Raw genomic sequence first — 978,898 nt, 5'->3', positions numbered from 1 at the left:
CGATTTAAATTATTAATAAATAATAGTCATTTATTATCAATGATCTCAACGGACTTCTCTAAATCTCTAAATACCCAAATGGCATATTCCTTATATTCAGTTACTCAGCAGTCTCTATTAGTGCATGTTGTAGTTCTGTTAGGTCTAAATTAATATTGTCATTGTTATTTGTGATAAATTTATATAATCCTTTAAGATTTTTTTTAATGTATCTTAGAGCATTGCGCGAGTGGTGAAATAGGCCTATAGTTTGTGAGTACATGCAGATCTCCAGCCTCATACATTCGTACAGTCTTGGTTGTTTCTCGCTGGAGGAGAACTGCACTAAATAATAAATCTTCTGCAGGCAGATGAGAGGAGGGGGCACTGAAAATGTGGATCCTGGGTGGCGGAACAAGCAGAGGGGATGCATTTGAAAAAAGCAGTTTGCTGGCTTTCTTCTCCTTTTTCCTCTGCAGGGATGTGGCTTTGTTACTGATCTACTTTTGTCATCACACGAGTTACCAAGAAAGTCCACACACAAAGCCGCATTCTGTGTAATCTCGTCTCAAACAAATTAAACTTTAAAAGATTCCCATCGTGTCGAGTCCACGAGACACTAAAATTATAAGAAGAATGTGGAGATAAAGAAATATATTTTTGAAAATGATATTTTGAACACACAACTTCTGACTGATTTTTGCTCTGCAGGAAAATAGATGGCAGTAATGTGGAAGAAGAGGGGAATATTGAGCTGACAGAGGATGGGAGACCGGTGGCATCAACGCCACGCCCCGCGCCGCTGCTGGACTGCAGCTGTGGCGGCCTGCCTAAGCGTTATATCATCGCCATCCTCAGCGGCCTGGGCTTCTGCATCTCCTTCGGCATTCGATGCAATCTTGGTGTGGCCATCGTGGAGATGGTTAACAACAACACCGTCTATATAAATGGGACCCCGGTGCTTCAGGTAGAAGATCTCCGTATCTCTCCATTCCACCCCTGACAACATTGACAAAACTGCTGTTTACCAGTTTGATTCACGCCTTTATGGGCTTGTCTGTGATATTGCCAGTGTCTTGAGACACTGTTAGATCTTGCTTCAGATCTGAAGCAATAATAATTGAAAAAAATTCAAAGCACCAAACTGAAACATATCAACATATCTGAAAATTGATCAAGACCGCAGAAAAACCCTTTATCTCTTGAATGGAGTACGGGTGCATTATTGTTCACCACTGAATTTTAAGAAAATAGTGATGTGTCTTTCATAAAAAGTTTAATTTATAAAACCTCCCTGTTGCATTTTCCCCTCTTTGCAGAAAGCTCAGTTTAACTGGGACCCAGAGACGGTGGGGCTGATCCACGGCTCCTTCTTCTGGGGCTACATCGTCACTCAAATCCCCGGTGGTTTCATCTCCAACAAGCTGTCCGCCAACAGGTCGAATACACTTCATGACTCGCCTCTAGTTTCACAGTAACATTGCAGTCCCTGCTTCACATCATTACTCGATTTTACACTTTTGGTTATTTTAGAGAACAAGCAGTTTCATTATACTACTTTGGAGCACTTGTGAATTAAAGAGTACCAAAAATAACTTTGGGTTGTTGACCACAGTGCATTATGGGGAAAAACTATGCTGTTTATAATGAAGATGAACTTGCTGCAGCCCTAATTATTTATGTTAAAGGTATTTATTATACCTTTATTGTGTATAGAAGAAATCCTTTTGAATGAAAAACTACTTAGACTGCTCTAAATGCTCCTTTTTAGGTTGTTTTTTCTATTGTTTGGCACTCTATGATGTCAGGGACAGAGGATGTGCCTAATACAGTCCTCTCAGGTGCACTGCTGTTTATGAAGGACAGCCAATCAGAAGAAATGTGGCTTTAAGTGACGAGTAAGCAAAATAAAACAGCTTATTTAATAGACTGGATGCACTTAGGAACTGCCCCAGGCCGATAAAGTAAATACGTATTATTGTAAACAATCACAAATCATACAAAATTATGCTAGAAGAGTCCAAGAATAAAAATATAGAATTCCAAGTGAGCATAACAGGTCCCCTTTAAGACAGGATCACAAAGAAAAAATCCCAAAAATCCAGTATTTTTATTCAGGATCCTCCTCAGTCTGTGTGGATAAAGGGTTAACGCTGTACGGTGTGGTGAGCGGTGTTGATGGAGCAGATAGCAGTCCTGTAATAAAAGCTTCACAGGAAAAGAGGACACGCCACTGACAGAGTTAATAATGAAAGATCCTGCCTCTGATTTCTTTCTGAAACACCAGCCGCTGGAATATTACAAGTGTCACTTACACACTGTTTTGGAAACAGAAAAGGGGGGGCGAAGGAGAAAAGAGAGGGGGAGCTATAAGCGGCACTGTGGCGATAAAGCAGAAACTTGTGGATTGAATGGGATGTCTTTGTCTGAGGCAGTGAAAGACAGAGGTGCGAGATATGTCTCATTATAAGGCCGACTGAGATGCTTTGACCGCCAGTTAGTGTGGAGACATACTGCCTGCCAATATCAGGCATCTGCAGCAGCTTTGCAAACACTGGGTTGCAAGTCTTTGTTTTGTTTTTATGCTTCACAGACCTTGTGGACCTTAATTGGATCCACGGTTTTCTCTTATATATTAAAAACAGACTGTATGAAAATACAGGGTTAAAGTTTGGAAACTTGTCTGTGAAATGTATTTCTCATTTTAAACTGATTTTCCAAGCAACCTGGCTCATTCTCTGCTTCACATCTTTATTCTAAACTTATCCAAAGCCTTGCTGGTTGTATCGAAAAAGTACAATTCCTGGAAAGTGTGTTTGATTATTATGAAGATTAAGTTATCCAGACTTACTCCTTTTCACCAATGGTACAAAATGATGACATTCCAGTTTTTCTGCAGGGTGTTCGGAGCTGCCATTTTCCTGACATCACTGCTCAATATGTTCATCCCATCTGCAGCCAGAACGCACTACGGCTGCGTCATGTTTGTTCGCATCCTTCAGGGCTTAGTGGAGGTAAGAAGAGGGGGGGACCAAATGTGAGGGAAAACAATGAGTAGTTTGACATTTGTAAAAATCTGAATATTTGTTTTGTCGCAGCTTGCCTGTTTTGGTATGGAGAAAACAAAATGTACCAGATGCTTATGTGAGGTGCAGACTCTTTGCGTTTTTACTCGTCAGCATTGAGGCTGAACTATCTTGCGTTGCTGCCACTAGAAGTAGGCATGTTTAAATTGGGGGGTGGAAGGCCAAGTCATAAGCAACCACTAGCAAAATAGGGGAGCATTGGTCTAGCCATAGGCTCTAATGGGTATATCACATAGATATACGGTGCTCAGTAAAATTACATTAAATGCTGTAATTTAACATCTGGACTTTTTGGCTATGTTAGCAGAATGCACTCCAAATGACTCAGTTAGAAATGCTCCAACTGGCACCAACACAAAAATAGAATTGAGAGGTCCAGTTAAACGACTAAATGACAACTGTGAGCTTTACATATGTGAGTGGGTAGAGTTTTCTACCTTGGGTTTATTTTCAACTGTGGAGCTTTCTGTTCTATACAGAAGAAGATTTGAGTCAATGGGGTAAAAAAAGAAAATAACTTATGACCTTTTTTTTTTGCAAAAAACATCAGAAATCTGACTTTTATCACAGTTATTGGACAAAAGTAAAAATTCTGAGAAAAAATAACCCCAAAGTATTACTTCAACGACCCTAATACTCTTGGTTTTTTGCACTAACCCAAGTTAAAATCTATCATCTGTCATCTTTAGAGGAATTACACTAAGCATTTAACCAGTTTCTGCCTTTTTATTTACCGTACATATTTAAAGAAGATTATCAATGAAATGATCAAACTCACTGCAAGAAAACAGAGAATGTTACCCAAAATGTCAAACTATTGCTCTGAAGCATTTCCACCTTATCAGTCTTTGATCTTTCCCAACTCCCACACCATGTCCCTGCTAGGGTGTTACCTACCCAGCATGTCATGGGATGTGGTCCAAATGGGCGCCTCCTCTTGAACGAAGTCGACTGGCAACAACTTCATTCTGTGGTGGGTGATGCCTGTGATTCTTCTTGTGAAAATTGTCTGCGGATTCTATTTGTGCTACACGTGTCACACAATCGGCCAGCAAATGGACGTGAGAGAGCTCATTTTTTTGTTTCGCAGATCCGGTCCCCTTGTTGTGTCTGCTGAAATTAAATCACCATGTTGCACTTTAAATTGGTACCATGACAACCCATGCATCAAAACACTCTTGACATTGTCTGCAAATGAGCACAGCTCATCTGCGTAATCTGAAGGAGCTTCTCCCTCTATTCACCTAAATGAAGTGTCACCTTGCTCACTGTCCAAAAGCACTCTCACGCTCCCGGCTCTATTCAAAACAACAGCGTTCATGAATCTGTCAGATAATAGAAAATGCACTAAAACACCCTCTCTGTAATGGCAGTGTTAATGACTGATTTTGACAGCATTTATTCAATGAAACTAATGTGTTTCTTTGATGTTTTTGTTGACACATCTTCACTGTGCAGGGTAGTTTTGTTGTGTTAGAGTCATTGCAGTAACATAACGATTTAGGTTAGGCCTTGTTTAAGATTGCGTAAGGGAAAAAATGTGCAAGAAGCAACATCAAACATCATATTTGAATATCACAGCTGGAATGATAATACACTGGCAATGACATCTGACATCCATTGTTCCCAGGATCCTATGCAGGAGCAGTGATCGCCATGCCTTTAGCCGGAGTGCTCGTTCAGTACGTGGGCTGGTCTTCGGTCTTCTATGTTTATGGTAAGGCTGATGTTTGATCAATGTAAGAGTAAGTAAAAAATAAGAAATGCTTCAGAAATGCTTGAAGAAAAAGAAAGTACCTCCTCTGTCAGTTCTAAGGTTTAAGGTTTTTACACATAAAAAGTAGCCCTACAGAAACAGTGTGTGAAAAACAAAAAACTAATCAGTGGGTAAGTAGCTGCCAGCGCTCGATTAACTGATGCTTTGGCACTGTGCTGGTCTGGAGCATTCAGGTGTGTGTTTTCACACAACGCCAAGGAGGAAAGCAATCAGCAGTGATCTGAGAGAACTGCTCACCCTTTCTAAAAGTTGTAAAAATCTGACTTTGGAGCTGCCAGATTGTTACTTTATATCGAACAGAATCTAAAATCTAAAAATCTATTAATTAATGTTAATGTATGAACATGATTCACTGCAAACTCAAATGAAAATTAGAAAGTCTTCATTATTAAATGGTTACCAATATTCATAGGTAGATTATTAGAGCAGGTGAAAGGTGTGACAATAGTAATATGCTGTTAGTTAGACATTATTAGGTCTATATGAATTAAATGAATGGCTGGATAGACTGTAAATGAAATGTTGAAAGCACAACTTAATGTCACGAAAAGTGGCTTTAATCATCCTCGACTGTCACGCTGTTCTCTGGCGTTTTTATGCTTTGCACAATAAGCCTTATCTGCTCTGCTTTTGAGTTTGATTGGAATGATTAGCACTCACATTAAATTCACACTTTGGCAAACGTGTTTTAATAAAAGAGCTACTCTGGTTCTGACGTGATACCATCTCATGATTTATTGATGTAAATTAACATTTTCCTGTCTGGGCTGTATGTCTCACACTTGTTTCATTTTTTAATAATGAGAAATTCTTGTGGTCCAAATGAGGTCTGGACTTGGAGTAATTAATCTGTCCTGCCCTCAAGCTACTCTTTCATACTTTACAAAGTCTTTGACTGCCAAGATAAGCTTCTCTAAGGGTACATGTGTACGAATGCGTGAATTCACCTGTTGCCACTGTTGTTTTGTGAAAAGGTGTTTTTGGGATATTATGGTACACGCTGTGGCTCCTGTTAGCTTATGGAAGTCCTGCTGACCATCCTACAATCACAGACGAAGAGAGGACGTACATAGAGTCCACCATCGGTGAAACAATGCACAAACTGAGTGTAACCGAGGTGTGTCTACTGCATCTATACTGACACACACATCCACACACAACAGAATGGCTGAACCCTATTAATTAAAGCTGAAACTCTGAATTTTGATCACATCTTGTTTGATTTAAAATCCAACGTGGTGGTGCACAGAGGAGAAACTACAAAAGCTGTATCAGTGTCCAAAAATTTAGTGAGCTAACCGTCCATATGCAGTACACACTGACTCCTTATCTCCGGTTATAGAAATTCAAAACTCCATGGCGTCGCTTTTTCACCTCCATGCCTGTCTATGCGATCATTGTGGCCAACTTCTGCCGGAGCTGGACCTTCTACCTGCTTCTCATCAGCCAGCCAGCGTATTTTGAGGAAGTATTTGGATTCCCCATCAGCAAGGTTGGCCTCACAATAACAACCACAGTTACAGAAAATGTCCACAAAGACCCATTCAATATTTCTTAGGTTCAAAATATTCTAACCTTAATTACGCACAGGTGGGGATCCTGTCTGCTGTCCCCCACATGGTGATGACAATTGTTGTTCCTATTGGAGGACAGCTGGCTGACTTCTTACGCAGCAACAAAATCATGTCTACCACTAACGTGAGGAAACTCATGAACTGTGGAGGTACATCAGTGTAAACACATCGTTTTTCTGTTACTCCCAACGATCTGATTTTGGCACTTTTGTACTAAACACAAAAATAACATAGAAGAAAGTCATTTTCTGTAATGATTTACTGTTTGGTCATTCCTACATTTTTGAACCTTGTAAAGCCTGAAATATTTTTTTGAAAATGCCAGAAAATTCACTTTAAAAAAAAAGAAAAAGGAAAAAAAGTGAATTTAAACAAATATTTAAACATATTTGTTTAAAAATTAATTTTCATACATGACTTTTAATTTGCACCATATTTGCTGGCATTTAAAAACAAAACAAAACATTGCTTAAAAATATATTATTGTTTAGGTTTTTTTCAGGGGCAAAAAAGCCAACACGTATAAAACACGTATGGTGGTCTTGTTAAGCACTGTGAATAATATTAATATAAAATAATTATATTACAAATAAAACATTGTGCACGCTAGATCCAGGACTGATCCAACTTTTAAAATTGTTAGCCTATAACACTGCAACAATGTGAGTAAATTACTGGGAAAAAAATAGTATGAAAAATCATTTAATTACTAGTTCCTTTCATTTTGATTTAAGAAAGCAACTAACATACCCTTTAGACCACCGTATGCCGAACATGTTTCTATATTTTCCAGTATATCTACTTGAATGGTGTCACTGGCATTCCCTCTAGCATTCCCATTTTTTCCATTAGGTCAGTAGGTTGGGAAGCTGGGGATACATTTCTTACAAAGACCTGGTGTTGTCTAGTACATAATGTGATTAATTAATAAAGAACTTTTTCTCACAGGGTTCGGTATGGAGGCTACGCTACTGTTGGTGGTCGGGTTTTCTCACACTCGAGGTGTCGCCATCTCCTTCCTTGTGTTGGCTGTAGGCTTTAGTGGATTTGCCATCTCAGGTATTTGACGTTTAGTGTTTTGCTTTTAATTTAAGACTTTGAGCTTGACTGCATAAATGATAAAGGTGCACAAAGGTGTGCAGGATGTTGCAGATCTTTATTTGTCTTGTGTTTTATATTGCTTTTTCTAGATTCTGAAAGACCTTTCAAAAAGTTATTACATCTTTACCAGCCACAGCAGGAAAGCTGGTATTGTTTTTACCTTGTGATCATATCTGTTAACAGATATGGTCAATTTCATAGCAGTAAAACAAAACAAGCATGCACGATAAACCTTAGAGATTTATGGCTGGGGTCAAAATAAAGCTTTAAAGATTTGTGTTTTTTGACCAATAATGTGAGTCTGAAGGAGGTTTAGGCACACAAAGTATTCAAATGCCGTAAAAATGAAAATTTGTGTTATAAGTATGTTTACACTGTGTGCACTGTCTTGTCAGGTTTCAATGTCAATCATCTGGATATTGCTCCTCGCTACGCCAGCATCCTGATGGGTATTTCCAATGGGGTGGGAACGCTGTCTGGAATGGTGTGCCCGCTAATTGTTGGCGCTATGACTAAACACAAGGTATTTTTCCCTCCTGTAACAATATAGTTTTTGTTTTTCTTTGTCTCCTATTCTAAAATATATACACAGAACATTACAAGACGCACTGACATGTTTCTTCGCATTTCGTATATAAATGATATGAGGAATGAGTGTTTTGTGGCTCATTGAATTGCTGTATGTAATCTTGCACCTATCAAAGGATACTGTTAAAAATTTATGGCAATGTTAAATTTATTATACACATTGCAACTGTAGGACTTTCAGTGCCATGAGTAAGGGAGCTGATTTACAGCATTACCTCAGTGGTACATCAGTGAAATATCAGTAATTCTTCCTCTGACAGAAAATTCATTGACTCTCTTCATCTCCCTACAGACTCGTCTGGAGTGGCAGAATGTCTTTATTATTGCAGCCATGGTGCATTACTCAGGGGTCATCTTTTACGCTATCTTCGCTTCAGGAGAGCAGCAGGAATGGGCCAACCCTGAGAGCACAAGTGAGGATAAATGTGGCATTATTGATGAGGACGAGCTGGCTGAGGAGTCAGAGCTCACTTGCGAGAACATGGTGGCTCCCAAAAAGACTTACGGAACAACAGACAATTCGTCCGGCCGAAAACAGGGCTGGAAAAAGAAGAGAGGAGTTACCATGCAAGAGGAGGAGGAGCATTATGAGAACGGGGACTACCAGGAGCGGTACCAGTGAGACGGCACGAGGGACAAAGGACTTAAATTTTACAAAACTGATCTGTGTCAGAAGCAGCAGCATCATATGTACCTCAAGACACCATCCTCTTTTTTTCATCCTTGGTCAGCACATCCATTCAACTGCTAAACTAAAACTTTTTAGATTTTTAAATCTCAAACCAGCTGATACAAAATGAACCATCAATAAATATCTGCTGATAAAGTGACTCTGTCATGACATGTATTATAAAGTAATAAGCTTAGTAAACCATAGAAACCACAGATCAAAACCAATGGCTCAACTAGTGCTGTGTTAAAGGAACATTAAATACACATATCAGCTTCTATCCCTCCTGCACCCTGTCCCGATCCTTTCCTTGCAAATCCATCTGTGCAAACCATGACTCAGCTTATGTAGTTTACTTTGATATGTGAAGGGTTTTGTGTCAGCTATGCAATGTGAAAAGAGGTGCACTGCCAGAATGTATCGATGGGTTTGACAGAAGATCATAGTTAATGTACCGAGTCTCACTGTTTTTGTTGCCTGTATGTATTTGCTGTTGCTGAATGACTGCACCGTGTCACCGCTTTACTCGCTCTCTTTGTCTGAAACAGTCTTAGTTCACCATCTGTTTGTGATGCACTAATATATCAGCTTCATTATTTATGAAGCTCTGAGCTCATAATGGGACAAAATAGGTGGTGAGTTCAGTTTCGTGACTTTGTTCTTCTGATGTTTTGGCTTTTTGCAGTTTCTCAGTGTTTGATAAATGGAGACCCAAGTTTGTTTCTAACAATGTGCAGTAAGAATTCACTTTAATCCTAAAACTATATGGAAAATTTGCACTTGCTGTTCATCATTATTACTCCTAAAAGAGAAAGAAAAACCCTGTTTTGTATAGTAAATGATTATCTTATTGTTTGAGAGAATACACGTCATTCACACACAAACAGACCTGACATGCAATAAACTACATTTCTATTCAGTGTTGAGATTACTGTATATGCAAAAATAGCATGAATTTCTTTAACATTTCGTGATACTTGCATGCATTCATGCTAAACATAAAAATGTTGAACAACCTAGCCAACATACTGGTAATACAGTCTATAAGGATGATTAGCCAAGCTAGCTAAATGTTGACAGTGCATTGTATATATAAAAAGAAATGGGCATAGCTAATATCAGATCACCCATTGGCCTGTAGACAACTTTTCAAACCTTTAGCTTGGCTGTGACAAAACCAGAAGTATGTGTTTACACAAAAGGGTGGAGAGCTAAGTCATCAGTTAATGCTATCTAGCTGTAGTGGTACCTGCTAATTACTACAAGCTAACCTTTCCTACACGCTGGAAGCTGGCAGTCATTCCAGGTTCCCTAGGTAACTCTCTAATTTATTTACTATCAGGTCAATTTAATTCAGTTAACTTTAGTCCAATTTATATAGTGTCAACTCACACCAACAGACATTCCAAGGTGCTAAATATAGTAGGTAAATCAACAATATTCATCCTTATGATAAGATAGTTATAAGAATGAAGGCAGTTTCAATTGCTTGCCTGGAAATGCCAGCTGTTTTTCTACCCTTAGTCACTTGATGTCATGGAAAGTCTTTCCCTTTCTCAGATAATTGCATTAAAACACAATAACACTGCAAACACAGACAAGGAATCAAATTTAGCTACTTGAATTTGCTGAAGTTTAATTTCAGATTAAATTAAAACAAAACAAAGCATACTGTCAGCATGTTTGTTTTTAATAAATCTAGGCATTTTAACATTGTTTGTTTGTTTCTTTTTTCTTTTTTCTAAAACCTAAGACACTTTAAAAATGTAATGAATCACAAATTAACCAGAGAGGGACTTGAAACTAAAAATATTTTACATTTTAATCACAACACAACTGGTAGTGGCACTCGAGGGAAAGTGATGTAATCACCAAAGTCAACAGACTACTTGGAAGTGCTGATAGTAGATAATACCCAAACATATTTTCGCCTCTTTTAACTTCATGTTAACTCTATATCGTTAGGTTTAGTTCAATTTGTGTCTACCCAGCTCCTTGACTAATTATTCTTTAATTATTATCATTAGCAAAGTGTGCTGTCTCTGTATTTTGATTCTCATTTTTTGACAGAATATGCTGTTCCTTATGGTGCTCGCTTATGTCAGCTTGCTCAAATGAGACATTTTTGAGTATCCCTAAGATGGGTCTGCGTTCCATCTCACTGTAAACATCCTTTGTCTTATCTCTCCGCTTGCTTTATTTACACCCCCAAACATAATTGCTGGACAGGATGTTCATTGCCAGCATGTTAGCCTCTCTTGTACGAGCTATTCCCTCTTTTATAAGACTTAATTAATGCTATGTGTGATTTGCCTGCAAAAAGTCCAATGATTATTACCTTTCACATGGTGATAAGACATTTCAAGGACTGTGGACTTTGTTGCTGGTCAGCTGTACAGGGATCCAAAGCGCTGGTGAATATGCGGCCTGTTATGTCACGTATGACACCAAGGTGTGCCTCTGTTACATTATTGCATGCCAGCCACAATGACACAGTCCATCTGGAATAAAAAACAAAACACCATAAGGAATGACAAAGCCTAATATCTGTTGGCATATTATAAACTTTAATCATTTTAAAGTAACATTGCCCATACTTATAAGAGCTCTGAATATTACAGCAACTTATGTTTAGTGGAGTTGTTTCCAGCCATTTACAGTCATAGCTGCTGGCTCATTCTTCACATGCTCTTAAACACAGAGCAGATAGTCCACAAACAGTCAGCAGCCAATGGCAAAGGTTCTGTTTATTTCAAAGAGACTGTCTGTTGACTCAGAAGGGCCTCTTTGGATGGAGCAACAACCCATCAATGATTAAACTTGTTTTGGGGAAAACTAAGAATTATAAAGAGAAGAACATTTTCCAGTGTGCATGCTCGTCTTAGAATGTACACAGACAATAGGGCAGGTACCCTGGGGTCTGCGGAGTGCCAGAACAAACAAATCTGGTGTAGACTGGTACTGCATACTCCAATGACATGATAAAATGGGTAGAATCAGTTCAAGGACAGATAGGAGCTATTGCCACACATTTGCTTTCAGAAGTTTTCCATTATACCTCAATTGTTTTTGCACTCATGAAAATATTGTAAAGGAAAACAAACATATCGCTCAAAATCCACAGCTCTCCCCGGCTTTCATTATTACAAGTGAACTGTTAGATGATTTTAACAGACATGGCTTATACTCGGCCGGCTCCCACTCATACCAGTTTTTGTGTCATGCTAATGACTGGATATGGCTCCATGTGTGTGATGTTTGTGTATGTGGGTGGGAATTCATGCGGTAGCCTGTTGTCTTATTCAGATAAAGAGGGATTTGGCTTGGATAGGGAGGAGGGTTAATTAATAACCACCCTCCATTTCTCCCTGACCCCAACTTAGTCACACATGGTCTCAATGATGTCCAGGCACCAGCAGCTTAATGTTCATTAGAAAGTATTGATGGAGTTGTAGCTCACAGCGTGGATATTCCCCCCCTCCCAAACCAAAAAAAAAAAAGAAAAAGAAAAGAAAAAGTCACAGGAAGGAAAAATTCAGCAAGAAGGAACTCAACCTCAGCTGCCAAAGAGAAGGTAAGAATTGTGAGATTGAGAACGAACATATTTCTAATTTACTGGTGACTTATTATTAAGGCTGTGGTGTGGCATTGTTTGAAGATTTGGTTGAAGTGTGGGCAGCGGGTTTCTGAATTCTTGTGGGTAGCTTTAGACTCAAGGGAAATTACACCTAGTTAATTAAAAATGTGGCTGGTGAGGTCTATAAAAGTCATGTCTCACATGGGAACATATTTTGTCCCTAGCAGCAGAAAGCCCTCTGACACATTTGAGAACTGGTATTAAGATATTGTACGCGATGCTTTCAATCTCCTCAGCTGTCCAGATTTTAATATAAGATTTAATAAGCAGTGCTGTTTGCTAACAGGTGAGGCCTCCATATGATATGTTCAGTGAAATCAAATTAACAGAGACAATGATCTTGTCATACTAATGACACAGTCTTACATGAATCTGTAACGGGACAAGCAATAACAGAAAGAAAGAACAGACCTCTTTCCATGACTTGGTCTTCCTGCGGCAGTCTGGTCATCTGACCTTCATCCTCCACCTCTCTGTAGGGAAGTACCGAACATCTCTTCCCAGCGTGGGAGAGACCTGTCAGGTGCAATGATGTGGAGACTCCCAAGATGATTTTTAATTCCAGCGGGGCGCAGACGTCTAAGGGACTTGCGTTGCTTCATCTCGGTTGACAAATCACTTTTTCATGCTTGTTACAGAGCTCCCCAAATTCAAAGCGTGTGACTGCTTTCCAGCCCAGTCCAACCTGTGTTTTCTGAGGCGGTGACAGACAACGCTCCTGAATGAATGAGTGGATGGGCCCCGACATCAATGTGGTGGGACCACTGCAGCTCCCACCCAACGATGAATTCTCCATCTTAGAGAGTTCCCACTTTTATGGTAAGTTTACAGAAAGACAAAATCAAAACTGAGCAAGTGACAACATTCTTTGCAATTATAATCAGTACAAGCATGGGGAAATCATCGCTGCATTTAACTTGTACTAGTGTTTAGAACAATAAAACAAGAAACCATATATAAAAGATGGCTGTAGCCACCCTGGCATCACCCATGCACGGGTCTGTGAACTATTTTGAAGCTTGAAATTGTTGCAGGTTTGATTTTAGGAGCTACAAGTGATCAAGTTTGTATGAGAGGAGGGCAGTGCTGAATTCCAGTTCTAACAGTAGAAAGATTAATTGGCAGGCTGCATTGACAGACTCATTGAGTGCAGTTTAAAGACGGGGATCCCTGCTAATTAGTGCTAAGTAACAAGAGAAATAGTAGGATATCACTCAAGCTAAGTTGTAGTAAAGACAACGTTGGAGTAAATACACATTAATAGATGAGTCATGCATGCACCATAAAAACCCAGTCTTAGCCTTAACCTTCACCCTACTCTTTAGCACATTTTTAGAACAGAAGTTTCTGTACAGGTTTTTATGTACAGATGAAGGAGCCATGAGCGCAGACAGTACAAACACAACCATGAGTATCAGTGAACTGATTTAACCAAAGCGAAGCTCTCAGCCACTAGTCAGGGTTTCAGCAAGAACTGAATATTAGACCATTTGCAAAGATATAATTTATTGATGATTTATTACTAATTCACAGTGACCTGTAAACAAACATACGTTTAATAGTTTGAGGCTACTTTGTGGCATTTTTCTGTCACAATAGTCAGTTATCTGCCAGTGACTAAGGGTCTGTAACAACTCTGAGTGAGTGGCAACAGAACGCCAATCTTCCACTAACAAGCTGAACAAAATTATTTTTTAAAGTAAAAAGTACACTCTGCACATCTGCTATCACCTACTTTAGAAATCAGATCTTAATTTTGAATGAAAATATCAACTAACAATAGGTGACTCTCATCCAGCACCTGTAAAGCATTTATGGATGCTCAAATTCCTCCGAACAATTGCATGAGCCGGATCTGACCTGTCCACAAATTCAAGCTCACTGAACAGTAGCAGTCAGCTTGTACCTGTGTCCACATCTGGAAATGACTTCTGATATCAGCTGGCTACTTGCAGTGTGAAGAAATGTGACTATGTGGTTAATAAGTAGCTGTGACAACCTTTGCTCTTTCTGGGATTACTCAAGCAAGTGCCAAGTTGCTACAGTAGGTACTGTACTCAGATCTTTTGGGAAAAGCACGCCAATCGAAAGGAAGAAATTGAAGATGACTGTTTTGGTTAATAAAAGGAAAGATAGACTTGAACAGAGCACAGCTGGACAGTGTGGATCAGAGAGCAAAGTTTCAAAATAATCTGTGTGTTTGGGCTCACGGAAATGGCCATGGTCCAGACTAAGTCTTCAAGAGGTCAGTGTTACATTATACTATACTGATATTCTGTTAGTATTAGGTGGTCTGATGGCTTTAAAAGCAAAATTTAACATTTCACAGTCACTTTAGTCAAGAGATGATTGCATTGTGTTGTCTTGTCAATAGTCATCCCTGATAAGTTGTATATGAAGGTTATAAAATTCATCAGTATGTAATAATGAACCAAAAGTACGATCCTGTTAACATTCTTCGACTGGATATCACTTGCAAATGTGTAATTTTGTTCGTTGTGCTGTTAAATCTAATTCTAAAGGCCACAATCTCCTCCGTGTAAGCAGGTTGTTAATCATTTATGGGTTTATAGTTTATAGTTATAAGAAAGTAGTTAAACCTTCAACTTTGTTTAACCGTCACGGTTTACAATTCTTGGAAGCAGAGTTTTGATTTTTGGATTTCTATACGACGGTTTATTTGATATTCTTTTCTTGGATTTTAGCTTGTAGCTTTATCTTGATGTATATACTTTTGTATTTTGAGCCTTCAGTTCTTCATCCGCTCCCTAACTTATTTAGTTACGTTGTTGCCTCAGTATTTTCTGTTTACTCTCCCGTGCCAGTTCCTCTGTGTCAAATTTATTTATGGTAAATGGCCTTATGTGTCTGTGCTTCTCTCCTTAGGTGTTGTTCCTACTTCCTGTTTTATTGTAGTTTTTTTTTTTACAATAGTTGCCTCTTGTATCATGTGTCTGCTTCTACTTCCCTCTCCTGGCTGATTATCTCAATCTGTTCACGTCCCCCGATTGTCCTCCGTGTCTGTGCTTATCTTTTGTCATGTAATCTGTTGGTCGTCCCGGTGTTACTGTCATGTAAGAGTCTACTAATTCTCTATGGTTGGAATTTTTTTTTACCTTGCCTTTAGTAAAGCTAGTTTAAAGGCAGGAGTCAACCGTTGCAAAGCTTTTCTTTTAATATTTTAACACTTTGACACTTTAGCTTTTCAAGGAACTTTATTATTCAAGTAACTTGTTCATATTAAAACTGCAACAACTGTACTGCATCTCTGATTACATTTGACTAAGATGAAGCCACATGTCATTTCTCTTCTTCTCTTAGATATCCTCACAGATCAAGGCAGCCCTCTCCTGCAGGATCCTGACATCTTACCCTTCACCAGCTATCCCAGCATGCAGTATCAATTCATGGAGCCAACAGTGTCTTCCACTCCATACTATTCCACTCAGAACTACTACCCACAGTATAATGGAGACGAATGGTATTCACACACAGGGATATATGAACTGAGGAAAGGACCCCTCGAGGGCAGCTATGAGGCGGAGATGGAGGAGGGCTCCTCTGTTGTGCCGGCTGTGTGCAAGAGAAGCCGGCACCTGTCACAAGCTGGAAGGGTTAAAGGGGAGGAACTGTGTGTTGTATGTGGAGACAAGGCCTCTGGATACCACTATAATGCTCTCACTTGTGAGGGATGTAAAGGTGAGACGTAGAACAGGAAACAGCAGTGTGATCCTTAACTGTAACTGTTACTCTAAATAGCCTGTCTTCTTTACAGTGTAATGATAAGAGCAGTTGGTGGAGCTGAAAGACACTAGCAATTTAGGGATTTTCTAAATGTGGTGACTTATCAAGGATGACATGGGTGGGCCTCGTGGGAAATGAAAAACTTTGATAGAATAAAAACAGGGTTGAATACAGTGGAGAATAAAGCAATAAAATCCTTTACTTTAGTGAAAGCACAGACATCCTAAAAAATAATACGTAACCAGGGTGACATCATCCGTTGGTAAATGGTAAAATGGTAAATGGCCTGTATTTGTATAGGGCTTTACTAGTCCCTAAGGACCCCAAAGCGCTTTACACATCCAGTCATCCACCCATTCACACACACATTCACACACTGGTGATGGCAAGCTACATTGTAGCCACAGCCACCCTGGGTCGCACTGACAGAGGCGTTGGTCCGTGATGTCCTGTTACAAAGGCCCAAGCAGAGCAATTTCAATGTCATGGCCTCGGTGACTCAAACCGGATGTCATGAGTAAGGGGTGGGAACTGATGGAATCTGCATACTCATATGGGAGCGACCTGGTAATGAAAAGGTTGGCTTATCCTAAAGCATATTGTGGTTGATTAATCTTCTATTGAAATTGAGACCATAAACTAACTATAAAATTACCAGCTTTTCAATACAGTCATATTTCTTATTGTACCTGGAGGAGTTGCCCCTGCTAGCCATTAGAAAGAAGTAAATGTACTTCTGCAGTGGCTTCACAATGCTTTAGTGCAGGGGTGTCAAACATAAGAACAGCAACACGAACAAGAATATCTCCACTTTAAAAAAATCTTTTACAATGTTTTCATCTAAGACTGACTCTGTGTCTAGTGTGCAACTGCATAATAACGAGCTGAATGACATTTGCCCCAAATTCCAACATCATGTTATTGTGTTTAGCTGTTGACTTTAAGGGGTCTAACCATGATGACGATGTGTTTAAATCTACAGTTCAAACAAATGGAGAAGAGAAAACATGCTTTTACAATCTTGTTAATTCCAGATGTCTTCAACAGTTTGAAATGCCTGTGTAAGCGGCTCCAATGCTGGACCTGATACCTTACTCAGTTCTTGTAAAAACAGTTTTTTTAATCTGTTATCCTTTACAGCTGCTGTACACTGAGAACAAAATACCATTTATTTCGTATTTAATAACCCTTCAGGGACAGGAGGTTAACTACGCAATCATACACTGAAGGGTTTGAAGCTGATTTTAAGGTAACAAAAAACAATAAAATTAGGCAATCTTACAGTAAGAGCAAGGACTTTACAACTCTTTTTGTCCCTTTTACAAATCATTAACTTGGGGATGAACTGCTGAAGGCCACCACTCTGCTGTCACCATGTCTTTATGACGCTGTTGATTTGGTGTGGATCCTGCCAAACAACAGGGTGAAACGATATAAGTGTAATTCCACACTGTGAAGTGGGACAATGCCAGGAGTGTGGCTGCTGACCTGTCCTGCCATTTGACTGAGAATAGGCTCAGGTCTACCTGGTACTGCCACCAGATTGGGTTCCTTCTCAGCTTTCGGCTGTACAATGCACGAGCAACCTGAGCTCAGTTACTCTACTGCATGCCATTGTGCTTAATGATGTCAGAATGTCTGCTAACTGTTCCACGGTTATTCTGAGCGTGTGTGTGAGTGTGTGTGAGTGCATGTCAGTACTCCAGGTATAACTTATTAGTGTGGTGTTTGGATTAAACCCAGTTGGGTTCAATATACAACTAAATTAGAACAGTTAGTGAAGCAGTAACTCGAGTTTTTTCCGAGTATAGTAACACTATCATTTATAGAAAGCTGGAATCTGGAGCTGATCCTTTATTTACTTTCTAAGTACCAATACCACAAAAAAACAAAACAAAAGTATTCAGCATAAGCAAAAGTAATGACACACACATTATGGCATTGACATTTATGTTTAAAATAACACAACTTATGTCACGACCTGATACAGAAGCTGTAACATAACTTTTATTTTTTTCATTTTTGCCAGTCAGAGTAACAAACGCCACAGCATTCGTCTCTCCATTCACTTCAGTTCATCTCAGTTCAGTTGCGTTCTACTTGTATAGCGCCAAATCACTACAACAACAAAGTGCTTTAAATTGCAATACAGAGAAAACTCTGACAATCAGAAGACCTCCTCTGAGCAAGAGCTTGGTGACAGTGGGAAGGAAAATTTTCCTTTTAACAGTAAGAAACTTCCGGGAGAACCAAGCTCAGCGAGGGACAGCCATCTGACAAGACTGGTTGGGGATAAGGGGAGGGAGACAGGACAAAAGATGCACTGTGGACGAGAGCCAGAGATTAATGACTCACACAATTTATCGATGCAGATTATGGAAGCTTTGTTTCTGCCAGTGGGAAAAAAGATGCCGGTCCGAACTAAGTTGAACTTTTGGGTTAATCAAGATTTTGAGTTAGGTATGTCAAAATTCTGAACACACTCTAAGTTATGAGATAATTACCTGAAATTTTCAGTCATGGATGATTTTTTCCCCCTGTAATTTAAACGAGCTTCCAAGATTTCTAATAGCTCTTAGTTAAAATACATTTTTTGCCTTTATCTAGCCTCTCCTTTCTTTCTGTGAGTTGCTAAATGTTCACAGTCTAAATGACACTGTAAAGGATTAAGATAACACAAAATAACTTTAAGGAATGATCATTGTTTAATCAGCTCTTTTTTAGGCTTTTGTAGTATAAAGGTAGATTCTGAGTATTCAGTTCAACTGATATAGTGCAAATTTACAACATCCATCACCTCAAGGAGCTTTATATTACAATGATGATAAGGATATTAAAAAAAAAAACCCAACAATTACATGACGCCCTATGAGCAAGCACTTGGTGACAGTAGGAAGCCAAAACTTCCTTTTTAACAGGAAAAAAAAATCTCTCCAGCACAACCAGGCTTAGACAGGTGCATTGATCCACCACGACCTTTCAGGGTGAGGTTGGGGGTTTAGGAACGTTGTGTCAAATTCCCTAAAAATCCAGTAATTAACTGGCAAACTCTCATGTGCGCATTAAAGATCATAACATATCGGCGTCCCTTGTTGTTAATACATTTTTATTTTTACCACGTTCAGGTTTCTTCAGACGGAGCATCACCAAAAACGCTGTGTACAAATGCAAGAGTGGCGGAAACTGTGAGATGGACATGTACATGCGCCGGAAATGCCAGGAGTGCCGGCTGAGAAAGTGCAAGGAGATGGGCATGCTGGCAGAATGTGAGTATTGCTGCATTAGAGGATGCTGAAACAGGGATTATTTTTTTAAAGAGCGTTAACGTGTTCCCACAGTAACATCTACTTATTATGATTAAGAGAGACTGCTAAATATAAGTGTACATTTTCCATTCTGACATGGGCTGTTGGATTTTAATGGGGGATTACATGTCAGTACATATCACACAGTACAAACATCTGTTTATCTGTTTAAGCTGCATTAAAAAAATAAGAACATGACACATTTGCTAAAGTGATTTTTGCCTTAAGTTGATGTTTCTCAGTTGTCTCTATAGTTTCAAATGCTGAGCTTACCTCTAACTGAAGGCAAAACCTGTAAATAGGAGCACCCACTTTTCTGAAACTGGGTATTGGAGGATTATTGGGGTCTATTATAGAGCTGTCAGCTGAAAAGAGAAGAATGAGAGGCTGGACTCCTGTTGCTCATAAATAGTACAGAGAAGATGTGATGAATAATGCAGGGTGAAAGGCATTCACGACTCTCTATCTGCTGCCTCAACAAGAGACTAGTGAGTTAGATTTTTGATCAAAATGTGAGAAGACAGATGGTAACTGAGAATGCTTCTCTTCTCAGCACTATCTTAAGTGTAAACTTATTATGCAATTGATCAGAGAAATCTAAAGTAGAGGCAGTTGCAGTGTTTTGGGGAAGGAATAAGGTAGAAAAGGAATCACATTTAGTAGAGTGCAGTTCACATTATGATGTGATGTTAAAATAGTAAACAGCAAGAGTTGCAGTAATCTGCCTGCTTGTTGCACATAGATAGTAATTAGTTTGACCAAAGCCATCATAGATGAAAATAAACATTCAGCACTGCCGCTGCATTAAAAACCTGCAAGGTATTTAACCCGCAAAGTGAATCCTTCGTCGCTACTGACAGGCCTGCTGACAGAGATCCAGTGTAAATCTAAAAGGCTGCGGAAGAACACCAAGGCCTCCCCAGGACAGTCGACTGGGGATGAGACGGAGGGGCCAGAGAATGTCGACAACAAGCAGGTCACCTCCACCACCAGACTGTCAAAGGTAACCTCAACATCTGCAGATGTCCTCAGAGCTCGCTGATGCTCTCAAACAGGCACAGAAGACGTCACCGCTTAATGATGGGCTGTTTTTGATTTTCTCTTTAAATCCAGGAAAAAGTTGAACTCACCAAAGAGCAGCAGGCACTCATGAAACTCATCGTGGATGCTTATAACAAACATCAGATTCCTCAAGATTTTGCTAAAAAGCTGGTACGAAACAGAAATATTGATATTAAATAACCAGGCGAACAGTGCTGATGAAAACTGGCTGCGGGGAATGCAGCTAAGAAAATAAAACCTGTATGCACAGACATCAGACAAGCAGCACCAGCTTGTTGGGTGAAATAATGTTTGCATGACTACATGCCGCCGAGACTGTTTTATCCGTTTGCTTTGTGGAGTTTTTGCTGTTTGCTCCCTCTTCCCTCTGATCTGTTTTTCCCGCTGTTTTTTCCTCAAGCTACAAGAACAGTACAGCGCAGATGAAAACTTTCTCCTACTGACAGAAGTGGCAACAAGTCAAGTTCAAGTTTTGGTGGAGTTTACAAAAAGTATTCCAGGTAATTCTTTTTTCTTTTTACCAATCCTGTGGAGCACACTGCAGTGTTATCTTAAGGTCATGGACAGAGGCATGACAGATGCTGGGAGAGTACGTAAAGTAAAAACACAGTATCTTGCCTGTTGTAATGACAAGTGTTATGACTGTCATAGGGTTTCTGTCTCTGGATCACGAAGATCAGATTGCTCTGCTGAAGGGTTCAGCTGTGGAAGCCACATATCTGCGCTCAGCTCAGGTTTTCAGCAAAAAGATGCCCACTGGATACGCGCAACTTTTAGAGGAGAGGATACGGAAGAGTGGTGAGTCTACAGCAGCACCTATAAATGTGTCGGTGCAGATATTCAGCAGTTATAGCAGATGCAGGTTTTTATGTGTGCAGCTCTTGCTTCATGACCTTCAGCAGTCTTGGTCTTCTGCAGCCAAGCAGCTAAGTCTTTCAGGTCCTTGATTAATATTTGATCTGTGTCGGTTACGTATGCTGACCTGTTGATCTCTGGCTGGGTATAGATTACGCATGAGCACACACCTTCACCGGCTATTGTTTCACTCCGTTCGGCGCTACATGTGCATCCATGCTTGCAGATTAAAGGAGAGTGGCTTTTCTGGGATTAATTTATTACAGCGCATGAGTTTCTTCCGCTGTTTTAATCCAAAACCTATAGATTTTTGCTCACGTCCCCTGTGTTGTCTCCTTTAAAAGAAAAAATCATTTATATTAATGTGGGGTGTCATTATGTCAACCAGGTTGGACAGTTAGACAGACAGCAGCGGTGATGGCAGGCGTGTGTGCGCGTCACTGGGTCCCTCAGTGCTGCTGTGGTGTGAATAGTGCCTATAAGAGATATTCACAGTAAAGGCCATTCTGGGAGAATAAGTGGTCAAAGCTGTCTGAGGAGGCCATTGTTTCTTATCAAAACATCAGAAGTGCTATTGTCCACTTCTCTCCCTCTGAGCCCCGCTGGCATTTCTGAAAGCTCGATAATGTGCCCGAGCAGACAGGCACCCTCTGCTAGCTGAAGAGCTTTAATATCAGGAAATGCTGCCAACGTGCAAGAGCATACTAAACAAAAACTTTTAAATAATATAGAGAGAGTAGTTTGAAATATGTATATGAAATATGTTTATTCATATAGGCTGGAGCCTATCCCAGCTACCATAGGGCAAGAGGCGGGGCACACTGTGGACAGGTCACCAATCTGACGCAGGGCTAGGATAAGGATAAGATCTATGATTAACTGCAAATAATTGTGTCGTAATTTCTGATGGCTTCACATACTGAATACAATTCACTCATAAAAACTCTTTCTTCGCTCTCTCCTTTGCCTCGCTTCTCTCACACCTTCATCCACCTCCTCCCCACTCTTCTCACCACAATGCAGCAGAGCACATCCACCTCAGACCCTGTATATGTGTTTTTGATTTAACTTTGAGAGACTCCAGTCTTTGATCATATTAGCTGTAAAAGCTTAAAACTGAATGTATTTTACATGAAAAACTTTACAGCATCTTTTAAATAAATAAAATGAATAGTATAATACAACATTATAGATTATCCTGGTCAAAGTACAGGCTGTTACATAAAACAGGCCGTCTCTGTGCATCTTAAAACTATAAAACCTCGCCAGCTTTCAGCAGCATCGACAATCCTTTATCATCCATCAAGTTAGTGCACAGACTAACATTGTCTGCGTAGAGCTGCAGATCAAAGACTTTTTATTATTAATTTGGGAAGGTCAGTTTACTGTGTTTAGAGCACTTCCAGTCAGCATAAACATGTTTATTGGCTCTTCCACAACATGAACAACAACAACAGAAATTGAATTACTCTACTTTAAGTAATTAAACCAAAGCTTCTTAAGAGATGGCTTCTTACTTTGAGGACTTGTTTATTTACTATTCACTGACTTTATATATAAAACTTTCTATTTTATTAGAAAAAAATATGTTGCTTTCTTTTTCTGCAGGTATATCACAAGACTTCATTACACCCATGTTCAACTTTTACAAAAGCATCAGCGAACTCCACATGGCACAGGAGGAACAAGCTCTCCTTACTGCCGTAACCATCCTGACACCAGGTGAGCCCCCCCCAAAAATAGTGTTAACGGCATTGATTTGGATGTATTTTGTTGTTTCCTAAAGTAATATTTGATTCAAATTTTGATTTCTGTGAAGATGATGATCACTATCCACTCTATTCCTCTCCAGATCGGCCTTATGTCAAAGATCAGCAGGCTGTTGAGAGACTTCAGGAGCCCATGCTGGATGTGCTGAGGAAGCTGTGCGCCCTGCAGCATCCGCAGGAGCCGCAGTACTTCGCTCGTCTCCTGGGCCGTCTGACAGAGCTGAGAACGCTCAACCACTTCCACGCGGAGATGCTCACATCCTGGAGAACGGACGACCACAAATTTACCCCGCTGCTCTGTGAGATCTGGGATGTGCAGTGACGGGCCAGGACGAGAGAAGAAGGCGGTAACACAGGGGTGATAATGTGGACATTAACTTACAAGACAACATCATAGCTCAAACATACAGTCCTTTCCCAGCCTCTGTTGTGAAGCCATGACATTGGCATTAGTCATGTAGTGATTGGTTTAGAGTGCTGCTTGTGCCTTTCTCATGGATTACTCTATTATTTTTAACCATTCACAGACAAAGAGGCTCCTGTTCAAATATTGTGATTTGGCCAACCTTTTTTTTTTACTGTGTATATCATGCAAAACTTTGATTAGTCAAACAAGTACAAACACTGGAAAGCCACGGTGTGCTCCTAAGAAGTGGAAGGCTTAGATTAAGTGTGATAATGGGTGAATCCTACGATCTGCCTGAATAAATATTTTCAAGAAAAAAAGGGTTTACCTGGAAATAGTTTTTATAATAGTTAGTCACAACATCTGGGATGCAGTTATTCAATAAAGAGTAAGCAAAACCAAAAAAAAACAACCATTGTCACCTTTTCTGCTTGATCATATTTGTATAATCTTTCACTTTTACATCTTCCAGAAACATTGACTTTTTATTCCTTATTTATGCCTGTAAGTAGCCATCTGGCCAAACAAAGGCGTCTCAATTAGAGGGCCGTGACTGAGGGATTTTTTTTTTTTTGCATGTTTTAACCAATTTTCTAATTGCCAATAAAGATTATTTAAGATAAATGTTTGGCTCTTTTTCTCTTTCTGGTGGTAATGGTGCTGTGAATTAGAAGCTTTAAGAGCTTAAGTAGAAATGGCAACATTTAGGGATTCATGTTTGGAAAGAGATTTGTCAGATGTTGAGTCCCGTGTTATAATATGTTATAAAAATCCTTAATTAAATGGTAAATGGCCTGTATTTGTATAGGGCTTAATCCCTAAGGACCCAAAAGTACTATACACTACATTCAGTCATCCACACACTGGTGATGGCAAGCTACATTGTAGCCACAGCTGCCCTGGGGCACAATGACAGAGGCGAGGCTGCCGGACACTGGTGCCACCGGGCCCTCTGACCACCACCACAAGTGTCTTGGTGAAGGACACGACGACGCCGGAAACTGTCGGAGCCGGGACTCGAACCGGCAACCTTCCGATTACAAGACGAAATGCCAACTCTTGAGCCAATATCGCCCCGTGTCTAATCTTTAGGTTTATCTTAGGTTTATTTTCATCCACAAACCAGCATTTGTTTGATTTAGAAGAAAAAAAAAAGAACATATGTAAAACTCATTTAAGGAAATTTATTTATCATTTTCCCAAAATGCACACAAATCATTTAATCAGATCTTTCTACAAATAAAAGTTAAATAACTTTAACATGGTGCAACTCTAAGTCTACATTTTGTAGTACATAAATTTGAATAAACTTTACATCATTTACAACGGGTTTTTTTGTCATGCAATGTTCACTTTTTTAAAATGAAAATTCTCAGATAGTTGTATCTGTGCACCTAAACCCAAACTGTATCACAGATTTTCTAAGAGAACATTGCACTTAGCTGTATCATAGCACCATCTGGTGGCAACAAATGTTACCTTTTGGAATAACACTGTTTAATAAAAACAAACAAAATGTTACAAAAAGAAAGAGAGAGAGAGGAATCTGTTAAACTATGCTGACCACAGTTTAAATATTCTACCTGACTCATTGACGTGGAGATAAACTGCAGGCTGGGAACAAAAAACAGCTACAACCTTAAGACATTTATAGGTGACCTCTGTCCTCCTGGCTGGTGGCAGGTGTTTCTGTATCTGGATAAACCAGGAAGCCTGAGAACGTGGTGTACCTGCCCTGGTTGCTGTAAACAGCAAAGCGCTCATCCTGTTGACTGTACAGCCACACGCTGTCGCCCCTGCTGAGAGACAGCAACAAACTCTGACTCTGCATTTCCCTTCTCTTTGATGTGTCATCATCAAACACCATCGCCTGCACCTCGCCCTTCCCGGTCATCAGCTTCACTGAAACAGCCCTACGAGGGTGTTTCCCCACAGTGAAGGCGAAGAAGTAGACCCCTGGGAAGTGGCAGGTGAAGCGGCCAGAGGTTTTGTTGAAATGGCCCCCTATGTTGACATATTCTACATCAAAGGTGATTGGTGGCTTTTCTTGTGTCCAGCTGCTGTGACCCATGAGGGTTGATGTCCGTGCTACTGAGAAGGCAGACCGTGGCTGCTCTCTCTGGCCTCTGACCTGAGGTGGACAGTTTGGGTAGGGTAGAGCAGGTGTAGACAAGTGGTTGCTGATGTAGCTGGTTGCCATGGCATCAGGATAGACCAGGTAACCTGAGTAGGTGATGTAAGGCCCAGCGTTGCTGTACAAAGCATACTGGGGGCTAGGCTGCAAGCGCAACCACACTATGTCCATTTTCTTCAAACCAATCATAAGACTTTGGCTCTGAACTTTTCTCCCTTTCTTGCGGAAGTCGTCATAAGCTATAGCCTGCACCTCCTCTCCGTTCTTCACCAGGATGACAGAAAGCATTTTTTTGGGAAATTTCCCCACAGAGAAGGAGAAATAGTAAGCCCCGGGGATGCGACAGCGGAAGTGGCCAGTGTCTGGGTTGAAATCCCCTCCGATGTTGACCACGAGCCTGTTGAAGGTCACTGCCTTCTGCTTGCCTCCCACCACGCTACTGGTTTGCGTGGCAGAGAAAGCAGAGAGGAGACCTGTTGGCGCGGGAGGAGCATAAAGGGGAGAAGCTGCTCCAAAGCAGTTGATGAGGAGGAACAAACATAGCACGTAGCAGTGTGTGCTCCACTGATCTGAAAACAAGACAGAAATACCTGTGAAATTACATAATGAGATATCAGTCACTCAAAGCACAGGTACGTATATACCTGTGGTGTATATACTGTTTCTGTTGGAGGGAACCAACGATTTTCACCTTTAAGATATCATGCTAACCAAGTTATAGCTTCATATTACATATTATTATAAATTTTGGTTACATTTTAAATCCAAATCACTTTCTTTAAGTTTTCTAAGGGCTCTATGAGTGCTTCTCTAAGATACCTAGACTAAAAATCAGTGTTTAACTGAACTGCTCACAGCACATATCTATATCCATCAGGTAAAGCTTTAAAGGTCACTTAAAACCAAAAGGCTGGCAGCAAAGTGAAGTACACTTCATTTAGGCCTGGGAAGTATGGCTGCTCTCTGTTAACATAAATCTTTCTACTTGAATTAAGCCCTCGGTGTGAGCAGCAGCCCCTGTAATATGGCTGGTATTGTCTGTTCTCTCTGTGCACTGACGGAAGGGCTGCATTAGGTGCTGGTTCATCTGTTCCTCTGTGTGTTGAACAATGGAAAATTTCAAATGGCTGTGGACGTGAAGCAGAACAAAATGCTAAAAGATATGAGAGCAAAACAATTTAGGAAACATCATTTTATAAGTGCACAGGTTGACATAAATCAGCTATTATTATTACCATATTATCATGAATATAAAAAAATGTTTTTTACAAGCATAACTTATTAAATTTTACCGTCACACACATTTGTGAGCACAAACCTACACAGACAGAAATTTATGATCCTAAAATTTCTAATCCTTCACAAAATCTAATACTGTGTACGTACATGCATAAAAAAATACATTTTAAATACTACAAGGTCAGATCTGTCTGATGATAGTTAAATATGTAACTCTGAGCACGAGCTGTCTTAACCAAATCCAAAAACTCTTGCTATCTACCTAATTTTAACCTTTTAAAACAATCTTGCATTTGTTGCATTCTTTAAAGTAAGTACTTACATTTATATAGCAGTAACACAGAGTGCAAATACATACAAAATACATAAACTAAGTCACAGAAATACATTTATGACAAACGGCATAATAAAAAAAAACCCTCACACTCATTCAAACACAGTGCTTGCATTAAAACGTAATCTATCCGTAAGAAACATAAAAACACACCTGTGGAGCTACAATGGGGCAGAAACCGCATGGTGAAAGTTGTTGCACTGCTAATGTCCACATTATAGGCCTGACACCCAAAGGGGAAAAGCTTTTGTCCATTCGGATATGAGAGGAGGAGGAGGAGCTCCAAACCCCCTCCAATATATTCTTCCTATTCATCCATGAGACAAAAAATATCCCAAAATTCAACAGGACTCTGCAGGTTTATTGGACCTTGGAGATGTTCAGTCTAAGAAATGCGCTGAGTTGTCTAACACTGGGAAAGACAACATCAGGCACTGTGGTAACCTCTGAACAACTTCTGCTTCAGGAACAAGCACAGCTGGGAAGCACATGTAGAAAAAAAGGTGTTGCCAAATGACAAAAAAAACAGCCATGTTGATTTTAATAGCAACTATTCTACTACAGCTTCTGCAGTGCAAAAAATACTGATGCTGCCAGTGCTACCCCTCAGCCTCCTAGTAGATGCACATGGTATACATTTGAAAATCCAGGTGACTTCCTTCTTGAGACACACGCACTAATCTGCTTCTGTCCCCTCCAATATGAACATGCATGCTGACTTTTGAACTGTGGTGCTGATAACAAGGCAGTTGGTCACTGCTCACTTTATTACATGATGATTATTGTTTATGAGTTTGATAAAGTAATTTTTATTTCTCATATTTATTAGCCCGAACTGATTTCTGGGTCAAAGTAAGATGTCAACCGTCCAAAGACATGCAGCTTGTGGGGATAGGTTAGTTGGATAATCCAAATTGGTGTGAAGGTGCGAGTGAATGTGAGTGCGAATGGTTGTCTGTCCCTGTGTGTTGGCCCTGCGACAGACTGGCGACCTGTCCAGGGTGTACCCCGCCTCTCGCCCTATGACAGCTGGGATAGGCTCCAGCGCCCCCTGCGACCCTGAAAAGGATAAGCGGAAGTGAATGGATGGATGGATATACTTTTATATATATTAACAGCTTTAATCTCTACTCCTCTTATGAAATGAAGTTGATGCTATACTATTGCACTGTATGTTAGGTGTACAAAGTAGAAAACATATGCATATAAGCGCAGTGATACTGGGTTAAATGCCATGATAACAGGGTTCTTGCTGATCGGAGCTGGCTTGGCCCTGGCTTATCGAAGAATTAAGGAAGCGGAACCGGCTGTTCAAACCGCCACAAGGCTGCCCGCTGGGATTGAAATGATGGGACGAGGCGTGAGTTTCTCAAAATGGGCTCATTGAGTGCAGCACGGATAAGATCTTTGAGAACGCACGGCTGCCGTGAATACTCAGAACAAGACCTCTGAGTGAAAAACTGGATTACTGTTAGAACAGCTCTGAAATTCATATGAGTTGTTTGCACTAAAGTAAAAACCACCATCACTTCATGCGGAGACCCCTTCAGCGCCAGCTGCGGTCTCAAGGCTGGAGCTGAACAAAACACCCTGATAACGACTGTGTTTAGACTGTTCCCCCCATTCCATGCATGGCCACCTGGGTTGGCTGGAAGACTGTTTACTTAGCCTGGCGGGGCGAAGGACACTGTCTCAGCTGAACTCTGGACACACACACACACACACGTACACTGATATGCACACACTGATCCCCCCTCCCTTTCCAAACGGCTTCGATGCTTGTGCCCTACCGGGGAAGATGGCAGTCGACTGGACCAGCGCAGACATGCTGCAGGACCGGATGCGCTGTCTACACCGGCTCTACCCTTTACCCGCCCGTTGCTTGTCTTGTGTTTCTATGGTGTATTGATAGTCATGTGCTTTTTGTGCTGAGGTGTTTTTTCTGTTATCAAACTGTTCTCCCACTAGGAGCTCAGTCTGAGTGGAGTTTTTTTTTCTCCTCCTCTTACCTCATGTTATGTATTTTCGTTGTTTTTTTTCTTATCAGCCTACCTTTCTGACATGTCTCCCCAATGTGATGTTTGTGTAAAGTTGGTCAGAAGGTTCCTTTGTAAGTGCGCATGCGCCATTAGCGTGCTGCCTGCTGTAACCCTAATTTCCTTCGGGATTAATAAAGTATTCTGATTCTGATTCTGATAAATGTTGGTGCAACATTTACTGGATGGAACTGGATGAATATCTGAACACTCTTCTTGGCAGAATTGGTAGAGTTCATTTAAATTGGTTGGTTTCCTTGAATGGACACAGCTTTTAAATGCAGCCCACAAATTTTTAAGTAGGATTAAGTTTGGGGATTTGAGATGGCCATTTGAGAAGTTTAATGTTAGTATGCGTTATCCATTCCAAAACCGCTTTTGATGTGGATTTCAGATCACTGTCAAGAATCACTGAAGAATTTGAAGTTAATCCCCCCTTTTTATTATTACATCTATTTTGTGCAATGTACCAGAACTAATGACAGCGGAACAGCCTTAGGAAATGGTGCTACCACCACCATGCTAGATAGTTAGTACAGTCTCCTTCAGCTTAAAGGCATTACCTTGTGTCATTGTGGCCAAATAGCTAATTGTTTATTTTGTCTGAACATAAAACTTTTCTCTGGAAGCCATTTGGCTTGTCCATATGAGCCGCTGCAGATATTGGTCAAGCTCAATTTTGGATGCATAAATATATATCACTATAAATTCACATAAATCTCATAAATCTGTTTTTTCTTAGTTGATTTTTTTTAACTTGCCTGTAACTGTTCGCTTCTTCTTTTTTTCATGTTATGCTATTAAAAATTAAACGTACAGGCCAGTCCACGTTACCCATATTTATCGTTTTCCATTAGGGCTTACCTTAAGAAGACGTTACCTTTACTTGGAATAATATTTTTTAACCATTCGAGAAACATGTTTGCATCGTGAGTGTGTTAGACAAGCAGCTGCTGTGTAAGTCACGTTCACGTCCCTCCATTCACTATCACCGTGACGCAGAGAACCCGGAAGACGTGTGTTTGCTGTCAATGCCAACGACAGAAAGAAGGCACTGAGAGCTAAAAAGCCCGCATTTAAGACAAGATGGCAGGACTGCCCCGCAGGATCATTAAGGTAAAAAGAAAAAAAATCACGCCTCAAGCAACAGCATGCCTTTCGTAGTAACGGCAAAAATGCCACAATCACAGCCACAAACTCCTAAACGCTCTGGTGGTGCGCCCGGCGAGCAGTTTTGTGTGCTAACATTAGCATCTCGCTGGCTAACGGGTTGTTTGTTAAAGTAACTTCCGCTTCGTTTCTGCACCCACATACGCCGAGACACGGCGGGTTAAAAATACACCACCGTGCTGTAACGATGGCGGATAAAAGTCCTTACTTTTTCTAAATATACTTGTCTAAATATATTTTTCTGGTGTTCTCAAGTTGCTTGTAGTGCTGTCAGAAAGGCTGGCTAGCTAAAAATGCTAACGCCGGCTAGTTGTTTAGCATTGCTTGGATTTTAATAAAGCCCGACACTGCAAGCCTCATGCCTTTACTGTATACTGCAATAACTTAAAATCACACACCCGTTTTATTTTTTTTCGTTATTTATTTTTATTTTTGGCAACCATTGGGGTTAGTAAGGTAATTAAAACGTGTTTTTAAAAACTGCACAAATTGGATGAATGAAATCGCTCCCACTGTGCTTACTTCAACAAGGCGAATGACTTTCTGTTAATGATAACATTATGACTTGTTAATTTACTTAACGAGCTTAATGATTTGTAAAACTGTTGTTAAGTTGACATATTTAAGGCCTTTAGAGTTTCCTTTTCTGTACGCCACCCCAAATCAAAAATCCACACCTGCGTTACACTCAACCTGACGATTTTTTTTTGGGCGAGGGGTCCATGTTTTTAGAACGAGTGTGACTGCTTGTTGTATTTGTTATGTTACGTTTAGGGTCACCGTTCAATGATTAAAATACATTTTCACTCGTTTGCCTTCTTAGCAGGGTAATGTGTTATTTTCCCATTTTTCTGTGTTTTCCTGAGTGTGCATTTTCTCAACCAAGCTTTCCAAATGTAGTTGATTCCTCACTTTTGTTTCCTTCTAGATCTGTTGTTGCAGACACAAGCTTTTTATTAGCACGCACATCAATAAAAAGGGGACTTTTTGTGGTTGACTATCCACGTTCGTTACCTTATTATACAGAAATGTGTGCAAAAATAATTGAGTGAATGTTAAAACAAATACAGTACAATTGATTTAGTGGGTTCCAGCCTTTATCTATGCAGGAAAAACCTTTGTTTAAAAACGTGTAGTGTCCAGGTGTGTGAGGAAGCAGGCCACAGCACAGACTTGGTGGGAAAAGGTGGAAGGGCTGGGAACAGTACTTGATGGGACGAGCCCTTGAGCCCTGAGAGCGTGTGACTGGGACTGGGAGCCCCTCTACTGTCTGTGTTTTCACTGCATGGTTTTGTCTGTGGGTTATCTGAAACATTTCAGGAATCTCACTCGCAGTTGCATGGAGGAAACGAGTGTGGTGGTTGTTGGAACATTTATTCAATTATATTTTGAATACTGTAAAGTTTGTTTTGTTGGAGTCAGTTGTGCATTTCAAACAGCAAAAGAAGAGGCTATCATTTTTAAAACTGAGAAAATAACGAAACAGTTTCGTTCAACTTATTCAACAGTAAATACTTGAGTCCTGTGAAAACCAAGTTCATCCTTACTGCTTCATTGGGAATCAAGAGTGAAGATAGCAGCCAGGTGCTGCTAATCAAATGCACATGATTAATTGATTGGCAGGTTTTGCCACTTTGGGGCATTTAGGCACGATCTCCCAGGAGTGGGCATCCCAGCAAATTTCCCTCAAGCTCGGATTGTGCAATGCTCAAAGAAACTGCAAAAAAAACCCAAGAGCTAAATCTCCAACTCTGCAGGCCGCTGTTGGAATTTTAAAGTTCTTTAAAACACAGTTAGAAAGAGATTGAACTAGTATGTGTTGTTTGAAAGTGTTTCCAGGAGAAAGTCTCCTCCTAAAAAGAACAAGGCAGCGCCACTTAGGTTTGCAAAATTGCATGTAAGCCAAACCTTTAAAGATAGATCATGATAACTCAAGGAAATATGTATTTATTATATCACGATATCTCAAGGAAATTGAGATGTATTTTGTGTTGAGCTTGCTAACCAGCTGCTTAAAAACGTGCCTTCGTATTATGCAATCAGATCGCAAATTTGCATTTGCGCTTCCTGTCATATTGAGTGCTTCAGCAGTGTTTGGTTGTGTCATTTAAGTAGGGGTCACACATCACCAGCTGCTGGTATCTTATCTTTTGTAGCCTGTTTATACCTTCTGTAAGAACAGTTTTCTTGCACATTTTGCAGAGTGCTTTGTTAGGAGCTGTTAAATTGCCCCCCCTCCCCTTTTTTGACTAAGACTTGTGGGTTGGGGGATCCTTTGGACAGAGGAGACCTAAGTGAACACAACATATCAGCACAAACACCTCATGCCAAATGTCAAGCACAGTGGTGGTAGGGTGATGATTTTGCCTTGTTTTGAAGCCACAGGACTTGGGTACCTTGCTGTCATTGAGTGAAACATGCACTCCTCTGTATATCAATGTATTCTAGAGTCAAATATGAGGCCATCTGTCCAAAAGTAAAAGCTTGGTGAAAATTAGGTCATGCAACAGGACAATGATCACAGCAGCAAATCTACAGCAGAATGTTTGAGGGAAAAAAACATAAAGTCAAAGTCCAGACCTTAGCCTGACTGAAATGCTGTGGTGGGATTTTAAGAGAGCCGTGGATAAGTGAAAGTCTGGAAACCCCAATGAACTGAAGCAATGTATTAAAGAAGAGTGGGCCAGAATTCCTCTAAAATAATGTGAGAGACTGATGAATGAAGTCATACAGAAAAGAACATTAAATTACTTTAAGTAATAGCTAAAGGGTCCCCCTCCAAAAAGTTGATTCTGTTCATCTGGACGTAGTGTTTTGTGGGAGAAACGTTTCGTCACTCATCCAAGTGACTTCTTCAGTCTCAGCTGACTGCAGGTTTCGCCAATCTTATAAACAGTACATTTGCATAATGACTGAAACCAGCCCACTGAAGGAACAATGGGCTGGGAGGTCAGTTCCTTAATCTTAATTATGCAAATTCTCATGGCCATTGATTAACAACAACTGACCACTGATCAAATTCCACTGATCAATGGCCATGTGCCAACCAAGGAAAACCCATTGTAAACTGTGCGTGTCATTGTCACAAGAATCTGTTTTCACTTGGTGAAGCAGAAAATGCGTGAATGTTTTGATACTTATTTCTAACCTGTGGCCAAGTTTGTTTTACACTGCTGTAAATAGAACACAGATTAGAAATTTGAGCAGGACTTGATTGGTCAGTTTTATATGGAAGAAAAATGAAATAATGTGCCAGACAACATCTTTTATGCAAGTATGCATAGACTAAAGCAGTCTGACCTAACACAGAAAGTTGAACACCACTGCTGTGATAGTCATTATCTCTGATGGAGATTTAGGCTCTCTGATGTTTAAGGACCCTGATTGTGATCACCATGAAACGCTTTAACTCAAGTGCATAAAACACACAGCGCCCATTATTGCACTGTTTCTCACACGTCTGGGTTTTTTGTGAAGATCTTTGGAAAGATTTCATGCTTTAAGGATATCTGTTGCCTTCAACCTTCTTTTGGATGCGTTTAGAAACTGCAGGGCTGCGTATGGTGCAACTCTGCACCCACAGTGGATAACAGGAGAGGACAGGGATTTATTTCTCACTGCAACAATTAAACACATCCTGATTTATGATCTATGAATATCAGCAAAACTTTTTAAAGTTTACTATTCTTTTGCTAATTAGATGCATTTATTGGTGTAGCTCTACGAGATATCACCGGAAATGCCGTTAATGACCCAGAATCAATATATCAGCTGATATGAAAAGATAAATTATTAGTGTCACTTATTCTTAAGAATATTGAAATATATATTACTATTATCAACTTTCAGTGATGTATTTTATAAACTACTTTGCACCTGTATATGAAGACTGCACATTGCCTTTATTCAGCTACAAATGCTGCAGACTGTAGAAGCATAATAAATGGACTTCCAGTCACTCTGCTGGCCAGACCATGTAACGAATGTGTAACGTCTTATTCTATGTTATATTTAGGTTTTTAGAAAATTTCCTGTTGGCACAAATCTGGAACCATATTATCTGAAACCATCATACCTGTGATTGCCCGGTATTATCAGATGTCTCTAATACAACATTCAAAAGCAGTTCCCCAAAACGACCTGATTTATGGACTTGGTATTCTAATTTATCTAATTCCTTCTCCTTCCTTTGTTTCCGCTTTCTTTATGTTTCCAGGAAACCCAGCGCTTGCTTGCAGAGCCTGTCCCAGGCATCAAGGCAGAGCCAGATGAAGCCAATGCCCGCTACTTTCACGTGGTCATCGCTGGACCTCAGGACTCACCTTTCGAAGGAGGCACATTTAGACTTGAACTCTTTTTACCAGAGGAATATCCCATGGCAGCTCCTAAAGTACGTTTCATGACCAAAATTTATCATCCAAACGTTGACAAGTTGGGAAGAATATGTCTTGACATTTTGAAAGGTAAGCCAGTATTGTAGCTTAAAAATCTATGAGAATATTAATCATGTCTTTCACCATCATATCAGAGACAAAGAATATATTGTCTCTTATTAAAAGTCTCTTCCTAAACAGGATCATTGGTCACTTTTCATGTGTTTTGCCTGTATGCATTTTTTATTTGACTACACTTGTCTTTATTTTATGTTTTTTTGTTTTTTTTTTAATAGATAAATGGTCACCAGCTCTGCAGATTCGTACAGTGCTGCTCTCAATCCAGGCTTTACTAAGTGCACCCAACCCTGACGATCCCCTAGCAAATGATGTTGCAGAGAAGTGGAAGAGCAGTGAAGCTGAAGCCATAGAAACCGGTGAGAGCCATGATCTGGCGTGGTGTAAAGATAAGATTTACCTCATTATTCATGATGTTGTTAGCCAGTTTGATGCTCCTACGTTGTTATGATAATCTTGGTCCACAATCAACATTGCAGTTATGAAGAAGTTAGCAAATGCTTTTTAAAAACTATCACAGGCAAACCACCATGACTAACCAAATTTAGGTAACAGCAATCCTGATTTGATAATAAAGTTATTATAGTCTCGGAATTAAAGATTATTAAAGAGAACACTTGAAATGCTTACCATTCGTTATCAAAGAGAGTTTTATATAAGCTGTGACCTTTTTTTTTTCTTTCCCCCCTCCCCACATTGCAATGTTATGACATCACAACAATGTGATTGGGCAGTTGTGATGTTGATCCTTGACTAAAATTATGGCATGATGATGATAATGCAGGAGCATTACCCATAGTCGTGCCACTTCATCTCTGTATATAAACAAGTCACTTATATCACACGCAATTAATATGGAATATTTTTCTTTTAAGTTATGGTTTCCTTTAAAATTGATGTATTTTTTATTTTACTTTGCAGCCAAGACATGGACCAGGCTTTATGCTGGAAACAAAAATGAAGTGTAAAGCAGCCTCTTGGAGACAGAAGAGGAAGCAAATTGTATGAACACAACTCATGTGCTGCCAAGACCACCTCCTGCTTTATTTGCATTTAAAGGACACCATCTTTTAGTGTATATACATGTCAGATTTTCTTATATATGTATACACACTAAAAGTACACACACAAAATATATATATACTGCTGACATTTGGTGATTTAAATGCACACTAGAAATTACGAGCTGTCTTTGTCCTGACTCACTACTATTCAAATGCATGGGCAGAGGTTTTAGATCTACTCATCTAGCTTTCTTTGTCCACTGAGGGGAAAAGGTGTCTTGCATCACACGTGTTTTTTTTTCAGGGGGGAGGGGGCACAATTTTGGAGCAGGGGAATAAGCTGAGTTAGAGACTGGCTTAGATGTGGATAACATGATATGCTTTTTATGTTTCTTTTAACTTTGTTTTATCGTGTTGCTGTTCATTAAAAGCAGCTAACTCTACTAGCCCACTGTTTTTGTAGGCGCTCGCCTGGAGAAGGTTTAGTCCTGTGTAGGTTTGCCCAGTAGGACGCATAAACAATCATCGCTGTGCTGCTTCTTCGAGTCAATCTGGATTTGTTAAATATAAACTGAGATGACTGAGAACCAAACTGAGCCTGCCACTGTCACATTAACTTTTCCAGCCACTCTCAGTGTGGACTTGGATGTACAGTACTTTTGTTGATGGCACGAGAGTGTGTGTGGTGGCTTCAGTGGACATTGTGGACCTTTCTTTAGTTTTAGCACATACAGTATGTGTTGTTACCATATCTTGTCTTTTACATGTGAATCTTTTCTTGCTGTTAGCATACTAACTGCTCTTGCTTTTCGGCCCCTTACGTCATCAGTTTAATTCTGCAAAACTCTGTGGTTTACCTGCTCTCACTGGCATTTATTTCAAAAAGCAGTGCGGTTACATTTGAACAGTCAGTTGATGAAAGCGGGAACTGGGGTGTTGTGATTGGTGTGTGAGAAGAGATGCTGCATTGTGGAGGAGATCACACCAAAAGTACAATGAAGGCTTTGACTCTTGACTGTTGTGACTGGGCTTTGGCTGTAAAGTCTGTATTCATTTCACTTTGTGTAAATTCATTCTTTGTTAATCTGAAGGTGAAATGTTTTCCTGCTCTCAGAATGATATGAAACAGTCCAACTACAAACTTTTATGTTCTGTAAATAAATTCTGTTGATTAATAAATACCTGACGGTGATTCTTAATAGGACATGTGGTACATTGTGTACAAGTTGGTTTGTAATTTGTACACACACAGTTACGGACAGTTCACCGTTCAAGGGGGACGGGGGTGGAGTCTAACCCTATATATCTATCATAAGGCGAAAAGCCATTACAGGGCAAACGGGGAGAGACAGATTATAGACCCAACTTCCTCTTTACATTTTAGGAAAATGGGAAAACAATGCAGTGATTTATAGAAATGTGCAAACACAAATGGAGGCAGGCATACCAGCAATGTGCTGACTAACACAAAGACAGTAACTGCTTTATATATCTGCAAAATGCAGCCTTTCATTATCTTTAGCGGCATGTTGCGTACTTCTTAGGTCAACAAAATCAATCCAGGGTGTTTTTGTACTTTTCTTCTTCCAATCTGTAATAAAAGGACTGGAACCATAATAACACTTTGGGATGTTAAGTATTTATACGACAAAAAAGGTAACTGGAATCCAAGTGAAATGAAAAACTGCAAACTTGAGAGCGAGTTTTATCAGCCACCACTTTTGTGTTTTTTTTGAGCTGGTATTAGATATTTGTCACTAGAATGGCATTCATACTTACCAGATAATACTTAGTATTGGAACTGCTTTCAATGCATGACGGCAATCTTTTTTTCAGTACTCTACAGTACTGGGCAAATGTCTTGGGCCTTCTCTCATTTCTTTTTAGTTTGCTAGGAAAGTGGGAAATTTATTGGATAATGCAAACGTACATGTAAATACAGTACATAAGGCAAAAACTGAGTTTGTACAATTCTAAAAAGCTCGACTGAATATTTGATCTGACCACCTTTATTCTTCAACACAGCCTGAACTCTCTCAGGAACCTTTCTTGTATTTTCTTTAAGTAGTCTTCAGGAATAGTTCTCCAGGCTTCTTAAAGGACACGCAGAGCTTTGCTTTGAATGCTGGCTGTTTTTTGTTCTTGTCTCTGTTAAGATGATTCCACACAGTAATGTTGAAGTCTGGCAAACCAAACCATGACTGAAGATGTTCAATGTAGGTTTTTTTTGTCATGTATGCTTTTAATGTATTGGCAGTATGTTTTGGATCATTGTCATGGCAAAAATGAAGCTGCTGACAATCATGGCAGATCTTTCCAGATGGTATTGCATGGATAAAAATCTGCATTCACGATTCCATCATTTTGACAAGATCCTGAACACCACTAAACTGAAATGGAGCCCCAAACCATGACAGAACCTCTGTCGTGTTTTGCAGAAAGCTGTAAGCACTGTTGTACCTCTCTCATCACCACCTCTGAAGACAGTTTGAACCCAAAATTTCATATTAGGATTCATCCCTCCGTCAAACCTGTTGCCACTGCTTTACGGTCCTGTGTAATTTGGGATGCCTCAGCCTTTTCTCCCTCTTTCTCTTCCTTAAAGATTTGTTGACAGCCACCTTTCCACTAAGACCATTTCAGTGAACATTAATGGATCAACGAAAAGTCAAATTGGATCTGTCCAGTTCTATTTCAGGTCTTTGCTGGATTTTTTTTTTTCCTAAATCTTAAAATGCTTGAATAATGATCGCTTAGTGTTATGTGGCTCAAGAAACAAAAACATTCTTCTGAAAGTGGCCAGGTACAAGAACTGGACTGAAAAGGAGTTGCATAGCAGCCAATGTCCAAAGAAAATCAGAAGGAATTGTATGCTCAGCTTGCAGTTGTGGCAAAATATATTGCACAAAAAGACCTTAAAATGCATTATTATTGATTTTTAAAACCATGCAGAAACCCTGCTACTCAAGTTCACTACAAGAATATCTTAATATTAACATTTATTTGCTAGTTTAGTCCACACAAAATCAAATTCATGACGTTCTTATAGCTGTGACTGGCATTATTCAGAATTCCAGTCAGGGTTAAAAGCAGTAATTTCAAGCTACAGAAAATCATGGTGCCTAAAATCTTCAGTGATTGCCACTTGCCACATGGATGTGGCTTGGATCTCTGTATTGCGAGTTGTTTCATCTGACCTGGAAAACTTCAGCTGGCACACTGTACTCCTGATTTTTAATACCTGTGTTTGCAAAACATGGTTCAGTTCTTAACTTTTCACAAACCCTTTTAATCCTTGTGTGAGTCAGTGCAACTTTGGATGTATGTTAGGCTCATTCATAATAATCAAGACTATTTGTTTAGCTTAAGCGCTTTCAAACAGAAACGGCTGCCAGTTATCATTGGTTCTGATTTGGACAGTCACTAATAATACAGACACACCAACTTTTTTTTTTCTCTTTTTTTTTTTTTAAACACATTGCTTCCACAAGTGAATACAGGTAAATAAGGACTGCCTACTTCCACTAGAGGGCACCCCAAGCTTTGAAAGTTTTACGCAAGCCTGCATTTTTTTTTAGTTTTGTTCGTTTAAAGGGAAAATTTGACTATCTCAAGAATCAAGACGCAACAGGTAAGCGTTTTACTCACGTGCTCGTGCAATAAATACAATAAATCACAATGAATAAAATCATCTGTGTGCCATTTCGCCTTTAAAAAATAATTGACCTTTTCTGTGTTATTTGTGACATGAAATGTTTAGATCTGTTCTGTTTTCTGCATTAAAAATGAGTCAGTGCACTTATTATCGTGGGCATTAACACGCTCTTCAAGTCCATCCTGGCTGGATTTGGAGAGTTTTAACAGCAACTCCATCTCGCAGCTCAGTCACCTTTTCTCTTCCATAAAGGAGACTCGTTTCTGTTCGGCCTGTGCGTCGCAGTGATAAACGCGGATGTAAGGTGGGGACTGACGGGCTTGTTGCTGCGCAGCTCTCAGGTCAGCTGGTCGCAGCTCAGCCACCACAGCGTGATGTGAGCCAGTCTGCGTGTTGACAGCGGCACTAAAGCAGCAGAGCAGGTACAGCACAACACCAGATGCAGCCTGACGCGCGCTCGGAGCGCAGGAATGAATGGACCAGCTGCATGGTTTGTCTGGAAGTGTCTGAAGAAGCCAAGCTGCGATATTGTTGGATATTACTGAAAGCACTTTAATCAGCGACTGGTTGAAGCCCGATTTCCCAACACTTCCCTGCCTCCGGAAAAAAAGGCCTCTATATGATGAAGTTTAAGCCCAACCAGACCAGGACGTACGACGTCGAAGGGTTCAAGAGGAGAGCGGCGTGTCTGTGTTTCAAAAACGAAACAGAGGACGAGGTAAGCTGTGAAGTTAAACCATTTGTAGGAGGAGAGGGCTTTTATTAACACGCTCTATTTTTGACACAGTCCCAAATTAACCGCTGCGCCTGACAGTACAGCAGCCTGCTTTATCGCGCGTCTGGCTGACTTTCAGTGTGTGGGGAGCGCGTTCACGTGGCTCGTCTTTAATTGAGGTGCTGGGCAGAGGTGAAGGTTGGAGGGGGGCAAATATTTGACCTGTTACAGGGTGTGTGGCTGCAGCTGGCACTCAACAGGAGATCATCGTTTTTCACGTTCTTGCCAAGGAGGACATCCAGATTACTCATAAAATCATCCCCGTTATCTCTAACGCAGAGCAGTCTCTGCATATATTTCACAGCTATGGGCCCATATACACCTCCTGTCATAAATAAAGTAGTGCAGAGTTTGTTTTCCAACACATCAGCTGATGCGGTTTTACTAAATCTAATTTTGCTGAGATACCTGCTACTCCCGAGGCCAGTTGGTTCTACTTTTTGATTCAAATGATGACGCAACCATAAAGCAAATGTTCTCAGCCATTTTACTCACGTGAAAGAAATGTTTGTCTTTAAATTAGAGAGCTGAATATGAGGTTTTAACGTGTTACATGTAATCAGTCGCCTATTATTTTGTCATTCGTGGAAATGTGTAAGTATACAGCACGTGTACGTAGTGATGTATGTCATATAACAAGCACAGACATTGACTGAAACACAAATTATTATTCAGTGATGCGCCAGTTTGGATAAGAAACTTTTAAGTTTGTTAATATTACCGTTGTTTTGTGCTGGGTCTAAATGTGTCTGCCTAGTGACGCAGACTAACTCTGGGCCACATGTGATATGATGAGTAGGGGGCTGAGTGGCTGTTACAGTGTGCTAAACTCCAAGTGACCCATCAGTTGCAATTTATAGAAACAAGGTACAGCCACTTGCTATTCCCTGACAGATTTCCTTTCCTGCTCCTTGTGCCTGGGCCCCTACCAGGGGCGCCTCCAGAATTTTTTCATGGGGGTAGCCGTATGGAGGTCACCAAAAATATTGGGGTGGCACACTACAGAATTTCCAGTTTTATTTTGCTGTTTTCAAATATAGGTTACTTGAAAAATATGGCTGGCAAAGAGAGAAAGAAAAGAATTATATGCCTAGTTAGTTTCCTGCTTTTATAGTTGAGATAACTGAAAATGGGTACATATAAAAACCAAACAAGAGTTGGAAATCCATAATAATCTGTTTTAAGTGACTGACTTAAAGCCCCAACCATCGCTTTAGTGAAACAGCAGAGCTGAGCAGAAGCAGCTTATCACTTATCAGAATGGAGTTGACTTTTAAATTGAAATTTGTATATACATTTTTATTGGATAGAGGTACAGTGGAGAGAAAAGGGGAGATGCACCAGTTACCTGTCCGGGGACATCCCCCCACCCCCACTCAGTGGCACCTGATGTATGGTTTCACAACATATTGATACGTCATATATTTATTCATTTACTTATTTTTACATGTCCACAGCTATGTAACCACACATTTCTGTGGAAAAGTCTTGATCCGTAACTGATTTCCTTATATTATATTCCACAAAGCCTGCCTTGTCTTGAGAAAAAGTTCTCCAGGCTTTCTGAAGGTCTGTCAAAGTTTTTATTTTGACCGGTTGCATCTGGTATTGATTATTGTAATCGTATCCACACAGACTTCCCTCTAGAGTTCAGCTGGTCCAAAATACTGCTCCTCTTGTCATTTCCTGAACCCTTTCCACAGAACATATCACTCCTGTCTTTCAACAGTTTCACTGGTTTCCCTTTAATCACATTAATTTTAAGTTTCTGCTTCCTACTTGAAAAGGTGCCTATAGATAAAATGTATTCTTCTTATTATTTGCTGATAAATTGTTATTTTTAGACACCAATGTAAGTATTTTACAAGCAGTGAATCCTTAATTAAGGCATTTACTGAGACAAAGGTTGCCTTTTAAATTTAGCTTCTTTTGAAAGGCATTAACACATCGTTCAGCCCGTAGAATTTGGCCGGACTGGGATCAGACTGTAAAGACGTCGGGGTTCTGCCCACTCCAAACGCTTCCTCACTTTCCCCCGATCGTGTTTGGTGCCTGTCGGGGTCATTAACCTCCTCTCCTAAGCTCTTTGTTTTGATACAGAGAGGTAACTGCTGATCTGGTGGTTTTTGGAAAGCCTGTTGTCTGTGTGCGAGTAGCTGTGTCTGTACAAGTGCCTACGTGCTTCACATGCCGTTTGTGTGAAATTGCGCATGCATGTGTACGTTGTGTGGATTTGTGTCACTGAGGCAACTTGCGGTGTTTCTACAGTCCCCTGGACCCTGCGCGGATTCGTTTAAGATGAGATGTGTCACCTGGAATACAAAACCAGCTAAAATAATTGGCCTTCCTCTTTGTGGCTTAATGTGAGTAGCCATAGAAAGCAGAAGCCATGATGTGGAGTAAACACATACATTTGATTTTAACTAAGATTTTGGCAATGCCATGGCTAAATAAATTAGCTCACTGAGCAGAGTAAATGCGTAGAGAGATGTGTCTGCTGTGGAAGAGTATGAACTCGGACATTGAAGTGACCTTTACCTTAATAACTTAGTATTTTATTCACTCATAGATATGGACAGAGTTGCACTGTTAAAAATAAATCACATGGTTTCTAGAGAGGAGCAGAGTGAGAAAGTGTTACACTCATATACACTGGGTATATATCACCCATATATATTGGGTGATAAATGACATTAAGCATTTATTACCCAAAGAGATCAGCTTTGATGATATGAAGATGTTATCATTAGGCGCTTCACAAAGTTGCTTCCATTTTAGAGCGTTAGCAGAAAGATCTTACAGAGGGAAACCTCTGCTGTGACAGCTGTGTTTAATGTGGAAAGGGTTTATTCGACTGGCGTTTTTAACACAGGTGAGTGTTAGCCTGACTGGAGAGTGAGTTGGTTGCCCAGTGTTAAGGTTTCAGAAGGCAGTCCTACATGAACTCAATGTGGGTCAGTGATGCCGGATTGGGTTTAAGGTCAAGTAACTTCGTCATCAAAACACCAAACTGCATTGGCTGGACGGCAGTTAAAAATAGTGTGCAGCTTTAGGATATTTCTTTGGGTTAGAACGTTGATTTGTACTTCTTCAAACACAGTGGGATTAAATATAACATTTGATGTTGGTACTACTCAAAACGCTAAAGCTGGCCGTACTGTCAATAGACTCCAGATTATGAATTATCTTTCATTAAATCCACTGACAACTAAAAACAGGCCGATACATGAATCATTACATTAGTTGTTCTCATTCGTCTATTTAAATTATGTGCCAAAGAGTGTGACACGCAGAGCAGCATCATTCGCACAGCGCTCATGTTGCATTAAGTAAATGAAGTGAATGACTGGAATGATATGCGAGATGTTCGACATGCGTCTGCTGAATGACGAGCAGTTCGTTTGGCCACCGCGTCCGTGCTGACGGACGCTGAACTCGGGCATGCTGTTGCTGTGCTTTTTGCACCCCAACCTCAGTAGCAGAGGCCTGACGGAGGGCTCTCTCTTCTTGGCAGGTGCTGTTGGTGAGCAGCAGTCGCCATCCAGACCAGTGGATCGTGCCAGGAGGGGGAATGGAGCCTGATGAGGAGCCCTGTGGAGCTGCTGTCAGGGAGGTGTATGAAGAGGTGAATTGATTGTTCATTAATTAAACCCATAAAGACGTTTCTATTGTTTGCATGCATTGTTGGTTAAAGCCTAGGATCTATACAGTACTGCGCAAAGTGATGAACGACACCCCATTTCTTTATATTTTGCAATGAAAATAGGAAATAGGTGCAGTGACTTATTGAAACGTATGTGGGAATACGTGTTTTTGTTGAAGGACATTTAAAGCTCATCTTGGATGTTGACTGCCGTTCATACCGTTCTCTGTCAAGATGATCTTACACTGCTTTAATAATGTTGAAGTCCGGGCTCCGAGGGGGCAAATCCATGACTGATGGAATTTCATTGTTTGTTTTCATATCCAGGTATGATTTTACTGCACTGGCAGTATGTTTGGGTTCATTTTCATGTCATGTATTACATGGTGAATCTGCCATGTTAAACAGATTGCCACTAACTGCTGTAGATACTTTTTTTTTTTTTAGGTGTAAACCTGTCCAGTTTATTTATTAGTGTAAAAAGGCTGTTTTGTATTTTTCAAGCTGTGCTATCATTTTTCATAAACTAAAGAAATGCGTACAAATGATTTTGTTTTTGCGAAAGGACACGAAGTGGCTAAAGATACAATTAAAAATAGGATCTTTGCTAAGTTGCCTGCTATTTGCCTTTTCTATGCTTGAATTATTCACAGGTTTGCCTTAACAAACCAAAAACTTTCATATGAAAATTATGAGGTACAAGAAGCTGACTTAAAATGAGTGAAAAAGCAACTAATGTCCAAACAAACAAACAAAGAATCCTTTGAATAAAGCCTGGAGAACTATTGGTCAAAACCACTTTTTAGTACTTGGGAATCAAAATGTAAAGAAATGAGAGGTGGCTCCGGACTTTTCCATAATCACCTCTCACGGAGACAGTGTTATTTTTCATGCAGAGCACAATATAAAAAGCAGCATTCCGAAGTTTCCTTGAGATTAGTAACCATTTTTGGCTCCATTAATATTGGAAGTGACACAAAGTTACCATAGTGTTAAAAAGTAATAAGGATAGGGAATTTTATCAGTTGTCAGCTGATAATGTTTATTGGTTTTCCAAGGAATTATCTCGTTATTTAAGTGGAAGATAAAAAAAAAAAAAAAAAAATCATGACATTTCATGACTTTGAACACTGGGGGGCTAATTTCCATCTCAGTATCATATATTCTGATTGCAATGTATGCATCATGGGCTCAAAGGACAGACACATTAAACTGAAAGTGAAATCGGTAAATCTTTGTCAGAAGTGTCATCGCTGTTCACAGTACAAGTCGCTCCTGTTGTTCTACCAGCCAAAAATCCAGAACAGAAGTAGAAATATGTGGCAAGGATGCATGGATAGCCAGCTTATCATGCTGTGGTTTAAGAAAGGAGGCTGCTGGTGGCTGGCCAGATTGTTCACAGCAAAGTGAGCTGTGAGCTTCTGACATGGATAGCAGTGTGCTGACAGCTTTGAAGTATGGCAGTGACATTTAGGAAGGGGTTCCAGTTGCCCACATCCTGCGCCTCACGGAGCTGACGCAGATCAGGATAAAGGCGATTCAGAGCGGATTGAGCCTCATTTGTTAATTTTTATTTGTGCATAAATTTGTAAAGCCTTGTAGGCCGTTGTGTGCATTTTAGTGTGCTTTTTTTTAAAAGAAGTCTGGAAGACATTACAGCAATGACCGGGATGTCTGTTATGGTTTGATACTGTAAATGATAGCTGTGTCCTAACTGTGTACTATACTTGAGCTAAGCCCCCTGTCTCGTGTTTCTGTCATTTAGACTATGTTTATGTCTACCTGGGATCATATATGACGCGAATCCAAGTGATCTCGCTGCACAGTGTGTTGAAAGGACAGTTTCACCTGAATATTTTAGATTATGACTTGTGGACAATCACTTTTAATAATGACTCTGATTTATGTGTGCAGGCTGGTGTAAAGGGAAAGCTCGGCAGACTGCTTGGGATATTCGAGGTATGTTATGAAAAATTGTAATTTGTAATCATGTCGCGATACATAGTGCTGTATAAAATCATCCTACTGCCGCACCTAGCGTTTTTGTATGTCTGTGGTCAGACAATCAACTTGTTTAGTTCATGGAGTTTCTATAAAAGAAATGGTACGGCTAATCACAGTTTTTGCCTTTTTTAATGAAGGCTTTGCACGCACTGCGTTGGTGGTTTGTCAGAAAAACATAAATTCATTTTCTCTTCATGTAAACCTTTGCAGCACAATCAAGACAGAAAGCACAGGACTTATGTCTACACCCTCGTGGTGACGGAGATGCTGGAAGACTGGGAAGACTCTGTGAACATTGGTATGCCTCTGTGTCCCTCTTTGTCTTATTATAGTATCTTATTCTAGCAGCCAAGGGTCACAAAACTAAGTTACAAGGGGAAAAGAGTGAAAAATATTCCTGTGGTAACAAGATTTTTGAGGGGTTTTTTTGTGTTCTCCTTTTTACGGGCATCCCTCATATGCATGTTTTTTGAGATCCTGTGGTTTATTAAAAAAAACAAAAGCAAGCAAAAGGTTTTAGCAACTTTTTGCATTACATGTTCTGTTTCAGGGTTGAGTTTCAGGGCTTTCAGTCTCTTAGTTCAAGATCTTGGCTTAGGATCATACATTGGCAAGGTTTTTATTTTTTTTTTTTTTTACCGGAATCACTTGCTCACATTAAACATGCCTCAACTAAGTGCTTAGGTTACACATTTTGATTCGCATAAATGTGAAAGGGATTATAAACTCATATATAGCATTAGTCTTCAGATAATCTACTGCCTTTGAAGGTGGCACACATAAGATGACTCCATAAGCAGAATGAAGAGGAACAAAACACAACGAGGAATGTGTAACAGCTCCACTGATTCATTTGATCTAAATCAGGGATGGCAAACTCATTTTACACCGAGGGCCACATACAGCTTTGATCTGGAATGGGGCGGAAGACTGAAACCCCTACTTCCAATCCAGTTAAGGAAGTTTAACTACACATTAAATCCCTCAGATGTCTTAATACTAAAAAAGAAGTGCAATTTCAAAAGTTTGTCATTTAGAAAGAACTGAGATGAAGAAATGTTTCTGTTACTGTGGACCCATTGTGAAAAAACAAAACAAAACAGAAATTTCTATTGTAGATAAAAACAGGAACTTTTCAATTAATTATCTTTTACTTTGGTGTAATATGAATGGCATGGGAGCAGGTCTTTTTCAGTAGGAAATAAAGTAAAACAGATAATAGTCCACAGTTGAAGCCATCCTTCACATTTTCCAAAACCATCAAGTGGGCTGGATTGAAATCCTTACCCGGCCGATTCTGGCTCCCAGGCATTAGGTTTGACACCCCTGATCTAAAATTCTTAACAGAACAATTGGACAATTGAACATGTCTGCCCATGTGTCTGTTTTATGGAAAACATGAATAACAGATTCATGAACTGAGTAGCAGTTTCCCAGATTATGTCTTTCACAATGGCTGTATTGTCTTTTTGCCTCTTCCTTCATCCTGTGTTGGCTGACTGTCAAAATAAAATGACATGCAACTGTGCTCATAACTTTCCGCAGGGCAGTTCAACACTTCATTTAGCTGTAGATTTTATTTTTATTTTTTCACAAATTCAGCCTGAATTGTAAATAAACTGGTTTAAATTGATTTATATTAGCATACCTGTTCAACTGCTCATTAATGCTCATCTAATCAACCAATCAGATGGCAGCAACCAAGTGCATTTAGGCACGTGGGCATGGTCAGGATGACCTGCTGAAGTTCAAACCGAGCATCAGAATAGGGAGCTAACGTGATTTTTTTGAATGTATCGTGGTCGTTGGTGTCAGGTGGATCTGAGTATTTCAGAAGCTGCTGATCTGCTGGGATTGTTCCACACAGCCATCTCTAGACTTTACAGCTAAAAAGTGGCACTCAGCCAGTCAGCTAAGAACAGAAAAGGCTACAATTCACTCAGGTTCACCAAAAGTAGACAACATGAGATTGGAAAAACATCTGGTCTGATGAGTCTTAATTTCTGCGGGCAGCAGGGTCAAAATTTGACATGGACGCCTTGAAAGCACCGATCCATTCTACCTTGTGTCAGCAGTTCAGGTTGCTGCTGGTGGTGTAAATGTGTGGGAGATATTTCCTCATCACGTTTACCCCTTGATACCAACTGAGCGTCGTTTGAATCAATGCCACAAAGGGTTTAGGCAGTTCTGAAGACAAAGGGGGTCCAGCCTGGTACTAGCCTGGTGTGACTGATAAAGTTGCTGGTGGGTGTATGTTGTGATTACATGTAGGTCAGACATTAAGTATGCTCGAATGGAGATCTCTAATATAGCAAGCGGTTCGTTACACGTCGCCAATATCTATGTTGACTTTAAGTTAACATAGAATGTTTTTCTAAACTGTAACGCATATAAGGTGGATGTACATGTTTAGATATGTTTTCATGGATGTTTTCACTGTCTGATATTTTAAATGGAATACTTTTCCCGGGATTGAGTAACTTGTAAACTATTTCTAACTGGACTGGAAAATGTGGTTGTGGCCGTTTACTCCCTTCACCCACAGAAGTAAGAGTTCAGCCTGTTCAGAAGGGGGAGGAGTGTTTGCTGTGCCCAGCTGTTTTCCAGTTATCATCACTGACCACAGCAGCCCCCCTTACTTGTCCTCTTTTGCCCTACACGAGGGTTGCGACTGAACAGAAAGGGTTTACTACTACAGGTTGAATTGACTCCCTCGCCTCCTTAAATGCTGGTAGTGGTGGCACTCTTCAGGGTGCCAACATGAAGTGAAGGCATCCTCCTCCTCATTATCACACCAGGCTCCAGTTATCACAGAGCATGGCAAATCCCTTTAGCAAAGTGCTGGAACTGAATGGGAGGAGATGAGTTTGAATAAAGTATAAATAACTTCCAGCTGTCGCTTTGCTGGACAGATCATTTTTATGGAAGATACTTTTTTTAGGGTTTAGGGCTGTCTGAAGTATGCCCATGTCCACACCGACACCCACTGGTGCCATGACATGCACAGTTTATTTTTGTGTGTGGTGAATAAAATGATCCTTTAGTCATCCTTTCATTCAGCAGTCTCACTCAGCGCTTATTCAGGCTCTCTGTGACAAATTATACAATGTTTGCTTAATGGTGGCGTGCCCTTTGGAGCATTTTATATACAATTAACACACAGTGTGGTTTGCTTTGTGGATATTGGTATCCAAAATTTGTTCAAGAAGTCTTTGCTAAGTTTAAAAATACTATTATATTTCTATGTTTGCACCTATGGACTGGGTCCAGCCTGAGTCTCCTCCATTTTCAATCTCATGCATTTTGAGCACTACCTGACCCTAATCATCTAAACACTGAGTCTTTGCAGTACGCACACTCCTTTCCTTAATCTTTGCCACAGCTAGTTCCTGCTAACTCTGCCTTGTTTGTATTTTGGATACTTTGCCCTTTCCTGTTTTCTGCCTTGTGCCTTTTTTGGATTTGTTTGTTACGCTTATTTCCTGTGTACGACCCATAGTGCTCAAATCAAGAGCTTCATTATGGGCCTTTTTATCTTTTTTTTTCTTTCTGATTTGCGCCTCATCTTCTCCACTGTGCAAGTTATTTTCACTGTATTGCCCTAAGAAATGTTTTAGTTGCTTAAATGCATTTGAAGGACACGGAAGAGAGGAGGTTTGTCTGAGGAGCAATTATCTAGGATTCACCGGTGTATCATTGTGTGTCTTTCTCTGAAGAGTTTTTACCTGCTACCAGTTAAACTTCTGGGGTATTGATCTGGTCAGTTAAGTAAATGGATTCTTCAAAGCGCTCTATACAACATGCCACATTCACCCATACACATCCATTCTCACAAGCACTTTCTCTATACTTAGTGCTTTCTAACTACATTCACACTTCGATGGATGCATCGGAGAGCAACTTGAGGTTAGTATCTTGCCCAAGAATACTTGGCATGCAGACTTGGAGGAGCCAGGGATCGAACCACCAACCTTCCGATCAGTAGGTGCTCTACCTCCTGAGCTACAGCCACTCTGCTGCTTTGGTGTTATTGAAATTAATAACTAGAGGTAAACTAGAGGGGCAACAATGAGACGACTAACAAAACAGGAATGATCCACATTCTTTCCCTCCATTGGCTAGGGTCAGTATCACTACCGGCAGCATGCGGTGATGCCTGGACTCGGACTCTACAGAAGTTTCCCATGTAGTCCAAATCTCCTAGAGGGAGATCCCATCAGCAGGACCAGTATCTGTTCCTTTATGAACAGGATGGAGCTTTACCTGACTTCCAGCAGGTGACTGGTGTAAATACCTTTGACCAAACAATCAGAAACAGACTTCAACATTGTCTAGTGGACCCTGTGCTCACTGCCTGCCATTGTGGAGCCCAACTGGCATTTACAAGAATTGGCTGGTCCACCAGTGAGCATGTGTGACAGATTTTAAGAGGTCTGCAGAAGCTGTGGAGAGCGTTATGCTACCTTTAACATTGTTTAACATGATTGATTTAGTGGTGGGTTAGTGAAAGTGTGGAGAGGCTTATCCATGGAGGGACACACAGAGCTCTATGGGGTAGGCAACAGCACCCTGACCATTAGATATCGGGATTATATTCATTGTCAGACCCAATGCTGGTGCAGCGGGTCAGGGTTCCTCATGGTGCAATAGTAAGAGTATGCAGGCAGTTCCTGGTGGACGAAGGAACTGATACATGTTACTGGGCCCCATGCTTGTCTGACCTAAATCCACTCGAACACTTGTGGGACATTATGTTTCGGTCCATCCGATGCTGCCAGGTTGCATCTCAGACTGTGCAGGAGCTCAGTGATGTGCTGGTCCAACTTGTGAGAAGATCCCCCTGGACACCATCTGTTGTGCACACATTATCAGGCATGCATACAAGCATGTGGGGGCCATACAAATTACGGAGTTCTATTTTGAGTTGCTGCAGTGACATTTCGGGAAAATAGACTAGCATGCTGTAGAATCTTTTCACTTTGATGTGGGGGTGTCTTGAATTGAGCCCTCTGTACGTTGATAATTTTCATTTCCATCAAACGATATGGCATGCTTTCGTTCCTAACACATTACCCAGTCCACATCAGTATAGATGTGCGGCATGATTTTTTTCTTCTCTGATGTGTTTTCAGAGTGTTCTTTAATATTTTTCTAAAAGTATATAGCTCACCAAGATCATAACATGATATCAACTGCCTTAAAATGACAGTTGTGAAACAAAGATGTGTCATTTTGCTAACTGCCTGTTGCCTCATCTCTCTCCTCATCTTTCTTCCTCTCCTCCTGTGATCACATTTCTGGTGGGAGGGACCAAGATGCAAGGAGATGAGGAAAGGAATTGAGGATGTGCCAACTGAGAAATGAGCAGAAGGGATGGACAAGCTTATGGTTTCCTGTGACCTAATATCTGAAATGTTGCAATCATATGCTGAGAAATGTTTTGTTTCTTGTTCCTTGTTTAGATTACCTTAATCAAGACCTTATTGTGATCTTTTAAGAATATTTATCAATATCATATTAGCAGTTATGCATCTATCAGGATGGATGTGTTACGGACTTAAAACAATTTCCCACACATTGTATTGAAGTGTCATTAAGCACAACACTGATCGTGTGAGCCACATGCAAACAATTCAACTTTACTTCAATCTCTTCACAGGAAGGAAGAGGAAGTGGTTCAAGGTCGATGAAGCCATAAGGGTGCTGCAGAGCCACAAGCCTGTCCATGCAGAGTACCTACACAGACTTAAGGGCACCTGTAATCCCACCTGCACTCCCATGTGTGGCCCAGCTAACGGCAATGGCCTGAGCTCCCACATGACAGATGATGACGCACCCCACTATGTTGTTTGCTCCACACACTGCTCAGACCTAGTCAGCAGATAGGAGCCATAATGGCAGAGAGCAGGTCTTCTGAGAGGAAATGAATTTTCAGCTGAACTTCTTGAGACTGATTTGAAGTGACACTGAAAAAGTTTTTCAAATGTATTTAAGACTTTTTTTAATGTATTATTTTTTTTTTAATTCCTGTAAAGCATTTCCTTTTCAACTTTAGGCAGACTGCAGTGCACTGATTATGCAATATAAAGGCCTGTTTAGTCTTAGATGTTGTATATTTGACTGGCGGCACACACTGTGTGCTGGTGATTTCCTGGAGGCGGTATGGGGAAGTGTTGGCTCCTGGAGGAAGCCTTATTCCCACAGTGACTCAGTGCCAAACAATGTGCAAGATGTTTGAAAAAGAGTAGCTGCAAGTCTATGGATGGACTTTACAAACTGCTACCTTGGGAAGTTTGTAAGGAATTCTGCTAAAAGAGATGAGGTAAAGTCTGCAGCAAGCGTGGACAGCATTGTTATTACTTCCTCAGCGCACACAGTATCATCTCTAAGCACTAGTGACACTGAACAAGCCTTAAATCATGTGTGTATATATTTGAATGCTGTCAATGTGAGTGAAAACTGAGTAAATTAGAGAAAAACTTCTATATAGTGAACTGAATCAAACATGAAATGGCACATATCCTCAGAAAAACTATAATCTAGTGCATTATAGCAAATGTTTTATATAGTGTATCTGCAGAGATGCCTTAGAAGAGTCTGACAAATGCTGCACAAAGTCTCCCATTAAGTGCCTTCATAAACACAAAGTAAATGAACAGAACAAATCAAGCCTTATACATGCTGTCAAAACAACCCAGTTTTTGGAAGCTGGGCTCCATAGGACATTAAGAAAAATGTGGGTTTGCTTTTACGACAGAGGGTGCACAGTGACTGAATTTATGTGGACCGAAAAGTATGACAGGAATTATGGTCGCCTGATTCTATTTGATGCTTTGCTTTAAACTTTAATCTAGTTTCTTCACAAGTTAATATTATTGTTTTTATTTATTGCTTTTTAATTGTCCACATTTAGGCTTTTGCTTCAGAACATAATTTTAAAATATATATATAAATATATTTTAAAAGTAAGTTTTCATCTTTTTTCTCCCTGTGATTAGTTTGGGCTTAGTGTTTGGACTATACCATTAATACCAGGCTGTAGACTACTCCCCCTGGTGGCAATGGTACAGTCCAACCACAAGCACAAAGCATAGAAATGGAAAATTAAGTATGCAAAGAAGGAAAAAAAACTGAAGCAAACCCCCAAACGTGCACAGTTAAAAATCAAACTGAGAGTCGTTTATTTTTTGGAGAAATAAACTGTGGATCGTGGAAATCCGTTTTTTATTATGTGATTATTTTTTGATGGTGCTTGCTTCAAAGCGTTGTATTGTGCATGGGAGTCCTTTAACACCTAGGGGGGAAAAAGCTCAAATATGGTCATAATTTAACTTCCTAGGCTACCATTGGCAGGAAAGCCCATCTAACATCTTTCCTCGTTGTCCATGTGTGACTGGGATATTCTATTGTGTGCAAAATATTTAAATAAACACCGTTTAAAGATAATTACTATTGTGACAGATTTTTATTGAGTGCTGCAGAGCATGACGGCTCTTGTATGTAATCCTGAATATCACCAGGTTGTGTATCCTCCTGGTGCTGAGCCATCCTCTCCATGACCCGCCCATCCGTCGCTGCTGTTCCCTGAGTCCGGTCAGGTGTTCGCCGTTCACAGACGTAAACTTGGCATTTTGAAAACTGTCAGGATTTCTTGACGGGACAAAACACAATCGAGGCTATGCTCAGACGGATACTGCAAATGGTAAGCTATCCGGGGGACAAAGCAATCATCGGGATCGATTTTTGTTTAGGCAACTGGAGACGTTTTCCTCAGAAGACACAGGCCTGTCTATGTCTGGTTTCGTGGTGGAGACGAATGTTTTGATACAAAACGTATCGCTGATGGGCGGGTTTACGTTTAGCTAGTGAGAACTGGTAGGCTGAAAAAGTTCCTGCAGGTCGGAGTGAATACATCGAGCGCTCCTTGCGTTGGGCTGACACAGCTAACCATTAAATGCTAACTTGGATAAAACGAGCATGCTAAAGTGGACAGGAATGAAACTAGTCTGTGGATTATAATATACTTAAATTTTATACCTCTTAAGGGTTATTCCATTATGGGAGAGCTTTAAAAGCTGATATATTTAGTCATTGACACAGTTTCTATTCGTACTTTCCGTTAGCTAGCTATGTTACAGGAGTAGGTAGGTTAATTCATCGTCTTCTCGTCACATGCTAACAGTGACGTTAGCTACCTACTAGTGTTGGGAAGTGTTGTCATCTGGCTCACCACAACGTAGAAACACGTGTTTTAACCAAGTAAACACAAAACTGTTCATGCTGGCAGGGTTAATTAAACTGGCTGCTTGTCTTTAAAGTTAATTGTGAGAGTAAAGAGCAGAGGTCAGCTACTTGGCTAGCTTCTTAGAAGACTACATTTACCACAAGGCATCGCTCCTCGCGTTAGTTTGTATACATTAGTTAGCTCACAATTTAATAAGAAAAATCTTTACCCATTCCGTTTTTATTTAGGTCGGTACATTTTTAAAGCACTTAGTACTGTTTTGTTCTGTGTTTTTACACATTATCTGTAGCCTTGTAATTATTAACAGCGAAGCTGCAAGGACGGGAAATTGTGAAGGCAGAAGAGGTTAAACATACCTGGAGATCGTGAACAGAGAGGTCTAGATAAGTGTCAGGGCTGATTTGGGACAGAAGCATGGCAGGAAGACTGAAAAGTCCTATTATAAGATGGTAATAAGAGACAGTGGGACTGACAAAAAGGCCAGGTTGAGTGGTTTGGAGACAAAGTTAGAGAGGAAAGGCTGATATAGTTTGGATATGTTGAGTACATGCAGGGGGTTGGTGCAACAGAGGGGATAGTATGGATAGGGTAAGATGAAGGTAGATGATCCCTTATGGCAAGTCCTAAAGGGAGCAGCCAAAATAAGAAGTAGCAGCTTTGTAACCGTCACCACCTTGTGGCTATTATTATGGGTTAATAGGACTAAAGGGAGACATGCTCTGTTTAGAGAAGACAGCTCACATCTCACCCCTTTTTATATAAGAGAAGTTGCTTTTGAACCACCTTATTTACAGAGTGACGAGACACTCAGGTAATTTGATAGGTTCAAATACTTATCAGGCTACAAGATACTGATTGCAGTTCATTTTATACCTTTGCCATATCACAGTTGCAACACCACCCTTGACCTTAAAGGGATTTCAACAGGTTTTAACAGCAGTTTAAAAGATGACAAATATTGTATTTCCAGTCCATTTCAAAACAATGTACAATAATAATCCCACTGGTAATGCAGTTGCTATTATTGAAGAAGGCCTGTAGTATAATACAGTTTTGTATATTTTTTAATGTATGTATATTTATTTTTTAGGCTAGTAATATTACATAACACACACACACACACACACACACACACACACACACACACACACACACACACACACACACACACACTATTTGTTGAACTAGGGTTAAAGGTTGCTCCATAATGCAACCCAACCCTTAAGTGTTTTGTCAGCCTTTAAACAAACTTAGGTCAGTCTTTGCTGAATGCCCAACTTGCACAAACACTAATTTTGACCTCTTTCATTCATGTCACCTGCACCAATAAATCCTTTTTGTGAATGGAAAACCTGCGGAACACCTAGCTAATGTGTTTGTTTTTCAGGCCAGTGGGCTAAAGCCTTGCACATTTCATGAAGTCACAGAAAATTTGTAAACACATATGTCAAATAGTTATTGATATGCAATAACACAGGAAAGGCAGATAGTCTAGGTAAATCATTTCTGCTTTTAAAACTGAATCTGTGACTGAAGCATAGCCACACCAGCACCACAGCGTCATACATGTGAAATGCTGGAAGCACTGATAAGAACTGTACAAGGAAAATCAGTCTTGGGGACTTTAGGTTCTTTAATATGTCAGACTTTACATAGACAGATATGTGCCTTTGCCAGAGATTATTAACTACTATAAATATTACAGATGAAGAGAAACACGAGTCATCTCAGTTATATTTTAAATCTTAAAACAAATGGTGTTGTTAATGCTTATAACAATGTGATTTCAATAGATCACAATGTTATAAGTTATGGACTTTTAATTTTGTCGCGTTGAGGTATTGAGCTTCAACATAAAAGTCTTATTTTCTGTTCACCAGACTCCCGGGAAGGGAGGGTCCCAGAATGCAGAGTCAGAGCAGCCCAGCACCGACCTTAACCACGATCAGACATCTGAGGTAATGTGGATGCACTTTGCTTTTAACTGAGAACTTCTACTTTTGTTTTTTCTTTTAGTTTTTGCTGTTTTTATGTTTTTTTTTTAACTGAAGCAGTTTTCATTGATGGCATACTTCTGTGTGCAGGGCTTCATCTGTCCTCAGTGCATGAAGTCTCACAACTCTGCAGAGGAGCTGTTCAAGCACTATGAGCTGTTCCATGATACCGGAGACCTCCCTGCTCACGTGGCCCCCACTAGGTGAGATTAGCGTTTCTGATCAAAGCATAGAGACTGACCTCAGTACGTTTGTGGCAGTGTTTAATTTAGTGTTTGTTTTTTTTAATCAACATGGTATTTTTTTTCTCTTTTAGGGAAGACCTCACAATGCTGCGGCAGGAGGTCCAGGACCTGCACGCTTCTCTCAAGGTATAGCTGCGTTTAAACTGTACCTGTTAGCGAGCGGTGTAAATGATTCTGCAAACTTGATTTATGAGTGTGTTTTTCATGGTTAGGAGGAAAGATGGTTCTCTGGTGAGCTAAAAAAGGAGTTAGACAAAGTCCAAGGACACCTGAAGCAGGTAAATGCTTCAAGATTAAAAAAAAACATGTTTTAATGAAGAGGTGACTTTGTGAATATAAAACATGATGCTAATGCAGTGTTTCTCTCATTCGCTCACATCCGCAGAACGATGGGCAGATGAGCGCGGATGATTCAGGTAGGGGACCCTTAAAGTGCACGTGTAACTACACAGCAGATCATCAGTCGCTAATATGTCATGCTGTTTTTCAGTACTTGAAAGGAAGCTGAATGAAGCTGAGACAGAGAAGTTCAACATCAAACAGATGAAAGACCTGTTTGAGCAGAAGGCTGCCCAGCTGGCCACAGAGATAGTAGGTTAGTGTTCGGCCGGACAACTGGGAGGCCTGTGTCTGTGGGTCTGCATCATCATTCATTTATTTTCCTTTTACAAATCCATTTGTTCTTATTCAGAATTTTTTCGTTTTTCAACCCAGCCTCAAGGAATGAGTATTTTCTGGGATAAATCTAATTACATTTTTTTTTTTCCATCACTGAATCCAACAGATTTGAAGTCCCGTTACGATGAGGAGAAAAGCCTCAGGGAGGCTGCTGACCAGAGATTAGCCAAGTTGAACGAACAACTGCAGGAAGCGAAGGAGGAGAACGAGCGACTCCAAACAGAGCTGGTACAAGAACACGCTCCAAGTGTCTTTTGTTATTTATTCTGTTCACTCGAGTAAATGTTTTCTTTAGAATTTGACCTCCACAGTGATTTCAGTTTGACTCTGAGCTGTGTTCCTGAAGGATCAACACAGGCCCTGTCCACACATTTTTTCAAAGACATGTTGAGAAAAAAAAGGTTTTATCACCCAAAAAAGTGAACTGGCCTCAGCAATAGAGTCGTGTGGTTCAAACGTACAATTATGCTCATATTCCTGTGCCGTCTGGCCTGAACAGGTGTTAACTGTTCCAACTGGTTTATGGAAGCTTCACCCAAAAATGCAGCTAGGTCCTTTTTTTTTGTGTCTCTACATCATTTCGGTGGATTTTAAAATCAAACTATCAATATGTGATATAAGTGAGATTACAGCTTTAATTTAAAGGGCTTAATGAAAAAATTGCATTACCTGTTTAGAAATGACGGCCATTTTTATTCATATTCCCCCATTTTCATAAGATCAGAACAATTGGAAAATTGATAACCAGCTTCATTCAACCAGTTCTTTGATTATTCCACGACAAACTAAGCAAGTAAAGAATCTCGAGTTGATTTCAGGCATTGATCTTAGCTTTGATAGCTTTTCATTCGAACTCTCAATATCAGGTCCATAGAGATTTTGGCGCAAGTGAGGGAGGCTATAATTAGGTTTAAAAACCCAGATAAAAACATTAGAGCGAGAGTAAAACTTTTAAAAGTGACCAAATCAACAATCTGGTACATTCTTAAGAAGAAAAGAAGAAACACACTAGCCAGCTCAAAGTGCCTGAAAGACCACAGAAGATAGCTAAAGCTGATGATTGCAAATTTTTTCTTAGTTTAAAAAAAACCCAAAACTTGGCAACATCTAACCAAGTCAAAACATTCTCGAGGAGGTAGGAGTATCATTGTCAGAGTCTACAATCAAGTGATGCCTTCATGAGTATAAACGCAGAATGTTTACAACAAGGTGCAAACCACTGGTTACGCTCAGGACCAGGAAGACCGGAGTAGACTGCTCTTAAAAAAATCCAAACAAATCTTCGGCCTGATGAAAACTGAATGATGGGAAGAGAAAAGTTTGGAGATGGGCGATACAGGTCACGATGTGAAGCAAACAATTGCTCTCAAACATGGTGGGCACAGTGGTACGGCATGTGCATGTATGGCTGCACTTCAGTCACATATTGACAATTTAAAATCAGCTATCCACTAATGGAACTAACAGTAAATTTAATCCTAAAACCACTGAAGTGTAGACTCTTGGATTTACTGAAGTCAGAACATCGTACTGGTGCTGTTCAAAAGCATTTTAAAGTGTGCACGCCTGGTGAATTTCATATAGCTTTTGTCTCTTGCTGGACTTGTTGTGACCCGGTCCTTTTTTCTTTTTTTTAAAACATAGTGTTTTTTTTCTCTGCCCCCTAGCTGCAGCGACCGGGCGTTGAGGATGTCGAGGTTCTGCAGAAGGAGCTGGTCCAGGTGCAAACGCTGATGGACAACATGACCCGTGAGAGGGAGGAAGAGTCAGAGCGCCTCAAAAACCATTATGAGCAACTGCAGGCTAATTACACTACCTCAGAGGTTAGAAAGCCGAAACACCTGTTGTGTTCGACGCTCTCGACTGTCACAGTCACATAAAAACGATTGCTTTCATTGTCTGTGTAAATATTTGAAAAAGTTTAATTTGACTTACTTTTCACAGTTCACCAAAGACAAGAAACAGTTTTGTAATAAGTTCTGAAAAAGTTCAGATGTTCTTTGGGCTTTGTGCCTAATTCAGCCTTTAATTAATGCATGGTGAATAATTCAGCCCTATTTCCTGCATTTTTCTCCCAGAAGGAGAGGACTATTTTTAGAGCTCTATCAGGCAGCCGCGGGCCCTGAACCTCTCCTTCTGCAAATGATCTTAAAGACCTACTCATATTTTTTTTACACACTGAAAAAAGCAGATTTTGAGAATATTTAGAGGTCTGGGTTTTAATTATATAATAGCTGTCAGATATAGTTGACGAGGAGCGCTGTTAGGAATTTGCCAGCTGTCTCCAACTCGCTGTCGTTTTAGTATATTAAACACATGTTTGTGTGAAATATTCAGATTTTTATTCTCTCAGCTCAGCAGCTCTGTGCTGCTGCTTGCTGTTGTTTCGTGACTCACTTTTGTCCCTCTGTCTTTTTCCCTTTCTTCCTTCTGCTTCTCACACACTGCACCCCTCCGCAACACTCACAATACTCAAGATTCGTAAACTGGAGGTAAACAAGTTGGCCCCCAAATTTAGTTTCATTTCTTTGGAGCTTTGTTTCGTTTTTGTCTGAGGTTTCTTTACTTTTATTAGTCTGTGAATTTATTTTATTTACTTATTAGCTTTTGTGGAAGTGAAGCCTGTTCATTACTAGTCTGTGTTTTATTTTATGCCAGTCCTTTACAGTGCTGCGTCTGTTTCTTCAATATACATTTGTCTTTGAGAAAGAGTCTAACGTGTCCTTTTTACTGGACTGCAGATGACCATATCCCAACTGAAGGCAGAGCTGGAGAAGGGTCCTCAGGAAGCAGCCGTCTACACGCAACAGATTCATGAGTTGCAGAGCAATTTGAATAACTTGCAGCAGCAAAGTCAGGTAACACACGCTCACCACACCAGAACCAAACAGCTACAGCTGTTGTAGCTATTCTGGACGAATAAGCACAGGTGCAAACGTGTCTACTTTTACATCTGTTGCACTGCAAGAATGTGTAGGATTTACTTTTTCCCACAGTAACATTACTCAGTCTCAGCAGCTGCTGTAAACCTTCCTCTGTTGCTCAGCATCAGGTCTCATCACAATACCCTGCTGTCACCAACTGTCTTTGACAACCCAGATATGTTGGCAAAACTTACACGCGGCACTATAATTAAACCAGCGCTGCACTGCAGGGGTGAAATGCAGTCACAGGTAACAGCACTGCTGCAACGGGAACTGGGGAAACGTAGCCAGAGATTAAATTCTCAACAGCAGTCCTCCAGCCTTCTGGTAAGAAGGGGATTAGAGAAGTGGATCTCCAGCACGTTGCCACTGCCCTGTGCTTCTCCTAACAACAGGACACCTGATACCTGATACAGATATTTATCTCATTAGAATAAAAAGGGGCAAAAAAAAGGTTGAGCAGATGGTGAGAGACAGGAGGAGGTGAGCAAGAGGAGAAAAGCAAAAACACGGAGAAGGAAGGAAATGCATAAATGCAGAGTGGGGGTCAAAAATCTAACGAGGGTTCTTGGATGTCTGTGAAATCCAGATCCCCTGTCACTCTTCCTAGTTAGCGGCATGCTTCACTATTAACAACATTATTTTCTTTGTCGCCCTGTTGCCAAGTTTGCAGCTGGAGCAAGTGCTGTGCAGCTCTGTGTTGTAAACCATCCTCTAGAAATGGCATACCTCACTTTATTCTTGACTCTTGACAGGCCACTGTTCTTTTCCATTGCTCGTATCACATGAGGTCGTGCGGGGCGGGGTGTGTTCGTGACGTGGTGCAACTCCTATCACGCTAACGGTTTTAATTTAGAAAAGACAAATGGTTCATGTTCCGCTGTGACTTAATTAGCGGCTGTAACATTATCAGTCTTTTTCAATAAGACCCTGCTCACTGCCAAGAAGTAACACAAGGCAGTCATTTTTGCTTGCTCTTGTTTTGTCATTCACAAGTTTTGTTCAATTTATGGAAAAACTTCACCATCATAAAGGCCAAATGTCTTGGCATAGATCGCATAACTGACTGATGTTGTCTTCTGTTATACTTGCAGAGCCTGTCTGAAAAGCTTGCACGCAAGGAGAAGGAGTATCAAGATCTGGAGGAGCATCTAGGGGCTGAGAAAGCTTCCAAGAAGGAAGTCCAAGAAAGCCTGAGGGAAAGGGAATTAGAAGTGCAAGAGCTGCAGGCTCGGGCCACAGGGGCTGAGGCGTCCCTGCACAAAGCCCAGATGGAGGCCTCAGAGAGGGCTGAGGAGGTGGCAAAGTTGAAGAGTGAGATTACAGAGCTAGAGGTGAAGCATGCAGAGTTAAAGGTTGAGAGGAAACAGCTGGAACAGCAGCGGGAAGAAAAGGAAAGCCAAGGTGCTCAGCAGCAGACTGAGATCAGTCAGGTGAGTCAGGCAGGCAAAGAAGTCACAAATGCTTCTGTTGTTAGAAAGAGTTGGAGAACAAAACATCAGAGGCTCTTGAAAATGTGCTTTTGCATATATTGTCTAAAACGTCTCTTCAAAACATGAAGTGCTTTTAGATGAACGTTGTTGCAAATTAGTATAAAAAAATACACTGAATATAATTTACTACTTACATTTCAGTTACACACATAATATCGTGTCAAATATTTTGGCTGGGAGGGTGAAAAAAAACAGACTTAAACCATAATATTGGTTTAAAGTGCAGCAAAAAACATGAATAAAAAAACGAACACAGTAGAGTTGATTTTCCACATCTAAATATCTGGTATTTCTTGCTCTTGGACTTTGTCATCCTTTGTTATCTACTTTACTCTTTACTGTCGTCTCTGCGCTTTTCTAGCTGCATGCCAAACTGTTGGAGGCAGAGAGGCAGCTGGGTGAGGTGCAAGGTCGATTGAAAGAACAGAGGCAGCTGTCGGGGGAGAAACTCAAGGACCGCGAGCAACAAGCAGCCGACCTGCAGCTCAAACTCTCCCGTGCAGAGGAACAGGTGGGCATCTGCTGGAGCTTTAATGATTCTTGCAGGGAAATTGGGAATTGGAAAGAGCGAACATCAGAATATCTGTAGATAGAGTTTTGTGCACTGAAAAATAGTCAAATATACTTTTGATTTGTTTATTTGACTAAAATTCAGGAAGGAATCAGTGATGGACAGGACAAAATACCCCCCCCAAAAAACAAAAGAAAAAAGCCCACACACAAATCTTGATGAAAGAGTTAGAAAGGTGGTGTATAATTTAGAGGATTGGTTAACAAATGGTTAACAAATTTACCTGATGTTAGGTGTATAGGCAAAAAACAGTGTGAAAGCAATAAAGTTAGTAAGGATGCTCATTTGTTTTTGCCTCAGTTGAAGGAGAGTGCCAGTAAGAGCACAGACCTGCAGCACCAGCTGGAGAAAGCCAAGCAGCAGCACCAGGAGCTGCAGGCACTGCAGCAAAACACCAACGGCAAACTCCGCGAGGCGCAGGTAAGGCTCCTCTGTAACCTCTCACCTCAGACATTTATTATATCGTCAGTAAGCACAAAGCATAAAAAGACAGCTGTGTTTAAGATTTATTCATTTGAGTATTTAACTGAAATCACATTTAATTTCATCATGATGGAATAAGATTTTATTTACGGAAAGATTCAGCTCAAGTCAACATTTTTCCATGTGTATCACATCACAACCCCAATGAGATAAAGGATTTACAGTTTTAAAAAAAATGAACGAAATATCAAAAGTCTTGTTTGTCTCGTCATTTAGAATGACCTGGAGCAGGTGTTGCGTCAAATCGGAGATAAAGACCAGAAGATACAGAACCTGGAAGCTCTGCTTCAGAAGAGTAAAGACACAGTGAGCCAGCTGGAAGCTGAGAGAGAGGACCTGTGTGCCAAAATCCAGGCCGGGGAAGGAGAGACAGCTGTCCTTAACCAGCTTAAAGAGAAAAACCATGCACTACAAGAACAAGTGGGCACACACACACACACACACACACTCTTCTAGATTGCCTCACCTCATGTCCTTTACTGTTGTATAGAAGGAAAAAAAACATTGCATCATATAGAAAGACCAGCATTGAGCTCTTAGTCATTCCCCGAGTTTATAACTTTTTTTCATGTGTGGGATTTAAAGGTAACGCAGTTGACAGACAAGCTCAAGAACCAATCAGAGAGCAACAAGCAAGCACAAGATAATCTACACAAGCAGGTCCAGGAGCAGAAGACTCTGCTCCGCTCGGCCCAGGACCGAGCTCATACCCTGGAGACTTCAGTCACTGAACTCACCACCCAGCTCACGGAGAGCAAGGAGAAAGTGGCCCAGCTGGATACTCAGGTAAGCCTCTGATAAACGTGTCTGACTGTAATGTGTTGATATTGATATAGGTGTGTTGCACACGTGCAGCTTAACTGATCCAAGCACACTATGTTGTGTCTTTAGTTTAAATAGTGAGAATAACAGATTGTTTTTCTGCAGCTGAAGGCAAAGACAGAGCTGTTGCTCTCTGCAGAGGCAGCTAAGGCTGCACAGAAAGCAAACCTCGAGAACAGCCTGGAGTCTGCCCAACATGCACTACAGGACAAGCAGCAGGTTAGCTTCCTCTCTGTACCACTGGTGTTAAAATTTGGCTAAAGCGCCCCACTGCTTCCTTTGTAATGTGTCATATTTCTTTCCTTTGAAGACCGAAACAGTGAAACACAGTTTTCACAGTTTCATTTGACTTTGTGCTTTTTTTTTCGTCTGTTCCACCTCTGCTCAACTTTTTATAGCTGCTGTCCTTCACTCTGCCTTGCTGTCCCTTTTAGGAGCTGAATAAGGTTCAGAAGAACCTGGAGGATCATGGCCAAAGGCTCAAAGAGAGACAAGAGCAGTGCACACAACTAGAAAGCAGTCTGAAGGAATGCAAAGACAAGCTACTGGCCTCAGAGCAGCGGATAGAGCAGCTGGAGGGACTCGGCAAGGTCTGCGTTGAGTTCTCGGTTTAAGAGATTTGTTTTTGATCTGAATGATGTAACACCTAGAAAGTGCATCCATGTATTGCTTTTATAAGTTAACGTGGTTTTTTTATTCTAATAGAAATTGGAGTCACAGGTAGGGGAGATGCAGGCTGCACGGGATCAGGCGCAGCAGGAACTGCAGCAGCTGCAGAAGGAAAGTTCGGAAGTTAAAAAGAAAGCCAAGGAGCTACAACGCTCGCTGGAGACTGAGAAAGCAGGGTGAGAGATTGTGCTTTTTAGTTTTCAGAGTAACTGTATTTTACTGATTTTTCTGTGTTTTATTGAATAACCTCCTGTCTTTCCTCTGCCAAGTGCTACAAGTCTGCAGGAGGAATTAAAGAAAAAGGCAGGTACCTTGAGTGATGTCCAACAGAAGCTAGCACAATCCGAGCAGGGGATTGCTACTTTGAAGGCAAACCTGGAAAAGGTGACCCAGGAGGGAAAGTCTCAGCATGCAGAGCTGGATAAAAAAGCTCAGAGTCTGGCAGCAGAGTTACAAAAGGCCCAAGAGGGAAAAAAGGCTCAACAAAAGGAGCTTGCAGCTACTCAGGAGAGTCTGGGAAAGGCTAACAAGGCACTGAAAGAGAGTCAGAGTCAACTGGACACTGAGAGGAAGAACCATAAATCAGCTATAGAGGAGAAGGTAGGTTTGGTTAATCTGCAGCCTGTAAGAAATTCTAGGAAACAATTACTCACATGATTCCATCTCTCCCCAGGATAAGTCTAATGAAAAAGCAAGACAGGAGCTCCTGAAAAATAATGAGTCCATCACAAAGGCAATGAAGGAATCCAAAGAACAGCTGGAGCAGATGAGAGAGGTAAGCGTCTAAAAAGAAAATGCAATATCAAATGTTATAGACTTTAAAATCCAACACATAAACATCTGTTGTTTCTGAAACTGTCAGTCAGAGAAGCAGCTGAAAGTGCAGCTGACCTCATTAGAACAGCAGCACACAAAGACTCAGGAGACACTGAGGGAAAAGGAGAACGAGCTGGAAAAACTGCGGACGCAACTGAAGATGACCCAGGGATCTTTGGAAGAAGAGATTAAGAAACTGAATGGCCAAGTGACAGAGCTAAAGGAAGCTGGTGTCAAGAAAGTAAGTACTGTCTTTAAACTAAGAAAAGAGACAAGCGTTGTACATCTCCTCATTAACACTGTGGTCAGTGTTTCTATACTGAAACAAGTCATTCTCAATGAGTTGAGCTTTGTAACAGTGGACAATCCATCACAGTCTGTATATGAATTTGTTACTTTAACTGTTATCTCCAGGCACAAGAAGAAAATAAGCTGAGGGCACAGGTGTCAGGGCTCGGCCAGGAGCTGACCTCCGAGAAGAGCCGGACAGCAGAGCTGCAGAAGGCCTTGGAGCAAAGCAAGGAAAACATCAGTAAGCTTCAATCTGACGTGTACGGAAAAGACTCTGAGGTTTCTGCCCTCCGTCAGGATCTCAAGGTACATTAATGCAAGCGAGACGAGGCTGTTATAGTGCAGCTTCAGGTGATTCTCAGTCTCAGATTGAAATGTATTAAATTATACTCACGGATTTTGCAGTGAGTGATTCTAAGTGACTTTCAAACTTCTTCTGTGTGCAGGCATCAGAGCAGAAACTGAGCGTGGCTCAGGAGGAGCTGGCTGCTAATCAAACCCATCAGTCAGGCTTAGAGTCCCAGATCCAGGACTTGAAATCAGCCCGTAGCTCGCTGGAGCAGGAGCTTGCCAAACGGGATGAGAAGCTCCAACAGAAGGAGCGAACCCTGAAGGATTTGCAGAAGCAAAAGGTCTGGGAAACTATTAACCCTAAATGTTCACAGTTATCAATTAATTTAATCTAAACCGTGCCAACTGATTCAGGGTCAAGTTAAGGAGGAGCTGGACAAGGAGAAGAGCAATGTGGAGGAGCTGAACAAAGCAAAGAGTGTCCTGGAGAAGAACAACAGCAGACTGACTTCAGAGTTAAAGACACTAACAGAGAAGAGCGAGAAGGTCAGTCACGCTGCTTAACAAGCAGCAGTGTTTGTCTTAAGATTTAAGATATTAGATATATCTCATACTGATATTTCTCATGTTGGTGTGTCAGGGATGCCGCAAGGCAGCATTCTAGCCAGCAATTTGACATCATAGCTGTGAAGAGATCACAGATGAGTTATTGCTTCTTTTGTCACAGAAACTTGACCAATTTGTCTATCGATGTCCATAACTGTGTCTTCTCAGGAGCTCGGCGAATTGCAGGAAGCCAAACAGCTGTTGATCCAGCAGAAACTTGAGCTGCAGGCTCAGGTGGAGGCAGCAAAGGGTGCTCTCAAGCAGGAGCAGAAGGAGCACCAGACCACCAAGGACAGCAGGAGTGAGAGGGAGGAGCAGCTCCTAGCCCAAATCAGGGACGCTCAGGATCAGCTGGTAGGCTCCCAAATCCCAAGAAATACAGTATTAGGCGCTTCCCTTCTTATTCCTTTCTCTGACACGGTCAATTCTTCCATCAAAAGGCAGCAGAGAAGAAGAGATGGCAAGAGCAGGTGAAACGTGGGGAGGAGGCAGAAGCTAAGATGGGTTTGCAGGTGACAGCCCTGAATGAAAACGTGGCCACGTTGAAGAGGGAATGGCAGGGCAGCCAGCGGAGAGTCGGCGAACTCGAGAAACAGACGGACGAGCTGAGAGGAGAAATCGCTGTGCTGGAGGCCACCGTGCAGAACAACCAGGACGAGCGACGGGCTCTTTTGGAAAGGTGAATTGATATTACTTCTCTTTGACCTTTGACACTTTGCTTAGCAGAGATGCTATAAACCCTGAAAAGGTATGAAATATCCTTGAGCGCCTTGAAAATTCACTGCTTTTAGAACTATTCACAGTATTTTATTGGTCATATATTCAGTTCCAAGAAAAAAGAAATAATACTGTATATGTTACCATCCTCAGTGCTTTATAAACTCTTTGCCCACGAGTTTAAATTGGCTCAATGTTTTTTTTTATGCACAGCAAATCAAAAATAAGTGGGAAATTCTCTAAAAGGAAAAAAATAATGAATAAAATAAATATCAGCCAGAAGGTGCAAGTCGAAATATATCCACTTTCTATAATGTTTGTTTGTTTTTTTAATAAACCGAGAGCTTGTCTTTGTTAAATTGCTTACAGATCAGTTTCAGGGTGAAAATGCAGTTATAACAACAGAAAGATTGTTGAGCTGGACTGAATAAAACTCCACACTATGAAAAGCTGATACGCCTCATTTCCAAGTAAAATTCAGTAGCTGTCAGGAGCCAAACAACCAAGGATGTACAGGCACAGGCACACGTTCTAAAATGCAGGTTTTATTATGCCCCCAAAAAGATGCAGATAATATCCAAGAAACATAACCATGAAAATAGGCTATTTTAAGAAAAAGTGTAAATAAAAAAACAATCCTTCTCATGGCGTCACAGCAGATGGTTAATTCGATTTGGTTGGTCTCTGCACTTAAACCATTTCCACTCCCAAGCCACCCACAGGCTGGAGCAGCAGACAGGTAGCAGATCAGCTGCGTGGCTACGGATGTGACCATCATGAGCTTCAGTCATGCCTTACAAATGAAAACATGTAATTGGGCCCATCAGGAACTGAATGCTAAACTTAGCTTATAGTAGAAAACTTTAAATGATGTTTAAAAGCGTTTTATATTCATGTGATGATGTAGTTATAAAAAACTGTCACACCTCCTAACAAATGAAATCATCTTACCCATTTAGGAAATGCATTTTGAAGCTTAAACCATTAAATAAGATGACGTCACTGGGGATCTACGGTTGTGTTTCAGGTGCGTGAAGGGTGAAGGTGAGATCGAGAAGCTCCAGGCCAAAGTGGTGGAGCTAAGGAGGAAACTGGATGACACGACGGCTGCCATGCAGGAGCTCGGCAGAGAGAACCAGTCGCTTCAGGTCGGCACCAAAACTCAGAAATTCTAAAATAATGAGATGATGAAAAAGGAGGCTCTTTACCACAGCGATAAAGTTAGACGTTGTCTGATTGTGCCAGCTTCTGTTGATCCTTTTAGATCAAACAGTCACAGAGTCTGACCAGAAAGTGGGCTGAGGATCATGAAGTGCAGAACTGCATGGCCTGTGGGAAAGGCTTCACCGTCACAGTCAGGAAGGTGGGTATGATTTTTGTTTTTAACCCATAAGAGAGCACGTTTGAGTCGTTCCTTACCCTGAGCCTCTCTTCTTCTCTCTGAATGTCCAGCACCACTGCAGACATTGTGGCAACATCTTCTGTGCCGAGTGTTCGTCAAGGAACGCCCTCACTCCATCCTCTAAAAAGCCAGTACGCGTGTGTGAGACCTGCTTCGAGGAGCTCCAAGGCTGATTTTCTTTTGTTTTCCCCCCCTCTCATTTCTTTAACCCTACTTACCCGCCCACTCCTACCTCCCCCCATCCCTACCCTACCCTTCCCTTCATCCCTACCCTTCCCTTCATCCCTACCCTACCCTTTCTATTCCAATGGGCAGAAGAAGGCATGTCTTTGTCATTTTTAATGTGCACTATAAAGGACAGACGCTGTGCAAAGACTCCCACCTGAATGTGACCTCTGACTCTGGTGTGGAGGGTAACGAGGAAAGGATTTTTGCTGAGGAAACACCGGAGCCGTGCGATGGGTCGGGGTAGGACTGGTTGGGATTGTCTGTATCTGTTTTTGTGCCTTTGCTACTCCTGTGGACTGCCAGAGAGCGGAGACAGTGAAAATCAAAACACCTACCATTTCTTTTAAGTTCGTATCCCACTAGTAAGTTATAAGGCATACGTTGTGAAATGTTTGGCATCATATTTGTTAAGACACTGCAAAAGTGAGTATTGTAAAAGTGATGTTGTAATCTGCCCTGCAAAGGTAAATGCAGTTACCTAGTATTTGCTTTTTATCGCTACAAAGCTCTGCAGCAGGCCCATCACAAAGATATGTGAGTTCTAATTTTGTTGCAAGAAAACTCTTAAAAACTTAAGCGATCTTGCATTTTTTTATACGTCACCTCTCAAAGTGTAAAAAAAAAACACGCACACACTTAGTTGCTGGCAAAACGAGGCTGTGAAACCCTGTTGGGTTCAGGATTTCAGCAATCTATAAAAAAAAAAAAGTTGTCTGCAACACTGTGCAGTGGAAATGATTAAACATCCTTCTAGGGATTTTTAATCTTAAAAATCAGAAAAACCCTCCGTCAAAAGACTTGTGCACCAGCGTGTTTCTGTACAGACCTTCGGATCAGTTACTGCGCGTTTCCTTTGTGCGGCAGAGCGTTTGTGAGTCTGTTGGATTTAATGTATTCATGACCAAAGAATGTGTGCAGCAGGAATACAGCCGAGGTCTAAGCCCTGACTTTGTTTCATTTATCAGTATTTTTCGACGTGTCGTCATTTTTAAGTCACGGGGTTGCATATTTTTATCTTGAAAACGGCATATGTGGCAATCTGAGAGGCTTTTTTTTTTTTTACGTGAAGTCGTGTTTTTGTTTTGTCGTGTCCTGTGCCACATTACTCTTAACGTGTTATTTTCTTCAAATCGTGGTGCTTTCTGCAGACTTAAAGGTGCCTGCATGTTAACTTTTTTTTGTTCCTTGCTGCTTGTCTCCACTCAGCAGCACTGACCTACTGGCTGGAGTTGTGTGTTTTTGTATGCGTGTTCTGCTTTCAAGCAATAACTGTGGAGGCGCGTGTGTGTGTGAAGTTGCTGTAACAGAGTGTGTATTTTAGTGTTAGGCCTGCTGTGTATGCTGAAATGCACTGTATGAATGTCGGCTGCTCAGAATCTCAGCTTCTCTCCGGCATGTTGCTCTTGGGGGCTTCGGTGCTGCTTTCAGGAGCAGCGGTTGCTGACGGCTCTCTGTCCAACGTGTCTGCTGCTGAGGACAATGTCAAAGTTGATTCCTGCTTTGTTTAATTTATAATTGTTGATCGCTCCTGGTAAGATCTCTTGTGCAGTTGTCAGTAGACTGGAGAAGGTCACGATGTAACAAGCAGCTTGCTTCAGACTTACTACGTTAGCTCTTATGCTTGTATGCTCATTACAAAAGAATGTCTGTCTCAGTTGCCATCTTTCAAAAACACCAGTCTTTTTGCTTCAGTGGTTTTGTTATGTCTACCTCAGATTGGCCCAGGAAAAGCACTATTTCTAAATGATAGACATCACAAATGTTGTATCTCTGCCTGCATTCGATGAGGGATTTTGTGACTGATCTATTATAGTGTACAGACCCGAAACTCTACAGAGATGATTTGCACCTTATCGTATTCTGGGCTTGTCCGTATGAGAGCTCAGCTACAAACGTAGGACCACCGACTTTATACAGGCTTCGGCATTTCTAGCACCGCTGTACTCAACTGCTCATTAATACTAAGGCTGTCATCTTTGTAAATGTTTGTAATGAAAGAGAAAAATAAAATCTATATAACACTCGTGGGTGTAGAAACATGATAACGGTGAAACTGTGTGTGGATTCATCGGCGTCTTACTCATTTTTACCAAACGGCACCACAGACGTGAAGACACTGAATTGTGGCTTGCTTTGTGTTGCTCTCACTTATCATGCATGATGACTTTACTGGCCTGTGGCTCACACGTTTCTCCATTGTTTAGTCATCATATTTGGCGGTTGTGAAAGTGTGTTTTCACGCAAACATCCTGCACGTCACCGCTCGCCTTTAGCAGCGTCGACGTGACTTTGGCTCACTGAAGCTGGATGAGGGAAGTGATTTATGTTCACATGCACCAGATGATTTTTCTAATTGTCATGGCAAACGTAAAATAAAACCTGCAGTATGTTTGTATCTTACCGTGTCGTGTTTTTGTCGCTTTGCAGGAATGATTCTCGAAGGCTCTAAAAGTGCTGACGTTTGAGAAATGCACACAGCACCAACAAACAGCAAATGACTGAAAGAGCAAATCACATCTGAACCCGATGTTCATTCAGTGAACATTTCCCACTACACTGATTCATCAAGTAGTTTTTTAAATGAATTCTGGATGTTCTTCCATGCTGTCTCAAATATCGAATCCATGCAGTGATAAAATACAGAAAGTCTGAAACCACCCCTCATTTCTTTATATTTTGCTAATATAATTAATATTCTTCCTCTTCCAGGCTTTCTGGAGGTCTTTCAAAGTTTTCCTAATTTTCAGTCCTGTCCTTGAACCTGACGATTCAGACAATTTTTTTTTTTTTTTGTTAAGGAACTTAAGAGTGTGCTATGAATCATTCAACCATAAAAAGGGCTGAACCAGTGTAGTATCTACAGCTTGCAGACTACTTGGAACTTGGCATATCTTGGATGCTGTGCAGTATGTCCTTAAAAAGATGAGTGGATGACAAAAGAAGAACAGATGGAAAATCCAGCAAATACTGGATCTGGCACTGGTCTCAGGTGAAGGGTGGCTGTCAAGAAGTCATTATTAAGGAAGGCAAACAGATAGAAAATGAGTGGTAACGGGTCTTGAATCCAAATTTTCTTTTAGTTTATACGTATTGATGACAATTTGAAAGGAGCTCAGGAGAGAGGAGCGGCAGTGAAGGTCCACAGCCATCTGTAAACCACGGTGGAGGCTGCATTTCAGCCAGTGGTGTCTGAGATCTTGTCAGAATTAATCGTACATGTATTATAAATGCAGGAAAATACCATCACCACCATCTGCTATCCAATAACACCTGGAAAGCATCTAATTGGCAACGGCTTCATTTTTCAGCATGACAATGATACATACTGTCAGTGCAGTAAAACCACACCTGGATATAAAAACAAACCTGGACCTCAACATTACTAAAGCAGTGTGGGATCGTCTGCACAGAAAATGAAACAAAAGTGAGAAACATCCAAAGAAGAGCCTTGAATGTCTTTCAAGAAGCCTGGAGAACTGTTCCTGGAGGACTGTAAGAAGTTACAAAAAGCGTACCTAAGAGATCAAGCTGCAGTGGTCATGCTAAACTTTCAAGCTCTTTAGAATACACCTATATCCTATTTTTAAAATATTAAATAATTAGGGGTGGCTGAAGACTTTTGCACAGTACTGTATGAAGCACTATGAAACATCAGAAGTGATCAATAGCTCACAGACAATTTAAAAACTGCATGAAATGATGTGTGGAACGCTAAACCCAACGTTTTACTACATGATGAGATGTTTATTTCGCACTACTGTTGCAGCTGCCTTCACAGTCAAACCGTTTACAAAATCATCCTAGTGCTAGTGCAGTCATTTACAAGACATCAGGGGGCAGTGAAGTGCACATTAACAGTAGAAACTTTTTCACATGGCTTCTAGTTCTGCTTGATGGGTCATATCTGCGAAGACTCCAGCCACAGCGAGGAGCTCTTTACTCGTGCTTGCTGAGAGTCCTGCTTCAGCAGCGCCGTCACTGCGCCCTCTATCTTTGACATCCATACTCTCTGGTGGGGAAAAAATGTTTAGAAAGAGAAATATCAGATTTACCAGTTTGATTAACTGATAATATTATAAATTGTACAGTTTATTATTTCTTTGTAATGTTTGTTGCTGTAAGCTGTCCTAAACTGCTTCACACAAGTAAGATTAAACAATACAGCAATTTATTTTTATTTTCCTATACATTGTTCATCTAAACCAAAATAACAGAAACCTTTAAAAAGATTAAATGTATAGCTATGAATTTTTTACTATAAATAAATCTGAACAGACATGCATACAAACTGAATTTAGAAATCATTTAAAATATTTTAGCTTCACTTTCAGGGCTCTGTAGAGTTCACATCTTGCACTGATGTTTTGCACAAGGCAGAAATGTTTGGATAAACTTATGACACATTGTTCTTCTGAACATAATGTGATCTGTGTCCTGCATGCTCTCTTTGGAAACATTTCAGGTATTCACAGTTGAATTGATCTACCTTGACAGCCTCTGACGCAGCTTGCAGGATGAATGCACCAATACACTGTTGGTAGCGGTTCTGGTGCATTACTATGAAAGAATGAGGCAACCCCGATGCTGTCAAGAAAGTACAAATGCTTTCATTTAATAACACCAATGCACCACATGGCATGCAAACATAAACAGAGAGACGTGATCCAGAAGGATATTTTGATTCTGTTGACTGCTTTGCTACGATGTGCTACAAACATGTGTTCTATTTAAAATGGGTTTAGAGCTAGAAAACTCAATTAGTTGAATCTTAAAAATTTTACTTACAGGAGGCATTAAGTTGATCGATGTTTCTAAGTTGGAGTCGATCCAGAGAGATTGGCTGGTCGAGAACCGTGAAGGTGCATCCCTCCTTCAGCATCTGATCCAGCTCCAGGTTTTTCAGAGGATTCTGCTCTGGACCTACGGACCTCTGCACAGGATGTCAGGACATATATATGAAGTTATGAGGGATATGTAGTTAAGGCATCCTTGCACTAAATATCTATCACAAGCCTAGGTTAGAGTGAGCAAAGGTTAAAGCGTGACCCACCTTCTTGTTTCTCTTCATCTTTGTAATCAGCAAGAATTCATCAAAGAGGAACATATAGACGTCTATGAGCTTTGCGTTCTCTGGGAATTAACCACAGAAAGACGACGTAAAGTTTTTAGTCAATTCGAAGCAGGAAGCGTGTGAAATGTGTTGGATTTATGCCAGCTGACACACCTGTGAGGACGAGTTTCCCTTCGTGCAGCAGACTCCTGTGAGAAATCAGATTATCCAGTGTGACAGCCTTCAGAAGATGTTTCAGATTCTGAAAGAAAGCAGGGAGTCACATTAGAAAACATTTTCACCTTTTAGCGCTTTTCAGACACATCGGTCTTTCCATTAATCTGACAGCAACTCAGCATGTTGGCTTCTGAATGAGCACCCTCTACTAGTAACATGTACATATCACTTTAAGCATAGCACGTCTTAACTGCATACTATAGGATTAATAAATAGTATGCGCATGATAGCGAAAGAGCAAGTCACTCGTGTCTAATTTAAGATGCATCTTTGGTATTTCAAATGCAGATGAGCTGTCTGTGTGAGGGCTACAGGTAGTTGCTGCAAACAGGTAGCTGCTGCAAACAGGTAGCTGCTGCAAACAGGTAGCTGCTGCAAACAGGTAGCTGCTGCAAACAGGTAGCACACAAAAACAAACACGTTCACATAAACAGATGACAATGACGGAAAGAACTAAATGTTCAAAACTGTGGTCACATTTAACTACGGTTACATGCTGACACTACCAGTACCACGGGTGCAAATAAGTATTGTCAGCACTGACGATAGTTAAATGCTCACAATACTTATATGCAACAAGTCATTTACATGTATGACTTACACATCGCAACTCTCTACCACTGCTATCTGTGTTCACTTCAGTTCAGGTTTGTTTATATAGCACCATATCACAATAGTCCTCCTCAAGGCAATTTATACTTTACTATATAACTTGCAATGTAAAAGCAAAGACTACAACAATTATACAGTCCCCCTATGAGCAGGCACTTGGGAAAAGCTTTCTTTTAACAAGAAGAAACCTCCGGATCAGAACCAGGCTCACTGAGGGGCAGCTATCAAGGAACTGGTTCATGGTGAGGAGAAAGAGAAGAGAAAAAACTGACAGGACAAAACACAAATTTCGGAAGAGAATGTGTGTCACAGTGTACGACAGGAAATCTCCCAGAAGCCTGTAGCAGCAAAAATATAGCAGCAACTATAAGTTAACTTTTCAAAAAGGAATGTTTTAATCAGTTTAGAAGGTATCTGTCTTCCAAATACAAACTGGGAGGTGGTTTCACAGTAGAAGCTCTTTCCCCATACAACTGTTGGGTGGACTGGTCCCATTAAAACAAAAGGGAAAAAAATAAGTGCATTTACACACATGCAAGTTTCTCTCCTCTGGTGTCTGAGTCTTTCTGTTTCACAGCGTGCTCTGCACCTGGATGACCGACTTATTACCTTAGTATAAGTGCTATGAAATCAAGCTATTCATTAACTGTCTTCTTTTCACTGCTCTCACTTACACCAAGTGTTTGCTGCTCTTTCTATTTCGCTCTGTATGCAAAGCCCATTCCCTTGCCACGTGTACGGCAGAGAGAAAGTGAAGATAAAATAACTACAGATGAAGAGAATACAAACAGAAGTGTTAATCCACCTACAATGACAGGGAAGAAAGACTCTCTTGGAAAAAAGAAGAAGAAGAAGAATAGTGCTGCTGTCATCCTCCCATTCAAATTGAAGCTAATATTTAAAGATGTGAAACTGAACTATTAGCAAATGACACTGTAAAACTCTAAATACTGCTATTCATTGCTTTCAGATCTGATTTTCTGATAATTTGATCAGTTTATCTGATGATCATCAGGCACTGGAGGATAAAGTGTTGGCACATCTGTGTGACACGTTGCTCTTTCAACACAGTTCCTGAAGACACAAACACACCCAAATAGCAATATATACACAAACACAGGACAGACCTCAGGGATGAAAGCACGCTTGTCCCTCTCCCATACAGGCAGCCAAACCAGGGCATCTCTCAACTGTTTCACTTTCTGGTAGTTGTCCAGCCATTTGACCTTTCCTTCTAAATCACCTGTAAACAGAGAGGACAGGAGACTGAATGTCATTAAGGACAAAAACAGGTCCTCAGACTCAAATTGGTCACTGACAACTTCATTCATGTCTGACACACACAAAACTCCTGCTACATTTCCTATGCCTTTTATTTTACGTAACATATACCTATGTAAAATATGCATTTTATAATGTACCAAAGTGCATAATGATTACATTCATTTACAATGCTATACAGTGATGCCATACATGGGCGTGACCATATCGTGAGAGATTTCAGCTGTCTCTGCTTTTACAGTAAATATCCCCCACACCCACAGAGGACTTTGGTCTACACATCCTAGCTGTGATTACAATACTCATTGTCACCTACGCTTTACACAATCATAACCTTTTAAAAGGTGTGGTAAAACACACCTTTTAATGGTTATGGGACAAAGTTTAATTAAAGATTTGTGAACCCCGAGCTGTTTCGTTTGGTACGGTTATTTGTTCAACGCGGCAACATGACATTGAGTTGAACGGCTGTAGAACATTTCCCACAGCCTGTCCTTCCAGTTATATAATAAACCGCCAAAACAGGTCTGCAAGCAGAGGCTTGCAGTGAAAAATAAATGGTCAAGGCCTCCTGGCTGATATCCAAAGCATGCAACCTGTGTGCTGACAGGCACTGATACTAGCTGGCCTGTTTATGTTGACAGACTTACGTCCACTTAAAAAGCCCTTCTATCTAGATATGTTTGTAAACCACCAGGAGGCAAACACGTCTAGAGGCGTGCTGAAGAAACACGTGAGTCATGATCAGCTGATTAACATTACTCAGACGCCTGACTCAAAACATTCATTTTGCAAGGTGACGAGACCTGCGCAGGCGCTTTAATTTAGCAGGACTGAAACAGTAAAAGCAAATTTAGCCAAGCAGAGTCTCCTAATGAGGTCAGCCGAAATCAAAAGGAGAGCATTTTGATAACAGAAGGGAATTTTCGAATTCAGTGCTCACATATCGATTTGTCCACTTGTTCTGCTATAAGTTCCAGCCCTCGTGTTTCGTCCTCCTTCTGACATCTCTTTGCGATATTCCGCAGCAGCAGCGGGTATCGAGTTAGCCTCTGCAGCGGTGCCACCAGCAGGTCACGCAGGTGAAGCCTTCGGCACTGCTTGCTCCTCTCACACCACTGAGGAGAAAAAAGGAGGGACAAAGAATGGGTACAGTGACAGAACGAGTGAGGTCAAATGTTTGAAAGGACTTGACTTTGTAGGGAAGGAGGGAGAGGATGGGCAGTGAAATGCCTGTGAGAAGAAATTATATGTAAGACCAAACACAATGACAGTTCCAGCAAACACGCCAGCATGATGACAGGGAAAGTTACACAAGGTACAAACGGTGACATTCCTCCCATTGGCAGGCCGCTGTGACACTGAACTGATTGTTTGCTATTTGGGCACCAATGCTCCTGTGAGTCCTCTCTCACATTGGCACACAACACCTGCTGCATTGTCATGGTACACAGCGTCCTTCCCACTGTGCTGACTGGCACGCTCACACACACACACAGACACACACCAGTAAGACCTCTCCTGTACCTTCACGTAAGTCCCAAAGTCCTCTCTGGGCTTCAGACTGTCCAGATACAGAAGAGCCGTGGAGTAGTTGAGGCAATACGTCTGCAGGCAGTGGCATATGCTCTCCTGGAAAGCCTGCCAGCAGACAGTAGTGTTAGACAAACACTGGGATACAGGCTGCTGGGTCGCATCAGCTGTTAAGCTGCAGATAAACATATCGTAAAAAAGCACAAAGAGGATGCCGCATGCACACGTGCACGCACAAAAATGTCCAGTGTGTGTTTGTAATGGCATACATGCGTCTAAGATTGTCCTGTGATGTTTCTGTTAAACTTTTAATAATTTTATGTAATTGTAACTAGAGTTAGGTAACCTTTTCCCTTCTCAGTGAGCTTTGAAGATGCCATATTTTCAACACGCTCTTGTCATGAGAGAAAGGAAGATGGAACAGATAATAACAAAGCACATACGTCGATTTCAAAGTACAGTTTAAATGCAAGCGTGCTAAATTTGGTCAGTGAGAGCATCGTGAAAGAAAGAAAGTAAATTCAGCTGTGTATTTGTGTTCTCATAAAAACATCTGCATTAAGGGGACACTTTCCCGGGCACTAGTTATCACACTTGATTATTGGGCTATAAGACTGTGTGGAATGTGTTTTGTCCATGTGGGCAGCTAGAAATCTAGTCCAGCATGAAGCTGTCGATTTTAGAGCAGGAGCTTCTCTCAGTCCATGGTGATGTAAAACGCTTGTGCAGTTACCAGTTCATAGCAGGCTGGAGCCTCGGTGGTTCCTAAGTTGTTCTTGAACATCCTAAACAAATTCCTCTCATGTGGCTATGCTTAAAGGCCAGGTATGTGCCAACAAACCAAGCAATTTAAATGAACTTCCAAATTCCACCCTGACGAGCGATTAAATATCTGTATGTGCATTTTTAATCCCGTGTGGATTAGAGAAAATCCAAAATAAAGTCCAACTTGTGTACCCAGTTCTTGTTTTTTCAAGTCATTAAATATATATGCTATACAATCAGCCTACCCTGGAAAATGAACAGTCCAAAGAAATCACAAAAAATTACCAAAATATGATCAGTGTACTTAAATGTTTGATCTCAACTGTACGAGAATATTACATTTTGGCTTTTCTGCACATTATATCAAGTCCAGCTGATCCTTAATAGCTAGAAGAAAATAAGAATGCTTCCCAAATAAGAGCTTAAGGTTAATAAATTCAAACTATGCAGCTATTTTTCAAGTCTTTGAAAAAAAAAGCTGTTTATGAAAATACTTTAAGGATTATATAATAATGAATCCAGATGAGCATATCATTCATACTTTTTCTATCTATTTTGATTGTCTTATCAGCGGGCTAGTGAACACTGCTGTCACAGAGTCCAAATGTGAATCAAACTTGCCTTCCCCAGCAGATCCAGCAGGGTGGGACTGCCACCCTCAGTAATCTCCAACATGTTCTTGATAACGCGGAGGAGGCTGTTTAGGAAACCTGAGCTCACCTGGAGCAGAAAACAGTGTCAAATGTCACCACAGGGCCATGTGACATTTTTATAATATCACCGAGGTATTATGTTAAGATAATTGTTAACAAAGGTTTTTTACACCACATTATTTTTTTGCTGACTATTAAATAAGCTTTAAATAAAAAGCTAGCATTTTAAAATAATACAGCTGTAACGACTCATCATTAGCTCTTTCATAGTAACCTTATGTTGATGTGACACCAAACCATGTTGTTTCAAGGATATGAAAGCAACTGTTGTTAAAAATGATTTACACAAACTCCTCATGCAAATGATTTGCATCATTTCTCACCAGGCAAAGCTCATTGAGATTCGCAAACAGCCTCCATGAGTCGATATCAGTCAGGCAGTTGGTCACCTGCAGGTTTGTGAGCGTAGCCGAAAACACCTGAGAGGCACAAAGAAAGCAGAAAGAGAATAGGTTCAAGGTCTCTCTCATGCCAGCATTAAATTTCAAATCCACTGGTGGAAAGACGGGAAAATCCAAAGAGACTTTTACACGAACTCCAAAGGCGGGGATTCAGTGAGAAGAATACAAAGAAGCAGGTGTTCAGTTGCATTTGGGTTTGGTCTATTTATTTGTGATCCTGTGTGTGTTTTTGTGATTGTGTGTATGTGTGCATTGTGAGGCTCTGTAGGGAAAGAGTCACCTCTTTGAGAACCATGAGTTGATCCATGAAGTAAACACACTCGCTGGTGAAGAGCTCCCAGATGGTCTCTTGTCTCTTGAAGCCCTGAGGGTCAGAGGAAGCACTGACCTGGGAAGACTGGTCTTGCAGGAACTCAGCCAGAGAGTAGTCCTGCTCACAGATACACAAAAAGACAAGAAGCTATAACTCAAAGTAAAGGCTGCATCCTCCACAGAAAGCTCAGCAAACGTGTTTATTTTATGGCTGTAAATTTCCATCTGCCACTATTATAGATTCAGGAGTACATCAGTGTTTGTTTGTGTACATATACAGGTCGACTTGTGTAGTCACTGCCTAGAAATTCTGGTTCTTACACAGTCTGTGTCATTCAAACATTGTAGGAGCTTCCATGTAACTGTCAGCTTCTCATTTCTGAGTCATCTGGCAAACACTGAGTTGTATTTGACTTGGGAATCTGGATGGCTAAGCCTGGATCACAAAGTCAGTGAACGTACAGAATCAACACGATGATTTACAAAACAAACAGCAGCTATTAGCGCTCATTTCTTGCCTTATATCTCTGAAGCTCCAAGTTTCTCCAGTCTTGAATCTGCGCAGTTGAGAGATATTTCTCAATATCTGACACCGTGCATGTCTGCGGCTTGCCTTTACTCTGAAAGGAAAAAAAAAATTAGGCAACACATTAAGCAGATTTTTAGGGCTGTGCACTAGCCAAGAAAAAAGGGTGTGTGCCTAATTGTTGTTAATATCTGTTCACATAACAACCCAGCAGTTTCAAAACTAAATTAACAAGTTTGGCTCAAGTTCTGCATTTCAAGTGTTGACCAATTACAAAAAGCTGTGTGGGCCAAAAGGGATAAGAGGAAACACACTAATCTGCTTTGGGAAGTGGGTCAGAGAACAATGTCCAAACCAACTGCTCACTCCTAAAACAAAGTACATCAAAACAAATTACAAGCATGCCACTGGCACCAGTCACACACATCGATGACTAGCAGAAATACAAATGCACTTACCGTACTACGCCTCGAAAAAGGCCACTTTGACTTCTTGGTATCTGTAAAAGTTGTGACAGTGAAAAGAAGCGTGAGCATTTTAAGTTATACGCACATGACGGTGCCAATCACAGCTTACTGAAAATGTCAAAAAAATCTTTGGTTTTTTGTAAAGTGACCACCACAAGTTCTGTCCTTTTGCTTTTTTTAAATTCTAGAAATACAAATAATGCTCCCTTTACGACACAACAACACTAGACTGATGTCTACTCATAACTCTATATAGCACTTTCTACAGATTATCTCTAGTCTGTCTGTTTTATAGGTGTGTAGATAAAGTTATAAACCACACTTTTAGTAAAGATGTAATAATAAAATAAGATGTAACTTAAAATAATCTTGACTTTGAATAAATTTAACGCTATAAAACCATTACCTTCATTATAAAAAAGTAATTATAGTCATTAATGAACTTAGTTTGAGGTTTGAAATTCAGCTAAAAAAACAAACTTTTATTAAAGTACTAAATTAAACATTTAGTCAAAGTAGCTTTCAAGTATTTCAGTAATCAATAATGGTGGGGGAAAAACATTTTGCAGTATTTTTGTGGTATTTTTACTTGCATCTAAACAGGAATACCAAATAAATATAATTTAGTCATACATTTAAATAGTCTGAGAATACTATAAACAGGAAGGCTCATCTCATGCACCATCATCTGACATAACGTTAGCCGAGCAAACTTAATTGATATCAAAGTGATTAGCAGATTGACTCTGCATTAGGGTAACATTTATGGGAGGTTTTATTGATGGTGTTGGTATGCTTAGCAACCTCATTTTGCAGCCAAAAAACATAAGTGAAGTGAGATAACTTTATCTTTGTGTTACTGGATAAAACAGGTACGGATGTAATTAGCAGATACTCAGGATATCGCATGCCTAAAAATTGCGATGATATTGTATGGTGGCGTGCCTGGTGAGTCCAACGTCTAAAAATAAAAAGTTCATGGAAATTCATAAAGTAAACTGAAAAAAAAAATCTAACTGTTGTGCACACATTTGAGTCGATCACCATAACAACAAGAAAGGACACGATACAACCAAGCAGGAAGCAGGAAGTTCATTTTGCTGTGAAGCATTACAACAATAGACATATTGACTCAATAACAGACCCATACTAGTTCATGAGCAAGCATCACCTAAACAGAGGGCAGACTGCAATCTGCTGGGACTGACAGAGGTACCTGCGAAGTTTGAGTCATTTAGTAAGTCAGCTGCTCCATTGGACACGAAAAGATCTCCTGGAGAAACATCCAAGCCGGGCAAACTCACGACGACGGAGCTCCGTCTCCTCTGATAAAGCCTGAGGACACAAAAGCGGACAGGTGGACAATTTAAGATGGAAAAAAATCCAAATACGCAAACAAAGAAAAGACAAAACAACCAAAAAAACCAAAAACTAGTTCTTCATACTAAGAAGAAAAGCTCATCAGACATCAGAAATGTACAGTTCAATGATTATTACTCCATTGTAAGTGTATTATATTCTAAAAGAATGGAAATCATACAAGCAACAGGAAATGACAGAATTCCTATTTGTGGTTTTACATTGTTGGGATACCATTGAAATACCATCCGCATTGTGCAGCAACCCGGCGATTAACATAGGATAAGTGTTATGTGTCTGATTATCCGTGGATAGATGCTTGTTAATGGATCGCCCTATTTGTGTGGAAGGAGGCAAGCTGTCAGTGTGTGCCAGTTATAATCCGCTTGGTCTGCTTTTCATAGTTAGTAACTGAGGCATGGCTGTGGCTGGAAAAACACAGGCCTGCCTCTCAGCCTCAGGCAGGGCTTAAACGGCCACTGTTCTCAAGTGTTTTGACTTATCCTCTGCTGCTGCTGCACTTCTGGGATTACTGCTGAAAGCAAAAATGGACGTTCACATGTTGAAATTAAAAATTAAAAGCCCAGTGATAAATCTTCATAAGCAATGGAAGCTGACCCTGGAATATGCAGGCTAAATATCCAGAAAGGGCACGGCCATGGAAATGTTTTCATTTGTTGTAAAAGCCCAAAAGGAAGAACTTGATTGGTGACAGCATGACATTAAACCGTCCCAATGCTAAATAGACAACTGCAGTCGTTAAACATGACTGCATACAGCCATAAAAAAGGACGCAAAGTAGCCAGACGAGCTGGTTCTGCTAAAGCTAAGGCTCACTTTGAACACGCTGACACTGATCGACAAGCGGTCAGTGACCCACGTCAACACTCTGCGGTTTGGCTTTTAAATATTTTAGTGCCTTTGACTTCAAAAAGGAGAATTTAAGCAGGAATCAGTAGTGATGAAAGTAACAGATTAAGGGCAGATAACAGCAACACACAATGTGGCTAAAAACCATAAGGAAGTGTGACTGACAGATGAGGGCTAATGCCCCTGTTTAGATTGACAATACAATACAGTGGAGCAGAAGTAAAAGCAAGGGGAAGAAAATGCAGGAACAATTTATGTAAAACTTCTTCATTAGATTGAAGGAGGAAGTGTTCTTCCCCTCACGGTGCAACACATCCCCTCACACAGGACCTGCATTCTTGCTGCTGTGGCTGCACAGTTGCAAAAGTACCCTACGAGACTAATTCGAGTGCACATGTAGGCCACATAGCTGCAGGGCCAACTCATACACTTGGAGGATAAGTCAGTCTACAACTGAGCGGGGGTAACCTGGTACGTTTTTCCTCTAGGACACTTTTGTTCAACTGTGAAAGCACCAACTGTTCTTCGCTCTCACTGGATGGGCCGTTTTCTTCCTGGTAAACTGATACGACACCCACGTCCAGATCAATGTAAAGATGCTGAACAGAGAGACAGATAACAGTCGGCAGTAGCACCTGAGCAATGTAGGGGACATGTGGCACGAAAGGTACGATTACCTCTTCATACCAGGCCAGTGTCGCCTTGCAGTTCATTCCACAGCATCCTCACAATGGCATCCTGTTGGTTTGTGGCAGCTCAGAAAGCTTTCTCTTTGTCCGCCTCTCTGCTACAGAGAGCACTTGTAAAAATGGCCGCTTTGTTCATGCATAACAAGAGAAATAATGATGCTCCCAAACAAGACTGTCCCAACCAAGGCTCGCAAAGGCCCGGTCACTGTAAGAGGCACAGTGCCAGGGTGTAATTACAGGGACAATAGCTGCCTAATTATCCGGTGAGGGGAAGAGCCTGGACGCCTATTAGGAGGGGTGTGGGCGGCAGTAAGGGAAAACAGCCTTAATGAGCCCATACATAACCATAGGACTCTCAAAACTTAACCCACCAAGCTTATGAAGCATTAACAAAGACACGAGTGACAATGAGTGCACAACAGGGATCCTCAAAGCAAAGGTCCAATCATCCTCGCTTGCTCTCAAGCACCAAGAGAGCACACAACTCAGAGGCACTCTGACGTGTTGTAGCTCGGATTTTGGGTTGTTTTTGTGAGCGGGTGAAACAGAAGGACAAAAATAAAAAAAGAAACCATATGTGACAGCTGTATCCGTTCCAGGAAGAGTTTTACGACAGGGTAACACAGACAACATGCAAAACAGTCCAAGGTACACTTACCTATCATGGCAGGATTCCTTCTCCTGTAAGAAAAAAGAACTTTGTTAGTGACCTCATCTTTCCAAATCAGCAGTTATACTACACGCCACATCGACACTGTCTCGCTCCACAGTCAGGACCAAGCAGAGGGTTCACGGACCTCCCGCCGCTAACAACACCACTATATCACTTTCAAAGACATTCAAATTTGAATCAGTATTTTAAGTGGTCGCTTGCATTCAAAAGCCTCTGATATTGGAGGAGAATGCCGGTGCTCTATTGAGGATCGGCTCGCTTGAATACCGTGAGCTGATGAATAGATCTCCCCATTATCTTTTTCCATCGCTCACTGACCCCTCCATTATTAGGTGACTGCTGACTGCGGTGAATAGGGGCCCGAGGAGAGCACTTCCCAGGGCTCTCCAGGCAGTGGGCTTGGTCAGAGCTGTCAGTGCATGTAACTGCTGATTCATTTGCTGTCAAAAGCTTGCATTGTGAGTGACCACTGCGGGAGGCAAGGCCGATTGAGGGAATGAAGGTTTTCCTCAAGGAAGGAATGTGCAACCATTTAATTTTTAGACTTTGGCAAAAAAGAAAAAAAATCTGCAGTAGATTACAGGAAATTTATGTGTGGTGATGGGGAAGAGGTTGGTGTGAAGGTTATGAAAAATCGTCTTTTTCCTGAGTAAATATGCAAACACTAAATTTACAAATACGTGGTAAAAGCTCACCTGAACTTCATCCTCAGGAAATCCATTGTCTTTAATAAGAAAAGGATGAGCACTGTGACATTCTTGTTCCACAGAAGTGATACTGTTGTCAAAAGTCTTTGATCTATGCGATCTGCTTCGCTGTTGGCCTGAGGATGACACTGGCTGATGATCGGCCTCCCCGTCAGAGAGTGGGCTCGCTGCAAGAGGTGAATCTACTCGGTGTCCTGGTGACAGGGGACTTATGGGGGATCCCGTGCTTGCAGATGATTGCTCTTCCTGAGTGCTCCCCATCCTGTGAGGCTCTCTAAAATCTATCTGAGGACGTCGGGTGCTCCTCATCCTCCTCAAGGTGGGAGATGTGGAGATACGTCCAGGAGCCTGGCGGTCAAACTGAAAGAAAGGTGGAGCCGAGTTGTCTGGGTTTACCAAAGACAAATGTCTCATTTTGGAGTGTGTCCGTTTGAGATCTATGTGCATTATGACTGGGTTACTGGTCTGGCTCTCTTTGTGCTCAAAAGATGGCGAGTCCGTTTGCGTCTCAGCATCCGCCACACCTGTTGTGACAACTTCATTTTCAGCCCATTCGATGTAGCTCCAGTCCAGCTTCTTTTCATTGTCCGTGTCCTTATCCTGGAGAATAACGTGCTTTAGAGAAGACATTGTAACCTCAAAGGCATTGTAGGGCTGCATAGATCAGGAAATGTGTAATCTTATAGTCTGATTTTTTTTTCTCCTTCCACTCGAGCTCAGATGATAATCCTACATTCCAGTCACCGTTCACATCGCTTTACTTCTCCTGATTCTGCTGGGAAAAGATGAGAGTTAGTCATCAGAAAAAAGCAAATGAAACCAGGCACAAGCCTATATCCAAAAAATGAGTTTTAAAAGGTCAGCTGGCACTAAATAAGCCCTGAAAATACATCGTGTGTTTATATAGTTTACGATACAGATGGAGTAGCTCACATATCCAACAGCAGAGTCACAGCACAGTGTGGCAATAGAGGTCTTGGCAATGTGGCGCTAAAGAGGCCATGCACCTTGCACTACCTCTACTGACTCAGGTTACCATCTGCTCCTGCTTTTGCATATTGATGTAGCCTTTTTCCTTTTTACTATTTCGTTGTCCTAATGTACTACAACACTGCCTTTCACTGTTTACTCAAAGCCGAAAGAGCAGTTAACTCGGCACATCCACGAGCGGACAAAGGTTAAGGGAATAAAGACAAAAAAAAAAGTATCGATTTAACCACATCAACGATTTGTCTTAATAATAAATAAACGCGTTAACGTGAAGAGAGAGACCGCACATGCGCCGAAAGAGGGAAAAAATTAACAAGCCTGGTTTACTTTCATCCTCCGGTGCCTCGCGACCACTCGGACCGACAGCTCGCGGTGAAGGCTGACCGAGGGGAGTCCGGATGTCTGGATGTCTGGATACAAGGCCGAATATTAAGTTATTTCTTATTTGTTCCTCCAGAGTGGAGCTCCTACTGCTGGTCCGTGTAGAGAGAAGTGAAGGAAGGAGTGGAGCGTTTCATTGTTCAGAGCTGTGAAAGGTGCGACTGCTCTGCTCTCTCTCTCTCTCTCTCTCTCTCTCTCCAGCCCAGTATGTCACACACAAGTTACACGAAGCCACCCGGTCAGTGTTTGCCTCACTAGTACACCTCATGTTAAATTATTGCCACCTACCTCTGTAACATGCGCAGTTCATTCAGATGCCTCAACTTTTTGGTAAGTGTAAGGATATAGACCACAACTGTGGATGTATTATTGTGAGCAAGTATCAGAAATTAATATCATATTAATTTCCATTAGAGACACTAGTTTTAGGTCTATGTATATTTAAAATAGTGTAATATTTAAAATATAATTTAGTTTGTTTTTTCTGATGCTACATTTTTTAAAACCACTGCTTTTGATAAAAACAAGTCCAGGATTTTTTTTCCCCAGTCGGTGGAATAAAAAAATTTGTCAGCATAAAGTGCTGCTCCCAATTATCTTTATTCCGTTTAGGCTGTTAGCCTGTCACTGTCTGTGTGCCAGCATCAAATTAAGGAAAGCCTAACATTATGCAACCCACTCATTTCTTCTAGTTTCAGAAATAATCTTCATAATTTTTTTGTGTTATTACCATTATTATTTTAGTTATTAGTTAGCTTTGTATTGCACTGAATCACCATGAGGAACCAGTTATTGAAACCAGTATGAAACAGCAGTCGGTGGTGTTTATATTTAACACAGAGAAAGTGGAACAGCTGAATCACCTGTTGGTTCAATGAAGTGAACACTACGGGGCGATGCAGGGTGAATCATCTGAGCTGCGTGAGCGACGTTTCCGGAGGAACTCTTTAAGATTGGGTCTTGCGCGCCCCCTGGTGTAAAAGAATGGGTAGTACATGAAACCGCCACAACTTTTCTTCCTGGTGAGCTCCTGCCACTCTTCCACTGCAGCTGATTTCCTGCTGCTGATTTAACTTTCCCAATAAAATGGGCAAATGACACTTTCATTTTAAGCCATTTCACATTCATGTGCCATAATGATCGTACATTCAGTATTGATTAAATTTAATTTAACACTATGGTCATAATAATTTTAGTCATTGTAAGAAGTTACTCTCAATAAAATAAAAGCACGGATTATTTCTAACTCTAACTCTAGGACAGCTGGATGGATCGAGTGTAATGTATCCTTTTTGAGTTGTGAATGACATAATTGTGTATGTTATTACGTTATTAGTACTGATACATAACCATGTTTTAACAGCACCATGGTGGTTTAGTTCAGTGGTTCTTAACCAAATGTAAATAGTTATGGCATAAGAAAGGGTGAACAAAAAGGAACAACAAGCACAAGTTTATATGATTCTTTAAAATATATATTTGTCTTTTTTTGGTTAAATATTTTGTAATTTTAAATTTTTATCCTCAAAGTTTGGAGGAGAAACATCTAATCAATGGAACTGATAACAAGTAAAAAGACACAAGCCAGAAAGTGTTTTTTTTTTTGTTTTTTTTTAAATTTGGGAACAACTGCTTTAAAGGTGTACTTTACCCCATAATTACATGCCTATATCTTCTCTCATCTACAGTGCAGTTGATCCATCTAAATCAGTTTAGTGACAGTTGGGTTGTTTTAGAGAGAACAGCTGCAGAAATGTCTGAAATCTTCTGAATGTGATCTTTTAGATGGCTCTGACCTTGTGAAGCTCGCAGTCACAATGAAGAAACAAATGAGCAAGTTTCATACCAAGTTCTCAAAATATCTGCAGAGCTTTTTTCCCTTTCTTCTGTTTTAGTGAACATAAAAGCTCAATTAGGATAAACTATTATTTATTTATTTTTTTTTACCATCTGTCACTCTGGATGGTTTTTCTGCTGACTGATACCAGTGTAGCTCGATAGAAAAAAAATAGCTCACAGTAACATTTTTTGGAGTAGCTGGGTCGTAATTTCTACTCCCCCACTCTTTTTATAAATGCAGTTTTTGCTGCTTTTAGTTGGTTTTTTTTGTGTTATTACCATCACCAAAAGTTATACGTAACCACAATTTTGTTGTACATGTACAATGACAATGAAGGACATTGCCGTTTGGCTTTTATAAGCTCATCTGAAAAAAGAAAATGTGTAAAAACAAGAAGCTGCTGAAGATGCGAGTCTTTATGAGTGAAGGAGCAGCTACTTCAACACAAATGAGTCAAACTGTGAAGTTTTGTGAAATCACACAAAAATTGTATAGGTTACAAAAGAGTGCAGTACCATATTTGTCCATTACAGTGCTGAGCAGTCAGAAGTTTGCACTGTGTTGAGACCAATATGAATATTTACACGGAAATGAATAGTTTTGATCAAGCTAACAGAGATGACGGGTAGATCCGACAGTCTGATAGTTTGTGATTTATAATGTGGGATCTTTGTCCAGCTGCACAAACATACTAATGGCTTGTGCCAAGTTTATAATTTTAATATATTTGAATTACTTTCCCCCGTGTCTGCTATGATACATGTTTACAGGTGTCTTTCCGCACACTTATGCAAGTGCATTTCCTTGTAAAACGCCATTTAATGACTTGTGTTTTCAGTGCGCCTGCTCTGAGCAAAAACCAAAAAACTTGTCATTGAACGGAATTTGCTCACAGCCGTGACAGCGGCAGTCTCCTCCCCCTGAAGAGTGGATGTGAAGACTGCGGGTCTCTCTGACATACAGGAAGAAGTTGATTAAGTGCAAAAACACAGCGCTTTTCTCAAAGTCGCCTGCTTGTTTTTCCCTCTTGCGCTTTCCCCTTACTCGATCGACTTTGCCGAACGGCAGATCTGGAAGAATGACGGCGAATCTGATGGCTGATGCCAAACTGGAGGCGCTGTAACGTGTGGATTTGTTCATAAATGGAAAAGCAAGAACGAGTGTGAAACATATCTTCGGTGAAAATGCCAGAGCACAGATCCAGTTTTCTTCACATTGGAGACATTGTGTCTCTGTACGCGGAAGGCTCGGTGAATGGCTTCATCAGTACTTTGGGGTACGTTCCTCATTTCTATCTCAATTTCTAATCACTCAAGAGTCCATGGCTTAACCCTCCCGTATGCACGCTTAAAAACTGCTTTCACTTTACATCTGGCATGAACTTCTTCAAATGTATGTTTTATGCAAATCCAACAAGTGAAAACCTAAAGTGCGACCTGCGGTCAAGGCCCATCGGCGCGTAAACTGCTCCTTCTCAGGAAATTCTTCACGTTTACGCAAATCTAACAGGAATGCAAACCAGCGTGTTGCCCAGGTACGCTTCGCCAGAGGCTGCGAGCGGATTCTTGTTACTGTGGTCACCAACATATGGTTCAGGGGCCCAGAGAGAGGCACGAGGAGGTGTCAGGGTGACCAGATTGAGGGAAGAGTAGTTGTTCATTCATTTGACGTTAAGATAAGAAATGTCCAGTGACCCTGAATGCCACTCCTCCTGTTAAATAGACCACGTCTAACAAAATAAATTGACACCGAGTGAAGCTCTAGGCTACCTCTTATTTGGATGATGTTCAAATATTTATAGTGTTCACTTAAATAAAGGACTAGACTCTTCCTGTTTAGGTGAAGGAATAAGTGTGCTCTATATGTTGCACATGCTTTGAAGTCATCTCTTTGCAGTCCATGTACAGATTGAAAACGAATCTGGTGGATTGCAAGATAAACATGAGAGGGTGCAAGGTGAATGTGGGGGCTATTAGATATTTAAAATCTTTTCACTGATCCCCGTTTGCTCTTGTCATTTATTGTTAATTTATTGGTGTTTATTGTGTCATTTTAATGATATTCAGGAATTTATTTATTTTTTTAAATGAGGAAACCATTGGTTTTGACTCCTTCCTATGTTGTAGCACTTGCACTCAGTAGATTACTTATCAGTTTTACTTGGTGAAAATAAAACGGCTTTTCTTTGCAAAGCAGTGCAGAAAAAGAAGAAGCTGCACACACAGTTTGTTTGGTTGTCGCCCCTCATGAGCTGAGAGCTTCAGTGCAAGGTGAAATGCCTCGATGGTTCCGGGTTACACTCTGACCTCTGAGCCTGCTGAACGAGTGTGGAAACACTGATTGGCCCTGAGGAATGGCTCTGCCCCACCCATGTTCTCTCCTTTCCCCCCCACTCTTGTTCTCTCTCCTTTCCCCTGCTTTAAGTCGTTCCTGCCAACAGGTACCTCACATCAGATGCTCAGATAATCTGTAGAGTTTTGGAGCAAATAGAAGCCGAACTGTGTGCAACCCTTGAATGCAATGCTGTTTCCTGACTTATCATCTGCTGGTGTGAACTAAGCTGCAATATTTTAATTTTAAATGAAAAGCTTCCATAACTGTTAAGGCGTGTGGTAATGCAAATCGAAGCAACTGCACCCTACATGGTACACAGGCTGTAAATTTCAAAAAAGCAAAAGTGCACAGCAACGATTGTTCACGCCTGCTATTGTTGCAAAGGGAAAATAATTAAATTCTTATCAGCCTTTCTTAGAGACTTAGACTTAGAGCTTTATATTGTCATTGTGCAGTTTCATTGCACAGCGAAATTGGGTAGCTGAACCACCAAGGTGCTTTCAATAGCTCACGTAGTTTGACTGGTGCCCTGAGAATTTTATCAAGGACGCTGCTGTGCCAGAGCTCACTCAGGCCCAGAGAGAAGCAGCAAGTAAAGCAAAGAGCCTTCAAGATCCTCCCAGAGCTGCAACCCCTGTCAATGCAATTAAACCTGATCTACCCAACCGTGTCCATGTTTGCATAAAATAACATCAAATCTGTTAGTTCCACACCTGTCATTGCAAACTCTCAAAAGCTGGCTAACCTCCAAGTGACATCACTAACCTGACCTTTTAAGTCTTGCAGTTTAACTGGCAGATTTCCCATATTTTAATGTGTCGTAACAATCAGTCCAGTTTGTTGCAACTAACAGTAGAAACTGATGCATAGATGCAACACAAAAAAAACCCAAACATTTTCACATTCATACCTTTTTACCAAAAGTGAATTCATTGGAAGAGTCTGTTTAATCAGTATGTGTGTGACTCATTTAGATCACCGTGGTATCAGCAAGTTGAAACATGCATTCGTGTTGAAATTGTTCACATGCATCCACTTTTCTTGCAGATGAGTCATTGTTCTGTTGCCCGTCGCTGTTCTTTAAAACATTTAACAGCAGTTACATAGACTTGCTGCTTTGCATTACATGCTCTCTATTTCGTTTTTTTTGTCTGTGTTATTTTCTCAGTCGACTAAACACAGGCAATAGCTATAATTAGCTCCCCTGTGTCCAGCCTGCTAGATTTATCTTTGGTTCATGTTTAACTTGGTTACAGAGTGTCAGGCACTGTCAGAGTCTTTCTGTTTGTACTAACGCCCAGCTCTCTGCGGCCCTCCTTATTTATGAGCTTTCCCAGAGAGCCCTTCTCTTTAGCCAGTTAGCCTTGTGATAATTCTTCCTGTTGGGCTCTATTGTTTCTCATTTAGATTTAACTTTGATACAGTGTTGAAGGAAGCAATACACAGCCTGTAGATTGACTGATTGACTGCCGTGACTTAAAAAGGGAAATGGCTCAGCTCTCTTTAGCAAAGCTGCCAGCTTTGTATGAATTGGAGGAATTGTGCATTGCATTATGTTTCTCCCCACCGGACGGAATGAATGGATGCACTTGTGCAACTCAAAATGTGGTGCAGAGGAGATAAATGGAATGGGATGATTATGGAGTCTTTAGAAATTCATTAGCTGGTGTCATTGCCTGCAGAAAAAATGGTAGCATTTCTTTTCGGGGAAAGTGAAAGCTGTATGCATGCTACAAATACTGCAAAAAAACCCATCTTTGGTAGTGTGATAATTTCCCTTACAGGCTTACTTTACATGAATTCTTCTTGCCTCAAAAGGGCCTTTTTCTCCACATGTCTCAGTTTTGCTTCTGCAGAATGTTCTGGTGCTTTTGCCCAGCAAGAAATGGAATTTCACTTTATAGTTTTAAGGCACTATAAATAAAAACAAACAATGGGCAGGATACGGATTTAGATAAAGTAACTAGTTCAGTAGTTTGGTAAGATCAAATATCAGAGTCTTCTTCCTTATGTACACAACAAGAGGCAAAGAAATTCACAGCTGGAACTTAAAGTTGCATTTTAGTCATAAAAGAAAAACCTGTAACTCCACAATCACTGAAATGTTATAAGCCTTCATTATTTAATGATGCTCTTTTTCTGTCGCTGCTTGCTTTTTTCCCCACCGATTCCATAATGGGCTCTTAGCCATTAAGGTTTTTACAAGCACCTTCAGCCTCAGCTCTCTCTGTGCTGGCTGCTAACAAAGGTTGCCCAAATGTTGCAGTTTAAAGACGATGTGTGCAGAAGGACACTTTTAATAAAAGGGATCACTGCTTTTGCCTGCCAAAGATCTGCTTCTGGACCAATTTAAACCAGTTTAGGACACCATAGTACATAATGAATACACTTCATGGCAGATAACTTTAAATGGCTGTTGATGAATGTGCATTCTTATAATTGTTCTTTCCTTAATACTTTTTTTTCCCCAACCTGAACTGGGTTCTGTTTCCTTAGTTATCAGCCATCATCAACTTCATAGCTTTAACTCTGTGCTCGTCAGATGTGTCAGAAAGGCGAGTTTTGCTGACCTGCTGTGTCCCTTAACCCTTTCAGTGAAACATGTCTAGTGTGTGGCAAATAAAAGGCGAGGATATGGGGGAACAAGACAGTTAACTGGATGACACCTATTGAAAGCCCCATCATCCACTCTGAACAGAAACCACACGGTTTCCCCAGGTGGAGGTGGCTCAGTGTGCACTTTATGAGCTACAAAAGACTTCACAGAGAGGCCTGATCTTCCGTGACCAATTCAATGTGCAGTCTCACAGCTTTATTTTAAATGATCCTGACACTATTTATTTTACAGTTTTAATCGGACCCACGTAAAAGTCATAGAAACTTTCACGTCAGTTTATTCTAGTTCTTTTATCTCAGCACAACACCACATTACCTATGTTGGTCAGGAAAGCAGAGAACAAAGCACTGCCAACGTGGATGAACCCCACCCAAAAACACATCCAGATACTGGGACTGCCTTGGATTAAATGGATGTGATGGAGAAGAGAGACAGTAAAGCTTTTCTTCCCATGGAGTGCTATAAACTGTCTATTCGAATCATGGTATTATTTGTAGTTTGAGATTCTGCCTTATGTATAATAGAGTGGTTTACTGCTTAATAAAATGCTCCCAAAGGAGTTTAAGTCTGTAATAACACACCTATAGTAATCATGTTGATGCAATTTCATGTTTGTCCTTCTCTGCAGGCTTGTCGATGATAGGTGTGTTGTCCAGCCTGAAGCTGGAGACCTGAACAACCCACCCAAAAAGTTCAGAGGTGTGTAGGATTTTACTGGTCACACTGGTTTCTGGTCATACACACACACATGGGCACACACACACACGTGAACTTGGACTTTTCTGAGACTGCATTATGGGTTACAAATAAGCTTTGATGTGTTGAAATGACTTCAAGGCTTCAAGCTCTACATGTAGACGCTGGAGTGTCATTTTATCTGGCTCAGGTGAGTCCTGTGAGCCTCACTGCTTTTTCTTTTTTTCTCTTCTGCAGATTGCCTCTTCAAGGTATGTCCCATGAACAGATACTCGGCCCAGAAACAGTTCTGGAAGGCAAAACAAGGGAAACAAGGAAACAACAACACACAAGGAGAACTCTTTAAAAAGTTACAGGTATGAGGATTTTTAACTTTATGAGCATTTCAAAGCCTTAAAAGTTCTACAGAACTTTTTAACTTGTATGCAGTTGTTTTCTTTCTGCTTGTAATGGGGCTATTAGCAGAGAACAGACAGAAGAAACATGGCCACAGATGTAATGATATGATTACAAAACCTGACCAGAGTGTGACCTAGGATGTCCTTGTACCAAGTGCGCTTATAAACCCTGTTATTCTTGAACATGGAGTTTGCTGTGGACAGACTGTTTGTAGCAGAAAACACTAATTGGGTTTATAGTGGACAGGCCGCCCCTCCCAGTCACAGCCCTCTAGGTCACACTGTTGTTGCCCATGTAAGCAATGAAGTCCCTCAGCAGGGGTACCTTCAAGAACTCAAACCAGGGACGCCGAGAAGACCGGGTACTCTGAACCGCCGTTGGGCACATGAGCTCAAATGACAATCAGGAAGCAATTATGCATGAATTTATGCCTAATTACAGTTTAAATCAGGGATGCACCAATCCATTCTTTCCATCTAGTACAGATATCTGGATTCTGAGTGTTAAATTATTAAGATTTATTTGTCAACGTGAGGATAAGACGCAATGTGTTATGAGTAAGCCAACATCATTATTGAGTTTAACATCACTTTGCTAATTTAACTGTAAAATACAAATTTTCTTTAGACCTCAGCGTGAGAGCCTCTACTGTGTTTTGCTGTCAGCTGAACTATTTTCTTTCCGTTGCTCTCTGATTCACCGCGGGGGTCTCCTCTGCTTGACCAGTGACACACGAAGCAGAGCAGAGAGGTTAAGAGAGCATACTTCAGTTTATTATGACCATCCAGCATATTTTTTTTTTAAAAATGGTAGCGTAGGGTTGGTCGTTGATCTTGTGTGGACAACCTTTCCGTTTGTAAACAAAATGTGGAATGAGGAAGGATGTGTATGTAATACCTTTTTAACAATCGTCTGCTTCGTTACGCAGCATGCAGCAGAACTGGAGCAGAAGCAGAACGATTCAGAGAACAAGAAACTTCTTGGAGAAGTTGTCAAGTACAGCAGTGTTATCCAGGTAGAGATAATCTCTTAAACTATGGTGTTACACTCTGTTGTGTGCTGAGTCTATCTTTTGTTTTGTTGTTTACCCAGCTTGTGTTACTGTCATCTAACCCCTGACACCTCAGGCAGGTTTCTAAAAAACAATGCTGGTATTTGATTTCACTCATTGCTGAACTCTTGCCTGCGTGGTTGGATTGGGAAACCACACATTTAACTGCTGTTGTGAAAGGTACCGGCCATTGTTCCCTTACCTTAGTTGACTCGCCTTATGGATAAGCAATTTGTCTGTATTGACTCAAAGCACGGGCTAATTTAGAACCTCGTTTGTTCAGTGAATTCAGGAAATGTCTCCAAATGAAGTCAAATTAAATAACATAGTGGAGTAGCTCGTGTATCCTACAAATGAGCGGATGGCTCATTCAGTCCAGTCCTTGTACCTGAGCATTTTCAGAGGAATGTTTTTGCTTATTGTTAACACACACAGACCTGTGAAGGCACCTTGTTACTTGCAGGCTCTCAAAAACACATCATATGTCCACTTTTCTTTAGTTGAATCTAATATCAGCGTGGTGTGCAGGGTGGGGGACAAAAAGACGAGATGGCAGACCTAAAGCAGCACTGTTCTCTGAAGCATCATCAGAAATTGCACCTGCAGTATACACATTTTGCCAGATGATTATTCAGATTATAACTTAGATTTGTTGAGCAAAAATGTTAAATATTTCATGGTTTTAGCATTTTCTGGGGTTTTTCTTTCTTCTGAATCATATGAATAATTTTTACATACATTTTTTATGTTGTGTTTATGTTGTTTTAGTCACCTGCTGGTTGAACATAAGAATCATTTTCTCTGTGTAGCAGGACTTTTTTCTTCACACTAATTCCCCCCCCCCTAACAATGATAGATAAATGGTCTGAATACATCCTCCTCCACTGCTCTCCCAAGTGTCTAAACTGCCTAATTTTTCTGTCTCAGCTCCTGCACATAAAGAGTAATAAGTACCTGACGGTGAATAAGCGACTCCCTGCTTTGCTTGAGAAGAATGCCATGCGGGTTTCTTTGGACCCGGCTGGAAATGAGGGCTCCTGGTTCTATATTCAGCCCTTCTGGAAGCTCCGCAGCGAAGGAGACAATGTAGGTTTCTGTCTCCTTGGCATCAGCTCTTTGTAGACATGAAGTACTGTACAAAAAACTTGACATTCCCTCTGTCTAGACTGTCAGTTCATTGTTTGTCCTGTTCAAGTAACATTTCTGATTTTGTCCTTCTCCTTTGGCTTTAGCATCCTATGGTTAAAGGTATTGCTTCTGATTGTGCATGATGTGTGTACATGTGTTAGGTCTGACACAAAATACTGTGGAAAAGCATGGATGCAACACCATTTCGAATGCATGTAGACTGTCAGGTTGAGGTTAAAAATCTAGTCAGCTGGTTTGCTTTTTATCTACTGTTTGCCACTGCTGAAATATTGTCAAATACTCCAGAACAGCACAGGCCACCTGTTTCTGATACCACAGCGTGCTTGTGTGTGGATGCTTAAGAGGAGAAACAGTTGACCGTGTAGAGTCTGTTACAGCTTTCTATTTTATGGACTAGGAAGCATGTGTTAAGTAAGCAAAAGGAAGTGCACTTTTAAGTCCTCGTGTCTTTTGAATGCTGCATTCACATCCTCTGGCCATGGTATGAATAAATCTGTTTGCTGTGAACGGCTCGACTACTCTCTCAAGTGAAGCCCAGCCTGTTTTGCTGCTGCACCCTTGGCCAGAAAAAAAAAAATGGGGATGTTTGAAAAACCCTTTGCATGGATGCATTCTTACTTTCCTGTTAAGCTATTGGAAAACTGCAAGAAACTGACAAAACAGGGTCTCTTTTTGTAATTTGACTGTTCTATTGGTTTCAAGGTGGTGGTTGGAGACAAAGTGGTGCTAATGCCAGTGAACGCCGGACAGCCGCTTCACGCCAGTAACATTGAGCTTTTGGATAACCTTGGCTGCAAAGAGGTGAGACTAGTGCACTTGGATTGTTTTTCATCAGCACCGGGGTATTAAAAGGAGGATGTCACATTATTACTATATCATCATAGTGATTTCGGCAGATGACTCTTATTTATCCGATTGTCTGCTACTTGTGTGCATGCCCTAGGTCAATGCTGTTAACTGCAACACCAGCTGGAAAGTCACCTTGTTCATGAAGTTCAGTGACTACAGGGACGATGTCCTAAAAGGAGTATGCTTTCTTTTTCCTCCCCCGTCTCCTCCCCTCTTTCTTTGCATTCTTGTTAGCCATTATTTTTAATGGAACCACATTCATTACATGCGTCTTAAAATGTGTAACATGCAGTTTTCTTTATGTAGCACTCATGTTTTTGTTTGCTGTCCTCTGTCAGGGAGACGTTGTGAGGTTGTTTCATGCTGAGCAGGAGAAGTTTCTAACCTGTGACAAGCACAAGGATCATCAGTACGTTTTTCTCAGGACCACACTGCGGCAGTCTGCCACCTCTGCTACCAGCTCCAAGGCTCTGTGGGAGATTGAGGTAAAGCATAGAACAGACTGAAGATGTGACCGTAGTATGTTTGGTGAATTCAGCCCCGGGGTAACTTGGCGGTCAGGGGGCAGTTTCTCCTTCTAAGTAACTGCCAGGCACGGCTTTAACAGAGTAAAATCCTGACTTGTAAACTGTGCTCAGCACAATTTGGATAAGCAGATATTAAAATTGCCATGAAAAAAGATCATTCAATCATGACTTTATGACATTATTTCCCCTTTATGTAAGATATGTGCTCGTCTTTAGTTCTGTATAAACCCGTCTGTTGTGCTGCATGTTCCTCTTTATCAGCTTGCAGTTAGTTGAAGTTCCTGTTGTCCCTCTGTTTGTGCCAGGATGTACTTCTCTTACTGTATCAGTGTCTGACATGTTGTTGCAACAGTCTGTGGAAAACAGAATATTCTTGTGTTCTTGCCAGTGTGTAAGAGATGACGCTGACTCTGACTCATTCTGATACTGCGGTGCAAAATGATGTTGGCGTACCAAAAGCTTTAAAATCAAGGCATTTATGCCAGTGTGACTTTTAGTTCATAATCTTCCAGGTCATGTAACCGCACGGTGTTACATTCAGCGAATTAATCTCAATGCTTTTACACCAGCTGTCTTTTTTTTTTTTTTTTTTTTTTTTTTTTATATGTGCAGATATATGTCTAAATATATGTGCAGTACTCTAATTCACATACAAGCTGTGAGCAAGATAATTAAAGCTCCTCTCAACTGCTGGACACTGAAATACATTCTTTGGAGTGATAATGTTGAAAACATGCTAATCTCTGATTAAAAAAAAAACTAAAGCTTCTTATTTTGTGTCCTTATGTCAGGTTGTGCACTATGACCCCTGTCGGAGCGGAGCTGGACAGTGGAACAGTCTCTTCCGCTTCAAACACCTGGCGACTGGAAATTACCTGGCAGCTGAGGTTTTTTTTTTTTTTATGTTACCTGCTTTTAAAAATCAGCTGACATTAATAATCATATGGTGTTTATTGTTCAAGCTGAGTGCACCTGCTTTTCAGTTTTGAGTGAGCACAGCTGAAGAGGATTTTAGATGATGTGCTGTAGGTGGCAGTGTTCCCATTGTTATGCCCACTATCACCCGTGCGTTGCTGTTGAATAGATTGTTTTAGGTGTTGATGAGGATAATGACTCTGTCATCAGAGCTTTCTAGATCTGAGGCCACTGACGGGTCATCTTCTCTCTGCAGGTAAACCCTGAATTCATACCCAAAACTGTGGAGACCAAAGGAGATGTGAATCAGGTAAACAAGCTGATTTACATGTATTATCACACCCCCTTGACATCAGACTGTGGCTTACTTTAATTTTGCTTATATATTATTAATACTAAGGCACTGTCAGTATTAATGAATTTTAGAGCACGTTTAATTCTTGTTCTTTTTTCTAAATTCAACTGAAATAAGACGAGTTAATTAACACGAGAGAAACTTCAAATTGTGTTTTTAAGGTAAATGCGTTGTAACTTCAAACTTCTCTGTCTCCCCATTATTTGGTTATGCAATACCACCAGTTCCTTTCTCTCTTTCTCTCTCGCACACACACAAACTCTGCCAAACTCCAAATCTATATCTAGACATTTCTTTCAGCTCTTAGCGAGCTTGCACATTTGTATTCTGGCAATGCAAGGAGCATGCACACCAACTCTCTCAGTCTCGCACACTTTCTCATGCACATGCTGAATTTCAGACACACAGGGGGCTCCTTACATAACGTCTGGGTGTGTGGGGGTGCCCTGCGAGAGGGGATGGAGGGGAGGCAGACGTGCTGTCTGCTCTGCTCCACTCGGCTGTGCTAAGCTGGTGGGGTGAGTCACTAGCAGAGCGGAGGGGGAGGTGGAGGAGGGGAGGAGGAGAGTGGGAGGATGGAGAAGCTGAGGCATGGAGGCAGCTCCGGGGAGCTTCCCATTGACATGCAGAGAACAGTGGGAGAAATTAACCCTCACCATTATCTGCAGTATCTGCGCTCTTTAGGAGCCTAAGTACTGCAGTGTCTGACACAACACACGGAGAAGTCCCGGCTCTTTGTGTTTTCGGTGTAATTTGTACTTAATTAATCAACATCAGGTCTTATTTAGGTGTATGCATGGAAAAACACAACAACTTGACACTAGGTATGTCAGTGCAGAACCAATACTTTCCATACTTACAATTTTATTTCAGCGTGGCTGAATATTTACTGTGCAGCCGGATGTACTGGATCTTTTTTCCATTGGGTATGCGAGTACAATTTGAATTATTGCCTTGGGATGTTGGTAGATTTGCTAGATTGCACATGAGGAGAACAACATGTTTTTACTGCCTTCAGTGCTAAACTGTTTATCAGATCAATCAAAAGTTTTTACATGGGTGGAAAAATTGTAGAGTCAACGAAACGCTTGAATCAAACTTTCTGTTTAATCTTGTAATCCGAAGTTTTTTGAGTGCAGCTACAGAAAAAATGATTTTTTTTATTTTTTATTGAAATAATCTGAAGTACTGTCATTGATTTGTTTTTTCTCATCGCTATTTTCACAAAACCAGACTACCTTTTTGCACTCGCACTTTAGGTTTTCGTTTAGTTTAAGTTCCCAGTGAACTATGTTTGCAGAGGACGTGAGCTGCAGTCGGAGTAGGAAGCAGGTGGAGGAATGCACTGGCGAGAAGAGGAATGAAACACATGGGTGTGAATGAGATGGGGGAAGATAAGGGAATGATAAAAATTTGAGGAGTGGAAGTAGTGAAGGTGGATTAGTTTAAATTCCTGAAATTACAGCGAACACGAGAGGGGAAGAAGAGGGTGCGGAGGAGGGTGAAAAGGTGGAAATAAGTGTACAGGGAGATTTGTGACAGAAGGATAGCAGCAAGAGTGAAAGGGAAGGTTTACAACATATAGTGAGACCTGCTATGATGTATGACTTAGAGATGTGACACTAACAAAAAGACAGGAGGCTGAGCATGAGGTAGTAGACTTAAAAATGCTAAGATTTTTTCCTCTGGTGATGAACAGGAGTAAGAGGATTAGAAATTAGTATTTTGGAGGGACGGTTCTGGTTACAGAGGTGACGCTGAGATGAATATGGAGCTGCCAGGCAAGAGGAAAGGAGGAGGTTCATGGATGTAGTGAAGCAGGACATGCAGAGGGTTGGTGTAACAGAGGAGGATGCTAGAGATGTTGTGATATGGAGGCAAATGATCCACTGTGGCGACCCCTAATAAAGGAGCAACTGAAAGAAGTAGTAGTAAAAGATAATGACTTTGAATGGTAGTGGTATTTCCTAAAAATAGGAAAGTGAAGGAAAGCAAGATGAAAATAACATCGTGATTTGATGCATCCAGGTAGGTAAATCTCCAAAAGTTGATTCTGTTCATCTGGACGTAGCGTTTTGTGGGAGAAACGTTTTGTCACTCATCCAAGTGACTTCTTCAGATTAAGGAACTGACCTCCCAGCCCATTGTTCCTTCAGTGGGCTGGTTTCAGTCATTGTGCAAATGTACTGTTTATAAGATTTGGGGAAACCTGCAGTCAGCTGAGACTGAAGAAGTCACTTGGATGAGTGACGAAACGTTTCTCCCACAAAACGCTACGTCCAGATGAACAGAATCAACTTTTGGAGAACATCGTGATTTACATACATGGAGTCACTCAATACACTTGAGAGTTACCAGTCCCATCCAGAGCCTGTTAGCCTGTTAATTACTTTGTGTATAATGTCATAAAAAAACAGTTTTTCTTTCCTGTGCAACTCCACTGTATGTATGCAATATTACATGCTGTATTTAAAAGCAATCATGAGTAGCTGGAACTAGCATTAACCCAAAAAACAAGCAAACCAAAAAAACTTGAACAATTTGAGTCACTAAAAGTTTAAAACTTTTCAGTCAATTTTCTTTTGACTTTTAGACGTTTGAGCAACAAAAATAAGCATTTTGATGCAATGGTTCAGGAGGATAATTTGCACAATAACCCTGTTAACCTGTGTATTAATGAGTTGCACTCTGTACGACTTTCTTCAATTGACCCATTTGCGTAGCCGAGCTCTGCAGAGAGATTCTTTTTTTTTCTCAAGTTAAACCAGCATCGACTCTGCGCTTGCTGTGCTGTGTTGAGTCTAATAGTTGAAACAGACTCTGACTGACGAGTAACTTGCCTGTGCCATATAAGCTTTTAAACTGCACACACAAATGTTTACTTCCTTTGTTTTTGTGGGTGTGTATGTGCGTGTGTACGCTTCAGAATGAGACCGATATTGTGTACTCGAAGAAGAAGAATCAAGCAGCAGAAAGGATTGCTTTCACCTTGGTTTCTGTTCCTCATGGGAATGACATTTCATCTCTGTTTGAGCTGGATGCCACCACTCTGCAGCGTGCCGACTGTCTCGTGCCCAGGTCAGTTATTCCCACGCGAGGCAACGCTAAAGAAAATAGGTCACAGCTTTAACTTCCACAGGAGGCTCACAGTAGCTCATGTCAGAAAATCTTCCATTTCTAATTCTAACTTCTGACCCTTTTTCTTGAGATTACTTAAATTTTGTTGTTAGTAACAATTATAGTGACTCATGGGGGATGGAGTAAAACAGCGTTATTAAAGGTTATTCCAGTTCACAATAAGTGGAACACATTCTAGGTTAATGTCTGTAACTTGTAAAAAAAAATCAATCACAAACCATTGGAGTAAAAGTTGGAATAGCTGTTAAAAAACAGAAATTTTAGCTTCGTAATGGGAATTTGTGACTTTCAGTATCCTAAAGTCTTGCTGCTGCTAAAAATAACAATTTAAGAATGGATGTAGGTTAATTGACTTTACTGGATGGATCACTTTTAATTATTTTACCACAGATAAATAATTAACTGACATTCATGCTGTGAATAAATTGCCCTTCCTCAGAAACTCCTATGTAAGACTTAGACACCTGTGCACCAACACCTGGGTGACCAGCACCAACGTCCCCATTGATGCAGATGAGGAGCGTCCAGTTATGCTCAAGGTCTGAATATGGCCACACTCACACACTCGCACTAACCCTGGAGAGATTACTTAACATATTTTTTTTGGCTGTCACAATAGATTGGCACCTGTTCTACTAAAGAGGACAAAGAAGCGTTCGCCATTGTGTCTGTTCCCCTATCAGAGGTCAGAGACTTGGACTTTGCTAATGATGCAAACAAAGTCTTGGAGTCCACTGTGAAGAAGTGTCTCAACGCCAGTATTACTCAAAATGAGAGGAGGTATAGAAAAGCAAGCACCGCGACACACGTAACACCAGATGATGTGCATACTTCATGTTCTGATGTAATATTTCATTCATGCATATTTCAGGTTTGTGACTAAGCTTTTGGAGGACCTGGTTTACTTTGTGTGTGTGGTGCCCAACAACGGAGAGGACGTTCTGTCTGTGGTCACATCCACGCCCAACCGGGAGCGGCAGAAACTCATGCGGGAACAAAACATCCTTGCCCAGGTCAGGAATATGTAAACACAGGTGCTGATTGGTACTAAGTATTAAAAAAGGCCCCGGTGCAAAAGTCTACTGCAACGAATGATACAGCTAAATTACAATAAAAACATTTTGTGTTCAGTGTTCTTTATCAGTGCATTGTGGTTTTTGCTTGTCTAGATATTTGGCATCCTGAAGGCTCCATTTACAGATAGTGGCGACGGGGCAATGCTAAAGTTGGAGGAACTGGGAGACCAGCGCTATGCTCACTACAAGTATATGTTCAGCCTGTGCTACAGGATCCTACGCCACTCCCAACAGGACTATCGCAAGAACCAGGTATGTTGTCATGCTGTATATAAGCTGCTGTTTTTGGGTTTGATCAGCTAACCAGTGCGGGGAAAATAATAAAATCATAAAATCATTCAGCAACAAAGTCTCTGGCACTTTGTTGATTTATTTATTTATTTTTTCAGGCCAGGAAAGTTGTTCCCTGGCCTCCATACAAGCTGATATTGAGTTTTCATTGAGTTGTCATCAGGGTCATTAACAGTGTCAATAAGATGTGAGGTAGCTAAGGATAGAGGTGGCTTTTGACTGAAACCAGTATAGATTCTGCCAGATGGTCTGAAAAAAATCTATTGGGGACCCCAACTGATGTGTTAATGGTCCCAATCGAGGTAGTAGGTCTCAAAAAGAAAAATCGCAAATGCATGGCAACATTCAGTCAACAATTGTGCTATGATGATCAAAACAGCAAAATGTAACGTTCCCTTCTTTAATTTTATTGCAAATCCAGTTTTTTATTTATTATTATTTATTTTAATAAAACAATAGTCTGTAGATGACCTAACAAAACCCCCAGTCCTTTGGTGAGTCTCACCCACACACATATATACACACACACTTTTATTCCACCACCTTCTGCATCACGAGTGCTGATAAACGCATGTTTGTTTCCTCATGCAGGAATATATAGCCAAAAAATTCACAATCATGCAGTCTCAGATCGGGTATGAGATTCTGGCTGAAGACACGATCACTGCACTGGTGCACAACAACCGCAAGCTGCTGGAAAAACACATTACAGCCAGAGAGATTGAGACCTTTGTCAACCTGCTGAGGCGCAACAGAGAACCCAGGTCAGTCAAGCAGACCTCCCAAATATTAGACAACCCCAGGGAACAATTACATGGAGGGAAAAAATGCTGGAAAAGTGTTAAATTAGTTCAAATCTTTCTTCCAGCTGCTGCTTACTTACTTGATATCTTTTATTTCTTCTATTTTTATGTATACTGGTTAATCTTAAATGTAAATATATATTTGAACAAACCTCGGCATTTCATGTCTGCTCTGCTTTGCACAGATTTCTGGACTATTTGTCTGATCTTTGTGTGTCCAACAAGACGGCCATCCCCATCACACAAGAGCTTATCTGTAAATTCATGCTGAATCCTTCCAATGCAGATATCCTCATCCAGACCAAGTGAGTCACACCTGGTGATTGTTATATTTTAAAATGTCCCGAACCATTAAAAAAAAAAAAAAAAAAAATCCCAATATGTGATGCCTTTGCACAGCGTGCGAGACTGCCGTTTCCTCCAGAGCGTCTACCTCTTGTGAAATGTATATTTTCAGCAGCAGCAGCTCCTACGTCAGTGTGTAAAGTGAGCAGTTTTTCTAGCTACTACTTAATGTCTCACTCGCTCTTTATCCTTCCAAGACTAATCTCAAACATAGAGACCAGCAACCTGGAGTCCTCTCTGATACAAGAAGAGGGGGAGGAGGAGGAGGTTTGGCTCTATTGGATCGACAGCAACAAGGAGCCTCATGGCAAATCCATCCGCCACATGGCCCAGGATGCTAAGGCCAGCCACAAGTGTGATGCCGAGATCATTACCTACTACAGGTCTCTTTAACATTCAGTTCCACAAATGCGTGCACAGAAACCATTTTCCCCTCTTTCTGACAATTTCTTCTTCTACTCCACAGATACCAGTTAAACCTGTTTGCTAAAATGTGTCTGGACCGACAGTACCTAGCCATCAACCAGATCTCCAGTCAGCTATCTGTGGATCTGCTCCTGCGGTGCATGTATGACGACTGCCTGCCCTACAACCTCAGAGCCTCCTTTTGCCGCCTCATGTTGCATATGCATGTGGATCGTGACCCACAGGAGTCCGTGGTTCCTGTGCGCTATGCCCGCCTCTGGACCGAGATCCCCTCCAAGATCAACATTAATGAGTGAGCATCTACGTGTTGGGTTATTATGTGTTTACAAGTATAATTTGTGAGTGACTACATGTAGATTTTAATGGCTTCAACAGGTTTGAGTATGAGTCAACTGACAGCTCAACGGAGGAAATGAAGAAGAAGTTTGCTCCAACTATGGAGTTTGTGGAAGAATATCTTAAGGATGTGCTAAACCAGGCTCATCCTTTTGAGGAAAAAGCTAAGAATGAACTCACATTGGAGGTAGGATAAACAAAACTTCAGATATAACTTTGGCATGGTTTTTTTTTTTCTTTTTTTTTTCATTTACTGGTTTTATTGGGTTGTTTTAATGATGGATCATGTTTGATTTCTCTTTCAGGTGGTGAACCTGGCTCGAAATCTGGTTTACTTTGGTTTTTATAGCTTTAGTGAGTTGCTGCGTCTCACGCGCACTCTGCTGTCCATCTTGGATTTTGTCCAGTACCCGGCCAGCCCCTTGAACAAGCTCAGCAAAGGCCCAGAGGCTGGCGGTTAGTCCAGTTATGTGTTTAAATTACTGTATGTGTGTCTTTGATTTTTTTTTATTAATCTAAATTTAAAAAAATCAACTATAATATTGATAAATTAAACGATTTGTCCTCTGAAATGCCAGACAAGAGCTAAGCATCAGTCAAGTTTCTAAATGTAAAATGTTCTTGCCATAGTTAAGAGTATGCAGGAGTAAGGCTGTGAATGAAAACATGAGGTTTGAAGTCAACTGTTAAAGTAGACGGAGAAAGCAGAGGAACAAAATTCATCATTCATTTTGCTTAGTTTATTTTTTAGAGGTTTTTAGGGAAATAAAAATGAGATCAGTGAAACCAAGATATGAACTTATAACTAATGAGACGTGGAGATGGTTAATGAGGATTTTCTGCAGAGAACAGAGACAGATCTGCTCATGCAATGCAGATAGAATTTAAACAAAAATTAAAACTTTTAAGATTGGTGAACGGACTGGTAGATACAAATGGTGTTGAGGTTTAATGACATGAAAACACTAACTATATATTAACTTTTCTTCAGCTGGAGAAACATCTGGGTCATCTACGATGCTGTGAAAAAGTTTTTGCCCCTTTCCTTTTTTCATAGGTTTTCAGAATATCTGTCACCCCTTATATTTTAAACAACTTGAAAAATCACACAAAGATAACCAGTTTAAATAGAAAATGCAGTTTTTAAATTATGATTTTAATTAACTGAGGGGAGAAAAAGATATCCAAACCCACCTGCCCTGTGTGGAAAAAGCAATTGCCACCTAAGCCTAATAACTGGTTTTGCCACTCTTTGCAACAAGAGCTGCAATCAAGTGTTTGCGATACCTGCCAAAAAAAAAAAAGTAGTTTATCACAGTTAATTCATGATTCATGATTTGTCATTAATGTGACTATATGTGAAAAAGTAATTCATTTATTATTCATTACTTTTTCTCACGGGGCAGGTAGGTTTGGATAGCTTAAAAAAGGTTTTATGATGTGAAATGTGACAAATATGCAGAAAACACTAAGAAATCAAGAAGAGGCAAATACTTTTTCATAGCTGTGTAGTAGCATTTTGTTTCTCTTGACTTTCCTAGCTTTTAATGAACGTAATCTAACTTCAATAGGCTTGACACAGACACAAACACATAATGAGACATGTATAAATCTTATTTTCTTTAGGCAACAATGTCCTGCGAACGATCCACGGTGTTGGTGAAATGATGACTCAGATGGTGATGAGTCGAGGTGTGCCACACATCCTCCCTGACTCTCCTCCTTCTCTACGCTATGGGAAGGTGCTCTTCCTGCCTGAAAATGAGGATTTGATGGTGATGGACACAAAACTAAAGATCATCGAGATCCTGCAAGTCAGTGGCACTTCTATATGTTCTGCTTACCATCACTGCTGCATTTTCTTTTTCCAGTGCTTGATACTTCTTTTGTGAACTTTGGTTTTTTCTGACAGTTCATCTTGAGTGTGAGGTTGGATTACAGGATCACATACTTACTGTCGATCTACAAGAAAGCGTTTGGGGACAGGGCCTTAACTGACAGCTCGATGTCTTTGGCCGATGTGCCTCCAATAACACGTGAGACTTTCCTCTCTTACCATGCAAATGCAGAAAAGTTATTTTATTACATTATCCTGTGTTAATTACTGCAGTCTGCTCACGTCACTTTTTCTTTCATTTTATTTTGTCTTCAGCTTGTGAACCTGACATAGATGAGATTGTACAAAAAGCAGAGAGCATGTTTGTAGAAAGGTGGGTGAACATGTGCCTATTTATTGACTCCGCGTGATTTGTTGGGGCGTTTATGCCTTTATTAGATTGACAGTAGAGACGGACAGGAAATGTATGCCAGTGTTTTTTAATATGCTTTCAAACATTCAGATAAAGCAAATTAAAATTTAAATATGCACAGCTCTGACTTCAGCTCTGAGTGGAGCGCGGTGGAGCTGGACGGTGAGGATGGCCGGACATTTTTGAGGGTTCTGATCTATCTCATCATGCAAGATTACCCCCCACTGGTATCTGGGTCTCTGCAGCTCCTCTTTAAACACTTCAGTCAGAGATCTGAGGTGCTGGAGGCCTTCAAACAGGTAACAACAAAGCAGTTGCACTTTCTGAGTTAAGCGATTATTTTTTTCAGTACTGGTTGATGTAATCAGTTTGGAGGAGGAGTGTTCTCTAAAGAGCCAACAGCTCTAAAATGCATCACTAAGAGATTCCTCAGATGGAAAAACTGCCTCAGAGCCAGTTTGACTCCAAAGTGGTACACAGAGACTTATTAGAAGATAGCAATTTCTTTTGGTTATACATATTTTAGGAATATCCCTGACTGACTCTTCATTGTGCGCGTGTGTGTCTTAGGTCCAGCTGCTCGTGTCAGAGCAGGATGTAGAGAACTACAAGCAGATCAAGTCGGATCTGGACCAGCTGCGTCTGACCGTTGAGAAGTCAGAGCTGTGGGTGGAGAAGAGTGTAGTCTACACCGGTGAAGAACTTGCTGCCAAGATGGCCAAAGAGCCAAACACTGAGGTGCTGTGCTCGTATTTAAAAGTAAAGCATCTAGAAGCAACATCTAAAAGTAACGTTTTACATTTTAGAATTGGATATGACATTTTCAGCTCTCTCAGAAATTACTGTTTGTGTTAAATGGGCCATCAGTAATTCTTCTGCACTGTAAATGGTTTCGATGATTGTTGTTTTTTCTTCACAGCTAATGAAAAAGTCCAACTGTTCTGTTAGCTTAATTAGTAAAAAATGTCTGACTTCACAGGGAACTGCATTTAGGCACTTGTGTGTCACAAATTGTTATTTTTATTGTCATTTTTAGAGCATCTCCGTGAGTGCTGGAAGTCTTTGAACACACTTTAATAACTCACTGAGATGGGATAAGATTTCTTCATATTAAAATCAGACCTGTTTTAAAGTGGACATTGAGCACAACTGTTTTCACATGTCTCATGTCTCTCTCAGGAGGCTGTTCTGAGCCCAGTGCAGGATGGGGAAAGTAAACCTCAGATTGACGGTAACAAGGCAAACAACTATAAAATAGTAAAAGAGGTGCGCTGCACATCCTTATCTCAAGTGTGTTCCTGTAAAATGTCTGTTGGGCTCTCGTGCATCTGAGAAAAAAATTTGTGGGTCTCATCTATAGATCCTGCTGCGGCTCAGTAAGCTGTGTTACGGCAACAAGAAGAGTCGCGTGCAGCAGCAGAGGCTGCTGAAGAACATGGGAGCTCATACAGTGGTGCTGGACCTGCTGCAGATCCCTTATGAGAAGGTAAGCCGTGTACACAACAGCCAGTTCAATGATTTTCTGCTTCAGTCTGTGTGCAACATAGTTACTGGATGTCTCCCTGATTCTCTAATCATCTTTTATTTCCCCGGTGCCATGTTCTCACAGAGTGATGACAAGATGAATGACATCATGACCCTGGCACATACATTTCTCCAAAACTTTTGCAAAGGAAACCATCAGAATCAAGTTCTCCTACATAAACAGCTGAACCTCTTCCTCACTCCAGGGGTGTGTAGACATGACTATGCTCCACTTTTTCTCATGCTGGCATGCCTTTGGGTGTCCTCTTTCTAGTAGTGCGACAGCCGTATGGTTTCTTTTGATGAATGATTCAGTGTGCCGTTTAAGTGAACGTTATCATCTTCACAACTCCTGCTTTTCTCCAGCTGCTGGAAGCTGAGACGATGCGCCACATCTTTATGAACAACTACCAGCTGTGCAATGAGATCAGTGAGCGGGTGGTCCATCATTTTGTCCACTGCATCGAAACGCACGGAAGACATGTTCAGTACCTCAAGTTTTTGCAAACCATTGTGAAGGCTGATACAAAATATGTAAAGAAATGTCAGGACAAAGTCATGACAGAGGTTTGTTTTTATTGTTTGCTTTTTGTGTGAAAAATGGGAAAAAAATTATCTTATGAACAGGAAACACTCATGTGGAAGTTCTCCAAATCAGTTATCATGTATTTTTCTTAATAACTGCAGCCACTCATCTAACTGGTTATTTAAATTTAACATGTGACAGATTGCTATTACTAATCATAACATTTCATGTTTGGTTTTCACTGAACTTGAGAAGATGAGAATACTTGCACACTACACAAAGAATCAATTATAAGTTGAAAGGCTTTTTTTTGATGCTTACTTTTAAATGAACGCCAGTGTGCGAGACTCTTCCTTAAACCTTTCTTCTTCTTGGGTTCTCTGTTTGCGTTTCCAGCTGGTGAACGCTGGTGAAGACGTGCTGGTGTTCTACAACGACCGCTCGTCTTTCCAGGTGTTGTTGCAAATGATGGGCTCTGAGCGGGAGCGGGCCGATGAGTATGGAGCTCTGGCGTATCATAACACACTCGTGGAGCTGCTGGCTGCCTGTACCGAGGGAAAGAACGTCTACACTGAGCTGAAATGCAATTCCCTGCTGCCGCTGGATGACATTGTTAAAGTTGTCACTGATGTGAATTGCATACCAGAGGTAGTGACCAGATAGTTTTACGACACAATAAGAATACACATTGAGGTGTAGGGTAAAGATAAATAATATCGCCATCCTTCTGTAAAGACATTTTTGGTTATGTTTCAGTGCTGTGTGCCTTCAAAAACTAATTGGGCATTGCTTTTTCTAATTTCTCGCCCTAAGGTCAAAACTGCTTATGTGAACTTTGTGAATCACTGCTATGTGGACACAGAGGTCGAAATGAAGGAGATCTACACCTCCTCCCATATCTGGAAGCTCTTTGATAATTTCCTGGTGGACATGGCCAGTGTAAGTCAGGTTCATTCACCTCTTTTTCTTTCCTTATGAGCCTGTGTATGTGTCAAGACTATTGCATAGGAAATGATAATAGACATATTCCTCTTCATGATTTTTGTAATTTAGGTGTGCAACACTACAACGGAGCGTAGCCATGCAGATCTAGCCCTGGAGAAGTATGTGACGGAGACGGTGATGGCCATTGTCAAGGGATTCTTCAGCTCTCAGTTCTCTGTTAATCACTCTAACCTACAGGTATCTCTTCACCCCTGACAAGCATGCAAATGTCATGGATTTGGATAACTTTATGGTGAACATATTTAATAAAGATTGAGTTATTTTTTAGCAGTAATGCAGTAATGACCTCAGAGACATTCAATTTTCAAGTCATGCCATCTGATTGTTCCTCTGTATTTCTCTGTGGTTATGCCTTTTTAAGTTAAAGCATCCTGCTATTTCTTCTTCTTCTTTTATTTAAAATGTAGACAAACCAGTCTATCTTCATCAAGCTCCTCCAGTCAGCCTTCCGGATTTACAACTGCACATGGCTCAGCTCAGCTCAGAAGGCTAATATTGAGAGTTGTATCAAAACACTGTCCGATGTGGGTGAGTGATGCAACTTTGCTCTTCAGCCTCGATAGGAGATGGTTTCATTACTTCACATTCACTGTATATTTAAAAAGTTTTAATCCATATCTTACAGTGCATATGCTGATCTGAATTTTTACCAATATTTATTGCTGTAATGTTGCTTTTCAATTGTCCTTTATTTTACTTATTATATGACATAATCGTGTGCAGCACAGTTCCATTGTCCTTTGCTGGATCAGCCAAAGTTAGGCTTTGGTTGCATTTGAGGTTGAAACATATTTGAAAAAGAGATCTTTCACAACACCTCCACGCAGTCCTATAAAAAACTAAGTACACCCCGTGACTCAGTAGCTTGAGGAACCGCTTTTAGCAGCTATACCTTGAAGTAACTAGTTTCTGTATGACTTTAACAATCTCTGACATCATTGTGGAAGAATTTTGCCCCGTTCTTTTTTTCTTTTTTTTTTTTTTTTTTACAGTGTTGCTTCACTCCATTGACGTTTGCAAGCAGTACTTGGTGTGTGCTTAGTTTTCCATAGGGCTGCATAGAGTCCTGTGAAAGCCTCCCTTTTCCCATGACTGTAAAGTTAAGCTCACGATGACATCTCCTACATGTTCTACGTGTTCTTCCTTCAGCTAAGGCACGATCCATAGCCATCCCTGTTGATCTGGACAGCCAGGTCAACACTTTGTCTCTCAAGTTCCATAGTAATATGGTGCAGCGGGCAGCTAAAGATTGGAGGATCTCTGCACGTACACGACCTCGCAAGGAGCCACTGGGTGGGCCTGACTATAAGAACATCATAGAGAAGCTGCAGGTGAACCTTTATTCTAACACTGGGAGTCTACATCTACGCTAGCAGCTCTGACACTGCAGTGCTTTGAGTCTATGATAATGTGCAACATGCTCAAGAAGGAATATTAGGCAAATGAACATTTTGATCTGACGACTGTGCTAAGCTGTTAGAATTTATCCTCTGGGTATATAGAAAGTTTTAATAGTCACAGTAGTGGCCTGACAAACTGACATTGCCATCCCTTGAAATTACGTAATGTATGAACATGCATGCTCATCAGGACTACAGTCTCTGCTGCAGCATTTTTAATGCATCTGTTGTGTTGTGCAGGGGGTTGTGTCCCATCTGGAGGAGCAGTTCAGTCCAAAGGTTCAGGCAGAGTTTTCTGTGCTGGTGGATGTTCTGCACAGCCCAGAACTGCTGTTTCCAGAGCCTGCTCGTTTACGCTGTGAGGGTGGAGCTTTTATGTCCAAGTAAGCAGCTCTCTATAAACTGTCCTTAGAACAAAGACAGCCCGCAGGCCACATTTTAAAGTGTTTGTCTGACCATTGGGAAAACTAGCAGCATGACTAAGTTAGTATTTGGAGTTATGTGCAGTTTTTGACAATGTTTTTTTTTTTTTCACCTTTTTATCAGCTGTGTAGATGCTGGAAAAGTAAAAAAAGAATAAACTTGCAAAATACACTCTAAATGATAAATGAACGACATTGCATAGAGCCACATTCAGCTTTAAATGAAACGAATGAGAGCATGGTAGCAAAAAAGTCAGCATTTGTGGCAGTGGCCTGCATGAATTGACAAATACATTTTGTAAAAAATACTCAGACACATCATCAAACCTCTGAGGGTGCTCTCACTATTTCTTCTCTATGACACCCTCTGGGAACAGAGAGGGAGATTTCACCTGCGGTGATCATTAAAGCGTGGCCTTGTTTTGTGAGCAAGCGAGTGCATTAACCATAAACCAAAATGACGCAGCAACTCTTATCGCTCTTCCAGACTAATCAAACACACCAAGAAGCTGATGGACAAAGAGGATAAATTGTGTCTGAAGATCCTGAAGACGCTCAGAGAGATGCTGGAAAAGAAGGAAAGCTTTGAGCAATCTGTGAGTACATGACACTTTAGGTGACTTTAACAAGTTCACCAAGTGAATGCTTTTAGGGTGTCACATTCACCTTTGCATACAAATTACGTGAGTGAGATAAATCCAAAAGTTTGCTTTGGATTTATCCTCAACTTCATGTGTTGGCAATGCTGTGCTCCTATAGCAGTGCAGCGTAGTGCTTGTTTTCTCTCAGGTCTGTCAGCCCAGAGCCCAGACTCCCCTTCATCAGTATGCTGTGGGCCTTTCTGTGTTACATAAGGCAGGGAGGCACTTGAGGACACACTCACACTGAGAGGGAGAAAAGGAAGGAGGAAGTAAAGGAAGGAGGAGGAGGAGGTGGTGGTGGGGGCACGCACTGAACAAACAAATCAATACTGCAGCGAGTTGGGGGTACAGGAGCCCCTGTCCTGCTGCACCTCCCTCTCAGCCAGAGGCCTGGGAAGTGAATGACTAGAGTTGGTAGGATGACACGCAAATTTGTGTAGAGGAGACTCAAAGAGGTGGCTACGTGTGCGAGAGCGCGCATGTTTGTTCACATTGACAGGGGTGGAAGGTGAGGGCCAAAGTACAAAAACATCAACCCTGTAATTACTGCTTGCTCCAGCTGTGTGGCGAGAGAAGGTGCCAGTCTGAAGTTCACACAGGATGCGCCGTTCCTGTAAAGACCTTTTATCAGTTCGCACAAAAACATGACATGGCCTGTTTTAATCGTCCACTGCTTTGCTCAGTTTGCAGCTCCATTTGTCTTGTTTTAAAGAAAAGTGGTAGGAAAGCACGTTTGCATGTTTCATGCATGCATGTGATTATTATTAGTCCACTTAAGGCACAGCTTATTAAAGCAGAACAAATGTATGTTCTTTTACCTTCTATTTCAGTATAATGGTATTACTAATACTGTCAGGACTACGTTGCTCAATATAGTACACGGCAACTTGTTTGACTTCCAGCTGCTTGAGGAGTCAGAGTTTTGCTTTTCCTTTTTGTGTTTGTATTGTGTGTCAGTCAGCCAAGCTATGTTTTTTTTTTTTTTGTTTTGTTTTTTGGAGCGCTTTTTTTTTTTATTTTTATTTGAAAGGCAAATGATTCAACAGTTGTGTGGAACAAGATAAGAGGAATTCAAAGTGGAAAAACAGTCACTTTTTTTAAAAGCGGCTTCGAGAAGCCAGACAGTGCGGTAACGATATGTGAAATGTCAGTTTGTGTAGGTGTGCATGAGTGTGCTCGAGCATGTATTTGCGGCCTCTCTTTGTCATATCCGCGTAGCCCTGAGTGTGGAGCTGCAGCCTTACTGCACGAGAGAGAGAGAAAAACGATTGATGGAAATAATGAGAGAGAGAGAGAGAGAGAGAGAGAGGAGGCAGGCAGGCAAGCAGACAGACAAAAACAGAAGGAGAGAGACAGAGTGACAGCAAAGGCAGTAGAGGTTGGTGGCTCCCCTGGGGTGCAATGAGTGGGTGGAGGAGAGTGAGTGAAAGAGATGGAGGGAGAGTCATTGAGGGAGCGAGGGAAGCAGCCATGTGAGGAGCCATGTGAGTGAAAGAGAAAAAAAAGTGGGCAGCGGCTGCAGGGATAGGGATTGGAGAGAAGCAGAGTCTGCTCAGTCCATGAGGAGACAGGGCAGGGGGTGCGCTTACGTAACAGCCTGCAGTGGCTGAGCCAGCGTCACGTGTACCACCACGTTCTCCCTCCCTCCCTGCTTACTCTCACTCTCCTGTCCGCTTGCTGCCTCTGTCTTCCTCCTTTGCTCCCTCTACGCTTTATCTTAGTCTGTGGCAGTCTGTCTGCCCGCCTGAGTATTATAATTTTATTTTTTTTGTCTCGCTCACACCTGCTCCCACCCAGGCCCTGCTCAGGTGTTTGCCTTGATCAGAGAGGGCAATATCTGCAGTAACTGCACAGAGATGTGTTGGCTCTGACTGCTGCATGTCACTTGTTTTGGCTGTCAGTAAAAGGCCACTTTAAATGTTTGTGCTCTCACTTGCCCTCAGGAAGTCTGGGTTGTATTGTTCGGGGTAAAAAGTTTAGTGATTTATTTAGCTTTCTTTCCTTTTCTAAGGTGGATATCAGTCAGGACTACTTATAAAAATAAACAAATAAATAAATAGAAAACCTAATGATCTGTGCTTTTCTTTCCTTTAATGAAGTGAAGCAAATCTCCAAAACAGCTGAGCACTGTAGATTTTAATGGCACACATTTGATGCCAGCCAGTATTTACAACGCAAGGAAACGCTCATGTGTTTTTTTAATAGTTTTTTTTTCACCAACAATGGGAGGCTGTTGAAAGAGAAGGATGTAAACGCCTTTGGCTACACAGAGAATACTTCATAATAGGATCAGCTGGTTGCTGGTTTCAGGGATTTGTTAGCAATAAGATATTTTTTAAATCCTTGCAGTTACAAATGTTAGCAGCCTGTGATTAAACTTTTACTAGCCTGTATTTAAGATATTTTTTTTAAATTGATATAGACGTATGCATAAGTATGTAAACAAGTGACATAGGAATAAAAAACCAGCTAATTATGTAATCTAAACCACTCTCACGTGGTTTCTTTTTCCTCTCTCTATCACACTCATCTGTCATTCACACGATGTCTGTCTGTCTCTCATTCTGTCTTGCTTGCCAAGTTTCACACCACCTGCCCAAGGCAAAGCAGATTTACAGATTACCACCCTCTCGATGCTAAGCGCATCACACACAAACGCACACGTAGATGCAAGGACTCAGACTCAGACACACTCCCAGGCATGCAGTGTCATGCTGGCTTGCCCTGCGTGAGCTCATACTGCAGGCCTTTCCTTGTTTGTCTGTCTGATGGGAATCATGATGGACCATTCCTTTAGGTTTTCTAGGTGGAGAGGGTCAGGCAGGCAGAGAGCTGCGTGAGCTCATGCGTACATTGTAAAGATTGACCTTTGACTGGACTCTGGCTGAGACAGCATGCTGAGTTGAGTCAGAAAGTTGGAGATTGCAGAGGTCTAACCAAAATAGTTTTGATTTGTGAAGTCTAACTTATCTAATACAAAAAAAGTGTTTATTTTGCTGCGTGAACTTGTGCTGAGGAGGTTCTTCTCAGTTCCTCTTGCCCTTGCTTCCCTCGATCCATCAGCCAGGTGTCTGTTAGGGGAGCATTATGCTTTGGTTTCCATGGCGATGAGGGATTAGAACACGTTGTTTTGTCTAGTCTGGCCGTGACTGGGCGCTGGAGGTCTGTGTACACCATGTAGAGATGCCTCCAGAACTGGAGCACGATGCCTGCTGAACTCTTTTTAGTTCCAAGCCGAGAGAGACAGAGAGAAAGTTTCACTTGTACTGCAAGAAGATATCCTACTAGAATATAAAACACTGAATTATACTTATTTGAACTTAGAAATAATCTTCCTGTGGGTTGAGCAAAAATATTTCAGTTGTTCCAGTTGTTCTTATAAAACCTTGAACATGGGTGGATAATTATTTTTAACCCTGTGTAGCTTTATAAAATCTGCAAGTTGAAGATGCTTGAAACTGGACCATCACGTTCATTTGTCGGACTCCTTTCTTGTTTAGTTCTGGCTGAAAAATTACTTTTAAATCACTGATTTACCTTGACACAAGCAAAAATAACAAATGTATTATGTGTGCAATGAGATTATTTACCTTTGAGATTTTCTAAAAAGAGATTGTCTTTATTTTTAGCATGCAGGAATTTTGAGGTTTTGAGTTACCTACGTATGGTATCTAAGTGTTTCTATGAATCTCAGTGGTTTTCAGTGTAAACAGAGTTTCACAAGTTCATAGTGTGTTGTTAGGTCACTTGAGAGGCACACATGACAAGAAAAGAGCCGGAATGACATGAATTTGAAATTGTGTTTGCGTTTATTGCTCATAGCTGGTGGACAACACGACACAAACCATCCAGTGATGATATAATACTCAAGACGAACAAGAGTCTGGTGAAGAACACTGTTGTGTTTCAGTTAGCGTTCAGTATCTGCTTCCGTTTTTGATTCATTTCTTATGTCATGGTATCTCACATGTGCTCACACCTCTGTTAAAGCCTTTTATTACAGGGTGGACAAAAAAATCAAAGTCTCACTAAGCTTTATTAAACATTTATCCTTAGAAGGATCTGAGCACCTGAACCGTATTTGATTGGAATAAATCCAATATTCCTTACTCTGTCTCTCAAAAATGAACGTCAGCGTCTCGAGGGTGTGTCATCAGTAACCAGCAGCTTAGAATAAGGGAAAAGTTTGATCCACTGCAATTGATAGACTCAAAGTCCGTGGATCACAAAAATCAGATGGCCCCGTGCTCTCTGAGAACCATGAGTGATTCTGCCAAATGTAATCTTATTTTTATGCTGATGTAATTTTTCAGAAGCCACATGGCTGGAACACAAGCTCTCAAAAATTATTATGTTTTCCCCATGCTTGCCTTTTTATGTCGACTAAATTGCCCGAGTTCCAGTGAGGCAGGCAAAACAGATGAGCCTTGTTTGCCAGTCAGCTTATCTTCAGCATCATAGTCTCCTTAATAAACTCAATCAGTACATAATGATATTAGTGAATAACACATAACACTTCCACCGTAAACCCGCTGGTTAAAAGTCAGGCCTTCCCTAAAGCAGATCTGTTACTGAATGCTTGTTTACTTGTTTATGCTTGTATTTCCATGAATCGTTCTCACCAATTGCTCTCACATGTGGGCTTAATTTGTTTTGCTGATGTGCTTGTTTGTTGGGTAAAAGCATTTCATGTGCTGTGGAACTGCAGCTTGAAATCATAAATGGCACCACTTGATGCGCGTGTGTCTTGCAGGATTCCAGATACCATTTGTAACCTCTTGGCCTTGCACACAGCGCTCCACAGCTACTTCTGAACATGTCATATTCAGCAGCAGGTAAAAGAGTTGGGATGAAATGCAAATATGCAGACATGGTTCACCCTAATGGACTTGACTAATGGCAAGAGTTTTAGGTAATCCTGAGCTCATCCAGCCACAATTTCACCAAAGAATGATGAACCCAGTGATCTCAGTTATGGGCTGCAGTTGCACACCAGCCGATGTTCCCTCGTGTTTTGTTTTTCATCTGCGCTCCTGTTGTGTTTGTGGTAGAACAGCAGAAAAATGTGAAATAATGAAATACATTTTAATTTCTTTTCTTTTTAAAAAAGAATAAATATCTTGGAGAAAACACTTTATAAAACATATTGATATGGATTTTATTATGACAGGTTCCCACTTTAAGCTTTTCATTTCTCCTTCAGCTCCAAGCTCGCCTTAGAGACAACAGAAATTTTTATTAGATTACATGCAGCGCGTGCTTTTAAACTGTACATGATAAGATCGAATTTCCCTTTGAGTTTTTGTATAACAGAAGGTAGATTTTCAGTTTGACACTGTACTGATCAGTGTATTGACTGAAGTAACATAAGCTTTGTGATGGTGAAGTTGTTGGTCTCTCACAGCCTGTGGGGAAACTGTGCTATGCCACTGTGTGCTTGAGTCATTCTGTTCATAAAAGACCGACTCGGATTCCTCTGTGGAGGAAAAAGCAATGCAGAAAAGTAAGACTGTTAGTCTTCCACCCCTCTCATCTCAACCTTGTTTGGGGTACATTGTCCTCCTGCACTGCCTGACACGCTGCTGCAGTTGACCTTATCAGAGCTCAGCAGCTCTAACTTCTCCATCCAGGCAGTGTATGTCCTGGTTTACAGCTGCTACTGCCCTCCGATGCCTGCATGAGTTTTCAGACCACCTAAAGAAGCACAGAACAGGCTGTGTCTTTTTATCCATGCTTCTCACCGGAGTTACAGGAATCTGTAGACAGCAGAGCTGCGAGAGGTGGTGGGGGGGAGTGAAGCTGGAGGTGGGGATCGGCAGCTCATCCTCAGCTTGGACACCAGAGCCGCAGTGTGGCGTGCCGGTGCACATTTTAAAACACCACGACTGTCTGCTCATTGCTAGGTTTTGTTTGTTCCTCTCCTCCCTCCTCCTGCCACCCTCCTCTTACTTTTGTCAGTTCTCTCTCTCTCTCTCTCTCTCTCTCTCTCTCTCTCTCTCTCTCTCTCTCTCTCTCTCTCTCTCTCTCTCTCTCTCTCTCTCTCTCTCTCTCTCTCTCTCTCTGCTCTTACATCACCTGACTAGAGTTTTTCTTGTCAATGCAGCAACAAGCAGATGAGTCAGGCAGGGCTGACTCTTCTCTACTGCCATCCTGCTTCCTCTATCCTCTCCTTTCTCTCTGCAGACCTAGCAGTGTGCTGGCTGCAGTGTGTGCCAGCACACTGCATCACCCAGAAGGGAGACAAAAAAATCCCCCCAAAAACCTGTCACCACCCCCACCTTTCAACTTCTCCCTGCAAGAGGGAAAAGGGGAAAGTCAAACATGTTTAGTTTGCAAGGGAGCATGCACTGGGATGCATTGCCTTATAGAGTGTAGTGCTGAGGTTGGAGATGCACTGGGATTGTGTCTGTGTAGTGGTGTGTGGAAATGAGAGACACTGACTCAATGGATCCTCACCTTCAGTTCAAGAAGTGTGTGCGTGCACGTGTGTGTACGTGCGTGTGTGTGTCTATGTGGGTGTGTGTCTGTGTTTCTGTGAGACATCTCAGCCAGACAGTGCAGGCAGACAAGTGTCTCTGCTGACTGCAGATGAGATAGAGTGTTTACTGACACAGGGAGCATCAGCTACACGTGCTCATCCACATCTTTGCTCTTCGGTACACTTAGTTTGAGGATGCTTAGCTGAACTGTATCTGGCCAGCCTCTGTGATGAGACATAGAGGTACCTCATTTGCCTGATGCCTTGATATTGTATAATTAGACCTTTTCTTTTTTAAGGTTGCAGTTTGGAGCTTTTTTTTAAAAAAAAGAAAAAGAAAAAAGAAAGAAAGAAATCCCATTATTTCTGCTTGATAATTCAGTTTCATTTTGGATGAACCACACTACATTTGACACATCCAAATGCACCCACAATTTTATAAGAAGCAACTACTTACAACTTACAATGGCAGCTACACAAATGAGTCATATACATCTGAATACTAATTAGCTGTATGTGTCAGCTTTAAAGGAGGTGTGACAATCACAGCAGGGAAACTTGCAAAGGAACAAAGAGACCAGATAATTGCTGAACTGCTGGTGCGTCAGTCACAAACTGCAAAATTCTGAAATGTATAATAAAGGAAATGTATTTATTTTCATGCAAGTATTAGGGTAAATGGAATGGGAAAAATTTCCATTAAATGTCTATAGGGTTGTAGGTCAGGTGAGGTGAGGTGACTTGTCTAACCAACAATGCCAGTCAGTGAATAAATCAATCCTTCTTTGTATAGGACCTTTCATGAAGGTTGACGCAGTTCAAAGTGCTTCATAGATGATTCAACATAAAAGCTACATAAAAAGAATTAAAAGTACCAAATATAAAACAAGATTTACAATATAAGTAAGCTAAAAGGACAGTTAAAGAAAGAAATTGGTTTGTTACTAATCGTTCAAACAGAGCACGCACCAAATATTCACATTATTGAAGCAGGAGTCAGAACTTTTACTTAAACTTTGAATTAATTAATGTTAACACCTAATGAACAATTTCAGCTTTTAGTTATTTTATAGGCTAAAGGTTGCATAATTACAGCCTAAAAATGATCACATATATTCAAAACTATTAGGTACACCTGTTCAGCTGCTTGGTAATGCAAATATCTCATCAGCCAGTCATGTGGCAGCGACCTGATGGCAACCTGCCCGATGTTCAATCTTACGTCCTTCTGACTTTCCTTCTGAGTCTTTGGAAGTCTTTGCACTTCCACCGGATCTCTGGACTACAAACTCTCTCTCTACTTTTAAATTGTGTCTTAAAACCCATCTATTCAGAATTGCATATTCTTCACCATGACTCCGTCTTAGTCTATTTTTACCTTACTTAGCTTTTATACTTACATACTTTATCTTATGTTTTTATTTTGTTGTACTAATGTAAGGTGACCTTGAGGGTCTTCAACAGGCGCCTATAAATAAAATGTATTATCATTATTATTATAAACTGAGCATCAGAATGGAGAGAAATGGCGATATGGGTGACTTTTTCTGCACAACCACCCAGAGCGATTACAGAGACTGTTCTGCTGATGCCTGAGGTCAGAGGAGAATGGTCAGACTGCTTCAAGTTGATAGGAAGGCAACAAATACTGATTCATTACAATCAAATAGGGCTGCGCGATTATTGTCAAAATTAACTGACAAAAAACTGACAGACAGAGCAAAAAAAAAAATTTCTCTTTCACTTAAACATAACACTGTTTTTGCATCCAAGTTGTGCTACATTCCTGTTCATTTACAAATCTTTGCATCAAAAGAAAATGTATCCTCATTTGCGTAAATTCGGTGCATCGCTTGGAAGAAAACTAAATTTGTTGGACCTGCATGAGTGATGTAGCATAGTAATTTACTGTTGTGAGATCTATCTCTTTTTCTCCTGCAACATTTTGCAAGTTTTTCCATCTTGAAAAACCCCCCAAATGCATTCCTGAAGCTTTCAATAGTAAAAATGTTTAGTGAACGCTTTGTGTTAGTGATTTCAGTACATCTTTGTTAGCAAAGTGGTGTGCCATACAGCCTCACTTTTATGAATGTCTGTGTTGATGTTGAGCAATTCAGGTTAGCAACCATTGCATTGCTTCTCTTGTCCTTCATGCATTAATTATACTAATTATTTGGTGGTAAGTTTTCAGGCCGCTGGTTATGTTAGTTGTGTTGCTTTGTGGCACAGAGACAACTCTACAACACTCTTTGTATATAATCTCTTCTTGGTCAATGTCACTAATCCTAAATCCGCTTTGCTAAGCTCTTCACCTTCTACTGTGTCAGTCATTTGATTTTTTTAATATATCTGTCTTTTTACATTGTGTTATCGGTCTAGACTAGTCCAAGAAGCTTCAGGCTTCGTAATGCAGTGAACAGTTGTGATTGGATGTGGTTCAGCACTGATTTAGTCAGGTGGGGGAGTGCCTCATTTTGTTTTTGCTTTGCGTTCGATTTAAATAACACATTTCCAAGACTGTCTGTGTTTAAATGTGGGAAGCCAAAATTGTGTCCCTACAACCAACCTATACACAACGCAAAACACATCAAGCACATCGAAGCAGTTGGGCTACAGCCACAGAAGACCACACTGGGTGCCACTCCTGTCAGCTAAAAACAGGAAACTGAGGCTACAATTTGCACAAGTTAACTAAAATCTGACGATAGAAGATTGGCTAAACATTGTATGCTTGGCATAAACAACATGAAAGCATGGGTCCATCTTGCCTCGTATCAGCAGTTAAGGCTTGTGGTGGTGGTCTAGTAGTATAGGATATTTTCTTTGCACACTCTAGGCTCTAGGAACAATTTGTTTAACACCACAGCCTACCCGAGTACGGTTTCTAGCCATGTCTATCCCTTAATGACCACAGTGCACCAATCTTCGGATGGCTTCTCACAGCAGAATAATGTGGCATGCCACAGAGCTCGGATCATCTCAGACTGGTTTCTTGAACATGACAATTAGTTCACTGTACACAAATAGTCTCCAAAGTCACTGGATCTCAATCACATGGAGCACCTTTGGGACTAGGAGGAACAGGAGAGTTGCATCATGATGACAATGTTTCCAGCACCCTGCTGAATCTATAGCATGAAAAATTAGGAGTTCTGATGGCAAAAGGGGGGTCTAACCTGGCACAAGCAGAGTGTAACACATCAAGTGTATTCAGTTGTTATTTTGACAGGCACCTGCCTTTCTGCTAGCCTGCTAACACGTTTCCATGGAAACCATACATGGCTGCTTACAGCCCATTAATTTTAACTCCACCCCTTACCCATCTCTTCTTGAAGTCTTTTGATCAATACCAGTGGTAAGGTGTCATCAAACAAGGCCTTGATGCGTTGTTGGATTACCATAGAAACAGATGCTGACCACATGTAGTGTTCATACATACTTTATCTTCCCTTTATATTTCCTTCTTTTCATCCATCCATCGCTCTCCCTGTTGTTCTTTAAAAATAGGTGGTGAAATGTACAATGCAAGTCATCCACCTGCCAATCACACACTTTGATTACACAACCACTGAAGGGCGATTGTCGCCGTGAATCTTTTAATCTCATTTCTGCTCATCTGCGTCAAATGTCGCAGACACGGAGAGATGTTTATTCGAAAGAAAATAAATGCAGTTATTAAATAAATGAGCTGCTAGAGGCAAGCTGGTGTTGTGCAATGCATTACTTTATACATATGCATCAGTAATCCTTGCACGCAAATGACCACATTCTGTATAACCTTTTTCCACTTGTTTTCACTTGTGTGCTTGTGTGTGTGTGTGTGTGTGTGTGTGTGTGTGTGTGAGTGAAGAAGCACAGTGTGGTCCTATTTTGCACAATAAGAGAGGGAAAACTAGCCTCATCCCAAATAGTTTGGGGTAAGATCAGCGGTTCATCATGTTAGTTTAAAAATTGAACTGTTTGGAGACTTTCATTGCCGACTAATATTAACTAAAAATAAAAGTAACATCTGTCATCATTTATGGTTGCTTTTCTCCAAACACACCCTGGCTGCTATCTCGGAATCTCTCATAAATGCTCAGATAGGATCAAGATATTGGACAACATTATAACCGTCATGCTCTCTCAAGCTCCAATTTCTTTGTTGATAAGAGCATTGTCATACTGCAAACCACTGCTTCCATCAAGGCAGAAATGTGTCATGGGATGATGGCGATGATTCCTATTAGGTGAAATGAGATGAAATCTGCTCAGCCCTCTGAGAGATGATCGGATGGATTTCATGCCAATGAATGCACCTCACCACAAATGTTCCCTTCTTAAGATTTGTCCTTCATTTTGATCATTTTTATAGTTATTCCTCTTTCCCTTTCTGTAAAGGGGAAAAAAAGCTTTATCAAAATCTATTAAATATGTGTGAATTTCCTAGTTTAAAGCTCATACTCAGTCAGACTTTTAAATGGATTTAACATTATGATTTCTGTCTCCACAGGGAAACGACTTGAGAAAGATTCTCCTCACACGCTACTTTGGAAATCAAAAGCTCCTCTCCAAGTCAGAGCTCGGGAGTGGAAACAGCTCATCTGGTGGCTTTGTCAAGCAGTCACCTGGAGGTACCGAGAACCCCAAATAAACCGAGTAGATGCTGCAATAACTACTCACAGCCGAAGAAACAACAGGAACTAAAATGACAGTGCTCTGTTTCTTAGGCAGTATGCTGTTTGACAATTGTTGGCAGACATAAGAGGTTTATAATGCATCCCACAAATATTTGGTCCAGGCAGGTGTGGAATATAGTAGATGAGCATAACAAATAATCAAACATTTGTAAAGTTTTTCCTGTTCAATTTCTCAAAAAGAGATTATTTCTATCTACAATTATTTATATATGGTATGTGCATGCATGGAAAGCCAGAGGCAGGGAGAGCAGCAGCACAAAAATAACCAGGCAACATACATGAGACTAACTCAGAAAGAGCATGAGAAGCAGAAGCTAGAATTTAAATTTCTACATCATTGCAGGAGGTTCTCCCATGGTAGACGCTGACAAGCCAGCCACCACTGTTTCGGATATTCAGTGTCTTTTGGACAATGTTGGGGCAACAGAGATGGTAATTGAACTCATCGTCAACACCAAGAATGATAGACTGTTTAAGGAGAGCATCGAGCTGGGCATTGCCCTTCTCAGGGGTGGAAACACACAGATACAGGTTGGCTTCACAGATACACGAATCCTGTACTTCTCCTTCACATGTGTTAGAAGTATACTCATGGCCATTTTTGCTCCCAACTAGAACTCATTCTACAGCCAACTGAACAAGCAGAAAAAGTCCGAGAGGTTCTTCAAGGTTTTCTACGACCGCATGCGCTTGGCCCAGCAGGAAATTCGAGCCACCGTGTCAGTCAACATGTTTGAAGTCACCTGCAGAAAAAGGGACGATGACAGTGATGTCAGTAGTATCAGGGTTAAAAAAGGTACCGTTCAGTGATGGTGTATTTTTAATTTTTTTCACATTATTGACTTATTAGAGCAAAAACACCACATAATGTCCAGATAACGTTTGTGAGCTCAAAATGCAGCTAATCACTGTGTCAAAATGTCAAAGGGAGGCTGAAAGTAAGTAAGCAAAGTTCATTAGAAGTGAATCACCTCTGTTATAATGTCAGAGGTACCTAGCGATGAGGATTTAAAAGTGCAATACTGAGTCATGAGGCTCACGTCCTCAGCACATCCAGGCATTTCCATAGAAAGAGCGAATTAAAAAGCCACAGACTGGAAAAAAGTAATGCTTTTACGGTGTTTGAGGTCTACAAGTTTAGTTTAGTTTAAAACAGTTGTAGTGGATAAATCCACAATGATTTTTGTAGCTCTGCTGACTTCTGTTGAAACTGTTGTTCCCAGTTTAAGCAGTCACATGTCTGAAGCATGTGACAGCCCACATTGCAATCCTATCAAAAGGCCATTGTATCAAGTTTGGGTGTTTTTATGCTACAGAAACCCACTAAATTGTTGCCTGCTTGTCAGTGAACGTCTGTAAATAAATAAATATATATATATATACACACATATCAATTTCTCTTGAATACAATTGCCGCACATATGAATGGAAGCAATTTGCTCCTGCCCTGCAGTTAAACAGTGAATCGTGTTGTGTGTCTGTTTATGTGTGTTTTTTTTCTTTTTTTCTTTTTCAATAAATCCTTTCTTTGTAGGGAAAGATTCTGGGCTTCACATGAGGGACGACATGCGAGGGCAGCTAAAAGAAGCCTCCTCAGTGACCTCAAAGGCCTTCTCAGCCTTCAGAAAAGAGCTGGACCCTGACCTTGAAGGCCTCGGCCAAAACAGTGAGATAATCGGTACTGAGGAGGCATCGGAAGACACTCAGATGAGCCCGGCTGTATCTATCATGAAACCAATCCTGCGTTACCTACAGCTGCTCTGTGAGAACCACAATTCAAAGCTGCAGGTACTGATGCTCTGTGAACTTTGCCCTTTGAAGTCCAGTCATTAAAATGACCACTGATTGACTTTTTTTTTTTTTTTTCCTGCGCTGAATCCAGAACTTTCTGCGCAGTCAGAACAACAAGACTAACTACAATCTGGTGTGTGAGACTCTTCAGTTCTTGGACTGCATTTGTGGGAGCACCACTGGAGGCCTAGGGCTGCTGGGACTTTATATAAATGAGTTTAATGTGGATCTGATTCTCCAAACGTTGGAAACCATTACAGAGTATTGCCAGGGGCCCTGCCATGAAAACCAGGTAGGAGGAGGGTGGCTGGTTAGTTGAGAGAAAATGCTCGATTTATTGGATAGTCAAGTTGTCAACATATTTATTTAATAGAGCCTAATACTGTGAATATATTTGAAAAATTGTTCATCTTTTCCTAAATGTGAAGCATCATACAGTATCGTTAAACCTGTAGCAAAAAGCTTTTGTTATTTCATGTGTTCAAGTCCAGTCAAGTTGAGAATACAGGAAACAGGAAATTTCTGGTTTCGAACCAGCTGAGCAGCTGGGGCCTTTCTGTATGGAGTTTGGATGTTACGCCTGTGTCTGTGTTGGTTTCTAATTAGAAGGAGGAGGAAATCTGGTGATTCTAAATCTACTGTTGGTGTGAATATGAGCATAAATGTCTGTCTACAGTGGACCTGGTCACTTTGTGATCACACCGCTGTTTTAATCATGAGCTGTGGTGTAGTAAGCCGTCTTAAACTATCTTTTATTTGGATTTACCTGTAAAGCACAGTCACTTTCTTCTGATGAATTATATTAATGATTTTCTTTTTGTAATGTAGCCAACACTGACTACAGCATGTCCATTTTTTTTTCTTTTCCAGAGCTGTATAGCTAAACATGAGTCAAATGGTATTGATATTATTATAGCACTGATTGTCAACGCCATCAACCCCCTGGGTAAGGATCGCCTGGACCTGGTGCTGCAACTCAAGGTGAGCAGTAGTTGTATGAGAGGTCTGGGAGGCAACACATTTCCATTACCCTATTATATACTTACATTGCTGCATAGTATTAATTAAATATAGATAACAATTGTGCAATGATGAAAAAGGCAATGGGGCAAATAAAGCCCATGTTTACTGGCTGTCTGACTGCAGATGTCTTTAGTAGTACAACCCTTTAGTCGAATCACAGCACTCTGAAAAAACTGCATCTGACAAGTATTGTTGGTTTTTTCCCTTCAATTATTCAGCTTTGTGTAACTGATCAAAATATAAAAGCTGATTATTTTGAAACGTGTATCATAGAACAATGCCTCCAAGCTCCTGCTAGCTATCATGGAGAGCTGCCATGACAGTGAGAACGCAGAGAAGATTCTCTACAAGATGAGACCCACTGAATTGGTGAGTGTGGTCATGCATGCACACAAACTACACCTGACATGTGTGGTGCAAAAACGGTGACTTCTAAAACACGTTTGCTTCAGGTGGATGTCATGAAGGACGCCTACAAACAGGGTTTGCAGAGTGAAGATGACGATGACGGCATGGGAGACGAGATCAAACCTAAAGATGTCGGACACAACATTTACATCCTGGCCCACCAGGTAAAAGAAAAGATTAAACTTGAGTTAGTCTAAAGTGGTCAGACAAACAGAGGAAATGCAGTGATGCTTTAGTCTAATGACCACTGGGCCAGTGCAGTGCAGGAGTGCCAAGTGATGGAGGAGTGCTTCTCTGAATGAACTGCTCTGACAGTTTTCTGAAATGAGTTTTTGTGTTGTGACATTGGCTCTACTGACAGATAGGCTTTAGGCGTTTTCACTGAGGCAGGTAGTCCCTGCACAACTAAATACACATGGTTTGCTTTGTCCAGGGATCAGGAATGAGGAAGGAGTACTGTACCCCTGAGAAATTTGTTTTTGTTCTAAATGTGTGTGTCCATCTGACGTGTCTCAGTCTTTGTCTACGCTGTTTGTAAGTTGTTGAGAGCAAGCCAAGTCTTGTGAGTTTTCACTTCTGTCTCTTTAGAGCAAAGTGTCAGACAGGATATTTTGGTCTGCAGAGCAGACGAGTTTCATCATGACAAGGAAGTGTGCATGTTTTTTTTGTTTTTTTGTTTTTTTTTGTTACATTTTATTTTTTTATGTTTGACTTTTAAAAAAAATAACCTTTCAGCTTAAAACAGGAATGCACAAATGTGTGCATCAGCTTTGAAATATATTTTCTGATTGTCTAAATAAACAAATTAAATTGATAATATAAAATAAACAATAGATAGAATGCACAAACTAAATGGTTCTTAATTTCTCTACAATTGCCTATTTTAAAGGAGTAAAATAGATGTTTAAAATATAATAAATTAAAAAGAAAACCTCAGCAAGTATTCAGAACTCAGAATGTTTTCCACAAACCATGTTAAATTTTCCTCACCTAAAAAGAGAAGCAGAAAAAAATAAGGAAATCTAATTTGTTGACTGAACCTAGATTTCTAGTTGACCTCAGTGTACACAAAATAGGTAAACAACACAGGAAAGGAAAAAGGCCAGAACCTGTTTCTTACTCATCTATTAATTCTTGTGCCACAGGTGTCCTTTTCGATGTCTTTTTATCAGCAAGGATACATAAAAACTACCTCTGCAGAGTGTGGGGAAAGAAAGAAACTGTTGCTGGTTTCTGGTTGGGATCTGGATCACTTTAAAACTGTGAAATAATTCAATTCCTTTAATGGGAGATGGCAGCTTTAGCTCTATTACAAAAAACAAGGCCATAAAGCTTGAATTTGAACGGTATATAGACATTACTTACAGATGTTGTGGGCTCATCATGGGTATGAATTTCACAACAATTTAGGGCTTTTTCCAGGGTGGAATCATTGTATACTTTACATCTTTAATTGCTTTAGAAAACAAGAATTGGGTGCACAAGATTGCATTTATTTTGTACTTTCAAAAATATATAAACAGTGATCAAATATATGTATTAAATATCTCTTAATAAGTTGCATCTCGACCACACACACACCTTTTGATAGTGATCAACAATTTTGTGGCATAATTCTGCTTAGATATTTGGTCACTCTTCTTGGCAGAATTTATTTAAATTGGTTGTCACACACCTGGGTTTTAGACCTGCTCCAAAATCCTCCGATAGAGGTGAGTTCATGGAGTTGGGAAGGCCATTCCAGAAGCTTAATGTTAGCCTGGTCTATCCATCCCAAAACCAGTTTTGATGTGCGTTTGGGATCATTGCTCTGATGGAAAACCCAATTTTGCCAAATTTTCAACCATTTAGATGTTAATTTAATGTGAGGTGAAAGAACTTTCTTCATTATTCCATCCACTTTGTGCGGTGTACCAGTACTAAACTTCCCAGAGCACAATGCTACCACCACCATGCTTGGCAGTTGAGTGTTCTTAGTGTGAAAGCCTCACCTTTACTCCACGAAACATACCTCTTGTCATCATGGCACTACCTTTGTCTGCGCTGACCATAAAACTTTTCTCCAGAAGGAATATTTCTTGTCCATATGGGCTATTTCAAATTTCAGTCAAGGTTAAAGCAGCACCCAGTTCTTGTTTTCCAAAGTCACAGTCATGTCTTGTAAAATCAATAAAAATGACCATGACATTAACGCTCATGAGGAGATTTTGTAAACCATATTTGTTTAGTTTTGGTTCACTACTGGTTACAGTATCATCCAGTGTAGTGCAGCAAAATCATATCTTCATATTAATCATATTTCTTCATTCCTAGTTGGCCAGGCACAACAAAATCTTGCAGCAGAGCCTCACCCCTGGGTCAGGGTTAGGTCTGGGGTCAGGCATGGACCACGATAAAGAAAAGGATGATGCCCTCCGTTACTATGCGAAGCACACAGCTCAGATAGAGGTAACCCGCATCATCAATTTGTCATTTATCCTAAAATTTCTTAAATTGTTCGTCAAACTATAAAACTGTAAGCCAAACCTTTAATCTTTGTTATCAGATTGTGCGTAATGACCGCAGCATGGAGCAGATAGTGTTTCCAGTTCCTAACATCTGTGAGTACCTAACTGAGGAGTCAAAGATGCGTGTGTTCACCACCACTGAGAGAGATGACCAAGGCAGCAAGGTTAATGACTTCTTCCACCAGTTTGACAACCTCTACAATGAGATGAGGTGGCAGAAGAAGATCCGCAGTAAGTCTTCCTTACATTCGGCATCCAGTTCTTGGAAAATAATAATGATTGTGGTGGTGGTGGTGGCAGCAGGAACAGGCTTCAGGACGACAAATCACGATTCCCATCCAGCAAGTCTGGTTATGTTATTTTCACAGTAAACTGAAGGGCCTGCAGTGATGTGGTGTGTGCTGAATTCATGTGCCTGTACTTATGCTCCCTGTTGTGTTTGCACAGAAAATAAGGCTCTGTTCTGGTTCTCACGTCACATCTCTCTTTGGGGGAGCATCTCCTTCTACCTGGCCCTCCTGCTCAACATTGCTGTGGCTGTATTCTACCCTTTTGGTGACGATGAAGATGAGGGTAAGAATTTCTGCATATTTCTCAAATTGTAATTTGTAATTTCAAGCCATTTTTTTAAACCTTTTGCTAAGCAAACCAATGTTTTAAGGCAGTGGTCTTCAAATGGCTCCTACTGGACATGGATTAACTATTTAATCTGCAATACATCTGCCAATATTAAAGTAGAGATGAACTTACCATATGAGGCAGACAGAATTATTGTGTGCATTGTGTAAAATTTGTATAGAGCATAGTATGGACAGCTCCTGGTGCTGAAATAACATCTCATAAATGTACTAGAGAAAATGTATGTGAAGAATAAAAGCCCTCAATATCAGCTAAATTATGCCGTATCTCTTTAATTCAAATGCAGACACACTGATTAGTATTATCCAACTAAAATAATGAGGGAGTCAAGCATGCAAAAAAAAAGAGGCGTACACACAGAGAGTTAAAGAGACTAGTGGCTATGTGATGAAAAGAAAGAAAGAAATGTGGTAAATTTTAAAGCAACTGTTGGCAAAGGGGCCATTTATTTAAACTAATTTCAGTTTTGAGACGGGCAAATGAGGTGAATACAGCATGAGACATGTGACATGAGGAAAACCTGTGCAACCACTGCCTGGAGTGTCAACCACCAACCATCAGCTACAATGCAATGAGCAACAGGCAGATCTTTTAAAAAAAAAAATTAGGCCAAGAGCCCACTTCACTGTCTATTCTTCTCCAAAGTGACTGTTTTCACCAGGCGTAATTTCTTACAGATTTTGAGGAAAGGTTGATGTTTTTTGAAAATCAGGAGGCCTTTAGCCCAGCTTAGCAGCAGACATAGTGTTAAATAATTCAGAAATAATTGACTTTTTATGCATCTGTCTGATTTTAAGCGCAGGTATACTGCATCATCTATTTACAGCTGTTTTATCAAGCAGTTTTAATCATTTTTAAAACCTATGGAAGAACACTTTGAATGTATTAATTTTCAAGTAAAGTAAGTCTATAACAATTCTCTTTTTTTGGAATGTTAATTATTAATGATTATTGCTTTCTTTTTATGACTGAAAATGTGTGTTCTGTGACACGTGATGCTGCATTTATTTAAACACCTTGGTCACTCAGTCTCGTGAATGCTGGTGATTTATCTAACATACAGTATCTAATTGGATAAGAAGCAGTAGGTGTGTACAAAATGTGCTTAAAGGAAATCCTTCACACGTCATCATGATATCGTTTTGAGGTGGGACAACTTGGACTTTAATCGTTTTTATCGGTATGTTGATACGACTTCATGTCATTGCCCTCAGCCTGGCGTCAGCCTGAGACCTAATTAATCAGATGAAGTTAAATCACCCAATAATCATCCTATTTTACTCTTTAAAATTCATTTCTTTGCGTGCAATGTTAGATTACCTGATTTTAGGTTTTGCGAAATGTTACTAGAACTTGCTGTATTTGCTGGTTTGCCTTGGTGTGATTCGCTGAAATGTAAACCTACTGTACACGTGGTTCCTGTGGCTTTCTGATAAATACTTCCTCAATGAATTGTCAGCACTTTGCAGTTTCCAAAAGACCCATGAGCATCACTCTGCTGATTTACTCAGTGAGCTGAAGAAGAGTTGGTTGTTTTGACTGATGCTGTCCCCATGGATGATTGTTTGACATTTTAAAGTGTTTCCTTTGACTCTTTGCTAAGTTAAGCTCTTAGCTCAGATAAATAATTCATTAGAGGGATGTTGTGCTTTAAAGCATTGATGTTTTGTGCCTTGTTCGATTGTTTATTCTTCCACACAGGCACATTATCCCCATTCTGGAATATCTTACTGTGGGTGGCATTGGGAGTCTTCACCGCACTGCTTCCCGTCTTACCTAAACCAATAGGCATCGGGTTCTTCCTGGTCTCCCTTATTCTGCGTGCTATCTACACAATGGGCCTCGGCCCTGCGCTGCTTTTGCTCGGTGCTGTCAATGTAAGTGAACAAAGGCTTGTTTTTGAAGAATGTGTCTGTTCTTGCCTCTTCACACGTACGAGTTTTTTTGTTTTTATTCCATTTTCAGCTTTTCAACAAGTTGGTGTTTCTTGTAAGTTTTGTGGGGAACCAAGGGACGTTCACTCGAGGCTACAAAGCAGTCGTGATGGACATGCTCTTTATCTACCATTTGTGGTATGCCATCATCTGCGTCCTGGGCCTCTTTGTTCATGAGTTCTTCTACAGCTTTTTGGTAAGAGAGCTTGTTTGATTTGTGACCGTGTTCTCCAAATGTTTGCTGATGGCTCACAGATAACGATCTCCTTTTGCAGCTGTTCGACCTGGTGATCCGAGAGGAGACGCTGCTCAATGTGATAAAGAGTGTGACGAGAAATGGCCGCTCCATTTTTTTGACAGCGGTTCTGGCCGTTTTTCTCGTTTACTTTTTCTCCATCATCGGCTTCCTCTTCCTCAAAGACGACTTCCGCATGGAGGTGGACCGCCTTCCTTCACCAGGTCAGAAACTTTAACTTTTAAAGTACACTAAGTCATTACTGTGGTCTTCTCCCTGTCGTAAATCCCTTGGGCTTTAAGCTATCCTTTGATATTGCCATTTGAAAATAATGCTTCAAAAATGCTGCTTATGTTTATCACCAGTCTAGTGTGATATTTAAAACAAACTACACCAAATAGTGACAGTTTCACTTCCACTTTTATGAGGAAAGCAGAAAAAACACTGAGTGAGACATGGGTGGTGTTCAACATCTTCAGATGTAACTGCAAGAAATGTGATGCAATAGAAATCAGTTGCAAGAATGCCACCTCTATTTTAGTCATAGTACTTATACCTGACCTTTCCAATGAATGTGTCATACTTAAAAACCTTTAAAAATGCACTGATGGCTCCAGTTTGGCAATGTTTAAACAATTAAATAAATAATCATTTCTACAATGTAAAAAAAGATCAAATCTTCTAGTAGTATGTGCAGTAATTGCATATCTGGTGATATGTATTATCTCTCTTAACTTCATTTCAAGTCTATACTGTGTAAGGAGGAAAAGGAAAGTTTTGTTCATTCTCCAGACTGGATTGTAGTTGTGCTTTGCGCTCCTCTCAGTATATTTTTCTGTTATCTTTCGTGAAAGTTATCCTTAGTTGAACTGAAACAAGTTTGCTCTTCTTTTTTTAATCTTTTCCAGCCATGAACATCTGTGATTTGTTAGTGAGCTGTGTTTTCGTTTTCTGAATTTGTGTAAATCATAGAACGTAATGTACAAAGTTGTTCACATTTTGGAGTTGCTGGATGCTAGTTGATCCAGCGAGTTCATTTTTTCCCTTCACTTTTGATCTGATCTATAATTTCTTAATTACAATGATCAAATCAGCATTTTCTTGTGTATAATCTCCCCATAGAAATTGTCGACCATCTAGAGTAAGCCATATATATATATATATATATATACCCAGACACATGTTTTGAAAACACTGTGGAGAGTGTGGGTAGTGTTAATGAGCTCCAGCACCCACGGTCAGGAAGACATCCTGCTAGCACATGTGCACCTGTTGCATAACCTGGTGGCCGCGCCATCCTGTGTTTTACTGAATAGAGCACAGCAGACACAGCCGAGCAGTGGTGGGTTATGTAACCAGCTGGGCTCACGCCTCTCTGTATGTTAGCTGAAGGCTGAGTGGAGATACGGCGTGAGGGAGCTTCATCAGAACTGGGGAGCACCCTTTACACTCTTCTGCCAACTTAGAGCTGTGACCCCTGCACCCCCCCGTGCTCCCCTGTCCCGCCAAGTTGTCGTCTTCTTCTCCTTCCTAAACCTCCTGTCGCCTGCCCTCAGTTCTCCAGACTATCATTGTAAAAAGCTCTTTTGGTGACACTCTGGTCCAGATGCACAGTTCTTTCTTCTGCCTGTCTGCCCAAGCAGATCACGCTCAGGCGGTGCGGCTCCTCTGCTGCTCGGGGCTTTGCCGATGTGCAAATGATTTGCTCAGGTTTTTTCAGCAACACTTCACCGCCCACCCAGCAGCTGCTGCCTCAGTTTACATAATGTCTGACTATATCTTTCTTGCTGATTTCTACCAGCGCTGATGAGAATTAGCGGGAAGAAGGTTTAATGCAGGAGCATAATTTAATCGTCACCTTTCATATGGAAATTTTTAGTGCTGTTGTCACTGACGCAAACTTCCCATGTTTTTGTTGTTCTTGTAGGAAAAAGGGATTTATTGAGCAACAGCGAGGTTGCAGGCTCATGTTTGAATGAGAGATGCCCTGCTTCTACACCCGCATCTGTTCCTGGTAGGTTTTGGGGTAAAATTAAACTGAATGTGTCCTACCCATGGTGGAAGTCACGGAGTGGATAAGTTTTAAGATTTTGTGTTTTGACTGGGGTGGTGGGCGTGTATGTGACCTTTCCAGCAGTAATCACTTCCTGAAAGGTTACTAACACACATACTGAGACGTAAGCACGTACGCATGCACACACACTGAGTTTGTGCACACAAAGAAACTTGATGAGGCAGGGCGGGTGACTCCTACTCCTGTTTGTTCTCCTTCGTCTCCACGGATCACCTGCGCCATAAGGGCACACACGTGATCTCAGCCACATCCTTCACCTCTTCTTTCTCCTCAGCAGTCATGCTGTGCGTGGCTTTATTCATTTACAGTAGGAGTTGGAGGTGTTTTATTATCAGTCACTTGTCAGCGTCAGCTGAGTCACACTTATCTGAATTAGGTCAAATTGTTTTTGAATGTTGTTTTCATTTCATGAACTAAAATCTTCTTCAACTCTTCTAGCTCAGTTTAATAAAATTAAGACTAATATTAAAAATAAATATTCTCACTGTGAGATTAATAAAAACAATCTATCAAATGAGCAGAATGTAATGATGGAAAAGGGAAGCACCTTTTAAGAAGAACTTTTTAAAGAACAACAGTATTGCGTGTCAGTCCAATCTTGTGTAATTTCATACCAGAGTGTAACACAAATTTAAAGGTGCACATTTATCCGATTAGACACCAAAGGTCCTCTTGATAAAATCTCCCTTTTTATAGGTTTTCTATCTCTCTCTCTCTCGCTCTCCATTTCTTCCATCACATGTTTTTCTCTGTGTTTTCGTCTTGTTAGGTGAAGATGATGGGACCGAGCGGGTGTGCGACACTCTGCTCATGTGTATAATCACTGTATTGAACCAGGGCCTGCGTAATGGAGGTGGTGTGGGAGATATTCTCAGGAGACCCTCCAAAGAGGTAGGACAAGCCTAAAACGAATACAGGGAATACAGAAAAATGGCATTTTCTCATTGTGTGTTCTGTCTGAAGAAAAACCTGAAATAAAATTCTGCGTTTCTTCCATATTTCCAGGAGCCACTATTTGCAGCTCGAGTGGTTTACGACCTTCTGTTTTTCTTTGTTGTCATCATCATCGTTCTCAACCTCATCTTTGGTGTTATCATTGACACCTTTGCAGACCTGAGGAGTGAGAAACAGGGGAAGGAAGAAATCCTCAAAACCAGTTGTTTCATCTGTGGTGTGTACAGACAGCTTCGTGGTATAGCTAGCATGCCTATGATAGACAAAATGGTCTAAGGTAGAATTCATAACAGAGCTAATGTCTTGCAGGGTTGGAAAGAGACAAATTTGATAACAAAACGGTGTCCTTTGAGGAGCATATCAAGTCTGAACACAACATGTGGCACTACCTTTACTTCATGGTTCTGGTGAGAGTGAAGGATCCAACCGAGTACACTGGTCCTGAGAGCTACGTAAACAAAATGATTGCAGTAAGTAGGCCAAATATATACACACCATACACACAGGAAATGGTTACAGTGTATCTTTGTAATGCAGATTTATATTCTTTAAATGTGACCCATTATGCTCATTTACACATCCATATTTTTATTCTCAGAATCTACTAAAACAGTTATTATTCTTATTTATATTATGCTGGGCTTTGGTGCAGTGTGTCAGTTCACCCACTTTGTAAAACAAACTTTTTAAGTGTGCTTAAAAAGCTTGACTGAAAGCTTCTCGTAAAAAGAAGATTTGAGCAGCAAGCGGTTGGGGCTGCCGTGCTCACAGCCGGCGCTCTGTGTCTGAGATGACGATGCTAAGCGGACACACTCTGATCTTTTACAGTGACGAGTAGAAAAAACAGAGCCGCTCAGAGGGATCATTTCTACTCGTCCTCATATGCTAACCTTATCTGAAACTTTGGCCAGCTTTAATATGAACACGCACAATTAATTACACTTTGCTAGTACTGTGTTGGACCCTCTATTGCCTTCAGAACTGCCTTGATTCTTATTGCATAAATTCAAAAGGATGCTGGAGACATTGCTTAGAGATTTTGGTCCATATTGACATGATAGCACCGCACATTTACTGCGGATTTGTTGGCCGTACATTCATGATGAGGATCTGCCGTTACACCACATCCCAGATGTGCTCTATTGGTTTGAAATCTGGTGACTGTGGAGGCTGTCTGAGTACAGTGTCATGTGCAAGAAACCAGTTTGAGATGATTTAAGCTTTAACATGTCGAGTTATCCTGCTGGAAGCGGCTGTCAGAAGGTGGGCAGACTGTGCTCATAAAGGGATGGTCATGGTTAACATCTGTACTCGGTTAGGCTTTGGTGTTAAGTTTCATTAGTGTTTAAACCATTCTTAGTTGGTACTAAAGGGTTCAAAGTGTGCCAAGAAAACATCCTCACACCATTACACCACCACCGGAAGCCTGAATGGATGATATAAGGCAGGATGGAGCCATGTTTTTTTTTTTTTCTGTGTGTGAGTGTGAGCAGATTTCTCTAAAATACTCAGACCAATCTGTATGGCACCAATAACCATGCCATGCTCAGTCACTTATATCAGCTTTCTTCCTCTTTCTGATATTCAGTTTGAACGTGTTGTCTTGAACACATCTACATGCTTGAATGTACTGAATTGCTGCCATGTGATTGGCTGCTTGTTAATCAGCCATTTTTCAGATGTACCTAACAAAGTGGCCACTTAGTGTATACGCGCACACACACAATAAGTCAAAGCGTATTAGATCCACTTTAACAGGTACATCTCACAAGTTGTTGTCTGATCAAAATAGCTTAACTCTCTTTAAGAGACATACAGCAGTGTAAAGATTTAGGAATTTGAGACTGCACATTTTTAAGGTGGTACATAAACACACCCAAGCCTCCTTATTATTCCAGGAACATATGGACAAACAAACACATTCATTTCACCCCCTAATTCATATTTTGTTGGCAAGCTGCACCAAGCAGATGAGCATACAGATGTCTTCGTGTTAGAGCCTTAAAGATGCACAGCCTCTTTAGTTAGCAGACTTGCACAGTGTGCTATAGAAGCGTGATCCTCTACAGCAGACGAGTGATCAAAAAATGAGACTGAGCCTCTAGGACTGTGCCAGGCATCCCAATTTATTCTCCTTTCCCCTCGCTGCTGGAGAGAGATGGGGTTCTATACTCAGGTAGTCCTCACCATACTGAGCTCCTAACCTGCAGGGACACAGTGTGGTTAAATAGTAATTAAACCCAGTCCAGGTCTATTATCATCAATGTACCAACTTGCCGCACTGACACACAGACAAGAAGTTGAAGGATGTAAGGGCAACTAAAGGTGTTGCTGTTAGGTTAATGGATTCAAATGAAGCCTTGGAGCACAATGGCACATTTTGTGATTAACATTCAGCCGTGATGGGCATAAGAATGGTGGCATTATAATGAACAATTTGCATAACAAACAGGTGATAGACGTTGAATTAATATGCATCAGCAGGTCTTCCAACACGTCGGTTCTCTGATGCCAGGCCAAGGTATCGCTGGGTGATGATGCAATGATGAGTCAGGAATTTACAAACCCAATTTAATAAAAAAAAATTTTATAAAAAGTGCGGACATTGTGTAAATTCTACCCTTAATTTATTGTCAACAGAAAATGGAAAACATATCAAATGTTTAGGCTAAGAAAATGCACCATTTGAAGAAACACAAGCCAATTTTGAATTTGCACGCACACAGCAACCTTTTTCTTTTAACAAGAGCCTGTGAAGATTTAGGAACTGAGGAGACTGGGTGCTGGAATTTTCGGAGTGGAACGCTGTCCCATTCCTGTCTGATACTGGATTCTAGCGGCTCAACAGTCCTGGGCCGTCTGTCGTATTTCTCTTTTCATGACACACCAAATGTTTTCAAGGCAGGCAGGCCAGCCCAGCACCTGGCTCTTCTACTATGAAGCCATGCTGTTTCAATAGCTACAGTATGTTTTCTTGCTGAAATATGCAAAAATATGTAAGGCTTTTTCTGACAACAACATCATCTGCATCTGTTCCTCTTAAATCTGTATGCTGTACGCCTTTCAGTACTGATGGTGCCTTTGCAGATGTGCAAGCGGACAATTCCATAGGTACTAATGCACCCCCGTACCATCAGATGGTCCTGCTCTCTTTAAAAAGAATTTCAAATATCGATCTGTCCGATCACAGAACACAGTTTTCCACTTTACGTCAGACGATTTTAAATGAGCTTTGGCCCAGAGAAGGCAACAGAATTTCTGGATCATGTTTGCATTTGGCTTCTTCTTTTTTCTTTAACCTGCATTTGTGGATGACACCATGAACTAAAGCATTACTGAGGCTGTACAGTGATTTCCTTGACAGTTTAGGCCTGTTTTCAGTGCACTGACACCAGAGGGCCTAAAGATCACAGGAATCCAGACGTTTACACAGAGATTATGAAAAAACATTTGATTGTAGGTCATGAGATGTTCAAAATCTTTACAATTTTACATTCAGGAACATTATTCTGAAACTGTTCCACAGTTTTTAGATGCAGTTTTTTGCACATTGGTGCAATCTTTACCGATCTTTACTTCTGAGAAGTTCAGCTGCATGTTGTTCCACCCCTTTCTACTTAGTACCACTTTCTATTCCAGCATCTTGTTGCCTCTATCCGAACTTTGAGACATGTTGCTGCCATAAAATTCAGAATGAGATAATATTAATATTATTGTGAATAAATTGATTTGTAAAGAATCACCTTTTTTTTCTTTTTTTTTTTTAAATGAACTTCTAACTTCTTTTGGGTTTTACATATTAACACCTCTTAAGTGTTGCAGAACCCACACAGTCACATGCGCACGCACGTGGACAACTAAACAAACAGCCTGTTGCGTACAGTTTGTTTGTGCAGCGCTTGTGTGCTTTACTGCAATCTTTCATATAAAATCCTACCACCATGTCAGAATAAATATAAAGAGGTTGTGCCTGTACTCAGAGTGCAGGTGGTGCAGGTTTCACCTACGTGCAGGTTGCACAGGGAACTGAAAGCAGAGTTTTACATTTTTAAAATCTCCAGAAATAGTTTTTCTGTCTGATGCATTCAGCTTCTGACATTCATTAAGTTTAAGTTTGGTATATGTTTAGGGTATTAGTTGTTTGCTTACTTTACCTTAACTTCAGCTTTTTAACTAGTCTTATTTTGGATTTATTTTTTTGAACAGAAGATACACAAGTTGTGTGAGCATATACCAGACAGTAAGGATCTAATCAAAAAATACAATAAACTGCTCTGCTAGGCCATAATGGGACTCATGTTTCAGACTGTACTGCCTTGATTAGGATTCCTGTTTTGTTTTTTTTTCGTTGTTGCTTTTTTGTTTTTTAAACAAGTCTGTCTCTTCTCTGCCCCGTCATCTTAAAGTGTTGTATTAAATTGCTCATTTGCTCACACATAGTAACTTAGTCTTGATAAGAGAAAGCGTCGGTGTTTTGACGTAAGCTGTAAAAGAGCAGCTGAATTGGAGAGAAGTGCTAGTCCATGATGCAGATGTCTGCAGCAGCTTGCACCGTTTGTGTTCTCCACATCCCAACACAGAGTTGTGCTTGATGTGATGTTCAGGTAGAAATACTGCTGGTGCCAGTTCACTGATTGGATCTTTTTGTTTTTTTTAACTCTATTCTCCGCTACTTCACTACAGTTTTAGGGTAACACTGGCAGCAGCTGCTGTATGAACTAAACTGTCCTCCCAGTGATGGAACAGAGCTGTAACCTGATGACCTCAAACACACATGCATGCAGGCACACACAAGCAGCTCCTGACTAATGATTTCATCTGGTAGGATAAAGTGATGTGGTGCAAAGCAAAAAAAAAGAAGAAGAAAAAAAAGTAGGATCTTGTTACACTGTGACTGTTCTGACGGTGTTGTGCATGTGGATGTGAGTCAGTGTGCGGGTGTTTGTGTGTAAAATTATGACAGCGACTACAGGCCCAGCAAGTACTGCAGCAGCCACAGCGTTACATAACCCATCTCAAGTGGCCTGCTAATAGCTCAGCCCTGCCTGGCACGTGCTCCCCTGTCCCTTTCTTTTTTTCTCTCTCTCTGTCTCCCTCTCTCTCACACACACACACACACGTACACACACGTACACATGTACACAGTCACTGTCACATCATGAACCCTTTATTTCTGATATAACACACATGCAACGCATTGTCTTTAATAAAAGAAGCAAACGAAGGGCCGGCATTTGTGATGTAAACTGAGGACAAAGGTTAGAATTTGCTTAATGAGATGAAAGTACTGCTGTGGTTTTTTGTTAAATGTCCCAGTCAAGAACATGTGTGTGTGTGCGTGTGTGTGTGTGTGTCAGTGATATGTGTATGCTTGTCTGGTGCACTGTTGTGTGCTGTGTCATTGTATACTTTCACACTCTTCTGTGGCTGCTGATCACAAGGACATGTTGTGCAGCTACGTCATTCAGGCTGAACTCCATTATTTTAACCTCACTGAGCTTGACTAACTTCAAAGTCAAGCGTGTAGGGTACAGGATCCATGGAGTTGTGACACATAATACAAAAAACATATTTTTCATAGCACTTTGATAATTATGTGCTGCATACTTAACTGATAATTAAAGTAAAGCAAGTAAAATCATTACTGCACAGATACTTTAAATTAAAAATACATTTTGAGAAAGATGCTTTTAGCTAACCAGCGACTCTCAACTACTAATTTTACCCAGTAGGCTGCACTGTTTTAATGAATATGTCCTTTTATTGTACTGTATGTATATAAATGTCTGTTTCCATGCTTACAGCATGTCTAATACCTTCAGATATGTCAGGAAGTTTAATGAATCCTGTAGAATTACATGGATAGCATTATTGTTCATGATTAAAACCTATGATTTAAGCCTGGGTTTTTAAAAAGAAAACAACAACAACAACAACGACACAGTGGTTGGAACCTGGAGCGTTGATGATATTTGATTATACAGTGTTTGTCTTTGGTGACATCTAAGGTTGTTCCCACACTTTTATATCAGTACCCTGACTTTTCTGGAGTATATTACAGATTGTATGTACAGTATGTACCCGTACGGGATGAAATAAACGCACACTGGTCTGGTGACGACAGCAGAGTGAGAAGCACATGAATGTCTGTAAATTCACGCTCAGTTATGTGTTTCAATTGATCATGAAGCGACACTAAAGCCTGACTCATTGAGAAAGTGCAGCATAGCCCACAGTGGATTACTGTACAGTCTAATAAAGGGCAACAAGACATTGGTGGGATTTAGATTCTATGCAGTCACTGTTTAACTTTAACTCTTTAATTAAACAATGCTTCAGGCAACATGAGGGACTTCACATACAAAATGATATTATGTTCACATTTTTGAGTTGTTTTTTTTTAATCCGGCTGTTAAGAGTGAGCTTTAGATAGTCCTCAGATGTTGGAGCTTTGTCTCTGAGCTCTCACAGCCTTTGCTGTGTGTTTTTTTTCCTTTTTAAATTTTATGTCCCCTGTGATTCCAGAAGCCTAAATCAGAAAAGATCTTCAGTCAAGCTCTTATAGAATGACTTAATTCATACTTTACAGCACTGAGTAGTGAACAGACTGTTCTGGTTAAAAGAAAAAACAGGAATAGAAAACAAAGTACAGTAAAGGAGTGAAAGGACCCTTTTATTTACAGAGTGATCTGACTCAGATATCTGCAAAATGGCCAATGGAGCAAACTGTAACCTGACAACTTAAACTGACCTGCTAACAATGATTCAGATAAGTGATGTTACTTAAAGTGGCTGTCGCCTCTCATTTAAAATAAAAGCTGACATTCTGCGAAGAGGGTCTGCTTATGTGATAGCACAACTAAATGGCACCTAATCATAAATCTACTTCAGTGAAAGAGACTCAACCTTGTTTTAAACCCAGTTTTAGTAATATGTGTACTTGATCATATTTCTCCACTTCCATTCTTCACCAGGCCCCTTTTTTCTCTGTTTCTAACCCCCAGATGAGGCGTTTTGATTTTATATAATAACACCAGTTAAATGTGATCATTTTAATACTTCATGTTGGCGTCAGCTAAAGCCTAGCAAAATGCTAAAAATGCAAAGTTTATAACATCACTGGCCACTTCATTAGGTACAATTGTTCTGATCTGTATAATGTAAGTTAAGCTATTTCCTTTAGAAAACGGCTTGTTTGATGCATCTCTTAAAGTGGATATATTATGCTTTTACTTACTGTGTGTGTGTGTGTGTGTGTGTGTGTACACACTCAGTGGCCACTTTGTTAGCTACACCTTTTCAGCTGCTTGCTAAATATCCAGTGAGCAATTAGACATGCAGACATTGCCAAGACAACCTGCTGAAGTTCAAACTGAGCATCAGAATGAGGAAGAAAGGTGATTTTAGTGACTTTGAACATGGAATTATTTTTGGTGCCAAACAGGCTGGTCTGAGTATTTCACAAAATAATGATCTATTGGGATTTTCCCACCAAACCATCTGTAAAGTAATATGCTAAGATTGTTTGTTTGAAAATGCCTTATTGCCAGAGATTAGAGGAGAATGGTAGATTGCTTTGAGCTGATATGAAAGTAGCAGTAACTCTAATAACCCATCAACAAACCAAGGTATGCAGAAGAGCATCTCTGAGCCTGAACCTTGAAGCAGAAAGGCTACGACAGCTGAAGACCACACCGGGTGCCACGCCTGTCAGAATTGGAAAAGAAAATTGGGACCAAAGTTCACAAAAGCTTTGGTTTCTTCATCATGACAATTAGTCTGCTGCACCTGGATGGCTTTCACAGTTGCCAGATCTGAATCCAATAGAACACCTTTTGGGATGTGGTAAAATTCTCATCATGGATGAGTGGCCAACAAATCTGCACCAACTGTGTGATGCTGTCATTCCAATATGCTAGCAAGGTAAAACTAATAGTCTCTGGTGAGTGCATGTGCATGCTAAACTGAAATTACTTTGAAGGTTCACTTATGATTTGGGTAACGAAGTAACTAAGAGTTTCTCATGTATTCCCAGTGCTATTATTATGATTTCAGTCTATATAGTAGAAATTTGTATTTTGTATACAACTGTCAAATTCACAACAGTTTTTCAGTGTTTGAATGTTAAAAATCTGACACTGCGAGCATATATAAAACTGATATGAACAGTTTCTGAGAGTTTCCATTTGTATTGTTGATGAGGAATGGACAAAGCAGTAAACTCACGATACGAATGTTTCACCTAGCAGAGTGGTTAAACCGATCACATGAGGAAATGCAAACAAATAACCGACACGCTCCACATCCCTGTCCACCCTCAGACGGCATGCCCTCTTCTTTGTCCTCAGCGTCTCGCACTCTGATCGGTCTTTCTATCCCTGCGGTTTATTCTTATATAAGAGAAGGTGGGAGAATACCTCACTCCTCCTACCAGACTTAACGTGGTGCCAGTCAAATCCCACTCTCAGCACCTTTTAAGTAATTTTTATCTGAAGAACTGGCTAAAGAATATTACATAAGATAAGCCGATGGCAGTCTGTCGCTGTGAAACCTATCTCACTTTCAGCGTTGCACAAGAGCCACGCGTGTTGTAAAACACACACGCTCGCTCACACCTTTCTGTGTACATATCCATGCAGTAGCAAATGAACAGCACACACACCCACACAGAGACAAACACAGTCACGCTTTACATAATTCTATAGGTTTGCATGCGCCTTGTTTTCTTATACCGTTGCTGCAGAGTGTTTGCTCTGCTGCTGCTGTGCTGTTAGAAAAACAGAAAATAAACATCCGCGTTTTGCATGTGACCACACACGCGCGCGCGCGAGCGCATAAGTAACACTATACTCCCAGTTGTGTTCTTGATAGACGACAGTGACTCATCTCCTGTGTGCATCAACAGTGTGCTTATGGAGTGGGTGAGAATTGAAATGCCAGTTACTGTTCATTTAGTGTATTATTGCTATCTGCTGTATCCAAGAGACAGCAATGGTGCTTAAAAAAATTTACACTGTCAGGTGCAAAACGGAGAGCAGCTTCCATTCTGATGAAATGATTAATATTAAACCTCCACGCCTGTCTTCACTTACCACTACCTCTGTGTTTACTCTCCTCCTGCAGTCTGGCTTCAGCACTGTAATGCTCCTGACGTGTCTATGCAAATCTTGCATGTGTGCCAACATACTGTTGCTTCCATCTCTCTGACCTATTGAGTCAGCTTTCTTTCAGGCGTTTATTCTTTTCACCTTTCTCTCCGTTTCTCATACATACCATCTCTCTCCCCCTTTCCTCCAGGAGAAGAACTTGGACTGGTTCCCTCGTATGAGAGCCATGTCTCTGGTGAGCAGCGAGGGAGACAACGAGCAAAATGAGATGCGGTCTCTGCAGGAGAAACTGGAGAACACTGCCAATCTGGTGGCTCAGCTCTCAGGCCAGCTGGCTGAGCTCAAAGAACAGGTAGAATGCTACTTCAGGCATTTTTCATGCTCTTGTGGAAAAGGTCTCTTCTGAGCATTGTGCTCTTTGTAACTGCTTAATAGCACAAAGTAAAACTGCGTCTTGTTCGGTAGCTGACTGCCACGCATGTGCTGTGAAGTCCACGTCACATGACTCCTCGTAACACCAACAGGGGAGGAGGTCACATAAAAGACATAGCTTTAGCAGAGTCCCTATGCTCTCAGTTTATTCATGCAGATGGATTCTGCTACTGAACGCAGCGCGACAGGTGACTATCACGTCAGCAGTCGACACGACTGAGAGCCGCCAGTGAGCCTCTGGCTGTTTGGATGACTAGCACCGCTGCTGCAGTGTGACTGATCACTCTCATCACCTGCCTCCTCTGCATGTGATTCCAGTCACAGGCCTGTCCTTGTTCCTCTTCTGCCTAATGTGTGAAAACAGCTCCTTATGGGGCAGAATAACACTTCACTAAAAAAAAACAAAAACAACAAAAAAAGAGAACAGCTACTGTCGACCTCTGCAAGCAGTAAAGTTGATAACATCTCGCTGTGCGCTGGGATCTCTCATGTAACCCCCAGTAACAGCTCAATATGTCTTTTATTACAGCGCGGTTGAACAAAGATGGCAAGGCATTATCTTTGAATCTGTTTTGCGTCAGCTGCAGGCGGACCTATTCTAATCTAAGTTTGCCGGTTCTATTCTGACTAATAAGGAATCATAGGGTTAGCATGAATACTACTCCACCTATATGGTAAACAGAAAGTGTAGTTTACGCCACAGGAGGTGAGTGTGTTTATGGAGGGTTAGGTGAGGCCCAACCACAGCTCTGCAGTCACAAGGGAGGTCTGCAGGTCTCACACCAGATATGAACTCAAGACTGTTTCTCACTGGGAGGAAAGTTCTCCTGCAGCTCCTCCTTCATTACAACCTTTTGCTGACCTCTGCACACTATCACAGCTGAGACTCTGTGTAGGTTTATGTGTGTCGCTACTTAGCAGTGTGGCTTTCTGCACAGCCTACTTTTTTTTCGCCCCCTTTATTTTGCATATACAGTTTACGGCTCACAGAACCCATGGACCCCATTTGTGACGTCAACACTGGAAACCACTGTAAATGTGAACCAGCATTTCTGATTCATTTACACACACGCACTTACTCTTATACATCCACTGTGCAGGTCACAGTTCTGCACACTCCCACACATGACTGTGTCCTCTAATGAAGTTTCCAAGGGACATTTTCGTTTCCAGTCATAACGGCAGTGTTGAACAAGGTTCTTTTCATGCAGCCGTGCAGAAGATTACATCTCAGGCGATTTAAAATTGATAGAAGAATGTTGTAGAATAACTGTGCAACTTCTGAAATGACAAATTCAATGATTTTTGTCTAAACTAAAACAGTTTGTTCACTCTTGGAGGAGAAATCTACATGTACTGCAAGTTTATTCATATATACATATATAACTGTACTACTACATTAATGGCAAGAAACCAAGTTTCTGTGTGTGCTACATACAGAATATACAAACCTTACAGCTTTTGTTTTCCTCCCCTTCTCCTCAACAGATGACAGAACAGAGGAAGAACAAACAGAGGCTCGGATTCCTGGGTCCTCCTCAGCCCAATCATCACATTCCAACTCACTGAGCGCTGCTATTGGCTCACTATAAAGCCAGAGAGAAACGCAGACACGTGAACTGCAGCCTTGAGAACAACATTTGTACTCAAATGTACACCTACAATTACTGATGTCAAAATTTGCAAGGGACCAGCAAGTGTTGATGCTTAATTTTAGACATAGTGCCTTTTCTGTGACACAAAGTGACACAAACACGGCCTTATTTGGAGACAGTGTGCCTTTTGTGCCCACTCAGCCATAAGGGCCCTTGTGTACAGAAAAACTGGCCTGTCAATGATTGACCAGGCACAGCACACACCTTCCAATGTAGTGATAGCGTGCCAGACAGAAGCTGAGGGAAATGTTAAGGTAGGTTAATGGTTAAGTGCTGTCAGGCCTGTGGACAGCTGTCTTGGCCTCTGCTCCACCACTGTCATAGTGCTGATCAGCCAGCCCCACAGAGGTCAATGATTGGCTCGCAGGCTTCCAGAGGAAGAGTGTGCACACTAAGATCAAGAATTTTACCTTTTTAGATTTTTGTTGGTATTTATGAGAAAATTGTTGGTTCATAACTGGACGAGTATTTTTGCATTTTGGGGAAAAAAAAGACTCATGCTGCCTTACTCGTTAACTTTTATAAATGGAACATTGCAATTGCTGAAAGTGCACTTTTTAAAAAAAAAAAAAGGGTAAAAACCTTTAACTGCAAACCGTAACAGGTTGGTTTGAGGTATTATTATTATTTTTATTTGAATGCTTTGTGTTCTGTTTAAATACGCATTCACCACACCACTTCAGTTGCCTTTTACAGATTTCTATGTCATATATATATATAAATGTGAATAAACTTATTTCCTGTGCAAAACTTTCTTGATGGTCTTAAATCATATATTGATACATCTTGACTGAAGATGGTAAGCTTACACTTTTTTGTTACGTTATGAACATCCTTGCGTTTATAGAGATGTAAGCTAATACTGTAATTTACTGTATCTGCTCTAACATCCATCTCCTACTGTTTTATAAAGTGTCTTTTAGTGTAAATAATTTTCACTAGTCCCTCGTGAAGTGCAGTTGAGAAATCTGCAGTTATTTTAAAGTTGCACAGATGAACACCAGACTGTGGCGTACACCATCACTCAATGTCCTGAGACACTGTTAGCTGAAAGGCAGTGTGTAGAAAAATGTTTCAACTCTCTAGTAAAGTTCAGTTCAAATCTTCTTGTTGGAAATGGATGAGTACTCACCGTGAGCCCCTCTACACCAGTCTTAACTTACTTGTGCTCGTCCATGAGGGGGACGCAAGATGTCACGTCTTCTTTTAGATGAGCTCATATTTCGGCTCAGTTTCATGACTGTTATGACAAATTTACTTCTTCCAGCTTTGCTACACCCCTTGTATTTAAAGGGGACTAATTATGTACATTTTAAGCCCAGTATTTTTATTCTTGTACTGTACTTGAGTAGCTATGCGTGATTCAAATTACAAAATAATCTTTATTAATTTTGCTTATATCTAAGTATAGTGCGGCCCCTTGGTTCATCGTCTGTCTGTAACAAGCTGTTTTACTTGCTTTGCCTTTAAGTTAACTTTCCACTGACTGTCTGCGCCTGGTAAAGATGTTGTCTACATTAAATGAAACTTTGACTATGTATAATATAAGTATCCATGAATAAATATGATGGAAAATGGCAAAAAAAAGAGAAAAAAAAGCATAAGGCCTCCTTTCATTCAATACAGGATCATCATCAGATTTTTATCAAGTAGTTTATTAAGTCTGCAGCTCTTCATGTGTGAGATGAATGGCTGCCTGACCTTGTAAAGTTTGCAACCATTTCCCTGAAAAGTGGATTTAAGTGTCTATAGTTTCAAAATGTGCAATAGCTGAATTAAATGGGTGGGCGGTGTTGAATCTGTACGCTTAGCTGTCTAGCAATCGGAGATACCAAATGTTTAATTATATAGCCTTGTCATTTCAATCCGTCATATCGGTTAATGAATAGTTTCAAATAATCACATCCATCTAATTAGAGTTATTTAAGTTTAATTCAGTACTTAAAAAATAGTTTTTAAACTACAAAAATAAAAGATTGTACAGGATTTCTAGAGCAGTAATTAACTATCAGTGAACATGTGGTGGGAAAGCAAAATAGGTGCAATTATTCATTAGTTTTCACAACAAATTAAGCTGTAACACCTCAGCTTGGATATGTAAAAATAGTTAAAAGTAATGTAGAAAATGTTGGTGTAAAAACTAACCCCGCCAAAAGCTGAACGGTGATGGTTTTAAGAAGAAAAATATTAACGACATTAATGAACTGAAGCATTAGCTACATTGAGCTTTGTTTCCACACATGGAAATCCCCACTGGTAATTCCACAGTCATCACTTGAGGAGGTGTTGAACTCAAACCCGTCTCTGCGTCTGTCTGTGCGTCTGTATGAAATTTGAAATGATTAACAAGTCTCAGAAAGTAAACTGGTCTCTTATCCTGTTTTGCCATTTACCCTCTGCAGAGAAGCCCATCCTTCTTGGCTTCAGTTCAGTGTTTACGCTGGCAGGCCTGCATTTGCTCCTGCTGCCTGTGACAGCCATTAAAATTAGTTCACGCAGTGCCATAATGGCGAGCAGCTGTCACTGCGCAGACAAGAAGGGTTAAGTGCAGCTTCACTGGAATGTGTTGCACTCAGAAATGGAAAGGAGGGAGAGGCTAATATCAGGACCATCACTGCTGTCTGGCAAAACTCTTGATGCTATATTGTAACACCACCGCTTCACCTTGCATCACTTCCTAAATTTGATCAGCTAATATTTATGCTGTGACCCTGGAGAGAAACCATTTAACTTTGATGTTCATTTACTATTAATGGCTAATAGCCTAGACTCTACAGTCTGCTTAACTTCATCCTTGGTGATTACCAAAGCCCTTTTAATGCACATGATAAGTGTTTTGTTTACTTTATGAACACAACCTCAGACTCATTTGGATCATCTTCAAGTCACATGCTTAGCTTTTGTGTATTCACTAGAGCAAGTAGGAAAACACCCAGATCAGTAAATATAAGGCAACATCTGAGACACCTCTGTGCCTGGAAGGCATTTTGACACCAATGCACAGAATTAATCAAGCCATATTTGGCTGGATATAAAGAGCATCTGCATGTAAAATGATCAAAAACACTTGATGTTGTTCAGTCTATTTTAGAGATGCAGTGTGCATCGTTTTCCTTCGTGTCAATACACATATTGATCTTCTGTCTTCTGCAGTTTTCTCTAAAGACTCACAGCAGCATCAGTGGCCACCAGAGTCAGATATCAGACGATGCTTTTTTGTTGTTGTTTTGCCTGGAAAGACAAACTGACCACACAGAAAGCTGTTACCTTCCAAAGAGGTGGGTGGAAGGTCCCTCATCACACTCATTTTTATAAATAACCATGCCCTCATGACGACTGGCATGTGACTTCCTTTGTATGGCAGTGAAGTTGAGTTGTTTCTGGTCACATGATACATTGACATCATATCACAGAAAACAAGCACATGAAGAATATTGTTTGCCGTCACACACACACACACACACACACACATACAGTTGTGTATCGTGCAATATGTGTGAATAAATCATTAAACAGAATGAATAAATCATTCCTACAATAAATGACACACTGAGTTAATATTTTTTAAGTTGTGCCATAGTCTTTGAGGAAAGCCACATGTGAGCAGTCACATGTAAATTATGATCACTACATATTTTGTTAACGAACAACAAGTTTCAATGCCTGCTTTTACGTTTTACGTTATCATGATAGGCTGCCCTTCTGCCTGGATATGCTGTGGCTTGTGAATGGATGTATAGATTGGCGTAACTTGCAGGTAGCATAGGTAAAGCTTACTCTACTCTGTTTTCAGCAATAATAATACATGTTTTAATGTAAAGGCCAAGTAATTATTCTGAATGCAATGTTCAGTCTTCATTTGATATCTATATACACTCATTAGACACTATTGGGCTCAGTGTGCAAGTACTAGGTTTGACCCCTTTTGCCTTGAGAATTACCTTAAATGTTCATGGCATAGCTTCAACAAAGTGCTAGGAACATGACTCAGAGTTATTGGTCCATATTGACATGATAGCGTTACACAGCTGCAGATTTGTCAACTGTACATCCCAAAGATGCTCTATTGGATTAAGATCTAGTGACTGTGGAAGCCATTTGAGTACAGTGAATTCATTGTCATGTTCAAGAAACCAGTTTGAGATGACAATATGGTGACATGGTGCATTATCTTGCTAGAAGCAGTCATTAGCAGATGGGTACACTGTGGTCATAATGGGATGGACATAGGCAGCAACAATACTCAGGTAAGCTGCAGCATTTTAATGATGCTCAGCTGGTACTAAGCGAATCAAAGTGTGCCAAAAAATGTCCCCCACACCATTACACCAACACCGGTGGAACTGCTGCCATGTGATTGGCTGATTAGACCTTTGTGTTAATAGGCAGCTCAACACTTTACCTAAAGTGCCTGGTACCCGTGTATGTAATTACAAAAAAAGGAAAACTGCAACTGCATACAGCTGACAAAAAGGTTTCTATTTGTGCCCAAATATGTTAAGACAGTCTTGAAAGAGTAACTACTGGCATTTTTTTATCCACATGAAATTAATTCATAAAATTTAAGACTTCAGTTAGTTAACCTTTTATCACTGACAAAACAATGTAGGGTGTATTTGATTCAGCACTAGTTACACCCTTCCTCTGGGCATACATTTCATTCATATGGAAACTGACTCATGCTTACGTTTCCTGCTTAGCATGTTGAGATTGCAGGTAAATATTGCTAAAGTAGTAATAAATAACACAGAAACATATTTCATTTAAAAATAAAAACCACCATTTATTTTTTTCCCGCTTCCTAACACAGCTCAAACACTGTGAAATGATTCACCATAGGTCATTTCAGTCCAGCTGCCGGTCTGAGTCCCCCCTTTCCTCACCCCGTCTCACCCCTCCTCTCTTTGTGGCTGCAGCAGTTCCACTCCTACAGGCTGTTTGACTCATGCTGGCTGCTGGCCACCTTCCACCACAGCCCAGTTCAGTCTGAAACCAGTCTTATGAAGTGTAGCCTGCTCAGGTTATGCTACTGCACTCAGAACTGTGTGGCGTTTACTTGTACCAGCTGAAAAGGACTTTGATAACGTTTTTTTTGTCAGGGGAGTGAAGTCTGTATTTAGCGAGCTGCATATGTTTAGTGGCAAAATGAATAAACTAAATGATTTTCATCAAAAAAACCTGAAAACGAACCTCAAAATGCACATAATATAAAACAAGGCTTTAATAAAAGGGGATTTTATGCAGTAACAGTAACAATAAATAAAGCATTCATTTTAAGGTTTAAGATTCATCTTACTAATATTTGCTAATGTGTGAACAATCCTTTTTTTAATTCTTGAGGCAGTTTCATTCTGTAATTGAGAATCATCGCACAAGAACTCGATGTGTTTTAGGTGTCGTGGTTATGAAATTTCTGTGAATGAGATAAAAACATAACTAACAAAAATATGAAACACAATAAGCTGCTTTTGACTTTACAACTTCTTTTCAAGGACTAAAAATTGGAAACTGGAAGTAGAAATTTACTTATATAAAATACAAAAAGCTGTTACAAAGCTGATACAACTTCCAGCATAAATACATTGAGCTGCTGCCACGTGATTGGCTGACAGAAAACAAGCCAAGGCACACAAAAAGACAAATATTCCAGTCCGCCAGAGTTAAGTCAACCTCCCTCTTGAGCTGACTGACCAGAGGCACCTCGTGAGCTTTGCCATCTTCAATTAAACTTTCTGCCACTGCTGGGTTGAGGGAGAGCCAATCTGAAGACCAGCAAAGAAGACCTGATAGCGGTGCTTCCACATGATGAAGGCACCAACGGCACAGATGAGCGCTTGGGCCAGATTGAGGAAGATCTGGATCAGGAAGTAAAGTGTGAGTGTACCGGTGATCACCTCGCAGTCACTGACTCCCTCGTAAGTGAAGGTGCGAGCTAGTAGATCTTCTTCATCGAGTATGCAGACGCAGGCTTCTACATCTTGCTCACAGATGAAGCTGCTGGTTTGCTCGTAATGGTGGGCAGCAAACGCCATGACCAGCACAGAGATGACCAGGCCAATCATGCACAGGACAAAATACAGGAGCTGTAGGGGCAGAAAGCTAGCGTGAGACCAGACACTATGAAAGCTTTCATCAGAAAACATTTTCTATCTTTTATTCAATATGTTTTTATATTCTAATCCGGCTCCCGCTTTAGCCTGTTGTCTCATGATTACCCCACAGTGCCAAAACTGTAGCTTAGAAACAGACGTGCTGGCTCAGTGCCTATGGCAAATTAAGTTCAAAGAGATTACCCAGAATACTCTGACCCTAAGAGTACTGGTCCAGCTCTTAGCACGAAGGGGAGATATCACATATATTCCAGTGACCTGCAGCTACAGCCACCTCCAACCTTTAGTGGATGTCCTGTGTGAGAATACTTGCAGAGAGCATCTAAAAATACAGTTTCAAAATGTGACAGAGGCTTTGTGCTGTTTATGCAACTGCACGATTGCAATAACACTAAACCTTCATCTTAATCCACCGCTTATATAAAAGGAGCCCTCATTCGCTGGTGTATTTTGCTTTCAGTTACATGCTGCTTATAGAGTTATGCAAGTGATGAGTGGTGCTTGATTTGAAACTGCATTTATGTTAATTTTGGAACAGCTGTGAGATGGAGAGTATGGATGATTACAGGGGAGATGCATGTAAAGCAAGTGCATCAACAAGCACTCTGCTGAACAGTGTGGGCTTCACTAAACAGGTGATCGGAAAGCCCAAAGTTGAAAGTAAGGATGCTGTTGTCGTCGTCGTTGTTAAGAGTCTATGTGCTGTCCACTTTTACAGAGCACTTCAAAACTCATAGTCACGAGTGTCTTTACACAGTTAATGAGAAATAAAGTGGTCATATGAGTCCCTATCTAACAACACAGTTAACACTTAATGTGAGAACGGCTCCCTCTCCCTTTGCTCTCTCTTTGAACCAAGGGCAACTGGAATTAATAAACAAGCTCACTGCAAGGCCACAGATTCTTCAGAAAGAGAGACAGTGTAGTCGCATATTCACTGACAAAGTAAATTAACAAATTAAAACACATTTGTTTTGGTTTGAGGGCTGTTTGAAGGCCAGACAAGGAGGTTTTTTCTTCTACATAGAACTTTTGGCTAAAAACAACTACAAGAAATGACACCTGACATAAGGACATACTGTGCTGTGAAAAAACATTTGCCCATTTCCTGATCTCTTTTTTTATGTAACTGTCACACTTACATGTTTCAGATAATCAAGCAGATTTTAATATCAGACGAAGATAACCCGAGTAAACAAAAACAAAGTTTTTAAATGATTGCTTATCTTATTAAAGGAAAAAAAGCTATCCAAACCTACCTGATGCTGTTTGAAAAAGTAATTGCCCCCATTGTAAAATCTTGAATTAACTATGATTAATGAATTATGTTCACCAGCCCCACCCAGGCCTGATTACAACAGACCTTTGAATCAATCAAGAAACACAAACAGAACCTGACTGACAAAGTTTAGTAAGCTTAAAGATATCAAAAAACACATGATCTAAAGAAACAGCTGAGAAACAAAGTCATTGATATCTATCACTCTGGAAAGGGTTACAAAACCATTTCCCAGGCTTTGGGAGTCCAGTGAACCACAATGAGAGCCATTATCATCCGAGACCAACACAACTTTTCCAGAAGGCCAAAAAAGAACCCAGAACAACATTTTAAGACCTGCAGGCCTCACGTGTCTCAGTTAAAGTCACTGTTCATGATTCAACACTAAGAAAGAGACTGGGCAAAAATGGCATCCATGGGAGAGTTCAAGCTGACCAAAAAGAACACAAGGACTCGTCTCACATTTGCCAAAAAACATGTTATTGATTCCCAAGACCTTTGGGAAAATATTCTGTGGACTGGCGAGACAAAAGTTGAACTTTCCGGAAGGTTTATGTCACGATACATCAGGCATAAAACTAGCACAGCAATTCAGAAAAAGAACATCATAACCAATGGTGGGTTAATGGTCTGGGGCTATTTGCTGCTTTATGAACTGAGTAACTTGCTGTAATTGATGGAATCAAAAAAAATTCTCTCCAGCAGAAATTTTTAAATGTTCATCAATTTGTGCTCTGAAACTCGAGAACGCTTGAGTTGGGCAGCAGGACGATGACCCAAAACACAACAGCAAGTCCACCTCTGAATGTCTCAAGACAAAAGGAAGGTTTTGAAGTGTTCTAGTCAAAGTCTGGACTCAAATCCAATTGAGATGTTTTGGAATGACCTTAAAAAGACTATTCATGAACGAAAACCTTTCAAGGTGGCTGAATTAAAACAATTCTACAAAGAAGAGTGGACCAAAATTCCTCCACAGCGATGTGAAAGACTCATTGTATCAAGAGGCCAAACACTTTTTCACAGCACTATACTTTGCTGCTATGCAAGACAAATGGATAAATGAACAATGCAGTCAAATTTCAACAAGTTCAATACTGTCTCATTTAGGGATCGGCTAATATCACTAGTTTGTGAACTTGAAAATGCAAATGATCAGAATCTGTGTCTTTCTGGTGACTGAGGTACATCGATGACATTTAAAGCTACACAAAATAGACATGCTAGCATTGTTTTGTTTTTTTAACAAGCCTTTCTGCAAATTAGCTGCATTTCCTAATACAAAATACTGCTGAAGTATGCTGTCTTTACATCATTTACATATTTGAACCTGGTATGCACAGAAGACCCAGACATAAAAAAAGGATGCCCCTTCCCAGGAAACAATGATCGGCTGATTTTAATTGCTTTGAAATTCCAGCTGCATACATTGTGTGGCTAATTAAGCTGTACAATCAAGTCGCATTAATGAAAGCACTCCTCCGCTCACACGGATTCCTGCAGAGCACTTTTAAACAGGAATGCTGTTAAATGCTTTTCTCTCTATGCTTCTGACAGTTGCAGTTCCCTGAGACCAGCTTTGTACTTTAACAGGGAGTAAAATAATGTTTTCTGCAGAGGTTTTCTGTCTGAACACTAAGCCTGGTCATACTTTTGACTGATTCTACAAATCGTGGGACAATTTCAGACACTTGTTTTCGCATTAATAAGCAAATGTTTTGAGTCACCAGGCTTTCGCTAAGCTCACCTTGACAATGAATTGCTTCGATGTTCTCTCATCAGGGACATAGGTGATACAGTACAGGACAAAGCCCAGGATGGAAACTAAACACAGCTGAAACATAACAGAAAAAAAAGGGTTTAGCATTATTTGGATAGACTCCGTCATCAAGGCATTAAAAACATCTACATGATTTGTGACAACATGATTTTTAAGCGCCACAAAGATCCATTTCATCCATATATATATAGCATATATGAATGACTTGTAGATCATACATTTACATACAGTTTAGACCATGAATAAGAAAAAGAAATACTTTCCCCCAGGTTTTCAGAGGTGTTTCCTGTTATTACATGATTCAGCAGTAAGCTGCCATCTGATTACTTTACTCTGTCTTTCCCTTTCACTCCCCTCCTCTCTCTTTCTTGCACACAAACACACTCACACTCTATCTCTGTGTCTTCAGTGCAATTGGAGTCTTGTGACTAACGTGAGGCATCTTATTTAAATGTTTTTCTCAGGTTCTTAAGCACTCAGGATTCTCTGGAAAGTTCTTGATGACCTCAGTGTTTTTCACTTGGCTGAATCTCGTGAGGATCTAACTCGGGATGTTGATGTCCAGGGATGTTTTCGAAGGCAGATGGCATCTGTGATAGGCTGGGGTAGAGCCCAGACACAAAAAACACGTTTTTTAAAACATATATCACTGAAAGGTGACCTGAAGTCTTAGCCCAAACTATAATAATAAGTAAATTTGCCTTACCCCCTTTTTTTATTACACATTTCACAAGGAAAGATGAACACTTTGTGCCTCATTGGTTATACAAGTTAAAGTGCGTGCATTTGTTACACTTCAACTTACAGTTTATCCACTTTTTACGTGTTACTCTTAACAAAGTTCACCTTTGTGAGCTGAAACCTCAAAGGTTTACAGTTTAACTGATGCTCCCAGTCAGTTACACTTCAACATTAACCTACTTTCAGTGCTTTCGTGACCTTTTTGTTAATTTCTCTTGAAATTCCACTTCTCGTCTCCTAAATGAAACACGCAACTTATCTTTCATTTGTTGTTTGCATCGTAAAAGTTTACTTTTGTGTGAAACTATATGTGATGTGTGCGTGTATATGTGGGGGAGACCGGATGGCAAGGATGCAGAGGTACTCAAAAAGATGTACATCATATTTGCAAATAATAATGAGGTCTTCTGACACTGTGTGGGTGTTCGTGGGTTAGTTTGGAATGCGGCATGCTGTTATTGGATGACTCATCTCATCTGTCCAGATGTTTAAGATTTCTTGGACATGCAGTGTGAACAACAGAAGGTGCAAGCTGATGCATGTGACTGAGAAATAATGGAAATGCAGGTGTATGCATTCAGGTGAATATGACAGATGGAGATTTGTTACCACATGACAATATTAGTGATTTTCCATGGCTACGGTGCCTGTCTGGCAGAGACAGCCTGGTGGGGGCCGGTGTTGACATACAGTGTGCTAAAGATGTACAACACAGGTGTGTTGCTGAGGCTCATGCAGAAGTATCAGAAACCGGAGGTTCCATGCAAACAAATGAGTGTAGCGGCTGATGATAGAGCGTAAAGTATGCAGCTTACAATGATCCCAGCCCAGTGTGGAGTCTCCCTGGCCAAAAGTGAGGGACTGATAGCCAACATAAGGAAGGCCACGGCTGTGACAGCCACCCCCAACAGCAGCTGGAGCAGAGCGATGAGCAGAGGGAAACGACAGACTCTGCACTTATGGCCATCTTCTGGTGTTGGGCTCTCTTCTCTCTTCTTCTTGCCCTCCTTCTTGTCTGAGGAATCTTTCTGTGTCTGTCTCATTTCTCTTTCTGCCTTCACTTTCTTTTCCTGTGTCTCTACACGACTTTTACTCTTTGGGGTGTATGAGCCCGCCTGCGGTCTCCCTCCCTTCCCTTCCCCTCCCTGCCCTCTCTCACCATAAACACAGCTATGGCTGCTATTTGGAATCAGAGAAGGCTCTGAACTAATATGGAAAACATTTGGACTGGAATCCTAACACGGCTCCAGTGCCACATATAGAGCAGGCAGCATACTGAGGAGGGAAGGAAGAGGAGGGATGGGAGGCAGGAAGACACAAAGGGGGATTCCAACTTACGACAATAAGATGATTTCTCGTGTACTCACATTAAAAACAAGAAAGGGAAAGTACAGAGAGGGATCAGCAGGTATGAGTTAATGAACAGCCAGCACAGAGGAGGTGACACTTCATTAAAGAGCCAAGTGACTGTTTCATTCTTTGTCAGCAGTTACACAAGACAACCATATGCCGCCAGCCAGAACGTGTCACATGACTTACAGGAACGAGTAATGTGATCACAAGGCATGTGAGGGCATTACAGTGGCGCAGATTTTAGTGTTTTTGGATCATTTTAACGTTCGCAAGGAAGGAGCAGGTGTCAGTAACAGATGAACTGTATGTGGTTAAACTATAAATATGCAGTAACTCATTTATATATAAAAGGTTTTTATTTCTTTTTATCCTCACGCTTCACGTGTTTATCGCGGTCAATACAGAAAACTAACGGGCTTACGAGAAACCGAGGTGTTTGAAGGGGACTGTGATCACTCATCATTTTCAGCACGTCGGACTAACAAGTCACAAAACTTTATCCCGAGACTAATAAAAGAACTGCGACGCACGTGTTTCAGCACACAGCTGGGCCGGTGCCATGGTTACTGACAACGCAGCTTTGGGGAATTGATGTACAACTAAGGTTGTCCTGTCGCACAACAACGTACATAGAGCGTGCAGGGTGCATGAAAACGCATGAGCGCACACATTTTGTGGACTTTAAAAAGCTCACACCCCCATGTTTACGCTCCGTGTTTACGCCACAATAACCTGTCTGCTGTTCAGGCTCGGTCACGTTACGTGACCGGTTCTTGTTTTTATCTCGCGGAGGCTTCTTTCCCGAAGTGCGACTGTTCGTGATCAGTTTAGAAGTCTGTGTCTCGCTCCGGCAGCTCAGCGCTTGCACAGCAAACACGAGCTGTGAAGTTTTGTAGCCCATAAAACTAGATGCAAAACCGCTGCATCTGAGGATCATTATTCTGCCTCGCTCCACGCGCCTGCGTCTGCTCCTTTGCATTTTGCGCACGAATCACGTTTCAGCAGCCTGGTCAAAATGGCCTGGACTTAGTCGCCATAGAAGCAGCGTCGATAGCTGCAATATTACAGACAAGGTCTAATTACCGGACTTTGTGCTGGTGCAGCCTACACGTGAGTCGGAAGCTGTTCCCAACCGGAGGCGCGCGTGCGCTCTAACCACAGAGCCGACGGCTTTGCAAAGTGGCAGCTCAGGGAACTATAGACATCAGTCTGACGCGCAGCTCCACTGGAGGACACGCACTGTGCATTATCTGCCTCAGCCGTCCGCGCGTGGGTCGTTGGAATAACAAACATTCCCAAAAGAAGCTCAGAAGAAGCAAAGAACCAGCAGAGGAGAGATGGATGAACGAATACCGCATTTACAGGACAGGCAGTTCATGGAGCACGCGGATTTCTTGGGGTGAGTATCGCTTTTGGCAAACTCTGTCAAAGTATGCCTAATAAACTGTCATGACGACCTGGTGAATAATCTGACACTTTCCCCGTGTCCGTAGGGTGGATTACCCCTCACTCTACATGTGTAAATCCAAAAGAGGAATAAAGCGAGAGGATGGTGGGAAGGTGCGCGCATTGTTTTTTTTAAAAAAAATATTATTATTCTAATATGTAGCTTGTTTTCACAGTTGTTCCTTAAAAATACCACAAATGATATGAAACACACTGTAACTAGTGTTATAGTGTTACTAGCGTGTTCCTGTTCTGATTAATTAAACACTCGTATTTTGTCAGCAGGACGCATACAAGTTACCACACCGGTTGATAGAGAAGAAGCGGAGAGACAGAATCAACGAATGTATAGGGCAGCTGAAGGATTTGTTACCCGAACATCTCAAGCTGTCGGTGAGATCACGAAATCATGAAAAGTTTTATACGTGCTCAGGACATGGCTTTACATGACAGAGACCTCGTAAACAGCCAAACACAACCTCTGATTTTCTCCACAGACGCTCGGGCACTTGGAGAAGGCAGTCGTCCTGGAGTTAACGCTGAAACACTTAAACGCGCTGACTGCTGTCACTGAGCAGCAGCACCAGAAGATTATTGCTTTGCAGAATGGTAAGATGAACGAACTCAATCCTCATATACATAAAGTTTTGTAAAGAAACTGCACTTCTTGACAATAATTAAATGGATATGGGTTTTTATCATTTAACTGACCGGATTTGGGGAAACTTTATTAATCTCCGTTTTTAAAATAGCAGAACGAGCAGAATTGAAGAAAGAGGAGCTAGAGTAGACTCAGCTTGGATGCTTTATTGTGTATTTCAAGATTCTTCCTATTAATACCGCATCTGTTCACTTTGTCTGAGTCGCTAGCCTCGTCTCGTCACTAGTTATGATGAGCATCTTACAGAATAATGATCTGTTACTCTTCAAACTCCTTGCTTCGCAGGAGACCGGTCGATGAAATCTTCCATTCACGCTGATCTGGATGCGTTCCACTCCGGATTCCAGGCCTGTGCCAAAGAGGTCCTGCAATACCTGAGTCAGTTTGAGAACTGGACAGCACGGGAGCAGAGGTGCGCGCAGCTGATCAACCACCTTCACAAGGTGCTGGCGCAGTTCCAGCCCGGCGCGCAGCCACTACAACACCAGCTGCCCGCCGGGGACGCACAGGATGGTCAGAAATCTGACAGCCAAGCCAATTGTGTCCCCGTCATCCAGAGGACCCAGGGTGGAGAGCTCAACGAGAATGACACAGACACGGACAGTGGATACGGGGGCGAGGCAGAAAAGAGCGACGGCAAAGATAAAGAATGTGAGCGCAATAAGGCGCAGGGACCAAAGGCAGTGAAAATCAAGCAAGAGTTCGGAGATGAGCGGGCTGCCAAAAAACCAAAGATGAGCTGGCCTGGGAACGGGGCAGGGGGCGCAGACCTCACCAGGCCCGACGTGGCGTTTATGAACTCTCTGATGGGAATAAGCAGTGTGGGACAGCAGACACCGATTTGCATGCCTTTCTACTTCATTAACCCCTCAGCCGCTGCTTCTTACATGCCTTTTTTCGACAAGAACAACATTGAAAAGTACATGTACCCTGCGGCGGCCGCCCTTGCTTCCCCTTTCCCTTGGCTATATCCCGCTCACGCCTCAGCGGCGGCGGCGGCGGCCGCTGCTGCCGCGTTCCCCGGCCTGTCTGCGCACTTTGGAGCCGCTTCTCAGTCCAAGGACTCACCCTCTCTAGACACCGACGGGTCACTCGAGGCTGACGAGGGCTCACCTGAGGAGCGCGAGGAGAGTCCCGCTAGTGACGACGGAGAGGGTGACGTAGGCGACACGTCCCAGGAGAGCAAGAGTAGCTCACACGACCAGTTTTCTGGGTGTCAGAGGAGCTAATTAGTCCGTGTTACCTCTCTGCGCATTCTCGAGGAGTTTATGTATCTTCATTTTTTTAAATAATTAGGCTAGTTTTAAACGGGGTTTCACAGGAGAGTTGCTCGTGTACAATATCTTGGCGAAAGAGAGGACAGTTGTGACGGCGCGTGCCTTTTGCACTTATGCTAGATTAAACAATCTGAATGATTATCGACAATGATTGACACTACACGGCCGTGTTGTGCTGGAGTTAGTTTTTTTATCCTCTTTGATAAACTATTTTGACATGGCAGCATTGGTGCCAAAACTTTGAGTACTGCAGCAGTGCGCAATATTCCAGTCAATGAGTCTCTTTGGATGTATGAAGTTGCAACTGACCTCTGCCAAGATTATTAATAACTTGGCTGACTCTGACTGTAAATATTATTACCTGAAAGATTCATTACCATGTAAATGTGTACTAAATGGGGCCTATAAAATGGGTGGTCCTGGAAGTGCATCTATCCCCAACTTTGCATGGGTAAGCTGGGAGGCACATTACTGTACCTCCTGAGAACTGAAACGCATCCCCCTTTCAGAACATACACAGACAGCATCTCCATCATACACAACACATATAAAAGTCTCATGTTTTAATAAAACATTTGTAATACATTCACGGGAGAGGTGTTATGCATAAATTCCTTCATTTCACTCCCACTACAGTTACTCTGGTTTCCGTTGCTTTCTGTATCCTTGTGGCAAAAAAAGAAATAAAAAGAAGAAAGAAACAGATGTAATAAAACTATTAATGGAGAGACAAAGCCTTCATTCATAAGGATTTGCTTGACCAGCATATTGTACATCCCCTGACTGAAGCATTTCTGCACAGAGATGCAGTGACCTTCTGTACCTCCAGGAAACATTGTAGGATAGCACCTTAAAGATCTTTGATATTGAATGTACCTGTATTTTCCCAGCTGTTAAAGTTTGTATGTAGAATGGCATTGCTCTTTGAGTTACTCTTTTAAGTGCACTTTTTCTGCTTTTACCCACTCCACCCTGAAAAGTCACCTCATCATTAAAGTAAATCATTATAGTTCTCTTTGAACCTTTCTATTGTGTTGTCTTGAAATTAAAAAAAAAGATTTTGTTCCATCAATGAAAAGAGATATTGGATATGTTGTGATGATTCCATGCAGTAAAGTGGGAGTTAACCAAGTTGCCAGATTTTACAAAAAAACTGATTTCTAGCTCTTTCAGGGGTTAAAATCACAATCAAGTTTGAAAACCCTGAACCCAACTACACATCAGGTCATCATCTGGGATACTGTGCTATCATCATGTAAAACCATAGTTTTTTTTTTTTTTTTTTAATTGTCTAAAACTAGGAAAGAAAGTCTGGTCATTTTAAGAACTTTATCCTGGCCTCTTTTTTTATAAATAATTCCCACTAAGTATAGTGCTGTTCTGCTTTTTCAGATTTCTCATTGTATTTCGCCTACATGACATTGCTTTTGTAGTTTTCCTCAGCTGGGTTTTTGCCTCAGATCTGTTAACAGCTGTTCTATAAAGTGGCATGTGTGTTTGTAAATAGGTTTTTGTGAATATATCAAGAAGTATACATGTCTTTGTCAATGTTGTAGAAGTCTATGGATTTTTTTTAAAGACTTAACTGAGCAACTGTTGCACATTTCGTTAATGCTTTACACATATGCTGTTCTAAATTATTGCTGATGAGTTGTAAAATAAATATCAAAATCTGAACATTGCAGATTACTTCTTATTCTACACCAGTTTTTCATGTCTTCACAGTCTTACGTGCAATAAAATCCAGCTTCGGTCATTGTCTATTAATAAGCAACAAGTACATACACGTGTAACATAGGTCACGAGAAACAATACAAAATATTGGACAGCATTAGTATAATGGGATTAATGAATAATAAAAATATTAGAAGTTCAATGGGTGGAATGTAATGCTACACATCAGCTGACAGGTCACAGCAGAGGAATGTACAGTAAGCCAAGGCTTTAAACAAAAGTCATGTGATAAAAGGGGTGATGAAGTGAGATTATAGTCTGTCTGTACAGGCTGAAGAAAAACAGGGGGCCCTCATTCCAACCTGTCAAAAGCTTTAAACAAGGTTAAAACCAGTCTTTGTTGTTGCCGTTAATTGGCTTGTAGCAATATCATTTTAATATTAACATGGCATTCCAGTTTCTCACCTTTTTTTTTTTTTTTTTTCCCCTTTTAAAAGCAATCTTGGTAACGGTATAAACAAGTTCATTATGCACGTTTCATTATTGATGGAATAAGACCCACACTACAAATCCAACAACAACAAAATTCAAAAAAAAAAAGTCTTAATTATGGTACAAAAAAGAAAAACCCTTGAAAATTTAGATTCAAAGTTTAGATTGGTGAAATGAAGTTTCACCAAAAACACACTTTTTCTAAACAGCTCATTTTCATATTCTAACATTATTCTTTTTCCTCACTGCATTCTTTTGCATGTAAACATACCCAACTCCTGAGCATTTCCCACCATGTTTGCCTCAATTACAAAGTAAATGTCTCCCCCTACTGGTGAAAAGCGGAAACACTATACAACGTAGTACAGAATCCTTTTCATTTACACCCATGGGCTGTTTTTAACACTTACATCAAGCACCAGCGACACATTTAATTTTGTCAGATGGTTTATTGAACCATGCAATCCATGTCATATCAGCAGCCTGTTACAGCCATACATCTGTCAACACTTTGCAGTATATTAAGGCAGAGAAGAAGAAGAAAAAACAACAACAACAAAAAACAGGTTATGTACAGTCGACATCTTACGCTTTTCTAGAAGATATGCAGCTGTAAACAACGACCATAACTATGAGACAGTACTGATCCAACCTACAGTATAAATGTGCTGCATGACAAGTAATAAATCTAAACTAATGTTTACTTCATTTTACAGCACTACTGTTATGGTGACAATAATACACCAAGGGGAGAAAAAAAGCATGAAAACTAATGTACTTTCCTTCCACAGGGACACAAAAAAAAAACAAAAAACAAAACAAAACAAAAAAACAACAACTATAGAAAAAAAAAAAAAAATACTATATACTCTTTGCTGCTGTGCCGTTTTAGCTTCTCTCACTAATATCTACTCACATTTGGTCTAAACTGGCTCATTCCTTAAATGGCCCCACTAAAGATTTACTGTACATTATTTGAATACACCCACTGTGGAATTGATATAAGGCACTTTGATGTAATTAGCAGCTGGACTACAACCCAAGGAGTTCACACGTTTGTGTTCGCGCACACACACACACACACACACACACGCGCACACACACACACACGCGCACACACACACACACGCGCACACACACACACACGCGCACACACACACACACGCACACACACACGATTTACTACTTAATAAGGGCTTCATACCTTGGCTATTTTGATGCTCATAGTTACAAACAAACTCTAATAGACACACTAGCTTAGCTGGAACTATCCACCCTATTACTACATGCCTCCATTTTCAGATATAACTAACAGAGTAAATGGAGTGTGGTTGCTGTGCACATTCATATATGGACAACATAATCATGCATCAAGACCTGCCTATCTTTGGCCACATGATAATCAAGAAAAACAAGCATAACACATTTGGCAAAAATATAGTGTGAGGACACAAAATGAAAAAAAAACAAAAACAAACAAAAAACAAAATCAGTGTAAAAGGATTAATAACACCATTTCAGTGTGCAGATATTACTGCAGGAATGAGGAACAGCATTGGTATGACGGTAAATGCACCGCTTGGTAATAAAATATACTAATCCACTAAATAAAGATGAAAAGTAAGAAAACATATTTACAATAAGCCATCATTTTGGTGCATACAGAATGCAACATTCTACAGTAAGGAAAGCATTTGTGCATAGTTTTAATTTGAACAAAGATCGCAGGAATAGATTCTGATATGCAAAATGATGGATTGTTCACAATTTTACTCTAAGTAGATCCTTCACTTATTTAAGAATCAGCTGATTTTAAAGACACAAGGTTCATAGGTTCACATACCCAAAATTCCAAAGGCAATAGTTTTGATTCACCATGCTATGCAGAAAACAATAAACATCATTCAGCAGGTACTGAAGTGAGAGTACATCAGGTGGATATGTTTATAACAAAAAGCCAGATGTTTACATGGTAATTTATTGGTTCTGTTATCATTTTTTTTTTCATGCCATAGCTGCTAACCATCTCTCATTCCTACCAAGTGCTCCATGCCTTTTAGTCAAAGATTACATCTTCAAAGTAAAGGTTGCCTTAATTGAGAAAAAAAACAAAAACAGTGCATAGTAGTGTGCTACGGAGGCATTCTGTACTAAAATATCAACTTACAAAACTGTTCTGGGGTGAAACTGGCTGTTGGCACGGGGGCAAGATGTGTTGCTTCCACAGCAGAACCGTCTCACACATAGATCCCTTCTGGGTTCAGACCAGAGCTGAGAGGACTGTGAAGGGCCCGGAGATGATTGGGCATCGGGAGGGTCGACACAGGGCGCTTTAACGAGCCAGACAGGGGCACTAAATCTAACAACAAATATAAAAACATCACCAAAATGAGAAACAATACTCTAACTATCAAGTGCATTTCAAAATTTTAATAATAAAAGCATTGGACTGTGGCAAGCGGCATCAAAGACTAACATTTAGCATTTTTTTAAATTTAAAACTTGATTTATGATCAACTAATGCCTCAAAGCTTATGAATAAATGCAAATTTTAATGGTGAGATTTCCAAATGACAACCATTATTTAAAAACATACACATGCTGATGATGTAATGCAGTGTAATTTTGCTAAACGGGCACCAGGGGGCAGGACTGGGCCATGCAAAGAATCAGCCAGTGCAGTTAATTTTAATGGCCAGGAACTAAAGCCTTTGTTGATTTACACTCTGCACTGAAGGTTACAAGAAGATCATCATCAACCCTCCATTATTACTTTTCATAATGAGAAACTATTACCATGAAGTGCATCTAAGAGATCCAATGGTGTAAACAGTTCAATTCAATTAGCACAAATCCAATGTGGCATACATTATTACACCATCAGTATAACCAAACTATATAACCAGCTTCACTATATGCACAGTAAATAGAATTCATTCAGATGAATGACTTCATTTAAATAAAGCGATTCAATATTCAGTATTAATAAACGGAAATCCAGGTTTTTATTTACTTAAAAATAAATGCTCAGTTTTTAGGGAGGTGTGAATGTGGAGTACCAAAATCATTCCTATGCATGAGAATAAAGGCTTAATTATTATCATATTTATGCCTTTGCATTTATACATTCGGTTCTGAGGTTGTTTTTTTATGTTTTTACAAAAGGCTGAATTGCAAAACTTAAGAGTTATATCCAACTGTGGGTTGGTATCGTAAAGTTTTTAACAACTAGCTGGATGATGGTTCATTTCCTTTGTTGCATTACTTTCTCACTGAGTGCTCTTAATTTATGTGTCAGCTGTCTGACGGTTTCTTGTAGGATGAGATAGCTTTGGTCCAATGACCCACCACAGAAACTTCTGAAGATGTGAAGGAGTCAAGAATAAATAAACGTAGCAAACAACTGATACTAGGTCTCTCTTTATCCAGACTGATGTGGAGATTAAAACTGCCACTGAAGGGGGTAATAAACTAGGTCTGAGCCCTTTACCTACCACAGTTTTCAGCAGGATAATCTCGCTCTCTTTCTCTCACGCAAACATACACTTAAGCTTTTATCCTACATAATAAAGAACTCTCACTCTTGCTCCCTATGAACATACATGGGCATACTGAGCTCCCTAGCAACCTTGCCTTGAGCCTTTGCCTTCCCAGTTTAACGAGTCAGTTGATGGGACAAGGTGAGGGAGAGCCATCGAGATACTTTTTTCTACCCAATCTAATTTGAATCCCTAAAACCAAGTCTCGGCCCTCAGCAGTTAGTCTCTACCTGCTGGTCCAAGGTGAATACAATCCCTACAGTTTACAATGAGATTAAGCTCAAAGAAAACAAACACTTAAACACACAGCAGAGTCATTTTCACTCAGCATGCTGTTAAGACACGAGGCAGCAGAATAATGAGCACCTTGGTGGAACAGACTGACTGTATTAATGCACAGGCAAACTCAATCTCAGCTTTCTTACTTCATTAAAAAAAAGAAAGAAAAAAAAAGATCACATGTTAAGCATGTGAAAAACCACCAAAAGGCACGCTGCAATTTGACATACCATTAGTTCAAAGAAACCACTGTTACAGACTCCACACTTTGGCTACAAAAGCATCCACATTGCAATACGGAGTTGTAGTTACATATTTTACTCCAAAGAAAACTTCCCAGAAGACCCGAAACAGCTACTTATTCAATGTTTGGAAGAAAATTTCAATACCTATACCGGGGCTGTTGTGGGTACTTCCTTCCTCAGCAGGTTCAGCTGGCAGTACAGTGACCTTGGTGCCAGTCTGCTTGATGAACTGCTGCAGGTTAACCTGCCTCAGCTCCTTGGTCAGCTGCTCCAGGTCATGCTGCATGTCCTTCAATAAAAAAAAAAAACGCAGCAGTGGGAGAAATTATTTTTCAGAAGACCGCAAAGTATTACCAGCAGCTTCAGACAGCTTCTTTTTCCATGAAAAGTTCAGACAAATGCTCAAAATGTTTGACTAATTAAAAAAAACAAAAAACAACAACAACAAAAAAACCATCACATAGAACAACAGCACTTGTTTGTTATCTGTGGTTTGTTATCAGTGTTTCCTATTGATTCTAAATTGAGTGAGTAATACTCAGCACTCCTCTATCACTGTTCCTCACAGCTTAGAGGAACAGTGCTAAAGAAGAGCTTGCTGATAGAGTTGTGTTATAATTACATCATTCTGCAGCAGTGTTTTCATAGAAAGTTTGCACACTGCATTCAAATCAGTCACCTGCAATTTCTTGCTACTCTGTCCAAGCGACCTGTCCACAGCTTTGCAACTGCTCTCCAGCTGGACAGCCTGTCTTTCTTGGGCCTTCAATTCTGATTTGATCCTAAGGACCTGAGCCCGAGCCTCAGCCTCACTGACCCACTGGGTCTCCTGCCGCTCTCTCTGCAGTTTCTCTTCTTCCAGGCCTGCCTCTACACCCTGAAGGTGGAAGAAAAAGAAAGAAACTAAACTACTCAGGGAAAAGGAAGGAACAAAAGATGACTAGAAAGTCTGTAAAACCTTTGAAACAATGATGAAAAACGTATTTTCCGCCCACAAATCCAATCTAACAAAAAAAGCTCCCACATACAACACACCTGCACCATTGCCAGTTTCTCCTCAATCTCCAGTTCACAGCTCTGCAGACGCCCACGAAGCTCCTGCAGCCTTTCCTCCAGCTGTCTCTCACTTTCAAGCTCAATTTGTAGCTCAGTGGCCCAAAACTCCTCTTCCTCCATCTCCACCTCATTCTTCCTCAGGTACTTCTCAAACCTCAGGATCTCCTCTATTAACCCTCCACCTACACCTGGGTTCCCAGCGCACCCTTCACCTCGCCCCCCTCGTCCTTCAGCCCAGACTTGAAGTTCAGCTTCATAGGCCTCAAGCTTTTTTTCCAACACGTTGAGAGTCTCTCTCTGCAGACCGACCAGCCTGACCAGATCTTCCATGCGGCAGGCCCAAAGGCTGGGGGACGTGGTCCCGATAGTGGGTCCAGCATGGTGAAGACTTCCTCCATTTCCTAGAAGAAGCCTTCGTTTGGCTTCGGCTTCACCAATCCGGCCTCCGCTCAGTATCTCCCTAAGGCTTCTGGGTGCACCAGTGAATGTAAGAGACTTGCGGCGGGGTTCACGGCGGCGAAGGGAGCGATCATTGGGATGACGAAGCTTTGCAAGCGGAGGGAGGCTTTGTCGATGCAAACCGCGTTCTGGCCCCCTGAGAGGGGGCCCTTCTGAGGGGGGTCTTTCAGTCAGTGAAGGGCCTGTGCGGTGCAGGATCAGCTGGACATCACCAGCATACTGGCCCCAAGTGTTCAGGGAAGCCACGGGGCTTTCGTGAGGGGCTAAGTGACGCTCAGTGTCACGCCATTTTTCTACAAGAGTGTATCTTCCAGTGCGACCTGAAAACAACACAGTATAGCACATTTACATTTACGTGACAACTGCTGCTAGAAAAAAAAAATCTCTAAAACAAAGTCATAGAAATGCAGTTGTGATGTGATCAACATACACTAAACATTAACTAAGAAAACTTGGGTCCTAATATTCAACTGGATGTTGAGACGACAAAGTCTGAAAGATGTGCGTCTAGCATTCAAACTCCAGAGATCCCATTCCGATCAGGTATCTGTGGGAAATGCTGGAAAAACTACCTTATGAACCTAAAGACCTGCCACCAGCAAACCAGTGCCAAGAGTCCCACTTTCACACCATATTCTGGCAGGACAAGGGAGACCTACAAATATTATGCAAGTGGTTTTAATTGATTGGTGTTTACAATCTTTCCAACCTTTAAACCATTAGCACACACAGATTAGAATGATGACCTCATTGGAATGATTTTTCTGGCTGCATTAACAATAACAGTTAACAATTTCACCCAGCTTATTTACATGGTTTCTGAAACACCTTATAGAGGTTTTTATAACTGCAGCAAGAGCATTGAGTCTCACACTATAGAGTACAGTCTGAACATACTGTAAAAATACTGTCTGGAATACAGAACATTCAGCCTAAACAGGATGTGAGCTGCACAGATCTGCATTGTTGGGGTGTTATTAAGCGATTTCAGCTCAATGAGCAATCCTTTCACAGTACATTTCATTCAATGATTATAACAAAGAAACTGCTTTCTGCTGTTTAGGGAAAACGTAGACACAACACTTAGTAGTAGAGTGCAGACAGAAAAGGTTTAAGTACCAGATCAATACTGATGTCTGATCACTTAACATGGCGTTAAAAAGCAAAGGAGGGGGCTCAGAAGTGCTGCTTTCTCAGTTTGGCAGGAGACTGAGGGATGAGTCAGACTTTCCTTCCTCCTCCCCCTCCTCCTCCTACCCTGGGCTTTGTGGAAAGTGATGTCAATACAGTATGCTCAAGTGCCCCTATTCTTGCAGGAACCATATGGAAAGAGAGAGTAGGGTGTTGTGATCTAAGGAAGTACCAATGAAGCCTATGACCCACTACATCTCTGCAGGGACTTAGCATGTAGGCAGGAGAGTCTGTTTTTTCACTTCATTAGGACTTACTTGGCATTTAGGGGATTTAAACCAAGATTAAAGCTTTGTGGGTTGGCTAACGCATAAAAATACACTTGATGAAAGTTAATGTCTGTTCAGTGTTTGTGGTATTAAAAAAATAATTGTAAACTATTCAACCATTGGGCCAACATGTATAAGAAAAATAATTATTAGCCAATTATCAGTGTCTTTTTACAGCAGGTGTAACCTTTCATGTTTTCATGATGACATTTTTGTGCAGAAATCAGTTACTTACTGATGCATGACAATACTAATACATTCACACTACTTGAATCATTTTGAATGACCTTCTTTAGGTGTGCTTATTGTAGCTTTCATAAAATAGGGATTATTTACCTATGGCCTGTGCCAGAGCAATCACCACTTCCTGGCAGGTGGTTGCCTCAGTGACCCCACAGACAACCCTCTGGACTCCATCCACCCATACCTTGAGCTCCATGCTGGGTCAGAAGCAAGGGGGCCGGGTGCTGCGTGCTGGCCCCAACATTACTGAAGGTGGCAATGGCAGGGCAGCGGAAGCCCCTCTGATTAATTCGCTGTGGAGAGAACAAGGGGAAACAGGAAGTCTTTAGTCTGCATGTACTCAAGGCCAAAGGTGTATACTTCCTACTTGTTAACAAGAACCCAGTTGAGAAGGGAAAAATAATAATGTGGAGGTAGAGAGGTGCTATTTTCGCAGTAGGTTAAGGTAAGAAATAATCCAGTGAGAGTGACTCAAAGAGGCTGGCATGCCAGGGCCAGCTGGCCATAACGCCGTTGTTTTGTTCTTCTCTATGAATAGGTACATGTCTGTTGGGGGTGCAGGAAGAGAGTGCCAGGAGACATTCCCAAGGCCAGTTCCTGCTTTTGTACAGCTGCGACGAAAGAAAGATTAACTCAGTTAGCAGGGTGGACAGAAACAGAGAAGGAATGTAAATGTAATTTAAAACAAAGGAAAGAAAGAATTACAACACAGGGGAGGAGAGATTCGTTTTGGATGTGTGCTCACGGTTCTGTAAAATGGCCGTGGCATGTATATCGTATTGACAGAATCCCGTATTCTCCACTGTGGAACAATACAGCAAAATACAAGAAAAGATGTATCCTCGTGAAGTTTGTTTAATATTAACATTGACTGATTTATACCAACAGCTATGTGGCTATGCCTATGAAAGCTGGTTACTTACACAAAGATGTAAATAACCAGTGACAAAACACCACACATGAAACAAGAATCTACATGGAGGCATCTGTCGACATGCACTTCAAGGACAGCAACCGAATGAATGCATACTTTCTCTGCAGACCTGTATCACTCTCCATGAATCTAACCTTCAATGCACCTACACTACTGTGTCAAAAGGTTCTTTTGTTCACCCCCCCGCCCCGCCGTTAAACCTCCTGTACGCCCCACATATCCCCTGTCCACAACCACAAAGTCACCATCGCCAATTGTTTTTCTAAATATGGTCAAGACGTTGTGCAGTGCTACAAGGTATGGTATGCAAGAATAGAGAAACAGAAGTAGACTTCTTAATAATATTTACTGTTTTAAAAGATGGTCCTCAAAGCCTATCAGAAATTTAAGTTGATATTTTTAAAATGATTGTTTTTAGAAATTTAAAAACAGCCAAAGTGTTGGATTAAAAAAATAAAACAAATAAAATCTTTTAATCCTCCAATTTTCATAATACTGACTGAAGAATTTTCTACCTATCTGCAATACAAAAAGCAGAAAAGCAAAAACCCTAGGTAGTTTCATTGCAGTGTGCGTTATGTATGTATGTGCACTAGTGTCATCTAGTTTCAGTGCCATTATCCTTCTTTTAAAACAGAACCTGAATGGCATTACATGCTTGAAGGACGTAGAGGAACATGAATAACGGCCAACACATGCAGACGCTTAGATTTTTCTGCCATCACCCAAAAGACCTTTTTCCAGGGGGGCGTAGAAACAGTAACAGGCACTGATTAGGTCTTGATGCAAAGCAGTCATAGTGGAGCAGCCAGAGGTGATCAGCCATTCTGATTGGAAGAAAAAAAGAAAAAGAAAAAAAAAACAAAAACTATAGCAACACTTCCAGACTAAAGGCATCTGGCTGAAAGGGATTTTAAAAAGACCACTGCATGGAACACTTTGCATTTCACTGGCATTAGAAATATCTGCTGGCTGATTCAGGGCTTCTTCTTTGCAAAAGCTCTATAAGACTCAGAGGGGAATTTACAAATGTCACTCGGTTTAGTCCAGGCTTGCAACATTTGTATTCATTACCATTAACCCAGAAAACCCAACTGATGATACAGGCACAGCGGTGCGAGGCAGAGTGCCATCCTGAGCCCTGCAAGCTCCATTCCTCTGGCCAGTCAAAGCCACAGCCTGGGGAGATGCCCGCCTGCTGATTTGGGCAGCTTGTGTTTTGCCAGAGAAGCATTTCACAAGACAGAGAAACACTCGAATTTCTGCAAATTCTGCTTAAGCCCATTTGAGCCATGATCAGCTGTATAAAAAAACAACAACCCCAAATGACTTTAGTGACCGCTCACATTTGTTTCGGTCTGGTATTGGTTAAGTAGTCTTCTTTGAGTAGTGAGGTGTAGGAGCAGAAATGAGCAGCCTGCCTGGCCGGCTGCTGATGACACTTCTCCAGACCTACAGGAGCACACCAAGCTGGCAGGGAAAAGGCTTCTACTGGCTGCTGCTGTAAACAAGCTACCATATGCTCCTGTGGGTGTTTCAGCACAACCAACACATTTCAGTAACATACAGTATACAGAAATACTGTAGGAGTTTCTATGTTAGAGCTTAAATACGGAACTGCGTCTTGGATTTACAGTCTGTCAGCCATCGTGATCTGGCAGGTGTATTGTGCATTTTATCAGTATGCTGAACAAGGGGACATCAAAGCCAGTGTGCTTCACCAAGGAAAAGGCCTGTAAAGCAGCAAAAACAAAGCAAAACACAAGACTATAAAATAAAATGGTTCTTATAAAATTCCAGTTCCTGTCTATATTTGCTAACCATTGTTCAACAAGGTGGTAAACAATGCTACTAGCAGAGGTTCAGGCATTCAGGCATTATTGGAATTCGTATTCAGCATCTTTATTAATAAAGATTTATAGCAGAAGCCGTCTGAGATTTAAAACTCCCCCACACTGCTGTTAACTAAATACAATAGGATCCTTCTTACAGACTGGAGCAACAAAAGTCTTCTCTAAACCTTCCAGCCTATTACTTACCAAACTTTAATTCAAATTGCACACCCTGCAGGGTAGCATGTAATTAGTAGCAATTTATACTCTGCTGTAATTGGTAACAGACCTGTTGTGAAATAGATCACTGTGAGCAGCCAGAGACAGATGATGGTTTTATTGTGGAGGCGACTGGGTTGGAACAAACTGGAGTAATCTACTGCTTCCCTTTTAGTCAAGCGCTACAACTACATAAACAAGTATAATCCCTGGCTTTAAATCACTTGTGTGAGGCAAAAGTTTTTAATTAATGTAAGACACGCTGACATCATGGAACAATTGTGGCTAAAAGTTATCCATCTTGCACTGATGACCAGATAAAGAAGTTCCTGTTCACAGATATGCCAGCCTAGAGTGTGTACAATGTCCTGTGCAACTGTAAACATCACAGAGCATGGTAAGGACCAGAGAAAAGCCTTGATCCTGGAGAGTGAAAACTGATAACATACAGGGTATGCATTCCTGGGCTGTGAGAATCCAATAGGCCATGACTAAGAGATAAGAAAGCTATGGGGTCCTTTGCATAGTGATACTGGTGGCTATGGAAAATAGAACAGTAGGTAATGGCACCTAAATAACATGAACCTACAATAATAATAATTACAAGGTCAGAAAAATTGCGTTTGCAAGGCTCAAACTGAGGATTCCCAATTGATGGTTGTTGTCCATTTATTGCACCTATACTAAATCCGCTGAAAACGTAGCAGAAGATAATGGATTGCATTCAACATACTTATTACATGTGAAGCTTTTTAAATGTGTGTGCCTTAAGTAAATGCCCCAAGCCACCAAAGTAACCCCAAAAATAAGGACAAAAATGTTTCCAGCACTTCCTCAGAATTTGTGTTTTCGCTCTGAAGATAAGAGAGTTTGGGATTAAACCCCCATCCAGTTAGGCTACACCCAGCACCCACAGCTCTTGGGATGTCTCCAGTGGCCCCTTGCCCTGGAGCTACTCCTCTCTCTTTTTTTCTGTCTGGTTGATATTAAACTATTAAGCGCTGAAGCAACCTCCCCCATTTGGGAGGTCAGTGCTGGCAGAATCTGGAACATCTGGACAGCACGTTCAGCCAGCAATAATGCCGCCTTTGTTCCCTTGCCATATTCTCTGCTCACTAGCCAGCTTTAAAGAGCCAGAGGGCCAAGCAGCAGGCTCCTGCAGCAGGGCAGCACAGCGGCGGCTCAGCGGGGCAACCAGAGGCCTTTGGCCAATTTCTTTTACATGTTACTGTGGTTTGCAAAGCTGCAGCTGTGAGTCAAACTGTTGCGTATGCGTTTATAGAACTCAAATGGTTTTTGCAGGAGCAACTGAAGTGGCAGCCACGAAAAAAAAAAAAAAAAAAAAAAAAATGTGCCAATTATATATATTTTTTTCCAGTCTGTGGGTGGTTGTTTTCAGCCTGGTCTTCATGGTTCTTTACAGAATGCAGAAAAGACCACCAAATGACTCGATTCCGCTACAAAACCCAAGTAATGCTCCAAGGCTGCAGAGAATAAGACATTGTGCAAGTGCAACAACTCTACAGGTTGGTTCTGCTGCACTTGGTGTGTGTGTGGGTGTCAAAGTGGTTAAAGCACTGGAGCTTTAGACACAATAAACCAAGTGGCTCTATATGCAGATTATTAAATTATTAAACATGCATACATACTTTTGAGACCATACGAGCTTGACATATTTGCAGAAGAAGCTGCAGCTTACCCGATATTGTGGAAAAACCCGGGGCAAGCCAACACAACACGGGCAAACATAGACTTTGAGCACGTCACATGATTGTAACTGACAATATTTCTAAAATTCACATGAAAGAACGCAAGGAGCATTGTGAGCTGAAACACCTCAAAAACAAGCACCTTCTAGCTGCTTGTGTAGCTCGAGCTGTAGTGGGTGTTGAGTGGGAGGAAGCCCGAGAAATGGCGATAGTGGGCTGTAGTGGGTCCTGAGCAGTCTAACTAAATTCTACTACAGAAATGTTTCCGTTATCTCCGCCTTACACGCAACTACAGCGGGCTCAGCTGCGGCGCAATCTGCGAATAATCAACGTTGCGTAACGGTCTTACCTTTGCTGGATTAAAGTTAGTCCTTCCTGTCCGGACTGAAGTTTAGAGGGAAAACACAGGTAGAGGAGAGAATTCCGCAAAATTCGTCCTCCTTTTTCAGCATTGCCCAGTAAATCACTACCAACGAACTGCGACAAAGTCACGTTTCGAAAACAGAAAAAAAACAGAGGCTTAGGAAACCCACCGAAAACAGATGAACTGTCGCTTCAATCCGCGGTCCGAAAGTTTGTGTCAGTCCTCTCTAGGCACACAGTCTTTTGCGGTCTCACCAATAAGCTGCGGAAAAAGCCCCTCTCCCCCGTTTCATTACTCCTGCTGGTAAATACATCGCATTGGAACTGGGACGCACCGCAAGGCATTGTGGACTGTTTTAAAGCTGCAATACACTGTGAGGGGGAGGATGACTTCCAGCCAACTTTTACAGATCCGCAGACTTTTTAAAAGAAGAAGAAAGATACCATGCAGGGTTTTCTTACATAAGGAAATACTGGGATAAGGGGGGATGTCGCGTAGGCTGTGACTGAAAATCTGCCCGCGAGAGAGCGAAAAAGCTTTGAACTACAGTTAGGCTGCACCAAAAGAGTGAAAATAGACATTTAAACACCATCGTGTTTCACTTCCAGTTCTGTTGAGACACCATAAAGGCAAGCTCACATAAAGAGCTGATAAATCAACATTGTATCATCTAACTGGAAAAAAAGTCAAATTGGTGCTCTGAACACTTTTATTTTCAAACAACATCATTTACACTGTCAAATATTCATATTAGAAATCACGTGAATGAATTTGTAGGCTGCATTTACATTCCCTCAGTTTCTTGCAAATACACAGCATGTAGATGCATTCAAACTGATGCAAATGATGAAGATGAGCCTACAGCAGTGAGACCGCGTATAAACGGAGGCTTAGTGCCCTCTTGTGACAAAACAGACTTTCCTCTTAAATTCTTAAGGACAGAGAAGTGGTGCAATCAGTGGTTTAAGTGCTCTTAACCAACACGTCTGATGAGGTTTACATTACTTCATCAGAGGTTTGGTATAAATGTATACATTTTTATTTTACTGATGTGCATAATCGCTTTTGTAATAACCAATTTGATCTTTGCCAAATTGCTTTCAAAACTAAAGCACAGCGGAGTGGACTGTGTCAGTAAGTATAATGTCTGATATGTATATATATATATATATATATATATATATATATATATATATATATATATATATATATATATATATATATATATATAAAGGTCTGTTAGATCATTTTCAACATATATTGTGATCTTTAAAATATATATTTAGTCACCTTATATTCTTGGATTATTGTACACAAGCTTTTTATTCTACATTAGGTGTCTCTTCATTGGATATATCACCAGCTGCACAAGGCAACCCTATGATCAATGGCTAGGTGCTAAAATTCTGATATGGACTTGGGTACTAGGGTACTTTGACTGTAGGACCAACATATAGGATACTGATCTAAAAAGTTATGGAACACTTTTTGTTGTTATTTTTTTTTAAATCCAGCCCTGGAAGGATTGATGATTTTGTTCTCAGAAATGAGACACTACATGTGGGGGTCAGCGGTAGTTCAGGTGGTAGAGCAGACCATCTACTAATCAGAAGGTCGCTTGGTTGATTCCCGGCTCTTCTAGTCCATGTGTTGAGATATCCTTGTATCAGTTGGACTGTGTGTGTGTGACTGTTAGACAAGAACTCCTTAGTCATATATAAAAGTGAGGTGTGAATGAGACTTAAGTAAAAAGTGCTTTGAGTGCTCAAATTGAGTTTTCCTCAAAATGTTCAAACAATGAGTAAAATGTGTCATAGCACAGAAGCTTCTTTAATGTGCAGTTAAATACTTGGAGAGTGACACATTGGTTTTTGTAGTTTTGCCCCTGTGTGACACCACTGTAGAATCTAAATCAAACAATCGAGATGTGACTTGAGTACAGATTTTTAGCTTAGCAAAAAAAGAAAAAAGACATTAACTATTGAAGAATTAAAGCATTTCATTAATATGACAATTGTCCACCAAAATGAAAAAATTTGTATCTTTGTCCAAAAACTTATGGACGTGATTTTACTGATGAACATGTGGCTGGAACATGCCTGTCACTGTGGAAATTACTTTTTGTCCAAAATTTGCTCTCATGTCTGCAAAAAACAGTGCCTTTGATATGTGTAGTTCAATGGTGATACTATAGTTAGAGTTTCGTTGGTAGATAGGAGTTTTTTTTGTTTTGTTCAATTAACATTTGAACCGTGTATGACTTTGAAAAGAGGGAACTTAAGAGTTCTCTCTTTTAACTACTTCCTTAGTTTTACACACTGTATATATTTTTTGAGATGTAGATACAATGCAGCATTTTCTCTGACACTAATGTAAAATTCCTGGCACAGATTATGATAATTACTGTTATTTGCTCACAGTATAATGAATGATGCGACCTTAATACGTTTGAGCATTTGATTATAGTCTTTTTCAGCTGTAAAGTTACCTCTTACCTGTACCTCTCTGACCTGGCATCTTTTAAAGTAATGAAAAAGTGATTAAAAATTGAAAAAGTGATTCAGATATTCTCAATTTACACATTTGTTTCACAGATGAGCTCTAAATCCAGCAGCACATGGAATTGAGAGCTCAATAGTGCCCTCTAGCGTGTCTGTTGTACAATGTGAAAGCAATGCATTGGGTTTTAAAAACAACGTCATATTATTTTACGGTACAAGAACGTATTATGTTTGCTGCATGTTATTTATTTAATGTTATTAGTATAAGGTCCCAGACAGAATCCACTAAAAACAACCTTTCTGGTACAATGGGCAATAATCCTCATGACTAAAAGAGAAAACAAAACAAAACAAAACAAGAAACAAACAAAACATGCTATATGCGGTTCTTTCCTTTTATCCTTAAACATAAGTTTGGGTTTTGTGTCCGTCTTTTGTTACGAACGCCTGCACATGCAGTGCGCAGGAGGAACCCTTGTGAACACGTAGGAAAACTGACAAGGGATTGCCAAATCATTTTCCTGCCTGGGAATGACGTCCCTCCTGCACATTCCAGTTATATTTAGAGCCTATAAATAGGCTCGTGGAGTGCCCCCTAGGCTTTGTTGACTGCAGGCAGCAGCAGTCAGAGCACAAGTCCTACAAATTGTGACCTTTGTGGGTATATCAATGAAATCATTAATCATTTCAATCATTAAAGTATTGATATGAATCTCTCACTCTGGTTAAAAAATTAAAAAAAAAAAAAAAACATACATATGTGAATTAAAAAAGACAGGTAACATTTCCACTACTAGTAGAATAATCAGTGCTTATATAAATCTAGTCATAAATGAAAACTGTGTAAAAGAGCCGCAATGCGCACACAAATGACAAAGTACAGTGTATTACAACTCATATTGCGACACATACACACATCGAGAGATAAATGCCCCAGACCGGTTGAAATCCTGCTATGGTTTATGGGTAAAAGTACGCCTGGTATCCGCCCATATACGCGTAAAGCAGGCCAGACGGAGCAGCTAGGCCGGGGCGCTGGATCAAATGGAAAGTTCAATCGATTAATTTGCTCACTTTTTCGCATGTTCTCTCTTGCTTGTGAACCGACGACAGATCAACTTAAATGCGGGAGTTTTGGTGAGAAATAGGAAATGCAGAGATCGTGTGAAACGAGAGGAATATCAGCTTGACTCGGTCGCTACTTCGGACGCGGAACTCCACTCAGTAAAAGGTAAAACAAATGGAGGAGATTATTACATGTTGGGCCCCCTTTCCTTTTTTTTTTTTGTAGTGCTTGTCGAAACATTGTTTTCACTGATGTAGTTAGTCGGTCACCGTGCCCGCTATCTAAACACTAAACAACACCGCTATAGTGGTATTATTCATTTTCGGTTTTTTGAACTTAACTACGCCCAATTGTTAACCTACCGTCTGGCCCTGCAACGCAGACCTGTGAGCTAGCTTATCAATGGCGGCTTCAAAATCTGGCACCCTTCCCCTTTGAATGAATGATAACGAGTGTGTCGGGGTAGGCGGTGCAGCCAGTGCTCCTTTTAATGAATTACATTTTTATAATACGTTAAGTTAGCTGATGTGGTCTCATGGTGAGTTTACTTTCGAGGCTGTTGGCGAGCTCCAATGCTAAGCTTGCTAGCAGCACAGCAGCCTGGTGCTCAGACGGTTTTACACAGCCTTTCTGGTAACCCTGTAGCCGCAAAGCGGTGAATTTAAATCAAAATCCTTGTTGACTTTTAAGTATGCTACTGATGCTTCTACCTGTTGAAGCATGATAGGTGGTCTTTCATTGAAAAGCTAAATCACGTAGCCGGCTAACCGTTCCAAACTAGCATAACGATATGTTTGCTAATAAATATCGACAAGTCTTCTTGTGTAATAGGTGATATATTTTTTTTTCTCCCGCAGTGATATTCAGTTCAGTGGTTTTTTTTTTTTCTTCTTCTTCCTCTATTGGGAATGTCCTTGATTTCAGGAATGTCAACATAAAGTTGGATGCACTGCATGCCATTAATGGGTTCAGTTTAAGGCAAGCTACAGCCACGAGTGGCACACTCCTATCTTAAGGAAATAAGGTTTCCATCGACCTTCCACAGCTTCAAAACTTTTCCACAGTTTGAAGCAGATCTTTTTCACTGTATTAAAAAAAAAAAAAAATCTCAGTCCTTAAAACGCAAATTATATTTTCTTACTGGAGTACAAGAGCTACATTCCTTATTTTTAAATTGTTGTTTGTTGCTTGACAGCTTGCTATATTCATTCATTTTCCACTTTCACTGACTAGTATGCTGCAAAGTGACAGCATAGACATAGAGACGTGAAAGCCATGTGGCACACTCAGAGGAATCTCCATTGACACTGGAATTGGTCTTATCTGTTCAGGTTAAAGATGAGGTTGTTTCTTTACAGATAGCGTCCTCATCAATGACATGTGTAAATCACTTAGTGTGTAGATGAAATAATAGGGGACAATTTTATAAAGAAAAGTGTTGTGAGCACAAACCAGTTTATTAGTAGTTGGGCAAATGCATAGCATTCTAGACATAGCAATAATATTTAGTGGCACTCCTCCCTGACTGCAGGCTCGGCCGAGCTGTCTGTGCTGTAGCCTCTGAAAAGACCAGCAACTACTATTGATGTGTTCCGCTCCACACAGCAGACAGACAGCAGAGACCCTCCCAGTTGCCTGTCAATTTTGGAGCCTTAATGTAATGTCATGGATTTCTGCCTGGGGTTGGCGTCTGTTGTGGAGCTGTCACTCAGAAAACACTACTGAATTTAGACATTTAATTATATATACGCATAATCTCATCTTTATGCATTTTATTTCACGTTTGATGTTTCTGACAATTTTCAGAGACAGCAATTTCAATTGATTATTTAAAGAATATTTGATAATATAGCAGCTTTTTGTGAATCCATTTGGGTTTTTTCTGTTTATACCCTCCACTTGCATACAAACACATGCAGATTAACCATCTATTGTGTTTGTGGCAAGCTTCTTCTACAAGCCTCTTGGTTAATACTAAAATGGGCATTTTCTCTGTGAAAAGCAAACTAAACTTGGTGTGAAATCTAATTTCCCAGTGATTCAGGTGTGTTATTAAAAGAATAGCTGAGGGCGAGTTGAGTTACTCACTGGAAGTGGTGTTCATATATTAATATCTTCTCATTCTGCCAATCCTGAGTGTGCAGATTTCCAGTAAACAAACGGGTTGTTGTACAGAAATGACAATGTTTGAATGCGATTAGATTGTAAAATTGTTTTAAGTGGAAAATGCACGAGGCATTGATTGTGCACCAGATAAACTAATACTTTCCATTTGACTTTCACTGAAGATAATCATATAATGAGATTGTATTTTTGTTTTTTTTTAACTTGCAGGTGAATCATGACAGAATATAAACTGGTTGTGGTGGGAGCTGGTGGCGTTGGCAAAAGCGCACTTACCATTCAGCTCATCCAGAATCACTTCGTGGATGAATATGACCCCACCATTGAGGTAAAGGAAAAATATAGAATGTTTCTGTTCCTGTGTCTTTGTGTATGTGTCGACATATGAAAGGGGGCAGCACAAGTTGTAAGTCCTGTTTTTATATATATTTGTGTATATATTCACAAAAATGAGTTGCAACAGGTTTTACTGGTTTAAGCTTTAAAGAGAGACTCCAAACAGGTTTTCTAGAACTTTCAATGGATGTCTTCCTGCCCGAGCTCTCAAAAGGCCAGTGATCAAACTAAGTCCCATCATGATTTCAATCAATTATTGATTTGTTGCTGGAGGTTAGACCATTGATATAGATTAAATAGAAGATGGCATCCAAAGGTATGGCTGTTCACTGGAGCAAAGAGTAATTATTTGTTAGATGGGATTGAGTGTAGTTATCAGTGTAATAAAAAGCTGGAGTACGTCGACACGGTAGAAACGAGCTCATTGTAATATGAGGTCTGCTGAAAAATGAAGTGCCCTACTGGTGTAATGAACAGAAGATGCCCTGTGGTATCTTTTATTGAAATCATCTCATAACTTTAAGTATCGTAATTATTAGATTAAAAATGCGATATCATCGGTAAATCACACTCAGCCAACACATTTAGAGTAACTTAAAATCTGTTTAAAAATTATTAAATAAGCTATCATCTCATTATATTACATCTCTTAAAACCACTAAATTCCAGGATTCTCATGTGTTTTGCTTCCAGGACTCTTACAGAAAGCAGGTAGTCATTGACGGAGAGACATGTCTACTGGACATCCTGGACACAGCAGGTCAGGAGGAGTACAGCGCCATGAGGGATCAATACATGAGGACAGGGGAGGGTTTCCTCTGTGTCTTTGCCATCAACAACACCAAGTCCTTTGAAGACATTCACCACTATAGGTGAGCTAGGGGAGAAATTGCCTCATGTCTTTGTAACCAGTATGTAGTAGTTTACTTAAAACTAAGAAATAACATGCTGTATTTTGAATTCACTAAAGTGTATATATAAAAATGTATATTTTTATATATATATATGGGGTGCAATAATACACAAAATTCACGGCTCGGTTCGATATTTTATTTGATACAAAAAATGTTCATGCCTTTTTAATTTTTCATTTATTAAAATTATAAATATATATTTTAACTCCAAAGTACAGTTTTTAAATTTAATGTTGCTGAAACAACAAAATAAAAAAATAAATAAATATCTGATCGAGAAATCCCTCATCTTTGGAAAAGAGAGTTTATTACAGCGAAATGGCTCTTTCCAAAATAAAAGCTATACTATAGCCTTCTTCTGGGGTATATTCTCAGCAGCATATTAAACATATCAGGTCCCCATGAGGAGAATCATGTGCTAAAGGCTGTCTAAATGACTCGGGTAAAGTTTGTAGCATGCGTGTTTGTTGTTTTTGTCTGCTTCCACTTGTCTTTGCACTAGGATGATGTCGGTGTAAATGTGCAGTCATATTCGTTGTGTTCCCACTAGTGCCGTCAGTGTTAATCTCGTTAAAATGACATTAACACCATAACGCGGCAAATCTCCGTTAACAAGTTACCGCGGATCGCTCCGTGCGTGGGGCTGGACGGCGTCAACACGTTAACAAGCTAACGCACTAGTTCGAACAAATTGAGCATTGTGTGGCACATCCGACATATTGTTTTACTTTTGTCCATGACGCGCTTACCATCAGGGTCATGCTTCACATGAAAACCAAGATAGTTCCAAACGCCAGATCTGAATGAGGGTGGGGGAGGTTCAGTTTCGGGTAGCGTTGAGGCAGTTGCCATGTTGCAAGGAGCTTAGCTTCTGTCTTGCTAGCTTGCGCTGCGCTCAGTGGATCTGCACTCGACAGTGCAGCTTAGGCGGGGTAGTCGAACGCAGATCCACTGAGCGCTCAACACAGACAGCATCGTCAGAAGAAAAGTTGATAAAATAAATAAAAAATGTTTTATTGTTATATATATTTTATTTACTGTAGCAACCCCCCCTGCCCCCAACTTATTGATATACTAAAATATTGTAAATATACGGGATCTTCTATTAAAATGTAAAAAAACAAAAACACTGTAGGAATTACAACTACAGCAGAATATGTGTATCAGTGTTCTGTAAGGGGCTGAGCTTAAGTCATTAATGTTCTTGTTTCTGAAAACTACAGCAACACTTGCAGTTTATAGAAAGTCATTCTGTACACTACAAGTGTTTTGTGTTTTCAGTGTGGTTTGTTTGTACATTGTGTTTTCTAACATCATATTATAGGGCTGCACGATTAATCGTTAGAAAATCGCGATCTCGATTCATACTTATGTGCGATCTCATTTCTAAATGACAACGATTTTATTAAAAAAAAAAAAAAAAAAAAAGATGACGACGATTGTACCGCATTTTGATCCGGGACGTACTCTGCATGAAAAGAAGCGCTCACTCTTCCTGCTCAACAAATGACAAGGGCGGAGCCTTATACCACGTGATACAGAAGCTGTGCCGTGTGATGCTAAAATTAGCAGGGAAAAAACAACGGAGAGCACGTCAGGGATGACGAGAAAGTGACAGGAGAAAATCCGTTCCGGTCAACCACCCAAACACCAATAACGGGAACCTTATACAGCGCTTCCCTATACACGTCGAACTCAAAGAAATTACGGAGGCTTTCACTTATCACCTGACCAAGGATATGGCTCCCATCAACACTGTGCAAAACGAGGGATTTAGGAAAATGATCAACACCCTAGACAAACGCTACACAGTGCCGTCCCGCAACTATTTTTCTATTGTTGCACTACCTGCTCTATACATGCAGTGTCGAGCAACGGTGGAGACGGAATTTCAAGCAGATCTCAATTCTAAGCCAAAAAATCGTGATTCTCATTTTATGCAAAATCGTGCAGCCCTATCGTATTACGTAGCCAATGGAGTACTACACAAGTAAAATGAAACTAAAACTGTAATTCTGTTCTGGCTGTGAATGTGTAGAGAACAGATTAAGCGGGTGAAGGACTCTGAGGACGTCCCCATGGTGCTGGTGGGGAACAAGTGTGACCTCCCGTCCCGGACAGTGGACACAAAGCAGGCTCAGGACTTAGCACGTAGCTACGGCATTCCCTTTATTGAGACCTCAGCCAAAACCAGACAGGTGAGAATCCCAACAACAGACTGGGTGTTGTCCTCAAGACTCAAAGTGGCTCATTTGTCAACTCTGTCACTAAACTGTTGTGGGATTGCACTGGAGGTATGGAGAGCATGTTAAATGGTGTGGAGGTGCATGTGGTCTCAGGGTTATTGGTCGTTTTGTCATTTCCATAAATGTTCCTTTCGTATCAAATTGTTTTTTCAGAAAAGGTAAGCTAATTGTAATTTTGGTAACACAGCTGGATGATTTTGGGAAATGGATCACAAGAATGTGATTGTATCATGAGGGATTATTGATTTGTGTTGCTATCTCTGTTGGTCCTTTTTTTCTTTTTTTTTTCTTTTTTTTTTTTTTTTTTAAAATGATTATCTTGCTTGAAATTGTCTCAGGAAACACGCTGTGCATCATTAAATCTTTTTTGGTTAATTTAAATTTAATGGGTGACAATGTAATCATTGCATGCTGCTTTGTCACGGATATGTGAATTAAATCATTATTAGCCCACCTGCAAAGGATCCTGCTTTATAAATAATCAGCAAATCGGTGTCAGGGACTCTGCATGAAAGGGCAAAGTGTCGGAAATTAATCAGAGGGTTAATGATTCTGCTTACTGGTTGCTGTGTCTGGGGTTTTGGAAGATTTGCTGTGATATCAGTGGTGTGTGTTGTGGGCATGGCTTTAGGTAGCAGACTGGCTATTGGAGTGATCTGTAAGCGCATTTTAGTGTTCTCTGATCTGGGGTGAATCATAGTTCCTTTTGGTGCAGGGAAGTTCAGTGTCCACACAGTGCTGCTTCTATTAGAACCGGAACTATTACATTTATTTGAAGCCACTCATGGCTACTCTTAAATAATTTAATCTTCTCTGGAAATGCACGATGTGCACAATATACAATTTTGAAATGATACCAAACAAATACTGTTACCACTCGCCCACTGCAAGCTTGGAAGGTGTTTGTTTTTAAAACGTCATACAGTTTTGGAACTTGCACACGTTACATGAATAACGAAGGAGGTTTTGGACACACCAACACAGTCCTCGCTCACGACTTACCCTGCTTGCCGCATTTGTCATCTTAAAAAATAAAGTTCTAGAGAAGCATTTAAGCTTGTTCTGCTGGAAGTAATGGTAACTCCATTTCAGATTCCCAAATGCATCTGCTAAAAATGAGATTTTCACTGAATCATCTAAAATTGGCTGTGGTGCAGAGGCCAGAGGGGATAATTGGCTAAATTAAAATCTGGTGGCTTGAGCTCTGCTGCTTTTTTTTTTTTTTTGAGAAATGTCACAATACGAATATATTTGCAATTTTTATTATGACAAAACTCAACTGGCCTCGATCCAGCAATGCATTCCCTGACCACACCTGCCTTTGTACTGCACCCCTATGTTTGATGTTCAGGTCACACCTGTAAAGTTTAACTGCGTCTTACATAGTTGTAAAGGTATCATATTCATAACAATCTGTCCACAAGCAGATATAAAACCACAAGCTAAAGCAAAGAGAGCCGCCTTGTCTTAGTCCTCACTACAGTAGATGTCTCAGGGATCTTATTTACAGTGGGGCAAAAAAGTATTTAGTCAGCCACCGATTGTGCAAGTTCCCCCACCTAAAATGATGACAGAGGTCAGTAATTTGCACCAGAGGTACACTTCAACTGTGAGAGACAGAATGTGAAGAAAAAAATCCATGAATCCACATGGTAGGATTTGTAAAGAATTTATTCGTAAATCAGGGTGGAAAATAAGTATTTGGTCAATAACAAAAATACAACTCAATACTTTGTAACACAACCTTTGTTGGCAATAACAGAGGTCAAACGTTTACTATAGGTCTTTACCAGGTTTGCACACACAGTAGCTGGTATTTTGGCCCATTCCTCCATGCAGATCTTCTCGAGAGCAGTGATGTTTTGGGGCTGTCGCCGAGCAACACCAACTTTCAACTCCCGCCACAGATTTGCTATGGGGTTGAGGTCTGGAGACTGGCTAGGCCACTCCAGGACTTTCAAATGCTTCTTACGGAGCCACTCCTTTGTTGCCCGGGCGGTGTGTTTTGGATCATTGTCATGTTGGAAGACCCAGCCTCGTTTCATCTTCAAAGTTCTCACTGATGGAAGGAGGTTTTGGCTCAAAATCTCACGATACATGGCCCCATTCATTCTGTCCTTAACACGGATCAGTCGTCCTGTCCCCTTGGCAGAAAAACAGCCCCATAGCATGATGTTTCCACCCCCATGCTTCACAGTAGGTATGGTGTTCTTGGGATGCAACTCAGTATTCTTCTTCCTCCAAACACGACGAGTTGAGTTTATACCAAAAAGTTCTACTTTGGTTTCATCTGACCACATGACATTCTCCCAATCCTCTGCTGTATCATCCATGTGCTCTCTGGCAAACTTCAGACGGGCCTGGACATGCACTGGCTTCAGCAGCGGAACACGTCTGGCACTGCGGGATTTGATTCCCTGCCGTTGTAGTGTGTTACTGATGGTGACCTTTGTTACTTTGGTCCCAGCTCTCTGCAGGTCATTCACCAGGTCCCCCCGTGTGGTTCTGGGATCTTTGCTCACCGTTCTCATGATCATTTTGACCCCACGGGATGAGATCTTGCGTGGAGCCCCAGATCGTGGGAGATTATCAGTGGTCTTGTATGTCTTCCATTTTCTGATGATTGCTCCCACAGTTGATTTTTTCACACCAAGCTGCTTGCCTATTGTAGATTCACTCTTCCCAGTCTGGTGCAGGTCTACAATACTTTTCCTGGTGTCCTTCGAAAGCTCTTTGGTCTTGGCCAGTTTGGAGTCTGACTGTTTGAGGCTGTGGACAGGTGTCTTTTATACAGATGATGAGTTCAAACAGGTGCCATTCATACAGGTAACGAGTGGGGGACAGAAAAGCTTCTTACAGAAGACGTTACAGGTCTGTGAGAGCCAGAGATTTTCCTTGTTTGAGGTGACCAAATACTTATTTTCCACCCTAATTTACGAATAAATTCTTTACAAATCCTACCATGTGGATTCATGGATTTTTTTTTTTTTTTTTTTTTTTTTCACATTCTGTCTCTCACAGTTGAAGTGTACCTCTGGTGCAAATTACTGACCTCTGTCATCATTTTAAGTGGGGGAACTTGCACAATCGGTGGCTGACTAAATACTTTTTTGCCCCACTGTACCATCACAGAACACTTGGATACATGTACTCAGAAGGTGAAAATAAGAGCAGCCACACTGGTAATCAAAATTCTGAACCACTCCTGCACCATATTACACCTCTCCACTGTCTGTTTACAGTTGTGGTCAGAAGTTTACACAAACTCAACAAATTCTGCCAAGAAGGGTGGTCAGCAATCCAGCCAGAACTATGCCAGAAGCGTGTTGATGGCTGGTGTCTGGTTGAGGTGCAACTCAAGAAGGGACATTTAGCCAAATATTAGTGGGGGCGTGTCTTTGTATTTGAGCCTGTGTGGATTAGAGAAAACTAAAATGAACTCAAAGCTCAAGCTTAAAGATGTATGCTGTACAATCAGTTGAAAGAAAAAAAATAATGGCCCAAAATTATCAGGATATTCATGCCCATGATAAGTGAATTAAAACTTCTGACTACAACTGTATACATATATTCAATGCGTTGCACTTGTTTTGGACTGATGTAGCTGAATACACTGCTTTTGTCAGTTTCAATGTGGGTGGAAAAGTAAGGAGACTACAGTGCATCATTGCTTAATAGTAGTCAGGTCAGGCAACATACTGAATCAAAGTATTTGTTTTCTGAATGACTTAATATTTATTTCCTCTCCTTAAAAACACTCAAATTATCTTTTTAAAGATATGGAGGGGGGAAAAAAAATCAACATTTATATTCATCCATATCCCAAGATTTTGAAATAAAGTGTTATGCAGAGGATTAGGCAGGGCAAACTTTGCAAGTAGACCTGCACCGCCAGTTTGCTTTACTCCTTCGTATTTGTAGTTTGTAACAAATGCATCCAAATAGTATGTCCTCCCCCCTCCTCCTGTGTATTCCTCAACATTGAGGAAAGTTGTGTTTCATACTGCAGAGAGTGGAAGATGCCTTTTACACTCTGGTACGGGAGATCAGGCTGTACCGGGTCAATAAGATCAGCAAGGAAGAAAAGACTCCGCGCTGTGTCAAGCTTAAAAAGTGTGTTGTGATGTGAAGGGGTAAGTGTATGCAGCCGCACACCCACCAGCTCTGCGTGTGTGTTGTTAGTGGGAATTGTGGTGAAGGAAATGGAAGAAGACACTCAGTGAGGAGCTGGTGCTTCACATGTTCTCAAAGCTAACCTGCTGGTTTCTATTGGGGCTGTGGTGTGAGTCTAACATGAGGCTGAGGCAGCTGATGATTCCTGTCCTTTCAGTGTTTCTGTGTATCATGGTTGATTTTATTGAGTTTGTTTTCACACTGGATTGGTTTACTGAGCCTAAAGAACTTTGATCTATGCAAGCTAGTCTACTTTCACACTGGTGGACATTTGCATTATGCCTTCCTCATATAGGGGTGGGGATTTTTTTTTTTCTCCCCTTATTTCCATTATGAATGATGACTGTGCTTATTGAGAGATGTCAGAAAAATTGAACGCTGTAAGTAGAAAAAGCACGACTTAAGTAACAGTCTGCATAGAGTGAGAAATGTTACAAAAAAACCCAAACAAGTGCCTACCTTATTGCTCAACTCGAGCATAAAAACTAACACGGCACCAGGTTTGGGTTTGTTTTCCGACTGTAAAGCTGGGAGTCTGTTTTCTGTCCTGTTTTAATCCAAACACGACTACTGAAATACATTTTCCTATAATGAAAGAAACCTTCTTTCTGCACTTTGGCAGCCAGACCTTTTCCTTTTAGTCAACCTGGAAAGGGGTCTGCACTTGTGTTCACACAGTCAGATTTCCAGGCTAACCGTTCCTAGATTCAGACTACCAGTGTGAAAGTGTCCTAATGGGCTGAAATCAGCATGAACAATGGGGTTTTTGGGCTGGTTTAGCCATCATGTGTGATTAGAGGATGTTACTGCAAACATTGGACTGAATCATTTGCTGGAATGTGTTTCTGCGAAGGATGCGCTTTGAGAAAATGGCAGAGATGTGTCGTCAACAAATTGTGTGCGTGTGGTTTTAAGGCAATTTTTCCTGCTGATATAAATCCCTTCTTCTTTACTCTGTTTTGTTTTCCTGCTGTCTTTGTCAAAACCTTAAATTGGCCTCAGGCTCTTTACTCTACTGCTCCTTACAGATTATTGTCACATTTACACACCGTTCAAAATGTTCATCATACACTTACGTCAGTGTGCCATTAAAACGACACTTGCTGCATTTCCATGGAGCCTGTTACTCACCAATAATCTGAATAGGATCTTTGTGAGAGAATAAAAGCCTAATTTAAATACCTCTGTCAGAATAAATTGGCGTATTTATATAAAAACAAAACAAAGTTTTATTACCCCTTTAACTTTTTTTTTTTTTTTTTTTTTAAAGGGCTAATTTAAATTTGTTTATTCATTGCTTGTGAGAGCACTTTTCCCAGCGGTGCATCTTTTCCACTGGAACTATATTTTATGAATACTTCAGGTACATACATTTTAAATCCCGTACTGGTGCCAGACTGTGCTGATGACATTGAGAAATGAAGCCCATGTAACTGCAGCCACTGTCTTTGATGTCAGTGGAAGCACCACTGACTTTTATTCTGAAACACACATTTTATTCAGCATGTCCTAAATGGTTCGAATCGGATTGATCCCCCGAATTGTGTCTCATTTACAGAATGTACACTTAATCAGAAAACGGTGTATTTAAAATGGACAGACTTTTTATTTGGAGATTTTGATTCACTTTTAGTAGACAAGTTTACACAGTGCAGTCATGAACAAAGCTTCTTATTCTAACGGTGCACACTCTCTGCTTGTTTTCCAGGGCGTTGACGATGCCTTTTACACGTTAGTGCGAGAAATCCGGAAGCATAAGGAGAAGATGAGCAAGGAGGGCAAAAAGAAGAAAAAGAAGTCCAAGACAAAGTGTACAATTATGTGAATAATGATTCCCTTTTAAGACAAAAAAATGCAACTATGTTGAACAGTTCAAGTAATACATTTTGTACATTACACTAAATTATTAGCCTATTTCTCCATACCCACACAATACTAAACCTGAACTGAATTTTCTGCCTTTTCTTTCTTTTTTTTTTTTTCTCTTCTTATTTGCTTCTTTGGACACCAATAAGCTTCATTTTCAGTTTAGTGCCAGTTGCCCACAATATGGGTTCAAGAGCCTGATGAATTTAGAATTTTTATTTTTTAAATGATAATGCTGATTTGGAGCATTTTACAGAGCTGGGAGCCAATTGCATTGCAAATTATGTTTAACAAATTATTCATTAAACCTTGAGTTAATTTTCTCTTTGCTTGAAAGGTCATGTTCTCTAATGACCTTTTTAAAAGTATGGGATGCCAAAGAATGAATTTTCATCCCGCTCACGTAGACAATATGGATATGAAGAAAGGACCAACAGTCAGCCAGATGAGATCCAATGAGATCCAATCCCAGCCCCTGTGTTTTGTCCCCGTCTCTAACGACCTCTAGGTATGACTTAGCTATGTCACTGATAAGTATGCATGCAAACTCCTACTCATCTCTGAATGTTTTAACACCTTCATTAGTTATTAATTAATTTGTCTTTTCTTAGTACTGTGTGTTCTTGCCATGAGGTGAGAGAGGTTTTTTGTTTTTTGTTTTTTTTCTCCTTTTTGCATGAATTATGTCCTAGAAGACATGGGTAAACTGCCTCTGGTCGATGGATTAAACTAAGCCAGCGATAAAGAACTCTGACTCGGTTGGACATAGTCTAGTTTTTCAGGTTTTTTTGAAAGTAGTTTTTTGCTTTTGTTTTGTGAGAAATAAATCTGCCTTTTTTTTTTCTTTTTTCTTTTTTTTTAAAGCAGAAATTCTAAGCAAGATATATATTTTTGAACCCATTTTTTGTCTTAATAAGATGGGACTAGCAGCCACATTATGAGGGTCATTTTGTGTTGCCTTTTTTGACTTCGGTTAAAAGTTTCCTGCTTTTCTTTAGGCTAAGATTTGACTGTAGGATTGTTTTGATTCATCCTGACAAATAATCATTTCATCAATATATGCTCAAAAACAGCTGTTAACAGCTGTCGTTCTCCTTGTGGACTTCGTATTTGACCGTAATGTTTAGGTTCACTGCATAATTTAAGGTTTGTCCAGCAGCAGAACATAAGAGGCCACGGAGGTGTCTTGCGCACTAACTTCTTTGCTTGTGAGCAGCTAGAAAGCAGAACGAATCCTTTACGCAGCTGTCAAGAATATTTGTCTTGGTGTGGAGTCACAGAGGTTGTTCAAAATGTTGTCCAAATAAATTTTCAGATTTTGTTTAGCTTTTCGAAGAGGTTTTTGGTTTTTTTCTTTCTTCCCTTCTCTCTCCTACTCCTTGGATTCTTTTGCTTGAGTGTTGAAATTGTTTGTTGGCCTGCCTTTCAACAAAAATGATTGTCCAGCAAAATAATTTTTTTTTTTTTTTTTCTCTCATAAAATGTGTTTAGCGTGGCGATGCAACTGGAACGGATGTTTGTAAATGAGGCAATAATTGCCATAAAATTGGTTCTTAGATTAAATTGTCTGACTTTATTACAAAAATAATAAAAAGTCCAGTTTCCTTCTGGGGTCAACCCCAATTTCACCATTTTCCATTGTATTTACAAACTGCTCATCTGGGTTTTTTAAATTTGCCTTTTATCTTTGCATTAGGTGCTACATATAGATGTCGGAACAGCCGAAACATCATTTATTTTTCCCCCGTGTGCTCTAGAGATACACAAAATGCTCTTCTAGGGGAGCGTTGTTATTCCCACAAAAAGTGATGTTTTGCTTTCAGGATTAATGGATTTTGACCCAGTTTATTATTACCTCTTTTGCTTTCTTTTTTTTCTTTCATGAAGTAGATGATAACTGTTGATGCAATTTTTAATTATGGAACCCTCCTGTCCACAATACTGTTTCACAAGTAGTTTTACTGTAATGTTTGAAATGTTCCTCTTCCTTTTAATGGGTGCCAACAGCTGATTTCTGAAATGTATCATTTATACCTGGATCGTATTTTAACAACCTTTGTATAGTTGTGATAATGAGAGGTGCATATTTTGTAAATTGTGCTTCATTTCATTTGTGTCTACATGAATGTTGCTTTAATGGAGTTTCGCTCCGCTCTCTGTATGTGAACAGCGAGTGTGACTGGGGTCCAGGTTTAGGGAAGTGAATGAATGACCACTTTACATCATACCTGTGGTGGGCAATGTAGAGTGGTGATCTAATCTCAAATGAGTCTATTTTGCCATAAATCTCACCACTCCTATTTAATGTGTAATAAAGAACAAAGTAAAGAGGAACCCAACTATTTTTTTTTTTTTTTTTTTTTTTTCTGTTTCCTTCATAATGTTTTTCCTCCTCTTCAATTTGAATGATCTGATTAGTTTTTTTTTCCATCACAGCACAACAAACTGCTGGAGAATAGGAGAATGTAACTGCAGTATTGACACAAATTTGCAGTGATTAAAAATAGGATCTCATTTTGTTCTTCTGATATTTGAAGACTTCGCCAGTCTTCCCAGTAGATGGCACTGTTCACTCAGTTTGAAAAGTATTACAGATGACAAGGAGCAGCTCTGAAGGCGCATTTCTCCACCTGCTCGCACTTGCTGTAGAGTCAGCCGTGTTCTACCTGGTACATTTTAAAGAATATAAAAGCACTAAATATACTCAAGTCACAGCACAAATATTTACTTTTATTCATTTTGAAAATCATGGACAGGCATTTATGACAAGAATTAACCTCATGTACTGTCATCAGGTTCATTGCGTGCATGAATTAAGTTGATATATTTTAATATGTATAAACAAAAAAACAAAAACATGCCAGTTTCATTAGGCCATGATGCACAGTTCTAACAAAGCAAAGGTTGAGGTTTTATTTGGGAGTCAGTCCAGAGTCCTGATTTGATAAGAAAGCTCAGCTTTAAATATACACACGATCACATTTGTCTTGTATCCTTTCTTTGAAATAGCTTGATCTTATTCTCCAGGTTTAACATAATGAGCTCTTAATGTTATTTCATCTGAATGAAACCGGTTCAGTGCAGGCACCTTGACAGGAATCTAATTTTAACTGTAATTATGTTTGCAAAGTCCAAACAGTTTATTAAAACCCATTTTAGCTCATTAAATTTGCTAAATCTAAGTATTAAGAATTAGCATTGAATGGTGAATACATTTGCTATTTTTCTGAATGGGACAACATCCATTGTCTCTTAAGGCTCTTAAGTTACATGTTTATAGTATTCATATTGTTACATACAGATCCAAGTTTTTATACAGTGAAAAGCTGAGAGTTGTGATGAACTCTGATATAGTGATGTTAAAACATGCAGAGCTATTAATCAAAGAGACTTTAAAAATATTTTAATATCTGGTCCTGTCCTGTGTCCACATGTGACCTTACATCAGATGTGTTTCTTTCAGTCAACATTAGCGTTTCATTTATTCTTTTTCATTTGTACTTTTATGCTCCACCCCTCTAACTCTGACTAGATTTAAATGTATTTTTTAAAAGCATCCAAATCTTATTTACAGCTGTTCAGTACTGACAGAAAACCGCTCCAGAGGTAATCCTTAACTTTGAATGAGAAACCAAGGGTGTTTTTCAGTGTAGCATCAGAATACTAATACCAGGCTTTAAACTTGAAAGAAACTGTTCTCTTTTATATTAATGTGCAAATTTTTGGCTTTCACTTTTTGCATGTCTTTGGAGCTTCGCCCGTGGCATGTTTTTGTTCAATTCGTGTGTTTTTCCTCTCAAAAGCAAGATGCTGAACATCTTTCTGTTACATTCTGACCTTTCTTTCAATCAAAGCAACACTCAGGGTTATTGAAATATATACATACAAAGACTAATGGATAATAATGTAGAAAACATGTGGCTGTTATGGTCATTTTGTACTCTACAGTCTTTCTCTTTAACTCTAGAGTATTTTCATTACTGTACCTTAGTGCAGTCTATTTTATCTCCTTTCCTTTTAAGCCAGCTATCTTCTGATTGGCTGTCTCAGTGACATCACAAAGACCCAAAAGTAGAGAAAAATGATCCGAAACAGACTGTTTAGAGAAGTCTGAAACCTGGTCTGGGACTCACAGGAATTCCTTGTACTTGCTGACCTTATTCAAGATGAGGATCCTCCATTGCACTATATAACACTCAAGTCCACTTTGAAAGACAACTACAGCACTTTGGAAGTAATAATCACTCACTGGCTGCTTTGTTAGGCACACCTGTTCACCTGCTCGTTAATGCAAATGTCTAATCTACACATGGCAGCAACTCAAAGGCGTGAGGACGTTGCCAAGACGACCTGCTGAAGTTCAAACTCAGCATCAGAATGGGGAACAAAGGTGATTTAAGTGACTAAACGTGGCATAACTGTTGGCGCCAGACGGGCTGGTCTTCTCTGGGATTTATGGAATGTACCTGCGACAGTTACAGAATTTCCTGATCTAGTTATTGTGGAAGATGATCCCTCCTTATTGTAGCAGAGACCGACACTCTCCTTTCATATTTGCCCTTACTATTGGTTTTAACTCCATGTAGAAAACAGTGCAGAAGGCTGTTTTTAAATCTAATTGGCTGGGTAAAGTTTTGAGCACGTGTTTAAAAATTAATGATTCAAATCAAGTACAGATAAATTCAGCTTTATTTACCCCCACCTTAAATGCTGTAATCATAATTTCCAAATTAGCCACGTCCCTGTTTAAACATTTCTGTCATTGGCAGTGTATGCCTTGTGATTTTGACATACTGCATCCATGCAAGGAGTTTTAGACGTCAGCATGCTGCTGCATTTGCATAGTTTTATAGAAAGTCCCTTCCTACCAGCCCTTATTTACTGCTACAGTGACAGAAGTTGTCCTCTGGCTTCAACACGCAGGATTGTGTGTTGGAAAACGAGCTTGTTTAGTCATATTCTGTGAAGGGAGATGTCATGTAGCATCAAAGATGAGATATTTTCCCTTGCAGATTTTCAAGAAATAAATGCCAGCTAGATCATGCCCAGAGACAGTATACAAGCTTCAAAAGGACAGGCCTGTGTATGTGTCATATGCCGACAATGCTGGGGTAATTGGCTGCAAAACAATGGTTGGTGTCGAGGCAACCTGTATAGATATATCCTGCTCTGTATTACAGTCTATTAGCCAAAACTGTTTGTGACACTAAAGTTGTAATTATCATTTATGAATTCTTTTTATGCTCTTAACCAATTATAAATGAAAAATAAACGAGCGGCTTAAGCTGTTTTTGTTTGAATAGCCTATTTGATTGCTCGGTTTTCCTTTGTAATTATTCTGCATTGGATATGCCAAATAGCTTGTTTCAAAGGAAGTTAAGTTGTTTTCAAACTGTTGCTGTGAACAATAAACTATGTTACCATATTGTGACAAGCTCCATTACTCTGTCTTCCTAAACAATGGGGCTACGGTGCCTGCCACATACCAGCCAAGAGTGAAAAAGAGAGGAGATCTAATGAATTATGCAGAGAGAGCTTTCTCTCAGCCTGACAGTCTGAAACCAGCCTGGAGAAAATTGTAAGAGAAGTACGAGTCAGTTCAGCCATCACAAATCCCCCTCCCCTTCCCCCCAGGGACTGTCAAGGCCAAGGCCTGTCAGTCAAGCACCGTCTTCCTAAACTGTAATCTGGGGACAGCACTGAGAAGCCTGCAGGTCCGATAAAGCGCCGAAAAGATGCCCCAGAAACCAATCCACGATTCTCTCGGCTCTCGTCAGCGAGAAGGTTGGGCTGGAAAAAGACACAGCAAATGTTCTTAAATTGCTAACATCAAGCTTCAGACCGGGTCCACGCGCAAACCACACAGCCCAAAGCTGGCAATTTCATCTACCCGCTTGCCATGTGCAGGAGAAAGCTGGGTGGCAATCACTACTCCTGACCCCCGCGAGCGTGTGCGAAGAAGGGTGAATTCACAATCATCTGACCGTCCAACCCTCTGCCTTGTTAGTGCGGCGAGTAAGAGAATTTTCTTTTTGATTTTAATGAAGCGTGGCTTCCCTCCCTGGTAGGCAGCTGAATGCGGGGCTGCAAGAGCACAATCTGGTAATGAGAGGCCAGAAGGTTTAGGTGTCTTCACACTGCAGCACATAGAAGAGACTTAATACAGACGTGTTTTCAGCAGCTCAGGAGGAAGCGGAGAGCTGGATGAATATTCATGGAGCGGTGATGAATTGTGTTGCCTACAGCATCGTGCCACTTTGAAAGCCCTCATGCTGCTTCTTTTATCACAGAAGGTCCTTGGCACTAAACCTCATGGGCCACAGCACAGCGCTTCAGCATCCAACTACCAATTATCATCTGAGATCATTAACTTGTTATGTTGACACAAACACTGCAATTTCAGATGCCCCTCTATATTCAAATGACCCTATTCATGAGGAGTGGCTGACTGAGTTGATTGGATTTTTTTCTTGCATGCATCGCAATCAGTCAACAAGTGATGTTTGGACACAAAATTAATGAGCAGCGTACAATGCTTTGAACTGTGGGCATGCTGTGTTCCAAGATGGATAAACAAGCCTCATAATATCTTAGAGTATGCATCAGTACCAATTGATGCTATAATGGCACGATGTTGAATGCTCGCTGCTAGAAGTGCACAAAGCATATTCTCCATGTAATGACGGCAAAGGCACAAGGCAGAAAGATAAAGGGATAGAAGGACAGAGGCGAGAAGGGTGGCAGGGTGGAGGGCGTGGGGATTGAGCAGCGTCATGTTCAGCAGCCCCAGACGGGTGATTCATACCAGCTTCATCACTGGCAACAGACAGGACATCCAGGCCTTTATTACTACCATCCATCACCATCACTTCATCAATCTAAGCTCCTGTGAGCCAGCTCTCCAACTAGTCCCCAAACACCCATCCCAACATGCTGCTGGACAGAGATTTACACCCACCCACTAACATCCTCTGCCTCTGACTTTAACACAGACACAAAACAAAAGAGATGAGCTTCTATGTCAACTTCAGTCTCTCTCTCTCTCTCTCACACACACACACACACACACACACACACACACACACACACACACACACACACACACACACACACACACACACACACACACAAAGACAGAAAGACAGAGAGTTTGGAAAGGCCATTCTGCATGGTGTGAAGCTGTTTCCCTTAGGGCCTCTGACTGACAGGCTATCTTGCACTGTGAAAGCCACTTACACTTCAGCCACATCATGCCACCTGCTGCTGCTGCTGCTGACCAGAGTGTCAGAGAGGCATATCATAATGGATGTACTACACAGTGGGAGAATCGTTAAATCATTCCCACTGCTCCCACCATTAAGGAAAATGTACAAACCTTCTCATATATGCAGTATAAAACACAGACTAAATACTTTTAAAGTCAAAAGTCAAAAGTCTAAATCAACAATGCCTATATCTCAGTACCATCCACCCTGAAGACTTAAAGGAGGTATTAACTGTCTCTGGCAACTTGTTGACAGCAAAACAGGTGGCCAGAAAATTGATTAATATGTGGTGAGAAGTAATTAAGCTGTATTCATATGGCTACACTTGCATCACTCTAATCATGCTTGTATCTATTCAATGAGTGAAAGTTCACCATTGATTATCATTGCAGTTTTATTCTGGTCTCCAACAATCCGTCTTCTTTTAGCTGGTAAATGCTCCATTATGTTCACCAACTTTGTCTCTCTTTCATTTGACTCATACTGTGGGATTTTCGAATTGCTGAATACGGCTTCTAGCTAAGTCTTAATGAAAGCGGTGAATGTTGTGAGACTGAATCAGAACATTAACACTGCAGCCTACAAAAGCAAACAAAAATAAATTACATTTAAAAATATGCAGAAAGACAAATAAAACGTGAAGAGAACTGCTGAGCAGGTTCTAATTCCTTGAGATTCATCACAGCCAGGAATTTGTCTCCTATTCCACAATCATCTAAAAAAAAAAAAAAAGGTAAAAATATGGATTATAGACACAAACAAACAAACAAAAAAAGCAAAATCTGGGAAATCTTGCTAGATGTTATATAGTAAGCATATAAGCCCCCCAAAAAGTATTTTTTGGACTTCAAGTTGCCTCGTTGAAGAAGCAACTAGCTTAGATTGTTGAGAGCAATCTGAGCTATGCAGCTCTTCTTATTTTTTGTAAACTGTTGATTGTAGGTATTTTATAATTTCCTAAGACAGTTGAGTTCCTTTAACATTTAACACACGCACAATATTTTTTAAAAGCACATATTATTTTGCTATGGTTCACTTGAATGTGGTTCAAAACAAACTGGAGCCCCCAAAACTTTCCAAAGAGTTTAACCAACTCTTCCGTGACAGTCAGGCTCAACATAAATTTAACGTAATAAGCTTTAGTTGAATCAAATTGTCCACGTGCTCATGGAAATGCGCCAGTCTGCTACATGCGGCGCGAGAGATGTGTCACTGCTTCTTCGCAAATTGGCAAATTGGCAAAATGATAATGCACAAGATTAGGCTTGAAAAAGAAAGATTTCCTCTCTCTTTATGTTGTTAAAATGTCCCATGATTAGGAATTTGTTTTGTTTGCAGTTTGCACTTTTGCTGGAAAACATTCTCATGAGAATAAATCATTGCTGAATTAGTGTTGCAGAGAGGAATGCTCAGTCCATGAGACTGTGTTTTCAGTTTGTGAAGGGGATTTAAAGGACACAAAGAAAACCAATCACTTTTGTACACTGTGACATATTGATTTATGGCCGCTATTATACACTCCAGTGCCTATTCCGTATATATCTATATACATAGATGGTTGAAAAAGTATATGATGTGGCACAGATGGCATCATTAGAGAGTATAATAGCCAGCCTGTGCGAGATACATAAATTTCTTGTCCAGGGAAATATTTCCCTACTTCTAAGGCTATTGATCTGTACCTTGGTGCCTTTAATTTATGTGGGAGAAAAAAATGTTTTTTTTTCCCTTGGCTTTTTGAGATGGAGTTTTTTCCCCCCTTCATTTAATATACGACCCAGTACTTGAGCAAGAAACTGGTTTTGGGGGGTAACAAAGTTTTTCAGAGCTGTTTACTTGCTTGACCACATGGTGGTAAGTGATGGCAGGGGAGAGAGGGGAGGAAAGGAAGGGGCCTAACAGAGGGAGAGATGGGAAGACACTTAATGTAAGTGTCCATCAGCGTAGGGATGTTTGGGCAATGGTGGTTTCCGTGGTGACAAAGCGAACAGCAAATAGACTAAGAAAGAGACATTTTGTGCTTTTTAGGGGCATGATCTGGTTTTACAAATACCTCCTTGAGTGCTTTATTGAGATGCATTCGGTGTTTTGTTCACACTCTGTTAGCGTGTGTGTGTGTGTGTGTGTGTGCGCGCGTGTGTGAGAGATCCTTGTGTGCACGCGTGTGGGTTTGTATGCATCAGGATGCAGGATATTACATTCACACCCTCACACGCAGATATAAATAGGCAAGCCAGAATACAGGGGGAAGTGAATAATAATTTGTTTCACTGGCAGCTATTCAAACTTACAGTCTGTCAAAGTAGCGTTATGCAGAGCAAGCAGAATGCTAGCAAATATTTGGAGAGCACTGCAATAAATTCAATCTGCAACTTATCTTTTGCTTATGCAGGGAGAGATTTAATTTAAGGCAAATTAGAGATCATGACACAAATGATATCGTTTCATCCCTTATCTGCCTTTTCTTTGTGATCACTAGCTGTCCAGTGATCACGTTCGTGTGACAAATGAGTAAAAGTTTTTGACCTGCTTTGCTTATCAGCTACAATGTGTGTGTGCGCGCGTGCGTGCGTGCGTGTGTGTGTGTGTGTGTGTGGGGCAGTGTTATCTCTTTCTCATTCAAGTCATGTCACAGGCCAGACACTCTCTCATTGTCAGGAGAGGCTTTCATCCGCTGACTTCAGATGTGCCTGTCATCCAGTCCAATTATACAGAGAGAAATAGGTATTGTTACACTCTGGGGATTGATTCAAGACAAAATAGAAAAGTGAAGAGAAGACTACACAGTCATCTGCGGCCATGCGCCACTTGCTGAGAGTCACACACACGCGCACTCTTTTGCTTGCGCACACAGATTAAAAATCACATGGACGAACAGCTTCAATATCTCAGTGATAACAAATCCTTACAAGGTAACGCGGCCCCACTTCTGCCTACTGTGGAAAGTGGCTGGCAGGTAGGTTACAGTAATTTGAAATGGTGAAGGATCGAGTGGTGCACCTTCGCCTCAGCCTCGCTGTCAGGGTGATAGACCTTCTTTTTATGGAGATAACTGCGGGTTGATGGAGCAGCTGAGCAATACTGGGCTTATGACGACTTCAACCTGCTGCTGGAATCAGTTCAGAGCCACTCAGGCATCAGTCAACACCGCTGTCATCGCACCACCTTCTGCATTTTCTTTTCCGCTCTTTTGGTTTTTCCCTTCTCTCTCATACAAAACCAGAATGGATGTCAAGAACCACTACTTACCTCCAGCCACTCATGGGGAACAGCTTCAGTTTATGTAATACCACCCTGCCATTGCACTTATATGATGCTCTACTGCTATGTTAGTAATCATTGAGCATTCAGAAACTTTAGAGAGCAGCTACAGTGGTTAAAATTGTGGAGATACTGTGTCAATGCCGGTTCTCGAAAAGTTTGCAGCCACACTTTCAAACCTCGTGCTGCAATCTCAGAATGGGAAATGGCTAAGAAGCTGATGAGTAGTTGAGCCTTGCTTATATGATCCATTTACCTCTTCCATCATTGCATTAAGTTTGTCACATGTATCCTTGTTTATACACAAGAGTTATGACAGCTCAAGATGGCAGACGTCTCAGTTTAGACAATCCCCTTATGTGTAGTCAACCCTGCGTCTCAGCCGAGCCTCCAGTGTCTTCGCTCCTGAATCAGATTCACTGATGTGGAACGCAGTTGGCTGAGATGCTGGAGGGCATGGGGAGAAGGGATTTGCTCCTTGGCTAAGTCTTTTTTTGTGCAGATTTCTGGAGCAACAAGAGGAGATTTAAATTTATATATCTATATATCTACACATACACATCCACACATCTGTTTTCCTGCCATCAATCTCCCACACCAACCCAGGTTGTTTTGAAAGTGATAAATTTAGCCATTTAATATCCATAATTAATAATTTATTATACGCAACGCGCCACAGATTTACACTAGGTAGTATTTTATCCAGGTAATAGTTGTATCCTTCAAGGTCATTCTGAATGTTTGTCATTATTCTTTCTAAGCTAATTTCAATGAAGCTTTTCAGTAACCTGCCTTTGATATAACTAAATGGCACTATCAGTAGAAAATAAAAGACACACTTTTTCAGTCTCTCTCCTATTTCAGCAAGAAAATAGGAGAGAGACTGGTTTAATTTTAGTAGTTTTTTTGGTGTATTTTTAAAAGAACTGGCAGCCCTCCACATGGAGCATTTAGCACAGTAAGTAATGCCTTAAAAATCCCCATAGAAAGATTCTGAGGAATCAGCATGTGCTATTGTTGGTATCACACGTAAAGTAACAACAGTTATATTTTGGTTGAGCCGTTGCAAAGCAACTAGTCAAAAGTTGGCCGATAAAACATCAACAAAGGAAACTCTCCCCGATGTACAAAACTGGCTGTGTGGACTTTTTTTTGTTGTTGTGAATAAATGTAAGTGAACCAAGTTATCTTGCTGTCATCCCCCTCCTCTCTCCCTCCCTACGCCTGTCTTTCTCCTCTCTGTGTGTCTCTGAAATACACACACATACTCTCTCGCACAAAGGAGGGAAAGTGTCACTATGGAAACAAGGAGGCGAGATTCTAAAAGCTACCTCTTGAGACGAGAGTTAAGACAACAAAAAGGAGTCCACTGTGTGAGTGGCAGAAAAGCAACAATATACACAGCAGCTATACCTCTCCTTCCTGTGAATGTCCTCATCAAGTTGCTTTGCCAGCCCTTTTATCTTTATCCCTCTGGTTTTTTGTTTTTTTTTACCTTTACGAGACTGTGCAGGTTCGTATACTCACACGTTCATGTATTTTCAGTATACTCTTCCACATGTCTGAGCCCAGCGCTGTGCCTGCAGTTAAATGCATGTGGCTCTGAGGACAATATGTGTGTGTGGCTTGGGGTGTAATATGCACCACACATTTCTTTAATAGGGCTAATCCATTTTAATCCCACCTGCCACAGTTACCTTACAATGATGAATGTAAGCCTAAATGAGTTGAGACGCAGAGAAATGCCCGCGGGAGACAGAGGAGGAGGCTGGGAGGTAGATTTAAGTCTCTATGTGTGTGTGTGTGTTTGTCGCTGTGTACACATGCACCCTTATCTGTGTGTGTCTGCGTGTGTGAGTCCGTGCATGTGCATTTATTAAGGTTTCTGCAGTGGCTGAAAGAGGTTTTTCCTCCTTGCTCCGTTGAAGGCTATTTTCTGTGGGTCTGCAGGGTCACTGCTGTCCTTAGTGATGTCTCCTTCAGGAGTAATCAGCACCATGGACAGCAACACCGATCTCCACCATCACAGGCACCACAGCAGGCATCCATCTCAATAGACTCAAAAAGGCTTCCTGTGCTTAGCTCCTTTCCATTTTCATTTTCTGCTGATGTGAAAGAATTGGATAGGTGAAAGTGGGCTGCCCATTAAGCTTCAGCCTTGATGTACACCTTCAGCCCTCGGTCTATAACGGGAATGGAAAGCAGATGCAGGGGGTGATAGAAGAAGAGGTGAAGCTAACTGTGAAAGACCTGCAGGCAATCACATCTATTAATAAAATCTCTAATGTAAAACTCCTTGTGGATGGGTTCCTTCTGTGACGGCAGATTCACACACCTACCAGGAGCAATATGCAGCACAAGTCCAAGGTGCTGTTACTGGTATGGTCTTACTTGAGCACATGTTACTGTACAGTTTTGTGTTACTCACCTGTGGTGGCTTTGAAAAATAGCAGCAATTTTAGGAAGTAAAAAATAGATGAGAAAAGATAAAAAAGAGAAGCATGGGGAGGGAGAGATAGGAGGAGTATACTACTGTACAGAGTGAGCGGCTGAGTTAGGGTGTGTGTGTGTGAGAGAGAGAGAAAGAGAGGGATAGGGAGAGCCATGAAACACACATACACACACACATATACACACACACACACACACAGAGGGTGCAGATAGCGGGAGGGGAAAACCTCCTCTCTGAAAGGGATGATGTCAGTCTCTGCAGCTGAGCCCCGGTCCCCGACTCGAAAGGGTGAAGACTCTGTTCTCCAGTACAAGACTACCAGCCATAACAACATCCACAAAGAGGGAGGAAGGGGGTGAGAACTGAGAAGAAAAGCAGGGAGAGTCTGGTGGATGATCCTCATTCAGGTACGTATGCCACATTAGCATCCATCTATGAGTTCATTCATTAGTGTCTTTTGTTGCGTGCTGCCTGCCATTATGCTTTAGATTGCTGCCAGCAACTCACTTGTTCAAAGTAATTATCATGTTTTCACAACGTGTCACAGCGAACGAGTGCATGCACTCAGTGTACACTTCTCCATCCCGGTCTAATTCCGTGTGAATTTGTGTGGGTGTGTATATTTTAGCGGGGGTGTGAAAGGAGAGTGCTCGTGTAAGGGGTGCGCTCACACACACAGGCACCCGCGCGCATTAGTGGAAAGTTTTTAATGAAGAGGAAACTGCTGTATCCAGTCTTCGGAGGAGAAAAGCGGCTTCAATTATTCAAATCCAAATCAGATGCAGGATCCCCAGAGCAGAGGGCATGACAGAGATTTGAGATTAGAGTGTAGGGATTTTGTGCAAAGATAACTTATCTACACGGGGCGGGGGGGAAATGCTCTTTTGTCTGTTGCGTCATTGTTATAGAGCTCTTCCTCTGTCTGCATCAGGGATTTGCCAGGTTAAAGCAATGCCTTCTGGGATGCTGGTGGTCATACAGGTGACATAGCAGTGGTGAGTCATCCTGTAACATCTGTCACTGACACCTCTGTCTCCCACTTTAGATTACAGCTTCTCTGATCCACAAGGCGAATGTCATTGCTGCCCATCACACAAATTAAGCCAGTTTATAGAGTATGTTGTTTATTATACAAGGAAATTGGATTTTTTTGTGGCAGATATTAGTTATAAATGTCACAGGCAGCCAGACAACAATGCAGGGTCACATTCAATAGGCAACGACACAAGATGACACTGACAAAGCACAAAATGTGTCTTTGTGTTGGAGAATTCAGCACCAGAGCCTCTGCTTTAGATTTAGAGGTTGTGTGTGTTATTTCTGTTTTCTGTCTAATTAACTCACCGGCTTTTGGAAAAAAAAAGAAAAAAAGAACAGGTCACAGACACATATCACCAGCAACCATCCATTTACACTCTCAGGCTGTTGGCATGTCACTCAATTAGTCACAGCGTGGATTACACTCCACGAGGCGCTTGGGGAGAGAATCACAGTGGAAATCCAATTTTGTGCCACATCAAATGTCAGAATAGATCCTTCAGATTCTCTGTGATATCCACAGAAACAGCAGGGGCAAAGCTGGGAGAGCACGCTGTGGAGGTAGAGGAGGGGGGAAGGGATGAAGGTTTTAGCACGGGAGAAAGGGAACGAGGGTGAAGAATGTCTTGGAGGTACGTGAGGAAACCCTACTGGCCGTCAGGTCCAGCCTTGTACGCAACAATGGGTCGCTCTTACTGTAAGCCAATTTTGAAATGTATATATCACGACGCAGGTATTTATTTCTTGTTGTTTAACTCTGACCCAGCACCAATTATCTGCTGGATTTTTCTCAAGTCTGTCAACAGCTTAAAGGATGAATCAGTATAAAAGAGGTATAAATAGAAATGAGAAAATTATACAAAATTCAACTAAACTCATTATGTCTGTCTGCATTAAACTTTCTTTAACATGAGCTGTGTGTTTGTTTGCTGAGGCCAGCTGCTCTGGAGACACCTGCTGTTGGCTGCAGCTTTCCAGTGGCTGCAGACACACATCGACAGGCTTTTGTTTGCATAGCCCCTACAGTGCAACCCCATTTATTTCTGTAAACCTGGAACATCAAACAGGTACTTTTAGCTATTGTGTGCAGCCTGTTTCCTCTCTGGCTCTGACTGCAATGACAAATGTTTGAGTTGATAAAGCCTCTGTTGGCAGTAAGCGGCCAAGACTTCATGGTGAGAGGCCATTAATTAGGAAATCTGAAGTGTGCCTGGCATCACTTTAATGTTTCATTTTCCTATATTACCTTTTACCCACTGAGATATATTTTTATCTGCTCATTTGCTCCATAATTCATGTTGATGTTGTTGCTGCCCTAGTTCATTTGACTTCTATTTCAGGTTCCAGTGTTGTGGGAGATTCCTTGCATAGATTTCTCGCTCCTGTTTAAAAAAAGAAATTGGATAGAGATCGTTTTGATGTCTGTCAGGAAAAATCTGACTGATCATTTGACTTCAAAGATTTCTCTTCCCTTTTTGTTTACATCAAGGCAAAGTGCCTGCATTGAGTTATTTGTACACCTTCTTCCTGCTGAACAAAAATGATTTCAGATACAATCCCCATGGAAATTCATCACGATCTCCCTCCTGTGTGTGCCGGGAGGGATGCTCAGTCATTCCCTCCCTTTCATGCAGCGAATTCCCGCCTATCCATTTATCTCTCCATGATGGCTGAAAGTGAAAATTCCCAACACAGGCGACCTGAGTGGCCCCTCAGCCTGTGTGTCATTACTGCTGACCAGTAGCCCATCTCTATCTGCCCCTGATCTCATGACCTCCCCGCGAGGCTGCCAACACTAACCTAAGGGAGGAGGGAGCAAAGGGTGAGGCGAGAGAGTGGGATAGAATGAGAGGGAGATAGAAAGGAAGGAAAAAACAAGGAAGAAGAGTGGGTGGAAAGGTGTGCAGGCAGCTGGGATAGACGGAAAAAAAATGTGGAAGCTGCAAAGAGATGGGGTGAAATGTAAAAAACAGAGGAATGTATGAAAAATCAGGTGAATGACTAAGATAAAGGGTGAAAGGAGAAAATGGGGAGAGGCAGAGGCAAAAATGAGGAAGGGGAGAGGGGGGGTGAGACACTGAATTGGAAATTGATGATGAAGAGAGCAGAAAAGCGAGAGAAAAGGAAGAGCAGGAAAATGAGGGTGGCGGCAGAGAAAAAAATGGAGGAAAGAAAGTCAGAGATCAGATGAGGCAGGGGTGGGAGACTCAGATGTGGAGTGAGAGGAGATGCTATTTCAAGACCGTACTTACTGATAATGTCACTCTACTTCAAAGTGCAAAGCGTTCCTGTCATGCTCCTGCATGACTGTGCCTCTGGAGAATTTCCTTATAGATCAGATGATAAAAGGATGCATGGCAGTAGGGTGTGTGGGGCTCATACTATGTGTGACACTTTGTGGGCTAAACTGTGACACAATCTGCTGAGGTCTCTAATTCTGTCTTAATCAACAACAACAAGACTGTGTGTGTGTGTGTGGGGGGGGACCAAGCTCAGCATGACATTCAGGTAAAATCCAGATGCAGTCAAGGACAAAACATCAACCACTAATTAGCGTATAAATTACCAGTGGAGCTCAGAAGGATAATAAATCTGAAATGTAAACACTTAACCCTCTCGAGGCAGGCGTTGCCGATTTGCAACAGTTAAAAACTAACAACCTGATTACCCCACATACATATTTTATGAGTTTTTTTTTACTCAGAAGTACCACTGCAGGACTTGGTTGTGCATTAGCAACAAAAATTTTAATTTGAGCCTGAGACGGTTAAATGGCAAACTTTGTAATATACGTACAAAGCAACATGTAACTGTAATTTTGCTTCTATTATAATTGCTCTGTTCGACATGTTAATCACCACACAGGCATTTCACTGACACAATTTGATGGCTTAGACGTCACTGAAGTCATCAGTGATGCAGCCTTCAGGCACCACACTCATGCCTGAGTCCCTGAGTTGCAAGGATTCCTGCAGTGCAATAAATTTACTCCCAGTCCAGATCATGCATTAATTAGATCTGTAACTAGATTTCACTTCATAACAGTTACACTGAGAACTGTGTTGTTTTTGAATACTGTTAAAATCTTCATGAACCACGCACCCTATATTTACTGTGACAATCAAGGTCTTTCAATATTTAAGCATTTTAAATGATTAATCTTTGAGGCTAAACCAAAGCACATTGTGATCCTCAGCAACTCTTTTCTTTTTTAATTAATCTTGATACGTCTGCCAATGAGTCAGTGGCATTCTTTTACTACACACACACACACACACACACGCATCAACAGATGGTCATCCATCCTCCCACGAAGGTTTTTCATTTATTTTTTGCTCTGGATCTGCTAATGGGTGGGAATTTAATTATTGTTTAGAATAAGAAAAAAGCAGCTCTACAAAAACCACAAAATATTTTATGCTTCAGTGAGCTGCTTTAGTAATCCAACCGAGTCCTTGCTATACATCATTAAATATTAAACAGCAAGTTATTCTGTGGGTTATCTGGAAGTATTTAACAAATGCTGAGCGAAAGATTGACGATTGGGTTTTAAATACATAGATAGACAGCTGAGGATAAACATCAGGGGAGACAGTCTTCACTTTTTGACACTGAAAAGGCAAACTAGAGTCTTATTAATTATTGACTGAAGGATTAAAAATGACTTTCCACTGATGCAGTGACATTTATGATGGGTTTCATTACTTCATAACCAAAACCTGCTAATACCTAGGTCCAAAAACAATTTAAATGCCAAATCCTTCATTTTACATCACTGCTAACGTTAGACCATTTCTGATTATGCAATGTGTATCTAAAATGTTTAGGAGTATTGGAAAAGCCTCACAAGCATTAGACTCTAGGGTCTATACGCAGGATGATATAACTGGGATGCTTCTGAACACTGCTTGATTTTTGTAAGAGTTTTCATTTCAGCACTCAGCCTTCATGACATCTCCTCGACTGCTTCAAGGAAACAATCTTGATTTTCTATCTTTAAAGTGCTTATTTTGGGTACTGTAACAAAGGTCAGGATATAGCACACGTGCCGGCACACGTTCATGCAGTCTGAATCGCTGCTTCTCCTTGAGAGAGGCTGACAGGGACCGAGGCCTATAATTCCCTCCCAGTTATGCCTGCTTTATTTTCAGTTGTCATCAGTGAGTCCAAAAATATGGTGTTTGTGTCTGCTGCCAAACCAGCATTCACACAAATATAATTGGAGAAGTTATTTCAACAACACGGTGGCTCTGTTTCCTCCACACTCCCTCTGAATCAACACATGGGCCGATGGCTGCTTACAGTGTTTACAGAAAACACCAGTGTGTTCGTACCACAAGTGAGATCTTTGATTTTGAAGAAAAAGGAGCCACATATGTGGAAATCTGCTTATATCCTCAACACAGAAGCGCCTTGAGGCGACTTTTGTTGTGATTTGGCGCTATATAAATAAAACTGAATTGAATCGAATTGAACACAGACTAATAGTTTAAACCGTCCTTTACAGTGTGCTGATGATTGCTGTTAAATGTCATCTTGTAATGTAGACATCCACTTCAGTCAGCCAACTGTTATTATTGAATACTGTTTTTTAATCTTTTATTTATTTTTTTCCCTCAAGAACCAAATCCTGAGCTTCAACCAAAGAAAGACTTGATTTTTCTGACTATCCTCTTTTCTTCTTGCTTTTTCCCCTCAGGTAATACGGGGAAAAATGCGAGGACACCCCTCCTTGTATTCTCTGTGTGTATGCCACTGTGTAATATGGCTTTTTATTCCTATGTGATGATGAAAAGTGTTCATGTAGGAACAGAAGCCATTTTACACGTGGTGGTAGAGCAGCATGACGGAAGCATGAAACAAGCGGGAGCTCCTCGCTGCCTGCTTGCCAGTGCTCACGGAGACCAACAACATATGGTTGGATAAATGCAACTGTCTTCTTGCTGAATATTTCCCTGTAGTAAAGATACATTTATGCTCGTCTCTCTGATGAAAAGTGAGCTCAGCGAAGTGCTGATGTGAAGACAAAAATATGGCGTCAGAGTTTGTTGTGTGTGCACCTGTTTTTGCCTCCAGGCACACGCACCTTCCACTGCTTCCAGTGTTTGAAGCATGCGGTGACAGCTGCAGTCCGCAGGGATGGAAGTAGGAACATTTGCAAAACATGTCATGAACAAAAGAAGAAAAGAGCAAGGAGAGACCTGTACAGATCTTTAATAACCAACTATAAAACAGGCACTTGGTGAGCCACTTTACAACTTGCAAGAGACACTGCATTTCCCTTTCTTCTCATTCGTATTCATTTTGCACATTTTTAAAATAAAACTTTTACACCACACATTCATCTACCTACAATATAATACAATGTAAGATACATACAGTATAAACAAGATAAAGCACCTTTGTTGTCCTAGTAAATACTATTAAGAATTAAACACTTGGAGTTACAGACACAGATGATTGAGTTTGTAATTTGTGTGTGGTATTTTCAGTGCATGGGAAGAACTCCAAATACAGGTCTTGGGACTTTGATGTCCTTGTATGCACCTGAGTTTATACAATGGAAGCTTTTCCTAATTTTGTTTTCTGTCAGCCTACATGTGATTTACTTGGATGGTTTACACAGTATTAATAAAATACAGAGAGCCAGTAAAAACAGTCTGATGTACGTTTGTAACTGCATCTGCTACAGATCTCATGTTCCCTTCTGAGGACATTGGCATTCACATTACAATAAAAAAAACACAATGTAGCACCACGTAATGTTTATACAAAGGCTAATACGATGAATGTCAATGCAGTACAGTAATGTAAAAAAAAAAAAAATACAAAATGACTATGTAGGAAGTATTTATGAAAGGTGCACAGACAATAGTCCATGTCAGTTCTGATGTCATTTGGTCCTTTAGTAGAAAACATTAAAAAAAATTATTTTATGAATGCAACATGAACATGCATTTCTAAAAACAAAATATTTTACTGTATTTTCAAGTATTCTTTTTTCTCTCCTTTAGGTAAATGAAATATATTCTCTTAAAAAAAGTTCAATGATTTCTCCAACTAGCATATTTAATTTCTGACCCAATATTCATATCTGCCATTCATCCTCACATTTATGTAATAAAAACACATGTACAAAGAAGAAATAAAGTGACTATGTAAGTATTTAAAGATTTAAAGCATTTCACAGAAAATAGCTGTGCAATCTCATTCACCATAATGAATTGTCTTAAACATTTATACCTGTGAACATTTACAGTCTATTATTCACAGATCCCCCCCCCTCCCCAACCCTTAGTTAATAGATTCTGATGTGTCCTTCCTTAAAGGAATCTTAAAGCTAGTGAGTTTTTGGCCAAACAGCTGGCTGAGGAGGTGGTTCTGTGACTCTGCTGTCCGGTAGGAATGGGTCTCCATCGACCTTACCCCTATCTTTGGTCGAGATTTCAAAGAATTGTTCATGGGAACTGAAGAAACTTTCGATATCTGAGAATGCAAAGCTCTCCCCAGAGTTCCCTTTTTGGTTTTATAGTCCCCGTTCTGAGGGCTCACAAACTCAGCCTTCTTTTGCGTACAGCTATCAAGCAGACTTCGTTTCGACTGCAAGCCCAAACTTACAGTCTTGCACTTGGAAATGATTTTGTTGCTAACGACATCATCCCGTACTGAGGACAGCACAGGGTACTCATTCAGTCCATCTGACTTTCTCTGCAGAGACGGATTTGCACACTTGCTGGGGCAAAATTTCTTCTTGGGTCTAGAATCAACGCCAAAATTTTCTTGTGTGACTGGAGAGGAAACCCTTTGCAGGCTATGAGGGGATTTCGTGTCCTTTCTCTTCTTCTGTCGCCTCAGCGGTTCCTTATCCTCATTTGAAGCTGAGGCATTGGGGGAAACCTTGGAGTGAAGGCCTGGTGTTGACTCTGTGGTCTTTGGACTACTTTTGGTGTTGTCAATTGACTTCTCAAGGGCAGCCTTCTCTTTATTCTGACTGTCATATTCCTGCTCAGCACCATGAGATAAGATCTGTTGTTTGCTGCTATTACTAGAAGAGTTGGACATCTGATGCCACTGCTCCTCATCCCCCTGCTGGTCCATCACATCGACAGCTGATTCATCCTTTGCAGACTCAGGTGTCTTTAAACTGATTTGATTTTCTATTAAGCTGACTACAGAGTTGTCACTAGGAGGAGGTGAATCAGTTTTTTCTTCCGTTTCTGTAGCGTCACCTTGAACAGAACCTTCCTTAGCTTTAACAGTCTCCTCCCCCGCACCACTACTCTCTTTAGATGCTGACCAACAGGTTGTTTCTGCTCTAATGTGGACCGACTCATTCTCCTCTTTCACGTCGCATGCTTCAGGAATTGATATTTCATTACCCTCTTTATCAAGATGAGGCGAGGGAGTCGGGTCAATTTCCTCCTTCTTGGGTGTAGCAGACTCAGAAGAATCCATATGAATGCATTTTTCCAACTCTACAAGCAGTTCAGAGTAGTCCTCAGCAATGTCCTCAGTCTTCACACTTGTATTGTTTGTGTCACTGTGGTATTCATTTTTGATGGTCTGTGTGGAGTCGTCTGCCATGGACACAGGGGGTTTGGAAGACTGTGTGTCAGAGTTTTGATTTAAGTGCAGTGAGCTTACACTAGCAATGCCACTGTCTGAGCTGTTTTCTTGCAGACTGTCAGGGAGAATTCTCCTCTTTTTACTTGTAGGCGAAACACATTCATCTTCTTTGGATGCAGACACTCTGACGGGTCTCAAGACGCCTCGGAATTTGAAAATTTTGTTTCCCCCTGACAGGTGCTTTTCCATGTGACGATCAAACTGCTCTTTCTTGGAGAAGGTGTAGTTACAGGTGCTGCAGATGAAGGATTTTTTAATCACGTGCATGACATCAGCGCAGAGCTCACAGGTGTAGAGGGTGGTGTGCTTCGAATCCAGCTCATCCACCTCCTCGTGAGCTCTCTTCAGATGATCTTTAAGCTCCTGGGCCTCCTGATAAGAGACGGGGCATTTGTGGCACAGGAAAATCCTTTCCAAATTGTGAACCACTAAATGTCTCTGGAGTTTGAATGGTTTGGGGAATTGTTTTCCGCAGTGGTGGCAGTCTCTTGAGGGGTCTTTGCAGTTGGGATGCATCTCCACGCTTTTAGGTGTCTCTGTTTTGTGCAGGACTTCAAGTGGGGTTAAGGCGTTCTTCCCACCAGCTCCGCTGGCGCTTTTACATTTGTGAAGCTTTGCCTCAGCACCCTCTACCATTGTGCTGTCTGCAGAAACAGCTTTTTCCTGTTCTTTATTAACTTTGCTGGCCTCTCTGCTCACCTTGCTGGGGCGATGCTGCATTATTGAGGAGATGAAGTTCTTCACTGCTGTCTCTTGCATGAAGCTGCCCGAAATGCCTAGCATGGATCCTTGAGTCTGACCCCTCCTGGCAAACTGTGTGGCATGCTCCCGTAAGTGTTCATTGTACATCCACACATCTGATATCTCCTTCAAACACATTCCACAGGTCCAGATACCTGTCTTGTTCTTTGCATGCTTCTCCCTCAGATGGTCTCTTAGTTGTTCCCTGGAGCTGAATTTACGCTGGACACACATGTAGCAGGTTGGAGGTGGAGAGGGGTTGTGGGAGAGTTTGTGAAAGTTCAGCTCACCCAGGGTAAGGAACCAAGTGAAACACACTTTGCACTTGTATTGTTTATCTTTGACTTTCATTCCGCCATCTTGCCGTTTCCTGCCTCGCCGCTCTGCCACTTTGTTGGGCTTTTCATCATCTCTATTCTCCACATCAACAGTTGCGATTGCTGGAGGAGCTACTGAGATATCTTTATTAGAATCAAAGAACTGGATTTCTGGAAGCTGAAACGTGGTGTTCATGTTTTGGATGTCAATGCTGTGGAAGGTTTGAACGCCCTCTGGCTCCACAGTGTACGGGGTGGATGCTACTTCTGGTTTACAAGATTTGGGGTCAGAGGTCACAGATGAGCTGGTATCAAAGCTGGTGAAGGCAGCGGGGCCGCTCCATTCAACTGAAGATTTATCAATTGTGCTTTCGAGTGGTTTCAAGAGGCTGCTGCGGAGCTCTTTAATGTTGTCATGAACAGCATCCCCCTGATCCCTCTGTTTAACATCTGCCAGCGGTGTGACATCTGCCTTTATTGTGCTGTTGTGGCACATATTCAACATGATGGCATCATCAAGAGAAATTGTCTCATATTCACAGTGCTTTGCGTGATTGTCATTAAAAGTCTGTTCAGCCTGGTTTTCCGCGAATTGATCTTTACTCTGCACGAATGTTTCAGGAGGAAGGAAGTCAGCAGTCACATTTGAACGGGGCGATAGCTTCTGCCTTTTGTTTCTTTTGCTGTACACCCTTGGGCACTTCTTCCTTTTTGCCTCATCATCTCTGGGGAAGAGCTGTGAGAATGTGGTGTCATCGTCAAATAGGGCCTTCAGATCAGGACTTATACTTGGAGGGCTGAGAGCTGTGGAGTTCAAACAGGAGAGAGGATGTACTTTGTCTGCAGGGCTACTGTTTTTCTCACATTTTATTTCGCCTGCCACGTTTCTAAGAATCTCCTGGGCAAGGCTATCTTCTGAACCTTTCAGTTCACACATGTCTTCCACAGGGAGCAGAGTCCTTCTGTTTTCATCACATTCTCTGATAACCTCCTTTTCTACAGTTATAGTACTTTCCACATTATTATCCGTACACACTTCCAAATTTGCCATCTCTGTGATACTCGTACATTTTGTTTCTTCTGCATCAGCAATTTGATTGATCTCCACAGTTTTATTAAGTACATTTGTCTCTTTTGTTGGAGATCGGGCTGTGTTGTCAAAAGCAGGCTCTGAAGCAGCACAGTGAGGGAATTCCTCAGTTCTTTCACTGGTTTTCTCCTGTTCCTCAGAAGATTGGCTGCGCTCTGCACTGCTTTTGAATTCGGGAGTTATAGCTTGAAGTATATCTGTTTTTAATATATTCAGAAGCTCATCAGAGAGATGGTTTGGCTTTCTGTTTACCTCACTGTTCTTGTTCTTTCTAGCTTTGTTGTTCTTCTTTGCTTTTACTGACAGCATTGGGCTTTGATAGCCTATTTCATCTACTGCCACTGCACTTGTCTCACTTGCCATTTCCTCCAGGATGGATTCGGTCTCTGCCGCTTTAGATATGAGAGCACTACTTATCTCAGGCAGGCCATCTATTTTTGTTGGGTAACAGGTCTGTGAATCATCTTTATGTTTTTTCTCTGTAGTTTGTGATGCTTCATAAATAAGCGCACTCCCCTGATGGCTTGATGCTGCACTCTGCGGGCCAGTGTGTTTTTCAGCTTTGACTAAATGCTTCATTGCTTTATGCCTCTTTAACCCTGGCACAGTCCTGAAACACATGAAGCAAATTTCGCAGAGCACTTTGCCCTGCTGAGCGCTGCTCTGTGTCTTTTTTTGCGTCACATCTTTGTGTATTTGCGTTGTTGAACACTGGCCAGTGTCTATTGTTGGTCGCTTCTCTGAAGGGTCTGATGGAATCAGCATTTGTTCACTTTCACAGATGATGAGTGGCTTAGGAGTGGGCGGACCATCTGAAAAGGTTTTTTTGAGAAGTTTACTGTCCTCAACAGAAGCTTTGTGAGAATCTAAAGTCTCTGTTTCAGCCTTGCTCAGAAGGTCTGCATGCACATGCAAATTCTCAACAGGTTTGAGCACCTCATGGCAAACCTCCAGGTTTGTCTTTACATTACCAGCTGTAGAGTCTGTTCTCTTGCTTTGAGCTGGAAGCCCCAGTGAAAAACATGTGAATTTCATACTCTGCTGTAGCACCAGTGGTTCATCGGATGAATATAGCTTAGCTGCAGGGTTGGAATTCAGTGATGCTCCTGTGTCTGCTTCAGTTTTGCTAAAAATCAGTGCAGGGTTTATACTCAGATCACATGATTCAGAGTCATCACTGGGTCTCAGCACGGTATCTGCATTCTCTTTAGGCTGACTGGCTGGTGAGACTGGTATGTAATCGTACTGGTTTAGTTGTGGAGGTTCATCTGAGATGCTGTTATAGTTGAGTGGGCTGAGCTTGAAGTCGTACATTAAATCTCTTTTTCCAAGGCTCTCTGATACCACTGGTGGTTCTGCCATAACGGTTGCTGGAAGTGGAGAGGAGATGGTGGTTTCAGATCTGGGGATTTTACACTCTCTCATTCCCAAGTGCAGGTGAGGCGGACTTATTAAAGAGTACTCCATCTCCACGGTTGTGTTTAGCTCCTCACTGTTTGAATTTCTGTTTTTGCCTTTGCTTCTTGGGGATTTTGTATTTTGAATGGAGTCTTGATCAATAAATTTATTGTCGCATGTATTGTTTGACTTACACGAATCCTCTTCTGTGTTACATTTCCGCATAGGCATTTGATTAGAGCTTGATAATAGAGGACTGACTGATGGAGCAGTCGTTAAATAGACGCAGTGACTTTCTTCCACTTCATCTCTGCACGGTGAGTTATGCTGACTTGCCATGAAATCAATGGGAAGCTGCTCTTTGATGTCCTGAACATTTAAAATCTCTTCTCGTTTCTGAGCAGACTCAAAGATGAGACCTGTCTCAGTTTTTAATGAGTCATTAAATGGAGTCATTTTGCAGGAATCACCGTTAATGATGCCATCAGACTGTGAAATGATCAACAGATTGCTTTGTCCCTCTATGGATTGGGTGTCATGGAAGGGCGAGCAGCATCTAGAGCTTTCTGTTTTGGTTTCCACCAGTAACGGACTGCAGGGCTTGTCTGTGGTGACAATCTCTACGGACATATCAGTTTCACCGTACGTCTGTGTCGACAGGCCTATTAAATGATCTCGGCTTGATGTTTCAACAGTTATTTTAACAGTTTTACTTTCTGACCGCTCCACTTTTAATTCGTCAGCATGCGATGAACTGTTGTCGTCACGATTACCATGGCTACCAGCTGATTGTCGCTCCGCTGCTGCCTTCGTCACATCTGCCATTTTCTCACTAATATCTGAACTGGGCTCAGCCTGAGCTGGTGATAACAGATGAACACCAGAGTGACCCGTAATTCCCTTCACCGCCTCCGCTTCCTCACCCGTAGGGTGAATACTCTCGGCTGACACTACTGTTTTTAAACAGCTGATCGACATTGTCCTCTGCATTACAGTTCCCGCAAGATTCCTCATCCACACGTGGCTCATGTGTCACCACACTTGAGCAGTGAGCAGTCTCGGTTAAAGTGCTACTCTTGGAGATATCCTGCTCTGATGCGACTTTACTCTGTGCCTTGTAATCCTTGTTTTCTGTGGCCTCACTTGGCTGCGATGAATTTGGCTGGCTGCCATTGACTCTGGGGTCAGCCTTGCTGGAGAGAGATGACTCTGACTCATCCAGAATGAATTCAATTTCATCCTTCCTCTCACTGATATTTGGAGGTGATAATATATTCTCCTTTTTCATAATTGCTTCCTTTTCCTCATGATCTTCTCTTTCAACTGCATCTGTTGCCTGACATTCAGTTTCTACATGTTGTTGACTTTGGGGAGAGTTGACATTTGGCGTTTTGTCTACTGATATAAGGGGTTCTTTCTTGAATATAGAGTGTGAAATCACCTCCAGACTTTTCATGAGATTTTCTGCATATCTCTTCTGCTCCAAAATCTCTTCCTTTGTTTCCGCAGGAGTGTCTTCTTCAGCACTTCTTTCCTCCGTTTTTTGATCAAGGTGGAGCTGTGGGTGTTCAATACGTGAGGATGCAGAGATTAAATTTGGTGCATGGCCCTCTTTGTCTGAAAATATTTCAAGAGCCCCTGATTCATTGTGAATTGCAGTGTGGGGACTGTGATGTTCACCCATTAGCTCAAATTGAAACGTGCCGTGCCATGAGAGTCCCTGTTCAGTGAAAGGCTCTGAAGGCATCGAAACAGGTACATCTATCGTCGGTACAGAGCATTTAGCATCCAAAGTGGGGCACTCACTCTCTGACTCATCACCCAGACGTAAAGGTGAAAATTTGCTCATTTGCAGCTGTTTGGGGACGTGCTGATCTAGTATCGGTGGCCTTTCCAACTTTGTTGTCTGCAGCTGGTTCTCGAGCTCGTTCACTATTCTCTTTATCTCCAGCTCATCCTCTGATGCACAGCTGTTGAGATTTGCACTGTAGTCAGTTATTTTTTCTGGCAGAGACAAAGGAATGTGATTATAATCTGGCTTCTTTTCATTTGATTTCTCCGAGTTGCTTTTGTACTGGGATATCTCATCTGGTAGAACGGGGCTAACAATGAGATTCCAGTCTCTTTGCTCCAGAAAAGGAGAGAAAGATGACACAAACTCGTCTTTTTTCTCCGATGCGTTTTCTATTGAATGGAAAGCCTCTTTTTGTATCGGCATCTCCGAGTAAAGGCCACCGTCAAAGCCTGTGAGGTCCCCAAACATTGATGAGGTGTCAAATGAAAGCGGAGATTTAATGAGTCCTTGCTCCTGGTCCAGGGGGTAAGGCATGAGGTGGAGTGTGTCTTTTTGTATCAGCGGGCTTTGGCTTTCAGTTGGAGACAGGCACACTTCATCCATCAAAGAGCTGCAAAGAGACCCAGGTTTGTGCGTGACTAGGTCACTGGCTAAAGTGATAGCCTCTTTCACTGCACAGACACTGTCGCTCTGTTTTTCAAACGTGGGGGTGTCTGATAACTCTGGCTGTGCAGCCAGGGAGCCCTCTCTTCTTTTGCCCTTTGTTTTTCTGTCAATATTGAAATCAGTTTCTTTGGTAGCGGGGGACTGTGAATTAAATGTCTTGTTATCTGTGCCGCCACATTGTGTTGGTTCGTCTTTAGGGCAAAGATTGTCTGCTCTCTGTAGGGAATTTCTGTCTGAAGTAACCGTTGTACTGGGTTCTTTTTTGTGAAACACGGGTTTCTCTCTTGATTTTGCATGAGACGTTTTGCTTTTTTCCAAGTGCTTTACTGTGTCTTTTGCTTTTTGTGAGGATGCCGCTAGATCAGCAGCTTCAGGATTTGAGTGACATTTCTTGGGATCTTCTGTATTGTCTTTGATATCAGAATGAATGGCTTTGTTGTTGTTATACTTCTTGACAGATTTTGTGAAAGTCAGTGCAAGTGTGCTGGACTCTTTAAATAACTTCTGAGGGGAAGACCTTTCATGGGTTTTCTGCTCTGGAGACTCTTTGTTTTTGTCTGTCTTCTTCTCACAGTCTGAGTCAGTGCGATCAGTGCTTTTGGGGCTGTTGATACTATCACTTGAAACACTCACAGATGTGCTGAGTTCACTGCTTGTGGACGATCTGCTACCCCGCCTCCTGAGCCTCTGGTGAGAGCCGTGCTTGTCGGGCGAGAGAGAAACCTCTTCGCTTTTTTTCATCTCAAAACACTCCTTCGACTCATGCCTCCATGCCGCCTGGTCCCTCTCGCTCTTCGCTCGCCACTTGCACTCTTTAGTGTATGTATATTTACAGCGACTACTCTGATTCAGTCGGCCTTGGCTTGCTATCTTTACGGGCTCACATTCATCATCTGAGTCTGAGACATAGTCGTATTCTCCAAAGGCGGTGTTCTGCACTGTAGGAGTTAGTCTCTCCATCACCAAGGAAAACTGAAGGTTTTTAGTACCTTTGACGTGGAGTTTATGGAGCTTATTTTTCTGTTGAACTATTTTGTGAATAAGTTCTTTGCTCCAGGTGCCCCCTCCAGTGTTTTTCCTCTTGCTCTCTTTCACTGCAGTTCTTGAAGTCGGAGAGGTGGAGGCCTGTGAGGGTGCCGACCCTCGAAGTGCGGAGTTGTCCTGAAAGCTCTTAACGCCGCAGCGTTCCGAAAACTTGCTGGATAAGAGTAACCTCTGTGTCCCCGTGTTTTCGCCCTCGCTCTTGCACAGAGTTTTTGCCTCTTTCACTTTGCTGCCTTGTTCCCACGTCTTCTCCCTGGAGGCAATTCTTGAATTTTTATGAGAGACTTCTTTTTTTATGTTAATTTTCTCATCTTGTTCCAGATTCAGAGAGATTTTCTCAGGGCTCTCTACATCAGAGTCATAAAAATACTTTTCCTGTGTGAAAGACACATCATCAACTGCTTGTTTATTTTTGCTCTCAAAGACCAGGGATTCTTTCATTTTCAGAGATTGTTTGTTTGACGATGTTTTGACAGTGGTGAGGTCATCATCAGCAAATGCATCAATAAAGCTGCTGTCTATTTCAGCATTGTCTGACTGATATCCCAGTCCGTTCAAAGCTTCTGTGATTAGACTGTCTAACTTGGCATCCATTTCCAGCTCGGGGAGGTTGACTGAACTGGAGAACAGTTTCATTGAATCGTCTTTATTGTCTCCTTTCATTTCACTGTCACATATCAGGTCGCCGTTTTTATTGAGGCCCAACAAAGACAAGTGAAGATCAGACGGACACCTTGAGAGTGAAACGTTTGACACGGACGACACTGCTTTTGCTGGATCTGAATGGTATTTTCTACTGTCCTCAATCTTTGCCGTTTCTTTGAGGTCATTTTGTGCAAACGTGTGATGAGCACAGTATTGCTTATGGCCTAAAAATGAGGCCAGGTTGTTGAAATTTTGATCACACTGTTTGCATGTCAGGAGCACATCCAACTGGTCAAGATTTGCTGTGGCTAATGAGCTGGCTAACAGCTGATGTGCAGAGTATGGCGGGGGAGGCTGCTGGTGCTCCACGCCAAAACTATCCACATAAGCTTTGCTTCCATCCAGAGTTGTCTTTACATGACTACTGCTTTGCAGGTAGCTCATCATGTCGTCTTTGGGTCTGTCTGGTACAAAAGGAAGGTTCCGCGGAGCGTCGGAATGAAACTGGTGGGAGTGAGTGCTCAGGTGATCTGAGGGTAACTGGGTTTTGCCTTGTGGTTGGTGATAGAATGGGTGAGAGGGTGCTGGCTTAGATATCTGCGTGTCCTCTGAGCTGATGTTAACAGGGCTCGTGGATGCTGGGGAGTGGGAGGAGCAGGTACTGCTAGATGCAGGATTATGAACTGGGGATGGCAAAGGGGATTCATAAGGCGATACCATCATCAGTCCCATAGGCGGCACCTGTAATGGTGGAAAGCTGTAGTTTCTTGACGGTGCTGCTGGAAGAGAATGATTGAGTCCAAAGAATACTACCTTATTTTTCGACTCACATACTTGTGAGTGGCTTGTTTCTACTTTAAAAGTTGGGACTGTGTTACTGTTTTTTTTAACAATCTCCTGTCTTTGGTTTGAAAAGACATCACCAGTTCTGCTGTTCTGAAATGAGCCAGGAGTTTTCAACGAGCTGGGTTTATGTGATTTTATGTCATCCTGCCAGTCAGAGGGGGAAACTATGTAAGCCAATTTTTGATTGCTTATTTGTCTAGATAACTCAATTCTACTTTGGTTTGGCATGGCAGGGGTGGGTCGTATCTGCTGCCAGGGCATTCTGTTATTTTTAGATGAATTTGGCCTTTGGTCAATCGCTGGCTGGTTCTGAAACTGAAACTTGTCATTTATATCAGTGTACTGAATTGTGTTTGGATCTTCTTGTGAATATGCCTTATTAGGCCCCTCCCATGAGTGTGGTATCCTACTTAGAACATTACTGTTGATGTTTTTATCAAAAGCCATTGTGCTCGAGCGAATGTTATTGACTGGAATGCTGTTATATGTTTTGGTGGGAAAGTGCATTGGTGAGCCTGGGACTTGTGAAATATTTCTTGCATGCATACTTCCTTGAATGAGTGTTCTTTGGTTGGCAGCTGTGTCTTTGGGGTGACAGTTTCTCTTACTCCCCGAGGTGATGGCTGCATCCCTACTGTCTGCCTGTCCAATTGCATCTGTGCTCTCGGCCAGCCCAGTCTTTCCTTGCTCCGACTGCTGTGAGCTGGAGCCAGAGCTGTCGCTGCTGGCTGAGTCCTCACTCAGGTTTCTTGGACACTGGATGGATGATACCACCCCTTGCATAAACTGTGACTGCGGATTGTGAGGATAAGTGCTTCGATCCTCTGGTTGCTGTTCATTATTGAACTGAGTGTTGTTCTGAGCAATATTTTGCCCTTCTGCAGGTGCGAAAGAAAACGAGTTGTGGGTCACATGAACGGAACCTAAAGAGGCGTTTGTGAAGTCTTGGGATTGTGGGTCCTGTTCACAGGGAAAAGAGTCAGAGGTTGATTCTTCCATTAAATTATATCCATACTGAAATGGGCCAGGCACAAATGTGTTTGCCTTATTTGCTTCTGATAGGGCAGTGGATTTCTGCGATGAAACCCCAAAGTTAGCACCATTGAAAGTCCTTTCAGGAGATGCCCATGCATTAGAGCCACTCAGATGAAAGTCAGTCAGAATCAGTTGGCCGCCAGGCTGTGCACTGTTGCTCTCCATGGATGCTGGCTGCTGCTGCTGTGACAGGGGTGGGTGTGGGTGAGATGATGTTCCACTTGAGGAGCCCAGTGTCTGTGAGGTAAAGCTTTGGGAGGTGAGGTTAGAGGAAGCCTCTTGGAAACAGCGGCTGTAGCTAAGCTCTTCTTGTTGTAGTTCGGCCTCTCTCTCTGGTATACTGGGAACGTGGAATCTGTAGCTGCCCGAAACTGGGCCACGACTGGTTTCCAACTTCTTGGGTGGCAAAACCTTCTGCTGTGGATATGCAATACCAACAGTGCGTGGATTTGTAATGCCTGGTCTGTACAGCTGCTGTGGGTTGCCTCGCTCTGTCTTTACTGACCGCTTCCCTTTCTCTCGGCTGCGGCTCTTTCCACTTGGAGACTGGGGACTGCCTTTGCCACTCGACCAAGTCCTGTCAGTGGCGAACTTTGATCTGTTCTGCAGTGATCTGAAGTCAATCTTCCCTGCTTGCTGTGGTCGTATGACAGCCTCACGCTGCTGAGGACAGTCCCTTTTCTTCTCTATTTTTTCAGCTTTGGGCCCTCTGCTACTGGCTCTGGCCTCAGTGCCTGTGCTTGAAAAGTGCTCTGAAGATTCCTTTGAGGTTTTTTCACTCGTCTGCTCCAGCGTGGTGCCCTCATCCTGCAGTTTGGACTCAGTGTCCAGCTCTTTGACTGCATGCATTCGCTGAGTCTCTCCTGCCATGGTGCACAATGTGTGCTGTGAAGGCCTGGTCCTCAGAAGCGCTATCTGGGAGACAGGGACATCGTCTTGTGTGTAGTAATAATCACTAAATGTCCAGTGGCAGGAACTGCAGGGACCGGGCTTCTCGCTGCAAGCTCATCTCTTCACCCTCATTGTCAATTGCAGATCTGGCACCAAAGCAAATCAGACCTGGAAGGAATAAAGAGCAAAGAGGATCAGATGGCAACCTTAAACTATCTGATCAAAACAATTAAAAACTCTTAGAAATTAAATGTTTTTTGTTAGCTAAAAGCAAACAATACTAATTAAACATGCAAGCGAAACATTGAACAGCATTCAGAAAAACTTGTGTATCCAAAAAATACTTTTTGGCCTAGGTGTTAGTATTGAAAATAGAAATGTCAGGAACTTCCAAATGAAACAAATAAAGTTAAAAAACAAAACAAAACCCTACAGTTTCACACAAAGCTACTTCATGTCATATACTCGTTCCCTGTTTCTGCCAGCAGAGAGCAGTATTGCAGCATCAAACAACAGTACTGTCAATCTACACTGTGTGATCAATAGGGAATTCCAAAATTCTGCCTTTTCATACTAGTCCTTGAGATATTACTTAGTCTAAGTTCCTTTTTGCAACAACAGACACATTTCAAACAACCACATAGAGTTTTTTTGAGTGCTTGATTCTCGCTTGACAGCAGTAAATAGTTGTTGTGTCATATTCAACAGTCATACAAAGAAAGCAGTTTCGTCTTGGAATGATGAAGTTGAACGTAGTTCTGAGGATGAGAAAAATTCAGTACATGCATCCAAAGTGCATTGCCAGTAAATGAATCACAGACTCCTTGAGAGAAGGGACACAATGCCACAGTGTTCTTTTGCTACAGAGGGCTTCAGGTTTAGATCATGGAGGAATATCGAGGATTAGTCAGCCAGCCCTTAGACAGTGAGAAGTGAGGGCACACTGACGTTTGTTGCCTTTCCCCAGGCATCCCAGACAGTGCTCTCGGGTCCTGGTTTACTTTGGCCCGGCAATGCTCCTGGTTGATTGAGGTCAGACCAAATGAAACTTGCAGTTAGCACCAAAATGTAATTTCTAGGCCCGGTAACCAAACTTCCAACACATCTTCTGTCTGCCTCCACTGACTATACCGGTACTGGAGGTAGCCTGTGTTTGCCGAGACTACCATTCTGGTTAAAGCATCTGTTTTGGCTACCATCCACTGTGCTGAAGTGTCCTTGAGCAAAGCACTTGTGGTTTACTGAGGAAAGTTTTAGCTTGTGAGGAATGAGTGAAAACTGCATACTAAAATGAAAAACTAAGTACCACTGAATCGAGCCTCTCTTTTAGGCAGTGACTATAATGGAGCCAGAAAACTGTATATAACACTGTGAGATGTGAAAGACAAACAGACAGTAAGTATGTGCACCCTCATCAGTCTCTCAGGAGATTATTTTTTTGGAACTCTCTGGGTCATTTTGTCATCAGCACCTGATTTTGTTTCCATCTTGAATCCATCCTGTGGAATCAATATTTTTACTAAAACATCCTTTAGCAGGTTGGTATGGTAATTATGATTTATATACTCTTTTTATTTATAGCCATATTCAGTTAGAGGTATAATTCAGGCAGATTTAAAAAAACAACCCTACTTTACTTTTTTTGCAAAACGTCCAAATTCCTTTCGTAGAGATCGTATCTGATCACCTGAGCACCGAGCCTATGATAAGACTGTTTGACAGCACAACATTAGTGCTGACTATCTGGAAGACGATGACAGATGGCTCACAAATGAATTCTTTGTGCACCCTGGCAAAAGAACCAAACCACATCTAATCACGATGAAACATAAATACAATCCTGTTTCTGTAGGAGTATGTCTCGTGGCCTTATTAATGGTAATAAGTTAGCAAGTGCATGGTATGCTGACTGTATTGTAGTGTAAGTGAGGTCACAGCCAGATAGGTCCCTAAAGGTGGACAATTTTTTTTCACTGTATAAATTCAAGCCCTCTCAAAGCCACAGAGACGAGGAGATGAGCTGATATGAGATGTGTTGGCCTACAGCTTTGAGCCTTGAAGGCCATTATGTTTCCATCCACAAAGCAGCAGTCAATGCTTTCAGATACCACATGACACACAGTGAGATATGACCCTCAATTTTTTCTGACAAGATCTCCCTGTGCTGCTTGTTTCCTTGTCTCATCCTGTGGTAAACCTCCCAGAGGTATTTAACAGTTTGGAAGGGAGACCTGAAGCTGAGACCTGGCTAGGTTTTGACCTGGTTGTGAAAAATCACATCCCCTTTACAGCTCCACAGAATCTGAAAGCCAAAGTGTCTGCAGGTATCTCTGCCACCGGTTGGGGAAACTGGGGTGAACGGTCTTGCCCGCGTCTCCATCAGGCAGCGCTTGATCCAGCACTGCTGAGTCAACAGTCACGATCATACATCATAGCCTCAATTGTATTTGCCTAGACTGGCTGTTGCGGTTTGTGGCTGTGAATGAACGCCTCCAACAACAAAAAGAGCAGTATGAGGATCACAGGAACCTTACAGAAGTAGCACCAAAGCCTGAGCTGTCAGTTTACAAAGAGTAAAGGGTCAATTATAGTCTAAAAATGCCTTGGACACTTCCCCTACAGCCCTGGGCTGCACAGTATTTCTTTCCCTTCTCATAAACAAGAATTATTTCATACAGAGACTGCTTGCATATTAATCTGGCAAATTGGTGGTGTTTTTGCACTGCTTACTCAGTTTTTTCATGAAATAGCATGAATTGCTGTTGGACTGTGTATAAAGACAATGTGGTGGTGACAGAATTGCAAGCTGGGCACAAGTTCATATCAAATCCTGTGTGACTGGTCTAAAATTTATTCCATAAAAGCGCATTTTAGTGCAGTTTTATAAGTCAATTAAGGCTGTGTGTGTATGTGTCCATGTGAGTGTGTTTTCTTCAAGCCTCCTGTCAAATCACCAAGTCTTTCAGGCAGTGGCGCCCCATATGGCTTCACCACAACACCACCCTGACTCTCAGCTTGAGACTGCTGAGTGCCTAAGAACTGGTGTGCTTGTGGTATAAGTCCATGCGTGTTTGTGTGTGTGCGTGCACATAACTGTAACAAAAGTGGCTACACTGTTTTCCCCCATTACTTTCACAAGGGTCTGTACTGGTTTCTCACAGGAATGAAGGAAGGGATGGTTAAAAGGTGCTTGAATGAAAGCTCAATTTCCTGGAAGCCCCTTTCCTGTCATTTTAGAACAGGATGTATGTGGTGTTGGTTTAAGTGAATATTTGCTAGTAGCGCTGTCAAAATCTTTGTCGACTCATCACATCAGTCTCACATAGCTGCTTTTGCCATTTAGAGGCCAAAACCTCTAAGCGCCATATCTCTCAAAATCAGTTAACATAAAAGACTACAGGCTCAGCATCTCTTTTTTTATGAGCCACTCAACACCTCTGTTGATGTGCGTTCTGTAATAGGAGAGTACCCAAAGGTGGCTCACAGAAATGGTAAAAGCAGACCAGAGCTACTAAAATGGGTGATCTTAACAATGCAGCAATTCAACATTTGTTTAAGACACCACAAAAAAAAGGTGGCTCGGGAAGACAATGACTCTCCAGAGAAACAAAAAACCCTTAATGCCAAGAGAAAAGCAACAGCAGGGTGAGTAATCCACTCCTACAAAGAATGGCTTCCTTTATAATAATGGAAATCAATAACTGCCATCAGTTGCTTGTTCGCCTTTTCCAGATGCTTGTGCACCGAAACATCAACATGCAGTGGTCTAGAAGATCACTGAGGGGGAGAAGACAGATGAAGACGAGAGATGATGAGAGGTAAGAGGTGATGGAATGGAGAGGCATTTATGGGGTAACGGGGAATTCCATTAAGTAGAAGGAAAAGTGTGCAAAAGGGATGGGTTGTTCAGTGTGTTGCGTAGCCCAGTAGGCTGTGTAATGAGAGGGATGCTGGTGGGGTGTCTCACTGCTCTCCTCACACCTTTCCCAGCATGACCAGCCCAGTGAAGAGAATGCATGGTGAGAGCGGCTGGCCCCAGGCCCTTGTTGGGGCTCTCCGCCAAAACCTCTGTCAGCGTGCCTGCCTCCTCCCCTGTAATTCTGGAGACATCCATTATGCAAGCAATTTGCCTTTAAGATCTCTGCACTTATGTCTATTTAACGGCAGGCTAGGAGGAGAGATATGACAGTGATGCGCTTTCTCAATTCAGCCACCGCAGTTATTAAAACAGAAGCAATGGATGTGGGTGTGCGAACAGCAGTGGCCTGTCAGTAGTTCATAACCTTAGTTTCTCAGTGTACGATTTACAGAGGATAATTAATGAGTCATCTGTCTTCTGCCATACTGGTGACATTTTGCGAGAAGTCAGTTCAGAGTGTCTGAAAAAGGAGCACATCTGAGCACTTCAAATGAAGCAGCGAGCAAAGCACTAAAGGAGGTTTGTTAAATTTGTGCCTCCCTGCTCGCCACCACCCTAACCCCACCCTTCACCCACTGTGGTTAACTGCTCAGTGGGTAAGATAGAAGGTGTGTATGTGTATGTGAATCTGTTAGTGTGCATGAGTGTGCGCGTCTCAGAGGTTTTGGTGTGTAATTCCAGAGGCTGTCCTTACCCCCTCCCAAGTTTTTCCTCTTTCACAGACGAGTTTTTTCTTTTATTTATTTTTTTTTTGCTAACCACTGAATTCTGGAGTCAGTCTGTTTCCATATTGCTAACCACAGCATTCCATCAACATGATGGAATCTTTGTTTTAGAGCATTTCAAGGTTATTATTTTTTCTTCTTGACACAGTTTCCAGTATTTCTGCTTGTCTGTGGAATATTACTTGTGTGGCTGTGACAGAAAAAGGTGTGTGTGACAGACATGTAAAACATGAGTGAGTAGAAGAGGATATTAATGAAAAGGGCGATGGAGGTAAAATTTCCTGGCTCCTTCTTGTTTTTAATGGAGAAAGTCTTCCTTCTTTACCGTATCAATATTTGCTTGTCCTTTCTTCTGCCTGGGCAAAAGTATTTGGTTGCCTCTAAAAAAATCATCAGTTCACATTCTCATTTAGCCTCATTTGTAATTGTTTCAATTAGGTCCAGGGCTGTACTCGGGGGAAATTTAACCAGATGACAGTTAATACTATAAGACACACCAAGAGCTCCAGTAAAATAACTAACTATTAATTGCTGCACATATCTAGGTATTTATAAGGTAAAAGAGACTTCATGTTTTCTTCACCAAGCCACATACCACAAAAGATAACCTAAACTCATTAAACACTGGCTGAAAGGTATCTGAGGAAAGTCCCGTTATAAAGTGGTCATGGTAGAACAATTATTGAATCTGGATACAGTAGATGCAAAAGGTGAAGGGTGAAACATAGAAGCTTTGGCTTTAGCTCTTTCAGTCACACATTACAAAGAAACCATAACAATCCTGACAAATTCAAATGTGCCAGATAAAAAAAGACCATCTGTTAATCTTTACTTTGATGTTAAAGTATGTGAAGTTTTTTTTTTTAAATAATTGAAACCGGTTTTATTTAATAATTAGATACATGTCTTTTTCATCCTCTACATGAAAATAAACTTTGATCTTTACAAACCTTGAGGTAAATTATTGTACACACATACTCAAGGACTGAAACGGCATGTAGGTTTATACGGTACAGACATATTTATGTAAACTTTGTCTGCAGTTTCTCTTTCATTAAATAATTTCTGCAGCCATTAGTTATCAGATTCCCATAAATCCATGATACCGTGTTACAATAAAAGTGTCCATCTATTTATGACCTACATGTTTTGCTCCATTACTATTTGCATATCCTGTGCCTTAAAGAAGCCAGAGGCAGTGAGACTCTGGGGCCAGTAGCACATAGGTGAAAGTCCAGAGATGAGACTGGGCCTGCGAAAGAGGCGCAACAACCTCTTTGACCTCTGGGGAATCAGCACTTTGTTAGTGATCCATCACCCTACCTCCCATGAGCAAATGAACAACCTCACCTAACACAAGCGTGCAGAAACAAGCCGAGCGGTAGCCACAAAATTTTGACACAAGCTTCCTTGTCGTCATACGCCATGCCTAAATGGCAAAATACTTATTCAGCCATGCACATGCTGCTATTTCTACACGGTAACAAAAGCTCTAAAATGATTTTTACAACTGGCATAAAGTCTGTGCCTCACACTAATGTTTTAAGCAGTGAAGAAATTCTATATCCCCCTGCAAAAAGAGTAAAAGCAAACCTAACATCACTGGGTATTTAAAGCATGTTGTGTGTTGAACTAAGTATGGAAGAACAGGCAATATTAAATAATTTTGAGATTCTAGTTAGATTTGTTTCTCTTTTAGACAGCCAGATAAGCCCGCATACTACAGCCTTTTGTGGACAGATGCTTTCATTAGAAGAAGTTGGGAGTGGCAGAAATCCATTAAAGACAATGAGGCGAAAGTCTTTTAGACTCCTGTTTACCTGCAGGCTATACTCATGACCTTTCACCTTCAGGTTCAACTTTTGCTTAGTAAGGTTTAGACAGGAGTTAGTGTGCACGTATCTCCAGACAAGGGGACAGTCGAGTCCCGGCATGTGACTGTGAAACTTTGGGAAAGGGGGCCATTTAAATGCAGTACATGTCAGTGCCACATAAAACAAGCACATTTTCATGAAATACGGTTTTTCTGTGAGACTTCACAGCTGGCAGATATACAAAAACTATTTTTGTGAACATTTGGTCTCACTTCATGATAGCAGTTAGGAAAATGGTTCAGGTTTTACGTGAGTGCATGAAAGTGCATTCACACATTCAGAGGAGTAAAATTGTATATGTGTGCTGTATTTATCCAGACAAGTCTGTTTATGTACAACGTGAGTATAAGTTGTATGACTGACATGCACAATGTTTGGGTTTTTATAGAGTAGTAGATGTAATATTACTTTACGGCACCAGCGGCTGAATCAAAGTCAGATTTAATTCTGACTTGATCTTGTCACAGAGATTTAAATCAAAAGGAGAGCGGGTTTGTAATGGAAAGTAATTCACTCCTTTTAGATTTGGCAGCATCTGATGTGCCATATGCCGAGAGAAAGAGCTCAGTATTCTACCGTTAGGTTGGGACAGAGACAAGAACAGAGAAAAAAAAAAAAAAAAACATGACCAGTAAACTTCTGTTTTCTTGCTTCAAACATCATTCCCAGATGAACCATTGTGCCTCTTCTTTCCTTCATTCTATCTTGTGCTGTCTGTCTTAACACTTTCTTTCTGTCTCCATCCCACACCCACATGAAAGAAAATCTCTTCAGTTTAGCATTAGGCTACAGGAACTGAGGGACAGGTGGGGGTTGGTCATGAGAGGAAACAAAAACATTTGTGGAAGATTTAGGACGAAGGTTACTGGAGTGGCTGCATGACTGACAGTCACAACTTAATGCTAAAATGTCTGCGAAGAAGCTTCTCGGGTGATAAGTGAAACATCTTCAAGCAACTTAAAGAAGTCCAGACGCTGTTCTTTCCAAGCTCCTTAGACTTAGCTTAGGTTGTTTGGAGTTGAGTGTATTAGGGTGATAATAAGTATTTTGTGTCTCCAGCAGAATTCCTAGCATTTATGTGAGGAGATGAGTGGAAAGGGTAGCAAAGAAAAAACACAGCTTAATATTTTTCTCTCCCTTTTTTATTCTTCCGTCCAATTTGCACCAATGCCAAAATCAGTAGGCCCCTGGCAAATGGCAAAGAGGGAATTCCAGGTCTAGTGTGCGTGAGTCAGTACCAGCATTTTCCAAATTCACTCTGCCTGTGTCTCTTTAAATAGCCTAAGGAAATGTCCAAATGACCTAATTATGACTTTCCTAAGTAGCCTGTGTTAATGCATGACATGGTATTCAAAAATATCCAATGACAAAACAGCAGGATCTTGATGGTGATAAAGTTTGCTTCCCTTCTGTTTGGTTTTATTAGGCGTATGTTATGACCATAAGCTGGATTGTGTTTGTGTCTATGTTTCTTTGTGTTGTGTCTCAGATGTCAAGGATTTCCTTGGTCACGGCAGTTCTTCAAAGGCTTACTGAAGTTAAACGATCTGCCAGAGACATGACTGGACCAATTCATCACCCCTTACTCTATGTCACAATAGTGCAAACTGGAAACTCTGTTTCAGTAATGCATTTTACATCACTAAAATGCAGTCAAACTACTACTGAACTGTGGCAGCCTCTCTCTCTCTCACACACACACACAAAAGCTCCTTTGCCCGAACAAACATCATTAAAAATTTGTTTCTATTTTGGAGACTCAACACTTTGGTCCACTTCAGCAGTTCAGCTGTACCTAAAGTAGCACTTGGAAACAATAACAACGAATCCTATTTAAACAATAGCCTCGTTCATAGCAACAGAAGCTCAGTTTCAGCTGTCATTTAGTGAAATTTTAGCAGGATTCTAACTTTATCCTTTTACTGCTTGTGCCTCAGCACTGCTTGTTTAGTGCTGAGAGACAAGGTGGTATACATCCTGCTCAAAACCACTTTATAGTAATGGTTTGGAAAAGCCAAGACAATTAAGGCAAAATGAAGGAGAACGTAACACACTTGTTGGAGTGCCCCACATTCCATTCTAATTAGCTTGTCAATGTGCCACCTTTGTGAGTGAGACCTTTTTTATATGTTGCTGATAAAACTATCTATAAACAAATGGATTGGGGTGGGGGGGAAGGATCTGGGGGGCATGTGCAGGATCTGAAATAAGAAGTAGCATAGTTCTCAAATTCACAATTGGAGCAGTTGTTCTTTCTTGGAAATCAGAAAAGTCACAAAAAGGATGGAGAAGAGATATGTGGAGGACGAAGGGATCTCAAGTAGAGAGGACTGTAAACTGCACTCAGAATCTAATTCAGAGCCGTTAAAATAATAAAGTCCCTTATCTGCAACAAACAGTTCGACCACAATATGCTGTGGAAATGTTAAGCTGCAGTGCACCTGTAGCTTACTCTTTCTTTCCTGACTTTAGTATCAGCACTGGCTACTTTACCCTTCCTTGCCTGTCAAAAGAAGATTTCATGGATAACAGTTTGGACTGTTGTCCAGCCGTGTCAGATCTTGGCAGAGACTTCAGCAGTGCTAAACCACAGCTGGTAAACAGCTTTTCCTATCTGATCAATGACTTAAATAGCGGAAGTCTGCACTGTTTCGGCATCATTCCCAATTTTGTTCCTTGTCTCTCTGTCCTCTTTCCTAGCGTTTCCTCTTATCTTTTGCACTTTCTCTGTCCAGTGGTCCTGTGTGGCATGTGTCTTGCTGCGGGTGCAGCAGGAGGACTACCTGATGCGTCGCTGTGTAGAATAGGACCAAGGGGTCTGCTGTTGAAAAGGAGCTCTGTGCTGCATCTGCAGATCGACTTACACAACCACTTCCTGCTTCCGACCAACTCCTCACAGGGAATCCTGTGTGCCAAGGCCGAAAAAAGCTCAAACAGAGGGGTTCAGTCCACCCAGGGGCTGAGCACAGGACCCTATTCATCCTCTCCCCAAGACTCCTCCCCTCTCTCCCCAACCAACCTTAGGATAGCTTTATTTTAAAATTCACAAATATTGCCCTCTCAGAGGCATTGAGATAAACCAACTGCTCATTCCCTTTTTTCACTGGGGCTTGACAGACAAGCTGTGCCAGTGCTGCCCCGAGACTGGTGAGGTGAAACACGCTGGTGTTAAGCCTTTGTATGGTGTCTGTCTCTCTGACATGTATCCACTTACGTCAGAAGGTAAAGTAAGCAGCAAGGTTCATTGACAAAATGATGTATTTGAACATAGAAAAAAGGTTATATAATGGTTTAATGGTTAATGAGCCTTATAATTGAGTCACTGCAAGGGAATCCCGGCAGTTAAAGGTGGAGGGTAAAATAAACAAATACATAAATAAATAAATCTCTGTCTGAGGCTAGGGGGAGCAAATCAGTTTGGTTACTGGAGTCGTGCTGCTATTCCAGGAATGCGTACTTTGTCCCATCTAGACCTGGCAGCAGTGGAGAGAACAGGAACTTGGGAATAGTAGTCTTCACCTGAGTTGGAATATTTACACAACCCTATGAGGGCCAATAAGGTAAGGCTATTTAAGATTCTTGGGGAAATGGCAAAGTGGGCAAGTAACTCTTAGGACAAACAAACCCAGCATTAATGTTTTTGGTTTCCCCCCTGCATATTGCTGAGACACAGTCTGTTTTCTCTAATGTCCTTGTCGTTTTTACCTTGGGTCGTTGGACACTGCCGTGTGTTTATACTTTACACATATTAAAACAGCACCCGATACGTCCATTCCAACCAGGGGGACAGAAAAACATTTAACTTGCCGGCTTCCTGGGCTTCCCCCTCGGATGTCAGCCTCAGATGAGGGTGAGAAGAATGACGTTCTGTACAGCCACTGCAAGAAGCCATTCATACATCCACAACTCCACCACAGAGAGTGTGCAGCACTGACCCATGCTGGCTGGAACAGAACCAGCACTGATCCAGTCCCTGCTGTCTCTACACCACAAAACATCAGTATTGATCTTTCTGTGCTGGATGCCACAGTGATCCTAAGGCTATATGCCCACTGATTCAGCAGGATCACTGCAGGGTCTCTGCAGACATCCTGCACAACATCACCACTGACTCGAAGATTGTGCTCAATTGCTCAACATCTTCACAGATGAGATAGTACGCTTAGAGCCTATTAAAAACATTGGTATTTCTGGCTGAGCTCTCACTGAAGCATAGGAGTGTATGATGAAGAAATAAACCAGTTTTTACACGATTAATCTCCTGCTGATCAACAAACTTAATCAACTGAAACCACACTAAATGTTTTTGTATACTCCCCAATGCGTTTCCAGTGCTGAAAAGGAGGCCAAAGCACCTGGCAGCACTCACTTTGTTCCCATCAAATGTGCTCGGGCTCACTGGAGACCAGTGCAGGAGGCTGAGATAGAGAAAGCAGCTTCTGTGCATCAACCATACCCCACCTGTCTGACATACCTGTGTGGAACGCTGGCGGACGAGCAAGCCAAAGAGCAAACCAGAGAATATTCTGTGTACCTAAGAATATTTTTCTCAGCCCATGTCTTAGCAATTAATAGAGGGCTTACATAAAATCGTTGTTATATGTTCTCAGGTTTTAATATAGGTGAGTATAGTGAGTGTGACTTATTCCAAATCTGACAGATTATGGGGCCTCAAATGGCTAAAAGTGAAAGTGAGACTTACAATACCCTTGGGTACCATGGAGAATATACTTACTCTTGTACACAATGCCACTATCAAAATTTCTAAAAGGGGATTATTCATGATGAAAACATTTTATTTCCAGACACACAGCTTAAGGGAAGGTTCACTCTAAACAGAAGTACACAAATGTCATCCTCTGGCATTTGACATAATGAATAATATTGAATTAGTTCATCTACAAAAATTGCTGTGGGTAATTTTTCTTCTACCAGAAGCTTGAAAACCTAAGAGCTTATCTACAGGGCGTATTGTTACAGGTCTTGCCGTCAGGGGCATGAGTAAAAATGTCTTTCTGCATAGCAGCAGTGGTTGATGGATAAGGTCTGAAAGAGAGAAAATAGTGCCACTCAAAACAAGGTTTGAGCTTTTTTTCAGTATCTCAGTAATGATTTTTTGAAAGAGACGTTTCCACTCAGTTTTTTAAATACATTTTTGAACTTTTCCGTACCAAACGGCAAGAGCAATTTAGTTGCTGTAACAATCGAGATGAATAAAGGAAAAAAACGTAAATCTGAACACTGTGGAAAATAGTATATGCAAGCCGCAGTAGTCGTGCCTGCTATCTCATGAATTATACTTTGCCTCTCCTTCCTATTTTTACAGCTGCTGCACAACTAGATCTGCTTGAATGCTTTACTCTTTGGTCACAAAGAACTATAAGAAACCCAGAGTATTCAAGACTAAGGTTCTCACAGTCACCCAAACACCAACAATCCCCTCTTGACCTTCAGCCATATGTGAGCATTCACATCCTGAGTTATGTGTGAACATAATGCTCCGTGCATTTCAAAAAAACTTTTTTATCAGTGAACGAGTAATGATTTACAGCCTATGTTTTTCTACTTTGATTTAGCCAATTTACTTCAAAACGCAAGAGTTGAAACCACAATCCCATATCAGACTGTCACCAAATCAACACTTGGAAAACATTAAGTAAACACTGAACAATCGTGGACAAACGCCTGCGCCGGTGCTAAGAATGGTCTCCAAAATCTGAAATGAGCTCACTTAAGGAAGTAACATACCTTAAAGTTAGAGATGACGTTTGTTTTAACTCAGAACTGGTGTTTATTTCTTTTGCTGTTTATATGGTTGACTGCATACTACAACAGCATTTCACATTTCTGACATCTTATAAACTTACAATAAATAACTCAAGTGAAATGACTACTGTGAGCATTACAGCACAGTTTGCCAACTTCTTTTTGTCTTCGCTTCCAGAATGATGCACATCAGATGAATACCTTTCTGGTTGCACAAGCTGAGGTAAGGATAGCACGCTCTAATTTATGTGTCAAACTCCGTATCCACGAAAAGTGCTAGTGCTGCACCCAGGAGCTGCTCTGATGAATATAACATTTGGCCAGGCTGCTGGGATCGGAAGCCCTGTCACAGTCCATTAAAAGGCTGAGACAGGGACAAGCTACAACCTGTAACCCTGCGCTGGTGACCTCTCAGCTTAGCATTATGGTCTCATTGCAGCCCCACTAGAAAAACTGTCGGTCTGGGCTGTGGTCTGTCTTTTGCCCTTTTGACCTCACTTCAATTTGTCATGCCAACATCACGTGCCCGACCATTTGTTTTGGCACAGTCTTAATCTCTTGAGTAGCAGGAAAGCCATTAATCTAGGGCTACTAGGTCTTTAGGGGCCATGTGAGGACCTTTCGCCACTACAACACACCCAGATTTTGGTCAAAGATTTAGTCAAAAATAGGAGCAATAATTTATCAAGTATAAATATTAAAATATCTACAAATGCTAAATAAATAAGAGTTGTTCAAATGTAAACTGTGATTACAGAAGATGACTTTGATCCTGCTTTCTTATTATCCACTTACTGAGGATAGAGAGTTACATTAGAAATGATCTGCTTAACTGTGATTCACAACCATCTCAAACATAACATAAATACAAGGAAGCCCCTTTCATGTCCTTTTTTTATCTACTGCAAAATGCTTACCTTAACTTCTTTTTTGTTTTTACAGAAAGACACTTTCAGAGTTCATGTACTGAAAACTATGTGGAGGAGTACCATTTGCAACACTTCCAGGAAAGAATAACAAATGAAGATAGTCTCATGTGATTGGTGATTTTTCATCTCTTATCCACCTTGCTATCGCGCATGCAGACCGAGGACAGGAAAATTAAAATGAAATATAGGCTCGTAAAGTTTTGAGAGGATTTGAAATGTTAAAAGCTTCTACTGACCTCAAAAAACAAATACGCAAATCACTGGTGTTATGTTTTGAAGAATAGGGAAAACTAGCAGTAGACAGAAAATGCGTCTGAGGATATGCTCTTATCTAACATTAGAATACCTTTCTTTCTATGGCAAGGTAGTCTGCTTCAAACCAGCAGAGAGAGCAAATAGCAGGTCAGGCAGTCCACACATCGTCAGGTCTTAGGCTCTTGGCTGCAATCTTGGAGGAATTTATGAATGGTGTTTAGCTGGTTTGGTCAGGGGCTCAGATATTTCTGCCAGACTGCTGCAGCTCCAGCAGACTAGAATAACCTCAGTGTTGCAATCTCTCCACAGACGCCCAGCTGATGTTCCATTGTTAAAAAAGGAAAAAGTAATGGTGGCAGGGAGGTTAGTTCCCCCTGAATTAAATTGGAAAATGACATCACAGTGGTAAAAAAGGCACCACTGATAAGGTATGTAGCTTTAGTATTTTTGTGTGATCTTGTCTGAAAGTGAAGCGTCCATATGTTGTTTATCAGCTACGATGTGTAATTGTAGCATATCAGTTGTGTACTTGGCAGGCAACAGTCTGCTCTTTATGTCATCTGAGAGTATCTGAATAATATTTCTGCTAACCACAGTGTGAGTGTGATTATAAAATGAAAGGGAACTGAGGTCAGAGAAGAGATGACGAGATGCTTTTATCTGCCGCTGTTTAAGGTGGAATGTTAGAGGTGAGCAAGTTGAGAGCCAGCTCTGTAGTGCAGGTCAGAAAGAAGGAGCCTCTGAGTATAGCAGAGTCGCAATTTGAAGAATCCACCAAGTAGACTTTTCTCCACATTCTTTGAGTCTCTTTTCCACCTTTCAGAGATTGTTTTAGTTTCCGAGAGAAGCTCAGCATGTCCTTGAGACAGTGTCTTGCATTTTTAGAACTTCTGCCCCTCTTTGTTCATTTCTTCTAATACGTTGTTGGTACAAATTACCAAATCCCACTGAAAACAAATACTGTCCTGTTCCATTCATTTTCCTGGAAGTCAGGGGAAAAAGAACAGTAACAGATGGGGATGACACATCAGGCTGGGTGGCTGGCCACACTGGTACAGTAGAAAGTTGTGAGTCAGACTGAAAACTAGGGAAGCATTTGAAGAATGGGTGACTATCTGGAATGTGCGATTCAGCGCATGTGCAGTGAACCCCTTAGAGAAGTGCCATGCCATTGGGCCAAGGAAAAGTTTTTCTGTTATTTCACATTTCCAAGCATTAGGTGCTTTTACTGCTGCACCAACAGTCAGAAAAACCTTGAGGCCACATACTGTTGGTGTGTAACTGCTTTACACTCAGTCTGGCTAGCTGACTGGCGTGGTGAGAAGGAACAGTTGACAAGGTAGAAATCTGATGATCCACTTAGCAGTCTTTAAAGCTTCATGAACCTTTTCTCACTCTCTCGAGGATCCATCTGTCCTAAATCTTTCCCAGCACTCTTTTCCTTCTTTGCATATTTTTGCTGTTACCTTGCCTCTGCCCTCCTACTTTTGCTCCATTTTCCATTTAATCCCCTCCCTCTTTTCTCATCCCTTTTACTAGCTTCTTTTTTGTTTGGTCCTCTGTAGCACTTGACTCTTTCCCTTCGGAGACAGACACTTTAACAAGCCTGCCCCAGTGGGCAGTAGACAGAGAGGGGAGGTTATTTTTAGATTGCAAACAGATTAAAAGGGGAACGTTTTTCTTCATCCTTGTAAAGAGTCCTCTTCTCTCTCTTTCAGTCTGTAAAGGAGTTTAGCATCTCTGTGGGGGATCTCATGTTACCTCCCCCACACAAACTCTTATTTTCCCAGACCCATGTAACCCCCCCACCACCACCACCACCACCATCACACTCATCCTCTCCAAACACTGACATCATTCGTCAGACTGAACTCTTTCCTCTGCTCTCTGTGGGGGCTGTTCTGAACAGTCTGTACAGCATAAAATGGGTGAGTCTCAGCTCCTGACACAAGTCAAGCAATGGCAGGAAAAAAAATCTGTCAAAAAACACACATCTGATACATCATTGCATCCTTAGAGCAGTTCTCCTCATATGACCTTTTTTCAGCGAGACTACCACATTAGACACACACACATCTACACCCTGTTTAAAAGGGTGCTAAAAGAATAAATCACACAACTGCATTAGGAATAATTAGGCCAGTGGAGTTTGGGAGGTGACGGGCGAGCTTACTTCAGCGTTTTCCTGTCTTGGACCGAGACCAGAGTCTGACTTTTTCCTCCTGTCGCTGCGAGCAAACACATACACACACATATCAACCGTGTGGATCACCTCATCTCTGGCCTGAGCTGGTGAAGTAAAAGGGGGAGACACGGCCTTCTGGGTTTTACTGCTCCTACACTCACTGACCCATACCGAGGTCTAAAGTCGGATACAGCTCCTGTAACTTTCCTGAAAGTGGCCTCATTCCTTTGAAAATATTCTGTTTTTAGAAGTGCAGCCTTTCCCTCACCCTTAATTTGAAGAAGTGAGTTCTTAAGGAGCGGCTGATATTGCGTGTTAGTCGGCCTGGCAGGGACCAAGCAGGAAATCTTTCATTAAAATTCACTCAAGGTCCATCATGACTTGAAGCTCTGTGTTAGATATTGAATAATAACTAACAGAGAGCAGTTCTGTTGAAGGGTTTATAATCCTCTGCTTCACAGCTTGACCAATAAATCCTGGGAACTCAGTTATAAATCAACAGCCTAGATAAACAGAGATTAAAAGTTTCTAACTGAACGCTGTGTTTGGAGCTCTTTTTGTGCACGTGCTTTCTCCACCTGAAACTTTCTGAACGTTTCTGATATTCTCACAACAGAGCTTAAAAAAGAGCAAAGGGTGTTATCTACCTGATGTAAAGGAAGATTGGAAATGAGGAGGGAAAGTAATAAAGACGAACCAAAAGAGAAAATGATCACAGAGCGTTGAGCTACATCAAAGTACTTCAAATGGCTTTTTCTCAAGCATCGTGAGCTGAACTACGAGCACATTTGGGCTAATTGTCAATCACAGGTAAAAATATTTATGCGGAATATCTACTCTTATCCAAACCATGCGGTTCAACTAAGCAAAGCAGCTCCCCAACGGAAATAGATGTTGGCTTTTCTTAAACACTACCACCCCCACTTCTTCTTATCATTCTTTTCATCTCTTTCATTCTCTAGTAAAGTCACGGAAAACAAAATGTCAGCAATAAAAGCGAATCTCTTCTGTGAAATAGAATAGCTAAGGCCAAGCGTGTAATTTCATAAGCAGAAGGCACGTGAGTGCCTCTGGGAATATAAGATCCCTGTGGCAGAGCAGGCTCAGACTCAGTCTTTGCTGTAGTTAGAGGGAAACCTGATAGTAATACCTCTGCTCTGCTCGCCTATGAGTCTGTCATTCAAGTTGTAGGAGGGGCTTAGACAACAGTGGCACTGTAGCATCTAACAGAGCCATGAGGATTTAGAAGAGGTGGACTGAGGTGGTTTTCCCAACAACATCTGTAACTTTCTCTGGAGGACCAGAGACTGTAGGTCTTAGTTTGTGTCTAGAACCAGGACACTTAGAGTGGCAGGGGTGGAAGAAGCCAGAGAGAGATTAGTTCAAAAGTAGGGACATTGAAGAAGATAGTAGTAGTGCTGTAAGACAGTACAGGGGATACCTTAGCCCCTCTCCAAGGTGCACATACAGACAGATCCTTAGATGTGTTTAAGCTCTGGAAATAAAAGCAACGCTCATTCTAACATCACTGAGATTTAAGCTGAGAGGCATAAGGTATGTAAGCTAAAGATATCAACAACATATGATATCAACAAAGCCTCCCTGTAACTACTGACACAACAAACTCAAACCTGACATTGCAATCTCACCATTAAGTCTGTTAATACTTTTTCCTCCACAGGACACTTTGTGTGTCTGTTGCATTTACTCATAATCCCACCGTGTCTTACAGGAAGCAGTTGTTCCCACTCGCTAAATCTGGATAAAGATGGAAGCTTTTGAAAGTTATTCCTCAAAACCCCATGGAGCAAAATGTGACTTTGTAGTAAGAAATGATGTACATCACAGTTTTTGTTTCAGCTAAGAGGGCCTAGAGGACTTACACAGACCAAAATCATACCTATCTCTGGTATCAATGGTCATTTTAGGCCTCGCTGGATGCCTCGGAGCTGATAGCATCTCACAGACTGACAGTCTCATGTCTGACATCAGATACAGAGTAAAATAAGTTGGCAGATGTAGCCACGCTTTTTGAGTTCCCTGCTGCTTTAACCTTTCAGATGTGCATCGGTAGCCACACATGGTTCACATAACAAACCCCTTTTTTTCTCCTCGGCAGTTTAAGGCTGCATGCGAACACGGAAATGAGATATACACTATGGTGCTGAGGCTGAAGAGTCAGGCATCAACTTTCTAATGCAGAGTTATAACCCACATATAGGCATGACATACCACAAAAGGGCATTTGAACAAAAACATGTGTAGGTGTACGTATACATGGCTGCATATATACAACACAGACGGAAGAAGATAAACAAATCCAAACAAATGGATATGTACATACACACGGGCTGAGTCAATGAGCGGTGATGATGAAGATTTTGTCCCTACTTCCAAACGGGTACAGAGCAAAAGATGCTACATGAAATAAAACCGCTGTGAAAGGATGCAAAGCTGCTTTCATGGACTGGACTTTTCCCACTGGATAATTTCCTGTTTCAAAGATCAGTGAAACATTTATTTATGAAATAACACTGTCCGCAGGCGAAGAGTAATCCAGTTACATCAATGAGCTAATTTGTTCTCTTTAGATGTCCAACTTTTTCAAATGTAAAAAGGACTGTGGGAATCTGGGATAGAAACACAAGTAAATAAAAAAAAGAAGGATGAAAATGAAACTATGTTTCAACCAGTCTGACACTCCCATCAAATGACAATGTTTAACTCTAATTTATACTGAAGTTTGTTATTACTCCACCCTGTCACCTTATCCATCAGTACCTCCCATTTGTCCCACCCAAACACCTGCTTTAGCCCTCTAAAATGTGAGTTTATCATCCTTGAAAAGTGAGCATGTGTGAACAAATTACATCTTTTCCCCACATTATCACGGTATACACTGAGATTCATTATCTGTGTTTCCTGAAATGTGCAGCACACTAGGATAGACTAATATGTGAAAGAAAATGGGACAAATGTGAGGAAACATAGACAGTCAAGGGCAGCAATAAAGACTGTCTCTGACTAAAAATGGTAAATGGTAAATGGCCTGTATTTATATAGCGCTTTACTAGTCTCTAAGGACCCCAAAGCGCTTTACATATCCAGTCATCCACCCATTCACACACACATTCACACACTGGTGATGGCAAGCTACATTGTAGCCACAGCCACCCTAAGATGAAGAAGACTTTTTTTCCGGCACTAACAGAATTTCCTCGCAGCCTTAGCCTTCTTTTTAATCTTTGTGTTAGTAGCAGATTAATAAGTTGAATGAGTTCACAAACGGGCACACAGGTTCTTGTGTATCTATTGCACAAGAAGATATTGCATTCATTCATTTTTTGGAAACTTTCCCTAACTCTCACCATAATCACTACTTGCCTTACTCTAACTCTAACTTGAAACTAAACCTAAGTTTAACCAAACCGTAAACCCAGTCCTTCATTCTGTTCTGATTTATGTTATGGACTCTTGCAAGCGGTGGGTAAACAGATTTATGTCCTGATAACATGAGTAATTCCACGCACCCCCACACAAACACCCCCCCCTCCCTAAAACAGACGGTGAATGTTTGGCTGTGCCAGCTGTCTGAGCTTGACGCTGGGTGTGGGGTGTATATAATTGTCTGACAGGCTGTATGGTGTGTATACACATAGTCATAAACAGAATCTGGAGCGGAAGCACTGATCATTTAGATGCTTGACCTCATGACCCCAGGGTTGAACTGTTATCCATTCATTATGTGTAATATCTGGCCTCTGTGTTTGGAGGAAACACTGGGCGCAGCACTGGACCGCAGCCAGGCAGACTGTTTGTGTGTGTGTGTGAGTGTGTGTGAGCGTGTGACTTTGTGAGTGTGCTTTTGGAAAGGATGCATGAGCTGAAGAGTTTTCCTGATTTCATCTTTATTGTTTATGTTCTCATATGTAAGTAAATATAAATGATCCAAAGGTCTGTTTGCGTGTCTGTGCATGAAAGTGTGTAAACATGTCTATATCCAGGCCTTTGATGCTGACCACAGTGGCAACGCACTGTAGTGAACTTTAAGCCGAAAGGGAGCGAGACCCACAGAGAAACACATTTCGGTGTCAAAAACATCTGCATTTATATATAACTACTCTGAAAATACAACTGTTGAATTATATGTACGCTGCAAAAGTGGGAAAACTCACTTTCCGTTGCCAGCATCTTTCTCTTTAAACAATCTGGGAATAAAACACAATGCACAAATGGGCAATAATGCATTTAAAAACATTCAGCCGGCTGTGTCACCTTCTAACCTAACCTTTTAAATATTTGTGCCTGAGTGTGTGAATACAACACTTAAGCATTGTCAGGATGTGGGCATCCCAAACTGATGCAAATTCAAAGAGAGCCTGTGTGATGACAATATTATCTCACTGCTACTTTCCCTTATTCTGGAAGTATGTGTGTGAGCATTACTAAATTGCCTAATAGCACTTCACCTCAGTCATTTCAGATTTCAACTCCTGTAAGGCCACTGTGAACTCCTTAAGCAAATACCACAGAGAAAGGAGAAGGGACAGAGAGGGATGAACATCTAGCAAACATGCCCGTTTGAACCGGAAATATTTAGCAGGGTTAGAACTTTTGGCTCTTTGAAGCAGAAACACTAGAGAGGACCTGGCAAATATATATGTGTTTGAAGGCCAAATAGTGCTGAAGGCAGAGCTCCCATGGGGAATCTGACAGTAAAGCGGCTTTCCACTATGCTCACAGTTTAAATAAGAGACACAATAAGCTCAGTCATCGAGGAAAAGATGCCCTTATCCTAACCCCCATATAGCTGGAAAACTGTGAGATATTTCATATTTAATGTGGTACAGAATACCCTACACACACACACACACACACACACACACACACACACTGAGAGACAGACAGGATTCATTATCCCATTCTTTAATGGCATGAGGTGCCAGGTTCATTGACTGACAGAGCCTAATTAGAGAGGCATGAAAGTTTAAGCAGCATGTGACTCCCCTGACCCATAAAAACCTGTCATGTTTGTTGGTTCAATTGAGGGCATCATCCTTTCATCTCATCCAACTATAGTATCAGGTTTCTCTCAGTTATACCATAAACAGCCTGAGCCTAATCTTTAAATAAGACCCTGTATTGTTTCTTCGTAGGAGTGGCAGGTTATTTTAAAGAACTGTGAAACTGAGAAAACTTCAGTAAAACTCATAGGCCATGAGGTAAAAGTTAAACTTCCTGATTTTTGTGCAAAATCCTGCCTCCTCTATAAGCCTTTTTAAAATCACATATCTGTCAACAGTTAAAATGAATGTGGTCATCTGTCCATGACACAGATTGCTGTGCCACGGATGACAGTCATCAGTAGTCCAAGAAAGAAGCTTTGAAGTGAAACCACAGCGTTCCACCCAGTTCTCATGGCTTTCCCTTTAAATAGAGCATGACATCAGACTGTGAGCAGGTCTACCGGCCCCAGCCCAAAACAAATGTGTCCAAACAATGCCACATCTGGAGCGAAACGTAGAAGTAAGCAGAGACCAGCAGGAATGTAGCGGAGAGGGGTTGAAAAGGGAAAGTGATCCTGAAGTTATCAAGCTGCAGGCCAAGGTAGCTATAGCATAATTTACAAATGATGCATCTGCCCTTCACTCACAAAGGAATGATGCAGCAGGTTCAAATGTCAGGGTTAAAAAAATGGGATAAAGACATATTTCAGCACACTGAAAGTAAACATAAACCTGCCAATCTATACGTAACTCGCTGTCTGACCTCTAAGTTCTGGCAAGCGTTAGAGAAAAAACATCTTATTTGATTTGATCACCTTTGACTTTTCTGTGCAGATACAAGAGGAGCTCTGCAGAAAGTCTTCTCAGGAAGCTAGGTCTTGTTGTCAGTGTCAGAAGCAATCAGAGCTGCTGGGTCTGCCTTCACGCAGCAGAAGAGCAGAGGTGCAAGGCAAAAATTCAGGCCAATTTTCTGCCTGTTGGATAGAGTGTCTAATAAACACATGACGGCTGATCCAGAGGTTATTTGTCAGCAGACACACAGTACACCACCTACAGTCTGACACAGAAATTTGGACTTACAGTCAAGAATGCATAAAATGCGCACCGTAACACACGGACACATGCACACTTTAGAACACATAGCATATCTATATATTAACTTGGATTTGCGTAGGAGGTTAAGGAGACCTTCAGAATGAAGGTGTGATCTGATAAATACAGACATACAATAAGATGGAAAATATGGCGGATGTGCAGTAGTTGAATAAGAGGACAGAGAAATCAAAGAATAAGAGGAGTAGAAGTAGGTAGGAGAAAGAGACAAAATAATAGAACCTGAGGGACTCGCTGCTCCCCAAAGTCATGTGTTTTACATCTGCACTGCAATTTATAAAGCATCTGCCTCCAAATCCTATTTACAGGCCTGATTCTAGGCACGGACAGACTAGTTCGCCAGTAAGAGCGCCACCAGCTGGAGAAGGCACCTGACAGTGGGTCGCATAAATGAGCTAATTACTGAATGAAGTACTTCATTATAAAGACTCTTTAAAGGAAAGCCAGTAATGCCTGACTGAAAAGTTTGAGAGTTACAGTGAAAGCAAGCAAGCTGAGGAAAGGATATGAGGTGAATGAGGTCAAGAAGTTCAATTCTAAGAGTGTCCTGATAATATTCATGTCACTTACTGCACAACTTACACAATGGAATAAATAAACTGAGAGCGGTACAAAGGATGCTGGAAAAGGAACAATAAAAGTAAAAATTACTGCACAATATTTTTGTAATATGAAGTCTGCTGTTTATAGTGCCAGTGTCTTAAATCACACTGGTCTCTATTGATGTTAGCGATCAGCCGACAAACACATAACAATTTTTAATCATGAGGCCATCTCTTCAATTATATATTCAAATTTAGCTGAAAATTATATGGGCCAAGAAATTTAAAAATACTCTCATCTAACTTTGAGGTTTTTTGAGTTTTAATGACTGGGAGCACCATGAGAAGTCTGTGATGAAAGCAATAATTTATCATGAATTCAAAGCTCTTTCCTTTAAGGTATTACCAAGCGCATCATTTCTCTTATGTTTTCGCCAACTGTAGATGGTTTCTGCTCACACTCAGGAGGCAACAGTGTCCAGTAAAAGATGGAGGGAGGGAATTCAAAATATAACAGTATGGTAATTCCAGTTATGGTTGAAAATTATTATGGGTGTAGTCAGTAATAATTAAAGAAATACTCGTTTACTAAGACTGTGTTTCTTTGATCATTCACCAGTGAGAATAAGATAAAGGTAAATGGAATATTTAAGCAAGTAGAAACTAGTCAACATCTAAAACTTAGTGCTGAGAAAAATCTGGATTTTGTCCTTGACAACAGTAAATAACGCACAGATTATGGTCACAAAATAAACTCATTATGTCCTCAAAATATATTATTTACAAAGAATTCCAATCAAATCTACACCCTTCAAGGTTGTCTCCTTGTGCAGTCATACAGTGCATACACTGCTTCCAGTCATCCTGCTGATACTGTTCTGACCACTTTGTGTTTGTTTGGCATTCATGCTGAATCTCCACTGTGTCAAGACCTGACAAACTCGCCCAAGCTCAAATTTGGTAAAAAAAAAAAAAAAAAAAGATAGGAGATAAGCAAAGATTGTGGTGGTAGGTCCAAAAAACTTTTTACCAGCATTTTCACATGTGCTAAATGTTCTCTTACCCTGTAGGACGTTAGTGCATAAGTCAAGTCTGGCAGTCTGACACTGTGTTCATCTGCGGTGCACAACCCTGACAATCTCAAAATAAAAAAAAGAGAAAGAAACACAAACAAAACAACGATAACCATGCTCTTGTTCACATTCCTCACATGATGTGCTTTCTGAAGAACTGGACTCCACGAAGTCAAGAGTGTTGTTTGGTCTTAAGGGTCATAGTGTGAGGTTCAGCTTTCATCACCAGTGATAATCCTCAACATGAGGGTCAGTTCAGTTTAACACAGACTTAGATTTTTCATGTCTGGAGAAGTTTTGGAGAACTTATTTTTTCCCCAATACCTTTGCACCATAATCCATAATCACTGACTACATTAACTTCTGTGTGGATGACACTCTGCCCCTTTTGAAGGTACAGTGTTTCTCCAACAACAAGCCCTGGATCAACCCTGAAATGAACGCTCTCCCCCAGCCCCATCATCTCTGCTGCAAACACCCTATCTTCAACCAGTGCCAGCTTTTCTTCCCATGACTTCTTAGCCTTCAGCCATCATCCACCACCTCTGCTTCAAAAGACTCCACCCCACGCCCCCCTTCCTCCAACACCATCCTGTCCCTTTCAACACTTCAGGTGAGGAACGAGCTGCGAGAGATCAAGATGCAAAAGGCTGAAGGTCCAAGTGGAATCAGCTCCAGGCTCCTGAGGTGCCGCGCTGACCAACTGTTTGGCATCATGTTCAACATGAGCCTGAAGCTGGGGAAAGTACCACAGCTGTGAAAGACATCCTATATGGTACCAGTACCAAAGACCACGCATCCGGAGGACCTCAGCAGCCACAGGCTGGTAGCACTGACCTCACGTCTGATTAAGACCCTCAAGAGACTGGTCCTCAAACATATTTGCCTCCTCCTTCAGTCTTCATTGGATCTGGTGTAGTTTGCTTACCAGCCTAGAATCGGGGTGGATGATGCCACCATCTACGTCCTGCACCGAACTCTGACCCAGCTGGAGAAGCCTGGAAGCACTGTAAGGATCTCCAGTGCTTTGAACACCATCCAGCCTGGACTTCTGAGGTAGAAGCTGGAGCTGTCCCAGTGGTTAGTGGACTACCTCACTGATAGCTCTGGTATAGCTGGCCTCATAACAGGTGAGGATGACTCAGAATACAGACTGTGTGGACTGGTGCCAGCGGGACCATCTTCTGATCAATGTGGGAAACCAAGGAGCTGGTGTAGGATTTCCGCAGGTGCAGACCCACCACACCGACACCAGTGAACATCCAGGGAACTGACATTAAGAGAGCAGACTCTTATAAGTACACGGATGTTCACCTGAAGAATAAATGGAGTCACAACACTGACGCTCTTTACAGGAAGGGTCAGAGCAGACTGCTGAGGAGATCTTTTGGAGGGGGGCGCTTCTGAAGACCTTTTTCACTCTGTGGTGATGTCAGCCATCTTCTATGATGTTGTCTGTTGGAACAGTAGCTTATCTACAGCTGAGAGAAAGCGTTTAGAGAAGCTCATCATGAAGGCCAGCGCTGCTTTCGGATGCCCTCTCGACCCAGTGCAGGTGGAAGGAAACAGAAGAACTTTGGCAAAAATAACACCACTGTTATTTGTACAGTTTTTCCATTTTCTGTTTTTAATAATCTTTTACATTTTTAATAACTTAATAACTGCACATTATTTTTTTTATTATGCTGTAAATTGTTTTTTTTTAATCTCCATGCTCCATCTGCCTGTCACTTTGCTGCGGGAACACTTGAATTTCCCCAGTTACTGACAATACGGGATATTTCTATTCTATATTTCTATTCTAATCCCACGGAGGAAGGACAGAGCAGACATGAGCACTGAAGTCACCGTTCACCTTTCACTACCAAATTATAATGAAAGTCCTCTCAGTCCTGCCAGCACTGAGCCAGAGAAGTCAGAAAGTCATGATGACATCACTCAACATAAAAATTAATGGAATATTGGAATATTCTCCACTGTATTACGTACCTGCTGAGCTGATAATAAACCAACCTTTAAACCATTGTCATGCCCCTTAGACACAGAACTACATGTAATCCTTAGACTGGGTATGTCAATAAGTCATCTGTATCAGGTTGATGGATTCTGATTATTAATTGTCAGTGAGGATAAATTGAAAAAAAGTGCACTTATCACAAATAATATGTGTGTGCCACCTCTGGAGTAGTAAATCAGTATTAAGTCCTGGGGTTATATATTTTTTTCTTTACACATTCTCCAGTGAAGGCTGCCTGCATGTGTTTTCATCAGAGGATTCTTGTGGACGATTCTTACAACAAATACTTTTTGTTATCCTCTTGCAGTTGCAAATGTTGATCTTTTATGTTTCCTTATGTCAGCAGTGATGCATGAGTGTGGCGGTAATCTCTTTGGGAGTCTAGAGTTACATTAACAGGCAGTACGAAAAGCAGGAGGTGGTGTCAGGGGTTACGGTGACCTGACAAACACATGAACCACCCAGTGAGGAAGTCAACAAGAGATGCTTTCCACAGCAGCGCCGCGCACCCTAGCAACAGCAGTTGCTGGCAAACATGTGTCTGACAAATGTGCCATCTGAACCAATGACAGGGCCTCAATCATCACAATATGGGGCTGCCTCACAAGTATCTCACACAAACACAGCGAAGGGAGTGGGGGAGTGGAAGGGAAGAAGAGAAATAAGATGGAGAGAATGCAGGAGGCAAGGCAGATATTGATAGTGTGTGTTGGAGTGCTTTACAAGTCAAACTTGCAGAACTGTGCAGTTCTATTGTGTTCTATTGTTGTCCTTGGGGCTAAAGTGCTAGCAAACTGCCTCAACATGGGCGTCTTATGTCATTTTTTGCCACTAAAATCTCACTTTATCCAAACTATCCTTTCTGAAGCCAAACTGGAAGTTCACTCACGCTGAACTGTTTTTTCCTCTTCTGGCTCTCTTTAGAAGAATTTTTATATAATTTGATGCCCTCTGCTGATTCATCTTTATTTGCTGCTTGATCGGCATTGTGTAACACCACCAATGTTTTCAATCAGTTCTTTTCATTCTCCACACTATTATTTAATAAATCTGTTTGCCCCAGCCTTCTGTCTGTACTCCTTCTCGTGCTCTTTTTTTGTATTTTCTCTCTCTTTCTCTCCCCCTCGCCAGCTCTGGAAAGTACATTCGCACAGTTCAACAGTGACACAAGGACCGTCTCCTCATGGCAGACCATGCTTGTGTTTTTTCAATTAAGCTAGGCTCCTGTACACCATTCATTTGGGAAACCATAATTCTCATGGCCTAGCAAAAACTAATGGAAAGTCACTTAGCTTTTTTTTTTTTTTTTCTGGGAGAGGTATCGGAAAGACCCGTTCCCTGGAAGCTCGTCAGATGAGATGGAGAATAAAAACAGTAGGAATACTGTCTATGAAAATACAGGAGGTGTTGATAGGAGGTGAAGGCCTCGCAGAGGGGTTTCAGGGTGCAAGAACTCATGGGGTGAATGGGATCAGGAAGGAGGTGTGTGAAAGAATACAGATGGATGGATTTCCAAGGGAATGCGGATGAAAGTAAGAGAGTTGCAGGCCGGATCTGAAATGCCCAGCGGGGAGGAGGACAGATCCACTGAAATCACTTCAAAGCCTGGTGTCACTGGGCTGCAGATGAGTGCCTGCTGTCCTTTTTATTTACAGAGATGGGCCCCACTAGCCTTTTGCATTCAACAGCAATAAACAGTGCAAATAAATAAATATCCACATGTGGCCAAACACTCAGGTGCAGTAACACCACACTATTTAGCAGCTCATTTAAAATGACTTTATGGCTCTATATTACATTAACACTAGCCCAGAAGGGCAGTAAAAAGAGTGATATTAAGTTCATCTGACAAACAAAGCAATTTTTAAAAAACCAAAACATTCTTACAGAATAGTCACTTTCACCTTACTTTTCCAAAGTTTTTTTTTTCTAATAATGCCTGCCACTTCATCCTGTTTCCTTCATGTGTGCCTCAGCCACAGTCTTTGCATGGCTACAGCCCATTTGTCATCATTAACCTTTCACTGCTGACGCTGGCTGCATTCATTTGTGCAAAGTCACAAACACACACATGCTGCATATTCAGAGGTGCATTCTCACATGAGCCAAAACACAGCTACCTACAACTGGTCATACTGTATGGGCAAACACGTGCACACACGTACACATGCATGATGAAAGTGGGAGTGACTTAACCTGGACAGGCCCCCTTACACCCCCACCTCCCAGCCCCCACCACAACAATCAACAGAGACTGACGGACAGTAAAGCAGAGCACATAGCGAGGCACGGTCAGGAGCAGCACATAAAGAAGGAAGTCTTACCTCAAGAGTAGCGCTGTGGAGCCGATGCAAGGAAAAGCTTCATGTTTGTAGCGGTCTCTTTCAGTCTTGGTATCTTTGTATCTCTCAGCTGTGGCAGACGGGAACTGAGACAGGCACAGGCAGCGCAGAGCGGAGCAGCGCTCAGCACACTTTAGAGGCAGAGAAGGCTGTGGAGCTGCGCAGACCCCGGGCCCGTTCGCTCCCACTCTGCCTTCTGAGGATGAAAAGAGAAGACTTCATTACCAGCTGAGACCACGCCTCTACCCCTCCAGCCTCTCTCCTCCCAAGCCCATTCTCTCCCTCCCCTCTGCCTTCACTACCTCCCTGCTTCCCTTCCACACTCCCAGCCAGTAGCACAGGCCCTGTCTCAGCCAAGAGAGGGGGAGCAGGCTGCCAAAGAAAACCTCCAGTCCCACCGCCTGCTAGTGCCGTGCAGTGCACGGACAGAGAAAAAGAGCAATGAGGAAGAAGATGGAGAAACAGAGATGTCATACAGCAAATCATTTGAATACACAGAGAGTTATTTGCTTAGTTTGGACCTTATGAATGAAATATATTGTCGCAAAATCGGTTCAACTTCTGCCAGTGAAACCTCAAAATGCAATAGGGAGAGATAAAGTGTGAGAGTTTGCCAGTGACTGCGTTAAATGTCTAGGAAATTAAAATGAAGAAAGAAAAGAAGGAAGACCAAAAGTAAATTTAGACCAAGTATTGGGTGTAGGACAGAAGGGCTTCGCTTTAGAAATAGTGGAAAGAGACAGGGGAAGGACATAGACAGGCAGGCAGACGGAAAGAAAAACACAGACACAGAGAGAGACATAAAATAGGTGATCAGTTTGACAGTTTCAGGGAGTGAAGGAAAAAGACCAAACACATACTTAACCAGGGGGTGTTGGAAGTTTTAATTAAGACTTACTATAAGATCACATCAAACGACTGCTGCTCAGGAAGGACTATGACTGTGTGTGTGTGTTAAGTTCTGGGGGTGGGCACAATGACTGTCTGTGTGTTTATAACTCTTTGCAAACTGCTTCCATATTCATCACCAAGAATAAGGATGACGTTTTTTGTCCACCTTCAGAATGTCTTTTCCCCTTTTCTCATCCTCTTTGCCTTTTTTTCTCATGCCAAAGTGAACTCTCTCCCCATGAGACAGGGAAAATCAGACCTAAAAGCACTAGCTGTTTACTGTCCGTAATTATGAGGGGCTGGGTACAGTCAGCCCAGGCAAGCTCTGCACCCTGCCCCCAGTGCCACCACACACAAACCTTGCTCTGCCAAGTCTGCCAGTTTAAACTGGGCAGTGGCAGAAAAAGGGGGCTGTAAAGTGAAAGAAAAGTACACTAAAACAAATTAAGGTTAAAATTAAGGTTCAAGTCAACTGGTAATAGAGACTTCAGAAACAAAAAAACACATTATACTTTAAATCGCTTCTAGTTAGGTTTCTGTGGAAGTTCAGCTGCTGCATGCCAACTTCAAGATCATAGCATAAAAGTTAAACCTTGATGTTAAAAATTATTTTAAAAAAAGACATCATCACAGGACATCTCTACATCCACCACTACTGGCAAATCTGTTGGCCTCAGTTTGATTTACCTTTGCAGAAAAAGAAGGCATTAAGTTTAAATAAGAGGACAGCGCTCTAAGATACAGTGCTAGCTCCTTGAACAGGAACAGGAAGAGGGATAAGCAAAAGAGCAGCTGGGACAAATATGAATACCGCAACAACAACAACAAAAAAGACAGCCAGAGATCTTGGAGCAGAGCAGAAGGACCAAAATGTCAGCATAATGTAAGAGTAAAGGAGAACCTTTTGGCAGCACATGATGAGGTAAGCAGGCATTATACAGATCTCTGGCAATCTCCCATGCTAACATTAACACCTACACAGACCCTCTCAGTGGCATAATGGTGTCAAATTTACACAGGTCCACAAAACAGTACTTAAAGTTATGGGCTGCCTTCATTGTAGGCTGTGAAAACTCAGACACGAGACTGGGGATTGAGACAGCTGAAAATGGTTTGGTAGAGCAATGACAGAGAAAGAAGAGACAAAGTCATTTCTGTGTACTTCATTGCTAAGAAACACTAATCCTCCAAAACCAGTGACATGGACAGCCTTTCTGTGGTGTTTTATGTCTTTAATCGGAGGCTTTGGTGATAAAGAAAAGACTAATCCAACATCTGAAAGCTGCTGTTTGTTTACTGTCTGCAATATAATCAGGTATGGTCATTACCCTAAAGATGGTAAATTGATAAAAATAGCACAAAGTGGTCATGCGATAAGGAAAATTAGATGTGTCACAACAGGCTGCCATCAGACTTTGCAGCCAAAAGAAAACAAAAAAAGCAAAAACCCATACAATAAAATGAAAGATATAGAGAAATAGAAATAGAAAGAAAGAGGGAGAAAGTTTAAAAAAAAAGAGAGATATGATTGATCTAAAATTGGTATTTAGGAACGTGAATACACTCAACATCCTACCTAGCCACTAGGGGCTCTACAGAGCTGTGGTGTAAATACAGTACAGTGCAGTGCGGCAAAGTTTAGCAGTAACAACAACTCTCACATTCTTCCCTCTTTTTTGTTTCAGAGCGGACAAACCTCTGTGCCCTTTGTTTTCATGACTGGTACAGCAAATTGTAAATCCCATCTCACCGATTTAAATCACTTATTAATCTAGTACAGGTCAGACATGGCCTACAACTCATTAGACTAAAAATAAACAACATAATTTCTGTTGCTTTTTACCCAATTTAAGAAGAGAGGATTGTGTAAATTAAATGAATGATAATGTTCACCTGACAGTTTATTAGGTATACTTTGCTGGACTCTCTTTTGCTTTTGGAACTGTCTCATTTCTTCAGAGATTTTGGTCTATATTGACATGATAGCATCACGTAGCTGCTGCACATTTGTCAGCTGCACATCCATGATGTGAATCTTGCGTTCCACTACATCCCAAAGGTGCTCTCTTGGATTGAGTGAGTGTGGAAACTCTGTGAGTACAGTGAACTCACTGAGATGATTTGAGCTTTGTGACATGGTGCATTATCCTGCTGGAAGCAGCCATCAGAAGATGGAAACAGTAAGGACACGGTCGCCAACAATGTTAAGTTAGACTCTGGAGTTAAAATGATTCTCAATTGGTACTAAGGAGCCCAAAAAGTGCAAAGAAAATATCCACCACACTATTGAAACGGTCAAATTGCAATGCTACCAGCAAAATGTTAAAATCAAGACTCGTCAGATCAGACAATGATAAGCCTGATCTGAAGGCTTTCAATTGACTATTGTTACATCAGTTTCCTGTTCCCAGCTGACAGGAGTGGCACTTGGTGTTGTCTTCTGCTGCTGTAGTCCTTCTATAGCATGTATTAAGAGACTTGTAATTGTATTAAGAGCTGCTTTCTGCATAAAATGATTCTAACAAGTAATTATTTGAGTTGTTGTTCCATCCTGTTGGCTCATAGAAGTCTTGGCATCATGGGCGTAACTTTGTGCTGAACATTGGGGGGTCAAGATCTCTGTCTAAGTAAATAAATAAATAAATATGGGTAAATTCCCAGATGATTAAACATGCAACTATTTTGCTGGTAATAACTGAAATGAGTAAAGAAAATCAACAGCCTATTTATGCAAGATAATTCATAATTTTATTGGGGGGGAGGGGGGTTATATTGGCTGGGTCTGATTATTGGGGGGGTCATAACCCCCCTGGAAATTACGCCCCTGCTTGGCATTGTCCACTGACATCAGCGAGGCATTTTTGGAGGTGTCTGTGCAGGAAAATCCCAGTAGATCAGCAATTCCTGAAATGTTCAGATCAGCCAATCTGGTACCAACAGCCATGCCAAATTGAACGTCACTTCAATGAGAACCGCTTTGTAAGATGAATGTATATAAAAGACTGGAGCCTGCTCAAACCTAGCCCTGTAGTCTGTGCATATCAGACCACCAGCTGCCCACACGGGGAATTCAATTTAAACTCTCCGCTAGTACACAAATCCTCTTCCTGCCAACCGTCTGGGGTCTCTAAATGGTCCTTCTTTCTGTGTGTCACTAAAAAAAAACCCCAGAGAAAACAATGCTGATGCTTATTAGAGTTTTTTAACAGTGACCACAAAAAATTCTAGCTTTCCTGACTGGAGCAACACCTGGGTCAAAAAACTAATAAAACTTTTGACCGTTTAGCAGTAATTCTGCATGCACAGATTTATTGACTGACTGTAATAAAGTTACTAAAAATAGTTCCCTAAAACTAAACATAGATTGGGGGAAAATGTGTAAATTCACCTCCCCTAAATATACAGTGTAGCTTTTCTTTTCAGCCTTTTAGAGGATAGAGTGGTTTAACCATGGCAAGATTAATGTTGAATGAGATCTTGCTCCCTGGCTGTGTGTCACTGTTTTGGTGTACTCAATTAACATGTGGTAACTTGACATCGAAGTACCTTAACAGCTAAAGAAGAGATGAACCCTTGAGTGCTTTGTATACTGTAAAAGCTAAGACAGCGTCACTGGACTCCAGCATCTCAGTGAAGTAATAGCAAGAACACTGCTTTGGTTCCAAGTTTTCAAATTATTTCTGCAACCCGATTTTGCCACAGTTGCAGTAAGGTTTTAAAGTAACTGGGTTATTCCAGGTCATGTTGGTGACACACCCAGAGGCCCAATGAAAGGCCTCCCCATCACCACCACCAACAACGCTCCTGTAACTGTCAATTAAGGGCACTGAGTGTAGGCGCTGACTACATGTGGTGAGTATATTCCATGAGTCACTGCCTGTCAGACACCTGAAATGTCCTATAAAATCAATTACATTAAAACTTAACAACCAGGAAAGAAAATATTTTACAAACCCAAGACTAGTTCAATGAGTCCTTTGTAAGTTTATGTCCTGAGGCAAGAATGGGCCCCAGAAATATTAGACTGTGGGTTTCAAGTTAGACACGGTGATGATGTCTGACCAAAAGGTCTAACACATCCATTCCCATCCTCTCTCTGATTCAACTACTGGACTCTGAAGCAGCCGTACTGGGGATTCCTGGGAATTTCACACCTACAATGCCGATGAACAGTGACCGGTAGAGTCCATCACACCATGGTGTGCCATTTCTGACCGAGAGAGCCCAGCAGACAAGAGCAGATGCTCTCCCCCAGGGCAAACATGGGGCACCCCAGCCAGTGTAGACTTAGCAGTTTGGCGATGTGTACTCGCCCCATCATGTCGATCAGGAGTGATGATGTTCCCAGGAAGACAACGTCATGAGGTGCACCGCAGGTAAAAGAGGGAAAGCTGAAGAAAGTGTGTTCTTGAAAGAGCAAAGGTAGACATAATCACTATATATGAACTTAATTCTAAGTCAAATACGTCCTTGAAAGAAGCAGCACAGAATAATTTCAAATCTACTTCAAAACTTAGTTACCAGAAGATTCTGAAAGTTATAATCATATTTATTTTTAACTAAAACAATTTCAATTTATGTACCACATGGAAAATACTCCGCTTCTTCTTCCGCTTAATACTCAGCGGAAGAAGATGGATGGATGGAAAATACTCTGTGTACAGTACTGTGCAAAAGCCTTGTGTCACCCTTCATTTCTTGATATTTTGTTTCCAAAAAGCCAGACTTTCTGGTAATTGTTTTAAAGTGCTCTTGAGAAATAGTTAATAGTTCCCATGTCTTTCGCTTAATCTATGAAAAATGCCAAAGAAAACATAGTTTTACAGGCATAAAATAGTATTTCACACCAACAAGGTAATTCCCAAAGAGCTGTTAGCAGAAAACTTGGCATATCTTGGCATGCTGTGCAATGTGACCTTAAAAATGAGGAAACTGGCCAAGCAGAAGACAAAGAAGAAGTGGTAGGCTTAAAACTATCAACAGAAGATGAATGTATCTGAAAGTCATGTCCTTAAGAAACAGGAAAAAATCCAACAAAGGATCAGGCCCTTCAACAGATCTAACAACTATTCATTGAAGCCTCGTCAGAAATGGTCTCAGTGGAAGAGTGACTGTAAAGAAGCCATTCTTCAGGAAGGGAAACAGAGACAAAAGGCTGAGTGGCTGTATGCCAAATTACACAAAAAATGAAAATCAATGGCAACAGATTTTACAAGGATAATGAATCCAAATTTTACATTTGTAGTTTATATCACTGTCAATATGCACAGAGGAGTTCAGGAGAGAGGTACAACATGAAATGTATGTATTTATGTATCTGTCTGTAAAACAGAGTGGAGGCTTTGTCATGGTTCATTTCAGCCAGTAGTATTGGAGGTTTTGTAAAAAAGTGAATTTATGAATGCAAAAATATCTGTTTTTCTTGATTGATCTACCATTTAGTACCATCTGGAAAACATCTGACTGGTGATAGCTTTATTTTCTATCACAACAATGATCCCAAACACACTACCAGTTCAGTAAAAACAAACCTGGATAGAAAAACACATAATTGAACACTCTCAATCATGGATTGGCCTCCTCAGAGCCCAGACTTCAACATTATTGAAGCAGTATGGGATCATCTTGACAGAGAACTGAAAAAAGGCTGCCGACATCAAAAGAAGAAGCAATAAAACTTGCCCGAGAGTCTTCAGGCTGTGTGGAAGAATAAAGGTGGTCCTACCAAATACTGACTTTCAAGTATGTTAGAATTGTGCAAACTCTGTTTTGCCTTATATACTGTATTTTCATGTATTTTTTGCAGATGTTTCAATAAAAGCAAAATATTCAGATTTGAAATGTGACTGAAGTCTCTGCACAGCACTGTAAGAAATGGTAAGGATTACACAACCTATACAATACACTGATTTACTTTTCTGTTTTATATGGGTAATTCAAATCCAGACGATTGCTAATAATAAGAACGACTCCGTTAAAGCACCATTTCCCCCCAAATTAAAAATCTGTGTATCCGTACACCCCAGCTTGGAATGGAATAGTGTTTATTCAGGCTCTTATAGCCTTGACTGCTGTGGCAATTTAAACCGATATGGTGGTATGCTGTGACAATTTCAGCACTTCTCACACAGCCCATGGTATGTTTACGATAAGACCAGTAAAACAGTGGGCTGACCCGCCTTGATTGCATTTCATAAATCTATAAGCATAACTGTGGGACTGTGACCGCACGTGAACTACAGTCCAGTTCCGCACAAAAACATAACTGCTTTTTTTTTTTTAATTTGAAAAGGTCTTTTATTAATTGTAATTAAAGCAGTTTTTGTTTTTTTAAATTTCAGAACAAAACCCAAACAATTTTATGATCATGTTCACAAAGACATAAACTATACTTGGACTTTCTAGAAAGAATTTATTGAACTTAATTGAAGGGCAACTGATTTAAAATGATTAAGTGATTATGTTTTAGGATAAAATGAATATAAGTGTGACCTTTTTGAGTTGCAGTGTCTTTATTTATTTATTTTTTGACTTAGGAGTTGGGATTGAAATAGGTCGGGTGGATAGAGAGTCCATTGAATTGCACCAGAGCCACAGCATAGCAAACACAGAGATGACTGACCCTCACAAATGGGCCTTTCAATCCTTCTCCTCACTTTTGTCCCATCAATACCTTACTCTTCAGGGAGACCAAAGCCACCAACTCCAACTTTCTGCCCCTTCCAAACACAGAGTGAATGGTGTCTACTGTACCTCACACCACTCCCCTCTCTGTGGGGTAGAACACATTTTGACAGGCCTGTATTTATGGCATAGTGTAGTCGTGTTGGAATGAATCATGAAAAAAACCAAATGCATCTTGCTGGATGCTCATTTATATCAAGTGTCGGTCAGCTGTGGCGGTCTGCGTGTGTGGCCTATGTAAAGAGAATGGGGCTTGTGTGAGTGTATGTGTGAGGGAATATTAAGATAAGCCTAATGAGGACCAAGCTCTGTTTATCTGTTTGTATCTGTCAATGTGCATTATAAAGGTTGTCTCAAATGATTTTTTAATTGCCACTATAAGATGTCATAATCAGTACTCTGGTCATAAAGAAAAGCTGCAAGTCTGAGTTAAAACAATACTTAAATACTGATGGTTGTTTTAATAGTTCATCCTTTTTTTATACTGGCCATTAAGAGAGAAACAAAACTCTGTTTTGTTTGACTGAAGCGTTCAGTTAATCCAGAAAGTTTTTTTTCACTTTGTGGAATAACTTAATTAGTGGCTATTTGGACATGTGACTGTTGCTGCCAATACAGACTTAAAAAAATTACTTTTACATTTACCTAGGAACACTAGCATGGAGGAAGCTTTCAATGCAAGAAAAGTGCTTACAGTTTAGAAGGCTAGAGTTTCTTCTTTTCAGTTAAAATTCCAATAACCACAACATAACCTTAAATGACAACGGGATTTACAACAATTTCCAGATAACACTGACAGATGCATAAATAATCATTTTTACAAAACTACATTATCAGTAAAAACACATTCCAGAATGATGAGCCACTGACAGACTCATCATAATATATACTTAATAACGATCTGTCTTTGAAACACTTTGCAAGAGAAAACACTCACATAAACATACTCAAAACACTTGCATATATGACATATATCACCATAGGAATCTTTCTGGGTGCACTGTCTCAGTGGGTGTGTGGTAACAATGGGAGCTGGGGTGAGCAAAGGCAAAGTTCTCTGGTCCTTCTCCACATAAACCTTTAATATGAGGCCTCCTCAGCACCAGTCGGCCATCTAAAGGCACTGTACCCTGTAATTGACCTTAAAAATACTTTCAGTGGAGGTCGGCAGCCATGTCATTGGCCTTCGGCCCAAGCGGTGGCTGCATCTCCCCAGCCCAGAGGAGCCTGGGAAGGCCTTACAGGGTATATTTAGTGGCCCTGTCCTTTTGAGCAGAGCAGGAGATGCAGATAATGCCAGTCTGAGTATAAAACCGCTCTGCCGCCCACGAGTGGGCCTGTCACCGGAACATTTCTCTCTCCCACGGAGTTGTGTTTCCTGAGGTCAGAGGTCACCTGTAGGCAAACCAGGTAAATATACAAACATAGGAGCTACTGATTGGAACCAATAACTTGGATGAAGAAGGGGTGTGCAAAAGTCTTTGTTCTCTGTGTGGCAGGAGCAAATTTGATGAGAAAAAATAAAAATAAAGCTCTCAGATCAGCTGACAAACAGCAGCAATGGTAAATTTGAGCTATGATATATTTTGACACATCAAACTGCAATGACATGGCGTTGATTTTTTCACTAAGATGAGTGGAGGGACCTCTCAACAAAGAGACGAATAAATTTATCAACTTCATCTGAGGACAGAACTTGTCAGATGGGTTTCATAGTCCTACTGTCCATGTTCTGGTCAGCTCACATCAAATGCGGTGCTTCAGACAGTCACAACCTAGCTTCTATACCACTCCTCCATTCATCTGTTCTATTAACTGATATGTATCATAATTGTGAAAGTCTTGTACTAAAAGGCATGAATCGATGTTTTGATCTGGTCCCTCTGAATGAACCACGTCCATAAATGGTTACTGCGTCTATGAACTGTGAAAGCTGGCTTTTTTCGCTGGAGCCTCTTCCTGTACCCCTAACATGTATTTGGATTTTGAAAACAGTTTTACCACACTAAGCAATAATTCTCATGCGTCATGCAAGCCCTGCTTTCTGTCTGAAATCACATTTCAACTTTAGTATTTTGAAGATTGTGTCAAAAACCTGTCCAAACATTCCGTCCTCAACAGATCTACAACAACACTCCTATTTCCATATCACATCTGGAGATCATAGAAAACATAATGAATAATGAGAATCTTTACAGCTTTCAAACACTTGTAATTTGATTCTGTTTAACTCTGGCTATGCATGTAGTGTAAAACATGTTTTATGTGGGAAAATATTATCATCACCGTTGGAATCAGAGCTAATGACTCTTGATGAAGACGTTAATAATAACAAATGTAATTTGCTATATTCATATTTTTTTTTAATACGAAACATAGACCTAGACCTAATAACCGACGTAATAATAACTTCAGTAATAATTAATATAAGTATTACAGTTCTATTATCCATTTCAATGATATTATTCACTTTTATAATTGATCCGCTGCATCAGTTGTTCATTAAGCCGCCCCATCATGCTCATTGTGTTTGTGCAGCTGTAACCAAAACGCTAGAAGCACCTTTTTTGCATGTCACACACAGACAGCAACATTCCTGCTGGTTTCTATCAGAAACTGCTGTCTGGGGCATCTGCAAGGTAATTTATGATTTCTTTCATGAAAAATTATCGTTGGAGATAAATCACAGCATACTTCTGTCTTGTAAAAAAATTTTTAACAGTGAAAACTGGAGTCGGTGTAGGAGCAAAAACAGGTCGATTTTCCTCCTTTGCTGCCCCGTCTGTTGGACAGGTACACATGAAAGGAAAGTCTCTCTTGAGTATTCTTACACAGGTGAGAACAGTGGAGTGATGCAACAATATCTGTCATTTGAGGGCATCATTTCAGCCCCTTTTCACAATTCTAAACCATTCCACTAAAAACAGAGTGCTCTCTTACCACAGTGCAATTGTAGGAACAAGTGCTGCTTGACTGCCACTGGTCTTTGATGTGTCATACAGGTATCACTTGACCGTCACCCTTCCAAGGGTCCTCTCTAGCTCCAATTTATGTTCGGTTATGGGTAAGAGCAGGCTAATGGCCTAGTACTCACTCCTAGTGTGTCAAAACACAGCTTTATATCCCTCATAATGGCAGTGAGAGAGGCTGCTGGTCATTCCAACCTGGCATTGTTCCTTACCAGTAGAAACCACAAGCCTTGGTAAGCTTGAACAACACCATACTTTCATTGTGTCTTTAATAGTTTTAGAATAATAGGTCATGTCTCAGGACCTTCATGTCCTTACTTATAGGAATTTTGGTTTCTTAAGAATACACATTCACAAAGCCACAAAGATAGCAGGAAACAGGACAAAGAAAGAGAGAGAAAGAGTCTAAAAACTTCTGGATTCTCCTCCAGAGATGCTGCCCCTGAGTATAAAATCCAAGCCCAACAATAACAAAGAAACACTTTTGATCCGCTGTATAAAAGGACAGCAACAGAGCTTGACAGACCAGGGGTTCATGTGCTCACTGTGGTCATGGTGACAGATCTGTCGACCACTCCTTGCCCATCTGGGCTGCCGGTGGAAATCTGCCTACTCTGTGAGGACAGCGAGTTCAGACCGGTAATTTAGTTCAGATGAGGTAAAGCAATATTTCCAGATTAATACGAGCCATATTCCTTTAGAACTGTCCTTTCTTTCTTCTTCTCCTTCCTGCATTTTTTTTTTACATCTTACATGTCCAAAAGCGTCTGGCTGAAGATGAAAGGAAGAAGTAGAAGAGCAAAAAAAAAGACAGAGTGAAGGAAGATGAACAAGTTTTATGCGTTTTGTGAGACAGACACACGGGATAGCCAGTTCTACCATGACATTTGTATGTCTTTCATTAACTTTCTTTTGATCATTTCTTGAAATGCCTAATGAACAGCTTATTTGATATGGCAGAGAGAAAAGTTTGCTTTGTGTTGTTCCTTTCATTCTCCCGTGGTTAGTTTAATTTTAGATTTACACACTTTTGCATTTACACACTCTATTTATCTTTTTTTATGTCACCAAGTGATGTTAAATAACAAAGAAATCCCTCAGTAGCAATCCGATGCTACTAGGCAGGGACTCTGGAGCAGATTAAACTGGTTGGACAGTACATGTTTAACGATGCTCCATACAACTTCAAACAGCGTTTTAAACATAATACACCTAATGACTCTTGGTTTAAAAAGAACCTAATGTTATCAGCGTCACACTGCTTTGGAAGCACACTGCTCCAGATGCCATTAGTCTGGCTTGGCAACAGAGTCAGTAGTTGAGATTCAGGAAGTCACAGCTGTCACTGTCCTGCATCAACTGACTGAGCATGTGATGGGCTACATCAGCCCATCCTGATGCCAAAGAAAACCATTTATCTCTCCACAATTTATAAAGAATTCTATTTATAACTTTTGTGCAACATCTAGAAAAGATGATTAAAGTAAGCAGCAAAGAGCTAAAACATGGATTAATTGGCCACCGGGCAGCTGACTGACTTTGCTGCTGGAGCATAGCCAGCTGAATGGTGAGCAGCTTTGCATGGCTATGCTTTCATCAGCTGGCTATTTTGTTAATGTAGTTGGAATACTGGAAATTAATCAACAGTCTCCCCAAGTTACTGGAACAATACATCAGACCAACAGTCCCTGAGCAGCGTTCCCCATAGTTTTCAATTATTTTCTGAATGACATTGCATAAGGCAAGCTGCCACTTTGGCTGTGGCTTCTGTAGCCTAATAGAAGACGCATGCTGATGAAGGACAGATGAAGGACATACAGCAATGATGCTCTGTAGGACTGTGATTATGTTATGGTTTCCTTATCCTAAAGAAACTGTAGCGTGTCACTGTGTTACTGCCTAGTAAGCAAGACCTCTTGACAAGATGCCACCTTCTTACCGATTCTGCTGATCACAGCTCAGCGAATGATATAAGAAGAGTCAAACTTCTGCTTCTGCTGCTGTTTTTTAAATGTTTTTTCTGGAGCGTTCTCCCCCATCCATCTGTCACACTGCATGAGTGTGATGTCAGGACTGGGCCCTCATATTGGCTGGGCTCAGCTCGCCCGCAGCTCTTGAACAGTACAATTGAACAGTGGGTTTGAAAGGGAACGTGAAATTAGTGGTGACTCATCTCTGGCCACTATGTTATTATATCATTTCTTCACCAGTGATGATTTCAATCGATCTAAAGTTCCATGAAATCAGACCAAAAAAGCCAAAAGAATGTGTCTCTATGCGAAAGATGGAAATTATTTGTTTTTAAGAGCAGGTTTCTTTCGCTTCATATAGTTAATTTAATATAGTACAAAACCTTAAATACACACACGTGTATGAGATTTTTTATAGAATAAAATTCCACTTAAAATTAGAAACCATTTTTTCCATAAACTTCATTTGAGTGACATGTGATTGTACTACTTAAATGTCATTTGAGACAAGACAAGAGATCTTTATAGTTATAGACACACTATGGGCACATTATTTGGCCCCTATTATCTTAAAGTAAAATTGATGAGGTAGAAGACATGAGAGTGGAATAACAGAGAAGAGTTTTTTACTCCTTTTACTTTTTACTCTAGCCTTAGCTGCAAATTTGTTCCCGTGTTCAGACTTTCTGTGTACAGCTTATATGTTGTCCTAGTGTTTAGCAGGTTTTCTCTGGGAAATCCCAAAACAAAAACCCATCGGTTTTCCTTGCTGGTTAAAAAGTGATTTAGAAAAAAAACAACTACCAATTATCAAAAAATAGAAACTAGTAGACAGATGTGAAGTGTTTTTACCTACTATTTCCATTTTTTACCCTAGCTATTTCACCTCTAACTAAGACATCAGCCTCCAACCTCTTTCAAATTTCATACACCAACACATGTAGACTGCTATATGGCTGATGCAGAGATCTAACTGTGTCACTGAAGATGAAACTGCCACTGTAGTAGAGGACACACTGTCATAAACGAGGATGGTGGGAAGAATCAACTTTGTGAGTTCCAGCTCATTTGAAATACAAAGTAACGCCCAACTCATCCACACATTGCCCTGCTTGGGCTTGCCATTAACCCCGGTGACCTGTAACTGTGTGTTTGTGTGAGAGTGCCCTGTGTATTTGCACATCTACTATTCCTAGTGTAGTGGAGGGCCAAGGGACCACACGAGAAGAACAGAAGAACGTTTCCTTTATAAACAACTTTTAAATCAACCATTTCTTAGCCACAGTATTTTTCCTACGAATTTCTAGCCAATAGTTAGGAGCTGTAATTTATGGGTCCACTACAGCAGTAGCATATTCAAAAAGAATGTGCAACTGCTCTACTAAGTCTTACTTAATTCTCTACAAAGCTGGCAACTCGTTGAGCAGGTTTACAGCATCCCATCAATATTTTAGTTCCCAACTGGAGATAGGGTTTCCAGTATGTTTCTAAACCTTGTTCCAGACCAATTTAGTGTCTTAGTCCACCCATGGTGTTTCGGCTTAACTTTTATTACAATATAATGAATATACATCCTCGATCTATATGACGCCTGAGTTGCACACTTCTCTTGATGCAGCTAGCGAGCGCAAGTTTAGCCTGGCAGAATGTAGCTTTGCATTGCTGAGTGTGGTTGAGATTTATGTTACTGCTGTGGGGCGTGCATGTGGCTAACAGATGGTGGCATCCTGCTCCTTTTTCCTCCCTCAGCACATCACCGCTTAGTCGGTCCCCCAGCCCATCCCTATCTGCTTTTTCTCTTTTGGTCTGATACAAAGTTTTGAGCAGTACATCAAGAAAGCTTGTGCAGTTGTGTTTTTAGAAATATCATTTCCATTTTAGTATCTTAGAAATGAAATTTCCAATGCTAAAATGCTAAGCTATTCTATCTTATCCTCTATTAAGACAAAGAACTGGTCTCTTCAAATACCTCTACTAAATATCCATTAATCAGCTCCAGACTTCAGAACTTATTTTAGCCTCCTCTTACCATCAGCCAGTATATTTTAAAAATAACATTAGCTTTTGAATTCAATACATACAATACGTCTATCAGTCCTTTTAATTCGGATTTCCTGTGTCAAACTCTTATTTCCATCAGTGACCCCTTGTGTCCTATGGATGGACCATCGTCATCTTGTGACAGATAATTCCCATCAAGTTAGAAATATTTTAATAGAGAGACAATGGGGCCCATATCACTGTGGCTCAGGAGGTGAAATAGATCATCTACTGATCTGAACATCAGTTCAATCCCTGAGCAAGGCCTGCCCGTTTCACTGTCCTTGGACAGTTAAACGTTAAATGTGCATGAGTATTACAGGTAAATGCGTTTATGATTTGAGTGCTTTGAGTGCTCATTAAAACTAGAAAAGCAAAAGCACTGCATCAGTACCAGTCCATTTAACAAATCATGCCAAAGTGCATTGTTAAAGGTAAAGTTCGAAGGATTTTACCTTTAACTTGTGCTAATTTGTCCATAAATTCATGTGACCCTTTTTCTTTCTTCTTTTTGGGAGGCAGTATTTCTTTTTCTTTTTTCTTTTTCTTTTTGTATTTTTAAGTTATTTTGTGGCCACTGTGGACCTTGTTGCTCTAAAGCTGCCTTAAGCTGTGGGAGATACTAACTCTCATTAGAATACCAGACAAAATCACATGCAACTGTGGTGTAATTCCTAAATTTACAGCATGTATTCAGCAACCGCCGACCATGTTTGACATTCACTTTAGGAGACAAATTGATACCAAGCAGTGACAGCACACATAAAAAAATCCCACTCAGCCTGTGATGACACTGCCTATTTTGCTCCCTTATCTAACCCATCACATCAGCTCTTTAGCTGTCACACCGAATGCCAAACACAGAAATCAGGCACACATGCATATCTTACAGTAAAAGAGACAGAACACTGTACAGGTGTAAGCAATGCATTTTTGGCCCAGTGCAATCTTAAATGAAGAAATCACCAAAACTTTGAGAACCCCAAACGGAGGTTTTAACCACTGAGGAGTTGCAGAAGGGTTTCCAGGCAGCTAGATCTGTGGAAGGGGAGCTACATAACACTGCTGTCTTTGTGAGTGTGTTCAAATAGTATTTTGATAGTATAATAAAAGAAATAGTAGTAATAGTATAAAAAGAAATAGTACTTCTCCTACAAAACGCCACGTCCAGATGAACAGAATCAACTTTTGGAGATTCAAACTGTATTCTGTCAATCAGATCACCTTTACATACCCACATATCCATGGCAGTGCTACCATGAAGCACAGCACATGCCCCATGTACAGACTGGGAAGTAAATATCAAGTGACGTACAGTATACTGTGGATCTTCACATGTAGCACAATCAGTCATAAAGGCATGTAGTAAACAGAGCCACTTAAGCAGCCTTAAAGTGCTAAACCGTGGAGGCTATCCAGAAAATATTTACACGGACTTTTAAAAGTGTAGCCAAAATGAGTCTTCCTTCCCACACACATTGAGGCAGTATGAGTTGGGTGACCCATATCCATGCGCAGACACAGATAAACACACAAAAGTAATCAGACAAGCGCACAGCCCCCGTCTACAGATTCAAGTATTCCACTCGGTTAATCTACATCCCACTCTCAGAGTCTGAGAATGTACAGCTGTGTGGTTTTCTTGACACATTCGATTCCCTGCCATTGGGAATCACCTCAAGGTGTTCTGAGTCATCTGTTGGTGTTTGTGTCTTCATCCATTCTATGACACCACAGAGCTGCAACCACAAGGAGTTAAAGACTTTTACTATTGAGACACACAGATGCAGCCACAAACGTGCAACCACAAATCCACACACCCACACAGTTACACATGTACTCATATAAACATGGAAGGAAATGCGAGTCATATTAATCCTCGAGGACACCAATGTCATTCCACTCTGTGCCCTTTTTCGGTCCCAGTCTTCTGCATCATTTTTTGAAATGGAGCATAAGAGGAGAACAAAGTGTTCTTGTGGATCATCGTGTGTCTTTGATAACTCCAAAGAGAAAGTGACGTCCAGGATTTAACATTTGTTGATTTTTCCTCTCATGCTGTGTTTCTGCTTGGTAATCATACTCCAAGTGTGACCACAGTACTAAGAAGAAACCTTACACATGTAGAAGCATTTTTAAAAATGTAAATAAAAAGTGCTCAGTAAGGGAGATTTTTTTCATGTGAATTTTGAGCCTGTCAAATGTGGTGAAGAATTTTTCCCACACGGGGTCATACTCTGACGTATGGACATGTGCCTGTCAGTGTGATAACACGTGATGTTGAATCTGTTCTGTGTAAATGTGTGTGTATCTCTCTCTATATATATATATATATATAAATATGTGTGTGTGTGTGTGTGTCCTTTCCTTTCCCTCTGTATTTACACCGTTAGCATCCTTGCCAGCCCTCTTTTTATCATCTCAGCATATTTGCTTACCAGTCAGGTGAGGTGACATATACAATCTGGATCCCATGGTATATCTTACTCCAGTAAACTGGGTGAGGGCTGTACTTTTTCAAACAAACAACACAACAACAAAAAAGCTATACTGCAGGAATTGTAATGATGAGGCATTAGGCAGGAATTTGGTTCATTAAGTTACGTGTCTGGAAACAGCTAAAATCAGGGCAGTTGTCAGGGGATTATTATCTCCACACCCACGCTTTTGGTTCTTTGCTAAAGTTCTGAGAAAGTCCTGGGTTGCAGGGTACAGCTGATATGTCAGTGCCTCAGGCCTAAAGGCTGAGGTGCCTGCATACCTGAAAATGTTTCCATAACAGCACACTTTAGTTAAAGACACATTTTTCTGTATTTGTTCACTTTAGGAGTATTTGTATCATTCATAATCTAAGCATCTGGAAGACAAATACACATATTTGTGATTGAAACTCAAATGGACATGGGCTGAACACATAAACCAACCCTGCAAAGCAAACGGGAGAAGTTTGCTCCCACAACTTTCTGCCAGGCAGGCAGTGTGTATTTTAGGATGCATTTTAACCCAAACCATGATCTTTTCCTAAACCTACCCAGCTACTTTTTTTTTTTTTTTGCCTAAATGTAACCATCTAACCAAAGTGTGCTAAAAACTGAAAATAATATATGAAAAAAGAAAGCTTTCTCTCTTAAATCATTCCATGCAAAGTAACCAGCACATAAAATGACTAAATAAAACTGCATATCATTATAGTTCCAGTGAAATATACTCTAAATGTAAGCAAATACAGATTAAACACCTTCAAACGAAGATTACCGGGGGAGATTTATGACAATGTGATAAAAAGCACATGAGAGAAAATGGAAAGAAAGTCATGCTGGGTAGAAAAAAACAACATTCCTCAGTCACTTTGGTAAACTATAGCTCATTTAAGACTAAATGTTAACTGATAAAAGCTGGGGTTGCCATTAACAGCAAGTAAAAAATGAAGGTAGTAAACAGTTTATATAAATGCTTGTTGAATGGACCAATGGAAACAGCTCCAGGTATTTTGCTCTAGCTGAGCAGATGAGACACTTATCTGGAAGGAAATGCTAAGGCACTGCCTACATGAGACTTTGTGGTGTTTACGGATGATTTGGCACTATGACAGCTATGTCTGTGTGCTTTAAACCCATTTGTTTCTCTTTTCTTGGAGGTTTACTGGTCCACCAGGGCTTGTTGCAGTGCTGCCTGTCAGAGACGAATATACGAACATTCAATGGCAGCATCATGTAATGGAAGCTAAAACGCAGCAATTTATACTGTAAAACAGAAGTATTTTTATAAGCCCGCACTTATATAGGTCTATATACATAATGTTAGTTCAATTCGGAATGATTTAGTCATAAAAAATACAATATTTCTAAGATTTTGGCTGCTCGTATTTCAAAGTAGTGTATGACAATGCATCAGCTTGTCAGCGCCTTGCATGCATCATGTTAAAATACTGTGACAATACAAAACAGTGTTTTACTTGTTTTTTTTTTTGGTTGAGGTTTTATTTAATTCATCTCTAAGGGCATATTGAGATATCCTTGCCTGAATTAATAAATGCAAGGGAGCAAGTGAGGGCTTGCATGTGTTAGCTTTTCCAGCTAGTGAGAATGCACTGTGTGCCTTGCTCTGTGCATACATCTGTACATGTACATACAAATGCAAGAGGCTGGTACATGCCAAATATTTTCTTTAAATTGAGCTGCCTTTTTTTTTTTTTTTTTGCCTTTCAAATGAAAAACAAATCCGATTTAGACTGGCAGTTTGAAAAAAAGACTGCTCCAGAGACTGCTATATGTGATTTAATAACACGCTGCATTATGCGGTCATTGGATTAGCTTTGATACTAAGCCAAATTTACAAGATAAAAGAAAGTAAAAAAGAAGGCAGTGCTATATGCAGAGGTCAAAGAGACCCCAGCAAAGATCTGAAACAAGGACATAAGACTGCCCCAGAAACGTGCCCAGCTTCAGAGGTTGAAAATGGATAATGAAAAACATAACAATGCTAGAGGATAGAGGATGGAAAGGGTATCTTAAGGGGAGGGACAAAAGGGGGAGAAGTAATCTTAGGTAAAAGGTCCGCAGCACTGATATGGTTTCTATTCTTGCAGCATTTTCTGGGTGTTTCAAGAGCTGGCAGCAGGCCTGTCATACAGCTGGACTGTCACTCTTCAGTGCTGTCTCCCACCTCTGACACACCCTTCTCCTTCCATCTGCACCACTCCTTTTGCTAACTGCCTGGGGTTTTATTCCCTTGACTATCAATGACACCTTTATCTTCTTGTTTCACTCAGCCAACATTTTCAGGGCACACTAACTTCATGTCAAACATCACTCGTCCATTCTGTTGTTCTCATCAGATTATGCATGTGCATCCCCGTACACCTGGATTCCTGACCTCACTCCCGCCTACGACCTCATAAATCAATCAATCCTCTTATAAAGCTTTTAAAGGAATACCTGCTTTGTCCCTCTATATCGTGAACATGACTCTGATTGCTGATGGACAAATCTGGTACCTTGTCTACTGATCACTGCATTTGTACCTTATTTTCGAGTCACTGTTAAAGGTATATAAAATCTGTGTGGTATATAAAATCTTATGTATGCTTTAGAGTAAGGTAGCAACAAGAAATAAACAGACTTCAGAAGCATTAGAAAACACACTTGCATGCACAGAACACATAACACATTTTATGAACTCATAATTGCAAAGTTTATAGCCTTGCTGCTGCTCAGTCTGTCTCACAGAACACACACATAGATGCACAATTTCCCTTGGAAGTGGAGCAAAGTAACCTAAGGCAATAATTGACAGCGCTGACAGCAGTGGACAGCAAATATGTAATAAGTACACATATCGCAACAAAATATTGGATCAGCATTTTTGGAGTTATGTTGTTCACCGCTGAAACAAAGCGTTCGCCGACCAGGACCCAAAGTATAACTGTCTCCTTCACTCAGACATCATGATGGCACACCTGGCAAAATACAGCATTACACTTACAGGGGGAATGCCACACCTGGCAGCAGTGAGGATGAGTTTTCCACCTTTCAAATGAGTGTGGTAGTCAGGCTGGCACAGGGAGGTAGACTGGCATGACTGAGCAGGTTCCACTTGCGGAGCAGGGGAGGATAAAGTGGGTGTGGGGATGAAAGGGAGGGGAAGTGGAGGGCTCAGTGCAAGCCAAGGAAACACAGGTTGGTTGGAGGCATGTAAGTTGGGGGCTGGGTATATTCACTGTGGAAGTAGTGAGCGAAAAAAAAAACAACCCCAAACATTCCTGTGACCTCTCTCTCTCTGCTCTACCTTAACCCCACCATTAGGTTCCTCGCCACACCCTGGAAGCTCTTAGCTCTGAGCTGTCACCGGTGGGCTAAAAGCAAATCAAGATAACCACAACACAGAGATGAATCAATCGGAAGGTGAATGAGAGGCAGAAGAAAAAAGAAATACTTAAGTCTAAATGTGGAGCATGTAGAAGCAATGTGTAAACAGTATTACAGCAAACAGGTATAGGCAGGATCACCGCTGTAGCTTCTTCTCTGCTACTTTTTGGTGTTCAAAAAAGATAACGCACACTTACAAAGTCTACACAGACTCTTGTAATATTAGTCTGTTGCAGCTGTTTTCTGCTTCTCATTGCTAACATAACAGCTGATGTCCCGTAAACATACAAAACTTAAAAGAAATGCTTAATTTATTTTATTATGTGGCAGCAAAATGTTCATGCAAACCATATTGTGACCAGATGAGGTCTTGACTCTTTTACTAGCTGTCCACTGCTGAAGCAGAACAAGTTTTTTGTTTGATCTTTCATAAACCAAAGTTCAAACTGAATCAAAACAAAACAAAGGCACTCGCAGCACACGTGCACCCCGCTGCAGCGACTTTCCTCAATTGTCTTTTGACCTGCTTCACCTGGTGATTCACACACACACACCAAACTCTAATCTAAGGGAGGAAAAAGGTGCCACAGCCACTTCAAAGTCTGATGACTAACACAAGAGTGGTTTACATACTCAAATATAAATACGTGTCTTCTCTGAGGCTAAGGTGGATTCAAAGAAAATTCCACCCAGTCCACTGCATGACATGGCTTTCACAGTCCCAGTTCTACCATAATGATACCTGTGTTTACATATAGACACACGAAAACACATGCACACACATGCAGACACACACTGGGAAAGCTCAACATTAGGTAAGACATTCTTTCCTCCGCTCACCTTTCTGGGCTGCACAGTGACTCCAAACTCCAATGTATGAGGTGTGTGTCAGTCTCTCCTCTCCTTGATCTTGCTCTCCCTTTCCCTCACTTACTCCTCAACCTGCAGTCATCGCGTGGCGCTAGTCACGGTGAACTAAGGCAGAGGGAAAAAAGAGGAGGGATGGGAAGGTTAGAGGGACAAATGAGTCCTGCCCAGACTGATGAGAAAGGCTTCCAAAAAAACGCCCTCAAGAGAGAAAAGAACACTTTACTCCACCAAAATGTTTTAAACTTTCTCACCACTGCACTGTTTCCACCGATTTCTTTTTACCGAGCTCCTTTTTGTTCCGTTCCTTTTTCCTAGCAGTTTTTAAAGGTTTTCCTAAAAACTACTTTTCCCTCTTAAAGTCCTGCCAATCAGCAAATCGCTTGCTCTTTCAAAAAAAAAAAAAAAATCCTGCTTCCTTTCTCTTTCTGCTTCTGCCACTCACAAGTTCTTCTTCTCCCTGCTGTTGCCTGTCACTGTTTATCTAAATTTGTCTGAATTCTTTCTCCGTCTGCCTCCTGCTCTCACACTCGTGCACCACACTCACAGCGTGTGCTTTACCTCGCACTTACCCTGGTGTGCAGCTGTGTGATGAAGGAAACACACCTGCTTTTACTGAAGTGTGTGTGTACATATATGTGTGCAGTACAGAGCTTACTCTAAGCCAAAAGATGGAATCCAGTTGGAGTTTGCTTTCCATACTGTTTCAACTGTCATCTGGTTTCAGAACTGTTAAACTGATTCTATAAATCTATGCTTGGCTGAAGGCATTTAATAGGAAATGTTTAAATGTTTATGGTTGGTTGGTGACTGCATGTGACAGTGAATAATATGGCTTCCATACCTGCAAGACACTCGCACAGATGCACTTTACAGCTTTAATGACCCTAACATCATCTTTCCAAAATTTGAGGGATGCATGGTGCTTTTTGAGAGGCAGGCATGCAAGTTTAATAACAGAATTACTGGGACCTACTGGGAGAAAGAAAGGAGATGTAGCTAAAATCAAAATTGACTGACACACTTCAGCAAGAATCCGTTAGTGGGCTGTCTCGAATTCACAAGAACCTTTTTGACCCGGGGCTGTGTGTTTTGTATGTGCTGCAGGGTTTCCTCTAGGTGGAGCCAAGTATGATTGGCTGTAATCCAGAGCACCTGGCTGGTGTCCAACAAGGTTATTATCTACAAATGCAGGCCATTTACCATCTACCGGTTAACCTCTGTCTACACGTGGACCAGCGAGCCTATACGTGCTCCTCACCATGCACTCAGCACCATCTTACTCTGTATTATCGTTCAGTTTTTCATCTAAAACATGTGCCACATATATGCACGAACACTCATACCTCATTTTGCTTCTTTTCATTCATTTTAGCCTATTCTCATGATATTGTTTGTTAATTATTATAACGGTGGCAGTCCGTCTCTTCTCTTTGTTGTGGTCTGTGATGTAACCATAACAATCTTTATTACTGCATGTAACTTAGAAAGGGTCAAAAGGAGGAGCGTATATTCACTCCAGCTCTCCAGTCATCTTGTAACCTGATCAAGAGATAAGCCAGAGCAGTGCTGACAACAGCTTTCACAATATAACCCAGCCGTGCAGCAGATGAGAGATTTTCAACAACCGCATTACGATTCTGAGTCATCATCATGATCCTAAATACCAGCTTGGCTCCAGCTTCAGCTGCTCAATTGGGATACACCACAATGATCATCAGCCACATCCCCACAAACCTCCCCTGACTCCAAAGATAACTGCTTTACGATCCCATGCTTCACTCTTCCCCCCCCACTCCCAGGGAGCACTACTTAAAATCAAAGTAGCGTGTGAGTCAGCTCTCCAATCATGAAAAAAATCCTATTTACAAGCCTTGACCTATGAGTCACTATGTAATCGTTGAGAATCTGGAACAGCTTCCTTCTCTGCTGGTCATCCCTCACTCCCCCAGTTCCTGTTTGTCTGGTTTACAACATTCCCATTTCTCTTTCTCTCACTGGACGATTTCAGCAGAAGGGTCAAATTATGCCAGTGGCCCAAAATGTGTTAAGACCTAACAACTGTTCACATATTTAGGTCACTATCCCAAATGCCTGCATCTACAGTTTGTGCCTGCATTTGGCAGTCTCTGTGGTTTTGTGTGATTGTTTAACTCTGTCATCAAACTGCGCGTGGGAACTTTGTGTCCTGACACACAGGTTTCTGTTCTGTATCTGTATACAGATGTTAAACCAGCACGTCTTGTTTTAAATGTCTTTGCCACTGATACAAATTCTGCAGAGATTTTATTCACAGGGCAATATTTTTTTTATTGACAAATAAATATCTTTTTTTGTTATATTTGGTTTATATGTTTACAGGTCATCAGTTCATAGGTCATCAGCTGATCAGTGTTTGCTGGCGGTATCTCAGAGGATTGTGGTTTTGAGATTGTGGCTTCTAAGCTGTGGAACAGGCTTCTAATGCACTTGAGATCCGTGGACATTATTGATACATTTTAAATGAAGCTTAACATTCACCTCTGCATGATCGCTTTTGTCTAGTTTTTACCATGTACACTACTTTAATCATTATGTCTTATTTTATATGGTAAAGATGTTTAAACAATGGTAAATTGGTATGAAGGGCCCAAAGTATGCCCATAAAATACCCCCCACATCATTACACCACCAGCAGCAACCTACAAGCCATGATGGAAACATGCTTTCATGTTGGGTTTTCACCAAATTCGGACTGTACCATCCAAAAGTTAGAGCAGAAATGGACTGTCATCCAACCAGGAAATATTTTTCTAATCTTTTTTTTTGTCCAGTTTTGGTGAGCATGTGGGAATTATAAACTCAGTTTCCTTTTCTCAGCTGACATACTGTATTGTTCATTTGGAGAATCTCTTCTGCAAACCTTTGATTCTAACAATTGGTTATTTGACTTTCTGTTGCCTCCATATCAGCTCTCAGCAGTCTGCCCATTCTCCTCTGATCTCCTGCATCAACAAGATTTTAGTTAAGTAAACTGCCGCTCACTGCATAGTTTCTCTTTTTCATACCATTCTATATAAACTAGAGATGGTTATGCGGGAAAATCCCCAAACATCAGTAAAACAAGTGTACCTAATAATAGGGCAGATGGTATGTGTCGTCAGTGATATTCCTGATTCTCTGGCCAACGTGCTCCAAATCCATCCATCCATCCATCCATCCATGAATCCATCCATCCATCCATCCATCCATCCATCCATCCATCCATCCATCCATGAATCCATCCATCCATCCATCCATCATCTTCCGCTTATCCTTGTCAGGGTCAGGGGCGGGCTGGAGCCTAGCCCAGCTATCGTAAGGCGAGAGCCAGGTTACACCCTGGACAGCTCTCCAGGGTCTAACCTAAATGTGATAATTAAGGGATTATTTAGTATTAGTGTTTTGATCACTGTTTAGCCATGTTACTGGGATCTTAACATCTGCTAGTGTATTCAGCACAGAGGTCATCACGGTTTCTAAATGTTTAAAATAAACTACTGGTACATTGTCATCCACAATTACCATCTTCTAGGTGGTTCTTGACTAAATGTCAGGGAATTACCAGGAAGTTAGGAGAACCATTAATGTCTGTTCAAATTTGATAATAGCTGATAATGTCAATGTCATTACTAGAGCACTTGTTCAGGAAACCATAAGTATGAACATTTTACCCTTTTCCAAATTTAGTGGTCTATTATCAATTTTGTAAGATATTAGAAATATTAGACCAATAGATAAGCTTACATTTCTATCCAGTGAGCCAAGTAAACTTCCTGGGGTGGCTGCTGTTCAACTTGTATTCTCATGCGTCTCTTCACCAAATTTTCAAAATTTGATTGACCCTGAAAGTATCAGTATCTTGAGAAACATATGTAATATGTATGTTATAGCTATCAAAAACATTATCCTAGATTAGGGTTGAGCCCTAACCTGAGATTTTGCATTATCGCAATATCTTAATTATGATTTACTGCATACTGGAATCCCAGATTTAAGCAATAGTATGACAAAATCTGTTCACAAAGACAAATACTGGAAATTCACCATTACAATTCCAGTTAAGACAAGAGCTTACGGTCATCTACATGAGGCAAAAATGGAATATATACCGGATGATTGGAACACAAGGAAAACAGAGGGGTTTTATTTCACAGACTTGAGGTTTGGAAAACTTCACAATGACCAGAAATGGTTAGTCATCATCAGTGATGGTTTACCGTATAACAGCACAGGAAGGCAACAGATTCCTGTAAATGTGTAAGTGAACTGAAATCAATACAAAAAATGAGCCAAGTTTGAGAAAGAGATTTAAATTTTTTTTATAACATTTCTGGATCATTTGCAGAGGAATTTTCACCAAAACCCTACATAATATCAGGCTCTTCAATTTTTCACTGTATATAGATTGTGTACTTATTTGGTAGGATCTCTCCCATTATTTTTTAAAAACACCTGTTTTGTTATTCTTCTAAGTCTTATTATTATCAAAAATGACAGACAGGTACTTTTATTGATAAAAGTTTCTTAAAGCTATAGCACTATCAGATAAGCATATTACAGTAAAACTCTATAAAACCAGGTCGATGTCTAGCTCAGAGAAAGGAAAAGAAGAACTGGACAGAATGATGAATTACAACAAGTCCCTGTAGGTTGTCTATAGGTAGAGCAAACTGAAAAGTAGCTGTCTAAAAAAAAAGAATGCATCTGACTACATGGGTGACTTCAGTTGATAATGACTGGAATCCAAGCCCAGCAGTCATAAATTCTTCACTGGATGATTAAACTGAAAGGCAAAGAGAAGGTGAAGAAGTGTTTGCGTAGGGGTGCATATGTGTGAGTGAACGAAAAGAAAAAGGAGAGACTGAGCCAGAGAAATCAAAAGTTCTTCCATGTGGCTTTGTGTGCTATAACACCTGCTCCTAATTTTATTTGCCGCAGGAGACAGGTATGCGAGCTGATGCAGGTATAGGATTGAGAGAAATACATGACCCCACTATCAGCTCCAAAAGGGTACACACACACACACACACACACACCACACACCACACACACACACATATATATATATATCTAGAGAGAGAGAGAGAGAGAGATAGATAGATAGATAGATATTGATTTCAGTCATACTAACAATAAATGTTTAATTGTAATAATAAATATTACGAGCTCCTTCTCCAAGCAGTCACTCCCCTTAAGCTTAAATGTTGTTCTTCTGGAAAGATATACTACATATCCTCAAGCTTTTCATCAAAGGCAAAGACAGATCCAGCTTCAGTGAATCTTCAGCGCGCACTGCTAAGTAAGAGACAACCGGATGAAAGAAAATACATTAATCATGTTCACTATTTAAATTTGGGATATATACAACAATGTTTCTGATAATGAATCTTTATTATGCCTACAAAAATGATAAGGTATCTGTGGCAAGAATCCAAGTGAGCTGACATGGCTGAAATCAGCTGATGGTGTTTCCCTCTCTTCTCAGCTATCACTCTCGTTGTGATTGGTGTAAAAGCTACTTTACTTTCTACACTTGTAAGCTTTTATTGCATGTTTCCTTCAGTTACATTAATGCCGTCTCACTTTACTTGTCTTGTTCGTTTCACTGCACATGCCTCACATTTACATGTATGAGTGTGAAGAGCACATTGAGACTGACAGCAGAGAAAGAATAAATTAACTGAATGACTCTAGCACTGAGAAGGAGACTAGTGAACATATATAAGGAGATTATCATAATTATAAGCCTCCTTCTCAAAATGAGTAACAAAGCTCATAAATTTAACACTCTGAGGTCTAACAGGTAATAACCCAAACTCCAACCCCCTTCCTAACCTTGATTTTAAAAAGGGACTGACTGACTGACTGTTTTATGTAAAACATGCTTGATAATTGTCAGTTAGAATGATTATTTTCTTTGTTCTCTGATTGCAAAGACTAAGGAGGACCATTTAATAAAAACAATAATTGCATGTTTTGATTGCATAGAACACTCGATGATTAGCAGTTATTGTCAATACCAAGTGCTCTGATATCACATACTTGGTACTGACACTTGGTATCAATGGATGCTCAAAGCTAAGCTTTCAGTATTGTTTTGGAACCGGAAAGACTGAATCAGCGCATCATTACTCTCTCCTGTGGACTCTGTATTTAATTCTTATTGTCTTTTATCAGCTGAGACACAATTAGTAAAACAATGTATAATTTATACAGTTAAGTGCATCAATATTTGGGGAGAGACAACTTTTTTTCTAAATTATCTAAATTTCTACATTACCACAACTCAGATGCAGTTGACTGAATTAAAGCTGAAAGCTCAGACTTTTAGCTTTAATTCAGTTGGTTGAACAAAAGAATTGCATCAAAATTTGAGGAAGTGAAGGATTTTTTAACACAGTCCCTTCATTTCAAGGTCTCAAAAGTGATTAAATAAATGAAAATAAGATGTTCATTTCTAATACTTGGTTGAAAACTCTTTGCTGGCAATGACAGCCTGAAGTCTTGAATTCATGGACATCACCAGATGCTGGTTTACCTCCTTTTTATCTGCCAGGCCTTTTACTGCAATGGCTTTCAGTTGCTGTTCATTTGTGAGCCTTTCTGTCCAAAGTTTAGTCTTCAACAAGCAAAACACATGCTTAATCGGGAAGATCAGGTGACTCACTTGGCCATTCAAGAATATTCAAGAATATTCTTATATATTCTAATTAGCTGGATTTGAGCAGACAGTGTGTCTCTGAACACCTCCGAATTCATTCACCTGCTTCAGTCCTTTGTCACAACGTCAATAAACACTACTGTCCCAGTGCTACTGGCAGCCATGCATGCCCATCACACTGCCTCGACTATGTTTTACAGATGATGTGGTATGCTTTAGATTATGAACTGTTCCATTCCTTCTCCATACTTTTTCATTCCATCGTTCCAGTAGAACGATGGCCAAAGAATGTTTTTTTCCTAAACTCTGCTGGCTTTTTCATTTTTAAATTTTTTTTTTTTTTAGCAAAGTCCAATCTAGCCTTTCAATTCTTGAGGCTTATGAGTGGCTTGCAGTGAACCAGTTGTATTTTCTTTCAAGAAGTCGTCTCTTTATGGTAAACTTGGATATCGATACTGTCACGGCGAGTGAGAAGAGCCGTGTGGAAGAAAAGAAGGAGGATCCAAGCACAGGTAGTCGTGAAGGTGGTTTATTGAATAAACGGCAAAGGGGAAAATGGCAAATGAAGACAAACTAAACTATACTGGAAAACAACTAAACTACAGCGCAGAAACCAGAACATGAAGGAGGGCGAGCAGAGGCAGACGATGGTAGACAGCAGGGAACACATGGGTGAAACATGGTGAATACACAGACGGACCAGCAACTACAATGACAGAGGACACGACTTAAATACACACAGAGAAACACAGGGGAATTACACACAGGTGGTGGACACAGCTGGGAATAATCAACAAGACGAGACAGAGGTAAAACTGAACACACACACACTCACATGAGACGCAGACCTTCACAATAAAACAGGCAACAAGAACACTACACAAAGACGCAGACCTGACACTGAGAGACAGACAGACAGAGAATGACACATGGAACCTGAACTGAACTAAACTAAACGTGAGATACAACCGAGAACAAATCCTTAAACATGAATAAACAGAAACATAGAATTCTAATAATAATCATCATTATAATAATAATACCCATAGCGCCCAAAACCACAACAATCATTCAAAAATAAACTAACCATCAAAACTCAAAATACTGGTTCGAAACTGACCCAGAACCGTGACAGATACGCCTGCCTCCTGGAGAGTTTTGTTAACATGGTTGGCTGTTGTGAAGGGGTTTCTCTTCCCCATGGAAATGATTCTGCGATCATCCACCACTGTTGTCTTTTGTGGACATCCACGAAAGTTCATAATCACCACTAAAGTTACAACATTGTAGACACTGATACTGATGTAGTAAGTTTATTCACACAGCCTGTATTTTGAAAACCTGCCATTAAATGAATCTTCAGGACATCCATAAATCTGTAATGTCAAACAGTCACTACCACATTGTGGAAGCTAAGACAAATTTCATACCAAAACTAGGTTTCTGAGTTTATATGTCTCCTGTAGTGCTATCCTGAGCTATACTTTTTTTTTTAGTATTTCCTCACGGTATGCTTGTGAAAAATAAATATAAATATAATAAACATAAACTATTACACTTAAAGGTTTTGTTGCTAGCCAACAGCTCTTTAAGGGTTACTCCTATACTATAATCTGGGGTCATTTTTTCCCCTTGTTTTTGCTGGCGTATTCATGGCAACAACATAAAAGGAACACTACTCTTCCGGCAAAGCACACTGGCAGCAGCAGCTAATTTTATTTAAAGGTACAGAAAATGAAACAGCCCATTTGGAAAAGGGCTAAAACCAGGGATATACAGGCATGCTAGAGTGAACAATTTGTGCTATATTTTGAAGTGAAACTTGACAGACTTACATTAACTCTTTAAGAAGGGGTGTAATTAATGGTAATTTTAAGCAAATATGAGAAGAGGCCGTACGTTGCACTCAAATTGCACAATCTAAAAGAAGAAAGGCCAAGCACAACCTGCAAAAATAAAATACCACTAGTACAAGTAAAGCATGGTTTGAAATATTTTTGGTTACATAAATTCCCTAAAAACGTTTATGCAGCCAAACAACTTGACGTTCACAAAAAAAACCAAAACAAAAACCCATTCAAAATAAAAATTCTGAACACTCCTGTGATGTCAGCACAAATCTTGTAATAACCCAGGAGAGTTTCCTAATGTACCTACAGTTTCGTCTTTGGATGACTTGCTGTCTCTTATCTGCCCCCTGCTGCGCTCTGGGGGTGTGTAAGACAGGATGGGGATGAGACAGGACAGGATGAAGAGGACATGCAACCTAAATATGGCTCTTGCAGCCTAGGCCACATGGAGACAGAGAAGGGGACCACAGACCTCGGCAGCGTACAATTATCCAAAACAAGAGAGTCAAGCCAACCTCCTCTCACTGAGACGCACGACAAGAGCATAACAGAGTAAAGTCAACACAATATTTTACTGTCCTTTACCCCCTGGATCACACACTCCAAAGAAATTTTCACACATATATATAGTGAAATGGCGATATGTGAGATAAGTCACTGCATATTTTTAAAATCTGTGCTACAGTGCAAAAAACTCTCACCATATAAACATCTTCTTCCTGATATCACTTGACAGGTACTTTGTGCAACACAGCTAAATACATCTTACACATGTCATCGTCATTAAGATATGCTTTAGGCAAATATCCAAACCCTGATAATAGTAGTCTTAGATGTCTGAGCATGCACTTTCCACAGTTTAGCATATGGCACAGATATCTGCCTTTGTAGTGAAATACATCAGTTAAGATCTTAAAAGCTGTCTGGAGCTGGCAGTCATTGGCATTCCTTAGGACTGGGGGCCTACAGAGGTAGATAGTACTGGACCTGCAGTGCACCAGTGCTCATGGATGCGTTCAGCTGAACAACAGAGGGCCATACGAGTGCCATAGCTTACCTGAAGTAACATATTGACATACAGATGCAGTAACATAATGAGGGCCACTCTTCATCACACCTGGAGGATATCCAACTAGATATATCCAGGCAGCATGAGCTTAAGAAGGGTCCTCCTTTAGAAGAGGCCCAGAAGGGGAGGCAGATCAAAGGCCCATCGGCATGCACTGTGAACATATTACAGATGAGCAGAGGTTCCGCAGAACCATGTAGGATTATATAATAAGAGCTCTGGTGAAGGCACAATTCAGTGAACATATGACGATACAGAAATGATTGAAATTTGGGTTTATTTGTGTGAAGCAGCTCTTTTTTTATACGGGTCATTTTAATCATTCATATAAATATGAGGACTAAGTGGCTTGGAAAGAAAGCAACTGGACTTTTTGAAGTTTGATGAAGACGAAACATCCAAGAAGAAACGTCTTCACGAAACTTCAAAGAGTCCAGTTGCTTTTTTTCCAAGCCACTTAGATAACCACGACCTGGATGACTGAAAAACCTACACAGACAGATTACTGATAAGGTGTCAGAAAATATGTATAACCTACTGCCGTCACAGTGTTTTAGTCCCATAATGATAGGACATGAAAAGTACTTTTTTTTTTTAGCGAATAATCTTATTTGCAGTAAGTGTTGCTATATAACATTTTTTGATGCATCATAAAACCAAAAGGACGTTTTTCTTCAGTTGGACTTAGATTACTGGTTTAAGATTAAGAAAAAATTCCTTAAGTCGCCTTAGACTGAAGCAACAGAAATTCTCATAAACACCACATTGTAGTGTTGTTCAGTCATTTTAGTTTATCATGGTTTTTTTTCCCATTTGTATAGCCTTTTAATAGAAAAAAAACATCATTTTTTTCAAGTGTTTATACTGTACCTAAACCAGCCACTTAAGCACACCTGTTTAATTGCTTGCCAACACAAATATATAATTAGCCAATCACAAATTTAATGCCTTTAGGCACGATGACCTGGTGAAGTTTAAACCACCTAAAAACGAGAAAATATCTGCAGTTCTCTAAATAACTATGCCTTGCTGAAGTCTAAAGTAAATGATTAGACTACTTCCAGCTGAAATAATAACTCAAATAATCACTCGCTACAATTAAGGTATACAGAAGAGCATCTCTGAACAGACAATACAACAAAACTTGAAGCAGATGGGCTACAGCAGCAAAAGACCACATCAGGTGTTCCTGCTGTCAGAGAACCAGAATCTGATACTACAAGTTACACAGGCTCACAAAACTGAACAGTTTGTCCACATTCACAGGAGGAACATGATATCTGATTATTTGTTTAGACCCTGATGAGTCCTTTATTAAAATTTAAACTCTGCTATATTAAAATTCTACTGTGTCGATAGTACAATTGACCTCTCTTACTGAGAATGTATAAATGGGTTATGAGCTCACTTCTCTAAGGAATATGGAGTGACAAAGTGTAGTTTAGGGAAGACCTCAACAAGTCCTAGCTTGACACTGATAGTATTGCTGATATCTTGTCATACAAGAAGATGGATGACAGAAAAAAAAAACCCCAGATGAAAACTGACACTGCAAGTGGTATATATGGAGTTTACATAAAAAACAAGAGAAATGTAGTCATAATGCATTGGTTATGAAAAAAACTGATATTTTTAAGATGACAAAATCTCAAAACCTTACTGACTCACAAGTAAAGTGTCACTTGGTTGACTCTCAAAGACAAAACATAAATTAATTCTTAAACTTGAAGCCAGTAAAAGTCTTCTAGGCTTGAGGGCTAAAGATAATAAATCTATTTTAGACACTGCTATGAATGCATATGTAATGTGTGAAGCCACAGAACTAAAACAACCATCCATCCATCAGCCCATTTTCTTGTGTTTGCCCAATTCAGGTTGGGGAGGAGGGCTGACACCTATCCCAGCTGTCACTGGGTGAAAAGCAAGGTGTAGTCTGGACAGGTCGATAGTCTACAACAGAGCCAACCACATTACAAAGTAGCGCAATACTGTACTAAATACAGTATTTAAATTAAAGTTACAACTATGTCGTTACTTGGGCTACAAAATTCTTCAGCTCTCTGCACAGATAGAAATAGTAAACATGTTTTTTTTTCCCTGTGCGCTTCATCCAGCAGTCAGCTGATATCTATTCTTGTGCTGTGAGGAGGAGAATAGTGTAGTGGTCTACAGCTTTTGAGGAGTGGATATGGACATTAATGATATTTTTAATGCACAAACTGACATGAACCCAGTGGTAAAATGCCAAACCGTGTCCAGGACAGAAACAACTGTATAGTAAAACAAAGCCAGCAAAGAATGTTGAGTGCATGCAGACTCCAGGCCTGCAGCCATACTCTGAACTTCAATGAGTAACAAAAGCAAAGCAGTAAGTAGAAAAGTAAGCTGTCAGGCTTGAAGCATTATAGCCCTACCTGTACATGTTTCTACAGTAGAATCATTGTGGTGATCAGTTTGAAGTCTCTCCCATCAGGTTTTCATTTTTGCTTTGTTTTGTCACTTTTGTGTTCATATGTAAAAACTAAATGAAAGATTGCATGTTCGTTCTCATGAGGACAGTGACTTGTGTTGTTGCGACCTGTTGCCTCAGTTGAAATAGTCAGCTGGTGATTATTTGAAAATGCGTTTCAGGTCAATTTACACAGTCAATTTTAAGAAAAGTAAGTTACAAGACTAAGATTTTGTTTTTTTTAGTTCGATGAACTCTGGGAACCTCGTTGGAGCTAAAACTCAATGCAGCCAAGCCTGGTGTAGTCTCCCAAGTAATATATGTATAGGGACTCATGATGTTTTGAAATGCTGACCTTTAAACTTCAGCAATGTGTTGGTTTCATCTTTGAATGAACACTGTTACACTAGGTCAAACTCACATGTCACTTTTTACAGGGATCAGAAAAAAGTGTTTATCTGGGCATTTCAACTTTTCCAAGTTACTTACTTTCATTGTGGAGCTAATATGCTTTGTATGGTGGAAACAACAAAAAAAACCAAAATTTAATTTTTGTACAAACTCACTACAGTAACAATTCCTTTGAGCATAGTTAGAAAGCTACAGTCGGTTTCCAATGTATAGTGACTTTAAGCAGGTCTTTCATCTTGAGAACTTTATATAGCATAGGATGTGTGACTTTGACTCAAATATTTATACAAAATGCCGCATTTTTCTAGGTAGTCATTATGTCCCCTTTCCAAATATACTAGACTTTGAATTCAAAGCTACATTCAGCTCATGAGAACTCAGCTCTCACTGTTGCACTACTCACCGTGGTCATCTTGCAGTTCATAAAATCAAAGCTGCATAAAGGTTGTAATTTTGCAGACATAATTTTCATATTTAAATTTACAGCTAAAGGTTAAGCGCTTCGTGTAAGACTATGCATGAGTTAACTTGAGAAATGCAGTGGAAACATTTCAAACACTTTGGTTTGGAGAGGCATAAAAATTCTTCAGCAGGCCTATAGCTGGGTTTAAACACAATTACAAGAACTGATTTATTAGTTTTGTTTTTTGAGATTTTTAAATATTTACATTCAGAGAGTTTATTTCTGATGCTTTTTTAAAAGGTTTTTGCTTTGTGCTTTGGTTTTTTCCACCCAGAAAACCTCAGTAATGAGCTTGCATGTTTGCATTTAGGCTGCATCTCAGCAAAAGTAGAAGCAACATTTTTTGTCTGTTATCCACCTAAGCAGGGCTTAAAGAAGATCAGCTGGGATGAATAACACACTTTTGCTCTGTTGAAACCTGCATTTGTCAGCGGATTGTCAAATCTTAAAAATGCAAAGTAATATATTTGTGGAGTGGAACATGTGTGTCAGGTTTATAATATTTAGATAGCAGACACCTTTAAGAAAGACCTACATTCATCCACCATTTCCAAGACCTTAAACCACTACATTCAGAGTTAGCAAAGTGAAGTCAGTACTTAGTTAGGTCTTCGTGATCGGTCTGTGTTGAATTTCAAGGGTTTAAAGCAGAAATCTTCTTTTAAACTAAACTAAACAAAACAAAGAAATAAGTCTTTAAAAACGCCTAAGATTAAGGGTTTTATTAAGTATTCATATTATCCATATCGGTGCCATGGTTGAGGGAAAACCCATTGATTACTGATGAATTCTTATGTTCTCCAGAGTCAAAAACCTCACCCTTTCTACATCAACAAACCGCTTGTCTGTCACCAGCGAACACTAGATTGGAGAATCAGCACACATGCCTGCACATGAGACTGGGTTTTATGCCTCAGGTCTGTACGCCAGGCGACCCCACAAATCCCTCTCATCTGCCAATCATCAAACATGGTTTAAAGAAGGGGAGGGTTAGAGATTAAAGAGACCAGATATCAAAACCTGCTTACATCAATCCCTGCAAGGTGTTCTCCAATCACGAAAAGCCTCCCTCTGCATGGCACTACTGCAGATGAAACAGTTGATTGACAGCTTCTCATGCTAAGAGTTTAGGTACATATGTCAGAAATAAGAAGAGCTGAGGATTAGCTTGCAAGCAAATTGTGGCACAAAGGCATAATAATTGAGAGAAGCAAATGATTTTCGCCGTGGTAGATCTCAGTGATCCAAACGCATGAATCTGAATGGATTGCTGCTTAATTAAGAGCTACTTTTAACACAAGACTGACAAAATATTTACATTGAGTGCAATCGAAAAACGTCCAAATTAAATGAGCCAGCAATGGTCCCTGTTAACACCTTTAACACTATAACATATATCCTTGTCAATTAATGACATTATTTTTAGCCACAATAGCTGTAAAACTGTCAGGAAGGCAATGTCTCTCCACTGGCCTGCTACCAACAAACAGCTACTAAATGAACTGTCATGCACAAGCATTCTTTGACCAAACACCCACATAAGAAAAGACATCAACTTCAGCTCTACTTTGCATTTAGTGCCAATTGACAAATGCTGGAACGCTAACAGGCTCATTTAGGACCTGGAAAACATCAGCCTGTTTCCACTGCCATTGTGAGAGCAATAGCACATGTAAAGGCTGAATTACTGTACACTTGCAAATTACGACCTCACTGGGTTAACACTTTTTATTGTTGTAATTAGGCACTGATTTAGCTTACAGAAGTTTACTATGCTCAAATTTCGACCAACGCTTTGTTTAAAATCTACTTGAGATATTAGAGAGGAAGTGAATCTCTGCTTCCACGCTAAAACTGATTTCTATTCCACCATCCTTCATTACTCAAAATACATGCACTGACACAAATTATAACATCAGTAATTTACCTTAATGTAAATATATTTCTAATCACAAGTGGTTGTGTTATCTTCTGATTACATGGCGGAACAAAGTGTTGATGTAGTATTTGCACATTTTTTTCTGTTAAGTCTATTGTTTCTCTTTGAGTTTTGGAATAAAGTCAGTTTGTTCACTTCAGAATAAATGGAACTGAGTGCTATTTATGATTTCTTAATTTTACTGTACTTTCAAAAGCACTTTACTATACAATGTGCATTACAGGAAGAAGCCAAAGTGCCCAGGAGAAAACCTATATAAGCACAGGGAAAACATGCAAACTGCACAGCGACAGGCCCGGAGAGCAGGAGATTCAAACAAGGACCCTCTTACTATTATCCGAAAGTGTTAACCATTGCACCATGATGCCATGTATCTCTGTGTTTTTGTTTGTTATAGATCATCCATAAAATAACTAGAGGACGAAGACAAACTGAAGATATTTTTAAATGCCAACATCAACAAGTAAGAAATTGTACTGTACTTCCAGCACAGCTGAAAGAACTAATTTAGAAATGCACTTTTGCAATATGACTTCAGAGTCCCTAATTTAAGCTCAAATCACAAGTCCAATGAACTTTGACAACGAGACACCATAATCAGCTGACATGTCGTTTAAGGCCTATGGGAGTGCTGCCCAAGGGGAGGGGTGGTTTCACAGTGGGTTCACCCGAAACCTTGGCCACTGTCGTTCGTCTGCTGTCCTGCAGGTGGTTCCTGCTTCTCATTGGTCCTCTTGAAGCCTTCTCTCATGGTCATGGTCTGCATCTGCACCTCAGTCAATCCCTCCATATCTCTCATGTCACGGTCTCTGCAATTTTAAAATGAAAACTTCCCTGGAAAACCCTCTTTTGCCCTCAGTCAGCTTATCACAATTGGACATGCACAATAAAGTTGTGCATAGTCTCTTAAAAATTCCCAGGGCTTCTCCCCTGGAGTAGTTTCACTCCAGGCCCTGTTGTAAGAAAAAACATTAGCCAGTGGTGTGTCCTGCTGTAAATCATGTGATTAACCACGATTAACCCTCTGCTGTGGAAAAAGTGATGTAGATGTTAGCGCAGCGCATCTGTATGCACACTTTCTCACAGTGACCTCTGCACTGTAAACAATACAAGGTCATGAATAACACACCGCTGGTAAATTCACAAAGACACAGAAAGTGGTAATTAAAAGGTTAAGTCAGGACGGCCCTAAAGCTCATGCAACCTGTTGCTGTCACCTTTCTGCTCCTGTAAGTAAGTAAGTAAGTAAGTAAGTAAAATTTATTTATATAGCGCTTTTCACAGATAAAAATCACAAAGTGCTTTACAACACAGAAAATGGGAATATAAAAACAATATAACAGTAAAAAGAAACATACATACATCCACCCTTTTGTCACTGTCTAGGTGGAGGTGCAATCTTGCATACTGGTGTCCAGTCAGTCAACAGTCAGTCCCCTTTTTTTATTTGCTGACAGTAGAACCTCTCGTGACGCAATAAGTTTCTACTGCCAGCAATGACGTCATTTCAAAAAAAAGAAAAAAGAATTTAGACGGGATTACCTCGCTGAATCCTTTTTGGCAGGGACTTGTTTTCTGATTGTCCCAAATAAGTGGCTTTCTCCCGAGCCCATTTTAATTTTGGAGAAGCTCACTTGCGATTGTTCAACGTGTTGTGTAGCGCTTTCGATTCCGATCTTGCAGGCCTGCTTGAAAAAGAGAAAATTGCCAAACAAAAAATCTCAGTGCACTGTTAAAATCAAAAAATATGAAGGCCTCTTTTTAGAAGTTGTCTAAGCATACTCTTTTAGAATAATAGATCAGGTTCAAAGTGGTACCAAAGGAAAATGCATCAGTAAATCTCCAAAACTTTCATCCACCAGTCACACCTCGCACAACAGCAATATTCTATTAGATAACGAGTGTTTGGTTTCCCCCATGTACCCAGATGTGTGTCATGATAAGACCTCCCTCACACATCAGAAACAAGAAACTCAATCTATTTGGTCTCCACTCATCTGACCCCCCTGCAGCATTCTGTTCACCCCTGCAATGATTCAATCATCCCTCCCCAAAAATAATACTAGTTCACTAGTCTATGTATCACTTCTTAACCCACTAAGTGAACCGGACAAGATGATGGTAACAGAAATGCATGCTTAAAATGCTATTTGGTCTTCATGAGCTTCATTGCATGTGTGTTTGTGTTAGTAGGATTAATGCATTTTTCTGTTTGTGTAATTTTTGTGTACCTCTCCTCTTTGCGGTGCTCCAGACACTTTTCAATTCTCCATGCAAGGCAGTCGTTTTTACTCCCAGTTTCCTAAACCCAAATTTCATTCCCACACAGCCTTCCTCCATGTTCTCCCCTGCTCCTTCCACTGTGGTCTCATCTCATCTCCCCCCTTGCAGCAGTCTAGTGAGAGTCAGTTGTCTTTCAGCTTTGTCCTGTGTCTTTAACACTCTCATCTTGCCATTTTTGCGCCGAAAGTGGCAAATGTCCAACTCAGGCAGTCTTTTCAAAGGTCCATTCACACACAGTGAAGGTGCAGCTCGTTGGAAATGCGCATCCATCCACCCAGTCATGATGATGCCATTTTTCTCCTTGCTGCCGCCGTCTTGCACAGCTGCTGCTGCTGGACCTTTTCTTCACTGCTCAGGATACTGCTGTGAGCTCTTGAGATCCATCTCGTTGTTCTGGAACTGCATTTCTTGTCTTCAGGGAGAGATTCTTGGAGCTTGTGTTCTCAGGGTGACAAAAACATGGAAGTTAAGCTGTAAAATAATTCAGCCAAAACTTGGCTTGAGTGTTTCTAATCATGTTAACCTATAATTTTCTTCCGACTGCTGCACGTGGAAAATTTATCCAGGTCTGCTCTTCACCTGCAAGTGACACACTGAGACATTTTGATCATTCTTCTCACTGCTTGAAACAACACATCTCCCCTCTCTGGTTCTGAACTCCCCTTTCTTAAAATCCCAGAGAGATTTTAGTTGTTCTACGTTGAAAAACACCAAACCCTCTTCCTATTTTTATTGCCTATTTTTATCAACAATTCTGCTAAAAAGAAATTTTTCGTGTGTCCACCCTAGAGGAGCTGGTGGCCTGCAGTACCACCTTCTCCCTCTAGTTGGAAACAACTTTTACACACATTTCTACACTCCTCTCTCTTTTTTTTTTTTTTGTTCCCCATTTTCAACATTTTGTAACCCCATTTCTCACTGTTTTTACACACACATCAACTTTTCCCACACAACCATTCTCTGCAATCTTACACACCACACATTTACTCAATTCTTACCATATAGTCACGCATTGAGTTTTGTCTCTGGCCGCCCGGTGGAGCACTGCTACTGGATCTAGATCCCATATTTACATTCAGAGCGTCCCCTGCAATGGCCTTTTCCCCTTCTCGGCAGAAAAGTGCTAAAATACCGTCACTCCACACACTGTATTGTGCAGACGTGATTATCAACGGTGGACTCGAACCACCGTTCCCTGTGATGGACCGGTGTTTTTGCAATTACTCTGGCAGACGACTGCTTTTCTTTTGCACAACACCGGAACCGAACACAAGCCTGTGGTCTCGAACCCCAGGATTTTCCTTCTGGAGACTCGAACTCCGGAGCAGCAAGCACTTCACTGCTCAGCCAGACAAAAAACTCCTCATAACTGTATACAAAGTTAGCTACAACTCACCCATCTGCAGGGGTCCCCTCAAAATGGTCTCGGTGGTGACTGAAACACACGGCTCCGTGACTCCTCCATTTCCTTTGCTTCAACAGCCGGTAGGACAAAGGTACCTTTTCCCTCAGGGGTGATCAGCCCGTTCACGGAACCGTTGTTCAGCAACCACACGGACCGTCCCATCTGGGTCGTCATTTTGTTGTGGAAGTTTTCTATTTAAATAAAGCCTGCAGACGAGTGGTGAGCGGTAGCTAACATTCTTTAATCCAAACACACAAAGACAACAGACAACCAAGCTTGATGGAGCGCCTACATGACCACGGGGCAGGGTCAGCAGAGTCTCACTGAGCCTAGCATGGCTCTCAGTTAAATACCTTCTCCAGGAACAAAAGGCAGTACACAGCTGTTTCACACCTTAAGGTTTACACTCCCTTGCTACTTCCCAGAGTCCTCGAAGAGACAAAAGACTCTGGTCTGCTTCCCCCAACTTCCTTACTACACCCCCACCATTTGTCTTCAGTATGGGTGTCAGACATGTTAAAATCCAGTGGCACCAAGGCATTATACAAAAATAATGCGATTAATACATAAATGAAAGAAATTCCTATACATGACCCACACCCATTTTCACACCTTGGCTCGTATGATTAGGTAGGGCTTAAAATCTGGGACTCTTCACCAGTTGCTCTTAGAACTGAAGAAGCTTCTCGGATGAGAGGTGAAACATCTTCAAGAAAATTAAAGAAGTCCGGACGCTTTTCTTTCCAAGCTCCTAAGACTATACTGAAATATAATTTTTCATTCCTATTGAATGGCTGCTTCCAGCCTTCCACCCTTTTCTCCAGCTCCTCTAAACTAAACACATTTTCCTTTGGCAGCCCACACTCACTGCCTGAATTACTCAGCCTCAAAATCAGATACCGTCACGAGTATATACTTTAGGGAGTATTCAAAAGCTCACACTTATCCTATTTCAAGAAGTTGATTCTGACAAACTCTTCCCAGTGAGCCTCTTCATTATCCACATGTCCATCTACACCCACTTTTCTCCACTGATGCATCTCCCATGTCAGTTTCTGTGTTCTTGAGGGTGATCTAGCATCTCTCTGAAGTGACTGCTATTGCTCTGCAATGATGCAATGGTGTAAACACCTATAACTGCACTGTGCATTTTTAGTGTTAGATTAATGTGTATCTAGTACTTTTCATATAAACAAGCCAAAGCACAATAGACTCATACCAGACTGATACTGTTTTTTCAGGTAATATGAAAAAATAAATAAATTATGTTTTAATTTACAACTTCTAGCACGCTGTAATGCTATTCCGCATAGGGTTAAAGGTTTAATTATGTTTATTTTTACTGCATTACACAGACATGACCAAACACAAAAAATATATGTCTTGGTAAAGGGAGTTGCGAAATGGAAAGAAGCAGATAAAAAAGAGACTTAAGAAACAACTCAATTCATAATGAGCGATATCATATGTGAGTAACGAGGCTTTGATAAACATATAGACCTCTACGTGCAAACAGTATTTGCAGAGAAGCTGTCAAAGTTTGAGGAGCTCAGCGGATGAGTCATTTGCTGTATGGAAATGAAACGGAGCAAAAATGGGTCCCTGCTCTACCTTCTAAAACCTCCTACAATAAAAATTAGCATCTGAAAAAAGCAAACACTGTAACTTGGCTGTCCATGAAGAGCTTTAAAACTAACATTTGAGTTTTACTAGAGGGACATAATAGCCTGGGTGGAATATTAAATCTGATGCATTTGGTGACTGGTGAGAAGGATCTCACATTACGAGCAGAGCATGGCTATAGGGAGCGTTTGGAAGCCAGGCTGTCCTCACTGCCTCTGACGTTCTTTAACCTCTTTTTGTGGCTTTGAAACCTCATGTCTTTGGCCTGCAGTCACTCTCTATTTATGCAAGAAAATAAAGAAGAGAACGCTGCCCCTCCTAAATCTGTAAACTGCAATTAAGCTAAATTCCAAGTTTATTTCCAAAATGCCGTCCTTGCTCCAGACCATGTGAGAGACTAGAGTCTAAAATTATCACACTTTTGGTCAGAAGGCCAAGATGAAGCCAAAGCTAGGACTGTCTTCTCACAGGCCACAGGATCACAAAGACGATTTGTGGCTGAAACTACTGTAATAAAAATTTGTATGGATATGATTCAGAAATATAAATCTATCACATAAAACTAACATTGCATGGATGAAAATGTGCAGACTGAAGTGTTCCTGCTTTTACCAAGGGGACAAATGAAAAGAAAATTTGATGGCATCTGGCTAAAATGAATGAGCTATGCCTATTGTTTAATAATCCACTCAAGCTCTGAGAAACCAGTCTCGTGCAGTGAGACAGCTTAAGTAAAGGCATCCAGCTCTTCTAACCATCTACATTCAAACAAAAAGCAGTCCACGTGCAGCAGCACATCTCTTTCCTGTCTCCCTGTGTCCCTCTCTCTGTCTCTTTCGCTCTGTGTCTCTCCATCATGTGTTTACACATTGGTAGAGTAAGTGCCAGGGCTGTAATCGGAAGTCTACAACCGTGTCATTTGGAAGACTGTTGTCTTTTCCTGGGATCGTGGTGGTCAGCAGAGAAAAACAAGATTTACATCTCACAGGGAGGGGTAAAGCATCAACCATGCATTATCCCCTATTGGCTGTGGTCAAAGATGGGCGTTAACATGTGGGAGAGGTAGACGAAAAGACGAAAAGTCAAAATTTACCCATGGGAGAAATTTTTATATCAAACGCTGCAGAATCTCGTGAAAAAAACGGGGTTTGTGTCACACTACTACTACTGAGCATATCCAGAGCACACATTTTCTTCTTGAGTCATCAAACAAGGTATGTGGTAGCACTTACTGGCATCATATGCTGTCAGGCTTCAAGAGACACCACTACCTATAAACAAAAGAGAGTCGAGTGTAAATACAGTTCATAAAATGCCAATCTGTGGTCTTGGAAAAGAATGAGGGTATTTCTATTTTTATTCATTTTTTTGTTTTCCATTGTGATTGCCTTTGATATCAGAGCAGCTTTCCACTTTCATTTGGAAATAAAAAAAATAACAACCAGTGCTTAATTAAAGCTTCCTCTACAGCACTTTTATTACAGTTTTGTTTACTTCTTCACAGTGTTTACTGTTTATTTCTTCTAAAATCATGAAAGATTTACCAAGAAAGGCCTTCTTTCACCTTCTGGAAAGAATTAAACAAAGATGCTTAGAGGGAGCTATATTTTTCAGCATGATTGTCTAAACCTGGCAACATGGTTAAAGACAGGAAGATTATAAGATATAGAAGCCTGAATGAAACCGACATACCTTTTTCATCCATATCCAGCATACTAAATATTTTAACAATAATGCTTAATTCATAGGGAATAATCTACTCAACTCCACAGTTGAATTTTCTTTACCAGTTATCACATATTTACACAAAAATGTTCATAATGTGGAAATGTTACTGAAAAGCTGATATTACTGTGTTCATTACATTAATATATGGAAAAACTGTGTTCTGACTGAAAAGCAGCAAAAGTCAGATGCCCCAGCAGTGCTATGCCCTGCTTTCAGATGACTCCAGCCAGACAGACACGCTTAATCCTACACAGGTTCAAAGCTACGCCACATGTGGCATCAACCTGACAAGAATAAAAGAAAAAGACTCAAAGAACAAAGAGACAACTGTGAGTAATGTACTCACGTCTGTTTTTCCCAGCTATGTGTGCGCGTATGTGTCTATTTATACAGATAATATAATTCACATTTCATTGGTGGGTGTGGGTTCTCTCAGCAACCCCACAGAGAATAATATGTTCTTTTTCTTGTCTGTGATTGCTGACTAAGTTTGGGAAACCATGCTTTTTTTTGTAAACATGACTCACAAAGCTGTATCCCCCACCCCATGAAACACAGAGTTGATCATCCAACAATGCAGGGTGCTTACTAAGACCAAACATTCAAAGAGCAGGCGCTCACATATTGAGAAAAAGCAGACATGAATATGATGACACATAAACATTCCTTCCCTTAGATAAATAAAAAGTATTGGTTGTTTAAAGCATTTTGTTCAGTGTGCGTGGAGCTCAACACGTTTACTCGTTCGTCTCCTTCATTTAAAGGACCTTTTAGTTTCTTTTACCATTTCAGCCAAAGATGAGATGAGTAACTATTTTTCAAAACTAGTTTCAAAGAGCACAGATAATCCTAAGGTGTTATTTAACACCATTCACCTGCTGTGCCATTTTTTATTTTCAAAAGAAGATTCAGAAAATGTTGCAAATTTCCTGTGTAGAAAAAAGTGTCCTTCAGTTAGCCTGTTATTTTAAAAGGTAATTATTATTCTTCTTTTTTTTAAAACCTGTTTCTTTACATGAACTGATCAAATTAGTTGACTCAATGAAAGTATCCACATGCCTTCTTGACATGTTACCTGCATCTTTATTGAAAAATGTCTTTCAGTCTGTCTGCAATTTCTGTTTCTGGTACATTTGCTCCATGTTCAGCACATTTTGAGACAGTTTAAAGACATTTGTTATCACTGCTATGCAGATGACATTAAATTGTATATCTTTTTAAAGCCTCAAGATGTTTCTAAGTTACTAAGTCCTCGTATAGGTATGTAGATTCTATTAACCTTGAAGTAATTTTTTACTCAACTCCCTCTTTGCTCTTCTGCAACTGCGCTCTGCTTCGCTCTTGCTTTTATCACTTTATTGCAAGTTGAGTTCCACACTGTTAAATGGAAATTATTATTCATGCCTTTATTTCATAACACCTGGATAAATTTAAATCATTATTTACTCATCTTACCAAAGATTATGCTGGACCTCTACAGGTTGTTCAGAATGCTGCCGTAAGGCTCCTGATTAAGTCTTCTAAGTAGTCACATACAGTCCAAATCAAAAGTTTAAGACCACTTGTAAAATGGCCAAAAAATCTTATTTTTCATGCATTATTCAACCATTTTTCAACCATTTTTCATGGTTGGATCTTAAGAAGGTTCCAAGTAGAGCTTCAAGATGCAACAAAAAGAAATGGGAGTGAGACAAAACATTTTTTTTAGCATGCAATTTACTGAAAACAACGCTTAAACTGAAACAGGCTGTTTTACAGCTGATCAAAAGTTTAGGACCACATGTCTTTAAAAGGCCAAATCTGTACAAAAATGTGAATTCATTGTCATTTTCTGTCAGGTAGCCAGACTGTCATGATGTTCTGATGGCAAAGGCAAAAAAAACTTTCCGTTTTTGAACGTGGTCGGGTTATTGCATAAGCGGGGACTCTCGCAGTGCTATCGCTGCTGAGGTGGGACGCAGTAAGACAGTCATTTGGAATTTCTTAAATGATCTTCAGGGTTACGGAACAAAACAGTCAAGTGAAAGATCCCCAAAAAATTCACCAGCACTGAGCCAGATGATCCAATTGGCTGTCTGTCAAGACACTGGGCGATCCTCAACCCAAATTAAGGTCGTAACTGGTGCCACCTGCATAACCATCAGACAGCATCTGAGCCTAAAGGGCTTTAAAAACAAAAAACGTCTTCAAAGGCCTCATCTGACACAGAACTGACTGTTTGGATTTTGCAAGAGAGCACCAAACACAGGAATTTGAAAGGTAGAAGAAAGTTTTATTCTCTGATGAAAAAAAAATTGTAACCTTGATGGTCCTGATGGTTTCCAATGTTACTGGGATGACAAGAATATCCCACCTGAGATGTTTTCAATGCTCTACAGTGGAGGGGGGTGCCATAATGGTCTGGGGGGGCTTTTTCCTTCAGTGGAACAATGGAGCTCCAGGAGGTGCAGGTGCATCAAATGGTCGCTAGCTATGTCCAGGTGTTGCAGAGAGCATCCATCATGACTGAGGGCACCGTCTGTGTGGTAATGACTAGGTTTTTCAACAGGACAATACAATACACAATACACAAGGACAAGGGACTTCTTCCAGGAGAATAGCATCACTCTCTTGGACCATCCTGCATGTTCCCCTGATCTAAATCCAATTGAGAACCTTTCGGGATGGATAACAAGGGAAGTTGCCCTTCGTGTGGCCCTGTTCACCATTTGGAGAAACATTTCCCTTTACCTCATGGAAACGCTTGCATCAAGCATGCCACATCTGGGGCTCTTCTCAGCTCTTCCCAGGAGGGTGGCACGGATGCCCCTCCGATGGTCCTCCTTGGGCTCTCGCACTCTGGGGCCTCTGGATGTCTGGGGCCTGGATCTCCTCCATGCCTGCTTCATGCCCTGGGGGACAGGGCTATGGCTGTCTACATCCTCTAGCAGACCATTACATGGGGAAACCTTTTGAATACAAGCGCGCTGATCCACACAGGTGTGCACACGGGTGTTCACTGTTCATAGACATAAACTACACCTCTATTGGCTGCTATTTCCAAGCACATTGTGCGCTGTCGGTCCTGCTTGCTACACAACAACATTCAATATTTAGTATTTACTGCTGTTTACACTTAGCTACATTAACGTGACGTGACGGTGTTGTGCTTAGTATGTTGCTCAGGTTTTTTTGCTTGTTTTCTCTTCTTTTTCTCTCAACAGGTGATCCAGGAGATTTTTTTTCCTCTTCTTTCTCTTTTTAAGTGCCCTTTCTCACTGTCCCTCTTCCCTTCTGTTTTTCTTTTCCTTCATCTTTCTTTCTCCCTTTCCTATCCCTCAGTCATGTCTGTCCCGTCTGTAACAACTGAAAATAAAATAAAATAAATAATAACAACAAAGGTCGATCAAATGGACCAATACGGCAAGGCCGTGATGATCCATTTGGCAAAGTAAATCCATTGGGTATCCTTGACAACAATTCTGACGGCTAAAGAACCAAATGGGACAGGCAAAAAAAAAAAATAAAAAAAAAAGCATGCCACAACGAATTTTTGAAGTGATGAACAATAACAGTGGAGCTACTCATTACTGAGTTCATGGAACAGGTTTTTTTGGAGGTGTGGTCCTAAACTTTTGATAAGCTGTAAAGCAGCCTCTTGCAGTTTAAGCATTGTTTTCAATAAATTGCATGCTCAAAAAAATGTTTTGTCTCACTCCCATTTTTTCTTGTTGCACGTTAAAGCTGGGTTTTTTTTTGCCATTTTTCAAGTGGTCTTAAACTTTTAATCGCGACTGCAACACTGTTGCTAATTCAGTTGCATATTACCTTGTCAAGGGTCCTTAGCATACAAGAAAAGAACGAAAGGAGACTAAAGGTTTTGCAACAGTGGCTAGCATATTTTATAAATAAAATTTTACTTACTTAATTACCTTTACTTCATGTTGAAAATTAAACAGGTCAACCAGCTCTCGCTGGTCATTCAATAAATGCAAGATGAGCTTAAAGTACATATGAAATGATCCTCATAATCAATTGCCTATTAAAACGTGTCAAAAATGCATGCTTAGCAAGATCACAATGTGGAATATTTGAGGCTAGAGTTTCTCTTCTGTTGTAATAACATTCAGAAGTTTATTAATGCTGTTTTTTTGAATTAGATAAATACCACATATAGACTAAGGATCATAGACTAATTGAAGGTGTGACCCAGTTAACTGTCTTTGGGTAAGAGGACCCAAGCAGGCCCTAAAAAGGCTTGTAGTGAGTGATCAAACTTGTAAGGTACCCCTTTTTCCAAGTGCTTGACTATATCATATAAAAAAGAGAGCAGTTTGTAAAAATAAATAAATTTACAAGTATAATAAAAGAGTGAATAAAAAAAAAAAGATTTATTCTGAGAATTAGGCTCAGGCACATTCTCAGAAATACTATCCAAACATTCATACACAGTGAGCCATAATAAATGGATTTGAACACGTCTAGTGGGAGTTCATGAACATCTGTGCCACATACTGCATCACAAAACAGCAGTTCTATTTGAATTATGACCATCTTCACTGTAGAAGGTAACACAGCACTCAACTATTTTAAATATAATTTTGGATTTCTGCCACATTACTATTGTCATTATTGTTTTCTGCACATTACCAGTGCTGGACATATGAATGTGCTACCACATCCCTGCACTTCTGTGTTTTTGTGTTTACATCTGAATATACACACAGCTGGGCGCTTGCAATTTATGCCCATTAACCTTGCGCTCTGGGACCACCCCAGCATGTTGGAGTGTGAAGGTAAACATTTACCAGTGAATTCAGGAGGGGGAAGCTCTACTGGAGTGTTGCTGTATTATGAAGGCCAAATACTGCTATATTCAATCCAAACAGTCAATGTGAGAGTCAGGGGACTTAGAGGCCATGGTTTAAATAAGAGATGTTAAAAAACAAATCTGTATTTTTAACAACTGCACATATTTCATTTTGACCTAGTTTATATCACACAAAGATAATTTGCATATATCCACGCGTCTAGTGTGATTGTTAGATAAAAAGCACTTTGCTGTAGAACGTGCTTGTGTGAATGAGACATGCTGTATAAAGCACTTTAAGTTCTCAAGTAGAGTTGAAACACACTATCTGCCTTTTACTCTGTGAGGAAACACAATCACGTCATAAAAGAGCATGATATATGAAACTCAAACATAATGTTTTAGAGAGACACTATGCAAACATGTTTTTCCGCCACAACAGGATTATGTGACTTAATGCATCAGACATTCTGGCATGTCACAGCAAGAAAAGCACAGGTGTAGAAAATATATCAATAATGGCCACACTTGATTTAGGAGTGTCAGGATTCTGAATCTCTGTAAGCCAGCAAACTATCATAAATAACTGAGACACCAGAATGGATCCATTATGTTATTTGTCCACCCATGTTTTTCTCCTCTGTGATAACTCAAAATTATCTGCACATACCATAATTTGTCACGTAGGCTATATCCCAAATATCTGGCTTGTTCCCATTTCCTTGTTGGTATTTGTTATGAATGACAATAATGCTCACAAACCAAGCACCGAATGGTTGACTGATTTTCTAGCCGGGGTCAAATCAAGTAATGTGAATTTTCTGAAAATATGTGGTATGTGGGCAGAAAATCTGAGGTTTGGAACCAAGCTTTGATTACAGTAGGTAAAGCAACTGTAATAAGAGGGCCAGGGCAAATGTAAAATTATACTAAATTTCATGTTCATGTTAGTTAGGCACAGATGTCCATGTGCAGCCAACGATTTATGACTGCACAAGTGCACTGCAGAGGCACACAATGTAGCATAAACAGAACCGCATGTGTGTCCACATCCATGACTGTTTCTGAGTGTATCAGGGTCTTTAAAAACTGGAGTGCTAACCTTACTGGTTTATGACCTCCTTATGAACTTGTGACACCATACTGCATGTCTGTGATTGATGTTTGCTTTAATCCTTCATTCCCCAGGTTTTCTTTTTCTATTTCTTTAGGACTTCTAACATCCAGGGTAAGAACAAATGTTTAAGGTAACTAAAAATAAAATTAAGGAATCCATATATATATAATCCACATATTTCTTACATTTCGTTTGTCATTTTTTTCAAGTAGGAAAGTCTGCACCAGAACCAAAGACACAGACGGCACATCCTAGTCGTATCCAGGCAGCACAGACACCCAACAAGAGGAGGCCACAGCACTGCACAAGCCAAGAAACAGATCCAAAGCACAGGAAGGACACTAGCCAGCATAACCAGGGTGCTGGGACACACGCTCAGTGGCACAAGATCACCCAGACCTGTATGGCGTTATTTTTGTGCCACTATTCTGAGAGCACGTAAAAATAATTTGCAGGTACAAGTGTTGCATTTTGAGAAGAAATTTATTTTGAGCGAAGAAAAGCTAAATTTGAGTGAACAAAATTCATTGCTGCGTGCAAAAAATGTATTTCAGTGTTTGCTATTATCCATACACACACACAATAGCAGCCCCTCTCGCTCAGTTTTTGCATTTGCGCTTGCTCGAAATATGTTGCTTGGGCTCTCAACTTTTCTGCCCGTGCGCGTTAAACTCTTTCTGTACACCGTTATATTTGTGCCACAAAACCAGCCAATCACAGACTTGGATGCAAAAAAAATCTGATTGGCTGTTTTGGTCTCCAATCAACTCGAAATGACGAAATGCAATATCCCAGAATGCATTTCGTCCAAAACTGAAACGAGGCTGATTGGAGACCAAAACAGCCAATCAGATTTTTTTTGCATCCAAGTCTGTGATTGGCTGGTTTTGTGGCACAGTTGAACGCACTTGGGCAGAAATGTTGAGAGCGCAAGCAACACATTGCGAGCAAGCGCAAATGCAAAAACTGAGCAAGAGGGGCTGCTATAGGGCTTTGGAGCGTGATGTCACGGGGGTGGGCGTGGAAAGGATTTTGGCCTGATGCGCCATTTTCCGGGTCCAAACAAAGCGCAAGCGACAAAGGAGCGAAAGCACACACAACAGCCATGGTTCGTACTTGCTGTGTGGTCGGCTGCAATGTTCGACCGCACAGCCGACACAGGAACAAGCTTAAAAAGGGTTTGTCTTTTTATTCTTTCCCAACCTGGAAGCAACATGAGGGAGCTCATATGGGGGATACCAAGCTCATACCAAACACAGGCGTCTAGCCTGAATAGCAGCTGTGAGACGAGCTGATATCCAGTTCGCTTCCATCTCCAGATATCACTTAACTTACCGGACATTTTCATTCCGGTAAGTTCTATATATGTTCATATCACTCTTTATAGCTTAATAATATTATCGTTGGTGGTCTCGGAGGTTATAGAAATTGCGAACAAACATCGAATGGAGTGACTTTGCAGACATACGTGTTATGTAACGATTCGCTAATTCTTTCTCACAACTGTAGGGAAGCCTGCCTATGAAATGTATCTTGCCCGATTATCAATGTGGTAGTTTGCATCAACTTTACAATTATGGGCACATAATATGACAACGACATTTTAGCAGTTCATTGATAAATGTATAACATCAACTGTGATAGGGGGTGAACCATGGCTATTACGCTCGATGCACTCCAGCTGACTTACCTTGGTTTGAATGACGACGTACTCACAGTTTGGCGGCTTGAAAATAGCCAAATCTTGCACCCAGCTGTTTGTAAATTGAATGTGCGCCTCCAGTGACTTGGAGATTACGAAATTACGAAACTGGTTTGCAGTGTAAGCGCATTTTTGCCACATTTTTTGCACACAGCAATGAATTTTGTTCACTCAAATTTAGCTTTTCTTCGCTCAAAATAAATTTCTTCTCAAAATGCAACACTTGCACCTGCAATTTTTTTTTTACGTGCGCTCAGAATAGTGGCGCAAAAATAACGCCGTAGACCTGTCCCCTCACCATCCCAGGACAGAGCAAAAGGTTACCCCAAGGGAAAGAGAAGGAAAGGAGAAAGAGAGAGGCCATAACAGATTTTCTCCCAACAATTCAATTTAATTCAATTCAATTCAATTCAATTTTATTTATATAGCGCCAAATCACAACAAAAGTCGCCTCAAGGCGCTTCATAGATACAGAGAAAAACCCAACAATCATATGACCCCCTATGAGCAAGCACTTTGGCGACAGTGGGAAGGAAAAACTCCCTTTTAACAGGAAGAAACCTCCGGCAGAACCAGGCTCAGGGAGGGGCGGGGCCATCTGCTGCGACCGGTTGGGGTGAGAGAAGGAAGACAGGATAAAAGACATGCTGTGGAAGAGAGACAGAGGTTAATAACAGATATGATTCAATGCTGAGAGGTCTGTTAATACATAGTGAGTGAGAAAGGTGACTGGAAAGGAAAAACTCAATGCGTCATGGGAATCCCCCGGCAGCCTACGTCTATTGCAGCATAACTAAGGGAGGATTCAGGGTCACCTGGTCCAGCCCTAACTATATGCTTTAGCAAAAAGGAAACAATGCCACCCAAGTCAGGGAAGGACAGAAATACCTTTTCATATGACTACAACTGCAGTTCAGGCAGCCCTTATGAGCAAGCACTTTGGTGACAAAGGGAAGGAAAAACTCCTTTTTAACAGGAAGAAAACTACCGCAGAATCAGGCTCAGGGAGGGGCGCCATCTGCCGTGACCAACAGGACATCTGCCAGGTGTGGGGTATCATTTCTAGGCACAATTTAGGCTGCTTTGTAGCAACTGAGCTTTTTAAAATGCCATAGCCTGCTTGAATATTCTTGCTTACTATGTCCAAACCTTGTTTGCAAAAGCGCATTTGTTGCATGTCACAAAGCTTAAATCATCTCAAACAGATTTCTTGAATATGAAGTAATTTCTCAGTACTCAAATGGCCTCCACAGACACCAGATCTCAATCAAATTGAGCTCCTTAGGGATTTGGCTTGCATGATGGATGTGCAAATGTGCAAAAGTATATCCAACACTTTGTTGAATCTATGAAATGAAGAACTCGTCTGTTTTGTCCTGAATACAAAACAGGGTCCAACCAAGTACTAGCACGGTGTACTCATGAGTATCAGTGTGCTAATATAACTTGTAAAGAAAGGTGATGTGTATTTTCCAGTAGATTTGAACTCAAACATATAATGGTACCCACAGTAATGACTGCCTGTGGAAAATCTTCACTCACTTTCTGTTATGATTTGGTAATGAATCAGAGTCATAAAGGATGCAGACAGACACACCACCCACTGTGAACACTACACCTTCAAACACCTTCACCTCAGTATTGTACAGTCAACCTGCTGCTGATTCAGACATTACATGGCTTTCATCTAATTAAAAGATATCAGGCGTTTGACTCATCTCTGATGAGAACTGATTCATTAAACCTCATGATATTTTTATTAATAGCGTGATACAGCTGTTGTAATCTCTCGACAGACTGTCTGACTCTGCACTGTTTCCATATAGTATGTGTTCAGCATTCAAGTTCCATCTGGCAATAAAATGGCAAATGAGAGTGGAAAAAATAAAAAGCTAATAGTGGTTCAAAGAACCAGGGATGGTATAAAAGTATTGATTGAACAAATAAACTAGTAAAGTCAACAGAGGAAAGGATAAAGTAGTTTGTCACTTCCTTGCAATGTAAATAAACAACCACAACAGATGTCCCTGCTTCATATTTACCATGCCAGCTTGGTTCTCTTATTGTGAGCAGAAAGCAAACCCAGTGTCGTCAGTGCCTTTCCCAGTCAAATCAGCATAAAAAACAAATGTCCACTTGTCATCACCGTGAGCAATGCTGAATCACAAAAAATGCCACAAAGGGACGTATCAAAAGGAAGAAAGTACCACAAACTGTGCAGACCTTCCAAACAACTCTATCACATTAACAAAATCTCACTCGAAGCCAAATTTGTTTGAGTCACAAGGACTGGTTACTGTTAAGCTTCAACTCAATCACCAGTGACTCACCGTTGTCGGGAGAACTGTAGACTTTTAATTGCCTTCAGGTTTCCTATCACAACGGCCTAATGATGACCTGTAGGTTGCATTAGCTCCCACTATAGACCGCTAGAATCATTTGCATGGGCTATTGGTGCCATTCTCAATTTCTTTCATTACTCTCTCTGGAAAGCTTCATCTCACAGACAATTTAATGCAGTTGCCTTTTACGCATTTTTACGCCACTGCATGTCTGTTTCTGTTTGCTGGTGTGCAGAACAAAAACAGATGGGGGTCTAAGAAGTTCCAGGAGGGTGCTTGACTAAGGTTTGCAGTGTTTTCATGTTCCCCCAACACCCCAACACTTCCCCATGTCATATACATAAGGCAAACAGGCCTCGCGGCACACACATCTCTCAGCCCCCCGAGGGCACTGGTTGCATCTCATGAGCTTTTGGGTTGTCAGTCCAGATAACACAAACCATCATAACACTTTACTCCACAAACCCAGACTCTATCCCTCTGGCTATACTTTGGTTAACCTCTCTATCACGCTCAAGCCTCTGGGTCCTGCTGTTATCCAGACACAAACACACAACCCACACAGCCAAAATCATAAACAGAGAGTAAAAGCCAGACTGCACAGCAACTCCAGCCAGGCACAGACCAGAACAGAAATACTAATCTTGTCTTTTCTTCACTGGTCAGTCCCTCGATGTTATTAACCATCTATCTCTGTACTAACCATTCCCCAAGACAAAAGCAGACATCCATGTATCTAAACAGATGTGTGTGACTGCTTCAGACTCCAATACAGCTGAACTATCCTAAGCTGAGAATCAGGCAGAGATCTTCTGTCTGTCAGACAACTAACAAAACAGATGGATCTCAAAGGGCACTTGAGAATGAAAACCTCTTTCCTGAGCAAAAAATATACACACCAAAAACATTATCGCCCTCCAGTGCCAAAGAAAATGTCTGCCCATAAATAGAAGTTTAAAAAAATGCTAACCAACAAGTGGGTCACAAAAGGGCCTTTTCTATGAATGAGCATTTGGCTGGACTGCATAATTGCAAAACACAGGACACGATCGGCCGTCCACTCCAAGGGTTTGAGTCACAATGGGCAGTGCTGGAACGCTATGTGCAGGGAAAGGTCGAGCCACTGATAGCTTTTATAGTCCAAACAGAGACACAGAGAGACAAATAAATAAAATAAAATTAAAGATATAGTATCCGTACTTGTGCTATTAAACAGATGTGCTTTCATATATCAGATGTGGTTTCAGAAATTATTTTTCTCTTATTAAGCCTCTCAGGCATGAGGTCCAAGGTTCGAAATCCCTCAGAAACCTGCATAAAGTACGAGTGACAGCTCCCAGAAAACAAAGGACTTTTCAGAACAAGAGGGAGGAGAGTCTCTATTGAGTGGCAGTTGGCCTATGGGGCATAATCATTTTGCTATCTTCTGAGAGGGCCAGAGCCCTTTAATTAAGTTGGAAAATATTTTTGCTGGTTGTTTAAAAGTCACATCCTGTTGGCCAGCCATCCTGCTGGTCTCACCACTGACATCAAACCCAAACCACACAAACCCCTATTTGAATATCTACACGAAAGTTGAAGATCATTTCAAGAACGATCCTACATCTCTCTCTTTCAGTAATTTTCTTTTTGTCTCTTTTAAATATGCCGTGTGATCTTTACCCTCACTGCTCTCTCTTACTCGCACTGCTTCATCAGCTGCGTTGATTAGCTGTTCCACAACAGGGCTGTTAGAGAGTCTAGACGATTGTAGACTAAGGTGGGAGTACATACACACCCCGCAACCACACTCGCACTAATGTGTAATCTCTGAGCGCACTGTGCCCCGAGCCGTTATGCCGGGCGAGTTTTGTCAAGGTGGCTGTGGTATTTCCATCACTCTGTGTCATTACAGCAGAGCTAATACCACTTTGCATGCCCTCGGTGTCCCACCAAAAGAATTTATATATACACAAATGCAATCACATCTCAAACCGCAAGCATTCATTTTCATTTAAGCTCATCTGTCTTGTTACGATGCACAGAACAGGAAAGATTTGAACTTTCTGATCCCATTTTACCATTTAGCGCACACAACACACATTTCTATACTTTTGAGGACACTCTTCACACTCTGTAGCTCTACATCCTAACTTGAAACTATACACCTGGCATCTACCCTTGGCCTTAAATTAATACTACCTTTATTCTAACCTAGTCTCACCGTCACATTCACAAAGACCTCAGACCACATCTCAAATGATTCAAGCTAATATGACCCCGGAGACCGCGGACCACTATTAGTAAGGCACTGTGATGTTATCTGAAATCCATAAAAGTGTTCCTTGTTAGCACTCAATCAAGTCCTCATAGGGCCCAGGGAAAAGGGGAAAAAAACATCCCTCTGGGCCTTGAGCAGACAAGCAGTGAATGCAGACCTTTAGACAGCTTAATTCATTACCCCGGGGGTTAAGGGAAGGGCTAAGCAGAGGGCACGATGTGACTTTGAAAAGAAGGAGAAGCCAAACTGAACCACAGCTGCATGCTAAAATATGGGCTTTGTTTCAAGAAATAGTGGCATTATCAAAGAGAAAGACAGTATGTGAACACACACACACACACACACACACACACAATACACATGTAATCATAACCACAAGAAACAGTCCCGTGTTTATCCGTCTTTGGCAGCAGTGACTTCCTGAGGATACGGACGATTTTTGTTTGACTTCAAACAGTGCCTCCCTCTTTCCTGCCCTGTCCTGTTTCCTCCTGTCTATCCCCCTGTCTCACTCTCTGTTTTTAGTATATTCTTCTTCTTTTTTTTTTGCTCTACTTCCTCCTCATTTCCCCTTTTCCTCCACAGAAAATCAGAAGACAAACTAAAACATGGAGACAGAAAGAAAGACAAGTGGAGGAAATGGCAAAGCTTATCGGCATTACAGTCAGAGAGAGGGACAAAGCTACTGTTCCCTGCTGCTGACTCCGCCTAGTCAAACCAGCACCAGCCATAACTTATATCCTTACCCCAATACTAACCGCAGACTCAACCCAAAATTACCATCTGCCAAGCATGACAATCTTGCAAGCCCACCCACAATTCCAGTGAAGCTGCTACCTCAAAGCAGGACAAAGACCAACAACTACTATCTCTGCCACATTCAGCGCACTGTAATCAACCAGGTCTCTGGGAATTATTGAGTGTGTGTGTGTGTGTGTGTGTGTGTGTGTGTGTGTTCAGATAAGGCTGAGAGTGCATACGCAGGTGCGTCTGTTCATTTATCAAACCAAGGGTGTTAAAATAGATCATGAGCAGGTGTGAGTGTGAAAGAGATACCGGACATGCTGCATGAAGGCGCATCACATATCATGTCAACCTCTGCCAAAGCATAGAGTCTTTTTAACCGCAGCACCTGATAGCATCACTGCCTCTGGTTACACTATCAAGCTCCCTTAGGAGCTGTGGAAGAAGCTACACGATCATATCTGTGTTGTTAGGGTCTGCCAAATTTGTTATGAAGCACTGATATAAGTATGTGTGGTAAGAAATCAAGAAAGGAAACAGATCGAGAAAATACTCAACGATCATTGAATCAGCTCATCAATCAGTGTGTTTAAGCAAATAAGGGCAGACTTTATGCTGTTTATGGTGTACTGCTACTGTGCATCATGCCAAGTCATAATTAAGATGATTTATAGGTTGTTAAATACATTCATTCTCACTGAGCACCGTGCCAGCATGTGACAAGATAAGCCAGTCTTTTTGATAGTGAATCTGGTGAGATTAATTTCCCGTGGTATCTTAACTGTTGTTATAAGCGATTGGACCATTGTCATCAATGTACAATGTACATCAAACTTAAGAAAACAGCTTGACAGTTGATTGGCTGTAATGTGGAAACTAACTAACAATGATAGACTGTCAAATTTCCTCCTGCAACTGAAAGTAAACAGAGTTACAGCTTTACTTACTTTGTCTGACTGTTTCAGTAAAGCACCTGCTTCTTTTTATTCAATAGATTGAGGTTTTACATTTCACCACTGATAAAAAAACAAAAAAACAAAAACAAAGTGCAACATTAATGTAACATAATCTGCAATTCAAGTTGCTAGCTGTCACACCTTTAGACATTTTTATGATAGTACTAGATGAGACGTGCCCTATCAATTTGATTTCTGCAGCTGCAAAATACTTTGTGCAAGATGTAATTTTCTGCTGCAAAAACACCAGAAGTAGGATAGAAGTAGGTTGTAATGGTTGCTGTATCAAGGTCATTTTGACATTTATCTACTTCAGGGCTTTAGGTCCTATTACTGTGCATGATGATTCACTATAACACTATAACACATGGTTTCATGTGCTAACATCCCACTGTTGACGCTGAGTGCATGGTAATGTTGCCATTACCTCCACATCAGTGACAAGCTGTGCTATGGATCGTGTCTGTACAACAGTGGTGTTGGACAGCTGCCCACATTTTGCCTTGTGTAGGATTTTCATGTGACACGTGCACACAGAAACAAGGCTTACTGGCTTTTCTTTTGGCCTGTCAAGCAAGTGAATGGATTTTAATGCCAAACAATCACAAATAGGCTATAACACTTTCATGGCTTAAACCTTCACATAGGAAAAAGTGAATGGTAACTACTAATAACATTTTTGCTTTTTAATCAACAGCAAGTCAGTATGTTGGTGTGATAATGGTTACATACACATAAAACCCTATAAAACAAACAAAAGATTTAAATGCAGTGGTAACACTGTATCACACTTTCTTCACATTTTGAATGTTACTTGTCAGCTGTAGTCTCCCTGTGTGAAATTTCCTGGGCACTATGCCTTCAAAGACATACATATTGCAAATATTGGGTGTCATTAATTGGCCGTAGCTATGAAGCTCAGCATGGATGGTTGTCTGTCTCTCTGTGCAAGCTCTTTGATAAACTGGCAACCCATCTAAGATGTAACTTGCCTCTCGCCCTGTTGTTGGGTGATGGGTGGAAGATTTACATTTCTTTATCTCCAAATCATATGACACTCAGCAGTTAAACAGCTGACTGACTTGCAAGACGCATGACTTTGTTGCTCTGTAATGACATACAGTTTCCAAAACTATGAAAAAGTGCATCTCTGCACACAGTTAAAAGATTTTCTTCATTCGAGCATTGCCTAAAGAATCAATTGCAACTCTACTCAAACGGAGAAAAACACCAGCTTCTCCTGCAGAGAGGTTGTGATGCTTTGTACTTTATCATTATGTTAATGATTTTAGATTGCTTCCACTTTTGTCTATTTGTCTGACTTTGATTTTATTTATTTTTTTGGGGGGGGGGAGTTGTTTTTGTTTTTTTTACAAGAGCTCTTTGTTTAATAGTGCATCTGCACACAATTATACCTGCACCACAACCTCATGCAGAGAGATAAATAATTGTAATTTTCTGAATAAGCAAACCATCCCCTCATTTTAAACTTGTGCAGCTTGTGAGGCCTTCCTCGCAAAGCCTCAGAGAGCTTCAACTCAGGAAAAGTTGAGCTGACAACTGCACTCTTGGTGTTTAGGATTGTAAACGTAGAAAGACCTATCTGTACTTTACAAAAGACACCAGTCTCAGTCCCACTGTGGCCACTGCTCTCAAAAATAACAAGCACGACCTCTTCCATCGTGACACGGAGTTTCACCACCTACGCATGGCCCTCTGGCAAGTTTGCATTAGTAGGAGGGCCTTGATGATGTGTTGGTTGTATGTGATATTTTACCTCTGTTTACAAGAAATCAAGATTTAAAAAAAACAAACTGCAAACAATACTTTCATCTTAGAGGCGTGGACTATTTAAAAAAAAAAGTTTGTTCAAAATTGCATCCAAACAGAATGGAAATGAATTTGGTTATTTTTCATAGTTTTCCAGGAGTGCAAGAACTCTGGTGGTGCACTCAGCTCTGGGTGGATTTCTTATTCAGTTAGTCACATGGGCTCATGTGTGTGTCTTGGCTCTACCTGCAGTGAAATCGAGATGAAAAATGAGCAGAGACAGCAGGCTACCTGTTATCACTTCAAATATTTTCTTTCCACATACCCAGAGTTTAACTTCAACAAATAACTGCAAATTAGATTAAATGCAGCTAATGCCATTTAAATCTCTCTCTATTCAGATATGATGATCTACATGTCACTGCTCAGCTGAGCAGTAAAAGCGCTATAGCTCACTGACGAATGTAAACATCTGACAGTAATTAATACAAAATATATCATGTGATTGATATTTCATAATTAATTCCATGTTTCCATTTAACAAGGTCTGCCAGTGTTCAACAGATGTTACCATACTTATTAACACAAGTTAATGAAAACGTAGCTGAAGTCGCAGCAGAGAATCATTTAAACATTGCTTCCAGTCTAATAATTATCTTTGCCTCAATTGTCTTGACCATGGGCCACGCTAGACTTACAAACTGTCCAGCGTGCACCAGCGTGCACCAGCGTGCACCAGTGTGCCCCATGCGTCTCACTCAGTAACAACCCCCCAGAACCCAGAGTTGGATGAGAAGTTAAGAAAATAAATGGTTGGATGTGTCAACCATGGTGAAATGGAGAAAAAGCAAAGACATAGTGGCAACTTGAACACAACCATCTGCTAATATCCCATTGTTGAGCCTGAGTATGTGGTAATGTTGTCATTACCTCCTCATCAGTGGCAAGATGTGCCATAGATCATGTCTATACAACAGTGGTGTGGGACAGCTGCCCACATTCTGCCTTGTTTAGGATTTTCATGTGTCATATGCACCCAGAAACAAGGTTTACTGGCTTTTTTTGCCTGTCAAGCGAGTGAATGGATTTTAATGCCAAACAATCAGAAACAGGCCGCATCCTGCACAGAGGAATTAACCTGCCAAAATCTCTGCCAAAACAAACAACTGCAACACACCATGAAGTGATGCCACAACTGATGCACTGCAATGCTTTGCATAGAAAATGGATAACAGCATGCAGTAGATCACCTCAGACTCTCACAACCCTGATAATCAGAAGCTATCTTGCTGCCATGTGATTAACAGAAGCATGGGGCCCTATTCATAAGAGTGTTAAACCACAGGCAATGGTGATGACAAGACGCCAGCCAATCAGAACAGAGGCTCAAACAGGGTTATGCGGTATGTTTTATAAGAGATGGTTTCTAGCACGGTTAGTGATTCCTGCTAATAAAAAGCCACCAGGGGCCTTCCTGTTTTGTCTTCACTGTGCTGTAAGAGCTGACAATCATTCAGGACTAAAACATTCTTCAGTGTGTTTTCTTTACCTAGGCAATAACTCCTGTAACCTGACCTCTGCACACGACTTAGAATATACCTCTCCAAGGGCTCCAATAAGGAGTTAAAATTCAAGCCATAAATTGGAAGTTTTTGCTCAGTGAGTGTGGAAGACCAGGAGTGACAGATGACCTTTAGCATCCAAAGAGCTGAAAAATAGATTATAGCAAGCATGCAAGTAAAAGCTTTATGAAGGCTGGAGATGATATGTAGATGTAAAACATCTGAAAGCAATTTTAAGAACCTTTAAAGCTCGACACCTTGCAGGAAAGCCAAAATGAACCATCTAAAATTTAATAGTACTATATTTTCAAGCGAAAAATAAATCTATAACGGCAGCATAACGTATCTGTTATATTAACAACAACAACAACAACAAAAGAAAAAAGAAATATAATGTCATGGCTGAAAGAATCTGTAATTAAGCAATCTCAACTAATTTTGCAGCGACAATCTTATTTTATTAACCTTGCTTTGAAATAATTGTAAGTGGGAAGTGTCATGGATACCAAAAATATTTTCCCCCATTGTTTTTCCCCGCATGGAATTGTACTTTTTATTCCAGCCACAATACTATTGAGCCCTAAATCTCCTGAAAAAATGCACAGCGCTACAGGGTTATGCCTGTAAACGTTTTAGCGTCTTTTTTGGGAAAATATGTTTTTCTGTCCATTCAATATGCCAAAACAGCACATTTACAAGTTAAATTGCCCCCGAGCCTCAAAAGAGTTTCTGGACCCCAGGGTTCCAATCAAGAACTCTGTGTGGCGCATAAAGGAAAATAGCAATTTTTAGAAACACTAGACCCTTTTTCAAGTACGTAATATTGAAAACAAGTGATAGGTTTCAATTAAAAACAGACTTTTGAAAGTCCTGTTTCAGAGATGCACTTGGAAGTAGACAAAGCAACAAATAAGTGTGGGTGCTTTAGTTTAACTGTTTATTTCAGCTTTGCAGTACCAAAAAAAAGCCATTTCAAAGTTTCTCAAAGGACTCCTTGTCTGTTAATGAATTCCTTGCATTAGTGTGAATGATACCATCACAATAATCACTGTGAAAACAATTCCTTTATTTACTTAAACATTACGTGGGAGAGCATCAAAACATTTAGAAAGATGTAAAATGGCCTTTACGATTAAAATCTAGAGAAAAAAATGTTTATCTGAACAATTTACTGTTATTTGCAATATTTACTGTATGCATAAAATAGATGTTTACACAATTTGCAATTGGTACTGCCACATTGTTTGACGGAATAGAATCAGACAGCATGTAACAGCATTAAAATCCAGGTGGAAATGCATTCAAGCATTGATGCACAGATGGTTATTGCTTGAACAATTGGAAGAATTGCCACAAAGTCCCAGAGGCTGAAATTAAGCTATTTCCATTTAGAATTTAAAGTAACTGAGGAGACAAACGTATAACAGACGGCATGTGGATCTTTTTCAGCTGTAAGCAGCATCAATGACAGCAGTCAGAACTCAACATGGACTTAAAGTAATAGTTGAGACTGAGAAATATTATAGCAAAGTCATATCTGGTTAGCTCAGCACAAAGGGTTAGGGTTAAAAATAAATACCTATTTTATACAGATGCTGATTTGAAGCATGAAGGTGCCAAAAATCTGGCACTGTCTAGATTTTTAATGCCCAACATCGCCACCACTGTGTGTGTGAATATAAAATTAGGAGACATGTATATTTCACTGTTGACAAGTTGACAGCCACAAAGTGGACATTTAAAATGGTCACAAAAGCTTACCAAGTTGGATAGATACGCATAAAGAACAACAAAGGCTTTCTAGAAATATCAACAGAAACATATTACTGTCTGACAGGTTTAAATCTGAAAACACACTATGAGAAACACACCACATCAATAAATACTTCAACCCAAACCACAGGGGAGATAAATAGGGAGCAACAACAAAGCTCACACATAAAAATAACCCAACTCAGGGTGAGTACAGAGCCAAAATAAGTACTGTTACTTAACAGAAAAAGGCTAGTGTTAAAATATGCTACATGTAGCTTTACCCATTTAAATATACATAAAACTGATTTTCTGCAAGATAAACAAAAGTGTAAAGTGTGCATTTGTGTCCCGATTAAACTGGAGGACAGTTAACAGGGTGTTAAACAGTTTCTGGAATATTTACGCAGAATAGAAAGAGAAACAAGGTAAATCATACTCATATCATTGTGGTGGTTTTAGGTCAGACCATCTCTCATTTCTCCACTACTGTTTTCAGAACTGTGACTCTAACTGTGCCAAGGTCATGGGTGAGGGCCCAGCATCTGATTTGGTTGTGCTGACATTCACTTACTTTCCCTCACCAGTGCCTTTGTTTCTCTTGCTCACCAGCTCTGTCTTTTCCTAACCCATTTTCAGTCGCCCGTTGAATTACTGCCTCTCATCACTCTTCGCATTAGCCACCGCTGTTTTGAAGTTAATGGCACTGGAAGAGTAGTTAATGTACAAAACAAGTTAAAGGCAGCATAGCGGTATTATTTAAATATTGTTCACAATCAGAGAATGAATACAAACAGCCGTTCACAAATGATTAGGCACATTCTACAATACTACACCGCTGCCCTGCATCTCATGCTGACATCTTAATACTTTACAGAAATAAATAAACAAGCAATGTGCCTTAGAAAGGTTTATTTACTGATTTCATTCAATTCCAGTGTGACCCAACAAGTCTCTCTGAAAAGCCCCGTAGGTATTGGTTTGCGAAAGAGTTCAGAGATAATCCAAGAGTATTAGTTTATATTTACTAATTAGGGATGTGGGATGTTTATGTGTTATTCTACTGGCGATGGCGTTTTTGTGTTTGAGGCAGGCTAATCCTTAAAATAACAAACAATTTGTCCACAGCAAATGATATTCCAAGAAAAGCGTGCTCAGATAATATTCCCTGTGTGGCTGCATATGTCTTATGCATACGTCAACAGTGTGTTTGATTTTCAAAGATTTATTACAGTGGTTTCTTTCATATGACAGAACTGGTGTTACCGAGAGGATTAGATGTTTCTGACAAGATTTGTTCTGACTAAGCAATCCACCGATTTTACAACACTATAATTCTGCCTGTCACTCATACACAGACACACACGCACATATATATACAGAGAAGCTGACAACACTACACTAACTACTAAGAATTCTGCATCTCTTAATCACTTAACAAAGATTTTTGTGAAACTAAATACAAAGGCTGAGAGAAAACACATGATCAGGTAGTGATTGAAGAGAAAAAATAAAAAGGAAAACACCGTTATTGTAAGTTGTGTCACTGGATACTTTTTAACCACAATATCAGTCATACAAATAAACCTTTGGTCGCAGATTACAAGAAAGCAACTGGACTACATATAAAAACATGTCATCTCATTACAAATGCACAACATATAATGCTAAACAAAATATGAAATATGCCAACATAATTCATACAGTTAATTAAATCTGGATATCCTCCTTTCAGCATTTGAGGTAGGCAAAGTAGGTTTGCTTGCGAGTCAGGTAACAGATTTTATTTATGTAATATTTTACATCACATTTAAAAACAAAACTGCTGGTAAGGACAAATACCATCAACTGTTTGAGACTGAAGAGGAGACTGAGGATATAAAACTGTTTAGAATTGTATTAGTAAAGAAACAGAGGACAATGAATTATTATAAACAATTCTGAGAATACTGTTTGACGTTCAGTGAAAGCTTTAATAAGTGAGGTGTAGCAGGGTTGAGAGAGTTGGAATGGTTGGTGTTAAATTAGGTTGAACATGTTAAGCATTCCCTGTCGCCCTACGTTTCACACCCTCTTACAGAGCTGTCTCTACGCTGAGATAATACTCTAAACACGAGGTCTTTTTTACACTGTTAATGAGCCATGGCCTGTCTCTCTAACATCTACTTAGACACAGCTCAAAACTGATGGGCTGTGAGCATTAAATCTCCATTGCATCACAGTTGTTTGGGCTCAGGAACAAAATAAAATGCAAATTGCCACAAAGCATTAACTGTTCCAAAACACAGTCTACAGATTGAAAGCAAGCACGGAGCAAAAGCCAGACAAACAACAGCACTGCCTTCAAATCTCCACGCGAGGACCAAGGTCGGCAAACCACCAAAACACAATGAATTGGACCACAGAGTGACCTCGTGGCCATTTGGATAGTAATAGGTCCAGAATCTCACCACAGGTTAAATAAGAATGTGACCAGACTCCAACAGACAGATCCCAAAACTCAGAGCCAAAGTCCCCAAGACACGATTTTGCCTTGGCTCTAAAGATGGTGTCAAGGCCATGGAAAAGACTACAGCAAAATGTTTTTGAGAAAACCACAAAAGAAGGGGAGATGAATTATATTACAATTACGTTGTCTTTTCTACTCACACTCACAGGGATTCCTTTGGTCATCCTTATTAAAATCTCTATTGTGCAGAAGCAGGTTTAGGTTTAGTAAAAATTTCTAATAGGGGGGATATAGCTCCTGAAGCTCAGTGAATTATTATTATTACTTTCAATTCTATGGAAATGTTACTTTAACATCATCAAATGGCAAAGACAGGATGATTACTGGACTGCGTTGAAGCCAAAACATCCACAGAGTGAGACTATAGCTGGGAGGCTCAGTGCCAAAAGGATGTCCGGCTGGTGGCAGGGGGGTGCGCTGTGGCTGGATAATGGCGTACCAGAGGCTTGGAGCTTATCCAGGATATAGTATGAGGTTCTGGATTAAATCCAAGACAGCTGTAGAGCAGCAGAGTCAAGTCCTACAGTAACCTGGATCTGTGCAACCAGACCGCACTGCTGACAGATTTATCAACCTGGACCTGACTTGCCAGGCTGCATAAACTGAAACATATCTACAACTACATCTAACTCGCACACGACACCCTCATCTTGGCCTTCTCTCTGCATTGACTGCTCTGGTTTAGTGTTTTTTAAACTTATTTCTCCCAGACGTTTTACCTTTTTGAAGTAGACTGTGCTCATTTCCTTCCCTTTGTGATTGTTCTATTTCAATGCAAAAAAGTTCACTACATATTAACATGTGCAAAATTGAGAACGGTTATGCACTCAGCACCAGTCCATTAATTTCCATGACAGTATGAGTCAATGCTACACCTCATGCTCAATTGATACCTCATGCTGGAGCATATTTTCCAATAACACTGACTTTTATTTTGTAATCCACCAATATTAAAGTACACTTAATATTGCTAGCCATGACTGCAGGCACTCTAAACTGCAGAAATAAGGCTGCATGAGGGGAATGATGGCTGGGAAAGAAGGCAAGAAGTCAAGAAGCAGCTGTGCTGCTGTGGTGAGGCGAACGCTGGGCGGTACACCTGCATGCCTGATTAAGCCATAAACAATAAGGGCTCTGTTTCCACCTGTCCACCTGTCTACAAAGTGGAGCACCTCAGCTCTGTCCTGCAGTCCTGAATTCCTCTCTGCCCCTCCCAAGCTTCTGTCCACTCTGTTCCACTCGATACTAATGCCTCCACATTCTTACACATGCACAAACCTTAGCGGAGAAAATATGTTTGCAAGACTGAAATGATCTTTCATGAAACCTCCCAGGACAGCCAATGATGTCCTTCAGACATGGCGGTTTCAGTCATGTCATGGCCAATGGGTCACACAATCCTTTTCTCTAAGCTAAACTAGCCTATCTGAATTCCTTATTCACCAAGTCATTCACTCACTAATCACTGAGGGTCACTGAGCTCTGGTGTGCTTCATTAATCCCTTGTTTGTTTGTTTTAGGCATATACACTCATTTATTTTCTAGCTAAATCGCTTCCAGCCCACCCTCACATGAATCACAGGCTCTCGTTGGCCATACTCAACAAGAGAAGCAGCTTCCAAGTCACATAAATGTGCAAATCAACTAGTCTGCATTGGTAATGTAAAGGATTCTCACCCATCCAAAGAAAGGTTAATCTGTAAATGAATCTGAAGAGGACTTTTGTTACTTGCACTCTGCTCTTTCTGAGACACTGCGCATGTATGGAACGTGTTCTCCAAGCAGACTCCAAACGGATAATAAGCACAACTGTGTGTTTGTGGTGCTGCAGCTGTCCGTGCGTGCGTCATTATAATTGAGGTTTTAGCCATTTTTTTTCCTACAACTCCTGCTGAATGTCTACATTAAGTGTCTCATTATGTGGATATTGACTTTAATTAACATTTTCTTCTTTGTTTTCTCTATTTCACTCTCTCTTTTTTCCATGAAGTTTTAGGCCCTGTTTTTCCTGCCTTATCGTATTAAGTCTTGTTCCTTTTTTCTCCAAACACTCCTTTCCCAGTTATCCCAGTCCTAGTACACAAAATTCCTTTCTTTAAGATATCATAATAATAATAAATAAAATGTGGGGGGTTCTTTCTGAGGTATCTACAAGCCAAAACAAAGTTATAGTTTGCTACTGTGATGCAAAATCATTATCTTTTGTCTGTTCCCAGCCCATCACTGAACCCACTGAGCCCCCCACATGTCTGGATCCCAGCCTGTGTTACATGAAGAATGTACACAGCACCACAGACATAAATGATGAATGATGTGAATGTGACATTAATGGTTCAAAGTCTTCCTGAGTATGATACAAAGGAGCTTCCCCATATTTCCCCATGAAAAGTGCAGCTTGTATGCATTTCTGTCCTATGCAGTATTATATTTAATGTTTTTCTCATCAAAGATTAAACAGCAGCTATCTCCTTTGTAGTTTTCCTTATCAGTTTTTGTTTGTTAAACATCTGTTTATTATTAAGAAAAAAAGAACTATGGCAGAAGTTCACAAACAGAAGAAATGACATTATTAAATACATTACAAATGCTCAGAATAGATGTTGTTGATTTGTTAGACAGTTAGAGGTTCTCGTCAATGTTTCAATCAGACTGGGATTGTTAATCAAATATCCTGCAAGGTGAATCTAATTTCAAATTTCTTTTCGCATACACTCAGTAGACAGTTTATTAGGTACACCTTGCAAATACTGGATTGAACCTAGTTTTTTTCTTCAGCCTCAGTTTCAGCCTGCTGCTGCTGTAGCCCATCTGTTGACATGTGCAACCTTGGTTGCAATAAGTGGTTATTTGAGTTACTGATACCTTCCTGTCAGCTTGAAGCAGTCTGGACTGGTAGTAGATGGTAAACGGCCTGATCCTTATATAGCACACTATACAACATGAGTCATTCACCCATTCGCTTTTCAATGCTTGATTGCTTCACGTATCCACACTCTGATGAATGCATCAGAGAGATAAAGCCACAATTTCTGAAATACCCAGACCAGCCATGTTCAAAGTAACTTGAATTACCTTTCTTCCCCGTTCTGATTCTCAGTTTGAACTTCTGCAGATCATCTTAGCTATGTATAAATGCACTGGGTTGCTGTCACGTGAGTGCAGAGTTAACAGGCAGTTGAACGGGTGTACCTAATGAAGTGGATGGTGAGTGTAGAGAACACACTAGATCAGACTTTTCAGACTTTAAGGAGTCTTGAAGTGTACGATTATTCCTGTGTAAGTCTTTTTTACTCCTCACTGGGATATTCCTTACTGCATGGATAGATGTGTGCCTATAGGAAATGTGCTTAACCTGTAGCCACACAGGCTTTTCCTCCATGTTAGTACCAAGGAAGCAGCCATGCCAGAAGAGGAAAACATTTAAATGAATCATCAGAAGGTAAAGTTTAACCTGGGAAAAATCTACCCTCCCTGCTATACCTACTTAAATTCTTCTTTGTTTTTACAGCTGTCCATGTTACTGCAGTTTTACAGGGAATAGGTAACGAAGTAGAACGTGTTACAGTTTTTGAAATCCGGGGTTCCAGACACAACCCTTTCACTTTCACCATTTTTGCGCCTACACCCAAGCAAGGCTTGTCCACACAATTATTTGAGTTAACGAGCAGCAACAACGCTCGTTGTTGCTGCTCGTTAACTTGCATCATAAACTTGAGTTTTGCAATAGTGTCTTGAAATGACTTTGAAAGTCAGACAAAAAAGATTAATCAAAGTTTTTCATCAGTTTTAATCAATTTCCTCATTCTTTTGGTCAGATTTGGTCACATATAAGGATTTCATTGCAGTCTTATCTGCACTGAATGTCTCAAAACTCTTTAGTGCATAAAGATACCCAAAATGGAGCTTGTAATCTACAGCAATAAGTTCATTCATTCAGCATGCTTAGAATGAAATTTCTCTCACAGAAATTAATAGCAGTGTCATCCTCTGAGGTGGTCTTATCTCTGCCTGAGAAGCCCACATCCTCAACATTAATAGTAAAATATACAATGTGGCCATTAGCAAGGCCAATTTACCCTTGTAAACTCAGTCCCCTGCTGTGTGAGATTGAGACACTTTGCCATTATTTTTACACTCCAGGAGAAAAGTACTCTAATGTAAATGTGCTGTATGTTTATTGGTTGCTCATCAAGCAGGAACCATTGTGTTTATTTTATTTAAACTACTTGCAGATGCAGGATTTAAATCTCTAAGATGACACTGGTAATTTTTGCTAAATTTAGCAACACAAAGAAAAGCAACGGTGGTATAGTAACAAAGACCTGCAATGTTCCTCGATTTTCCCTTTCCAGTTTCCAAAACCATGAAATATATTTTAAATAAAAACAGATAGTAGCCCATCTATGACTGTAATAATGTGATAGTTTCCAATGCACTTAACATAATCGCTGACATTCTTCCCCAGCAAATTTGCTGAAAACGATTTGCCACATTTTTCCAAAGCAGACTAATGAAAACCTTTCTGGAGAGTGTCTAAGGCTGTATTGTTAAACGCACGCTTTTAAAGCCCTCCTGGCTGTGTACTGTCCCCCTGCCAACCGTATCCACTAGAGAAAAAAAAAAGCTTCTAGGGTTCCAACTTGTATTGTTTTATGTGAATCTAATACCCAATGTTAAGCTTATATGGTCCCCAGCTTCCAAGTTCACCGTGAACAAAGCATCAAAAACTTGTGTGGTTGGAAACTTTATTATGGCCCAGACTGAAAGAAAGACAGATGAAAGTGGCTGTTTATTCCAATCAGTGATAATCCACTTTCCCACCATTCTCCTTGTTGTTTAAGTCTTTGAGACACACTTTAGACAGACAGACACTTTGTGTGGTCATGGCCCTGTGAGGAGTTAAAGTTGAAGACAGAGTTAGCAGATGTAGTTCAAAAGCAATAAAATTGAAACACAGTTTATAAACCAACTACTTATTTATACTTTATTTGTAGGTTTGCAAAAGCCAGCTACGTAAAGTGCAAAATTCTCATCACCTTGTGTGCTTGCCTGCCCTAAAAATACTGCTTAGGTGAGCATTTTTAAAATAAGTACTTAATCCAAAGCTGGAACAAGGAAGATCATTTAGATTGGAGACTGAAGAAGTCACTTGGATGAGCGACGAAACGTTTTCCCACTGAAAACGCTACGTTCAGATGAACAGGATCAACCTTTTCGTATTTATTTACCTGGATGATTGAGCATGCATCAAAACAAGGAAGATCAGTTCGGCATAAAAAATAGTCCGAGGCATCTATAGTGACCTATTCCAGTATTAAGTTATATATACTGCTTCAACTGTCTGCAAAAAAAGACATCCAAGATAGAGGGGATTAAGTACACAATGAGTTCTTGTAGCTGCTGTACGACTTAATATCACATGAAATTAACTGCAATGTAATTTTTAGAACTGGAAAAGACAACATGCAACACAGATGTTGGAAAAAATGTAAATATACTCTGCGTTCAGAATAAAATGTACCGAGGCAAAAAGTTCATTCTGCTCTTTGATAGCAACAGCACCCCACATCACATGTTCTCCATGAACAAAAAGTGCTTTGGACTCAGAGATCCCCAGTGAAACTTGGAAGGAAAAGCCTCGACTGTTTCTTTATTTGACTTTTTCCAGTCTCTTAGAGAGGAAAAAAAAAAAGAGGGAGACAGCAGAGAGAGCCACTACCTGCTCCATGCACTACACTTCATAGCAGATCTGTCCAGCAGAGAGCAGACTCACTGCGAGCCACATCACGGGCAGCACCACAGACCATCCCTAACTATTTCAGCATTGTGTGTCTGTGTGTGAGGTACAAGCATTTCTCATATTGTGGGGACCTAAATCTCTTCGCGGTGATATGGTGAAGAATTTTTGTTTGATGAGGGTGAGGTAAGGTCTGGTTTAGTTTAAATAGTACAGGTCAAGGCTGTGCAACTGGTAGCAGTTAGGCTTGGAGCAATAAAACGAATGTAAGTTGTGCAGAGTGTGTACACATACTGACAGGTGTTTACTTGTCACATAATTGGATTATTGATTAGTGCAGAATGTACGGCATGCTTGTGATCTCAGAGGGTAACTTTGATCGACTCAGTTTCATTAATAGCCCCACTAATACCTGTGATTAAAATCCAATCTTTCCTCCCACACACATTTCAGGTTTCTGGGATAATTATTTGGTTTATTTATCTGTATGTGGAAAAAAACAAACACACAGTCAATATATAACAGTATATGTCTCTACTTTTAAACCTTTTAGTCTAAAAAAAAAAGGGATGTGGAGGAGGAAGAAAAGAGTTGTTCAAAAAAAACAAAACAATAATATGTCCCCTGCAAATGTCTCTCTCTCTCTTGCTCTCATTCTTTCCTTAATCTGCATTCAGATTAAGGAATGTATCACTCTGTATGCTTTGGCAGCTGATCAGGCCTGCCTGGCTAAGCAATGTGAGCGTGGCTGCAGATGACTATCAGCCTTATCTGGTGCTTATTAATCTCCAAAAGGAAGTTCAAGGCTCTTATAGCTAGACTAAACTCAGTGCCTAACCATCTATCCATCACTCAGCACATTAACCACTCCCCCAGCAACCCAGACTACCCAGTTTTCTCTTACGAAGACTGGTATTTTTCATTAAGATCAAAGCTGATTAGCGCGCTCTCTAATGCTCATCTTGTGAAGAGGGGCCTCAGAAGTTTTAATTTTCAGTCTGCAGTTTACAGTAAAAAGGCAACAATCAAAACTCTGTAAACCACATATAGTACACTGTATAGTCTGTGGTCTTTCTGAGTGCAGTCAAAATTACAAAGACAAAAATAGAGAATGGTCGATCATATAGTCTACAGTCATTTTACTGTTATAGTTTCAGAGAGCGTTTAATATGCTTGGCATTAGTTCAGAAGATTGATGGAGCTCAGAAATCACATGTCAGCATCCACAAGTTTTAACTATATGATATATGTTATGTATATTCATTAGCCTGTTTTATTATAAGGAAACAATGATGCTCTTCAAGTAAATTCACATGTTTATTGTCTGAAAACATGGAGATGCCTTCACAGACATTTTCAGAGATGGGTGTTATGGGTCTCACATTAGGGCATAATGTGAAGGAGCTTCCATGTCGTGTGTTTCATGCAAGTTGTCTGACTGATTTAACTGTTGCCAGTGTAGAGTTAAATGGATTTTCAAAAAATAGTGCTGCAGAGATAAACTGGCATAAAACTGTGCCCATGTGCATCTTATAGATGTGTTCATTCCATAATCCACACATAAACAAAAATATTTAAAGGACTTGTTAAGTTATAACATGTACGAAACCTCCCTAGACTAATTTTTGGCTGTGTGCAAAAACTCAAACTCTTACTAGTTAAGGAAGAGTTCAAATTGTCATTTCTTAATTGCGCAGTGATTTTGAACAAATTTATGTAATTGCTAGTTTAAGAGTTTTTTATATTTTGCATATGTGTTGTTTTAAGGGAACAGAAGAGAGTTACTTGTTAGAAAAGGAACATCTGCTCTCCAAATAATGCAATGATTATCTGGAATCAACTGACCATTCCCTTCTGACCATACTATGCACTGTGATTTAGACCAGATTTACACACAGTTCTATCCAGACATCGCCTTTATCTGCAATTCCGCACAAGATGGGCTTAAAAACACTTTTGTCCTTTTAGCCCATATCACATAATGGGAAACCACTGTATGAAGAGTCAGCTGAGGTACGACCAGTGAAAATATTCATACTGCCGCAATGTCTCTCCAATCCAAGCCCAACATCTGTTCCAGACAGAAAGCAAGCCACTGCCAGAAGCATGTTCAAAAATGAAATAGCTTAAAACCAATGGAGTAAAAGAGAAATACAAGAAAAGCGAGCCACGAAAAGGGAAAACAAGACAGTCTGTATTTCCATTTGATATCCAGTGCTTTCTTTCTTTTCTTTTCTTTTTTGGCATGGTTATTTTCCAATTGGTTGGGCTCCTATATGGTTCTGAATTCTGAGCCCTGGATATTTTCTACTAGGTGATAAAATCACATTGACATTATAAGGTGCTAATTGCCAGAAGTTGAAGTGAAATTAATGGAAAGAGAAAGCATAAATAACATGTGAATTTACGGGAATGAACATGAATATTTACACAGCAGAAAGTGTGCGTGCATGCGTGCATGTAAAGAGAGAGTATAGCACACTACATAGTTCATGCAAAGTATCAAAAAGAAGAATGTGAAGGTTCTTGAACAGGGATCAGTTGGAAAAATAAATATATCTTACATATCTAAAGGTTGCTTTGTGCAAATCTGCTTTTTTGTGTGGGAGGAAACGAGGCTCCTACACCTTATCTGGGCCCTGTGACGAGAGGCTTTGGCCAATCACAGGTCAGATTCATAGAGCATTTTTAAACAGAGAAAAGGCTCGGGAACTCAGTAGGTTGAATTCGGTGAAAAGCATATTTATTTTAATATTCATTCCACCTCAAGGTTTATTTTTGCTGGGGGGGGGGGGGGGGTTTCAATACTTTGCGTTTGCAGAATTTTATAGCTTCATTGTTTCCCCTCTAAAAGGAACTGGACCTTTTAAATAGTTCAGCCACAGGCAAAACATCCAGAAAACTCTAAAGCACGAGTCGCAGTTTGACAGACGAAGCTATAAGTTTCCAACTTACAGAGTCTTTTCTCACACTTGGCAGCAAAAGTTAAAGCCAATTAAAATAGATAAACAAACAATTTCTTAAGGCAGGCATGTAAAGGAGGCTGTTAAAAGTCAGGGAAATGATCATCTGGTGTCAACCTTCTAATCTGTTACATCTGTACATAACGACTGCCAGAGACTGGGGAAAGACAACACTCAAACCTATTATTTTCATCCATTAATTGTGGTGCTTTCTGATTTTAAGAAATTGCATAAGATTAGAACTAAAGTCTTCCTTTTTTGTGGACCCCAGTATCAAAAAAACCTTCAATTGAGAGATCCGTGCATCAACTAGATTGTAAGACTGAAACATTTTCACAAAGATAACATTCTTTTTGTCCTACTACTGCTGTAAGGCAACTACACAATAATAAGCAAAAATAACAAAAAGATCATCTTAGGAGTAAAACCTCCCTGATAATAAAAGAGAAATATTAAAAGTTGATATAAATCCATTATGGATTTGTTGCACCAGTGTAAACAAGGCAAAATGGTTGCACTGCAAATGTAATTTAATGCAAGTGGTCCTCTTGAGCACCCTTAGCATTTTTATGGCCATTGGCCAATAGCCAGCTTGTTAACGACTTCTGATGAATCTAGAATAATGACTCATAGAGTGTGCATATACAGTTTGAGTGCAATTGGACAACCACAGAGTGCACTTAAGGACACATGGCTACTGTTAAGACGCTGGCTGTGATCGCATGGATGGGTGCTTGGAGGTTTGGAGACAGGCAACTGAACCAACTCTGGATAGTGGAACAATTACATGCAGATGGGGTTGGATGCATTGCCAGACTCCTGGCTACTAAAATTCAGAATTTCTTTGCAATCAGGTGTTTTGCAGGACTTATATTTAAAGAAAATAAAGAACAGAAAGCTTAACAAAGGGCGAAGAGAAATGACAACTGGAGTTTGGACTGAAATAATAACCTACCACACCCACTCTTTGGCTACCTGCACCTTCCAGAAATTGATCAAGACAGTGATTCAATTCTTTGTCCCCGGGGTGTCACATTAAGAGCAGAAAAAGCAAAAGTTTTTCTTCTGCTTCAAAGGACAGTCCAGGTGAATTTGAGTGTGATGAAACCATGGCTTGAGGCTTGAGGTAACAGGGATGATATGTGTGTTTATTTGTCGGGGTTATGGTGAGTGCATGCTTGAGAAATTATGAGTGCTACACACACACATAGCTTCATACAGCAAGTCATAGCAGGAAAGAAAAGCTCAGATGAACAGAATGTCTGCAAGTGGAAGCAAAGTTCGAACATACCAAGACAAAAAAAATCCCTTAAATATGCTGTATAATAGAAGGAAAATGGAATTTAAATTAAATATGAGCATATATACTGTTCTCCATTACCACCACTGCATATAGTGCTTCTCGTGGGATTTGTCACCCACTGCCAACAGCTTACATAGCTGGGTCATGCCCCATCTCTTCAAAGGCCTTCTGATCTGTAGCGCTTATTATTAGTCTTTGCTTCCCACAGGAGGGCCTGCTGTCATCTGCCCAGTAGCCTTTGTTGACCACCATCCATCTACACACGCTCTCACCAGCAGACCTTTCAGCACAGTCATAAAGGTTCAGGATCTACAGCACCAACACCACGAAAGACAAAGGTCTCCACATCCAATCAAACATAACCCTCTCTGACCTGTTTTTTTCTTAAATTTAACTAAATATTCAGAAACATGTTGATAAATTCTCAAATCATTAGTTGTTTTGACTTTGCTTACAATAGCTGTGCACACTGCAAAGTCTGCATCAGAGCCCACATGACAGAGAGAGAAATAGAAGGTACTTTTAGGGTAAATGTGACTGTTTAATAAAGCTCATGTCTCCTAAGAATCTTGTGAGGTACGACATTGGACTTTCATATCCATCTGCATTTTTCTCAAAGTACAGAAAAGTATCAAGTGTGAAACTATTTTAATTTCCATATATGAACTGTGATGCATGCTTATAAAAAACATGTGTTGTACACTATGGTAAACCTAGAGTCTAAAGGGGTTGGGTATATGTGCTTAAGGCCTTTTAAAGGTCTCAGTAATATCTGAGGCGCAAAAGCTCCACTCAAAGTTTGAAAGCCTCTCTTCTTAGAAAAGAAAACTGACCTATAGTAACTCTGTAGCCTAATGGAAACACGTGATATTTCGCCAAATAGCAAAGAAGTCATAAAGAGGAAAAACTAAGATGAAAATACTGCTTTGGAAAATTTGTTCCTGTGCTGTAACCTGAGAGCCCGAGGTGGATAGTCATCTGGAAGCTCCGTTTACCTTTTTCTCTCTGTACTACGTGCACGTTCCTGCAAGTGTGTGCATGTTGCCTTTGAGTGTGACCCAATGTTTTCCATGTGTGCACAGGAAAGGCAACTGTCATTTTGTTTTGATGGGACCAGATAGATCACCCATATGTTAGGACCAGAGAGCAGCACCACTGCCTGGTGATGACGCCATCCCTTCCCACAAAGCCCAACATCAACAAAGCAGGGACAGTAACCAAAAGAAGTTGTGTTTTTGACATTTGATTTTCCACTATCTTTCCTTTTTTTCAGGAAAATGCTTGCAAAGTATATTCCCCTTCTGTCTACGATTAATCTTCTAAATACTGGAGGCTGGACAAACTCCAAAAACTGTTGCTTTGATCTTGCAAATTGAGCCTAACTGAAGGAAGGAAAATTTTGAGGCAGAAGATAAGCAAATAAATTACTTAAAATCAAAGACCTAATCTTTAAAATCAGTACACTATGTTTCCAGATCAGTATTACAACATCATATGTAAAGATCCCCCATATGTATGCTATGGAATTGCTTGTTGATTGCTTAGTTTAAAACCTAGTTTTCTGAAAAGGAAATTTTGGCTTAAAGTCTAGAGGTACATAATGGAAAATGAAAAGTTGTCTGTCTATTATAAGCTGTAAAAGATAAACACAGCTGACTTACTAACGACTTCTTTATAAACTTAATGTGGCTCCTGCGAAGAAAAGAGTATAAAGTCTTTATAGTGATAGATTCGTTGCTTGGTTAAGACTAAACAAATAGCGTCAAACTTGTCAATTTTAACATTGTGGTTTCCATGTTATTTTAAATATATTCATAATTTTCTGATCATCACTTGATCTTGAAAGCCGTTCTCCTGCGTGTCATACACACCCTTAAAAAACACACACACACGCCCTTCACCTTCCCCAAAATAATCCACACGCGGAAACAGTAGTGAGGCCGATGCTATGGCTAAGGGATCCTGGGGCTGTGTGATGTGGAAGCTAAACGTCTACTGTTTCAGAAAATAAACATAACAGGATTGTCCCAGAGTAACACACGTTCGCCAGCAGACAGACTCATAATATTTCCCCCATCTGATGACAGCAGGGAGAGTTTTCCATAGTGATAACAGGAATGTTTTCACACCCTTTAGACACATACAGTCTTCCTCATTGTGGTCAATCTCAAACAGAGAACCTATTTTGGGGCCAACGCACATACAGTTAAACGTAAATGAAGCACGGTCACCCACTGCAGACAGTGACAGAGGATACGCCTGCTGGCCTGGCTGTGATTTTCTCTCAGTCTCCTGGAGGGACTTATCTTGAATTCTTCTTTGCTCTGTTTTAGATCAGCGTGTAATCCCTCTTCTCCATCACTGGAGTCATTCCTGACTTTTTATTTCTCTTTGTGAGCCTAAAAGATCTTTGGGCAAGTGCAAACACCCACATACTGCAACACATAAGCATATGAAATATGGTGATGTACTGTTTTAGAGCAAAGTGCCAGAAACTACAGTTCCCTGAATGGATTAACTCCACAGACTCCCTTGTTAAACTGTCCAAGTTTACAGCAGACATAAACATGTGTTCAAAAAACAGTTTTGGTCTCTACGGCTAATTTCCCCCCTTCAAAGCAACTGCACCTCTTTTGTCAATGTTCATACAAAAGAGTCAAATGTTTGTCCACTAAGCCTGTTTTAGCTGTTGTAGCCGAAAATAACATCAGACTTAATATCACAGTGAACTGCAGGCGCACCTTGGTAACAAACTTATCTGCCCATCTCTGGTGTTAGCTGATAACTTCCAAGCTTTACTCTCACATCTAAATATGTTCAGTATCTTCTTAGCTATACTGTGTGGTGCTTTAGGGCACTGCTGACCAGAAACCAATTAATTTCAATAAATAACAAGCATGCACCTTTAAAAAAAATCCACACAAACTGGCAATGGCCGCAATGCACCGCTGAAGGTTTTAACACATAGTCCACAAAGCAATGAGTGACACTGCGGTGGCTACATCCATCTCAAACATTTTGAGGCTGTATGTTTCTTACAGCTGTGATGAATAGCACAGACTGGCACAGCGGCAGCCATTGATAATTCTTGGAATAACACAGACCAGCCTTCGTCTACATCCCCTGTCAAGCCCAGGCTCTAGTATCACACATACACAGATGTATGCTGTGTAATACACAGACACCGTTCAAAACCACAGTTTCACAATACCACTATGTACATTCAACAGTGAAGCGAGAAGCTGCTACCTGCCAATTTCTTTTTTTCTTGGACTCCGTCTAAGAATATTAAGCTTCCTTTTCTTCACTCTTCCAGCATTAGCATTTGATTAAGTACACTGACTTGCCCAAAAATGCAAATACAACATCGTGCTAATCCAAGAGCTCAGTAACTGAAACCGTTTGAGATGAGGCCAACAGTGATCAAACAGAGCACTGTGCTCACCTGAGCATTCAGGAAGATCTAAATATGCAATGAAGACCCCTGGGGTTCACCTGGCTTCCTGTGCGTTCCACCAGCCCATGTCCCAACAGGTTTAGAGCAGGTGGGAGGGTGATGTTATTCACACCTGACTGGCTTTTTTTTACTCTTATCCTGATACACTGCAAAAACTCAGAATCCTAGCAAGTATATTTGTCTTGTTTCTAGTCAAAATAATCTTATCACACTTAAAACAAGACAAAACGAACTAAAGAGTAACATCCCAGTAAGATATGTTAACTTGTTTTTAGACCGTGGATCTTGAAACAAAATTTTTTTCACTCGTTCCATTGGCAGATTTTTTCCTCTTATTTCAAGCAAAAATATCTTGTATTAAGTGAAAAAAAAAAATCAAGTGAAAAAATCAAGATCCACTGTAGGTGAACAAAGCATTGCCACATATTAAGACACCTGAGAGAGCATGCAAATGTGCATGCATGCTAACATTTTATGAATGCACACAATTAAAACCTCACTGTAAACACAATTTTGAAATATCGTGTTTAACAGCAGGTAACCAACATCTAAAGATTAAAAAGGTTCTGTTATCGTGTGATAATAATTGTTTCTATCACATAAAATTACAAGATAAAAGGAGACAAACAGGTTATTATTAACCTTTTTACATGAGAAAAAACTGCCTGCTGAAAAAAAAAAATTGGATGGGAAAGTGTTAGTTGCCATGTGAGAACAAAGTTTATACATATGAATGGTAGAAAAAATGCTGGAAAGAATTGTATTAGATAAAAAGCTAAAAGGTAGCACATGATTGGCTGATTAATTATATGCAAGAAAAAGTTAGAGCAGAGAAATACTGGAGGTTACTGACCAGTGAAGGTTTGGTTTCCAGGTTGTCCTCAGGACATACTATGCCAGCTCCTATTCTGACGTATAACAAATAAGGATTTAATTTACACGTGGCAGTACTGACAATGACTAGAACCAACAAGCTGATAGAATAACAAGACAGCAGTGTGCCCTTGTGTTTCTCTCCAAGAAACACTGAGAAACACATGTCTCTGTTATAGCTTTGCAGGGTTTTCAAACTAAGTTAAAAATATCAGTGCTCGATACAGATGCTATTACTAAAATCAAAAGAAACAATATTTGGCTTACGTAATTTGGTCACAACATTAAAATCATTAAGAGTAAATAACACTGACCATTTCATTGGAGTGCACTGTTCTGTAGAGAAACCTTACTGATGTGAGGCTGTTACTTTAACATTTACCACCTGCCTAAACAATGCTGTAGACCAAGTACTTGTCTATGGCCTCGAACAAGCAATGCACATTAGCACACTACAGATCATGCTCAGAAATGACTCAGTAAACATAATAGATAAGGCACAAAGTCATCTAAGCTTCCCAAATCCAAATCTGCTCCATTGGGGTGGCTGTAGCTCAGGTGGCAGAGCAGGTCAGCCACTAATCAGAATCCGGTTCGATCCCAGGCTGCCTCCTGGCTGCATGCCAAATATCCCTGGGCAAGATACTAACCCCATGTTTGCCTGGTAGTGGTGCCAGTGTCCGGCAGCCTCGCCTCTGTCAGTGCGCCCCAGGGCAGCTGTGGCTACAATGTAGCTTGCCATCACCAGTGTGTGAATGTGTGTGTGAATGACTAAGTGTAAAGCACTTTGGGGTCCTTAGGGACTAAGTAAAGCGCAGGCCATTTACCATTTATCCACAGGATGCCCTAGAGCAAGCCCTATCCATCGAGTCTCGATAACAGAAACAATTGGACAGATGTGCATGCTGCTAATTCCATAGGCACTTACCCCATACCATCAGAGATTCAGGCTTCTGAACAAAGAGCTGATAGCAAGCCAAAGGTTCCCGCTCCTCTTCAGTGTGAGGGATCCAATGTCCATGTTTTTCAAAACACCATGAACTGTGCCAAATCATGTTATCTAATTAGCTGCTAAATGTTCCTCCGGTTGTTTCTTCAACGCACATATTAAACAAATATGTAAGACTGCTTTCTTCCATTTGCGCAACATCTCTAAAATTAGAAATATCCTGTCTCAGAATGATGCTGAAAAACTAGTTCATGCATTCATTACTTCCAGGCTGGACTACTGTAATTGATTATTATCAGGATGTCCTAAAAACTTGCTGAAAAGTCTTCAGCTAACCCAAAATGCTGCAGCAAGAGTACTGACAGGGACTAGAAAGAGAGAGCAGATTTCTCCTGTTTTGGCTTCCTGTTAAATCCAGAATTGAATTCAAAATCCTGCTCCTCACATACAAGGTCTTAAATAATCAGGCCCCATCTTATCTTAATGACCTTGTAGTACCATATCACCCTATTAGAGCACTTCGCTCTCGCTCTGCAGGCCTACTTGTTGTTCCTAGAGTATTTAAAAGTAGAATGGGAGGCAGAGCCTTCAGTTTTTAGGCCCCTCTTCTGTGGAACCAGCTTCCAGTTTGGATTCGGGAGACAGACACTATCTCTACTTTCAAGATTAGGCTTAAAACTTTCCTTTTTGCTAAAGCATATAGTTAGGGCTGGACCAGGTGACCCTGAATCCTCCCTTAGTTATGCTGCAATAGACGTAGGCTGCCGGGGATTCCCATGATGCATTGAGTTTTTCCTTTCCAGTCACCTTTCTCACTCACTATGTGTTAATAAACCTCTCTGCATTGAATCGTATCTGTTATTAATCTCTGTCTCTTTTCCACAGCATGTCTTTATCCTGTTTTCCTTCTCTCACCCCAACCGGTCGCAGCAGATGGCCCCGCCCCTCCCTGAGCCTGGTTCTGCCGGAGGTTTCTTCCTGTTAAAAGGGAGTTTTTCCTCCCCACTGTCGCCAAAGTGCTTGCTCATAGGGGGTCATATGATTGTTGGGTTTTCTCTGTATCTATTATTGTGCGATCTACTGTACAATATAAAGCGCCTTGAGGCGACGTTTTTTGTGATTTGGCGCTATATAAATAAAACTGAATTTAAAAATCATTTTTAATACCACTTACTTTTCCAGGCTTTTGTTGCCTCATCCCATTTTTTTTTAAATTTTCCTCAAATTCAAAATGAGCTACTATTTTTCATGAAATACACAAGTGTCTAATTTTACGCACTTGATATGTTTTCTGTTGTGAATAAAATAAGGGCTTTATGAGATTATGAGCAAATTATTGCACTTTGTTTTACCCACATTTTATACACATCCCAACATTTTTTGGAATTGGGGTTGTAGTTATTTTAATGGAAAAATAATGAAATGCAGCATGTTTACCAAATGTGAGGATTTACTTACATTTTTTGTATAAAGAAAGCCAATGCTAGTAAAGTTAAACAACACATTTACGCTGCACTGATGCGCACACACACACACACACACACACTCTTCATGACTGTTTACATTGTAGGGAAGGGATCAAAACTATAAATGAACACATATGGAATTGTGTAGTAAACAAAAACGTGTGAAATAACACACAAAACATGTTTTATATTTTAGATTCTTCAAAACAGCCACCCCTTGCTTTGATTACTCCTTTGCACACTCTCAATGAGCTTCATGAGGTAGTGAAATGGTTCCCACAGATGCTCCACAGAAATGGTTCCCAACTTGTTGGCCCTTTTGCCTTCAATCTGCATGTTACGGTCCTGGGTCATTTTGACCCAGCATTTTCAGTTCTTACATATTATGGTAATGGTATTCTGATCCTTTTCTTATGCTTTGTTTATCTATGTTCTTTGTGAGGGGTTAGTTCCTGGGTTGTGTCTCGTGTTTAGTATAGGTTCACTTCAGTGTCAAGTGTCTGTTTCTTGTTTCCTGTTTTATTGTGAAAGGTTGTGCCTCATGTCAGTGTGTCTAGCTTTGCTCCCCGTGTCTCGTTAGCCCAAACCCTCTCAGCTGTGTCTCCCTCCTGTTTCTCATTCCTTGATGACTCACTCAGTGTATTTACGTCCAGTGTGTCCTTGTGTCAGTGTCGTGTCGTTAATGTCTACTCACCCTCAGCCTATACTCTGTGTTTTGGTCCCTGATTATCTGCCTGCCAGTTTATATTTTCCCAGCATAGTTTGTCCCCTGTTCAATCTGCAACCTGCAAATAAAGCTGTTTACTTTGAGTTCAACTTCGCCTCACTGAATCCTGCATTTTTGGTCCTTCCTCCCTGCTGGGTTTACGTCAGGTGACTGTGGCAGCCAGGCTATCTGGCTCAGCATTCCATCACTCTCCTTCTTGGCCCTTGCACACCCTAGAGGTGTATTTGATGGGATGACGTGTCACTGCAGGATGCTGTGGTAGCCATGCTGTTTCAGTGTGCCTTCAATTTTGAATGAATCTCCAACGGTGTCACCAGCAAATCACCCCCACACCTCCTCCTCCATGCTTAACGGCGGGAACCATGCATGTAGAGACCATCCGTTCACCTTTTCTGTGTCGCACAAAGATCTCAAATTTGGACCCATCAGACCAAAGCACAGATTTCCACTGGTCTAATGTCCATTCCTTGGTTTTCCAAGGAATGGACATTAACTTCATTAAGAAGGCAAGACATTCCACAAATGAGCCCTGACAAGGCACACCTGTGAAGTGAAAACCATTTTAGGTGACTACATCATGAAAATCATTGAGATAAGGCCAAGGGTTTGCAGCACTCTCAACAAAGCAAAGAGCAGCTAAAATATTAAACATATTTAGAGTTATTTATCATTTTTTCTTTCTACATAATTCCATATATCTTGCTTCATATATTTGATGTCTTCAGTATGTATCTGCAATGTAGAAAGTAGTAAAATAAAGAAAAAAACATCAAATGAGAAGGTGTGTCCAAGAGATACAGTTTCACTGCAGACAAACTTTAAAAAGTTTTAAAAAGTTTCTTTCGAAAAAATATTTTAAAAACTCCCAATGACTCATTTAATAGTAAAATTACTACATACCTATTCCATCACTATCTGGAAGCACTGTGGTATTCAGTGCAAACAGATCTAACACAAAGCTGACAGCTCCAAAATGTTCTGCATGTACATCATTCATGAGCACACACTCCTAATGTCACTACAATGAGCTGATTTACAGCAGATCACCCAGTGTCTGTTCAGTCACAATGATGGCAGCTAAGTGCACTGACACGGTTGAGCAAAGGCCTCATTGTGGAATAAAATGCATGGTCTAAGCTGTAAGAGAAGCGCTTGCCACATTTCATTAACCTCACATTGAACTGAGCAGATCTGATGAAGTCATAAAGTCCAAACCTCATTTTGCTTTCATTGAAAAGACTTTCACTACAGCGCACAAGTCATCAATCATGTCCGCACTCAGGCTGCCCAGGGGCCAGTATGCGGATACAGCTACACACACAAGCATCCACTGAAACATATGTATATACTCAAGGGCACAAATACTCATTTAGAAGCACTGTAGATTCAGCCATTCTCTATATCACCCTTACCCACCTTTTTTTCTCATACACGCACAGACACACACACGCAACACGAACCCGTGCACACATCTGTGAGGCAACATGCTTTAATCAGTCAAGCCAAATGGGTTTAAACAAAAACAGTGATAAAGCTTTTCCTTTGTGCTGCAGGCTCTAGAGTGCCATGCACAGTCATCTGCTGAGAAATAAGGAGCCTTAGAGACAAAAATAACCAGTGATGCCTGACGCTGTCTAATCACTTTCTACCAAGGCTTGAAGAAGAAGAGGTTTGAGGACAGACAGACAGGCAGCAATACATACTTAGCAAAAAAAAAGAAAAAGGAGGAAATGGAGGAGGACAAAGTAAAAGACAGCTTAGTGTTTATTGTTAAGGTCATATATTATTTATCCATCTATATGAACACAAGAAGAAAACTGCAGAGCTCCGTTGCCTATTTTTGGCATAGTTTAAGTAACAGTTTTGCTGAATTTGATAATAATCTCTATTTTCAGCCTTTTCGTAAAAGAGCTGAAAGAGAAAACAGGAAAGAACTAGAGGGGATTTCAAAATATTAATGTGGGAATAAACCTCTGCTTCTTAATGAGGACTGTACAGCTGTGGTTTCAACTTGCAGCCAACTGAGCCTGTTGAGTACATGGAAAAAAGCAAGATAACTGCAGGATTTAACAATCCTAAGATACAGCAGAGTGGAGAAGCTTGTTGGGCCCTTTAAAGCCCCCACATCACTCATGCTAACCAGTCTGTCCGTTTCAAGGAAATACCTCCTTACAGCAATTCATTTTGATACATCCACTGGACTTGTCCACTTATTAAAGTGTGCAATCTGCGGCCAGCTCTGGACGACTTTCATCATAATTTCCTTCCTTCAACGTCCCAGAAGAACTAGTAACCGGAGTTCCTCACTTTTAATAATAACTCTGACTATGAGGCCAAGAGCAAAGATAAATATTGTCCATTACTTTGGTTCTCTGGTTAAAGAGAACAAATGTAGCAGCTGAAGTAGCGAGCCACCCTCTATTATACTTTACAGCCTCCACCACAGTGCCCTTTTTAGTGCTACAGCTTCTCAGCATGAGCTGGATGACCTCCCAGAAACTTAGGAGAAGCTTTACATTCATAACCGCAACAAAATATATTGTAAGACAAGCTGGTTTATCATAGATATATTAGTCAAAGGAGCTTGCAAAGAAAAGCGTCTGGACTTCTTTAAGTTGCTTGAAGACGTTTCACCTCTCATCCAAGAAGCTTCTTCAGTTCTAAGATCAAATGGTGGAGAGTCCCAGATTTAAACCTAGTGGGAGTTTCCCCCCACAGGGGGACAAAAGGACCCCCTGATGATCCTCTAATCGCCCGAGCCAAGGTGTGAAACTGGGTGTGGGTCTCAATCAGCCAGAGTTTCGGGTGAGCTCATTGTGAAACCTGGCCCCACCTTATCTATCTTATCTATCACCTTATCACCTTATCTAAGGTGGCGCCAGGTTTCACAAATAGAACTGAAGAAGCTTCTCGGATGAGAGGTGAAACGTCTTCAAGCAACTTAAAGAAGTCCAGACGCTTTTCTTTGCAAGCTCCTTTGACTACGATGACCTGGATGACTGAGAACCTTCACAGACATAGATATATTACTTCAGGGTTGGCTAGATTTATGGTAGCTCTCCCGATTAAACTTGAAATTCTCCTCTTCAAACAAGCACTCTGTATTACATCAAATCCTGGCAAACATTTATGTTTATAATACATTGGCTGATTTCATCACTATTCTCTTTACACTACTCATCGCCACGATTGTTTTTAATATAAGTGAACTATGACTAAAGAGACGCAAACGCGTAGGCTGGGAGAGCGCGGTCGCTGGCAGTATGGTGCTCACGAGCCAAAATCCATTATTCTGTTCTTCAACCGAGACCCATAAACATTTTCCTGTGTTTTCATTTCCGACAGGAAAAGCAGTTTTTAGCAGACGTTTGGCATCTCTGACAGACATGGTCAAAGGGTTACTAAAATATTCCACTATATATACATTTACATATATAACTAGTACAAGGTTACGAGGTTTGTATTGGTCAAGGGTAATCCTCTAGTATGCATAAAATGATATTTTTAATATTAACATATAATATTTATTGATTGACAGTGCATGAATCAGAAGCAGAAAAAATAATAAAGCACATTAGTATTATTTGATTAAGATGCCAGCAGTTGTTTACTTACATTCCTGAATAAAAAACTCGTTTTACTGGTTGAATGCTATGCTTAATTAATTTCTGACTTCTCAGAGAAATCCACTTTGTAAAAACAGGAATTTAGTTTGTTTTTGCCACAAGTTTTTGACAGATTTCTAAAATATTTCTGTTTTCTTGTCACGTGGTCTATAAAAATGTGTTAGGCACTAAATATTCTTGCAAAAATATAAATCCACCTGGCAAGTTATCGATTACTGCAGCACTACATTGCATACAATTACGACAAAAAGAAAGCACAACGTCCTTAATTTCTAAGGTTTTACATATCCAGACATAATAAAAATAATCTGGTCCTTGCAGGTATAGTTCATGTCAGGCTCTATGGACCTCATTTTAAGGCCTGCTGAGGACCAGGTTACTTTTATTACTTGCTGATACAGAAAACCTTAATTTAAATAGGTTGTACTTTCTTTTTACCACAACAGTATAAGAAATTATTCCATGTGCTTGTGTATGATGAAAGTTTATTTGAAAAAAGGCAATAAAAGCCCTTCCTTCTTTCATAAAAAGATCTTTGGAAGTGCTGAGAGGAAAAAGAGCAGGTCCAAGTGCTTTTACCAAACTAAGTGGGTGCTAACAACGTTCCTTGATTGTTATTGTAGTAAACTTTCTCATAAATGCCACACAGCAGAATGGTATATATCTGCATACACAAGTACAACACCTCAAAGTGGCAAGCAGAAACCCTCAGTGGGCAAGTCCTGAATTTTCTTTCTATATGAAACAGTCACGTTTATTACAGCTCTTGATGTGCAACTGTAGGAGGCTGGGGACAAAACACATCGAGAGGCCATGTGTGTTAGAACAGAATAAAATATGAACGCAAATACAGATGTAGGCCAGCCACTTGCGGCCATGTTTAGACTTCCACGTGGCTGTTTGAGTTGTGTGAAACTGTCGAGTGAGGGTTGTACTGTTGTCACAGAGTTTACATATACCAAAAGTAGTTTTCGTGAGAGTAAAAAAAGCCAGACAAGTATAAGCATAAAGGGGATAAAAAAAAGGGCTGAGTCTGGTTTGGTTTACTGCACACTTTTAAAATTAGTTCCATTGAGAAGCTGGAACCCAGTACCAAAATTGAACAGGTTCTAATTTCTGGTTTAAATTGCAGGAGACAAAAGTATGATGTTGGTGCTCTTATAAAACACAGACGGACACAGTTGAGAAACTTGGAAGACGAGTCAAAGTTATTGCTGAAAGTCGATATCAAGCAGTTCATATTATACAAGGAGATGAGACAAGCAAGAGTCAAAAGACAGCCTTGGGGGAAGAGGAGGGATTTGGGGATAGAAAAAAGAAAACAACTGATTTGGCTCATTCGCATACGTAACAAAAGAGCCTCTATAAATCTTTCCAAAAGAATATTAGCTGCATTCCTTAACTGTCAACTACTGGCTTTGTGGACAGTTGAAAACACAATTGCAGATCAATAAAAACTACTGAAGTCTTTTCCTTGTGGAGACATGGATTAAGACCCAAGAAAGGATGTAAGATGTATATGGGATGCTAAAGGACAGAGCTCAGTGAGTCTTGATGCCACAGGGAAGGAATCCAACCTGGCCAACAGGCTCTAGAGGATATAGTTCTTTCCCTCTTACTAACCATCATCAGGGAGAGTGCAATCAGCTGTGGTCCTGGAGGAAAATTAAGATGAAGGGGAAAAAACCCAGCACCCCACACCAGGCGCCCCTATGTTTTCCCCTTCTAATTCCCCCGAATCAGTGGTGCCAACTGTTCATTTGGAGAGATGAATAAAACTAACATGGTTGTTCCGGGCAAAGGGACAAAGACAGACATGCCAGTGGTCGAGGCAACTGGCAAGGCACGAGACACCACAGCATCCATCTGAAACCTTTCCTTCTGTTTCTTCTTCTAAACCCAGAGAAGAGATCTGATTACTTTCTACTGCTGCCAGTGGACATAAACACTGCTATCCCTTGAGCTATATATGCCATAAATGCCCACGGTGAGAAATAGAACTGCTTTTACAGCAATTTATGTTTAAACATCATCACTAATTTGCCTACTATGCTGCCCCAAAACCTATGATAACGAGGTTTTAAGTTAGAGTGTTGAAAACCTTTAGAAGTGAGAAAAGTGTGGCTTATGGGCACTTTGAATCAAATCTGCCAGCATTTAGATCAAAGATCACACTGCTGTTAAAAAACACTCTTACGCCCACAAACAGACACAATCCCAACCACTAACACAGTCTGCGACACATCCTTGGCAAGAGAGCACATGCTAAATTATACCCCGTCCCCGCGTACACAGTTAATGCAGATCCATTAATGATTATCTTTACAGACAAGGATCTGTGTCCTCTGGCATTTCTGCATCTTTACTAGTGCAGTATATTTTCTGTACCCTGTTTGAGCAGCACAGTTTCCACTTTGGAGCAACTTTCAGAAAGATTGAAAATAAACATCGAGTGCTACCGAACCTCTGTAATGGTGCTTTCCTCTGAGAGTGTGTGGATGACGGAGCTCTGCTATTTGTCTCTTTTTTATAACCACTAGAAAAGCACCCGCAGATTCAGCTAGATGTTTTCGAAACCATTGAGTTATGGTTTTACCACACTGATGTCACTGTTTAATAGCAATGGTTGTGCTGAATTCTGGACTTTCCTTAAGTGCTTGAATCATCTCATCAAAACCAAAAATGAGGACAGATCATACTTGCTGTTCCTCGCTGGCCTTCTGCTTTCTACACAATCAACAGGCCATTTATCGAAATTAACTTGTGGGCCAGAACTTCGACTGTGGGTAATGAGTAAATACAAACCAGAGATGTATGGTTGGTCTATGGTTTTTCTGTCACAGTGTTTGTGTTGAGAAACACTAACCTCAACCAGACACATGCACACTCAGCCATTTTTATTCATGAAAATGAACTAAAAGAAATTACAGCCTCAGACCTAAAACTATGAACTATGAGTACATAAAAAGCAGAACTATATGGCCTGCCTGTCTGACAGGGTTTGTGTTGACTAAGAAACCCCTGATCTCTCCCTCAGTCTCACTCCATCCATTTTTTCGTCATGTTCTTTCTCTTCAGCTCTGACTCATTCTCCATTACAAGTCCCAGGTCTGGCGTCAGACGAAACACCAAGTCAAAGTTCCTTAATCAAATAAGTAATTTAAAGTCCTGCCTCTTAGTCTCCGTGGTCTCCTATTCTGTTGGACTTTTACCATGGTTGCCTCCACTGGAAAGTTAACCACTGGAATACAAGTCTTTAACAATGTGGGTTGTGCACAGTATTGTTATGTTTATGCATACATGGTTTTAATCTTACAGTGGGGGGGAGCATTATCTCATATTTAGTTTTGTATAAATAAGAAAAGAGCATGTGTGTTAAATTCATTGTTTATGAAAAACCAAATGAAGAAGCATAGAGTCAATTAGAGTGCACAAACACACAATCAGGAGATATATCCATAATGACATCATGGACTGAACCATGACATCGTATTACCCATCCAAAGCCTTTCCCTCTTCCTTTGAGTGATGCCAGAGAGAAAAACACAGATTATAAATATTGCATTGGAAGCAGACACTCCTAATCTGTTATCAACAATCGTCTTCGGGCCGGCTGTAAAAACAATACTGGCAGAATTCTTACTTTCCCAATACTCGACAAAGAGATATATTAATATTAAGGATATAAACAAAAGCTAACAGCTTGCTTAACCTTTCCATGACACGGGGAAGGCAGTTTACATAATCCGTCTTCTCCCATTTGGACTCAGCCCCGAGGCCATCTGTCCATATTCTAACCTTCTTCCTCCTGCTGCTGCTCTCTCTGACCACTTCAACTGCCACAGCTACTTCAGTATGCAGCAGATCTAACGTGAAACTACCTTTACATTACCATACTTTCTAATTGCTGACATTTTTCAATCTGACAGTTGCGGAGATGAGAGGGGGAGTGTAGATTGTTCTGGTTTAGCTCGCTGCTTTCAAGGCTCACTGGGTTGTCTATTATTTCCCTGATGGCCTTTTAAAAGAGGCTCATCCATCACTCCCTGACAGCATCTGTCTCTCTCTAACCTCTCTGGCCTGATATGAAATAATATTTTCAAAAAGTCAAGTCTGTCACAGTAATGGACAGCTCCTCCCACTGGGTGGCAGGAAGTCAGAGCTGTGAAGCGTGTCACTCAAGTAATTCGTCTGTGTGGGTGGTGGGTGTTTGTGTGTGTGTGTGTGTGTGTGTATAATAGAAGAAAATGTCCAGGGCATCACAGCAAGAATGACAAGGAGAGACATGAGAAAAGACCCACAGAAAAACTGAGACGTCTTTAACTGAGACTACTTTATAAAAACAAATTTTTATTGGTTAGTGACTTAACCAAGCTGATGATTACCTCTTTAGATTGAATGATGGGGAGTGATGAAAGCTCTGAAGAGGAAAGCCTCGATAATGAGGACATGCAGCCGTGTGGTACTCAATGCCATGTGTGGTGCCTACTGTAGGGCCCACACAGACCCTGCTTTCAGTCTAATTAATGCCTTTAGGGGCCATATTGCAGCTCCTTTACTGCCTAATGAAAGAAAGATGGCTTTCTGCAGTATTAAGTCTGCGGCTAATAATCCCTCTGTACGTTATTCATCTCTGTCACAATACCCCACTATTATATTCAAATGGTCCATGGAGTGCATATGTACGCATGTGTGTGTATGTCCATGTGCACTGTAGTATTTGTTTGCTCTTGAAGACTTTTACTTGCTATGACAGCACAAGCACATGCACATGTTCTGGCCTTCGCTTTTGTGTAGTTCAACCCACGTGCATCCTGTTCATGCAGATTTATCTTTGTGTTTGTCCATGTGCACACTGCATGTTTGTGTCAGTATAGGCACACACACATGTACTGTACAGTTGCCGTCAGGGCCTGTACTGTCTCACTAGGTTCCTGTTAAAAACAGACAAGCAGGGCTCACAGTATGCCAAGCTGGCATGCTCCCTGGGATAATGAGAGACTATGGTTTGGTTTGGATTGTTGATTAAGGATTATTCAGCAACACAAACAAGCTACTGTTCAGCCATGTGTGCACACATGAAGCACATTGGCCAGATTCTTAGAGTACAAAGAAATGTGGAGGGAAAATGTCCTGTGAACATAGAGAAAAAAAGGTAACACTGTAAATATGTAATGCTTATGTCTATATAAGCAGTGGATCAGAGGATTTCCAACATTTAAAAACTCTTTATTTCTTTCTATTTGCTGGCATAAGTAATGCCAAACGATTATGCTGTAAAGCCATTGAAAGCAATAGGCAGTTTGGCTAAATGTTACTGTACAATGTAGATATACAAGGCTTACAAAGAGTAGTTTGGGCAAATTTTATCAGAATATTTGATAAAGCTAACAAAACAAAAACGCTAGCATTTTACATCAACTTTAAAGAGATACACAGACACCAACTGAAAACGAAAAAGCAGTTTCTTCACAGCAAAGACCTGAAAATGAACATTTTAGAAACTTGACGCTTGCTCGAATCACGTCAAGAGTCCCCAGAAGAGCGAAGAGGCAGCGGTCCCAAATTCAATTCAAATTTTGTGCTATTCATTAGATGCATTGCTATGATGTGGTAGTAGCGTATAAACATCCTAAACAGTGTTTCAGCTGAAGCTGTGTAAAAAAAACACAAATCACTGCATGAAGGCACCACCCAGAGGAAAAAACAATAAACCGAGCCGTGACCGATCATTAATTGTGAGTGGAGAAAGAGTTACAGTTAGTTATGTTTGCTACTGACAAATAGTGTATGAAGAGTGAGAATGATTGTGTAGTTACATTAAATGCAGACTAAATTTTGCCAAGGAGCAGTGTCTCAGAAACTGTTTGAGTAAGGAGCCTACAGTTTGTCCAGTTGCAGAATCAGATTTAATTAACAGGAAAAATAAAAAATTCCAAGAAAGCTGCTGAAGGCTAAATATACTGTGCAGTTTGTAATGTTTCTAAATCTGTTCACACAGGATTCACACTTTGAGTTACAGTACTAGTGAAAGCTACTTTCAGCTGCTCCCTTTTCATAAGGAGTTGTCACAGCACGTAACTGTGCATGTTCGATTTGCTTGAGTATTACACTGGATGCTCTTGCTCATCAAACCCCGGAGGGTTGCGTTTTCGGCTAGAATCAAACCAGTAACCTGTCTCTTAGTTAAAGGACTCACAGCTGGGATAGCTTCTTGCTCCCCCAGAATCCTCAACTGGATGAACTGAAAACAAAAAAGCAGCATGGTATGAAGTGGATTTTGGCATAAGTACTTTATGAATCTATAATAATGACTCTATTTAAGCCACAGCAGAATCTTGGATGTGTCAAAAATGTTTATTTAGATATTTAGACTCAGCTGTGTTAAATACCTGAAAGCAACTGCAGGCTTAGGAGGATTCTCAGCTCAAGGTTTTGCTACCACACTGTTACCTTGTGCATTCCATCTTGCTGTCTGTTTTGGCTGTGCAGAAGGTTACTCAGCTAATGATGTCAAAATTACTCCAGCAGCATATTTGCTGTAGTAAAACACACCTGGCACAGAAGCTGCAACCATGGGCAAATGCACTTCCAGTTCCAGCTTTTTAGTTGGTCAGTGTTTACTTTCCAGTTTTGAAAAATGCTGGTTTGAAAGAGCTTTTTGACAAAATCTGACTTTTGTTAATGTTATAAAAATCAGATTTTCATTTCTATGAAAATAAAATGGTATTTTTTACCCTCCAAGCATCTGTCCAACACTCCAGAGCGTTCTGCCAGCATCAGTGAGACAATATTTGGTTGAGATATGCAAGACAAAGATCCAGAAAGACAGCATGGGTCTGTACTGACAAAAGCTGTCGCAAGGTCACCGAGAAAGCACTGTCAGAATAACAGCATTTAAAGGTCTGAATGTTACAAATCTAGCTAATTTAAGTGAAAATGTACTCTATTCTCATCATCTTCAATGCACACAAGGAAAGAAAACATATTAACAAAGTACTACTAACAAATACTTTTGGCTTCCTATGCTAGATGACAGTCACCAGACCTTCTTCATTTAGACATCCCAGTTTAAATCTGCAGTAGACCCCAATAAATATTAAGTCTATGAAGCCTGTCAAAGCTTAACTTTTAAAGAGAGCATGTGTGCCAATCAAGTGATTATACTGGGAATTTCAAACCAAGAGGGACGACAGTGACCTCTGAAAGTTCATTAAACAGCTCTGTGTATAAATGAAAGTGAAAAGCTTTCACATGTTTAAAACTCAACTCAAAAAAGTTATTTTAAAAAAAGAAAAACATAAACAAAAATAATTTATTGCTCAATTTAATCCATATCTAACTGCCAAATAAAAATTATGAGAGCATGTGACAACGAGTATACGTGTTTAATAGAAGAAGAATTTGCATATTAGTATCGCTGCTCCGTGTTTATTTTGAGGTTTTTCTGACAGGAAACATTTTTACATCTCATCGCAGAAAAAGCACAAGTGAGAATAATATTTGTACCGGCAGTCTGTCTATTCAGCTGTGCCAGTTTCAGGGCTGTATTATTGTGCTTTGTTATTTGGCATAGCTTACCGGTACTAGATGGAGGAATCATTAATGTGTTTGGTTTCACAGTTGTGATTACTCAGAAAGTTTGCTGCGTTGTATCCACGGATACAGCAAAGCCAGCGAGTGCTAACACTGCGATACTGTACTTTGGTGCAATAGTGCTTTGACATAAACGTTAACTTTAGCAAACTAATATGCTGAAAATGAAAATTTTGCATTGCATTGCAAAGATTTCCTAATCTAATCAGCCAGACAGACCTCAAAGAAATGCTAAAAATTAAAAGTAAAATTTTATTTATATAGCACCTTTCAAGATAAAATCACAAAGTGTTTCACAGAAGCTAAAAACATAAAAACAAAAATCAACCGAAAGCAAGTTTAAAAAGATGAGTTATGCTATTACTTTCGATCACCAATGAGATTAGAGTTCACCTAGAGTTCACCGAAAGACATGGGAGAAGTCTGGCTGCGTGGCTTTATGCCAGACAAACCATGATATTTTCCTAAATCTGTTGCCTAACCCTCACCAAACGAGTACAAACAAAAACTGGGGGAAAAAAATATAAAAGGAACCTTTCTGGCAGAGGATCCTGAAAGCAAGCATCAATCACTGACATGACTATTTTAAATTTCATTCATCTTCTTAATAATTCTCATGCCACTTAAATCAAATCTGTAATGACTATGGCACACATGCAATAGTTGTTAAGATTACTGAGTACTGGAGTACTTGTGATAGAAGAACTCAGACACAGAAAATGCTGACCTGGAGCCTTGCCAAGAACGTGGCGCCTACGTTTTTTTTAAATTATAATCAAAATCTGTGTTGCAGTTTTACATCATTACACTGCTAATATTGTTTTGTCCTCCAGTCAAGAACTGTGTCTTTAAAGTTGTCGGTTTGATGAACTACAGTAAACAAATTGATTACCCAATTATATTTCCTCTGTGAAGAGGAATACCATGAAGGAAAACTAATCACTCCACACCATGTAGGGTTACTAGACAGTTGTAACTATATATTCACACATTTTATCCAACATTTCTGGTGGAAGCAGCAGAGGGAACCTGTCAGACACAGCAACCTTGTAGAAGTGTAAGGATATAGATGTCTCAGGGACGGGGACAGCAGCATCATTATATGAGCCCCAAGGAAAAATAACCCAGTGCTATTATGCAACATGGCAGAGCCTGGCCAGTGTTTGCCAAAGTTTGTCAAATGGGCTTCAGATAGCAAATCCCACTACGTCCAGCATCTCCACAAGTATACAGGAAATCCAGATAAATACATAAATAAATACGAGTGTTGTATTTGGCAGTCCCATGGTGTTTGAGAATACTACTGTGTATTTGGATTGCTACTTGAAGCTCCCTGCACTGCTGGCCTTTGAGTGTCTATATGGCTCTTTCACAGCATAGAGCAAGACTGAATGTGGCGTTTGATGATCAGGAATGCGATTTAAATGTACCACGCTTGAGGTGTTGAATGTTGAGCTTGTGAAAATATAGCTTTAATATGTTCTCAACATCATTATGCATCATTAATGTTAATGGTGGCAATGCTACAAAGGTCCTCTATTAACACGTGCTTTCATTTACAGGAACACACAACATATATATACCTGGGCATGCAGGAAACCACCACAGATTAAAAGCATGTGAAAATAAGAGTGTCACCTTACTTGTGTCATGCCTACAGTATAGTTTTAGTCTCTGGCCATATACACTATCGCTAGCAAGTGTTTTTTTTAATCTGCGACAATCATACACGTTGTAAAAGACTATTTTTGATTAGACTTGTCAATTATTAACATAGCTTTACCTTTAATGGATAATATAGGCCTCTAGGTGTACAGAGGCCTACTTTCACTAATCTTCATGCCTGTGTGTCCCGGGGAACACCTAATGCAGGTTTACCATGTCGAAAGTCAAATTAAAAGACGAACGAATAATGTTGATCTTTGTCCGCCGTTTAGAACATCTGCGATCGATCACGTTAAATTAGATAAAAACAAATGTGGTTTTGTTTCAGAAAGAAGAGAAATGAAATGAGAGTTGCTGTTTAAGTTTTCAAAGTCATTTTTTAAAAGTCTGAGAACCACAAATGAAATTCAAATTCAGTGGTGCTTGGGGGCAGCTGAAATCTCAGAGATAGATGCTTCAAAAACCCAATTGGTTTAACCAAAAACATCAGCATGAATACATAATAGCTGAGCTGAGTTTCAATGCAGCATTTGTGTATTTGCAATTTGCAAAAGCCAACCCTTTATAAGATACCAGATTTATGTAATAAAGTAATCACATTCCCCTCTTTGCTTTTTCATTGTCTGTCACCCCCTGAATCTTATATTCTCTGCACTTATTCATTATGCTGTTCAACCTTTAACCGTCGTGGGGGAAAAACAACGCTGATGTTTCAGACTAATAAAGTCTGTATGTTGGGAACGTGCAGCCTGCCAGTTCCCCTCTCCTTTGTTGTGTTATTCTTTGTCCCTGCCAAAGCTCTGGAGAAGAGAAGGGGTGTTGGGTGGGGGGGTAGGGGGGCAAGAAATCCTATTGCGAGCGACAGCTGAGACCTGGGACATGTTTTAAATTTGGACACTAATGTTGGCTCTTTTTATGGCCCTTCTGTAGTATGTTTTATGTGCCTCCCAAACACTGGAAGGGAGTTCGCATCTCTCTCCCCCTCTCTATCCATCTCATACATCACAATGGAAGCTGGATGTCAGCGCGCCCTGGGTCCCCTGCAACTTTCTCCTGCTCGCAGCAAGTCACAGAGCTCAAAGAGGCAGCAAAGAAGCAGAAACAGAAATCCTCAGATTTATTCCTTGTTAGCAACAATAAGAGCAAAGGGCAACAATAACGTCATCAGCTTCAAAACGGGCCCAACATGCCAAAGCTTTTGCTGACCCTAGCAACAAATTGCTTGGCCTTTAATTAAAAACAGTGCATATTTGTGGACATGAAATTGGATATCTAATCTGCAGCTGTGGCTGGAAAGAAGAGTAAAGACTCAACCACTTCTATTTACCAGTAATACATTTAAGATTATTTCAACTGAAAACTGTTCTTCATCTTGGTTTGTCCTCAGAGGCCTCCAATACATCTACAATCACGACAATAAATATTCTATATTAAATAATAGTCTCAAATGATGTGTTGCTCACCAGAAAAAAAGCGTGATAAAAATCAGATGATGCGTTTCCAGCTAATTGGTTACACAAATAAGGACCAGTTGCTCCTTAGTCTTATCATTCTCTCCTGGTGAAAACAGGCTCTCACCACAGCTAGATTAATTGTAAACATATGTTAGGAAGAGGTCACCATCTTCCAGTGGCTGCAATTTGGGATTAGTGGAAAGAGTCAAATGGAAAGAGCTTAGCTCCCAATCCGCCTTTCACTTAACCACCTCCTTTCCCCAAGCCCTCCCCTTATTTTAAACCCCCTCATTCATTCCCTCAAATCACCAGTTGAATTGTAGACCTTGCACTCGTTCCTACAAGGTCATCGTGGTTTCTCTCTGAGGAGGAACATAAACAAGACAGACAGACACATGAGGGAGAGGGAGGAAAGATGAGTCTCTAGATGCTGGAGACCAAAGCACCGTGGCAAGGAAATGCACTGGCAGTCAAACAGTTGGCTCCAACATTAACAATGAAAGGTTGTATTGCACACATAAATGAATACCCATAAGTTTTCTATCCTCTAGGCAAGTACTATTGCAGAGGCATTAATGCAAACAGCTAGAGGGACACACATGTGCACATGATAATCTCTCACAATCCAGGCTACTGTCATGGAGGTATGAAATCCTGCCAAGGACATGTGAGAACCAACACCAAACCAGAATAAATAAACCACACCGTAAGATTTTCCCTCACTGCAGGAACTCGGAGAAAAAGGGAGGAAAAAAGAAAAATGGAGTGAGTGAAGAGAGACGCTACAGAGGTTTAAAGGGGGGCAAAGCCCACAGCACGCGGCCCAGAGTGTGCCTCGCATGCAACTGCCTCCCACCCACTGAGCAAGTCTCCAACACGCTGTGCTGGCTGGCCCAGACGGAGAAAGTTGGAGCGTACACTGAATGACTAGCACAACTAGAAAGGTGATAAATAAAGAGAAATGATGATAACAGAGACCCACTCTGCAGCGCATAACACAGGTGGACAGCAGAGATCGGGGCTGCTGATTTAAGAACAAAGGAAGGTGAAGAAGACAGGAAAATGCCAGGGAAAAGTTTCTATTAAGAGGAAATAAAGATAAATGACAAAAACAACAGAGCGCCAAGTATTTCCCTCAGACACTGATGGAAAAAGAAAAAAGAAACAAAAAAATCAAGTGAATATTAAGCCTAGTGTGATTACATCAGTTATTTCTAACTGAGAAAACAATCACTGATTCCCTTTACCCGACTGATATTCAGAACAATAGCGATGATTACTGTTAATCAGCACAAATGACTCTTCTTCTCTACTTAAAGAAACTTGTCATCCTGGAAAGTGCATTGTGCAGCCTCAGAGAAAAGCATAACGCCATTAGTTGTGTAACCACATGATAACATCAAAGCTTCTTTTGCAAATTTTGACTATCCAATCATTGGCTATTCTTTCTGATCAGTGTTTAGGCATACTTAAAGGTACAACGATGATTTATAGTACATTATCACATCATCTCTACATCTGTCTTCCAGTCTTCCTGCATTTAGAAAATTAAAATTGCTTTCTGCATCGGTATGTTTACCTTCTGTGTATATAGCGGTCATTAGGTTATGGTTAAGAGTCTTTTTAGGACAAGGGGACAGAGGACAGTACGTATGGCCAAAAGTTGAGGCAAACCGAGAAAGCAAAGAAAAAACTATATTAAAGAGCATTTTATGGTGATGGGAGGAAGGACAAATGAGGGGCTCTGACTGTATGTGTGCTTTGTGGACAGCGGGGAAGGAGGCCCATGCCTGACCTCAGCTGCCGCTATGGAAATTATCCCACCAATTATCCAGGACGTATTCCCCTACAGCTCCAAACACTCAGCGGCCAGCCTTTATGACCTTAGGAAACTTTCTGTGTTGTTTTACTGTGGTGACCTCACTACAGTTAGCGTGTACTACGGCTCTGCTGGGAAGAGGGACTGCTACTTCTCACAACCTAAAAGCATGACCTCAGGGGAAAGAGACTTTAAAGACCTTTCCAACCTCTATACAGTAGTCAGCAAGCCCTGCAATAAGAACGTCTGCAGGATGCAAACGATGAGCAGAAAATGTGTTAAAAGTGAAACACTTGTGAGCATTGAAAGGAAAACAGGTAGTCTGTACGGGTGAGTAAGCCTTCGATTATGTACTAACATACAATCAATTCGCAGAAACCAAACTGTTTCTTCCTACTGTTTTTAATCACGTGTTTGTCCTGTGAAACTATTAAAGAGAAGCACAAAAAAAACGGTGAAGTTATCTAAACACACAATGTTGGGAGAAAAATGTGGGCGGTCAACCCCACAATAAGGTTGGACGTAAAGAGCTGTTGAGGAGAAATGAGGTAACAAGACATCACTGATGTGGCTTTACTTTGGCTTATTACAAACTTCTTTGGTCACGAAATAGATGAGATAGTCTCAAATGGGCGACTTAAATCCTGAAACTGATTTGCCAGTTGTTCCCAAAAGTGCCAAAAGCCAATGCTTTTAGTCAGGAAGCAGAAGCAGTAACAAAATTCACATGTGAAGGAAAGGGGTGAGGTTGATGGCATGCCTTTAAACTAATACAGTCACACAGAACATGCACAGGGCCATGACAACCAAGCAGTGGAACGGTTAATGGCTCTTAGGAAGCTTTAAGTCATGCTTCTCAGACTGTGGACCAATCACAGTAAAGCAAATGGGTCATCTAAGCCAATGAAATACCATAGCGCCAGAACCAAGGATCTATAACAGAATTCCAGTTTTGTTCACAGAAATGCTGAGAGGCATACTGGAATCAGGCACAGATGATGTTAGTTGCGATTAAAATGGTGACCACACTTACTTTAAATAGTTAATTCATCTGTTAATTTGGCTGTTTGCAAGTAAAACAAGTGCAATTCAAGCTTTGCTTTGCTAGGACTGTGAAGAAATTCTGTTAGTATTTCTCCACAAAAACATCCAGAATATCACCTGTTGACACTGTCATTCAAACAAAGTGTTTAAGACATTTTGCCCAACAGACCCTGTTGTAACACAATAGTTTCACATTCATTTTTCACAGGCAACAGAGCACGATTAATAGTCATCATCCATCCCAGTGAAACCATATGGGCTTATAGGACAGGATCCAGCAATTAAATTACTAACATCAGTCCTTCCATACCTACAGTAGAGGAAACGCTGTAGAAGGCCACTGGGTGGATTTGCTGTGGCAGAGAAATCGAAAACACTGAAATGTGCCAATGGGATCCAGACAAAATGTGACATAAACATCTAGACGTCTGTTTTTGACAATGCGCATGCAAAAGAATAACTGGCCAACAAAGCATGGAAGTGGAAACTTAAAAACAGCTCAAATTAACAAAGACTTCAGGTCCCACGCAAGAGCCCAAACAAGATAATACAATCAAAGATATACCACTTCCAATGTTCCCTCTAAGCTGCGCGCGTGCACAATTGCGCACTGCTGGCACGGTCTCTGCGCACAGAAAAACTGTGTTGCGCACAAAAAAACCCCAACCTGAATTAAAATTAAAATTAAAACTTTAATTCTGTTAAGCTCTGATTCTGTTTTGCAGTGTTAGTCAGTAAGTGACTGGCTGCTCCCGTATGGGATTAGAACGATGCCACTTTATCCCATAGTCCAGCCAATCACGCGATTCACATTCGTATATACGCAGCTAATCAACGTTGACAGGCTATGACAGCGTCCTTATGTGTCGACACCGGTGTTTTAGCTAGCAAAGTGGCATGGTTGATGTGGAGTGAAGCCACGTTAATGACAATGCGTACAACCATTGGAGATGTGAGCAGGACAGACGGAACAATTGACGGGAAAAGTGTGGACTTTATACCAGTTTTTAAATTGTGTTGATAGGCCACGTAAAACCAGAGTTATGATAAAATGATATGCAATGTTTGGTTTTCTTCCTGAATACTATCATTTATATTTACTGCGGGAAGAAACGGTAAAAACTGCATTTTATAAGGAAAATGCTCTAAAGCACTCTCCGTCTGTGGAACCAAAAAACCCACCCTTTCCTATTCGTCGAAAAAAGTACCATGTCGACCAATCAAAAAATGATATGGCAACATGGCATTTAGTTGTTTAGGAAGGGGGAAGTTTTAGGGGCGACGGCGGTGTTTTGAGATGTGAGAGATTTGCGACGTTTAGCGCAAATCTTGTGTAGGTAGTGTGTAGTGTAGTCAATAGTTTTGTTGTGTGTGTCAGAACAATGAGGCGACTGCTGAATGTTACAGGTGTTACAGCAGTGATACATCTCCTGTTGTCAGGCCTGCAGGTATCAGGCTGTTGTTCTCCTTAGTGGACAGAAATTCTTTTTTGGAGTAGCACAAATAATTTGTGTGGCATCAGATTTGATGCAGAACACCTGATTGTTCTGTAAATAGTTTGAAATGTTTGTTTAAAAAAACGCCTTGGCTGCATTTTTAGGTAAACAGCTGCAAAGAACTTTGCTGTTTGCATAATTCAGTTACTTTTTTGAAGAAGTAACTATATAATTAATTGCCCAACATTGGTCATTATTTACTGTATTTTGCAGACAGAGAGTTACAGGACTCTCTCCCAGACCACAGACTCATAATACAAGTCAGAGCTTTATTAAAAAAAAGAAAAAAAAGAAAAGAAAGTTGTGTTTTCAAAATTGGAGTTCAAGTTATTTTTGCTTCCAATAGTGTTAACATACTACACAGGCCATGAACAAGATTTTTTTAAATTTTCATTGTAAGTGGGCTAAAGCAGTTAATTAAAAGTAGTCTATCATAAATGTAAATGCTGTAATTTGATTATTTTAATAAACCATGTAACTTGGATGGATTCGATGCTGGCGTGACCACAGTGCACACGTCTGCTGTTGCTCACAGTGGTCCAAAGGACCGCTCAGGGAGTTTGTGTGTTCGCTCAGACACATCAAAAATTAGAGGGAACCATGACCACTTCTTATCAGCTCAATAGTTGGACTTTCCCCAAACAGTACTGCAATGAAACAGGGCAGTGATGCACTATTTACAAAGTGTTACACCCACCTTAGTATTCCAAGAAGACAGATCCCTTGTGACCACTGAGTAATGACGTCATTACATTAAGAACAACATCAGACATAATGTCATAATCCTTATTGCTCTAACTTTGGCAAACACGGTAGTAGCCACAATTTCTAGTAGCTTGATACAATTAAATATCATGTAAAAAAAAACTTGCACCTCATTCATTAGGTCTGTGAATCCAAACATTAGTGAGAACAAAAACAAAGCGCTACACAACTGCCAGTGGTGGCACCCAGAAAAGTATGTATGTAATATTTACAGCTAAAGCATAAAGCACAAATCATGTGATGTGATATCAAACACGTGGCGACAAACATCCCTAATATTGACTGAATGATATTCTGAGGAAGTTCATTCATTTCATCATTCATATGGGTTATCGCCATAGCAACACTAACCAACTGCTAACCAATTTCACTAGTTAGGATCACAGCAGTTTTCATGCAATCTGATTGGCTAGTAACTGCCCTGGAACAGTTGTGTAAATTCCATTTGATTGGCTGGGGCTTGTGTTTACATCTCGAAGCAAAAAGCATAATCTACAGTGATCCACAAGCGGAGCAGTGCTGCAGGTCACCCAGTTTCAAGTAAAGCATAAGCATCTGAGACTAGCTAAAATGTCAGGAATGGTTAAAGGTGATTGCACTTCTTTTGTTTTGTTTTTTTCAACTTTCTGTAATTCTGAGTATAAAAATATGATGTTAGTTAGCTGTGGCAACAATTCAAGCCCTGTTTGTTTAAACTTCTATTTGTCTGAAATAATTCCAAATTAGAAATGTACCCATGGAAATGTAAGCAAACACCAGTGGACCGTGTTTCTTTTTCTATTATTTCTAATCAAATTTAGAAAGGTTTTTGTAAGGAACATCAGAGATAATTATATTGGGAAGTCCAAGCTACAAATCTTAAAACCATGTGCATTCAGTTATGACACAGATGAGTGTGGGTGCAAACAGTTATATGTGTCCAGTATGGCCTGCATTTGTATAGCGCTTTTCTAGTCCCTAAGGACCCCAAAGCGCTTCACACTACATTCAGTCATTCACCCATTCACACACACATTGTAGCCACAGCTGCCCTGGGGCGCACTGACAGAGGCGAGGCTGCCGGACACTGGCGCCACCGGGCCCTCTGACCACCACCAGTAGGCAAACATGGGGTTAGTATCTTGCCCAAGGATATTTGGCATGCAGCCAGGAGGCAGCCTGGGATCGAACCACCGACCTTCTGATTAGTGGCTGACCTGCTCTGCCACCTGAGCTACAGCCAGTATGGGGTTATAAAGAAATTACTGTCACTTTAAATATAGGATACATAAAAAATAAAATGAAATGAAATAAATAAAGGCATTATGCACTGAAGCAGTCAGTGTAGTGACACTTGGAGCAAAAATGTAACACTTTAATCCCCAAAGACAGAATCCCACCCGCACCAGCACTGTTTGTTTTCCATTGCTATTCAATTTCAGTCAACATGGCAGAAGAGATGAGTAAAAAGTGAAAGGAAGGTAGAAAATAGCTTCAAAAATAAATCTCTTTTGGTGTATTATTATATTGGCATGACAGTTCAAGTCATATCAATGTCATAAGCAAGATCTAGTGCAGGAAATGGATAGGGATAAAACTCACAGTGATTTATTGTTTTTTACTCCTGTCCTCATCACTTACAATACTCAAATATTGTAAATCACTAATAACTTTTTTTACTCTATACACCCTTTTCTTTTTGCCAATGCACTGTTTACACACAGCACCAACTGATGCTGCTAAACCTATGGAGCTGATGGAGCTGATGGAGCTGCAGAGCTGGAGCGAGGGAAAGAGCTAAAAGGAGAAAATATAAACTGTCCATTCCTGCTACCAGGATATAGAACACAAGATTTTAGAACATTATGATGTACAGGCTTAGAGCACTGAGTTCAAGTTCAAGTTCGAGTTCAAATTTTATTCACCACATGCAGTGGCAGGTTGCCCTGCAGTGGAATGAACCCGCCCCCCGACCTTACACACACAACACAGACATCACATGGGGATACAAGTCAGAGAACGGTTGCATTACAGAAAAACCACTGAAATTTACACTACAATGGGAAAGTACGTTGTAGAATTCTGCTCTGTTATTGTTGTTACGGTTTGCATTCGACCATCAGCTGATGCAGAGGGACTGCGTGACATCACGCAGTCCACTGTAGCCTGCCTGCTAATCCAACATTTTAGTGCTTTTAAGGTTATGACTGGTGATTTTACAGAACATTACCACCTTTTGAACAGTATTCTAATTGTCTTGGCCTGCTGTATGGAAATTGTGCTAGACACAGACTGTCTGTGTCTATGCCTGTGTCACATCTACAACTTGGCGTTGAGGAGATATCGGCATTGAGGAAAACATCCTGTCGGTTTCCTGTATCAAAGAAGTTGACACCATCAGAGCTTAACAGCTAATGACTAGTTGCCTTCATATTACTTATGATAAGGTTGCTAAAGAACTGAATCTTGGCCCATCAGAGGCCGTAGGTTAAAAAAAAATATCTTGAACTCCTGGAATCCACATATCAACAAAAAACTGGGAGCAGGTGATATAATCATCTACATGCTGCAGACAGCATGTAGATGATTATATCTGTCTATTCCCATGTAGACAGTAGGCTGCATGGTGATGTGCACCTTCTTTGATTTCTTTAGTGTGTTTAAGGTAATTCAGCCACTGCTGTTGAAGGAGAAATGTTGGGAAAAACAAACTGGACCGGTCAGCTAATACAGGTGTACTTTATAGGAAGGGACAGAGCAGGATGTACTTCACAAGAAGACTGAGTTCATTTAAATCTGCAATAAATGCCTGCCGATGTTCTACCAGTCAGTAGCTGCCAGTGTTCTCTTCTACACAGTGGTTTGCTGGTGAGGCAGCATTAAGAATAGGGATGGACTGACTGGTTAAGAGAGCATGCTCTGTTGTTGGCATGGAGCTGGAGCCCCTTACATCAGTGGCAGAGAAAAGAACCCTCAATAAAATGCTTTCAATCATGGATAACAACAGGAACCCTCTGCACAAAGTATTCCTGAGGCAGAAGAGCATGTTTACCAACAGACTACTGTCATTGTCCTGGACCACTGACTGAGGAACTCTATTGTACCCTAGGCTATAAGGCCCTTCAATGCATCACAGAAAGCAGGAGAGACACTGAGTTTTAAGCATAACTCTCTGCAAACCACAATCAAGACTCTTGATACAGCCTTTATTAGCTCAATGCACATGCACATCTACATTTACTTTCTTCTCCTTAACCTAGTTTTTATTAACAGCTTATTTCAGTTTAGTCAATAGTAGTAACAACTCTTGCACTGTGAATGGATCTTGTTTTGTTTGCCCCTTTTTCTTTTGATTGCCTACTGTTTATTGTGTTTTATATTCTGTTTTTATCTGTCTGTCTGTCTGTCTGTCCAGAGTATGTGAGATTTGCTATGACTCTGTCTTATTGGATGATTTGTGCAGTGGTCTGGGAAAAATCATCTGCTTCTGTATATGACTAAGAGCAGTGAGATGGTTGATGTCCACTGAGGATAGCTGCATGGACTAAGTCTTTCTTGGGACAGGGTATGTTGATATGATGGAGGAATGCAAGTACCTGGGCATCCCCATCAACAATAGGCTGAATTGGAACACATGGAGTTGAGCAGGCTGTGTTTTGTGTTTTGGAGATCTGTTTTATCACTCTGTTGTGCAAGTGCAGTGACCTTTGTTGTGGTCTCCTGGGAGAGCAGCATAGCTGATAACGCCAACAGAATGAATACATTTATCAGGAACTCTGGGTCTCTGATTGGCTGCAAAGTGGACACATCTGAAGCCGTGGTGGAGAGGTCATTGAACAAACTGTTATCCATCTCGAGCTGTCATGAGCCGAGAAGCAGGGTACACACTGGACAGGTTGCTAATTTGTCGTAGACAGACATCCATTCGGGGAAAACTGGAGTACCTGGAAAGAACATGCAAACTCTAAAGGTGGCCAGATAGGGAATTCGAACCTCTGGTCTTCTGTAATACTACTACTACTACTACTAATAATAATAATAATAATAATAATAATAATATAGCTGTGGCAAAGCTGTTTCCCAAATTTATCAATCAAAGATTCATCACTATAGATTTATAAATGGCTTGTGCCTGAGTTCTGCTCAGCTGTCAAAGGCTTTTGGGTGGTGTAGCTGTTTTATGTAAGCTGTGTAAAACCAAATAATATAATGGTAATTTTTACTATAGTACATGGGTCTTTTTATTGCTCAAGGTGTATGATTTACATGTTAAATGTGCATTTTTGCTGTCTAAAAGTATAATCTACATCCAAATATCAATCAGACATGTTGCAGTTTGATCAAACTAAATTGAAAACACCCTAGGAAAATAAAGTAATAAAACACATAGGCATTTATGAGCTGCTTTAATAATGTATGCATAAAGAGTTCGTTCACAGCATTGGACTGTTGTCCATATAAAATTTTCTTTTTCCACAGTTCTATTGACAATAACCCACGGTAATGAGAAACTAAGTGATTCATTGCTTTACTGTTAGAGGTGCACTCTGTCTCTGTATTTCTTTTTAATGGCCTGTTTGATAGATGGCCCAATGCTGTATGAGTATTTCCCACAAAGAGGCAGAGGGTGGAGAAGAGGGTGATGAAGCAATGGGTAGTAAGAAGAGGAAGCAGATATGAAAATCATGAAAGTTATGGAAAGCTGGTGAAGAGATGTCCATTTATAAAGCCGTCCAGTAAGTTCCAGCATGGGGCCACATAGTGGCTGACCAGTGAAAGTGCCCCAATGAAGGGGGGTACAGTTCAGAGTCAGAAGGGTCAGTCCAGGAGGGGTACAAGTTCCCTCCAGAACTCTGATTCTTAGAAAAACACGAATAGACCTTTCATTTTTCTTCTTCTCCCAATGCTTCAGCCTTCACTGACTTAGCCAAGGAAATGATCAGTGACTGCTGTTTAAGTGAAAGCAGAGGCAATCCCCATCTTGTACACATATTCATTTGACTACACAGCACAGGGCTGGTCAATTAATCAAATTTTATTTTCCAACAAAAAGTTTGGCTCTAGTCAATACTGGAAACTCAACATGAAACGATCATTGTGCCACAATTCATGTCACAGAGATAATGTAGCAAAAAAAGCAGCAAGAGCAAAGCCTCATGGGGCTCTTCATATTAAAGTATAAGGTGTTAATTTTATAGTCTGATGTTGTCTTAGTACTTAACTTTTGTTCATGTGTGATTTGATTTCCAGTTTAGCTAGCAGCAGGCCATCATGACTGAGGCTACGGTTGCGTTTCAGGAACTCTGGCTACAGTTTTATATCTTAATGCTAAAGAAAGCTGCAGCAGCTGTGCAGGTTAAGGAACACAAGAACTACAAGCAAGAACTGAGAAATCCATTGGTGTACCTGGATCCTACTTTGAGAACCACTGAACTAGAGGAAGTGAATGCCATAACAAGGTTTCTTTTCGTGAACTTTCAATGGAAAGCATTTAGCATGCCCTAAAACTGCTGAGGATATTAAGGTTAATGTGAACTCATTATAGAACATTCATATTTGATAAGTTAGATAATTTTCCAGGTCTAAATCCTCATATTCCCCAAGTAAGCTTCCCTTCCACATTTTTCCACATTAGAATCAGTGTAAAAGAACATGAATGAAAGCTTGACAGGGAAATTCCATATCATTGTGTTTTCCATGCTGATTGCTGCTGCTGAAGCATTCCAGATGAATGCATGCTTGCCTAATTCCACATTAGTCTCTATTACCGAGGCAACAGATTATTTCTCCAAATTAAGCTACCACTTTTTCCCTCTTTCACACTCTTATAGTTCGATATGTGTGCTCTAAAACAAACAAACTTAAATAAATAAGCACATGCATCGGTTCATGCTTGGTTCTCTCTTTGAGAATCACTCCTTAAGCCATTCAAAGCATGGGGACTTTGAATAGCCAATAATGTATAGCTTTCAATGTATGACCTATAATGAAAGTCTCATATGACATGCATTTCACTGGGTGATTTAATGGTTTACAGTTCCTGTTAAAAGCATCCAGCATAACAGAAGGAATAAAATCTAAACATAAATCAGGTCATGGGGTTACCCTGTAAGGTAAGACCCCGCTTGGGGAATTGGGACTATGCACACTCATGCAAACACACACATACTTCAACTTAGACTAAGGATGGATATGCTGCAGAAAAGACACGTCTTGCCAGATATACTGCGGCCTTTACTGCTGTTGGCTTGTGTTCCACTTAACGCCCTTTACTTTTACACACACAACATATCACTCAGCTGCCTCTCACAATGCTAAGCTAGTGGGCCACTTAGCCAATCGATCACTGCGGAAGTCCCGAATGCCACCGGAGGAGGTGTAAGCAGTCAGATCAAACAGACTTTTGGATGACAATAGGGAAAAATCACACGTAACTTGTTCACTTTTAAAATCATGTGCTTACATTGTGTGTGCTGCATATTTAAACAGAAACACCTGTGCCTTATGCATACAGTGCACAACTAATAAGTTCATAAAACTATGGATTAGTATTCTTTGACATTTCCCAGAATATTTGGAATTAACAGTGAGTCTTTGAAGAGATTTGAAGAAATTATTTATTCTCATTAAGTCTGGTTAACAAATCATGTATCTGTCAGCCATTTGATTTGTTGAACTACTTTTGTAACGTATCAGCATCAGCTGTTTATTTTAATATTTGACTTTGATTGAATGTTGAATGCAGATCCAACAGAATACTCTCAAACTTTTTATATAAATCTGGAGCACAGACTCAAACTATACAAGGAAAACATCGGACAAATGCCAGCTTTCAGTAGTGTTACAGAAACATTTGGCTCAACACCAATACGTACCCTGCCCAACATAAAACCCTACAAGTCAGAACACTAGTCTATAAATATGCACATACGTATCAACACCACATTAACACTAAGCTATATCATGTGCTGTGCAGCACATTAGGTCTCTCTGCTGCCATACAGAAAACAGATGAAAGTGATCTATGTATGACGTAACCCGTTTAATTCACACAAACGTCAACAGTGATTCACATATGTGGACTGAGCAGACGCCACAACAGTAGTGAAAGTTTGAAAGCTTGGTGGCACATCCAGAGGGGCAGCAGCTGACTGAACCCCAGCAGACCTCTGAGTCATCCAGCTGAGCAAACAGATGAGGCAGGAGTTTCAATAACGCTGGGCTCTCAGCAAACACGTGGACTTTTGCAGTCCAAAATGCACACTCCTGACAAAGCATTGTGGGTACCACAATAACACTGAAGTCAGAACTCATCAACGCTGAATAGCGATGAAGTTTTCTACACAGCATCTAGAGGGAAAACTAAATCAAATTCTTTTAGACCATGTTGAGGAGACAAATGTGTTCCCGTGACCTCTCCAGTGCAGAGCGTTTGTAATTGTTTGTGCATTTAGACGTGATGGTATTCAAGAAAATTGCTTTGTTTTCCAAAGATTATGCCATTGTGCAAACCAGTTTCTCTTAGGAATAAATTCTAATTCTCCACAAATGCAAAAATGTCTGTCTCCTTATTAATGAAAGCTTACCCAGGCTGCAGAAAACAAACCTTAACACCACAGGGTTAGTCACACTTTAGGCACACATCAGGAAAAACACACAACTGGATAACTGTGGTCTTATTCAGACTAGTTTGCCTTTTCTGGCATAGGATTCTGTTAGACAGACATCTTCAGTTGGACCTTCTTTTTGTAGCTCCAAGGCATGGTGGATTAGTCATAATTTAAAACATCGCACCTTCCAGCTAAAATGTAACACATGGCTGAGCACATAACACACAAAATATGCTCACACACTGTGCAAGATCTGTGACATGGGCCTTATGTAACACTATGTGGTTATGAAAGTTCTGTCAATACAATGGCTCCTCTGAGCTTATGACCATTTCTGCTGTGCTCCAGAGGATCAACATGGCAGCTTAGAGACCAAGAGTGCTGTCAGTGATGGATTGTGCGTGTGTGTATGTTTGTAGGTGTACCACTAATATTAGAGTGGTGATTGGTTCTAGCCCATGGAACTATCTCAACCAAGAAGAATATTTTCCTTGTTTAATGAAAAATAAATCCTCAAGGCTGAATAGGAAACTAAATGACTTATTGAAGCAATCACCATCGGTCCTGGAAAATCTGTTTGGAGAATGTTTTAGTGTTTAATCGGTTGGAGGTTTGAATCGGACGAAAGGGCCTTTATGCATCAACCATCTTAGAGGTGAGGGTGATAAAGGGTAAAAACATTTCACAAAAGGTGGAGTTGTTGGACAGAATAAGATATTAAAAGAATATAACAAAATAAAGTATTGCCAGACTAGTATTAAAAATAAGTATTGCCAGACTAATAGCTCAAACCCCTCCTTAGTCTCAGGACTTCCACAGCTCTTGCCTGACAGAAGAAATGTGAGAAAAGACGTGCTCCCCTAAGATATCTCAGAATCTCCTTGGTAGCAAATAAGCCATAAAATGTAGCAGCAAAAATCTCCGGCATCTGCTTTTCAAAAGGGCCATAAGGGAGTCTTGACTTTCTCTTAGTTACATAAACAATGGAGCTCTAAAGTCTAAATGCCTTTAACAGCAAAGCTACTGCCTGGCCACTGCTTCCTCCTTCCCTCATTGCACAAACCTGTGCAAAAGGTCATACTGACCAAGTAAAACAGAATCCTACAATCGCAAAGAGCGAACATCCCAAACAGATGCATGCACTTCCCAGGGATACACATTGGTGCCATTATTTCAAGAAAGAAAAAAAAAAACAAGAAAGATGCGAGTTTTCTATATCACCTCATCAACCGCAAACAAGGTTGAAAGCCTAGAGGGAAGGAAAACAGCCCAGAAAACAAATTAACGTTTTCAGGAAACACTAAATAACATTAAATATCGAAGAAAGAGAGAAAAAGAGAGAGGGGAAGGACAATGTCACGCTCCCTTGAACATTCCCAGCTTGAGAACAGACACCACTAGCTCTTGTTAAATTTGTTTGCATCTTTCAAGCAACTCATTGTTTTTAACAAGGCCAAACACTTTCTCAAAAGCAAAAGAATCTGCTTTGTTTTTCATTGAAAGAAAATGGGATTATGAGCGTTTCCCTCTATGGGAGCCAGCAAGCATTTTATTAGAACTGACAGGACATGTCTCTGACTGTGTCTGGGTGGGAGAGTTTGCGTGTGTGCGTGTCTGTCTGTGTGTATGTTTGTGTGTGTGTTTACACAGCTGGAAGTAGATAGCAGAACCGCTTCACCTGGCGGTGGTTCCTGGAGTGTCTGCTGTGATCCCATTAAAAAGCAGACAGGCTCTGGAACCATCTCTTCAAAACAAGAGGACTTCACTTACCAAAATATCCCTGCATTAGAGCCCAAAAAGCAAGCCAAATCCCTACAAACCCCTAGTGAATTTACTTAGGGGGGTAAATGGTTCCCTCTCTAAACTTCTGATAGCTGATTGCTCTGGCAGGGTTCAGGTGGATCTGCTGAGTGGCCTCCAGCCCAGTTTCCCCTCCATTCAAGTTTCCACTCAGACCCAGACTTGTCTCCACACCTCTTTCTCATCTCTCTTGCTCCCACACCTACCCTCCCTCCTCACATCCTTCTCCTCAGGCTCAGTCCAAATGCCAAAAACTTTCATGCCAGATTTAGTGCAACTTCCATATCAATAGGTGCTTAAGCCTCTCTCTGTCTGTTCTGTTGTCTCTTCCTCTTTTCTCCGTTTCTCCTTCTCTACTTCCCATCATTACATTATACCATGGCTGCGCCTGATATTCTCTGCTAGATGTAACTTGTCTTTGAGAAGATATCACACTGCACACAGTTAAAGTGGAGACCAAACCAAAAACAACTTCTCATTTTGATTTATCCTATTCTGCAGATTCTGACTCATTACAAGACAGAGAGGTCCAGAAGTACCAGCTGCCTGCACCTCACCTCACCTGGCCTGCCTGTACACATGCCTGTTTTCTAGGAAGGCAGAAAGGCCTTATGAACTGCTCTAATACAAAGACATGGGAACTGACAAGCCTCCAGGGCTCACTCACTTTTCTAAACAAGACCCTTTCACTATACACGCTCGCTTAGGCAAGCATGCCTGCCCTGAGTCACACTATGTATGCATGCTTACAAACAGCCACATATCAAAACACACAAGCCATGAGTAGTAGATTAAACATCAATAATATTCTGGTTAATGTCTCGCTCTGTCTTGCAGAAAACAGGAATAAAGTTTATAGAGCATAACCATAATTAGCTTTGAGGGTGAAGTGGATAGGTGCGGTCAGTGAAGACGTCTGAGACACTGAAGCAAGCTGAAGTCCAGCAGGGCCTGCAATGTGGATCAAAGTGGCAGAAAGTGGGACAGTCTCTGTTTTATTAGACTGCTGCAGCACGCCCTGCTCTGTTTACAGGCCTGATTGAGCTGCACTAAAACCAGACCACTGACTGCTCACTTATCATTTGTGCACCACACAGACAAGAAAAGCTTATATCCATGCATAAATATACAGTGCTAGCTCTTGAAAGCAAAACATGTGTCATAGCTAACAAAGTGAAGCCCCCTTGCATGTATGTAAGTAAATAATAAATAAGAGCTTGAAATCACAGGTTTGAATGAAAACATTGTGTTAGTGGACAGGAGGAGATTGAAGAAATGATAACGACAGAGGTTGAATATAGATGTATAAGCCTATATCTGCTTTATTTCATTTACCTCTGTGGTCTTGAGTCTTCAGCAAAGATCAAAACTGCAACCTGGGGAACACAAAAAGAAAATATGTTATGCAGATGTAGACATCGACTACCAATAAAATACAGTAGGTCAACCTCGGGCCATTCACAGAACTCTGCAGTGAGTTCAGCAGCTATAAAGTGCAATTAACCTCATCCATTACTGATACACATGCACAATGAGCTGAGATTTACTGTGAAGAATACTGTGAATACTGGTCTACACACAAGATGGTGGTATCATTTTTTTCCTTTTAATAAGAGTGATAAAGCTTCAGTCCTCCTGGGCTCATTTTCCTGCCCAGATCAAACTATGTCATATCTCTTATCTCAAAAAGAGTTTCATGTGCATGCGGACAAAAGGTGCAAAGTGCATAGAAAGTACTTTGCAACAAAGGTTCATATGTTTTTTTCCAAGTGCAATATTAATGTGCAAATTATAGAGATTCAGAAGATGTCTGGCAATAAAAGCATCAGCGGGGTAAATCTCTTTTGCTCCTTTGAGCCAATCTACTTTACAGTCAGTAGCCGTAGACACGATGTAAACAAACAAGTAAATCAGCAGCATCGACAATTTCAGACACCTCAGAGCAAGTTTTGACTCCTCCAGTGCAAGAGAGTTATGGCCCGTTAGTAAAGTGATGCAGTCAAAAACAATTTTAGCTCTGATTTAGCGATTAATGGCTAACAAAATGTAGTGAACAGAAAAAAAAACCAATGCAAAATTAAAGTAATATTTGATGCGACTGCTTTGCATCATCACTAGTTTCCCTAAGTGCACTTGCACAGTATCGTTAGCAAGTAGGTCATTCCAACCATCCTGGAGAACTTGCTACAGTTCTCCTGTGAATTCAGGCTGTCTCAGTTACTGTTTACTCTTTAATGAATGATTGTGTAATATCGATGTCAGAGATGTCCCTCTGCTCCAGGACTCTTATCTTGGATGATCCTGGGTGTGTGCTACAGACCTAAATGGACTTGAGCTGATTTTTACTATTTGGAAAACAAGTGTCAGAAGTGTTATAACCTCACAGTTGTGTTTGACATTACCATGATTCTTAGTTATTAAATTGCCTAAAGAAGGCTGAATATATTTCCACCACTGCAATTTGGTTAATCCACTGCAATAGTAAATCTGTCTACAGGCAGACATTTGTATCCAAACACATTGCTGTTTGGTGCAGGCATGCCATGACAATCAAATTGGCTTTCCAGATCACAGCGGTACATGTGTTTACCTGCACTTACATATACCCTATAAAGTAAATTAGAGCCACAAAACCTGTGAAACCCTTTTATTCCAGATTTACTATGATTCTGAACTTTAAAGCAAGCTGTTAATGAACTTCTGTGCTTGATTTTTGCTTATTCCAGACAAATTTTATACTTTTTACAATTGCATTGGGATATGTGCCACAAACACCTGCACACATTCCACTGATTTACGGCGTCGGGAAATCTGTAGTTAATAGTCAGAGCAGTCAGATGTAGAGAGGCCAAAGAACGGGCACATGCTTAACTGTATGTTTTGAGAAACACACTTTCAATACACTGATCACACGTACATTGTACAGATGCAGCAGAACATGGATGCACACACGTGCCGGACAAACCCTTTGCAATCCTGTTTTGACAGGCAACAGGACTGAGTGTTGGAGATGAGGATGTGTGTGAAAGACTGGGCTTGCTCGCAGCCCGCTGTGGATGAAGCTTTGGAACGCACACATGGAACACGTAATTGAATGAGAAATGGTCTCTCGTTGGATCGAGACAGTTTTCTGGCACAGTAATAAAAGCATGAGGTCGGTACAGCCTTTTTGCTGCCTTCATTCTGTTTGCAGCACTTTTATTTGGTTAGCCCCCTTAAGTGCTCCGTCTCTTTCCTCCCGGTGCCAAAGCATGCACAATATCATGAACCTGTGTTGTTCAATACGTTGCAAAAAGTATAAATCAAATCTAATAAAGAATGGAAAAGACTTGTTTCCAGGAGTGAGTGAGACATCGTGATTGGCAGAATGGTTGGCTGTTGCGCTGCTGTTGCTACTCTCCCTCTCCAGTGTCACATTTCTCCTGCCAAAATGGACAAGTGTTGTGCTCCTGGTTTCAGAATTTTATCACAACCATACATCCACACACAAGCCAGTCTTCTCTGCTTGGCTTCTCAACCCACACCCTGACACCAGTGCTGCCATTCTCACTAACATAAACCACAGGTTGCGAAGAGGAATGAGTCAGTGTCACACTGATGAGAATCCCCATGATGTGCGCAGCAGTTGGATGCAAACAAAAATAAATGATAATGAGCATACCACACAAGCATGACACGGGCAAATTGATTTACAATCCATCGCCACAGAGAAATAAACCATATGTGTCAACAAGCTTTTAGCTCTACATGCAACTGGCTGCCACCATCAACAGCACATTTCTCATTTCACTGGCACTCTGGGAAGGTTTTAAAGATCTCTGAAAGGAACCAAAATAATGGCCTATATTATGGTAAAAATAAAGGACACCCTCTGTTAATTCTCATGTCTTCAGGATGTGATTAAAAAATACTGGGGGCAACCAGTGCTACCCCTCAGCCTCCTAGTAGATGCACCTATCATATAAATGTGAAAATCCTATGTAACTTCCTTCTTGAATTCTTCTCAGTCATAAAATTTTCATAAAACTTGACCTCTGACCTTTACCTTGAGGTTAAGGTCACTGAAATTCAAACTCTGAGTTTTTTAATTGATATAGTTATGGTATTAGTTTGAAAATCATAGGCGATATCTTTCTTGACTTATCAAGTTCACAAACTTGGGTATCCACGCCATCTGCCCACTCACCCCCACAGTGGGGTGACCAAAATGTCAAAATCAGCCTTTTATGGCTGAGGGGTAAGAATGATCTAGTCTTGAAATTATGTAAATTAAACCAAAGAGGATCATTGACAAATACATGACATATTACTGAGCACCATTATTTCTTTAACAAAAAGTAGTCCTATTAAAAACTAAGCACACCTCGGTCCCATTAGCTCGCAGAATCACCTTTAGATTCTTTTCTTTCAGCAATTCCGTTGCAGATTTGCTGCTGTGATCATTATCCTGTTTCATGACCCAGTTTCAGCCAAGCTTTCGCTGTCAGACAGATGGCCTTACATTGGACTCTAAAATATTTTGGAGTTCATGGTTGCTTGAATATATTCCACTTGTGAATAATCTTTCTCTCTGCATGATGATGGATATCAAATTGTTTGGAAATGACCTTAAAACCTTTCCCAAACAGATGAGGAGAAGACAACTGCTTTTTTATGTTCACTGACGATGTCTTTCCTCCTCGGCATTGAGTTAACAGGCACCTGAATTGCAAAAACATGTGCTTTTTATAGAGGTGGTCAAATGTGCTGATGATCAGTTAATCAAGTACGCTTGATTATCAGTTTATGTTCTTGATTCCTATGGAAACAGTAAGGATTGACTTTTTCACAGACTGCTTTTGCACTGTGGCTTATTTTTTGTGAAACAAATAATAATTTTCCAATACAATCATCATTTGTGTGGGACTGACATAACATGAAGGAGAAAACTTCCCTTTAACTTACATGGCATGTAAAGTATGATCATGAAATTCCCTAGACAGTTTCAGAGGCGTCATAATGTGAGAAGATTTAAAACACACACCATGTACTAACATTTCATTTCCGATAAACAGAAACAGCCTCGAAGGGATGAAAATGAGTGGTGAATCATGTGGCCACTGCCAGAAAGTGCATCATCCACATGCTTCTGGCTCCAATTCACACCCCACAGACTCCCATTAAAACTGCCGTGGGATTTTCTGACCAGCCAAGTCATCTGTGCTTCAGTTTTGGTGAGAGAAATTCTAGTATTTTATACTAATAACATAGTTCTACATAGTTAGCAAATGTATAGTATATGTTAACCAAAGTTGCCTTTCATGGCTGATAACTTGGCTGACAACTGTTGCCTTCCAACTGGTTTGGGCAGCTCTGCCTGGTAGTGGAGCCTTCCCAGGACCATGATGAGCCACAACTCTATGCCAGACTGTCTTCACTGAGTGTGGTAATCAGCTCAGTGTGTTTAACTATTTATGCTAATAAATATGCATAGTACTTCTTCTTTTCTGTCTTTGAAGCTTCTTCTAAACTGGAATCCTATCTGCCTCCTATGAAAGTCTTCCCCAGGATTCCAAGCTGTTCTACACTCTCTGTGAAGGAATATGAGGAAGTTTTTGTCTGCTGTAAAACCCTCCACCAGTCCGATCTCTCCGGGGAAGCCTGCTCAGTCAATTCCCCTCCTGCCATGCAACCTCACAATAGCTCTGGTTTCTACTGACCTCTATGCTCCCAACAAAATAGCTTCTTGAACTGAGCCCAGAAAAATTCTAGTTATTTCCCCAGCCATTGGTGCTTACTTTGAGACTACTGTGGATAGGTTGAAAGGTACACTGTCAGCTGTTGGATTGTGCTTTAGAGTCCAAAACCTTACTCACCAACTTTGGCTCACGACACTCCTACTTGCTTTTATACCTCCCATCTAAATATGGTCACCTCTGGCTCCAAAGACACCAACACTGTGGTGGCCAAAACACTAATGCTGAGGCCTCAAAACAGTCCAAGGTGCTTGTTTGTTTTTGATTCACTGAAGTTTTTGCCACTAAATGCTGAGCTGGTTTCCCTTCACTCTGCTCTACTTTTAAAACCCCAGCACAATCAGTATGTTTACATGAACGTAATGCAGTCTGGTCTTCAGTGATTCATAAGAAAAAGTGATTCCGCTTCTTAGTGGGAATAGAGTTGGCACAATGTCAGACTGAAGATGAAAATTGTGGGTGCATATGAGTCAATATCAGGGTAATCACATCACGCAGAAACATTGACTAAGAAGTGCAAAGACAAGTAATATTAATGTTATGTGTACATGGACTATAACATCGTAACTGAAACACACACATGGCATCTTTTTACATCTTGTCATTCAGTTCTCTGTCAAAAGTATGTAATATGCCAACAAAAGCTGCATTAATGTTATTTCAGTCAACATAGATTCACTATCTTGGTTAATGTTAATCTTTACCAGAACGATAATGGCAGAAAATGTTTCAAGTGGGGACTGGGGTTAACAAAAAACAAGAATCAAGGTTACATAAGGTTACATTTTCTGTGATGTCATTTTCCATTACAAACACTGAGAACCACAAACACCAAGGCGCATTTCTTCGATTTGGTTGTTGGTGTAGACCAATTTTGCAGTGCTGACATGAGACCCGAACTCACGAGTGTTGAGAAGCTAATAGTAGCTCTTGGTTTCTTGGCTGCGTGCTTCTTTGTAAATTCTAATTCTGGTATTTTCAGACCCTTTTGCAATCTTTCTACTCAATCACTGCCTTTCTTCTCTCATTTGTCTGTAGTTATTGCCAGGCTTTTTATAGATCAAATACTGCCTTGGATGGTCAATTGAATGTTTTCACACATCTAGTGGAGCCATGTGCTGTTTATATGGAAGGAGGTTTCCAGTCTATCTCAAATTCCAACTCTTCTGGCGTTGAATGAGTATACCACATTTCTGCATGTGGTGAAAATCTCAGTATCAAGAATCTTTTCAAATGTCTGTGCTCTCTATACGACTACAGAGCAGAAACACAAGAGTTGGTTGATGACTTTTCTAAACAATGAGAGAATTTCTGTCTCTAAGCTGCAGAATGGAGACAAATGCATTTTCACAAAAATTCATATCAACAAGTTAGCAGATCTCACATCATGTTCATTTTCTTATCAACTGTCTTTGCAGCCGCGAGTCACGTGACACGAGCCTTCTGCTACTTAGACATAGCTGCAAACAAAAGATTATTGATGTGTTTCCCAGCCTTAGACCACACATGTAGAGAATTAATATTTACAGGGAAGGAAATGATGGCGGTGTTTACCAGCTTTTATGGAGAGAAGCAAATGGTTCTTGCTTAGGATCCAAAGGTAATGAGTGGTAGCTATCTGTACTTCCAGGGCACAACTGTGACAGTTGGTTTTACTCACAGGTTTATATCAAGACAGTAAGGTGACAGATAGTGGATTTAAACTGAAAATGAAAAGCAGACCGTAGTTCACTGAGAAAGTTTTTTAATTAACTCCACATTTTTTTCTGGCACACCCAGATGCTCTTTGCTTTTAATGCTATCCATCTATTCTCTCATGTACACACAAAAGCACACAAACACTGAGTCTTTACACTCAAAGCCCAGAACAAGTGTCATCCTAGCAACAGTTTTAGGACTTTGTGTTACAAAAGTAACAACAAAAGCAGGAGTAATGCCATCAATGTTAACTCAATAAGCTAAGGTTTTACTTAAGGTATTACTGTGTGCGCATAGCCTGAAATATTACCAAGACTTTATAGCTCAGGGCATAAATATTGTCCCTTTAGATCATTGTCACAAATACCTGTGATGCGTATCAGCCTGAAGGGGGAAAAAGCCAAGGTAACAACCACATGCTCTTTAAGTTAACTCTAAGTCGGAAAAAAAAATCCAACTGGATAATTCCAGTTCTGCAACTTGCTGCAATAATGACTAAACCAGTATGAATTATTGTTATTCCTGTTTCTAATTAGGTTAGACTCCAGTTTTTTATTGTTATTATTCATCAGATCCTGCAGTTCCACCTGCATTAAAAACACCGTTCCAAGACCTAGTGGTGACCCGCAAATGTTTAACACTGCTTCAAGTTCAAGTATTTCTTTAAAGCATAGAAATATAATTGCAAACACATTGAAAAAAAGTTTCTGGTAGATAAGAAAACCTTTATAAAAACTACGTGTTTTGTAGAAAGACCACATTTTAGTTGTTTCACCAAGTAATTCATGTTAATCACGATAAAGAGCTTATTATTCACTCTCAGGCTAAAAGAAGTTTTTTTTACAAATGTTATTTTGCCTTTGACATAGCTCATTAAACAATCTCTCTACAGACTACAATCTTGACAGAAGGTTTATGGGAAAATGAGATCAGCATCTGTCTCTGGATGATGATCATGACTGTGGATTTACGCCATGAAGTTCACATAAGGATACAAGCAACAAGTAAGTTTCTGACATGTTTTTAACTGTGTTTTTCCAACAGCATGCTTCTAGATTCAATTATTCGAGCTTCCATCATTCAACTGCAATCCAGATGATAAGTCAAAGACGTGAGTCAGAACAAATTACTAATCTAATCTACAGTTAATAAATAGCAGCTTCACTCATAGCTGGACTGCCCATCGGGCATACCGGGCATTTGCCCGGTGGGCCGCTGCCGATTTTTTGTTTTTATGGGCCGATCGATTTTTTTTTTTTTTTTGGAAGGGTATAAATAATGAAAGGTGTTGGATTGGCCAATTGGTCATGATCGACTCTGGGCTGGACCAATTACAGCCGAGGAGGTCGGATGCACCCTCCCCCTTGTTTAGCAATCTTATAGACGAACTAAAGAAAATGGAGAACAAAAAAAGGACAGGAGGTGCAGAAAAAATTAGGGCCAAAAAGAAACAAGCCCTTCAGGCAGACGCTGCCAAATGTGTAAAAATAACTGAATTGTTTGGCGGTAGCTTTGGCATTGCTTCCACAGATTTAGCAACATCAGCAAGTGGTGGAGGCCAGCAGGTGGATAAGGGAAAGGGGAGGCAAGAGGAGGAGAGACCGAGGCGGCCGCCGGTGTTGTGCCAAAAAGTGATTGCCTGCCAAAAACTGATTTCCATTGTTTCCGTGTATTTTTTTATGTGTAATATCTTTATGTATGTTGGTAAATAGACTTCGGTGAACAGCGTTTACAAAGGGATTATATATAGAATTAAAAAATGATCTGTTTTTTCAAGTATCTTTACAGCTCTGTGTTATTGTACTTACATTATAACCAACCCGGTCCTTTATCCTCACTTAAAATATTTTTACAGAACTATTGTAATATTTGCTGCCATTTCTGCTGTCCTCTTGGCCAACTTACTCTTACAAAAGACATTTTTAATGTTAATGAGATTTTTTTTAACTGCATAAATAAAGGTTATATAAAGTTTTTGGCAAATACCAGAAATCACTTTTTGGCAGACAATCACTTTTTGGCACAACACCGCTCATAGTGGCAGAGCAACTGAACTTCAGGTAAGAAGTTATGACCTGCTGTCTATCTGTGTCAGATATAAACCAAGTTTAGTTGCAGTTTGTTTTCGTTGTGCTGACTTTTTACAGTCGCTTAGAATAACTGGTACTGCGTACTAGCTAGCATGACGGAGTTTATATACTGCTGGGCGGGTGCTATGAAGTTACTGATAGTAAATTTTATTTTATGCTTAAGGTTAGTTTCTCAAACTCCTCAAAATCTTAACAAATTGTGCCAATCCTTTCATGTTGCACCAGGCTGATTTATCATCAAAAGTGGAGAAGTCTGTGACAGAGGAGACAGAAGAGCAGCAGAGAGAGATGGAGATGGAGAGATGACTTTATGTCATCCATGAGGGATGCATTTGACAAATGTTTCACATATTATAGCCCAACAAGTTACTTATAGCAATTTTAATACGAGCAATCAGTTTTTGGCAAATACCGGAAATCACTTTTTGGCAGACAATCACTTTTTGGCACAACACCGGCTATTGCAGTTAATAATACAACAGCTTCTTGCCATTTTTTGTGTTTCTTTTTATCGCTGTGTAACTGAGTTCAATTGAAAGCCTGCATGTGCTAGTACCTCTTGCCACAAGTTCCCAGAATCCTTTGCGGTTTTACCCCTAAATGACGTCACATTTTTGGTGGGCCGGTCTCTAGTCAAAATGCCCGGGCCGATTTTTTGTCCCAGTCCAGCCCTGGCTTCACTCCCACAGGGTGCAAGGGTAGTGAAATCCAGTTTGATGTTGTACTGTTTATGTTTACAGTGAACGTGCAGGATACGTCAATGTCTTAAATCAAAACCGTACTGTAATCCAAACCGACATGCCACTTGAAACCACTAGCCTTGACAGCCTGAGGTCAAGTCACACTTATGCAGGAACAAAAACATCACAGCAGTCAGCTTGGAAACACAAACACCATCAACAGCGACACCACAACCCATCCTATCATATATCCCTCCACTAGCAGAACTAGCACGTCCAGGAACCTACACTAAACCGCAGGTCCCATAGGATCTGCGGGCAGAATGAATGAAAAACCAGACACGTCCAACACTACTGTTTGCCTACATAAGACTGAAGCACACATATGTAAAATCAGTACTATTGGATGTGTTTTGACTAAGTTGTAGACATAAAAGTGTATGAGATCATTCTAATATTTATTCATTATTAAAATAATTAATATTTGATCTCACAAAATGAGTCCTTTTGCAGTCCAAACTGCTAGAGCAAAGCAGCATCATATTCATGTTTGTCAACAGCACTTTCTATCATCACTGACCACTACTTAAACCCAAAGGTGCAAGCACCCATCATCTACCTCTAACACTTTCCAGCCTTCCCTTGGCTACTGGACATAATGACTAACCCCCACCAAGTCAGGACTGTTTGTCAGGCACTAAAAAATGAAAAACAAGCACACTAAAAGTGGAGGTTCATTTTTAGATGCAATTGGTTCTGCCAAGAAGTTAAATTTATTAGAAGGTTTGTCCACAATAACACATTAAAACCCTATGAGAGGGTGCATGTTTTTATTCTGCCTACAGTAGGGGTTTTCAATGGAAAGTGGAGGAGGGGAATAGCTCCGGTAAGAGTCAAAGTACACTGCAAAAGTACTCAAGTGGTTATTTACTGTAGCAAGAGTGTGTGCTGGAATTGGACAGAGTCGTGTTCTGTATCTCCGAGGGAGTTTAAGGCATTCGGTGTAGTGGTCAGGCTGGATCACGAGCCAATCTTAAGAGCGTGCCTCGTGTCTCAAACAATGCTTTTGAGTTACAGCACAGTGTTTGAGGTTAGGACATGTGGTTGAGGATTGGTCCAGAGCACATTCTGAACTGAACTGTCTGTAGAGGAAAAAAAAACACATAGTTGCTTTGAAGACAAGCATTGAATGGGCTTTACCTTGTGTCTTCTGGTGATGATGTGCACTTGTGTGTTTTTACCATGTCTATCATGATTTCCTCTCATGCACACACCAAAGATGTAGACATGCATGTAAGGGTTAACTTCAGAACCTCACCAATCAACTCAAGTTAACTAGCATACGCTTCAGAGAATCCTGACCACAGGAAAAGGATATGTAGGTATAAAATATAGATATGATTGCATGAAATAGTATGGAAAATATAAAAATCAACTAGCGCTGATGTAGCATTTGTTTTACTGTATTTTCCTGGATGATTGTCAGCCTTTTAGGCCATTTGGTGAAAGTTACTAGGGATGTGCAGATCCTCAGCCATCCAGATCTCAGTCGTCTTAATCACTTCCGCTGAAGACAAATGGGTTTCTTTAGCAAGTACGATTTTTTTTTCAAGATTATTTGTTTTAACCTCTCTGAGCTGCCTTCAAGTATTTAAGACTTATGAATGTGCTGTTATCATAGAAGAGTGTCAGATAAGAAAAATCACAGCTTTTAAAATGTACTTAAGCGTGAAATATACAACAAGATTGAGCGTTTCAGTTTACTCTTTGGTGCAAACGCCAAAGAAATGTGTTGCAATGTACGAGAGAGTGCTGGACAATAGATAAAGTTAGCACGCATACACTAAAGGCTGAAAATGAGAGCAGCGTTGCTGACTAGAGAAATTAACTATTCTAACTATATCTACTACATACTATATAACTATATCAGAGCATAGTATCTGCTGACTGGCATCATTTCATTGCAAGAACCAACATCACTGAGGAACACTGGCAAAAGTTACGGCAGGACTGGAAATGTTGTTGAGTTATAGTTGTTATACGACTCCAACAGGATTGGTTACAGGCCACCTACTGAAGAAGTTGTGCTTTTTCTTAGTGTCTCATAAATCTAGGAGAAACTGAAACATAAAATATCAATTTTCAGCTTCAGTGGGCAATTTCAGTGATAGATAGGAACTTATTTAGGCCCCACCTGCTATTTGGAAAGGGGGATACTGCAATAGGTTAGCAGAATAACATTCTCCAGCTCTGCTAATTGGCATACTTTCACATGGGCTGGAATGCTATGATAACATCCACCTCTATTCCCTGAGGGAGCCTTGATCCTGTAGGCGTTTACTGGCTCAAGGGAACATTAACATGTGGATAAAAGCAAGACAGAAGGACTCCTTTATGAATATAGAGAGTGGGGGCTGGTCTCTCACTCTTGGACACACATGTGGTATTTGGGTATATCGGCATGCTGATGTTTCTAGCACTGCTGTTTTGATGCACTGGGGTATAGAAGGGGGCTGTGACTGCAATTTCTGTCATTCAGGGGCCTCTACTGTCAGGTAGCTGTCACGCCCCATGCACAGCAGGGGGGGCTATGGGGCAGGGGGACTAGAGGGGAAAAGGGGTGGATTTTGGGACAAAGTGTAGCCCTGTCTCTGCGGGGATGGTCACATAGGCACAGGATTGATGGGGTGGTGATGAAAGATGAAGATGTCAGGGAACAGACACGCATTGAGAGTGGGACCAATAAGAGAGGCCTACTGAGTAACTTGGGGGCCCATCATCACCTCCACTCTTTGGCCTGTGCTAAGTAGAAGAAAGTGGGGGAGGCAAGAACGGAGAAAAAGGGTAACTGTCCAGTAGGGTCCACACGCACACGCACATCAAACCACTGTAGGTTTATTATTCTAGAGTGTGACCTGAGCCAGCTGCCCCAGAATCTACAGGTCCCACAGTATGCGTGCAAGCAAGATGCTGTGAATCAATTACTTCTCTATGCTACCAAAGAAAAAAACAACTTCACAGTCTGCTTACGTGTTTCATGCTGGTGGACTGTGGAAAAGAAACAGCAAACATCGCTTCTTTTGCCGTTTGAAGGCCATGACATTTCGCGCCAGAGCTCCATTGCTTGGCTTCATAGATATTTCTGCTACACAGAAACGTGAGACTGATAAGAATCAGTCCACCAAGGTCACACCGCGTACACAGAAACAGAACTTTTTTTTTCACCTCAGTTCCAGTACCTCAACTCGGGATATTAACCAACACTTATTAGCAATCCAGTACCACTGCTTTTGGTTTATGCATGCAACTTACTGGAAGTCAGTATATTTTATAAAGTATTTGTCATGAATCTGGTCTAAACTACCTTTTTTCTTGCAGTTTAGACAACTATGATTCTCCAAAATTATTCTCACTTAGGGGAGAGTTGAGGTGTTTTTCATTCCTGGCAGCGTGGTCTGGCTGTATTCACAGACAGACAGTGAGATGGATGAATTGACTATTGTTTAGGGAGCATGTGGCATTTATGTCAAGGGACAGAGTAACCAGAGACAGACCCTCTCCACATCCCCACCAGGAAGCCGAGCCAGAGAAACTCTAGTCACGTTAAAATAAATTCTTTCCTGTCCAAATTGACACCCTTCTGTTGCCACGGTGTGGCTCTGGTTTAGTTTACAGTAATTTGGAGTCTGGGTGGCACAGGAATGTGGTGAGGGACGGAGACTTGTGGGGCATTTAAGATTACTAACATGCTCAAATTATGGGCTGGGATTCAAACACTTATCGCAATACACATACTCAAGGAGGAACCTGCTTCTAAGATTAATTCTTTTAAAACTGGTGAAATCATCAGCTTATCATTATCCTTTTTCCGTGTGTTTTTTTTGCTCTGACATCTTTTAGATACTGTTGGACTAAAGGAGCATAAAATTACTCATTTTAAGGTAGGGTTAAATGAAGGTGCAAACCTCATGTGAAACATACTGGGCTGTGTCCAAAATGCTTCCTTCTGAAGCTCCTCTTTAAGCTCAGTCAAACCAAATCTCAGCCAATGCATCTGCTCTTAATAAAAAACAATAATCAACCCCACCAAACCAAAAACATCAAGCAGTGTATGTATAGTTTGCAGCAGGTATAGGCTTCTATAGACTGGCCCACCGCAGGAGAGACATTTCACATGCTTGTGAGCAGTTATAGCGGTGGAGTCTGTTCAGGTCAATTTCAAGCCAAGCTAGGTCTACGTGTTATGTAGTCTTCGTTTTCTACAGGCAAGATCTAATAAAAGTTTCCCATGTACACAGGGAAGACAGACACATGGTGTTCATAAGGGACATAATGCTCTCCCTGCTAAAATGTAATGAAATCCTCTCAGCGGTGAAAAATTAAAAACACACCAAAGGATAAATGCACACATACACATATAGAGAGCATCTCTCTCACACTCACCGTCTCCGTTTCCTTGTCTGTTCCACTTTTCACCTTTCATCTTGTCCTAATCTAAATTGTCAGCACTCTTTTGGAATTCCATCCATAATCTGAAAACCTGTATTCAAATTAAAGAAGTCTGGAATATAGTTTTTACTTAGCACACTGTCCATCTCTCCTTCTGTGGTTAAGACAAAACAAGCAGGGACAATCAGCAGCCCTACAAATCTTATAAATCACTTATACACCAGTGTGAACCCTTTACATAGTGGGGAGAAAGGGTGAAAGGGTGTAGGTCAGAGAATAAGTCTTAAAACCAAGTTGTATGTAAAAAACAAACAAAAAACAAAACAAACAAAAATGAGAAAACACAAACAGTTGTCACTGAACATTAGCTGGAGTTTAGCAGAATTGTGTAGTGTAAACACCGAACCCAGACAGAAACAAACACAAAGACAGTTGTGCAGCCAAGCAGTATAAAGCTGATGTTGAGCTATGCAGGTACATATTAATATGAAGGAGTAACAGGCTAACCAAGGTTTATTTATAGCAGAAGAACAAACAGAGGGCAGCCAGGCTTCAGGCTGCCACTAAGAACAAACTGTTTCCAATTGCTGAAGTAGACTCTCAATGGAACCCCCCCCCCCCCCAAAAAAAGTCTACATCTCAAAAACCATCCTCCTTCTCCAACTGTGGGGTGCTGATGATGTCTGCAACATGGGCCACTGGGGTTCCTATTCATTTTGATGGGAGACCATGCCAAATGTCAGTGTTTATAAAGGAGGCCTATTATCATTATTACCATTGCGCACTTCCATATGTAGCTGCCCCGGCCATGACCGCATACAATCTGATTATTACAATAAATCTCTCCAGAAAAAAGGACACAGAGCAGTTCGTTTCTTTATGGCCACAAATCCTCTTTCCAAGGCTGATCAACACATAGAAACGAAAGATCAAATGTGCAGCAAGCGCAAGGACGGGACAGTTAATCTCTCTATTTGAAAGACAGAAACACATCTCAAGTCCATAAAATAGTAAAGGACTGAAGTGTAGAGTTCACAGACTGCAAATGGAACAATCTGCACTAACAGTGTGTGACAACAAGGCCAGGTTAGGCCCACAACAGTCATAATGTTGATGCTGGAGCATGAAGTAACCCTGGATGACTCTTAATATATACATGCAGAAATAAAAATACAGAGTGCTTACTGGCTGCTGGGAGATGAGTGAGGAGTACTGGAGTTAAAACACTGTTGTTTTTGTGATGACAGTCTTGAAGAAAAAGAGAGCTAAGATCCAAACACATGTGGAAACTTGCTGTTTTACTTCATTCTTCTGCAGCGTCCTTTTTTACATAAGCGGGCAGCTTAATGCAAGCTGCATACAGTTCCAGGTGGAGACACCCAACACAGAGATTCCAAGATAGCGGCATTAAATCACCTGTCAAAATGTACGTATGCACAGGGTATTCAGAGTTCATGTGAGAGAATCCTTCTCTTTTATGATAGCCCAGAGTTTAAAAAATCCAAATAACAAATCCCTTCCTTACGTAAGCCTTATATTTTTTTTTTTATAAACTTTAGTAAGTTTATGAAAATAAACTTTGAATGAAATATAAGCTCTACTCTTCAATTTGTGTCTATTTCTCCTGTTTTAAGTACTGAAAATGACTTTTTTTGGACTTGGGTAGACTAGAAAATGCACCTGCTACCGTATGGGGGGTAGCAAAGGTATTTTAATGGAACACAAAAGAACGCTAGACACAGCCTTGGAAAAGATTTATGAAGACTCTGCTCTCCACCACAGAAGTAAAGGACCAACACCAACATGTCACAAGTCCAAGAGTGTGTGCAATCAGTTTTGAACACATCTGCATATTTGCACACGGTTCGAGTTAATGACAATGTGTGTATCATTTGTATCTTGAGGCATTGCTCGAGTCTTTTGTGATAGTGGGTGGGAGCCAAGGCCTGGCTCTATTGCTCCATGTTGGATCTGGCTCTGTTTACCTAGTGCTGATGGAGTCCAGATGGGCTTCCTATTACTCGCCGCTCCTTCACAGTCTTGCTCATTCTGGACCAGAAATTCCAGCAGGACAGCTGGTTCTTAATTGGGAGGCAAGAGATGGCTGATGTTTTATCATGGCAAAGCTGGAAATTGATTTAACTGCTATGTCCTTCAAGGGATGGAAAGGTGGTGTGAACAGGAAGTGACAGACACCAACTGACTTCACTCTTAGGAATGAAATTACTTTAGTGGTAATAATACAACGGACTCCCTTCTGATACACGGCATTTGTAAAATAATTCTACACCACATCTTGTCATAGATCCTATAGTGCCATTTTCTTTTAAGAGAATTTCTTGTGGGCAGGTTTCACACTGATTATGGTAAGTCTCGAAAGGAAACTAGGCCTTCCCCTCTGCTACGGAGAAGACGGGGGGCTTCGGGGAAAAATGAGCCCTAGGCATAATGCGTAGATGGTCTCCACCCCCCCCCCCCCGCTTTTCTCTATGGAAAAGCACTCCTAAGCCCTCAGGGTAATAGCTTCCATGTGCTGAGCCCCTATACTCCAAACAAAACTGTAATAACAACACGGAAAAAGATCTACGTTACTGCACTGCTTGTCATAGTCTTCAAAGAATGACACTTCAGCTTGACTGAAAGATGTACCTCTGATGACAGCTGAGGCCATAATGTAAGGCCTGGTTAGATATGTCACCGAAAGCCCATCATCACTCTCGTGTGCAGACACCTAACTACATACATATAAGCACATATGTCTCACACACTTATGAGTAATACACTCCAAAGAGGATGTATAGTATATATGAAGCTATGAAAACATTTTACCAGCATGTATGATAAAGTGTATCCAATAGACATACACTGCATTTGATCCGGAGGATTAGAGACAGGTTACAGAAACAGTTTCAGTGACCATTTCAAACAAAAGGAGGAGACACTTCAAACCTTTCTAAGAGTGTTGTTTATGGCATTAACAGGCTACTGTTCTGTCCAACTATAATGTGTCTTTTTGCAGAATCAAATAACTTCAGTAAAAATAAAACACTATGCAAACGTCTCGAGCCGCTCATTTCTTTATATTTTTCTTCCTAGGAGCCAGACTTTCTTGTAATTTTTTAAACTGCTCTTGTTGAGCAGTTTTCCACCCGTTTCTGATCCAGCTCTTGTATCTGACCATTTTCAGGAGAATGTTTTTTTCACTTGCATTTAACAAACAGAATCAATAATAAATTGTATCTTTATGTCTGCCATATAGACACAAAATTTAATCCCAGTTATTGAGATCAATACACAAAAAGCCAAAGAGACATTGCTTGACTTGCATAAAAAGGTATTTCTGAATCAACAAGATGATTCCCAGAGTCATTAGCTGGAAACATATCTTGGCATGATGTGCAGTGGACAAAAGAAGTGTCAGGCCAAAGAACTCTTTACAGCAGATAAGCAGTATGGGAAAGTTGTGTCCTTAAGAAATAGAGGGGGAAAAAGTCTAGCAAAGACCTGATACAGGACCTGAGAGACGCATTTGGCCCTTGATCCTTTAAATTCAGTTGAAGCCTCAGCAGAAATGGTCTCAGTGGAAGGTCAAGGAGCCACTTTTAAGACAAAGGGAAATGGAGAGAAAAGGCTGATATACACCAGATTACTCAAGAACTGGACATATGTTTATTTGTTTATTTGTTTATTTATAAGGAACCCCATTAGCTTCCACAACAGTGGTTGCTAGTCTTCCTGGGGCCCAAACCCTCAAATACCATCGAATAAAATGTTACACAATGAAGTGGATGCAAAATATCCACATAATTTGCCTCTTACATCCACAATAAGGTTTTACAATTCTGAAAATATAAGCATGTAAATAGAAAAAAATATATATAAAAAACACTCAAACAAAATACACAATTTCCATTACAAGTGACATTACCCTCTTACAATATTTACAAATAAATTAAAAACTGCCTAAATAGGCTTTTAGGTGATTTTTAAAATTATGAATAGAAGCCAATTCTCTAATTGCATAAGGCAACGTATTCCACTGAAAAGATGCTCTAAATATAACAGAGTTTTTCAAAAAGTTACTTTTAACTCGAGGAGTTACTAAATTGTGGTTAGTTGAGAATCGTGTAGCATGATTATGTATTTCACCTGGATACTGCAACTGAGCATAAAAAAAGTGTGGTGTGTTTACCAGCATTGCTTTCTTTAAAAATACAAGTAAGCCATAGTATAGTTTAGCTTGTACAGAAAGCCAAGAAAGTTTATCGTGCATTTTATCAATATTTGTATAATATGAACACCTTAACACTAATCTGGCCGCCCTATTTTGGACTAACTGAAGTCTGTTCAGATCTGTCTTATTAGCTGATAACCAAATGACTGAGCAGTAGTCTAGATGAGATAATACTAGTGCATTAATGACATCTTTCATAATTGAAGAAGTAATATAAAAGGAGCATTTCCTAGCTATAGCTGTGCCCTGTCCCATTTTCTTAATAACAGAGTTGATGTGCTGAGACCATGAAAGGTGGTGGTTTATGGTAACACCAAGTAATTTAATCTGGGTGACCTGTTCTAATACCGATCCAGCTATGGAAAGATTTAGTTGTGGGCTGTTGACTAAGCGTCCTCTACTTCCTAATAACATGGATTTGGATTTAGACACGTTTAAAATCATGTTGTTTTTACTTATCCAGTCAAACACGTTCAGCAAATCTAGTTGTAACACGCTTGTCAATTCAGAGTAGCTACTGGCTGAATAAAACATGGTGGAATCATCAGCATACATTACAAGATGAGATTTATCCAGGACGTACGGCAAATCATTCGTGAAGACTGAATAGAGAAGTGGACCGAGGCAGCTGCCTTGGGGTAGACCACAGTTCATTTCACAGCCCTCCGAGAAGTAACCGTTATAATAAACCTGTTGCCTTCTTCCAGACAAATAACTTTCCGTCCAGCACAAAGCAGCTGGTGAAAACCCATAACATTTTAGTTTATCTATCAAAAAAATCATGATTTATCAAATCAAATGCAGCACTAAAATCCAAAAATACCACCCCGGCCAAATTCCCATTATCTAGATATTTATACCAGTTATCTGTCATGTGAATGAGAGCTGAACTGGTGGAATAACCAGGTTTGTAAGCATGTTGAAACTGAGTGAGTAACTGATTTTCTGTTAGGTAAATTTGAATTTGTTCATAGACAATCCTCTCCATAATTCAAGGTTCAAGGTTCAAGGTTCTTTATTTGTCATATGCATAGTTATACAAGTATAACACACAGTGAAATGTAGCCTGACACGCTCCTCGACATGTGCAAAAATGGGGGGGGGGGGGGTTGTTAATGGTTGTTAATTCTCTGTGTTCCTCACGAAGGTGCTGACCACCGATTCAAACTCTTTTAGTTTGCTTTTAATGCACCTCTCTTCAGTTTGCAGCTCGGTGACAACTCCATCCGTGAATTGCAGGCTGGATTTAACATCCTGTACATCCCTCAGAATGCTGTCCAACCTTTTGTTAGTTCCATCCATGATTAATTGGACAAATGTCTTAAAGTTATCTTGCTGTTGGTGAATTAGATCTTTGTAAAACTCCCGTTGCTGTTCCAGCATAGCGTTCAGCGTGCTAACACTGACATAGCTGTCATCCTCTGCCGGTAGCGCCTTAACGGCCTTCGGGAGCATATCGACCAGATCGTTTTGCCCCCCCACCCGTGAAGATCGCTTCGTGTACAATGGAGTTCACAAAAACGTATATGTGAATCAAATTATACGTGATACGGTGCGACGTTCTTTCCACGCTCGCTGCAGTGAACTCGACGTGTCATGCAAACTATGTCTTATGGAGTGAAATGATTTTCAGTTCAAGTTGTCATTAATATGTTAGGAGATCAGAGGAGCAGCACAACACTGCAAGTCTACAGCCATCTGTAAAACATGGCAGAGGCTCTGTCATGGTTTGGGGCACGTTTCAGCCAATGGTGTTAGGGGAGGGGGTCTTATCAAAATGGATGATTTATGAACACAGAAAAAGATATCAATCCACTATCAGGAAAGCATCTGACTGACAGCGGCTTCATTTTTGGTGCAACAATGATCCCAAGCCCACAACCAATGCCGTTTAAGCCTGCCTGGAAAGAAAAACACACAAGTGGAGCACTATCAGTCATGGATTGGCCTCCCCAAAGCTCGGACGTCAGCATTATGAAGACTACTTAAAGGAATTACAAGAAAACTGCCCAAGAGAGTTCAGGCTGCGTTGAAGAATAAAGGTAGTCATACTAAATGTGGAATATCAAGCGTGTCAGAACTGTTTGAGCTCTGGGGTTTTGGGGGAGTTTTGTTTTGCCTTATATACTGTATATCCATTGCACATGTTTCAATAAATCACTACACCTATTCCCTATTTACCTAGCAAAATATAAAGAAATGAGGCCAATTCAAGATTTTGCACAGTTCTGCAAAATAACTAATTAATTAATCTCTTTTTTCTATTGTATCCAATTTTACTGTTACCTCTTACCACATTACTAATATCATCCCTATTTGAATTTTGGACTGATTTTCTTCCCTCTGTGTCAAAACACTACTTCTTAATAAAAGCTGGAATGGATGCAGCAGCTCTCTAACAGATACGTGTTTAATTTGTGACAGATGGAATTGAAAAGCATCCAAAATAAATGAAACCACACCATTACTTTGATACTACAAGTCCTTATTTTCCACTCAACCAGTGATTTTGCCACAGGCTGTTAGTGTAGTAGATGTCAGCTTAACCAACTATGGATACCAGAGATAAAACAGACTTTCATGAACATATGGATACGGTAATTGTATCCACGGGGTAGCAGCTGTGCAAATATAGAGAGAAAAAGATTCACCAATGAGAAATTAGATGAAATTGAACTAGCTCGGGCTTGCAACTTTGGATCACTGGTCACAATCACTTCAAGAGGGCAAGAAAACAACTATAAATATGTACTTGTATGTGTGCTTTAACAAAAATCACTGCTTTCTCAGTGAATGGGCCCTAAGAACACCCCTCTGTTCAGTATGATTTATTCACACTTGAAATAGCCAAGAAGCCTGAATTTCACCAGACCACAATGACAAAGCCTATGCTGACAGTAATCCAGATCACATTGGCTCAGTCACATATATATAAAGGTTTCTCAGTGGAGTTCTTGAGTTGTGTTCACTACTTCCTCTTACAGGTGGACATTACATATTACCCCACTAATGTACACATATGTTAAACCTCCTCATCCATGTACAAAAGAAGGGGGTGGGGGAATAATGACATTACTGACACAACACTGTGATCAATAGAGAGTAAGTCAAAATTATTGATGGTCTGTGTATCTGATTCAATTATAATAAAAAGACATTCTGTGGTTGTTGTCATTGATTTTCCTGAACAGATGATGTCAGAGTGTAAGACTAGATTTCACTGTCCAGCCAAACCCACATCTGTGACAGAATAAGGGACCCACTTCCATTTTAGACATTTCCCTCATCACTCCTCTCCTCTGTTTTCCCCAAAACACACTTTCCTTACCAACCCTGTCGTTCTGCAGTCAAACTGACAGTCAGTCTGAGCACAAGTCGTGCCCCAGACTAAAGGAAAGGACAAAACGGATAAATCAAAGTGAAATGGCATTTCAGTTTAATTGCATACACGGACATTTATATGCATCAGCATTTACGCCAGCTGGACAATGAAGGCAAGCGATGCTGAGTTAAATGACATTTTCCATTGCTTCATTACTTAACACCCGTGCGCGGAGATATTTACCCCCAACTCACTCAACGGGACTGCAGCAGAGACAGGAGAGGCTGCCCAAGTCTTTAGACTCCACTCCTTTAAACTCCACTCCTAATTCTAAACGGTTACACACGAAAACACGTGAATGTCCTCCATCTGTTTTGGTCCCCATCCCCTTCTTTCCACTCTCCTAACTCTGCTCAATGTAAAAAGGCCCTTTTGGCATGAAAGTGCTCCACATATTTGCTCCAGTGAAGTCGATTATTATTCCAAATTCTGACAGATGACAAACATACTGCACTCACTCACCCAACCAGCCTCAGCATTATGGCATGAATATTTTCACACTGGTAGATATTGATCCCTTGTGGCTAACTCTACCTCTTACGTAACTCACTGTCATATTGGTCCAGGAATATTTGAAAAAGGCAGTCGGCCACTGAACTACTGTAGCTAGGGACTCACTCACTTTTGTCCAGGTGCACTCAGTCCCCCTTGTGTCTTCAAGGACAACTAAATCACCAACCTTCTTCTAGATAACAATGGAATGACTGGATCTTCCTGAGCCACCAGCCTGACTCCAAATTCCATCTGTAGGAGAATAGAGAAGTGATTGTTCCTTTACCACTCCAAAACAAACACAGTAGGTAACTTGCATTCTCTGCAAGATTATGTCTGCAGATGGTCAGTGATCACCAATGGTCACTCTATTTAATTATTCTCAACAAAGCCAGCAGGTTTACTTTTTCCCTACTCTTTTTTTCTTTCGTCTGCCCTGTCAGCCTCTTTCTGTCTTCTTTTAAACTCCACTCCCTCATATCTCTGCTTGCCTTTGGCTCTCAAATAACATCAGAGTTTTACACACCCGGTCAAGGTCAACCAACACCCACCATTCACTGGTAACCTTCGCAGCTGTTGCTGCAAATGTGCTGACTGTTTAACCTCAGCTATCGCTAAAAAACAAATACATATACACATTGTTTATATATATACGCTTATGCATAGAAATCGACATGTCAAATAATTTGTGTTTATCTGGGACAGACAGAGAAACAAAAGATAGTGATGGACAAATGAGGGCGTCACAGCCTCAATCTCTAAAAATATACATCTCACGACTCCTGGTTTTTAACAGGTCGTAGGAGGTCCAAGGAAGAACATGAAAAATGATTGTTTTTTTACCTAACTGAGATCTCGTTATAAAAGCAGGTTATAATGGGGACCATGAATGGAAAACCTGACTGAATTAGAAATGGCACACGTCCAGGGCTTCTGACGTGTGAATCAGTGGAGCTTGAATCTGAAAATGGAGTTCAGCAAGTTCAAACACAGATGAAGATGGATTGGACCTATTACAAACATACCAGCATGTCTTTTCTGTGATAATGCAAACTCAGGCAAGTATGATGCACTGGTATGTATCTTTCAACAGCTACAACATTTTCCTTGAGAATATGAAATCACCAAATCTAGGGGTCTGGTGCCAAAAAGTCCACAGTCTGTATTTAAAAGTGAGCACTTGATTCATTTGAAACCTAAACCCTAATGATGTCATGAGGAACAGGTCAAAGAAGATCACCTCTTTTTTGAGCACTGATCAGAGCTGAACCTGAATATTCAATTATTTTGATATTGTTCTTTTCAAATGCTTAAATCTCAACTCAGACTCTCAACATCTTTCCTGCTCAGAGTAGTAATCTGATTCCCATGTCCAATCTCCCATACATATGTGTGTATTTCTTTGGTGTCCACAGCAATCTTCTCTATTCATCATTCAGAAAAAGTAATGTTCTGAAAAAAAAGGAAAGGTGGAGTGTGGGAAAGAATGAAAAATTTAAATGCCCTTTGCTAAATGTTGCGAAAAACCCAAGAGACACAAGTAAGGGATCAGGATCTGGATAACTTCCCTTCCAGATGAACACAGGGGCCAAATTTATAACTAGTCTGCCACATACTAACAAATACGGTTACAAAATTGGCAGTCTGGTGGTTTACGTGAATAGTGTGGCCTGAGATGGAGTCAAAATCCCAGCCTTAAGTATTTTTATAGGCCATTCCTCTTTCACTTCACCTCATTGTTATTAACTTAGCAACACTGTCACTAAATTTAGCAACAGCTGACACCCCCTTAACGGCATTCCAAGGGGAAAAAAGGGCTCCTGACTACAAATATGGTGACTTTTCAGTATATTTTGTCACCAATCAGAACTACCAAATACCTTTAACTAAATGGTGTTTGACACAATGCTGCCTTGAGCAAAGCAGATGATATGTGACATTAAATATAACACGTGAAGGTGTGTGAACCACAGTTTGTTTTGCTAATTTCTTGGAAAACGCACCACCATGCTAATGTGAAAACAGCGAGTCAGACAAGATAATCCAAGATTTTCTAACATCTGTTCTCATCTTTTGCAACAGTTTATAAAAGGGGCCCATTAAATCTTTTCTGCTTTTGTGTGCATGCATCTGTGTGCACATGTTTCCATTAAGTGGGATATTAAACACAAACTGATTAGAAAATGCATCCTGGCAGTATACAAGCATAAATCTTATTGCAAAATTACATAAATATCTCCCGCTATTAAAGCTCATTCATCAGCTTAGGATGTTTACTTCACATTATTTATCAGTATCACCAAATCACTCCACAGTTTGTGCTCATATAATGCGGTAACCAGCCGAAGCAGAACACAATTTATGGGTGTAAATGAACAAAAGAGATGTTAAAGTTCTTGATGATGGCCATGATGGCTGATGCATGCACAGACAAAAGTAATTAGATCAAGAAAAAAAAAAAGTCACAACTCTTGATGTATGACATTGTGAAATTCCAGCATAATCCTAACTGCACTTTCTTCTGTTGATTGTGGCGCTGCAAGCTTGACCTTTTTTCACTGGAATTTAATTTTCCAATGTTATTCTGGCACATTTGTCACTCTCTTTTCTTTTTCCAAATATATGAATCACAGCCTGTCTGTCTATAACATAACAGCTTAGAAGTGAAGCTACTGAGGAAATAACAAACAACAACTTGGCGGTGATGAGGTAATAACGAGTTCTTCACAGTTAACTGCTGGATCCTCATGAGTTTTAAGTCTTTTCTTTCACACTGTGTTAAGATGAAGTGCAGTTTAGGAATGAAAATGGGTACATTTTGTGTGTGAATCTTGCTTTTCTGTCAGAGCTGAGGCGGGAATGAAAGCAGAACACAACAAGAGCCAGCTAAAATACCCTCAGATAAGATTTTGTGTGTCCCCGGTCACTTGGTTAAAATTGATCCAAGCAAGCTTCCATGGCACGGAAGAAAACACCATGTGTGCCGAATGTCTACCCCCTTGTGGACGCAAAACATATTACTCAGTCTTTTTTTTCTTCGAGTTTCATGCAGGACAAACTAACATAAGAATAAATATATTAAAACCCCACACAAATAAAAACTGGCAGACTGGGTGCAGTTGGATTAGCACAGCTGTTATTGTGGAGGTATGTGAATCCTCAAGTGCTCACTGTCCTTGTGAATACAACTGTCAGGTTAATCTCCATTAACTGGAGACAAACATGTGGTTTTACTATTTATGCCAAGCAACGTCGAAAACCTGTAGAGGCTGCCAACTCTGAGCCCTACAGGCTTTTAATGAAAGCAAAGCAGTGTGCAATTAACCTGCAAGCTGATGAAAAATCACACTATTGTCTCATCTGTTCCAGCTTTACACTAATAAACCAAAATATAGCAATGGCCCACATCCTCTTTACACACACTGCATTGCTCATTCAGCTCTCACTTCCTCTTCCCATCTGTCTAGTGAGAGTGAGGTTGGCACTCAAAGCACCCGGGAAAAGGATACAGGAAAGGAGATTTTTCTGAAACTGATCCTGAACTCTGATAGGTCTTTCCGCACAGACGGTGAATGACTCGGTTTCTTGGAGGCACGACTGCAGAGAGACATAGGCAGTTTACATCCCAGCAGTTGCAGAACTGTTTTGGGTGCCTTCTGGCAGCATGGCTAATCTCTGGCACTGATCTCAGAACTATTGCTCAGACAGTCATTCGATATGGCACAGTCTTGGCTTTGTGCTGTCGATTAATCAAAGAATTTTCTTGGCATATAACAACAGCTGGGACAAAGAGCAGTTTGAGTATTCAACAGAAGTAGCTGTGCATAAAGATAATTCAAAATAGACACCACATTGCAAACAGCCATCTTGTGCTTCAGCATCTTGCTTTAATCAGACACAGACAGATTCCATTCACTGGCAATTAAAACCCTCTCTCAAGACAGATACAAATAGTGCCATTCATCACAAACTGGGCAAACTCTTTTTGTATTTCACTTCCTAAGTCTGTCTAAAGCAATTTTTTGTCAATGATTATCTTCCCCGTATGCAACAAGCCAATGTACAACAGTCAAAAAATGCACAAGCACACAGAAAATATGATCTTGCGTGGGATAAAAGATCATTTTAACGATAATTAATATCAACTTGAGCCACATAAAAACGAGATTCCAAGTACAATACAACTGTATTCACAAACTACAGGTTTGTTCAGAACCTTTGAGGGAAATTTAACACTGATAGTGAAATCAGCATTTGTGTGAGTAATTCAGGCTGTGTAATAATATGGATACATGTCATCCAGAGCCAGTGTTGTGAAGGGGTTTTAATACACTCGAGGGAAACTGGCCCCAATCTGAGGTTACAGCGACTCCAAATCCACTGATAACAACAAGAATAATTACCATCACTATCCACAGTTTACAGCACAGAGAGAGTGGCAGGGCATTTGCCATCTGCCTTGAAACCAACGTGACTCCCCAGCTGTATTATGGATATTATTGTTGGCTGTGGGAAAGGTACTTCTTCTCAGCAGGGATAAATGGCATCCACATGACATTTATGAGGAGTATTTGTGTTGATCATTTCATAACAGCTCGTGCAGGTGGAGCCCTTTTCTCCTCAAAGGCTTTATGTCACCCACCAAATGATGCAGCCACTGCTTCAGATCATGCACAGCATTCTCCCATCAAATACACACAAAGAAAGCCACTAGCTGTCAATCATTTTAACTGACCCAGTCTCTCATATCCCACAAAAAGAATCATCAGTGATTGCCAGGCAGCAGGTCTATAAAGCCTAGTGTTTAAACCGTCTAGACAGACTGGGGGACTGGCAGCCCTGGGCATCTGAGCAGTACGCTGCACCCTTGTTTAACCACAACGATTGCTCCACTGTCATTTAACACCATAAATCAACTTCTTGCATATAAACAGCCTATAAGTGTTTTATACTTTTAAAAGCTCAGTGAAGGAATTTCCTTTTGATTAAACACATTAGCAGACTTGATTATGACACTAAACACGGCGGTATAATAAATCACAGTAAAGCTACCATATAGATTCTTAGGTTCCAAAACAATGTGCACCGCACGTGTCTGGGTTGATTTTGCAGCTCGGTGGGGAAAAAGTGAGACAAAGCACAATTGTCTTTGAGACTGAACTGAAACACTGTTTGAAATGCATGCACAGTAAGCAACACCGCACTGAGGTGTGCAAGTCTAAAATTTCACACAGTTATCTGGGCAAATAAGAATAGCTGGGACTCTGGGCAAAGTTTTCTTCTTGCCAAAAAACAAATATTATTTCCCCTCTTTAACTGGCCAAAGACTGACAGAGACATACTGTACTAGGCCTCTCCTCAGTGTTTCCAGCTGAAACCTCACATAGCCCTCAATTTAACATGGCTTGCAGTGATGGCTGGAAAAAATTAAACCGCTGCTCATATTATCATATTAATTACCACAGCATATTTTCGCTCACCGGGAGGTGAAAGAATGACAGAATGAAGAATCACAAAAATGAAAGTGCTGTCTAACCAGAGGAATTTGTTTACACGGAAGTCAAGGGGCAAAAAAAGAAAAGTAGAGAAACATTCGTAAACAGTAAGAGAAGACTTGCAGAAGAGGCTTTTTTTTAAAAAAGAAGCTAATTGCAACATCAGGCTGACACATCTCACACTGAGGCAATTAGCACACTGAGCTATGTTGGTGCTTTTCAAGATCCCCAGACTTCCTCGAACTAAATACAAGTCTGTGACTGTATATTTAGGAATCTGCAAATGTAGATTAAAAAAACACTGAGAGTGGGAATAACTTATGCACAGCTTTGACAAGACCACCAAACAGTCGGGCTGCTGGTGCTGCGATGTGAACTGATAGTGTCTAGCCCTTGTACGAGCCCCGCAATATCATTGGAAGGAAGTGGACCTGTTATTGTTATGACCTCAAAGGCTTTGGGTGGTCCACACACGCACAAAGAGACAACCAGAGAAAGACAACAGACAGCAGGCACACGCAAACACAGCTATGGGGAAATATTTTGATACAAGCTCTCCAAACACCTGCCATTTCTGTGCACCGTTCCACTGACCTACAAGGGCATGCAGCGCATTCACCACAGATGGTATTTAATCTCTGGAAGGATATTTTTCTGTGTAACTAATGCAAACTGTTTCCAATAACACATCTGCACAGACAAGCTCATCCAGTGATGAATCATAATATTCCAAACAGTATTTGAACTTAACAATATATCTATAAACAAATGCACACACGCGCACATGGAAAGAGATATGCATCAGTCACAGCGTAATATAGTTTCCACAGTCTGTCAGTGAATGAGAGCCGATACTGGCAGAGGTTCATCGTGGCTAAAGTACAACGCAGACCTGTCCAAACAACATGTTCAGCCTCGCCCAAAATAAGCAGGAGAGAGCTAATCTCCACACAAAAGACACGATGCTGAACGCATTAGCACGACAAATCCGAGAAAATACCAAGGTGTTATGCCAAGCAGGGCTTTACTCATCCATTGGTTAGTTATTTTCTTTTCGCACAGTGGATCTAAAATTAGGTCCACTAACAGCCTAACGTGAGGTAACGTGTGCGCGGTGTGCTTTTCTTCTGATGAACATTTGAACCTGTTTGGATTTAGAGGTCACATCAATCTGTTTAAATACATTTCATCAGCACCCAGCAGCGTGAAACATTACTGTATCCTCTTACCAGGAAAGAAGCCCGAGCCCTGGCAGGGCGCAGGTCAAACAGCCACCTTCAGACAGACTCAAAAAGATATGCTCATGCTGGCTTTAACAAACCTTTGCAACAGCTCTGTCATGCTCACCTAACACACAAAAATTACACGTACACTCAGAAAAATAGAGACAATCAGTAAGTGGATGTCAAGTGCTCCATTTGTAATATGGTGTTTAAATCATGATTTTGATCCACTGAAAAAGAGGTGAAACTCACCTCCAAAGTCCCTTCAGATGCCACCCTGCAGCCTTTAAAAGGTCCATCTCCTGGCTGATAATGCTGTCACTAACATGCTTAGCAATGTGCACAGCTTTAACCAAACCTCATCACACAGAATCAAAGTAAAAATTTACTGGACAAAAGTTGTAACATCAGAGGCTTTGTGAGCGGTTGTGAACAGCTGAGGTAGAGTAAATGGGTCAGGGTGTGCATTAGCAAAAAGCAAAGACACAAGTCAAAAAAGTGAAACGTTGCTTTCTTATTGTTTCACATGAGTAGTGTTTTAGTGCCATATTGTGGGGTTTTCTGAATGCAGCTGAACTACATCCTGCACCCAACCTGCAGCTTTTTATGATTCACTATGTTTTATAGAGTAATGCCCTAAATTAGATGCAATTCTGTTGGCTCGGGGCTACAACGGTACTGCAAAAAGCTTGGAACACAGACACGTGATGAACACAGCAAAATAAATTACATTTAAAAAAATTGTGTATTTATTAAAACACCTTCAGACTGCTCCTATTTATCACCATTCCCTTTAATTTTTAAGAGAGGAATAAAGTCTTCTTTTTTTTATTGAAGGTATGGTTGAGTTATTCAAATAAGCATCTGTGAGGGTTTTCTTGTCTTAAAAAGCTGCCCTGTTGACTGGTAGGGAAAGTACAATACATAATGGAAGGTATTTTCTGTGTTTTTGCATCACTGTTAAAAAGATTTCTGCACTGAATTACAGACATTAAGCAATTCCTTAATTCGCTTCAGGGAAGAACAGTTCATGCTTTTGCACACACATCTTTTTTTTCTAAATCTTGATAACTTGTGAGGAAAATATTTTCTCAAGATGCTTTATACTGAGCTGGGGGCTGTTGTTAATAATGTGTTCTATAAACTGTGTTGAGGCCCAGAGGTGGTTAATGACAAAGCACATCTCACACCAAATGTTCCTCTTTGTTGGATTTCTTCCATTTTAATTAGATCGGTTATGCATTCAGTGGTACATCCTCTGGATTACCCAACTGCTCCTTGCTAGAAATTTACAGTATAGAAGCAGATTGCTTGGGGTGATTAGACTGATTGGGGTAATCATATTCAACGGTAAGTTCAACAAAAGATCAGTCACCCATGCCCACATTTCAGATACTTACTAAAATAAGCAATATACCATCAGTATGTCATGATATTTGAGAGCTAAGAACCTAGAAATTTACTAAGACAATATATATATATAAACAACTTCAGCAATCATCACTATTATATCACTGCCTCCTAGTGGCTGGAGCTGGATTCACAGGCCATTGCATGACCAGGAATGCTCTGTTCCAGTGGTTCCACATTTTACCACTCTCTGCTCCACAGAGTGCTCAGGAGAGCTGGAGAACATGTGCGCCGACACTGTGTGAAGCTTCCTGCTGACAAAACCGAATAATTTTCCAGTGACACTGGAAAAGTAGACTTGCATTCAAGACAAGAGCGCAACCAAAAAATGCAAAACGAAGCTTTAAAAATAAGCCTATTTCATGCAGTTGTCAACACTGTGTTGCTAGCACTGACAGTTCTTACAGTACATCCAGCAGTTTTGATCAGGCATTTTTAGCCTGACAATGAAGGAATCCAGTGGGGTTACTGTTAATACAAGTCAAAGACCGCCACAATCTTCCACAAAGTAGAAAAAACATTTGCAAAATTTGTCACCCTTTAATATTATGCTATGTGAACGCTTTTTCCCCGCATTTATAAAATAAATCTACTACACTGAAAATTGTGACCTTGTATTTCTGGTAAAAGGCCTAAAAGTTTTGCAATTAAATGTTTACCTTTACAGAAGGATGTTAATGTGTTTGTTTGTTTGTTTTTTACCACGGATGGTCATGAAAGACAGACAAATTGAATACATTATACAATACTTACATTAATTGAAGCGGTATGTTATACTGTGTAACATTAGAAGGTCACATACACGGCATTTGGCACTAAAGATACATACAATCACATACAGTTGGTATACATGCATTACAAAACAATAATTGGCTATTAATTCATCCATCCATTCGCTTCCGCTTATCCTTTTCAGGGTTGCTGGAGCCTATCCCAGCTGCCATAGGGCGAGAGGCGGGGTACACCCTGGACAGGTCGCCAGTCTGCCGCAGGGCTAACACACAGAGACAGACAACCATTCATGCTCACATTCACACCTATGGCCAATTTAGACTGATCAATTAACCTGTCCTCACTAACTGCATGTCTTTGGACTGTGGGAGGAAGCCGGAGTACCCGGGTAGAATCCACGCAAACACGGGGAGAACATGCAAACTCCACACAGAAAGGCCCCGGCCTGATGGGGAATTAAACTCATTTTTGCTGTGTAGTAACAGCGCTAACCACCGTTCCACCGTGCAGCAGCAAAAGTAATTTCTCACTTAACTGTTTGAGTTCCTGTTGGAGATGTACCTCTTTGAGCTCTCTGTTGCTTGGTCCCACCCTCCTGTGAGAGACCAGAGAAACAGTGTGTTACATACACAGAGTTATGTAAAATAAGATTCAGATCAGAACCAAAAAAGTCTGATATATCACAAAGAACATGCAGAAGAGCAAAGGCACACATCGATCTTGATGAAAGACAAATACGCACAACAGGATGTTGCCAACAAAATCAGGAAAAAGAAATGCTTAGTGCACAGAAGTCAGACTCCTTTTAGTACATGTAAACTCTCCGAGCACATGTGGGCTGCATAAGAAAAGCCATTAAAAAAAGCAATTAAGAAACAAACAAGCAAGCAAACAAATAAAAAACACCTGCAAATTTCCCACTCTGTCTTTCAACATACAGAAATAAAAGTAAATGTTTAAGACATTCACTTTTGATGAGCCAAACATTTACAGAACATATGCTGAAGAGGAATTAGTGCGTTTTCAACAATGTGTCTCACTTTTTCCACATTCAATCAGTCGACTGACATTACAAAGAAATACAGCAGTCATAAATCAAAGAAATGTGTTGGCATAGCCTGTTGGCATAGCCACCTTTCTTGAGTTTGCTAAGACGGGCCATGGCTAATGTCTTAGTCAGTAACACTGCTATAAAACCGACAATGATTCAAACCTCTGGCAAAGTTGAAGTTACCAATCTGAACAACCATTCTCATGTTGTGATCCATTCTTAATTTGCAACACAATGCCTTTCAATTCAAAATACAAGAAAAGATTTCAAAGCTATCCAGCAGCCCTAATTGGACACTTGGCAGGCCAGCTTTTGTCCGCGGGCCATATTTTTGACCTGCCAGCCTCATGCTTACTGGAGCCAAATAAAAGTGACTCTTCAGAGTCACAGCATTGTTTTCCAACTCTCTCAGAAAGCCAACAATGAAACAGTAGGATTGCTTCAGCTGTTGAAAAGGGAAAAAAAAACAGCCCTGGCAAACTAAACAGCGCAAACAATACTAATCAATCAGAAGAATGACAACAGAGCGGCCCAGCCCAAACACTGCAGCGGTAAAAACGGAATGTCAAACACTGGGATCACATATTTTTTGGTAAGACACAAAAGAGGTTCATGTGTGCTGCATGCACAGCAACAGCTAATGGAATATGATTTCTCCAGGTTCAACAGCAACATAAAAGCAAAAGATAGGAATGATTTTGGGATGGCGCATAAAGCAATGGTAACAATGATACTCAGTGAAAACACAGCGGCTTTACTGTTTATCCCGAGTCTGTGCCCACAGGAACATGTGTTTTTATAAACGTCTCCAATTACTGTTTTCATTTATTCACAAATTTACTTCAGGACAATAACATACCCAGCAGAGCAATAAAAATATGTATGATAATGGATGCCAGCATTTTACAGCTTGCTTTAAATAAAATAAATAAATATTCGGCAAAACTTAACTAAATAAAACACGAGTCTGAGATATAGAGGCCTGCCAGAACAGCACAGACAGTTGCTTGTGAGAACATGCTAGGTCCTTTAAAATCAGCTTAGGGTTGAGGAACATTGAAAGTATGTTTTCCTGGTAGCCTCCGGCACAAAGTGGAAATGCTGACAATGAGTCATTTTAGAGAACAGCTTGGCACGCGGTCCTATTTCCAGCTGAACTCAGCCCAGCTGGATAGTGACAATCTGTAATTTATATCTGGTGGTGTTTGAAAAAAGATGCAAAACAAGAACGAGAAAAAAAAACACCCCAAAAACTTTTACTTTCAAAACTTGATTTTCAAAGCTTGTTGCCAGACTGGAACTATGATTACTGTACCCCACTTTCGAGAGGGACTTAAACTATATTAAGCACTGTTTTGTTAAAGTGCAACACGAGCATGACCTGCACTTTTTTTCAGAAATAAATACGACTAATTTTATGGTTGAAAAGTCAAGGATAAAGCTAGAAGTCTATATAATTTCCTCCCAAGCAATATCACGTGCTAGTTATGGAGATTGATCCTCTCTGTGGACTAGGCACTAAGTAAAAACAACACTACCCAGTCGTGATTCTCTTTTTCATGACAGAAGTCACGGGTATATCTGTTTCTCAACCTTGTGGCGAAAGTTAGACTTGTAGAGCACAGCCGCATGTGGAAGTCATTGAGAGCAATTAGAGTACAGTAGTTGAGACACTTATACAAACTATGCAATATGTATACAGAAAAAAGCCACAGTGTGCATCTAGGTCTAATGTACAAGAGGTTTGTATGCAGGCTAGCAAACATGGGTTAGAGCACCATATGGTTCTCTGGGCTAATAGCCAGGGCTGATTAGCCTCAGAGACACGTGAGATACATAAAGCAGATCACTAACAGGTGATGAAGAGGAAACAACAAAGGCATGCTAAACAGAGTGTTTGTTGTTTTAGCAGTTTACTGACCTTACAAACAATACCAAAGAACAATGGCTGCTAATAAAATTTACTGGGAATAGTGTGTGACAGACAGAAATGACAAGACAACTGTACTGCCACAGTATAGTTTTGATATTACACTGGGGGGGGGGGAAGGATTATCCTGTTTTATGCACAAGAATTGAATCAAGGTGGGCTGACTGTGCTTAGTGTGTAATACTGGAAAGCTGTTAACTATAAGCCCACTTTTTTTTTCAAGGACCACGAAGTACACAGTGTACCTTTTCTAGGCCAAACACTGAGATGTATCAGTAACAGACAGAAATGACTGGCACAAACACTGGCTGCACATGAGGATGTAATCTGTTCTTATCAAATCATTGCAAACATGTCTCTCAGGTTACAATGAATCATAGAGGCAGAAAGACAGCGCTCTAGCGTGTTTGTTTCACGCTCTAGAAATCAGATATTGGCTTCATACTTTGGTGATAGTGTTCACATGCTCATTTTAGCTGGCTAGATGGTTGCTAAGCATTGTTATCTGGGAATGGAGTCATTCTCTCAGCAGCTCCTTCAAGATCCCAGTCAAAAACGTAGGAGTTTCCCAGGATTAACTGTTTAACCTGCCAAAATACTAACTTTTTTTGTTGTTTACTATCACTCAGAGAAGAAATAACTACGAAAAGATAAAGTCAAATGCCCAGTTGGCTTAGGCAGGCTGAGGTCTCATCTTCCTTTTTCTCTCTAAAGTTACAGATTTCCTTCACCGCTGATGCCTCTGGCTTCCCACCATCATCACGAGAGCTAGCCAGAAAGATGAGCTAAATAAACTGTATCACACTGCAACCCCCTTTGCAGTGGAAAATTGTGGTTTTCGTGTGTTCGAGAACACCCACAGCTGTTTTTGCCACTTCTTCTGTGCTTTTCCTGACACAGATCATTTAGGCAGATGTACACTCCACCTGGGAGTTTGGTTAGGAACAGCCAAACCTCTCGTGTTTATTATGGATATGAAGCACGTCCTGTCTTAAAGAATTATCAATGAATCGCTATTCTGAATTGACCCTGAGCTTCTTGCCATTAAATAGATCCTAAACAATGAATAATCCATTCTTCCCAGAAGCTAAACACAAATGCAGAAGAAAGTAGAGACCTGCAATGCCTTCAGAGAACATAGAAAATCCGTGCATAGAGATGTATGTACTTTGGCTGGAAGCGCCATAGAAAGCCTTACATCAAACATGTTATTCTAACAGTCATTTTAAATTTGAAATATTTCCAAACAACATTTATGAAAATGTAGTGCAATCAACCAAAAATCTTAAGTTGAAAACACTTCAGATAACCGTTCGTAAATTATCCAAGGTAACTAAGGCCACTGTGTATGCGTAGGTGTTAGTTCTCAAGGATTGGAACTACTCATTCCAACTCTGAGAACTGCCAAGTGCACCAGTCTTGCCAAGATGTTGATGAAATGATCCAAGAAATTAAAGAAACAATTTGGTGTAAAGAATGTAAGCTGACATGGCCCTGCACCATGGTGCTTGGAGTAATTAGGAACAAATCACATTTTAGTGAGGGAACTAAATGTATTTGCTCACTTATACACATGGCAAGTGCAAAATTCACCTATTTTATGTCAGAAACGATGGTCAGCCATTGCACTGCACTAATTTTATAAAGTTATATTTTCCATTTGTGTGTTAAAATATGGATCCACTGTCCTTACATGTGGTAATGATGGTCAGTTATGCACCCTGGGATCACCAGATCCAAACTCACCCGTATGAGAACATGAGCAGATCTGAGTACCAAATTGGACAAACTTAATGTTGCTAACCTAAGTTGACACAAAACATCCCTTATTTTAAAAAAATCTTCTGCAGCTGGTTGGTTTTTTCCATGTATGTTTTTTTTTCTTTGTTCTGTTTCAGTTTTTACAGTAGATCTATACATACATGGTCCAAATTTCTGTCAGCAGTACTGAACAAGCCCATGGATGTGTCTTCGAAAATCTCCTAAATCTGCCCAGCATGTTCCTCTATTCCCCCTTCACAGTCCCAACCCCCTCATCATCTTCCTCATCATCTTCATCTGATTCCAGGGAACTCTAAGGCCATTTAAGCTCCTCGAGACATATGAGCCCCTAACACAACAGCAGATGCTATAGCCCTGTGTGGGCCTAAAATGTGAAAGCATGCATAGCAGAGAGAGCAGAATTGATATATTGAATACACACACACACACACACAGACACACACACACGCAGCAACAGTTCTGTCAGAACTGAAACAATAATGACCGAGATCTGTCTAATCAAAATGCAATCACTCAGCACAAGCAGTGACTTCTGATTTTAAGCCCCAGAGTGGAGGTCCTAGTCAATAATGACCTAGATCAGATGTCTTATCATAACATATAAATGTGAATACCTCTGTTGTACAGTAATATTAAATATAATCCAGAACTACTGTTTACACAGTAATTCAGTTCTACAATGATGCAATGTGGCTAAATTTATAAACAAAACATAGATCAATGAATAAGACGAACAAAGATAAAATGCTGCTTTTTAGAATCTAATAAACCATTACGATCACATGGACTGCTCTGAGTCTATATGAAGAATCCAGCAGACCCATTTTTTGATTTCCTTTCAGAATGACACCATTGTTTGCACTATAGTCTGTTTGATATTACTGTCGGTTACTGCATTTTCCGCAAAACTGCAAAATGTCTAATAAAATACATAATGCATGTGCTTCCAAACCAACCAAACCAAACCTGCCAACTTCAAATAATAAACAATAAAATAGAAACAATCATCAGAAATTCTTAAGCCCACAGTTTTAGAAGCAAGTATGCAAAACAGCATATTAAATTTGGGTGCAGGACACAGTGAAAGAGTTTAGAAAAACAGTCACTGAGTCTCCGTTCAATTTACTTCATTTATATTACATAATTACAGTTAGGTCCATAATTTGCTGAGCAATGACACAAAGTTTTCAAATTTTCCTCTGTACAAAAAGACAGATGTGTTTTGGGTGTTTCAATAATCAATAATAAAGAAGTGGTGGATGTGCAGATTTTCACCTTTGATTCAAGGGGTGTAGCAAATGTTTTCATTACAGAAATTATTTTACATAGTATCAAATTTTCAAGAGGCTCAAAATTAACTGGACAATGAACTGTCAGTTTCAAGTCATTTCAGGAGAAATTCATCAGGGAAAAGATTTGGATTTGATTCAGGCACTTAACTTGAATCCGGTAGCTGTTCTCTGGAAATCTCAATATGTGGTCCATAGAGATATTGAAAATGAAGGACTGCACTGGCCAGCTCAGCAACACCAAAATGCCTGGGACTCCACAGAAGCCACTGAATTCTTTCCTTGGTTAAGAAAATTAACATCACAATCTAACTAAGCCAAGAAGACATTTAAGAAGGTAGGCATGTCATATAACTAAGAGAAGCATTCATGAATACAAACACAGATGATTTACAAAAATGTGCAAAACAAACCAAATGTATTTGGACTGAAAATTAACTTGTATGTAGAATGTACAGAGAAGGAAAGAAAGAGCTCATGATCCAACGCATATCACATTTTCTGTCAAACATGGTGGGCGCAGGGATACCAGTGGGGATTGGGCAGTAATGTCCTTTGATGATGTGACTGCTAATAGAAGCATCAAGATCAGGCTATACTCTTTAGTCAGATTTAAACAAATGCTGTTAAAAGAATGCAAATGAATAATGACCTAAAGCTTACTAGCTTCTCAAGTCAAAGAAATTAGATGTTCTTCAATGTCCAAGTCAGTCACCTCATCTCAGAAGAACAGAGCTTTTCAGGTACTGAAGACAGAACTGAAGACAAAGAGATCCACAAATGAGCAGCAACTGAAGTTGAATGCAGTAAAGCGCTAGAAAAGCATAATCCTCAAATGCGAGTGGTTTTTTAGGCTTCAGGTTTATTTATTTAAAATTATATTATATTACATTATTACTTTTGAGCCTCTAACATCGGGAGGTTGTGCAGAAAAATGACTGTAATTCCAAAATATTTATTACAACAGTTTCGTTAAAGCTGAAAGCCTGCACTGACAATTGTCTCATTGTTGTCCCTGAAGTGTACCTGTGCTATTTAACCGCCTAGATCAATATCCCGCACTTGACTAACAGAAAGCCAAAAGACATAGCTCACAAATAATGCCATTATTTTATATTAAAATATAAACATAATGTAAAAAGGCACAGGAGAGTAATATAAACTGGCACCCCCCTTTCAGGCACTCATACACAGACAGTACAGCTAGCACACATTCTCAGGAATCCACTGTCATGTTTCTGTCAATATTTCTTCAGGTAGCACTCGCTGCATTGTCGCTAGGAATGTTTCAAAGACAAAGAGAGAGCCAGTTCACTAACGCTCACTTCTCGTTCATTCCTCTAATTCACATCTGCTATCTCTGACGGCAAATTGATCTCAACACAACATCAATAACCGCTTTGTGACCTAATTGTAATGAATGACTTCAGCAATTACATCCTGAAAGTGTAATTAATCCCCTCCTGATTTCACTGCAGGGTGTATCTATCATAACTTTAACAGCAAGCTGTTAATCACTGAAGTTTTTGTGCATGTGTGCAAAGCATTATTGGGAAGTAGAGATGAAGAAGGCAGGATAAGGATCGACAAATACACTAGGCTCTATGTGGTGCATTCAATTTGGTTAATTTAATACTGGTTTAGCATATGAAGATTAGCTTAGAGGACCTACATATTGATGACTGATTATCTTAGATGAACCCTTACTGGAAGTTAGAAAGGTCAGGGGGGAAAAAAACACATAACCTGTGAGAATGTGCAATTGTGTTTTTCTCATGAGAGTCTAGCTAGTCCCAATAATCATTAAATTATGGTAGACAAACTTGGAGTAAAGTTAGGTTTAGGTTTTAAGTCAGGCAACTAGTCATTTGGGCTGTGGATAGGGGAAGATGCCAGGAAATGAATATAAGTCAATGTAATGTCCCGCAACATGAATAAAACAGATGTGTCGGTGCGTGTGCTTGCACCAAACTATTTTACCCACAGATCACATGATCATGAAGAGCTGAACCAGATGCTGGAGAATCACTTTCATAACAAATGACCATCCAACACACAAACCAACAACTTCAGTGCTAATTGTATCATACACTGCAAAATGTTACTGTTACTACATTGATCTTTGATAATCATAACATTATCAGTGACGATCAAACATTATTATGCATGTCATTGTGCAATGACCTCGTGCCACCTTTTTTCCTTGCAAGAAATGACTGATGTCATGTGAAGTGTTCTTTAAAGCAAGATCAGAAGTTTTTGGTTTTCATTTTTTTTATTCCTCCTTGTTAACATTTGATTCATCCCTCGGTCTTCTGGGGTCCACTACCATCCATACTCACTTCATCACGTTGCTCAGCAGTGACAGCACAGCCTTTGGGTGTTTCCTGATCTTGTCTCTTACTTTGTAATTGCACTAAACTATTGCTGATCCAAGGCACAGCTGGGTGCAACAGCATTCACCTAATTCTCTTCGGCTGTGCTGAGCTATTCAGGCAGGGCGCATCCCTAAAATGAAAAGGTTCTTGTTCAGCACTGATTGCATACATAACTGTCAGAGTTGGAAAGTTACCCCCCTCCGCCCTGCCCCTCCACTTCCACCATAATCATCAAGAATGCACAAAACCCCCGATTGGACCTGAACACCAACACTTTAGCCAATAAACAGTCTGAGCAAAGAAGTTCACATCACATCCGCTTTCCTCTGTTCCTAAATAAAACCAAGCATGTGATATACTTGACTGTGAGTGATTTAACGAGGATCTGTTTCTAGTTTTCTTTTCAATTTTGCCACACACCTTCTGGAGGTTGTTAGGGAAAATTAATAGAGCAACGTGATGTGACAGGAAGCAGATCAGAGGATGATTAGAGATGAACAGTGTGTACTAATCATGACCAATAAGTGAAGAAAACCAGATTTTGGGAATGGCTTAGAGTTAAAAAATGTTCCCAATAAACAATGTTATACGAATAAATTTTGAGAAAAAATAAATAAAAGCTGAAAAAACATCAAATTTAGTCGGTCTTTCTGAGGAACAGTCACTTGGTGTGAAAAGGTTCCCAACTGTAGACCAACCAAAGCCATGAACACTGAGGGTGTTTTCACACCTGAGTTGTTTAGTACGTTTAAATTAAACTCTGCTTCAATTTCCCACTTGATGCAGTTCATTTATAGAGATGTAAAACACTGTAAAAACACCCTTTGGAACCCTTTGGAGAAGGCAGTCTCAATCCAGCTCCAATCGAAAGAGGTTTGCAAGCCAGGTATGCTTTGGCGTGCAGGATTACAGGAGGAGCAATTAGACATAAAAAGAACAAAATTGCCCAGATAAATATGAATATTGGAAGTAAATTCTCCAGTGTTGTCCACTAATCCAGAACATAAAACTTTGCCTTCACCCAAGACAACTTTGGCCAATAGGCAAACTGAACATTCTCACATGATTTCTAGGGATGCGTTTTAGATCTTTGGTGGTAAACAAATCATACTTTGTGAAAAGCTACAAGTTTACAAACTTATCAAGGGATATGGACCAAAGTAATGTGAGAAAACATTCTGCGATGCATGAGTATGCCTGTGTTATGACTGAAGTTGTAGGGTTATTGTTCAGTATGCAAATTTCAGTGTGCGGGTGCCTCTCCGTGAGAAACGTTTAGCGCCTCTTTGAACTGGAAGTTGATGCCAGTTTGTTTGGTGCAGGAGCTGTTCTCTTGCAAGAAAATAAACAAGGTATAGATCACAAGGCTCTTGCCTTGTTATTTGCTTCACAGAACTTTGAAGTTTACGTTGGATTGAGTGTGCTGCCTGTACGAGCATTTACCGATCAGAATCCATTAGTGTTTCTTTTCCAAATGCGCAACTCAAACCAAAGACTTATGCGCTGGACTTTATTGCTGTGTGATTTTAATACTGGTTTAGCATATGAAGATTAGCTTAGAGGACCTACATATTGATGACTGATTATCTTAGATGAACCCTTACTGGAAGTTAGAAAGGTCGGGGGGGGGGGGCACACATAACCTGTGAGAATGTGCAATTGTGTTTTTCTCATGAGAGTCTAGCTAGTCCCAATAATCATTAAATTATGGTAGACAAACTTGGAGTAAAGTTAGGTTTAAATTCAGGCAACTAGTCATTTGGGCTGTGGATAGGGGAAGACTTGCAGATCAACTGGGCAAAAGACCTGCAACTGACAAATAAAGGCTATCTCATCTCATCTCAACTACAAAAATAGTAAGGATAATGTGTTGGCTGATGCCTTGTCTAGATCTTTGGAACTTGCTCTTTGAATTAAACATTTAGAGGAATGTTAATTCTTGTGAAAGGAGGTGCTACGACTGATGTCATAGGGTTATTGTTTAGCATGTAAATCTCAGTGTGCAGGTGCCTCTCCGTGATTGGTGGATCCAGAAGATGGATTGGTTATCTAGCTGGAGATGACATATGTTGAAGCTGCCATGGACTGCCATTCATTCATCCTCAGCTCATCCCAACAAAGAGTTCGTAGGGGTGGACTGCCTTTTATTTTCATTATAGCTTTCTTTTGTTTGTGTATTTTGATTAGGTAAGTTTGGTAAATCCTTAATATAGACTCATTTTGTTTGTTGTTTTGGCACCCTGAAGTTATAACCAGCTAACGAAATAACATATTGTAAATAAATCATTGTAGAGTCGTACCAATTGTGTGATGTGGCTGCTTGAGGTCTGACGAGGATGGATCATGTTGTGGTCTGGCCACCCTTAGACGGACCATAACAGATAGAGTACAGAAACATCCTTGCCATGAATGGATAAGGATCTTCAAAGTCCCACTGGGAAACAAACCCATGCAGAAGTGACCAAGAGCAGCAGAGCTAAGAGCCTGCCGAAAAAAACAGCTGTTGGCTAGCCATCTAAATATAGTGGTGGTTGACAAGAAGCAGTATATATGACAATTGTACCTCATAGTACCATCAAAAAGAAGCAGCACAAGACGACTGACAAGTACAAGAGGATGAAAGAACAACTGGAAAATATATGAAAAGTGAAGTCTAGACTGTTCCCAGTGATAATAAGAGTTGAGAGAATGGCTCCAGCAGATTCCAGAAATAACATCTGAGGTCTATGTCAAAGAGTGCAGTCCTAGGAATAGTTAAGATACCGCAGAACTCTCTGTCAGTGAATACACAACATTTGGCTACTTTATAATAGTAGGATAGCTAACATAATTCTCATGGAAATTAACCAAACTTCAAAGCTTTTCTTGCCAAGACAGAATATTTTGAATATTGAATATTTTTGAATATTGTCCACAGCTGTAATGGTATATTAACTAGATATTGTCAAAAAAAAATATTTTTCATTAAACTTAGTGTCTTGTTAATAATAACATGCATTCCACCTAAGTGAAGTAATTCAAGGGTCCTGGTATTGTGCCTGTTGGGTCACTTACATCATGGACACATGATGCAGTAACAGCCCATGATGCAACAGCCTTTTAAACAAACACGATCACTTGTAAAATGAGGGCCAAGCCTCTCTCCGTTAATAAATATCTCACTCCTTAGAACACTCTCAAATAATCTCCTAAATAAATCCAGTTGTCCTCTCTTCAAGCTCTAGACTAACGTGACCTGGATGGTCTCGAGAACCCACACAGACACTCTATTTCCACCCTAAAACACAGACACATTTTTACAGTGAGCCCAATCTGAAAAATATAATTACGTCTAAGTTAAAACTCTTACTCCCCCTTTCTCCACCTATTAAGTAGCTGACCATAACTTCTTGTAAGAACTTCGTAAATTGTAATGCTCATTAGTTATTACAAGATGATTTCTATACTAAACATCTGCCAGCTGTTTTGAAAACATCTGCCATTACTTGTAAACATGTAGGCTTTGTTATGGTAAGATGTCTTATTGTACTATTTTTCTTATATAGAAAACATGCTGCAGTGTAGCTGTTCTCTTCCTTTTCCCTGTCTCTTTCCCAAAACTCATATCTGTCTTAATCTTTTATCCCAAGATCCTCTCTGTCTCGTCTCCCCCTCACACTTAAGTAACACATGCTGAATTGCACATGCAGATTCTGTTGATCGCTCCATTTCTGCATTATCTTTGAATGTGAAATCTCTATGCTCATTCTAGCCTGGAATATGTTCAAATACTGAACAAGGCTTTCCTTTATCTCAACTTTTAGTGACTCTGGTGGCAAGCTGTTTTGTGCAAACTGGGATCAAGTAAGCTAACAAATGACTCGGCCTTGGGCTCGAAGCTTGTAGCACATCCCCAGAATAACAAAAGGAACGTTTCTGGTTGACATTAATGCTCGGATAGGAGGCAAGTAGCTCAATTTATTAAGCCTCATAAACACTCTCGCCCCTGGATACACACTAACACACTGTAAATTCATGCGAGCCAGCCACATACACTCACACATACAGAGTGACATTATAGGACTCGTGGTGGGTTGATGGGTGATTTTAACCAGAGATGGTGGGATGAAGGATCAGAGATGGGTGTTCAACTGTCCCCGAAACCTCTGAGTCCCTGTTTTCCTGGCCTGACCTTTTGAATCAGTCGAACCCAAGAAAATCATGCTCTGAGACATCAGCCAATTGTGGCTCCAGACAAATCCATGTACTGCATGCCATCTTTGGCATAATCATATTTGTAACCATAACAAAGATAAGAGAAGGGAAATCAAATGGGTCATCTCACAGTACTCACATTTGTGTTCAATGAAAAGCGTACATTCAGTTTTCCCTTTCATCACATGAGAGGGCTTTCTGGTGTTAACAAACAAGCAGTCGTTCTCCCATGGGATTAGAGTTGGGCTTTTTCCAAACTAGACAACCTCTCTCAGTCCCTAATGTCCCTGGAAACAGATGATTATTCTGGCATGTTAAAACTCACAAAGTGTAAATTTTCTTATCCTGATCCACAAGAGTGCCAGAGTCACAGCATTAGATTCAACATTCCAGATTTTTCACTGTACTGGATGCAAATATAATAGAACAGCCTAGGCTATTCATATTAATCCATAAAAATAGTTTGCTGAATGAAAGTCTTTCCATAAATCTTGTTACGTGGAATGAGGCAATGTTGATCTTATTAAGTTCCCTGCAGCTTAAGTTAAACAGTAGGCCCTCCATAACTAACATAATGAAATTTTACTATGATGGCATTCAGTGCTAATAAAAAATGTTAAAGTAAGTTGCTCAAACGAACCACAGACCTTACAGAATAAATTAATCCGGCTGAGACGTTTAATATATGCAAGAAAGGTTTGATGGTTATGGCACTGTAGCTCATAAAACAGGCAAAGCTTCTGAGTCAACTCTGATGATTTCTTGCAACCAGCTCACCCATACTAACAGCACAAAAACAATGCTAATATCCAGTGTTGGGTAAGTTACTTTAAATTAGTAACTTAGTTACATTACTAGTTACTTCTATCAAAAGTAACTCAGTTACTTCAAGTTACTCGTTACTTTCAGAGTAACTAGTTACTAGGGAAAGTAACTTTGGTTTTACTCAGAATTCTCTTGTTAATGTGTTGCTTCCGTAACTGGATACCCAAGATTGCCAGTCTTCTAGCTTGCTTACTTGCCACAAGTGCACTGTGCCACCTATAGAAAGGAAAAAATAATGTGCACATTTCCACGAGAGAAATCCCACACCTGATTCTATCCAAGCCTGCTTTTTACATCCAACACAAAAACTGCAGTCGTGGTGCTTTCGATTGTACTCAGAACTGGGAAATTCTGCCTTCTGAATAGGAAGACGTAGGTAACACCAGACTGCAGATGAGCTGCATACAGAGCTGGACTGGGACCAAAAAATCGTCCCGGGGAATTTGACTAGAGACCGGCCCACCATTATAGGAAAAATCATAAAGCCTTTGAATGAAAATAAACACTGTTGTGACTGTGATGTATACTGTCTTGATGGTATATATGTATCAATCTATCAATTGTTTGTTGTAAGACTCAGATAATTATTTTTTTAAAAGTGAGACATTTTAAATGAGAATAAGAAAGTATTTCCTTGTGCCCCCCTTTCCCTTTTAATGCCCTACATGGACCCCTGGCAACACTTTGCTAGATCCGCCCCTGCACAGTTACCAGCTGTCAGCTACTTAGAAAAGGATCCTGGTGTTATTTGTCTCTCAGAAACAGTTCATAACTTCCCTTCAACTCATTCATGTGACCTAAAAGGTAAACCTGTTTCTCCATCACAGCTCTGATGATTCAGTAAGGACATCTCCTGGTTTCATCTTCATGTTTCCCTCTCACCACATAACCAAACCGACATCATGACCAGCAGGTTTACAGCTGTGGCTCCAGCAAACATCAGCTGATAGTAGAAAGTAATATTAAATAAATTCTAACAACAGCTGATCAAGCTTAAAAGTGCTGCTGTTGTTTAGCGCGACATCCGCTGGTTTCCTCTTTCTGGCGCAAAGTGGGCGATAAACAAACAAGAGAGAAAAGCCGATCAGCTGATCATTGATCAGTTTCATGATTGAAGTAGAAACAGGAGAGGGAGGGTGAGAGAATGAGAGGAGAAGAGGCAGCTGACAGCGTAAAGATGCAGAAAAACTCCAGCTTTGTGTCTTTTTCCATTCTAGCTGAAATCCGGGACAAACTGTGTTCCTTTTCACCTCAATACGAAACGCCTAATATTTTCTCTGAATACCAGACGATTCCATTTTTTACAGGACGGTTGGCAACTCTAATAATTAACCTTATGAACAAAATAAAGTTCAACATCAGTAACATAGCACCCACCCAGCTGTATAGAAACTCCGTCATGCTAGCTAGCACACAGTACGAAAAAGTCAGCATAACGAAAATAAACTCCACCATATCTGACCCAGATGGACTGCAGGTTATAACTTCTTACCTGAAGTTCAGTTCACCTGACACTCTCGGACCAGCGGCCGCTTCGTGTCTCTCCTCTTGCCTCCGTTTTCCTTCATCCACCTGCTCGCCTCCAACACTTGCTAATGTTATTGAATCTGTGGAAGCTCCGCGATAGCCACCACATGAAGTAACGAATAACGAGCCTATTTAAATCCCAGTAACGAGTAACGCGTTCCCGGTTTTGGCATAATAACTAGTTACCGTGCTCGTTACCACAATAATAACGTAGTTACTGTAACGCGTTACTTAATAACGCGTTAGTCCCAACACTGCTAATATCACATTAAATGTGATCTCTTTTATGCGAATATTTAAAAAAAAAAAAAAAAAAACTTAAAACAACAACAACAACTCGTCAGTTGTGTATATGTAGTTGATTACTGACAGTACAACGAAACTGCCTCCACTTTAACGCTTTTAAATCACTGCTGTTAAAGCTCATTACAGCTTTGTTTGTCTATTTTTAGGTGACATGGCGCACCTGCTGCGCACTCCTAGACGTTAACAGTCTGTATCTGATGACTGCACACTGTGCCAAAGTGCTATGACGCGCCACAACATTTGCGCTCGTTTTTGGAATTACTGCTTTTGAATGAATGTAGGCGGTCAAGTAGAAGCAACTACCATAAAGAGAACAGCAGAAAAGCAGCTCAGACATCATACACCCTGGGTCTGTCAAAAGCAGTTACTCCCTCACGTCATCACGTCCTCGGTTCACCTTCAGGGCAACGACGTAATGCGCATTTCAGTAATCAATACAAACGGCCGTGGAATTATCTAACTTACCTCTGAAGCTGATATCAGATGCGTGCGTTCAGCCGAAGGTCTGAGCTGCCAACTTATGCAGTTTGTTTAGAGAAACTAGGAAGTATTTTGTAGCTGTTGTCTGGTTGCCTCTGTACCCCTCCTCTCTCACACATCTGGTCCCCAAACTAAAGGAGGACCTCCCATTCAGGCAGCTTCGGCTGGACTCTGCGGCACCCACTTCTCCTCAAAGGTTTGACTATTTTTCACGATTCGGGGAGTTCCCTATGCTGTCTCAATAAAATACCATCCAGTCTTTGAAACTGAACAATCTTTACATGGTTCTTAATCCTTGCGGGCTTTTTTCTTTTCTTTTCTTTTCTCTCTCTCTCTCTCTGTGATTTACCAACGGCACCTGAACTTCTCGTGGCCATTTTAACCCTTACAAACTGTTCTGGTCAGATTTTACTCTTTTTGGCTTTTGACAACATCAAAAATGTCAGTCTGGTGCCTGAAATTTGATTGATTGTTCTTGAGTGACCCATTAATATTAATTTTAGACGCACCTGTGTGGGTTACTTGAATCGAGGAAAATTGTGGTTTTGTGCAGTCTTGAAAGTGTGAAACTGTACGTGCTGACAGAAGTCAGACTTTTGGAAGTTCTGGTGTCTAAAACTCTACATACTGGTCTTTGAATGATCATAGGGGGTCTCGAGAGAGTGAAATAGTAAAATAGCATGTAGGACTGATCATATATGATACACATGAGGAACAGACACAATAGACACAAAAAGTCAGAGGGTGCCTTGAGGAGATATAGGATGACTATATAGTTGGTTAGCATTGCTGTCACTTCACAAGGTTTATTTAGTTGTTATTCTGTGTTTGCTCAGATTTCGCAATCAGCATTCCAAAATTGGAGGTATTTGTCTTTGATGTATGGATGTAAAATTATGGAATTGTAAAAACTATACACAACTGTATTTTGTATTTCACATAGTGTCTAAATTCTTTGCACTAATAAATATTTATGTTGTTGTTGTTGTTATTGAGGTTTATATCAATAAGAAAGCTGGATAAATAATAACTTATAAGTTTGCACTTCTTCCCACTTTGTATATGTAAACTAAAGCAGCAAATGTGAAGCTATATTGTTGTGTTACTTTCTGTATACTGTTTACATATTCTAAACGAATGCAACAGAACAATGCATTTGTGCTTGTAGACATGAACGAGATGATCTGCTTAAGTTCAAGCTAAGCAACAGAGTGGAGATTTTACAAAATGAAAAAAGTGATGTTGACCATCTCATGGTGTTTGGTGTCAGATGGTCTGGTTGGAGCATTCCAGAAATTGCTGACTACTGAAATTTTCCCACACAAACATATCTAGGATTTAAAGAGAATGTTCCAAAAACATTGATGTCAGAGGTCAGAGGATAGGAAGGTATCTGAAATAGTTACAATCAAAATATGCACAAGTGCATCTCTGAACGCACAACATGTTGGACCTTGAAGCAGATGGGCTCCGGCAGAAGATCATCCTGGATGGCACACCTGTCAGCTAAGAACAGGAAACTGATGCTCCAATTTGGATTGCCACATCAAAATTAAACAACAGATGATTTAAAAAATATAGCCTGGTCTGATGAGTCTTAATTTCTGCTGTAACATTCAGATGTGGTATTTAGAAGTTGGTGTAAAAACATGAAAGTGTGGATCTATCCTCAGTGGCTCAGGCTGCTGCTGGTGGTGTAATAGTGTAGTGGTTATTTTCTTAGCAGGCTTTGGATGTTTTAGTACCATCTGAGCACTGTTTAAGCACCACGATGTACCTAAATATTATTGCTGATCATGTTCATCCATTTATGACCATTTGTTCACCACCTTGTTAAATATGCGCAACGAAGAATTAAGACCGTCCTGAAGGTAAAAGGGGAATAAAACCCAGCACTAGAAACCTGCAACTTATAAAACGGCAGTGAGTGTATGTGGATCCCTTTTTTTTTATATTACGATATATTGCTAATAATACCTACTGCAAGCCTGTCAAACAGCTCTTATTAGCAACTTCTCTTTTTATATAGTCTGTTTAAATAATGAATAAAGCTTCAATTTTTAGACCTTCAACCAATAAAAACTGACATTTAGAAGCCCGTGCTGTTTTATGATGCATATAACAGCAGCCATGCTCCTGACTCTGGTCCAACAGTGATACATCCACCCAGAATCCCCACAATTTCATCTATAAAAATATTTTTTCTCTGTTTATGCGTAACAGAAACCAATTCAAAGGACTGAGATGTTTCTAAAAGCCTTACCTGTGACCTTTTGGAGTAGAGTGAATGTGAGACAGATTTACATCTGCATTTGTCATTAACACACAGGGTTTAGAAATTTTTGATCCAAAAATGATCTTCACTCATCGCTGAACATCCTAAGGGACGCCTGCCTGTGGATGATGTAGACAAAGAGCAGAAGCTGGCACTTGCAGATGCCAGCAGACCCACTGTCTCTGCAGGTGAACACAGAGCTGCTGAGAAAGAAGGGAAAGATACACGCCTGCTCTCTGCCTGTCACTCCTCTCCTCCTCTCTAAACACACATTCCCTTTCCAGACAATCTCATCTCTCCATCTATCATTTGCTTCAGTTGTCAGCAGGTTATCTTAGAGGCAGCCCATGAGAGAGCCCATAGTTATGGTACCAATTCCAGCTCCTGAATAGAGTCCATAGTTGTAAAAGTGAAGAGCAAGGTCTATCCTGTTCCAAGTCCAAGATTTAATGGAGGGCTCACTGTGAGCAGGGGGTTGTGCCAGCATTTCAACTCAGCTATGGCAAGGGATGCACTCACCTGACTATCCCATGAAATTTTAGCCCAGCTTAGTGTATAACTTCAATGCAACTTCCAAAAGGAAAAGAAAACACAAGTTGAGTGGGAGAAGAGCAAGACGTGGGAGAAGCAGTGAGGGGAATGTACAAGATGAAGAGGCTGTGTGAAAGGACTCAAACACAGCAACAACAGACTGAAAGGAAACAAAAGGAAGCAGCCAAGACTATGAATGTTGTTTTATCGAGTTCATTTTGTCGCCTAACTCCTTTCCCCACTCCAAAATACACTATTACATCATGCTGACCATGGGAAACATATCCCAACACAGTTGAGTGTCTCGCTCATCTTTTTTTTTTCTTAGTCATTTCTTGAGGCTCATTCTAAATAATAAGAGTCCTTTGTCTTTACTTAAAGAAAGGCATAGACACGCAGTGGGCACAAAAAAATGCAGTCACAGTTTAAAAATTATAATGAGGACTAAACATAAATTTATAGTCTCCTGCCAAAAACCATGTCGAGTGTATGGAAAAGCTTATATTTGCTCTGTATTTTGTTAAGGTTCCTGACAGTACAGTAGCCTAATCCTACACTTATTGATGTTGACATGATACAGATTTACTTCAAAAATAGCTAATAAATTAGCTCAACATGAAACAAGACCTCAAACCCCAACTATCATTTCAGACTCATTTCGATTGTCTGTTTGTAGTAGATCAAAGCGAAGTCATGTCTTGGAGCTATTTTGATGACCATGTCTGATGAAAAAAAAAGAGAGAGAGAGAAACTAGAGGGGGAAAGCTAAACAAAAGCACACTTTAATGGCAACCACAAACATGTTTTATTCACATGAATGGATGTCACAGAGACAAAACTGGGGGATATAAACAACTTCAGGGTTTCCCTGGCTGTCTATAAGCAACTTGTACTGTCTACCATTGACCCGGTCTCTTCCATTTCACGGCCTTCTACCTCTGGAATTAAATCTCCCCCAATATTTCAACATGTTACAATTAGATAAACCAAAAACAAACAAAGCTGTGTGGCTGAAGCAACATTAAAACAAGTTGAACAAAATAAAGTGTCTCACAGCCAGGAGAGATAATATGGACCAGATCCAGGTGAGTGTTGGGAAATCAAATCAATTAGGACAAAGAGCAGCTGTCCACAGCAAATTCTACTTTCTCCTTCAGATCATTGTGACAAGAAGGGACGAAAAAAGGAGTGCAGTGCTGGTTGTTTTGAGGGATTTTCAGGGATTTTTGCAAACCCTCTGCGGCATCTCAGGGTTAGTCAAACAGCTGAAGTCCAAATAACCCACTATTTTCCAAAGCTGATGTAAACAAGTACTGGTGCTGATGAAGTGGCAGGGTGATGGTGTCCAGGAGCAGCACCCTCCTTGAAGAGACAATAATCCCGCTGTGTATTCTTCGGCCTGTCGGGTCATTATAGTGATGAAACCACCAGAAGGGGCCACAGTTGATTTTGAAGCATCTTGGTCTTTTCACAATCTCTGAGCATTTCCACATTGCGACATCTGGCTAACAATGAATTAAGCAGTTTGCAAGGGGAAAACAGAAAAAAGGCTCCTCTTTGTTTTATCCATGACCTTCAATATTTGTTAAAAGACTATCTAACTTGAGCGCTTGTCAGACTGTATGCATTTGTTGACCCCCGATGTTCCATAGACTCTTCAGGTCCTGCTGTAGGGAAAGATTCTAATCTTTGTCAAACCAGATGGACTCTCAAGTGGCCACAGATGTCACAATCTGGACGATCTCGCCATTGTCTCCATGGATAGCACCCTGGATGGCCTCTTTCACTTCCATGTCTGCCTGCAGGGCTGGTGTCAGCTCAGCAGCCTGAGATAAAGAAAAGAGAAGCGATGAAATAGGTGACAAGAAAGGTGAAAATACAATAAACGTTCAGTACTTTTACTGAATGTTCACCAGGTAAGGGGGACTGAGGACCAGTCTTAAACCAGTCTTAAGTTCTCTGAAGAGCGGAGTCTATCAAAGGGTTATTTCAGATGATTTGGGAGGCTCCAGAGAGTATTTTAACTGTTTATTTTTTCCTGTCAGACAGTCTTTTCTCTTGTGTAACTGTAGCTGTTGTGTTGCTCTCATAAAAACCACCAAAATCCGTTCACAAAAACAATTTTACGTGACAGAACGTTGCAGCTGATCATCAGCTGCTGTGACTTTAGTGTTTAAACACAAACATTTGGATCATAACTAACATGTTAAAAGATCAAAAGACATGCAATAACACAAACTAACCAACTGAAACATAGTTGACTAAAAAGTACCCTGATCTCAAAGGAATATGTTTCCCCTCAGTTGAGGCTGGGACTTTCTTTGTCAAAAGTTTACGCCTTACTGTGGGAGTGGATCAAGTCTCCACTCATTGCTGCATCACATCCACCCTCTGTCTCACCACTTCCCTGCCTTTCTTAATCCATTCCTACCAAATGAAGGTACAAGAAGCCAAAAGTTAAATCTTTTTTGGTTTCTTATATAATGAATCTCGCCCTCAATTTAGCTTCTTTGTTGGAACTAGCCCTTGAAATCGGATCACTTTGCCAGTAGGGGTACAAGCAGTTAGAAGCTGGGATTATAGGCACTTTTAGGTTAACACAAAGTAGTTATCCATTTTTGACATGGCAAGTGGAAAAAGTGCTGGCTTGTAAAGCTGCCAGGAGGTCCAGTTGTAGGGAAGCTAGACAAAATGATGTTGGTAAGCAGCTATACGCTTTAAACCTCATATATAAACATCCCAAAATGTGACGAACATTCATTTTCACGATATGGGAGCATTTTCTCTGCGTACTAGTCAAATATAGTCACACAATATCATTGCCTCGCTACAAAAGTCAAGTGAGATTGACACAAAAAGCTGTCTGCATTTCATAAAGCCCATCCTAAAATCCCAAATGTGTAAATGGAAGTGGTCAGAACCCAACTTCCAGGGAGTGATCTTAAATTAGCAGGACCACAAAGGCACACAAGGAGACAACTCTGGAAAAAAAAAAAATAGGGTGAATTTACATCTTTTAATGGCTGGAGTCCCAAAACTTTGCGGTCACACCTTGTAAAGGCCTAATGACACCTATCACAAATGATGAAGACTTTCCTGTGGACTAATCAATGTGACTAAGCTATATCCTGATTCCATTTTATTGTGTAAGACAACCACAGTGAATAACAACACACAGAAGGAGCAGAGGAATGACAAGATAGATTACAGAAGAAATATATCAGAGAAGGAGGGAAAGGTTATGAGGAGATTGACAAGTGGAGAAAAACAAGAGGCTAGCCATTCGGATTTAAATGCTTCCCTGACTGTCTCTATAGTCGATGTAAGATGTATCGAGTTATTGTGTGTCTAAAAGCCCTGTAAAAGATGAGGTTCATGACTCAGTTCTGGACGATGACCATGAGGAGTGACTCATTTGTTCCTCAAACACACATCCAAGGTTCCCTCAAACACACCTGCAGCGTTTAATTCTCTCTCCAGCCCAACGTGCTGTCACAAGACAACAGCATTGACTGTAGCACAGCTGTACCATAGCAGCACACACAACACAAACATGAGACACAGCGGCAGTAAAAATGGCAAGTTCAACACCTTTGATTCCAAGTTTGTTTGTTTTGTTTTTTTAAATGAGAACTGAAAGACTCTTAAGCTATCATAGCACAGACCTAGCTCTACCCTTGCAAATAACAAATGGAAGAACGAAAATATGTAACATGTGTGCTAAAACCAGGCTGCCGGTGCTTTGCAGTCTCAGCTTTAAACTGTGTCACAGTTTAGCCAGAAGTTAGAACTGCTATGCATTCTTTAGATAAAAAAATATATCGCCTTGCATTGCGCACCACTTCATATGTCTAATGGAAACTATTAAATAAGAAAAAGAAGAAAATGCAGAGAAAACTAAATGCAAAATCTGGAGTAATTTTCCAGCATGTTGCATGAATGTTTCCACATGTGTGTAAACAGATGAGAGCCAGTGTCTTGACTTAGCAGACTGCAGAAAAGCAGGAAAAGAAATAACCTTTCTATGAACTCTGAAGAGAAAGTTAACAACGTTTAAACTAGGACATCAAAACAATACAGCCTACATGTCCTTTGTTTTATTAGGTCCTTTCGGGTAAAGTTTTTCATTTAAACCTGGAAAAATATCAATGTTAGCATACAGATGTGTTTTAAAACATCTTAGAATGGGAGCTTAAAGTCTACTCGGTTAATAAACACACCGCTGTTTATGAGCAGTTTCAGTCTGTTGTTGAGCATGTCCACATGCTCTTGGTGAACCCCAGCTCCACTCAACATCAACATCACACTTGTGAGTGATCAGACTTCTGTCAACTTTGTTGATATCTGTCAAGATCTGTGTACAATCCAACATTAGGAAAAAAATTAGCTCATTTTAGATGTAAAGGTTCATTCAAACAAATCACTTGTGTAAACAAACAGCTTGAATTCTCACTGCGCACAGAAATATAAAGTACAGATTCTGAAATACAGTACATTGAGTGGCAAAAACTTTGTGGGCTCAGTACACAAATAAATTGTATAACAAGGCCATCAGTATGTGTATAATCCACACCCAAAAAATGTAATCAGTATAAAATGCTCTAACTACTTTCGTGTTCACATGGGCAAGGAACAGATTACTGAGACAACTATGGACAGCAATTCCTTACTCAAAAGGCAAAATCTTTTTCTTTCTTTTTTTTTCAAATCCACTGCTGTATGGCTGGTCAGCACATTTGCTCTGCATTTCTTACAGGGAGATGAATAAGCCTGTCCTGAGTCATATCAGGACAGGACTGGAACCAGAAGTAGGCTGAAATTCCGCCTATTTACATTATCACACCACAAAAACCTGACTCGTAGCACACGCGTCAAGGAAAAAAGTAGGGAAAAAAGGACTAAATATTCAACATATCTGGGGAAAAGAAAAGATGACAGAACAAAGGAGACGTGCATTTTTTGAAGGGTTAAAGTGACCACTTCAAAGACTACAAAGGCAAGTGTCTGCACAACATCCTGATTCCACATGTGGCTGTTGCTCAGCAAGCTCACTCATTGAAGGATTTTAGAAATATCTACTAATTACTACTTTCTCCCCTCTTGTAACATTCCACCTCAACTTAATTATGTTTAATTACTGTTTGTCCAAACACCTGTCATAATGACAGAAAGCAGAATGTATGCCATTTAAGCGATAGTATAAGAAAAGGAGAAAAGCAGATTTGGTGTACCTACAAGTACTTTAGCTAAATTTTTGAAGCAATATTTGAACAGCATAATGAAAATATACAGTACATTTACTGCCTCTTCATGAATGGTAAAGCAGTTCAATAAATACATTTAAAGGTAGAAGACTGTACATTTCCTTTTCGAGCAATAACCGCAAGCTCCAAGATGCATCCTAGCTCAAGAAAATGACACCAGCCCCATTTGGATTTATATACATTCTTGATTCTTGAGGTAATTTGGCATCTTAATGTTTGTTTGTTTTGTTTACTGAGTCTGACTGGCATCGTTTTAACAGAAAACAGATTATATTTACAGTTTATTTACAAACTAGACAAAAGTGATCAACATCAAAACAGACATGACATGTTTTCTTACAGTATTCTGAAATGCAATATTTATTGTGGAATAACTAAAAGCAAGCAATAAAATTGCAAGATTACTACTGGGGGATCTGTTCCATGAGGCTACTCAGTTACACTCAATGTGCTCTTTGCGGAGTTTTGCTTTTTTTGGAGGGTGTGTGCGTTTGTGTTTTACCTGTACAGCAGCCGTGTGATCTGCAACAGGAGCTAGTTGGACATACTGCACTTGGATGTCAGGTGGGAGTGGGGAGCCCTCCACTGCTGTGGCTCCTCCATCAGCTGAAGCGACAGCTATCAACTGAGCTCCACGAAGCACCTAGAGCAGAAAAAGAGTGGCGAGGAAAGCGGAAAGGTCAAACACAACTGGGATTTTTAGTCCTTTCTCTGATTTTTCATGAATCGGTTAGAAAAACTGAGCTGAATAAAACATATTCAATACGTTTCCCCACTGCCAAGTGTAAAAATCCATCATAAGAAAACTCATTATTTTACAGCAAACGCAATAAGAAACAACCACAGGAATATTTTATTGATGTCCTATCTGATGTTTTTATGTCTTTAATGATTACAGTCATCACTGAGTACAAGCATGATGACACACAAATGCAGCAAGAAACTTGGCAACTAGGAACGAGTCATGCGGTGGCATAAATAAACATTTCATCCCCACTGTTCTCACTTCTCCGCATCCCACTCTTGGATTATACATCACATCTAAGAGAAACTTTATGATCCAGTCATTTCAATTAAGTTCTGTTTTCCTGGGTTCTATAATGTGTTATGCTCACCAGCAATGTTTTTTATTTGGGTTCAAATTTAGAAAAAGAAAGGAAACTGTTGGAGAATGGTTAGTGAGACATCGCAAGGGGATCCTAATCTCCCACGGCGCTGAAAGTCAGCCAGACAACATTAGAGATCTGCGGTTTTGATGCTCTAATTACAGAGCAGTGCAGTGCAGCTGGAGTGTTGTTGAGTAGAGCTTTAGTTCGTTGAGGTGGTTCCTATAGATAGACTGCAACCACCAACAGAGAGGATTGCATTGCATGTATACACTTGCAGAGCACTGCTGTTAATTTGGACAACAAAACTTTCATGTGACAGCAGACATACAAATTAACATACGATCATCCTGTCAACACAAGCATACAAAAAGACAGATGGAGGGAAATATTCACTAAGCTTTGTGCTTGTGCATGGTTTGAAGAAATCCATTTCAACATGACCTGACAGCAGGATCTTATTGATATTTTTTTTCCTTATTTCAGTGATGCCTGGAAAGCTTTTAGTTATGAGAGCTCTGTACCTCGGTCCTATTCAAGGTGCCCTTAGTGCTGAGATAATCTTGCATATGCTTAACAGACACACACACACACACACACACACACACACACACACACACACACACACACACACACACACAGGGCCGAAAATGCAAGCTGGCAAAAAAAAAAAAAAAAAAAGAAAGGAAGAAAAAAACTCATTACAGATGATATTTGCTGCCCTGTAACATCCCACGCTGCTTCCCAACCCCCCAGCCCAGCCATTACTTTAAAGTTCTGAGCTTGTGATGTGCCCCAAAGGTTCAGTTAACCACCCCAGTACCCTCCGGCAAGAAGTTCTGCCAATCTGACCACAAAATGTGCTGCTTCATCACCACAGTATGTTAGGCCAAGCCAGCCCGATGGAAGCTATTAGTGTAAGAAATCAGTCTGACTCACTCAATGAGATAATTAGGATGCTTCAAGGACAGGAGTGGATCGAGGCTAAGTGGGCTGACCTAGTATAATCTAGTCATCAGTTAGATCTGGGTCAAAGGAATCACACTGTGTGAGAACCTATAAAACACTGAAATATTTAGAGCCTTAGCCTGGAGTTTTGGTGTAAAGACGACTCATACGTTTAAAAAAAAAATGGATTTCATGTTCATACTCAACATGTTAAGAAATTACACTTTTATATCTTTACTATAAATCTGAAACTGAGGCCAGCAGCCAGCCAACTTAGCATTAAGACTAAAAAATCCTGATAGAGCTAGTCGTCTTCTTCCAATCTTCAAACTCAGTTTAAATTAAAGCTCCCTGCCTTCTGTCTCCAGTTATATGTTTATTTAGCATACAGAAACGGTGTATAATGCTAACAATTCTGGGAAACATTTGCATTTCCTTCTGTGTCAAACGACGTTTACATTCTTGAAACAGCCATCATATTTTAGAAACTATATGCTAAAAGTGTCCAGACAGACAGCTCGGTGAGAAACTAAGAGGAAAGAGCCATCTGCTTAATGGTTTCGTTATGGCAGACATCCATTGCATCTCTACAGTCTCTACTCTTCTATTAGGGATCAAAACTGGCTTCTTTCAAGTGCTTGTCTGTCTGAAATCGTACATTGAGTATGTGTGCCTGTGTGCATAAACTCAAGCATGATCATACGTCAGTACTTACTGTATCTAAGTGTACAATTACCGGGGTTTAAGGGATGCTATGGTTGACACATGAGATTGTAAACACTTGTCTCACTCAATTAACGTCTGAACCTCCATTTGAGAGCAGTTTGCATTCTCAGCTGTGAGGAGCAGCCCACAGACTCACAAAAGCATTTACAAAGTTGGAACAGTGTGTGAGATCTCTGCAGCGATTACACACGAACTTCTCGGGTCCATATCCTGTCCCACGACTTTCTTTGTCAGAACAACTCGTCTCCAGTATTTGAGGATAATACTGTCATGCTTGGCTCTAAAGTATAAAGTCAGTCTAAAACAGCAAGATGAAATGCTCTCGCTCATAACAACTAAATCTAATCAGGGGATAAATTGTGGTTTTCTTTATCTTTCTCCCCCATTAGCATAAATTATAGTTTTGTTGTCTATAATTACCTCAAGGTTGGAAGTTTATATAAAGCACTATAAAGCAATTCTTTGAGTAGTGATGATAATTACCGCTCATTCAGCTAATAGAACATAATCATCATTAGGCTGGTTGGCAATGATGCAAAAACAAAGATCACTTTAATATATCAAGAAAAGTTTTCACAAGGTAAAAAGTTATGATTTTTGTAAATTAGGCTGAATCAACAAATAGACTGTAAGTAGAAACAAATTATACATTATACAAGGTGAGAAGTGTTTGTACTTGGAACACACGAGTCTCCTGACACTGAAAAAATTTACTTGGCCTGATTGCATAATAACATCGGTTTTCAACTAAGATTTGGAAGAAGTCACTTAAAACGTTGCCCAACATATTAGATTTGATCTAGGGGGCTTAATTTGTCAGACATAGGGGCCACCAGTGGATCTTAAGAGAATAAGTTACTGTTGACCTCAAGGTTTTGGGGATTTGAAGTCTTAAATAATCAGTTTGAATGGCCGTCCACCTTCATGACCAAGTGCCAAAGAGAAGAGCAGCCAGGGAGCATTAAAAGCTATGGTACTGCCCCACAGTACTGGAGAGAAGAGCAATTCTCTGTAGGCTTTGTTAGCTATCACGGTCTTGAGAGAAAAAGGGAAGAAAAGAATAAATCTTTTGCTGATGCTGTAATGCTTTCAGTAATGGATCCAGGACGCTAAAGAAATACAGCAATGGGAGAGGAAAGACAAGTGAACAACAACAGCAGCCTGATGCAGAAAACATTCGCAACTCCAACAGTGAAGGAAAATAACGAAAAGGATAAGCAAAGTTCTTTACCAAGTCTTCATTTACTTGCTTTAATTCAATTTAAATTTTTTCTGCATTCACTTCATATGAAAGTAGTTACACGTGATTTACACAAAGGTAATGGGTGTTAAGAAAAAAGACAACACCTCTGAATACCCATCCTCATCCTCAGTCACCATCCAAGAGTAATGCAACAGTGAGACAACCAGCATTCACAAGGCATGAGCCAGATGCAAGCTGGCATTAATTCCCAGTCTTTCAGGAGGTCTCACTTAAACTCAGCTGTGGATCGGGTGATGCTATGAGTCACCCTGTTAGCGTGCGTGTGTGCCTAAGTTTCTAAAGACTGTGCTTCCCTTGCTAAAATTACACTGGGAATCAAATATAGCGGCATAGAAACATACCCTCTATTTATCAGGAAACAAAATTCATACCGACTATATTGTAGCAAAAGAGACCAATAAAAATCTGGTTCCTATCACTCCCGTAGGAATACCGCCTCTTCTTTCAGATCTGGAGAAAAAAAAACTAAACCAAAACAGGGAAATGAAAAAAGAAACATTTGGACTTTGGAGTGCCTGGAACTTCCTCTCTGCTTAATAGCCATCAACAACATCTGCAACAGCCATTCCTGAACAGATGTCCAAGTAGAAACACTAGCTCCGGGTGGGTAGGTGCGGTCAAAGTGGAGGAGTGGGGGGGCAGGGGGAGGGAGTAAGGCCTGGGTTCAACTTGGCCATAAAGATGGCCATAGACACAGAAGTGCTCTAAGTGATTTGTTTTGTGTGAACTGGGGAAATGATCACACTGACTGTAAAATGTCTCACTGCAGTCATTACCGCTTTGTTACATATGCCTTTTATTTTACTGCTGAGTCTTACACTGGCTATTCTGATTTCAGCTGGACCTCAGATTGTAATGTGACTCAATGAAGTCAAAACACTGAAATTAAAAACTATGGTATTGATTTTTCCCCTCTATGTTTTGAGAATTACTCCACTTATTTGTTGATGCATCTTTACCATATATTTCTGACAGATATATCTCCTAGCTAAATATACTTCTTTGAAACTTGTTATGTATGCTATAGATGAACTTGTGACCTGAACCAAAGCTTCCCATTTCCACCCACACCATCAAAGTGTTTCTACACTAGAGCTCAACACCTGCAAAGAATCAAGCCCTCCCTTGCATCCTTTGCTTCACAACTCCCACCAGCAGACTGGGAGTCGGATTCAGGCAGGGCTCAGAAAAGTTTTACGATAAAACCAACTTCACTTGAGTTCTGATCCAGAGAAGAAAATCAAAAGGGAACTAATGACAAAAATAACAGCTGTAATTAAGAATAGGGCCCCTTAAACACGAAAGAGAAGCACATTTCATTGACGGTTTTCACTGTTCTCTAGCGTAAATCCAAACTTGGCTTGCCTAATTGACCGCGCCATTTTTATAGCGTCAGTAAATTTCATGATTTAAAAGGATGCCTTTATCATGTTTCCAATTATTCTGTTTAATTCAATGGAGCCGGGGAAGCTGATAAATACAGGTTGTAAAATTCAATGAAGAAAATACAGCACTGCCCAAACTACCCATCGCAACAAGATCCTTTATCTAGTTAGATTTGCAAACACGCATTATTGAGGCCAAGACGCTTCTTCAATCAAATGTAATTTTCCTCAGTTGTCTAAAGCAATGCATCTTATGTTTGTTTTCAATTGTGCCACTGTCCTTTTAATACATAAATACAAAACAAAGAAAATTGCACTGAAAATTAGATCTCACGTACTGACATGTCCAAATTACCTCTGGCTGACCCTTTAGGCTTCCAAAGCACTTCCATAACAGAAAACCTTAAATGCACTCGGCGCCTTTGACATACACCAGCCAAGAATCCAACAAATTCAAATCTCAGATTTGTTGCGAAAGACATCTGTCATCTTTCATCAGCGTGTAGCTTATTGGGAGTCTTTAACTCACTGATGCATCACATCAACTATGAATCTATCAGAATTACTTTTACTGCTTCCTGTAGATTTTCCAGTTTCAGTGAAATAAAGCTTGGGTACTTCTACCTCTTCCTTTCTCTGGAGTTTTTATTTATCCAACACACACAGATTAACAGAAAGCGTTTACACTGGTAACCCCATTTTGGAGGTTAATTTTAAATCAGGGAAGTTGTTTTGCTAAAATTGCCATTCTTTACTGTAGTAACAGTAAAATCAGGGTCTGCTGTAAATATGTCAAGAGTAATTCGAAAGACTGTTGAACGTTAGTCTCAAAATTATGACTCATGTGTGATAAATTCACTAATTAAGAAATTTACATGACAACGGTGCTTCATGGACTTGGTTACAGAGGTTGCAGCATTGAATGACGATGATGGAGCCATCTATGCCTGACACTGGTAAGGCAGATATGCACCAGGCCTGTGCTGAGGGTGACTCATACTGAAATGCATCTAAGACATCTGGTCTCTCTTACTCACACAGCCAGCGACCCAGACTTTGCCCACACAGACGAAAGAAAACACCACTGGGGGTATCCTCCTCTGAATAACTCTGAAAAGCTCACTTACAAATACCCCCTCCCACACACACACACACACACACACACACACACACACACACACACACACACACACACAAAGAACTAGGATTCCCCAATCTGTGTCCCTTTATCTCTGCCCCATGATGCCACAAGACATGAAGCAGACCACTTCTTTGAAACGTGATCCACCACTAGTCTTCCAAATCCTTGAAGGCTTACGTACAATCCACTTATACTAAACCCTGGTCATAAAACATTTTGTTTGTATCTTTTAATTGTTATCCTGGCCCAACATTGTCAATCACAGGAATTTCAACATCCCCTTAAATACCAGAAACCACATTTCGGAAAACAACTTGGGCCATGAGCCAGCAGTCTGATTCCATCACACCCTGATTCTGTGAGGTTAAGCCTACTTATTGTTCAAACATTTGCCTTTTGTGTAGAAAGGAACAAAAACACATTGTCCTCACACAGCAGACCTGCAACAACCCTAACCAACAACAGGCAACAAAAGTGCTTACAATATCATAAGTTCACAAAGCTCGAGTCAAACACAGTAATCCCCATTTCCTCTTAAACTCTACTTTCACTGTCTTCCTGTACTCTTCCTTTCCTTTCCTTTCTCCCTAGCTTGTCCAGTAACACTGTGTGCTTCCCTCACCATCACCCTAAAACTATTTGTATCCGCTCTATGTTTGAATGTCCTGGCAGAAAAGACTGGAGGGACCAGTGCAGAGCTGGACTCAGTTCTATGACCCAGTTCTCATACCGGCCATGAACATTGTTATTTGGGATGTTTCAACAGATGCACCAAAACATGCGATGACAGAAAAGGATGGCAAACTTTCAACTGAGGGAAAATGAGGTGGGGTGAGAGAACAACACGTTTAAAACCCCAGATGGGAGGTAATCAGGTCCATCATCGATAAATGATGCAGGCAGATGATGGGATCAGTAAATTTCGTAAAGCTTTATAGTAGTCTCTTGAGATGTGCTGCATTTACAGACTGACATAGCTTAGGTTTAAAGCCATCTGACTGGAAGAGTCCTCTACTAACCCGAACTGCATGTTTTAATATGAGACTCTTTGTGTTTGCGATTCACGTTCAGTGGAATCAGGCAATGTTTGGAGCTGATTCACTTCATGCTCGATTTATTGACATTATTGCAAACATACAAAAATTAAAAATAAAAACAATGAAATCTCTTCTATAAAGTATCCACTTGACTGAAGTCCAAATGTGTCAAAGTGTATCAGTTGGACATACACAGAATCCACAATGGATTTAAAGACAAAAACAAAACAACCCCCACCCACACAAAGCAATGCATACAGTCTTACTAGGAGTAAAGTAGGTTGTTAACTGTGAAGTTTGTATCGTTGGCTAAACTGCCAAAACAAAATAACTGAGCAGGAAGAGCCTTGGTCATGAAGACCCACCTGCCGCTCTAGCAGAACCTCAAGAATTCTAATTTAAAGATGGCAGCTCTCCATCATTCAGGCCTTTATGGCGAGATGGCAAGAGTCAATCTTGCCCGCAGACCGCTTCGACTTTGCTCAACATAAATGAAAGACTGCAGAGCTTTCAGAAAAAGATTTGCAAGCAAGATGTGACGAGCATTCGTCTGCTTCCAAAAAACAGTTTAGCTGAAGTTTACTGACTTGTCTATTCAGAGATATAGATTACATGCAGTGAAGATTTGAGCAGATCAAATAACATTAGATCAAATAAAAGTTTAATAAAGTAAAATAAAAGTATTTTTGGCCAGTATTGCTAAGAATGTTTTGCATTTGAATATCAGCTCAAAAGCACAAAAGATGCAGTTATTACAGTTTTGCAGCGGGTATCCAAGAAAAAAATAACACCTGCACGTAGAACTGTCAGCAGCCATTGTGAGCATACTGTATTTGCCTGAGCCAGGCAATAGTCCAGCAGAGGGCACAATCTCCTCCTGTGTTTTTAACCAGTTATACCTGGTACATTGCATTTGTATTACAGAGTATGCTTTTGTTCACCAGCTCAGCTGGTGTCTGTTTTTAAATCATCAGCATTACAAAACATGTCTTTCAGGCATTTTTTTTTTTAAATGCCTTTCCCTCCCCATATTTTCTCTTTTCTCCTGTTCTCATCAGTCACTCCTTTCATCTTCTAATCCTCCATTTGGTCTGCATCAGTGCAGGATAAGATCACAGCAGAGATACAGAAGGGCATAAGATAAGAGGCTATGGCAGACAGGCAGTGCAGTAAAAGGCTAGTTATTTTATAGCTTCATGGTCTGCCTTCTCTTCCGTCCGCATGAGAGGGTTTTATGAGCAATTTGGGAACTTTGGATCGCTCTAAACCAGTTTTGCTCAGACTTTCAGCTGGCACAGTGGCACCAAGTTCAGGGCTGAGTTGGCACAGACTCCCATGGTAGAAGTAACAAAAACATCTGCATCCATAATGCACAAATGTATACTATAGTGTAGATGCAAAAAAAAAAAAAAAAACCCTCTACAGTCATCTGTACTACACAATGGCTCAGTCACACTAGCATGCAAAAAATGGGATGCGCCTCACTGTGACTAAATTGGTGGTTGTCCAGTGATAGCATTGAATTTTTTCATATTCAGTGCCCAACTTGAAGTAGCTGCAGTGACCAAGTGATCGCTCAAGGGGCTGATCGTGCAGCACTCAACTTGTGGCTGCATGTGATCCAAATGGTCTGACTTATACTGACAGCAGTCACTCTCGGACGACCTAGCAAAGGTTTCCAAATAACTCCCCTTACTGTATTTGGGTTATATTCCTATATAGAAGTTAAAATCCATATGTTAGCAGTAGGGGTGCAACAATACACAAAATTCACGGTTCGGTTCGATACTTTGGTGTCACGGTTCGATATTTTTTCGATACAAAAAAAAAAATGTTCATGCCTTTTTAATTTGTCATTTATTAAATTTTCACGGCACATTCCACACCACATCTCTGTGCGTTCATCATTTGTTTGAAGCCAGCTCACCTCCTGCAACTACTTTTCCGAGAATACGTGCTTCTTTTGTGGTTCGGACTCCTTCTGACATTTCTTTGGAGGTGGAGGAACATCACAGTAATTGCTTAAAGGAGCTTGCTTCTTCGACATCTTTAAGAGTTCTAAACAAATGTCTGTCCTCCTCCTGAAAATCTTATGTATGCAAACACGCGTTGCAACTTCTTATCTTGTGCCCGTTTTTTATTTTGACAGCGAATGCACACCTGCGGACCACTTATGTGCAGCCCTGGTTATTTCGCTTGTCATATTGCAGCCACAGAAATTCTTTTGTCCATGAAACCATAAAGCTGCACTTTCTTTTTGCCTTATAGTCTGATTTGTCATAACTTTTCCGTTTTGTGGTAAGCTTTTCTTTGGCTGTCACTTCTTCACCCTGACCTGTCTTATTTGGCTCAGCAGAACTAAAATATTGTGGCGAGCTCAGACAAGGAGGAGACGGAGGTATCGTTTGGTCTTGCTTCCCGTGAGCTAGCCAGGGAGCATAGCCGTTTATTGACATCTGCAGAAGAACACTGCCGCTAGCTAACTGCTCAGCGCGGCAACAGCACAGCAACAACAACAACAACAACAACAACACACAGGGCGCCCTCTGACCCCGGAAGGACACACCGTCGCAGCGAGAGGGCGTCACCCGTCACTATGGCAACATAAACAAAACATAACTGTACAAACAGAACCCCGAACAGCCCTGATCCGCTACAATATATATCCTGCTGCTTTTACACACACACACATAACGGTCAGCGATTCTCTGCGCGATCAACCTCTCATATGTTTAAGCTTGCTGCGGGAGATTTCACTTGTCATGTTTGCATAGTAAGCTAACGATTGATAAGACAACCTCAGAGGAATTGGTGCGCAAATTATCATCACTCACCAATCAGTGCTGTCGCTCTCTATACACAGTTCGCCCGATTGCAAAGTGAAAGCAAAAAAACAAGCGCAAATTCAAACGCGATTTCAATATGTCACATATTGGCAGTGGCTCACCGATGCCAATGACATAATTACCCAGCTACATTTCCGAAAGAATGCAAAAGCATTGACATAGATTTTTCCTTCCTACGATAGGCCGACGGGCAGGGCAGAGATAGATTTTGGTAGCCCGACTGGAAAAATCGCTAGCCCCGGGACATCGGGCAGGCGATTTTGCGAGCCCTGTATCTGATTGAGGAATCACTCATCTTTGGAAAAGAGAGTTTATTACAGAGAAATGGCTCTTTCCAAAATAAAAGCTATACTATACGCTTCTTCTGGGCTATATTCTCAGCAGCATATTAAACATATCAGGTCCCCATAAGGAGAATCATGTGCTAACGGCTGTCTAAATGACTCGGGTAAAGTTTGTAGCATGCTGCTTGTTGTTTTTGTCTGTTTCCACTTGTCTTTGCACTAGGATGATGTCGGTGTAAATGTGCAGTCATATTTGTTGTGTTCCCACTAGTGCTGTCAGCATAAATCTCGTTGAAATGACGTTAACGCCAAAACACGACAAATCTCCATTAACGAGCTACCGCAGATCACCCGTGCATGGGGCTGGACGGCCAACACGTTAACGAGCTAACTGCCTAACACACTAGCTCCCACCCATATAATTGAGCATTGCGTGGCACATCCAACATACTGTTTTACTTTAGTCCATGACCGCTTACCTTCAGGGTCATACGTCACATGAAAATCAAAATAGTTCCAAACGCCAGATCTGAATTAGGGTGGGGGAGGTTCAATTTGCCATGTTGCAAGGAGAGCTTAAACTTCTGTCTCGCTAGCTTGCCCTGCGCTCAGTGAATCTGCGTTGGACTACTCCGCCTAGGCTGCACTGTCGAGCGCAGATCCACTGAGCGCTCAACACAGACAGCATCGTCAGAAGGAAAGTTGATAAAATAAATTAAAAATGTATTTTGTATTGTTCATACATATGCGTACCGAACCGAAAGCACTGTATCGAACGGTTCAATATCGATACGAGTATCGTTGCACCCCTAGTTAGCAGTTAAATTGCTGTCCTGCAATAACCATGAAAGAGGAATTTCTGTTTCAAATCTATGAAGTACATTCTGGGCTCTGAATATAAGTAGTTAGTGTGAATTTCCGAGTATGCACATGGCAGCAGATTTATCAAAGTTAATCACTCAGTCAATCAGGTTGTAACTGCCAACTTCACCCCATTCAGTTTCAAACTGAAAGCAGACCGTCTCTGTGTTATTGATGTTTTATTGCTGTCTTAACACACTAAAGTCCCTTTGGCTACTGACTGCAATTGGTTGCACACCTGGTTCGAAGCATTTCAAGCACCATTTCAAAGGTAACAAGATCAGAAAATCATTGCACACAGTAACAATCATTTTGGTCATGCAGTGGTCTCCAGGACTGTTTTCCCTAATGTGGCTGTAGCATTAGACAAACGTGCAAAACTAATATGTGTGCCGCACATTTCTCTTCTCACTGCATGGACATAGTCTCTAGTAGCAATACAAAGGATGATAGATGGATAGACGGTAGACTGCCAGCAAAGTATGTTCTGTATAGGTATACACTGCAAACTTAGCCTTACTTAAAGGAGAAAGGACACTCTTTTGAGGATGCCACATTTTAGATAGAGAAGACAGATGTTTTTAGAGACTAGTAAAGGAGGCCATCTATGTCCACTGTGAATTACCATTTTTAAACATAGCTGGTGCCATAAGCCACCACCTATCAGCCGTGTTGGAGCAATGTTTCATAGAAGTTTTACTTCTCAGCCCCAGCGACAGGAATAACCCACGGCTTGACTCACGTGATGACTCAGATGATCTATAGGTGTTTAGCAACTCTAAGGAACACCTTGATTGAGACAGCCCCAGTAGGGGTTTAGTACCCGGGACTCTCCACCATTGTTCTAAAACCAAAGAATCCTTGGGGATGAGAGGTGAAACATGTTCAAAACCTGAACAACTCCAGTTGCCTTCTTTTCAGACTCTTAAGACTATCATGACATGAATGACTGACAACCAACACAGACAACCGAAAAACTAGAATATCAATATGTTTCTGTGAACAGGCAGTATTGTCTGTTTAGAACATAAAGGCAGATTTGAACTCACAATACATGCTATTTAGTAAAAACGTGTTAATATGAGAGTTTAAAAAAAGATCGATTTGGCAAAAACTCCAAAATTAACCCGTCCACTATCTTTAACAGTCCCTGGTAAAGAGACAAGGATATAAATCAACAGAAGAAGTTATTTAACGTCTTTCATGATAAAGCTTGTAAAGCCAGATTTAGACTCATCATCCCAATGAAAGATGACATCGTAATTTGAAACTTTAGGAGTGATTATTCAGACTATACAGACTGTGACCAGATATGACTCATATAAAGTCTACTCGCATAACAGACTGATGAGACAGAATAATGCAAGCCAGACCACCTTACAAAAAGGAAATAAACATAGATTAAAAGTCCCCAAAAGAGCTATACAGTTATTTAGAAAAAGAAAATAAAAAAATCAGTGCTGAGCTGAAAATTTGACTTTATTTTGATGTGGGTATCAGGTCCAAATATAGCTCAAATAGGACCACAGCATGTAAATATCTAACAGAAAATGGATGTGGCAGGTAGCTTTTAAAAGACAACCATAGCCACAACTACACTACATAAGTGTAGTGAAAGTTAAATAAAGAGGAAGTGGTCCCAGAGTGAGATAAAAAGATGGCTTTTCTGTGATGAATTGCGTAGGCTAGGTTACACCAACATAGCCTCAGCACTAGTCTGCCAGATTACAAAAACACTGACATCATTCATAGTCCATTTGATGTAAGGCTCTCTGTAAACAGACAAATTACACATTTAAGAAAATACACATCAGGATCAAGTGTGATCTTTACTGTGTGTCTGAGGTTCTTAACAAATGACGTTCCAAGACACACTGCAGCAATCATAATATAGCTATAATCTGTCATTTTCCTGAGTAAGTGCTATTACTACTAAATAGATATCAGTACCCTCATACTTGTGGAAGCACAGTTTCTTTTAAATGGCTCAGTGATTTAACTGCATGTTATCAAGATTTAAGAGTTGACCCAAGATTCGCTCTCCCTCCAGTACATGGGAATATGAGAATTTGCAATTGAAGAGATACTGCCATTGTCGCATGTAACTGGATGTGTGTGAACAACTCGACCTACAACATGAGGTCTGGCAGAGTAAGTCACTTGGTGTTTGTTTTGGAACAATTCTGATATCTTTTTACAAACCCAACAAAAATATGAGCTTTAAAAAAGGGAGTGATAAGAAAAAAAAGATAAAGGAGCTTTTCATTGGAATAGACTCTCAGATACCCCCTGAGGAATACAGAGCTTTTAGTTCCTCTATCTTGGGATGCAACACACATGAAAATCCCCCACAAAAAATACAGTTTCAAAAGTTACATTTTTTTAATCTATGCCATGCAAATCATGGTGTATACCACAAAGAAGAGCTAACCCCGATGGCAATCTGCAAGAGTAGTTCATGCACTCTTTGAACTCATATGAATAACTGCTAAAATCTAAACCACACTCTAGCCAAAACTCCTTCTAAGATCTTAGAGAGAGACGGAGAGGAATGCTGCTGTCAGGCTCACCAAACAGGTCATCTGAGGACATGAACACGCATGTGTGAAGAGAAGGAGCATATGGATGTGTGCTGACTACCTTAATCAATTGACAACACGCACCAAGCTTAACAGTCAATAAAGGAATACAAACAACAATAACAACAACAAAAATCTGATATAAAGCAGATGCATTCATGCAACCCAAATGTATGCACATGCAGAGTAAATGGCATCTTGAACCTATGAGGGAACTGAGTGATGGGATCATAATCAGACTATAAAATGAAGAACTGACCAGCTGGAAACAAGTGGTTTCAGCTGCTGGCTGTGGTGTGACTCCTTCTTTGCTCCAGATTTTGAGATATTATATATTGATGAGTGTATCTGTTTAAAAGTAAAGTGTTGGGGTGCCTAAAAACATAGTACTATTGTAATTGCTTACTGATTACCATATTGGAAAAAGCAATTACCATACTGACTGCATAGATGGGTTGTTACATTACATTCTTTACCCTGGTTACTGGCATAATGTGTACAGAGAAAGCCTTGTTTTATTGTTTCCTCAGTTTATGATAAAAACAAAATTATGACCAGACTTTATAAGACAACAAAATTTACGACCACGAAAGCCTGAATTTTAGGCTACAGATTATTTTTGACTTTTTTCATAACAAACCCTGGAAGAAACCAGTAAACCGGTAGTGCTTTCAAACACAATAGCTTTTGTTTATGTGCAGAATGAACTGCTGAGACACCGAAATAAAATCCAAAAAGGCTGGCCTGAGTCACCATTTTATAGCTCTACCAAAAATGACCATGCTTTCATTTTATGCTAGTAGAAAAGTATGCTTGCACATATTTGACTACCCCATAGTGTGCCGTACCTACGGGTGACATCAGATTGTTTGGTCAAAACGTTTTGCAGATGACAGCATGCTTTTTTTGTGCTAGGTTGGCAACCAAAGTGTACAAACCCAGCAGCCATGTGATGCACCATAAGATAAGTTAAAGATGGGTCTGTGACGCACCCATCTCTTAATTGCCTTTAAAAAAAAAAAGGTAAGTAAGCAATCTCCTTTTGATGATCCCAGGAGGGAGTTTGTGTAGCCTCCATTCAGGAAGAAAAGGCCCTCTGAGGCTGTTACATAATCACACCTGTGGTAACAAAATAGTATAACCACCAGACAGGGAGCGTGAGAAGGCACTTCCTTCCCTAAAGCCTAGCTTCTAGACAAACATGATGAAATAATGAATGTGAAATGGTGGTTGTCTTCAGGCATCCATATGTGGCATGTATCGGTGATACACAGCCAACGCTGCTTTGATCGAGACTCACTTGGATCTCAGAGGAAAGAATAAAGGAACAGGAAGGGCTCTCAGTCCAGTGACAGAGAAGGAAAGAAGGGAGTGGTATGAACAAAGACACAGACACCAAGAGCACAAAAGACATCTTGCTGTGTGTGTGTGTGTGTGTGTGTGTGTGTGTGTGTGTGTGTGTGTGTGTGTGTGTGTGTGTGTGTGTGTGTGTGTGTGTGTGTCATGTATCTAATTAGTCTATCCTGAAACATACTGTGTTGAAACAGAAATGGGACACAAGCTTTTGTTATTTGACACCTTACCTGGTTCATTGATCACATTTACATTATATATGAATGCCAACAGAAAATATCTCCTCAAAGTCATAATGACCTGCTCCATCCTTTAACCTCTAATCAGACAATGTAATTGCAAACATAATCCACGAAGTATGAAAATATGAGATATATATATTTTAAAATCTACAGCAAAGATCAGTTAGTGTTATAACATCTTTTGAGTTGCTATCAGTCTGAGAACCCAACCCAAAAGCCTCTGGATTTAGCCTTGCCTGGCAACTGTCAATTTTTCAGGACTTTAATCAATTATCAGTTGCTGGCTTTTCAGATATCCTAGATATACTTAGGACTTCCTATTCCATCTGCATTTTTTCCCCCCCACATATGTCAAGACTGCATTGCAGTGCCTCAAAAACCAGAAAGCTTCCAATACCAAAAATCGTGTCCCTTGCTTACACATTCTGCATATTCATACAGAAATCTTGCTTAAACGTGTTCTTACCTGTCCATCCTGGCCAACATGCACCTGGTGAATTTGGAGATTTCCCTGAAATTGAGAAATGTCATGTCAGTCAGCAGCCCTATGTTTTAATATAAAGACTTTGGTTTAACTACTTTAAGAAGCTGAAATCACATTAAGTTAAACAAGTCATAAAACTATCTAAGCCAATCAGATATGCAGTGTGAAAAGGTCAGCATGATAGGTTCCTGCCAGTGTTTGTACTTGAGAGGAGGTGAATGGAACATCCATGTATTTTCATTTCTGGATAGAGTTCGACTCCCTGTTAACATAAAAAGAAATCTGTTTGCTCTGACATAAGTGCATGATTGTCTCAGATCGAGATATAGTGGCTATTAGAAAATCTCTAAACACCCACAGTGATATCAACAGGACCATTTTGCAAAAGGATATTATACAAGACACATTTAGCCATCCTCAGGTCTCAGCTGTTTCTGCTCTAGCTAATTTTATCTCATGTATATATGCAATACTGTCTGAGCTGCCATATGGCCAGAGAGCAGTGTAATCTCTCAAACAGCTCATTTCCTTTTTAAGCACACTAAAACCAATCCCTTTGATGAAAGGGGCCCGTTCCTAATGAAAACATATTCTGTGAGTGGCAGTTGGGAGAAGTGGGATTTTGTTGCTAAGCTTTGAACTCCAAAAAACAAACAATAGCATGGAATACGAAAGAGAAAAGACAGGGGAAAAAAATCTGGGCTCAGCCACAAAGTGCAGGAAAGGCTTTAGTGTTTTCTGCCTCCAATTTACTCAGTCTCTCTCCTTCAATTGTGCATTTCTTCCTCTAAGTGTCCTCTAGGAGTAGAACCGAATAGGAAATTAGAAAAACACTTGGTTAAGGTGTCAATTGCTTTTGCAAAAATGCCGAGTTGTCAAGCATGTGTGGCCTGAATCATATACAGTATGTGATTACATGTATATATGTGTACACAGACTGGCGCCTTGAAATAAATCTCTCTCCCACATCCTTTAAAATCATTAGCAAAGATGTTGATGCGGAAATTCCTCTTTAAAAGTCGGGGTGGTTTGGAGTTAGAGTTTGATTTCAACTGACAGGCTGTGTGCGCACATGCAAGGATGTGTGGTGGGGAAAATAAGCCACCTGGGCATTACATGAAAACAAAATTCAAAACCTCGTGCATAATCTGGCAGATAGCATATATAAACAATAAGACGTTCACTGAAAAAACTTTACTTTGGCTAAAATTCACTAATGTCTAAAACGTCTAGTGCAACACCAGACAAGCAGCTAGCTGCCAGCTAATTGTGTGAGCAAAACAAACATACAGGTTCTTGATAAACTTGTTTAAATTGCTTTGTAGAAGTAGACTAGTTTAGAGACTACAATAAGCTGCTTGTGATATTACAAAATTAAACAGCCATTGTAAAATCAATGTAATCAGGACAATTATTCCACACTTATGCTTTCTTATAAGACATTGTATATTATGCTAATCAGCAGTTCTCTTGCCGTAAGAAGTTGGCACTGAATAGATGTAATGTCGTGCAAAAAATTCATTTTTCAAGTATTCCTTTGTTTATAGTTAAACAAATGCAGTGGAAATCATACCAGTCCTACCATTGACTAGCTAAAATGAATAGAAGTGGTTGTTTTTGGTTGTTAATCAAAACAGGAGATTCTTCCAGCTCTAACAAATATTGTGGATAATTTCAGATAGCTCTTTGAACAATTCAAATCACAAACATTAACTAAATTCAAACAATACAAATTAACATTGTGAACTTCCCCCACACTAACATACACAGAATTGATTTTCTACCCCCGAAACTTAACTCTGCTTAAATTTGACTTAACTATAAACAATAAAGAAAGGTAGGTATCAGCAGACGGCTGACTACAACCACTGGCGCCATCGTTCTACATAACAGTCATATTCTTTTTAGATACATGTTTAGTGAAGTGAATTTAATAAATCTAGAGAAGTGACTCAGGGTGGTTGTTTATTTTTCTTTTCTATTTTACAACCCCTCTTTCACGGGCGCACTTGCACACTAACCTCACTGTCCTGTGTGATCTGCACCTCCTCTCCTTGTGGCACCTGGGCTATGTGCAACTGCCCCTGTGGAATCTGAGACACACAGATGAAGATGAGGTATAGCTGAAGCTAGAAAAATTTCATGAATATGATTTAAAAAAAAAAAAAAAAAAAAAAAAGTAAAAAGGTATGTTTATATAATCTTCATAACGCACAATAACAAAATTGCACACAGTGGTTAGAAAGTCTTTTTAAGTTAATTCATCCTCTTTGGGTTTTCCCATTCGTCATTACTGTAGAGCAGGGGTGTCGGACTCCAGGCCTCGAGGGCCGGTGTCCTGCAGGTTTTAGATCTCACCCTGGGTCAACACACCTGAATCACATGATTAGTTCATTACCAGTCCTCTGGAGAACTTCAAGACATGTTGAGGAGGTAATTTAGCCATTTAAATCAGCTGTGATGGATCAAGGACACATCTAAAACCTGCAGGACACCAGCCCTTGAGGCCTGGAGTGCAACACCTGTGCTGTAGAGTGATAATAAAAAATGTAAAAAAGAAAAAGAAAGAAAAAGGGGAAAAAAAGGAAAAAAAACAGTTGTGACTAAAGCTTTCAAACCTAATGTTAAAGCTAAAGAAAAATAAGAAATTGACCTTCGATCCAAGATCAAGATCTACTGGAGATCACAGCCCGGGTTTGATTAATAGTACGAAAGTTGAACAAGCGACGACTTTTAAGTATTTCTGTGTTCACTTACAGTGGGTGTGTGCATGATTTAGCGCTTGCATTTTTTAAGAAGGCTTAGGGTCCATGGAGTGAATAAATGCCTTATGTTACTATTTTATAGGACAATTGTTGAATCTATTATCTGTTACAGCATCTCTACATGGTTTGGTAACCTTTCCATCAAACTCTGACCCAAAATTCAAAATGTGAAAAAAAGGGATGGAAAGAAGGTACGGGGTACCAAACTGTAAGTTAAATAGCTTTAAATTTTCTCTACTGCCATTATTGATCAAATTACTGAATGCTAATAGATGGAATTGTAAATGATGTAAGCTAGCAGATGTATGCATCTGCTAGCTTACATGACGTGTTTCCCTGGCTTGTCCAAGGTAAATTTCTCCCAAGGGAGACACAATAAAGGCTAATCTAATGTAATCTAATCAAATTATTTGCTAAACAACTAAGCTGCTCTATTTTGGGAAATATAATTTGATGATGATAAATTACATTGAGTTACTATGGAATGATGGTTGCAATGCTCAATCACTCTTTGCAAGTATTAATTTCTCCTACTGCATTAGGAGTACTAATAATTTTAGGCTCAACTGTAGTCTTTAATACTCAGATGTAAGGTTGGATGGTCTTCCCTACAGGACTAAGTTATCATATTGAGAAGGTGTTGCAATCCCTCTCTCACTCAACAATGTGAATCCTTGAGACCATTACTTGCACAATCCTACTCAGGCAGGCAAGTAGGGAGAACTCCTGACAATCTTTCTCTCCCACCTTTCCCTGAAAGCACTTCCTGCCTGTCTACCCTGTATTTTTTATCATCTATCTGTTCCCTTCCCAGGGAAGTGGTCTGTCACGAGTACTGCCAAAACTATGCATCATGTATAGTATGATGTAAACCAGAAACAGCAGAAATACTCATCAAATTGTATTCACATAGGCTTATCAAACCTGTACAAATGAAGTTTTAACACTAGAAAAAGAAAATATAAATTAGTTCCTTCTTGAATAACCCATCAGGACTCTGAATATATTGACATTGTGACTCTTGGTATCTAACTCTGATCATCTATTCTGGGTGATTTCAGAGCTGAGGGAACTAAAAGATCCAGTCACTTCCTCTATCCGCCTACCTATAACACTGTACTGGGCCTGAACGCAACCTCTGACCATAGCATCTGTTCATGTACATCCCATGAGTCACTGGTTCACTGACATAATTTGCACTATTCCTCCAGAATGCTGTAAGGGTAATTGTAGTGGGTGGTGTGACCCATTCTAGTACACTATGAACTCAGCTCTGAGGGCCTCTTAGATAAAGTACACACATGACAAAGAAAAGAACAGAGATATGAGCAGAAAGATTTTCTTCTGTTGTGTTTGCCAATCAATAAAAATGTTTTCTTATGAATTTAAAGAGAGTTGGAAATAAAAAAATCTGACACTCACCACCTGAACTTGTCCATCTTCACCAATACGGTGGAACTGGACCTGCTGATTGGCCAATGTATAGTGCAAGGTTTGTTGAGTGGCAGTCTCAATGTGAGCCGTTTCTTCTGTGATTCCTTCCTCTAGATAAGAAAAGCAATAAGATTAGTGATGCACTCATGTACACAGTAAAAACAGGTGAGAAATAGCTTTCAATGGATTCCAGGATACATAACCAAATTCTAATAAGAAATTCTGGATCATCCTAGGCCATCCACAGAATATTACGGTGTTTAAAATGTATCAGACACTTAAATATACATTAAAGACTCCAGAGAATCATCAAACAGATTCATGGTGTAGCAGCCAAACTCAGGGTCTGGGGTTTGTTATCAGAACAGCAGTCCGAAAGCCTGACCAGACCTGGCCATCATCCCACGGAAATGCACAACAGCATCTACAGAGATGTCAAATAGATATCAGTACCCTCATCCAAAGTGGAGCCTGGCCGCAAAATAAAATATCACTTTCTCGTTTTCAATGTTTAAATATAAAGTAATAAAAGACCTATTTACAAGAAGTGACATTAATGAGAAAAGTAGTCGGATTGCTTTTTTAAGCATGAAAACAAAGAAATTTGCAACATGAGGAAGAACTCTTGCTTGGGAAATTTTGGACTCTACATGATAATTGATTATTAAATATTCCAGTTCTGATTTATGCAAAATGACTAATTTGTGTTTGTGATTTATGTTATTGGATGCATTTGCAACTAATATTTTGCATTGTACATTCTGGGGTGTTTGTGGCTCATAAAGGCGGGGCCTGACAACCCACACCTAATTTGTGCTCATGGGTTATTTGGGTTTCCCCTGCAGTCTTACATTTCTCTGGTCAGAGGTGAGAGGTTTTGACTCACAGGGAGGGAAGGACTGCAGGCATTGTGTGCAGATTACAACCATCTGCAGAAACTGCTTTTGGGTTCCGGTCTTGAAATGGCTTTCATGTAGCTGAAAATAACTAGCTAATAAATAGCTAAAATAAGATGAAGCAAGGTACTCTGTGTCTCTGTGGTTGTTGACTGTTTTCACTCCTGCCAAAAAGCAGTTTTAAAAAAATATGTGGAAATTGATTTAATTCACCCTTTGCTGCAAATAAGGCTATCTATTCCAAACAATTATAATAGTAGTGTTTTTTCAATTCTCAATTTTGGATTCCCAAATTTGCCTACGTACTAATATTTGCTCCTGCAAAACACTGAAGTGGGATTCATGGTCCTATATAGTCAACCGTTTGCATTGCCCTTAACCAGTGCACTCGCTGGTTGATGGCATTGGCTGTTGTGATGGCAACCCCCAAACCACACGGTGGACATGATTTGGAGCAGTCAAGCTGAAGGGGCTATATGAGGCTTCATTAGTCTTTCGGACTCTAACCACTGCCGACAGGTACCGACAGGCCAAGGAGAGTGTGGCTCTGGCAGCAGCTGAAGCAAAAACTTCGGTAAGAGGGGAGTTTGACGAGGCCATGGAAGAAGTCTTTCAGTCGGCCTTGAATTGATTCTGGCAAACCATGAGGTGAGTCAAAAGGAGAAAACACTGCTCTATCGTTCCCTAGGAAAGTCTATGCCAGCGTACTAGAAAGGAGAGTCCATCCGTTTGTCAAACCTTGGATTCAGGAAGAACAAACCAGTTTTCCTCCTGGTCAAAGAACTCTTTATCCTTTGGAGGATACTGGAGGGTGTAAAGGATGCAAAGGAGTCTATAAGTCTATACGAGTTCTGGGTAGTGAACAAAATAACAAGATCACAGATAAAAGTGACAAAAATAAAAGTTCCCCTAAAGAGTGGCTGGCAATAGGGTGAGAAGTTCAGTCACTTTGGACAGACTCAGAGTAAAGTACTCTACACACTGAAAGGATAGATCGAAACTCCAGTAGAGGTGGTTTAGGCATGTGATAAGGATGTCTACTCGCTGGAACAGTGGGGTGATTACACCTCTTGGCTGGCCTAGGAAAGCCTTGAATGAACTGGAGGAGATGGCTGGGGAGAAGGAGACTGGGCTTCTCTGCTTAGACTGCTACCCCTGATTGGATGGATGGATATAGAGATGCACTTTGTGCAGTCCTACAAAAAGTCAACATTGCCTGAATGCAATAACGCTAAGAGTAGGTAAAATGGTGATTAGTTAAAAAGCTGGATTGAACAGAAAAGAGAACGGAAGATTCACTTCAGACACACAAGAAAATCACAGATTAGAAAAAACAAAACAAAACAGAGACGATGTCCCCATTATGAGTTTGGACACCGTTACAAAATGTAGCCAAGGACCTGCAAAATGTCTAGCATCTACACATTGCCATTCCAGGAACTTGATGAAAATCCTGAATATTAGCAGGTGCAATTAATTTCAAACATTTTGAAAATAAGGTAGGTGTGCCCAAATGAACTATTTGATGTGATCTAAATAATAGCAACCATATAAAAAGCTCCAAGCATCATCCAGAATCTGCATGGAGAATGTGCGTGGAACAAGACACAGAGGGTGGGTTTATTACTCACCAAATAAAAATGCATGCATATTTACAGAGAACAACTGGTTTAGTCCATCTGTTGACCCATCCTCAAACCAAACGTGACCTCATAGTTTTGCTCAGACATACTGTGGCCATCACCAGTATTTACAAATCGAGATTGTGTGACTGCAGAGCTCTTTTAAAGATGAATCCAGTGGTTTCACTTTCTGCTCCACTGACACTGACAAACAGAAAACTAGTTTTCTAACTGGCCTATAAATAAAAACAAAGAGTGTGCAACAGATGTCTCCTTCTGCTGCAGTTTACTTTTACAATTTTGCCTCTACTTTGATCAGAGAATAATTACAGAAAACTAGCTAAATTTATCTCCACATTAAGACAAATGAACGTGTACCAGTGATGTTAGAAACATTTATACTTATGTAACAAGCCTCTGGTAAAAAAAAAAAAAACAACCTGTACTTTACCTGTGACTGTGTTGCGAGGTGTTCGTTTAGAGAAGCTCTTGACAGCCAGACTCTGACCACGTTGCTTGCGTCTCCAAGCAGTGCGACACTTTGAGTCAATGCTCTGCTTGATCCGGTACCAGTCTGATTCGGTGATGCCAAATTTGTGGAATAAGTGGCCTGTGGGAGCATGAAGAGGTCAATGTTACCTAAGGTTTAAATCAACAACCTAAAATTAGTGAAATATTCCTTACTTCATTTGTCTCGTTCAGTCTCTTTCAGTACTGATGGGAATAAAATATTTTGCTTTTAGCTTTGGTGACTTTCTGTACACTTAAATATTAACACATTCAACTGGTGGCAAGAGCATGAGCAGATTGCTCATTACTTAAGGCTTAATTCTTAACATTTTTAGAAGAATACAGTCATATAGCTTATACTTAAAAAAAAACACATTAGGAATTTTTCAGATCCACATGCAGAAAGGGGGGGGGGGGGGGGGTTTAATAAATACCTAAATAAATAAAATCGCACTTGATCCAAAACATGTAATACTGCAGATTCATCCTGCTGAAACTGTGTGCTCGATGTGAACGGCACACCATATTCATACACATTTTACACATCAGGTGTGTAAAAGCCCCTGATTTGCAATTGGTAGTTACTCTGTAGGTAAGGTAAATTGTCCTTTCTTTTTTGTTGTTCTCCTCTGAATGGGAACCATACATAGAACAAATAATGGCTCATACTTCAGTGACATCACTCTTCCTCATTAGCAAATGAACACACCCTGGAAATCCTCCCTACTTTAGATAACACTTTATATAGCTCAAAATGACTGAGCAAGTCTATAAACTTCTCAGAGAAGTGTTAACAGAGATCAGGGCAGAGGGTCATTTCCCCAAAGACTTTCGTAGAATGGGAGCCACATATATCGCCCCCTGGCAGCCCAAAGATAGAATGCAGGTTTAAGACACTGGGTTTGGTTTGACTTTTTCATTTTCCCAGAAGCAACATTTACCTTTTACACTCTCTTTGGCCTGAACAAATCTACATGTAACTACACACCCATGCTGTTGAGAGGAAATAGAGTCTGATCGGCCAAACTACAAGGCAGCAAAAAGGCATGATGGTGTGTGCTGTGGGGATACTTCTTTCTTACCTCAGCACAGCTGGCCAGTCATGGTGTGACTAGGCTGTGATTGTTGGATCTTTTTTGTTTTGCCTTGTCCAGACACTTACAGCAAAAGGTTACCAAGACATCCCCTAGCCAAGTGGACAAGGTGTGGGAGGAGGGGATTTCTGACTATTTGACCATCTTACATGCAGTTCACAAAGAATATTAATTCTGCTTACGTCTACTTGCACCAATGGGGGATACAGTGGGTACATCAGAACTATGGAGCATAGGTTACAGATAACTGAGACCCTTTTAACACTGTAAGAAGGGCCTATAGCTATATAAATAAATACACTACCAGTGTAACCCTGACTCCACTTAATCAAGAATCAAAGAGTTTTTTGCACTGAGAGTGACTCCATTAAGATCTTTCTACCAGACATGTGCTTGTCGTTTAGAGTCTGGTATGTTCTGAAATGTGTTGCACATTAATGCATGTGTGCAATGATGAATGGATGTTGTTGTAACCCGTCTTGGGAATACAGAGTGCAGTCTATTTTCTGTGTTTTACTCAGTGCTGCTTTGTACGAAATGTGGGACGAAACGTGGAAAGGTCTCAGAGAGTTCATTTATTACTTAAAATCAAAAACTGAAAAAGTCAAACCCTGACAGAGTGAAATTATTAGTATATAAGAAACCATGAGGTAAATAGTAGTTACCAGATGCTCTCTGTGCACTTGACAGGGGCTAACTTTACAAACACTCCCAAAGAACATATTCCAAAGCCCATGGTAGCATGAAGCCCTAAACTCCTAATACTTTCTGAAAATGTATCAGTACCAGCAGCCTACAAATAAAATGTTACGGTATCTCTACATGGTTTGGCAACCTTTCCATCAAACTCTGCATGACAAATAGCATGTCAAACAGCTTGTCATGGAAGTATGTTCACTACCAGACCTACCACTGCTCTGTCAAAAACAAATAGTCCCCCAAAAATTACCAGTATTAGATGGTTATGTTATCAAGACTCACAGCGGATGCCGTAGATCATAAGTGGGTCCAGCTGCTTCTTTCCATGTTTGCCCTGCCCAGAGAGATTTGACATGGCCTGGACCTCACGGTGGAATAGGTAGTCCAGCAGCGTCAGCGCCATTTTCTCTGCTGTGCGACAGTTTGTGCTGATATGAAGCATATCAGCTGGAGATATTGGACAGCGAACTCGCATCTCTGGGTTGTTCTCATCTCCTAACCAGGTGCCGGCTGGATAATCATCTAAAGAACAGAGGACGAACGGCTCTTCAAAGAGTTGCACAGATTGAGAAATATTTTACAGCAACACAGCCACTGAGATAATTGATATAATATGACAGCACCCCCATGTGGCAGTAAAAAGGAAGTGAGTGAATTTGTGTAAAACTTAGTATAACTGTTATAAAAAAACAGAATATGTGGTTTGGTCACAGTGTATGCTAGCTATTAAGTAAACCACACAACCAATGCATTAGGCATATGGTAACATCTAACTTGCTGACTAACAGAATTTTTTATAATGGTAACCCAAAGTTGCAAATGAATGAATAATAGTTTGCCTTTGAAGGTAACCAAGAAATTCAGATCCAATAAAAATTATCCAACCAACAAGCACAACAATGGGACAATGTGGACTTCATTTAAGTTAGCATAGTTAACTATTTTCTCTTGGTTTCAGACAGAAAAACACAGTAATGCAACTCAAGGTATGAATAATGCCTAACAGCATCTGAGGCAGAAAAACAGGGAAATTAACACATCAGCACAGTTTGCCATCTATTTAATATGGAGATTAGCTGAAAGAGTCACGTTAGACACATTAAACAACTAAAAACTGAACAAAACATTCAAAATCAATTACTGAGAGGTCTAAAAATGTCAGGGGGTAATTTACTGCAAGTGACTTTTCCTTAGAGTTGACGCAGATGTTGAGCACTGTGTACTTTTAGTGCATAAGTGTTTTTGCTATTAGTGGGATTGCAGATGTGACATTGTTGAGGCTTGTTGCTGTGAAGTCGCCAACGATCAGGAAGTCATTTTGAAAGAAAAAAAAAAAAGGCTGAAAAACCCCTAGCTTTTTCCCCCCCTGCCACAATCAGTAATGGTAGTGCTCACCGTATGTCACTGTCACTCTCTACTGTAGAAAAATTGTGATACAGAAATTTTGAACACATGGCAGAACTAAGTTTGAAAATGAGTAACATGGGCATTAAAAACAACCTATGGCTCTATGTAAGTAATATACTTGTCCTTTTCTAATTTTAAGAAGAAACTAAAGATATGTGCCTTGCTGTGCCTCTTCACCAGCGTGGTCATACCTTCTGCATTGAGTGTGATGAGAGTGACATTTTGGCCTTTCTGTGCATTGCTTGATTGACCACCGTTGGAAACACAATCACTGGCCTCTGAGCCACTCTCCTGTTCCTCTTGACTCTCTTCTGGGCCAGGGACCTTTACTAGGATGGTGTTGTGTCGCCTCCTGGTCACTGTGCTGCAAAGAAACACAATGCATTGACAGATCTTGTTTGGCCAGAAAAAACAGAATAGGTACACTCAGACTATTAGCTCAACTGAAAAATTGTGATAAGGCAGTAACTTGACATAACTTGTGTGGTGGTGTGTTTGGACAGATATAACATACAGTATAATAAGTGTGCCACTCACTTGCTAAGCAGGTTCTCCAGAGGAGTGTCTTCTGGACTTGAGGGCTTCGGCGGTTCACTGCTCACAATAACATTTGTTTGTGGGACAACACTGAGAGCAAAACAAATAGTTTTCATTTTCATTTTCATTGAACTTTTAACCTGCCTGACTGACTGGTGGCCAATATGGCACCAACATTTAGAGCTTACCATCGCACTTTGTTCCAAGTCTGAGTGGCCCCTTGAGGGGATCCTGCAACCATAGGAACCTGAATGGGACTTCTGGCACATGGTGCCATGCTATCCAGTTTGCGTGCAAGGTTTTTGCATGCAGCATCCAGAGACTGTAGCTTTGACTCAATTCCCTCCAGCCGCTGGCTGATTGATCCAGTGAATGATACCAACAAGTTCTGAAAAAAATTCAAAAGCAAAATTAAGCTCTACCAACTACATATAAATGTATGACCAGTAAGCAGTATATGGTTTATAAAGAGCTGCTACCTTAATAAGAGCGATATCTTGATTGCTATTGTTATTCTCCTGGCCGTTGCTTAATTTCCTTCTTTTCTTCTGAGACCTTTCTTCATCATCTTCATGATTGTCCATCATGTCTGCCATGAATCAAAGGAAAAGACACCCTCAAAACAACACACCAAACCATCCTGTTAGATTTTACTTCAAGAGTGAAGGTGTGCTTCTACACAGGAGAAAAGTACTAACTGTCTGCTTAATCCTAACCTTATATTATAAAAAGAGTCTAATGACCTTTTTTTTTTTGCAAAGGAATCTTACCAGTACGATTTTCCTGGTTAAAGTCCTCCACTGTTATTTGCACAATTTCATTCAGCTCTTGTTCAGACATTGTTCACCGCTGAAATGCAGGAAGAACATGTTCAACTTAAAAAGACATTAAAATATTCATTTACTGATATGTTTATATAAATTAAAATATCTTTTTGCCATGTCTGTTTCTATTTACACATTAGCAGTGGGCAATATGATTGTAGGGAATTTCTGTTTTCTTTGTATTATTGTATAGAATAGAATAGTCCTTAATTGTCATTGTACATGTACATCGAAAATATGGGTGCTCCATGCCAACTGCACAGGAATAAAATATAAATAGTAAGACAACAGGAATAAATAGTAAAAAGGAGAGATAAACCAATTAGAGGAATATATACAAATATAAGAGAAAGGCACACATTGGAGAACAGAGTGCTTGGAAGTAGTTTAAAGGAATTGGTCTGAGTATAGAGCCCTTATGTGAGTGGCCTGAGTGATGAGAGTTACTCGGACAATGGTTCAGATTGGTGAGGTGCGGGGGGATCGTTTTTGTTAACAGTCTGAATAGCCCAGGGGAAGAAACTGTTTGTGAATCCGGAGGTGTGGGACCTGATTCAACTGAGGCACGGACCAGAGGGCAGCAGGTCAAACAGGTTTCTCAGTAGTGGCCCCTGCGTACCAAACATCCAGGCAGTAGGAGGGCACGCTCTCCACTGAAGAGTGGTAGAAGGCCAGCAGCAGGTTCTGGTTCAGGTTATTCTGCCTCAGGACACAGAGAAAGTGCAGCTACTCTTGGGCCTTCTTTACCAGGGCATTTGTGTTGTGGTCCAGGTGAGATCAGTGGACATAAAGTGCTGTGAGGCAACTGTTGTTGTGATATGGTACCATTTTAAATAACACTCAATTGAATTGGATTGAAATTTAATTTAATCTCTTCACAAAAACATACAACTTTTTGCAAATGAAACTCTTTAGTGCCATGTAATAGTGCCATGCAGAGATAAACCACCATTAGGTATATTAAAAAAAATCATGCACAGACACCTGTGGCTGCAGGAAGAATGCTACTGTGTGTGTATTTCCCTTCACTGTAAGCAGCAGTGAAGCTGCCTTTGACATTCTACTCACATTTTAGGCATAACGGCAGCCCTGGGCACCTTCTTCAGTTTGAAGTCTATTTTCTTCTGTTTTGCATGCAAGAGAAGTATCGTGTATTGGACTCTTAAAGTAGCCAAAATGTAGGTAACCACAAAACAGTGGGTGAAGACAATGACCGAGGCCTGCAGCTGCAGCTGCATGCACACTGCTTCCACTAAATACACTAAATAACATGTGTAGCAGAGTGTGAGAAACAATTTAACTAAAGAGGCAGTGTTCTTCTCAAGACTGTTAAAACAGTACTGGAATAAACAACCCACTTTCTAAAGGTTTACGAACTGATGATTAGGTAATAATGCTACATAAATAACAACCATATTCCTTTAGTCTCAAAAGCTGACTTTGTGTTGGCTGCTAAAGAACTACTACCCCTGGCAGAGAAGAAATGCAAAACCAAAAAAAAAAAAAAAAAGATGCATGAAAAACTACCCCGCTGCTTACTTGATTTTGAATTTATAGAGTCAACCACTTGTTTCAGGTCTTACCGAACATACTATAAAGGTCATTTTTTCAAAATGATGATCGAATTTAGAGTAAAACAGACAACAAATCAGGGTATACGTCACAGCATGGCAAGTCACGGTGATTTGAGCATACAGTGTGCCTCAGCTTTTCAGATCAATCCATCATTTGAAACATTCAGTTACAATTTACTGGCAGTGGTCAACATCCTCAAGTCAAGTATTCATGACAGGATTTCCAAAAAAGGCATTCGTGCCATTTATCTTTTACATGAAGTCTCAAGTTTTCATGACACATACTGTGTTTGTATCTGATGTTCTACAATTTATGCTCAAATACTTGGTTGGGTACGTTTGTGTGTGTGCAGTTAATCATTATTTTTGAAAAAATTAATATAATGTTATTAAAGTATTCGAATACCTTAGCAGTATTCGTGTTGTGTGCACCCCAAGGTTTACTTATGTAATCTCAAAGGTCCTCTTCCATTAAGTGTAGCTTTATATAATAACCACTATGTTATCAATAGTACAACAATAAAGGTTCTCTCTTTCAGTACAAATGTTTGACATGTTTAGTTAAGTTTTATCTTTTCTTGTCCTCACACAGGAGCTCCATATTCTTAAACCAAGTACAACTCTGGGCTCTATAACAAAAGATAGATCTCTACAAAAATGCCTGTGTCCTGAGTAACACTTCAAAGTGGCAGTTACTACAACGGAATATTAGGAGCACATTAAAAGAAAAGCAATACTGTTGATCATTTTAATAATAAAGTAGTGGAAACGTGGAGATCATCATTGTTGTGTCAAGACAAACTGCCATATTTTCTATACCCTGTACAAAAATCCTTTGTTTAGATGAATTAGTGAAACAAATTAATTAGCCTTTCTGTGATACAACATACATCCTCTTCATTGGACAAGAGTGGAACCATCAACAACCTTGCATCTGTCCATTACCAGCCATTTAATTTTGTACAAACCCACTCTTCTTAATTTGTGTCTTTGTCTATCTGACCAGATGCATCTTTCTGCAGCATATTTTTGACTTATCACTTTATACTTATCAGGAGATGAGAAATCATATGCTTCCTTGTTACTAAAACCGATTCTGAAGTACGGTTTCCCTAACCCAGAGACTATGGCAACTGTGGCAGTTTGTTTTGTGTAATCGCCACATATAATTTTTCTCCCCTTTATAATAGTATTTTGACTTTAATCTCAAAATGATCGATAATATTTTTTTCTTAATGTGGTCCTAATACTCATACATACTCATACAGTTAGGGTTACACTTTTAATAAGCTACCTTTACACAACAAATATATGACAAAGTAACTCCCACAAAACTGTCAAATTCAGTAACCCAAGAAAGATCTTGCACTTACACACTCCAAACTAATTTATTTTTGCAAGTTGCAGTAGAGTATTTGCAACTTCTGATCCGTGTATCAGTCCACTTGAATACATGTTATAAGTTGTCCTGTTTTGAGCCTTTATGTATTGCCAAATATTGGGGAAAAAAAATCCTGTATAATTCATCGAATTTTAGCTGCTGCTTTTCATTTGTTGCATTGCTTTGTTTGCCTACTTTCAAGGTTTCCTTGGTCTTTGTGTCATAACTGCACAATTGCTTTAGTGATTTGCCTACATTTGGAAACAAAATGTTGGAGCTGTAATGCAAGCGCAGTTGTGGAACAAATTATTAAAAACAAAAGTATTACTCCAGAAATGCACAGCACCTCAATTAAAATGTGTGAGAGAAGGATCCATCTATTGTAAATACAAGGCACGAATAAACTAACAATCATGTTGTGTGTATGAGAAATGATATCCAGAGTCATGATCTCGCAGCTTTGTCTTCCTGAGTCATTTCCTCGTTTCCCAAACATGGCAAAAAAGCATAGATGCATAAGGGAAAATTACAATAATCAAAGTATGACATTTTTATGTTGGCCCGTCTCTACGTGTCTAACAAAAGCATGGATTGCAGCTTAAGAGTAATAGTTTGCGCCATTACTTTACATTTAAAAAAAGAATAATAAATGTGTGTTTTGTCCTTAAACTTACACAAAGGAAACTTTGTTACTGAAGACACACACCATTTATGTAAGAGGGTTTATTTGAATGCTATGCCCAACATAAAATGAGCGAAAATCAGTTTTAGAGTAGCTCAACTAAATTAAGCCCTACGTAAAATGGTCTGAAATTGCAAAAGCTCCTGGCGCTTTTTTTTTAAGCAGGCTACCGTTACCTGTGATAGTGGCTAGCTATAAGGAAACGCGGTCGTACACAGCTGTTTCAGACTATTTTCTTTAGACTTTAGCTGCTTAGCCTAGATTACTACAGTTTAGCTTACAAATATAAAGAAATGGCACGGAGCTGGTAAACGTCTACTAGCAAAACTAACGAGCTTTAGATTGGTTAGTTAACTGGGCGGGGGTCTGACGATGCTAAACACAGGCGAATAAACGGAGGAAAACTAACTTGGAGCATCTATTTGTTATGTATCTATGTAATGCGACTACACATACGGTTCAAAACTACTGTACTTCAGATATTTTATTTATTTTTCATTAGTTAATTGGCGTCAGCAGAATCATAACTAGCAGCTAATGTTAGCTGCCGCTACAAAATCGGATTTGAAAGCTTGCATGCTAACTTAAAGGAGACGCTATTTAAGCTAGCGTGGTAGTTAGCATGCTAGTTGGGCCTAAAGGCCTTTGGAGCGTAATGCAAAATTCGTTTAATGCTGAAGCAATCGCTAAATTAAATGTGATTTTGATGCAGCTTCTCTCCTCATTCTCGCACACAACACATGTACCGTGTAAGATTGGGTTATATTACCGTGTGAATGGTGAATTCTCGTGTTGTTTGTAGAGCTTCCGATAATGGCGTCGTTCCTCGCGAGAGATGAGACCTTGCCTTCGTGTGCTTCACACGGAGGTTTCCTCAACGCTCATTCAAGGGAGCTCAGTCTGCAGGAGACCGCTTGTCACCGCTGTAGACGCCACTCACAGACTGCACGATTGCTTCTTTTCAAGCTGTTTTATCTGAATCTGAAAAAAGCCGAGTTCCATTAAATTGTACAGTTTATTCGACTACTCATCATGATACCCCATGAAAATAAAGCACAGTATCTTAATACAGCCTCTGTGGCAAGCACCGAGATTGGATAAAGGGATAACATGTTTGTTTAACCCTGTAATTTTTAAACGTCCACAAAACGTTTCTTACATCCATGGTAATCCAACTCCTCAGGATTGTTTGTTATCTTGATTTAATCCTAGTCTTTGTTTGCATCAGTAGATACCTTATAGAGTATATATTACTGTATTTTAGTATTTTGGTTTCCCAGTGATTGGAGTAAATGGGTTTATTTTCCTCTACATTGTTTGCCCTTTTGTGTAGATGATTTGGCACAAGAAATTAAGCAGGCCACTAACTATTGTTCACAATGTAGATGACTCTGATGTTTATTTCTGAGACAGATAATCAGCAAAAATGATAAAATACAACAACAAAAACAAAGCAAATTCAGTTGAAACATTACAAAATTCAAGGTCAGCTGAAGCGCAAGTGTATTTTTATCAAGCGTTTTACATTTACTTGTTTGGTCTTCAGTGTACATATAAAGGTGTTTATTATATTCAAATAAACACGTTAACTATAGAGCAAGAATAATACGTGCAAAATGTTGCAGGATAGAGAAGAATAACTTATACAAACAATATATTTTATTTTATATATTAATATCATAGAATATGCCAATATCTAGTATAGAGCATATTGCTTTGCACTAAAATGTAACTCTCTCAACAACTGTGGTGAAGAGGTGGTGAGTGCTACAAGTAAAAGCAGCAAATGACCAGCAGATGGAGCCACTGGCAGGCTCAGTCCATCTTTCAGCTAGGCAGGGATTTGACACACTGTTTTTAGGCATTTTTCTGTTCCACTGGGTAATACAAGAAAAAGAAAATGCAGCAGATATTAGGTTATTACAATCACTATATTAAGTGTCTATTAACTCGCCACATAGCAGTGGTTGCACTTTTCATCATTAAGAGCTGTATAGGTAGAGCTAGATAGCATTGTTTAAAAGGACTCAGATCTGCAGATGAGGCTCAAGGTTCAGTTCATAGTGCGAATGGTGATGCAGAAGGGCTGTTCCTGGCTGGAATACATGTCTGTAAATAAAAATATTTTTAAAATAACATATTCTTATATGCACACCAGTGTGCTACCATGGGAGAATTTTCTGCCATACATCTCAGAATCAGAATCAGAAAGGGTTTTATTGCCAAATGTTGAGCAGGTTTACAACATTAGGAAATTGCTGCGGTACTTAGTGCAAACATACTGTCATATAACGCTTAAATAGACATAAAAATAAGAATTAAAAGTGCTAAGTAGATAGATATATACATGAGTGCAGGTGGTGATCAGTGCCAAACATGGAATGATGCAGTGAACACAGCGTAGGGTCATGTGTTAGTGGTGGGAACAGTCATACGGTTATTGTTCATGAGTCCAACAGCAGAGGGGAAGAAACTGTTCTTATGGCGAGAGGTTCTGGTGCGACTGGACCCTCCTGCCTGAGGGGAGCAGGTCAAACAGACTGTGTCCAGGGTGAGAAGGGTCAGCTGTGATCCGAGCTGCACGCCCCAGTGTCCTGGAGGTGTACAGGTCCTGCAGAGATGGGAGTCTGCAGCCAATCACCTTCTCAGCAGAGCGCACAACACGCTGCAGTCTCTGTTTGTCCCTGATAGTGGCTCCAGCGTACCACACGGTGATGGAGGAGGTGAGGATGGACTCGATGATTGCAGTGTAGAATTGCATCATCGTCCGTGTTGGCAGGTTCAATCTCTTCAGCTGCCTCAGGAAGTACATCCTTCCTCCCACTTCAGGTCCTGGGTGATGGTGGTATCCAGGAAGCGAAATGAGTCCACAGAGGTGATGAGGGTGTCAGTCAGGATGATGGGGGGGAGTGGGGCTGTGTGCTTCCTGAAGTCCACAATAATCTCCACTGTCTTCTGGGCATTCAGCACCAGGTTGTTGTGGCTGCACCAGGACAACAGACGTTCAACCTCCCTCCTGTAGGCAGACTCATCCCCGTCTGAGATGAGTCCAATAACGGTGGTGTCATCTGCAAACTTGATTAGCTTGACAGACTGATGGGTGGAGGTGCAGCAGTTAGTGTACAGGGAGAAGAGCAGAGGAGAAAGAACACAGCCCTGTGGGGAGCCGGTGCTGATGGTCCGGGAGTCCAAGACATTCTTTCCCAGCCTCACATGCTGCTTCCTGTCCGTCAGGAAGTCAGTGATCCACCGGCAGATGGGATCAGGCACATTCATCTGGGAAAGCTTGCCTTGGGGAAAATCTCCTCTGATATGTCTAAAAAATACTTTCCTCATTCAACCTGGTAAGTTTAGATTCATATGCCTAGAAAAAGGTGTCAGTTTCCAGTGGTCACGATGAAAAATATTAGATCTTTCATACTGCATACATGGTTCGCTCATTTCCTTTCCCTTTTCTTATTTTATTGTTTAATGTCTACCGTTTGTGTGTTTGTTATTTAATTTCTGGGTTATTTTATGAATATAATCCTTTGTTTGATTCATTGTTCGGGACTCCTCGATTTTCCTCATCATGTCCTAGTCCATTTAGAGAATGACAAAATTTCAGATTGTCATCCAGGGTTAGAAAGAGAACAGGAAACAGATTTAGTGTATGAGCAAGTACTTCTTTGTGTTGCACTTGTCTCCAGTGATTACTATTATGAGTGTTGCTGCCAGAATGTTCATTGTTTAGCCTTCATTAAATGTGGAGACACTCACCTGTCTTTCTTAGAAAAGACGAGTGTCTTCTCAGCTGTGTCATTTTTTCCCTTTTTTCTTTTTTGGCCTTTCTTGTTTTCGGAGTAATCCTTGGTGGCGATATCTGTTGGGTGTAGGTATTTCAGAGCTCCGGCTGTTGAGGTTTAACCTTTCAAAATGCCTCTAATCCAGCAAGCGCTAGAAGATGGGAACATGAAGCTCAGCTTAGGCAGGATCAGGGAAAGTTTGTAGATTGTGGCCAAAAGGATTAAAATTATACTCGCCTGCATACATCAAGTGGCTAAGTGGCAGATGTCTAGTTAATGGTGTTTTGAATATGGCAGCATCTGAAGGAAGTGTTTGCTGGTATTAGATGAGTCTATATTAGATACAAACTGCAGGAATGATGACTTATGCTGCATTATTCCTAGAAACAAGTGATCAGAAACATCTCAGTCCTTTCTTCTGATTTACCTCGTATTGTGGTTTATCCTTTAGTTTAGCTTTTACTAAATAAATACAGGACTTTTTTTTAAACATGTGCTTTCATTCATAGTTTGACCTCCCTGACATCCCTGAAAGTGAATGGCAGAGAATGGCACCAAAAAGGGCACTAGAGATATTATTTTATTAGTGGATATTATCACATGCTGTTCACGATTGTCTTGTTCAGGTATAGATGAAGACAGCATGACCACCAGTGTTAAACATTTTCTACAAGGGCGGCAATGCAGTTGGTTGCTCCCAAGATAGTGTGAGATGAATATCTGCTTTTAAGGTTATTATGAGAATGAGAACCTCTTGAATTCTTGAATTTCTGAGCTTAAGCATACTACAGGACATGAATAGAATAGTAATGATCTTTAATAATAGTAATAATAATAATAATAATGATGATAACAATAATAATAATAATAATAATAATAATATGTTAATCTGCCTGTAGCAGACTGGTTCCTGCTATATATTAATGTGAAAAAAGGACAACTATGGAAAACATCCTGACTAAACATTCCCCTTCCACTCAAAAGTGGAAACTGCTTAAGGTGCAAGAAGATTAAAATTTCAGTTTTTGGAATTCAGGGTGGCATTTGATTGGTAAATAATAGAAATTTCTTTTTCCCTCACACAAATGGACGGCTAAATCAAAACTGACACCCCGTGTGTACGATGAAAAGTGCCAGTGAGTGAAAGGAAGGGCAGTCCTTAAATAATGTTTGACAGAAAAATGAGTAAAGGACAAAATAACTCAAAAGGCAATCATTGGCGGGGATATGAAGTGAGCTGGGGAAAAGTGAGAAAAAGAAATCTTAGTGATTCGAATCTAACTGGACAGAAATAGTTAATTTTGTATCTTTTTCATTCAGGAGTGTGAACAACACATTGTACATAACTGCTTTACATAAACTAACTCACAGAAAATATTGTGTTTTACAAAACTATAGTAGAATAACAAGCAATCAATGTTAAATTAGCATTAGAAATAGGTCTTGGTTTAGCAATGCCTGTCTTATAAAGATTGCTGTTTGATCCCTAGTTGAGTGCATGTTGCACAGAGAACAAAAACACCTCCCACCTCGACAAATATACAACCTAAATGTTAAAATGCAATTATTGGCTATCAGTTTGGATATTATTCTGCAAGGATTCATGCTTATTTTGAATGAAAGCATTTAATAAAGATTAATGTTACTATTTTAAATAACAGTAAACTGATCTTTTAGAGGGTGACTTTCTAAGCTTTTCTCCTAACTTAAACCCACGTCGCTGCAAACTCTGCAGCTGTGTGACACGAGCTGATCCGTGACCTTTAAACCCTGTGGTAGTAAGCGGTTACAGAGAGCATTGTCTTTCAGGCATAGGCTACCCTTATAAACTTGCGTAACTGCAGGAGATACTGCACACTATCGTCGCTTTATGTTCAAAAGCAACAAACTACGCATTGTACGGGAACATTGTGACGTCAGATGAAATGCCTTTGCCCATGCTCGCGAGGACGGGGAAGGATCAGGCACACTGCAGCTGATGGATGTGTTGTAGTGATGTAATGTTGCCTGTTTGGTAACTACGGATGGCTGTTTGCGCCAGGCTCTGCGGAGTTGGTCAGTCTCGGAGGTGCCGAAGGCGACAGAGGCATAACCAGCAGGATCAAGGCAGCGATTCCGACATGGACGAGGAGGAAGAGGAGCGGATCGTGGGCAAAGGGAGATTCGACGCAGGTGCTTGCGGAGGCCCAGAGCGCGGCGTAGCAGCCACTGCAGGGCCGAGTGACGCTTACGAATATGGCAGCGGTCGTGTCAACACAGGGGGCTTTCTGGATCGCACGAGCACGGGACCTCCACACCCCCAGTCCTTAGCGGAATTACCACCGGAGCTTTTAGTGGAAATATTCTCCTTGCTTCCAGGAACAACTCTATCAAATGTTGCCCTCGTTTGCAAGAAATTCAGACAACTCCTCAAGACGGAAACCATCTGGAGAAGGCGATGCATTGAAGGTAAATGTAGCAGCCCTGGACGTTTATTGCAATTTAAACATAGAGCGATAACGTAAGACCGATATCTAAAGCTCGGGTCTCTGATCAGAGTGTCCGAGCTTTAATTTATGTATCAGCTGATTTCGCGGAAACGAGTTCCCTTAAAAGCATTTCAATTGATCTCTGCGGGAAATATGAAGGAAATTACCCCACCATATCCCAGCTGCTGGCTCTGTAAACACAGCTGCTTAAGAATAGACCAAGGCCTGTGACTCTCATTAGGGCCATGTCAGCCATTCTGTCGGTTTAGACTTTAGATGCAGGCCCTGATCAGGCCCTCTGCGATTATCTTAGGTGACTGCAGATGACAGGGTTCAACAAAGGCGGTTCAGTCGCAGCCCATGTAATCATGACGAGCATAAATTGGTAGAGCTGAAGATTCACTTCCGGGTTTCCCAGCTCATTTTCAGTGTTTTGAAACCTGCAACGTGCAAAGTTTAAAAATTAATGGACAATAATAGCCAATTGCAAATGATTAGAAAATTGCAAATGATAAAATAACCCTTTAAATCAGTTGGCTGATTAGGTAAAAAATGAGCCACTTAAACATATTTGTGCAATAAGCATTTATTATTTTCTGTCTTTTTTGTGGGGGGGGGGGGTGTTACCAATCTATTAACTAGGAAAATGCAATATAGTAGTGCATCAGTAATAGCCAAATTAAGTCTTAGATGAAACATGAGTGTTGGAATTTCAAAACATCAGCGTGTGAGATAACCTTCTAGTCCTGACTTGACACACATTCAGAATACCAGCTGTTTAAACTAGGAGACATTTTCTTAAATGTCTGGCAGAGAATAACAAAGAGAATAAACATGTCTGAACAGCATCAAAGACAGTAACATGATGACTTTTGGAAAGTGCTTTATAAGCAAGTCGTCATTTCAGTGGCTCTGAGAGACATTACTTACTGCTCAATAAGAGCAATTAATATCAGCAACAGATGCCACCACTAGTACTTTTACTACACACATACACACATTCTCTTTTAAGGTCTTACTCTATTTATATCTCTCTTTAGTACAAACAGAATTTAGACATCAGAGCAATCTCCAAAAGCATTTTCACTGTCTTATTTTTGGATTTCTGTTGAAACTGTTGCTCATGCTTTTGGCTCTGTGTGCCTGAGAATTTGTGCAATTCAGATCTGGTCAGGTCTGTGTCTGATGACTGGGGTTTAACTTTGCCCTATAAAGTCTTTATTTCGCTGATCTCAATTTAAAGGAGAAATGACACCAGGAATATCGGAATTGTTCTCACCTCACTGCTTTTTCTCAATTAGATAAATACCAAGGTTATTTATCACATTAATTATAAGTGTGATTATCTTTATAATCAAAGTCATAATCAAACTAAGTTTTGTTTTGTCTTGTTCTTTTTTTCCTTGCAGAGTTTGGCATGAAGGAGGATCTGAGGAAGGTGGAAGCACGAGGAGTGACTAGCCAGGATCTCTATGTTAAACGTTAGTTTCTCAGCTCTCATGTCACATATTCATCCTTCTTTGTCTAAATATAACACAATATAAGACATATAAGAGAAGTAAATACTTTGATAAAATAATAAATTCGAACTAAGATAATCTATTTATCGATTTAGTGAAGCAGGTTCATTCCTGCTCATTTAGGTGATTCTGTAAATGGACACTCATATTTTGATGCATTTAATATTTACTGGTTCAAAAAAGGGAAAAAAACTGACAGTTTCATATTCATATATATATATATATATATATATATATATATATATATATATATATATATATACACACATACATACATACATACACACACACACACACACACATATATATATATATACACATACATACATATATGTATGTGTATATATATGTATGTATGTGTATATGTATGTATGTGTATATGTATGTGTGTATATATATATATATATGTATGTATGTATGTGTGTATGTATGTGTATATATATATATATGTGTATGTGTATGTATATGTGTATGTATATGTGTGTGTGTGTGTGTGTGTAAACTTCTCATGGTATAGGTTTTAAAATGTTGTATATCAGCAGAAATTTGGAGCAACATTTATGGATTTTTTTTAATACCAGCTTCCACCAAACATAGGTAGCAAACTGGCAGGAAAAGCCACTGGGTTTTGGATGAAATGATATGGCACATTGCTGCATTCATTAGAGCGCTGCATTTGGACTGAGCCCCCCCTGGCCCGCAGCTGCTCTACACATGCCTGTGTTGTGCCCGTGCAGGTGTCAACCCACGAGTGAAGTCTGGGCGCTTTATGAAGCTCCTCCCGGACTACGAGCACATGGACTATAAAGACGTGTACACACACTGTATGTACATGGGCCTCTACGTGGAGGCTGCAGCATGATGGGTTACGTGTGGGGTGACTTTTATTGACTTAATCTGCAAGCCACAGTCATAGCAGTGCAATGTAGTCTGCGTTATGGTTATTAAAAAATATCCCCTGAGCTTCTTGTGTGAGTATTGAAAATGAAATGGAAAGACAGGTGTGCTGTGTGTGTTGTTCAGAAACTTGGTTGGCAGGAACACCGTCAGTTTACACATTTCTTCCCTTTGGCTCATAAACAAAAAGTTGAGTGTTTTTTAACATCTACTGGTGTTTGTTTGTTTTTGTCAACCAGACAGTGAGCTAATGTTAAACCTCAAGTGAAGCAGTGCACATAATGATTTGTATGGTGTGTTATTATGCTCTTGTTTTACAGTACTTTACCCATACAGGCATATTTTGGGCCTATGGCAGCCTGACATTGGCCCCTATGGTGGATTGCTCAATGTTGTGGTAGGTAGTTTTCCTCTTTTGCACAAAACTGCTACATATAGTAAATATTGGTATAAAGGAACATATAATTTAGGTAGTGCAGGTAAATTCTTCAAAATATGTTTCATTCAGGTGGACGGGTTGTTCATCATTGGCTGGATGTATTTGCCACCTCACGACCCCCGCGTGGAGGACCCCATGAGAAGGCGCCCACTCTTCCGGATCCACATGATGGAGAGCAACAAGGCCACTGTGGAGTGCATGTATGGACACAAAGGTCCTCACAAAGGAGACATACAGGTAAGGGTTTACACATTTGAAAAAGCGGAGTGATACTGTCTTTCTTGACACAAATAGATGATGTTAGTTTGAGTTTAATATCTTATCAAAGTATGTAATTCTCTTATATGTCTTATATTCTGTTATATATAGACAGTAAAGAAGGATGAATTTTCAACAAAGTGTAACCAGACTGACCATCACCGCATGCCAGGAGGCAGACAGGAGGTGGGTCAAATACCTTTACTACCTTTACAGTGTATGCTATCTTTTAAAGCCCATGCATGCTGATGATGGTGAAATTCAGGGACTGTTATCAACTTTTTATGATATGTGTGTCTGTGCAGGAGTTCAGGACATGGTTGGAGGAAGAATGGGGGAGGACACTGGAAGAAATATTTCATGAGCACATGCAGGAGCTAATCCTAATGAAGTTCATTTATACTAGTCAATATGAGTATGCATTTTTTAAATTAATTTTTTGCTTACGTGCATTTTCTCTGTTGTACTTCCATGTTAAAATGATAATGATTGTAATATGCCTAAATAAACCTGTAAGCTTTCATCTATTTTCCTATGACAGTAACTGCTTGACATACCGAAGGATCTACCTGCCACCTGCAAAGCCCTCTGATCTGCTGCAGCCAGGCCTTTTCAAAGGCACCTATGGTAGTCATGGCTTGGAGATTGTCATGCTTAGTTTCCATGGAACGTCTGCAAGAGCAACCAAACTCACTGTAAGTAATAATCATTATTAGTGGTTGTACTCGTTTTAAATGAAAGTGATTCTTAAATGTGGGCCCTGCTGCTTAAAATCCCTCAGTCTGTTCATGCATTCTTAGAGGAGCAACAAGATATAAGATGTTACATCGTGTCTTTTATCTATTTAATTAAAACTAAGCCAAAATTCTGGAAGTGTGTGAAAAATTAAGTGCACACTTAATGCTTTTGTGGCAATTAAGACGGTAAGTAGTAACCACGTGCTGCTAATTAAAAGCACTTGATTAACTGATCACCAGTGAGTGTGAGCAGCAATCTGCAAAGTAAAATAAGCCAAGTCCATCATTCTACAATAAGAGAGATCATTCAGAAGTTGAAGACAACAAATCTTTGCAGGAGTGGACATCCTAGCAAATTTACCCTAAGATCAGACCCTGCAGTACTTGCAAGTAAAAATTGCAAGAAACCCAAGAGCTACATCTCAGACTCTGCATGCTTTGGTTAGCACGTTAAATGTTAAAATTCATTACAGCACAACTAGAAAATGACTTAACAAGTATGGCTCTGATTCTAATTCTGATTCTGATGGCATGTTTGCAAGGGGTGACAGGAGAATGCCTCTTCTCTCTAAAAAGAACATGTCAGCACAGCTTAGGTCTCCAAAGTATAATTTGAACAAACCACAAGACTTCTGCAACAGTGGGCCTCACTTACTTATATTTGTGTGGAAATGGTTTTGCCATGCGCAAAAAATACTTTCACTCTCATAAGTTCTCACCCTCACCGTCACCTAGGGTCATGAACGTTGGTTAGTGACTGAAAGGATATGAACAGCGGAAATGAGTTTCCTCCCAACAGTGGCTGTGCTTTTCCTTAGTGATAGTATTTTGTTTTCTTTACATCCCTTTTTTGTAATTCTGAGCACTTTGTGTCCAACCAAAAGCCAATATTAATAATAACTATAAGTGTTATTGTTATTATTAGTATCACTAGTATTAGTGTGCATTTTAAAGACCTTTGTTTAAATTCCTTAGGTGCAGTGCATGGTCAGAGGGACTTCTAAATTTATTCCTAAAGTACCAACAAATTCAGGCACAAAAATTTTCTAAAATCACAGATTTGTGCCTGAAACATTCGTGTGCACAATTTACGCACAGATTTGTGCATGCACACTGTAGTAAATGAGGCTCAATACCCTGTTTGGCCATAATGCACAGCACCAGTTTTAGCAAACACATTCAGCATATCCAGGGTATGAGTTGTCATACATAAGTCATACAGAAGCAGTTACTTGAAGTTATTGCTGCTAACATTGGTTTCTGTTGAATCTAGTGTCCACTTATTTTTTCACACGCCACTTCTGTATTTTGGCTAATTTTTTGTTAAATAAATAAGATGCTGTGTAATGGTATCATGTGGTATTGTTAATCTGAGATAGTCTTTAAATAACATTCAGACCTAGTTAAGACTAGGTGTTTTTTTGTTTTTTGTTTATATATCTATATTATGGCTAAAGCACTTCTGGATGGATGCAAACTGCATTTCATTGCCTTGTACCTCTGACATGTGCAATGACAATAAAGATGAATTCTATTCTATTCCATTGTTTCCCAATTATGTTGTGATACATAAAACCTTAGAACTGAAAATGGGTTTTTCTTTTTCAAGACTGTGGATTTAAATTGCATGTAAATCTACTCATGGTGCATACTCTGATTTTATGGTTTCCTGCAGGGAGATCCCAATGTTCCTGCAGGGCAGCTCACACTGGATGTTAACCTGTGTCGGCCTGTGGTCCTCCCAGACTTGGAGCAACAGTGTAACATTGAGGAGCTGTCACGGCTAGTAATGGGAGTGCATGAGGAAGTACAGAGGGAGCAGGAACAAAAGGAAAATGGCACTTCTGCCACGGGTAGATGTGCAGCTGAAGGGGCCTGTGGTGGTTCCAGCGCAGCAGAGGAGATGGAGTCAGATCACGGTGCTTGTTCAGACAGCTGCGACTCTAGTCACAGTAGCAGATCCAATCCTGAAACACAGCCTTTTGTCTTGCCTATGGGGGTCATGGCTCGCAACGAGGAGTACCCTCGCACCTGCAGAAAATGGTGAGGATTTGGCTGACAGGCTTTTGTTACCGAATTCAAAATATTTTGAAAGGCATTTACCATAAAGGGCAATGATATTAAGTAATGGTCACAATTCATTCATCAATGAAGGAAAATACTGGTCTTCACTATTCAGTCTCGACTGAAGAAGTCACTTGAGTGACGAAACGTTTCTCCCACAAAATGCTACGTCCAGATGAACAGAAGCAACTTTTTGGAGATTTACTTTCCTGGATAATTGAGAATGCATCAAGACGTCTTCACTATTGCTTTTAATATCCTGTGCATAGTGTACGTTTATGAACCAGTCAATATATGTAACAAAATGTATTAATCGATAAGGACATGTATCTCTCTTTCAGCTTCTATGGGACAGGCCTGATTGCTGGGCATGGCTTTACAAGTCCGGAGCGCACCCCGGGGCTCTTTGTGCTGTTTGATAAGGACCGGTTTGGTTTCATCTGGCTGGAGTTGAAGTCTTTCAGTCTGTACAGTCGCCTGACGGACAACTTACCTCACGCTCATGCCCCCGACTTGGAGCGATTTGAGGCCATGCTGCGCAACATGCAGTCCTGGACATCCTGATGCACCAAGCTTTAAGTCTCCCCCCACAGTAATAGCCATCATAACAACCATTCTACACAATTACACCTCTGTCTTCTGCTGGCAACGATACTATCATGATTAACTTAAGAGTTTGAAAGGCATTGGGTGTTACCATCTAACTTTAGCTTGTTCCAATCCAAGCTCTTTGAAAGGCTGCCTGTGTCACTGTTTGTCTTCACCTAACGTATGACCTTAATCCTCCAGTGCAGCATGATAACAGGTCACAAATTTATTTATTCACTGTAGGACAAAAAAAACAAAAAAAAAAAAACGAACAAAGGAATGACACCATTTATTACAGATCAAACTGTATGTGCCTCTGATTCTAAATCCATGTCTGTACTTGGCAGTGCTTGAAGAAGACAAAGGTGTCCAATGTATTCTACTATATAATATAGTATTATACTGAGTTCAGTGCCCAACATAAACTGCATGCTGCATTTATTCACACTCATAACCACTATCTGAACCTGTTTTGTTTTCAATAAAGCAGCATGCTTTTTTTTCCTCAGTTTTTTCCTTTAGAGACATCCAGACTTTAGAAAAGACAGCATCTCAGGTGTTTTTCTCTTTGCCCGACATTAGTGATACAAGGACAGACGAGTATTAAGTACAACAAACGTGTTTTAAGTTTCATTCATTGTATGGTGTCAAATAGAATTGCTGAATATGTTTTACAAGCGGGCAATTTTCTAACTGTTCACCCGCCGTCTTATCAAACACGGTACTTCCATCAACCAGCGTTGGTCAGACGTTTATGTCCTTCAGCAACATCAGACATGCTTACTATCACCACACCTGAATTATTATGTAAGATGGAAAAAGGAATTGTAATGTGACAACGATAACAGATACATAATCTGGATTTATTCAAAGTATCAGCGTTAGACAGTTTGTGCTTCTGTAACCATGGTATGAAACTGAAGCTTCACTTACCTTTGAAATGTATTGAGTTTGTTCGTTTAATGGCTGACACAGTGTTTGCCTGGCTTTATACCTGCAAAGCTATTCCCTACAGGTTTCCCAGTTGTTTTAAATTCTAGACCTAGTAGCTGAACATTATACGATCTAACAGCGCAGTACCAAGTAAGTGTCTGTATGTCTCATTACGGCCTGATGGTGATGCCCAGTAGCTTTCCTACTCCAAGTGCACTTTTCTGGGCAATATATTGAATCATTTGAAAACCACTGGCCAGCACTTTTATATCAGACTGCAGCTTTACTAACATTTGCAAAAAATAGATATCTGCTAAAGCGTTGTTTTGTTTCCTTTTTGTCCCTCCGTTAAATTCCATCTCAACTTTAGTGTATTTGTTTGATAAGTTATTTTCTCTGTGATCCCAGCTGTTTGAATAATTTGCCTTTTAAAAAGTGTCGCTTTGTACCATTTTAAATGCCATATGCCTGAATTTGTGGAAAACTAAGTTTGACCTATTGAACTGCTCACATCAGACTTCAGGGAGCTTTTCAGCTTAAGCGCTCTTCTCAGTAATGAATAAACAAAAGAAAAAGAAAAAAAAAAATGAAAAGAACCAGGTTGTCACATCTGTTTATTTCACACAGTTTTGCATGTGTATTGTCATCTACTCTCACCCCCAGCCGATCCAGCAAATAGTCACCCCTGCCTGAGCCATTGTTCTGCCAGAGGTTTCTTCCTGTTACAAGGGATTTTCCTTTCCACTGTCACCAAAGTGCTTGCTCATAAGGTGATCATCTGGCTGATTATTCTAAGGCATTTACTTTGCATCATAAAGCACCTTGAGAAAACTGTTGTTCTGATTTGGCGCTATGAAAATGAATTTAATTAAAACATTTTAAACCCCGATTACAAGCAGCAGAACTGAATTGCACATCTACTATTAACCATAGTTTACTGGCTAGTATGAGTTTTGTGTGAATGTAGAATGGAAAGGCAGGCAATTAAGTCATAAGTGATTAATTTATGCATTTTATTATTTGGTAATGATATCAAAAACTGACGTAACAGAGAAGAGATGCGAGTTTTCTACAGCTCGCTGCGTTTTGCATTTTCCTCATGCCGCTTGAGCTTCTCTGGCACGGTCTGTGTCAGGAAGACAAAGCGCTCCTTCTTCAGGTGCTGAGCAGTTACCTGCGTTGTTAAACCAATCGCCAGGTACTTTTCATCTGCTTCATACTTTGGCCAGTGGACAAGGTTGTGCCCATTAGGAGACCTACACGCAGACAGATATACACAATATAACAATGTGGTATTATCTCCCAGTATACTAAAATATGTAAGCTTACCCTGTGCGAGCAAAGTTGCCCCAGTAGCTCATCATGGTTCTGCTCAACTGTTCCTCCTCCACAAAGCATGGATCTAAAACGATAATCTTGTAAAAAAATCCTGCACTCCAACCCCAGAAAACCCCAAAAACTAACAACCCAAATATCTCATGCTCAGATTAAACTTTTTAGGTTTCACTCACGAGGCAGTTTAACGTGGGTAGTTGTGAAGCAAAATCCCATCACTGTAAAAATTTCATCTGTATGATCACTCCCAACAAAGCTCGGTCTTCTTCTCTGCACCATTTTCAAGGAATGCTGGTACTCATACAGGTATACAGGAGCACCCGCTTCTAGAATTAGACAAACAAGTGTCACACTTAGTAAGGGCGGTAAATATGAAATAATTGTTTCTAGATAAATGTGCATTAATCTATAAAAGTTACCTCTGTGCGCATTAGCAGTTTTAATGACTGGAATATTGAATATAATATCTGCAGTAACCTCAGAGAACCCATCTCGGTTTTTCACACGGTTGGCACCGTTTCCAATATATTCATCAATTATCAAATTTTTGATGAATGCATCTTTAGGCTTAAGGAAATAAAGAACACATCAGTGAAAGATGCTTGAGCAGGTTGGGTTCATTTTGTGATATCAGGCAGTGTGTGCTTTACATTGGGATAGAAGAAGGCCATTGCATTTATGACTTGTGCCCGATCCATTCCTTCTGCCCAATTTTGTGGAACGCTAATGAATAACTAAAAGAAAGAATAAAAACCTTGCTGCACTTAACATTGCCAGTTTAAACAAAAATAAGATATCAAATTTTGATGGGCACTTACATTTTTTAGCATCCATCCCGCTTCATCATTATTCACACCCATCATGAATGGTACAGTGAGGAGTTCATGTTTACGAAACAGCTCATCCACAGGTTTTGTCAGGAAATGCCCATCAACATTTACAGGACATCTTAACCGTCGGTCCTTGTGAATAAAATGCACAAAAGTAAAAATTCCAATAGCGTAAAACAGTAAAAGATAAGTAAATAAGTAAAAATAGTTCCCTTGAGTCATTTAAGAGACATCATGAGACTGTTCAGCCAATCAGAAATCCACATCAGGTTTCCACCCAGTAATTTACCTTGGTAAAATCCACTATGGTATCAATATCAAGGCTTCTTATGCAATCAGCAAACGTCTTTGTGCTTTTAAGGCTGCAGCCAGATGCATTTGAAACCTCCTGGTGGAAAGATATCAATTTAGAAAAGCAAACCTGTTGTATTATTCTTACTGTTTTACAATGAAAAATGATTAACATCCCCCCAGAATAACATAAACCTGTGCCTTTAGTAGAGGGTAATTTTCCACAAGTAAATCCATAGCAGCTGTGCCGCTCTCAGCAATTGCATGATGAAACAGCCCTTCAGACAGTGGTGACAGGAGCTGGTGATTCAAGTAACACATCACATATTAAAAGGTTGGTTTCCACAGCAAAGGTTTATATAAAGTTCCTCTAACTGTAGATTCTTACCAGAAGAGACACGCTCACTCCACCAGCAGACTCTCCAAATATGGTAACTAATCCTGGGTCTCCTCCAAAGCTGTGAATGTGCTGCTGGATCCACCTGAGAGCTTCAATCTGATCGAGCAGGCCAAAGTTCCCTGAAATGTGCTCATCTCCAGTGCTGATAAAACAAAGAGTTGAATGGCATACTAAGCTACATTTAGAGTTGGTGAAGGTGAGCAGTCTTTGAAAATGGAAAAGAACAGGACAACAGTATGTTCTAATTTGGTAACTTAAGTTTATTTACCTGAGAAACCCCAGAAGTCCCAAGCGATACTGGATCAGAACCACAACCACGTCCTGGTAAGCAGCCAGGGCAGATCCATCATATGTTGAAGCTGATCCTACTGTGAGGCCTCCACCATGGATCCAGACCATGACCTGGAAAAAAAAAAATCAAAGATATTTTTGATTCTTCATTCTTATTTTTCCTTCAAAGCAATTTTTGTGCCTGCTAAGCACACTGCATGAGTCTCAATTAATAAGTATTAAATTAATGTTTAAGATAAACAAAAAATATTTGGGTATAAAGGCAAACCCATTGCAACTGGCTCTAAAAGGGGGTGTTTTTTTGTCATATGAAAATCCTTAAAAGGAAACCAACTGTCGCTGAAAATTTCTTCAGCAATGACCAGCAAGGCTCAAAACCTACAGCAAAAGGTTCTTACTGGGAGCTGGGCATCATCAGCTCTTTTAGCAGGAGTGTAAATGTTGAGGTAAAGGCAGTCTTCAGAGATGTCTGGGATATCAGCCAACAAGAAACCGAGTTTATCAAGCAGTGCCAAAGCAAATCGTTCAGGTTGTATGCACCTGAAAAATAAAAACATTTAATAAATGCTGGATGTTTTTCAAACTGTTTTACAACAACTGAAGCACATGTTTCTTACATTGGTGGCTGTTTAGTGGCATATCTTACTCCTTCCCATCTTTCTGCAGGCTGAGGTGGAGCCAGTCTCAAGGAAGGGCCGAGGGGTGGTTTAGCAAATGGGACACCCAGGTAGGCATGGACGCCAGTCTCCTTCCCTTTCACACTCACATACTCACCTTTCAGGCTCCCGAGCTTTGTGTGGACTACAGGCGCTGTCAGGATATTAGAAATCAGTGAGAATCATAACATAAAGCTTCATGATTTATGAAATCTAATATTTCAGATTTCAAAAATACTTATAGTTGCAAAAAGCAGGGAAAAAAAAAAAAAAGTACTTATTTATTTGTAGCTTCCATCAAATTACAGGTCACCCAGCTATGTGAAGATCAGTAATGAAATACTAGAGCCAGTTAATATAAACCATGTGTGTCCTTGATCCAGTTATGGACATACAGCTGGAGGTGCACGGTCCAGAGATAAACACAAGGGCACAGATGTCATTGTTCATAGAAGCGTTTCACTTTAACTTACCTCTCAGCTGTGTAGCAACACAGAGAAATAAAACGGACATTGAAAACCATAAATTCAGCTTTGCATTGGACTTCATTGTGGTCTTGATACACATTACAACAATCGGCGACTTTGCAAAAACTAAGTGCCAGGAGAGGCAGTCCCTCCTCATGCAAAGATCCCTCCGCGTAACTTTAGACTTAATATAGCGTGCAGGGTGTCACGTGATTCCACCAATTTTAATCGACAGAAAAACAATCTCACTTCTTCCATTTAGGATGAGTTAAACGCGGAAATTGTTTTTACTACCTGGATCAATCTATGTTTTTTTTGCGAGGGTGATCACTTTTCATAAAGGTATTTATGAGCAAAAAAGGTCGACAGTATAGATCAGGGGTGGGCAATCTCAGTCCACGAGGGCCGGAGTCCCTGCAGGTTTTAGATCTCACCTTGGGTCAACACACCTGACTCACATGATCGTTACCAGGCCCCTGGAGAACTTCAGGACACGTTGAGGAGCTAATCTAGCCTTTTAAATCAGCTGTGTTGGTTCGAGGACGCATCTAAAACCTGCAGGGACACCGGCCCTCGTGGACTGAGATTGCCCACCCCTGGTATAGATGCAGTGGCGGTCCTAGCCTGCTTACCTGCATCTTTTGCTCGTTTCTCCTCTTCTTCTTTTCTCTTTTTTCTAAACTGGGGACTTGATGGCTTTGAACTTTTCTTGTCCATCTTCCATTGCTTTTCATTTTGAACTCCAGTATGAACACAAATCCCCCAACCCGACGATCACCACAACATAACCTAACAGACCTACACCTTAGTTCACAGATTCACTTTGTCTAAGGTGTATTTCTAGGATTTCGCACAACCCAGGATTCAAATCATGAATACATGATGGGCTTGGATTTACATCATTATGAATGAAATGTGCTCTATTTGGAAGCAGCCGGCCCCCCTCCCCTTTCGACAGGTTGTGTGTGAGACTTTAAATAATAAATTTCAAATTGTTATTGATCCCTTTACCCCTAGTCCTAAAGTGTAGATTTATTTTCTTACTCTTCTTATATTTATTGTTTGTTTACTTGCACTGCTGTAACTGGAGCCTCGTCGTCTCGTCTCTCTATATACTGGACTGTATGTAGCGGAGATGACAATAAAGTTTACTTTGACTTCAGCAGCGAGCAGGCGCACCGAGGGCTCTCGTGCTCACTTTTCGCGTATAGAATTTCGAAAAAGCATCGATGCAAATTATAAGTCTGTATCATATTATTGTTGGTTATTAGATGCTGCTCCAGCCAGCCCGTATCAAAAAACCGCTACTGTATAGATGAACAAACGCAAAAGCACGAATGTCAATGTTCAAAGAAGTGTTTCCTCTTACTCACCGTCCAGGTCTGCAGCAACACAGAGAAATAAAACGGGCATTAGAGAGCAAAAAGTCTGCCTGGCATGGCACGTCATGGTGGTGTTGGGGCAGATTACGACACACGATTGTGCAAAAAGTGAGAGAAAAGCCAAGAGAAGTAGGGCTTCCTCATATGAAGCAGTCTCCTTGTAAGCGCATGTACTGTATCCTGCGGGGTGTAACTGGATTGCACTGAATTTAAGGCACAGCAAAAAGCGATCAAAGTACAGAAAACTGTCTGTCCCACTGCTGTCAAGTCAGTCAGTGTCGTTGCCTGTAGGTTACGCAGACGGCTGCGTGTTGAGGGAAGCAGTATCCAAAAGCAGACGCGTGGAGGCAGATTGAGCTGTATCAATACCAATACTTTTAACCAATAAAGTGAGGTTATGTAGACGAGAGCAGCGAATCATTATCCGTTTGCCAAATTTTGAAACCAGTTTAATGACCATTAAATCACTGTGATTTTTACTTTTCGCAGTAAAACACATCTTTCAGTTTTTCACGTAAATACATTGTAATGTAAATGTGCCGGTCTTTAAAACACTTTGGGTCAACCTCTGCTGTTTAAATGTGCTATAAAATATATAAAATATGTACAGAAAAGACATGACAGCCAACACAAAAATATTCAGACATTTTTCATAGTGCACGTTTGAGGTATATATTTTAAATTAGTACCAATACCAACCAAAAAAATTAACATATTTTAAGAGATGGAATGCTAAGTTATCAGGTAACACTAGAAATACGCATACAATCCCCATAGCTAAACAACTGCTCAGATTTCTCAAATGGACTACTGAAATATATTTCATGCCAGACAATTTTATCAAAAATACACATAAAATACAAACACTGTTAGTAGAGGTAATGCCTAACAGGCGACCTGCCAGCATCACCATTCACCAATCATAGTGCTTAATGTTAATCACTAGCACAATCACTGTGCTGTATAAAAGAAACATCCACTCCTATATAGGTAATATGAGTAGGATAGCTGTAAAGATGAAAAGCAGTTTTGCATCAGCCATGAAAACATGTAAGCTAATCACAACACCTAAAGTATTTTAATCAAGGCATGAAGTTAAGATGAGTACTGCAGTAGAATAATATACCTAAACTATAGGGCATATAATCCAGATTTCATCAAGGGGCACAAAATTTATAGAGTGCATGTTGGCCTACAATTACAATGCAGCTTTACTAATAGGAGGCTCTTTTTGGCTGGTGTCACAAAGGGTCATCACAGCAGTTAACTTAAACACCTCTTATGAGAAAAAAATAAAAACTGAAAAGAACCAGGATGTCACATCTGTTTATTTTAACAAGGTTTTTTTTATGTTATGACAGCTGCTCTCAACTAGCAACCTTTTATCTACTATTTTCTTTCACTTCCACAATTACACTTTGATTATAGTGAAGTAAAAACAGTTGCATTCGTTTATCGATGATCAATGTCTTAAACTATACAAAAACTGCTCTTGTCATTAACGAGGATTATTTGACATACCCTATGTTTACAGTGCTGGTTATAAACGGGAGACGTGGGTTTTGTGGAAAGGTGAGAATAGCACTTTTAAAGAACACAATCAGGGATTCTAAAAATATATATATGTTAGAATGGAAATGATCAAGGTAACACCAAATGTTTTACCAAAAAGTGTCGTTCACTGTAACTAATATTTCATAGTATGTGTAAAGAATGGTCGCTAAATGAATTATGATTTATTCTAATTATTTAAAAAATTGATGGAGCAGAGACCAGATGTGAGTTTTCTACAGCTCGCTGCGTTCTGCATTTTCCTTATGCTGTTTGATCTTCTCTGGGACGGTCTGAGTCAGGAAGACAAAGCGCTCCTTCTTCAGGTGCTGAGCAGTTACCTGCTTTTTTAAACCAATCGCCAGGTACTTTTCTTCTGCTCCATACTTTGGCCAGTGGACAAGGTTGTGCCCATCAGGAGATCTAAACACATATACATTTGTTATTCAGTTATTAAAAGTGTGAAGTGTGAAATTTACAACAGTTGGAAATTCCTACCCTGTGCGAGCAAAGTTCCCCCAGTAGCTCATCATGATCTTGCTCAACTGTTCCTCATCCTCAGGGCACGGATCTAAAACGATCATGTTGCAAAACATATTTTTCACACTTGGAAAACAAAACAGATCGAGCACTAAGGCAGATTTCTATGTTATCTTACCGGGTAACCTAACATGGGTAGTTGTGAAGCAAAATCCCAAAACTGTAAAAATTTCATCTCCGTGGTCACTCCCGACAAAGCTCGGCCTTTTCTGCTGCAGGAATTTGGGAGGATGTTGGTACTCATACAGGTATACAGGAGCGCCTGCATCTGGAATTAGACGAATGTGTGTGATATTTGTTAATGAAAGTGTGTCACAGTAAACATCAAGTGTTGGGTTTTAAACAAATTTGTATAATCTTTCATTAAACAACTTAAATTACCTCTGTGAGCATTAGCAGCTTTAATCGCTGGAATGGTGAAAAACAAATCTCCAAGCATCTCAGTGTACCCATCTCTGTTTTTCACACGGTCGTCACCATTTCCGATATATTCATCAGCTATCACATCGCTGATAAATGCTGCTTTAGGCTTAAAGAAATAAGCAACACATCCGTCAAAGAAGCTCGAGCAGGTCAGGGGACAGTAATATTGTAACATTAAGTAGTGTCTGCCTTACGTCGGGGTAGAAGAAGGACACTGTGTTCAAAACAAATTCCCGATCTAGTCCTTCTGTCCAGTTTTGGGGAGCAAAAAACTAAGGAAATACCAAGCCACAATTACATTTTTTTTTCAACATTGCAAAACAACAACAAACTACATTTCTCAGCTCTTTATTCAGAAGTTACTTACTGATGCAAGTATCCATCCACCTTCATCATTATTGACACCAGTCATGAATGGAACAATATGGAGTTCATGTTTACGAAACAGCTCATCCACAGGTTTAGTCAGGAAATGTCCATCAACATTTATTTGAAATCTCAAATTTGGATCCTTGAGAAAATTAAATATACAAAAGTAAAAGATGTGATAACATGAACAGAGCTGAGGGAGAAATCAAAGGCTTCAAAGAAATATTGTAGAAGACATAATAATCATTCTCTATCATGTTTGCACCCATTACCTCACCTGTGTAAAACCCACTATAGTATCAATATCAAGGTTTCTCATGCAGTCACTAATCTTCTTTGTGCTTTCGAGACTGCAGCCAGATGCGTTTGCAATTGCCTGAGGTGAAATGGCAAATATAAATGGCAAATATTCTTCAAAAACAAATCCATTTTAATATTCTCATTATTCTGCAACAAAAATGTTTAACCCTCCAAAAAAGGAAGAATATGGATAATTAACCTGCGCCATTGGTAGAGGATCATTTGCCACAAATACATTAATTGCAGCTGTGCCACTCTCAGCAATAGCACAGTGAAACAGCCCATCAGACAGTGGTGACAGGAGCTGATGATTCAAGTAACACATCACATATTAATTTTTGTTCTAGAGTGAAAAGGTTTATTTAAAGTTCCTTTGACTGTAGATTACCAGAAGAGATACGCTCACTCCACCAGCAGACACTCCAAATATGGTAACTAATCCTGGGTCTCCTCCAAAGTTGTGAATGTGCTGCTGGATCCACTTGAGAGCTTCAACCTGGTCCAGCAGGCCAAAGTTCCCTGACATGTGCTCATCTCCAGTGCTGATAGAACAAAATGTTATTTTTATAATGTATTTTCCCTGATTGAAACATCTTTTTACAAGACACTTCTATTCATGTGTTATTGACAGGGCTAATAGAGCCAGGATTCTGAAAACCACTCTTGCATTCTATTTGTCCAGTTGGACAGTAGCTGCATATGCCACTTCCACACATTTGCTGAAGCTGAGTGATACGGTAAGGTAGTAAAAAATTTACCAAGCTATGTTTATACCTATAAACATAGCTTTAGGCCAACATGCACTCTATACCGGCTTCCTCCCACCGGCCAAAGACATGCAGTTTGTGGGGATAGGTTAATTGGATAATCCAAATTGCCACTAGGTGTGAATGTGCAAGTGAATGTGAGCATGAATGGTTGTCTGTCCCTGTGTGTTAGCCCTGCAATAGACTGGCGACCTGTCCAGGGGGTACCCCGCCTCTCGCCATATGACAGCTGGGATAGGCTCCAGCACCCCCCGCGACCCTGAAAAGGATAAGCGGAAGCGAATGGATGGATGGATGTTTGTACCTCGTGATAAATAAAGCCAACTTTCAATTTTTTATCTTATAAAATCAGATAAAAAAGAAGAAAAACAAAACCATAGTATGTTCTACTTTGATAACTTGAGTTCATTTACATTTCCATGGGTCCAACATCGAGGAAACAATTTACCAGACCTGGGAAGACTGGGGCCCTACTGCCTGAACAAGGGACATGGGAGGCACCGTAGGGGTTGGTTACAGTGTGTGCCAAGGATGGAGACCCTGGGAGACTGATGCCCAACTACTGAAGCTGGTGATGGAGATATGGAATGTCACCTTTCTGGTGGGGAAGAAGTTTCAGCTAGTGTGGGAGGTTGAGAGGTACTGGCTAGATATAGTCAGGCTCACCTGAAGGCGTGTCTTTGGCTCTAGAACCAGTCTCCTGGAGAGGGGCTGGAGTCTTTCCCAGTCTGGACATGCCCTTGGTGAGAAGCTTCGGGCTGGGGTGGGTATCCTGGTATCCCCTTGGCTTGCTGCCTGCACGTTGAGGATTTCCCGGTGGATGAAATGGTTTGTTCCCTGCACATTTGGGTTGGGGAATGGGTACTGTCTATCATCTGCCCCCATGCGCTGAACAACATTTCAGAGTACCTGGCATTATTGGAGTCCCTGGGTGGGGTGCTTGAGAGTGCTCCAACTGGGGGACTCTGTCATACTACTGGGAGACCTCAACACGCGTGTCTACTAACACCTGGAGGGACGTGAGTGGGAGGAACAGCCTGCCTAACACAAAACCAAGTGGTGTTCTGTTACTGGACCACAGTTTCTCCATAATGAACACCATCTTCAAATATAAGAGTGTTTGTAATTACAGGTTGCACCAGGAAAGCCTAGGCTGCAGCTCAATGATCGAATTTGTAATCATATCATCAGATATGCGGGCGAATGTTCTCGGCACTTTGGTAAAGGGAGGTGCTTAACTGTCAAATGATCACTATCTGGTGGTGAGTTGGATCACATGGGGATGACGGTGGACAGACCTGAACCACCCAAATGTATAGTGAGGGTGCGCTGGGAACACCTGACAAGGCCCCGGTCTGCAAGATCTTCAACTCTTACCTTGAGCAGAGCTTCAACAGCATTCAAAGGGAAACTGGGGACATTGAGTCTGAAAGGGCCATGTTTAGCATCTCCATTGTTGAGGCTGCTGCACTGAGCTGTGGCTGCAAGGGGCTTGGTGCCTGTCATGGTGCTAACCCCAGAACTAGACAGTGTTTACCAGAGTTGAAGGGAGTCATCGCGCTGAAGAAGTCCTATTAGGTTTTGTTAGCCTCTGGAACACTATCAGGCAGCTCAGGAGGGGAAAGGGGTGCATTACCGACACTGTGTAAATTGCGGGTGGAGTGCTGCTGACTTCAACTGACGATATTGTCGGGGGTGAAAGGAATACTTCAAGGACCTGCTTACTCTCACTGACAAGTCGTCCATAGCAGAAGTAAAGTCTGGGGACAAGTGGGGCACTGAGGCAGTTAAACACGTCCTTGGTGGCAGGACCCCTGGAGTGGATGAGGGTCGTCCTGAGTTCCTTACGGCTATGGATATTGTAGGACTGTCTTAGTTGAGACGCCTCTACAATGCTGTGTGGAGATCAGGGGCTGTACCTCTGGATTGGCAGACTGGAATTGTGCTTCCCATCTTCCATAAGGGGGACTAGAGAATGTGCTCCAGCTATATAGGGATCAAACTACTTGGCCTTCAGAGGAAATTCAATGCCAGGGTACTGGAATAGAGAGTTTGTCAGCTAGTTGAACTGCTAGAACTGTAGGAACAATGTGGTTTTTCTACTGGGTGCGGAACACAGCTCTTTGTTCTCTCGAGGATATTTGAGGGTCTATCGCAGTTCGCCCAAGCAGCCTACATTGGTTGTGTTGACTTGGAGAAGGCCTTCAGTTAAGTCCTTCAGAGTATTCTTCTGTGAGATGCTTCAGTAGTATGGGGTGTGAGGCCCATTGTCATGGTTCATTCTGTCCTTATACAACTGTTGCAAGAGCTTGGTTTGCATTGCTGACAATAAATGATAATTGTTCCTCTGGGGTACTGGACTCCACCAGGGTTGCCCTTTATCACAGATTCTGTTCATAATTTTTATGGACAGATTGGTGCTGTGACAATGAGCTTTCTCCCAAGGGTGGCTGCCCTCTCTCTTAGAGATGGGGTGAGGAGTTTGGCCATTCAGGATGGACTCAGAGCAGTCTTCTTCCAGATCAAAAGGAGCCAGTTCCGGTGGTTTAGGCATTTGACTAGATGCCTCCTGGACACCTCCTTGGTGAGGAGTTCTGGGCTCCCAGCTGCCTTCTTCCAGTGGAAGAAGGCAGCTGGGGGCAACCCGTTGGAGAGATTATGGATGGATGGAGTTTATTTACCTGAGAAAACCCAGAAGTCCTAAGCGATACTGGATCAGAACCACAACCACGTCCTGGTAAGCAGCCAAGGCAGAGCCATCATATGTTGAAGCTGATCCCAGCGTAAAGCCCCCACCATGGATTGAGACCATGACCTAGAAAGAACAATAAAAGAGCATTCCATCAAAGATTAGAGGATCTTTTGGAGTCTCAGTCAAGCTATAAAAACTGATCTTTCAGAATTTAAACTTTAAACAGACAAGAACATTTAAGTTTACATTTTAGATGATAAAATGTACAATTGAGTTCTAAAGATGGGTGTCTTTACTGAGATTGTGTTTAGGCATCCCTCAAAACCTACAGCAAAAGATTCTTACTGGGAGCTTGGCATTATTAGCTCTTTTTGCAGGAGTGTAAATGTTGAGGTAAAGACAGTCTTCAGAGATGTCTGGTATTTCTGCCAGCACTCCACCGAGTTTATCAACCAGATCCAAAACAGCTTCTTTAGACTGAATGCACCTTAAAGAGAGACAATGCTAATTTTACAAATAAAGCCAATGATTCCTCCAAGTATGTTGAAGTTCACATTTCTTACATTGGTGGCTGTTTAGTGGCATATCTTACTCCTTCCCATCTTTCTGCAGGCTGAGGTGGAGCCAGTCTCAAGGAAGGGCCAAGGGGTGGCTTGGCAAATGGGACACCCAGGTATGCATGGACGCCAGTCTCCTTCCCTTTCACACTCACATACTCACCTTTCAGGCTCCCGAGCTCCGTGTGGACTGCAGGTGCTGTCAGGATATTAGAAATGACTGAAAATCTTCACATAAAACTTTATATTTAAATAAAATTTCCAGTGAAAAGTACTTTTCTCAAAACATGCAATATCTGATTGCTGTCTACAGCTTGTTGTCAAAAACAAACAATAAAAAGTCACATTTTGCTGTGGACTATGTAATTCCTGTCATTATTGATTATTTAAATTCTGATTTTTACATTTTTGATGCACACCATTTGGTGGATTATGTTAATCGAGCTCAAGCTACAGAGACATGCCTGTTACTTTGATAGTCTGGTGTCTGGTGTTCAGTGTTTTCATTTTGCTTGCCCTTTGTCTCATTATGTTTGATTAGTTCAAGCTGGGTGTCCCTCCTGTTTTCAGTTCCCTTATTACTCCCTTGTGTATTTTAGCCCTGTTTTTTCCTCTGTCCGTTTTTGCGTCGTACACACTCTTTGCTGTGTGTTACACCAATGCTCCTAGGAAATTCCTAGTTCTCTGCTTCCTGTTTTAAGCCATTAGTTTCCTTGTTCCTTAGTTTTTTGGTTTTATTTTCTTATTTCTGATTCCTTGTTTTCAGTTTGGTTTTCTGTAAAAGCATAGAATTATATCCAGCAATAAAGCTGCCGTTTTCAGTTAACATCTCGTGCTTGAGTGCTGTGTTTAGGTCCTACATCCTGACACACAGCTGTACATTGGCATTTAAACTACATGACCATTTTTATTACTATTATTTTTTGTTTGTTTAAGTGGTTTAAATGATCTGACCAAGTGTGATACTTCATCATTTATTTAAAAAAAAAAAAAGCTACTTGCTCACACGGCTCTGGTTTGTTGTTTTGCCATAGACTTCCTTTGATGTGTGTTGCGTCTACAGTGACCCTGGTAAAGAAGCAGAGTTGAAATCTGCAGAAATCTGTTTCTGTTTATTCACAATCACTGCAATACTCCATTTACTCCTTATCGGCATAAAGTTAGCAAAAAATATTGTTTGTTTGTTTTTAAACAGCTTTTTTTGCCAAAGAAAAATAATAAAAATAAAAATAATTAAAAATTGTACGGTCCAATTTAAACAAAACAAAGTCTGATTAATTGCAACCTGTCCTTCTAAAACAGTTGACCTACAATCGTCTCACATGCTTGGTTCTTTGCTATCATTCACCTTTGAACAGAGTGAATAGCCTTTGCAGGTAAGAAGTCCCCTGGACTTAGAACACAAAAGTTGATGTTTAATTATCAGCTTTTAAAATGACTATTACTGCCATAATACCGTTAATTACTGATTGATTAATATTGTCAGATTTAAACACTGGTTTTACAAAAAGCGACTTGTGCAAAAAAAGGAAAAGAAAAACATGTACTACATGTAGGTTTAAGGAACACACGCATTACACAGAAATTAGGTGATGTCACAAAGACCGTTTTACTAAGAACTGTTTTATCCTACTTACCCTGAAGATCTGCAACAACATAGATGAATAAAAATGATATTAAGAAGAAGAAAGACTGCTTTGCATGCAGCTTCATGGTTGGCTCTGTGGATTGCAAAACTCTGCAGATTTCCCAATAATTGAGCGCAGAGCCAAGAAGAGGAAGTGTGTCCGCTTATGAAGTTTTCTCCTTTTCTCTTTCACAAAGAGGAAAAGGTAGTTTCTGCAGCAGATATGACGTTATTCAGCCAAACCATCACAGGACTAAAGTCCATTCTAGAGTCTAAACTTTAGGTTCACTCCAGGTCTCAATCCAGAACACTTTCTGCTTCGGATGTCCTGACTACTTTGCCACTATCGTAATTCAAAAATTCAAAACTTTTTCTTGCAATCCTTTTTTTTCGTCGGGCTGTCTGAAAAGCTCAAAATGTGAATTTGGTTACAAGTTTACTGATTTGAGCGCATGTTGTGCACAGGCTCTTGAACTATGATACAGTAATTAATACAAGTGCAGTTGTTTTTGTTTGCATTGCATTTCTCATGACCCACACAGACACAGAGGTGTTGCCACAGTTGCTTAAGAGGACTTCGGAAGGTTCAATGTACACAACATGAAATGTTAGAATTAAAACATGAAAAAAGGCATGTTGCATCTGAAAGTATATTCTAGGGAATGGAGTGCTAAGTTTGCAGTTAATACTAGCACAGGTCACAGACAAACAAAATGCTGCAAAATTGGTTAATCAAATCTTTTTATTGTATAAATGTTTTACAAAACCTATGTTTACAGCGCTTGATTTAAAATACCTTGATACCCTGGATTCAACTAAAAGAAACAAAAAAAACAAAACAAAATATTCATTTAATATTAGAATATGGATAATCTTCACAAGACCTTTAGGTAAGGGAATTATGGTTTAGTCTAATTACTTTAAAATTGATGGAGCAGAGACCAGATGTGAGTTTTCTACAGCTCGCTGCGTTCTGCATTTTCCTCATGCTGTTTGATCTTCTCTGGGACGGTCTGAGTCAGGAAGACAAAGCGCTCCTTCTTCAGGTGCTGAGCAGTTACCTGCTTTTTTAAACCAATCGCCAGGTACTTTTCTTCTGCTCCATACTTTGGCCAGTGGACAAGGTTGTGCCCATCAGGAGATCTGAACACATATACATTTGTTATTCAGTTATTAAATGTGTGAAATGTGAAATTTACAACATTTGGAAATTCCTACCCTGTGCGAGCAAAGTTCCCCCAGTAGCTCATCATGATCTTGCTCAACTGTTCCTCATCCTCAGGGCACGGATCTAAAACGATCATGTTGCAAAACATTTTTCAATCAACAAAACAAAACAGATCGAGCACTAAGGCAGAGTTTTTATAAAGTCTTACCAGATAACCTAACATGGGAAGTTGTGAAGCAAAATCCCAAAACTGTAAAAATTTCATCTGCATGGTCAGTCCCGACAAAGCTCGGCCTTTTCTGCTGCAGGAATTTGGGAGGATGTTGGTACTCATACAGGTATACAGGAGCACCTGCATCTGGAATTAGACGAATGTGTGTGATATTTGTTAATGAAAGTGTGTCACAGTAAACATCAAGTGTTGGGTTTTAAACAAATTTGTATAATCTTTCATTAAACAACTTAAATTACCTCTGTGAGCATTAGCAGCTTTAATCGCTGGAATGGTGAAAAACAAATCTCCAAGCATCTCAGTGTACCCATCTCTGTTTTTCACACGGTCGTCACCATTTCCGATATATTCATCAGCTATCACATCGCTGATAAATGCTGCTTTAGGCTTAAAGAAATAAGCAACACATCCGTCAAAGAAGCTCGAGCAGGTCAGGGGACAGTAATATTGTAACATCAAGTGGTGTCTGCCTTACGTCGGGGTAGAAGACGGAAACCATGTTCAAAACAAATTCCCGATCTAGTCCTTCTGTCCAGTTTTGGGGAGCAAAAAACTGAGGAAATACCAAGCCACAATTACATTTTATCTTTGCTGTTGTTTTGCAATTTTAAAACTATATTGAGATCTTTATTCAGAAGTTTCTGCAACACTTACTGATACAAGTATCCATCCACCTTCATCATTATTGACACCAGTCATGAATGGAACAGCATGGAGTTCATGTTTACGAAACAGCTCATCCACAGGTTTAGTCAGGAAATGTCCATCAACATTTACTTGAAATCTCAAATTTGGATCCTTGAGAGAATTAAATATACAAAAGTAAAAGATGTGATAGCATGAACAGAGCTGAGGGAGAAATCAAAGGCTTCAAAGAAATATTGTAGAAGACATAATAATCATTCTCTATCATGTTTGCACCCATTACCTCACCTGTGTAAAACCCACTATAGTATCAATATCAAGGTTTCTCATGCAGTCACTGATCTTCTTTGTGCTTTCGAGACTGCAGCCAGATGCGTTTGCAATTGCCTGAGGTGAAATGGCAAATATAAATGGCAAATATTCGTCAAAACAATTCCATTTTAATATTCTCATTATTCTGCAACAAAAATGTTTAACCCTCCAAAAAGGAAGAATATGGATAATTAACCTGCGCCATTGGTAGAGGATCATTTGCCACAAGTACATTCATTGCAGCTGTGCCACTCTCAGCAATAGCACGGTGAAACAGCCCATCAGACAGTGGTGACAGGAGCTGGTGATTCAAGTAACACATCACATATTAATTTTTGTTTTAGAGTGAAAAGGTTTATTTAAAGTTCCTTTGACTGTAGATTACCAGAAGAGACACGCTCACTCCACCAGCAGACTCTCCAAATATGGTAACTAATCCTGGGTCTCCTCCAAAGTTGTGAATGTGCTGCTGGATCCACTTGAGAGCTTCAACCTGGTCCTGCATTCCAAAGTTCCCTGAAATGTGCTCATCTCCAGTGCTGATAGAACAAAATGTTATTTTTATAATGTATTTTCCCTGATTGAAACATCTTTTTACAAGACACTTCTATTCATGTGTTATTGACAGCAGCTAGTAGAGGATTCTGAAAACCACTTTTGCATTCTGTTTGTCCAGTTGGGCATTAGCTGCATATGCCACTTCCACACATTTGCTGAAGCTGAGTGACACGGTAAGGTAGTAAAAAATTTACCAAGCTATGTTTATACCTTGTGATAAATAAAGCCAACTTTCAATTTTTTGTCTTATAAAATCAGATAAAAACACAAAAAAACAAAACCACAGTATGTTCTACTTTGATAACTTGAGTTCATTTATATTTCCATGGGTCCAACATCGAGGGAACAATTTACCAGGCCTGGGAAAGGGTTACTATGGCCCCAATGCTTGAACAAGGGAGATGGGAGGCACCGTAGGGGTTGGGTACAGTGTGTGCCAGTGGCGACCAAGGATGGAGACCCTGGGAGACTGATGCCCACTACTAAAGCTGGTGATGGAGACATGGAATGTCACCTTTCTGGTGGAGAAGAAGTTTCAGTTAGTGTGGGAGGTTGAGAGGTACTGCCTAGATATAGTCAGGCTCACCTGAAGGTGTGTCTTTGGCTCTAGAACCAGTCTTCTGGAGAGTCTAGTAAAAACTTGTGTGTGAGAGGAATTTAATGAGGCCATGAAAAAAGACTCAGATCTCATTGGAGCAATTCTGGAACACTATCAGGCAGCTCAGGAGGGGAAAGGGGTGCTTTACCGACATTGTGTAAAGTGCTGGTGGAGTGCTGCTGATTTCAACTGAGGATATTGTCAGGCGGCAAAAGGAAACAGGACCTCCTTTCTCTCACTGACATGTCTTCTGTAGCAGGAGCAGAGTCTGGCGACAAGTGGGGCACCTAATGCTTAACCAGGGGAGAGTTCAATGAAGCAGTTAAACAACTCCTTGGTGGCAGGGCCCCTGGAGTGGATGAGGTTCGCCTTGAGTTCTGTAAGGCTTTGGATATTGTAGGACTGTCTTGGTTGACACGTCTCTACAATGTTGCGGGGAGATCAGGGGCCATACCACTAGACTGGCAGACCTGGGTTGTGCTTCCCATCTTCCAGAAGGGGGATAAGACAGTCTGTTCCAACTATATGGGGATCACACTCCTCATCCTCCACAGGAAATTTTATGCCAGGGTTCTGGAATAGAGAGTGTGTCAATTAGTCGAACTGCTAGTACTGGAGGAACAATGTGCTTTTCCTCCCGCTCCTCCCGGGTGCGGAACACAGCTCTCTATCGTCTCGAGGATATTTGAGGGTGTATCGCAGTTTGCCCAAGCAGCCTACATGTGTTGTGTTGACTTGGAGAAGGCCTTCAGTTAAGTCCTTCAGAGTATTCTTCTGTGAGATGCTTCAGTAGTATGGGGGTGTGAGGCCCATTGTCATGGTTCATTCTGTCCTTATACAACTGTTGCAAGAGCTTGGTTTGCATTGCTGACAATAAATGATAATTGTTCCTCGGGGGTACTGGACTCCACCAGGGTTGCCCTTTATCACAGATTCTGTTCATAATTTTTATGGACAGATTGGTGCTGTGACAATGTGCTTTCTCCCAAGGGTGGCTGCCCTCTCTCTTAGAGATGGGGTGAGGAGTTTGGACATTCAGGAGGGGCTCAGAGCACTCTTCTTCCAGATCAAAAGGAGCCAGTTCCGGTGGTTTAGGCATCTGACTAGAATGCCTCCTGGATGCCTCCTTGGTGAGGAGTTCTGGGCTCCCAGTGTTCCACTGGAAGGAGGCCACGGGGCCGACCCGTTGGAGAGATTATGGATGGATGGAGTTTATTTACCTGAGAAAACCCAGAAGTCCCAAGCGATACTGGATCAGAACCACAACCACGTCCTGGTAAGCAGCCAAGGCAGAGCCATCATATGTTGAAGCTGATCCCAGCGTAAAGCCCCCACCATGAATCCAGACCATGACCTGGACAGAACAATAAAATACCATTTCTTCAAAGCTTAGAGGATCTTTTGGAGTCTCAGTCAAGCTACAATAACTAATCTTTAAGAATTTAAACTTTAAACAGAGAAAAGTGTAATGTAAACTTAAGTTTACATTTTAGATGATAAAATGTACAATTGAGTTCTAAAGATGGGTGTCTTTACTGAGATTGTGTTTAGGCATCCCTCAAAACCTACAGCAAAAGATTCTTACTGGGAGCTTGGCATTTTTAGCTCTGTTTGCAGGAGTGTAAATGTTGAGATAAAGACAGTCTTCAGAGATGTCTGGTATTTCTGCCAGCAGTCCACCGAGTTTATCAACCAGATCCAAAACAGCTTCTTTAGACTGAATGCACCTTAAAGAGAGACAATGTTAATTTTACAAATAAAGCCAATAATTCCTCCAAGTATGTTGAAGTTCACATTTCTTACATTGGTGGCTGTTTAGTGGCATCTCTTACTCCTTCCCATTCTTCTGCAGGCTGAGGTGGAGCCAGTCTCAAGGAAGGGCCGAGGGGTGGTTTGGCAAATGGGACACCCAGGTAGGCATGGACACCAGTCTCCTTCCCTTTCACACTCACATACTCACCTTTCAGGCTCCCGAGCTTTGTGTGGACTACAGGTGCTGTCAGGATATTAGAAATGACTGAAAATCTTAACCTAAAACTTTATATTTAAAAAGAATTGTTGATCGAGCTATAGCTACAGAGACATGCCTGTTATAATGCACATTTACTGTCATGGCAGTGTTTGGTTTTTTTTTGGTTTAACATTACTTGTTTATTATTGTTCTTGGTTTTGGTTATCCTTTTTCTCAAGCTCTCAGTAATTTTAGTTCTCCCTCCATCAGTTTTCATCTTAACCCGTGTTTAGTTTCTGTTTCTGTTCCCGTGTCCCATGTTCCCTGTCTCTTCCCAGTCAGCTGTGCCACCTTGTCAAGTCTGTGTCTTCTTGCCTGTCTTGTGTTTCCTGTTTTACTTTAATAGTCTCATTGTTTTGAGCTTTGCTTGCCCTTTGTCTCATTATATCTGATTAGTTCCAGATGTGTGTCCCTCCTGTTTCCCATTGACTCGTTACTCCCTTGTGTATTTTAACCCTGTGTTTTCCTCTGTCCGTTGTACACCCTCTTTGCTTTTTGTTACCTCAGTTCGCCTAGGAAATTCCTAGTTTTCTTATTTCTTGTTCCTTGTTTTCAATTGGCTTTTCTGTAAACCTGTAGAATTATTTCCCAAGGGCTCAAATTGTGGTCATAAATATTTTGTATTTTTAAATCAGATGCATAGTTGTGAACTGAGTTTTGTAACCTTGTAAACAAAAATATCTGAAATTTTTATGTTTTTGCATCTATACATGAGAATTTGTGTGTATGTAAAAAAGATTTACACAAGTTACAAATTTTTTATGTTAAGGTCTGGTTACAGATACAAAGCCATAAGCTATGTGTAGAACTCTGTGCTCAAGTTCTTTGGCTGTGTGAGTTTCAACTTACTAGTTTGAATTTTGACTTTATTTTTCTTTCTTTCAGCTGATTGGTCAATGTCATGTCAATCATAAATTTAACATTCCAATCAGAGAACAGATAGTGTTTGAAGGGGTGCTTTACTGAGCTTCAGGTCCTGGAAGGGTAATACAGTTTGAAGCTGGAGGATCTCTATATGAATATCCCATAAGGTTCATACAAGCTAGGTCTCTTAACTTTCAATAACTGTTGAAAGGATAATTTTGTGCTATACCAGAAATTTCTGGTATAGCACCAGATATTTTACTTTAGTATGACTTTAACACAAAGTCAGGGCTGACTAGGGACCATTGCTGTGAGTCACACTGAGCAGAATAAAGACCCTTTCACAACGGAGGCACTCATGGCTAACTAAAGCTGGGCACACACTGTGCAATTTCTGGCCCATTTTGAGCCGTTTTTCAGTCGTGCGACCGTTTTGGGGATGGGCCTGAGTTTCGCCTTAATCGTGTGTTGTGTAGTATACATTTGGTAACGAGAAGCGACTAACACCTCACAACCAGGTCCCGATCATCAATGGTCACAAGAAAATCAAACCTGTTCGAAATCCTGTCGCCCCTCGTGAGGGTGTCAACGCAGCCTCTCACACTGCACACGCGCAAACAGAAACGAAAGTGGAAAGACGTAGTAGCACGACAGTGCAGCGTGTGATCTGGACACAGGCGATAGAGGCACAACTTGAAAAACTTTGGCAAGCTCATCTGAGCATTTCAATATGGCCTCACAAAATTATCACGACCACAACAACTGTGAAAAGAGTTGGATGGACATTGCTGCTCAATTGCAGCCTGGTCAATGTTTTTCATTAGTAATTTAGCAAAGTTGATGGTGGTGGTGTACATGTACAAACCCCGAAGCACGTAAAAACTCCATAACACGTAAAAACTCCATAGCACGTACAATCTCCGAAGCACATACAAACACAACAGAAGTGCTCCAGGATGCTATAGGCGCAGTGTTGAGCTTTTGTTACCTACTGGCTACACAAGTCAGGAAGTACCGACGACCGGATTTGGTGTGTGGTAGTAACAGGTAAATGAATATATATGAGTGCCTGTGTATAAATACACAAACAATACACATATGCTTTCAATTGTGTAATTTTAGTGATCTAGGTAGCTCTGTTTTGGAAGTTCAGTTAACGCTAGAAATGCATTTTGGAGTTTGTACGTGCTTTGTCTCTAGGGGCCACTGTATATATTTATTTATAAACATATATAAATAAAACCGCGTTTTTTTTTTTTTACATTAGTAATTCATTCTGTGCATAATTTTATATTGTTGTTAATAACAAATTAATTTAAGCAACAAAACAATCTGAAGATCCGGTTGGGAGTCGAAAGACCCGGCTCTTTTTAGTGAGCCGAGCCGAAAGAGCCGGTTCTCTAAAAAGAGCCGGAAATCCCATCACTAGAACCTGCTTGTCTTTTCAAAACATGTCTCTCTCTGACATTATAACCTCTACAAGAGTTTGTGTTGTATTATCTTCAAATGTTCAATAAAAACATGAATCGCTCATTCATAACAAAGAAAGCTTTGTAACTATCCCAACTAGTGAAGAGTGTGTCATTTCCACAACACTACTCCCCCCCCCCTCCAAGGTCCACTGGGTATTTGAAAATTTGAAAAGGCTCTGAAGCTCCCCGTATTAGCATGAAAACCTGTGACAAAAGATTCACCAAACTCAGACACGCATAGCATGTTTTCCTTCGTGGTGCGAAGACCTGGAGGTCAGTAAAGCACCCCTCCACAGCCAAACCCATCTGTTCTCTGATTGGATTGTTAAGTTTGTGATTGACACAACATTGACCAATCAGCTGAAAGGAAGAAAAATTGGGTCAAAATTCGTACTTCTAATTTGAAAGTCACACACAAGCAGGGTACATGAGCTCAGAGTTTTTTGCTTTGTATCTGTAACCAGACCTTAACCAAAAAAACTGTAACTTGTGTAAATCTTCTTTTACACACACACAAATTCTAATCTATAGATGCACAAACATAAAAATTTCAGATATTTTTGTTTACAAGGTTACAAAACTCAGTTCACAACTACGCATTTCATTTACAAGTACAAAATATTTATGACCACAATTTGAGCCCATATATTTCCAGGAATAAAGCTGCCGTTTTCGGTTAACATCCCGTGTTTGAGTGCCTTGTTTAGGTCCAACATCCTGCCACACAGGTGTACATTGCCATTTACACTACACGAGCATTTTTATTATGATTATTTTGTTTGTTGGTATAAGTGGTTTAAATAATCTGACCAAGTGTGATACTTCATCCACCCACCCATCCATTCGCTTCCGCTTATCCTTTTCAGGGTCGCGGGGGGCGCTGGAGCCTATCCCAGCTGTCATATAGGGCGAGAGGCAGGGTACACCCTGGACAGGTCGCCAGTCTGTCGCAGGGCTGTGATACTTCATCATTTTTTTTATTTATTTATTTTTTTTAAAAAAGCTACTGGCTCACATGGCTCTGTATTTTTTATTTTTTTTGCCATAAACTTCCTTTGTTGTGTATTGTGATCCTGAAAAAGAAGCAGAGTTGACCATGAAATCTGTTTCTGTTTATTCACCGTCGCTGCAATACTCAATTTATTCCTTATCAGCATGAAGTCAGCAGAAAGATTTTTTTTAAAAACAGCCTTTTTTGCAAAATGAAAATAATAACAATAATTAAAATTTGCACGGTCCAGTCGTTTAAAACCGTCGTCTCACATGCTTGGTTCTTTGCTATCGTTCACCTTTGAACAGAGTGAATAGCCTTTGCAGGTAAAATGTCACCTGGACTTAGAACACAAAAGTTGATGTTTAATTATCAGCTTTTAAAATGACTATTGCTGCCATAATACCGTTGATTACTGATTGATTAATATTGTCAGATTTAAACACTAGTTTTTCAAAAAGCAACTCGTGCAAAAAAAGGAAAAGAAAAACATGTACTACATGTAGGTTTAAGGAACACACGCATTACACAGAAATTAGGAGATGTCACAAAGACCATTTTGCTAAGAACTGTTTTATCCTACTTACCCTGAAGATCTGCAACAACAACAGCACAGAGGAATGAAGCGGATACCAAGAAGAAGAAATTGTGCTTTGCATGCAACTCCATGGTCAGCTCTGTGGATTGCGAAACTCCGCGGATTTTTCAAGAACCGAGCGCAGAACAAAGAGACAGAGGAAGTGCGTCCTCATATGAAGGTTTCTTCTTTTCTCTTTGACAAAGAGGAAAGGGTAGTGTCTCCAGCAAGATATGACGTCATTCAGTTTGACGCCAAACCATAACGGGACTAAAGTCCAATCTACAGTCTAAACTTTAGATTCACTTCAGGACTCACTTCCAGAACACTTTCTGCTTCGGATGTCCCGCCTACTTCGCCGCTAATTCACAACTTTTTCTTGCAATCCTTTTTTTCGTCTGACTGTCTGAAAAGCTCAAAATGTGAATTTGGTTACAAGTTTATTGATATGAGCGCATGCTTGTGTCACAGGCTCTTGAACTATGATACAGTAATTAATACAAGTGCAGTTGTTTTTGCTTGCATTGCATTTCTCATGACCCACACAGACACAGAGGTGTTGACACAGTTGCTCGGGAGGACTTCTGAAGGTTGAATGCACACAAGAGAAAAAAGAAAATATGAAAAAACGCATGTTGCATCTCAAAGGATATTTGAGGGAATGGAGTGGTAAGTTTTCAGGCAAAGGTCAGAGACAAACAAAATGCTGCAATATTGGTTTGTCAAATCTTTTCATTTTATAAATGTTTTATCATTTTGCAAAACCTATTTTTACAGTGCTAGATTTAAAATACCCTGGTAACACGCAGGTGACTTGAGATTGGCAGTTATTGTTAATACTTTCATCCTACTGGACAGTCTATTCACAGTTTTGTGAAAATGTAAGAATGACATTTTTTTCTTTGAAAAACAAAATCAGGGATTCCATTAAAAGAAAATGCCAAAATATTCATTGTATATTAGAATATGGATAATCTTCACAAGAGCTTTAGATAAGGGAATTATGGTTTAGTGTAATTACTTTAAAACTGATGGAGCAGAGACCAGATGTGAGTTTTCTACAGCTCGCTGCGTTCTGCATTTTCCTCATGCTGTTTGATCTTCTCTGGGACGGTCTGAGTCAGAAAGACAAAGCGCTCCTTCTTCAGGTGCTGAGCAGTTACCTGCTTTTTTAAACCAATCGCCAGGTGCTTTTCTTCTGCTCCATACTTTGGCCAGTGGACAAGGTTGTGCCCATCAGGAGATCTGAACACATAAACATTTGTTATTCAGTTATTAAATGTGTGAAATTTACAACATTTGGAAATTCCTACCCTGTGCGAGCAAAGTTCCCCCAGTAGCTCATCATGATCTTGCTCAACTGTTCCTCATCCTCAGGGCACGGATCTAAAACGATCATGTTGCAAAACATTTTTCAATCAACAAAACAAAATAGATCGAGCATTAAGGCAGAGTTTTTATAAAGTCTTACCGGATAACCTAACATGCGTAGTCGTGAAGCAAAATCCCAAAACTATAAAAATTTCATCTCCGTGGTCAGTCCCAACAAAGCTCAGTCTTTTCTGCTGCAGGAATTTGGGAGGATGTTGGTACTCATACAGGTATACAGGAGCACCTGCATCTGGAATTTGATGAATGTGTGTGATATTTGTTAATGAAAGTGTGTCACAGTAAATATTAAGTGTTGGGTTTTAGGCAGATTTGTATAATCTTTCATTAAACAAATTAAATTACCTCTGTGAGCATTAGCAGCTTTAATCGCTGGAATGGTGAAAAACAAATCTCCAAGCATCTCAGTGTACCCATCTCTGTTTTTCACACGGTCGTCACCATTTCCGATATATTCATCAGCTATCACATCGCTGATAAATGCTGCTTTAGGCTTAAAGAAATAAGCAACACATCAGTCAAAGAAGCTCGAGCAGGTCAGGGAACAGTAATATTGTAACATCAAGTGGTGTCTGCCTTACATCGGGGTAGAAGACGGAAACCATGTTCAAAACAAATTCCCGATCTAGTCCTTCTGTCCAGTTTTGGGGAGCAAAAAACTGAGGAAATACCAAGCCACAATTACATTTTTTTTTCAACATTACAAAACAACAACAAACTACATTGAGATCATTGAGCTCTTTATTAGAAAGTTCCTGTGACACTTACTGATGCAAGTGTCCATCCGCCTTCATCATTATTGACACCAGTCATGAATGGAACAGTATGAAGTTCATGTTTACGAAACAGCTCATCCACAGGTTTAGTCAGGAAATGTCCATCAACATTTACTTGAAATCTTAATGTTGGATCCTTGAGAGAATAAAATGTACTAAAGTGAAAGATGTGATAGCATGAACAGAGCTGAGGGAGAAATCAAAGGCTTCAAATAAACATTGTAGTAGACATAATAATCAAATTCAGCATTCTCTATCATGTTTGCACCCATTACCTCACCTGTGTAAAACCCACTATAGTATCAATATCAAGGTTTCTCATGCAGTCACTGATCTTCTTTGTGCTTTCAAGACTGCAACCAGATGCGTTTGCAATTGCCTGAGGTGAAATGTCAAATATGAATGTCAAATATTTGTCAAAACAATTCCATTTTAATATTCTCATTATTCTGCAACAAAAATGTTATTAAGCCTCCAGAAAGACCTTGGCAATTGGAAGAGGATTATTTGCAACAAGTACATTCATTGCAGCTGTGCCACTCTCAGCAATGGCATGATGAAACAGCCCATCAGACAGTGGTGACAGGAGCTGGTGATTCAAGTAACACATCACATATTATTTATTTTTTTAGAGTGAAAAAGTTTATATAAAGTTCCTCTAACTGTAGATTCTTACCAGAAGAGACACGCTCACTCCACCAGCAGACTCTCCAAATATGGTAACTAATCCTGGGTCTCCTCCAAAGTTGTGAATGTGCTGCTGGATCCACTTGAGAGCTTCAACCTGGTCCAGGAGGCCAAAGTTCCCTGAAATGTGCTCATCTCCAGTGCTGATAGAACAAATTGCCATTTTTATAATGTATTTTCCCTGATTGAAACATCTTTTCACAAGAGACTTTTATCCATGTGTTTAAAGCATCTGTGAGGACACATGTGTTAGGTCTGCACTCGCAAGCCTCGCTGGCTCAGAGACTTATCTCAATGAACAAAGCAAGACAACCAGAGCTCAATCGGTTTTCACTTGCGCAAGGGTAGCTGATCCGGTCAGGATCCAGAGCTTCAAGCTCCTCACCTGATCCCTGACAACTTCAAATTCCAGCCTTCCCTTGCAGCCTTTTTAATCAGTGAACACAGTTACACAACCCCCCATTGTAAAACCCATATGGTGTGTCATAAAAGCTAAGCCACTGTGTGTGTGCATGCACGTGCGAGCATGTGAGTGCACGTGTGTGTACGTGTTAGTATGTGGCTGCAGTGTTGGGGGAGTAACGTAATACATGTACCGCCGTTACGTATTTAAAATACAAAATATGAGTAACTGTATTCCGTTACAGTTACCGTTTAAAAAGGTGGTATTCAGAATACAGTTACTTTGCTTCATATGTTAGACTATGCCCTCTCCATTTTTGGTAATTCCACGCCGGTGGAAACCCAAACAAAACACGCATTAAGAGGCTCAAATGCCTCAATCTCGCGTCTCATAATGACATGAGGAAATATTTTTTTAAATTACTGGAGAGTGGAAAAGTATGAGTTGTCACCGAGCAGAAACAGGAGCTGGAAGAGTAAATATAATAATAACCACTGCAGCCAAAAAGAGTTCCTGACGAGCCCAGTTGTAAGTAAGCTATTAAGACTCGACTGTACGCTGTGTTCCGTTTGAGCAGCCTTTCAACGCCTCTCTCTGTCTCTCGCTAGAAAAGTTGACCCAGACAACAAAGTAAAACTAGTTTTCGGCTACGAGCTCAACACGAAACTCGACATATTAGCCAGACGGTTCGGTTCGGAGCCGCGAACCTGTTTTATATATGCGCAGAATAGTTTTCTACACGAGCTCGCTGCAAAAAGTGCAGCCTTACCTAATGTCCACCCTACGTTTACTCATTTTATATTAAGATTTAAAATCTAGTTGTTATGGGTATGGTGAGTAACCTTCAGTAATAGTAATAAATCACACAGCAATAGTACATTCATGTAGTTGTAAAAAGCTTGATAATATATTAAGTAATCCAAAGTATTCAAAATACGTTACTCTCACTGAGTAACGTAACGGAATACGTTAGAAAATACATTTTTTGGGGCATGTGTTCTGTAATCTGTCGTTGAATACATTTTAAAAGTAATCTTCCTAACACTTTAAATATATATGTCTTTGTATACGTGACTTCCTGGTTACAACCGTTTTAACTGCATTTTTAGTCATAAAAGGGTCATCTGACCCCACCCCATATATGGCTACATACAAGCATAGGTGAGCCCCTAAAGGTCGGGAAGTGAACATTCCTTACCAAATAAGGAAACCAGAACCTTTACATGGAATGTGCCTGCAGTTTGCTAATAGCAAACATGTAGGGGGGGAACAGAAAAATATCTGAACATGCAGTTCAGGACAAGGTTTACAGTTTTAAACACAACAATGACAACTTTTAACAAAATCACTCCAACAACATTAGAACTAATCTAGGATTGAGGTGCGTGAATCTTTTTAGAAAAAAACGTGAGTTTTTTTTAGTTTAGTGACAGTGTATAAATAATAGAAAAAGTTGTGACTATTAGCTCTAAAATGATTTCAAGAACTTTCAAGGTGAAATTGAATAAAGTAGTGCCGAAGGTGGCCAATTTCACCCTGAGGTTGATCTTGAAATTCAACAGAAAGTCCAGTGCTATTGGCAGCATATAGTAGTGCCAGGATTCTGATACTACTGGACCCCATTTGTGCAGTTGGGCAGTAGCTGCATATGCCACTTCCACATATTTGTTGAAGCTGAGTGATACGGTAAGGCAATCAAAAACCAAGCTATTGCATGTTTATACTACATGATAAATAAAGCAAACTTTAAATCCTTTTTCATATTAGATCAGATAAAAAAGCAGAACAACAAATTCATTGTATGTTCTAATTTGGAAACTTGAGTTCATTTACATTCCTATGATTAAAACATCGAGTGACCTTTTACCCTGCTTGGGATAGGGTTCCAGGGGTCCCACCCTGGAGCCAGGCCTGGGGAGGGTTCATGAGTAAGGGGAGAGGGAAGTGGGAGATCGACAGACAGATTGTTATATATATTTTATCTTATTCTCCCAGTTAAATTTACCCTTCATTCTAATTTGTGTTGTACAGTTATTTCATTTTTAACCTTAATTTATATTTTATTCCTTCCTAGTTAAATTTACCCTTTTTAATTTTTCATATTTATTTCCTATCTTATTCATAGCCTTTTCCTTTTTTGTTTTCTTTAGGTCACGAGCAGTTGTCCAAGCATTTCACTACATATCGTACTGTGTATGACTGTGTACGTGACAAATAAAATTTGAACTTGAATTTGGTGTTGCAACACCTGCCTTCTCCCAAGGGTGGATGGCCTCTCCCTAAAAGATATGGTAAGGGGTTCGGCCATTCGGGAGGGGCTCAGAATAGAGCCACTACTCGTCCACATCAAAAGGAGCAAGTTAAGGTGGTTTAGGCATCTGACTAGAATGCCTCCTGGACGCCTCCTGGGTAAGGTGTCCTGGGCTCCCAGTGTCCCACTGAGAGAAGGCCCTGATGCAGAGCCAGGACACGCTGGAGAGATTATGGGTGGATGGAGTTTATTTACCTGAGAAAACCCAGAAGTCCCAAGCGATACTGGATCAGAACCACAACTACATCCTGGTAAGCAGCCAGGGGAGAGCCATCATATGTTGAAGCTGATCCCAGCGTAAAACCCCCACCATGAATCCAGACCATGACCTGGACAGAACAATAAAATACCATTTCTTCAAAGCTTAGAGGACCATTTGGAGTGTCAGTTACAATAACTAATCTAATAACTAATAACAAAAACTAATTTAAATGTTAAACAAACAAAAACACTCAAGTTTACATTTTAGATGATACAATTAACAACTGAAGTTCTAAAGATGGGTGTCTTTATTGAGACTGTGATTAGGCAACAGTCAAAACCTACAGCTAAAGGTTCTTACTGGGAGCTTGGCATTATTAGCTCTGTTTGCAGGAGTGTAAATGTTGAGATAAAGACAGTCTTCAGAGATGTCTGGTATTTCTTCCAGCAGTCCACCGAGTTTATTAAGCATATCCAAAACAGCTTCTTTAGATTGAATGCACCTTAAAGAGAGACAATGTTAATTTTAAAAATAAAGCCAATAATTCCTCCAAGTATGTTGAAGTTCACATTTCTTACATTGGTGGCTGTTTAGTGGCATATCTTACTCCTTCCCATCTTTCTGCAGGCTGAGGTGGAGCCAGTCTCAAGGAAGGGCCAAGGGGTGGTTTGGCAAATGGGACACCCAGGTAGGCATGGACGCCAGTCTCCTTCCCTTTCACACTCACATACTCACCTTTCAGGCTCCCGAGCTTTGTGTGGACTACAGGTGCTGTCAGGATATTAGAAATGACTGAAAATCTTAACATAAAACTTCACATCGTCCCCCTTTAATTGTGGGACAATTAAAGGATTATTCTATTCTATTCTATTCTATTCTATTCTATTCTATATTTTAAAAATAAAATAAATCTTCCAGTGAAAAGTATTTTGCTCAAAACATGCAATAATTGACTGCTCTCTATAGCTCAGTTTTATGCAGACTATGTTCATCAGACAAGTTTAAAATTGCTCCTTATAGAACTTTTCATGTGACACAGTCATATAAAGCCATGTTAAAAAACAGTGTTACAATACTGTTTGTATAACTAAGTCAAATACATGAGCAGCCTGAATGGAATTTTATGAATTGGTTAATTATGAAAATGAATTCAATATCAAGAAAACTCTGGTTCGCCACTATATTAATCCTCAGGATTTGAGATAACCACATTCAGGAAACGAATACAATTTCAGATTTTGCTGTGGACAATTTAATTCCTATCCTAATGTTGATTAAATTCTAATTTAATTAATTTATTGATGCAGACCATTTGGTGGATTAAGTTGCTTAAGCTACAGCACCATTACACTAAATAAGCTTTTTTATTATTTTGGTTTAAAATGGTTTAAAAAATCTGAGCAAGTGTGATAGTTGATCATTTATTTGAAAAAAGCCACTTGCTCAAATGGCTTTTTGTTTTGTTGTTTGTTTACCATAAACTTCCTTTGTTGTGTGTTGTGTCTACAGTGATCCTGGTGAAGAAGCAGAGTTGACCATGAGATCTGTTTCTGTTTATTAACAGTCACTGAAGTTAGCAAAAAAAAAGCTATCTATCTATCTATCTATATATATATATATATATATATATATATATATATATATATATATATATATATATATATATATATATATATATGCTGACATACTATCATCTCCCATGGGTACACCATACTTGGTTCTTTGCTATCGTTCACCTTTGAACACAGTTTGTTGTAGGTAAAAAGTCACCTGGACTTAGAACACAAAAGTTGATGTTTAATTATCAGCATTTATTATGACTATTATAGCCATTATGCCACTGAAGATGATACTACAGCCAGATTTAAAAAGAAGCTTTTCAAAAAGCGACTGTGCAAAAAAAAAAAGGAAAAGAAGAAAAACATGCACTACACGTAGGTTTAAGGAACACACTTAGGTTTAAAGAACACACGCATTACACAGAAATTAGGTGATGTTACAAAGGTCATTTTGCTAAGAACAGTTTTATCCTACTTACCCTGAAGTTCTGCAGCAGCACAGAGGAATAAACCGGATACAAAGAAGAAGAAATTGTGCTTTGCATGCAACTCCATGGTCAGCTCTGTGGATTGCTAAATTCTGCAGATTTTTCAAGAACCGAGCGGAGAACAAAGAGATATAGGAAGTGCGTCCTCATATGAAGGCTTCTTCTTTTCTCTTTCACAAAGAGGAAAATATAGTGTCTCTAGCAAGATATGCTGTCATTCAGTTTGACGCCAAACCATCACGGGACTAAAGTCCAATCTAAAGTGTAAACTTTAGGATCGCTTCAGGACTCAATCCAGAAAAGTTTCGCCGCTATCGTAATGACCAACTTTTTCTTGCAATCCTTTTTTTTTCGTCTGCCTGTCTGAAAAGCTCAAAATGTGAATTTGGTTACAAGTTTATTCATATGAGCGCATGCTTGTGTCACAGGCTCTTGAACTATGATACAGTAATTAATACAAGTGCAGTTGTTTTTGCTTGCATTGCATTTCTCATGACCCACACAGACACAGAGGTGTTGACACAGTTGCTCGGGAGGACTTCTGAAGGTTGAATGCACACAAGAGAAAAAAGAAAATATGAAAAAACGCATGTTGCATCTCAAAGGATATTTGAGGGAATGGAGTGGTAAGTTTTCAGGCAAAGGTCACAGACAAACAAAATGCTGCAATATTGGTTTGTCAAATCTTTTCATTTTATAAATGTTTTATCATTTTGCAAAACCTATTTTTACAGTGCTAGATTTAAAATACCCTGGTAACACGCAGGTGACTTGAGATTGGCAGTTATTGTTAATACTTTCATCCTACTGGACAGTCTATTCACAGTTTTGTGAAAATGTAAGAATGACATTTTTTTCTTTGAAAAAGAAAATCAGGGATTCCATTAAAAGAAAATGCCAAAATATTCATTGTATATTAGAATATGGATAATCTTCACAAGAGCTTTAGATAAGGGAATTATGGTTTAGTGTAATTACTTTAAAACTGATGGAGCAGAGACCAGATGTGAGTTTTCTACAGCTCGCTGCGTTCTGCATTTTCCTCATGCTGTTTGATCTTCTCTGGGACGGTCTGAGTCAGGAAGACAAAGCGCTCCTTCTTCAGGTGCTGAGCAGTTACCTGCTTTTTTAAACCAATCGCCAGGTGCTTTTCTTCTGCTCCATACTTTGGCCAGTGGACAAGGTTGTGCCCATCAGGAGATCTAAACACATATACATTTGTTATTCAGTTATTAAATGTGTGAAATGTGAAATTTACAACAGTTGGAAATTCCTACCCTGTGCGAGCAAAGTTCCCCCAGTAGCTCATCATGATCTTGCTCAACTGTTCCTCATCCTCAGGGCACGGATCTAAAACGATCATGTTGCAAAACATTTTTCAATCAACAAAACAAAACAGATCGAGCACTAAGGCAGAGTTTTTATAAAGTCTTACCAGATAACCTAACATGGGTAGTTGTGAAGCAAAATCCCAAAACTGTAAAAATTTCATCTGCATGGTCAGTCCCGACAAAGCTCGGCCTTTTCTGCTGCAGGAATTTGGGAGGATGTTGGTACTCATACAGGTATACAGGAGCACCTGCATCTGGAATTTGATGAATGTGTGTGATATTTGTTAATGAAAGTGTGTCACAGTAAACATCAAGTGCTGGGTTTTAAACAAATTTGTATAATCTTTCATTAAACAAATTAAATTACCTCTGTGAGCATTAGCAGCTTTGATCGCTGGAATGGTGAAAAACAAATCTCCAAGCATCTCAGTGTACCCATCTCTGTTTTTCACACGGTCGTCACCATTTCCGATATATTCATCAGCTATCACATCGCTGATAAATGCTGCTTTAGGCTTAAAGAAATAAGCAACACATCAGTCAAAGAAGCTCGAGCAGGTCAGGGGACAGTAATATTGTAACGTCAAGTGGTGTCTGCCTTACGTTGGGGTAGAAGAAGGAAACCATGTTCAAAACAAATTCCCGATCTAGTCCTTCTGTCCAGTTTTGGGGAGCAAAAAACTAAGGAAATACCAAGCCACAATTACATTTTTTTTCAACATTACAAAACAACAACAAACTACGTTGAGATCATTGAGCTTTATATTTACATGTTCCTGTGACACTTACTGATGCAAGAATCCATCCACCTTCATCATTATTGACACCAGTCATGAATGGAACAGCATGGAGTTCATGTTTACGAAACAGCTCATCCACAGGTTTAGTCAGGAAATGTCCATCAACATTTACTTGAAATCTTAATGTTGGATCCTTGAGAGAATAAAATGTACAAAAGTGAAAGATGTGATAGCATGAACAGAGCTGAGGGAGAAATCAAAAGCTTCAAATAAACATTGTAGAAGACATAATAATCATTCTCTATCATGTTTGCACCCATTACCTCACCTGTGTAAAACCCACCATAGTATCAATATCAAGGTTTCTCATGCAGTCACTGATCTTCTTTGTGCTTTCAAGACTGCAGCCAGATGCATTTGCAACTGCCTGAGGTGAAATGGCAAATATAAATGGCAAATATTCTTCAAAAACAAATCCATTTTAATATTCTCATTATTCTGCAACAAAAATGTTTAACCCTCCAAAAAGGAAGAATATGGATAATTAACCTGCGCCATTGGTAGAGGATCATTTGTCATAAGTACATTCATTGCAGCTGTGCCACTCTCAGCAATAGCACGGTGAAACAGCCCATCAGACAGTGGTGACAGGAGCTGGTGATTCAAGTAACACATCAAATATTAATTTTTGTTCTAGAGTGAAAAGGTTTATATAAAGTTCCTCTAACTGTAGATTCTTACCAGAAGAGACACGCTCACTCCACCAGCAGACTCTCCAAATATAGTAACTAATCCTGGGTCTCCTCCAAAATTGTGAATGTGCTGCTGGATCCACTTGAGAGCTTCAACCTGGTCCAGCAGGCCAAAGTTCCCTGAAATGTGCTCATCTCCAGTGCTGATAGAACAAATTGCCATTTTTATAATGTATTTTTCCTAAATGAAATATCTTTTCACAAGACAATTCTATTGTAGGTTTTTTATTGTAGGTTATTGGCAGCAGCTGGCACTACCAGCTCCTGCCAGTAAGTCACTACTGAAACTCGCTACTGGATCTCATTTGTCCAGTTGGGCAATAGTAGCATATCCCACTTCCACATATTTGTTGAACCTGAGTGACAGGGTAAGGGAGTAAAAAAAATTATTAAGCTATGTTTATACACTGTGAGGCAACAGTTTACCCTGCCTGGGAGTGGGTTACTGGGGCCCCACCCTGGAGCCAGGTTTGGGGATGGCACCTGATGGTGGGAACCTGGGGGCTGGGCCTCAGCATATGGGGTCAGCCTGGAGCGGCCTGAACAAGGGAGATTGGAGGCACTGTAGGGGTCGGGTGCAATGTGTGCCAGTGGTGGCCAAGGGTGGAGACACTGGCAGACCGATGCCTGTCTACTGAGGCTGGCGATGGAGACATGAAACGTCGCCTGTATTGGGGAAGGAGCCTGAGATATTGTGTGAGATTGAGAGGTACCAGACAGATAAAGTCAGGCTCACCTCAATGCATATCTTGGGCTCTGGAACCAGTATCCTGGACAGGAGCTTTACCAACACTGTGTATAGTGTGGGTGGAGTGTTGCTGACTTCGACTGAGGATACTTATGCATAACCAGGAGCGAGGTTACTGAAGCAGTTAAACAACTCCTTGGTGGTAGGGCCCCTGGGGTGGATGAGGTTCACCCTGAGTTCCTTAATGATGCAGATGTTGTAGGGCTATGTACTCACAGTCTCCCACTAGGAGGAGGCCACAGGGAAGACCCGTTGGAGAGATTATGGATGGATGGAGTTTATTTACCTGAGAAAACCCAGAAGTCCCAAGCGATACTGGATCAGAACCACAACCACGTCCTGGTAAGCAGCCAGGGCAGAGCCATCATATATTGAAGCTGATCCCAGCGCAAAGCCCCCACCATGAATCCAGACCATGACCTGGAAAGAATAATAAAAGAGCATTCTGTCAAAGATTAGAGGATCTTTTGGAGTCTCAGTCAAGCTACAATAACTAATCTTCATAAATGTAAACGTTAAACAAACAAAAACACTTAAGTTTACATTTTAGATGATAAAATGTACAATTGAGTTCTGAAGATGGGTGTCTTTATTGAGACTGTGATTAGGCATCCCTCATAATCTACAGCAAAAGGTTCTTACTGGGAGCTTGGCATTTTTAGCTCTGTTTGCAGGAGTGTAAATGTTGAGGTAAAGACAGTCTTCAGAGATGTCTGGTATTTCTGCCAGCAGTGCACCGAGTTTATCAACCAGATCCAAAACAGTTTCTTTAGACTGAATGCACCTTAAAGAGAGACAATGCTAATTTTACAAATAAAGCCAATGATTTCTCCAAGTATGTTGAAGTTCACATTTCTTACATTGGTGGCTGTTTAGTGGCATCTCTTACTCCTTCCCATCCTCCTACAGGCTGAGGTGGAGCCAGTCTCAAGGAAGGGCCGAGGGGTGGTTTGGCAAATGGGACACCCAGGTAGGCATGGACGCCAGTCTCCTTCCCTTTCACACTCACATACTCACCTTTCAGGCTCCCGAGCTTTGTGTGGACTACAGGTGCTGTCAGGATATTAGAAATGACTGAAAATCTTCACATAAAACGTTGTATTTAAAAAATGAAATCTCCCATTCAAATGTGCTTTGAAATTATAACAGACATACCAAATTTTCACAAAATATGCAATATCTGGTTCTGGTAACGTCATCAAAAGAAAAACTAGTCAACAATTTGATGAATGGTTTAAAAATACTTTTTATAACTAAATTATAACTAAATTCCTCAAAATATTCAATATTTGAATCCTGGCAGTACCTTATTTTTATGAAGACTATATGTGATACAGTCATATGAAGCTATGTGAAAGAACTAAAACTCAGAGTTTACTATATCATGTAGGTGATCAAAAGAGAAAAAAGTCAGAAATTTTATTAACTGGTCACTTGTGTAAGTAAATTCAATACTTTTAGAAATCAAGGGAAAAGTTTAGCTTTTGCTGTGGACAATTAATCCCCATCTTTATAGTGAGGGCGCTAACTAAAGCACTAAATGATAATGTTTTGGTTTAAACCAGACATTTAAATAATCTAACCAGCTGTGATATGTCATCATTAATTTGAAAAAGGCTACTTGCTAATTCATTTATTTATTTTTACCATAAACATTCTTTGTTGGGTGGTGCCTACAATTATCCTGGTAAAAAAGCAGAGTTGAGCATGAGATCTGTTTCTGTTTATTCACAGTCACTGCAATACTCCATTTATTCTTTAACAGCATGAAATCAGCAAAAAAGAAATTTGCTTAATGACACTTGTACCCTGTCCTACTGAAAAGTTTATCTTCAATCCTCTCCTATCAGCACACCTAGCCTGGTTATCTCCAATCTTTCACCTTTGAAAGAAGTGCAGGTGGAACGTAAAGTTAACCTTATGTTCATTTTATTTTAAATCGTGTCTAATATACAGCTACAGTGTAATGAAATTAACAGTGTGGTCCGAACTGCTTCTGTTTTTATTATAATTATTACTGCCATAATACCACTCAGGGATGATTGATTGCAGCTGCCGGATTTATGCAGATATTTTTCAAAGAGAGGCTCGTGTAATAAAAACATGCACTGCCTGTACAATACACAAACACAAAAGCATAAATTACACATAACTTAAGTGTTGTGACAAAGGTCATTTTGCAAAGAACTGTTTTCTCCTACTCACCCTGAAGGTCTGCAACAACACAGAGGAATAAAACAGACATCAAGAAGCAGAAAGTCTGCTGCACGTGGAACTTCATGGTCGACTCTGGATTACAAAACCAGGCAGATTCTCAGAGATGTGAGCCAAAAAGCCAACAGACAGAGAGAGTGCTTCCTCTTGTTAAGCTTTTTCCTTTTCTCTTTCACATAGGGAAACAGTTAGTTTCTCTTACAGGATGTGACGTGATTCATTCAGTTTGACACAGGACTAAAGTCCAACCATACAGTGAAGTGTGTCCAGAACACCTTCTCCTTCTTTGTTTTAGACCTGCTTGACTACAGTGCTTTATTTAATGAAGGGGGATTTATTTTAATTATGGATTTTTATAAAGCCTTTGTCTTGATCAACTTTTCATAATAAAAACTTGCCTCGCTTTGGTTGCAGACATATGTTCCTCAGGTTAATCAGAGTGTAATAAATGGCTTAGTACATTTAGGTCAACATTCACGTTCAAGGTTTGAAATCAAAAGGGGAGATAAGACAAAGATGTGCTATTTCACCTTTAATGTTTGTAATGGTAGCAGAAGATTTACCCCAAAACACTGACATGGAATGGTATTAATATCATACGAAATCAATTAACAGTAAGTCAGTTGGCAGAGATTTCCTCCCGTTTGTGACAGCTCCACATTGAAACATTGAATTTTGTGAAGGAGAAAAGGAGTAAACTCTCCAACAAACTTTAGAGAACATTCTTACTGATTTTTTAGCCATTGTTTTCTTCTTTCAAACTGGATCAGATAACCAAAATAAGAAAAACAAATTTTCACACCTAATACTTCCTAAAGCGAAAGAATTCATTTTTAAAAATTGAAATTAAACGTATCCAACTAATGATAATCTGTATTTAAAGTATCCCAGTTGTACAGCTTAAGCACTTCAGTGATTTCATGCCACGAGATGTTTTAATAGCTTACACAATGTTTGCCTTGCTTTATACCTGCAATCTTATTCCTTGTAGATTTTCTATTTATATTGACCATGAGAGATATAGCTACATGTTATGAAGACTCTGCTCAGTGTAGCACAAAGTACGACATAAATCTTGTTGTGCTTGGTAGAGATATGCTTGTGATATGTAGTGATAAGGTTTATTTTACTACAAGTGTACCATTATATGGACAATATAATGAATTATACATAAAACAGCTGTCTACCAATTTTGTGTACGACTGCTTATATAAATATTTCATATCATTATAGGGTGTTGAAACATTGATTAATTTTGCTTTTTTTGTTTAGCTTTGTGTCTTTCTTTAGTAATTAAAAAAAGCTCAAAAAGACCACATGTTTATATATATCTATATAATTTACATTTTGATTCTAACCTAATACATTTCTGTTTACGCAACATTCTGTATTACACAATACAGAGAAATAAATTAACTTGGACTGTTTGTCACAGTCAGTATAAACCATTGTTTCTTTGGGGCGGGCCCAACTGGTGGGATAGGGGATAATTTGAAAAGTATTGAGTAAAACTAAACTGAATGAAACAGATTTTTTGCTGATGCTGATACTATTGCACCTCTGGATACCAAAACCAAACACAAATTTCCTTACTTTTTTGTAAGTAAGGATCTCAACAGGTTTTGGCCACTTACTAAATTCATTTCATCTTAAGCAGGCCTATACTTGAAAAGTTCTATCTATAAATCCAGCTATTTAAATAATTTGCCTTTGGATCTTTGTTTCTGGAATATCAGGAATATCTCTCAAATCCTCTCCAATGCACAGCCTCAGGGAGCTTTTCAGCTTGAGCACACTTGTCAGCAACAGGAGAAAAAAATATTGTCACATCTTTTTATTTTGCTTTCTGTCAGTGTAATACAAGACAGCTGGACTCAACTATCACCCACAAGGAGGATTTCTCCTTTCACTCCTATTTTATTTCAGTTCCACAGTTACATGTAAAAAATGCATTGGTGTACCCATCATCAAACTACTGTTGTCATTGCAAAGGATTATTTTACATATCTGTGTTTAGGATTGTATATCCAGTAAGACTGACATTTAAAAAAAAACACACACAATATAAGCATGACTTAATATTAATTTTATTTTAGAGTAAGGATTAGTAAAGAGACACTGTTGGTCCATACTAACAAATATTTTGCAGTATCTGAAAACTGAATCATGGCTTGGTCTGATGCTGCAACGCCTCGGGAATGAGAACGGGCTGGATTATTTTTTAAAACTATAAAAAAGACAAAAGAGATGTGACAACAAATCGCTGCGTTCTGCATTTTCCTCATGCTGTTTGATCTTCTCTGGGATGGTCTGAGTCAGGAAGACAAAGCGCTCCTTCTTCAGGTGCTGAGCAGTTACTTGCTTTTTTAAACCAATCGCCAGGTACTTTTCTTCTGCTTCATACTTTGACCAGTAGACTAGGTTTTTCCCATCAGGAGATCTGAACAGATATACATTTGTTATTCAGTTATTAAATGTGTGAAATGTACAATAGTTGGACATTCCTACCCTGTGCAAACAAAGTTCCCAATTAGCTCATCATGATCTTGCTCAACTGTTCCGCATTCTCAGGGCACGGATCTAAAACGATCATGTTGCAAAACATATTTTTCAAACACGGGGAAAACAAAACAAATGCAGTACTGTGTTGAGACAGAGATTTTTACAGGGAATTCTTACTGGCTAATTTTACATGGGTAGTTGTGAAGCAAAGTCCAAAAACCGTAAACATTTCATCTGCATGGTCAGTCCCGACAAAGCTCGGCCTTTTCTGCTGCAGGAATTTGGGAGGATGTTGGTACTCATACAGGTATACAGGAGCGCCTGCATCTATACTTAGACGAATGTGTGTGATATTTGTTAATGAAAGTGTGTCACAGTAAATATCAAGTGTTGGGTTTTAGGCAGATTTGTATAATCTTTCATTAAACAAATTAAATTACCTCTGCTATGCTTATTCTGCAACAAAAATGTTTTTAACACACTCTAAAAAGGAAGAATATTGATAATTAACCTGCGCCATTGGTAGAGGATTATCTGCCACAACTGTATCCACAGCAGCTGTGCCACTCTCAGCAATGGCATGATGAAACAGCCCATCAGACAGTGGTGACAGGAGCTGGTGATTAAGTAACACATCAAATGTTAATTTTTGTTCTAGAGTGAAAAAGTTTATATAAAGTTCCTCTAATTGTAGATTCTTACCAGAAGAGACACGCTCACTCCACCAGCAGACTCTCCAAATATGGTAACTAATCCTGGGTCTCCTCCAAAGTTGTGAATGTGCTGCTGGATCCACTTGAGAGCTTCAACCTGGTCCAGCAGGCCAAAGTTCCCTGAAATGTGCTCATCTCCAGTGCTGATAGATCAAAATGCATTTTTTTTGACTGAAACATCTTTTTATAAGACACTTTTATTTATGTCTTTAAAGCAGATGACCTTTTATACCAGACCCAACCCTAACACATGATCACCATCGTGCCTCAGTTTGATCGGAGCCTTTTCCTCACAACATGAGGAAAAGGGAGCTGTTGCTGTAATGCCTCCAATATTAAAGACTTATGACAAGATGATATGATATACAGACCGTAGAAAAAGTCTAACATTGAAGTGTGTGCATTCTTAGAGCATCAGTGGCCTTATAGCAGTCACAGAAGGAGTCATGAGTCATATCTTGTTAATAATTTTACCTCCTCACTACGTACGACTCTGGATACTGTAGCTCCTGTGAAAACTAAGGCCTCAAATCAGAAGTATTTGACTCTGTGGTATAATTCTCAAACACGTAGCCTAAAGCAGATGACTCGTAAACTGGAGAGGAAATGGCGTGTCACAAATTTAGAAGATCATCATTTATCCTGGAGAAATAGTTTGTTGCTTTGTAAGAAAGCCCTCCACAAAGCCAGAGCATCTTACTATTCATCACTGATTGAAGAAAATAAGAACAACCCCAGGTTTCTCTTCAGCTCTGTAGCCAGGCTGACAAAAAGTCAGAGCTCTATTGAGCCAACCATCCCTTTATCGTTAACTAGTAATGACTTCATGAACTTCTTCACAATTAAAATTTTAATCATTAGAGGAAAAATTAACAATAATCATCTCACAGATGTAATATTATCTACAGCTACTTTTAGTAAAATTGATATTCATTTAGACACTGATGCTAAAAAACTAGTTCATGCATTTATTACTTCCAGGCTGGACTACTGTAATTCATTATTATCAGGATGTCCCAAAAACTCCCTGAAAAGCCTTCAGCTAATCCAAAATGCTGCAGCAAGAGTCCTGACAGGGACTAGAAAGAGAGAGCAGATTTCTCCTGTTTTGGCTTCCTGTTAAATCCAGAATTGAATTCAAAATCCTGCTTCTCACATACAAGGTCTTAAATAATCAGGCCCCAACTTATCTTAATGACCTTGTAGTACCATATCACCCTATTAGAGCACTTTGCTCTTGCACTGCAGGCCTACTTGTTGTTCCTAGAGTATTCAAAGGTAGAATGGGAGGGAAAGCTTTCAGGCCCCTCTTCTGTGGAACCAGCTTCCAGTTTGGATTCAGGAGACAGACACTATCTCTACTTTTAAGATTAGGCTTAAAACTTTCCTTTTTGCTAAAGCATATAGTTAGGGCTGGGCCAGGTGACCTTGAGTGTGGCTTTTGAGAAGAAACTATTCTTGAGTCTGTCGGTCTTTGTGCTGATGCACCTTCATTTTTGCGGTGCGGAAATATTTGAGCAAGGTACTGAAATAACTGGACAAAAAATTAAACCCAAATTTGAAATCAGCATGAAAAGAACTACAAATCCCAAATAAAAATACCTGTGATGATTATGACATGTTGACCTGTGTTATTTAAATAAATTCAGTATTAAGGGAAAGTCGCAAACCGCTGCTTCAAAGCTTTATTCATGTTCTGAATGGCATGCAATAGGAAACGTGTTCTTTCACCCGTCAGGGTGCTGTGCTGCTCAGATTACAGACACACACTCTGATTAGAATTTCAGCACCTTTTTTTTTTTGGCTTAAATTGGTTTAAAAAATCTAATCTGAAGTGTCATACTTAATACATAATTTATTACTGGGGAAAAATTCCACTTCTCTGCCTTTTTTTTTTTTTTTTTACAGTAAATGTCCCTTGTTGTATATAATCTCTGCAACACTTGTACCGTGTCCTACTAAAAGAGTTTATCTTTATTTATCACTGTATTTTTTTTATATTTATTCATTATATATCAAGACTGCTACAGAGAACCTACCTTATTAGAGTAGCCAAAAGTGACACAATTAATAATTCGGCATTAATACAATAAAAACAACTGTGTTACCTTTAGAAAAAAAAACCCAAACATGTTTGTTTAAACTCTAAAGGTGGACATTTTAACATCGGGCTCCTCGCGCCTCAGAAAATGAAACAGGTTGAAAATATGGTGTTCAATACAAAATAATAATCTATACATATTATCCGGTTTTAAACTATCCCAATTATGTAGTTTTTACGCAAAATACCTTTGTGGACAATACATGGTCTTATAATTTTCATGTATGTATAATTATACATTATACATGGTTTTACAGTAGATGTTTGAATCAATGGCATTCGCTACTTCAATGCAGCCACTAAATTAGTAACACATTTAGCAAACAGGGGAGCAAAAGTTTAATTTCACAAAACCGAAAAAGATTTCACGAGCCAGCCAGGAGTCGAACCTAGAATCTTCTGATCCGTAGTCAGACGCGTTATCCATTGCGCCACTGGCCCGATCTGGTATGAATCATTATCGCGTCACTATTTCAAGAAACACTAAGAAACAGGCCGCGTTGGTTATTCCTGACCTAAAGTTAAAAGATCCTAGCGAGATTTATTTCCAGAAACCAAACATTACGTGTAAGACATTAACCAAAACAACGACACATGATATTTAACTGGAATGCATAAACAGTAAGCGTATGTCCAAATATTTACGGACAAGTAACCCATTTATAAAACTCGTGGTTGCAAACGTGGTTGCCACGGCTGAAGTGATGACTGTTTTCCGCCAAATGTAAGTTTGATCAAACTACTCCTTCCGTTCAGATATGAAACTATATGGAAATTGTGTTATGCTAGCATATTATTCCAAGTTACTGGAAAACTATTTTTTTACATTATACGCATTTTGCCGTACAGGGGAATGTGACCTGGATTATAACGTGATTGAGGGAGTCTGAGTTGAACATGGCAACCACAAAGCAAAACAGGAAGTGTCGTCTGGCGGGAAGTTCGCTTGAAACTTTTTAGAAACACAACAGCGATAAAGTTATAATATTACGGAGTAATTTACCTTCAACTAATTTAAACAGGATGCCCAGGATTAAATGCAACTAGATAATCGATAAGTAGAAGTAAAATAAAAATAATAACGTTCATAAACTTACTGAGATTTACGAGATAGATTTCTAGCTTATTCTACAGTTGCTAGCCACTTGTGTCAATCTGTGGGTGGACAATGAAAGCAGAAATGGATAAAATTGTCTCACTGTCAGATGAAGAAAATATCCCCGAACTACAGAAATACCTTTCAACCCTGACCGATGACCAGGTAAGGTTATTTTACAAACTAAGGGCGACACATTTGGAAATTCCAAAGTCATGTCTGTTTTACCTATAAAATACTCTTACTATCTATCACACAATGTTTAGCTCATCAACACGATTACCAATAGTGCACTGAAGGGCAAGAAGGTTGGGACCATAATAAAAGGCATATTTAAAGGTTTGTACACATTCATTCTTGTAAGTGTGAAACATCGCAAGATAGCTAAGGTAATATAATTCACTCATACACCATGTCAGAATCATTTAACATATATGCATAACTTCTGCTTGATGATAAGGTATGTAATAAATGTACAGTTTGTGCTTGTTGTTTAGGTTCTCCTCCCAGCTCCACTGCTGGGGCAAATCGTAGACTTCTCCTGTATCAGCACTGCATCCCTCTGTGTGAGTCTGGGGATCTTCAGACTGAGGTGGCAGCAGATATCATTGGGTTGCTTATGCTGGAGGTATTTATGTTATACAGAAGTTATTATAGATTTGATGTACGCTATATCCAAATATGGTTTAATGTAATCAGAGTGAAACATGGATTTACAAATTAAAATATGTTGATTTCGTGTAACTGGTTGATTAAATCAAATAAGTGTGTTTTGGAACTATGCTTTTGGGTCTACTTGATTTTTGTGCTTGTAACAGTTTTTTTTTCTCCTGATCTGACTTGCAATCCTATCATTTATAACTACTTGAATTAGATAAGTAGAAATATATTGTGACACTTTCTTTTTTTCATATGAATGAGAATGATTGTTTTAATATAATACACAGACTCATACACTATCCGGGCCATCTCTTGCAACACTGGGGTCTCTTTTTGTTGATGCCATCAAAGTGGGGAAAATGAGCAGTGGGAAATCTCTGGAACTGTTTCCTACAGTTCTTACTGCACTTGCAGCATGTGAAGCCTTGTCTTATGGCAAAGGTACTTTGTGATCAACATTGTTGTCTAACCTAATATCACATATGTCACAATCTATAAGGTCTAAAACACAATTTTTTATTATAACTTTAGGGGAACTCAGTGGTGAGGAGTATAAGAAGCAGCTGATTAACAGCCTCTGCTCGAGCAGGTGAGGACATGTCGCATTTGATATATATAGTGATATGCTAATATATATTGTAGTATTTTGGTAGTATTTTATTATTTAGATGCCTTCATGCCTAATTTATTAGAAATTACATGGTCATGTAATGAAAGGGATCATGATGAAGTACCTCAGTGCCAACGTCTTTTGTGCTGTTTTAGTCCAATTACCAGTTTGTGATGTAGAGATTAAATGATTTGCAGATGACTGAAAAATATTTTTATTTACATTACATGGTCTTTTTCATGCAGATGGGATCCACAGTGTGTCATCCACTTGACAACCATGTTTAGGTAGGACTTTGTTATTTTAAGTTCATTGCATGCTTTAACATATTTCTGTTTCCATCATAATAGAATTTATTTCAATATTGGTGTATTTTACATTTTTTTAGTTCCTTTTAAAATGTTTTACTGTGTCTGCCTCATTTTAGGGATGTGCCTTTGTCATCAGAGGAGTTGCAGTTTGTGGTGGAGAAAGTATTGAGGATGTTCAACAAACTAGATCTGCAGGAGATCCCGCCGCTGGTTTACCAGCTGCTGCTTTTGTCTGCAAAGGTGTGTGACAGTGTGTCTTCAACAACACATTATGTTTCTGTTTGTGTTAGTCATCTAAATGCCGGTCTTGTTCTTTGTCTGTTAGGGTTGTAAGAAACAAGTCCTGGACGGAATCGTAGGTTATTTTAAGGAGCAGGACGCTCGCCAAGAAGAGGAGCAGAAACATGGAGAGTGAGTGTTTCATATACTGCAAGTGGGATTTACTATAGTCACAATACATCTTTCTGTAAACTTTCCATTTACTGACTGTCTGTTTTTTGTTTGTTTGTTTTTTTAACTTGTACATCCGCTTCTCAGCAGCCTGGATCTAGAGGTTCAGTCTATTCCACAGGACCAGCTAAGGCATGTAGAGGGCACTGCTATCCTCCACATAGTCTTTGCTATAAGACTAGACCATGAGCTTGCAAGGGAATTTCTTAAAGGCTTTAAGGTTATGTATAATATCGCTCATCTGTTCGTTGTTTTAATAGTTTGAGAATTGTTTGTTATATTTGTAAGGATAGTCTGTGTCATAGATATTGATTTTCATTTTGGCAGACATCGTATGCAGACTTGTGTCCTTTCAGTGTTGCCCTGTTGCTCTCAGTGGCACGTATCCAGCGTTATGAAGAGCAGGTTAGAAATCTACACTACACACTACTTCCCGTACTCAGTAGAGTCTTAATTCATGTTATCTTTCCTATTCATTTGTGTTAATCATTTCATTTTTGATGATGATGATTTTTTTGGAAGGTATTTGAACTTTTGAAAGGGGCCATCATCAAGAGCTTCAAGGACGAGCAGCTACAACAGGGGTCAAAGTTACTACAGGACCTCCTACCCGGGCACTGCAGTGTGGCTCAGATGATACTGGATACAGTCCAGAACAGGTAAGAAGAGCAAAATGTTGATTTATATATTCTATTTGATACCTTCAACAGAAGAACTTGATGTGTTTCTTTCTCCATGATTTCTTTCAAAATAAGGTAATGCCCCTCTGTGGCAGCTCGTGGTCTGTGGTGCCGATGCAGGGGAGGGGGACGCACCTGAGCGGCATCTGCAATCACCTCTCTCCAGCATAAAGAGTTTGTTCTGGGTGCTGTCAGTTGTTGTTGGTATGTGTCAGGCTGTGAGCTACGGAGCTCACAGCCTGCCAAAACCCAGGAGGGGGGCCACGGCAGATCCAGGACCAAAGCTGACAGCCACACAGCGAGAGCAGGCGGCAGTGTCACGCCGCCAGCAGGAAGAACTCCAGGACCGGATCGAGCGTGGGGTGCAGGTGATTGAGAATCTTGGATCTGGTCCTGGCTGACACCGCCGCGACCCCCACCAGCATTCCCCGACGGCATGGGAGTGGAGAAGGGCCGGGCTGTTCAGGCTCCCCGGATATAGGCACTGTAGCAAGCACACGGTGACATGTACATGCTGTTCAGCATACTTTATTCACCACTTTTCTCGCGGTTGCTGTACACACACACACACACACACACATACACAGTCAGCTGCAGCTCCGCAGCTCACAGCCCAACACATACCAACAACAACAACTGACAGGACCCAGTACAGACTCTTTATGCCGACGAGGTGTGATTGCGGATGCCCCTCAAGTTTATCCGCCTCCCCTGCAGCGGCACCGCAGACCACACCCCGCTACACCCTCAATAAAAATAAATGACATGGTACAACACAAACAGTATTTGTATTTTAACCTCTCACATGAGGTCTACGTTTCCATCCGTATAGTGTGTTCGGATGGGATCATGTTACCCAAGGGCTAGTGCAGCTGGGCTTCTTCCTGATGGATGCATTTGGACCCAAACCTGGACCATTTGGCAAGACCACGGAAGGCTCTCTAGCTGTAGCCCGAACACCAACTCAACAAGCGTGTAAGCTAGGAGGACAGGTGCTACTCCAGGGCTTTAAGGTAACATTTTTTGTTAAAATTTTATGCTATGAAGTATTGTAAATAAAGGATTTTCAATGTCATGCAAATATTGTGTATTTTATGTCTTTAACAGATGCATGAGCCTATCAGGGGAGAGATATTGGAGCAGGTCTTAAATCGACTAGTCACAAAGACAGCCTCACCTGTCAGTCATTTCTTAGGTAACACAACCTCTAGACAGCAGGGTTAAGTTATAGATGCACATCAGCATTTTTTGACTTTATAGACTATGTTTTGACAGGTTTTTTTTATTCTTGTGTTTTAATGTTTTTTTTTTTTTTCTTCTTCAGACCTTTTCTCTGATATTGTGGTCTCTGCCCCAATGATCCTTCTGGAGTCATCCTCTAAGGTGACAGAGACGTTTGACCACTTGTCATACCTGCCTTTGGCCACCGTTCAAGGTCTACTCAAAGCTGTCCAGGTACCTAAACAGGCCAACAGATACACATAAATGTTCTAGAGGTTTCTATTGTGTAATCGTTGGTTTCTGTTTAATCTTCAGCCCCTGCTCAAGGTCAGCATGTCCTTAAAAGATGCTTTAATTTTAGTTCTTCGCAAGGCCATGTTTTCCAGGTTTGTGTTACTTTATTCTTAACACAGCTTTAAAGTGCAATTAAAGAAGGGTGGCTTATACTAACCAACCCCCTTACTTGACTCTACTAGCCAACTGGATGGTCGGAAGTCTGCAGTTACAGGCTTCTTGTTGCTGCTGAAGAACTTCAAAGTGTTGGGCAGCTTGGCCTCGAGTCAGTGTAGCCAGGCAATCTCCTCCAGCCAGGTACAGTTGCAGTAAAACTCTGTATACTTTACATACTTGCTTCTAGGAAGTGTGCTAGAAACACTCTGCAGGTGTGGAACCGTCTAATTTTTTGGTTTGTCTTTCTGTCACAATTCATAGATCCAAGTGGATGTTCACTCGCGATACAACTCAGCTGCCAATGAAGCATTCTGCTTGGAGATCCTCAGCAGTCTGCGTCGCTGCCTCAGCCAGCAGGCTGATGTGCGCCTCATGCTCTATGAGGTCAGAAGCATTTTTTTAATGTCATGTCTTATTATGTTTATCAGTGTGAAGAAAGGGCTAGAGACGTGAACCTGGGATAGTTAGTGGATACATTTTTACAAAGGGTGTTGAATATGAAGCTGGCAGGCATAAGAAAAGAGAAATACTACAGAGAAGTTTCATAGATGTAGTGAAGGAGGACATGAAGGGGGACAGTGTGAAAGAGGTGGATGCTAGAGATGGGGTAAGATGGAGGCAGATGATCTGCTGTGGTGATCCCTAAAGGGAAAAACGAATCTGAGTTAACCTCTACTCTTTCGTTATTTATGTGTATAGATACGGTTTAGCTGTAAAAATGTTACTTTCATACTGAAAAAGAAAATTCTTGTGGTTTTTAAGGGTTTTTTTGATGTTCTTCGTCGTAACTCGCAACTTGCAAGCTCCATCATGCAGACCCTTTTGTCACAGGTATGTATATGTATGAGTTAACTGCATACTGTCTTAGTTATAATGGACTTGATGATGTATCAGAAGCTTGCTTGTCCTTAGCTGAAGCGGTACTACGAGCCTGAACAAGACCTCCTGCCCCCAGTGAAACTGGAACCATGCATCACTGCTCACGGAGACCAAGTCTACCTCCAGGAGCCTCTGGTACTCTTGTGTGCACTGTACCATATTTGCAAGTTGTTTTATTTCGACTGATATGCGAGCTATAAATAGTGTTATGTTTCAGGCCCATCTGCTGAGCTGTACTGTACATTGCTTGATGTGGCTGCAAAACACACGCCAGTCAGCCAACCCCAATGGCGATGACAGTGATGGTGATGAGGAAGAGGAGGAAGGATACCGGTCGGACCTACATGCTATTCTAGAGAGTATGACAAGACGCATGATCAAGTGCGAACTAGAAGACTTTGAACTGGTATGTCTTGAGATCAAGAGCAAGCAGCTTCTTTGTCCTTAGCAGATTTCAGATTATTCTGCTCTTCCTTGCTTTTACGTTGGCTCTGAACCTTGGTCTGTTCCAATATTGCTAAGTCATATAATGTGTGTATACTGATCAGGACAAGTCGGCTGAGTTTTCAATGGGATCCAGTGTTGGAGTGAAGAATAATATCTATGCTGTGCTGGTGATGGGAGTGTATGAGGTCCTCATGGAGTACAACTTTATCAAAGCCAACTACAGGTAACAAGCACCTGTTTTTGAATTGTGCATTTTGAGAAAGTGTTGTTGTGTTACACAGTTGAATTTATAAACCCACAGCAACTGTTCAGGTCACTACGTTTACTGACTGATACACAGAGCCAGCACTCCCCCTATAGCTGATTTCATAGAAGTAACACAAAAATACTTGGATCTTTACCAAAATAAAAGTTTAATAAAGTTAATCATCCTAATTTAATTATGCATCATACAAAACATATGCCATATTATGTAGCGGGGATTTCTTTTTATAATTTACCGTTGTATCTTCCCCCGTTTCTTGCAGTAAAAGGTGCTTTGAGGAGATCATCGAGCTGTTCAGCCGTTACCACAAGCTGTCTGAGATCCTGAAGGAGAAGTCTGGAAAGGGTCGGGTGCCCTCACACAAGACCCCCCGCAGTTTATTCTCAATGGCATTCATATCAACATCAATCACTGTGCTCTTCAGGTAAATGGTTTCTTTAGCGTTGCTTACATGGACTACTAGATCTGTGGAATTTAATAAAATCAGTTATTTATAGTTTGCAGCTGATTGTAGGCACTCTGATTGTTTAAATCTATTCATTAAAATGCTAATTAGAAATACTATGCAAACTTGGAAAGTCAAATTCCATGGATAAGAATTAGAAATGGTAAATCAGATCAAATCTTCTTTTGCAGGGATAACACTCAGAGCAGAGAGGAGGCTCTCTCAGTACTTCGTTCAAATGGAGAGTTTGTGCGTTATATACTGAGCGTGGTTGTGCAGAAGATCCAGCAGCTGGATGAAACGGGACACACAGACGGCCCAGATGGACAGAACGCAGACAAGACTTTCCGCTTCCTCTGTGACATGACCAGGTAGAAATCTCTTGGGCTAAATGACAGCACGTGATTTGTTTATTATAATACTTATAGGACCAAAAATGAGAATAAACGATCTCTGTCTATGTCTCTTTATAGTGTCCTGATGTGGCGTTACACGAACATCCCCAGCGTGGTTGAGGAGGGGGGAAAGAAGGAGAAGCGCTCCAGTTTGTCTCAGCTGTGTCTGGAGGGTTTGCTCAGGATCTTCACAACCTGCCAACAACGCTACCCAGACAAGATGGCCCAGCTGCTCTCTACCATGGGTTGGACAAGCAGTGAAAAAGCAGTACATTTTGTAGCAACAAAAAATATACAGGAATTAATCATTATGTGTTTCTTTGAAATGATGCAGAAAATGGCACAGAGCAAGATGACGAAGGCGATGTTGTAGAGATGAACTACTTTTACATCCGACAGTTTCAGGTGCTTCTGATTTAACACTAAATAATACAAGAAAACTGTGTTTATTAAGTGTGACATGTTTGCTAAAATCCAGTTTTCTTTGCCCGTCAACAGAGGGCGCTGTTCACACAGTTAAGTGGTGGTGAGGAAGACTTTAACAGCAAAGAGGCTCAGCTTCTGATCAGCATCCTAAGCGTACTCTCGCGCCAGCTAAAGCCCTCCTCCCAGCAGGTAAATTTATTTTTAAATGCACTCCACCGAACAAATTAACATACTCCTGTTCTAATTCACTATTATCTAATTAACAGTTTGTTCAGATGATCACGTGGACTTTGAAAATCTGCAAAGAGACCAGTTTTGGTAAGTTATAGTTTACTTAACCTCTGTGTCTATATTAGGTGCATATTAGGTGCCATTTCCTGATGTGTGTGTATGTGTTTGGGGGTTTTCTCTCCCTTTAGAGGATTCTGCCTTCTGTAAGGGGCTGCTCTCTCTCCTCTTCAACCTTCATGTTCTTTATAAGAGTCCTGTAGGCCTACTGCTGGAGCTCTGCCAAGACATCCACAGCGAACTGGGAGATATTGATCAGGTACGAACAATTTTTCTTTGCAGTGTTCAGAGCACAATTTGGCATTAAACTATACTGATACTGTTATTACTGCAACTCATTTAATTATATAAAACTGCACACACAGCTAGAGTTGATAGACAGACTATATTGCCAAAAGTATTCATTCACTCATCCAGATCATTGAATTCAGGTGTTCCAATCACTTCCATGCCCACAGGTGTATGAAATCCAGCACCTAGACATGCAGACTGCTTCCACAAACATTTGTGAGAGAAAGGGTTGCTCTCAGGAGCCACCCGTGCAACAAGTCCAGCTGTGAAATCTCCTTGCCAGCATATATTCAATTGTGAACTGTTACTGGTGTTTTATCAAAAAATGACTGGGATTGGGAAGTAGTTGGCCACGTAAAATCATAGAGCAGCGTCAGCGGATAATGAGGCACATAGTGCGCAGAGGTCGGCAACTTTCTCAACATTGATCACTACGGACCTCCAAACTTCAGATAAGTTCTGGAAGATTTGTAGAGAGCTTCATGGAATGGGTTTCAGTGACCAAACAGCTGCATCCAAGCCTTACATCACCAAGTGCAATGCAAAGCATCATATGTAGTGGTGTAAAGCACGTCACCACTGGAATCTAGAGCAGTGGTGACGTGTTCACTGGATTGACAAATCAGGCTTCTCCGTCTGGCAATCCATCAGACGAGTCTGGGTTTGGCGGTGGTATGGTGCATGCCAAGACATTTTAGACAATTTCATCCTCCTGAACTTTTCGGGAACATTTTGGGGCTGGCCCCTTTCTGTTCCAGCATGACTCCATACCTGTCCATAAAGGCATGGATGAGCCAGTTTGGTGAGAATCTGACTGGCCTTCAGAGTCCTGACCTAAACCCAAGAGAACATCTTTTGAATGAATTGGAGCAGAGATGGCGAGCAGGCCTTCTTGTTCAACATCAGTGTCTGACCTCACAAATCCACTTCTGGAAGAATGCTCAAAATTCTTATAAACATACTCCCAAACCTTCTGAAAGCCTTCTCAGATGAAGTGAAGCTGTTATAGCTGCAAAGCTGGGCCAACATCATTTGAAACATTATGGATTAAGAATGAAATGTCACTCAAGTTCATATGAAAGAATTTAATGATCAAACAAGTTAAACAAGACTATTTTAAATCCAAGTTTCGTTCCCACAGTACACTGATGACTGTAACCTTCATACACCCACATTAAAGTGCATTTGTGAACTGATTTCTTTTATTTGTTTTCCTGTTTCAGGATGTGGAGGTGGAAAAGCAGTCTAATTTTGCCATTGTCAACATGAAAACTGCTTCAACAGCAGCAGTAAGTGTTGGTTTTCTGACTGACTGGCTGTGAGAGTTATGCCTTTGCTTATCCTGCTCACCTTCTTCTTCATGTTAATGTCTTGTCCCAGCTGCTGGTCCTGTCTCAGGTTGACAGAGTGCTCGATGAAGTGGACTGGCTTATTGCCAGGAAGAAAAGTCAGACAGCTTCTGACAAATTGGGCTGTGGTAAGAAGCCTTTCACACTGATGCTCACTCTGATTAATGCTGAGGAGGAAGAGATGCATTTGTCAGCAAGTGGGGCTAAAATGCAAGTGATGCTGTGTTTCATAAATGTGTAGGTGAAGCCACACAGACTGCAGGTCGGCAGGACCCAGTTGAGAAAGCAGTGACGCTGCAGCTTGGGACTCTCTTAACAGCGCTAAGTGAGCTGGTCCAGACGGCCTTGCTGCTGGGCACCTGCACCGTTACACTGTTAAGAGAACTGACCCGCACGTATACCATCCTCACCACGCTGGTCAAATATGTGTGTATTTGTCAACTTGATGTTCTGAGTGAAAATGTCAGGGCAGCTTGCAGAGTGTAACATTACATTTTCTTCATTTTACTTTAGTATATCCAGGTGTGTGCCAGCCAGCACGGGTCGCTGCCAGCTCGCTTTGAGAAGCTGGTGAGTCCAAGCTACTGTCACCTAGCTCAAATTTTCCTGTATAGATCTAACGTCATACTAACTGTTTCATATTTGCAGGTCAAACTATCTGGCTCCCACCTAACACCACAGTGCTATTCTTTTATCACATATGCTCAGGTATTAGCATGGTTCAGTTTGTCCAGCTCCGTTGCATTAATGTTTTGTTGTTACAGAAATGACACAAGATGCTTTTTATTCCTCTTAGAGTGGAGACATCAGTGGTGGAGGTGCAGATGACAAAAAGAAAAAGAGAAGGAATGACGTGAACACCGGTGCTTCTGTAAGGCCTCTTGTAAATTTAATGAATGAGGACTGAACAATACAAATTTTGTTTTTGGAATAATGAAACATATGCATACAAAGAAATATAAACAAGTCTGTTATGTTTTTCCTCTTGGAAGGCAAAACTTTTGCGTGAGACTAAAGCTATCCCCAACCTGATCTTCAGCATTGAGCAGTATGAGAAGTATCTCATCACACTCTCAAAGAAATCAAAGGTTTGTGTAAATATTGAAAAAAATATATACATTTTTTTAAAACTCTGCAGGCCTCTGAACACTGTAAAATCTATCTGCATGTTTTTCCAGGTAAACTTGATGCAGTACATGAAGCTGAGCACTTCGAGAGATTTCCGCATCAATGCCGCTACTCTGGATGCAGCCCTGCAGGAACAGGATGACAGTCAGGTGGTAAGCGCTAGCTCAGCTCCACAGGAGCTTCAATACTGTTCAACATACACAACAGCCTCTTCTCTCCACTTTTACTTTATTATACGAGTCCATAAAACTGACTCCACATCCACACTGTTCCCACGGTTGAAATGTGCATGTAGCTTGATGCTTTGAATGCTCTGAGCTAAAAGTAGATCATTTTTCCCTTCAACACCCTCTCTTTGTTTGTTTGTTTGTCTTTGTTCTTCCATTGCTCTCAGACCACAGAGTCACAGGACACCACCGAGACACAAGAACCCAAACAGAAGAAGAGGAAACAGTGAGGTCATACTGGGCACCACTGCTACACACACGCACACACGTCCAGACTGCAGCAGCGGGTGAACGGAGTCCTGGCAGTTGTATGTTTGGAATAAAAGCTGTCTGGTCCACAAAGAGCTATCTCCCTTTGTTTAGAGAGCCTTTAGTGATGTTGATGATTTGGTAGATGTCCAAGGCCTCACCTGTGGAAAGTTTGCACACATTATTTAGTATTCTGATTGTGTTCCTCAAGTTCACTTTATCAAAAAGCCTTCTTGCATTTCCAACCCCAGTTTATATCTGTCTTTGTCTTGATTACATTAAAATAGTCATTTCTAATTTGGCTTATTTAGAAATTTGAAACTTATTTGATTTACTTCCTTTCAGGAATTCTCGTAATAAACAAGCTGTGCTGTTGATTTGCTTAAAATTCTTGAAGACTAACTGAATACTGTGTGGTCATGCTAAGAGGTGGATTTAATTACTTTCCATATACATTATTGTATTTTAAAGAGATGTTTAGTCCAGCTTTTGTAAGGTGTTGTTTTAAAACAAATTGCTCTGTACACGAGCATTTTTGTAGCTTTAAGTGCTAGAGCTAAATTGCATGTTCTTGCGTCTGAATTTGTTACATTTAGATTTTGTAATGAGACAAGCTGTCCTGTCTTTCCTGTGCACTTTGTATAAGAAACATTTGTATAATAAATATACTACTCTTAATGTTGGAAGAAGGCTGGTGATGGTGTGCAGAACTCACCAGGCGGTAGACCATACTTCCGTTCCACACCTGTGGGGTTAGAGGGAGTCACACAGTCCATGTTGACCTCCTTCCTCAAACACTGATCAATGTCAACTGCACTGAAGAAGGCTACAGACTGTGGAAGGTCCTGCATGCCTAAAGCATGAGCAAACATACTCCTGCAGGAAGAGAAACACAGTAACCATCCATTATAGAGCACACAGTTTGTCAGTGAGAATATACGGTCAGCTAAGAGCACACCTTGTAAGGAGGTTTGTGATTTGAAGTGCCAGAGCTGCTCGGTAACAGTCTTCACTGCGGACCAGGTACCGCACCTCATCATGGATGCTGATGCAGAAGCGGCCATCAATGTTATACTCCTCAATGAGCCACTTCATGACCACCAACATCAGATGGAGGTAGTCCACTGCAGAGCTCTGAACCACCCAGTTCACTCTGCTGGTGATAAACTGAAAGGAGACATTAATGAAGAGTTTATTTTGCCATTTAGAGCTCTCTGACTGACCTCTTGAGTAATGCATTGGTCGTTTGTTGTATTGGCAAAACAAATCATATCCCTTTAAATACTCAGATTAAATCATATATATATTATACTCCTGTTGCCAGCTTTAGTCAGTCACCTCATCTTTAACCGCATTGGGCTCCAGCGCTCTGCTGATCCTGCAGCCTAGAACAGGAGTGGCCGGGTTCTTTGAATGGGCTATGCTCTCCAGCTTATTGAACATGTCCGACTCAGTACCTCCAGCCCACAGACGCTTCCCAACAATATCCCATCTTTTCCGTCGAGAACTGAGATGGTGTCAGGAGCACAAAAAAAGCAAAATTAAAGAGGAGAGCACCTGAGAGGAGGATATTCAGGGACAGTAAATGGGTTATTGCAAGCCAGGCACTTGTGAATGTTTGTGTTTTGCGTTCTCACGATTGTGAAGCCACTCTAGTGATCCTCCGCAATTCTTGGAGGGAGACGCTTCCATCTTCCTCCCGCTCCACATCTATACCCAGTTCATTCACCAGCCACTCGCCGTCCTCTGACAAATGATATCTGACAAATACAAACACCTGTCTTTTTATAGCAGATAACCACCTTAAACATTCTGCAGTAGAACAAAAACAGAAGAAAACCATTAATCAACATATAAACATTACCTGATGCTGCTGAAGTGAAGCAGAGCAAAGTTACGCAGGTTTAATTAGAGACACAGTTAAGTGTTTTGCAATTTTGCAAAATTTTAAAAAGTTTAAATGTCTTCAGTATTGAACAGCAGAAATGAGGCTTTCTTGTCGGAAGTCAAATTTAAATTAAAAAAAAAAAAACAACAGTGGCCGACAGCGCTGTACATAACGGTAGACTTGTGCGTAATAAGCAAGCGAATAATGCAGAAAACAGATTTTTAGATAAGAAACTGTTCTTGAAGTGCACTGAGAGAGAGAGAGCTGTGCACGAAGTGTCATTTTACCGTGGCGGAAGCAAAACAGCAAAAGTAAGAGGGAATTCATGACGATGTTTATGTGAAGCGAAATGTGAAGCGTAGTTTGGATCTTCTTTTGCTGCTGGTTCAGTCAAATTTGGTTGGAGAGAGACAAAGCCTACAGCTCCAGAATCTACCGCAAAAAAACCCCACGTAAACACAATGCACGGACCCACCGACGCATCAGAATCTGTGAGCTGCCGGCATGACGGCGTGTCCGTGTATGTGCAGTCGGGTGAGAAAGCCGAAATCTCACTGATTCTTATCCGTCGGCGGTTCCGCACTTTGTGTTTAGGTCTTCATGCTGAATCCGTGTACTTGCTCTCATTTGCGTTTTTAGCTGTTTGGTGGTTGTCAAAATTTTGTGAGGTTTAACCTGAGATTCTGGCGTTTCGGACAAAATAAATTTATATTTAAGAATCAATTCAGGATTTTAATGAATCGTTATCGCGTTATTCAAGCTAGAATCGATTTTAATCGGAAAACTGATGATCAAAACCCACCCCTACGTTGAACTTACCTGCGTATACCTTTTGTTAGGGCATACATCTGTCTGGCCTTACTGGCAGCTTCTGTCTGACTGAGGCGGTGGTTGAACTGCATGAGCAACCTCTCAGCAAAGGGCTGCCCGGCGCCATATATGCGTCCATAGTTAAACACCTTTGCGTGCTCTCGGCTGATGCCCACAGTATCAGCGGTACGGCTGTGCAGGTCAGTGCCTTCACTCTTCTTTCCCTGGAGGGTCATCCAGCCAAATGCTGTACAACCTAAACCACAGAGAGACATATGCAGCATTGTCATTAAAGGAAGACACATAACAAAGTCTCCTTCTGTAGATTTCTTTAGAACCAAACCTGTCATACCGTGCATGCCTGCAAAGTGAGCCTCTCCAAGCACTGCGGCAATCCACAACTCTTGTGAATCTACATCTGCTCCTATCAGGTGATATCCAGGTGGTACCTGCACCATGGCCTTTAGCTCACTGCCTACCCGATCCCGCTGTTGACACAGAATAAAGCCCATACAGAATTGCTCTAGTGTCTGGTCAGTATTTTCAAACTTATCCAGATTAGCGTGTCGGCTCTGCTTCTTACCCGTGCATTACTGGCAGTCAACCACGTCGGCTCCACAGCTCTACGTGTTACCGTTCCAGCAGTAACGACCTGAGGTAATATGGCACCATACTGGCCCTCCTCATCAAAATCTTTGTGTCTTTGGGGAAATGTTACATTCATTACCCTCATTACTTTATCTCTAATCAATCAATCTTTTCTTATTTTAAAAATATTAGACAAACCTTCTGACAGAATGGGGAAGCTCTACTTTTCTGAGCCACAGCACCATCTGAGAACTACGAGAAGACCTTTTAGCATTACTAAAATTTATTTGTTATTGAATTACTTTGATTAACTCTGACGGGAGTACCTTATACGTTTATGGGCATTCCTCCAGAAAGACATCATTTTGTTGATTTCCAGAGCTCGTGTTGCATTGGTGCCACCTCTTCCTGCTCTCAGAGTGCCATCCTCCATCTTGGACAGGAAGTCCTTGGAGAACGGACTGCCGACATTGTTGTGATTGCCATCCTTTAAACACAAATAATTGGTCACAAGGTAAAAATAGCTTGGTGGAACAACACTGTGCCTATGATATATATTAATAATATAAATTCACCTTATGAGGTAATTTGAAAAACCAGCAACCTGGTATATCGACATCATTGTAGGGGCCGTTTCCATGGTGATAATGGCAATGACTCTCCTCTTTCATATAATGTGGATCTGTAGACTATTGTTGGTAAAGAATACAAAGTATGTTATAAACAAATCATAGTGAAACACTAAACCTGACACGATAGGTGTAATTTAAACTTACAAGCCCGTGCACTCACCCCGTTTTTGTTCTTCTCTGCACTTTTTCTCATTCTGAGGGCGTTTTCCTCCATCTGGCTTTCCAGGGAACTTAATTCCTCCACCTATACATGACAATAAGAAAAAACATTATTAAGGTAGATGTGTTATCCGTTCAGAGCACGTAGCCCCGATCAATCAACTCCAACCGCAATCACATGTATTACTGTTGATACTGAAGAAAAGGTCTAAATTTGATGAAAGATTTTTGCAAATTCCAACAGTCTGTAGTGCATGTGGTATCTGTTTGAAGCATGTTGCAATATTCTATGCAAAATTCTCCAAACGTGATGGTATATTATGTACCTTTGTCCACACCGTGCTGTCTGTTAACATGAGGTCATCTGAAGGGATTGAGTCCAGATAGTCCGGTCGCTCCTTGCTATGCTGCTCACAGTACTCTTTGTACACACTTTCAATAGCTCTGTGAAAAACAACAAAACTTTAATACACTGTTAAAAATCTCCAGCCATCAATGATCGTCCTGCTAAGATCAGGTCATGATGTGAAAGCACCCTGCCATGTTTTTACTTTGAGAGCAGTATGTGATTCACCTGTGGGGACACACGGGCCCGGCGTTTTCCTCCTGGGAATCAAGGTTATCCCTGCGTCCAGGTACCAGATACCCCCACCCGTGTTTCTCTGTGTAATGCAAGGGGTAACCATCCCAAGTCAAACCCATCAGTTTAGGTGTCAGTCGCATTTGCAGGCTGATCAGACTGGCTCCAGGTGACCAGCTGTCGTCAGACATCTTCTCACACAGCTTACGATACCACCTAAAGAAGAAAATGAGGAAAAAGAACTGACTTACACCATCAGTGGGAAACAGAACTGGAAATGGCTCCGTGGAGTGTGAGAGCGATCTTACCCTGGATGTGCAGGTAGATGCTGCCTTCTCTTTGGAAGTCGATTCACTGTTTCTTTTAGGTGCTCAACAGCTAGCCGGCTGGGGCGAGGGCCTTCCATCTCTTCTTCAGATGGTGGACCTGGGTCTAATATAACACAACTGAATTATCTCTGTTACTTTATTAATAGTCTGTGTGCACTGTAGATATTAGGGGTGCAACGATACTCGTATCGATATTGAACCGTTCGATACAGTGCTTTCGGTTCGGTATGCATATGTATGAACAATACAAAATTTGTAATTTATTTTATCAACTTTCCTTCTGACGATGCTGTCTGTGTTGAGCGCTCAGTGAATCTGCGTTCGACTACTCCGCCTAGGCTGCACTGTCGAGCGCAGATCCACTGAGCGTTCAACACAGACAGCATTGTCAGAAGGAAGAGGGCAGGGCAAGCGTTTGGAATTATTTTGGTTTTCATGTGACGTATGACCCTGAAGGTAAGCGCGTCATGGACTAAAGTAAAACAGTATTTTGGATGTGCCACGCAATGCTCAATTACATGGGTGGGAACTAGTGTGTTAGCGCAGTTAGCTCGTTAACGTGTTGGCCGTCTAGCCCCATGCAGGGGTAGCTCGTTAACGGAGATTTGCCGTGTTGTGGCGTTAACGTCATTTCAACGAGATTAACGCTGACAGCACTAGTGGGAACACAACGAATATGACTGCACATTTACACCGACATCATCCTAGTGCAAAGACAAGTGGAAGCACAAAAAACAACAAAACAACAAGCATGCATGCTACAAACTTTACCCGAGTCATTTAGACAGACGTTAGCACATGATTCTCCTTATGGGGACCTGATATGTTTAATATTGTGGCGAGCTCAGACAAGGAGGAGACGGAGGTATCGTTTGGTCTTGCTTCCCGTGAGCTAGCCAGGGAGCACAGCCGTTTATTGACATCTGCAGAAGAACACTGCCGCTAGCTAACTGCTCAGCGCAGCAACCGCACAGCAACAACAACACACAGGGCGCCCTCTGACCCCGGAAGGACACACCGTCGCAGCGAAAAGGCGTCACCCGTCACTATGGCAACATAAACAAAACATAACTGTACAAACAGAACCCCGAACAGCCCTGACCCGCTACACAGCCCCCACCTAAGGGTCAGTCGTCCCCGACGACCCCATTGCCCCACACAAAGTCCTGCAAATGTCCAGGTGCCTTCTTTTGGCGCACCGGCCGGTCACGACCGGCGGGGGAAAAGTCACTCGGGTCAGAACATGGGGTGCCACCATCATCCCACTTCTGACACCAATGTGGCGAGCTCAGACAACGAGGAGACGGAGGTGTCGTTTGGTCTTGCTTCCCGTGAGCTAGCCAGGGAGCACAGCCGTTTATTGACATCTGCAGAAGAACACTGCCGCTAGCTAACTGCTCAGCGCGGCAACCGCACAGCAACAACAACAACAACACACAGGGCGCCCTCTGACCCCGGAAGGACACACCGTCGCAGCAAGAGCGCGTCACCCGTCACTATGGCAACATAAACAAAACATAACTGTACAAACAGAACCCCGAACAGCCCTGACCCGCTACAATATGCTGCTGAGAATATAGCCCAGAAGAAGCGTATAGTATAGCTTTTATTTTGGAAAGAGCCATTTCTCTGTAATAAACTCTCTTTTCCAAAGATGAGTGATTCCTCAATCAGATACAGGTGTTACCGCGCCAGATCCGCGGCCCCGAACCATAATAAGGAAACCTCTGGCAGTTACTTGAAGGTTCCGTAACTGACTCGTAGCCGGCAACAGCTTACTATACAGGTCAACTCCGCTAGCAAAAAGATCGAAGGAGGCGTAGGAAACTGCTTCACCGAACTTTATTTCTTCTCTAAGGCATGAACACCGCGTACAATGGGCTGAAACAGTTTACTCACAGCGAGCATCGCCGACACAACTCTGGCTGTCGAGGGAGTTATTATATTCCTTTTATTTATTTTCTTTTCGTCTCATCTGTAGCTAACCGTTACTTTTCCCCTGCTCCGCTCTCTCTCTTTACACACACACCAGGCAGTCCCGCTACACACATCCCGAATATATTTCCCATCAGGCTTCATCCTTAAAGGGCCATGCCTGTAACACAGGGCTTGCAAAATCGCTAGCCCGACCGGGGCTAGCGATCTTTCCAGTCGTACTACCAAAATCTATCTCTGCCCTGCCCGTCGGGCTATTGTAGGAAGGAAAAATATATGTCAATGCTTTTGCATTCTTTCGGAAATGTAGCTGGGTAATTATGTCATTGGCATCGGTGAGCCACTGTCAATATGTGACATATTGAAATCGCATTTGAATTTGCGCTTGTTTTTTGCTTTCACTTTACAAATGTCCAGGTGCCTTCTTTTGGCGCACCGGCCAGTCACGACCGGCGGGGGAAAAGTCACTCGGGTCAGAACATGGGGTGCCACCATCATCCCACTTCTGACACCAATGTGGCGAGCTCAGACAACAAGGAGACGGATGTGTCGTTTGGTCTTGCTTCCCGTGAGCTAGCCAGGGAGCACAGCCGTTTATTGACATCTGCAGAAGAACACTGCCGATAGCTAACTGCTCAGCGCTGCAACCGCACAGCAACAACAACACACAGGGCGCCCTCTGACCCCGGAAGGACACACCGTCGCAGCGAGAGGGGGTCACCATGGCAACATAAACAAAACATAACTGTACAAACAGAACCCCGAACAGCCCTGACCCGCTACAATATGCTGCCGAGAATATAGCCCAGAAGAAGCGTATAGTATAGCTTTTATTTTGGAAAGAGCCATTTCTCTGTAATAAACTCTCTTTTCCAAAGATGAGTGATTCCTCAATCAGATACAGGGCTTGCAAAATCGCTAGCCCGATGTCCCGGGACTAGCGATTTTTCCAGTCAGGCTACCAAAATCTATCTCTGCCCTGCCCATCGGGCTATTGTAGGAAGGAAAAATATATGTCAATGCTTTTGCATTCTTTCGGAAATGTAGCTGGGTAATTATGTCATTGGCATCGGTGAGCCACTGTCAATATGTGACATATTGAAATCGCATTTGAATTTGCGCTTGTTTTTTGCTTTCACTTTGCAATCGCGCGAACTGTATATAGAGAGCGACAGCACTGATTGGTGAGTGATGATAATTTGTGCACCAATTCCTCTGACATCGTCTTATCAATCGTTAGCTTACTATGCAAACATGACAAGTGAAATCTCCCGCAGCAAGCTTAAACATATGAGAGGTTGATCGCGCAGAGAATCGCTGACCGTTATGTGTGTGTGTGTAAAAGCAGCAGGATATATATTTTAGTTCTGCTGAGCCAAATAAGAGAGGTCAGGGTGAAGAAGTGACAGCCAAAGAAAAGCTTACCACAAAACGGAAAAGTTATGACAAATCAGACTATAAGGCAAAAAGAAAGTGCAGCTTTATGGTTTCATGGACAAAAGAATTTCTGTGGCTGCAATATGACGAGCTATATAACCGGGGCTGCACATAAGTGGTCCGCATGTGCGCATTCGCTGTCAAAAAAAAAACAAACCAAAAACGCGCACAAGATATGAAGTTGCAACGCGTGTTTGCATACATAAGATTTTCTGGAGGAGGACAGACATTTGTTTAAAACTCTTAAAGATGTCGAAGAAGCAAGCTCCTTTAAGCAATTACTTTGGTGTTCCTCCACCTCCAAAGAAATGTCAGAAGGAGTCCGAACCACAAAAGAAGCGCGTATTCTCGGAAAAGTGGTTGCAGGAGGTGAGCTGGCTTCAAACAAATGATGAACGCACAGAGATGTGTGCGAATGCGTGAATCCACTCTAGGAAACAGTGCTTTATGGCAACGCGTGCACTTCTATTGGCGTCTTTATTTTGACAGCGAATGCGCACATGCGGACCACTTATGTGCACCCGTGTAAATAACATAATGTTCTGCCGGGTGTGTTGTTGGTTTTCTCTCGATTTCTGAGTCGACAAGCGCCTTTGTTACTGGGACCAGTCATTTTAAGAAAGGCCCCCATTAGAAGCCATGAGAAATGCAAGAAATGCATTATTGCTCAGTCTGCAATATCTTTCCCAGAACAAACACCAATTGCAAATAACATACTAAAAACAAACCTGAAAAATCTGTTTATAACAGCGTTCTATGTTGCAAAGAGTGAACTACCACTGGCAAAATTTAGCAGTCTTTGCAAATTTCAAAAAGCAAATGGCCTAGATCTTGGTTCCACTTGTCTCTTACCCGTGACTTCAGTGGAAATTTCAAATTCAGGATCTGACACAGACTGATTCATGTCCTACACAGTTCTTACAAGTTCATAGAAATTTCTGTTCAATTAGAACCAAGTATTTGAGTTGATGATTGTAATTTTTATACAATGCTGTAATTTGTTTTTCAACAATTTTTTGATTAATGTTTTGTTTCCTTTACAATATTATACATTAAAGTATAATATTGTAAAGGAAACAAAACATCAATCAAAAAATTGCTCTCTTTTTTATTCGGGCTACTTACATTTATTTTGGGCTACCAAAAACTGAAGAGTCCCTGCCCGAAGGGCTACCAGGGATTTTGAAATTTTGAGAGCCCTGAGATATATATATTTTTTTTATTACTTTTGTTTCAGCAACATTAAATTTAAAAACTGTACTTTTGAGTTAAAATATATATTTATAATTTTAATAAATGACAAATTAAAAAGGCATAAATTTTTTTTGTATCGAAAAAATATCGAACCGTGACACCAAAGTATCGAACGACCGAACCGTGAATTTTGTGTATCGTTGCACCCCTAGTAGATATATCATACCAATTACACAAATATTCTGAATTAGTGTCTGAGCTCAGACCTTCCTCCCAGTCTGGAAGAGGAGTGGCGATTTGTTTGTTATCTGCTTTTTTGGAGCCTTTCTTCTTGCTGGCTGCAACTTTCTTCTGCTTGAACTCCTGCACGTCCCAATCAAGATCCCAAAGCCAGGGGTCTTCTTTGTATCTTAGTATAAACACACAAACCTTATGCAGTGTAAATGCTTTTAAAAGAACCTTCAAAGCTTGACATAAATCAGTGCTGGTCTCACCTGTCATTCTCCAGAAGCTGACATGCATCATCCGCTAGAATCATCAGAGACTTCTTCATCTCTCTCTGAAGCTCTTCATAAACATCTTGAGAATCTTCCAGGTATCGCCCCCAGTTTTGATTGACGGGAAGGTAGCTCACACCCATCTCCAGCATCCCTGCAAGCGTCACTGGATGAGGGACACCTTATAAAAACACAGCAGAGACAACACAATTATACAATGCTGTGTTGTGTACATTTGTACACAGAAGATAAAGATGACTATAAAATAGCTTTGGGTTGGGATTTGCTGACCTCTCCATGAAGAGGGGCAGCTGCTCTGTGAAGACCTCATGTGTGGCCTTAACGTCAAGGGCGCAGTATTGCATTAACTCCTGTAGGTGTCAGCAAAATCACATTTATTTTGCCTAAGTGTCCATTCAGGCCAAATGCAAGATCTAACAAATGGTTCACATTAATCAGACACACATTTTGCCACATATCTGACCTGGAAATTGTTTCTGACATCCGTCATGCTCCCCTTCACAAAGGTCTCTCTGGCTTCTTTCTGCAGTGGCGGCCCTCCCACATACAGAGCATGGACATCAGCCAGGTTGTTAATGCTGCTAATATTCACCCAGTCCCAGGAGCCGATCTGTGCACACAACATCATGTCACACTTATGCCAAGAGCCTTCCAAATACCAAATGATAGCCTCAAAATATTACGTAGGTGAACTGTAGTAGAAAAGGACACAAACCATTGGGCCCTCGTGTTTCTTCCCAGCTTTCTTAATGTGTTCCTTGACCTCCTGAAGACCCCTCTTTTTACCCTGCTTACTGGCCATCCACAGTGTGCGCTGGAAGCCGGTTAGCCCTGAAATGGCCATGTGAAGGCTCATGGTGTCCATGAAGCGCACCTTTGAACCCTTATATGGAAGCGAATACAAACATACAAAAGCTACTGGGCATTATAGTGATTCATACAAAAAGAAGTGACCAAAGGATTTTTTAAGTGAGGAGTAAAAGCGACATGTGAGGAATAGGATGTAAACCTTTAATAGGTACTGCTCCTTAATGTGAGCCCGATCAAAGCTGACATTGTGGCCCACAATGAGTCTCTCCTTCCATTCACCCCCTGGAGGGCGAGCAGAGTTGAAAGGTGTCTCTAGCGGAATGAGATCAGCAAGGGTCAGGTGGTTTGACCAGGAGTATCGCTCTTCAATCAGACGCTTACTGCACCATGAGTACCTAGAAAAATAGGACACAGAGATCACTGAATCACGTACCAGTTATCTTTAAAACTTTTTATTGTTAGCAATTGTTGAATGGAAGACACAATGTTTTAAGTATGAAACAACTACAACAACATAAGAATAAAGCAAATGAATGGATTGTTCTATACAACCCGGTCCCATTTTTGCTCATTTCTTACCAGTTGGTTGGAGAAACAGCAACAGCCAGAGTGGGACACTGTCCCTCTGTTGTGCACACCTCCACATCAAACACGAGAGCTGACTCATCTGGAAAATCTACTTTCTGACTCTCCCCAGTGGGCTCATAGCGTGTCCAGCCGACCTCCCAGCTCCATTCCTGAGGCATGGGTGGTAGATCTGCCAGTTTCAGCTTGGTGGCAGCCTCAAGGTAGGGAAGGCTCTGTGTCTGGGCCAAGTGACAGAAGTGCTCGTCAATGTCATTGCCATACATTTCGGGGAGTTTCAGGTCGACATCGGGCAACAGTGAGGTGTCCTTTCCCCACAGCTGGTGTTTCTGTAAGTGCCTTATGCTGCGCTGTACAGCCTCCTCTCTGTATTCTGGCTCCAGCCCTCGAAAGATCTGCTCGTGAAGACCTTTTGACAGCATCTGGATGTTAAGGGGGTTCAGGCGGGTTTGTGTGGAGTCCTCGCCCTGAAGTATGTGAGGCTTGGTGGAGCAGAAGCCACGTAGACTCATCCATTGTAAAGAGATACGAGTCCTCTTCAGAGGACAGCGTAACACATGCAGCATCACCTCATGTGGACTTCTCACTCGAGCTGGAAGACATTGATTCAAAACTTAATTGACATGACACTGATCAATCGTTATAAGATAGCGTGACGGAGGCAAACTGAGACTTAATGCAGCTTTATCTAGGCACCACAGAGCCTCTATACACGATTAAATGTGTACTTTCCTACTGCTGAGTGTCTTACAGCCTTCTCTGTGGTTTTGTGAGCCTCTATTATCACTTGCTTGCACTTTGATATTTCACTCAGGTGTTACTAAAATGTGTATAAATTAACTAAACTTTTGCAATAATGCTGCTAGACACAGATGAAACGTGAACTACGTAGCTAATTCTATCATTTTACCCACCGAATGATAAACGTAGAATGCTGGTTGCCTCGCCTTTTCATATTATTGTAGCTGTTGCACTACCGACCCTTCAACGCATGTTTACTTGGCGAACACATGACGCCACGCTAACGTTTTAGTAACTTAGCAAAAGGCAGTTTTTAATCTAACTATGTTTTATTACAAAAGCAACCCAGCTGATCTGTTTTATCGTGTTATGTATCCGAAAACATATTTTTGAAATCATTACAGAATTAATTATAGCTACCTTAGCATTCCTTCTCGTGGGGTTGTATGCCTAAAGCCAAACAAATCGTTAGCGCCACCGTGCGGGCTGGATGACTTATTTTTCTAGCAGTGGTATGTCAGAAAGAACTGATTGAATGAACACAGCGGACAGCGATTCGATTATGTAGCATGGATAGCGCTAGAATATTCATTTTAAAAAGTGCTATACACGAATATCACAGGGACTATGAAGAAAATGTTAAAAGTGCAAAATACTGATGATGAGATCGCAATATGGGCCGCGTGGCCTAATGGATAAGGCGTCTGACTTCGGATCAGAAGATTGCAGGTTCGAGTCCTGCCGCGGTCGTGTATTTTTGTTTGTTTTGTTCATTCGGAATTGCTATTTTAACTGAAGTGTAGCGTAGTTGTCAAAATGTATCGGAAAAACACAAAACGCATACAATATGTAAGGTATGTGAAGAATCAAAGATATTTTAAGCCCAGTTTCCTGATGTGGATTTAAAAAAGTAGCCAGTGTCGCTGTCGGTCTTATTTCACTGCAACACCTGGCTCGTTTCAGCGTTCAAATACAGCCATGCAAAACTGGTATTTGCTTGGTAGATTTTGATTTGTACATATCTAAGATCACGGTGCCAGTGGAGATCTTTTTTGATTATTGTCCTTGTCGAGATTGTATTACAAACCCTCGGGTGATTTAAACTGTTTTTAGCAGACGATGGCGGATGCAACTGAGGATGTCGAGCTGGACTTTGCAGCTGACGAGCAGGAGAGGGCGCGGAGAAGCGCAGTCATAAGGTGCACTGCAGGAAATATCAACACAGCAGCTGTTTTATCTTCCATAGTGTCTTTTCAGCTTTGCATTATTAGGTTTTTTGTTTTTTTGAAAACTTGTTGAGCAAAAAAAAAAAAAAAAAGCTGGTGCAAATCCCTGGACAGATGGAAAGATCACTGGTACATCTCAGGGCCAACATAGAGACAGGAAACAGTTGACATTCTTACATGATCTAATACTTATTTGTCTTTCCTGAACAGGTTTACTCTTAAAGTTAACTCCATTCTGGGAGAGTGAATGTTGAGTAGCTTCTCCTCAGCTCTGTTGAGAATCATTAAAGCGATGGTTAGGACTTCCAGCCAATCAATCAATCAATTGAAATAGACTATTATGGATTTTAAAATAATATTGTTTTCATCAGTACCCATTTTCAGTTGTATCAACTCTAAAATCAGGAAATTAACTAGGCTAACTAATTATTTTCTTCTTCTATTGTCTCTTTTTTTTTGCCATAATTTTCAGGTAACCTATTTGAAAACAGCGTAGTAAAACTGGAAATTCTTTTTTGGTGTGCCACCCCAATATTTTTATTATGGCCACCCCATGAAGCAATTCTGGAGGTGCCCCTGGTCTTCTCATTTGGCAAACTCTAATTTCAGGATTTCAGAGGGTGGAAACATAGTCAACACCTGTTTTTAATCCCGTCCAGCATGTAACGAAAGCAGATATTTTCTGTATGCAGTTGTACTTTGGGGGCTGTGTAGCTGATAGAACTTTAGTTTAAATATAAATCAGTAGCTGTTAGAGTACCAGGCATAAAAGTATCAGTTCAGACTATAACAGAACTCATGCCTGGACTCTTCAACACTCAGCTCATTGAGCACATTACAAGTGGACATGAATATGGCAAAAAAATGTGGATAAGCATGCGGAGTGCGCTTTTTACGATGCCATAAAACTAACGTGGAACAGTCTAAAATTTTAGATCAGCAGTAAGTGGTAGAAGAAGGCCTAAATGACCAGAGGAACACCTTCCCACCCGATAAAGGTGATCATGTGACTGGATTCATGGGCTGTCTAAGTACCTAAAATGACGCTTCCAAAGCATACATCCATTTCATCCTGAGGGATCATCAGTGGATACCTCAGTTATGGATCTGAATCTCTTTGCTTGATTTAAGGAAAACAGCTCTGAAGTCATAGAAATCACTAGTACTGGAAGTTTTTTGTGAAGGTTGAAAAGGCTAAATCTACACAAACAAGTGGTGTCAGAAAAACTACTGGAAACATTAACTGGAGATCAAAAAGGTCAAAGCAAATAAATACTAAATTGAAACTGGAGGTGGGATAATGTTTACAGACCTTCTATTCACAAGTACTCTCGAGTGACAGTTGACTGTGAAGGTTTGAGTTCACGTCTTTATGAACTTCTATTCACAGAATAAAACCTATCCTGCAGGTTAACTCATTTTGCATGCACACTATCATTTTATGTTTCCATACATGCTCACCTGTATCTGTTTGAAAGCTATCTGCTGACACATCAGGCTTCTCGTTTCCAATCCCTACAATTTTAGACACCCCATGGCCTCCTTTTTCCATTTGTTCTTCCGAGTGGTTGCCATCGTTGTCTATCTGCTGTGTGAGTGGATCAGCAAGAGCTTTGCGTCCTGTTTTGTCCTGATCATAGCTCTGCTCTCGTTTGACTTTTGGTCTGTGAAGGTAAGACATCAAACAGTTTGTGTGATCTAGTTACTTTTCTGTGGCTTTCTTTAACTTTGCAGGATTTAATTGCTCACGCTTGTTTTCAGAATGTGACCGGCCGTCTGCTGGTGGGGCTGCGCTGGTGGAATCAGATTGACGAGGATGGAAAGAGCCTCTGGGTATTTGAGGCCAAAAAAGTAAGAGGGTGTTTTGTGCATTTTGAGCAATAAAAATTAGCGATTTTGATGTGTTAACCCTATAGTGTTTGCTTTCTTATCTGTGCGTATAAGTCCCGGAATAGTAACACTGGAACCGAAGCAGAGGAAAGGATATTCTGGCTGGGCCTTATCATCTGTCCTCTCATCTGGACTTTCTTCTTCTTCACCTCCCTCTTCTCTCTGAAGATTAAATGGCTGGTGAGACTCCCTTTGCTTGCTTTTCTGCATATGTGCTAGATTGCATATTGTCTCTCTCAGACTCATCTGTCTGCCTTCCTCAGTCTGTGGTGGTAGCTAGCATTTCCCTCCAAGCTGCTAACCTTTATGGCTACCTACGCTGCAAGGCAGGCGGGCAGGATGGCCATCCTCCAGACAACCGCTCTTTCACGGGACAGCAGCTCCCCCAGCGTGTGAGTGACTGGCTGCATCATGTAGCATCTGCTGTTGTTCTGTTAACATGTCATTTCACATTAATTTTATGAAGTGCGTCTATTTTTTTTCTGTCTTTCAGCCAGATATCATCTTTGGAATATTATAATGCCCCCCCCCACACACACACACACACTTGTGAGCTGCCTCTTCCCCAAGATTTCCACTTTCCACAGACCGCATGTTCCCAAATGGCTTTGTGTGCTGTGTTGAGCTCCGTTTAATGCTGTGAACTGTTTATTGCACATCCTGTCTGTGGATTGGTGTTGCTATGCTTAATAAAAGATAAATCCATATTACAGTTATTGCTCATGATTTAACACCACACCTCAAAGACTGTCACAAGGTAGGCCAAGGCGCATCAGGGTGAACCAAATCAAACTTTTTTTATTAATGTTTTTCACACATAACCTATTGGATTTTTGCATTACTAATAAATATTTAATGCATATATACATAATTTACACTGGCCATTATCAGCCAGTTTTAATAGACTGTCTTTTTTTTAGGCTCAGTGTGCTTGGTCTTTGCATAGGTGAAAAAAGTATTTTGAAAAATAAATGACCGTAAAATTTGGAAGGAAACTGAAATGCAGAGGGAGTTAGAGTGAAATCAATTATTAAGAGAGGTTGAGTTGACATTATTTGCTGTAAACACAACTAAAGCACATTCAATTTGTGTATTATTTATGGTGTAGTTTAGTTTTAAAGAAGTAAACAAAAAAAGATTTTTAACCGTGTTAGGGAACTGTTCGTTCTGCTTTTGGCCATGGCCCCTGATGCTCATTTCCCACACTTCCCACACAAACCATCAAAGATCCTTTATTGGACCAAGAAAGCTAACCCCTTATTCCAGCCCTCCAAAGACACTTTGCAAAAGGCGCGATTTTTGGTCTGCATTTACGAAAAGCTTCATTTCTGAAGTGGAAAAATTCAAAGCAAACAATGTGGCTGCATGCGGTCACCATAGTTGCTTTATGACTTTGCAAGCTGCAAAGTGTGACTTGTTTAAAATGATTTTTAACCATATATATAACGTTAATGTTAGGGCCATAACTCTGAAAATGAAAATGTGTTCATATATACGTATATACATTGATTTGCGGAGAGCACGGTACTCTAATATAACAGCATATTTAAGAGATATAATACTGTCGTGATCTTGGTTTAAGAATAAAGAAATATTTTTAAAAGGATTGCAAGACATGCTCTTTTTATTTTATTTTTTCTTGTTTCCAAGTCTTCCCATTGCAGAGGAACAGGGACAGAAATTGGCCAACACCAAATTTTTGGAAACAGCGTGAATAAGAAGTCCTTTGCTCCTTAAGCTGTTGTGATATTGTGGAAAGCTCTTAGGAAAACAAATACTAAACAGATCTGGAAGTGAGATAATTTTATCCATCTGTGCCTTTTAGTGTAGTTTTACTACTACGACTGCTGCAGGTGGTAGTAGAGAAGAAAATATGGGGGGGGGTAAATGGAGTTATGAAAGAGCCAGGAGTGAGACGTCTTCCTGATATCGGACCCTCTTTGGTGCCAACGGCCGCCGTGATTGGTCAGGAAGCCTCCCTGGTCCTGGCATGACGTCACTGCGGGAGCGAGTAATCAGACGGTAGAGGAAGCGCGCAGGCTGGAGGAGAGGCAGAAGCTGGAGCACCGAGGACGAAAGCGGACTCATCCGTGAGCGGCGGCGCTGATTCTCACCGAGGGCCCGACGTGAATGCAGAAAAATGAGTCTGGAAAATTCAGCGAGCTAAAGTTGGGGACATTTGCCTCCAGAGTTCGCTTTGCTTGTGAAGCAGGTAAGAAATTGAGGTGGAAACAGGGAAGATTTGCACGCAGAGCATCACATCTTTTTTTTTTTTTTCCAGGCTCTGAATCTCTCCAAATGTCATGTCCATGTGGCTTACGCAGAGGATTTAGGGACACTGGCAATCTCTGCTTAGTATACCTGCTGGTTAATATATACGGGGAAGAAATATGTAATTTAACCACCAGAAACGCCCTCCTGTTTCATTCTATTTCTGCGAAAGCAGGTGCAGGCTATGATCTTTAAACAGAAAAGAAAAATCTTATTCTCTAAATTACCAGAATAATATAGACCGCTACACTCCTCTGCCTGTTGTTATGATAAGGAACAAATTGGTTTCATGCGTTAGTTTATGCGGATAATCCTTGCGATGTGTCTAGTTTTAGAAGAAGTAGGCCAATCGCAACTCTCATTAAAAGTAGGCTGCCCTTGCCCCCAGGAGCCCTAACGAGCCGAGAGCAAATTAAAACATCTTACCCACCCCCTCCAACCAAACCCCAGCTCAATTTAGATTGAGAAGGTTTTTATTTATTTATTTCATTTTACGAGAGTCAGCTTTTGATCTTGAACTAGCATCATTTTAGTCCTCTGCATAAGCGCGGTGTCAGGATCACGGTCATGCTTTTAGGACGATATATATATATATATATATATATATATATATATATATATATATATATATATATATATATATATATATATATATATATATATATATTCAGTCCTAATCTTATTACAACGACATGCCAAGTTTTGACCATGGATAATTATAATAATAATTATCCTTGGCAGTCGTTTGTTACAAGTCATATAGTGATACTCTTTATCTCGCCTTAAATTGTTTTTGTTATTATTGTTAAGATGTTGTGTTGTGCAGAATACAGGTCTGTCCTACAAAATGAACTAAATAACTGTAGGTTATTATCGAAGTATCTTTCAGCACTGTTGATTTTATTTATTTATTTTTTAAATCTAACTAAATGCTTAAAGTAATATTTCAAACAGCTCCTGCACGGGTTTACACTAGAAATTTTGAAGTTAAAAAGTATGAGAATTTGTATGCTAAATATTGTGATTTGTGTAGCTGCAATACAGGGGTGTTACCTGGAAGATATGCTAATGTAAGCGTTATAGCCTGTTGTGTGTACAAAACGCCTGATTTGATTTTTCTAATGAGTTAATATTTATTTATTTGTTATTATTATTTTACATTTTAGATGCATGACAATTGCACACATGTAGAGTACAATTAGGTCAGGCTGATCTCTGTATTCAGCAGGCCTTCAAACAGACACCTTATCACGGCAGGACAAGAAATGTGTGTCGGCTTCTTAAACCACCAACATATGTCAGCATAAAGACAGTGCATATCTTCGTATCGTGAACATGCGGCGTTTCATGCATCTTTTACTCCATGCAGAGACGATAGCTTTTGCTCCTTTTTTTATTTTAATATAAAGATGCAGAAATGATCTGGGAGTGTATTTTTGAATATTACGGGCCTACTAATGCAGCTTCACCTCCTTCTAGATATCACGCCAGCATCATGTCGGGCTACAGCATCAGAGAGTGTGAGAGAGGGGGTCTGTTTTTGTCTTTGGTTATCTAGCTGTATGAGTGTTAAATACCTGTCATAAAGCTAGATAACCGAAAGTAGAAATGACTTCCGTAGCCGTGTGTGCGTACCCGAAAGAAAAGGGCGCTCCGGCTTTAGAGTCACCAAGTTGGATTTTGAAGTTCACCTCCAACAGGTAAGAAAACGTTCTGCTTTGAGGCTGGTGTTAATATTCGTGAATTAGATAGGCAACAAAATGTTTTACTAGAAGTGTGTAAAGTAAGATTTTAGTGCTGAATTTATATTTATAAAGAGTTTCTCTCACCTATAACCAGTGCATTTGTGGGCCTTCCATTGTAGCATATGTCAGCTTCGTACAACCTTTATTTTATGGTAGAAGAGTAGAAAAACAATTTTCTAACAATACTACTTTTAATTTATATTTTAACTTTTTAACCTACTATATAAAAACAGCCACAAGTGCAAATAAAATGATCTAACATCTCAATCAGGACTCTACCCCCAGGCATCTTTTACCTTTAAACTTATGCCCCTCAGTGTAACTTGAGGGTTCATATGAGCTTTAGGAATTGAGCCTGTTTCAGGGTTGTCTATTCAGGTCCTTTGCAACATGGTGTTGAATGTAAAGCAGGTCACCCAGTGGCTGGATGGGGAGCAGTAGAGACTCAAAGACCCAAAATTTCACCATTCGCAGGCATTGGTCCACTGATGTCAGTAAAGCATCATGTGAGAAAAACTTTATTGCCAAAAATTAATTAACAGTATATTAAAAATCCAGTCTAATAAGAAGGGAAGTCGTAGCAGGAAAGGTGAACAGGCGAACAGGTCACACTTATTATTATTATTTTCATTCTTGAGGACCTCCAATATTCCTCTTAAAGTACCTGCTTCAGGATACACTGGCATGTTCCCCTGGAAGCCTATAGTGAGTGGGTTGTGATCTTTTACAATTTACCCTCTACTTTGTCATTCATTTACTTTTTTCCTTCGCTGAAGAGTATTTGCCATTTATTTTAAACACAACATGCAGTTCCGATTCTAACTTCACTCAGGAGAAAGAAAGGGGAAGCTAATGCTTTGTTCCAGCAGGACTGCTAATAATGCCGTTGAGTGGTGTAGCACCCTGCTAATAAAAACACTTGGTGTCTGTATTTAAAGCTGTAGCAAATCTCAGAGCCTTTGGGATACATTGTGTCTCGCCTCAATGAGAAGGCCAGGGCCATCCTGTAGACAGGAGCTGAACTTTTCAACTTGGTACTTCAGCGCTGTTCGGTGCATACGCTCAACCCTGAGAATGCCTCTAAAGCCTAAAGAGCACCAAAGTGAGATGAGTTTTCATTCATTCTGTTAACTACCTATTGCTGTAGAGCTTGCGGTCAAATGCGGCTAATTGCTTCGTTTCACAACGAGATATTGGATATGTGAAAAGGCCGTGGTCCAAGTCTTTTCCAGAGCTTTCCCTGTTATAGGTAGCGTGTGAACATGACGTGCCTCCTTAGTGAAAGGGAATAAAAATACTTGAGGCTTTATATATGGGATGGTCCAAGGAATTCTTGATTTAACCTTTGAACTTTGTATAATACGAAGGATTCTCTTGGTGGTTTTATGGCAAAAACATACAAAAACACACAAGCATGACAAGAGATGGGACTGGGCTATGAAGAAGCAAAGCTGGTGAAAGCTTTGAAAGTTTCCATAGCTGACTGATTTATGCTTGTTTACAGTATGTACAGTAGGCCGTGTTTAGCTATAGTGATACCTTAAGATGTGTAAAGCACTTTTCATATTTTACTCCTCTCTTTTCTATTTTTCTGCTCGTATTGCAGGCTTCTGAATAACACTGAAAGCTGTGGGATTCCTGAAAGGATCCACCATTAGAAGAAAATAAAAAGAAAGGACCTCCCCTCTCCCACCTTCACCCCTTTTTTGCCCGAGAGCCCCTGATGCCATCTGCACTGCCAATGTGGGCGCTTGGCCTGTGCCAGGAGGGGGACAAAGACCCTGCCGGATACCCTGCCGGAGTAAGGGCTTGCACAGAGGAGCCATCTTGGGAGATGTTTGCCGTGACACCTAAAATGGCTGGGCTGGCACACGAGGTGAGCTGCATCATAGCTTTCTGTTGGGTACCAGTGGTAATGGTGGTGGTGATGGTGGCCAGGAGGTGGGAAGTGTGACTGTGTCTGTGTGTGTGAGAGAGATGGGGGAAGGGAACAGGACGAAGGATGAGGGATGAGGGGAAAGAAGAGTTTCCCATTTCCTCCCCAGTCACACATGGCCTCTCCCTTTTCTGCTTTCTTCAGCTCCTGCTAATTAGCAGTTAAGGGGTGATGTGAGGGTGGTGGGTGAAGAAGGGTGGTGGTAGTTGATGGTGGAAGGGAGGGGTTGCTGGGTAGCAAACAAAATTAATGAGCTGGCACTGGTTGAAGGAAACCTGCCATCCTCTCCTGTCATGGTGCTTCTTTACTCCCTGATGCACACCAGGCAGTGGTGTACGGCGTGTTTCCACCTGACAAACCTCGGAGATTAATTCATGCAAAACGGCTTTTGTTAGGAAATTTGCATCGTGATATTTAGCACAGTATCTTTAAGCGTCTTACTGTGGCGAAAATCTGAGGAGGAGACAAGCAGGGATCCTGATATTTCTCCTGTGGGTGATCACACGGCTGTCTTTAAAAGTAAAAGCATTAGAGTTTAACAATTAAATTTACAGTCTGAAAATATTCGGGTTCACGAAGCAGTTCCTTGTGTGTAATACTGATATTTTATCATTCATGTTGCAGTGCAGACACTGCGCTTGCATGTAAGTTTTGAGAAATAAGAAATGGGGCAGTGAACATACCTTATTATAACTGTTAACGCTGATTGAAGAGCTCATATATAAATTTAAGCATTAGCGCTCGGCGTTTAATACTGATTACAGCTCTTTCTGGTGTAATTGTACTGCTTCGGTGCTTGCATGTGATTAGAAACTTTAGTTAACAGGAAGGCTAAAAACGTCTTCCAAAATCTGGCAAGGGCAAAATGACACTGCTAAATATCAGTGTAAGTGCAGAGCAATCCAAATCGTCAGCAGCTCCAAGCCTGTAACCCTACACGCGCACGCCCGGAAAAGCGTCCTCATCGTGGCGTAGAGCTGCCCTGTACCCCCGGTGACTCCGGCAGCGACCTGGAGCAGAAAAAGAGACACGTGAGCGTGTGTGTGCAGGGCCAACATGTGCAGCTGCAGTGCTCGTGTGTTAATGAACAGCACCGTGCGTTTTCACATTATCATTCAACCCCGTTCTTTCTCACCCCACCCCACCTCAATAGCTGCTGCCACCCCCCCACTCCCTACCCATTCCCCCTCGAAAAGCCTGCTTTCCCACTATTGTGGGAACTGGTGGTGCGGTGGACCTGGGCTGGGGGGCAGGGTGGGAAAGACCCTCCAGACTAGACATGAGCAGATGCCTGAGACATTAGACTGTCGTGCAGATCACCGGGGTCGGACGAGCCACTGAGTTTTAATGTGTGTGCAAGTGTATGTGGGTTTGATATGTGTGTGATGGGGGGTGGGGGTGTAGTTCAGGCCCTGGAGTGCCACCTGACTGTTCATTAGTCTATTCAGCCTCCTCTCCATGTCTGAAAGACATGGAGATGCTGTATTTTGTGCTAAATGAGAGGGGTTTCCCAAGCATGAGGCCTATACGCTGTCACATGTAAAACCATAGCCTGTCTTTAGATCATATTGGAGGCAACAATTCATTTTCATATTTATTAATTTTTTTACATTAAGAATTTGATTTGATTAAAGATTTAAACCCTCACAGTGTGTCACTTCCTCTGCCTTACACTCCTTTATCTTATCTCAATTTCCTATCTGGATGAGAGTTAATGCAAACACCATCTCCAAACTCATGCTGCTCTCAGATTGTAAAAAAAGAATAAAGAAATCATACAAGACAATTGGTGGCACAACATATCACGGCGAATGACTCAGCTAAGGCGATGGGTGTGCTCTCGAAAGCTGAATGATGTAACCCGCGGATAATGATTATTAATGAGCCTCATACTGTACGTGTGCCTCCACAAGATGTGTAAGGCATGTGCAGACAGTGCAGCCCACATGTCAAAAGATTATTCCCTCTCTTTATTCATATAAAAGACTCAGAGCTGTCTTTACAATTGCATTTGTGCTGCTCATCTGTGATATACAGCATATTGCTTCAGGCAGGTTTGACAGAAGAGAGGAAGCACTGTGAAAAAAAAAATCGTTTTGGAGACATTATAGCTTGCTTAATGCTATGTCTCCGTTGCACATCTCCATGACACATTAGGGGAAACAGAGGAGCAAGGAGGGGAATGATGATGAAATTGGGTTTTTTTTTTTAAAAATAAAAAAAAACAAAGGTAAAGATTGGGTTATCAAGAGAAGGTTAAAGACACTGAAGCTAAATGTATATGCGTGCATGAAAAGGAGGCAGCAGGTGTAGCACATGGGCAGCCATGTTTGAGCCACCATCTGCATTTACTGAGGAAGTTAGCTTGTGCTAGCCTGTGCAGTGCCACATTAAAGCCATCTGCAGCTGCGAGGAGCTGGGCATCGAAGACGGAAGAGTGTGCGTGTGCGTGCTTGAAAAGAGTAAGGAGGGCTATCAATTTGTATGTGATAGCCGCAGCAGTCGGCACAGACAGCGTGGTCAAATAGAGGGGGTGACTGAAGCAAATAAGTCAGGAAAATGTATTTGCGCTTAATACCAAAAGTGCTGTAGATGTAAAGAGCTTTTACTAGTACTTGAAGGGTGTTAAAAATGAGCAGCATGTACAAATGCACACAGAATATTTCTTTGTCTAATGGTTAATAAGAGCTGTATTTCTTACTAAACGAAATGTGGTGTGGAGGGGGGATAGCATGAGTTGATTGCAAATGAGCAAAAAATAAGTGATGGGAAAAAAAAATGCAAATGTTGATTTAGATAGTGAAACCGCTTAAGACTCGCGTGGTTTTAATCGTCTCGGAAACAAAGAGTTTTCAGTCAAGATGGTCTAAAATGAGAGCAGCTGAAGAGTGAGGTCAGCAGCTCTGACACGGTGTCGGGAGGATTTAGGATATAAAGGTCCTCGAATCTTCCTCGGCACACTGTAGATACTTAAATATTCATTCTTCATTCTTTCATTCCTTCTACTTGTACATAACTTTAAATTTGACAGAAAAATGTATTTCCCCTCAAGAAAATGGCAGAATAGAGATGATTACCTTTCCTTCCTTTCCTCCTTCTGTTATTCATTATTAACTATGTATTGCTTTTCCTATGTGGGATTTTCAGTGCAGGGAAATTATAATGTATGACATGATGAAGTGACAGTAGCCCGGTGCTCACTTCCTATTCTGTGTGAGTTCAGCGCCGTAGCCATAGTAGCGATAAAATGTTAATACCGTATAGCTCCTGGGTTACCTCTTCACTATGTGTGGACAGTATTAATGTTTTAACGCCTCTGCTGTGGTGTATAAAGCACAGCTCATGGGCCGCCCATAGTCTTGGATGAGGTCCAATGTGGGTCAAGCGAGGCTCATTGGGACTCTTTAATGCAACTTTGGCAGAGACTAATCTTGCACAAAGCCCAATGCTAAGTATCTTAGAGCAAGATGGAGAGAAGTTTCTACATCCAAGGCTTTGCAGATTACGTCTGTTAGCCATGGCATCCCTGAGTAGGGGTCCTGTATGCTCCAATGAAAGCAGGGGAGAATTAGGTGACTGAGCCTTTAATACAGTGGCCCTTTGTAATCATATCAGTAGATGAGGTTCTGGGTTGAGGAGAATTACATTGAATCCTTGGAGTGACCTCTTTTTATTTTGTGAATGTAATTTTATTCAGTAGTACCATGTGCGAGTTTGATACAGGCAAAAGCAAAAAGAGACAAAGAAAGTGCAGAGTACAGCGTCTGATGCAAAATGGCTGTACGACCCCAACTCTGTGTCAGAAATCAATTCAAGTTCAAGTTCATGGTTGCGACCGCTCTGTCTACAGCCGGTCAGGGAGTTAAGAGTGTCTGTGACCACCCCGGAGTACAAGAGGAGGAGGAGGAGGAGGTGGTGGTGGTGGTGGGTGCGGGGTACATAGCCTTTGACCTCTGTTAGTGTTGCTATGGGAAAGAGGCCGGTCGGCTCAATAATGTACGGCTGAAAAGGCCGAACTGTCAGAGCTGTCCAGCAGACGTCAACCCCCCCCCAATGATACACACACATGCACACAAGCTCTAACTCATTCACACACACTCACAGATGGCACGGGCCAGCTTGGGAATGTTCGTTGTGAGAGAATGCTTTATGTTCATCAGACGCTGTTATAATTCATCCAATCTTTTGAGTCTCCACCTCTTCCTCTGCACATTCTGTTAGACTTCTTCTGTCTCATTGTGTGTGTGTGTGTGTGTGTGTTAGCGTGCGCATGTGTGCATGTCACCCAATATACAAATACTGTGATAAAGCACTTGTGAGAAAGGAAACCAATCCTACGTTGCAAACAGAGCTCTTCAGATAAAACGTGCTCCCTGCAGTCAGAAGAAGTCCGCAGAGAAAACATTTCACTAAAAAACAAAAAATATCCAGCGTATTGTCAAATAGTGAAATTACACAGCAAACAAAGCATCGCTTGTGAGCAGAAAACTCACTATACACATGCACATAGTGCATGATTCCGTTTCGCTTAAGCCTCACTATTGTTGTTCTTACAAGGCAATATCTGTGCAATCTCCAACTTTGCATGTAGGACTGTGATGTAATTAATAACGGTGAAAATCATCTTCTGTGGCCCCGACCTCAACCCATGAGTTATTGATCTCTTTGGATAAACCTGTGGATAAAATAATCTGTTGCGATGTATATTTCTGTGTCTGCTCATTTGAAATGGTCAGTGTTTGATGTTTGAGTGACTGCGTGTCAGAGTGGGCATGCAAATCCACTGATTGTACTATGTGCATGTTCCATGCCCCCTCTGTGAGCGTGCGCAAGTGTGGCCTCATTTAAGGTTGCATTCATTCAGGGGAGGGGTCTCACGAATAAAAGAGCTCCTATTTGCATACGCTGCATGCTGTCTGCAGAGAGGGAGCAGTCAAAAAAAAGATATCAGAGGTGGACAAAGAGAACGAGGACAAATCCTTCATTGTGGGGTTGGTGGGAGAAAGGGCTCATCTGAATTGGGGAGTGGGTGGAAATTGACAGAGAAAGAGTTCGGGCTGGTTCCCTGTAGGGATAAAAGCCTTAAGATCCCTTCATGCATACAGCCTGCAAATGGAAGAGAAGAACAACATGCAGAGCACAGGGGTCTTTTTCTTTTTTTTTAACAGTGCATGAAAAGGAAGTTTGTTTTTCTGAAACACTGCTTACAATCTTTAATGTATAAATTAAAAAAGAAAGAAAAAAGAAATCATGCACAACAAATTCACTATTGGCAAAACAGACTCATCAACCTTTGGAATAACCAAAGAGCTGCTTCGGTTTGCAGAATCGTTTTCAGATTTTATTCTTAAACGTTTCCCCACAGACTCGTTTTTATATGGGGATGTTATTTACCCTTTTTATGTGTTGTTTTACCCGGTGGCCCTTTGTTCTTTGGGTTAATTTGTTTCATTGTAAATGTTTGCTGTTTTTAATGACTGCCCAGCATTTTGTAAGCTCAAGAAAATGCTCTACAAATAAAGCTTTTAATTATGAATGCTTAACGTACTAGCTCATGACAAAACTAGCACATTTTCATATTATGTTGTCAGTGGAATGTGTTCCTATATCGAGACTGTTTGCAAGAATACCTTCACTTTGCTTTTTTGCACCCAAAATGTGAAACGTTACTCTCATTCAGGGCAGAAGAGTTTATGGAGCCAAGTTCGATTCTCATGCTAATGATTCCCTCCATGCTTTCTTCCTCAGGATGGGACAGGACCTGCATCTCTGCACTCTGTAGGACTCTGAAGCCGTGGAAGAAAACTCATCAGACTGTTGTCCTAACAGAATATAAAATTTAACGAAACTGAAACCTGAGTGTATCATCGAAATAAAGTAGAAACAGCAGGTTTACTATGAAACACATTATTCAAGATCAAGGCCTCGGTTAAGCAAAAACAACAAAACCCTATTTTAAGACATTGTGAATGTAATGCCATATATGATTTGACATGTTTATACTGATGTCTTTGTTTAAAAACTGTTAATAAATCACTTTTTTCCCCACTAAATTATGTTTGTATATTTTCACAGTAAATGCCTGCTTTTTTAAATTAATTAAATATTTTTATTTTAATATGTCTAAAGTGTATTTTTTAATAAATATAGATTATTTTATTATTAATATCCTGTCAGTAACAGCTACTTAAAGAATATAATAAAATAATATGAAAACATTACCCCTGTGTTTGACTCTTGTTTTCGAGCAACACCGTGCTTTATTTTGGTGATCCGATAGGCGAGGAAGGACCATATTGTGAGGCTGGATTATTACAGAGCTGGGAAAATAAAACACGAAACACACACATATTTATAATGTCCCTCTCTCTCTTTCTCTCGCTCGCTCGCTCGCTCCCTGTCGTGAGAAGGTGTTTGAGTGACCCCGCATTAAGTTTTAATTAGGAGGAGCAGACAAAGCACCGTGTGTGGGAATGAAAAGTTCATCAGCCGAAAAACTCAGTTCCCAAAACGACCCTGTCCGCTATTAAACACAATGTAATAATAATAATAATAATAATAGCCTTCATATTTTATTTATCAAGTGGATTTTATTTGAAACATTTCACCCACACGTTTGCCTTGTGTTCTAAGAATAGTTAAAGGTCTAAATCAGTGCAATAAAAATGTAAGTGTAAATTTAAGCGAGTCTGAGTTTTAAGTGTGAGTGAAGGCCACAGCCACGTTTGGACAATTAATCAGTTTTTTGGGTGGGTGGGTGGGTGGGTGTGGGGATTACAAGCCGTCCGGGTGTCAGTCGGACCTCAATCACTGTCCGACTGATCTCTGTCCGGAGTCAAACAACAGATGGACACGCGCGGGGTCAGCAGGGGATTATTTCCACGCCTTGTGTAACAAACAAAACGCTTAGAAGTGACAGGAAAAAAGAAAAAATACAGACATGCTCATTAGTTTCAACAACTGAGTTGTGAATAACTTCTTTTTGCAATTTAATGTACTTGACTAATAACTAAATAAACATGAATAACATCATTGCTCCATTCGCCTTTCATTTTAATCTTCTGACTGTATTACATTGCATTATTTTCTAATACAAATTTTAAAACGATATAATATGTATATAATCTTTTGAAATTACCAGACTATTATTGTTTTAAAGTGGATGAATGAATGACACTTTTTTCAATTTAAAAAGCAGTGATGAAACAATTAAAATTCATAAAAGACTGGAAAAAAAAGCAAAAAAAAGCTTGATTTTAATTGTATGTTTTAAAGAAGTTATTGATCCTATATGCAGGTGTCACAGCAGCAGAAATATAAACAGCAATACTGCTAAGCCAGAATACCTGCTTCTAACCCATATAATAAATCATCTATTTATATTGTATATATTAAACATGACACTTAGAAAATAAAAATAAAGGTAGTCTAATCAATAATGTATGGACTAGTGTGAGAAAACAAATAGACTAAAGTGCGGATACAAACATCTTGCAGTAAACTCTGTAATTACACAGTTACTTGCTTGTGAATAGCTTGTGACAGCGCTGTTTTCTTACCCATCTCCTCAAATCTAACATCACATGGCAGTGCAGTTCTCACTCATGGAGCCCCACGCAGGAGTCAGCATGTTTTCAATCTATCTAAACACTACAGCGGCTGATTTTGGTGATTAGTTCCCCCTCTCTGGATGAATGGAACCCAATTAGCGAAATCAGCCTCTGTAGAGCCTGGATGGAAGGAAAGCACAAATGTTCAAATGATGTTGTAAAAACTGTTACACTGCCATGATTTTCATCATTAAAAATGTTTCATATTCTGCTGGGTTTACCCTACATGCCCTGCAAATGTGTGCTTTATGTTTCCAAACATTAGAGATCTCAGAGAATAATTATGGCACATTCAGTATCCACATCATCCTTCTGCAGAGGTAACGTCTTGCTTTAATCTGTTGCTCGGTGTAAATATTGCTTTTTGATGAATGTCCTGTGAGGTGGCACAGCCGGTCAGGGACCTGTTGGTGAAGTCCCATGTCAGCAGGGGTCAGGGGTCACGATCTGGGCAGTCCCCCAGAGGACAATAAACAGGCCGGAGAGATGCTGAGGTCAAAAAAAGCTTTAGCCAGAACCAAAGGTCAAGGGCCGCTAATTAAGTGGCTATTTCCTGCTATTCCCAAGTGACCAGTGGAGTTGAGACAGAAAATGAAATGCATGAAGAAGTTAATAAATCATGTTAACACAAAAAAAGGAATTTGAGCACTATATAATAAAAACAACAGCCTGTCCCTCTCGTGTTAGAAGAGAAAATAAAATATAAAGATTAAAGATATAAATTCTATATTTTTTCAGCAGATTTCCATAAAAATAACAACATATTTAACCTTTATTTCATAGCAACATTCTCACATGCTGCTCCCTTAAGGGAGAGAAGCCGTGATGCAGGACCTCACTGCTCACGATGAGGAATCCAAACATTTTGGAGGGAAAGTTAGAGTTGGTAGGAGCTGTTTATGCCTTTCCAGCCTGTGAATGAGCCCTATGTGTATGATCCTTTAGCATAAGAAAGGAGATGGGGCCTGTGAACTTCTCTGACACTGACCTTTCTCCCAGGATGTGAATAGTATCACTCAAGGGGCTACCCGGCAGCCTTTCAGCCAGACCCGAGCCTCGCCCTTGCCTAAACTTCTAATCAGGCTGATTTAATGTATCCTAAAAGTCTTTCCTCGCCACCCACCCCACCGCTGCTTCAGAGGAGTCACTGTGCAGCCATTTACTGCAAGCACACACAGCCCTGTCTCTGGGCCCCTACACTCTGGGAAGTTAAAGGAGCTGGTTTGAAACAACAGAGGGCCCTTTCTCCTTCCAAAGTGTCTGAGTCGCTTTGTAATCAATTGGTTCCTCCTCCAAGGAGCTGATGCTTCAACCAAACTGATTTGGATTTCTCAGATAGTCGAGAATATGGAGGTACTATTTTATTTAAGCAAAACACATGTTCTTCACACTTCAACAGTATACTTTATTTATTATAGTTTTTTCTACCACATATTTAGCTACAATAAACTTGTAAATAACATTGAAAAACATCGAAATATTACTCATTACTGTACATCCGTGTCATTATATACAGCAGAACATGAGCAGAGTAATAACATGTGCGTGGCATCAATGTCAAGTGGGCTGATTTATGCAGCACGTGATTTATACTTAACTACCAGTCGCCATAAATGTGCTTTTAGTCGTTAAGATCAACTTATTTAGCTCTTGGTTGGCAGCCCATCTGAAGCATTGTGTATTGTTTTGTATGAAATACGCGTGTGTCTAAATAATTTCTCACCAAAGTTAAGTAAGACTCTGAGGCTCAGTTAACACAATTAAAAATCTTTTTTTAAATAAAATTTAAACGCAATGAAAAATAATCCTCTGAATCTGGATCATGCAGTAAGCCTGTGGGGCTGTATCAAATATCGACGCAATAAATGACGCTCAGCAGTGCAGAGGAGCGCACTGACCAAGCGCACTGCTCCCGGAAGTAAAAATGTTTTCAAGCCATAATATCAAAATAAACATACATAATACATCGCTCATAAATCCTTATTTAAAAAAACGAAGGCCTTCACTCAAATGGTTTGTGTTTGTTTGTATTTATTTATCCGTTAAACTTATTGTTACATTTATTGGGGTTTTTTTGCTGCATCAGGCTGCTGCAGGAATCTCTCAACAGTCCTGCTATTATTATGGTAATAGTTTAAAAAATTATTAGCTAATTATTAGCTGATTGTAATCTTTCATTTATAAACTGTAAACTTAAAAACCTAAAAACAAAAAACGAAATCTTAGGTTTATTTCTTATTTTTTCTTTTTTTTTTAAGGATTTAATGTGCTCATATTGTATTTGAGCACATTAAATTGTTGTTGTTAGTTAGTAACTGACGTCAGGTTCGACTTGGCATTAGTGTTTGCAGCTGCAGTGCTGCTCTTGATTGGTGCGTAAGACCATCATGTCCCGCCTCCTGTTGCAGCTCATCCCCGTGCTGTAATACAGTTAATAGACGAACTGTGTAATGTTGTGTGGGTCCTCTGAGAGCCAGCCTCTACCTGCTCTGTAATCTATCAGTCTTCTGTTACACTCTGCGTGCTGCGTAAATGCTCGTCAGGTGGGAGTTGAAGTGGAAGGCAATAACATGAATTTAAAACAAAAGAGTTGGAGCTAAATGCAATATTATGATCATTATTATTATGTATTTTAAAGGCTTCCTGTGCTTAGATCGCTTGGATGGTTAATTGCTAAAACTCTAGTGCAAAATAATTTCACCCCCACCCCCATTTTCACATTACAACAACACAATAACTCTCTTCTCATACAGGCCTCTGTGTATTTTCCACTACAAATAATCCACAATAAATAATTAAGCTTTTAAAATCTTTGGCAACATTTTTAAAAATAGAATTGATTTCAGAGTAACGAATATTTGGTTCTTTTATCGAAAATGAAATAAAACCAAAGCCTCCAAGAATGTAGAAATCAATACTAAGACAAAGTTATTTAACAAATTGATTTCCAAATGTGATGTAGACTAATTTTTGTTATGATTTTTTTTTTTTACCCTATCGCTGAGTTGTAGTTTGAGCCCCTGCTGCCTCTGATTCAGTCACCGTGTTTTATAATTATCCAAAGGACGTTCGTCTTTACTTCACAGTTGCATGATTTTAAACAGATTCAGGCAAAATTTATGTAGAAGCTTTGGTCTTAAAAACAGAAATAAAAGGAAGGGGCATCAGTTATTAAGATGGCTGCTATCTGCCCTCCCTGAGTGTATGAGTGACGAAGTTTTCTATGTGTGTGTGGGTGAAAGAGAGATATATTCTTTATGTTCCTTTTGCCTTTTTGCTTATTTTGCATGTGTACATTTCACTGTCCATGTCTACTGTGTCCCTGCGACCAGTAATCAATGAGAGATAAACCTTCTGCTGCCACTGCTGGCTTTGTTCCCTCTTGTGGGGCTGATTAAGTGCTCTTAATCTTCAGCATGTCTGCTGAAGAAATCAGGTGATTTACGCATTTAGGCTGCAGAGAGACAATGAAGATCAGAATATGTGTGTTGATTTATAACAGAAATTAATTCCAAAAGCTTCAAGAGTCTGAAGGAAGAAAAGAGTGGGTGGTGTGTGTGTGTGTGTGTGTGGGGGGGGGGGGTGATGAACCCATATTGAGTCAGTGCGCATGCTCACAGTGAGGCGTGGAAAGGCTCATTAGAGGTGCACGCAGTGTGGGTTGGCATCTTTCAAAAAGCCACGTGAGGCTTCAGCCATTCCCCGCTCTTCGTGGCATGCTGGCAGCTTGGTTGTGATTGGCTGAGGACTGTGTGAGTCAGCAGTCGAAGGTGAAAGGTAAGCTGTATCACGGCTGCTTCCAAATGCTACTCACGGCAGGTGCGTCGATGTGGATTTTTGAATGTGTGTGTGTAAATGTTGACAAAAAATCTGTTTGAACTTCAAATTGATGCTTTAATTAAGTCCATTTTTTTTCTGTGGGGCGCACAGAACGAAGCATTTTGTTTTTTATGGACTTCATATGTTGCCACAATAATTCTCCCTCATGTCTCAGGATCCATCTCTGAAGGAATTCAGGGCCACATTCCAACAGGCGGGGTTTAGGGTGATTTGCCATTCAGCATTTATGCACGCACAGGGGACTCGAACCGTGTCTGATGTGTGGCTGCTGTGTTAGCCTTTGACCCCAGACTGTCTGGAGGGCCACAGTCACAGAGAGTCAAGGTCAAGGAGAAGAGGGGGGTGGGCGTGGACAGCATCTGATGGGTGGAAAGGGCCCCTGTCTGGGAGTGCAGGACCCAGACAGTCCCAGACGTCTATCTAAGCACACTCAGTGTAGTGAGAGAACCCCTTTAGATCCCCACATCCATGCCCTGTTTGTTCCCACTCACCTCTGTGAGACCTCTGATGCCTAGACACCAGCAGGGTGATGTTTCACCCACTGGAGGAGTGTTTGGGAGGGACACAGATCTTTATATTGCTAATCCTTGAGAATCAGATAGATACACACTAACATCTTTAAGTCTCATTTTTTTTGCTTAAACTAGAAAAAGCTTGATGTGCAGTGTTTCTTGCATTATTCTTCTCCCTTTTCACTGTGTCATTCGAAAGTGTTTTTCTTCTGTTGCATTTTCGTAACATTGTACATTATACCAGTGTTTTGCGTTTTTTTTTTATCAATGAATCTATTTTTTGTAATTTTTTAATTTAAAAAGCCACGACTTAAAGTTTCTTACCAAGAAAGATCCACCAAATATATTTTTTAATGTTAAAAGCACAAAAATGTAAAATTATGCCATTTCACAAAAGAGACAATGATACAAATTTGGGTAGCAGAAATTTGTTTCTAATAACATCTTGATCTGAGAACACACGGGTCCCTGTACTTAACCGTACTCAGCAGTAAAAAGATCCTTATGCACACATCCATGCATATTATAAAATCTCAGATAACAGCAATCAATTTTTTTTTGCATCATTGCAATTAACATCTGTGTTTTTATGCAATGACACACTCCAGCCATATGTTCAGTGATCTACCTAAAATTGCATCTATTCTTGATCCTTCCTTTAAAAAATTAGAAATTCTGTGAGCATGCAAATATTGATTTAATTACTGAGGTTTAACTACTAGGGACAAGCTACCTCACTGTGAAGAGTATGTGGAGCAGAAGAGGTTTCAGGTTTGCAACAGCTGTTTAACTGTACAGTGATCAGCTTTCACAGCTGTATTGTGAAGCTATAAAACAGAGCAATTAATTACATTTAATTTTCTAAAAGAAAGTGTACTTGAAGTCAGAAACATCTATTAAGCAGGCAGATTTTGGACATGGGTTGGGGCTTCCAGCAACACTTACAAAACTTTTTTTTATTTGTTGTACTTCTTTTACTTCAACAACATGCCACATGCATTTTACAGGCTTTATTGGATTATTATAGGGTGAATGAACATGCAGGCGCAGAAGCAGCTCCCTCTTCAGGTATGCAACGGTGACACTTTTATAGCTTCTCATGTGTTCTCCCTGCCAGTGTAATCATAGACACACACTTCTGCAGACACACAACCATGCATTCACGGTCACAGCTATAAGGCCCCTTCCAGACCTCCCGGGTGATCTGCAGTGGAGCGTGTAGCCACCTGTCAATCACCAGATCTCAGCCGCCTTAAGAGAGACATTTCGTCTGGGACAACGGCAGCCTGTCCCTCCCCATACATTCAGCCTCCCCTGGCAACCCTCGCCGGATGACTGAGAGGCTTTGTCCCCTCACAACGGGAGTCCACCATTGAACCCAGGAGCCCATAGCAACCAGAATTAGAGGGTGCCAGAAAGAGGTCTTTGCTGTGAGACAGGGGTGAAAGCTCTGTTCTTGTCCCCACGTCTGGGATTCATATCACGGGCCTGAATGGTGTCCCCTCCTCCTTTTAAATGCTGGTGTAACGGAGCGTATGAAGGGGCTAGCGGTGAGCGGATAGGATCATGGTTAATCTGCTGTTCCTCTCCACTGTGGTCCGATAGGGACACTTAAGCAGCCTCTGTGGCGTGGGGAGGCCTGGAGAAACCTACAGTGGACAAAACTGGGAGGTTCAAGAGCAGGCTGCAAACACTAATGGGCATAGTCCAAAGACAATTATTTAGCATAATTTAAATAAACAACATTATAAGAAAACTCAATAACAAGTACATTTAAAGTCCAGTATTCTTGCCTATGTAAAAAAAAAAAATTGTTTTTAAAAAGTATTATCAGGAAAATGTTTCCTCCTCAAGGAGCTGGTGAAAAAGTAGGAACTGGTCATATTTCCAAAACAAGATACCCTGTAATACATACATTGTTATAAAACAACAATAGTTTGTTTGTACTGATACATTTGTATGTAACTAATATTTTGCTTGTGAAGTACTTTATATCGCCCTGCCAAATACAATTGTGGCCAAATCTGGCCAAAATCTGTTCTCATAAGGGCCACATTTACCCTTGAGTAAAGACGTGAACTTGATGAGAGCCTGGCAGCATCACTTCAGTCACAGGTCCACCTTACCTGGGCTTGCACAACATGTGCCACTAATATAACCAAGTGATAATTTCCAAAATCAGGAAGTGACTGAACTTTTTTTTTTTTTTTGCAAGAAAAAATTACAAACTCATTCTGGAACATGCCACTCTCTCTCAAATGTAATGGAATAAAAAAAAATAGCTGAAAATACCTCAAAGGAAAACATTGGACAGGAGTGATGGTGGGAAATATAGGACTCAATTAGTCCCAGGATTAGACATCACAAAGACAGTCCAGATCCTAATGGTCAGGAAAGTTTTGAAATGCCTGCTGTGAGATCACCTTTAGGGGACACTGAAACTGCAAACAGAATGTGAGCAGATTAGGCACAGAGAGAAAAGACTAAGGGCTTGAATAGTTTATGAACAGTTTTATGGACTCGTGGTTGCTTTCAAAAGGGCTTTTACAGCTCTCTCTATAAGAGAGTGAACATAGATTCCTGAATACTACTCTAACCACTGTAGGTGCTTGTAACTGTAAAGGGAATTCATTGCGGTTTTACTGCAGTGTGGATGGCGTGTATCTATATCTATAAAACAATCCCATGAACACACAGAAATAAAAAAAAATACCATATTGTGCTGTTTGGTTTGAGGAGTGGCAAAAACAAATGCAATCCCAATTTCAAAAAAGATGTTATGCTGTGTAAATAGTAAATGAAAACTAAATGCAATTATTTGCAAACCTCATATAACCATATTTTATTCATATTCATTGATATGGCCCGAGCTTCAGAAAAAAAAAACCCTGTTTCCACAAATTGTAAAACAATTTCTGAATAATTTTCCTCAGCGTAAAATTGTGGAGACTTTTAACATCTCATCATCTACAGTGCATAATATCAAAAGACTCAGAGAACCTGGGGAAATCTCTGTCCGCAAGGGGTCAAGGCCAAAAATCGGTATTAGATGCCTGTGAATTTCGGGCCCTCCGGCAGCATTGCATTAAAAACATACACGATTCTGTCATGGAAATCACTGTGTGGAGTCAGTCAGCAACATTTCCAGAAAGTTTTGTACGTGAACACAGCTCATTGTGCCATCCACAGATGCAAATTAAAGCCCCATCATGCAAAGAAGCCATACAGCATCTATTACGACAGCATAGCTTTGTAACAGAAGTTGCTGAACTAGCCTGCCTGCAGTTCAGACCTTTCACCAACTGAAAACATTTGGAATGTTTCATCAAGAAATGAAAAATACAACAAAAAGGGTTTAGGGTTGCAGAACTAAAAGCTAAATGCCCACAATCAGGTGCACCAACACGACCTCCCACGTTGTGTTTTAGCAACGTAGTGTTCTGTACATTTTAGGAGATTACAAACTAATCTCAACCAACAAACAACATTGCTGGCATGCAGAGAAAACATGCTTTGCCTGGTATGTTCTTTATCATTAATGAGCATCTCCACGGCCCCCTATATGGGAGTACGTTTTGTGCAGCTCTCATTCTAAGCTCCTTCTGTTCCCACCCTCTCCTTCCCTCGACCTGTCAATCAGAGATCATGATTGAGCCTGGATGGCAGGCAGTGGGTCATCAGCAATGAAAGTGAGGCCTCATTCTCTGTCCATGCCTCCCTCTTTCATGCCCCCCAAAGATTTTCCCCATCTCACCTTCTCACTTTGCTCTCTGGAATGAACGTGTGGCCAACGTCCATCCGAAGGACCTTCTTTAAATGCTGAATTTGGGAAGCCCCTAAGGTCCGGCTGCCTTAACCTCAGAGGGGACGGCGTGGCATCATTTAAAAGTAAGCCTGATTTAGTTTTAACAGGCCTCTGCATTTGCCCTTTAAGTGGCTGATGAATAAACATGAGGAGAGTTGGGGCGGGAACTGCATGGGGGTAGCATGAAAAGAGCTGAGGTTTGTGTGTGGGTGTGTGCACATATGTGCGTGTATGTATTATAGGGGGGTATCGGGGGCAATGGGGGAGCCTTTCTTCCCAGCAGGGCTGCATCTCGTTTAATTGGAGCACTTGTGGCACCATTACCTCCTTTACTCAAACACGTTACTGATGACAAAAGAAAACAGCGCTAAGCCTGCTTTTGTCAGCAAAGAGACTGGATGAGGAGATGGATTCCTTGCTGCTACTCATGTGTGGGAATCATCCACACTCCCGCCATGAGCTGGTGCTGCTGCTGCTGCTGCTGCTGCTGCTTCCGCCTTCAACCAGTGAAATGCCACAGACGTGTGGGCAGAAGACAGAGCATGTGTGAATCCAGCCTTCATCAGAAAATGAAGGATAGACGATGCACAAATCAATGCTATATTTAGCAATTATAGACAGACTAGGCATCATCTAACATTTATTGCATGAACAACCCACACTTGTGCATTTTTTTTTACCCATCCATGTGGAAAAAATAATATCAATATGGTATATGTATGACTTCACAGAAATTCTCCTAATGAATTCAAAATAATTAACTCCAGCATGTGTGTTCAACCCTGTCAGGGATATTGCCCTTTTGTGACATGAGGTCAAGATCTTATGGCTGATCTCTAGTTTGTTTTGGTCACCAGAGTGTCCCGGGAGAGCAATAAGAGTGCGACCTTTACCCTGAGTTGCATCGCCACTAAAGAGGAGCCGTTGAAGGAGGTACAGTCCCTCTCACATTTAAATTTGTATTTCAAGTGCACCGCTTCAAACAAAAATTTACGTGAAAGTGGCTACATTTATTTAATTGCTAAATATATCCAAACTAGGACATTGTACACTTTCTTAATAACTTTTAATTTCCAAAATTACATTACGATCAATACAATCAGTGTAGAACGTTTAAGAATACAAATATCAACTTCTGACAAAACCAATTTTCAGATCAGTAATATCAATAAACATATCTGGTAACACATTCCTTCTATAGCCTATTTTACCATTAGCAAATTGTGACTAGCTGGAATCATCCAACAATCAAAAAGGTGTTGACTAATGTATTTGTTGCTAACTCTAAAAGTACTCGTAAGAAGAGGCCGCTGCACGAAGGGAAAAAGAACAACATATTAACTTTATAAAATTCCTCATGTGTGCTTGCATATTTACATTTCCATCATTCTTTGTAATGCTTGATAAGAGGGTGGTGATAACACGTTAACAAATGTATTCATTTATTTACTTTAATGTCACAGGATAACTTAGGTGTAAATCAATCAGTATCAAGATTAATACCCGTCTCATTGTAAAAATTCTCCATGAAGATACACACACCAAAAAAAAAAAAAAACCCCTACTCAAATGCATCTAATGGAAATATCATTTTCAGATTTAACTAATGAGACAATGAAGGAAGCTGACAGAAAGGTTTGTCTAGTTGTGTACTCTGAGATTTTACCTGCAGTTCATTACATCACACAGACCAAAATCATTTAGATTTGGATCAGGAGAAATGTTGAATAGGAGATTCTACAAATGCATCGCAACGTGGTTCAAAGCATAAGACAAAACTTTTCTCTTGAGTAGTTTAGGTCAGCTTTAGAGGTATTATTGCAAGCGACACGAGAATTTACACAAGTCAATTTACCGGTCTCTTTACTTTGAAATGAGGCAAATCAAGGTAATTCCCCCCACTGAATGTTTGACCTACTGTCAGCTGATTTAAATGGAATAATGTGTTCAGCTAGCAGAAGATACATTACTCCTCTAGTAGTTTTTAATTCAAACAAAAAATGAGATTTTGAAATACAATTCAGTCATAACATACTGACAAACATATCACTGTATGAAAAACAGCTGGTGCTGACAAGTGGTCATTAATTGCACGAAATGAACATTTTTGTCCAGTGGGAGAATGATAGGAAACAAGGCAGATGTCCATTAAGATCGAGCCCTGGACTCCGACTCCATGGTGAAATTTGACTCGGCTCTAGAAAACCAAATTTCACAAATTACAAGATCTGGCCTGAAGACATTCATGTGGTCATTACATATTAACTCTACTAAGCAGATTCCAAAAAATAATTACTAGTTGCATTTTTGTTTCTACTATAAACATGACTGTTGTTGCATAACTTCAAGGTCACATTGAAGAGTTAACCATGTGAAGCAGTTCTGTGGAAAACCCCGTTTCAACAGAGAGCACAGGTTAACTTAGCAGCATAGAGCACAGCATCTGCGTTAGCATCTTATGATTAAACCCACACCTAGAGGTGGTAGGAGACGTCTATGTCTCTGAGGTGTCGTGTTATCCGCCACCTCACCTCCTGATTACACTGTATTCAACACCCTGAAAATATATCCCTCACACAATGGCAGGAGTTGTGAATCAAGATGTGTGAATAATCCCAAAACTGTGCTGTGCTGCCATCGAGAGGAGACTGAATGCAGTACAGTCTTGAACAACAAAAGGCAATGACTGCATCATTAGTTTGGTATGAAAAAAGCACAAATCCTCGACAGATAAAAGTAGGAGACACTTACATATCTTTGTTTTGCACGTGGTTGTTGTACTGCAGGATTGTTGGGATGCTCTCCTCCTCCTCTGGGACCTGTTGATATTAGAAGGCAAACATTGTGATCTCAGGAAGATAACAAGCATATGAACAACTATCGTCAGAATATCTGATTTCACGGTTTCTTATTAAATTTGGGGAAAAGTTAAAGAGTAAATTGGATTTTTGTACCAGAAGAAGAGTGAATGACGGCAGACTATTTGCAAATGTTAACGCTGGGTTGGAGAAACAGCCTCAGAATGAGCAAAACACAACAACAAATGTTTCTACAAGTAGCATTAAACCAAGACTGTAATTTAAAATCTCTTTGTCAATTTATATACACATTGGAGCAAACGTGTGCTTCAAAAATAGGTATGACCATTTAATAAAATTCATCAGGATTTGTTAAATATCTTAAAGATGCCACTCAGGGATACCAATAAAGCTTTTTTTCTTTTTGTGCATCCTAAAACTTTCTGTGTGCTGAAATAGCGACTGAATTCTGATTTTACATTGCAAATCCTTACATCCTCATAAATGTAAGGATGTTAAGATTTATCTCTCACCTCCCAGTAGGTCTCATCATCAAAGCAGTTGTCATCTGCAGGATCTCCCCAGATAGGTAGCCTTAAGATAGCGCCTAATAGGAAGAGAAAAACTAAGTCATTATCATCACTGTCTGAAAAGCAGTTTTTAACAAGTGTATATATTCTGTCAAACTGATTTCCTTACCAACAATGATGCCTCCACCTATGCCGAAGCACAACGCCACACAGAGGCCCGCTGCCTGGTGACCGCCCTGCGTTGTGGGTACCATGTCTTCGAATTTACCCTCAAAGTCAAAGGTGTTAATCAGCCTTTTTTTTTTAAAAAGGGGAGGGGAGCTCAATGAAAAGAATACAGGTATTGCAACTGTTTTTTCCTCTTTAAGCCATTTATTTGAAACGGGAAACACAGCCATAAAGTCTGGCTGAATGTTTCCTTTTTGTAGGCAAGGAAAACTCACCCGTCATGGCCATAAACTTCAATAGATGCAGATGCAGCTGTAATGGCTCCCACAATGCCACCTACAACTCCTGGCATAGCGTGGAGGTTGTGGATTCCACACGTGTCCTGGATCTTCAGGTGCTTCTCCATGAATGGCTGAAAGATTTGTCTGATTTTACTACACAAGCATAGTTATAGTAATATCACTTTCTCACTTTAGTAGAGTAAGAGCACTCCTGTCACCAGTTTGCATGCTTGTGGGATGTTATCACAGGGAGACACTAAACAGATAGTTTAGTTTAGTTTAGTTTATTTATTTATATAGCACTTTTAATTACAACAGTGGTGTTGACCAAAGTGCTGTACAAACATATAAATTACATAATAAAATAACACGCAATAAAATAGCAAAATCAGTCAACATCAATGCCAAATAGCTAATAACAAATAAATAAGTAAATAACTCTCGTGCAGTATTAAAAGCAGGTAAGTAGAAATGAGTTTTAAGATAGGATTTAAAAAGATTGAGGGTAGGAGCCTGTCTAATGTGAAGAGGCAAATCATTCGACAATTTAGACACCACGACTGCAAACGCACGATCACCTCTAAGAACCAGCCTCGACCTTGGTGTGGCCAAGAGCAAAAGATCACCCGATCTAAGAGCTCTAAGGGGCATATAAGACTGCAGTAGGTCTGACAGATACCGTGGGGCCTGTCCATTCAGTGCTTTATAACCAATAAGATTTTATAATTGATTCTAAAACGTACAGGGAGCCAGTGAAGCGTGGTAAGCACAGGGGAGATATGTTCATTCCTCTTCGTCTGTGTCAAAAGACGAGCAGCGGCATTCTGGACCAGCTGGAGCCTTGCAAGACAGGCCGACTAATGCCTACATATAAAGAATTACAACAGTCCAGTTGGGATAGGATGAAAGCATGAATTGCCCGTTCTAGGTTTTTAAAAGACAAAAAAGATCTCACCTTGGATAAAAGCCTCAGTTTAAAGAAAGACCGCTGTACAACTAAACTAATCTGTTTCGCAAAAGTGAACTTATTGTCAAATATAACCCCAAAATTTTTAGCATGCAATTTGATAAAAAGTTCTAAACTGTGCAAATTAAAATGTGAGGTTCTAGAATTGCAACTTTACAACCAAAAACGATCACGAGACACTGAAATAAAGGTTCTAGTGAAGCAGAACTGTTTCTCTTTAGCTGAAGATTGATCTGAGTGTCGTCAGCATGTGAGTGAAAACTAATATTATAGTTAGCTATGACCACCATATTATGTGGTCATCAGCAGAGACCATGGTGTAAAGTCTGACAGCATTTGGAAGGAAAGCATTAAAAGAAAAAAAAATAGCATACCGTGAGAAAGATATATCCAAGTGTGGAAATAATGCCACAGCAGAAACCTACAATAAGACAGCCATAGGGCATCAGCATGAACTCGGCTGCTGTTCCAGCTGCAACGCCTCCAGCAAGTGTGGAGTTCTGGATGTGAACCTGAGAAACAAGTGCAGAAAAATGTGTATCCTGGGTAAATAATCATCTGAAGGGTGCACTTGTTGAAAAATTTGTTTGCAGGATTGTTAAACTCTTTATAGATTTCTTGTTTTGGTTTGTATTCATCTCCTATTGTCATAATCATGTCCATGTGGATAATAGGTTATATCTAATAAGTGTTTGTAACTTGTTACCATGTCTAGTTTCCCATGCTTCTGGAAGAGGCTCGAGATGGCCACAGTGGTGAGAACAGTTGAGGCCAAGCAAAGGTAAGTGTTGATGACGGCTCTGTGCTGCCCATCCCCGTGATCACAGATAGCTGAGTTGAAGCTGGGCCAGAACATCCACAGGAACAGGGTGCCTGTGCCATAGTGATATAAGTCACGAGGAACAGGGAGTTTTGTGAGATTAAATAGATAAAAAAAACCTCTTATAAATCAAAAGCAATACTAAACATGACCATGTGCAGTTGTGGGTAGTAAACAGAGCTTACCAATCATTGCAAAGACATCTGAGTGGTAGACAGAGCCCTGCAGACGACTGCTCTGGTGCAAGTTAGGACGATAGAGCATCCATGACACGGAAAGACCATAATAGCCTCCAAATGTGTGAATCACCATGGAGCCTCCAGCATCTCTGGCCTTCAGGAATAAAAGAATAGCATTAGGCCAAAACTATATTTCCTACTCTGCAGTCTGCTATGAGAAGCAGATTCTGAGCAGGTGTGGTCGTGGACTTGAGATGCATGTGTGTGTGTGTGTGTGTGTGTGTGTGTGTGTGTGTGTGTGTGTTTAGTTCAATAAAATGACAGTGAAAAAGTCACCTAAACATCATGTCGGGGTCTGGATCGTTCACAGACATGAACTAAATGAGCTCCTGTTTTTACAACTGGAAATTATATGTATTGTCTGATTAGATAGCATTTTTATTATATATTTTTGGTGAAGTATAATCTGATTGTTAAAACTTACGTGTATAACACTTAGGATGATAAATTCCTCGACAGCAAACAGTGTAATCCCAAACAAAGTCAGAACCATTAGCTGGACTGGACTGACTTTTCCCAGCAATGCTCCATAGGCAATTAAGCAGCCAGCCACGCAGAAATCAGCATTGATCAGGCTGAAGAAGGCAAAACAGCCAAAATGTAAAGGACAAGCAAGGAAATAAAAGAGCATTACTTCTCTGCACTGGCCTTGCGCAAGATCATCATATTTATTTGGCTAAGAGTGCGCTTATTCGGAAATGAATGAACTAACAATGCTGCATTTTGTACACTTAACATAGATTCACATGGGTGGCAAATGAAAAGAAAACACATCTTAATGTGTTTCAGTAGAAACTATGCTGCCAGGACAGGGTCACGGTTTTGAATTACCCCATGTGGATCACTTTCTCTATCTCTATTTTACACACAAACACAGCTATCATATCTTTGGCAGCACTTCAGAAGTAGCATAATTTCCCATTACCCCCAATTTCAGTCTAACTTCCAACCACAAACACAAACTCTTGGGTGGCTGAAAAACATCTTTGTGGCAATTTTTCAGACTGGTTTCTCCACCTACACTTTTTTCTTCTGGATACAGGTGGAAACATATTCCCATAGGAGAGACCGTATTTGAATCAAAGACAAGACCTCATAGCATGAATCACATTATTTCATAACATGACCTGTTATTTAATATCTGTAAGTCATACATTTAAGATTTTTTGTGTGTGAAGTGATTCCTTTAAATCATGAGCAATAAAACTGAACTATTACTTTTCAATTCCAATTCTGATCTTCCCATCAGCGCCCAGCCAGTGGAACCAGCCCTGCATCAGCAGTGCCCACTGAAGACCAAAGGCAGCGATGAGGAAGTTGAAACCTACTCCTCCGAAGCTGTATCGCTTAAGAAATGTCATGAGGAAACCAAATCCAACAAATATCATCACATGGACATCTTGGAAACCTAACAGAAAAATGTGATTAGAAGAGCAGTACAGAATAGAAGTAGAAAAAAGGAAAGGAATGGTAGTAGGGACAGCTTGGTGGCATAGTGGTTATAACGTTTTTACTTTCAAACTCATGTTGTGGATAGTCACTTACAGTCTGCCAACACACAACTAGAGTAAACAAAGTAAGTGTCTGAAGGGTTGATGCAAAAATTGTGGAAAGAGCGGAAAATCTAAAAGAGGGCTCATGTAGACAAAACTAGAAAAAAAAAGAATAAAAAAGAAAACCTGGCTTTAAACAATTTAGGGATGATTTGCACAGAAAATTAGCATTTTTAATATAAAAGTCAAATATATAAATCAAAGGTTTATTTATTAAAATAATTAATCATTGTGTAAAATGTGCTTGATATTTCTACATGTATCCAAATGCAGTAAATTTAATTTGACCAGATTCCATTAAATTTAACATTTACATTGTGCTTATGTAACAAAATTACATGGAAACTTTACATGTAATCCATTTACTTCAAGTCAGCCTTCCATGCACCATGACTATATTTTATATCTTAGTAAGCATGTGTTATGGATCTATTCATTTTCTTCGGCTCGTTCATTCAGTTGGGATAGAATGGTAAATGGACTGATTCTTATATAGTGCTTTTCTATTCTCCCGGAGTACTCAAAGTGCTCTATACAACATGCCTCATTCACCCCCACTCATACAAGCACTTCTAAACTCAAGTGCAACTAATTCACACTCTGATGAATGCATCAGAGGGCAATTTGGGGTTAGTATTTTGCCCAAGGATATTTGTATGCTGAGGAACCTTCCGATCAGTAGCTGATCTGCTCTACAACCTGAGCCACCCCACTCCCTGTCACAGCTGTGACAGAGACACACACACTGTGAAACACAGGGAGACAGAAAACCATTCACATTCGCACATAAGGAAGCATATGCAAACTGGGGGCATGCAGGCTGGTGGATTCAAACCCACAACCTTCTTGCAATGGGGTGATTCTGCCCCAACTATGTACTATTTAACCCTTGTATGGTGTTCGGGTCTGTGAGACCCGTTTTCAGTTTTTCTCAAAAGAAAAATTAAACAATTAATTATTTTTTCAACCTGAAATTCATTGGCTTTGGCTTATTTTCTGTGAAGAACATAAATCCGAACTAATTTTCAATGACCTTATACTGTACCTCCCCCCACGCATTTACATTACATACAAGGTGTTCGGGTCCACTGGACCCAGGTCTAATAAAAGTGTTGAAAGTGTAGGTCCTGTGTTCCCACACTCTGTCTTCCTCCTTTCTGGTGCTGCTGATAGTGTTTTCTTCCCCTCCTGCTCCCGCACAAAGTTGCAACATTGTTGTCTGCTCTTACATTCCCACACATTTTACCCTCTTTCTTGAGGGATCCAAATTTTATTTTCTCATACCCTGTCCCACCTGCAAATTAGGGGCATAATACTATAAATAAGACTTTGCCAGTGTGGTTCTTTATCACAACTGATCAAGATGGCAAAAGATTATCTGCTGCGAGGGCCATCCAATTGATTTTGGAAGAGAGAGGGGCTTCGGAGGATGATGTTGACAAAGAGGTTTCAGAATATTTCACATTTCTGAAAATTCAGAGTCTGACAGTGACTTTGAAGAAGAGGATGAGGTCGAGCACCATTTAGTAACAAAACAAAGATGAGTACCCCATCTGCAGCCAGCTCCAGGACCAGAACAAGCCCACCAGACAGCAAGTGAAGAAATATGGATGTCAATAACTGGTGAAATTGAATGGTCTTCTTGCCCAAGAAATGAGCCACCCTGCAGAGCTGTTACTGTGATAAGCCAGGGCCAACACGGCTGACAGTTACTCATGTGCAGGACATCAAGTCTTCATTTGAGCTTTTCATCCCAGATTCCATCCAGAAAATTATTCTGGATTGCAGTAATCTAGAAGGACGGTGTGTTTTTGGAGAGAGGTGGAAGGAGATGGACCAAATTGATCTGCAGGCCTACTTTGGGGTTCTTATCCTTGCAGGAGTTTTCAGGTCCAAAGGGGAATCCACAGAATCCCTGTGGGATGCAGAAACCGGCAAGAACCTTTCAGTGCATCAATGTCTCTGGAAAACTTCCACAAAATTTCCAGGATTATCCGTTTTGATAACCGAGACGACAGACCAGCTCGACGGCAGAGAGACAAGCTAGCTGCCATCAGGACAGTGTGGAATAAGTGTGTGCACCACCTCCCCCTGTTTTTTACCCTGGGCCTAATGTCACCATTGATGAGCAGCTGATCCCATTTAGTTGTGAAACATATTGCTTCACGTGTAAATGTGTTGTCTTTCCACTCACTCCACTTGATTATAACTGATTTATTTTTTTTATAACATTTTATAAAAAAAAACTAAAAAAAAACGAGACACATATTAATTCATAAATGTGATCTAACAAAGGTAAAGGGAAAAAAATAACTATGTTTGCTGTTCATATGGCTTGTAATTGGGATGAAGTAAACATCTGTTGAGTAATTTAACATAAAATTGTTTGATAGTGTTAATTTGGAAAGCCAAAACTCTAGCGGGTCCACCAGACCCATGAACACTGGCTGAGTAACAAAAATATGAACACCACACAAGGGTTAAAGTACACGTTCTCTCAGAATAACTGAGCTTTAAATGTGACTATATAAAATCGTATGCAGAGATATTTTTGATTTCAAAAATACTAATCACACCCATCGTTGTCCTTTTTTCTTTCTTAATCTGATACTAATTAACCAGTGATCTTTTATAGGTTACATTGTGTACTCTTGAATTTAGAGGAAAAACTGTCACCTTCAGGGCTCTGTCTACCATGCAGTTTACTTTTACAATATGTCATCAGGAGTCATGAGGGCTTATTAAATAACAGGGGGTAAAACGTGAAGATGACTCGAGGACTCTGTGTGTATTTACTGTTGCAGATTAGATGATGACATGTTTTGATGATGCAGAGTTACATCTAGTTACTTATGCAGGTGCTAACCCTTAGGGTTTGCAGGAAATGTCTTTAAAAGTAACACGGGCAGACCAGGAAAACGATGACAGTGATGATTTGGCAGTTTCCATGAATCTGGAGGGTCTGTAGTGCAAGTATGGACAACACCTGCCCAAAATCATTGCAATTATTTAAAGTAGATCTAGCAACACGTGTTTGTTTTTTTTAAAAAATTAGGTTATTTATATATCTATCTAACTAAAGTTAGTTATATTTAATAAATTGTCAGGAATTGCATAACTCCATTAAATTAAGCCAAAAAAATCTGTCAGGTCTTAGAAGTTCAGATCAATCAAGATTAAAAGTATAAAAATATAGAGATTATATTTACAGCTACACACTTGAAGAACTTTAGGTTCTTTAATCATGAGACAGGCAGTACCTGACATGACTAGCAAATAGGATACATAGATACCAGCATGCACAGCAGCATTATTTACAACATAACACTGCAACTGTCTCACACGTTGTGGGGCACAATAGGCGCCACTGCACATGTGAAACAATAAGCTGCAAATGTTTTAGCACAAGTTCTTTTTTTCTGTCTTCGAACTAACAAAGCCAGCAAAGCCTGGGATGTTGCAAACTGCCTGCAGTTAAACTGATCAATTTAAAACCGGGTATTTTCAGTCTCCAATTTTAACCTGTATCGGGAAAAGAACTTCTCATCTGACATCCAACACCACATCTCAGATGGCTTAGCCTTATCGACAGCCTGACATTGACACTGTGGACTGTGTTGTAGAGTTTCCACAACCATACATCCAATATATCCACCCATGTTACATGATCTTTAAAATCTCATAATCTAAACAAAACATATTATCAAAATTAGACACACTTTATTGCTTAGTATGGACATTCAGCTTCTTCTTTTTCTTTTTTAACAGGACGAGGCCTTAGAGGAGTCAAATCCTTGGGGAAAATTCACCTAGGAGTCAGATCTTTGTCAGCAATGTGAAGGTAATTTGTAAGGTTAGCATAATATGAGGTCTGAAACTGGTAAGTCAACCAGAAGCTTTTTACTGGACTGGAAAAAACTATTTGCTAGCAGAGATAAAATTATAGAACAAATATCTAATTGTACATAGAAATGGATACATTACAGAATTTACTGGTGAAGAAAGATAGAAATAAAGAAATTACTTACTTGGATATCTGAAGTAGAAGTCATTCTCAATGTCTGTTAAATTTTCACGTTTTCTGTGCTCTACCCAGTGCGCATCTGACTCGTTATTATAACGTATAAAAACCCCAAACAAGATGATCATGGCAGTCTGCCACACAATGCAAACGGCTGGAAGACTCAGATGAACATTGGTGTTCTTTTCACGATCACACATTTCCCTAAAGCTCTGACAAGCTCCCATTGCTTTTGATTACTTAAAATAGATTTTCTAAAAAATAAAAATAATAAAAAAACAAACAAACATATATACATATATGTTTTTTATTTTTATTTATTTTTTTATCTCAATGCCTTATTATCTGAATTCTGAATTATTCTGCTGAGCTGCTCTCTGCAAAAGTGACAGACGCTTTAAAGGTCTGAGCATTTTAGATTCAAGATGGGACTCTGAGGACACACCCACAGACTCTCCCTTCAAATTGCAAGTCACATGCGACTCTTTTCAGTGATATCTAGATTTTGAATTTTGATTTTAGCATATTTTCAGTTTTTACTAAAATTTTGATCAAACCAAATCAAACTTTATTCACATCCTAAATAATCTGCAAAAACATTGTTCCTTAAATTTCGTTGGTTAGGCTTTATGTTTGCTTAGCATGTAATATAACAGCGAGATTAACTTATTCCTTAGGACAAAAAGCCAATTTTTGGAAAACAAATGAAGCTTTTCAATAATAATAGAGGCTTGTACAGAACTTGCAGTTAATGTTTTCTTATTTCTAGATGGCTACAGGGGACATTCTTCTCTCCTTGCTCAGGGCTGTTTCGATGAACTGTAAATAATGTCTAAGATACATGACAGGTTCGATTGAAACAGCCATCATTGGGTTTGAGGTTGAAACAAGTGTCCAGTTTTTTGTGCATTTTTCTGGTTCATACAAGCAAATTATAGAGAACAATTTCACTTTCACTTTCACATTAAAACATTTTATTGCACTTAGTGCTCAGAAACAATGAAAGCGGAGTAAAATAAAGAATCAGTAAACTGGAACAAATAATTTGGATTAAATATCCAAAACTTCAGGTCTTTTCAAAATAAAATTAAAATGCCTTTATTTTTTCAGCAAGGTTATGAGCACTATATCCTTTTTAGTTGTCTTCCACATATGGAATTCCTATAGTGTTGCTATAACCTAACAATAGCTTAATATTGGAATGCATGTTATTTAAAGCTTGTAGTTCTGTCTCTGATCGAGACCAAATCAAACAAATATCTTTACTCCCCTTAATCTGTTTAAATACTTTGCCCTGTCTGCTAAATAAATATAATAAATATTAAAACTGTCAAACCATTTTGAACCATTATAGGAGAAAAAGAGCAAGTTGGCAGCCAAGCATACAGATTAATATGTGCTACTGAGTGATCCCCAGTGAGGAGCCTCATTACAACAGGTGAGCAGATAGCTCCTCTCGCTACTGCTGCTACCTTGGTGATGTCGTTCTAGCAAATGATTTGCTCTTCAGAGATTATGTCTAGCATTGATGTTTATCTGAGAACCACTGTCAGGCTTTCTGAAGTGAGTTTTTGAAATTCATAATGCCCGATGTAGTGTTGTTATTTGACAATAGCTGTGAACTAACTTTGGGCTTGTTGTGCAGTTTTATTTATGGTGGAGCCAGGATAACTGTCAGGTGACAGTTATTTAGGTAATGTTACCAATAACATTAAATAACATAGGAACGCGTTGGGTGACTGAAAGCGTAACATGCTGATGATTTGTCACATTGAGAACGTGTTGGGATAACAGCTGTGGAAAATACCCAGTATCCAAAACACAAGGACAAAATGCATCCTTCAAGCTGCTGGCTTTTACATAAGGCACGGTCATCTTCTCCTGACCCGATTAAACTTGGCTAAGAACAGCAATTCATTAAACAGACAGACACAAAACTCCATTCTTTAGTCACATTTTATTTGATATCAGTTTTGCTAAAACACATTCATTAACCAATTAAAGCACATTTTATCTTGTAAATATCATAAATCTCAACATGTGTAATCTCTTTCATTGTACAGGGAAGATTCTGACACACATTCAGTACAGTATTGCAGTTTTTACAATTTAATTCAAAATCCAGAGGCCAGATTCATCCATTTATGCCATCAAAAGTCTAAGACCCTTCCAGCCCAGCTGTAAGTTGATGAAAATGACTGCACATTATGAACACAATAAATGTTCAGTAAGCTGCTGTTCCAGCTGGTGAAACTCATCTTCAGGCAAAAGATAGCTCTGGATTACATCAACGACATCTTTCTCTGTCATGCGCTCAAAGTCCTTTTTGCTCTTAAAGGGTAAATGTCCAGCCAGTTCACATAGAGCAACATTAAAGGCAGACTCCTCTTTGGCACCGAAGCAGGATATTCTGGGCCACACAGCAACGCGAACACCTTTTCTTGAACAGAAATCCTTTTCACCTTGCGTTTGAACACACGGCGGGCTTCCTCTAGTCAAAAAGAGGTTATGAGCAATATTATCATTCACAAGAAAATCTGTGACTTCACAGATAGTTTGGGCCACTTTCTCCACCTCCTCTGATTCTGCATAAAACAAAAAGCCTGCCGGGAAATCCAAAATTCGATAAAATCCCTTTTCAGGACATAAAGGTTTAACTGGCTTAGACTCTATCTTGAGGGGATGGTCTAGGTAATATCCATGGAGGTGTAAATGATTGACAGATGCAAATGCTCCCAGACTGTTGAACCCCACACGAAAACCGGGATCAGAGCTCAGAAGCACAGCTTCAATGCCGACATGGATTGCAAACTTTGTCAGGATCTGTGGGCGACAGTGAGCAGGATCTGGGACAAAGAGACAATGTCCAAACTCTAGAGGGCTAACATTGACCAACACAACCATCTTCTGGGGTTGAGGACACTCTGCATTGTTAGTCAAAGGTGAACCTCCTTTTTTGTCCTTTATCATCTCAAATATGATTTCATCGTGTTTAATTTTGTTAAAGTTAAACTGCTTGGCATTGAACTCCTGCTTAATGCTCATGATCTCCTGTGGCTTTCTTCTCTCTATTCCTCTTTGGATATTCAGCTGAGCCACGTAGCCATGGGAACCCAGCAGGACCCGCGTTTTTAAATCCCCCAGATGGTAGCGAAATATGCCCCGTGCCATCCTGTCTGCCCAGCCGCCTTGGATGGCGGTGTCAAACTTTGTTGATGCAGAGTTTTTAGCGGAATTGTTTCCACTGATCCGATACACATCAGTGACGAAGTGCTGATTGCTATACACAAACTGGATGGACATGTTGGAATCTGTTGATGAGTGAAACAAGAGGAATTACATTTGATAACAGAGTCACTGAGGTCGGTCATTTAGGTCAGGCAGACACGTGTATACATGTTTAGTTTAAGTGATATCAATAATTTGGCAAATAACGTTTGTTTCACCGGCAATGCCAACAAAAAACCTATAGAAATACCTATAGTTACACAAGAAAACTAGAAAAAACATTAACATCTGGACGCTGAAACAAGTGATTGTATAACTTTCAAAAAATTCAGTTCTCAGAGGCTTAATTAAGTAATTTTCATGCGGAAAGTTTGAACAAAGTTCCAGCTTTATTATCAGACAGTGCACTGGTACCAAACTAGTGTCTGAGGCAGTATAGCCTGCTATTCACCTCACAGAGCACTTTTACTTCATTCAATGGACGGCTTTTAATGATTCATGCATGATTGAATTGAATTTTACAGTGACCTTACCTCTTCACATTTGACACCGTGTCAAATCACAAACCGACAGCAGCTACAACGCCTGTTAACAACACGGTTAAATATTTTCCCCATTCAATCGAAAGGTTTATACATGTTTACATCTTCAATCAGATGTCTACAACCGGTTAGCTTGGCAAGCTAGCTTCGTGCTCTTCTTCGCTGGTGTGTATTAGTGCATTTCCGGCTCCTTGTTTCAGAATAAAAGATTCTGTGAAGCTAATCATAGACCTAAAGTGCTCATTTCAAATTAGTTTAGTTAGTTTAGTATATTAATATAGCATTAAAATAATAGTATTAACATTTGTATTTTTATGCTAGTACCACTGTAATGTATTTTTAGACTACTGACAAAGTGATTTTTGCATTACTGAAAACAAATAGCTGTGGATTTTATGCCCAAATGGAAAAAATACTAAAAAAATGCATGAAGTTTAACGTAAAACAAACCCTTTTCTCAAGGTGTCTCTTGTTCATTTAAAGGAACAGTGAATATAGGCTATTCAATTTTTTTGTTTTCATAAAGAACAACAAAAATAGATTTCTTCAGCTATCAACGGTGCATTTTTTTATATTCTCCATTCTCTGTTACCAATTGTATCCCAGCTACCATAGGGCGAGAGCCACGGTACTAACACATAGAGACAGACAACCATTCACACTCACATTCAGATCAGAGGGCAATCTAGAATTATCAACTAACCTTACCCCATTAACTGCATGTTTTTGGACTGGCAGATCACTGTGGAATGATCTGCCCTTGCACGTGAGGCAGGCCTCTTCTCTTTCTGATTTTACAACTGTCCTTAAAACATATTTATTTGCTAAAGCCTTTGGCACTCTTTTAAGGGGTTGACTCAATTTGACTTTTTTTAAAACACATTTGATGTTATTTTTTTGTTTATGCTATTTGTATATGGCCCGCCCTCTTGATCAAGATGGAAATCACAATTCTGCCTAATCAAATTTTCTCCAGCTTCATCTCCAAAAACTGAAGTCATCCCTCTAATACATGAAAACATGCTTGTTTAGTCCTAATATTGTCTCAATTTCTTATTGTCACCAGATCATACATAGGACTGTCCCATCTCTGGACAGCTAACAACGAGCCAGCTAAACAACCAGCTGGTTACGATGACCCAACATTATGCCAGATAATTTTAGGCTCAGGTGTCCTAAAAATAATTCTTTCCCTCTATTAAACAGTTTGATTACATTTTCACATCATACTAGAGTTTATTTGCTGTGTGTTTGAGTCCAACAATGTTAGATCCACTTCAAAGAAAATTTCAATAACGCCAGTTGACAGCAGCTATCAACAGCAAAAAACTGCAGCACTTACCGACAGGAAGTTCAGGATATCCTAAGCAACTCACCTCAGCAATGCTGTCATCAGGCAGAAGTGAGCTTCACTGACTCATCAGCTCACATCAGCTTTCAGTTTTACAGCCTCCTCCAGAGTAAATAGATATGGACCTATATTTACAGCTAAGGTAAACAGTGGACTGACAGCCTACACTCACTACAGCAGCCACCATACCTAGGATTATGCACTTAAATTGGGATGGTTAAGAAAACAGAACTCAGTTGATTGCAATCTGCAATCTACTGACATCTAGTGGTGATATTCTACACACTACACCTTTAATACAATGGATCTAAAACTTTCCCTGGCACACCCAAGTTTAAAGCTTCCTCTTCCTTTTTATACTTCTTTTTTGGCTGCTCTCTTTGTGGTCGGTATAGCAGATCACCTGCTTCCATCTCATTCTATCTCTAGAATCATCTTCTGTCATACCAGCCCTATGTCCTGTTTGACTACATATGTGTACCTCCCCTCTGGTCTTTCTTTTCTCCTCCTGCCTGGAAGCTCCATATTCAATATCCTTTGTCCAGTACATCCCTCCTCTACACATTTCCAAACTATGTCAGCCTTGCTTCTCTAAATTTGTCTCCAAACTGTTCAAAATGAACTGTACTCATTTCTAATCCAACAAAATTCTTAGCTGAAGCCAAAAAAAAGTGCCAAACACCCACAATATTTATCAGTCATGAACATTGAAAAGGTCAGTAAAATAAGATTATTAAGCTTTTCTTTGCCTGCCTGTAGGTGTGTATTAATACCTAAATATGAAGTTACAGGGAAAACCCTCTTATAACAGGAATGGTACGTGGACAATATTTAAGTGATGAGACGTTTTCCATTTATCTCTAGCTGAGCCATGCAGGCTAAACTAATTTTGAAAGAATGAGCAGCTGGCCAATCCACCGCCATGCTTATTTTAGTCACTGAATGCTTTTGCAGATAAAGCAGGCAGTGATTGGCAGAGTTGTGTATCTGTGTCCTAAACGTTTGGGGCTCACAGCACTTTGGGCATCTTTACCAACAAACTGATTAACAAGGGATCTAAATTTTCAGTTTAACTAAGAGAAACGATGGAAGAAAACAACAATGAGGTAAGAAAGTCATCTTAAACGTCATTGTAATATAGTACAGAAAGCATTTAGGGATCTTCAAATGTCCTTTTAGTTGAGTTATTTTTTTCTGTGCATGTTGTTGTTTGCATGTTAAATGGGAGCCTTAAGACTTAAATAATAATACAGCTTTAATGTGTTCGTCAGAGCAGTTGGCAGTCTGGTTGGCCATGTCTGTAGTTATTTTTAACACCTTCAAGTGTTTCGGTTACACACATCTCACTCAGCAAGATAGCCTACTTTCTATTCTTGTTTAAAACTCACTCAGAGGGCTTTCTTTAACAAACTTAATACAGACTTTAAGCCACCAAATAACCAAATCAATATTATAATCTTGGAACAAGGTAAAATGTATTTTCCTATTTAAATGTATACATTTAATCTCATTTTCACTAACATTAAAAGTTACCCCTCTCTCTTGTAGATAGGAAAGAAAGCAGAAGATGAAGCTCACGTTCTAAATATAAACATGACACGGGATACTGAGGTTTCCCAGTCACCCTCCACTGTTATTGTTGAAGGTATGTTGCACATTCATCCTGTCTCTGCGGTGCATAGATTGCATGTATTCGTACTTTGTTATAAAGTTAAGTTAGAAAATGTTCAACAAATTATTAATAATAAATTCCATTAACATGTCTTTGTATTGAAGTATATAAAAGAAGGATGCTTCTCCCAAGATCAGTTTGTTTCATATGTTGATTAAAATGCCTTAGATAAGATTAAATAACTAGCACAGTGTTAGTTTTTAACAGTGTAAAAGCAGTAGATTAGTTTTAGAAAATCCTCAGACATATAATTTTGTGTTTTCTTCAATGTACAATACAAATTGTACATAAAAGCTGAGAAATATGCCAATGATGCCTCTTGTACATCGTCTTATTATCTTTTAGGAGATACCTATGTCATTTCCAGTCAAATATATATGTGTATGTATGTGTGTGTGTGTGTGTGTGTGTGTGTGTGTGTGTGTGTGTGTGTGTGTATATATATATATATATATATATATATATATATATATATATATATATATATATATATATATATATATATATATATATATATATATATATATATATATATATAAATTGTAATTATAGCTTGTTATTCTGCACTACAGGCCAGCCTTCTTCTGCTGCAGAAAATGGAGAAATCAGCCCAAATGTCCAACCCACCCCCATCACAGATAAGGAAAATGCTATTAAGCCAAAACTCCAGATTACCTTTACAACATTCACTGTCAAGAATGGTGAAGAGTTAAAAGTAGAGGTCCCAGTCTTGGGGAACCCAGCACCAAAAGTTGAATGGAAAAAAGATGGCCAGGGAGTAAAAGAAACATCAAGGCTAGAGATTTCAACCACACCGTCATTAACAGTCCTTCATATCAGACATGCTATCAGGGAGCACTCTGGTCAGTACTCTGTCACTGCAGCCAACAGTGCTGGAAAATATACAGGGGAAATCACCGTGGTTGTTCTTGAAAAGCCAGACCCTCCCACGGGACCTGTCACGATTGATGAAGTCAGTTCAGACTATGTTACCATCTCTTGGGAGCCACCTGAATACACAGGAGGCTGTCAACTAGACAACTATGTAGTGGAGAAACGGGAATCTACAAGTATGGAGTGGCAGACTGTTTCTGCAACTACAGTAAGAACCACAATCAAAGTTACCAAGTTGAAGACAGGAAGTGAATACCAATTCAGAGTGTTTGCAGAAAATAGATATGGAAAAAGTACTGCAATCACATCACCCATTGTAGTTGCGCAATATCCATTCAGTGTTCCTGCTGCCCCAGGCACCCCCTTTGTTTCCACTGTTACAAAGTACAGCATGGTGGTTGAATGGGAGCCTCCAGTCAGAGATGGAGGCAGTCCTGTCATTGGCTATCACCTTGAACGCAAAGAAAAGAACAGCATTTTATGGACCAAACTTAACAAATTTGTTATACCGGATGCTCGCTTCAAAACAAGTGGGCTTGAAGAAGGTATTGAGTATGAATTCAGAGCCTTTGCTGAAAATATTGCAGGGCTCAGCCCATCTAGCAGGATATCAGAATGCTATGTGGCAAGAGACCCCTGCGATCCACCTGGTAAACCTGAAGCCGTTGTCATTACGAGAGAGAACATTACACTCCAGTGGGCAAAGCCCAAATATGATGGTGGAAGCAGTATTACAGGCTATGTAGTAGAAAAAAAGGAGCTCCCAGATGGCAGGTGGATGAAGGCAAACTTTACAAATGTTATTGAGAATCAGTTCACAGTCACATGTCTGACAGGAGGACAAAGTTATGAATTTAGAGTAACTGCTAAGAATGGGGCTGGTGTTTGGAGTCCACCTTCAGAATGTGTAACCATCATTGCACAGGATGTTATTGAAGGACCCACAGCATCAGTTGATCCTAAGTTCAAGAGTACTACAGTTGTTCAGGCTGGAGAGACATTCGTCATTGAAGCTGATTACTTTGGAAAGCCTCTTCCAGCAGTAACATGGTTGAAAGAAGGAAGAGAAATCGACAAAGTCACACCAAGAATGGAGATCAAAACCACTCTCACACATACAACCCTGACTATCAGGGACTGTACACGAGCAGATGGGGGACACTTTCTCTTAAGCCTCACTAACATTGGTGGAACTACTTCTGTCCCAGTAAATTTGAAGGTCCTGGATAGACCTGGTCCTCCTGATGGACAACTGAAGGTAAAAGTTATCAGTGCAGAGAAATGCAGTCTTCACTGGAATCCCCCCTTAAATGATGGAGGTGCAACTGTTTCTCATTACATCATTGAAAAAAGGGAGACCAGTCGTGTTACATGGACAGGAGTTGAAGCTCATGTTGAAGCTCTCAGTTACAAAGTAACAAAACTGGTACCTGGCAAAGAATATGTATTCAGAATTGCTGCCGTGAACAAATATGGTGTTGGTGAATTTTTGGAATCAGACCCCTTAATTGCACAAAATCCTTTCACACCACCAAGTGCACCTTCTACACCTATAGCTACAGCTGTTACCGGTGACTCTGTAACATTAACATGGGAAAGGCCTGAGACTGATGGAGGTTCAGAGATTGATGGCTTCATTGTGGAGAAACTTGACAAAGAGGGTGTCAGGTGGACTAAATGCAACAAGAGAAGACTAAATGATTTGCGTTTCCGATGTACTGGGCTCACAGAGGGGCATTACTACCAGTTTAGAATACTTGCAGAAAACGCAGCTGGTGTGGGTGCTCCCAGTGATCCAAGTGAATATATAAAAGTATGTGAAGCTACTTACCCGCCTGGTCCACCAACCAACCCCAAAATGACAGACTATTCTAGCAGTACTGTGTCTCTGGCTTGGTCAAAACCAATCTATGATGGAGGAGCCACCATCAGTGGATATGTAGTAGAGATGAAAGAAGCAACAGATGATGAGTGGATTACATGCACACCAAGCGCAGGTGTAGAGGACACAAATTACACTGTGAAAAGACTGAGAGAAAATGCAGAGTACAATTTTCGTATTCGCGCCATAAATGCTGCTGGAGTCGGAGACCATGTGGATCTACCTGGGTCTGTGGTTGCAGCCGAAAAAGTAGAGGCACCAGAGATTGAGCTGGACGCTGCCTTGAGGAAGATTGTCAGCGTTCGAGTCTGTTCCACTTTACATCTCTTTGTTACCATCAGAGGAAGGCCAGAGCCTGAGGTTAAATGGTCAAAGGAAGGTGACACCCTCAGTGAGCGTGCTCAGATCGAGGTAACAAGCTCCTATACTGTGCTACTCATTGAAAATGTCAACAGAAATGATACTGGGAAGTATGTGTTGACGGCTTCGAACTGCTGTGGCTCCAAGTCAGCATTCATCAATGTGAAAGTTTTGGACTCTCCCAGTGCACCAACAAACTTGGAGGTTAAGGATGTAAAGAAGGATTCTGTGTCCATCTCTTGGGAGCCACCTTTGATTGATGGAGGAGCAAAGATTTCGCACTACATTGTAGAGAAGCGAGAGGAGACTAGAAAAGCATTCACAAGCGTCTTTAGCAACTGCATGAGGAATTCATATAAGATCGACAATTTACAGGAAGGATGCTTCTATTATTTTCGTGTCCTGGCTGTGAATGAGTTTGGCACTGGGCTGCCAGCAGAAACCACGGTAGCTATTAAAGTCTCTGAGGTGCCCCTGCCTCCTGGCAAGATCACACTCAACGATGTCACATGCAGTAGTGCAAGACTCTCTTGGGAAAAGCCAGCCCATGATGGAGGAAGCAAAATCACATGTTATATTGTAGAAATGCAAGCTAAGGGAGATGACACATGGACAAAATGTTCAGAGAGTAAAGCGCTCGATGCAATTATTGATGGCCTGACAAAAGGAAAAGAGTACTTCTTTAGAGTGTGTGCAGTGAATGAGAAGGGAAAGAGTGAGCCAAAATGCCTGCTGGCACCTGTGATAGTAAAGGATACCAGTACTGAGCCTATGATCAGTCTGCTGTCCAACACATTCAGTGTGAAGGCAGGAAATGATTTAAAGATCGATGTTCCATTTAAAGGGGTACCACCACCAACAGCAACCTGGAAAAAAGACGGCAATGCACTGAAAGAGACAAGCAGAGTAAATGTGAGCACATCTGACACGTCATCTCAGATCATTATCAAAGATGCAACCAGGATAGATGTTGGTGTTTATGAGGTGACCCTGAACAACTCCGTTGGAACCACCTCTGCTCAAGTATTTGTTAATGTTTTTGAAAGGCCTGGTCCTCCAGCAGACCTCAGTGTTGATGATGTCAGTGCTGACTTTGTGTCTCTGTCATGGCAGCCTCCACATTACACTGGTGGATGTCAAATCACTAATTATGTTGTTGAGAAAAGAGATACAGGCAGTACATTATGGCAGAGTGTATCAGCTACAGTTGCAAGAACATCAATCAAAATTTCCCGTCTGACACATGGCACTGAATACCAGTTTCGTGTTGCTACAGAGAATCGCTATGGAAAGAGCCAATTCACTGAGTCAGAGCCTGTTGTTGCTCAGTATCCCTTCAAGCCACCTGGCTCACCACCCAATCTTCATGTTGTGCAGGCCTCAAAGTCTGTTATGGTCATTGCTTGGAGCAAACTGGAGAGTGATGGCGGCAGCCCTATTATTGGGTACCATATTGAATGCAAAGATCAAAGCAGTATTCTGTGGAAAAAATTGAACAAAAGCCCAGTGACGGAAAACCAGTATAAGGTGACAAGTGTTGAGGAGGGTCTTATATATGAGTTCCGGGTGTGTGCAGAGAATATGGCAGGTGTTGGACCCTGTAGCAAGCCATCTGATCCTGTAGCAGCTAGAGACCAGTGTGACCCCCCAGGCAACCTCACTGTCACCAATTTAACTAACACTTCAGTAACTCTCTCGTGGGACAAGCCAGAATATGATGGTGGCGCTAAAATAACTGGTTACATTGTTGAGCGCAAAGAACTGCCCGATAGTTGCTGGCTTAAGTGTAACTTCACAAACTTATTGGACACCTTCTTTGAAGTGACTGGCCTTACAGAGGGTGAACAGTACAACTTTCGTGTTATTGCAAAGAATGCAGCGGAGCTCTTCAGTCCACCCTCTGAAACAACCGGACCTGTCACAGCACAGCACAATGTAGAGCCACCCAAAATTATCTTGGAAGACAAATTTCGACAGGTGGTGGTTGTCAAAGCAGGAGACCTCCTAAGAATAGAAGCTGTCATCTCAGGCCGCCCCAACCCTACAGTGTTTTGGCTGAAGAATGGTAGAAATATTGGCACCACAGGACGAGTTGAAATAACCGCAACAAAAACGCATACCTCTCTGCTTATCAGAGAAAGTGTTAGGAAAGACTCTGGGCAGTATACTCTTACTCTCCAGAATACAGGGGGCACCACATCTAAGGCTATCACCTGCAAAGTACTAGACAGGCCTGGTCCACCTGCTGGACCCCTTGAAGTTTCTGGACTTTCAGCAGAAAAGTGCACCCTCTCATGGGGAACTCCTCATGAGACTGGTGGGGCGGAGATCATGTACTACATTGTTGAGAAATGTGAAACCAGCCGTGTTGCCTGGACCCTTGTGTATGGTGACATGATGTCAACTACTTGCAAGATAACCAAACTTGTCAAAGGAAACGAATACCTGTTTAGGGTGAGGGCAGTCAATAAATATGGTGAGGGTGAGACTTTGGAAAGTGACCCAGTCAAGGCCATGGATCCTTTTACCATCCCATCTGCTCCAACAGATGTTGAGGTCACAAGTGCAACCAATGAAGCGATGACTATTTGCTGGAAGACGCCCGCCTCTGATGGTGGCAGCCGCATCAGCGGTTACATTGTAGAGAAAAGGGAGAAGCAGGGCATCCGTTGGGTCCGGGTCAATAAGAAGCCAGTCTATGACCTACGAGTCAAAGCCTCTGGTCTGCATCCGGGATCTGAGTATGAATTCAGAGTCTTTGCTGAGAATGCTGCTGGGCTAAGTGAACCAAGTTTGCCATGCCCACTCACCTTGGCAGAGGATCCAAAGTTTCTTCCTTCCCCTCCAGTAAAGCCCACTATAATTGATTCATCCAGATCTTCAATCACTCTGTCATGGAACAAACCGGTGTTTGACGGTGGAGCGGCAGTTACAGGGTACAAAGTTGAATTCAGAAAATCAACAGAAGAAGACTGGACTGTTGCTGTTCAGAACACAGATAGGACAGAGTTTACAGTAACTGGACTCACATCGGGGACAGCATATGTTTTTACTGTCAGATCCATAAATAAAGTTGGTATTAGTGAGCCTAGCCCAGAAACAGACCCCGAAGTAGCTACAGAGCGAGAGGAGAAGCCTGAGATTCACATTAACCCTGAGATGAGAAAGACTCTGCCTGTTAAATGTGGCAGCTCCTTCACATTGACGGTGCCTTTCACAGGCAAACCTGTTCCCAGTGTGTCATGGGAGAAAGCAGATGTTGATCTGCGAGTCAGAGGAATGATCAACACCACGAGCTCTGCCACCTCTATCACAGTGGAACGAGCAACACGTGATGACTCTGGCAAATATACTGTCAAACTGCAAAATGCTGCTGGATCTGCCTCTTTGACCCTAAATGTGAGGGTTTTAGATTCACCTGGTCCCCCGGCTCATATAATAGTTAAAGATGTGACTAAGAACTCTGCCACTGTTACCTGGGACATTCCTGAGAATGAGGGAGGGTCTCCCGTGAAGAACTACCTTGTAGACATACGAGACATCAGCAGAACAGGATGGATAAAACTTACTGACAAGTGTCGCCGATTGTCTTACAAGGTGTCCGACCTGGAGGAGGGAGGAATCTATTTCTTTAGAGTCACAGGAGAAAATGAGTACGGGATTGGGGTTCCAGCTGAGACCAGAGAGGGAACAAAAATGACAGGTAACACTTAAGATTAAACACACCATCAGCTACAAGAATTCTTTCGCAAAAATCCATGTTAAAACCTCACCTGCACACTTTTACATGCTGTTTTACCTCTGTTTTTGCTTTAGATACAACAGACTGGGAGACAAATCCAGGAGCCTAGCTTGCCCCACGTTAAGATAATCATCTCCTGAAATTTGGAGATATTCATCAGGGGTTGGTTTTGTTTTTTTTTATAAAAATAGAATAGATGAAATTTTATTTTAAGATGTTCTTTGTCGATTGAGTTCAAATCAAAACATATTTTGTAAAACGAAGGCAATAAAAAAAAGTTATTATTAATAGCTCGTGCTGGTGAACAACCATTCTGATGAATTATGATGTATCAGTTTCTAACTTTATGGTTCAAATGTCTTTATTTATGTAAAGGAAAGCAGTTTCAGGCAGCACACAAAAATTCAGAGACTCTGGAATTCTGTATTGCTTAAGGTTATCCCTGCTGGGATAAAACACATGCAGATATGTTTTTGTCTTTTGCCTGACATGAGAGTCAGAGTATAACGAGTTGACAAGTTAGTCTCATGTCCCTGTACTTTTCTGTCTTTTGTTTGGGGAAGTAACCTGATTAAACATGTACATCATATTTATGCCAAAGATTTCTTTTTTTTTTCTTTCTGAACATGTCAGACAAACATATATGTATGCTTTGGGTTGACTTTATAAAAATTCTCTCACCTATGTTATTTATGCTGACAAAAGACAAGACAATATTACTTTATAGGAGGTAGGAAAACCAGCAAGAACACTTTTAATCTCAAAACCATAGTTCTACATCTATGTTTGCTTTTTATTTTACTATTTCTGGAGGAGTTTAGGAATGGTTAAATAAGAACTGACACATTAAAAAAAATTCCGTTCTGTATTAAAAATACAAAAAACAAATTTATAAAAAAAACGTGAAAAAAGTAGATTTGTCCAGGTCAGGTTATACACCAAAGATGGAGGAGAAGAAAACATGGAGGTAAATTCAGATTCAAGATATGAAGTATCTATGTTTTATCATCTGAGAGGGGGTCCCCTTCACCAAGGAAGCAAGAACACAAAGAAAAGAGACAACAGAATAAGCATCCTCAAGCCCCATCTCCTGAACTGAAAACACATGAAAACATGGATAAATGTGCTTATTTATTTCTGATATGTGTGCGAATGTGTGTGTGAATGGGTGGATGACAGGTTGTGTAAAGCGCTTTGGGGTCCTTAGGGACTAGAAAAGCGCTATACAAATACAGGCCATTTACCATTTACCATATTGTCACAATTTCTTCTTGTCAGCAGATTTGACATGCAATCCTGTTGTGTCCAGACAGATGACAATAAGCCAGCTAAACAACAACAGTCGACTATAAGCTAAAATTATGGTACAGTCTAAGTTTTAAGTTTCTGATCTCCATTGGTTGACTAAAACAAGTTTGTCATATTATAGCAGCCACCATAGTTACAATTATGCACTTGGATTGGGAGGGGTAAAAAAACAGAATTCATTTGACTGCAATCTACAGACATCTAGTGGTGAGATTTTACACACTATTACTTTAAAGATCATCAATTAACCTAACCCCACTGATTGATGCATGTCTTTGGACTGTGAGAAGATAGTAGTAGTCACCCTCATACTGAATACTCATTCAGTTTCAGATAAGTCTTGGTTTATATTAATTTAAGCAACTTTCTAAATCTACTGAAAATAAATAGTGATGTTTTTTGCAAATTAATCTTTTTGATATCTTTGCTTAAATACACTTTTAAAATAATAATTTAAACAACTACAAAGAGAATAAATTAAGCCTTTGTGAGCTAAGGAAACAATTTATTATTATTATTTTTAAATAATACAACAGGATTGAATGGATTACTATTATTTTTAGATTATGACATAAATGTGTCCAGTAAATACTCAGGACCATAGAAATGTTGTGCAATAATATTTTATATGTTTTAACATATGTTTGTAATGTTTGTTTTGTATTTATGATTATGGGGTTGCAAGTATAATTAATTGGGTTGCAGATCAGTGATAGTATTAGAGGGTGTGTTGTTGTTTTTTCAGAAAAAGATGCTGTGTAATTTAATGGATTATGAAAGTCAAGAATAACCGTAGTTATACAAATAAAGAAAGGAAACATTATTTTGTCTTCTTTGGTAATATGTGGAACTGGGTTGGACTGGTTAGAGTGATACAATCTACTGTAGGCCTACTACTAGTGATTCTATCACTAGAGACCCCACAATAATAGGACTCGCAGGGCTTTATTTTTATGCTACGAAAATAAAAGCTACTCCTTGTACTTGAGTACATTTCACTGCTCACGTCTTACTTATAAAAGTGTTTTTAGTATCCTTATTTCATCAACGACCTTTACACACTTCCAGTCGGTCTCCTCTTTTATTTTGTTATCTCAACGAAAATCAAGTAATGATGACAAAATTGTGAACAGGAACCAAACTGAGTTTTTCCTTGTTTTAAACTTTCCAAAGAAAAAAAGGCCACTTTTTTTTTAAGGTTTTGCATATACGTCACTATAGAAACCGCTACGTTAACCCGACAATGGGAGGACGCTTCTAGTCAGAAACCGGAAGTAAGCGAAGCAGAAAACATTAGCCGTTCAGTAGTTTTGCGGGTTACTGTTAACTCCGGCAAAGTACAATTTGGAGTTGAAAACTTCGACATGGGAACTACGGCGAGTCAACTTTCGAAAGAGTCGCTCTCAGAATATCAGGTAAGTCCCGAAAGCAAAGTCTCCACAGGCAAACTTTACCTATTTTCTTAATGGACGAGTGGAAGTGTTTTTTACGCCCTGTAATAACGTTAAAGGAAGAGCGTAATAGCTTTGTTAGCCTGACGTTTCAAAGGAGAAATAAAACGATAAGCGTCCTGGTGCTCAAATAACCAGTATTATTTACATTTGTAGTTGATGTAATTCGTATTGATTATATGTAACGTCTGCGGAAATACTATTAAAAACAAGTTACGGTCACTAGCCTAATAACAACCAATACTGTTGCTTAGACTCTTTAGAAACATCCGTTTGAGGGTAAAAGTTACAAATTTATGTTAATAAGTGATTGTTGTCTTTGCACTGATGCTTACATTTACTTTGCCTTTGTTTTGGAAGAAGAAAGAAGCGCTTATTGTTAAACTGAGGGTTACTAAACTCAGAGAAAATGTATTCATAAATATATGTGTCATCCTTTTATCTCCTGTTTGAACAACTTCAGTAATTAAAATCAGCTACGCACTGAGTGGGTCCGGGCTGTCTTGTCTTTGTTTTGTTGTTCATTCAAAGCTCAGTTTGAAAACTGTTTATTATTGTTTAATGTATCACTTTTTATATGCTTTTATTTTTCTTGTTAAATTAAGAAGATGCCTGTTTATTTGAACAAGAAGCTCTTCAACTTCTTAAAGGACTAATCCTTACATATATTTTTAGGAGCTGACCTTCCTGACAAAACAAGAAATTCTTCTGTAAGTGACAAGCTGCAAGTCATCATACTAACAAAAACATTTTGTCTTCTGCTGGTTGTTGTAATGTGTGATATATTTTTCTCTTTTTTTGCAGTGCACACAAGAGATTCACAGAACTGCTTGAGAAACATGAAAAAGAACAAATAGATGCCAGAGTACCAATAGACAGGATTATTACTCTGCCTGAGCTCAAGGTGAAAAGATTTTAACAAAACATATGCATTACATTGTTTTTATGTTTTGTTTTTTGCGTTAATGCTTGATTTCTATGTTTATGGGATTATATTGTAATTCATGCTCTGAAGGAAGTGCTTCAGTGGCTGGTAATCTGTTCTGACCTTTGTACTCATTCCCGTTACAGTCCAACCCCTTCAAGGAAAGAATCTGCCAGGTGTTCTCAACCTCTGAACAAAAAGATGGAAGCCTCACTTTTGAGGACTTTCTGGATCTTCTGAGTGCCTTCAGCGACTCTGCTACTCTGGAAATCAAATCCCACTATGCATTCCGCATATTTGGTAAAAAAAAAAAAAAAAAACGTTGATAAAAAGTGATATAGTTATTTTTGCACGCAAATATGTCAGTCTACGTAATGCTAACCAGTCTGCTGCTTTCAGACTTTGATGATGATGGAACCCTTGACTGTGCTGATCTGGAGAAGCTGGTTAACTGCTTAACTGGTGAGACAAACGATGCAAAACTTTCCTCCACGGAAATGAAGCAGCTCATCAGCAACGTGAGATTACTGAGTTTGTCTTTATAGTTGTAAGGGGTGGTTATAAACTGCGTGTGGGATGGTATACTGAGGTGTCAGTAAGCCTAACAATGTGTTTCTTTTCCATGTCTGCGTGTTGTTTAGATTCTTGAAGAGTCAGACATCGACAAGGACGGAACTGTGAACCTCTCAGAGTTTCAGCACGTCATTTCAAGGTCACCAGATTTTGTCAGGTAACTAGAAATCCAGCTGCTCCAAACACCAATAATTATTTGCATTTATAAGTGTCCAATTGATTCTCATTTGATTTATCCACAGTTCCTTCAAGATTGTGCTCTGAAGACTTCCAGTGGGCCTTGGAGATGCATGCACCTTTTTAATTTTAGTGTATAATTTTAAATCAGAACAATTTTAATTACTTGCCTTAAATTATATTTACCTGTGGATTTTGCTGCCTTAACTGTTTTATGTCATTTGTCAAATATAAACCCTTTTTAAACATCTGTTTGAAGAAAAAATAAAAGTTTCACCAAAAAGTATTGAGTTGAGTTTTTATAGAGAAAAAAAATGAACAAAGAAATTTAGTTAAGTCTTTGTGTTTGTAGGAGAAATTTACAACTGTTGTCCAAAGTTCACTGTGCTTAACAAGTGCATTTTGTGCTATTTTCAGCACAAGCTACTTCCTCCTTTACAGCAGCAGCAAATGTGTTCCATGTCCCGCACACCACATCAAGCACACGCATCTGCTCAGCCCTGAAAAACTCCACACGCTGCGGCTCATCCGAACTAGTTACTGTTTGGTGTCCAAGCTGGCCGTATTCCCCTGTAAAGGTAATAAAGGCAAAGATGCCAAAAATCTTGGCGTTCACTTTGATTTGAATGATACTGCTGTGAGTATTTCATTTAGATGTAACACATTTCTAAAACCAAAACTCACCCCATCCCCAAGTGTAGAGGTCACCAGTGGCTGAAAATAAGAAATTGTGACATGATGATTGCTAGAAAATGTGCATCCCGGTAAAACAACTGTCAGAAGAGATTCCTTACTTGTTACTGCAGCTGTGTGGCGGGAACCACAGCTTACTGCTCGGATTTCACATGATGAAGAGACATCCAGCAGAGCAGGGAACGCCTGGATTGATATGAACACATCTTCATGCTCCTCTTCCTCCTTTAGCTTTTCATCTGGTGGTGTGCTGGTATCACAGCATAATTCTCCTGTTTGATAAGGTCAGTGGTTCAAAATGGATGTAAAAACTGCCTCTTCAATAGAACTCTTTAAAGCAGTGCACATTTCAGGACAGACCTGTTTGTTGACTAGTTTTCTGCTGAGATTTCCTCAGACCTCGAGAAGGAAGTCCAAGCTGGCCGCTCTCATTCCAGCCCCACACATAGAGGTCACCCCCATCTAAGAACAAAAAGATCCTCTTCAAATCCTTTTCAAACTGACTGTAACTTGTCCAAATCTTTATTTGACATTTACCACTAATGCAAGCTGAGTGCCAGCCTCCTGTAGCCACATGGGTCATGGGCATCCCCCAGAGTGCCTCCACTGCTCTGGGCTCCTCCTCAGAGGTGAGCCCTCCATGCCCCAGCTGACCATGGCTGTTACATAAACACATGCACGCATAGGAAGATTACTTATGCTTATTTGTTGTTTATGCATGAAACTGCTGCTTCTCACATGTTCAACAAAGACATATGTGTGAGTGGCTCCACCTGCCCAGTCCCCAGCTGTACACTGCTCCAGTGGCAGTAAGAAGAACGGCATGCTCTGCACCCAGTGCTAGGCTCCTGGCTTTCAGGTGTCCTGGTAAGGTGCAGTAGAAGGGAGGCTTTAAGGCAATGTAACCTCCAGGGACCAATGGCAAATTCACATCTATAAAAATAAATAAAAAGTAATATTGAGACTCTGTAATTTCATACATCATTATTAATGTCTGTCTAGCCAGATAAGATATTAGCATACACATTACCAGAGCCCTCTGCGTCGGTTTTTATATCCATGCTCCATGATGGACTCTTCTCCCTCTTCTGCAGATCCCAGGTCTCAATCCTGTCTGGGAAGGCCAAGGTCAAGTGCGATTCACTGATGAATACATCTTTACAACCATGGCTCTCTATTTTAGAAATACCACAGTCCTCGCTGGAGACCGATTCCCCAAAACCTGCCAAGCTCAGGCAGCTGTCTCCTGACAGAAACAACAAACAACAAAACAAGAGCTAAGCTAAAGCAATAGATGTATTAATCCTCAGGACTTAGGCGATGTCTTTGATACACTCACCCTCTAAATGTAAAGATGCTCTTCGACTCCAGCTCACTCTGATCTGACTTGTCTTCAAGCAGCATCTACTTCTATCCACGTGACTGCTGAGCTCTGCTGGGTGACTTATTTTGACTTGGTGGGGCGCGCTGCTACTTTCTCCTCTGCCTGACTTTTCCTGGACACATATCTGTCCAAAGGCGTTGAAACCGAAGCCAAACCAGCGCATCTGAACACCGAGCAGCTCAACAGAAGCTGTTCGCAAAACTAACCTACGATTGCGCTTATTTATTTATTTTTTTTTAATACAGCAGGAGCACAAGCGGCGAGAGATGATGACGAGTGGCGAGGGAGGAGCATGTCATTTAAATCGTCTTTAAAGAGACATACACCAAGTTCATGTTTATTGACAGTATTTAAGGTTGCTCTGTTACTACACATTACACCGAGATTATTGTGAACAAAAGCTGTGCATCAGGCATATACCTCGGGCTTTTCACAATGTCTTATAAATAGCTGGCTCACTAAGTGTGAAATGTGCGTGCGCATAAACAGTTGTACAATAAAAAGTTGTACAGACATGGAAGGGTTGGCTTTTTTGATCCAGATTGTTATGTGGCCTAAGTGGCCTGGCTCACTTACGTAGCAGATCAGCTGGACTGTACATGATCACTAAACTAAATTGAGTTTGAAACCCCTGCCATAAATTATAAAATGTGCGCCACAAACTTTGATAGGACAACTTGTGTCACATTTCTTATGTATTTAGTTTGGAAAGTTGTAGAATGGCCATTTTAATAATATAAAAATTCTCAGAGCAGTCAGTGGCACCCCTCATCCTCCTAGCAGATGTACCTATGATGTCAATTTCAAAATCCTTTCTTCTGTTATTTCATTCACGATATTTTCAAAACAAAAAACAACTGAGATTCAGACTCATCGGAGACTTTCAGTACATACACTTAAGGTATAAATTTGAAACTCCTACATTACTTCATTGTCAAGTGATCGCATTCAAAGAGTTGGGTATCCATATTGCCTGCCCAGCAGGGCAATGACAATACCTCACCAGCCTTTCATGGCTGAGGGATAAAAATAGTTGGGCATCCCAGCACTAAAGCACCATTATAAAGTACATCTAACCAGGTGGGATATGGAATAAAGTAAACAGAGAAGTGAGGATTGGTCATTTTTATTTATTTTTTTTCATGTGTTCAGTTAAAACGTATTAAAACAACAAAGCACACTGGGAATGTGTTGGATTGTCAATAATAGTGATAACAAACATTTAAACAAAAAGTAAATTTTATAGTGTAAATGAAATGTTTCTATTTTTGCTGAATATAAAATAAAATATTGAGAAAAGTAGTGTGCACAATAAAAATAAGAATGTGTTTGTGGGACTAATAATGACACTCAAATGAAATATTTGCACATACATAGGAATGGTCATTTTTAGTGGAAATACATGGAGGAGAAATGTTGGTCTCTGGGTGGAATACGCACTTTTGAGAGACTTTAACAAGCGTACAATCAACGTTACACAGCAGTCAAAAAAATCATTTCTGTGCTGTTGCTTCTTCCATTTGTTACCATTCTTCACTACATCCCTTATTGCTTTTAATCATTTTTTGTTAAGACATATGAGCCCATTTCCTGCAAAAATGAAATTACTTCACTGGTCCAATATAATGTTCAAAGAACTGAAACGCTGTCAGGTGGCACATCCACACACTGCACTTTGTGTTCAGGGTTCAGTTCCTGAGCTCTTCTCCTTTTCTTCCCTGTTTCTGATGATGCCGTACTCCATTGCTTTATCCAGGCAGTTCTGAGCTATCTTCGAGACGGCATCTGGCATGCCCTCTCCTCCCTTTGCAAGGACGGAAAGAATCTCCAGAGCTTCGCTCTCTATGAGTTTCTCAGCCAGACTCTTCTCTGCCTGGATCATGTTCTGAACTATGACCACTCCACGATGACGTAGGTCAGGTATTTCACTGAGCAACAAAGCCTGCACAATTTCTAGCCAGTGGGTTGTCTGAGAAGATAACAGAAGTCATGTGAGCAAAAATAGAGTAAAAAAAAAATAAAATAATGGTAGCGACACTACTGGAGTGCTTTTCTTACAGTTCCAGGGATGCGAGCGCAGAGTTCAGGATGTTCGGCTGTCAGCATGGCCAAGGTTCCTGCAGCAGCTTTCCGCAGCCTCCCGTCATCCTCTCCGCTGTAAAGCACGAGCAGCTTCAGGCGATCATTTCCTGTGGCCAGGTAGAGCTTCTGCACCTGAGGATGCCACACAGCACAGCCGCTACTGTCAGTTCAACCGGTATTCATGTATTCAAAGACTTGTTAATAAATTATCCCTTACCTCAGTATTTAAAACCAAGTTGCACATGCACTCTGTGGCAGAAGCTCGTACAAGGTCATGCTCCTCAAACATGTAACCTTCAATTTTAGGTACAGCTTTCTCCTTGATGATCTTTTGCCTGTGAAAGTGTATACTTAATTCAGAAAACTGAAAAACACTTATGAAACTGCGCTGATCAGGATAAAAGATGCTTTAAAAGGCAGATATAATGTCAGTTTTGAAAAAAGTAAAAAATAAAACAGAACAAGGCATGCTTTGCATAACTGCACAACTTCAGTGTTAATTATCAGCTTCTACAGTGAAAACAGCTTTGACAGGAAATTAGATTTCAGTGGTCAACAGAGACTCTAAATGTTTCAGTCTTTGGAAAGTTGCCATACAAGAAAATTACTGCATGTTAATCAAGTCTGTGATTTAGTCCATATTAGGTCTTAGTCACTTGTGGTCACCCTGGAAGAATTTAAAAACAGGTTTGATGGAAGGATTTCACACCATCTAAATACTTTATGCTAAGCAATAAAAGTGACACATGTATTGATCTGCAAAAGTAGCTTTGCAAAATGCAGAAAATGTAAAATAAAATAAATAAATAAATAAATAAATAAAAGTATCCTAAATGTAATGTTCTGGAATGAAAATAGACAGTTTTATATGAATACTTTTAGTAGAGACTCCCCCCTAGTGGCGAACCTGAGTCTATCGTTGATGCCAGCCAGGTTTGTGAGAGCCATGAGTGCCTCAAAGTTCTGCAGCAGGGTGCACTCAAGCCTCAGAAGGCTGGCTAGTGGGCGTACCACCTCATAGATCTGACCCCAAAAAATACACAAACAAACAAAAGCAAGATAATGTTAAAGAGTTATTGTATTTTTTTTAAGTTAACTTGTGTGTTACTGTTTGCATTTTTACCCTTTCTCCTGGAAAGGCAATCTCCGGGTTAGACGTGATGGTTATTTTTGCCAGGGCTTGTGCAGCTTTGATTTTTCCTGCATCTGTGTTGTCGGATGCAAGTGGGATCAGAGCCTTTTGGAGGAGAGCAGCAGACATAAATCATTTAAGCCTTCTGAAGTGTGGTGCTTAGTTAAGAGTGTAGGCTAAACCGAGTGTATTTTAGAATAGAATAGAAAAAAATCCTTTAATTGTCCCACAAGGGGAAATTTGGGAAATTTTTATCAGTACACTACCTTTCCTCCACCCTGTGCCACCACTGTGCCTCTGTCTTCCTGTCGCTCCACTAGGGCCAAGAACACCCTGCCGTGAAAGATTATATTAACCAGAAAATCTACAGAAAAAACAGTGAAAGATAAAGACTTACTGCCATTTTCCTACCTGGCAATACATTCCCTACAAGCCTCAGTGAGTGCAGGACTCTCCTGTTTGACCATGCAAACCAATGCAGAAACCACACCAGCCTCCAGCAGCTTCACCAGCCTTTTCTCTACATAGGAAGGTGCATCCTAACATAAAAAAAGCAGGCAGAAATATGAATCATAACCAAAAATAATTGAAATGAAGCTGTATAAAATAAATATTGTGCTATGTTAGTTCTACTTGAAAAGAAAAGGTTAATTTTAGTATTACCTTGGGATGTTCCTCAGGTACATGCTGCTTTGCATACTTGGCCAGCTCCACCATTTGAGGGTCTGGTTTCTCCACATCATAACTGTTGGTGCAATTCACTAATGTAGAACCCACAGCAAAGAGCACAGTCTTATCCTCGGACTGCAAAAACACACAGAAAACACAAAAAGGGCATCAGTGCATTTCAAGCATGGATGATAATCTGGACCTGTGACATGAAATAGTTAGCAATAGTTACTTAGATTTAGAACAAATGAGTCCAATGAGAGACAGGAAAGGACTACTGATTAACTGGTCAGCGCTATAGACAGGACTAACACTGCCATCTAATGCACCGTGAAGGTGTGTGCCAAATATGCTGGCGTTTGGTTATGAAGAATCACACCCTGTTAACTCCACAGTAGTCAGAGTGGAGAAAATATAAGACTTCAGTTTAAATTCTTTCAGCTATGAGGAAAATAATGATGAGTTATACCTTTGCAAGGTCAAACATGGCCAGCAGGGCATTCTTGTCTTCCACCAAGTCTTCCTTTACATCTGCATCAAAGGTGAGGTAGGCGAGACCTTCCACAGACCAGCGGCGGGAAGTTGGGGGGAGAGTCTCATTACACAGCCACCTTACAGAGAAAGAGATAAAGCTTGTCAGTTATTTGAAATCCAGTAATCCACTCAAAACCTGGTATTTAGATCAGGTTTTGCAGATGTACATCAAGCATGCTGCATCTCTTAATCTATACCTAGGGCTTAAGATTCAATATAAGCCAACATACTTCCTGCACTGCTTGGCAAGCTTAAGTGTAGATCCTTCTGCAAACTGCTTCATGCTGAAATCTGTTCCTCCTGCTGATCCAAGCTTGCACAAACCCTGTGCAATAGCCCACATACACATAGCTGTTATTTTCATCTTTATTTAGAAGTGTTATTTTCTAAAACTATCTGTGGTACTTACCACTAGGGCTCTCACACGTATCCTGTCATTCTCGCTCTTCTTGTATAGGTCCTTTAGCAGGGACACTCCGTTGGCTGTGATAAATGAAGCTCTCTTGGCTTTGCCTGCAGCATGGATTAGAGCCTCAACCGCTACCTGCTGGTGAGTAACATCTTCGGAGGCACACAGCGATATCACGGCATCCATCATTCCTGACATTTCCAGAGTTCTGTTACCCACGTCACTCGGCCCTTGTAGAAGCACTGAAACTGTCTGGATGGCTCGCAGCTTGCCGTCTAGGCCAGGCCGGCTGAAATGTTGCCTGCCCACAACAACATTATGTTAGAAGAATCAATCAGTTTTCATGCTCACAAAGGACTTGTGAGGCAGTTCTGGAAAAAAGATCCAAACGAACAAACAGTTTAAACAAGCTTCCTTGGTCAACTCACTGAACATATTCTTCACATAGTTTGTTGAAGTTCTCCCTCTCTTTGTCACTCTTTAGGTCATCATAGAGTTTGCTCAGCAAGACTGAACAGCTCATGTGACTGTTGTCTGTAAGAGGTGGCCCTTCTGAGATCTCTGGGACAGTCCCAGCCACTTCCAGGATTTTCTTCAGCCCTGTAGGAAAACAATGAGTCTCTAATTGATGTGCAGTGATAACAGATAACATCAGTTATAAATTTTCTAAAATAGAAAAATGAACAAAATAAACATGCATCTTTGTGTCATGGTAATGCATGCCTTGGTATCCACCATGGTTTAATAAAATATTTGCCTACATGTAGGATGTGTTTCATACCCTGGTCTACCACCCATAACGTGAGGGAGTTATCTGGGTTTTTCAAGGATTTGCGGGGTACTTGTTTGACAAGGAGATTTATAGCGCTGTCTCTGCCCGGTCCTGACACATTTGATGCTGGCATCATTTCCAAAAGGTGTCGTAACATTGACCGCAGCTCCTTGGATGGTTCTGTGTTTAGATTCATATAGTGAGTAACAATTAAATGTAAAGAACAAAGAGCCGACACACACAAAACATTTGCTAAAGGTTAACCTTCAGTGTAACCAAGTTCCCAATATAAGTATCTAAACTCACCAGGAAGTATAGCTTCATCTTTTCCTCTGATCTCTCTTTTCATTCCCTCTGTCAGAGCTTCAAACATCACCTGTAGCAGATGGCAGGCAGCCAGAGACACACTTGAAGCTCCTGATCCCATTACCGCACACAGCTGCTCCATTCCCAACTCATTCACTATCGCCATAGTCTGGAAATTCAAAGAATGGACATCAGCAATAACGAATTGCAAAACAACTGAGTGACAAGCACATTGAACAGCCTGCTCTAGCTTCACATTAATGATGGATGGAAATCAGAATGCATATAAACCTTTTTTTTATATAATTCCAAACTACAAAAATACAAAAAGCGACTTTAAAGATGAAGCAAATAGTAATCTCAAAGGAACAGTCACACTTACTCTAGACTGATGTCCTGTGCACAAACCAACCAATGTCCTGAGAGCAGAAAGTACAACATCCTCCAGCTTTGACTGCAGAAGTTTCTGAATTAGCTTCACTCCATCATTACGGAAGATCTGTTCAGCTCCTGCTTCCTCTCGAGATAGCACCACTAGATTCTGAGCAGCCTGAAATTGATTGAAGGATTTGATTATTTTGGTGCCGTACAGTTTTACAGACGCATTAGCATTAATGAAGAAATATCAGGCGCATCAAGAATGAATTAGAGGAATGTATTCATCTGCCTTTTGAGTTATTCTCACCTTCTGTCGATCGCACTCTTTAGTAGATGGATCTAAGAGGAGGGAGAACATCTGCTGCACACGAGCATCGGTGGAGTTTAGTTGTGCTGACTAAAGGGTTAAGAGAAATGATTTCAATTAGCAAGATACAATTTAGAAAATAAGTTTATCCACACCTTTATCCACATCACACCACCTTTTGCTGAATCTGTGCTCCCAGCTGTCTGAGCAGATCCTGGAAAGCTTTATTTTTGGGCTCCAGTTGGGCACATCTCTGAGCATCCAGAAAGGCCTGGTCAAACCGGCCAAGTTTCTGAAATGCCTGGGCCCTCCGAAATCTGGCTTTCACATCACCTTGGTCAGTATCGAGTGCTGGAAAGAGACAATAATAATATTCATCAAAGCTGCAAAAGCATCTGTGTAAAGACGCATTTCATGCAACAATGTCCAGAATGCTGAAAATCACAAGTTGTGAATAATGTTATCCATTATAAAAAAATATTTCTGCTGTAACTATTGCTCAATAAGAATTCTTTGGTCTATAATACCTACCTAATAACTAAACGTTTGTTTTTGTTAAGACAACATAATGATACTGGTGACATATATACCATTATAATTATGTTGTCCATTGTTTGTTTAATTATTATATTGCAGGAAAAGATGCTTGTATGTAATCGGCGTCATCACACTGTTTGGCCAGCAGAGCGCATTCAAACTCCATTGTTTACAATACTCTCAGTTTGCACCACATGTGGCAGAGTATCAATCAAGTAGTGTCTTCACAGTAACTAAGAAAAGTCAGTAAACACTTTCACTTTTTCAATATAACTTAAATATAATCTAGATATACCATAACATTAAAACCACTGGTTTAGGTATCCCATTACTACCAAAACAGTTACTAGGTCATGGTCACAGGATGCCTGGTGAAGTATTCTTTCTTGGTACTGTGGATTGCAGCGTGAGTGCCTTCATGTATTAGTGTTGTTCCACTCAATCATGTGATAGGTTTGGATGTGGGCAGTTTGAAAGCTGGACCAGTGCCTTTGGCTCTTTATCTATCTAGCAATTTAAATCTATATGTATAAAGAAAATATATACACAGTATGAGTCAGATGAGCTGATCTGTAGAAAATTGTCAGATTAGTAGCTCAGTTTAAAGTTGTCATGCTTCTTTTGTTTCTTTTCTATTTTTTAGCATCTGAATGAATGAAATATAAGGCCATCTGTGCATTTATATGCTTGTGTGTTATGCGCATAGATTCATTTGTATGTATTTACAGAGGTATTGCAAATTACCTTATTGTTAACTACTCATATACACAAAGTACAGGTTGATAAGATATTTCCGCACCTTTTTTGTTTGCCTTGATATGACTGTGGAATTTATTATGATTTTACATATTCTAACCCATACATCGTAATATAAGTGCACTTGTCTGTGTCTTACTATTTATATTTGTTTCCTGCATAGTTGGCGTGGAGCACCCACAATTTCATTGTACATGTACAATGACGGCACGGTGGTTAGCACTGTTGCCGCACAGCAAGAAGGTCCTGAGTTCAATTCCACCATCAGGCCGGGGTCTTTCTGTGTGGAGTTTGCATGTTCTCCCCGTGTTTGCGTGGGTTCTCTCCGGGTACTCCGGCTTCCTCCCACCGTCCAAAGACATGCAGCTTGTGGGGATAGGTTAATTGGATAATCCAAATTGCCACTAGGTGTGAATGTGCGAGTGAATGGTTGTCTGTCCCTGTGTGTTAGCCCTGTGACAGACTGGCAACCTGTCCAGGGTGTACCCCGCCTTTCGCCCTATGACAGCTGGGATAGGCTCCCGCGACCCTGAAAAGGATAAGCGGAAGCGAATGGGTGGATGGATGTACAATGACAATAAAGGGCTATTCAAAAGTGTACATGGCGAGGTTCCAGGAGGATGACTGTTATCATTATGGTCATTGTGCAAGTGTACCCTTTATAAGGTTGGACAGGATCCAAAAACCTCCCAGCAGGAAGTTACTTTTATCCATAATTGTTAATGTGACTGGCGAATATGGATAAAAAGAACACAAGCCAATATTCATATTGTGAAACTATTTGGATGATGAATGAACTTTAAACCGCGTAAAATGGGGCTAATTTGAGCACTAATACGGACTATTTTCTTTCATTTCAGCTAAGTTGTGGGCCGCGATGAAAGAGAAGTTATTCAGTGATGTTGAGAATAAACAAGAGAACATACCGACCTTTCGAGGCATCAGCCTCTGCCTTGCTGTACTCCTCCAGCTTAAGGTAGCACGCAGAGCGGTTACGGTACAGTACAGCTTTGTCTGCCTGGCTGTCAGTCAGCTTCAGTGCTTTGGTGTAACAGCAAACAGCACCCTGCATGTCTCCTGCCTTGAAAAGAGTGTTTCCTTCCTCTTTCAGGGCGGCGGGGTCCTAAAGTAAAGACGGGGGGAAAGGTAGCAGCGGGATCACAGAGAAACTTCGATCAAATGTATTTGAGTGAAATTAGCTAAGCTAGGGAAAAGTAGCGAATTGTTTCTACATTACCTTTTCTTTTTCAGTCTCACTCATCTTTAAGGTGTCGCACACAGTATAATGCAAATATGTAGATTTATTTTACTATACGTGGTCGCAAACACCGCTAACTCCAGCCAAACATGTTACATCTTTCTACACTTCCGGGTGTCGGAGCACGTTGATGACGTGCACCGCCCCTCTCGCCCACGCTGTATTACCATAAAAGGAAGAGAACAGCTACAACGTTTCTGCCTCCTTCTCCACTTTATTTGGTTATATTTACATTCCATGTGGCTTTCTTCAGTCCATGGAGACACAGAGAGTTATATCAGGCTACTTATGTCATAAAGAGGGGTTGTGAAAGCCAGCAGTTCATTTTTTTTCATACATTCACCATATCTGTCTGAGAACTGTAATATAGCAATATAGAACTATTTTTTTTTAAAGGAATTACACATGATAAGAACATTTGGGTTGTTAGGTTGTGGGAAAATCATTCGTCTGACTGGGTTGTTCTCCACTCGCCACATTTTGTAAATGTAATCACAAATGCTCAAAGTTATTGAATCAATAGAGCAGCTTTAAATTATATATTTTTAAGAATTCATTTATGTGAAGTTTTAACATAAATGTTATGATTTTTTTCATTATTGCCTTTAAAAAAAAGAAACTAGTTATTTTGATTAACTGTATAAGTGTATGCGTAAGTCTGATTAACTAAGTACCACTCAAAGATAAATTGATCTTTTACTGTAATTATTTCAAATTTTTTAGCACTGATAAATGTCAGTAACTTAGATAAGTATCCTATGTATGATGCAGGACAATGTTAAACATTTTTATGTGAACACTGTCCACTTGGGGAGGCTATTAGGCAATACAGTCTTTTATTATACTAAACTTGATCAAGACAGGAAGAAGGAACTAGTGTTTGTCAGTTTGCATGTTGTTGTATTTATATGTTACGTGCTAGGGATTCCATTTGAAATGTTTGTGGATGTTAATTAAAATGTTTTGCATGTCAAACTCGGTTGTTCCACAGTGCCAGTTCAGCCAAAATATGTACTTCAGGTCATACATAGAAGAACAACAACTTAAATAATGTGTTACATTAAAATTTAAGCACCTCATAGTGAAGTGATTCATTTATTATGAACCAAGGAAAACGTTCTCTCACTTTTTGGAAACAAGAGTGCATTCTGAATTTTGGTGTAAAAAATAAAAAAAAATATATATATATAATTGCAAATTAATATGTTAACCTAAGGTCAGCACTACTGCTTTGTCTCTTGCAGTGGAACTCCACAGTTAAAAACACTAAAGGACGTGTACTGCATTTCTTATACCAGTCCTATGGGAAATCTCCTTTTACCAATACTGTCTAGCACTATTGTTCGGTGTCCTCTGTCGCCTTGGAGACAAGTTTGTCACCTTTGGTCTTTGTGCTCAGGTACACCTGTTAAGGCTCTTATATTACCACAGCACCTTTGTTAATTTAGAAGAATATCCAGCATGGTGATTGGTATATATTTCCTATTGCCTGGATTTTTCTGTAAGGTCTCTTACATAATTTAGTTGCAGGAAATCTAAAACAGCACCAGTGTCCCAAAGAAAAAAGGCCTGGCCTGAAATCAACAACAGCTGAATAAACATTTGCTCCTTCCTTTTGTGGAAAATTATGCTGTCATTACTGGTGGACTTTCTGGAACCATAGTACGGAAATAACTTAGAAAGCTTAGCAAACCACTTTTAATATTTTTTGAGACCTTATAAAAAGTTATTGTGTGTTGCGGCTGGAGTAAAACACATTTCCTGTAATTTCCTGCGCATTCTGCTCATTAATAACTGAAGTGACAGCAGACCTTCTGTTTCAAAAAACAGACTTAGATAAGCCACCAAAAAACAACAGTGTAGCTCATCATCAATGCACCATTATGTTTTCCACACAGGGCTTTGCTGCTGTTGTTTACCTGCACTGTGGTTCTCAGCAGCTGTCACTGTGGCCTAAGACTCTTTGTCTGTTGCCATAGGACTTTGGCAGGGGTTACAACAGTCCCACTGCAGTAGCTTTATAAAAATTTCATAGAGATAAAACTTTCCAGCTACCTCAGAAAGAACTCTGTATTGCATTTTTTTTTAAATGCCTGTGTTTCTTATAACAAGCACAGCACTGGAAACAAAACAGGTGAATGCTGGTTATCTTTAATGCCCTATCTATGTAGGTTGATTTGCTTTTAGTCAACCGTTAATTATTAGTGTCTGATTTCTATGCTTAAAAGGTTCTACTGCCATAGTCCACTGAGACATAGTAGGTGAGAAATGGACAGCTACTTTCCTCCATTTTTCAGTCTCTCACATGCATTAGTAGAAAAGGTCTTTCAAAAGGTATTAATAATTTTCAGAATTGAATTTGTTTAGAGCAAAGACGAAACGCTTGTACATTCTTGCTTTTTATAGGAACAGTAAAAAAAAATCATTGAATCTAGTTTGCTGTGATGTTTAAAATGTAATAACAAGCAAGAGTAATTAAAAAAACTTCAGTATTATCATAACCAGTTTATTCCTGTGCCATTGGCGCAGCACATAACAGACTTATTAGCCCTTCTACTGTTCACATTCTGTGCCTTCAGTGTAGGTTCAGGTCAATTTTGAAATGGGCCATGGATTCCCTTATAACATATATTTTGTTTGTTTTAAGGCTTTATCTTTCAAGGCACCCTATGTATAACCTCAGTTACTTATGATCACTACTGTTTTACTATAACACTGTTTGGAGATTCCCCCATGATTCTTCAAAAACCTGCAGGTGCCTGTCTGTGCAGGAAGCTATAGGGAAGTGTGGTGGGAACACCGCTGTACGTTTAAAATCCAGTTTCAGTATAGTTTCACAGTTTCAAGATTCCCGAAAATCGCAGCTGTCTTTGATTTCGACCCTAATTTCAGTAGATACGGCTAAATAGATAACGGATCAAAGCCTACAAAAAATTGTACCTGTACAACAGTATAAAATGTAAAAATATTTTAATTTATGTGGACAAGGATAAGCGGAAGAGTGTGGATGGATGGATTTTTTAAAATAGAAAAAGCTACTTTCTAAATGTCTATTTTACCCAAGATGCTGGTCAGTCAGCAGCACACACCCCCTTTCCTCCCATCAGCCTTTGCAGTAGCTGCTCAGCGGCGCTAGCTGCTAAGCTAGTTTAGGTAATCTGTCAGCCTGCAGATAAATCCACGTACACTGTTGGGCTTTACACTCTTCCGGAATACTCTCCTTTCATGGGTAACGTCAGATTTTATCATTATGAGACAAGGTGCCAAGGTCGTACGCAAATGGTAGTCGAGGTTTCAGGCAAAAGTGAGCGGTTAGCAGGGAAATATCAGCCACGTATTGTCTTAATGTTATCAGTCAATACTTGCTATCGCCCGTAATCACCGACATAAATGTTCAGCGGAACAAAACGACAGATGTGACAGCTGTTTATCCAAATTTATCAGTAGCTTCCTTTGCAGTCCTCATACTAACCCTTTTCCGACACTTGAATCGAGTTCGCAGAGCTTCTAGTAGACGTAACCTGATGGTACATTTGACAGCTAGCGCTAGCTTTTTTTATTCGTAATTTTTAACGTTAGGCAGTAAGTATGATAATTAAAGTTTGACAGTCTCCGTTAATGTGGCTAAAAGATTAATTATTTTTGAATAATCTGCTGTCGTGTGTCTGAGCTTGTGGGAAATAATTTCCGTATAGAAATATTTCACTGCGCTTAAGTTTAAAGCAACCAAGTGTCTTTTGGCTAGCTGCCCGGGGATAGCAAAAGTCTTTCAAGTTAAACCTTATCACACGCGTCAACCCTCAGTCAGTATAACGAAACGTGCAATTTAGGGAGGCTTTGATTTTACATGTACATACACGCATTGACTGTGATGGCTTCTCTAGAAGCTAACTCTTTATATGTCGTCATGTGAACAGCCTTAGGATCAGCTCTGCATTTCCACGTTGTCACATGAATGAGGGACTGTGGTATGCTCCGTCGGGCATCCCAATAAATAAACCCTTTCATGTGGGATGTACTCTGGCCCAGATAGTCTAAGGAAGAATCTTCTTTCTTGTTTTTCCAGTCAGTCTTAGCAAATAAAAGTGCCAGGTCATTATCCAAAGTCCTTGCGCTAATTCTAAAATAGTCCCAGCGTACAAAGGGACCGGATTATGATCGTGGATTTGCACAGAGGAAAGCAACACCCGTTACCGCTGTAAGGAAACCTGGGGCTTTCCATTTGGATGGATTTTCTCCCCCTTTGTCAGCTTTACTTGTCAGATCCAGAAAGAAATATCTTCTAACAGAGACCTCTTTACTAGTGCTTCTTTTGCTCAGTGACACACTGTCTCTTAAAAAGTTTGGCTAAATGTCTATTTTGCAAGTTTTATTAATCTAAAATTTCCCTAACAGCTGAAGAAGACCCTCTAATGTGATTTCAACTTGGCACTTCTGATCAAGGACAGACTCTCTGTCCATGCTGCCACAGTGGATATGCAGTGACTCTGCTGCTGAGAGAGGAATGACATTTGTCTCATTGTAATTCCTGGAGCTGCTTTGGGAACAGTTTGGGCTTGATTAAAAAAAGCAAACAAAAAACCTAGAAAAAAACAAAGTTGCTGCTCAGAGCCAAGTTGGTCTTTTTTTTTCCACAGCCTGCTCTTTTACACTTTCACTGCCTAGTGTGCAAACTGTTACGGCCCTTGGGGCCAACTGAGAAAAAGGGGACTCTAGCTGTAGTGGATTAGACTCTGCCGTGGAAAAGGGACTGGACCAAGAGAGCAGGCCCACAGCAACACGCATCATGCTGTGGGTACACTAGGTTCCCTGTCTGAACCGCTTCTGTGTGGCACTTTATTTTTTCTTTTCCTGCAATCTCATTGATTTGGATGGTTGAGCACAAGGGCCACTTTGAAGGAGACCACCGGTGGCTGTGGTTTGGCCAGAGCTGTCAGACTTCTTGCCAGCTATTACTGATTTAGTACCCTTGTCCACTGCTACTGCTGCTGTAACCTCTTCACTGTGGTCTCCAACATGGTGAGTGGAGGCTGGAAGCATCACAGGAGTGGAACTGAACCATTAATACTGGTCTAGTTGGTTATTTTCCAACCTTTTTTTTTCTTCCTCTTTATCTTTTCTATTGTAAATGATTGCATTCCAATTTTCTGGACCTTTTCCTCTGTACTGAAAAAAAACCTAAACTTCAGTCAAGGTCATTTTTAAAAAAAAAATTGAAAGCCTGGAAAGAATATCGCTTCAGAGGAGGATGAAGCTGAGGAAACAGGTGACGGTGTGTGGAGGGGCCATATTCTGTGTGGCTGTGTTCTCACTTTATCTGATGTTGGATCGAGTCCAACATGACCCTGCACGGCGACAGAGCGGCGGGAACTTTCCACGGGTAAGAGTAATGACCCTTTCTGCAGCTTTTATTATAGCACATTTGTCCTGATTTTATTTTACTGTTTTTCTCCAGTGATATACTACGAGCCTTAAGTCATGATAAGAAACATTCCTGCTTCTAAGGCCTGACTGCTAATTAGTCTAAATATGCTTCACCCTGTTTTTTTTTTTTTTTTACATTTACATATAAATGGACACCTCCAATCATACATTTGTTATAATATAGTTATTTACTGGTTGATATATTTTAAATGTCCTACACTCCTTTGTTGATGTTTCTAAATCATCTGCTTTTTTACTCTTAAAGCTATAACTTGACTACACTAATAGAGCAGAAGAATGCTAGTTTGATCTCTTGTGTTAATCCATATTTTGTGTCTGTTTTTAGAGCCAAATTTCAGTCCTGCAGAACAGGATTGAGCAGTTGGAGCAGCTCCTGGAGGAAAACCATCAAATCATCAGCCACATAAAGGATTCTGTAATGGAGCTCACAGACACAGGAGCTGTCTCTCCCAGTGGCCACCTGCCATTCAGAAGTGCCAACGGTTCCTGGGTCCTACCCTTCGATGGTCGTCCCACTTTCCTTGCTGTTAAGCCGCAGGATTGTCAGTTTGCTGTAGGCAACAGAGATCAACCAGACGTCCAGGTTGGCCAGGCCTTTTGTGTTGTTGTAGCTACTGTAAAAAAACAAAAACAAAAAAAACTTTAAGAATACTTTTGGGGTCTTAACAGGGAGCGCTAATTGTTTTATTTTAGATGCTGGATGTGTACTCCCTCCTCAAATTTGACAACCCTGATGGTGGTGTATGGAAGCAGGGCTTTGACATCACTTATGAACCTAATGAGTGGGATAACGAACCACTGCAAGTATTTGTGGTCCCTCATTCGCACAATGATCCAGGTGAGTTACGTAAACTTTACTGAACATAACCGAGCGCTTCTTTAAAAGTTGGCTGCATCAGATTGTTTTTTTGTGAGACAGTCTAAAAGACGTCTGAGCAGTTTGTTCCAATAGTTTGGTACTTTAGGACTTAACTGAGTGGGAGGCTAGTTTGTAGGGATGCAAAATTCATTCAATATTAGATTCATTTGTTCTCATTATTATTAGCATAATGCTGACATGATTGACGGCTTGGCAACAAACAATGGAATTAGGAAGATATTGCCAATGGAAAACTGGAACAATTCATAGATGGGATTGGCTGAGATTATATTTTAGACTGACATTTCCATTAAGTTTGTTTACCCGCCTGTGCCACATGCTTGATAACTTGACAGTTATTGATATGTTGACAGGCCAGAAAGACCTGCAAATTTTGTCCATCAGCAGTGGGAATAGGTTTCATTCTGAATTGCATTATTTAAAACTTTGCTGAAAAGTTATAAACATGTGTTGTATCCAGCTAGACTGGTGATTTAGTTACAGAAATAATCTCAGCTCTTATTGAAGAGACATGAAAGCAGATCTTATCTGAATTCTCTTAAAGCAGAAAACTGATATTAAGAGTTTAAAATGGGGTTTGCGAAGGTTTTGATGACTGAATGCCAATTTAGAGAGTGAGTAAAAGGCACATATCAAACACTTGAAGCTGTTTAAGCTTCACAAATGAACTTTGAACAGTTTTGTAAGAGTCAGATTGGGATTTTTTCTACAGTTATCCTTTTTCACATGGAACACACAGCAAGGAGTAGACTTCAAACACATTTGCACAACGGGGAATATTGTGCTTCACTTGGTGAGGGAGCTTCCTGTAGTGAGAATGCAGGAGGCAGCGCATGATTTTCTTGGAAGTTGTCATTTTGTGCTAGGTTAAAGCTTTTTTAAAATTATTATGGAGGTGTTCTTTTTGAAACCAGGAATATATAAAAAGGTTTAGTCTGCTGTGATGACTAGGATGGAAAAGTTGAGTTTGAAGGGAGTCACGGTATGAAATGAGCTGTGGATCAATTAAATTAAAAGTAGTGGAGAAAGTAGGAAGGAAGGCAGTGCACTCTTTCGCTGCGCTCGAGGTGAACCAGCGGATAGGGTCCTGCACTTTGCAGAATCCAGAGTTTAAAGTAAGAATGTGAAAGAAAGGGTACAACGGTGTTCGTTTGCTTTCCACAACACTAAATGTGTTTATTTGTCAACACTTTGTCTATTGCTTATTTATGGAAATTGGTGTATACTGAATAGAATAGTACCTAATTTGCAAAATGACATTTCAGAAAAATTGTAATAAAACAAAATAACTGCCCTAATGTCAGTAGATAAATGGAGAATTGTCATAGTGATATCTGCTATTTGAAATACTAGTTCCTAGTAAAAATGTATGAAATTTTACAATGCGTAGCTTTAAAGGTCATTGTTTTGGTCATACTCCACTCACACACTCCACATATGCCAGACTTTACAGTTTTATTCCTCTCCATATTTTAAAGGTTCATATGTCATCCAGGGTCTATGTTAGCGAGCATTTCCTCTCTAAAATGATGTGTTCGTGTCGAAAAGTGACAGTACTTTTTTCCAATACTTTCTGATTTATGAGCTTCATTTCAGATCACCTCTTTAAAAGGCTTTTAAGTTGTAATATGTGATGAAAATTATTACATAGATGTGTATTGAATCAGTACTGAAGTATTGAAGCTGACTGTCTTCTCTTCTGTATGCAAATTGGCACGTAGCTTGATAGGTAATGTCTCATTCGCATAGTTAGACATAGAAATTTCAGAAAACCTTTCATGCAAAAAAACGATTGTCTTAATGTAAGCAGTCAACTAGGGAAGATTCTGTTCACCTCTAATGCATTTCTTCTGATTCTGCATATTTCCCACATGATGTGGAACTTTAGTCGCTACAAAATGTATTAGATTACAACATGCAAAAGAGATATCCTAGAGGAGCTTTGTGGGCTGCAGTATACTATTGCACATTTAAAATGCAAAGAGAGTGCTTTTTAGTCATTTTTCTTAGAAACCACTTTACTAAAAAGGTTGTAGAGGGGAACAGCTCTAGTTGAATAAAACATAAGTTTTATTTTTGATCCGTGACAATCCAGCACTGAGTCTCTTTGTGTGCGCTTTCTTCACGGCTTTGTATTAGCTCTGTTTGGATAAGCATGGGTAGGAGTGAATTATTTCACAGTGTAATTTGTATGAATGTTTGCCAGTGGCTGTGCAGATTGCTCAGATTTGTCCTCTTGTGTTGTTAGGTTGGGTCAAGACTTTTGACAAGTATTTCACAGACCAGACGCAACATATTTTAAACAACATGGTGGTGAAGCTGGCTGAGGATCCTCGCAGGAAGTTCATCTGGTCTGAGATTTCATTCTTCTCCAAGTGGTGGGAGACTGCAGATGTACACAAACAGGAGGCAATGCGCAAGTTAGTCATAGCTTTTGAAGCACACAGCTTTGCCTTTTATTTTTACTCAAAAACAGAGAATTCAGTGAGATTTCTTTGATGTAGACTGGCCCCAAGTACAATATGTTAGACTGTGAAATCTTAAAAATAGCTCATTATCTCCTTAATGTGACTCTCCTTCTTTAGGGCTGGATTATCCTCACCTTGCTGTCTTAATCCTTTCTTTTTAACAGACTGATCCTCGGAGGACAGCTAGAGATTGTGACAGGAGGGTGGGTGATGACGGATGAAGCCAATGCCCATTACTTTGCCATGATAGACCAGCTCATTGAAGGGCATCAGTGGCTGGAGAGTAATCTAGGTAAACAATCCTTCAAGACATTTTATTATTATTCAGCGGATATCATTTATATTCAGAGTAATGTTGAGGTAAAGTTCAAAAAGTGTCATACTGTCTCTGAAAATTAAGGGCTTTTGCCTTCATTCTAGTAAAAATGTAAAATTCTATCACTCCTCACACTGCTTAGTATTGAAATCCTAGCTCATCATCCTACATGCAGCAGATGTAGCCTCTAACTCAGTGGGTGCTCAGATGCTTTGTGCTACTTTCACTGCATCCCACTGAGAAGAGTGATTTCCTAAAAGATGTATTCCTCTTTTATCCAAGCATAAACCTGAAATACTTTGCTTCCTGCTTGCTGTCATAGGTATAACTCCTCGCAGCGGGTGGGCTGTAGACCCGTTTGGTCACAGTGCTACTATGCCCTATCTACTGAAGAGGGCCAACCTGACCAGCATGCTCATCCAGAGGATCCACTACTCCATTAAAAAACATTTTGCCTCCACCCGAAATCTGGAGTTTATGTGGAGGCAGGCATGGGGTGAGTGGACCATAACATCTGATGTCATCTGATTCATGTGCTTAACTTTGTTAAGCTCATTGCCGAATGAGTCATGGCACTCGTTATGGCATTTGAAAGAGGAATTTTTGGAAGGACAACCAGTGGAAAATGGCCTCAGAAGAGCTGCCGGCATTATTTTTTTCTGATTAAACTGGATGTCTGCCAAAGATTATTGTTCATTAGATTTTAATTTGAAAAATTTGATATGCCAGATAATATCAATATGTTACTGTCACTATTTAGGGAGATTTGCTCTGTAATTAAATACTGTCCAGTGTTTAACCAGTGCTAGGTTTTTGAAAATTAAACTGATAGCAGTTCTAGAAGCACTGATATGTGTGTGATCATCTTTGCTCAGAGCAAAATGTGTTCTTTCTGTCAGTATTTCTCATGCTAGTGCTTTGTTGTCCTTACTTTGCCACCCTAACAGACATGGGGTCAAACACAGACATCTTTTGCCACATGATGCCCTTTTATAGCTATGATGTACCTCACACCTGTGGACCTGATCCAAAGATCTGCTGCCAGTTTGACTTCAAGAGGCTACCAGGCGGAAGGATAAATTGTCCCTGGAAAGTGCCACCAAAAACTATTGTGGAAGCCAACGTAGCAGAGAGGTAAGTCTTCACTTTGTGGATGCTCACCGTGGAGCAAAAGATTTCATGCTTAACCCTTTAAGACCTACCATAGAACCAAGTCCGCCAGAGCTTATATTATATTTTTACATGCTGTGGTGCCATTTTTTGGGAGCATTTCAAGTTGCTATACATCAATACAACCATTATAGCCCAAATTTTAATAATATGTCTGCATTAAGTGCATAGTAATTACATAAATTGCAAAAAAGTGCAATAAACTACAAAAAAATTTAAAATCGTTTTTGTTTTTTTAACATTTATTTCTAGTTAGAGAAATTTAAGAGGCTTATCCCTCAAAACTGTAAATACAAAAAAGTTGCACAAACTAGTTTCCCACCAAAGGAAATTTATTTTAAGTGTCTTCATAGTTTTATTTTTGAGATACACCAATTTTCATATACTGCAGGAAAAACGAAAAAATATATTATAGTGCAAATTTGCAAAATAACAGCATATGCATCAAAATAAACTATTTCCAGCAGTGCAATATGAGTCCTCAGCATCCCAGAAACGACACAGAAAGTCATAAAGTCAAAGATAACTTTTAAAAACACAAGTATAGGCTCATAAGGCCACGATGGTAAAAAACTACATTTCCGCAAAATGACGTCACTTCCGGTTTCGGGCAGGTCATGCCGGACATGCGATAGTTCACGCTGATGGACGTAGGAAGTGTTACAAACAGCTGATCGGATCGGCAAAGCGTGTTTCTGGAATATTATGTTTTTGTTGCTGCAAGTGCTTTTTATGCAGTTTTTGCAAAGCTATATGTGGAAGGAAACCGTGACCTAGGACAAGCTGATGGCATAAGATGTAAGTACAACTCCTCCGGTTTCATATGCAAAAAAAATTATTGCGCTAGCTTACATGGTTGCAGTGTTACCAGGATTTAAAAATAGTTACGCAAAATGGAGCGGTTTTTTTTTTTTTTTTTTTTTTGTTTTTGTCTGTGAGAGTGTCTCACGACTATGACGGTCGAGCATGCGACGTCCGTGGCAGAAACAGTACTGACATTACTTTAAGTTTGATAAATGTTAAAACAAATTTCTTCAAGTCAAACACTGTTGCATATAATTTAAATTTTGCTTGATGCAATGTGCATGAAGTTAAAAGATTAAAACTGATAAAACAATTTTCGAAAAGAGACTTTTTGATTTGATTTAATTTTATATGATGGATTATGTTGAATAAAATAGAACTGGGCTGAAAGGTCCATTGCTTTATTACATATTTAGGTTGTGTATCATGTTTTTAAAAAGTAGATAAATAATAAGTAACTAATTAGAAGTAATCAGTAATTAGTAACTAATTATTACTTTCAAGTAACTTGACCAACTCTGTTCATGACAGCTGTAGATTACAGCTCTAACATACTCTGCTCAGTATTTTGTTCTGACCTTTACATAAAAAAAATTGGAGTAGACTAAAATGCTTGTTTTTTGCATAACATGCAAAAAACAAGCATTTTTGTTTAGAGTATAATATGTAACTTTTGACATTGTGCTGCTTTTCAGCCCAGCAACACACAGCCCAGGTTGTTTCGCTGTTGTTGCAACTCTATTTTCTTTAATGGTCCCTTTAAAAATAAACTCAGCTTGAAGTTGTGCCAGTAACAATAGTCAGAGAGGTTGGATGAACAGAGGGAACCAGACATGGGGCCAGATTTACTAAGCTGTACAAAAAGCTCAGAGTACAGTGAAAAGTTTTAAATAAACTTTAAAAACGAGTAATTTCAGTAATGAGCAAAACAGTCCATGTGATGTGGCACGGAACAAAAAACAGGCTAAAGTCCAGTTTAAAAAAAAAAAAATGTTTAAAATGTAAAACCTGTAGATTAACATGTTAAAACAGATTTAATTCATTTTAGTTATTGTGGTTTAGTAAAGATAGAAATGGATAAATATTCATTTGTAGCACATTTGTAAACGATTGAAACTGGGTTTACAACTCATTCAATCACAATCCACACAGCATCATCACAACAGGTTAAAGATAGATATCCAATGGGGCAGATTTCACTGGCTGACTGGCCCTGGTCACACCTGGGATCCTCAATCTGCGTCTTTGGCTGGCGTTTATCGTGCTGCGTCACATATGTTTCTCTCAGGGAACAGCTGGACAGTTCAGACCAAGGAATGACAGTGGAATGAGAGTTCATATGTTATGACACATTAGAGCAAAATCTTAGGTCAGAAATTGGTTGGACCGGGTGTGGCCTTGGAAGTGCTGATAGCTGTTTGCTGGATAAATCCTGATAGGTCAGAAAACGGAGTCATCCAGAGATTAATAAAAAGAAAAAAAAACAACCCCAAAACATTTTTTGTAACACACACTATATTAACTATATAAATCTAAAAACTGACCACCCGAATGTATAGAGGAACATACCATTATTGACTGCCTGAACCTGACTAACTAGGCATAAATGAAATGACTGCAGCTTTGCCATCTCAGTTCAAAGAAGCACTTATTCATTTATTGATTAAAGTTAAAGGAGAGAACGTGACAGACAGACAGCTCTTACATTAACTACTAGTGCAATTAGAAATAATCATCCTGCCTGAGTTATTTATATAAGTTCCTCTTCAAAATTTTCAGCCTGACAGGAACAAAAAATCCATATGCAATAAGGCAAGGAGTAAAAATGATTGTCCATGCTGTGTCTGTTGCTCCTTTGGCTCTCAACCTTTAGCAAATCTGGGACATGGAGTACTGATGCTCTTGCAGTAACATTAAGCAGCCTTTCAAGGACCTAAAGATTTTTTTCAGAGAGGTGTTTCTGTGGAGAATACCTCCAGGGGTAATTTGATCATCGTTCCTCTTTCCTCTTTCCAAGGTCATAGTGATTTCCTAGAAAAGTGTCTTATGCAAAGCATAGAAGCTTGGATGCCAAGAAATATGTCCTAAGTGTCCCCTCTGCCTTTTTTTTTTTTTTTTTTCTCAATCAGGGCACAGCTGCTCCTGGATCAGTACCGTAAAAAATCGAAACTCTACCGCAGTAAGGTGCTCCTTGTTCCTCTGGGGGATGACTTCCGCTACGATAAAGCCCTTGAGTGGGATCAGCAGTATATCAACTACCAGAAGCTGTTTGACTACATGAATTCTCACCCTGAGATGCATGTACAAGTGAGAAATTTATTTGTCAACTGTCACAAATCTTATAGCGAAATATTTTTTTCCTTCCCTCCTGTATTTCATCTTCTTCTTCCATCTCAGTGTGTAGTGTACCAAGTAGTTCAGCATTCAACCTTTCTCATGGTAATGAATCATGCAGTGGTATTTTAACTTGCTGACAGAACAAAGAATCTGTCACGACTTGATGTCTGGTGCAGAAGATGTCATGTAAGATGAAAGGCACAAGCCTAATGTTGAAAGGCTTTTTATTTCTTGTGTTCAGATGTGTTTGAAAGCGCCCATTTTTTTTTATTATTATTATTTTTTTTATTAAAAAGTACATGTCAATCGGCTCCTCAGGCACAATTTGGGACTCTCACAGACTACTTCAGCGCCGTATACAAAACAAACGGCGTGGCCCAGGGATCCAGGCCGGCAGGCTACCCGGTGCTCAGTGGAGATTTCTTTGCCTACGCAGACCGTGAAGACCACTACTGGACTGGTTATTTTACCTCCCGACCCTTTTACAAGAGTATGGACCGCGTCATAGAGTCCCATCTCAGGTAAGGCAGATTTAATCACTAATATTGCTGACTTCAGATTTGGGGGATGTGTTGGTTATCCTCCACTGGTTATTCGGACAAATTTTGGAAAGGACTATTTTGCACTGCAAAAAAATTAAGGTGTGGTCTCCAGTGTAAAGGGACATACCTGTGTCTTTAACTTCTACTAGACAAATTAACCTGCAGAACAAGTTCTGTATCGAGAATGTCAGTTGACACTTGCTCACAGTCAAAAAAAAAGAAAAAAATATTGGTCCTTTTGCTCTCTAACCAATCACTGTGCCTATTCACTAAACCATCAAAAACTTAAAGTCCAACTGGAAATTTTTGTGATGAATCAGTAGAGATCTTATAGTTTGGCCACTGCTGTAGTCAGATAATGTGAACGCACCTTTAGCTGACTAAAGGTACTTTAAAGTTCTCCCTTGTGATAACTATATGTCACTGTCCTTCAGGGGGGCAGAGATCCTCTACAGCCTGGCGGTTGCAAATGCTAGGCATGCGGGCATGGAAGGGCGTTACCCGGTTTCGGATTATTCCCTGCTAGTGGATGCCAGGCGCTCGGTTGGCCTCTTCCAGCATCACGACGCCATAACTGGCACAGCAAAAGAAAATGTTGTCATCGACTACGGCACCAAGTAAGAAACGAAGGGAGTTAGGACGATTACCATCTCGCTTTTAATCTCAAGTCTCTTGTGACTGGCCTGTTCGATACAAATGTGTTGCAAATAAGAAGGTGTCTCCTTGAAGTGCAGCACTTTCATTCCTTCTCATCCTACCTAGATTACTGCGGTCACTTATTGGTCTGAAGAGAGTGATCATTAATGCTGCTCATTTCCTGGTGATGAAGAACAAAGAGTTTTATCGCTTTTACCAGACGGAGCCTTTTCTGGAGACGGTAACTGCAAACTTCACGTACAAAAAACAAACGGACCTGCATATTTGTGTGTTCTTGAATATTCACTGTGCTTTCTGTGTTATATTTTCCTTCTACAGGATGACAGGCGTGCTACTCAAGACTCTATGCCTCAGCGCACTTTAATCGAGCTGGACCCTGCAGGACCAAGGTATTATCTGCATCATCTTGCATCTTTCATCCCCCCCGCCTTCTCTTTCACCTACTCCTACACCATCCTGTGCTCATAATTGCTTTTTCCTTTTCTTTTTTCCCCCTCCCCATCAGGTACCTGGTTATGTTCAACCCAGTTGAGCGAGAGAGGCTATGCGCGGTGACCGTGTTGGTTAACACAGTCAGGGTTCGGGTGCTTACTGAGGATGGACAGACGCTTCCCGTACAGCTGAGTGCTCAGTGGAGCTCTGCGAGTCAGATGAGTGCAGAGGTGTTCGAGGTAAGGCACTGACTTCATTTGGATGCTGGTTTCTGCATAGCGATATTGGCATATCAGTAGCACAGTAGTACACAGAGACTCTCTAGAACCACAGAACAGACTCACAACACAATACGAAGTCATTATGCTCAACTGAAAAGAGAATAGCTATAAAGACATTGAAAAGCTGCCAAGTTAGATCAGATTACTATCTGATAACATACAGGAGGTGGACATTTGTGTATTTAAAGTGGGAATATTTTGCTTTTATGTGAGTATAAGTCTTATACAATAGATTTTACAGTGTTAGACAAGTTTAATTCTCTGTGTGTGTTTACTGTAACTTGGCCAGCGGATGAAACTCCACGAGATAATAACTGCATACATGAGTAAAAACAAAAGGCAAATTTTAAATGCCACATTTTTGCACACGCTGTCGTCTTTATGACAAAATGCTGATTTGGTAGACTCATGAGGTTGGTGGTTTGTGCAGCTTTGCTCACTTTGTTTGTGTTTTGAAGAAGAAATTAATTTGCTTTAGAGAAAAGCCAAGAGGATGTACTGTATGTAAAGTATATGATGTGTGTTTTAAAAGCACTTAGTCTTCTAAATAAAAGTTTTACTTCTTTTTCTCTATTTACCTGCAAGTTGTTACTAGATGTTCTTTTTCAGCTATTGAAAATTACATAAAAAAATAAACTGCCTCAAATCATCTATTAAATCTTAAGGTAATTGAATTTTAATGTTTTTTTTCCCAAAAAATGCTTTCCACCAACAGAGGCTAATGAATTTTCATTTTAAGCGCTTTAGTCAACACAGTCTCTCATAAGATTTTAATTATAGCACTGTTGCTGATATGTAAATGCTTTTACGTTTTAATGAATGCCTTGTGGTCAACGTTTGCATTCTTGTGTAACACGAAGAATGAAGCCAGCATTTTAAAACACAAGCTGTTTGTGTTTTATTTTTGTTCAGAATTAAAACTTTTCTCAATCCCTGATCCAGGCGACATTCATGGTTCGTCTCCCGCCTCTCGCTCTGGCTGTTTTCCATCTGTATGACTCTCCGGACTCACCCATGACACTACGTTCGGACACTCTACTCAGGCTATCTGGTCGGGGTGTTGCCGCCCGAGCTGTGGACCCGCTTCCTGTCCGCTCTCAGCAAGCCGACTCTCAGACCTTCTACATCAGCAGTCAGTCTCTAACGCTAGGCTTCTCTGGAACCACCGGCCTGCTGGAGGTTTGTATTTCCTCTCCTCTTACTTCTGTTTGACTTTGTATCTGTTAAAGTTTCACTGATCTGTTTCATCTTTGATCTGGTGGAGGAAAAGGCCGTGAGTTTGATTTGTAAACAAATCCTTCCCATTTGATCAAAGTGAACATGCTATGTCTTGTTGTTGCGGAGAGAAGCTTTAATCTCTTCTCTAATTGTTTTTTCCCTTTCTGCTCACTCTCTGTTTTCATCTGCAGAGTATCAAACGCAAGGATGATCCTCAGGAAGTGAAGGTTCAGATGCAGTTCATAGTGTACGGCACTCGTCCTTCTAAAGACAAGAGTGGCGCTTACCTCTTTCTGCCAGATGGAAAAGCAAAGGTATTTACTTGACTCTGTCACACGTTTACTTGTCTCTCTAAAGCCTTTGATCGAGACTCCCCTGTGTATACTGTCACAGTGTCGTCCCAGGGAGCTCGGGGCAGGAATTCAGGCAGACTGGGTACTGCTTCATTTTTGCTTGATTTAAAGACAGTAAGAGCTTAGTTGCTGTACTGTATCTGCAACCCCAATTCCAAAACAGAATACAACGATTTGCAAATCTCATAAACCTATAATTTATTCACAATAGTACATAATATATATATATATTTTAGATGTTTAAAGTGAGACATTTTACTCTTTCGTAAGAGATATTGGCCTATTTTAAATTAAATAGGCCAACTACAGGATTCAAAACAGTTGGGCCATGTTTACTGTTGTGTAGCATCCCCTGTATAAATGTCTGGGAACCAGAGGTGACCAGTTTCTGGACATTTGGGAGATAAATGTTGTCCCACTCTAGCTTCTCAACAGTTCTGGGTCTTCTTTATGTTATTTTTTGATTTCATGATGGACCAAAACTTTTCAGCTGGTGAAAGGCTTGGATTTTCAGGTGTGGAGATGTGGACATGGCTTTTATTTTCATTGCACAAAATGACAATGATGAGTGCAAACTGCCTCCAGGGCAAAAACAACTGCATAATTCTAACACAACTCCATGTCCTTGCAAGCATCTGCAGAGACAACATGCTAACACAAAGCTAGACAAGAGCACAGAGTGATGTTTAAGTTGAGTGAATGCTGACCCCACCCCAGCCCAGCCCAGCAGAGTGTTAGGGTTAGAGGTTAGGGCAGTCAGGTGGTTGCCTCCGTTCCTGTATGCTCATGTTTCTGCAGCAGAAACACTGGCGATCACTTTGAAGCCTCTTTGTGTTGGTTTTTGACTTTACTTTGTGTTGTCAGCTTTGTCTTCGTATGTAAAAATTAAAAGGAAAAATCTTAAGTGTGTCCTCATCAGGATTAGGGACTGGTGTGTGTGCGCGCGCAACTGTGGTCTGTAGATTTATGCTGTTAACTGGCAACCGTGACAGTGCATCCAAGGTAATATTATGGAATAACGAGAAAGTAATTTAACAAGTAGTGTAACAAATACCTTCTCTGTCAAGGAATCGAGTAAATAATGTGATACATTGTTTGAGCAACAACCCAACACTGTGCATGATAAAACTTGAACCTGTATTTGTGGATGGCACAGTGTTCAGAGAGAGCGATTTCTGGAAGTGTTTCTGAGCTCATACTGAGTGACTGAATCGTGCCTGTTTTTAATGCACTGCTGCCTGAGGGCCTGAAGATCACACAAATCCAGTATTGGTTGTTGGCTTTGTCGCTTGCGCACAGAGATTTCTCTATATTCTCTGAGTCTTTTGATGATATTATTTACTATAGATGAGGAAAAGTTCAAAATCTGCAATATTACATTGAGGAACATTTTGAAATCGCACTGTTTCGATTTCCTTTTACTCTTTCAGCCTTACCACCAGAAAGAGCCACCTGTGGTGCGAGTTGTTGAGGGGCCTCTTTTCTCTGAGGTGGTGGCACACTACCAGCACTTTCAGCAAACCATCCGCATCTACAATGTGCCAGGTAGTAACTACTCAAAACTGCTTGGTGGATTGAGCTCAAATTGGCTTTGCCCAGGCTTTTTATGTTTAAAGACACCAGATGGTAGAATACAACAACAGCCAATATGTTTAACAAAATGACAATTTAGAATTTAATGAGATTTTTTTTTTTTTTTTTTTTTTTTTTTTTTAAGCGTGAGGAAGTCTTGTTTTTAGTGAACATTTCCATCTTCCTCTGACTTGTTTCGCATTTTCAGGGGTGGATGGTTTATCAATAGACATCACCACCATGGTGGACATTCGAGATCAGACCAATAAGGAGCTGGCCATGCGACTGGTCACTGACATCCAGAGTGGAGAGGTCTTCTACACAGACCTCAATGGCTTCCAGGTCAGTAGCATCATGAGTAAAGGAGAAATAACAACTTGTATTCAGATTTATTTGAAATGTTGCGTTTGTTTTCTATTAGATGCAGCCTCGCCAACACTACCTGAAGCTGCCCTTGCAAGCCAACTTCTATCCCATGCCCAGCCAGGCGTACATCCAGGATGGCAACTACCGCCTCACGCTGCACACGGCTCAGGCTCTGGGTGTCAGCAGCCTGGAGAGTGGTTTGTATCCTGTTACATTTTATTCAATAATGTGCCATTTTTCTTCATTTAATCTTTTAATGGAAGTTATCTTTGAAACGTGTGGTATTTTTCTTTGTTTACTGTGCATTAGGACTCAAGCACTTAGCTCTCCCTCTTCTCCCTTAAGAGGTTCTCAGAGAGTGAAACCGTTTAAATCCGCACGTTTGTGTGCTGAGCTAATCCTTTTATCATCATTAGTAATGTTTCTAAATGACAGATAGCTCAAAGTGTTTGCATCTATTGACTCAAGTCTGAAAGTTCAATACGTGAGCTCAAGCTGTTGTCTCTGGTCCGCTCTCCCTTCAGGCCAGCTTGAAGTGATTATGGACCGACGACTGATGCAGGATGATAATCGTGGGCTGGGTCAGGGCTTGAAAGACAACAAGAAGACGGCCAATCGTTTCCGGCTGCTGCTGGAGAGGAGATCAGCCAGTAACAAGGTCTGTAAGATGACAGCAGCGGTGGTCTTTCCAGCACACCATAGCTGGCTCAAGGAATTGAAAGACTGTGCAAGGTTGTCGGGTGCAGTGTGTGATTTGTTCTCCGTCTGTGCTATCTGTTAACACCTTTCCTCATATTGTTTTCCAGTACTCATTACCAGCCCATCTGTCTTTTTGCTATCCTCTCCACTCTCTAATTTTGTTTCCCTTCTCTTCTTCTCCCCCCCCCCTCACTCCACTACCTTCAGCACGATGGCTTCTTTGCCAAACTCTCGTCCTTGTTACGTTCTTTTCTCTCTCCATTACTGAGTGACCGAGTTCAAGAGGTAAAGCTGTATCTTTAGTTATGGCTCATAGCTCCAGTTTTTCCCCTTCCTTCCACCTCACAGTTGTAGCCAAACCAGTTCATCTTTATGACAGCCCGACTGAAAGAAACAAATGATGTCATTTATCAAGTAAATGAATGCACATTGGCAGAGAATGGAAGGCATCGGTTGCAGTTTTATCATCGGGCTCTCCATCTAACCTGTCGATCATACGGGGGCGAAGTGTTGCCAGAGACGATGCATGTGATTTAAATGTTCACATCATAAAGTTGTGATTAGCACCGTGTCTGTCTGGACTAGAATTAGAAATACGCCTCCTGCTCGGACAGAGTAATTAGAGCCCGTCCCTCATGTAGTGGCACTAGAGCATCTCTAGAGGTGACTCAAGATGCTGTAATAGTTCTGCAGTCATTTATCACAACTGTTTTAAAATCTGACTTTGCCCTCCTGCAGATGACTGACAGTGCAACAACCAGCTTCCCATCTGTACTCAGTCACATGACCAATGCCATGCTGAACCATGAGGTGTTGGCCTTACCCATTCTGCCCAAAAGACGCGGCATCCCTCCTCTACAAACCTTTGCTCCCCTCAAGTCCATCCTCCCCTGCGACCTCCACCTGGTGAACCTCCGCAGCATCCAGAGCCAGGTATGAAGACACATTTAAAAAAAAACAAACAAACACGATTTTCACAAAGTGGAAACTTTATTTTAGACATTTCATACTTTGATTCGTTTTTCGTGTGTTTGCATATGAGCAGCAGGACCCCCTGTCTCCCTCTCCATACACCGCTTTGATTCTTCACCGTCTCGCGCTGGACTGCAACTTCGAAGCTCAGAACCTCGGATTCAACTGCACCACCACTCAGGGACAGGTCAGGGTTGAAACTCACACGCAGGATAAAACTACTCTACATTTTTGCATGATAAGAGGTTTATTTTGTAGCATATTTAAGTTCAGCTGCATTGTTATTTCTGTCATATGTAACTTTTTTTTTATCCTGCCTAATGACATTTAAAAAGAAGTAATTTTGACTCGACTGCCAAAGCATCTGTTGATTAAAGTAGTCCTTGCGACAGAATCCACGCTGATTGTGAGTACACTGACAATGATCAAATAATGTTTTTTTTATTGGCAGCACTTTTTACTGCTGATAATTACATAGTCAATTTTGTTGATGAGCCTCCTGTAGATGTGGATTTTTCAGTTCATCTTGTGCTGTGTTGCTTTTGCTTAAAAGAAGTCTCCTGCTGTCTGTATTTTTCTCTGAAGCTCTCCTCCTTTTTCTCCCTGTCCAGCTGAGCGTGTCGGCTCTGTTCAAGAACCTGGACCTACAGCTGCTTCAGCCCATGTCACTAACTCTGATGCACTCCGGCACGCCTCTGGCCAACAACACCACCATCACCCTCGATCCCATGGAGATCTCTGCCTTCAAGCTCAAGCTGCGATAAGAACGGTGCCGATGAAAGAAACCCTCTAAGACTCCTCGGACCAACAACCACCTCCCACGCCGAGCATGGGCTGGCAACGGAGGGGTCTGGGACTCTGTTTTTTTTTTGTTTTTGTTTGTTTTAAAGTAGAACTACAAACGCTACAGGAGAGATAGGGTCCACTGTAACAGGACTGACTGCACAGCAGGGGGCAGGCGATAGCCGTTACTGCAGACGGCTCAAAGAGCAGCAGAACCCGGGTGAACTTTTAGCTGTTCCAAAATGACAAAGACGGCCAGAATCACTCATCAGATTCAGCCGGGTGTCTGTTCAGTGTCGGTGGTCGAAAAATTAAGGGTTCTCCTTTGCAAGGAGTTTCTTTTTCTATCTCTGCTTCATCCTGCACTGAACTACTGAATGTAAATATTCAAAATGACAACAAAAAAAAGAGCCCGGGACGCGTGTCACATCAGAGTGCAATTTGCAAAGCTTTATTTAGAAAATGGGTTCTTAATTTTGTTTTTTCCCCACAAATGCAGCGAAGATGAAACGGATCAGTGTTTTGATTTTGAACCGTTATAAGGTTGACTGACATTTTTTTTTTTTTTCTCCTCCTTTTTGACAGTCTCAGTTGCAGCAAAGAGAATGTGAGGTCTTTTTTTTTTTTTTTTTCTCTCTCATATCTCAACTCACCAGGAGGCAGAAGCTGCGAATCCTTACGCTGCCCGATTCCCACTTTGGTCACTATGTGATAACCGTGCGATCATTAATCATACTGGGTGACTGTTTACCTGTCCACTGTTTCCCCTTGTAGATAGGAAACTTTCTTTTTCCTCTTCCTGAGCTTCCTCTTCGCGGATGAAAAATGTGTGGAAAGACTGTGAATTTCAAGCTCCCGTTGGTCGTTCCTGTGCTTGTACTTCACTGTTGAGAGTTTGGGCTGTACCATACTGTATGCAGTAGAAGATTAGACAAAGACTATACCTCATATATACCATGCAGCAGATATATTGGTACCTGTGTGTCTGTGGAGTATGTTTATGTGAATCTATGAAGGTTTGTTTTCTTTTTTTAAAATGGGAGCATTTTCGAGGTGTACACTTTCAGGGACCATCCATAATACTGTTGATTATCATTAGTTAATGTGGGTGTCTGTCGAGCAGTGCCTCATTTCACTGAAGGAAAATAATTCACATTGATGGGAAATATCAGAAATTAAGTGGTCAGTTCATCCGAATTATAAGAGCAAATACTTTTATTTTTTTTATACTTCTAGTGGTGTGGAAACTCTTGAAGGATATTCTTTTGATTTGCACCTTATATGAAGAAAAAAACACAACTCCAAACGATCAATCAACTGAGGCTTTGGAGGTATAATAATATGTGGCCATGCAGGTTGTTTTGAGAAATCTGTTCAGGGCTTCTATTACGTTACTTTCATTATGGCAAGGCTGTAAAACTATCATCACCATTTCCAGAGCCCAAGGTGACTCAGTTTTATTGCACTTTTTGTTTTGTGCATTGCTCTGTCCAGATTCCCAGAAATATTGCGTTCATTAAGACTTCGAACTGTAGCAGATAGTGCTTTAAAAAGCTAAGTAGAAAAGAATGTTTCTCAATTTTATTTTATTTTGTTTCATCTAATCATGGATGGCACAGTGACTATTACGCTCCAAAATGTCGCTCAGATTTCTGCCACACCACCCCATTACAGCTATTTTAATTTGATTTTTGATTTTTTTTTTTCCTTCCCCCCCATTGACTGCTGCTTTAAAATTGCTGCTGCAATCTTGTCGCAGAAACAAAAGAGCACGGCTGATTTACAGTGTGAATGTGAGACCTTCTCAGCTGCGAAATGCTAAAACTAAATTGTGGATCGAGGCTCGGGAACGCCCCCGAAAACAAAGGGGGAAAACATTTGCTTTGTTTTGTTATGATTGCTCGGTTTGGTTTCATTATTTCCTAAAAACTTGTCAGTATACTGAGCAGAAAACAGGAAGCCATAAACATGTAGCATATGTTTTATTAAAATGGGTCTGGAAGCAGAATTTCATTGACATTTTAAGAGAGATCTCCAAAGCTGGACTCTTAATACAAACACTGCCTGCATAGCCACGTCCTACTGAAGTCCAGTTATGCCTTTGGTCTAATTTGGGTGAACTGATCCCCCTCCAATCCCCAAAACATCAAGTCTGTTTCTTCTGATGAGCTGCACTTCTTTGTATTTGATCTCCACAGTGTTTCTCACCCCAAGGCTGTCTCCAGCCTTTCCTACCCTTATTTGCTCTTTCACAGCATCCATAGATGACGTCATCAGTGTCCAAAGCTTAGGACAGACATCTCGTAGCCCCCCCACCTGTATCTTAGCCTCACCATGTCGCGTCGCTTTACCCCGTCTCTATATTCACTTTTCTTTCCTTTTTTTCCTCCACGGGAGGTCTGCTGCTTTTTGCTGCTCCCGCCACAATTCAATACTTTCTGCTCTGGCTCTCACGGTGAGCGCCGCAGAACCCTTCTCTCCCCTCCAGCTGTGGTTAACATTTCTGTCAGCAGATTTCACTTCATCTCGCATCGCACTTTCTCCCCGGTGTCTTATAACCTTGTCATAAACTTCTCCCCTGCTGTTTCGATGTGCGTCTGACTTTCTGTGTAAACGTCTTTTTCTTTTTTCTCTCCTCTCTTGTAGCACTGTTTTTGTTTGTTCAGAGGTAATATATGAAAGTCTCTACTTGCATTTGTTATTCACGGGGGATTAACGCTGCAGAAGAACAAAAAGAGATGGGACGCGAATAAAGATGACAACACAAAGTTAGCCTTTTGTAAAGGCCTCTCTTTATCTCCAAACACTTCCACCCACCCCCCTCCCCAACTGTTTAATTCATTAATTAATATCTGGATAATTAACATGCTGTTCCTAAATAGATTAAGTGATGATCAGCAGGGGGCAACATTGAGTCGGTGTAAATGTCTGTGGATGCTGTCAGTCAGAGAAGTGCAGCGGCATATCAACCCTGTTAGACTGTCCAATGCTTCACTTGTCAGCAGTCGGTCTCCCGCTCGGCATATCTGTCAAGGCGAGCATTAAAGTTTACACTTCAACTCACATGTAGTTAAAAGCAGCAGGAAGTTTTCCCATGTTTACCACTTTGAGGTGAAGGTGTTGATGGTATGGTTGACAGCAGCGAGCAGGAGTCGAACATAAAATGCTTCTTTGCTGCTGCTACATAAAAATGGATCAGGGATCTGGAAAAATGGTGCCTCTCGTCGCATTTTGGAAGGGAGGGGGTGAAATATGACGGGTGACTTTATGATGTTCAGCAACAGCACAGATAACATGACCTGCTGGAATAATGAGGCCCTGAGTCCAGAGCATTATATTGTGAAATCAACTAATGAGGAGCTGATTCGTGAGTCCCGTTTTAATTAAGGGAATGTGTACTGTTGCCAAGTCTAGTTAGTAGACAGCATTGTCGCAGAACATGGCAGCTAATTACTACAAGCTAAAGGGCAAGGTGTGGGGGGAAAAAAAGGACAAACAAAATACCCACTCCTACATACGAGTAATGGCGGTGTGACTGATGGAGACAAAGGGCTTTCAAATTCATCCACTTTTTCCAAAAGGTAAAAAAAAAAATCTACAAAACAATTTGCATACGCAATTGGTTTGTATTTAAAATGCAAAACATGACATGCAGGAAGTGCTGAATTGTGCAGCGAGTTCTCCCGGCAGATCTAATTATGGGCCACAAAATGAATGTACCTTTACCCATGAACCCAGTTACCTGCACCTCTGTAGAGAGGGGGGGCAGCTGCTAATGAACAAAGCTGCTGCCGCCGCCCGCCTGGTGTTTTCCCCCATGCATACAAACCTCCATTTATATTAATTTAAACTTTAAGGGGCCCGCTACGCTGAAGCTTGAGGGAACAGTTTCTTGAAGGCGTTCTTGGCAGCTTTGCTCACTGCTGCAACTGGATGGCAGGCAGGAAAAAAGAAGGCTGGCACTCTGTTAAAGCTCAATGCCAGGAGTGAAGGAAACGCAGCGGCAACACTGATATATGACCATGAAGAAGCGAGGAACCATCTGCTCTCTCTGGGATGTTTGTATGTCAGGGGCTGAATTTAAGATGCATTAAAAAAACTATAAAAGGTTTCAACGCTGGCAGTAAAAAACAGACATGCTTTACAACAGCCAAACTTTTTTTGTTTTTTTTAATTAATCCAGCATGAAATTGATCTCAACACATAACATCCATCATCATTTAAATAGTAAAAAAAAAGGATTAAAAATAAAAACAAACATAGAAAATTGAATCATTATCTTCTGATTTTTTTTAATCACTAGCCATTCTGGTCTTTTGGATCCAAAGGCTTTGATTTGGCCACGTAACTGCAAGTCTACGTCGTTATAGAGAGAATATAAAGCATGAATTTGTCCTTTTATGTTTGGTGTTCACAGCAGAAAGGGAGGACGCTTCACTTTGATAAAGATGTTCTGAAAGAGAAGCCCCAAAATCAATATAAAGCACACTCTGGGGGGAAAATGAAGAGAGAATTATCTTGTTTCTCACCCGCAGTAACCAAGTGGCACAATGCTTCACAAGGTTAGCCAAGCAGCTTTTGGGCTGAGTGGTTAATGTCATTAAAAAAAACAGTGCTGCTCACTGTAATTCGGCACATTTCTGTGTGATTGATGTACCATCTCTGGTGTCTGCGCTGCAGTGGAAATTCCCACTGAGGCTTGATTGAAAACAGAGCATCCTCCACAGTTTCCTGCTTATCAAACAACCTGCGGGGATGTTTTATTATGCTGTCCCAGCGCGCTGCAGAAATCCTCAATTTAAAGTTTTTCTTAGCATTAATGAACAGCGAGTCAACTTTATAACCCCTGGCCTGCAATCTGTCAGGTCTCTGATGAAAGATAACAACAGCAATATATTAGAAGTCCACCTGAAGTAGAGGCCTGATGTTTGTAGTTGAGACAAATTAGATATGCCTTAGATAAAGTAATGGAGTAAAGGGCCAATCCACACATTTCTACACACTGCTTGGCACATGTGCTTCTCAGCCTCTGAATAAGGCCTTTACTTCTGGAGGTGCTTTGCTAAGCCTGAATAATTAACTACTGTGATTGCATCAAGGTTACTCCGAGTTCTGATTAGTTTTTATGCTAGGGGGCGCTGTTGTTTTCTCCCCGTCAGGAACCATGCATTACCAAGTGCAGATATATAGTTTGAAATTTACAGATATTCAGTTCGACACTAGTATTCATTGATTTGGGGCCTAGACCTACAAATGCAATCAAAAGTTTGCAACTTTGTCTATAAAAAGCAAAAACCATACCCAACTTGAATTTGAGCTCCGCTTCAAGGTCAGCTTGACCTTCTCGAGTGCTTCCAGCACTCCCACTATTTTTTTTCTTAAGTCACTCCCTGGAGCTGCCCTTTTCATCACATGTGTCTCGGCAGATTCATCGCGACCTCAAATGCCTCGAGTAAACAACTTCCCTCTCAAACTGACCAGGATGTCACATAAAAGATCATCCACGGTGATGAGAGCAAAGGGTTACAAACTACAACCCAAAACACCAGAATGCACTTTTCAGTGGAAGTGCCCGAAGGCGCTGCATCAAGCCGCGAACACAACCACGAGTACAGGAACACTTTCCTGGTGGTGTGGACTGTGATTTTGTCACCCTTGTCTCTGTAATGCTATAATATCCCGAGGCATCAGAGAGAAAATATTCCAATAAAAGCCAAAATATTCTTATCTTCCTTGTTTGCCTTTGCACGCCTGCAGCATATGGCTACAGAATAATTTTGAGTTTGCACTCTTCTGCAAAATTATAATTCTAATTAAAGCGCCATTTTTTAAATTTTTTTTTTAATAAGTGGCGGAGATACAGCAACCGTCACAGACGCACAGGCGGTCAGAAGGAGAATTCTAGTGGCTGATCAAAAATAGCAGTCGCGCTGAATGCACTGCATTGTTGCCAAATTTAAATAAGGTATGTTTATTTATTCTAGGTGGAGTTGCACAACGTCATGGTCGTGCCTCTTCAAAACTCAGGATATCTTGGTCTCTGCTGCTTAATATTAGACCATTCTGTCTCTAACTCTCTCCTGTTAGGTATCCAAGCTTTAAGGGTGTGGCAGTACTCATTTTCTGGAAAGCACTGAAAAATATTTCCGAAGTAAATTAGCTGCATAACACATTTAAATGGTGACAAAGCTTATCAATACAACTGACATCAATCAAATAAAAGATAAAATACATGAAAATACACATGAAGCATGTAGCAAATAAATACAAGAAAAAAATGATTGGCTCTTTTGCGTTTGGATGGGGTGCTGATGGGACAGTAAGGCCTGCGCTTTGTGTTTTTCTGAACCTGTGCGATTCTGCTTCACGAATCAGCTCCGTGCAGTCAGACCTGTCGTCGTGTCAGACACCACAACAGCAGATGCAGCTTCGGCTAGATTGAGCTCTGCGTCTTAATAAAAGCTGTTCTCTCGCTGTGACCGTCCACTTCCTCGCTGTCTGATTCAGACTCGTAGGCAATCATGTCCTCATCTGCCCACACAGTGGGGATTCCTTTGTAGCATATCCTTGCCTTTCTCTCCCGTCCCTGCCGGAAGCCAAAACCAAAGCCCACCCGCACCCCGTTCGTCTCTGAAAATCCAGAGGGCAATTTGGTCCTCCGGGCAGAAGCGCCACCTGAGCGTAACTGCAGCAAGAAGAAGACCCCGACGAAGGCAGCCAGGATGAAGGCACAGCTGAGAAGGGCCACGACGGCGGGGAGTTGAGTGGACGGAGCTACAATGAGCCCTGGGGATTCCTCAGCAACTTTGCTGTCGTGGTCTGCTGCTGCTGGACTCGCACCTTCTGGCTGCGCTCCGTCACCCTGGAGTCCTCCAGTTAGAGGGGATTTTCGCTGGACTTGGTTCTGGTGCAAACAGGAGGTGAAGACCAGATGGCTGTGAGGAGGGCAGGACAGGCAATCTGCAGGCCCGGTGCCAGAGCAAGTGAGACAGGCAGGATTGCAGGGCAGGCAGGCCTGGACGGAGGACAAATCTACCCAGTTCTCCAGAGAGAGGTTGAGGAGCTGCTGCCCCGACGTGAAGCCTGGCGGACACAACTTCACACAACCCTGCAGGAAGAGGGAGAAGCCAGGGCTGCACTCTGGATGGAGAGGGGCAGATTAATTAGTCAAGAGGGCGTTTATGTCATAAACACAATGAAAATAAGACCTACAAATGATTTCTGAACTTTGAACCACATACCGTCAAACACTGTTTAAAAAAATATATATATATATTTGTGTATTATTATCACTCCCACTGCACTGTGTATTTTTACTGTATATAGTAATCATTTGTTCACAGTATAGTATTTTGGCATTTTTTTGTACACCATTTTTCCTTATTTTTATTTTTCTAATACATCTTTTTCACCCTGTCCCCTGCGCACAAGTGAATTTTCCTAGTGTGGGATTAATTACAGTCCATATCTATGTCACTGCATGTAATTAATTGGAACTACATTTCTTACTTGTTAATGAGATAAAGAAGCTATAAAGTGTCTTTAGTCTATAAAAACCATAAATAAATATGAAATATATTCTACCCTAAGACAGCTAATTTACAAAAGAACACAAACAGGCAAAAAAACAAGTGTTAACAATTATTTCAGTATTTCCTCCTTTTGTTCTTTGTTGGTTTCTGCAGTCAGAACCTTAGACTTAATTTGAGGGAAATTAGCAGGCAGCTGAGGAAATGAAATAAAAGAAGCAGTAATAACTGCAATGTTGATTTTACTGAAATTTTTGAAATGTCTAAAATGATTAAGAGGAAAGCGCCTGACTCGAAACATAAAATAATTTTTGACTTCGTCTGCTTTTCACTGAGGAAGTCATCCTTGCTGACAACATGCACCTGAGGCACTGGCGCAGTTTAAATCTCCCCTGCCGCTCGCAATACGTTCCACTCTTTGATATGACATATGGCAACGTGCGTATTCATTGTGCGCACATAAACAGATGCGCAAGAGGCTTGTAAATTGCCAATTTGTATTCACAACATTCACTTTTCACAAACTGAAATGCTCAACACAGTCTGACCCAAAGCCTGTTTGGTAACAACGACTGTATGCTGGCGCCAATACAAATGAATCTATTCAACCTAAGTGGCTCATGCGTGACAGCGAAAGGCCGATCGATCTCACCGATACAGATCTGCTGGGCATCGAATGTCTTGCAGCTGTTGTTGGACGGCCGAGGGAAGTCAGGGGACGAGGGGTTGACTATGCTGGGCCCAGTACCCCACAGGATGAGGGTGAATTGACTCAACACACCTGAGGAGAACAGAGGCAGAGAGAGTGGAGGTGTAAGTGGTGAAAGAGAATATCAATTTAGCACTTCTCAAAGAGGGAACAGAGTGAACTGGCTGAGAAGAGGATATGGGGGTGGAAAGACAGGAAACGAGTGATGTGAGTGGCCCAAACAACAGTGGAGGAGGATCAACAGCAGCAGAGAAAGAGAGGTGTTTCTCTCTCGTTTCCCTCTGCTGCTCAGAGAAAACAAACCTACTGGAAAACATGGCAACTCTTTCTGTCAGTGTGCTGCCATTTGCTTTTAGAGCTAAAGTGCAGCCCAGTTGTTGGAAAGAAAAACATTCTCAAGACACTGAAGTTTTGATAATCAAATAGTTGCCAAAGACTTTCTTGCAGAAGAATCGTTCTCTGCCCAGAGACTCTTAACTTTTAATCTGGAGCAGTTTCTAAGTGCCTCTCTGCTGGAACCAAAACTAGAAAAGGAAAAGGAGAAAAAAGGAAGAACTGCAGAGAGGCTACTAAGAGAAGCATGGAAATACATAAGATAATGCTGGAACGGAAGAAGGTTTGATGTGATGCGACCAGTCCGGGCAATTAATGAAGATGAGTTAGGTTACCATAGTCACGTCCATTAGGTGCTACATTTTCTATCTCCAGGGTCCACTCTCCTTGAGGGTCTTCGTCCCATGAGTGTGTGGTCATAAAGGCCCAATCATTGAAACCCTCTGAGGAGAAGTCATTGGGCCTGAATAAATAAAAAGAGAGGACATGTTGGTGTTTTTTCCCTGCATCTGAAAGCAGGCATACTCTGAGTATTTGTCTCAGAGAATACGCCTGTGGGAGCATGTGTGCCGAAGTAAAACCGAGGGACACGCACATTATTTGTCTGTGTGTGGCACAGAAAAAGAGAGATTTATATTAGGACCTGGCTGCTGTTGTCCTGTTTTTTTACTGTGTACCTGGGGAACAGCAGGGTGGAGCGTGTGCCCAGCGGGCTGATGAGATGAATGGCCAATTTTCCTCTCTGGTTGTAGGAGAGAGTGAGGCGAGCCTGAACGTGTTCCAGGGAGCTGACATGCTCTGGCCGTCCCCAGCAGGCATCCACGCTCTTGCTGAACACCAGTTTGTTCCCGATGTCTCTGCAGGTTTGACAAGTGGTGGGCAGAGTGGTTAATGTTGTGTGGAGGCAGAAATGGACACCGAACAGCACTGTGCTTTAAACTTAAGCGACCTCCCCGGCTTGGAGGAGAATGCAGCGACATCCATCAGGGTCAGAGATATGATAGAACAGGAAGTCTTTGTAATAATGGTGAAACTCTTTTTACGGACAAACCCACACACACATGCTCTAAGTCATCCTTCTAACCTTGGTTCTGAAAGCATCGTGTTAACACACTGGTGCTGCGGTCCCACTGATGTCCAATTCTGTGCCAACGCCACCAGAGCACCTGTATCCAGGAGCCCATAACCGTACGAATGACTCACTGTGGAGGAAACAAAATGGAGGGATAGGGAGCGGATGGCAGTTTTGTGGGTGGTGGTTATGAGATAGCGGCACAGAGTGACAGAAATGACAATCAAACAATCCTCTCTACAGCAATACTTCATCTGTGCCTGAGAACATAAACCAGTGTGTGAATGTGTGTGTGAATGGGTGGGTGACTGGATGTGTAAAGCGCTTTGGGGTCCTTAGGGACTAGTAAAGCGCTATACAAATACAGGCCATTTACCATTTACCATAAATGTGATTAAAAACAGCAGGGATTTAACAGTCCAACTGTCACCGACAGTCAGTAATAATATAAACAGGTTTATCCAGCCTATCATATTTTCTTTTTTTTTTATCATTAAAAAGGAGGGAAAGGGTCTTTGGGGCAATGTCAGAAAAGTTTCTCTATGTCTCAGATGGCTTTCTGTGGCTGAACGACAGCAGCTGGCAGACTGAACCTTGGCAGGGAATGGAAGACAAAGTTAGACTAATTCTTTAGCCTACAGGCCGCAGACAAACAGTGTGTAGCTGGGACCACACCATCACCTAAATGAAGATCTGTATGTATGTTTATCGGCTACAGTATCTACCCTGGAAACTAATGCCAACAGAAAACTTTCTGGGTAAATGTTTCACGGCTGTTCCAACAAGATAAGCTGCAAAACATAGCATGTTCACGCGTGTCAGTTTGGTAGGAAGTACACTTTAGCAGAAAAGATAATGCAGGTTGTTCTTCAAAGTCTGTTTCTGGCTGTTGGCCAGTGTGACTGTTTCTAACAGAATGCCAACATTGCTGCTTTAATCGAATAGAAACAAGTTTTACTTTTTAAAAAGGACTAATTGAGCATCTAGCTCTAATTGTGCTTCACTGAAGCTAAAAACATAAAATCAAGTTTAAAAAGATGAGTTTTTAACTTCTTTTTTTTTTTTTAAAGAAACCACTCAGTCCACAGATCTCAAACTCAAAGGGAGATAGTTCCAGAGTCTGGGGGCCACAGCTACAAAAGCTCTGTCATCTTTAGTTATTTAGCCTTGTGTGATGGACAACCAGCAAGCCCCGATCGCATGACCTCAGGGACCTGTTGGGGATGTATGGATGTAAGAAATCTCTGATGTATGTTGGTGCTTGTCCATGCAAAGCCCTGAATGTCAAAGTCATAATCTTAAAGTGAACTCTGACTTTAATGGGGAGCCAGTGCAGCTGGATCAGCAGGAGCGTAACATAAGAGTACTTGGAAGACTTGGTCTAGTCCAAACGAGATGAAACAAATGCATGTATGATCATTTCTAGTTCAATAGGACTCAGCATTGTTTCTTACATGATAAAAACAGGAGCGGAGCAGAGATTTAACATGAGCGTCCAAAGTCAGAGCTGAGTCAAAAGTTACACCAAGATTCCTGATAGAAGATTTGGCAACTTTAGCAAGAGGACCTAGATTTTCCAAAACCATGGGCGCAAATTTATCGGGAGCACAAACAAGGACTTTTTTTTCTCCTTATTAAGTTGAAGAAAATTATCAGCCATCCAACCTCTAATGGAGTATATGCAAAATCTGTAGCTTGGAAACATCTTGTGGCTTAAAGGAGATATATAACTGAATATCATCTGCATAGCAGTGATAAGAAATGTCCATAAACGTGCTCAGAAGGTTTGCTGAAGAGGGAGTAAATACAACAAAAACAATAAAGGTCCTAAAACAAAACCTCGCGGCACACCATAGGTAAGAGAAATAGAAGAGGATCTGTACATAGAGGTAGCCCCAGAGAAGGATCGTTCACACAAATAAGATTCGAACCACTCCAAAGCAGACCCTGATATACCCACCCAGTGTCTCAGCCTATCGGATTGGCCTGCCTTAAACTCGGCACCAACTAGGCCACAAACCTTTGAGCCAGGTCGTGTTAAGTAATGGTTATAGCCGAACTGTAACAAGCAAGACAAAACCTTCCTTTGAGCAGAGAAGAGATTTCTATTTGTTCAACTTCTTTGCATAACAAACTAAAATGTATGCATTATAAACAATTAGGGATATAATTTGTTTAAAAATATGTTAGTTCATGTTATCAGTTCTTGTCCACATGTACATGGTAGCTCACACTTCATCAGTACAACCTATGGTATTCAATGACTCCATGAGGGCCACCATAGCCATTCACATCTTTGTTTTCTGCATTTTCTTTTCTTTAACCCGATAATTAATATTTTGCTTACAACATTATGCATGACAGGAAAAGTGTTAAATAACTGTATTTTCATTTCAAATACAAAGTTTTTGTTAAATTCAGTAGTCTGCGCTGCATAGGAATAGCAAACTGATCAAAAATATGATAATTTTAACACAATTTCACAGTTACTTGGTTACTTAACTTGAATCAGAAAAAAAATGCATGTTATTGGGAAACTGGGCATCAATCCACTCTGGCATGGAACTAGCACAGAAATAGCAAAGAAATACCAAGTGCTAAGAGTTGTAATAACCAGAATCTTAGGGTAGCTTTCTAAACAGAAATGAACATTTAAATTTACTCGAGAAAAATGTAAATAATTGCTAATAAATGCTCATCCCTTGGCTGGGCTATACTGCCATCTGGAGGGAAAGACACATATTATACTGATCAACCATCACAGCTTACTTGTTCAACAAAGTTGAACAAGTAAGAGAAACTAATGTAAGAGTGTAAGAGAAACGAATATTTCTGCTGCTCCAAGTATGCATGTGTGTAACAGACCTGTTTCCCTGGACTGCTGCGACATTACTATAAAAATAATGCTTGGAGGTACATTTAGTTCACCAAGCGTTTACCAGTTAAGCAGCAGTCAGGTAGGTACTTGTAACACATCTGCACATATTCCGTATCATAGCAACCAAAGCCGTCCAAAGCGCTCTCAAGCAAGGCATTTTCAAAAGAGCGCTTTAGTGAACTTTCCATTTGTACTCATTATTGAGGCATAGACACAACTCCACATGTTACCACCTGCTCTTGATTTGTCTAATAACTGTATTGAGTTTTTACCTCTGCGCCCCACTCCGTTGGTCTTCCAGTCACCAGCGCTGAGACGCCCGGGCTGGGATGTTCTCACCACCAGGTGCTGCATATCCCTCCAAGTTAAGTTCATACTGCGCAGACAGGGAAGAAAGAAATATAATCACATTTACATTCTCTCATGTAATAGGTGAGGCTAATACCTTCCTATTATGCACATTATGAGAAATGTCAGGTTTTGATGACCTCAACTGTACAACAATACAGGCCGGGAAATGTGAGCAGCAATGGGACACGGAAAAGGTCAGAAGACTGTAAAAAGACCTGAAATGTGATCCATCTGAGCATATACAGTGAGAACAACTGCACAGTGTTGAAATACTACACTGAGAGGTGGAGGGAACCCTGAGGGATGTGCCACTCAACTAAAACAAAGCTATGGACTCACATAAAGGTTTTAACATGGGCGTAAAATACCAGCATTAAAGGTACATCATAACCTACTGTGTTGAAAGGTCAGGGAACGCTGTAAAACAAAACCGTGGAGGACAGTCTATGCCTATCTGTAATGATAGTTTCTAATAGGTTCTGTGAGTTGGGGACAGGGTCACCTCCAACATAGTTGAAGCTCAGTAATTTTTTTCCCCTTCATATAGATTTATTAAGGGGTCTAGCTGTAAGTATCCAACAGAGAATCCTTTAAGTCACCACTAAGAAAAACTGCTCTGTGGGTTAAGATAATCACAGAGCTTTACCGAGAGCAACACCACAGTTGTCAGAAATAGAAACACGGAATTGCACTGTGGTGCATCACCTCCGCCAACCTCCACATCAGCATTCACATCTCACATCCTCTCATGTGTTATTAATGGACAAGATCCTCCGATCCACTCAATGTCACCTCAGCCAAGAGCGAAGGAGAAAATAATAAAATAATAAAACACCAGAAAGCCAAAACACTCTGCCTATTAAATGATTCCATCTCTGTGAATTCCAGTGCGGTCCCAGACTGATAAACTAGCTACCCTGTTATTACAGCTGCCTGTCAGGAGGGGCTTCAGGAGGAGTGGGGGGGGGCTATACACTGATAAATACTGACTCTTGTGCGGTGTTAAACCAGAGACGCTGAGCATACCAGAACTGAAACTTGGCTGTGTGGTACTACTGGATTGATTTGACAGCTGTCAGCAAATCACTAATGTGGAAAGGAGGAGAATTATGCACAGTAAAGCACTGCTTACTGATAAAACTGACTTAACACATGCAAGATATGACTCAAGATAATAAGGAACACATTAGAGCTGCTGACAGAAACTTGGATTCTGACACCTGGAGTCCCGGGTGAGCAATAATGAGAGACATTCACCGGTTTAAAATCTTCACCATGGGCCCTACAGGTATTCAGATGTCTGTGTGGGCTGCAGCTGCTGATTTGTCTCACTAATTAACCAATTATCAAAAGCTTAATCTGGAGTGGAAAGAATTTCTTGGCTGGGATTTAGGCCAACGCCGCCTTCCCAGAGACGTCTGCGCATTTACAGACGTGAGTCCACGCACATACTCCCACGTGTAGCACGCAGTGGATCATAATAAACTAAGTTAACAGTAGCATAAAGTAAAAAAAAAAGCTTTACATTTCTGATTCCCTAATGTAGAAACAGGTGATACAGGGGCACTCACTTGGCCTCCAGAGCCAGAGCGATGATCCCAGCAGCGAGCGGTGCTGACGCGGACGTCCCCGTGTGAGAGTCTGTGCATTTTTGCCTCAGGTCGGTGGTCACCTTAGAGACAAGCAGATAGAGAGAAAGTGTAAATAAGTACAGGAGGACAGACATAGTTGATTTGACACGTTGAGTTTCCCACTTCAACATGAGTGAAGCTCCCAGGCAGAGAAACTAAGAGCTAGACAGATGAGGGCCGCGGACAATAGGAGCTCTCCCCACAGCTATGTGCGATGGAAAAGAGGAGAAGGAGAGAATTAGTAGGTGGTTCAGTCTCAGGTCTGTGGATCCCTGCCAAGGGGTCACACCTGGGGTAATGAAGGTCAGCCAAATCAGCCCAGCCAGGTCAAGCTGTGGTGAGACAGAGTATGTTAGCACTCCACGTACATCTCTCCTCTTGGTCTCTGCAAGTGCCAGAAAGCTAATGAGGGCTGTCTGGGTCACGATGAGGACATGTCAGAAATGACAAAGAAGCCAAAGGCAAGGTGGTCTATGAAGGTTAGAGACAGATTCTTGGTTTGCAACTTTTGGCCTGACAGATTGTGGCGTTAATGACCATTATCTGTGGAAAGATGTGTCAGAGGGGTAAACAAAGGGAGGGCAGGTGTCTGCACAGGCCAGCTGTTAGATATAGGACCTGGACAGAATAACACTGAAACAATAATATTTAACAGATTAAATGCTGGAAGTTAACTGATTCATCTTAAAATATCTTTTTTTAAATATTGAGTGAAATCTTTTGTAAATAACAGCTCAGACTATCTGCAGCTTCTTTTTAGACATTTTCTTGGTTTTATGACTCTGAAAACTCGACATTTTTAGATTTTTTTTTTTCTAACAAGACAAATTAAGTTTTTCATATAGCAGGTTAGAAATAGAAAAAGGTCCCAGATCAGATTCAGTGTTATTTATCTATCGAGACTATTCTGGTGTGAGTTGCTCAGTTTTAGAGATAACATCTATAGGGACGTCTGCCATCTCTTGAATATAATAGAACTAAATGGCAATCGGCTTATGGCCAAAAATACACCTGAAAAACTCAGTCCCCCCCCCCCCCCGAAATATGATCCCGTTACAAAAGAAAAACCCACCAACCATGTTGTGAGGTGATTCATTTAAGAGAAAACTGTGTCTGTGACAAGTGGCTCAGGCTCATGACAGGATGCAAATGCTGATGTTGCTGGCACTCTGCTAAGCTGTAATGCCAACCAAAAGCAGTTGTATACAGAAAAAAGAAAATTCTTTGTGACTCACACTGCCCACAATAGCTGGGTTATGGTTCTGTAATTCATTCATTCACAAATATGTGCCACAAGCCAAAATCCATTAAATGAAATTATATTCAAGCGTAGGCAGACACTGCTGCGGCTAATGTCTCCCGAACTGGACAACTCCCACCAAAAGCACAAAGTATATGAAGGACTAATAGGGTTACTATATTTTGAGATTTCATTTTAGGAATATTAGGTGCTGCAAGCTGAGAGTACAACCAGAGAAACCTCATTATTCCAGAATATAAAACCCTTGCACACTTCAACACCTGCTTCTTATAAAATCAAATACAAATGGGAAAAAATCTGGATACTCTAAATCAAAATCTTCCACAAAATGTTGACTATTTTGAAAACGCAGCTGAACTGTGGGGCTCCATAAGCAGCATCACATATGATAGAACTGTCATAGTGTTTGGGAAAAGGAGGAGGAAGAATGCTCACTGCGTAGATGCTGATGGCCAGAAATGAAGCCACTGATAAAAGCTATAAGGCCTGCCTCGTTCAAGCAGAAGCAAAGCCTAGAAGATCTGAGAGCTGGCAGACATACAGCACAACTAGATGCTGTGCTAATAAATACCAGGTGCAGCTTTGCTATGAAATGCACACAAGGTACTGATACTGGAAACATCAGAGGTATGCTTGAAGGAATGAAGAAAGCAACGGGTCCAACAGATTCCGAAACAGCTCCTCAAGTCCAAAGCTGGTGAGTTTATCACTGGTGGAGATAAACAGATGGAGAGATTGGTGGAATGCTAAGTTAAAATATATGGCACAGAGAACAAAGTCACAGAAATTGCACTAAACACTGTTCCTCAGCTAACTGGAGAAGTGAGATGCAGAACCAACACTGAACAAGCTGGAAAAGGGCATCAGCTGCCTTGCAAGTGGAAACGCTCCTGAAAGTATCTGAGCAGTCGCGCTGTTTGGGATCTTCTTCACAAAATTCCTTCTGACACTCACAAACTGACACTGGCAAACTGTTCAACTTGGCAATATTACCAGCCAAGACAAAAGTCAGAGCAAGTCAGAGCAGCAGATCTATGAGCTGATGTTTGCTCATGACTTTGGAATAGTTACTCATGCTGTCGGTTCTGAGGTTCTTAATAGGTTTTCACATGCCTGAAATGAATTTGGCCTTACTTTAAACATCAAAAACACCACGGTCATGGGTCAGGATGTGGATAAAACTCAGTGTGGAAAAACAAGAAGCTAATCCTAGCAACAAAAATCTGTGCCTGCAGAGCACCTGTTGTACTGCAGTGACTACTTGGGGGACATAGTCCCATCACGAAGCAAGAACAGCTTTCGTCTAAGTTGTCTAAGCCTTGGAATCACATAGAAGGACAAAATATCTCAAACTAGAGTCGCACAAAACTGAGACTTCCAGCATGCAAAAGCTGCTTATGCAATGCCACATGTGCCGGTTTGGCCATGTGAAACATAGATGATGGCAGAATCCCTATGGTGCCAGGCCCACGGGGCACCTGGACTCGAGGTTCAAGGACATATGAAAGTGTGACATGAAGGCACGCCACATCAACACTGACAACTGTGAAGAAGCAGCTTCTGTTTGCACAATCTGGTGGAGTGTGACTAAAACTGGCACAAAAGTTGCCAAAGGGATCAGAACTAAAAGAACACAGCAAAAGAGGCAACAACAGAAGAAAGCAAACCAAATTAAACCACCATCTGAGTGGTCTGCCACAAGTACACGACAGATCGCCATTTCAGGTCTATCGTAGTTTTCGGGTCATAAGCCGCTACTTTTTTCCCCACACTGTGAACACTGCGGCTTATACTGACGTGCGGCTAATGCATTTTTTTTTTTCAAGCGGCCAAAAACATTTTGCCTGGTAACAGTAGACCAATAAAATTGATAAGTAGTATATATACGGTATATATTTTTACCAGTTGTTAAGAGACGACATAATGTTGTTTGTGCACTGTTCTGTAAAAAAACCATAAGCAACGAAATTTGTGTGTTACCGATACGTACGTATACTTAAAGGTAGCCGTGTTACAGGCGCTGTTCCAGGAAAAAAAGCATTTGCAGTTAACGTTTAAGTTACCATGTTTATGTTACCTTACGGATTAAATTAAACGTTAAAATTCCTCATGTGTGATATTTCTGTGTAAATATCTCATATTACAAGTGAATCGCATATGGCTTAAAATCCGCTGCGGCCTGTACAACACAATGATTTTCTTTCAAAATAGAGCATCCACTCTGCCTTGAGCAATTACGACAGTCAGCATCAGATACCGACAGAAGGTCTCACAGGTAAGACAGACGACCACCCTATCAGAATGATATGGGAAGAATATGCAACAATTCATTGAGTGAACTGAAAAAACCCCCCACCTACATTTACAATAAATACATACTAGTTGTAGCTCTGGCTACAGTTTAACCTGTGCACATTATTATTCATAAAATTTCAAAATAAGAAAACATTATTAACCTTTAGTAAAATAACAATCAGTGCTTTAATTGTGCCATTTAATTATCTGAAAGCCTTATTTTTGTGAAAATATAGCGTATTTACTTTTTCTCTGCAGCAACAGCACACTGTGCCTTGAAGGCCAATTAGTGAACTTTGTGTTTTGTGCCACTCGGTGGTAATGTGTTTATTTTTGGCAAACAGCCACATTTTATTCCATCTAGGTGTGCACAACAGATGAAGTTAATTACAGCCGAGTGCCGTTGCTGTCATTTTAGTTAGAAAAACGGGAATTTATGTTTTGCTTTTCTCTCGCTCCAGTTGGGGAAAAAAATGTGTAATCTCTGGAGATGGAGGTGACCAAATACGCTCACAAAATGAGCCACTTGGTAGTGCATGATTGTGAGAAACAGAAATCTAACAGAGTGAAAATAAATACTAGTTTGGGACAAACGGAAATTGCATAAACTCACTGGGTACTGCACCAAACGGCAGCCTCTGCGTGCTAAAGCAACAATACAACGTATATATACGCTCATGTATATTTTAAAATGACTTCACTTCTACCCATTTCATTTGGAGTTGTATTTACTTGCCTGCAGCACGCTTCTGGTGTAATTTGGAGGGAATGGCAGATTTATGGTTGTTTTATGTTATTCTGCGTCCCTGAAGCAAGTCTTTCTTCGGGTGACAAGCAGCTCGAAGGAATCATGGCATCGCTCAGTGTTTGTCGTGTTTGCTCATTGTATGTTTCACATCACTCAGACTTTGACATTTTGAAGTCTTTTTTTTTTTTTTTCTATTTGAGAGACACAACATTAATGTGTATAAACACTCAAAACGGGTTCAATTTGGATGCGTCGGCATGAACTTTTGGTAAGCGGGACGTGTAGCTGTGCTGTCAAACTTGACATTTACAGGGTGCCAAAGATTCAAAGTATTAAAAACAATCCTACACAAAATCTGAGATCTTTAAAGCGCATGTGAGCGTGTGTGTTTGTACACCTACTATCTGCTTCTCCCCCGGGTTTCCAGAGCTGAAGGTGGTAGCGAGGGTGGAGGAGCAGGGCTCGCTGTACCACGGCACGTTGCCGGACTGCGTGGTGCTGCTGATGGACAGGGTGTAAATGCTGTTCGTGTAGCCATCACAGTTACAGCTGTCTTGCTCCCGGCCACCATTACCCGAAGCCCAGACGAAGATGGAGCCCAGTCCGCTGCGTCCCTGTGGTGCAGAAACATACACCTTCATGTGGCTGGAGTCCAGGAACAGACAAGGTTAAGAGGGAGAAGCTATCAGGAGCTGGTTCAAGTATGAAAAATCGGTTTTGACAGAGACGTTTGTCTCCATACTTAAACGGCCTGTCGTTAACGTGCTTTCTTTTAGAAACACTGAGGCGCTGTAGGCACAACTCTTATTAATACATCATCATGTCAAACGACTTATTGCAGCAGAACATCAGATAACAAACAGAGGAAATGTAATTACCAAATTTATTCAAGCTGAATATAATTTCAGGGCTGATAAATGACAACATGATATCTGGCAGAGAGACTGTGCTCCTAAATTACACACACTATCTGAGACATACGTACATTCGGTCCAGCTGGGTCTGGAACGACAACAAGAGCCAAGAAATCCTTGGCTCGGATTAAAATTTCACCAACCCCTTTTAGCAAAGTAACAAAGGGTGTTCTTTGTCAGCTCAGGAATACAAGCGAAGATTTGATTGCTCCATTTGTGACCAGACACACAAATGCTACATTTGTCTCCAGCTGATTAGATCAGAGTAACTCTTTATTTGCTGGAAAGCCCCAGAAATCGATCGACCGCCTCTAGTCGGTATAAAATTGGAGCAGCTAAAGTGCATACAAATCGCAGAGAATTTGTGCACTTCTCAGAATTTTGGCATTGCTGCTCTGCTTACTATTGCATTTTAGAACAGATTTACTGCTTTTTCTTTTTTTTATTCTTTTTTGTGTCTGCCCACTTCCTGCAAAGCTGACCTTCTTTCTCTCAATATGTTGGTGATATTTAGCCCGAGGCCCGCTGACCCATTCTTGATGACTGTCGCCTGAGGCCAAGCTGGACGAAGAGACAGAGACAGCGGGACTGTCAGGACCCCACAGCTCTGTAATAGGCTCTGGGTTGACAACAACACTCAGTGTCCCTTTCCTAAGGTCTTACAGACTTTTAATTGGGATTACCAACTCTTACCTACTGCTGTCATTGCTGATCTTATTTTTTAGGTTGTAAAAAGTACACTCGGAAAATATACGGTTTATACGGTGCTAAAACGTATTCTCTTTGTTTTTGATTGTAAATCTATTACACAGTTTTTAAAAGAAGAAAAAAAATGCCAGTAATTTAAAAGGTTACTTTTCACTTGAATTTCCCCACAGCTCATATTTCCACTGAATATTTATTACATTCTGTCATTAGAAAATGAATCAGTTAGAAATTAGTTAGGTGAGAAAAAAAACAGATGTATGCCATTGCGCACGCGCACGCGCGCACACACACACACACACACACACACACACACACACACACACACACACACACACACACACAGAAAATCTACCAGTTTTCAGTCAGATTTTTTTCTTTTACCAACTCCTCCTCTGTACCTTGCTAATGGGCTTACTCTGGGCTCTCGTTATGTGCCATCATTTATTTTATTCACTTTTTCTTTTAAGAGCACCACGTGTGTTGTACTGCCTGTTCCGCTCCTCTGTTTTGTACCTCTTTCATCGTTAATCATACTGACTGAGCAGACCAGTGTGTATCATTGTTGTGTTTTTACATCAAGTATAAAACTAAATTAACTGATTTTCTTGGTATCTTGCTAGTAAAGATAAGATGCTGGAATATTTTATTCCTTATCACTGTTGTTGTGACACTGCCCGTCTCCGGCATGACTAATCACAGAAATGTTAAGCTCATAATCGTACAAAGGAAATTCAATAGGATGCGAATACAAATTTTAACTAAGCTTGTTCAGTACGTTTTTAAAATGATTATCCATTTAATTTTCTTAATGGATTCCCACATCCCCATCTCGCAAATGATCTCTCAAAGGAATCCAGGATAAGACTACATCTGCTGGGCGATGCAGTCCAAATCAAACTGTGTCCTAACAGTAGAGGCTAGAGAAGCTGTACATGCTACTCTTAATTTATGGCCTGACGCTGTCCTGGTTGCTGGTTACAGAAGCCAGACGATAACAGTCCAGTGCCAAGGGTTATCTCGCTGCCAGGAGAGCACACACTGAACCAGTCAGCTCCTGCTTTGTTGCTGTGAGGCACTCTTTCCTCACTAACACACCATGATATGAGGAGCATTTTGCATTATGGGATTCTATAAATGAGTCATTCGGTTTCACTGAAAATTTTCATTAATTTATATGCCAATTAGAGCAGAGTTTTAATGTAACTGTTGTTCCGCATCAGTGACTGCTCCTCTCTTTCTGTTATCTCCCATCTCACATTTATCATTAGCCTATTCTCATAACGTCTTTTGATGCCACATACTGACACATGAAAAATGTTGGTATTAGACTTAGATAATAGTCCAAACTGTTTAATGTTTTATTCTATTCAAGCTTGAATGACTAAGCAGAGGGCAATTTTGCAAACTAACCTTGAGTTTGTCCTTCTCCTCAGTCTTGGGAAGCCATCATCAATTAAAAAGTAATATGCTCTGACTGTACAGGTAGAAAATTGTCCAGAACTTTTCTGACTTGTTCTATTAAAGTGTTCTTCCTGGAAAAGAGAGACTTTTTTCTCCTTACCATCACCAGCTGCTTGGCAATCATGAGGCTTCGCTTGATTACTTTTTGGTGATTTACGCCTGGAAAGACCACTACTGTGAAAAAGTCTTTGTGCATTTTTCACAGTTGCATGTTTCACAGCACTGAAACAATTTTTTAAACAAAAGGTATCCCAATTGCAGTTTTTAAGTGATGATTTAATTTATTAAGGGAAAAAAGTAAAACCTACCTGGCATGAAGAGAAAAAGAAGAGAAGAGAAAAGAAGAGTCCTTTAACTTCTATAACTGCTATAAAATCAAAAATATATCAGATTGGATTGACTTATAACCCCCCACCCCACCCACACACACACACACTTTTTTGCTTCTTTGCAAAGTGAGCCAAGAGCTTAAACAAGCAGTCTAGTTTTATATAAAAGCAACAAAATCCACCTACTGCTCCTCTGAAACTCACTGATTAACATTTTTGGGACCAGCTACAAGACAACTATCAGAGAATGCAGCTGGTCTTTGTGTTAAAGTGTGTGTCCCTGTTGTTTTGTGTTTCTGTTGGCCTAACACGAGCCCAAAACTATCTCCAACACTTTTGCATCTGGAGGTTTCTGCATTTCAGTAATTTATCACTGTGGAAAGCAAAGGCACACAGAACAAGCAGTGATGCAATAAAAAGTTTCATGTAAAAATCAACCACTCTGAATGTTTACACTGAATCTTTTGAGCCAAACACATTCTCTCTTACTCATCGTATTTAAATTGAGCCCATCTCTCACTTAAGATCGTCTTCTTGTGCACCTCTGGACTGCTTCGGACACAGCTGGCATTTTTAAATAACTCCTGGGAAGTCTTTTTCAGACCAATTTCACCTTGGGTCTCAAACTTTGGCAAATAAAAAATACCACCTTCTGTGTCAATCTGACCCGGCTTTCATGTTGAGATTCATCATCAGCTGCGATGAGAGCTTAGTCTCCGGCTATTACCCACAGATCAAAAAGCTGGTTTTAGTGAAAGCATCTGCTGTGTCCAAGCCTGAAGGCGGTGCATCAGGTAAGAAGCTCAACCAGGAGCGTGGTCATCGTTTTTCTGACATTCACAGGGTTATGCACCGTGAATGTGTCCCCCAGGGTCAGACTGTCAATGAAAGTTTCACTGTAACATCTGAGGTAGAACATTCAGCGGAAACAAACTGAAGTATACTGGGGGCCGTCACGCACTGACACAAAGTGCATTGAAAGGGAGTTTTTTTTGGCCTCAGCAACAAAGTCTTTGCAGACCACCTACATTACTTTACTTTACTGGCTCCTTGTGACTTTGTCCTCATTCCCAAGATAAAAGTCAAATTAAAGAGAGCCTCAGCAAACGCGGTAGAGGACATTCAGATGCACGGGTATAAGTGGTTAAAAGTGCTTCTGCACAGGCAGCAATCTACAGTTAAATTTAAATGAACGATGATTTCTGTTTTTTTATTTTGTGTGTAATTGTGAAGCCTTTTGATCACAGCTTGTAAGCTAAGCTGATGTTGATTTATTACACTTTCTTTGCAAGCTCCTTTGACTACACTAAAGAGGTGATGTGACTTTGATAGTGATACTATAAATAAGAAATGCAAGACATTAGTAAATTAAAAGACCATGTTTGTGCTCTGACTGACCTTGGTGATTCCCTGGAGGAAAGCCTCCTTAGCCAGCTTGGCAGGGCCATCCAGAGACTTGCCGTCATCTTCCGGGCCCCAGCTGGCACTGTAAATGTGGATGTGCTGAGGGTTCAGGCTAAGAGACTGAGCCTCCACTACATCTGTCACCTCCCCATCCAACATACGAACTCCTATTAAAACAAAAACACAATGGAGGGTTTAGATAAGGTTACCGAAGAGAAAGTTATGAAGAAATAGTGACAGTGTGACAGATGGCAGAGGGAGTTGTGAGATACCTTAGAGACAAAACAGGCGTAAGTTGATAAAAAGAAAAAGAAGAAAAAAGTCAAGCGAATCAGTTAGAACGTAAATTTTCTTTCTCTTTTTTTCTCCAGCTGGAAAAAGAAAAACACAACAAAACTGAAAACCGGAAAAACCAAGCTCTTCACAAGAAAACCAAGACTTCACAGAGTTTCAGTTTTAATGAGTAAGCACACAAAGCTCGCCCACGGATGCTGCTCTGGTGGATACTACACTATTTAAGCATCATGTAAACAAAACCCAGGGGGTTGTTAAACCAACCTTCCTGACCCCACCAAAACCTATAGAGAGGACAAGCAGAAGAATCCAAGAGTCTGCAGATGAGAGAAAGCCACACACGCACAGGTAAAAATGAGCTGAGAGTTTACAGAGCCTTCAGCAGTCTGCCGTGTCCACAGGGTAGCGCCGCATGTCACCTTTCATCATACCTGAACGCAAACCTGTCTGAGTCTTTGATGTGAGCAGCCTCAGATCATTCCTCTGAACATTAATAGCTGTAGAGAAGCGTGAAATAACCCACCCTCAAATAAGGTCCATTACTGTTAGAGGACCCCCGGACCTCAGAGGATACACTAAGACTGACAACGTCCCCGCATTAAGACTTCAATAATTCGTTCTAGCGAACCTGCCTAACCCTGTAGGAACAAACATACACCAGTGGGGAAGTGACCAAGGCTGTAATTACAGAGTTGGCGCAGGCATTCAGTGCAACACGTCTTTGAATACTAAGCAGCCCGAAGCAAACGTAACTGCGCTAAACATGCAACATAAAGCACATTGTTTGCTCTGTGATCGTTACGCGAGGGCTGCACTGCAGCAGTAAAGGTAATTACTGTCGTAACAATTCTCATCAGCTTCCTGCGGCTTGATGATTCCTGAGTAAGACACTTGCGTGAATTCCCTGCAGTTTTATCAAGTCACAGGTAGCAGCTACCGGTGCAGCTATGAGTGTATGTGCAGGCACAAGGAAACCAAGTACAGTAGGATGGAGAGCAAACACAGAGTGAGCTAAGTAGGGTCAATTACAGGTTTTAAGTACTAATCGCTAATTATTACTCTGTAAGGACACACATATTTTAGCTTTAGCACAAACACGACTGCTTCTGCTCACACACGCATACCCACCCACACAAAAAACACACACAACTTGAGTGCTTGGGAGCGAATCACAGCTGTTTATAAGCAATCCACTGATGCCGTGACGTGAACAGATTCACAGAGGAATAATTTATGAGAGCGGGGCCAATGTGCGGCTCTGTCGGGAGATGAATGGTAATGAAGACAAAGAAGGAGAGTTATGAGTAACATCTGTGAACAGGCTGCTCAGGGCTCCACCGGCTCCGCTGAGTCTTGTTGGCTGCCATCATGGCATTGACAGATTGTTTGATGACAAAAGTTACTAAAGGCCTTCTTGGAATAATTTATCAAACACAAAAATATTCAGGAGGAAAAATAATCCTTCCAGACTTGATTTGTTTTCGCAGATTTAATTTGAATGAACTGCTCTACATACAGCATCTTTCTGTACGTATATCTGCACAGGCTGACAGCTTAATTACTGATTGGAAAAGATTCTCCCCAAAGAGTCTAATTTTGACTAACTTTCATATAAACATATGAATATGTATCAACAGTTTAACTAACTTTGGAAATCCGACTTGATTAAAATAAACAAATTAATTTTAAAAAATATTACGTTTTATGTGGAGAGCCAAATAAAGGTGGAGGGCAGCACAATGAAAGCACTGACACGAATTAAGAAAATCAGATTGAGCCTTTCATAAACATTGAACATGAACCTAACCGCTTTAAATGCAGGGATGAAATCGTTACAGTGACCATTTTATTTGTTTTACTGGAGCATAGGAGTTTTAATTAAGTCATGATCTACTTATTTCCAGGCAAGAAAAACTGCAGCAAATGATCAAAAGCAATTCATCTCACAGGCTTTGGATAAAGAACTATTCACTGCATAATACTGCCTATCTCTGCAGCACACTCTCACTTGTACATCTGAACAATACAGAGTCAGTCAGTCAGTAAATGAGAGTCAGTGGTCCAGAAAAAAACATTATGGATATTAGCTTTAAAATCTATCACTGGATCATTAATATAATGCGAAGCCTGAGCTGCTGCAAAATTGTCGTTCTGACACAAACCCCAAAGTCCCAGAGATCTTAGAAGAAAGACATTAACTTCCAAGTTATTAATGGTGAATGTGTATTTTGTTCTGTATCAGTTCGAAGTGAAATTATCATAAACTCATTTAAATGAGTATAATAATGATTAAACCTCCCCCAAATTAAAAATATCAATCGTGTGCTTAACTCACCTCCAATTTTAGCATTATAGGCCACACCCACGCCACATACACCATTGTTTGCTGCAGCTGCAACTTCTCCTGCACACCGTGTTCCATGCCTGGCAAGAGAAAAGGTGAAAGTGAATGAAAAGATGGGTCATAAGAAAAGAAAAGAACATTAAAAAAACCCACAAAGGCTCTGAAGGCTAAATAAAATTAGCGAAAATGGCAGTTAATGTTCCAGCTGTGCTGGATGTTTAAATAACAGGGCAGCCAAAGTATTGCTAAAAATAAATACGCAATCAAAAGAGAAACACAAGCCCATTGGCCCTCGTTAGAACTGCGGCACACGCATGTCTTACAGCTTTAACAATAGATGTCAAAAAGCCTGATATGCCTTCGACATTTAAGGGCTTCTCATTTAGACAGCCGTATAATTTAATACTTGTAACAACACAGAGAGCTGTAACCTCTGTGGTGAACCTGATGTGCAATTAGAACCATAAAGGACACATGAGATTTCTTTTCCACACAGCACGATAAGTATCAACAAGTGAAAAACTGTTGGGGTGCTTTATTAAAGAGGAGCTGCAAATATAGCATTCAAAAAAAAAGAAAAAGAAAAATTGTTCTGTGAAACAACTGAAATTGTGACTTAATAAATCCAACATGATGTTTGCGTGTTACTCTAATCGTACTTTTTGCACTTTCATTTTTAACGGTCTTAAACACACATTTTTCTCCCCCTCAAGTTTCAGCCTCAAACGTTCGCAGTTGAGGTCTTCCTCTTTTCCTCTGACCTGACAGCTTGATATTCAGCATCCTTTTTCCAATTTCACTATCCCTCCTCTGCACATGTCCAAACCATCAGCCTTGCTTCTCTAACTTTGTCTCCAAACTGCTCAACCTGAGCTGATACACTATTTCTAATCCTGTCCACCCTGGTCTGAAACTCTCTTCACCTCCACAAAACTATCCACACACTCTTCCTTCAAGATTACTCCTACTCCATTTCGCTTCCTGTCCACACCATGGTGGAACAGTCTGAATCCACCTCAAACACTCCTGGCCTTGCTTCCCATCTACCTGGTCTCCTGAAAACGCATTATATTCATTTTCTTTCTTCAGATCATATCAGCCAGCCCTCGTCCTGTGCTACGGGTCCTGACATTTAAAGTCCCTACTCTCACCTGCCTTTCCCATCTCCTCTTCCTTTGTCTTCAGCCAACAGCACGACAATTTCCACCGGTACCCTGCTGGCCAACTGCACCGGAGGCGCTCGTTGCTAACTAGTATGGAAATCTCATTCTTGATGATCCGCATGTTTAATTTGGCAAAGATTTTATACCAGATGCAACTCTGACCATTCATTCTTGGGGTTCAGCGTGAGTGCACTGGCTGGGCCTCAAACTGGTATCTTGAACATAACAATGAATTCACTGTACTCAAATGGACTCCACAGTTACCAGATCTCAGCCAATAGAGCACTTTTGGGATGCGATAGAATCAGAGAATTTCATCATAGATGTATATCCGACTAATCTGCATCAACTGTGTGATGCTCTCATGTCAACATGGACAAAAATCTTTGAGGAATGTTTCCAAAACTTTTTTAGGGTCAAATCCTGCATTAGCAAGATGTATCTAATACAGTGTATAGTGTATATAGTAGTATACTATACTATAAAAACCATGTACAAGTAGTATTAAACTCATTGTACATAATATTCAGACAGGACAACAGGCAGAAAAATCCTAACCCAGAATCACCAGTTTACCTAACATGCATAACTTTGGACCACAGAACGAAGCCAAAATGCCCGGAGAGAACTCTGTGCAGGCACATGGAGAACATGCAAATTCTACATAGTGAGGCCTCAGCTGGCAAGCAGATTCAAACCTTGGGCCTTCTCGCTGTGAGGAAACAGTGCTGAGGTACTGCATCACCCAATGTTTTAAGAAAAAAAAAGTATTAGAAATATTTTCTTTTGTGACACAGGCTATAGGTCTTCCAGTCCGAAAAAAAAGACTGAATAGAAACCTGAGGACAAGTACAAAAGCCTGTCAAAAACTAACTTTACCTTTGACAGTCACTGGCCACAGGCCATCCAAATGAAATACGAGACTTTATCAATGCCCATGAATTATTCACGAAGTCCATCAATAATTCCTTGAACCAGTCTTGAGTTTCAGAGAAGAGACAGGTTGCCTATAGAGCGTTGTCTACATGTCAAACAGACCAAAACTTCACAAATGGAAACTATTCCAACCCCCTACAAACACACTTTATCAAGATCTTTATTAGATCTTTTTCTATTATAAACAATGGCGAGTTTAATTGAAAAATGCAAAGCTTTGCATGATTCCAAGCAAAAAGGTAGTCATTACCGGAAAAGAATTTAATTTGTTTCATTGACTTTTGGGGAGAAGCAGTGTGATGAGATGGGAAACAGAAGTGAGCATTTGTGAGCAGAAGTGAGCATTTGGCATTTAAGACAGGTCATTAAGATTGTCTCCTGATTACAGTGCAGGTATCTGATTAGGAAGTGCAGTGTTTCACACCTGTCGGGGGGGATGTGTTGAGTGTATGTTATCAGAACAAAGCTAATTACATCCACAGCATTGCCACACAGGAGCCAAAAATGACTTCCTTTTTGATCTCCTAACCTCGCTTATGATGAGCCAGAGGACAAAGTCGTTTCACAGGGCGGGAGTGTGGCTACACCTCCAGCTGAGATTCTGATTAGACTTTGTGTGGATCTGTGATACATTACCCACCCGCTAACTCGCAGTTTTGTTCACTCGGATATGTTTTAGCAGAGAATCACTGCTGTGTTATTACTTATTCCACCCATGTCGTTTTTGTGACAAAGTCACAATTTATAACAGAAAAAAGAATGATGTGGAAACCCAACCAAAAAAAACACCCAAAGCTGAACTTTGTTACAAATCATTCATTTTATGACCTAAGCTGTCAACTACAAACCTTAATGTGATTTTTAAACAAGCAATCAATTTGCGTAACAGGGATTATTTTTCACAGGCTCTTACAGAAGCACCTTGGCACATATGGCAGGATATAAGGCAACACAAATGCATTTAACAAGTTGTCATTGCTAAATTGAACTACACTGTTTTGCTCTTAACTAGTTTCATATTACATAAACAGCAGCACTCAGTTGGCACATTTAAAGAACCACACACACACACGGTGGTTCAGCTATCTTAGTGATGGCTGAACGACATCTCTAACCCGAACCATCCATCCATTTTTTTCCCGCTTATCCCAGCCTGAGCAGAGAAGCCCAGACCTACCTCTCCCCAGCCACCTCCTCTAGCACCTCAAATCAAATCAAATCACTTTTATTGTCACATCACATGTGCAGATACACTGGTACAGTACATGCGAGTGAAATTCTTCTGAAAACCTCCAGGCCAGCTGAGAGATATTATCTCTCCAGCCTGTCCTGTGTCTGCCCCGGGGCCTCCTCCCGGTGGGACATACCTTGTCAGATGCCTGAACCACCTGAACTGGCTCCTTTCGATGTGGAGGAGCAGCGGCTCTACTCTGAGCCACTCCCAGATGGCCGAACTTCTCACCCTATCTCTAAGGGAGAGGCCAGCCACCCTTCGGAGGAAGCTCATTTCCGTTGCTTGTATCCGCAATCTCTTCTTTCGGTCACTACCCACAGCTCGTGACGATAGGTGAGGGTAGGGAAGTAGACTGACCAGTAAATTGAGAGCTTCACTTTTACGCTCAGCTCTCTCTTCACCACGACAGACCGGTACAGCGTCCACATCGCTGCAGCCGCAGCACCAATCCGTCTGTTGATCTCCGGCTCCCTTCTTCCATCACTCGTGAACAAGACCCGAGATACTTAAACTCCTCCACTTGAGGCAGGAACTTGTCCTGCCCCAACCCTAACCATCAAAAATGAATACCTAGTCCTAACCCTCACCCTAAACCTAACCATAACCATAACCTAATTGTAAACCTGACACTAAAACCACATTTTGAGCCTCAAAAAAGCCTTTAAACTCGTGAGGACCAACGTGTGTGTCCTCACAAATGACTGTTGGTCCTCACAAGTATAGTAGAATGCCAGTTTTGGTCCTCACAAAGATGTCTAAACAGGAACACACACACATGAGCTGAACTGCAATGTGTTAGATGGGGAGGCCATATCAGCAAAACACTTTATAACCCTTTATAACTTAAGCTATAACTTGCTATACAGACACACAAATCGGTCATCTTATTGTATCAGAGCATTTGCTATAGTAAAAGCTTGCAGCATAGTCTATAGTCTCAGCTGATCAGAGTGTGGGCTGTTGTTTTCTGTAAAACAGGACATCTCTGTCTGCATGTGAAGTGGGGAGCAGACCTTTTAGTGAGTACCCATTGTCTAATCAGAGCACTAAAGAGGCACAGACCTGCCCACTCATTACATTTTAGCTCACAATTGCGTGTCTGACAAACGTCTCACTGGCTGGCTTTACAAGCTCGTCCACACAAATCAGTGTGTTATTATGTGCCGCGAGCGCAGAGTGGGTGTTGAATGGTGGCCGTCAGTCATTTCAGATCATACAAAATGGAGCCATAAGACCACCAGTGTGACTGCGACAATACCCGTTTCCACACAACAAAAGTATAAGTGAGAAGATTTTATGTTGATGGCAGATGCTAGGGTGTAGTTCTCTTTAATTACTGAGAAAGCTGGGCGATCAGTGCTAACCTGGCCCGACCTGCCACAAGTTAAATTCCTACATTTTTATATATTAAGGAACCAATTTAACATAAAACAATCATAGAAGAGATCTATATTTGAAAACATAAAAAACACTAAGTGCTTCTGCTGTAATTTAATGCAGCAGTGGGTCACTGCTACACACCAGTGTAGGCTTTAATGTGAAGGTATTCAATGCAGTTACTGATTTATGTTTTTGGAAATTAGACTTAAAAATTATAAATCCAACTCGCATTTGTTTGTTTTAACCTGACATTTTGCTACATATTAAAGCAATTTACAACTGTCCCTTTGCAGTGGTCATAATTTCCTAGGAGTGAGTAAAAATGAAGGGAGAACTAATTTTAAAAGAGATGTTTTGCTGTCCTTTATTACACAGGCCAGGGAGCGTGCCATTACCCGCAATGGCCAAGATCACACATCGTCAGCACTATGGACAGCCAGATGGCTTGGCCAAGAAAACGGCTTGTTACATGCAGACATTTGCAGTTTAACTTCACAAAAAAAAGCAGATTCTTGTGCCAACTGTCACTGACGTTTGTTTAAAAAACAACAACAAAAAAACACCACAATCCTTACGGGTCTTACGCCAAAAAGTCCGAGTTTTTGGTTTCCTTTAATTACATCAGCACTGCTATGTTTTCATAAAACAATCATAGTATTGGATTAAAAAAGGTCCGGGATTCTGAAAAGGGAATTTTAATTAGCGCTTTATATTAATGTCTCCACTGCCTTTACTGGTAAATATCTGCATGCACATGCTGTTGTTTGGTCCACAGCATCACAAAACAGCCTTTACGCTCCAGACAGCACATATCCTCAGACCATGGAGCCACAGATGTGATGCCAGGCAGGGGATTCAGCCAAGTGCGGCAGAGTGCACAGAGAGCCAGAGGCCTGAGAAGACTTTTATCGAGAGGCTGTGCACACCAAAATGTAAATGTTTCGAATACTGTCTGCATATTCACATGCACATAGAGCGGCTGATCTGGATCGAATTCAGCAAAAACAGCCAGACAGCTTAATATATCCAGGGAGACTCAGACGTGCCAGAGCACACAAAAGGGTTTATGATGAAGCCACAATTTTATCTTTCAAATGTCCATGAAATTAAATGATTTCCGAGACACTTTACTGAATGCCTCCATTCTATATCCATTTAAAATAGATTGGAAGAGTCGTCGGAGACGTGTCAAGTAGCGAGGGTAGGTGTAAGTGTAGTTTCAAAAGTAGGTAAAAGTTGACGTTTGCACAAAAGACGTGACGAGACAACGAAACACTTTCAAAACGGTTCATTCTGCAGAGAGACAATCACACTAAATAAATCACTGCTCTGTGAACTGGTGGATGTCAGAAGCTACATACATTGACTAAAATAAGCTTAGAATAAGAAAAGACCAAACAAAGCTTAGATAAAAGGCTGTTGAAGTAGAAATGCTCTGTTTACACAGCCAATGTGACCCCCCTTATCTTATCAGAAGAAGCAAAAGGGACAGAGAGAGGTAATGCTTTTATCTGTCATCCTCAGGACAAGGAACCATTTTTTGGGAAAGTCAATGCCCTGTCGTTTGTTGGAGAATTTAGACATGTCATACAAGACAATCTCCACCTCGGACTTAGGAGTCAATAACATCATGAAATGTACTGTATATAAAGAATGCAACAATAGCAACTAACATAAAAGAATTCTGCAAAAGAAAACTCTTCTTAGATGTGACAAATACAGCGTAAGAATCTTAGCTTTGCCACCATCACAATTTTTAAAACTGTCTTTGCTTTGAAAAGAAAACTGCAGTCGTGAGTTCTCAGAATCGGCTCTCTGAGCAAAAGAATGACAACACCACGGAACGCAAGTTTGATACCATCATGGGGAAGCTCGCGGTTCTCCAACGGGAGATTGAGAGACCAGTGTCAGAGTGTTAAAGAACAGCTTTGAAATTCTCATGAGTTGTTGCAAAAGAAAATTCGCCATCATAATCCGGCTGGAGCCGAACAAAAACTCCCTGATAACGACTGTGTTGAGTCTGTTCCTTCCCATTCCATGCAATGCCACCTGGGTTGGCTGGAAGACTGTTTACTTAGCCTAGCAGGGTGAAGGACACTGTCTCAGCTGAACTATGGGCACGCACACACATACATATACTGATATTGATAAGCACTCGGTGACGCATCACCCTCCCTACCCTGGATCCAACGCCACCTCCAACGCTTACCTCCCGTCTGATGTGGACATCGGGTCAGCTGGAGGCGCAGTCGAAAGATTGCAGCGGTCCCAGATCAGATGTACACACTGGAACACTTTCCCATGTTGCTTGTCTGTGTTTATTGTGCTATGGTGTGTTGATATCTGTGCATTCCTGTATTATCCTTCTGTGTTACACATTTCGATGTTTTTTCCTCGCTACCTAGCCTGACCTGTCTCCCCAATGTGATGTTTGTGTATTGTATGTACAGTCGGCAAGGTCTGTCATCTCGGTTGTGGGCAAAAGACCTGCAACTGACAAATAAAGGCTATCTCATCTCATCATCATCTCATCTCAAAAAAGGTGATAGTTTAGTGAGCAGATGGAAGAGGTTACATTTTATGCCAATGCCTTTTATTCTTTTTAATAACCCCCAAAGGAAATCCACTAATCACGGTGGTCAGCTGCTCACACACACATACTTTATTAGGTACATTTTTCTAGTACCAGGTTGCCTAGATGCAACGAGTTGCAGTGATACGATCGGCTGATTAGATATTTGTGACAACAAGCATCCAACAGGTATACTTCGCAAAGTAACCAGAAAGTGTATATGTGTTTGTACTTAGTACAGCTGTGGTTTCAAAGGTGGGCATGCAGAATACTTTACAGACGGGGTTCTGACGCTCACACAGCTCTGTGTTAGATTCCACCAGCTGATATGACCATGACCCTGACTAAAAGAATGTGACAACAAGAAGTTTATAAAAGGTTTATCTTAATAGAAAAAACATGTTTCTGCAGATTTCTCATTTTGCTTTTACCTTGAACGAAACCAAGGTGGTTACTTGGGCACAAGGACCTCTTGGTGACCAACTTCAGTTCTTGCTGGGGGCTGGGAGGAGTGCTGTTACATTTTTTGGCCAATCAGGAATGGTAAAATATTATCACTGTATCTTTTCCCCCCTTCACATTAACTAATTAACAAAACTAATAAACAAACTTAAAGGGGTGCTTCAATAATTTAGCAATATTCTTGCAAGCTTACATTAAGAGTACTCTGGTAACCTTAGAACAACAAAAGACATTTTATTACCGAAACATAATCCTGCCAAATCACTCGACCCGATCTAGTCGTTTACCATTTTTAGAGTCGTCCAGGTAATACTGTGGCAATGAGCAAGAGAACGACACTAATCCCTACAGCACCATAATAATCACATATTTCAAGACTCATCAAACCAAATATTTAAATGTGTTAAACGGTTTTCAGTTTTTGTTACTGCAGGTTCTAGTATTAATGTTTAAGACAGTTCTGATGTTGGCTTGTTGAAGTGAAGGTGAGACCCGGAAGTGTCTGCAGGGCAGCCATAGTAAGAGCTGGTGAAATTCTCTAAATACTAAAGGGAGGTCCTTCAGTTTTTCCTTCATTATCTCTCTGAACACTGACTAGAGCCTATACCATCCTTTAGAAGAAGGATGGTATAGGCTCTTACAAAATTAAGTAGCTTGAAGCCTATATAGACCTATAAAAAAATTTAATTTTGGTGATAAATTTATATTTTCAACTGGGCTTTACATCTGTATCATGCAACAAACGCATATGGAAAACTATTGAGCCATCCAAAATAAATGCAGTTGGCTTCTCTGAGCACTACTGATGCCTCTTACAGTCCTAATGAATTATCCTCACATCTTTCTCAGAAAAGAAAATGAACAGGCTGCTGGTCGGCTGCCTGGCTGGTATGGCTTTGCCTTTCAGTGCTGACATGAAATACTTTCTCGTAAACGCACTTTGAATCGAATCCGTTCCAACGCCGAGAATCTATGTTTACAAATGGTAGATGAATGTGACCACACATACACATTCAGTTTGTGTTTGAATTCTGTTACGCAGAGGATGTGTGTCAGAATATGCATCATCAAGTGAGACTAATGTCTAACGAATGCTTGGCTAAACTGTAGGATCTGAGTCTTGGCATTGCTCAGTTGGTTTTAGAGGGACTGAATACGGTCCGTTCATTGTAGCTGCCAAAAGGATTAGGCTATTTTCTGCTCTACTCAACTCAGCTCAGCTGTGGCCTTAGGCAGGTCTGTTCAAATGGTTACAGTGGAGTGAGAAGTAGAAATAGCTTCATTGTGTGGATGAACACAGAGGTTCTTGAAGCTTTGTAGAGGAGATCAGATGAGCTTGTTTAATATTTCACGTTTTAAACCCTTGGCATTGAGTAAACATGCATTGAATCCTTTTCTTGTCTGCCTTCTTATAATGATGGCAGCCAATACAATGGACAGAAGGCAGGGAAGTATGTTGGGGTAGTTGACTGTCCATCAGAAGGAAACTTTAAATAGTCTGTAACTAGACTGATATTCATAGGCAACATATCTATAGGCAATTCACACTTTCTAATCCAACTCACTTGGATGTCTTTGTGTGGGAGGAAACTTATGTGGAGTTGGAAGGAAATACATTCTTTTTTAGGAAGAAGAAGAGGACGAGACATCAAAATGCCCATTTTGTTTGTACTATGACTGTTCAGTAGCATTGTAACAATCCAGAAACCCATCGTCTCCTCAGCTGACTCAGCCTTCTGGGGCAATAGCTAATTTCCCACTGTAACCTGGATATCTGGCTCAAGACAATGATTATTGTTTAAGATGCAGAGGAATTTCAAAAAGCTAACAGAAACCTAAATCGTTGTCAGACGGTAATTCATGGTTGCCAGATTGCATTTCAGCAAATGCAATCCTTCTGTTCTTCTCCACAAGGACTGCTTACCTGCATGTAACCAACTCCTCCTGAAATTTGTTTCCTAATAGTATTCTGATTACTTGAGGACTAAAGGTGGACAAAAAAAAATCTACTTGTCGTTCCATACAGAGTCTGCATATGCATATATCTATTAATAGAGATTAGGCAAGTGCTACTTCCCCTGCCCTAAAAAAAAATCATCATTACTCTGCTTTACGAAGCAATGTGGTGGAAGAGGAAATGGGACTCTTAATGTTACTATCGTAGCTTAAAACGAGCCTAACCAAATGATGGAGTAACTGAAAAGACAATAAATGAAAAATAGTGCAGTGTGTCTCTAAACAAATGACATAAAATCATCTGTGCAACAAAGCACATTTAAAGGATTTTTAAATGCATTTATACTAATAAAAGTAACTTTGTATAAAAAAGCAAAAAGCTTCACCCTGAATAGCATGTTAAACTGGACTTCCTCCACTTACTGCAAACACAACTGGTCCAAAATCAGTCTGTCACTGTATGTCTATTAAACAACACACCGAGAGAAAAAAAAAAAAAAAAAAGTGATATTGATTGAGTCGAGGTGATCAGTAATGTCTCATAAATTATAAACCACCTCCATAAATTACCCATTTAAAATGTTTACAAAACAGCAGCTTCATACTGCAAGAAGCTTTTCTTTAGCAAAAGTAATATCTTCAAAACAGAAAGCCAGAGGATTCAGGTTTAAGAGTGGGTTCTCTGCCAACTTCACCTCTCGCAAGCCTGCCTGGCTGTCAGGAAAATAAACAGGCTTTCCCCAGCAGAATAAACAGACAAGGGAAAGGAGAATTACAGTATTCAGGCTAGATAGAGGCTGGCAGCATTCTAAACAAGAATTGATAAACTTGGTGTAAACAGAACACAGCATTTATCTTCAGCATGCAATGGGCCAGAGCAAATAGGAGAAAATAAGGTTTTGTGCACATGCCCCCTGCAATTTTTAAAAATTATTTCTTTATTGATCCCACGATGTTTCAGGTAATGTCCAAGTCTGATAAAACTTTTGGTAAATTAGTAGCAAACTTTGGTTGTTTATTTACTCGGCACAGAGTATACTTGTAAACATGTACACTAATAGGGGAAGGAGAAAGAACACATGCACACTAATCAGACACATGCGGACTGCACTATTGTTTGACTTAAAATAACTTGACTTAAAATAACTTCTGAAAAACGCACTTGACATAGCAGCAGTTCAACCAATGCCAATTCCACAAAATGCTGTGCTCTAAAATGTCTCGTAAGCAAAGTCAACGCAGCCAGGTACGACCTGCTGTGTCAAACACTATAACAGAAGCATTAAAGCAGACAACACATCAGGAAGCCGTCTACTTTGATTTGTACCCTCCTTCAACTTTGATTTTTCCTGCATCAGCCTCCAAAGACACAGATTTATTACCTCCATAAAGTCTTAGATATGCATTCAGCCTATGTACAGAAGGGATGTAGATTTCCAAATAACAGGATTTTATTTGCATTCGGGTACAAAAATAAGGTTCATTTCAGGCCTTAGCCACTTGTCTTGGCCAAGGACACAGTGCCTGCAGATGGTATTTAACTCTTTTCCTTCTTTCTGGTGTTCAGTCCAAATTTAAATTGGATTGAGCTATGTTTTCAGCCGCTAAGTACATAATAAAACCCAAAGACATAAAAATGTTTTCAGTTGTATTGACAGTAAAACACAAACATTTTGCCTCCGCAGCGAGTGACCTTTCACCTTTCTTTCTCTAAGTATAATTAGGTGAAGTAAAGGTAACATCATGAATTAACTACCAACGCAACTTTCACATGATTAAAGAAAAAAAACAAACAAACCTCAGTTTATTTTCTGTCTGATCATCAAAGAGCTTCAAAGAATTGCTCTTCTGCATACCTAGGGTGCAACAATTGGCTTTGAACTTGAGTTGCTGTTGTCTTATTAGCTTATCAGCTCAAAGCAGTCTGCCCATTCTACCATGAACTCTGGCATCAACAAGGCAGTTTTACCCAGAGAAATGCCGCTCACTGAATATTTCCTCTTTTACAGATCATTCTCTTTATACCTCAGTGTTTCTGAAATACTAGGACAAGCACATCTGGCATGAACAACCATATCTTATTCCAAGTCACCCAAATCACCCCTATTCACCACTCTGATGCTCCATTTGAACTTCAGCATGTTGTCTTGACCATATGTACCGGGTTGCTGACTAGATATTTGAGTAAATAGCTAAACAGGTATGCCTAATGAAGTGGCTGGTGAGTGCATGCATGATCAAAAAACCTTTAAAGAGAATATGTGTAAGAATATACACTCTCTTTAATGTGTTATCTGCAAGCAATCAAGTAGGAAACTGAAGGAGCAGGAAAAAAGAGCCCCAATAAAAGTTACATACTACTTTACCTCTTAAAAAATGTAACGCATCCATCTGATGCAGGGGGTGTCTGCCCAGCCCCCAGTAATGTCAGAACAAATTAATAATTTAATGAAATTAAAATTAAAATGCGAGGCTTGTGCAGAACGGGTACAATTACATTCCTCTAGTCTGTGTCTTTTTGCTGAAGAAGTGCTTTCATGATCAGAGAAACAAATAGCCACATTCCACCAAGGACAGAGGAATTTATTGGGGCAAGAGAAGCATGCAAACACTTTTCTTGGTCTTTCTCAATGCCAACATCCAGATTAGCCACTAAACCTTTAGCCTTGAGTTTAACCATTCAGTATTCAGAGGATGATGGGTTGATTTGTAATCAAGGACATGAGGCTGTTTAGCATGCCAGTCATTTTCTGATAAAGACTGTCACTACACACTCTCCCATGCAGGCATATGGATCTCAGTTAATGAAGCCCTGTGAAAGGTTCTCTATAGGAGATAATAGCTCTCCACAGGGAAGTTAGAGAAACAGAGTATATTGTATGTGGGTGGCTGAATACATTTGAAGAAGAGGGGGCAGTAACCAGGTGAGCTGAATTGCCTGGTTATGCATACTGTATGTGCCTTGGGAAACTCAAACCTTTCTCTTCATTTGTCTTTATTTGTTTTTTGTTGGAAAAAAACGAACATAAGCTGTTATAAACAAAACGAAAGAGAATAATGAATCACCACAAAATTAAAACGTTGAAAATCTGCACGATAGTGTGTCGTTTCGACGTGTGAATAATAGAATGGTATGAATGTGGCTGCATTTAGCAAGAGCTTGCCAAGAGAGTGATCTACTGAATTATCCTTAATTTTTACCTTGTCAAGAATTTAGAGGTGGGGGAAAATACATAAAATCAGGCTAATCTGATTGCAATATAGTTACTTACTCAAAATATGAATGTTTTTAAAACGCATATATCTCAATTCTGGCAAAAAACAAACAAACAATATTACAGCACAGAAAAAGAAGTAGCTTCGTTTTACAAAAGAACCAAGGTAACACTAATTATAATGTTTGCAAAATAATTATTGCACGTTTGAGTGACAACACCAGCAAGAGGCTGAAATGCTCATCTACAAAATATGAGTGTCAGTTATTTGATGTTTTAATAGTGCTACTGCTGCTGTCCAATCAAGCAGCTCATCTGTAAATGACACTGAATATCCTGCAATATGATAACATTAGTGTTATACTTTGTGCATTTTTCTTTAGCAAAGAAAGCCTACGAATATTCTCTAATTTTCTTCATTCAAGATGTTTACCGAGAGGCTGATGCTACAGCTAGCATTAGTGTTCTGTCTAGATAATAAAGCTAAAAACATACGTAGCTGCATGTGTTCCCTCACATAAAGCAGAGCTAAAAATCAATATCGAAAATCGATAAAGAACCAGGTGGATCAGCAGAATCAATAGTGACACTGGTGTCAATAAAATCGTAACAATCCCAACTCCTAAAATGGAAATTGCTTAAAACGTTCTAGGTTGAGAAATACCTGAAGTTACAGTGTGTAAAATTTCACCACTAGATGTCAGTAGATTACAGACTGCAGTTAACTGAGCTCTTTTTTTTCTTACATGAGTGCACAATTCTAGTTACAGCGGCCGCTGTAGGACAAAAAGTAAATGTAGTCGGCCAGTCTCCTCTTTATCTCATCTGTCCATATGTGTCCACATCTGTTTACCCCGGAGGAAGCTGTAAAACTTTGTGAAAGGAGTCGTCAAGTCGGTGAAACTCACTTCCACCCGATGAGAACAATAGGTGAGTTGTTGGGGATAACCTGAACTTTTCTGTAGCTAACCGCTGCTGTTTTTGCCGATGTTAGCTGCTGTTAGTAAAGTGGATCTAACATTGGTTGACTTGGACACTTGGACACAATAAACTCTCATACGATGTGAAAATGTAATCAAACTGTTTATCAGAGAGAATGTGCGATTTTTAGGACGCTTGAGCTCAACATTAGCTTGCATAATGCTGTTTAACTGGCTCAGTGTCAGCTGTCGGGAGACAGGAGGGGGTCACGTGTCTGATCTGCTGACAATAAGTAATTGTGACAATATTGGGAATAAATAAACATTTTTATGCAGGTTTTCATGTGGTACAGTCCTGACTTTGGTTCAGGAGTCGAGGACTGAGGTGAAGAGGATTGGGATGATGTTTTCTATAGATGCTGGTCACGTTGTCTGTCTCTTTCCTTCGCGTTTTCACTTCTTTGGTGGAGGGGACCTCTGCGCAGATGATGAAACATAGGTATCACCTTGAATCTGAAGGTGCAGACATGAATTAAAATTTGCCTCCACAGTAGGCGAATGCCTACGAGTTCTCTTCTCCTCCACCTTTGACATATTATGCATGTGGCCGATCTCTAGCCACATACATAAAACCCGATTAGGCTGAAGGATGATGTCCATGTAGGACATTGTTATCAAGTGGTCGAGATGGACTTCAATCATATTACGCATCATATTTGTGAATTATGTTTCACAAAATGTTTTACGTTTTGCAGTGCATAACGTTTTCAGTAGTCGTCTCTTTTTTTAATGTCAGTCACATCAAATGTAAAAATGGCATATACATTAACCTTGCTCAGCCTTTACACAATTGATTTAAATTACATTTTCTAGACTGTCCTAACATTTGTGTAACCAGTGTTACCGTGTATCATTATGGGCCCAGCTGGAATTTCATTAGAATCTTTCACAAATACAAAATGTATTAAAACCGTGCTGCGATAAATTTTCATTAAAACTCTCCTTATTCACAGCTGGACTGATAAATATCCATGCCGTTATCAGAATTAATACCCCGATTCTGATAATGATGAACACAAATATTTTATTGATGAAGCACAAATGAATTACTGGCCTTCAACTAAACATGCACTCCCCTCCAAGAATAACTGCCAAGTCAAGACAGAGCATCTCAATAGAAAAACGCCTGAGATGAGAATTGAAAAATCAGCCTTGCGTGTCATCAGTACAAATGAACTGGCCTCCATGACTCTGGAAAAATGCCTTCCTCCGAGTCTCCTCTGCTTTTTGTTGTCCTATGAATATATTCATATAATCTCCTTGTGAGGGGGTTGTGAGCATTACTCACTGTCAGCCTGCATTGCTTTGTGGAGATTTGCATAACTCATTGGATATAATTTGTCCACAGGTCACTCCAAACACCAAAGCTCCACACTGTAGACACAAAGACACACCCTTGCTATTCATTTTATGCTCAGAAATTGATCCAATGTAAGATAATTACTCTAGCAGCTCTACCGACAGCAGCAGTAGAACGTGTGTAAGTGCAAACCCATGCATTTCATGTTTTTATTATGTTTGGAAAGTATAATCATGGTGCAGTTTGGGAGCTGTAGTAAACCAGAGTCAGAGAGCAATCCCCTCCAGTAGTGCTTTGTTCGATCAGCACGACAGAGTGGGATCTACGATACACTGACAGGAAAGGCTGGATTCGCTCTGCATGGCTGCTCAAGCTGTCGGCAAGGACAAGAAACAGGCGTCTGTGCAAAAATTGCAGATGCCAGCCTCTTTCAAGACGAATAAATATTGCAGATGAACAGATCATATTTTGGATGATAACAGAAAAAAAAAACCAAGCAAAACTAGACGAACAACAGAAGCTGCTTAAAGAGACAAACGTCAAAGCACCAAAAAGCAACTGTAAAGAAGCAGATTTATTTTAACAGCTTTTAATAATTTCTTTTAAAAAAAACAACAACAACTAAAAAAACATTAAGCCCATTCGGCCTTTCATTCTGACCAACTGTAACTGGAAATACTATCCTTTGAAACAAAACTAACAAAGAAAAACAAACATACAACCACAAAAAGACTTAGTGGCACGAAAAGAGAGAGATTTGAGACAAATCCTGCTGTGCATTTCAGAGGCGGGATGCAGCTTCTCATCTGCTCCAGGGGGGATTGGACAAAAGCAGAGGACCATGGCGTTTTGAGAAATGGGGAGAGAGGAGGGGATGAGCGATAAGGATTCATTCTTGCTGACGCTTTAGTGTTCCATCAATAAATTGGGACAAACATGTTTTCATGTGATCACCAAAGACTGGAAGGGAAAAAAATGGTCTGTATTTGTATTTGGGAAGAGCATGAGTCAATGGGGGGCAAGTAAACAAGAGCTGTATTGGCAACAAATAAGTGCTATTTTGGTGGTGGGGCGTTATGGGCTGGATTGATGCTACAGCAACTTGAGTTGTGTGCTGAAGCAAGAAAAAAGGGGAACAGTCTTTCAAGAGATTTCAGAATGACTGCACCCATACTTCCACACTTAAATAATTGGTTTCTGACTGCAAATGCCTGAGCCAAAAGCACTGGACCCAAAGCGGAATCCACTTTCTTTCTCACCAGTCCCTGATAACTACAGCTTTCAGGGAGCAAAATATAACTAATGAAACAAGAGGTGGACAGTCTATTCCAAATGATTTAATCACTAAATAAAAATTGATATTTCAAGTTTGCTAGCACATTACCTGTTCTCATTTCGTTGTGTATATCTTGGTTGAGGGTCAGTATCTCCATCATTTACGTCATAGCTGGCCTCAGGGTCCTAAAAGAGAAATAAGAAAAGGTTATGACACCAATCAAGTGATTTTACATTTCTTTTAAAGAGCTCGCTTAATTGTTTTTTCCTCTGTGACTAAATGTTTAAAAAAAAACCCTGAAAAGCTGTCGGTCGGACCTTTTGTGTGCACAAGGGTTTTGGATGATTTTGATACAGCTAATAAAACAAAGGAAGTACGAAATTTTAGTGGCTATAATTCTTACTGAATAGCATGAAAATTAAAATACATATCAAAAAGTTGCCCTTTTATCACCAGTTAAAATAGACATTTTGTTAACTGGTTTCAAAATGCATCGTGTATTGAGAAGTTTGGGACAAGAACATGTCCGGCTCCATCTCTGCTATTTGAAATTTATGACTTACGTAATTGCTTATGAGGTCGGGATGGTCCTTCTCAATGCCATCATCCAGGATAGTGACCACTACACCTCTTCCTGTGTAGCCCTGAGCCCAGGCTGCTTTTGTATTCAGATCTTGATGTGTTGGGTTGGACTGGAAGAGACAAAGGCTTTTGTTCAGCTGTCAATCTGCCACGACTGACTTTTCCGAGACAAAATGACAGAAAAGGTCTGTCAGTGAAAGAAGGTCCTACATCTTCTGCGAAGACCTTCTCTGCTGCATGTTATTAAAAACAGCATCGCTTGATACACCTGACACCAAGAAGATACGAGGGGAGATCAGAGGTGCTTCATGAACATTTTAAACTCCCATTTTAATGCATCACCCCGGTATGTCTGCCTCCTCAGGACGAGTTGCCCATTGTGAACATCCTACTGTTGTTTTGCTGTCAGTGAAAAAGAAAGACAACCTGTTGCAGGTCAGGCATCTTGGGGAGAGAGCATTTGCCTCTCGTACTGAAGAAATAACATTCGGCAGCATTCGAGAGGAGAGGGAGGGAGGCAGACAAAAGGCAGCGGTAAAGCGTGATTTGGAGGAATAAGTGAAAATCTGTACAGCTCGAAGAATAAGGAGAGGTGAGTGCGAGAGCTGACAGAGATGGTTACAAATAAACACAGATATACGGGAACAGAAAGACATTAAGATAATCTCCTCTGCCTCCTTTTCTTTTTCCAGTTTCCCTTTGACTTCACATTGAAGTGCACATAGCTGAAACTTATGAATACATTAAATACACATTATTAAATTCAGGCAGACACAACTCAATACATCACTTAAGTTTGCCCTAAAGTGACTGTGCTAAATAAACCTTTTATAAAAGAATTCTAAATCCCATAAATTTATTATGCGACCAAAACAGAACTGCAGCACTGGTGGTTTGTGCGTTCAGCTGAACCAGCTTTGTTTATTTGTTTGTTTAAGCCAGAGCTTTGCAATGTAGTTGAAATAGGAAAAAAAGGGTTTAAGGCCTGAGACGATTAGAAGTCTAATGCTGAATGGCAGAGGTAGTTCCACAACTTCTATTCACTGGTGATTTATGTCTGGGATAGTCAATGTTGTCATTAATCCGCTGAACTGACAGAGGTTTTATGTAGTTAAAAAAAAAAGGGAGGGGGGGGGGATTAAGGTGAATTGAGGCATCTCTGAGAAAAACTGTGAATAATGAAACAGACATGGAGGCAACATTATATGCTATCGATGCTTCACAGGTGATCTATCCTGACATGTAATTGCACATTCAACTCAACATCGTGGAAGGCACTACATTATATATTTGACTGAGAAAAAAAAAAGTTGCAGGAGGTTAAAACAGGCCAGGTAAAGAATAGCCCATAACGGAGCAACACATCTTATGATTACCAGACCAGCTGTATTTAAATATAAATCTTCCACTTCAACAAAGAATATAGCTTGAAAACAGGCATTCCTACAGGCTGCTACTGAAATGATTGAATACAGAGAAGGCTTGAAAATGTAAAGTGGGATTTCAAATGCATATGAGAAGCAGCCACTATATAGTCAGCTGACTGTACACCCACTTTATTTGTTGGTGAAGCATAGAGATATCTCTTTTAGAAAACTAGAACCATGCTACTGAAAATCTCATTATGTATGGTATTTCATAAGCATTTTAATTATTCCATTTCCCAATTTTAACATTTTAGTAATAATGTCAAACTAATGAGATAGATGGTAGGAAGTCTACACACCAGGTACCACTGCTTAGGGAAATCAGGATCCGTTAGGTCTTCATACACATCCCTCTTCTTCCTCTTTTTCACCACTTGCTGCTCTGTCCACAGGACCTGGATTGTCAAGGCACACACACGCGTGCACACACACGCACACACACAAACAGCATGCCCACACAAAGCAAACAAGCAAACCCACACGCAAAAAGACAAAGCACAGTTTACTCAGGAATCCTCATGATATTGTGTCATTATTAATGTTCTAATCTGAGAAATTGTTGCCGTGTCCCACAGACTGGGGATGTAGGAAAACACGGTCCCAGCTGTGTTCAAAAAGTAATAACTAGAAAGAGAAGCAGAGATGTGAAGAAAATCTAATTTAGTTCATTGCTCAGATGCACAGGGAAGGTGGCTACTGTACAGTGTGCCTGAGCAGGGGCCTTTGAAGTTGGGAGGGCTGCTGGGAAATGCTCAGGCTCAGTAAGTAAGGGTAACAAGTCTTGCTAATATCACACATAGTAAATTTCATATAGTGGTTTTGCTTCAGAAGTTGCAAAAAACAATGCAACACACAATGTTAACAGGTCACACAGCAAATCAGTTAATGCCATTCAACATTTGGGTTTTCATGCTAATACCCATATATTCTGAACACTCTGAGTACATGAGACAGTAGTAAGAATGCTAAAAGAGACCTAGTTTAAATAGACCCATTTAGGTCAGCAATTTATATTCAAGCCGTGACAAAAAATAATAAAAGGACAGCATTCATATGCTTAACAAGGAATTGCCTTGTTGTACGGGGTGTGCAAATAATCACATTTTAACTTCTATTATGATTGACAAATATTAAAAACAACTATTAAAACAAGGTTAAATTGACTATTGTGGTGTGTTCCATTACTTTGGATCCTCCATAAAAATTCAATTTCACTATCTGAAAAGCTTTAGAAGATATGTTTCTCATTTTTTATTATTTTTTGAGTCTATCCATTTAATTAAAAACCCTAAAACAAAACCCAAACAGCCCACCCACCTCCAACAAACATAACCCCATAATTATACGGGGTTTTGTTTATTTTTATGCAGAGCAGCTTTACCTCATGGTCACCTGTCAACTTGTCATCTATACAGAAAACACACAAATAATGGGGCACTGGGGCATTGCTTTTTGTTTTTTGCTATACTTGTGTAACTACCCAAAAGTTAACTTTCTTAAAATAAGGACAAAAATAGTGAAAATTCAATTCAAATACTGACTTGTGCTGAAATTATACTATAGCAGAGGGAATCTGCAGACAGTCGATTGAGTGAGCTTACAGCAGAGGTTTATTTTCTACAGCACTTAGAGCGAATGCTGTTCTGCATTATTATTATTGTCAATGATAAATGCATCCTTTGCTGATTTTTTTGTTGAAGGTGAAAAAGCCCAAACTTGCTCTATTTGCATGGAGAACACTCAAGTGAAGCGTGACTAAACTTTTGAATTTCCTTTACAATGCAGACTGTCAAAGTACAACTTGCTATTTAAATATTTTACGTCTTTTCAGTGGATTTTTTTTTAGCATTTTGCAATCGCTTTGCTGCTGTTGGTGTTGTTTCTAATGGTGAGGCTTCTCTACTTGCTCGACTTCATGATTATATGCTTCTGTAAAGCACGGGGTCTGAAAGAAAATGTGTTGAGTACAGCTGCTGAGGGTGTAAGCTCCAAACCCAGCTGAAAACTTTGCCTTAGAGAATGCAGCCATTAACCTCATTCAAATGACCCTAGACTAATTAACATTTATCTCATTTCATTACATTTATAACTGCACATGTCTGACCTCACCGCACTGCTGCCCACTGCCCGCCACATTATTAACGGAGCAAAATTACCACCCATGATAATCTGCATACAGCCATCGACTACAGGATAAACAGCATTTCATTTATAGCTAAAGCTGACTTCAAACATAATTAATGCAATCTCTTTTGCAAATTGAGCAACATTTCAGCAAGACGACCTCCTCTTAATAACTACAAAAAAAAAAAAAAGTGGAATCAGTTTATTTCTGGAGATTAAGTGATCTTTGGAAATTAAAAAATATACTTCAAGTGTTGGGCAAGGACAAAGACCAGACAAATACAACCACCTGCACAAAGAAATAATCAAGAAACAAGGAGGAGGTCTCCACAAGGGCTAGCACTGTAATCTGCTTGAGCAATAAACATTTGTTCCATCTATCTCAGTGTGTCCTGAGGGTTTTCATGTCTGATGACTAAGAAGAAGTCATGCTGGAGTTGTTGGCAAAGCAGAAAGAGAGAGAGAGCAGTCAAAAGACACACTGTCCTTTGATCTATAGCTCTGTGGCTCACTTTAAAGAGAAAGAAGGAAAGAAAAAGATACGTTTAGGGACTTTTTCCATTGCTATTTGTATGAATAAATCGAATCAAATAACAATCACCAATAAATTGATGCCACTAACTACTAAGGCTGGGACTTATAGCTGAAAACACCATGATTATATTCATGAAAAACATATCAACGAGACGGTTAATAAGGAGGGTATTATTCTGTCTGCAGTATGCTTTGGAAAGTTTAGCAGTGAATGTAAACATTCCTAGTTTGTTTAGCAGGAAATCTCACAGGGGGCCTTTTAATTTGAAGCTAAATTGAAAATGTCATATTGAGCTCAGCACTGAAATAACTAAAGATTTGTTATTGTGCGAAACTATTGTGTCAATCAGACTGCAGGAGGGGTTGCTTGGAGACAGAGCATGCAAATAAAAAAAGAAAAAAGAAAAAAAAAACTGTAAAACTGTAAATTTTGGGTATCTCATGCATCATTGAGATCCATATATTTCACAAACTATTTAGTCAATAGCCTTTGATGCTCCGTAATTGATTTTACAGACTAGCCATGCTGCACAAGCTCCAATATTATTTCTTGATATGGAATTATTTCACAATAAAAAGTGTCAAAAGCAACAAGAGAAAAACAGACAACACGTCTTTTAAAGAATGATTTTATTGAAAGTACACTTGTTTACCTTAACTTTTCAATAAAGACAGATATTAAATATACATTTATCTATTTACAGCAGCACTTGTAAGCCTGCAAAGCTGATCTCAGGTTTGCACGTGATGTGAGAGTCTGATTACCATGTAAAGGTAGTCTACAAGTATGAAGATCAGCACCTGCTGCTGGGAATTGGACTGTGATGATGGAACACAATGAACAAACCATCCAGAAGAAACGGCATATGTCACTGGAGCGGGAATGGTACACCACTGGCCAATTTCTGAGTAGTAACGGTGGATAAGGCATCTGTTTTCCTTTATTCCTTAATGCACTATATTACACTGCATTACAGCTGCCCATTTTTACATTTCCTACATGCCTCTGGTAATGCAGCCTGCACACATGAAGGCAGCCTCTGATGCAGTTATCATAAATTACTACAACTAATACCTTTTCTCACGGGTAGAGTACTATAAGGTCTTGACCCTACAATGTAAAGCACACAGAGATGACTGTTGTGAATTGGCTCTATATAGATATATACGAATCAAATTTAAATTTATCATTGTCATTGGAGGATTTTGTAATAATTATTACAACATTTTCTCAACCAGCTCTTCTACAATTTCTGCTCTAAAGAGATTTTATCCAGATCCAAGAAGAAATTGAATTTTTTTATTTAAAGATTTAACTGAATTTCTTTCCTTTTTGAAAATGGGACTTTATTAATTTTTCTTTATTAAAAGGATCAGAAAATAAGAATCTGAAATAACATTCATAATAAGAAAAGATGGCACATATGCACTGCCTTTATGGTCTATGCCCTGCATAAACCAATGTACTTATGTGAATAGTCCGCCCCGAAAGGCCACTCTGAGTCACGAAAAACCCTGCATTAACAAGCACCGTCTGTATATCCAAGGCTTCAGACGCTGAAAGCATATTCCCTTCTGCAGCTTTAGTGTTGTCTCAACAATAAAAAGATCAGTGAGCCAGACATTACGACGAGCATGGTTTATTTTGAGGTGATTACACACATATTGCGCTGGTGCTGTAAATCAATGATGGCTTCTTCAAGGGTCTGGAAGATAATATCGAGGAATATTCACGACATGATGAACAGAAAACAGATATTCTTCATCTCGTTTGATTTTCTTCTTGGGAATTATTGGATCACTTTATTTTTTCAAGACTTTGAAAAAGATTAAAATGAAACAATATAAGGAGGAGGAATCGCACTGTCTTGAAAATAATCAGTCATGGCCCCGACAAATGCATTTTTTCCCCCCACCCTCTTGTTCCTCTTGTGACTCATACTTAAACATTTACGTCAGTAGCAACCAGTGGGCTTGGGGCTGAATGCCAAGCTTGGTAAGTCATGAGTTCACTACTGAGAGGCAGACTAATGCATTATTGGTTTTGGTCTCCTAACGGGATTTGTTGACAATAATAAATGCAGAATTTTGTCAGCCTCATCCAATATGGCCTCATATAGCAACTAAAAATCCAGCATACTTTTACAGCCAGAGTGAAACTTTCTAGTAAAACTGTACGAGAAACAGATGTAGTTTAAATTCCAGCCAGGACACTGTGCACGCTGCCTTACACTACTGTTCATAAGAAACCCAACAGTAGCCACCCCAAACAAATCAGTTCTTTCCCTCATAAAGATGATACGGGGTGTGGAGAGGAGATGACAAACAACTCTCGCAAGCATTATGGTGTAAGCTTATGCAGCTGCCAGTGTCATCATGCCACTGCGTGATTATTCAAAAGTCATGGTGATAAGCACGTTAGCTCCACAGAGCTGAGGAAAAGAGACAATGGAGGTAATGTGAGTTACAGCTGCTGGATTACAGAGAGGAAACACTGTAACGAGCTCAAAGCTCAGCAATGACTAATCCAAATCCAACCATTGTCTTTTTATTTATTTATTTATTTATTTGAAAAAAAAGGTAAAGCAAAACCTTTACTGTTCTTTATTTTTTCCCAGAGATCAGATGGTCTTACAGAACCATATGATTACACAAATGCACTTAAATAAAAACACAAAAACAAACCCACTCACTTATGCTTCTGTGGCATGTTTTTGGCAGTGGTCATGCTTTGCCTGAGGTTTGCTCTGGTTGTGTGGGTGGTTGGGCAACCTAGGGACAAGTTGTTGTGCCTGAGCCAGAAATCTGCTGCCCTTAATAGCTAGGTTCAAGTGCTGCGTTAACTTGAACTACTGACCTTCCAACTAAGATGAACTCGAGATGGAATCTCCTTTGTCAAAAATGTCTTTATAATAGGCAAGGCTGTAATTCTTAGGCTTTGACGTCAAGGCAGCAGTTTTAAAGTGCAGATTGGTTTTTCTCTCATTTGGTATCAGCAAAAAGCCCACAGAGCACATAATACACCTCAGTGTCCATCTCATTGTTTTATTTTAATACTTTCAAGCCACTTATTAGGAACATATCAACTTTCTATTGACAGATTCTCACTTGGGTTTTAATGTTGCTCGGTCCCTTCTGCACCCAAAATCCAATATTACGCATTAAATCTTCCTCAGTAACAATAATTCTGATTCTGATTAATAAAACCCTTGTTTCTGCCACTGCCTGTGCTAAATTTACTTAATTGTGTGTGGGTTTTTTTTTTTTTAGATTTGAAAACTATGTTTTATGAATTTGAGAGCCACAGTACCGATATCTGCTCAGCAACCAGATTCCCTGGAACTCATATGCTCTCAGAGACTTGTTGTCATCCACTTACCCCAACCCCTGATACCACTGGCCTCAGTGCACGTCACCATATCCCACTAATGATGTCTTGGGGCCTCAGAGCTTGTCAGACCACATCAGTCCTTTCCTCGGCTGGAATGACTTGGACTCAGGAAAGCTACAGATTAGTCCTTGGGTTGCACTTGGCAAAACTACCTTGCTATAGATGTTCTCACTTGGTAACTGCCTACTTTTTAGCACCAGTCCGGCAGCTCTGAAGATGCTTTTAGAGCAGCAATTACCTCAGCTGCCTCCCTTGTTTCCAGTGTAAACACTGCAGCAACAAATGGCCAACTCTTTTAGCAGTAAGACTGAAAATAGGAGAACTGTAAAGCAGACATTTTCACAGATGCAGTACTTCTGTTGGTCCCTGAAATGTGAGGTACTTGATTTTTTAGAAGCTACTAAACATTCTGAGAAATATTTTTAATATAGAGAAGTCAAATGACATTATGTATGGCAGATTTAGCCATAGTTTTACTATAAATTCCCATGTATACAGATGAGGTTTTATTCAAACAGGTTTTGCCACAGAGTTCACACTACTATACTACAGACTTCACACCAGCTTACTGCAAGCCTTCATCCAGGGTTTATTTTAATATACAAAAGCTGAAAATGTTAATTTAAATAATTCCTATTTCACACATATACATACACAAATAGATTTAAAAGGAGACGTTTAATAAAAGAAGTGCTATGATCTAATATGGTTTCACCTCTTTAGGTGACAGTCATCTACTTATGTCCACTTGATAATGGCAACTGCACATTTATCTTTTCTACATTTTTAGAATAAACTGTAGAATATCAGCACTTTAACACTCAGTTCTTTCCTCCACACAAACTAAATAAGACTATATCTGCTGTGTTTGCTTAAAAATCTCCCGTAGGTTTGCATTTCCCCTCTAAGTGCTGTTTGTTTTTTGTATGTGTTTTCTTACAGGTACATTATTTGGTGACCCAGTGTGTTTTTCTACTCATGCTCTGTTCCTTTATTTGTATCGTTTCTCCTATTTTCTCTCCCTTTTTCCTTTTCCTGCCAAGACAGGTTAAAAAAAATCTCCTGTGTATTACTTAATAGTTTAACCCAAATCTGATTTTTTTATTAATGCTTGCAGCATTAGTAAATATCTCTTTGCCTTCAGAAGGCAGTGCTGTAATGATCTCTAAATGTCATATCTAATTAGCATTTCATGCTTAAAGAAAAGCATTTCACATTTTTGCAAGTATTATTTTCTCTGTAACTGATGTGCTTTGATCTGTGGGCTGCAGATGCAAATTCTGCTATAATAAAGAGCGTGATATAAGGTTTATAATGTGAATCAGTGTTTTCTAACATCAACCGACAATTTTGTTTCTAGCCAGAACATAAACATTATTATCAGGGAAAAAGCAAAAGCGCATTTAGGTTTTTTTTAACTGGTTAGTAGATGCTGTTTTATTGTTCAGGAACAGTACAAATACAAAGTGGTCTGGTGATATGATGCTGCTTATTCCATAATCCGTGAAAAGGAGAAGAAAAAAAATCTCCCAATTTTGGCACTTTTGTTTTTATATGTGGTACACAGAAAGTTTGATTTTGTGAACCAATTTTAAAATGGTGGTTGATATCGGGTAAATATCACATCTATATATGGTAAATGACTTTTATATAACGCTTTTGTGCTCGAGCACTCAAAGCACTTTAGAAAAAAGATGCCTCCTTCACTATTCACACCCATTCACATAAGCACCTTTACTATGCTCAAGTGTTTTCCATCTAGCATTCAGCTACATTCACACGCCAATGGATGCATCGGTTCAGTATCTTGCCCAAGAATACTTTGCCATGCAGACTGGAGCAGCCAGGGATCGACACACCAGCCTTCCGATTAGTAGATGCCCCACAAATGCGATTTTTAACTATATAAAAATGGCATTTACGTTTTAGAAAATGTAAATGAAAATATTTATTAGAAAAGAAAAAAAAAAACTACTGAAAATGCTCAGCTAATAACAGACTCTCCCAGCTGTTGTGCTGGGTGGTTTTGCATATTTACAGCTACTTTGGATTGGGTCAGGGGACAGATGGAAGGGACCGGTGCAAAGACTTTGACAAGCTGTCACCGATTCTGACATCCCTTTTCTCTCGTGATATACCCACTCTCTATGTGCAATCCAATCTGTCTTTTGGCCTTTTGTTGCCAACATGAAGTGCTACAATAAGCTGTGCGAGTGCTGACAACAGTCTTACCTGTGGTTCTTTTTGCAGTCTGATGTGCATCCTCTTGTGGCCAGACAAAGCTCTCTTCTCCACGGCGTGATGCCTGAAGTGATAATAATCTCCAAAAACCTGCACCGACACATAGGGGAAGTGCAATCAGTTCACCTGCAGCAACAGGATGGCCAAATAACAGCCTGTGCTCACCAAGGCATTCATGTGCACATGAGTAAATGTACAGGGTAGTGTTCAAATCGAAATCTGAGAACAGGCTCACTTTTTTCCATATTTAAGATTAAATAAACATTTGTTACTTCACTGAGTTGTAGAAATGTGAACATCTTTTGAAAGATTACACAAAACAAACAATATTTCATCAACAGTCATAATGCATGACATGAACTTTAGGCACAGAAGTCCTCTAAACACCACAAAAGAATTTTAGTCCAGTGCCCTAGAGATCTGTGTTTTATTCGTTACATAACTTACGTGTTACAATTTCTTTAGCCAGTATAGTTTTAGAGACCGGCCTAATCCTTTATTACATTGCAGCTTTTGAGAAAAAATGATAAAAGATGATACATAGACAGACACACACACACACAATAAATCCAGAGCAACTTAAACGAACAGAGATTAATCGGGAAGTGAGGTGAAGAAACTTCAGCTCTATAGATGTCAGACACAGAAGTGTACCAGGAAAGCACCTGCCCTAAGACATCAATTACAGAACCACAGATGGACACTATCAAAAATGATTAGGCACATCCATTAGAGGTTGAGTCACTTCAGAGCTATTCTTAAGCATTCCTCCTACTGCTTTTATTGTTCCCCCACACGTCCTGCTCATAAAGAAGCTTTTAAGGACAAGTGATTGGGTGGCAGCAAACTGGCCTAAAACCTCGGGGGATGCGTGCTTTTCATCAGCCTCACTTTGAAGCAACACACAGAACAACCTCATCCTGTCCTTGTAATGACAAAAGCAGCTGACCAAAGACTGAGATAGAGACTAATTAACAAGGACGCCCAGAGATAAGTGTGCAGTAAAAGACAAAAATAAACAGCCCGGTCCCTCTTCACATGGGTTTTCACAAGAGAGCTACCTCCATTTGAAGAGGAAACATTGCAATCTGTACAGTAGCGCCACCGGGGACTGGCTCACCTTCACAAGCCCAGTGGAGCAGAGGAAGAGAGAAGGGGAGAGAAGGGGAGTGTGTGTGTGTGTGTGTGTGTGTGTGTGTGTGGGGGGGGGGGGTAACAAACGGAGGCAAGGGGTGGGAGATGCAGGGTTTGACAGGTCGACCAGGCAGGATGGATGTTTATGAGGAGGGAGAAGAGCAGACGCAGCAGGATGGAAGGCTCTCCTGGGGCTGCAGGCTGATTCTGCAGGCAGGCTGTCTGCGGGCCGTCCAGACTGGAGGCTGGACTCTAAGCTCCAGAGCTTAGAGTCTGGCAGCAGTGAAATAAAGCTGCCAGCCTAGCTCCAGCCAATTTGACTTCGTCAAATATTTGTAATTAAGATTTGCTTTTATATCACTTGCTGTGATAAATTTCACATAAACTGAGTGACGCTCAGTCTTAAATTACTCAGTGTTATGCAAAATTGATCCTTTCTTTTGAGTTCACGCTGCATGCAATTATGTGTAGAAAAGATATAAGAAGCGTAAGGCTGATTTGTGAGGAGAAAGCTACCCAACAAGACATTCCCACAAATACACAGTTAATGGAAAAAAATAATTTCTTTTTTCCTGAAAGATTAATTAGAGTTTTCACAATTGAACTTGTATTGACAACATGAGGTTCAAAGATGTGCTGATGCAACTAGATGAGGCCATCATTAGGCCGAACAAAAAATGTGGGGAGAGAAAAAAAATATATAAATCACACTCCTCAACCTTCCTGGGAAAGTCAAGGCCCGGGTGCTGGAAAGCAGAGTCCGTCTGTTAGTCGAACCTCAGATACAGGAGGAACAATGCAGGTTTTTGTCCCAGTTGCGGACTCTTTACCCTCTTGACGATACTTGAGGACGGGAGTTTGCCCAAACAGTCTACATGTGTCTTGTGGACTTGAAGAAGGCAATCGATCATGTCCCTCCGAGTGTTCTCTCTGAGGTGCTTCAATAGTATGGGATTGTCTGGCCTGTTGCTACGAGCCATTCGATCTTTATACAACAACTGCAAGAACCTGGTCCGAATAGCCGGCAATAAGTTCCCGGTGGGAGACAGACTCAGGGTCTTAAGTTTTAATGCAATACTTCTGGGAGAATGAATTACAGATAAAAGTCTGCACTTCAAACTTGTCGTGATTATTTGATTTAAAATCCACTGTGGTGCTGTACAGAGGCAAAGGCAATAATTAATACTTATTTAATATATATGTTTAAAAAAAGTAAAAGTGTACAGATAGATAAATTTATATTAATATATTTAAAAATCCTGTTGTTAACATAGTTGCAGAGGTCATGATGACTCTGATTTTATTATATTTTTATTACAGTCAAGGACTACCCTTACAATCACCATGCCTCAAAAGCAACGGCAAAGCTAAAAATGGAAAAAAAGCCCCTGAATAATGCAAGATTGAGGTGTGATGAAAGATGTACCCAAAGAAATTAATGAGACCCACTTTCACATTGATTGTGGCAGGGCAGAAAGCTAATCTGAGCTGCACTTGGGTGGCTTTTCTGTGGACAAACCTATTTTCAAGAGTGCTGATGTCCTCATTTAGACCACGAGTCTTCGGTTCTTGGGAAATTGAGATGGAGACGGAAATGTTGGTGTAGCTGCCTGTGATTGCAACTGAGTCATACCTCTTCAAAGCATGCACTCGAGTAAATCACATGGGGTTTGTGTGTGTGTGTGTGTGTGTGTGTGTGTGTATGTGTGTGTTAGCAATAATAATTGAGAGCACTGTAGGTCATTAGTTACCCTGACACTAAGCTCAGAGTCTGTATTAGAGGCACACTGCCCTTTACACTCCTCACTGGGCAGTGCAAGAAGTTCCTTTCTCATGCATTTCTTACTTTAGGTGTTTCACTCCTTTTTCCATGGTTTCTAAAACTTTGTGTAGCTTGAAGAAACTCTGTATCTGTACACTGCATATAACTAAAACGACTCAAAGAGCAACAAACAATTACATTTCTCGTATCAGTTACTCTACCCATTGGTTCATCAAGTAATTCTCTCAATTCCAAGATGAAGCAAGATAATATCTACGAATGCCATATTTTGTCTTATTGTAAATATTCATGCAAATGTATTATATTTGTTCATAAAAGAAAGTTCATAGCACATACTGTGCTAGCACATATTCAGTTTTTGGTCCACACAAAAGAATATTGTGAAACGATATGTGAGAGAACAGAGAGAAAACATTGCAAATTTATGACTTTAAGACATGCCCAAAGGGCTTTCTTTGCTTGAATCTTAATCTGCACATCAAACTGGAAAAAACATCGCCTACTTCAGAAATATTTTTCCCAGAGTCATGAACATAGAGAAACTACAGCAAGTATAAGGTATAAATGTAAGACAGCTTAGTTGACATCAGCAAAAACGTTGTACTCTAATAAATGTGATTAGTAGCACATTATACAAGAACCAAGGACAAACCAACAAAAGCCCCTAATAGATCTTAAAGGTCTTATAACGGAGCCTTGATGAATCTAAAGACGATGGTGAAGTTATACTGAAAAAATTTGAGTTCAACACTGAATAGAGGCTTTTCTTATGAATGGGAAATCTATGTAGTCAGATTTCAAAAGAAAATTATTTTTTCCAGTAAAAAGCATGTTGAGAACAAATGGATACTGAAAATGGCTGATCACACAAAACCCTTGCAAAGTTCAATTTATTTATTTACCTAAACAAAACCAATAGTGTTGGGGCTATAATGAATTGCAACGTCTTCAATCAGATCTAGCGACTGGGTGAGAGCCATAAATGTACAGAAAATCCATCCAATCGTCACTTAGATCTGTTGGGGACCCAAAGTTTAGAGTGGTGGTTCTGAAGCTGTGTGTTGGGCTCTCTGAAGGCCTGTAAAAACTCGTGCAATGTGCAACACCATATTTTCCCTCCCCAGTCCACTCTGTTACATTAGCATTCCAGTTTTGGGAACCTGAAACATCTCAAGTCTTCAAGTGTGTTCAATAAAGAATACAAAGGCAAAAAAAACACACTGTGTCAGTAAATTTTAAATTACTTCATTTTAAAATAACTTAAAATTATTGCCCACTAATGGAATTGCAGAGTGGATGCAGATATTATATCAGATATATATGTATGAAGGACAAATGATTGGACTAATTAATTCTTCAGGGATGTATTACACTCACTCACTCTACTGGATAAGCTTTATGATGAAATCAGCCTCTAAGAGTCTTTTTCTGCATTATGCAGTTTGATAAACAGCCTACAGGATATGCTGATACTGACATAACTGTTAATGTTTAATTTAAAAGCTTAAAGGTCTGGCTTATCTTAGTAAATCTTAGCAGATTCTAAGGCCATTCATTTTGGATTAATTCACTTAGAAAATACCTCCTGAAATACAAACTTGTGATAAGAACGAATTAAAAAGCAAAGAGAGAGTGCAGAAAAGCTCAAGTGAATGCAACTTTCACAATACGACCACTCTTTCATGTGGTGAGCTTTCATGCGAAGGACTGCATCTGTGAATCTGCGGGCACAGACGTCAACATGGATCCATCTTAGTTCTGTCAAGCTAAGGTAATTAAGTTTGAGCAGAGAAAAATATTAATCTGCATGGACTCTTTGTTAGATTCTGTAACTGATTTTAAAAAGAAATTATTTATGAACTGAGATTTGTCTAAATTGGGTTCATCTGATGTGAATGTCAAGTATTTCAAGCTTGTAATTTAACTTTGAACTTACGAGAGTGTGCGCTTGTGTGAGACAGACGGATGTGGGAGTTTACATGTTGGCAGAGTTTTGAGTGCAACTGACATTAAGATCACTTATCAAAGCTTTCTGTCAGTCTGGAAGATATGTGAAGCACCAAAGAGGCATCAACCGGCTTGTCATCATTTTTTTTCCCCAGCCCACTCACCACATCATCTTTTTTACTTTAGATTTTGATTTCTCTAATAATCCTTTGCCTAAGATAGATTGTCTAACTACAACTCACTGTTAGGCAATAACAGTGAAAAAGCACTGTTTACCGCAGGATGTCATATAACAGAGGTTATACTTAAAGTACTTTTCTAAAACGCCAGGAAATTCAAGCAATTTACTCAGGTTATCATCCAAAGTGGTTGTTAAGACTTCAAGGTGACTGAAAGTAAGCTCATGGTATCTCTCCCGTCTCCCCTTTGCTGTGTCCTGTTGTGGTCCATGTTATAGTGGTTGCCTGGTTCTCGCCACCTCCAGCAGCAGTTGTTAGGTTGATACTGGACAAAAAGGATTTGCATCGGATCAGTGGTGCTGAAAAAGAGAAATGCAGAAAGCTTCCACTGGACTGTAACCTAGCGTTATTTTACATTGCAGTGTATGTGCATACAAGTGCTTAGGCAACTTTCCAATGTTACAAACCGATTTGAAACGAGGGAAGGTTTTATTTTATTCTCATCAAGCAAGTGAGGATAAAATTATGCATTGTACTTTTTCAGAAATGTGTGTGAAATTTGTTTCGTGCCTGACACTGCCTGATTGTCCCAAGTGACAGACGATGGAAGAGAAACACAATAAAATCTAATTTTTCTTATCGCAGAAAAGAATTCCAATTTTCTGAGAGGTGGCGGCGTAGAAAACAGTAGAGAATGAGACTATGTGTGTGGATTCCAGCCGACAATACAGTGTGTATGAATGTGTGTACGCCTGTGATTACATGCCTTCTCCATGGACAATGAATACAAATACCCACTATCTAGCCGAGGTAGAAGTGAGTCACATGCAAGTCAAACTAAAGTCCCTTTTCCGCCCCCCTGCAGGCAAGTTGCTACAGTCTGGCTCAGGTCAAGTAAGACACATGAGATTGTGATGATCTACCCCAGCTTTCACATTTTAGTTATTTAAAAGATTCAGGGCTTTAAAGTTTAATTCCACTGCTGGTAATGGAAATAGGTTTGCTATGCCTACATCTTATAAATCTTACTGATGTTTGACATTTTGTTGCAATCAATAACAACGTTCCTACAAAACAAAAGAGTAGAGCAGGGCTCTGAATTTATAGATGTAAAGACGCTAAAGGGAAAGCAAACATACAACATTAAACAAAAGATATGATGGTCAATACCTAACATTTGATTATCTACTAAACAGTTTTTTGTATTAAGTCAAAGCCAAATACACTGAATACATATCATAGTCATGTTTTACAGGGCTCACAGTAGAACCAGACCAATGTATTGGCTGATATTAGGCATTTGCCGATACGTTTGTATCTTTGTTTATAACTGCTGTTAAAGAACATTTTAGTAAAGTAAAGAAGATATGCGCAAGACACTCCTCAACCACGTATATGAAATACTGTGACCACATAATTTCCTCAGGGATTAATAAAGTATTCTGATCCTGATGGCTGTTAATATTACATCGTTTTTCCACCAGGGGGCACTCTCCACCTTCCCTGTTGGTAACACCCTTTTGGAACGCAACAAAATTGGTTTGTCGTATTATCTAAGTAAGGACTCGGAAATAAAAGTAGACATTTGAAATGCTAGGGAAATCTGTTTATATTTCAGTTAACTGAAATAAAAAAAAGCTATTCAGAGCTATTCATTTAGAATGACTAGCACTGTTAGCAAAATCTGGAGCTAATCTATGCTAAACCTAAAAGCTATTTAAATAAAATGATCAGGAACAAAAAAAAACAAAGAATTGCCTACAAAACAACAAATGCGCATATTTCTTGGCGATTAGATATTTGGTGAACAGAAAACTTGCTCATCATAAAATAGTGCATCATAATTAGGAATAAGGTGATCTCTGCTAAGATAATACTTGCGGTAAAACTCCCTTTTCTGATGCTCTGTTGTTGAAATGTTGCCTAAAGTCTAGCTACTTTAGGTAGCGTAAACTTGACTTCAGTAAACTTCATCCTACTCCTTTTTAAGCACACACGTTGTGTAGACATAGAGATATTCATGAAAACTTGATGTTTTTTCATGTTTTTTTTTCTTCTTTTATCTTGTCATTTCATTATATTTGCATGTTCGAAATAAAATTCTATCTATCTACAATATTAAAAAAATCTGATTGCTCAGAAGCAATTTAGGTTATTACCTGATGTGTACTAAACTTCTACTGTAAGACTTTTATTAAGCTTATTTACATAATGCCAAGATGCTCCATATGCAAATTTCGGATTAACTTGAACATAATTTATACGACACGATGCTTTTACACTTATAAAAACACTGACTTCAGAGTGACTGTAACAGCAGTGAAACTGGTATTTCAATGGAAAACTGATGTTACAATCCTAACTGTTTTTTCATTAACATCTCTGGTTGTGGTCAACACAGGAAACTATCGATTTAAAGCCAGCTCTAACAGAGCTTAGAAACAATTTTTTAGCCATGTTTCACCAGTCAGCGAGTTCACATCCCATTATATGTGGAATATACCCATATACCAATATAGCCATTGTGGAACTGAATGGGTTTGTCTGATTTTTGAGCTGCAGACTTTGCTCTATTGTTAGCACCTTAATTGATAATCCAATTCTTAAATCCAAATTCTCCAGTTTTTCTAAACCCTCTTTATGATATCTGTCTCTACCGACCTGCCACGCTGAAGCAGACATCGTGTTTCAAAAATAGAATCTAACTTCTCAATATCTATAAATTTGCTAATAGTTATTATAAAGAGTCCTTGAGTAACTGGCCTAATAACAAGTCACATTTTATATTCACGAATGCAAGTTGAAACTTTAATCGGATTTGGTCAAACAAGTCCCAACTCCTCAAATTAGCAACTTGAGTCTGCCGCCTCTGGTGTCTAGCATCAGAGCTTAAAAATCAACAAAGCTGAGATTGACTTTGACAGAGTTCCATATTAAGTGTATTCCCTTAAGCTTAGATAAAGTGCATAGAGGCAAATCAACCTTATTGGGATTGGCATCAATCAAACCCATCTTTCAAAGAAAAACACTGACATCAGTGGCTGTTAGTTAGAGACACAGCAGTAATAGTAGTAATTCACTCTAAACACTGCGTACCTTAAAGCTTGTGATACCATATATAACGCTACTAACCTTAATGAAAAATCCTTCAGTAGGCACATAAATATGAGCAACACACAGTGCTCTATACTGTAGGAAGGCACTGGCAGACGGCTTCTGTGGCGCATCTGAGACTAAAATGTCAGTGACACAGCAGGGCACATTGATTGCCACAGCCCTTTTTCCTTTGCTTCTTTTTCTCTTTCCTTTTTTTGGTTTATTTATTTTTATATATATGTTGCCTTTCCTTTCATTTATGTTGCTTATTCACTTAAAAAACACACAAAATCAAACCCATAGGTCTGGATTCAGGTTTGAATTTTTAATAGGTCTTTAGCTTCTTAGCTGCTTAGTTGTATAAACGCAGCAAATGTGCTGGTGTGGTGTGTTTGTTTGATATTTGCCCTTGGGCTATTAAAACAGTCATATTGTTGGCGTCCACTGAGCCACTGGGCTGGATATCTTTTGTACCAATTAGGCAGAAACTCTGGGGTTCCACTTAGTGGGAGTAACTCATTGTTTTACTTTAATAGAAGCTAATTGAGTGTTTTCAAACGAAGGGTAATTATTTGTTTGCATCTTTGCTCTAATTCTGCACATTGCTAGCTTCGATTCTATTCAAGAGCTCGGGAGATTTGTCGTCTTGGGAGAAGCTAAGCCACAAAAAAAGAAAAAAAGCTAATTGTTTGGGTAAAAAGCAAACATTTAAATAAAATACCTACAAAGACCATCTCTCCAAAAGTATTGAAGTAATAAGACAGAGGCAGAATAAAAGCTGTGACGCTGAAAATGGGTTTACATACATGTTTTTCAGCACAAATAAAGAAGAGTTATATATGAGCAGCTGCAGGAAAAGCAACAAGGCCTTGAAGACATGCTAAATCACAATGTGTCGAGATAGACTTATTCCTATTCTGGAAGAGTAAGGCACAGTGGAATATGTAATAAAAAGGGAAATGAAAGAGAGGCATGAGAAAGAAATGTATAAGAGGAGAACATAAAAGTCATGCATCACTAAGAGAGCAGAGAAATCCCTACTGATTCCTGACCTTTTGTCAATAGTACCATGAAGCTAAACTTATACAATTGTGGCTCTGTAAATTACTATTTCCTTTAAAAAAAAAAAAAAAAGATGAAGATATATCTCCATACAGTATCTCTCATGTCTTGATGCAATGGATTCCAACTTAGATTAGACCGAAAAATTAAATAGCCTGGATTTTTATAATCTTCTGCATTTGCTGCAGACCTAAAATGTAGAGAAACCAGCATTCCTGATGTAGCTTATCTCTGTGGTAAGATTTTTTTTCCCTGAGAACAGATAAGCCTTCTCTCCCTGCACTGTCCCTTATCAAAACCAAACACACACACACACACACACACACACACACACACACACACACACACACACACACACACACACACACACACACACACACACACACACACACACAGCTAGATCATCACTCAGCCAGACCTTGCTAACAGAAGCAGTGTTACATTCAGCTGGCATCTCAAACTCACAAACATGCTGGTGTTCAGAGTAACTCACATATGTACCCACAAGCGCGCGCGCACACACACAGGAAAAATTCCGGGCTATGACCTCAAGAATGGGAGATTGAAAAAGATAAAAAAGGACCTTGCATTTGAGGTAGTGAAGTTTGTAGTGAAGTAGTCAGTTTGTGTTTGTGTGTATGTGAGAGAAAAATTAATATTTCTGTTCATTCCTTGCCTTCTATTTAAATGTGAGATTTAGCCCATTAAGCTCTTTTAAAATCGTAAACCCCTGTCTCGATTACATAAACACAGCAACGGAATTCAGTATACGCTCAGCTCTCCATGCTTTACTGGTGTCTAGAGTATTCATGTAGTCAAGGGGAAGCCAAATCTGTTTTGCAAATGGTTTCTCCCAACACTGGTAATATCAGTAATCTAATGTTAACTTCTCAGTATATTACAAAGCAACTGTCTGACAAGCCCAGGGGTGAAGAAAGCAAGACATCACTCCACAAAATCCTGCTGTTACCATTCAGTGAGCAAGAAATAAAGCCAGACAGTAAAAGACAGTGACAGAATGCAGGAAAAAAAGATGAGGAGGAGTGAAGGAATAACACACATTTAGATGCACTTGCAAACAATCTTTGCTAAAACTGGGGCCACAGGGAGTCTCTTCCTATTGCCATGGGCAAAAAGCAAGAGAAGATGTTATGATACATGAAAACAACTTCAGTGTAAAGCGAAAGGACTGAGATCAAACTGGGTTAATTTTCAAGCCTTCGGGAAAAGGGTAAAGTAAATAGACATTCTGAAGAGATGAACAGGATCAGTGCTCTGACTATGGAAAACCAACGTGCCACCGTGGTGAGTGCATCTGACAAAGAGCTGAGGCAATGAAGTATAGCATTATGCAAATGAAGAGAAAGACTAAAAATGCTGGAGTGAGTTAAAAATGAAAACACATCAATGCAACTGCAAACCGTCTGAAATACTGAGCATGTTACACTGTTTAGTATTCAAGATGTTGGGCTGCACAAGTGGAACCTGTGTGCTTTGGCCTTTAGTTTATGCCTTAAGGCAGCATGTCACCATGATTGCCATGTCATTAAAAATTTAAAAGCAGTCCTGATCTGAGGTGAACAGCCCACACAAAATGCACTTGACTCAGGTCAAGCAAGAAGCAATAGTTTGCTCTTCCACCTCTAGTTATTTATGTTAATATCGCCCTATGCTCCGCAGTGACTTTCTCTGCAATCTTTTTACTGCAGGGTCACGAAGGAGCACAATTTCCCAAAGATTGAGAAAACCCCACTTGTTAGCACAGAAGCTATAGCCCATGAAAAATCAATGTGACAAGCACTCAAAAGGTTGTCCTATTGATTTTTCATAGACTCAGATCAGTCAATCTATCAATGGATGCAAAAGGAGAGACAGAAGCATCGAGAGAGTGGCTGTGGGTGTACAGCAACAGTGATGGACTACTGAGAAGGAAATGTGCAAAATGTCCTTTGCCGAGTATGTGCCCTTCACATCAAGGACTCGGCTCAGGAAAATGGAAGCTGTCAGCACCTCCAGACATATAGCAAGAAGATGCAACCCTCCTGCATAAAAAACAAAATACTAGAAAGGGAAAAGAAGAAAAAACTCCTTACACTCTCATTTGAACATCACAGAATGATGAAGAAACACTTGTGCACGCACACACAACACATACTGATACATTCACACCTCTGTATCTCTATCTTCCCACTCCGAGTGTGTGATAAGGTCAATAAAAAAGACAACTCCAGCCTCCAGCTGTCCCCTCCGGCTTGTTCCTCAGACAGTGGCCTGCTATGGAGTGCCACGATTCCGTGAGGCTCCTGGATTATTCATTTGCGGGGTGTAACTCAGCCCACTGCTCTTTTCCTCATTGCCTAATGTATGCTGAATTCCCTGATGCCAGAGCAGCCTCTGTCAGGCTCCGTCACACTAGTTCTCAGGAACTGAAGTAAATAGGTTCCACTTCCATTTCCATTCAGCTCTCATCACTTTAATCCCTTTACTCTCTGTCTTTCACTCACCCCCCGGTGATTCTGCCTCTATTAATACTGACATGTTCAGTGCATACATTTCTTCCCTCACCTTATGTTGAGACCCTTATTGAAATCACTGGTGTCTTCCTATTTGCACTTTACAAAAGTGACAGATTCAGACTGCACATATTACAAACGGTCACATTTTCCTACACTATTACAGGACGTTGCGCATTTTTTATCATTATAGGATTTTCTCGAGGTGCAGTGTTGTTTCTCACCTTGGCTGCACCCCGTTTGGCATTTTGCAGCACACTGCAGTGGGTTGAAAAAGTGCAGCAGACTCAGTGTGTCGCCGGTAATCTAGCAGCACACTGCAATTTTGGTGTCAAGATTGTGCTTTGCCTTACCACTCAGGGTCAATAGCACACCTTTTTTTTGCCATTTAAAATACACTGGAGCCACATAGCATAGCAGCATTTCTTAAAACACCAATCACCTTTTCATTTTTCCCTGCGTGTTCACTTTCATTTATCATTCTTTAACCTGACACATCCAAGTGCAATGTAAAAAATATGATTAGATTCTGATTCTTCAGACTTATTTAACAAGTACAGGTAATTTTAATAGTTGATACAGGCTTGTTTTGTTTAATGATCAATGATATCTCGAGTTGTTTAGAGGATTTTTTCACACAATAAATAGATGCACTGATCCAACTCTTTCCATTTCTGATTCGATACAGAGAACTTAGTTTGGGGGATCTGCTGATACCAAGAACCAATCCAACATAAGTGTGAAATTGATAAGCTCTGTATCTTGATGCATGCTCAATTATTCATGTAAGAAAATCCCATAAGGTTGATTCTGTTCATCTCAATGTTGCTTTACGTAAGCAACGTCGAGATAAACAGAATCATCCTTCTGGATTAAGCTTTATGCCTCACAGTGAGGAAGAGACTGGGAATCATTCTTTTATGTGTGGACAACATCAGGCTCAACGTAAACATTACTTTACTAACTTTGTGAAATAAAATGTGACCAACACAAACACATTTAAATAAATCCATTAGCATAAATTTACTAAATTCACACTCATTTGTAAAATAATAAGTAAAAACTGGTTTAAGACGGCCATTATTCATCCAATTTACTTGCATTAGCCTCATTTCAACTGAGAGTGTGAGAGTCATTAGGCTACTGCATACTGCTGACATTTACAATGGTGCTACTTTCTTTCCTGAATCTGCGCGCGCGCGCACACACACACACACACACACACACACACACACACACACCGCATGTGGAGCTGTTAAGAGACAGCTGAAGTGAAATAATATTTAATCAAGTTGAGAACAACACATTATGTTACTGTCAATGTAATAAAAGCTTCCAAAAATGTGCTACTCCAACCCACATGCTTCTAATTTCTATCTTATATTAAGTCCCTCTGCATATTCCAGCCAAGTCAACAGTGTTGCAGCCCACTTAAAAAACAGAAAATCCCATTAGGGGCCATCATGTCTTAAATCTTCACTCTAATCAAATCATAAAATAAAGTAAATATTTCCTTGAAAACTGTATTCAAAAAACATTATTTGCAAAGTGTTAAGGCCAATGTTTGGGCCACCTGCCAGTGGACCTCCTATTAACATTTTTAAGTAATTTTCATTTAAATAAATATATTTATACAAATACATATCTGTACATACTCTGTTATTACTGCGGCCCATTTGCAGTACCTTCACAACCCACCAGGGGGCATGGGGAATTACTGGCACACTCCAGGCTAGCTTTGCTCTCCTGCTAGCTGCTGCTGACTTGATGCTAACAACATTAAAACCTGAATTGAATGGATCATCTTATACATCTGCAGGTTGTTCTCGATATCCAGTCCTGAATTTTTAAGTATATCTGATACCAAATTGTATATCCCCATTCATAATACATCAAATATTTTTAAACAGACAGTTTAGCTGGACATGGTCTTGTTAAAACAGACAAAATCCTTCATCAAAGAAATGTCATTCAAGCATATTTTGCTCTAAAGTCTGTGTATACCGTTCAACATTAATGGTGATATGCAGGTTACCCATCCCAAGTGCATATACATAATATCATCATCAGCGTGCATAACAGCTTCTGAATTGTGCTATAACAAGATTGATGGTCCGTAGCCTCTTTCAGTTTTATGAATTCTCCCTAGAACTTTAAATTTACTTTGTCAAAGAAGAAAGGTTTTTGCTTTTCCTCAATTGATTTTATATCACTTTTTGTTTCTATTGAAGTTAGTGGGGTCATCTGGGGGTCATATTTTTTTCTGTGTGTGGTAGATGGCATTTGTAGGTGCTGGGCTGAACAATCTTCATTACTGTGGTTTTTGGAGGTGTTAAAACAGCTCATGGTTTGCACTACACAACCGTATCTGCTTTTTAATGCAGAGCTGCCAGAGGGCAACAAAGATCAGAGCCAGTCCATGTCGCTTTTTTTCCTTCGAAGCTTTATCCATTTCATACTAAATCATGTTTCTACTTGACAATTTTGCCCATATGTTGACTTCTTGGCAAATTCTAATTACGGTAAGCAAATATTAAAAAAAAGAAAAGATTCTCATATGTGGGGCGATTGTGGCTCAAGAGTTGGGAGTTCGCCTTGTAATTGGAAGGTTGCCGGTTCGAGCCCCGGCTTGGACAGTCTCGGTCGTTGTGTCCTTGGGCAAGACACTTCACCCGTTGCCTACTGGTGGTGGTCCGAGGGCCCGGTGGCGCCAGTGTCCGGCAGCCTCACCTCTGTCAGTGCGCCCCAGGGTGGCTGTGGCTACAATGTAGCTTGCCATCACCAGTGTGTGAATGTGTGCGTGAATGGGTGGATGACTGGATATGTAACGCGCTTTGGGGTCCTTAGGGACTAGTAAAGCGCTATATAAATACAGGCCATTTACCATATTCAAGTGAAACATTGTCTTTGCATTATCAAAATGACACAAAGGGCTTAAATGGAATAAATCATTACTTTCCTTTATCATTTATACTTGGCAGTATTTCTAATTTGTGTCTTCATTTACTGAGGAAACCATTGGTATTCTAAGCAAACACTGCTTTACAAAGAAACTATGGTAACTGATCTTTCTAAATATTTCTAGAAATGTAATTCAACATAAAAAGCAACTACCTTCTCATCACATCCAACTTTGCAGCTAAATTCATGAACTAACACGAGTTCCCCCCTCTGACGCATATTTGCAGACAACGTTGGGAACATTCCTTTTATGCTAATTATTTTCTCATAACTTATACTAACCCCTGAAACATAGATGGACTATACATGATAATCTCACCCTAAAATCCATATGTGCCCCATGTTTAGCACACTTGCTGGACACCTTTATTTCATAAAATTAGCTGCTTTCCCAGTCTTCCTTAGGATTTGTGAACATTTTAATCAAGAGTGACAGTAACGCTACTGTAACAGTCCTACGTAAGTAGAAACAAGTATCGTCATTTTGGTCCTCTTGCCAGTCACATTATCTTTAATGTTAAATACTGAAATAGTTTTTGTCAGTCTTTAATGCTGTGGATACTCACACGCTTGAGAACTTTGCCTAACTATAAATGCATATTATTACGCATATTACATTTTTTTTGCCAAGTAAAGCAATGTTAGCGAAGACAGCCAAGTCATGTATGATATCTTTACTTCTAACACGTGTACAAGATTTGAGACTTTATCAAGAAAAATGTGAACATAAGTAAAGCATTTCAAAGGCCTTTACTTACATTCAGTCTGAAATAGCTTTGAAAAGCAAAAAGCACAGAGGGGAATGAAAACCAGAAGTAATCAAAAAATAACAAATCTATCATCAAGGGTGTAACTGTTCTGAAACCGAGACCAAATCTGTGATGCAAATGTCTACGGTCTTGTGTCACAATCCTGTCGTCTCTTGCTGTGATCCATTGCCAGCGCCGTACAGCTCTCATTATGTTAACAACAGAGGCATGGAGAAGATGTTTGGGAGAAAAACTGCTGTAAACTTCAAATGCAGAAAATACACTAAGCGTCTGTTTAACCATCTTTTATTTTTTTCTAAACCAACATCACATTTTGTGCTGCAGAGGCTTGTGTGTATATTTAGCTTGAGAAAGATTGGTTCGGAAATAGCTTTGGCATTGTGCATACGTAATATTCTAATTAGCTATGTGCTCGAGTTGGTTATGCTAATTAGCCACATGGAGGTAATTGGATGATTAAAGAAGAGTGGGATGAATTTTAACAACAATAATTTTAACAACAATATAAAGAAGATGTAAGAACTGTGGCTTCAAAAATATCTATTGCAAAATTTGTTACATCCCTAATGATTACATATCAGCAAACACAGTAATGACACTAAAATCAATGCAAAAGATATTTTAAGAGATGGAGGCAAACAAATAACCCCAAAACAACCCACCTGTCCGGTGTCCTCCTAGACAAAGAACAAGATTTTCATGGCTCAAGATGGCACCTCTGCTCCTTTCCAAGGCACAATGTGCAGTAGCCACTGAACTAGAACAGCAAGTTGAGTTTGAGACTGAAGGGTGCCTCGTTTAAATTCTTGAAACATTAGGCCTTTTCTTGAACCTCAAAAGTACAGCCAGTTGAGGACATCAAAACCTACTGAACTGAGGTCTCTGAGTACAGAGAATAGGAATTTGAGCTTTGCATATCTTTGTGACAACCCGAAATAACCTCTGTGAGGAGGCTAGCTTTGTCCAAGATCAAATGGGAAAGCTGAGAATTTCAAAACAGTGGTTTAGTATGAGTCACACCGCAAATACATCTAGAACAAAGGGAAGACATATAAACAATAATCAGTGTGAAAAACAAACAAAACCCAACATACATATTTCATTAAGTCTGAATCTTAATTGGCAGTCACTTAACACCCACTGAGAGAAAGCGGTGCAAGCGATAACAATCACAAATGTATACAAATTGCAAGAAAGCACGCATAAATGCAACACAACAAAATATAGCCAATTTTATGATTTGCACTGTCGTTCTTGTACGTTGTACTTGCTTTTATAGCTATGCTTATCCATGTGTGAAGCCCATGCCCTTCAACTTACACCCACACTAGAGCTGACAAAGTGGAAGACATTAGATCTTTATTCACTCCAGTGAATCATTTCTGTCTTTATTTATTTACTAGCAGCAAGGCATAAACAAGGGCAGTGACAGGAGCTGAAACAATGGTCAAATTGATGAAGCACAAGTTGTACTATTTAAAGACTGTTTCTTACATGGCTGTGAGTTAGAGCAAGAATCCTGTGCTATAGCGCTATCCAGGCTCTGCTCTGCTAAAGGGCATGACATTTACAAGCATTTCATTTCAGCAAAACGCTTCACGATGTGATCAGTAGAAGCAAGAATTTACAGACTAAGTACCTTTTACAACATATCACACTCTCACGAAACAGAGGAAATTTGTAAAATTGTGATAAGAGAAAACAGTTCACATACACAGTTTAAAGCTACTGTGTTACAGCAGGGTATATAAATCGAATTCAGCAGAAGCTAAACGACTAAGGTTCCACTTATATTCACTATGTGGAATGTATGCATTTGTATGACAGCGCTGAAAACATGAGCGAACACACCACTTGCAATAAAGGACTCTTGAGCAAAGTCCCATGATAACCTTCATAACAATGATAAATGGCTGAAGCGTCCTGCTAAGCTACATCATATGGCTTTCCATTACACTTAGAAATGGAGCATACACAGAAGGATTTCTGCAAAACACAGCAGGGGCATTAACATCTGGAAACCATTGTATTGTAACATCATTTTGTTTTCGATTTCAATCCATGCATCCATAACTGAGCCGCGGACATTTTCTGAGAGATGGATCGAGAGAGCCTGGTGTGCTGCGCTGTTTGTTCTCACACAATCCCCCCCAAATAACACAAAACAACAACAATGCAGCTAGAGGCAGAGCGCCATTATCTTTAGAAGGAAAAACTGATGAAAGAAGTTTGAGTTTCAGTCATTCTTGGCAGTCTGCAATTTATCAGTAAATAGCTTTAAAAAAACCAAAAAAAAAACAAACCCCACAACAACAAAAATGAACCCTACCCCCACAGTGCATTAGAGGAGTGGTCATATCACACTACACTTGCTATGACAAGTATCCATTTGCCTGATAAGTAAACCAAAGCTGCTCTTCCTCTGATAAGCCAGCTCAAACACTGATCATCACTACTCAAGTTAGTCAGGCAAAAAAAAAAAAAAAAAAAAAAAAAAAAAAAAAGTACAGCATGTACAACAGGCTGGCAGAGCGCTTCTTAACCTTTTCTGCCATCCCTCCTTCAGAAGCCAAAAACACCACCCCGCTCGAACTTCAGGCTGATTACTAATTAAAAAATAAAACAAAAACGCAATGAACCATGCTAACATTTATCAAAACTCTTGATTGCTTGTTTTCCCTATAGAAATAATATTGATTCAACTTATCCTGCAGTAGCTCTACGCAATAACACAATACGTCTAGAAGGTGAAACTATCTTAAAATTTGTATTATAACACAACTGAAATCAAACAAGAGCACTGAGAGAGCGCAACTCCCCTCGAACAGCAAGGGCTAAAACTTTAATGCCTGCTGCAGCCTCCTTTTATAACAACAAGCTAATGTCTCTTACCTTTAATCTACGACTTTGAAGTATTACATACTAAAATTATGTATTTTATGATCTTTAACCATATGATTGGAGCAGAGTTGGTTCTCTCTATGCCTTTTCATATAATATATTATACCTGATATGGTTTCTTGGATTTTTCAAAGCCCAACTTTGACCTTGGGCACTACCAATGAAGGTCAAGGTCACTCATATCCCCCAAGGCCTAGTATATGGTTTTGAAGTTTGAGAATGACCTGAAAAATAATTATTAGTAATATAAAGTTTTTACGGATTTTCACATTTGCTGTGACCTTGACCTGATTTTCACCTCAATTAAATCAGCTTGAGCTGTTATTGGTATCTACAATCACACAAAACCTGAACATGATATCTGTAATACTGTGGATGCTAGACTGCTAACAGACAGACAAATGGAGCGGTTTACATACTCCCTCCCTTTGGGGGGGAAATAAAGCATAAATGAATGCATTATCATGGGATTGGAGGTGGGGACTTAACAATGGCTAACACTGTCCACAAAAAGGAGACATGAATAATGCAGTCACCTTTCCTGTTACGGTGTAATGCAGACTAGCAATTCATTCAATGCGCTGTTCTAACCCATCTCTTAATGAGGAGGCATTTAAGTAGTGAGTGTGTTATTCCTCAACTTAACCATTAGTTTCTATAAATATGCTTGTTTGTCCGGTCCTTGGGATAAAACCATAAATCAGATGAAAACGGTATGAAAATAGTCCTCTTTGAGTCAGACGTGAGGAACACACTCCGAAACAAAGGTACATTTAAGTTGGCACAGGCTTCGTGCACAGACGGGAAGAAGACAGGCAGGAGATTGTGCAGTGAAAGAAGAAGCCCCATAGAGGCCGCTTTCCACAGTCACAATTTAAATCACTGAATGTCTGAGACAAACTCTTTATCAAGCGCTAAGAGCCTGAAGGTTGTAGTACCATCTGAATGAAACACCACTGATATGTTCTGGGTCAACTGCTCCATTCTTTAATGCCAGTTTTATTTTGGAGGATACAATTTAAAGAACCCCTGCAATGCTAAAAATTTTAGAGGGAACCACTCATGCAACACCACAGTCTGTCTTTGTTAACGGGGAAAAAATGAGTAAAGGAGAACGAATATAGGCTGAACACTGCAAGGATTTTACACTGATTCTCTGCTGTGAAGGGTATTCTTTCCACTAGGCAGACACTCTTTCTACATTATTCAGGCTGAGAATGATCTAGCTCTACTCTAATTGCTACATATCTTCCATCTCAGGGTGTGGAGCTGTATAAGACCACCCACGAACCCTTTAATGGCTCCACATGGCTCATTAGCCACTAATTACACAAATCCATACATTCATAGTCAAAAGTAACTTTACAATTAGTCTATAAGTGCTTTATATAATACTCTGTATATGTTAAATACAAAGCTTTGTTCATTGAACCAACCCTTGGTTTGCTTCACACACAGATAGTAAACAGCTAATGCCTTTAGCGTGTGTGTAAATAATGCATGATATCAAAGTGTGTACTGGAAACAGCTATTGATCATAACCACCTACTTTCTGTAAGCGTTACTTGATCACTAACACTGAAGGAGACGGTTTTGTTCTGTCTCTGAATAACTTTATACTGGGACACACCTGGCGCGTTTTAGAACCAGAGCATTTGGTCTTTACGACATGTTTTATTTTGTAAACTAATCAGATGCTCGGTGCCGTTCCGCTGTCTGACTTTGTGCCCAGCTCATGTGCTCTGTGCAGCTTCGCACTTCTGTCAAAACCAGGATATGGGCGCGTATTTTTAGCAGTGCGGGGAGCCGCCTCTGGGACGCTTCTAAAACGCTCTCGGGCATTGTCAAGAAGGGCTGTGATCAGTTCCAGCGGTTGCAGCTGAGATGCAGCAGTCCCTCGTGTGTCTCAGCAGTCAGGGAGGCCCAGCTGCCTTGTTATTTCACCATCACTCTTAGTCTTGTCTCTGCTAAATCGCATCAGCCCCCAATTGACCAAGTGTCACGCTTCAGAGGGAAGCCCGATATCTCTAGCCTTGCAGACCTTTTACTTGTCCATTTCGCTTTCCTCAAATGGACATACTTTTATTTTTTACCAGCTGCATAAAGTACAAGTTGGCCTGCACAATTTTTCTGCCATTATCAACTTGTCAATCTTTTCTGTAAGTGAAAGCGAAAAAGTCAGAAAAGAAGTTCACAGACATACCATCTAGGATCTCGCTGTGTATGACGGTGAGCTGCTGCTTCACATGACTCGAGCCTTACTTATTAACAGAAAAATAATACCCTATTGTCTCCTCCTACATAAATACTGCAGAACACAGCAGTGAGGTCAGGGAACAACGATGGTTTGTGAGCTCCTATAGATAAAGCATGCTCCATCGCTGTCATTTTCGCCTCTCTTTATGCAATAGTAAAAAGAAAAAAACAAAAAACCCCTCCATCCTCTTTTTTGTTTTTTATTTCTTAGCTGTCGATGAATCACTTGACACTTTGATGTATCAGAGTTGACCTGAAAACAACCAGAAAGCTTGATCTGAATGTGCGATGAAGTTTTTCAAGGCAAAATTTGCAAATTATTACAAATTATTCACCTGCACATAGAATTTCTCTCACTGGCTTTAATTTACAGCACATGCTCACAGTTTTGGAAACAGTGAGCTCAATATATTTATTTAACTACAATACATCGTTCCTCCTGGTAGCATTTCAATCAGTATGTCCTCATGCTTAGGTTAAAATTAGACACATATTTCACTATCTTAACTGCACTACTGTAAAATTCTGTATAAACAATCATTCTGTACAATACGATAATTATAATTCTACACCTGTTTATAACTTGCATATTTCTGCATAGTTTCATATTTATATCCTGTTCATAGCCTGTACATAACTTGTATACCCACTACAGCCTGTACATACTTATAGTTATAGCAGATTCATAACATACCTTCATACCGTGTACATTTTAACATACCCATAATAGACCCATTTTTGTACCCTCATACCTATAACAGATGCATTTCTGTAATATATCTATATAACTATATTATTGCTAATATATATTTTGTAATCTATCTATATCATGGCTAAAGCACTTCTGGATGGATGCAAACTGCATTTCGTTGCCTTGTACTTGTGACATGTGCAATGACAATAAAATTGAATTCTATTCTATTCTAAAAGAAAACTAATTGTTATGCATGCATCATAGAGATTAAACTATAAATCGTTTGTTTAAAAAAATATACATAACTCTTTTTTTAAAAATCAAAATGATCTCTGTGTACTGTTTTCTATTTGATTTACATTTTATGGAGGCCTAAAATATTCATGCCAAATTGACTGGCTGTATTTTTCCTTATTTTCTTTAAGTTATGCATCATAGAAAGAATACAAGGTATTACACACTGGCATCCAAACAGAATAAAACATTTGAAAAATGAAAAATAAAAAAAGGACACCACCAAATAAAGCATATTATTATGAGTCATTCAGAGATATGGATCATTTCATAAAAGATGTCAGAATCTGGGACTACAGCAGAATAAACTAATAAAGTCTTAATAAGTTGTCTTGTGTCCTCAGTCACAGTCAAATTTCTTTTTGTATATTTTTAGCTCAGCCTTCACTGTTTGTGCCGTTTCATGTTTTACCTCACAAGGATTAAAATGAGGTGATTTGCACAGAACATTGTAATACTGGCGGAGCCCTGATCAGATCTCTCACATGTATCCCTTGGTAACAAATCGCACCTCATCTCCAACTTTACCATTTCTATTCCTTTTTGTATTTATACCATCCTTGAAAACAATATTTCCATATTATATCTGCAGTGCTATTTTCTAAACACTATGGCTGTGAAAGGGGAAAAGAAGCCTAATCTGATTGTACTGTGTTAACTGTGGCAGCAAGACTTTTCAATGCGGAACAATGAAGGGATGGGTTTAATACGTTAAACTGGAAGCACCAGATAGCAAATGATTATGCTGAAATGAGTATCTTAAGCTCCTTATTTAGCTTTTTGTCGTTGTTGTGAAGAATGCTTGGAGGTTATTTCCCAAAGAGGGAGCCAAAGGCTGTCTCAGCACCTGTGCACTCTAACCTCTGGGCAGGATAAGGGATGAGCTCCGAAGCTCCCAGTACAAACACAAAGAAAAGAGGGGCTTTTAGCACACCTTAAAAAGCTATTGCCGTGACCTAGATCAACTTTAAGAAACACACTTTCAATCAGTAAATGTAAACAGTTTCCTCCTTGCATTATGTCAGTAATAAAAAAAATAGCTACAAACAGTAAATATCTTAAGTTTAGCCATGTCATAAAGTAAAGCTCATCTGTAATCCTGGCAGATCAGCTGTTCTCAATGCCAGCTAAGAACATCTGTTGGTTCAGGTGATGCTCGTCTGTGCATCCAGGTGGCAAATCTTAAAGAGGGTGTACTTTTTAAGACAACTGCCTACGACTGCTCTGCATCTGCAAGCTACTTAGAAACCCAGCTCCACCTGGTCCTCATTTTCAATCCGTGTCTGTCCTAATCAGCATCATATTCATTTTCTTTGAAGCCTGCTCTATATGAGGATCTTGCTGTTCTCCCTGGAAGGGCGAGGAGGCGTGCTCTCTCCATCTTCTGCTTTCTTTGCATGTGCATGGAAAGGGGTGGGGTGAGATCCCGGAACGCTAAAAACAAATTACTGCAGATAGAAATAATCTTCCTTTGACTACAGACTTCCTCACTGAAATGTGTCTTCTTCTTGTTGCCTAAAAAAATAAAAAATTCAGCACAGTTGTTTTGTTTTTTTTACTTTAAGCAGCTATATTACTTTTAGTTATGTTTAGGGTCGTCAGTAAGTGTAGGAGTGACATTAGCAGTAGTAGTCATAATATTTACTGACTGTGGCAGCAATAGCAGTTGCAGTAATGGCAATAACAATGACACTGCCAGCTTTGCTGTTCAGTCCTGGCAAATGGGTGAGCATTTTCATTTCAATCTGATTATTGCACTTTAGAATGTTTCATAGTTACTGTTGCTGAAAACAAAGGAATTTAGTTATTTCTTTTGGCTGGTCCATGTATTGATTTGGCATAATCTATAACTGATTCATTATTCCAACAAAAGAAATGTTACACTTTCTCGAAAGCGGTTCACTTGTAGCGCTTTTGTGTTCCACGTTATTATAAATGCCTGCAGACAGCTTGGCGTGAGCGAGTTCAGAAGCCCGAGCCACTGCAGCAACACTAATCTGACTGCTTGTCATGCAGTCTTCCTCCAAACCGTTCGTGCTGTTCGCTGTTGTAGAAATTGTTCTGTTACATGCACCTGAATGCTGCATGAACGGGCAAACATCCCAAGTTATATTTTGTTCTGAGTAAAATGTGCACAAGTCAAGAATTTATGAATAATATCACAAACAAAAACCTGTCTCTTCACATATTGTTCCAGTCAAATGTCATTCAAGGGTTTTTACTATTATCTATACTGTGGAATACTAGACTGTGAAATAACCCATACAGAACTGAGTAGTAAACAAGAAAGTGTATAATAAACCAAAAACACTATAGCTCCCTGAAGCTAGACATAGTTTTAAGACATCTTTGCACAGCATTGGGAGTATCCTACTTCCATGAGGTCATCACCAGGAATGGCTTCCAGGCTTTGCAAAGGGATAATTATCTGAAAAGGAGAGTGATTGACTGTCAGGCTGCTTGGCCTCCGCATGCTTAGGGACAGGTTGGACCGCAGAAGGATGGAAAAGCAGCCAAAAGTACTCAGAATAAACAGGAATACTTTAAAGAGAGCTGGAAACACATTGCAGGTGGGACTTGAGGAGCTTGCTGAGAATAAGACCAGAATGTGCAAAGCTGTCAAAGCAAAAGGCAGCTTCACTGTAGGAAACAAAAAAAGTAATATATATTCAGTTTTTTTTTGTTTACTTCATAATTCCATGCACTGAAGAAAATTTTAAATATTTAGCCAAGTCTCCATTGATTTTTGACTGGTACTATAGATTTGTCTCTCTGCTACCTTCCAAAACAAAAGCCAAAGGTAAAATACTGCCTTTCTAAAAACTGTATATAATTTTTCCTTTCCACCCTTTTCTTTGTAGATATTTGAAGAATTAGGTTCTCGTCTTTTCACCTTTTCCTGTGATGCCTTTTCACAAATATTGTTAAAATACAGATAAACAGACTAGTGACAAAACTGTCTTTAAAATCAATGCCAGGAAATTGTTGATTTAATAGTTTTGGGGAGCTATCGCTAACCTTTTTAACAAAAACCAGAGCCTTCAAAAACAACACTCAGGTGATTCATTGCCATCATTATCAGAGTAGGCGTAGGAAACATAATAAATGCATTTTTTTCATGTTACATGTTTATTTGTCACCTCCCTGGATCGAACAGCGGCACTTTCGTGTGGTAGGCAAATGTGTAAATAGCTACTAATGCCGCAATTACTTACATACACTAATTATAATTGGTTAAAATCAATCAGCATTGTATGTAGACCTGAAAATGTTTCTTAATGCTGGAAGTGAGAAATAAACTCCCGGTGCATTCATTTTTACCTGTGCACTTTTTTAAAAATGAGTTTTGGCCACAGATTGAATGTTACAGAGAGTGGATAGCACCACCACAATAACAGTTTCCTCTGCTGCCTGGCAGCAATGCTACTGGTCATCAGTGATGCCATAGGGGAGCAAAAGGATGATTGGACCATGAACGAACCTGCCCAAACCCCAGTGATTACAGACAGTGATAAAAAATAAAATAAAATAAAATAATACAAGTGAGTGAATACAAGTGTATACAAGCAAAATAACAACAACAGCAAAAAATCTTTAATAGACATCAAACATCAGGAAATAGGTTCATGCAGTCCAGAGTCAGCAGAAACATATTGTTTATACTGCAATATGTTATAAATCTTAACATACTCAGTAAGTAACATCTGTGGAAGTGATTTTTTTCAGCTAAAGAGCAACACAAGGTAGGAAAAGTGGAGCCTATTGTGCCTCGAGTTAAATTAAGCTGAAGCTTCATTCTTCCTTGTGAACAAAAAGTCAAAGCACTGCAAAAGAAAAGTAGTCAATACTGGCCACATTATGAATGCAAGCGTTCTTTCAAAAAGCTCTCCCTGAAGAAAGGAGACGTGAATGAAGGCTGAAGATCCACATGCATGGCTGGCTCCGTATCTCAAGAGGAACTCAGAGCAGCCTGATAGACTTAATCCTTTTCCATATACTGGATCTATACTGTCAAGTCCTTGAGTCGTCCGCCCAGTACAACCAGCATTTCCACTAAAACACTCCTTCTGACCATCATTTGTAAGTAGTTTGGGTGCAAACATGTTACCACCTGCTGTTAATAACAGGAGTAATGAGAGCCTGAGTTTTATACTTTAAAGACTTTTTGAGATTTAAAACACCATTTTAAGAATCTTTTGAGCAACGATGTCCATGGATCTCTCTCTGGCAGAGCACCAACCCACTTTTAGGAGACAATTTTGGAAACATCTAAAAGGACTACGGCTGCAGGCTACATATAATGAAGTAGTGCATTTAAATGAGAGACAGCTTGGGGACAAGGAAGAACGCTTTACTCAGATCAGTAAACACTGAAATAAAACAGAAGCTTGAGGATGAAGTTCACTAAAGGAGAGAGAGACAAAAAGAAGGAAGCAGGCTTGCAAACAACCTATTAATATTGGACATTTTAAGAGAGGAAGAGATTAAAGAGGACAGCGAGTGAAAAAGACACTGACAGAAAGGATGAGAGAATGATGCAGGCATAAAATACCTCTGATATGTGTGGTTTTAGAGAAAAAGAAGAAAGCTGTGAAAGATTGTCTATAGCGACTACTTCATATTCAAGAAAGACCAGTGAAAAATAAACACAGTAAGAAAAACAGACCACAAAGTAAACATCACTTTCATAGGAGCCTTACAAAACGTTTGAAAAGGACAGCTGTGGCCTAGATATAGGATAATGCATGACATAGTTTTATTAAAAAATAAATAAAAAAAATGAGTGCCCTCTTCCAGCACCAGAGTCAATCTGCTGGAAATAATATTCTGGCAATTTTCACCATGGCAACCTAATGCCAGTACAGGCTGTGGAGTGTTGTTACAGATCAAAAGGGGTTTACGGTATAGCTGTGAGGCAGTGAGCAGGAGCAGGAAGTTGCATCAAACCCCAGGATAAGGGAGATAAATAATTACAAAAACAAATACACGCACACACACACACGCACCCCTTCGGAGCAAATACACTGATCTACATTTACAGAGCCTAATGCTACTAGAGACCGATACTTTCTTAAACCTCGCCCCAACAAAAAGCCCAGTTTTCACTCTAAATACAAACAATTTATTGCATGGAGAGTTGTGTTTTGTCCCAAAAGGAAAGCTATGTCGTCACAACGTCCACAGAAAGGCTTTCTGTTAATAAAACAGTTTTTATTTCACTCTCAGCTATTTCTTTATTGCTCAAGTCATTTACATTTATTGTATTTATTTCACTTATTTCCCATATTATTCACACCTTTTGCTTTCTTCATATTTAATGGTCTTATTTAACCGTTTACTTTTCCTTTAGACTGCGATCTATTTTGTGGTGCTCTGTAAAACACTTCCTAAATATGGTGGCATCAGACATGAATAGTAAACAGGAGTTGACAGGAAAGAGGGGCGAGAGCACAAGGGAAAGATGTGTACCTGGGCCACTGCATTTCAGCCATAAAGCACACGGTCACCTGCTCTAACATTAAGTTAAACTGGTGCCCACTAAATGTTACTTGTGAGTTTCATATTAGATTAACATTTTGATATATTATGTCCAGTTGAAAACAAACAAAAAAAAGTGGGCTTTGCCCGCTCAATATGGACATTAAAAATGATTTTGACTCCACTTTTAGTATCTTGGTTACAGCACAAACTCATATAATGGTAATATGAACACTTAACTTTAAAGGCACTCTTGGCAGACTGAGACTTTGTCCTTCAAATGTGTGCAAAACATGCAGTAGAAATAAATGTAAAACATCACCTTTTTTGAATGCACTAACTAGACATCTATTCAAAAACCTCTCCAAACATGTCAGGGTGACAAAAAAAAAAAAAAAAAAAAACCACGCAGTGAATCTTTAATTATAATAGAATAATACTTCCTTATCATCGAGTTAGAATCTGTATTGAGAATCCAAACCATTTGCCAACAGGTTGGCTACTAGTGAAAAGTGAATGACATAATTACAAACATTTCATTAAATGCAAGCTATGCTTTTAACTATGAATTTCTATGTTATTTTATACACATTTCATTTCTTGTGGTTTAGAAAAAAAAGAAAACATGTTTTTGACAACAAGTGGGGAAAATGTGATGGTTACAGTGACCATCAGACACTGTCAGAATCATCTGTAGTGCATGACCTAAAATTTTCATTTCTCTAAAGGCAAAAGAAAGGACAGAAGCAAAGGCAGAAATAACTCATTCTAGAAATGACTTCCGACTTAAGATACATAAAAAAATGAAAGGAAAACCCCGAACTCCTGAGCCCAACAGTCCTGCGGGGCATCTTCCTGGCATGGTTCGATGCACTTGTCGACCTAATAGAGAAGAGTCGCTACAAATTAATATGAAGTTATTCTGGGTGATCAACTTAATCCTACAATAAATCCAGATGAAAGTGGTCGCTTGTATGACCAAAGTTCCCCCATCCATATAGCAGAAAGGGTCGCTTGGATGCCTTGATAAGTATGAAAGTGATGTGAATAATATGTCACGATTTCAACCCAAGTAAAACCCCAGAGATTTAAGGCTGACTGTGTGGGGCAGCACTCTCCATCATGAACTGACGTAAGATTTTTGCTGGAGAAAGGTGCTCCGTCGTTTCAGTAAGCCCCAGAGACTTGGTAGAATCTATGTCAAGGTGTACTGAAGCTATAGTGGGAGAACAATGGCGGAGCACACCTTACAATGACACCTTATGTTGGTTTTTCTTTCAATTTATCACCAGTCTGGTAGAGCAAAAAAGAAAAGTTGACTCAATCTTACACTTTCTTGGAATAAATTCTTGCTAACATTATAATATATTAGTACCACTTCAGACTCCATCTCTTGAGGTTCATTAGTGCCAACGGCAAGACTTTGCAACTTTTATTCAGAGAAGCACTCCTCCCCATTTCTTTTTTCAAAGTCCAATGGGGAACTGAAATCAGCAAATACTGCAGGCAGGTGCACGTCTATATGAAGGAGAACAGTGAAATAACTTTATGATTGAGCCTAAAGTGTTGAAGAAGTTTATGTGCAAGAAAGGGAAAGAAAGTAATCTTAACTGATTAGAGAAAAAAAAAATTGATGTTGCTTTTTTGAAGCTATTTACTTAAAATAACTGGGGGTGGGGGGTTTAAAGAGCCAAACCAATGACACATTCTCACACAAACACATCCTCCCCATTGCACTTAAGGCAAATGAATGCAAGATAAAACCAATAACACAGTCTAATATAAACAGCCTCTCTCTCTCTCAGAGCTCACTTTACAAATCACATTCAAATAGAAAATAATCAAACTCTTCTCGCTAGAAAAACAAACGGCCTTAAAAGCATTAGTGCCACATCTGCATGCACTCAGTACTGGTGTGTTGTGACAATCTCCCACAGCCACTACATGATGACGGAAAGAAAGGGAGTGCGTGAGAGTGAGATGTATTTCATGAAATCATTTTGTTGCATTTCTTTTTTTTTGGCCAATCAAATAAGCTCACTGAATCAAATAAAGGAAGAGAGAGAATAGGCCAGTTGGTTGACATGTCACATAGTTGGCAAGGTATCATGCAGAGTAATAGACAACTGCAGATTGCATTACCTTCCACCTTGCACAGAAAAGTTGAGTCTGAAAGAGTATTTTAGTACTATAACTTGAGACAAAATGATTGCAATCAAACATTCATTCATTGAATGGGAATGGTCTGTAAGCTGTGCAACACTGAAGCCAATGGAGTGTAGGGCTGTTCGATATAACGATATATATCGGATGACGATATAAAAACATCTATCGTTTCCTTTTACGCTATCGTTTGTTTCATGGTGTTCCATCGTTTTGATGGTCACTGTAGTGGCTATATTAATTTCTTAAAGTTCTCTCTTTCTCTTATATTTAATATAAACACACACTACAGACGGACAAGCGCCTGTTTTTATGGGTTGTCGTTAGCAACAACGACGGTAACACCATTGCATGTCCGCTTGTTTATTTTCCACATAAACCTTTCACAATAAAGCTCAAGATCCTGTTGAGACTTTTCAAAATAAACAGAATCACGTGAAAAAGTATGCAGAGTATTGACAGATGAGAAGCAAAAAAAAGAGCCGTCAGGTGCTAAAAAATAAACCTTAGACTCAAACGTTAGAACAGGCTTTCTCCGCAGCACGCCGTGTAATAAATACACACAAAGAAAACGGCGGCTGTTACAACCTGTCTAAAAATGTGTAGTTTCATGCATCGGTTACAACACTTGACTCCAGGTACAAGACGCCCAGCTGGAAACACTTCACCTACCCGAGATTCACAGAATTTACAGAAAATATTACATTTTTTGTGATTTATATCGTTATCGGACGATAGATGTTTTATATTGGGATATGAGATTTTGGTCATATCGCACAGCCCTAATGGAGTGTTTTCCTGCAGTCTTAAAAGAAGGCCCCCTGCCAAGGGAAGCTGACTGTGTGAAGCTGAACAAAAAGCCCTTATTTGAGATTACACTACAGCCACATGTTTACAGTCAGTTAGCTATAAATAGAAAGAAACTGGGAGAGCCAGATGGAGAGATGCAGAAAGAGAGAAGGACAAAGAAACAAAGAGAAAGGCTGTGGCGTTAGACGTCTAATCCAGGGTGATTCAGTCTGTCACCACCTACAGAGCCTGCCCATCCTCATAAAAACAATGATTCTGACTTTGCTCACCAACAACGCAACATGACATTTAGCTCCTAACCCTACCATAGAACTCCCACACATACACAAAGCATTACGAAGAAAGGAGGCCAAAATTTAACACAGATACAACAAGCAGATACAACGACGCCGATAAACAAAGCCTTGATGACATTTACACTTAAATATCAGCATGAAGCATAATCAAACGCGCACATTATCCCTTATACATTCAAAGAAAATTAGGCCGAAACATAATAAGTGAATCTGCAAATACAAAAAGACGTGCAGAGACAATAAGGTGTTTCTAAGCACCACAGTGAACAAATGATCAGTTACGTGATGATCCTGTAATCACATTAGTGATAAAAATCCAATTAAGTCCTGATTATACATCAGCCTCTTTCCTCTCTACAAGAGCCCTATAGAACCCACCACCAAGGATGATGGGAAAATGAATAAGTCATTCCCTTTCTAAGCTGCCAGCTCTACAAAGTCTTGCCTAACTCATACCCTCACATAACCCACACTACACTGTCAGAGAGCAGATACTGCACATAGCCCGTATATCATCATTTTCTCATAGCACCCACTCAGGAGAGACTAAAATAAAACTTATTTGGGTGCTTCTGTAAAACAATGACTGAAGATGTACTCCTACAAAATCTAATTCCAGATGGTGGATAATACTAAATTTCTTCCAGTCATCCAGCACTTTTCTGTCCATAACATCATGCTACACTAGCTTTACTCCTTTCTTTGTTAGTGTCTCCCACACACGCTCCTAGCTTTCACCGTGTTTAGGAAATTAGTATTTGTATCATTTCTCCCTAAACTTGCAGCCAACTATAACCACCACCCTTGGAATATCTGCCTCCCACATCCACACTGCAGGGAAAAAAAACAGAACCCTCCACTTTTGGAGAAAAGTGCCACAGGCTTTGTTGGGGTGAGGTAAGTGGGTTTTTCTTAGAGCCCACTCTTCAAAATGAGTCTGCATGCAATTCTCTTTCATTTTCCAGGACCTTAGCTTAATTTCGTGTGCACTTAACTGACAATCTGCCATACGGGATCATAGATTTCGCAAACCCAGAGTCATCTTAGAGGATTCATTTCTCTGCCTTCTGCCAGCATCTCTTCATTTGACGTAATCAGTAATTAACAGAAAGTAGAAAACTAAACATCTATCCTTTAATTAAGTGGTATTATAGGCAGAGGCTCGAAATGTTTCTGTAGCTGGGTGAAATGAGGGCAACAGTGATAAACAGAAGGCAGGAACTGATTAAACTTTCTTTTCCTAGGGAAAGTGATCACATTCGAGGAATATGAGAGAAAGAAGAATTACCCCATTCTGAGAAGAGATACTTTTTTGGCTCTAGAGTATATATATATCTGTATTTTGTGAGCAGTATATTGATGGGTTCATTTTACCCAATTCATTCTATCCAGAACTTACAGAATCGTTTTACAGTATAAGTGTTAGGGGCCAATATACCGAAGCCTTCTTTTATCCTGCACTACAATAGTTTTATACTTTAAGCCTGAAGCTACTGCAGTATCTACATAAATACTAAAGTAACTGCACATTTAAAAATAACTTAAGTTCCTCAGAGAGGCTCAACGTTTGGTCACATGGATGTGATCTATTACAATGGACGCAAAGAGCATTTCCTATTGACACAAGTCCAATCTTGTCCAGATTGTCAAAAAACCCGAACTACAACTATTTGCTAGGATAACAGACTAAAAACCTCTGGCTTTGCACTCCAGACAAAACCATCTTTGACAATAAAAAGGCAGGAGAGATAAGCCCGATTTAATTTCGCAAACCTCTCTTTCAGAGAATCCTCTTTAGTTGAGGTGGGTAGAGGTGGGACGGGAATATGCAGAACCTCCTACGCATATTCGTAAGAAGTAATCCATAGGGCTGTTCACTGGTGTGTGCATGTGTGTGTGTAACACTCCAGCAGCTCCGCACAGACACATGCAAATGAAGTAAAGTCTCAAGTGAAGCAACAAGGGAAAAGGGGACCAAATAGCGACTCGCTGTCAAGTGCTGAGCACAAATATGAAAAAGCTTAGCCTCTGAAGCATTTTGATATGTGAGGGACCTAATATGCTGAAAGAACAATAAGTCACTTCTCTGTCTCTCCTCCTCATTCTTCACCCTCTGACAGTTGTTTTTTTTTTCCCTCTCCCGTATCTCAAAACTGTGTGATACAACAGTTTAATTAAATAAAATGACTTGGCAAGACCACAAACAGCAACTGAAGTGCTAGCAATAAAATTAAACTAGCTACATCATAATTAAACAGAGCCACCGTCCTTCAGACCCTAAAATATCACCCTTATTATTGCCGTCTATTCCTACCACTGTTCTGCAAACACGAGTATGTGCCAGCATGGTAAGAAGTCATGCATGCCCCACTTAAGCTACAAGAAATGGGAAGAGGCCAGACTTTAGCAATCCAGTGAAAAAAAGAAAATATTGTCTATGTGTGTCATGTCAGGCTCTCTGATGCACACTTGCTTTATAAGCCTGAGACTTGCAAGACTTTGCTGTAACAAACCATGGCTGTGTATAGTAAAGTAAAATCTAGTAGGTAGGTGGTATATAGGAGAGAAACTAATCCAAACAGACATATGCGGCATATATAGGATAACATTTTAGACAATGTAATAGAGGGAAGGAGTAAGAGACGTAGAACTTACATGGCCATGGTTGATGAATCCATGTTCCCTGGCGATGCGATCAGCTTCCCCAGGGCCCCCATTGATCTGGACAGCCCACGTGTTGGTGTAGACCTTTGCAGCATCAATCCAATTCAGTTCAGCTGTCAGCAGGACAAAGACTGTCCACAAGAGAAGCAGGGCCACCCTGGCATCCATTAAAAGGACAACTTCACAGCGCAGTTTATCTGTCCGTCTGTTGCTGTGTCCCAAGGCAGAGTGGGGATGCTCCACCTTACAGCAGCAAAGTAGAACACTGGCCTGGAGATGAGAGGACAGAGCAAGCTATAAACACAAACATGGCCTTCTTAACTGGGTCACTCTTGGGTTTGAATTACCTACCGCAGACACCATTCACAAAAACAAACCCAGAACTGCATCAAAAATAGACACCACACCCACAGACTTTATCAAGCATGAAACTTACTCACAGTCTGCTGTCAGACTCTGAGAAGAAGACCACAACTTAATAAATGTGCAAAGCATAAATATTAGGTCAGAAACAGACAAGGGCTGTGCCAAAAACGAAATCATTTTCCAATTCTCTTTCATTTTTTTTGAGACTTGAAATGGTAATGTATGATAATGATATACAGTAGGCATGTTGCTGCAATACAGGAAGAGCTCCTAGCAAACCAATATACAGCTACTGGCAAAAAGAGGGGAAATGTGTCTGAGGAAGAAAATATTTAAATTTCACTCATGCACTGCTCTTCATTATAAGGTATTCCATTTTTTTAAATAACCGACTGCTTATTAGGTATGAAAAGGTACTTTCAACACATTTAACAGAATAGTAAAATAAGCACGCTAAAAAGGACCATTATTTGAGCAGATGTTCAAATGAGCAAGATTTTCAACTGAGATCGTCTGCTGCTCTTTGATTTGTAGCTCTTTGGATCATAAAAAAGGAGCCTGTAAGTCAAACATGAAAAGGAAAGCTTTAAGGTAAGTTAACTGACTCAGAGTGTGAAGACAGATAAGGTGTGGTTATCTGCTAAGTATATCAGCTCATCCTAAGAGAACAGGAGATAGAGACCATACAGGCCTAAACGGCTCACTGGTAACGCTGCTGATCACACAAAAATTATATCAAATGTATCAATCCACACAACACACTTAACCGATGTGGAAAAAAAAAAATCTCAGATGTTGTAAATTTGCTGAATTTGCAGCGTAGACCCCCCAATTTGGTACACTTCCATTTAGAATATTTATGTCAACATTTCTGGACATCAGGATTTTTAGATTTAAAGTATAAAACTGTTAAGTTAGCTGTTCATTGCCTTAGAAACCCTAAAAAGACAAAAAAGGGGAACACTTGATCATCACAGTATAATACAAAGTCACTAAACTAGTCATTACTTCAGTGTTATCCATCTGTCTAGTTAGAAGGCATACACACATGTGACAGACCAAAGACTGGGGATGCCGTAGCATTTGTCACACGTGGTCAATGCAAAGTTTCTTTCATCTGTGAAGAGAACAGGGTGCCAATGACGGACCTGCCAGTTCTAGAGCTCTCAGGCGAATGCCAATTGAGCTGCACTGCGCGGTGCTGTCAGGAGCTCATGCCACCCTCATTGAGTCCAAGTCTTTGTATGTTTCTGACAGTCTGGTCAGAAACATACACAAGTAGCGTGCTGGAGGTCATTTTGTAGGGCTCTGGTGCTGCTCCTGCTGTTTCTACGACCCTCTTCAGCTTGTCTTATGTAACGGCCTGTCTCCTTGTGTTTGTGGACAGACTTGTATCTCTGAGGTTTCACAGCCTTGCATTATACTGTGATGATCAAGTGCTTCCTTAATGTTTTTTGTAGCAGCAGTCGAACTACAGTATACCTGGATACATGATCAAACTCTCTCAGCTCTCCAATACTCGTTCAAGTTGGTTGTGATCTGGCTTCTAAAACCCCAGCATACTTTCCCTTGTGCCACCAGGTGCCTTTGAATAAGATAGTGACAGTCCAGATCCTTAAATAGTGCACATTTTCCTAGGTATACTTTCTTGGTGCACAACTTTTTTAAAACACCTGGCAGGTAGGATGTTCAAAGCTTTAAAGAACTTGCTGTGTTTCTTGATGTTATCCTAAGATCATAGGATGAGGAGGCTACACCACTGGTTGCAGGACTACGTCTTATTTTTGAGCCCGAGGATGTGGTGGATAGAAAGATGGCAGTGGCTAAGAGCATTTGTAAGATGCCTTATGGAAAGTAATACCTGATCATGTCAAAAAGGGCAGAAGGTGGCACAATTTCTTGAATTATACAATTTATCTTTTGAATTCAGCCTTTTAGATTTACAATGCAACTAAAAACTTTTTTACTACATCTGGGAAAGTTTCAGCCTCAAACCTTCAGTTTAGATTGAAAAAATAAACTCTATTTATTTCTCTGCTAGAAAAAAGTGGATTGCTCCCTACAGACAGGTTTGTTTTTTCCCCCGAAGCGAAGGTATCTTGGCATTTTTTCACAAGTAATGGGTAAAAGGAGCAGTCGATCTACATTCAGACACTCATTTATGGTCATGAGTTCTGGGTAGTGATAGAAAAAAAAAAAAAATGAGGCTGTGGATGCAACTGACTGAAAATATTTTCCTTTGCACAGGAGCTGGGCTCAGGCTTTCAGGTTACACTCATACCAAACTAATCGTACCACAGCAGGTCACGTTTAACCCCCAAAATTACAGTTTGTTTGACACGTGTGATTGCTCTGTGCTGTGCCCTGACCTGCTTGAAGAGGTGGGTCCAGGTGAGATTTAGTGGTCCTCACATAATAGGAGTACAAAATCTGCCCAAGAACAGTATGCAGTGTTTCATATAGCTACAGTGAAAAACGGTTTAGGTAATCAGCAAATGTTTGGTGCATGTGAGAAGACAGTGTGACACTACTTTCCCAATCAAGCCACAAAATCCTTGAAATCATGACCCTTTTTGTACTCTGCAAATGTGTTTTTCAAGTATGATATTTAAGTTTGAGTGAGCATGAGAAAGGGGATTTGAGATGCTGAGATGAACTGATGTGTACTCCGGTCCCAATCGTTAAATTCTGTGTATGCGCAGGCCAGTGAGAGAGCAGGGACTGTTGTGCTAGTGCACGCTACATGGCAGCCGTGCCGAATGGAAGCACGCCCTTGGAGACGGAGTGGGAAGCTCGTACATCTGAGGGAGCTTGGAGTAGATCCACTACTCCTTCATGTTATAAGGAGCCAGCTCAGGTGGCTCATGCATTTCACAGAGAAAGCTACCCTAAGGACTTTGGGTTAGATCGAAATTCCTCCAGATACATTTTATATGTTATCTGGCCTGCGATAAACTTGGGATCCCCCAGGAGGAGTCTGGAAATGTTGCTGGGTAAAAGGAAGTCTGGGATATTCTGCTTAATGTGCTTCTACAATGATCCGACATTGGACAAGAGGAAGAAAATAAAGGACGGGTTAGTCGTAAACACAATTTTTTTTTATTTTGACCAAAATCCTTTCCTTGTGGACTGATAAGAAAAACCTCCCAACTCCAAATGATATGCTTTTAGCAGTAGGAATTTGGAGGCAACTGCTGTTTTTGCCGTAAACTCCTCACTTCCCCGAAAATACCCTCAATCCCTCAATCTTCCAAACAATTATCCCATTTGCGCAGATTGCATAGATTCAAACTATTCAAAGAGTAGACGCTCGCTTCTGTGGCTTCACAAATGTGGTGTGAGTGTGATTTGAGCACAACAGGAGAAATGGTGGAAACATGACCATGGGCTGTCACTCTTCCTGTGGAGTATTTCTTCTGAGCTCATTAGACACTATGCTAGCACCACAAAAACAGGAGCAGGGGTCTGCTGTTACCGAGACGGCTGAGAGATGGAAGAATAGATGGAGAGCGAGAACAGGGGAAGAGAGAGAGGAGATAGAGGTGGTACTGGTGGGGTCCCTCCCCCTCATACAGCACTGCGGAAAACAACAAGCACATTATAATACAACTCCCAAAACACCTTCTTTCAAAATGCAGCCTGGAGAGGAATTAACAAGTGGCTGCTTACTCTTACAATATACATCAAAGGCCTAAAAGTAAGCCGTAGCTTCAACCTTCACACCAAAGGAGAACTAAGACTTCAGAATCTAAACTACAATGAAAATACAAAATGAGTTGCATGACCTCGATTGAGATTAGTACAACGCTGAACCTTCAGTGGACGTGCAGGGGTGGATAAATGACCCGTGATTTGCTAAAATAACATGACAGATTTGAAATATTAACTGAGCACTTTCTGTTTCAAGCTATTGTCAAGACTTCTAAAAGTCGTTAAGTGGGCCCTTTTGATAAGGAAGACGAGAAATCTTTTAATTTTTTCCCCCAAAGTAATTTCTTACTGCTGAAACAGAGTAGGAGCAACAACTTCTGCCACGATGTTCTTTCTAGACGATTCAAAATCCTCTCTTATTCTTCAGCATCAGCAACTAAGTTGTCCTTCAAGAGGACGCATCACATCAGCTGATCCCTTGTTCTTGCTCAGTGGTCAGCAGAACTTTGCAGGCTCCGTTGAAGAAGCTTAGCACAGACTGACTCGTGTGCTTTGACTCACTCATTATTCAAGCTGTTTGAGATTAGAGGGAGATGAATCAGCAGTGTCCATTAATTAATGTTTTGATAACTTCCCCAGTCCATTAGACTGCAGCCCCTGTACCCTAAACACTTGCAGCAATAAACAGATTAAAACTGCTCAAAAATAGTCCACATTATTTTTTATTATATAAACATGGTAGGGGGATTTTTAATGCACTTTTTGAGTACACTGTTATTATTATCCTAATGCTGTATTTTATAGGTTGTATATAATTTAAAGGTTACAGTTACAGCCTAACACATTCACCAGCAGAAACTATATTATCGGCTTAACTGACTCATCAGTAAATGATATTAGTGGCTATTAGTGGCCTGCATTTTTATAGGTTGCAAACAGTAAAGCATTGATACATTGGACGAACGGTGCATCGGCTTACATCTGCGGTGTTGACTGATATCGGCCTATCGACAAGTCAGGTGACATTTACCTATGGCAGCGACATGTTTATCTGTTGTGTCACATCAATCAGTCGGGGTCGCAGGGGGAGGGGTGGTGGGTGGGGGGCTGGAGTCTATCCTAGCAGATGCTGGGTGACAGAGCTGACAGGCTGCTACTCCATTGCGGGGTTAACATAGACAGACTGATAACCCTTCACACTCAGACCTACAGCCCATTTAGACTCACCAGTTAACCCATTAAGCATGTTTCTGGGGAGCCTTGCAGGAGCCTTCTTGCTGTGTGGCGACATTGTGCCGCCTTCCAGTTATTTAAAGCAATTAAATAACTGGAGGCACATTTGAAATATACTTTCCCATTTGTATAATTCCTAAATTTACTCTTACTGCCATCCCCCATTAAAAAAAATAGCTTTTTATCCAGCTATAACGACTTTACATATCTTCGTTATTGCTTTCTTGTAACCAAATTAGAGGTATCCTTGCCAAACATAAATTACATTAAAAAAATAACATCATCCAGTCATTATTTATTTTAAAATGTTCCGATTTCAAAATTGGTATTTGACATAAAACTCAGTAATTGTTGCTGAATGCAAAGATAAATAAATAACAAGGGCACAACATTTAATACTAACTCAAACACCATCAGTCAAATGAAGCAATATTGTCAGCAGCGTGAACCTGAATCAAACTCAATTCTTAAGACAAGAAAATTCAAAATATTATTTTCTTTTAGTTGGAAAAGACTTGATTTCCCAAAGCTCTGGAGCAGCTGTTTAGTCAACAGCACACCGCTACCACAAGTATTCCCAGTAGGTTAAATGTGATTTATCTGACAAGGAGTTTAATAGAATAGAATAGCCCTTTATTGTTACTGTACATGTACAAAGAAATTATGGGTGCTCCACGCCAACTGTGCAGGAGTAAAAAAATAAATAAAAATTAAAGACATCAGGAATAAATAGCAAACAGAAGAAATATATACAGTCTGGAGGAATATATACAAACTAGAGGAATATGTACAAAACAACAGAAAGGCACACAATGTGCAATTGGTTCAGTCCGGAGCGACATGACAAACATAATGAGACAAAATAGCATCCACCCTTGCTGACAGATGAGAATAAAGAACAAGTTGCATCAAGAACCATTCCAAACTTTCCAATCCATCGGAATAGTGTGCTTCCAAGAATATCAGTTCTGGATTATTTTTATAACAGCTCCCGTGCTGCAAACCCATAACGTCAAACTCATGGCACTAGAGGTTCTGTACACCTGAGTCACAACAAAGTTTTTTTTTCCTGCTGTTGCACTCTGTTCAGACTCAGAGATGAAAAAAAAAGTTCATTTAACCCATGAACACCTGGTTTGTCTTCCCTCCGCAAGAAAAAAAAAAAAAAATCAAAAAATTAATCATATGTGAATCGATAAAGAGTCTGCAAGCAGAATCAATAATGGAACTGGTATAGATAGATTTCTTTTTTTAATCAATATCCATTTCTTTACTTGATGGAGAGCAACTGCCAATTTCCATTAGCAATGACAAGAACACAAAGCTGTGACAGACCATATGCAGCACTCCAGCTCTATTTCAGGCTGCCCACCAGCCAAATCTACACCCACCATGTGCTCTGGGCCGGCCTCTCACAGAAAACCAAGGCACACAACCATGCTGCAGCATTTGTGAAGTACCACTGACAGCCAAGTATTCTTTCCTGCGAGGGAAAATTGCTCCAAGTTAGAGTGCGATTGGAAAGCCAGAGGCACTGCACAGGCATGTTGTGCTCTATCAGGACTGCGCTACACGGCGGGATGTGAGCTGTGCGGTGATCATCTGAGACACGCCGCGTAGTGAGTGAGAACGCCATGACTGACTGCCACTAAAGCCTAATCCATCCTGGCTCCCACTGTCTATAAGTTACAGAGATGGAAAAGCCTGATAAAAATGTTGTCTGGGGCAGCAGCATCAATGTGTCCAGGAGGAAGAATCAATTCTGTAAGTAATGTCCCACAGAGACATCCAACCCCATTTTTAACAGCCATCTGAATCTTGGCATTTATCCCCGCGGTAAACTTCCCCCTCATCTAAGACAACCTCCTTCCTACTTTATAGATGAGTTATATTGTTGACAAGTTTGTCTCCCTACTTATTTCTCCTCCACTGCATTCCTGTTTTATATCTCTTATAAACCATGTGCTGCTAAGGGCTCACACCTTTAGGACCACTAGTACTGGATTTAGGAGTACAGGTGACAAACTGAGTGGAGATTGGAGGCTGGAGGTTGACGGCAAAGTCTTTCTCTATCTATATAAACTTAAGAAGACACCTTTGCCTAGACCTAAAGGAAAAGCACAGAAGATCAGTCAGTCTTTGATGTGGTGATGTAGCGTAGTCGGAAAAGAAGGATGCCCTGAGCCATACTTTTTGCCTCAACAACTGGTGACCTTGACTTCCTTCTTTGGTTTACTTCTGGTGGGAACTGCACTAGAAGTACAAACAATATTACCCACGGGGTAGGGGACAGCATGACTTGGATTACTTTAGGTTTAGTTTTGAAGCTTGTTTGCTCAAACTGAGCTGCTCTTCAAGCATATATACAGTGTTTGACGGAGACTAACGCACTGCTTTGGTGTTTTTCACCCCTGCCAGACAAACAGAACTGAGTGAAATTTACTACAGTTATCTTCACCATACACAGATAAATGCACTCGATTAGCTTTACTCCCTATTAGAGCGTCAGGTTGAATAACTATGAGACCGCAAAAATAAAGAGTGTGCGCGCAAGACAGGCAGAGGACAGTGGAAAGCAGACTGTAAACTGAATCAGCCGAACCAAATGTGACATCCTGCAGAAAGCAGCACTGTAAATACAACAGTTAAGGACAATCGTGTTATCTTACCACCAATAAACTTCAGCAGAGGAGCGCGTCTGAGCAGAGCTGGCCAACTATGTCACTAAGCCATGTCTCTACCAATAAATAAATTTAAAAAAAAAAAGAATCCCCTGTACTGGTTTAAAAAAATAAAATAAAAAATCTTGTTATCTAGACTGGAGAAGCATTCACCTGACTGGGAGGACTGGTGAGCGCTGTTGGCAGCGCTGGCAGACTGCTGAAACGCTTTCCGCTAATACTCCCATTGTTCCCACCCACTCTGGCACAGCTCCCCTCCCAGCTTTGAACGCATCAAAAACTCACGGATTAAAAAGAAGAAGAAGAAGAAGAAGAAAAAAAATAGCAAAACAGTAAAGCGGCTGTCAGCCGTAGGAGTTACCTTAGCAAGTCAAACACCAGTGAGGACCGAGACGGCATGCCTCCTCATCCTCCCTCCGTGCGGAGACTCCCATTCCTCCTTCTGCGGGTTTCACTTGCAACTTTACATCTAACCTGACACTGTGCGTCCTTTACTCGGTCTGGGAGATTAATTACAAGGCTACCCGCATGCACCCATCTTCACCGAAAAGTGCTCAGTTCAACTATCCCGTCTTGCTTGTCATCCTCCACCAACTTACAGCCACCATGGTTATATTTTGCCAGTTAACTTCCACCGTCGAGCCCAGTTATGTTTTCGGAGGCTTCTTCTAATAGGTTTAAGTCATTTCACGTGGTTTGTTTGCTGGCTGGAGTAGTGCTGTTTTTAATTTACACACGTACAAATTAAACAGCACGGACAGACAAAGGGGAAAATAAGCCGCTGCGTGCCAATACAATAAAACGGTTCAGGATTGGATGAAAATTACAACAACTTGCCACTAACCCTTTTCTCCAGGAAATACGTCACGTTTAGAGCGAGTGGCTTATAGTGTGCGCTTGATGTGTATCGTCGCAGTCTCCTATAGGGACGGGGCCAGCTGTTGTGTAGCTCGCCTAAAGTCACGCTAATCCCTTTTTTCATTTGACAATAGCAGGATAAATAATAACATTCGTATCATCGTATTATTTTTACTTTTATGATGAACTAGTTAAAAGTCTAAATAAATATAAGAATGGTTAAAGTAACAACTAAAGAAATTGGATGACTGTGTCAAAATTATGCCTGTTTCAAGCTGCAACGCTGATTAGTTTATCCTCACAGGAGGAATTCCGGGACACGACTGTATACAAAACACGCATCCATGCTTTAAGGCTGGCTTGATTTGTACACCTGTGTGTGACTGCCATCTCCTGGATATGTACTGAACTTACAAAAAAAAAAAACGAACAAAACAGCACTGGAACCAGTAGAGGGGGCTATAACACAAAGCTCCCCGTTTGAGTCTGACTCGCATGGTTGCGTCTACCCCGTTACAGCCTGGTATAAGTGAAAACCAGCCCGCTTTCAGCAGCTCCAGCGTTATAACACGGACCAAAGTTATCCCGGAATAAGGACAGCACGCATGTGCCGTCAACCCGGATGTAGATATCCTAGTGCGCGTCTATTCCCCGTTTCTCCAAGTTATTACAACATTTGCTGTGAGAAACATTTGCAGATCTTAACCCCAGCTGGACAAACCTTTGCCGCCCCAAACCTGTCCAAACCGGGTTAACCATCCGTGACATGTATCGGGCTACGTGGATGTCACATGAGAGTGACAGCTCCACAGTGGTCTCATTTCGGAGCGCTGCATTTTTGATTTAAGGTGAGAGAAACTACAGTGAGTTGGTATAACCTACACTTTTACTGCATGAGTAATGCATTTAAAATCCAGCGTGTGTCGGCGTGCCTGAAGTTGGCCTGACAGAGGCCGCCTGCTCGTTTTCGCTATCATCATCCCGTGTTGCAGAAATCCTCCTCTAACTTAGACGATGGACTTCCGCGGTAGGAGGCATGAGCGAGGCAGCAACTGGACTGACCCGGAGATTGTGGAGCTGCTCCAGCTGTGGTCCGACGAGTCGGTGCAGATTGAACTGGAGAGTTCACTGCGCAACCAGCGCGTGTTTGACCGTATCGCCCACATTTTGCGTGAAAAGGGCATCTACCGCACAGGAGACCAGTGCAGGGAGAAGATTAAAAAGATGAAGCTGGAGTACCGCCGCATCAAGGACAACCACAAAATGAGGTCTTGGAAGTTTTATGATGTGATGGACAGAGTGCTGGCGAATCGGCCGGCTATTACTTACTCCTCCCTAGGCGGAGCTGTCATAGCTCAACAGGTGTTCCAGACCTCTGGGGCACCTGAGGCATACCTGCAAGGAGTGCCAGCGGGCTCTTTTGGTCCTGCTTCCTCCGGTGGGTTTCTCTTTGGCCAGCCCCCAAAAGCTGGAGATCCGCTGGATATCAAATGTGAAGATGTGGAGGAGAGCATGCTGAACTCCGGAGAGGCACCGCCTGAGATGTACTATGGTTCTGGAGATGATCAGGAAACTGATGGGCAGTCTCTACTGGAGCCAGAAGACACCCTGAGCCGAGCCGAGAGCACACTTAATACAAGAATTTCACCTTCAGGTTGTCAGCCGATAACTATCATTATTATTATTATTATTAGTTAGAATCAGCATATGTTTATAAAATTGATAGCAGGCTAAAATCTTATTTCTCTTCTTTACATTCTCAGGTTTTAGTGACCTGAACATGACTGGCTCTGCTACAGCCACCACCTTGGCTGCTGGTGGTCCCGTGTCACACGACACATCCGACGAGCCCAGAAAGGAGGGTTCTCGTCAACAGACCTCAGTGAGACAGAGGAAGCGGCGCCGGGGTGGTAAAACATCATGGTGCCATGGGGGCGGTAGATGCGGTGGTCAGGAGAGACTGGATAAAGCCCTAGCCAGCTTCCTGAACTGGCAGCAGTCTGCAGAGGAACGTCTCCTCTCACTGGAGGAGGCGCGGCTGGAGAGAGAGCTACAGGCGGAGGAGCGCAGGGAGCAGCGGGAGGAGAGGAGGGCAGAACAAGAGCGTCAGCATGAGCTCCGCCTGTTCAGCATGCTCACGGGGGTGTTGCTCGCTGTCAGAGAGGGTACGCAAACCACAACACAAAGCGACCCCGCCACCTCACCCTTAGCTCGTTTTTCAGCTTCGCTGATGACAACGCCTGCCCCCTCTGCTCCTTCATCTTCATCCCAGCCACCTCCAGAGGCTCCCACGACAGAGTCTGTTTTTAATCAGGAGACAAAAAAGTCACAGCTCAGATCTGTCAAGGCCTGCAAAATGTCTCAGAATGCTTTGGAAACACTGAGGGGTGAGGAAGGTCCCGGCAATAGCATCTACCTGTCTGAGCGTGGTAATAGCATCCGACTCCATGAAGGTATCCTCCAGGAGGGCTACATCCAATATGGAATGGACCGGCACCATGATACAGACAACCCTGATGTAAGGGAGCACAATGTTGTAAACACCAGTCACAGATGCTTAAGCATTTATTAAAAGCTCCTTCTTTTTCCAGGGTATTATCAACATGGGGACCAGTGAGAACAAACTTTGTTATGATCTTCTTCATAAACGGGTAAGATAAATATTAGGTTCAATGCAGTCTATAATGATATGTGTATAGCCATTTACTTGTTATTACTTATTATTATGAATTATTCTGCCTGCTCTTTGACAAAAAAAATCCCATTTCCTTTTCTGCTACAGCTGACCAAGCCTGACATGCTGCACATCAACCCATCCTTGTTGCGGTATTCAGACTGGAGGGGGCACGCTTTGTAAGACACTTAAATGCACATTTATTTTTAATCTTTTCTTAATGAGGATCACATTTGTTATGTGACTCATGGTGAAGTTACATTTTTAACAACAACCTTTCACTGTGCACATTAACCCCATGACCTTTCCGTCTCGCTCTTTCTCAGCCTCAGGGTGGCAGTTGCAAAATTCCTGACTCGCTACTGTTGTTCTCCAAACCCATTAAAAGCTGACAACGTGGGTATTGCTTTTATTATTGAAATAGTATGCACTGTAAGTAATATATGAAATGTGTTTAAGACGGCAGCCACAGCCAGTTGAATATGTAAAAACCTTCGTGCGTTAAGGGAATCATATTAATAACAAAGGTAAAACTGGAACAACTTTTTATTAATCACTCACCTTGCAGTAAGCACAATCCTGAGGACTTTGTACTCTTTTGTGCACAATGCCACGGAGCTATATTGCACAACTCCTATATAATGACTCCATAAATGTTATTGACCCTTAAGATAATAATATTTGACACACAGTATACAGGATAAAGGGTAGAAGATGTAATAAATCCCCAGGTTGTGTAAATAAAGTCCTCATCTTGTGACTCATAGCGATGTCCAGCAAATAACATAATTACTGACAAATAAGCCTTTATTCCACTTTTATACTAATGCTCTGGATTATAGCCTCTCATTTTTATCAAAAATGAAGGATATTGAGCTGAATGCTTTATTTCACTAATGATCAAAAAATGTCAAACACTACAATTGAACTGACAGCAGTTCTGGGTTCACCAACTTAATTTGCACAGGAATGAATAGCAGGTTTAGTAGGTGGATTAATTTAAAGCACATTTATCAGGACTCGTGCCATAATTGGGTCTTTCATAACACAGTGGATGCCTGTGTTTGTCCAGGTTGTGGTGATGAATGGCTGTGGTTCCCTCTTCTCATGTATTGCTGCAGTCATTTGTGATCCCAAAGGTAGGTTCAGATATGCTTTGACGTACAATTCATTTAATGCATCCATATCTGTACCGTATGAATAAAAATGAGTGAGCGGTAGAGAGGAAGTCGAGTCCGCGTTCCTCTTTTGCTTGTTTAACAGATAATTGGAAGGATTACGCAGACTTATTTTAAAGAAAACACCCAGCCACATAAATTGCGCATTCTGTTTACCTCTGCTGGCGAAGCTTCATTTTAAGCAGCGCAGTAAATTGTTTTGCTCAGTCACAACGTTAAAAAAAAAATCATGAGCCTCAGAGTCAGCTGGTATTTACCTATTTACTGCCTACCTGAATCACTAAGGCAGAGTGAGTCAGTCATTAGTGGGATGTTTTTGAAATCAGCAGATGCTTTTCGTTGGTGATTTTGGTTCCATGTTAGCAAAGGCAATGACCAGTAACAACTCAAAATAGTACCAGATATGGCTCAGTTAGCATTTGCTGTGCAATATATACACCCATGAAAATACAATATGATACAGATTATATGTGCACATTTAGTTATTTGTATACTAAAATGAAAAGTGAGATAATAAAAAAAGTGCATATTGTAACCTGTTTTGTGTGTTTTGCATCCCGTAGATGCCATCCTTATTCCGACTCCTTTCTACGGCGTCATCACTGAAGATCTTCATCTGTATAGCGATGTAAAACTCTTCCATGTTCCCCTTGATTGTGAGGTAGGAAGGCACAACCCGAGTTACTTGCAGCATTTTGCATTTGAAATGGATGTTTTTGTGCACACTGGAATGTAATGGCCCCTGTTCAGCTGGGCTGCTTTTTCTTTTGTTTTTAAAGGCTGATGGCAAAGATAACAGACCCTTCCGCCTCACTGTACGGAAACTAGAAGAAGGTCTGCAAAGAGCTAAGGAAGAGGTAACGTGTGAAGGCATGCTGGTTTGAAACAGTAACATTTAAATGTTAAAAGAAAGACAAAATTACTCGAGCAAAATTCTCAGCGTAGATAAACACCTTGGATGCTTTGTTCTTCTCAGAGACTTTTTTTTTTTCAGTTTATCTGTAAAGACTGTGAAGGTACAGTGTAGCAGTTCCTGTTTACTTCCAGTTGAACCTGCCATTTCTTTAAGGGGTTGACAATTCGCGGCGTTATCCTGATGAACCCCCACAACCCTCTGGCTGAAATCTACAGCCTGAAGGAAATGATTACCTTCCTGGAGTTTGCCAAAAGGTATGTTTGCCTCACTATTATCTCACACTGCGGCCTAACGCTGTAATCCTCTTGCTCTACATTCCTGTGGTTCCTTTAAGCGCTTTGCCAAGTCACTGCATATAGTTCCTACTGTGATCTGTTTTATTTTATGATGGAGAGCTCTGTCCCATGTGTGGAATATCAAACATTCTTGACGGAGTTTTACGACCTCTCTTAATCACCAGCATATTGTCAAGTGCAGCCATGTGCCAAAGAGACTCCTGCAACATCTATTGTTTTCTAAATGATCTTGCCAGAGTAATTCCCTGCACAGACCCTTCCAGGCACTGAGCTGTTGTAACCATAAACCACAGTGCTTTTACAGTGACACTGGGCGTTGAAGGAACTGTTTTACATTGATGTTGCATTTTCCTTGTCTTAAATATCCATTAAGAATATAAAACCAGGCCTTATTATTGCTGCACTGAAAATATGTATATATTTATGTTATCTTCCTGTCTCCTTTCCTGCTTTAGAAATGCTCTCCATGCCATTGTAGATGAAGTGTACATGCTGACAGTGTTTGATGAATCTGTCACCTTTCAGAGTGTCCTCAGTGCAGACAGGTACTGCGTGAACCTAACCTCCGCATGATTAGTCTGTTAGACCTTGAATCATCATAACTGCTGCTGAAGACATCCACTTATCTCATAATGATGTGCCCTTATTTCAGTTTGCCCGATCCACAGAGGACGCATATAATGTGGGGAATGAGCAAGGTATGTGCTGTACAGAGGCCTGGAAGTGGAAAACTGTGAGACTTTCAATAACCGTATACATTGCTTTCACAGTTCATTATTTTTCATTGACTTTGTCATGTCCTTTCTAGGACTTTGCAATGGCAGGAATCAGAATAGGCACTTTATATACTGAGAACAGAGACCTCGTGGAGGCTTTGGCCAAATTGGGCTCTTTTCATGGTGTCTCTGGGACTACCCAGCACCAGGTTGCACAACTGCTTCAGGATAAAGGTAAGATCTGAGCTTTTTGTGTTCTTTTGCAGTCACACTGCTGTTGTAACATCAGATTTATCAGAAAAACCACTTGGAAAGTAATCCTAACATGAGCACAATTTGGACAAAACTATCCAGCACGCTTTACACAAAACAAGCATTTTGTGTATAGCGGAATTTATATTCATAAATGCAAATTACTTTTGATGCAAGCATGTTAACAATTCCACTGTTCTTCCTTGTGCGTTCCATGCTTTCAAGAAACACGAGCCTCCCTTTTTTGCTTTCTCTGATATGACAAGCACAGCATGGGGCCTCTGCTGCAGAAAGACTTGTAACATTTAATTTACACTTGCCGACTGTCACTTGGCATTCTCGTGTTGTAGAGTGGATCAATGAGGAATTTTTGCCTGAGAACAGACGCAGGCTGAAAGCTGCGTGCAGCTACTTGACTGGAGAGCTGCTCAGTATGGGCATCCCGTTTCTAGACAGGCCTGCGACACTGTATGTCTGGGCTGACCTTAGAAAGGTAACAAGACCGAAGTCGAATTGAAATGGCTTGCATATGAACGCAACATTCTTCTCATTCTTTTGAGATATATATTCTTTAGGTTTGATTTGTCACTTCTGTTTTGGTAGTATCTCCAAGAGTCATCGTTTGAGGAGGAGCTGTCTCTGTGGAAGTGTTTCCTCAGGCACAAGGTGCTGCTCAGTTGTGGCCAAGCGTTCTGCTGTTCAGTGCCCGGGTGGTTCCGCATCGTCTTTGCAGACCAACAGCACCACCTTCAGCTTGGTCAGTACCAACAACACTCGTAGTCTCTCTTGGCCAGGCTGTTTATGCCCTCTCAGCCGTTCACCTACTCTCTGTTTTAGTAAGAGCAGTGAGCCATTAACATTGGACCAGATTTGTTGGTCCAAAGAAGCAGTGAAAAACAAAACTATTGTACACCTATGTTGTTCACAGTGCAAATGGATAATGACACAAGAATACTAGAAAAGCAACCCAAGAGTCTTTCAAAGAAAAGAAGAAATGAGATTGAAAGAAATGGGATGTTCTTCAATGGCCAAGTCAGTGATCTAAAATCAGTTCCTTAATATAAAGCTGAAAGCAAAACAGCCGCAAACAAGCAGAACAGGCTGTCCCAGATTGCAAATTTGAAATCTGAAAATTTGGGAAAACGTATACAATGTATTTCAAAAAAAGTTGAAGCAATACTTTTGTTAAATGTGTTTATGTAAAGGTAAAGGTCGGCACTTCATTCACTTCTTGATTGTTTGGTTTAAAATCCACATGTCATGGTATACAGAAAAAAAGTGTCATTGTCCAAAAAACCTAACTGTGTACACAGTATACTCTACAGGAAGGCTGAGTACAGTTAAATAAGGAGAACTAGGCACATAAAATGCCATCATTTAAAGCAGGGGTGGGGAACTCCAGGCCTCAAGGGCCGGTGTCCTGCAGGTTTTAGATATCACCCTGGGTCTTCACACCTAAATCAAATCATTAGTTCATTATCAGACCTCTGGAGAACTTTGACACATTTAAATCAGCTGTAGTGGATCAAGGACACATCTAAAACCTGCAGGAGACCGGCCCTTAAGGCCTGGAGTTCCCCCACCCCTGCTCTAAAGAATAGTACACATGAAGTTTCAAGATTATGCTACAAAATAAAAGTAAACAAATGAAAATTTAAAATCAAACATCACAGTCACCAAATTCCATTAGAAAAATAATAACAAAATACAAACATATCTAAATCTTTAAAGCAGCTCTTTTCAGTGGACTCTGGTTCTAAGGTAAGATTAGCTGTTATTCCGTTGAGGGAGGGAGAGTAAAGGTCATATCCTTTAAATTTTACCACAAATTTCCTGCCCAAGTGCTTTGCTATCCTTGGTCTATTATGAAAAACTGAAAAAGAATAGTTAAACACATGAAAATTGCTCCTCATTCTTGCTCAACATTTATAAAAATGAGGATAAAAATCTTAATTCATTCATTTTCCTCATAGCTATTTTTGAGATAGTGTATGCAGAAAGTTCTTGGCTTGATGTTAACCTCTCCGATTCCAAAAGAAGAAGACTGAGTAGTCTGTAATGACCTAATCGGTTGATTTAATAAAAACCCAAAAGACATCCTTTAGTTTAGCATTCTAGTACAGCGATATCTTTCAAATTATAATAGTAAAGGCTTTAATTGTTAATATTTAATTGTTTCTGTAGTTTTTAAATCTACCATAGTTATACTTTGTTTATATGCTATTATTTTTAAAGTTTACAGCTTTCTGGATTAAATATGTAGAATGCTTTGTCACCCTGTGCTTATACTAGACAGTGATTAGCACATATTTGTGATATAACTTATTCATTCAAAGGTTTATGTTGTACTGACTTATTTTGTCACTTTGTTTTGTGGTTTTTCAGGCCTTAAGCGAATTAGAGAGGCTTTAAAAGAAACTGAAGCAAAAATGAGAGTCCCGGACATCAAACAAACCAGTGAGGAGAGCCAAAAGCCAGTAAAAAAGGACAATGCAGGTTCAGACAATGCTGCTACTGTCAATCCAAAAACCTTACCCGAGAACAATTCATCAGATCAGCTGAAGGAGAGGGATAGCCCTGTTCCTGACACAGGCTCGCTGGCCACTGAAGACTGCCAAGCCTCTAAGCCCACAGAGAGTCTTGACACGCTGATCGGTACTCTCAGGCATCAGATCCGTTCCTCTGATTGGCTGGAGAAAAGCACTCCAGAGCTGTCTGCTGGGGAGGACCCAGAAATTTTTGATGTGTTCAAGGTCCTGCTGCAAAGAGCCAGAAAGTAAGCTTAGGATTAAACAGGCACGAATGTAGCTGCCAAATTTCAAGAGGCAGTACTTAAGCATCCCTCTTGCTTCCTGTGTTTATGGTGAAAAGCTTGACACAAACACCTGACACAAGGTCAGCTCTGATGTCTGTTTTTGAAGAATGAAATAGCTGAGACCAGGTTAAAGAGAAGTAAAGAAAAAACCCGGCCTGGCATTAAGAACAGGACGGAGTACTTTTCTGTATGCGTCTTGAGGCCTTATTGTTAAGCTGAGAAGTGGATTTATTTGCTGATATTTTAAGTGGATGCCAAATAGAACAACCAAAAATCAGACGTGTCCTAACATCAAACACTACAAATCTCTTTTCTTGTGAATTGTAAATGTTTCTGATTTTCATCTTACGCGGTTTATTTTGTCAAAATGAATTGTACTTGCTGTAAAGTTAATAGTCCACAAATAAATACAGGACGTATTATTTATTTTCTTGACTGTTATTCATTTAGAGTAAGTAGCCTTTAGCTGGAGATGTGTTATTTTGTGTGCTCTTTGTTTGTTTCAGTGTGACATTATCTTTTGTTCTTTGGCATGGGTGGGCTGTGGGTTCCGTTCCGCTGCTGCAAAGGAAAGTGAAGGTGGTGAGAGTAGAGTGACGAACAGGGGGGAGTTATCTGATGCTGAAGACGCTATTGGCTGACAACACTTTGTAGCCCACTGTCTGTGACAGCGAGTGGGATTTCCTTAACCGTTTCGTGATGCGTAATGACCCGACGACACCCCCCACACACTTTCTACATGACAAGGGTCTGATTTGTTTATTGCAGTCGAACATAATCGCTCAACTGTTAAGGGACTTGTAGATCGAGCTTTTCGAACCTATTCAACTCTGTTTGCTTTTAGACACATAAACTTCTGCTTCCTCAAATATTGAAAGGCTGTTGCTGGAGCTTTCACTTTCTCTATAGAGCGATTCGGCAAGTCACAGTGGAGAATTCAAGGGGAAATTTCAGCCCTGATGGGTGGGAGTTTCCACTGCGACGGTGGAGTTACAGTGAGGGTTTGATCTGTTGTGGTTGTAAGCATATTATCTCATATGTCAAATGAGCGTTGGAAGTGTTTGTGCAGTAGTTTTGGCACAGCACTACTTTTACACTTTCTTCTACTTTTCGGCAAACTCAAATCAGAGTTTAACCTCAGGGCTTGGTTCCTGACAGCTTTTTTCCCTTCAACAACAACAACAAAGGTAAGCCAGGGCTTTTATATTTGTAAAGCTCATTTAAATAATCTAAATGCCAAGGTTACTTTTAAGACAGATTATCCCTCTGTCGCTGAACTTCAGCACATCCTAATTACACTCTTGTTTATCGCCCCTGTCTCTTTTAGCGGTGTCAAAATGAAGTTTCTTGAGCTGGATGACTTGATCGGTCGCTTCAGGTTTTCACAGTCCTGTTTGGGATTAGTGGGGTGCCTGTGTGTGTGCTATGCAGTCTGGACACCTTACTGGGTGAAGGACAGGGGACTGTGGACGGAGTGGAACGCCACTGAAAGCGACCAGACGAATCCTAAAGATGATATTGGCATCAACGGTGAGCCAAGCGCTTCTCTGACACCACTCTGCAGTCAACAAATCTCGTATCTGTCTTAAGCTTTCACTCTGTGTTAGGTTAAAGGTTTGACTGACTAAAATGTGTTAGCAAAGGCAGCATATTTAATGAGACTTAAGCACATCTTTGCTGTGCTGTTTTGATAAGACTGCTTCTGCTTGCTTCAGCCTTAGGAGAATTTATTTTTCTCAAGAGAGGATCAATATCAAAAGGGAGATTTGACAAAACGCTGAGTTACAGAAGAGATTCTCTGCAGCAGTAAACAAGTTTGAGCTTGCTTCTGTCCGGGTGAATTGCATTCTTTGTTAAGGCTCAGTTCTGTACTGAATGTGCTTGCGAAATCTTTAGTGAGCTAAAACCCGGTCTTTATCATTCAAATCTCATTTCGTGTCATAAACTGACATAAACTGAGTTTATGCTGTTAACAATTAATCTAATATTGTATAAGTCCTCTGCTCTCATACACAAAGAAGGAAAGCAAATGAGAAAGGACTCAAGATAGTTGTTGTCTTTTTGCTTGACAATATATAAAAAAATAACAGTAATAATGGTGATTAGAAATGATTAACGACACAACGAAAAAATATCAGTTATGACAACAACAAAAAGTCTTTTCCTCATGCTGAGAAGAAACTCTAATGAATGAGTGATCAATATTAAGATTATTAAGAAGTACCACAAAATTATTAATTTACTAAAAAGATAAAACTATAGTAAATAGCTGTTAACTGCAATAGTTCAAAGTTGACTTAAAGAGATATATTATGCTGTGTCTGTTCTAAAATTAAAAAGAACGATACTGAATATTGAGTTTCAGGTAAGGAGATAAACATATAAAGGTTATCCCTGAACACTTGGTTTCCTACAGTTTTCATCTCTGACATTAGCTAATGACATCATTTATACATCTGCTCCTGGCCGAAACCTTGTTTCTTCTCAGGAAATATTTGTACACATTCTCGTCAAGCATCAAATCATCTGCCGGAGTAGCAGAATAATAGTCATTTGATGTACTTCATTTAAAAACCAACAGTGCTGGGAAATACAGTCATTTGGCAACAGCACAATATCATTTTTCTAGGTACTCTTTTAGCGCATCCCACATGTCTCCCCTGGGGGTATTTCTAGAAAAAAAAAGTATATAAGGCTTGTGACAAATTTGTGAAACTTGGCCAGACAGAAGAAAGTAGACATTTAAGAAACAGTGTTTTTTTGTTTTTTAAAAAAGCCCAGAGCTAATAGGTTATTACCTTTTTCCAGTGGACTCTTCAAGTGCTGCAAAACAGCTGGTATTAAATAAATGAGGACTTAATTGAATAGTGAAGTATGGACAGTTACTCTGGTGGAGTGCCAGAATAAAAGTGTAGAGGTGGAAAACAGCATAATCCTGTTTTCCAAACATTTAATCCTAAGCGCACTCACAGATCATTCTCTAGCAAAGGCATTCGAGGATAAAATAAGGGATATATTGTGGGAAATTTGACATTGTGTAGTGTTTATCATGCTCGTAGTGGAAATGAATGTGTAAAAATGAATATAAGTGTAGTTACCCATTCTAATTTTCGTCTGTTGTTTTGTGTCCTGCAGCTCTGGAAGCAGAGAGGGTCTTTGGAGTTCTCTCCTTCCTGATGGCCGTGAGCACGGCTGCTCTGTGTCTGGTGTTTGCCCTCTGCTGGACATCCCAGACGGTGCGCTCCTACTCAAACACTCGCGCTCTCCTCATTGTACAAAAGGCGCTCTACCCCACTACCCTGCTGCTGTTCACCATGGCCCCCACAGGTGTGTAACATATATTCATTTCCTATGACATCCACATATGTAAACACGGTGTTTCTTGGATTTCTGTTATTCTGTTTCTCCATTTCCAACTACCCTCCAAATGGCCTTTTGGTTTATGTCATTCATGTCAAGCTCTCACCTACAGAAGTTGTTTCATGTACTACTCATTTATGTACCCCGCTGGGGAGCGCACAGAGACTTTATTTTCTTTGGAATTGCAGTTCAATATCATGCAAAGTCTTTCCTAAAGCTCCAGGCATGTAATAATTGTGCTTAATACCTTTTTGCTTTTAGCGGTAATCATACTTGAGTTGACTCATTTTCGCCATCTGTCTACAGGTTTCTTCTTCCTCCTGAGCTGGTCTTTTTTCACATATCAGCACCGTGAAGAAATCCGTCAGGACTTCTCCAGTCTTGGCTCCTCCTATTGGCTGGGGGCTTTAGGTTGGACCCTGCTGCTCGTCGTGGAGCCGATCGTCTTTATCGTTGAACAGGCTGTCGTGCCAGACATCCTACCTGACTTGGAGAATGCTGTGGAGCCATGGCGGATTTCCTCTCCATCTGAGGCCGACGAACAATCTTTTAGTCAAAGTTCTCATCCTTTTAACCCCAAAAGCAACAAGGGTGTGATGAAATATATGTCTGAATTTTGAATGGAGTTCAGAAACAATAAGGACATGAATATGAATATGACGCTAAAGGAGTCAGTTTACACATTATTGCACACAAACTCAGCTAACTGTGCACTGAAAGAATCCTGAAGTCAGAAGAACTGAAGTTTCCTGCTGGGCTTACTGTGGAAGTCATTTTCTGGTTTGTTGACTGGTTCACTGGTTTGTTGATTGAAATGAAACCACAACACACTAAGGACTAATAACATACCAACTAGTGAAATACACAACTAATGATAGGTTTGTGCCTCAGCCAGGATCAGGGTCCAGGTATAAAGGGCTCTGAGTTCAATCTACGTAAACAAGACATTCAGTTAGTACATTTATCTAAATAGTGCTGCTGCGATATATCTTACCTGAAGTCATTGTTATGGCCATGTGACGCTTCAAATAGTAATTCTCATGTAAAAGATGATAGGTACTGATTAATGTTAACAGATTTACACATTACAAGCATTTTTGGTGTGTTACATATGTTTTTCTTTTTTGTTTGCATGGAGATTTAACTTGGGTTTATTTATAAACAGATGAGTAGTTCTCAGATATGTTCGTGAGCCCAGACTATAATTTCAACTACAGCATTGTTTTAATGCAGAGCTCCATGAGGGCCTGAAGATCATGGCCATTCAGTACTTGTTTTCAGCCGTGTCCCTTATGCACATTTCTTTTAATAGTAGATTGCACTGTAGTTAAGGAAATTCCCACTTGCAAATTCTTTGCAATTTTTACAGTAAGAAACATTGGTGCGCATCAACAGAATTCCAACTATTGTCAGCTAGCTGTCATTTGGCAGGACGTGGGGTACATCTTTGAGTGGTTGCCAGTCCGTTGTAGGACTAACAAGAAACAATGCTCTTGAACGGTCTGCCTGCACTACCTTTCACACTGGTGGACTCTTCTCCTTTAGACTTTTGAAACACTCTCTTTTCTTTTCTTTTTTTTATACCAAGTCTTTATTAATTGTGAATTTTGTTACTTTGTTGTTTTTTGTTGTTGTTGCCCATTTTGTATTATTTTTTTTAATGTTATCAAAAAACAATAAAACTTCTCGGTATAACACGTATCTTGTCTTTAAGTTATTTTCAGTAAATACAAGTTTTCATTTAGTTGCAAATGATTCGATTCTGTTTTATTTACACGTAGCAGCTTACATGTTTTTTTTTAAAGTTAAATAGCAGTTGTGTGTGTGTATACATTCCTGTGTATACCATAGAAAAGAGCAACAAAAAAGATCTAGGCACATATCCAAACTTTTTTTGTACTGTAACTGTTCAACAAAACTTCGTCTGCTTGTGGTAGACTCTAGCTTTTATCCTGACTAAGCAACCCTCAGCAACTCACAGTTTAAAAAGCGTTGTTCCTTTTAGAAAAGTATCTGGATGTTTTTAAGAGAAGCAGAAGCTTGTGTGGTTGAGCGCTATGGTTCTTTGTTTGGACAGTTGCCCACCAGCCCGTGGGTCTTGAATGTGTAGTGAAGCAAGAGTTCTTCCCTTGCAAGTCCTACATCTGCTTCCTTTTTTTGAAAAACTCTTTCATTTCTTGCATGCAGCTGCTGGTTCTGCAGAACATTTGGGGCACCAGACAGCAAACTGCCTCCCAAGTCGTTATTTACTTTCTTTCACACCTTCCCAAGAGGAAAGGAAGCGCTCAGATGCTGGACTGCTCATGTTTATGTTCTCAACCTGCCAAAGTGGGGGAGAATTAAGTGGCTCTGGCTTTGTTAATTGGGCGTTAATCAGGTGTTGCTCTAATTAAAAGGCAGTTCCGCCCTGTTGGGCCCTGGTAATGAGTTTGTTATTAAATCCACAGAGGATTTTTGTCTCTTTTTCAATTTACCAACAGGGTAGTGGTTAATTGCTGTGTAAATGAGGGGAATGTCCTTGAAGGTCGCGTTGCATCAGCGTGCGATCCATGAACAGAATTGTTCCAAAGAGCTTCTTCATTCTATCTTCAAATTATTTCAATTCACCACAACCTCTTGTATCCAGCTGTGCCTCTCTTGATTCAGTTGCTACTTTTGAAAGGACATTTTTTTTAAACATTATTTGTTAAAATGAGAGACTTAGTAACCCATTTTTCTTTGTAAATAAAAGCACTTCTAAAGTTGATTTTCTTTTAATCTTAAGTTGCTTTTATTTCCCTTCAGTAGATGCTGTCTGGGCACTTGAAAGAACACAGTCTTTTATGGCTGCCAGTGTCTCATAAACAAACCCTAGCCTTTTCACCTTCCACCACTACAAATGCTGCTCTTTTACCCTCCTGAAAGCATCAGACTAAAGGTTGCGAATGCCTTCAGAGAAAGGCAGGACAAATCAATATGGAGATAGAAAGAAAGAGATAGTGAGACAGTTAGGCACAAAGTAAGAAATGACAGATGAATGGCAGAAGATGTTACATACAGATAGACAGGTGGCCAGATAGTCACAGAAAGATTGTGGGTGTTGATTGTTGAAGGGCATCTGCTATAGAGACATCAATCAGAAGATGGCACCAAGATTGAGTGTTTCCTGCCTGTGGCTGGCAGCATGTGTACAACATAACCTGGGCTAAACCACTGCTCTTCATATCAATTAGAGTCCAATTATACAGCCATGTCCTACTAATTATGCTGCACCGCCACTATGCCAATCCTCAGCATAAAGTATGTGTTTCTCCATGCTGTGTGCCTGTGCTTGTGTTCATTGAGATAAATAAATAACGTGACAGAGTGCCAAGGCGCGCATTCTTAATCTGATTTTCAGAGCTATAAGTTTGAATTTTGCAGAGGAAGGAAAAAAACAAACAAAAAAAAAAAAACCAAGAGAGCAAGGATCGCCAAAAACTGTTATTTTCTCTTGTACCTTTTGGTGGTGCTGGTGTAACACCTATCGTTTTGACTTTTGCAAAGAATTCTGGTGAAATGAGGGAGACACTGCTTTCATTTGATGAGTAATGTAATCACAAAAAGTCTGTGCATGTCTGCATGTGTGTGTGTGTGTGTGTGTGTGTTTGATTTTGATTCGCAAGGTATACAAAGTGTGATTAATATTCTCAAGCATATTTTGCGGGGTTTTGAGCCAGAATGTGCCGGACTACTTAATAAGTCAAGTTTTATTTGGCTCGATCTGGGAGCGTGATGAATTATGAAATAAAGCGAGGACTCCATGCTTTTTGCAGTTTTATTTCTCCGTGGTTTGCATAATTCAGTCAGAACATTTGTAACTTTCCTGACAGGTTAATGCTGTTGGGTTCAAAGTGAAGACACTGAGGAAATACACAGAAAGACAAGACAGCAGGGAGAAACAGACATAAAGATCAGAGGAGGCGAGAACAAAGGGGGAGAGAGGATTTGAGATGTCACAAAATAGTTTCACACTGTCCTTGTATTCTGTGCGTGTCGTGTAGTGTCAGATTTAATGAACTTTGCACCTTTCTATCCATCCCTCACCACCGCGCTCTTGCTATAGCTCTAAATCTGAGTTTGACCACTGCAGTGCTGTGCCCTCTACTGCATTGTCATCAGTATAAGTGGACAGTCTTTGAAAATGGAAAAGTCAGGAAATTTGATGTCTGCAGTCCTACAATCTCATAGTAAAGCAGGGAGCGAGTGGGAGTGAGAAAGAGAGAGGGTGCATGAGAGTGCACCTTGTGTCCTTCAGTTATTTTTCTCGCAGTACGTCTTGCCTGCAGAATCTGCAATGAGACATTGCTCTTTGTGACTGGACCAGACCACCTGGTTACAAGAAGACATACACAGTAGCAGAGCTTAGAAAAGGGAAAAAGGGAGTTTCTTGATCATTCTGTGATCACTGAATTTGAGCGCAAGATGTGTGTTTGGGGTTTTCTTTTTGTATTGTCAGACTCTTTCTGCTGTCTCTGCCACTAAGTTTGCTTTTGTGTCTTTGAGTTTGGACTTGTGAATGTCTGTGGGCTTACCCCTTTTGCCCAGCGGTACCCTTGTTCGTAAGTGGTGTCGCCTTGGACATTTCGGTCTAGACAATAAAGCCGTAGTCACATTCTCGTCACTCTAGTCATCCCTGGCCAGCTGTATCCTCTCTATTCTCTTATCTCTATGTGACCAAGGAAATTAAATTACAAATATAATCACTTGGCTCCAGTTTCTTTAACAGTGTGTTTCTGCTTTGCATATAGAGTGAGCTTGCACACTCTATATGCTTGCGCACTCTATATTCTATCAGCCTCCAGGAGACGTTGTGTGAAGTTACTTACTGGCCTATTTACGATAATGGGCTCTGCTCTACTTGGGAGTCACACACCTTTTCACAATGACAATGAATGGCATGAGGTGGTAAAGGAGGTAGCGGAATGTAAGACATGGAAACCTTGTTGCTGTAATCTTTGCAAAAATTATTGTGCATAATTACAAGTCTAAAAGGCAGGCGGCGATGATAAAATAGACAAAAAAACTCACTATCTTGACACCTCATGGATTTTAATGCAGTATATGGAGCAATAACAAGAAAAAGCTGTCATGAACTTTACTTTTAACCTTGCAAATAATGTGCTATTAACCCATTTAATCCAGAATTTTTCAAATTTTTCAGTCACAGTTTTTTTTATTAAATGGAAAAGTAGGTGAAAAAGTGTAAATAATGTTTCAGCAGTGAGACTCGAGTGTGGGAATTAATATATTTAAACTAGAACACTATGACAACCCCTCAAACTCAAACTCAAACTCAAAAATTAAAATTTATTTTTTTAGTCCTGATATGAATACTGGGACAAAACAAGAAAAAACACAAAAAGCATTATTACATTTTAGTACTGAACATAAATATTGGTGGTGGATGGAGGATGCTGGACAGGCTTGGCATGGTGAAACACACAGTAAGGGTCCACTGATAACATCTAGCAGATGCACAACTTTGAAACATTTCAAGGAATGCTGGGGACATTAATGGACCATGAGCCATACATCTACTGATGTACAAAGTTACAGTTGTAAAGCGGTTAATGGCAGTCATGGCAATAGCATGGCAACCGGATGCTGGACGCCAGAGATGAAGGGAGCTGTCAAGCTTGAGAAGGAGTCCTATCGAGACTGAATAGCTTGAGGGAATTGGGAAGTAGCTGACAAATACAGAATGCAAATCTGACAATAACTGAAGCAAAACTTGTGTGGGAAGAGTTTGGTGAGGCCATGGAGTGGCCCTTAGTTGGCTTTAAGGTGATTCTACCAAACCATATAGCAACACAGGAAGGCATGTCTTCCAATTTCAGGGACATCACACTCCTCAGCTTGTTCAATAAGGTCTACGCGAGGGTGCTGGAGAGGTTTGTTATTTGAACCTTGGGTTCAGGAGCAAATGTGTGGACACATCTTAGTCACAGAACACTGGATGAACTCTATATCTTATCAACAATATTTGAGAGTGTTTGAGAGTTTTCTCAAACAGTCTACATGTAACTTGTGGATTTAAAGCAAGGAATTTGAACATGTCTCCTGGGGTGTCCAGGGCAGTGCTTCAAGGTGGATGAAGTTTCAGGAAGGGTGTTGGTGTATCCAGTGCTCGTAAGCCCCCATAAACCATGTACAAGTTTGGTTCACATTGCTGACTATAAGTCAGACTTGGTTGCTGGACTCAGTCAGAACTGCCTTTTGTCACCATTTCTGTTCATGGTTTTTATGGACAGATTTTCTAGGTGCAGGTTGCAGGTGCAGAAGGTTCAACAGTTTCAGGATTTCACCTCTGCTTTTTGCAGACGATGTACTTCTGCTTGCTTCGCTGACCAAAGACTTCTAGTTTGCACTAAGGTGTTTTGCAGCTGAGTGTGAAGTGGCTGGGATGGAAATTAATACCTTCAAGTGTGAGACCACAGTTCTCTGGTAGAAAAGGGTGGAGTGCCCCACTCCAGGTTGCGAACAAGCTGTTGTCTTAAGTGGAGGAATTTAAGTATCTCGGGGGCTACCTGCAGCTTTTGTGGTTGGTCCCTATGGTAGATAGAGGCTTTTGGCACTTCATTACTTACAGTGGAGAGGGATGGGGGAGAAGGTGTGGGGAGGGGGACGTCAACGTCACTGATAATGTTGTTCCTGTCATGATCTTTTCACACGAATTCGGCATATGCATTCAACAGCCTGGTTGGCAAATAGCCTGTCTCCCCGTCATACTCCATATTTGACCCATCACTATCACAATCGCTGTCCTCGGTGATTGTGATAGTGAGAAAAAGAATGATCAGTCTGTTTAAGTGTGTGTAGGGTGTGCTATATTATCCTGCCGGCCACTAATGTTTGCCAGTAAGATGTTTAGTCATTCTACGACCACACAGAACAAAGCCAAACATGATGTACACAAAAACAAATGGTCCCATCTTTATGTAACGTACTCTAATAAACTTTTGCTTTGGGGGGCTTTGATGGAGACATCTTTTTCTCATCGTTCAGACGGCGAACAAACAACTCTGGTCATGGGAGAATTTATGCTAAACATGTGACACTGCATATATTTCACGGAGACACTTTATTATTTCAATATTTGCTTAAAATGCATCAGTGCATAATTCAGAAACATCTTTACGACTTTTTAACTGCTTAAGTGTTTTTCTGGGTCACTATTGTTGATAACCTGTTTAGCCATTCTGTGACCACACTGAAGGAAGATGAATCACTGCAAATATAAACATCAGTACTAGATTTGATGTGTACCAAAACAAATGCCCCTATCTTTATGTTAACATACTTTAATAAAGTTTTGTTTGGTGGCTTTGATGGAGATATTTTCCTTTCGTGGCACTGTCAGGGAATAAACATTTATTATTTCAATATTTGCTTAAAAAGTGTTGATGCATAATTCAGAAACAATTTTTAAAACTTTCCAAGTGCTGAGGTTTTTTGGGGGTCGCTATTGTGACCGATGGGATTAGTGTCTGCTTGTCAGTTTTCTGCCCACATTTTTCCTAGCAACATTTTTGCTATGATAAAAATACCTGGTTTGCCATAAAAATTTTAGACAGTCAAAGCCCACAGATTCCTTACATCAGTGATGCCCTGACTTGCTCTCTAGAGAGAGCATGTGGAAGTTTTCACACTTATAGATCTGAGTATCTCATCAGCTACACATTTGAACACATATTCCACAGACATGGATCATTTCTCTCCATATCTGCATACTGGAACTATTACACAGCATGGCTTCATAGTGGCAGAGTGTCCAGACTTTTCACCAGTTAAAAACATTTGGTGCATCATGACACAAAAAACATGACAAAGATGACCCAGGACTGTTGAACAGCTAAAATCGTCAGACAACAATGTGACGATATTTCCTCTCCCAAACGCCCCACGAATAGTCTCCTCAGTTCCCAGGTGCTTGCACATAAAAGAAGATGAGAGAGTGGTAAACATAGCCCTGTCCCAGCTATTCTGAGATGTGTTTCTGGCATCAAAATTATAATTACTTTTAAATAAAATGGTACATTTTCTCAGTTTAACTGTTTTATATGAAACGTTTAATATAAGAAATATGAATATTATTGCATTCTATTGTTATTTACATTTTACACAGAGCCCCAGCGTTTTTCAAAATGGGGCTGTGTACAGTATGTTTCACCATAATAGATGTGCTATCATTACGAAACACTCCACCTATCAGTGATGAGGATTATTCATAAGCATCTAAACTGTCGGTTTTTAATCTCCGCAAGTTAAGCATGACGTTAATGTTGAAGCTATTTATGAATGAGGGAGTAACTTCCGAGACAGCATTGTTCATTAAATCATTCAGTCATCATCCTGCATTATTTCCTGGTGGCAGCTGCCACCGTGTAGATGGCCTCTTCTTCAGCTCAAATCTATTCTGCACACGTTAGATGATCTGACTAAATAAACAGTCACAATCGCTCTCTGTCCCTGCCTATCCCGCAGGTCTTTCACAGAAAAGGGACAAAATGAAAATCTGTGTATATTACAATGATGTGCATCCCAAAGGAGTCAAAAGGGAACGCACGTTAAGGAAGAGTGAGGGGAAAATGAATAGAAGAATTGCATTTTTATCATCCTTATTATGAGGAGCCTTCCAGAGGTCTGCCTTGCTTCTTTCTGTTATTCCCTATTCACTTAGGAATTTATTTGCTTATGCGGAGATTGTTATACTTGCTTGTACCTGCCAGGCCAGCAAATGCAAAACTGTATCAATACCTTCTACGAGGTCCCAAAACAGTTGCTGAGCAGGTGGATGGTCTGTTTATTTGTGATCTTTATGTATTCAGTGCAAGTTACTCTCCCCTGCAACTACAGGGACCACATGTTTGTCAGTCCCTTCCTGAGGCATCTCTGTGTTCTGCTACAGTGAAATGCCATATGCCCCCAAGTTGGGCTTAACTGCTCATTTTCCCCCACTCAGTCTAGTCCAATCTACAGACTACATATGACTCTTTGAAAAGAGATAGGACTTTCTAAACTATTGTTCTCAAACAATTACTCTATATGTCTGTTCCTGTGCTTATAAAGCCCATAGCTGTCATCATCCTTACCACTAGCAGGTTGCCTTGAGAGACTGGACTGGTGAAATAATGGCTCCCCACTGGATCATGTGAATCATTCTGATGACTGTTTGATAAATGTTCCACCACCCAGGCTCTGGCTCGAATAGTAATTTCTCTCTCCAAGTGGACTGGCTGCCAAATGACAACAGCCTCCATACACATGCCCCCACCTAACCACAGCATCTTTAACAACCCCTCCCTTCAACTCCTATAATTACTGTAGTCTATAAGTCAGGTTTAAGACCAGTCACTCTAAATCAGCCCTGAATCAGCGTGTGTTACTGTGTCCATTGTTCCCTTGTCTGAGCTCTGCCAGAGCTGGTGCAGAAAAGGGCATGCCTGTCCTGGCATTTTCTATAATGGACTTTTTAGTTAAAAGACGGGGAAATAATAAGCAGATCTACGTGTGGGAAAAGACCTCTTTGTGTTTGGTTGGAAGTTAAGACCAGGGACAGCTGGGGGTTAGAGTTGACAGACAACAGCGCTGCTCTTTTCACACAGCTTGACACATAATGGGACCAATTTTTCTCTCTACATCTCTCCCTAGTGGCCATGATTTGCTCATTACATTGATGTAGGGGGACTGAGGGAGGGAGGTAGTGAGGAAGAGAAACAGGGAGAATGACCAGGAAAGAGAGAAATGGTGTGAAATTTAGAAGCGGAGAATTCACCACTACTCTCATTTCTTTTAAAAAGTGTCTGGATGTAACCCACTTATGAAGGTGTTTAACAATTTGCCAAGAAATCCTCCCTTTGAGGATGCAGAACGTTTGAAATCTTGAGGAGTTGTTTGCGAGATACTATCCTTCAGCTGACAGACCTTCTGTGTAAACCAGCACCAGACAGTTTGGGAAAAGAGAACTAATGCATGGTTAAACAAGACAAATTCAGTGAGTAGATATTTATGTGACTGGAGGTCCCCTGGCATCAGCAGCACTGCTCTTCAATCAGGGAAATCTACATTTAATTAACAAAGAATTAAAGAGCATTGTTATTCTGATTAAAGGCACTGGTCTTGATTTTCCACTCTTCTCTACTCCTCCTGAATCTGGCTTAGGGTTTCTTTTGATTTTCTGCAAGTGGATCAACATCCATTTGGATTGTCTACTCAGGTCTCACTTTTCAGATTGCTATACTATATTCACACTGCAATCTCTGCATATTATTGACCCCTCTCTCTATCCAATATTGGGCTGGTAATAGGATTAGCTCCCCCCCCCCCCTCTTTGAAAAATGGTTCTTAAATGTGACTCTCAATTGTTTCAGCTTAAGTTCTTCTTCACATTGTTTTTACTTACCAGAACAAAAGAGACGAATGGAACTGGTCCAAAACCAAAATAACTGCAGTGCCTCAGGGTACTGCAAGACTTGGAATGAACTAATATGGTCCCAAGACTAGACTATCCAATAAAATGAATATTTGGAAAGCAGGACATGGAAGATATTGGGGTGTCAGGCTGTCAGCAGCTTGTGGGGGATGTTATTTGTAGAAGCTGTGATGTTGTTGTGTTTCTCTGCTCTCTGTTAAAGCTCCAGTAGTCGGGATGAGCCAACAACAAATGCAGGCGAGCAATATGAGGTCACATGAGGCCTTGAGGGAGATCATTCAGATGGCTGTCACTCTGTGATTGCAAGCACGTTAACCTGTGGAACAGAGGGAAGGGTGGGTGGTAATTAATCACCTCATTGGAATAATAACACATTTGATTATTAACAAAACCTGAAAAGAGAGGGCCAAGCAGAGGAAAACAAGACATTGAGTGGGAGAGACAGCGGAGATGAACGAGGGGGAATATGAGTAGTGGGGAAAAGGGTTTGTTCTGGCAGGTAGCTTTGACGAATAGCTCCGTACTGAAGTCTACCTCTTTGAGTATTAATCTACCCAATCATGTCTCCGGATGAGGAATGGAAAAAATGGACAGTAGGAGGTGACTTACTGAGAATCGGCTTGAAGAAGTTGTTGAACGTGCTTTGAAATTTCAGATAAGAATTTGCATACTAAACGCTTAATATTCCATAACACAGTGGGAATATGGGAGTGAAATGCCCCCTTTACCTCGATGCAATCACAAAGATGCACACATTCTTCATGACATTTTGAAATATCATACAGTAATTTTGGTTTAGTCTATTCAAATGTGGACATTGCTGACATTTTATTCCCAGTGAGGAAAGTAGGCTACCAGTGCTTCTGCGGAATTCATCCATTGTCCATCTTTGCTATTGACACTTTTCTTTAAGCTGCTATGTGGCTTGGGCTGTCAGGGGATCTTTTTTGGACTTTTGGCTTACATAGTTCTCCTGGAAGGTTTGATCTCTTTCCCCCTTTCCTTGTCACAGCATGCAATCAGCCCTAAGCCCTTTTGTGTTCTCCATTCTGAGCTAAGCCTGTTATCCTGTGCAGCTCCTTTACACAAGATCACTACTATATCCCCTTTCTCTGTCTTTCACCCAGTACACGTTCCCTCTTCTTCTTTTGTCCGTCTAGTTCTCTGTGTGTTCTTGTGCTTTGTACACATAGATCCATAAGTAATGATTCTGATTCTGATAATTCTGAAGTTTCTCAGGATGGATTAGTAGGAAGTACTTTATATTTATTTGAACTGTTCTTCGGCATAATCCCCCAAACACCAGAGCAAACTCACAAACAGACGCACAGCAGCCCCTCCCACCCATCTTCCCCCACCACCTCCCCTTCTCTCAAATATAGAGTATATAGTGGCCCAGCCATATTTCTGCTCACCCCTCCCTCAGCACACACCTGCTTTATGGTCATTCAACTGCACACACACACACACACACACACACACACACACACACACACACACACACACTGTTGTTGCATTCTGGAAAAAAAAACAAAAAACAAACAAACACCCCCACCAACTGCAAGGTGTCAGTTCAGTGGTGCATTGCAAACTCCTGTATGTCCTCCTAAACTGCAGCCTCTATGTCTCCCAGGGTTTGCTCCTCACATTCATAACACTCTGCTCCATGCCAGGTGGCTGTCTCCACAAGTCCTCTTTCCCATAAATCAGACTGTCTTTGAATTGATCAATAACAAGTCAATTAGCAGGCGTAGAGAGATGAGGGTCTCAGGGGGTGACTGCTTGTTTGTCAGGCAGACATCTGCAGCTCTGTCCCTGTCTGCCACAGAGTTAGGTGTGGCGTTTACCTTGGAAACATGTGGCTACTTGGCTATCATAAATCTAAATATCAACTATAAATAGGTCTGGAACATCTTGCTACAATCCATCATTTGCTTGTTCTTGGATATATAATGAATCAAGCATTGTGCACCTCGGATCTCTCAGGTGTGTCTGATAGATATGAGCAGGCCTAGAAAACAGCACTTTTGTCGCCAGCTTCGGTCTGCGTAGTGGCTCTTCAGCATTTGCAGTAAGTACGTGTACTCATCAAACAGAAAGAAAGAGACGGACGAACAAAAACTGCTACTGCTCTCTGAGGTCACACTTGGACATATGCGCCAAATATAAGCTGCAAAGCCTGCCAGTATTCATCCTGCTCCCCTGTTAAGCTGACAAGAGTGGGAGAGACCCAACTGTTGTTTGGTGCCCACTGACTGTGTATCTAATGACTTGGCTGGCAAAGCCAATGCAACAGCAACAGGCTCCTGTGGTGAATACACCAGATTAATCCCCTGGATAATTACAAACAAGAATGATCTTGGGCAAATACTCCCCATACCTGCTGAGAAATTACATCAAATGATGCTGTCTAATTAAAACTCATTTTGAATGGTGACAGACACTGAATATTTGAAAAGATGAATAAAATGTGCTGCTTTGATGCTGACAGCTTATAGGTAAATGAGGTGCTGATCAAAAGAATTTGTGGACAAAAACCATGAAGCACAATGCAGTTTAATGCACAAACAAACAAACCGACAGACAGATCAACACTTGTTGGTTTGGGTGTGTGCAGTTTCTATAAGTCATCATTTGAAGCATTATTTTTTAAATAGTAACCACCACAGTGAGTGAGCACCCACACTCCAATATGACACACACACGTTTGCGCACAAATTGATATTCAACCTAATATGACTCACTTGTGTCACTGGCTTTGTCATTTGGTTTGTCACAGCAGCCCCCATTTGGACTGCTGAGGCAGAAGTCACAAACACTTAGACATGCCAGGGGAAAAGAAAGATGATTAGGATGAAGATTACAACAACAAGTCTTTGCTATTGTTATAGTTCCTCCCGTTTCTTGATTATTCAGATATTTATGCTGTTAAAATCCCCCACCATTATTCAGTTTTGTTTTTATCTTGACCACTTATCCTGTGATCTGCTACGTCTCTGCACTTTCAGCCTTTTCAAAGGTTTAACAGTATTGCTCTTTCTGTCACAGTGAGGCCACCTGGATGAAGATAGCTAGACATGCAAGTGTGTCTAGCTGAGGATAAGTGTGGTGTGGTAAAAAGTTGTTTGTTTTGGGGGTATGCTGTTGGATTCTCAGCATGCACATGTTACAACTGTTCTTTGGGGTTGACCTTGTTTTTTTTTTTCTTTCCTCAGCTGCCTCGATCAGGTGGCAGTGGTTGACTGTTGGGATTCCACCAAAGGATGGGTATAAATATGAGGCCCAATGAGACAGTCAGGAGCATTCCCACTTTATGGAGCCACGACTCCTGGTAACAGAAGCTTCAAGCTGTGACTGGCTCAAACGTATACAGTATATGTAGGGTGTAAGGGCCTAGCTCCAGGGCTTCCCTTGTGCTCCCATGCAGAGAGGAGCCCCCAAGGGAGCTGACGCCAGCTGAGACTGAAAAACAAGGTAAGAGCCCAGCTGACACACATGCACACAGGCTCAGCTGTTTGTCTCAAAGGGGAGTTCAGCATGAGAAGTACACAGAGAGAGAGCTGAGAAAATAAGGAGACTGACAGATTTGAGCCTCCAAGGATGAAAATGTAGTGAGATCATTGAAAGATGGATAGACAGAAGATTCAACTGTGTGAATGCTGTAGGTGTGAAATGGTAAGAGCAAAGATTGAACTATTAGTTTCTAAGATTGTTTGACTGCTTTATTGTCAGAACTGGTAATAGAACCTAGATAGTATGGGAGAAGATGAAATAGGGCCCATCAGTGTAGCACCGTCATTGATCTTACCTGTGCTGTATCATAAGAGCATTTGGCTGCTGAAATTGAACAATCTTGTGTTTGGAATAATTCTTTATGATGTTTATTCAATATGATGGTTTCTCATCTTCTTTTCCATCTGGTTTGGTCAATATCTATGTAATATGTAATAAGTTTGCTGTGTTTCCGATTTTTCCTTGCATTAAAAGTGCCAGTTGGAAGCTTTCAGGGCTCCAGCTCTCCTGCCAGCCAAGAAAACAACTAATATAAATGATTGACAACCTTGCTGGGATAAGGTTTCCCATTTAGCAAACTTGCTGTGTCAAAGAAAAAGAAAAAAGTCACAGTAGCTTACTGAGTGATGGGCTTGAAGATGAGTGAAATGAGGATTTTGGTGTTGTATCGATCCCCTAGTGCTTGTCTCATGCATTTTACACAAGATCTAAATGCCACTTATGGTATAATACAGCAGTCTAGGTCAAGGTTTGCTCTTCTCTATTCAGTGGGAATTTCAGGGTGTTATGAGCATAAATTCAGCAGGAATCAAGTAAAGCTTTTGGATTGTGTCATGGTCTCAATACTGAGAAGACACTACTGGCTCAACCATCCCTGTGAGGATTTTTAACCTTCAAACCTTTTCTCAATATCTATTATCTTATACTACAGATGGCTGAAATTGATTTTCATGCTTTTGCAGTATATCAAATGACCTCCTCATCTCTTCTCTCCTCTCCTTGCCTCTCCAGCACCTAAGCTCTACATCTCATCATGGCAGCAGAAAGCCTGGAGACAGATGGTCCCAGATCATCCATGCCGCCAGAGCTCCACCATCCCCACTCTGAGTATTCTCAGTGGAAGTTCAAACTCTTCAGGGTGAAGTCCATGGAGAAAGCCCCTCTGCCCAGTGAAACACGGCCTGAGATTTCACCTACGGAAGCTCCAAATATAGAAATAGATCATGCTGCGGGTCCAGGGAGTGTTATGAAATTATGCCTAGGAGGGAAAAGCAAGGAAAATGTGGAGGGCCCTGGCAGGAGAGTAGATGTGAAGCTACAGGAGATGGAAACCCACATGGACCACCTCAGGTAATCAAATTGTTACATTTTGTGAATGATGCTATGTTATATTCATTTGTTTCTAAGGATCTGACACTATTTCCCTGGCTCTTTATAGGGGTTTGTGTCGTGTCTGTGGAATGGTTCTGAGGAAAGTCAAAGGACCAGTGCACGATGTTCATGGAGATCTGGATGAGGTGAGCAAGTGTGCCTTGCGTAAAATGGGCTGCAAGTTCCCAAGCTGGCCAGAAGTCATCCTTAAAGTCTTCAAAGTGGACGTGACAGAGGACACAGAATCTGTCCACCCCCTTTCCTTCTGCCACCGCTGCTGGATGGTTGCCATTCGAGGTGGGGGGGTCTGCAGCTTCACCAGAACAAGAGTGCCTGAGTGGAAACCTCACTCTTCCCTGTGCCACCTCTGCTACCCCAAAAAAACATCATTCCAGAGGACTGGAAGGAAGAGGAGGAAAGTCCTTCCAAGAGCACAGAGCCTGGCAAAAAGGACCAGATGGGACTGCGACGCCATCGCTGTTGGTGAGAGGAGAGTTCTGAGACCATTTGGAGACCGTCATGGTCCTGCTCTCAGGGCCTGGAAGAAGTTCAGCATCCAGAGAGAGCAGTGGGTGAGGAACATTACACACTGCCAGAAAGATCACCTGAGCACCAAGCTGCTCTCTGAGAAGCTCCCTGTGGACTTTGTTGCATCGTTCACCTGCCTAGTGTGTGACCACCTGCTCTCTGATCCAGTTCAGTCCACCTGTGGGCACCTCTTCTGCCGTAGCTGCATTGTAAAATTTACCCACGTTCTAGGACCTCACTGCCCTGCCTGCAACTCGCCCTGTACACCCGATAATCTCACCTCACCTGCCAAAGTCTTTTCATCTGCCCTCCATTCCCTACCTCTGCTCTGCCCCAGTGAGGGATGTCGTGAGCAAGTGAGGCTGGACTCATTTAAGGCTCACTGTCTGAGCCACGAGCTGAAGGAAAATGAAAACCAGAGTCTGTCAGAACTTGATAACTTCCTACTAACCAATAAAGGGGGAAGACCTCGCCAGCACTTGCTCTCGCTAACCCGTCGTGCCCAGAAGCATCGACTGAGAGATCTGAAGAACCAGGTGAAGGTGTTTGCAGACAAAGAGGAAGGTGGTGATCTGAAGTCTGTGTGTTTGACGCTGTTTCTGCTTGCACTGAGATCTGGGAATGAACACCGTCAGGCAGATGAGCTAGAGGCCATGATGCAAGGTAAGAGGCTATTATAAGGGTTTATGTTCAATCAACACAGCCCTCCGTGGCAAAGAAAGGGGGATACAAACAAATGAAAATCATGATAGTGTTTGCTCATTAATATTTCCACCTACCCCCGAGGAATACAGTCATCTCATGAATAACAATGAAGAAAAGTCCAATATTCAGGAGACATAAGAAAGCTTTCTCTGATTTTGATTGAAAAGCATTTAATTATTGTCCATTTCTGTCTATTGAACCACTGCTGCTGCACATTCAACCCCTCCCTGATTTTCTCCCACTTTCACTCATCTTGTCTGTCAGTCTCTCATTCTCACACTCCCTTTAATGCACAATAACAACTCTTGTGAAGGGGCTGTTAGAATCAAAACAACATCAGCAGCTCTTGTATCTGCAAATTACACAGACAGCACCATCCTCCTCTCTGGGGAATAGAAGGCAGCTGGTGTCTGTTTTCATCTACAGCCAATACATCACTATTGCCAGCTTCACTGATTCACCCTCTGTCCCCTTATAACATTTGAAATTTAGGAAATATTGGATTTTGTAATCAGCGGCTTGTGGGCTTTTGACAATGAGGCATTCACATTTGGGTGTGAAATTTACGCTTCTGTCTGTCTCATTGTAGAAATTACTCCAAATGTGGGATATCAAATGAGGAAATTTTAGATACTGCAGTATTTTCAAAGCACTAGAAATAGGCTTCTGTGGGTTGGTATTAAATAATTCTCTTCATGTGTCAATCCTTTCTTTTTATGTTGAGACTGTGCCTCTTTCTGTCTCTCTCTGAAACTTTATCTCCTCTCATTTTCTCTCTCTGCAGGCAGAGGCTTTGGGTTGAGTCCTGCTGTGTGCCTGGCCATTCGGGTCAACACATTCCTGAGCTGCAGTCAATATCATAAGATGTATCGGACTGTCAAAGCCACAAGTGGCCGCCAGATCTTTCAGCCCTTGCACACTCTTCGAGCTGCAGAGAAGGAGCTTCTCCCTGGTTTTCACCAGTTTGAATGGCAGCCAGCTCTCAAAAACGTGTCCCCATCCTATAATGTTGGCATTATTAATGGGCTCTCTGGATGGTGTTCCTCAGTGGATGACGTCCCAGCTGACACTATCACTCGGCGCTTTCGGTACGATGTGGCACTTGTGTCTGCCTTAAAGGATCTGGAGGAGGACATCATGGAGGGGCTGAGGGAGAGTGGGATGGAAGACAGTGCCTGCACATCAGGTTTTAGTGTCATGATCAAGGAATGTTGCGATGGCATGGGTGATGTCAGCGAGAAGCATGGCGGGGGACCAGTTGTTCCTGAGAAGGCTGTTCGTTTTTCTTTCACTGTTATGTCTGTCTCTGTCCTGGCAGACGATGAGGAGGAGGAGGTTACCATTTTTACCGAGCCAAAGCCAAATTCAGAACTGTCCTGTAAGCCTCTGTGCCTGATGTTTGTGGATGAGTCAGACCATGAGACACTCACAGCTGTCCTGGGGCCCATAGTTGCAGAACGTAACGCAATGAAAGAAAGCAGGCTTATCCTGTCCATGGGTGGTCTGCCTCGATCCTTTCGCTTCCACTTCAGGGGCACGGGATATGATGAGAAGATGGTGCGTGAGATGGAGGGGCTGGAGGCCTCTGGGTCCACGTACGTCTGCACTCTATGTGACTCCAGTCGTGCAGAGGCCTCTCAAAACATGGTGCTGCACTCCATCACCCGCAGTCACGAAGAGAACCTAGAACGCTATGAAATATGGAGAACCAACCCCTTTTCTGAGTCAGTAGATGAGCTGCGTGATAGAGTCAAAGGTGTGTCTGCAAAGCCCTTCATGGAGACGCAGCCAACGCTAGATGCATTGCACTGTGACATCGGCAATGCTACTGAATTCTACAAGATCTTCCAGGATGAGATCGGAGAGGTGTATAAAAAGGCCAACCCCAGCCGGGAGGAACGGCGCAGCTGGAGGGCGGCCTTAGATAAACAGCTGAGGAAGAAGATGAAGCTTAAACCAGTAATGAGGATGAATGGGAACTACGCCCGCAGACTAATGACCCAGGAGGCTGTGGACGTGGTGTGTGAGCTGGTGCCCTCAGAAGAGAGAAGAGAGGCCCTGAGGGATCTTATCAAACTCTACCTCCAAATGAAACCTGTGTGGCGTGCCACCTGCCCAGCCAAGGAATGCCCTGACCAGCTATGCCGCTACAGTTTTAACTCTCAGCGCTTTGCTGACCTCCTCTCCACTACCTTCAAATATAGGTACAATGGAAAGATAACAAATTATCTGCACAAGACCCTAGCCCACGTACCTGAAATTATAGAGAGAGACGGATCCATAGGAGCCTGGGCCAGTGAGGGGAACGAGTCAGCAAACAAGCTCTTCAGGCGTTTTCGCAAGATGAATGCACGCCAGTCTAAGACCTTTGAACTGGAGGACGTGCTGAAACACCACTGGCTGTACACGTCCAAGTACTTGCAGAAGTTTATGGAAGCTCACAAGGACTCTGCAAAGGCTCTACAGGCTACCATTGACCCAGTAGAGATCCAGGATGATGATGAAATGTCTTTGGAAGTTCCTGATTTTTGAATTTTCCATAACTATTAACATTTGATTGATTTCTAGAGAATTGTACCATTGGTCAGTTATCTCTACATGGAAGTATTTTGACTTTCCAGAAAGTGAAGTCAGTCTCATTCCGCTTTGGGCAAGAGGCCAAACACATTTTATGTTGTTTTTTGTTTTTATATTTTGGAACTCAAGATGCTTGTGTGTTGTTAGATATTACAAACAGATTTTGCTTGAATAGCCAGTGTTTTGCACCTGAACCCATAAATGAAGATTATTTTATGGAAAACAATGCTATTTTACACTTTTCTTTCTTTAAACATTTATTTGACTTCGAATTGCTTTGTTAACTGTTAGTTACTACACCACAAAGATGTGACAGCAGAGGCAACACATTTTTTTTTCATACTCCTTTTCCTTTTTTTGGTTTATAAATCGACACCATCTGTGAAAAATGGTGCATTTTATTGTATTGCAAGGATATGACACATTTATGCATTTATATAGAGAGGATATTTATGGAAACAGATGAAAGCGCTGTAAGTCATAGAGAGAAATCGTGTTAAAAAGACCACATTTGTGGCCACTGTATTAATATATCATTTTAGCAGGAGCAAAATGCAATCACAGAGACCCAAATGTTCTTTGTTTCATGAGTGCCCTCTGAAAAAGATGACTTTAGTGCTTTATCGTGGGATCCCTGTGGGGCAGAATAGATGCCAGGTCACTTTGAACCAATTTTTATCTCGTTTACTTTTTGCACAGTGGAGGATAGATGATACTTATTTGAATTCTTCTCATAAAATAAAACATATACTGACCTTTTTGTTGATATCATAAAAATACAGTATGGTCCATTACGGTGCCTAATACCCCATGGACTCTCTAGCAGGCAGGGATTTTTCTTAAGTTCTGTATATAACCTGGCTCTTTTTCTCAGCTGATATATCTTCACAGCTTCAGTCGTCAGGGGAGAGCGATGGGTGAGAGCCAGAGAGACCTGATGTAAACTGAATTGTTGGCAACTTTATTTGTTTGATTGATTGATTATATTGTCTTTTTCTGCCCTCACCATTTTGAATTGTGACAGGCAATTTTGTTTTCTTACTTGATTGAATGTTTGATTTTATTTTACTGTCATAAATTTAACCATATGACAGCTATGAAATATCCACATTTCATTGGATACTTGTCACAGTGCTACCATAACGCCATGTTTCGGAGTGCATTATATAGCAACTTGTCTCATATTTGTTTTTGCCGTAATGAATTGCATTTCCAAAGTAATGGATGATGGATGATTCACAAAATTCTACTTCTGTCATGTTTCACAGTGTATCTCCTCATTTTGGGCTCACATGCATAGACTAAATGTACAGTTTACTGGGACCGCACAATACTTTCTCTGTTCATTCATTTTGCATACACTAAAGTTCCACTACCTACCACTACCTTCAAATTATGTTATGCTGTATTTACTTATTTCTTATGTATTGTCATTGAATCAGACAACTTACCATCCTTTTGTGAAGTTTGTACTTTTTGTCTCTGTTTACATCAGATAATAAATAAAAACTGAAGAATTGTGATTCTTGTTTGCTTAAATTATTATTATTTTTGTATTTAATTTAATTTTGTATTAGTAACACAGAATTCAGCTGTAAAGTGTTAATAAAAAAACAAAACAAAATAACAATGATCTTTTAGAAAACATTACAACAAACTAGATGCAGACCTGAATGCAGAGAATATGGAAGCACTTTAAAAACTAAAGAAATTCAGTTGATTCAATATATATATAGCTTAGACCATTTAACTGTTCACAGTTCTGATTACGTATTGTTTATCAATATCATATTTATGCTCATGTTTATATAACTCTGAAATCAATTTAGTATACTTACTTAATACCTACTTAATACTGAAAGCTGGAGTTAGTAGTCAGTATATTCCTCAAGAGAATGACAAATAACTGAAACTCACATATAACTGGATCATTTGATATAAAATGTACCAGGACAACAGTTCACATTTGATCCCTCAAAATTAGCTAGTATGCTTTGTACAGTAACTTTGTGTGTTTAATAAGATATTTAAAATTTTTACCTTCATACTATGAATATTTTCAGAGTTACAGGGCCTTAAAGTACCAAAAGGTGGGCTAAAATTTTGAGCTTTTTAATTCCCATTATGTTTTCTATAATTGATAAGACCTTGTAAACCTGTCAAGTACAAGAGATCGGCATGAGAAACATTAAATTGGTACAATGGCTCAAATATGCTGGAGAATATAATGCAGTAATTCAAAAAATAATAAGTAAAATTTTAGACTCATACCTCTATAGTGTGACTACCTGTAACTGTGAAAATTTGCATGCCTTCATTAAACATGCTAAATTTATTGTATAGAAAATTTAAAACAGGGTCATTAATAACAGCATCAGGTGGGAGACACCGACTGTTTTTAAACTGATAGGCTAATTAGAGTATGTCTTTTTAAGATAACAATACACCACTGTGAGGACACAAAATTATAGACTGAAAATCACAAATTTTATTAAGGATTTGTCAGTTTTATTGTACAAAACACTGCAAAAACAATTCAGCTCCATCGGCACATTGAAGAAAGTGGGTCTGTGGTACTTAAAACGTACGTATGAAAGAAAGAAACAAACAGAATGAACCTTTTCACAGCTGATAAAAAGATAAAACTGCATTTTTGTTGCACAATGTGAAATCACAACAGAAACATTCAATAATAAAAGGAAATGTTGCAAATCTTCACAAACTGTAAACTGTTAATTTAACTCAAAATAAATCAAGTAGGTGTGAGTGTTTGTCTGTTAGTTCAATAGTCATGTGATCTAACTTAAACTTGGCTTGTGACTTGATTACGTTCAGTGAGCACTTCAAGGTAGTTTGAGGGATTTTCTCGATTTGGTTTATTAGATTACTGTTAGGGTGGAAAAAACATCCTAAGCATACAAAGTTTTCTTAACAGGCACACATCATATGAAAATCTGAGTCAGTCAAACAGCCGTCTGAAAAAGCTTTTTTTGGCAGGGGACATCTTGATTGTCAGAGGTCTTTTTTTGTCTTTAGCTTTCATGGTGATGCGCTTCAGGGGTATGATATGTCGAGGTGGGGTCATCTCCTGGTAGGGCAGGCCTCCGTGGTCCAAGCAGAAGTACTTCTTGTTGCCTTGAGAGAGTTTCAGCAGCAGGGTCTCAGACAGCTCCATGCACTTGGCGTGCACCCAGTGGCCCCCTTCCCCTCTGGAGCAAAAGATCATGGCTGGTCGGTGGAGCTCTGTGGAGTAGTATGGCTCCCATGTGTTGGGATCCAACTGACAGCCAAGGCAGCATTTTATCCAGTAACCTGTTTGTGATTCATCCTCTTCATCCTCTTCATTGTAAGCCTCCCCTTCTCCGTCGCTGCTGCCATCCAACTCATGTGGTTCACGGCCGAAGTAGAGCTCCTCAGAATCTTCAAGAGGAGTGGAGTCATCATAATCCGTTGACTCCTGACTGCAGGCAAGGGTTCCATCTTCCTCTCTGGTCTCTCCCTCTGTCTGGAAGTTCACCTGGTAGAAGTAATGCATATCTTGTTGGGATGGCCTTCCCTCTGTGGGCACAGCTAGTAGGATGCCTCCCTCTCCAGAGCTGCCACCAAACCAAGTGCGACTATGGATGATATCTGGGGTCCACTTGGGTGTTTCTACGGGGTCAAAGTGGATTCCTTTCTCATCTAGAATCACAGTAGTGCACTCCATCCGCTTTTGTGAGTCTGACTGATATCCACCTAAGATGATGTATCTATGAGTGGGTCCCGTACGTGTAAAGATGGCACTAGAGATAGATAAACCATTGTCTAGGGTTTCACAGGAAAGCAACGGGCTGCCCTGCAAAAGCTCAACATGCAGGCGAAACAGACGTGGTGGACGTGAGTCTGAGGCTAGTGAGTGGCCTCCAATAAAGTAGACACAGTCTTCTCTAGCAAGGGCCAGATGGAAAGACTGTCCATCACTAAGCTCAGGTAAAGTGTGAGAAGAGCAGCAGCCAAACTCCAGGTCAAAGAGGAACACCCGAGGTGGACAGTCTACAACACTGTTCCAGCTCTCTGTGGTCCTTTCTCCTGAGGGCATGTAGGACCTACCCCCAAACAACACACAAGCTGTCTTCCCACGACTTTGGACCATGCTCATTGTGTGGCCATATCGAGGTCCTGGCACTTCTGCCACTAGCTCTTTCTCTTTGCAGCAGAGCGTTAATTTACGATTGCAGCCACGACTATCCATGGTCAACAGGTACAAGCTTGATGAGATCTCATTATTTGGGGTGCGACCACCGTGGATGAGGTAACTCTCTGGAAGCCCATCATAGGGGTCGAGGCGGCAAACAGCTGGGCAGCGTAATGGGGGCAGGTAGCACGAGTCATTAGAGAACGAGATGGCCCTCAGCTTCATCTCGCCATGTTTAAACCGTACACCAAATACTCCTGTTGGACACGAGCGCTTAGGCCAACCCTTCTGGCCAAACAGCAGAACTTCACCATCCAGCTGCAGCAGAGAGCAGCCGGGCTGCAGAAGGCCTGCACAGTTCACTGGAGTTAATGGCTGCAGGGTCATTTTCTGGCAGGTGTCTGTGTCAAAACAGCAATGAAACACACAAACACAATGTGTAAGTCAGCTGTTGTTTGTGTTCATTCAGATGGTTGTAATTGTTCTTCCTGTTTATGAAAGTAACGTGTAGACGAGCACAGCTTAGGTAATCATAATATGCACTACAGGCAATAAAATGTAGCATAGGGTCAATTATTTAGCCTTTTTACAAAAATCATGGTATATTTAATAGCTACCAACACTTAAATAGTGACCAGATACATAAAACAAAATATATTATTGGAGTAATAATTATAAAAGATAAGTTGTAAGAGGACTCATAATATCAGTATTATACAGTTGCAGTGTAAATTATTACCATTAAAAGTGCCACTACATTTGATGTCTTCTAAGCCACTACCAATTTTAGCTTGCAAACTAAAGCGGCACTGCATTTTCTACAATCCTTTAACCATCTGCAAAAAATAGTAAAGAAAAAAAAATTCCTCACGCATCAAGTTCACATTTAAGTTTGAAAAAGTGAGAAGGTGATTTACTGAGAATGTTTCTAAGAATCTTTTTAAAGTGTTGTCTGTAGTGTGAACATGATGAGCAACGAGACCTTGAGTTTGGCATTGCAAGAGCACAGCTTTACTCAAAGAGAGAGAGAACTTGTTATTCTTCCATTAATGTAGAATGGATTTTAGTTTGCTTACCTTTGAGCCAGTGGCAGGATGCAGTGCTTGAATTTTCAGTGAATCTTATGATCACCAAGATGAAGTTAAAGTACTCTTTATGTAGCTGAACCTTGACAAAGGCAGACAGTGGTAGCGTTTGTGAAGCTTCGTTGACTCACAGACACTTCCAGATCTTGAGGTTAACAGTCTGTGACTGCTGCACACTGGCAGGTGTGATGCCTGAATGCTTTTAGTGAGACACTTCAGTGATATCAATGTAAAATCACCTTTGCAAAACCTTGGAAAATGCATAACTGTCTGCTATATGCAATTTGTGTCGCTTTCTTAATAAATTTTTCACATTTTAGATCCAAAAGAATGGGGAACTCCTTCATTTGCTCTTTTTTCACCATTTTCTTTAAGGAGATTTTTACACTAATTAAGAAGTTGTGTTGCAAACCTTGCTTTAATTAAGTGATAAAGACAAGATAAATCTTTAAACCGAGAATGGGCAACCTGACCTATACTGAGGAAATAAATGACTAAATAAATAAATAAATAAATAAATAAATTAGATTTGCTCTCCACTAGCTGGAAAACAAGCAGCATTACATGTTTGAATTTTACTATCTTGACAAGACACGCCTCATTTTTTTTTCTTTTTTAATTTGGAGGATCGAAGTAGGCATCGCAAATATATGGAAAACCACTACATGTGTGCCATCTGTGGTGTAACATCTGTGAGACACCCATCTGAGAAGAGACTCCCTAAAGAAACACACTGACCGACATGTGAAATAAAAGTTTAAATAACACAGTTTGAAATAATAGAGCTCGCCACCATGTTATCTTAATTACTGTAATTACTGAAGCAGATGCAACCATTCAGTTAATTGCATTTAGACAAATCAAAAGTTTATTAATATGCTTCCAAGATTAACTAGGAAATTAATCCAGGAAATTGCAGATTACTTAAAATTTTATGATTATTGAACCGTGCAGTCCTAAAATAACGTATTCCCAGTACCAAAGTAGTTGAAATAGTCAGATAGTTAACTTGACATACGTGACTGAAAATAGCAGTTTTCTCACTTGTTTGTTCTACCAAAGCTTGAAAAACAGATCAAAGAACACTGTTAAACCCTTTACTTATTTATTATTTCAACTACAGAGAAGGTTGCTTAAAAAAGGTTGTTTGCAGATATGTGTGCTTTTGTTACACTGGTATAGCATTTACAGCTCGACAACCAACATAATTAAAGCTTGTACACTGTGTTTTTCTTACACTTGTTACACACCAAACCTCTTAATTTTGTTATGGCAAACCTTATTTACTACATAAAAAAATGATAGAATCCTTCAAATATTAAGAGACTGCTGCAGGTTTGTTTACACACTCACCTTGCATATTTGAACATTTTGCTATACGTTTCTGTCTGTCTTGCACACATGCCATATAAATCAAGAGCTTCACTGGACACGTAACAAAATAACTCCTAAACCATGACCTTAAGAATCATTTCATGGCAAAGCTATTCATTTCACTGAACTTCTTGACATTTCCATTCACTGGTGAATGACATGCCAAGAATATGAGCCATTGTTTCACACAGTAGAATGAACCTGATGCATTAGCCTGCTATGAGACTGCTTCATGAGTGGGAGGTTAAGGAAAAGAGAAACAAAACATTCATCCTTCAGCAATGTTGAAGCATCATAGCATCTGGTTCAGTATAAAATTCTTTGCACATGCCTCTGTTTTAAAAATTTGACCTACTGTAGGTAAAAGCAGATTCTTTATGTGAGTGACAAACACATGCCTAAACGCCTAGAGAAAAACCGAGCTGGAAGCAGATGTCTCCTCCTCTCATTAGCATAATGTTTTTGTGCACCGAGTGGCTGAGAGAAAACTTGAGGAGTGTGCAAAACAAAGGCAGAAACCACAAGTGCCTGGAAGACCGTTACAGCTTGAAAACACAAAACAGCAGAGCACCTGTGTGTCTAAACTGATGCTTACAGAGCTGAGTGGAAGAGAAAAGAATCTACTCCCATTACTAGAGACGATATAATACAATCAAATGTCAGTGGGATATGCAAATTGTTTTTTCCCCTCTTTTTTTTCAGAACTGTTCCATCTGTATGAATCCAGCCTTGGAAAAATAAACTTCTTTTTTTTTGTTACCTGAAGGCATTCACACATACCAGTGTTGAAAAGCCTGCCTGCTATGTAACCACAGCTGGGATGGTGCAGAGAGTGTGTAGGAGGCACAGCAGTGTGTGGCAGACCCCAGGCCATGCAAGGATTTTGTGCATAATTGATAGAACAAAGTAATTAGAATCTATGCTAGCACCTGTTTTTGTCCCTTGTAATGTATCACTACCTGACTGTTGCTACCCTGAAGTGCGGTTTTGATGGATGGCGCGGTGACAGCTCTGATGTTCTGATGATCACTGTGCAGTGGTGTTTATCACTATTTAATGTTACAGTAATTGCTCCCCTTGTGGTGATTGGTGGGCTACTGAGTGCTGGCGGTACTTCCACTTGAGTCTGTGGTATGGTGGTTATCATCTTGCGTTAGGTAAAGCATAAACATCACAGATCAATCTTGAAATTCGAAACTTTTCTTTTCACACAGCCGGCTTCTGCTCAGTTTCAAGTGGCAGCCTCAGGGGCTGAAAAATAAAGCCTATATGCAAGTGCCAAAAGTGAGTCAGTCCGCACATACTGCCATGTCAAAATGTCTAAGTGTGCAGCTGAAATAAGCAGCTTTACAGGCTGGTACAGAAAAATACTACCTGCTCCATAGGGGACATTTTCCCTTTCCATGGGGTGATTTTTTTTTTTCAAAAATTCAAATGTTTTAAAGAGTATTAAAACGTCGTTGTGCAGCTGTGTGTGAAACCTGGGAGAAGGTTGTTTTTTTTATGAGAGTGCGCAGTTTCATTAGTTCAGTAAGTGCATTTTGTTTTGAGTCTCATTTTTTGCTCAAAATCAAAAGTTAGCATCCACTTTTGATATCACGGTGATGTGATTTTAGTGACAGTGAAAGACTTCCCAGGTCTAACCAGTGAAATATAATCATGTCAGACTTAAAAGATACTTACTGCAAAAATGACATGGGGGATTCCATGATTTCTGGAAAAGAAAGAAAGAATGAAGGAAAGAAAACAAAAGAAAACTGAAAAAAAAAAAACCCAAAAAAACAAAAACACAAGTCAGTACCATACTGGTCTGATATACCCTGAAGTCTGTAGTCCTGTCAGTTTAACATTTATGAACTATAACTAATCAAGTTCAGGACTTGAAATGATATGCAAATATATTCAAAAAGTTCAATTAATGTGCACAGCATTCCAATTTTCACATTTTCCTCTTCAGACACTCACAACCAACTCAAAAAATTCAAATGGTTTAACATGCCAGAATTACATCCACCTTCCACTCAGTGCCATTTGGCCGGCCATTTAACTTCAATATTTATACATTTTTAAAATGCTGTCAGTTTAAATAAAGAATTAATAAGAATTAATTCCACTACAATAGATTTCTAAGGAAACAGTCTGATTGACGGCAGAGTTTTTCTGGTTTATGCAGAGCATGATCTACAACTGTCTTTTACCCACATATGAATTTACTGAGATCAGCAGTGTGAAAATCCTGACCTCTGTAATCTATTTTATGGCATCATGGACTGTAAGTTTTTAGAATGGTGCATCATTCATCATTTAAGAATGATAGAGTGCAAAGTGGTCAGGTTAGGGCTGACTTTTTCACCTTATGTATGGTTTGTCCACTCTATCTGCCCATCACAACAGCTGCTCAATCACTTGCAAAGACAACAAACCATGCACGCAACATTTCTTCAGAGACTCTTTCATAGCAAACCTTTCTAAATGTAGAATGTGGGAGACAGAAGCCCTGGCCCTTACATGCAGTTCATCAAGTTGAAATAAGAAACTTCAGAACTCCTATTTGTAGGGAATTCTAATGTAGATGATCAGGTTTGTGTTTTACAATTTACTGTGAGTCATGGGAAGAGTCTGAATCAGAATCCTTTTCATTTCTCCTTTATTTAGATTATTTAGATTTCACATGGAAACAACAGTGGTGTAATGGTGGATTAATTTAAAGTTGATTAACATTTAGCGGTATTAATTTACAACCTGCATTAGAAACGCTTGTGTTGTAATATTAGGGTAAGTCCTGATTAAAAGGGCAAATCATAGTCTTTCCCTAACCTTAAAAACATACGATTGTGAAAGAGGTAAGTTGTGACAAGAGCACCGATTAGTATTTTCAGTCTCTTTCTTCTTACATATATGTTAACCATGTACATTGTGTTTGGTTATATTGTGTTTAAAGGTTGTTGCACTACTAACTCAAAAGATCAGTTGATGCAAATCTAAATGCTGTTAAAAGTTACAGATGACTTACTGCATAAGGCTGATGTTTTTAGCCTAATGTGTGGGTCAAAGAACATAAGCCCTGCCTCTTGTCTGGGTATAGTGTACAAGGCACAGTACTTTGACAACAGAGGGGATAGAGCATTGCTTTTAGCGTCCTCATACTCTGCCTTTTGCACTGGAAGACCACAATCAATCCCAATCTTGCTATTTCTGGCTACACTTTTCTAATTCGGTGAATTAATGCAATCTCAGCTACATACATTTTTCCAGAAAACATGTTTGATTAAGCAAATGATGACAATATGAGTTAATTTTGCAAGTGATAATGTGATAATGCGAGTCTCTTTCATGCTTAATGTTCCTTTCCTCCAAATCCTTCTTCTTTTGGAATCATGTTCTTGTTATTCTTGGTTCACCAAATGTGCTATTCTTCTGCTGTCCTCTTTCTAAGTGAGTAGCATATTACTGCCTTGGTACACAGTAGAAGGCAAACTCAGGGTCTTTATGTAGCCCCTCTGAGCATTTTTAGGTTTGCTTCATTTAGTTGTTTATGGGATGTGACTGTTGAATATGCTGAACAGGCATCCTAAAGCCATGTTTTACATTGATAAGCTATCCTTATCCTGTTTCTCCCATCCCCCAGGAGGTAAGTGAGCAGACACAAAACGGTTGCCCTGCAACTTAACTTGTTCCCAGATGTGGAGGGATCAAATGACAAAGAAAGAATAGAGCGGTCAGAGCAGAGAAGGGGCTTGATGTGACAGCAGCCAGACAGTTCTGTGGCTGGAACTTGTTGGTGGATCAGGGGGAGGTCAATGGCTTGTTGATCCTATGCTGCACCCTCCAACTTGATGGATTGAAGCTTTGAGTAAGAAAACCTCCATAACAGTTTTCGATCACACCAAACCCCCTCATGGATTATCGCCTATTCTCATTCACCAGTCCCTATATCTCTGTCTGTCTCTTCTGGTTTATCTCCACATTCCTCGCAATTGCACTGAGTCTCGATTTTCTTTAAGCAAATGACCAGACTGTTTCAGCACAGGGGAGTTCACTTCAGATGTGTACACTGAAGCATGAACAGGACCTCAGGCAATGCCAGCTATTGATTTTGCCATGATTCTGATTAGAGGGCTCCCTGTTGCAATCAATACCATATATCAGTGGACTCCACAGTAAAACTGATGGCCTTAGATAGTATCCCATATTTGGTTTCCAATTAATTAGGCTGTTGATTATTTTTAGGATTAAAAGGCAGTTGAGTGAGCACAAGATCCCTTAGCATAAAAACAGTTCGGCATGAGAGACTCTCGACTGCCCAAACAAATCAGACACTGGATGTAACGACTACAGTCAATAACACCACTTGATCATCAGGATTAAATTTTATGGGCTGCTAGACGCTGTACACTGGATGATATGAGTAGGGTGAAAAAGGCCTCTCTCATACAGCTTTCACTGAGTGTCTTATTATCTTATATTTTAATGAATAATGGTTCAGCAGGTGACATGTACCAGCTGCAGGAGTCAATGCTACAGAGCTCTCATGCTCTCAATATATACATATATATGAAAATTGTGTTAAGGCTTTCTTGTTGCCATAGATTGGCCAGACAACTTCAAACTGATAGCAAGGCAACAGTAACTCAAATAACCACTCATTACAAGCAAAGGTGTGCAGAGGGGCACATCTTGGTTACCTCTGAACACACAACCCACTGAACCTTAAAGCAGATGGGATACAGCAACATAAGATCAACAAGTACCACTCCTGTCAGCCTAAGAACACGGCTACATTTCACACAGGTCACATAAAATTGAACAAAAGATGCACAAAAATGTTGGCTAGGTTGATGAGTCCCAGTTTCTTTTGCAACATTTTCAGGCTGTGGTCAGAATATAGCAACATGAGACAAAAAACAACAACATGAGAGCATGGATCCATCCTGCCCTGTACCCATCAGTGGCGGTGTAATTATGTGGAGTATATTTTCTTGCCACACTTTGGGCCCCTTAGCTTCAATTGTGAATCATCTAAATGCCACAGCCTACCTGGGTATTATAGCTGACCATATTCATCACTTTTAGCTCTCTTCACTTTTAATTCATGACAGAGGTGTCAAACATGAGGCCTGGGGGCCAGACTTGGCCCACAGGTCAGCTTTGGAAAATGTGAAGGAGAATGTAAATTTAGGCCTTTTTGAAATGTATTTTATTAACTTTCACAGATTTTCCAGCGTCACCGCTTCAATGGTCATTTATAACACATCAAAGTAATTAAGTAGCAGATAAACAATTAAATGACAGAACAAGTTCTTATTTTTTCCACTGTCTGTTATAGAAATTTCTTTTGATTGACAGGATAGTCTGGACAATGACCATCATTTTAGAACTTATTCTGTAATTGTAATCTGACTCATGATGTATGAGTTTGACATGGAAGGTTTATGTACCTGCAAGCAGCCATCTTCCAAAAGTCTCTTCTAGTAGGATAATGTCACAAAGCTAAAAACATCTCATTGCAGAGTTCATAACGTGTGTGATGTCAACATAATCTCAGAGGAATTTGTCCAGCAACTTGTTCAATCTATTCCATAAAGAATTAAGGCACCATAAGAACCGGTAAAGTAACTGTAAATTACCCTAAATTTAGTTGCAGATATTTTTCATCTTCAGAGAATAAACTGGAATAATTTGGATTTTGTCACATTTCATGTTTTACCCCAGCAATCTTTTAAAAACATGTTAGCATGCTGCTACTGAACATCCTTTGTCTTGTGAAAGACTGGGACTATTAGCATTTTTGTACAAGACTTTATTTAGAGAATTTAAAGAAGTTCTAGAGTTTGTCCTCTTTGTTGTCACAATTCAAGAGGACCGCTGTAAACGGATTCTCTTTTTACACCAGTGTGTTTATTCAAGAACAGAAAGTATTTATGTCTAGACATTTAACACATATTTTTGAAAATGTTATTAAGCAAAGCATTTTATTTAAATAGCACCGTACCATTTTATGCATAATTGAACTAAAGATTGTGTCGATGTCCTGTTGTTAGTGTTAAAGGTACTGCCCCACCTATTTTCCATTCTCTCTTCATGTTCTGTCAAAACTTGGCAAAAATCACTGCTTTGAAAGTACATTTTGCTCATACATATTCAGTATAATGAGCATATATGTGGTTTGATAGTCACGATTTGACACTGCAAATTGGCTGCCAAAGATTGATGAGAGGTGGGATTCGTCTTTCTGCCAAATGGTACAGATGTGATTTGGCTATTGACTCCATTGCCACTCAGAGATGCTGACATAATGAAATGGCTCACTGTGAACTCCCACCTTGATTAGAACGAGTAATTATGAATATGCTGCTGTAAGCGTAAAATTGGACTGAAAGGAGGCGTTCTGGAAAGTGACTGTTCCTCTTTGACTCCGAGTGGCTTGTAATTGCCTCTACCACACGATCAATGACTCCTCAGAATTTTGCACTTGGATGGATCAGCTTGTCTGGATCATCTGTGGAGCTTTAAAGCCAACATTTCACAGAAATATTGAAAAAAATTTGTTAGTTACTCATATTTTAGCAAGCTTTTTAGCTATGTCAGCACAGTAACAATATTAGAAAACATTGTCAGTTTGGAAATCAAAACTAGTCTCTGATAGTTAATTCAGCACGACCTTGGTTGATGAAAGCTACTAAGAGTTGAATTTGGATGCCCCATGATACTCTGTCATAGACTAGCATGCTACAGTTTGCCAAACATGGCACTTTTCCCTCCTCCTTGACACTTTGAATTCCTCCCAATTCCTCCTCTTGTCAAATTCCCTCCTCCCCATCTGTGTTTCTATCAAACATTTACTGTAACTGCCTGTAGACAAAAACATGTCAAGAGATTTTAACAATCTCATATGATTAAACTTGCAATATTATTTAGAGGGGCTTACACTGTGTAGTATTACCTGTACTGTTCAGGTCACAGTACATGGAGTATTTTACCAGGGGTGGGATGAGTACTTGGCTGCAATCCTTAGCTGAAAAATGCTATATAAACATCAGCTTCTGTCTGCCAGGCTACAACTTGGAAGCCATTTTTAAGTTACACAGTTAATCAAGAGGAAGGACACGACAGACAAGCTCTATTTTCCCTTCCTCAAGGTGAAATGGTACATATAGTCCGAGATTATCAAGACACATTTCACCCATGCATCCCTGCATCTGTCAGTCTAAGCCCAGGAGGCCAAATGTCCTTTTCTGCACACATTTAGTTCTTCCAGCAGGAATATGCAGTGCTGTGTTTCTTTGGTGTGATCCCACGAAGCACTTCTTCCATGTTTGCAGTCAGTATTTACTGAGTTACTAAATAAAACCTTATTTATTGTTTTTGTATTGCTTCTGAGTCTGAAAAAATTTATGTTCGTGTGTCTTGCCTACATCTATATGTACACAGCTATTCTTTTTAAATTAGAAAATTAGGAAAATATCTCCATCCACATGGGAACTCAGAGTAACAGGTGATAACATAATCCTGACCATTATAGAAATTTGGTCAAGCAAAAGCTCACAACAACACAGCACACAGTCTGACATCAAAAAAAAAAGGAGATAATGGTGCACGCTTTTGATGCCAAGAGATAAAATCTCTGTTTTCTTCTTCCACCTGTCAACGCGGAACTGAGATTCTGAAAATATTCACCCTGGAAGAAGTTCTTCAAAAGCTCAGTTTTCAGTGATCTAAAGTGTAATTTATGTGTGGATGAAGGGCGTCCAAATTCTATAGAAAAAGCTAAGTTTACCAAAATACCTGTATACATGTGGACAAGGCCTTAGTCCTATTGCTTGGAAGTGTATTAGAAAATAGCTCATCTGCTGCCTTCAAGTGTGACACATGGTGGCCATGTTGATATTTATATACAGTTCATTTTGCTTGATTAAAATAATCTCCTCAAAATACTTCAACCTTAAGCCTCTGGTATGATATGTTAACAAGTTAAACTACTAAAGCTGAAATGGGTTGAGGACATGTTTTGACTGAACTTTCTCTCCCGCTGACATCGTAGGGATGCAACATTGGCTTCATTTGTTACTAGACATAAACCTCTGGGGGTTAAAATGAAACGAATGCAAACATATTAAAAGTGCAGTTCCTTTAGTGTCCACCTGAAGCTGGCTTTGAAAGTGAATCAATTCATGACGAACCCGTCCGACTTTAGAGCTACACTAAACATGTTTACCAGCTAATGCACGGTAACCTCATCCATCTACTGTCTGGAGAGACAGTTCTTAGCAGTTTAATTAATAGTACAAAGAGGAAAGGAGGGCTGGCTGTTTAATTATGACAAGCATCTTGTCTGTGATTGCTAAACCAGGGAGAGGGAAGGGTTAGCCTGAAAGTCGGAGGATAGTGTCAATATTTAATAGCACTGGCTCCTTAAAATTGATTGAAACTCCCTTTTATGAACACAGGGGGGTCCATAATTGTACACCCTCATCTGTCTTTGACACTTACCTTCTGTTCTCCTTTCAGTGTACTCTGGGCTTTTGCAAGAGCTGTCGTATTTTGCCATTGCTATTATCAGGATTGCTATTCTGTTTTCTTCTTCCCCCTGTTACACTGTTTTTCACCCCTCCTTTGCCTCTCGTGTCCGTTATCTGCTTTTCGATTCCATTAGCACAGTGACAGAGAGGTGATTACAGCCAGCCCATGTCTTTTAATACAGATTAGACGTCATCTGTGATGCCTTTCATATGCCTGCCGTCACGCCATCCCAAGTCATTGTCTGGGGCCCTTTGGCTTGAGCTGTTGATATGGCCTGCTGTGTGCTCCTGTAATGCTGTCTGTTTTCTCTGCACTTTGCCATGGTGAATATCAGTATTTGACACAACTAATAAGGCCTTTCATTTTGATGGAATTCACTCTTGTGTTTTTTCTCACTGAGGCAGAGCTCTGTGCCTGGGCTGTGGGTGGAGCTGAGAGACAGATTGCGTCAAACAATAAAAGTTGTGTTTGGCAGGCCTGGCTAGCCCTCTCTGCCACCTTTCACTCCTAAAATATACTGCAAGCAATGTCCGCTGGTTTAGTCTGTGAGAAGGCAGAATAATTACTTTGCAAAATTATCATTTCCATGCATGATTTCCTGGTGATACAATTCAATTACATTGACAAGAAACCCTTTCAGAAACAACTGGAGCTTGATTTTAATTGAACGGCGAGTCAGCTCTCATTTCCTCTAATTTGATTGTCACACTCCTGAATTGTGTTGGATGATCACACACAACAAAGGCGATGAGATAATCATTGCCAGTGTGATGCTGCTCTTATTTTAATTTTGAAGAATACAACAGATTTGCCATGCAGGTAAGAGAGGCTGTCATTTCAAATCAGGGCGAGCCACTGGAGCATCCAACATGAAGATGGGAAAAGCTGTAAAAGGACTTAACGGTTTTGTCTTTCCGCATCTCACCATGTGTCTGCTTGAATGCAATTAAATGTCCTCAGGTGGGAGTGTTCATGTGCCAGTGTACCTGGAGTGACTTCAAGTAAGAGCATTTACCTTTCTGTGTGCACATTAAGTATCAATAATGCTTTTGTGTGCCCTGTCAACTTGTCCTTTGTTTTTCAGTTGACCATGTTCTAGTTTCTGGTTTCCTATCACAAAGGTGAAGACAATGATGCACCCAGTCACCTGCGTCTGCCACCTGACACTGCTGTAACCGACCCTCACATCCAAAAGCATGGCAACAAGGACAAAATATCACCATTACGAAATTTGGTAAAGTCTTTTAATAAAATTATGTGTGGGTTTACTTTAGACAGTTTTTTTATATATTAAAAAAACTGACATAATTACATATGACACTGAAAAAACAAAACAAATGCACACACAAACAACACAAAAAAGGGTGTTGACAAACATCATGTTGTTGCAGAAGCTAATTTAGACAATTTTTAGTTCCTGGTGAAAAGAAATGTCAACAATCTGACTCACATATAATCCTGCTTTTGATTATGCTTACACACACCATCCGTCCATCAAACTCTGTCAAGAATTTTACTATTGAATAAATCAGTTGATTACAGATGAGTCAGTGATAGTTGAGGATTAAATGCATTTAAAGGTGGGGTACAATAGGCTTTTGAGAAGTTGTACACGAGCAAAAGAGAGAAAGAGCACCCTGTATGTGTGTGTGTGGTTCAAGGGAAAGTGTTTGCTGGGTACAATTGTCAGCTTTTCAGTGTTTGTAGCCCACTGGGTGAACATGCAGCACTGTAATTAATTTCATGTTGCTACAGTCTGTGTCTCAGTGCTTCTCTGTCAAAACAAATGGGTTACAAAGGATGGAAAGATGGGAGTTACTGGCAAATTTAAGTGTAAGCTAATTTAATGTAGGTTACATACAGTGCCTTCCTACTTATGTGACTTTTTTTGAATGTTGTTATTATTAAGAGAACATGAGTTTAGTCCTCTTTGCTTGCTATTGTTCACCATGGCTCTGTCACTGAAGCTTTCCCTGGTTATGTTTTTGCCAGCACTGCAGTATATATACTACACTATATATAATGGGCAAAATAAATATAACTAGAAATTAAGTATGCACGACGTATTTTGCAACAGTTCATACAGCAAAAAATTGAAACATGTTACCCAGCATGTATGTTGGTTTACTTTGAAATATTTGCCTTTCTTACACTGCAACACAAGCTCTCTTAAAGGTTATGTTAAACTTTCTAAGCAGCAGAAGCATTACACCAGGATCTACATTACACAATTATAAACCTTGATTAACCATACCTTTTGTTTTATTAAAATTAGCCCATGAGTGTTAGTGCTCTCTTGTTCTTTATGTATGGATAGAAAAAAGTGATTCTACAGGGATAAATAGGTACTGCAGGGGTCCTAGAGCACAGACTCATCCTCCCCCAGGTGGTGCCACAACCTGTGGTGGCACAGAGGCAGGGGCCGTGACCACAGCCTTTCAGTTGGTGCTACCCCAACAGGAGAGATGAGGATTGTGATAAAAGGGTACCCCCGAGGCCTAGCCTGCTTCTACTGTTGTTTGCAGGTGCACTGTTAGTGGGGCACCAACAGTAACACCCAGGTGATAAAGCTGGAAAAGAGCAAATCAACAGAAGAATGAAACAGGGCCTCCATCTGGCACAGCTGTTCATTGTAAAACACTCTCTGTTGCTTTAGGATTTACTGAGTTTTTAAAAAAAATACTATACTGGGCATTCATCCCTCAGGATGACTGTCAGATAAAATGCAAAGCAAGAAAACTAATAAATATGCAACAAACATGATATAATCAAAATTATAAATCATAACGTTTTGCAACTGTGCCAGGTAACAGAAAAACAGGTGCACTAGGTACATAAAACATATTTAGATGTTTTGAAGTCGTTAACTTTCTGGTAATATAGAAGGGTTTGGGGATACTTGGCATAAATTCCATAATGGACCAAAACTGGAATGCTTTTTCTCCCCTAAAAAGCACAGCAGCTAAATTTCCTACCACTGGAAAACACTCCGTCTTGGCTTATCGCAATATGATATTTACCACCCAGATTCAACAAGCAACACAGCCATTTAGCCTGTTAAGCTCAATGTACTGCCAGGCAGACAGCAGCTGGAGTACACACAGATGAAATTGTACAGGCAACATTTGGCATTCATAGGACATTCCCAACAAAATAAGTTTTTGCTTGGCCAGATGGGTAATTGATGACAACCACGGCAATGGTTGAAAGCAATGCTTTTGATGCCATAGAGAATGTGTACACTGAGGACAGAAGAGGTGACTGCATGCTACCTGCCCGGTGTTATTTCAGGCCTGGATGGAAGGCAGAGTAATTTGTTCCTTTCATGGACAGATGGAAAGCAGAGTGACAGATGATTCACTTTACTTCATCTTCTCTTCGCTGTTATGTGTCTAATCCTACTGCTGCTCCCTTGTTAATGTCTATAGTGACACAAACAAACAAGTACAAATTCTGTCCCCCGCTGTAGTACTCTTGTGGTGATGAGCATTCAGCTCATTTAAGCAAAAAAAACTGTGAGAGAATGAGAGAAAATCAAGTCTCAATTTTGCACCTAGAGGCAAAATTGAAAATACTGCTATTTTCTGTCAAGCATATGAAACAACAAGCAGTGTTGTATTTAAGATTGTGTATTGTAATGTATTATGATAAGGGTAGTGATACTGATATGTTAATTTGCAAGAGGCGGTTAAACATTGTGGTTGTTTGCAATGTAGCCAGTTTGCCAATATGCTGTAGGGTAGTTTGTTTGTGTAATATCTTAATATCTTAACATGCAATGTTATCCAGTGAATATACTGAAATAAAAATACTTCATAGTCCACTGTGATGTACAAAAAGGGGGGATAAATCACCTGGGAAAAAGAAATATTTAAAAAGTAATTATGTTATAACCTATGCTCCCTGGCTTATCAGCTTCTTTTGTTGCAAAATAGAACAAAAAGTAACATGAATGCATAAACAAAACACAAAAAAGGAAAGAACAGAAAATCATCAGTGGCATCTAAACCACAACAAACCCCAACAAAAAGACTGGCACAACATAATGATGATGGTAATCTGTGTGCTCTGATTGAAGGAAGATGATGTCTTAGTTAACCGGGTTTGATGTGCACACTAAAACAGGTCAAAAGATGAATCTGTACTGAGCATATGGTGTAGCGAAATCACATTTTTAGAGGAACACGTTTTTTTTTAAACTTCTTTGGGCCAATCACAGAGACTCTTGCGTTTGAGGATCAGGTTTGTTTACATCCTTGAGCTCCTGCTTACATTAGCAAACACAGTTCTCATACACTACAGTCCCACTTGCTCGCCCATGATTCAAGTATTTTATAGCTGATGATCATTTTAATAGTTCCCAAGATAATGTGTCTGATACATAATGATAACATCTCAAGGGATCACAAGAATAATCCTCTGGGAATTTTCTCCTCAACAGTTATCCTGCCAAATGAGAGAAAGCACAGATTTGCTTTGTGCAGAGAGAGAGAGGGAGACAGACTACTGTGAAGCACGAAGCCACCAGTCAAAGCATATCATGTCACTTGCAATATTCTTGCTGAGAAAGTTTCCTCCTGGCCTATTTAAGATAGGGATAAAAAATTGGTGCCATTATTATTTTATTATTTTGCCCTTGCCCACTATGTCTCCACGAACTGCTTGCACCAGGGTATAATCAGTGAAGGTAGTGGGGATTAGTCCCTCTTTGCCACGAAGGTCGGTATATTTCTTCTCCTGTGGGGGTCACTGTTACCACATCTGAGGCAATGAGCCTCATCCGATGTTCCCACTGCACTAATGAGTTATGGTGGCGACTGCACACAGACCACCAAATTTCTGCAACGCTGAACACACGCTCACATCCAGACGCATGGACTGGACACAGATAGATGCTCCCTGTACATGAGTGAGCATACATACTCCCAACAGTGAGGACTGAGAGGAAAAGCAAGGGGCTCTGCACTCAGACAATAGTCTGATAAGGGACAACGTCAGCTTTGCTTTCACCTGCTAGTCAAACAGGGAGGGAAAGAGTTGGTCTAAAATAGCTGCAATACTAAGTACATTTCAAAGCTCTGAGGATATAAAGAAACCCTGCTGGTAATTGAGCGTTGTATTATGGACATAATGGACCTTTCTGACCTGTCATGTCACTTAGAGATCTAGACAAATGGATTGTGTTGGCTGTGATTCATGGATATAGAATTTTTGTTCTTGTACGCATGTATGCAAACAGTTGCTGCTCTTATTCATTTTGTAGTAAAATTAAGCAGTGATAGTGATGCATCAGGTCTGAGAATATTCAAAGAAATGTAGACAGAGAAACAGGGTCCAGTATACATATCTATTTTTCAACATTTGTCAAGTTACCCCCACTGTTCCTTTGTGGCAGACATTCACCTTGCCAGTACTCAGGATGGCACCACCTGTCAAGGCTTGCCTTGGGCCTCAGACAGAGCCCTCTGTGGTGGAGACTGGATTTTGCGGCGGATCAGTGGGATTTATGTGGACAAACAGACTGCCACTGTATACTTCCACGTATGCTGCCCAAAACTCAATTTGGTTGTACTGCGACTCATCTCTACCTGCTTGAATCCTGATGAGGACAGGGACAGTGGGGGGATGAAAGGAAAGCAACGGGGACAGGGTATTTCAAGTTCAAGTCTGCAGTGATTTTATTCAGCTCTTTCTAGGTACTTTAAAAGGACTGTTTCTACTTGAGGGTTTTTACTGATATATGAACTTTCTTTTTTAAATTATTACTGCAGCTCAAATTATTAGCTTGACCTTTACATAAGAACATGAGGTTTGGTCATTAATGTGGACCAGTATGCATTAGCTGACAGTCGTTGGAATGGCAGATGACATAACCTTGTTTTGACCTTGCGCAGCCATGCGTGACTGGATCTTTCAGAGTAAGTACACTTGATGTCAGGGGTATGAAGCAGAGCCACAATCAGCATCTGCATCTGCTATATCTGAAAAAAAAAAAAAAAGAATACTGAGGCGGTGTAAGTGGGTGACTTTTTTGTCCCCTTTGTCCATTAAATCCGTGCAATATTTGTTGAGATATTTCTGTGTGTATTAAAGTGGTCGATAGAGCCACACTGCTAACACCGCATCAGAAATGTACAAATAATCATATAAAACCGTCTGGAACTATTTTAGCCATATAAAATGCAGTTCACAGTTGGATTAAAAAGTCAGTGAATGGAATATAAATGCAACTGATGACTCATGGGAAAGCAGAACTGCAGAACAAGATTCAGTGAAGTCCTGAGATCAAATTCAACTTGTAAAAAAATAGACTTTAACTACATGACATGTAACGGCAGATTCGTAATCATGACTTTTTTTTACACCAACAATGCTGATTAAGCAATGTCTTATTTGTAGTTGACAGTGATTTATTGAACTGCTTCTGTGTTAAGGGGGATAGTGATGGACAGTGACAGGGCTATGGGTGAGTGTGTGTATGTGAACGTGTGTGTGCTCGAGCAAAGCCCGCATAATGCCTGACCAAAGGCTCTGACACACACATCCACACACAACTTCTTCCTCAAGATAACAGAAACACTTTAAGTTGGTTATGGAATAGAGAAAGCTCTACTGGAACTTAAATGCAAAAGTTTCTGCTTGAAGTCGAGTTGAAATTGTGCGGCAGATCCGCATAGAAACCAAAGAAACAACAACAACAGCAAAAGAATATTGCTGCTATAATTTGGATGCAATTCGCATCATTTTGAAGAACATAATATGTTTGTATTGTTACATCCCTGCAGTATCCAGTAACTATCCCCTGTGCTATTGTGCCACTGTGAGATAACACCTATATATACACCTAGATTGAATGTTAGAGGGAAAGGGTGAGAGGAGGTAATTCACTGAGGTAATAAAGTAGACAGATCCCATCACAGAATTGAATTAGGCTCACAACAAAACTTCCAGCTTGCTGTTACTACCTGCCTCACACCTACTTTAAACTGTAAACAGTTTCATGTGTTCTGTACAAAGACAGACTTAGTTCATTCGCAGTGGTAGTGGTAGTGCAAACCTGTTCTATCAGCTATGTGTTAACATTGAGATGCTTTTTTACCTTCTAAAGGTTCGTAGCCATGTCTGAAACTCCATTGACGTTATCTAGTCAGGATTTTAGCTGATCGCCTTGTGCTATCAACTGCTGGAGCTGGAGAAAAAGTGCTCAGTTCCAAGGCGAAGCTGGTGTAGAGAGAACTGGAGAGACTTTATCAAGGAAAGCACAGCGGACAGGATAGGATAAACCCAGCTATGTTCAGCACTCCATCGCCTTTTCAACATTAGTATTTACCTTCAGAGAGTTCCCATCCTGTGTAAAAGCCTGGTGCCAGTACCAATGTATGGATGACCCAAGGGCGATGATGATCTTTTGCATCATGAAGATCACATAAAGACTCGTCTTAGCAAACGTTCTTCTTTTCATCCTTCCTTCTTTGCTGTTGATCACAGGAAAGAAGGAATGAAAATATAGCTTGGTGTACTCTTCTATGAAAATATGAAAATGTTGTAAGAGACAAGATGTCTGTGAAGGTTCTCAGTCATCTATAATCCAGTTTTGAGATCCCTTCCCAGACAACTTAACACCCACTCACACCCTGGGCCATCTGACCTCAGGAAATCACATGATAGGGTGGGGCTAGGTTTCACAATGAGCTCACCCGAAACCCTGACTGATTGTGACCCACACCCATTTTCACACCTTGGCTCATGTGATTAGGTAGAGGATCATCAGGGGTTCCTTTTGTCCCTCTTTGGGGGGATACTCCCACGGGGTTTAAATCTGGGACTCTCCACCATTTGACCCTAGAACTGAAGAAGCTTCTCGGATGAGAGGTGAAACATCTTCAAGAAGTCCAGACGCTTTTCTTTCCAAGCTCCTTAGACTAAGAGCAAAGATCTGTGTGTCATTTTGTCTTTGTTGTCTTTGTTTAGTCTGCTTGTAGTTCTAATTCTGTTGACCAATATGTTTGGGGATGCAGGTGAACATCCATCCATCCATTGTCTTCTCTTTATCCAATTCAGGGTCGTGGAGGGGCTGGATCCTATCCCAGGGATGCAGGGTACACCCTGGACATGTCGCAAAGAGATAAATAGTCATACTCACAATTTAGAATCATCAATTAACATAACCCCATTAACTCCAAATCTTTGGACTGTGGTAGGAAGCCGAAAGAACCCACGCGAACATGGGGAGAATATGCAAACTCTACACAGAAAGGCCACAGTCAAATGGTGAAGTTGAATTTAGGACCTTCTTGCTGTGAAGCAACAGTGCTAACCACAACGGCACCGTGCTGCCCTGCAGGTAAACAGTCCGTGTTTAGTGGAAAAGAATGCATTTGCTGAAATGCACTGCAATAACTAAATAAATATCATCTTACAATGAGTAGATTTTTATTATGTTTTTAAAAGTTATCTACATTGGTAGTGTTCGCCCTTGTTATATTAAAAAGCCTTAAATTTTGGACCTATCATCATATGACCTTAATGAAAAAAATTCAATAATTACATCTTGGTGAACAAAACCCAATTCAGGTTAATGTCCTGTATTCCGCATTTTGCCCATTGAATTTCATTTTTTGTATGACTCTATTTCATTTACACTGCCATTCACTGGCAATGAAATAACAAGACTCTCCTCACCCAACACAATAGTCCTCATTGGTTAATATTAAGACCTTATAATACGTTTGAAATTAAGTGACCCCTAGTGGCCATTTAATTAAGTGCTTGTGAAATGTTTTGTTAAAATACTTGGATGAAACTCAGCACATGGGGGACCTAAAATGTGTGTAGTGTTAATCTAGATACTTCTCCTAAACAAGCAGTTTGAAACCTTGGCTTTTGAGTGTAAAACCAGTCAAAATGCAGGGATGTGTTTGTGCAACCACTATCCAAATAACCCTCTGCTGCACACTTTTTGTCCCCTTTAGAGCAGAAGCAATCCTTTATGTTATTTAAAATACACTTACATGTGTTTCAAATTGAAAAAAGGTAATATGATTGCTTAGTTGCTGGAAAAAACTGGCTGTGTACAAGTGTGACACTGCTGTGTTTCAAACAAAAACAGAGACACACAGTAAGCTGCTGCAATACAAAAGAGCAGCAACATTAAAATTCAGCAATTCAGCCATTGTCTTTTTACACGCTGGGGAGTTGGTCTAATGTGACACTGTTGTATGTGTGTAACATGTTTCCTCTCACAAGTGGAGGCTAACTTGTCAGCCCTAATCTCTGGGCTTTCTCCCCAGTGGCTCTCTGCAGGCTCAGGACAATCAACACTTGTTTCTGTCGGAGCAAAATAAGTAGTGGGGAATCTCTGACACGATGCTGAGGCACCTCTAGGGTTCAGTCATCCGTCTCTTCCCTAGGATACCCCATGCAGGCACAGTGCAAGGAACAATTAGATGGAATACATGGTATGTTTGGTGGCCAACTATTCCTTTAATTTTTAGTAACTGTCTTTCGTCTGGGTAGCTTCTTGCAATATTTATGAAGCCAGCGTTTGCTGCAAACAAGATATATATCCTCTAGACTAATTGGGCTTTAATGACAGTCAAGGATGACCCAGGTAAATGACAGTTCTAGGCTTTGCCGATGTACTGTTAGATGAACTGCTGCAAGTTTTGAGCCTGTATAAAAGTCAGCACAAGTTTCAGTTTCAGCAAACTGACACAGATAATCCAAATGTTTTAAATTAAACCAAATGCACGAGTAAAGGAAAGGTCACAATTACATGATACATAGAGTTATTTAGTAAAACAAAAGGCAGTGTTATTCGAAGATTATATCCTGGTATATCTTGAGGACACAACAAGCCAACACTTCAGAATCAAATGTGGCATTATTGATACAGATAATCTAAGAAGTCAGAGCTTCGATAGTTATGGCCCATTGCTTTCCAGTTTTGGAAAAGTTAGACGTATGCTGTATTTCTTGGTACATATTTTCATAGAACATGTCAGATTAAAAAAATAAAAAAGAAGAAGCAGAAGAGAACAGTTTGATTTCCTGTGTCCTGTTCATTGCATCACAGATTAGATTCTTGGGAACTATATGCAACCTTGATTATGTGTAGGTCAACTGAATGGGTGAGTATAACTTATTCAGGGTGATTACTGTGGAAAACAAAGCAAAAGCCTTAAAGCATGTTTTTTGGGACCAAGGAGCTCTACTCAGTGATGTACTGGTGACTTATGATCCAAATTGTACTCTTAACCCTTGTGTTGTCCTCGGGTCAAAAATGACCCCTAGGTGAATGGCAAACAAGTATATGGGAATCCCGAGGACAACACAAGGGTTAAAGCGATTGATGCAAATTAGAAGAAAAAGGAGAGAAGGGGAGGCTGAATATCTATCTGGATTACTTAAAAAAAATACTCAGTACAATACTTTCAAGAGTTGGGGAAACAATATGGCTCTCCAGCCCAGATTTTTCTTCTTCAGATTGGAACAGCTGAAGCATGACATTGATAAAACATTTAATAATACAGTGAGGAAGTAAAGGAGACTTTGTAATGTCAGTGGAAGAGCGGGGAAACTTGAATGATATTCACTGTCATTGAACATATAAACTATAGTCTCTTGGAGGGAGAATAGACTTTATAACAAGGAGGGAAAGATAGAGTGCCGGAGAAGTTGTGGGGCTGAAACCACAAATCTTTTGCACATATTGTGGAAATGCTATTGCATTTTTAACTATGCTGGATGACAACCAGACACAGCATGGACCACGCTTTGGAAATTTAAAATGATTTTTTTGTTTTCAAGTCTTCTTGTCTGTTAAGTTTAGAACAACACTGGCCACAAGAAAAAAGAAATGAAAAAACAAAACAAAAGCCAAGTTTGCTCATGATGTGATGCATTTTGAAAATGGAACAAATTTCACGTGAAAGAGTACTAGTTGTAAAGTAACCCCCTGGATCCTTGCAACACAGGAAATAATGTTTTTTTTCGTTGTTTTGTTCCTCTGTGTTCCACATTTGTTTTTGCGTGATATGTTTTGACTTGCATGATCTGAAACTGTGGAATAAAAATATGCTTTATGCCAGCTGGCTTTCCTTTTTAATTCAAAAAAGTGGCCCCCAATGGAAAAGAAATGCTTGAATCCTCGCATAATGGGCCCCCTCACAAGGTCTTCTCAGCAATGGCCTTCAGGGTGGCTGGCCTACAGAAAAAAAGGGGGGAAAAAAGCAATTTTGTGTTTGGTTTAGTGTTGGAGTCCAGGGGCTGAGCGATAACTATCACCAGAAGAACATTTTGTGCTTTGAAACCTCATAGTGGCTGTAGCCGACAGGAAATGAGAGAGGGTTTTTCATTTCCCTGTTGCTATCTCCACTCACAAACTAAATAAGGACCCCTTTGCCACGGGACCCTGATTACATCTACCTACTATTCGCATTGCAAAAGGAAGACGGCAGTTCTGTAATCATGAATGTAATCTACATCATGAATTTCATATTCATGGTAGATGCTAAAATACAACAGGGTCAAGAGATCGAGAGAAGAAAAAAAGAGGCCTGGTAAGATAATTGATTTCACTTTGGGGACAGTCTTGGTTCTGGTGGGATGTGAAAAGGATGGAGTGATTGACACATTGGTAAGCTGTGAAGATGTATGCTGAATGATGGATAGATGTCATCACTAAAGTAACAAGCAAGCTGTCTGATTTTTATCACCTTATTATGTTGTCATGGCCGGTGGAAGCACAAATTGCACATCTCTTGCCCTCATGTAATTTCCTTTTTCTCTCCTTGTACCTTCTCTGTTTTCTGTTTCATTTTCTTAATCAATACATGCGTGTGCTCTTTTTTCACAATTGTCTCTGATTATTATTATTAGATACGTTTAGTATGCAAGCAGCAGAAGGAGGTGTTTTTAGGTGGGGGGTATACCTTCTCTGCAGTTATTTAATATTTACTCCTACTCTTTGTTCCTTATTTTTTGGCCTGCTTTTCCATCCACTCGCTGTTTATTACTGCAGGATTTCTCTCCCAAGACACCTCCCACATGCCCTGTCCCATTTGTCTCTCTGATTAATATAAAATCTTCTCCCACTAGGCTCACTATTCCAGTGAAAAACCAAAACAATTGGTGGCTATTTGATTGGCCTTGGCCTTCATGGGTGCAGAGGGATTTAAGGAGAAAAAGCAAAAGTGCTTGATCTATTCATCCATCCGCATGGAAATCAATGTGCTCTGTCTTTCAGACACACCCCCAGTGGATGCTCACTTTTTTTTTTTTACCACAGGATTCCTGCCTACTGTCTGAGTCGGCTGCGCAAGTTTAAAGTGGAGACCTGTGGGGACCTAGAGTCCCACACATCCACTGAACACTGTCATCTGCGTAAATCCAAATGAAAACATTTGAAGATAAAAGACTATTATTCCTGAGAAAATTCCTAGTCTCAGAACTATTGCTGTGCAACGAGATTAGAGTGATTTGCTTATTCAGAAGTGGGGGGGCTGATTGACATCCGTGAAGTTGGTGGCTGATAAAGAACATTTTGGCTGGAGTGGCCAGGATGGAGCAGTGGTGTCATGAAGCTGTGACATAGAAAACCAGATAATCAGGCAACAACTCAACCAATACACAGATCAATCACAACTGAATTTTAAAGCTCATAATAGCTTCGATTGTAATCTTAATATTCAAGGCCATGTTGCATTTAAATGCTATTAAACAGCATCAAAGTAAGTGTGCAGCAGCATTTATTCTCTCTCTTTATTTTGTTTAAATCACAGTGTCACGGAAGCTGGTGTTATTTTAAAGTGTTTTTAATGATGTTAAGGACGGGCTGCACATTTTGTAAAAGCCTATCTGTGTCGTAGAATAAAGCTCTTTTCAAGTTAGATGAGGGCAGCAAAATGTAACAGGTGTACACACTGTATAATCACTAGTGTTGGGTGAAAACTAATCACATTACACTCATCTGTAATTCAGTAACATAGCACATTACTGTTCCCTAATTTGGAAATCAGATTTCAGTTGCTAATAAAGCAATCATGTTATTACCTTAATGGGTGAATAGAGAGGTTGAAATGATCACTGCTAGCTATTTATTTAAACGGGCAATAGTATGATCTAAAATGAAAACTGTCAAATCATCCACTGGTGTGAGTAATCAAGCCTCTCCAAACTCCTGAAAAGGTTACATGCAAAAAGAAAACTTAAAAAAAAAACAAAAACAAAAACAGGAATGTAATGTATTAATTGTTTACTTTTCTTAAAAGTAATGCAGTATGTGACTTAATTACTCGCTAGAAAAAGAAATTTGTTACAGTACTTGTTACATTACTCATGCATTGTCACATATTAACCAGTTAAGCAGATACCTTCCAAACAATAACACAAATGCTAATACTAAAGCGGATTCACTTAGAATTCTTCTTTCAGCTTTTATGTATGAACACAAAGCAAAGTTGAAAACCAGCCCAAATAGACTGTGAACCTGTTTACCTGTTTAAGTTCAGGGTCTGGCTGCTGGGTTGGGGTTGGCATCTGCTCAGCTTTGTCGTCAATAGCAAAAGTCCACCCTGCAGGTACTTTTTCATTCATGACTTGGTTACTCCAACAAATGTTAGTTAAGTTACATATGGATGATGCACACTGAATGCGATACGTGAAACAAAGGCAAATGGAGAATGTAATTGGATTCACAGGAGGATGACGAATATGAAAATCAAAAGAATTAAGATTTATAATAAATATTTTTTAAACATATAAATGCTAGCAGTCTCTGCATGTGTGATGTTTGTGATATTTGTGATATGTTTGTGAAAAGTTGGTCGTTTGTACACAAATTTATTTATAGATTCATGGCCTCTTGGCTAGCTTTGTGTTATATTCTTGCAAATAGCAGATGTTGGGTAAGCATCATGATGCAGCTGTTGCTGTCCTGAACACAATCTGGCATTTCACCATCAGCTCTTGTCCTGTTTGTGCATGAAAAGTAAAACTAATGCCCATGTTTCCACTTCTCAAACAACCGCTCCACCATTTTCCTCCTCCCAACATACAAAGTAAAATGAGCTCAAAACGGATGCTGATGCCAGCTAAACAGCCAAAGCAAAACCTTCCACAGGTAACGAAAGTAGGCTTGTTTTAGACGAAATGCCGTCTTTTTCAGCAGAACTGCTGTCACCGCAATCACTGTTAAGTAAAGTGCTCTTTGGGCTTTTAGTTTTCACCAACTGGTGTGAGTTTGGGGTAATATTACTAAATGCTACAAAACTGTATGTATTATTGCAGGGTCTATCTTATCATATAAATGCCTTGAGGCGATTGTTGTTGTGATTTGGCGCTGTATAAATAAAATTGAAAAATTGAATTGAATTAAAACAATGATTTTGTTTATGCTCTCCTAATAAGTCTAGAAACTGACAAGGGATTATGAAGATTTAATGTTTATTTTTAACTGTAATGTAATAATTTAAAACAAGGAGGAAGGCAGCGCGCAGGCTCGGCTGTTTCATTAACTTTTGTTGACAACCTTGAACAGAAGGGTAGTTCTGATTCAGTCTTTCCCTGAAGTTGTAAAACTTCAATCCTGCTTTGATTGAGGGGATGGCTGGGCCCAACATAATTTGTTGATGTACTTGACCAACTCACTATCAATGTGGGGTGACCAGAGTGTCCACTGAGACTTGAATTGCAGCCATGGCCAACCACTAAAACTGTAGCAGGGTGAAGTTTATTTACGTGTAAATGTACAACACAGTTCTTCCTTTTGTTCCTTTCAAAATGAGACTAGTGGCTTTGGCCCAAGCTTTATTGGCTGCTTGTTAACCTTTTAGATGACAATGAAAAGGTTCCTCTGTTCATTGTTTTTCCCTTCTCTGATTTATAAGTGTACCTTCCTTCGTGTTTATTTGAGAAGACAAAGCCGGTGTGTTCACTGTGCATAAAATCTTTTTATGCTATAAGCTATCAAACAGAGGTGAATTATTTATCTTGTCAAAGCAGAACATAATGCAACAATGCTCCAAAGTGTTATGTGATACTATGTGATACAAATGTAGCTTGCAAAACACTAAAAATGTTCTGTATGAATTATTGCTTAATAAGTTCATTATATTTCCTTACACAAGTTGCCACCTAGAATAATCATATCATTAAAAAAAATCCAATAATGTAATAATAACATGCTGCATGATGGTGACAGGAAAAAATACACTGTCTGTGGGCACATTATTGAAATATTTCTAATAATCACACATATATAAAGAACGTTTCCTTACTGTGTAAGGAGAACATTTAACCCAGTTAAAAATCATGTTTCACTTACATATATATGTGTGTTGTACCTTTGAAAGAGAAGGTTGCACAGAGGTACTTTGGTTCTTGAATTTATTATAGTTGCGCTCCTCTGAGGGGATTGTGCTTTTAATATCCCATTACAGTATTTCTAACACATCCTATGTAAAAATAGTAGCTTTCATTTCCACCGGGCATTTGTAAAGTGGTGACATAAGCATATTTTTAATTCCTCGTCTAATATGTTGATTGCTTGCTGTTTTAGGACAGTCGATGTGACAGTGACTGTTTGGTCCTGACGTGCAGCATAAAGAATGTATAAAGGGAAAAAAACCCACTGGAAGTTGGCATCAGGGCACATTCTGAAGGGAGAGAGGGACGCGTAGTGAAATGCTGATTGAAAAGAGGAGAAAATCAATCAAGCAAGCCTGTCTGATTGACAGCTTGCCAAGGTGTTTTCTGTGGAGGTGTCAAGAACAGCACAATTGCTCTCCCTCGTCCTCCCTCTCTTTCAGTTCTCCCCCCCACCCCACCTCTGTCTCATCCATCACTTGCCTCCTCACCCATCATCACACTGTCGTCTCCTCCTAAACGTCTCACCAAGCTCCGCCAGTATCTCTGACTTTTCAGGCCATTGTTCCTTCTCTTCCACTACCTCTCGCGCAACCTCCCATTTTCTCTCCTAGTTGTTCCCTCATTTTCTGATGGTGGGCAGAGATGCATCCATCGGCAGCCATTTAAGGCTGCAGACTGACACTCCTTTAATCTTGTCGTTTTGTAACCTTCAGAGGGAAAGACAGAGCTGCTCCACTTGCGTTACCTTTAAACTTCTACACCAATCCATCAGTTATTTTCATGCATTCTCATTTCTCATCTCCAGTGAAGTGAAGTTGCTTTGTGTTATTTGTTTTCATTATGCTCTCAGATATATTACATTGGCAAGATGGACAAAACAGAGTAGCGGGAGAAGGTAATGGACCAACACTGTAGCTATACGCCGAGTCCCATCAAAGCACCAAGAGGGCACGGAGTGTAGGCACGATGGCTAAAATGTGAAGGGTGTGGCCACTAATGGAAATATTTCTACAAATAATTCTGTCACTAGTAGTGGCACTGAGGCAAGTGTGAGAGGCATTTGGCTCATTCATCTCTTAAAGGACAAAGTGTTCAGTTTCAATCAATTCTAACATTTCACTTCTAACTTTCTGAGTGATTCTCAAAACTCTTCATCTTTGTAAAGGTAGTGAGGAAACAGGGTTTAGAATTTTCTATCAGTTTTGCAGAGCGCAATCTGTTCTTTGGTAATAGGTTACATTGTGACTTGGCTACTTGTGCTGCATAGACAATGTATGCAAAATAAGAGAGGATGAAGTTTTGCACTGCCATAAAGTAATTTCTGTTTTTGACTGTTTAAAATGTACTGCAGCCAGGGTGACCTTTTTTTAAACATAAGGAAAGGAAGAAAGACGTTCCTCCAAATTAAACACAGAAAGGCAGGAGATTGATTAGAGACAGAAGTACTTGAAACAAAATTGCAACCTTAGGATTTTAACATATTTGCCATGATAATGTTTAGCTGTCACAACAATGCTTTTCATTGTACTCACACCTACATGCTATTGTGACTTAACCAACACTTTGTAAATGTTGGCTTTAATTTAGCAAAAGAAATTCCAGAGTCAAGAAATAATAACGACCTAAATAAACATATTACTCAGAATGTGTCCTCCATGTTTATTGGTGCTGCAACTCATAGAGAAATAATTAACATTGTGAAGACATTTAAAAATAAAAAGTCCACTGACTGTTTTGGTATTGACATGATATTAGTTAAAAGTATTATAGAATATATAGTGCAACCTTTCGCATACATTTGTAATCTGTCCTTTCAAACTGGTGTGTTTCCCTCACAAATGAAAATAGCAAAAGTTATTCCAATCCATAAAAACGGAGAGAGATGTCAGTTTACCAATTATAGGCCAATATCACTACTCCCACAGTTCTCAAAAATCTTAGAGAAGTTATTTGTTAATAGACTTGATAAATATATTGAGAAGCATAATCTCCTAAGTGATAACCAATATGGCTTTAGAGTGAAAAGGTCCACTTCGATGGCAGTGATGGAACTTGTTGAAGGGATATCTAATGCTATAGATAATAAGGAATATACTGTTGGTGTTTTTATAGACTTAAAAAAGGCATTTGATACAATTGATCATTCTATATTAATGAATAAACTCGAGAGATATGGCATAAGAGGGATAGCATACAAGTGGATGAAACGTTACCTGGATGACAGATATCAATATGTCGAATTCAATAATGTAAAATCTAAGCAGTTGAAGGTAACTTGTGGTGTTCCTCAGGGCTCTGTGCTGGGCCCTAAATTATTTATATTATATATAAATGACATATGTAATGTTTCCAAACTGTTAAAATGTGTATTGTTTGCTGATGATACCACTCTGTACTGCTCAGGTAAAAACCTAGAACAGCTTCTGACTACAGCGGAAAAGGAGTTAAATATATTAAAAAACTGGTTTGATGTAAATAAGTTATCATTAAATATAAAGAAAACAAAATTGATTATTTTTGGCACTAGACAAATGAAAAATGTATCTAAAATCAGGGTTAATGGAATTGAAATTGAAAGAGTGTACGAAAATAAATTTCTTGGAGTGATAATTGATGATAAGCTGAGTTGGAAGTCTCATATAAACCATGTGAAAACAAAAATGTCAAAAACCATTGCTATTCTCTATAAAACAAAGCATGTCCTGAACAAAAAATCATTATACACACTTTATTGTTCTCTGTTGCTTCCATATATGACTTACTGTCTGGAGATATGGGGTAATGCTTATAAAACGAACACTCTTCCTATTTTCAAGTTACAAAAAAGAGCTATAAGAATTATAAACCAATCAAACTATATAGAACCAACTAACATTTTGTTTATTAATCTGAATACCCTGAAATTTTATGATTTAGTTGAATATAAAATGGCACAGATAATGTATAAAGCACAAAATAACTTGCTTTGCGCCAGTACTCAGAAGCTGTTCAAAGTCAGAGAGAGTCAATATGACTTAAGGGGAACAGATTTCTTAAAAAAAAAACAAGATAAGGACAAATATAAAGCAGAGATGTGTTTCTGTTAGAGGAGTTAACCTGTGGAATAGTTATGACAGTGATTTAAAAAGGTGTAGTTCATTTTCCTTGTTTAAAAATAGAGTATTAGAAAAATATATATATCAAGAATGAAAAGAGCAAAAAAAACAAAACAAAACAAAAAAAAAACCTCTTGATTCTTTGATGTAGTTACTTATCTAAGGTGGAAAGTTTTTTTTTTCTTGTTTGTTTGTTTGGTTTTTGCTTTGTTTTATTATTTGCTTCGAGCTGCATGCAAAAAGATATTTTGTGAAAAGGGTTGGCGTAATAAGCAAATGCTTCAGCCAATACCTTTTGATTAGCCTTGTCTCATGCTTTCTTGCTTTGTGGTAGATCTTTGTTCTGTTTTCACTGAGATATTTGAATGCTAATCAATAAAAAATCAAATCAAAAATCAAATCAAATCAAATCAAAACCAACACTAAGTCAGTGGATCATTCTCCAGCTTCACAATGTTCTCCTTTGTATACAATAACAAACTAGATTTTTACAGGGACTAGATTATTTTCTTAGCTAATCCCACTGGCTATAAAAAACACATGGATGCTCCAGGTTTCAGATTTAACTTGAATATCTTCTGTTTAATAGAACCATCTGAGTAATTTAGCCCCAAAGATTAAAACGTTCTTGAACACATATTGTAGACTGGAGAGCTGCTATTTAGCTCCATGTAGATTTATCTGTCAGTGTGAGGCGTATGCTCCAATATGGTTCTGTGGCGGTCCTATGCACACCCTATGGACATTTGTCAGGTATTTACAGTCTCCAGGCCATTGTCACCAACAACCAGTCTGTGGGCTACTTTTGCTTGTGGTCCTTGCAGTCATTGAGAAAAGTAAAGTTGTAACATGCAAAGAGCTGAAATGACACTGGATATTAAAACAATGTCCCACTGGACTATTTCTGCTTCTCATGCTATTGTGTTTGTGTTGCTTGCATACCTTCTTACAGTAGGTAGGCTCTGCATAGGCAAATGGACATAAACCATACCATAAAACAACCATCATGAGGTGTGTAAGTGAATAAGATAATGCCAGGTTTTAAGAAGCATCGTGTTATTAAGCTTTTTCATTTTTGTCCAAATATTACATATTAACTCACTGTCAGCATGTTAGATGTCTGCTATTTTTCTGCTCTTTCCATTCTAACTGAAGTCACTGAAACTGAAGCAATCTGATTATTTTTTCTATCCACCCATCATGCAGTTAATTAAAGACCTTGTGTGGCACAAGTAATGACACAATTAGCATTAGCATAGCTTCAGTAGGGTTAAGTCATTACATTATTGCATTACAGAAAAATATAATGCAATTACAGTAATGTTGTTTATCAGTGAGTCTATTCTCAGTCCTGGGGCACTGAATGCTGCTCTTGTAATGAAAGTTGCATTTTGACAGTGGCTGGAAGCTGGAGTACTGAAAGAGAACCAATACAGATAAAGGGAAGACATGTAGACTTCCTGCAAAAGCCCACAGTGGTGTGTCCCAGGGCATATCCAAAATATGATTAAATTCATTAACACCTTCAATATTAGAGGTATACACATCAATTAATCAGTAATTATGATCTATTAATATCATGTATATGATTGTGAAAATTTTCATTACCTATAATGCGTACATTTACTTTGGTGACCTTAAATATATTTGGATTATATAACCTGTCCACTATTAAGCTACTTCAACAAGATTATAACTTTATAACTTTAAAAAGCCTAAACACTCATTTTCATGTTGCACACCAATGCAAAACACATATAAAACATTTTAAGTAATACCACTACCTTTAAATAAAATTTGCTTAAATTTGTTTTCCAGTGCAGCTTCACTTTTCATATAATAAATCTGCAACTGGACACAGGGTTGCACGAGCCTGAAAATTGTATTTTCCATGGCAGTTTGCTACACTAAACCTATTTCCATTTAAACACTCTGATTACCTGTGGGCCCCTCAATTGTGTTTTTGTGCTGCTTTGTGCCACTCAATTTTTTTTAAAAAAAAATCATGAAAACAACCATGTAGTTGGTGAATCAAAATCCAGAACCTTCTTGCAACATTGCTAATGAATGGCACCGCCATGCTGCTGATTGTTTACATCAATCAGTTTATAACCATGAAACACTGAACAAGCAATTTTCATTTTGTTGTTTGTTAACAATGTTTTTTACTATATTAAAATTAACTATTAACGATCAATTTACTATTTGTTAATGATGGTTATTTTGTATAAACTGTTACAGCACATTTTTCTAAGAGAAATGGCTGGAAGTTTTCCCCGTCAGTTTTCTAAGTTTTTCTCTCAGTCCTTGAAAATGTGTTGAGGTAGGTTGAATGAGTCACTTACCTCCATAAGAGACCGCACTGTAAGAAGAGATGGGGATCTGGGAATCACACCCTGTTGAGATGGCTTGTCAGTCAGTCTGCTCCTCCACATTAAAAGTGTAAAGACATACTGACTCAACCATCCCTGAGTGCCCTGGCTGGCTGGCTTTTACACAGAGAGAGCCTTGATGCTAATTATAATGGGAAGACAAAGTCTCCCCAGCGGGCAAGCAAAGAGAAATATGGTAGGATCACTAAAATGATGAATCGTGACTTTTACTTCTGCACCTATATTTCAGTTCATTATTTTATTACTCACTGAGCTCTCTCCATATTTAGTCATTTGCAAGTAAAATGAAAAATGGTGTTTGTTTAACAATACCAACTCAAAGTTTTTTTGCAGGGTGGAGGTTTAAACCACAATCATGACACATAAGTCCATTTCAAGAAACCTTTTTTTTTTTATTTATGCAGAAGATTGACCCCCCATCATCAGAGTCTTATATGTAAGACTAATCTTAATATCTCTTGTTTGAACAGACTAGAAGTTGGATTTAGATGTGCTGGGTAGCTTTTTCTTTGATCTTCCCATCTCGCTTACTGTAAGAAAGCAGATAAGCAAGTTGTACGTTTATGAAATTAGATTAAAAAACAAAAAGAACAAACAACAGCTCAGCTCTCAATTTTGACGAGTTTTCACAAAGACAATTCCTTGCTGACCTCTGAGACTTTCAGCACAAGTTTTTCAAATTAAATGAACCAAACAATGTTTTTTCATTTAATCATACAAAAGTGTTTCAGATGCAAAATAATAATGCAAAACAATGATCCATTCATTATAGAAATTCCATCCTCCATCACAACTCAATTACCTCTTAATGATAATCGTACCTGGGTGATTTCTTAAAAATTTTGTTTTTTATAACTCACTGTCAACAACTGCTTCATGTCATGTGACACAAGAGATTTGCTTAAATGAAAGGTAATGCATTTCATATATACTTAACAAACACAAACACCATTCCAAGTGAAATGGAAGATAGAATTCTGAAAAAAATCATCTTGGCCAGCTTTTACCATCCGAAAGGCCCACATTAACTGCATCAACTGACCACCCCTCCTTGTTATCCAGGAGAAATAGTTCAGTGATGCTTAAAGTAGGAAAAACTTTGATTTCATGATTTAAACTAGTGCTGTACTCATGTGCCAATAAGGTGATCAAGTCTAATCTTCCCTAATTCTGGCCATGGTATGAAAATTAACATTGGATGAATGCTGTGTGGTTAACATGCTAGAAGTCTGTGCTCTTGTTATGAGTGCAATTCTTGTATTTTATTTGTTTGTTATTATGTTATTAGCAGCTATTTGTTTTAGCTGTACCAATGTACCAATACAGTCTATGGATGTGTCTTACTAACCATGTTTGCTAGCATTACCTGATAACTCTACCCTGTCTAAATATGGACACAGCCCAGTAGGAGATTGTATTTTTAGGCATTAATAACTCCTGGGTCAGATTTATCAGAAGATCGTGGTTTGGGTTAAAATAAAAAAGTTGCCCCGTCTTTGACAGTTACCAATACATGCACATGCTACGATAATGTTTGCTCTGTTCATGCTGTTGATTAGCTAATATACTTAATCATACTGAGAAAAGTGAAAAGTAGAGATGGTAGATGTTGTTTATATGATAACTGAGCATTATTCACAGTGAAAAGGATGACTCAGGTTTATGCTCATGTTATGCTTTTATTTCCCACTTCCGGTTTACGCGTCATAATCCTAAGTGCTTTTCCACAGCTTTTCCAACACCCTTGCAACCCACCGTTTAACAGTCTGCTGATATTCCTGCCCCGTCACCAACATGAAAACCAATATGTTGCTACTAAAATACTAAATAATGTTGATGTTTCAAAACAGGGCTTTAAAGATAAATTGGTGATATTAAAAATGTATTAAGAATACGAGGGTTGAACAATTTCATCATTTTTAATTTCACTTTCCCACAGAGTTTTTATCTCCCTTCTTTGTTTGCTCCTCCTTTCTGATTATGGAACATAGTGAGGTATTTTATTGTCACTCACAAAAGAAGAAGAAGAAGAAGAAGAAAAAGAGGCCTAGCTCTAATCTAGGCCTGGAAGAAAGACAAAAAGATACCAGACCACAGCTCCTGCTTCAGAAAGAAAGGGGGTGGGGGGATGTGAAAAAATAGGGTGAGACCAGTTCTGAAAATAAATTCATAAGTAAAAACAAAACAAAACAAAACCCAAACATCCCATTTACTATTAAATGTGCAATATTACTAGGAATGATCATTTTTAATGACATCATTACAACATCATGCTGCAAAATGAAACTAAAAAAAAGAAGAACAGTAAGAAATAGGGTAAAGCTGAAGTTGGATGCCTGCTAGAAAATAAGTACAATGAAAGAATAAAGGAATAATCAATGAAAAGATGGGAATAGAAGACTTGACAAGAGATATGTGAGATAAAAGTAGGAAAAGAAAATCAATAAAACTCTTCTGATTCCGGACTCCCATCTTAAACGTGATAGTATAGTTCTCCTGTGGATTGTAGTATTTTAGTGATTGCCTGTGCCTATGACAGATGAGTTGAATTGTTTGATTCTTGCAGGTTCGATCATTGTCAGACTCTAAAAGGCTTTCATTTAGAAAGTTTTTTCCTGGCCAAATCCTGGCTGGATCCAAGTAAAGTAAGTAATTATTTGGTGAGAGTCATTCAGTGCAGCTTAACACAGTGGTGAAAAATGGTTTAAAAAGATATGATTGTTGAAACAGAAGATTAGAAGAAAAATGTTGAGTGTGAATGAAACGAGCGCAAAGATGAGAGCACAGGCAAGGCAGAAGAAGGGTTGCAGTAAGAAGAAAGGAAGAAAGCTGTAATAGAAATGAAAGGGCACTCCTGCTGTTGATAATTGGAGCAGTGATGTGCCAACACCATCTGAGAGGTTTTCCACCTGAGGGTACTCTACCACAGGGGCTCAGACAGTGAAACCACATTACAGCTCTTCTGTGTGCACCAGACAGTCTCCTCCAGTAGCTGGAGCTCAAAAAGGTGGAGACTTTTTCTGCTCTTTTCTGTCCATTTTCTGCAAAACACATTTATCTGTAGTCCAGTGGAGAGATTTTTTGACCAATGTTGAGCCTGAGATGTCATCAATGTTACCAAAAGAACTTTTTTACTGCAGATATCTACTGTAGGTTGTCATATAGCGAGAGAAGCACAGGTATTGCTGATAACATTCAAATGACGAAATTCCATTTAAGAATGCCAAATAACATTTGACAACCCATATTCTTCAGTGTCCATTTGTGTTTTATTTGTTCAATTATTAGTTTTCATCCCTCTTCTGCAGCGTGCATCTTTTACTTCGAAAATGGCTCTCCCAGCTCTAAATTAATTGAATTTGGGATTTAGCATTAAAGCCGAAGTGTGGGATTTTTACAAATAAATAAAAGTCTTTTACACTCAAGCCTCATATTGATTAAGCCAGTCGGTGACAGCTAAATCTCTCTGTACTTTGTATTATAGTGTTGTTTTAATCTGGTGTTTGCGTATGAGCACACTAGAGTAACAAGGAGCAAGCATCCGAGAAAAAGTTCTGATCCTTCAGTAAAAAAGAAACAGAATAAGGGGATTATAGCCTAAAGAAGACAGCAATCGATAATGAGAACAACTGTGTCAAATAAGTCACAAGCATGCACTCACAGTGCTTCTCCAAGTGTCATAAGGGGGAGACGAAATGTGCTTTTAATTGAATGTATTGTCAAAGTTAGGTCATGACATATTGTGTGAAAAAAAAAGGGTCAATCACACAATATGAGATGTGCAAATTTAAAGGCTTTAAAATGTGAGAAAGTTGTTCATTGACTGATTTGTTGTGTGTCACCCTCGGCAGGTTGTGTGTTACTGAGTTTTCTTATCACCATAATGACTCACTGTCAATTCTGGTGAATAATTTTCCCAAGTCACTGTCAGCAATTATGTTATGTGTGATGACAGAAAATGTTCAGAACATAGCACACAAGTGGGTAAGAAATGACATCTGTATAATTAACTTATTGTTGTTCATTTGTGGGAGGCACAAATGGTGACATCATTATGTAACTGCACAGTGTTCCATAGGAGTCACAAAATAATTGATAGCATGTACTATTCAGGGACATTTTGACAGCTTTATTTACAGATTTTTTTAATGTTGCAAAATCTAACATAATGTTATCTAATTATCTGGCTTGAACGCTGCTAATTAAAAATTTAAAGTCTACTATTTTAGATGTTTGAGACTGAACCAGAGGCAAGAATAAAGACTGATTTGTGCTCTCCCCCCCCTTTTAAATGCGAATAGTGTAAATATACATATTCAGGCATCCAGTAATTGCGTAAAAATATTACCACAGGCAACAATGTTGCCATGATAGTAAGTAAAATATTGCTGTAAAGTAAAATAATGTCTTCATAACTTGAATAACTGTTACTCTTTCTAGAAATACTAACTTTAGTTTATAAACCACTGGTTTCCTTTAATAACAACATCATAATAACTTCTGTTTCATGGTTCCCTTTGTTGTCTTAAGATAATAAAGACAAAATGTGACAGGAAGTTATCAGTTTTAAAAATCAAACCAGTGTGCAGTGTGCGAAATTTGTGTGTGTTTTTTTTTACCTTTGTGTTTTCACACTTCAGAGCTCGCAAATATGTAATTTGATTGCTATGTGTTGTTTTTTATGATAGTGTATATTCAGAGAAATGGGTTACAAAAAAAATCAACAATAGGACAAAGCATCTATATTTATACACCTGATATGAATCTATGAAAAACACGAGATGCTAGTTTTTCACACTGACTTGCGTCTCCCTTTGAATTTCACTTACTGAGGCAAACAAGAAGAAAACAAAACTAAAACAAATAAATGAATACATAAATGAACAATACACATTCATGACTAAAAAAGAAAGGAGATGTATTTTCCAGTATGAAAGTGTTTTACCCTCAGTATATGAAACCCAAAAGGTTGTATCAATATTGGTATAATTTCTATATATAATTTATATAGGAACATGTGTTCCTGGGGCCATTTATTTAGACTTGTTTACCACAGTTGCTTCTTCAAGAGAAAACATTTTGCTTCTGATCCAATGGTCAAGAAATATCAAAGAACCCAAGGCTACATGTCACAAATTTCTTGAAATTACCCTTTTCCCCAAACGGGTGTTTTCATTGGTTTGGTCTCAGCTGATATGTTTTGCTCTGATAACCTATTGCTGAAAGGTTTGACATCAGTTATAATCCTTCGAGAGCTTCTTTGAGTTGTACATTTATACTTTATTTTTTTAATGGGTAGATGACTTTTCTGATCTTGTTTGGTTGAAAGAAACCATCCTCCAGTACAGACAGGAAGGAAAGGTTTAAGGCTAGTTCAAACATTTTGCTTGTTTGTTTCTAGTACCTCTTATGGGCCTGAAATAAAACTTTGGTACTTTGATATTGCCCAAGTGTGCGGTAGACTGCTTGCCAATTTAATTTTTCTGCAAATGTAGCTGATTTTTATCCTTTTATGCACTACATCAGTCTGTAAAAACTGATTATTTTTTTTAAATTGTTCTTGCAGCTTACATGGTTGTAGCTATCGAGAAAACAGGCATGTGCATCATTCTCGTATTCATTTATAGGGCAGTTTTAATTAAGCAGAGAAATTTACCATTTACAGCATAATTTCAGAAATTACTAAAAAGATCAGCCATAACAGGGTGAAGTGAAAAGCCTTGATAATCTTGTTCTAATTTGTTCTTATATTTCGGCATTCATGTGTGTGAAACATGCACCACCATCTAAATGTTCTTGCACATCAAGCACAACTGCAGCATCCTACCTCAGCAGGACAATGCATCCTGTCACACTGCAAATATTTTTTTTCAATAGGAAGGCATGAGGAACACATCAGAGAGTTCCAGGCATCAAACTCCAGAGATCCTGATCTAGTTTAGCATCTGCAATGCAACTGGAGAACTTTGATCCACAAGAGGACTCAAAGTTACTACAAATTTAAATTCACATGTGAGGTAAATGGTATGTAAAATCAGCATTAGGTATTAGGTATCAGTATTAGGTATACCTATATTATATAGTAGAGCATTTCTACACCTTGTTGCACATTGTTATATTTGCTATGCACCATTTAATAATGGTAATGTGGCATTGTAGCACTGCATGTTGCAAAACACAGATGTTAGAGATTACATCTGTTTTGGTGCTTTTGTTGGCTGCATGCATACTAATCAAATTATATTTACAACAATTTTAGTTTCAGTAAAACAAAAGGCACAAACACACTTGGTGTGTTGTGTTATATCCACACTCTGGAATAATTTAAAATGTGTGCATAAACAATCAACCCCAAATTACCCCTAACACCCTGCTCTGACAGATGGGGTAGTGATCAGTGTCTTAATAAATGTCAGGCCAAACACTAAAGGCCATTAGCAGCTGCTATTAGGTCTGCTTGCTAAAAATTAGAATATATTTTTCCCACCAACGACTTCAAGACAGCACATTATGGCTGCATGGTTATATATGAGTCTTTTGGTGTATCATTTTGCTGTCAGGAGACCTCTACGCAGTCCTCACAGAAATAGTCGAAAAAAACCAAGCAAAATGATAGAATACCCAGAGATGAACAAATCTCAATCTATTTTCACTGAAAGGTAGCGAGACGACAAGGTTTCAACAGACTGGTGAAATTGCTCATGATTTAATCTTTTTCATTCTATTTCAAGAAGACACTACACTCACTCCTTTCCTTGTGCCACTCATTCAACCTCATGCTTTGCTGAGCAATTCTCTGACCCTTATTTTTGTGTCCCTGTAATACCTCATTAATAGCCCTTTTAGTAGCAAATTAAGTCAGAATTGAAAAAAGAGACTCTTTTAGGGTTTCTCAAAGAGGATTTTGAGGATAAGCAGCCGACCATTGTCACTTTACTTCATGTCTCTGGCAAAAGAGAAACAGAGTGGCGAAATTGTGCACACTAATAAGTTTGAAACTGTCTAAAGGGCTGATCCATCCAAGAATCACTGACATTAAGATCACATTGGGGGATATAATGTAATTTACCTGCCTCATCAGCTAATGCAGCACAAATCCATTTTTGCTCAAACAGGAAAAGCCACATACATTACCTTGATGACTATGCAGAGTCAAGAGGGGAAAACTAATGAGACTAAATGTAATTACTGTCCACCTCTGATTTGAAAACAAAATAAACTCTCCTGCTCTCCCATTCGAGAATAAACCTTCTTTACTTTAGCACTCACCACTACAATTGGCTTTCTTGTCATTATTTAGACAGGTGTTCACTCTCTTCATTAGGATTCCCATTAGCTGATGGCTAAGCCACCGTACTTTCCCTGACATCCATGAACTGATTAAGCAGAGAATTACAGGAGGTGTCGAGCTATTGCGATTCTAACAATATCTCACAGAAACATTCCACCCGGTTTGCTGAAGTGCTGCGTCAGAGGATATCTAAACCAATAACATAAATGTCTCCCCCCCTTCAAACCTCCTTCAAACCCCGTCAATCCAATTCCCTGAAAAAAAAAAGTATAATGCTTCTTAGGTCCATTGAAAACAGAAAACACCAATGTTGTCTCAATCTCTTTTCGCCCACACTCTCTCAGCCTTCGTGTCTTTTGCATTCGCCTCATACAAGGTGACTTCCACACTTATCTGGGATTATAATTGTTAGGTTGAAATTGTTAAATGTTGCCACTGAGTTACTTAAATTAAGTCTTGGTTCAAACTGTATGATCAAAGACATTCCTCTGTTTCTGACTCCCTCCCCAGCCTGTTGAATGGTGGGGGAGGCTGTAGTGTTTTATTATAGGCACATCCTATGTGAGGGTTCAGTTTTCTTGTTTAGTAAACTTCCTTCCTTTATGAACCTTTTGTGAGCAGGAGGTCCCACAAACGCCCCCCAAACACACACAAACACATTCTCGCACATGCATACACACACATACAGTACCTGGCACCATAGGGGGTTTTTACAATGGGTGTTTGTGTAAACTGCGTCACAGAATAAAAGGCTGCAGGGGAAGCTCTTTCTTCGAAGTGGTCTGAGACTGAGGGCAGAAGGGCTGCTCTGAGATTCTTCCCATGCTAGCACGTGAAAAACCGGTTGAGCTGTTCGTCTTGCTTCGCTAACAGGAATAAGTCTCTAAACCAGCGGGGCCTGTGGAAGCTCAGACCCAACAATAATGTGCCATGGAGGTTAAAGTGTAACATGAGTGAGCCCTGATTTTTTTCGCTCCGTCTTCCTGCCGCTGCCTTTTTCTTTCAATCTAAACCCTTGGTAAAATTAGGCCTCGGATATAGGTGAGTAGCTCCGAGTTGCCTCATGCAATGTGCACAAAGTGAGATGAAAAATTTAAAAACATTAAAGTTGTTAAGTAAGGCGATTAAGATCCTGAAGGAACTAACATGTAAAACCTTTTTTCAGTCGCAGACAAACCAGACAACAGTCTAATTTCCAGGGAGATGAGTTTAGCCTCTAGCTTTTCACTGAGAATGTTGATACCAAATATATTTTATTTATTATCATTTTGATTTATTTATGTTATACCCCATTTAATGTATTGAGGAGGAGAAAGTGGAGTCGTTGATCGCGTGGGGGTATGAATAATTAACAGGAAATAAACAAATAAAAGAACAAATATGGTAAATAATCTTATCGTATCCAACAGCTGCGTCGATACCCCGACACCCCCACACCCTTGCCTGGTAAAGAAAAACCCCTGTCCATGCAGTTAAGCTGCTTATAAATATTTGTAATTAAAATCGGAGAGGGAAAGCAGGGAGAGTGGCATCTTTATCACTGGAGACACTGCTGCTGCAGGTGTCTTTGATGCCCAGAAAGGCGTTTTGATCTGACAGTGCAGGAGCGCAGAGACTCCAATCGGCTTGTCCCACTCAGCAGCTCCCTCCCTTCTCTTACCTCACCACCCCACCCCCCACACTCTCACATGTTCAAGAGTTCATTACGCATTTGTTTTGCATTTTCATCTATTTCTACCACAACTTTGAAATCTCCTCAGCCCAAGCCTTTAAATTATTCATCAACTCTATTTTAGGGATGGACAAAACTTTGGGATCCTGCAGAGATGTGCAAAATACTGTGTCCGGGTTTATGTAATTGCACTCATCATTAAATATAAGACACCTTGAATTTTATATTTGTACTTGTAGATATTATGATAACAATTGATACATGTATTTACAAACTGACAGACTTGTTACCACTTTGGTTCTATGGAGTTTTTTGGCCTTTATAAGCCCATTGTTTTGTTTTCCCTCTTTTGTTTCAGAATTATTTAGACACAGCTGACAGCTGTTTGCAGTGAAAAAGTTCTAAAAACCTTCAGCACGATACCTGTCTAGCATCAAATTATTGACAGACAGAAGTCACTCCCAGCTGGTGAACATATTGGAGTGTTGAGCTGCTGAAGAGCCTGAGATCTCCCTAAGGGGTTTGTGGAAAGTGAAGATGAAGTATGACTCCAAATGAATTCTACTTTTTGATAACTTTCAACAACTTTATAATGTTATAATAATAATGTTATATATAGTCCTCTTTCCACAGATCCAAACTTGTCAAGTAAAGTTAAGAAATTATTGCTGCCTAAGCCTAAATGAGCTATGAAAAGAAACTATTCTATGCCTATACTAGTAACTTTCTGTCAGGACAAGCACGGCAGCTGTGACATCAAAAAATTCCCCAACTAAAATATGCCAAAATAAAAACTTCCTCTATTCTATAATCTTAAACTGTGGCTCTGTCCTTAAGCTTCTCTCCTGTTTGCATTCATCCTTTAAATTACTGCCATCTTGTGTCTGCTGTTAGCTATTGTCTCTGGAAGCAGACTTAAATCTGCTTGACTGTCCCGTTAACAAAGGCTGAATTTGGGCAAGCTGACAGGCCAGCCACTTCTTCTGGGTGTTTGTGCATTATGGGAAACCGATGGAAGACCAGCATGCTAGACAATATATTGCTGGCTCTATTTTCACTGCTATGAGATCAGTTACAATGTATACTGTGTGTGGAAACAGAGCTAACATTAGCAAGCAAATGAGCTTCTGTGCTTTAAAATCTTATCAACTGATAGGTTTTCTCTTGTACACCAACTTGGCCAACATGTGTGATGCTGAGGACATAGACTACAGTGTAAAAAGTTTTTTTGGAAACAGAATTTCCAAAAACAGTTTCCAAGCTAATCTTTTCTTCTTTTTTGTTTTAACTGACAAGAATACTCTAAGCACTACACAGCACGAACTGCAGAATAAAATAAATGAATCCTCTTAATCTATGATTTACCTGATACGTCCACTGACTTTTTACTTTAAGGAAATAAGACTGTACAGCTTTCAGTGGTTAACTGAAATACAGATAGCGGCAGAATAATGTCCAACAATATGGTGGAACAATAGCGAAAGCTTACACAGCAACAGAGTTTCACTGAACTTCTCAGCAAAAAAACAGTCCGCAACTCACATCCTCTCACGAAATAAATGATGTGAATGAAGTAAACGTTAACAGTAACACATGCTGCTAAGTGGGGGTAGAGAGGTGTGAATCCGCCAACTAGAGCCATAAGACATTATCAATGGATCAACACACGATTAACCAAGGAAAAACTCATTATCCTCAAACTACTCATTTGTCTTTACAGTCCCACTGCATATTGCCTACAGCAACAGTCAAAACAACAATTAAAGCAACAATTAAGTTATGTTATAATGAACAGAAGTGAACAACAGAATTTTTGATCCACCACAATGCAAAGTAAAACCTGATGATGGAGAGGGGAACTCGTCTTTAATAAAACACACGAGTTGAACAGGTGGTGATTGCTCCACCATGATTTTCAGAATAAAATCTTGGAAAATTCACTCAAGCATTGTCAGCTAATAGTACATATTTAAATGATAACTGCAATATTTTTTAGGAAGGAGTGCAGAAAGGTGACAACATCTTGCAGAGTGCTGAAGTTGCAGCCAGCTGTCATCAACATAAATAAAAGACAAACAGCACAAAATGGTATGTTTTATTTTGGTATAATTTATCTGGTTAAACAGTGAAGAAAGATTTTGCTATTTTGGGGGGAGCTGGGTGCGAGGTAGGGGTCATCATCACTGCAAGCCTTTCTATAAAACTCAAACTCATGTCACACACATTCATATTCCACACGTCACATTTAGCTGTTTACAGTATTTCACAGAACTGTGCCAACAAAACACCAGCTTCAAAATTTAGCTTCTTCCTGGCAGTGATAATAGTGGTTGTGGTGCTCTTCGTAACAGGGTGGGCGTTACTATAGAATGAAAAACGAATGAGTAAGACACCGAAGGCATAAATAAAAGTGTTCCAGAGTCTGTAGCTCTGCTACCAGAATCTCACCTGCAACAACAGTTTATTGGAATGAGAAAATCATACCTTAACCAGGGCAGCTATTCCTATTTTTCGACATACTTACAAGAGTTGACCTCCTGTTTACACCTTTTGTTTGACTGGATATTTTTGCCTTGATACATCCCATTTTTGCAGTGTTAGAAAGCATGCTCCAGTGCAGATTCTAAGCTTCAAACAGATTAATAGCTAATAAATAAATGAATGCTTTGCATTCGACCACGTGTTCATCAGTTATCAAGTAAGCTTGATGTGAATGACATGATTGTACACATGTAATTTTGCCAGCACAAATGCATTATGCCTGTAGGCACAGTGCACATTTGAAACACTGCTGTCAACGCTGCCTTGCTGCTGCTTGTCAACCATGATTAATGTGAAGTCCCTCAAAAACAGCAAAATACATCAGAGAAACTTTCATGAAAAAGGTTACAGAAAACACAATTCCAGTGAATGAGGACCTTGCTGAATTTCATACAGTTTTGCCCATCTGTCCCCAATCATACCAGATGCTTCGCTTCACAAGAATTATGAGACCTTTCTCTTATAAAGAAATTGCTTTAACAGCAACCTCATACCACTCCTTGGGCTTCTTAGCAGCCATCCAGAGTGCATGGATCTGTGTGTGTCAGCTATACAAGTGCTGACACAACTAAATACAGTGCCACTCCTCCTGGATCTAACACAAGGTGACCACATGTCCTGCCACACAATCCTTCTCTTCCAATTTATTTGTGTCATCCTGCTGCACCTCTTCATGTCATTTTATTTTGGAGATTTTAGTGCAAGAAGCTGTTTGTTCTTTTTATTTTCCCTTATCTGATCGGGTTGTTAATAACAAACGTTCAGCCAGCATCATTTGCCTGTGACATTGGTGTAATTAATATTGTGTCAAGGCGATGAGAAAGTTTCTCAGTGCCAAGGGAAATGGTGACTCCAGAATAAAGAGAATGGGAGATGAGAATCAGGACCTATTATGATAGGGAACATTAGCAGAACAGCACAGAGCTGCCATCTTTCTATGAAGTGACCTTTCATGAAAAATGTGGCTACTGTCTATCACTGACCCTCATCTTTCTTTCTCTCTCCCACTCTCCTTTCTACCACCTTACTTCTTGTTTTTTTAAGGATGATGGGTCTTTTTCCACTCAAGTGTAAATTTCGTGGCACAGTAACAAATCAAGGATTTGGAAGTAAAGAAAATGACTGAAAGACATTTGTCTGGGAGAGGCACAAAATCAAATAAAGACCTGAGCTGACCACTGGTGTAGGGAGTGAGCTGGGACATTCAAAAATCCACTATCCAAACTAAAGGGCAGCAGTACAACAAGCAGAAGGATGCAATTGTATTGGTGTATGAAATAAAGTAAAGGATGCAGTCATGTGCGACTTGCTGAATTTTTTAAAAATAATTTATTTTCCTTGGCCAGATTAAATGGCTTAGATCTGTTTGTGATATGATTCCTAAAATTCAATTTTCAGTGGACAAAGTGGAATAAAATCAGAATAATCAGAGATTTATTTTTTCAGTCAACAACAACAACAACAACAGATTATAATTTTACATAAAAGTACTCAAACAGATATTCCTTTTCACAATAAAAGCCTGATGAAGACACTACCAACTATGTATCTAAGCTATTAGATACATAGTTGGTAGTGTCTTCATCAGTTCAGTCTGTGATTCGAGTATATAATCTAAGTAGTGGCAAATATAGCCTTAAGCTGGTTCGCTGAGCAGAAAAGAGGACTTACCTACAGAGATCTGGTAAGCTCACTTTATCCTGAGCTCAAAACCTCAGATTTTTATACTTGTAGTCTTCAGCCCTATCTGACACTGACTCATATGACCTCACCTGAAATAATAACAGACTTTATTAACGACAGACATGGTGCAGGGTCTGAAAAGCAACGTCAGTGTGGAATTAATGCCTAAAAAAAAATGCTATTCCTGTAATGGCCAGCAGGGGCAGACCGCAAATAGACGTCCATGAGAAAATGAACCTACTTCTCTATTTATTTATAAACCTAAATCTTACTTAATACAAATGGTTATTTTGTAAATCTTGGACAACATGATGAGAAATCAGGATTTATGTTGATGATGATGATGATGATAGCCAAAATGCATCACATGCTTTTTCAAACGGAACAAATTGAGTTTGTGATGAGAAACAAACCTTGACACAGAAGTCGGATTCAAGCATTACTGTTTCAAAGCTGCTGTAATCGATATTTTAATATCAAGAATGGATTAAGTGTGAGAGGTATTGTCTTAATAACAAAGTGAGAAAAATGACTCTGCAGCTCCTCTGCTGTTGTTTCAGCTTTGGTTAGAGCTCTTAGAGTTTTCATGAACTTTCAGAAAGCAGCGGTCTTTAGTAAAATTCATAAAATAACTCACTTGTACATTAGTATACATGACCTAGTGACTCAGAATTAATGTTTATATCAGTGTGTGATTGCTGTGTGTGTAAATATGCATCCCTCGTCTACTGCATTTGCCAAAGAATACTAGATTTATGTGTTCGGAACAAGCTGTGGCTTTGGAAATTGTAAGGGGAGCATGTTTGGCACATAATTACGTCGCTGTTAAGCTTTCGCAAAATGAACAAAGTATTGGTACACTTTGGTGTTCCTATGAGTTGTCATTTGTTGTGTGCGTACATGCGGCCAATTGTCAGGGAACTCTTAGTTATGCTGCAGCGAGGGAGAGAGAGCAAGCCCACAAAGCAGGCCACAGGCAGCGCCATCGATCGGTCTCGTCAAGGTTCAGGGATATAGATGAGTTACAAAACCACCATTAATTACAAATCACTTCTGCCATGAAAGTCGATTAGAGTGAAGAGCAGCAAAAAGTCTGTATCAAACAAAGAAAAGTGATAGGGCGTGCACATTTCTCATCAATGGCATCTTTGACTTGGCAGGCCAGCTTACTTCGCCTTTCCTCTCCAGCTCTTCTTTCTGCAAGTCATGTTTAATTAAAGCTGCTAGTTCCTTTGTGGTTATTTGCTGAAAGTAAATAAATTTTCCATTTTCAATATTCATGTTCCACTGACTTATCACCGAGCACATAATCAATACACCAAGACACATGATTTATTACGGCACATAATGGTGCAAATATTCAGCATGTGTTGGGCTGTATGCTAATGTGCATAAAAGCAGTAGAGCAGTGATACAGTCATGAGCAGGTGTAGAGTTTACAATGATCCACAGGCAGGTTCACAGATGGTCCTTGTCACTGCCACTTGGGAGAGTCCCTGCTGTCTCAGACAAGTTGCAGTAGAGCTGTGCTTTGCATTAAAATTGCAAACATCGCCCTCTTCATCCAAACGCAGTCTCTCCACTGCACTATTTCTTTCTTCAAGGAAAAATACAGCATTGATTTACCTTAAACTCCAAATAACCTGCACCTCATTGTCTCCAGGTGTCGTCCACTCTTAGTTTCCTGTTCTCACGTCATCCTGCCCTCTGTCTTTCAGCTCTGCACCTGCCTCTGATCCTCCAGTGTTTTTTATAGTATTTTTGGAACGAGACCGCTGTCTGTGATTAATGTTTGGTGTAGCTGTATATGTAAGCAATCACAATTCATCCGTGAATTCTACTCTTCCTGGGTCCGACAGGCATGCCCGGGAACATAGTGGCAGTGTCTTTTACTCTATAAAGCTGATTTCAAATACAGCCATTTCAGAAGAGATGTACTGCAGTGGCATGAAGCAAGCAGGCTAAACAGATCAACAGCTCTCACTCTCTCTCTCCCCCACCCGCTCACTCGGTCTCTGCCTTGCACTGTCTGAGCCTCTGCTTGCATTCCCTTTGTTTTATTGTGACAAGACACAGCAAGTCATGGCTTGAATACCAACATGATAATTTCTTGACAGTCCCCCTTTATTTGTCTGCTATCGCCCTGATAAGATGATTTTCACTCTCTGGGTTTGTTTTGTCTTGGCAGAGATGGCCTGGAAGACTAAGCTCATCCTCTCTCGCTCATTTTGTCTTTCCATCAATTGCAGTTCTCCTATCTTCCAGACCACTCTGCACACACATTGCTTTGTGTACGAGAAAGAGTCCTAGCGCATAAGATGATTATAGGAAGATGCCACGCAGAGGAGAAATGTGTCCAGCCAAGCTCACACCAAAGAGAGAATTATGAAATAATAATGTGTGAATGGTTGGATACCTTCATGCTTCTTCATCATTTAATAAAAGACAGTAAAAGTCCAATGTCCATTATTCTGAAATTCCCTGTTTCCTTTCCTATAAACACACCCCTGAGGGATATTTAGAGGGTGTTTTGTTGTTTGCTGCTGTCTAGTGTAATCACTCGCGTGTAATATGAAATAATAATTAGTATAACAGACAATAGGCTGTGGTCCGAAACTGAATGCAAAATGAACATGCTGGAAATCACTGGGTAGAAACTCAAAGATGACTCATACAGAAATTAAAGTGGGTCAGGAAATGAATCTGTAGAAGCTTATTTCAAAATATGGCCATGTTGTGTTACCAAAGCCCTCCATGCTCTCAGCAATGTGTGGTGAGCTGAATAAAACACTATAACAGGTTAGTAGTAGCCTGAAAATTGGATAAATTTTGCCCGATAAGCTTGCACAATAGTCCATTAAATTATTGTGGGTCACAAAACAAAAGGCCTCACTGAGAAGTTTAAAAGCCAGTGTAGTGGGCTGGATACAAATTCAGAGCTCACCTGAAAGCAGTGCCAGGCATATTACACATAGGGCTGCAGAATAGGATTTAGACTGGATATTTTGGCACACAAAGCAGCACTCAGCACAAAGCCTACGTAGCCTCGGTACAAGCATTCCCCTTGTGTCTCCTTCCAGGTCCAGAACAGGAGTTAACCGTTCTCATGATGGTGTCAGGTGCCTAAACTGATCAATGTTAGAAGATCATTCCCTGGGACATTAGCTCTTTGAGAAGGACAGAAAAAAAAGTACATGAAAATGTACTCTGTTTACATGACTTCTGACAAGATAAAAGGACGCCCTTCGATTGCTTTTTCCTCCTTCGGAATAACAAAATCAATAGTGCTGCACTGCTCATATACTCATCAGGCTTCATATTAAAGTATACAGAGTTATTAACCCCCACCACTTCAGTGCACATTTGATGCTCCTCGGTATTATATTATCACAGGACTTCCAGTTCTTATTCTTGTTCTTTCTGCTACTCCCTTTAGAGAACAACAGAGGATAATCTGCCTCAATTTCACCCTATCCCTTGCATCCTCCTCTGTCACACCAACCAACCAAGTTGTAAATTACAAATGCAATCTACAAATGAAATGCAAATTAATTTTCAAGAAGCAGCACTGCTAATACTGAAGGCCTAGAAAGTTGGCAGAAACTAGATATAAATCTGGTCAAACGTTTACACACACACACGCACACACACACACACACACACACATACATAATGGGCATGAATGTGTGTAGTGGATTGACTGTGCACCATACAGTACATCTGTAATGATTTAAAAACAAGAATTGAGTGCACAAATTTATTTTCGTTTCTCTCTAATCCACACAGGTTCAAAAGTATGTATAGCCTCATTAATATTTGGGTCTGTCTCAAATTAACCAGTGCCTTATGCTTGATGATCTCTGAATTGTATAAAAATGTTATGGTCCAGAGGTTGAACATATGTAACGGTTTGAATATGAAATATAATTTGGGACAGATAAATAATAAAAAAAAAATGTAAGTACTGGTTAATTAAAATGTTTTTGTTTTTTTTTAGATCCTGTATTTGAGTGCATAATAATAAATTAAAAAAAGAAAAGAACAACCAACAACAATTTAATGCTGCAAGCAAACAATTAAATACTGACAATTTATGAATGGTGAACAGTTGAATTCCATAATACTGTAAAATAAGCCATGTAGAATCATTTTTAATATATTTTAATTTTGTTGTCCCAAATATGAAGAAAATGCCATTTTCATTCATCCTCATGCTGGATTAAGTAAATATAAAGTTGTAACACAAAAACAAATCTAGCAGATTATCCTTTCCAAAGTGAACCTAATATTGGAATTTGTGCGTATTTTTTAATTTTCAAGACCTACCTACCTACTTATCAGGTTCAGTCCTATTCCCCTTGCCCTCAGTTATAACTAGAATAGTTAAAACAATGTGTGAGAAAATGGACTGAATGCAGGTCGACTGATTTAAACAAAACAAATAAAAGACGATTTGCAACAGAGTGACCCACATCTCAAAAATGAAAAATATGCACACATTTAACAACATTATTTTATAAATTCTAATTAGAGTACCAAGTAAGAAAAACCAGTGAAGATTTCAGGCTTTTATCTTTTATGTAGTTTTGAGATGTTCATGTTGATTGCCACAGATATCTGTCCAGACTTTGTACCGTACAAGACTGTCGATGAGCGAATGTTCTGCTGCTTTCAAATGGAATGACCCATTTTGTTAAAGGTCCCTTAGTAGCTCGACTAGAAGCTTTTGGTAGCCATCAGCAAGTTTCTGGCGTATTTCTGACCGAATATTTGACCAGTTCTCCTTTCAGAATTGGGAGATTTTTAAGCATAGTCTACAAATGTGCTTAAATAGCCTCCAGAGTCACCAGATCTTAATCTAATAGTGTGCACATGACATGTGGTGGAACGAGAGATCCATAATATGCAACAAACAAATTTGTCACAACTCAATATCCAAAATGTCTGAGTTACTGTACTGCTTACTGTAAAATTTCCAGCACCTTGTTGAACCTAAAGTAACTTTACAATGTGCTAAACTTCCATCAAACTATTTCGCTTAAAATATTCACAGTAAATCCTGTTATTCCCTGATATATTCTCAATTTTACTACTGAATCCTTATTCCGTCACTATACGAATATACTGTACAATCACAATTTATTGAGCATTTTAAACTGTTTAGGCCTGCTGCAAAGTTTCAGTTAAGAGAATGTATAAAATCTAAATGTCAATAAAAATAATACAAAAATCATACATATTTGATTAAGTTACATTTTCCTTAAATATCAGGGGAACAACCTGGTGAAAAGTAAAAAAACAAAAACAACACAAACAAACAGACCAGATAAATAGTGTGAAAGAAAGAACTGCATGAAGCCCATATGTAATGAGATATTCCAATAGTGTGGCATCTGAGGTAAATTTTACAGATGTTACCATCTGCTGTGTTTCCCTCTGTTGTCAAGAGAGTGCAAGGAATGAAGAGGGAAAATGGTGCACTGTATTAAATGAAGATATACTGTTAAAAACCCAAATCACGTACTGTCTTTGACCTATTTTGATAGAAATGCTGTATTTCTGAGTACAGACATAAATATCAGTATGAAACAATTATGCGCTGTGATGTGCTAAATGCATCATAGTGTCTGTCATCTGTGTATAGATAAAAAATAGCTCTGTGATTCATACAAAGGTTCAAAAGTGAGTGTCAAATCCAAATCTCTGATACCCATAAAACTGGTATTACATCCTGCAGTCGAGTTTTTCAAATCAAACAGAAGTATACATCTGTGGGTCATAAGGAATTCATGGAAACAAACACTCAGATGCAAGATTGCAGACTACCCTCATTCTGTTGTGTGTGTTAAAAAAGAAGATTTTTGGTCACAAGCACTCTGAAATCCAATGAGGGACTGTAGCAACATATCCGAAAATAACTCGGTGTCATGCTTTGACCTGTCGAATAACAACAAAAACAGTTTATGGCTAAAAGCATCTCCAAAAAACTTTTATTCTCTCTCAAAACACAACAGAGGTAACAATACTGCAGAGTGGAACCTGGCGATGCAGAAAGAACCTGGCATTCCCTGTTCATCATGTTGATTGGAGGGATCAATTCACATTTGTTCTTTCACTGGCATATTTCAGGATTTTGTAATGGGGCTTTTACATTTAGCATTTCACATATATCCTACAGAGAAAACTACTAGTTACAGACGCAAACAAAACGAGGCTTTTGCTGGAGCTTCGCTTTTAGAATAGACAAAATAGGACATTATCAGAGCCTGCAGCCCAGCCTTCTTGCAGTACCTCTCAGACCTGTTAGAGGGCAGTGTAACTCTATGATATAGCCGGGGCCACCAATGGGGAGAAAAGATTGGTTTCTCTAAATTCTATCCCTCATTAGGTTCCATGCAGTGCCTGAATTACTTGCTGCATCTATCCATTAAAGTCCCTCTTTCTGTATACTGCTCACATTAAACACAGGTACGGTGCCTCACTAGATGAATGCAGGAAGAAATCTGACCTCATTCCCAGTCCCATTTTGCTGTGCTCATTCCTGTGGAGGCATTCAACGGTTGTTTTTGTGTGATTGAAATGGTATATTCATAAAGTTGCAGAAGACTGACAGACTGAACGGTGTGTTTTTGTTTATTTTCACCAACTCCATTTGTGTCCACATCACATTGTTAGGACTGTTGCCATATTCAACACAGGGAAATCGGGGAAAATACATTTGGAATCTAAATATCCAGATATTCACTCGCTAATGTTGTGACAGCTTGTTAGCTTATTCACTCTGGAGCAGGCTATGGAAGTTGATAGAGCAAGCTGAAGTTCATGTCTCCAGGCTCTAACCCTGTCCAGTTGGCTCCCTGCTTTGCCATGAAGACTTAATACATAGAGATGCACAATCATCTCTGCAGTGAAAGTGCAGCAAGTGCACTGACCTTTTGGTTGACCTGTGCCACAGAGATTTCTTAAACCCATAACCCTAATCTAATCTCCGTAATGGTTTTGCTTGAGGGCAGCAAGGTGACAATGGTTAGCACTGCTGCCTCATAACAAAAAGGTCCTGGGTTTGAATCCAGCCTTTCTGTATGCAGTTTGCATTTGGTCTCCCTGTGACTGTGTGAGTTTTCTCTGGGTACTGTCATTTCATCCCAAAGATATGCAGTTAAGGGGCTTAGGTCAGTTGGTGAGCCTAAATTGGCCGTAGGTGTGAATGGCTGTCTTCTCCAAGGTGTAGGCCTCAGCCCGAATTACATAAATGGATGGTTGGTGTCTGATGAGCAACTTGTATGTGTTAATCAGTTTCCTGTCATATCAAAATGTATTATCAGATATGCAATAAAAATATATTTATTCTTAAACGAAGCAGCCAGCATTTTTGGCTTCATAAGCTGTATTTAAGCTGTATTTAGGTCTCTTCCATGCCCTTTTCATCAAGTGCTTCAGAAAACAGTTTGGCTCCACCGTAAAGTAAACTCCAGCTGATGTATTGAGATTTTAATTTAAGTTATTTTTCTGGCAGTCCTCCTTCAGGAGGGAGAACAAAAGGCCTCCATGTTGTCCCTCTTCTCTTTCCTTGCAGTTGATAATCAATGAAGGGACAAAGCTGCCAGCTATTGACTGAACTGAGATGAATGACACTGCTCCCAAAGGGTCCATTTGAATTTTGACAGGCAGGATTCCGAAGTCCTATCCCTTCTTTCATGGTGCCAGGAAGAGGGCTTTGCACTGACACACTGAAGGTAATACCAAGTGCTGATACAGGGCTATGACAGGACCGAAATACATTAAGTTGCAGAGATCATGTGTAGGCAGTTTAAATCACTGAATATTACACTTATTGAATCCCACTTTTGCAGCTGTATCTTTTCTATGGTAAAGCTGAATCGATGGTGAATTGGACTTGCAGCACAATGGTAAGCACGTGAACTAAATGTCAACAGAGGAAATACAGGACTCTCACCTGCCTAATAGCGGGTTTCCAAAAAAGAAAAAAACTGCCAAAAATCTGACATTCTCCTTTCTTGTCGCGGTACATCTGCTCATGCTTCCTCTCAGTTGTGACAATGTGAGTCATCTTCAAATGTCTACTGCCTTGAACACACACAGACATTTCTCCCCCTCTTTAGTTCAGTGTGACCTTTGTAAAATCAAGATGAAAGCTTTCAAAACATGTTTTACATATGTCATACACCATTTGTCTTACCAATGACATGGCCAGAATTATGTGGTTGCATATCAGCTTCAATCAGCAGTGCTCACCCTCTTGTGTCTGATGTTCTCTGTTTGGCTCCCATGTGAGGATCTTGTTAATGCTGTAGCAGGCTGGAGACTGGCAGATACACCTGCTTGTCATGGATGATCACCCTATTCTGGGCAAACAAACTAAGCTGCCTGTAGACCCAGTAATCCAGCAATATTACACATTAATAAGACTGCGTGGCACCCCAGGATTAAAATGATTTCTCCTTTACTGCACATCCCCTTGCTAAGTAAGCAAAATGGTTGTCAGGTTTATATCACAGACCTAAAAACTGTTTTGCAAGAAAATAACTGTAAAACGTATCTCTGTCTGTTCAGTGTACTGTTAAAAAGGAAAAAAAAGAAGCACAATTTCCAATTCCCTTTCTTTGGTAGTTCAGTGTATCTGTTGCTATTAAATCATTAGTGGAAGAAATAAAACATTTTTATTTTAGTATTTAACTAAAATATTATATCAGCCGTGAAAGCTAATATTCTCTTCTAATTTACCATGAACATTTTCATTTTTTTGATTTGTCTTACCAGAGTCCTAGATCATTATTCTTAGATTCAGTAATGTCTAAAATATTCCAACTTCATAACTGGATTATAGATTAAGCTCAGTTTGGAGACTTATTGGCCTGGTTTTGAGAATCACCCTGAAAGTAGAAAGTAAGATGTCAAATGGCCAGGCAATGTATTAGTGTTGAACTGCAGTGATAATAAGTATTCATTATTACAGCCCAAATGATTACACAGAAATAATTACAATTAATTAAAATGCACATTTCCTTGCATTTCCTGGACAATCTGACCTCATGTAAAGTCAAAAGCCCACTATACCCTAAACATCCGTTTTGTACACTGATGGTTTTCTCTCTACCTGGTTGTTACATCTGATGCAGCTAACTGTTTCCTTGTGCAAATACTCGTTTGGCTCAAAAACTCCAGCAAACTGTAAAGCACCAAATTTTTTTCAGCTTCAATAAAATGATCAGTATGGCTTTCCTCCCAGTTGTCACAAAAAAGTTTAAAGTCTAGGCATCCATGAAAAAGGGCATTTAGAAGGTTTAGCAGCATTAGAAATTAGCAAGACGTTAGCAAGCTAGTTTCCATCAAAAGATGATATACTATGTTTGTCCTGAAGTACCTCTAAAAAAATAAAACGTACAACTCTGATGTAACTTTGGGTGTAAACAAAGACCGAAACCAAAACCAGTGATGTTTGTAGGTTTGTAGGATTCGGCTAGCTGACATATGATGATGTGCTGCCTGGCAGCTAGCTATGAAGCTGTAATTAGCCATATGATTAAGGAAGGTTTTTCCCAATAAAAATTCAGGGTCCCCAGTGGGCAGAGACAAACACCACCATATAACAGGAAAAAAGCGCCAGAAATTGGGCCGAACTTCAGCCAAAAGAATATCTGAGATTATTCACCCACAACATGAGGTTTGTCTTTAATATGTTGCTGTGTGGTTCAGATTGCTTGCAAGTGAGAAGTTTGATCTTAGTTTCAAATATTTGATATTCAGGAACCCACCTGATGGGCTGTAATTACACCGTGATATGTTAAAAACGTACATTAAATACATGCTGCACATGAACAACCACTGAGCCTGCAAATCATTACTGTTTTTGGATGGTTTGTTTCTATAAAATATAAAAGGGAACAACATATTACAACATGTTAAAAAGACAACATGCTTGGACATGGAAACAGGGAGTGAATAGTGCAAAGAGGAGATGAAAATTATATGTAATCATAGAGTATGGAAAGTACTAGAAGGAATTCCTTCAAAAACAGTAACAAACTTGAAAAATGCTTAAAGTTGAGGAATCTACAAATACAGGGAGTGCAGAATTATTAGGCAAGTTGTATTTTTGAGGAATAATTTTATTATTGAACAACAACCATGTTCTCAATGAACCCAAAAAACTCATTAATATCAAAGCTGAATGTTTTTGGAAGTAGTTTTTAGTTTGTTTTTAGTTTTAGCTATTTTAGGGGGATATCTGTGTGTGCAGGTGACTATTACTGTGCATAATTATTAGGCAACTTAACAAAAAACAAATATATACCCATTTCAATTATTTATTTTTACCAGTGAAACCAATATAACATCTCCACATTCACAAATATACATTTCTGACATTCAAAAACAAAACAAAAACAAATCAGCGACCAATATAGCCACCTTTCTTTGCAAGGACACTCAAAAGCCTGCCATCCATGGATTCTGTCAGTGTTTTGATCTGTTCACCATCAATATTGCGTGCAGCAGCAACCACAGCCTCCCAGACACTGTTCAGAGAGGTGTACTGTTTTCCCTCCTTGTAAATCTCACATTTGATGATGGACCACAGCTTCTCAATGGGTTCAGATCAGTGAACAAGGTGGCATGTCATTATTTTTTCTGTCTTTATACCCTTTCTTGCCAGCCACCTGTGGAGTACTTGGACGCGTGTGATGGAGCATTGTCCTGCATGGAAATCATGTTTTTCTTGAAGGATGCAGACTTCTTCCTGTACCACTGCTGAAAAGGTGTCTCCAGAAACGGCATAGGACTGGGGTTCGAGCTTGACTCCATCTCAACCGAAACTGGATCAGCCAACCAGTACTCCATCACCTTGGCCGTCTGAGTCGATGTGAGCTTCTGCTTGCCATCCAGCCACGGGCCCATCCATCGGGCCCATCAAGACTCACTCTCATTTCATCAGTCCCTAACAACCCTTCGAAAAACTAGTCTCGAGGAAATTTCTTTGGCCCAGTCTGACGTTCAGCTTGTGTTGTCTTTTTCAGTGCACTGGTCGTCTTTCAAGCCTTTCCTACCTTGGCCATGTCTCTGAGCATTGCACACCTTGTGCTTTTGGGCACTCCAGTGATGTTGCAGCTCTGAAATATGGCCAAACTGGTGGCAAGTGGCATCTTGGCAGCTGCATGCTTGACTTTTCTCAGTTCATGGGCAGTTATTTTGCGCCTTGGTTTTTCCACACGCTTCTTGCGACCCTGTTGACTATTTTGAATGAAATGCTTGATTGTTCGATGATCACGCTTCAGAAGCTTTGCAATTTTGAGACTGCTGCATCCCTCTGCAAGATATCTCACTATTTTTGACTTTTCTGAGCCTGTCAAGTCCTTCTTTTGACCCGTTTTGCCAAAGAAAAGGAAGTTGCCTAATAATTATGCACACCTGATATAGGGTATTGATGTCATTAGACCACACCCCTTCTCATTACAGAGATGCACATCACCTAATATGCTTACGGTAATTGGTAGTAGGCTTTCGAGCCTATACAGCTTGGAGTAAGACAACATGCATGAAGAGGATGATGTGGACAAAATACTCATTTGCCTAATAATTCTGCACTCCCTGTACATGAAATCATTATAGTGAAATTGTGGACTAGGTAAGATAGAATTATGGTTCTGACATATTTGTAAAAATGTGTCATGCTGAAAGCATCCTTCCTTTAGGATAGCCTGCTGACCCTAATCTGGACTCAAGAGATGGTCCACAGTTAAAAGAGAACACACCAGAGTTTAATCACTGAGGGAGTCAATGAACAAATTTAATTAGCCTTAAACAACAAGCAGACAAACTGTTGTGCCCCCCCCCCCCCGCTCTACACCTGATATGGACTTGAGAAAGGTGACACTGTTTGCAGGGTCACCTTAAATCACTCACTATTTTCCAGATGGTTGCAGCCATCTCAGAGAAGTAATTAGCTTAAATACTCCTCTTAGTTAAAATGGATTCCTGTAGTTCAGTATGGCTCACTACCTGTCTCTGAGCTTCCATAAAAGAGGCATCGTATTCCTCCTGAGATTTGGTACAGACACAATGTGATGTTCACTTAACTGTTAAGGAGAGTAGAGCATTGTCTAATTGTTTATGAGTTGGTTTGACATCTGATATCTAGCATATGATTCACATCGCTGTCACACTACTCATACTTCATTTATCCCTTGTGCCATTTGGATGAAGCATTGTCATCCTGAAAAGAGACCACTTCCATCAAGACAGAAATGCCTCACCATAGGATGAAGGTAATCACTCAGAACAACCTGTATTGATTTGCAATGACCCATTCTTCTAAGGGGGTATGTGGAGCGTAACACTGTAGAGCCCCTCACTGGACATGCCTACTTGGATGTAATCATCCAAGGTCACAATATGAACACGAACCTGTGTTTGGATAATTCAGTTAACAGAGAGAAACACAACATCAGCTTTCCCTACATTTTTCCTCTATGCCTTGCAGGTATTTGTCACAGAACCCAGAGGTCAACAGTTTTAACCTGTTGAACTGGACACTTTTGCTTAGTGCAGTGAGAAGTCATACTGGGATGGTGATAGCCATCACCAGCTGATTTACATGTGGAAGCCACAGAACCCCAACAGCATCCTGATGACATTTCAATGCATTACAACTCAACTACTGTTGATGTGTATGTGTTTAGGCATAAGAACACACTTTGTCACACTGTAAAACGGAAGATCAAAAGGTGCGATATAAGTGCACAGCATTTGCTATTTTCATGTTGAGTCTGAAAGCCCTACTTTTCCTTTGAGTTTAAATTGAATGCTTCATATGTTGAATTGTGTTGTTAAGGGAATCTAGGTAAAAAAAAAGACCTACCAACACTTCTAATTTACATCTAATGTTTGCAAGCAAATTAAACATTGGGAACTATCTATGTATTTTGTGTCAAGACATTTCCTCTAATATAAAATTTATAAATTTTGTTGATCCAGACTGACTAAACTAGTGTTTGATTTTGTTGTTATGAGTTTGGTTTTGTTGGCAGAATAGTGTTTTTCATTAGAGAGGTGGTTACATTTAGGCATTACACGTATCACCTCTTTGCCATGCTGAAAATGAATTACAGCACATTTATATTCAGCTTTTGCCCTCAACCTGGGAATCACATTACAGGTCCTTAAAGATGATTCTGTACACACATCAACATACACAACTTGCCTGGGTAATAATGCTTATCAAGCATATGTAATTGGAAGCCAAAACAAAATTTCTCTTGGTGATCCTAAATGGTTTTGGCACTTGTAAATGATAGCTGACTAATGTTCTTCCATCTGTGCTGACAGTGTCACTCCAGCCGACTGCAAGACATATTGCTGTGCTTAGCATTGCAAAAACAACACTCAGAAGCCAAGATACCAAAGTAAAAAGGTCTCAGATGTATTTTCAAAGGAAACAATATCTTAGTATGCATATTTTTCCCCAAAGCAATGTGTGTCCTCTGCTTGTTGTTTTTGTGACAGTTTGAGAAAATGTGAGAGGCGTAATCATGCTGCAGTGTGCTATTTTTTCAAGGTTGGGTGAGTAACAATTCAGAGCTGTTGCCAGACACTTACTTCCTAATCCCCAAAACTCACTAAAACAGAACCATTTTGAACAGATGAGGTTTCCACTCCCTTTATAACAATGCATTGTCCTGTCTTTCATCTCTAATGCGAGGGGTAAATAGCCATTAATCACAGTTCACAGTGTCTTCCTGCATTGTACAGAATGGGCTGTAAAGAGCATGCATGGATAAAACTGATTTTAATTTTCACCGTCTGGCTTATAAGAATAAGCGTGAGGGTATAAAGGTGAATATCTATAAACACGATAAACAAGAAAAACCAAGAAAACAGAAATAATTATAATAATTAAATATAAATATATGTATGGATATGTAGAGCAGGGGAATGCTTGCAGTATTCCCTTATTTCCACAGAGTGCAAGACTCTAATTTCTGTCATGATCCATTTCAGGGGAAATAATTATGCAGCTAATGCAATTTAATCCCTGCCCTTGCATCCTCCTCTGAGGAAGAGGAACATACAAGCTAACATGAAGTTGGGGCTGTTGCCTGATTACATGCAAAGTGCACAATATTAATTGGGTTAGAGGAGCAGAACTATACTGAGGAAAAAATTAGGACATATTTAATCCAAAGAAACTGGGATTACTGGTAGAAAACTTGGGCAGAAGTATTTTGTAGGTTCACTCTGACTGCTCATAAGATGCCCTGAAGATATTTGTCATCTAAAATTTGTATGTTTTGCCTTAGTTCACATCTGTGTTGCTAATTTTTTATTCCTTCACTTTTGTTGTAACTCAGTATGATATCTATATCAATTTTTTTCATCTTATTTTTTTGTTTAGAGTACATTTTTACCTTCTATAGTGACTACACAGGAAGAAAGTACTTTATCCTTAAACTGTATCTTCTTTCAGTAGACTCTAAATTCCCCAGCCTTGGTTGGTTTCTGTTATGTGGTCTGATTTCTCTTTACATTTCAAGGGGCTCCTGTTTCCCTCCACTCAGAAGCAGATTAGGTTGGTATAAAACCTGAAAGAATGAATCAATATTTGTAGTGTGTTTCCAGCCAAAGCCCGCAGGATGGCTCTAAGAAGGCAGTGCCATTCAGTTCGCTGGGCCAATGAAGTTTTGTGCAGACACTTATAGTCCTTCTTAGGGCACAGACTTTTCCTTTTGCCCAGATTGAAGACAAGATTTCTGTGTATTTCAATGAAATATCTCAACTACTACTGCTATTACTACTACTACAGATATAAAATAAATGAAAGTTTTAAACATTTTTAAGTTTGAGATTCTTATCCTTCTCACAGAAAGGATAAGAAAGATTTTTGATTGGTTCAAATCATAGAGTAATAGAATAGAATAGACCTTTATTTTTATTGTACATGTACAACAACATTGTGAGAGCTCCACACCAACTGTGCCAGAGTAAGATATACATAGTAGACAGCAGGAATAAAGAGCAAACAGGAGAAATATATACAATTATATACGTAATATAGTAATATATATACAAAACAATAGAAAAGCACACATTAGAGTACATACTTTATTACTCATAGGGAGCTAACCATGCAAGAGATGTTTTGGCCCCCATAAAGCCCTAATGTCGTCATCATCTGCTCAAGTTACAGGCATGCATGTGCACTTTCAGCCCAGCAGTATAACCCTTTGACTTATTACTATGATAGCTACTGTATTCTTCTAAATGACACGTGCTTTTGGTAAGAGAAACAGCAGTAGGAATGGTAATGCACAGGTATCTCATTCAAGTATTATAGCTGTTGTTTTTTTTTTTCAATTTTCTGCTGAATATTTTCAAATTGTTGCTGCAGCTTCCTTTCTTTAATTCTGTGTTACTGGAAATCCTTTGCTGCTGCATTGATGGATTGTAGAGTCCCGTAGAGATACACCTGCTCACATACCCATGCCCCAAGCTCATCCATTTTGCATATGCACCAGCATCACTTACTGAGTCATGCGTGCCTTGTTACAAAAACTGGGTGGTGTCTGAACAAAGCACACTGGCGGCATCAGTAAAGGCACGAGTTTTGGCATGTACCGACCTGCGCAATTGCGCCAACAGCAAGCATTGTCTAAGGTTCAGTCTAGGATTACAGAACGAGAGAGAAGTAACGGAGACAACCTAAATCTAAAGAGAGCTGCTGCAAATCTCCCAAGATGTGAAACATTCTACTAGAGCCATATGGTATTGGTATTTTATCACTCATGTTATATCAGTAATGTCTAGAAAATTAATGCTAATTACATTGTTGATCCTCTATTCACCCTGTGTAATCACAAGATCAAGTGTTTCTCTCATTTTGACATCTGCAAGATGTGTAGTTGCAGTCTCTACTAACTTACCAGTTGAAGTCTTGTCTATTCCAGGATAAATGTAAATATATTTTGATCACCTGGTGACATTTCATTCAGCTTCAACTACCCCACAGGCCACTAGTGTGGTTGTAGACTCTGTCGTGTTAAATATGAGATTTTACCTCTTGATATATTTTGATGCAGACTGTGTTCACCTTTCAAAACAGAATTTGTACAGATGAAAAACTGCATCTTTTAAATTTTAAACTCCCATAGCTTCAGCGCACTATGCACTTCATTTCCCAACTCTGTGTGTATAATTCACTCGTCTCTTTGAAACATACTTATTTCAAGGCTTGGACTGTTTATCCATCCCTTCATACTCATTCCTATTTATCCATTTCAGCCTCTGATCAAAAACTGCTCCCTTTTGTTGGCATTAATATCACCCTCTAACCCCTCCATGAAAAATGAATGCTATTATACAAGTCTGGAATATCATGGGTAATTGCTTTTTGAAAGTTCCCCCAATTTTCTTTCTGTTGTTGATAAACATGTAATGGGCTTACTTTGATTTATATATTTATTTATTAAACCACATGACCTTCAGTATTAGCTTTGGATAACTGACTGTAGAGGGCAGAAACATCCCTGTGGACCCATCTTTGAGTCTGAAGAGTGCCAGCTGTAAACTAGTAAAGAGCTACTCAAATCAGGACTACCAGGAAAATGAGCTGTGCTGATAGAACAGATGCATCAGTTTGTGTTCAGTATTTGTTCTGCTTTTATGTGTGTGTGTGTGTGTGTGTCTGTTCCAGTGTGGAAGTCTGTGCATGCATGTACTGAGAGATTGTGGTTAGAGTAGAAGGAGCAGTGAGTGTTGCTGGGTTGCTAATGTTATTCCCATCCCAATTTGCTGCTTTTGCACGTTCATTACCACTGCAATTATACTGTTGGTGTGTATAGGAAGCATGGGTAAATGAATTAGGCAGGAGCATGTTTTCAAATGGGAGTGCATACTGGAAAGTGGTGCAGTATCTAAACCTTTTAATGAGGAAGAAATTTTGCTGAGGACAGGGCTCTGCTAATGGAATTTGAACTTGATTATAGGATAGCAGACACACATTCAGTCGTCTTTGTCCTCTGATTCCTGCTCTATTTACAGTATTTATCATCAAGGCACTGGCAGCGGTTACTGCCATCTGTATAAGCTCGACTTTTATTATCGGAAATATCTAATCCTCTAAACTTGTTTAGTCAATTATTTTGGCAGAGAACACAACATAAAAGTAATTTAAAAAGGCTAGCTGCACCTGATGATCATCTGAAAGTCAAATCTTTACATAATTTCAGGATTTTTAATGTTTGATGGGGACTACTGAAAATATTAAAGTTAAAAAGCGAAAGAGACATGAGGAAGAGAGGAAGTGGGGTGAGGAAGCGAGATACCTTTTGATTGAAATGATTCCAACTGGGAGAAGGAGGCTCTTATGTGAAATTAAATCAGCCGCATGGGTAGGAGGAAAAGCAATTAATGACCTTTTTTGTTTTGAAAGTTAAAAGTTAGAGTGAGGTTAAAAGTTAGTACGTTATCTCAGTTAATTACTGTGTCGATGGCCAAACCTTGAAGTTGAGTGGTTTCATCATTGCACAAGCTTTAATTTTGTTCAACTGGACAGTTTCATCGCCCAAAGACACATTTTAACCATGTGTACTTTTTAAAATGAAGTATGGTTTAATCAAACAACAGAAAAGGGATCACCAACACTACAATTTCTCTATTTATTTTTCAATATATATATATATATTCTTATACAGCAATACGTGCACAAACGCATATTTTACATAATACTATACTATGAAAGCCAGGCTCTTCACTGTTGACTTTGCAGGTACGTAATAAATACCAGCTGAGGATCTTTGGGATGTCTATTTTTCAGAAAAAATAATAATAATAATAAAGAAAAACAACGTAAAAACAAAACATATGCATATAGAATTGCACACTGGGGGTCCTCAGCTAGTTTACAATGTCATGTGAATTTCTGAAGAAAGTTAGGTTTACTACTTCCTGAATCCGAAGTAATTTTCAGTAAGTAATTTCAGGAACATAATTGGAAAAGATTCAATTACCCATAATAAACTTACATGAGGTAACACAATGTGCCACTGAAACACAGCAGTAATGGAGTCATTTGCTTGTTCATGTCTACAAAACACAAATTCACTGTAATATTTTTTAAAACTTTGTAGTCTTAATACATGTTTTTCTAAAGCGACATAACTCAGCCCCGTCTGTCTCTGTCTGTGCTGTTTTTGACATTCACAGGACATCTAACACCCATCAGCAGTTTGACTCACCTCTTCTACTGAACCATGACATTTAGCCTATGAACATCCAAGGATGGAAAGGATGTTTGTAAAAGGCCGAAAAAGAGAAAACAAAAACACGACTACTGAATAAATGACAATCTTCAAAACACTATCATCTCTCTGTAGACACATAAAACAAGCAACATAACATACTGCTAAAAGTTCCAAGGATGAATTTTAGTTGTCAGCATTGTTGTAAATGTCAGTGCTATATTGCGCAAGGGTTTCTCCTGAACAGCCAAATTGTTGACAAACTAGCTCTATCAAAGTGACAAGAAAGACTCCACTTAAAAGGTTTATGCAAATGAAGGGGAATTTACTGCAACAAAGAAACAAATAAACAACTCACAAAACGTATCAGTGTAGTTCATAAGTAATTAATATGAACAATGCAAGAATTAAGTGGATGTGCACTGGTGGGTTGTTCAAAAGAGACACCAAGTGATCACACCTGCTAGCTTTTATAACTCATACGGTCCAGGTGTGCTATTTTTGGTAATGCCAGTCAATTGCCCTCCAAGACATAAGGTAGGTCTTGCTGTAATGTAGACATAAAAGAAAGATTATGATGAGAAGAAAGATTATTTCAAGAAAGAATCATGATGCCATATACTACTTTGAAAAATCCCAATGCAATTTTGTATGTTGTGTTTTGACTGTGAAAGCGGTTAAATATATAAATCAATATTAAATGGTGACATTGACTCACTAGAACTAAAGTCAAATGCTACTGGCTGTAAACTTATTAAATTAAAATAGGTTATTGAAGAGTTTCACCAAGTATTTCAACCATGAAAGCTACTATAAACAAAAAAATTGCTTTAGAAACTCAAGTTATGTTATGCAGGCCACAATAACACTATAATCTTCTTATATATAATATATTATGTATAAATAAAACGTTTAAATAGTTAATTCAACATCTTATCCAAATTAATGAGGTTTTGCTTGTATGAATGCTCTGAAAGCCTGTGGCTGCAGATGGAGAAAGACATCAAACAATACTCTTTGCGACTATTTAATATTATCTCTATTTGGTGTTTGCACTACTTTAAGTGTTCATTTATCAAAGGTTATCTTTTACTCTGACCGACATAGTGAGATAAATTTAGGAGAAAAGAGGAGGCAAAATCCTATTAAAGGAATTAATTGTGAGTTTTCTGCAGGATGAGATCTGGGTGCTTGAGTCAAAGATGTGTGTGTCTGTGAGTGCGAAAGAGAGAAACAGAAAGACGGGTGAGTGTGTCAATGCTGACACTCATTGTATCTTACTGTAAGTGTCATTTTCCATATTTTTTTTTCTCAGTTGATTTGCTAGCTGCAAGGTTATAATGTCTCTGTTGGAATGAAATGGACTGTCAAAAGCTGTTCATTGATACTGCACAGGTTAATTTGGGTCCAGGACAATGTCTCGGGCCATCATTCACAAGGATACACACATTCATGCGATTCACAAAAAGGAGGTTCTATATTTCTTCTTGCTGTCATTGTACACTTTGCACTCCATGCTTTCAGTTTTCACGTGCTGAGATGGAGGAGCAAACCATCAACAAAAATAGCCTACATATACTAAAATATGCAAGTGGATCTGATTTAGATGTATTCGACAATGTTGCCAAGTATTGTATAGCCATCACTGTTCATTTGTATACCGATTTTTTTCCGGGAACATGTGTCGTCTGCATTAATATTCTACAGTTGCGGATGAACAGGAACATTTACTTTAGCATGCACTGAAACAGCCTCGGGGATGCTGTGATTAATGTATCCCACTTAACTCAGTCGCATCTACACTCTCTAATCATGTTTTTTGACAGGTGGAATCATGTCATTCAAATTCATGTCTTAGTTTAACTAATATATCATATGAACGTGCTCCATTATAGGCGCTTGGGGACTGCAGTCATCCATTTGAGCCAAGGTTAAAAGATTTGATAATAAATACAGACCCGTGAAAGTTGGCAGTGTAGCAAACTGGGCGTGGTGGTGATGGTAGTGAGAACAATAGGGGTGGGATGAAGCACTTTCCCTATGAGTTTGATGGCATGCATCATTGAAGATGACAAAATGTAAAAATTGTTTAGACGACCTTATTAAATATGTATGAAACTGGATTTTCAAGGAGGGTATAGACAGGGAAATCCATCACTGCATTGTAAAATGTCAAAATACTATTAAAGTATGAATATTTAGTATCATTTTTCCTGCTGCTGCACCGAGTGCTACAGACAGGAGAACACTGAAAACACAATTTTAATATTACATGTGACTTACAAGCAAAGTTATTTTTCTTTCTTTGGTTTGCATACATTAATTATAGCCATGGTTGCCTTATATCACATGGAAGGGGTGTCATGTGGTGCCGGATCGCTTCTAGATAAATAGATCATCGTAATACCTACACTCGGTGAGACCACTTTGAGATTCTCTGCAAGAACTCGTCAACAAACATGAGCAAATTGACATTGGAACAGATTTGGAACAATAGTGTTTACAACTACTCAATTAGAGAGATTAGTCAACCTCTCCAAGGTCACCAAAACAAAGGCGCGTTCATGTTGTGTAATCCCTCTAAGTCAGCTATTAATTGCTTCATGAATGTCTGAGGACTAAAGGGCATTGTCATGGGCCATGGCTCATGGAAATGTCATTAGGGTTGTAGAAAAATTTACCAAACCATTTTCTCAAATCCTTACCAATCAAGACTCTGCAACCATATCTTGCAAGCTTATTACACCACTCTCATCTTGTTTACTTTGCTTCCTATTGAATGCATATTGAGAACATTGTGGAATCACACTCTGTACTTTACTTATCAAGGCCATACCACAACCACCAACAAGAGGCCAAGCAGTCATAGTTTCACAGCAACAAATATATATCACCTGGCACAATGAGAGTGTTCTGAAGCACGGCTATAGTACCTCTCTGTTGCGAACCTGCCAGCATGCTGTGTTGTTGTGAGTAGGGAGCCCACACTGCAGCACAGCCTGGCTTTCTTTGGGTTATGTGAGCAGGTATGGGGGCGTATTTGCAGAGAAGAGAGAGAAAATGAGAGATAGGAGCCACAGCCAGAGAGCTGTCCCTGAGTGATGCTGCTCCACTCCCAGCAGCACCCCGTCAACTCCAAATGAGAAATTTCAGACATCCAGTGAGGTAACTCTTGAAAGTGGAAATGTTTTCCTACCACTGCTGTGTCCTTTTTTGGACAATAACTTTAAAAGTTAGTTGGCTGACCTTCAAAGCCAAGGAAAGATAATGGATTCCATTCATCTCAAGGCATGTGTTAAGTTGATTGGTAGATGAAACAGTGTGAAAATGCAAGATGAAATAAGCTATGCTGGCAACCTATCGTTTGGCTTCTGTTCTTCTTCTTCTTCTTCTTTTTTGCATTGTGGCCTGTAGCTCTTTAAAATACAAAATATCTAGCATTTGTTAATGTGGGAAATTAAATATGCATAATAATTGGGTTGTGTTTCAGGCTTGTCTGACTTAATGATATGATCAGAGACATCACCAAAGCATCTTTGCTAAAATTAGCTTCTTGTCATGACCACATTTGTGTAAGAATACTTTACAAAATAATGGTGACTGAATTGGACTAGACAGGCTACAGAAAATCACTGAAACAGCAAAAATAAAACACACAAAAATCATAATAATCACAATAACCTGCGCAAGAAATCAAAGTCAGTGGTGCTATCTTGGTCACTATAGGCAATGCCTTTTGAAGCAAGCATGAAATAGTTTATTTACTGCAATCTCAAAATGTAATAAATAAGCAAAGAACCCACTGCACAAAAACGAAAGCTTACTCCCACTCAGAGATGAGCACCATCGTGAATGGTCGGGAACGGGCAGAGCAGGGAGAACACTACAGATATATAAATTCCTAACAGGAAGAAAATGAAAGTGAAAAATAAATAGTTCAGTGCTACTCCGTGATGCTGAGTCATCTCTGGTAATTGCTTAAAACGAAGTTCGATTATGAGGTAGTTAAATTTGATACAGAAACATGTGGGTTCCCAGAGTACTCCATGAAACAAACTTCTCCTATCTGAAGTTGTTTTTTTGTTCTTTGAATCTTTTTGACAGCCAAATGGAAAGCCAAGTGAGAAAAGTTTAAGTCCATATAAATTCATGAAATGAATAAATAATAATAAAATATTCAACCCTTTTAATGTACAGATTAACATAAAATGAAAACTCCACTACTGAGAAAATTATAGTTACTTTTCTGTCAGTAGCCAATTTGACTAAATATGAAATACTCATATTACTGTACTATAATTCATTTTCTCATTCCCCATTTATATAGTGATTAATTAAAAAAATATGGGCCTATGCTTCTACAACGCACAGTCCAACAGTCCAACAGTAAAAGAAAATACTAAATAAATTATTGAATTCAACTACCCGGACAGTTTAATTTGATTTGTATAGTGGGCTGCTTTAAATGGTCACACTGGACTCACAGACTGTCTACTAGAAATCCTTTTGGCACTGAATGTCTCACCAAGGTGATTCTTGTTGAAAACAAGATCAGTAAAGATGTCAGTTGCAATCCTCTAAATTTGGATCTGTTTTTCTATAATGAAAAAAATGAAACTAGAGTCTGCACAATTACTTCACAGTTACATCAGGTCATTAAACATATACCAAATATTCCAAAAAGCCCACACATAAAAAGAAAGTCCTCTTATCATTTTAAATGGACTTAAAAGTGTTTAGTGTGCAGTTTGTGTCTTTTCTTAATTGCTGAGGAGGACGCTCTTGCTGAAAGGGTCAGCTGTCATATTAATATGTTACCTTTGAAACAAAGCCACTTCAGAGCTGCTGAGTTGGCGATTACAAATCTGAATGTCTTTCATGCCACTGACCTACTGCGGAGACAGGTGTTGAGCATAGAAATGATTCAGTGAGGTGCTCTGAGCATGCAAGTAGTAGTAGTCAAAATCCACGTTGTTAGTCTGACTCAAAGGTTGTGGGCATAAACCTTTTACTGTACTGTGTTGGTTGCAATTTTTTTTTATAAATAACCCTTTAACTAGTACATTTAACATGGAATAGATATTGATTACAATAATATAATCCTGCAAGGAACCATCATCATACAGTTAATTTATTTATTGTGGTGAGTGTGGCACTACCAGATTTTCCAGTGGCACTGGATAAAGTTGATCATAATTGTTTATTGTTGAAGAAATTATTGTTTGCAGTAGTGTGAATGAAGAGTTTTATTAGGTATCTGGAAATACAGTTTTTATATGGGGAATACTCAGATGTCAAGGCTGTAAAGTGTGGAGTGCCACAAGGAAAATGTTTTGGACTACTATTATGGACTATTTTTATAAATTACATACAATAAAATAAAAGGCTTACAGCCTTTCAGTGGACTTTTGGTCTCGTTATTACTCCACTGTCCAGAAAAAAAGGAATGATGTTCAAATTCTTGAATTCACTTTCCTGAATTCTGTTAACACTAAACAAAAGTTAAAAAACTAGTAAAATGAAATTTAATGCCATTTACTGAATGAATGTTGCTTTTAACATTATATGGATGGTTGCAAAATTTCAACTAATGTCCATAAAAATTGTAAATGGTTACTAAATACTGTTTATTACTGTGTAAAGATAATTTAAAGTTGAAGTTGGTTGGTTGGTTGGTAATCGTGGTTCCTGTTGAGTTTTCCTCTGCTCTGTTTTTGTTTCTTTTCACCTGTGATACCATATGCTGTACAATATATCATTAACACTTTTTTTAACATATGAAAAATGGGCACAAATTGGCAGAGTGCAGATGAAAACAGTGCCTCTTTCAAAATGACTAACAGACTGTGCTGGCACAACTTCATTATAGATGATACTATAAACTGGGACTCATGGCAAATAACAAGGAAACTCCAACATCATTGTGAGGTTTGCGGACGACACTACAGTGGTGGGTCTTATCACCAAAGGTGATGAGACGGCCTTCAGGGAGGAGGTCAGCGCCCTGTCCCACTGGTGTCAAGACAACCATCTTACCCTCAATGTCGCAAAGACAAAGGAGTTGATAGTGGACCATCAACGGCGCTGCTGTGGAGAGAGTGAGCAGTTTCCGGTTCCTTGGTGTACATCTGGTTGAGGATCTTACGTTGTCGGGACACATAAACAAAACAGTGAAGAAGGTGCAGCAGCGCCTCTTCTTTCTCAGGAGACTGAAAAGATTCGGCATGAGCCCCCGCATCCTCAGGACCTTCTATCACTGTGCCATTGAGAACATCCTCACTGGATGCATCACCACCAGGTATGGCAACAGCACTGCTTACAACCGCAAAGCTCTCCAGAGAGTAGTGCAGTGTTCTGAACAGATAATTGGAGGTGAGCTTCCCTCCCTCCAGAACATCTACAGGAAGCGGTGCCTGAGGAAAGTGGGGAGAATCATCAAGGACTCCAGTCATCCCAGCCATAAACTGTTCAGACTACTTCCATCAGGAAGGAAGTTCTGAAGGATCTGGTCCCGTACCAGCAGGCTGAGAGACAGCTTTTTCCATCAGGCCATCAGACTGCTGAACACTTCATAGACACCTCACCTTCACTTACCAGAACTTCAACATTATGCACTCCATACTGTATATAAATGCCACTTGTTTTGCACAATATCCAACTGCCAACCTCTGTATATTTTATTTTATTGTTTATTCTATTTAATTTTTAAAATATGTATGTATGTGTACATACATACATATATATATATATATATATATATATATATATATATATATATATATATATATATATATATATATATATATATATATATATACATAAAAAAAAAAAAAAACACCCAGCACGCCCCTGTGGGCGGTTTATCAAAAAATATAAGAATGGCTAAATCTGAGAATTATATGAATAAATATATGAATAAATATATGTACAATATAAGAGTGTATGCACTTTACTGAATGTGTATACTAAATATGTATATCTACGTGTGTGTGTGTGTGTATATATATATATATATATATACACACACACACACGTAGATATACATATAATTCTCAGATTTAGCCATTCTTATATTTTGCTTGTTCTTATGTTATTGTATTTTTACACACGTCTGTTGCTTGTGAAGCTCGCACACAAGAATTTCACTCGCATGTACTGTACAAGTGTACCTGCCCATGTGATGTGACAGTAAAAGTGATTTGATTTGATTTGATCAAACTGCGCACTTCCACCTTAAGACTGGTATTTGGTCATTGATGTTTATAAAAAAAACACAGAATAAAAACAAAAACACTAAACGATGTTATAAAGTCCTGAAAAATAAAACACGTGTTGAATTTGACAAAACTATACCTCAGGAGTGTGTAGGTGTTCTGTAGGTCAGTAGGATAAGTGTTTAACTAGTAAAAATGGTAAACTGGTCAAACAGCTTTTCAAACTCGGACATTCATTGCATGTTTGTCAAAATATGGAATTACTTTTTAGATTGAGAAGTGATTAATTACCTGTTAATGTTTACTTGTTTGGTATATACACAACATTGCAATCATTATAAAAGCTGTATTTGAGGACCTGTTATGCAGACACTGTAACTTAACATCCTGTTTTCCAATTAGAGCAAATAAAATAATAATAGGACTTCTTTTGGCAATGAGTTAATTACTTGATCTTACTCAGGAGACAAAGTAAAGTCACCATGTCCCATTAATTTGCAGTGCGATTGCAATTAAATGCACATTTTATAAAATTACAATATAGTTAATGCACTTTCACACTAATGCACTGACATACATAGCTAAAGCTATTCATTTTTAGGAGGGCTGAGCAAACATAGATCCAAAGCTTCTCTGTGTTTGACTTCACTTTGTGTAATGCCTGCATTCATCTACCTGTTATAGAGTGTGCAAACAATGAAAAAGCTGGAAAGGATTTCAGATGCGACTGAAAAGGTACCCAAGAGGCACGCTTTTGTAGGACTTTAGGAACTCTATATCCAGGCAATTCTCTACCTCTGTATGCTCTGAAATTGGATCAATAGCATTTAAACCCTGATTTCTGGGGTTGGATGACACTCTGAGAGAAATTTTATGCATCTATACATTCTTTTGTGAAATTCTGTATAAATGGAGCATGTTCAGGCAATCTTTTTCACATGGATATTTTCCAATATTCTGGAAGTGCAGGTTCCCTGCATTACATACACCAGATTTGCTGGTTTGTTTATGATCGTTGTCATGTTGTATGGCTCAGTCTCTGCTGTTTGTCAGGTGACCTCACATTTTAGAACCCTTTACTATTTATAGGAGTTCATGGCTGCATTGTGCCCAGGTTCTGTCACTACAAAATAAGTCAACCACTGGCCTTGACAGCTGGTATGAGGTGTTGTTACTGATAAAGTGGTAAGTGGTTTTTACCGACCTATTCATTGCTATATCTTCACTTTGGTCTTATCTGTCCAAAGGACATTGTTCCAAATGTCTATGTAACTTCGCAAACCTAAGAAGAGCTGCCATGTTCTTTTATATAGAAAATACTATTTCTTCTACAAATCATAGTTGTTCAGTCTTTCTTTGAATTGTCTTGTCACAAACTTTAATATTTAATTTGAAAACTTACATGATCTGTAGATTCTGAGATGTAACTCATGTAACATTGTGTTAACACATACCTGAATGGGCCAGCTCAGCACACCTAGCTTTTATGGAGGTGGTCACACTAATGATCCTTCAATCAAAGGTATTTGATTAGCAGCACATGACTGTGACTTAACCTCTTAATTGCTATGGAAGTAGTATGGTAAAAAACACCTTTTTCATGGCGTTATACTGTAGGTTTACACAAACTTTTCCTAATCTAATTCCTAATCTAGTTACATAACAGGTAGTTTTTGGGTGGAAGTTTTAATTTTTCAAGTATTTCCATCATCTCACTGCTGACACTAAAGTTGTGTTAAAAAATACTTCTGTTTGATTCGACTGATATGCCTATAACTTGTGATTCTAATAAACTGCATTTCCCTATTACCCTTAGATGCAGAATCTTTATTAACCCTGAACCTAACAGACTTTCTTTTTAATCTCTATTTGGACTTTTTGTAATGATAAAGTTTTCCTGACTGTTGACTAAGTTATGTATTTAAACAGTTTTTTATCTCTTTTAAGCAGTGTGTTAAAGGCCTTGAGATTTCGGCTTATAATTGGCAATGCATCAGTATTTTGTGAGAGTTAGTTTTTGTTAGTTTTTTGACATGGCACTCTTGAATCAGATTATTGCTACTCTTCTTAAAAAATCATGAGCCCTTTGTTCTTGTGGGACATGCAGTAAAGACTGAATGGTTCCATGCTATTTCCAAACAAAAGTTTACAAATGCTCATTTGGGATGGAATTTCATGGTAATTTTGGACTTTTAATGATGTCTTTGAACTGCTCTTTTTCAGAGTAGAATGACTGTACAGCATAAATATTTAATGACTTTAAAACAGCAGGAATTGGGTGCACGAGATTGAATTTATTTTGGGTTCTTTGAAAACTTCATCTACACTTTGGTTTGAGGCAGAAAACAAAAAAGTACAGGTAATACTTGCTAAACCCTTCCCGAAAGCCATCCATGTAATGCTACCAAGTAGTTAATTCTGGATAAACCAACTCCTTGTTAAAATGAAAAAGAAAAGGGAAAAAAATATTTTAGTTTTCACCAGGACACAAAACATTATAAATGTAGAATAACTGGTCAAATATTATTTTTAATTGTGAATCATTTATTTTATTATTATTATTATTTTTAAAGGAAATAGTCCCAAAAGTTTAAAGATCATTATCTGAGTAACATTAAATGCCCAGCAGGATGTAGCAGGATGATGCCTGTTCTTGCCAAAATGAGTAGAAATCAGTGCTGAAAAAACTATTATTTAGTGTTTGTACAAAAGTACAAATGTCACTATGAAGGATGGATTTAAATAAGTTGCCTACTTCTTTAACAGACTTATTAACAGTGATTGTAACAAAAGTACTGACACAACCAGAAAATTGTTGTAGTCGTAATGAACTGAGGAAGTGATGCCTTTGATTGTACTTTTGCATTAATATTTTAAGGCTTACTGGTATTTGGTATGAGCAGTGTGAGCATGAAACCACAACAATGAAAGTGGGTGTCTCACCGTTTTGCAGAAAAAAAAAAAGGTCGAAAGTTGATAGCGACATCAAAAGTCAATTAATTTAATATTAGTTTTGCATAATCATCTGATGCTGACATTTTTAAATCAAAGCTTTTGAAAACTTTATTTTAAACTTGTAAGACAATGCCTTCATAGTCAACTGTGCCCAGTCACTGCTAGGAGGAGACAATGATGGATTCAGTAATCACCACAGTAATGTTGACCTTTTAAGGGATCGCCTCCTTGTCGAACAAAAATAAAACTACACACAGAAGCAAGCTTGTCTTCTGTTAATTGTTAAAGTCTAGGCTCAAATTAGTAATTAAAAACTCACCAAAGCTTGATAATGTTGTTGTATCTTTGGTGCTCTAATGAAAAGGCACCAAAGAGAGAGACAGATTCAACAATGAAGTGGAAAGATCCTGCAAGTTAATAGTCATCTCTTAAGTGGTTGATTATAAGTACTATCTTAGCTGTAAATTCCATCCTGAATGCTTTTCTCCAGTAATTTTGCCTACTCTTTTTTATCTAGTAGCTAAACACGTACCAGTACTCCCCATTAACCTTAAGATTTCCATGTTAGATATTCCTCCCTGACACTCAAATGTACACACCTTTTATAAGTTTCTAGGATAGTAAAAAGAGAACGAAAGTTAATAGCGAGAAAGAAAGAGAGAAAGAAGACTGAGTAGGCTTTCACGGAGGAAAGACTATTCCCTAGAGGAGACGTGGACTGAATGGCGTAAATGAGGGAAGCATGGCGGCCATTCCTGTAGCCTCATTACAGTAATGGAGATCCATCCGTTCTGTCAAGGCCCCCAGAAAATCTTCTGTGACATAAATGCCTTCCTTCTCATGGTATTCTACATCAACAGGGAGAAGAATAAAGTAGAAGCACCTTCTAGTTTCATGATGCACAAGAAGATTTGTGCATTTGGTTGAGTATTAAGGCCCTGATTAGGGTCTTGTAGTCTCTGTCAGAGTCCATAATGTTTTGTAGGGGTTGATACTGTGGCCTTGGTGGGAAAATTGAGATACATATGCTTCCGGTAAAGACTGGTCTCATCGCTGTCGAGTCTCAGGCAACAACTACGCTGATCATCTTGTCTGTGGGGGGAAAAAGGAAAATCTGTAGGTTGATTTCACATTCTTTTAGTTGATATTATCCACTTAGAGATACCAGGACTCTTACCAAAGTAATCCATTGCAAGATTTTGAAAATAATTTGTTACTGGTGGGTTGGGGCGTGGCTCATGCAGTGTACATGTGAAAACAAATTTGCTAAAGTCTCAGAAATATTGAAAAGAAGATTATTTCCTAAAATATATGTATGTTTTTCTCATTTGACAATCAGGAATTACCTGGATTGCTCTAATACTGGGGAGCAAGTTACGATACAATGTAAGTAGTACGTTTTTTTATTATTATTTATAAATACATTTATTAGTTACAAACTTGGTCATCATACTGTATGATAAGAATGACTCATAAATGGATCATGGATCCATCTGTTTGATTCCAATTTAGTCTTCTTCACAAATGAAAGTTAGTTATGCTTTCATCTGTTCTGGGACCAATACTTTTAAAATTATACATGCTTCCCATAGGGAATATTATTAGAAAAGACTGCATCCATTTTTATTGCCAAGCCGATGATACTTAGTTATATGTATCCATGAAACCCAACAACACACATCAATTACTTAATCTACAGGCATATAAAATTTTCTTCTCTTAATTCAAATACAACTCAGGTTAATATATTTGGCCCTAAAAATCTGGTGTCAGACTGGATACTTACTCAGGATCTTTTTTTTTTCATTTGTAAAATATAGTTTACATTTGAAACATCCTGTCTAGAAGTGATGCTCAAAGAATTGTTCATGCATTCATTAGTTCTATGCAGAATTATTGTAAATCATTATTATAAGTTTGTTCTAAAAGGTCCATAAAAAGTCTCAGTAGATGAAACAGATGGCGGTCATGTCCTGAGCCTGGTTCTGCCAAAGGTTTCTTCCTGTTAAAATGGAGTTTTCCTTACCACTGTTGCAAAGTGCTTGCTTATTGGGGTTGCTTAATTGTCAGGGTGTTCTTCAATACTGTAGGGTATTTCCTTCACATTATAAAGAGTCTTGAGGGGACTGTTACTGTGATTTGGTTCTATATAAATAACTCTGAAATGAACTGAATTGAACTGAATATTGGATATGTAGACACAGAACATGTCTTTGTGAATCACAGTCATGTATGAAATGTGTTTACATGTGCACAAGCCTGATTTCTGCTCTTGCAGCTAGCCACAAATTGATGTCGACATAGCCTTATCACCAGGTTTGCATATGAATACTCCTGACTGCTCCATTAATCTGTCAACGAAAAACTGTAAAAGATGAAGCACAATTCCACCTCTTCAGATTAGTGAGGTTCTCAGAGCAGCGATCCTTTTGCATAGCCATTACACGTGGCTGTAGCTATTTATAGCAACCACCCTGTCCTTTATTATTTAATTACTCATGCACCTGCCAACTATCACAACCCATTATACTTTATCTCAATCAATGTCATCACACTTTGGAAACATAATCAGTAACAATTTGCGTTTAAACACTTTGAATAAGCCAGAATTTACAAAGAGGTTCACAAACCCCCCCCCCCCCCCCCCCCCAAAAAAAAACAAACCCAAAACAAAACAGAACAGTAAATGAAACCTAGGATGAACTGTTGAGACAATGAAAACACCAAGACTATACACAAACAATAGTAATAAGACTGATTTTACAAAAGCCTTTTCTAATTAACAGGAAAATACGGTGTGTGTAAACAGCCTAATTTCTACTTCAGGTCAATTCACATTATTTTAATCAAAAGGAGAAGACTATTGTCTTTTTTAAGCCACTGAACTCATGGTATTGTGTCTGGGTGGATGAGTGACACATGTATTGTTAGGCAGCACTGTTCGACTTTTTTGTAAACTGATAAATCCTTTGCTGGCTGTATAACTTCTCAAGGACAAGTTGTATGGGACTTGAGGGAGTGAATATCACAAGTTCAGATAGGACCCAGAAGCTGCCTGCAAAAGTAATATCTTGCAGCAGTAAATGGAAAAAAGGGAGCATGAAGAGGACCATGGATGCCACTTATTTGGTGTCTTTGATAATAAATGCAGCTCTCTTCACTCAACAGCTCTGTTTTCATGCTCACAGGAAGGTCAGAACTTTGAGTAATACACAGTAAAAGAAGAAAATTGTGCATTGCAGTTTTGTTCTGCCTTATTCTTCTTAGAAAATTAGCCATGAATATCTGACCAATTCATAAATGCATCCGAAATGTACACGTGCATATGCATATGTCTTTATCACTCGGGCTCCAGGGATGTTCTTGTCTAGAGAAGTTAAGACACCAATTCAGTCACGTTTAAAGCTTGGAACTATTTATTTTTCATTGATAACTAACACCCTGTATTCCACTGAAAAGAAAAATGCTTTCAAACTGTATGCTGATTCATCCCCTCCAAGCCTATCCATACCACTCCAGCGTACTCCATCCTATCCCACACCTCCTCCCCCGAGTTCACCCAGCTTGCTGTACCATTTCCATACTGTGTTCACATTCCTTACAGTGTGGCATCATCATCAATAGTCATTTAGAAGAGGGCTGCTTTCCACTCCACCAGATGCAATGAAGATTCATAGCTACCATTTCACAGGGTTGGGGGAGATGGAAATTGTGCACATACACCACTGGCTGTTGGGTTACTACTGTTTGGCCTTGCAAGTCCTGTGAGGTGGATGGGGACAGAAATTGAAGACAAATGCTCAGAACTGTAAATGAGCGGCAATCCTGAAAGATAAGAAAGTGAATGCTGTGCATTCCAATATTTGCACTGAATATATATGAAAGATGCATTATGTATAATAAAGATATATAATAAAGATGGAGATGTAAATGCATGCTTTGGGAATCAAACCACTGATTAACCTGCAGCACATTATAAAAGCTGGTCAAGCTGGCAAGGGGGCAATATTCATTCATTCATTTCATTCATTTATTTGTTCATTTTCAGGCACAACAAATACCTATATTGAACATAAAATGCACAAAACAAAAAACAAAAATTGCCTGAAAAAGGAGTGGGACGAAGAAAACTTATTAAATCCCACCCCTATACTCACTCATCAACAAAAAAAACAATAAACTTCCCGCAGCTACGCCCATCATTGCATACAGACCCATCAACAGCCCCGGGCACATACAAGCATCTAAACGGCAGCTCGCAAACAACAATTAGAGCCTTCATAACTGAATACAGAATATATAAATTATAAATTGCATTACCACAGGTAACAGGCAGTAATAACTACAAGTAACAAACACACATACATATATATACATACATATATATCTACACACACATGTACATATATGTACATACATACGCACACTTTTTTTCTTTTTTTTTTTATGTGTTTCCCCACACTTCCACACAATATGTAAGATATGGAAGAACCAGGGTACAGTACAGAGTACGAAGTGCATCTTTATCAAGGAATTGTTTCACTTTGTTCAAAACTGCGAGGCTTCTGGAAATTTTGGTTTTTATGTGTCTGACGTGGGGTTTCCATGAAATTTTATTATCAATTACGACTCCCAAAAATTTGTTTTCACTCACATTATCAATTGGTACACCTTCAATGATAATTGGTAATTCTATATTATATTTTAAATTACCAAAAAACATTGCTTTAGTTTTATTTATATTTAATGATAATTTATTTATGTCCATCCATTTTTTTTTTATTAATTTTAGCTCCCTGTTTACGGTAATTACAAGATCAGTATAATCATCACTACTGAAAAATATGTTGGTGTCATCTGCGAACAGTATGAGTTTAAGTACTTGAGAAACATCAAAAATATCATTTATGTATACATTGAAAAGTTTTGGTCCCAACACTGACCCTTGGGGAACACCACATGTAATACCAAGTTTCTCTGAATGGTAATGCCCTATGCTAACATATTGTTCCCGACCCGTTAGGTAACTTTTTAACCAGTTACCAGCTTTCCCTCGAATACCATATCTTTCCAATTTATCCAATAAAATTGAGTGATTGATTATGTCGAAGGCCTTTTTGAGATCAACAAAAATACCAACTGCATATTTATTTTTATCCAGTGTATCAGTAATTTCTTCTACTGCCTCAATTATCGCCATTGAAGTGGTTCTTTGCGTTCTGAAACCATACTGACCAACATTTATTATTTGATGTTTTTCAAGGAATTTTTCTAATCTTGAATTAAAAAGTTTTTCTAGAATTTTTGAGAATCGAGGCAGTAGAGAAATAGGCCTATAATTGGTAAAACTGTGTTTGTCATTACTTTCGCAATTTTCATTTTTTTTGGAAAACAACCGGACTGAAATGATAAATTACAGATATATGTTAAGGGACTAGCAATATTCAGAATAACCTGTTTAACTACAGACATATTTATGTCATGATATAGTTAGAGATGCTTGAGCTGGTAAATGATTACCATACAAATCAAAAGTCTGGACACACTCACCAATTCATATACTGGAATTAAGATGATATAGGTCTTAATATGTTCTTACTGACTCCCAATAAAAGAAAAGAAAATGATACTAATTCAGACTCAGCACCAAAAAACTTATTTGTTCAAATATTTTTTTAAAGAAAAAAAAGTATCACGTAGAATATCAACAACAAAGATTAGATTCAGTCAGTGTAATTAAAAATATTCCACACAGTAAAAGAATGTGGGTGGCATGTGACAGTTAAAAGCCTAAACTCTATTATCAGAAGTAAATAGGTTTACAGTGGCTCTCACCTTTGTCATTCGCCATTTCTGTAAGTGCCTTTTTTAAAAATATCATTTTAACTCCACCTGATAATGAGGTTATTTTGTGAAATACTAATTCTTGGTCATTAAAGGTTCTAATTAGATAAGCTTGGCAACTGTTATCCACTTCTATTAACCTTTGTACAGACACCTTATCACTGTTGTAGAAGCTTTAAAGTAGCTAACACCAACTGTTGATAAAACAGCACTTTCTGACAGTGCTGTTTCATTAATGGTATGGTTGCACTGAAATAACCCAGACAAGACTTCAATGCACTGTTAAGGTTTGCATTATAGTGTCTATAGTATGGATTTGAATGAGAAAAAAGAACCTAGAGCAACGGGAATGATTGAGCATAAAGGCACAGTCAATAACCTGTTTTATACTCTAAGTATGAAGTACATTTTGACAGTGATATGTAGGATATTCCTTTAAGAGCAAATAACTTTATTCCCATAAAGAACAAGTAGGTTATAGCTAATGGATGGATGAAGGATGTTTTATCATTTGTTTGTTATTTTTTTTTTCACACTATTTCCTATCATACCCATAAACTTTGACCACAGATTTGGACTCAACACATGGGTTTTTAGCTGCCACCGTGTTGTTTTTGTGGAACCAGAAGTTACCATATTTGGGCCAGACAGTGGCTTGCTATGTTATAAGCTATGTCTAAAGAGCTTGGTTGGCAAGCTGTATTCACAATATCCATAGACAGACAAATCTGCTAATGAGTTCTAATTACTGCTAATTAGTATACCAAAAAATTATAGAATTTCACTTGCCAAAACTGTAGCGCAAACACCTTGGATGGGCTGTACGACACAGCAGGCTAGAGTCTTTGTCAGATAACTCTATTAAAATGTTCTTACCGGCAGACATCAACAACACAAATGCCACGGAGAGCTGGAGTTCAGTAAGTTGAATTAGAGGAGGTGAAGCCTAGCCAACAGCAATTGGCTACAGCTCCCTACATCAAAACATGTATCAGTCAAAGCACTCACATCCCTAACTGTAATCGTTACTAGTATAATTCCTAAATGGGTTTTAAAAATATTTATCCACTTTGAAGTCATTGGAATAAATAATATATTCAGAGACCCAAAGGCTTTTTTGTAACAGGCTGTAAACCTGTTTTTTTTTAAATGCCATTCATTTTAACATGGAGCTCTATGGGGACTGACTCGCTGTTGGAGCCAGCCTCAAGTGGCTGGCTCCAACAGCGAGTAACTGCAGTTTTTGGCTTCATTTTTTCGTCCTGGAGGTCATTGCTTGATCAGACTTAGATGTTCACAGGCTTAACATCATAACTCAGCAGAGACAAATCCATGAATAAGTTTAAGGATTGCAATGCACGTAAGAAAGTAATGTTACAGTAATTTAAGTACTAACACAATGGTAATTATGGTTTTTCGTATATAACATAGTTAATATGAATTAAACATTAAAAATCAACATTTGTTTCTCTTTTCAGAAAACTAAATGTGAACTGAGTTAAGCTGTTGCCAGATATGTTAGTGTACATTTCTTTTGTTAATCCGCAAAATCCCATATTGCAAACTATTATTTATATAAAGTTGAATCATGATGAACTTCAATGGGACTGAGCTACAGAAGTTTAGAAGGGCAGCAGCTGCCCCATCTCTCCTTTCTATTACTGCAGCTGATTATAATGCTGACCTTGGTGGGAACTTTGTCACCATGTTTAGAATGAAAACTTCTAGATGTATGAAAAAAGCTTTACTGACAAGCTTGGTTTCAAATAATGTAATGACTTTTGCTCTATTTTGTTGGTTTGTGAGAGTCATTTGAGACCTTCAAATCAGGTCTCATTGCTCCCCAATTTCACACCGGTCAATTTAAAACCCCCAGTGACCACTGAAGAGGTGACAAAGCTTTTTAACCTACCTAAAATGTAACATTTTATAATATATTAAAAAGAAATTATGCTCTTTGCAACTCTCCTTCACTCTAGGTTCTTAGAAAAATTAGTTCTTGGAGCCAGCACATGGTTAAAATAATGAGATATGTATCTCTTGTCGTTGATCTATGTACAGATAAACGACAACAGAGAGTGTGAGTTTTATTCTTGTACACACAAGAGTGTTTGGGATATGAATTATGACCAGCTTTCAGGAGATGCTTTACAGCATGTGCTGTGTAAGTGCACTGGACTGTCAGAGTGCTTCATCATTTTGCATTTTCAGTAAACGCAAATGCAACTTACAATTTTACAGTTTTCACTTGATCATTTTTTGAGGATACTTTATTAGCATCAGAGAAAACTGGGTGGAAGATAAAATGACGTAGTGTCAGGAAATAACTGAAAACTTTTCAAAGAGGCAATTAAATTTGACCAAGATTTTAATGTGTAAATCTCCAGTGCACCGCTTCAAAGCTGAAAGTTTGGTATATCTAAAGCAAAAGCACTGTCCATATAGTGTGTGTGAATTGATGCCTGCCTCATCGTTCCACCTTCAGGAGAGTAGAAGAAACGAAACAAGAATAATAAAAATGAATGATAAAATGCTAAAGAGGTAATTTACCTGGGTAATGACCTTTCCCTGCTTCTGATGATTAAGGATGAGGTATGGTGATGAGTCCTGATAAGGGAAATGTGAGCCTGATTCTATGACTGTGCATAAAGCAGAAGGAAAAGGATACCACCCCAACTATCACCCGGGTTGGAGAACAGAAGACTCTCACTTGAGATCGCTTTCACATTTTCACCCTACAGCATTAATTAATAGTCCTTTTTCAAGGGTGTTGTAGCATGCAGATACAAAGATCACTCCATTTGCTCTTTTCCTGAGACCCACTGTAATAAGTCAGCTCCAGCCCTCTAATAAATCTCTTAGAGAACTGAAGACTAAGTAATGACTAAAACTGGTGCTCTAGCTCCATAAGGTGTTGCATATTAAACTGTTATACTTACTGAAATAGCGTGAAAGCTGTGTTACAAATGTCAGAAGGTGGAAATGAATTGGCATACAATCATCTCTTCTGGACAGCTGTGTTAACAGACATGAAACAATATAATTATATCCTTAATAGATATACTATACTAAAAAATAAAGACAGGTCTAAACTGCTAAGCCTGGAAATGCATAAAAGAACGTGAGCTTCTTATTTTGGAGGGAGTGAATAGCATTGCAACTTTTTATATGGAGCTACACTTCGTTCTGGTCATCTGTGCAGCGATAGCATTCACTGCTCCACAGGGAGAGTGGCAGGCTTCACCTTTGACCGACCTGATTTGATTTTGTCAAATGTGTTCCCTCGCCCCGCCGAGACCAGACCAGCTGCTCATCTCTCCCCTGTTTCTGTTCATCATGTTTGAGCCACTGAAGAAGAGGGGAAGAATGCAGGAGACCAGCGTGAGAATAACAGGTGGAGGTTGGGTGCGTGAGTGGACCGAATCAAGTCTATCACAGTTGCCTGTCTGAGAGAGATGGTTTTATCATCCCTGGCACATCAGCATGTGTTTGAAAATCTGGTGTAACTTTCTTAGTCTCTCCCCTCCCACTCATTCTCTGTCACTTTGTTTTGTCTGCTAGAGCCTGTTCTACCAAATCCCTTGACAGTATGGCTGGAATATCACTGAATCAGTCTATATTAAGCTCTTATATATATGAAGCTGTTAGTGAAGTGAAACCACAGCATATGAGACTGATGTGGGTGAGCTGTAATGCCTCTGGTAAGGCACTAGCCTCTCTGGTGGAGATCAGCATGAGTTACTCTGGAGAGTTGCAGCTTAGACTTCATTTATTACTGCACAATAATTAAGAACAGGAAATGCACAGCATGGTTCAGAGGTTTACTCACAGGAAGGATAGCCAAAGGAAAATATATGCTATAAAGATCATGTAGGTTTTCCCTGGGTAGGGTAAAAAAGGAAGCAACACAAGGAGAGAAAGAAAGACTGAGGAAAAGGAGGTTTGTTGGGAGGCGGGAAGGAGTCATTGAAGTCCAGTGGAGCTTTACAACACAGCCTGTGGGACTGGAACACCTCTGCACAGCATCACATTTCACACTGAATTCTTCTCACCAAGTTATTTAAACCTCTCGAGGCTGCCATATATAAAGCAGAGTGCACAGTTTAATGTGGAAACACTTAAGACTAAACTATTCAAGAACTATTCAAGTCACAGATTTTTAGAATAAACGCTGGAAGAAAAATGGTAAAATTTTAATTTAAAAGCTATAATTTCAAAATCGATACTTCCATAATACACATACTTCTTCTGATAAACTTTATAAATATAAATATGTAAGAGCATAGACTTATCTTAGAACAAATATATTGGATTAAAATCAGATTTGGCAGATGTAGGGACTTTAATTTTTCGTGTAGCAGTACAGCGGGGAAACACAATGAATAAGCCCAATAGTAATTCGTATTGTGAGCTCCAGTAGATTTCATTTCATTGTGCATGGGCTGTGGTGAGCTGACCTGTGCTGCCACAATCTTTGTGAAGTAACCAACTGAATTCTATAAAACATAACCAGAATTTACATGCACAATCGTGGGTGATTTTCAAACCACCAACCAATATAAAGCTGGTATAAGGGTGGAATTTGGCAAATGATACTAAATAACATCGTTAGTTTAAATTCAAATGGACTCCTACCAGGGTTCTTCTAGAAGCAAATCAATTTACTAATCATTGAAAACAATCTTTTTATAATTTTGAAGCATGACCTGAATTTTAATTTCATTATTTAAACACGAAAACTGTATTTACAGAATATCTCACTTTAGTGACTTTGCCCAAAAATAGCATTTAAAAGTTTTAAACTTTCAAACCATCTTTTCACTTATATAACTTATAATTTAGAATTCTTTGAGTTCTATGTCTTTTCTTTACAATTTCAGTGCTGCCACACGGTACCGAACCAACTGGAACAGTGACGATGGATAGCACAGTCTGCCCTGCACCGCTGCAACGTCTAACATCTACATCTTTCTTCATCTGTAAGACTGAAGTCATCACACAGTAACTCTTTTCTCCAATTGTGTGCCAAACTGCACAGAGCAGTTTGTGTATTTGCTGGTATTTGTTGAGCTGTTTGAAATGTTAAATTTCAAAGTACCTGACACTTAAAAATAAAATAAACAAAGTTGTAAATACTAAAGTATGCGACTGCAACTGTGTCGACATCTGCACACGTGTCTGACAGGGATGCGTCAGGGTGGTACAATGTAGTGACTTTACTATCTACAAGTCATTCGTTGGAACGACTGCCAGACTGTAACACATGAAAAATAAACTTATATATAAATAACTTATATTTTTTTAAGACATCGATAACAAAAGCTGTCATAGTCTTAACATGTATGATCCATTTCAAATTTGAAGGTTTGAACTCATTTTGAATGCCTTCTGTCTGTTGGGTATTCAAGTCAAATTTAACGACAATACCCCACATCGTACCCACATTGCAAAAATAAACAAGCCCACATCTTGATGTGGATAACATTAAGCACAGTAAAATGCATGGTGTTAGAGGTGTACATATGTGGTGCAGGAAGCACACTTGGAGGCAGAAATTCTCTTCACCCAATGTGCTAGTTTTTTAGGCTTATAAACCTTAAGCCCCTCCCCAAAATAAGCCATGCATTAATTTGTGGCACCTGGTATTTTAAGTGTTAAAAGCAAGCTTCAGAATTTTTGCTGAAGTTGTTTTAATTTAGTCATTTAGTTTTTTTTATTTTTATTTTTTGTTTTTGGTGTGACAGTAGTTTGGAATCAGTGCAGAGTAAAAGCACATTTGCTCTAGCATTAAGGCGATATTTAGTTTGACCAGTAGGTGGCAGTGGCAGCTCAGACAAATGTAATTGGCAAAATAACCACTTACTGAAGTAACGCAAGCCAGTCAAGGTAATTATAACTAACAATAACACAGAACTTCTATTTTGTCAGGTTTCGCTTGGACGAACATCGTCTTCCTTCAATGTGTAGCTCATTTATCGGTTAACTCAATAAATATTATGTACAAATACACAAGTTTGTTTAAGAGGTATAAAAGTGTATTTGAAAGAATTAACAAGCTCCACTCTGTTTTTTAGTAGAGCTCCAAACGCTAATGCAAGAGCAGCTCGACTCGCTTGTCAGGCTCCTGCCATAGAGTGCAGGTTTAGCCAAATTGCACATTCGAGAACTACCAACACATGGAGCTCCTCTCTCATGTTCCCATGTTACAGCCTTTGTCAACAGGAGACGTCCACAAAACGACAAAAATTACAGATTCAACAGCTTGTAGTTAAGCTAGCATCTCGAGATGGCAGCTCACTGTGGCCACACGATGGCAGCAATTTACAGGATGGAAGGAAACAGGCAATATGAGATCCTTTATAGGACAGAATGGGGAGAGACTGCTTTTTCACATCCATGAAATCACATCACAAAAATGATTTTCTGTCTCACACATACAAAATTAATGTTTAGACTTCGAAGAAATACATCAGGTATTTCTACAAATTTTAAACATAGAATATATTATGTGTGGCTTCACACAAAATAACTGCAGGTGTCAGTGTGCAGGATTAATGCGCCAGACAATGTTAAACACATTTAAGGGATATTTTGATCAATTTTTATTTATTTTACGTGGGGATTCAGTGGCGCTCATATGTCATCTGATTCTGTTGGTGGGAGGTTGTAAGATCACAGATTTATTGATTGGCTGCTGTAGAGTTGCACATTCCCTTATCCATATAAGCTGTAATATTACTAAGAACCATTAATCACACAGACAGAAATAAAATGCAGCCAGACATCCTTTCCATAGAACTAAGAGAGGGGCAAAACTGAAGAGTGAAGGTCTGAATGAACCACTTCATATGCTAACATCCAAGTAGTAATGTTCAGTATATATTTTTCTTTTCTTTGTCTTACGTAAGTGAATTATCTATTATCTGCAAGCTGGTTTTCATTAGCTGGTCTGGGATCATGAGCTAGCTTATGGATAACATGCTGAATCATTTGTAAATAGGCATTTTTTCTTGCCTTTTCATACAGTGTTCGATGCCCTAAATCAGACCTAAATCCATACAATCTGCAGACTGGATTTCTCTGACTGAAGTGGTGCTATTTATATGCACATTTATATCACATGATATTACAGCATTCAAACCAAATCCGTTTCCCCTCCACCAACTGCTGTCAACTGTTTTGCCGATGAGATTAAATACATTTAAAATAAATACATTGCCATCATCATTATTTAGACTGAATAATTTTGTGTTTATTTTGGGAAAACATCCCCAAAACATTGCTTTGCATTCCTTTAAGAAATGTATTTAGACAAAGGTTTTTGGCATATTTATTCATGGGATAGAGATGAGAAATCTTTGAGGTGTTGTTGCAGCATTGCTAAGCTGCAAAGCTCTGAACTTTTTTTGCTCTCTGTAGAACACACAACTAATGATTTGTGTTGTTTTGCCAGCAGCACACTGTGCTCCAGATTAGTACTGCTCACAAAGTCATCGAAACTACAGCATATTACATTGATTGTTGTGTTATAATTTTTATAGATTTTTTTTTCACTTGTTCAGTTCAGTCTTTTGACAGTTAACATTTGTTTTGATCTCATGGCAGAGTCACACTGTTATGTTGTACTGCTGCTCGTTGATCTTTCAGAAAGATATGGATCACGGAGTCTGTCTTGTCGACACACAAGAGCCTTCTCTGTCTCGTTCTTCACCCATCCACTTTACTCCTTATGGTTTGAAAATGTCATTTATGGCAGGCTCTGATTGTAATTTCTGAATTTTAGCTTGGTTTCTGAAGATACTGTCCAGTATGTGTTAATTTTATGCAGGGTAAACACAGAGATTGGGCTATATATGTGAGGAAATTGGTGTGAAATCAACATATCTGCAAACACAACTCCCCTGGAGCCTTTCTGTGATCAATTATTTATGTACTGAAGAGAGCCAAGAAACTATATTTAAAGATCAACTTCTTTGCATTTTTAGTTTTTTATCTTTAAAGGAAATATGTGTATTGAGTATTTATGTTGATGCTTGTGATGAATGTCAAATGAGAAAAGCAATGCAATTCAGGAAAGAGGAGAAGGAGATCAAATGAAAAGGAGAAAATCCTCAGAGAGTTGCCAGGATGTGAGGTTAAGGTGGTACCATGCTGACTGAGCATGTTGAGTGTGTGTGCTCCCGTTTCCAAACTCATCATCTATCTGCCTCCTGTCGTTCACTCGCTGCTGATGGACTACAGTCATCTGAAGAGAAGGAGGAAATGTCACCCTACTGTCGCACTGGAAGGCAATCAAGGATTTTTGTAACTGGATTAGAGCAACCTGGCAACAAACAGAAATAAATTACTGAATGTGCAGCATTTCACTGGTGTCACAGTGTGTAGGATAACGATGATACCCAGTAGCATTAGATAATTTTATACTATACACGAGGACAATAAAGGTAAACAAAAAAAAGAGTGGGACAGGTAAAATGTAACGTGTGACGACCATCATCCTAGTATACACACTCACCTAGACAGTACAAATAATGTGTGAATTCAACAAGAAACAGTTTTTATGAATATCCTCATGCCATTAAAGAAAAGTCCATATACATTTGGAAAATAAAACTAAATGTTTCCTTGATATACATGTTACACCAGGGAGCACAGATGGTTTTTTTTTTTTTAGCCATGCTAGAAACATGGCTCTTGGGATTTCATTGTTTGGCTGCCAGTCAGTCAGTCAGTCGAGACTTTGATGATTCGTTTTTGAAGTCATATTCTTTACTTGCATATTTTTTTTAGGTCACCAACCAAAGAATAATCGTCTTACCTCCAGCTTTTTATAACCTTAACATTATGATGCTGATGCTAACGATAAAGCTAACAATAAGCTAAAAGCACAGCTACGTCTATGTAAACCTTTTTATATGTTAACTTTTGATCCTACCTGTCTTTAAACAGACTTGCTGAATTAGCTTAGGGTATAACAGTGCTTTCTTACGATGCAGATGGGGGGAAATGTATGTTTATAAAATAAAATATAAAATTTTAATATCAACTGTTGATTCTAGTTTGTTATAGATAGATTGTAAAATGCATTCAAGCTGACATTATATTGTAAGGATAATTAATTGAAATATAGTGTAAAATTTTTTTCTATATATATATCTATATAGATATATATAGATATATATATGAAATAACAGCTGTAATAGCCTTGCATGTATTTGTATTAGAGAAAATGTATCTGTGCCCCACAGCAAAGAAGTATTTAAAAACACTTTAAGACCCATTTGTCATTAATAAAGGTGAATTTGTGTGTGTGTACGTGAGTGGGGGGGGGGGGGGGGGCGTGACAGACACATCAGCATCCATTATAGAAAATTATAAGCTTGTAGGAAATCCGTTTCTTAGAGGACGCTTGAAACAGACCACACATTTGCATTTCTATGCCATTAAAATAATTACATTTACTTAAACTTACAATGAAGTTTGTTTTTATTTGATAACCTCACATTAGCCTCACATTTGAATTATAATTATTCCCTTTTGTCAGATGTCTCTCTTGGGCGTTCTGTTGTGATAAAATGCATTTAGGGACGTTTGTCTGTGAACCCAATGTATCATTCTCCATTTTTCTGTCTTTCTGTAACTTTACTGCGATTCTCGTACCTGCCCATCTCAGGCAGATCAAGAATGTCAAAGAAAGAAAAAAAAAAAAACAAGAAAGAAAGCAGGGGTGTTGTCAGCGGAGAGACAGCACCGACACTCTAAGGAAAGAGTGAATAATTGAAACAGCCTCTAAAGAAAAGACTGTGGTTTTGGTGGTTGAGCTGTCAGCATACAGTGAAGTAAGGACATGATGCCAAGCAACTTTACAAGCTGTTGAGGGGTCCCTCTTCAATGAGATGGTAATAACCAGTTCTCCCAAGCCCTGCTCGCAGACGCAACGTGAGAAAGATAGTTTAGAGGAGATTGTCTTTGTTCCTGGGGTTTTATTAAACTACACAAGGCTCTGTCACCATGATGTGCCTGTGATTAAAAGGCGTGCAACTCTAGCACATCAACTTCTGACAATCTCTTACAGCTGAACTAGCTGGTCTAGCTGATATTTGTTTGCACATCAGTACAGTATGTGCAGTGTACTATATATTCACAGTGGTGTCTGCAATAACAGTGTTGTAGAAGGAGAGTAGGGGTTTCTGGCACAGTCCTGTGCAATGAATCAAAAAACACTCTGGTAAACAGCATCTAGTGGCTTCAGGGTGTTGGCAGCAACAGCGGACATGCAGAGTATCCACATGAAGTGCAGTGATGATGCTTTGACAGTTTTTATATTGTTAAAGGAGAAGTACACATTATTAAATAAAAAAATCTAATGTGATTTTCAGCTGGAAGGAAAAGCGTTTTATGTAAGCGTCAGAAGAATATGTTCATGAGCCTGTCATTATGATGATGAAGAAGATGATTATTATCATTGTTATTAATATTAAATTAGAGAATAAGACAATTCCTTTAGGTTACTTCTACCATAGAACCAACCCTAAAATTAGTTTTGCTTCTTCAAAGAGGAAAGCTATATATAAAGTCTGAACAGCCACAACATAAAAGGAAAGTGACACCAGCATTTTCATATTTTTATTTAAAACATTAGATATACTATGTTAAATTTTAGGGTCAAAGTTAAAGAAAAATATAAGCAGGGATGCATGATGAGCAGCAAGAAGTGGGAGCCAACCTAAGCAAACACAGGCATGCCTTTTTCTACATGTTTTCAAACGTTTTCAGATGATGACAATTTAGCTATTAATAAACATTATTGTGAATTCTTAACTTTAACTTTCTTAACTTTAGTGAACAGCTTATATGACTATAATCTGGATTCTTTCACAAAAATACAATCCCCCACACTTCTTGAAATGTCACTGTTTGCTGCTGAGTTATCACATATATAAAACTGCCTGGAGATCAGTGTACTGTAGTGTATTGTAGTTATCCGATATTTGAGCCGGGAAGGTAGTGATTGCAGTTTAGACAGGATAGAAAGAAAGTGGGACAGACTCACTGGCTGAGACTGACTGGGTGGGCAAACTCACTCATTTGTGGGTGATTAGGAAAAATCCTTGTTCCATCTCTTTTGGGATGAAGGATATTGGCGCCATGCTCTGTGCTAAAGTGGCCTTCTTGAGCCAAGCATCATAGTGTTTTTCCAAACGGGCTAGCCCTGATTTGCTCTCTCTAAACCATGGCTACCATTTTGGCTAATGAATTTTTGTGATACATTTTCTTTTTAAACTGGTAACACACTTGTATATATTATTTTATCATTAAAATAAGCTGTAATGTGCCTTAATATAGATATTAAAGAGTCTTCATGAACATAAACTGAATGAGACAGTTGTTACAACAACTAAAACAAAACTAGCACATACGTCTCTTAAGCACACATTTTCTTTAGTGCTTAATGCAGTTATCTTAAAGTTCAGTTGTTACAAAATATTCTAAATAAAAAACAAAAAAGAAAATAACTGTTGCATCCACCCTTTGTATAATATATATTCAAATTGGACTGAACCAAAACAACAACTCTGATTCAAAACTATTGTGACGCCACTGCTGCACTCAGTTACAATCATTGGCATGCATTTGTTGTAAGTCACCAATACAGTGGTTGGGATAGGTGTTGCTACTGTCGAGTAGCCATATTAATGTGTGCATGACTATGAGAAAAGGTCATTTTTAGCTTAAAAATACAGAAGGGAAGTCAGCTAAAGGGAAGGAAGAAGTTCTCTCAGCACGTCACCACATTAACCTCACATCTGTCTAGCATTAACATCCACCTCTAATGTTCTCTCTTTCTTTCTTCAAGACCCTTTAAATGATGGGGCCTTTAATCATCTTCATTGCTGTACAAAATGATGAATCCCTATGGGTCGATCACACTGAACAGTGAGAGGATATATATCCTCACCACTTTGAAAAGAAAGGATAATGCATCTTGAAATCTATCTATTCTTTGTCCTTAGGTCATTAAAACGGTTTCCTATTGTTTAGACAGGACATATTTTAGTATGTATTACAATAACATAAAAGGTGACATAACTAGCTGAAAGTAAACCCAGGCCATAGTATTATTTTTTGTAAATAAAAAGTAATATCTACAAAGTCTCTCTTCCTGTCACAAATTATGTTTTACATTGTAATTGCTGCTCCAGTTCCTTTAATCTAGACCACACATCGTGCGAGTCCTATGGGAGTCGAGATACACAAAAGCGAATCATGCTAAACTGTAACAGCAGCGGACTAAACACATTTGTAATGTAATTAGGTGTCACGTTATTAGGCACACTTAGCCACCAGAGGTTGTACAAAAGCAATTTAATAAAAGTTGGAACTTTGTGTTAATAACAAATGCAAACAAATGCAATGAGTTGAATATCACAAACACATATTACAGTTGCATTTACAGTTAAACACAGAAAACATTAAATGTTTAAAGTGAGACGTTTTTCTATCTTATGAAGAATATTAGTTCATTTTGAATTTGGTGGCAGCAACGTCAAAGATATTGGGACAGGACCTTGTTAACCATGTGTACCATCTCCATATTTGAGAACTGAGGTGACTTTTGGGATAGGAATGTTGTCTTATCCTTGTCTGACACTGGATTCTATTTGCTCAACAGTTCTGGGTCTTCTTTGCAGTATTTATCATTTCATGATGTGCTAAATGTTTTCAGTTGGGATGCACACAGGTCACTTCAGCAACAGGAGTCATCTACTATGAAGCCATGCTGTAATAGATCTAATATGCAGTTTACTTGCTGAAATATGCAAGGCCTTCCCTGAAAAAGTCGTCATCTGGGTGGGGACATGCCCCAAAAGGTTTGCTGGTCATGGGTTGTTGTACACAGATTCTTTGCATGATGGTTAACCTATGTCTATCTTTACCCGAAGAAACACTGCCTTACTAAAATGCTTATTTTCCACTCAGTCATGTTACTGAACTGTTCCCAGTTAACCTAAATAGTGCAGAATATTCCCCCAACTGTTTCTTTGTAATACCACTTGCTTTTTGAGCCTTTTGTTGCCCTCCATTCTAACTTTGTCTGAGATGTGTTGCTGCCATCAAATTCAAAATGAGGGAGATTTTTACTATGGTACAGTTTATGAGTTTTAATACTCAATTTTTCTATTTACTCTTAGCTAACTCTGAACTTAACTCTGAATAAATGTTGTTTTTTGAGATTTGCAAATCAACACACTCTGTTTTTATGTAGATTTCACACAGCGTCCCAACTTTGGAACTTTGCTTGTGCTTGTATGGAGAATGTGATGCTACTCTAGATTATTGGCTTATATTGAGCAGTGTTTCTATTGAAATATTTTGAGGAGATGATGAATAAAGAAAATGAGAGAGAGAGAAGGCTTGATGAAGGACAGGAAGGGCAGGAGGAAGTGAGCAGCTATGAAGAACATGAAGAGTAGAAAGGCGGTTGGTTCAGAAGTCATAGCTGTGGAGGTACAAAGATGTCTTGAAGACTGCTTAACAGAATCTTTGAGAGTGAAAGCATGCCTGATAAATGGAGAAGAAGTGTACTGGTACCGAAGGGAGAGAAAAGGAATGAAAGTTTGTAAAAGCAAGACAATAAGTGTGTGAATGAAATGGAGACAGGTAGAGAAGTATACATGCAAGGATATTGAAGGTAGACAAGTTTAAATACCAAGGTCAACCATTCAAGGCAATGGACAGTGCACAAGAGAAGTGAAAAAAGAGAGTGTAGATAGGGTGGAATAGAGACAAGTGTTGAGGTGATTGGTGATTTGAGATGCTTGGGATGCTAGGAATGCTAGGGTGAAACTGAAGGAGACAGTTCAAAACCCCTAAAGGGAGCAGCCAAAAGAAAAAGAATACAAGAAAAAGATTAGTGTACTGTTGTACAATCTGGCAGTACCATCAACCACAGCTTACAGAAAAACATTAAATTCAGTCAGCATACTGTATCAACCAGCAGTGGTGATCTGATCCTTCTGATAACTCAATTATAAATGATACCAGAATTAATTCTATCCATCCATCCATCCATCATCATCATCTGCTCATCTCAATTCAGGTTGCAGTGGCAGTAGGCTAAACAGGGCATTCCAGATGTCCTTCTCCCCAGCAACACTTTCCATTTTCTCTTAGGGCATCGTGAGGTATCTCCAAAACACATGAAATATATGATGTCTGGAGGATTTTCTCGATCTACCCTAGTGTCTCTTCCCAGTTGGGCATGCCCAGAAAACCTCCAAAAGGAGGCACTCAGGAGGCATCCTAACTTGATCTCTGAACCACCTAAAGGGCTAATTTAACACAGAGGAGCAAGGGTTCTTCAGTAACGCTGAGCCCAGCCGTTCAGTCAAAACTAATTTTAGTCATTTGTATTTAGGACCCTGTGACAGACTGGTAAGCTGTACAGGATGTACTCTGCCTCTCGCCCTATGGCAGCTGGAATAGGCTCCGTAATGTGAGAGTAGTAAAAGGACTTTAATTTTTAGAACCACCAGAGTATCTGTTTATCCAAATTGTATGTTGGAAAAAACAAAACGGCAAAAAACCCAAAAAGAACCTTAGTTACTGCATTAACTAATAATTAGCAAGTATTAATTAGTGTAACATCCTGAGAGTTCATGAGGTTTTACATCATCTATTTTTTCTTGTCTTAATCCAGACAGTAGCTTTCAGTATTTACTTTTTTCACTGACACGTCTGACTGAATGTATCTAATTAGCATAGCAACATTTGCTAATCAAGATTTCATATAAGTACAGCTGAGATGAATTGATGAGTCCCTAGCAATAATTTTTGACTCGATCACTGTGAAATACTACAGAATCAGATCACCATCTGTTTTATAAGTCATCCTAAGAAGGAGACTGTTGCAGTCTAGCCAATACTTGTTAAACATATTTCAGTCTATAAATGGTGAGCCAAATGTCCAAAAGCTTTTATGGCAAAAATTATTATATACAATCTATTAGATGCCTTTTGTTTGTGATGTATGAAATAACATTTGACTGGAGTAACAACTCCTTGTGCCTCCTATGGCTCTGCATTATGGTAAGACTGGGCATTGCGTTGTTTGTCAAGATGTCAAGTGAAACCTGCCCTTCCCTTTCAGTGAGTGGTAGATCACAAAGGGTGTCACTGCTATTTGTGTGCGCTCATGCTCTTGTGTGAGTCTGCTCAGGTAATTACAGCATCTGTTAAGAGCTTTGCTCATTGTTTTTCTTCTCCACATGGTCACCACTCCAGAAAATCAATTACCCAGGGGAATACTAAATCACAAAGACCGATTTATTATTCTATTGCAAAAAGCAGAAAAAACCTGGATAAGAGTGGGATTTTTTTCTCACTTGCTCAAGTAAGGGTAAATATGTTAACTGAGAAAAATATAAAGGAGTGCTTAATGTAAAAATGTGGATAGTAGTGAAAAATGAAACATTTTTAAAGCAACAATTTGTAGTACTACTGGAAAATGTTGTGTAGGAACTGAAGTTGTACTTAGACACTGTTAAGTAGTTAGCAGTGAAGTAACTCTATAAGTAGCAATGCAGTTTTCTGCACTTTGTTATTGTTTTCTTAATTTTGAAAGTACTTTTACTCAGTATGTGAACAGATTATATGAAGATCAGCAAATCTGACAGCTCTTTGTTTAATTTTTAACAGCCCTGCAAGTAGACCATATTAGCAGACCTAGTCTCTGTTTTCACAAGACATACAGCTATTTCCAGGATCACGACTTGCATGACTCAGAGGTAGAAAAAGAGCACTGGAGTTAGTGATGTGTAGTTGATGCTTCCATGCTGGCTGCTTCTGGCTGTTGTCCTTCTCTGAGGTATTTCAAATGTCAGAGTTACATAGATTCATTACTTCAGTAATGTGACTTGGTGAAACCAGATTGTTTAGATGGATAAATGGTGTGATTCACATTAACTGTTGATTAATTGTACTCATTTATTGTGCCGACAGAATAGTCTTCCTCCTACCCTGACCTCAATCTTCAACGTCCTTTGTAACCACTGTGATGACTTTGAGTTCTATTTTCTCCTCTCTGCCTCCTCTTTTGCTCCTACTGCAGTGCTTTTGCGAAAAACCCATAAGCCGATTTAAGTTTCCATTTTAAAAATAATAATAAAAAAACCCACATTCACAATAAGAAAAGTGAAAAGCTTTCTTCTTCTGGAACAGCACCGGATTGCCTTTATGGTATGCCTGAACTCTTTTTATTTCGGCAGTTCTTTAAACTACCGTGTCTAATTGCGATGGCATTTTTAATTAAAAGTCAAGGATATGTGGTTGTTTGTGAAGGGAGACTAATCTGTTCTTGCCTCCACCTCTTCCAGTGCTAGCTATCTCCCATCTATCTGCCTAATGAGAAAATGGAGAAGGCAGTGCAGGACTTTTTGATATTTGCCTTTCTCTGAATAGATTTCTGTGAATTCCCGATTAGCAACCAAGCCTCAGACTATGCTGTTCTGTAGCTCAGGAAACTTATGGATTACTAAAGATAACAATGACAAAGTTTCCTCTGGCTCCATATATAAAATCCTCTGGATGCTGTTAGCATCTTTTTATAATAAACGTAATATAGTATGCATTATATTTCATATAGAAGAAAAGTGCAGGACTTTATTTATTTGCTATCTATTTATTCACTGATGGTTTGTACTATGTATTTAATGTATGAAAGGTTGTTTTACAGAGCAAATATCAGAACTACGAGGTGGGACATGAACCATTTTTATTCAGCCTTTTTTGCCTTCATTGGCTGCTTTTGGACTACTTTTATTTGGAGCAGAAAGGTGGCATTGTGAATAGGGAGACAATTAGTCAAGCAGAGGACATTGGTTCAAGCCCCAGTGCTGGCAAGCATCCATCTTACTGAAGTATTTCAGAGTAAAAATGCAGAATCTCAGCCAATTCCCTATACCTGTCTCTCAACTCTGACCTCCTGGTGAGAGGACAAACATAGTACAAGCACAATGATCAATGAAGCATCCAATTATTATTTAATTTCAGCTTTTCTGGTGGCTGCCAAGCTCTGTCATCTTAAATTTATGCTCCATCTTTTTTCTTCTTTGCTTTTTGTTAACCCCTTTGGGTTTGTTGAGTGAACAAATGTTTCTCTATCATTCTGTGTAAGGTGCTCAGTTTAAACACATGTAAATATTATAGGTACACAAAAACGTGTTGTGTTGTTACAAAAAAATAATAATAAAAAATTAGGAAAAAAACAGGAATGACCTGATCATTCAGTACTTCCTAATTAGTGTTTATTCAGGATTTTACAGTAGATGATAATGATTATTTAACCTAATAACGAGTTGGCTGGGAGATTCTAAATCAATTATCAGTTAATTTAGATTAGTATATAATTATCAGCATTTCTATCAGACTCCCAAATCTCTTTATGAGTCATTCCTGACTACTCATTCAGTAACTATAACTCCAGCCCAAGCTCTTTTTGTGTTATCTGAAGCAGTGAAACATCGCTCTAATTAGTAATTCCACAGTTCTACATTACTTAAGGATTACTTACCATTTACGTGTATGTGAAACATACTTATTAGAGCAGATTTATTCAAAAATGAGTAAAAACAAGCGTAGATAGGTGTTTATTTTAAAACAAATATCAATTTATATCTAATATTTCACTAAAATAACATCATTATCATGATTTATGGTTCAGGAATTATAAGGGAAGTGGAGATAAAAGACTATTTCTGGGTTACTAAGGTTACTCATGTTTAATAATAATTTTCATACTTAAAGGCTAATCTTTTTCATAGTACTGGTTGCTTTTTAACATAATAAATAACTTAGTCTTACACTGAGTGAAGAGTTTAGTTGAAGACTGAAGGCCACTTGAAAACGCCTTCAAACCACTGGGTAGGAACTGGATTAATTCTCAAGGTATTTTTGTTGTGTATATTTATGAATCTTTCAATATTTCTATAACTGAATCTACTTCGAAAGAAGAAACAGATATCGTTTTGTTGCACACCGTGTTTAGCAAGACAATAGAAGTTTATATTACACAGGGTACTTTGATTCCTTCATTAAAGCAAGCGCCAACATCGTTTTGTCTGTAACTGTGGCTGTGCTTCCATGGCTGCACTGATAGCAGAGGTCCATGCTGCTCCCCTCCACATTAAAGGCCCCAGTGGGGATGCAGGGCCACAGCTGGGACTCAGCAGAGAGAAGAGATTAACATTGTGCTCCACTATTCTGCTTCACGAAGGGCCCAATGCCCAGCCTTAAAGCATAGGAGGCAAAGCAATGCCTGTAGGCAAGCAAACCCCAGAGGTGGCCCACAACCACAGCAAAAATCCATTTGATTCCAGCTTGCACAGGCATCAGCCAGATACAGACTCCAGTGGGTTTTACAATGGCAGCCTTGGCACCTTAAGGGAAAATGTCACCTGAAGTTCTGTGGAGCCCAGATTAGACAGCAGGTTCAGAACATCCTTTGTCAAGAAAGGCATTGTTTCCCTGTCATGAGTTTATAATATGTCAAAAACTATTATTGTGTTGATATCATTTGATCGACATTTCACAGCATGGTTAGTGTTGATCTAATATACCTACACACAAAAGAAAAATACAAACAGTGCATAGACTCATGCTGGACACAGTAATCTTCACCTCAAAGTTCAAACATGGCATACCGAGTTATTTGCAGTAAAGAGAGAGCAGGTTGGCAGATGATGACTGATGGGCAGCTATTCATCAGCTACAGAGGGAGCTGATCTTGGCATGCAGCTTGCCCATCAGCAAGCTATAGATATGAGATGAACTTCTATAAATATAGAAGTATATAATTACACACCGTGTTTGTGCTTGGTTTTCATGCCCATTTTGAAAATTGTAAAGAAAAATGTTGTCGCAATAAGCAAGGGTTAATTGAGTGAGAGAAAGACAAAAAAAAGCCAGCCAACAACATGGATATTTTTGACTCTGGTCACAGTGTGTTTGTTTTTGGTCATTGTGTGCTTCTGTGGATATTTCCAGTCTCTTTGTAGCCTCCGTTTTAATCGTTCCTATCTTTTAATGGACATTTTCCATCTTTTATTATTTGTTTGTTTTCACTGAAGTCTCTGTTTTCTGTAGTTTTGGGATCTATTTGTGTTCATTTTGTATTATTTTTCATCCATTTCCATCCACTTATAGTTGTTTTGAGTCTCTTTGTAGTGATTTGCTTCTCTTTGTTGTCAGTCTGTGTTTCTTTGTAGTCATTTTGTGGCTCTTTTTAATCATGTTGAGTTATTTTATGCTCCTTTGTAGTTGTTATATATCTGATTTTGGTTGTTCATTTGATTTTACAATAACAATCTTCAAGAAGAGGACCTTGGCCATTTGAGGCCATGGAGAAATTCAAGGCTTATATATTAATATTATGTGATAAGGTGTTACACGGTGGAACAAAGAGCTAGTGGGCTGAGTGGCAGTGGTCTGTCTGGCTACTGTATAGAAGTGTTGGTAAAATAAAGCTTGAAAAAGTATCCTATAGAGAATGCAGATCAGATGATGCATGATTTGATTCAGCATCTACGATTTTACATCTAGATCTGCTGAGATTATCACAGTCTGAGCTATAGACTACTTAGTGTCAGGAGTGGAATGCTTATATAACTTACAGTGCCAGTGGCTGTGGGAGCTCTGAAGTCTTGGAAGATCTTGGGCAATGTTTAGCATCCCTTTGATCAATGAAGGCAAGAAAGCCTTGTGACAGGCTAACAACATATTTGATGAATGGAAAGTACAAAAAGCTTCCTAATGTTACAAGATGTTATACTGCCTCTTTTCTTAAGAAACAGTGTGGCTAGAAAATGGCTTAGTTTTACTGGATAGAAACAAGAAAATGAGTACAACAGGAACCATTTGCTGAGTTAAATGCACAGCCTAAGGACAGTATTAAAACTTGCGTCGGGTATTGCTTGGTGCATCAAGGCAGAAAATGGTTGAAGTCTTCAGCCAAAACCCCCTCAAGTGGCAAAAAACTAGCTCATATCCAAAACTGATTATGCTCTCTCTTTGACCTCTATAATGTTCATTTAGCACCATTAGATACACCATGCTATCACAGCAGCGTGGTGTGTTCTGTCTGGCACTTATTTCAACATGCATGAATCAACTGCGATCAACAGAGTACTGTCTGTGCCTTTTACATTTGTGCATGTCTGTGCCTGTAGGGGTATAGGGCAGAATTCGTAGGGGCAACTAAGGGCAGAAAAGTCTATTCTCTGCTGTCTATCCTGGACTTCCAGTAGCCTGTCTATGATTGTGTGTTGTGCAGGATGCAGTTGGTATAAATTCTCCCAACTCTTCCAGGCATCTGAGCCCACTCGCTAGCCTCTTTGGCAAGGAGAGAGGGACCAGGTGTCGGCTCTCGTACAAAGGCTTTGATGCCAGAGTGCAGTGAGATGTCGGATTTGGAAACCCCTTTTGCATAACAGTGTGTGTGTATGTGTGTATTTATGTATTTGTGAGTGTGAGAGAAGGAAAAGTGGTTGGAGACGGAGACTGTTCACTTCAAGCAGTGTCTGCAGTTTGAGTACAACTTAGGATGAACACCTTAAGTTGTACTCAACACCTTGTCAAGCTTATCTTAAGGATGTTTATCTAAAACACTTAAAACACGAGTGTTATCTGATATTACATCATGTTATGAAAACCACTTTAATAAACAGGCATTTCACTCTATACACACCACAGAATAAAGTATCAGCTACTGAAATACTAACTGCATGCAAGCTTAAATATTTTACATGACTTATTATTCAATCCCACACTGCGTCATTTTTAAACTTACAGGTTAATAAACAGAATGAAATCAGTGCTTTTACAACACACCTGAACACTGAGGAATGTAATTTATTTAACTGTACTGTGCTGTTTCACAGCTCTGATTTTTATGGCTTTTCTGTACATATTCTGAAGTGAGTCTTTGAGTGCAAGGTGACTCACATAGCTGTATTGTCATAAAGTGACTCCCAAATTTGTTGATTTCATGGGATGGAAATTGTTTTATAATGCTTATCTAAGAGGTATAAATTCATATAGTTAACTGATAGTTGTAGAGCCAAGTGATTATGACAGCGCTTGGCAGGCTATAGACGTTATTTATCTCCGCTACTGGCAATTTTGCTCAACGATCAATCATCACGTTGCATTTGAATGTCTTCAAGGTGATCTTTTCCAGTTAACTTAAAGTCTTTGTAAAGGGTTATGTTTTCGGCGTATTCTATTGGTTGGAAAATCACGCCTTTTTCTAGTTCACCAAGTGACAGCAGTAAGATTTATTTTTTTCTGAACACACCAAAGCCAAGGGCCATTAAGGATGTACGCACTTAGTAGTACATCAAAGCTCAGATAGCAGTGTTTGACGGGCACTCCCTCATTGCCCTAACGTGGTCGACAGACTCACTCCCTAGAAGGTGAGAGAACGCTTAGCATCTCAATGAGGTTAGTTCTGTCGCGGGTCAGCACTGTGCTGCTGAGTTCATAATGAGGAGGAAAGGTGGATCTGTTATTTGGGTATTCTGGGTTGTGCTTTCAGCACCTATGCCACACTGCCCTTGAAAGAGACATTCTCATTATAGATAGTCAGGATGTTGCAGAATTACATTGGAAATTAAATATGCTTATTAAAGGTGATAGATAAATGGATTATGTTTTAATTGCTCCTTTATTATAAGTGGTTGATTGGATTGTCCTTCGCAAGCTATTGATCTTGGGGCTGAGGTTGATTAAGAAGTGGACCGAGCAGACGATGAGTGATTTTCAATGTTTGTGGATTATATATATTTTATATTTTTCTGGCTGAGCTACCTGGAAGACCAGCCGTGGGGAAAAATGTTTTCTTGTTAAGTGAAAACAACAAAAAAACTCCACACTGCCATAGTTGTCGATATTTTGGATTAATTTGCAGTATTTTAATGTTATGGGGATGTTTGAGGACCTGCAAGCAAAGCTTATGTTGCTTTTTCAATGTATAATAAATGCTACAAAATGATTACTGAAAACAGACATTCAGTGGTTTGCTAAATATTTGAAATTCACACATGTACATTTATATCATACTTTTCACAAAGTTTTTATCTTCAGCTACATTTTAAAGTGGATTCAATATGTTTCAAATATCTCCAAAACAAAATAAATTCAGTCCATCTTTCATTTCTTTGTTGTTTCCAAGCAAATGGAGAATAAACAGTTTGCCATCCCATGCAGGTCCATGTGGCTCTGAAGGCAAAGGTGACTTCTTACTATGACCGGGGGAGGGTTGCAGGGGTTATATACAGATTGCCAGCATGACTAACATTTCCTGCATCCCTGAGCACAGTCTGTTCAGGTCACACACCCAGAGACAGTCCCTCACTGAAGCTAACCCAAAAACAATGACCTGTGTGATTTTGAAACCCCCTCAAATAACTGCAACAGAGGGAGGGAGAAAGGGTTATCCCTCAGTACTGTTTTCTCTATTTCCTAGTAAACAGACCTTTAATTTGTTTTGCTGAGATATTTTGATCTCTGCAGTATATTACAAAGTGAGTCTGGCCTTTATTAAATCTATGTAGTATTACAATTAGATTATTTACTTTTATGATGTGTGAAACAGATTACCAAATACCACTGTCAATGCCGTTGTGCTTTTAATAACATTATTTAGTTGCTGTACAAAAACAATGAATACATCAGAGTATGATGTAATAACAAAAATATGGAATAAAAATATTTACTGGACATTAAAAGATTGCTCAGATCAGGTAGTTTTCTTCCCGGAACTACAGAGTAAAAGGCACTTTCTCCGGTCTCTGAGCATTGTACAAAACAATGCCTTTTAGCTATTCTCAAATCACCCTCTAACAGACATGATTACTACCCTACTGCCAAAAGGCGGGCTGCAGGATACACATAGCTTAACCTAAAAACAAAAATACTTGTTTCATATTCCCTGCTGCTAGTCTCCTTTACTGAGTCCTGAAATTCAGTGGTGCTTTTGCCATGCTAAGCAGTATTTTACAGCATCTCAGCTATTCTAGTCAGTAATGCTTGGGGGTGTTACAAGTGAGATTCAAGTACAGTAAATCTATTATAGCTTTATGTTATTTAAGAAAGATGTACACCATTACACTTAAAATGTCAATAAACAAACAAACAAACAAAGGAAAAGAAAATCCCAAATCCTTCCAAATATTGTTTTAATCACTTACTGTATCGGATAGACATTACACATAAAAGTGAGTCATAAGTGAACCATGTGCTCTGTGTATAATTACTGAAGGAGTTCAGAAGACTGCTTTTCAACCATAAGTGCTTGCTGTATAGCTGTAAGAATGGGAAAAGTTAAGGGATCCTTGTGGGATCAGTGCTCACTAGCATCCCAAATGACTATTCAATTCAATTCAATTTTATTTATATAGCGCCAAATCACAACAACAGTCACCTCAAGGTGCTTCATATTGCACAGTAGATTGTACAATAATAGATACAGAGAAAAACCCAACAATCATATGACCCCCCATGAGCAAGCATTTGGCAACAGTGGGAAGGAAAAACTCCCTTTTAACAGGAAGAAACCTCTGGCAGAACCAGGCTCAGGGAGGGGCGGGGCCATCTGCTGAAACCGGTTGGGGTGAGAGAAGGAAGACAGGATAAAGACATTCTGTGGAAGAGAGACAGAGATCAATAACAGGTATGGGTCCGCGCTTTGTGTTTACGTCTTTGTGCAGAATCCGTGTACCTGCTCTCATTTACGGTTTTAGCTGTTTGGTGGTTGTTGAAATTTTGTGAGGTTTAACCTGAGATTCTGGCATTTTGGGCAAAATAAATTTATATTAAAAAATCTATTCAAGATTTTAATGAATCAATATCCCATTAGCCAAGCTAGAATAAATTTTAATTGATAAATCGATAATCAAAGCCCACCCCTACTGAGCACTAAATCAAAAGTCTGAGAAATCAGACAGAAACTCTGTGTAAGGCCCAGGTGGACGATAGATTATAACAAGTAAGACTGGTTTCTGAGTTTTACAGCTGGGGTGGACGAGGCTAAGCATCAGGCTTTCAAATGAATTAAAAGTCTTTCTGGGTCTTTTGTCGATTAATAGGCTGGTGTGAAAAACTGCTGCCACACTGCTCCTTCTGCCTGTGCTTCGAGATTTCTGGTAGTTAGAATGACTCGGGGGTGTTGATTCATTTAAACTAACATAATCATCCTGCTGCAACCAGGTTTCTGTAAGGCAAAGTAAATCGATTTGTTGATCAATTATTAAGTCATGTACTAACAGAGACTTGGAGGAGAGAGACCTAATATTTAATAATCCACATTTCACTGTTTTACTCTTTGGTTCAGATGTGGATACTGTATTCTTCTTTCTTTATGATTTTTTATGTTTAAGTTGTTTGTTGCTGGTTTTTAGTTTGTTTTTTGTCTGTTTGGGAGCTGACACAGTCTCAATGGAGATGGGGTTTTGGGGGGGTAACAGGAGGAGAGAAGCTGCAGAGAGGCGTGTAAGACTGCAACTCTGCTTCCTGGTCCCAACTCTGGATAGTCATATTTTGGGGGGTTTAATAAATTTGTCCATATTTCTAGAAATGAGAGCTGCTCCATCCAAAGTGGGATGGATGCCGTCTCTCCTAACAAGACCAGGTTTCTTCCAGAAGGTTTGCCAATTATGTATAAAGCCCACATCGTTTTTTGGACACCACTCAGACAGCCAGCAATGTAAGGAGAACATGTGGCTAAACATGTCACTCCTGGTCTGATTGGGGAGGGGACCAGAGAAAACTACAGAGTCCGACATTGTTTTGGCAAAGTTACACACGATTCAATATTGATTTTAGTGACCTCCGATTGGCGTAACCGGGTGTCATTACTGCCGACGTGAATTATGATTTTACTGAATTTACATTTATACTTAGCCAGCAGTTTTAAATTCCCCTCAGTGTTGCCTGCTCTGGCCCCTGGAAGACAATTGACTATGGTTGCCGGTGTCTCTAGCTTCACATGTCTGAGAACAGAATCACCAATTACCAGAGTTTTACTCCCGGCGGGTGTGTCACCGAGTGGGGAAAAATGGTTAGACACATGAACGGGTTGGTGGTGTACCTGGGGCTTCTGTTTAAGACTATGCTTCCTCCTCACCGTCACCCAGCCGCCCTTTTTCCCAGCTACTTGGGGTCTGCCAGGGGACAGCTAGCGGGGCCTACGCTATCTTCGGCTGCACCAGCTACAGGGGCCTGGCTAGCTACGGGTGAATGAAGGGTGCAAAGCAGAGTCTCCAATTCAGTAATCCTGGCCTCCAGAGCTGCAAATATGCTACATTTGTTACAAGTATTACTACTGCTAAAGAGGCCGAGGAGTAACTAAACATCTGACACAATGAGCAGGAAAGTGCAGGAGGGACAGGTGAAGAGGCCATGCTGCTAGCGAGTCGGCTACGAGCTAAGCTAAGCTAGCGAAACAGTAAAGACGCAGTGAGTGAATACTTTGGCTATAAATTAGGTAGTGAGTACACAGAAAGTGTGCTTCGAATGAAGCACGTAAAGATTATGCTATGAAGAAAGAATATATGTAAAACTTTTTAAATAAATCGCTAAGCAGATAAGCTACTCAAAAACACCACCGTGTTTGAGCAGGAACTATGTGAATGAAAATCTTTGACATTCACTTTGTGTGTATTCTATATCCAACCTGCTTGCTGAATGACCAGGTTTCAATTCCCTGAGTGATGTTCATCGCTCTAGGCTGTCTTCAATTGCTCAAGCAGAAAATATTAATGGTACTGCCAAATTTCCTTTAGAAAACACCAATAACAAAGTGAGCTGCAGGCAGCAAACACAGCATAGCAGTTCCTGGAATTGTTTGCTCTGTTTGTACAAGACTTGAAATTTTACTAGACACTTTTTGAAGAAACAAGTTTACGACAATGTTTCTGCCAAGGTGAAGGGCAGACAAAGAAACTTAAGCACACTGAGATGACAGAATAAAGAGGGTGGAGAGCATGAAGAAACCAATAAAACAAATCTCTCATTACATTGTCGCTCCCCCTCAGTAGAAACACAGGCTCGCCATTGGGGGAATTGTTATCATTTTATTTGAAGAACCAGAAGAGCACTGGATGGGGCTAAAACAGCAGCAGAAATAATTAAAAGTGCCCTTATCATTCCTGTTTTCTCCAAGCCACATGGGAAAGACAGCAGTAAATGTCACTGCCGAAAAGTTCACTTTGAATTGTACGTGTCAGTCTGCTTATGAATCATTTTATTGGTCTGGATCCCACCTCAATTTGCAAGCTAACATTTCTGTAAAATAAATAAATAATTAGTATAGGATGTCATCATAAAATCTTTAAATTTGCAGGTAAATGTCTTTACCAAATAATCAATTTCTAACTTCCTCCTCATTAATTTGTTCCACGAAACAAGTAGTGCTGAATAACAACTGCAGTTTGATATGCATGGTTTGTAACAAAATGTCACTGAAGATTGAAGATGCACTATGCTTATCACTGCACGCAATTAAAAAAAAAACAATATTTGATTAGTTTTCATGTATTGTAATTACCAATTTAACTAACTATATGATTTTCTTTCTAAAAGAGATTAAACTAGTTTCTGGTATACCACCTCTTATCTATCAACCCACACTGTTGCTCATCTTATATACCATCATTAGGACTCTGTGTTACTGTAGTTAAACTGTTGCATAAAACCACTGAATGCATTAACCAGTGAACAGCCACTGCATTGCAGAGTGCAGAGGTGTTTTTTATTTGTTACATGAAAACTGTTTCAAGTAGAATACATATACACAGAGCAGGGGAGTGAAAAATATTACAAAACAAATCCTGAACTTTGTTCTTGTACAAAACTGAAAATACTGCCTAGTGTCTTAACTGTTGCCAAGGGACCACATTTAACTTGTATTCAGCCATGGTTTCTGAATGATTCATCGAAGTTCTAAAATATGAGTTCACTCCAGGCCACTGCAATAAGTTGGCTTCAGATTCACCTTTGGTTTTCTGACTGTCATTTGCGAGCAGAATTTAGACAATATACTTTTATTATAAAAGCTCTTAAGACAAAAGAGTGATTATTAATTTTGCCTTTAAGTGGAACAGAGAACTAGCACTGGATTATCATTTTATCATATATTTCTTTATTCTGTCACACATATCATGCATTTTTTTTACTATGTACTACAAATGATCACAAGCATCCGATGAGTCTCTGTCAATTTTTCATGCAGTTACAGTTATTTTCTAATTTAATTATCCATCCATCCACCCATCCATCCATTCATCCATCCACTTCCGCTTATCCCTTTTCAGGGTCGTCGGGGGGCTGGAGCCTATCCCAGTTGTCCTAGGGCGAGAGGCGGAGCACGCCCTGGACAGGTTGCCAGTCTGTCGCAGGGCCATTCACGCTCACATTCACTCCCACATTCACACCTATGGGCAATTTATAGTTTCCAATTATCCTAACCTCACTAAGTGCATGTCTTTGGACTGTGGGAGGAAGCCGGAGTTCCCAGAGAGAACCTACCCAAACACGGGGAAAACATGCAAACTCCACACAGAAAGACCCCAGCTGAACTCAGGAGCTTCTTGTGCTAACAGTGCTAACCACCGTGCTGCTCCTAATTTAATTATAAAACTGGAAATATATTTTTAGTGTTGCTGTGTTTGACGTCACCCTTTGGTGTTTCAAGTCCGTGTTTTAGTCCTTCAACTAAGAACAGTAAATTAAAAAACTTACCAGTAAAGTTCAGTCGGACACTGTGATTTGCATTTTGCTTTGGGAATTTAATTGAAATAAGTTTGCCATATCATCTTCAAATAATATTATCTCCCTAAAACAGTCTTCTGTATGGGATGAGGGAGCACATCTGAACTTTAAGAACTGAGCTAAAAACTGGACACAAGACATTTGCTGAGAACAGAGACTTTTTTAATGGTCTCTTTCAAAGGTATCTATTAGGGCTATAGGAGACATGAAAGTCAGTGCTACTAGGGGATAAACAACCCTTTAAATTCCCCTTAAGCAAATCCAAGCTGATTGCTTTGACAAGGTGATGTCAAACAACCACTCTCACAGCTTTCAATTCCACTGGAGAGAACAGAGCTGGCTTAACAGCTTGATTGGTCAAGTAGCACATCGGAGACACTAGACAACAGTCAGTCTCTGAACTCAATGGTACTGTGCTTTGTTTTCTTTGGTTTCCTCATACAGCATAAAAGACAAAAGGTAATGGATATTGACATCCTTGGTGGATTGCTTCACAATTACATTGCCTAGAAAAATAAGAACAAATTGAGCTGGATTCTAAAACTTGTTAGAGGAAAGAAAAAAACAAAACAAAGGTTGCAGAGTTCCATTTAGTGATGATGGAGAGGAGAATCTCCCTGATTTCTCCCTCCAGAGCAGTGTATACCAGAATGACCTCCTGCCTGATGCTCTGCTGACTATTTCATTTACAGACAGGAGGTCACAAGGGGGACATAGTTTGGACTCTGCATGAATTCATTACTGCAACTCTATTGCTTATAGAAAATGAAGTCCCTGGAAAAATAGAATTAAAAGAGCTGAGGGAAATGTGTTAGCTTCTAAAACACACCCACATTTGGGCTGCCAAAGGTTAGCTCGTAACATTTTACCAGTGGCAGCCCCAGCGTCAAGGCGTGCTAGGTGCCGATCTGTGAAGAAGACACAATGTGTTACCTATGATGTCGGCGACTGGGGAAATTGGGATCGTTATCTCTCTGTCTGTCTGGCTTGGTTTTCTCATTCTCTCTGTCTATGTCGCTTCCTCCTGCTCGCTAACTGCCAGCTCCATGATATTCCAAACACATCTTGATTTGTTAATTAGATGGAAGAAAGAAAAAAAGAAGAAAGAAAAAAGGGCAACTCTGGCCACCTGGAAAAGAATATTAAAAAGTTTAATTTTATTTTGTTCTTGCTGTTATGAAGTTGGACATAAGGTAAAGGAAAACGATCCTAGGATTCTATTTTTGACAGATTAAAAGTATTTTAATGTCTGTCATAAAATTTTGCATAAACATACATGAAATTTCTAGATTAATTGAAATAATCAACAAGACTATACAGCAACAATATGAAGCAATATCACAAGTCCAATTCAACTAAAAGAAAGGAGTTTTAAGTTTGTCTGGGACAATTTTAAACTTCTTTAACTACTTCGTTAGGTTTAAAAAATGATCACAGTTTTGTTCAACCTAACTGAAAACTTGACTCCAATTATTTGGAGGTCTCAAAGTAATTTTGGTGAACAAAATTACACTACATGTGTCTACATACTCTCATTCAGACATTATGTTCACATTAACTTGATTCGGGGTAGTATGTGAGTTTGTCCCACTTCAGAAAAACATATTTACAAACTTGCCCTGGACTCAAAACAATGCTCAAATAATGTTGGCAGTGAGGGTGTTTTTATGAGGCTGGATAAAGTGTGCTATGCTTTTGAGAAACTGGCAGTAAACAATAACAGCAGAACATCTGAAGTATGAAGTATGCCCAAATATATATGTCTTTAATCGAATCTACAAAAATACCAGCAATCACAGAGTTTGACAGGCATAATATACTTATTTTTCACCAACGAGGTTATTAGCTGAAAACTTGGTGTATCGTGGCATGGCGTATCAATGTGCACTTAAAGAAAATTTGAAAACTGTAGAGGTGGAGGACAAAAAAGAAAGTGGTAGGCCTAAGGAAATATCTACAGCAGATGAACATTATCTAGAAGTCATGTCCTTAAGAAGCATGAAAAACATCCAACAATGACCTGAAACAGGACCTGAGAGATACATCTGGCCCTTCAGCTGATAAATCTACTGTTCACTGATGCCTCATCAGAAATGGTCTCAGTGGGAGTTTGGCTGTCAAGAAGAAAATCTTAAGGAAGAGAAAGGCTAGGGAATGCAAAATTACACATGAACTTTACTGAATAGGAATTATGAAGGCAATTTTGAATCCAACTTTTACATTCTTTGCAAATCATTGTCCATATGTAAGAGGATGTCAGGAGTGAGGTACAGCAGTGAGTATTTACAGCCATCTGGAAAAATATGGTAGAGGGTCTGTTATGGTTTGGGGCTCTGTTTCACCCATTGGTGATGGGGATCTTGCCAAAACTAATGGAATTGCAAACACAGAAAAGCGCCATCAAAATTATATCCGCCACGCAATACCATCTGGAAAGCATATGATTGGCAATGGCTTCATTTTTTAACATGACAATGATCCCAAACACACTGCCAAAGAAATAAAGGAATATCTGGACAGAAAGACACACAGTAGAACACTATCATAGATTGGCCTCCCCAGATCCTGGACCTCAAGATTATTGAAGCATTGAGTCAGTTTGACAGAAAACAGAACAAAAGGTGTCATGGTCCTGGGTCGAGCGACCCAGTGTTAGAGTTTTATGTATCTTTTGTATTCATTTGTGCCCTAGTTTAGTTCATCTAGTTTATTTTGAGGTTGCTGTTTAGTCCTTTGTTTCTTAGTGTTTATGTCATCCCCTGTACGCAGTCTCCCTGGTTCGTGCGTCTACCTGTCATGTGTCATATCTGTGTGGTTATGTTCAGTTCAGGTCACATCTAATCTCCATGTTTCCTGTTTTACTTTGGAAGTCTGTGTCTAATGTCAGTGTTTGTAGTTTCACTTTCCCTGTCCTGTCATTAGGTTCATGTGTATCAGCTGTTCCCCCCTCATGTGTTTCCACTTCCCTTGATCATCCCTCATGTGTATTTAGTCTGTGTGTTTCATTCAGTCTGTGTCGCGTCGTCTGTGTTCCCACCCTCCATGTCCTCACGGCCAGCCTTTACTGTCATCGTCATGGTTTTCTGAGTCTTCATAGCTTATCAGTATCTGCTTCCCAGTTTAGTTTAAGTTCAGTTTAGTCACGGTATTTCTGCTTTGTTTGAAACCTGTCATCAGCCATAATAAAGGCTCGCTTTCAGTTTAAGTTTACTCCGGTCTACTCTCTTGTGTTCGCACCTGGGTCCACCACACACACCACCGCGCGGTCTGTCTCCTCAGATCGTGACAAAAAGGTAACCAACATCCAAAGTAGAGCATGAGAATGTCCTTGAATGTCTTTATTTGAGTTGAAAATGGAAGATTTTGAGAGAAACAAGTAATAAAAAAATTTGGTAATCAAAAAAAAAAAAAAAAGTTTTGTAACTTTATGATCCAATTCTCTTGCCAGCAAACCAGCAGTCACAGTCTAGATTCATGGCATGTTATGTGTGCCCTTTCTGAAAGAAAAAACAAAACAAAACGGTGATATGGAAACCGCACACGCAAATATACAATACAATCAATCACATGCACATGTTTTATCTTAAAATAATAAGATAATGCCTGACACAGACTGAGACCAAGGCCATCCCTCACAATGTGCCATTTAATAACGTTATTAAATTCTTAATTGGAACTTGGGCTTTGTGAGTCTCACCAGAAATGTGTCATGCTGGTATTCACCAGTTCTGCAAGTCTGGCTGATTGCCTCCTGGCTCCATTCCCAGATTTACCACAAAACAGAGTATAAATGTGGTGAAAACACATTGTTGTTGGTATCTGTAGCTGGTGGTATATCTTGAGAAAAAGACAAATAATAAAAAAAAAAAAAATAACCCCAGCTTTTTTCTGAAGTCATTTTGCACAATGGGCACAGTGCACGGTGCACATATCCCAGAGAAATTTTAAACTGACTCCAGTTCTTTGCATTTTCCTATCAAACAGCAGTGGAAATAAGATTGGCTCATTAGCCACCTTTACATATAACTTTGCTGTCTTTTTTTTTAACCCCACCCTAACTTGTTCTCTCCCCTCTTCTCTGTCCCCACCCTACTCTCTGTGCTCTGGGGGTGTGAGGATGGGGAGATGGGAGCATTAATAATGCAGTGCTGCCTGGAAACCAAACACGCTGCAGCGGAGTGCTGTGTAGAATTCTAAAGAGGTATTTGTTTGTACGCGGATGCAACCCTCCTCCCTCACTGCTCCTTGCAGCCCTCTCATCTCATCTCTACCCCCCAATACCCGCCTCAGCAACCAGCTAACATCAATGTACAGATCTGTTGTCTCCTCTAAAGACATGTCTGCTGTATGGGCTAAGAGAGGGCTAGGGCTACCCCCACTCTTGTTATAATCAAGAAAGTGTATGTAGTGGATTGGCTTCTATTACTCATTTTTCTTCTACAGAGAAGCTTTGTAAAACAAAGAAGGAAGATGTTGAGGCTCTGAAACTGAACTTTAGTGACTTCTCTGTACAGCAATGGGAGGAGAATGATTTTCTACATGGAATTGCACACAAAACAATCAAAAACACAGTGTTTTACTATACTCGAGTTCAAGTCAAGCAAGATGTTTCTGCTTGTATTGTGTGTGTGTGTGTGTGCGCGCGTTGTGGACAGTAGGTGCTTTTTATGGTACTCTGTCCTGTGCCACTGCTACATTTAATTATAATAATAATAACTTTATAAAGTCCTTTCAAGCAAAGTGCTGAACAGTTATTTGAAGACAAAAAGATAAATAAAAAAACAGTACAGAAGAAATAGTACAATTTAAAAACTGATAACATTTAAAAACTAATGGGCATAGAATTAAGACACATAGCATAGGCTGAACAAGTGGGTCTTCAACTTAGCTTTAAAAACCTCCACACAGCATGCCTGCCTAATATCTTGAGGGAGGTTGTTTCACAAAAATGCATGACTTCTTCACTTCACTTCACTTCTTCACTTCCTGCCACCATCGACTCACTTCAGTTTGCTTACCGGACTAATCGTTCCACAGACGATGCCATATCTCACCTGCTCCACACATCCCTGAGTCACCTGGACACTTGCAGAGGGAATTATGTTAGGATGCTGTTCGTGGACTACAGTTCAGCATTCAACACAATGATTCCCTCTAAGCTTTTCACCAAGTTGACGGATCAAGGACTCAGCTCATCACTGTGTCAGTGGATCCTCAACTTCCTCACAGACAGACCCCAATCAGTGAGGGTGGGAAAACAAGTCTCCCCCTCCATCTCACTCAGCACTGGAGTGCCTCAGGGCTGTGTTTTAAGCCCCCTGCTGTACTCACTGTACACTTATGACTGTGTAGCCACATCAGACACCACCTCCATTGTCAAGTTTGCTGACGACACTGCTGTTGTGGGCCTGATCTCCGACAACATTGAGATGGCCTACCTGGAGGAGATTAGGAACCTGGAGACCTGGTGCCAGGATAATAACCTCCTCCTAAACATCAGCAAGACTAAGGAGCTGATCGTGGACTTCACTACAAAGCAGGCGAGGAATTACAAACCCCTCATCATCAGTGGCATGCCAGTGGAGAGAGTGGACAGTTTCCGATACCTGGGTGTCCACATCACTCAGGACCTGTCATGGTCCTGTCACATCAACACCCTGGTTAAGAAAGCCCGTCAGTGTCTCTTCTTCCTCAGAAGACTTAGAGACTTCCATCTGCCACTGAAGGTGCTCAAGAACTTCTACTCCTGCACCATCGAGAGCGTCCTGAAGGGAAACATCTGCACCTGGTTTGGGAACAGCACCAAGCAGGACAGATGAGTTCTGCAAAGAGTGGTGCGCTCGGCCGAACGCATCATTCAATCAGAGCTCCCTGACCTGCTGTCCATCTACACCAAGCGGTGCAAGTCCAAAGCTAGGAAGATTATGATGGACCTCTCCCATCCCAACAATGGACTCTTCTCACTGTTGAGGTCTGGGAAGCGCTTCCGCTCCCTTAAGGACAAAACAGAGAGAATGAGGAGGAGCTTCTTCCCCCAGGCTATTCGGGCCCTGAACCAGGTGTAGGACTGGACTTTCCCCCAACACGTCTCTATAAGACTGGACTCTCACACACATCACCACACGCACCACCACACATTTCCTATAATTCCTATAATTTATAATCTTTATAATCTCCTCTGCTATTTGCACATTCTTTACTGTAAATTCCTAAGTTAATTTGTAAATTTTGTAGTAAACTGTAAATTGTAAATATTGTAAAACTTTTCTTCTGTCATTTAATGGTCGGGCATCGTACAGCTACAAGCATTTCACCCCCCATGTCATACTGTGTGTGTGTGTGTGTGTGTGTGTGTGTGTGTGTGTGTGCGTGTGTGTGACAAATAAAATTTGAATTTGAATGAAAAGAAAAAGCACGCTCCCCAATAGTCTTTTTTTCTGGCTTTAGGAACTTTTAGAAGGCCAGTATCCTGAAATTGGAGAGCAGGGGATGGAACATAGAGGTGCAAAAGGTCAGAGAGATATGAAGGCACCAAACCATTTAAACCCTTGTAGGTGAGCAACAGGACCTTAAAATCTGCTCCAACCTCCCCAACCCCTGAAGAGATTTCAGTACTGGGGTAATGTGCTCAAATTTCCCAGTTTTGGTTAAAATGCAAGCAGCTGCATTTTGTACCATCTGTAAATCTCTAAAACGTTTTTTTTGGTAACCCAGAAAGAAGAGCGTTACAATAATCAATACACGAAGACACAAATACATGGATAAGAACCTTTGCAGTGTCAAGTGATAAAATGTGGCTGATTTTAGTTATGTTCCTTAGGTGATAAAAGGAAGTCCTTGTTGTCTCTTTCACATGGGAGAGCAGTGTCAAACCATGTCAAAATTGCATAAAATCCAGTGATACTAACTGCTTTTAATTGTATTTAAGGTAAGAAACAAATTTTGTTTAGTGATAGAAATTTTTACTTTTAGATTTAATATTCAGTGTGAATGTTGGAAAATGGGATTAACTGAACCTTAAACTTTAAACACAATGAAATTCATACTATAATATTTATAAAATAAACAAGAAACATAAAGACTTGACATGTAACTGTCAATTGTATTGGATTATGACACAGTTTGTAATGAGACTGGATTAGGTGTTCTTACTCATTACTGGGGCCTTTCAGTCACTTAAATAATCTGATGGAATCATTTTTCAAGCTAAATATTTTTGAAAACTTAAGATGCATGAACTGACATATAGTCGATCTACTCACCACTTATTTAGAAAATGTGTCCATCTTTCTGTCCAAGGTAGAAAGAAACCAGTTTTCCTCACTTTGTGAGTGTTAAATCGTTCGTATGTAACCCAATGCTTTTTCCCCTACTGTTTTCATTTCATAGCATAGCGTACAGCAATAACCTGTTAAGTACTAGAGGTTAAAAACAACACAAGTACTTGTGTACACAGTCAAAGCTGTTCAGTCATTGGTAACTTGGATGACAAGTGATTAAGTAATACATTAAACATTTCTGGTCTTATATTCACTGCCCTTTCTGACAGTAGACCCAGTTATTGATATGTGACATTTTTTTTTTTTTTTTTTTTAGAGAAAAACGAAAAACAAAAGAAATGTGCAAAAAATTAAAAAGTAATTACAAAAACAGCTCTTTACTGCATCTTCCTGATGAAGGAACATATGTTTTCATTAGCGCTTTACCTTTGGTAAGCAGTTGCATAGATAATTGTTTCCTGATTGAACACACACACACACATGGGCAAATAAACAAAAGTAATCCACATTCATTATTTTTCTGTCACAACCACTACTGTGGTTTGTGACTCAGACTACATTGTATTACCTGTCATCATTACACCTTACAGATCATTCTAAGTTTAGTTTCCACTTTTAAATCTTCTTCTCTGTTGCAGGCTGGAAATACTATTTAAATTCAAGTGTGTTATTTCTTTTCTCTCTCCTTTGCTGGGTTTCAGACTCGGATGTGGACTGTCATGTACCCGCGGCAGTTAAATATAAATTAACATGTACCATTCTGTATGCTATTATATTTTGAATGCTTTTGTTACTGTGTGCCCTTTGCCCCTCAGCTAAAGTTCTTTTATATCTGCCATTTACATATTCATAAGTTTGAGCTCTTCACCTGCTGCCACCCACAGATAATGCTGAACAGATAGTGATGCCTGACACCCCACTTTCAGAAGTGGACTGATTTTTACTCTGGGTTTGTTTAAAAATGACTTTAAGCTAAAATTAACAAGGACCCAGTTATCCCAAGAGGATACTGAAAACACACACTGAGCAAAGTTTTAAAGTATTAATTGTTGAAGAAGTATATTTGTACAAATATTTGTTAAACTTTTTGTAAAATAATATTCTGATAGGGGTATTCTGTTGCCTTCTGACCACCACACCATGTATGTATGCCTTGATTTGCATATGCTACCTTTCTTTTAAAGATTTGTTTAACTGGACATAACAGCAATATGTTCTTAAAATGGAAAAAGATGAAGAAAGGGCAACACCGACGATCCAGTAGTCAGATTAGCCAAAGGTTATCAAGTGCTTTCCATTATTTTGCAATGTTTCATTCCTGAATTCTCAGAAACAGCAGTTTTGTGGAATATTCACTCCCTGCAGTAGAATGCCTGAGCTCCTAGATGTTGGCATTTTAATCTGCCTGCATAACTGGCCTGTGTGCTCGATGGCCACTGAACCATGCAAAACTCACAGCTACAAATCAGCAGAAGCACAAACTCTAGTAAAATCACCATGCCTGCCATCATACCATCTTAGCAAGTCTTCCATTATCGTATAAAGTGTTCTGCTGTTATAGCTCTGCAGCAATTAAACCATTACTGTGTAGTCGTAGTTAAACTCAACTGAATTTGATTGATAGCATGTTTGGGCCGCTCTTAGCTGGCCACTGATTAACAAAGACAGCCTATGTCAGTAGAGGTTTATCAGTCTTAAAATATTAGTGTGAAATTCAGTGTCAAAAAAGTGCTTCTTCAGCAAAGTGACCCCAAAAGTGTTTTATTAGCCATCCCTATGTTATCAAGCAACAAGCTTGCAAACTTGCCATGAGCTGTGAAAAATGTTAGCAGGGAGGATTGCTGTCACCACTCTCAGTCATGACATAGCCACTTTAAAGTGCCAGTGTTGGTTCAAAACTGCATTTGAACTTAAGTATGTGGTTCATGCTGGAGAGGCTATCTAAATGCATCCCTGCAACCTTCCTGCCACAACAGATCAACACAGATGCAGACAGAATACAATGAGATGCTACAAATAAAGAAACCACCAGGAAAACTCACACTGGGAAACTGTGATACTGAGATTTAATTTCTCCCACTTTCTGACACTTGAAGATTGAAACTGCCATTTACTTTGTCATATCACAGATTTGACAAAATTCCCACATGAAAAAACATGTAATTAATTTTTATTAGTATTTTGACTGAAAGAGAATATTGTATAATGTTAATTTCTCTATGATGCAATTTCACTAAAATGTAATTTCCTTATCTCTGTTTTTTTTTAAAATGTTGGCTTGAATTGTTTGTTTAGAAATTTATATGTAATAAGTACTGGTGTATTCCTAGTGAGAACGCACATTTGAAGCCTTTGCATCCCTTAAAATCTCAATCAGCTTGTTAGTTAGTTAACTCCACCTCCTTATACTGGTATGTGGAGCTGATTCATTTGCCTAAATACAGACAAAACAATACACAAAATTAAAGATGTTGATTTTTTTTATAAATTCCAATCCATCCATCCATCCATCCATCTTCTACTGCTTATCCAGGTTTGGGTCTTGGAGACATCAGTCTAAGCAGAAAAGCCCAGACCTCCCCGTCTCCCTGGCTATCTCTTCCATTTCAACACCCAAGCCGAGAGATGTAATCTCTCCAGAATCTGCTCCTGGTGGAACATTCCCCAAAACAACTCGCCCAGAAGGCCTCCGAGAGGTATCCTAGTTGCTAGGACCGGGTGTCACTCCCATCAGCCAAGAGCAGGAAGCTGAGTCTTGAATTCATGCAGGTTAAGAAAAGTGTGACAATAAAAGATTTGAAAACGTTTCAAAAATCACATATGTGCGATGAAGTTTCCTCCCCTGGTAACCATAGAAATAACTAAGCCTCTTCATTCTGTTGAGTCATTCTTAAATATCTTAACTTGCTTCATTTAACATTTGTGTTATCCATTTTATTCAAGTGGTGTTGTGGCTTATAGAAGTTTACGAACTCTTAGTGATGCACGACTAGTGTATAATTTAACCTGCAACATACTTCAGTGAGGTCACAGCCACGAAAAATGTGAAAAAACAAAACAAAACAAAGCAAAAATATTTGTTTGGGAAGCACTTTTCAGGTTGGTAAAAAGCTGCTGTGTACTGGACAGCAAAAACCATGAATATCTCATAATGAAGCAGCAGGTCCTGGCAGCTCTACAGACCTAAACATTAGAATTGAACTCACCTGCATTTTCTCAAAGAAGACGGCATCCACTGAGAGCTTGAAGAACTTCAGCTAAGCTGAAAAAAATCCTGATGAAAAAGTTCGGATTGACTTGATGGCCTCTGTAAGGAAGACTGATCTTCCTCTCAACAGGATCTCAGCCATTTTGGCAGACGTACAGTTTTTTCCCCCGTTCATGCCAAATCGATACTTATTGATTGTCAGGGTCACATGACCTGTACAGGCTTAAATCCCCAAAAGAGGATCCACTCACTATGCTATTCAGGTTTTGGTTGTCAAGATGCCTTTTACTGACATATTTCGTATGTTTTCCTTTTATGTTTTCCAGTAGTCTATAATTAAGTTAAAATTCACATCAAACTTTATTTATCCATGAGGAAATTGATTTGGTCAGCAAGGAGCGTACCATACAAACGGAGAGAAACACAATGAAAACTGTGCTTTCATCATAAACCTGAACTAACCTAAGATTTGAGCTTTCAGGTGAGTCGTTTAATTTGTATTTATGTATATGAGGCGGAAATGTATCAGAGCCCTGGGTTTATTCACTGATACAGTTTTAACCAAGTACTGTAAAATGTATTGTTTTTGGTCACTGCTCAGTGACTCCTTCTTGCTATTTAATAAAGCTGTGCAACCAGCTAATGTGTCTCTTAGGTATAATTTAGAGGGTGTTTGTAATAAAGACAAATGCTAGTTCCTTTTGTAAGCTCATTCAGACTCTTGGAAATAATTAATTCATTACTCAAGACTGCATGGGATCCTATTAATGAGTATGTGTTTCAACACTTGTTTTAATGTACTAGGGAGATACGGCGCCTCATAAAACCACTTTAAAGAAAAAGTGTGTCTGCATGATGCATTGAAGACTTATTTTAATAATGTGTTTGTTGAAAGAATACAATAAGCATGTGGCCATATTTACTAAATCAGCCCCCCCCCCCCCAGGATAGCCATAAAATTTACCATTGCTTAGCTTATAATTCAATTTAAATATCACAGTATGTATGATTAATGCCATCTATGAGTAATGTTCTTTTAAGTCTTTATAAATTATATATCCGATTGAATTAATTTAGCATTAACACTTGTATGAAATGAAATGCACAGACATCATTGTGGAGCAGAAATATGCATATTTTCTTTGCTGAATTAAGGTATCTCAGTTTTACAGCCTGCCACTGAGCCTTGTTTTACTTAGTTGTTTTTGTCCAAATCACCATATAAATGTTTAGAATAATAATATTAATAATGATAATAAGAAGAAGAATACAGTAATATAATATATACACCACAAATATGAAGTGTTGACCGAGGATGTGCTCTCCTTGCTACATTGTGTTTAAATGATGTAAGCACTTGGTCTTGTGAGACTAGGCAAACAATGTAAACAAACATATAAAGAAACAAAAGGTTATGCTTTCATACCATGGTATTCTACTTCATATTGCCTTTGACACAAGCCTATTTATGTATGTGGGAATACATAAGTATAGAGTTAATGTTCTTGTATAAAATCCTCTGTGTTTATGACAGCAGGAGACAATATACTGTTGTACCTCACAGTGCGTAAATTCAAGCTGAATCTCTACATTTAAAACAGTGTAATTCTGCAGCCTCTCGCAGCAGGTTCTCTTTCAATCCCCCCGAAATGTTAGACAAGAGTGCTACAGTTGGAAGTAAAAAGAAAAAAAAAAAAGAAGGAAAAAAAAGGAAAGATGCCAAATTGACGGTTTTGGTCGTGATGAATACTACACCAGCATGTGCTGTGGTTCTTGCCTTAACCACATCAAACATACATATGCTCTCACATAGATGGAAAGCATTTCTGAGTGTTGGACTCGGAGCACAAGCAAAACTGTGCAAATGTCTTGTTTTAAATGAAAGTTGAAGATGTGAAAAGTTGAGAGACCATCACCTTACTTGACTATTCTGTATTCATTGAGTTGCACTGGCCATCCCCAAAATAAATGTCAGGCCAGTGTGAGGAATTGTTAAGTGCTGTCATATATTGATCTCTGTCTAACAGAGTTTTTAAACAGAGATCTGTGGCTTTAAGAGATGCCCTTGTTATCAGGCTTGTTACCTCTGTTCTAAGGACATTGCCCATCAAACTTTCAAGCTATGTCAGTTTTATTTTTCCTTTGCAATATGAATTACTGTCATATGATTAGACTGTCAACAGTTGGAAATGATGCAATGCAGATATCAGCTTTACTGACATATTGTTAACAGCTGTAATATTTATCTGGTGAGGGTTTACAGTGTTTGGGTATTTATGGTGAAATATATTTTCAGTTTTCAATTTTCAGTTCAGAGCTGTGTTGACTCAGACCTGACTTGACTATTTAGGGCCGTAATGGATGGATGTGTTCTGGCTGTTGATTTGAGTTACACATCCATTTTGTGTGCATTCTGCTATATGATGCGTTTGTGTAATATCTTTCTCCAAGGCAGGATGACACTATCGCACATCTGCTAATCTGACTGTGGCCATGAAATGAAGCCGCATGAAGTCTTGTAAGCAATTATCGGTCCTCCTTGTCCTCCAAGCAGGCTGTATAAACACCGCAAAGGAGGACAGAGCAGGCTTTCAATCAAAGTGAGCTCTAGAAAATTAGACATCTTTTTTTTTTGCCAGCAACATCACAAATGTCAAATGTACCAACTAGTCTGCCTCTCCCTTTCTTTCTGTCTATCTATGTGTCTCTTCCTCATTATTGCTGTCTTGTAATCAGGCTGTTATTGCACCTCTTTTGTGATTTTATTTCCATAGAATTCCCCCGTGGAGTCCTAACCTTTAGTAGTCTTTTAATATGCCAGCTCTGCTCCCACTCTTGGCAAACAGAATGGCAGTTTCATTTCTGCTGGTGAGACCCTGTAATTTGACAAAATACCCTTTCCCTCCAGCCAAATCCACCAGGGGACAAAATGAGTCAACAATAATATCTGCATCACATAAAAGGCAGCTGAAATTTAAAGAAATGTAAAAAACTGCATTATAAGGCAGTCTTAGCTTATGTGCTGGGAATAACTTGTAATTATGGATCTTCAACAGGGTTAAGGATGTTAGCATATGTTTCTAAATTCTGTCAGCGATGGTTCTTCATCATTACACTCCACTAATCAGCAACTGATGTATTATAAATCAAATGCTAATGTAGAAGGCTTTTTCTTCACAGCTATGAACACACAGTACAGAGAATTTTCACCCAAATCTGCTGCTTTATGCATTTATTTTACCTCATTGTTTTGGTTTAGTATCTCATAAATGTGCTTGTATGGTTCAGTCAGCAGCAGCAGATACTGTAGCTACTTTCAGCTTTATAAACTGCATTCAAGTTCAAATCAGATTGATTGATTCTACCTGCACAGCACTAAATTGGATGCTGTTTGTTTGCTGTTTTATGAGAGAGTAAAATGAGAACATTGGTTTTAACTATGATTATTATAGCAAGATCCATCCGGTAATCCCCGATCCACTTTTGACGTTAGCCACTGCTTTGTCATCCCTAGCAGTCCGAGATTATTATTTTTAAGTAATTTCTGAATACTGACTGCCTACAATGTTTGATTTACATTCAATTAAATAGGATAATGAATTTGAAATTTGTTTTCACTGCAAGTTTCCGTATTCTTTATTCAGAACCTCTCCAGTCATAAAAATTGGCCTGGTGATTATTGCTTAATGCTACTAAATGACATGAGAAAGGCAGGCTAGAGGAAGAACAAATGGGAAAGAAACCATTAAGTCCGAGACAGAGTTAATGGAAGGGTAGTCCGCTTATTTATATGTTTGTTAACAGGACAATTAACAATATGTTTCCACAGCTATAAAATAATGTCAAATGAGTATTTCATGGAAGCAGGCTCTAGAGGTCAGTTGTGTCTTTGAATGCTAAAAATAGCAGGTTTATCACATTTGCTTTCTGTTTGGGAGCTTCAATGCATATTTTAAAATGCTGCAGTGGAAAAAAATCTTTCCAAAACCCCCAAGGTATGATTCAACTGAAAAAAATATAAATTAAACGGTGTATTTATTTAAATAATTAATCAATAAGAAAAATATGCTTCATATAAATTACATTTCTACCAATCAAGTAAACTTCATTTGACCAGATTCCTTCAAATTTATTTTTTCACGTTGTTCTTATGTAACTAAATTGCAAAGTCCTTTGGGGCAAAAAATACTTTTTGTGTGTATGATATCATGACTTTTGGTAAGAAAACTTGTGGCTGATATATAATAAAATAAACACTTTAAATTTATTCAGAAACTCCAGTTTAAAAGATAGAACTTTACTTTTGGTCCAACTAACAGACCCTTGTTTGTGAATATTTGGCATATTTTTCAAATAATTGTTTGCATAAATGCACAACCAAGAGAGCCCCAGGCACAGGCACTAAAATTTAATGAGTTCCTCCTTCACCCATGCTCCACCTCTACACCAACATTTCTAACGTCCTGCTAAGAGACAGTGAAAGAGTGAAACAGCAACAATGGAAACATCACTCCTCTGGTGAGGGTAATTAGCACAGCATGTGGGCAAAGCTTACGAACAAATATTGGGTATTAAATATTGTATTACATGATAACAGACAAATAGACTGACTTTTTTGTTGCTGAAAAAAAAAACCCTCTTAAGTATAACTTTCACAGCATTACCCTGGGTGACTTGGTGGATTCTTGTTAGTTGGTTATGAATAAAAAGCTAAAACAGAAGCTGCACTCTACAGCACTTTTCACCCATCTGTGTGTGACTGAGGAAAGTGGAATATATGTTAGAAAGCTACAAATCACTGACAAGTCTAAAGTACATCCAGGATCAAAGCAATATAAAAAAAAATACCTTCTCAGAGGGAACAAGGTGGATGGCAGTAATGCATAATTATGCCAGGTTTGAGCCAAAGCTTTCTGCTGATATGTAGAATGTTTGTCTAACATTTGAAAAAAACAAAAACAAACCCTAAACCAAACAACCACTGAACCCTTGTAAAAATACAGTGGCAGTATTATTTTTATGTGTCTCAGATACAGTGTTCGAGCATCATCAGTTTCCCATGCCACCCAGAGAGATATAAAGTGTAGTATTGTGGTAGCTTAGCACTTGAGTCCAATTACAAAGCTCTGCAAGGTATCCTTTTATCTCTCCGTGGGTTTATTCATCTTTTGTACTTTTATCAGTCCATTTGGGTTTCAGGAAGCAGAGTTGGAATGGTTACAAACTAAAGGAGGAACTGTTGATTAATTAAGAAAAATTTACCAAATCCCACAAGCCTCAGCTAAGAACTGATAAGGATAAAATGAAGCATGCCTCTGTGTAAAACTTCTTCCCTCATGTTCTTTACTATCATTTCAATCTATACAGATTTACAACTAACTTATGACAAGCTCAAGTACTGATGGTGCTTATAAAATATGATTTTGCACAAAATCCTACTGTGGGATGGTCAGAATCCTTTGAACTCATTTGAGGGTGAGAGAAACTCAAATAATCAGTCATTACAACCAAGCGTGCTGAAGAGCATCTCTGAATGCAAAACAAGCCAAACTTTAAAGCAAATTCTCTGATCAGTTTTTCCACCCCCATGTTGAATCTATGCCATGAAGAATTAAGGCAGTCCTAAAGGAAAAAGACGGTTCAACAAAGTAATAGCAAGATGTACCTATTTATTAATTAGGGGCACTTAATGAAGTGGCCAGTGTACTCATATATTGTTTGCCACCCACAACCACAACAAGTCAGATTGACCAAATATATTATTGTTTGTAAGCTGTTGCTCAGGTACTTATACTTACACACTGATATTTTGTCAAATTACTCCTTCTCTAATTTATGCTTGGGAAAAGAAGCTGGAGATAGTGTTGTTTTGTCTGCTGCTATTTGACAATTTGAGGATTTCTCTCTGGAATTCACTCGCTCTCTCAAGTGAGTCTGTGAAATACACACACACACACACACACGCACATGCGCGCGCACATGCGCGCACAATTCATGGCTGTTTAAGATAACACACTGTAGTTCTTATCTGTCCTGTAGAATATTTACTGCCTAAACTGTTGAAACCTCATATACAGTGGGGCAAAAAAGTATTTAGTCAGCCACCGATTGTGCAAGTTCCCCCACTTAAAATGATGACAGAGGTCAGTAATTTGCACCAGAGGTACACTTCAACTGTGAGAGACAGAATGTGAAAAAAAAATCCATGAATTCACATGGTAGGATTTGTAAAGAATTTATTCGTAAATTAGGGTGGAAAATAAGTATTTGGTCACCTCAAACAAGGAAAATCTCTGCCTCTCACAGACCTGTAACGTCTTCTGTAAGAAGCTTTTCTGTCCCCCACTCGTTACCTGTGTGAATGGCACCTGTTTGAACTCATCATCTGTATAAAAGACACCTGTCCACAGCCTCAAACAGTCAGACTCCAAACTCCGCCATGGCCAAGACCAAAGAGCTTTCGAAGGACACCAGGAAAAGTTTTGTAGACCTGCACCAGACTGGGAAGAGTGAATCTACAATAGGCAAGCAGCTTGGTGTGAAAAAATCAACTGTGGGAGCAATCATCAGAAAATGGAAGACATACAAGACCACTGATAATCTCCCTCGATCTGGGGCTCCACGCAAGATCTCATCCCGTGGGGTCAAAATGATCATGAGAACGGTGAGCAAAGATCCCAGAACCACACGGGGGGACCTGGTGAATGACCTGCAGAGAGCTGGGACCAAAGTAACAAAGGTCACCATCAGTAACACACTACAACGGCAGGGAATCAAATCCCGCAGTGCCAGACGTGTTCCGCTGCTGAAGCCAGTGCATGTCCAGGCCCGTCTGAAGTTTGCCAGAGAGCACATGGATGATATAGCAGAGGATTGGGAGAATGTCATGTGGTCAGATGAAACCAAAGTAGAACTTTTTGGTATAAACTCAACTCGTCGTGTTTGGAGGAAGAAGAATACTGAGTTGCATCCCAAGAACACCATACCTACTGTGAAGCATGGGGGTGGAAACATCATGCTATGGGGCTGTTTTTCTGCCAAGGGGACAGGACGACTGATCCGTGTTAAGGACAGAATGAATGGGGCCATGTATCGTGAGATTTTGAGCCAAAACCTCCTTCCATCAGTGAGAACTTTGAAGATGAAACGAGGCTGGGTCTTCCAACATGACAATGATCCAAAACACACCGCCCGGGCAACAAAGGAGTGGCTCCGTAAGAAGCATTTGAAAGTCCTGGAGTGGCCTAGCCAGTCTCCAGACCTCAACCCCATAGAAAATCTGTGGCGGGAGTTGAAAGTCCGTGTTGCTCGGCGACAGCCCCAAAACATCACTGCTCTCGAGAAGATCTGCATGGAGGAATGGGCCAAAATACCAGCTACTGTGTGTGCAAACCTGGTAAAGACCTATAGTAAACGTTTGACCTCTGTTATTGCCAACAAAGTTACAAAGTATTGAGTTGTATTTTTGTTATTGACCAAATACTTATTTTCCACCCTGATTTACGAATAAATTCTTTACAAATCCTACCATGTGGATTCATGGATTTTTTTTTTCCACATTCTGTCTCTCACAGTTGAAGTGTACCTCTGGTGCAAATTACTGACCTCTGTCATCATTTTAGGTGGGGGAACTTGCACAATCGGTGGCTGACTAAATACTTTTTTGCCCCACTGTAGGTTAACCAGCCCCCATGCATGTGCCTTCCTTCATATCATTTCTTATCACAACAAGTACATACTAAATACATTAAAATGAATACAAAAATAAATAGAATATCCTCACTGAGTTGTCAAAAGTGGTCGTATTTAATGCAACTGAGTGTGATGGATATAAAGGAAAAAGTGTCTTTATATAACTCCTGTTTTGTTTTTACCACATTAAATGATGATTTCCACTTGAATCCATCATATAGGATTCAGATGTATAGATTCCTTCAACATCAGTGATTGCAATGGGAAATAGATAGATACTTTATTGATCTCACAAGGGAAATTGTTGAAATGTAATCAAAAGACATTTTGGTGTATAAAGGGCAGTGCTGTTAACTACAATTTCCACATTGTATACTGTGACAGATAGTGCTCGGTGACATTACTCTGGGTAGTAGAAGCAAACTAATCAAGGAATCAACAGGGGAAAATTCAAAAAGCACATGCAATGATTAAAACCAGTTGATTGTATGTGCAAGAAATATACCCAGTAACCAATCTGTTCTCTAAAAGTATGCTATTTGGAGATGCTTGGTGCATGATCTTTGCATTTTCATAATATACATTCTTCTTTCTTTTTTTTGGCTAAAGGTGAAGACGGTAGAAGTTAAAATTGAATCCATACAGAAAGAGGGTTTCAGCTATTTATAAATGAAATCCATTTTTGTGTGCATGTGCTTGCTTCATTAGAGCTGCATTATGTTTCACTCATATATTATGTAATATATGAGTGTGGCGCTTAAACTAATGTGACCTAGTTGTGAATTAAATGAAATGTCAACAACAATCACCTCTCAAACTCAGCCATTCCATCTCCACCGACCATCTTAATATTCTCAATAAAGATATAAAAATGTGCCCTTTATTATCCAAATGCTGTTTCTTTTTGTCTTCTTGCACATTTAATCCTCCAAGTCTCCTTCACTTTGCTTCATAGGTCTTTAAAAGTCACCACAAAGCTAATTCGCCTCTTTTCATGCTTCTTTTTGCATAATAGTTTTTTTGCGATGCCTTCAAAACTACTTCACCTCTCTTTCTTCTCTCATTTTTCCACTTCAGCTCTCCATTCAGTTCTGAAGATCGACATCCCTCTTCTTGATCTAGCTGCTCCCTCTCCAATCTCCTGGCCTCTTTGGTCTCTCTGCCGGCCCTCCTTCAGTGGCTCTGTCTGGTGTGTCAGCGTGTGAAGCTTCTGCGCTAGAGTACATCCTGTTGATAGGAAGCATCCTGTGCATCATCACTCCCAGCTGCCTGTGGGTTCAGCTGGCTCAGTTTGGCCCATCTGTGTGATCTTCTGCCAGATAACTGGGGTTTGGCTCCACATGATCCGTCCCTCTCCAAATCATTTGCCAGGAGAAAGAGGTAGGGAGGCGGGCGAAAGAAAGGTGCAGGCTGGACAGTGAGTTTTACATTGACTGCTTTGCCTTAGGGGGCTCTCTGGAGATTCTGCCTGTTCTCCTCTGCTCTCTTGAGATCACTATAGATTGCTCTTGTATGACAAAGAACAGACAAACTCACTACTTATAAAGAGATGTGTTAGGACACACTCCAGGTGTGTTGGTGATGTAATATCTAATCCTGTATGACATTTAAATGCCATGACTACTACTGATGGTTGGAGTGCCTCTGGGGTATTGCCCCTATTCAAAATGTCTGATATATTTTGAGGAAAAATCTAAGACAAGAAACGTAAACTAAAAATCATGCTCTACACTGAAGCCATTCATCTCTGCATTCTGTAACTCTGACACAAAGCAAAGGTGTGAATGTGGCTCAGAGGAACTCTGTGAAGGTCAGAGCTGAGACAGCTTTCACTGCAGGAGTTGTGCCAGTATAACAACATGTTTTAATTATGCGTGAGCTTTTGTAAAAAATAAAATAAAAATCAACAACAGCAGGAAGTCAAAAGTGTTCTTCTTCTTGTTCTGACAACACACACATCAGCATGTACTCATGCACACTGCAAAAGTGTGCATAAAAAGCCTAGTGAATATAACAGAAATTATCTGAAACACACACAAAAAAATAAAATAAAATAACAATTAAAATACATCTCTGCCATGCTACCAAAATAACCTAACCTTTCATCCTTATAACACTGGCAGCACTTTGATAACCACTGTAGATAGTAATTAAGAACATTTTTCATAATTAATTTATGATTTGCAGTTTTTTCTGATAACTAATATGTTAAAGGCTTGAAAGGAAAGAAAATCAAGATTAGCGGTGTTGATTTTACATGTAAATTTATTCAAATTAAGTGAAAAAAAGTTATACAACAACAAAATATTACATGCCATCCACGTTCAAAATGCAATTTTCGTTTAAGGCAGTTGTTTTAGATGAAATCAATTAGATAATTTTTTTAAGTAGTTTTTTTTTCACAAAATATTTACTCTCATAGGACTACAAGAACACTGACAAACAAACTGTATCACTATGAAACATCTAGGATACAAGACTAGATGCTACAATTATTTGTTCCTAAAAGAAACAAGTATAACAATTCAATCAAACTTAATATTAACATATTGTTCTGTTTAGTTTTACTGCGTTTTGAAAAAAAAAAGGCATAATTTGTGTGAAGATGATACTTCCCTTTACAAACAACTATCAGCACAAAAAAATATTAAATTAAACTGGAAAAACGGTAATGTCATGAATGAAGTTCATGTAATGCCTTTCACTAATAAGACATAAAAAAGACACAAAGGCATAAAAACACAGCAATTTGGAAAACAAATTAAGAAATTCTCCACTACTAATATGATGATCAAGATGCCATATTCCAGAGGTCACCCATAGTAATCCTTAAGAGGATTTTAATTAAGCTGCATTAGCACTACCACACCAAAAATCATTGGGTCAAAAGACTTTGATATTTATGTTTAATGACCACGTGGGAAGCACACTTAGTATAAGACTTTCCCTCAAGGGACGTATTCAATAGTAAGCTTTTCACAATCACCATGAGCTGCTCTAATTTTGTAAATGAAGCTTTAGAAATTCTGAAAAAAGAAAACATCCAATAGATTTTGCCCACTTTTGTGTCTAGCTTTCTCACGATTGCATTTTAATAGCTTTTACAACTTTGTACAAGATGTCACAATTTAATGGAACACGTTTGATGTCATGTAAGAGGTTTGGAGCTGGACTTTAATAAGGCCGTTAAGTGGTAATGAGACTGAACATTGCTTTGAGTGGCCATGATGACTGCTTAAAGACTATGACTGTGAAGGCCCCCTGTTCCCTAAGGGTGGAGACACCAAAATGTTAACTGGATTACACTACCACTTCTTTGAAATAAATACAATCCTCTACTGCAGCTGCTAAATGGCCATGTCTTTTTTCTTTTCTCCTTTTTTATACTTTTCCTTTGATTCTCACCTCTAGGTGAATGGAGGTAACGCGTTAGGGCATCCACTGAGAGATTAATTTAAAATTGAATCACTTCTGGGATTTAGAAAATGTCCCGAACTCCATTTACTATAACATTTCTCCTACAAGTCAAGTGGGCAAGTATCGATTGCAACTCCAGAAAGAGTGCATGCAAAATGAATGTAAATTTGCGATGGTTTTAGTGACGATTTAGATAAGGCTTTACCCCACTTCTAGTGATAAATACCATGGCCTTTCAGAATGTAGGGTGAACTTGTTACCAGACATGATGCCATACAGAGACCAGGTAGTACAGCTCTTAAAGAAAATTAATTTCACACTGGCAAAGGTAGGGGTCTAGGTCCTTGCATTATTATGTTCGCCTGTCTCAGTCCAAAATCTACTTACATAAAAGAAAAAAAATAATCTGAAAAAAAGCTCAAACGCAATAGCTAAAAAGCAGCAACTACAATGCTGTGAAAAAGCTCCCTTCCTGATTTTTTTGTTTTGTTGTTGTTTTAAATATTTATCACACATACATGTTCAGGGGTGTCAGGCTTACGGCCTGCGGGCCACATCCGTTAATTTCATATGTCAGTTATTAATGGCCCGCCCCTACAGTGGGGCAAAAAAGTATTTAGTCAGCCACCGATTGTGCAAGTTCCCCCACTTAAAATGATGACAGAGGTCAGTAATTTGCACCAGAGGTACACTTCAACTGTGAGAGACAGAATGTGAAAAAAAAATCCATGAATTCACATGGTAGGATTTGTAAAGAATTTATTCGTAAATCAGGGTGGAAAATAAGTATTTGGTCAATAACAAAAATACAACTCAATACTTTGTAACATAACCTTTGTTGGCAATAACAGAGGTCAAACGTTTACTATAGGTCTTTACCAGGTTTGCACACACAGTAGCTGGTATTTTGGCCCATTCCTCCATGCAGATCTTCTCGAGAGCAGTGATGTTTTGGGGCTGTCGCCGAGCAACACGGACTTTCAACTCCCGCCACAGATTTTCTATGGGGTTGAGGTCTGGAGACTGGCTAGGCCACTCCAGGACTTTCAAATGCTTCTTACGGAGCCACTCCTTTGTTGCCCGGGCGGTGTGTTTTGGATCATTGTCATGTTGGAAGACCCAGCCTCGTTTCATCTTCAAAGTTCTCACTGATGGAAGGAGGTTTTGGCTCAAAATCTCACGATACATGGCCCCATTCATTCTGTCCTTAACACGGATCAGTCGTCCTGTCCCCTTGGCAGAAAAACAGCCCCATAGCATGATGTTTCCACCCCCATGCTTCACAGTAGGTATGGTGTTCTTGGGATGCAACTCAGTATTCTTCTTCCTCCAAACACGACGAGTTGAGTTTATACCAAAAAGTTCTACTTTGGTTTCATCTGACCACATGACATTCTCCCAATCCTCCTGTATCATCCATGTGCTCTCTGGCAAACTTCAGACGGGCCTGGACATGCACTGGCTTCAGCAGCTGAACACGTCTGGCACTGCGGGATTTGATTCCCTGCCGTCGTAGTGTGTTACTGATGGTGACCTTTGTTACTTTGGTTCCAGCTCTCTGCAGGTCATTCACCAGGTCCCCCTGTGTGGTTCTGGGATCTTTGCTCACCGTTCTCATGATCATTTTGACCCCACGGGATGCGATCTTGCGTGGAGCCCCAGATCGTGGGAGATTATCAGTGGTCTTGTATGTCTTCCATTTTCTGATGATTGCTCCCACAGTTGATTTTTTCACACCAAGCTGCTTGCCTATTGTAGATTCACTCTTCCCAGTCTGGTGCAGGTCTACAATACTTTTCCTGGTGTCCTTCGAAAGCTCTTTGGTCTTGGCCATGGCGGAGTTTGGAGTCTGACTGTTTGAGGCTGTGGACAGGTGTCTTTTATACAGATGATGAGTTCAAACAGGTGCCATTCATACAGGTAACGAGTGGGGGACAGAAAAGCTTCTTACAGAAGACGTTACAGGTCTGTGAGAGCCAGAGATTTTCCTTGTTTGAGGTGACTAAATACTTATTTTCCACCCTGATTTACGAATAAATTCTTTACAAATCCTACCATGTGAATTCATGGATTTTTTTTTCACATTCTGTCTCTCACAGTTGAAGTGTACCTCTGGTGCAAATTACTGACCTCTGTCATCATTTTAAGTGGGGGAACTTGCACAATCGGTGGCTGACTAAATACTTTTTTGCCCCACTGTATGTGGCAGCCAAATCTTCACCCTGCTGGAAATCCATGCAGACAGGTTGGGACTTTATTTTGATGGACACACCATGCGGCCAATCACATGCAAATACAGACTGGGCTCATACCATTATGTGAAAGAAGGAAGGGGGCAGAAGTTCTGAAGACAGCAAGTGTGGTGGTAGAGGCCAGGTACACGCAAAGACAGGGAAGCGGATTTAAATGCAAGCCTGGTGGGGAAAAATGGAAGAAATGAGCGAAAACATAAATTGAGCAGTGTACTGCAAAACTGAGATGAGATGATGAGATGAGATAGCCTTTATTTGTCAGTTGCGGGTCTTTTGCCCACAACCGAGATGACAGACCTTGTCGACCGTACATAGAATACACAAACATCACATTGGGGAGACAGGTCCGGCTAGGTAGCGAGAAAAAAACATCGAAATGTGTAACACAGAAGGATAATACAGGAATGCACAGATATCAACACACCATAGCACAATAAAAACAGACAGCAACATGGGAAAGAGTTCCAGTGTGTACATCTGATCTGGGACCGCTGCAATCTTCGACTGCGCCTCCAACTGACCCGATGTCCACATCAGAGGGGAGGTAAGCGTTGGAGGTGGCGTTGGATCTGGGGTAGGGAGGGTGATGCGTCAGTGAGTGCTTATCAGTATCAGTATATGTATGTGTGTGCGTGTCCATAGGTCAGCTGAGACAGTGTCCTTCGCCTGGCAGGGCGAAGGACACTAAACAGTCTTCCAGCCAACCCAGGTGGCTTTACATGGAATGGGAAGGAACAGACTCAACACAGTCGTTATGAGTGTAGAATTTATAAAATTAGGAGCTGGCTAAAGTGATACCGGTTTTTATTTTCAGCTATTTTCCATTGCAGATGACAAAAAGTTTCAAACTTGTCCAAGCCTTAAACCTCTTGTGTGTTCTCCCTAGTAATAGTAATGCATAGAAATATGGCTTTTATGAAAACACTGAATAAAAAAGCGCTTCCTTGACTTCCTTGAAAAGACTAAATTTGCAGTTCATTATTGAATATTGCACAAAATAAACTATATACAAAGATCTTTGAATGGCAGAGATGCAGGAATGTGCATGTACCACAGAGTCATGGCTCAGTGTCTGTTTTGTTTATGACTGTCAAAAAACAACACAAAACAAAACAGACAGACAAACAAACAAACAAATAAAACAAAAACCACCCGAAAAGAGTTTCTGGGCTACCAGAAGTTTTTCTGTAATCTTACTTTTTTTATTTATTTCTTACAATATAAGTCATGCTGACAGATTTGTTTCTTTGTCAAAGCAGTTTTGTTGTTTATCATGTAGAAAAACAGTTAAATATGTAACTTTTTTTACACTGACAGAAAGGGGAGTTTCATTGGACTGGCCCACTTAAGATCAAAGTGGGCTGTGTGTGGCCCACAATGTAAAATGAGTTTGACACCTCTGTTTTAGAATTTTTTTTTTTAATTTAATATCAGACAAAAACATTCAATGAAAGCCCAATTATTATTATTATTATTATTATTATTATTATATATCCTTTTCAGGGTCATGGGGGGGCGCTGGAGCCTATCCCAGCTGTCATCCCAGAGGCGGGGTACACCCTGGAGAGGTCGCCAGTCTGTTGCAGGGCTAACACACAGAGACAGACAACCATTCGCGGTCACATTCACTCCCGCATTCACACCTATGGGTATTATTATCATTATTAAATAAAACCTAATCAGGAAGAACTGTAATTTCTAGTAGACAATGGTGATAATTTTGGGTGCATGTTAATTGTCCACTAAGCATTAAGTGTGAGCCCCTATACCGTAGGTGTACATTTTAGGACATCCTTGGGTCTCAGGAAAAGATCATCAGACATCACATCAAACGGCATCAGATGTCAGACTATAGACAAAAAAAGCATCATGTTTTATTATTGAAAAAACCCATTAGACTTCTGATTAAATGGCATCAAACTAAAAAGTATCAGAAAAATGGCATCCAACTAAAAGAAAAAAATGGCATCTGACAAAAAGGTCTCAGATAAAAGTGCCTCAGGTGACACTTACTACAGGCGAAGCTGTTGTCAGGTCCCAGCTGGAACATTTTCCAAATACATCATCAACATGCGACAGTAGCAGAACATAACATAACCTTTTCTCTGGACTTTACTGATTCAATTTCCGTTTTGTCTCATGAGGTTTTTTTTAGGAAATCGTAATGTTTCCTTGTCTGAGGCCACTTGATCGGATGGCTGACAATGTTCTCCCGAGACCTGAGGATGTCCTAAAATGTAAAACCCTACCCCTGACGTATTCTCAACAAACCATAATGATGACGACTATGACTTGCTCCAGAACACAAACATAAGAAAACCTTCACGAGACCCCAACACTAACTTATATTTAACTGTGATATGCACTGAAAACTATTTGCTGTTGAATTACAGGCATCTAATCATTTTTCAACTTGTCACAAATTTCCACGAATTTGGTTGCGTGTACACACTGATTTGACCCATAGCCTCACCCACATTAAGACACATGCTGGGTTAAGATCGAGAGGCAATTAATTAAAAATGAATGTATAGTAAATTTGCAATGCTGCCTCAGAGTTGTGTTAAAATCTCTACATAGAGATTTTTTCGACAAGTACTAACTCAATACCATTTGTGTTAAAAACAAATGAGAAACTTCCCTCTATTACTGATGCTGGTTGAGCTTAGAGTAGTGAAACATCTGACAGTTTAATTAGCACTGCTGCAAACAAAAAGTGGCAATGAAAGCAAGGGTCAGAAATCTCCTGCAGTGTTGTGAATGTACCAAGCTGCCCATAATTGTGCTTTGACTATCACCAGTCCTGAGTTAGTCATACTCTGAGCAAATTGTTGGCAATATTGCAAAAGCATGTGTCTCACTTTCAGCCAATTATACGAATATTGACCTCAAGCAATCTTTTTCTTTATGATCTCATTTTACGATATTCTCAACTAATCACTATTTTGTTTTCTATCACATCATGGGGAACATCGTTGTTTCTGATGAGGCTTTTCCAAACAGTAGATGGATAAACTGAAGGGCCAGATGCATTTCTCAGGTTCTTTGGTCTTTATAGGATTTTTTCATTTTTCTTAATGACATGACTTATAGATATTGATCATCTGCTGTAGATAGTTTTTTAGACCTCTTTTGTCCTCCACTTGTCCAGATTTTTCACATTTTATTTAAGGACACACTGCACACTATCCTGAGATCAGTGTTGGGCAAGTTACTTTGAAAAAGTAATTAATTATAGTTACTAGTTACTGCTTCAAAAAAGTAACTGAGTTACAAGATTCTAAAAATAATTAGTTACTTGAAAAGTAACTAATGGCCAGTTTTAACTACGTTTGATTTTCCCTCTACATTTCCCCTTTAAAAACTATTTACTTTGCCTTGTTTGGTATCATTCTTTTCAGCACAACATCACGTGTCTGAATTTACAGTTATGTTTTCATCTTTACATACTGTACTAACACAATTGATCTAAAATCAGAAAAAAAAAACATAAAATCAATGTAGAAAAGTTAAAGTTTTGCTATAACAACCATAAACATGTTTAATGAATCATTGCCGTCACTCCTAAAACTTCCCCCTCTTCCTAAACAACCAAATGTCATGTTGCCATGTCATTTTTTGATTGGTTGATATAGTGCCTTTTTCCACCAACACCAACGGGCTGGTTTTTTGGGGGGTTTTTTGTTTTTGTTTTGCTCATAAGCAGAGAGTGCTTGCTAGCGCTGTCCTTATACAGTAAATGTGACGAAAGTATTGAGAAAAAAACGCCGCGTATATGTTTATCATTACTCTGGTTTTACGTGGCCTATCAACACAATTTAAAAACTGTTATATATATCACCTTATTGCTTTGTCATCTTGAAGTGGTCATGTGATTGGCTTACCATGACTACTTTATTCTTCCTCAGTCAAACAGCAGCACTCATGCGATTGGTTTGCCCCCTTAGCTCCAGGTGTTGTGTCAAAAAGTGATCGTCTGGCAGAAAGTGATTAAAGCTGTAGCGCCCAGATTACTTACGTAGACAGCTACTTCCGTGCAACTGATATAAGATGCTAAGCTGAAGACAGCTTCAACCGTCTGTTTGTTGAAAAATAGTAACGCGACCGCACCGTATTTTCCTATTAGTAACACTAACGGTGTTGTAACGATAGAAATAGTAATTAGTTAGATTACTCGTTACTGAAAAAAGTAACGTCATTAGTAATGCCATTACTTGTAACGCCGTTACTTGTAATGCCATTACTTGTAACGCCGTTACTCCCATCACTGCCTGAGATATGCCGAGTTTTCATTATCAACTCTTGTGGAATCACCTTATTGGTACAAAAAAAATGTCAACTAAAGGAATAGGAGCAAATTATGTGTTTTGCAAGAGGCTGCTAGTAGCAAAGATACAATTTAAAACTGGTTCTTTGCAATATTGTCTTATGTATTGACACAGCATTGGTTAATCCCTGGCGTTAGGTACTGGACTGGACTGAAAATGAGTGAAAAAGCAGCCAGTGTCCAGAAACAAACTTTCAAAGATCTTCAGAAAGCCTGGGAAAGTATTGCTCATAAGCATTTTCAAAATTACAGAAAACATGGCTCCTTGGAAACAAATTACAAAGGAAAAGAGGATGGTTTTTGCACAGTTCTGAATTTGATTGTGTTATATTAACACACTTTTTCTGCAATTAAGAAATACAAAAAATAAGTATAACAACATTAATATGGAAAAGAGAGGAAGACAGAAAATAAAGAGCTGACTGAAAAAATATTTAGAAATATACATGAAACACAAGCGTTCACTTAATTTGTTTTCCACAGAGAATTCCTGAATGGCCAGAGTTAAGGGGCACGCAATTTCACAACCTAGTTTTCCTCCGTGTTCTTGTTTACGGTGAGTGTTCAGTCACCTGTCACTTGAGCCAGCCATTTGCACCGGGGCTGTTTTTTTTCTTACTCACTATAGTATTATTATATTTTTCGCCCTCACTCCTGATTGATTACATCCCCCCAAGACACAGAAAGCAAATATAACAAGAACAGTCTCGTGTTGACCTCACAGCGCCTAAGGGCAAAAGCTGCTTTGAGACTTGACCACATTATTCCTCCTGTTTTAAACAAAAGCCAGCTTGGCGAATAGAGAGGGACAGCGTAGCTGAAGCAGAAAAAAAGCACAATCAGTATAATGGATATTTGATACATTTAAACCTTTAACCATAGAACGTTGGCCTGTATCTATTAAATATACAATTTAACGTCTTGTTTATATAAGAAGAACATTATTATGTCCCGCAAAGGTTACTAGCACTGCTACGGCAACTATAAAAACATGCTTGGTTAGATGTAAGAGGCTCATAATGAGGTCAAATACAAACATGTTAAACAAAGCAAAATAAAACAAAACAAACAAAAAGATACATGACTTGCATTACACTAAATGAACTTGTCCTAGGCAGCAGCGAAGGACTGGACAGAACATTACTCCCAGTTTTGTCTTCAGTGGCTCTTGAGGCACAGATTTAAAGCCTGTTGTATTCATTCCCATAAATACTTGGATCTGGGGAGGGCAGTGTGTTTTATAGGCTGGCTGTCTCCGTTTCCGCTTACCAGAGATTACAGGAGGATGTGTGTCATATAAACATGGTAATATACCAGCCTCACTCATAAGAGTTCGGAAGAAATACTTGAAGCCTTAATTCATTTTATCACTGCATTTTATCATAAGAAGACGGGGGCAATAATCTGCTGTGTAAATGATTGCAGGAATGTGTGGAAAAATGGATGGAGTGATAAGGATATGAAAAGAAGATGAAGAGGAAGACAAGGTGAAAAAGAATACTTGGACATACTTGGACATACAGCTTATGCACAATGATAAAGCTTTAAACTGTACATTTTTCTTTGTTTTTATTTCTAATTCCTGCACAGGTTTTTACAGAACCTCATATGTAGTATAGACATTGTGGACAGATAAAACATTAGGAGCACTGGTGAATAACGATAATGTTTTCAGAGATCAAAGTCGACATCTATAGCTTGTCTTAATGTGACACCAGCCTGAGAGTTGAATCTTTGATGTTTACAAGGTTTGAAATGAAATCTGTTCCTCTGATTGCCTAAAAGCTTTAACAGAGAATTACAGTGTAAAATGTTGTGACAGCAGATGTCAACCTAGGAGACCCCGAGAAATTTCGTGATAATTCAAAGATGTTGCAATATCATTTATAGACAGTTTTTTCCACTCATAGTGGAGGCTTTAGATTTCTTCTTTATCCAACTTTGCATTAATTTGTACATTATGAAGCTGCTAATGACAAGAGTTTTTAATTGCATCATTAAAAAAGAATGTTAGTTTTACCTTGGGCACAGGGTGATTGTGGCTCAAGAGTTGGGCGTTCGCCTTGTAATCGGAAGGTTGCCGGTTCGAGCCCCGGCTTGGACAGTCTCGGTCGTTGTGTCCTTGGGCAAGACACTTCTCCCGTTGCCTACTGGTGGTGGTCAGAGGGCCCGGTGGCGCCAGTGTCCGGCAGCCTTACCTCTGTCAGTGTGCCCCAGGGTGGCTGTGGCTACAATGTAGCTTGCCATCACCAGTGTGTGAATGGGTGGATGACTGGATATGTAAAGCGCTTTGGGGTCCTTAGGGACTAGTAAAGTGCTATATGAATACAGGCCATCTGACATAAATTAATCAAAACTGAGTCATTTGTGGGTTTTTTTTATTATTTTATTTTAATTATTGCCAGTCCAAAATGTACTCTCCTTGAAGTGCTGACTTTTCGAAAAAACTAAATATCTGTGTCTTTAGGGACTGGAAGTGTGTAGGTAGGATAATTTAATAGCTGTGTCTTTCTTTTTCTGGAAACTGGAAAAAAATGTGATTAGTTCTGAGATTAAGCTAAAACAATCAAAATTTGTGGGTAGTGAAAATTCTCTGCAGTGTTTGCGGTAACTGTGAAGTTGGCTGACATTTCTCTGTTTTTCATAGCTGACCTCAATCATTGTCTTAAGCATAATTATTTTAAAAAAATATTTATTGTATCTTTCAGGAGATTGGAAAGAAAACTTTAAGCCTGGAACAAAAATAAACATTTCAATATCTATTTCTATTTTTAATGTATCTGAGTAGGCAGAAGGCTGCCTACTGCACAAGTAAATGAAATGTGTGTTTTTGTGTGCTTAACTATAAAATTGATCTGCTCTTTGACAGACCAGTTCATTTTTATGTATTTATTTCTTAACTCACAGTTTATATTATTTAGCTATTTGTTTAACTTTCGATTTTCTTTATAGAGATACTTGACTTATGCATGACTTTTGAAGATAAATGAAGATAAATGAGTGGTCATCTTTATGCTCCCATTTAGGATTTAAGCAAATAAAAACTACTCAATAGACACAGTCTGAGGACATGATTACATCTGTCCTCATTGCAGTTTCATTAAACCATGCTCTCTTGATTGAGAGAAACACCGTGGCAAATTATAGGGGAGAACCGTTTGATGAAAACGTAGTGTACAGGACAAAAAAGATAAATAATGCTAGCAACTTGAAGGTGAGCGCAATCCATCAGTCCACTGTGGAAATTATTTGCTTTTTTTTTTTTTTTTTTTACCCACCACAAGCAGAGTAAGACAACCAAACACCAGACAAATCACACACTCCCCAGTGACAAGACGAATAACTCAAATGTTCAATCACAGCAAAATGATGTATGGTCCTTAAGTGAGAGTTTCAAACTCTGTTTTATGATATAAGTCATATACTGTACAGTAGTAGGCAGCAAGGAATATGTTACTTTTGATGCCACTTTAAATGTCAAACACAATATATTTGTATATTTTTAAAAAACTGTGAGGCGTGAGGAGCTGAATGAAATCCATCTGACACCCTCCTTTTCAGTGCAGTTGGTGATAACTAGCTTCACTGGGTGATTTCTTACTCAGAAAAGCTATGTGTCAGAATTAATGAAAGTTATTCACGCCAGCTTGTCTGACCTCTTTCAAGACTGAAGTGTCACATGTTGGCGATGTTGTTGATTTAAATTTAGATCGTGCTGAATAATGCCATGCAGACTGTATCCAGGCAAAGTCATAATTGAAGTGCCGCTCAAGAGCACAAGATAAGTAGATGGCATCTTTAAATGACATCCTGATTCCCAGAGTTCATCAGCGCATTCATTTTTAGGCAACAAAGGCATCACCGCTCAAAGACAACATGCTGCACTTAGCTTGTTGAGCTGCTTGGCAGGAGGCATCAAGGAAGCTGCACTTTGTGGGGTCAAACAGCAACACCAAGCACAGAGATGGGCTTGTTGAGAATGCATTTTCACGTTTGTTCCTTTGTCATCCAGACTATTCTCCTCTCATTTCATGTCTTTGGGTGTTTTAGGAAAGTATTATTCAGAGCTATATTATGACAAACACACAACCTAATTAGCATGACAGCTCTGGAATCATTTGGGAGGCTTTTTAAAAAATTCCGTTTAAAAGGAATGTTAGAGGCTACTAGCCAAATAACCTTTCAGAGACCCTGCAGGAAGAATTATGTAGTGAGTCTCCAATGGCACAATGCTTTTGAATGTGAGATAATGAGTATTTGGGGGTTCTCTTATGTGCTTATTTATTTTGTTTTCATTTGAAAGCCTGTGGGACAAAGAAAAGAGATAAGCATGTTAGCTTTATAATGGGCAGTTGTCGTACCCCCATAATTGATCCTCATCTGAAGCCACGTGAAAATTACAATAATGAGCTGAGTGATCTGAATGTTAATATGATTCCAGCTGGTGAACCCACTCACCTAACATTTCCTCTTAGAGTTTAATCAACAGTGCATGATGTTCAGCTAGCATATATACACGAACAGTTCACTATATTCACTCTACAAACTGTCATGTAGCTGATACCAGGAAGTGAGAGGTGCTTACTGGAAATCTGTTTATCTCACCATTAGCAAGATCTGCACACTGCAGTGCAACTTTATCTCTCATTGTGAAATCTGAAGTTCCTGTATTTTGGATTAGTTTGCCTTATGGAAGCATAAATAGCAAGGCTCACTTTCATCCCACTACTTCATATTTCAAAAAAATGTAAATAAGAAATAAATAAAAAATAGTGTCAAACATAAAAGTAAATACAACCATTATAGCTATTTAGACAAATTTGAACAGAGCCAGAAGGCAAACACATTTGAGTTATTTAATGCTTGACTGCCAGGCTTGAGCTTCCGCTTTCAAAATAAATGAGAAAAATACATATTTGAAAAACATGATGTAAGTTCTGTAAAATCTGTCAGGCAGTACTGTAAATCCATTAGCCCTCCCATTGGTGAGACATTCACTGACAGTTTTCTGTTCCTCCTCCCACTGATAGATGCCACAATTACACATTTAGCGACAAGACAGATCATATTTGATCAAGCTGCTCTTTTCTGTCAATGTTTTAGGCCCTGTCAGTCTATTGAATAACATTAAGTGAGTTTTGAATGAGCTAGTATTATGATGTGCTCCTTGTCACACTATTGCAGCATTATTTTTGTATTGCACCTGTTTCAGAACTGTGTGCTATTCTTGTAAGAAGACTCAATTAAAAAGGGTGCACTATATCTAGGATAGTTTATTAATTTACTCTTTTATTAACAAGTTAGTGGAATGCACTGAGAATTACAAGTATTAATAACAAGCTTTGGTTAAAGTTAATGTTGCGCTATACTACTATTACCTAGCTGGTTTCAATTTTTCACTGCTCCATCTGTCCAGTCACAAATGTACCTGATAAACTACACAAGCAACATTAACACTGGTTATAATCAAACTAACGTCAATCATTGATTGTAGTTTCATGTCTCCCTTATCCTTAAGCCACATAAAGATTTAACAGACACCCAAAGCAAATGCAATAAATAGCAGTTCCTACAATCAACAGAAGGTAAATGTCTAATAAATTCCAAAATATATCTAATGATATATGTTTGACCCCGCTGTCCCTTTCTAAGATAATTATCTTCAAGACCCCCCTCCCCAAAATAAATAGATAAATTAATAAATAAATGAAGTTCACAGTCCAAGAGGTTGACCAGTCCAGCAGGGGTCACTGTGGTCCTTGGAGAAGACCATCAAATCACATTCTCCAGTTGCTGCATCCCTCTGCTCCTCCACTGTCACACACAAACACACACCCCAAGAATGGCATTCATATTTTCCTGTAAAAGGGTTATGGCTGCCCACATGCTGAGTTGGGGTATCAGGGTCTTTAATGGTGTTGGCTGGAGGAATGCTGTTGATAGTAATGGAGAATAGCATAAGAATGATGTGGATGCACAGCCGTGTTTTAGGCTGAAATCACATTTAATATTCAGCTAATTGGTTCATATTAAGGCATTCTCAGCACTGCCATTGTTACAAAATGGCACTGCGAGGGTTAAAGCCATCTATAATGTATAAAATGAATGTTTTGCTAATTAAGCAAATGACAGCAATGGTGCTTTTGTTCATTCCTAGAAAATAACTTAGATGTACTTGTTTGCAACCCTCCAGTTGTTATTATGTGAAAAATATTTAATCCAGCATTTATTTGTTTATTTATTTGTTTATTTTCCCAATGAAAACAAATGAATAAAGCATTTTGTCAGATTCTGGTTTCAATACCTGAAATAAATCATCACTGTTGGATTTAAAGATATAGTTCTTTTAATAGTGACAGATAAATGGCAGTATGACACCTTTTGATAGCTGAAAGTGTTATATTTCTTATGAGTGCTAATTTCAGTTTCAGTTTTCAGTTTTATTTGTCATATGCAAGTTAGCACAGGGTCAACATTGCAATGAAATGTGTTTGACGAGCAGCAGTCACTCAGCAGCATGATACAGTAGGAGAAAATATAATAAAAGAAAAGAAAATAATAAAATAGTAAGGAGCAAAATATTAGAGAGACATGGTAAAAGAGAAAAGATGACTAAATATATATGTATCTATAAATATAAATATATGTACACTAGTGATCAAATAAGAAAATCTTGAAAAGAAATATGACGGGAGGGCAGATGGGATATTGCACAGGAATGAGCAGCAGAAAGTTACAGTATTGCACTTTTAAATATAAATATCAATGACAATAAAGTGGAGTGACCAGTGCAGATTAAACAGAGTACTTGTGAAGCTGCAGGGTAGCGTCTGAGTGCTGTGTTGTGTGTGTTTAAGTGTTGTGGTTGAGGTGTCGTATGGCTTGGTGGTAAAAACTGTTTTTGAGTCTTGTAGTCCGAGCAGACAGGCTCCTGTAACGTCTGCCAGATGGTAACAAGGAGAACAGCTGATGTGCTGGGTGGCTGTGGTCCTTGATGATGCTGTGTGCTTTACAGAGGCATCGCTGGAGATAAATGTCCTGAATGGCAGGAAGCCTCGTGCCAGTGATGTGCTCTGCTGCCTTCACCACCCTCTGTAGTGATTTACGGCTGCTGGCAGAGCAGCTTCCGTACCAAACTGTGATGCAGCTCGTCAGCAAGCTCTCAATTGCACACCTGTAAAAATTTGAGGTGATGTTGGCATTCATGCTAAACTTCCTCAGCCTCCTCAGGAAGTAAAGCTGCTGGCGAGCTTTCCTGATAGCAGTGTCTGTGTGAAGGGTCCAGGAGAAGTCCTCAGTGATGTTGACTCCAAGGAACTTGAAGCTGCTGACCCTTTCGACCTTGACACCGTTGATGTGGATGGGCTGGTGTTCTCTGACTGGTCGTTTCCGGTAGTCCACTATCATCTCTCTAGTTTTGCTGATGTTGAGAGTCAGGTTATTTTCCAGGCACCACTCGTACAGCGCCATCACCTCCTCTCTATAGGCCGTCTCATCGTTGTATGTAATGAGGCCTATGATGGTTGTGTCATCCGCAAACTTGATGATGATGTTGGACTCGTGTTTAGCAACACAGTCGTGTGTGAACAGGGAATATAGGAGGGGGCTAAGCACACAACCCTGTGGCGTACCTGTGTTTAGGATGAGTGATGAGGAGGTGTGCTTACCAACTCTCACCACCTGGGGCCTGTTTGTGAGGAAGTTTAGAATCCATCTGCAGATCAGTGTTCCCAGCCCAAGGTCGACGAGCTTCGTGGCAAGTTTTGAGGGGATGATGGTGTTAAATGCCGAGCTGTAGTCGATGAAGAGCATCCTTGCATATGTATTCCCTTTCTCCAGGTGAGTGAGGGTGGTGTGCGTTGCCAGGGCGATGGCATCCTCTGTGGCTCTGTTTGTCCGATAGGCAAACTGAAGAGGGTCCAGTGTGTCAGGGAGGGAGGAGCAGATATGACCTTTGACCAGCCGCTCCAGGCACTTCATGATGACGGATGTCAGTGCAACAGGACGGTAGTCATTCAGACAGGAGACCACTGATTTGTACTGTGTAAGCGTGTGCAAATGTGAATCATTCACACCAACCTGAACAGAATACATGCAAAAGTACCTTAGTTGAACAGCAGAATATTTCAGTACATTAGTGATGTGATTTTTTTCTTTAAAGCAATCATCTGCTATATATGTTGTAGACAAGGAGTCTAACAAAGAGAGAGAAGAAGCGGGGCACAGAAAATGATTTTGTGTGTGTCTCCAGACAGCTGTATGGTCCACTAATAGCACTTAGCTCCAAAAATCCCACACTCAAATACACACACAGGAACAAAAGTCTAGTAAGTGTAGCAGCTTGTGTGTGTGCTTGAGCATGAAGGCGCTTTGTTGAATGCATCAATTTAGGTGTATGCATGCCCATGTGTCATGTTCAGAAATATGTGTATTTCTTTGGTGACAAGCATTTGTGTGAGTGCATGCGTGCATGTTTGCTACACATGTAGAAGCACCAATAAAACCGCAATTTGCCACATGACGCACAGACACAAATACTGGCACATTCACTGAGGCAAGGTCAGCTTGCTCTGTCCCCGAATAGCTCCAACAACAGAGACGTAACCTGTGCAATTAGGACGAACTGCTAGTCTTGAACTTGTGCAGATCAGACACAAATGGGCTTTGACTGTTTGGTTATTCAGTGTCTTTTTTAGAGCTGTCTGGTTCTTGGTATTCTAGGAAGTTTTTTTTATGAGGCTAAAACTGGAAATAGTTAACAAGAGCTTCTTACTGCGGGCCTGTTCTTATCCAACATTTTTGTAAAACATAATATTTAAGTGGTATAAATAGCTGATTTTACTTTATTGGAATTAATTATACTTCACTACTTTCCACAAACAGTTTTAATGTTTAAAATATCAATTATATTATCCATCCTTCCATCTGTTCTCTTTCTCTTAACATATAGCTGCACTGATATATTTATTTCAATCACCTTCCATTTGCATTAGAAATGTTAAGACGGAGAGGTGTACTGACATCTTCTGTAAGCTTTGAGAATGGATAAGTTTCTGGCAAAAGGTTGTGTGAAGTCCAAGAGTGCACACTGTTACTGATGCTGTTGGTTCCAAAATCATATTTACTGTGGGATTTCAACCACCATGCCATGCAATCCTAAGGAAATATACCCTTCATCCACATTTAATTTGAAAGCTGTGTAGATTTCATGGGGCTTAATATCAGGGGAAGCAGGGTGAGGAAGTAAGAAAGAGAAAAAAATGAGGAATAAACAGAGTTGCTGCTTGGAGCTGGTGCTTTTATGCAAGTAAAACTCTCCTTTCAAACATAGGTGAGGGATCAGACAATGATGTCCTGAGGTAGGAGAGTTCTTCAATAGATGGTTCCTTGACCTTACGCGCACACACGTACATACACATGCACGCATGAACGCATGCACTGTATAATTTCAGTTAACACAAATGTCTTTAAAAACAAGCAAAAAAATAGTTGGAATAAAATAGTTATTGCATTTAGTTTCCGAATGAATGGTGTTTATTATTCATTACAATGAAAAGAAGAATAAAACTAATTCAAATACATACAGTTTATGTGCTATTTTTATATTACTACGGGGTTATTTAGCACGCTAATACAATTTTAGTTTGGAAAATACTAGACTCCACAAAGTTAAGAGGAACTGATGTGCATGGAAGCAAAAGAGGGGTAAACCGATTGCACTGCTAGCTAAGGTACAGGCTAGTATAGTCATGAAAGGTATTACTTTGCTGTTTCTTGCCAAATTAGATTACCAAGATTGAGTATGGAAATGTTATGTTTTCATTTCACTTGGCTAAAAGGCAGCTTATCATCTTCAATTTTCAGTTTTTCAAGTGGATGGTGACTCGCTCTCAAGGTGGGGTGGTGCAGCATCTTGTTTATTTTCTCTTAATGTCTGGCTTTGCTAGAAACGTTGTCAAATTGCTACTAATTAGTCATAAGCAAAATCAATTACTAGTTTTGGTAGTCAGCCTGCCAGTGCCTCTGCTCTTGGCTGCTGCCCAACACACATTGTACCCGACCTCTACGGGGCCTCCTGCGAGTGATGGGCCTACAGGAGGATGGGCTGTTTTTCAGGCTGTGCCCGGCTGGGCCGCATGGACTAATGCTGGAGAGATTACTGGGTGTTCTCCCGGACAAGCTAGAGGAGGTGGCCAGGGAAAGGGAAGTCTGGGCTTCTCTGCTTAGGCTGCTAACCCTCCAACCCAGCCCTGGATAAGCAGAAGAAGATGGATGGATGGATGGATGGATGGAAGAAGCAAAATCAATCCATTTTGAGTAACTTAGTTCTTAGTTTGATTTCTTGATGGATTGAGATAACACCTTATTTACCCAAAAGTAAAATTGTACCAGTACCATGCTTGAGGTGCACGTTTAGTCTCATACACCTGTGGCAGTCAAAATGAAAACATCTGAATTCAAATATTAAGAGGTGTGGTTGATACTTTGATTGTTCATATAGTGTAGAGTGTACTATGCCAAAAAAATCTAATTAATTCCCTTGTTGTTGTTCTTTTTTTTTAATTTTTCAAACCCAAGTCTTTTCTACACATTGAACAGATACAGTCATTTTCCCTATTGAAGGCCTGATTTAGTACTTTCTTGAGACTATGAACAACCTGCATTAGATTTAGAAATCTTTACTTATTTCAAACTTTAGCTATAATGAGTGAATTGTCATAGCAGTTTGGTGTGGGAATTAGATTTCTATTTACCTTTTGTCCACGATTTCAGTTTGCATGTTAGGAGGAGGCATTGTACAAAGAGAACTGACATGGAGTTGAAGCACATATGGCACTAAGTTGCCTGTTGCCATAAACAAAGCTGTACAGCACATATGCACAGGTGCATGCACACAAGCAAGGTTTAAATTAATTTATTTACAGAGGTAGAAAAATTAAAAATTAAAACACAGATAACTGATAATCTCCATGAATCATTTTCTTTTAGCTCTTCCATTTTAAAGAGGTAAGCATGGAATGAGGAAAATTAGCTGTCAGGCTTGTTCCCGCTCCCTATCAAACATAACCAGGATGCTATTGACTTGGGGATGCACTCCCACATGGTATTAACCAATCACAACACTTGAGGGCACATCTAAGCATGAATTTTTATCAGGTCTCTACCATAGGTCTTTTGAATTGAATAGCACTTGCCTTACTCCATTTGCTTTATCCTCACTTGGTCTCACTGTGTTCTCCAAATATAGTGTAATGGAACGACAAACAAACCATATTCAGAATGAAATTGACCCTTAAAGCCAACGAGATTTCCAATCTCCACAAAATGCCTTAACAGTGGGTCAGAATTCAAAGAGCCTCACCAACTGTTCAAGTCTCTTTTCTCCTTATTTTCAAAAGGAAAAAAAACCACAGATGACGCATGAGGCATGCACTTCTCCTCACCACAAACACAATATCTCAACATGACAGATTTATCTATAGGAATAGCTGTGTATCTACTGTATGTGCTCACTGACTTGGCACGATACAGTAAGTGTGTGACTGTGAGCTAGCATCAGTACATGTTCCAATTTTTGCAAAAACACTTTAGTTTTTGTCACTTCATGAAACAGGTATCACAACTTATCCTCCCTCACTTAACTAAACTATAACTGTTGCACCAACAAAATGTGGAATGTAAATAGCAATAACCACTACACTTTTAAAGTTTCAGTGTAAAACAGTGTTTAGTTATAGCTTTTATGGAACTATTTGCTCTATTTTAACCTCATGTTTATGCATTTACTTTGCAGCACTTAATCTAGCACATAATCTAAAATTAAAATCTATATTCCTGTTATTGATTTGACACACATGAAAGGTTGTAATGAAAAACATGGTTGTACATTTTTATCCTATAAAGTTTATTCTGGTATTGTGATGCAAAAAAAATAAATTAGACAAAGACAAATATCTTTCCCTTCAGTGTGCATAATAGATGCATTGGAATACACTTAAGTGGAAGCATGCAGGGGCTGTAGTGCAATAATCACAGACTTCATCCACTTGCACAGTATACATTTACCCAGTGGACCAGTGTTTCTTACTGCCCCCTACTCTATAATAACCATAGTCTGCCTCAGATAAAGCACAGCATCTTTTAAACAGCAGGGTGACTGAGCACACAACACAGACTACCATTACAAACGGACCAATGCACAGTGGGCCCTATCTTATACACCTGGGTGACCAGATAAGAAAGAGAATAAGAGTGGTGGGAGGGCGAGATGAGGGATGGGGGGGGGATTAACCCATCAACCAGAGTTTAGTGGTGGTAATGGAATGATACTAGCAAATATATCTTGTCTATATATCTATAACCTATATTCTCTAGTGTGTGTGTGCTTTAGAGATTTTAATTTTATTACGTGTTAACCCTTAAAACTGTTTAGGTATAGCACTGTCTATGGAAAAACAAACTCATACATACATATGCATTAGCATAAGTAGTAACATATTCGTGTTACTAGAGCAAGGAATTCTCTTCTGTCATTGTTTTTCAAATTCAGCTGGGATCTTCCATCAGCTGACACAGATGTGGTCAAAATAACTGTGGCTATCGTGAATGACTGTGGGTAATAAATGGACCAAACACTGCAACACTTACTGGATTGGCAGCAGAGCTGTAACTGTATCGTGTCTTTCGGCTCCCCTGCCATAAGCACAGACAGGAAGTCTTGGCGGCCTCATAGCACAATACATGTATTTAAATGTAATGCTGTACTATTTATGTGTTGGATTTTATTGTGTGTAAAATTTCATCACACACAGACTGCATCTGTGTCTTAACACAATCTTCAACACACACCACTGGATATTTGCTATGTTGAATTGGTATGTAGTCAAGGAAAGGTTTTCACTGAAGCTCCATCACAGCATCTTTCAAGTTTCACAGCATGTTGTTAAAATTTTCTGGAGTGGGCCTTAGCCATATTCGCCACAAGTAAAACTAGAACTTCACTTAAAGTAAAATTCATAAGTACACAAAGTATACAAAGCTAATATTAGTTAATAAATTTTCAGCCGCTGCAGGCGATACGATATTTTTATTTGGCATCTCTAAGACAAAAACTCAATTCAAAGTACTTTGCACAAAGCATTAAAACATCAAAAAACATAACAAAAAAGTTCTTTATTAACAGTTTCTCTTTTTAGTTGTAGCTGACATGTCTGTCACACTGTACAACCTCATACTGGATCTCTACAAATGTGTTTCTGTGTTGTTTTAGCCTCTTTGCACTGGCTGTTATTGTGTTTTACATAAGATTTATTGGATTTGTGTATTTCTGAAAATTGCATCAATATAATAAAATGTGTTTTCATTTTGCCCATTTCTGCATTTGGGTCCTTACTGCTACTAAACTCCACAACTCATGACACTTGTATTAAATATAATGTTTTTATGCCTGGGGTTTGATTTTGCTGCCCTTGTGAAATTATTGCAGAGTATTATTATTATTATTATTGTTAAGAGAATTTTTATTTTAGTTAAATCATTAAAGTATAATCAAGTAGAAACAAGTATGCCTTATAATCAAGTGTTTATATATTTTCACACGGTAAAGCTTACTGTTGAAAAGAACACAATGTATTCCTTGCTTAAGTGTGTGAGATGTTTGACAAAGACAGGATATATACATGCATTCTTTACTTCAGTGTCTGCGATGTCAGATAAGCATGAATACTGCTGTGTCGTTGTTTTTCAGTTTGTGTGCAGAAGTTAGATAGCTAAGACAATGCCTGAGCTCTCCCCTCTTCAGTTGAAAGAGGAAGTACTATGTAACCCATTTTGCCTTATAAATAAAGCGAGTAAACGGTGCTCGGTGTGTTAGTCTGCTCAGAGACTCTCACCCGTGCGCACGTCTTTGAAACTCTGAGTCGGTCTGCCAGTGTCTCATTTCTCTCTTACTGTGTTTGAACAAATTGTCAACCCCTTGACATTTAATTGGTCCTTCGTAGCCGGATAACTGACTGTTATTTTTAACGTCTAGTTTTCCACAGACGGTCTCCATCGGATCCTGACGTCGTGACGCCTGCGCTGGAAGAAATCTGATCAGTAAAACGAAAAACCCGGGAACGTGAATTCGATCTCCGGTCAGCGTTCGGTCTTCACGGCTCCAGGACCCGATGAGCACCGGATCCAAAAACGCAGCGCCACAGTAGAGGTGAATATGAAACACTGCATTCCATCAAGCGCTAAAATACGTTGATATTGAGATTTTCCTTTAAGTAGTGTGTAAACCTAGGTACGCCGACAGATCTCAGTGTCCATGCGGGACTAGGAAGACGACAGGCAAGAGCGAAATTCTAGAAAAATCGCTATTAAAAGTTCCGGTCGCTCTGGGAGTGGCTGTAACGGAACAGGTTTCCGGTCACTCAAGAAGAGTGGCTGAAGGTGAAGGTGTTACACAAATAAATAGGCCTACGGAAAATCTCAATAAAAATCATAGAAACGCGCTTTGTTTGTGAGGAGTGAGTTGTTTTTACGACCCAATACGCGGTCGAACCACTTGTCAAACTGTTTTCCTGTGTACACTCACGTATTGGTAAAGGTGGAAAAAAGGGTTGTGCTTCATCACGTAAAATCGATAACCGCTCTCTCAATTAGTGGGAGAGTAGAAGGCTGTTATCGAAAACCCATTCTCACTTTTTCATGCCAAAGAAGGTGTCACAGTTTTGACGTAATTAGTTCAAAATGGGTAACTCTAAAACTAAAGTAAAATTAACAGCAGATGAAGGATGGTTGGAAAAAAACTGTCCAAATGCAGGAAGAGTCAGTGCAAATAGGTGGAGAAATCCACATAAAATTTATTGCCCAGCCTGGCAAGGCAAATGCAATCAAGAATCAATAACTGCTTTAAAGGCTGCTTTACAAAAAGAACTATTTGAGGAAAAGAGCCAAAAGAAAAAAGCAAAACGCTTAGCAGAATGGCACCTTTTCAAGGCGTGGATGGTAGAAAACGATAAACGCATTGCTAAACGTGCCCAAAAGCAGGAAACTAAAGATAAACAGAAAACTGCAGGAGAAGAAAAACCGTACCCCCCTCCTTATGCTCCTCAGCCTGCACAGCCTGCAGCAGCTGCACCTAACCCTACGTCAGCACTTCCTGTAAGCTCTCCTCACAAACCTTTTGTTTCAAATCCCTATACGGAGGCCAGACAACAACTTGATCTTATGACTAAGCATGGTCATTCCAAAAAAACAGAAATTGTAGGTCAGTTTCCAATGGTAGCCTTATCTAACCCCAGGTACGGTCAACCCACTGGTCCCCCAGACGCCCAAGGAGTCATACCAGTAGACGGTGAGCCTTTAATTTATGCATTCCGACCCTGGTCTCATAAAGACAGAGAGAATGTACTAAAAGATGTGCCACCCCTTAAAGAAGGCTTCCGGCCGTGGCGAGATGCAGTGGAATTGATCCGTCAGGGGTGGGGTTTAAATGGTCATGAGATGCATCAAGTTTTTCAAGATTTATTAGGTTTAAGTCTTCCTAGAGCTAGAGGTCAATTTACAGGAAATGATCTAAACGGTGACGTGTTGGGGCCAGACACTCCCCAATTAATACAGGAGCTTAATAACTTGTATGGCAGAATAGAAGTTATTTTAGCCCCAAGGCCAGATTATGGAAAGATAGGAGAGTGCAAACAAAAGGAAGGAGAGACAGCATCAGACTATTTGGATCGCCTACGCCCAGTTTTCAGACAAAACTCAGGGCTAAATTATGATGCCGATCCACTGTCTGCTTTTCAACAACAATTAAAAAATGCCTTCCTAAATGGTCTACTGCCCAAGATAAAAGCACATGTAGACAAACACTGGGTCACTCAAAATACAGGAACCTTGCCTGAGGCCCTACAATATGCTGAGCATGCAGTCAAAATTCAAAAACAAAAAGAAAAAACAGAAGGAGTTTTCATGATTGATCCAGAGACAGGCTTTATAGCCTTCTCAGGACAGCAACACACGGCAGGTTTTAAGCAAAGTAGGGGAAAGCAAAAAGCAGGACAAAGAAGAGATAGAAGAGATATGAGATGTTATAACTGTGGTAAAATCGGGCACTTTGCTCGAAACTGTAGAAATGTAAGCCAAGAACAGGAAGGTGGAGATAACAGGCGCAGACGCCGTGATGAATGACTAGCACAAGAAAAGGGAAGTGAAACAAGTGAAGGGGAAGTTTACAACATTGAACAACTGCTGCTAGGATCAGAAGCAAAGCCCACCGTTATAGTGCACGTTAACGGGGTCCCAATAAAATTCCTTTGCGACACAGGTGCTTGTAAAACTGTCCTAACAGTAGAAGTCCCAAATTTAACCTTTTCAAAAGATACCTTAATCGTGAAATCAGCCTCAGGACATGTGACAAAACAGCATCTAACCGACCCCCTTTTTATGTCACATAGAGATAATGGCCGTGCCTGCAAAAATCAGTGCATCTATGATCCATCTTGTCCACTAAATTTGTTAGGAAGAGATGCTTTAACAAAATTAAAAATAGGAGTTATTCCTGAAGAAAGTGGCATGAAAGCCAGACTCCTACTCTCTGAAAGTCAGAGCCAAACTGAAGACATTTTTGTTTGTCAAGGTTTAGGTGAGCCAAATTATTACTGGGCCTTAGATTTACCAAAACTTGAACCATTAGAGGCCAAAGCTAATATGTACTTACCTGAGCACTCACATAGACAGGACCCAGCAAAATATCACAACACCTTGTGGTATAAATATGTCCCAGGTCCAGACAAAATTTATGATCAACAAGTGCACAGACTAGGACCGCAAAAACTAGTCCTACAACACCTGTATGTGACACAGAGTGGTAATGCAGTATGCTCAGTGTTACAGACAGATGCAGTGCAGCGCTTAAATAAGATGTGCAACCCTCATGTATCTGTTGCACGCAACGACCAAACGCCTTGGTCTGAGTTAGGCACAGTGCTGAGAAATGTAGAAATGGACAGATATGACAAAATAGAGTGTGAGGGCTGGCAAAAAGGCCGTAGAACTGGGTGCATGAGGCTAACGCTGTGTTGGCCGGTGACAGCCACACCAGCCACACATTTAGCCACAACAGAGCAAGATGAATGACAAGTATTAACAATTGAAGCACATCCAGAACTAGAGAAGCTGCCACAAACATTATGGTCTCAAGGACCCACGGATGTAGGCCTAATAAAAGGAGCAGATCCAGTAGTGGTGAAAACTACAACCTCATATAGGCCTGTAAAACCACAATATCCCTTGAGTGCAGAGGCAAAAGAAGGTATCAGACCAGTCATAGCAGAGATGCAAAAAGCAGGTATTCTCGTGAAAACTAATGAAGCCACGTGTAATACACCAATTTTTCCAGTAAAAAAGGCTAATACAGGAAAATATCGCTTAGTTCATGATCTAAGAGCAATAAATGAGGTAACAGAGCAAATACCTCCAGTGGTTGCAAATCCACACACAATTCTAAATCAAGTAACACCAAAAGAACGGTGGTTCTCTGTAATAGACTTGTCCAATGCCTTCTTCTCCGTACCTCTGCACCCTGACTCACAGAAGTTATTCGGATTCACCTTTGACAATCAAAAGTATACTTATACAAGGTTGCCTCAGGGATTCCAGAATAGCCCAACTCTGTATGCAGAGGCTTTGAGAAAATCAATGTCATCTTGTACGCTCCCTGCCCCAGGGCAGTTCTTGTTGTATGTAGATGATATATTGATCACAGGCCATACAAAAGATGAGTGCAAAGAAAACACATTAACAGTTTTGCAACATCTCGCAGAGCAAGGCCATAAAGTGTCACAGCATAAACTGCAATTGTGGAGCCAGGAAGTAACATACCTTGGCCACAAATTGACAGGACAAGGCAGGCAGCTGTTAGAGAGCAGAAAGATAGCAGTCCAAAATGCCCCAAAACCAGTAACTAAACAACAAATGATGAGTTTTTTAGGACTGTGCAATTTCTGTAGATGCTGGATTCCAGAATACGCATTACTAGCTCAACCACTACAGAACCTCATTTATGGTAAAGATCTAGCATTAAAAGACAAAGTACAATGGACTCCAGAAGCAGAAAAAGCTTTCGTTGATTTGAAAATAGCACTGCAGACATGTACCGTCTTAGCATTACCAGACTATGGAAAACCTTTCGTTCTCCATGTTGATGGTGCAGGAGGGTATATGAAAGCAGTCTTAACTCAAGCTTTTGGAGAAAAACAACGTCCATTAGCTTTCTACTCATGCAAACTTGACTCTGTAGCTGCTGGATTACCTACCTGTGTTCAGGCATGCGCAGCAGCAGCAGAGGCAGTTAAAAAATGTGCAGACATTGTTCTAGGACATAAATTGATCATCAAAGTCCCACATGCAGTGACCTCTATTTTGCTCCAAGCGAACCTCTCTTTCCTCACGCATGCAAGACAACTTTCTTATGTGGGGATTCTACTTACACAATCACACATAAAAATAGAGAAGTGTGGCCAGCTAAACCCAAGTACACTTTTGCCGACTTCTCTGGACGGAGAACAACACTGTTGCATTCAAAAATTAGAGGAAGATACAAAACCTCGCACTGATATATACAGCTCCCCCCAGAGCAGTTTCAGTAATGTTTTTGTGGACGGCTCAGCGTCAAAAGACATTCACGGTAGAAATTGTGTGGGTTATGCGGTCACAACTGTTGATAAAGTGATAGAAGCAAAAGCTCTCAGCTCCTCAAACTCTGCTCAAAGCGCAGAACTAACCGCAGTCATCAGAGCATGTACTTTATATAAGGGTCAAAGTGTTAATGTTTACACAGACAGTCAATATGTCTATTCAGCAGTTCATCATTTCGCTAAAATATGGCATAACAGAGGAATGACAACTTCCTCAGGCAACACAGTTCAACATGCAAACCTTCTAAAAAAGCTATTAGAAGTAATAACGTTGCCAAAAGAATTAGCACTATGCAAATGTGCAGCTCATCAAAAGGATGACACAGAAATTACGAGAGGAAATAACTTTGCTGACAAAGCAGCAAAAGCAGCTGCAGAAAAACAAATTGATGTTTTAACAACAGAAACCATAGATCTAATACCTTTAGAAATACTAGCAGATGCACAGAAAACAGCATCGCTGAGTGAACAAAAATCTTGGGTGAAAGATGGAGCAGAATTAAAAGACAACCTCATGATGTGTAATGGCAAACCAGTGCTTCCAAAATCTTTGCATAGAACTGCTGCTTTAGTGACACATGGGAAAACTCATGTGTCATCAGGAGGGATGATTAATATTCTTAATAAACAATTCTATACAAAAAATTTTGAAAGTTCAGCACAAGAGTTTATCAGAACATGTATGATTTGCCAAAGACACAACGCACAGGGAAATCTACGTCCAAAGCGAGGGCATTTCCCTATACCACCGCATCCATTTCACACTGTCCATATGGATTTCATAGAATTAAATGAATCACAATCCTCCAAATATGCACTTGTGATAATAGATGTATTTTCCAAGTGGCCAGAAATATATCCAGTGAAAAAAGCAGATGCAATTTCAGTAGCGAAGTGTCTATGTAATCATTTCATTCCGACGTATGGTATTCCATCTCTGATAAGATCAGACAATGGCACACATTTTGTAAATGAAGTAATAAGTAAAGTTTCTGAAGCTTTAGGCTTCAGCATAAAACATCACTGTTCTTATCATCCACAAAGTGCAGGATTAGTCGAGAGAACTAACGGCACAATTAAACAAAGGTTGAGGAAATGTATGGAAGAGACTAAAAAACCTTGGCCTGAATGTCTAAGCTTGGTTAAATTATGGATGAGAATAACTCAAGGAACAGGTGGTCTAACGCCATTTGAAATCGTACATGGCAGACATTTTCCACTCCCCATAATGAGTGAGCCAATTAATAAATCTATTGCAGAAACAACAATGGCAGAATGGATGACAAAACTATTTGAGAATAAAGAAGTGAGATTAAGCAATCAACTGCCGAGTGACTTTTCTTCAGTTTCTTGCAGGTTGAACCCCGGTGATTGGATTCTGATTAAAGTCCTCCAGCGGAAAAACTGGAGTGCTCCAAAGTGGGAAGGTCCCTTCCAGGTGCTACTTACCACACCCACAGCGTGTAAGATAGCCGAACGAGTTTCGTGGATTCATCAATCCCACGTGAAGAAAGTGTTTGCACCACAATAAGACGCCGGTTCCCCTGACTCTTACGTGAACCCCTGCTGGAGGACAGGGCTGAACGGGTTTCCCGCCCTGTGCTTCCTCGGCAGTGCTACTCACGTGGGAGCTCGGGTGTGCCTGGTCGCCCTGAAGATCAGACTGACCTATCCCACCGAAGAGCAGAACCAATAATAACACCAGGGACGCCTGAATAAAATCTCAACAAGATGACTGAGGAAAACAACCTGATAAATCCAGAAGAAGAACCAGCTTCAGAATCAATGCTAGCACCAGTTCCAGCCCCAAAGCTGTTGTGCTTGGGCGCTTGTGACATCAAACGAAAACTACTCATGTGCTACATATTCTGTCTAATGGCTATCCTCCTGATGACGGCACTCTTTTGGTTGATGCCCAGTGGAACCCACAAGACAGTACCAATTATTCTCCGACCTAAGAGGTGGACCCACGACAACTCGCACCTGAAGGAGATAGACAAAGAACACAACCACCCGTGGCTGAACAATGCATGGTACCGGTATGTCCATGACAGAGTGCACAGAGAAGACAATGCCGCAAACTGCTATGTCTGCTCACATATGCCCACGACAGCACTCCATGCCACAGTGTATGGAAAACCCCCAACCAAGGCTGAAGCACTCTGCATATATGACAAAGCCATTACCGGGACCTGCTCAACACCAGGAAAACCTGTGATGGTGATAGGTGGATCCATAAAGGACCAAAACAGCAACACATGCCACAACACTATACAATATATAGTCCCACAGAGTGTAAAGTCTTTAATCTACAACATAACAAACTGCACCCACCAGTACCCAAATATAAACTACACCTGCAATGAAGCCTACTGGGTGCATATAAACGTCAGCCATAGAAAACTGAAATCATTCTCAGTTGTTTTGCCACCTGACATACAACACCCAGTGTGCTTTAACTTCACAGGAGCAACCGGACAAACAGGTACGCCCCAGGGTCTGAAGAAATTAGGACAAAACCGAAACTGCTCCATGATCCTGGCTGGCACCAGATTGGGATGGCATCGGCTCATCAACAGGTACATACTGGGTACAGGGCGCAGCTTGGGCGTGTGGCCTGAAAGTCTATTTCATGCTGCCACCAAACAGCACCGGACTCTGTGCCCCTGTTCTGGTATCTGACCACACCTTTAAGATGTCAGTGAACAGCAACACCAGAGCTAAACGTAACACAGGCCTCAAGCCCCATGATCCATATCTTGGTTCTGATGTACCAGATGACTTCAAACTCTGGACCAAGAGCCAGAAGGTAATACACGCTTTGTTTCCATGGATAGGAGTAGGGAAACACGCACTACAGATAGAAACCCTGGACTATCGTTTTGGATTATTTTTAAATGCTTCAACCCGCATTAATCAAGGACAGAATGAAGAAATTGATGCAATTCGCATCACTGTCATGCAGCACCGAGTGGCTTTAGACATCATTCTCGCAGAGAAAGGTGGTCTCTGCGTATTGTTTAACACTACATGTTGTACCTACATACCTGATAACATCCATTCATTAAACATGACAAATGCTTTGAATGTTTTGAAACAACTGAGAGACGCTCAGCAGCAGGACTACGTTACCGATACTCAAGGTTGGTGGGACTGGCTGCTGAGCGGCTCTTGGAAATCCCTACTGATTAAAGGCCTGTTGGCCCTTTTCAGTGTGATGTTACTATTTTGCCTTTTCATTGCTTGTATTATCCCATGTCTGAGAAGCATAATGACAAACATGTTCAAGCGTATGTTAGGAAACCATGTCTTGGCTCAGTCAGTTATGGAGGATCCCTATCGTCAGTATGATATGCTGAGTGTGGGAGAGAGAGAAGAAAATCTCTATGACAATCTTGACAAGCTTGTTGTTTAATTATTTCACTGAATGACGTGCAAGTTGAAAATGTGACTAACAAGTGACTATGCATTGAGTAAAACATGTGAAATATATTAACATCAGGAGGGAATGTTAAGAGAATTTTTATTTTAGTTAAATCATTAAAGTATAATCAAGTAGAAACAAGTATGCCTTATAATCAAGTGTTTATATATTTTCACACGGTAAAGCTTACTGTTGAAAAGAACACAATGTATTCCTTGCTTAAGTGTGTGAGATGTTTGACAAAGACAGGATATATACATGCATTCTTTACTTCAGTGTCTGCGATGTCAGATAAGCATGAATACTGCTGTGTCGTTGTTTTTCAGTTTGTGTGCAGAAGTTAGATAGCTAAGACAATGCCTGAGCTCTCCCCTCTTCAGTTGAAAGAGGAAGTACTATGTAACCCATTTTGCCTTATAAATAAAGCGAGTAAACGGTGCTCGGTGTGTTAGTCTGCTCAGAGACTCTCACCCGTGCGCACGTCTTTGAAACTCTGAGTCGGTCTGCCAGTGTCTCATTTCTCTCTTACTGTGTTTGAACAAATTGTCAACCCCTTGACAATTATTATTATTATTATTATTGTTGTTGTTGTTGTTGTTGTTGTTGTTGAAGTTGTTATTTTATGATCATCTACAAAAATATACCTTTACAAACTTTAACTATATATATATATATCTATATATATATATATATAGATATAGATATATAGAGATATATATATATCTTTATATATATTTTTTTTTTCCATATACTGTTGCACCTGAAATTCTTATTTTTTAAGAAACTGTTGTCAAATTGGTTGCTAAAGCCTTAGTCATTCAGGCTTCCCAACTGGTTGTTGAAATGCAGTGAAACTGTGAAAAGTGTGAGCCAAGCAGGAAGACACAAGTTTACTCTGAAGGGAAAACTTTCACATTCAGCCAAAACTTCACTGTTGGTCAGAAAACAATTCTACATTGTTTCCAAACAAGATGGCCAGTTACATGCAAGGCATGGTCAACTGTGGAGTTCTCTCAGGGCTTTTGTGTATCGTGGAGTTTTATTCCTTTTATTATTAGGCTGTCTTTGTATAGTTCTTAGTTTATTGGATATCTACACTTTGATTTTTCTTAAATTTCCTTTTCTTTTGAATCTTGGGTTGCTAGTTCCAGTTTATGTTTTTTGATAGAGGTTTTCCCTCATCCTCCTATGTCACCCCTCACATGTCTCCACACAAGTTTATTCATGTGCCAGTTATTTTTTCTAATTTCCTGTTTTATTTTGATATTTAATTGTCTCCTAAGTCTTTTTGTCTGGTTTTACTTTACTCCCCCTGTCTCATCTTGATTGAATTCAGACGTGTTTCATTATCCTACTGTTTCCACTCTCCCTGATTACTATCATGTGTATAAATAGCCCCGCCCTGCTCCTCAGTCTTTGTCATACTGTCTGTTTACCTGCCCTTGTGTTCTCCCTGCTTGTCTCAAGAAGCTTAGAAGGAATTTGTGTTTCTCCACTTGGATTTTACACTTTGGGCTCTTGACAACAACCTCAACAAAGGATTCTTTTCTGTTTACTCTTGCTAGTGTGTAAGTCTTTCTTCGGGTCTTTCTCTTGCAATTCATGACATACAGACTAAAGAATCCTCATTGTTACTGAATAATATAAAAACAGCCAATCAACAAAAACAAAACATAAGACAACAAAAAAGGAAGATCACGAGATCTGAAGTGTATGCAAAAGGTTTGTATTTTATCAAGTTAACATTCTACAAGTCTTTTCAGACATAGTTTATTTAATTCTCTAGGAATTGTACTAGCACTTGTTATAATTTACTCTTAGCCTCCCAGTTCATCGTCCATTGTAAGTCCTCTCCAAATTTCCTTTACAGCCATTACAACCTGCCCCCAGAATGTTGACACATTGCTTTTGGCAGTTCATTGGGGGAAAGTATTGTACTTAATTATCATTTGTTATGAAAAAACAGAGAATTGTCAGTGTAAGTAGTGAACAAAATTCTGAACAGATATTCTGGATAAATATATTTTATGGTGAAGGAGAAAGCAAATAGAGGAAAGCTGAACCGAACACACACACACACACACACACACACACACACACACACACACACACACACACACACACACACACACACACACACACACACACACATTTAACCTTTGCCTTTTCTCCACTCCCAAATTCTCAAACCGGTTTTAATATTTTATACCCATTTTGATACCCTCTTAAAATTTAACACATATATTTTACTTTACTTCTCACAGGTACATGCACAATTTGAAGATTGTCTTTGAAAACTTAAGCAATAAACTGTGTAATACACTAATAAATTGCACACAGCTAAATGAGAACACAGTTAGTTTGACATCAAGGCTGTTACAGGAAGGTTTTTTGGAGGAATTGTTTTTATTTTGGAGGTGTGTGTGTGTGTGTGGGGGGGGGGTAAATGGTTTAATCAAAAGTCATGGAATAAAATAACTAAACAGACATGAACAGTTTTACAAATAAGGTTATGCATCACAAATGCTTGTGAGTAATTACATTTTAAAACTTATACATATAATAGATTATGTAAAGGCAGTGCCAGATTCTCTATCCTAAATGACTGAATGAGTAGATGTACCTCTATTTTAGAGGTGAGTCAGCCTTCAGATTGTGCTGACTGTCAATCAACACCAGAGATGCAGGTTTCCATAGTAACAGTGGTATGGCCAATGATTACTACCAAAGTCTTTTGAAACACGGTGAACTATCAGTGTCACGTGTTTGTTGCCTTGAAACGAAACCTGTTAGCGCTTCTGATATCGCTTCTGATATCTTGTAATTTTGTTATATAGTTGTTGTACATTAAAGAAACACAACTGTGTGCAGAGTTTGATAAAAATGAAAGCATTATGAAAGGACTGAGGAAAAAAAAAATGAAAATGCTGTTACTCCATGATTAATGCGCACGATAATAATCACAATTAAGTAGCATAATTAATGAGTTATATTGAAATATAATATATTGAAATATTGATAAAATGCAGATACCGGTAGAACATTAAGAACAGCTGTGTGAGCTGCTTTGCCAACAGGGCAGGATTATTTTTAGCAAAACCCTTGAAAAATAAATATCTGTCAATCGAAACACATCAACGTTACCTGTTTGGAGCTTATTACAGCTTTCCTTTCAGATTCAAATTTTGCATGCTTCTCAAGTCTTATCAATGATTTAGAATGACCTGATTCACTTATTCTGCTCCTTCATCTTGGATGAGACATCAGTGCACAAGAGGGAGAGACAGAGACTCTGGGAAAGTGAATTATGTACAGTAAGTGAGGTGAAGTGAACTACTGAAAGAGATGAAGTCTAAGAAGTAGTGTGTCAACGACTTCCAACTGAATACATGTACTTCTTTGTAAATTAGAAAAATAATACTATTTTTTTCAAGGTTCACACATCTGCCTTAGCCTTCTTTCTTTTTTCCTCTCCTTTCCTCTCTCCCTATTCCTGCTGACAGAGAGAGAACTAAAAAGCGGCAAGTCTGTTCTCTTTAAGCTTGAACTCGTGTGTGCAGACAGAATATAGAGTTTACCTTTTATTTTTTGTGTGACTTTTTGTTCAATGAGATTTGAAGAAGGTGACTTTTATCCCTCTGGGAAGAAAGAAGAGGATGCTCTTATGCACTCACCAAGTATAGCAATTGGTTGACTGAGAAAAAAAAAACAAAAAAAAAAAAAACGGGTGGGGTGGCGGTGCGTGCTGAAAAGCTATTGCATAGGGACCCATTTGCTTAGTAACAGCTATCTTTGTATTTGACTCCTGGACTGCTTACTGGGATGAAAGCAGGCACAGCATATAATGAAATACAAAGATGTATTATAGGATATACTGTAAGTAATGGAGCCATGCACCTAGATATTTCAAGGCTTACTCTTTGTGTTTAATTTCCTCCTCAGAGAATGAAATGACCCTCAGCATTAACCTTCAAGGGGAGAGGGAAGATGCTTTATTTTAAACACTAAAAAGAGAGAATAATCATCACTAGGTTGTGGAGTCACTGAGGACAGAGTTTTGTGCTGAACTCAGGGTTACTCTTCCTGACTGTAATAAGGCTACCATTATGAGTTTTGTACATCGAGGTGCAAACCCAGTGCTAAATTCCTTCCTTTGGCAGTGCTGATCAAAACACTGACATTCAGCATGTCTGACAGAAATGCTGCATCCATTTCTAACGTGTTCAGCAGAGACACTTTCCCAAGAGGTTGCCTCTGAGTCTGCCCTCGGGGTCATGGTGAGACGGCACACAGAGATGCTTTAAAATTGTGATTAGCCCCTTGGGTCAAGAGAGGTTGATCTGTAGTACACCTTGAGGTCTGGCTCAATGTACTACTCCCAAGTGAGTGTCCTGCTATCCTTCATTTACCCTTTTCACTGTCTACATAAGTCATAATGTCTTAACACTTTTTGATCCACACACTTGTATACAAAGATTTTGTCAAGTAAAAACAGAGAGGATCAGTAATTAAAAATAAATAAATGCTATCCAGAGATTCATTTGGAACTGTCATAGGGTGAGGGACAGGGTACACCCAATCTGTCATTGGGCTAACACATAGAGCCAGACAACCATACATACTCATATTCACACTTACAATCAATTTAAAATCTCCAATGAATCTAATCCCATGTATTTGGACATATCTTTGATCTGGAGGGAGGGATATTTTCATGGGCTATATGAAATATGTGTCACTACAAAGTTTGACACATTTGGAAGAGAATTCAATTGAATTTAACCTCCTAAGACCCGAAACTCTTCCACGGCATGCATTTTTAATTTCTCTTTGATATTTGGGCTGGTTGGGACCTGATGAATGTAAAAACAAAGAATTACTAATTTTTTTTTTTACCTAATTTTTGTTTCTGAGAAAAATGAGAGCCACTTATGAGGATATTCGTTTAAAATTTCGATAGAACAGTAGCAGTATAATGTCCTCGTAAGTGGATATCAGGCCCTTGTAGAACAAAATTGAGTATTTTGGTCTAAATAACCCAAAATGTGATGTCCACATATATGTGGACGCCTGGTCTGAAAACATATTACATCTCAGAGGAAGTTCAATTCTTTATTTCAGGCTACTTCAACATTGGGTTCTCGCAGTTCAGTCTGGGTCACTGAAGAGAAGCAATTTAGCTTTTTGCACAGTCCGTACTGACTTTTGGGTACCTGCATTCTTCCATACCTGACTTCCCGTTTCAAATAAAGGAGTCATACTGGATTCTTTGCGATACAGAATTGTGCAGAGCTTTTAACAAACTTACTCTCACACTTATCCTGTAAATCTGACTAAGGTTTAAAGTTGTATATCTCAACGTATGTCCATAACTACAAATGAGAGTAATTAAACTTTGAGCTTAGGTTAATGTTTGTAAAGTTTTTGTTGCTGTAATCAGTGTTAGCTAGATCAAAAGACATCATATGTATATTTTAATTACCCGACTTTGTATTTAGTATAATGAGTCTACTGTTTGAAATGCACATGCTTTACAAAAAAAGAATACCACACTATAAATGTACTTTGTCTTGGAGTGGAGATATTTGGAATATTTGGTCTAAGTATTTAATTTCATCTGTAACCTGTCTGATAGGAAAATAAGGTAGTAACACAAAGTTGATGATGTCCTCTTAATTTGCTTCAGTTTGTAGATAGGCAGGTGAGTTGTGTCTGAGCCAGACTTAATAAAAATCTGACTCTATTACTTAAACTGCAGGTAACTATAGCAACAGTACCTCTACTTAAAATGAAACCATATGGTGTATAGGTTAAATTCACAGCTATGTAGCTGATCATTTGAATGTAGCTTCTACATTTGCCCTTGTTAAACGGACACAGTAAGAGCTACAAACCACTCTGTGCTCTTATTCAGAACATGATCTCTTCACAGAAGCAGAGCATTTCTTTAGTGGAAAAGTATTTGTGATAATGGAATACAAATGTTCTACATGTTTTTTAAAACGTTGCATAATATCCCCTATTGCTACGCATGCTTTTCCTCATTCTACTATTAGGTATTTTTTAAAACTTTTGCTTTAAGCCTACGTTTGATGATGATTTTACATTGTCTTCACGTTGATCCTTTACTTGCTTATTCACATTTGGTTAATTTATATAAATCTTTTTAAGCCTTCTTTACTAAAGTGTGTGTCATATAAAATATAACATATAAGTAAGAGTAATATGCAAGAAAACAACTACCACTAAGTTATCCATTAACTACTGTGAGGAGGCTATTCACTTCACTAAAGACAACAGTCATTAAGCCACAAAAAAGCATATTACATATTAACGGATGTGTTCTTGTGAAGATTATCCTTTTTTTTATGTTTGACAGTGTGGGTGGAAGAGGGGTTGTGTTGGAGCTTCAAATAAAGCTAACAAATGACAAAACAAGCACAGGCAATCATGGTTCAGGCCCCTGATACAGTGCTGCACAGACATGTCCTCCAGCTACAGCCTTATGATGCATCTCCCTGGCTGTTTTCTGTTAACTCGGCTCTTTCAAGGCTATCCATTCTACCGTGCTCGCTGATGTCACTGCAAAGTCTTCTGAGTGAGCCACCCCCGCCCCCACCTACCTTTACAATCTGTCAGCTGTGTACTGCAGGTATACTGTGTTCTTTGTGTTTGTGTGTGTGAAGCTAGGGAAGAAGAGCTGTCTAATATGCATTCTAAAAAAATCCACTTTTTGTTGTTGTTGGTATTTTTCACCTAAAAAAGACAATGCCTTCCATTGTCTCGCGTTCATGATTTTGTCTTGATTGCATGTGAGAAGTACATTGCAAATGCTGACCAACCACTATCCTTTTCACGGTGATTCCTTTTTATTGCCCATTCACTAACCTCTGGCAATGAAGACTGCACTATGGCAAGATGGTGTGTATCCTAGCCTATTCAGTGGCTGTCAGGCCACTTTATCATTCTGATACTATGGTCAGGAGTAGTCTGGTGGACACTAAAAGCTTTCGTTCTGACCATCAAGCCAAACTGTCAGATAAAAAGGCAGAGATTTTATAGACAAAAAAGAAAACTATACCATACCAAATAGGGTATGGAGTAAGGATTTTTTACCCATATTATCGTCATCCATCACTGACAGCCTTTTTTCCTGCATTCAGCTTTAATCTAAACATTCACTGTTGTAGCTAGTAGGATGTCTGTGTCCATGTATTTTTATATTTAGTCAATCAGCATAGACAGCACAAGGTTAAAGTTGTTCAGCAACTGAACTCCCTCTTGGCTGAAGTAGTGTTTTAATTAAGAGAAAAACATAATAGCTCACGAGACAACACCCCTGCAGATCTCAGATTACTGCACCGGAAAACTCATCCATAATCTTTTATTTCTTTTATGTCTCACGCAGGTCACATGGTGCCATAATCTCAGAGACACTTAAGGGGAAGTAAACAACTCTCTTGAGATGAAGAGGAAGTGGTTAAAAACTGTCAAAACCACGTATAATCCCATTATTTTCTTCAGTGTATTTTTTCTTCTGGATTTTTCCCTTCTGTTTTGGACATGTGTGTATTTGTGTCTGGTTCAGTTGTTAGTTCAATCATTAGTTCTGAAGCATTTCAAGTTTCAAAGAAAAGAGGTTTAAAAATACAGACATAATTAAAAAGAAAGTTTACTGTTTACATAAAGATTTTACATAATAAATCTGTTTATTCCTCACTAAGTCTTAAAATAATACACCCTTAGAAAAACAACCACGCCATTAATTATTTCATAAAAAGTAAGCCAGAATACAAAAGCAGTGTGTGAAAAACTAAATATACCCTCTGACTCAGTAGCTTTTAGAACCACTTTTAGCAGCCATAACCTAAAGTAATCATTTTCTGAGAGACTGTCTGTCTCTCACATCATTGTGGAGGAATTTTGGCTCATTCTTCTTTACAATCCTACTTCAGTTTTGATTCAGACTGAGTGTTCTGGGCACTTGTTCATGCACAGCTGTCTTGAGGTCACACCACAGCATTTCAATCGGGTTAACGTCTAGACTTTGGGTCATTGCAACACCTTGAATCTTTCTTTTTCAGCCATTCGGTTTTGATTTGTTATTGTGTTATCCTGATACAATTATGGCCATGTTATAACTGTCAGAGAGATGTCCTCACCTTTGACTCTGAAAATGGTAAACTCAATGACTGCAATGTGCACATGTCCTGTGGCTGCAAAACCGACATCATCTCTATAAGGAGACATTTGTACTGCTATATTGTTTTTGGTATTTGCCAAACAATGTGTTGAGCATTATGGCAAGACATCTGCACTTTGGTTTCGTCTATCCAAACACTGTTCCATTGTTGTGTGACATCCAGACAGCTTGTGGTTGGTTCAAATACAATTTATAAAACCTAAACCATGATGCCACGCCTATTCCACAGTAGAAAGAACTGGCTTTCTACTGGTAACTTTTCCAAACAAGAGTTTCTAATTATATTTTGTGAATTTGAGCATTTAACATTGTAACTGAAATGCAGCTCTTTGGCTTTCTGCAGTGTCCCTGAACATTGCATGGTTTGACCTTAGGGTGAATTTGCTGGGATGTCTACTCCAGCAAAGACTGGCAAATATCTGAAATATATTATGAATATCTCCAAAAGTTGATTCTGCTCATCTGGACGTAGCGTTTTCAGTGGGAAAAACGTTTCATCACTCATCCAACTGAGTTCCTCAGCCTCAGCTGACTGCGGGTTTCCCCAATCTTATAAACAGTACATTTGCATAATGACTGAAACCAGCCCACTGAAGGAACAAAGGGCTGGGGGGTCAGTTCCTTAATCATAATTATGCAAATTCTCATGACTATTGATCAACAACCACTGATCAAAGCCCACTGATCAATCGCCATGGTACCAGTGGCGTGTCTAGAAAATTTTTGTTGGGGGGGCCAGGTAGGGGCACAGATTTGGAGAAGGGTGGCAGATGTAATTGGCAGATAATGTTAAAAACAATTCTACCAACCGTTAACCATAATTCAATAACCCTGTAAACCTAATAACCGAATGCGCTTTTAACTCTTATTAGAATGAGATTTTAACCACTACGGTGCAAAGTTTTTAGATACTGCGTTGATAAAGTACAAGAGATACAATCAGTCAGTGTTTATTCAGCAGTCAAGGACAGCAATATTTGCATAGTATTTTTACTGACATGTAGTGTACATATGTTTTGGGCAAAAACATTTTTGAATATTAAAATACGAACATTTTTAACATACAATTGGCAAATTAGCCAATGCCAATGCAAAACCAATGCCTGTTAAAAAAGAAGATAATCTTCTCACAAACTGGTGTTTGATTTTGAAACAGGAAAAAAGTGGGGAAACAAATGAAAAGACTAACATTTGAATAAAACCTGAAAGCAAGTAAATACTTTATATGCTGCCTTATGGTAAACTTTGGTAATATTGATGTATAAAGAACAACACTGGCTGATGATGAAATACAGTCAGCTGGCATGGTAACACTGCCAGTATTAACCTGCAGGGCTGGACTGGGACAAAAAATTGGGCATTTTCACTACAGACCGGCCCACCAGGTATTAAAGCCATAAAGCCTTTGAATGAAAACAACTGCTGTTGTGACAGTGATGTACACTGTCTTTTTGGTATATGTATGATTTCTATACATTTTACGTCAGATAAAAACTTTGTTCGCAAGATTCAGATATTTAAAATAAGCTAAATATTTGAATTGAGAATAAAAAAGAAAAGTATTTCTTTGTGCCCCCCACTCCGTGTTAATGCCCTACCTGGCCCCCTGGCAACACTTTGCTAGACCCGCCCCTGCACAGTTACCAGCTGTCAGCTACTTAGAAAAGGATCCTGGTGTTATTTGTCTCTCAGAAACAGTTCATAACTTCCCTTCAACTCATTCATGTCACCTAAAAGGTAAACCTGTTAGGATGTCTGGGTCGTTGACCCAGGGTTTTTGAGTTTATTATTTATAATTTCTAGTCTTTGGTTTCTTTGAGTTCTGTCTTATGGTTTATGTCTCTGTCTTCTCTAGTTGCTCTGTCTCCCCTGTCAGCTGTATCCCCTTGTCTAGTTCGCGTCTCTGTGTATCCTTAGTTCCTATATCCCCGTGTCCAGTCAGTGTCTGCCCTGGTCCCACGTCTCTGTTCCCTCTGTTGCAGTGCGTGTGAGTCTGTGTCTTTAGTTCAGTCTGTGTCATGTTTCCTGTTTTATTTTGAAGGTCCTTGTCTGATGTTATGTATCTGGTTTCGCTTCCCCTTGTCTCGTTAGGCCTGATTTGCCCCAGCTGTGTTTCCCTCCTGTTATCCATTCCCTGATTGCTCCCTCTGTGTATTTAAGCCCTGTGTTTCTCTGTGTCTGTGTTGTGATCTACTCTTATCTAGCTGTGTGGTCTGTCTGTGTAGGTGTATTTTGTAGTCTTAGTTTTGTTACCCCTTTTGAGTTCAGCATTAAAGCTGTTTTGAGTTACTTTCTGTCTCCGGAGTCTGCACTTTGGGTCCTTCTCCTGCCTGCACACAGCCGTCACATAACAGAAGATCGCGACCAGAACATGGACCCCGCAGACTGTTCCACCTCGGATTTTGAGGCTGAGATGAAGGGGTTGGTTGATTTGCTGGACCGCATCGCTCAGGCCGATAGCTTGCAGGCTATGGCTGTGGGACTGAGCGCGGTCAAAGCAATGATTACAACTAACCCCCGGCTTCATCAGTTCTCCTTGGACACATATCTGAGCCACACCATAGCCGCATGGAGGGAGCATGTCAGAGCCAGCGAGCTGGCTATCTCTCTCTCCACACCAACGCAGCAGCAGCAGACGGAGCTCGCTGTAAAGCAGCTGCGTTTGCCACAGCAGGACAGTGTTTCTGCTGGAGGTTCTGGAGAACTGCTCCTGTGTGGTGAGCCGGAGGATTTGCAGCCCAGTCAGCTGGAGGCTTCGCGGCCCGGTTCGCCTGCTCCCCCTTCCCGGAGTAAACGGCGTTCACGCCACTGCCACTCCAGAACGACTGAGCACACTCCAGTTTTGGGAGAAAGTGACTGTTTAGTGTTCCGGCCAGCCCCTGTGGCTGCTGTTATGTCTAGGACTCCTTTTTTTTTTCTCTGGCAGATTCTCAGCCTATGACTTTTTCCGTGCCTCCGCTGGCAAAAAGAACTGGAAACAGAGTGCCACCTGCCATAACTAAGTTGGCTAAAGAACTGGGACTTGGTGTTGCAGAGCTTATGGATCGAGCAAAGGTTAGTGATTTTCGGCCAATTATATTTTCACCTGTTTGCTCATCCATCCAGCCTTCGTCTGCCTCCGCTGGGGGGTCCGGGGGGCCCGTCCAGCCTTTGTCTGCCTCCGCTGGGGGGTCCGGGGGGCCCGTCCAGCAACCTGCCTCCTCTGAGGGGTCCGAAGACCCGCTTCAGCCGTCTGTTCCCGCTGAAGGGTCCGAGGGGCCCGTCCAGCCTTCTGTCTCCGCTGGAGGGCCCGAGGGGCCCGTCCAGCTACAGCGACCTGCCTCCACTGGGGGGTCCGAGGGGCCCGTCCAGCAACCCACGCCGTCGCCTGTAGCTCCACCCTCGCCTGGCCCAGCCTCCGAGTCTTCACCCTCGCCTGACCCAGCCTCCATGTCTTCGCCTTCGGCGTCGCCTGGTCCTGCCTCTCTCCGTCTGGCTTCGTCCGCGCCTGAGGTCCCCATGCTGTCCGGCCTGCACGTCCCGTCCGGCCTGCTCGGCCTGCACGTCCCGTTCGGCCGCTTTCCAGGCCGATGACTGGACGTCGTTGCCGTCATGGACGGCCCCCTGAACTACGCCGCCGTCATGGACGGCCCCCTGAACTACGCCGCCGTCATGGACGGCCCCCTGAACTACGCCGCCGCCGGTGCCTCCTGCCTGCCCGGCCCCCTGAACTGTTTTCTGGGCTCTTGGGCCGTCGGCCTCCGGGCCGCCCCCCTGAACTGCCTGGGTTTGGACTGTTGTGCCGTCAGCCTCTGGGCCAGCCCCCTGAACTTTTTGTGACCGGTTTTTCCTGGCCGCCTGCGCCTGTCGTGAGCCTGTTTTTGTTCTGTTGCTAAAGTACGGGACAAACTGCGTCCCTTCTCAGCTCAATACGAAACGCGTAATATTTTCTCTGAATGAGGGACCATTCCATTTTTTTTAAGGAGCTGTTGGCAACTCTATTTCATTCATAAGGTTAGTTAGTAAAGTTCACTATCAGTAACATCATAGCAACCGAACAGCTGTAAAGAAACTCGTCATGCTAGCTCACGCAGTATGAGGTATTGTAACTGACTGCAAAAAGTCAGCACAACGAAAATAAACTCCACCTAAACTTGGTTTATATCTGACCCAGATAGACTGCAGGTCATAACTTCTTACCTGAAGTTCAGTTCACCTGACAATTGGACCGGCGGCCACCTCGGGTCTCTCCTCCTGCCTCACCTTCCCTCATCCACCTGTTGCCTCTGTGGAAGCTCTGCCATAGCCACCACCAAACAACTGAGTTATTTTTACACATCGGCCAGCATCTGGCCAATACACCACCTCTCATTGTTCATGCCATTACAAAAAAAAAAAAAAGGTCATCAGCCCACCATGCAAATGTCCGATGGCTAGTCCAGCTATGTTAACTTGTTAATCTTTCGCCGAAAAAATGTTTTCTGTGGTGTCGTTTTTCGTGCTTGGCTCTCCTACCTTTGCTAACATGATGCTCATAGTGCAGAAGCCGGTGCTGCATTCACTTACCCTCGGATATCTGAGCTTCACTATGAAACCATAATCGTACATTTGATATTTCATTAAATTTTATTGTTTTAGCTTCAGGGTGGCACCTGGGATGGCCAGTCTGGTTGGGCCACCCCGCTGGACACGCTTCAGGGTGGCACCTGGGGTGGCCAGTCTGGTTGGGCCACCCTGCTGGACACGCCACTGCATGGTACACATCAAAGCTGATGTATACCGTAAACCTTCGCATACGGATCAGTATTTAAGGTTTGACTCTCATCATCCACTGGAGCATAAACTGGGTGTCATCAGGACGCTACGACACAGAGCGAACACCATCCCCACTGACACAGCGGCCAGGGAGGCAGAAGAACAGCACATTGAGAAGGCCCTGAGTAAATGTGGTTATCCCAGCTGGACTTTTGTCAAAGCTGGGAAGGCGCTAAAAGAAAGCTCCAGCCAATCCAGGAGAGAAGGACAACCGCTGACTAAGCGAAAACCTGTAGCGTTCCCGTATGTGTCAGGAGTATCGGAGTAGCTGAGACGCATTTTTTCTAAACACAGTGTCTCTGTGGCTTTTAAACCCCAAAACACGCTGCGCCAAAAAAATTGGTCCACCCCAAGGATCGGGTCTCCTGGCACAAACAGAGTAACACAGTGTACGCACTTAACAGCATACACCGCTGTTAAGTGCCAGGAGGACTGCCAGGATTTATACATCGGAGAAACCAAACAACCTCTGGCAAAGCGGATGGCACAACACAGAAGAGCTACCTCGTCAGGTCAGGACTCAGCAGTCTATTTACGCCTACAGGCCAGTGGACACTCTTTCAATGATGAAGATGTACACATCCTGGACAGGGAGGAACACTGGCTGCAGTCTAAGGAGCTTCAAGGAGTCTTAAAGCAACTTAAAGAAGTCCAGACCCTTTTTTTTCCCCAAGCTCCTTAGACTACGATGACCTGGATGACTGAGAACCTTCACAGACAGCTGATTACAGGTTTCCCCAACCTTATAAACAGTACATGCACAATAACTGAAACCAGCCCACTGAAAGAACAATGGGCTGTGAGGTCAGTTCCTTGATCATTAATATGTAAATTGTCATACGTCTTTCCCATTGAAACCACTACATCCAGATGAATAGAATCAACCTTATTGTAATTATATGACCCTTCACAAACTGATAGTCAGCAAAACCTGAGTCTTGAAGATTTCCTTGGCATTTTGTTAAGACAAACCTATATGTTCCAGACCAGCAAACCGCCCAAACTTTGGATTTTATTGAGGTGGTCATACTCGGTAATTATCATGTTTTTGTAGTTCAACTGAGGTTGTATTTACCTAAATTTAACACCAGCTAAGGACCAGATGATTTTTTAAAAGCATGTCCTGATATGCAAAACTCTAGCATTCATAGATAGATGCCTTATTTATTTTTTTTATTTTTTCAAAGACAACAGATATCCAGGATGCACTTAGATTTGTTCTTGTTCCACTATTTGCCTTTTCCAGTGATTTTTCTTCCTTCAACAGATAGAACTGTCACATTATACCTACAGCATTGGGATAAAATGTTAGTTAAGGTCATCTAATGAGTCGCTGGAGTCTCCCAGTGCATTTAAGATGGGAGCTGTTGTAGCATTAATGAACAGATGGCAAATTGATTATTATGAAACTTTCGGAGTGCTTTGACCTACACTAAGGAGTCTTTTACTTACTGCATGGCAGGTTGTATTAAATTACCCTTTTCACTACAACGTGTTTTATTTACATAATTAATATTTAATAAAAGCTGTTCATGTTTAGAAAAAAATGGAATACAGGCAGAACAATAATGATAAAATAATGTGGAACATGAACCTTTTTGCATACAAAAAGAAAAAAGATTCACCTCACTGTATGCAGCTCTCATTATGCATTGTCCCAGCAGTTTGGAATTTATGTTCTAACATTGATAAAATTATGAGATTTCAGTTGTATTCCCTGAATGGAAGCAACAACTTGATCAAAGGAAAACACGATGCTAGGGGTGTGTGGCAAGTCCTGAGAGGGTACTGACATAAATTATTTGGCAGACATCTGACAAAGTAGTTTGAGTAAGTTTTAGGTTTGATTGTTGATTTAATTTATGGGTGTCATGGTGGTGCAGTGGTTAACAGTGGCCACCTCACAGCAAGATGGTACTGAGCTTGAATTTGCTGGTTAGCTTTGACCTTTCTGTGTGGAGTTTTCTTGTTTTCCTTGTGACTACATGAGTTTTGTCTCCCGGCACTCAGTTGAAAGCAATGCATTTTAGGTTAACTGATGATTCTAAGTTGGCTATAGGTAGGTATGAATGTGAATGAATGGCTGTCTGTGTCTTTTTGGTGGCCCTGTGATTTAGTATAAACCTGCACTGAACAGGTTGCTATCCCAAGCTATCACTCTGTGATGACCGAAATAGGTTCCAGCAACCTTGCAATCCTAAATCAGATTAAAAAAATGAATGGATTTTATTTTTTTACTTTCATGGAAAGTTTAACTTGGCCTCTACTCCCTCTTCACCCACGACTGTAGACCTGCCGATGGTTCTAACACCATCATTAAGTTTGTAGATGACACCATGGTGATTGGCCTCATCAGTGACAACGATGAGGCCGCCTACAGGGAGGAGGTAGATCGTCTGGCTGAGTAGTGCGACACAAACAACCCGCTGCTTAACACCGAGAAGACCAAGGAGCTCATCGTGGACTACAGGAGGAATGCTGACCCACACCAGCGCCTCTTCTTCTTGAGGACTCTGAGGAAGAACCACTTGTCCTCAGACATCCTGGTGAACTTCTATCGCTGCACCATCGAGAGCATCCTGACCAACTGTACAACAGTCTGGTAAGGGGAACTGCTTTGCCTCGGACCGGAAGGCGTTGCAGAGGGTCGTGAAAACTGCCCAGCGCATCGCCAGAGCACCACTTCCTGCCATAAAGGACATCTACAGGAAGCGGTGTCTGAAAAGGGCTGGGAAAATCATCAAAGACCCCAGTCACCCATCACATGTACTCTTCACCCTCCTGCCCTCTGGGAGGCGCTACAGGAGCCTCCGGACTAAGACCACCAGGTACCGGAACAGCTTCTTCCCCACAGCCGTCAGACTCCTGAACTCTGCCTCCTGACATCTGACCCACGTTAACACATGGACTGGACATACACACACCCACAACCACCTACACGCACGCACGCACGCACGCACGCACGCACGCACGCACGCACGCACACACACACACACACACACACACACACACACACACACACACACACACACACAATTGACAACTGGGCTGAACCACCACTCACAACCACTAGCACTGTATATAGCCTCTTAACTGCACTACTGTATAGTTCTGTGTAAATAATCATTCTGTACAATACGATAATTTTTAATTCTACAACTGTTTACAACTTGCATAGTTCCCATTTCTGTATAGCTGTATATCTCATATTTCTGTATAGTTCTTTATTTCATATTCTGTATAGTTTTTTTTTTTCATATTTATATCCTGTTCATAGCCTGTACATAGCTTATACTCACTACAGCCTGTACATACTTATAGTTATAGCATGTTCATAACATACTTCATACCGTGTACATATTACATACCATAATAGACCCATTTCTGTAATATAATTACATATCTATATTATTGCTAATATATATTGTAATATATCTATCTGATGGCTAAAGCACTTCTGGATGGATGCAAACTGCATTTTGTTGCCCTGTACCTGTGACATATGCAATGACAATAAAGTTGAATTCTATTCTATTCTATCCTATTATCTGTGTCCGAGTAAAACTTCCAGTTTCCAGAAAACTGTAACATTTTTATTGCCAAAGGGGTATTCATTATCACTTTAAAGTGAATCCTCCCAACAAATAATATGCATAATACAGTATACATTACAGAATGAATTATGCCAGTCATTATGCAGTAAGCTATTTTCCGAGTCCATTCATCAAAGCTTCTGGAAAAAACCTCACAATGCTTAAAAATGCATTGCAGACAATACATACAGTCCTGAATAGTAAAAAGGTGCAAATTATTACTCTGCAATAAACAGCAGGTGCAGCTGTTTTCAATTGTGCAGCTGACTCATTGAAGCTTTCATGCAAATTAAGTCAGCATTGTCTTTTCATCTAGTCTACCAGATGGGAGGATCAGGTTGAAAGGAAAATAAACTTTTGCAGGTGTATTAAAACCAGGCATACTTAATAAAATACACAATGTGACAGTAACACAAAAGCTTTCTTTTATATATTTTGGAATATTCCAAGTTACAGCAATGCTTTTTCTTTACTATTCATGTAAAACAGAGATTCTGAGAGTTTATAGGCTTTAGTAGCAATGCCAAAAACTTTTATATAAATATACATGTAGGACTGTGACTCTTTTTTTTGGCTTGCAAAATATTTTTTTTTCTTTCGAAAAAAGAACATGCCCATTGCCCCTGCTGTGCAGAGTAAATAATTTACATCTTGTCTGAATTACATTTTAACATAGAAATATGTGATGCAGAATACAAAAAGCTGGTCAAACATACAGATTGAGAATCACATCTGCATAAAAACAAAAAGCAAAAACAAACAAACAAAAAAGACCCAGCAATGAAATCAAACTCAACAAAGAACAACAAGTATTTCCAATATTTATCTTAATTTCACTGCAAATATCTCTTAAAGCCATGGAAGAAATAAATGTCATTTATTGAGCCACTTCTGAAGCATAAATTGCTAATAATCAGAACAGTATTTTGCTCCAATCCTCATCCATCATGACACCCACATAGACCTGGCTGAGGGGAAATCCCTCCTTAGCGCAGCCACACATGGCTAGGGGTGCAGCCTGGCTGGTCAACCAGCGAATGTTGCACCCTTAATGATGCTGGCAGCTTTTTTCTCAGAATGTGGCAATAATGCTGTGTGAAACCTATTATAGTCTTTATGAGAATAATTTAAACATGTGCCACAAGTGACTATTTCTATGCATTATTACTAAACCATAAAAATCCAAATAATGGACACACTTTGACAGGTTCAACCTTTATAGAAAAGTCTATAGAAACTGACCCCATTCCCCGATTTTTAACAAATATATGAAAACATTGTTTTTCATATTCAGAAACTTTAAGCACAAATACATATATATGTATACATAAAAATATTTATACATAAAAATAGTGTCTATGCTACTAGGACCATATTAAACTAGACATGACATGTGCTGACATCTCTCCATCATTAAGGCTTTCCTTGAATATAATCAATTATTCAAATGTTTCTTACATGCTGGCAAAGGTGGTTAGCTGATAAAACCTGTGTGTTTAGAGAATAAAGGACCTATTGTTTATTTACTTGCTAATGCTGCCTTTGATCTCACACATGTAGATCATAACTGATCTCAGAGCAGTGGGAGCAGAGTCAGCAGCAGCTTGTCTAACATGCCAACTACAGGTATGCTCACAATGTGCATGTACAAACAATGAGAAGAAGCTGCTGGCCTCAAGCTACTGTTAACATGCCCATGTCTATCAAATTGACAGGTGCTAAAGATTTTGGTGGATTTGGAGGCAAGTGGTTAGGGCTGCTTCCAAAGAAAATGGCCAACTGCAGCAACAAGATAGCAGTAATCTAAATAATCATGCAAACAGGCAATGAGAGAAGCTTTTGGGAAAGAATGTTAAGTTACAAGGAGAAAGACAGCTTTTAGTTTGGTCTTAATTGATGTTTATTTTTAAATTTGGAATACTACTGGTATATGTGGCCATATGGAGCTACTGAATCATTAGAACATGACCACTCTCCAGTAAACAGTGTTGTGATTTTAGCTCCTTCTTAGCTTGAGATCCTTGGGTGACACGTAAAAAAAAAGAAAAGAAAATAGGACATAATTTAGGAAGATTAAGTGTAATAAGTCACTTCAACCTGTAACCTGTAAACTATACCATTAGAAATAAAGAAAAGAAGAAAAGAGCAGAAATATTTATCACTTTTACATTTAAATTAGGAGACTGTGGTTTTGGCCACAAAGGCTACTTTTACTCTACTGCAGCAGGCCTATGTACTTCATCCAATGAGGGAATCTCTCTCTTTCTCTGCAAGCTCCATCTGTCACTGAGGCACACCACTGTGTTTGTGACCCAGACCACGTGGGTGAGCTTTGGTGAGACTGTTTTGAGTTCTCAACCCCAAAGTCTGGGAGATAGAATGAGCTGAAGACCTTGGCACAAAAACCTTCATGGCTGAGAGAGAAGGAAGAGAAACAGATGCCTGGGAAATATCCGTGTCATCTTGAATATTCAGACCTCCGCTTCATGACCCTGAATCTACCAGCGTCATGAATGAGACACTGGTAGATTAGGATTAAACACTTTTTCGGGTGATAATACTAGACTGATTTAAGCCTATTTTATGTGTCAGCTGCTGTCAGTTAGCTATACTGTGCTAATGAACACATTTTGCAAATGTTGTCTATATAATGAAATGAGAAGCCAGAGCTAAACTAGTCCCTTTCAGTAAATTCTGAATTTTATTATTGTACATATTTATTATATCACCAGACCTCTGTGTATTATGGAAACTTATTTTAGATTATTTTAGGTGTGTTGATATGAAAATGATATATGATTACTATTTTAATTGCTATGTAACACCAATGCCTACATATACTGTATGCCTACAATGTATAAAAATAAACAGTCAATAATCCTAACTGTAGGCTACTACATAAAAGTTTAACACAATTCTATAAACACGAGGAAAACACTAGGTTTGTACCAGCTCACCATTGCCTCTTGATCATGATCCACCATCATCAGTTTTTGACACATTTACAGATATTGGGAAAATGTATGAAGCACTAGACAAAGCATTGAATTAAGATTGAATGAAATTTGCCCATAATTTCCAATAAAAGTTTAAATTTCTTGCAAACAAAAAAAAACCCTCTGACTTGCAATTGCATATCAGCATTTATTACTGGAACAAGACAAAAGCTGCCTAGGAAGCAAATACCCTCTCCCCACAGTACAAAAGAAGCCTCCAATTGCAGATTTATATCATCACAAAACAATGACCACAAAAAATTTCTTGTCATCTCTCATGCCTGCATTGTGTAAAGTACATCTCTGTTTAATTTTTGATCTGATGCATTTGCTTGGCTTTCCACAATGTGCTGGAATTAGCTCTCCAAACCAAAATACATGCCAGACTGTCAAATCTGTGCACAAGTAACACCATATATGTACCTCTATTGGCATTTCCTCTGCAGTATGAGCAACCCACTAAATTTGCTTGTCAGGTTTGGCTGCCCATAGGAAAACTTTGATACACAGTAATGCTGAATCAACAGCAGAGAGAGTATTACTTCAGGCCTTGTGAACTGGTAATCATGAAGTTGTAACAAGACTGATCTTTTAGTGCATTATAGGAAAGCAAACCATCCCCTTGTGTGTTCAGTTCTATTAAACTACAGCTTAAGATTTTAGGTTTTAGCCTGGAGTGAACAAGAAAACACAGCAGGGGCTTAGACCATCATCTCCTTCTTCATTGATCTCCATTTCTCTATTAAGATTTCAGTATTTTGTGTGCAAAGCCTGTTGTATAACTAATACTCTGTATATGGATAAAAATAATGATGTGAGAAGGTACAGTGAGGATAAAGTAAAATATATTTTATAACACTCTGATTTGCTCAGAGAAAGACAATGAAGTCACTTTTCACAAGTTTCTTATTAAGTAGGACCGTCTTTCACATTTCCAGGCATAATTAAAAAATTATTGTCTTATTTTTCATTTGACCTCTCCTATTTAAATAGAATAATAAATCTACCATTAAATGTTGGCTTTCATTCTTTATGCCCCCCCCCCTCTCATTGTCCCACATGTCTGTTCAGACTAGTGCCCCGGCGACCTAGATAGGAAATAAAAAAAGATTGTAGTGCATTTATGGCTGTATGTTTTTCCCCAACCTTCTTCTAGACAACTGGTTCAATCTTGATGAAAAAAATTGTCAATAAACTGCATATATTTACTTATTATTTTCTGTGTATTTGTTTGGAGAAACTATGTGATCACGGAAAATTCATGAACGTATGCTGTTTCTCCACACTTAAACGCAAATCATTTGCATGTACGTTTGAATGGTGACTGGAAGTTTTAACATTTCCAAGTTTTTAATGTAGCAAAAGCAGTCCCAGCATAGAAAGGAATGTTTGCATGCTACATCCAAACAACATGATTAACATAAAAGGCCAGAAGTGGTCTGTGTGAACGGTGGCTGTGACTGTTCATTCCCTTGTCTTGCCTATTCAGTCATTTCTATCTTGTAATATAAAGCCCCTATTATTAAAATTAATGTGAGGGTTAAAGTGGCTGACCTGTAGCATACCCTTTCCTTTCTTGGTAGATGTGTGACTCTGTAGTTTTAAACAGTGCTCAGCCATATTTAGTAGTTGTTTAGTAGTAACGTAACTAAGCTATTTAGTCTTGTGATTAATAGTCAGATCAATATTTATAAATAACAGATTTATATAACAATTAATGTAAAAAGCTGATGTTGATACTTAATTAATTAATTATTAAGCTAAAACACTGTTTAAAAATAGAAATAGAACAGAATTAAAGGCCTTGAGATTGCATTCATAAACATTCATTTAGTGGTCAGCATATCCCTTACAGTACCATATCTCACAGGTCAGTGACTTTCCTTCAAGAAAATGCAAACTTTCTTTGTGATAATGTCCTGTGTGTGCCCTAAGGTGAAAAATTTAAATTACCAAGTGCATTTTTATTTCACTTTGAAAAACTGACTCCAGAGCTTTGAGTGTGTGAACAATCAATGAGAACATAACCCGTGTGAAGCAAGTTTTCAGGGTCGCATTGGAGGGCTACTGACATTGAGTGCAATGTTTACATTTACATATAAGAGATAAATGAAACACAATTTACAATGTAAATTAGTTATATTTGACACTTTGGGCTGTGAGAAAAACTGTGTATCATGAATCAATACGTAGGTTAAGAACTAATATAGTAGGCAGGTCTAAAGTTCACCTGAATGAAGTGGATATGTTCAAATAAGAACAGTATTAAAGAAAATAAAACTCCCTCCTTTATGTTTGAAATACTTCCAAACACTATTTGCTTTCTTTATTTTCTTCCACTGTAGTTTCATGTTATGTTTCTTCTTTGGAGAGTGTTTCTGTTAATTTCTTGTCCTGCTTCTGTGACTTGGGTGGGTCACACATGGGTAAAAGTCCTGTATTACACTGTTACCCAAACTTGTCGTAGTAGTAAGGTTTTGCCTATAGCCACCTTTCTTTAAATCAAGCCTTTACACAAATCTGCAGTAGTTTTATTAGTCATGTTGACTTCATTTGACCCCCTCATTGCCTACCACTTGTAAATAATTACTTAATGAAACCCAAGAGTCAAATAGTGCACCCTGCCAGAATTTCAGCGTACCCAGGAAATGCTGTAAACCATGCTGTTGTAAAACACATCTTAATACCTTTCAAGTATGTTCTGACTGTGTAAAATGTCACTTGAACTAACAAAAACCCAAGTGCTCCCCATGATGTATTATTCAGCACAAAGAACAAATTATCTACAGGTACAAATAAAGTAACCTGAACTTGAACCTGAGGTCACACGTATTAACAAGGTCCAAAAATATAACACAACAAATATTCTAAGTAACTAAGGCATCAGTGTGAACTTCCTGGCTCTTTGATAAATACATATATTTATAAGCAGGCTTACTTTCTCAAAACAGATATCAACACAGATGTTAACACGGACTAGTATTAAATCATCCTCATTTTCATCATAACAAACACTTAATCAGCTTTCCTCTCTGACAAACATTTTGAAATTGTGTATTAACCTCTCAGTTTACTTAAAATGCTAGCTAACTAAAAGAGAAATGTTGTTTCACCTGATTCTGAAAAAGCATCTTTTGAGGTTGACTATTTGATCATTGAATTTAAAAATAATGTAAAAGCTCTCATAGTGACGAAAATCACACCAGCAGAGTTTAGAGCTTTTTGAGAGTGCATTATATCCACGGGAAGAGGCGCTGCTTAGACATGAAATTGACTCCTGCTGTTTGCAACTTCTTCCACTCAGCTGGGGTCCTTCAATCTAAAGAGCCCGGGGTTCCAAAGCCCTCTCTCTTTATGCTGTTGGAAATGCACCCTAAACAAACAGCGGCATTGCCCTGAGTACAGTGATGCCAGTGAAAATGAAAAAAAAAAAAAAGCAATTGCTTTTGAAGTAAAATCTACATGTTGATGTTTATGTTTTTCTTGTAAATAAATAAAAAGATGCAGCATTTTATGTTTAGCTGAAAATGCAAGGCTTGTTCATATCACGGTACCCTCTATGTCCTGATTAGTGAATGTACACCACTCAATAAATACAGTATCAAAAACCACAGTGGAAAAATCCTATAAGACCTAATAAGGGCCTACCTAGTTTGAAAGCTAGCATTGCTATTACAAATATCAACTATGAACAGATATTTTATTGGTCCTGTAATAAAATTAAATGCTAAAAGACAAGGATTTTTGTTGTTAGAACTTGAGCTTCTAGGCTGCAATTATTTACCAAAAGTCAATTTTTTTTTCCCCAAGAGATCAGCCCTTGGTATTTCTCAGGCTTCTCATATTCCTTCTTCCTGATGTTGCTATCACTTGGTCTAGCTACATCTATCCTCTACTTACTGTAGTTTGGTCATTCTCAACCCTGGGGTGCATATCCTTTTACGACCTCAGGACTTTCCAGCCATACTTGGCACAGATGCTGCTGTATATACTGGCTACTTGGGTATGGCATCTATTGCGGTTGTGTGCAGAACTTGCTCCTGTGCTGCCATGATTAGCGGTTCTTTGCTAGCTTTCAATCCAGCTTTGTCTGGCTGGTTTGGTAGGATTTCTCGATGCATCAGCAAGATGGCTAAAACTGATCGTGGGGTTAGTGAATACTTCAGGCAGCAGAAATACAAGAAAGTAGTTAAGCAAGAACAGGAACCACCATGGAAGATCAGGCACCTGCATGACATGCACCTCCGGCAGATAGAAGAAGTGGCTGACATTGAAAAATCCCACCAATGGGAAAAAGATAAGAAAAGAGAAACAGCAGAGAAGAGAAAAAGATACTTTTGTTTTCGCTTTGATCTTTACTGGTCCAGAAGTTAACAATGAGCATTATATTTATGTTAGATATTATTGCCTCTTTTGAAGCATGGGGCCCTTCTCATGTTAAAATGTATAAACAAGGTTCAGGTCTGCACTCGAGCAAAATTTAAGTGTAAACAATTATCACTATGAGAATCTTAGATTATTCTGAATAATGGGTCTGGAAAGGACTGAATCTGAACAACTCTTGATAGATCCACATTTAAGTATACATGAATGCTTGCAACAGACGCAATTTTAAGCCTACGAGACACTTCAAACGCAGTAATTAAGGTATTTAAACAAGCAAACAAGCCACTAGTGTGAAGACTTTGCAGTAAGAAATTCTCAAATACATATTGTAAGTTTTTGTCTTGCCATGAGGCCCTTTGGTTAAAGGCAGAGTTTCAGAAGTGTGTGGCTGAACAGATGTAGTTGCCTGGCTGCATCTTATTTTAGTTCCTCACAGAGGATCTTCTCTCTCTCTTTTCTTTCATGGTGTTATGCCGGTAATCCGAAACCCACCATACTTATGCACATCTAAGGCAAACTTTCATTTGTGAAGATGTGGGAATAGAAAGTTGTGAGTGTAAAAAACATAATAGATGGTATGATGTTGAACTAGGAACTCGTTAGCTGTCGTGAAAATTAAAGCTTAAAAATAAGAGATCAAAACTAAGTTTGCTTTGAGGAACAGAGTTCATAGACAGTCACAGTAACAGCTGCTTTTTTATTTGATGTAACTGTTTGGACATATCCTGTGTCTTTTAATCTATTATTCATGATTAGTATTTCTCTTTTACATAAAAAGATGAAACTAACCATTTAGTACTCCACAGATCATATTCATATTCATATTCAGTATATCTTCTTGCAAGATCTTCATGCCTAGCTTTTACTTTAATCATTAAAGTGAAAAGCGTGATTTGGAAACTATGTAGTTCATGGCATCAGACTTCCAGCACACATTTACTGAACGTGCTATATAAGAGAAGCAGCTGTGTTTTATAATGCAGTTTGCATTCTCTGTTGCCCATTAAATCCATTCCTCGGGTCAGACTTCAACTTCTGACCCCTCTATTAGCCCTTGTGCACAAGGCCTGGTGATTAGAGGAACATTAGGAAATTAAAGGCAAATTGTATTACCAGAGAAACAGATGGAGGTGCTGCTGAGGACCTAACATGCAGGACATGGAACCTGCTGATGCTTAGACTTTCCATCCCTTTATTGGCCAGTGTATGATCCTAAATGTCACCCTCAGGAGGTAGTTTCTCATGTGGCACATTCTGACGGAGCATAAAGCCTGTTAATTATGCTACTGTTTTAATCTTCAAGTTTCATTAGATGTATAGAATCGGTGCCATTTCAGCCCTGGGACTACAGAGAATATTCACCTCATATAAGTAGCTTTACAACACACAACCATGTTTACACACAGGGATTTTAAGGACTCATGTTCCCCAACACTCATTAGCCAAAACATTAAAAACCACCTGCATGATGTTGTGTACAATCCTCTTGAGCAGCTAAAGCAGCGATGTTGAGTCAGGGCATGGAAGCAGGATTTCTGAAGGTTGTTTTGCCCTCTTTATTGTGTTCCTCATGCTGTTCTTGAGCAGTTTTTGCAGCATGACGGGGCATTCTTATCAGGAAGGGCTGTTGCACTGGTATGTGTTTCCATTTTTCAGCAGGTGATACAAACCATAATAACAGAACATTGTCTATGGCATATACATTACAATATGTCATTTTCTGTGTGTAAATAAAGTGGATGAGACAACGTGCAGGCTGATTTGTAAATTATTTATCTTCCTCTGCCTTGATCTGTTACCTACACTTCATCCTGGAGAAAATAAACTGTTCATCTATTATTCAATAGATGGAAACTTTTAAGATGCATTGAGTACATGATGTTTTGGACCTTATAATTTTACTTGAATGGTGGTATCACAAGAAAAATAGGTGTAATTAGTATCATAAAGAGAATTCAAGTAATTACATAGAATCTAAAATCTATAATATAATCTGTTTGACAATAAATCCTTAAACCTTTTAACCACCGTGATTAATTAGAAAATAAAAGCACATACAGGGTTAGCCTGTATAATTTATTCCCAATTTCATCTTATATCTGCCCATTCCTATTTTGAGATAGCTTACAAAACATGTTTGTATTTTAACTGTTGCCAGAGTAAAGCTCAGGCTCATTGTTCATCTTTAAATGGCATAGGCATGGCAATGAAAGGTGGCTTTGCGCTTTGGAGATAAGAGTAGCTCATGCATCGTTATTTAAGTTGCTTTTTCAAAAATAATTTGACACAGGCATTCCCACTGCACAATTTAATTTAGTCAGATCAAATGTATTTACCTAGTATAGCATGTGTCCATTTATCCTGGAAGTTCTCATGGTGTCTAGTACCTAACTTCCACAGACTCAAGTACAAAAAAAGTCATGTATAGTTAACTTTAAAACTATTTTCTTTGCCAAATATTGTCTTAACTATCTATTAACACAGGGGTCCCCAACTCCAGGCCTCGAGGGCCGGTGTCCTGCAGGTTTTAGATATCACCCTGGGTCTACACACCTGAATCAAATGATTAGTTCATTACTGGGCCTCAGGAAAACTACATGTTGAGGAGGTAATTTAGCAATTTGAATCAGCTGTGTTGGATCACAGACATCTAAAAACTGCAGGACACCAGCCCTTGAGGCCTGGAGTTGGGGACCCCTGTATTAACAGATTCCAGCTGAGCTAAGATGTATTCACAAATACAGGCCCTAAATCAGTGCATCACCAATTTGTATACAGACACCAAGCCTTAATATAATTATGGCCTTCATTGTATTATCTCAGTGCATACCTGTGTATGTATATTTAAATGCAGTATATGCCAATGATAGTGAAAACTTTGTGGTGCCTTTAAAGATAATATTGGAAGCAAGATCTTTCCTATTACTGTATCTAAATGCACAAGGAAGTCACCTTCAAATTACAACACCAGACATTTCCCTCTTTAAGCCAGATTTCAAGTTTCTGTCAAAGTTTTGGAGTCATTGCCAATTTAGCAAAAATCTGACTTCTTTTAAGAGCTATACTTAAGATTTGATGTGAGTGTAGTACATGTCACAGTCTGTTAAGAAAAGGTTTAAAACTCAGCTGGGGTCAAGGACATTTAATGAGCAATCACTTTAGACCTTTAAACTGAGGTAAAGATGTTTTCAAAAATAGCTTGGTATAGAATTTTATCTTCTTTTTCTATTTCTCAGTTACCTCGACAGAGCGTATTAGACAGAATAAAAACTCTTAATTGTATTTTATGAGTCCATTTGCCTTCAATAAAACACTAATTTTCACTGTTGCATACCTATGAGTGCTCTTCTGCACTTTGCGCAGTGTTGTATGCACTGTCTGTGTAACATGCAATTCTGCAATAACAAAATTAATGACAGACTTAAAGCTATATGTTTTTAGTAGTGCTGTCAGAGTTAATCTTGTTAAAACTACGTTAACGCCATAACTGCGTGCAATGGTTACACAGCGTCAATGCGTTAACTCGCAGCCATCGCAAGGGGCGATCTGCGTTAACTCGCTAACAGAGATTTGCCATGTTAATGCGGTTATGGCATTAGCGTCATTTTAGCGAGATTAACGCTGACAGCACTAGTTTATAGTTTATATATATATATAACAGTCATGGTCTCAGTTAGCTAAAATGTCAATTACATATTTTGACCACAACAAGGTCATGATATAGCATCTCATCACCATTTCAGAAAAGAGCAAACACTTTATACATATCCAGATAACATCAACTTTAGTCTTCATTTGGAGTTATTTTATATATTCATACCCAGAAAAACCTTGAAAATATATGAAGAAAGACCTGAAACTAATAGTAGTATGTTTGTACTCAATAATAATAATAATTGCTTGTCAGCAAAGGAAGTCCAGGGAGCAAACTAAAAATAGTAAGTCTTGAAAACAGTTCAAAAATGCACAATGAGGTGGCCTTGAAAATTCTTTTGATTGCTCTTTATATTTTGGGAAGTTGAATACCTACTTGAATGACATTTTTAAGTAATTTTCTCAGCAGCTGTCTTATGAATTGTCCCTATCAGGGTTTTTTTTTCCACAAAATTGCAATTCAATTCAAAATTGCAACATAGTTGCTATAAAAATAGATGTCAGGAATAAGTTACTTTGTTAAAATGCATACACATAAATGAAAATAAATGCTTATATGAGTGTAACAATGTCATTTTGTTACGGTCTATATGTTACTAAATAATAATTTTGCTTTGATGCAACTGAAAGCAGGGATTTATAGCCATTGTTGTACCTTTGCTAAGGTATATTAAGATTCTCTATATTAGTTTTAATAGTCTTCATCTTCATTCATCAACTTTTCCTTTTATAATTCCTGATGAGCCAAGAAAGACAGGCTTTGATGAACAATGATTGACCCAGTATGTGGGTTTCAAGCAGCCAAGTTCTCAGAGATAATTCTTCGTCTTTTTCTTTGTTCATGATTAGGTAGTTGGCACGTGGCAACTTGAACAGTGCCCAGAAATTTGATTGTGTTAACACGATTGGTGTGAGGTTGGGGACTGCAAAGACCCATGGTAATCACCACACAAGGATAAGCGATGGCTTCAAAGTAAATCAAACTCAAAAGACACGGCTCTACTTAACATGTCCCTGTAGTGTTTTGAAGCTTTTTTATGGGTTTTAAGACACATCACAGAACGGTTGTCTACTGGTCTGTGTTTCCTTCTCCCAGTTCTTTATTCTGTGTGTGTGTGTGTGTATGTGTGTGTTTATGCATGAATCTTCTTGGTCAGGAATTTTGATACTTGGGCATTTATATTTTCAGCATTTTCTCAGCACATATTCACAGAGCATGGGCCCACTGTATTAAAGTATTACACCTCTATCTGTCCCAGAGAACCATCTAATAGCCAATTTCATGCAAGAATGATGAAGACAAAAGTGGAGGGTTATTAGTGGAAAAGAGAATAGTTTGGTGTCACACATCAAGGATCTTTGATAAGAAGTGAACAGGGATAACTATGGACAGTTGTAGAGCTGTAAGACTGTGGCAGGGGCTGCTTGTAATGTAGTGATAAAATAAACAAACTCATAACAAGGCAGAGGCATGTCTCACAGTTTAATAAATGCACACAAAGAAAGAGGATTGACAGTCTTATTTGTGCTGGAGCTTACTCACAAAAAGCTATGGACTCGGTTGACATTTCAAATGTTTACATCAAAGCATAAAGCATTGTGCCTGCCTGGATGACTGGTACACCCATTAGCCTCTTAACACATGTCAACATTTTCTGGAAGAGCACACAGAACAAAGAAAAATACTGTTGAGTGTACTTAAAAAGGAGGTTCTTCTTCAAAATAGACAAATTAAAGGAGAAGGAGAATAAGCATTTAACATTTTGGGATTTCCTTAACTGAATGATTGAACATGCACATTTTGGATCAGATTCTCACTTAGCAAATATAAAATATAAAACAAACAAACAAACAAACAAACATGTTTGGCTGCATTTCGACTCATGAAAAAAGTGGGACTCCTGTTCCAATTATAATGAGTGTGCTTACATGAATACGGATACAGAAAATAAGCCTATGTCATTTTTAATGTGTTGTATAATTTGGAGTTCAGCTTGGGATGCTCAATGATGTGAAAGAAAAGAATTAGCTATAAACTTAAAGTCAGTTTGTGTTTGCCTATCTTCTGTTCACGTTCCAAACAAACTAAATTTAAGAAGAAAAAGAATGCATTGGGGGTCTTTAGGGTCAGCCAAACTTTATGAACCCACGTAATAAGGATGATTGATCAGGAGATTTTAACATTACATTTAAAAGTACTGGGTCCCGTTAAGTACCATTTTGTTCTGTGCAGTGTTAATGCTGTTAATGCTGCGTGTATTTCAACAAACCAACATCAAATTAATCCTAACAAAATAGGTTTGGTACCTAAAGCTAACCAAGTCATAGAAAAAACTAGCAGCAAAAGAAAGCAAAAGAAAAGTAAGATTAGGTCATTGATGTCTGTCTTCTCTGTGATATGACGCTATTCTCTCTGTCTTTTCAGAAGCCATTAGCCATCAATGCAACAATGCAGTGATTTAACAATCTGATATATGGTAATATCTCTCTGTTGCACCATCTCTGTATTGAGATCCGTGATTTTGTGTGTCTTAGTGCATGAGGACATTGTATAGTCATAAATTACAGTTTCTAGTGTTATTCAATCAGAAGGTAAGAGAACATAATGCAAAAAAAAAAGAAAAAGAAAAATGATAATGGAAGGCACCTGATTAACACTGTGGTGCTCAGTATTATGCCACAGTTTGCTTTAACAAAACCTTTTTATAATTTCAATGTTTCTGCATGCAGAAAGGTATCTCATAAGACATAACAGTTTGGTGAAAATGGTAGCCCCCTTAAGTGTTTTAAAAGCAGAATTAATGAGCGGTAGAGGGTATTTATTTTTTACTGTAATTTCATTCATGCAATGCTAATCAATGCATGGAAACAATCTTATTCCTTATTGCTACAAAGAAGAATCCCACACCTACTGGGGGGGCAGGATGGACGAATGATGCCTGCCGCCAGTACTTTTTCATAGCCTCCCTCTCAGGCCATGATAGGTTGTAAAGGCGGCAAGATGACACAGTTGCAGGAGTCTAAGTGGAGAATGCAGCACAGGGAGACAAAACATTAACATTTAGAAAAACAGACTGAAGTTCACACATGAAGGCTGATTTACCACCAAGAGTAGCATATGATCTGGCAAAGAGTAGAAATCCGTGCTGGCCTTAAATGCAAGACCTCTGATGGCTACTGATGGCTTGCAGCTGATGCTGAGCTGGCGCCTGAGGCAGACTCCACCCAAAATGGGTGAGGCCAAGGCGCAGGGGCTGTGTGGAAAATAGAATAGAACACTCACACCGAAATTGTGGGTGTTCCAGACCAACTGTGCTGGAATAAATTATAAGCAGTAGACAGCAGGAATAAATAGTAAAGAAGAAAAATATATACAATCAAGAGAGAGATATACAAAACAAGAAAAATATATATAAAAATAAGAAAAAGGCACACATTAGAGAAAAAATTGCAAAGTGCTTGGAAGAAGTGCAAAGAAAAGACTTCTAAAAAGAATCTGTGTGTGAATGGTATGAGTGACAGGGGTTATTCAGACCATGGCTCAGATTGGTGAGATCGGTGGGCAGGGGAGGGGTGTGGCGGGATAATGTTTGTTGACAATACAAATTGCCCAGGGGAAGAAGCTGTTTGTGAGTCTAGAAGTGTGGGACCTGATTGACCTGAGGCACCGACCAGAGGGCAGAAGCTCAAACAGGTGGTGGGCAGGGTGTAAGGGGTCACCTGTGATGGCCCTGGATTTCCAGAGACAGGAGGACCTGGTGATGGCCTCCAGGGGTGGCAGTCGATGATTTTTTTAGGGTGGTGTTAATCATCCTCTGCGCAGCCATCCTGTTCTGGCCCCTGCGTACCAAACACCCGGCAGTAGGAGAACGTGCTATCCAATGAGGAGTGGTAGAAGGCCAGCAGGAGCTTCTGGTCTATGTTATTCTTCTTCAGGACATGGAAGAGGTGTGAGCGAGAAGGAGTCTGTTCCCAGCAAGCTATCTTGGTGTGCTAGCCGTTGTCGTTGACAATTCACATTGAATCAGTCACGGTGCGCACATGAACTGGTGGCTTCGATTGTGAGTTGGGCATGTTCCAGGTTGAGGCAACATGAGCAGCCCTGGTGTGCGTCCTTTCTTGAGATTTTGTTGCCACATATGCAGCGTCAAGTCCCGGAGTCTCCGCTTCCTCTGGTGTGAAGAAACAATGCCATCTTCGCTAGCTGGGATGCTAACGACAAGGCACATGAGTAAGCTGCTTTGCTAGCATTGGCCGAAGGTATCAGCTGGTGTGCTAAACCATGCAGATAAGACTGCCTTAAGGGAGTTTAAGGCAAGGCAAGGCAAGTTTATTTGTATAGCACAATTCAACAACAAGGTGATTCAAAGTGCTTTACAGAGACATTAGAAACAAAAACAAATAAAAAGCATGATTTAAAATTAATTAAAACAAGCAAACTAACTAACTAACTAACTAACTAACAAACAAAACAGTATATAAAATCAAAAATCAAAACAGATAAAACCAGTAGTTTTGAAATTTAAGCTTAAGTGCGGATTTGGTGCTTTATTTAAATGCAGCTGAGAACAGGTGAGTCTTCAACCTGGAGTGTTTCAGCTGATCTGAGGCTTTCTGGGAGTTTGTTCCAGATATAAGGAGGATAAAAGCTGAATGTAGCTTCTCCGTGTCTGGTTCTGACTCTGGGAACTGATAAAAGACCAGATCCAGATGACCTGAGGGATCTGGAAGGTTCATACTGGGTCAGGAGGTCACTGATGTATTTTGGTCCTAAACCATTCAGAGCTTTATAGATCAGCATCAGAACTTTAAAGTCTATCCTCTGACGGACAGGCAGCCAGTGTAAAGACCTCAGAGCTGGACTGATGTGGTCCACTTTTTTGGTCTTAGTGAGGACTCGAGCAGCAGAGTTCTGAATGAGCTGTAGTTGTCTGTCTGATTTTTTTAGGTAGACCTGTAAAGATGCTGTTACAGTAATCAAGCCTACTAAAGATGAATGCATGGACTAGTTTTTCCAGGTCCTGTTGAGACATCAGATCTTTTATCCTTGAAATATTCTTGAGGTGATAGTAAGCTGATTTTGTTATTGTCTTAATGTGTTTTTCTAAGTTTAGGTCTGCATCCATCACTACACCCAAATTTCTCGCCTGGTTTGTGGTTTTTAGGTGTATAGATTGAAGTTCTCTGGTGACCTGTAATCGTTTTTCTTTGGCACCAAAGACTATTACCTCAGTTTTGTTTTTGTTTAGCTGGAGAAAATTGTGGCACAACCAGTCATTAATTTCCTCAATGCATTTACCAAGAGCCTGTACAGGGCCTCGGTCTCCTGGTAACATTGTGATATATATTTGTGTGTCATCTTCATAGCTATGATAGTTTATTTTGTTGTTCTTTATAATCTGTGCTAGTGGGAGCATGTAAATGTTAAACAGAAGGGGTCCCAAGATGGAATCTTGGGGAACTCCACATGTGATACTTGTTTGCTCAGATGTGAAGTTACCTATTGATACAAAGTATTTTCTGTTTTCTAAGTATGTTTTGAACCAGTTTAGTACAGTTCCTGAAAGACCTGCCCAGTTCTCCAGTCGTTTGAGTAATATGTTGTGGTCAACTGTATCAAATGCTGCACTGAGATCCAGTAAAACTAATACTGACATTGTTCCACTGTCTGTGTTCAGACATATGTCATTAAACACTTTTGTCAGAGCGGTTTCAGTGCTGTGGTTCTGTCTAAAACCTGACTGGAAGGCATCATAGCAGTTATTCTGTTTTAAGAAGTAATTGAGCTGTTTAGAAACTACTTTTTCAATGATCTTACTTAAAAATGGGAGATTTGAGATTGGCCTGTAGTTGTTCATTTGTGTCTTGTCAAGATTGTCCTTTTTCAGTATAGGTTTAATTACAGCAGTTTTTAGTGGTTCTGGAAACACACCTAACATTAAAGAAAAGTTGACGATCTGTAACAGGTCTGACTCCAAAGTCTTTGAGACCTTTTTGAAAAAACTTGTTGGCAGGACATCTAAACAGCAGGAGGAGGAGTTCAGTTGACCTAAGATGTCCTCCAGGTCTTTGCTGTTAATAGGGTGAAACTGTTTGATGGTGTTTAAACTGTTTTTCGGTGGACACAGTACATATTCTGGATCTGCTGTTGATGTACCAATTGCTTGTCTAATCTTTTGGATTTTTTCTGTGAAGAATTTGGCAAAGTCATTGCAGGCCATGGTCGAATGAAGTTCAGCTGCCACTGACACAGGAGGGTTTGTTAGCCTGTCAACTGTAGAAAATAAGACCCGAGCGTTATGACTGTTTTCAGTGATGATGTCAGAGAAGTAGGACCTCCTTGCACTCCTCAGTTGTAAATTATAATTGTGAAGTTTCTCTTTATAGATGTCATAATGAACCTGGAGGTTTGTTTGTGGGTAAATAGCATGAGGTGGCCAATTATCCCTGTCTGTCTAACAACACAGAATAAATATCAAAAAACATTATTCCTTCTTCATGTGGGAGTTTGATTAGCGTCCCTGCAACTGAATTTATATTTATACATTATAAGTAGGTAGGTGTGCTATAAGTGCAAATCAGTCATACCTGTTGTTCATCTATTGTAACTAACATATTCGTGGACTTAAAAAATCCTGTAAACTTAGTGATTATAAACAAACAAACAAATACACAATTCCAGACAAAAACAGAAGTAGTCATAAATTGCTAGTCTAAAAAAAATGTTTAACCAAATGTCTTATTCTGGTTTTATATTCAAAGTCCACCATTACCTCCAATGCCTTTATCAAAAATGGCACACCTAAAGCCATTTACAAGCAATAATTACGAAATAGTCCATAGCTATAATTTCTCTTTGAAATGCTGCATGCAGGTAGAAACTAAATTACCCTAGCCATGACGGAAAAATAAGATACTTTAAAGCAAATTATACACAGTGTCTATATTGGACAGGAAGAATTTAGTTTAATGTGTAATTGTTGAATTGCTCAAGGATCTAATTTGGAACATTTTTATTCTTTCTTTATTTTTTCTTTAGTGTTAATGTTGTATGGTATATAGAGTAAACAGTCATACACGCTTGTCAATTATAATTTGGACAAATTATTATTGGTCAAGATAAAAAGCTCAAAATTCAGAATATCTTTCTAATCTGGGTACATGTTTGCAAATACTATTACTTGTTGTTGTCAGTGAATGTCATCATTTTTTAAGGATAGTCAGGACATAAGATATTCCTCTGAATGTTGAGCTTTTATATGTGTACTAAATTGGTGGGTGATGTAGTGGTACATAGAGTACAAAGCCAATAGCACCACTGGTGTGCCAGAAAAGTTAAATGGGAGTGAAGCAGTGGTCATGCCAGCACTAAATCAAAGAGAATCAAAGCAAAAGTGGAATTTGTAAAGCTTACTTGATAAAAGGGCAGAAATGAAGCACAAATATATAGAGATATGTTTTCAGTATTACAAAAAAAAAAACCTTTAAACTTATTTAAAAGAAAGCTAAATTATGAATATATATTTTAATACCATACCATGTATATACCAACTACCATTACCCTGAATTAAATAATTATAATTTCTGGCTCTTTAATAAGAGATTTAAAAAAATATGGGATACATAAAATTTCTTATGTTATAAGAAAAACCTGAAATCAGAAGCCTATGGCTTATCATTGTTATGTTCTATATAAACTGAGTGGGCAACTAAGTTATACAAACAATTATATGAAATGTAGAAGTTGTCTATTAGTGATGGGAATTCTGGCTCTTTTTAGAGAACCGGCTCTTTCGGCTCCCAATCGACTCTTCAGGTTGTTTTGTTGCTTTAATTAATTTATTATCAACAACAATATAAAATTATGCAAAAAAGGAATTACTAATGTAAAAAAGACGTGGTTTTATTTATATATGTTTATATATTCATATATTTATATATAAATATATGCGGTGGTCCCTAGAGACAAAGCAGAGGGAGAAAGAGAGCCAGGGACAACAACAAGAGACAACATCGTCACATTAGAAAGGTATAGTAATCATCCACAATATTTTCAGTTGCGAGTGATAAAGGATTCAGAAAGTTTATCTGTGCAGTGAATCCTATGTATGCAATTCCAAGCAGGAAATCATCCCAGGCTTATATCACAGAGAACGTGCAGCTTCCTTTTATTTTGCATATTTTAATTTATATTTTAGTGTGTTGTGGTTTGCAGTGTTTTGTGTTGTTTCACTTTAAATTTGTTTAAAAGGAAAAAGCTGAAAAATTTTAATAGTTAAAAGTTGAAATTTTAATAGTTGGTTTTTGTATTTATAATTATTTATTACATTTTATGTGGAGTGAATAAATAAAAGTATATTTACAGTGGCCCCTAGAGACAAAGCACGTACAAACTCCAAAACAAGTACAAACTCCGAAGCACGTACAAACTCCGAAACAACACAAAACACTGCAAACCACAACACAATAAAATTTAAATGAAAATATGCAAACCAAAAAGAAGATGCATATTCTCTGTCATATAGACCTGGGATGATTTTTTGGGAGATTGTTTTCCTGCTTGGAATTGCATACATAGGATTCACTGCATGAATAAACTTTCTTAATCCTTTATCATCCGCAACTGAAAATAATTGTAGATGACTTCTATACCTTTCTAACGATGATGATGGTGATGGTGACGATGTTGTTTCTTGTTGTTGTCCCTGGCTCTCTTTCCCTCCGCTCTGTTCCTGTGCTACTGCGGGTGTAACTACTGCCCCTCCCCCCTCTGCTCAGCGCAAGCACAAGGCTCACATGCGGAGTGAAGCGAAAAAAAGTGCGAGAGAGAGGGTCAGAGAAAGGAAAAAAAAACCCCAAAAACAACGGCTCGCGTCGTTCACTTCAAAGATTCGGCTCTAAGAGCCATATCATTCGCGACCGACACATCACTATTGTCTATCTGTGTGAGATATGAAAGGGTTTCAGTAAATGGAAAATAGAAATAATTGGAAGTATCCACTGTAGTGCCTGGAAGTATCTGTGTTTATCTGGAAGTATCTGAGGCATAATGGATGTCTACTGTCTACCTCTCACTACTGTGCAAAAACAATTTCCACAATTAATGTGTAATTACCCCCAATTTTCTATTTAAATGTGTATAAACAACAAGGGCAGTGGTGCGGTGGTTAGCAATGTTGCATCACTGCAAGAAGGTTCCTGAGCTCAACTCCACCATTATGGCCAGGGCCGTTCTGTGCGGAGTTTGCAGGTTCTCACCTTCTTTGCATAGGTTCTCCCCAAGCCCTCCGGGTTCCTCCCACAGTTCAAAGACATGCAATTAGTGGGGTTAAGTTAAGTGGTGATTCTAAATTGCCCATATTTGTGAATGTGAGTGCTAATGGTTATCTGTCTGTACTGTGTGTCAGATCGGCAACCTGTTCAGGGTGTACCATGCCGCTTACCCTATGGAAGCTGGGATAGGCCCCAGCCCCCCTGCGAGATAAGATACGCGGAAAGAAATGGATGCAGGTATAAGCAAGTATACTGAACCATGTGTCCAATCATGTTTTTAATGTATACAGTAATCAGAGATGTTGTCAAGTTGTCTTTGTGCTGTAATAAATCTGTGTTGTCTTCTGTTTCTGTGAGTGAATAAGTGTGAGTGAATAAGTGTTCCTGGGTGTGGCCACTTTCTCCCTCTGGGGGTCTTGCAACGTCTACGTTATCCACTCACCACCCTCAGCTGTTTATCAACCCTGGGCTCCCTCTCGGCCTTCCACCAAATTAGTTCCAAGGTTAGTTCTTTGCTCTCTTCCTTATTTCAATGTTATCTATCACCGCACTTCAGATTCATCTTCATCTGACTGCCTGCCTGCTCAATTGTCATTTCATCATCTGCCTGCCATGTTTTGAGTTGTGCTTCTGACCAAGTCATTTTGCTGCAGTGTTCATCTTTCCGCCATACTCACTGCACTCTTTGCCTGCTCAGACTACATCTTTTCAGCCAACAATCCAGTCTGTAATTTCGTTCTCCCCAAAAAATATTGTTCACTGCCCATCTTCAGTCTCCAGAGGTACATCTCTTAGTCCTACCAGTAATATTACACATTTGGTTTTCTGTTTTGAAATAAATTCTTAAAAACATCTCTCTCATCTACATGAAAAACACTGAATCTACTTAAAAAGCGATCTTTCCTTATGGTAGCCTCTTGGGAAAACATAATGAGATACTCCTTAGCCTTCAGGGAACCCAACAGCTTGCGTGAGGGAAGGTGATATAAAATGTCAAGACTGTTGAGTCAATAACACTCTCTTCAGACCACTTTGTCCACACCTTTTTCTGAATCTTCTTGGATCATGGGGTATCCACTGATACTATATTAGCTCTTAGACAAAAAACTGGTTGATCTGATGCTAATTATTTTAAGTTTGGTGGCAGATTTTTTTTCAGTATTTGCAATAAACCTTTGAGGTTTGTTTAACCTCCTGGGTTACTCCAGATACTCTGGTTTCCTCCCACAGTTCAAATACATGCAAGTTACAGCAGATTAATTGGTATTTCTAAACTCGCTGTCACCCCTGTGTTGGAGTAAGGGTTGGATGGAATAAACCTTTGAAAGCATCTTTCTAGTATTTGTGTCACATCTGGGTCCAAGTTGTTGGTAAAGCTTTACAGAAGCAGCGCCACTTTTAATAAAGCTCTAGAACACAACTCCAAAAATATAGTTGTTAAGCAAAGTCCTTTGAATCCTTAAAAATTCAAGATGTACAACACATGGCTTAAGCAGGTTTGCTATATGCTTAACCTCTGAAGTTCAAAGATTACAGTAAAATTCAGCATTGATTGTTTGGCCTGGATGAATTCATGATGCACGGTCCTGTAAATGTCGAAGAAAGTGACATGCATGTTTGTTTTTTGGTGATCATAACTAGGTTTCAAGGATACAGCTAGGTTCAGGTATTTGTACAACATTAAAATGTAATAATTGTGCCTCTGCGCAACACCACAAGTGATTTTATATGAATATGTAATTGAAGTGCAGACTCTCAGCTTTAATTCAAAGGGTTTAACAGCAAGTGTTGCCTTAAAGGTCTAAGAATTAAAACCACATTTTTTAGAGGCTCTAAATTAATTGTATAAAGAAATATCATTTAAAATATAAGCATTGCTTGCGTTATTTGAATAAAACTCATTTGCTCACTGCTCACATTTGACTGCCTTAAGTCTACAAACCATGGATGTCACCAAATGCTGTATTTCCTCCCTTGAGATCCTCTGAGAAGCCTTTATTCCGTTCATCTTCAGTTGTCGTTTGTTTGTTTTGTCTTCAGCAACTGATGAGCATGCTCTGCTGGATTGAGATCAGGTGAATTATTTCTCCATTGAACAATATATTTGCTGTGAGAAAGTCTTGTGCCACCTTTTACGGGATATTTCGAGTCATTAACCATTTGCACTGTGAAGCACTGTTTAATCAGTTTTACAGCATTTGGCTGAGTATACCCATGTACATTGCAGAGTTCAGCTGGTCTGGCCTGCTAAGCATGTTGGTGTTGCTGAGCTGGCCATTGCATTTCTGCTTTTCTGCAATGTTTATTTTGGCTTTTTGGCCTAATGACGGCCTCCTTCGGTTGTATGAACATCTCTTTGGACCTCACATTGAGAATTCAAGTGAATAGCTACCAAGTTCAACATTTAGAATCAACTCCAATTTTAACTGCTTCTTAATCAAATGTACAATTACTTTTGAGCCTCTGAAAATGGGGAATTATGCATGTGGGGTTTTAATTCCTAAACAGTTAATCTAATACTTTTTCTTAAGCTCCTAGATTTAAAGTTGAAAAGCTGCTCTTCAGTCACACCTTGATAGATTAATTTATCATCCACTTTGGTGGTGTACATAGGCAGAAATACAAAAAGTATCAAAAAACTTATAGACCTAACTCTATCAGTTTGTATCATATGAGCCAGAGAAACAACTATAATTACCACTGATGGTCCTTGACACGAGAGTGTTTGTTTGATGTTTGTTCTCTGTGTGAGTTCTTCTTCTTCTTCTTATTATTATTATTATTATTATTAAGCCGCCATGTGAAATATGTTTCAAGTCCAAATTAAAAAATAACTCTTAAGGTGATAAATGAATTCAACAAATTGTATCATGCTCAAAATAATGAACAATTACAAAACAAAATAGTGAGCAAACTTGTCTTTGATTCCAGATGGTTTTATGTCTCTGTCTGATTGGGATAGCTAGATCGCTTAGAATGTTAATATAATTTTAATATAATTTGCAATATCATCTTCTCATACTTCTCTGTCTCCAAGGTTCATCCATAATTTCATATATTTTGCATATTAAATCGGGACAGCGATAAGGCAGGACACAAGACTAGTTGGGCAGATGATGTGAAAACTTTGCTCTACATTTCACACTAGACGTTGTATGAGACAGGAATCTTACAGTCAATTATTTTCATGAATTTTTCATCTCTCACATAAGCACCACACTTCAAAAAGCAAAAAAAGCTTCACTAGAACTATGCAGCCCACAGGCAACCATCAACCGTGAAACAACTTTCTAACTCTGTGGATCTCTCTTAAAGCAGTAAATATACATCATTCAAGAAGAATTTCAGGGTCACTTCAAAGATGGGGGAATATGTAGGAATATAGATATTCTAATGCTGTTAATTACAAACCTCATGTCTTTTAATTATGCAGATTTGTTCTATAGTAACTAAATACAACTCCCAACAGCTTAAACTTTGAATAAATTAGGTGGAAAAAAACACCCTTCAGTTGAGTCATTAGCTGTTGGGGTATTTGTTGAAAATGAGATGATCTTATCTTTTACTGACAGATGCTACTAGTCATTCTTATCAATGTTCTGGGTATTTTGTATCCCTTGTCTTTGGCTGACATGCGATTTCCCTTAAACATCAAGACATTAGAGAGGCACAATGGCTTTAGGTAAAAAACAAACAAGAAAAAATATATTCAATTTGCAGTTGGAAAGGGTCAAGCTAGCCTCCCAGGGTTTCTTTCCACGGGTTGCTTTAATAGATGAAGTCAACCATATACTTTTCCTCACTGTCAGAATTCAACAGAAACCCCTAAAGGAAAGAACAGGTGAAAGGAGTCCCAGGGGAATAGCCTCACTGGCCGAAAAGAATGATCAATTTGACCACTTCATTAGCATGTGTATCTATCCATTTGAGAAAATGTAGTTTTTATGTTCCCAATATTCAGTATAAGCACAGTGTAACATGTGAGTAAACGTGCAGCAATTCTTCATCTCCTGTGCTACAGCTAAACTATTTTAACATGAACAAAAAATTGCATATATCATCAGAAAACATTTCATATGATTCAGTCTAAAATTTGACTTTTTGTGAATCTGTTGATTAAAAGATGAAGAAAATAATTTGAGACTGGAGCTCTAGCTTTAGTAACATTTTCAACATAGATAAGAATTTTTTAGGGTCTTTGAGATTTCAGTCTTGGAAAAATCTAATAAAGTCCAAAAGGCCTACTTACTTCATGGATACAAAGGCCCAGGGAACACATTTTAAAGAGGATGAATATATTTGTCAAACAAACTGACATAAGAATGCTAGCAAAGAGGAACAATAACGTCCACAATTTTCCAGAATGCCACAAACCTAAATTGTATTTGTGACCTTTTAATTGCCTCACTACCTTTACGGGTACACCTTCTATTCTGTTGGCTCAGCAATCATACTATTACTAAAAGACTCACTACAGCTTTATATTGCTTATAAAGGGAAAATTGCAAGCACTGTGACAGTTTTGTACTCTTCTCCTTGGATTTACTTTATCTTTGTCAAGTTCTCAAAAAATAAGTGAGTTTACCTGATGTCTGTTTGTATCACTAAGGCTCCGACTGACTAGTGAGTTAAAGTGGAAATCTTGTCATGTTAATGCGTGTTTTGCTTTTTTTAATTAATAGTGTTTTCTAAATAATTATAAGAGATATAATATAAGCAGTGTTGGGTAAGTTACTTTAAATTAGTAACTTAGTTACATTACTAGTTACTTGTTACTTGTTTGTTGTAAGACTCAGATAATTATTTTTTTAAAAGCTAGACATTTTAAATGAGAACTAGAAAGCGAAAATTTCTGAAGAAATTTTAAGTGTGCCTATGCCGCTGCCAATGAGTGTAGTTTGCCATTCATACGGCTCCAAAAAAAAAATCCAAATAAGGGTAGACAGGCCGTACTACTGCTGGCATACCACTAGAGTGAGCCAACACACCACAAATGAAGTGAGTGAGCCAACACTCCACAAATTAAGTTTCACTTTCGTTTCAAGTTAAGTTTCACTTTCCGTCCCATTCATTTCAATGGGAAAAAACTTGCATTAAAATATTCATATTTAAAAAACTATAGAAGTAATAAACACCAAAAGTCATAGCACACCATTCCTGATCCAGCCGCACAAAATGATATAACATATATGAAGCTTGTGTCAAAACTGTGGGATGAGTTACGCGCGGAAATTTCAGGCTGAAAAAGGAAAATAATAATAATAAGAATAATAAATCCGAGCAATAGTAATAAGTGTGCCTTTTGGCATAGGCACACTTAATAAGAAAGAAAAGTATTTCCTTGTGCCCACCTTTCCCCGTTAATGCCCTACATGGACCCCTGGCAACACTTTGCTAGATCCGCCCCTGCACAGTTACCAGCTGTCAGCTACTTAGAAAAGGATCCTGGTGTTATTTGTCTCTCAGAAACAGTTCATAACTTCCCTTCAACTCATTCATGTCACCTAAAAGGTAAACCTGTTTCTCCATCACCTGTTCAGCTCTGATGATTCAGTAAGGACATCTCCTGGTTTCATCTTCATGTTTCCCTCTCACCACATAACCAAACCGACATCATGACCAGCAGGTTTACAGCTGTGAAAAATAGGATCATGGCCAAGCTTGAAACCTGGATCCCCCGTAGCCGGTTACCAAGATTACGTGAAGTACCCTCAGAAGGTCTGCTAGATGATGTTAATGCAGCACTACGGACAATACCTACAACCACGATTACCGACACTAACAAGCTGATCTACAATACGGTGGTGCATGAGAAATACAGCAAACTGTCCATACCTGAGGCCTTGGAAACTGCCAAGCAAAGACTCACAGCCTTGGCCAGCCGCTTGAGGAGGTACACCAGAGAGATAGAAGGCAGGAGAATAAACCAGCTGTTCTCCACAGAACCAGCAAAGGTGTACTCTCAGTGGCAAGGGAACGATATTAATAAGAGAACAGCACCACCAAGGCTGGAGACGGAGCAATACTGGAAGAGCGTATGGGAGAAGGACGCAACCCATAACGGCAATGCTCAGTGGCTAGTGGATCTGAGAGCAGACCACAGCGACCTCCCTGAACAGGGTCCAGTAACCATCACAGTGGCAGATATCCAAGAAAGGGTCTCCAGTATGAAGAGTTGGACAGCACCAGGGCCCGACATGGTTCACGCCTACTGGCTAAAGAAGCTGACTGCACTCCACGAGCACAAATGAACCAGCTGCTAGTTAACGAGAGACACCCGGAATGGCTAACCGAAGGTCGGACGGTCCTGATCCCCAAGGACCCCAAGAAGGGACCGGTCCCCTCCAACTACCGACCAATAACCTGCCTCAGTACTACATGGAAGCTCCTGTCAGGCATCATATCGGCTAAGATGAACAGGCACATGGGTCAATACATGAGCGGGACGCAGAAAGGAATTGGCAAGAATACCAGAGGCGCAAAACACCAGCTACTGGTAGACAGAACAGTCAGCCGAGACTGCAAGACCAGACTGACCAACCTGTGCACTGCCTGGATTGATTACAAGAAGGCCCCACAGCTGGATACTGGAATGCCTAGAATTGTACAAGATCAATGGGACCCTAAGAGCCTTCATCAGGAACTCAATGGGGATGTGGCGTACAACACTAGAGTCCAAGCCCATAGCACAAGTCACCATCAAGTGCGGGATCTACCAAGGAGATGCTCTGTCCCCACTGCTGTTCTGCATAGGCCTGAACCCTCTCAGTGAGATCATTAACCCTTTAGAGCCGGTAGGAGCGGACACGCTCCATTTTGCGTAACTATTTTTAAATTCCGGTAGCACTGCAACCACGTGAGCTAGCGCAATAATTTTTTTTGCATCTGAAACCGGAGGAGTTGTACTTACATCTTATGCCATCAGCCTGTCCTAGGTCACAGTTTCCTTCCACATATAGCTTTGCAAAAACTGCAAAAAAAAAAAAAGCGCTTGTAGCAACAAAAACATAATATTCCAGAAACACGCTTTGCCGATCCGATCAGCTGTTTGTAACACTTCCTACGTCCATCAGCGCGAACTATCACATGACCGCATGACCTGCCCGAAACCGGAAGTGACGTCATTTTGCGGAAATGTAGTTTTTTTACCATCGTGGCCTTATGAGCTTATACTTGTGTTTTTAAAAGTTATGTTTGACTTCATGACTTTCTGTGTCGTTTCTGGGATGCTTAGGACTCGTATTGCACTGCTGGAAATATTTTATTTTGATGCATATGCTGTTATTTTGCAAATTTGCACTATAATATATTTTTTCGTTTTTCCTGTAGTATATGAAAATTGGTGTATCTCAAAAATAAAACTATGAAGACACTCAAAATAAATTTCCTTTGGTGGGAAACTAGTTTGTGCAACTTTTTTGTATTTACAGTTTTGAGGGATAAGCCTCTTAAATTTCTCTAACTAGAAATATATGTTAAAAAAACAAAAACGATTTTAAATTTTTTTGGAGTTTATTGCACTTTTTTGCAATTTATGTAATTACTATGCACTTAATGCAGACATATTATTAAAATTTGGGCTATAATGGTTGTATTAATGTATAGCAACTTGAAATGCTCCAAAAAATGGCTCCACAGCATGTAAAAATATAATATAAGCTCTGGCGGACTTGGTTCTATGGTAGGTCTTAAATGGTTAATGTAGTGAAGTCAGAGGTAAAAAAAAAAACAACTGTGTGCTTAGAGTGTGGGGAGCAGATTGCTGTGATTAAGGATTACTATTTGAATCACCATTAGGAGACTGAACATGCAGGGAAATAAAAGAACTTGACTGATGCAGAACAGGAATAGACATCTGAACCTTTGCTAGCAGAACTGCAAAAACAACAAAGGCACGCTTTACATATCCAGAAATGCATAAGAAGTTTTATGATTTCCCACAAAATCACTAAACACAGTAAGCCATTCTCTGATGCAGAATTCATCAAAGACTGTTTGGTGGTCTCTGCCAAAATAGGCATTAAAAAAGAAGTAGCAAATGAAAATGTGACCATTTCCAGGCAAACTTTAAGAAGATGGATCGAGGACATTGCAGGAAATCTGAAGTCTACAGTTGGGGTACAGAGTCTTTTTGTCTGTAGCACTAAGGCTTCGTGGAGTCTTTTAAAAAACAGTTAAAAACATTAATCATTGATCAGGATTTCTGTTGACATTTTATTGTTATGTTTTATTTATTTATTTTTTTGTTTTAAAATGGTTCTCTATTAACATTGTGTTTTAATTGTTGTAAGTGCTATGTAAATACATTTCACTCAGTTACTTTACTTAGTAAATGTGAAGCCTCACTTGAAAAACGTTTTAGACAACTTTAACTTTCTGTCCTTGGCTCTCTGCAATAGCTGTGATGTTTGTGACACAAGTAACTACATGCTTACATAGGTTGGGGTTGAAATGGGATAAATTGGCATGTATTATAACCAATGCCTGTCCAAATTGGTAGTTTTGCATTGTATCTATAGTTTCAGTCACTTGACTGACTTGCTACACTGCTGTTCAAAACATTATTCCATCATGACGGCCAGCAGTGGACAGTTGGTAGTACTGCAGAACAAAAGGGGTGTTTTTTTTCTATGAGTGTGGCCCTAATACTGCTTCATAGTCTTGAGTCAAAACTACTTTGATCATCTGTCCATGGAGGAAAACTGAAGATATGAAGAGAAACTACAAATTTTGGGGACTTGTGATCCATATTCCACCCCAGCTGATTTATTTAAATCCCTTAAAGTGGTCACATCTGTCGAAAAGCTCCAGTTCAGTGACATTTCTGTATATCTTGTAGAGCTTATACTGCTTATGCTGACCATCCACTGTTGCCAGGATAAAAGCTTTCAAAGCGAGTACATTTACAGTGTAGAGTATATGTAAAAATGTCTGACAGTGTTGATTTGTCACATTAATGTTGTATCATAAAAGTAAAGTTCACTGAGTATTTTTCCAGTGTCAGATAAATCATTCCTAACTGAATGAGCTGCTACTGACAGCCTGGGTTGCTGTGGAGAAGCAGAGATTGGTGCGATCAGAGGTGTAATTTCCAGGGGGGTTATGACCCCCCCCCCCCCCCCCAATAATCAGACCCAACCAATATAACCCCCCCAATAAAATTATGAATTATTTTGCATAAATAGGCTATTGATTTTCTTTACTCATTTAAGGTATTACCAGCAAAATGGTTGCATGTTTAATCATCGGGGAATTTATCCAGATTTATTTATTTATTTAGACAGAGATGTTGACCCCTCACATATTGGTGCCATACTCTACCCTCTTCTGGCACCTGTAAATAAATGTAGATTGGTGCATCCAATAGCACAGCAGCTATACAACATTCGCATAGTTGCTTTTAAACTCAAAGACGTTCAAAGGATGGCTAGAGGGCAAAGGACCGGAGTACTGTTTTCCTCTCCAGGTGGGCATGTCCCAGTAGCTATGGATTAAACACCAGGATGTGTAAGTCAACCCTGTGTTGTTGATGTTGTAACTAAAGTGATAAATTTCATTGGGCCAAGAGTAAAAAATGACAGGTTTTTTTTTTGCACAGTTGATTTACTACTGGCAGAGGATTTTAAGTCAGTTTCACATCAGACAGTAAGCCTGGCTTTAATGCAGTTGTTCAAGCCCAAAACAGAATGGATTTCTCTGACTGGACAAGAAAAACCCCAGAAACACTGTAGACAAAGTCATTAATCTACAAGCAAAAATGGCAATAGCACTTTGTATGAAGTTAAAAGTCTTTGAAATATTACAGTTATTTTCAGGAATTTCGATTAACTAGTGACAAAATGTTAGCATTTTTACTATATGTATTTCACATTGCCTAAGACTGACTTTTACCAGCGCAGTTGATGAAGAGGTCAAATTAATTCAGAGCAGAATTTAGTTCAGTTTATTGTCACAACCCTCTGCACAACAGTACGGATTTCTCATGTGAAGTGTAGAACTGCAGGCTTATGTAAAATAATTTCTATGATCAAGTGTTAAAATGTTTTTTATAGTCCCTGAAAGCTTATTCTGAAAATACTTCACTTTGCTTTAAAAACTGTTTGAATCATTTTTAGTATTTAATATTAAAATGGAAGGCAGAATGAAACGTAATTAAAAAAGAAAATGGGATACTAATGGGATAATTTAATTAGATCGTAACACTGGTGCAATAGTACGTTGTGGTCTTTATGTAAAATTTCACTATTTTCTAAACTGACAGTTGACCAGAACCTGTACTGAGACACAATATAAAACACTCTCGAGCCTATAATTTGGCAAGATAAAGTAAAACAAGAAAATAAAACAAAATATTGAGGCCAAGTTAAGCTATCTCCTTCTCACAACCTGTAGAAGACAGCTCTGAATGACTAATTCCCTAATTTGACATTTTTTAATGCATGTTTTTATTAAACTGTGTGCACAAGATAAGTGTATATACACTATTACAGACATATCTCTGTGTGTTGCAACTTAAACATTCAAACCATGTCTTTCCTCCTCACTGTGAAAAATTTGGGTCTGGAATATGAAAAATAGCTGATGTTCAGGCTGGAACTTGAATGAAGAAAATATGTTTTTGATCCATATTATGCTTTCCACATGGGTGGATGGGTAGGCGCATGGGACTTTTGGTCATCCTTTTATTTGGTTTTGTGATTTGTTTGGACAACATAGGTTTGCTCATGCCATGATGCATCGGTTATATGTATCTCTTTACGAGAGCAGGCCGTGTTAGAGTGCAGGCTGTAATGTGGCCCAGGCACATTGTATGATTGTCTCTTTATTTTTGATGCAGAATATTTCCAAGGATATCTCCCTCTCTGTATCACAGGAACCTTGAGCATAAAAAAATTTTAAGTGTAAAAAAACAGGTCAAAAGAAGCCAACACTGGACACCAAAACATGTTAAGAGAGAAATAAAGATGTTGCTTATTTACGGTATTTGCAGGACTTCTTTCCTGATACAATAAAAAAGCTGATTAAAAAAGCACTTCATTGTCAATAAGTTTATCATGTTTTCAAAGATACAAATGTCTTATTAGGAGGACAAAAGCTGCCTCTGGTTTTCCCCAACTTTGCTCTCTTGTTTATATATTATATACACAAATAGGTAATTTGTTCACATATTGGGTAAAATATTTTTTTCCATATTTGTCCAGTGTTATGTTCTGTAACATATTTCATATTAAAGTCAGCATCAACAAAAGCAGCTGTCTCACTGACTTCAATAATATAGATGATTTTTAATATGGATTAAACTGCACCTGTATTATCCACTTTCTATTCTCTCTAAGTTTACCATGTGTTTGGTGAGATTCAAATTCAAACCTTATGATACAAAGCTTTTGTTCTTTTCTTCAACACATACATATAAAATACATATATAATACAGTATGGGTGAGCTAATCACACTTAAGCCATTATCACACATCCACTGCAGCAGTGAACTTTTCAAGGCATTACCCACCAGAGAACACAAATGTCAAACACAGAAATATCTGACTTTACTCTGCCAAAAATAGTGCGAAGCCCTCGTGATGTTTGATTCTTCCTGTGTGAGAATAGCACAGGTAATTGTCTGGTCAATTCACAGTCCACAAGTGATTGTCCAGCATTCTGCCTCATAGCTTTACCTGGCCAGACCTCTCAGCTTAACAAAATGGAATATAAGAGAAATCTGAAGTAGGCTATACCCTCTAGTGTTCAATGGGAAAGAAAGAAACACTTTGGATTTTCACAACATTTTCTGAAATTCATGTGTGAAAATAGCTTTTGAATACAACCTTCCAGTTGTGATCTGTCTATAACCTGCACCATGGTGAGTGACTTATACTGAACACAAAGTTGTGGTTCTCAATTCATTCTGTGGATTATCCCTTCTTTCTATTGTCCATAGAATTACAGAGGTATTTCTGGATTTTAATCTCCATCCTCAGAGTTTTTCAGCCAAATGAATAGATTAAGTAATTAATAAATAAAACAGCATCAAACCTCTATTGATTGCTCAATGTTTTAAATTATGATAAAGACACCAGCACATAAATCGCACAGGTAGTTATCTATTGCAGTTATCTATCTGTTCTTCTTCTTGTTTTATTTTTGTTTCCTCATTAAGCCACTGGCTAATTTGTGTTGTGGGTTAGCAACACTATAAACCCCAAAATAACTTGAAATCGAATGCTTTTCTTAGTTATATCACAGATTTATGAGTAATATATTTGACATATCTGCAGTCTAACTTTAAAACATACTGTAATTCAATCTGCTGAGGTTTGGTTTAGTCATCTAACATCTGAAAGTCACAGTATGACCATGCTGAGTCATAAGCATCTTTGAAAAAAAATGTTTAAAGCCATGCTTTTAATTACTGGTGTATTTTACTGTGTGGCCTGTCATTAAACAGTCAGCTCATAAGAATATAAATCAACTCTTTCTAGTGTATCAACAAACAAATATAACCCACATGTTATATAAAGATTGTTTTTTGTGATGAAATACTGAATGAGAACTACGTCTCAGCTTGACTGCAGGGTCTCCTGACCAGATTTGCTGACTGGTAAGCCCTGGAGAGAAACACTGGTTAATTAGCCTTGTGGTTAGCGCTGAGGTCAATTGTAGGCCATTTCTTCAGGTCATCAGAGAAACCAGTGCTGAACACAGACCTGTGGTTATACTCCCCAGGGTGCAGTGGTTTCCATCACACTACTTCAGAGATTAGTGGACTTTAGCTAATGGTAGAAATTCACCCTTTATAAGGGAATCATAATCCACAAGTTAACTGGTACAAAAGAAAATCTACAGTAATTTCATTTGTCCCTAAAATGCTTTGTTTTTACCACTATTTCCTTAAATTGCCTTATGTTCTTTTCTTCTCTTTTTAAAAAACAAAAAAAACAAACATAATCCTATAATACAGAAATAATAACATCCCACTGAAACTGGAATTATTAGTCCTACAACCATTGAGGCTTTCAATATATCAGCTTTAAAATGTAGTTCTTTGCTATTTCCCAGCAATTGAACCATTTTCATGCTATTTTCCCAGCTTCCACTATTCTGCAGTATTCCTTTATGAATGTCTGAAAGTCATTGTATGTAAATGTGTTCATACAGATAGAGAGCTGTCTAATATCCCTTGTAGTGTGTATCTAAACAGTTAGACAGATACAGCATTTATTTGAGGACAACAATACCCTTAAACAGCAATGATAGAAGCCATCTACATCAAGTGGGAGCAACATTTAAACAGAGGAGGTGGTCTACAAAACCAATTACCTCCCACTTGCAAACCAGTCCTGACATTCCCTCCAGACAAACACCCTACTGCACCTGTGACCCTAACGATTCACATCATGGGTGGGTGGGTCAATGACTCACATGTGACCTCTGCAATTCTTGGGAGCTAATGACCTTACAGACATGTATTATCTAGTTCTCTCCCCTTGCAGCAGGGCAAAACTAAAGATTTCTTCTTCATGTGAGCTGATGTCCACTAGTGTTCATTTTAACACAGAGATATACAACGAAGTACAAGAACTGGAATCCATGCAGACATGTTTAGTGAAATAATCTTCATCTAAAGGAGGAATTATTGTAAAAGGTGAGATTTTAAAAAAACAAACATTTTTAAATGTTGTCATCCCATTAAAAACTTGGTATCATAAAAATATTATGAGACTATTCACATAGAAGTAATCTTTCTGGAGATGCCAAAATAAATTGTAAAATATATAGAAATACATTGATTGTGCAAATACCTGGTATGCAGAAGAAAACAAAAGATAAGCATATATGGTCATCCAGACTATCTTTTCTCACGGAATATTAATATAATTCAGTAGTTTCAGAAAAGGTGATTTCTATTTCTTCATCTCCAACTTTTCTGATTGACCTTCGGGCATCTAACAGCATTAAACGATGCCAGAAAAGAAACTCCAGATCAGAGGTCTTAAGACTGTGATAACTGCCATTTAAAGGGTTTAAAATGACAAACAAGTTAAAATGTTGTACCTCAAGCCTGGTTTGACATTGGCTGAAAGCTTTAAATCACTGAAATTTGAATGACTGGTCAAAACTGTTTTCCCACATTTCTGTCCGTTTCCTTTTTTTTGTGTTACCCGTTTTCTCTTTTCCTTGTTTGTTTGTGCTTGTATTTGTCTCTGGCATAGACATATCAAAGATGGATGTAACAACCATTTTACCCACTGGTTTGGTGACCTAGAGCTCAACCTTTTGACCTTCAAAGTATTATTTTTAAGAAACAACATGTGTTGAAAGAGAGGGGATCTGTTGAAGAAACCAAGGACACTACAAGGTAGGGCTGTGCGATATGACCAAAATCTCATATCCTGATATTAAGACATCTATCGTCCGATAACGATATAAATCACAAAAATGTAACATTTTCTGTAAATTCTGTGAATCTCAGGCAGCTCGACTTGCGTGAAGTGTTTCCAGCTGGGCGTCGCGTACCTGGAGTCGAGTGTTTTGACTGATGCATGAAACTATACATTTTTAGACATAATTTGTAACGGCCGCCGTTTTCTTTGAGAGTATTTATTACACAGCGTGCTGTGGGGAAAAGCCTGTTCTAACGTTTGAGTCTAAGGTTTATTTTTTAGCACCTGACGGCTCTTTTTTGCTTCTCATCCGTAAACACTCTGCATCTTTCACGTGATTCAGTTTATTTTGAAAAGTCTCAATAGGATGTTGAGCTTTATTGTGAAAAGTTTATGTGGAACAAGCAGACACGTGGTGGTTTTACCGTCGTTGTTGCTAACGACAACGCATAAAAACAAACGCTTGTCTGTCTGTAGTGTGGTTATATTAAATGTAAGAGAAAGAGAGAACTTTAAGAAATTAATATAGCCACTACAGTGACCATCAAAATAATGAAAAAAATATTGCCGTAAGCAGTTTATTTTCCGACACCACGAAACAAACGATAGCGTAAAATGAAACGATAGACGTTTTTATATCGTCATCTGATATATATCGTTATATCGAACGGCCCTACTACAAGGCCTTAAATTAAGTGAGTACCATCGTCATTTAGACTTCTACACAATCATTATTCCTCTTCAGCCATAAGAGTTTCCCCCTGCTGGCTACAATCACACACTGGCTCAAGTTTTCACGTCCAAAGGCTACATCCATCTACATACCACCCGTGTCCAACTTGTATAGAGAATTTATCATGACTCACTGCACAAATCCTCCAGATTGCATCAGCCTGGCTGTCATCATCCCATCACCACGTTAATCCCTCGAACCTTTAAACCATCAATCATTCTACCAGTGTGGTACTAGCCACATTGGTAGACTAGCCCTCCAGTGTTTAGTTCTCAGTTCTTGGTTTCCTCAGGCTTTTTTACTTTTTAGAAACAATCCCGTTTGCTGCTTTTTCAATTCAAATTTTACCTTTATACCTCTCTGCTATTCAGCTTCAGCAGCGATGTCAGACTCACTGCAGATTCTGAGTCACCTTTGCATGATGAGGATTTCTTATCGGATGTGTTTCCTCCATGGTCCATCTGCTAGGGCTCACAGAGTGCTTTAACAAGTATAATAATGATATACCTAGTCACAGAAGATTCATATCTGGTGAGAACTGCACAAAAAGTATAAGAACAAGGATTAGGAACCATGTACACTATTAACATTTGTTATAATCAGTAACATTATTTTTTTGACAAAGCCTTTATAAAGTTGAGGTTATGATATTAATAATGCAAATCTGGTGTTTTCATTATTTTCAGCTTAAACGACCACTGAATTCAGAAAAAACCCCACATTGTTTTCATGGTTTATATTATATTAACTTTTTTGTTGAAGATGGAACAAATGTTTGATGAAAGAGAAAATAATAATTACAAGGATACGCTTAATATTACTGCAGATCCACAGATGACAAAATTATGCATTTTTCCTGCAGAAGTGAAACCAAAAATGTCAAAACAAAAACCTAAATTCACTTTCATTTTAGGCTGATATGTCATCAAGAGTTTATTGGTATTACTGATGTCAAATCCTGTAATTAAATGTCAAACTGACCTTTTTGGTTTGCCCCTTCATAGTTTTATCAAACATGTTTAGACATGCACTAAAGCATAGCCTGCATATTACTCTGTAAATGGGAAAGTAATTAAAACTTAGCATCACCCTGTATTAAATAACATCTAAAGAAAACTAAGGATGTGAGAACACAAACTCATTAGAATAAAAGTAGTTGTTGAAGTGTTGGGGAGAATTTGTATCATGAAGTCATGTTTCCAACTAGACTGCTTTTTCCTGCTTAAAAACTTATAAAAATTATACAAAATTATACCAGTGTGAAGAAGAATTGGAACATTTACAAAAGTGTTTTCTGCAGCGTCACTGCTTGGATCCCCAAATGGATAAACCTTTAGTTAAATCTACTTTCAACTGACTTTTAACAGTCATAGAGAGAGATTAAACCAAAATACATACTTTACAATGTTTGCTCCTGAGAATTTAAAACTGAATTTTTTTTTTTCATTTCTCAGAGAAGCGCTGCTGTGGCAAGATATGTGCCTTATCATTCCAGAGTGAGGTATTGGTAATAAAATGTCCCTGTCATTGTCTTTGTTCTTCTTGTTTCGGCTTCATAATGTAGCCACTCAGTTCCACTATTTAATCGCTTCACTGCTGCAATTAAAATTCTCCTTTTTTAAAAAACTGGTGTGAACTACAAGTTTTTGACAAGACAAATAGAGCATTTTATACACTAAAATATTTTAAAAAATAAATAAATATTTTAAGGCTCCTAATATGATACAAAAGTATGCTGTGATTACTGATGCGATGTGATAGTTAACAGAGCCAAGGGAGGGAACACATACGAGCCTTTGGGAGCCTCGTTAATATTTGCAAGACAAAACAGTCTAATTCCATGAGCCAGTAAGAAACCATAATATTTTAATGGTGAAGGATGATTTTGGCATGCTTATAGACTATAACATTTAAATGAAAAACAAGAGATGAAGGAAAAAATGTAGGAAGAAAGCAGATATTGCAAAGAGCCTTTGCACTTGAAAATGGCGTGGGTTATCAGAAGTGCTACTTAAAACCAATTTAGCACAGTTTGGAACTTAAGTGGAGTTTTATTGAAAACTCCACTAAAGCCTTTAATTCCACTTGAAAACCAGGATGCGTGTTGTGAAGTGTCACTATCCTGTTGATTTGTGATACAATTAGTGCAGTAAGAGTTTAGGGTATAAGCTCTTCCAAATACAGTTCAGTTTTCAATTTTATTTATACAGTGCCAAATTACAACAACAATAGCCTCAAGGAGACTTTATGTCAACATAATGACATAAGATATTGGGACACCTCTTACCTCCATTATATCATGTAATATATAGATATTATATTATCTATTCACACATTACCTGTATGTGTATAAAAAAAAAGTAAGGATTTAAATTAAAGTAAAACAACTGGGAAATCAATAAATACCATAAAATATGTTGTCCTTCCACTGCCTTATTAACCCCACTGTATAGTAAAAATGTGGAGTGATTACACATAGGCTTGTAATGAATTTTATTTAGCCTTTTTGACAAATAGCAATGAAAACCTTAAGAACACACACACCCAAATTGACTCACTATTTGCACTGTTGTAAATACCAGCTCCAGGTAAAGAGTATATGGAAGTTTCTTGCATTTAGACCCTGAACACAAAACATGAGTTGCTATTTGTCAGAAATTCAAAAGTGGTTAAATAATTTCAACTGGGATTAATAAAATATTCAGATTTTGATTCTAGTATTATGTTGTATCAACAGTGTTGAATATTTTTCAGCTTTCCAGAATCAAATATGAAATTTGAATTAAATCTATTCTGATCTACATAAAATCTGAGTTCTGCAGCTGAACTCTCACAGGATTTGCAACGTCACTGTTACAGAAGGAAAATGAATCTTGCCATGGTCTTCTGGGCCAAAACACAGTGGGTTTCAACCAATCAATGTCCTATGGGACACTATACTGGCCAGATCACAGCTACAGGCAGGTTTGCTTTGTGACAGGGAGAAGATGTTCATCCAATATAGTGCCAAACATCTTGTAAAAATGACTGGTGGCATTTTTTTTTAATAAGCAAATTTTCCTTACAATGATCAGAACTAGAATCACTGACTGCTTGCTATATTTAAAGTTCTTTAAACTGTGGCTTGTTTCTCTTCTTTGGAGGTCTCTCTTTCCTATGCTTCACTGGTCTGACTGGTGAAAGGTGATGGACAGATGGTTCATCAAATCACCTTCCAAGTAGTTTTTGAAAGTGGAAGTCCTTTTCCAAATAGTTTACAAGGACGACTTCCCAGATGGTTCTGTGTAACAAACCATCTGGTGTGTCAGGTTCATTTAAACTGCATGTGAATAGTTTGCATCTTGGCCATAAAATTAATTTTAAGAGCTTAATTATATGTTGAATATATATCAAAACATTATATACTGAATCCCTTTAGCTTATAGATTTATTTATTCTTTCTTTTTCTATTGGACATTTCTTATTGCAAATCAACACCAATGAATAAGTAAATGAAAACATACACTATTTATGAGCTATCCTAATGTAAAGTACATACATATTGTTGTTCAGGGCATTAAAAAATGCATCATTGACTGACATATAATAAAATAAGTCTGCTAAATGTAATTCTGGAGCTTTGTACAAGGTTGTTTTTACATTAAATTCTCAGTTAATTTGCACTAAAACCACTCTAAACAAAGCACAGTAACACATATAGGGGTCCCTATTTCAGCTGTTCACTTCAGTATATTGTTGCAAAACAACACCACTAACACGTCCTCCTTCTTTTAAATCCTTTTGCTATTTTGCTGTAATGTACAGAAATGAGGTGTTAGGAAAAAGTATGCTTAAAGAGCCTGTGTGCTCTTCGTTTGAAGTTTTGCCAAGCACCCATTTCTCCCGTAAAACATTTAGTCATCTTTTCAGGTTTAAAAGCAGAGGGTACTTTAATAGTTGGCAGTAAACCTGATAACCCACTGAGCTTTGTAGTCAAAAAGAATTCAATCTTTTAGCCACATGTTTGCAGTGGTACATGAATAAATGGTACGATTATATAAAAATAAATAAATAAATAAGACATATTCCACGGTGAATTAAACTTCTATCAGAAGCCTCAGTCCGCAGCTTTTTATTGAAGCACACATTATGGTCATCATATCTCTGGGATTACAGCCATTATTTATTTATTTACTTTCATAAAAAGTAGTCATCAATCCTCTGTGGCAAACATACAGTGTAGTCAGTTCCCCTAAGGCTCCATGTCTAATGAAATATACCATATACCTGTACTCAGCTGCTTTTTCCATAGCTCTGACAGCCACTGGCCATTTGCAAATGCTTTGGGTATAGCAGAATCATTTAAAAATATACTTGAGCCATTTAGTAATGTTTTCATGGGCCAAGTTTTTTCTCTCCTCTGTGTGTATGACTCAAAACGCTAGCATATTTACTGTCAGGCTTGAGATTAATCAGCTTTAGTGGTTTATAAATGCCAACATCCTGTTATCACTGTGCAGCTGATGGAAAACCATAGAGTGACAGTTGCTGTGTGGGCAGTTCAAATGTTAACTTACCTTGTAATACAATACTCAGTCAGCGAATCAAGACTTACTGGTGATTCATATTTAGGTCAAAAGGAACAAATCCTCATGTTTAATGGAAACACTTAAAATCCTGCTGAGACAATATTGCTACCGTGGAGTGTGATGCAGACTGCTGAAGTGCCTCACTTCCTTACAGGATGTAGCTTCTGACTATTACATGCTCCTTTTCAGATCCCAAAGCCAGAAAGAGTCTGAGATCCAGATGGCCTGTTAGTACAGTGTCCTCTAACATTTTAAAATAAGCTATTTTCCAATATTATACAAGTAAAAATACATTTAAATATGACAATTTGGCTTGAAGACTTTCATAGATATTTATATTTTCAAGGTTCAGGGAACTACTGAAACTATTAAAAGTTATAATCTGTAGGTGAATCTGCACTTTAGTCAGTTATAATATTATTACTATACAAGATTTTATATGGTCTGTGCATAATAACTAATTATTCTATAGACAGACTGTGCTTCAGGTTATTGGTATACCATTAATTGTTTCTTTATATGCTCCGGTAAAGGAAATGGGGCAGAAAATGCTGCATATGGCATTACTGTAGAACAAAACAGTACCAAAAATAACTAAAATTGTACAATGACATTCAAATAACTGCATGCAACCACCTTTTAAAAATATTTCTCAGAAGCACTTTACAGTGACAGACAATGCAATGCATGAATGGAACAGAGATTGGTGCATAGTTATAAGTAGTATATGACTAAATAGTACAAACTGAGATGCCTTTAGGAAAAGATTGACAGTTTGGACAGTGTAGGACTGCCTGCAGGGTATTTTTTGGGTTATGTGTCATGAATATGAGATGGTCTTCAAAGATCAGCCAAAACAATACCTGGGATTGCTTATGTTTTCTGATAGCAGACGTCTCTGGAGTCACTTCACTGTGAATTTTCCTTATTTTGCTCACTAATACTCTGCAGGCTCACTATTATTTTTAGCAATATAGTTCTGCAGCCTATCAAGAAAATATACAGGACATGATGTAAATCCTGTCAAAACATTTCTCTTTGCAAAGCAGGCTTACTTTTAACTTAGATACTCTATAGTGCAAATGCAGGTTTTAATTGTTCGGCTGTTAGCCTGTCATAATCCTGCAGATATCAGTTCTTCATATAGAGTTACATGCTGGGTAAATTAACCCTTCATGCAAAGAAAACACAGGCCTAACCTATATATAGGTTATCACACACATACACACAAAATCAGTTAATTTGCATTTGTTCAAAAACACAAGATATTATACATTTTGTTTCTTAACAAGGATTTACGTAATGCCAGTTAATCTTCTTAGGTATACCCACACAACAAATAATATTTTGTTCATTTTACTGTTTCAGTATTTAAGTCAGGCAAATCATGTTTAGAATGACTGATTAATTAAAGCAAGACTACAGTTAGAGTTTCATGTCTACAAAGTTATGACTACATAAAAAATGTTAAAAAATCAAGGTGATAAATAAATGTTTGTAATACAAGGCATTGTGCAAATTTTCACATTAGCAGGTCAAAAACGAGCAGACCTAATGAGGGTGTCTGGTATACTAACCAAAATAACACACTGTAAGTACTGGTGTTACAGAGTTTCTCTGAGGAAACAGCAAAGTGGTTCAGATCAATGAAAGCCAACTGAAAGAGAATCAATGCTTACTTCATGTAAAGGCAATTTCTTACACGAGTTAGAAATTACTAAGGCTTTGGATTTATCCAGAGAGGTGCTTAATGCAAGTATTCCACTGTCAACCTTAAATCTGTGTGTAACAGCTGACATGGACAATGTGTAGAAGAGCACAAGACACTGTTTACTGTCAGAGCCTGACCTACCTGTGTGTTAATGAAGTTACAGTTACTGGGCCATGTACACAAATCAGTGTATAGTGCTCTCTCTCTCCCTATATATATATATATATATATATATATATATATATATATAAACACAAAAAAAAACACCCAGCACGCCCCTGCGGGCGGTTTATCCTTCAAGCTCGGGTCCTCTACCAGAGGCCTGGGAGCTTGAAGGTCCTGCGCAGTATCTTAGCTGTTCCCAGGACTGCGCTCTTCTGGACAGAGATCTCCGATGTTGTTCCCGGGATCTGCTGGAGCCACTCGCCTAGCTTGGGAGTCACCGCACCTAGTGCTCCGATTACCATGGGGACCACCGTTACCTTCACCCTCCACATCCTCTCGAGCTCTTCTCTGAGCCCTTGTTATTTCTCCAGCTTCTCGTGTTCCTTCTTCCTGATATTGCTGTCATTCGGAACCGCTACATCGATCACTACGGCCATCTTCTTCTGTTTGTCTACCACCACTATGTCCGGTTGGTTAGCCACCACCATTTTGTCCGTCTGTATCTGGAAGTCCCACAGGATCTTAGCTCGGTCATTCTCCACCACCCTTGGGGGCATCTCCCATTTTGACCTCGGGACTTCCAGGTTATACTCGGCACAGATGTTCCTGTACACTATGCCGGCCACTTGGTTATGGCGTTCCATGTATGCATTGCCTGCTAGCATCTTGCACCCTGCTGTTATGTGCTGGATTGTCTCTGGGGCATCTTTACACAGCCTGCACCTGGGGTCTTGCCTGGTGTGATAGACCCCAGCCTCTATGGATCTTGTACTCAGAGCTTGTTCTTGTGCTGCCATGATTAGAGCCTCTGTGCTGTCTTTCAGTCCAGCTTTGTCCAGCCACTGGTAGGATTTCTGGATATCAGCCACCTCCTCTATCTGCCGGTGGTACATACCGTGCAGGGGCCTGTCCTTCCATGATGGTTCCTCGTCTCCCTCCTCTTTCTTGGGTTTCTGCTGCCTGAGGTATTCACTGAGCACTCGGTCAGTTGGGGCCATCTTCCCAATGTATTCTTGGATGTTCGTTGTCTCATCCTGGACTGTGGTGCTGACACTCACCAGTCCCCGGCCCCCTTCCTTCCGCTTAGCGTACAGCCTCAGGGTGCTGGACTTGGGGTGAAACCCTCCATGCATGGTAAGGAGCTTTCTTGTCTTTATGTCAGTGGCTTCTATCTCCTCCTTTGGCCAGCCTATTACCCCAGCAGGGTAATAGGCTGGCGCAGTATCTTAGCTATATACATTTATTTATTTATTTATTTATTTATTAGGGTCAGAAAAGGATGGGCAAGAATACCAGAGGTGCAAAACACCAGCTACTGGCAGACCAAGCAGTCAGCCGAGACTGCAAGACCAGACTGACCAACCTGTGCACTACCTGGATTGATTACAAGAAGGCCTATGACTCAATCCCCCACACCTGAATTCCTGGAATGCCTAGAACTATATAAGATCAACAGGACCCTGAGAACCTTCATCAGGAACTCAATGGGGATGTGGCGGACAACACTGGAGGCCAACCTCAAGCCCATAGCACAAGTCACCATCAAGTGCGGGATCTACCAAGGAGACAGCAACATCAGGAAGAAGGAACACGAGAAGCTCGAGAAATAACAAGGGCTCAGAGAAGAGCTCGAGAAGATGTGGAGGGTGAAGGTGACGGTGGTCCCAGTGGTAATCGGAGCACTAGGTGCAGTGACTCCCAAGCTAGGCGAGTGGCTCCAGCAGATCCTGGGAACAACAGCGGAGATCTCAGAAGAGCTCCCAGGCCTCTGGTAGAGGACCCGAGCTTGAAAGATTGACCGCCCACAGGGGCGTGCTGGGAATTTCTTTTTATATATATATATATATATATATATATATATATATATATATATATATATATAGGGAGAGAGAGAGAGAGACAGAGATTCAGATATTAAACTTACACACTTCAGCTCTTGCTAAATCTCCTTAATTGCTGCGTTTTGGCAGTTTGTTTTCTATCAGATTAAATACAGTGTGTGTGCACTGCAATGACACATGTAATATTTTCAATGTACGATAAAGTATACCATCTATTCTTGTAGAGATGGATCATGGCTGCATGTAAAACAGTAACATTCAGGAACTATCACAAGTACACTGAGTAAAATAACACATTTTTGGCACTATATTGAAGGAAAGTTGCAGCAACTGTTGTGCTGCAAATATGAGTAAACCATGTGTATATGGTTAATTTAAATACACTGCTGTTGCCCTGTGAACGGGAAATCCCTACAACTATAAATGCAATAAGGCCTGCCTCAAAAATACCTCTGTCTTGCAATAATATAACTAACACTGCACCATTTTAGTAAATAGTACTGAAATACTTCTATACTGTTAGTATTACTAAGACTAGCAATCTGGCCATGTGTATCTATAGCAATCCTCCTTGCTTTCTTTGTTCTGAATCACAGTTCAAGAAACTGTGATGCACAGCAATCTTGTTTGATTTATGTAACAACTTGATGCAAACATTAATAGAAAGCACTTTAAGTAGATCAAGCAGGGCATTTTTGGCATCATATAAGATGTGGAGTGTTTTTATGTGTTGAATATTCATACATACCTTACCCAGCCAACTTTTCTCAGGTCAGTGTTGAAGGTTTTTGGCCCCATTCATGATCAAAGCGACAGCTGCCATAACTTCAATTCATTTGTGGGATTCAGGGAGCCGGGCACAGTAATTGAGTTTGAGGAATGAGGGCTATAACCATTCCCCATGTTCCCTTGTCCACCTCATCACCTGCCATCTATGTAACTGTCCATCTATCGTCCTCATGGGAATCCATTCCATCATTGCTGTTAATGGCTCTCATGTTGTCCAGATAATGGGCATGAGTTTCGGTTTGAACTTCCTGGCAAGTGAGGATGAAAAATAGATCTTAAATTACGTGTACATCAATTTGTTTTCTTTGTATACATGATTTAATTGTAGTAAGCTAAAAGCCAATACGTCATTTCATTTACATAGTTTTGTTTTTAAATGTGAAGTTTGATTTAAAAAAATATCAAAATTTGTGAGCCAACCATTCATGACAAGACAAATGTGGAGTTTTGATTTGAAGAGTGAAAAAAAAAACAAAACACAGCCTCAGTCTTGGTTAAACTTGGCTAAACAAATCAATAGAGCAACCACATAATAGGATAGGACAAATCATGAATAGACTGGCAGCATCAACTAAGGGCTTCTTTCTTTCTTTCGTTTTAGCTTTCTTATTAGTTCAGCTACAATTGATGTGTGTTTGCAATCATGAAAAAAAAATCATTTACAAAGCACTTAACCAGAAAAACAAAACAAAACAAAACAAGAAAAAAGTCAGACCAGTTAATGATATTAGCTACTATGTTGGTCGTCTATTTAAAACATCATTTGTGTAAGAGACACACAGGCATGTGCCCTCTGATATCAAAGACACTATATCCACTATATCCACTATATGCTGAAGGACAGGACTCACATCAAATGGCATAAAACCCAATTAACGTTTCCTGCATGCCTGTGATTTGATTTTCCTAAAAGGTTAAAGTATTTTAAATGTGGGAGTGTGAATGCCAAATATAACGGAATCTTCAATTTTGAGCAGAACCCATAGATGATGTGCAAAACACATTATTTCACAGTAAAAAGGAAACAAAGAATGTAGTGCTGTGTTTTCCTCATCCAGAAGAGGGCAATGAGGTTATACAAGCTATAGTTTTTGATGTTTGGTAAACAGAAAAGTTACATTTTGTCTGGCAGAGATGTATTGTATTGATCAGTTTTTGTAGTGTGTCTTTTATTAGATGCTGTCAAATTCATAGCATGTATTACACAAGCATACTGAGTGTGTGAGGAAGTATGCGCTGTAGAGGAACAATTCTGTCTTTTACCTTTGTCCTCGAGTCTACAGCAACATAGGAAAAATACATTTTAGGGGATCTTTCTTAAACCAGGAATGCAAAACTGGATATTTACTGCATAAACAAAATGACCTACTCCACCTCATGTTTACTACAATCTAATCATGCATCCAAACATAATTAGTTGGGATTAGAGGAAGCCCTTTTCTCATTATCTCCTGTGAGTGTCTCAGGTTCACAGAGGTTTTAATTGTGCTTCACTGGCAGGACCTTAACGCCCCTCATAAACATTTGATCTTCAAAGAGTTCCTCTTATGTCACACCATGAAAAGCTCTCCATAAGCTTCACTTACCTTTCTGTATTGGGGCTTAGTTACACCCATCCATGTATCTAGTTGTGCTAGCTTCAAGGTTACACAAGATCATTATGCTCAGAAACCATACTGTACACAATACAGACAGGACTCTCTTCCACTCTTCCACTAAACCAAGGAACAATGTACATTTCAAATTCCTTTAATTTTAAATATGTTTATATTGTCTATCCTGTAAAATAGTCAGATGTCTATTCATATTAATGTATATTATTTGGAATTATATATATATATATATATATATATATATATATATATATATATTTCTATATATATATATATATTTCTATTTATTTTGTTCTTCCTCTACCCCCCACTTTTGCACATGTCGAGGAGCGTGTCAGGTTACATTTCACTGTGTGTTATACTTGTATAACTATGCATGTGACAAATAAAGAACCTTGAACCTATACTTGTGGGTACTGACACAGAGCACAACAGTCAACCAAATTGTACCGAACTGTTCTGTGTGGGTGGGTATTGGTTCAAAAACACTGTGTAGAAAGAATTGTTCTTAGACCACCAGGAAAATGATGATCAAATCTGATGTATCCTCCAGTAGAAGCTCACATGAGCATTAAACAGCATCAGAACCAAAAACCTTAGACAAATATCTGACAAAATGGTATTAGACAAACCAAGCAGAGATAAAACAGCATCAGGACAACTGGCCTCAGACCAAACAGCCTCAGGCAGAACCCAATGAATGTCCCAGCTTCCCAGCGTAAGTGAAGCAACACTTTTGCTTTCTTATTTGGAATTTGTCCGTTAAAAACACGTTATAGCATAGTAATAACAGCTTTTTCTTCTTTCGTAAATGCCCTGCAAAAGTAATCTAATGTGTTGTAGATTTTAAATAACTGTTAGTAACAATTATTGGCTTTGCATCTTCTACTCAATAAGTTAGCCTATACATTTTAGTCAGTCATTTAGTCTTTTAGCCATTAGTCATAATTTTAAGAATACCAAAGCCACTTTATCTGCGGGAGACATATTCTATATTCAACACAATACAACACACACATCAAACAGAACAGAGATGGCTTAGCAGAGGATTCTACTTAGAGGTATTTACTGACCATCAACAACTAACTTATTGTTAAATCCACCAACTATTTCCCATATAACACATCCTCCAACACTAACCAAAACTAGGCAGCTCCCTCATCACACACATACACCAAGGGCACATGTCTCACTAACAAAGAGACTGAACTGGAATCCTAGTTGACACAATATAGAATTAACAATATAGAATAAATATTGACTAAATACAGAATGATGAGGACTCTGCTTACCTGACACTTTTTTTTTCCAGTACTGCTTTTTCAGAGGGTATTTAGCCTGATGTTCAGTGGTATAGTATTTTACAGTTTCACAGAGAATTTTATCCTGTGGCCAGAAGGGTTCTGACATGAAGATTAATGCTGTTTTACAGTTGGTCATCTACAATTAATGGTGGTGGATGGTCTATAATATCTGCACTTAGCATTTCTGTTTAGTTTGTGTACATTTATAATTATTGAAGGGAGAATTTTTTCCTCTCATACGTCTGTTATTTGATTCTTTGCTACCCCCATCCACTTCAGTATGTTGGCATCTTTGTTTTTTGGGGTTTTTTTTTTTAAATCTCCATTTTGCTGGGCATTCCCTGTCTCAAAATAATGTACAAGCACGAGTGACAGCTTAATTGTGAACAAGAGAATGAACTGTGCAAGGAAATTTCAGTGCCAGACCTCCAGGTTCTTATGTGGAGTGGTGTGACATCTCTCCCGTGAAAAGAGACTTTGTCTTTGCATTATTGCGGCTTTGCAGTACAATCCACACGCATACACAAGAGAGTAGTGAGCAAAGTTCAAGTCTGGGATATTTCTATAATCATAATTAAACAGAAAAATCCTATTCATAGTTCAGGGTGTCATTTTTCCTTTTTATGCTTAGTGGTCTGCTACATTGTATAACATTGTGTAAGAGATAGCTTTAACCTTGGGTGGTTAAAAAGACTGCATTTTGCTCTCCTCTCTCCTTTATCACTTTCCATCGCCATGGGTTCTACAAGGATGGTGCTGAACTGAATAAATCATTTTGCATATCCATCCTCAGTGAACTGTATAGTGTTGACATAAAAAAAAGATCTTGGAATATTACACCGTTCTCGCGTGTGGCGCACCAAGAAAATTGCCTAAGGTGGAGATAGAATCGTTAGAAAGAAGCAAACAATTTGCTTGGACAGGGCTCTGCAGAATTCATGATTTCAGGGAAGAATCATGCATAATGTTGAAATATATTATTGATTGGCTTACATTGTCGATTAGGTTGAGGTACAATGTCAAGCACATATTTCCTATAGGCATTTTAACCTTCAAGTTAAGGGGCAATATTTTTAAACTGGTTTACACACACACACACACACACACACACACACACACACACACACACACACACACACACACACACACACACACACACACACACACACAGGCCCTAAACAATTCCAAATTCGCCCTAGGTGTGAATATGAGAATGAATGGTTAGCCCTACTACAGACTGGCGACCAGTCCAGGGTGTACACCACCTCTTGTCCTTTGACAACTGGGCTTCAGCTTGCTCCAGCCCCACTACAACTGAACTGGATGAAGCAGAAGAAAATGGATGGTTTAATTGTCTATGCAGTATATCCAAATATATGCTGTATACTGTAGCTTGTGTGTCTGCTGATTTATTAGTGAGTTGCCAATGAGTCATTGACTCATTTGAGTCATTCAAGCAGACCTCAAGCCAGATTCTCTGGGCACTCTCACACGATGGGAATCTAGTACATCTCTTCTAGAAACACTGTAAACCAGTAAAGAAAAATGTTGCAGATTCGCCAGGAAAACTTTAAAGAAATACGATAGTAAGCATCTGCTGTTGACCATTAGTCTTACATAGAGACATATGGATTAAATGAGTGAAAATAATGGACAGCGGAGAGAGTTGATTTGTTTCATACAAGCATTACTGTCTTAAAAGATCACAGCTAAATACACTGCTCGCTTCTTGGAACTAACTGGCCAAATCCTGTTTCACAAATTAAGTGGCTTTTTTGTTTCCAGTACATCAGTGAGTTATGCAAATAAAAACGGGCCAAAAAAGAAGAGCAAAAACAACATAGAGCCAGACTCTTAATGACTCTGAACTATATTTTTATTTTGGTGTATGCTATATGAAATGATATTGTAAATATAACTTGCAGATGGTTAAAGAGAGCACATTTGATGGCAAGTAAATTTTCTGGGATTAAGTGATCCAAAAAGCAACATACTTTGTACTTTATACTTTGAGCAACAGGACAAATCTGGATCTGCTACTACTTTATAGACTCGTCTTATTTTCATTTGAATTCACTCAGTTCTGATTTTAGTCATTTGGACTGGACAACATACTGACCACAGAGCAGGATATTGATCACAACGCCAACTGTCAGCAGTGTGTTTGATATCAATACACTGATGGCACCGTGGATCAGTAAATTATACTTGTATGAGCCAAAATAAAATAATAAAATATCAATAAAAGGTTTGTGGAAAAATATGCTTTTCTTACATCAAACAAAATGTTTGTTCTGAAATGATTATGGGAAAATTAACACGTTGAGTTTTACCTTCTAGTCATTGGATTGTATTGAATTATATGGATTCTAGTGCTTTGGGCGCTCTTTAACCCACATTATTTATTGATCACTACAAAGTACCTTGTCATCTCTCAGTGTACTGCCATTCATTACAACCTATGCTGGGTTCTATATGTTGTATATATGAATATGATTAATACTTACATTTGAATGCTCTATTTTTGTGAAACAGGAAATAGCTGACCACAGATTCTACAGTTTATCTGAGCTAGTATTTGCTTATCCAGTGTCTAATTAAAACAGGAAGTACTTCCCTTGCGACTTGTGCACTTGAAAAACAACCTAGGAGTAGCTGGTTGCTGGGAGCCATAGCAATGCATCACCAAATGTTTGTAAGCCAATACTTCCATTAATTCTCACAGCAACATTAACATCTCCCTTGCTGACTTAGGCAGAAATGTGTTAGTCTGTGCCACGATGAATTCTCAGTGACTCCGTGCATCTTTTTCTCACCGTTCACTGCGAACGGCTAGGTGTATATTTACATATTAAGTGCTTGTGATTATGTGAGTAATGTGAACTTTAGTGTTTGCACCCTAGAGAGTAGCCTGTCCCACACAATAACAAAAAGGACCACAGAAATCACAGGGATAGCACGAGGTAGAGCTGGTCTTGACTTACAATAAGTGAAATGACAATACTTTAGTGATACCTTGGAGGCTGGGGTTACAAACATGGAGAGGGTGTTATGCAAAGGCAATAGAGCATAGCCCTGTATTACAGGTCGGATTAGATAAGTGTTGCGCTTCAGTTTGACTGGCAGATTCAATTTGTTCAGCTGTAATGCAGACGAGGCCTGTCACCAGAAAAAGGGTGTAGAGGAGGTGAGTAGTGACTACATTTGCAGCAACATTGAGGTAACACCTATTTTGCATTACTATACTACTAGTCAAAGAGAGATTACAGGTCACAAAACCATAAGTAAAGACATCAATTTCACTGATCAGAAATACTGACATTTCGTGGGGTTTTATACTCTAATACTTTAAAATGTGAAGCTCACTACTCGCTAGCATGACGCCAGTTAACATGGTGACATTTGAAAAGCTGAATTTAAAGCTCTTGCTCAGGAGGGAAATGTTAATATTGGAAAAATCAGCATGCGGTCTGATTTCAGACACCATTCTTGTGTTGTGTGTGATTTTGCAGTCCCTCAGTGAAATGCAGTGGAACAGCTTTACATGCAAGCACATGTACATGCACACTCTTAAAGATGAAACAAGTAATCAAATGATTACACAGTCTGTCTTGACTCCCTGAGTGCTATCAAGAGAAAACTTGAGAATGTCCTTTCAAGAGATTGACAGTGAAGGAAAACATTCCCCCCATGGCCAAAGTACTTAGCTGTTTTATGAATATGAAGCAGGAGAATGAACAACAGATTCAGTGACAGCAGTCTAAGTCATACATAGCATATTCTGAAGAAATGGGTCAACAGTTATCTTGCTAAAACCAGTTATGTATATTATGTAAATTACTACAACATATATTTATATTGCATTTTTGCAGAGTGTATTCACAAACAATTGTGCTGGTTCATTTATGTCATTGCCAAAAAAGATTTTTTGCCAAATTAACAGCTTTGCTCACAGGATGATGATTGGTCACTATAGTGCATTTTGTCTGACTGCAAGCAAATGCAATGCTCTGAATTTTTTATACAGATGGGTATGTGAGTGTGTACAGATTTGCTTTTTATTGGATGATTTATATTTATTACTCCACAAAACAATCCGGTTCTGCTGTGTGAGCTTTGCAATGAGTGCAACAGGCTTTTTGTTATTGTACCAGAGAACATCAGCATAAAACTGAGCATTTCTCAAATTTCCCTGTAATGTCAGTGTGTTCCTTTGCAGTTTCTATAGCTCAGCATGCAGCACCAAACTGAAATATGGGGTCCCATTCACAATGAATAAGAGCTGTCCTAGATATTGTCTGCGTATGTCCCAAAGTGTCTTACAATGTGTTCTGCTATGAGACACCATTGGAACATTGCATAAAAAGGGCCTTTATTTTCTTTTCTTTCCTGAAGCAGCAAACACAGTGCACACTCTTGGATAACTGTTATACTGATGCTTGATCCTACTGAGACACTTTATGGCTGTCTTCAATAACTTAACTATAGTTACAACTTCACATTTACTTCACAGTACCTGTAGTTACATGCCAATATTGTTACTTCTCACATGTGCATGTTACATTCTCCACTGATCGCTACTCTGTGGGTATTGAGGGATCCATTTCACACACAGGTTACCAACAAGGCCACCTTCCTAAGGATGAAAGCTCAGATCTTTGTTAACATAAATCTTATGTTTTGATACTTGATACTTTGTAAAAATGCTTAAGTGAACAAGGCATAATTTTGATAGCTTCCTATTTCTAAGCACTTTTATCTTAGAATTACAGCATCTGCAGCAAAGTCTAGTTTCTGTAGGAGCTCTGTGCAGTGTAAATAATTATCTATTCTAGACCATTACAGTAGAAAGTAAACAACCACACACTAAAATGCATCACATTACTTCAGGCATTGCCCCAGGTGGTGTCCAATCATTTAAAAGAATTCTGAAAAAAAAAAGACCTGGTAACCAAACAGATCATTATGGACAGATGCGGGGTAAAAGGTCTGTGGGAGCTCAGGGCATGGCCTGTGGCAAAGACTGGATATAATTGTTTCACCCTGAATTGAGATATCTGAACTCTGACATACCCGTGTATAGGAGAGGAACACCGTCGAGTAGGGTGAAAGAAAACAGGAGGAAAGAGGAGAGGGAACAAATTACGGACTTGCACAACAATGTTTAGTGCAGTGAACTCTAAAAAGACAACTAATGGCAAATAATCAGGACATTTACAAAGACACGATCGAAATGTACAGAGGAAATGACTAAAATGAAGCAAGACGCAGTTTAAATGTATTGTTGAAAATAAAAGGACGTATGAGAAATAAAATAAGTAATTATCTAATACTTTGAGGTGTTTAGGAGTCAGAGTAAATTTGGATTTGGAACAGTCATTAGCTATGTGAAGTAAATGTGGGTCAGAGAATAACAAAAACCAAGGCATGAGCATACAGAATCTCCATAGGCATGCATTATACAGCCATCTGTATCTGTACATCAATCTAGTAGAATGACATACAGGGCGTCTGCGAAGGAGACATTTAATGCCTTGTCAAAACATTACCCCTGTGACTGTTCTCCCTAACTTTGACAGACTACCTTGTCAAGGCATGGAGCGTTTTATGTCTCCCATCTGCCTCGTCCTGCTGACAGGCGGCTGAGTCAGACGGTCTGGCCTGAGAATGGATGCATAGCACCATACTCAAACACACACACTCCCCGGCCCATTTATCTTTTATTTGTTCGCTTACGCAATGTGCAGCTGATGTGATATATGACTTTTGTGTGTTATCAATCTGTTTATCGCCAGATTCTGCTATGAAACTACGATTATGGGGCTATAGTCATAGTCTTAATCGATTCAAAGCTTCATGGGGCATGACAAATTAGTCTGACTTGAGACAAAGAGAATTATGGAACTTTAAAAAAAAAAAAAAATCCTACTCACCTCAAAACACACGTAAGAGAAATCGTTATCTCTACATAAAGAATAGATTCACAGTTCTCCAGTGTAACTTCATATACAGTAAATACTCTAAAACTTGACATAACAGTGCTGCTTAGAATGCGATATGTGAATTGAAAGCATTGATGTTAGGTTAACGTAATACTTCCTGTGCATATTGGGTTTGAAGAGGAAAAAAAGCGCAATAACTTTTTGTTTTTGGCAGTAGCAAAGTTCAAGTCATCACTTTAAATTGATATAATAGTAAATTATATTAATTTATTAGTGCTGAGGGCCAGGCCCCCCTTCTGTGGATCCAGGTGACCCTGAATCCTCTGTTAGTTAGGATGCAATAGGTCTAGGTCCAAGTGCTTCTTCTTCATTCACTTTTTTCACTCAGTCATTATTTTTTATTCATCTCTGGTTCTCTTGCACAGTGTGTCTTCGTCCGCTTTTCCGCCCATTACCACCAAGCAGTCACAGCAGATGGCTGCCTCTGCCTAAGCATGGTTCTGCTGGAAGTTTCTACCTATTAAAACAGAGTTTTTCCTTCCCACTGTCACCACATTGCTTGCTCATAACGGATTATATGATTGGTGGGTTTTCTCTGTTTTATTGTGGGGTCTTTCCCTTACAGTATAAAGTGACTGGCTGATCCAGTATGGGATTAGAACGATGCCACCTTATCCCATAGTCCAGCCAATAATGCGATTCACATTCGTATATACGCAGCTAATCAACGTCGTTGACAGGCTATGACAGCGTCCTTATGTGCCGACACTGGTGTTTTAGCTAGCAAAGCGGCGTGGCTGATGTGGAGTGAAGCAAAGTTGATGACAACGTGTACAGAGGGTGATGGGAGGGTGATCAAGACACAAGAAGTGGAATCGTTTCACTGCGCACATTAACGCTGTGAATAAAAACATCAAGTTCACCAGGGAAGACACAAAGGATAACTGTTTGCCTTTCCTGGACTGCGCTGTGCACCCTCTGGAACACAAACTTGGAGTAATTAGGACCCTACACCACCAGGCAGAACATGTTCCCTCTAAGCCTGAAGGAAAAAAAGAAGGAACACACGCATGTAAAGGAAGCACTCAAAACGTGCGGCTATCCGAAATGGGCGTTCTTAAAGTCAGCAAAGAGGCACAGAAAAGAAGATCAGACCAGTGGCGTGTCTAGAAAATTTTTGTTGGGGGGGCCAGGTAGGGGCACAGATTTGGAGAAGGGTGGCAGATAATATTTAAAAAAAAAAAAATTCTACCAACCGTTAACCATAATTCAATAACCCTATAAACCTAATAACTGAATGCGCTTTTAACTCTTATTAGAATGAGATTTTAACCACTACGGTGCAAAGTTTTTAGATACTGCGTTGATAAAGTACAAGAGATACAATCAGTACTTTGTCAATGTTTATTCAGCAGTCAAGGACAGCAATATTTGCATAGTATTTTTACTGACATATAGTGCACATATGTTTTGGGCAAAAACATTTTTGAATATTAAAATACGAACATTTGTAACAAACAATTGACAAATTAGCCAATGCCAATGCAAAACTTTATCTGCCTATTAAAAAAAAGAAGATAATCTTCTCACAAACTGGTGTTTGATTTTGAAACAGGAAAAAAGTGGGGAAATAACTGAAAAGACTAACATTTGAATAAAACCTGAAAGCAAGTAAATACTTTCTATGCTGCCTTATGGTAAACTTTGGTAATATTGATCAAGAACAACACTGGCTGATGATGAAATACAGTCAGCTGGCATGGTGACACTGCCAGTATTAACCTGCAGGGCTGGACTGGGACAGAAAATCGGGCATTTTGACTAGAGACCGGCCCACCAGGTAGTAAAGCCATAAAGACTTTGAATGAAAACAAATGCTGTTGTGACAGTCCCATATGGAAAAGAAATAGTAAAAACTTATATGACTTAACTCATGAAAGCGGCCACTTTCATGAGTTAAGTCATATAAGGCTTACATTATTTACTCATGAAAGTGGCCACTTTCTCATTACTTTCATATATTGTTTTAGTAAGTATCCAAAACATACAAGATTCATTATATAATCTTTCAAGGGATCTTATATCTGTTTTTACTCTTGTATGCTTTTCATACAAGTTTCACACAAGACAGATACAAACTTTATAAAATTTATATATATCTTTTCCATATGTACACTGTCTTGTTGGTATATGTATGATTTCTATACATTTATGTCAGATAAAAACTTTGGTTGTAAGATTTAGATAATTATTTAATAAAAGCTAGATATTTTAAATGAGAATAAGAAAGAAAACTATTTCTTTGTGCCCTCCTTTTCCCTGTTAATGCCCTACCTGCCCCCCTGGCAAAACTTTCCTAGACCCGTCCCTGCACAGTTACCAGCTGTCAGCTACATAAAAAAAAGGATCCTGGTGTTATTTGTCTCTCAGAAACAGTTCATAACTTCCCTTCAACTCATCCATGTCACCTAAAAGGTAAACCTGTTTCTCCATCACAGCTCTGATGATTCAGTAAGGACATCTCCTGGTTTCCTCTTCATGTTTCCCTCTCACCACATAACCAAACAGACATCATGACCAGCAGGTTTACAGCTGTGGCTCCAGCAAACATCAGCTGATACTAGAAATTAATATTAAATAAATTCTAACAACAGCTGATCAAGCTTAAACGTGCTGCTGTTGTTTAGCGCAACATCTGCTGGTTTTCTCTTTCTGGCGCAAAGTGGGCGATAAACAAACAAGAGAGAAAAGCCAATCAGCTGATCATTGATCAGTTTCATGATTGAAGTAGCAACAGGAGAGGGAGGGGGAGAGAATGTGAGAAGAGGCAGCTGTGCAGCGTAAACACAGAATAACTCCAGCTTTATGTCTTTTTCCATTCTAGCTAAAGTCCGGGACAAAATGCGTCTCTTCTCAGCTCAATACGAAACGTGTAATATTTTCTCTGAATGACGGACCATTCCATTTTTTTAAGGAGCCATTGGCAACTCTACTAACTAACCTTATGAATAAAATAAAGTTCACTATCAGTAACATCAAAGCACCCACCCAGCTGTATTAAAAACTCCGTCAAGCTGGCTAGAACGCAGTACGAGTTATTGCAACTGACGGTAAAAAGTCAGCATAACGAAAATAAACTCCACCTAAACTTGGTTTATATCTGACCCAGATAGACTGCAGGTCATAACTTCTTACCTGAAGTTCAGTTCACCTGACACTCGGACTGGTGGCTGCCTCGGGTCTCTTCTCCTGCCTCACCTTCCCTCATCCACCTGCTGGCCTCTGTGGAAGCCCCGCCATAGCCACCACCAAACAACTGAGTTATTTTTACACATCGACCTGCATCTGGCCAATCCACCACCTCTCATTGTTCATGCCCTTACAAAAAATAAAAAATAAAAAAATAAGTCACCGGGCATATGCCCGGTATGCCCGATGGCCAGTCCAGGTATGTTAACCTGCAACCAAATCTGCAGCTCCATACAGCAATGTTACGACTTAGATTATATTTTATAACTCATAACTCTTATGTTAGCTGCCCTCAGTAGCATACTGTCTGATATATTCCACGGCTGCAATAATAAGTGTTATTTTTTCCTTGGTATTCTAATTTCACCGAAGTTTACTAAACTCAACAAACTTAATATTACTTACCGGGACATTTATTCTGTCCTCATTTTCTTTCACCGAAAAATTGTTTCCTGCAGTGCAGTCTTTCGTGCTTGGCTCTCCTACCTTTGCTAACGTGAGGTACATAGCGCAGAAGCCGATGCTGCATTCACTTACACTCTGATATCTGAGCTTCACCGTGAAAACATAATCGGACATTTGATATTTGATTGAATTTTATTGTTTTGCCTTTGGGGTGGCCAGTCTGGTTGGGGGGGGGTGGCCTGTGCCCCCCCAGGCCACCCCGCTGGACACGCCACTGGATCAGACACCAGCGAGGGAGGATAAGAAGGACAGACGCAACAACATTGTCATCCCCTATGTAGCCGGTGTATCAGAAAAACTCAGGAGAGTTTTCTCCAAGCATGACATCCCGGTGCATTTCAGACCCAGCAACACGCTCAGACAAAAACTGGTTCACCCGAAAGACAAAACTCCAAAACACAGACTTAACAATGTGGTGTATGCTGTACAGTGCAGCGAGGAATGCCCAGACCTCTACATTGGAGAGACCAAACAGGCACTTCACAAGCGCATGGCACAACATAGAAGAGCTACCTCCACAGGACAAGACTCAGCAGTCCATCTGCATCTAAAGGACAAACGTAAGTCTTTCGAGGATGCCAATGTTCACATTTTGGACAGAGAGCACAGATGGTTTGAAAGAGGAGTGAAAGAAGCATCTATGTCCACTGTGAGCGACCATCTTTGAACAGAGGCGGTGGTTTACGACACCAACTGTCTGCCATCTATAATCCAGTTTTGAGATCCCTCCCCAGACACCTTAATGCCCACTCACATCCTGGGCCATCTGACCTCAGGAATTTGCATGATAAGGTGGGGCCAGGTTTCAACAATGAACTCAACG

General features: G+C 39.9%; 35 protein-coding genes, 3 long non-coding RNA genes and 2 other non-coding genes across 66 annotated transcripts in view; 19 read left to right on the top strand and 21 right to left on the bottom strand.

The window, feature by feature from the left end:
• The window catches only part of slc17a8 (solute carrier family 17 member 8), a 10,170-nt gene extending 251 nt beyond the window's left edge, over nucleotides 1–9,919 (top strand). The window contains exons 2-12 of the mRNA XM_040026874.1: nucleotides 691–946; nucleotides 1,299–1,417; nucleotides 2,879–2,993; nucleotides 3,951–4,038; nucleotides 4,696–4,782; nucleotides 5,817–5,959; nucleotides 6,185–6,334; nucleotides 6,433–6,565; nucleotides 7,365–7,475; nucleotides 7,913–8,040; nucleotides 8,398–9,919. Of these exons, the coding sequence (XP_039882808.1) occupies nucleotides 691–946; nucleotides 1,299–1,417; nucleotides 2,879–2,993; nucleotides 3,951–4,038; nucleotides 4,696–4,782; nucleotides 5,817–5,959; nucleotides 6,185–6,334; nucleotides 6,433–6,565; nucleotides 7,365–7,475; nucleotides 7,913–8,040; nucleotides 8,398–8,727 (1,660 nt within the window). The 3' untranslated portion in view covers nucleotides 8,728–9,919. The remainder of the gene's footprint in view (nucleotides 1–690; nucleotides 947–1,298; nucleotides 1,418–2,878; nucleotides 2,994–3,950; nucleotides 4,039–4,695; nucleotides 4,783–5,816; nucleotides 5,960–6,184; nucleotides 6,335–6,432; nucleotides 6,566–7,364; nucleotides 7,476–7,912; nucleotides 8,041–8,397) is intronic.
• Nucleotides 9,920–12,146: 2,227 nt separating this feature from the next.
• nr1h4 (nuclear receptor subfamily 1, group H, member 4) lies at nucleotides 12,147–23,962 on the top strand. Of its 2 annotated transcripts, XM_040025363.1 has the most exons (10): nucleotides 12,147–12,349; nucleotides 13,051–13,231; nucleotides 15,734–16,111; nucleotides 19,282–19,422; nucleotides 20,322–20,464; nucleotides 20,575–20,673; nucleotides 20,924–21,023; nucleotides 21,175–21,321; nucleotides 22,987–23,100; nucleotides 23,231–23,962. In XM_040025363.1, the coding sequence occupies exons 2-10, from the start codon at nucleotides 13,135–13,137 to the stop codon at nucleotides 23,467–23,469; spliced, it is 1,458 nt and encodes a 485-aa protein (XP_039881297.1). In that variant the 5' UTR covers nucleotides 12,147–12,349; nucleotides 13,051–13,134; the 3' UTR covers nucleotides 23,470–23,962. The 2 variants fall into 2 exon arrangements, with proteins under 2 accessions (XP_039881297.1, XP_039881298.1); XM_040025364.1 differs by lacking the exons at nucleotides 12,147–12,349; nucleotides 13,051–13,231 and adding an exon at nucleotides 13,275–14,657.
• Nucleotides 23,963–24,733: 771 nt separating this feature from the next.
• Nucleotides 24,734–28,209, bottom strand: c1qtnf13 (C1q and TNF related 13). The gene is made up of 2 exons (XM_040025366.1): nucleotides 27,414–28,209; nucleotides 24,734–26,256 (listed from the first exon to the last, which is right to left on the bottom strand). The coding sequence occupies exons 1-2, from the start codon at nucleotides 27,442–27,444 to the stop codon at nucleotides 25,202–25,204; spliced, it is 1,086 nt and encodes a 361-aa protein (XP_039881300.1). The 5' UTR covers nucleotides 27,445–28,209; the 3' UTR covers nucleotides 24,734–25,201.
• Nucleotides 28,210–30,259: 2,050 nt separating this feature from the next.
• ube2na (ubiquitin-conjugating enzyme E2Na) lies at nucleotides 30,260–37,100 on the top strand. Its single transcript, XM_040025370.1, has 4 exons — nucleotides 30,260–30,412; nucleotides 34,683–34,929; nucleotides 35,136–35,276; nucleotides 35,839–37,100. Exons 1-4 carry the CDS (start codon nucleotides 30,383–30,385, stop codon nucleotides 35,883–35,885), a joined length of 465 nt encoding a protein of 154 aa, XP_039881304.1. The 5' UTR covers nucleotides 30,260–30,382; the 3' UTR covers nucleotides 35,886–37,100.
• A 139-nt stretch (nucleotides 37,101–37,239) lies between these two features.
• Nucleotides 37,240–53,299, top strand: nudt4a (nudix (nucleoside diphosphate linked moiety X)-type motif 4a). The gene is made up of 5 exons (XM_040025368.1): nucleotides 37,240–40,294; nucleotides 43,866–43,976; nucleotides 45,909–45,953; nucleotides 46,209–46,296; nucleotides 51,658–53,299. The coding sequence occupies exons 1-5, from the start codon at nucleotides 40,196–40,198 to the stop codon at nucleotides 51,882–51,884; spliced, it is 570 nt and encodes a 189-aa protein (XP_039881302.1). The 5' UTR covers nucleotides 37,240–40,195; the 3' UTR covers nucleotides 51,885–53,299.
• Nucleotides 53,300–53,538: 239 nt separating this feature from the next.
• Nucleotides 53,539–70,868, top strand: eea1 (early endosome antigen 1). 2 transcript variants are annotated; one of them, XM_040025346.1, is made up of 30 exons: nucleotides 53,539–53,700; nucleotides 56,124–56,201; nucleotides 56,328–56,440; nucleotides 56,554–56,608; nucleotides 56,695–56,760; nucleotides 56,868–56,898; nucleotides 56,973–57,077; nucleotides 57,267–57,388; nucleotides 58,828–58,983; nucleotides 59,638–59,652; nucleotides 59,902–60,018; nucleotides 61,179–61,517; nucleotides 61,939–62,088; nucleotides 62,449–62,568; nucleotides 62,848–63,051; nucleotides 63,217–63,417; nucleotides 63,559–63,672; nucleotides 63,888–64,043; nucleotides 64,159–64,298; nucleotides 64,392–64,722; nucleotides 64,796–64,897; nucleotides 64,985–65,179; nucleotides 65,353–65,535; nucleotides 65,676–65,861; nucleotides 65,935–66,066; nucleotides 66,295–66,480; nucleotides 66,567–66,805; nucleotides 67,871–67,991; nucleotides 68,108–68,206; nucleotides 68,296–70,868. In XM_040025346.1, the coding sequence occupies exons 1-30, from the start codon at nucleotides 53,677–53,679 to the stop codon at nucleotides 68,416–68,418; spliced, it is 4,203 nt and encodes a 1,400-aa protein (XP_039881280.1). In that variant the 5' UTR covers nucleotides 53,539–53,676; the 3' UTR covers nucleotides 68,419–70,868. The 2 variants fall into 2 exon arrangements, with proteins under 2 accessions (XP_039881280.1, XP_039881281.1); XM_040025347.1 differs by lacking the exon at nucleotides 59,638–59,652 and having other exon boundaries at nucleotides 53,540–53,700.
• On the bottom strand, nucleotides 69,510–86,259 carry plekhg7 (pleckstrin homology domain containing, family G (with RhoGef domain) member 7). 2 transcript variants are annotated; one of them, XM_040025362.1, is made up of 17 exons: nucleotides 85,986–86,259; nucleotides 84,657–85,443; nucleotides 83,947–83,969; nucleotides 81,587–81,705; nucleotides 80,362–80,402; nucleotides 79,896–79,997; nucleotides 79,346–79,495; nucleotides 78,988–79,083; nucleotides 78,573–78,671; nucleotides 77,181–77,294; nucleotides 76,597–76,771; nucleotides 75,500–75,615; nucleotides 73,698–73,785; nucleotides 73,524–73,603; nucleotides 73,259–73,403; nucleotides 72,960–73,057; nucleotides 69,510–72,482 (listed from the first exon to the last, which is right to left on the bottom strand). In XM_040025362.1, the coding sequence occupies exons 2-17, from the start codon at nucleotides 85,326–85,328 to the stop codon at nucleotides 72,372–72,374; spliced, it is 2,229 nt and encodes a 742-aa protein (XP_039881296.1). In that variant the 5' UTR covers nucleotides 85,329–85,443; nucleotides 85,986–86,259; the 3' UTR covers nucleotides 69,510–72,371. The 2 variants fall into 2 exon arrangements, with proteins under 2 accessions (XP_039881296.1, XP_039881295.1); XM_040025361.1 differs by having other exon boundaries at nucleotides 84,657–85,440.
• A 2,527-nt stretch (nucleotides 86,260–88,786) lies between these two features.
• itpr2 (inositol 1,4,5-trisphosphate receptor, type 2) lies at nucleotides 88,787–147,614 on the top strand. Its single transcript, XM_040025337.1, has 57 exons — nucleotides 88,787–89,155; nucleotides 93,459–93,529; nucleotides 93,764–93,882; nucleotides 94,854–94,940; nucleotides 95,904–96,062; nucleotides 96,828–96,926; nucleotides 97,069–97,152; nucleotides 97,313–97,459; nucleotides 98,293–98,388; nucleotides 98,673–98,726; nucleotides 101,698–101,849; nucleotides 102,349–102,448; nucleotides 102,529–102,689; nucleotides 102,781–102,922; nucleotides 103,079–103,237; nucleotides 103,868–104,040; nucleotides 104,265–104,384; nucleotides 104,622–104,807; nucleotides 104,891–105,142; nucleotides 105,226–105,373; nucleotides 105,492–105,642; nucleotides 106,813–107,000; nucleotides 107,099–107,222; nucleotides 107,339–107,396; nucleotides 107,557–107,734; nucleotides 108,006–108,173; nucleotides 108,615–108,701; nucleotides 108,796–108,921; nucleotides 109,045–109,167; nucleotides 109,326–109,526; nucleotides 109,882–110,133; nucleotides 110,299–110,424; nucleotides 110,539–110,667; nucleotides 110,898–111,018; nucleotides 111,640–111,821; nucleotides 112,131–112,273; nucleotides 112,800–112,908; nucleotides 123,924–124,044; nucleotides 124,454–124,641; nucleotides 124,726–124,906; nucleotides 125,645–125,898; nucleotides 125,993–126,193; nucleotides 126,772–126,882; nucleotides 127,198–127,293; nucleotides 127,377–127,496; nucleotides 129,646–129,780; nucleotides 129,878–130,070; nucleotides 130,287–130,412; nucleotides 132,180–132,355; nucleotides 132,444–132,608; nucleotides 132,688–132,871; nucleotides 134,575–134,661; nucleotides 135,491–135,612; nucleotides 135,727–135,892; nucleotides 135,985–136,145; nucleotides 144,973–145,134; nucleotides 146,703–147,614. The coding sequence occupies exons 1-57, from the start codon at nucleotides 89,064–89,066 to the stop codon at nucleotides 146,781–146,783; spliced, it is 8,097 nt and encodes a 2,698-aa protein (XP_039881271.1). The 5' UTR covers nucleotides 88,787–89,063; the 3' UTR covers nucleotides 146,784–147,614.
• Nucleotides 147,615–152,066: 4,452 nt separating this feature from the next.
• On the bottom strand, nucleotides 152,067–157,918 carry sspn (sarcospan (Kras oncogene-associated gene)). The gene is made up of 3 exons (XM_040025342.1): nucleotides 157,592–157,918; nucleotides 156,003–156,089; nucleotides 152,067–152,952 (listed from the first exon to the last, which is right to left on the bottom strand). The coding sequence occupies exons 1-3, from the start codon at nucleotides 157,817–157,819 to the stop codon at nucleotides 152,593–152,595; spliced, it is 675 nt and encodes a 224-aa protein (XP_039881276.1). The 5' UTR covers nucleotides 157,820–157,918; the 3' UTR covers nucleotides 152,067–152,592.
• Nucleotides 157,919–158,188: 270 nt separating this feature from the next.
• On the top strand, nucleotides 158,189–163,190 carry bhlhe41 (basic helix-loop-helix family, member e41). 2 transcript variants are annotated; one of them, XM_040025340.1, is made up of 5 exons: nucleotides 158,189–159,528; nucleotides 159,623–159,689; nucleotides 159,858–159,968; nucleotides 160,073–160,184; nucleotides 160,522–163,190. In XM_040025340.1, exons 1-5 carry the CDS (start codon nucleotides 159,467–159,469, stop codon nucleotides 161,463–161,465), a joined length of 1,296 nt encoding a protein of 431 aa, XP_039881274.1. In that variant the 5' UTR covers nucleotides 158,189–159,466; the 3' UTR covers nucleotides 161,466–163,190. The 2 variants fall into 2 exon arrangements, with proteins under 2 accessions (XP_039881274.1, XP_039881275.1); XM_040025341.1 differs by having other exon boundaries at nucleotides 158,195–159,528; nucleotides 159,861–159,968.
• A 918-nt stretch (nucleotides 163,191–164,108) lies between these two features.
• On the bottom strand, nucleotides 164,109–176,376 carry LOC120729609 (ras association domain-containing protein 8). Of its 2 annotated transcripts, none has more exons than XM_040025338.1 (6): nucleotides 176,004–176,376; nucleotides 171,054–171,253; nucleotides 168,778–169,577; nucleotides 168,422–168,619; nucleotides 167,887–168,031; nucleotides 164,109–166,038 (listed from the first exon to the last, which is right to left on the bottom strand). In XM_040025338.1, exons 2-6 carry the CDS (start codon nucleotides 171,154–171,156, stop codon nucleotides 165,917–165,919), a joined length of 1,368 nt encoding a protein of 455 aa, XP_039881272.1. In that variant the 5' UTR covers nucleotides 171,157–171,253; nucleotides 176,004–176,376; the 3' UTR covers nucleotides 164,109–165,916. The 2 variants fall into 2 exon arrangements, with proteins under 2 accessions (XP_039881272.1, XP_039881273.1); XM_040025339.1 differs by having other exon boundaries at nucleotides 176,188–176,376.
• A 3,112-nt stretch (nucleotides 176,377–179,488) lies between these two features.
• Nucleotides 179,489–193,583, top strand: kras (v-Ki-ras2 Kirsten rat sarcoma viral oncogene homolog). 3 transcript variants are annotated; one of them, XM_040025345.1, is made up of 6 exons: nucleotides 179,489–179,750; nucleotides 181,920–182,037; nucleotides 182,739–182,917; nucleotides 184,998–185,157; nucleotides 189,215–189,330; nucleotides 191,086–193,583. In XM_040025345.1, exons 2-6 carry the CDS (start codon nucleotides 181,927–181,929, stop codon nucleotides 191,201–191,203), a joined length of 684 nt encoding a protein of 227 aa, XP_039881279.1. In that variant the 5' UTR covers nucleotides 179,489–179,750; nucleotides 181,920–181,926; the 3' UTR covers nucleotides 191,204–193,583. The 3 variants fall into 3 exon arrangements, with proteins under 3 accessions (XP_039881279.1, XP_039881277.1, XP_039881278.1); XM_040025343.1 differs by having other exon boundaries at nucleotides 179,492–179,750; nucleotides 189,215–189,338; nucleotides 191,087–191,163; XM_040025344.1 differs by lacking the exon at nucleotides 189,215–189,330 and having other exon boundaries at nucleotides 179,496–179,750; nucleotides 191,087–193,583.
• A 16,875-nt stretch (nucleotides 193,584–210,458) lies between these two features.
• LOC120729607 (zinc finger protein 469) lies at nucleotides 210,459–410,957 on the bottom strand. The gene is given in 8 exon segments (XM_040025336.1): nucleotides 210,459–217,358; nucleotides 217,360–223,522; nucleotides 251,083–251,296; nucleotides 272,362–272,496; nucleotides 293,795–293,833; nucleotides 363,458–363,498; nucleotides 394,278–394,337; nucleotides 409,490–410,957. Coding segments are annotated over 2 exon segments (11,778 nt in total). The 5' UTR covers nucleotides 223,334–223,522; nucleotides 251,083–251,296; nucleotides 272,362–272,496; nucleotides 293,795–293,833; nucleotides 363,458–363,498; nucleotides 394,278–394,337; nucleotides 409,490–410,957; the 3' UTR covers nucleotides 210,459–211,554.
• Nucleotides 410,958–413,091: 2,134 nt separating this feature from the next.
• Nucleotides 413,092–450,237, bottom strand: LOC120729606 (BTG3 associated nuclear protein). 4 transcript variants are annotated; one of them, XM_040025335.1, is made up of 14 exons: nucleotides 450,025–450,237; nucleotides 446,687–446,742; nucleotides 445,565–445,643; nucleotides 445,274–445,383; nucleotides 444,983–445,182; nucleotides 444,795–444,884; nucleotides 444,449–444,621; nucleotides 443,133–443,372; nucleotides 440,999–441,157; nucleotides 438,018–438,139; nucleotides 435,852–435,923; nucleotides 433,813–433,857; nucleotides 418,077–418,217; nucleotides 413,092–414,136 (listed from the first exon to the last, which is right to left on the bottom strand). In XM_040025335.1, exons 3-14 carry the CDS (start codon nucleotides 445,632–445,634, stop codon nucleotides 414,020–414,022), a joined length of 1,539 nt encoding a protein of 512 aa, XP_039881269.1. In that variant the 5' UTR covers nucleotides 445,635–445,643; nucleotides 446,687–446,742; nucleotides 450,025–450,237; the 3' UTR covers nucleotides 413,092–414,019. The 4 variants fall into 4 exon arrangements, with proteins under 4 accessions (XP_039881269.1, XP_039881266.1, XP_039881267.1 ...); XM_040025332.1 differs by lacking the exon at nucleotides 446,687–446,742 and having other exon boundaries at nucleotides 450,025–450,236; XM_040025333.1 differs by lacking the exons at nucleotides 446,687–446,742; nucleotides 450,025–450,237 and adding an exon at nucleotides 446,168–446,423.
• A 4,658-nt stretch (nucleotides 450,238–454,895) lies between these two features.
• Nucleotides 454,896–463,524, top strand: fbxo31 (F-box protein 31). 2 transcript variants are annotated; one of them, XM_040025323.1, is made up of 10 exons: nucleotides 454,896–455,488; nucleotides 456,918–456,989; nucleotides 457,766–457,852; nucleotides 458,246–458,322; nucleotides 458,434–458,601; nucleotides 458,734–458,808; nucleotides 458,928–459,037; nucleotides 459,164–459,317; nucleotides 461,035–461,402; nucleotides 461,765–463,524. In XM_040025323.1, exons 1-10 carry the CDS (start codon nucleotides 455,065–455,067, stop codon nucleotides 461,985–461,987), a joined length of 1,758 nt encoding a protein of 585 aa, XP_039881257.1. In that variant the 5' UTR covers nucleotides 454,896–455,064; the 3' UTR covers nucleotides 461,988–463,524. The 2 variants fall into 2 exon arrangements, with proteins under 2 accessions (XP_039881257.1, XP_039881258.1); XM_040025324.1 differs by lacking the exon at nucleotides 457,766–457,852 and having other exon boundaries at nucleotides 454,908–455,488.
• Nucleotides 463,525–463,938: 414 nt separating this feature from the next.
• On the bottom strand, nucleotides 463,939–468,873 carry LOC120729600 (cocaine esterase-like). Of its 5 annotated transcripts, none has more exons than XM_040025320.1 (13): nucleotides 468,588–468,873; nucleotides 466,709–466,901; nucleotides 466,490–466,631; nucleotides 466,069–466,202; nucleotides 465,789–465,942; nucleotides 465,596–465,700; nucleotides 465,399–465,497; nucleotides 465,098–465,241; nucleotides 464,930–465,013; nucleotides 464,699–464,846; nucleotides 464,456–464,605; nucleotides 464,274–464,346; nucleotides 463,939–464,200 (listed from the first exon to the last, which is right to left on the bottom strand). In XM_040025320.1, exons 1-13 carry the CDS (start codon nucleotides 468,661–468,663, stop codon nucleotides 464,014–464,016), a joined length of 1,689 nt encoding a protein of 562 aa, XP_039881254.1. In that variant the 5' UTR covers nucleotides 468,664–468,873; the 3' UTR covers nucleotides 463,939–464,013. The 5 variants fall into 5 exon arrangements, with proteins under 5 accessions (XP_039881254.1, XP_039881252.1, XP_039881253.1 ...); XM_040025318.1 differs by lacking the exon at nucleotides 468,588–468,873 and adding an exon at nucleotides 467,221–467,388; XM_040025319.1 differs by lacking the exon at nucleotides 468,588–468,873 and adding an exon at nucleotides 467,221–467,388 and having other exon boundaries at nucleotides 465,602–465,700.
• Nucleotides 468,874–469,252: 379 nt separating this feature from the next.
• On the bottom strand, nucleotides 469,253–487,518 carry LOC120729602 (fatty acyl-CoA hydrolase precursor, medium chain-like). Of its 4 annotated transcripts, XM_040025328.1 has the most exons (14): nucleotides 486,870–487,518; nucleotides 477,433–477,441; nucleotides 475,802–475,994; nucleotides 475,584–475,725; nucleotides 475,228–475,361; nucleotides 472,168–472,321; nucleotides 471,979–472,083; nucleotides 471,757–471,855; nucleotides 471,478–471,621; nucleotides 471,305–471,382; nucleotides 471,069–471,216; nucleotides 470,806–470,955; nucleotides 470,646–470,718; nucleotides 469,253–470,570 (listed from the first exon to the last, which is right to left on the bottom strand). In XM_040025328.1, the coding sequence occupies exons 1-14, from the start codon at nucleotides 486,940–486,942 to the stop codon at nucleotides 470,384–470,386; spliced, it is 1,689 nt and encodes a 562-aa protein (XP_039881262.1). In that variant the 5' UTR covers nucleotides 486,943–487,518; the 3' UTR covers nucleotides 469,253–470,383. The 4 variants fall into 4 exon arrangements, with proteins under 4 accessions (XP_039881262.1, XP_039881261.1, XP_039881260.1 ...); XM_040025327.1 differs by lacking the exons at nucleotides 475,228–475,361; nucleotides 475,584–475,725; nucleotides 475,802–475,994; nucleotides 477,433–477,441 and adding exons at nucleotides 482,156–482,289; nucleotides 482,521–482,662; nucleotides 482,739–482,931 and having other exon boundaries at nucleotides 486,861–487,515; XM_040025326.1 differs by lacking the exons at nucleotides 471,478–471,621; nucleotides 471,757–471,855; nucleotides 471,979–472,083; ... (3 more) ...; nucleotides 475,802–475,994; nucleotides 477,433–477,441 and adding exons at nucleotides 479,477–479,620; nucleotides 479,756–479,854; nucleotides 479,976–480,080; ... (2 more) ...; nucleotides 482,521–482,662; nucleotides 482,739–482,931 and having other exon boundaries at nucleotides 486,861–487,222.
• A 46-nt stretch (nucleotides 487,519–487,564) lies between these two features.
• On the bottom strand, nucleotides 487,565–494,928 carry LOC120729605 (cocaine esterase-like). Its single transcript, XM_040025331.1, has 13 exons — nucleotides 494,657–494,928; nucleotides 493,197–493,389; nucleotides 492,979–493,120; nucleotides 492,612–492,745; nucleotides 489,692–489,845; nucleotides 489,500–489,604; nucleotides 489,296–489,394; nucleotides 489,008–489,151; nucleotides 488,821–488,898; nucleotides 488,585–488,732; nucleotides 488,322–488,471; nucleotides 488,164–488,236; nucleotides 487,565–488,095 (listed from the first exon to the last, which is right to left on the bottom strand). Exons 1-13 carry the CDS (start codon nucleotides 494,730–494,732, stop codon nucleotides 487,909–487,911), a joined length of 1,683 nt encoding a protein of 560 aa, XP_039881265.1. The 5' UTR covers nucleotides 494,733–494,928; the 3' UTR covers nucleotides 487,565–487,908.
• A 408-nt stretch (nucleotides 494,929–495,336) lies between these two features.
• LOC120729604 (carboxylesterase 5A-like) lies at nucleotides 495,337–500,613 on the bottom strand. Its single transcript, XM_040025329.1, has 13 exons — nucleotides 500,442–500,613; nucleotides 499,097–499,289; nucleotides 498,879–499,020; nucleotides 498,523–498,656; nucleotides 497,478–497,631; nucleotides 497,286–497,390; nucleotides 497,065–497,163; nucleotides 496,786–496,929; nucleotides 496,600–496,677; nucleotides 496,364–496,511; nucleotides 496,101–496,250; nucleotides 495,943–496,015; nucleotides 495,337–495,867 (listed from the first exon to the last, which is right to left on the bottom strand). Exons 1-13 carry the CDS (start codon nucleotides 500,515–500,517, stop codon nucleotides 495,681–495,683), a joined length of 1,683 nt encoding a protein of 560 aa, XP_039881263.1. The 5' UTR covers nucleotides 500,518–500,613; the 3' UTR covers nucleotides 495,337–495,680.
• Nucleotides 500,614–502,650: 2,037 nt separating this feature from the next.
• LOC120730466 (liver carboxylesterase 1F-like) lies at nucleotides 502,651–503,340 on the bottom strand (the record flags this gene model as incomplete). Its single annotated transcript, XM_040026873.1, has 3 exons — nucleotides 502,651–502,890; nucleotides 503,006–503,030; nucleotides 503,115–503,340. Coding segments are annotated over 3 exons (477 nt in total), but the record flags the coding sequence as incomplete, so codon positions are not given.
• A 2,794-nt stretch (nucleotides 503,341–506,134) lies between these two features.
• On the bottom strand, nucleotides 506,135–506,207 carry trnar-acg. The gene has a single exon. It is a non-coding gene; the product is annotated as a tRNA-Arg (tRNA).
• Nucleotides 506,208–506,610: 403 nt separating this feature from the next.
• fanci (FA complementation group I) lies at nucleotides 506,611–518,316 on the top strand. 4 transcript variants are annotated; one of them, XM_040025313.1, is made up of 37 exons: nucleotides 506,618–507,027; nucleotides 507,129–507,201; nucleotides 507,360–507,490; nucleotides 507,810–507,963; nucleotides 508,054–508,111; nucleotides 508,378–508,419; nucleotides 508,560–508,683; nucleotides 508,769–508,854; nucleotides 508,981–509,113; nucleotides 509,221–509,298; nucleotides 509,416–509,552; nucleotides 510,406–510,586; nucleotides 510,681–510,768; nucleotides 510,898–511,028; nucleotides 511,110–511,180; nucleotides 511,271–511,385; nucleotides 511,506–511,628; nucleotides 512,007–512,075; nucleotides 512,157–512,258; nucleotides 512,341–512,529; nucleotides 512,672–512,793; nucleotides 513,098–513,259; nucleotides 513,472–513,651; nucleotides 513,754–513,920; nucleotides 514,010–514,080; nucleotides 514,174–514,290; nucleotides 514,368–514,419; nucleotides 514,521–514,648; nucleotides 515,904–515,969; nucleotides 516,061–516,157; nucleotides 516,271–516,455; nucleotides 516,543–516,599; nucleotides 516,678–516,737; nucleotides 516,826–516,900; nucleotides 517,022–517,117; nucleotides 517,208–517,309; nucleotides 517,552–518,316. In XM_040025313.1, the coding sequence occupies exons 1-37, from the start codon at nucleotides 506,935–506,937 to the stop codon at nucleotides 517,612–517,614; spliced, it is 3,978 nt and encodes a 1,325-aa protein (XP_039881247.1). In that variant the 5' UTR covers nucleotides 506,618–506,934; the 3' UTR covers nucleotides 517,615–518,316. The 4 variants fall into 4 exon arrangements, with proteins under 4 accessions (XP_039881246.1, XP_039881245.1, XP_039881248.1 ...); XM_040025312.1 differs by having other exon boundaries at nucleotides 506,611–507,027; nucleotides 508,984–509,113; nucleotides 517,208–518,316; XM_040025311.1 differs by having other exon boundaries at nucleotides 506,612–507,027; nucleotides 517,208–518,316.
• Nucleotides 516,894–530,379, bottom strand: polg (polymerase (DNA directed), gamma). Its single transcript, XM_040025316.1, has 23 exons — nucleotides 530,260–530,379; nucleotides 529,093–529,690; nucleotides 528,713–528,908; nucleotides 528,419–528,586; nucleotides 528,167–528,313; nucleotides 527,973–528,053; nucleotides 527,680–527,861; nucleotides 527,452–527,594; nucleotides 522,599–522,722; nucleotides 522,285–522,506; nucleotides 522,037–522,154; nucleotides 521,712–521,795; nucleotides 521,495–521,608; nucleotides 521,246–521,406; nucleotides 521,118–521,171; nucleotides 520,915–521,032; nucleotides 520,684–520,819; nucleotides 520,341–520,587; nucleotides 519,271–519,393; nucleotides 518,972–519,140; nucleotides 518,592–518,800; nucleotides 518,349–518,509; nucleotides 516,894–517,794 (listed from the first exon to the last, which is right to left on the bottom strand). The coding sequence occupies exons 2-23, from the start codon at nucleotides 529,662–529,664 to the stop codon at nucleotides 517,730–517,732; spliced, it is 3,594 nt and encodes a 1,197-aa protein (XP_039881250.1). The 5' UTR covers nucleotides 529,665–529,690; nucleotides 530,260–530,379; the 3' UTR covers nucleotides 516,894–517,729.
• Nucleotides 530,380–530,516: 137 nt separating this feature from the next.
• On the top strand, nucleotides 530,517–530,589 carry trnar-ucg. The gene has a single exon. It is a non-coding gene; the product is annotated as a tRNA-Arg (tRNA).
• LOC120729597 (Golgi apparatus membrane protein TVP23 homolog A-like) lies at nucleotides 530,551–533,683 on the top strand. Its single transcript, XM_040025315.1, has 6 exons — nucleotides 530,551–531,038; nucleotides 532,593–532,737; nucleotides 532,827–532,916; nucleotides 533,010–533,135; nucleotides 533,219–533,347; nucleotides 533,449–533,683. Exons 1-6 carry the CDS (start codon nucleotides 530,959–530,961, stop codon nucleotides 533,473–533,475), a joined length of 597 nt encoding a protein of 198 aa, XP_039881249.1. The 5' UTR covers nucleotides 530,551–530,958; the 3' UTR covers nucleotides 533,476–533,683.
• Nucleotides 533,684–535,012: 1,329 nt separating this feature from the next.
• On the top strand, nucleotides 535,013–544,704 carry LOC120729599. The gene is made up of 4 exons (XR_005694958.1): nucleotides 535,013–535,167; nucleotides 536,706–536,926; nucleotides 538,578–538,847; nucleotides 544,656–544,704. It is a non-coding gene; the product is annotated as an uncharacterized LOC120729599 (long non-coding RNA).
• A 9,036-nt stretch (nucleotides 544,705–553,740) lies between these two features.
• Nucleotides 553,741–566,441, bottom strand: rhcgb (Rh family, C glycoprotein b). The gene is made up of 11 exons (XM_040025305.1): nucleotides 566,059–566,441; nucleotides 561,696–561,885; nucleotides 560,902–561,052; nucleotides 560,424–560,571; nucleotides 560,125–560,291; nucleotides 559,793–559,930; nucleotides 558,446–558,582; nucleotides 558,172–558,296; nucleotides 558,006–558,079; nucleotides 557,426–557,493; nucleotides 553,741–556,871 (listed from the first exon to the last, which is right to left on the bottom strand). The coding sequence occupies exons 1-11, from the start codon at nucleotides 566,276–566,278 to the stop codon at nucleotides 556,823–556,825; spliced, it is 1,467 nt and encodes a 488-aa protein (XP_039881239.1). The 5' UTR covers nucleotides 566,279–566,441; the 3' UTR covers nucleotides 553,741–556,822.
• Nucleotides 565,079–566,044, bottom strand: LOC120729594. The gene is made up of 2 exons (XR_005694957.1): nucleotides 565,671–566,044; nucleotides 565,079–565,623 (listed from the first exon to the last, which is right to left on the bottom strand). It is a non-coding gene; the product is annotated as an uncharacterized LOC120729594 (long non-coding RNA).
• Nucleotides 566,442–567,989: 1,548 nt separating the features above from the next.
• gdpgp1 (GDP-D-glucose phosphorylase 1) lies at nucleotides 567,990–571,723 on the bottom strand. 2 transcript variants are annotated; one of them, XM_040025308.1, is made up of 2 exons: nucleotides 571,198–571,723; nucleotides 567,990–569,362 (listed from the first exon to the last, which is right to left on the bottom strand). In XM_040025308.1, the coding sequence occupies exon 2, from the start codon at nucleotides 569,352–569,354 to the stop codon at nucleotides 568,257–568,259; it is 1,098 nt and encodes a 365-aa protein (XP_039881242.1). In that variant the 5' UTR covers nucleotides 569,355–569,362; nucleotides 571,198–571,723; the 3' UTR covers nucleotides 567,990–568,256. The 2 variants fall into 2 exon arrangements, with proteins under 2 accessions (XP_039881242.1, XP_039881241.1); XM_040025307.1 differs by lacking the exon at nucleotides 571,198–571,723 and adding an exon at nucleotides 569,813–570,124.
• A 365-nt stretch (nucleotides 571,724–572,088) lies between these two features.
• LOC120729589 (titin-like) lies at nucleotides 572,089–582,018 on the top strand. The gene is made up of 4 exons (XM_040025304.1): nucleotides 572,089–572,278; nucleotides 572,721–572,817; nucleotides 573,417–579,683; nucleotides 579,797–582,018. The coding sequence occupies exons 1-4, from the start codon at nucleotides 572,258–572,260 to the stop codon at nucleotides 579,829–579,831; spliced, it is 6,420 nt and encodes a 2,139-aa protein (XP_039881238.1). The 5' UTR covers nucleotides 572,089–572,257; the 3' UTR covers nucleotides 579,832–582,018.
• Nucleotides 582,019–582,214: 196 nt separating this feature from the next.
• Nucleotides 582,215–584,442, top strand: LOC120729593 (calcium and integrin-binding protein 1-like). The gene is made up of 7 exons (XM_040025310.1): nucleotides 582,215–582,445; nucleotides 583,157–583,191; nucleotides 583,286–583,385; nucleotides 583,553–583,706; nucleotides 583,806–583,924; nucleotides 584,048–584,136; nucleotides 584,222–584,442. Exons 1-7 carry the CDS (start codon nucleotides 582,395–582,397, stop codon nucleotides 584,241–584,243), a joined length of 570 nt encoding a protein of 189 aa, XP_039881244.1. The 5' UTR covers nucleotides 582,215–582,394; the 3' UTR covers nucleotides 584,244–584,442.
• LOC120729591 (RCC1 domain-containing protein 1-like) lies at nucleotides 584,034–586,514 on the bottom strand. Its single transcript, XM_040025306.1, has 8 exons — nucleotides 586,189–586,514; nucleotides 585,880–586,095; nucleotides 585,623–585,782; nucleotides 585,387–585,508; nucleotides 585,210–585,311; nucleotides 584,951–585,121; nucleotides 584,841–584,870; nucleotides 584,034–584,726 (listed from the first exon to the last, which is right to left on the bottom strand). The coding sequence occupies exons 1-8, from the start codon at nucleotides 586,394–586,396 to the stop codon at nucleotides 584,545–584,547; spliced, it is 1,191 nt and encodes a 396-aa protein (XP_039881240.1). The 5' UTR covers nucleotides 586,397–586,514; the 3' UTR covers nucleotides 584,034–584,544.
• Nucleotides 586,515–587,503: 989 nt separating this feature from the next.
• Nucleotides 587,504–595,503, bottom strand: unc45a (unc-45 myosin chaperone A). 2 transcript variants are annotated; one of them, XM_040025297.1, is made up of 19 exons: nucleotides 595,353–595,503; nucleotides 595,046–595,238; nucleotides 592,998–593,173; nucleotides 592,823–592,912; nucleotides 592,520–592,687; nucleotides 592,138–592,306; nucleotides 591,841–592,011; nucleotides 591,488–591,659; nucleotides 591,060–591,360; nucleotides 590,881–590,975; nucleotides 590,586–590,727; nucleotides 590,111–590,251; nucleotides 589,859–589,986; nucleotides 589,714–589,780; nucleotides 589,439–589,552; nucleotides 589,223–589,338; nucleotides 588,533–588,650; nucleotides 588,292–588,447; nucleotides 587,504–588,202 (listed from the first exon to the last, which is right to left on the bottom strand). In XM_040025297.1, exons 1-19 carry the CDS (start codon nucleotides 595,374–595,376, stop codon nucleotides 587,915–587,917), a joined length of 2,829 nt encoding a protein of 942 aa, XP_039881231.1. In that variant the 5' UTR covers nucleotides 595,377–595,503; the 3' UTR covers nucleotides 587,504–587,914. The 2 variants fall into 2 exon arrangements, with proteins under 2 accessions (XP_039881231.1, XP_039881232.1); XM_040025298.1 differs by lacking the exon at nucleotides 595,353–595,503 and having other exon boundaries at nucleotides 595,042–595,174.
• A 2,951-nt stretch (nucleotides 595,504–598,454) lies between these two features.
• man2a2 (mannosidase, alpha, class 2A, member 2) lies at nucleotides 598,455–619,440 on the top strand. Of its 2 annotated transcripts, none has more exons than XM_040025295.1 (23): nucleotides 598,455–598,602; nucleotides 600,594–600,753; nucleotides 601,144–601,401; nucleotides 601,512–601,656; nucleotides 603,947–604,118; nucleotides 604,331–604,458; nucleotides 604,805–604,978; nucleotides 605,430–605,616; nucleotides 608,586–608,763; nucleotides 609,112–609,314; nucleotides 609,770–609,952; nucleotides 610,098–610,212; nucleotides 610,311–610,381; nucleotides 610,498–610,663; nucleotides 611,648–611,884; nucleotides 612,115–612,237; nucleotides 613,707–613,821; nucleotides 614,057–614,190; nucleotides 614,270–614,411; nucleotides 614,739–614,872; nucleotides 615,652–615,846; nucleotides 615,959–616,072; nucleotides 616,497–619,440. In XM_040025295.1, the coding sequence occupies exons 2-23, from the start codon at nucleotides 600,622–600,624 to the stop codon at nucleotides 616,647–616,649; spliced, it is 3,459 nt and encodes a 1,152-aa protein (XP_039881229.1). In that variant the 5' UTR covers nucleotides 598,455–598,602; nucleotides 600,594–600,621; the 3' UTR covers nucleotides 616,650–619,440. The 2 variants fall into 2 exon arrangements, with proteins under 2 accessions (XP_039881229.1, XP_039881228.1); XM_040025294.1 differs by having other exon boundaries at nucleotides 599,769–600,753.
• Nucleotides 618,351–711,647, bottom strand: furinb (furin (paired basic amino acid cleaving enzyme) b). Of its 3 annotated transcripts, none has more exons than XM_040025299.1 (16): nucleotides 710,996–711,647; nucleotides 702,695–702,973; nucleotides 669,694–669,792; nucleotides 661,712–661,807; nucleotides 659,967–660,095; nucleotides 659,512–659,588; nucleotides 642,921–643,009; nucleotides 640,286–640,458; nucleotides 635,877–636,089; nucleotides 631,112–631,212; nucleotides 629,462–629,565; nucleotides 626,324–626,441; nucleotides 625,917–626,096; nucleotides 625,575–625,702; nucleotides 624,850–624,978; nucleotides 618,351–623,808 (listed from the first exon to the last, which is right to left on the bottom strand). In XM_040025299.1, the coding sequence occupies exons 2-16, from the start codon at nucleotides 702,869–702,871 to the stop codon at nucleotides 623,102–623,104; spliced, it is 2,520 nt and encodes an 839-aa protein (XP_039881233.1). In that variant the 5' UTR covers nucleotides 702,872–702,973; nucleotides 710,996–711,647; the 3' UTR covers nucleotides 618,351–623,101. The 3 variants fall into 3 exon arrangements, with proteins under 3 accessions (XP_039881233.1, XP_039881234.1, XP_039881236.1); XM_040025300.1 differs by lacking the exon at nucleotides 710,996–711,647 and adding an exon at nucleotides 710,623–710,932; XM_040025302.1 differs by lacking the exon at nucleotides 710,996–711,647 and adding an exon at nucleotides 674,915–675,104 and having other exon boundaries at nucleotides 702,695–702,792.
• On the bottom strand, nucleotides 675,288–695,974 carry LOC120729588. Its single transcript, XR_005694956.1, has 4 exons — nucleotides 695,962–695,974; nucleotides 691,641–691,650; nucleotides 689,993–689,997; nucleotides 675,288–683,186 (listed from the first exon to the last, which is right to left on the bottom strand). It is a non-coding gene; the product is annotated as an uncharacterized LOC120729588 (long non-coding RNA).
• A 52-nt stretch (nucleotides 711,648–711,699) lies between the features above and the next one.
• accs (1-aminocyclopropane-1-carboxylate synthase homolog (Arabidopsis)(non-functional)) lies at nucleotides 711,700–720,761 on the top strand. Its single transcript, XM_040025296.1, has 15 exons — nucleotides 711,700–713,146; nucleotides 713,256–714,010; nucleotides 714,084–714,143; nucleotides 714,275–714,345; nucleotides 714,493–714,562; nucleotides 715,239–715,305; nucleotides 715,908–716,005; nucleotides 716,124–716,201; nucleotides 716,414–716,514; nucleotides 717,012–717,101; nucleotides 717,209–717,254; nucleotides 717,365–717,506; nucleotides 717,875–718,017; nucleotides 718,128–718,281; nucleotides 719,910–720,761. The coding sequence occupies exons 1-15, from the start codon at nucleotides 712,507–712,509 to the stop codon at nucleotides 720,302–720,304; spliced, it is 2,910 nt and encodes a 969-aa protein (XP_039881230.1). The 5' UTR covers nucleotides 711,700–712,506; the 3' UTR covers nucleotides 720,305–720,761.
• A 62-nt stretch (nucleotides 720,762–720,823) lies between these two features.
• Nucleotides 720,824–725,396, top strand: si:ch211-256a21.4. The gene is made up of 5 exons (XM_040025303.1): nucleotides 720,824–720,834; nucleotides 721,251–721,526; nucleotides 721,667–721,869; nucleotides 723,475–723,666; nucleotides 724,006–725,396. Exons 3-5 carry the CDS (start codon nucleotides 721,677–721,679, stop codon nucleotides 724,317–724,319), a joined length of 699 nt encoding a protein of 232 aa, XP_039881237.1. The 5' UTR covers nucleotides 720,824–720,834; nucleotides 721,251–721,526; nucleotides 721,667–721,676; the 3' UTR covers nucleotides 724,320–725,396.
• A 12,002-nt stretch (nucleotides 725,397–737,398) lies between these two features.
• rag1 (recombination activating 1) lies at nucleotides 737,399–744,318 on the top strand. Its single transcript, XM_040025293.1, has 4 exons — nucleotides 737,399–737,626; nucleotides 738,677–739,015; nucleotides 739,104–740,227; nucleotides 741,054–744,318. The coding sequence occupies exons 2-4, from the start codon at nucleotides 738,699–738,701 to the stop codon at nucleotides 742,799–742,801; spliced, it is 3,189 nt and encodes a 1,062-aa protein (XP_039881227.1). The 5' UTR covers nucleotides 737,399–737,626; nucleotides 738,677–738,698; the 3' UTR covers nucleotides 742,802–744,318.
• A 1,050-nt stretch (nucleotides 744,319–745,368) lies between these two features.
• Nucleotides 745,369–747,621, bottom strand: rag2 (recombination activating gene 2). Its single transcript, XM_040026989.1, has one exon. The coding sequence runs from the start codon at nucleotides 747,405–747,407 to the stop codon at nucleotides 745,806–745,808; it is 1,602 nt and encodes a 533-aa protein (XP_039882923.1). The 5' UTR covers nucleotides 747,408–747,621; the 3' UTR covers nucleotides 745,369–745,805.
• Nucleotides 747,622–978,898: the final 231,277 nt, after the last annotated feature.

This window comes from Simochromis diagramma, unplaced genomic scaffold (genome assembly GCF_900408965.1).
Source record: "Simochromis diagramma unplaced genomic scaffold, fSimDia1.1 OVJJ01000293.1, whole genome shotgun sequence".
NCBI classification, from domain to species: Eukaryota; Metazoa; Chordata; class Actinopteri; order Cichliformes; family Cichlidae; genus Simochromis; species Simochromis diagramma.
This window is presented reverse-complemented; position numbering and strand designations above follow the sequence as displayed.

Bases quoted from the DNA above. Each gene is read 5' to 3' on its own strand.
- nr1h4 (XM_040025363.1), top strand. From the start codon at position 13,135: ATGAATGAGTGGATGGGCCCCGACATCAATGTGGTGGGACCACTGCAG. The intron at 13,232-15,733 runs GTAAGTTTACAG...TTCTTCTCTTAG, and splicing joins AGAGAGTTCCCACTTTTATG to ATATCCTCACAGATCAAGGC. The intron at 19,423-20,321 runs GTGAGTATTGCT...CGCTACTGACAG, and splicing joins GATGGGCATGCTGGCAGAAT to GCCTGCTGACAGAGATCCAG.
- c1qtnf13 (XM_040025366.1), bottom strand. From the start codon at position 27,444: ATGCGGTTTCTGCCCCATTGTAGCTCCACAG. The intron at 26,257-27,413 runs GTGTGTTTTTAT...TCTTGTTTTCAG, and splicing joins GCCCCATTGTAGCTCCACAG to ATCAGTGGAGCACACACTGC.
- ube2na (XM_040025370.1), top strand. From the start codon at position 30,383: ATGGCAGGACTGCCCCGCAGGATCATTAAG. The intron at 34,930-35,135 runs GTAAGCCAGTAT...TTTTTTTAATAG, and splicing joins ATGTCTTGACATTTTGAAAG to ATAAATGGTCACCAGCTCTG. The intron at 35,277-35,838 runs GTGAGAGCCATG...TTTACTTTGCAG, and splicing joins AGCTGAAGCCATAGAAACCG to CCAAGACATGGACCAGGCTT.
- nudt4a (XM_040025368.1), top strand. From the start codon at position 40,196: ATGATGAAGTTTAAGCCCAACCAGACCAGGACGTACGACGTCGAAGGG. The intron at 45,954-46,208 runs GTATGTTATGAA...AAACCTTTGCAG, and splicing joins GACTGCTTGGGATATTCGAG to CACAATCAAGACAGAAAGCA. The intron at 46,297-51,657 runs GTATGCCTCTGT...ATCTCTTCACAG, and splicing joins GGAAGACTCTGTGAACATTG to GAAGGAAGAGGAAGTGGTTC.
- eea1 (XM_040025346.1), top strand. From the start codon at position 53,677: ATGCTCAGACGGATACTGCAAATG. The intron at 56,609-56,694 runs GTATAGCTGCGT...TTTCATGGTTAG, and splicing joins ACCTGCACGCTTCTCTCAAG to GAGGAAAGATGGTTCTCTGG. The intron at 68,207-68,295 runs GTGGGTATGATT...CTGAATGTCCAG, and splicing joins TCACCGTCACAGTCAGGAAG to CACCACTGCAGACATTGTGG.
- plekhg7 (XM_040025362.1), bottom strand. From the start codon at position 85,328: ATGCAGCCCTACAATGCCTTTGAGGTTACAATGTCTTCTCTAAAGCAC. The intron at 79,496-79,895 runs GCAAGAAATGAG...ATCTGTGAGCAG, and splicing joins TGGAGCTTCAGAGATATAAG to GACTACTCTCTGGCTGAGTT. The intron at 72,483-72,959 runs GTAGATCAATTC...TTTCCCCACCAG, and splicing joins CTGCGTCAGAGGCTGTCAAG to AGAGTATGGATGTCAAAGAT.
- itpr2 (XM_040025337.1), top strand. From the start codon at position 89,064: ATGCCAGAGCACAGATCCAGTTTTCTTCACATTGGAGACATTGTGTCT. The intron at 93,530-93,763 runs GTGTGTAGGATT...TCTCTTCTGCAG, and splicing joins CCCACCCAAAAAGTTCAGAG to ATTGCCTCTTCAAGGTATGT. The intron at 96,927-97,068 runs GTGAGACTAGTG...TGCATGCCCTAG, and splicing joins ATAACCTTGGCTGCAAAGAG to GTCAATGCTGTTAACTGCAA.
- sspn (XM_040025342.1), bottom strand. From the start codon at position 157,819: ATGAGACAGACACAGAAAGATTCCTCAGACAAGAAGGAGGGCAAGAAG. The intron at 156,090-157,591 runs GTAAGCTGCATA...GTTATGTTTCAG, and splicing joins CACACTGGGCTGGGATCATT to CTGTGTTTAGTTTCCATCCT. The intron at 152,953-156,002 runs GTGAGCTTAGCG...CTGCCCCTACAG, and splicing joins CGAAGCAATTCATTGTCAAG to CTCCTGTATTTTGTCCTGTG.
- bhlhe41 (XM_040025340.1), top strand. From the start codon at position 159,467: ATGGATGAACGAATACCGCATTTACAGGACAGGCAGTTCATGGAGCAC. The intron at 159,969-160,072 runs GTGAGATCACGA...TTTTCTCCACAG, and splicing joins CCGAACATCTCAAGCTGTCG to ACGCTCGGGCACTTGGAGAA. The intron at 160,185-160,521 runs GTAAGATGAACG...CTTGCTTCGCAG, and splicing joins GATTATTGCTTTGCAGAATG to GAGACCGGTCGATGAAATCT.
- LOC120729609 (XM_040025338.1), bottom strand. From the start codon at position 171,156: ATGGAGCTCAAGGTATGGGTGGATGGAGTCCAGAGGGTTGTCTGTGGG. The intron at 168,620-168,777 runs GTGTGTTGTATG...TTCCACCTTCAG, and splicing joins AGAAACTGGCAATGGTGCAG to GGTGTAGAGGCAGGCCTGGA. The intron at 166,039-167,886 runs GTATTGAAATTT...ATTTGTTGTTAG, and splicing joins CCACAACAGCCCCGGTATAG to ATTTAGTGCCCCTGTCTGGC.
- kras (XM_040025345.1), top strand. From the start codon at position 181,927: ATGACAGAATATAAACTGGTTGTGGTGGGAGCTGGTGGCGTTGGCAAA. The intron at 182,918-184,997 runs GTGAGCTAGGGG...GTGAATGTGTAG, and splicing joins GAAGACATTCACCACTATAG to AGAACAGATTAAGCGGGTGA. The intron at 189,331-191,085 runs GTGAAGGGGTAA...GCTTGTTTTCCA, and splicing joins CTTAAAAAGTGTGTTGTGAT to GGGCGTTGACGATGCCTTTT.
- LOC120729606 (XM_040025335.1), bottom strand. From the start codon at position 445,634: ATGTCTGAACAAGAGCTGAATGAAATTGTGCAAATAACAGTGGAGGAC. The intron at 433,858-435,851 runs GTTAGTGTGCAA...TCTCAATTTCAG, and splicing joins AGATCACACAGGACAGTGAG to GGAAATCTCCAAATTCACCA. The intron at 414,137-418,076 runs GTAAAACACAAA...TCTTTATCTCAG, and splicing joins ATCACACGGCTGCTGTACAG to GCTGCTGAGCTGACACCAGC.
- fbxo31 (XM_040025323.1), top strand. From the start codon at position 455,065: ATGGCTGTTTGCGCCAGGCTCTGCGGAGTTGGTCAGTCTCGGAGGTGC. The intron at 456,990-457,765 runs GTTAGTTTCTCA...GTGCCCGTGCAG, and splicing joins CCAGGATCTCTATGTTAAAC to GTGTCAACCCACGAGTGAAG. The intron at 459,038-459,163 runs GTATGCATTTTT...TTCCTATGACAG, and splicing joins ATTTATACTAGTCAATATGA to TAACTGCTTGACATACCGAA.
- LOC120729600 (XM_040025318.1), bottom strand. From the start codon at position 467,371: ATGAGGAGGGACTGCCTCTCCTGGCACTTAGTTTTTGCAAAGTCGCCG. The intron at 465,701-465,788 runs GTAAGAATCTAC...TTGAATCACCAG, and splicing joins GAGTGAGCGTGTCTCTTCTG to CTCCTGTCACCACTGTCTGA. The intron at 465,242-465,398 runs GTAAATTACTGG...TTTATTCACAAG, and splicing joins CCATAGTGGATTTTACCAAG to GACCGACGGTTAAGATGTCC.
- LOC120729602 (XM_040025328.1), bottom strand. From the start codon at position 486,942: ATGGAGTTGCATGCAAAGCACAATTTCTTCTTCTTGGTATCCGCTTCA. The intron at 472,322-475,227 runs GTAAATAAACTC...TTGTTCTATCAG, and splicing joins GGACTTCTGGGTTTTCTCAG to CACTGGAGATGAGCACATGT. The intron at 471,622-471,756 runs GTGAGGTAATGG...AATTTTCTCAAG, and splicing joins CTATAGTGGGTTTTACACAG to GATCCAAATTTGAGATTTCA.
- LOC120729605 (XM_040025331.1), bottom strand. From the start codon at position 494,732: ATGGAGTTGCATGCAAAGCACAATTTCTTCTTCTTTGTATCCGGTTTA. The intron at 489,395-489,499 runs GTCTTTCTGGAG...ATTTCACCTCAG, and splicing joins ATCCTCTTCCAATTGCCAAG to GCAATTGCAAACGCATCTGG. The intron at 488,733-488,820 runs GTAAGGCAGACA...TATTTCTTTAAG, and splicing joins TTTCCGTCTTCTACCCCGAT to CCTAAAGCAGCATTTATCAG.
- LOC120729604 (XM_040025329.1), bottom strand. From the start codon at position 500,517: ATGAAGTTCCACGTGCAGCAGACTTTCTGCTTCTTGATGTCTGTTTTA. The intron at 499,021-499,096 runs GTAAGAAATGTG...TCTCTCTTTAAG, and splicing joins GCCACTAAACAGCCACCAAT to GTGCATTCAGTCTAAAGAAA. The intron at 496,512-496,599 runs GTAAGGCAGACA...TATTTCTTTAAG, and splicing joins TTTCCTTCTTCTACCCCAAC to CCTAAAGCAGCATTTATCAG.
- fanci (XM_040025311.1), top strand. From the start codon at position 506,935: ATGAAAGCAGAAATGGATAAAATTGTCTCACTGTCAGATGAAGAAAAT. The intron at 507,028-507,128 runs GTAAGGTTATTT...CACAATGTTTAG, and splicing joins CAACCCTGACCGATGACCAG to CTCATCAACACGATTACCAA. The intron at 509,299-509,415 runs GTTAGAAATCTA...TTTTTTTGGAAG, and splicing joins TCCAGCGTTATGAAGAGCAG to GTATTTGAACTTTTGAAAGG.
- polg (XM_040025316.1), bottom strand. From the start codon at position 529,664: ATGCTGCATGTGTTACGCTGTCCTCTGAAGAGGACTCGTATCTCTTTA. The intron at 522,507-522,598 runs GTAAGATCGCTC...TTTCTTCTTTAG, and splicing joins CATCTACCTGCACATCCAGG to GTGGTATCGTAAGCTGTGTG. The intron at 518,801-518,971 runs GTGACTGACTAA...GTCTCCTTTCAG, and splicing joins CCAATGCGGTTAAAGATGAG to TTTATCACCAGCAGAGTGAA.
- LOC120729597 (XM_040025315.1), top strand. From the start codon at position 530,959: ATGGCGGATGCAACTGAGGATGTCGAGCTGGACTTTGCAGCTGACGAG. The intron at 532,738-532,826 runs GTAAGACATCAA...GCTTGTTTTCAG, and splicing joins TTGACTTTTGGTCTGTGAAG to AATGTGACCGGCCGTCTGCT. The intron at 533,348-533,448 runs GTGAGTGACTGG...TCTGTCTTTCAG, and splicing joins GACAGCAGCTCCCCCAGCGT to CCAGATATCATCTTTGGAAT.
- rhcgb (XM_040025305.1), bottom strand. From the start codon at position 566,278: ATGGGAGCTTGTCAGAGCTTTAGGGAAATGTGTGATCGTGAAAAGAAC. The intron at 558,080-558,171 runs GTAAGGAAATCA...TCTTCCTATTAG, and splicing joins AGGTGGAGGCATCATTGTTG to GCGCTATCTTAAGGCTACCT. The intron at 556,872-557,425 runs GTAAGTGTCTCC...TTGGTTTTCTAG, and splicing joins CACGTGCAAAACAAAGATAT to AGCCGAGTCAAATTTCACCA.
- gdpgp1 (XM_040025308.1), bottom strand. From the start codon at position 569,354: ATGTCCATCCAGTTTGTGTATAGCAATCAGCACTTCGTCACTGATGTG.
- LOC120729589 (XM_040025304.1), top strand. From the start codon at position 572,258: ATGGAAGAAAACAACAATGAG. The intron at 572,279-572,720 runs GTAAGAAAGTCA...TCTCTCTTGTAG, and splicing joins TGGAAGAAAACAACAATGAG to ATAGGAAAGAAAGCAGAAGA. The intron at 579,684-579,796 runs GTAACACTTAAG...TTTTTGCTTTAG, and splicing joins AGAGGGAACAAAAATGACAG to ATACAACAGACTGGGAGACA.
- LOC120729593 (XM_040025310.1), top strand. From the start codon at position 582,395: ATGGGAACTACGGCGAGTCAACTTTCGAAAGAGTCGCTCTCAGAATAT. The intron at 583,192-583,285 runs GTAAGTGACAAG...CTTTTTTTGCAG, and splicing joins ACAAAACAAGAAATTCTTCT to TGCACACAAGAGATTCACAG. The intron at 584,137-584,221 runs GTAACTAGAAAT...ATTTATCCACAG, and splicing joins AGGTCACCAGATTTTGTCAG to TTCCTTCAAGATTGTGCTCT.
- LOC120729591 (XM_040025306.1), bottom strand. From the start codon at position 586,396: ATGCGCTGGTTTGGCTTCGGTTTCAACGCCTTTGGACAGATATGTGTC. The intron at 585,783-585,879 runs GTAATGTGTATG...TTATTTTTATAG, and splicing joins AACCGACGCAGAGGGCTCTG to ATGTGAATTTGCCATTGGTC. The intron at 585,122-585,209 runs GTCTGTCCTGAA...CTTATCAAACAG, and splicing joins GAAAACTAGTCAACAAACAG to GAGAATTATGCTGTGATACC.
- unc45a (XM_040025297.1), bottom strand. From the start codon at position 595,376: ATGAGTGAGACTGAAAAAGAAAAG. The intron at 589,781-589,858 runs GTAGGAAAATGG...CTTTCACGGCAG, and splicing joins TGTAGGGAATGTATTGCCAG to GGTGTTCTTGGCCCTAGTGG. The intron at 588,651-589,222 runs GTTCGCCACTAG...ACACTTTCACAG, and splicing joins GGCATCAACGATAGACTCAG to GCAAAAGATCATCAAGGAGA.
- man2a2 (XM_040025295.1), top strand. From the start codon at position 600,622: ATGAAGCTGAGGAAACAGGTGACGGTGTGTGGAGGGGCCATATTCTGT. The intron at 611,885-612,114 runs GTTTGTATTTCC...TTTCATCTGCAG, and splicing joins GAACCACCGGCCTGCTGGAG to AGTATCAAACGCAAGGATGA. The intron at 614,191-614,269 runs GTCAGTAGCATC...GTTTTCTATTAG, and splicing joins CAGACCTCAATGGCTTCCAG to ATGCAGCCTCGCCAACACTA.
- furinb (XM_040025299.1), bottom strand. From the start codon at position 702,871: ATGGATGCCAGGGTGGCCCTGCTTCTCTTGTGGACAGTCTTTGTCCTG. The intron at 659,589-659,966 runs GTAAGTCATAAA...TTTCTCTTTTAG, and splicing joins CCGACCTCATAAGCAATTAC to GACCCTGAGGCCAGCTATGA. The intron at 629,566-631,111 runs GTGAGTGCCCCT...CTGTCTGCGCAG, and splicing joins GCTCTGGCTCTGGAGGCCAA to TATGAACTTAACTTGGAGGG.
- accs (XM_040025296.1), top strand. From the start codon at position 712,507: ATGGACTTCCGCGGTAGGAGGCATGAGCGAGGCAGCAACTGGACTGAC. The intron at 714,144-714,274 runs GTAAGATAAATA...TTTCTGCTACAG, and splicing joins ATGATCTTCTTCATAAACGG to CTGACCAAGCCTGACATGCT. The intron at 717,102-717,208 runs GTACTGCGTGAA...CCCTTATTTCAG, and splicing joins AGTGTCCTCAGTGCAGACAG to TTTGCCCGATCCACAGAGGA.
- si:ch211-256a21.4 (XM_040025303.1), top strand. From the start codon at position 721,677: ATGAAGTTTCTTGAGCTGGATGACTTGATCGGTCGCTTCAGGTTTTCA. The intron at 721,870-723,474 runs GTGAGCCAAGCG...TGTGTCCTGCAG, and splicing joins AGATGATATTGGCATCAACG to CTCTGGAAGCAGAGAGGGTC. The intron at 723,667-724,005 runs GTGTGTAACATA...ATCTGTCTACAG, and splicing joins GTTCACCATGGCCCCCACAG to GTTTCTTCTTCCTCCTGAGC.
- rag1 (XM_040025293.1), top strand. From the start codon at position 738,699: ATGGCAGCAGAAAGCCTGGAGACAGATGGTCCCAGATCATCCATGCCG. The intron at 739,016-739,103 runs GTAATCAAATTG...GGCTCTTTATAG, and splicing joins ACCCACATGGACCACCTCAG to GGGTTTGTGTCGTGTCTGTG. The intron at 740,228-741,053 runs GTAAGAGGCTAT...CTCTCTCTGCAG, and splicing joins GCTAGAGGCCATGATGCAAG to GCAGAGGCTTTGGGTTGAGT.
- rag2 (XM_040026989.1), bottom strand. From the start codon at position 747,407: ATGACCCTGCAGCCATTAACTCCAGTGAACTGTGCAGGCCTTCTGCAG.